Raw genomic sequence first — 1,152,951 nt, forward strand, 5'->3', positions numbered from 1 at the left:
CTTGAAATTATTCCAGGATCTCTAGTTCACTGTTAGAAATCCTAATTGTGTTTTCATACTTAAAGATTCTGTGGTCACTAGTTCTTTTCTTTTCCTTTTATCCCCCAAAGGATTAATTCTTTAATTCTCAATTTTTGACCTAAGCCCGTGAACCCAATCCCTTTAGTGATTAACCACACAGTTAAAAATTAAAGGTAATGATGACCATAAATGACCATTAATTCTTTAATTCTCAATTTTTGACCTAAGTCCATGAACCCAATCCCTTTAGTGATTAAACACATAGTTAAAAATTAAAGGTAATGATGACCATAATAGCAAACCATAAAGAATATCCTACTATTCTCTGCAAAAATATAGACAAATTTGTGGTACTTAAAAAAATAGCCCTCTTCAACCTAATTCACACATATGTACATACATAATTTTCAGTGGAACTGTGAGTAAAGTGACTCTACACTTATATTTCATTATGGAGCTTAAACTAATATTTATCTATCCTTTAAGACAAATTAAAGCTTGTATTTTTGGGTGGGTTCAGCTGAATAGTACTTTGGACAGTAGTCCTTGGTCTGGGGCTCATGTGGTTTTCAGACATAAAGACACCTAAGAAGTCACAAGAGCATAGGATGAATAAACACGATCAGTTTGCTATAGTACAGATTTAGGAGAGGAGAGAAAGCTTAATGATCTAGACTAGAAAAGCAGTTCCCAAGACAAAAGAGCACCTCTGTTAGAGCCAGCTATGCTGCATTTTGAAACACAGCTCAAAAAGGTGGAGGGGGGAACAGGAAAATCTAAGGAATTCAGTAAGGTGAGAGAGTCGGAGAGAGAGATTAATTATGCTAGATTTTAAGCGTATATTTGGTCCTCAATGAAATACTAATGTCATAAGTTTATGTTTTGCTTAAAGAACTTTCCCATAAATGTATTATTCATAACTGCCTGCAGGGTTTGTGGGGAAGGCACTATTTTTGTTAAGTGGCAGAAAAGAAAACGCAGGCACAGAGAGGTTGGGCGAATTTTCCATTGTCCCGTAGCTGGTTCCTTGGCAGAATGATGATCAGACAGACCCGAATCCAAGGGAGTCCCACCTCTTGCTAGCAGTCAGAGGCACTCTTCTATAATTTGCCAAATTGTTCTAAAACTAAACATACAAGTACCCTATAATCCAATAATTGCACTCTTGAGTACTTATCTCAAAGCTATGAAAACTTACGTTCACCAGAGACCTGTATATGAATGTTCATGATGGCTTTATTCATAATAAACAAAAGCCACCCAAATAGTCTTCTACAGGTGAAAGGTTAAACACACTGTCGTCTATCCATACACCATACGTTGGAATACTTCTCAGCAGTAAAAAGGAACAAACTATTGATAAATGAAGCAACTTGGATACCTCTCAAGGGAATTATGCTGAGTGAAAAGAGCCAAACTTTTTTTTTTTTTTTTTTTTGGAGAAAGGGTCTTGCTCTGGTGCCCAGGCTGGAGTGCAGTGGCACGATCAGCCTCAAACTCCTGGGCTCAGGTGATCCACCCACCTCAGCCTCCCAAGTAGCTGGGATTATAGGCATGAGCCACCACAGCTAATTTTTGTATTTTTAGTACAGACGAGATTTCACCATGTTGCCCAGGCTGGTCTTGAACTCCTGAGCTCAATTGATCCACCCACCTCGGCCCCCCAAAGTGCTAGGATTATAGGCATAAGACACCACACCCAGCCCAAAAGAGCCAACATTAAAAAGTTATATACTATATGATTTCATTTATATAACATTCTTGAAATGAAAAATTCTGAAGATGGAGAACAGATTACTGATTGTTCCTCAGGGTAGGAGCGGGTGTAGGACAGCGACACAGCCTTGTGATGGAACAGCTCTATATTTTTATTATAGTGGTGGTTACATGAGCCTATACATTAGTAAAGCTGCACAGAACTATACATACACACACATGCAAGAACACATCAAACAGGTGAAATGTGAATAAGCTCTGTGGATTGGCCTAATGCCCATTTCCTGGTTTTAGTGTTGTACTATAGTTAGGCAGGATGTTATCGCTGGGGGAAACAGAGTGAACCTCCCTATATATAAATATATATATATATTTGAGACAGAATCTTGCTCTTTTGCCCAGGCTAGAGCGCAGTGGCGCGATCTTGGCTCACTGCAACCTCCGCCTCCTGGGTTCAAGCAATTCTCCTGCCTCAGCCTCCTGAGTAGCTGGAACTACAGGTGCCCAGCTAATTTTTGTATTTTTAGTAGAGGTGGGGTTTCACCATCTTAGCCAGGCTGGTCTAGAACTCCTGACCTCGTGACCTATACATTTTTTATAACTTCCTATGGGTCTATAATTTTTTTCAAAATAAATCATGAAAAAATCATTTTCTAAGTAATCATAAACCACATTTAATAGTCCATTCTTGAAATTTGTCTGGGACTGATGCAAAGCTAAGGTCAGTTTTCCTGTATCTCCTCATTTCTTCTTACCTGTTGGTTTGTGATATCGTTTGGATCTGTATCCCCACCAAATCTGATGTTGCATTTTTATCCCCAATGTTGGAGGTGGGGCCTAGTGGGAGGAGACTGGATCATCAGGGTGGATCCCTCATGGCTTGGTGCTGCCTCTGCAATAGTGAGTGGTAGTTTAAAAGTGCATAGCACCTAGGTCGGGCACAGTGGCTCACACCAGCAATCCCAGCAGTTTGGGAGGCTGAGGCAGGCAGATCATTTGAGCCAAGGAGTTTGAGACCAGCCTGGGCAACATGGCAAACACCATCTATACAAAAAATTAGCCAGACCTGTAGTCCCAGCTACCTGGCAAGCTAAAGTGGAGGAATCACCTGAGCCCAGGGCGCGGAGGAGGAGAGGGCTGTCAAGGCTGCAATGAGCCATGATCAAGCCACTGCACTGCAGCCTGGGCAAGAGTGAGACCCCATCTCAAAAATAATAAATAACACAAAAAAAGTTGTTAAGTATGTAGCACCTCTCTCCCTACTCTCTCTTGTTCCTGCTTTTGCCATGTGACATGCCTCCTCCCACTTTGCCTTCTGCCATGAGTAAAAGCTCCCTGATGCTTCCACAGAAGCCAAGCCGATACTGGTGCCATGCTTCCTGTACAGCCTGCAGAACTGTGAGCCAGCTAAATCGCTTTTCTTTATAAACTACCCAGTCTCACGTATTCCCTTATAGCAAGGCCTGATACAGTTTGTCTTACTGTCTTTCATTTCATATTTCTTAATTCATTGCATACTTATTAAATGTTCATCATACAAGCACTGCTGCTTCTGCAGGAAGTCATTGGCCTTTATCCTACCCCTTGGCTCCATCTTTCTTCCCACCTTTCTATGGAAACAGACAGGAGCAACTAATTCAGCCCTGAGGGTCATGAATATCCACAAAGGGAGCATTTAAGTTTATTTTACCAGGATTTTCTTCTCCCTTTCCCAGAAAAATTGAGTGGAAAATCCCTCTTGATCAAGTCAGCAAATCTCCTGCCAAACAAATTCTTCCCAGTCTTTGAAAGATCCACTGCCCCTATTCTGGTAGGTTTGGCTATTATCCAAGAAACCTAATCTTACTCCTGTAAACCAGCAACAGAAGCCAAGTCTTCCTTTCCTGCATCCTTTGCTTCCAAAGCCAACTGGAAAGAAAAACCAAAAAAATTCTATCTAGACCCTAAAATTCTCTATTTTCTGTTCAAAACTCCAACAATAGAGATACAATTGAAACTTCTTAACATCACGGAATTTGTTTTTAGCAGAAATTGATATAAGAGGCCAGCCTCCTTCTGCTCCTAGAGATGAAGGAGAAATACAGACTCAGAAGGGTGTGCAATGTGCCAAGAGCCGGGCGGCCAGGAGGACAACGCACTTTCTAATCCCAGAAAATGCCCCCTCCACTCTGCCATATTGGCTAAATCTTTTCTCACCAATATTTCTTGGTCTCACATCTTAGGTTAGTTGTTCAAGGAAGAAGGCTCATCTCCTCCACAACTTTCTTGTGTTCCAAAGGAACAGAATGAACTTCTTGAAGGGAGCAACATCTCATCTTCCTTCTTTTTTTCTTTTTCACTTTCTTTTTTTTTTTTTTTTTTTTTTAATGCTTGTCAGGGCCTGAGTCTTGAGAAGTCAACATTTACCACGTCCCCACAGCCTGTCTTGTTATCAGGAACTGAAGGAAGCAAATGAGAGGGAAGCCCACTGACTCTCTGTGGTCCAGGTGTAATCCAGGAGGCCCCTCCCCATGTTCTCCTCCAGAACGCCTTTGGCGGGAATGAAGAGGGGACTGTGTCTTCTCCTGACTGGAGCCCAACCTACCAACTCTCCAGCCTTCACACTCCACACCACTGTCCTCCTTGAGACCACCAGCATCAACCTCAGCATGCTCCCTAACCTTGTTTATGTCACCACAGGAAGCCCAGGACTCCCAGGTCAGCCCTCAGACTCCACACAGCTCTATGAGAGCAAACAACCATCTCCGCAAACACACACACACGATCCTAATCACCCCTCCTGCACTGCATTTTTTTTTTTACTTAGCATTTATGATTATTTGATAATTCATAAGCTCTATTTACTTATTTTTCCATCCTCTCCCAGAATAAAAGGTCTTTGAGAGCAGGAATTTTAGTTTGTTTTGTTCACTGTTCTATCTTCAGTGTTAGCACTTTGTAAGAGCTTAATAAACATTTGTTAAATCAATAAATCTCTAAGACCGTTTTTTGAAGTCTGAAAATACCAGGATGAAAGGATGTCAGAGAAGTTTAAGAGAAGAGTGATCATCTGTGGCAACCAGAACACTTGAAAAGGGGAAGGCTTGAATTCTAAAGATTTTCAGAACCGGCATGGATCAAGTGAAAGGACAATTAGCAGCTGGGTGTTCAGAGCAGATACAGGACCAGACATAAGCAAATTAGTGTTTCTTCTGAAACAGGGAATAGAAATAACTTCACACCTACTATGTGCCAAGCACCATGTCAACAAGCACTATTCAAGATGGAATTGTTATCCCCATATACAGATGAAGAAACCAAGGCAAAGAGGAGATAAGTAACTGCCCAAGATACACAGTTAGTAAGGAGGAGAGCCACTTTTCAAACCTAAGTTTACCCAGATCCAAAATCCACCTCCCTTTTTCTCACCAAGTCTGCCTGGCCCATCCATCCCAGGCGTCAAGCCCCATCCTCTGTGTACCCCATCTGAATTATTCAGCGCCTCCTTCTCCAAGCTCCAGATGACCCAGAGGATCAATTAGTTCCCACGCAGTGCTAACGAATGCTACAGGCTCAGACCCTGGCTGCTGTCTTCCTCTCTAAATCAACACTTCCAGGAAAAAAGTATGGAACCATCCAGAAAGTACTTTTAATGATTAAATTATTAAATAACCCCCAAAACAGTACAGTGAAAGGGATTGGTAAGGGAGATAATTAGAATATAGCCTACTGGTATATCTGCTAAAGTTTTTATGATAATAAATTAAAATATCATAAAGTTTTTATAATAAATAGTATATTGATTAGTCTTTTCTAAACCTCAGCATACTTTTTTTTTTGTTTTGTTTTGTTTTTTTTTTTTGAAACAGAGTCTCTGTCACCCAGGCTGGAGTGTAATAGCACGATCTTGGCTCACTGCAACTTCCACCTCCTGGGCTCAAGTGATCCTCCCACCTCAGTCACAGCATACTTTCTAACCTCGTTTATGTCACCACAAGAAACGCAAGGCTCCTGGGTCAGCTTTCATCCCCCACACGGTTCTATGAGCAGTAAGCAACCACCTCCCCAAACGCACACACGCAATCCTTATCTTCCTTCCTGCCCTTTTGTAAAACTTAGCATTTATGATCATTTGACAAATCATATCCTTTATTTGCTTGTTTTTCCATCCTTTCCTGGAATAAAAGGACTATTATATTAGAGCTGGAATTTGTTTGGACAGAAAAAAAAAAGTGTTTAAATAAAAGCAGAGAGAGAGAGATGGTTTATAACAAAGTCTCATTAGGATGATGAAACACTTGAATACATTTTTACTGGGGTCGTGATCCCTGGAAAAACTTTCAAAATAAGAACTCTGACATTCACACTGAATGACTCTTCCTTCCATCACTGAGACATTCTGATCCAGATCAGACGGCCTCACAGTTCCGGCCAACTGGGTGAATCCAGGGTTAAAAATGGCTGCTTATGTTTCATGGGGCCCACTTGACAGCTCAGTTGTTTGGAGGTATGGTGTTTGCAGAAGCAAGGTCACATGTAATGAGGGTGATTATTGTTCATCATTAAGTATTATCTATGAAATGATGTTGTTTAATGGTCCTATGGGCCTCTAGCAATAGAGTTATCAAGAAATATAAAATCCAGACTTTAGGTTTAGTAGGAGAAGAGGGAAAGGAAAGCTTAAAATTAGGATAGTTGTAAGAAAGATGCTTATTAAAAAAAAGAAGAATGGCGTTTCTCTGCTTCTACTCCTAAAAGACACTAGTATTACAGGTGTCTGTTATTTTTCCACCTGCCCAGCAGATGTCAGTGTAAGACAATGTTCCTAGAACTGACTAAGCTTTTTCAAAAATTGAGTTATCAAATTATAAAATAGAGAAGATATAATAAAGATGGGTTTGCAAAAATTTTCACATGAACCTTTAAATGCATTATTTAAGGAAGGTGGTGACCCAAAATAAATTTCCAGAAAGATAAGATGATCAGAGTTGGACTAGGGGGCCTCAGAAGATCCCATCTGGCTCTCAGATTTCTTGTCAATTCAGCGGGAATTCCTGGAGCATCTCAGGGTTGCAGCAGGACTCAGCACTGTTAGAAGAGTTTGTTGCTGGTAACTAGCACAGTAACAAATGAACAATCCCAGGGAAAATGGCAGTATTCCACCAGACATGCTCTCTTTTAAAAAACAGACACCATCTCTGCTTCTCAGAGCCTTACAATAAGAACATAGAAATCCTGTAATCCATGAAAATATATTATTATAAGGACTTAAAAAGTGAATCAAGGAAAAAGAGATGGTCATCAATGGTTGCATGAATAATTTGCAGAATGTGCTGAGTTAGTCAGGGTGAGCTTCTCGGAGGAGCTGGCCATTGAGCTGTGATGAAAAGGAACAGAGCCACAAATCCAGGGTTCCACCCTAGCTCCTGCCTTTCTGTTCTGCATTCAGTTTTTCTCCTCCAAATACAAATGTCCTATACACTGATGAAGGGCAAGCAATACAGAAAAAGAAAATAAACATGACTTATCTTTTAAATTCACTATATAAAGGTTCTGTGGGCATTTTAAAGGGAAAATGGTGGGGGGTGGGGGCTCTTATCTATTGCGCATCTAACAAGACATACATTATGTCATACAAGTCTTACCAAAATCCCGAGATGTAAGTAGTATTGTTCTATTATTGCATAAAGGATCCAAAGCTCCCAGAAGCCATAAACTTGCCCAAGATTACGATATCTAATATTTATGAGGGATTACTCTGCATACACAATAATCCTATGAAGTTACCATTATTCCCATTTCTTGGATGAAGACATTAAGCCTTACAAAAAATAAGTGATTATCTCCCCAAAACCACAGGCCTCATGAGCCATTGAGATGAAATTCAAACTCATGTTTGGCAAGGTGGGTTCTCTGGGAACTCAGGTTGTAGGTGTTTACGAGGAAGTGCCCTTAGGATTAGTACCTATGGAGAGAAGGGGAGGGTGGCAGGATTGGCCAGCACTGGGCCAAAGAGCCAGACTTTTCTACACCTGTGTCCATCAGTCACTGGATATGGGCCTCACAGGAGGGAATGGCTTTGGGGAAGGCAGCTCTCTGCAGCTGAGGTGGATCCTGAAGGGTTGGTACCTGACAACTGTCTGCTGACAGCACTCCCAGAGCTAGAACAAGTCCTTCCTGGAAGGGGCATCTGGCATCACCACGTCCATTATGCCATGCCTGTGTCTTCCTCTGTTCCAGCTAATCATTTTCTCTCTGCTACACCACACTGGGAGAGGGCCAGTAGGTAGGCAGTTGTAGTCTTTGATAGAGTTGGAGGGTGGGGCAGGGCTGGGGGTTGTGGAGTGGTGAGCCCAGACCCCAGACTTCCTGGGGAAATGAATACCAGGCTCTCATCCAAAGAGACATTTCTTCAAATAACATCAAGTAGAAATAAACAAAGGGGTGGAGGCTGATTGCACTGGCTCTAAGTACTGTCAGCCATTAGATGCTTCTTGTTCGGTTGACTGACAGCTTCCAGGTGGCCAAGTAAGGAAGGATGCAACAGTTGGCCCAGACCTCATGCTGTTTAGTAACATCTGATCTCCTCCCACTGTGTGCCACTTACTCACCCGGAGGCACCTGAGCTGCTCCATATGCCTGGTGTGCTAAGCACTGGCCTTTCTGTGCTGTGCGGTCCTGCCCTAAGGTGAGGGTAGCCTTGAGAGTGCTGTTTGCCATTTGGAAATAGAGTCAGCTTGTGGCTCTCTCAAGAAGTGAGAACAGCAAAATTCAAGCCTGAGTGGTAACCAGTTTCTCATACTTCTGCTTGAATTCAGAGAGCAGCTGACTTGACAGAAGGCAAAAAGCCGGCCAGCTTAGCTCATTCAGTGACAACTGAGCACAGAGCAAAACTAACTTTCCATGGTTCAATTCCTCTCCAATGTCACCCTGCTTGCACATGGAAGGGAAGCCTGAGAGGCTGCAGAATGGCCCTGGAGAAGGCAAGAGACATCGTCTGGTTGGCCTGGAGTGCACGTCTGTGAGAGACTTCAGGGCAGTTCTCTCTTCTCCATGCTAGAGCCACTGATGCCCTGTACACTTCACTGCCTTTGACCATCATTCCTTGTTCCTGGAATGCCACCTCCCCTTTGCCACAGTTAATAAAACCCAGCTGAAGCCTCCATTCAAACTCTCTTCCATGAAACTCTCCATCCCCATCACCACTCTGGTCAAAAGTACAGCAATTCTTCTTCATTTGATACCTATCACTTAGCAACAGGGGTTCCAGCATTTTAAATTGTGCATAAGAATCACCTAAAGTGTTGGATAAAGGCAGATCTCGTGGCTCTGGGCTCTAGCCATTCTGAGTCAGCAGGAACAGAGAGGGCTGGGAGTCTGGATTTTCATCATCAGTCTTGGCACTTCTAGTGCACTTGGTTTGAAAAAGGATACTTAGAGAAGTATTGGCATTATGACTGTAAAAAGTTTCTTCTCTCCAAAAGAAGGGATGATACACTTGCTGTAGAGTCTGTTTCTTCCTCTAAAGTGCATGTGATAGTGTCACAGGACCCCAACACTTACCCAAAGGTAGCCTTTGGGAAGGGGGTTTCCACACTATAGTCCCTTCAGTGGTCAACAGAAAGATGTTACAGGACTCCAACACCTACCGGGGGTTTCCTCACTATAGTCCTTCTGTGGTTGCCAGAAAGATGTTACAGGAAAGGCAGACCCCAAGTGAGGGTTCTTGGATCTCATGCAAGAAAGAATTCAGGGTGAGCTTGTAAAGTGAAAGCAAGTATATTAAGAAAGTAGAGGAGCCAGGCACGGTGGCTCATGTCTGTAATCCCAGCACTTTGGGAGGCTGAGGCAGGCAGATCACGAGGTCAAGAGATTGAGATCACCCTGGCTAACACAGTGAAACCCCGTCTCTACTAAAAATACAAAAAATTAGCTGAGTGTGGTGGCATGCGCCGGTAGTCCCAGCTACTCAGGAGGCTGAGGCAGGAGAATTACTTGAACCCAGGAGGCAGAGGTTGCAGTGAGCTGAGATCATGCCACTGCACTCCAGCCTGGGCGACAGAGCAACACTTTGTCTCAGAAAAAAAAAAAAGAAAAAAGAAAGTAGAGAAATAAAAGAATGGCTACTCCATAGACAAAGCAGCCCCAAGAGCTGCTGGTTGCCCATTTTTATGGTTATTTCTTGATATGCTAAACAAGGAATAGATTACTCATGCCTCCCCTTTTTAAGCCATATAAAGTAACTTCCTGACATTGCCATGGCATTTGTAAACTGTCATGGCACTGGTGGGAGTATAGCAGTGAGGACCACCAGAGGTCACTCTTGTTGCCATCTTGGTTTTGGTGGGTTTTGGCCAACTTCTATACTGCAACCTGTTTTATCAGCAAGGTCTTTATGACCTGTATTTTGTGCTGACCTTTTATCTCATTCTGTGGCTTAGAATGCTTTAACAGTCTGGGAATGCAGTCCATAGGTTTCAGCCTCATTTTACCCAGCTCCTATTCAAGATGGAGTTGCTCCATTTCACATGCCTGACATTTTCCCCTTCCCTTTTATAAGAGAACCCTTAATCCTAAGAGTTGCCCAGGAATGAAGATCCACCTTCTGTAACTTCTTCAGGCTGAATAGGGGTGACAATATTTCTGCCTAACTATTAGGGTCTCTTGTATTCAGGGTAGAGAGGAGCTCAGTCAGAAAGCATTGGTATATTGAGGGCCATTCATAACTCCAAGTTCTGACAAAAGGTGATATCTGGAAGATTAATAAGTGTTCAATTTAAGAAAACATTCAGTAAGCTTGTCCTGAATTTTTATATGCAACAGCAATATATTTCACAACAGCAAAGCAAAATAAGTAAAATTATTCCAAGTAAACCAAATTAGAGGGCTTTCCATGAACTGGGCAGCTGATAGAACCAAGCTGATATGGAGTTGCTAGATGATTTCAGTACATGCCCAGAATTAGAATAGTGATTCAGATTTTTACATTACCCATTCCTCTTGTTTCTTCTGAGCAGCAGTCAGAGATCACTGGTTAGTTCACAGGGTTAGCCTAAATTGTAGAAACAAACTTAAAAACAACTGATGAGACTGTAATCTAGTAAGTATACCATATCTCTTGAAACATAATATTTCTCTCTCCAGTTTCTCATTTTTATAAAAGACAAATAATGGTAAGACTGATTTGCTTTATCATAGTTGGACTGATTATTTGTATAAAGTGCAGCAAGCATAATTATTTTTCACATAAGCTCTTTTTAAATTGGCTTTGATGGGACTGTGTTCCACAGAAGGAATCTTAGATAAGACTTGTTTTAAAGTTGAGCCATGCCATGGGTTTGCACCCTCAAATACCTATGAATGGAGTAAATTCCCTTCCTCGGGGTCCCAAGATAACTTGGTGCTTCTAGGCCTGTTAGAAAGTGACATTCTTTTCTTACCTCAGGTCAGAAACCTTATACAGAGACTGTGTAGGCAAGGTATGAGGTGTTTCCCTAAGGGGCTTTTATTGACTTTACAAGTCAAGTTTGATTCCTTAAAGGAAAGCACACCATTCCAGTCAAAGCCTTGGTAAAATAACCAATTCTCCAATTATGTTCTGTTGCAAAAGAAAACAGATTCTTATTGCACTTATGCAAATAACTATATTGCCATAAATTAAGAATACTCAGAAATAGTTTCCAAATTCTGGAGAAATCAGGCAGAGAGAAACAAATACGCTCCAAATTTTGTTCATAGGAATATACCTTACTCAATTGTTAAATGCTGTAAATAGCTTAAAAAAAAAGTTTTTGTTGACTCTGAAAAACAAAACAAAGGATCAGCAACATTTTAAGAAAAAAGTTAAAAAGATTACTTCAGTTTTTATTGGTTCAGTTAATTTAGTTAACTCCTGTTTTGCTTGATATTCATAAACATTTCAGCTCTCCATGAAAATCCTGAAAGTTTTTTCCTCTATTCTAATGTCACAATCGCCAAAGTCATTAGAAACTTGCATTCAAGAGCACCTGTCAGAGGTCTATAGTTGATTATAAACCACCTTCTAAAGAAGATTAAAACAAGATAATTGTATGTGGATAACAAAATCTTAGGACAGCCACTATTTAAGCCACAATTGACTAGGAAATGTTGGTTACCCTTGTGTCACACAATGATTTTGTGTAACAGTTATAATTATTAATAACCTACATTGAGCCATATTACAATTACAGGAGTTTTTAAAAATAATTTTGGAACACATACCAATAGCATATTTATACAAATACAGCCCAAAGAAAGTCAAATGCTATTTTACATTTGATGATGCTTTCTGTATGATTTTAACATACCAAAAAGCCAAATTTCACCATTACATTAGTATACTATTAACGTTAAACTCAATTCTTAATAAAACCTTACAGCTATATCTACCCAATTTTAATGTTTGACTGTAAGGTAAGATTTTCATAAACGTTTTATAACCCTTTACAAATTTGTGTTAAAGAGCAGATTATAGGCAGGTTTTTTGCTTTTAATAAAAACCTGTTGTGCTTTTATTCCAATGCTTAATTTACAGAAAAACTGTATAATATCCCTTTAACTTTAGCCAGTAGGTTTACACACAGAATTTCTTTTACAATTAATTTTTCATAAACATTTCACAACTTGCTTAAACCTTCAGCTTTATCTAACTTAAAACAATCCTTTAATCTAGGCAAGAAAAATACACATTCCCATGTGTTCTTAAAATCTTTTACCAAAAACACATTCTACTTTCCTTACATGCCTTGCATGTAGAACTTTTTTTTTAGTAGTCTTAAACACATGTTACTCTGTTAACTCTTAGTGACTTTTACTTGTGGTAAAAACCCTGGTTAGTAAGTGATTTTAGTTATCTACTAGACGTGAAGCCTAGGACCCAGACTGAAATGTAGATAAGGTCTGACTCTTTCCAGCATTTAACTTCACATGTCCTAGGACTTACTTAGAATTTAATGCCCCAAAATAAACTGAACAATTTTTCAAAGTCAAAGAAGCAGATTATGACCTTAAAGTATTTAGCAAACTTAATATCTGACCTGCATAATTTAGACCAAATGTCTTTTTTTTTTTTACCAATAATCTTTAAAACTGTCTTTATTTCCCAAACATTACTAAAGTCACATGAACTAAAGGCATTACACTTTTTTACTTTTCTGACAAAATATTTCATTGAAGCTCTTATTTTTAAGTCAATCAATTAAAGCTCTTTCATATATAGACATCACACAAGACATATAAATACACAGATAGAAGAAGACAAAGAACTCATCTTCTAAGCCAGGAATTGAATCCTGAACCCAGACCACCATTGTGATGGCAGAGACCAAAAGAAAGTACTGCCACGTGGTTACGAGGTCAAGCTTCCAAAGACACAATGGACCAGAGGGAACCTCATCCAGTTTACACACAAACACACACACACACACACACACACACACACAGGCCAGAAATCTGACTGGTAAGAAATTCTTATCCTCTTGCCAGCATGCCAGGCTTCTGGGTTCCCTTTCCCTGAGTGGCCCTAGTGATCCAGCTGGCTGCACCACAGCCCTGGAGGCCAAAATGCAACACAAAGGAAAAATTATCTCCCTCCATTCTGGCCAGAGTAAAAGACATGTGACAAAACGTAGACATTAGCCACTCTGCTTAGCACCCAATATCAAACTGGCAAGGCTCAAACTTGCCCCCATCATCGTTAATCCAACCTCCCAACAGGAGTTTCAACATGTGGTCTCTGGGCAAGATGTCACCCTGAGTAACAGAAAAGATAAGAAAGGGAAAGGAGAGAGAGAAAAGCATTGCCTGTGGTAGGGTGGGGAAGGCAAGCTGCTCAGGGAGGCCAGAGAAAGGCACGCCCATTGCAGCAACACTGAATCAAAAGTTCAAGTGGCCTCTTGTTGGTCACAAAGGAATCTTTTCCAGCAGTCCCATCAGCTCTCAAGTTTCCCCTTTTAGAAAAATCTCCCTATGTTTCACAATCCTGTACATGCCTAATCCTGTACATGCCTAACCCATAGCCATCAGCAAAGAGTACAAGGCAGTTTAATCCAAAGAGAATAGCAGTTAACATCCCATAGTGCCAAACCCATTCTTAGCTGAGAGGGACTTTACTGAAAGGGGTCTCTAACTCCCTAAATCTTAGAAGGGACTCTAATTCTCCTAAGTCCGACCTTTAAACAAGGTTGGTCAAGCGTCCTTGCCTTTTATTGAGAGGAGCTTTTAACCCTCTCTTAGAAGAGACTCTAACTCCCCTAAGGTGGGCCTCTAACCCAATCCCATTCTTTACCTGGGTACCCCACCACTTACCCAAAGTCATCCAATCAGTGCTGCAGTCTGTTTCCTTTGGGTCGGGGTGGGGGGTCTCCTCAGTATTATCCCTTCAGGGTTTGTCAGAAAGATGTTACAAGACCACACCACTTACCCAAAGGTAGCTGTTGGGTCAGGGTTTCTGCACTATAGTCCCTTCTGTGATCGCAGAAAGATGTTACAGGACCCCAACACTTACCCAAAGGTAGTCTTTGGGAAGGAGGTTTCCACACTATAGTCCCTTGAGTTGTTGCCAGAAAGATGTTACAGGACCCCAACACTTACCAGGGGGTTCCTCACTACAGTCCCTCGTGGTCACCAGAAAGATGTTACCGGAAAGGGGTCCTGATCCAGACCCCAAGTGAGGGCTCTTGGATCTCGCCCAAGAAGGAATTCAGGGTGAGTCCATAGAGTAAAGGGAAAGAAAGTTTATTAGGAAAGTAAAGGAATAAAAGGATGGCTACTCCATAGAGCACCCCCAAAGGCTGCTGGCTGCAAATTTTTATGGTTATTTCTTGATTATATGCTAAACAAGGGGTGGATTATTCATGCCTCCTCTTTTTACACCATACAGGGTAACTTTCTGACATTGCCATGGCATTTGTAAACTGCCGTGGTGCTGGTGGGAGTGTAGCAGTGAAGACAACCGAAGTCACTCTTGTTGCTGTCTTGGTTTTGGTGGGTTTTGGCCGGCTTCTTTACTGCAATCTGTTTTATCAGCAAGGTCTTTATGACCTGTATCTTGTGCTGACCTTTTATCTCATTCTGGGACTTAGAATGCCTTTAGAGTCTGGGAATGCAGCCCAGTAGGTTTCAGCCTCATTTTACCCAGCTCCTATTTAAGATGGAGTTGCTCTGGTTCACACATCTCTGACAATAAGATAGGGACCCTGTCCTACTCATGGCTATACTCCTCACTGTATCTAGCACAGTAATTTGCATACAGTAGGTGCTCAAATGTTGTTTATTGGTCAGCTGAAAGTCTTTCTGACTTTCTGATTTTTCTCTCCCTCTTCTAGATAATGTGAGGTATGTAGGAAAGCCCACCTCTCACTTCTGCGGCATACAGCTCCTGGCTATGCACCATCATGTTCCAAAATCTATACTGGCTGCTGTCCTCCTCCCCACCCCATTCTATCTGCTGTCTGTGACCCTCTGTAGCACAGCTGTTTAACTAGGAATTTTTGCATGATTTTTAACTCTCTATCTTAGATTGTATTTTATTCTAATTTTTAAAATATACATGCTTACTAGGCATATTTTAGAGAAAAAAATTAAAAAGAAAACTTATCTATAGTCCTCATTTCCTCTTTAAATCACATTTTCACATATCCTGAAGGTGTCCCTCTTTCTGGGGGCTGTGTCAACGACTTTTTCTTTCCAGTGGATCTCTCTTTTCTGAAAAGGTTGGGCTATTACTACAGATTAAGAAGGGGATTTTAGGGAAAGAGAAAATGTAAAGGCTGTTTTTAAAGAACAAAACTTGTTCTGCTACTTACCCCAACCTATCAAAAATTAAACAAATATAAAACTAAGAGTATAACTTTGACCAAGCACAGTCATAAGGGACAGACATTTGGGCAACAGCATTCTAAGGAACTCAGTGTCTTTTTCCTGGCTTTCAGAATCCACTTAGCACAACAAGTGGATAGTTTAAAAAAATGTAGGGATAATAAACATAATAATGATAACAAAGCAGACATATATTACTTCCTCTATGCTGGGCACTGTTATAAACACTTACATTCATTGACTTTAGCCTCACAACAGCCCTATGAGGTAGGTATTGCTATTGCCTCCATTTTACAAATGAGGAAAATGAATCACAGAGAGGTTAAGTAATTGGCCCTAGGTCACATAGCTATTATAGTAAGTGGCAGAGTTGGGATGTGAACATAATCAGGCTCCAGATTCCATCTTCTCAACCACTAACTGCAAATTAACTAGTGTTGTGTGAACAATTATAACATTTTAGTCATTTAAAGACCTTAAGTAACACTACACTTAAGCCTTTGATCAAGGTCCCAAATATTCTAGAATGTTTTCTTGGAAAATAAACCCACAGCTAAGCCTCAATCAGACATTTGTTTCACTCATAATTATCATGGTCCAGAGCTTTATCTGGTAACATGTATATGCAGCCAGACTGAAAAGTGAGGATTTACTTTGAGAAAATGCTTCTTTTATTCCTGGAGTTGGTTATTCTCTTGAATTCATTTAGGCAACAAATTTGTTGAGCAACTACTATGTGCTCAACAATAGATCAACTATTCTGGGTTCTTGGTCCAAAAGATCAGTGAACTGTGTTGTTTACCCACCATGGGAGAACCCAGCCTCTACTGGATCCACGGTTATGAATGGACAAGAGTGGTAGGGATGAGTTGCATATTGATATTCCAGAAAAATGCCATGTGACATACGAGCGTGGCTGTAAAACTAGCACCCTATATAACTAACTATGGGATATCTAAAGAACAAGAAACCCAAAGGCTACGAGGGTGGAGCAAGCATTTTTTGTCTTCCTGCCAATGAGAGGAGCCACAGATATTACCACTGCTACACCCGCTGTCTCCTGGCACTCTGAGTTGTGTGAGGTTGGGCCCTTATCCTGTCTGTTGATTTGCTTAACCATCTCTTCCTTCTAGCACCACCACTTTCTAGTTTCAATACTCCTACAATAAATATGTTCTGAAGTTCACTAGGTATTAAATGCTATCACTGAAATAGCTAAATAGTACAATCAGTGAACAAAACAGACAAAGATCTCTGCTCTTGTGGGACTTACATTCAAATGGAGGAGGCAGGCAATAAATAACACTGAACATGATGTAAAAAGTAAATGATAAAGTATGCTGAAAGGTGATTAAGGGCTATTGAAAATAAAGGTAGAGCAGGTAATGGAGATTAAGAGTGCTAAGGTGGAGAAGGGGTAGGGTGCAATTATAAATAGAGTGTCAGGGCTCACTGAAAGGGTGGTATTTGAGTAAAAATTTAAAAGAGGCAAGGAATTTACATGTGAGATATCTGGGCAGAGCATTCCAGGCAAAGAGAAGAGCTCAGAGGAAAGGCCAAAGGTGAGAACATACCTGCTGAGTGAAGAAAGGAGGCCGAGGCCAGTGGGATTGCAAGGAGAAGAGTGGTGAGACATAAGGAGAGAGACATAATGAGATCATGCTGGGACTCCTGGGTCTTGTAAGGGCTGGCTCTGGCTCTAAATGAAATGGGAACCATTACAGACTTTTGGACAGAGAAGTGAGACCGGTGTTAACAGGATCACTGAGGCTGCTGCATTGAGAATGGATAGCAGGAGATGAAGAAAGAACCAAGGAGCCCAGTAAGATGACGACGTCTTGAACCAGGGCAGCAGTAAAAGTGATCAGATTCTGGTTACATTTTGAAAAGAGTGTGTTTCAGTCAGCATAGTAGTTAAGCTGCAGTAGTAAGAGGCTCCCAAATCTCAGCAGCTTACAACACTTCATGTCCGGGGAGGGTCGGCTATGACTCTGCTCCTTGTTGACATGGCTCTGGGTCCAGGCTGGTAGAGCAGCCTCCATCTGGAACATCTTAAGCTGTTGTGACAGAGGGAGAAAGGAGATGTGCAAACTACATGCTGGCTCTTAAAGCACCCACCAGAAATGATGTCCATCAATTCTGCTCACGTTTCTTCAGCTACAGCAAGTTGTATGGCCACTCCTATTTTCAACAGAGTGGGGATATTTAATCCTCCTGCAGGGAGAGGCACAGCAGGAGGAAAAACTAGATTATTTGGGGAAAAAGTAATACTATCTATTATCAGTCATTTAGAGCCAACAGAATTTCCTGATACATTGAATGTGAGGTATGAGTGGAAAAAAAAGCATCAAGAAAGACTTGAAAATTTTGGCCTGAGCAACCACAAAAATGGAGCAACCATCAACCCAAATGGTAAAGCTGTCAGTGAAGAAGTTTATAGTGGTAGATCAAGAGTTCACTTTTGGACATATTCAGGTCAAGCTGCCTATCAGACATCCAAATGGAGATGTCAAGTGGGAAGCTGGATAATAGAGTGTGGATTTCAGGTTAGATACCTGAACTGGAGGCATAAATTTGGAAAACATCATCATATGGTTGGCATTTAAAGCCCTAAGCCAGGTGCGATCACTGAGAGTAAGTGTAGACAGAGAAAGCAGAAGACCAAAGGCTGAGCTGAGCCAAGCCAACAGGAGGAGTTAAGGAAAAAGATAAGGAATTCGCTGGGAGAAACTGAGACTGGGAAGGATTGAGCAGTGAAGAAACCCAGATAGTGTTATGAAGACCAAGTGAAGAAGTCTCGTCAAAGGAGCAGCAAGGGACCAATTATGTCATATCTACTGGAGACTGAGAACTTTACCATTGGATTTAGCAATGTAGAAGTCATTTGGCCTTGAGAAGAGTAGTTTCCATGAGGTGGCAGGAGTGAAAGTCTAGATAATATGAGTTTAACAGAGAATAGGGAAGAATTAAAGTCAGAAAGTATAAGCCACATTTTGAGTTTTGCTACAAAAAGGGGCATAGAAATGGGGCTAGCAGAGGAAGTGGGGTCAAAAGAATGTTTTATTATTTTTAAAGATGGGATGCAAATAGCATAGAAATAAACGTTAATTAGAATAGGCCCAGTAATGTGTGAAAATTTATACAAGAAAAAGAGGAAAGGCTTGCTGGTGTGCTACCCTTGATGAACAGATGTTGATGGGAGGACCTAGTTTTAGACAGCACGGTTAGATAGACCACCCAGGTACAGACAGGAAGGATGCAAATGCCGAGTCATCTGTAGAAGTTAGGAGCAGGTGGGGACCATGTGGAGGCTCTCTTCTGATTGCTTTCCTTTGTTTAGTAAAGTGGGAAACAAGATCATCAGCTGAGAGTAAGGATAGGGAAGAGGAGTTGGAGATTTGAGGCAAGGAAAAGGTGTGAGTGAAGTGATCACCAAGGATAAAAATCAGTGGTGGCCTCTGGCGGGGGGAGGTGCAGGAGTTGGCTTGGAAGTGATTTAAAGGAACTTTCTGGGGTGATGGTAGTGTCCTATATCTTGCTGGGATATGGGTTACATGATGAATACATTTGTCAAATCATCAAACTACACACTTACAATCTGTGCATTTCACTGAGAATAAATTACACCTCAATTCAAATGGAAGGAGAAAGAGAAGGGAAGGGTAAAGGAGGAGGAGGAGTAAATTCACTCTTCCAGGAAAGTGGAAGAGTGAATAGAGAAGTGTGGCGTTAAAGGCCCACTTGAGGTTTATGGCCATTAATTCAATTGACATCAGGGTGGTGGTGTGTTGCTCACCTGCCACAATCAGCTGCACAGGTGTCAAGCAGAGTTGAATTTATCCAGGGTTTTGCTAGACAGTTACTGTGAATCAAGAGCAGTAGGTAAAGTAGTGTTTGTAATGATTGACTACTGTGACTGTAGTTTTTAAAATAGGACTTCATTGTGAATGACTGTGCATCAAATCCACTAACAGGTAGAAATAGATGCCAAGGCTATCACAGTAGCAACCCCTATGTATTTAAAGGAAACATACTTCCTTGTTGACCTGACTTGCAATCAGCATCACTGATGCTTTTAATCACCTCTGATTGCATCTCATTCTGTTAAATGTATTCACATGCTCTTTGGAGCATTCTTATTCTAAGGAAAAGGACCTCCTTTGGGAGGACAGGCAGAAATACATGATTTATACATTAAATATAGCCACGTTTTCCTGCTACTAACCATGGAGGCCAATTACACACTTAGCTTTCCTTGGTTTCAGGTAGTAAAACTTGCTATTGCCATCAAAGGACTGCCTCATGCTTGAAGTGAGTAACGTCCCAGGAGATATGATTCCTGAAGCACAATCAAGTTCCTCCCTCCTGAATACATCCTTTCTTACCTAAGTCTTGGTTAATGTCCAAATGACACCAGAATGACAGTCTTAAGGCTTAAGGTTTTAATCATAAAGTTCAAGTGATGTTGTTATCAATCAACTACACTTTCTACTTTAATTTATCCATCCTACTTTCTGCACTCCCACTCTCTCCCACACAATGTTTTGACAGAAGAGTGAGGATTTGAGAAGTTCCCCAGACAAAGAGCTCTGTCTCAGGACCTCATGGTGCTCTTCTGTCTTCCAAGAGTCCCATTCACGGCGCCACTGCTCCTAAATTCAAATCCCAGGAAGTGGGACGCCCACAAGTTACTGATGCTTCTCTGCAGACACAATTACTGACCTTCCCTTTTGCTACCTTGATTCTGCAATCTGCTTCCCCAATCCACCTACACCAGCCTGTTTGGGACAACTTCTTTACTGAAGGGTCAAGGTAATTTTAAAAGAAAACAAGGAAAAGTTAAGCTAAGTGCTAGATTTGGCTTTCTTCAGAATCCTAAGGCAGCAAGCACTGGGGATGTTAACTCTTTACAACAGGGTTCCTGCTTGGACTCAGAAGCAACCTGTTTATAACCTGACTCCAATCTCCTCACACCCACAGCTCACCTTCAAAGAGATTCTTGCTTCTAGTTTTCAGGAGGAAAACTTCCACCACCTTCTGGAAATGTGTGCCTCTCACCCAGAAGGATCCTTCCTCGATGTAGAATGCATCTCCCCTCCCCCACTAGATCATGTCCCCTTACCTGGGCCTTTCATTAGGGGCTTCAGTAAGACCATCAACCACATCTGTTGATGCCGCCATGTGCTTTTGAACAGTCAGAGATTGGGCAAGGAGGGGCTGTCCAGGGCAAGTATCTAGCCCTCCAGCCAACCTCCTGCTGAGGACTCATCTGAAAGCTGAGGACACTCTCCCATTTAGTTAACACCTGTTGATCTAAAGAGGGACGCATTACACCAAGTTCTTCCACACGTTCTTCAGGGGCTAACGTTAATTTTCACACACAGTTGAAACCCATAATGAGGAAGAAGATATTTACCAAAGTCGTCGTAATTTTTCCTTCCATAGAGTCAGGAAGTCACATTCATGCACAGATGCTAATGTTTCTTTCTTGCCCTTTCTTCCACATTTTTTTTTCTGTTTTCTTTTTCTTTTTTCTTTTTTTTTCTTTTTTTTTTGAGACAGAATCTCGCTCTATTGCTGAGGCTAGAGTGCAGTGGGTCAATCTTGGCTCACCCCAACTTCCATCCCCTGGGTTCAAGTTATTCTCCTGCCTCAGCCCCCCAAGTATCTGGGATTACAGGTATGTGCCATTACACCCGGCTAGTTTTTGTATTTTTTTTTTTAAGTAGAGACGGGGTTTCACCATGTTGGCTAGCTGGTCTTGAACTCCTGACCTCAAGTGATCCGCCCCCCCTGACCTCCCAAGGTGCTGGGATTACAGGCGTGAGCCACCACGCCCGGCCTTTTCTTTCACACTCTTGATGGTATCTCCTTTGTGAAAAAGAAAAGCTTTGAGACAAATGAATGTTGAGGGTTTGTTGTTAGTCTTGTAAACCCAAGAGCATCTTAGACAAGTCTCAATCAATTTAGAAAGTTTATTTTGCCAAGGTTAAGGACATGCCTGTGACACAGCCTCAGGAGGTCCTGACAACATGTGCCCAAGACAGTTGGGATACAGCTTGCTTCTATACATTTTAGGGAGACATAATGATACATCAATCAATACATGTAAGATTTACATTTGTTCCAGCTGGAAAGGGTGGGGGGCTTCCAGGTCATAGGTATTCTGAGTGACAGTTAGTTGAAGGAGTTTTTATTAGTAGAAAGAAAGGTCTGGATTATAAGAAGGGGTTGTGGAGACCTAGGTTTTATCATTGCAAATGAAGCCTCCTAAAGCCAAGGAGCAGGCTTTGGAGAGAATAGACTGTACATGTGTCTTATCAGACTTAAGGTTGGTGTTGATGATAATGCTGGAGGGGTATAATGGATGTTCAACCCCCACTTCCTGTCATGGCCTGAACCGGTGTTTCAGGTTAAATGCTAGAGTGCCCTGGCCAGGAGGCAGTCCATTCAGATGATTGCAGGGGGCCTTGGAATTTTATTTTTGGTTTACAGTCTGCTCAGCTCTCATCTCAGGTAAAGCAAGGCAGTGGTCTAGCTGGGTATTTTCCACAGGATGATGTTTAAGTGCAGGGTGATATTATTTCCCAGGTATTCTTTCCCACCCTCCTTACTTGAATCTCCCCTCACACTTAAAGGGTGAGGACAGAGATGGGTGGCCAGGGGAGGGTTCATGGCCTAGCAACATGGAGATGGCATGAATTCAGGCTGAGAACTGTGGTGGCACGAAGCATGTGGTAGGGGCGCAGGTAGATGAGGACACCAGTTGCAAATAGAGCCAAGTCATGAATGAACCAACTGTGCTACTCCTAGGCCTTTGGCAATATAATCGCCTAGGTTGTTCTGAGGCCTACCTGTCTTAGTCCATCTGGGCTGCTACAATAAAATAGCTTGTACTGGGTGACTTACAAACAACAGAAATTTACTTCTCACAGTTCTAGAGGCTGGAAGTCCAAGATCAAGGCACCAGCAGATTCAATGTCTGGTGAGGGCCTGCTTCCTGGTTCATAGATGGCAACTTTTCCCTATATCCTCACGTGGTAGAAGGGTCAAGGCAGCTCTCTGAGATCTCTTTGATGAGGGCACTTATCCCATTCATGAGAGCAGAGCCTCCCAAAGGCCCCACCTCCTGATGCCATCACCTTGGGGCTTAGGATTTCAACACATGAATTCCAGAGGAGCAGGGGGACACATTCTGACCATGGCACCAGCTTTGTCAGATTCTTGGCCATGAGCTGCCAGAAGGCTTTCACAGAAATAAAACATTGAAATCTGTGAGTCTTGCAATAATGTTCTGCTTCTGAGTAACATAAAAAATTTAGGGCCAGGTGTGGTGGCTCATGCCTATAATCCCAGCACTTTGGAAGGCCGAGGCAGGTGGATCACCTGAGGTCAGGAGTTCGAGACCAACCTGGCCAACATGGCAAAACCACATCACTACTAAAAATACAAAAATTAGCCGGGCGTGGTGGCAGGTGCCTGTAATCCCAGCTACTCAGGAGGCTGAAGCAGGAGAATCACTTGAATCTGAGAGGTGGTGGTTGCAGTGAGCTAAGATCATGCCATTGCACTCCAGCCTGAACAAGAAGAGCGAAATTCCATCTCAAAAAAATAAAAATTTAATAACTATTTGTCAAACATATGTAGAAAAAAATGATGACAAATTTCCGTAAATATTGATAAGACTGATGAATACAATTGAGAAGCAATCAGCAAGGAACAAATTGGTGACTAAGCACTAGCATTATATACATACAGTATAGTAAGTTATAGATGAAACAGCATACCCAGTAGTAAAAATATGAAGAGTTACCATAATGCACAAGTACTTGATGCCTAAAATCTATTTCTATGAAAGTTTGTTCACAACTACATACTATTTTTCTAAATACTAGTTATTAACAATATATTTGCCCAGAAAAATGCTTTTACATATAATTATTTCATTTAAGCCTCATAAAAAGCCTATAAGCCTATTATTCTCTTCATTCTGATTTATGAGAAAAGGACTCAAAAAATCCAGTGGCTTTCCTAAGGCTATACAGCAAAATTGAGACAGCCACCTACATCTTCCCTCTTAGGTCCAGTTTCCTGGAAGCAGAGCCTGAGATGAGGATTCTCATGCAAGTAACTTATTGAGGGAGTGAAAACCTGTATGTGCATGAGGGAGGTAGAATAGGACAGGGGAAGGGGCTGGGCTAAGATATGGGTCAGCTAGAGTTTATCACTAGCCTGATGCCATGGAAGCTCTGGAGCATGAGTGCTCTACAAATTTCTCCTGCCTTGAGACAAGAGAGTGAGGTTTTTATATCCCTTTATCAATCATTCACTGCCTGTAGCCCTCCAACCCCACCCCACCCCGGGTGGATGGAAGCTGCATCTCTGGGCAAGGAGCTTATACTCATTGAGTCTACAGCACCTGGAAGATGGGTACCATGGCCAGGTAATGGACTTCTGGGCCAAGCACCACCACCATCTACCACATCTTCTGAATCCAAGTCTAAAATTGTTTTCATTATGTAACTTTTAATATTTTAAAAATTATATTTTATAATAAAGATAAGTCTGCAGTGTTTTCAAAGTCAAAAGATTTATTAAGCACTTACTATGTAAGGATATAGGAGGATGAAAAAATTATGAAGAAAAAATACAAACTCATGATTCAAGTAATTTTTTCATTCTTTTTGAGACAATCTTTGCATGCAAGTTTCCATTTCAAGTTTTCCTCACTTCCCAGTGAAATGACATTACATATATATAGATGCACTCTATATATACATACATATATATGTATGTATGCATATATATATACACACACATTGTATGTGTGCATGTGTGTGTGTGTGTGTGTAATTCTGAATAGGTTCTTAAAAAACAAAAAGGGAACTATATCAGTTAGAATTAGATTTGGCTATAAAACCAACACAAAATGACAGTACCTTAAACAAAACAGTTTCTTTTTCTCTCACATAGGAGAAATCTAGAAATAAGCATTTCAGAGCAGGTTATGGCAATTATCACAGACCCTGGCTCCTTCCAGTTTTTACCTCCACCATTCTCAGAGTGTGAACCTCTTCCTTGTGGTTCAATGTGATTGCTAGAGCTTCAGCTATTGCATTCATATCTCAGGCAGAAAGATGAATAAAAAAGAAAGGAGGCCATGTTCTCTCTCTTTTAAAGATGTTAGTGTGTACTCCCACACATAATTTCTGCTTATATTTCATTGGTCAGAACTTAGTTACAGGGTCATATCTGACTGCAAAGAATTTGGGAATGTAGGGTTGTTGTTCTTTTGTGGATTTTTTGCTTGTTTGTTTAGCTTAGCAGTCATGTGAAATTTGGGGTTCTCTTATTAAAGGGGAGATATTTGGGAGTAGACAACCAGCAGTCTCTGCCACAGACACCATTTTACTCCAGAAACTTTGAGGCTTTTTGGAAAATATGAAAAATCTAGGATCAGATTAAAGGAAAGCCAACTAGAGCCATCATTCTGTTAAGTAAGTTGCCTTCTGCAACAGAGCTCCAGAAAAATCTTTAGCTCAAAAGCTGCAGGATCTGGAAACAAGGTGGGCCATGAGGTAAATGGCAATGAAAAAAAAAAAAAAAAGGATGATGTGCAGTTAAGCAGAGCAGCCAACCCCATCCTTCCTCCTCCCCAGCCTCAGTGAGGTCTGCTGCTAAATAAAGCAGTTGAGGGTTTGCCACGAGCTCCTCACATGGGTTGCACTTCTGACTAAATTCTGGCTGCCACACCCAGCAGTGAGGGAAAAAAGGCTGAGCAACAGAGTGAAAATCACTCACAAGCTCTTCAGCCTCCATGCTCTGTAACTCATTCCTTCCTTCCCAGGGTATGATAGCTCCAACTGGGGTTGGATCCTTGTATCCTTGGATCCTACTGGCAGAAGCTGTTGGGAAAGCAGTTGACAAGGAGCACCAAAAAGACTTCAGAGACTTCACTGCCATCAGATACCTCACCATTGCATTGGTCCCTAAGCTTCGATACTTAAAGAAGGACTTGTACATGGAGACCTGAGTTTAGGAGTGCCACGTTCCAAGTGTTTTCCAATGATGCTTTAACACCTCTTATAAAATGGTGCCCATCTTTCTATGTCTGGTTGGCCTGTCCCCTTAATATGATTCTCACTGGTTGGCACCTCACTGTGTTATCTACATACCAACTACAGACATGATATAATAATTTAAAGATGATTTTAAAAGCTAATAGTGATATAAATGTACATTTTTCCCATCATGGAATACTGAACACACCAAGCCTGTTCCTGCTATAGGGACCTTTGTTCAAGCTATTTCTTCTGCTTGGAAAGTTCTTCCCTCAAGCTTCACAAGGCTGGGTTCCCATCATTCTCCTTTTATCTTAAATGTTGCCTCCTCAGAGGAATCTTTTTTAACCACCCCAATCTAAATTCATCATCCCGCACTCCAAGTGCCACTCTGGTGCGCAGCTCTCACCAGACAACTGACCCTGCAGATGCCTTGTTCGTGGACTTTCCAGCCTCTAGAACTGCAAGAAAATATATTTCTGGTTTTTACAAATCATCCAGTCTCAAGTATTCTGTTTTAGCAGCACAAAATAAAGCAAGACACTGTTACATATTTCATTGTCCATTAACGTGTGTGTGTGTGTGTGTGTGTGTGTGTGTGTGTGTGTGTGTGTGTGTGTGTGTGTGTTTTAATAGTACAGGCCTGGTGCCATGGCTTATGCCTATAGTCCCAGCACTTTGGGAGGCCAAGGCAGGTGGATCACTTGAGGCAAGGCATTTGAGACTGGCCTGGCCAACATGGTGAAACCCTGTCTCTACTAAAACTACAAAAATTAGCCAGGCATGGTGGTGCACACTTGTAATTTCAGCTATTCAGGAAGCAGAGGCATGAGAATCACTTGAACTCAGGAGACAGATGTTGCAGCGAACCAAGATCGCGCCACTGCACTCCAGCCTGGGTGGCGGAGTGGGACTGTCTCAAAAAAATAAAAATAAAAATAAATAAAATAAAACAGTATGCACTGAAGAACATTGCCCCACAATTCATCTCAACATTACTAGATTAAATTATTTGATAAGCTCATGTTTAATTTTAAAATTATAATGAATTATGAGCCTTTTGATAATGATATTTAATGTTCATTAATGAAATGTCAAACGCCACAACCCATTTTATTAACATAGCATGTATATTTTCTAATAAAACAAAGCTGTGAAGCATTCATTACCTACTAAAAATTACACAGTGGAACCATTATAACTTATGTCTCATCTCCTCTCTTTTCTACTGGAAAAGTCCTGGAACATTTACCATGGGGAATAAGTAAGAAAGGAAGGGAGAAAATGAGTCACCTTCTATTCCTGCTAGCAAATTCTACTTGGCTTCTTCCACCACCACCTCCTGTCCATCCTTCTGGTGCAAAAGACCAGATAAATTGGGGGACAGTAAGAAGATAGTTTGAATGAGGTTACCAGAAGTTGCATCAGATGAAATAATCAGGAGAAAGAATTTGTAAAACAACACTTCCCAGTAAGAATTCCCACAAACATAAACCCAGATGTCCATAGATTGGCAGTCATTTGTGAGTTTCAGCATGAAACAGTGACAAGAGCCTAGTCACCTCTGCAACATAACATCCAATAACTGACTTTGACTGTCATCTCTGCAACACTATGACCTCATCACATACCTTTCTTTGGAAAGTCTACTGTGTCTTTTTAGATTCTCTTGGATTTTCAGTTAAAAACATCAAAGATAGTTTTATGTTATAACTCAGATGACTGTGTTTTCCTCCTTCTTTTCTATCCATTTTCCCCTAAATAACTTAGATTTTCTCAATATTCTTAATCAGAGTTGAGATGCTTACCAACATACATTACCAGAATTCTTAACATACAAATCTAATTTTCTTTTCTCTTTGCTTCCCCAAATATTTGACTTCAGAACATTTAGAAATAAATGCAGAGGGTAGAAAAATGCCTTTTACTTCAAGTTTGTTATTCCTATGTCAAGAATACCTATTGTGATAGTTTTATTCAAATAGGAGGCACACTTCCCTTCTATGAGTTCCATGTGAAAGAAGTTCCCAGGGTTAGGAAGAAACAATACACAATGCCAGTACTTCCCAAAGGATAAGAGCCCCATGGAAACCCAAATACATTTTTCATAGAATTTGTTTATTTAACTTATCCTGACTACCCTGTCTAATATAGCACCCCTAATCATTCTCTATTCCCTTGTACTGCTTCCTATTCTTCATAGCATGGATCATCATGCTATTAATACATTATTCATATATTAGCTTACTTATTATATTAACCATCTCTCCCACTAGCATAAAAGCTCTCCTGGCTTATACTCCACCAAATCCCCAGGGCTTTGAACACTGTTCAACATACGGTGGGTGCTCAATATATTGGTTGAGTACAGCGGACACCATGGATGCTCCTTCCCGATCCCATCACATCTTCGTTACCCTTGTATTGTTTCTGTGTATCCCTTTCTGTGCTTTTGGTTCCAATGGCCCCACACATCCAATCCATCTTTGGAGCACTGCTCTGGGGCTCCTGGAGCTGTTTTGCCACCTCGTGCAGGAGATGGAAGTGACTGGGCGTTTGTATCTCCCTTGGGCAGCCTGCAGCCAATGACTGCATCGTGGGAGTACAATTTGCTGCTGTTTCCTATGAGTCCTCAGCCCAGGCTCTGCTCTGAGGGGCCTGACCCAAATAAGACATTGAGTGATTGAATGAGTGCACTATTTCAGACAAACTCAAATTATTCCTTGAAAATGTCACAATAACAAAAAAATTTAACCACATTTCTCTTGATTATATTCAGAACAGTAATATATAGAGATTTGCCACCTGAATCTATGGTAAAACTAATTACCCAGAAAGCACTGTGGGAAGAGCTTAACTTCAAAAGTAATTTCAAAAACAATAATTATAAACCACTGGAAAAAAGAAATAACTGAGTCAGTTCCCATTAGCCATCCAGAATTAAACTTCTTTGAATTAAGGCTATGATTTGAAAAGCCTTGCTCTTTTAACAACCATGGAACTATAACAAAGAAAAATTAAAAATGCATTTGCTTTTAATATCACCTGCTTCTCATAGCTCCCTGCTAATATCTTCATTTCTCAGTCAAAATGTAGGTAAAATAAATTTACTTTGCATTCCTCAGAATATCATTAGCAAAAATGCATGCATACTTGCACATCTAATTTTATTAAATTGTGCTTCATCTAACTGCCACATCTGCTTCTTCAAATGCCCTTTATTTAGCTTACACTTTCTCCCACAATCCATCTTCCTCTACTCAAGGGGCAAGATAGGACACCAGGTCAAAGGTCAAATCCCAATCATAATTGTCTGTGATGGTTAATTTTAGGTGTAAACTTGACTGAATTGAAGAATACCTAGAGAACTAGTAAAGTATTATCTCTGGGTGTGTCTGTGAGGGTGTTTCCAAAGGAGATTGGCATGTGAGTTGGTAGAGTGAGTGAGAAAGATCCACCCTTAATGTGGCTGGGCATCATCCAATTAGCTGGGCATAGAACACAAAGGCAGAAAAAAGCCTCTCTCTCCCGCTGTCTCTCTCTCTCTCTCTCTTTCTCTCATTCTTCCTCTGTCTCTCTCTGTCTCTATCTATCTTTCTCTCATTCTCCCTCCCTGCAAATGGGACACTCTTGTTCTCCTGCCCTTGGACTGCTCCATGTTCTCTGGCATTTGAAGCTCTGGGACTTACACCAGAGCCTTCTGCCTCAGGCTGAGAATTACATCATTAGCTTCCTTGGTTCTGAGGCTTTTAGACTTGGACTGAGCCAGATTTTGTTATCCCAGGGTCTCTAGCTTGTGGGTAGCCCTTGGAAGGATGTCTTAGCCTCTGTGATAGCATTAGTTAATTCCCTGAATAAATCCCTTCTTAAGTATCTCTGTCTCTATATTTACCTCTATCTAGCTAGCTAGCTAGCTATATACATATATCCCACTTGTTCTCTCTCTCTGGACAATCCTGACTCATACAGATATTGGTACCAGGCCCATTTCTGGAGGAATAGAATTTTAAGGATGAGTTTCTTTTGTTGGTTTGGGGGTTTTCTGGAATTGGCTTTCTGATTTGATTCGACCTAAAAATTCTACAAACTCCACTTCAAGTAGTACAGAGAGCATTGGATAGTCCGTGGCAAGAACTGTTTATAGAGACACACAAAATATCTACATTTGATACTTTTAATCAACTACTTATAAGAGGCATGGGACTTGGTAACTCTCTATATCATACTTTCAAACATTTGTGAAAAACCAAGGAATATAATGAGGATGGTTGGCTGCTTCTAATGTCACTGGACACAGTAATGTAAGAAAAAGATGAGCTCAGGGATTCAAATTTCTAGCTCCAGCTCCACATAAATAGCCTAAGAGTTTCTAAGTGTGCCCTAAGGTAACATCTTCTCTCCTGTAGCCACAGGCCTGAAATTGCTGAAAATCAAACACAAGCCACTGTCAGGTGATTGGCTGAGTTACAACAAAAGTTGAACTCTCAGTCTCATAGTGAGGACGTCGGTTGTGCAAGAATGGGATCCTGTAAATAGAAATTTGTGAGAAGACCCTGATAAAGTTGGGACATTGAGCTCCTAAATTCCGATGAGTCTTGTTTGCCAGCAAACAAAATGGCCTCCCTACCCCCACCCCCAGTGGCACCAGCATCCCTGTCCATAGTGACACAGCCTTTCCACCTCTGTCCTCAGGGATTGACTCTGCATAGCCTGAGAAAAGGGTAATGGCCTCTGCTGAGGCAATTGCTATGTAAGGCAATGTTGATTCACCCCTCCCCCACCCCTCTTTGCTTCTAGACCTATATCTGGACTCAACTCCCAGCAGGCCCGTAAGAGGGACAAAGTGTGACCCATGAGGAGGTGCACCACACTCCAAAAGAACTACTTGAGTTTTCTAATTTATGAGCAGATATCCAGGGAATATGTGTAGAAATGGATATTAATGGTATGGAATAATGGTGGAAGGAACATAAAATTGGATCAGGCCAAAGTTATTAATACAAGCCCACTAAGCAGAGCTCGTGCATTGCATGCTGCAGTTAGAGGAGTTAGGAAAGGTGCTAGCAGTTTGGCTGATTGGATGGCTGTGAAGGAAACCAGAATATTTCACCCCAAAATATACCTTCTTGACAAAAATATATTTAAGCCAGAGGCAAATGGAAAGCAATAGTTACAGAAATAACTATCTGAGCTGCTCTTTCTTACCTTTGACACGCCATAAAATTCCAGGGAAAAGGATGCAGGGGGGCTTCTGCCTCCCCTTTCTACCTAAAGACAGAGATATCAATTCTCTCTTGCTTATCAGCTCAGACATTGGCACCAGCAGGGCCAGAGGATTCTGGGAGCAAACTCGACTACTGTCTCATAGTTTTCTCACCTTTTGGGAAAAGTTGCTTATTCCTTTGTCTTGTTGCTTCTAAATGTATTGTTCTTTATTAGATATGCTATCTAAGCTGAGACCCTAAGCCACCATCTGAGAGACACTTTTGAACTGATATTTCCCCCTGCATAATACACATTGCATGCTTAAATTAAAATGCTTGGTTTGGCCGGGCATGGTGGCTCACACCTGTAATCCTACCACTTTGGGAGGCCGAGGTGGGTGCATCATTTGAGGTCAGGAGTTCAAGACCAGCCTGGCCAATACGGTAAGACCCTGTCTCTACCAAAAAAAAAAAAAATATATATATATACACACACACACACACACACACACACACATATATGTGCGTGTATATATATACACAAAAATGAGCCAGGTGTAGTGGCGCGTACCTGTAATCCCAGCTACTTGAGAGGCTGAGGCAAAAGAATCACTTGAACCCGGGAGACAGAAGTTGCAGTGAGCTGAGATATCGCCACGGCACTCCAGCCTGGGTGACAAAGGAAGACTCCATCTCAAAAAAAAAAAAAAGAGCCTGAGCATGCTGACTCACACCTGTAATCCCAGCACTTTGGAAGGCCGAGGCAGGTGGATCACCTGAGATCAGGAGTTCAAGACCAGCCTGACCAATATGGTTAAACCCCATCTCTACTAAAAGTACAAAAATTAGCCAGGTGTGGTGGGAGGGTGCCTGTAGTCCCAGCTACTCGGGAGGCTGAGGCAGGAGGACTGCTTGAACCCGGGAGGCGGAGGTTGCAGTGAGCCGAGATTGTGCCACTGCATTCCAGCCTGGGTGACAGAGTGAGACTCCATCTCAAAAAATAAATAAATATATATATATAAATGTTTGTTTTTTTCTTTTCCGTCTTTTGTGACAAAAGTGTCCCATCTACAAATTTATGAGGGTTGAGAAAAGAAATTATATTTTCTCCTCTTCACCTGAAACTTGGATCAAAAGATGGCTCACGAGGACAAGCTGGAGATCCCCCATCTCCCTTGGGTTAATGTAGAAGAAAGGGTTAAAAGAAGATTGGAATGCTAGAACGAATTTGTCACTTAAAACCTACTAACCCACACTGGGAAGGTCCAGAAGATGTACCTTTCTCCAAATACTTTGAGAAACAGATGTGTGGGGGGAGCCCCAGCATCCCTGAACAGTGCTATGATTGTGCTTTTCTGTAGGTTGGACCTTACAGTGGGAACCTGCATAGAGCACCCTTGACATAGTTAATTCCATCTTAAAAAAAGGCTTCATTTTATATTTCACAGGGCACTTTGCGAACAAGGATAAGATGTTTTGTTTAATAAACAAATAAAAAAATAAAGACCACATCCAATGAGATAAAGACACAAACATGCACAGCCTTGCACTGTCAGTTCTCATCATCAGAGGACTCTATGACTGTTAAAAGATCGGGCCTTCAGCAGCTCCAAATGGCTGCCTTAATGACACTGTCTTGCAATCACTTACAATAAGAAATTGGGTGTCTGCAGCCAAAAGCTCTGCCACTTCAAGGACTTGCAAGGCTGACAGACCATCTGGCTCAAACCAGGATTCCTTTTGTCTTCTTAGCCCTCCCTGGACTGGCTTATTAACACCTTCTCTTATCCTTTTTCCTCTTGATTTTGAATGTGACTTTGTTATGGAATGTTTAACCTGTAACATTTATATATTGACTATATTGACTAAGTATACTATTATGTATGGTTTGCAATATTGACTGACTTGTGGAATGTCTTGAGCCTGTGTGCCTGAAGCTCTGACCATTGAGTGAACAGGAAGTACTAAAGGGAATTGTTTCCTTGGGAACTCCATGTCGCTTCTGGCTTTTGTGATTGCAACTGTATCAATAAAAGCCTGACACTGTGGAAAGACACAACCACACATGGACCTGGTTATTTCTAACCTTGCACCAATCATGACAGAATTGCAGTCATTCAATTAGAAAACTTAAATGCAATGGGGTCATTGGAACCTGGTGTGGCAGGGCCTAAGTGGTGGCACTCATCTATCAAAGGCAAGGCAGGTGTAGTTACCATCTTAGACAGCTGAGGCAAAGCAACAATCAGAATAGTGTGACTTGTGTAAATCTAGGGTGTTGGCTAGCTAACCATGGTGTTCCTAAAAGTAAAATAGATAGGAAGCCTAATAAATTATTACTTGATCTGTATAAACAGAAAACTATCAGGTCAAGTGAACAAAGGTTTAATTTGAAACATAAAGACAGAGAATCATTCCCTCTCAATCAATTCCTAGACTTGAGCCAGTTCACAGACCCAGAAATACTTGGATGAAGGGGAGGCCAGGTTCTGTCCAGGAAGTACCCTGGTACACTACCGAAAATTTACACTATTAAGCTTTCTCTCATCCTTCCCCAAAGGGACCTATGGCCTTTTGCCAGCATAACTGTGCATTGGAGAAAAGGAAATACAGATCTTTCAGGACTACTGAATGCTGCCTCTGAAGACATTGATTCCAGGAGACCCAAAAAGTCACTGTGGTCCACAAGCCACAGCAAGGGCTTATAGAAGTTAGGTTAGCAATGGAGTTTTGGCTTAGGTCTGACTCACAATAGGTCTGGTGGGTCCGTGAGCCCATCCTGTGGTTATTTCCTCCATTCGAGAATGCATGATTGGAACAGATGTGGTTGCCATCTGGTAGAATCCCCATATTCCCTAACCTGTGGAATGAGGGCTATTATGGTGAGAAAGGCCAAATGGTAGCCATTAGAGCTGCCCCTACCTAGGAAAATAGTAAATCAAAATCCACTGATTGCATCTCTGAAGGGATTGCAGAGATTAGTGCCACCATCAAGGACATGAAAGATGCAGGGGTGGTGATCCCCACCACATCCCATTCAACTTTTCTATCTGGTCTGTGCAGAAGACAGAAGACAAATGGATCCTGGAGAATCACAGTGAATTATTGTAGTTTAGCCAAGTGGTTACTCCAATTGCAGCTGCTATACCAGATGTGGTTTCATTGTTTAAGCAAATTAACACATCTCCTGATAGCTGGTATGTAGGTGTTGATGTAGAGAATGGCCCACCAGAAGCAGTTTGCTTTCATCTGGCAAGGTCAGCAATACACCTTTACTGTCCTATCTCAGAATTATATCAACTATCCAGCTCTATGTCACAATTTAGTTCACTGGGATCTTGATCACCTTTCCCATCCACAAGATTTCATTCTGGCCCATTATATTATGCTGATTGGACCTAGTCAGCATGAAGTAGCAAGCACTCTGGACTTACCGGTGAGGCATTTTGTGTGTCAGAGGGTGGAAAATAAATCCAACCAAACTTTATGGCCTTCTATCTCAGTGAAATTTCTATGGGTCCAGCAGTGTGGGGCATGTTGAGATATCCCTTCCAAAGTGATGAATAAGGTGTTCCATCTGGCCCCTCCTACAACCAAGAAAGAGGCACCATACCTAGTAGGCCTTTTTGGATTTTGAAGGCAACGCATTCCTCCTTTTGGTGTGTTACTCTAGCCCATCTACCAAGTGACCTGGAAAGCTGCTAGTTTTGAATGGGGCCCAGGACAGGATAAGGCAGAGGCAACAGGTCCAGGCAGCTGTGCAAGCTACTCTGCCATTTGGGTCATATGACCCAGCAGATCCAATGGTGCTGGAGGGGTCAGTGGCAGAGAGGGATGCTGTTTGAAGCCTTTCATTGGTCCCCGTAGGTGAATTGCAGCAGAGGCCCTCAGGATTTTGGGAGCAAGGCCCTGCCATCATCCACAAATAATGACTGTTCTTTTGAGAGGCAGTCTTGGCCTGCTACTAGGCCTTAGTAGAAACCGAACCCTTGACCAAGGGCCACCAAGTAACCATGCAACCTGACCTGACCATCATTAACTAAGTGTTAACTGACCCACCAAGTCATAAAGTTGGGCATACACAGCAGCCTTCTATCATCAAATGGAAGTGATATACACATAACTGGGCCCAAGCAGGTTCTGAAGCACAAGTAGGTTACACGAAGTGGCCCAAATGCCCCTGGTTACAACTACACTGCCTCAGCCTGCACCGATGGCCTCATGGGGAGTATCCTATGATCAACTGATAGAGGTCCCAGTTTACAGGTGGTTCTGCATAATATGCAGGCACCATCCAAAAGTGGACAGTTTCAGCAATACCATCCCTTTGTGGGACATCTTTAGAGGATAGCAGTGAAGAGAAATCTCAGTGTGTAGAACTTTGGGCAGTACACCAGGCAGTGCACTTTGCTTGGAAGGAGAAATGGCCAGATGTGGAATTAGATAACAATTCATGAACTGTAACCATTGGTTTGGCCAGATGGTCAGAGACTTGAAAGAAACATAATTGGAAAATTGATGACAAACAAATTTGGGGAAGAGATATGTGGATGGACTTGAGTGGGCAAAAGATGTGAAGATAATTATGTCCTTTGTCAATGCTCACCAAACGGTGACCTCAGCAGAGGAGGACTAATAATCAAGGAGATGGGATGACCCATTCTGTGGATACTAGTCATTCTCTTTCCCCAGCTACCCTTACCATCATCCAATGGGCTAAAGAACGAAGTGCCCAGGGTGGCAGAGATGGAAGACATGTATGAGTACAGCAACACAGACTTCCACTTAGCAAAGCTGACCTGGCTACAGTCACCTCTGAGGGCTCAATCTGCCAGCAGCCGAGACCCACACTGAGCCCTTGATACAGCATCATTGCTCGGGTGGATCAGCCAGCTACCTTGTGGCAGGTTAATTACTCTCATCTCTGGAAAAACCCTCACATACCCAGAAATAATGCTTTACCACTTCTCCAGGTATTCCTCAATCCAGTCAAGCTGACACCTAAATTAACCATGACAAGTCCACCCCTTGTCTGTACATAATCTACACACCTCTCTGTAAACTGAACTTAATCTCCAAATAAAGACAATAACAAGGTCATAGTCCCACCTAACCTGATACGATTATCCTGCATACAATAAAAAACACATTAATCCCTTACCCAGAAGAGGGGGTAAAGTTCTTGAATGATGTTTACTTGTCTCCTGATAGCTCATAACTTAAATACTATGATGTAAAATTAACAACATAAAGTCAATATATCTTTTTTTTTTTTTTTTTGAGACAGAGTCTTGCTGTGTTGCCCAGGCAAGAGTGCAGTGGCATGATCTCAGCTAACAGCAACCTCCACTTTCTGAGTTCCAGTGATTCTCGTGCCTCAGCCTCCCGAGAAGCTGAATTGTATTTTTAGTAGAGATAGGATTCCACCATGTTGGCCAGGCTGGTCTCCAACTACTGCCCTCAAGTGATCTGCCCACCTCAGCCTCCCGAAGTGCTGGAATAACATGCGTAAGCCACTGCGCTGGGCCCCTAAAGTCAATATATCATATGTTAAATGATTAAGAGAGGAATGAAAACAAATATATTTATTTAATATATTGGTATTATTAAACACAAATATATTCTGAACAAAATAGGGAGGAAATACTGATGATAATGACAGTCCTCATTTCTGTAACTGGTCACATGGTCATAACTGGTATTTATAGCTACCTTCTTCCAATATCCATTCTGTATTCTCTTTGCCCTCAGCAAGCACCTCAGCTGGTCATGGTTCTTTACCTGGTGGGGTGAACCTTCATTCCTGAAGGGCCTGGGTCAATTGTAGTACTGCTTGGATTGGGTTGTTGTAATTTCCCATTGACTTTAATCACAGAGTTTGGTAATACTAAGAGATGCCCTAAGGGATCTTCTATATTCCAGACATACTCTCCCTCAACCCCAATGTGGAGTACTCATCCAGTTTCCCCTTGGTAATCTGGATCAATTTCCCCAGCCAACACAGTAATTCCCTTGTTTGCCTGTTGACTCATAGGCCTAGGAGCCCAAAGTGACTGGGTGGCAGTCTTAACTTCCAGTTGAATGGAATCATTGTTGTGTCTCCTGGTGGCAGCACTCTTCTCTGGTGCTAAGTCCTGTAGGCTAGCAGAGCATAAAGTCACAGGAACAGGAAGCAACATTTTGCTACTGGGTCAATAGGGATAATGGCAAATGGTGCCACTTCCACTTCTATCATGGAATGGGCAACATTTCGTTCTTACTGGCACTTACTCTGGATATAGATTTGCCTTCCTTGTATGCAATGCTTCTGCCAAAACGACCATCTGTGGACTTATAGAATGTTTATCCATTTTCTTGGCATTCCACACAGCATTGCTTCTGACCAAGGAACTCACTTCACAGCCAAAAATGTGCAGCAATGGGCTCACGCTCACGGAGTTCACTGACCTTACCAAGCTCCCCATTGTCCTGAAGCAACTGGCTTGATGAATGGCATTTTGAGTCACAGTTACAGCATCAACTAGGTGATAATACTTTACAGGGCTGGGACGAGGTTCTCCATAAAGTTATATATCCTGTGAACCAGTATCCAATATATGGTACTCTTTCTCCCATAACCAGGATTCACAGTTCCAGGAATCAAGGGGTAGAAATGGGAGTGGCACCACTCACCCTTATCCTTAGTGACCCAGTAGCAAAATGTTGTTTCCTGTTCCTGTGACTTTATGCTTTTCTGGCCTACAGGTCTTAGCACCAGAGAAGAGTGCTGCCACCAGGAGACACAACAATGATTCCATTCAACTGGAAGTTAAGACTGCCACCCAGTCACTTTGGGCTCCTCATGCCTATGAGTCAACAGGCAAACAAGGGAATTACTGTGTTGGCTGGGGAAATTGATCCAGATTACCAAGGGGAAACTGGATGAGTACTCCACATTGGGGTTAAGGGAGAGTATGTCTGGAATACAGAAGATCCTTTAGGGCATCTCTTAGTATTACCAAACCCTGTGATTAAAGTCAATGGGAAATTACAACAACCCAATCCAAGCAGTACTACAATTAACCCAGGCCCTTCAGGAATGAAGGTTCACCCCACCAGGTAAAGAACTATGACCAGATGAGGTGCTTGTTGAAGGCAAAGGGAATACAGAATGGATATTGGAAGAAAGTAGCTATAAATACCAGTTATGACCATGTGACCAGTACAGAAATGAGGACTGTAATTGTCATATTTCTCCCTATTTTGTTAAGAATACATTTGTATGTACATATACATATATTAAACAAGTATCTTTGTTTTCATTCCTCTCAATCATTTAACATAAGATATATTGACTTTATATCAGTATTTAAGTATTGTTAATATTACATCATAATATTTAAGTTATGGGATATCAGGAGACAAGTAAACATCTTTCAAGGACTTTACCTCCTCTTCTGGGTAAGGGATTAGTGGGGTTTTGTTTTGTTTTTCGAGACAGAGTCCCACTCTTGCTGCCCAGGCTGGCGTGCAATGGCATGATCTCTGCTCACTGCAACCTCCACCTCCTGGGTTCAAGTGATTCTACTGTCTCAGCCTCCCGAGTAGCTGGGATTACAGGCATGCACCACCACATCTGGCTAATTTTGTATTTTTGGTAGAAACGGGGTTTCTCCATGTTGGTCAGGCTGGTGTCCAACTCCCCACCTCAGGTGATCTGCCCGCCTCACCTTCCCAAGGTGCTGGATTTACAAGCATGAGCCATAGGATAATTGTTATCAGGTTAGATGGGACTATTACCTTGTTATTGTCTTTATTTGGAGACTAAGTACAGTTTACAGAGATGTGTGTTGGTGCCAAGTTGACAAGCGATGGACTTGTGATCGTTAATTTTAGGTGTTAACTTGACTGGATTCAGGAACACCTGGAAAACTGGTAAAGCTTTATTTCTGGGTGTGTCTATGAGGGTGTTTCCAGAGGAGATTGGTGTGTGAGTCGCTGGAGTGAGTGGGAAAGATCCAGCTTTGATGCAGCCAGGCACCATCCAATCAGTTTGGGACCTGGATAGAACGAAAAAAAAAAAAAAAAGGCAGAGGAAAGATGATTTTATAGGTATAGCTATACCATATTGGCTCTGTTGCTCTGGACAACTCTGAATAATAAATACTGGCAGATATAGAAACAGATGATGACAGCGTTTTTGAATACAGGTTAAAATAATTTTCTGAAGTCAACTCTAATAAAAAGGACAACCACTTACGAAACATTTCCTGCCATATGGACCTATACGGGGAGAAGGTATTTTCCAGTAATGCCTTTAAGATTATAATGAAAATTTAAAGAAATGAAAAATGACAGCTTTTATAAGCAGTAGCTGGAATTAGCTGTAGTGAGAAAAAGTGAAGTCCTCCATTTTTACACTTTCTAGTCTCAAATGTGTTGTTTCCACAACTTCATCCCTCTCTTATTATTTTAGTAAAATCCTTCTCTGTGTCACCCTCAACACCAAAAAAAATATTAATTAAAAGCATTCTCATTAAAAATCTGTCATGTCTTTTTATCTGCATGCATTTCTCCTTAAGTCCTGTATGGTCTTATCTATAACAATAATACTTCATCATCACAGGATTGCTCTCTCTGGTATTAGTTCTGATGAACTGGTTTTAGAGTCTAAGTCTCAAGAGACTTTGTTCACAGAGCAGGTTTTGCTTATGTGGACTTAGGTGGACACTCATGGCCACCATAGTCACTTTTGCTGCCAACACCCAAGACAATAAAATCTTACTATTCTACTAAACCCCTCAGCCCCTGGCTGTTCTTTTACATTTGAGGGGCCACAATTGGACTTCCAGGGTATCATGGATTTGGTCCACAGCTAAACATACATTCTCAACCACCTAGTCCTAAATTTTGTGGCAAAATATCTACGGTGATAAACAAACATTGGGAACATAATGTAGTCACGGAGAGTACATACTCTATTTTATGCAGACAACCATGCGACATGTGCAATAAATGATGTTAATTGTGTGTATGTGAACAGAGTTTAGTGTTATCAAAACTGCAGAAAAGCTAATTCGGCACCTTCAGCGATGTGTCTATTTAACATTCTGCTGCATAGTAATTATGCATAAATGGTAAGCAGTTTTCATAAGTTGTTGTGATTACTTTCACCATGCCAAGTTTTATAGTGTTTTTAGTGTGTGTTGTGGGGGGGAGGTTTAATAATGTCTGCAAATAATGTCGATGTCAACAGAGTCCTCTAACATCATATAAATCCAAACAATAAAAGGCACCAGTCCAAAGACTGATCCACAATTTCTGGGACCCCCTGGGCAGTAGTATTCAACTGCTGGCACTGGAATCGGATTGTGTGTTTTCTTCAGTGTGCCTCTATCCTCTGGGTTGATTATCCCCCATGCTACACATACCAATGCTTCCTCATCCTCATTTAAAAGACCATTGTACATCAATTAACTTTTTATTGTTCTCCTTTCAAAAAGGTGGGCCCCATGCTTTAAAGGCCCCTAATGTTACCAAAACTAGAAAAGAAATGTATCTGAGACCACATGGTGATCTTTGTTCCTGGGAACAAGGCGTTCAGAACTGACACAATATCACAATATAACCCGTGATCCTAAACATCTGTTCTCATGACTATCACCATCCAGGCCAGCAAAACACTTCTTTGCATGTCTTGCACTATGTATGCCCTGTGATCTCGAAATGAAAGTTGATTCCACCTGAATGACTTGAAGGTTTCTGGGATGTATCTGCTGACTTTTGAGCTATTGCTTTGACATTGGGGAGATCTGAGAGATGGAAACATCTAAGTAAAATACAAATGAATTAAATTTTCAAATCTTTCCTCTCAGCTTGAATGCACCAGATTCTTATGCTAAGTAGCATTTCCCAATAGTGTCAAAGCTTCTCTTAGCGCTCCAATTCCAGAGGGATTAGTTTGGTTATAGGGTACTCACAAATTAATATGATATTCACAATAGTTGCATATGACCCCTTAGGAATATATATTTAGCAATATTAACCAATTCATATTACTACAAAATTATATATTTGTAGGTTTGGATATAACATTCATGAAACTGATACCAATTTTTCACATTGCTACATGATTCTGGATATTGCTTTAAGAGATGGAAGAATCACAATACATGCAATAGTAATTTGTATAATATTGGTATATAATAGTGTGTGGATTTTTGACCCTAAATCCAAAAATGTTTCAAAGGAGTCAGACACTGACTGTAAAGAACTTTTAATAATATGCTAAATAATTTACTTCACTTTTGTTTTTATTTTATGTGAGTAATAGAACAGCAGCTCTCAAAGTGTGGTCTAAAAGTTCCTGTGAGTGCCAAAACCCTTTCCGGGGGCCCACAACCATAAATTTTGTTTTCATAATAATACGGAGGTGTTGTCTTTTTCAGTGTGTTAACATTTGTATAGATGGTAAAAAGTACTGATGGATATAATTGATAGTGCCTTAGCACACATCAAGCCCGTGGCACCAAATTTGCCAGTAATCACTGTATTCTGACTACTGCACACCACAACTTTTTAAAAGCTGAATTCTCATACGAATATTCTTAATGAAGCAAAAAGTGCTTCTGCTGTGTAACAACGTATTGCTGTTATCTTGAAAAGAAGCATTTTTGTAATTAATAATACACTTGAAAGCAAAAATTGAATCTTAAAAATCTTGTGTCACTGTGAACTTGACACCTTCCCAATACTTCAAGATTCTCCTGATGAGAATCTTGGTGATAGTAAGAATGTTATTTTTTTGGGATATTGTATAATAAAATGTGTCAACATTTGGAAAATTGGCATAACTCAGTGAACCCATATTTTCTAAATGATCATTGCATGATGTTACAAAATCATGCATGAATTTAAAAAATTTGAAGTGTAAGACAGACCAATCAACTTTAATATAACAGATTATGAAAGTTCATTGATGAATAGTTTCAGATTTGACATTGTTACAGTAGATAGGCATGAGCAGCGCCAAGGAAAGGCAATCTCCCAATAGATAAAAACACCTGAAACTGGTGATCCGCAGCTTCCCAATAAGATCTCAGGAGTTGGGTATATGGGCTCAAGCATGCACATTAATGGGCAAAAGGACAGAGTTCAACTGGTATAAAACCTCCCTCTAGGAGCACTTGAATGGTAAAGGAAAAATGCCACAAGTGAGCATGTGCCCAATTTCAGTAACACACTGGGTCTGCAGCCCCTCATAAGTGCTAGCAAAACACTGCACATGCGGACAGCACACACCAACAGAAGAATCAGGGAAGAAGGGTTGCAACACCCACCCACCCCCAACCAAAGCATGCCAAGGTATAAAAACCCAAGTCAAAGGTCAAACCATGCACTTGAATCTCTCAAATCACCTGCTTGGCCCTCTTCCAATTATACTTTACTTTCATTCCTGCTCTAAAAATTTTTACTAAACTTTTTCTCCTGCTCTAAAACTGTCAGGCCTCTGAGCCCAAGCTAACCCAATATAACCCCTGTGACCTGCATGTTTACATCCAGATGGCCTAGAGCAACTGAAGAACCATAAAAGAAGTGAAACAGTCAGTTCCTGCCTTAACTGCTGACATTCCACCATTGTGATTTGTTCCTGCCCCACCCTAACTAATCAATCGACCTTGTGATATTCCTCCCCTGGACAATGAGTCTCATGATCTCCCCACCCTGCACCTTGTGACCAACCCCCACCCCCCCACCGCCCCGGCCCATAAGAGATAACTACCTGTAACTGTAATTTTCCACTACCTACCCAAATCCTATAGAACTGCCCCACCTATATCTCCCTTTGCTGACTCCTTTTTTGGACTGGCCTGCCTGCACCCAAGTGAATAAACAGCCTTGTTGCTCACACAAAGCCTGTTTGGTGGTCTCTTCACACAGATGCATGTAACATTTGGTGCTGAAACCCAGAATGGCGGACTCCTTCGGGAGACTGGCCCCCTGTCCTCGCCCTCACTCCAGGAGGGTCCTCAGACCAGCCCAAGGAACATCTCACCAATTTCAAATTGGGTAAGCAGTTTCTTCACTCTCTTCTCCAACCTCTCTCACTACCCTTCAGTCTCCATATCCTTCCAATTCCAGTTCTTTTTCCTCTCTAGTAGAGACAAAGGAGACACATTTTATCCATAAACTCAAAAACTCTGATGTCGGTCACGGATTTGGGAAGACAGTCTTCCCTTGGTGTCTGATCATAGTGGGGATGCCTGCCTTGATCGTTCACCCACACTCCATTGGTGGCAGGTCAATTGCAGGGATGCCTGCTTTGGCTGCTCACCCACATTATAGCACAGGACTCAGTCAGGGACACCTACTAGAAGCCTGGTAGCTGCCCACCTCCATTTCTCCATGTCTGTACCTTCCTCTTTAAACTTACCTTCTCCACTATGGGCAACCTTCTGCCATCCATTCCTCCCTCGTCCCCCTTAGCCTGTGTTCTTAAAAACCTAAAACCCCTTCGACTAACACCTGAACTAAAACCTAAACATCTTTTTTTCTTCTGTAATACCTCTGGGCCCCAATACAAACTCAACAATAGTTCCAAGTGGTCAGAGAATGGCACTTTCGATTTGTCTATCCTGCAAGACCTAGATAATTTTTGTCAAAAATTGGGCAAATGGTATGAGGTGCCTTATGCCCAGGCCTTTTTTACACTTTGCTCCCTCCCTAGTCTCTGCTCCCAATGAAACTTGTCCCAGATTTTCCTTCCTTCTCTCCTGTCCACTCCTTTGGTCTCCACCCCAAGCTCAGAGTCCTCTGAATCCTCCTTTTCCACTGACTCCTCTGACCTCTCTCCTCCTCTCCCGGCCACTCCTTGCCAGACTGAATCGTGTCCCAATTCTTCCACAGCCTCCGCTCCCCCTCACCCTATAACCTTTCTATTACCTCCCCTCCTAACACTCTGTCTGGCTGACAGCTTCGTTCCATGACTACCTCTCTCCCACCTGGCCCAATAATTTCCTCATAGAGAGGTGGCTGGATCTGAAGGCATAGTCAGAGTACATGTGCTTTTTTTGGACCTCTTCCAGATCAGTCAGCATTTAGGCTCTTTTTCATCACATCCCACTAAATATATATAGGAATTTCAACATTTAACTCAGTCCTACAATTTAACCTGGAGTGACTTAAATTGTCATCCTGACTTCTACCCTCTCCCCAGATGAGCGAGAAAGAGTTTACACCCTAGCCCAATCTCACACTGATGACTGCCGGCGTCATGAGCCAGGCCTCCAAGGAAGGCACCAGGGCAGTTTCCCAGGAAGGTCCCCATTGGAGATACCAAACAGGCTCCCAAGATATAGCTAGGCGAGATTACATGGTCTCTTGGCTAGTTGAGGGGCTCAAAAAGGCAGCATACAAAGCTGTTAATTATGAAAAACTTAAAGAAACCACCCAAGGTAAGGACGAGGACCCAGCTCAGTTCATGGCCTGCTTGGTGGCTACCCTTCGATGCTTTACAGCCCTGGACCCAGAAGGGCCAGAAGGCCATCTTATTCTTAATATGCATTTTATTACCCAGTCTGCTCCTGACATTAGGAGAAAACTCCAAAAACTAGATTCCGGCCCTCAAACCCCACAACAAGATTTAATTAACCTCACCTTCGAGGTGTTTAACAATAGAGAAGAGGCAGCCAAGCAACAACATATTTCAAAGCTGCAACTGCTTGCCTCCGCTGTAAAACAAATCCCAGCCATGCCTGCGGCACACAAAAACCTCAGAACAACAAAATTGCAGCCTCTAGACACTCCTTCAAAACCTCCTCATGGACCTTGCTTCAAATGCCAGAAGCCTAGCCACTGGGCCTTGGAATGCCCACAGCTCAGGATTCTTCCTAAGCCTTGTCCTGTCTATGCAGGACCCCACTGGAAGTCGGACTGTCCAACTCAGATTACAGCTGCTCCTAGACCTACTGGAACAAAAAGCCAAGGCTCTCTGGCTGACTGCTTCCCAGATCTCCAAAGCTTAGTGGCTAAAGACTGGCACTGCCCAGTCATCTCGGAAGCCCTGGACCATCACGGAAGCCGAGCTTCAGGTAACCCTTACAGTGGAGGGTAAGTTCATCCCCTGTTTAATCAATACAGGGGCTACCCACTCCACATTACCTTCTTTTCAAGGGCCTCTTTCCCTTGTGGGTATTGATGGCCAAGCTTCAAAACCCCTTAAAATTCCCCACTCTGGTGCCAACTTGGACAACATTCTTTTATGTACTCTTTTTTAGTTATCCCCACCTGCCCAGTTCCCTTATTAGGCTGAGACATTTTCACCAAATTATCTGCTTCCCTGACTATTCCTGGGCTACAGTCACATCTCATTGCTGTACTTTTACCCAATTCAAGGCCTCTTTCACATCCTCCCCTTGTATCTCCCCACCTTAATCCACAAGTATGGGATGCCTCTACTCCTACCTTGGGGACCGATCATGCACCCCTTATCATCCCATTAAAACCTAATCACCCTTACCCCACTCAATGCCAATATCTCATTCCACAACAGATTTTAAAAGGGTTAAACCCTGTTATCACCCACCTATTACAACATGGCCTCAAAGCCTACAAATTCTCCTCACAACTCCCCTATCCTACCCATCCAGAAACTGGACAAGCCTTACAGGTTGGTTCAGGATCTTCCCCTTATTAATCAAATTGTCCTTCCTATCCATCCTAAGGTGCCAAACCCATACACCCTTCTATCTTCAATACCCTCTTCCACAACTCACTATTCTGTTATCGACCTCAAAGATGCTTTCTTTACCATCCCCTTGCATCCCTCCTTCTGCCTCTTTTCACCTTTACTTGGACTGACCCTGACACCCACCAATCCCAACAACTCACCTGGACTGTTCTGCCCCAAGGCTTCAGGGACAGCCCACACTACTTTGGCCAGGCCCTTTCTCATGATCTGCTTTGGTTTTGCCCATCTGCCTCCCACCTTATTCAATACATCGATGATCTTCTTCTTTGCAGCCCGTCTTACCAACCTTCCCAGCAGGACCCTATCCTGCTTCCTCAACATCTCTACTCAAAGGGGTACCGAGTATCTCCCTCCAAGGCACAAATTTCTTTCCCTAGTGTTACCTACCTCAGTATAATCCTCCATCAACATACATGTGTCCTTCCTGCAGACCGTGTTTAGTTAATCTCCCAGACCCCAATCCCCACCACCAAACAACAACTCCTTTCCTTCTTAGGCATTGTTGGATATTTCCAACTCCGGACACCAGGCTTTGCTATTCCAACCAAACCACTTTATAAGCTCACAAAAGGTATCTTAACTGATCCCATAGACCCTAAGTCTTTTCCCCATTCTTCCTTTTGCTCTCTCAAAAAGGCCCTGGAGATAGCTCCCACACTAGAACTCCCCGACTTGTCCCATCCTTTTTCCTTACACACAACTGAAATACAAGGCTGTGCTGCTGGGGTCCTCATATGGGAGCCAGGTCCACAACCTGTTGCCTTTCTATCAAAACAACTTGACCTCACAGTTCTGGGCTGGCCCTTATGTCTGTGTGTGGCAGCAGCCGCCGCTTTAATACTTCTAGAGCCCTTCAAAATCACAGGCTATGCTCCACTTACCCTTTACAGTTCTCACAACCTTCAAGCATTAATATCCTCCCCACACCTTTCATATTTATTGTATGCCCCTCGACTCCTCCAGCTCTATTCACTCTTTGTTGAAACTCCAACAATAACTATTACCCATGGGCCCAATTTCAACCCAGCTTCTCACTTAGCACCGAACACAAGTCCTGAACCACATGACTGTATTTCCCTAATACACATGGCATCTTCCCCCTTTCCTCATATTTCTATTCTTCCAATTCCAAACCCAGACCACACTTGTTTTATCGACAGCAGTTCTTCTAAACCCAATCAATTTTCATCAGCTAAAGCTGGATATGCTGTCATGTCCCACACCTCTATTATCGAAGCTGCTACCCTTCCTCCCTCCACCACTTCCCAACAAGCCGAACTGATTGCTTTAACTTGTATGCTCTCTCGCACTAAAGGAATGCATATTAACATTTATACTGACTCCAAATATACTTTCCACATCCTCCATAACCATGCTTCCATCTGGGCTGAAAGAGGCTTCCTTACCACACAAGGCTCTTCCATTATCAATGCCTCCCTAATAAAGGCCCTCCTTAAGGCTGCTCTCCTACCGGCCAAGGCTGGAGTCATTCATTGTAAAGGACACCAGAAACCTACAGATCTTATTGCAAAAGGAAATGCCTATGCTGACAGGACAGCAAAAGAAATAGCCAATGCCTCCACACCCGTTAATATTCCGGTCCCCACTCCAGAGGGCCAGTATTTTTCTTTCTCCTCTATCACTCCCACCTACTCTGAAAACCTGAAAACCTGCTCTACCAGCCTTTTCCAACTCAGGGCAAGTGGTTCTTAGATCACGGAAAATTCATTCTTACTGCCTCACAAGCTCAGTTCATTCTTTCTTCCCTTCATGACCACTTCCATGTGGGATACAAAGCCCAACCACACACGTTACCAAAACCATTGGGGCTTTTCAGCTCTGCATTACAGATAAGCCCTCTATCAATACTGACAAACTTAAAAACATTAGCAGTTACTATTGCTTCAGAAGACATTTGCCCTGCATTTGACTCCATCCTTGGCTACCTTCCCCTTGTTCTTCAGATTCTCCTCCCAGCCCTTCTTTTTGTTTGCTCATACCCAGCCCCACAAATACCAGTGAGAGGTTGCTCGTAGACACCTGACGTTTCCTCATACACCATGAAAATCAAACCTCCCCCGTACACAGTTACCCCATCAGTCCCCATTACAACCTCTGACGCTGCTGCCTTAGCTGGATCCCTACGAGTCTGGGTACAAGACACCTCTTTTAGTACACCCTCTCACCTTTTTCACTTTGCACTTCCACTTTTGCCTTACACAAGTTCTCCTTTTCTTCTGTGGCTCATCCACCTACATGTGTCTACCTGCTAATTGGACAGGCACATGCACACTAGTTTTCCCCCAAAATTCAGTTTGCAAATGGGACCAAACAGCTTCCTGTTCCCCTCATGACACCAACACAACAAAAAGGGTTATTCCACTAATTCTCTTGCTTGTTGGTTTAGGACTTTCTGCCTCTACTATTGCTCTCAAAACTGGAATAGCAGGCATTTCAACCTCTGTCATGACCTTCTGTAGCCTCTCTAATGACTTCTCTGCTAGCATCACAGACGTATCACAAACTTTATCAGTCCTTCAGGCCCAGGTTGAGTCTTTAGCTGCAGTTGTCCTCCAAAACCACTAAGGCCTCGACTTACTCACTGCTGAAAAAGGAGGACTCTGTATATTTTTAAATGAAGAGTGCTGTTTTTGCCTAAATCAATCTGGCCTGGTATATGACAACATAAAAAAACTCAAGGAGAGAGCCCCAAAACTCGCCGGCCAAGCAAATAATTACATTGAACTCCCTTGGACACTTTCTAATTGGATGTCCTGGGTCCTCCCAATTCTTAGTCCTTTAATACCTGTTTTTCTCCTTCTCTTATTCAGATCTTGTGTCTTACGTTTAGTTTCTCAATTCATACAAAACCGCATCCAGGCCATCACCAATCATTCTATATGACAAATGCTCCTTCTAACAGCCCCACAATATCACCCCTTACCACAAAATCTCTCTTCAGTTTAAATCTCTCCCACTTTAGGTTCCCACACCGCCCCTAATCCCACTCAAAGCAGCCCTGAGAAACATCACCCATTCTCTCTCCATACCACCCCCAAATATTTTCACCACCCCAACACTTCACCACTATTTTGTTTTGTTTTTCTTATTAATATAAGAACACAGGAATGTCAGGTTTCTGAGCCTAAAGTAAGCCATCATAACCTCTGTGACATGCATGTATATATCCAGATGGCCTGGAGCAACTGAAGAACTACAAAAGAAGTGAAACAGCCAGTTCCTGCCTTAACTGATGACATTCCGCCATTGTGATTTGTTCCCCACCCTAACTAATCAATCGACCTTGTGACTTTCCACCCCTGGACAATGAGTCTCATGATCTCCCCACCCTGCACCTTGTGACCCCCACCCCTGCCCGTAAGAGATAACCACCTTTAACTGTAATTTTCCACTACCTACCCAAATCCTATAGAACTGCCCCACCCCATCTTCCTTTGCTGACTCCTTTTTCCGATTCAGCCCACTTGCACCCAAGTGAATAAATAGCCTCGTTGCTCACACAAAGCCTGTTTGGTGGTCTCTTCACATGGACGCGTGTAACAAAAACTTGCCTAGGTCTCTTTCACTCTGCCTTATGACCCTTGGTCAAATTCTTCTGAAGAGGCAAGAATTGAGGTTGCTGCAGACCCATATGGATTTGCCACTGCTAACAATATTGCAACTGTTTAAGAAACTACCATTTGTCAAGTTTTGAATATTCACAATTCTTGAAAAGGCTATTATTGAATTATTGAATGCAGAAATAAATATGAAAATCCAGCTAAATTTTATTAAGCCAAATATTAAAGGAATATGAAAAAATGTAAAGCAACACTACTCTTCACGTTCATATTTTAACAACATATGTGTATAAAATACTTATTTTAATGTGCAATGAATTTATTATTTTAAAAGCAATTCATAAAATGTTTTAAATTTCTCAATTTTAATTTCCAATACTGCAAATATCAATGGATAAGATCCACATAAAACAAAGCTTTTGGGGCTCCTAAACAATATCTCAGAATCCTTTGAAGAGTATAAAGTGATTGAGATTTTTTTTTTTAATGAGAACTACTGCATTAGATTGATATAAAGTAAAAATCTATGTCCAAATTTGTCTAGGAGGTCTTTCAACACATATAAAAAATAAGTAACAAGGCATTATATCAGAGTTCATTTGTCACAGTATTTTATTTCTTGGTGGAACATAAACTAATGTTGCATCTTACAATCTATAGATTCTTAGATTCATTCAAAAATAAAACCTATGTTGAGAAAACCTATGAATAACTGCACCAAAGATGACACATAGTCCTGCATGTGCAGTTAAGTATTCAATTTAGAAAAGGTTACACTTCACAATTCCTTGTATCATTAGCTTTTCCAACACATTTAAAGTGTGATCTACATTATGAAAATTCTGTTCACCCTCACTTTGGCAAGAAAGCACATTTAAGGAGCAATCATACTCATAATGTTAGAGGTAGAATGCTGGCTTTCATTCTGGTCATGATTTTCCCCAGTAATGCATGGCTTCACACTTCCATATCTAATTCAAATTGTTTTGTTCAAAATTATCTGAAGATCTGTGCTTGGCTGCTTTTTTTCAATGGCTTTTTTTTTTTCCCATCTTCGTGGGACCACACTTCTGGAAAGAACTACACTCTATTTGATGTTCCACCAAGACACTTAACCAGAGACGTGTTGCACAGTTGACTTCACTGAGGCCCTGAGCCTTTCTTGTCATTTGGACAACCCCCTGAGGGGACACCCTGCTACTTACTTGTGATGCAGTCACAGGAACTTATTCAAATAAGAATTTAAATAAGATGGATTTGCAGCTTCATAGTGATTCGTGTCAACTAAAAATAGGAAGTAGTTTTATAATGAAATGTTTACAATAACACATGTGAAGTTTACAATTTTATGTACATACTTAGTTTTATCATTAATGCAGAAGTTAAATATATCTAGAAATGATTGGTGAATATTACATATGTACACACACATATATTATGTATGTGTGTGTATCTATCTATCTATCTATCTATCTAAATGATTGGTAAGCAAGAAGCAGTTAGCAATTAATTTTTTCACACCTGTGGACAATCTTACTTGCTAAGTTACCCTTAATATTTTCACAATTTAGTAGTGTATAAACAAGATGCATATATTTAAGAGTTGTCAGGGGTACGGTCAGAAAATTAGCTACTCAGGTCACAAATCACTGTGAATGACTCTGAGATTTCTTGTTATTCACAATTCCCATGATTTGACATATACTAATTGAAAATACTCAGTTCATCTCACAGCCAGACATACCTCAGCTCTATTAAAGAATGTAAAGAACTATGTTGATTCTGAAATAGTAGTGAAAACTTTCAGCCCTGGTGCCATTGAAAAAAAATGTTTTACTCAGATTATTCTCAATTCTTTACAAACATAACAGTTACAGTTGCTAACTTTTTTTCTGACACACAGGAGAAATATACTCCTTCCCATTAGCAATAATGACTTATTTTTCAGTAATGTTTAACTAAGTCTCTACCTCCTAGGGAATGCAAATCAGAAGGAAAGGCCCCACGCTGTGCGTTTACCCGAAACCTCCCCTGCCCGTGCTGACAGCACAGAAGGCTGATCTTACGGATTGGGAGAGCCAGGAAAGCCCTTTTAGCCACCTTTTCTCTACCACCCCATCTCCAGGCCTACAGTTACAAGACTACAGACCGATTTGCTTCACATTAAAATAAAGATCTCTAATGGGTTCAATGTATGTTATTCAAGTGATAGATATCCTAAAAGGCTTGACTTGATGCTACACAATCTATGCATGTGACAAAATTGCGCCATAATTTTATACAAATTTAATAAAACAAAATAAAGATTTCTCTGAGAAAGGTACAAGATTTGAAGTTTTCTGTTATTTATAACCAGCGGAATTGCATTTATCAGTTTCTTTTCCAAGATCGCATGGGGCCTAGGTGTGTATAAGTTGGTACTCTTGCCCCATCTGCCTGGATGTATGTGCATTTCATTCTGGGGTCCTGTTGCCTCCCTGGGTACTTCCAGAAGGCTGAGCCTAGGCCCCTCTACTTTATTCACATAGTTCCCTCACATTTATCTCTTTCCACCAGGAATTGGGATTAGGGAGGGGTGGGAGATTGTATTTTTATCTGAGGTAAAGTCTGTTCTCCCATTACTTTGACCTAGACAAGTTGTTTTTTTCCATAGTCAACATCACAATCTATTGATAAAGTTTTGGGAACAAAATCAAGAATTTCTTACCTTCTATATACCTCTCCTAAAGCAGTGAGCACAAAACAAAAATCCATGAAAACACACCTGTGATAGCATAATTTTGTTACAGCATGACTACCATGAACTCTAGGTCTCCAACTAGCCCCCATTCTCTAGCAGAGGTAGGGTAATTATGACACATTCTTGGAGGGATTGGCGAATGACATGGAAGGAAGGGGAGGCTGAATGGACAGACGGCAGGCAACCCCAGATCAGAGAGCCGGGAGGCAGAGGGGAGAGTTCTACCAAAAAACTCCATTACAGTCAACGCCATTATAGTCCTGAAAGTACCACTCAGACACAGAGCTCAGAATGGGCCCTTTTGACATTTGAGCTGTTGTGAACCACTACCACCAGGATAGTCAGACCCATGGAACAGTTGACCAGCTACTACACAGACTCACCCCACACATTTTAGGAACCATGAAATAACCCACCCCACAGTTTAAATATTAGATTTTTCTAACCTTACTTCTCTCATTTTTTATGGTAGATATTTACTGTAGATATTACTGTGCATGGCTGAATGGAGGGGATGTAAAAAGGAAAATACAGAAATAAAATAAATATATGTTTTTATCTCAAATGATATCCTACTGGAAGGAAAAGAATGGAAGGAAATCAGGTAGTACTGGGTCATCTAGGTATGACAGTGACAACCTGGACTGGGGCTTTGGCTATGGGGCACAATGAAGTGGATCTATTCCAAGAGTTATTTTGGAGTTAGCATCAACAGAACCTGAGGCTGGTTAGATGCCATTTGTGAGAGGCAGGATGGGCCAAAGGGAATCCCCAGGTTTCTGGCATAAGCATCTGGGCAGATGGTGATGTCATTGACTGAAACAGGACATGCATGAAAAAGAGAGGGTTTGAGTGAGAAGAATGCTGCGTTTGGCTTTGGACCATTGGTTTGAGATGCCTGTGGGGCCTTTCAGCAGACTGGAGGACACTGCTGCAAATCAGGAGGGGAAGCAGCCAGCTGTGAGAAGAGTGACAAGCTGTGCAGCCCTTTGTTCTCAGCAGCCAGGGAGGTCTCCTAAAGATGGGCTGAGTGATTGGTGATTAAGTCCATTAGAGGGGAGGTAAACATCTCCTGTAGAGTAGCTGTAGGCCATTAACACACTCTGCTTCACTTTTCACTTGCATTGTCCTCAAATAGCACATCTGGAAAATGAAATGCCAATTCCACATCCATTATAGTCTGAAAATCAAAATTAGTGTTTTAATAACATGGAGAGCAAAACAAAATGGCATTCAAGGGTATATAAGTGATTATTCCATGCTAAGTGAAGCCAGAACTCATGGATTGAGTTTGATATTCAAATATCTCACATGGTGTCTCTTTGTTATTGTTCATTAACCAAGTTGGCTCACTCAATCTGTAATTCTAAACCTCAGGCTAGGTTATGCTTACATCATCTTATAGGGGAAATCAGAGAAGTGATGAAGATTATTGTTGATCAATAAACTTTTTGCAGTACATTTTCTATCACATCATCAACAGCAACTGCCCCTATGTAGTCACATTGTCTGAGAAAAATAATCCCCTTTTTCCTGAAATTGAAACCCAATGTAACCTGAACAATATTTGATCAAGTTTTTATAGGGCAGGGGTATCAATATTTCAGTGTTGCATACCAACCTAAGCTAATTTGGTCAATCAACAACTGTCAGATTAGAAGAAAGGTGGTCACCTCTACAAACTCACTACCAGGTGGATGTTATAATAGAAGTTTCAGATCAAATTGTTGCCATGGCTGGGTGCAGTGGCTCACACCTGTAATCCCACTTTGGGAGACACAGGTGGGTGGATCCCTTGAGGTGAGAAGTTTGACACCAGTCTAGCCAAAATGGTGAAACCCCATCTCTACTAAAAATACAAAAAAATTAGCCAGACATGTTGGTGTGTGCCTGTAGTCCCAGCTCTTGGGAGGCTGAGACAGTAGGATCACTTGGGCCTAGGAGGCGGAGGTTGCAGTGAGCCAAGATTACACCACTGCACTCCAGCCTGGGTGACAGAGTGAGATTCTGTCTCAAAAAAAAAAAAATGTTGCCATATATATAAAAATTGATTAGTAATCAGGAACAAAACCTGGCCACTCTAGGAGAAATGTCTACTCTCTGTCCTTAGATTTGAGAAAAAAATGTAAGGCAGTTTTCAAGAATATAGAAAGGCTAACGGTTCTTCCAGCACAGGTGTTAACGAAGGGGCATTCCAGGCAAAAGGAACAACACACACACACACACACACAAAAACACATCTAAGGAAATAAACAATGGTAGGATGTTCAGAGAACGATAATGACTTCAGTGTACTGGACCACAGAGTTGGATGTTCCAGAGCAGGAAAGAGAGGTCATATGCAACCAAGAAATATGAAGTTTGAAGCACGGAGCCTGAAAGCCAATTAGTGAACTCTCAGGGGGCCAGGCATGGTGGCTCACACCTGTAATCCTAGCACTTTGGGAGGCCAAGGCAAGCGGATCACCTGAGGCCAGGAGTTTGAGACCAGCCTGGCCAACATGGTGAAACCCTGTCTCTACTAAAAACACAAAAATTAGCTGGGTGTGGTGGCGCATGCCTGTAATCTCAGCTGCTCGGGAGGCTGAGGCATGAGAATTGCTTGAACCTGGGAGGCGGAGGTTGCAGTGAGCTGAGATCACACCACTGTACTCCAGCCTGGGCGACAGAGTGAGAATGTGTCTCAAAAAAAAAAAAAAGGAAACTGTTGGGGGAGCAGTGGTGAAGGCTAGAGACAGGGAGAATGCAGGAGCACGATTATGTCTAGACAGTCACAGCATCATTCCCTGCTTGCTTCAGATGGGTTTTCATTTGTTACCTCATCAGAGTGGTCTTCTTTAATCAATTTGTAATTGCCCAAAGGGTTAGCCTTGCCCACTGCTTAGATAGAACTGATTTATCAACACAGGGAAATTGCAACAGAGAAAGAGTAATTCATGCACAGCTGGCTGTGCAGGGGATTAGAGTTTTTATATTACTCAAATCAGTATCCCCGAAAACTCGGAGATCTGAGTTTTTAAGAGTAATTTGGCAGGTAGGAGCTCGGGAAGTGGGGAGTGCTGATTGGTCGGGTTGGAGATGAAATCATAGGGGGTCGAGGTGAGTTTTTATTGCTGTTTTCTGTTCCTGGGTGGGATTGCAGACCTGGTTGAGCCAGATTACAGGTCTAGGCAATGTCAGCTGGTGCATCAGAATGCAGGATCTGCAGAATATCTCAAGCACTGACCTTAGGTTTTACAAAAGTGGTGTTATTCCCAGGAGTGATTTGGGGAGGTTGAGACTCTCGCAGCCAGAGCTTGCATGGCCTCCAAACCATAATTTCTACTCTTGTAGTGAATCTGTTAGTCCTGCAAGGGCACACCGGTCCTCAGGCAAGAAGGGTTTTGGTTTGGTTTGGTTTGGTTTTTTCGGGGAAAGGGCTATTATCACTTCTGTATCAAAGTTAAACTATAAACCATATTCCTTCCCAAGGTTAGTTCAGCCTATGCCCAGGAATGAACAGGACAGCATAGAGGTTAGAACCAAGATGGAGTCGGTTATGTCTGATTTCTTTCACTGTCATAATTTCCTCAGTTATAATTTTTGCAAAGGTGGTTTCAAATTTACCTAAAATGGCAATCCCCCTCCACCACTTTTTGTTGGCACACCTTACTCTGCTTCTTTTCCCTAGCACTTAATACCAGCTATGATCACTGTGTGTATTTTTTTTGTTTTCTTTGTTTACTGCCTACCTTCCCCTACTAGATATAAATTCCAAGAGCATGGACTTTATCTGTTTTGTTAATTGCCATCACTCAGGTGCCTGGTACACAATAGACTCATTTGTTGAATGAATATAGTTAAATAAGTAGGTAGATTAAAATGTCAAAGAGCAGAGTGGCCACAATTCAGAGACCAACTGGGTGTGTGAGGTGGGAAGGGGGAAGCACTGAGGATGGTTCTGAGGTCTCTAGCTCAGTTGGCCATGTAGATGTTGATGCCATCAACCAACAGAAGTGGAACAGGTCTTGTGGGGAAGGAATGAAGCATCGGGTGGGGAGAGTGTGAGCTTGGTTTTGGACATACTGGGTTCAGGTTGCCTGTAAAACCTCCCAGAGTCTCTGTTCAGTAGGCAGCTGGGAATATGGAAATGAAGCTAAGGAGAAAGGAATTGGGCATGTGGAGACCACCTGAATCTGAGTGACAGGAAAAGCCCTGGGATTTTCCAGGAAGAGGCACAAAGTAAGAAGAGAGCTGTGACTGTACCTCGGGGGAGAAAGCACCCTTTAAGGGGCTGGCAGAGGAAAAGGAATCAAGGAGACATAGGGGAAGAGTCAGGGAGAAGAGCTGGTACCAAATGAACCAAGAGAGTATATTTTCACTTGAGAAAATGGCCAGCAATTTCAGATGCAGCAGAAGGCTGTAATGGAAGGACTAGTGAGAAGACTCCAAAGATAATTTCTAGAATATTCCCATGGTGACTCTTACTGTTTAGCATTGGGTACAATTTAGAGAATTGCTATAACTTCTATAACTTGTTTCCTTTTTAAAATTTTTCTGCCAGGCTTAGAGTAAAACGATTCCTAGACATAGAGACAAAAAATTATATTTCTGTAATTGACAGCTGCCGTCCCATCTCTATGAACAGATAAATCCATGGTAAAGGAGATATTAATCCAGCATTTTAATAACACTACAATTACAGCTATTTGGGCTAATCATTAGTGTGCTCTCACTAATGAACTCCTGTCTTGGGTAATTAATGGAAACAATATGAAGTACTGTTTTGAGTATAATTTACAGATGCCAATAGTTTGCTTCAGTCATTAATTGAAGTAAATGAGGCATTTCAAGGGAGTCAACAGTGAGCTCTTGGCTAAAGGTGGTAAAATTTTCTTTGAATTGCAGCCTGTGTCTTTATTCACTCGTCTTTGTTCTCTCAAATCCACTTGCATCTGAAGAAGATAGTTATTCCACCCAAAATTGCTCTCTCCCCATCAGTACCAAACATTTGCCAACTGAGTTCAATGATCCGTTCAACATTTTCACCTGCTGTTTCTGACCTGGTTGATCATCATCCACTTTAATCTTCTCTTGGAAAGCTCTTCTCCTTTGGATTCTCTGATATCAGTGCTATGGTCTGAATGTTTGTGACTGCCTCCCATTCCCCTACACCACCACCAAATTCTTACGTCGAAATCTGAACCCCAAAAGTGATAGTATTAGGAGACAAGGCCTTTGAGAAGTTATTAAGTCATGGGGGCAGAGTCCTCATGAATGGAATTAGGGTCCTGATAAAAAAGACTCCAGGCCAGGTGCAGTGGCTCTCACCTGCAATCCCAGCACTTGGGGAAGTCGAGGCAAGTGAATCACTTGAGGTCAGGAGTTCGAAACCAGCTTGGCCAACATGGCGAAACCCCATCTCTACTAAAAATACAAAAATTAGCCAGACATGGTGGCGCATGCCTGTAATCCCAGCTACTCTGAGGCTGAGACAGGAGAATTGCTTGAACCCGGGAGGTGGGGGTTGCCGTAAGCTGAGATCGAGCCTCTGCACTCCAGCCTAGGCAACAGAGTGAGACTCCATTAAAAAAGAGAGAGAGAGAGAGAGAAAGACTCCAGAGAACTTTCTTGTTCCTTCTGCCAGGTGAGGAAATAGCGAGAAGACTGCCATCACCAACCTCACCAGACACCAAATCTGCTGGTGCCTTAATCTTTGACTTCCTAGGCTCTATAACCATGGGAAATAAATTTCTATTGTTTAAAGTTACCCAGGTGGCTGGGTGCAGTGGCTCACGCCTGTAATCCCAACAGTTTGGGAGGCCAAGGCAGGCTGATCCCTTGAGCCCAGGAGTTTGAGATCAGCTTGGGAAACATGACAAAACCCCATCTCTACTAAAAAAAACAAAAAATTAGCCGGGCTGGTAGCCCATGCCTGTAGTCCCAGCTATTCAGCAGGCTGAGGTGGGAGGATCACAAGGAGGTCAAGGTTACAGTGAGCTATGATCACTCCACTACACTATAGCTTGGGTGACAAAGCAAGACCTTGTCTCTAAAAAAAATTATATAGGGCTCGGCGCAGTGGCTCACGCCTGTAATCCTAGCACTTTGGGAGGCCGAGGCGGGTGGGTCACGAGTTCAGGAGTTCAAGACCAACCTGGCCAACATAGTGAAACCCCGTCTCTACTAAAAATACAAAAAAAAATTAGCTGGGCATAGTGGTGGGTGCCTGTAATCCCAGTTCCTTTGGAGGCTGAGGCAGGATAATCACTTGAACCTGGGAGGCAGAGGTTGCAATGAGCCAAGATCACACCACTGCACTCCAGCCTGGGCAACAGCGCAAGACTCCGTCTCTAAATAAATAAATAAATAAATAAATAAATAAATAAATAAAGCTACCCAGTTTATGGTATTTTGCTGTAGCCCTAACGGACTAAGACAGCAAGGTTCTCTTGATTCCTCTGACTGACTCTCTGTATTTCTTCTTTATCTCTGTATGGCTAGATTTCCCTTCTTTAACTCCCCATTGTAGCTATCTCCTAAAATTCAGTCTCCATTTTTCAGTCTTTCTACTACATGCATCCTTGTCTTATCTACTACTATGCTATCCTAAAGTCTTTTAATTGGTGGCATAGTTATACTTTCTTTGAATGTTGTTGTTGTATAGAACACTAACATGTGTAGCTGAAGACAAAATATTATACACAATGTATTGGTGAGGATGCACCCCATTCAAGTTGGTGATCAATTCAAAGGATGCTTTCATTTTGGAGTGAAAGAGGGTATTCTTACTTAGGGTATATATAAACAGAGCATTCTGAGAGAGGAAAACTGAGGATTATCTAAGGATGAGATTGTGCAGAGTTTAATTATGACTGAAGACATTTCTAAACTAGTTCAATTAAGAGAGCATTAACTTAAAGGGAAAATTATATTAAAATTGAATAGCTAACCTTGGGGCACACTATGCTAGGTGCTAATTTACATATATTAAAAAGGCAGTTGTATTGGAGCCAATTAAAGCTATTTCTAGAGAATTCATCACAGAGGTTAAAAGTGTATTATTTATTTCACACATTTTCTTTAATAAAAATTTAATTCATTTAATATTACCTATGCTTATTTTGCTACATTTTTTAAATTAACATTTTTATCTACAAGCTTTAAGATTCTGTTTATATAAATTTTTTAGAATCTAAAGTACAGGTAAAAATTACACATTTATAAGATTACCAAATTTTCAGTGATTCCTATCAGATAGTTGGTTTATTCTGGCACTTGCTGTCAGCAAATTCTCACAGCCAAAGTAAAACATTGATTTGTTTCAAGGATTGGAGGATGGCTGATAATGAAGTATAGCTTTAAAAAAGTGAATTATTTAAAAAATTATTTTACCCGGTTTCAGGAAATTTTACTGTCAAAAAAAGTAAGCCCCCAATGCAATAAGTGATGTTAAAGATGTTGGCCCTTCTAATGGATTCCCTTTCCAGCTTTCTCATTTCTGCCAAAAGTGTCGTTATTTTCCTAGTCCACAGGCTCAACACCTTAGAGACTCCTTTGCCTTTGCCCACTCCTTACTTACTGATTTTCAGCTTGTGTACAGTTATTATTCATTTTCCTTCTCTATTTTCAGAGCCACTATCTGGTCTAGGACATGCATGCTGCACATGGATAATGGCATGGCTTCTGTACTGATCCTCTGGCTCCCTGTCTCTCACTCCTTCAGTTATTTCTCACCAGATGGGGAATTTTTTGTGAATACATGACTACTCAGTTGGAGAGTGCTCAAAGGCTTTCTGTTGACAGTGCTGTGGTTTGAATGCTCCCTCAAAAACTCATGTTAAAATTTAATGGTGACAATAAGAGGTAGGATCTTTAACAAGTGATTAGGTTATGAGGGCTCTGCCTTCATGAATGAATTAACGAATTATTGTGGGATTAGTTATCTCAGGAGTGTATTCCTCATGAAAGGATGTTTATCCCCCATCCTCTGTCTTGCACACTCACTTGCACTTCTGTCATGGAATGACACAGCACGAAGGTACCCTTGGACTTTCCAGCCTCCAGAACCATAAGCCAAATAAACTATCCTTTATGAGTTACCCAGTCTGTAGCATTCTATTACAGCAAAAGAAAATGGACTAAGACAGCTCGTCATACAAAATCAAGCTGAGAACCCGGGCTTTGGTTTCTTCCATTGTAAAATGGCCATGCTGGTCTTAAGGAGTGGTTTTCAAATACTTCAGCAGCACAAAACATAAAACAGATGAAAAACAGAGCCACTCATATTAAAGTACACAAAGGAACCAAATCCTACCCACTCCCACCATTGCCCCTTCCTCATCTAAAGGACTTGCAGTTTCAGAGTTGCCAGAACTTCCATTTTTCAAAAGAAACTAGAATTCTGAATCTTCCTTTTAAAATCTAGAGGTTTTTTTAAACATTGGTAACTGTGATGGTGGATTGTATGTGTCACCTAGACTATGGTGGCAAGTTAGTCAAACACTGATCTAGATGTTGCTGTGAAGGTATTCTGTAGATGTGGGTAACATCTAAAATTGACTGACTTTTAGCAAAGGAGATTATCCTCAATAATGTGGGAAGGCCTCATCCGATCAGTTAAGGGCCTTGAGAGCAGAACACTGAGGTTTCCAGAGAAGAGGGAATAAAGAATTCTGACTCAAGGCTATAACACAAAAATCATATCTGAATTTCTAGCTGGTTGATTTGCCCTACAGATTTCAAACTTGCCAGCTTTCAAAATCACATGAACCAATTCCTTAAAAATCATTTTTTCTCTCCCTCTCTCTAAATACACACACACGTATACGTATGTATATATGTATTCTCTATGTGTATATACGCATGCTTTCTGTACACATAAAAACATATGTACACACATATATACATACATATATAGACATATATTCTACTGGTTTTGTTCCTCTGAAGAACCCTCACTGATAAAGTAGCCAACTCAAATTTTTGTGAAACTAACTCTGTGTAGGCCAAACAAAACACATACATGGTCACAGATCCTGCCCCAAGCCACCAGTTTATAGCCTCAGTCCCCCCACAATCCAACCCATCTCCTCAGGCATTAATGTTCACCCACACATTCCTACCACTGTACCCCTGTCTGTACCAGGGAAGCCTTTCCCATGTACCAGGGAAGCCTTTCCCTGGGCAAATCCATTGCTTCCTAAATGTACGAGCCAAGAGCCAAATAAACTTCAAGGCTCTTCTCTTTCAGGAAGATTCTATAATAATTTGACGCCATGATGATTTCCACACATTACTTTTAGTTTCTTCTACATTTAGCATTCATAGATTCTACGTGATACTTTATACTATGTTTATTTTTTATTTATTTATTTTTTGAGACAGGGTCTCATTCTGTTGCCCAGGCTGGAGTATAGTGGTGTAACATTGGCTCACTGCAGCCTCAACCACCTGGGCTCAAGCAATCCTCCCACCTCACCCTCCTAAATAGCTGGGACCACAGTCACATGCCACCATGCCAGGCTAATTTTTGTGTTCATTGTAGAGACAGGATTTTGCCATGTTGCCCAGGCTGGTATCAAACTCCTTAGCTCAAGCAATCCACCTGCCTCAGCCTCCCAAAGTGCTGGGATTACAGGTATGAGTCACCACACCCAGCCTTATGCTACATTTATAATCTTTTTAAATTGCTCTCAAAATATTATTGACTTTGTCTCTCAAATAATAACAAAGATCTAACCTGTAGAGATTGTCTGCCATCATTCAGCAACTTGTAATGAAAACAAATTGCTCTAGAAATTAGAAGACATGAGTTCCAATCTAAACTCTGCTATGAGTTTAAGGCAGAGTGACCTTGAGAAGGTCACTAACCATCTCTTGGCTGGAGTTCCCTCATCTGTAAACCAAGATGGAGCTAGTTAACGGCTAAACATATTTATTGGTTACCCTGTGTCAGACTTTGTTCTACAAGTTTTGCATATATTCATTCAGTTAATCTTAGAATTTTATGAGGAGGTACTATTATATAGAATAAACGAAGATGCAGAAATGTGAAGTTACTTGTCCAAGGCAGGCTTGCAAGCAATGGAACCAGGATTTGGATCCAGGCAGTCTGGTTCCTGAGTCCATGTTCCTAACCATTACATTAAACAGACTCATAATGCATGCTGCATAATTCCAAGCAGCTCTAAAGTTCAGTAATACTACTTTTAAAATCACCTTCAGTATGCTCTTTATTATAAACATAAGGACTCAATAAACGTTTGCTAAAATAAGTCAACTACTTAATTTCAGGTTTGTTACCATGATGACCTGTCAGGTTGCTTAAGCATGGTGGACTAGATTTGACTGAGACCATTTTCACAGGTCACCAGTTATATTAGTCCGCTTTCATGCTGCTGATAAAGACATACCCAAGACTGGGCAATTTATAAAGAAAAAGAGGTTTCATGGACTCACAGTTCCATGTGGCTGGGGAGGCCTTGCAATCATGGTGGCAGGCGAAAGGCAGGCATATCTTACATGGTGAAAGGCAAAAGGCATGTCTCACATGGTGGCAGACAAGACAGGACGAAGTGAAAGGGGTTTCCCCTTACAAAACCATCAGATCTCATGAGACTTATTCACTACCACAAGAACAGTATGAGGGAAACTGCCCCCATGATTCAATTATCTCCTATGAGGTCTCTCCTACAACACATGGGAATTATGGGAGCTACAATTCTAGATGAGATTTGGGTGAGGACACAGCCAAACCATATCACCAGTGATAGGTTCTAATCTGAAGGACATTCAAGCACTGACTTGGCCATGAAATGCCTGTCTACATTTCATCCTATATTCAGACTTTAAGTTACTTATGGGTCAGCTTTTATCAAACATCATTTGTTTCTTGTAAAGTAAGATATGAAGATATTCCCAGAATTTGTTTCTATTGCAAGTCCTTTGAAAATTATTACATGCTACTACTGATCATATAGTTGGTGCCAAAATAGGCAGTTTCAGCTGATGACACAACCCGAGAATATAAGAGGTAGCTTTTGCCAATAGGAGCAGAAGCAGTGACCTTAAAAGATGAGAGTTAACCTGGGTATGGCAGATGCTGTCAATAAACCTCTCATATCCCCCTCTCCCCATGTAGAAGTCTTCAGAAAACAGTACCCACAAATACCAACAGATTCCGACTTAAGGCACCTGTATCTGTCTACCCAATGGCATGTTCAGTCCAAGCTTAGGAGAGACCAGAAGTGCCCAAGAATTAATATGCACAGGAGAAACCCCCAACCAATGAAGAATAAATAATCAACTTCCTTCTCCCTCAACAGGCCAGTTTGGAGGCATGTTCCACCTATTTTCTTAGAGGATACCAGAGGAATTGAGTCCTCATGCCCAGAGTAGTCATCAATATATCCGTTATTGACTTCCCCCTTCTCTGTCTCACCATCTCATTCTTTCACCAGGCTTCCTGGGATTATTTCCCAAATAAATGATTTGCATTCAAATCCTTACCTCAATTTTGGAATCCATCATTTTTAAGGAATTTAAACTGAGACACTGAACTTTCTATTCCATGTTTGTTCATTCCTGTATCTCAGTTTTAGGAGCTGAGATCTTCAAATCAATATGGCATCATACCGCCCATATCAGCCATCTAATAGTGCTTTGAGTTTGCCACTTGGGGAAGCCACCAATTGTGCATGACAATGCTTTGCAAGATTGTATAAATGTACATTGAACACACACACACAAAGCAAAATAATTTAGAGCAACATTTACCAAAATACATTCCGAGGAACAGTAATTTCCACAGAATTTTTAATAAATTTTACTTGAAAAACCACCCTAATGTCAAATAAATTTTGGAAATGATAGGTTACAGAATGAGGGATATTATATATACCATGATACTGTTGTGCAAAGAAAAAATCACATCTATTTTCTATACCTGATCTCATCTTCTTTCAGGGCCTTCATTCCCACCAACAGGAAAAAAATTAAACTTTCCATTTAAGAGTACCTCAGTGTTACCAATTTTGAAATGGTCTCTTTGGAGGTAAATATTTAGCTAAGTCAAAGTTCAAACTCCTGGCCAGGTGTGGCGGCTCACGCCTGTAATCCCAACACTTTGGGAGGCCAAGATGAGTGGATTGCTTAAGGCCAGAAGTTCAAAACCAGCCTGGCCAACATGGGGAAATCTTGGTTTTACTAAAAATACAAAAAAAAAAAAAAAAAAAAAAAAAAAGAGCCAGGCATGGTGGCACACACCTGTAATCCCAGCTGCTTGGGAGGCTAAGGCACCTCAGAGGCAGAGATTGCAGTGAGTCGAGATCACACCACTGCACTCCAGCCCGGGTGACAGAGCGAGACTCTGTCTCAAAACAAAAACAAAAAGTTCAAACTCCCTATCAGAGCTTTTTCTCCCCTCTTGAAGGGTGTCACCACCAGCACCATCTCAAGGTGGCTTCTGGGCACAGAGTTGAGTATAAACATATCCTCATGGCAGATGGAAGACAAGGAGGGCACTCTGCTCCATGTGCTGTCCTCTGGATGGCCCTCTATGCCCTTTGCTAAGGCAGACCCATCTGCCCACCATAATTACCTAGAGAGATTGTTAAGAATACAGATCCCCCAAGTCCTTTCTCTGGATATTTTGATTCAGGGAAATTGGAGGGAAACCTAGGAGCCTGAGTTTTTAACAAGTTTCCCAGAGGGTTTTGATGTAGCCAGGACATAAACTGGCATTTGTGAACCATTAGTATACCCCACCCTGTTTCCTACCAAGCTTTGAACTTCATTCTGTACTATGAAATAGACTCATAACCCATTATTTCACATTAAGTTGTATATACATGGTTTAGTATTTTCATCATCTTTATTCATTTTGAGGCATACAGGGCAAAGAATATAAGGTATTCACAGTGAATCTTGGCACTATTAGCAAACATACTGATACTGCAATTTAAATACGGTAATCACAGAATTTTCAAAACAGAACTGAGGAGACAAAAGGAGAAACAGGATCATGTGGTATTAATTCTGGTTATTTCAATACCATTAAGAAGGAGAAGGTTCTAAGAAAAGCCACATAAAATCCCTGTGGGAAAGGAGTAGCAGTTTCATAAAGAAAGACAAAAAGATTTAAACATAATTTACTTTTACTAAAAAACACATCTAAAACCCTGAAAATTTATCTCATTTAAAAGCTGCTGATAAAAGAAATTTGCTAATATTTTTCTATAATTTTGTACCTTAAACATTACAATAAATTATTAGTTGTCTCTCTGGTATTTGTATAATAAAGGAGTTCATAATATCATACTTTTGAAGCATTTTTAAATTAAATATTACATTTAATGAATAAATAGAATTTTTTATATCACTTAAAGTTGATTTCAACTAAATTTCCACCCCCAAGAAATCCTTACATTTCAAATCCTATCAAGTGAAATTTAACCTTATAAAAATCTGATCCAAAATATGTCAGCCTATTTTTTCAAGAATAATCTTTTGTATCAATGAGAACATATTAAATTGGACAATGGTTACAAACAACTCCAAGATTTCAACAGCTTCACTCGCCAAAGGTGTATTTCTTGCCCATATACATGTCCCACGTGGGTCAGCTGGGGGTTCTACTGACCCCAGTCTCTCAGGGGCCAGGTAGACACAGTTCCATCACAAGTGCTTCCATGGCAAATTGTGACAAATTTCTGCTCACATTTCACTGGTCAAAGTAAATCAAATCATCACCCCTAATTTCAAAGGGTGGGAAAATATAGTCTTACCTCCTGCCTTCTTACAGGAGGAGAATTGGAGTACGCACGACCAGCCCTATTGACTACCACACTTGCCTTTGCTTTTTTATTTCCCTTGGACCTTGGCACCATGTAATAATCCACACTATCCCCCTGTCTGAGACTCCTATTATCAATCCAACAAATTTATATTATCATACCACCAACAACAAACATTGAATTCTTTTAGAACTATCACATTAAAGCAAAGTTTCCTTTCTTTTTCTTAAAAGCAATATGTCTAGTACATCTAATTTGGGTAGAGTCAGGGTACCACATGTAAGTTTTTTTAAAAAGAGTAGTTGGATCCAGGCGCAGTGGCTCACACCTGTAATCCCAGCACTTTGGGAGGCCGAGGAGGGTGGATCACCTGAGGTCAGGAGTTCAAGACCAGCCTGGCCAACATGGGGAAACCTCGTCTCTACTAAAAATATAAAAATTAGCCAGGGGTGGTGGGGGGGCGCCTGTAATCCCACCTACTCAGGAGATTGAGGCAGGAGAATCGCTTCAACCTGGGAGAAGGAGGTTGCAGTGAGCTGAGATCACGCCATTGCACTCCAGCCTGGGTGACAAGAGCAAAACTCCATCTCAAAAAAAAAAAGAGAAGTTGGTAGCCTGGCTGCGACAGAGATGACTAGTTATTCAGCAAAGACTGACCCTATGTCTCCACCCTATCCCTGCCCCCACCATACAGTAGAGTCACTGCTGAACTGCAACAGGAGCTGTCTTTCTCTGACCCCCATTCTCACAATAGGCAATGAAATGTTGATGGAAGCAGCATTTCCCACTGTCAGACCCAGCCCTAAACCTCCCACACCATCCTCCACTCTCATCTTCTGGCCTGGTATTGATGCCTGAGGCTTTCTTGAAAGCCACGTGTTGAAGAAGGCAGAGTCCCTGTCATCCCAGTCTCCAAATGACTATATTACACAGATTTTCCACCAGTCTCCCTCCCTGCTGACAGTACATACAAACCTATTACAAAAAATGGTTTCATTTTAAAGTTCACAAAAATAAACTTTTATTAAGATAAACTTTCATAGTGATAGGGTAGAAGAATAAATTGACAAAACACTTCAAAAGTGTGAATTTAGAAAGTTTCTGTGGGCTGGGTGCGGTGGCTCAAGGCTGCAATCCCAGCACTTTGGGAGGCTGAGGCGGGCAGATCACTTGAGGTCAGGAGTTCAAGACCAGCTTGGCCAACATGATGAAACCTCGTCTCTACTAAAAATACAAAAATTAGCCAGGCGTGGGGGCAGACGCCTGTAGTTCCAGCTACTTGGGAGTCTGAGATCTGAAAATCACTGGATCCTGGGAGGAGGAGGTTGCAGTGATCCAAGATCACACCACTGTACTCCAGTCTGGGTGACAGAACAAGACTCTGTCTCCAAAAAAAAAAGAAAAAAAAAACCATTTCTAGGGTTAGCCTTGACAATGACAAGTTCTAACAATGTAATCCCTTAGCTACCTATTAATTTCTCTTCATGTTATATGTATTCTCTGGGTTACCACACCGTCTGATTAGAACAGAATTTCCTGGCGAGTGAAGGAAGAACTGCATCGTTATAGAACAGTTTGGAAAAGGCAGCAGGGTAGGACTGCCAGTAACAAGTTTTGTAAAACCCTTTACTTATCACTTCCACTCAACATAGAGACAAGATATAATCATGACATCAATGATTGTCTAATGCTGGAAGGCTGTAATTCTAAGTGTGTCATGATAGAAGTAATTCATAACACATGCAATTAGATGCAGGATAGTACTTAAGTTTTATCATTCATAAAGTTATATTACGTATAGTATTTTTTGGCAAACATAATGCTATGGATTTGCCAAACCTATTTTCTTTTCCCTCTAGGCACACAGATAGGCTGTATTTCCCAGCCAATCCCATGGTTAGATGGGTCATGGTGACAGAGCTCTGGAAAATGGGCACAAAAATGTGAGCCATTCTCAGACTGAATGGAGAATTCAAGGCCCAAGGGAAAATCAGAACCACCAATTAGAAAGAGGCAGGTCTAGAATGAATGCTTAGAATAGCTTCTCTCCATCCAACCTGCATGGGACTATAGGATGAAAAAGAAATATGCCACTGAGATTTTGTTACAGTGATCAGTACAGTTAGCATAACCTAATGAATATGTTAAGACTATTGCATTTGTCTCAGAGAACTATGTCAAAGATTAAAACTGGCGGGGGTGGGGGTGGAATGTTAAGTATACTTGAATAGAGTCATGATTTTAAAAAGAAAGCAGAGGGTCTTTAGAGATGTACTGCATCCCCTCACCTACTCCCACTTCCACCCTGTTCAATTTGGTTCTTTGTAATTATTTCCCAATGTCTACAAATGAAGGCCATGTTTTTGCCACAGCATTCTCAGGAACACCATGCCTTGACCACAGCCCATCCTCCTTGGGCCTCCTCTCCATTCAAGGCTACTTAAGTGAATGAATTTCACTCTTCTGAACTTTGGCTGCCTCACACTATTCCCTCTCTGGAATGCTCTTTCCCCTCACCCCTGCCTAGCTAAATTGTTCTCTCTGCCACTTCTGCTGCGGCCTTTCTGCTGGAAGGCTCAGTTGGAAAGGGCAGCATCCTGCTGTGAATCCTGCAGCCCTTTCCCTGTACAGCCCTGAGGACACTTCTTACATGCCATGTTTTGTGATGATGACAGGTGCACATCTTCTCTGCCCTGCTAGGTTTCAAGTTCCGTGCGCACAGAAACTCCATGTGCCATTACATAAGACATTCAATAACAAATGCTAAATGAATGCATGAACACAATGCACTCATGGCATTCATTTATTGCATAAGTCAATGAATAATTGAATGGAATTCCACAACATCAGCTTGAATGGGAGACCCCTTTCCCTCCAAATGAGTCTGAATTACCCATGGATGGCCCCCAGCTAATATAAAGATGAAGCCACTATGGCAAGGGCAGAGTTTGTTAGAGGCAAACCCAACAATTCCAAACTGGGCTCCACTTGAAATATTAAAGTTCACATGGAAAGCAGTCTGCAAGAATGTAGCAGGAAAAGAGGGGTGGGGTGGGCGAGGAACACTCTTAATTGTTTAAGAAAGTATGGCCAGGTGCAGTGGCTTATGCCTGTAATCCCAGCACTTTGGGAGGCCAAGGCTGGAGGATTGCTTGAGGCCAGCAGTTTGAGACCAGCCTGGGCAACATAGTGAGACCCATCTCTATGACAAATTTAAGAATCAGCCGTGCGTGGTGGTGCACCACCTCTGGTCCCAGCTACTTGGGAGGCTGAGGTGGGAGAATTGGTTGAGCCAGGGAGATGGAGGCTGCAGTAAGCCCTGTTTGCACCACTGCACTCCAGCCTGGGAGACACAGTGAGACCCTGTCTTCAAAAAAAAAAAAAAAGGTATAGGAAGTAGCTTAAATCTTAGGCATTTTTGAGTACAAAGAACTTTAGGTAAAAGTAATGTTTGACATTCACACACAGAAAAGTGATCATTGAGTGCACAAGCTTTGTATGTGCCACGCTTCATGGACTTCCACAAACTCATCATAAGCTAGGCCGGCACCCCATCAAGAAACTACCAGCAACCCAGAAGCTCCTCCCCTTCAGGTTGTATATACCATTTTAATAGAAAAGGAGGCAAGAGGGGAGGAGGAGAGAATGAAAAAGACTCGAGGAATGGAGACAACACAGGCATCTATTTGAAAAGAAAATGAGAAACGCTACGGCAGGAGAGGGGCACACCCCAGAGAACTCCAGCACTCACTGAGACACACCCTGCAGGGCATTTCCCGATCTGCAGAAAATTCTCTCATGATTCAACAGATACACAAGATGGGTAATTCCAGAAAATGCGGGCTAAGTTTTGGAGGCAAAAAGATTCCTCCTAGGTATAGAGCAAGGCAGGTAGAAATCCCTCCCTGCCCTGCCCTAGGTCCCTGCAGGGGCATGTGCCACAGCCCTCAAGGTCCTTGTCTAGCCATCACAGAAGAAAGCAGTGCAGACGCCACTGGAATAAAGTTGATTTTTGCTTGGAAAGAAGAAGAAGGAGGTGCAGGGCCGTGGCCTCACAGCGACCCAGCTCACCCTCCTGGGGGTCAGGAAAGCACTTGGCTCCTGGCCAGCCCCACCACCCGCTTCCCAGCCCCAGCCTGCTCTGCTCCTGTGCCCTTTTTCTGAACCTGGAGAGGCGGGGCACCCTCTTGGCTTCCTTCCAGCTGGATGTGACTCCTGCCAGACTCAAAGCTGAGAACCCAGGGCTTTGGAAGGAACAATGTTCCCTAAGAAAGCCTGAGAAGCAGCTCCCATTATAATCTCACTTCCAGCCTCAGGACCAGCGATTTGAGAGCAGACTCCAACCAAGCTGGTCTATTCAGTCTTCCTCTCTCCTAGGACCCTCTGCTATGCTCTTGAGCAGGGAAAATCCTATGAAGGAAGGAAACAGATTTGGTTCGGAAACTATTCCCTTATTGCAACCAGCTTTGTCTCTGTCAGGATCATGGTGTGTGTGTGAGACAGTTAGGCAGGTGATTAGATGGGTGCATAGGTAGGTAGATAAAATTCCTTAGCAGCATGCAGGTAATTCTGAAGGCAGAGACTCAGGGATGGGTCTGGATGTCCATTCTATGTCAGAATTTCTTGCTCACAGGACATGGTACCGATAGTCTTTGGTCTTATATTTCAATCAATAATAGGAATGGAACAACAAAGAAAACTACTAAATTGGACCAAATAAGAGCTACAAAGGAGATGTTTCTAAAGCACTGTGGTTCCTTATAATGTCAAACTAGGTTACCTCCTAAGTTCCACACCCTACAGAGCATTTTCCTCCCAAGTTTCACATTGCAAGGTTTGAACAGGAGGCAGACTGGAGAGTTTTATGTTAGGTGGTTACATGGAAGGGAGGGGCTGTCTGGGTTTTGGTTAGTCTCGGAGGCTTTGGGAATATCACTCAGTATTCCCATTGCTTCCTGGAAATACAAAGGAATCCAATGGCTTCCAAAAAGAGAGACTCTATACAAACTAACCATTCCAACAACATTTATCGAGGCCCTAGCTTTGTATGTGGCAAGCACTGTGTTAAGCTCTGGGCAATACAGCAAGTGAATACAGAGCAGTCACTCAAAGAACCCAGTCTGGTGGAGGAGGCAGCCCAGTCACCAGCTATCCTCACCCGGGAGAAGTGCTATGATGTCTGCCACTTACCACCTGTGGCACCTAGGGCAAGTCATTCAACTTCTCTGTGCCTTGCTTTTAGCACCTGTAAATGGAGATAATATTAGTGCCTCTCTCCTGGAAGGATGTGAGGATTAAATGAATGAATGTACTAAAGTTCTCAGATCAATGTAAGACTCAAAGAAAGTGCCATAAAAGAGTTTGTGAGCCAGGCACAGTGGTTAACGCCTGTAATTGCAACACTTTGGGAGGCCAAGGCAGGCAGATCACTTGAATCCAGGCATTCCAGACCAGCCAGGGCAACATGGCAATACCTTGTCTCTACTAAATATACAAAAAATTAGGTGAGTGTGGATGCTCACACCTGTAGTTCCAGCTGCTCAGGAGGCTGAGATGGGAGGATCACTTGAGCCTGGGACGTCAAGGCTGCAGTGAGCTGAGATTGCACTACTGCACTCTAGCCTGGGCGACACAGTGAGACCCTTCCCTAAAAAAGGGTTTCTGCTTGTTGGTGGTGATATTGTTATTGCGGTGGTTTCTACTGGGAGAAAGCTTCCCTAACCCTATGCTTTCCTGACCAGAAAGCCCTCTCAGAGGAGGTTACTCACTCTGAATACCAATGAAGCAGGAGCTGGTCAAATGGCTGAGGGGACGAGAGAAGGGGGAGGGAGAGGAGAGAGAACGACGGGAGGGGATAGGACACAGGGAGTGGCACACAGAGGCACAGAGGTGTGGTGGAACACAGAAGGTATGAGAGCAGAAATTGGTGGAATTCAATTATGGAAGGGATTTGGAAGAGAAGAATCTGGAAGAGAGAGTTAAGGACAGTTGATAAGGGATACATCATAAAAGGTCTAATGTATTACGTAGGCCTGGTGTGGTGGCTCACACCTGTAATCCCAGCACTTTGAAGGCTGTGGCAGGTAGATCACTTGCGGTCAGAAGTTCAAGACCAGGCTGGCCGATATGGTGAAACCCAGTCTTTACTAAAAATACAAAAATTAGTCGGGCGTGATGGTGCATGCCTATAATCCCAGCTACTCAGGAGGCTGAGGCAGGAGAATCACTTGCAACCGGCAAGTGGAGGTTGCAGTGAGTTGAGATCACACCGCTGCACTCCAGCCTGGGAGACAGAGCTAGACTCTGTATCAAAAATAAAAAATAAAATAAAAATGAAGTATCATGCAAAGGATTTTGGATTTTGAAAAGCCAATTTATAGAAAAATCTTTTCCAGAAATTTGTGCAGTGCTTACTACTATGTATTGGCAAAGTTTAATTAAACAAGGAAACAGAAAAATGTGCTCAATGGTCAGTTTCTGATACTAAGAATGGAGAATGAAGTGGAAGGTCCCATAGGGACCTAGATCTGGCTGTAGGTCCATGGAGTTGTGTTGACTGTGACTGATTTCCCATAGCTTCTTTTCTCAGAACCTGAAGTGGCTCCCCTCCACTCACATGGCATAATAATAGCCTACATTCCTAATGGCATCAAGACTGGTACAGTCTCCTACAATCCTCCCTAATGCCATTTGTCCTTACAGTCAGAACCCTGACATTCGGTTCTGGTGTCCACCACTCACTAGCTAGCCAGGAACTCAAGGGGCAAATCCTGAGCAGCTTAAACCATTCACATAATTCTATCCCCTTTCCTATTGATTGGCTGAGGTATCGACAGGCCCTTGCCACAGTTCTTGCCAGAGACATAAAGGAACCCAGAAGACCTTTGGGAAAATCTTCCTCTCTATGAAAAAGAAACACACAAGATGGCATGGACTTTTCTTCCTCTCTGTGTTGTGTTGGTGTTTGATACCCGGAATTCTGTACCTTCTAGAGTCATCTAACATAATATCCGACATAGTACAGTGAGACAAATTTTTGTTCCATTGAAAATTGAGTATTTATAGCAACTCCCTATGAAATATGTAGGGTAGTTGTTATCCTTTGGTAGATTAGGAAGCCCAAAGAAATGAAGGGGCATATATGAGGCCTGAAGAATGTGCAGGAATAAACCTAGGTCTCATTAATGTGTGTGTTTCCTTTTTTTATTTTTCTTTTTTCTTTTTTTTGAGACGGAGTCTCGCTTTGTTGCCCAGGCTGGAGTACAGTGGTGTGACCTCGGCTCACTGCAAGCTCCGCCTCCCAGGTTCACACCATTCTCCTGCTTCAGCCTCCTGAGTAGCTGGGAGTAAAGGTGGCCGCCACCACACCCGGCTAATTTTTTTATATTTTTAGTAGAGACGGGGTTTCACCATGTTAGCCAGGATGGTCTCAATCTCCTGATCTCGTGATCCGCCCACCCCGGCCTCCAAAAGTGCTGGGATTACAGGCGTGAGCCACCACACCCAGCCTGTGTTTCTACAATACCAGGATGTTTCTCTTAAATCTTACCAAATACAGACCAAAAAATATCAGGCACAGCTTCATAAAGGTTTGCCTTTGTGCTCAAGACAATAAAGCAAGGTATGAAGGTGAACTAAACTGTTAGATTAGATTAAAATGCCTTTTTGCATCTTTATCACAATGTATAAACCATCTGAAGCTGAGTTAAAAAAAATATGAAAAAATGATCATGTTTTTTCAAGATGCAAGATTCCCTCAAGTCTGAGTGACAGAGATACTCCAACAGTAAATAACCAATAACAGAGTTCCCAGCCAGTATGCCCAAAGCGGTGAGGGCCTTGGGGATGCACCCATTGTCTCATGCTTTGAGGAGCTTCCTCAGCTCACCCCAGTGTGCCATACACATGTCACCACTATTTACATGTGCCAAGACGTGAAATACATGTGGGAAGCACACATTTGTCTTGCCATGTCTCTGCCCGTCTCTCTCACTGCTGTCTTTTGCAAACTCTCCATTTCAGTGAACTGATCTGTTCACTGTCCCACAGATGCCTTCTGGCTTGAGGACTTGCCCCTGTGAATCCTCTTCCTGGAATCCTGGACCTTCCCCTGCATACTTAAAACAAAAATTTTCAAATCCCACCCAAAGTGAGCTCCTCCAGTAAACCGTTGGCTTGCATAATGAAAGTTACATCACACAGTTAAACTTATGCTAACACATTGCATATGTTATTCTTTCCTCTGCATGCTCTGTCTCTCCAAGCAGACCATAAATAATCTCTCTGAAGGCCTTTGCAAAGAGCCTTCCTCATAACAAATAATTAATTTTTAACGTCTACTGATCACCGATACTTCCTACTGTGTTATTTTCTAAACTGTTCTATCTTGTCATTGCTGTGATCACTGATGTGATATTGAAGGTCCGAGCCTTTGATTGTATTTTTCTTTTTCCCCCAGTCAAAATGATTTGTATGTCTACAGAATCACAGAAGGGAAAAATAGTATGTTATTAAAACAGGACATTAATGAGGACTGAAGGTCTTCTAAATATTCTGGGGATATAAAATATTCTTACTCATAAAGGATGCCTCTGCATGGAGGAAGTATCCACAGAGGAAGGAAATCTTTGCCATTACTTCTGCCTGGGAGCATTTCCTACAGATAGTCAAATTTTAGTGGCTATATTAAGATTTGGGGAAGAGCAGGGTACTTTTAATCTCAAGCCACCAATAAACCTGACGTATTTGCAAATTTAGTCATAGAACAGAAAATCCTTTGCCTAATCAAACTTAGCTGAATAGTTCCTTCAGAAGCAGGCAGGGCCAAGAGGCTGACTCTCGTGTTTCTGGAATAATGTAGGGTGCGCGTGTGCATGTGCAGTGCCAGATTGGGACCTGGCCCCCTGGAAGTGACTGAGCCAGGACAGGGAAGGGATGTGTTGAATGGTCCGGGGAACAGAGTTGGCCAAGCTCATGGTCCCTTTGAGGTCAGCCCTCCCACCCTCAAACCTCCTCCCACTCCACCCACCCCCAGGAACCCTCCCACACACTCTGGGTAAAACACAGCTTGTCAGGCTCTCACATCATGGCTTGGTGGCTGCAGTGTTTTGATCTTCCCTCAGGACCAACCAAGAAGGCCAGCCTTGACGCTTCTAAAGCTGCCAGCCTCCTAAGGGAGTATTCCTACATAGGAATATACTTTGGGAAGCTGATAAGCCCCCTCTAAATATTTGGTTGGCAGCCTATGAATGAAATTATTTGCCTGCTGATGTCAACTATTAGAGTGCTATTTAAAAGTTAAAACCCAAGGGACATATGTAAAAGGAGATAAGTCAAATCCTATCTCAGTATCAGAGTAATTCAGAGGAACTCTTAATTATATACTTCCAAGAGACTTGTGAGGCCACCTCCATTCTATCTGCTGCCCTTGAAGCTCAGCTGGAGTCCCTGAACACCCCGGTTGGAGGATGAACTCTTGCGTAGGGAACTCTGAGATGGAGGAGAGGGGGCGTGGGTTCAGGATGCTTGGAGGTTCTGGAAAGAACTGAGGTCACCTGGAAGATACAAAGCTACTCTAAAAATGATTTAGGATGGCTTTTCTATGCATTCTCTACTCCCATAGGCATCAGGAGCCAACTCCCAGGATGGACCCTGTCTGATGCTGTAACAGTGTTCAGCTCCCCAATGTCCCCACGATACCAAGCAACCTCCTTCTCTTTTGTCTACAGTCAATTAATCAATCATTGCTGACAATAAGGCTCCATCCTCAACACAGGATATTTTCTGAATCATTAATTTTTGTTTCAGTAGTTGATCCTTGTTTGGAATATAACGTATTACAATGTGGTGGTAGTAAGTATTAAAATCAAAATACCTTTTTATTCATCTTTCAATTTTAATACTTTTAGCATTTCAACCATTATTTGAAGGGTTACTTACTGCAGTATGTCACATTTATATACACACACCATGCACATGCTGCAGTGCTTTCAGCTTCAGCCAGTGATATTTTAGGCCCCAAATGCTCTGAAAAAATAGACAAAGCTCTCACCAAGCTAAGGAAGTGAGCTCCGAGACCGTGCCTTTAAAAATTTTCAGCTGGATAACTTAGTCCTCAAGATGACTAGGTTTCTCTTTCCCCACTCCTCAGTTAGTGTGTAGGAACAAGGATTCTTTTGAATTCCCAGGAGGGAAATGAGTTTAATTTGACTGGTAAAAGTCTTCTTAATAGGACACTTAATACTGTGGCTCTTAAACCTTTTCTTTTACTTAGAACTAGCTACAAAGATATTTCATACGTTTATGTCTCATAATGGGTAATTTTGGTTTGGATTTATGTCATTTTGTCTCAGTATCACAATTTTTGAAAAATTAGTTCAAAGAGAAAAAAAAAAGAAAGAAAAACCATGGTAAACATTGCTTAGTCTCATACTCTTACCCTCTCTCTCTATGCTAAAACAGGAAATGCATTTCTGACACTTTTAAAATGAGCAATCACACGTATAATCAACTTGGTTAAAACTTCCTTCCTGGTAACTGCAACACTTCCTCTGCATCTGGATATGAAGGGAGCCCCAGAAAAGCGGAAGAATTTAGAGGCACACTGGGTAGGTCTGAATTTGTTTTGTTTTTAAAAATTAAACAAATGATCCTTCAGCATCATCACCTCCGCTGCTTTATCAGGTATTGCTTCCTTCTATTTTTTGCTCTTTGTTGGGTCTGACTCGGAATAGTGGCACTTCCTCCTCGGCTAGATTATTTTTATCTGGAACTGTTGTCGGTTCTCGAGATGATACTACCACTGAATGTCTGTGTTTCATTGTCTAGTCCAACCTGTATTGTGGATATTCACAAGGTTCCGGCAAAAGTTTTGCAGGTGCATCAGATTTTTGTTTTTGTTTTGGGAGGAAAAGGGAGGGCACGGTGGCCAGGCTTCATATTCCTACAAGTGCATACTTCAAGATTACTGTACTTACTGTGTTTCCAACATCTTCTCATAAAAGGGGAAAGTGTCATAGCCTCAGCCATGAAGGAAACCAGTGAGTATTATCCTGTTTTCCTCTGCATCTTATAAGATCGTTCGGTATCACTGAGGCAGAAGTTATTGCTGTGTATTTATATGCTGCCTAAATTTGGACATGTTTTATTTCAAGTTAGTGTCAACATCAATGTATCTTACAGTTCTCTTGTTAGTTATTCTATAATGTAGCAAAAGACCAAAATGAATGTTTTAAGCCACAAGAGACAGTTCTTTGGGACAGTTGGTTTCACTTACTAAGTATAACTTCATATTTTAAGAGAGGGAATATTGGCTTTAAAGTTAAGCCAAGATTTGAACATAAGTTTGGATCAAATGAAATGTGTCTTTCTTATCTTTTTATCAAGCTCTCCTTTTTGGTACACATCAAATGCTCCACTATTTCTTAAAGAAATAATGTAGTTTTGAGTCTAACATTAGTTATTTAAGAGAGTAAATGATATTTTCTGAAACTTTTTTCTTTCAGTGATTGATTCTTGTTTAGAATATAATGTATTACAATGTAGTGATACTAAATATTAAAAGCAAATACCTATTAATCTTTCAGTGTTAATACATTTCAAATTTCAGTTATTACTTGAAGGATTTCATATTGCAGTATGTTCCATTTATACTTAAGTGCTTTGTGAAGGGTAGGTACTTATTGAATTCTGTGGAAAGAGTAAGTTAATGAGAATAAATTTGTGAACTTGTGTCATAAAAATGAAAATATTAGAGCAAAAAAGAAGTTAAATGATTGGGGGTCTAAACAGAAGGTCACTGGAATCCAGAAATCCTGCCTTCCATCCTGTGGCTCTTCCACTATTAAGCAGAGACAGATCAAATTAATTTAAATTAATTAATTAAACAATGTTAAAATTACCTACATGTTCCTATTGGGAGAGTACAGGCTTGGGTGACTCTTCTAAGATACTGACCTAATATAGCAATGACAGCCACAATGCTGACAAATTCAGTGATTCAAAATTTTACGTATCTGCAAATGGTTTTGACTGTAACTTTACTAATTCCGACATGTTTTAGCTTTACGAATGAAATGACTTGCTTTCCTAATTAGAAAGAAAAAAAGATGAAACCAAGTGACAGGAAATTTATTAGGGAGTAGATCGTGGGTCCAGGCAGTTTGAAAACAGACAACGTGAAGCAAGGTTGGGTGAGGTGTCTGGGTTCCAAGAAGTGTGAGACTGAACAAAGAGGAAGTAAGTTAAAGGCCTGTTTTCAAAGTGAGGTTTTTTGGCATCTCATGTTGCACCTTGTAAACTAGGACTTGATCCTTAACTGTACTATTTTAGTCATCTATGTTTCAGTATGTTTAAGAACAATTTCCATTCTCAGCCATTATAATGTGTCATGCACTGTGTTGGCTGAGTGTTTTACCCACCTCTTTAAAATTTTCAAAGTATACAGAAGTAGAACGACCAATAAGCCCCCATATACCCGTCACCTATATTGAACAAGTATTATTTAACTCTCCCTCTGGGACATTCATTACTAACCTGTCTGAGAGATGAGAAACAGGATCAGAGATTAAACAGCCCAAATCACTCAGAAAGTAAGTGGCTGGACCAGGCCTCATGGGCCCGACTCCAAAGCCCATGCTCTGAAGGGCTGTAGTGCTTCCAGTTTAAAATACTTGGTCCCTCTGGGTGCCTGCACACATGTACGCCGCCTACACCTCCTCTTTCCTCATCTCACCAGAAAATATAAAGGGAAAGTGCCTTTCTTGTGACAAATCCCTGTCTCCCTCTGCTCCCAGGTCGCGTAGGGCATGGAGCTGGAGAACTATGAACAGCCCGTGGTGCTGAGAGAGGACAACTGCCGCAGGCGCCGGAGGATGAAGCCGCGCAGTGCTGCGGCCAGCCTGTCCTCCATGGAGCTCATCCCCATCGAGTTCGTGCTGCCCACCAGCCAGCGCAAATGCAAGAGCCCCGAAACGGCGCTGCTGCACGTGGCGGGCCACGGCAACGTGGAGCAGATGAAGGCCCAGGTGTGGCTGCGAGCGCTGGAGACCAGCATGGCGTCGGACTTCTACCACCGACTGGGGCCGGACCACTTCCTCCTGCTCTACCAGAAGAAGGGGCAGTGGTATGAGATCTACGACAAGTACCAGGTGGTGCAGACTCTGGACTGCCTGCGCTACTGGAAGGCCACTCACCGGAGCCCGGGCCAGATCCACCTGGTGCAGCGGCGCCCGCCCTCTGAAGAGTCGCAGGCCTTCCAGCGGCAGCTCACCGCGCTGATTGGCTATGATGTCACCGACGTCAGCAACGTGCACGACGACGAGCTGGAGTTCACGCGCCGCGGCCTGGTGACGCCGCGCATGGCGGAGGTGGCCAGTCGTGACCCGAGGCTCTACGCCATGCACCCCTGGGTGACGTCCAAGCCCCTCCCGGAGTACCTGTGGAAGAAGATTGCCAACAACTGCATCTTCATCGTCATTCACCGCAGCACCACCAGCCAGACCATTAAGGTCTCACCCGACGACACCCCTGGAACCATCCTGCAGAGCTTCTTCACCAAGATGGCCAAGAAGAAATCTCTGATGGATATTCCTGAAAGCCAAAGCGAACAGGATTTTGTGCTGCGCGTCTGTGGCCGGGATGAGTACCTGGTGGGAGAAACGCCCATCAAAAACTTCCAGTGGGTGAGGCACTGCCTCAAGAACGGAGAAGAAATTCACCTGGTACTGGACACGCCTCCAGACCCGGCCCTAGACGAGGTAAGGAAGGAAGAGTGGCCACTGGTGGATGACTGCACAGGAGTCACTGGCTACCATGAGCAGCTGACCATCCACGGCAAGGACCACGAGAGTGTGTTCACCGTGTCCCTGTGGGACTGCGACCGCAAGTTCAGGGTCAAGATCAGAGGCATTGATATCCCCGTCCTGCCCCGGAACACCGACCTCACAGTTTTTGTAGAGGCAAACATCCAGCATGGGCAGCAAGTCCTTTGCCAAAGGAGAACCAGCCCCAAACCCTTCACAGAGGAGGTGCTCTGGAATGTGTGGCTTGAGTTCAGTATCAAAATCAAAGACTTGCCCAAAGGAGCTCTACTGAACCTCCAGATCTACTGTGGTAAAGCTCCAGCAGTGTCCAGCAAGGCCTCTGCAGAGTCCCCCAGTTCTGAGTCCAAGGGCAAAGTTCAGCTTCTCTATTATGTGAACCTGCTGCTGATAGACCACCGGTTCCTTCTGCGCCGTGGAGAATACGTTCTCCACATGTGGCAGATATCCGGGAAGGGAGAAGACCAAGGAAGCTTCAGTGCTGACAAACTCACGTCTGCAACTAACCCAGACAAGGAGAACTCAATGTCCATCTCCATTCTTCTGGACAATTACTGCCACCCGATAGCCCTGCCTAAGCATCAGCCCACCCCTGACCCGGAAGGGGACCGGGTTCGAGCAGAAATGCCCAACCAGCTTCGCAAGCAATTGGAGGCGATCATAGCTACTGATCCACTTAACCCTCTCACAGCAGAGGACAAAGAATTGCTCTGGCACTTTAGATATGAAAGCCTTAAGCACCCAAAAGCATATCCTAAGCTATTTAGTTCAGTGAAATGGGGACAGCAAGAAATTGTGGCCAAAACATACCAATTGTTGGCCAGAAGGGAAGTCTGGGATCAAAGTGCTTTGGATGTTGGGTTAACAATGCAGCTCCTGGACTGCAACTTCTCAGATGAAAATGTAAGAGCCATTGCAGTTCAGAAACTGGAGAGCTTGGAGGACGATGATGTTCTGCATTACCTTCTACAGTTGGTACAGGTAGGGGATGTTGGTGTTATCAATGGAAGCCTTCTCAAAAGGAATTTATTTGCATATGCACAGGCACCCCATTCAGTTGTCATCAAATGCCCTTTGTTCAGAGCTTCATCATCGGCCAAAGTAGATCTGATGAAGCCACCTCAAAAAGTAGTAAACTGTTGCATGTACATTTTTACTGTCTTGGAGGGTTTGCCGACAAGCGTTTTGCAGACATTAGTACTTCACGTTTTTAGGAGAATTGGCCCTGTGGGAATACTTTGTTCTCATTTATTATTTTAATAATAGATTCCACTTAATGTGCCAAGGCTCCAAGTGACTGACATGCTTTCAGTGTATTATCTCATTTAACTCTTTCAATAACTATGATGGAGGTCAAATTAACATTTGCACTTTTTACATGAGGAAACTGAGGTACAAAGAGGCTAAGTAATGTGCCCAAGATCACATACTTTGAAAGAGGCAGACCAGAATTCAAACCCAGGAGGTCTGCCTCCAAATCCTGCTCTTTTCACTACCCGAAACCCTTCACAAATCCACCACCATATCCTTCGTCAGTCTGGTGTCAGGATTCTGGGACTAGAGATAAAAGGTCTTACTCTCTGTCTAAGTCTATTACAGTTCACAGAATAATATCTCATATCTGGGTAGAATCTTGAAAGCTCCTCTCTGCAGATAGGTACAGGACTGTATGTATTTCTACTCCGTTTCTCATGATGTTCCTTGGGATCCTGAGAGGACAAGTGATTTTTCTAAGGTTTAGCTAAGAAGTTAAAGAAAGAAAGGGGAACAGTTCCCCTGCTCACTTTAGCAGTTCTCAACTTATATTGTACTGCTTGACAAGGGAAAGGAAGTAAAGGAATTTGAATAGAAGTGCTATTTTAGAGCACAGACCTATTCATTCATTAATTCAACAACGTGTACTGAGAAGACTGGCATTAAATGAGTAGACACACAAACAGATGTTTAATACCAAATTGTGACAAATACTTTCAGGAAAACTATGCCGTATTATGAGAAAACAGTCCAGGGGTCCAAGGTACACTTAATTTTGATTAAGGGACCCAGGGACAGTTCTGAGTAAGTGATGTTTGACCTGAGATCTTTAGGAGTAGCCAGGCTAAATATTACACACTAAACTGTCTAATCACTATCTGTATTTATAGGAAGTTCTGGAGTTTTCTGATAAGCATTTTGGATAGCCTCAACTTTAACTCTCAATCTTCACCTTCCTGTTAGTCAGATACTTGAAACATTACATTTGGGTTTGTTTTCATCCGTTAAATATATTCAGTAGTTTTTTCACTACATCAGATATTTGTATAACACTAAAGAATTTTAGAATAATTAAATAGTCTTCAGTTTTCTAGCTCTCCATAAGAAAAACAACATGAAACAAACTTGAATGAGCTCTGTTGCAAATCCTAAGGCTAACATGAATTATTTTTCATTGTCATGTTCACAAGTGAACTTTAAAGAGCTGGAAAATGAATAATCTTCTTTTTAGAAATGTGTTAAATGGAAGAGGTCAATACATAATATTAACATTGAATTTGTGGTCTTAAATCTGAAGAAGAGTAGTCATTTGTAAAACTACTTGAGACATTTTCAGCTATGGCTAAATGACTCATTCCTCATCAAAATGGTCTCCTAGTTGAGATCTGCAGTGTCTTTACAGAAGTGAAACCTGAAGAAGGTCAGAAAGACTCACATCTGGGTTAGAAACTTAAAACATTGCGAAAATGAGTACTGGTGGCTAAAAGACCACATTCTCAGAATTAAGGCCTTTGATGCAGCTACAGTGGCACCTATTTGACCATAACTTTGAAAAGCATTTTTGTAAAAACTTGTATAATTGAAACATGATGAAGTCACTACTGATCATGTCCAAACTGGAAAACCAGAGGAAGAATTGTAAATCCTTCCAAGGAGCCTCCAGTTCCTAAAATATAAACTAGAATGGGAATTTCTTCCGTTCCTTAGGAAAAAAGGATACACCATTTCTATTCATAAAGTGCATACTCGGAGATATTTAATATTAAGTCTCTCTTCATGTTTACATATGATATCTATCCTCTAACTTTGTATATGCTTTTATAATAATCTGAACAATGTTAGTGTTGCTGCTTTTAAAGTTACGAACTATTTCAAACTTACAGAAAAGCACAGAGAACAATGAAACAAATACCCATGCACTCACAAAATTTAATTGTGTTTTTTACATTTTATCAGTTCTTCCTCTTCAGTAATAGAGCTGTACTAAGTCAATAGTCTCTAACATCAGCCAAGTGATATGAAAATTACTAAACACTAAAAATGAAGATCAAATTATACCTAAGAAAACATAAAATCAGGGACTTTTGGACAGAAAGCTCTGTACACACCACAGTGTGGCAGGGGGTAGTGATTGCTCTATGTGGATTGATCTAGACCCACTGTTTACTTGTAGTTAAGAACCTGTGAGACAGTTCAGTGATTTGCCAGTAAGATGCCAAAAAGAGAGGCTGTAGGGCTTTTAGGATCTTTTCATCTAACAAATATTTTTCTCCTTATGTGTATTATACTATATGTCCACTGTCCATTTTCTTTCTCACATCCTCTCTTACCTTCCACTTTATAGATTTGTTACAGTGTCTCCATCTTTCCCCTCTACCTCTCCAACAAAACCAGTAAGACCTAATTAGAGCAAATTCCCTCACCTCTTCACCTTTGAATTTATCAATAGCACATGACCGTGAGTCAAGAGTTTCAGCCTCTAATCCCAGTTATGTCATCGGTTGCTCTATGATCTTAAGTCAAGTGGTTCAGTCTGGTCCTAAGTGTCCTCTAAAAGACAGAATTAAACTTAAGTTACTATTAAGATTTTCATCTTTCTAGCCATGAAGTCCCACTAAAACAGAGCACCAGTTCTCCATTTCCTTTTCCCTGATTCAACAATGTAGAGTATAGTCCTACAAATGCCAATGTGTTCTTCCTTTAGGCTGTGAAATTTGAACCATACCATGATAGCGCCCTTGCCAGATTTCTGCTGAAGCGTGGTTTAAGAGTAAGTACTTCCATTTTGATAATAGCATGACATTTTAAGTTGCCAAGAATTGACTGGTAGACCTAAAGCATTAGTCATAATAATTTCAACTTTCTTGTACCTGCCCTCAGAACAAAAGAATTGGTCACTTTTTGTTTTGGTTCTTGAGAAGTGAGATAGCCCAGTCCAGACACTATCAGCAGAGGTTCGCCGTGATTCTGGAAGCCTATTTGAGGGGCTGTGGCACAGCCATGCTGCATGACTTTACCCAACAAGTCCAAGTAATCGAGATGTTACAAAAAGTCACCCTTGATATTAAATCGCTCTCTGCTGAAAAGTATGATGTCAGTTCCCAAGGTATGGTGGCTATATTTTCTTGGTTCTCTTTCCAAATGCCTTCGTCTCCAAATGCCATTGTTCCTATAATTCTTTTTCTTCCTGGAATCCAAGTTGCATCCTCCTGAAGGCACCAAGAACACATTTTTGAGTCTTCTGTCTGCATGGAGTAAACAAATTTAAAGTTCTCCTTTTACAAGTTCATAATTTTTAACTATATATTTACATATTCTTAACTCTGAAAAATTAACTAGCATTATGCAGATGTAAGATGTATTTTTTAAGAACAGTTGCATACACAAAGATTAGATATTTCCAAATCTTTACCTTTTTCTTCACATCTCTGAATATGCACATATAGTTTTCAAGTTTTCAGTCTTATAAAATGATGAATTTTTGAGAGGCTATTTTAATTTTTTGGCATTTCTTCATCTATATATCTCAGAGTAATATATAGAGATACATTCATTCTTCCCTATCTGTGGCCCAACATCTGTAAATTCAACCAAGCACGGATAGAAAACATTTGGAAAAAAATTGCATCTGCATTGAACACGTACAGACTTTTATTATTGTCATTATTCCCTAAACAGTACAGTATAACAACTATTTACTTAGCATTTACATTTTATCAGATATTATAGGTATCTAGAGATGATTTACAGTATATGGGAGGAAGTGCATAGGTTATATGCAAATACTACACCATTTTATATCAGGGACTTGAGCATTCATGGATTATGATATCTGCAGGAGGTCCTGGAACCAATCCTTACAGAGACCAAGAGATGACTCTGTATCTGTGTCTGTTTGTGTGTGTGTGTAAAGGTAATAAACACACACACACACACACACACACCCCACCTTCTCTCTCAAGCTGTTTCCAATATCTTATCCCTACCCTAAGAAAACCTGCTTCTGCCCTAGGAAAATTAATCACTCCTTCTCTGTAATTCTGTAGATTTTGATTGATACTACATTAAATTAAAGTCTTTAACATATCTTCCTGGTCTGGTAAACTGTATGAACCTTGAATCTAGAGAATATCTCGTTTTCATTTTTACATACCTAGACCTAGCACTGTGGCTTATTACATAGAGACTTCATGTACTCAACCAGTATTTTAAACTCCTGAAAATTTAAAATGTCTTTCTCCCTTTGATTCTTACAATGCTTCCTCCTAAAAATGATAATGGTAATAATAATATTTCATTTGTATCTTAAGAAAGGAAAACATTTGTACTGACCCTCATTCTGTCAGTTATCCAGTAATTTTTAATTCACATATTTTGCCTTTAGAATTTTGAGGCTGTCACATCCATCTTCTCTACTTCTCTACAGAACCTAACTTCCTCTTCTGAGAAGAAATTACAGAACCCTAACCAAATTCCATTTATTATTTTCCTCAAATGTCTGTTCCTCAAATCAGATGGTAGTTTAAAGTTTAACATGCTGGAAAGAAAACCACAGTATTAATTCCTTAGCATTACCCTCAGAGCATCCTTCTCTACTTGGATTGTGTTGGTATGTATGTGTTATCCCACATATATTCACATATTTCTGTCCCCTGTTGTAGTATGTGCACATGGTTATGTTGCTCACAGTAAGCCCAATGTATCTTACCACCTCATATGGTTAGTTCCTCAAAGGCAGGGCCCACCCGGTTTTCTTCTGCTCTACACCAGAACAAATATATAGAATGCTATGAATAAGTGTGTTCTCAGGAAATGTAATAGATAATATTGATGATTTCTTGAACTCACATAACTCTTGTGTACTTTTGACAATTACAGTTATTTCACAACTTAAACAAAAGCTTGAAAACCTGCAGAATTCTCAACTCCCCAAAAGCTTTAGAGTTCCATATGATCCTGGACTGAAAGCAGGAGCGCTGGCAGTAGGTATCACTTGGATGTCTCCACGTGGTCTTTATGTCTTGAAGATGTCTAACATGCTTGCTGGGGCCCAGTACTTAAAACCTAATGTTTATGCATAGACAGGGAAGCTGGAGAGTCTCTGGATGGGTTTCTCATAAGCCCTTGTCTAATCACTGGTTATGAAAGCCTCAACACCAGATAATTTCCCTTCCATATTTTTTAAATCAGCTTGAGATACTCTTTGTATACAATAAAAATTGTCCATTTAAAATGTAGAATTCAGGGAACAGGCACAGTTCAAGGTCAGGAGTTCAAGACCATGATGGCCAACATGGTTAAACCCTGTCTCTACTAAAAAATACAAAACAAAGTAAGCTGGGCATGGTGGCGCATTCTTGTAATCCCAGCTACTCGGGAGGCTGAGGCAGGAGAATTGCTTGAACTGGGGCCCAGGAGGCAGAGGTTGCAGTGAGCCGAGATCGCACCACTGCACTCTAGCCTGGGTGACAGAGCAAGACTCCATCTCAAAAAAAAAAAAACATAGAATTCAGTGAGTTTTGAGAAATGTATACAATTATATAACCACCACCACAATCAAGATCTAGAACATTTCCATAGACATGTTAGAAAAAAGTTCTGTCATGTTCCATTGCAGTTAATCCTTTTTCTCCTCCCATTCTCTCTGCAAATGCAGCAGATCTACTTTCTATCATAAAATGCCTTTTCTAGACTTTTATTAAGAGGAATCATACAGTACATAGTTTTATATCTGAATTATTTTACTTTCCATAATGCTTTTAAGATTCATTCATGTTATTGTATGTATCAGTTATTTGTTTCTTTTTATGAGTGAGTAGTAGTCCCTTGTATGGATATACCACAGTTTATTTTCCATTCATTTTTTGAATAAATGTTTAACAGTGGGGTAGTTGGGTCAGATGGTGTGTGTGTGCAATTTTACAAGATACCCATTTTTCCAAAGTGGTTGTACCATTTAAATTCCAGCAATGTATACAATGAGTTCTAGTTGTTCCACATCCTAGCAAGCACTTGTTATTATCAGTCTTTTTAATCTTAGTCATTCAAATGAGTATGAAGTGATATCTCACTATTTTTTATTTGCATTTCCATAATGAGGTTGAGTGTCTTTCTATGTGCTCATTTTCCATTAGAGTACCTTCTGAAAATTTTCCATTCAAATATTTCACCAGTTTTTTTAGTTGGGTTGCCCTTTTTTTTTTTTTTTTTTTTTTTTTTTTTTTGAGACAGAGTCTCACTCTGTTGCCCAGGTTGGAGTGCAGTGGCATGATCTCAGCTCACTGCAAGCTCCATCTCCCAGGTTCATGCCATTCTCCTGCCTCAGCCTCCCAAGTAGCTGGGACTACAGGCGCCCAACATCATGCCCAGCTAATTTTTTTTTTTTTTTTTTTTTGTATTTTTAGTAAAGATGGGGTTTCACTGTGTTAGCCAGGATGGTCTCAATCTCCTGACCTTGTGATCCACCCACCTCGGCCTCCCAAAGTGCTGGGATTACAGGAGTGAGCCACTGCGCCTGGCTCTTATTTTTATTTATGAGAGTTACTTATATAAACTGGATACAAATTCTGTATCAGATATACATTTTACAGATATTTTCTGTTAGTCTGTGACTTGCCTTTTTATTTTCTTAGAAGTGTCTTTCAAAGAACAGAAGCTTTAAATTTTGATTAAGTCAAATTTGCAACTTTTTCTTAAATGGTTTGTGCTTTCAGTGTCTTATCTAAGAAATCTGTGTAGGCCTAGCACAGTGTCTCACACCTGTAATTCCAGCATTTTGGGAGGCCAAGGCGGGAGGATCCCTTGAGGCAAGGAGTACGAGACCAGACTGGGCAACATGGCAAGACTCCATCTCTATAAAAAATTTAAAAAATAGCCGGGCATGGTGGCATGTGCCATAGTCCCCGCTACTTGGAAGGCTGTGGTGGGAGGATCACTTGAGCTCAGGAGTTTGATACTGCAGTGAGCTGTGTTTGTGCCACTACATTCCAACCTGGGCTACAGAGTGAGACCCTGTTTCAAAAAAAATGAAAAAGAAAACTATCTAATCCAGTGCCTCAGCTTGGGGTAATCCCTTTGTCTGCCAAGGCCACATTTGGCAATGTCTGAAGACATTCTTGATGGTTAGTTATAACTGGGAGAATGCTACTGGCATCTAGTGGGTAGAGGCCAGGGATGCTGCTGAATACCCTGCAATGTACAGGATAGTCCCCCAGAACAAACACTATCCACCCCAAAATGGCAACAGTGCCAAGGTTAAGAAATTCTGGTTTAACTCAATGTGGCAGATATTTTTTCTTAGAAGGGTTATGGTTTTAATTCTTACATTGAAGTCTGCAATCCAATTTGAGTTAATTTTTGTGTACAGTGTGAGGTGAAGGTCAGAGTTCACTTTTTAACATGAATATCCAGATTTTTCAGCACCATGTGTTGAAAAGACTGTTTTGTTTTGTTTTGTTTTTCCTGGAGAATTACCTTGGCACCTTTGTCAAGTATCGACTGACCATATACGTGTGGGTCTACACCTAGATTCTCTGTTCTTCTTCCACTGATCTAAATGTCTGTCCTTGCATCAATACCACACACTCTTGATTCTGTTTAAATAACAAAGCACTTCATATACGTGTGCTTATACAGGCAACAGTATACTTCCATTAACCCGCACATCCTTTGCATTATTTTTATTATGATTTTAACTTCTACGTATGTTATAAATGGCACAATACGTTACTATTTTTGCTCTAAACAGTTAAAAAATAGACTTCACAGATTTAATAGATGAAATAATTTTAACTATTACCTACATATTTACCATTTTTGTTACTCTTTATTGCCTTATATAGGTCCAGATTTCCTTGAGCTTCTAACATCTTTTTTACTGCAAGTTTGCTGACAATAAATTCTTTCAGCTTTTGTTTATCTGAAACACTTTTTATTCTGCTTTCATTTTTGAAAAATATTTTCCCTGAATATGGAATTCTAGATTAACTGGTTTTTTTCTTGCAGTCGCATTTTTTTCTGGCTTGCATATTTTCTGATGATGAGTCTTATCTTTGATTCTGTCTGCATAATATGTCTTTTTTTTCCCCCAGGCTGTTTTTAAAATTCTCTTTTATTTCTGGTTTTCAGCAATTTGATTATGATGTGCCCTGGTATGAGTTTCCTTTGTGTTTAGCCTACTGGAGTTTATGGAGCTCCTTGAATTTGTGAGTTTATAGTCTTATCAAATTTGGAAATTTTTCAACCAGTTTTTTCTGTTGCCTCTTTTTTCTCCTCTCCGAGACTTCAGTTACAGTAATTTAGACTGCTGGACTCTGGGCTCAGTCTGGATTTCTTTCCTCTGTGCTGTAGCCTAGAAACAGCCCCCAGGCAGTAATCTGGGGCAGTTACAGGGCTCACTTCATTTGTCTTCCTTTTCTCGGGGGTCAGGGACCTCCACTGCTTGTTCAATGTCTGGAAAGAGTTTTATATATTTTTCATAGTTTTCTAGTTGTTTATGGCAGGATGGCAACTCCCGTAGCAGTGAAGCCACGTGAAAAGATGAGGAAGTTCTTCCCCTGAATGTTTAATTTTATATACAATTACCAGCAAACTGGCCTTATAGCAGAAGCACACACTATCCACTGTCCATTATTTAGAGATTAGAAGGAATTATGACATATTAATACAGCTTCAAATTGTGTGTGCTTCTCTTTTTTTTTTTTTTTTGGAGATGGAGTCTCACTCTGTTGCCCAGGCTAGAGTGTAGTGGCGTGATCTCCACTCACTGCAAGCCCCACCTCCCAGGTTCAACGCCATTCTCCCACCTCAGCCTCCCGAATAGCTGGGACTACAGGTGCCCACCACCATGCCCGGCTAATTTTGTTTTTGTATTTTTAGTAGAGACGGGATTTCACCGTGTTAGCTAGGATGGTCTTGATCTCCTGACCTCGTGATCCACCCACCTCGTCCTCCCAGAGTGCTAGGATTACAGGCGTGAGTCACGGCGCCCAGCCTGTGTTTGCTTCTTTAAACGACTACATAACAATTTTGATCTGTGGTGAACTCACCTTTGCCTGAAACACCTACTTTTTTTATGTTTAAGTGAGTGACTGCCAAGCCACATTTCCCCTACCTTGAATTTATTTAGATGTATGAGGTTTAGGCGGAGGGCATGTTGTACCTAAATGCCAGATTTTCCATTTATTTCTGTTAAATTTCATCTTCTTAGATGTAGCCTATTGCATCTGATTCTGCAATAATAGTTTTTTTGACATTGTGGAAGCATTAGAATTCTTTTTACAAAATAAATCTTAGAGGACAAATGTAATAGCCAGGTTGCTGTCCATTAAAGAGGATGTAGGAGTGCCAGAGCTCTGTGTGCATGGGGAGCGTGAGATCTGCCATACCTCTTAGGCACCTCCAAAGACTCTTGCAGTTCTTTGGAGCACAGTTTGAGAGGCACTGGTTTAAGAGTTGTGAATTCACTCTCACATGGAGTTTCCAGATTTGGTGAAAACAACTTCTGTATTTTTACCCAAATATTGAAAATCATTTTCTAACTAGGGCTTTGTCCTTGTTGTTTATAGTGATGTTTTGCAAGAGAATTTGTGTCTCCACCATGTGTGTTCATTATTCATTGTGTGTGGTAAACATGTGACTGCTTCCTTACAGATTGAAAAATGTAAAGTAATGGCCTCCAAGAAAAAACCACTGTGGCTTGAGTTTAAATGTGCCGATCCTACAGCCCTATCAAATGAAACAATTGGAATTATATTTAAACATGGTGATGATCTGCGCCAAGACATGCTTATTTTACAGGTATGCTAATTTTAAGATTGTTTTCAGTTATCTGGAAACACAATTCTGTATTACATCAAAAACATGCCTTCTCCTACTGGCTCTGTTCCCACACTCTTCTTTCATATGATGAATTGTGATCAAATATTACATAATAGAGAGTTTTCACTTGGGGAATATGGCTGCAGACTATTAGATATGCAAGCTAATGAGCATTATAGTTCTGTCCAAGATGCGTATCTGGCACTCCCAAGTAGCCAGATATACCTCCCTCACCTAATGTCTTTTTTATACACCCCATTCTAAGCTTGATAACATAGAAAATAGCCATGTTTATCCCCAGCACTCACTTCATTCCTGCCCATAGATATGTCTGCACATCTCTAGGCACTCTTAGATACCTCTCCTCTGATACACATAAACAAATCAAGCAATGATTTGATGGGAAGGAGAGAGAAGATGAGCAAGTAGGTCACCACAGAAATCCTGCAGGTAAGTGACGAGAGTGAAGTACTATTAGGGCAGAAGGTGAATGGTCAAGGTATCAGTGCTAATTATTTTCATATTTTCTAACATTTCTAGATAAACTTTAGCTTCACAAGTCTGTAATGTTCTCCAGATTCCAGTTGGTCAGTATTGTAGGGGTAATAATTTCTAATACTTAATATGATTTATTTAAAGTAGACAAATCACATTGATTTCAAGGTAGCCTATTTAAAACTGGTCATGTTTCCAGTTCTAAGTTTCTGTTTTTACTTTTTTTTTTTTTTTTTTTTTTTTGAGACGGCGTCTTGCTTTATCGCCCAGGCTGGAGTGCAGTGGCGCCATTTCGGCTCACTGCAAGCTCCGCCTCCCGGGTTCACGCCATTCTCCTGCCTCAGCCTCCGGAGTAGCTGGGACTACAGGCGCCCGCCATTATGCCTGGCTAATTTTTGTATTTTTAGTACAGACGGAGTTTCACCATGTTAGCCAGGATGGTCTCAGTATCCTGACCTCGTGATCCACCCACCTCGGCCTCCCAAAGTGCAGGGATTACAGGTGTGAGCCACCGTGCCCAGCCTGCTTATTTCTAATATAGAAACAGGAATACCTTTGCTTTGCCTTTGCTTTGCTTTGCTTTCATTTCAAGAATGGTCTATGTATTGCCCAGGAGGTATTTTAGTAAAGAAAAAGAGAAATCCTTCAAACTTTTTGCAAGTTTATTAAATTTCAAATAAATCTGTAGAATATTTCGAATTCTTTGAAGATGGACATTTTAAAAACACAAAAATTACTCTGTTGGTCTTCTCATTTTAAGGGAAAGTTTGCCTTTGTCCTTTAGTTAGTTCATGGTTTTGTTTTTTTAATTTTTTAAGGTAAGGTCTTGCTTTATTGCCCAGGTTGGAGTACAGTGGCATGATCACGGCCCACTATAGCCTCAAACTCCTAGGCTCAAGCAATCCTCCTGCCTTAGCCTCTGAAGTAGCTAGGACTATAGGTGTTCTCCACCATACCTGGCAAATTTTTTGTAGAGATGGGGTCTTGCCATGTTGCCCATGCTGGCCTCAAACTCCTGGGCTCAATGAATCTTCCCACCTCAGCCTCCCACACAACTTTCACGTTCTTCTCCTTTTCTTTCTTTTCCTCATAAGAAAACCAACAGTGTGGACCTAGAAAATAGCTCTCTGGTCAAAAAAAAAACTTCTCGGCCCTTCACTCAACAAAAACATAGCCTTTCCTTCTCTGGGCCAGGCATCAGCCCCCAATCTCCATTAGACCCTTCATCCTTCTATAGGAATGGTCAAGATTGTGAAAGACAGCATGACAATGGCCAAAATTGCTGGGATTCTAGGCATGAGCCAGATAATCGCCAAAATTGCTGGGATTCTAAGTGTGAGCCATCATGCCCAGCCTACTTGGTGTATTTGTTGGGGCGCATAATTTGGCAGCTAAGGGCAAGTTATTTAAGTTCTTTAAGACTTTGTTCCTTCTCCTGTAGAATGGGAATAATAATCTTATCCACATTATAGGGCAATGCAAGGATCACATAAAGCAGCATTCAGTATATATTCGCTATCATTATCATCATTGTAGTTACTGCTCTTTGGTTGTTGCCTTAGAGTGATAAATATATGTAAAAATGTTAGAGTTTTGTGGTAAAATAGACACAAGTAGAGCAGAACATTTTGAGCAGAGAGGTGATGAACCACAGCTAAAACCTACTCCAAAAGAAATTTATTGGCCGAGCACGGTGGCTCACGCCTGTAGTCCCAGCACTTTGGGAGGCTGAGGTGGGCGGATCACTTGAGGTCAGGAGTTTGAGACCAGCTTGGCCAACATGGTGAAACCCCATCTCTACTACAAATACAAAAAAAAATTAGCTGGGCATCATGGTGTGTCCCTGTAATCCCAGCTACTCAGGAGGCTGAGGCAGGAGAATCACTTGAACCTGGGAGGTGGAGGTTGCAGTGAGCCAAAATCACACCACTGCACTCCAGCCTGGACAACAGAGCAAGATTCCGTCTTCAAAATCAAAACAAAACAAGAAATGTATTTATCCTCTTCCCCAAGGTACATTTCGGAAACCAAAATTAACAAGCTCACAAAGAAGAGAAACTTTAGTGTGCCAGATTGACCAATAAACATACAGTTGTTACTTACATGTTTTACATTTACTTTTATATTTTGTGTTACAAGATATGATTGCTATTTTCAAGGGAGGAGAAAAATATATTAAGTTTATATATATATATATATATATATAAAATAAACATTTTTGTCTTTTGATGCCCAGATTCTACGAATCATGGAGTCCATTTGGGAGACTGAATCTTTGGATCTGTGCCTCCTGCCATATGGTTGCATTTCAACTGGTGACAAAATAGGTATGTAGTTACCTCAGGAGATGAATAGACCACTCAGCTCATTTGAAAGGATTATAATTCCTTCAGTATAGACATTTAATAACTGAAAAATCATAATCTTAATGAAAAGGAAGAAAATATTTCCATGCTGGTGAATGTGACTATCAACTTAATGTGGATATATTGAAAATACATGAATGCATGATTCAAATCCTTGTGACTATACATGGAAATGATTTTAGTAAGAACTTGTTCCCTCCTCTTTCCTTCTCCACCTCTAAACTTTAACTCATTTCATTACATATTAAACTTTTCTCTCACAAATAACATTTAAAAATAGATGGAAAGATCTGTCACTTATTTTAGTATTCCAGAATTCACATTATCAAAGCTATTACACACTCTACTATCAGGTATTTTTATAGACATTCACCATTAGTTTCAATGAAACATATGTTTATTCAAGTTTCTGATCTGAGAACTCTACAAAATCATTTACATTGAACCCTGTAATTTAAAAAAGGAAAAGGCACAGATTGCCATCTGAGGAAGAATATGCTCAGCATATAAATGCTTTTATTTATTACTATTCAAAACCAGCCTTTTCCTCTTGTCATTCTGGGATATTGAAAGCATATCCCACACAACTTCCATGTCCTCCTTCTTTCCTTTCTATTCCTCATAAGAAAACCAATAGCATAGACCTGGAAAATAGCTCTCTGGTCAAAAAAAAAAAAAACAAAAAACCTGCCCTTCACTCAACAAAGACCTAGCTTTTCGTCCTCTGGGCCAGGCACTGGCCCCCAGTCTCCATCAGACTCTGTGCATCCTTCTATAGGAATGATCGAGATTGTGAAAGACGCCACAACAATTGCCAAAATTCAGCAAAGCACCGTGGGCAACACGGGAGCATTTAAAGATGAAGTCCTGAATCACTGGCTCAAAGAAAAATCTCCTACTGAAGAAAAGGTGAGCTCATGCTTTTTCCCAGTCTAACGGCTCCTTACAAGTTGTCATTTATATAGCAATAGTGGCTTCACGTTTTCAAAGAATCTGTCAGTGTCTTGCCTTCTGACATATCAGTGAAATTTTTTACTTGTGAAATAATGAAGTACTCTCCCATGGTGACAGCACATCTGTGTGAAACAGAGGCACTCAGTTCAGGACTCCATGAGCATTTGCTTCTCTTTTGATTATCAGGCATGCTTTGCTTAAAATTTGGTTCTGTGAAATAATCTGTTAGCACTTTTTATGGCTATTTTTGTTGTTCAGCCAAAATATTTAGTTACCATGTATAAATTCTTATGTACCTGGGAAATACAACATACACAACAAAGTAATTTATAATTTTCTGCTGAACTCTAATCTAAATGGTAAATCATGGATGCTGAAAATGTCAGTTCCACCATTCCTTGGAAGTGCATATGCTCCATCCTTCACAAGCTGTGTGGTTAGGCTGTTTGGCTGTCGTTTAAAGTTCTGCTGCACAGGATTAGCACTTCTCATTTGCATGGTTAGCAGTCTTTTGGGGAGGAAATATAATGAGTAGCACTTATTAATCTGTTATACATGTAGATCTGTGAACCCAAGCATACTCTTAGTGGTCACAAGCAAAACCTGTTCACAAATGAAGGAGAAATTACCATGGGTTCTGTATAGTTGTTGGCAAGTGATGCATGGAGAGGAAGTGAACCCTTTGATTAGATTACTGTTGCCCTTTGACTCTTGTTTCTTCCTCATGCCATTGTGCTTCACTGAATCTTCACCTAAAATATAAGCAGGGCAATGAGAAAGATGTCAATTCATAGATATAATGCTAATGAAATCTGGCACAACTAACTTGCTCTCTGAAAATGGTTTCCAGAATAGTCTCTTTTTAGAAGTCATTTGTAGATTCATGTTGCTTTTTATAGTTAGAAGACAACTAATATTCAAATGCATTTTAATTAGTTTCAGGCAGCAGTGGAGAGATTTGTTTATTCCTGTGCAGGCTACTGTGTGGCAACCTTTGTTCTTGGAATAGGCGACAGACACAATGACAATATTATGATCACAGAGACAGGTGAGTTTATTTAGTGCAGAATAAACTTTTATTGTGGTAAAATATATATAACATTTACTATTTTAACTGTAATTTAACTGTTAAGTGTTCAGTTCAGTGGCATTACATATGTTCACCTTGTTGTACAACCATCATCACCATTCATCCCCAGAATTTTTCCATCTTCCCCAGCTGAAACTCTGTACCCATTAAACACTAACTCCCCATGTTCCCCTCCTTTCAAACAGAGTAGTCTTTAAATGGAGTTTAAGACTGAATCACATATTTAGAAGTCATTGTGTAGAGACATTGGTGCTTCAGTTACTCTAGAGCGGTGGCCCCCAACCTCTTTGGCACCAGGGACCGGTTTCTTGGAAGACAACTTTTCCACAGACAGGGGTGGGGGAACAAGGATGGTTTCGGGATCATTGCACACTTTTTTTTTCAGCTTGCTTGCCACTGTAAAGCCTGCCACCAGATGCAGCTCAATTGTCACTTGCCACTCACTGAGAGGGTTTTGATATGAGTCTGCAAGGAATTGATTTATTATGGTCTCTGTGCAGTGAAACCTCTCTGCTAATGTTAATCTGTATTTACAGTCACTCCCCAGTGCTACCATCACCACCTCAGCTCCACCTGAGATCATCAGGCATTAGATTCTCATAAGGGGCACGCAATCTAGATCTCTCTCATGCACAGCTCACAATAGGGTTTGCATTCCTGTGAGAATCTAATGCCACCACTCATCTGACAGGAGGTGGAGCTCAGGCACTAATTCAAGTGTTGGGGAGCAGCTGTAAATACAGATGAAGTTGCTCACTTGCCCATCGCTCACCTCCTGCTGTGTGGCCCAGTTCCTAACAGGCATGGACCGGTCCATGGCCCAGGGGCTGGGGACCCCTGCTCTAAAGAGACCACCTCACTTGAGGACTGAGGTGTGAGTGAAGGAGGTAGAGGCAGGAAATGAGTCTTAAGAAGGCAAAGTTAGAGCGACAGCTGGGAAACTAGGAGAGGGTCATATCCCAGAAGCTGGCGAAGGTGGGAGTGATCACCAGTGACAGATGTTGCAGAGAAGCAACAGAAAGAACTCATAGATATCCTTAAATCTCCCTAACCCACTCCACTTTAGTGGTTCACTGTCCACTCTGAAAACAGTCAGTAGTGGCCACCAAAGCATGAGATTTTTCTCTATGAATTTGAGCCATTTTAAGAGTAGAGTCTGGAAAAAGCATCAGATGGGGATAGATTGCTTACTTCCTATGAGAATTAAAAGAGATAATGTATTTATGGCAATAGAAATGATAAAGGACTAAACAAATAAGATGATGATGATTGTGGTGGTGATAGTAGTAGAGGTAGAAATTGACCCAAAGGAGACTCAAAATGATTTGCTTCTATCATGCTGCCCAAGTTTCCGAGATCGGACACGCTTAGATACATTCAGGATGGTATGGCCATAGATGGCTACTCAAAAGGAAAAGGTGAATATTCCTGCCCCCAAGCAGAGTGAAACATCAGTCTATCCTGAGTTACATAAAGAGCATAAGAGAGTCTTAGGGATAATGATGACATACTGGCCAGAGAGTTTGATTTATGTTTCTGAGAATAATTTTGAGATGAGAATTTTATAGTGGCATCTGGCTGTCATCTAAAGAACACCAGAAGGATATCAAAAACATACTTGGTTCAAAGAATGTTTTGTAGCTACGACTTTCACACACCTGCTAAGACGAAAAATATCACAAGCTGACAAACATTGTAAAAAATACTTTCATCACAAGATAGCTCATTTTTAGGCAACTCAAAGAAATATTTTAAGGAACAAAGTGCTGTGCCACTGTAATGATGTCAGATACTTTCTTCTCTTAAGGAAACCTATTTCATATTGACTTCGGGCACATTCTTGGGAATTACAAAAGTTTCCTGGGCATTAATAAAGAGAGAGTGCCATTTGTGCTAACCCCTGACTTCCTGTTCGTCATGGGAACTTCTGGAAAGAAGACAAGCCTACACTTCCAGAAATTTCAGGTAAGTCACCTCCTTCTTCATTGCCTGCTGAGAATAGCACCCAAGCAGATGGTACCTGCAGCACGCCGCAGCCCTCACCTCTCACTCAGCTTGGAGGCCAGTCCAGCCTTCACCCCTACCCTTTTCTGGCATGGCCAACCCTACCTCTTCCCTGTCACTTCCATTCATTCCTTCCCCAAGTGCAAAATGACACTTCTCAGTAATCCTCCCACCTAAAACCAAACAGAAGTAGAAATATTTCATAAGCAGTGAGATGGGAAAATGTGGAACATCAAGATGACGCTGGCACTAAAGAGGACTTTCTGGAAGGGTGTCTGCTGAGCAGGTTAGCCACTAGATATTTGTCTATTAAAGACCTTAGCTAGAAGACTCAAATTTTACACGTATTTTCCAGAACTCACAAAACGTTGTGAGCTTCTCTTGGTTTTTGCTACAGGTGAATTCTTGATGCGCCACCTGCGCTTATCTCATTTTTTTAAGGCAGAGTACCCAGTATTTCATTTGAAATCTGTTGGTTTGACTACAGGTTCTGCTAAGACTTCTAGCTTTTCCTGCTCACCTGTAAACAAGCTCCTGCATAAGTCTGTCCATCTCCCTGGGAGTATGTAGATCAGGGGAGTCCAATCTTTTGGCTTCCCTGGGCCACATTGGAAGAATTGTCTTGGGCCACACATAAAATACACTAGATAGCTGATGAACTAAAAAAAATTACAGAAAAAGCCTCACAATGTTTTAAGAAAGTTTACAGATTTGTGTTGGGCCACATTAAAAGCCATCCTGGGCTGCATTTGGGTTGGACAAGCTTGGTGTACATTCTACCTGCTTTCCGTTCCTTCCCGGTCTGTATCCAGTTTTGACTATCAAATACTTCAAATACCCAAGAGAATTAAACACTGGCAAAATTAATACCGTTAATGAACATAATTCATAAGAGTTGTAACTACTACTGTAATATACTTACGTTATAGCAATACAAACACAAAACAAAGACAAAGAATAATTACTTTGTATGTACATTTGCCTTGGGTGCCCTTTAAATAGCCACCTCCCTTAGTGCATCTGAAACATGATGTGCTTTGCATTTCACATCTCAGACTTGCTCTCTTTTCCCTGAGTCTCTTCTTGAGTCCAGGGTTACCCTTGGGAGATGACACGACCCTTAAAGTTCAGTAGAACAGGAACTAGGATATATTGTTTTGAAACCTGTCTGTTCTTGTTTGTTCTCCTGACTGATTTTCAATATGGTGATTACAAGACTTACCCTCCCACAGTTCCAGTGGTGTTGTCAGAGAAACTGAGATCTCTGTGGCCAGATGGTCTTGTGATTTTTAGTGTGTGTTTTTCTGCATAAACTCAATTGAGTTTCAGACTATTTCCAGGGACTTGACACATTTCAGTCCTGTTTTTCTTTAAAGTTAAAAATCACATGTTTTGACAACTTCCTGGAACAGAGAAATGGTTCCAAAAAAAAACCCTGGAAGAATTTCACCATTTAAAGCGGGGAAAACACTCATTTCTTCTCTCCTCTCAGCGGGGTTCATCCAACTAGCTTCGGACAAACAGACCAGCAATAAACTGCAACTTAAAGAATCAGACATGCACAAGGAATCTGGCCTCATTGACAGGCTCTCCTTTTTTTTTTTTTTTTTTTTTTTTTAGATGGAGTCCTGCCTGTCACCCAGGCTGTAGTGCAGTGGTGCAATCTCAGTTCACTGCAGCCTCTACCTCCCAGGTTCAAGTAATTCTCCTGCCTCAGCCTCCCGAGTAGCTGGGACTACAGGTGTGCACCACCATGCCCGGCTAATTTTTGTATTTTTACTAGAGACGGGGTTTCATCATATTGGCCAGGATGGTCTCAATCTCTTAACCTTGTGATCCGCCCACCTTGGCCTCTCAAAGTGCTGGGATTATAGGCGTGAGCCACCGTGCCCAGCCGGCTCTCCTTCTTTTTGTATATATGTTCTCTTCCTTTTAGCCAGTAATTTTTCCTAGAACAACTGCACATTTGTCCTGTTGCTAACAACATTCCCATAGACCCCCTGGTGCCCATGTCACCCTGTCATATCTTCTCTTTCTTTGGTTGTTACTGTTTTTAAGTTTCAAAATATTCTTTCACAAAAAGATTTGCGGTATGGGGAGGCCAAGGAGAGCTGGCTTCCCCCATCAGCATCTTCTACCCAAAGCAACAAACCTTTGCAGTGAGCCTTTGTGCAGTCTGTCCTCTCAGTCTGGAGTATTTCTCCATCCTTAGTGACCAAAGCTTGTTTCTCAAGTCACATACCTTTTTTACTAAAGCAACGTTTAGGCAGTGTGCCCCACTAAAAACACACTTTTGTACATTTGTTGTACTTGTGTGGTATCCGTGTTTTGGAGTACTGTTAAACATACATGTTAAGCATACACGTTAAACGCCTGTGAATCTGTACACGTTGAGCCTTAAGCACACATACGGCTTAACATGGTGGTTAAAAGGATGGGCTTTATAGTGGAGAAACTTGAGTTTGAATGCTGGACCTGCTACTTAATAAGTACATCTATGATGATTATTCATCCTTTCATAACATCAGCCTTTTCATCTGTAAAGTGGGAATAATAAGACCTACTTGCTGTGGTTTTTTTGGGATTACTTAAATGAAATATTCAGAATGCTTAGCCCAGTACCGAGATCACAGGAGAGAATCAGTAAACGCCAGCCACCATTGTTGTAGTCATCACGGTGTGTCTTCAAACTTTGAAAACTTTTGAGAAACCATTTTTGAAATGAGATCTCAGGTAATATATAAAACAAAGTAGCATGCTCTGCTTGAAGAGTAAATGGAGTTCTAACTCAACCTGCTCTGCTTCCCCCTTCCCCACCCCCTCTCTGCTCACTCTTTCCCTATGTTCCCTCATACTTCACAACAGGAAAAAACCTGAATACCACAGCTTTAAATTACATATATGCAGAATTTCCAAAGTTTACAGCATGACAACGATGGGCAGCAGATTTTTTCATCATTTGACTCTGACCTCGTGGTAATTTTTTTTCTTCTACATACTGCTAAGCCTTCTGAAAAGATTTTCTGTTTCTTGGTTTTATCTTTTATTTTAGAATTGAAGTTCTTCAAGATCAGGGACCACATCTCTAAACTCTCCAAATAGTGTCTTAGAATCTTGTATAATAAAGGCTGCCATTTTTAGGGAAGCTGGGAAATGTTGTATACATTTGCATTTTGAATTAAAGGCGTCCTCATTTCCAGTGGATTGCTTATTTTGAATTGATAAGGTTAACTAATACATGCTGCATATTTGAATAACGTGTTAGGAACAATGGAGAAAAATTGACCCACTTTTTTGTTAAGGGTGAAGTGAGCCTGGTCCACAAAGAAAAAGAAAAACATACCTAACTGGTGGCCTGAGCATGGAAGTAACAGGAGCTGAAAGAAGCTCTACTGCATCCCACCTCTCTGCTTCCCAAGGGAGCTACTTTAGCCTAGGACCATAGCCACAGTTACTTCTAGAATAGGGGAGAGTTCAGGAACAAGCTATAATTAGATAGAGAAACACAAAACCAAGGCCCAGCATTTGATCCCAGGAGTATCTGTTGGCCTTTGGAGCAGCATCCTACACACAGGTGCTAAACAAAACATTTCAATGATGACGATTTCGATAAATTCTCCATAGAAAAATCTTCCTTATGGGAGGAATAAAAAAGAAAACAATGCTTCTACTCATTGGTAATTTATTCTACACCACATTATTTTAAATTTCACTGAACAGTTATAGAATATATATAATACGCAAATATATTTATATCATTGGCAAATGAAATTTGGCTTGTAAGTTTTTTAAATGTCAGAATGTGTTGTTTTGTTTTGTTGTTGTTGTTGTTGTTGTTGTTGTTGTTGTTTTGAGACGGAGTCTCGCTTTGTTGCCCAGGCTGGAATGCAGTGGCACAATCTCGGCTCACTGCAAGCTCCGCCTCCTGGGTTCATGCCATTCTCCTGCCTCAGCCTCCTGAGTAGCTGAGACTACAGGCGCCCGCCACCTCGCCCGGCTAATGTTTTGTATTTTTAGTAGAGACAGGGTCCCACCGTGTTAGCCAGGATGGTCTCAATCTCCTGACCTCATGATCCGCCCGCCTCGGCCTCCCAAAGTGCTGGGATTACAGGCATGAGCCACCGCGCCCGGCCCCGAATGTGTTGTTTTTTAAACACTAGTAAATGTTGTTTTAAAACTAGTAAATGTTGTTTATTAAAATCAAGAGCCAGCAAAATATTGAAAATACCAAAAGATATAAAAATCCATTATCCTGCTTTCCAAAGATAATACTGTCAACATGTTAAAGTTTCTCCTTCATTCAATTAACTGTTTGGTCTTTTTAGAAAATTATAAATTAATCAGAATTTGCTTAAAAACTAAACTTAAGAAATAGCTATGTTCATCTCTCCAAACTGAGTAAGGCTGATTAACATCCATGAGATGGTAGTTTGTCATTTTGAATAAAATCTAAATATCCAGGCTCGGCCTACTAGGCCCTGTGTGAGGAAGCCCCTGCCCCTTCAGCCTTACGCCACACTGTTCCCCTCATCTGCTCCCTTATCACTGTGGCCTTCCTGCACATCTTCCCCCATCCCGGCTACCCACTGCCTTCTTCCCCGAATGCTCTATGCTACCCTGTGGTCTCAGCATAAATGTCATTCTGCAGAGCAGTGTTTTAAATCAGGTTCCCTCCTGTTACCCTTTGCCACAGTCCCCTGCCAGGTCCTTCGTTGCATATGTCACAAAATACAGTTATTTGTACTGATTTGCTTTTGGTCTTTCCCTCTCCCAACTGTGAGCTCTGTGCAGCAGGGCCACATGTGTCCTGTGTCCCTCATAAGGGGCTGAGCCACAGTAAGCAGTCGGTAGGTATTTGCTGAGTGGAGTAGTGGAGGGACAGCACCTCGTAGGGGAGGAGCTAGATAAAACTGGATGACCTCTGGGGTGTCTTCCTTCCATATCATACATTGTATTCCGTGAGTTTCACAGTAACTCAGGCCCAGATTGACAGACCACCGTCACGTGGAAGGTAATAAGCCTTCAGGAGGCAGGTTAAACATGCATACTTTAGATGAGGAAATAAATCAGACTGTGAAATCTAATGTTTCATTAAATAATACAAATATGTGAGTGTAATATGGTACATATTCACATTTTTGTAGAGATTTCTTTATTGACATGAATCTTACATATTCCTTTCCACTCAGAGCTGTACCTTTTGCCAAGAGAACAGAGCATGGAGTATATACACATAGTGTACATTCAATACAGGACAGTGGTTAAAGGGCAGGAACAACTTGTTCTTTTATAAACAAGCATTTTGGAATGTTGTGCACACAGTAGCCACCAAGCAAATCTGAAGTCATCAGGGGAGCCAAATAACACATCCACAGACAAATCTATGCAAAGCAGGTCATTTGAGGAGTGTCTTTAAAAGGCACTTGCCCCTAGATGTCACTCTTAAGAAGCATTTTATAGGAAAGAAGTCTGGAGCCCATTCATTGTGTTATTTTAATCTAGGATGACTGTGGAAATTTTCTTGCCAGTTTCATCAGACCTGCCCTGTTTCCAGTTCCGCAGTCTCATCCCCATGCCAGGGTATACCCAAGCCTCCAACCTGGAGGCTTAGCCACATGCCCAGTCTCTATGCAGGGTCCTGACTCAGGAGGTGTTTAAGAACCTTTATTCAACCACAGTCCCTCTCTTTTGTGGTCGAGCTCTACTCTTGGGTCCCACATTGTTTTAACTGCTTCTGTTTCAGTTTCTCCACCAGAGGTACCTCTGTTTGTTACCCAGCTGCTAGAACTAGGGCCCTAATCCCTTCTGTCATTTTTCTTGCTGGAGACTCGAGTATTCTCCCAAGCCCAGCCACAGGGACCACAGAGACCTTGTGATCTGACATTCTTCCAAGGACTGCAGCCACCTCAGCATCATTTCCGATCACTATTCTCTACCTCCCCTTCCTTTGTGTGGTAGCCCTCATCCTTGTCTACACCTATAACCTGCTAGGCTGGATTTTCTCAGCCTCCTGCTCTAGCCTGTTGTAGTTACCAGGCCTTATTCACCATATCCAAAGTAAGACACTAATTCAACGCACACTGACTAAATACATACTACATTTTAGGCACCGTGAGAGGCATAAAGAAGGGTCAGGTACCGCCTTTGGCAAGGCAAGATATTTTCCCAGTTTGGTCCCTTTCAAATACGATCGTTCCCTAATGCATCCTGATTTTAAAGTAGTGAATTATGTCCAATATTGAACGTGGCTTCTGTACATTAAGCATTCACCCATCATATATATTCAGATTATCTGTAGTGTGTCAGACACTGCACTGGGCACAGGTGAGACAACAGAGCATGGCCCCAGAACATGGCAAGAGAGCTACTTACACAACTTCATGCCAAGGAATACTTTGTGCTAACAGTGTCCACAGTGGTTTGCAGAGGCAGCAATTAATCCTGCCCTAGAGGATAGAAAAGGGCTATTCAGAGAAGCGTGTGTTTTTCTCAGGCCTTAAGGAATGAATTCAGTTTCATTTTTCCAGGCAGATACAGGGAAGGGAGGGAACATCCAGACAGAAAGAACAGCACAAGCAAGTGCATGAAGTTAGAAAAGTACACACAATCAGTATTTAGGAACAAGAAGTATATTTACCTGGTGTGGGTAGAAAGTGGATATTTCTGGAAGTGTGTAGTAGAATTTGAGTCAAAAAAGGAAATTTGGGTCCAACTTGAAGCAGTACATAGGCTGGATTAAAGGGGTGGAGGGTAGAGCAAAGCAAAGAAGCCATTTGGAGCTCATTTGATTAATCACAAATAACCATAATTAAGGTCTATTATGGGTCAAGTGGGAGATGACCAGTTTATCTGTCACCCATAATGTACTGAGCTGATAAAGGATTCCGTCTTGGGATCTGCACCCCAACCCACTGACTAGGCCAGGCTCAGCCTCCTGTCTCATTATGAAGACTTTCAGTACTCACTATCTCTCCATGTTATGCATTGGAACATATTCTCAAAGAAGGGTCTGATATCAGCCATTTGTAGGAGTTTGAATATGTTGGTGTGGTATCTCCCCCATAATGCAGACTTATGGGAGTTGTCAAATTTAGGACTTTATTAAGCTTGTCAAATTTAAATTACTATTCTGGAAAAGATGCAAGTCCAAAACTGGAAAGATAATAACCTTTTGACTGACATCATTCTCTCAAATTTAGTTTCTTTTAGAACATTTTGTCTAACATAGAATATGGTCAAGGACATTGTTTAGCATATTACAAAACATAATCTCTCTATAAAGATCTTCTGGTGAAATATCTGTTGGTCTTAGTTTCTAGAAACGCTGTGCTTCTCCTAAATAGAGATGTTTTCTTTTAAATTTTCTGAACATTGACTAGAGTAACAGATTAGTGTCCTTTTAGCTAGAGATATATTTGAAGACTTCCTGTAGCAAGTACTGTCATGCATTGCTTAACAATGGGGATACATACAGAGAAATGCATCATTAGGCAATTTCATCATTGTGCAAACATCATAGAGTTAACTTACACAAATCTACTACACACCTAGGCTATATAATATAGCCCATTGCTCCCAGGCTTCAAACCTTTACAGCATGTTACTTACTGAATACTGTAGGCAGTTGTGACACAATGTTATGCACTTGTGTATCTAAACACATCTGAACAGAAGTTACAGTAAAAATATGGAATTATAATCTTATGAAACAACTATGATATATGTAGTCCATGGTTGACCAAAACATTGTTACGCAGTACATGACTGTATATAGGACTTGTGATGTACAGTTTTAAATTAGCCTCCTTCCCCAACCCATTGTGGATTGTTTCCTTTCCTTTTTTCACCCACTTCTAACTAATGTTATTTTGACTTTTGTATCTCCAAATAGTCCACCTTAAATCCTTTTCGGAACAAGGCTGAAAGATAAATCACACACGCGCACACACACACACACACACATACACACCCACCCCTATGTGCACGCTGTTCAGAATATTGACTAAAGTAGAATAGCTTATTGTAGCATTTAGGTTTCTAATGTGCTTCTAGCTAAATATTCGAGAAGATGGCAGTACAGCCCTTCCCCTGGTAGACAAAGCTAGTCTGAGAATCATTTTTCAAGTAATTATAGATAAGAATCCTAATTCAAACTCATCAAATGCATGGCCAAGTACCAGACACACTCCTCTTTCGGATTTACCAGAAAGTGTGCTCTCGTGCACTATTAGGTCTAATAACCAGTGACCTTCTCTGTTTTGCGAAAATAATTCCTAGAGGCTGGCTAGCCAATGCCTTGATTTTTATTTAAAAAATAAAATAAAATCCTCTGCCTTTGACTGAAATGATTTTTATCCATTGTCTCCTTCCTCTAGCATACAGAGGCAACATTACCATTTAGGAAAAGTCAGTGGAGGTTCCACTTCATTTCTAGATGAAAATGGAGGATTTTGATCTTAAGAAAAGTATTTCATGTGACCTCAGACAGTCTGTAGCAGCCACAGCTCATCAGTGGTTAAATTAGTAGGCTGTATATAAAAGTAGTTTGTTTGGGGCAGTTAGCAAATCAAGTAAAAGTTTGGGCCCTGAAATGATAATGAATTCCTTTGTTCCCAAGACTTCTGAGGGCGGTAGCTTTGTAACAACAATTCTTTCTGTTAGTCCTAGATGCTATAATTAAGGCATTTGAATCAACAATGAAATTGAGAGCAGATGTACTACGTAGGCTCAATCTATTTATTAGCTACTAATGGAGAATGTTCTAGCTAATGGCATTAATAATAATGTAATGTTCCCCACATTTGTGCTCATTAACAAGTGCATTAAACCAAGTCACCGAAGTCAGATTTTTCCCTTACTCTTCTCTCAATAATACAAATCCTTCAACAGTCAGTTGAAAAGGAGAGAATGAGGATGTTTGAGGTCAAGGAGAGGCAGCCCTGGCAGAAGGGAAAATTACAGCCAGTAACTTCTGTGTTCTGTGTTTTCCCCTGAGCTCCCCAGGCCACATCCTCATAGTCCCTGAAACCACAGGCCTCTAGGCCAAGGTAGTATCAGAACACTCCCACAGACCCTGTGGCTGAGTCCAAAGGGCAGAAATGAAACTTCTGGCTGAGTGGGCAGGGCAGGTGCTCAGCTGTGCCCCCCAAGGTGAGAGAACCACCTGCAGGAAGCCAGTGTTGCTGTATGCTTCCATCCTGCCCACCTCAGTGGGCTAGCGCCATGGCAGCCTCCCTTTGACACTGGTTGGAGTGAGGCTTAGCCCCGACTCCAACCTACCTCACCCACTAGGCCTTTACTAAGAGACCTTGTGGGCAGGTGGTCTAGAGGGACAGTGAGCCCCTTAGCATTGGACAGAGTGTGTATTCAATAATGCAGCTCCTCGTGGTATTGATTAGTAATCATAGCCAACTACTTATGTAGCACTTAAGTCTCACCACAACAATATGAAATGGGTATCATTCTTATTATTCTTAATCTATATTTAAAAGAGGGTAAGTGACTTCTCCAGTGATATAGTTAACCAGTAATAAAGCCAAAATTAGAATTCATTCAGCCTGATGTGAATCTGTGTTGCTAACCACCACAATACACTGCCTTTCGGCAAAGGGTGATTAAAGCTGCACCAAGTCTCTAAGTGTGTACAGCCAGTCAGAATCTGGACACTGTGTTTGACAAGCATGGGACATGCAGTTAAACTGGGGAAGAAATTTCTTTCTCATAGAAGAGATCCTTGTGTGAAAATTAGAACTATCTGAATAAATTAGAATCAACAGAAATTCTTTATATGAGTGAGAGCCTTCGAGAAAAGCAGGGCAGTTCTTTCCTTTAACGCCTCTCCTTGGGTGCAGCAGGGATAGGTGAATTCCTGCGTCACTGCTTAACGAGTATTTACTGAGCACCAGTGGATTGGTTTTATAATAACTTGGCCTTAGGTTAATTTCCCTCCTCGAAAATTTTCTATTAAAAAGAGTTTGACCACACAGTGGGCTCACACAGCAGGGGATTTGTGTGGATCCCCTAGTGTATAGAAGGATAGAAAATAATTAAAAATCAGAATGTACTCTAATTCAAAACCAAAAGGCGTCCCCATCTATGTCCTTGTGAAAATTGTGCAAGTTGGCAAATTAATGAGGCTGTTGCCTGGGGTGAAGTCTGCACTTAGCCTGTGTAATTACGAAGAAATGAGAGAGACCTCAGTGGGTCCTACAGATGAGCAAAAGAAAATAATTTCCGGACATAAGTGGAGTCATTAAGAATGCAAGAGCACTAATGCACTGGGGCCACTTCCAGGGGACAAGTGATGGCTGGGCAGCAGCCACAACAGCCCACACAAGTGTCCCACTTCTTGGTGAACAGGGAGGAAATGCAGAGAGGATGGTAGGCAAGGGAGAGGACGACGTTAATTGAGCCCTCACTATGTGCTGGCCTCCATGCTGGGCACTTTATGTATATTGTCTCCCTTGGAAAATGCCAGAATAGTCCATGGGTTTTGTATTGCATAGGATGATGTGTACTCTGCCCAGCCTTGACATACAGAATGACATAAGCCTGACCTCAATTATCATTGCAGTCACTCTGCCACATACAAATGTCACAGACAATATCAGCTAAAGGCAAAAGAAAACTATTAGTATTTTGTCCTATAAATTTATATTCTTTTTTCTATATATTTTGTGTTAATTTACTAAAATGGGATGCGTTGTTTTATACCTACTTCTTAAACACTTTTACATGTTTATTAAATATCCTTCCACAGTATCTTTCTAGTAGTTCCAGGACATGCAATTTTAAGTACTTTTCGTGAATCTTTTTTTATCAGTCCCCTATTGTAGGACATTATTAAACCATGTTCTAATGAACATCCTTGTAGATAAATCACTGCAAAATTATTCAGTATTTTTAAAGGTAGATACCTAGCATGGAAGTTGCTGGGTAAAAGGATATAGATATTTTTTAAGCCAAATTTATTGAGGCATGTTTTACATAGAGTAAAAATCACCCTTTCTTTTCTTTTTGGCTTGGGGTGCATGTGAAGGTTTGTTACGTAGGTAAACACATGTCACAGGGGTTTTGTTGTACACATCATTTCGTCACCCAGGCGTTAAGCCCAGTACCCAATAGTTACCTTTTTTGCTCCTCTCCCTCCTCTCATTCTCTCCCCTCAAGTAGATCCCAGTGTCTGTTGTTTCCTTCCTTAGGTTCATAAGTTCTTATCATTTAGCTCCCACTTACAAGGGAGAACATGCAGTATTTGGTTTTCTGTCTCTGCGTTAGTTTGCTAAAGATAATAGCCCCCAGCTCCATCCATGTTCCGCAAAACACATGATCTCATTCTTTTTTATGACTGCATAGTATTCCGTGGTGTATATGTACCACATTTTCTTTAATCAGTCTATCATTGGTGGGCATTTAGGTTGATTCTGTGTCTTTGCTATTGTGAATAGTACTGCAGTGAATATTTCTGTACATGTGTTTTTATGGCATAATGATTTCTATTCCTCTGGGTATATACCCAGTAATGAGATTGCTGGATCAAAATGGCAGTCATGCTTTTAGCTCTTTGAGGAATCGCCACATTGCTTTCCACAATGGTTGAACTAATTTACGCTCCCACCAACAGTGTATAAGTGTTCCTTTTTCTCCACAACCTTGCCAGCATCTGTTATTTTTTTACTTTTTAATATAGCCATTCTAAGTGGTGGGAGATGGTATCTCATTGTGCTTTTGATTTGCATTTCTCTAATGATCAGTGATGTTAAGCTTTTTTTGTATGCTTATTGGCTGCACGTATGCCTTCTTTTGAGAAGTATCTGTTTGAGTCATTTGCCTACTTCTTAATGGGATTGTTTTTCTCTTGTAAATTTAAGTTCTTTATAGATGCTGGATATTAGACATTTGTCAGATGCATAGTTTGCAAATATTTTCTCCCATTCTGTAGGTTGTCTGTTCATTGTCTTGATAATTTCTTTTGCTGTGCAGAAGCTCTTAAGTTTAATTAGATCCCACTTGCCAATTTTTCCTTTTGTTGCAGTTGCTTTTGGTGTCTTTGTCATGAAATGTTTGCCCATTCCTACATCCAGGATGGCATTGCCTAGGTCGTCTTCCAGGGTTTTTATAGTTTTGGGTTTTACATGTAAGTCTTTAATCCATCTTGAGTTGATGTTTGTATGTGGTATAAGGAAGGGGTCCAACTTCAGTCTTCTGCATATGACTAGCCAGTTTATCCCAGCACTATTTATTAAATAGGGAGTCTTTTCCTTGTTGCTTTTGTCAGCTTTGTCAAAGATTAGATGGTCATAGATGTGTGGCCTTATTTCTGGGCTCTCTATTCTGCTCCTTCGATCTCTGTGCCTGTTTTTGTACCATTACCATGCTGTTTTTGTTACTGTAGCCTTGTAATAATATAGTTTAAAGTCAGGTAACATGATGCCTCCAGATTTGTTCTTTTTGCTTAGGATTGCCTTGGCTATTTGGCCTCTTTTTTGGTTCTACATGAATTTTAAAATAGTTTTTTCTAGTTCTGTGAAGAATGTCATTTGTAGTTTGATAGGAATAGCATCAAATTCCTTTGGGCAGTATAGCCATTTTAATGATAGTGACTATTTCTGTCCATAAGCATGGTATGTTTTTCCATTTGTTTGTGTCTTCTCTGATTTCTTTGAGCAGTGTTTTATAATTCTCATTGTAGAGATCTTTTACCTCCCTGGTTGGCTGTATTCCTAAGTATTTTATTCTTTTTGTGGCAATTGTGAATGGGATTGCCTTTCTGATTTGGCTCTTGATTTGGCTATTGTTAGTGTATAGGAATGCTAGTGATTTTTGTACACTGATTTTGGATCCTACAACTTTGCTGAAGTTGTTTATCAGCTGGAGGAGCTTTTAGGCAGAGACTATGGGGTTTTCTAGATATAAAATCATGTCATCTGCAAACAAAGATAGTTTGACTTCCTCTCTTCCTATTTAGATGTTCTTTCTTTCTTTCTTCCTCTTGCCTGATTTCTCTGGCCAGGACTTCCAATACTATGTTGAATAGAAGTGGTGAGAGACGGGTTCCTTGTCTTGTGCCAGTTTTCAAGGGGAATGCTTCCAGATTTGCCCATTCAGTATAATGTTGGCTGTGGGTTTGTCATAAATGGCTCTTATTATTTTGAGATATGTTCCTTCAATACCTAGTTTATTGAGAGTTTTTAACATGAAAGGGTGTTGAATTTTATTGAAAGCCTTTTCTGCATCTATGGAAATAATCATGTGGTTTTTGTCTTTAGTTCTTTGTGAGAATCACATTTATTGATTTGCATATGTTGAACCAACCTTACATTCCAGGGATGAAGCCTACTTGATCATGGTGGATTAGCTTTTTGATGTGCTGCTGGATTCGGTTTGCAAGTATTTAGTTGAAGATTTTTGTATTGATGTTTACCAAGGATATTGGCCTGAAGTTTTCTTTTTTAATGTCTCTGCCAGCTTTTAGTATCAAGATGATTCTGGTCTCATAGAATGAGTTGGGGAGGAGTCCCTCCTCAATTTTTTGGAATAGCTTATATAGGAAGGGTACCAGTTCTTCTTTGTACATCTGGTAGAATTCAGCTGTGAATTGATCAGGTCCTGGGCTTTTTTTGGTTGATAGGCTGTTTATTACTGTTTCAGTTTTGGAGCTCATTATTGGTCTGTTCAGGGAATCAGTTTCTTCCTGACTCAGTCTTGGGAGGGTGTATGTGTCTAGAAATGTATCCATCTCTTCTAGGTTTTCTAGTTTGTGTGCATATTTGTAGTAGTTTCTGATGGTTGTTTTTATTTCTGTAGGGTCAGTAATAACATACCCTTCTTCATTTCTAATTGTGTTTATTTGGATTTTATATATATATAGAGAGAGAGAGAGAACTTTATATATATATTAAGGATAGTTAAGTCTTCTTGTTGAATTGAACCTATTACCATTATGTAATGCCATTCTTTGTCTTTTTTGATCTTTGTTAGTTTGAAATCTGTTTTGTCTGAAATTAGGAGAAACCCCTGCTTTTTTTCTGTTTTCCGTTTGCTTGGTATATTTTCCTCCATCCCTTTATTTTGAGCCTATGAGTGTCATTATACATGAGATGGGTCTCTTGAAGACAGCGTTACTATTGTGTCTTGCTTTTTTATCCAACTTGCCACTCTGTCTTTTAAGTGGGGCATTTAGCCCATTACATTCAAGGTCAGTATTGATATGTATGGATTTGATCCTGTCATTGTGCTCTCAGCTGGTTATTATGTTGGCTTGTGTGGGTGCTTTATAATGACACTGGTCTGTGTGTTTAAGCATGTTTTTGTATTAGCTGATAGCAGTTTTTCCTTTCTATATTTAGTGCTCCTTTCAGGGTCTCTTGTAAGGCAGGTCTGGTGGGAATGAATTCCCTCAACATTTGCTTATCTGAAAAGGATCTTATGTCTCCTTCACTTAGGAAGCTGAGTTTAGCTGGATATGAAATTCTTGGCTGAAGATTTTTTATTTAAGAATGTTGAATATAGGTTCCAAATCTCTTCTGGCTTGTAGGGTTTCAGTGGAGAGATCTACTGTTAGCCTGATGGAGTTCCCTTGTAGGTTACCCACCCTTTCTCTCTAGCTGCCTTTAACATTCTTTCCTTCATTTCGACCTTGGAAAATCTGATGATTACGTATCTTGGGGATGATCTTCTTGTGTAGAATCTCACAGTTCTCTGTATTTCCCAAATTTGACTGTAAGCCTCTTTAGCAAGCTTGGGGAAGTTTTCATGGACGATATCCTGAAATGTGTTTCCAAGTTGTTTGCTTTATCCTCCTCCATTTTAGGGATGCCAGTGATCTGTAGATTTGGACTTTTTACATAATCCCATACTTCTCAGAGATTTGGGTTTTTTTTTTTTTCATTTCTTTTTATTCTCTTTTCATTATTTTTGTCTGTCTTATTTCAGAGAACCAGTCTTCAGGTTCTGAGATTCTTTTCTCAGCTTGGCTTATTCTGCTATTAATACCTGTGATTGCATTGTGAAATTCTTATATTGTGTTGTTCAGCTCTGTCAGACCCATTAGATTAATTTTTATACCAGCTATTTCATTCTTCAGTTCTTGCATCACTTTATTGTGATTCTTACTTTCCTTGGATTGGGTTTTTCCATCCTCCTGAATCTCGATGATCTTCGTTCCTGTCCATATTCTGAATTCTGTGTCTGTCATTCTAGCCAGTTCAGCCTGGTTAGGAACTCTTGTTGGAGAACTGGTGTGGTTGCTTGTAGGACATATGACAATTTGGCCATTTGAGTCACGAGAGTTCTTTTGTTGGTCCTTTCTCATCTCTGCATGTGGGTGCTCCTTTAACCACAGTTGTAGATTGAGTACAGGCAATAGAATTATTTTCTGGATGTTTTCACCAGGCCGAGGCTTTGTGCAGGGTCTTTATTTGAAGCTGACTTCTTATCCCTGGTTTCAGAGGGAGGTATGTTAGTGAGGTATTTTTGGTGTTGAAGCTTTGGGGTGTGATCCAGCAGGTGGCACTTAGGCTTATTGGTCAGTTGGTAGACTCTTGCTTAGTTGTTTGGCTCCCCCAGGTTACCTCACAGTTGCAGCCATGTTCCCTCTCACTGCTCTGTAAGTGTGGGTTTCTCTCCCCCTTGAGTGCTGGCTGTAGATCATGACTTGGCACTCCTCGGATGCCCACTGCAGCTCTCAGATAATCTCAGTGTTTATGTTCCTTCCCCAACTTGGAGGCAGCAGAGGAAGGGACTGTGGTAGTGGTTATGGCCAAGGGTCATTTGCTTGTCACCTGGGAACTCCACCCCAGAGAGATGCAGATCAGCAGTGGCTCAGTGCAATCAGCCCAGGATGGAGAGTCTGTGCTATTGGCCCAAGCCAGGGGTTTCCTGTCTTTTGTCAAGCAGTGTGGGGGATGTGTGGGACGCACAGGAGACAGACTGGCCTCCTCTCCTTGGGTCAACTGCAGCTTGCTGGAGGTGTAAAATCACCCTTTCTAGGTGTACAGTTCTATGAATTTTGACCAATGCATCAGTCATGTAACAACCATCACAATTAACTTATGTAACATTTATAAGCACTTTAAAACTTTTGATGCATGTTAATTAAATTATCTAGTGGTAACATTATATGTATTCCTATCTACCATCAGTTTATAAAACGTGTACATTGGATATTGTCCTTAAAAGACTAAAAAAAAAAAAAAGTCCAGTTTGTAGGTAAATTTTCCATCTCATTTTAAGTTACATTTTTTTGAGTATTAATGAAGTTGCGTATTTTTTCATAGGTTTATCCGTTTTTATATCTTACAGTGTGAAGTTTTGTTGTTTTGGGCCTGTATTTCTAGCCAACTATCTCTTTCTTATTAATTTTTAAGAACTATTAGGGGGCTGGGGTTGAAAGAGTGATCTGTCATGTTGCAAATACATTTTCTTTTGTCATTAAGCCTCTTTTAATATTATGTATAGCTTTTTTTCTCTCAAAAGTTTTAAGTTCCTGTAGTCTCACCATGTTTTCCTCATAAAGTCCACCATGGAAGTCATCTTCATGAAGTCCTTTCCCACTCCATGAATATTTAAATATTTTCCCTTTTTACATTTAATTCATCTGGAATTTATTTTTGGTATATCACATGGAGTAGAATTTTATTTTCTCCCGCAAATGATGAGCTACTTGTCCTGGTCCCATTTATCAAATAATAGATCTTTTCCCCACTAATTTGAAAAGTCACCTGTATTATATATCATATTTATGTATTTAAGTATGTCTCTGAACTTTCCCTTCTGTTCCACAAAATTTCTTGTCTTTTTGGGAGAAAAATAGATACTGGTTCACACTGTTTTTAATAATGTAGTTTTATAAAATGGCTTAATATCTGGTTTGGCAAGTACTACTTTTCATTATTATACTTTTTCAAAATGTTCTCTCAGGCCTTAATTATTTCAGATGAACTTTAAACCATATCTGAGTTTAAACACCCAATAAGAATTTGTATTGAAATTTTATGTTTATAGATTAAGAATAATTTATATCATTATAAGCAGTCTCATCACTGAGGGATGTTCAAAAACTGACTCATTGCTCTTCAGAGATTAAAGTTTTATAATTTTTTAAGCGTATAAAAATTACAAATTATAAAAACATAGGTTCTACATGTTTTATGTGTTAGTCCTAGGAATCATGCTATTGTTGTTACCATTGATTATAGCATCTGTTTTTGCATTTTACTTTCCAACTTGTGGATCCTATTTACAGCATTCTATTTATTAATTTTTATAAAAAGCTAGTTTATTAAAAACTAGTTACAGTAATATTTTATTTTTTTCCTTCAGTGTTACAAGACAATTAGGTCATTTGTAAATAATAAGTTTACCTTTACTTTTCTGATTTTATTTTATTTATTTAGAGACAGAGTCTTGCTCTGTTGCCTAGTTTGGAGTGCAGTGGTGTGATCTCAGCTCACTGCAACCTCTACCTCCTGGGTTCAAGCAATTCTCTTGCCTCAGCCTCCCAAGTAACTGGGATTACAGACACTTGCCACCACGCCCTGCTAATTTTTTTGTATTTTTAGTAGAGACAGGGTTTCACCATGTTGGCCAGGCTGGTCTTGAACTCTTGACCTCAAGTGATCCACCCACCTTGGCCTCCCAAAGTGCTGGCATGAGCCACTGCGCCCGGCCCACTTTTCTGATTTTATCCTTCTTTTTCTGGTATTTCATTATTTAGAATTATTTTTATAATTTCAAATAATTCTTCACATTGTTATATTTTAATGACATATGATATCATATATTTTTAAATCAAAAATAGATGTTAACATAGTACCTTATGGTGAATTAATCCCTCAGCTTTAGAATAAACCTTATTTGGCTATGGTGTATTAATCTTTTAACATTATACTCAATATTATTTGAAATATTTATATATATAATCACTAACTTTAGTTTTCTTTAGTATACTATCTTTGTCAAGTTATGGTATTAAGGTTGGGTTATTCTCCTGTTGTAAAATTGAGACTTGCATTTTTCTGTGCTTTGGAACAATTTAAATGACATAATCGTACCTGTTGCTTAATAAGCAGACTTAACTCACCTGTATCACCTGCTACAAAGCTTTTTGATGAGCCATCAGCCATGGCATTTTTTAAAGCCCTCTCTCTCACTCAGTGTTCAGAATTTGTATTAAAATTTCAAAGTTCATGTAACAATTTTGATTATCAGACAGTGAAAAGCTAATTCATCTGTTTTCTTAGACTTGAACAGAGTATAAAATAAAGATGAAAACTACATCTCAAACACATTTCCATTAGTTCTATGGATTTCATTAGTTCTTGGCAAACATTATTTACACTTACATAAAGTTTATTGATTCCACTATGATGTTCAAAAGCTGACTCATTGCTCTTCGGAAATTACAGAAATTTCTACCCTCAATCTCTTGGGAAAAAAACCGAATTTAAAAGGTAGAGTAAGAAATAAGATGAAACTTGTCTGTATCAATTAGTTTTCCTTGAGCACTCCCTGGATATACACAACTACACGAAAGTATTTAAGAGATTATAAAAACAGTTTCTCATCAGAGGCAGGGACCTACCTTGTTTGTGATGGTTTCTCTTCATGGACAGGTAATGCTATGTACATTTCACTACATCCCTGTAATCTTCAGCCTACTTGTTAGTTACCATAACAACAGTAACAGCATTTTCTTCTCCTTTATGCAGGACACCTGTGTTAAGGCTTATCTAGCCCTTCGTCATCACACAAACCTACTGATCATCCTGTTCTCCATGATGCTGATGACCGGAATGCCCCAGTTAACAAGCAAAGAAGACATTGAATATATCCGGGATGCCCTCACAGTGGGGAAAAATGAGGAGGATGCTAAAAAGTATTTTCTTGATCAGATCGAAGTGTGCAGAGACAAAGGATGGACTGTGCAGTTTAATTGGTTTCTACATCTTGTTCTTGGCATCAAACAAGGAGAAAAACATTCAGCCTAATACTTTAGGCTAGAATCAAAAACAAGTTAGTGTTCTATGGTTTAAATTAGCAGAGCAATCATTGAACTTGGATTTCAAATGCAATACACATTGTGAAAGCTGGCATTTCAGAAGTATAGCTCTTTTCCTACCTGAACTCTTCCCTGGAGAAAAGATGTTGGCATTGCTGATTGTTTGGTTAAGCAATGTCCAGTGCTAGGATTATTTGCAGGTTTGTTTTTTCTCATTTGTCTGTGGCTTTGGAGTATACTCTCGGTTTAAACAGACTAATGACTTCCTTATTGTCCCTGATATTTTGACTATCTTACTATTGAGTGCTTCTGGAAATTCTTTGGAATAATTGATGACATCTATTTTCATCTGGGTTTAGTCTCAATTTTGGTTATCTTTGTGTTCCTCAAGCTCTTTAAAGAAAAAGATGTAATCATTGTAACCTTTGTCTCATTCCTTAAATGATGGTTCCAAACAGCTCCTTAGTGTCTGCAGGTGTTAGTGGTGTGCTAAAAGCAAGGAAAGCGAGTTAGTCTTTTCAGTGTCTTTTGCAATTAAGTTGTTTTATCACGTACAACTAAAACACACAAACACAACAGGGGAAATCCGAACCGCTGTGCCTTGACCTTCCTCTGCTGGTCTTGTTCCAGGGTTATGAATATGAAAAAAGAGAGATGAGACTTTTTGTGTCAACTCTGTCCACAAGAGTGAGTTATCTAGTATGATTAGTATAGCTTTCTCCTGCATGGCAGCAGGTTGTAACTACAGGGCCCCTTTTATGCCTGACATTTCTTCTCTTCCTTTTTCCCTGCCTCCCTCTTTCATCAATTGCGATGCTCCCACAACCCTTTACAGACTTGTGGAATCTTCAAGAACACTTTTACTCTAGAACTCAAAAATTAGTTGAAAAAGAATTATTTCTCAAGAATTATTAGAATCTTAGGTACTTATTTGTAAAGATGTTTAGTGATTTTTTTAAGTGTCTTATTAAAGGAGGCATTCTAGAAAATATGAATTAGTTTCCAAATACCTTAATTTTAAACTTTGACCTGAACAGTTTCTTCTTTTTTTAATGGAAGAAGATATTTGATATCTTAAAACTATTCCAAGTTAGGAAGAACACTACTTGTCTTATCCATTTCCCATTTAAAGGACTTTTAAACTTTGACACATCCTTCAGATTTCCTAAAAATAATTGAGATATCTTACTTTAAAAATATTTTCATCTCTTAAATGTTATTGTTATTTATTGGAGGTATTGTTTAACCTTAGAGAGACCATTAAATTATTTATAAAATATTGTGTAATTACCTGTAGTTAATACATTACATAGAAAAAAACTCTATGTTAACAGTGTCTATGTTTAAGTATAATCAGATATAAATATATACTTAATTTTTTAATTTTAAAAATAGATACCTGTTTGACTTTGAGGTAGTCCGGACTTTTTTTTTTTTTTTTAATGTGTGCAAAAGCCCAGTGGTTCCTAAGCCTGGCTGCAAAGAAAAATCCACAGGGACACTTTTTAAAAACACCCTTATCAGCCTGGGCAACACAGTGAGACCCCATCTCTTTAAACAAACAAACAAACAAAAAAGCTGGGTATAGTGGTGTGTGCCTATAGTCCCAGGTACTCGGGAGTCTGAGGCAGGAGGATTGCCTGAGCCCAAGAGGTGGAAACTGCAGAGAGTCATGATCATGTCCCTACACTCCAGACTGGATGACAAAGCGAGACCCTGTCTCAAAAAAAATAAAAAATAAAAACACCCTTGGCTGAGTTCCATTCCCAGGTTGTAATTTAATTACTGTGGGATGAGGCCCAGACATCAATATTTTTCTAGATTCTTTAGGTGATTCTAATTCACAGCCAGAGCTGGAAGCCCTGCGTGGCCTTTGAAGGTCTAGATGATGATTCTTCCTTGCCCTTTGAGCTTTTTCCCATCTCACAGGTATCTAGAAAAAAACTCCTCTTCTTTGGCAACCTGTCTGTTCTTTTAAAATCACACTCTACCCGCCTGTACAGAGGACCATGCCCTATAATGAAATGTTTATTCCTGTCTGTAAATGGAGGATAAACATTTTGTGGCCCTTCTGGACCAACTATTCCCTACTATTCTTTTGAAGAAAGGCAGGAAGAGTACTTTCTAATTCAGAAGAGGATGTTTTCACTATTCTGATAAACAATAGCCAAGCTCAGACCTTGTACAGATTCTTCTTTTTATTTGAATTGCTGAAATAATTTCTTGATGATGAAAAAAAAAGATTAGAGAGGAATATATTTATATTTAGCTTATTGGCACATGTGCATACATATTTCCTCTTCAAATGAACCAGTTCTTTCATTATGCCTATATAAATATACACACACACACACACACACACACACACACACATATATATATATATATCTCACAGTTGGGCTTGATTCTTCCATATTCCAAAGAGGATAATTTCAGCTCTATAATCTTACACATAAATAAAAATCATCTTTGTGGGCTTCCTTCCTTTACTGTTCCTGGTGAATTACATGACCAACAACTTCTATACCTTTGAAAATGTTCTAGAACTAGAATCATCCTGCTGCTGGGAACTACCCACAGCTCTATCTTCAATGCCAAATGAAAACACAGATCACAAGTCAGATGAATCAGGCCAAACCAACTTTTATGTTTATCTAGGACTGGCAACATAATTTGCAGAACCCAGTGAAAAATGAAAATGCAGGCCCATCATTCAAAAATTATTAAGAAATTCAAGATGGTAACAGCAGTTGTCACACCAAGCACAGTGCCCTTCTGAGCATGAGGCTCTGTGTGACTGCATGGGTCCATGAGACCAGCACTGTGCGTGTCTGAATGATGGCTTTGGTGTTCAGTTTAGCACACATGGTCTACCACGTCTGCATGAGTAAATATAGTGCCTGGGTCAAAATGTTGCTTCTGTTCAAATCAAAATACCTCATCTCTATGGCTGTACATTAGGACCTAGAACAGTGGCCCATTGCCCTTAGACTGGAACCATGTTCACTGAAATAAACCTAAGCAGATGTTGTAGACCTACCCCCAAAGGACTGCCTTTGACTGCTTCAGTGATACTTTGATGAAAGTATGGGGAAGTGGAGACATTATAGATAAAATATATCAATTCCCAGAGAAAACTCTTGACTTAAAAACTTAACTGTAGTAAATATATCTTTTTCAGGTGATTAATTTTTTTAAAAAAGATTACATATAGGAATTCTGCAGTATAAGTTGGAGGCTGTTAGTGCTCTATTAATGGAAATTAATTATTTTTTAAGTAAGTCCAAAAAATTATCTAGAAAGTAAGTTTCCAGAGCAAATCTGACCTAGCATTTGGTATGCTAGGCTCTGCTTTTCATGATTTTGAAATAAATTGATAATTAGACTTAACAATATAAAGAAAATAAACTTGTATTTTTAAGTGTTCTGTTGGTTTATTTTCTGTTTCATCCAACCCAATAATTCTGGTCAATAAATTTGGTTCTAGTTTGGGTGCTTGTCTGCATATTCTCAAAGATTCATTTCAGGACAGGTATCTGGGGAACATAAAACACACACCTTGGCCAGGCATGGTAGCTCATGCCTGTAATCCCAGCACTTTGGGAGGCCATGATGGGCGGATCGCTTGAGTCCAGGAGTTCTAGACCAGCCTAGGAAACAACATGGTGAAACACTGTCTCTACAAAAAATACAAAAATTAGCCAGGTGTAGTGGCACATGCCTGTAGTCCCAGGTACTCAAGAGGCTGAAGTGGGAGGACTGCTTGAGCCCAGAGGGTCAAGGTTGGAGTGAGGCATGATTACGCCACTGCACTCCAGCCTGGGCAACAGAGCAAGACCCTGTCTCAAAAGAAAAAAAAATCACTGAGGGGCCACTACCTACCAGACGCTGTGCTACATACTGGGGATTCAAATATGGAGCAAGATTGACCTAGTCCCGGTCCTTACCATGTTTATAATATGTTAGCGATAGCTGATACTTCATAATGGGTGCATGTTTGTTGTGGGTTGAACTTTGTCCCCCAGAAAGATATGTTGAAGTCTCAACCCTGGTGCCTGAAATGTAACCTTACTTGGACATAGTTTCCAAATAAGGTCATAACAGATATAAACAAGTTAAGGCAAAGTTATGAGAGTGGCCCCAATCCAAGTAACATCCAAGGTGAGTGCCATGTGATGGAGGCAGAGATGTGTCTACAAGCCAGGGAACAACCTGGGGCTACTAGCAGCTGGAAGATGCAAGGAAGGATCCGCCCCTAGAAGCCTCCAAGGGCGCATGCCCTGCCAGTGCTTTGATTTTGGATTTCTAGCCTCTGGAAGTGAAAGAATTTGTTTCTATTATTTTAAGCCACCAGTTTGTGGCACTTTGTTATGGATCCCTAGGGAACTAAAATAGTGTCAATAACCAAAAATTTTGTGGAGGCTTTTATTTTTTAGTAGGGGGACCACAGAGTTTATGTAAGTAAATCTCTTTTCTGCTGTTAACAAAAAGATTGCATGCAAAATATGTGAAGTGCTAATATTCTTAATATATTATAAAAAGGTCTAATAATTCAATAAGTAAAAGATAAATACCTTATCAGAAAATAATTCACAGGAAAAGAAATATGTGTGGCCAATAAACTTATGACAGCAGACCCCCAAGTCATGATTGATTAAATAAATGCAAATTAAAATAATTTAAGTCTCTTTTCCCTATCAGCTTAGTAAAGATTGGTAAAGTACAGAATGGGTACTAATTTTAGAGAGAGGGCACTCTATCAAACTGTTGAAAGCAGTGCAACTTGGTAAATTCATGCATGGCATTTTGACAAAACTTATCAAAATCAAGGTACCTATTCTCTGACCCAGCAAGTCCACGTTCAAGAATTTATCCTTCAGAAATTATTGTGCAAGTGTGGGAAGACTTATGGTCAAAAATAGTTGTCAACATTCTTTATAATAACCAAATTTCAAAATAGCCTAAAAGTCCTTCAGTAGGAGACTGAAATTACATTGAAATTACATCCATACAGTGGACTCACAATGAAGACTTTGAAAAGATAAATTAGATCAAAATGTATTGAGATCTACGTAGATAGATCTATGACATACTGAGGAGTGAAAAAGGTGGTTACAGGACTGTATTATGCTATTATATTTGAGTTAAAATGTAGGCTTATATATGCATGAAAAGGCTGGGAGGATGTATTTACACCACACTGTTAATAGTAATTTTTTTTTTGAGATGGAGTCTCACTCTGTCGCCGAGGCTGGAATACAGTGGCACTGTGTAGGCTCACTGCAATCTCCATCTCCTGGGTTCAAGCAATTATCCTGCCTCAGCCTCCCGAGTAGCTGGGATTACAGGTGCCCACCACCACACTCGGTTAGTTTCTATATCTTTAGTAGAGATGGGGTTTTACCACATCGTCCAGGCTGGTCTTGAACTCCTGACCTCAGGTGATCCACCCGCCTCGGCCTCCCAAAGTGCTGGGATTACAGGCATGAGCCACCGTGTCTGACCAGTAGTGATTTTTTTTTTTTAACCTCGCATTTTTTTTTAGGAAGTTTTAGGAAACTTGACTTTCTATTATTTGAATTTCTTTATAAGGAGAAAAGGTTACATCTTTTCGTTTTGAAAACAATACAGTCTGTATAATAATTCCATCCTTTAGCTTACATCATAACTCATTTAAAGCTCAGAAAAATTTGTTTCTCAAAGGAAAAAATTATGTGAAGTCAATAGTTATTAAGTAGTGGCATCAAAGCTATTGTCAGAACTTCTTGGTGTAAAAATGTCCATGTAAAAGTTTCCTGCTTTACCAGCCACACCTGGTTGTGATCTGTTGTACTGCTAAGGCCGACCTTGATTTCTCCCATAAAATAGCAACGCTTTTGGAGAAGAAGAGCCTCTAAGGATGTCGTCTATTAATCAGTGAGGGATGCCTTGGCTGGTGCAGCTCTTCTCAGCTCTGCAGACCTCGTGTAGCCAGTTGGCCATGCTGAGCTCTCTAGCTCACATCTGAGGTCCCCCTTGGAGGTGCAAACAGCTTCATTTTCACTTCTCATGAATGTCAGATTCTTTTCTAAGCATTTGCTCATTAGTATGAGTGAGTAAAGCTCATTGCCTGCTCTTTGGATAAGAATTTTCTCTCTGGGGCTGGACTCTGAGTCTGCATCCATAATGCACTTGGCATCTGTCTTGGGGGCTGCAATGGGGCACAGGGATATACCAAGGAACACAGAGTCCATTGCAGCACCTCAGTGGCAATTCTCTGCCTCTCACAGCAGATGGACAGCCATCTGAGAAGTTTTATACTCAGAGAATCAAACTCAGAATCTTTTGATTACACATAAGAGTTAAAATGGGTCCTTACTACCTGGCAGAGAGCCACCCATCATTACCACCACTGTGTGCAAGGTTTGTAGCTACACAGCACCTCCCATCACCAGATGTATATGGTGGCCAAAGCTATGCTGGTCCCAGAACCCTCTACTCTGTACCTCTCCTTTGCATCACTAAGCACCCTGTTCTACAACAACAACAATAACAAAAAGAAAGAGGAAAAAAAATGCCCTGTTACTACTGAGGGCTTCCTCCGGTCAAATCCCATGGCCACACATCACTGCCAAATCCCTGACCTCTCCCAGCATCTGCTCTCCCCAGTCTATGGTTCAGAGAAGACAGTTCTTCATTTTTGAAGCAACTCCTTGCTCAGGCACTGTCTGCTCAAAGTGGCAGGGCACATTCTGCAGGCTTTCAGCACGTAGATGGATTTGATTACTTTAATCTGTGTAGAATTAAAGATGTATGAGACTCGTGAGATCCTGGAGAAAACGCAGAGTGAGCATATGTGGCTGTGGACACAAGGTGACCTTAAGCCAGCAATTCGGGGATAATCTATTTTAGAGCCTGAGCAAGACACTGCAGAAGCAGTCAATAGGTAAGATAGAAGTAAAGAGTGGTTGAAGTGGCTTTAGCATTAGATCATTCCAAATTCAAGTACCAGTTGTCACTTGAACAAGTTGTCTAAGTTTCAGCCCTCTCCTCTGTAAACTGGGGAGGACAGTACATACCTGCTTTACAGAATTACTGTGCTGATTAATTGAAATAATGAAAGTAAAGCATTAAGTAGAATTCTGGCCAAGAGTTAATGCTCAATAAGTGATCGTTATCATTTCTATATTCTTTTTAAAGAAGGCTAAAATAACTCAAGAAATTAAAGCCAAAAGTTCAATGGCATCACCCTTGGAGTGTGACTTTTAGGAGTACTTTGAATGATGAAAATCTTAACAATTTTCTAAGTACAGTATCTTCTCAGTAGGACTTCAAAGGAGAAATAATTTCAATTCTCTGTCAACATCAGATACCAAGGAATCTTCTAAATAGCATCCTTCTCTGATGAGTTATTCTAATCAATGCAAATTAGTTCCTGGGTTCTGGGCTTAAAGAAAATGAGAGAAGCTAGAATCAACTGACAATGCTACCAACTCCCATTTGCCTTTTGAATCAGCTTTATGGAAGATTGTATGAACAAATTTCACCAATTTTAAATTTAGAATTTGATGAGTTGTAATAAATACATAAACCCATACACCCACCACTATGTTCGAGATAAAGAACAATTCCATCACTCCAGAAAGTTCTCTCATACCTCTTTGCAGTCAATTCTAACCCCTAAGAACCACCGAATTGCTTTGCATTTTCTAGGATTTTATATAAATGGAATCCTACAATATGTAGTCTTTTGTGCCCAGCTTCTTTCACATAGCATAATGCTTTTGAGATTCATCTATGTTGCCTAAATAAAACATAATTTAGGAAGGCTCAGTTTCTGGACAGATTTGCTGCAGTTCATTCTAGAGCCAAATGCCAAGTTTCATTTTTAATTGTCTGCTGTGTATGATTATCCATGCCAGTTGCTCCTGCTCCATTTTAGAGTATTAAGAGACCCCATTATTATTATACTTACTTTGTTGCTATTTATACAAGATATTAATAGTAGATGATAAGAAGTTTTCATTTCAGAGGCTTTATTTTCTTGGGTTTGGTTTGGTATGGTTTGGTTTGAGACGGGGTCTTGCTCCAACCCAGGCTGGAGTGCAGTGGTGTGATCATGGCTCACAGCAGCCTCGACCTCCTGGGCTCAAGCAGTCCTCCCACCTCAGCCTCCCAAGTAGTTGGGAGCAGAAACATGCACCACCACACTCGGCTAATTTTTTTTCTTTTGTTGAGATGAGGTCTCACTATGTTGTCCAGGTTGGTCTCAAACCCCTGGGCTCAACTGATTCTTTCACCTTGGCCTCCCAAAGTGCCGGGATTACAGGCATGAGCCACCATGCCTAGCTCTGCTCTGGTTTTAAAATAGTGTAGGAATAGAACACATTCTTCATTACTGCTAAAAAAAAATCCCCTCACGAGGCCAGCAGACAAAAGAGCACAGGAACACTTATAGTCAGCAGAGAACCTTAAAGAGACCTTGTGGAGCAGTTTCTCAAACTTCACCATGCACATGTATTACCTGGGGTTGCAGACTCTGATTCCACAGGTCTAGGGTGGGCCCTGAGATTCTGCATTTCCAACAAGCTCCCAGGTGAAGCCAATGCTGGCAGTCCCCAGGCCACACTTTGCATAGCAAAGCTCTGTAGGATACAGAAGCAGATTCAGTGAGTGAGGAAAATCAAATCAACAAGAGGGTTGAAAATACATACCAATCTGTGCTTGAGCAAAACCACTCAGAGACATGAATTGTCATCATACATGATGAACTACACACATACACGCATCATCAATCTCTTTTTTCAAATGGTGCCTCAATTTTCTCAGCCATAAAAGAGGCATGATAATACCTAGCTCTGTGGGAGGTAGACCTCTAACATGGTCCTTGTGATCTTAGCCTCCTGGTACTTATGCCTTTGTGTGATCCCCTTCCCTTGAGTATGAACTGGATCTGTCAACTTGCTTCTAACAAATAAAACATGGCAAAGGATGTACAATTTCACTTCCAAGATTAGGTTATAAAAAGCCTGTGACTTTCATCTTGCAGGCATTCTCTAGCTCCCTTTTGAATCTGCTCAGCTTGATGGAGGCCCTTGCCATGTAGTGAGATGCTCTGTGGAAAGGTCTATGTGGCAAGGAACCCAGGGAGGTCTCCAGCCAACAGCTTGTGAGGAATAGAATTCTGCCAGCACCCACATCAGTGAGTCAGGGTGGGTATCCTTTCAAGTCAAACCTTAGGAGAGACCCAGAGCTATATCACCCTGCTAAGCCATCCCTGGATTCCTGATCTATGGAAATTATGAGATAATAAATACTGTGGTTTTAGGCCACTAAGTTTGGGGATAATTTGTTATGTGGCAATAGATAACTAATACATTTCAGAGTTGTTATGAAGATTAAAGAAGACAAACAAATTAATATACGTGAAAGAACTTAGCATAGTGCCTAGCACAGGGTAATTACTTGATGATGTCAGTCAAATCTAAAAACAGCCGAGTCACAAACATCACCAGTACTTGTAAAAAGCACCTGCAGTCAGTAAACTAAGGATAATCCATGTATATAAAGTTTGCTAGTTTGCCCTTGTCAGGAAACTTTCAGACTCAAAAGTCTGACTAGTACAAATAAGTACAAAGAAAAAAACTAAATGTCCACACATGTGTTACATATATGTAGACAAACCCACTTTTAAAATGTAAGATTGGGCCAGGTGTGGTGGCTCATGCCTGTAATCCCAGCACTTTGGGAGGCCAAGGTGGGTGGATCACCTGAGGTCAGGAGTTTGAGACCAGCCTAGCCAACATGGTGAAACCCCATCTCTACTAAAAAAAAAAAAAAAAGAAAGAAAGAAAGAAAAAATTAGCTGAGCGTGGTGGTGGGTGCCTGTAATCCCAGCTACTCGGGAGGCTGAGGCAGGAGAATTGACTGAACTCGGGAGGCTGAGGCAGGAGAATTGACTGAACCCAGAGGCAGAGGTTGCAGTGAGCCAAGATCATGCCATCACACTGCAGCCTGGGGGACAAGAGCAAGACTTCATCTCAAAAAAATAAATAAATAAAATAAAACGTAAGATTGTTTTATTTTTTTTCCCTAGATCTTAGAGTAGGATCAAGTACCCCAGCAGGTACTCAGGCAATGATGATGATGATGATGATGATGATGATGTTGGTGGTGGTGGTGGAAGGGGAGCTCCCACTCAGCTGTGTTTTGTAAAATGATGATCCCACTTTTTCTTCTCATTTCCTCTCTCCTAACTTCTAGTTTATTCAAAGAAGCAAGTTCAATCGCAAGCATCAAGCCAAATGGAAACTATCAAAAAACATTTAAGGGAAGTAAGTCCCAGACTTAAAGCTGCTACTCTCTTAACAGCGATAACAGCCATTCATCCTCAGTTAGAAAGAAAGAAAAGGATCAGCATTCAGACAGCTCTTGCAGAAGCCCTCAAAAGGCCTGAATAATTGTTAGCCATGCTTTTGCTTCTGCCTTCATTTAGATTTCAGCAAACACTGCCACAGATCACTCAGAGGTAGCTAAAACTGGCTAGGGTGGCTAATAAGGTGGTGCTGAGGGCTGGAGTGAAGTCACAGATGACAGCATTGAAACCAGTAGTTGAAACTGGCTCAGTACCAACAAAACCTCTATGAAAATGACTGTGAAAGCCTCTAAAACCAAATCCACATTCAGCAGACATTTATTGAGTGTCTATTATGCATGTGGCCCTCACCCATACTAGATCATCCTGTGGAAACAAAAGTAAGTCAGGCACTGTCTGGTGGAGGGAACGGGCTCATGCACACTTGACTATAATAGAAGAAAATTTGTGATAAATCATGATCTACTGATGCCCACTCTGTTCTAGGCTTGAGCAAGGGGGCAGGAATATAAACAAGACCTCTTGAGGAGGAACACAAGACAGATTGTGATGTGTTATATTGAAGGTACAAATAAAGAGCCAAAAAAATTACAAAGGTGGTAAAAGATCTTCCAACTAAGGGACCAGGAAAGGCTGTCTAGAGAAAGTAACATTTGAGGTAGGTCTTGAGGCATGAGTAGGATTTCAACATGGGGGTCAGAGCATTCCAAATGGGGTAAGAGTGAGAGCAGCAAGACAAAGGCAGCAAGGGGCGAACATGCAAGGTGAGTCAAGAAATACCAATAGAGCACTACGTCAGGAATGCCAGCTTAGTGTTGAAAAGTGGAAGCAAAGGTTACAAGGGCCTTGCAACTGAGCAGAGGAGGCTGGATTTATTCTGCATGTAATAGAAAGGCATTAATAAACTGTTAAGAACAATAGTGATATGGCCATTCATTAGTAAGAACACTTTAGGTTGCCAGTAACTGAAACCTAATTCAAATTGGCTTAAGCAACAAAGAATGTATTGGTTCATTTAACTGGGAAGTTCAGAGATGCATCTGGCTTCAGGCTCAACTGATGCCAAGGAATAAATGATGTCATCTCTTGGCTCTGCTTTCCTCTTCTTGATTTCTTTCTCAAGGGAGTTCTTGCCAAAGATGTGGCAAAGATGGCAAATCAAATCAGCTTGAGGCTTATATCCTAACAGCTTAGGCTCCCTTGGGAGAAGAGATTGCTTCTTCCCCAATAGTTTCATCAAGATCCTGGGCTGAGTCTCATGTGACAACTTTGGTCACCCAGTACAAATATGAACACCATGGCCAGGGGGTTACATTGCCCTCCCTTGGAGACAGAGAGTAGGGTCAGCACCATCCAAGCCTCATTCACTCATTTACGGCAGGAGGGGGATGGTACTTAAAGGAAAATCTAAGGGCTATTTTCAAAAGAAGAAATGGTTGCAAATCTGGCAAACGAAACTGTTCATTAAAAAATAGAAAAAAAATAATTCCAGAGGCAATCTGTTGAAGAAAATTGAGAGAGAGGCCAGGTGTGGTGACTCATGCCTGTAATCTCAGCACTTTGGGAGGCCAAAGTGGGTGGATCACCTGAGGTCAGGAGTTCGAGACCAGCCTGGCCAACATGGTGAAACCCTGTCACTACTAAAAATACAGAAATTAGCAAGGCATAGTGGCACGTGCCTATAATCCCAGGTACTGGGGAGGCTGGGGCAGGAGAATCACTTGAACCCAGGAGGCGGAGGTTGCAGTGAGCAAAGATCACGCCACTGCACTCCAGCCTGGGTGATAGAGCAAGACTCTGTCTCAAAAAAAAAAAAAAAAAAAAGAAAAGAAAAGAAAAGAAAATAGAACGGTATCCCAGAGGCAAGGAAAACTCTACAATAGAGTAGACAAGAGACAAAATGGTGTGAATCAGGACAGGATGATGGGCGTGGCATGGACCAAATAGTTGTTCAGGACCTCACACAGAGTGTCTAGGGATCAAGAGAGAAGTAGATTTGGGAATCGTCTTTGTAATAAATATGATCTCGGGGGGCATATGGTACAAAGTCAAAACTTGGATTTCTTTTATATAGCATGTTTCTACCCATGTTAACTAAGTTCAGGTGACCTTAATGGGTTATCATGGTTTACTGGATATCAGAACAAACACAGCCTAAGACAACTTGGGTTGAAGTCAGGCAAACACTATATACACAGGTCTACTGAAAGAAAAAAAAAAACAATTATTATTTCATATTACCTGTGGATTCACATTTCTCTTCAATTTGCTTTAAAAAGAAATGACTTAAATTTCAACATGAGGATTATAAAATCCATAGCCATATATGTGACATAAGAACTCTATTCTATATATTACTACCACAACCCAAAATAGAAGAATGCAGGATTCTCTCTTCATTAAGAAAATACTAGAAGCAGATGGGATGGAAAGAAAATCTGAGACATAGGGAGTCCTGGCTCCACCCTGGGGCAAAACATGCAAGCCTCCTGGGCTTCCTGATTCTTATCTGGACAAAGAAGAAGTAGAGCTGGACTTTGCAAAAGGTCCCTTTCTTGTCTACCCTTTTATGATCCTAAACCCAAAGGTTCCCCAAACCTGGGAGTCTCCCGCACAGGGAAAACTTTGACTCTCCCCAAATCTGTTTCCCTAGCTGACCCGCTCTGTGTCAGTTCTATAAAAAGCCCCATGGTCACTGCCATCAGAAAAATATAATACCACATGGTTGGGAAACAACATTCCTGGATAGGCCACCAGCCACCTCCAGTATGAAGAGCATGGCCACAGTCATGCCACCCACCCCTCAGAGAGCCAGTGCAGGAGGACATTGCCCTTGAAGTCCCATAACATAGAACATGGAGAACAGCACATGGCTTAGTTCAGAAATGGCAGGTCCAACAACCAGCAAGCCCTGCCCATTTGGATAGAAATGCAGTAAAGGACAGTTCTAGCAAAGCTCAGTGTTTTTCTAAGGGGTGTTTTGGTTGGAAATAATGGAAAATCACTCTCATCAAAAACAAAGTTGGGGCACTGGCTTCCAAGATGGCCAAATAGAAAGAGTTCTGGTCTGCAGCTCCCAGCACGATCAACAAAGAAGACAGATGATTTCTGCGTTTCCAGTAGAGGTACCTGTTTCATCTTACTGGGACTGGTTAGACAGTGGGTGCAGCCCACAGAGGGCAAGCTGAAGCAGGGCCAGGCATCGCCTCACCTGGGAAGTGCAAGGGGTCGGGACATTTCCCTCTCCTAGCCAAGGGAAGCTGTGACAAACTGTAACTGGAGAAAGGGTATACTCCTGACCAAATACTGCACTTTTCCCACAGTCTTAGCAACTGGCAGACCAGGAAATACACTCCCATGCCTGGCTCAGTGGGTCCCACACCCATGGAGCCTTAATCACTGATAGTGCAACAGTCTGAGATCGACCTGGGACGCTGCAGATTGGCAGAGGGAGGGGCGTCCACCATTGCTGAGGCTTGAGTAGCTCACAGTGTAAAAAAAGAGGCCAGGAAGCACAAAATGGGCAGAGCCCACCGCAGCTCAGTAAAGGCCTACTGCCTCTATAGAGTCCACCTCTGAAGGCAGGGCATAGTAGAACAAAAGGCAGCAGCTTCTGCAGACTTAAACGTCCCTGTCTGACAGCTCTGAAGAGTGCAGTGGTTCTCTCAGTATAGCGTTTGAGCTCCAAGAACAGACAGACTGCCTCCTCAAGTGGGTCCCTGACCCCATGTAGCCTGACTGGGAAACACCTCCCAGTAGGGGCTGACAGACACCTCAAACAGATGGGTACCCCTCTGGGACAAAACTTCTGGAGGAAGGATCAGGCCACAATATTTGCTGTTCTGCAGCCTCTGCTAGTGATGTCCAGGCAAACAGGGTCTAGAGTGGACCTCCAGCAAATTCCAACATACCTGCAGCTAAGGGTCTGACTGTTAGAAGGAAAACTAACAAACAGAAAAGAATAGCATCAACATCAACAAAAAGGACATCCATACGAAAACCCCATCTATAGGTCACCAACATCAAAGACCAAAGGTAGATAAAACCACAAAGATGGGGAGAAACCAGAGCAGGAAAGCTGAAAATTCCAAAAAATAGAGCACCTCTTCTCCTCCAAAGGATCACAGCTTCTCACCAGCAAGGGAACAAAACTGGACAGAGAATGAGTTTGATGAGTTGACAGAAGTAGGCTTCAGAAGGTTGGTAATAACAAACTTCTCTGAGATAAAGGAGCATGTTCTAACCCATCGCAAGGAAGCTAAAAACCTTGAGAAAAGGTTAGACAAATGGCTAACTAGAATAATAATGTAGAGAAGACCTTAAATGACCTGATGCAGCTAAAAACCATGGCACAAGAACTTCATGATGCACGTACAAGCTTCAATAGCCAATTGGATAAAGTGGAACAAAAGATATCAGTAATTGAAGATCAAATTAATGAAATAAAGTGAGAAGACAAGATTAGAGAAAAAAGAGTGAAAAGAAACGATCAAAGCCTGCAAGAAATATGAGACTATGTGAAAATACCAAATCTACGTTTGATTGGTATACTGGAAAGTGACAGGGAGAATGGAACCAAGTTAGAAAACACTCTTCAGGATATTATCCAGGAGAACTTCCCTAACCTAGCAAGGCAGGCCAACATTCAACTTCAGGAAATACAGAGAACACCACAAAGATACTCCTTGAGAAGAGCAACCACAAGACACATAATTGTTAGATTCACCAAGGTTGAAATGAAGGAAAAAATGTTAAGGGCAGCCAGAGAGCAAGGTTGGGTTACCCACAAAGGGAAGCCCATCAGACTAACAGTGAATCTCTCAGCAGAAACCCTGCAAGCCAGAAGAGAGTGGAGGTCAACATTTAACATTCTTAAAGAAAAGAACTTTCATCCCAGAATTTCATATCCAGCCAAACTAAGCTTCATAAGTGAAGGAGAAATAAAATCCTTTACAGACAAGAAAATGCTGAGAGATTTTGTCACTATCAGGCCTGCCTTACAAGAGCTCCTGAAGAAAGCACTAAACATGGAAAGGAACAACCGGTACCAGCCACTGCAAAAACATGCCAAATGGTAAAGACCATTGACACTATGAAGAAACTGCATCAATTAACGGGAAAAATAACCAGCCAACATTGTAATGACAGGATCAAATTTGCAAATAAGAATATTAGCCTTAAATGTAAATGGGTTAAATCCTCCAATTAAAAGACACAGCCTGGCAAATTGAATAAAGAGTCAAGACCCATTGGTGTGCTATATTCAGGAGACCCATCTCACATGCAAAGACACACATAGGCTCAAAATAAAGGGATGGAGGAAGATCTACCAAGAAAATGGAAAGCAAAAAAAAAAAAAAAAAAAAAAGCAGGGGTTGCAATCATAGTCTCTGATAAAACAGACTTTAAACCAACAAAGATCAACAGAGACAAAGAAGGCCATTACATAATGGTAAAGGGATCAATTCACCAAGAAGAGCTAACTATCCTAAATATATATGCACCCAATACAGGAGCACCCAGATTCATAAAGCAAGTCCTCAGAGACCTACAAAGAGATTTAGACTCCCACACAATAATAATGGGAGACTTTAACAGCCCACTGTCAATATTAGACATATCAATGAGAAAGAAGGTTAACAAGGATATCCAGGACTTGAACTCAGCTCTGGACCAAGTGGACCTAATAGACATCTACAGAACTCTACACCCCAAATCTACAGAATATACATTGTTCTCAGCACCACATTGCACTTATTCTAAAATTGACCACATAATTGGTAGTAAAACACTCCTCAGCAAATGTAAAAGAATAGAAATCACAACAAACTGTCTCTCAGACCACAGTGCAATCAAATTAGAACTCAGGATTAAGAAACTCACTCAAAATGGCACAACTACATGGAAACTGAACAACCTGTTTCTGAATAACTACTGGGTAAATAATGAAATGAAGGCAGAAATAAAGATGTTCTTTGAAACCAATGAGAACAAAGACATAACATACCAGAATCTCTGGGACATATTTAAAGCAGTGTGTAGAGGGAAATTTATAGCACTAAATGCCTACAAGAGAAAGCAGGAAAGATCTAAAATCAACACCCTAACATCACAATTAAAATAACTAGAGAAGCAAGAGAAAACAAATTCAAAAGCTAGCAGAAGGCAAGAAATAACTAAGATCAGAGCAGAACTGAAGGAGATAGAGACAAAAAATACCCTTCAAAAAATCAATGAATCCAAGAGCTGATTGTTTGAAAAGATCAACAAAATAGATAGACTACTAGCAAGACTAATAAAGAAGAAAAAGAGAAGAATCAAATAGATGCAATAAAAAATGATAAAGGGGATATCACCACCAATCCCACAGAAATACAAACTACCATCAGAGAATACTATAAACACCTCTATGCAAATAAACTAGAAAATCTAGAAGAAATGGATAAATTCCTGGACACATACACCCTCCCAAGACTAAACCAGGAAGAAGTTGAATCTCTGAATAGACCAATAACAGGTTGTGAAATTGAGGCAATAATTAATAGCCTACCAACCAAAAAAAGTCCAAGACCAGATGGATTCACAGCCCGAATTCTAGCAGAGGTACAAAGAGGAGCTGATACCATTCCTTCTGAAACTATTTCAATCAATAGAAAAAGAGGGAATCCTCCCTAACTCATTTTATGAGGCTAACATCATCCTGATACCAAAGCATGGTAGAGACACAACAAAAAAAGAGAATTTTAGGCCAATATCCCTGATGAACATTGATGCTAAAATCCCCAATAAAATACTGGCAACCCAAATTCGGGAGCACATCAAAAAGCTTATCCACCACGATCAAGTCAGCTTCATCCCTTGGATGCAAGGCTGGTTCAACATATGCAAATCAATAAATGTAATCCATCACATAAACAGAACCAATGACAAAAACCACATGATTATCTCAATAGATGCAGAAAAGGCCTTCAACAAAATTCAACAGCCCTTCATGCTAAAACCTCTCAATAAACTAGGTATTGATGGAATGTATCTCAAAATAAGAAGAGCTATTTATGACAAACCCACAGCCAGTATCATACTGAATGGGCAGAAATTGGAAGCATTCCCTTTGAAAACTGGCACAAGACAAGGATGCCGTCTCTCACCACTCCAATTCATCATAGTGTTGGAAGTTCTGGCTAGGGCAATCAGGCAAGAGAAATAAATAAAGGGTATTCAGTTAGGAAAAGAGGAAGACAAATTGTCTCTGTTTGCAGATGACATGATCGTATGTTTAGAAAACCCCATTGTCTCAGCCCAAAATCTCCTTAAGTTGATAAGCAACTTCAGCAGAGTCTCAGGACACAAAATCAATGTGCAAAAATCACAAGCATTCATACACCAATAATAAACAGAGAGCCAAATCGTGAGTGAACTCCCATTCACAGTTGCTACAATGAGAAAGAAATACCTAGGAATCTAACTTACAAGGGATGTGAGGGACCTCTTCAAGGAGAACTACAAACCACTGCTCAGTGAAATAAAAGAGGACATAAACAAATGGAAGAACATTCCATGCTCGTGGATAAGAATAATCAATATCATGAAAATGGCCATACTGCCCAAGGTAATTTACAGATTCAATGCTATCCCCATCAAGCTACTAATGACTTTCTTCACAGAACTGGAAAAAACTACTTTAAAGTTCTTATGGAACCAAAAAAGAGCCTGCATAGCCAAGACAATCCTAAGCAAAAAGAACAAAGCTGGAGGCATCATGCTACCTGACTTCAAACTATACTACAAGGCTACAGTAACCAAAACAGCATGGTTCTGGTACCAAAACAGATATACAGACCAATGGAACAGAACAGAGGCCTCGGAAATAACACCACACATTTACAACCATCTGATCTTTGACAAACGTGACAAAAACAAGCAATGGGGAAAGGATTCCCTATTTAATAAATGGTGCTGGGAAAACTGGCTAGCCATACATACAAAGCTAAAACTGGATCCCTTCCTTACACTGTATACAAAAATTAACTCAAGATGGATTATATACTTAAATGTAAGACCTAACACCATAAAAACCCTAGAAGAAAACCTAGGCAATACCATTCAGGCCATAGGCATGGGCAAAGACTTCATGACTAAAACACAAAAAGCAATGGCAACAAAAGCCAAAATAGACAAATGGGAGCTAATTAAACTAAAGAGCTTCTGTACAGCAAAAGAAACTATCATCAGAGTGAACAGGCAACCTATAGAATATGAGAAAATCTTTGCAATCTACCCCTCTGACAAAGGGCTAATATCCAGAATCTACAAAGAACTTAAACAAATTTACAAGAAAAAAACAAACAACCCCATCAAAAAGTGGGCAAATGATATGAACAGACACTTCTCAAAAGAAGACATTCATGCAGCCAACAGACATATGAAAAAATGCTCATCATCATTGGTCATCAGAGAAATGCAAATCAAAACCACAATGAGATACTATCTCATGCCAGTTAGAATGGCAATCATTAAAAAGTCAGGAAACAACAGATGCTGGAAAGAATGTGGAGAAATAGGAACGCTTTTACACTGTTGGGGGGGTGTGTAAATTAGTTCAACCATTGTGGAAGACAGTGTGGCGATTCCTCAAAGATCTAGAACTAGAATTACCATTTGACCCAGTGATCCCATTACTGGGTATATATCCAAAGGATTATAAATCATGCTACTATAAAGACACATGCACATGTATGTTTCTTGCGGCACTGTTCACAATAGCAAAGATTTGGAACCAACCCAAATGTCCATCAATGATAGACTGGATCAAGAAAATGTGGCCCATATATACCATGGAATACTATGCAGCCATAAAAAAGGATGAGTTAATGTCCTTTGCAGGGACATGGAGGAAGCTGGAAACATCATTCTAAGCAAACTATCACAAGGACAGAAAACCAAACACCGCATGTTCTCACTCATAGGTGGGAGTTGAACAACAAGAACACATGGACACAGGACAGGGAGCATCACACACCGGGGACTGTCAGGGGGTGGGGACCTGGGGGGAGGGATAGCATTAGGAGAAATATCTAATGTAAATGACAAGTTGATGGGTATAGCAAACCAACATGGCACATGTATATCTATGTAAAAATCTGCATATTGTGCACATGTACCCTAGAGCTTAAAGTATAATAAAATAATAATAATAATAATAATAATAACACTTAAAAATACCTAGTGAAATCATCAAAAAAAAAAAAGAATAAAGTTGGATTTATTTTGAGGACGTCAATCTGTCTCACAAATCTTGCAACAGAGTATACCCAGGCTTCCCAGGCAAAGATACAGGAACTAGAAAGCCAACACAAGTTCTTCCAATCTCTCTTTTCTCTCTCTCCCTCCCTCTGCCATATCTTTCTCTGTGTGGACTCTAATCTCTTTCTCTCCCTGCATATCAGCTTTCCTTCTTTGAACGAGTAGGTAGTTAAGCATGGATCCCTCTCAGCTCTCCTCTGATTTGATTATCTAGTTTAAATTTCCAGAATCTTTTTGTTCAACTTCAAATGGCATTGGCTGAGCTTTGGTCAGGAGTCCACATCAGGGTCCAGCAGTTATGATCAGGGATGTGGGATCGCATGGTGGAGATGTGGCTGCTGGGATCTACCCCTATGACACTGAAAACATGGCAGATCAAGTATAGTTGACCCTTGAATAACATGGGTTTGAATTGCATGGAGCCACTTATATGCAGCTTTTATTTTCAACAAAACAGTATTCACAAATGCAAAAACCCATACACAGAAGGCTAACTCTTCACGTATCCTATCGGGGGAACCCACCCCCAATAATTCGACATGAGTCCCTTTCTATTTTCCATAAGTGTTGGCCGGTCTAAGAAATAAAGGGATAGTACAAAAGAGAGAAGTTTTAAAGCTGGGTGTCCAGGGGAGACATCACATGTTGGCAGGTTCCGTGATGCCACCCAAGCTGCAAAACCAGCAAGTTTTTATTAGTGATTTTTCAGAAAGGGAATCTGCGTATGAATAGGGTGTGGGTCACAGAGATCACATGCTTCACAAGGTAATAAAATATCACAAGGCAAATGGAGGCAGGGCAAGATCACAGGACCAGGGTGAAATTAAAATTGCTAATGAAGTTTTGGGCATGCACCATCATTGATAACATCTTATCAGGAGACAGGGTTTGAAAGCAGACAACTGGTCTGACCAAAATTTATTAGGCAGGAATTTCCTTATCCTAATAAGTCTGGGAGTGCTACGGGAGGCTGGGGCTTATTTCATCCCTTATCTACAACCATAAAAGACAGACGTCCCCAGAGCGGCCATTTTAGCGGCCTACGTCTAGGCACACATTCTCTTTCTCAGGGCTGTTCCTTGCTGAGAAAAAGAATTCAGTGATATTTCTCCTATTTGCTTTTAAAAGAGAAATATGGCTCTGTTACGCCCGGCTCACAGGCAGCCAGACCTAATGGTTATCTCTCTTGTTTCCTGAACATTGCTGTTATCCTGTTCTTTTTTCAAGGTGCCCAGATTTCATATTGTTTAAACAATTTGTGCAGTTAACGCAATCATCACAGGGTCCTGAGATGACATTCATCCTCAGCTTATGAAGATGACAGGATTAAGAGATTAAAGTAAAGACAGGCATAGGAAATCACAAGAGTACTGGTTGGGGAAATGATCAATGTCACAATTTATGTTCAGAGATTGCAGTGAAGACAGGTGTAAGGAATTATAAAAGTATTAATCTGGGGAACTAATAAATGTCCATGAAATCTTCACAATTTATGTTCTTCTGCCACAGCTTCAGCCGGTCCCTCCATTCAGGGTCCCTGACTTCCTGCAACAGTACCCAGGTTCTGCAAGGTTGATTGTAGAACTTGAATATGTGGAAATTTTGGTTTATGCAGGGGGTCCTGGAACCAAACTCCTGCAGATACCAAGGGAAGACTATATCTCAAATTCTTTGGCCATAAATGCAGATATGTAGATACAGAAATATTTCAGCCTAATTTTCTGTAATTTTCTTATTCAAATATATATTTGCATATTAAAAAATATACATCAGATGGCTCATGCCAGTAATCCCAGTACTTTGGGAGGGAGAGGCAGGTGGATTGCTTGAGCCCAGGAGTTCGAGATCAAACTGGGCAACATAGTAAGACCCTGTCTCTACAAAAAAATTTCTAATAAGTAGCTGATTATGGTGGTGCACAACTGTGGTCCCAGCTACTTAGGAGGCTGAGGTAGGAGGATCACTCATGCCCAGGAGGTTGAGGGTGTCGTAAGCTGTGATCACCACTGTACTCCAGTTTGTGTGACAGAGCAAGGGCCTTGACTAAAAAAAAAAAAAAAAAAAAAAAAAAAGTACATCAAGATATTCTCTGGGCTAGGGGCAGTGGTTCATGCCTATTCCTAGCACTTTGGGAGGTCAAGGCAGGAAGACAGTTTGAGGCCAGGAGTTGAGACCAGCCAGACCCCATCTTTACACACACACAAAAAATAGCATGGTAGCACACTCCTGTATTCCTAGCCACTCAGGTGACTGGGCTTGGAGGATCACTTGAACTCAGGTGTTTGAGGCTGCAGTGAGCTATGATATCACCACTGCACGCCAGCCTGCGTGGCAGAGTGAGATCTTGTCTCCGAATAAATAAACAAAAAGCCCAAAGCAATATACAGATTCAATGCTATTCCTATCAAGCTACCAAGATCATTTTTCACAGAACTGGAAAAAGCTACTCTAAAATTCATATGGAACCAAAAAAGAGCCTGAGTAGCCAAAGCAATTCTAAGCAAAAGAACAAAGCCAGAAGCATCACATCATCCAATTTCAAACTACACTATAAGGCTATGGTAACCAAAACAGCATAGTACTGTTACAAAAACAGACACACAGACCAATGGATCAGAATAGAGAAACCAGAAATAAAGCTGCACATCTACACCCATCTGCTCTTCAACAAAGTCGACAAAACTAAGCAATAGGGAAAAGACTCCCTGTTCAATAAATGGTGCTGGAATAGCTGGCTAGCTGTATGCAAAAGAATGAAGCTGGACTCCACCTTTCACCATATGCAAAAATTAAGTCAAGAAGGATTAAAGATTTAAATGTAAGACCTCAAACTTTAAGAATCCTAGGCCAGGCACAGTGACTCACACATGTAATCCAGAACTTTGGGAGTCCTATGTGAAGGATTGCTTGAGGCCAGGAGTTAGACACCAGCCTGGCCAACATGGCAAAATCCTGTCTCTACTAAAAATACAAAAAAAAAAATTAGCTGGGTGCACTGGCATACAACTGCAGTCCCTGCTACTCAGGAGACTGAGGAATAAGAATCACTTGATCCTGGGAGGCAGAGGTTGCAATGAGCAGAGATCACACCACTGCACTCCAGTCTGGTCAACGGAGGGAAACTCTGTCCCCCCCCCCCAAAAAAAAAAAGAATCCTAGAGGAAACACCATTCTAGACATCGGGCTTGGGAAAGAATTTATGACTAAGTCCTCAAAAGCAATTGCAACGGAAACAAAAATTAACAAGTAGGACCTACTAAACTAAAGAGCTTCTGCACAGCAAAAGAAACTATCGAGGCAGGCAGATCACCTGAGGTCAGGAGTTCAAGACCAGCCTGGCCAATGTGACGAAACCCCGTCTCTACTAAAAATACAAAAATTAGTCAGGCGTGGTGGCGGGTGCCTGTAATCCCAGCTACTCAGGAGGCTGAGGTGAGAGAATCATTCGAGCCCGGGAGGCAGAGGTTGAAGTGAGCTGAGATCACGCCATTGCACTCCAGCTTGGGTGACAGAGTGAGACTCCAACTCAAAAAGAAAAAGAAACTACCAACAGAGTAAATACACAACCTACAGAATGGGAGAAGATATTCACAAACTAGACATCTGACAAAGATCTAATATCCAGAATCTAGAAGGAATTTAAACAATTTAACAAGCAAAAAAGAAATAACGTCATTAAAAGGTGGGCAAAAGACATGAAGAGACGGTCTCCAAAGAAGACATATAAGCAACCAACAAACCTGAAAAACCGTTCCTCATCACTAATCATCAGAGAAATGCAAATCAAAACCACAATGAAATACCATCTCACACCATTCAGAATGGCTGTTACTAAAGACTCAAAAACCAACAGATGCTGGTGAGGAAGAGAAAAGGAAACACTTATACAGTGTTGGTGAGAATGTAAATTAGTTCAGCCACTATGGAAAGCTGTTTGGAGATTTCTCAAAGAACTTAAGCTATAACTACCATTTGATCCAGCAATCCCACGACTAGGTATATATCCAAAAGAAAACAAATTGTTCTACCAAAAAGACTCATGCACTCACCTGGTCATCACAGCACTGTTCACAATTGCAAAGATATGGAATCAACCTAGGTACTTAATAACAATGGATTGGATTTTAAAAATACGGTATATTTACACCATGGAATACTATGCAGCCACAGAAAAGAATGAAATCATGTCCTTTGCAGCAACATGGATGCAGGTGGAGGTTATTATCCTAAGTAAATTACACACAGGTACAGAAAACCAAATACTGCATGTTCTTACTTATAAGTGAGAGCTAAACATTGGGTGCTCATGGACGTAAAGATGGCAACAGTAGAAACTAGGGACTACTAGAGAAGGGAATTGAGGGAGGGTTGAAAAAGTAATTATTGGGTAGTATGCTCAGTACCTGGGTGATGGAATAATTCATATCCCAAACCTTTGCAACATGCAATATACTCAGGGAACAAACCTGCACATGTACCCTCTGAATCTAAAATAAAAGTTGAACAAAAAAACACATTCTCTGGTATTTACGTTTTCTGCATAGCCTAGGTACGTAAGGGTCTCACTGGGAAGACACCACTGTTCAAACTGAACATCACTATCATTCATTAATAGCCATCACAATGGCACGAAAGAAAAGCAATTCATCTAACAGAAGTTAATCCTCCTTTCTTTCACCCCTTAAGTGAACTCAGGTCATTAGTTCTCCCCAGTGGAGTATGCAGCTGACATTTAGTGAAGGAAGCATAAAAATGATTTCTGGGCATGTGGGTGTGTTTCATGCAAACGCTTTTCTTCAGCAGCTTCTGACTTCAAATGAGAACTCCAGGCACTAGCAGGCACGTTTAGTGCTTAATAAATTTCAGAAAAGAAGAATAGAAGTTATATGGTTTCCCCGGAAACCTTTTCTAAAGAGCTTGCACATGCACCTTCTCAAGAAGCAGGTGCTGCAACTTGGGGACTCTTCCCTGCCCTAGGCTATCCACTAAAAGGTCAAGGCCAGGGTTCCTCAGTTGTAGCTCCAGGAACAGTGGTTGGGCTTATTTTGCTTAAGGTTATTTAATGTCAAGTCTCTCTTTAGCAGCTTGTTCAGTGAGAAAAACATGCTCAGGTAGCTTTTGACATCTTCTGAAGCATTTGCAAGTTCTGGCTTATCAAAGAGAAGCAGAGGAGGTCCTATAGTGTGTATCAGAATGGGTGATGAGGATTTCTCAGGGAACAAGAGGAGATAGCTTACTGATTATTAAAAATTATTTGAATCTGAATTATCAATGCAGTCCTATTCAGACCTCATTGCAGATTAGAATAAAAGTAACCTGGAAAAGGGCAGGTCTCTCAGGGCCTTTTCCAATAGCTGTGACCTTACAGAGTCTTGGGTAAGGTAAGAAAGAGAGAGAGACAGGAGGGAGTGAGGGAGGGAGGGAGAGAGAGAGAGAGTGGCAGGGGGGGCGGGGAGGAAGAGAGACAAAGAAAAGAGAAGAAAAGAAAGAAGGCTGGGTGTGGTGGCTCACGCCTGTAATCCCAGCACTTTGGGAGGTCGAGGAGGGCAGATCACTTGAGGTCAGGAGTTCGAGACCAGCCCGGCCAACATAGTGAAACCCTGTCTCTACCAAAAAATACAAAAATTAGCCGGGCTTGGTGGCACGTACCTGTAGTCCCAGCTACTTAGGAGACGGAGGTAGGAGAATTGCTTGAAACTGGGAGGCAGAGGTTGCAGTGAGCCAAGCTTGCACCACTCCACTCCAGCCTAGGTGACAGAGTGAGACCCTGTCTCAAAGAAAGAAGGAGGGAAGGAATGAAAGAAGGAAGGAAGGAAGGAAGGAAGGAAGGAAGGAAGGAAGGAAGGAAGGAAGGAAGGAGAGAAGGGAAGAGAAGGGAAGGGAAGGGAAGGGAAGGGAAGGGGAGGGAAGGGGAAGGGAAGGGAAGGGAAGGAAAGGGAAGGAAAGGAAGAAAGAGAGAGAGAAAGAGAAAAGAAGAGAAGAGAAAAGAAGAGAAGAGAAAAGAAAAGGAAAGAGAGACAGAGTGAGGGAGGGAGGGAGACAGGGAGGGAGGGGCAAAGAACTATCAGGTTTGCAGAATTTCAGAGAATATTGATTCCTTAATTCCCAAAGTGCCAAGGGAGCTAGGTTGAGAACGATTCTTATCTGGCATAAGGGGATATATTATAGACAGCCAGGCTTATATAAGCATCTAAGTCCATTTGTGCTGATATAACAAAACACCATAGACTGTGTAGCTTATAAACAATAGAAATTTATTTCTTACTATTGAAAGGCTGGGAAGTCCAAAAACAAGACACCAGCAGATTCAGTGTCAGGTGAGGGCCTATTTCATAAATGATAACTTCTTGCTGTGTCCTCACATGGCAGAAGGGACAAGGGGTCTCTCTTGGGCCTTCTTTATAAGGGCATTAATTCCATTCATGCGGGCTCCACTCTTATGGCCTAATTATGTCCCAAGGCCTCACCTCCAAAATCATCACATGGGGATTAGGGTTTCAAAATATGAATTTTGGAAAGACATAAACATTTAGATCATAGCATTAAGGACCCCTCCTTCCACTGCAAAATTTTGGTCATCTTCCTGTTTCCTCCTCACTTCCATCTCCTTAACACCCTACGTTTTTATCAGGAAGAAATCAGCCTGCCTCTGTGATCTTAGCCTCTAATTTAAAGATGCGTATCTTGGAAGCTCCCTGTTATTTCTTCCTTGGAAACTCTTGATATTTTAAGACATGAGTCCTATATCTTGGTATCAAGGTCTTCTCCTATGTCCAACATCAATATAGCAGATGAAAATCACGTCGGACAAGAGAGTATCATTCTAAGGTACGGAAGAGACTGCATGACTCCATTTAGTAGATCAGAACAGGCACTACAACTATAACACTGACAACTCTTGAATAGGCAAGGGAAAGAAATAATAGTTCAAGCATTTCTTACTCCAGTTTCCCTTACTAATCAAAGCCTCCAAAACAGCATCCCTCTTTCCACTTGAAACCATCCTCAACACTTAGGATGCCAGGAGGTCAAAGCTGAAAGTACCCAATCTACTTTCAGGATAATGTTCCTTCTCTTTCAGTATGATTTTCAAACATTTCTATGCCAGACACCATGGAATCTCTGGAATTCAGAATTAATAACACACAATTTCTTCAGAGATAGGGTAATTTTATATCTTCTACCTGTATCTTTTCTTGGCTCACTTTTAGGAAAAATTTAATCATGTTCTCTAATTAGTCTAGATGAACTGTTATTTAGGAAAAACTTTCTCATATAAACTTGGCTTTCTAAATTTTTCTAAAACACAAGAGCTCAAGTTCTTCCAATGTTTATCACTGATGAATGATTCTTATCCTTCCTGGCCTTTGCTCTTCTTAGCCCTAAAGTGAAGCCAGCAATCCAAATGAACATAGGATTTGTGTGAGCAAGAACTGCCATCAATTCTCCTGCAAAGATCAGTGAGGGCTTAGCATTCCGTTAGTGGCTCTGCCCTCTAAATTCACTGTTCTATGTCTGCAAATCACAAATTTAAAAATTAAAAATGTGTTGGTTCATAACTAAAAAAGCTGCATTCTCTTTTTCTTGAAATTTCCAGAATATTCCTAAAATGTTATATTTATGGCAAGACAAATACGTAAGGCATATTTTGAATACTTGGAATATTTTGCCTTTACTAAGTACTTTTTAAAAGGTTTTTTGTTTTGTGTTTTGTTTTTTGTTTGATTTTGAGACAGAGTCTCACTCTGTCACCCAGGCTGGAGTACAGTGGCATGATCTCGGCTCACTGCAAGCTCCGCCTGCCAGGTTCATGTCATTCTCCCGCCTCAGTAGCTGGGACTACAGGCGCCCGCCACCACGCCCCACTAATTTTGTTTTTGTATTTTTAGTAGAGATGGGGTTTCACCTTGTTATCCAGGACGGTCTCGATCTTCTGACCTCATGATCCACCCGCCTCGGCCTCCCAAAGTGCTGGGATTACAGGCGTGAGCCACCGCACCTGGCCAGGTTTATTATTATTATTATTTATTTATTTATTTATTTATGAGACAGGTTTTGGCTCTGTTATCCAGGCTGGAGTGCAGTGGCATGATCTTGGCTCACTGCAACCTCTGCCTCTGGGGCTCAAACTATCCTCCCATCTCACCCTCCTGAGTAGCTGGGACACAGGTGTGCGCCACCAGACCTGGCTAATTTTTTTGTATTTTTTTGCAGAGATGGGGTCTCACTCTGTTGCCCAGGGTGGTCTCAAACTCCTGAGCATGAGGATTAGAGGCATGAGCCACCGCACCCAGCTTACTAAGTATTTCAATTGACTTGAGAGTATTTTGAAATTACACAGATTTAGATATAGAAACTATGAAATAGAATGAGAGATTTCTGGGTGTGTTATTAATTGAACTAATCAAATGACTAATATTATTATGGCAATTAGAATTACTAGAATCTAAATGTATGTAGATTTTTTAAAACCTTTCATTAACATCCCTGAGACAACCACAAAGTATAGCATAGACACTTGCAGATCTAACAACCAAGAATCCAACTAGTGAAGAGCAAATCTGAAGGTCTATGGTTAGTACTAACTGATCATTTTTTGTAGGAAACTAACTTTGAACCCAGGCTTTGAGGCTGATGTGAGGGTTGAAGCATTTAGCTAATGAGTGAGTTGGCCCATCATACTCATATCTCTACGACTCCTTTTTTTTTTTTTTTTGAGACGGAGTCTCGCTCTGTTGTCCAGGCTGGAGTGCAGTGGTGCGATCTCGGCTCACTGCAAGCTCCACCTCCCAGGTTCACGCCATTCTCCTGTCTCAGCCTCCTAGATAGCTGGGACTATAGGCACCCGCCACCACGCCTGGCTAATTTTTTGTATTTTTAGTAGACACAGGGTTTCACCGTGTTAGCCAGGATGGTCTCGATCTCCTGACCTTGTGATCCACCCGCTTCGACCTCCCAAAGTGCTGGAATTACAGGCATGAGCCACCGCGCCAGGCCCTCATATCGCTACAGTTCTTTAGAGTGTACATCAGTCCTCATGAAGTAATATCTTTTACTTGGGTTTTGTAAAGTTAAAAATTGCCACCTATAGAATATCAAACACTAGTGCTTGAGGTGGGGAGTAAAAAGTAAAGAGGACTTAGGTAGTGATGGTTCTCATCCAAAATTATAGATGTAGATATAAAATTAAATTTAGCATTGGATCAGATATGTGATATGAACAAGTCCATGGCTATATTCAATATTCCACTATTTAAACCTTAATGTGCCAAGGACCTAGCTCTCCCTTGTATTATAGAGGCAAGGTTTCTTTTAGAGGCTTCTAGTTGTAATTCTCAAATGTTTTCAGATTACTTAATGTGATGATGAATGAGTCAAGTAATATGTAAACTTAGGCTGTGATAAATTGATAGGCTCAGTTTAAAAAGAAAAACACAATTGGCTTTTCCAGAGATAATTGCAAAACATCTTTTGGGAAACTTGTAAACTTTGATGTAAGTTGTTACATCAAAAGCAGACACAAGTATGATGTCAGTATTATTTGTTTATTGCTTTGCTATGTTTGGTAGTTTTCTTTTTATGTTTTTGTAGTTGGAAAATCAATTTATTCACTTGTATAACAAAAAATTTTGTAAGTAATCACTATGTGCCAGTCACTGGGGATTCTGAGGTCAACAAATATAAAAAAACTCCCTGTTCTCATAGAGTTATTTACACTCTGTTGGACAGAGAGAGAGCGACAATAAACAAACAAGATAATTATGCATTGTAATAAGTGTCATTAAAGAAGTAGATGATGTCTTACCCAGTAAATACAGGAAGGCAACCATACATAGGTGAGTCAGGAAAGACCTTCTGGGGAATTGACATCTGAGTTGAGACGTGAAAGGAGAGAATTAGACTGCCAGTAGTTAAATCATTAACTGCTGCTGGTGAAAATTAAGTAAATACAGAAACAGACGATGCTATTCACATATTCTGGGGTACTTGAACATTAAAGGCTATCTATGGGATTGCTATGATACATTTAAATGCCTTTGCATTATGTGTCTGCTTTTTAATTATATATTTTCATCCTTAGGACAAAACAAAGCTACTGTTTATACTATAATATTCTATTTCGTTAGCACAATCTATTTAGAACAAACAGTATTTCTTGCAGCTAGATATTTTCTGTTACCACCTTAATTATTACCTTAAAGCAAAAGTAAATCAAATAACAAAAATCAATTGCATTTCTTTTTTTTTTTTTTTTTTTTTCACGTAATTAGGAGTTATTTTAATTGCAAGAACCACAGGCCACATTTCTTTGACAATGACAGATAATGGCCTTTTAAAAATCTTGCATTGAAAAATCTATTGGCAAATAACTTTTATTTTTTATTTATTTTTTATTTATTTTTTTTTCAAATTTATTTATTATTATTATACTTTAAGTTGTAGGGTACATGTGCATAATGTGCAGGTTTGTTACATATGTATACTTGTGCCACAATTGCATTTCTATAGACTTTGCAATATATAATCTGAAAATGAAATTTTTAAAAAGTGAAATTTTTTTAAAATTTTACTTACAATAACAACCAAAGAATAAAATACTTAATAATAAATTTAACAAAAGACATGCAAAACTTATACTCTGCAAAATACCAAACATTATTGAAATAAAGTAAAGACCTAAATAAATGAAAAGACATTCATTTACATGAATTAGAGACTCAATAAGATTCTACATAATTTACATTTTAAAAATCCCAGCTGAGGCAGAGCTTGCAGTGAGCCAAGATCAAGATCGCGCCACTGCACTCCAGTCTGGGTGACAGAGTGAGATTCCGTCTCAAAAAAAAAAAAAAAAAAAAAAAATCCCAGCTGGTTTCATTGCAGAAATTGACACGCAGATCCTAATAAGGAAATGCAAGGGACCCAGAATAACTAAAACATATTCAAAAACAAAAAACAAAGTTGGAGGATTCAAACTTCCCAATTCCAAAACTTATTTTAAAAGGTATGGTAATCAAGACCACATGGTCCTGGCATAAGGACAGACACATAGATGAATGGACTAGAATTCAGAGTCCAGAAATAAATGATCACATTTATTTTATTTTATTTTATTTTATTTTATTTTATTTTACTTTATTTATTTTATTTTATTGAGACTGAGTCTCATTCTGTCTCCCAGTCTGGAGTGCAGTGGCTGGAACTACAGGTGTGTTCCACCATGCCCAGCTAAGTTTTGTACTTCTAGTAGAGACAGGGCTTCATCCTGTTGGCCAGGCTGGTCTTGAACTCCTGGCCTCGGGTGATCCACCCACCTCAGCCTCCCAAAGTGCTGGGATTACAGGCATGAGCCACTGCACCTGGCCAATGCTCACATTTATGTTCAAGTGATTTTCAACAAGGGTCCAAAGACAATTCCATGAGGAAAGAACAGTCTTTTCAACTAATTGTGCTGGGACAACTGGATATCCACAAGCAAAACAGTAAAGCTGGACTCTATCTCATACCATATGTAAAAATTAACTCAAAATGAATCCAAGATCTAAATCTAAGAGCTAAAATCATAAAACTCTTAGAAGGAATCTTAGATATAATCTTCATGACACTGGATTAGGCAATGGGTTTTTGGATATGATACCAAAAGAACAAGCAACAGAAGAAAAAAAAATACATTAAATTTCATCAAAATTAAGAACTTTTGTGCTTCTGAGGATACCATCAAGAACATTTAAAAAACAACACACAGGGCCAGGCACAGTGGCTCACGCCTGTAATCCCAGCACTTTGGGAGGCCGAGACAGGCAGATCATGAGGTCAGGAGATCGAGACCATCCTGACTTACACGGTGAAACCCCGTCTCTACTAAAAATACAAAAAAATTAGCCGGGCTTGGTGGTGGACACCTGTAGTCTCAGCTATTCAGGAAGCTGAGGCAGGAGAATGGCGTGAACCTGGGAGGCAGAGCTTGCAGTGAGCCAAGATTGCGCCACTGCACTCCAGCCTGGGTGACAGAGCGAGATCCATCTCAAAAAAAAAAAAGAAAAAAAACACAGAATGGAAAAAAATATTTTCAAATTATATATCTGATAAGACACTTGTATCTAGGATAAATAAAAAAGTCTTATAAAACTCAATAATAAAAAATAAATAAAGAAATAAAGCCAGGCACAGTGGCTCACACCTGTAATCCCAGCACTTTGGGAGACCAAGGCAGGAGGATTGCTTGAGGCCAGGAGTTCAAGACCAGCTTGGGCAACATAGTGAGACCCTCATCTCTACAAAAAATAAATTTTTAAAAAAATTAGCCAGTCATGGTGGCACACACCTGTAGTCCCAGCTACTCAGGAGGCTGAGACGGAGGATTACTTCAGCCCAGGAAGTCAAGGCTGCAGTAAGCCATGATTACGCCACTGCACTCCAGCCTGGGCGACAGAGCAAGACACTATCTCTAAAATTTAAAAAAAAAAAAAAGAAAGAAAGAAAAATAATTCAATTTTGACAAGGGCAAAGGATTTAAATAGACATTTCTCCATAGAAAGTATTAAATACGCACATGAAAGTTTGCTCAACGTTAGCCATAAGGGAAATATAAATCAACCCCTCAATGACATACCACTTCATACCCACTGTGATGGCTATAATCAAACAGAAAACGATGAATGTTGGCAAAGATATAGAGAAACTGGAATCCTCATACACTGCTGGTGGGAATGTAAAATGGCACAGCTGCTTTGGAAAACAGACTGGCAGTTTCTCAAAAGATTAAACATCAAGTGACCCAATTATTCCATTCTTAAATATATACCAAGAGAAATGAAAACCTATGTCCACACAAAAACTGGTACAGTAATAGCAGCATTATTCATAATAGACATAAGTTGGAAGCAACCCAAATGTCCAATTGGTAAATAAAATACAATGTAGTCATACAATGAAATATTCATTAATAAAAAGAACGAGGTACTAATACATGCTACAACATGGATGAACCTTGAAAATATATGCTCAGTACGGTCGGGTGCAGTGGCTCACGCCTGTAACCCCAGCACTTTGGGAGGCCGAGACAGGTGGATCACAAGGTCAGGAGATGGAGACCATTCTGGCTAACATGGTGAAACCCCATCTCTACTAAAAATACAAAAAATTAGCCAGGAGTGGTGGCGAGCACCTGTAGTCCCAGCTACTTGGGAGGCTGAGGTGGGAGAATGGCGTGAACCCGGGAGGCAGAGCTTGCAGTGAGCTGAGATCGCATCGTTGCACTCCAGCCTGGGCAACAGAGCAAGACTCCGTCTCAAAAAAAAAGAAAATATATGCTAAGTAAAAGAAGCCAGTCACAGAAGGCCACATATTGTATGACTCAACTTACATTAAATGTCCAGAATTGGTAAATCTATAGAGACGGAAAGTATATTAGAGCTTGCCTAGGCCTGGGACTGGGGATGATTGAAAGGAAATGGGGAATGACTGTTAATGGTTATGGGGTTTGTTTTAGGGGTGATACAAATGTTCTAAAATTGATTGTGATGGTTACACAACTCTGTGAATATACTAAAACTCTTCACTTTAAATGAAGAGTGGTATGTGAATTATATCTTAATAAAACTTTTCTACTGAAAGTAAATCAGAGACAATACCAGGAAATACCGATTCTTCTATCATTGAACCCTAAGATCAGAAGACTCACCAAGAATGTAAGTTGACTTATCTATGTTGCTTTTAGCTACAACCTCTGTGTAATAACAGCAGATGAAAATCTGCTCTGTTTGCAGGCCCTTAAGAAAAAGTGAATCCATCAGGTCTTCAATAAACCATTCCAATTCTAACAACTCCCTTAATCAGCCCAGTCTTTCCTAAGACCAACCTCATGTTAGATTTTAAGCTAAGATTAATTGCCCCTGAGGATAAAAGATTACTATAGTAATTACTGTTGCCTATTTTTCTGGGTATTTTTCTTTCTATTCTAAAACTAAGACTCTGGTATTACTATGCCTCCGTTCCCCTGGTCTTATCTTACTGCAAGTATTGATTCAGTCTCACATCTTAATTTAGGACAAAAGTGATGCTATACAAATGAATTAATTTCTTCCTGCTTTCATCTCTCCTTACTGTGATTTCTAAAAGAAATCACCTGATCCTATCAATTTCCTCGGCTACTGTGTGGTAACTACGTTCATATACAAAAAGAAAGGTATTGCTCAATACCAACAGCATGTTTTTCAAAAATGGTATGATAGGCCGGATGGGATGCAGTGGCTCACGCCTGTAATCCCAGCACTTTGAGGGGCCAAGGTGGGTGGATCAACTGACGTCAGGAGTTAAAGACCAGCCGGGCTAACATGGTGAAACCCTGCCTCTACTAAAAATACAAACACTAACCAGGTATGGTGGTACACACCTGTAGTCCCAGCTATTCAGGAGACTGAGATAGGAGAATTGCTTGAACCCAAGAAGTGGAGGTTGCAGTGAGCCAAGATGATGCCACTGCACTCCAGCCTGGATGACAGAGCAGGACTCTATCTCAAAAAAAAAAAAAAAAAGTATGATATTGATTACTACTTTACAATATTGCCAGACCCAAAAGGTCCTTTTCTTCTGTCCATGGGTGCTTTTATGTGCCTTAATTTGAAGGTATTAATTTCTTTTTGACTGATGCCTTTAGCACTTTGGTACCAGCAGATTTTTAAATACCATAGCCATTTGTGTGTGTGTGTGTGTGTGTGTGTGTGTGTGTGTGTGTGTGTGAGAGAGAGACAGAGTCTCACTCTGTCGCCAGGCTGGAGTACATTGGCGTGATCTCAGCTCACTGCAAGCTCTGCCTCAAGGGTTCAGGCAATTCTCCTGCCTCAGCCTCCCAAGTAGCTGGGACTACAGGCGCCCACCACCACGCCCAGCTAATTTTCGTATTTTTAGTAGAGATGGGGTTTCATCATGTTGGCCAGGATGGTCTCAATCTCTTGACCTCGTGATCCGCCCGCCTCAGCCTCCCAGAGTGCTGGGATTACAGGCGTGAGCGACTGCACCCAGACTTTAAAAACCACAGCCTTCTAAAAATCTGAAAGCAGTCACTGGAGGGTGTGAAGAAAAGGGCTACAAAGATAACTTTCCCTGGGTAAGAGAAGCTCTCCAAGAAGACAGAAAGAAGAGCAGACTGGAGGAGAAACACTAATATGTGGTTTTAAATTTTTGAATTTAAATTTAGATTCGGGTTCTGTCAGTTTTTCTCTTTTCTACCCAGCATATTTAGACGGTGGCCTGCTCTCAGGCCAAACTTTTTATTAGATTGTCTCAAAAGCTCTTCTAGAAAGTTCTGGCTAAGATATCCCTCAATCTAGAAAAGTTCAATAATGTATAATGGAATAATTGAATTATTTTAATGCAATAAGCTCATCACACTAAGATAGGCTTTCCCCAGCTTGTTATATTTAATTTGTGCTTTTTTTCATATTTCCATGCTGACGGGATTCTAGTTTCCTTAAGATGGTGAAATTTGTGTTTTTAAATGAAATTTCATTTTGGCACAATGATTATTGAATATTATATGCAGTACTGTGGGGGTTAAGAAGTGAATCTGATACAACTCCCAAGGATCTTAGTCTAATGAGCAGATAAAGGGCACAAATAACTTTGTTTTTTGTTTTTTGGAGGTTTTTTTTGTTTGGTTGATGGGTTGGTTGATTGGGTTGGTTGGTTGTGAGTCTCACTCTGTCACCCAGCCTGGAGTGCCACAGTGCAGTGCTGCGATCATGGCTCACTGCAGCCTTGACCTCCTGGGCTCACGCAATCCTTCCACCTCAGCCTCCCAAGTAGCTGGGACTTCAGGTACACGTCACAGCTAATTTTTTGTACTTTTATAGAAATGGGGTTTCGCCATGTTCTCCAGGTTGGTCTTAAACTACTGGGCTCAAGTCACCTGCCCGCCTCAGTCTCCCAGAGTGCTGGGATTACAGGTGTGAGCTACCGCACCCAGCTACAAATAACTTGGCTATAACAGTCTGTGACAAATATCCATTAGCATCGGTATTTAGTTGATGATTTCCCAAAGCTTTCTTTCATGTTTAATATTCTCAGTAGCTCCTAAGAATTGGAACAAAATGCAATTATCAAGCAATCATCCCTATACAAGGTCTTCTACTCACTGTTACAGATCATTTCCTCCTGCTTGCTGACCCAGTTAAAACAATATTGAAGCCCTCTAATGATTTAGTACTTAAATATCTTTTCAGTGGGAGATTTGTGTCCTCCAAAAGAAAGAACAATGAGAAACCAGAAAAGCAGAGGAAGCTTGGAAAATAAACCAGAGAGTCTGTTGGAAAATTGTTTAATTCTTTATGATCTTAAAACATCCGGGTGTTTTTAGATTCCCTCAGCAGTTGGATTTTTCTTTAGATACCTCTCCCAAAAACACACGTAATACCAATGCCTTAAAATCCACCAATGTTATACATAAACAGTTGAGACACTCACAGATACATGCAAGATTCCAACTTCCTTTCTGCATCACAGAATTAATGAAGTGTTCTCTTAAGGCAAACAATGAGGTTTCTCTGTGACAGTTACAGAAAAACATTTTCTTGTAGAACACAACTGTAAATTATTCTAAATAAATGCCCTAATCCTCTGGCTGTGAATGCCATCTATTTTCAGCAATGTCAGATCCATTATATTTTCCCAGTTTCCTTTAAAGCTTCAGCTACTTACCCTAACATACCCATTTTACTTTTCGTGTGTGTGCGTGTGTGTGTGTGTGTGTGTGTGAGAGAGAGAGACAGAGTCTCGCTGTATTGCCCAGACTGGAGTGCAGTGTGGCACAATCACAGTTCACTGCAACCTCAACCTCCTGGCTCAGGAGATCCTCTCACCTTGGCCTCCCAAGTAGCTAGAACTACAGGTATGAGCCACTTACACCCAGTTAATTTTTTTTATTTTTTGTAGAGATAGGTTTCATCATGTTGCCCAGGCTGGTCTCAAACTCTTGAGCTCAAGTGATTCGCCCACCTCAGCCTCCCAAATTGCTGGCATTACAGACATGAGCTACTGCATCTGGCCCCCACTTTTTATTAACCCTGAAAGTTTAGTCTTTGATAGACCAACTAGATACAGCTCACTAATAAGTTTGACTGTCCAGAAAATCTAATGACCCTTTTAAATATTTTTTAGTTAGCAAATAGGGAGAAATATTTGCAACACAAATTAAAGTCTAGGAACTAATTTACATAAAATACAAAGAGCAATTAAAAATAGTAAGTGGCTGGCCAGGTGCGGTGGCTCATGCCTGTAATCTCAGCACTTGGGAGGCTGAGGCACGTGGATCACAAGGTCAGGAGTTCGAGACCAGCCTGGCTAAGATGGTGAAACCCGTTTCCACCAAAAATACAAAAAATTAGCCGGGCATGGTGGCAGGCAGGTCTGTAATCCCAGCTACTCAGGAAGCTGAGGCATGAGAATCGCTTGAACCCAGGAGGCGGAGGTTGCAGTGAGCCAAGATGGCGCCACTGCACTCCAGCCTGGGCAACAGAGTGAAACTCTGTCTGAAAAAAAAAAAAGTAAGTGGCCAGGGGTGGTGGCTCACACCTCTAATCCCAGCAGTTTGGGAGACTGAGGTGGGTGGATCACTTGAGGTCAGGAGTTCGAGACCAGCCTCGCCAACATGGTAAAACCCTGTCTCTACTAAAAATACAAAAAATTATCTGGGCATTGTGGTGGTGTGCGCCTGTAATCCCAGCTGCTCAGGAGGCTAAGGCAGGAGAATCTCATGAACCCAGGAGGCAGAGGTTACAGTGAGCCAAAATTGTGCTACTGCACTCCAGCCTGGGCAACAAGACAAGACTCTGTCTGAAAAAAAAATACATCAGTAAGAAAAGATTTGACCCTTCAATGAGAAAAATGGACAAAGGTCATATAAATGACTAATAAATATGAGAAATATTCTATTTCTTTACAATTAAACAAATGTAAATTTTAAAGAACAATTGAATATCACTTTGTAACTACCAGATTAACTAAGACTTAAATCGCAACAATCAGTGTTGCTGAGGATATGGGATAAACAGTTTGATTTACTATATGTACTATATGTGGGAACATAGATTGATGCAGTGGTGGCAATTTCATTATATATACAAATCCATATAAATGTGTATGTGTATGTGTATACATGTATATGTGTGTGTGTGTGTGTGTGTGTGTGTGTGTATACTTTTTTTTTTTTTTGAGACAGAGTCTCACTCTGTTGCCAGGCTGGAGTGCAGTGGTGGGATCTCGGTTCACCACAATCTCCGTCTCCTGGGTTCAAGCGATCTCCTGCCTCAGCTTCCCGAGTAGCTGGGACTACAGGTGCATGCGCCACTATGCCCAGCTAATTTTTGTATTTTTAGTAGAGATGAGGTTTCACCATGTTGACCAGGATGGTCTCAATCTCTTGACCTCATGATCCACCCACATTGGCTTCTCAAAGTGCTAGGATTACAGGTGTGAGCCACCGTGCCCGGCCCACATTTTTTTTTCAGAGACAGGGTCCTACTGTGTCACCCAAGCTATAGGCAGTGATGCAATTATAGCTCATGGTAGGCCCAAACTCCTGGGCTCAAGTGATCCTCCACCTCAGCCAACCAAGTAGCTAGGACTACAGGCACGCACCACCATGCCCAACTAATTTTTTAAAAATTTTTCCTGTAGAGATGAGATCTTGCTGCATTGCTCAGGCTCAGGCTGGTCTAAATTCCTGGCCTCAAGCAATCCTCCTGCCTTGACCTCCCAAAGTGCTGGGATTACAGGTGTGAGCCACCATCATTGGTCTGATCATATATTTTCCATTAGGAAGGTACATTCCCTTTTACCTAACAATTTTATTTCTAGATACTTAGTCAAAAATGCATGACTATGTACAAAGTTGTTTTTTGTTGTTGTTTTGTTTTTCTTTTTTTGAGACGGAGTCTCGCTCTGTTGCCCAGGCTGGAGTGTAGTGACGCGATCTTGGCTCACTGCAGCCTCTGCCTCCTCGGTTCAAGCGATTCTCCTGCCTCAGCCTCCTGAGTAGCTGGGATTACAGGCACCCGTCACCACGCCCAGCTAATTTTTGTATTTTTTGTAGAGGCAGGGTTTCGTCATGTTGGCCAGCCTCAAACTCCTGACCTCAGGTGATCCACCCACTTTGGCCTCCTGAAGTGCTGGGATTACAGGCGTGAGCCACAGCGCCCGGCCTGTGTAAAGTTGTTAACTGGAACATTGTTCATCAAAACAAAATACTGGAAACAGTCTAAATGCCCCTTAATAAGGCACTAGTTAAATAAAATACATACCCTAAAATACTAGATAGCCATTAATAAGATTAAGATAGATGCATATATTTACATGTATTGACATGGAAAATGTCCAAGATGTATTTTTAGTGGAAAAAAGAAAGTTACAGAAGAGAATGTTTAATATGAACCTATTTATGTATTTATTTATGTATATAAATATGCCTAATATGACCCTACTTGTATATCCGTATGTACTTTTATATATAAATACATAAATGGGGTCATAGTATACATATATAGATAATAAATTAGTCTTATTATACACAGCAGAGTGTGTGCATATGTGTTGTTTGTATACACTTGAAGAGGGTCAGTGGGGTACCAAACTGCTAACCTGTGGAGAGTGGGATGGGAGGAGAGGTAGTTAGTCTGGAAGGAAGTTGAGAACCTTGATTTTACTGATGTCTTGAAATTTATGTACTGTTAGAATGTTTTTATGATGAATGTATATTATTTTTATAATTTTAAAAACTCATAAAAATTAGTATCTTCTTAAAAATCCTATTATGGCTCCCTGTGACCAAAAAATAAAGCCCAAACTCCTTAGCCACCAAAGGCTGCCATGATTTGTTTCTGATCTACCCCTCCCTTGCAGCCTCACTTCCTGAGTCTCAACTGCCCTGCCCTCCTTCTTTTGCTCCCTTCGTCTACTTGGTGGTAATTTGCTTGTTTGCTCTCACATCCACTCCCTGCCCTTCTCCCTTTGCTCTGTACCCCAGAAACTACACTTCCCAGGCTCCCTTTCCCTCTCTCTAGCTTTGGAGTAGCGTTGGCCAGTGGGTTGGCAGCAGACTGGAAGGCAGGAGTCCAAAACAGGCCGGAATCCTGCCCCTCTCTCTGCTTCAGGTCAGCATCTTTAACACTGACCTCCTCCCCTCGCTTGTTCTCAGTTCCCACGGAACATTCTCTTCCTTCATAGACCCCATTCCCTTAAGGAAGGTTTACTGTGAGTCCCACATCTACCAGATGGCCCCAGATCCTGGGCTGTGGTAGCACCACCCTTTTTCCCTCCAGTCCTAGAGGAAGCAGCAGCTCCCTAGTACGGCTGAACTCTGAGCTGCCTCAGCGCCTCTGTTTGACTTCTTACCCCTTCCATCACTTACATACTCTATTCTCTGCATTACATTTCCTCTTCTTGAAATACCTAAAGTGCTGTGAGTTTTCGGGCTAAACTAACAAAGATGCACCACTCCCTCTTCCCACAGTGACAAAAAACTTACACAATAAAAGCATACTTCAATACCTCGAGGTTTCTGTTCAAGTCATTCTCTCAGCTGGGAATGTTATTCTTTCCTTTGTCTATCAAAACCTTATTTGTTCCTATCTTCCCCAGGAATCTTTCTCTAATTCCTACACATATTCACCCCTAGTCTGCATTCCAACCACTTCTAGGGAGCAAATGGACTACCCCAAGGCACTTTGTGTCAAGTGTTGAATAAAATACTCCAAGGACAAGCAACATCTTAAGCCAATCAACTAACATCCAGTTGGCCATAGGGTTATCTTTTTTTTTCTATTTTCAAAAGCTGACAATAGTCACCTTAACATAGAGCCTTCCCAGACTACCCTGTATCAAGTTCCCTCCTTTCCCCAACTACCTCACCTCTATCTCTTTCCATCCACATATCCAGCTTGCACATCAAGCATTATAAAAGCCAGTAATCAAATCAACGTCCTGGGGTTTACTGCAATGTAAGAGCCATATGAGCAGGAATTTGGTCTGTTTGGTTCTCTCTCCTATTCTGAGCAGCTGGAACAGTGCCTACATATTGACAGAATAAATGAATGATTGACAACACACTGTGCTTTGGGTCACAGAAGGTGGAGAGCGAGACTAAAATGATAGGTAAGAAGATACCAATTCCAGCCTCACCCTACTTTTTCTCCTCTAGCTTACAAAACTCCAGTTAGGTTTTCTCAGATTCTTGGACCCACTGAGATCTTTCCCAACTCAAGCTCCTTTTCATCTTTAAAGCCCAGTTTAAATATTTCCCATTTTTTTCTTTCCCTTGTCTGTTTCCCAAATAATGGCCATCAAAATTTGTAGTCATTATTTTATTCTCTCATTAGAATATTCGTTTCGCTAGGATTAGGACCAGGTATCCCTAGTACCTATGCCTGACACATAATAAGTGCTTTATTTATTTATTTGTTGAGACAGGGTCCTACTCTGGCACCCAGGCTGGAGTGCAGTGGCACAATCCAGGCTCACTTCACCCTCCATCTCCTGGGCTCAAGCAATCTTCCCACCTCAGCCTCCTGGGTGTCTGGGACTAAAGGCATGCACTACCACACCTGACTAATTTTTGTATTTTTTCTAGAGTCAGGGTTTCGCCCTGTTGTCCAGGCTGATCTCAAACTCCTAAGCTCAAGTGATCCTCCTGCCTCAGCCTCTCAAAGTGCTGGGATTACAGGCGTAAGCCATCATGCCTGGCCTACGTGCTCATTTAAAAAAAAAAGCTTGAAAGGGTGTTGATGAACGGACCAAGGACAAATTTTGCCTCACAGTTTTGATTAAGATTAACTGGTTTGCCCATCATTTAATTTCTGGGGTCAAACCATAAAGCAACCTTTTCTAGTAGGAATACTCAAAGCCTTCCACTTGGCCACAGTTGTATTAGGACTAGAAAGTTTCCCTACCTCTACCCTATTGCACAAATGAGACCCTACTCATCAAATGCCACTGCATAGAAACAGTTCTACGCTACAGCCAGTTCTTTCCATCAATAGCTGAATAGTTGAAGTAACGGGGAACGTATTCTTTGAGGATTTTTAGAAGATGCTCTTGAGCAAAATCTCTCTCTCTCTTTCACATGATCTGTATTTTGTGGTGATATTAAAGACCTTCAGGAATTTCAACTAACTAGTTTTTTATTTTATTTTGGGGACTTGGCATTAGCAGCAATTCAACTCTCAGTCTTACACAAACCTGAAGATTTAGCTCCCCGAGGGTCTATTCTCCACTATGACGTATTAGGACAAATGATAAAAATACTGAATTCCTTGCAGCCTTAGTCTCATATTCTGAATTTTTTTTATTCTCACACTTATCGTGCCTTTTAAAAATAAAATGATAAGTTAAGATTCCTACCTTTACTAATTCCATCTATTACCAACATAAGCTTCTCCAGAGCTAAATGGTGCCATCCTACTCTCTCCGGTTACATGGGCCATGTAACAATACATTTGCATATACCTGGCACATATTTGATGCTTTAAGGAAAGAGGTACTGTAGGGCCGGGTGCAGTGGCTCACACCTGTAATCCCAGCACTTTGGGAGGCCAAGGCGGATGGATCACCTGAGGTCAGGAGTTCTAGACCAGCCTGGCTAACCTGGTGAAACCACATGTCTACTAAGAATACAAAAATTAGCTGGGCATGGTGGCAAGCACCTATAATCCCAGCTACTCAGGAGGCTGAGGCAGGAGAATCAATTGAACCTGGGAGGCAGAAGTTGCAGTGAGCTGAGATCATGCCTTTGCACTCCAGCCTGGGCAACATAGCGAGAATCCATCGAAAGAAAGAAAGAAAGAAAGAAAGAAAGAAAGAAAGAAAGAAAGAAAGAAAGAAAGAAAGAAAGAAAGAAAGAAAGAAAGAAAGAAAGAAAGAAAGAAAGAAAGGAAGGAAGGAAGGAAGGAAGGAAGGAAGGAAGGAAGGAAGGAAGGAAGGAAGGAAGGAAGGAAGGAAGGAAGGAAGGAAGGAAGGAAGGAAGGAAGGAAGGAAGGAAGGAAGGAAGGAGAAAGAAAAGAAAAAAAACAGAAAGAGGTACTGTGATTTACCAGTTTTTGTCTTTATGAAGAAAATTGACAAACAATGACATTTTATGATTTTGTAAATAATGCATCCTTTTCTGGGTAATTATAATTGCCAGTAAATTATGAAGTCCTTTGTTTTGTTTTATTTTTTAAATGAGTTCACTTTTGCATTTAAGTGCCTCTTAATACCACTTTTTCTCTTCAATTTGGTAATAAATGGCTCCACATTCTTGCTTCAGTTCAGTGAAGGTTCTTTTTTAAAAGCGGTGCCAGCCAGTTTACAGTCATGCATGTCCTGCCTTAGTGTTGAAGTAGATGCGTTTGCAGAAACCAACCCCCAGGGGTCAGAATTAACCAACTAGAAGGGGCCTTGGGGGTTTTAGTCATTAGCTCAAGAACCCTCAGCTCTATTTCTCTGGAGAGTATCCTCCTACTGTTGTGAGAGAATTGAGATTTTCTCCAAAGAACTTTCTTACTTCTCTTTACCTGAAGATATCAGAGTAGGTCTGGATGACAAAAAGAAAAGGCAATGTCAAAAATCATTGTGAGTAGGCTAATGAACCCTTTGTATATTGCACAAAAATGTTCCTAACTTGACAATTTAGATAACTATTTTAAGTCTTTCCTAATCCTTTAGCAAGAAATAATGTTCTTTGCTGGTTTTCCAACTTAGACCAAATAGCTTCTATTTCACACTGATATAATTCTTCCTCCTTGCCTTGAAACCACTGTATGTGTCTTTTTAGAGAAAATACATTATGTATATATATAAAAATTATTGTTCAAAAAAACTTTTCAGAAAACCATTTTCATGGAAGCACATTTATATCTGACCTCAGTTGTAGAGTATGGCAAAGGCAAAAACTAAGAACTAATGTTTAAAATGTTTATCGTATTAAAATGTCAGGTTAACACTTAATTCAATACTTTTGGAGGATATTCCTATCAGAGTTGCTTCTTATGTTATAGTCAAAATTACTTTCTTGAGAGAAAACAAATATTCCAAAGTTTCTTGCAGCCCAGTTGTTTTCACTTTTGCCCTGTGGAAGGACAAAGAAAAGCAAAGGCCACCACTCATGGGTAACGACCAAGCTTGAGCACCAACATGAACTTAACTTTCTTTCTTTTTTTTTTTTTTTTTTTTTTTTTGAGACGGAGTCTCGCTTTGTCACCCAGGCTGGAGTGCAGTGGCCGGATCTCAGCTCACTGCAAGCTCCGCCTCCCGGGTTTATGTCATTCTCCTGCCTCAGCCTCCCGAGTAGCTGGGACTGCAGGCGCCCGCCACCTCGCCCGGCTAGTTTTTTGTATTTTTTAGTAGAGACGGGGTTTCACGGGGTTAGCCAGGATGGTCTCGATCTCCTGACCTCGTGATCCGCACGTCTCGGCCTCCCAAAGTGCTGGGATTACAGGCTTGAGCCACCGCGCCCGGCCTGAACTTAACTTTCATCAGAATTCCAGTAACACCTCCATCATCCTTGAACACAGTTATCATCTATCCCCTTCCCTATTCTGCTCCCAGAAATCCAATTTTCCACTATTTCCTCCTTCATCCTTATTATCATCTGGATTCCCCATTTGGTGGTAAACAAATGTCTTTATTATTCTCAACCTGTTCAAATAAATTCCCTGCTCTCTACTCTCCTGGCACAGAGGGAAGCTCCGCTGTCCCTGTGACAGCACTTTTCTGCAGTCCTCTGGGACTGGGGTAAGAGCTGTTCTGTATTTTCAAGCTCTGTTTGTGTGTATTGCAAGGAAGGTTGCAGAATTCTCCTGTTTCTGCTTCCAAATTATTAATACTTCCTTTAGTCGCTCATTGTCATTCTCATCTCTGACCTCACTGCACATTCAACACAAACTCAGTCAATTGGGTCACTACTTCCACCTGGAGGACTGTAAATCTCCATGCATAGGCCACCTTAGGCTCACAGTACCTTGACTCTCATGACCACAACTTGAGTTTAATTACTTCCCAGAATTGCTCCATCTGGGAAATCTTAGACTCCAATACCACTTCCACCTCCACCACCACATTCTATTCTTCTAGATCATCACAATACAGCCACCATTCAACCAGACTGCCCCCTCCAGTTCTGAATCCCACCCAGAACTGGAGGCAGCAGTTTCCTTTACTCTTTTCCACCCTAGACTCCATGCTCATTTCAATTCCTCGTACTCTACCATCTCCAGTTTCCCACTAGGTGGACTTCTTTTCTCCACCCAGCTCTTCCCTCTCCTGTTTTCATATTACATACTCTCCCTGAGTGACTTCATCTACTCCCACAGCTTCAACTGCTACTAATAAGCTGTTGCTTTCCAAATTTCCATCTCTAGCCAGATCTTTTTCCTAAATTCTGGAGCCACATAACTGAGTATCTATTGGACATTTCTATAAGCACTTCAAACCCAGCTTGTCAAAACTGAGTTACTCATCCCTCCCCCACAGTGGGAGTGGGAAATGTGATCCTCCTCCAATATCCTTCATCTCAGTGAATGGTGCATCATCTACCCAGTCTCATATCTAAAAATCAACAGTCATTTTTGACTCTTCTCTCCCTTGGCCACTTGGCCACATGCATTCTTTCTATCACCAAGTTCAGTCAGTTGTACTTATTCCTAAGTATCTGCGGGATGGACCTATCCCATATGGACTCTATTCATTTCTTCCTTGAATCTTGTATCAGGATTTTTTAGTTGCAAACAATAGAAACTAGTTCTGGAAAATAGATTATAAGAAAAAAAAATACACAAACACACATATACATATCAGAAAGATACTGGGTAGCTGCCCGAAATTGAAGAAAAACTGACTAACTAGACCTCTCCCTGAGTGACTTCATCCTCAGGGAGGATGGAGGAACCAATGGCTTACAGAGGTAAGAAACCTTCTAAGGTCTACCATTAGCTGACTCAGCTCCAATCATCTCATGTGCTTATTTATGTACCTCCTAGCTAATCTTGTCTTAACCACTCCCATACAACCTTAGCAATCCAGTCTACACACAGTAGCCAATAAACTTTCCCTCTTTTTTTTTTTTTTTTTTTTTGAGACGGAGTCTCGCTCTGTGGTCCAGGCTGGAGTGTAGTGGCACAATCTCGGCTGACTGCAAGCTCCACCTCCCAGGTTCATGCCATTCTCCTGCCTCAGCCTCATGAGTAGCTGGGACTACAGGCACCTGCCACCACACTCAGCTATTTTTTTTTATTTTTAGTGGAGACAGGGTTTCACCATGTTAGCCAGGATGGTCTCGATCTCCTGACCTCGTGATCTGCCCACCTGGGCCTCCCAAAGTGCTGGGATTACAGGCGTGAACCACCGTGCCCAACCAGCTTTCCTTCTAAAGTAGAAATCTAACCATGTCTCTCTCCTGCTTAAAATCCTTCAATAGCTAATCAGAGCTTTCAGAATAAAAATCTCCAGCCTTGGTGAGTTGGCGTCTTCCAGCCCCATTCCTAACCATTCATCTATCCTCCCTCTACCTCACACCCTATACTTGGGTCCTACTTACTACATTTAGTTCCCTGCATATGCAGAAATTCCTCTTGTTCTGGTGCCTGTATCAATAACAGCAGTCCTGGCAGAAACATAACTCACCTAATGTGGTTCAAATGAAGACACTTGAGTGAAAGAGTCACTTTCAGAGGTGTGGGAAGAGTTAAGTGAATCAACAAAAGAAAATGGTGTGCTAATAGATTAGCAATGGTAGGAAACCATCACCACACCAGGAATGAAGAGGCAAGGGGAGGAAATAATATCAGAGCCCAGGGAGAGCTGGAGCCATGGCAAGAAAGAGGGTGTCAAGCATCTGAAAGTGTAATTGTTGGGAGATGCAGCTGCTGCCAGAGGATTAGAACGTCCACACATAAACCCAAGGATTCCCGTGCTATCTTGTATAATGCTCCATCATATAATTTTTTGCACATTTTCTGGCTTTTATATAAGCCTGCAAGCTTCCAGAGGACAAAGACTCCTTGCCTCAGCGTACCCAAAGCATACATAATACAGTGTCTGGCATGGAGAGAGTGCTCAACGAATGTTTGCTGAATTAATGGACAAATAATTGATCCAATTGTTTTCACATTTTTTCAATGTGAAATCTGAAATGAATAGGTTTAAGGTAGTCTAACAGCAGTGAAGTGAATATTTCAGGCAGGGTTTAGAGAAGTGTTTATTGAGGTAAGAGTGTTATCACTGTGTTAGATTCCTTCTGTATCCAAGATTAGTCTCCTCAAAAAAGTGTTATTAAATTAAAATGGAAATAACAGTTTCCTGGGTCTGACTTTTCATGGAAACAATGAGTAAGAACCATATATTAACACAATGCAGAAGGTGAGATATAGCATCTGTCTTCCCTGCCGCAAGAAATGAAGAATCTGTGAATATCAATGAAATTACCAAAATAGGATAATTGGAGCAAAAAGAGGAAAAGTCAACTTAACTGAGAGTAAACAGACCTCTCTTGGCCCTATAAGTGGTACATGGAAGTGACAGTGAGATGTTCCATAAGAAATGGAAGGAAGATGGCTCTCTGAGAGTAAATATAAATTAACACTTAATAGATGAGATTGGAGGTATAGAAAGTTGCTAGCTCTTAGAACTGCAACATTTGACCATAATATGTTTAACTTATCTGAAAAAATGTGCAACCTTGGAGCTTGGATAGGATGTGTCAGCAACCAATATCTAATCACCTCTGGAACACAGACAGGGCTGAACTGAGCTTGTGAGACTTCAGGTCTGAGAACCAGCCAGCCCTTGGGCCAGAGTGAATTCACTAAGATGAAAATGTGTTAGAAGTCAAGCTGGTATCATAGACTCTGTATCTGAACTTGCATACTCTACTCCAAAACAGTAAGTTTTCTTATGCAAAATTTGGAATCATAATTGAAGGCCAATATTGAAGTTAGATGACCCTTGATGAGCCAGCCAACCCCTATAATCCTCTGTTTCCTCCTCTGTAAAATGGGGATGATAATTCCCATACTGCCAGCCTCACATCGTTGTCGTCGCTGTTGTGACCATCAAATGCATGAGAACACACTATGCAAACGTGCAACCATCCCACGATCGGGCCCCTGTCTGTCACTTTAACCAAGAAGAGAGCTGCCCATTAAAATACTGGCCCCTAATTTTTTGTTTATTTTCTTTTTAGCAAGAACAAAAAGTTAGTATAATTTTTGGTTGGAGTAATTAAATGGGGAAGGGTTCAGAGCAGCAGGAAAATGTCAGGCTGACTTTGCAGGGAAGTCTCAAGTCAGTCCAGGAAAGAAACTTGGAAAATAACTGAGACAGGGAAAGGAAGAGTAAAACAAATGTGCAGCTTAAAGAAGAAGAGCCAAAAAGCCAAAAAAAAAACCTTTGGCTTCTCTTCTAAAGGCAAGAGTCTATCCCAAAAGTAAATGCCCCTTCCCAGAGGAAGAGTGAGAGGTTCTTAAAGGATAGCATCTTCTGTGGCTGTGTGGGTGGTGAGAGGGAACCGTCTATTTGAAGTCCAAGGGAAGACAAATCACTTGCATGGAGTGTGGGTAAAAATGAAAGAGACAATGAGCGGAAAAAGGCTAACAGCCTGAACTTGGGCTAAAGTAAATTCCGTCAAACATGATTAAATATACACAATGCATAGAGCAAAAGCAGGAGCTCAAGTTCGCACATTAGCCAAAAACCCGGTCTCTCACCGTGGAGCCAAGACACAGACATGCTCACATTGTGAGCTTGCCCAGAGAGGGGAGGAAGGGATGTCAGATCCGAGGGCCCGGTGACCTGATCTGCCCACCTGCAGAATTGGTAGGGCGAAATCCAAGGCACTGGAGAGAGAAACAAAAACGAAGAATGAGCAAACACCAAACAAGTTAAAGTCAGCATGAGTCCAACTCACAGCACTACCACCTACAAGTCCAGACTCTTAGATGATTCATTTCACCTTTGCAAACCCCAGGTTTCTTCCCTATAAAATGGAATTGCTCATATTGGCTCGACTTCCCTTCCAGACTTCTTGTGAGAATCCAAAGAGTTAAAAGGTATAGTATTTCTTAAAATGGGAAAGAGGCATACGAATAATTGGGAATTTATCTAGGTATTTTCACAAAGCCCATATCCCCTCGTCCTGAAGCAGTTTTGTGGGGTTCGATAAGAGCTTGTCTGGAGACCTCAGCTCTGGTCACATGAGCACACACACCACTTTCTTCCTGGTGAGCTTGAGCCATGACCCAGCTGTGGCCGTGGTGACAGTGACCAGAATGATGGCCAGGGCTGTGTTTTTCTCTCCTTTCTTCCCTTTTCTCAGAGCCCTGCCCAGCAACAGCAAAATACAAATCCTCTAGACTCCTGCACTCTCCACCCACTTCCTCATGCTCAGATTCCTCATCTCCCGGCTTCCCCATAAATGGCATTACTCGTGAAAAACGGGCCTGCTGCAGGATCTGCTGCACACTCCACCCGCCTCTACCTTTGAGTACAAGGAGAAGACGCCCCTCCTTCCTCCTGCCAGTGGGGAGAAATGTGCTGGCCTCAGCAAGGAGGGTAAGGATGGCGGGGGGAGTGGTGATTTTTCTGTGATGGTACAGACAAGCACATCAGGTCCTTAGATAAATTTTGGGGGCCTTCAGGGAGCTCCCTCATGGGCGCAAAAGCAGCTGAGTTGTTGCATGGCATCTCAGAGGAAGCCTAGTCCTGTCTGCATTCTCCCTCCACCCACTCAAGTTGCAGCCCCTTGGCATCCCCATTTCACTTAGTCCCCCATCCTGGGAAGGCTGTCCCTTGTTCCTGGCTCCCATGGGCTCCAGTGCACTGACCTGTCCTTGCATTGACCTCAGCTTTCTCTCAGAGAGTTTCCAGGCTGGGTGCAGTGGCTCACACCTGTAATCCCATCCCTTTGGGAGGTCAAGGCAGGCAGATCACTTGAGGTCAGAAGTTCGAGACCAGCCTGGCCAACATGGTGAAACCCTGTCTCTACTTAAAAAAAAAAAAAAAAAGACGTCCAGGTGCAGTGGCTCACATCTATAATCCCAGTACTTTGGGAGGCTGAGGCGGGCAAATCACCTGAGGTGGGGAGTTTGAGACCAGCCTGACCAACACAGAGAAACCCCATCTCTATTAAAAATATAAAAAATTAGCCGGGCGTGGTGGTTCATGCCTGTAATCCCAGCTACTCAGGAGACTGAGGCAGGAGTATCACTTGAACCCCAGAGGCGGAGGTTGCAGTGAGCCGAGATCATACCATTGCACTCCAGCCTGGGCAACAAGAGTGAAACTCTGTCTCAAAAAAAAGACAAAAATCAGCCAGGCGTAGTGGCAGGTGCCTGTTATCCCAGCTACTCAGGAGGATGAGACAGGAAAATTGCTTGAACCTGGGGGGCAGAGGTTGCAGTGAGTGGAGATTGCACCACTGCACTCCAGCCCGGGTGACAAAGCAAGACTCTGTCTAAAAAAAAAAAGTAAGAGAGTTTCGAGCCCTCACAGGAGCTCAGGATTCCATTGAATTCAGTCATGCAGGGCTCACTTTGTTTTCTATCCTTTTATCCCCTTTGTTGGAAAAACAAATTTTCACTCTGTCCTCACCATCCAGTTTGGCAGCATCATATTTTGTAAATATGTTTACACAGAGATTTACTAATCTATAGCTTTGCTCCTGACCCTGCGTTGTTTGAGCCCCCAAACTCCTGGGACAGAGATAGATTCCAATCTACTGGGGAGATATCTAAGCACTCAAAAGAAAAGGAGGACTTGAGGACACTCCATAATAATATGATGAATGTTTCTGTTGCACTTCACAATTTACAGTGCCCTTTCATGAATACATTGTTTTATTGGAACCTCATAACAATCATTTAGGAAGGTTGTTGAGATTAGAAATATGGAACTCACAGGCCAGGCGCAGTGGCTCATACCTGTAATTCCAGCATTTTTGGAGGCCAAGGCAGGTGGATCACTTGAGATCAGGAGTTCGAGATCAGCCTGGCCAACAAGTGAAACACCGTCTCTACTAAAAATATAAAAATTAGCCGGGCGTGGTGACACATGCCTGTAGTCCAATCTACTTGGGAGGCTGAGGCAGAAGAATCGCTTGAACCTAAGAGGTGGAGGTTGCAGTGAGCCGAGTTCTCACCACTGAACTCCAGTTTGGGTGACAGAGTGAGATTCTGTCTCCAAAAAAAGAAGAAGAAATATGGACCTCACAAATAATCAAATACTGGAGCTGACAGGAGATAGTCCTGAAGCCTTAGCCCACTTTCTATGACTAGTTACCCTGCCCACATCACCTTGCTGTGGTTTCTGCTGCCTTCCCTCTCATGCCTTACAACCTAGACAAGTATTAGTACAGACTACTGCTCCAGAGGAACAGACTCAGCCGGCTCCAGAAGTGGCTGCCCATGGCCACAAAGCCAAACAAGCAATAATGGCAGTGATCAGATCAGTGTGAAGGCTGCTGAATGCCTCTGATGAACTCCTGCTGGATCAGGGATCCCCTCAGCTCTGAAAGCAGGCTACTATGGTCCAAAATTCAGATTTTGAGACCCAACCCCCAAGGTAATGGTATTAGGAGTTAGGGACTTTGGCAAGTGATTAGGTCATGGGATTAACACCCTTACCAAAAAAAAAAAAAGAAAGAAAAAAAAGAAAAGGGTTGAAGAGCGCTCCCTTGTGCCTTCTGCTATATGAGGACTCAGCAGCAAGAAAGTGCCATCTTGGAAGCAGAATGCAAGCCCTTACCAGACACTGAATTTGCTAGCACCTTGATTTTGGACTTCCTAGCCTCTAGAACTGTAAATGATAAATTTCTGCTGTTTATAGATTGCCCAGTCTAAGATTTTTTGCAACAGCAGCATGAATGGACCAAGACACAGTCTTTCTCCAAGACGTACAGAAGACGGCATCTTGCTGGCTCTTGTATGGCAGCCTTTAGAAAGTTTCCTTGGAGGTGAGTGAGAGGTGACTCCAACTCAGTGCTCCTTAACCCTGTGCACATTAGAGTAACCTGGATACCTTTTTTCAACTTTTATTTCAAGTTCAGGGGTACATGTGCAGGTTTGTTATATAGTTGAACTTGTGTCATGCGGGTTTATTGTATAGATTATTTCATTACCCAGATACCCGGCTTACCGGGTACTCATTAGTTAGTTATTTTTCCTGATCCTCTTCTTCCTCCCACCCTCCACCCTCCGATATGTCCCAGTGTGTGTTGTTCCCCTCTTTATGTCCATGTGTTCTCATCATTTAGCTTCCACTTATAAGTGAGAATATACAATATTTGGTTTTCTGTTCCTATATTAGTTTGCTAAGGCTAATGGCCTCCACCTCCATCCAAATCCCTGCAAACTACATGATCTTATTTCTTTTTATGTTTGCATAGTATTTCATGGTATATATGCACCACATTTTCTTTATCCAGTCTATTATTGATGGGCTAAATTTAGGTTGATTCCATGTCTTTGCTATTGTGAATAATGCTGTAATGAACATATGTGTTCATGTGTGTTTATAATAGAAAAATTTATATTCTTTGGGCATATACCCAGTAATGGGATTGCTGGGTTGAATGGTATTTCTGTTTTTAGGTGTTTGAGGAATCACCACACTGTCTTCCACAATGGTTGAACTAACTTACCCACCCACTAACAGTGTATAAGTGCTCCTTTTTCTCCACAACCTCACCTGCATCTGTTATTTTTCAACTTTTTATTAATAGTCATTCTGACTGGTGTGAGATGGTATCTCATTGTGGTTTTGATTTGCATTTCTCCAATGATCAGTGACGTTGATCTTCTTTTATATGATTGTTGGCCACATGTATGTCTTCTTTTGAAAAGTTTCTGTTCATGTCCCTTGCCTACTTTTGCAATCACAACTCACTGCAGCCTCAACCTCCCAGGCCTAAGTGATCCCCCAACCTCAGCCTCCCAAGTAGCTGAGACCAAGGGCAGGTACCTCTATGCCAGCTTTTTTTTTTTTAATTTTTGTAGAGATGGGGTCTCCCTATGTTGACTAGGCATGATGGCTCATGCCTGTAATCCTAGCACTTTGAGAGGCCTAGATGGGTGGATCACTTAAACCCAAGAATTCGAGACCATCCTGGGCAACACAGGGAGACCTTCTCTCCACAAAGATTTTTTTAAAAAAGCTGGCATAGTGGCACCTGCCTATGGTCCCAGCTACTTGAGAGGCCGAGGTTGGGGGATCACTGGGGCTCACGAGGTTGAGGCTGCAGTGAGCTGTGTGACAGCACTGCCCTCCAGCCTGGGCAACAAGTGAGACCCTGAAAAGGAAAGAAAAGAAAAGAGAGAGAGAAAGAGAGAAAGCAAGAGAGAGAGAGAAAGAGAAAAGGAAAGGAAAGGAAGGGAAGAAGGAAAGAGGGAGGGAGGGAGGAAAGGAAGGAAGGAGAGAAAGAGAGAAAGAGAAAAGGAAAGGAAAGGAAGGGAAGGGAAGGGAAGAAGGAAAGAGGGAGGGAGGAAAGGAGGGAAGGAAGGAAGAAGAGAGAAAAAGAAAGAAAGAGAGAGGGAGAGAGAGGATTAGGAAGGGAAGGAAAAAAAGAAGGAATACTTATTGCCAGGACCCCACCCCAGTGGAATCAGAATTACTGAGAAAGGCCTAGGAATCTGTATATTTAAAGGTTCCCCAGGTGATTCTGTTACACAGGGATGATTTAGAACTACTGCTCCAAGGCCAGGCGCAGTGGCTTATGCCTGTAATCCCAGCACTTTGGGAGGCCGAGGTGGGCGGAACACGAGATCAGGAGTTTGAGACCAGCCTTACCAACATGGTGAAACCCCATCTCTACTAAAAATACAAAAATTAGCCAGGCGTGGTGGTGCATGTCTGTAATCCCAGCTACTCGGGAGGCTAAGACAGGAGAATCGCTTGAACCTAGGAGGCGGAGGTTGCAGTGGGCCAAGATTGCACCACTGCACTCCAGCCTGGGTGACAGAGCAAGACTCCGTCTAAAAAACAAAAGAACTACTGCTCCAAGTGCTCAAATGAGAGAGGCAGACCTGGGATGATAAGAGGGGTGGATCACAGTACAGAGGTACCCCCAAAATCAAACCAGTGTGCTGTTACTTCTTTTCTCCAGTCTTTCCCAAACCATTCCCCTTTTGCCTGAATTTCTGGATCTTTCCAGGGTTCTTCCTAAATGTCCTAAGAAAGGTGTTTTCCTTCTGGTGTTTTCAAGGCCTCACCTTTCTACCATACCCCACTGCCCAGCCTGGATTCTCAGTGCCAAGAAGCCTCCCTCTCTGCAGCTCAGATTAGAGCTACAGAGCCTGCAAGTTGCTTGAGGCTACTTGAAAAACACTCCTCCTATTCCAGAGGGTCACTCACTGATGGTGAGTAGTGGCAAAGAGAAGTGGTGACTGGCTAGGCCAGAGAAGTGAGGCAATAAGATGAGGAACTGGCTGTGCTGGGACACCAGCTAAGACTTAACACTTTTGGCTGGAGACCAAGGGGTCTCATCATGTCAATTACAGTCACTTATCAGCTTTCCTTTCAGGCCTTTATCTAAAAACACTATCCAAGCTCCCCTCCGACGCCCATTGTGTATTGCTCACCCTGGGGCTCAGCAGGTGAAGTGGGTAGACACCTTACACAGAAACCCAGCCACAGGCACCCCCAGGAATTCAGTCAAAACTCCTGCCACCCCAGAAAGCCCTGCCCCCAGCCATATCACAGGAACAAGGAGACTAGAACATTCTTCCTGAGTGACTGGAGAGCAAGGCATTTCATGAACTCATAGAGTCCTCTATGAAGCATATACAGTGCAAAGGGGGAGGGTAGATCCTTCTATAAGCTGTTTCATTTGCCCTTTACCACAACACGTAAGATAGCAATTAGTATTTCTCATTTACAGCTCGACAGCGGCCCAATGGGGATACATACCCAGGATCTAGAAGGCAATAAAAGCAAAAGCATTTGTATACTGGCATCGAGCTTAGGGGATGGAGGCATAGACTGTTAATGGATGGCAAATCTGTGTGGAAAGTAGGGGGAAGCCTCATCACAGAGGTCTTACAGAAATTCACTGATTCCTGCTGCTAACTAAATCCAGAGGGACCACCCAGTGCGGTGGTTCACATCTGTAATCCCACACTTCAGGAGGCCAAACTGGGAGGATCACTTGAGCCCAGGAGTTTAAGACCAGCCTGGGCAACATAGCGAGAGCTTGTCTGTACAAAAAATAAGTAAAATTAGCCAGGCATGGTGGTGCGTGCCTGGAGTCCCAACTACTTGGGAGGCTGGGGCAGGAGGATTGCTTGGGCCTGGGCGGTCGAGGCTGCAATGAGCCATGATCATACCAGTGCACTCCAGCCTGAGTGACAGAGAGAGACTGTCTCAAAAACTAAAAATAAAATAAAATAAGATAAATCCAAGGGGAATGTTATTCAGCCATAACAAAGGAAAGAAGTACTAATACATGCTACAATGTGAATGAACCTTGAAAACATTATGAAAAATGAAAGAAATCAGTCACAAAAGAACACATATTCTATGATTCCATTTATATGAAATGTCCAGAATAGGCAAATTCACAGAAAGCAGATTCATAGTTGCTGGGGCTGGGGGCAGGAGCAAATGTGGAGTGATTGCCAATGTATATGAGCTTCTTTCTGGGGTAAATGAAAATGTTCTGGAATTAGATATTAGTGATGGTTGCACAACCTTATGAATGGAAGAACCACTGAATTGTATACTTTAAAATGTTGAATTCTATGGTATGTGAATAATATCTTCAAATATATATATTTGTATATATATGTCCAAAGATGGGGGTTTCAAAATCCACAAGCTGCCCAGGGTTCCCCGAGGCTTCTAGAAGAGCCTGAGAATAACAGACTAACTTTTGCAAGGTCTCTCAGTTAAAAAGTGGCAAAGGTGAAATGTAAACCAAAGGACCTTGAATATTCTGCTTTTCTACCATCTAAATGCCAAGTTCAGTCAGTCCCGTAACTTATCAGCTTACACAGCATCCCAGCCACGGGCACCTCCAGGAATTCAATCAAAACTCCTGCCACCCCAGAATGCCCTGGGTTGTTAGCTCAGGTTGGTTGCTTTCCTCCTCACCTCTCATTTGAGGTCCTCTGCATTGAGGAGTTGGGGTTGGGACTGAACAAGATAGGACTAGAAGAGGATACAGGCAATTTGGGTCCATGAAGCCTTTTAGGAGGTTGAGGAAGCCAGAGTGGTGCTACAGAGAAGGGTTTCGGGAATCTTGGAGGCAAAGAGAGAAGCAGGTCAGCATCTTTGTATGACCACAGTACCTGGCACAGTGTCCCACTCACAGCCCCCTGAGTCTCAGCTCATAAACCTGCAACACCAGCTCCAGCCTCTAGAATGGCAGCTGCTGTGAGTACCAGTGCAGTGTGCCTTAGGAGCTGCAGCCCCACTTCATCTCAGAGACCCTCAGAACTAGCTCACGGTGCCCCACATCCCTGGTTAGTCACCCCAGAGGTCCAGGTCCCCCAGATACTCATTACCAGAGTCTCATGTCCTACTTTCCGGCCTTTGTACTGGCTGTTCAGTCTGCTTGGACCCTTTTCCCCAGTAACCTGTAAGGCTAAACCCCTCATCTTCAATTTCACTGCTATTATTTGAACGTCCCCTCCAAAACTCATGTTGGAATTTAATTGCCATTGTGACGGTATTAAGAGGTAAAACTATTAAAAGATTATTAGACCATGAGGGCTCCATCCTCATGAGTGGATTAATGACATTATCATAAGAGTGGGTTCATCATCTCAAGATTGTGTTTTTGTGTGTGTGTGTGTGTTTTTTTTTTTTTTTTTTTTTTTTTGAGACGGAGTCTCGCTCTGTCGCCCAGGCTGGAGTGCAGTGGCCGGATCTCGGCTCACTGCAAGCTCCGCCTCCCGGGTTCACGCCATTCTCCTGCCTCAGCCTCCTGAGTAGCTGGGACTACAGGCGCCCGCCACCTCGCCCGGCTAGTTTTTTGTATTTTTTAGTAGAGATGGGGTTTCACCATGTTAGCCAGGATGGTCTCGATCTCCTGACCTCGTGATCCACCCATCTCGGCCTCCCAAAGTGCTGGGATTACAGGCTTGAGCCACCGCGCCCGGCAAGATTGTGTTGTTATAAAGACAAGTTTAGCCCTCTCTGTCTCTCACTCTCACCCTCACCCTTCTGCCTTCCACCATGGGACAACATACCACAAATGTCCTACCAGATGCCAAGACCATGCTCTTAAACTTCCCAGCTTTCTGAACTGTAAGCCAAATAAATTTTTGTTCATTATGTATCATCCAGTCTGTGGTATTCTGCAATAGCAACATAAGATGGACTAAGACACTCACCTTCTGACATGGCCTATGCTGACCACTCTATTTTAAATTACATACACACAAACAAACATACGCACACATTTGTGTGCAGATACCTTTACCCCTGGCACTCCCAATTCCTCCTTACCTTAATTTATCTTGTCTTTTTCTTTTTCATAGCACTTAACACCTTCCAACATTGGACATAATTTAATTTACTTGCATGTTACTTTTGTTAGTTATTTTCTATTTCCTCTAGCTAGAACACAAGCTCCAGAGTGGAAATCTTTGTTTTGTTTGCTAATGTGGTCCAAGCACCCAGAATAGTACATGACCTATTATAATACTCCATAAACTTGTGGAGTGAAAGAATGAATTAATGGATTAGCATTGTGTTCTGTACACACCTGATCTGCCAGGAACCCAAGGACCCACCCCATATACATATATCCCTGAGTCCTCTGGGGTACATGCTCTGAGCCCAGCACCAGCATCATAATCTCAGCCTTTTTCAAAGAACATTTTACCTCCTCGTCTCAACCCAAGCCTGGCTCATTGTTAAAAACATCACCTTGCCCACAATCACCTCGCAAAGAGGCAGTCTTTTCTCAGCTTAAGGTCCCACTCATAGCAGCCCCTTCCCTGACCACCCAATCCATTGTAGCACCCCAACTCTCTGATCCACTGTTCTCTTCTTTCAGTCCCTTCCTTCTTTCTTTTTATTAAAGTACTTCTTACAAGATAAAATTGCTTCTTTGTCCATTTTCTTGTTTATGATCATTCTCCCTCTAGAATATGAGCTTCTTGAGGACAGGACCACATTTATCTGCTTCACTGTGTGTCGTTAGCACTTAGCACACAGGTTAGGTAGTCAATGGACATATGAAGAAGGGATGAGGAGATTAAGATGTGAGGGGTTGGAGGCATCAAGCAGAGCTGGATTTTTCCTTGTTTATTCCAAATGCTTCTGCTTTATTCAACTGCACAGGAAGAAATTATTCCATTAAGACATAGAGTCCCCTGACTTCTTTTTAGACAATAAAAAGAGCTTGACAATAAATGGCTAAATGGCAGTTCTTTTTTTTTTTTTTTTTTTTTTTTTTGAGATGAAGTCTCGCTTTGTTGCCCATGCTGGAGTGCAGTGGCGCCATGTCGGCTCACTACAACCTCCACCTCCCAGGTTCAAGCAATTCTCCGGCCTCAGCCTTCTGAGTAGCTGGGATTACAGGCACGGGCCACCATGCCCGACTAATTTTTTTTTTTTTTTTTGTATTTTTAGTAGAGATGAGTTCTTACCATGTTGGCCAGGCTGGTCTGAACTCCTGGCCTCAAGTGATCCACCTGCCTCAGCCTCCCAAAGTGCTGGGACTACAGGCCTGAGCCACTGTACCTGGCCCTAAATGGCAGTTCTTAATATTGAAGAGGCAAGGCACAAGATCTGATAAAGAGAGCTGATCACGGAACCTGGGTGTGTAGGAAAGGGCATCTTGGTCAGAAGGAAACAGAAATGGCTAGCACCAAATTCAACTCTATTGGCATGCTTGCTCCCACTTGCTTGTTTAAGGGATTCACAGGGGCTGATTCGAGCATCCATCCCATGAATACAAGGTGGCAACCAGAGAGCTAACTCTTCTAGTCCAAATCAGTGATAGCATTGTCTCCCTGATCTTCCAAATAAATCTAGGCGTGTCTACTGAGTTATCACTCCATCGAATGCATCAGTCTTTTCTCCATATCCAGAACAGCAAATGTGTACTGGGTCCTTGCTAAGTGCTGGCCCTCCACTAAAGGCACCTTGCATAATTCTCCCCAGCTCTCATTATTCCCATTTTACAGATGAGGGGCCTGTTGAGAATGCAGTACAGCATGGATTAGTACTCAGGCAGCCTGGTTCCCAAACTTGCAGGTTTCCCCATCACGTTTTACTGCTTCTTTTCTCTGCCACTTTAGGCAACTCCATGTTGTACTTCATCTGACGTGGATAATAACTCAGCACCTCTGCAGTCACCCCTAAACTGAGACTTGTTTACAAAGCTGGCCCTGTAGTTATTGATGCAAAGGAGGTTCTAGTTCACAACAATGAGTAGAGGTTAAAAAACAAAAAACAAAAGAAAACAAAGCTGTTGCTAACAATTGCCTACATATTGCAATGGAAACCAGTCATTTTGTTCTCGTTTTGTGAACATGGGAAAAGCCGCCAAGTTACCAGCAATACAAGCAGTCATGGTCAACAGGTACTTGCTGTGATTTGGAGCTCTTCCTGAGTCACCCGCTGTAAAGTTAAGTAATTGAGGATGCTTTCCTATAGAAGGGAGTTTTTACATTGCAAATATCTATCAGTGCATCACTTCTCTTTTCCAAAAATAGGACTTTTATTCCAATCTACTTTGTTCTCCCTCAAAGAGAAACTGCATTTGAATAAAAGCTCAAGTACCACCTGCAGCACTTTGGCACATGCACGCTGAAGTTATTTCTGAAATGGGGGACTGTGGGGTTGGGGCAGGAGCAAAGTGTACTTAGGATGCTCTGAATTTAAACTTAAGCCACCATGTATGATTCCTGTGTACCTTAAATGCCAACTCTGTGGGAAGGTTTCCTAGATGTACCACAGTCTCTTCCAAGGCCATCCCCGGAGGCAAGTGCCTGCAGTATTCTGTATCTAACAAATACAGTATGATTAAAAGAGGCATCAACACAACCTAGACACTAAAAGGGTGGGGAGAGACTTTATCTTAGAACATCTAAAGCCTAGAAGGCTGAAAAATCGAAAGATGAAGGAAGAGAGATTACTACAGGAGGTCTTCTTCAAGGTGTGGGGCTCACAGCTTTTTCAAGCATTAGCAAGAAAAGGAATCAAAGAGATGCCTTCTTCTCCCTCCCACAGCTTTGAAGCTCCGGCCTTCCTGAAGCTGAAGCCCACACTGACCTTTATGAGAAAGGTAGAGCAGGGTTTAGTACTTGATCTTTGTTTTCCCTTGGAAGTAACAGCCCCACCTGCCTGTTTTCTGAAGCTGGCCTGGTCCTGCAATGGGAGTAGTTCCTTGTCTTTTCTATAGAGGAGAAAGCAGATGTTAGATATGGCTCTGAGGGAGCCCTGAAAATGAGTTATAATGATGCGAGCCTCAAAAGCAAATCTAACACTCAGGCCTATCCTAAAGTGACTTTGCCACCTAACTAAAGCCATATGGCCTGAGTATATTGAAACTAGATTCTTTGCCAGAGAAATTCCATGAGATTCAACTGTTCTCTTTAAAATCATGATCTTCTTTAAAATTATGAAGGGGACAGTGTCCAATTCTCTCCTCTTCTGGATTATTTGGAGAGTTTCCAAAATAAGGTGTCCCTGATGTATTGCCTTGGGACCATCTGTAACTGAATAAACTATGGTACCTGTTAAAAATTCAGTCCTCGGCCGGGCGCGGTGGCTCAAGCCTGTAATCCCAGCACTTAGGGAGGCCGAGGCGGGCGAATCACGAGGTCAGGAGATCAAGACCATCCTGCCTAACACGGTGAAACCCCTTCTCTACTAAAAATACAAAAAATTAGCTGGGTGGGGTGGCGGGTGCCTGTAGTCCCAGCCACTCGGGAGGCTGAGGCAGGAGAATGGTGTGAACCCGGGAGGCGGAGCTTGCAGTGAACCGAGATCACACCACTGTACTCCAACCTGGGTGAGAAAGTGAAACTCTGTCTCAAAAAAAAAAAAAAATCAGTCCTTAACCCCACCTCAAACCTCTCCCCCATCTCAGACCTACTAAGTCAGATTCTCTGGAGGTGGGGCCTGGGAATTTTTGCAAATTTAGAGGATTCTGAGACATGCTAGTGTTTGGGAATTACTGGCTATGAGAATTAAAGACTACCACTTTCTCAGAAAAATTTTGGCCCAGGTGAGATCACAAACATTTTTTTCCAGCACCCTCATGCTATTATGTCAACAAGACACTAGGGAGTTGCAGATCCATTACAGAACAAAAGATCTGAACATAGAGTGGTGGGAACCAGTTTCCTTAAATGCCTCTGCCTTGCTGAGTGCTGGTTGCTGCTTAATGGTTGTTTGCTATGAACAAAAGGAGCAGAGACTGGATGTGCAGGTGAATCTGCAATTGCCATGGAAACAGCAGCCATTATCACCAGAGAGGATCCCCTCTTAGGCAATCCTGCCATTCCGTTCAAAAACCCCAGCTTCTGCTTACTTTAGATTAGAAATCATGCTTTCTTGAGGCATGCTTCTGAGGGTTTATAAATGTGTATCCAAAAAAGAAGTAAATAGAGAATCATACTGTTTTCTTCTCTTACGTATCTTCCAAAAGCATTCCAGCATAGTCCAAACAGGATGGGAATTCTCATCTCTTGGCACAAATCTCATATCATCCCTTACGTGTAGGAGAATAGGAGGGGTTGAGTTTGGGGTTGAAATAATTCATTTGCCTTCCTCCTTCCCCTATTTAATTAGTAGACCTAGTAATAAATGCATCTGCACTAGGATTTTAATTAAGTTAAAATTTTAAAACATTGTTTATACTGAGTTTAGAGGAATTTTTAAAAGTGTGACTGTGATGGAAACAATGCCACACTTATGTTCTAGAAACCTAGATGTTAATATGGAGCATATCATGCACAGTAAACACTGGATCTTACATTATGCATTGAACATTTTATCTTTGCCTAAAATGGAAAAATAACAGCAACTCAAAGCATATGTGCTTATCACATAGGAAATAAAGTTCAGTAGGCTGTGTCCTCACCAAGAGAACGTTCCACGTTTTCTTCCTTCCAGGCTCAGAAACCCAAGTGCTCTCTGAGTATATGAACCCTCCTCAGGGGCAGACTCGTATTCACTAAGCCCCAAAACAGAATGCCAGATTATTCATTTATAATGAGAAGTACCTCTCCCAGGAACAGGAACACTCATGGATTGTATAACCAGCCTTCCTCCCCAGCTTGGTGGCTCTGCAGGGCAGGCCAAATAATATAGTGGTCAAAATGCCATTTTGTTCTTTTACAGTCAGAAAAAGAAAACTATTGTAAGAAATGGAATACTAAAAGCCCTTGTAACAGATCCATTTCCGTAGGCAAAATGACAGAGGAAGTCAGATAATAATCAAAGATTGCCTGGAGAGCAGGAAATCAGAACAAAGAGAGTTCTCCAGATAAATCCAATGCTAATGGCATCAGGCTGAGATGGCCTGAGGCTTCACCTACGTGATGGGATTGGTCCAGCCAATAGGAGGGGGATTATTTCATCTCCTCTGGACAATGGTTTGGAGGGTCCTGCCCACTGTTCCTTATGATTACATTTTCTATTCCTTATGATTCTAATCTCCAAGCTGACCACCATGCTCCTGATTTTCACATTATTTCTTTAGCTATGCTTAATATTAGTCAGTTTACTCTCTTGCAGACTGAAGAACATTGTCTTTGTAATGGCTTTGCATATTCCACATTCCGTATTCTATTCTGTACCATTTTGTGTGGAGTTTATAGTTTAATTCTGTGCCACCTCCTTCATTTTAATTTTTTGAGAGCATCCTTTCTAAAGCTCCAGATAGGTGGGCAACATAGCCGCGTACAATGTTATATTCCTTCTGATTTGCAAGTGACCCCAGCAAGTATTTGAAAAGATAGTAATAAGTTCCCACTCTGTCTCTTTCTTAGCATGGATTTGGTTCAGACTGAGCTATGCTGAGCCACCTTCGAATGCCATTGCAAGGATGTCAGTAGTTCCTTGGGAGATGCTGTCTTCCTTATTGTTTGCCTTCTCCAGTTACCGTTCATTCATCATCAGTTACTCATTAGGTGAATGCTTGTATCTTAAACTGAGAGGGCTAGGGGTGAAACAGGAGAGTTCCCTTATCCCCCTCACAGGATGTGCAACAAGGGTGTGGCTCGCTCCTTCTGTAGCCCCGCTGCTCAGACTCCTCGGGGGGCAGGTACAGAGGCAGTAGGGAGCACTTTTGGGCTCCAGCCCCTCAGCAGTGTCTATGAGTGGGTGTCTGCGACTTCCAAAGCCCCAGCAGGTGTGTGTTACAGTGTCCTCTTTCAGCTTAGCCATCTGCAGATGGCTTATGCTAATCAGTTCAATAAACCCTCTGCCTTATCACGAGGGCAGGGGGCCAGTGTGACAGCCTTCTGTATCCCGAGTTCTTGTCCAGTGTATCAGAAGAATTAGATCACATGTGGGCTGGAAGGGTGAGTGCAAGGTTTTATGGAGTGGTAGAGGTGGCTCTCAGCAAGATGGATAGAGAGCCAGAAGCAGGGGATGGAGTGGGGAGACTGGTCTTCCGCTGGAGCTGGGCTGCCCAGTGGTTCACTTTTCTCTGACTGCTCCAGGCTGAACTCCCCTAGGCCTCCAGGCGTCCTTCCGCTTCTCTTTCTCTGCCACGTTGTTCCGTTGTCACTGGTCTGCTGGTTCCAACATTCAGCCACTTGTGTCTATGCCCGCTAAGGTCTCAGGTTTATATGGGCACAGGATGGGGGGGCATGGTGGGCCAAAGTGGTCTTGGAAAATGCAACATTTGGGCGTGAAAACAAGATTACCTGTTCTCACTTAGGTCTGCATGCACAGGCCCAAGTGTGGAGCCCTTCCAGGGATCCCGCCCTTCTCTACCCAGCACTTCCCTGCCTCCCTCCTGTATCCGGGCAGATGGGAATGGGGCAAAGCAGAGCCTGAGCAAGGGAGTGCGGATGGGGACATAGATCTCCAGGATCACAGAAAAGAGGCCGTTAGACAGTTTTTATTTCAATTTGTTTTATTAAAATTTTGTATTTGTTGGACTGAACATCTATTGCATGAATATACCTAATTTTGCACATAATTTATTCATTGTCAGATACATTCTAGTTGTAAAAACGAAAGTAGAGTTTCCTCTTTAAAGACTTTCCTCCCCATTTAATTAGGAATAAATAGTCACATCTCTTAGAAGCAAAATTTATTTGAAGACCTGTGCTAACATTCTTAAATATCTGTTAGCCGTGGTAAAGAAATCAATGTGCTTTATGTTCTTAGCTTCCACAATTTAGCCTAAATATTTGCCCTGGCATGCTTATACTGGTCCAAGCAAGCGCTGGGTCATAGCCTGTTCTTCTCTTCCTTATGTGAAGGTGTTTTTACCTTTCTTAGCATTCCACAAGTTACTTCCTCCTTCCTTTGTTCTCCTCTGCCTTTACCTCTTTTAAAAAGTTCTAAGTTACTAGCCAATCAGGACAAATACAGAATGTGAGGTCCCATTCCAGTCAACGGAAACCAGACACAGCAGTAGGGTGGACGCATCCGGTTATAAACGACCCTGTCTCCTTTGTTCAGTGCACTCTCGTGGCAAAACTGCTGGCGAGTGTACCCTTTCTGCAGGAAGTAAAAATGGCCTTGCTGAGGAAATTAAATTTATGTTCAAATGCTATTTCTTTATGGCACCGGGGAACAGGCATTTTAAACATTGCAAAACAGAAGGAAGAACACTTCATATGATCCCTGGGGACTGAAGGCTTTCTTTATGTTACTGAGGGAAAGGAGCTTGGGACTTAAGTTCTGAAAGCTTCATCCTGGAATGAAGCTACCTCCCAGAAACGAAGACCAAAAAATAGAAATAAAATAGTAAACAAACAGGGTCACTCATTCTCTAGATTCCAAAAGATATGTGGGAAATAAGGGGCTTGAAGAAGTAGGAACCTGTTTGAGAAGTCCAGACCCCACTCCCGGCTGCCCTTTGACCCTTTCTCTACTTTTAGCATACAAATGAACTTCGCTTTGTGAAGCAGAGCCTGCTAGTTCTTGGCTGCCGGGCCTTCCTTAGGGTTTCTGCAAGGAAAATGTGAGCACAGCATTCAGCATTCACCCTGGGAGGCAGCAGACTTCTGGAGTGGCCATAGCTTTCTCTGTGTAGTATTTGTGGGCCTTGCAGCAATCTAAATGCACAGGAGAATTCCAGCCTGGGCTTCTGCTATCTCCAGAAAATTGGAGGTCCGACTTGAATGAGGATGACAAAGGAGTCTTGGGGTTTTGCTGAAAAAGTCTGGGGTTGTTCAACATTACTCACTGTCTGTCCTGAGAGCTGTTTTGGTCCAGTCTGAACAGGAAGGAAATAACCCCAGAGACTACTCATCAGGTTCCACAGTGACAAGGAAAGGAAAATATATCATGTGCTTCAGGATCTAGCCAGAGTTAAAGCCTACGAATTAAGTAGAGGCAACTCAGATAGGCTAAAAGACAAATCTACCAATTTTAGGTCAAAATATGAAGATCCTGCAGTCTTCGCAATCTAGAAACAAAATGATGCTGAATAGGCTTCAGGATTCACATAATGGATGATAAAAAAGTTGAACTGAGGGCCGGGCATGTGGCTCATGCCTGTAATCCCAGCACTTTGGGAGGCTGAGGCAGGTGGATCATGAGGTCAGGAGATTGAGATCATCCTGGCCAACATGGTAAAACCCCGTTTCTACTAAAATACAAAAAATTAGTCGGGCGTGGTGGTGCACGCCTATAGTCCCAGCTACTCAGGAGGCTGAGGCAGGGGACTCTCTTGAACCCCAGAGTCGGAGGTTGCAGCGAGCCGAGACTGCACCACTGCACTACAGCCTGGCAACACAGTGAGACTCCGTCTCAAAAAAAAAAAAAAAAAGTTCAACTGAATACATATTTTCTGAACAATTATTAAACTTCTATGTAGGAGGGAAGGAGAAAGTAAGAAAAAGTGGAAAGACTGGGGAATATTTTATCATTTGGATGTACCAGAGTACTTTCAATTCTTTTTAACTGAACCATAGAACCACTGGAACTACCAAATCTACACTGACTGATTGGTGGAGATAATATATATACACACACACACACATGCATGCACGCACACACACGTCTGCAAATTTAGAGAATTTATATATAAATATATGCATTCATATTGATAATGTAAATAAAAAATAAATGTATGTGTATATATATATTTAAGTTGAAGGATATAACAAGGCTAGTCTATTAGCATATACCATAAAACAACATCCAAATAAAGACGGAAGGTGGGCTGGGTGCAGTGGCTCACGCTGTAATCCTAGCACTTTGGGAGGCTGAGGCAGGTGGATCACCTGAGGTCAGAAGTTTGAGACCAGTTTGGCCAACATGGCAAAACCCTGTCTCTACTAAAAATACAAAAATTAGCTGGGCGTGGTGGTGCACACCTGTAATCCCTGCTACTTGGGAAGCTGAGGCAGGAGAATCACTTGAACCTGGGAGGGAGAGGTTGCAGTGAGCCAAGATTGCACTATTGCACTCCAGCCTGGGTGACAGAGCAAGACTCCCTCTCAAAAAAAAAAAAAAAAAAAAAAACAAGTTGGCAGGTGGAAACAACTCCATAATTTGAGTTCAATTGCTTATAAAATGTCTACCTCAATAACAGTAGAAGCCCAATATGTAGATAAATCCTTTCTTTAAATAAATCAGTTATAGTGCTGAATTCATCCCTACATCTACATACTCTACTTGTGAAATAGTTCCTATTGCAAGTAAATTCATATTCAAAATTTAGAGAATGGGCCAGGTGTGGTGGCTAACACCTATAATCCCAGCCTTTTGGGAGGCTGAGGAGGGCAGATCACTTGAGGTCAGGAGTTTGAGACCAGCCTGGGCAACATGATGAAACCCTGTCTCTACTAAAAATACAAAAATTAGCCAGGTGAGGTGGTGGGGGCCTGTAATCCCAGCTACTCAGGAGGCTGAGGCAGGAGAATCGCTTGAACCCAAGAAGCAGAGGTTGCAGTGAGCTGAGATTTCACCACTGCACTCCAGCCTGGATGACAGAGTGAGACTGTCACAAAAACAAAACAAAACAAAATTTAGAGAATGTTTTCAATTCCATTAAAAGAATACAAATAGTGTGTGACTCACTAACTTAAAACAAAGCATCAACACTGGAAAAATTCCAAAGGTATCTACTGTATTTTCAAACTTGATCTGCTTGAATCATCCATCCAACTCCACATGAACTAATTAGCAAAACTAAAGCTTCTAGGGTGGACAATGGTGTCCCTGAATAAAGTCCTTTTCATTCATCTGCTTGGAAGGATACCTAGCCTGATAGCCAACCCTTACCTTGCTCACCTGAGAGCAAAGCCTATCATCCCACAGCCCTGCCTGCTTACCCCTTGCAGAATCTCAATCTGAAGAGTTTACAACAAAAGGAAGACAAAAGAAAGCCACATTAGCTACTCAGGCTCTCCTTCTTACACGTGAATAGATAAATTAAGACTGTTCTCTTCATTGGAAGAGACGAAGAGAACCAGCAACAAGAGAGACCAAGATAAATCATCAGAAACACTGAAATAATTTGGGAAACAAAGCAATTGTAATTAAAATACTCAAATGAAATTCATAACCAAGGATAAGTTTCTATTAAAAAGGAGCAATCAGAAAACAGAAGAAACCATTAGAAATTATTAGTTATTGACATAAAAAACACACTAAAAGAATGGAAAAGTCAAGGAAATTTCTCAGACTTTAGAACAAAAAGACAAAGAGATATGGAGGCAGGGGGCGAGATGTAAGTGAAGAGACAATTTAATGTTTTGTGTATTTTACCACAATATTTAAAACCTAAAAGACCAATTCAGCATTAGTCTAACATTAGACAAATCAAATTTCAAGAAAGGACAGAGATAATGAAGAGGACAAATTTATCAAATAAATAATGAAAATATGTAAAGCTTCTTGTTCATAAATGTTCAGATTGAAAGGATCTACTAAATGCCCAGTTCACAAATTTAAAAACACCTACTGATAGACACATTACTCTGAAATTTCAAGGCACTAAACATATAGCGACTACCTCAAAATCATTCAGAAAGTAAAACCAAGTCAGACACAAAAGAACAAGCCAGACTGGCATCTGATTTCTCATTAGTAACAGTGGGTGCTGAAAAAAGTGGACTTATACTTTCAAAAGTCTAAGGAAAAATAATATTCCACCAGTTGTGGTAGGATTGTATCTCGAAATATTAATCATATGTTTCCTGTGTGTTTCTTTCCCTCTTTACACCCCTAGGTGTAAAATAGATTTACAGATTTAAAGCTAAATAGAGGTGGGAAGACTATTTTTTTTTTCCCCACTTGCACTCCTAGGGTCTTTTTTTTCTTCCATTAAGTTCTACTCAGATAGGAATAAGTCACCCACTTTGGAAGCAGTAACAGAGTCTATAAAATTAAAAGGGTGAGGTGTTCAGCCAAAGGATATGTCTGCATGCTTGCAGAGTTAGTTTTTCCACTCTAAGGACTACATAGGCTGGGCCGGGTGTGGTGGCTCAGACCTGTAATCCCAGCGCTTTGGTGAGGCTGAGGTAGGTGGATGATGAGGTCAGGAGATCGAGACCATCCTGGCTAACATGGTGAAACTCCGTCTCTACTAAAAATACAAAAAATTAGCCAGGCCTGGTGGAGGCCACCTGTAGTCCCAGCTTCTCAGGAGGCTGAGGCAGAAGAATGGCATGAACCTGGGGGGCAGAGCTTGCAATGAGCCGAAATCGCGCCACTGTACTCCAGCCTGGGCGACAGAGCGAGACTCTGTCTCAAAAAAAAAAAAGAGACTACATAGGCTGGGGGCGGTGGCTCACGTCTGTAATCGCAGCACTTTGGGAGGCCAAGGGAGCAGATCACTTGAGGTCAGGGGTTTGAGACCAACCAGGCCAACATAGTGAAACCCTATCTCTACTAAAAATACAAAACTTAGCTGGGCGTGTTGGCATATGCCTGTAACCCCAGCTCCTCAGGAGACTGAGGTGGGAAAATCACTTGAATCTGGGAGGCAGTTCAAGCCATGATGTTTTCTTTATTCCTGTCTCCAAGTAGTCTTGTTACTGGGGGTCTCTGTTCTTAGAGCTCCCAAGATGGTGGTGGGCGGCTCCCAAGATGGCGCAAGCCTCGTGTTCTCTGACCTGGGGTTCTTGGCCTCATGGATTCTAAGGAATGGAACCTTGGGCCATGTGGTGAGTGTTATAGCTCTATTAGAAGCCGTGTGTCACGGAAGATAACGGTGGAACCCAGCGACAAGCATTCAGCTTGATTAGGACGAACCCTGGCACTTAGCCGTGCAGGAACAATGGCGAGTCTTTAGCCTGATCTGGAGCGGCAATGGGCGCCTCGCTGGGTCAGGAGCGCGGCAGACACCCTGCCAGATCTGGAGTGGTGAAAGTCAACAGAGGGTCTGCAATGGCAGCAATCAGCAGTGATAGACGGCAAGCAAAAGCTCAGCCTGAGTCGCAACAAACATGGACCAGAAGGTGTGCAGTTGCAAGATTTAAGAGCGAAAACAGAGCTCCCATACAACGGGAGGGGATCCAAAGGGGGCTGCCCACTCCAGGCTCGAATGCCTGGGGTTTATATCTCAATCATTGTCCTTCCCCCTGTGCTCTCAGGCGATATATGATTTGACTATTTCTTTACCTCCTGCTTTTAGCCTAATTTGTATTTTAGTGAGCCCTCTTTACTACCTGATTGATCTGGTGTGAGCTGAGTTACAAGCCCCTTGTTTAAAGGTGGGCGCGGTCACCCTCCCCAGCTAGGTTTAGGAATTCTTAGTTGGCCTAGGAAATCCGGCTAGTCCTGTCTCTCAGTCTCTCTCCCTTTTTCTTCCCTCTGCAATCCAAATTTTATCTAGTGTGTGTTTGTTTGTTTTTTGAGAGAGGGTCTCACTCTGTCGCCTGGGTTGGAATGCAGTGGCATGATCTTGGCTCACTGCAGTCTCTGCCTCCTGGGTTCAAGCAGTTCTCATGCCTCAGCCTCCTGAAGAGCTGGGATTACAGGTGTGCACCACCATGCCCGGCTGATTTTTTGTGCTTTTAGTAGAAACAGGGTTTCACCATGCTAGCCCGGCTGGTCTCAAACTCCTGGCCTCAAGCGATCTGCCTGCCGTGGCCTCCCAAAGTGCTGAGATTACAGGCGTGAGCCACCCCGCCTGGCCTAAAAAGGTCATATTGATGGAAAAGATGAAATAATCTAATAGATGATATGATAGAAAGGATTTGTTGAAGCCAGGGCTTTAAGAAGAAAACAGAGGCCGGGCACGGTGGCTCATACCTGTAATCCCAGCACTTTGGGAGGCCAAGGTGGGCGGATCACAAGGTCAGGAGATCAAGACCATCCTGGCTAACACAGTGAAACCCCGGCTTTACTAAAAATATTAAAAAATTAGCCAGGTGTGGTGGCAGGTACCTGTAGTCCCAGCTACTTGGGAAGCTGAGGCAGGAGAATGGCGTGAACCTGGGAGGCGGAGCTTGCAGTGAGCCGAGATCGTGCCACTGCACTCCAGCCTGGGCAACAGAGCAAGACTCCGTCTCAAAAAAAGAAAGAAGAAAACAGAGAGGAGTACATTTAGAAACTTTAAAATAAAACTCTACAAGAAAAGGAAATCCAAATATGTAGCAAGCTCAAATGCATAATTATTTTAAGACTTTTTTAATTGTAAGAAAAGAAAATCATTTGACCTTGAGGAAAAGAAATTGTCTTACTGATCCCGAGTGTATCATCTGGACCAGTAAAGAAGTAAAGTGTTTCTAGCATATAACTTGAGCCAGCATTTGCACAGGCCTAATAACACAAAAGCTGCTTTTTTGGCTTGCAAGGAAGACTAGACTGTGGTAGCAGAGCAGAATACAAATCGGTAATCTCAATCATGCAAAAAGGTAATTGACAAAAAAAAAAAAAGGCCATTGAAGAAGGAGGAAAGCTTGAAAACAGAATGGGAGTACCAACATCTTCTTTTTAAGCTAGGACTCAATAGATAATGCTGAGAGTTGATGGCACAAGAAATAGAGGCATAAATAAATTATTCATACTCACAAAGGTAATCAATGGAAAAGCTGAAAGAAAAATGTAGCACAAGACAGACATCCAGCATTGAAAGGAGTAAAGGAGAGCATCAAATATGAGAACAGTTACAACAGAAATATTGTTTGAATGTTGATTTAGGCAGTTCAGGCTGCTATAACCAGCTACCACAGACTGGGTGCCTTAAACAACATTTATCTCTCAACAGTTTTGGAGGCTGGGAAGTACAAGACCAAGGTGCTCGTAGATCCCATATCTGGTGACATCCTTCTTCTGGATTTGAAGAGGGCCATCTTCTCATGGCGGAGAGAGAGGGGAAGCAAGCTCTCTCATGTCTCTTCTTGTAAGAGCACAAATCCCATCATGAGAGCTCCACCCCCACAACTTAATCACCTCCCAAAAGCCCCATCTCCAAACAGCATCCCACTGGGGATTAGGGTTTCAGCATGTGAATTTTGGAAGAATACAAATATTTGGTCCATACCATTGACTACGGAAAATAGATTTGAGGCTAGACAGAGGCAGGAAGATTTTTTTTTTTTGAGACAGAGTCTCACTCTGTTGTCCAGGCTGGAGTGCAGTGGTACCATCTCAGCTCATTGCAACCTCCGCCTCATGGGCTCAGGTGATTCTCCTGCCTCAGCCTCCCGAGTAGCTGGGACTACAGACGCCCAGCATGGCACTTGGCTAATTTTTGTATTTTTAGTAGAGACAGGGTTTCACCATGTTGGCTAGGCTGGTCACGAACTCCTGACCTCAGGTGATCTGCCCACCTCGGCCTTCCAAAGTGCTGGGATTATAGGTGTGAGCCACCATGCCTGGCTGAGCAGGGCACTTTCATTTATGCCCTAGTTGTACTTATATCAGATACTATGGACTGAATTTTGTCCCACTCACCGCACCGCCAAATTCGTATGTTGAAGCTCTAATACTCACTTCCATGCGACTGTATTGGAGATGGGGCCTTCGGGGAGCGGGGGATGGATTAAGGTTAAATGAGGGCATAAGGGTAGAGCCCTGATCTGTTAGAACTGGTGCCCTTGTAAGAAGAGGAAGAGACCAGAACTGTCTCTCTACCATGTGAGGACACAGCGAGATGGTGGGTGTCTGCAGGCCAGAAAGAGAGACCTCATCAGAACCTGACAATGTTGGCACCGTGATCTCAGACTTCTCAAAACTCTGAGAAAATTAATTTATTCTATTTAAGAAATGCCCAGTCTATGATATTTTGTTATGGTGGCCTGAGCCAACCAATGCACCAGGTTCTACTGCCATGATTTAATATATCTATCTCACCTTCTAGATTCTAGACTCCTTGAGAACAAAGGCCCATATTAATATTAATAGAACTGCCATATAGTGAGGGCCTACTATGTCAGACACTGCACTAGGCACTCACAACTATCTTGGGTGACAGAGTGAGACTCTGTCACACACACACAAAAATCCTTACAACTTCTTAATGTCAGAAGTATTATCCTCACTTTACAGGTAAGAAGCTAAGACCATAGAAGGAGGCCTTTTTTTCTTACAGGTAAGGAAAAAAAATAAGGGCCATGGAAGGAGAAGGAAAGCTTTAAAAAAATGGGGGCACCAACATCTTTTTATTAAGCTGAGACTTATAGGTAATGCTGAAAGTTGACGGCATAAGAAAGAGGCGTAAGTAAGAGGACAAATTATGTGATTTGTCTAAGTTCATTAAAATCTATTTACACCTGGCTCCACACCACCATACTGCCCTCCTTATCATCTGTATTTTCTTGCCTCCTAGCAGTTCACACACAGCTGGTTTTCAGAATTTGTTTGTTAATTTTCTGAATAAGTGGAATCCCTATCTCGGGGAAAAGGAGGCTGTTTCTCTTTACAGTAATGAAATTCCTACACTAACATTTTTGAACACTCTTCACCTCCCACAATAATAAATTTTTAAATCCCTCTTTTAGACAGGCCCAGCTACATAATTTGTGGAGCTCAGTGCAAAATGAAATTGCAGGACTTACTGTTCAAAAATTGTGAAGAATTTCAAGATGGCAGCAACAGTGTTAAACCAAGCCCAGGACCCTCACAGGCACAGGCTGTGTGCCCAAGAAGCCAGCCCTCCCCACCATGACATTTTCCTCCATGTCTTTTGAGGTCAACTCTCAGTCTCTAATCATTACATATGACACTGTTATTTCAGGTGAGATGAGAGACAGTATGGCTGGGAGTGCATCACACACCCATTTTTCCTTTGTTTCTTCGTTTCCTAGAAATGATTCATTAGCCAGATCAAGAACTAGCACTTGAGAGAGAATTCTCAACAGACACACAGAGTTGTGTTCCTAAACAACAAAAAGCATTCGTAGAATGTGCAAAGGAGGCTGAGTGCCTATGATCCAAGTTTTGCTCCAGAAAGGGAAAACACATAAAATTCCACATAAATGTATCATAAAATGAGGAGATATCGTGATCATAGGAGATTAAAACACTTGGCCCATTGCCTTGCAAACAAAGTAATCTTTGAATACATTCAAGAGTTAGCACCAACATTGCCAACCCTAGTAGAATTGTTCCATAAGGAATGCTGCATTCTCAGCTACTGGCTGTGGAGCTTTAAACCAAGAATTACTAATCCAGTGCCCTTAGGAGGCAGACAGGTACTATGCATGAGTGAGGTCAGACACGTGGGGACGTGGGCAACTGGACAGCACATCTGGCTCTCTAGGTGCAGCTTTTCCTCTAGTCCAGTCCATCTGATTCTTTTTTATTTTTCTTTTTGAGACAGTTTCTCACTCTGTTGCCCAGGCCGGAGTACAGTGGGATGATCAAGTCATCCCCCGACCCCAGCCTACCAAGTAGTTGGGACTACAGGCATGAACCACCAGGCCTGACTAATTTTATTTTTTGTAGAGATGAGCTTTCACTATGTTGCCCAGGCTGGTCTTGAACTCTTGGACTCAAGTGATCCACCCACCTTGGCCTCCCAAAGTGCTAGGGTTACATGCGTGAGCCACCATGCCCAGCACAGATTCATAGGCGTGTGGGCCCATGTGACTGGATCTTCTGAATTTTCAAGAAAATTTTTAAAATGAATATATCTCAAATTGCAAATGTTGGCAACTAATTTTAATAATGAACAAAATCTGTTCTGGTCAAATAAAAGTCATCTGGGGGTTTGGTAATGGTCATGTGCCCTTAGTTTGATGCAGTCATAAAAAAGGATGAGTTCATGTCCTTTGCAGGGACATGGATGAAGCTGGAAACCATCATTCTCAGCAAACTATCGCAAGGACAGAAAACCAAACACCGCATGTTGTCACTCACAGGTGGGAATTGAACAGTGAGAACACTTGGACACATGACACACCGGGGCCTGTCGTGGGGTGGGGGGAGGTGGGAGGGATAGCATTAGGAATATACATAATGTAGATGACAAGTTAATGGGTGTAGCACACCAACATGGCACATGTATATATATGTAACAAACCTGCACGTTGTGCACATACATGTACCCTAGAACTTAAAGTATAATAAAAAAAAAATTTCTTACAACAGATACCCTAAATCATCTCTCTCAGATTTCAAGTTCCACATAACTCTAGGGCAGGGGCAAAAAAAAAAAAAAAAAAAAAATCCTCATTTTATCGTACAGCTTCCTAAGAAAACTAAGTTTGGAGGCCAGGTGCGGTGGCTGACGCCTGTAATCCCAGTACTTTGAGAAGCCGAGGCAGGTGGATCACAAGGTCGGGAGTTTAAGACCAGCATGGCCAACACAGTGAAACCCCGTCTGTACTAAAAGTACAAAAATTAGCCAGGCGCAGGGGCACGCACCTGTAGTCCCAGCTACTCAGGAGACTGAGGCAGGAGAATCATTTGAATCTGGGAAGTGGAGGTTGGGGTGAGCCGAGATCACACCGCTGCCCTCCAGCCTGGGCAACAGAGCGAGACTCTGTTTCAAAAAAAAAGAAAAATCAGTTTGGGACAAGAGCCCCACACACACAAGAATTCATCACAAGAATGCTTGGGTGGCCAGGACATTTGAGTTGGGAAGGACAAAGATTCTAAGGCATTGGTTCTCACATCCACCACTCCAGGAGACATTTTTGGTTGACACAAGTGGGAGGAGGATGAAAATGTTAGTGGCATCTCGTGGGGAGAGGCTAGGGGTGCTGCTAAACATCCTACAATGCAGACAACAGTCCTCACAACAAATATCATCCAACCAAAATGGCAATAGTGCTGAGGTTGAGAAACCCATCTCTAAGGCAATGATTTGTCTTCAGAATATGGTCCTCAGGCCAAAGATTAATGCAGATCCTTGATACCCAACCCAGCCTACTGAATCATATACTCTGTAGGTAACACCAGATGTGTTGCATTTCAGAAAGCTTCCCAGGTGACGTAAATGCATGCTGAAATTTAAGAGCCATTGAACTGAAACACCAGAATCGAAGGAACTCATTTGTATCTAGAGAACGTCCATTGTGTGTTTAGCAAGGATGCATGTTCAATGATAACAGAGAGAACTTTTACTTTTAAGCTGCAAAATACTGCACAGCCAAAGCAATGGTATCAGAATAGTCCGCCCACAGCCACAGCCTGTTCCAAAAAGATAGGGGGAGTTAGAAAGAAGAAAAACTGTCATCACGTCTTTAGCCTCCGAGTACAGAAAGTCATGTCTTAGACTGCTGAAGGCATTTTAAAAAGTTTATCAACATGAAAAACAAAACAGCTATGAAAAAATCACAATTTTAAAGGCAACCTATATTCCTCAATGTTGGAAATCCAGGCATTTGTAATTAGCATATATAAAATTAAACAGAATAAATTATAGATATCCTTACTATGACCTTCAGTACACCTCATAGCAATTGAAATTAGTTTAAGCTATATAAAGCTACCTGTTGTGCCAGTTTGTTTTGTTATTTTTCATTAGCACAAAAATATATATTTTAAAGGGAACACGGCCTGGAGCCCTCCCTGTTTTGTGGAGTGTATTAGAAGCTTCTCTTCTCCAGAACTGCTGTTACTCTTGTCTTTCCCTTTGCTGCGTGAAGTCACCACCAGAATGGGCAGACATTACTGACGGAAGTGTCTGACCCCTGGAAAGATCTGAATGCACAGTAGGCCATTGTCCCTAGTGGACATAAATGGAAAACTTACCGCAGAAGCATAAGCTTAGATAAGTGAGATTTTTTTCCCAGAGCTGATGCAATAAGAATTTCCAGGCTGTAAACCCAGACAGAAGGTCTGAGAGATGTAGCTTCCTGAGTAGTAAAATCATAGCCTTGTATGCATGCTAGCGTACGTTTTTTTTCTGACTTGGAGCATAAAAGGGCTGGCAAGGTCATGGAACTCCAGAAAGGCCTCCCTAAGATAAAAGGGAGGAACGGGGAGCCTTTCCATGCTTCCGTGAACTTACCTTGTTTATAACCTTTTGACTGTTTTTTTGTTTTTGTTTTTGTTTTGTTTTGTTTTTGTCACTACGTTAGGAGAAAGCCAAAGTAAAATCAGTTGCGTCTAGGACACATTGTCATGATTGCCTGTGGCCTGGCTCAGAGTGGGGAAAAGTTTGAGAAATATTGCTTAACCTGGGAACTGGGCTCATAGGGACCTCACTCTCGAAGCAGCTTTATTCCCACATGTCCACAGAGGAACTAGAGCGATCAAAGGCCCCAGGCCAGAAGCGACAAACTTCAGGGCCTCTCCCTCCCCTCCCCTCCCAGCATCACCCTTACCTTGTCCTTGGTAATCACAAAGGGTCAGCCAGCCCTGTGTTAGTCCTTGGGACTAGCATATCCCTCATATCTTCCAAGGCTTTCTGCCTCCCTCCCTAAAGATAGAGATTTAGGGCTCATTCTGCCCAGCTATTTCAAATAGAGGAGGCTGATAGGATAAAACTCACTAATGTGTAAAGAATGTAATGTGTTCCTTCCGTCCAGAAAGTATTTACATTTTAGAAGATATTAAGAGAGGCAATATTCAATCCAAAGCAATTAATCTCTAAAGGTTAATTTTTGGGGAATTTTTCTTCCAAATGAAGCAGATCTTAAACCTCTCCAATCATCTTGTGTAGTCAGGATGGGAACCACTGAGAGAGGGGAGGGGAGGCTTATTAGACCTTGCAAATGCAGGTCAGCTGCTGAGTGGCAAGTTCTTCTTTCAGATCCATGAAGAAATGGGTATGCCCTTGCCCTAACTTGTGCTAGAAAACAGAAAAGTTGGATAGCATTCCACCTGGAGCCTGTAGCATAAATTCCATTATCTTCAAAAACAACAATGGCAAATTCCCAAAGAGAGTACACACTGAACTGAAAAAGCACTCATTTTCCATTGCCTTTGCAGGGAATGAGGGGAAGTAGGAGAGACTGTATCTCACTCAGCCTCTTGCTGAATCAACCGGCTCATCAGTAAAGCTGAACAGCCCCCACACAGATATCACAGATATCAGTGGTCTCATTAACTAATTGTACCTCTACTAATAATAACAATGGTTTTAAAGCAGGCTGTTACATAAGGAAGATGGGTTTTTTTTTGTTATAACATATATCAAGTCACAGGTCTGAGAAATGTAGCAAAGTCTTTTCAAAATCACAAAGAGAAGGGACATCAGTGAGAAAAAGCTGATGTCCCTGCAGAGTGGAAGCATGGCTGAAATGGTTCAGCCATGGTTCAGCCTCTCCTGTTCTACCTGGCATTTCCTGCCCTTTGGCTTGCGTAGTTCTAACCAAGATAGGGAAAGGTAGGTTGAACATCCTTAACAGTTGTAGGGGCTCAACAGAGAAGAATCTGGGGTGGCTGGGAGTAGTGAGTCAATGACAAATTTTAATCTTGAGACCGATGACTCAAAAGAAAATTTAGCCATGTGACATGGTTTGGATCTGTGTCCCCATCCAAATCTCATGTTCAATTGTAATCCCCAATGTTGGAAGTGGGACCTGGAGGGAGATGATTTGATCATGGAGGAAGATTTCTCATGAATGGTTTAGCACCTTCCCCCTTGGTACTGTCCTCTCTATAGTGAGCGAGTTCTCCTGATATCTGGTCATTTAAAAGTGGGTAGCACCTCCTCCCTAGCACTCTGTCTTGCTCCTGCTTTTGCCATGTGACACACCGGCTCCCCCTGCGCCTTCCACCATGATTATAAGTTTCCTGATGCCTCCCCAAAAGACAAGCAAAGGTTGGCACCATGCTTCCTATAAAGCCTGCAGAACCATGAGCCAATTAAACCTCTTTTCTTCCTCAATTACCCAGCCTCAGGTATTTCGTGTGTGTGTGTGTGTGTGTGTGTGTGTGTGTTGTTGTTGTTGTTGTTTGAGACAGAGTCTTGCTCTGTCGCCCAGGCTGGAGTGCAGTGGCGTGATCTTGGCCCACTGCAACCTCTGCCTCCCAGGTTCAAGTGATTCTCTTGCCTCAGCCTCCCAAGTAGCTGAATATAGGTGCATGCCACCATGCCTGGCTAATTTTTTGTATTTTTAGTAGAGACGAGGTTTCACCACGTTAGCCAAGATAGTCTCGATCTCCTAACCTCGTGATCACTGGCCTCAGCCTCCCAAAATGAGGTATTTCTTCAAGCAATGCAAGAACGACCTAGTACACCATGAGATATAGAATGAGTGCTATGTCTGCCATTAAGTAAACAGGTATAGAAAAAGGACTATTTTAGAAATAAAGAGATATAGAGCTGTGTCCCAGCTCTATCACTAATTTGCCACTCTCTGAAAGGTAAGCTCTATGTGAACAGGGATTTTTTTTGTCTCTTTTAACACTGCTATACACCCCGCACCGGAACAATGTGTGACACATATTAGACACTCAATACATGTTTGCCAAATGAATATGTGAATGGTTGTAGTCTTGGACAAGTCAAATGGTCCTTAGGGACTATTTGTTCATTGATTATTTTCCCACCTGCGTCACAGCATGGCTGCTGTCTTGGAAAGAGTAAACCGCTCATGAGTGGCAGGTGTGAAGAAGAGAGGCTGATGGAGTGAATGGTGATGAGGCACGGGAGGCAAGTTGCAAGGTATGAGGCATGGACGGGGAAGGTGGTAGCAGGTGGGCTGGGCAAAAGGTGAAAGATTGTGGAAGCTAACTATTAGCAGAGATATTCAGAAGCTGGAAGAAAAAAAAGAGGGTTGTAAGCACAACAGCAGCAGCAGCTGGCCAGTGGGAGTTTGTTTAAACAGAGCAGAAAAATTATTTAAGCCACACTATTTTCTTCTGGCTTCGGCCAAAGGGGTAATGAGGGTTAGCTGTCAGCTGCAAATGAAACCACTGAAGGAGAGAGTGCAAACGGAATTTGAAGAATTAAGACAGACCGGTAAAAAAAAAAAAAAAAAAAAAGCAAGCTGATACTGGACTAGCCATTTTGCCTTCCATTTGAACGAAGAAAAGAGGGACAGATAGCTCAAATAACAGAAGACAATCTAATCCCCAAATTAGACATCCTGGATTTTCCATGATTATCCCAATTCTGTGTGATTTTATTGTTTTCACCAAAGACATCTTACCCTGGGTTCGCTCAGAAATAGAGCCTTTGGGCCAGGCTCGATGGTTCACACCTGTAATCTCAGCACTTTCCAAGGCTGAGGCAGGCGGATCACCTGAGATCAGGAGTTTGAGACCAGCCTGGCCAACATGGTGAAACCATGTCTCCACTAAAAATACAAAACATAGTTTGGTGGTGCATGCCTGTAATTCTCAGCTACTCGGGAGGCTGAGGCAGGAGAATCTCTTGAACCCAGGAGGCAGAGGTTGCAGTGAGCCGAGATTGTGCCACTGCACTCCGGCCTGGGCGATAGAGCGAGACTTCATCTCAAAAGATAAAAGAAAAAAAGGAGGCTTTGGAACTTGTGAGCAAGTCATTTATTCAGAAATGTGATTCCAGAGCAGTAGTACAGGATAGTGGGAGGAAAATAGAGGAGGGCAAAGCGACACAAGCATGTGTAACTGAGCTGGCCTTTGCCAAGGGCAACTCGTGCTCCATCCTGCCTGGACCTCTCGAAGAACTGATGAAATACACCTCTGAATTTTTTGTTTGTTTGTTTTGAGACAGACTCGCTCTGTTGCCCATACTGTTTAACACCATACTGTTTAATGACTACATCTCTATATTTTGAAATCAGAAAGTGTGATGCCTCTAGCTTTGTTCTTGCTCAGGATTGCTTTAGCTATTCATGATCTTCTGTGGTTCCATACAAATTTTAGGATTGTTTATTCTATTTCTGTGAAAAATGATATAGGAATTTTGATAGGGATATCATTGAACCTGTAGATTGCTTTGAGTAACAAATCATACACACAAAAATACAAAAGTTGTTCAGGAATTCTTACTTCTTCACAGGAAAAACATTGGTTATTGACTGGTTACATGGTTGACCTACCAGGTAAGAGTTCTGTTTGGAACTCTATGTGCGAAGCATGGACGTTGTAACCATATTGATTCTTTTAATCCATGAACACAGGATATATTTTCATTTATTTGTGTCTTCTATAATTTGATAAATCAACGTTTCATAGTTGTCCATGTATGGATCTTACCCCTCTTTGGTTAAATTTATTCATAAGTATATGTATAATATATCCAGGCTGGAATGCAATAGCATGATCTTGGCTCACTGCAACCTCTGCGTCCTGGGTGCAAGTGATTCTCATGCCTCAGCCTCCTGAATAGTTAGAGCATGGAGCACCATGCAGACCTGGCTGCTGTCTGATCTGCCATGTCTTGCCTCTAGGAAATACAGTCTATCACAGAGTTCCCTCAAGGCAATGACTGGCTGCAGTCTTTGCAAGGATTTAATACAAAAGAGTAGTAGGACAAGCCAAAGCTAGTGTCTAGACTATTATTAATATGTAATACTTCCTCCTTTTGCACATTAAAACCACCCATACAGCTTTTAAAAATCCTGATGCCGGCCAAGTGTGGTGGTACATGCCTGTAATCCCAGGGCTTTGGGAGGCCAAGGCAGGCAGATCATGAGATCAAGAGATAGAGACCATCCTGGCCAACATGGTGAAACCGTGTCTGTACTAAAAATACAGAAATTAGCCAGGCATGGTGGCAGGTGCCTGTAATCCCAGCTACTCAGGAGACTGAGGCAGGAGAATCACTTGAACACGGCAGGCAGAGGTTGCAGTGAGCTGAGATCGCGCCATTGCACTCTAGCCTGGTGATAGAGCGAGACTCCATCTCAAAAAAAAAAAAAAATCCTGATGCCTAGGCTATAACTCAGACAATAAATCAGGGCAGTGATCTAAACGAGAAAATTAACTTCGATAGAATACTACCACCTAATTTACAGACCTTACTCAAATTTCACCACGTGTCCTCTGTCCCTTTCCTGTCTGGGATCCCATTCTGGGTTATATGTATTTTGTTGTCCTGTCTCCCTCATCTCCTTCAGTCTGTAACTGTTGCTCAGTCTTTCTTCACCTTTCATGACCCTGACACTTCTGAAGAGTACTGGTCAATTATTTTTCAGACTGTTCTTCAATTTGGCTTTATCTGATGATTTCTCATGACTAGATTGAGGTTGTACATTTTTGTCAAGAACATCGCAGAAGAGATGTTGTTCACTTCTTCAGGACATCACAGCATGGTTATGTGACACTGATGGGTCTTTGTGGTGATGCTGACCTTGATCACTTCCAGGATTCGTCAGCGTAGAGTTACAATTTTCCCTCTTCATAATGAATAAATATCTTGTGGAGAGATTCTTTGAAATTATGCAAATATCCTGTTTCTCATCGGACTTTGTCCACTAATTCTAGCATTCATTAGTGGTTCTTTCTTGCAACAGTTATTACTATGGTGTTTGCCTAATGTTGAATTTTTATATTATTTACTCCTTTTGCATTTATTAATTGGAAGTGCAATTTAAGGAAGAGCTGTGTGGCTTGCCTTTAAATAACAATGAAAATTTAACAGCCCTCCATAAAGGGCCTGGTTTGAGGCTTGAACTGGAGAATAAGTGAGAAATAGAAATGTTGGCATGAAAATTAACAAAATTAAATAATTGCTGTGGTTTTTCATTAGGGATTGATAATTTCACTTGAGATAGGGAGCAGCTGGAGATGAGGCAGCACTAAACCACCAGAGTGAAATGTGTAGCCAGGGCCGGGTGTGGTGGCTCATGCCTGTAATCCCAGCACTTTAGGAGGCTGAGGCGGGCGGATCACTTGTGGTCAAGAGTTCAAAACCAGGTGGCCAACATGGAGAAACCCTGTCTCTACTAAAACTATAAAACTTAGCTGGGTGTGATGGCAGGCACCTGTAACTCCACCAGCCTGGCCAAAACGGAGAAACCCTGTCTCTACTAAAACTACAAAAATTAGCTCGATGTGGTGGCAGGCACCTGTAATCCCAGCTACTCAGGAGGCTGAGACCAGAAAATCATTTGAGCCCAGGCTGCAGTGAACTGAGATCACACCACTGTACTCCAGCCTGGGTGACAAGAGTGAGTCTCCATCTCAAAAAAAAAAAAAAAAGGGTAGTCAGGAAGTGTTTTGGATATGAAACATAGCAGAGAAGTGTCTTCTGTATTTAAAAAAAAAAAGTTGGCAAGATATAAGGGGGCTGGTATGTAACATTCCTGTCAAAAAGAAACACATTTATGCAAATGACTCAAGATTAAGATCTGAAGAAAATAAAGACATAAGGGAACCAGCTGCAGAACAAAGTAAAAACTGAGCTGGATACATCTGCTCAAAGGAAAACATGGAAGTTGATTGAGGTGATTATAAGGGAGAGGGACACTGGAGAGCTGTTGAGGAGACACTTTGGAAGAAATGAGGAAATAAAGATTTTGGGTCACAGTTGGTCAAGACAACCAAGGAAACCAGGAATATTAGCTAGAGATGGAAAACTCCTGAACCAAGACAAGAAGAGAGACAGGTCCTGCAGAGGAGTCTGGCAGTCCCAATTCAGACTAAGGCCCTTGTCACACAGGGGCCTGGAAAGAAATGAGTCCAAGGAAAGGAAGGAAAGGGAAAAGAACAAATTTAGTATAAAGGACATATTAGTCATGATTCTTCCAGTTACAATGACAATAACTCAACTCAAACTACCTTAAGCACCAAAAGAGACTCTTCCTGCTTCCAAACTGCGAAGTTCTTTGTAAGAGCTGGCTGAGGGTTGCCAGTCCCCAAAACTCAAGAGTCATAAGGCCTCTCCCTCTCCTTCCCACCCTATCCCACAACCTCTCCGTTCTTTCTTTTGTGTTTTGGCCTTACTGCTTCCCATCTCAGATGGGCTTCCTCTTTGCATACAGGAAAGATGACTGCCTTTATCACAAAACTTTCATTATCTCACGTTAGCAGCCTTGGCAGGAAGAACGACGATTTTAGGCCAGCATCTGCCCGTCACCTTCAAAGAATTCTGATTGGCCCTCCTTGGATTCTAGGCCCACACTTTGAAACAGTCACTGCTACTAAAGGAATGAAGAACCACAGGATTGTCCCTGCTTGGGTCAGATGCCCATCTCTATGCCCTTGGACCTGAGTGGGACCAGGACAAACGAAACCATGTAGAATGGTACTTCCCCAGAGTAAGGAAATGTGTTATTGTGTCCGGAATTGGTGGGTTCTTGGTCTCACTGACTTCAAGAATGAAGCTGCGGACCCTCGCGGTGAGTGTTACAGTTCTTAAAGATGGTGTGTCCGGAGTTTGTTCCTGCAGACGTTCAGATGTGTCTGGAGCTTCTTCCTTCTGGTGGGTTCGTGGTCTTGCTGTCAGGAGTGAAGCTGCAGACCTTTGTGGTGAGTGTTACAGCTCTTAAAGGCAGCAGGTCTGGAGTTGTTCATTCTTCCCGGTGGGTTCGTGGTCTCGCTGGCTTCAGGAGTGAAGCTGCAGACCTTCGTGGTGAGTGTTATAGCTCATAACAGCAGGGTGGACCCAAAGAGTGAGTAGCAGCAAGATTTACTACAAAGAGCAAAAGAACGAAGCTCCCACAGCATGGAAGGGGACCCTAGCGGGTTGCCACTGCTGATTGGGGCAGCCTGCTTTTATTCCCTTATCTGGCACCACCCACATCCTGCTGATGGTCCATTTTACAGAGAGCTGATTGGTCCATTTTACAGAGAGCTGATTGGTCTGATTTGACAGAGTGCTGATGGGTACCTTTACAATCCTTGAGCTAGACACAGAGTCACAGAGTGCTAGTTAGCTAGATACAGAGTTAGCTAGATACAGAGTACCAACTGGTGCCTTTACAAACCTTGAGCTAGACACAGAGTACTGATTGGTGTATTTACAAACCTCGAGCTACACACAGAGTGCTGATTGGTGCATTTACAATCCTTGAGCTAGACACAGAGTCACAAAGTGCTGGTCCTCCAAGCCTCCACTAGGTTAACTAGATACAGAGTACCAACTGGTGTATTCAGAAACCCTGAGCTAGACACAGAGTGCTGATTGGTGTATTTACAAACCCTGAGCTAGACACAGAGTGGTGGTTGGTGCACATACGATCCTCTGGCTAGATATAAAAGTTCTCCAAGTCCCCATCCAGTTAAGGAGCCCAGCTGGCTTCACCCAGTGGATCCTGCACCAGGGCTGCAGGTGAAGCTGCCTGCCAGTCCTGAGCCGCGCCTGCACTCTTCAGCCTTTGGGCTGTCGATGGGACCGGGCGCCAGGCTCAGGCTGCATGGTAGCCCACCGCAGGGGGAGGAGCTCAGACACTGAGGGCTGCAGGTCCCGAGCCCTCCCCTGCCAAGAGACAGCCAAACCTGGCACTGCTGGGGAACCCGGCACAACCCCCGCAGCTGCAAGCCCCTCACTGTCCTGGGCCGGCGCTGCCGGCCGGCCACTCAGTGTGCAGGGCCCGCCGAGCCCGCGCCCGCTGGAACTCACACTGGCCCGCCAGCACAGCGCGCAGCCCCAGTTCCCGCCGGTGCCTCTCCCTCCACACCTCCCGGCAAGCAGAGGGCGGGGGCTCCGGCCTCAGCCAGCCCAGAGAGGGGCTCCTACGGTGCCGTGGCAGACTGAAGGGCCCCTCAAGCGCCAGCCAGAGTGGACGCTGAGGCCGAGGAGGCGCTGAGAGTGAGGGCTGCTAGCACTTTGTCACCCATCATTATTACCAGAACAAGGGAGGGTAGGCATGCTATGCACACCAACAGATGCTCACTATTGAAGACTCCTATGAAGAATTTCTGGAAATAATAATAATCAATTTTTCTTTATTTCTTTTTATTTTTTTGGGATGGCGCCTCATTCTGTTGCTCAGGCAGGAGTGCAGTAGCATGATCTCAGCTTACTGCAAGTTCTACCTCCTGGGTTCATGCCATTCTCCTGCCTCAGCCTCGCAAGTAGGTGGGACTACAGGCACCCGCCGCGACACCCAGCTAATTTTTTTGTATTTTTAGTAGAGACAGGGTTTCACCATGTTAGCGAGGGTGGTCTCGATCTCCTGACCTCGTGATCCACCCGCCTCCCAAAGTGCTGGGATTACAGGCATGAGCCACTACGTCTGGCCATAGTAGTCAATTTTTCTGTGATAATAGCTAACACTCACTGAGTGCTTACTATGTCACAGGCACTGTCCTAAGCCCTTTACATGTATTAAATAATTTAAACCTCACAACAATCCTAGATACTATTATTATCATCATTGTATTACCAAAATGTCAAGGGTTCTCTCTGGGTCCTGCGGCTTGCCGCATAGAAAGCCAATCACTGAAACAATGAATATTGCCAGGGAAGAAGGCTTGAATCAGGTGCTATAGCTGAGGAGATTGGAGATCAGTTTCAAATCCATCTCCCTGGCCTACTAAAATTAGGGGAGTATATAGCAGGGAAGAAATGTAACCAAGTGTGGGAAAACAGGAATTAGGGAGGGGTAAGAAAGAGGAGTTGGTCAACAGGAGGCAGTTGATTAGCTAGGGCCTAACTGTTAGTCAATCATGACGGTGAAGGGTCTGGCCTGTCTCATTGTCTGGGTGTGGTGACCTAGTAAGTTTCAGTTCCTTGATACTATCTGGGAAGCCTGACTTGGTTTTCTGAGAAAGGAACTCAGGTAAGACAAATGTAACTTTCTCAAGTTTCAAAGCTGAGAGGGTCAACTTCTATGTTTATTCAGAAGAAACCATAAACATGCCTGTAATTCTAGAACTCTAGGAGGCTGAGGCAGGTGGATTGCTTGAGCCTGAGCAAGATGGTGAAACGCTGTCATTACAAAAAAATACAAAAAACTAACCAGGTGTGGTTGCGCAAGCCTGTAGTCCCAGCTACATGGGAGGCTGAGGTGGGAGGATCACCTGAACCCAGGTGGTTGAGGCTACAGTGAGCTGTGATCACATTACTGCATTCAAGCCTGGGCAACAGAGTGAGACCCTGTCAAAAAAAAAAAAAAAAAAGGAAAGAAAAGAAGAAAGCAAGCAAGAGAAAGAAGAAGAGAAAAAGGAAAAAGGACCATAAACATTGGCTCTATGGAACAACTGGACCAGTTTCAGTCATATAGAGGAGAAGGCAGACACAGGTAGGTTAAGTCTTGTGCCCATAGGCCCCAGAAAATAAGCAGAAGAGGAAGAATTCAATCCAGGCAGTCTGAATGGAGAGCCTGTGCCCTCAACCCCTGACACCAGATGTGAGACAGGTAGACATGCGAGAAATAAAGTCAAATGGAAAAGAAGAGAGAGTTAAGGAAGCCACAAAGGAGAAACAGTTAAATGTCCACAAACGGGGTGTAAAATCTTCTCATCTTGGGATATCATAGCACTTACAGGCACTTAGAACTTACATAGCTAAAAACACTGCTTGGAGAAGTCTGAAGGTAAGTTACTAAAAAGGAAAGAAGAGTGGAAAACTTGAGACGGCCATTCTGTTGTGTCCATGGGGATGTCAAATGAAACTATTGAGCTGTTGTTCAGTGGTAGAATAGGGAAGAATTTACAAGATGTTATTGCACTAGAAATAACAATAAGTAGACCTTCAGCCATGTTTTTCCTTGGATTTACTTCACCTTAAATTAATTACAATAGGCCAAGAAAGGAAGGAAACAAAAACACACTAAACCAGAGCACCCTATGACACATGTAGGGGGCTTGGGTGTCATGTGTATCTTTATAATCAACCTGAGAGCATGAGACAAGGGAATGATGTCTATCCAAAGCTTTTACAGACAGTTACAATGGTGAAGATGGGCCAAGCATTACCACGCTTCTAGGAAATCAGCTGCTTGAAGACTGCTTCAGAAAGTACAATTCAGGGCCAGGTGCAGTGGCTCATGCCTGTAATCCCAGCACTTTGGGAGGCTGAGGCAGACAGATCACCTGAGGTCAGGAGTTCGAGACCAGCCTGGCCAACATGGTGAAACCCTGTCTCTACTAAAAATACAAAAAAAAAAAAATTAGCCAGGCATGAGGGCGGGTGCCTGTAGTCCCAGCTACTCGGGAGGCTGAGGCAGGAGAAATGCTTGAACCCGGGAGGCAGAGGTTGCAGTGAGCTGAGATTGCACCACTGAACTCCGGCCTGGGGCACAGAGCGAGACTCCATTTCAAAAGTAAAAAAAAAAAGTACAATTCAGAAGAGTCAGCCCAGGAGCCTGTCAGCTGGGCAGCAGTGGCCCCAGGAGGTTCTGCCCCAGCTGTCATTCTCTGGACACTGCCCTCTGCCTTTACCACCAGTGGCTTAGAGCCCCATTACTCTTTGCCCCTAGTAGTATGTTGCAAGATAACTCAGACATACACATGCCCTCCATCTCTCTATGCTGTTTCCACAGTTTTGAACTTGCACCCAATTTGCCCTTGCATTTGTCATCTGTAATTTCCCTTGATATTTTCTCTGTCTCCTCTAGCCCCGAGGCCTCTTTGACCTCCTTATGGGCCATTACACTTTCTACAAAGGCCCAGAGGAATGTTTGGGTAGGCACACTACATTCTGCCAAGCATACAGCTCTTCACTTTAGCAATTTGCCCTGAGAAAGACCTTTAAACTTTCATTCAGTCCAGTCTTTTACCCTTTTCTTTTCCGAATATAGACATTAAGGCTGAGACTGAGCATAACCTGTCCCTTTTCTCAACCTATTTCATTATAAATGAAGAATGTCCTATTTTATGACATCTGGAGGCATTTCTCATATTCAGCTATGTTCAGCAACCCTCAGAGAAAATTCCATTATATTCTCTTCTAATTCCGTATGTTAAAGTGTGTCTGTTATTTATTGAAGCAGAGATTTCTGGCTGCATTCCAGTATCTTTTCTCCCCCTCTTTTATAGTGATAGAACCTTTTTTTGGTAGACATTTGCATGGAGGTTTGGTATAAAGGCTGCATTGTTAGCCAGGTGCAGTGGTGTACACTTGTAGTCCCAGCTACTCAGGAGGCTGAGAAGGGAGGATTGCTTAAGCCCAGGAGTTCAAGCCCAGCCTGAGTAACATAGCAAGATCCCATGTCCAAAAAAAAAAAAGAAAAAAAAAAAGATTGCATTGTTCGGCCTCCCTTACAGTTAAGTGTGGCCACATCACTAAGAGCTGGTCAATTGCATGTGATGGGAAGTAAAATGTTTAACTTCTGGGATGTGTCATAATGAAAGGGGCATTCCCATCATGCCACCATTTTCTTTTTTTTTTTTTTTTTGAGACAGAGTCTCACTCTGTCACCAGGCTGGAGTGCAGTGGCATGATCTCGGCTCACTGCAACCTCCACCTCCTGGGTTCAAGCGATTCTCCTGCCTCAGCCTCCTAAGTAGCTGGGATTACAGGCATGTGCCACCACGCCTAATTTTTGTATTTTTAGTAGAGATGGGGTTTCACTATGTTGGTCAGGCTGGTCTCGAACTCCTGACCTTGTGATCTGCCCACCTTGGCCTCCCAAAGTGCTGGGATTACAAGCATGAGCCACCATGCCCCGCCTCATGCCTCCATTTTCTATCCTGCTGCTTGGAACATGGAGATAGATATGATGGTGCACCATATTGGACCATGAAGGTAAGGGCAATATGTTAAGTATTATAGAATAAGAAGAAGACACTTGGATCCCTGAATGACCTCATGAAATAAAACCTCCACACCGTGTCTCTTATCATCTACTTCTTACTGTAACAAAAGAAAGAGTTAAATTTTCATCTTATTTAAAACAGTTATTTGGAGTATCTATTACATGTAGCAGAACCTATATAATACATACATATTTATTTCTGCACCTGAGTTTTATATTTTTTATTAATTATTGTTATTATTATTATTCTTGAGACAGACTCTCACTCTGTTGCCTACGCTGAAGTGCAGTGGCGCTGCTGCGGGATAATTAAGGAAGCAGAGAGACTGAAGGGTTGAGGAGGAATTATTTAATTATTTAGGTGCACCGACCCAGTTGCATTAACATCCAAAGGACTGAGCTCTGAACAAAGAGTCAAGCTACCTTTTAAGCATTTCGTGGGGTGGGGGGAGATCTGTGCAGGGGAAGCATATTACAGAAGCGAGAAACAAAGACAGTTATTCAATTGAGACATGCATTACATTATTTCTTACTTTTTAAGGAACAATATGTTTTATGACTTGAGATTATGTCTAGTGACCTTGCAGCTGCACAGCTAGAGAAACAGAGTCTTCACAATGCCTGGGAAATGGAGAGATAAGGCTCACTAGCCACAGAAAAACAGGCAGTTAATTTTAAAGGACCCCAACTCTTTCTCTTCATCAGGGGGAATTGGATTTTCTTACATACAACTGAGTTTTTGCTTACACATTCTTTAATTTCTTTTAATTCCTGTTTCAGTGCCATCTCAGCTTACTGCAACGTCTACCTCCCGGGTTCAAATGATTCTCGTGCCTCAACCTCCCGAGTAGCTGGGATTACAGGCATGCACCATCATGCCTGGCTAATTTTTGTATTTTTAATAGAGTCAGGGTTTCACCATTTGGCCAGGCTGGTCTTGAACTCCTGACCTCAAGTGATCTGCCCACCTTGGCCTCCCAAAGTGTTGGGATTACAGGCGCGAGCCACTGCGCCCGACCCTGAATTTTCTAAGGCCAAATCACATCTATTATTTTGACTTTCTCAAAATAAATCTCTAATTTTCGTTGTCCTTGTGACTTTGCAGTAAACTATCCAGGTACCCTCTATTTTTCTTTTTGGGTGAACCCAACCCCTCAAAATTACAAATTATGATAAAACAATTAGCATCCAAACTACATGCTCTACCCTTTTTCTTTCATTCCTTCCTTCCTTCCTTTTCTTTACTTCTTTTCTTCCTGTCTGTGTGCAACAAATAGTTACCATGCTCCTACTGGATATCAGGCCCTAGGCTGGATATTTTGAGAGGATACTAAGGTATCAATCAGAGTTTTAGTTCACAGAGGCCTACTCTGGTTTACTTGAAAGAAATAGATCATTGGCCGGGCATAGTGGCTCACGCTTGTAACCCAGCACTTTGGGAGGCCGAGGTGGGCAGATCACGAGGTCAGGAGATGGAGACCATCCTGGCTAATGCCGTGAACCCCCGTCTGTACTAAAAATACAAAAAATTAGCCCGGCATGGTGGCAGGCACCTGTAGTCCCAGATACTTGAGAGGCTGAGGCAGGAGAATGGCATGAACCCGAGAGGCAGAGCTTGCAGTGAGCCAAGATCGCGCCACTGCACTCCAGCCTGGGCGATGAGTGACACTCCATCTCAAAAAAAAAAAGAAAAGAAAAGAAAAGAAATAGATCTTTAAAAGAGAGCACTGGGTATCAGAATCACCAGAATGACTGGACAATTAAGATCAAGGTTATACAACCAGCAAAACCGTTTAAGATCATACTGCAGAACTGGCTTACAGAGGACACCTCTTGACCAGTACCAAACATTGGACACCTGTACTGCTAACACCACTGGCCCTCAGCACTTGGGGCAGCCACCAGTATTACCACCTCTACTGCCCCACTGCCAGAGAGCCTTCCTCACCATCCCCATTGGTGTCCCTAGTTCCCAATCCAAGGTCTGGGCAGGCACGTCTGGTTGTGGTGTCTATATCATGTACCCAAGACACAGCTGTAATGGAAGCTAAGAAGAAATGTATCTTGAATTTTCAGCTTGTCAAATATTAGCAACCTGTACATCACAGTAAAGCACACAGTGAAGATTTCTGTACAAAGTAAAGAATTCTTGTTTGCAGATATAAGAAGGAAGTTCAGAAGCTGGGCTACAAAAACTGAAACAAACATTCACTATTTCTATCCCGACAGACTTAATGTATTCTCCACATATCTAATGGACTATTAAATTTTAATGCATCAAGAAGCACATGTTTTTCAGTTCTGTGCCTTTTTAGGAGGTGAAACTCTAAATAAATAGAGATGTTTGCTTCTTCACTTGTAGAATAATATAATGACTTTCAGGAAAAGCTATCTCTTCTCTTCCCACCTCTGGACTGGTAGAGATGATCCTTGGTGTGCCAGATGTGGTAGAAATTTTTTTTTTTTTTTTTTTTTTTGAGACGGTCTCGCTCTGTCGCCGGGGCTGGAGCGCAGTGGCCGGATCTCAGCTCACTGCAAGCTCCGCCTCCCGGGTTCGCGCCATTCTCCTGCCTCAGCCTCCTGTGTAGCTGGGACTACAGGCGCCCGCCACCTCGCCCAGCTAGTTTTTTGTATTTTTTTAGTAGAGACGGGGTTTCACCGTGTTCGCCAGGATGGTCTCGATCTCCTGACCTCGTGATCCGCCCGTCTCGGCCTCCCAAAGTGCTGGGATTACAGGCTTGAGCCACCGCGCCCGGCCCAGATGTGGTAGAAATTTGTAGGGAATTTGAAGGGGCCTTTTCCTGTGTTTAGAGGAGTTCCCTATTGTATAGGTCTTTGTGGAAGAGTCCAATCCTTAATTTCAATATCCCTGGAAATTTGGGCTTCGGTGCAAAATCAGCTACTCCTTCCCAGAACTTTAAATCTAGAAAAAAAATGAAGCAAAGAAGCTGCGATGCTCAAGAATTCATCTGTGCCTTATGAAGCCAACAGGGACATCCAGCATTTACTGACAATAACAGGCGTGTCCCATCTTCTGTTCTGTGGCATAATTTGGGCTCTTATTCTCACCTGAGTCTTGAGCCTGGCTTTCCTGGAAATTCTGTGACTTGTCCAAGTTCCTTTCAATAAATTGCTTTTTTGCTTAAATTAGAATTTTTCTTGTTTGCAACTAAGAATGCTGACCCACAGATAAGAGCTGCCACTGAATTAAACTGTAGATGGTTTTTCATTTACAATCATTTCACCTTAATAACATATAAACCACTAAAAACTACTGAACATTTTTCAGCCCTGACTATCATATTCATATGGTTTTTCTTCATCGTCATACTACTTAAAGACGAAGACTAGAAGGACCTCTGGGCTCTATCTAGGCCACTTCCCTCAATGTGGGAAATTGACACTCGAAGAGGTGATTTCTCATTCCAGCAAATGAATCTCATTTCTAAGGATGATTTCTGATAACTTCTACTAAATCTAAACCATTCCAAATTGAGGGCCTTATCTCCTCTCATGCTGAAAATTTATTTTGGAAATGTTATAAGTTACCTTTCTATTCCACTGTGCAAACCACCAAAGGAAGTAAGAATACTGGGCCTAAAACCAATTCTATGCAAACATCACTAGTTTTGTTTGTTATTCCACCCAGGTTTGGCATCTGTTTATCCATTTACTTAATCAAAACCATATTTTCTGAATTTGTTAATGAGCATGTTGATGGGAAGGAAGAAATCAAAAGACTTAAGGAGGCATCTGGTATGAGAGAAGGAAGTAGCTCACACTTCCTTCACAAGCTGGTGCTAAAAATGTTTAAAAATCTCATGAACCAACATTCCTTAAAGCCCCTCCCCACGTCCCCAATATCACTAATGCACATGAATGGAGAATACCCTTCTGAGTGCAAACACATGCCCTGGTGTGTGGATTCAAACAAAAAATTCCTCCCCCCACTCTCAGCCCCCCACATAGCCTTTGGTTTCACTTATATGACAGTGACTGCTGGGAGGGATTGCATGCCAAGTGTACTGGAGATTTGTAGGATATCTGAAGGGGCTTTTTCCTATGTTTATGATATTCCCCCTCATATAGGTCTTAGTGGAAGAGCCTGATCCTTGATTTACCATCCCTGGAAGTTTTGGCTCATGTGTATAACTCAGTCTTGGCCAATCGGATGCTCCTGCCCAAGATTTTAAATCCGGAATGAGTGAAGCAAAAAAGCTGAAATGGTCAAGCAGCATGGGAGACCACAGCAATATAAGTGCCCCTCAGGGCATTCCTATTCGTATGTGTTAAAAACACACATGGTTTTTGAGTTCACCTAAAATTATCTCCAGTTCCTTGGCAAATATGTTAGTCACTCTGACATTTTTTTTTTTTTTTTTTTTGAGATGGAGTCTCGCTCTGTCGCCCAGGCTGGAGTGCAGTGGCACGATCTCAGCTCACTGCAAGCTCTGCTTCTCAGGCTCATGCCATTCTCTTGCCTCAGCCTCCCCAGTAGCTGGGACTACAGGTGCCCACCACCACGCCCAGCTAATTTTTTTTTTTTTGTATTTTTAATAGAGATGGGGTTTCACTGTGTTAGCCAGGATGTCTCTGACCTCTGTCTCCTGACCTCATGATCTGCCCGCCTCGGCCTCCCAAAGTGCTGGGATTACAGGCATGAGCCACCGCGCCCGGCCAACCTGAAATATTTTTAAGTGGACAAATACATTGAGTTTTCCTCTCTTTCTCTTTCTTTCTTTCTTTCTTTCTTTCTTTCTTTCTTTCTTTCTTTCTTTCTTTCTTTCTTTCTTTCTTTCTTTCTTTCTTTCTTTCTTTCTCTTTCTTTCTTTCTTTCTTTCTTTCTTTCTTTCTTTCTTTCTTTCTTTCTTTCTTCTCCTCTTCCTTCTTTCCTTCCTTCTTTCCTTCCTTCCTTCCTTCTCTTTCTCTTACTTTCTTGAGACAGGGTCTCACTTTGCCACCTAGGCTGGAGTGCAGTGGTATGATCGCAGCTCATTGCAACCTCAGCCTCCTGGGTTCAAACGATCCTCCCACCTCAGCCTCCAAGGTAGCTGGGACCACAGACATGCACCACTGTGCTCAGCTAACTTTTTAATTTTTTTTAGAGATGGGGGTCTCAGTATGTTGCCCAGGCTTCCTCTCTTTCTTGAGCTGCTCTAGGATACGTCTTCTCCATAAAGTTATTTCAATTTGTTAATGATTACCTGCTTCCTTGTACTTCTATATCACTGACATGAAGCTGTCATGACAAAGTTGATACTCATATCCCCAATGTATACAGCTCTTCTATGTTACTTAGGATTAGGTTCAACTGTAAGAAACAGAAATTCCCCAAATAACAGTGGTTTAGACCAAAGAGTAAATTTGTTTCCTTCTCACATTTTTAAATGGAGTCCAGAGGCAGCTGCCCAAGGCGGGTATGGCACCTCCATGATCATCAAGACTGAGGCTCCATCTGTATTACTACTCCTCCACCTTAGCATGCTCCCTCAGGTTTCAGAATGGCTGCTTGAGTGCCAGTGATCACATCTGCATGGCATTCAGCAGAAGAGATAAAGAGCTCTTTCTTTAAGAGTACTTCATTTTAAATTTTTTGACATCCTTGAGTCATAAGGGAGATCTTTAAAAGTTACACAGTACTCCTCCTTACATGTCATTGGACAAGGCATGGCCAAACCTCATCAGTAAAACGGAGACTGTGACACCTACTTCATAGTGTTATTATACAGAATAAATGAAATTTTAAAAAATGTATGGCAGATTAAAGTCAACTACAAATTCTTTGAAGTCCCTCCCATTGAGAGGTGAGGACTGTGTCCATTCCTCCTTGACTCTGAATAAACTCGATGACTGCTTTGACTAGCAGACTACAGCAGAAGTGATGCTGTGGTCCCCACTCAACACTGCTAATGCTGGAGGATAACCCAGTCACCCTTTGTTGAGTGACGTTCTGAGGCTTAGTATTACAACACAAGTTTGAATGATTCTTCCTTTCTTGTAATTTCTTAGACTGAGTTAGAAAAATATCCATATTTATACTCGATTTCCACTCTTGGAACACTTGCTTTTGGAAGCCAGCTGCCATCTAAGAAGTATGACTACCCTGAAACCGCCATGCTGTGAGGAACCCGAGCCATGTAGAGATTGTGGCCAAGAAGCACCGAGGTGCCAAACGTGTGAGTGAAGAAACCATCTTGGAACTCCATCATCTAGCAACTGTCTTAGTGGATACTATGTAGATCCTAGACAAATTGCCCAGCTAAGATCTTTCCAAATTCCTGACCCACCAAATCATGAGCAAAATAAAATGGTTGTTTGAAGTCACTGAGTTTGGGGCCAGTTTGTTCTGCAGTAATAGGTGATGGAACATTATACGAAGCGTGTGGTGGGCACTCAGCTGTGGCACTGGCCTGGACTCAGGGTTAGCAGGAGCACTCCCATGAATCTTGGGGAGCTCTGCAGCAGGCAGATGCCTCCTGTGAAAAACAATGGGCATTAATATGGAAACACATCTATTAGCTATCAAAATTTTACATTGTAATTATTTTCATAAAAGTAATTTGATTTAATCGGCTTCCTTTATAACATTGTGTATTTTACTTTATCCAGTTGAAAACCTCATACTGAGATAGCGTCCATAGACTTCACTAAACTTCCAAGAAAATTCATAACAAAAGAAAGGAATCGGAAAAAAAAAAAAAAAAAGAAAAAAAAAAAAAGAAATTAGGAATCCCTGCTGGGAATGTCAGAGCCACTAGATGAAAGGAACCTGGATCCCTGGATAATTGCCTAAAGCAGGGTCCCCTCCCTACAATACTCCCCACCTACTTATAGTGGTCTGTGATAGGAGTTTCTAATACACTTTATTCTATTAAATCACTGAGATTTTGGAGTTATTTAGCCTACTCTTCCTAGTGCAGTGTGTCTAATTATAGAAGAATACATTTATACCCACCCAAAAAAGCCTACCAAAAAGCCGAATATGAGAACAGAAGTTTAGCTGTGTTCATATAAAAAGACAAGAGTGGCTCTGGAGGACAGACTGTAACCTGTCTCATAGACGACTACAGCCTGGGGCCGTGCTGCTCCAGAGTCCCTTCTGGCCCCGGCTGCTCTCTCTCCCCTGACGCAGTCTCTTGGGCTCCTGATCTGTTCCTTGCAGCTGACCCTTTGCCTCTTCTAGGCATCTTCCAGGTTCTCTGAAAGCTACTGCTGCTCAGTGTTGAGCCCTCACTGCCTTCAAGCGCTGGCATCTGCCCCTCTTTGGCTCTGGTTGGTCTCCTTGGCTTCACCCTGAGCCTCATTCTTGGCCATGGCCAAGCTTTCCTGGTCTGGCTCCCATCCAGCACCCAGTGCCCCCTGCCCAACATCACCTGATGCTCGAGCATAACCCAGTCACCTTTGGTCGAATGACCTTCTGAGGGTTAGTAAAATGCTAGTTTGAATTATTTTTCATTTCCCTTAATTTCTTTGAGCAGATTAAGTTAGAAAAATATTCATATGTAGGCCGGGCACGGTGGCTCACGCCTGTAATCCCAGCACTTTGGTAGGCCGAGGCGGGCAGATCATGAGGTCAGGAGATGAGACCATCCTGGCTAACATGGTGAAACCCCGTCTCTACTAAAAATACAAAAAAAAAAATTAGCCAGGTGTGGTGTGGCACCTGTAGTCCCAGCTACTCTGGAGGCTGAGGCAGAAGAATGGCGTGAACCCGAGAGGCGGAGCTTGCAGTGAGCCAAGATCGCTCCACTGCACTCCAGCCTGGGCGACAGTGTGAGACTCCATCTCAAAAAAAAAGAAAAAAAGAAAAATATCCATATATATACTCTCACCTATGCATGTTATCTATCATATATCACATGAAAGGAAAAAATACTAATATTTATAGATACTATAAATATGTAAATATTATAAACGTAGTATCATATATAACTGATACTATAAATACAGTAAGATAGTCAATGTGTTAAACACTTTTTCATTTCATGTAATACCCTTTTGAGGGAGGATTTGTAGTTGCACATTTCCAAAGGAGAAAAAAACATGAGACTCTGTAAGATTAAGTTATTGCCTAAGGTCACCTACCTACTGAGAAATAGAGCTGGAAGTCTGAAATAGGTTTATCTTACCCAAAGCCCGTTATATTTTTGCTCTGAAACATTGACTCTGACCACCCTAAACTGGGCTATGATTATTCAAATAGGCATATAGAGTTCTAGGTGAGCCTGGGAGAAATACAAAATTTGAACATACAGGATCTGTTCTGAGATCAGAATGTTTAAAATTTCTCTTGACAACTTGAATCATGGAACATACATGTGCTCATCATTTGCCAATGACATTAACTTGAGCAGTGGTCAAAAATAATGATGATAGCATTTAATGACAAAGCTTCTAAAGAAAAAATGCAAATACAAACTTTAGAGGGCTAATTCTAGCAAGCATGGCTAAAAATATTTTCACCTTCATGGTAGGCAGTGGGTTAATTGTGACTCAGTAGAACAGCCCTAATATTACATTCTGATGTGGGTGAGTGTTGAATATTGTGTTCTTGTTTTTTAAAAGTATGAATCTGAGAGTTAGTTGTTAGCAAAAGCATGATATGGGGAAACCATGACATCATCTTTTCATCTTTCCATTCTTTTCAGCCCTGGTCAGGACTTCATCGGATGATGTGGCCAGTTTGGATCCACTCATTGTAAGTAGTATATGAAGATCTCAGGCATAGTCCAGGGCAAAGCAATAAAAATCATTAGCTTGGGGGTGAAGAGCCACAAGAACAAAGCCCAGGGGAGCACATTTATGGAGAAGCAGAAAAGGTAAGTGATGAGGATGAAAAATCAGGAACTTCAGTCCGGTAGCAGTAGTCACATGTGGACCAGAGATCATCTGCATCAACATCACCTGAGATGCATGTGTGACTGTAGATCTGTGAGAAAATCCCACACGTACGAAACCAAATTTCTTTGGGATGGCGGACAGGTGGAGGCAAGCCCCCCAAGGATTATGCACACTGAAATTGAGAACCTTTGTGCCTCAGCTGCACTTTGAAATCACCTGGAAACCCACCTCAGGGACTCTGATTAATTGGTCTGGGATGACCCCAGGGAATCAGACTTTTAAAAGATCCCCCAAGTGATTCTAATCTTCAGCCAACGTTGAGATGCTCTGCTGTGTGCTATTAGCAAGCAGCTATCCAACTTCCATTGAATATTCGAGAAATGGTCTTATTCCATTTGTGAAACACTTTAATTAGATAATTCCCTAGCATTCATAGTAAGTCACCTTTCCAAGATAAATGTATTTTATTTTTGTAACAGTGATTTGTCTGCTCTGGCAATCAGGACCTGAGTCTCAGAGTCATTGTGAACAAAAGTGTTATTATTTTCTCTAGATTCTGGAGACCACACTGTCCCTTTCAGTCTGGCTTTTCTCACAAGGTGGCTGTCAGGGATGACAAAAATAATTATAGAGTGCTTGCAAACAATGGTGTATGTCAGACCTGACCTGTGAATGAATGACCTGAGCCCCTTGGTCATAACTAGGTTTTCATCTTCAGCATCTTCATTCCAGGTGCTAACCTGGTCGTTGGGATTGAAGGCTATGACTGCAAGTTTATTTGAGAAACGTTTGATTAGGCTTAAGAGAACAGATACTTTCCCTGATGGGGAAATGCCCTGGTAGGGCAACTATTCCACAGCACAAGAGGGGAGATTACTGCTGCAGATAGTAGTCATTTGTGCCTTAGGTTAAATTTAAATCCATTACTGGGGATCTTTGCATTCTGAGCCCTTTCTGATTGTGTAACAATATTAAGTGGCCCCTGAAGGTATTTGACTGAGTTTCTGGTAGAAGTTCTTCCCCTACACTCTTGAAACTATACTTAAATAGTTGTCTTCTTTCTCTAGGGATGCATGATCTCATACATTAGTCTTTTGTAAATTGTGGTAAAACACACACAAAATTTACTATCTTTACCATTTTTAAGTGTGAAATTCAGTGGTGTTTCGTACATTCACATTGTTTTGCAACCAATCTCCAGGACTGTTTTCATCTTGCAAAACTGAAACCCTATACCCATTAAACAACTCCCCATTTCTCCTCCTCTCAGCTGCACGTCAGCTTTTGATCACAAGACCTATCAGTTTAATTTACTCTTTAGAAAGCTTCCTAAAACTTATTGGCCTACGAAGTTTTACTCTGGTGTTAGCCACCTTTGCCAATCCAATCTTAAAGTATTTTATTTTTTTCCCCACAGGTCCACAAATCACTGTGTTAAGACAACATATATTTCAAAAACAAGTATACTCTGGTTTACTTTAGTTAAAATGTCCATCCATTGGCTGGGCTCATGCCTGTAATCCCCATGTCAGGAGATCAAGATCAGCCTAACACAGTGAAACCCTGTCTCTACTAAAAATACAAAAAATTAGCCGGGTGTGGGGGCAGACGCCCATAGTCCCAGCTTCTTGGGAGGCTGAAGCAGGAGAATGGCGTGAACCTGGAAGGCAGAACTTGCAGTGAGCTGAGATGGGGCCACTGCACTATAGCCTGGCGATAAAGCAAGACTCCGTCTCAAAAAAAAAAAAAAGTCCATTCATTTAAAAAAAAGAATTAAATAAGAGTACTCTAAACTCAAGAGGATTTCTCTTGAGTAAAAATTTAAAATTTGATAATACCTCATCTAGAGAAACCGTAACTCTCAAATACTGTTAGTGGGAGACAAAGCTCACTCAATACATTAGATAATATCTATAAAATTTTTAAATGTTGACATTATTTCACGGCTATTCAACTGCTAAGTCTTCACAGACATACTCAGAAAAGTTAGAAAAAGCTTAAATGTTAGTCAATAGAGAACTGATTATATATTTATGGCACACTGTGTAATGAACTATTTTACAGCTGTTAAAAATAATCTGGTATAAAAATCGAGTCTTTAAAACTTATGTAATAGCTTTGTGTATGCTGATATAGGAAGATCTGTGAATATATTATTAAATATATAATATTAAATGAAAAAATGAATGTACAATGGAATAGCATATGCTTTGTGAAAAGAAAAATCTTAATTAAACACACACACACACACACACACACACACCCCAGCATATATCTTAGGGTATGTGCTGGTATCCTGAGACATACTCCCTTTTATGCAAGGATACACAGCATTGTTAACACTTTCTCCTTTGGAGAAATAGGTTGGTCATTAAGGAGGGGTGAAGAGAAGGGAGGGAAGGAATGCATCTTTTTTCATTTACACCTCTCAGAACTTACTAATATTTGAATTTTTAAAATATGTGTTTGTATTACTTCTAATTTTTAAAATGTTGGCCAGGTGCGGTGGCTCACGCCTGTAATCCCAGCACTTTGGAAGGCTGAAGTGGGTAGATCATGAGGTCGGGAGATCGAGACCATCCTGGCTAACAGAGTGAAACCCCGTTTCTACTAAAAATACAAAAAATTAGCTGGGCATGGTGGTGGGCGCCTGTAGTTCCAGCTACTCCGGAGGCTGAGAAAGGAGGATGGTGTGAACCTGGGAGGTGGAGCTTGCAGTGAGACAAGGTGGTACCACTGCACTCCAGCCTGGGCAACAGAGCGAGACTTCGTCTCAAAAAGTAAAAATAAAAATATCAACAGAGTTATCTAGCCAATGGAATTGTGGATCATTTACATTTCACTCTTTATCATTTTCTCTATGTAAAAGGTACATTTTAAAAGAAAATCTCTGTCCATTTGAAAACTTAAACAAAACATAAAATTTTATTTCATGCCTTAGATGTTTGGGCGAATAACTATTCTCATGGCTAGTTTAGGTCACACAGTCTTCTGTGGTCTGTATCTCTACAACAGAAAACCAAACCAACCAAAGAAACTCCCTTTATTTTCTTTTTTGACAAAAGAATAAATGACATTTACTAAAAATCCCCTCCGTTTTCTCCCTGGTGTCCTTTTCTACAGTCTTTGTAGGAGCTTTGTAATTTTATTTCCATGTTTGCTTTAAGCTTTAGTGAAGGATTCATCATTTTCTGAAGATTTTGCTTCAACAGTTTTGCTCAAAGATTCTGTTGTTCCACTGAATAAAATATAACATCTATGAATCCCTCAGGGTCTGAGACACATGAAGGTTCTGTCTTGTAATAAGATTGCCTCTTTTTTTCTTCCAGTCCTGGAAGTTAAGCTTTGCTGCAAGTGAAAATATTCCGCTTTTCTCAGGTTATAGCGACACAGTCTTAATATTCCATATTCGGACACCCCATGCAGTAGAGCAAGAGGTCTTCCCACCTCTGGGAACAAGCTCAAGCTTTCCATATAAATCATGCTCCAAAAGTTAGCTAAGAAAATATTTCCTTTTTTGTGTTCAACAGAAGGACAAGTGATGTTAATTTTCTGGTTATTGTGGTTAATATAATGTTATCTGCTAGTTAGCTCTGTGTATGAACACACATTAAGCGGTTATACAATGCAAAGCTGTGGTATAGTCAACAGATAAGACACACTGCTGTAACAAAGCAGTTCTTAATGACTTTTTTAAAAGTTATTTTTGTCCGAGCGCAGTGGCTCACACCTATAACACCAGCATTTTGGGAGGCCGAGGCGGGCAGATCATTTGAGGTCAGGAGTTTGAGACCAGCCTGACCAGCATGGTGAAACCGCATCTCTACTAAAAATACAAAAAAATTAGCCAGGTGTGGTGGCACATGCCTCTAGTCCCAGCTACTCTGGAAGCTGAGGCAGGAGAATCACTTGAACCCAGGAGGTGGAGGTTGCAGTGAGATACAATTTGCCACTGCACACCAGCCTGGGGGACAGAGCAAGACTTTGTCTAAAAAATAAATAAATAAAAGATTGTCTTTGTTTAAAATGTATTACTTTGAAAAACAATAAGCAAAACCCTAACTTACTTTTAGTTAGCAGCAGGTTAGACTTAGAAAAAAGTTCAAGCTACATCATATAATTTAAAAACGAATGTTCCTAATTGAACTCACCCCTACCATGTTCCAGTATGAAAATGCAGAATGCACTTATTTAGAACTGAGTAATATTCATTGGAAAATAAATTTCTGGCAAATGTACAAACTATGTGTGGTTCCCATAGAATTAAGCAAAAATAGATCTGGTTCAAAATAACAATAAAAATCCCCTGAGTCTGACTAATAAAAGATGGCTGGCACAATTTAAAATCCATTGCAAAGGCTAAAGTAAAATTTTAAAACCGGATAGAGGCTGAGCCAGGAGGTTCGCTTGAGGCAAGAAGTTCGAGACCAGCCTGGGCAACATGGTGAGACCCCCATTTCTAAAAATACTTTTTACAAAATTAGCTGGGCATGGTGGTGGTCACCTGCCCAATAGTCCTAGCTATTCGAGAGGCTGGGGCAGGAGGATTGCTTGACCCCAGGAGTTTGAGGCTGCAGTGAGTCATGACTGCACCACAGTGCTCCAGCCCTGGCAACAGAGCAAGATCTTGTCTCTCAAAGAAAAAAACAAGCAAACAAACAAAAAAACAAAAAGAAACCAAAAAATTATGGTAGCAAAGTAGAATCATTTCTTATTCTTTGTAGCTATGGCAGCCTTCTTGGAACTGCCCTGGTGACTATGGCTTTGAATAAGAATTTAGGACACTGACCACAATGCAGAAAACAAAGGTTCCTTCTCCTTCTCCTTCTCCTCCTTCTCCTTCTCCTTCTCCTTCTCCTTCTCCTTCCCCTTCCCCTTCCCCTTCCCCTCCCCCTCCCCCTTCCCCTTCCCCTTCTCCCCCTCCCCCTCCCCCACCCCCTCTGCTCTTCCCTCTCCCTCTCTCCTCCTCCTTCTTCTTCTTCTTCATTTTAGGGTAAAAACCAGCAGTGGGCTGGTCAGATAACACAGTTGTTAGGCATTGTGCTGATCATAGCAGAATCATACTTTATATACAATTTCTTATTTAATTTGTGCTAATGTTTCTAAAATGCCATCACATTGATCAGAAGTTTTTTTCTTGCTATCAGATCCTAAAATAAGAATATAAGAATATATTGTTCTTTAAATTTGTTCACACAAGGATGAAAACGATCCCATTTTAAGGTTTGAAATTTATTTTGTATCCTAAAATACAGCATAGTCCCAAAGTACTTCCACTTTTCCATAATTTTTACTCTTTTTAGTATAAGAATTTGATTTAAAAACCATAGCTAAATGGTTATACAATTTTCATATCTTTGTAAGAATTTTCACATCTTTGTAAGAATTTTCACATAAAAAACTCAGTAATAAGGAAAAAAATTATTTATTCAGAATGTGTGTCTTAGAAAATATAGTCATTTTAGGCCAGGCGTGGTGACTTACACCTGTAATCCTAGCACTTTGGGAGGCTGAGGCAGGAGGATGGCTTGAGGTCAGGAGTTCAAGACCAGCCTGGGCAATATGGTGAAACCCCATCTCTACTAAAAATACAAAAAATTAGCCAGGCGTGGTGGTACATGCCTGTAGTCCCAGCTACTCGAGAGGCTGAGGCACAAGAATTGCTTGAACTCGGGAGGTGGAGGTTGCAGTGAGCCAAGATCATACCACTGCACTCCAGCCTGGATGACAGAGCTAGACTCTGTCTCAAAAAAATAAAAAAATACATATATATATATATATGTATAGTCATTTTAAATATAGTAAAGATTCCAATGTGCCTATTTATTCTCAGGGAAGAGTCTCCTAAGAGACATTCAAAGAAAATGGTTCTATTAAAGAAGGCATGAAATGTTAGTAGCTGCTGTGCTCATAAGAATGGTTGGATGGAGTTATTCTCCACTCCCCAACTCTTTCTAAAAGAGACAGAGGGGGAGAGAGAGAGAGAGAGAGAGAGAGAGAGAGAGAGAAGAGAGAGACAGAGAGAGAGAGAGAGAGAGAGAGAGAGAGAGAGAAAGCCCTGCTAGCTGCTGGTTCTAGGTCAAGATCCTTGCTTCTGTGGACTTTGAATGGCCACAGAGGTATCACAGAGTCATGGCTGGTGTCAGAGAAATTGTCTCATTAAAAGTATCACAATTGTTTTGATATCACTATAATATGTTTTTAGAACAGCATTGTTGGCTGGGTTTGATGGCTCACACCTGTAATTTCAGCACTTTGGGAGGCTGAGGGGGGCAGACACGAAGTCAGAAGATCAAGACCAGCCTGGCTAACACAGTGAAACCCTGTCTCTACTAAAAATACAAAAAATTAGCCAGGCATGGTGGTGGGCACCTGTAGTCCTAGCTATTCAAGAGGCTGAGGCAGGAGAATGGCTTGAACCCGGGAGGCGGAGATTGCAGTGAGCTGAGATCACACCACTGCACTCCAGCCTGGGTAACAGAGCAAGACTCCGACTCAGAAACAAAACAAAACAAAATGAACAGCATTGTTGCTGAGATACGATGTGGCAGGGTAGAAAGAACACAGCTTTTGATATTAGACAGATCCAGACTCAATACTTGGGGTCCACTTTTTTTTCCAGCCATATCACCTTGTGCAAGTTATTTTCTCTGTCTAAGCCTCTATTTTTGCATCTGTTAAAAAAAAAAAGAGAGAGAGAGAGAGAATAATTATTTCATAGAATTTTGGAGGGAAGGGCTTTGCTCAGGCCGCTATAACAAATGCCATAGACTGGCAGTTTGAACAACAAACATTTATGTCTCAGAATTTTGCAGGCTTGGCTGGGTGTGGTGGCTCACGCCTCCCAGCACTTAGTGAGGCCGAGGCAGTTGGATCACCTGGGGTCAGGAGTTTGAGACCAGCCTGGCCAACATGGCAAAACCCCATCTCTACTAAAAGTACAAAAATTAGCCAGGCATGGTGGCAGGCACCTGTAATCCCAGCTACTTGGGAGGCTGAGGCAGGAGAATCACTTGAACCCAGGAGATGGAGATTGCAGTGAGCCGAGATCACACCACTGCACTCCAGCCTGGGCAACAGAGTGAGACTCCATCTCAAAAAAACAAGAATTCTGGAGGCTTGAAAGTCCACAGTCAAGGTGCCAGCAGATTCAACGTCTAGTGAGGGCCCTCTTCCTGGTTTGCTTATAACCACCTTCTGCTGTATCCTCACATGGTGGAGGGAGAGAGATTATCTCTTTTGTGTATTTTACTTATAGGGGCACTAATCCCATTCATGAGGGCTCCACCCTCATGACCTAATTATTTCCCAAAGCCCCTACCTTCAAATACCATCATCACATTGGGAATTAGGGATTCAACATGTACATTTGGAGGGGGAGGGCAATAAGGATTCAGTCCATAGCGGGGAGTACATGTGATAACATTTTTCGTGTATCCTGAATATAGCATACTCTTAAAAAACTGAAGCTGTTACTCTCACTGTTGTTGTTATTGCCGGTACAATTTCCTTCTTTAATCCTCACACCTAGAATTTATATTCTTTCCTTGCCAATTCAATATTTTATTTTTAGGTCTCTTATGACACTAGTATTTTGTTTAAACACCTATTCCTCCTACTAGGTTGGAAGGATCTTGAGGGCAGAGATCTGGCCAGCTTCAACCTTGTATCCCTCCTTCTAACCTGGTTTTCTGTGCTGAACTTGGCTGACTATATCAGAATCTAATAAAGTTATTTGAACCTTTTCAATTCTAAATTACTAAAAATGTGCCAGTATTTCAAAAAACCAAAATTCACCTCCAAAAAACCTTACGTAACGTATTTCAACACCCATAACCAATGCCAAGACATATTGGCAATGTCAACACACAGAGCAATACCTTTACTGCTGCTCACTACTATTTATCAGGAAACAGATTAGTGCTTCTATGCATTTGTTTTTATTTGAAGTTTTCCTATAAACTTGTGATACACTGGTATCAGCACCCTCATTATACAGGTGAAGCAGGCGAGACAAAGAAGGTTAATAAATGTCTTCCTGAAAGTTCATTATGCAATCAACAGCAACATTGGCAGAGAATTGTCTCCTACCCTCCTCCCCCACTTGAAACGGAACATTTCTATCTCAAAATGAAGGACTAGTGTACATTTGAGGGCTAACTGAATAGCTGAATAGTAGCTACCATTATTATTGTTACTGTCAATATAATTTCCTTCCCCTTAGAGTTGATTATTTCCTTCTTTCCGTTCCAAAAACATTTTATTCAAATGTCTCTAATGCCATTTATTGTAAACCATATTCCCTCAAAAACAATGTGACTTCTAATTCTTCAACCTGAAGCATCCGAAGTGTCAGTTATGGGGTAGGATTAGAACATCAGAAAGAACAGGTGTTCTTAATTGTTAGATTTATCAGGAAATAGAGAAATGGGTGTGCAGAGATTCTGACACAATGATTCCATGCAATCTGCACACTCCTTTTTGGGGGTTCCCTCTGATGTTAGTTGACAAGCTTCACAAGGATGCAAAGTAAGACAAATTAGTCCATGATATACAAGTAGCGGGGACATTACTATGAAGAAAGTCTTGCATTTTCTGAATAAACAGAAGGAGGGCAGTTTCATACTTAATGTTGCATTAGTATTCCTTACTATAATCTGCGTAATAAAATTTTTTATTTGCTTTCCTTTTTCTTTGAGATGGAGTCTCACTCTGTCCCCTAGGTTGGAGTAGAGTGGCGCTATCTTGGGTCACTGTAACCTCTGCCTCCCAGGTTCAAGCGATTCTCGTGCCTCAGCCTCCCAAGTAGCTGGGACTACAGGCATGCACTACCACACCCAGCTAATTTTTGCATTTTTAGTAGAGATGGGGTTTCGCCATGTTGACCAGACTGGTCTCGAACTCCTGACCTCAAGTGATCCACCCACATCAGCCTCCCAAAGTGTTGGGATTACAGGCATAAGCCACCGCACCCAGCCCATTTGCTTTCTTTATAGCAATCATCCTGAGGAAAGGCAGAGACCCTCTTCAGCAAGGACCTCTCTCCCAGGTATGATGCCTCCACCCCCTCCAAAGGTAGGCTTCAGCTTGGAAACTGTTGTATAATTGCTGTAAAGTCACATTTGCCCCCAACTCTTAAGAGACAGAGAGGGCATTAGGAAATGCCTCCTCCACTCAGCCATTTATCCTGACACATAACGTAGACATCCAACTGTGATTTCTTTCTTTTTTTCTGAGACGGAGTCTTGCTGTCACCCAGGCTGGAGTGCAGTGGTATGATCTTGGCTCATTGCAACCTCTGCCTCACGGATTCAAGCAATTCTCCGCCTCAGCCTCCTGAGTGGCAGGATTACAGGTGCCTGCCACCATGCCCGGCTAATTTTTTGTATTTTTAGTGGAGATGGGGTTTCACCATCTTGGCCAGACTGGTCTTGAACTCCTCACCTCGCAATCCACCCACCTCGGCCTCCCAAAGTTTTGGGATTACAGGTGTTAGTCACTGCACCTGGCTGTGATTTCTGAAGGGGCTGTAAGAGAGACGTCTACCATGTTAGCAGGAACCCTTCAGGTCTACCTTGTTAGGAGGGAGAGGGACAGCTGGGCGCGGTGGCTCACGCCTGTAATACCAGCACTTTGGAAGGCTGAGGTGGGCGAATCACGAGGTCAGGAGATCGAGACCATCCTGGCTAAGGCGGTGAAACCCCATCACTACTAAAAATATTTTTAAAAAATTAGCCGGGCATGGTGGTGGGCGCCTGCAGTCCCAGCTACTCAGGAGGCTGAGGCAGGAGAATGGCGTGAACCTGGGAGGCAGAGCTTGCAGTGAGCCAAGATCGCACCACTGCACTCCAGCCTGGGTGATAGAGTGAGACTTTGTCTCAAAAAATAAAAATAAAAAATGAAAAGAAGGAGAGGGACAATTATGTAGAATGGGCGATGTTTGGCTTGCTGCCCAAATACCTCCCCACTGGGCTAGCTGATGCTTGCAATTCTATACACAGTTCCATTCCTTAGTCCCCTAATGAAAATACCCCTGAGAAAGAAAACATATGGAACCTTGTTCATTATTTGCTCTTTCTGCTTCTTTGGAGAAACCAGTTGATTAAATTATTTCCTGACAACAGTTTAAAAGAGAATAAGGACTATTGAGTTAGGAGAAAACATAGGAGGGAAAAATCACTAGCTCGCTTCTCTTGAGCCATGTGTTGTAGCTAGGTCCCTCAGCCCTGAAAATGTCCTCATTGAACAGAAGAGCATTCTATAATGACTCCTTCAAAGGAATTCGTGTGTTAGCTAGATGTGGAGATAAAAGGTCATTTTCTGCAAGTCCGCCATAACTGAAGGTTAGTAAATGCTTTCCTGAAAGTTCATTATTCAGTCAACTGTCTTTTCCTAAAAGTTCTGACAATGACTCACACCTTAGAGGCTTTGGGCAGATATCCCTATGAGATGTCTTAAATTCTTAGTGTGGTCATTCTACCTGAGATAAGAGTGGAAGCTGTTTTTGCTAGAAACACTGGAGATATGAGACCAGTTCATCTTCCATAACATTGTTCTTAAAAAAGTTTTCTGATAAATCCTTCAGAGCTGCTATTTTTCTCTCCTGCTGGTAGAGCCAGGGCTTTAAGGGCCAGAATCTCAGGCTGGCCTGCTTCCCCTTGTCTTTATCAGCGCGACTGCAGCAGCAGTTACAACAGTGGCAGCTTTGATAGCCTTCCCTATCTCAGTCCCACTTCCCCTACTTCTAAACTTGGATGTGATCACAGCTTTTACTTTCAGAGACAACTATGGGAACATGACAGCTCAGGGTGTTATTTTACTGTAATGCAAAACTCATTCAGTGATACTTCCAGCAGTAAGGAAAAACAGTATTGCAATTGTTCCATTATATTTAAAATTTCCATGCAGCTATGTGAGAAAGGCCACAAAAATGAAGGTGACACTTGCTTTAAAAAAAAAAATACCTGGCTACTTATACATTGTTGGGAGTCAAAAAAAAAAAAATAAAAAGGGAATTCAGTTTGTGTTAGAATCATGGTCCATGTGAGATGTTCTGGGTTATTATCTTTAGCTAAAATATTTTTCTCATTTTGCTCAATATCTGCATGTAAACTAAGTTGACATGGTTCACAGAACATCTGGAATCTTGTATCTAGTTCTCAGCCATAATCTAGAACTGGCCTCCATTTTCCATGGGAACCAAGGAATGCTATGAATACTATGCAACCTGACAGCTTCATACTGTCATGGGAAGCATGGCAGCTCAGGAAGCCCATGCAACTCCAGTTCACATTTCTCAGGGCTCCTTTCAGGTTCCCCTGCCTTGACTCATTGAGCTCGCTCTTTGAGTCACCCATCTTATTCTACCTTGGCTCTCTAGAAACAGACACTTTCATGTATGACCCAGATATCTCTAGATACTCTAAGAACTTTTTTTTTTTTTTTAAATTTTAGACAGAGTTTCCCTTTTGTCGCCCAGGCTGCAGTGCAATAGCACAATCTCGGCTCACTGCAAGCTCCGCCTCCCCAGTTCAAGTGATTCTCCTGCCTCATCCTCCCAAGTAGCTGGGATTACAGGTGTGCACCACTACGCCTGGCTAATTTTTTTTGTATTTTTAGTAGCGACGGGGTTTCACCCTATTGGCCAGGCTGGTCTCAAACTCCTGACCTCAGGTAATCCACCTGGCTTGGCATCCCAAAGTGCTGGGATTACAGGCATGAGCCACAGTGCCTGGCTACTCTAAGAGCTTTATAGACATTTTATTTCTTTTCTTTTTTTTTTTTTTTCTGAGCCACTGCTCCCGGCCCTTTGTAGACATTTTCTTATTCAATCTACAGCACCTCTAATAGACCCGTGGGAAACACAGTTCCATTATTACCACAAAGAAAACTAGGGGCACACAGCCTAAAACATTTGTACACAGCAAGTTTATAAAGCTGCTGAGACAAGGAATCAAAGCCTAATCCATTAAAATATAATTGCCTTTTTATTGAGGACTCAAGACTTTTCTTTGGTGTGCTGTGGCGAAAGTATGGGTAAATGCGGCCGGGTGCGGTGGCTCACACCTGTAATCCCAGCACTCTGGGAGGCCGAGGCCGGTGGTTCACGAGGTCAGGAGATCGAGACCATCCTGGCTAAAACACAGCGAAACCCCAGCTCTACTAAAAATACAAAAAATTAGCCAGGCGTGATGGTGGATGCCTATAGTCCCAGCTACTCAGGAGGCTGAGGCAGAAGAATGGCATGAACCCAGGAGGCGGAGCTTGCAGTGAGCCGAGGTTGTGCCACTGTATTTCGGCCTGGGTGACAAAGTGAGACTCCATCTCAAAAAAAAAAAAAAAAAAACAACAACCACCACCAAAAAGTATGGGTAAATGCTACCAAGTGAATGGAAAAAATGACTTTAACCTTTCTAAGAAAATTCAGCAAGGGTTAGATTGTCACAATAAAAATTGGTTGTCTTTTCCAAATTTAGGTGACCTTTTTTAAGTGGAGCAACTGAAATCTAATTAAACACAAAGAAGTTGAGGTTTCACTCAAGAACCAATTTCTAAGTTCAGAGATCATTTCAATGCCAAACTCCTGATTACTTTAAACTGAAAAAATAATTAACAGAGGATTTTTAAAATGTTGGATGTACATGCTAAAGTGTTTGATACATTCTCATCAAGTGTATCTTCGGTGATTTTATTGGCTACTTTTAGATGTCAAAGAAGTATAAAAACTTGAAAAATAAAGTCATTGATAATGAATGCTGCAATCAATTCTTCCTGGCAGAGCAAGTCATCAGATTATACAGGGAGATAAAAATGTTCAGTGCCAGATTGTACCTTTCATTTATGACAAAAGGAGGGGTGCAGATCAACAACTGGCTTTATAGCCAATGTCAACTCCAAGAACTCCACAGAGAGGATTAGCATAAGAAGATCTGTGAAGGATCCAGCATGTTCTTTTCCCTAGCCTGATAGAAGCAAATGAAAAACACAAAACAAAGCAAAAAACCTCCAGGTCTGGTGTGTCCCTATTTGCTGCAATACCTCACAATAAGGAGGGTTTAGGCATAAAAATAAAAACAATTCTTTAACTTACATGAAGCTTAAAGTGTTTTCAAAGCACTTTCATATCCTTTCATATCCATTCTCATTTTGTCCTCATCCATTCCTATTGACCATTATCTCCATTTTCCAAATGCAAACACAACTCAGTCTCCCTGAAATTCAGACTGCAACTACTCTTCAACACCATGGGATGCCATGTTGAGATACAATCCAGATCTGGGGCAGATGGAAGAAAAACACCCTTGGCCCTAAAAGGACAAGAGTCACCAGCATGACGGGTTTTTTTTTGTTTTTTTGTTTTGTTTTGTTTTGTTTTTGAGACAGATTCTCACTCTGTCGCCTAGGCTGGAGTACAGTGGCGCAATATTGGCTCACTGCAACCTCTACCTCCTGGGTTCAAACGATTCTCCTGTCTCAACCTCCCAAGCAGCTGGGATGACAGGCGTGTGTCATGATGCCCAGCTAATTTTTGTATTTTTAGTAGAGACAAAGTTGCACCATGTTGGTCAGGCTGGTCTCAAGCTCCTGGCCTCAAGTGATCCGGCTGCCTCGGCCTCCCAAAGTGCTGGGATTACAAGCATGAGCACCACACCCAGTCCACCACGAGGCTTTTGTAAGGATGGACAGGCTACTGACTTCTGGGTGGGGATTAAAGACAGGATTCTGTGCCATCCTGCTCCCAAATCCCTCCTCTACAGACTGAGTCACTGTATCCAATTAAGCAGAATGTGCACTGTTGTGAAACAGGTCCCATGAAGGATGCGAACATTCCAGTTTTACACCTCAACTGCCCAAGTGCACACAATCAAAACCACTGTAGAGAACGTTATATGACAATCATCATATATCACAGTGGATCAGTTGCAGTATACAGAATCCATTATGAGGTCTATCATGAGAAACTTTATATTCTGACTTAAAAATGTTCCTTAGTGGGCCGGGTGTGGTGGTTCACACCTGTAATCCCAGCACTTTGGGAGGCCAAGGTGGGTGGATCACGAGGTCAGGAGATTGAGACCATCCTGGCTAACACAGTGAAACCCCATCTCTACTAAAAATACAAAAAAATTAGCTGGGCATGGTGGCGGGCGCCTGTAGTCCCAGCTACTCAGGAGGCTGAGGCAGGAGAATGGTGTGAACCCAGGAGGCGGAGCTTGCAGCGTGAGCGGAGATCGTGTCACTGTACTCCATCCTGGGCGACAGAGCAAGACTCCATCTCAAACAAACAAACAAACAAGCAAACAAAATGTCTCTTAGTGATTAGTTCCTCCCTGACCTCATTAAGTTAAAACGAGACACATTCAACATTTTTCAAGAAATGAAACATGAGTCCATTTTACACAGCAAAGAATGCCAAGATAACTAGGCAGCGGGTTTCAGAGAAATATGCCTCCATTTTGCAATTGAGCCAGAATTCATACCTTATGCTCCTGAAAAAAATTATTTTTACCAAAACTACATGAAGAACTGTTTGGATTTTATTTGGGAAATTCCTAATTTTGTGTTGCAGTGGTTATGTGTGAAACCTAAATGTCTATTGCAAAGAGTAACTTGCTTTATAAACCACGTTGGTGAACCAATATAGTTTATTGTTTTTTCGTTTTGTTTTTGTTTTTGTTTTTTTTGAAACGGAGTCTCCTCTGTCGCCCAGGCTGGAGTGCACTGGTGCTATCTCAGCTCATTGCAACCTCTGCCTCCCGGGTTCAAGCGATTCTCCTGCCTCAGCCTCCCAAGTAGCTGGGACTACAGGTGCCCACCACCACAGCAGGCTAATTTTTGTATTTTTAGTGGAGATAGGGTTTCACCATATTAACCAGGCTGGTCTCAAACTCCTGACCTTGAGATCCTCCCGCCTTGGCCTCCCAAAGTGCTGGGATTACAGGTGTGAGCCACTGTGCTTTTGTTTTTTGTTTTGAAGCAGGGTCTTGCTCTCTTGCCCAGGCTGGAGTGCAGTGGTGCTATCACAGCTCACTGCAGCCTTAACCTCCTGGGCTCAAGTGATTCTCCTGCCTCAGCCTCTTGAGTAGCTGGGTCCTGGCTAATTTTATTTTTTAGTTTTTAAAGAGACAACATCTCACCATGTTGTCCAGGCTGGTCTTGAACTCCTGAGCTCCAGTGATCCTCCCTCCTCAGCCTCCCAGAATGTTGGGATTACAGACATGAGCCACGGTGCCTGGCCACCAATTTGTTTAGTAATCATGTTGGGGGCAGCATCATGTCTCCAACATGCCCCAAAGGAAGTATTTTCCTGTTTTATGTACAGGTGTAGATTTCTGCCTATCACTGTAGCATTTTTAATGTTAAAGTTCCAGAACACTTTGATATACTATTTTACAATACATATTGTAAACAATATGTATTGTTTACAAAAAGAGAAACTGAAGCGTAAAAAGATCATACAGTAATTAGAGACAGTTTAGGGCAGCAGTTCTCAAAGTGTGGGCAAGTTATCCCTATGAGTTCCTGAGACTTTTCACGGGGTCTGCAGGTCGATCCTTCTTTTTCCGACCACGTATCTATGTGAGGCAAGATTTTCTTCATATGCTCCAACCAGAACGACATATGGAAATAGTGTTGATGCTGAGCAGACAGGAGAATCCTTAAGGCAGGCATTAGGGAGATTTTAAAAGTGTAAAACAATGCCAGCATTCTCACTAAATTTATGTTCCCTTTGTAAAATATAGTTATCTTTCATAAAATGTTTATTTATGTTAAATGTAATAAGTTTCTTACTGTTACTTTTTTTTTGAGATGGGGTCTCACTGTGTTGACCAGGCTCAAGTACAGTGGTGCGATCGTGGCTTACTAAAGACTTGATCTTCTGACCTCAGCAATCCTTCCGCCTTGGCCTCCCAAAGTGCTGGAATTACAAGCATGAGTCGCCATGCCTGGCCTGGTTACTTAAAATATTAAATATTTTTGAAATTTCTCACTTTTAATTTCTAATATGGTAAACAGCAATAGATACAACTCACATAAACAAAAGCTCTTTGGGATCCTCAATAAATTTTTAAAGGGATCTTGGTACTAAACAAGTTTGAGATCTGCTGGGTTAGTTAGGGAATAAAACCCCTGTTAAAAGAGAAAGTCAAAAATAACATTATCAAAAGAGAACGAATTTAGACTTAAAGAGATCAATATTATAGTTAAAGGAAGTAAGAATTCAGGAACAACAAAAAAAATAGTTTTAATAAGATCAAGAAAGAAAACTAAAGGCTGGCCATGGCGGCTCACACCTGTAATCCCAGCACTTTGGGAGGACGAGGCAAATGTGTCACTTGAATCCAGGAGTTCAAGACCAGTCTGGCCAACATAGCGAAACCCCGTCTCTACTAAAAATACAAAAAATTATCTGGGCGTGGTGACGCATGCCTGTAATCCCAGGTACTTGGGAGGCTGAGGCAGGAGAATCGCTTGAACACGGAGGTGGAGGTTCCAGTGAGCCAAGATCACGCCACTGCACTCCAGCCTGGGCAACAAAGTGAGACTCTGTCTGAAATAAAAATAAATAAATAAATAAATGAAAGAAAAGAAAACAATGTTTTAGGCACAAGATAAAAATACAAGGACCAAAGACAATGGAAAAACAAAATTCAATTAAGAGCCCTTTCCTTTTGGGCATTTGTTTTTGAAGAAAACTTTGGGTGTATTTGACTGATAACAAGAGCCTGGGAAAGAAGAGAGTGCTGTTAGTAACTGAAGTATTATGGATGGATCATGGGTAGGTCTAAAATACGTCAAAATACGTCAGCTAAATTAATATGAGGTCTCACACTGATACATGAATTGATTTTCATTAAAAGGCAATTCAGGACACAATCTAATGTTTAATAATTGCAAATTGCTTCAATAAATTGTGACATCCTCTTGATGCTATATTCAGCCAATTATGTTCTGGGAAAATTTTAATGACCTGGAAAACTGCTCACAAATCAAAAAGCAGGCTACAAAACAATATTTGAAAAAATTTAAGTATAGAAAAAAGATGAGAAGGCTATAAACCAAAATGTTGATATTGGTCATTTCTGGATGATGATAATTATTATATTTTTGGTTTTTTGTATATTTAAATTTTCTCCAAATAATAGTAACAATAATATTACAACAAATTCGTTTTTGGTAGCACTGCCTAACATTTCCTGTTTTCTTCAGATGGTTGAAAGTTGGAGCCATCTCTTCCTAGACAAGCCATACCCATTGACTCCTCCTTGGTTTTAATACATAGTCCCAGGAAGCCATTCTCTTCCTTCCCCTTACACAGGTTATGGAAGCATTCTGTATTGCTTTTGAACTCAGCAGCTCGAGGGTGTGCTAATTGATTTTATTCTGCGAATTTAGAATAGGTGGTTTGGAGCAGAATGATGAACTCTCCTTGAAATAATGAATGCAAATTAATGTGAAAGTATATCCCCAGGATTTCCTGTAAGAATTTTTTATTAACGTGTCAGTTAGGAATTGTTACACGTACTTATAAATAATTTATTGCCTCCAGTGGCATGCTAGATACTTTACATGACTGTTACCATGGGAACATCAATGTTCCTATACGGTGTAATTCTATTCCCAGAAGCTGAAATGAAAGTTGGCATTATCTTAATGTTACAGACGTGAACATTTAGGCATTCAGAAGCTAAGTAGCTGGCCCAAATGCAACAACAAATCAGAGGAAGAGGCACTGGAATTAGTCTGCTGATACCCAAGCCAGGATACTCGTGGCTAGAGCTGCAAGACTCATCAAATCATGTGCAATGTGAGCTTAGTTTGGCACAAACTCCTCTATAATAGGGTGATACCAGGACAGCCTATCACAAGCTCAGGGTGGGCACTGAGAGTCGTGTTACCTGGAAGCAGTTTACAGGAGAAAGAAGAGGGTGCAACTCTTGGGCTCAGAATTACCCTTAGGAGCGAATGTCAACAAGCCAAGCCATTGAGTAAGTTCCTGCTAGCCAATGATCCTTACTGAAAGGAAAATCAGGAAATAATATGGGTGCATGAATGAGAGAAAGTCCTAAGAACCATTTAGACAAATAAAAGGAGGACTGTTGGCCGGTCACGGTGGCTCGCGCCTGTAATCCCAGCAGTTTGGGAGGCTGAGACGGGTGGATCACCTGAGGTCGGGAGTTCAAGACCAGCCTGACCAACATGAAGAAACCTCATCTCTACTAAAAATACAAAAAAGTAATAGGGTGTGGTGGTGTGTGCCTGTAATCCCAGCTACTCAGGAGGCTAAGGCAGGAGAATCACTTGAACCTGGGAGGCAGAGGTTGCATGAGCTGAAATCACACCATTGCCCTCCAGCCTGGGCAACAAGAGGGAAACTCTGTCTTAAAAAAAATAAAAATAATGAATAAAAGGAGGACTGTTTTATTTTAATAAATATGGCACAAAGAAGAACGTAGAGTACATTTAGGAATTTTTAAGTAGTAAAGGCCAAAGGGCACGAGTAATGGCAAATTAACTTCTCTTCTTCTTCCCCCTTATCATAGCTTTTCTGGGTCATCTTCTAATCCTCCATGGTAGGTACAGGAAAAAAGAAATAGAAAAACCCCAGGAAAGTTATATAGAGGAAGTCTATATTGTTTTCTTTTCCTTTTCTTTTTCTTTTTATGAGATGGAATCTCACTCCGTCACCTAGCCTGGAGTGCAGTGGAGTGATCTTGGCTCAGTGCAACCTCTGCCCCCTGGGTTCAAGTGATTCTCGTGCCTCAGCCTCCTGTGTAGCTGGGACTACAGGTGCGCACTGCCACACCTGGCTAATTTTTTGTATTTTAGTAGAGACGGGGTTTTGCTATATTGCCCAGGCTGGTCTCGAACACCTAAGGTTAGTCAATCCGCCCACTCGACTTCCCAAAGTGCCAGGATTACTGGCATGAGCCACTGTGCCAGGCCTGGAAGGTCCATATTTTTTTTTTTTTTTTTTTTTTTTGAGACGGAGTCTCGCTCTGTCGCCCAAGCCGGAGTGCAGTGGCCGGATCTCAGCTCACTGCAAGCTCCGCCGCCCGAGTTTACACCATTCTCCTGCCTCAGCCTCCCGAGTAGCTGGGACTACAGGCGCCTGCCACCTCGCCCGGCTAGTTTTTTGTATTTTTTTTTTTTTAGTAGAGACGGGGTTTCACCGTGTTAGCCAGGATGGTCTTGATCTCCTGACCTCGTGATCCGCCCGTCTCGGCCTCCCAAAGTGCTGGGATTACAGGCTTGAGCCACCGCGCCCGGCCGGAAGGTCCATATTTTATGTGGTGGTTATGGTCAAGGAAAACAAGTTATAGTTAAGTGACTTACAAAAGAAATTATTTCCTTACGAAATTGATATAAAAAGTCTACCCTCCCACTGTCAGTCACTTTTTATTCTTCAATATTGTTTAACAATCATAGTCAATAATAATAATGTTTTACATAAATAACAAATTATTAACAAAGGTATTCTAATAGGCATAGGATTAAACCTTTACTGTGGTCTTGATGAATGGCACAGGTCACTCTAAACCAGGAGTCCACAAATATTTTCTGTAAAGGGCCAATAGTAACTATTTTAGGCTTTGCAGGCTACATAGGATCTCCTTAAAATATAAAATTATCCTTTGCTCAGCTGTACAACATAAGTTTCTACTCCCCATCCTAAACTACAGCACCAAGGATAAGGGCCAAAAAGGGCAGAAGGGTAGGAGGGTAGCATGGAGGAATCATTCATATTTTTCTGGTTCTTCCCACACACTTGGATTGTCTTGTTCACACTGTATCTCCAGCCCCTAGAACACTGTGTGGCATAGATTAGGCCTGAATATATAATTGTGGATTCAGTGAATGATAGCTAGATTCAGATGGCTGGAAAGAGGTCACAATTTACTGAAAGTCTGCGGGTCCTCCCCTCTTCATCCTTGTTGGATAAAAGTGCAAAATAATTTGGTGTTGATTTTTTTCTACGATGAGTCCTTGTGTTGAGAATCCACAGTCACTGGCCTTTGCTCTCTCCTCACCAAAGAGAGTCATATCAATAAAGAAATGACTAAGTATTAACAACTTGTAGCATAATACGTTCTGCATGTATGAGTATCTACATGTATAACAGTATTTAAAGGGAGTTAACATCTTAGTAGAGTCATTTTTAATGTGTAAATCATTATGGATAGAGGAACCTAGGTATTTCCTGGTGGAGTGGAAGGAAACTAACAGTTGCTGAGGAAACTTTGTGCTAATGTGTTCAGTATATTATTTAATATAACCCACATATGTCATTATGAAGTAGAGTATATTCATTTTATGGATAGAAAACTGAGACTCAAGGAGGCTGAATCATTTGCTCAAGTTCCAAAAATTAGTAAGTAACAAATCAAGATTTAAATCCAAGTCTATCCATTTGGGGTCTTCATGTACACCTGACTGTGGTCCAGGTTGTATTTCTAACTCCGTCAGCAATTTGCCTTGTGACCTTTGAGATGATCACTTCATCGCATTCACCAAACTTAAATATCAATAGCTACTTACCTCTCAGGGAGTTGAAAGAATTCATGAATGTTACAAAATATAGCACATCGTACTACCTTGCACAGCAAATAAGTATTTGCTGAATTTGAATTTTATTGTATATCTGAATTGGCTGACACCTATGAGAAAAGAGAGAGGAGTATGTGGAGGAGATGCCTGACTTATCACCCCCAAGTGACTTTTATTTTTTTCTCTCTTGAAGAAAAAAATAAAGTATGAAAGGCAATTAAATGATTGCGTAGTTGGGGATATAAATATGGCCAAAATAGGATGCAAAGCAGGATTTAGAAAGTAGAAGTTGGGTTTCTGGGAGAACTAACATGAGTGTTGTGTCAATGATTTCCAAAAAGTTTTGTTTTTGCTTTTGTTAGCAACAGAGAGATCCTTTCTTCAGAAGCCTTATTTTGAAGCCCAGTATGGAAAATAAATTCAGAACTATTCTTAGCCCAGCTTTCTTATTTCCATCGTGGCTCCAAAGGAACTTTTATGGGGCCCCTCAGGCCAGCTCAGACCTTGGCTTGAAACTTCTTACTCTTACATCTGCCTCGTCCCATAACGCCCAGTCAAATATAGTGTTTACATTTTATGAAGGTGGATGTTCTGTTTCTCTTCATAACAGGGATCTGCTCTGTAGAATGCTTTCCTGTTGATGGCTTTCACGTTCAGAGGTTGAGAGTGACTTTAGGCATATTTGATCCATATTTGATTTTAATTTACAGGGTCAGGAGTATTTATTTCTCCATTTCTTGATACTGTGTCCTCCGTGAGAGCTCCATTCATTGTCAAGCAGGCTCTTTCCACATGTGGCAGAGATGACCACCAGCAGTTTCAGATTTACATCATCCTTGGTACCTGCAATTTCAGCAGTGACTTGCTTGGTAGTACAAGTTCCTTAAAGGATTTGATTGGTTCATCATCAGTCATGTGACCATCCTGATGCAATCACTATGGCTGAAGTAATTGCCATTGGCTAGGCCTGGTTATGTGTCCACCTCTAGAGCGGGGGTAAGGCCAGTTCCACCAGAACACATGGACTGAGAATGAAAACTGTGAAGGGTAATGCCCCAAAGTGATACTGATTACACAAAAATATGTCTACTCTAGCAGTCAGAGACATAAAGTAGTAAGTAAGCCCAAGATCGGAAGATTTGAAGACCAGGTTGACTGAAGTAATGGAACCAGAAAAAGGTAAAGAATTCAGGAACAAAAGAAAAAAGGTGTGGACTTGTGCCTCTACAAGGAGAAGGAAAAGACTTAGTCCCTGAAGGAAAGAATAGGTTATGAAGCCTTCTGAAGGACTATTTGTCATCAAGATAAGATGAAAGGCAGTCAACAAGTGCTTGCATGAGGATATTGTGTGGGAACCCAGATTAGAAAGTCACTGGGGAAGACTTCAAGAGACATTTTTGCAGCAATTCCGTTGCCAAGGGTGAAAGAGCAAAAAGAGCATGGCTTAAGCTTTAGGAGTAGTGTAATTTCTTATTTATTTTGGACAAAGTTTCTAGAGAGAAAATTTAGAGCTATTGACTGGACACAAATAGCACTAAGCCAACCAAAGATAAAGACTACTTCCATGGTAGTAAGCATAGTGGTTAGATGCTCTAGTTCGGGAATCAAATAGATCTAGGTTTAAATACGGCCTCCTTTACTCTTTGGTGATATGATCTTGACAAGTTACTTATTCTCCCTGGATTTTGACTGACTGACTTTCTTTCTTTCTTTCTTTCCTTCTTTCTTTCTTTTTTTTTTTCTTTCAGAGTCTTGCTCTGTCACCCAGGCTGGAGTGCAGTGGCACAATCTCGGCTCACTCCAACCTCCACGTCCCATATTCAAGTGATTCTCCTGCCTCAGCCTCCTGAGTAGCTGGGATTACAGGGGTGCACCATCACGCCTGGCTAATTTTTGTATTTTTAGTAGAAACAGGGTTTCACCATGGTGGTCAGGCTGGTCTCGAACTCCTGACCTCATGATCTGCCCGCCTCGGGCTCCCAAAGTTGACTTTCTTATCTGGAAAATGGAGATAATATAGTTTCCAGCTCATGGGGTTTTGTGATTTAGGATTAACAGAGATAACATCTGCAAAGGACTTTGGACAGTGCCTGGCACATAATAAGTGCTATACTGTTGGTGATTATATTATTTAGAGACCAAATAATTGCTGTATAGAATGCAGATATTGATTCAATGATGTTATCAAATCATTATCACCAATGCTGATAACCTATATCAACTGAGTGAGAAACTGCAGGGGTTTTTTTTGTTTTTTGTTTTGTTTTTGAGACAAAGTCTCACTCTGTCACCAGGCTGGAGTGCAGTGGCACGGTCTCGGCTCACTGCAACCTCCACCTCCCAGGTTCAAGCGATTCTCCTGCCTCAGCTTCCCAAGTAGCTGGGACTACAGGCGCCCACACCACGCCCGGCTAATTTTTGTGTTTTTAGTAGAGACGGGGTTTCACCATGTTGGCCAGGATAGTCTTGATCTCTTGATCTCGTGATCCACCTGCCTCGGCCTCCCAAAGTGCTGGGATTACAGTCATGAGCTACTGTGCCCAGCCAAGAAACTGCATTTCTTCAGAGAAAAAAGTTGGAAATTAGATAAGGGAGAGTAGACCATTGCAGATAAATGACCAGAATAGCTGAATTTTTAAACTTGAAATAGAGATAAGTCTTTGCAGCACATTTTTTTAATTCATTCATTCATTCAACAATGTCTTTGTGAATGGCCATTAAGTGTCAGGCACTGTGTGCGAGGTGCTAGGGATGAAGAAGATAAAACTGCTACCATTAAAGAGCTCATAGTCAAGAAGAGGAGAGAGAAGAAAATTTGTATCAGAACTCCATAGAGATTTGTTCAGAGTGTATGAAGGAAGCAGGCAGTCGAGTCTACCTGGACATTCCATGGTTCAGGAGGGCATCTGATTGTGATCTGCTTCCTACTTGTGGGTTGAAGGCATACAGAGTAGTAGCTTAGTAAGGCAAGAATCTTAGAAGATCACACCTCGAAACTGGCAAATGTTAATCATGGCTGAAACTGACAGAAGTTCTTTCTATTATTCTCCCCACTTGTATTTATCTTTGAAAATTTGCACTATAAAACCTCTTTTTTTAGTAGCATATCAAATTAATTTCTCAGATCCAGGAAAGAGCAGTGAGGCATGAAAGCACTGGCAGCAACCAAAACCAGGAATGTACAGGCTCTTCGACAAAAGGGAAGAATCAGGCCTCACTTGATATGGATGGAGGAGCAAGTCGAAGTAAAGAAGGGAGAAGGGCCTGAGAAACACAATTCAACACAGCGAGAGCAAGGGGAAAAAGAAATAGAAATGGAAAGAAAATCAAGAGCCAAAAAGGGAAAACGAATAAAACCCAGAAATTCTGAGCACCTAGTTACTACAAAAAAAGGCAGAAAGAATGGAATAAAAAGAGAAAATATGACCAAAGCAGGCCTAGCTAAGAGCATTGTGGGGAAGCGAAATGAAAAAGGCTAAGGCACAAGCGAAAAGTATTGTCAGAGATGAAAACACATTAGGATTTAGCTCCAAATGAGAAATAGTGAAAGATAAAGCAGAAGGATGCTCTATGAGGAAGCCAAATTCAGGGGAGAATAAGAACTCCAAATAAGCCATATAGCAGGATGTTAATTTAAGGTGCTGGAGTTTAAATAAAATTTGCAGAATGATTGTTTCCTATCAGGGGTTAAAAAAATGCAGAATGAGATTGGGTAACTTTTGGGAAGATATGCAAACATACCTTGACAAGCTCATGTGTTCTTTTATTCACTCATTTCAACAAATAGTTCTTAACATGGTCTTTGTCCTCACAGAGCTTAGAGCCTAGCAATGGAAACAGACACTAAACAAGCAATTATAATAAACCATGACAGGCCGGGCGTGGTGGCGGGCGCCTGTAGTCCCAGCTACTCAGGAGGCTGAGGCAGGAGAATTGCTTGAACCCGGGGGGGCGGGGGGCAGAGGTTGCAGTGAGCCAAGATTGCACCACTGCACTGCGAGAGTCTATCTAAACAAACAAACCATGACAGGTGCCAAGACAGGGAAAGTGTGGGGGTTGGGAAGCACATGGCAGGCACTCACAGGCTGACTTGGATTCCATGCTGGTTGTTCCCTCAATCCAGAGGCTGCCTCTGGGGCTCTGTAGGAGCAGAAATCTGATCTGTTCCCCCATCCATGTACACCTCCTAGGGATGGACACACCTTAGCCAAGCTCACAATGGCACAGCCACCAGAAGACAATCTATTGACTTATACTGAAAAAAACAATTCTGAAAGATTTGGCTATTTGGATTCTCTGATCAGCACATTCTTACATAATAGACAGATCTAAGTGGGAGCCAGGTTGCCATCAAAGGCTTGTTCAAGGAGGATGGCTCATAAAGGTGGGGGTAAACTACATGATCTTAACGCAGTGTCACCAAGCAGCGATAGCCCAGTGAACCAATCTGCGCTGTGCAACCATTATCTGCCTCAGAGAAGATATCTGTGCTCGCGGCTCAAGGCACTGTCCCTCTGGGCACTGAGAGAGGGGCTATCACAGTTCCTCTTTCTCAATGATCCATTTTATAGACCCCCCTACTTACATTTACATATTCATTTTCCAGACTGAGTACGACATAATTAATTAAATACAATTTTTCTTAGGTATAATTACAATTCATCAATCTTGTCCCCTCTAAGGTGTCACACAGACAGATCCTCCAGATTACCTTTGTGTACTCACAACCTATTGGGCCCTCCCTATGTAAGTCTGATTTTATTTATCATGTTTTAATTATTTCTATGTCTATGTTCAAAGTGTACTTTTAACCTTGTTTTGGAGGTGTGCTGCCTATTTTCCATGTACTAGATCTATTTTCTAGGCAGCCAAAGTTGAGTTTGGCCAATCAATGGGATGTCAGAGGTGAAAGGAAAGGAAGAAAATGTCAAGATATTGAATCCCTCAGTTCCCTCCTTATGTGATCACTACAAACAGGTTCCATCTCCAGACCAAAGATTACAGCTTTTGTCATTAGGGCCCTCTTTGTTTCTGAGTTTCAGTAATAGTTGTCTTCCTTTTCCAGTTTGGGCCTCAGAGTGGTAATATTTCCTTGGTGTTACAACCTGAAGATATTGCAATGTCCCTTGTTGGTCTCCCTGAACCCTGTCCATATCATTATAAATAGTGTCTTTATTAAACTCTTCTCAATATATACTTTGCTTGGGCCATCTCTTTCCTGTTGGGACCCTGATATAGGTAGGATATTGATTTTAGACTCATATATCACCAATGGGAGGTAAAGCCAAATAAGACTGGAGCACACTATGTGATTAACTGGATTATATAGTGATTAAGAACCAAAGAATTAGAAATTTCATTTCTGGGATTCTGACAGAACAAATTTTAAGTAATACTTCCCTGCAAAGTAAATATAGGAAGTAAAATAGAATTCTGGATTTAAAAAGAATCTTAAAGAGTGTCTAGATCTTAACAATGAATACAATTGAGGCAGATAAGGTGAAGTGGTTTACCCAAAATCACAAAGTTCCTTAACTACAGAATTGAGTGTAAATTTGGCCTTCTGGTTCCTAATTCTCTGCTACTGTGTTTCCTCTGGGGACATTATCTTTATTTCTAGAAGAAGAAAGCAATATGGGTGTTGTCTTACCCCAGTTTTTTTTTCATCAAACAAAACTCCCATAAAGGGAGAGAAAAGAAGGAAGGTGTGGTGATTTTTTAATGTGTAAACAATTTCTTCAATAATTATTTCTCCAGGCCGGGCACGGTGGCTCAGGCATGAGCCAGCATTTTGGGAGGTGAGCATTTTAGGAAGCCAAGGTGGGCAGATCACGAGGTCAGGAGATCGAGACCATCCTGGCTAACACAGTGAAACATCGTCTCTACTAAAAAATACAAAAAATTAGCCAGGCGTGGTGGCGGGCACCTGTAGGTCCAGCTACTGGGGAGGCTGAGGCTGGAGAATCACTCGAACCCAGGAGGCAGAGCTTGCAGTGAGCTGACATCGCACCACTGCACTCCAGCCTGGGTGACAGTGTGAGACTCCATCTCAAAAAAAAAAAAAAAAATTATTTCTCCAGAGGTGGAGCTGGATTCCTCTTCTTTTGAATATAGGCTGGATTTAACAACTTGCTTCTCATAAGCAGTATATGGCAGAAGAGATGGTGTGTCACTTCTTAAATTAGGGGATAAAAGGAAATAAGATTTTCTCCTTGCTCTTTCTCTCTCTCAAACACTTGCTCTGGGGAAAGCCAGCATCCATGTTGTGAGAACACAAAAGTAAAACTCCAAGCAATGCTGTGGAGAGGAACTAAGGACTGCTACCCACAGCCTTTTGAGTAAGCCATCTTGGAAGCAGATCTTCCAGCCCCTGTCCAGCCTTCAGATGAACACAGCCATGGAAGACGGTTTGACTTTGATTCAGAGCCAGAACAATCTCTCTTATATGTTCCTGAATTCCTAACCCACAGAGACTGTGAGATAATAAATGTTTGTTGTTTTAAATAGCTAAGTTTGAGGGTAATCTGTTATGGAGCAAAAGTTAGTTAAGATGGCAAGGAAGGGAAAGACAGAAAAAAAAAAAAACAGAAAAAGTCATCAGAAAAAAAAATACTGCTTGTAGAACATTCTTGCACACCACTGCCAAAAACTGTTAAGAGAATAACTAGATAACACAAAAGGCTGATGAGTTGAGGAACTGCCAAATCAACATATTTGGAGCACATAATGTCATGGTTTTTGTAAGACTCCAAGAAAAAAATGTTTTACAATTTAAACACTTGCAAAATGCCACTCTGGTCAGATTATGGTCTATAGAAGCCCAATATTCTATTTATGAAGATGGAAAAAATTTTGTGAGAGAACATGGTTACTGTTTATGCCACTGAGCTTTGAAATCAAGAGCCTTCACCATTCCTAATTTCAAGTCACACACACACACACACACACACACACACACACAAATTTACAGACTTTAGAAAAAAATGCTGAGTTCTCTATTATCTTCTTTTTTATACTAAAACTGATTCCAAGCTCCAAGAGTTGATCCTTTCATCTAGAATTCTTGTTCCAGTCTTTGCAGGAAGTTCATGGAGCCTAGAGGCTAAAGGAAGCTCTGCTGATTCAGTGGTAATATTTGGGGTGGAGATGGCTATCAGAGACCAGTAAAGCTCCATAAAATAACCAAAGTTACAGTCACTAACCACCACAACAAAAGTTTTCATTTCAATGAAGAGTAACTGTTCACTTTGTCAAACAATTATTCCTATGGTTTGAGCCTTCATGAAACACACACACACACACACACACGCACGCATACACATTGTCCTGCTTGCCAAGTATAGATGTCTCCCTATGAACCCCTCTTTTTGTGGCCTCATGTTATATTTAATACAGGATGAGGGGGTCCTCTGAAGTTTCTGCTGAAAGGCCCCTAGTTGTTCATGCTGCTATTTGGTGGCTATCATTCATTCTAAATGTAGACTTAAAAAAAAATGCTCTTTGATTCCTTTTCCTTTCAGCTTTCATCTTCTCAGTCTCAACAATGAACAAACATTAAAAGAGAAAAGTAAAACTAAAGAAGTATGAATATCATACAAAGTAAGGGATTTTGGGAACAACGTAGTGTGAAAGATAATAGTGAGAGTAGCTGTTCCTTGTGCTTGCAATCAGAAGAGTCGTTGAGGAAAATGCCTTAGAGTATGTGAAATTGGTGAGGCATGTCAGATCATGGGATAGAGATGGCAAGGTGGGGGAAGGCAGTCTGGGGAGGGGGCGATCTATGTGCAACACCAAGGGGGCAGCCAAAAGAAGGGGAATGTGTCAGAGGGAAAAAAAATCGCTGAAATTAAAGAAGAAACGGGAAAACACATTTATGAAAGGTGAAAAATGGCACTGACTCAAGTAAAAGCTTTCTTCAGAGATATACTAAAAGATGTAAATCAGATAAAGGAGAAAATATTTATTTATTTGCATAAACAAATATCAGTTTTTTTTTAAAAAAATATGAGGCTAGTGTGGTAGCTCACACCTGTAATCTCAGCACTTTGGGAGGCTAAAGCAGGAGGATCACTTGAGCTCAGGAGCTTGAGACTAGCCTGGGCAACAAAGTTAAACCCCAAATCTACAAAAAATAAAAAAATTAGCTGAGTATGGTGGTGCATGCCTGTAGTCCTAGCTACTCAGAAGGCTAAGATGGGAGAATCGCTTGAGCCCTGGAGTTGGAGGTTGTAGTGAGCTATGATCGTGCCACTGCACTCCAATCTAGGCTACAGAGAGAGACCCTGTCTCTAAAACAAACAAAAAAACAAAAGATGAGTCAGCAATTTCCATGAGTGACACCAAGACTTCTACAGAATGATGAATGTCCACACAGTCCAGCTCCGCAAGACAGCCTCTTATGATTATGCAAGTAATCTTAAAGCAGGATGAAATAAAATTCCTTCTAATGCTCTGGGATTGTACTGTTTATTTTCCTAATGGGAGACTGGATTTTAAGTGGCAGAGGCAAACAGTTGAGAGTTAGAAAGCATAATAAAGTTCATGAGGAAAAAGAGAGTTCCTGGAACAGATTGGCTTACCACTGCATTTGCAAATAATTCCCCTACTGTTAAAATAAGCCTTTGGCAGATACATCCGGTTTGATTTTGGGAAAAGGGAGATAATAAAATCTATGACTCTCGTGCTTTTTGCTATCTCATTTAAGGAAGCTAACAAAAGAATAGTAGAAATTAGAGGCATTGAACATTTTACAATTCAGACTAAAATTTTTTTCATCATTTAACTGCAAAGACTAGTGGTAGCCAGTGACAGGATAATATCTCAGGCCTAAATTATGTTACAAGAAGATGACAGACAAGAATTTCCAGTATTTTGAAACCAATAACAGAATGACTTAAAAGAGCTTGAACTAGTGCTTTTGTCTCAGGAGATAGTAGTCAATACAATCAGGCATAAATCATTTAAAAACAGAGCCAGCATATGGGTTGCCTTCTAACTGTGTGAAATATACAAAAATGCTAGGCAAAATGTGATTAGCATTCCCATACATTATGGATAGAGCTTGAAATAAGGCAAGAATATTCATGCAATCCTCAGCGATATGCATAACAATAGAAACTGAAAATATACTGCATGAGAAAAATGCTAATGAAACATTAATAAGCAAAAATTTCTGTGCATAATCAGTGAAACTAAAGGTTTATTAGAGCTTAGGAATCTATTGTTTATGGAAAAGTGAAGGTATATAAATAAAAAGGGCACAAAATTAAAAATGGTAGAGGCAGTCTATTTTGTGTATCTAAGCATCAGGAGAAAAAAATATATAAAGTGTTATTCCAAATTTATTTTTTAAAAATAACAGTTGTTGTCTCTGAATATTGGGACTATGCAAAATTTCTTGTTTTTCAAATAATTCTATGATCAACTTTATTATTTAAAATAATATTTTTAAAAATTGGACTTTGGGTTTAAGGCCAGTACTGTATATAACTAGAAGAAAGAGCACATGTAAGTTGTAGCCTGCAAAAATAATATTATTATAAGGATGACAGGAACAGATGGATTCTGTTTTCATTTTGGTGACAAATATGTAGGTCTAGATTCAATATAAACAACTATAGAGTGATGGAGGCAGGAAAGAGGAAAAAAAATTTTAAAAGAATGAGAAAAGAAACATTAATTTCATTAGAATCTTAATTCTCTAATTTTCTGAAAAGATAAAAATGGTACAAAACAAAAACTGTAAGGGATATTAAAGAGAATATTGAACAAAGTTGACTTCCTGCAGAGTTTAAAATTATGCGTATGAGGCCGGGCGCGGTGGCTCAAGCCTGTAATCCCAGCACTTTGGGAGGCCGAGACGGGCGGATCACGAGGTCAGGAGATCGAGACCATCCTGGCTAACACGGTGAAACCCCGTCTCTACTAAAAAAAGTACAAAAAACTAGCCGGGCGAGGTGGCGAGCGCCTGTAGTCCCAGCTACTCGGGAGGCTGAGCCAGGAGAATGGCGTAAACCCGGGAGGCGGAGCTTGCAGTGAGCAGAGATCCGGCCACCGCACTCCAGCCTGGGTGACAGAGCAAGACTCCGTCTCAAAAAAAAAAAAAAAAAAAAAATTATGCGTATGTACATTGTATTGAATGTGAGGTATTTCTGTTGAGACATAAATAAAATCATAGAACTCTAAACCTAAAAGGAGTCTTAGATATTATCTGGTATCCAATTCCTTCATTTTACAGAAAAAAACTGAGACCCAGAGAGTCTCAAACCTTGCAAGAGTTTCAGATTTGAACACAAGACTTCAGTGCTCCTTCTGTCTGATTTCACTGTAATTTATGCTGTATGTGAGCATCACAGTCAACTACATATCACAACTTCCCCAAAGGAGAAGGAACATTCATTAGGGCTGTAAGAAGACATAATAAATGCAATATTTTAGGCCAGGCTTAGTGGCTCACACCTATAATCCCAGCACTTTTGGAGGCCAAGGCGGGTGGATCACCTGAGGTCAGGAGTTTGAGACAAGATTGGCCAACATGGTGAAACCCCATCCCTACTAAAAATACAAAAATTAGCCAAGCATGGTGGTGGGCGCCTGTAGTCCCAGTTACTTAGGAGGCTGAGGCATGAGAATTGTTTGAACCCAGAAAGTTGAGGTTGCAGTGAGTGGAGATCACGCCACTGCACTACAGCCTGGGCAACAGAGCAAGACTTCATCCCCCCCCCCCCAAAAAAGCAGTATTTTAAAATGTTATGTTCAATCTTTCTAAAACTGAAAAATGTTGGTTAACTAAAGGGGAAGGAAGAAAACAGGTGAGTTAATTTAAGGTTGAATGGAGGAAATGGGACTTGTAGGGTGGGTACAAGGGCTGTCAACGAACCCAAACACAATTTGGAAGGTATGAGTAAAAGAGATTAGCCAATTGAGACTGATCTTGACTCAAGCGAGGGAAAAGATAGAATGGGATAGCTCTTTGTAGAAAATTCCCTATAGTGATGGTGAATGAAAATAATGAAACTTGAGGTGTTTAGGTCTAAGTTTGTAGAAAGACTACAGACTCAGAAGTGATTTTTTTTTTAAAGGAAAGCCAAATAACAAAGATTTCTGGAAGTTATGAATAAAGAACAGAGGATTAATAGAGTTCTGTTCAGGAACTGTTACTTAAAAGAAAAAGCAAGAAGTAAGCTGGGTGTTGTGGTACACGCCTATAACCCCAGCTACTCAGGCCAACGAGGGAGGATATCTGTAGCTCAGGAGTTTGAGACCAGCCTGAGCAACACAGCAAGACTCAGTCTCTGGAAAAAAAAAGAAAAAGAAGAAGTAGAAAGTAGAGAGAGGGTAGATGCGGCTGGGCGCGGTGGCTCACGCCTGTAATCCCAGCACTTTGGCAGGCCGAGGCGGGAGGATCACGAGGTCAGGAGATTGAGACCATCCTGGCTAACACGGTGAAACCCCGTCTCTACTAAAAATACAAAAAAAAAAAAAAAAAAAAATTAGCTGGGCGTGGTGGCGGGCGCCTGTAGTCCCAGCTACTCCGGAGGCTGAGGCAGGAGAATGGCGTGAACCCAGGAGGCGGAGCTTGCAGTGAGCCCAGATCGCGCCACTGCATTCCAATGTGGGTGACAGTGAGACTCCGTCTCAAAAAAAAAAAAAGGAGGGTAGATGCAATCAGGAGACAGGAGTGACAGAGAATGTAACACAAGAACACAGAAATAATTGGATTGTTAAGGAATTATTTGACACAAAATAGTGCAACCAGATTTTAGGAAGAAAACTCTCTAAGGAGTAAAAATAAAAGTTCACAACAAAAAATACATAAAGAGTAGGTTGAGAATATTTATATTTAGATTCCTGTTATATTAACAAAAAATGTGAACTATAAAAATGAGTAGAAGCCCATCAATAAATAATGAAAATAGAAGAGATTGGCTTTTAATAAATACTTTGCAAATGTTTCAAGTTTTCTCTTTCATTTATCACCCAGAAAAATTTGTTTTGAACATATTTATGAAGTTTTATGAACAAAGCATTGGCCGCTTAAGAGTAAAACAAAAAAAAAAAAAAAAAGAAGATTGTCAAGTACATTTTTCATGACTAATGCTGACCTGTCTGTCCCACTTCTGCTAGAATCAGAGGCTCCTGCAATTATGCAATAAAGCCAGCTGGGAGGATCAGACAGGGCCCTGCACACTGTGGGGAGATAGATGTGTTTTAGGGGAGGCAACCCTATGGAAAATGGCCACGTCTTGCCAACTGCTGTCTCAGGGGCTTTGGCTCTAAACCAAGGATCTGCATAATGGTTTCAGCTGCTCTCCCTATTGCAGCCCTGCTGATAACATTCTCAGGCTCTATTTAATAGCAAATGATGATGCGCCTATGCCCAATACCAGCAAATCAGTAAAAAGGACGCATTTCCACTCACCTCTGAATTAAGTATCCCAGATTATACTCTCTGAGACCATCCTATATTTCTTCGTAATTACGTACTTTGTTTTCTATTTTTGTTTAATGTCAGTTTCTCCAACCAGGATATAAGGTCAGGAACAGTTTGCCTCTATCCTAATTGTCCTTTGGTGTAACCATAACTTCTAGCATGGTGCCTTGCACAGAGTAAGTGCTATAAATAATGTTGAATTCATGGATGAATTCTCTCTCAGAGAGTCACTGGAGCTATTAAAGGACATGTTCCTTAATCTATGTCAAACAGGTAACTTTCCACATTTTTAAATCCTGGAGAATGGTTGCATCTCAAATATCTTCCAAGGCTGATTCTTATTCATTTGCTTACTGCAACTCTCAGTGTTAATGTTTTTGATTCACTGGGATGTGCTCCAAAAATAGAACATCTAATCTAAATACATAAATTGGCCCAGCACTACATCCTGGACATATTATTATTATTGATGATAAACTCAGGTTTCAACTCTCTTCCCAATAGCTTTCCATCCTCCCTGGATTATTTCATGCCAAAAAAGGCATGCTTTTTAGAGCTCTTAGTTCCTTAAGTGGCAGGTTCTATTTAAATACATAGATAAGCGTTGTCAGGCTGTGCTGCTAAGAGTGAACTACTACTGGAAATTAACATTGCAGTAAAAACAATACTGTTGGAAGCTTTTTATATTTTTTCCATCCTTCCTCGTTTTTGGAAAACTTGAGAAGGGCCTGGTTTAAAAGAAATTCCAAAGAAGAATAATTCAAAAAGTAGCAATAGCTAGAAATGTCATTATAACATTAACTTTATCATAAATGCAAGCATATGCAAGCAGTAGATACATTTGATATTATAACTATTGCATGATCTTACTTTAACATAGCCCCTGAGAAATTCTGGGGAATATGATATGCTCAAATCTTCCCTCAGTGCTTGTTTATATTTTAAAGGTTTATGTGACTTTTTTTTTTCTTTTTTCTGTTTTTTTTTTTTTTTTTTTTTTTTTTTTTTTTTTGAGATAGAGTCTCTCTCTGTCACCCAGGCTGGAGGGCAGTGGCGCAATGTTGGCTCCCTGTAACCTCTGCCTCCTGGGTTCAAATGATTCTCCTGCCTCAGCCTTCTGAGTAGCGGGAATACAGGTGTGTGCCACCACACCAGGCTAATTTTTGTATTTTTAGTTGAGACAGGGTTTTGCCATGTTGGCCAGGCTCATCTCGAACTCCTGGCCTCAAGCCATCTACCGACCCTCAGCCTCCCGAAGTGTTGGGATTACAGGCATGAGCCACAGTGAAGGCCTGTGAGGTATTTTTTTAAAAAAATTTTTTATTTCTTTATTTTTTAGTTTATGTCCGATCTTTTAAGACAACACCCTTATTCTATTAGGATCCATGATGAATAACACATTTCTTGGGAAAATGAAATTTTTCATAGTTTTGAAGTACCAGCAGTGCCTACAAGAAATGATTTAACAAAATTTAACCTTAGGTGTCCTCACTGAGTTACGATGATTTCTTTCTTAATTTTCCCAGTGGCAGGGTAATGTCTTAGAAAAGAATGAGGTCTCTAAGCTGCTGTACAAACAGATCATTCTAGTTGATATGGTTTATATATATTCTGCTGACTCTGTTTCTGCTATTAAATGGTTGGGAAACCTTGGTGTTGTCATTTTTAATCTCCATCTGGCCTCACTTCTCTCAACTACAAATTGAAAGAATTGAATAAGATCAATGGTTTAGAATATTTAGCAACAAAACTCTTTCTTCAAATGAAATATTTTGTCAAAGCCCAAAGTATGTAATAGAATATGACTCCAATTAATGTAGCTTGAAAATCACTAACCTAAATACTATCTTATGTCATTTGATAATGAAATTTTATCATTCCCATTAATTGATTCATATCATATTCAGTGAGTATTAATAAAAACTCACTGAATGCCTGCTAGGGACCTAAGGACTGCTAAGGATCCAGCTGTATTCTGTGTGGAAGCCAGGTATCTTCTAATGCATTATTTCCAAAGGGAGACCAAATGATTCCCCAAAGAAACAAAACAAAAAGTTATAATACAAGCACAAAAGAATGTACAACACAGAGAGCCGTTACTTCTGGCCAAGGGCTGAAGTAAGTCTTCATGAAGGGGTGGCACTTGACTGAAGGTAGGATTTTTGACTGGGGAGGATGGGTATGGATTTCCAAGTGGGGCAAACATAGTAAGTGAAGGTACAGAGACAGGAAATTGAATGGTATGTTCAGAGAAAGGCAAGTGTTCCCATTTGGTTGTAGTATAAATGGTAAAGATGGAGACTTTGAGCTAAAGCTGGGAAATTAGGTTGGAATCAGATTATGGAAGTCCTCAAATTTCATGATAATGAGGTTTGCTTTTATTCTCCAGGAAATAGAAAGCCATTGGAGTTTTTTTTTGTTTGTTTTTTTGTTTTTTTTTTTAGCAGAAAGTGACATAAACAGAAATGTACCCAGAAAATATTTCTCAAGTAATAATGTATAACTAGAAATGGGAAAGACTGGAGACAGGAGGGTTAATTGGGAGACAACAATCCTGATGAGAATTCATGAAGACCCAGCCTAGGATGGTGCTATGGACTGAATTGTGTCCCTTGCTCCAAATTCATATGTGGAAGTCTTAACCCCCAATGTGACTGCATTTGGAAACAGGGCTTTTAGGGGATAATTAAGGTTAGATTAAGTCATAAGGGTGGACCTTGTAGGACTGGTGGCCTGGTAAGAAGAGGAAGAGACAACAGAGTCCTCTCTCCATGCACGCACACCAAGAAAAGTCCATGTGAACACACAGTGAGAAGGTAGCCATCTACAAGCTAGGAAGACAGCCGTCACCAGACCTCAACCACGCTGGTGCCCTGATCTTGGACTTCCATCCAAATAAATTTCTGTTGTTTAAGCCACCAACTCTATGGCACTTTGTTATGGCAGCCAGAGCAAACTAAGACAGACAGTGACATTAGAAACGGCAGGGAGAAGACAAACGTCAGCAAGATACCACAGAAGTAGAATTGACAGGACTTGACAACCAATCTACTCTGGGACATGAGAGATGTTGGGGCTCAGAAAACAATACCCTAAAATGAAGGCTTCAGAAACAAAAGTGTTCTCTGACCTCTCCTGTCCTGCTCTCAGTCCCATTGTCTCCCGAGGCTGAGGCTAGCCATAGAAACTAGAATCCCTCTTCTCCAAGGTAGGTCATAGAAACCAGAACCCCTTTTCCCCCAAGACAGGCGTAAAACCTAAAAATATTACTCTAACTTTAACTCTGCCTTTCTGTGTAAAAACTTGCTATAAAGAAAATTATCTGACCTTATTTGACTGTAGGTCCTAAGACCCCCATTCCAGGGAGGGTCCTACCCTCTACCCAGAAGGAAAGAATGCACACTCAGGGGCCAGGGAGAATCTAGACAGTAAGGCCTTGCTGAGGTTCCCCATTCTATCTATTTCCATCAGATCCTAATCTTTTTGTCCAGTCATATTCCAATATGGCTGTCCACACTTTGTTGAATTGAACCTAAGCAGAAAAATGGGCAGTTTCTCCTGTATCTGTGGGTCTTCCTTCTGAAAGATTCCATGTATACATGTTAAGTAAATTTGTATGTCATTTCTCCTATTAATCTGCCTTTTGTGAGCTGAGTTTTTTTCAGTGAACTTTGAGAGGGCCAAGGAGAACTTTCTCCTTTGGCCCCTGCAGAGGCAAAAGTCAACTGTGGCTCTGAGAGTCTAAGATGGTGACTAGAAGGTATTATGACACCATTTACAGAGAGAGAGAATGATAATAGGGAAGAACAATTCTGAGAGCACAGAGTTAGGTTTTTTTTTCCTGACAAGTTTGGTTATTGAATTTGAGGTGTTGGCAATGTACCCATATGCACAGTCTTCCAGGAGATAAATGAAATTGTGGCTTGGTGGTTAAGACAGAAGATTGAACAAAAAATTTCATTTATTTTGAAGTCATCTGTAGAGGGATAACACCAAAGACTTCTCATTGATTAACAAAATCATTAATTAATGCACAATATGCTGCAGATAGAAAAAGATCTATACATCCACTACAAATCATACCCCTCTCTATGTCTGCTAGGTACATAGAGATTTTACAAGTTCTAGAACTCATACAGTAAAAGAATTGGAAAATATAGAATGTCTACCTTTAAAATGGTGAATAAAACATACTTTAAACATCCGAAAGTATTCCCTTGTGCTTTGATACATGTGCGATTTGTTTCTGTTGGCAAGAGAAAGACTAAACAGAATTTAGTAGACCATACAGTTCAACAAACAAAAGATACTATGACCCTGAAGCAGGGTAAATGGTAAACTGTTCTTCAAATAAAGCACACATTTGCTCTAGGAGGACTGAAAGCAAAAATAGAACAGTCTATGCCATAGGGATGCTGATTAGCAAAAGAATTCTACACCTGGGAATCTTGCTTCTTCAATTTCACAAGTGACAATGGAGTAACTAAGTTGGAGAGAGAAAATGAGGATCAAAGAAAAAAATCACAGAAATAGAACAAAACATTATAAAACAAAAACAATAAATAAGAATATTTAGAGAACACTTTGAAGACTTTTCCCTGTAAAAAGTGGCTCTTTGTCTTAAGAGCCTCTGATTTCTAAAACTCATAAAACTTGAAGATGCAGGTTTGGAATTTCCCACTAAATGTTTAACTCACTAAATAGAAATTGGAAAATATCAGCTATGTGGACCCTTATGCCCAGAAATAAAGGAAAGAGTCGTAAGAAATACTGAGGTGCCTGTAACCTAGTATCTGCTATAGAAATCCATACTCCTCAACTTAATGAAAGTGATGTGTGTGTGATTCATTCCCATTTCTCAAAGGCACCTTCACTTATGTAAGTGATTTCTCTTGCTATTTAACGACATATTTCTAAATAATACATATGTTTTTATTTCTTGATTCATTTAGAATTTCCATTGACTTCCTGTTATGGAATATCAGAATTAGTGCTCTTATTCCATGCCCCCACAACATATACACAGATACACACAGAAAAATGCACACAGTCACATAGACGTACGCAATCTTCCCCTTCTCTTTTCTGCTCCTAAGTCATACCACACTTCTTTGGTTGTATCGATATTTGTTTTCATTGTTTTGACTACATAAATATCGCTTAGGGCTAAGCCACATAGTGTTCTATGACTTTATTTCCTTTTTTTTCAACTTTTGCTTTCCCTGAAGTAGACTACACTGTTTTCAATTGCCTACTTTTCTTTTTTTTTGAGTCGGAGTCTTGCTCTGTCTCCCAGGCTGGAGTCAGTGGTGCCATCTCAGCTCACCGCAACCTCCACCTCCCTGGTTCAAGCCATTCTCCTGCCTCAGCCTCCAGAGTAGCTGGGACTACAGGCACCTGCCACCATGCCCGGCTGATTTTTTGTATTTTTAGCGGAGACAGGGTTTCACCGTGTTAGCCAGGATGGTCTCGATCTCCTGACCTCATGATCCACCCTCCTCGGCCTCCCGAAGTGCTAGAATTACAGGCGTGAGCCACCGCGCCCGGCCCTCAATTGCCTAGTTTTCTCTGAACTATCATTTATTTATTCCCCAAAGTCTCCGCCAGAGGTGTAGTTTTTCTCAATATAATCAAACACATGAGATAATTTATGAATTTCTTTCCTTTTTCTTGGGGACTTCCTTCTGCATGTCTTTGATTTCCTCTTCCAGTTGGACCTGGATGATCTCTAGACCTGCAGAACCACAGCTATCCCAGGTCCTTCATCAATTATCCTGAGAATTATCAGTATATAAATAGAATTTAAAGCCACTGGACTTGATGAGATCACCCAGGGAGTGAGTGCAGAGAAAGATGTCTGGAATGCTTCAACACTGAGAGGTCAGGAAGATGAGTCATATTCAGTAAAGAAGATGACAAGATGTGGCCAGGGAGATAGGAGGAGAACTAAGAAAAAGTGGAATAATGAAAGCTAAGTGAAGGAAGTATTTCACACGGGCTTTTTCAACATGGCTGCTTACTTAATCAAACCAGCAAGGAGAATCTCTCCCTTCCTTAAAGGGCTTTCCCCTGATTAAGTCAGGACCTGGATAATCTGTCTTTTGATTAACTAAAAGAAAAAAACCTGCTTTGGTACTGCAATTCATTTAATTCAATTGCAAAATCCCTTCAACTTTGTCATTTTTTTATTGGCTAGAACAAAGTTACAGGTATCACTCATGCTCAAAAGAGGGGATGGGGGCCAGGCACAGTGGCTCATTCCTGTAATCTCAGCACTTTGGGAGGCCGAGGTGGGTGAATTGCTTGAGGCTAGGAGTTTGAGAACAGCCTGGCCAACATGGTGAAACCCCATCTCTATTAAAACACAAAAATTAGCTGGGCGTGTTGGCAGGCACATGTAATCCCAACTACTAGGGAGGCTGAGGCAGAATTGCTTGAATCCAGGAGGCAGAGGTTGCAGTGAACTGAGATCCCGCCACTGTACTCCAGCCTGGGCAACAGAGCAAGACTCTGTCTCAAAAAAAGAAAGAAAGGGGATTGCACAGGACCTGAATAGCAGGGAGAAAGCAGTCACCTAGGAGTTTGTTTGCCACAGAATGGCTCAATTGAAGAGAAATATTAATGACACAGAAGACAGAGGTGACAACTGCAGGAGCAATTTCCTTGAGTAGGTCAGAGGGAATGAATGGAGTACAGGTAGACAGAACATTAACAGACAGAAGGTGAAGTATGTGGGAACAGGTTCATGTAGGCTACTTGATGTGGTGGTGGGAGCATGTCTCAGTTCCCTTCTGCTTACTGGAGCCTATATATTCTTGTTCCTGTTTATCTCCTCGTTTTGGTAAAACTTAGATTCTTGAGAAAGGGAAATGGGAATTTATATTATGTAAAACTGACATGTCTCACAATATCTTCAGTCTACTTTGCTGAATATAGAATTTTGTGTTGAAAATAGTTTTCCCTCAGCATTTTGAGGATATTAGTTCTATTGTTTTCCAGCTTCCAGTGCCATGTTGAGGAGTCCAATGGAGTTCTGATTCCTGAGCTTTCAGATGCGATTTGTTCTGGTTTTGTCTCTTTTTGTCTTGTTTTGTTTTTCCTCTTTCTGAAAGCTTCTATACTCTTCTATTTATGTTAGTGTTCTGAAATTTCAGCATTCTGGACTTAGTGAGGATATTTTTATTTATTGTACCATAAGCCTGTCCATGGGCCCCTCCAATCTAGAAATTCATATCATTTAATTCTAGGAAAAGTAACTGTATGGTTTCTTTAATAATTTTCTCCATTTCTCATTGTCTTCTTTGTTGAACTATTATTTCGATGTAAAAATGAAATCTTTTAATTTTCTTATTTTTCTCTGCTATTTTCTAGATTTTTTAAAATTTTGTTCTACTTTCTGGTAATTTCTTCAGCTTTATCTTAGACCATTTTATAGATTATATATCTACTGTCATAGTTTTAATTTCTAAAATTCTTTCTTATTTCTTTAAAATATAGCACAGTGGCTCTAGAGCCAGACTGGGTCCCATCCCAGTACCATTTGCTAGCTATGTGATCTTGGGCAAATTATTTAACCTCTCTGTGCCTTGGTTTATCCATCTGTAGTGTAATAATATATCTATCTCTTAGAGTTCTTGTAAAAATTAAATAAGTCAATAGATATAAAGTATTTAGAACAGTGTCTAATAAATAAATGTTAGGAATTATCATTATTGTATGTTAGAGAAAAATGCCTTTTTGAGTTTTTCTTCTGTTCACACTTCAGTCTTTACTTCTGTGAATTTATGTATTTAATTCATTTATCTTGACCCTAGTCTTTCATATGAATAACTTTTCTTGGAAGTCATGATTCTTACATAATTTCGTACTTGTAAAGTATGTGGAGGGGTGGTGGTTAATGACCAGTGGACTTCACAATGGAGCTTCACAATAGAAGCTTTCAGAGAGAGGAAAAACACAGAGACCTGAGTTTTTCACTGGGGACCCTCCAATGTCAGCAACTGTTGGTCTTGTCTCTTGGGCTGGTCAGTTCCTTAAAAAGGAACTCTCTAATTTCCTGCCTAAGAGGGTGTAAATCTGTCTGTCCAAAATTTGGGAAGTCCAGAGAGGAAGGAGGCCACCGATAAGCAGTTCACCAATCAGGATCAATCTTCCTCTTTTTAGTATAGAACCTCATCCCCACAATAAGCTGTGTAAACTTCTCTAGAAAATAAATTCCTCCACTTCCCACTGGGAATGAAGAAGAGCAGTGACTTGCCCACATAAGATAGAGAAGGGGCTGGAGGGTGGACAGTATTATTAGCTCTTTCTACAGCTGTTTAATCAATCCTCACCCCTTACCACCCCTCCAGAGACACCCAGTGTCTTCAGACTCCATGCTCTGTAATACAGATGTGATCTTGCTTCTTGTTGGCTTACTCTCACTGACCCTTCACCCAGGCTTAGGTTCCAGCATTCTTCAGCTTGCTGTTATTTCCAAAATTCTAGTAGACAACTCTCATCTGTTCTTGTCCCTTTTCCCGTTCTTTTCTTAAATTAAAAAATTAATTTTTTAAAAAAATTTGTGATAAAATACACATAACATGAAGTTTACTATTGTAATCATTTTAAGTGTACAGGTTAGTAGTGTTACTTATATTCACATTGTTGTGCAACCAATCCCAGAACTTTTTCATCTTGCAAAACCAAAGCTCTTTACCCATTAAACAGCTTCCCATTTTCCCCTCCCCAGTCAGCCACTGGCAACCACCATTCTACTTTCTCTTTCTATAAATTTTGACTTTTCTAGATACTTCATATAAGTGGAATCATACAGTATATGTCTTTTTGTGACTGACATTTCACTTAGCATAATGTCTTCTAGCATGTGTCAGAAATTCCTTCCTTTTAAGGCTGAATAATAAAAAAAGTTAAATTTATTTTTAATTTTTATTGTGATTCTCCTGTTCTTTTTGTCGTTTGAGTTTTCCTGTGTTCCTTAAGCCATTATTTTAGAGGAGTAGATATAAACTTCTGTGTCCAACCTGGTCTTCAACAGAAAACCCGTATTCTACTTATGAAATGTGATGTTTAAGGACATATTCTTTGTTGCTTTTTTAGAATCTCTTTAACTTTGCAAGATTCCTTAAAGGAGAATAATAAGTATGCATTTCGTCCTGATTTAGCCAAAGAAAAACTTATGCTTTGATATTAAGTGAAAAAATTTGCTTTAAGCAGCTTCCTATTCAGCATGAATATAAGCTCTTCCTTAGTGAATCTAGCATAGTGGATCTCAAAGTGTGGTCCCCAGACCTACAGCCTAAGTATCACCTGAGTATTTGATAGACGTGCAAATTCTTGGGCCCCACCTCAGACTTACTGAATCTGAAACTCTGGGGGTGGGGCCCAGCAACTGTGTTTTAAGTAGCCCTCCAGGTGATTCAGATGCTTGGTAAAATGTCAGAATCACTAGTCTTCTAGCGGCAACGCTTTTGCAAAGTTGCACATAGAGATTAAACATTTTACTTACTCTTAGTCCAAATGTCTGTAAGATTTTCAGGTGATGGGGTGACCATCTTTTAGCAGGCATGTTGTGAAGTATCTGTACCACGTCTACGACATTGGGACTAGTCCCAATATTCAGGATTTTCTGCTGCTGAAGAGGCAGTCCTTATCATGTATTTACACTACTTGACCACTTCCTTATCTGGCACCCTACTGGCTACACTTACTAGACCACCTCAGTCAAGGTCAGGCAATCTACTAGATGGTCAAGACCAACTAACTCGATTCTCTCTTGAGAATATGAATCAGAGACACCAAAACTGTAGTCAGTGTTGAAACGCTGAAGGTATGTAAAATTGAGGCTGATGATCAGTCAGCCTTGGGCAAGAACAGGCCCTGTATCCTCTCAATTGCCTCCTTTTTTTTCTCCTTGAGTCAGTATATATTTCTTGCACCCCAGAGACTTGATCAGGAAACACCTTAACTATTGACAGGAAGTGCTGCATGATTGATTGGTCATAGTTATTATTCTGTACTGCTTGCCCAAGCCATTGACTTTGTTTTTTGGCAGTTACGTATAAGCAAGTTGATGTATCTCTTTAATTTCCCGGTGTGAAAACAAATTTGGTAGCACTCTTTTCATTTCAATGCTGAGCTCTCAGAGTTCTTTTGCCATTGCTTCCAGTCTGATTCTCTGAGAAATTGGTGCAAATTGCTTTGTAAATCCACAACCAAAAAATCAATATCAGTGATGCTCTTTTAAAGAATATGAGATAGATAATTCCCATAAGCCACTGTTCAAAAGGCTCAAAATGAAATGTTCTGAAAATGAAAGCAAAAGAAATCATACAATATTACCAAAAAGGTTATGTGGTAGTGAATAAAAGCCAGAATATGATTTGAGAAGTGAACATTTGTTCTGAGAACAATGCTAATGTAATGGGAATATCAGGACCAAGCTTTACTTTTTCAGGTCATGGTTATTTATTTAAGAACTGATGCAAATGAAAATTACCAGAGAGCTGTTTGCAAGGATGTTCCAAGTCCAATAAGTCTTCTTTTAGTGTTATACTATTGTAAATCTCTCAGGATGAAAGAAACTATATGGGTCATCTAATCCAATTAGGCATTTCATGATTGAATCATTTCTGTATTCTTAAAGAAATGAGAACCACACAACCTTGGCGTTGTGGTTGATGACAGACAGCTGTCTACCATGCTTCATATAATAAATCTACAAAAAGAAATAATTTGGAAACACAAAATGGCATTAACAAGATATGGCTCTTATTAATGTTTGGAAAAGTAGTGCTTTTTTTATTTTGTCATTCCTGGGGAAAAGGTGTTAGACATCATGGCAGAGAGATTGATAATTATCTCCAGACTTTTTTTTTTTTTTTTTTTTTTTGAGACAAGGTCTTATTCTATTACTCAGGCTGGAGTGCAGTGGCATGACCACAGCTCACTGCAGCCTTGAGCTCCCTGGGCTCAGGCGCTCATCCCACCTCAGCCTCCCGAACAGTTAGGACCACATGTGTACCACCAAGCCTGGCCAATTTTTGTATTTTTTTTGTAGAGATGGAGTCTCCTTATGTTGCCCAGGCTGGTCTCGAACTCCTGGGCTCAAGCAATCCACCCTCTTTGGCCCCCCAAAGTGTTGGGATTACAGGAGTGAGCCACTGTGCCCAATCAGACTTGGTTCTTTTTAATCCCCAAATGTTTACTTGGCACATGACTGCTCAAAATAAAGATTACATTTCCAAACTTTCCTAATAGCCATGTGTTTCAGTTGCTATCGCTGTGTAACAGATTATCTCAAAACCTAGGGGCCTACCACAACCTTTTTATTCTGCTCACCAATTCTGTGGAATAAGACTTCAGCCAGGGCATCCAGCACAGGGCTGGCTTCTTCCGTCATGCTGAATTGACTTCAATAATGCTCTATTAGTCAGAGAAATCACAGGCACTTTCAAGGGGGAGGGGAAATAAGACTTCAATTCATTAGTGGGTAGTGGCCACGCCACACTCTAGCAGATATTGTTGTAGTCATCTTTGGAAAATGTAATCTGCCACACCACAGAAGTGGCCATGTTGACTAAGTTCTAGCCAAGAGGATGGAAGAGGAATTGTGTTTAACTTCCTCGAAGTGTCCTTAAAGGGTATGTGATTCAGGGAAAGGAGGGGAGCTTCCACTTCTCTTTTTCACTTTCCTGTTAGCTAAAATACGACTGGCCCTGGAGCAGCCATTTTGGACCACAAACAGGATCACAGAGCAATGAGCTGAGGGAGCCTGGGTCCCTGATGATCATGGAGCACCATACCGACCCTGAACTGCCCACATTTAGATTCCAGAGAAATAAAATTCTATTTTAAGCTATTGTGTTTTGCATTTTCTGCACATGTGAGCAGTGTTAATCATAATTAATACAAATATTATCACATATTTAGACAGGTGATACACATGCAACTTAGACTATCAGATCCATAAAAATAATAATGCTTACACGGTAAATAGTAGTACTAACACTGTGCTCCAACAAGTGACGTGTGAGGCTCTCACCATATTTTATAAAAGTTTAATTCTCTTTTTTTTTTTTTTTTTTGAGACGAAGTCTCACTCTTGTCCCCCAGCCTGGAGTGCAATGGCACGATCTCGGTTCACTGCAACCTCCGCCTCCTGGGTTCAAGCGATTCTCCTGCTTCAGCCTCCCAAGTTGCTGGGATTACAGGCGCCTGCCACTACGCCCGGCTAATTTTTATATTTTTAGTAGAGATGGGGTTTCACCAATTTGGCCAGGCTGGTCTCAAACTCCTGACCTCAGGTGATCCACCCGCCTCGGCCTCCCAAAGTGTTGGGATTACAGGCGTGAGCCACCGCGCCTGGCCAAAAGTTTAATTCTTAAAATGCTTGACACAATCAGAAGCACTTAACTACTGTATATTTAAAAACAACGTAGCATTATTACCATAAAGTTCTTAAGAAATGAAAACAGAGAAATACATTGGCTCATAGAGTGAATACAGGATGCATCATTAACAAAGGGTTAACATCAAGATCCATTTTTACAAAAGGGACTAGTTTGTTACATCTCTGATTTCTAGTCTTGGAGTTTCCCCAGTCATGTGTTTACTCTTCCGTGGGTGGGAAGATAAATCAGAATAACCAAGTGAGCTTGCTCTTGAACTATTTTATTTACAATGATATGGTAATTGTAGAAAATGAAGTATGCGTATTTAAATAGCATTTAATTGACAAAAGACAATTTTCTCTACTTCAAAATTGTAAACATTTGCAAAGTAAGCCTCATATCAAAGTCAAAGCCATCTACTTTAAAAGCACACATTCGTAATTCTATTTTTCTTTATACTGAAGTATTTCCATTTTTGGAGATACAAGTCAAAATCACTCAAAGCATAAAGAAAAGTTTCAAAATAATAAGCGCCTCATCTTGCACTATCCTATTTGAAGGAGATCAACTAACTTTGATAGGTGCCTCACAATAAATGGCGCCTTTGTCTCAACAAATAGTAAATGCGTGGAGTGCACAACGGAATAGCATCAGTAAGATAAGACATAATAAACAGGATGGATGGGGAAAGGCTAGATAAAACGTGGTGGAAGAAAAAGAAAGACGTCACAAAGATGGGGTAGCATTTCTTTGTCCAAAAGAGAAACAGTACCACCATAAGACTTTAAACAAAGGACATTAACAACACTTATCATGCAAGTAGATTCCAGAAGGAAAATAAAATGCCACTACTAAGGTGGAGGCTGAAGTTTCAGGACAAATCGCTTGGCACCACCTCTGCGGGGGTTCACCATGGCGAATGACGCGTGGGAAGCTGGGCGAGTGGCCAGCCCGCTCCTGGACGCGCGGACAGGTGGACACCAAGACGGCCTCGCTGGGCCTCCCTCCGCCTCACCCAGCCCGGGCGCGCAGCCCGCCAACGAATTCCACCCTGCCGTGCTCTGAGCGGCTGGTGAGCGGCGCCAGCCGGCGGAGGTTGCCATGGTTTCCGAGGGTCACGTGGGCGCGCTCTCCTGCGCCCCCTCCCGCGCACCGCGGCGGGGCGGGGGCGGGGCGCCCGGGCGAGGGAGAGGCGCGGCCGCGGCGGGAGCGGGAGGAGCAGGAGATGCTGCCAGCCCTCCCGGGGCCGCGCTCGCTCAGCCGCCGCCGCCACACGGAGCAGACGCGCGCCAGGAGCCGCGGGCCGGGCCAGCCGGGCCGCCGGGGCCCAGTGCGCCGCGCTCGCAGCCGGTAGCGCCGCCAGCGCCGTCGGCGCTCGCTCGGCAGCCGCGGGGCCCTAGGCCGTGCCGGGGAGGGGGCGAGGGCGGCGCCCAGGCGCCTGCCGCCCCAGAGTCAGGATGAGCATCGAGATCCCGGCGGGACTGACGGAGCTGCTGCAGGGCTTCACCGTGGAGGTGCTGAGGCACCAGCCCGCGGACCTGCTGGAGTTCGCGCTGCAGCACTTCACGCGCCTACAGCAGGAGAACGAGCGCAAAGGCACCGCGCGCTTCGGCCATGAGGGCAGGACCTGGGGGGACGCGGGCGCCTCTGCCGCCGCTGTCGGGGGTGGCACCCCCAGCAAGGGGGTCAACTTCGCCGAGGAACCCATGCACTCCGACTCCGAGGACGGAGAGGAGGAGGAGGCGGCGCCCGCAGACGCAGGGGCGTTCAATGGTGAGGACCAGACCCCCCGCCCTCGCGCCCCGGGATCCCCTTGCTGCCACGGCTCTCGGATCTTGCCGCTTTGCGCGCCCACCTCTCCCCGCATTCTCCACCTTTCCCTACCTTCCCATCTCGCCCACCCCCTCAGCATCCATTTCTGTCTCTCCCACTCGCCCACCTTCCTACTCCGCTCTCTGTCATACCCTCTTCCCTTCCTCTGGAGGTGGGAGAGCTGGGAGGTTACGCTTCCCTCTGCCCGTCTGCCCCCTCTGCCTGGGCTGGTTGGGGTGGGCATCTGCTAGAAAGACAACTTTCGCTGTGATTGGAGGTATTTCGCTTGGAGGATACCATTGTGCATAAAGAAACTGGCCCACTTGGCGTCTTCTTTCAGCCTTTGTATTTATTAAACGAATGTCAAAAGAGAAAAGGCGAACGATGTTTAATATGATTGTCTTTACTGTTGTTAGGATGGTAGATTCACTAAAAGAAGCATGAAATTGGACTCACTGGGGCAGAACAAAATTTATGGCCAATAGCTCTGACATTCTTGGAAATAAGAGTTATCTGTTATTTTCCAATTTACCAATGCCGTGTTGTGTTATTTTTGGACACGTAACAAAGGATTCTATTTAGTCTGAAACCCACGGGGGTCTTTGGAATGAGGAAACGGGTTAATGGTTTGCTTTTTGTATAAAAGACATATTGAATGATTTGCTGTTTTATTTTTTTTAAGTGTATGAGAAAAACACTGTAGGAAGTTCTGAAAGCTTGTTGGTTGTCTTTAGAATGAAAAGCCAGTGAGTAATTGTAAGGACTGTGCCAGACTGAGCTAGAATAGACTGAGCTAGAAGAATGAATGGGAAAGAAAACGGAATTTTCTCAAATAGCTGCTCCTGGCAAGTCCCACCCCTTCTGCTTACAACCCTCTTTCCCTAACACACCCAGACACACACCCTCATTTACAGCCCCCTGTATTACACAACATACCCAAATCCCATTTTTATGGCAACCCAAGCTAAAATACCATGGAGTGCAATGTGCAAGTGTTTTCTCTTTGTGATATAAGGCAAACATGCATGCAGCATTGCACCAGCTTTTATTTATTTACACTGCTTGTGGTTTGTGTGTCCGCAGTGTATTTCATAAAATGAAAACATTTAGAAGTGTCATTTCATTTCCTTGTGTATGCTCCTAGGAAGATGTTTCTTTTCTTTGCACGATTACATGTTGAAATGGATTATAAAATTAATGTATTTTTAGTTTGTCCAAAACAATCCCAGAAAGCCTGGAAATTAGTGCTTTATGAAGATAAAAGTGAAGCTTGTTACTTACAATTTTAATTTTGGACTTTTAAATGTTTCCTCAAGAGGATAATCATAGTCTTAGTAGTTCTTTTTGCACAAGAATCAAATCAAACGCTTTTCCTTCTAGAAACAAGAGAAAGAGAGAAGAATGCATGTTTTAAATAGGTAAGAAGCAGCAGCCAGTAACGGATGATAGAAAGGGCAGAGATATCTAATACTTCTTTTATGCTCCTGACGCATGCACACATGTTCATGCACACACACAAAGGGGGAAAAAAGGACTCTTTTCCCAGGTTGGAGAAAACTAGGAACTCAGGGGCTTGGTAAAGACCTTATATGTATTCTGTATAATATGTTGTTAATATAATCAAAATCTTTTGTTTGTATAATGCATTTGTTGAAGTACTTTGCATTGATGATTCCATTTTCTCCTTATAACAATATATTGTGCACAGAAGAGATTCCATTTTCATTTTGTAGTGAAGAAACAAGCCGTTAACTTCAAAACAGCAGGGCTTTATATGACTTTATATTCTCCAAGGCACCTTTGCTGTAAAAATTGCTCAATGTGAGTTAAACAAGTTAAACTTGTAAACAATTGCACTATTTACTCCCCAGCCTCACCTTCAAGGCCTTTAAAACTTTTAGACTGCAACCAAATACAATTTGATCATTATCCAGGAGGCACATACATGTGTCTGATTGAAACTTTGGCAATAGTACAGGTACTACCTTCTGTCAGATGCAGTGCTTTTTGATATTTACTATTTGAATTGATTATTTCTCCCTATTTTAAATTGTGTTGAGACCTGCAGTTGAAAAACATTTAATTATAGGCTACAAAGTGGTTGGCAAGCTTTTCTTGTAAAGGGCCAGATAGTAAACGTTTTAGGCTTTGGGCAACATGTGGTCTTGATTACTTTTTTTTTTTTTTTTTAAACACATACGCGTTGTGAGGGTTGGGATTGTCGAAAATTAGCCGCATATCAAGGCCAAAGCTTGCTGACCCCTGATCAGAAGAAAAAAAAAAAGTCAAAATAGTACCACTGGGGAAAAAAACAGGAGTGAGCCTAAAAAGTATGAGCCTATCGGTTTGACATCTATGTCCAGAAATGTCCCTCATTAGAAAAGAACCCCAGATACGGGGCAATTCCGGCATAGTAAAGAATAAGGATTGGAAAACAAGTCTTAATTTACTATGACACAGCACAAGACCTGCTGGGTCAATAATTCTGAAATTTTCATAGGCATCTCAAGGAAGTTTGATTCAGAAATGACCATTACCCTCTACCATTTTTGAATAGGTTGAGATGGGACATGGTATCCTTTTTTTCCCCCTCAGTAGACATCCCACCCAGGTCGTTATGATATCAGTAGTTCCATGACTGTACTTTGGAAAACATTAACAGATAGTGATAATATTATCTTAAGAGTTAAAACATAATTGCCATTAGTTGACAATTGCTGTGTGCTGTCTAAATGCTTTAATTTTTTTATCTCAGCTTTATGAGAACGATAAGGCCATCACTTGCCCAGTGTTTCACGTGAGCTGCAAAATCAGGATTGGGACACAGGAATGGACCTGGCTTCATCCCTGTGCTCTTGACTGCCAGATTATATCTCCAGATGGGGCTGGGCTAGCATGACCTGAGTAACCCTTATATGTCAAGCTCTATTTGGGACCCTTAATGTGTTTGATTGTTAAAAGCTCCGAAAAATTAACTTGTCCAGGGTCGCACATAGAACAAGTAAGTAGTGAAGCCTGATTTCTTACCCTTATGTGTCTAACCTTGAAGCCCAGGATCATCAGGGAGTTCTTAAATGGAATTTGTTCTGTGGGCTGACTCACAAGTCAGGTTTTCTTGGTTATTTTTTCAGTGATGGTGATGGATTTGCATCATTGGTTCATATCCTCTCTTGTGAATGTCTTTAATGTAAGTGATGGTATTTATGAGGTTGGAGTTAAAAGGCAAGTTATTGACCATGAAACTGTGCCCATTGACAAACGTAGGGATCAAGCATATGACCTTGATCTCATAATGTGGTGGTTTAATCAAATAAGCCAGGCACCTGCAGTTAGCTGGAAAAATGTTGTCTGGCCAGGGGTCAGTGATTTTTGAGGGTCAGGTGGTATGGCCGTACGTGGTGCTAGAGCAAACAGTCAGATAGGTGAAGGTGGTCTTCTTTCCTACCTTTCCAAAGGATCCCTTCCTCTTCTAATAGCTTTCCTTTCCCTCTCCTATTCTCTTCCAGTCTCATCAGTTCTAATTGTTACTTTCCATTTGCTAGCAATTTTGGTCAAAAGAGCAAGCTTTAGGTGTTAGAATGATAGTGGCTTATGGTGACCCTTTCTAGGAGAACTCTCAAAGGCCAGAAAGAAGCCATAATGGAAACTTCTTGACGTCTACTCTGTCTCCCTCTTTCCCGTCCTAGAGAAAGCAAATACAGTTTGACACGTCATGTCTGAAAGGGTAACGTCCCAAGGCCTTGAATTTCTTAGAAGGGTTTACAGTAGGCTATAGCATTGCATCAGTACTAGTTTGGACTAAAATCAGTGGTAATTCATGATTTTATATAGGCATCATCAAGAGATCTTGTGTTGCCCAATGATTTCTTCAGTGGAATTGCTGAAACTAAAAATAAAGTTAATACCATTCAGATTACTCTGATAAATGGACAAGTGGTCAGAAACAAATTAACTACACATGGGCACATGCAGAGCAGTCAGCCGAGGAGAAAAAATAACTGCTGTGATAGAAAATAAAGAGCTGATTTTCTATATTATAGAAGAAAAAGATCTAGAGTTCGAAGTAGATACACATACCAAAAATAGAGAATCATACCCCATAAGACAAGCATATCAAAGGTAATAAATTGAAATTTACCATGTAATAACTATGGCTTAATTCTCTTGACTCTGTCCTATGTCCAGTCTTATTGGAATCTTACCTACCTTTTGGTTTTTACAATTCAAAGGGAATTTGGAGAATTTACAAAACATCCTTAAGGTCAAGCAAAATATTGTAAAGTTTATATCATTGATATAAAATCTTACAGAGTAATATACTTTTTTTTTTTTTTTTTTTTGCAGAATAGCAATTTCATTGTGTTTTATGGAAATGAATCCAGTATTGCACTTCTTGGCGAGATGAAGTAGGGAATGAGCTTATGCGGCAGTTTTACTTAGGATTTAATGTTACACAGTAATAAAATCCATATCCTTTCAACTCGTAATTTGTAGCTAAGAGCCCCAGGATTTTGTAATTAATGAGACTTTATAGTTTTTGGCTATTAGAGATTTACATGGTGGTTTTAAATCCTCCTGAAATGGATTACATCATTCAAGACAATGGCTAAAATATTGAAGCCATTATTTTAGTTATGAGCATAAAACAATAGTGTCAGAAAAGATAATAAAAATTATTTTCAGTTAGAGATGGTGATTGTGATTTTCAAAGCAGAAGTTAACATTCATTTTACTAGTAATAATAAGTGGATTGCTTTAGGGGTTGAAATTGGGAAACCAAAAAACTTGAAATAGTGTCCTTTCTTCTCTTACCCATCTATTGCTTTGGGCTTTGGAAGAAGGGTGGTAAAGGGAGAAAGATGATAAAGTCAGGACGCAAAGGGGGAGGGAGAGAGCAAGAGAGAAGTAAAACCAGTTATGAAGGCTTGCTTGAGTAACTTATACTTTGTCTGAGGACATACGATGGAAACACCTAAACAGAAATTGAAGCATTAGTACTTTAATTTTTCTACCTATCAAAAACCAAACCATTTAGCTATTATTTTAGATAAGACAGTTACCAGCTTTTTTTTTTAATGGTTGCACATAAATTGATGTGCTGTGTCTGGGCAGAACAGGAGTGAATATTGAATGGTTATTTTATTGTTGCAAAATCTCATTCCATGGATTCCAGTAAATTTCCAGCTGTCAAGATTTTGTTAACAGCTATGTTGAAAAACAATTGTATTTCTTTTTCTGTTGTGCAAATACAAGCAGGGGACCTATAAATCCATCAATTTGGTGTTTATTTTTGACCCATTAAGAAAATCGTTTGTCAGGAGTAGTAGTAGTAAAGCCCTACAGTGGAGGTTGGGGATTGATGGAATGTTGTAAGGTGAGAGATTCAGTGAAGAAGACTGAAGTGACTAACTGCAGGGTCTGCCTTAGAAGTGTGGAGAATCACAGAAAGTGCTGAGATCTGGGATGGCCTATTAGAAGGAATGTGTGAAAGTTGGAAGGTAGGATATTGCATTTATTCATTCACTGTACAAATATTTATTGAGAGCCAACTTTTTTCTTATTTTAAGAAAAAAGAAGTGATTAGTCTTACATTTACTCTCTTTAGACTTCATTTTTTCTGTTTTTGTTTGTTTTTTGGTAGAGATGGGTCTTGCTTTCTTGCTCAGGCTGGTCTTGAACTCCTGGCTTCAAGCAGTCCTTCTGCCTCAGCCTCCAAAAATGTTGGAATTAGAGGCGTGAGCCACCACGCTCTGCCTAGACTTAAGACACCATCCTTTTGTCAGAGATGGCCTCATAGATAGTATATGTGATCAATTTTGTTAATAGGCGGGGCAGGTAAGATACAGAGAAGTTCCTTATCCAAATTTGGTAGGTTTTGGCCTTACAAATTTGATTTTGTTCATAGAACTGTTGCCAATGTTTTGTGCGCTATTTATATTAACTCACATCATATGAATTGTTTCTGTCTTCCATCAAGTTGATAGATAAGGTTTAAAAGGCTGGGCTAAAGAAAAGTACTTTTGTCTTCAGAATTTCCAGGTTTTTTTGTTCTTTGATTCTTTTTCAATGAAGTGAAATCTAATATTAGACTGTATTTTCATATCACTTGCTTAATAAGAGACAATGGAAAAGGAACAAGAATGCAGTGATTTTTCTGAGTAGAATGGATTGTCACTGTGTTCTTGATCCTGTTCTTGTCCTTCCAGTCTTACCTATGTCATCTAGTTGTGGTTGGGACAGTCACAAAATCCTATAAAAACCTCACTATGATGCTTATCACTATTTTTTGGGAGCGAATTTTGTGCTTTACAAATTCAAAATGACTCAGACTGTTTCATTATGTAATTATTTTATGGAAAGAATTTGAGCTAAAATTTTCAGGTCATGGCTTACATGACAACAAAACAATCAAATAAGAAAATCAGAACTATAAACAGTTGGTGTAACATTTATAAATGTTTCAGCAATAGGCTCTGCCATGTGTAGCTTAATATGTTTGGAAACTGAAAAAAAAGTCTTTCCAGTTGCTGCTGTTTAAAATGTTTCTTAATTAAAAAAAAAATAAAAGACAAAAGGTCAAAATGTAAACACATGTTCCACATAAAAGTGAAGCCAAGAAGATATACTATATACAGTTATTTCTGTATCCGTTTGACTAAGGATGACATTGTTTAATTTACATTAGCTGTTCCAAGACAAAATAGTCCATGGGAGTGATATTGAGGGAAATTTGGGGGGTGAAAAAAGAAGGAAAAAAGCCATTTGTTCCATTTGTTCTAATATATTTCAGTTAGACCCAAAAAACATCTTTTTCAAAGGTCATGTTGAATTCAAATATGATTCGGTTGTTTCATTCTAATTATTGTAGAAAACTAATGTTTTTAAAATGGTGTCCTTTTGGGCTGGGCACGGTGGCTCACGCCTATAATTCCCAGCACTCTGGGAGGCCAAGTCGGGCGGATCACCCAAGGTCAGGAGTTTGAGACCAGCCTGGCCAACATGGTGATACCCCATCTCTACTAAAAATACAAAAACTAGCCAGGCGTGGTGGCAGGCACCTTAATCCCAGCTATTCGTGCGGCTGAGGCAGGAGAATCCCTTGAATCCAGGAGGCGGAGGTTGCAGTGAGCCTAGATTGCGCGACTGCACTCCAGCCTGGGCTACAGAGGTATACTCTGTCTCAAAATAAATAAATAAATAAATAAATAAATAAATAAATAGTGTCCTTTTTATTTAATACTAGTTATTAACATTTTTGACTACTGATGTATCAGATGCAGAACAGTGCTTTACACATTGTCGTCTGAACAGATGCTTTACAAATACGTGATTTAGTCTTCCCCAGAGTAGTTGGTGAAATCAAGGTTTGAACCTGATAATCTGACTTCAGGGTCCTCCTCTTCAGCCACAGTTTATACACTTCATTTCAGTAACTGTTTTAGCAGTAATGTGGTTGAAAATAACCACGTATCAAAAAATTAGCTACCTACTTTTCCATCTAAAAGTTTGCAGGCTAGCCCTGCATCATTGATCTCTCCCTTTTACAATTTGCTTTCTCCGTCTATTCAACTCAAATTAGCATTTCGTGTACTTTAGAAACTCAGTACATTTGTTTATTTTATTTTGTGTTTGAGAGAGTCATGCTCTGTTGCCCAGGCTGGAGTGCAGTGGCGCCATCTTGGCTCACTGCAACCTCTGCCTCTGGATTCAAGTGATTCTCCTGCCTCAGCTTCCTGTGTAGCTGGGATTACAGGTGCGCGCCACCATGTCTGCCTAATTTTTGTATTTTTGGTAGAGACGAGATTTTTCCATGTTGGCAAGGCTGGTCTGGAACTCCTGGCCTCAGGTGATCCACCTGCTTCAGCCTCCCAAACTACTGGGATTATAGGCATGAGCCACCACACCCAGCCTTACATTTATTTATTTTAAAAATAATCACCTCATGTACTGAGCTGCGTAATTCTCTAAATTTGTTTTATTATATACCCTTATTAGCAAAATATATTTGAGTGTACACCCCCAATATATGTTGATAAATTTTATACATGTGGCAATATATTGACTTATATGTATGGTAAAGCTTCCTGCAATATAAATTTTGAAAGGACAAAGTAAAAAGCAATTCTAAGCAAGTTGTAATTTTCTCCTACATCCCAACATGTAGCCTTATACACTGTCTTGGCATACATGAACCCCATTTTGGAGACTACAGCTCTAAACAATACCACTTAAATTGATGCTCTAGTAATGTATAAAGTTGCCATGATCAATTTTGGTTCCCTGATTCAAGCTTCTAGATTATAAAGGGCCTGCAGAGTGTGTGTGTGTGTGTGTGTGTGTGTGTGTGTGTGTGTGTGTGTCTTTTTTAAAAGACAGTCAGTCACTCCATAAGTTAGTTGACTCAACAAGATTTGGCAGAGTACAGAGGAAAACTCTATGTTATAAAAAGGAAATAAAACTACATTACCTGAAGGGGAAAATCCAGGCTTTTTCTTTTAAAACCTGTTACCTTGAATTCCAATTGTAGAGTAGTAATGTTTTTGGTGCAATATTTGTGGATGGGACAAAGAGAATCATATTATAGTTTTCTGGTTAGGAATCAGTGAATCATGGAAATAATGGTGAGAATTAGAAGAAAGTCTAAAGTTTAAAATAGTTGAAAAGAAATGCAATTTTGTAGAATATTTTAAGTTACTTGGTTAGGAGAGAGACCGTTCACTATTTGCTTTTTTGTAACTTTTGGAAAAATGTTTAGCATGTACTTGGATTACCTGTTAAATAAGTGTAAAAATACATGAAAGAAAGGCAATTCTTTTGTAAATATCCATTAAGTAGTAAATAAAACACAGTAGGCCAGCTGTGGTGGCTCACGCCTGTAATCCCAGCACTTTGGGAGGCCAAGGCGGGCAGATCATGAGGTCAGGAGATCAAGACCATCCTGGCTAACTTGGTGAAACCCCATCTCTACTAAAAATACACACACAAAAATTAGCTGAGCATGGTGGCGAGTGCCTGTAGTCCCAGCTACTCGGGAGGCTGAGGCAGGAGAATGGTGTGAACCCGGAGGGCAGAGCTTGCAGTGAGCTGAGATCGTGCCACTGCTTGACAGAGTGAGATTCCCATCTCAAAAAACAAAAAAATAAAAAAACAAAAACCACAGTATATAGCGTCACATGACTTGATTCTAAATTGATATAGCCAAGTATTCTTGTCTTAAGTCATTCTCTTGGTCCTGAATTCCCACTCCCCTCTCCATATCTTTCTGCCAAATCTCACTCTTTTCCCAAAGGTTTAGTTTACATTTCACCCTACCAAAAATCTTTGCAAGTTTCCCTCCTTGATGTTAATAGTATCAATATGGTAGGATGAATGTGGCCTCCATCAGTCAGCTTTGCAGATGTCAAGGGTCAGTATAAGCAGGCAAGAATGTGCAGGAATATACCCTATCTCTCTAAGTCTTTCGTGTTGTGCTTTGCCCACAGTAGGTGTGCAAATGTTTTTTAAAATATTGAGTACTAAGTTGAACACTGTCTAATGGTAAATGTGTATGAATATAAAATGATTGAAAACTTCTTAGGCATGTAAATATTTTAAATAGACTTAATAATAGTTTCTTAGTAATCTTTTGCATTAATGTATTTTTTTTTTTTTTTTTTTTTGAGACGGAGTCTCGCTCTGTCGCCCGGGCTGGAGTGCAGTGGCCGGATCTCAGCTCACTGCAAGCTCCGCCTCCCGGGTTTACGCCATTCTCCTGCCTCAGCCTCCCGAATAGCTGGGACTACAGGCGCCCACCACCTCGCCCGGCTAGTTTTTTGTATTTTTTTTAGTAGAGACGGGGTTTCACCGTGTTAGCCAGGATGGTCTCGATCTCCTGACCTCGTGATCCGCCCGCCTCGGCCTCCCAGAGTGCTGGGATTACAGGCTTGAGCCACCGCGCCCGGCCTGCATTAATGTATTTTAAGGTGTTTTCATAAAATATAAAAGCTTTAGCCTATCTTCAGTTCAGTCTTTTGGATTTGGACTTTGTTATATTAAAAATACAGTGTGAGACTTGGACCTGACATGGAACACTATAAAATGCACAGAACGCACTTGCACAGGCTTCTTTTGCCTGTTGGATTTCATATTCTAATTGAGGTGACATTCTGGCCCCCCACAAACCACTAATGATGTATGTCATTGCATCTGCTTATGTGAACCCTGTGCTTAACCTAAAACTGATCTATTGCCCTGAACCTGCTTTGTCCATTTCCATCTCTTTGCCTTTCCTCTTCATTCCTGCCACTTTGCAAGGCAAGCTGCCTTACTCCCTCTATTGCTTGAATCCTGCTGACCCCTCAAGACTCACTCACTCTCTGGAGCCCTCCAGTTTTTCCTCTAGCTCCAGCACAGACCTGTCTCTTTAAAATTGAAATGGACATACCCACCTGCTTACCAAATACCTTTGCTTGCATGTTCTTCAGGCACCTGCAAACAATTTTATCCTAAACTGAATGTATTCTCTCTTTCCTCAGTTCTTCTCTCCTGTACTCTCATGTCATTCTTTTTTTTTTTCCCACTCCACTAATTTTCATAAACGTGGTCACTAGAGCTCCTTTTCTTTTGCCTCATACTTTTAAAACCTGGCAATTTGCTTTTATGGAAAAAAGCAAAAATAAACCAGATTGTTTTCAGTTGCCAAAAATTTTTATGTGAAACATATGAAATAGTGGAAGCTTTTTTAAAAGCATGATTTCATTTTTGTACAGACTCTAGATTTGAAGCCTGACTCTACCATTTATAACTTTTGGGACCTTGAATAAGTTATGTATTTTATGATCAGTGCCTCATTTTTCTCATCTATGAAATGGGAATAAAGATAGTACCTACCTCAGAGGGATGCTGTGAGAATTTAATGAATTAACAGTACCTGGTATACACTAAGCATTAATGTGTGTTTGTTAAAAAAACAAAACACAACAAAACCAAAAGGAAGGAAACAAATACAAGTTTTAGAATTCAATGAGAACATGACAGTTTAAAAAAAAATGAAATTTGACTAGAAGTATAAACTAGAGATTGCTCTCAAGACAGTACAGTAATAGTACTTTAAAGAAGTTATTAATGAAAAATATGAAAGTCTTTAAATCTTTTAGTTAAGAGTTTCAAATTTTTAAAAACCTGTACTCCTTTAAATCTCATGTCCTCCTTTAATTCCATTTGAAAATCGAGGTAAATAGTCTGACTTGGAAAAAAAAAGTAAAAAAAAAGATGGGATAAAGCTTTGCTTTGTTTTCATACCATCCTTTCCCCGAGAATCAGTGTTTAACTGATGGAGTAAATAGATGTGTGTTTACACAGTCTCCAAGTTTATGGTCTTAAATTTAAGGTTTAGAAAGTAACTTTTGAACAACTTAGGAATGTGTAGGTAGAAGTATTGAAAATTGTTACTTTATTTAAATGAGGCAGATCTTGTAGAAAAACATAACTATGTGCCTGAAGTACACATTAACTGGAAAACAATTAGTTGGCATTAAATTGACAGCTTGTTTCCTCATGTCATAATATTTATAAAAGTAAGCTCATGGTGGGACAAATTTATACCTCTCCAAGTCTTACATTAGTATGTGTTTTTATTCTGAAAACTTATGATTCTATACTTATTCAACTACAAATTGCTAGTAATTTATTTTTAGAAGAAAATAAAGACAATCTTTTGGGATCTTTGTTTTTACATGGAGTTGTTCATAGGTCTTTGATTTTTTTTATTTGACTGTTAACAGCAGTTTACCAGCCAAGCAATATTAGGACTTTTGATGCATAATAATTCCTTGAAATACCTTTCTTGTAATTCCTTAAATGGAATCTAAAAGGTATTTTAATGTTTGAATTTTAGCAGAAACCCGTTTGTAAAAAAGAATATTTTATGAAAAATATTTTAGGAGCACATTTAGCATTAAAGTACATTTTGAACTAATTTGGCTGGGCAGATAATATCAGAGCATAGTGAGAGCTTTTTATCTGCCAAAACTGAGTAAAGCAGAATTTTTTTTCTCTTTTACTTATTGTGACATCTTTTCAATATACAGAAAGACACAGATAAATAAGGAACACTCATATAAGCAGTCTTCTAGCTCTGACAGATTTTAACATTTTGGCACCCTTCACGGTTTTTTATTTTTATTTTTCTGGCTGGGCATGGTGGCTCACGCCTGTAATCGCAGCCCTTTGGGAGAGACCAAGGTGGGCAGATCACCTGAGGTCAGGAGTTTGAGACCACCCTGGTCAACATGATGAAACCCCATCTCTAGTAAAAATACAAAAATCAGCTGGGTGTAGTGGCACATGCCTGTAATCCCAGCTTCTTGGGAGGCTGAGGCAGGAGAATCACTTGAACCCAGGAGGCCAAGGTTGCAGTGAACTCCAGCCTGGGTGACAGCGTAAGACTCTGTCTCAAAAAAAGAATTAGTTGTTTGTTTGTTTTTTTTTCTTTTAAAATATACCGCATGTGCAGTAGGAGGAGGCCCTTCGTGTGCTCTGTCCTGTCCCATTCCATCAACTTCTGTTTCCAGAGATAACCACCAATATGATGCATTTATTGTTTATGTTTCTGGTATGTGGTTTTGTACTATTACTGCATAGACATTAGGTTAGAAATTTGTATAAATTTTGCACTTATAAAAGTTTCTTTTATGTAAATTATTATCCATCAACTTGTTTTTGAGAACAGCATTTGAGATGTTACATTGATTCATGTAGTTCTAGTTCTCTAGTTCATTTATTTTAACCTGCTATGTAGTATACTCTTGTATAAATACACACTTTATCCATTCTTTGGTAAATATTTTGGTTGTTCCCAATTTGTTGTTATAGTGCTGTAGTGAGTGTGTGTGTGTGTTAGGCAAATGTAGTTTCTAAAGATAGTTTTCAGTGTGTGGTCTGGATACCTCTGGGGGACCATTTGCCTCCTCTTCCCAGACCTTGCAAGAGTCCATAGAATGAAAATTATAATAATACTTCTAAGATTTCTTTGCCTTTTTTTCTCTAATGCTCTCAGCATGATAGCTTACGGTAGAGTTTTCCAGAGGGTACATGATGGTATGATATTGCTACAGATTGAATGCAGGAGCAAGTAGGAGAACCCAACCATCTTCTATCATACCAGATTTGCAAAAATGTAAAGCAAAGTCATTCTAAATTTTACCAAGTTTTGTTTGTTTTGGAAAATATAGTATTATTTTATCAAAATATGTTATTAGTAACCTGCATGTTGTTCTTTTAAATTCATATTTTAAATATTTATCAGTTTTAATTTATAATACAGCAAATATCAATGGATATAACCATATACACACATAATTTTTGAGACTGTATAGAGGTTTTGAGATCGAAAGTTTGTGGACTGCTGCTGTAGGGGATGTACCTAAGTGTGGAAAGGTTGATTGTAGGGGTGCACAGCTTTGACTTCACCTCACATTGTCGTATCTGCTTTGTAAAGGTGTTGCACCAGTTTGTACTCTCATCAGCTGTGTAAGAGTTCCTGGTTTTCACATTGAAGCTAACGTTCAATATTGTCAGATTTCAACAAGCTTTGACAGGATGGATGTCAGATAGAATCTTACTGTGAATTGAATTTGTTTTCCTCTTATTGCTAGTGACATTGAACATCTTTTCATGTTCATTGACCGTATTTGTAGTTTATTTTCTTTGAAAATTTGTTGCCATTTTTCCCATCTGGCTGATTGTGTTTTTCTTACTGATTTGTAGAAGGATTTTTCCGCTCCCTCCCTCCCTCCCTCCCTCCCTCCTTCTCTTCCTCCCTCCCTTCCTCCGTCCCTTTCTCCCTTCCTTCCCCCCTTCCTCCCTTCCTTTAATGTTCTGGCTACCAACTCTATGTTGGCAATAGTCATTGAAAAAATCTTCCAATCTTAGGTTTGTCTTTTCATTTTGTTTACAATAACTTTGAACATTATTTTTAATTTTAATGTAGGCTAATGTTAATCATTCCTTTTGCTTGTGATTTTTTTGCCTTGTTTAAGGATTTCATCACTAATCCAAATTAAAAAGATAATCTCTTTATTTTCCTGTAAAAATTTGTAAGTCTTGAGTTTCATCTTTAAGACTTTAATTAATCTATAATGTATTTCTTATATACGGTATGAATTAGGGAATCTCATTTCATTATTATGTATTGACTCATTTTTTACCCCCACTGATTTTTAAATGTTAAATTTCCATTTATATGTGAGTATACAAATTTCCACATTCATGTGAATGTACTTCAGGCTTCTGTTCTGTTCTGTTGGGTTTGTCTGTCCTTTCATCAATGTCTCTTTCTCTTAATGTGACTTTTAAATGGTCTTGATATATGGTATGGTAACTCTCACTTTTTTTGCTTTAAAATGATTTAACTATTTGTAGTTATTCCATGAGACTTTTACGATATGCTTCTTCAGTTTTGTAGAAAATCTTTATTGGTAGTTTTATTGGAATTGCTTGAATTTATAAACAAAGTTGGAGATGACAGACATTTTAATGATACTGAGTCTTCCTATCCATGAACATAATATGTGTCCCTTTATTCAGTCTTCCTTTCATATTCATCAATAATGTTTTTAATTTTCTCCATAAGGATTTTCCTGTCTTAGTTTTATTCCTATGTAGTTTATCACAACTAGGATTTTAAAAATTTATGCATTTTAATTTGTTATTGCTGAGAATATATAGCAGGAACTGGTAAAGCTCACTCATAAAAAGACCCTAATCGAACTGAGCAAAGACTTGAACACGTCAATAAAGAAGACCTAACAGTGGCTGGGAGCGGTGGCTCATGCCTGTAATCCCAGCACTTTGGGAGGCCTAGGCAGGCAGATATTTGAGGTCAACAGTCTCAGAGTAGCCTGGCCAACATGATGAAACCCCGTCTCCACTAAAAACAAGAAATTAGTGGTGGCACGTGCCTTTAATCCCAGCTACATGGGAGGCTGAGGCAGAGAATCGCTTGAACTGGGATGGCAAAGGTTGCAGTGAACCAAGACTGTGCCACCGCACTCCAGCATGGGCTACAGAGCGAGACTCTGTCTTGGAAAAAAAAACAAGACATAAGAATGGCCAATAAGCACATGGAATGTGCTCAGTATTTTTAGTTATCAGGATAGTGAAAATTAAAACCACTGTAAGACACCATTAAACACACACAAGAATGGCTAAAATAAGACATGCCTTATGTTGGCTGGAACTCATATATGGTCCTTGAGGTCATAAAGTAATATAAACACTTAGGAACACTGTGGGCATATTATAAATTTAAGCATTCACCCACCTATGACCAAGCAATCCTCCTCCTAGGTATTTAAGAGAAATAAATTAACATTTACAAAATGCTTGTAAACATATGCTTTTACTCAACCAAAGTTATTGTAAACAAAATGAAAAGACAGTCACAAAACTGGAAGATTTTTTCAATGAATATTACCAACAAAGAGTTGAATATTTAGAAGAATATTAAAGAATATTTATACAAGCTTTATTCAAAATAGCTCAAACTGGAAACTGAAATGTCTGTCAACAGGAGAATGGATATATACATATATATATATATATATGATGGTATAGTCATATAAGGGAATACTACTACTCATTAAAAAAGAACAGCAGGAATTAATCTTATGTTTGCATGAAGTTCAAAGACAGGCAAAGCTAAACTACAGTGGTAGAAATCCTAACAAGTGGTTGCCTATGAGATTGTGGGAATTGTCTGTAAGAGGCCTCATGGAAACTATCCAAGGTGTTGAAAATGTTTTATATCTTGATTGAAGTGTTAGCTGTGGATGTATATGTTTATCAGAACTAATTGAATTGTACATTTTATTGTATGTGAATTTCACCTCTTTTTTTAAATTGGAAATATGGATGCTCTTGAAATCCTTTTTTTTTTTTCACATTTTAATTGAGAAATGCCATTGCCTTCTGCTCTGGTTATCTTATGAAATCTTTCATTATTCTTGTTAGAGACTAAAACCAGGTTACATTTTCATAATTGTGGGGCGTAAGTGGTACTGCTTTTAATAATACTACTTGAAAAAAAGCCAAAGACTAGTCAAGCTCTAGTGTTTTGAAGTCTATTTTGTGTTTTTAGCCAATACTATATACTATATTTTAATTTATGGTTTTCGGAAACTTAATACTTGTATACATAACATTTGCTTTTTTTTTTTTTTTTTTGAGACGGTGTCTCGCTCTGTCACCAAGGCTGGAGTGCAGTGGTACAGTCTCAGCTCACTGCAACCTCTGCCTCCACATTTGAGCGATTCTCATGCCTCACCCTCCCAAGTAGCTGGGACTACAGGTGTGTACCACCATGCCTGGCTAATTTTTGTATTTTTAGTAGAGATGGGTTTTACCATGTTGGCCAGGCTGGTCTTGAACTCCTGGCCTCATGTGATCCACCCACTTGGGCCTCCCAAAGTGCCGGGATTATAGGCATGAGCCACCGTGCTTGGCCAAATAATCTTTAGGTGTCAGGGAGCCACCCCTATTATATTATTTTTCATTAGCACTATTTCTTCAGCATTTTTGAACCTAATGTATATTGTAGCCAGCAGTGTTCTAAGCCTTGGGGATATAGTAATGAAGCAGACAAACAAGGAAAGACCCTGCCCTCATGAAGCTTATAATGTAGCAAGGGAGGAGACAGACAATAAACATGAAACGGTAGGCATCTTTAGCCAGCTCTAGAGAAAAGGAAACAGGATGGTACGATTGAAAGGAACAAGAGGGGGCAACTTTAAACTGGGTGTTCAGGGAAAAGCTTCCTGAGAGGGGGTCATTTGAGCTGAGACTGGAATGGCAAGAATATCTTCATTCTGGAAAGTGTATGGGGAAGGCTCCTAATACGGGTATTTTCTATAACTGTACTCTTATTAGTAGGCCAACCTTAGTCACATCCCTGATTGTTCTCTCAGTTGCTCTTCATTTCAAAGCCTCCCCTCCTGCCTTTCCCTTTTGTTTCTCCCAAATTACTGTTCTCTAGAGCTGTTTTGTTGTGACTTTATAGACCTGTAGCAATTTGAACTCTTTGCAGCTTCCAGCTTTTCTGGTATTCTTAGTCTAGCTTGGATTGTTTACTCTTACAAGCAGAACACTGGTCTCCATAGATCTGCTCTTTATGTGAATCTGACCATACAGACTTACAAGAGACAGTTTTGTGTATGGAGAAGCAGAGAGTGAGTTTACATCGTCTTGACAGTGGCTTTTCCCACCCCTTTCTACTTAACTCTGAGCCCACATTTAAAACCCTGAAAGTATTTGGGAAGCTTTTTCTTGACATTGTTACTGCCTCAACTCTGTGTAGCTTTATAAAAACTTAGTCATTTTTAGGACTCTTCTGACTGAACTGTATTTTTCTCTCTTTTCCTAAGGGGGCATTGTTGGTAAAATCCTGATGAATTAAGAAGTGGAGACTCATGTTCATTCACAAGCAAAAATATGTTTTTTTTTTAATGTAATCATTTTATTTTGTTACCTTCATATTCTAAAATGTCAGTTTTGTTTTGAGGAATTTGGTTAATAAATACAAAGGAAGTCTTTGAAATGGGCACTTTGTAAAAGCATCTATATTTCGTCTTACTCTGCCCCACCTCCAGCCATAATCCATGTGTCTGAGTGGGTTGGACACCTGATCTCTGTATTTCTTGCTGTATAATCAAAAAGGAAGAAGAAAAGTGATCTCCCAAATGCTGGCTTCTCAGACAGCTCCCGTTATGTCTCATAAGAAGTGCCTTGAGGTACATGGTTCATAATCTGTGTCTCGTTGAGACCAAGACCATGAAGCCTTGGAGGGTACCTGCTAATTATTATTCTGTCCTTGTACCTTTGAGCCCCTCCACAGGCTGAATCTCAACAAATTCCTAGACACTATGTATCTAGAAATACATAGTATTTCAAGGGCTTACAAGACAGTGACGAGTAAAATATCTCTGAGTATTAGCAATTGTGGTCAAGGTTCAGCACCTTTTAACAAAAATATAGAAAATAAGTGGTCATTTTCAATACCAGAAATTATGTACGTATTAAAAGTTTGCAAGTTGTGTGTGTTAGGTTAATTAGAAAAATTTTCAAGTTTCGTTGTTTATTTGCCTGTTTGCTGTTGACCTTTTAAAAAAGTTAATTATTCCTCGGCTCAAGGGTGAGCCTTATTTTACTTTAATTTCTGAAGCACAGGCATAAGAGAAATTAATTTATTCTGCACTAAATATTTACTCACTCAAAAATAATTATCTTACATGGTTTTGATTTACACAGTTTCTAGAATATTTTATTTAGACAGTTAACAGATTCAGGAAGTGTTTATTGCTAGAAAAGGTGATTAATGGGAGGATAAGGATGCTAAAATTATTCAGCTGAATCCAAGGTTATTGTGTATATTTCACTTAGGGTATATGAACACTTTTCTGCAAAAGGCTAATTTAACTTAACGCAGCTACAGTGTAGATAGAGTAGTTTATAGTTTGTTTTTTATTTTTGTTTGCTCGGTGTGTATATGTGTGTGTGTGTGTGTGTGTGTGTGTGTGTGTGTGTGTGTGTTTATGACTGCAGATCACAGCTCTCAGGGCTCTTGTTTCTTTAACTTGGAGTTTCTCTCCCAGCAGTATGCTCAGAGATGCAAACTGTGTGTACTGCTATAAACTTGACTTTTAGTTTCATAGATTATCTTAGGTTTTTTAGTCTTCTACTGGATTTCTCATTCGCCTACATTTTTCTAAATTAGGTATCTAGTTGCAGGGTATAAGTCTTTGAAGCCATTGTATTTGAAAATACAACTAGACTTAATAAGTTCTTCAAGGGTAGGGACTCTGTTACAATTCCAGTGCCTAGCATCCACACTCAATACAGCAACAAAATTAGTGGGGACAGGGAGACTTGCTCTGCTTCCTTGCAGAGTTTATTGATGCATTCTGCAGCTATTTACTCAGCACCTTTATCTACCAGGCACTGTGATAGGTTTTGGGCATGAAGAGGTGAGCAGACAAGCAGTTCCTGCTGGCCTGGTGCAGAACTCAGTCCAGCAGGTTTGGGAGGCTGTTTTCACTGCTGAGATAGAGAGACTCCTTCAGTTTATCCAAAGTAATGGAGGATTTTGCTTGTAAGGACACTGAAGGATTAAAGAAGACTTGAATCAGTTACACTTCTAGGTCTCTTGGGAGCGTAGGAACTAAACGAATCTAGTGGAATATAGTTTGGCAACTGAAGAGATCTCTGGTTATACAAGCACAAAGATATTCATAGGAACATAGGACTCAGTGTTCCACTGCAGTAGTGTTGGGGAGAAAGTCAAACCTTATATAAATATTTGTGTCTTTTTTCCTTGGGGATTCACTAAGATCTTAGGTTATATTCTCTTAGAAATGCTAGGATTTTACTCTGCTCTTAAATCATATTGTTTATTTCTCCAGGCATGTAATATATTTCCTATTTTTTTCCTTCTATCCTAGTCTCTAGTTTTCTCTCTTTCTGTGTGGGTGTGTGTGTGGGTGTGTGTGTGTGTGTGTGTCTGTGTGTGTGTGTGTATTCACCGAATATCCGCAGAATAAGAAAATCTAAAGGTAAAAACCAAAAATCCGAGAAAATTTAATTTGACTTGTCACATTTTAAAACACCTTCATCTGTTAACATTTTTTGGAAATTTGTATTGCTGTTTATTTTGTATATTTAAAAAGTGGTAATATTAGTTTACACTAAATAAGCGTCAGTCTCTTACATTTGAATAGGAATTTATAATTGACAGGTACCTCCAAAGATGTTTATGTTTTTTTGTTTTTGAGACGGAGTCCTGCTCTGTTGCCCAGGCTGGAGTGCAGTGGTGCGATCTCCACTCACTGCAACTTCCGACTCCTGGGTTCAAGCAATTCTTTTGCCTCAGCCTCCTGAGCAGCTGGGATTACAGGTGCCCACCACTATGCCCGGCTAATTTTTTAAAAAAAGTTTTAGGATAGAGATGGAGTTTCTCCATGTTGGCCCGGCTGGTCTTGAACTCCTGACCTCAGGTGATCTGCCCACCTTGGCGTCCCTAAGTGCTGGGATTACAGGCGTGGGCCACCACGCCTGGCCAGGTTTTTTTCTTCAGAAAAACCGCCTGAAAGAAGGAGGGCAGATCTTGCTTCCATATATCACAAGTTGAAAATTTAAGTCAAGGTTACATGGTTCATCTATGCCATCAGAAGGTGGTGTGGCCAGTATTAGAGCCCAAAGCTCCTGTCTGCCAGTTGGGTGGTCTGTCCATACCCCACGCCTCACCCCCTCCCTGCCAGTGATGTGGAAGGTCGGAATGTTGGCGGTGCCCATGCTCACCTTCCTGCTCACCTTCCCTGACTTAGGTTCCTGAGAGAGAAGACCAGGCATAGCTTGGCCGGATGCACATTTCTTTTTTTCCAGCAAAGCCTCCACCCTGATTCCCAGCCTTCTCTATTTTGGTAATTAGACTAAAAAACTTGGAAAAATGGTGAAGGTGACCATTAACTTGCTGAAAGTTTGTACAGGAAACATTTGTGTTTCATCCCTGCAAGTGGAAAGGAGGGCTATGGGTATGAGAGATTGGATTTTTGATGATTGTTCTCAAAACCCAGTGTTTACCTTAACTACTGCATACCACTTGCTTGGTGCACCCATTTTCTTAACTGTCCAATCCCATGCCCCATTAACTGTCGGGAAATGAAAATCATAGACCTTTATACCCGCAATTTAGAAATTGACAGAATGTCTAGCAAAAATATCAAGGAGAAATAAAGTAAGATAATTTATAGCAAGTAAAATGTATTTCAGTAGGTATGTGCTTCAACATGTACTCAAGAAGACAATGCAGTTAGATTGTCCCACCTAGATGTAGAGGCTCTATAAAAGCTGCAAACGGAGTCTGATGAAAAAGCATTGTACTAGCAATCCAAATACCATAAGGAGCACTGTAGTAGTCACATGGTTTTCTGAAATGGTGAACATCTATTAGTAAAATTCCAAACAAAGCAAGAAACAAAACACACAAAAAAACCCAAATTTGATTTATGTTGTCATTGTGTTGTAGAAAATTTGATGTATATTAAAGCTGCATAAATGAGCCATGTGTATATAAAGAGCTGTATTAGGATTTAGGCCCAGATGGTTATAAATGGACTTTTTTTTTTTTTTTTTGCCAATGTGAATGCCCAGTGGGATGTTTTAAAAGTCATGCAGGACAAAAGTTGTAGGATGCAGGACAGTTCTTTGTTGTGCAGGATTGTTGTGGAGTTTGCCTGACAAAAGCCAAGGAAGGGTGTCCTCTGAATTACTGTGACAATCAAAATTGCCCCCACAAATTTAGAAAACATCTTCTAGATAGCGATGCCACCTTTGTGGAAAACCTCTGCCTTAAACACTTCAGAAAGACACAGAAACCTAAGGACCCCAGGAAAACAAAGACTTCTCGACCTTTCAAACCAGGAGCCCATAGTCTTGTGGCTTCATCATCTAGAGAGGCTGGAGGGGGCAGGGGGGCAGAGAATGTCTACTGTATTTTTGCCCCAAGGCTAAGAGAAATTTTTAAACCTTTATCTTGCCTGTATCTGCTTGCACTCTCTGTTCTGCATTCCTGTGGTTGCATTTTTTTGCATTTTGTTTCCGTTCACTGTCCTTGTAGCTTGCTGGGGAGGCACTCTTTAGACTAACTTTAATCGTTGCAAAAAAGGGGTTTGAAAACTGATGGGCCTTTGTGTATATGTGTAGTAAGATATACATAACACAATTTACCTGATGCAAGTTTTTAATGTACGTAATTTGTGACTGTGCAAATATATGACTAAAGTATTGTGGTATATAAATAGTAAATATTTTATGTCTTTCAGTCACTTTGGAGGATGTAATTTTGTTATAAATGATAATATCTTGATAATTGGGTTTATGAATTTCACAAAGTTAATCTTTAATTGTAATGAAGATCACAAAGGAAGATAATATTCACCTCTTACTGTATGATTTCAGGAATCTGTATTTTCATTTTCTGTTCTCTCTGAGGCAGCGTTTTGATGCAAGATACTCGTAAATTCAGATTCTCCAGCTCTGATGCAGAGTGACTGTGTGATCTAAAACAAATTAATAGATTTCTCTGAGACTTACTGTAAAATGTAGTCATCAGTTGTATGAAGATGCTGATTTTTTTTTTTTTTTTTTTTGCAACTGAGTTTCATTGTGTCAGCCAGCCTGGAGTGTAGCGATCTCGGCTCACTGCAACCTCTGCCTCCCGGGTTCAAGTGATTCTCCTGCCCCAGCCTCCCAAGTAGCTGGGATTACAGGCACCTGCCACCATGCCGGGCTAATTTTTGTAGTTTTTAGTAGAAATGGAGTTTCCCCATGTTGGCCAGGCTGGTCTCAAACTCCTGACCTCAGGTGATCTGCTCACCTCGACCTCCCAAAGTGTTGGGATTACAGACGTGAGCCACCGCACCTGGCCAAAGATGCTGATATTTGATAGCATGATTGTCAGGATTAATGCACTACACATCTGACATAGTTTTATTATAGTACTTGTTCCTGTGCATACATATTTTTCATGCAGTGCAATCATACTGCTGATAAAAATTTTGTCTTTTTTTACTTGACCTAATGTTTCCATAGTGTAAACAAATTTCATAATTACTCTTCTAAAAGTATTGAAGTAGACTTATGACATTCTGTTACCAAAATATACTGCATAGTACATTATGTCCTTCCTTTATATAAAATGAACCAGAAATGTACCTGCTTCTCTTGAGAAAGGAATGTTTTTAAAAACCTCGGTTCTTGAGATAACTATGTCATCAAAACCAAGAAGAAACAGAGCTGAGTTGAGTCGGAGGAGTGGGCAGTTGGTAGGCTTGCCAGCTAAGTGGTGCGCACACCAGCCTGAGACTGCAGCCTTCAGTGGACAGATTTGCGTGTTATGAACATTTGGATTGCACAAAAATCGTCAGAACTATAAATCTGAGACTTTCAAGGATATACTATCCTTCAGCTAAAGATGATTTCAACATACATGAGCAATTTCAGTTGTGTTTTGTAATTTTATCATTTAAAAAATGATGCTGCCGAATAGATTTATTCATACATTGCTCTTTCCTTCACTAGTAGTAGTACTTCAGGTTAAATCTCTAGTAGATTTACCCTATTAAGTGACACAAATCTTTTATAGTACTTGATGTAATTGCCAAATTGTTTTTTAAAGGTATTGTATCTCTTTATATGGTCCCCACGTAAGTAATTTTAGCTGTCTATAACTAGGGATTTTTCTTTTAAAGTGCTAATTTAATAGGTTAAATATTTATTTCAATTTATATTTATTTGATTATTAATGAATTTCAATATTTTTGTATATTTATGGTGTTTCCTCTTATTTATTCATCTTTTTCTGTAGTTAAATTATAAGATCATTTACCAATTTGAGCCTTTTCAGGGAAAATTAGACTTTTATTCTAATCATATTATTCTGCTTTTTCTTTCAGCTCCAGTAATAAACCGATTCACAAGGCGTGCCTCAGGTAAGTCTGATTATATTATAGATTTTGTTTACTAATGGTGACATTTTAAAAAGATAATATTGGACAAGAAGATACAAAGAATAATTGCTGTATAGTAAACCTTTATTTGTCAGTTATTTTCCCCAGAAAACACAACTATCTGGTATAATCACTATCTAGGAAGCAATTGAAAATGCCCTCTGAGTGGCTACACTGAAAGTCACACTGTGTACTAAACTGGTGGGCCTTTTTAAATGGAGACTGTCAGCCTAGGGTGTTATTCTTGCTCTTGATAGAATTACTACCTGCATAATTGTGTGATTTACCAGCCATAATCTAGAAGCAGTGATTTAGCAGATGAGTAAAGGACACCTTAGAAACAGTGATGAGTGTTTGTTTTTTTGTTTGTTGGTTTGTTTTTATAAGAGGGTTTTTAATAAGGGACAGGAGAACTCTTAAAATGCAGATATAAGAACGTGTCATTATGGGGCCATTTAGAATAGGAGCAAATTGCTTCATGTTTGTTTGTGCCCCTGAGGCTATTGCTGGTTTAAATATACCACAGTGCCCTAATGTAGTCAACTTGATAGGCCTTAGCCATTAACAAGGGCTTACATTAGGTTCAGTATACTGTGTACTATTTAAACTGCTGGGGAGGTATGAGACAGAATTAAGACCACTTCTATCCAAAATGGCTTAAGTAAAATGAGTTTGGGCATTGAGATAAACTGTTATTTAGAAAAATCACCATATGGAATATCTTCTCTGAATAAGAGGACAGATGAAGTGAGGGTAATATTTGATTTGAAAAAATTACTCTTTAAGTATACCTGGAAATTTTTTGTTAAACCTAAGATAAACATTTCACACAGATCATCTTTGGAGTTTATATAATACAAATGAGTCATTTATTTCACAATATTACCTTATTCATACCTGTGCTATAATATTAAAGACATTTTAATGTTGAATTTTATTTTTGATTTGTCGGCAGTTACTGGTATAATTTACTCTTGTTATATAGTGAACAGGTCTATAAGGATAATGTGCTACATTGGAATAACATCTGCTTTATTGTTCTGAGTTTTTTGTCATCTCAAGGCATATTTATTTTAAATGTTGAAAACAACTGTAGATTGTAATGCCTTTTGTGGAATGAGAGGTTATGTTTATGTCAGAAAGGCATCAAATTTTATCCCAAAGAAGAACTATCAAGTGTGATGATATTCTAGTGTAGTTGTTCTTTATGAGCAGTGGTGAGAACAAGGGAGGAAGAAGAGAGAATCAGTATTCTGATGCCTTGTCTTCATGAGGTGAAATTCTTTCAATAGAAACACAGCTAAGAATCATAGAATAAATAATCACCCTTTCTACCTCAAAATAAATGTTTCAAACCTTATGACATGTGACATTTATTTCCGGGCATGTTCCATTAGTATTTGTTGTACAATATACGTATCATTGGCCAGGCGCTGCGACTGACGCCTATAATCCCAGCACTTTGGGAGGCCGAGGAGGGCGGATCACGAGGTCAGGAGATTGAGACCGTCTTGGCTAACATGGTGAAACTCCATGTCTACTAAAAATACAAAACCAAGATTAGCTGGGCGTGGTGGCAGGCTCCTGTACTCCCAGCTACTCAGGAGGCTGAGGCAGGAGAATGGCATGAACCTGGGAGGCAGAGCTTGCAGTGAGCCAAGATCGTGCCACTGCACCCCTACCTGGGCAACAGGGCGAGACTCCGTCTCAAAAAGAAATTAATTGATAGATCAGGGGCTCCAGGGTATAGGTTAGTTTTGAAATGCCATTATTTTATACCCCACCCCCATGTGTGTCCGTGCGTTTTAGCAAGACTTGGCCAGAAATGTAGAGATGATGTAATGCCACAAACAAATACACATTAAAATCAAATGTTGCATTTATTGCCAGAATGACAGGTAACAAGAAATGTCAGTGAAAACAACAGGAAACAATTTGGTATAAATAAGATGATACCAAGTTCCGGAGTCATGCTATATATAGCAGTAAGCCTTAAAAGGAGTAAAATTGTTATCCCAATAATATAATATGCTGGAAACCATTAGGAGAATGAATCTTGACATTAATTATTAGAAAAGAGAACTAACTTATGGAGTACCAGTGATGGATCAGGCACTTTACTCAGCATTTTATATACAGTTTTAGTCTTTCAGGCAAGGAAAATAAAATTATTTAATACTTTGGATTAAAAAAGCAATGGTATAAGATAAAAGGGAAGAGGATTTATTTAATCATCTACTTGTCTGTATTTTATTTGAGACTTTATGTCTTGTAAAAGTTTGTCTAAAACTTTTTTGGCAAAGAATATAGAAACAGTCTTAAGACATCCTGAGGAGGAAATGCTACAGTTTTTTTGTTAATTTAGTGGCTAATATGAGGTTTAGTAGTAGAGATGCACTTTTTAAAAAAGTAACATTTCCTGAAAATGAAAAAGAAATGAGTATCTTCTCAAAATGCAGTCAATAGTATTTGATAATTCAAAAGATTTCTTATGATACCTTTTCTGACTGAGTTTTATTTCAGAGATACTTTTTCTTTTCATAACCCATAGAACTTTAATGTAAGAATGGTAATTTAGGGGAAGAAAGTAAGTCAGGTAAAATCAACCAGACGTCTGTACGACATAAGAGTTTGTTTCTTATTCATCTATTTTTAAATTAAAGTTACAACAGTAAATGCTATATATATATTACAACAAAAATACCAAATGTGTAGTGCTAGGTGTTCAGTCATTATTGATTCAAAAGAAAAAATTACTATGAATTATAATTAATAATTCATTAACTGACTTTCCTATATCTTTGAGTTTTTGGCTTTTGATATTCATACTGCATTTATCAAACATAAATATTTCAAACCTGAATAATTTAAACAAAACATTTCCCCTTTGTATACCTTTTTCTTTTGTTATGAAGATGAGAGGAATGTTTATGCTTAACAGATACATTCTTTAGGATTATTGTTACACTTTTAAGAACACTATTTGTGCTATAGTCTCTTGTCTTCTTCATGTGTTCAGTGCTGGCCCACAAACCTGTCAGTTTTTATTATTGTAAGTGAAAGGAATCAGTTTCACTCAGTATTTTCAAACAGAATTCCTAGTATCTTAAGAATTTGTAGAGGCTTCAGGGTTGTATAAGCCAGCATCCTACTTGGTACAGAAGTGCAAGTCACTCTCCATGACTAATGGAGAGAAGCATAGATGGGCACCGTAAGAATAGGACCCAACTTTACTGATTAGATTGGGTAAGTTCCACAAAACATGATGAAAAACTGTCAGATTTCTTCTGAATTCCAGATATATCTCTGATATCATCCTGACAGCACCCCATAACCTTATTTTTAAACAGTACCTCATAGTCGCATTTTTAAACAAAAGAAAAAGAAATACTGCTTTTGGTCTCTTAAAATGCTCTTCAGCTCTTAATATCCCTTCTTATCAGTACATCCTTAATACAGAGAGGCCTGTTGTGGTGGCTCACACCTGTAATCCCAGCACTTTGGGAGGCCATGGTGGGCGGATCACTAGAGGTCAGGAGTTCGAGACCAGCCTGGCCAACTTGGTGAAACCCCTTCTTTACCAAAAAATACAAAAATTAGTCGGGCGTGGGGGTGTTTGCCTATAGTCCCAGTTACTTGGGAGGCTGAGGCAGGAGATTTACTTGAAGCCTGGAGGTGGAGGTTACACTGAGCTGAGATTGTGCCACTCCAACCTGGGCGACAGAGTGAGACCCTGTCTCAAAAAATAATATAAAATAACAGAGAAATCATTATCCATAATCCATTTTATTTTATTTGTTTTTGAGATGGAGTCTTGCTCTGTTGCCCAGGCTGGAGTGCAGTGGCATGATCTTGGTTCACTGCAACCTCCGCCCTCCCAAGTTCAAGTGATTCTCTCAAGTAGCTGGGACTACAGGCGTACGCCACCATGCCTGGCTAATTTTTGTATTTTTAATAGGGACAAGGTTTTACCGTGTTGGCCACGCTGGTCTTGAACTCCTGACCTCAGGTGATCCACCTGCCTTGGCCTCCCAAAGTGCTGGGATTGTAGGTGTGAGCCACTGCGCCTGGCCACATAATCCATTTTACAATATGGGCTCTTTGTTTTTTGGAAGATGATTATTTTTGGTGGAAAATTGAAATAATATATCATTTGTTGTTGTGAGTATTAAAAATTAGTGGCGGTGGCTGGGCACTGTGGTTCACACCTGTAATTTTGCCACTTTGGGAGGCTGAGGCAGGTGGATCACCTGAGATTGGGAGTTCCACACCAGCCTGGCCAACATGGTAAAACCCTGTCTCTACTAAAAATACAAAAATTAGCTGGGCTTGGTGGAGGGCGCCTGTAATCCAGCTACTTGCCAAGAATCGCGGTGCGAGATTCGCTTGAACCTGGGAGACAGAGGTTGCAGTGAGCTGAGATTGCGCCACTGTACTCCAGCCTGGATGACAAAGGGGGAGACTCCGTTTAAAGTAAATAAACAAATAAAAATTTAGTGGTGGTAGTAGAAGTAGTAACTCAGTAAATATTTTAAGAGTAAAGCTTTAATCAAGAAATAATCCTGTTGCTTCACTGATCAACTAATATATGGGAAAGATCCTAGGGTTTGAAGTTGTACTGACTAGAGTTTTCCCATTTTCTCTGTGAATTTGCATGTAAGTTGTTTACTTCTTTGAGTTTAATTTTATTTATTTTCATTTCTTTCAGCTTGGGGATCTTAACAGCTATATTCAAACTTGTGAGGGTTTAATTGGATGATTTTTATTATTTTTTAATTTTTAATTTTTTTTTTTTTTTGAAATGGAGTCTCACTCTGTCGCCAGGCTGGAGTGCAATGGCATGATCTTGGCTCACTGTAACCTCTGCCTCCCGGGTTCAAGTGATTCTTCTGCCTCAGTCTCCTGAGTAGCTGGGACTACAGGTGAACACCACCACTCCTGGCTAATGTTTTGTATTTTAGTACAGGCAGGGTTTCACCACGTTGGCCAGAATGATCTCAGCCTCCTGACCTTGTGATCCGCCCACCTTGGCCTCCCAAAGTGCTGGGATTACAGGCGTGAGCCACCATACCTCGCAATTTTTTTTTTTTTTTAAGACAGGATTTCACTCTGTCACCCAGGCTGTAGTGCAGTGGCATGATCTTGGCTCACTGCAGCCTCCACCTCCCAGGCTGAAGTGATCCTCCCACCTCAGCCTCCCTAGTAACTGGGAGAACAGGTGCGTGCCACGATGCCTAGCTAATTTTTGTGTTTTATAGAGATAGGGTTTCGCCATGTTGCCCAGGCTGGTCTTGAACTCTTGAGCTCAAGTGATCCACCTGCCTCAGCCTCCCAAAGTGCTGTGACTATAGGTGTTGGATGATTTTAATAAAGCCCCCAACAGAGAGTCTAGGCTTTTCAAAAGGTTAGCTGTCAGCCCTCTTCTTATGAACATGGTTTAAAACAAAGCAATAAACCCCTCAGCTTTTTGCCTTAGCCTGTCAGAATAAAGCCTTAGAGAGTCATAACACTGTTTAATAGTAATCCTTTAATATGGGCATCTTTTTTATTGTTTACACATTATAGGTTTTTAAAAAAATTGTAATGGTTTTCCTCTGTGGTTTTGTCTCTGAACTGGGGAGGGGCTAGAAATGTCCAGTTAATCTTGAGACAATGCCTTGCATCATGAGGTTGGAACTCTGAATTTTTTTTTAATCCTAAGATACTGTTTTGAAAAAGTTACCCTTCTAGAACAGTTTAAAGAGTTCAGTGAGCACCTTTATCTAGGCTCTCCAGTTGCTGATATTTTGCCTCATTTGCATGCTGTCTCCCCTCCATCTTTACATGGGCACGCAGTCTTTTATTTTTTATTGAAACTTTTAGGAATCCTAAATACTTCAGCCTGTATCTCCTAAGAAAAAGGACATTCTTCTAGTTAATATAACACTGAAGAAATTTAACCTTGGATACAATACTATTATCTCATACAGAGTTTAGAGTCAGATTTTCTCTGTTGTCCTATCATGGTTTTTTTTCTCTCTCTTTTAAATTCTAGCTAATTCAAGGATTTTTTTTATTACATTTAATTGTCATGACTCAGTTTTTCTTGCCTTTCATAAATTGACTCCCTGAAGTTTTTGAAATTTGCTTTTTCAGAGTTTTGAAGGTTATTCCTAACCATAAGACAGTACCCTATACCGCCTGTTATGCATTCATAGATGGCATTAGCACAGCTGTTGTTTGGTCTGTATGCCCCACCGACGTCCATGAAATCTTTGCATTGACATTTACTATGCTTTCAAGGACTACTGTTGAGCATTACTTGTTCTAATAAGTAATTATTTCTTATAATAGAAAGATTTTCTTTTCTTATATAATTAACCACTGTTTAATTTTTTGCCATAGTATGAACATTGAATTTTATAGTATATTTTTAACAGAGCTGAAATTTTATAGTTTTTTCTAAACTATGATGTAGAATAATTCACAGGTGAAATTAATCTTTAAATTTCAGTCTCGCCTACTGTATAAAATGTGATATTACAAATCTCAGTGAAATCACCCTGAACAGAAATGATTAGTTCCCAATAAATTAGTGAAATAGCAGAAGTTCAGATCTTGTCTTGAATCTGATTCAAGGAACATATGCTTCCTTGATTCATGGAACATATGCTTCCTTTTGTTTTGTTTGGGAAATATTTTGTAGCCTTGGTATTCATTGTTTCTACTTTAAGGTTATTTGACGATAACAGCTTTTAACCCCCAAATTATTTTTTTCCAGAGGTCATTTCTATATTGTCAAACCAGTTTTCTGGTATAATTATAGTTACATTCATATTTTGTTTTTTGAAATTAGTTTCCTTTTTAGTAAGCCTGGTAATCACCAATACTTGGGAATGCATATTGGGAGAATACTACTTTAATTAATGTACTAGTTTATTCAGCAGACATTTACCAAGTCCCTCTTGTGTGTCAGGGACAGTGCTGGGGATGCCACAAAGAATAAGATACAGTCCTTACAAAGTGCACAGTCTAGCAGGGAAGCTGATGATGACTCATAGTGTAGTAAATGCCGTAATATCCTCAAAGTGAAAAGGAGAAAACATACAGTTCTTCCAGATCCTGCCTCACAGAAAGGGTACTGTTTGTGCTGTCTTTAAGATTTGTAATGTTTTACCAGGACTATAAGGAGAGAGAATATTCTAGGTATTTCTATTCAGTATTATTGTAAAAAGTCCATTTTCACCGTATGTTGCTGTGCAGCTTGCCTCTGCCATCAAGCACCTATGGTATGGAGTGAGCATACCATATGTGCATGCCCATTGGCTATGGACAGCAGGGACTTAAGGCCTTTCATCCTTTAATTTACCATTGCTTCAAATTGTTAATGTCTGCCTTGCCAGGAGAGGCTGTACAGGCTCTGGAATCAGACCAGGGTTGGAATACTAGCTCTGCTACTCACCTATCTACGTATTAAAAGTGTGTGTGTATGTGTGTGTGTGTGTGTGTGTGTGTATCCTTAGTAACCTTTCTAAGGCTTAGTTTCTCTGGGTATGAAATGGGGATAATACCTAACTCACAAGATGATTGTTGTAATGAAACAGTAGATAACCCATGAAAAACAGATTCTTGAGGCTGGGCTCAGGGGCTCACGCCGGTAATCCCAGCACTTTGGGAGGCCGAGGTGGGTGGATCACCTGAGGTCAGGAGTTCAAGACCAGCCTGGCCAACATGACAAAACCTTGTCGCTGTTAAAAATATAAAAATTAGCTGGGCATGGTGGCACTTGCCTGTAGTCTGAGCTACTTGAGAGGCCGAGGTGGAGGAATCGCTTGAACCAGGGAGGCAAAGGTTGCGGTGAGCCAAGATTGCACCACTGTACACTCCAAGCCTGGGCGACACAGTGGTACTCATGTAAAAAAAAAAAAAAAAAAAAAGGAAATGGCTTTAGGACTGCAGAGTTCGACATGAAGAGTTAGTCAGAAGGGTAACATCCAAGGTGAGGCTGAAATCAAGGGCCAGAAAGACCATTTGACTGAGGCAACAGGATGAAACAATAGGTGTCAGCCCTGGGCAAGGGAGGTGGGAAGACAGGGTGGAGGGTGGGACTGGGACCTAAGGAGGTTCTCTGAGATGCCAGGGCACAGGCCTGGGGACTTTTGTCCAGGCTTGTTCCTTGGGTGGGATGGAAGCCATTTAGGGAGCCTTCAAGTCACTTCATGCATCTGTTATCTCTCAGTGCCCACACTAGTATTATAATAAAATGGGTTCTCCCCTGTGATTCATTATGAATAATCCAAGTGAACAGTGCAAGTGCTGTTCCTGGTTCATCTCCAGCCTCTCTCCCCTCCTGCTCCACACTCTAGCAGTGCTTGTTTGCTGATACTTGTTAAGCAACCTTGGGAATTGGAGCCCAGTGGAATCTGTGGCAGTGTTGAGTCTCAGGTTCTTTTTTGTTAGGCCCTGAAATGCTGATAAGCTACTTCAAGGCTAATGAGAAATTAGATTATCTCTTGAACTTAATTGCATTTTCTCAGAATTCTCTTAGAGCCCTCCAGAGAAAGGAGAAAGGAAGATAGTGAAAGCAGCTGTTCGGGTGGGGGCATGGTGGGAAGGGAGGATCCTTCCGCACCTGTAGTGTCCTCAGACTCTTCACACTGGTGGTTTTGCCAGTAGATGTGGAAGGGCTTGGGAGATAATACATGGGAATTGTGTAACCCACCAAACCCTGTGTGCCTTAATTACAGGAACACTGCCACTGCTGGGGAAAGGGGGTCAGGGAGTTAGATCTATAAAATAGGTATGAGTAGCTAGAATAGACATTTAGACATAGTGCAACCATTCTTTAATTACAAGCAGAGTTTAGGTCACTACTTCACCAACTCTGTGTGAAGGACCAGTTTTTCGTTTTTGTTTTCCCAATGCACTACAGACCAGTACTTTTGAGAAATATAAAACTGCCACAGCAATATCAAATTGCTATAATTGTATCTAAACACTCTTTTACTCTCTGTACTTACCTTGTTGCAGATTGCCATGGCTTAGGTGATACAACCATGGTGTGCACTATGTGAGATATGAAAGTTCTCACAAAAAGCTTTTATAAAGGAAGATTGCACATTTATCTAAAAGAAGTGATTATTTTTTTAAAAAAACTAACACACTTACCTTATTTTGCTAACTTGGCATTTTGTCAGGACAACCTGCATGAATGAATAGTGCCCTCAGAGTTGTCGAATGGTGGTGTGTGGCAACCCTGCTCCAGGCCCATGGCGTGCCTGCGTTCTCCCCCAATATATGCCTGCTTATATTTGGAGCATACCATGGGCTCTCTTGTCTAGCCTTGCTGTAGCTCACCACATTCCCTGCCATCCACTCCCTCCCTCCCTCCCTCCCTCCCTTCCTTCCTTCCTTCCTTCCTTCCTTCCTTCCTTCCTTCCTTTCTTCCTATACCGTTGCTATTACACATCGTTTGATGTTGAAGTTGCTTGTTCACATGTCTTCTTCCCTATGCTAAACAGTGAGGTTCATAATTAATGGACTGAGAAACAAGGGCACTCTGGATGAGGTCACAGAAAAAACAGAATGCAAAGTAAGGAAATGAGAATGCAAGGAGGATGGGAAGATTTCTCCAGGCATGTGTGTAGAGCGGTGTGAGATTCCTGAGGTAGCGTGTGCTGGGGTAAGGACCAGTGTGAATATAGTTACAGGGTGAGGCTGCTAAACGGCAGGTTGAATGACATTTTATTTGATTTAAGGAAGCCAAGGTAAGTTGAGGATGGGCTCTCAAATGGGTTGTCAACTTGGACATTGACTGTCTGTGATGATGGTGGCACGTTGGAATGAAATGAAAACTGTGAGCCAGGTACCAGGCAGGAAGTGGCATCTGTTTGCCGTGGCTCTCCGAGGAGCACAGAGGTTTCAGTGGGAGCACTATGGAGTGGTCCAGATGTCAGTGTGGGGAGCCACAGCGTGCCCTCACTATCTTTCAGATCCCACTGTGTGCGGGGAGTGGTGCCCTCTAAGAGAAGGAGTGTTCTTGGAGAAGAACCAAGTTTCAACCAAGGCATAGAAAAGTCAGTAATATTTTATAAAAGAATGTGAGGGTGTGGGGAATGTGTTGGGAAGGAGGGTAGTAGTGGACAGAAGGAAGCCACAAGGCAGCATTTCATTTGAGGAAATATTTACGAGCAGTTACCATTGCCAGGGATTACACCAGGCACAGCAGTACACATGCTGTGCCCTTGAAGTACTTGCAGTCTAGGGAAGCTTAAGGCGTGGGGAGATGAAATTGGGGAAAAGATGGTGGTCCAGAGGGTCTTACTTCTTGTGGATGACCAAGGGTGACAGAGAAAAGAGGACATAGTTGGATTGATAGTTTTTAGGTTATAATTTATTCACTGTAAATATTTGTTTAACTAAACTTTCCTTAAGGCTAACTCTGACAGCTTCCCAGTGAGAGCACTGTAACCTGATATTTACCTTAGGTACAGAAGGCAATATGATGTAGAAGTAAAGAGGCTGGATTTGGAGCTGTTTTTAAATTTAACAGTCAAATATTCAATGAGGGCGTACAATATGTTGGGCACTGGGCTGGGCCCAGGGAAGGCAGATGTAGTTTAGGATCTTAGGTCCATCATTTATGTGTGACCTTGGGCAACTTACCTAAATGACCTTCTGTAAATCCGGGTTGCGGTTGTTCTGGAAGAGAATACACGCAAAGCTTTTAGCATAGTGTCTGACACATTTGAGTGCTAAATAAACTTTTATTTATTATTAGACTGGATTTTTCAAATTTTAACTTGATAAAAACACCATAATTTTAGTGTGTCTTCTTTCCTCCTGTAACTTATCACACCTAATGTTAATTGGCCAAAGTGCATAATTTTGTGTATGTCTTACAACTAACTCCCCTACCCCAAATTTGGATTAACTTAATATTGTATTGTTATTTGTGGGGGAGAGCAAAGATTTCTCTGAAATGTAACATCCTTTAGCTTTTTAGATGAAAACAGAAAAGCAACTTCAGTCTCTCATCATAAACTGTATTTGTAGACTATAGTTTTGAAAACAAATTGATCCACCTTTAAAAAGTCTAAACTGGTATTTTAAACAGGTGTGTGCAAATGCAGTCTCCCCACCCCCACCTCATCAGCATCTTGAACCAGCTACTTCTTCGGAGCTGACTACTAGAGAATGTTACGATCATTGGGTTGTAAGTCTCATCTCTGAGAGCCCAGCAATATGTTTTATACTAGCTAATCATTTGATAATGTTTTATAATATTTTAAAAATTAATACTGTAACTAAAAACCAAAATATATATTCAGGTCTTACCTTCCCTTTACCGATAAGAATCAGGGTGTTCCCCTTCCCTGCCCCTCCCTGAATTACTTTTTCTATTTTATCATGAGTTACTAAAACCAGAGAACACTGATTTTAAGGTTGTTTTACAGAGACAGAACCATAAAATTGACAAAAAATTAAAATATACATTAATGGTACAGTATATTGTTTTCAGAATAGTGGAAAGAAAGGGACTTTCTTTTGAAAGACTGAACAGCTTAAATGATAGTGTTGTTAGACGTGTTTCAAGGAATTACAAAATGTTGTCTTTATTGACCATCAAAAAAGGTAGAGCTGACCTTCTCCTTAGATATTTTAAAACAGAATTCCAAGTTATAGCTCCCCTTTAAAAGCAGGTATAGATACTTTAATATGTGCATTGCCTAACAGAGTACATAGGCTGCAAACACAGCAAATATACATGGCTTTTATGTTGTGAGGGCAATTTTTGAACAACAACTTACCAGATGGGCTGAGTTTTAGCAGGTTGCTGAGTGGTAATCTGCAGTAGAAATGGAAAACTTAAGTTTGCCATAACTACTCTTGTGGCTTTCTAAAAATAAACTGCTACTTTCAAGTTACCTATTTGGTATTTTCACTTTATTTAGATTTTGTGGATCTGACAGTTTTCTTTTTATAAAGTTGATACATTACTGCCTACAATTTACCTCTGAATTCTGTACCATGAAAATAATGTCCTTTATTTTCATGTTACTTTAAAAATGATATTGCTTCTTACTTGCTTATATTTATCATTCTCCCCATTTGTGTCCTGAGAAACATTTGTTTCAATTGCTTTGCTTTTATTAAGTACATTTATATGAAGAGAGCTATTTAATGTATTTTAAATATGCTTCTTAGAATTGAAAGCTTTTCTTAGAATAATGAAGACATTTGTAATTCAGAATTATATTTTATTGACTAAAAAATAAGCATTCATGTTATATTACATAGACAATTAATTAGAAGTTAAGTGAAATTAAAATTTTCCTTTAGTTAAATTATTTTTATTTTTATTTTTTAGATGGAGTCTTGCTCTGTTGCCCAGGCTGGAGTACAGCGGTGCAGTTGGCTCACTGCAACCTCTACCTCCCAGGCTCGAGCGATCCTCCCTCTGCAGCCTCTTGAGTAGTTGGGACCACAGATGCATGCCACCAAGCTCAGCTAGTATTTCTTTGTATTTTTGGTAGAGACTGAGTTTGACCACGTTGTCGAGGTTGGTCTTGAACTCCTGAGCTCAAAGAATCCACCCGCCTTGGTCTCCCAAAGTGTTGGGATTACAGCTGTGAGCCACCGTGCCTGGCCTAATGATTCTTTTAGAAGGGATCTTGGTGTTAGACTTTATAGTTGGTGAGACTGAAGTGTCTTAGATGGAGGTTGTACCTGCAGGAGAGTCGCGATGCGTGTCTCATCTATGACAGTGATTCTGAGGCAGAGGTTGTTATAAGTTTTGAAGGTAACCTGCACGATTGACTGTGTGCCAAGTGCCGTTTCTCAACTTTGCTTTCCCCAAGATGACCTATGAGAATCACTAGTGCAATATTTGAAGGGAGTTTTCTTCTTATCTCCATTTTACAGGTGTGGAAACTGAGGCCCAAATAGTTTACTTTTTATTTTTATTATTATTAATTTATTCCTTAATACTGAGTCAAACCTATTTTTTGTTGTTGTTGTTGTTGTTTTGAGATGGAGTCTCACTCTTGTCACCCAGGCTGGAGTGCAGTGGTGTGATCTTGGCTCACTGCAACCTCTGCCTCCTGGGTTCAAGCCACTGTCCTGCCTCAGCGTCCCAAGTAGCTGGGACTACAGGTGCCTGCAACCATGCCTGGCTAATTTTTATATTTTCAGTAGAGATGAAGTTTCACCATATTGGCCAGGCTGGTCTCAAACTCCTGACCTTGTGATCCACTCGTCTCGGCCTCCCAAAGTGCTGGGATTACAGGCATGAGGCACCATGCCTGGCCAAACCTAGTTTTTAACTATTTTATTAAATGACATTATAGACTAATAGGACTGTCACATTCTTGATTACTGAGACCAAATCATACAAGTGTTTTTGGCTGTTCTGCAGGAAATGAAATCAAACCACTTCTATTTTCTCCTGTTACTCTTTTTATCCTGAGTCTTGAAATTATGTTAAATTTTTTTTTCACTAAATTCCAATAAAGGAGAGAAAAGGCAATTGTTAGGTAATTTGTAGTACCAGCATTGTTTTTCTATACATACTGTTATAGGTGAAGCATTTAAATTATTGTTTTTTTGGTAACAAGTTTTTTACATTTTAAAGTTGTTCTTTATATTTTAATCAATTCATCATTCAAAGTTCTGTGCTCCAAATTACAAAGTAGTTCACATTTTAATGCTTTTAGCAGTCAATTTGAGTGATTCAGATTAGTTTTGATCTAAATTTAAATGTTATCATATTATCTTTTCAGCTAGAAATCTGAAAATATCTTGTCGCCAACCAAATTAGTGGATATATATCTAGAAATATGTAAAGCATAGTATTCATTTATGCAAATAGGAAACTAGTACATTTTTAGGAGTGATTTGCTTACAGTTTAGTCCAGTTTATTATTGCTCTTTGTTTCTCCCTGGATCGGGGGAAAACGCTTAATAAAGGGGAAATCAATTTAAGTCCTATTACAATGACTACCGTCTATATACTTTTCAAATATTTGCCAATCAAACAGAAGATTAATAGTATAGTAAGGGAGATGCTAAGAACTGAGGAAGTCATGTTTGCTTGGTTGGCAGAATTGTGATTATTAAATACCATTCTCCTTTGTAATTATGGATCCTATGAAAAATAAAAGATCTGCTTATCTCTGTGTAACTCAGAATGGATGAGACCTGCCTTCTCAGCCATCTAAAAGCAATAATGTTAGACACTCTATGATGATTTGGAAGAAGGTAAGGAGAGGGAGGAATGTACAAGGGAGGTGGGCATGGATGGAGCGGTGGGTGGGAGGTGATGATTGTACTAATTTTCTGTGTTTTAATTTGAAATCATCTGCAACTTCCATATATTCAGCAGGAGTAAGTCAAAATACTTTTTTGGCCTTTTTAATGATGAGGTCATGTTTCTCACTGTAAGGTTCAATTATCAAAATTTTTCCAAAATGTAATATTTATGAATCAATCTTTTTTATAGTTGTGATTAGTATATACATATATGTTACATCATTAAACACTTTTATTATAAAATTGATAAATGCTTATAGTAAAAAAGTCAAGTAGTACAGAAGAGTATAAAATGAAAACAAAGGGTTCTGTCTCTGCAATGTTCCCAGTCCCAGTCCTAAAAAATAGCCATATCTGTTAGTTTGTTGTGTATTTTCTTGGGTGTTTTTATGCACATACACATTTAGTTGAAATTAAACTTATGTCCAATGTTTTGAACATTGTCTTTTTCACTTAACAGTGTATTGTGTTCCATTTTCCATGACCTTACTTCTAAAGGTACCTCTTGCTTTTTAATGACTTACAGCCACCTCTTGCTTCTTAATACTTCTTAATGGTGTCCCATTATATGTATGTATTGAAATGTATATAACAAGGGTATTTAGGTTTTAGGTGCAAATAGCTACATAATTTTCTAAGTACATCTACAGGATATATTTTTTAGAAGTGGAATTGCTTAATCAAAGCAGCATGAAATTTGAGCATGTGGGCCGGACACGGTGGCTCACGCCTGTAATCCCAGCACTTTGGGAGGCTGAGGTGGGCGGGATCACGAGGTCAGGAGATTGAGACCATCCTGGCTAACACGGTGAAACCCCATCTTGACTAAAAATACAAAAAATTAGCTGGACGTGGTGGCGGTTGCCTGTAGTCCCAGCTATTCGGGAGGCTGAGGCAGGAGAATGGCGTGAACCCAGGAGGCGGAGCTTGCAGTGAGTCGAGATTGCACCACTGCACTCCAGCCTGGGCAACAGAGCAAGACTCCGTCTGAAAAAAAAAAATTTGAGCATGTGAAATTTGTATAGGCATTGTCAAATTGCCCTCTAAAACAGTATACTGATTCGTATTCCCATCTTAGGTTTAACACAGTGTAAAACACTTGATATTACAGAATTTTGAAATGTCTGTTAATTTGCTAGGTCTGTTATATTTCAGTTGACATTTCCTTATTTATGAGTGAAGCATAGCTCCTTTTAATTATTGTTGACCATTTATATTTTCTTGTGTGAATTTCCTGTTAATTTTTTTTTTCTCTGATTTGTAAGTGTACAGATCTGAGGTTCAATGGCTTTGAGTTCAGATTGGGGCTTTACTACTAACTAGTTGTTTGACCTTAAAAGGGTTATTTAGTCTGAACTTCAGTTCATTATCCATAAAACGTGGTAGTAAGAGTGCCTAGCTCATAAGGTATTGTTAATTAATAAGATAATGAATATAAAATACTTAACCCATTTCCTAAAGTATAGTGAGAATATATGTTTGCTAGTAGCATTACTAACATTTGTAGGGTTTTTTTTAAATAAAAAGTAGAATTTTTCAGAAATGTCTTTTTTTTTTTTTTGAGACAAACTCTCATTCTGTTGCTGAGGCTGGAGTAAGTATAGTGGTGTGATCTTGGTTCACCCCTAAGCTCAAGTGATGCTCCCACCTCAGCCTCCCACAAGCTGGGACTACAGGTGTGCGCCACCACGCCTGGGTCATTTTTGCATTTTTTTTATAGATATGGGGCTTTGCCACATTACCCAGGCTGGTCTTGAACTCCTGGGGATCAAGTGATCTGCCAAACTGGGCCTCCCAGAGTGCTGGGATTACAGGCATGCGCCACCTCACCTGGCCCGAAAATGTCTTTATAGCATCTATATGATCATTTGGTTTACTTTTTAAACATACTGGTAAGGTAAGTTATATTAATAGATTTTCTAATATCGAACTATCCTTATATTCCTGGAATGAACTCTGCTTGGTCATGGCATATTGATTATTAACTCTGTTCTTAAAATATAACTAACATGTAACAACTATTGTTTAGCACAAATTAAAACACGTTTTTAAGATTATATGTACTTCATGGCTTTAGTATAATTTACAGAATAGTTTTATAAAATTTCATTGAAGCTTTTTCACACATAGGAAAGTGTTATATGTTCTGTTACGTGCCTTTTAAGAACATATGCCCCTCCTAAATAGTATATTATTTTGACAATCTAAGTCCTGTTACTTAACATTGATTTTAGATTGAGAATCTAGCAGAAAGTGAAATAAATACATAGAGAACATTTATGTAATTCACATTTAATGTTTTTTTTTTCCCTAAAAGCATTTTCATCCATCAAATATGGACTTTTTTCTTATTTCCTCCTTTTAAACTTGAAAAGTACTATATTAAGGGCATTAGAAACATGGTTCTGCATAGGATAAAGACATTTCATTTTGAAAAAGAACTTGGGTTCCATTTTGCATACAAACTTTAATGTAACTAGAACCTGGAATTCCAGTAAGAACCACTTTACATAATCATAATAGTTATCATTTATTTAGAGCTTACCATGAGCCAGGAGCTTTTCTAAGTGCTTTATGTGTGTTAAATCGTTTTATTACTTAAGTGCAGCTCTATATGACAGGCACCATTATTGTTCTAATGTTACCAGTAAGGAAACTGATCCGGAGAGGTTAAGTCCTTGCCCAAGCTTACACAATGACTGATGGGCAGAGACAGGATTCAAATTCAGGCATTCTGCCTGTAATCCCAGTACTTTGGGAGGCTGAGGCAGGCAGATCGCATGAGCTCAGGAGTTTGAGAGCAGCCTGGGCAACCTGGTGAAACCCTGTCTCTTTTCCTTACTTTCTATTTATATTGCCACCACTCCAGTTATCACACACTTAGATTACTTATAGTGCTGCTAGGTGATCTCTCTTGGATTAATTTTCCTCTTCTTTTCTCACTCACCTGGTACCTCTCTGCCCTAACATCCCACATATGATAAAGTTAATACATTTTAATTTGATATTCAACTCAGAGGCCTCAAGAACCTACAGTCTCAATCACTCTATTAACCCCATTTTCTATTACACCTGCCACCAACCCTCATATAACCAAGCTGTGGCTGCCTACTGTATACCAAACATTCACTGATTTACAGTATGTCATGTAATTCTCTCATCAGCTTTTAGATACTATTATTATTCCCATTTTAAAGAAATGGAAACTGAGGCTCACAGAAATTAAGTAACTGGTCGAAGGGACCCACAGTTTATCAGGAGAACGGTCAGAGTTTGATTCCAGTGAGTCACTCGTCAGACGTGGGTTCTTCAGCATGGTCTTTCATAGGGGCAGAAACCTCGTTCAGGTATCCTATACAGTTATTTTGAATCAGAATCTGTGGGGTGATTTATTTCTCTAGTGAGTGACGCCTAGCACCTATTTACATGGTCAGTCAGAGAATGCCTCTCTCAGGAGCTGACATTTCAGCCAAAGCCTGGGAAGCACAGAGTGGAGGGTGAGGGGAGAGGAGAGCATTCCAGGGAAAGGAGATGGTGTGTGCAAAGGTCTGGAGCTTATTCTAACCTTATTCGTCAGCAGTGTGAATGTTTATCTTTTTGACATCATTCTTACGTCTTTTGGCAGCTTAAGCCAAATATATCAATCTATTTTTTGAGGTTTACTCTTCATGTGATTCTCATACAGTTGGCATCTATTTATTTATTTGTGTTATGTTATGTTATGTTACGTTACGTTACGTTATGTTATGTTATGTTATGTTATGTTATGTTATGTTATGTTACTTTAGTTCGAGACAGTCTTGCTCTGTTGCCCAGACTGGAGTGCAGTGGTGCGATCTTGGCTCATTGCAGTCTCCTCTTCTTGGGTTCAGATGATCCTCCTGCCTCAGCCTCCTGAGGAGCTGGGACTACAGGCATGTGTTACCATGCCCAGCTTATTTTTGTAATTTTAGTAAACATGGGTTTTGTCATGTTTGCCAGGTTGGTCTCGAACTCCTGTCCTCAAGTGATCTGCCTGCCTTCGCCTCCCAAAATGCTGGGATTACAGGCATGAGCCACGGCACCCAGCCGGATATAGGTTTTAATAATCATATTTTGGGAGGCCGAGGTGGATGGATCGCCTAAGGTCAGGAGTGTGAGACTAGCCCGACCAACATGATGAAACCCCGTCTCTACTAAAAATAGAAAAATTTCCTGGGCACGGTGGCCTGTGCTTGTAATCCCAGCTACTCGGGAGGCTGAGGCAGGAGAACTGGTTGAACTTGGGAGGTGGAGGTTTCAGTGAGCTGAGACTGTGCCACCGCACTCCAGCCTGGGCGATGGAGCAAGACTCCATCTCAAAAACAAACAAAAAAATAGTCACATTTTTACACATGAGGAAAATTGAGATGCATAATATTTAGCAGTGTATAGAGGTCATATAATAAGTGGCAGGAAAAAAATGGCAGAGATGGGATTATGCTTCAGTCTCTCTGAATTCTGTGCTCTTTCCTCATACTGTTGATCAGTCATTCTAGATATAACCATGGATAATAATTTATACTCCTCCCATAACAGATGGATTTATCTCCCTAACAAGGTTCTACATTAGTAGAGTTTAGGGACCCTGTTTAGTACTTGCCTCCCTCATAAACACCAACTACTGCCTTATATATAAATGGTCAGTAAATAAAAGTTGTTTCCATGTACCAGTTTTGCTAAAGCCAGAGGCATTTCAGCATTTCAGACCGTTTTTCATATGATAAAATAAAATTTCGATAGTTAAAAAGTTATTTTCAGGGTACATGCATCATTTTTCTAAAAATGATAAAGCTATTTATAAAGAAATACCAGGCAGTGGTTCTGAAACTCATGGAACATAAAAACTAAATTAAAGATCTAAGGCCAACTTTACTTGTTTTGCAGATTTATTCATTTGCTCAGCAAAATTTGTTGAAAGAGTAATTTCAGTTTTGCAGACTATCATTTACATTCTCTACTAGCACAGATAAGCAGATAAAACAGTCATGGACGCTCCTTTCAGAACCACACATGATTCCCGAGTTATGTATCATCCATTCTGTGGTTATAGTTCTATTGACTAGTCACTAGCATTTGAATCTGTCATCTTGCAAATACTACTTTCTAATCAATGACTGAGCTTTGATTTTATTCTCAGTTACTTTTGGTAACTGGTTTGTCTTGTTTTCTTGTCATGATTTTTTGGAACACGTATTCTTCTTAACATCTGAATTCTCTTTGGTTGTAAGTGACTGCGGTGTGCAAACACCTGGAATTCGATCAAGTGAAAAGGGGGTTTATTGAGATGGCAGGGGTGTGGTTCACAGAATCACCAAGTCACAGCAACGGTAGGAGTGCAGTTGGACTTCAGAAGCAACTGGAACCTGGTTTTGAGCCCTGTTAGGAATCTCTCCATCTCTTGCCTCTGATTCTCTCTTGCCATCAGCTACTTTCTCCATATGGTGAGGAGCATTGCCACTGCAGTTCCACATTTTACAGCTGCAGCAAGAAAGAGATGGACCTGACATCCCCTCTCATTCAAGGCTTCCCCAGAATCCCAGGAAAGCATTCTAATTAGCCCAGCCATCCTGGATTGACCTGGAAGTTGTCTCATTTGCCCATATGGGGTCTGCTATGGCACAGGGCTCAGAAACCCTGACCTCACCTGGAGCTAATTTTGACTGACCCATGTCGGCTTATGAGAACCATATCTGCCAGCTGATTTTTAGTTTAGACTGGCTGCCCTGAAGAAGCCCTCTGTCTTTCTTTGCCGAAGGCAGTATCTCTGTTGGCTCACTGAGCTTCCTTTTCAGCCTAAGGGGACATCTGCAGTTTACTCAGCACGTTTGCAAATCTGAGAAAACTGACAATCCCTGAGCTGCTTGTGTGAGGGAAGCTTAAGTCACCTGTTTCACCACCTGCTGTGCAACTGCAGGTGACCCATTTGGATGTGTCTTTTTCTGTTGAGAAACATTGCTGTTTATAAAAGAATAATACTTAACATAGAATGACAAGAAATAACAATACTAGACAAACGTCATTTCTCTTTAGAAAGTGGGACCATTATCTTGCGTATCAGTTCTTCTAGCTACTAAAGGAAAAGGTCCCAAAAAAGAAATAACACTTTACATTTATACCACAAGTTTTTCAGAGATAAACTGGGAGGCTAAAGGTCACTGTCATCTTTCATCTTATGAACTGTGTTTTGATGTTATTTTCTTCAGAACATTAAGAGCAGACAACCACCTGGTTTCCTCATTATGCAAAATTATTGCATTTTAAGATCAGATTGGATGTTATTTCTAGAACTGTAAGCGTTTCTAATTTGTAAGAGCACTGTTTTTTTTTTTTTTTGGTGCAAAAAGATCGTTTCTGGAATAATTATACTGTAATAACTGTAGAAGAGATAGTTTTATATGTGGTTGGTTGTGCTGTCACTTTAGTTAAATTCAAAGCATTTATAATTATTCACTCTTTGCATGACATTCTTTTGTGCATTCTATGAGATTGCTAAAGGTAAGTAAGGTATAGCTTGTACCCAAGTCCTAAAGGAGCTAAATGGGTATGATGAATCTCCTCCCAGAGGAAAGTGCATCATGACAAATGTCACCTACCCTGATTCTACTAAACATATCCCACAGAGAGCACAAGCACAAAGGAGCTGCATGCACATTCCGCTCAGTGAGTCTGTGCCCTGCAGTAGGTGGACAGTGAGAGCCTGTGAATGTGAATCTGCCGTTCCTGCAGGCTCACTTGGTTCCTGCATGCCTCCCAGAGTGTGAACATTTCTAGGACTTAAGGGTACCCATTTTCCATATGACATGGCATCTAAATGTGTCAGAAGTAACTTCTAGCGCTTAGAAGGAAAAGGCAATCAGTTTTAATGGTGGAAACACCACTGTTTTGGACTTCTTGTGAGACTATGTGACAGTCTCCAGCAGTGGCTTCCTATGGAATTTTCAAGAATAACCTGGACGATAGAAGATTTTTGCCTCATATGTTGTTTAGGCACCCATGTAAGATGAGAGTCTACCGAAACAGAAACATAAATAAGGTGCATTTTGTGTTTCTACGTAGAAGAGAGTATTTAATCCTAACTGGTGTATTTATTTTGGGGAAAAGTGTCAGGGAGGATGTGGCATTTGAGCAGAGATTTGAAGGAAGAGAAGGATTTTTATAGGTGGTAATGGGTAGTGGAAGGAATAAATTTCCAGCTGAGCAAACCATGCAAGTTAATATGATATTCAGGGAATAGTGAATAGTCTAATAAGGTTTGGAATATGTGGGCTTTGTTATAGGAAGAAGAGAGGCCCTAAATATAGGTTTGGATCAGATTGTGGGGGGAGGGTAGCCTTGAAAGCCACTGTCACTGTAAGAGTTTGGATTTTATTTTGTGTGTGGTGGGGAACCATTAAATGTGTGTGTGTGTGTGTGTGTGTGTGTGTGTGTGTGTGTGTCAGAGAGTGAAATTAGCAGATATATCATTACTAGAAATGGTCAGGATAGAATCCTGAAGTTTCAAAATAGGTCGTTATAGTCCTCCCTGTTCCTTTCATCGTGATCGTTATCCAGGAAGCAGCTGAAAGGAGATGATTTCTTGCAGGAGATAGCTGCATTTAAAGATTAAACACTCTTATTAAAGTGTGTATGGAGGAAATGAGGGACATAGACTATCAGCCCATTGTGCTGCTATTACTTATATGTTATATATGTTGTAAACCTAACAATTCAGTGATACAGTTGGTGCTTTATGAAATTTGATGTCTTAAGGAAATTAAGAGAAGAGCAAAAATTTATATTTAGTCTTTTCTGTTTACTCACATATTTAAATTTTAAAAAATTTGTCTATGTATTTTTATTATAATTTTAAACATAACGTAAAATTTACCGTTTTTACCATTCTCAGGTGCATGGTTCTGTGGTATTAAGTACATTCACATTCATAATGCACCCATTATCACCTTCCATCCACAGAACTGTTTAATCTTCACAAGCTGAAACTGTACCTGTTAAATACTTAACTCCTCATTCCCTTCTGTTCCCAGCCCTGGCAGCCAACATTCTTTCTGTCTCTTTGAATTTGAGTACTCTAGGTACCTCATAGAAGACGACTCAAACAATATTTATCCTTTGGTGACTGGCTCCTTTCACTTTGTGTAATGTTTTCAAGGTTCATTCATGTTGTAGCATGGGTCAGAATTTCCTTCCTTTTTAAGATGAAATAATTTTCGTTATATGTAGATATCACATTTGTTTATTCATTCATCTGTTGATGGGCACTTGGGTTGCTTCTACCTTTGGCTATTGTGAATAATGCTGATGTGAATATGGATGTACAAATGTCTATTTGAGTCTCTGCTTTCAGTTCTTTTAGGTATATACCCAGAAGTGAACTTGCTAAGTTATGTGGTGATTCTGTTTATTTTTTTGAGGAACTGCTGTACTGTTTTCCATGGTGGCTGCACCATTTTACAGTCCCACTAACAATGCACAAGGATTCCAGTTTTTCTACATCTTTACCAATACTTGTTATTTTGGTTTTTTGATGATAGCTAACCTAATGGATCTGAAGTATCTTACTGTGATTTTTACTTGTCTTTTTCTAATGACTTTGTGATGTTGGAGAAATGTCTACTTAAGTCCTGTGCCCACTTTTTTTTTTTTTTTTTTTTTTGAGATGGAGTCTTACTCTGTCACGCAGGCTGGAGTGCAGTAGGCGCAATCTCGGCTCACTGCAAGCTCCTCCTCCCAGGTTCACGCCATTCTGCCTCAGCCTCCCGAGTAGCTGGGAGTACAGGCGCCCACTACTACACCCGGCTAATTTTTTTGTATTTTTAGTAGAGATGGGGTTTCACAGTGTTAGGCAGGATGGTCTCGATCTCCTGACCTCGTGATCCGCCCGCCTCAGCCTCCCAAAGTGCTGGGATTACAGGCGTGAGCCACAGCCCCTGGCCAGTCCTGTGCCCACTTTTAAATTGGGTTACTTTTGTTGTTGTTGTTGTTGAGTTGTAGGAGTTCTTTATATAGTCTAGATATTAATCCCTTATCAGATACGTGGTTTATAAATATTTTATATCATTCTGTGGGTCAGATATTTACTTCTTCTTGTGCTCTTTATTTCTTCCTGTTGATTTGAGTTAGTATCTAGTACCATTTCCTTTTAGCCTGAAAGAGTTCCTTTAATTTCTTGTTAGGCACATTTGCTGGCTGCAAATACTCCTAGTCAGTGTTGTCTATCTGGACATGAGTTCATTTCACTGTCCTTGTTAAAAGATAGTTTTGCTAGTTAGAGAATTCTTTGGCAATAGTTTTTTTCTGTTAGCACTTTACATTATCTATCTGGGCATGAGTTTATTTCACTGTCCTTGTTAAAAGATAGTTTGGCTAGATAGAGAATTCTTGGGCAATAGTTTTTTTCAATTAGCACTTAAAAAAATACGCCGTCTCACTACCTTCTGACTTCTATTGTTTCTGACGAGAAGTTAGTAATTGTTTTGTTGTTCCCCTGTATGAAATAAATCATTTTTCTCTTACTGCTTTGACAGTTTTCTCTGGTTTTTGACTTTTACAGTTTGACTAAAATGTGTGTAGGTGTGGATTTCATTGTGTTTATTCTATGCTGAGGTTCATTGAATTCTAGAATCTATACATAAATGTTTTGTAACATTTGGAAAGTTGTTGGCCGTTTTATTCTAACATTTTTCTCTGCTTCTTTCTCTGTTTCCATTTTTTATGGAACTTCTACTATACTTAGGCTAGTATACTTGATGTCTCACAGGTATCTAAGACTGTCCATTTTTATTCATTCTTTTTTTTTCTGTTTATCAAATTGAATAATTTATCTTAATCTGTCATCAGCTTCCTGACTCTTTCTTTTGCCAATTCAAATCTCTTGAGCTGACCTAATGAGTTTTTCATCTCAGTTATTGTGCTTTTCAACTCCAGAATTTCCTTTTTTTTTTTTTTTTTTTTAGAATTTCTCTCTTTATTGAGATTCTGTATTTGTTGAGTCATTGTCATTACTCTTTGATTGATTAAACCTGATTTCTTTTAGCACTTTGAACATGTTTATAATAGCTGCCTTGAAATTGAAATCTTTGCTAAGTCTAACAGTTGGGCCCAATTGTAGACCATTTCTGTTGACTGCTTTTTTCCAGAGTATGTATCACACTTCTGTTTCTCTGCGTGTCTTACAAGTTTGCTGAGGACTGGACATTTTAGATTATATAATGTAGCAGTTCTGGATTCTGATTTCCTCTCTCTCCAGGTTGTTGCTTTTTTTGTTGTTGTTGTTGGTAACTTGTCTGTACTAAATCCGTATGCTCTGTCTTTGCCATGGTATGTGGCTGCTAATGTTTCTGCTTTTTGTTTGTTTTTATTTTTAACCCTGGCCTCTCAGGGTTAGGCCCTGTGTCTTCGTAATGCAGTGACCAGTGATTGGTCAGGTTGTAAGGGTAATGGGACTTGTGCGACTTTGGGGGCATATTCAAATTTTAGACAGTTTTCAAGTATAGTAGCTTTTACTTTCTGCCAGGCTAACTCATATCTTCTCTAAGTGTGCTGTAGCCACCTGGACAGCCTAGAGATATGTAGAGAGCTAGGGCACTGCCCAGTTTCTCCTGCCTACCCACACAGCCTTCCAGGCAGCCATCGATGCTTGGAGAGTTTATCAAGTGCCTCCATCTCTGCCTCATTTTCTGTTAAATTTCTCGTTAGTCTGCTGGTCTGTTCACTGCAGCCAGGACCGAGCGTCAGGCTATCAGAGCTCCTAGCCTTACTGCTTGTCTGTCGGTTTTTTGGTTTTGTTTCGTTTCTGCTTTTCTTGTGTTCTCTCAATCAAGTTAGCCTCTTCCTGCAAAGCTGGTAGAACCACCATGCTGACCAACCTGGCGGGTGAAGGATTTGCAGCCCTAGACAGGAATGCCATGGGTTACCACTGTCCTAACTCAAAATCAGTGGTTATTATTATGAATAAATGTTGAATTTATTGTATGCCTTTGGTTGATTTCCAGAGCCCTGGTTTTTTTTTTTTTAAAGTTTTGTTTAGTTTCCTCATTGCCTTTTGAACTGAGGACTGACCATACTCCTCATTCTGCTATATTGTACCACCAAAGATAGTTTTCAAGTAACCAGGGTGAAGCAGGAGATCAACAAGACTTATTTTCACCACTTTCCTGATCAGAACACGATATAGTAAAAAAACGAAAAACAAATAACAAAAAAAAACCCAGCTAGAACTAGGAATTATAATATATTTGCATAAGACACTGTAACCAGCACCAAGACAGTTTACAAATGATGCCATGGCAATGACCTGGAAGTTACCTTATATGGTTCTGGGAACTCCCCACCCCTTTTCTGGAAAGTTTGTGAATAACCCACCCTTTATTTAGCATATAATTAAGAGTGGGTATAAATACAGCTATCCTTGCAGGCTGCTCTGGGCCACTCTGCCTATGGGATAGCCCTGCTCTGTCTATGGAGCAGCCATTTGGCTGTACATTGTTGTGCTAACGAATTTGGTTTCTTTTGCCGTCAGCTCGCTCTTGAATTGTTTCTTGAGCAAAGCCAAGAGCCCTCCCAGAGTGAGCCCCAATTTTAGGGTTCACCAGCATTACTAGGTTTTCCTTATTTTCATCAAGAATGTATTTATAATCAGGAAGAAAAGATTTTTTTGTTTGTTTGAGACGGAGCCTTGCTCTGTCATCCAGACGGGAGTGCAGTGGCGCCATCTCAGCTCAGTGCATCCTCTGCCTCCGGGGTTCAGGTGATTCTCTGGCCTCAGCCTCCTGACTAGCTGGGATTACAGGCGCCTGCCACCATGCTTAGCTAATTTTTGTATTTTTAGTGGAGACAGGGTTTCACCATGTTGCCCAGGCAGGTCTTGAATTTCTGACCTCAGGTGGATCTGCCCACCTTGGCCTCCCACAAGTGCTGGGATTACAGGCGTGAGCCACCACGGTTGGCTGCAAATAAATATTTTTCAAAATATATTACTACAGAACTCCCTTAAATACTCATATCTCAAAAAAAGAGATAATTATAAAATTCTGTGAAACGTTCACATCTCAAACATAAGGGATTAAAACAAAAATGTTTTCTTGCTAGTAATCAGTCTTTCTTTTAAATGTATCTAATTGCTTTTCAAAATTTTAAAATTTAATACTTTCTGAAAATATACAACTTCTGTAATCAGAATCAAGGCAATAAAATTTCTTGGAAAATAGTTATGAAAAAATCTCTAACAATTTATAGTAAAACTGAGAACTTTATTTCTAATAAAAATTAAAACATTCACTTAAAAAGGAATATTGAGCCAACGTCTACCTCACTCTTGTAATAATATAGTTTCCTCTCTACACCTTTGATGCGGGCAAACCCTTGGGTTCTGCCAGTTTTGCTGCAAGAGGAAGCTGACTTGATTAAGAGAACACAAGAAAAGCACACACATACACACAAATACAACCCCTGCCCAGCAGCACTGTTGGTTACAGTGACCTGGATGACAGACATGCAGGAAGTCTAGAAGCTTATATAGCCTGAGGCTGCGTCCTGGCTACAGCAAACAGACCAGCAAACTAACCAGAAATTTTACAGAAAATGAGACAGTAATGGAGGCACTTGATAAACTCTACAAGCATCCATGACGTCTAATTGTTTTTGCCATGTAATTGTCCCAAGGTAGACTTATTGGCTTTTTCTATCAGTAGAGCTGTGGTGGCCATAGGTTGCAAGCATCCTGGCCACTCAGCTGCCACCTGGTCTAGCTGTTTAAAGAAATAAACCAGTGGTCTAGGATTATTCCTGAATCTTTCAGTTAGAATATCCAAAAGTGTTCCTTGTTTGTCAGCCACATAAAGAGTGCTGGATCAATCCATTAGGAATGGCTGTTGGCAGGTTCTGTCTCAATTTAAAGGCTCCTGATTATTCCCTTTTAGGGCTTCGTAGAGTGGTTTTGCTATGAGCCCAAACTTGAGAATCCACATCTGGCAGAATCCAGCCATTCTCCCAACTTTTTTTTTTTTTTTGAGATGGAGTGTTGCTCTGTTGTCCAGGCTGGAGTGCAGTGGTGCGATCTTGGCTCACTGCAATCTCCGCCTCCTGGGCTCAAGCAATTCTCCTGCCTCAGCCTCCCAAGTAGCTGGCACTACAGGCACGTGCCGCCATGCCTGGCTAATTTTTTTCTATTTTAGTAGAAATGGGGTTTCACCATGTTGCCCAGGCTGGTCTCGAACTCCTGAGCTCTGGCAATTTGCCTGCCTCGGCCCCCCAAAGTGCTGGGATTACAGGCATGAGCCAACATGTGCACCCCACCCCCCAAAAAAAAAATTCTTTGTTGTTTCTTAGTCTCATGGGGCTGGAGTGCCAGAATAGTCCTTTTCATTCCTGGGCTGAGTCCTTGTCCCAAGAGTGAGAACGTATGCCATGTATTTAACTTTTTGGACAGAAATTTGGGACTTGTTGAGGGGGTATACTCAATACCCTCATTTCCCTATGAAATTAAGGACTTGTATTTTTATCAGAGTCTTCCCTAGTAAGGCTGAATATATTAATAAGGTCATTCACATGTTGTAGGAGGGATCCATTCATTAGCTGTAGTTACCTTATTTCTTTTGCCAATGCATTTTCAAAGAAATGGGGATTATCCCTAAAACCTTGAGGGAGGACAGTCCAGGTAAACAAATGTAATATGAGTGTCTGCATTAGTGCATTCAAAAGCAAAAATATACTGGAAATATAGTGGGAGTCTGCGTACAAATGTATACTAAAGAAAGCACCCCTTAAGTCTAATACCATGAATCAGTTAGCATTTTCAGGGGTCAATACTGTGTAAGGATTAGGAGCTATCAGAGCTATTAGGAGCTAGTAGGAGTCCTTGTGTAAGGACTGGGAGTACTGCTTCATTAACTGCCCTCAGATCCTAAATTAATCTCTGTTCCCCATTTGATTTACTTATGGGCAAAATGGGGATGTTACATGGGGGCTGACAAGACCAGTCAATACTTTAAAGTCTATACTTTAAAAGCTTTACTGTCAGGGGTTGTGTGCCCCGTTGTGTTTCTGATCTCAAAAATTACTGGTTTTTTTCCATGGTAACCAACATTGAGTTTTAAAGAAACCTGGACTGGGGGTACATTAGCAGGTCTACTGGGAACTTACATGTCTGAAGCAGAGATCTGTTTGAGAAGTGATATGCCGTGGAAGAGAGGTATGTATGAAGGCAAGCACTTAGAGCTAGAAGTAGTGTTCCTGCCTGGCCTATTGCATTTTTATGAGGCTCTCCTGATTGAACTGTGGCCTGTGAGTGGGAACGTAAGTCTTTTCCCAGTAAAGGAATAGGACACTTAGGCATAAGCTAGAACCTGTGGAAAAATGTGTGGTCCTGCATGGTACAACCAAAGGAGTGTGTGAATCTCCTAATTTTTGGCTGGTCGTCAATCCCACTTATGGTACAAGATTGGAAAGACAGTATCCCTGAGAAATGGGACAGTACTGAGAAGACTGCTCCCCTGTCTAGTAAGAACTCAGTATCCTTGCTTGCTACATCAAGGGCTATCTGAGGCTCCTCTGTGGAGATGGTAAGGTGTCGTTGGGAGCTGTGGGAAACCTTGGGGCCTGTCAGTACTCTATTCTCTTGGCTATTATGGGTTTGGGTGGCCTTTGGAGCCTGGGGTAGTCCCTTTTTCAGTGGCCCCCTTGGTGACAGTAGGCGCACTGATTCTGGCTGTAGGACCAGCAAGTCAGGGGCTCTTGTCTGGGCATTCCAGACACTAATCTTGCAACACTTCCTTGAGATAGATAACCCTGAGGCAGAAAAGTGCTTAAGGCAGTTGTGAACTATTGTACTTTTTGGCCATTTCTTTTGTTTTTTTTTTCTGCCTGCTTTGCTTGTCTCTATTTTTGTAAACTCCAAAGTTTTAAGAGTTAACTCATGGGAGGCTGAGGTCCCATTTCTGCCTGTTGTAGCTTCCTCCTAATGTCAGGAGCAGATTGAGTGATAAAATGCATACCAAGGATCGCTCACCCTTTTGGAGAATCTAGGTTTACATTAGTGTATTTCCTGAGTGCCTCAGCCAAACAGCCCTGGAACAGAGAGGGATTTTATTCTTCTCCTGAGTTACTTCTCTAAACCACACACTTTTCCATATCTTCTGTTAAACAAGTTGCTGTGTGATTTCTGCATTTAAGGTCTTGGGAATCCCTCTGGTAATCCCACTGAAGGTCCGAATCTGGAACCGCATCTCACCCCACAAGAAAAATGGCATGGCCTTGGTTATGAGTGGCCACTCCATCTGCATATTCATGGACAGTACCCAGAATCCTTTGTTTATCCTCTACCGTACCAATGGACAATAAATTTGCAACCCACGTCAAGTTCAGTCAAAAGACTTGGCCAACTTAATAAACTCCTCTATAAACTTCTTTGGATCCTCCAAAAACTGACCAAATTTCTCCTTGCGTAAAGCCAAATCACACATAGAAAAAGCTACATGTTTGTGAACTGTCCCTCCATCTCCGTCAGCTACCTCCTGCAAGGGATGCAGGTTTGATTTTGGGGGCTGATGTGAGGCCCCACTTCTGGTGGCACTGGTTGGATTCACTTCCTTGGGCAGTGGGGGGTATAGGCTGGGGCTAGCTGTAAAAGCCGGAGGGGCGTCTGGTGACTTTGGGGGTAGAATCTTACACTGGAGAACTGGTAGGACCCCTCTCAGAACCAAGGGACCGAGGGGGCTCCCAGGGGGGAGAATGTGGCCCTTCTAGGTGGAGTGGCCAGAAGGAGATAATCTAGGATATCTGGTGTGGCTTCTTGGTGCCTGGAAGTAACATGAGCTAGACACATCCTACAGTTGTCTGTTAAGTCAGGATCCTGATAAAATACCATAAAAGCCTGTACATAAGGGACTTCTCCACATTTTCCCTCCTTTTTACAGAGTAAGTCCTATTGTAAAATAGTGTCGTAATGTAAAGAACCATTTTTAGGCTGGGTGCGGTGGCTTACGCCTGTAATCCCAGCATTTTGGGAGGCCGAGAGGTGGGTGGGAGGTCAGGAGTTTGAGACCAGCCTGGCCAAAATGGTGAAACCCGGTCTCTACTAAAAATACAAAAATTAGCTGGGCGTGGTAGTGAGCGCCCGGTAGTCCCAGCTACTCAGGAGGCTGAGGGAGGAGAATCGCTTGAACCTGGGAGACGGAGGTTGCAGTGAGCTGAGATGGCGCCATTGCACTTAAGCCTGGGCGACAGAGTGAGACTCCATCTCAAAAAAAAAAAAAGCCACTTGTAGGCCAGATTTCTTGGTTTCCCAGTTTGTACTGGACCCAAGTGGTAGTGCGGTAGAAAATCAGTTCCTTTTTAAGCCATTTAGTTTGAATTTGCTTCAGTTGCCTAAAAAGCACCTTAGCAATGAATCCTGTGGGATGCTTGCCGTTGTCCCCCTAACAGGGATCTCTACTAGACAGTAGTACAAGGGCCATCAATTCCTGAGAGCCTAAGTACAGTTAGGGTGTGATGGAAGTGAATTATGAGGTACAATTGGGTAGTGATCACTGCATCCACCAGCAAACAGAATATGACAAAAGCGGTGTTGTTTTGTTTTGTTATGTTTTGTTTTGTTTTTAGACAGAGTCTTGCTCTGTCACCAGGCTGAGGTGCAGTGGCGCGATCTTGGCTCACTGCAGCCTCTGCCTCCTGGGTTCAAGCAATTCCCTGCCTTAGCCTCCCGAGTACCGCAACTAAGGTGCGCGCCACCACGCCCAGCTAATTTTTGTATTCTTAGTAGAGACGAGGTTTTACCGTGTTGGCCAGGATGGTCTCCATCTCTTGACCTCAGGATCCGCCTGCCTTGGCCTCCCAAAGTGCTGGGATTACAGGTGTGAGCCACTGCACCCGGCAGGAGGTGTTTTAATAAGCAAGGTGTAGAAGGATAGGTAAAATAGGGTGACAGATTCTCATAGTCTGAATTCCGAAAAAAACACAGAAAGAGGAGGCTGAAAATGATCAGTATGACAAAGACCAACAGCCCTAACAGGGTGCCAAATGCTGAAAAACCTGGAACATGAAATGCCAAAAAAACCCGGAGCATCCAGGAGTTGGCCAGTCATGAACCCCAAAGGCATGAGACCTAACACAGTTGGGGCCACTGGACAATGTGACTCTGGCATCGCAAAGTTAGCACAACAGGGGACTTCTGAAAATTACCAAAAGAGGATTCAAAACAGACAAGGAAAGTGTCTCGACTTAAGAAACAATTGCTCACGTAGCCAAAGCAAAGACTACAGATGTGAAAGAAAACAAAATAAACATTAAAGTAAAACACCCATTTATTAGAGACTAAAGAGACAAAAAGACTTGAGAGAAAGGTGACAAGGACATGTCGCAGTGCTCCTATCTGGGGCACCCAAATGATAGGGGATAATGAACTACCAAGCCAGAGGCCTTGTTCCCTCTTCTTAGTTCACCCAAAAAGATCAATGTCAAGGGGGAACGGAGGAGAGACTCACCTGTCCTTGGGAGCCAAATGGTGTTGATTGATCTTAATTTGGCATCTGGGTAAAGGTTTCCCTCAGGTTCCCTTGGCTTATTAGTCACCAGGAATGATGATTGACTGTAAAAAGAGCCTTTGGCTCATGTACAGCTCTACAGCCTTACAGAGTTACAGCTCCATAGTGTTATAGCTCCAGAGTCCCAGTTTTTGCTGAGCCCCTTTGTCATGTTCATCTTGTTCAGTGTTGTTTATTCCTTCGTGGTTGCCAGGCTGATGCAGGCAAACCCCAGAATTGGGGCTCACCCTGGGAGAGTTCTTGGCTTTGCTCAGGAAACAATTCAAGAAAAGCAAGTTTCTTACGGCAACAGTGTCCAGCCGAATGACTGCTCCATAGACAGAGCAGGGCTATCCCAGAGCAGAGTGGGCAGAGTGGCTCAGAGCAGCCCTTGTGGATTGCTGGCTAGCTATATTTATACCCACTTTTAATTGCATGCTAAATAAGGGGTGAGTTATTAATGAACTTTCTAGAAAAAGGGTGAGGAGTTCCCAGAACCGTATAAGGTAACCTCCGGGTCACTGCGTGGCACCATTTGTAAAGTGTTGTGGTGCTGGTGGGAATGTCTTATGCAAATGAATTAGAATTCCTAGTCCTAGCTGGTTTGGACTGGTCTCTTTACTACATCTTAGTTCTTGTTTTCATTTTGTTTTTTTGAGGGACAGGTTTTCACTTTGTTGCCCAGGCTGGTGTGCAGTGACATGATCTTGGCTCACTGCAGCCTTGACCTCCTGGGCTCTAACAATCCTCCTACCTCAGGCTCCCAAGTAGCCGGGACTACAGGCAGGCACCACCACACTCGGCTAATATTTTTTTTATTTTTTTAAGAGGTGAGGTCTCACTATGTTGCCTAGACTGGTCTCAAATACCTGGACTCAAGCAATCCTTCTACCTCAGCTTCCTAAAGTGTGGAACTACAGACTAGAGCCACTGTGCTTGGCCTACATTCTGTTTTGATCAGTAGGGTCGTGAAAACAAGTCCTGTTAATCTCCTGTCTTACTAGGAAGGCGAAGAAATAGAAAAATAAGAATTATCATAATCATACTACCGAGGAGTAGCTACCATACAAACTTTGGTGTCTATACTACCAGAATTTTTTCATGGATATTTTCTGTAGGCTCAAACTATGCCTGTATATTCAAACTCTGTTAAAAAAAATAGTGAAAGTTGGTGAACAATTTCCAATGTCATTAGATAGTCCTGTAAAACATAATTTTTAGGAGGAGCAGAGCAAGATGACTGAATAGAAGCCTCAACCAATTGTTCCTCCCCCACCCCACGCAAGGACATTAATTAAACAACTATCCAAAAGAAGCACCTTTATAAGAACCAAAATCAGGTGAGCACTCACAATACTTGTTTTAACTCCATAGAACTGCAGTGGGCACTGAGGAGGGTAGGAGACAGTCTTGGGTTACCACCACCACCCCTCCACCATCCGCCAGTGGTGGCTACATGGTGCAGAGAGATAATCCATGTGCTTGGGGGAGAGAGTGTGTGTAGCAGTGTGAGACATTGTATTGCACTCAGTAATGCCCTGTCACAGCAAAAAGCAAAAGCAAGCTAACTCAGCTGATGCCTGCCCACAGAAGGAGTATTTAAGCCAGCCCTAGCCAGAGGAGAATCACCCATCCCAACAGTTGGAAAGTTCTGGCAAGCCTCACCACCTTGGGCTAAAGTGCTCTGGGGCTGTAAATAAACTTGAAAAGCAGTCTAGGCCACAAAGATTTGAACTCCTAGGCAAATCCTAGTGCTGAACTGGGCTCAGAGCCGCTGAACTGGGCTCAGAGCCATTGAACTGAGACACTGGGGTGGCTAAGGGATGCTGGCATCACCCTTCCCACAACCCCAGGCTGCATAGCTTGCAGCTCCAATTGAGACCCTTTCCTTCTGCTTGAAGAGAGGAGAGGGAAAAGTAAAGAGGACTTTGTCTTGCATCTTTGATACCAGCTCAGCCACAGTAGGATAGGGTACCCATCAGAGCCACGAGGCCCTCTTCCCAGGCCTTCATTGCTGGATGATATTTCTAGACATGCCCAGGGCCAGAAGGGAACCTACTGCCTTGGAGGGAAGGGCCCAGTCCTGGCAGGACCCATCACCTGCTGACTGAAGAGCCTAGGGCCCTGAATAACCAGCAGTAATATCCAGGTAGTACGCTGTGGGCCTTGGGTGAGTCTTTGAGACTTGCTGGCTTCAGGTGAGACTCTGCACATTACCAGCTGTGATGGCTACAGGAAGAGACCTCCTTTTGCTTGCGAAAAGCAGAGGGAAAAGTAAAGGGGACTTGATCTTGTACCTTAGGTACTAGCTCAGCCACAGAGGGGTAGAGGACTAAGTGGGCTTTTGGGGGTCCCCAGTTCTAGGACTTGACTCATTGATGACATTTCTGGACCTGCCCTAGGCCAGAGGGGAGCCCACTGCCCAAAGGGAGAGTCACAGGCTAGGCACCCTTCATTATAAGCAACTGAAGAGCCCTCCCTAAGGGAACATCAGCAGTAGCCTGGAGTACGCCCCATAGGTCTCTAGTGGTGGCCACGGGATGAGGTTCCTCTGCTTATGGAAAGGGGAGGGAAGAATGGGAAGGACTGTCTCATGGGTTAAGTGCCAGCTCAGCCACAGTACAGGAGAACACCAAGTAGACTTCTAAGATTTTTGACTGTAGTCCCTGGCTTGCTGATGGCACCTCTGGATCTTCCCAGGGCTTGGGAGCTCACCACCATGAAGGGAAGGACACAAGCCTGGCTGGCTTCACTTCCTGCTGATTGTAGAGCCCCTGGGCCTTGAGTGAACATAGGCCATAGCCAGGTGGCAGTCACAGCAGGCCTTGGATGAGATCCCAGTGCCGGCTTCAGGTCTGACCAAGTGCAGTCCCAGTGGTAGTGATCACATCTCCAGGCAGCTCAAAACACAGAGAGAGACTCTGTGTTTGTTTGGGAGAAAATAAAGGAAGATAACAAGAGTCCCTGCCTGGTAATCCAGATAATTCTTCCAGATCTTATCTAAGACATAATTTTTAAATGACTACATAGATATCAGTAGTATGCATGAATATTTATTTTAATTTCTTGTTTGTTTTTGGGAATTTAGATTTCTCTTTTTTGACTGTCATTTATTCAGATCCAATTACTTGATGAGCACTTACGGAATTGGGCATGAAGAATTTCAAGACTTTTAATAATATTTCTAAACTCACCCCTCCGTTCCCACTTCCACCCCCAATTGAGAATTTCACTAGCGGTATGTGAAAAAGTCTATTCTAAACTCTGCATCCTGGCCAGGTGAGGTGGCTTATGCCAGTAATCCTAGCATGTTTGGAGATCAAGGCAGGAGGATTGCTTGAGCCGAGGAATTCATGACCAGTCTAAGCAATATAGCAAAAGCCACCTCTACCCCCCCCCGCCAAAAAAAAAAAAAGCCAGGAACAGTGGTGTGCCCCTGTAGTCCTAGCTACTTGGTAGGCTAAGGCAGGAGGACAGCCTGAGCACAGGAGTTTGAGGCTGCAGTGAGCTGTGATTGCACCATTGCACTCTACCCTGGGTGATAGAGCAAGACTGTGTCTCAAAAAAAAAAAAAAAAAAAAAAAACACAAAAACCAAAAACCAAACTAGGCATCCTCTCTAATACAGACTTTTATCAAAAAACAAGTTTGCTAATTTAATAGAGTTAAAATGCTGATTTATTAGTTTCTGTTTCTTGTCTGTTACTGTCTTTATATCATATCGTTTTTCTTTTTAAAAGTTCATTTAAATTTATCATTTGTCATCCCACAAATCTTGATTTAAGTCTTGATATGAAGAAATGAAAGTTAAAAAAGAAGAAAAAAAACCACAATAAATTAAAATAAATATTTATATGTATTACTGATTCCTATGTAGCCACTTAAAAATTGTTTTAGTGGCGTACCTAATAATATAGGAAAATGTTTATCAAATCTTATTTTTATTTTTTTAAAGCAGACTTTATAAGACAAATGTGTACTTTGAACTCACAGAAAATAATGCATGAAAAAAAGTCTGGTGAGTTCCCCTTTACAAAATGGAAATGGAACTTTTCAAGAAGAAATGCTTATTACATTATTTACATGGGTTTATTTCTTTTGCCTTTAAATAATGAAAAAAAAGTCTGAATTGTATTGTTTTGTAAATATACGTTCTATATTTTGAATATTTGGATATTGATTTGCATTGCTCTATTACAATTTGCTTATATTTAATAGCATCAAGAATGTTTTTAGATTTCTGATAATCAGTAGAGAGGCTTGATTGACTATGTTCCCCTAAAGCCCATATTTGATAGTTTTATTACTAAATTTAAAAGCCAGTAATTGACTGAACTATTTTCTTATAATTATGGCTATATTTTAGTTTAAATTTCTCATCCTAAAGCCATCAGGTCAAATGATACTTGTTCTGAAAATATATTAATTAATTGGGAGGGATTCTGTAATGTGTCTGTTCCTATAATTCTCTGATACGTGTGTGCTAGGCAGCATTCATCTGAAAAACAGTCAATAAAACTACTCAGAAATTTTAAGTAACTGTAGCTTTACTATATCCGAAAGGTAAAGTTGTATTCTGATAATGTAGCTAGATCATTATCAATTAGTATTTATATTTAGATTAATGTGATTCAGGGTCTCAGGCCAAAATAAATGCCAAGAGATGATCGTATTATCTAAGCAATTAGAGCATTGGCACAAATTCTTGGGAAGCTATTTGTTGACTTTTTAACCAAAGAGTTAGGATTCTCTTTTTATTTCACCTTGGCATTTTAATTTCTTGAAATTCATAATATCATCTGCAATGCTCAGAAATCCTTATCAGACCATTTTCAGCAAAGTACAAATATAGTTTCTATTATAGTTCTGTCCTCTAGTACTAGTTGATCCAGTTACTCTCTGCTGCTTAATAGTTCTAGAGAACAGCATTGAGGAATTCTGATGATTAGTAACAAACAACATTGACTTTAAAAAATGGATAGTTTCCCAAACATATTCTCCTCCGAATTATTTTTCTCTCCCCTTTTTTTTTTCGCCCTTTTAATTATATCTGTTTATTTTATTCTTGGTCATTTGTGAGGTTCTATTTTTTGTCTTAAAGAAAATTTAAATAGAGAATTTGTAAAATACCATGGATTACATGCATCTGTCTTTTCTTGGGTTAATCTTGTATCCTTATCTAAGGAACACTGGGAGCTAGAGGGGACCACTGTTCCATTGTGAAAGAGAGTGAAGGTTTGTATGGTTTCCTCTATTCTCAGAATCCCACAGGCTACTCATGATGTATGAACAGTATACTTAAGTAGAATATTTGAACCTATCCTCTTCTGGACTCATCCTCTTAGAAACGTTCCATGTTGATAGGATTCCTTTTATAAACCGATTGAATGCTGTGTCCTCTTAATTGTGCCATGCTATAGATAAGTCAGTTATTAAAAAAAATGGTTGATGTTTTATAGACTGAATGCATACTTGTAGAGCGTGTGGTAGAAATACATTTTATTGAGGATAGTTCCAGCGATTGAGTACACATATTAAAGTTTTTAACACTTTGAAACCCAAGAGTAGAATAAAAAATTATTTACAAAACGTATGTGGGTTCTGACATAGGGTATTGTTTTTCCTTTGGAGGAATTTTTGAAGAAAAAAATTTACACATTAAAAAAAACAGATTAAATATTTTGGCATGTACAGTTGTGTGTGTTTTTTTTTTTTGGAGACGACGTCTCACTCTGTTGCCCAGGCTGGAGTGCAGTGGCGCCATCTTGGCTTACTGCAACCTCCGCTTCCTGAGTTCAAGTGATTCTCATGCCTTATCTTCCTAAGTAGCTGGGATTACAGGCGTGCACCACCATGCCCGGTTAATTTTTGTTTTTGTTTTTTTAGTAGAGATAGGATTTTGCCATATTGGCCAGGCTGGTCTTGAACTCCTGACTTTAGGTGATACACCTGCCTTGGCCTCCTAAAGTGCTGGGATTACAGACATGAGCCACCGTGCCTGGCCAGCATATACAGTTTTAATAAGAGGAAAATAGCAAATGATGAACAAATTTTTATTTGTTTGAAGCTCTCCATTGTTGCTTATTTATGTATTTCAGCAATATCCTTCCCAATAGTGTCCTGAACTTGATGTTTATTTGTGGGGTGTGAATGTTTCTTAATTATACAGTCCCTTAATGAGTAGTGGTATACATGTAAAGGAAAATCGTTTTTAGAAACGTAAAAACATAAAAAGGAATTAGTAAATGTGGAGTTTTATTCTAAATACTACTGTTAAAGGGCTACAAAAAGAATGGGCTTGTAATGAATCATGGCAATTTAGTCAAATATTTAAAATATCTAAAATGTTTGTGAGACAGCAGAATATTTTATAGTAGAATTAATAGGAAAAAGTTTTATAGAAATTTTTTTAGGAATAGTAATTACATGTCTGAGATGGTTTAGAACCTACCTAAATAAAGGTCAAAAATACAGTTTTGTAGAGAACTAGAAAGTGGTTTGTGAATGGCTGATTCTTAAAGCTCCATTGATAACCTTGGGGAGAGGCAGAACATCCTAGATTAAATAGAAATTGTATTTCTATTATTTCACCAAGACAGGGTTATACAGTTAAGTATCTTGGCTAAAATCTTTATAGTAAAATTTTGCTGACATGAACATAACTGGTCGTCTGGGAATTAAATATTCACTTAAGTACTATTTCATGCATGGTGCCAAAATTTCTGCCAGAAAGGTAAAAGATATATTGCGTTTTTTGTAGCTGGAATGTAGCTTGTAACCGAGTGGATTATAATAACTTTTAATATTTTGATGCAAGAAGTAGGAAAATATTAAAAATTGAAAGATGGTTTTAAGGAAATTGTAATGGTTCTGTTCAGAGTTTATGAGACAGCCTCATTCTGTGGATTTTTAAATTATGAACTTCCCTGCTATTTTTATGTAAATGGTGATGTCAGTTTCAGCCCTTCCTCCATTTGCCTTAAGCCAGAGAAAGAGAGAGGGAGAGAGAAATAAGAGAGAGACATACCTTGTTTGTGTTGGGGCCATCAAATGGTTTCTTTGATAGTCATCAGTGGTATTCATAAAATTCTGGTTTTCTCGCCTTCTGAGGTTGTAGTAACACTTGCACTTCCCCATCTTGTTGAAGTTAGGACTGACCATATAACTTGTCTAATGCAATGTGATATATATTTCTTATTGGCAGAAGAGACATCTGTCACTTCCAGGCAGAAGCTTTAGGGACTGGTGGCCTTCCAAATTGCAGAGTCTCCATTAGCCTGCAGCCTTCAGTAAGGAAGTGGAACCAAGTACCCACTCTCCTGAGATGGGCATACTGTGTGACCAAGAAATGCACTTATGTTGTTTTGAGTCACTGAGATTATGGCAGTGTTTGTTACTGTTGTGTAAACCAGTCTAATCTGACATATGCAGTATGCTGTTTCTTTATGCCTGAGGATAAGGAAGAAGATAATAACGTTTCTCATCAACTAAAATCACCATTTATTTATTCAGTCATTTTTGTTAACATTTACTATGTGCCCACTGTTCTAGGTTCTAGGAAAACAGCAGGGAGCAAAACAAAGCAACCTCTTTTTCCCACTGTTTATTAATTCTTTAGGGAACCTCCTTTGCTGTGAAACCTCCTGCCCTCTGAGCTGCTGGTTGCTCCTTTCACGTCTGTGTTCCTCCAGCACTTTGTAGATATCGTCATTGTGGCACTGGTGTTATCATTATCATTCTATTTCTGTCTTGATTTCTAGACTGTTTCTATAAACGTTTTAAATATAGTACATATATAATATTGAAAGTAATATAAAATGTATAGGCAAAACAAGTTACACATTATATAAAATGTATAACAAAAGAATATATATACATACACATAGATGCTTTGCATTATCCCTTTATTCCATTTATGTCATCCCCCACATATTTTTTGAATGAATAAATAAGGCTTCCCTGTGGGCCTTTTGCCTGAATGTGATTTGGGAACAAAATGTAAGCTTCTATATTTTGGACATGTTATTCCAATGCCTTTGCTCTGTGAATTCAAATTTAAGAGCATTACTAATGGATGAGAACAGGTTTGTACCAATTACCTGGGCAGAAATGTGAATGAACAGGGGAGGGGGAAGCCTATTAACTTGTCATTGTGCTTATTCCCTTTACTTAGCTATATATATATATATATATATTACTGTTAATAGCCTTTTACCAGTGTTTCTCAATCTTTTTTCTATTATCGTCCCCTACCCCCTAGTCTTTTTAGGCTGTTTCCCCCTAAATGCCCCCAATGAGATTTTACTGCCACAGAAATGCCATATATTTGTTTATGTATTGAATGTATATCTGTGCTTTATAAAAAAAAAAAATACAGTAAGTCTTTTTGCCCCCTAAGAACCAGTTTTCTTGGTTGATGCATGCCTTCAACTAATACTTGAAAAAGGTAATTTTTTTTCCTTTGTAGGAGGGTGTTTCCACTTCAATAAGCTAAGTTTAACTCAATATTGAGTCACAACTCTGTTAATTAATACACCTGTGCTTTTATAACAGCTTTATTTTAAGCTAATTATTATTTAAATGAGTATGCTAAAATCTTAGTTTATTGAGAACATTGGCAAATTAACTTTTATATATTTTATAGAAGTCAATTTTTCTAGATTAAAGGTCTCTAAACCTCGCAGTCATTCTGTGCAAGCTGTATTTGCCTTTTATTCCTTCAGCACATACTTATTGTCTAGTGTGTGCAAGACTCTGCCAGAGCTGAGGACCCAGTGAATCATGGAGTTCAGTCTGCTTCCTTTAACTCCTTGCTAGCCAGGATGAGAATATAGGTCATGTATACTTGTCCAGTGCAGAGTCGTTTTGACTGTACTGATTTTTAAAACATCAATGACAAAATGTTGTGAGCTTTTAGTGAAAAACCCTGGGAGTTGAATAATCCCTCATCTATCATTCTGTATGCATAGCAAATGAAAAGGTTGAGGGCCAGGTCCCACAATATGCGAAGTCAGTATAGTTTGTATTTTCCTGTTCTGTCCTGCAAGTTGTGACCATTGTCTGGCTACACCATTGCACATTACTCCGTCTGCAGTGTGGGAATCTGCTTAAATTCTTGGGCCATTCTGTATGACCAGTGTAGTATATACATACATATATGGACAACAAAACAGGGAAACCTCAATATAAGATTCCTTAAAGAATAAGGTTTTGATTCTTACCACTATTTAATTGCCAAACAAAAAGGATGAAGTATATAGTTTCAAGCTAAATTTCAGATTGCATAGGAGGTATGGGGCAAATATGTTTCAGAAAGAATATGAGGCAGTACAAGTTATCTGGAGGCTTTGGTTTGAGTGCCCATCCAGAGATAGAGCCATTCATTCATTTATTTTTTATTTTTTATTATACTTTAAGTTCTAGGGTCCATGTGCACAACGTGCAGGTTTGTTACATATGTATACATGTGCCATGTTGGTGTGCTACACCCATTAACTCATCATTTACATTAGGTATATCTCCTAATACTATCCCTCCCCTCTCCCCCCCACCACACGACAGGCCCCAATGTGTGATGTGAACACAGTGTCCAAGTGTTCTCACTGTTCAGTTCCCACCTATAAGTGAGAACATGCGGTGTTTGGTTTTCTGTCCTTGAGATAGTTTGCTGAGAATGATGGTTTCCAGCTTCATCCATGTCCCTACAAAGGACATGAACTCATCCTTTTTTATGGCTTTACAGTATTCCATGGTGTATATGGCCACATTTTCTTAATCCATTCTATCATCGATGGGCCTTTGGCTTGGCTCCAAGTCTTTGCTGTTGTGAATAGTGCTGCAATAAACATACCTGTGCATGTGTCTTTGTAGCAGCACGATTTATAATCCTTTGGGTATATACCCAGTAATGGGATGGCTGGGTCAAATGGTATTTCTAGTTCTAGATCCTTGAGGAATTGCCACACTGTCTTCCACAATGGTTGAACTAGTTTATAGTCCCACCAACAGTGTAAAAGTGTTCCTGTTTCTCCACATCCTCTCCAGCACCTGTTTTAATGATCGCCATTCTAACTGGTGTGAGATGGTATCTCACTGTGGTTTTGATTTGCATTTCTCTGATGGCCAGTGATGATGAGCCTTTTTTCATGTGTCCGTTGGCTGCATAAATGTCTTTTTTTGAGAAGTGTCTGTTCATATCCTTTGCCTACTTTTTGTTGGGGTTGTTTGATTTTTCTTGTAAATTTGATTAAGTTCTTTGTAGATTCTGGATATTACCCTTTGTCAGATGGGCAGAATGCAAAAATTTTCTCTCATTCTGTAGGTTGCCTGTTCACTCTTATGGTAGTTTCTTTTGATGTACAGAAGCTCTTTTGTTTAATTAGATCCCATTTGTCGATTTTGGCTATTGTTGCCATTGTGTTTGGTGTTTTAGACATGAAGTCGTTGCCCGTGCCTATGTCCTGAGTGGTATTGCCTAGGTTTTCTTCTAGGGTTTTTATGGTTTTAGATCTAATATTTAAGTCTTTAATCCATCTTGAATTCATTTTTGTATAAGATGTAAGGAAGGGACCCAGTTCCAGCTTTCTACATATATGGCTAGCCAGTTTTCCCAGCACCATTTATTAAATAGGGAATCCTTTCTCCATTTCTTGTTTTTGTCAGGTTTGTCAAATATCAGATGGTTGTAGATGTGTGGTATTATTTCTGAGGGCTCTGTTCTGTTCCATTGGTCTATATTTGTGTTTTGGTACCAGTACCATGCTGTTTTGGTTACTGTAGCCTTGTAGTATAGTTTGAAGTCAGGTAGCATGATGCCTCCAGCTTTGTTCTTTTGACTTAGGATTGTCTTGGCAATGCGGGCTCTTTTTCGTTCCATATGAACTTTAAAACAGTTTTTTCCAATTCTGTGAAGAAAGTCATTGGTACCTTAATGGGGATGGCATTGAATCTATAAATTACCTTGGGCAGTATGGCCATTTTCACGATATTGATTCTTCCTATCCATGAGCATGGTATGTTCTTCCATTTGTTTGTGTCCTCTTTTATTTCACTGAGCAGTGGTTTGTAGTTCTCCTTGAAGAGGTCCTTTACACCCCTTGTAAGTTGGATTCCTAGGTATTTTATTCTCTTTGAAGCAATTGTGAACGTAAGTTCATTCATGATTGGGCTCTCTATTTGTCTGTTACTGGTGTATAAGAATGCTTGTGATTTTTGCACCTTAATTTTGTATCCTGAGCCTTTGCTGAAGTTGCTTATCAGCTTAAGGAGATTTTGGGCTGAGACGATGGGTTTTTCTAACTATACCATCATGTCATCTGCAAACAGGGACAATTTGACTTCTTCTTTTCCTAACTGAATACCGTTCATTTCTTTCTCTTGCCCGATTGCCCTAGCCAGAACTTCCAACACTATGTTGAATAGGAGTGGTGAGAGAGGGCATCCATGTCTTGTGCCAGTTTTCAAAGGGAATGCTTCCAGTTTTTGCCCATTCAGTATGATATTGGCTGTGAGTTTGCCATAAATAGCTCTTATTATTTTGAGATACGTTCCATCAATACCAAATTTATTGAGAGTTTTTAGCATGAAGGGCTGTTGAATTTTGTCAAAGGCCTTTTCTGCGTCTATTGAGATAATCATGTGGTTTTTGTCTTTGGTTCTGTTATATATATGGATTACATTTATTGATTTGTATATATTGATCAATATATACAGCCTTGATTCCCAGGGATGAAGCCAACTTGATCATGGTGGATAAACTTTTTGATATGCTGCTGGATTCGGTTTGCCAGTATTTTATTGAGGATTTTTGCATCAATGTTCATCAGGAATATTGGTCTAAAATTCTCTTTTTTTGTTGTGTCTCTGCCAGGCTTTGGTATCAGGATGATGCTGGCTTCATAAAATGAGGATTCCCTCTTTTTCTATTGATTGAAATAGTTTCAGAAGGAATGGTACCAGCTCCTCTACCTCTGGTAGAATTCGGCTGTGAATTCATCTGGTCCTGGACTTTTTTTGGTTGGTAGGCTATTAATTATTGCCTCAATTTCAGAGCCTGTTACTGGTCTATTCAGGGATTCAACTTCTTCCTGGTTTAGTCATGGGAGGGTGTATGAGTCCAGGAATTTATTCATTTCTTCCAGATTTTCTAGTTTCTTTGCGTAGAGGTGTTTATAATATTCTCTGATGATAGTTTGTATTTCTGTGGGATCGGTGGTGATAACCCCTTTATCATTTTTTATTGCATCTGTTTGCTTCTTCTCTCTTTTCTTCTGTATTAGTCTTGCTAGCGGTCTATCAATTTTGTTGATCTTTTCAAAAAAACAGCTCCTGGATTCATTGATTTTTTTTTTTTGAAGGGTTTTTTGTGTCTCTATCTCCTTCAGTTCTTCTCTGATCTTAGTTATTTCTTGCCTTCTGCTAGCTTTTGAATGTGTTTCCTCTTGCTTCTCTAGTTCTTTTCATTGTGATGTTAGGGTATTAAGTTTAGATCTTACCTGCTTTCGCTTGTGGGCATTTAGTGCTATCAGTTTCCCTCTACACACTGCTTTAAATGTGTCCCAGAGATTCTGGCATGTTGTGTCTCCGTTCTCATTGGTTTCTAAGAACATCTTTATTTCTGCCTTCATTTCGTTATGTACCCAGTAGTCATTCAGGAGCAGGTTGTTCAGTTCCCATGTAGTTGAGTGCTTTTGAGTGAGTTTCTTGATCCTGAGTTCTAGTTTGATTGAACTGTGTGTGGTCTGAGAGACAGTTTGTTATAATTTCCGTTCTTTTACATTTGCTCAGGAGTGATTTACTTCCAACTATGCGGTCGATTTTGGAGTAAGTGTGATGTGGTGCTGACAACAATGTATATTCTATTAATTTGGGATGGAGAGTTCTGTAGATGTCTATTAGGTCCAGTTGGTGCAGAGCTGAGTTCAATTCTTGGACATCCTTGTTAACTTTCTGTCTGGTTGATATGTCTAATATTGACAGTGGGGTGTTGAAGTCTCCCATTATTGTAGGCCTCTAAGGACTTGATTTATGAATCTGGGTGCTCCTGTATTGGGTGCATATATATTTAGGATAGTTAGCTCTTCTTGTGGAATTGATCCCTTTACCATTATGTAATGGTCTTCTTTGTCTCTTTTGATCTTTGTTGGTTTAAAGTCTCTTTTATCAGAGACTAGGATTGCAACCCCTGCTTTTTTGTTTTGTTTTGTTTTGTTTTCCATTTGCTTGGTAGATCTTCCTCCATCCCTTTATTTTGAGCCTATGTGTGTCTCTGCACGTGAGATGGATCTGTTGAATACAGCACACTCATGGGTCTTGACTCTTTATCCAATTTGCCTGTGTCTGTGTCTTTTAATTGGGGCATTTAGCCCATTTACATTTAAGGTTAATATTGTTATGTGTGAATTTGATCCTGTCATTGTGATGTTACCATGTTATTTTGCCCGTTAATTAATTCAGTTTCTTCATAGTGTCGATGGTCTTTACCATTTGGCATGTTTTTGCAGTGGCTGGTACTGGTTTTTCCTTTCCATGTTTACTGCTTCCTTCAGGAGCTCTTCTTGTAAGGGAGGCCTGGTGGTGACAGAATCCCTCAGTATTTGCTTGTCTGTAAAGGATTTTATTTCCCCTTCACTAATGAAGCTTAGTTTGGCTGGATATGAAATTCTGGGTTGAAAATTCTTTTCTTTAAGAATGTTGAATATTGGCCCCCACTCTCTTCTGGCTTGTAGAGTTTTTGCTGAGAGATCTGCTGTTAGTCTGATGGGGTTCCCTTTGTGGGTAACCCAACCTTTGTCTCTGGCTGCCCTTAACATTTTTTCCTTCCTTTCAACTTTGGTGAATCTGACAATTAGGTGTCTTGGAGTTGCTCTTCTCGAGGAGTATCTTTTTGGCGTTCTCTGTATTTCCTGAATTTGAATGCTGACCTGCCTTGCTAGGTTGGGGAAGTTCTCCTGGATAATATCCTGAAGAGTGTTTTCCAACTTGGTTCCATTCTCCCCGTCACTTTCAGGTACACCAGTCAGATGTAGATTTGGTCTTTTCACGTAATCCCATATTTCTTGGAGGCTTTGTTCATTTCTTTTTACTCTTTTTTTCTCTAAACTTCTCACTTCATTTAATTCATTTGATCTTCAATCACTGATACCCTTTCCTTCAGTTGATCGAATTGGCTACTGAAGCTTGTGCATGTGTCACGTAGTTCTTGTGCCATGGTTTTCAGCTCTATCAGGTCATTTAAGGACTTTTCTGCATTGGTTATTCTAGTTAGCCATTCGTCTAATCTTTTTTCAAGGTTTTTAGCTTCTTTGCGATGGGTTCGAATATCCTCCTTTATTTAGCTCGGAGAAGTTTGAGTATCTGAAGCCTTCTTCTCTCAACTCGTCAAAGTCATCCTCTGTCCAGCTTTGTTCCATTGCTGGTGAGGAGCTGCGTTCCTTTGGACGAGACGAGGTGCTCTGATTTTTAGGAGTTTCAGCTTTTCTGCTCTGGTTTTTCTCCATCCTTGTGGTTTTGTCTTCCTTTGGTCTTTGATGATGGTGACGTACAGATGGAGTTTTGGTGTAGATGTCCTTTCTGTTTGTTAGTTTTCCTTCTAACAGTCAGGACCCTCAGCTGCAGGTCTGTTGGAGTTTGCTGGAGGTCCACTCCAGACCCTGTTTGCCTGGGTATCACCAGCGGAGGCTGCAGAACAGTGAATATTGCAGAACAGCAAATGTTGTTGCCTGATTGTTCCTCTGGAAGCTTTGTCTCAGAGGGGCACCTGGCCATATGAGGTGTAATTTGGCCCCTACCGGGAGGTACCTCCCAGTTATGCTACTTGGGTGTCAGGGACCCACTTGAGGAGGCATCTGTCTGTTCTCAGATCTCAAACTCCGTGCTGGGAGAGCTACTACTCTTTTCAAAGCTCAGTTGGAAATGCAGAAATCACCTGTCTTCTGCATTGCTCATGCTGGGAGCTGTAGACTGGAGCTGTTCCTATTTGGCCATCTTGGAACCTCCCTCTTCATTTATTTGTTACAGAAATATTTACTGACCTCCTAATCTTCGTGCCAGGACTTTTGGTGAGGAAGACAAAAGGCTCTCATTTTCACTCAACCTCTCTGTCCCCATTTCTTGGACAAATTGTGTAGGACATTTTAACATTGAGCAAGTATTCATTCATTCATTCATTCATTCATTCATTCATTCATTCATCCATCCATTCAATATGTGTTTGAGTGTGTATAATACAAATACATTATTGTGAGATACTTAAAAAAGGACATCTCTGCTCTCAAGGACCTTGCAAGCTTGTTTGTTCACCAACCAGTCATTTATTTAAAAAAAAAAAAAAAAAAGTGCCTTGAGCTAGTAGGCAATGTGCCAGGTCAGTGCTAGGGAAATACAGAGATGAACAAGAGCATACAGTCGGTCCCTGGAGGGCTACGCCTCAGCCTGGAGAGGCAAGCAGCTTGTAACATCTTTGGAAGCATGCAGTGTGGTAAATGACAATAATGAGCTCTTCCCACTGTATTGCGAGAGTGCAAAGGATGAGCACAGAAGTGGAGTTTCCAGAATTAGTTCTGTGTGGGTGAAAGGTCAAGATGTGACTCTCCATTTGACCTTTTAGTTGAGTCTGGAGAGAAGGGTTGGCTTGGAAAGGAGATTGGAGGGAGTTCCAATCAGAAGAAACAGTTTAAGTGATGATAAAGAGCTATAAGGCACGATGACAGCTTTACAAAACTGCAGATACTTTATTTTGATTTGGCCATGGAAGGTGGGGGTAGATGAATTCTAATGTAGTGAAACAATTGCAACAGGAATGTCAGTAACTAAGTCCTTGTAGTATTGGCACAATATGTAGTTCAATGAAACAGATAGCCCAGATATGGACAAACATACTATATGATAAAGTGGATATCACAAATCAACAGGGTGTTAAGTAATAATATTGAGACGATTGATAAAGTATTTGGAAAAAAAATAGATTCTTACTCCAGATGATTTTTAGTTAGGGCTTAGGGGCTAGGCATTTAGAAATTTGAGAATTAGGATTGCTTTCTGTGAATTAAAATTTAAGATCAACAATTTAAGATCAACAGTAATTAAAAAATAAGATCAACAGAGGGTGGGTGGGTGTGTATATGTAAAACAAGTTATCTTAACCAAATATCTTGCCTACTGCCTACTGCCACCTCGTTGAATGTGTCAATCCTATGAACACAGCCAGCTTCATGGGCCCTGCACTCACGAGGGCCGTGCATTTGGTTTAATGCTCTGCTCTTGTTGTCCTTTGGAAAGTCTTAATTCCATATATGATTTTTTTTGTTTGTTTGTTTTGTTTTGTTTTGCACTAGGCCATACAAATGATGTAGCAGTCCTGCCTGTGAAGTTGGCCATCTCTGGGGACAGAAAGTTAGAGAGCTAAGCTTTAGAAGTAGATGTCCTTGTGCTCTCTAGAGAGTTGCAGCCAACCCAGTTAAAGTATCCTGGACACATTGGCAGGGCCATCCCTATAGAGTGCCTCAGGCTGTCCAGCTTGATGCCATGAAACATTCAATTTATTTAACAAAGTTTCCTGTTTCCCATTTCCTGCTCACCAAGCAATCTTTCAGTAGTGACTTGGCTGCTGCTTTGGTTTTCCAGCAGGGAGAGATCTAGCTAGTTGTGCTGGTCCGATCCTTCATTCAGGAAGGTAGTTAGTAAATTGGCATTCTGATTTCATATGTCAGTGAGATTCTTTAATGTGAGCCTGCTTCTGCATGACTGGTCCATTTCTGTTACATTTCTGAGACTAAAGGCTGATGTCCAGGAATTATGCTGGTAAATTCACCAAAGCAGTCATGTGTAGAATAGTGGTTAAGAGCAAGAGCTTTGGAGTCAAGACAGACAATCCTGGATAAAATGTGGGTCCTGTCACTTACTAGGATGTATGATCTTGGCTTTCCTGTGCCCTACTCTTTCATCTGTCAAGTGATGACATTAACATCTACCTTAAGGTTGTTGTGAGGTTGAATGAGATGATGTACTTTCGATCAGGGTTTCTCAGCCTCGGTACTGTTGACATTTTGGGCCAGGTAATTCTTTCTGTTCAGGGCGGAGCGTTTGGTGCATCGTAGGATGTTTCCAGCATCCTTAGCCTGTACCCAGTAGATGCTAGTGGCATCCCTCTAACCCCCTATAGTTATGACAATTAAAATGTCACAGAGGCGGAATCCCACCTGTGGAGGGCACAATAGGACTTGGTTAAGAGTCACTGGTCCAGGTGTATAGAGTGGTGCCTGGGGGAAAGAAAGTGTTTTATGGTATAATAATGGGAATAGTGGTACCAAAGATGATACTACTTTCGATGCCACCCTGAGGGCCCTAGGAAGACATTTGTCAGCCTTTCATTTATTCTTTGTACTTAAATTTTTTATCTATGCCAGAATAAACTCCATGTAGATTAAATAGTACATGTAAAAAGCTCTACCTTTAAACAACTGAATGAAAAAAGAAGTAAATCTTTAGATTTGCAAATAAGGAAAGGGTTTTCAAGGTCAAAAGAAGTGATACTTCTGTGATGTTTAATGTTGGGTTTAAAGCACATTGGGAAATTTTCTTTCCTCATAGATGTCATGACATTAAAAATAAACATGCATAATCTATAAAAACCTTGTAGTTATAATTGAAAAGCAAATTGGATAAAATGATTGAGTAATATGACAGATAAAGTGGTATGAAAATACTAATTTAAGTCAAAAAGAAAACCAGATATTTCCTATAGATAAGGACAAAGGAGGAAATACAGTCATCCTATAAACATTTGAAAATAGTTCAAATTTAGTAATTTTAAAAAATTTTTAAATTATTTAAATTGGCAAAGATTTTAAACAATAGCATCCAATTCTGTTGTACAGTTAGGGAAGTGTTATTACATATTTTTTATAGGACAATGGATAGGTACAGCCCTTCTAGAAAGAAACATGGTGATAAATGTGCCCTAAAAATTCTCATACCATTTAGCCCCCCAAAATAAGTTTGGGAATAATGCCTACAGCATAATCTGAAATGTAGACAAATATCGATGCATGAAAGTGTTTATTTCAAAGTTGTTTTAATATAAGCCAGCTAAATGTTCAGTATTGGAGAAGTAGTTATTTACAGCATATGGTAATCTGCAATCCTTAAATGCAGTATTTACACAGTGTTTCTAACGACATGCAAAATTCTTACAGTGTTAAATGAAAAAAGCAGGTTTTTAAGTTGCATATGCAATATAAACTCAACCCAGAAAAAGACTGGAAGGAAATATCCAAAATGTTAATATTTGTCCCTGAAATACACAAAACGTTAATATTTGTTCTGTAATATTTAGATTATGGATAATTTGTGAAAGTTAGTCACAACTATATGATTAAATTGATCATTTCATGGCAGACAGCCTTTTCTTTTGTTTCTGTTCTTTTAGGTAATGTTTAGATACTATGCCTTGGAAATGAAAATGAAAGGGTTTAGGCTATGTTTCTCTAAATGGGAAAAATCAGAAAGTGTCAATGCCCAAAAATACAGCTTCATTTTTAAGTAAATTATAAATTGAAATATGAAACCAGTTTTGGAGGGTAGACTGCTTCCCCTGGTTGAGGTGAATTAATGGTTTTTTATACCGTGGTACTCTTTTTGTTCATTAGGTGTTAACGATGTACTCATTGCAGTATGGTTTTTGATGAAACAATCTAAGATGTTCATTTCTGTTTTTATAGTATGTGCAGAAGCTTATAATCCTGATGAAGAAGAAGATGATGCAGAGTCCAGGGTATGTAATTTACTGAATGAATGAATTTTAAATTGATGCCCTTGTCATAGCTAAGGAAAATGATCATAGAAAAGATGTTAACAGGCATTCAGGTTAACAGGAGACATAATGGAATTATTTTGACTATTTCTTTTCCTAGTCTCATCTCCAATAGCCTACTCCTGCTGAGTCTTGCAGAATTATTTTTATCCGAAGAGTATAAAGAGATATATTTTATCTCTTTACAAAATATATCCTGGTGAGGAAAAATGTTTTCAGCTGTCTTTCTCATAGTGATAATATTATTTTTCTTAGACAGTGTTTCTAGTAAACAAAAATACTGGGAAAGACCTTCTACTCCTCTTAATTTATAACAACAGAAAGTTACTCTGAAACAAACAAATCACAGTAAAATCACATCCAGTGTGTCAGTACAGCAGTTAGGATTATTTTTTAAATCTGTGAGTCTTCATCGTTTGCTCAGCAGCTGACTTCTTGCAGGCCCTAATGTTTTTGTAAGAATTTGTCCCCTGTGATTTCAGCAGTTTTTAAGCTATGTCTTTCAGCTCAGTTCTATTGTTTATTTAGTAAAAAGTAAACTAAGAGATAACTATGCCTGGAAATGGAAAGTAATTAAATTTCTGCACCACCCTCCTCCCCTTTTTTTGAGTACGTATGTTGCAAAAGTGCCTCTTGTTTCTTTGGCCTTAAACAGTATAAACAAAAACTTATTTTTGTAGCTCTGAATAGTACTTAAGTAAGATTGAGGTTTCTTGTGGAGAAGCAGATACTACGTCCCTAAGTCATTACATCATTAAGCTCCTTGAAACATATGTAAAATCCAGTGGTATCAGGAGGCTTACAACATGGAAGATCTTGAAATCCCATTTTATTCCTGGACCCATGGGGATTCCCACTACCAGGGTTGTGGAAGCTCATTTCTCACTATTAGAACTTCAGTTATTTTCATGAAGTTTATAAATCCTAGCCTGGAAATGATGTTTAGGATTAAGGTATTTTTACTAATCTGTGATGTACTGTTACCCCTCTGTATAGTCTGAAAAACTAGACCTTGCCTACCATATACTTTACTATACCCGTATACTGTATCTAGCAGAAACAGTACTGGGTGGCATTGAAGATAACATGCATTCTTTATATGTGTGTATAAATGGATATGATAAAATTTAGTAATTGGGATAAGAGCAATCGAGATGAGCTGGTTTAAATTAATAAAAATCTAAATTAATGAACATTTGCAATACAGTTTAAAAACAATATGCAGTATCTCATTGATTCAAAAGCTGTTAGGCCTTGAATTTTAGCTGCCATTTAATTCATGAGGTAAATAAAGTGTTTTGGCAGGTTCACTCCAGCTAATTTCTAACAGTTTTGTTGGGGAGGCTATACCAGTTAAGATTCATTTGGCTGTGTAAAACCTAACCCTATCAAGACAAATGTGAAAAAGAAAACACTGGGGAGAGATTATCAGACAAATGCTTGGAGATCATATTGAACTGCAGAAAGCATTCAAAGGCCAAGCTGTAGGCCTGGCAGGCAGGAGCCAGCTCGCCTCTGGGGTCCATCAAGAGCCAGAGTGTAAGACTTAGCATAGTGTCTTTGAAAGGGGCTCAGCTACTCATCTCTGTTACTGTGTCTTTCAGTTCAAAATTCCAACTTCCCAAGAGTTTCTGATGCACCCAGCTTTGGCCCAGGGTAGGGCCAGGGTCAAAAAGTACAACCTACTTGGGAACCACTTCTATAAATAAGGACAGTTACTAGAGGAGGAGGAATCTTTGTGGTTGGGCCTTTACCGTAAGAGCTGTCCCCTGTAACACTTTTTAAAGTTATTTTTGATAGTTTTTTTTTGGTATTTAATGTATTAATTATATGTTTGATTATAGCAAAGTACCTTAGGTTATCAATTAGGTTGAATATTCTCTCCTCTAAATGTGTTACTAAAAATTGTACTTATTTTGGTCTCAAAAACTATGAGGCATACCACACCACATGCTTGGGAATGATTATTACAGTTTTCAAAATTATTTAGATCCAGAAGCATATTGGGAAATATCTATAAGGAAAATGTATACTGTGTTGTGATAAAATTACATTTCATTTGGACATTTTATATTACTTCTGAGACTCACCAAATCCTTAAGTCTGTAGTATAAACAAAAATTTATCCTCTGATACGAATTCAAAGAAAATGTAAATACTTAAGACTCATTTTGGAAAATAACAGATTTTAGTTGGAATGCCTTTAATAAATGAAAATTTAAGGGTTGTCTAAATCTAGCATGTAGAAACTGGTAGAGAACAATTGATAAACTTAAGGGTAGAGTATTTCTATGTTTCTCCATAAAAATTTTTTGGAGTTCCATCTGCATATCTGGTCTGGTGCTAGATGTAAAGTGGTGAGCAAATGGACAAATCTCTGCCCTCTTGGAGCTTACAGTCTAGAGAGAGAAGCAGACAAGTGAATACATTAATGAAAAGTTAAAAAACATGAAGTGCTAAGGAAACAGCGAAACACTGTACGGATCCAAACACAAGCCCCAAGCCAGCAGGGGCTCTGATACTCTGGAATGGTTGAAACAAGCATCCTTGAGGTGAGGCTGGAAGGATGGGCAGGCAGAGAGTCTTGCCAGAAGCCCCTTAGGGCATTTTAGATGGAGCTGAGCCTGGCATTGGGGAAGGCAGGTGGAGCTGGGCCAGATGGCTGCAGTGAGGGTAGAGAAGGAAGGAATGGGGATTTAATTCTCACCAAACGTGATGGAGTCCATTGAGGTTTTAAGCTGGAGAAGGGATATCCTGATTTAAATTTTTGGAAGATTATTTTCAGCTCCATGTGGAGAATGGATGGGACAAATACGAAAATATCTTGTATAGATTTCTCTTGCCTAACAACATAGATACAGTGTTTTTTGTTTGTTTGTTTGTTTTGTTTTTGTTTTTGTTTTCTGTTTTTTGATTTTTTTTTTTTTTTTGGTTTTGGAGACAGTCTTGCTCTGTCACTCAGGCTGGAGTGCAATGGTACAATCTCAGCTCCCTGCAGCCTCTGCCTCCTGGGTTCAAGCGATTCTCATGCCTCAGCCTCCTGAGTAGCTGGGACTGCAGGTGTGCACCACCACATATCTGTCTAATTTTTGTATTTTTAGTAGAGATGGTGTTTCGCCCTGTTGGCCAGGCTGGTCTTGAACTCCTGGCCTCAGGTGATCCACCCACCTTTGCCTCCCAAAGTTAGGATTACTGGTGTAAGCCACTGTACCCAGTCGATATACAGTGTTCTTTAAAGAAAATGTCTAAGTTTAAACCTTACTTATTAACTGGTTTTCTTTTCTTTTTTTTTTTTTTAATGGAAAGGCAGCAAAAATTTAGAGCAGAAGTTGGCAAACTTTTTTTGGTAAAGTTTTTTTTTTTTTTTTAACTGAAAAATGCACTGTTTTCCGAGAGTAAATAATTTAGATTTTGAGGAGTCACCTACTTTGCAACTACTCAGTTCTGCTGTAGTAGCTTGAAAGCAGCTGTAGGTAATACATCAATGAAAGGCACGTCTGTTGTGTTATATTAAAACTATGACATTTGAATTTGAATTTAATATAGATTTTATATGTCAGGAAATATTATCATTTGTTTGATTTTTTTTTTCCCCCAGTCATTAAAAAAATGTAAAATTATTCTTAGCCTAGAAGCCATACATACAAAAACAGCTTTGCTTGCAGGTGTAGTTTGCTGGTCCCTGGTTTAGAGTATAGACTCTGTAGCTGGCCTGGCTGGCATGAATCCTGCTCTGTACCTTATGGACTGGATGACACTGGACAAGTGATTTAGGCAAGTTGATTTCCTTAACTCTAAATTTCTTAACTTGCTTCATGGGATCTATCACTAGGATAAAATGAGTTAATATTAGTAAAGCCTTAAAATAGTACCTGGCATGTATTTATGCTACGTTTGTTTAACAAATAACATTTTTATCTGAAGTCAGGAATGAATTTTAATGAAAACCAAAGTGGCCTCTGGTACACTAAAATCACAGTTTGGGTATATTGCTGAGGCCTCAGTGACCCAGAGACAGATCCCTGAGGTGGGATCACGCCAAGCCCCAGAGGAAAAATGGGGGAGAGCATCTTCAGAGCACGTGGCTACAGTGCAGAGGAGCCGCAGTGTCAGAGACTGCACCTGCTTTCTGACTGTTTACTTTCCCCAGCGAAGAGGGATTTTACTGACGAGGTTAATTACAGAGAGTGGACTCTGGGTGCTGAGGAGTAATGGCAGGGTAAGGGAAAAGGGAAACAGGAGGAGAGCAGTAGACCATAGTGATGGAGGTGGGGCAGAGAAACAAAGACTACTGGCCGGGCGCGGTGGCTCAAGCCTGTAATCCCAGCACTTTGGGAGGCCGAGACGGGCGGATCACTAGGTCAGGAGATCCAGACCATCCTGGCTAACACGGTGAAACCCCGTCTCTACTAAAAAATACAAAAAACTAGCCAGGCGAGGTGGCGGGCGCCTGTAGTCCCAGCTACTCAGGAGGCTGAGACAGGAGAATGGCCCGAACCCGGGAGGCGGAGCTTGCAGTGAGCTGAGATCCGGCCACTGCACTCCAGCCTGGGCGACAGAGCGAGACTCCGTCTCAAAAAAAAAAAACAAAACAAAACAAAAAAAAAAACAAAAACAAAGACTACTTAGAAATGGTCATTGGTTCGGGCACGGCGGCTCGCGCCTGTAATCTTAGCACTTTGGGAGGCCGAGGTGGGTGGATCACGAGGTCAGGAGTTCAAGACCAGCTTGGCCAAGGTGGTGAAAAACCCTGTCTTTACTAAAAATACAAAAATTAGCTGGGCGCAGTGGCGGGCACCTGTAATCCCAGCTACTTGGGAGACTGAGGCAGGAGAATCGCTTGAACCCAGGAGGCGGAGGTTGCAAGGAGCCGAGATCGCACCACTGCACTTTAGCCTGGGTGACAGAGCAAGACTCTGTCTTAAAAAAAAAAAAAAAAAAAAAAGAGGCCAGGCGTGGTGGCTCACACCTATAATCCCAGTACTTTGGGAGGCTGAGCCGGACAAATCATGAGGTCAGGAGATTGAGACCATCATGGCTAACACGGTGAAACCCCGTCTCTACTAAAAATACAAAAAAAAATTAGGTGTGGTGGCGGGCACCTGTAGTCCCAGCTACTCGGGAGGCTGAGGCAGGAGAATGACGTCAACCCGGGAGGCGGAGGTTGCAGTGAGTCGAGATCGCACCATTGTACTCCAGCGCCTGGGCGACAGAGTGAGACTCTGTCTCAAAAAAAAAAAAAAAAAAAAAAAAAAAAAAAAAAAAAAGGTACAAGTGGTCATTGGTAAGAGAGGTAGCAGGAAGAAGAGAGAAGAGGAAAAAGCTGGATTTCTGTGTGAAGGCTTATAGGAATTGAAAGGGGTGGGGAGAAAGACCTGAAATTGATCAGAGCGAAGCGGGCACGTGATACTGATGCACTCTCCCCGCTATCCTTTCTGAGAACAGAGCTTCTCAGCAGGCAGACATCTCAGTTGCTTCGGTTTGAAGTTCTGGATGGATTTTGTGAAGTAAGAAATGACTTTCTGTTTTGTTTTAGTGTGTTAGCCTTCCTTATTTGAAGTAGGAGGAAGTGAAGTTTGGTTGGTGTGATTTGGTTAATACCTAAATTGTAAAGGTTACTTGTGCAGCAGTGGATGAGGAGGCCCCGGGATCTGCTTTGTCTGTGTTTGTGTGTCATCTTAGACTCTAGTTTGAGATGAATATTGGGCAGATAGTAAACAAAGGTTTACATCTACCTTACCTTAGAGGGGAAAGTGCAGTGACCCTTTCTCTCACTAGCTCATAGTTCTTTCACGTAGTCTATACATAATGCAGATAAATGGTCTACATATCAATAGTTTACATATAGATAATGTATCGATACTATAAATTTCCTCAATTCTTTTCAGGCTTATAATTTTCATTATTTTTTAGCCATCTGATATGGTTTGAAATGCAGATTTAAATTCCCCATTGTGACTTTTGATGTTTGTGGCTGTAAACTCCACTGCTGCCTGATTCTGTGAGCTCTGATGGTGGGGCCGGCTGCCTGAAGAGGCAGGGCACCTGCCCATCAGCTCTCGTCGTCACTCTTTGAGTGAGCATTGGAACAGGAAAGGGTGGTGTATAGGTCTTCAGGAAACCAACTCCCTGTCTGCTGCTTTTAGGACTACCCTTGCCCCTCTAACTCATTTCATAGTTACAAACTGCTCATGTTCTCAAAAGAGTGGACCTTTTGGTCCAAGTCAGTTGAGCCTCCTGCTCGTGAAAAGAGACTCGAGAGATGGCAAGCCACACTTACACACAAGGCATTCTGCCACTCTTCACCCTCTAGAATACAAGTTTAGTGAGAATATAGCACACTAGTTTCCTTGAGTTCCCCAGCCAGCCTCCTTGGACTCTTTTTTCTCTGGAACACATATTGTCTTGGAGTGGCAGTGCATGATTGCTTACTCCCTTCTAAAAATCACTTGCTTGCTGTGGGGCAGGTACATACCACATGTGTAAAAATATATTTAAATGTATAGTGCCTTATACATTTAAACATTTTACTTGCTTTCAGGGACCTTATCAAGATTCGAAAGAAAGAACTACATCCTGAAAGAGTGTTAAGCTCAGTAGAAACAGAATGACAGCAGTCCAGATTTTCATTGTAGCTGCTGACACCTGTTGTCCTTTTGTACGGGTCCCCACTGGCTGGGAGCTTTGGGGTCTTCCTAGTCAGTCACAGTTCTGTACATAATGAACTAGCTAACCTAGGGGAAAATATGCTTTTGAAAAACATTTCGGTGCTATATTGATGAATAGATACCAACCTCCCCCCTCCACAAGGTGAATTATGTTCCTCTACTTAGTAGGCTCATAATTACCAGTCACCAAAAGTGAATCTCAGCACCAATCTGAAGTGAACTTGAACACTAACAGTTCTTCTTTCTAACATTGGTTCTGATTTTTGTTAGTTTTTTAAGTCTCTTTGAGTGAGGTGGTATTGGCTAATGTCTTTGTTTTTTAAATCTGGTGTCCTTTTAGATTATACATCCAAAAACTGATGATCAAAGAAATAGATTGCAAGAGGCTTGCAAAGACATCCTGCTGTTTAAGAATCTGGATCCGGTAAGATAAATCTTAATAATATAAATGGATATTTTTTCCCCCAGTGACAGTGTCAAGAACTGTGCAGGGTCTTGAGTTTTGCCCTTTTTGTAAGCTGACATCACCCTGGGGTGATGGTAAAGCCCCCCTTGCAGATGCTTGCATGCACAGTAGGTTGAACTGCAGGAGAGGAATATTGAGTTTGGGGGAATATACTGCTGTTGGAGCAAGAAGTAAACAAGCCTGAGGTGTGTGTCCTATGGAAGATGTTATCTCATCTCTCAAGATACTATGGCCCAGGTAAAAAGAGGTTAGGACCTTGCACTCTTTGCACCCAGCAGGGATATGCAGGGATGCTCAGGGCCCACCCAGGATTGTTTCTCTTTACAGCCAGTAATAGTAATTATATTTGAATGTGTATAAACTCTATATTAGACAGATTAAAAGTAACATTTCACTTGACTTTAAGGTGAGGGTTTTTTGTTTGTTTGTTTGTTCTTTATAAGGATTTGGAAATCTCTAATCTTTGGGTTTGGTATTTCTAGAATACCCACTCTTGGTATGAGTGTGTGTGCTGTTCAAACTTTGCCTTGCACTGTGATGTACATGTTCTGCTTCCTTCATCTCAGATTATGCTTAGTCATTGCTATATAGTCATGTAGGAGCAAACCTCTGCTGCCATATTCCAAGTGTGAAAATAGAGTCAACTTTTGTGACTTACCTCCGCTTTTTCTTTGGTCAAACTCAGCATCTTTGAGTTTTTGGTGATGTCCTAGAGGAGAAGCATTAAATCAAGACCTGCTCTTTTTAAAATGAGGTCTTCTTAAAAAGGACATTTTTGTAAAGATTCAGGTACGGCATCATACCAGTTCTATACTGTGTCATATTTACACTCAAATATTTTTAAAATCTCCTTTGTTTCTAGTATAATTTATGTTTATATTGTGTCTTCCAGGAACACAGTACATTGTGTGACTTTGGAGATTTATGTTAGGTCCACACATTACAAGTTTGTCTGTCCGTCTCTGAGGCTCCATTACTGGCTTTGACAGACCTGAATTTGACCAGACCCAGGATCCATCAGTCACTTCATCTGTCCATTGTCTGAGGGCAGGAACTGTGTCTTTTGTATCTTTGCTTCACTCTTTACGTAGCAGATGGCTCGCGGCTCTCTACATGCACTAGGCTCTCAAAAGAAAACATGGGACTGAGACAAGAATGCTTTATCCTTTTGTTACTGGAAAGAGGTCCTGATCCAGACCCCAAGAGAGGGTTCTTGGATCTCGCGCAAAAATGAATTCAGGGTGAGTCTGTAAAGTGAAAACAAGCTTATTAAGAAAGTGAAGGAATAAAACAATGGCTGCTCCATAGAGACAGCAGCCCCCAGGGCTGCTGGTTGCCCATTTTTATGGTTCTTTCTTGATGATATGCTAAACAAGGGGTGGATTATTCATGCCTCCCCTTTTTAGATCATATAGGGTAACTTCCTGATGTTACCATGGCGTTTGTAAACTGTCATGGTGCTGGTGGGAGTGTTAACAGTGAGGATGACGAGAGGTCACTCTCGTGGCCATCTTGGTTTTGGTGGGTTTTGGCCGACTTCTTGACTGCAACCTGTTTTATCAGCAAGATCTTTATGACCTGTATCTTGTGCTGACCTTCAGTCTCATCCTGTGACTTAGAATGCCTTAACCATCTGGGAATGTAGCCCAGTTGGTTTCAGCCTTATTTTACCCAGCTCCTATTCAAGATGGAGTTGCTCTGGTTCATGCACCTCTGACACTTTTCTAGTTATCTAAGTATACATATTTAATCCTAAATAATAGTTTCGGATAGATTTGTTATTTGTAATAAAATGATGGTGTTTAAATAATATCTAACTCAAGTCTTGTTAAAAGTTATGCCAGGCCGGGTACGGTGGCTCATGCCTGTAATCCCAGCACTTTGGGAGGCCGAGGTGGGCATATCACGAGGTCAGGAGATCGAGCGCATCCTGGCTAGCACAGTGAAACCCTATCTCTACTAAAAAAATACAAAAAAATTAGGCAGGCATTGGCGCGGGCGCCTGTAATCCTAACTACTTGGGAGGCTGAGGCAGGAGAATGACATGAACCCGGGAGGAGGTGGAGTTTGCAGTGAGCCGAGATCTTGCCACTGCGCTCCAGCCTGGGTGACAGAGCGAGACTCCATCTCAAAAAAAAAAAAAAAAAAAAAAGTTAAGCCAAACCCTTGAACATAGTTACAGTCTCATGGTATGAATTCATTAGTTCAGAGTGGCCCTCATATATCCTTGTCCATTCAAGTTTCTTTGCTCAGTTCATTCAAGGCATATTTACCGAGTACCATCACTTAGCAGCAGTGGGAGTTAGTGCTGAGGAAGCAAAGACCTGGTTCAGTACCCTGAGCTGGTATCAAAGCTAGCCTGTGGATTACATGATCACATCGCAAATGAAGGACCAATGTAGTATTTAACTCTTTTGCTCCAGAGTCACACAGAAGGCAGTGGTAAAATCAATCCTTAGTTTTACACTTAGAGGTAGGCTTTATTCAAGAATTCTTTATTTTTTGATTAGAACTTTACATGGGAGAATTTCAGAGGTCACCAAGAACAGTGCTCTCAAGCTTTAATATGCTGATGTATCATCAGGGGATCTTGTGAAAATGCAGTTTTGGATTCTCGTGGTCTGGAGTGGAGCCTGAAAAGTCTGCATTTCTCACAAGTTCCCAGGTAATGTTGATGTCCTTGACCCACAGCATACTTTGAATACCAAGGACTAGAGCTAAATGTGAAAATGTTCAAGTTCAGTATTTGGTTGCTGTTACGTATGTTATGTTTGCATGCTTTCCTATTCAGTGAACCAGTATTTTAATGCTTCAGCGGGGACTAAGTCGTGAACTTCTGATGTCTGTAGGGTTAAGTGATACACAGGCATAAATGAAATCATTGCTAGTTATGCTTTCTTGGGATGTCGTTTTTTCTGTTCTGTTTTTTAAATTAAATTGATCTTCCTTGCTATTTCAACTTTAGCTCTTTAAAAGCATTGTGAAAATTTTGGTTGCATTTAAAAGTATTAATATTTAAGAAAGCTTTTGCTAATATAGTCTGGCAAGGAGCATCTTTGCTTAGTGTGATTATTTTGTAAACATAGGAGTGTTCTAGACTTTTTTCACTGCTTTGCTGAAAGTCTTCAATATGTATTTTAAAAACCAGCTCACAGAGGGAAAAAAATTCAGTTTCCGAATTGTCACGATCGAATGTTTTATAGAGAAGAAGCAAATGTATTTACATAGTAGTTTTCAAAAGACCCTTTTTTGAATTTGAGCTCAGACCACCTTGAATTACTCCCTTACTATTTAAATCCTTCCAGAGATGATATAGGATGTAAGTAAGTAAAATTTATTTTTCTCAACAAATTACCACCTGGAATAAGACTTTTAGCCCAAAACATGGCAGATTGGTGGTTTTAGTTTAAGCTCATACTATAAAACAGCTTTCTAGTTTTTTATGATACACATTATTTACAGTAACCCAAATGTGTTTTAATTGAATTACATATTCAGCTCAGATAATCTGCTTATCATGCAGCTCCTTTCATTTTAATTTCTTGACTACTCACTGTTTCAAGACCTGTTTAAGGTATTGGAGGCCACAGAGATATTTAGAGATGGTTGTTGTCCTTTTGGAATTTATAATTTAATGAGGGTACAAACACATCTGCAAAGCATGTTGGGAAAACATGATACATGCTGTAATATGGTCAGGGCACGGTGAGAAGATGTCTGTCTCTTAGCTTACCTTAATGGTTCAAAAAGCTGGAGAGGTCACTGAGCTGTGCCCCCGAAAATGAGGAGGGAATCACCAGGTGAGGAAAAGTACAGAGTATTATCACTAGAGCCTAAAGTGGCAACCGTCCGGTGATGGATGGCCTCCATCTTGTGATGGGAGTGATGGAGCCAAGATATGGGTGCTGTATCAGGAAGGCCCATTCTTTCTTGAATGCTGTGCTGTGGCACTGGACTACCTTGTAGGCAATGGGCACAGCTGAAGAATTTTAGTCAGAGAAAGTAACTATCAGATTTTTCTAAGGTCACTTTGGTGGTAATGTCGAGGAGGAGTTAAAGAGGGGAGAAAAATGGGGGAAGCAGACAAGAACAAAAGAGTGGAGCCCAGTAGAAAACCAGGTCATGATCTAGGGAAAAGAAATGGGTCTGAACTCCAGGGAAGGGGGAAAGGGACAGACAGAAAAGAATGGTTTCACAAAAAAGGATTAGCAGAATTTGGTACTTGGTGATCGATTTAGTTGGGGACTGAAGGAAAGTGTCTAGCTGGAGTGACTGTGAAGTTGCTACCTTTTCCTGAAATGGGAAAACTTGAAGGAGGAAGGGGAAACTACTAATTAGCAAGAAGAATGATCTTGGCTTTGTGTCTACTATCTCATTTGAATTTCCTGAAGTCATTATTTGGCTTGAAAATCTTGCACTTCCTAGACTTCAGAACATTTTTCCTTGGAGAGCTGTATATTCATATGTTGAGCACAGCGTTTATAATTATTAATCTCTTTGAAGATATTCTTTTCATGAATATTTTAATGCTCCACTCAGTAGGCCATTTTCCTTCTGAAATATTTCTAATTTGAGGCTAACTGAAACAATTTTCTTAGGCTATATGATAGGCTCTTTCATTAATGAAGAGTAAATTGTTATTTCTTAAGTGAGTCAGAGCCCTTTACTGAGCTCAGTCTTGAATTGGCATTCTGTAGGAGAATTAAATGTGGATTTCCTACAGTAGTTGTCAGTCATCATGATAAGCCTCTGCATATTAAATATTTCCTAAGTTCTTTTCACTCTGTGCATAATTATGGGGAAATTACATTTTGATTGACTAGAACAGACACCTGTCTGTATTTTATCAGGAATTGCTTTTTCATATATCCATGTATGAATTCTTCAGTTCTATAATGTTTTCAAATGCAGCTAATTCCAACATCACAAAATAGTTAATGTAGCAATTTATTTCATCTTTTTTCCCCATTTGACATTTAGAGTCAGAACCAATCAATAAAGCTGATGTTCACCCTCTACCTGCCTTAAAAAAGTCAACATATAAATAGCAAGCAAAACAAAATATTAGTAAATCATTTAATCAGCTTTTATAATTTTGATAGGTGACCATATGTTGCCTGAGTTGATGAACTCATTTGGGTAGAGTGGTCCCTGTGGGGCCAATTAGCGCTACATCAAGAAAGGTCTGTTTCACTGCTACCTTGGCTTCATCTTCAACCTTGGCTGCTGTTCCGCAAAAAGATGCCAGAACTCACACAGGGACCCGAGAAGGGGATGAAAACCACTTCCTGCAAACCCATCATCATCATTCTTCCGAAAGTTTTTCTTAGCCCGTATGAAGATGTAAAATTATGTTCTCAGTTTAATTAGAGTTTTTTTAGTTAATTAAAAAATATAAATCAGTATACATGTAAAATTGACAAACATTCAAAAAGAACAAAAGAGTAGTCAGTGAAAGGAAATCTCCTTTCCACCTCTGCCTCTCAGAAACCTAGTTTTTTAGGAGCACGTTCTTTTAGTACTATCTTGTATATTTTTCCAGGGTCATGCAATACACATACAAGTATATTCTTTTTCAAATTTTGGTGGCAACAAAATTAACACACTGTTATGCCCTGTTCTCTTTCTCTCTTTTTCTCTTTCTCTTTCTCTCTTTCTCTCTTTCTCTTTCTCTCTCTCTCTCTCTCTTTCTTTCTCTCTTTCTCTCTTTCTTCCTTCCTTTCTTCCTTTCTTTCTTCCTTTCCTTTCTTTCCTTTCTTCTTTTTTTTTTTTTTTTTTGGAGAGTCTTACTCTGTTGCCCAGGCTGGAGTGTAGTGGCATGATCGTGGCTCACTGCAACCTCTGCCTCCTGGGTTCAAGTGATTCTCGTGCCTCAGCCTTCCGAGTAGTTGGACTACAGGTGTGCACCACCATGGCCAGCTAATTTTTGTTTTTTGAGTAGACATGGAGTTTCGCTGTGTTGGCCAGGCTGGTCTGGAACTCCTGACCTCAAGTGATTTGCCCGCCTCAGCCTCCCAAAGTGCTGGGATTGTAGGCGTGAGCCACCGTACCTGGCCTGCCCTGTTCTTTTCAAATTTAACAATATATCAGTATTTATAGAGGTTCTATATTCTTTTTAAAAAATATGTTCATCAGTATTGTTTATACAAGTTTAAACTAGTAGCTTTTATGTATTATAAAGCTAAATCATGATAACACATTAATGTTTTGCTGTTGCCACTATGTTATAATTGTACATATAACAGCAGATTCCAAGTAACCAAAACAATATTTAAAAAGAAGAACAAAGTTGCAGGATTCACATTTCCTAATTTTAAACTTATTGAAAAGCTACGGTAATCAAAACAATATACTGGGCTGGGGTAGACATATAGAACAATTGAATGGAATTGAGAATCTAGAAATAAACATATATACTTATAGCCAATTGATTTTCCCACAAGAGTGTTAAGACCATTCAATAGAAAAAGAATAGTTTATTCTACAAATGGTGCTGAATCACTGGATATCACAGGATATCCACACACAAAAGAAGAAAGCTGGACTCCTTTGCATATACCAGAGTTAATTCAGAAGGGATCAAAGGCCAAAGATATAGGAGCTTAAACTATAAAATTCTTAGAAGAAAACATAGGAGTAAGTCTTTATGGTCTTATATTTAGCATTGGACTCTTAGACACCAAAAGCATAAGAAGAAAAGAAAAAAGAGATAAATAGGACTTCACACAGATGTAACATTTTTGTACCTCAAAGGGCATTATTTTAAAAAGTGAAGACAGTCTGCAGAAGAGAAAATTATTTGCCAATCATATATCTGATAAAGATCTGGTATCCAAAATACATAAGTAACACAACTCAACAGTAAAAAGACAAAATTTCCAATTTAGAAATGGGAAAATACCATTTCATCCCCACCAGGATAGTTACAATTTTAAAAAAGGAAGATAAAGTGATTAATTTTATGTTATGTGAAGTTCACCTCAACAAATTTGTAGTTCCCTCTCACCACTCCTTTTAAACATAGTGCTAAAAGTCTTGGCTAATGCAATAAGACAAGAAAATGTAGTGAAATGTATTGAGAAGGAAGAAATGTACCTGTCTTTTTTCACAGATGACATGATTAAGTAGAAAATGGGAAAGGCTTCCAGAGCTAGTAAGTGATTATAACAAGGTTGCAGGATACAAGGTTAATATACAAAAGTTAATCACTTTCCTTTATATCAGCAGTGAACAAGTGGAATTTGAAATTAAAAATACCATACCATACCATCCCCCCAAAATTAAATATTTAGATGTAAATTAACAAAAATATGTATAAGATCTATGTGAGGAAAACTATAAAATTATGAAGGAAATCAAGGAAGAACTTAATACATGGAGAGATTTCCATGTTCGTGGATAGGAAGACCTAGTATTGTCAAGACGTCAGTTTTTCCCAAGTTGATCTGTAGATTCACTGCAATCCCAACAAACTGATCCTGAAGTTTGGAGAGGCAGAAGACCTAGCAGAGCTAACACAATATTGAAGGAAAAGAACAAAGTTAAAGTACTAATACTAACTGACTTCAAGACTTAGTATAAAGTGACAGTAATCACGACAGTATAGTATTGGCAAAAGAATGTACAAATTGATCAGTGGAACAGGACAGAGAACCCAGTAACAGCCCCACTTAAATGAAGTTAACTGATCTTTGACAAAGGAGCAAAGGCAACACAATGAAGTAAAGATAGTCTTTCTTTTCAACAAATGGTGCTGGAAAAACTAGACTCTGAAAAATGAATCTAGAAATGGACCTTATATTCTTCACAAAAATTAACTCAAAATAGACCACAGATCTAAATGTAAAATACAAAACTATAAAATTCCTAGGTGATAACATGGGAGGAAATCTAGATGACCTTGGATTTTGTGATAACTTTTTAGATGTAACACCAAAGGCACATCCATGAAAGAAAGAATTGATAAGCTGGACTTCATTAAAATTAAAAATTTCTTTGCTGCAAAAGACACGTCAGCAGAATGAAAAGACGGTCTCAGACTGGGAGGAAATATTTGCAAAAGACACAGCTTGATAAAGGACTGTTATCCAAAATATACAAAGAACTCAACAGTAGTAAACCATCAGATTAAAAAATGGACCAAAGATGTTAACAGACACCTCGCTGAAAAAGATACACAAATGGCATATGAAAAGATGCTCCACATCACATGTCACCAGGGAAATGCAACTTAAAACAACAATGAGATACTATTGCACATCTATTAGAATGGCCAAAATTCGGAACACTGACAGCACCAAATGCTGGTGAACATAGGTGGTTTAAGAACTCATTGTTGGTGAGAATGCAAAATGGTACAGTCACTTTAGAAGATTGTTTAGTGGTGTCTCTTACAATTAAACATACTCTTACCATCCTCTCCAGCAGTAATGCTCCTTGGTATTTACTCAAAGGAGTCGAAAACTTAGGTCCACACAGAAACCTGTACACAGCTATTTGTAGCAGCTTTATTCAAAATTGCCAGAACTTGGAAGCAACCAAGATGTTGTTCAGTATGTGAATGGATAAATAAACTGTGGTACATCTAGACAGTGGACAAAATGAGTGATCTTGTTATGAAAAGACATGGAAGACATGGAAGAACCTTAAATGCATAATATTAAGTGAAAGAAGCCAATGTGGAAAGGCTGTGTGCTGCATGATTCCAACTATTTAACATTCTGGAAAAGGCAAAATTATTTGCAAGGCAGCCCTTGTCACTGCTAGACAGCTCTCATTCCTGGGCAGGTCTTTACATTGTGCCAAAACCTTCATGAAACTTCCACCCAACAGTCCCAGTTATGGCCTCTAGAACTACTGATGTCATGGTTTGAACAGAAGATAGCTGATGTATTCTCATATAGGTCTTCTTTTCTGTCACCTAAATGCCTTGTTTCCTGAAATTCCCCCATTGCAGGTTTTCACATTTCTTGATTACCCTTCTTTTAGTGTTCTCTCGCTGCCAGTGACTCCTTTGAAAGAAAGGTGTCTGAAAATCCCTATATGCCTACAGCAGCAGGGCTTTTTGGTGAATGAATCTATGACAGTTTATTTATCCAGTGCCCTGTTGATAAACTAGTAGTTTGTTTCCAGTCTTCTGCTATTGTGATGCAAAGAAAAATGGTGATGCATTTTATAAATAGCTATGTAATAACTTCCTAGAAAAGGAACAGTGAGGTAGAAGATTATGCATATCTGAAATTTTATTAAATTTTGACAAATTGCTTTTTTAGAGTTTGTTACATTTTACCTTCTCACCAGAAGTCTGTGTGAGAATGCCTCTTTTCCCACACGGTCTCCAACACAGTGTGATATTTTAACATTTGTATCTTTTTGAATCTGGCGAGTGAAAAGTGGCGTCTCATTTCGATTTGAATTTGGATTTCTCTTCATTTTGAGAGAAGTTGAGTAACTTTTCATGTTTCTAAGAATCCCCCTTTCTCTTTTCTGGAAGCTTTGCAGATCTTTTATCTTTAGTGTTCTAAAAACACATTCTTTCATCCTAGTGTGGGGATTTATGGTCATTGATTGTGCTGGGTACTTGAGTGTGCCATTTTGGTCTGAAAACCTGTGTCCTTTGGGTCTACAAAATTCATCCTGTATTGTTTATATTTCCTCCTTTTTGTTTTCTCTGTTACTGTCTCTGACACTCCTTTCTTTTCATCTCTTTATTGACTTTTTTTTTGAGGTGTTTGGTGATTTATCTTCTTTCTCTTTTATTTACCTTTAAAGAAATTGTAATGGTGGATACATGTCTTTATACATTTGTCAAACGCATAGAATGTACAACACCAAGAGCAAACCCTAATATAAACTATGGACTTCGAATGATAATGATGTCAGTGTAGATTCATCACTTGTAACAAATTTGCCACTCTGGTGGAGGATGTTTATCATGGGGTAGTCTGTGCCATGTGTGGGGGGCAGAGGATATGTGGAGTATGTCTGTATTTTCTGCTTAGTGTTCCTATGAGCTTAAAACTGCTTTAAAAAAGTCTATTTTATTTTTTATTTTTTACTTTTGAGACAGAGTCTCACTCTGTTGCCCAGGCTGGAGTGCAGTGGAGCAATCACAGCTCACTGCAGCCTCAACCTCCCAGGCTCAAGCAGTCCTCCAATCTCGGCCTCTCCTGAGTGGCTGAGACTGCTCATTTTTTTGAGACAGAGTCTCACTCTGTTGCCCAGGCTGGAACTCAGTGGTGTGATCACAGCTCACTGAAGCCTCAACTTCCCAGACTCAAGCAGTCCTCCGACCTCGGCCTCCCAAGTAGCTGAGACTATAGGTGTGCACCACCGTGCCCAGCTGTTTGTTTTGGTAGAGACAGGGTTTTGCCGTGTCGTCCAGGCTGGTCTCAAACTCCTGGGCTGAAGCAATCTGCCTGCCTTGGCCTCCAAAGTGCTGGGATTGTAGCCATGAGCCACTGCACCCTGCCAAAAAAAAAATCTGTTTTAAAGGAAAAAAAAAAAAAAAAGACCATCATATTTTTGATTTCCAAGCTACACATTTTTCTCTGATTTGCTCTTTTCCTAACTATCCTATTTTGTTTTTTGGTCTCATGGGTATATCATCTTAAATGTCTCTGCAAAAGCTCTCTATGATTCCTGAAATATCTATTTCATGTATTGTCATTTTGCTGTTTATCTTAGTCTTGTGGGCTACCAGGGGAGCAACATAAAGCTGATTTAGAGCTCTGGGTAAGTAGGGCAGGTCTGTCAACCAGTGCACTGTTTAGCTTGAGCTGACAGGGAGCCAGCTGTTACATTGGGGAACCCCTAAGTCCTACCAAGTGAAGGTTTTTGTTCTAGGGCACCAGTGTTCACCGTATCTGTTCTAGTTCTAATTTGTTTAGTTTCTCTCTGATCTTTTGTCTGGGAAGAGTTGAGAGTCCACATTTGGCTGCTAGGCATTCTGTATTAGGGTAGAGGGATTTTGAAGGAAGGTGTCAACTAATCTCTGCAGGACTTTAAATCAGTCCGCTTGTTTTTAGCTTTTTGTCTCAGTCCCACGCCGGCAGAGCCAGGTGTTACCCACTTGGGAGCCTCCTGGTGCTCCACAAGGCATATTGGCCCCTCCACACTGCAGTCTCACCTGTGCTACTTGGGGCAGCTCTCTCTGCCACATGTTACTTACCTTCACCCTGAAACTCTCTCATCCATCGGTTTTCCCTTCCTGTACTCTATACAATTGTAGATTCATATCTTCATATGCCTTGTAACATTTTCATGTGGTCTCAAAAGGAAGAGAATCACATGTGATCTGTTATCCTCTCTATCCAGAATATCTTGTTTCTTCAACCTGTGTTTTCCACTTGCATCTTTTTTCCGCTTTGAATCTATCTTCAACTCCTTAATTTATGTATAATAGTAATTGATTTTGGCATGGGCAGTTAGCATTACACCTTTTGTATACCCATAAGGAGTGACCTGACCAAGGGCTCAGAGCTAATAAGTAGCAGAACAAATAACCCTCTAAGTCTTTAGATTTCCATTATATTGTATTATTTCCTCATATCCATTTATTCTGTCTTTTCAAAGTTCTTTGAATTATTCTGGTATTTGTTCTGATTAAAGATTTCTTTCACCTCCTAGTTTATTCTTATTAGTTTGAAGTTTATCCTTGAGCCTTGTCAATCACACTTTGGCAGAATAAACATTTTACATAGTTTAATTAGTTGTTGAATAATATTTTTGATGTTTCTGACAAATCTGCCCTAGTGAGCCCAGTGGTTGCAGCTTGAAGCCAACCTTAGTGACAGTGAATAGTGACATATTATTTGCCACAGTCATTTTTGGTTCGCTTTGTTGTTTTTCTATTTTGTTCTGTTTTTATTTTGGTGCTAAACCAAAAAGAAGATTGGAATCAGGATCTAAATTCACCAAGTATTTAGGTTATCTGTACACAGATTTTAGTGATGACTAAGGAAGTTTTTAAAAATGGGTATCTTTAAAAGAAATTTGAAATAATTCCTTACTAACCTGATCCTTTTAGTTGCTAAGATTATATTTCACAAGGTATGTGGTGGTTTGGTGGTTAAATTTTCATTTTAAAGTGGTGATAGTTGCAAATATTCTGAAACAGACTAATTATAATTACTTTCATTCAAATACTGAATATGAAAGTATATAATCATTTTTATATATTTGTAATATAATTATTTGTATGTGGTAAGAAAGACTACTGTGTATTTTTCTGACAACATTTAATGGTAGTTATGATATTTCCATTTCTTTGGACTTGTTCACAGAAATATAATTATGGTTACTTAAGAAAACATGTCCTAGATAAACGTAAAGATTATATCCCATCTTTTTTAAAAATAGGAGCAGATGTCTCAAGTATTAGATGCCATGTTTGAAAAATTGGTCAAAGATGGGGAGCATGTAATTGATCAAGGTGACGATGGTGACAACTTTTATGTAATTGATAGGTAAGTTTTGTCCAGCCTTACTATTGAAATTTAAAGAACCTTTTGTGTAAAATCTCAACCATTATTATGGCAACTGACAGGTTAATACAGGATAGTTGTTATTGCCACTACTCTAACTACTACATAGTAGGCACTGTAAACCTGTTGTGAGTACATGCAGTGAAGCCACAGTGGATCATGAGAAGAGGCATAGGTTATAGAGGAACTGATGACTGACTTGTGGTTAGTCTAATCTGTAAATGTCAGTCATTTAACGTGAGCATCTTCATTTGCCAAATTCTAATTGAGAGATGTGTGATGGCATTAGTATGTACTAGATGCCTATTACAGTAAGAACGGCAGTATAATATGGCATCTAAGATGTTAATTCACAGTAGACTTCAATTGGTATTTCTTAAAAGTTTTTTTTTTAAACTATGTAAAACATGCTCATGGTTTAAAAAATTCAGAATTGGCTGGGTGCAGTGGCTCACGCCTGTAATCTCAGAACTTTGGGAGGATGAGGCCGGTGGATCACTTGAGGTCAGGAGTTCAAGACTAGCCTGATCAACATGGTGAAACCCCGTCTCTACTAAATACAAGAAAAATTAGCCCGATATGGTGGTACACACCTATAATCCCAGCTACTTGGGAGGCTGAGTGAGGCAGGAGAATTGCTTGAACCCGGGAGGTGGAGGTTGCAGTGAGCCGAGATTGCGCCATTTGCACTACAGTCTGGGCAACAAGAGTGAAACTCCGTCTCAAATAATAAATAAATAGATAAAAAATAAAAATAGAAAATGCAAATACTTCACAGGGGCATAAGGTGAAAAGTAAGTCAGTCTTCCTGCTGCTTCAACAGCATCCAGTCTGTATAGTAAGTAGTTTGTGCATCCTTCCAAGAATTGTATATTATTATATTTGTCTTAAAAACTCTATAATTATTTAAAGAAATCTTACGTTTATGTTGAAAATCTATTTTCAAGAAATTTAAGTTGTGCTTTACCTCATCATAGAACAATGTGCCTTATGCAATAGATGAATCCTAAAATCTGACAGCAGAGCAGCCTGAGCTGACTCCTTATTTCTTCACTTTTGTAAAACAGTGATGAGTGTTCGCATCCCTGACCCCTCCCCTTCTGTGTGGAACGCAGGTCCTCTCCCAGCCTGACTCACTGGATTATGTTTTCTCTCTGGGTTGAGTTGTGTACACCTCAGAGGTCTTGGTGAAAATGACCTCTTTAGTCTCCTGAAGCCTCATTTCATTATTTTGGCTCTATGGGTGGTATCTTTCATGCATCAGTCGCTCATGCTCTTTAAATCAAGAGTTTTCACTGATTGTCCCATTCCCTCATCCCTAATGCCTGGTGACCTATGACTGAAGCATTAGCCAAGATTTTAGAGTAGAATAAACCAGTTATCTATATGTGAATCAAAATAATGATTTTTATATCATTAATAGCTTTCATCGGTGCAACACCTCAGAAATGCACCTAAGTGTGTTTAATTGTAGAAGTGTATGAGAAACCCTAACCCTCTACGATCTTAATCATTTAGTGGGGATTTTTGACTTTCATAACTGCCTTACACTTGTATATAGTCTATTCCCTTTTCAGTTAGATCCTAGTCACCCATTTGATAGATGAAAACATGCAGGCGCACAGAAGTAACAGCACTTGGTTCAGATCACCCAAATGACTGGCGTAGAGCCAACTCCACAGCCAGGTCTCTTGCCCTGTTCATTCTCTTTCTGGGGCTCTGCCCTGCCTGAGGCCTCACATTATCAGAGAAGAAATCTGTGTGAAAAAAACAGCCCAAGGTTTTTTTTTTTTCTTTTTTGCACAGTCTTGCTCTGTTGCCCAGGCTAGAGTGCAGTGGTGTGACCTCGGCCCACTGCAACCTCTGCTTCCCAGTTTCAAGCGATTCTCATGCCTTAGCCTGCGGAGTAGCTGGGACTACAGGTGCCTGCCACCACACCCAGCTAATTTTTGTATTTTCAGTAGAGACGAGGTATCACCATGTTGGCCGGGCTGGTCTCGAACTCCTGACCTCAGGTGATCTGCCTGTCTTGGCCTCCCAAAGTGGTGGGATTACAGGTGTAAGTCAGTGTGCCCGGCCTAGCCTGCGGTATTTTAACAGACTTTAGACTGATGTGATTTCAACTGTACTGGTAGCTCATTTTACTTTTCCTCAGCACATTTTGCTGTGTTTTACCCTATTCAAAGTAGTGAGTGTAGAGAACAGTTTCAGTGCAAAAGTGTAAATAGTTTAGTAAATTGAGGAGTTTAATCTATAGCATTGCTAGTCTGAAAATCTGAAATGCTCCAAACTCCAAAGCATTTTGAGCGCCAACATGATGGCACAAGTGGAAATTCCACATCTGACCTTATGTGATGGTTCACAGTCAAAATGCAGGCACACAACAGCTTATTCAGCATCCCCGAAGGGGTTAGTGTATGACGTACAGTAACTTTAATCAGAACACAGCATTGTAGGTGGAGACTGCAGGCCTGCCATTGTTTGTGGTTGCTCTTGTTTGGCAGCCGGTGCAGGTACTCTGGGGATGCTGCTGTGCTGCTTAGTTACCCCAAACACATTATTTTTTATTGTATTAATGGTATGTCATATTTTTTACTGTTGAGTACTTATGTGTGAATACAAGTAAAAAATGATGGCTTATTGGTAGCATATAAATTGGGAGTCAGGAATGATGGTAATGCTGAACAACCACAGATTGTTCACATGGGTGGCTGAGATAATGAGACTTTTGCTTTCTGATGGTTCAGTGTACACAAATTTGGTTTCATGCACAAAATTACTTAAAATATTAAATAAAATTATCCTCAGACTGTATGTACAATATATGAAACATAAATTAATTTTGTATTTAGACTTAGGTCTCATTCCCAAGATAACCTCATTCTGTATATGCAAATATTCTAAAATCTGAAAATGTCTAAAATCTATAACACTTCTGATTCTGAAAATTTTGGATGAGGGAAACTCAACCTGTACTTGAAAAATGATTATCCATGGGACAAATTCTAGTAGTTTCCCTCAAAACATTCTATCCATGAATTACATTGAAAACCAATTCTTTTCCTTTTTTTTTGAAATGGAATCTGCTCTGTTGCCCAGGCTGAAGTGCAGTGGCGTGGTCTTGGCTCACTGCAACCTCCGCCCTCCTGGGTTCAAGCGATTCTCCGGCCTCAGCCTCCCAGGTAGCTGGGATTACAGGTGGCTGCCACCACGCCCGGCTAGTTTTTTTTGTATTTTTAGTAGAGGTGGGGTTTTACCATGTTGGCCAGGCTGGTCTCAAACTCCAGACCTTGTGATCTGCCCACCTCAGCCTCCCAAAGTGCTGAGATTACAGGCATGAGCCACTGTGGTCTGGCCGTGAAACCAATTATTTTCTTCCTTAGTAATAATATCTATTGTCTATCATGTTTCTGCTCTTATTGCTTCTTTATTATTAATAATCCTTTTCTTTCTTTTTTGGAGGGACAGGGAGAGTGTCTCACTTTCTTGCCTAGGCTGGAGTGTAGTGGTGCAGTCGCAGCTCACTGCAGCCTTGAACTCCTGGGCCTAAGCGATCCTCTTGCCTCAGCCTTCCAAGTAGCTAGGAGTACAGGCATGTGCCACCATGCTTGACTAATTTTTCAGTTTTTTGTAGAGACAGAGTCTTGCTATGTTGCCCCGTCTGGTCTTGAACTCCTGGCTTCAAATGATCCTCCCATCTTGGCCTCCCAAAGCATTGGAATTAGAGGCATGAGGTACCAGGCCTGGGCATAATAATTTTCTAATGTTAAAAGCCACTTTTTTTTTTTTTTTAGCAGCACAGCCCCACCCTTTGTCTTTGTTAGGGTTTAATCAACAGAATATAAGCCAAAGAATTTTTCCTGTCTGCCCTCATAGGTGCAAGCCTTGAAAGCATGTTCTCTGATAAAATACAGTATGTGGAAAGTCAGTCATCCACACGAAGAATGCAGTTTACATGAATATAGGGTCTGGGTAATATGAAGTGCAGTGACATGCAAACTGAACCTTATTTGCCTAGAAAAAGAACCCCAGTTAAAAGATAAGCACCAAAAAACTGTGAAAAGACCAGAGTTAGATATCTAGTCTGAATTTCTACTTTTTAACTTTAGAATGGGGGTTGATCTAAAGTAAAGGGCCAGAGAGTAAATACTTTTGGCGTTGCAGGCCGATATGTTCTCTGTTGCAACAACTCAGCTCTGCAGTTCTAGCATAAAACCAGCCATAGATAACACATAAACAAACAAGAGTGTTTATAATTGCAGTGAAACTTTATTTACAAAAGCAGATAGTCAGTTTGTGGGCTATAGTTTGCCAACCTCTGCCATAGATTATAAAGGACACTAGTAAGTTTTGTAGAGTAGTGACTAACCAAATTGCTATAGCTAGATTCTTCTTAAAAAGTTACTTTCTTCTGATCACAAAAGTAATAATATGTTCATGTTACAAACAGAAACTCTTAAATAGCCAATGTGCCTAGAATCCCTCACTATTCTTGTGCTCTTAGATAACTATAGTCAGTGGTTTGATAAATGTTTCTTCAGATGATTTTCTTTCATTTTTTAAGGCTAATTTTTTTGTAGAGATCGAATCTTGCGATGTTGCCCAGGCTAGTCTTGAACTCCTGGGCTAAAGTGATCCTCCCACCTTGGAATTCCAAATTGCTGGAATTACAGGTGTAAGTAAGCCATCACACCCAGCCTCTTCAGATGATTTTTTTTTTTTTTTTTTTGAAATGGAGTTTCGCTCTTGACGCCCAGGCTGAAGTGCAGTGGCACAATCTCAGCTCACTGCAACCTCCACCTCCCGGGTTCAAGCGATTCTCCTGCGTCAGCCTCCCGAGTAGCTGGGATTATGGGATCCCACCATCACACCTGGCTAATATTTTGTGTTTTCAGTAGAGACAGGGTTTCACCATGTTGGCCAGGCTGGTCTCAAACTCCTAACCTCAGGTGATCCGCCCGCCTCGGCCCCCCAAAGTGCTGTGATTACAGGCGTGAGGCCTGGCCTCTCCAGGTGGTTTTTTATGCATATACTATTTGGTTATAGTCTTTAGTTATAGTTTTATCATTTGTTATTCCAAATTTTTATTGGTTAGTTCCATTTTTCCCAGCAGGCACATGGTCTGGAACAGATGGCACAGATGGATTCCCCTTTATTACTTGTCATCGGAGGGGATAAACAGGCTGGAAATACGATTTTATTTCACAGGGCTCTTTTCTGAAATAATGTTTTATTTTAATGAGATTTTATTTGAATTAACCTCCAATCTACATATGTCCAACAGAGGCACATATGATATTTATGTGAAATGTGATGGTGTTGGAAGATGTGTTGGTAACTATGATAATCGTGGGAGTTTCGGCGAACTGGCCTTAATGTACAATACACCCAGAGCAGCTACAATCACTGCTACCTCTCCTGGTGCTCTGTGGGGTTTGGTGAGTAAAATATTTATTTGACCTGAATGTTATGATTTGTAGCAATTGCTATGACAGTGTTACACATTGCCGCATGTAGTATTTTAATTTAAAGATCATCAGTCATCAGGTAATTTATTAAGCAGCCACTGAATGCTGAACTGTAGGGCACTAAGACTGCATTCAGATCCTCATGTCATTGCCCCCACTCCTCCAGTCCAGTCAGGATCTTGGGACCTGGTGTCCCAGGAAAGACACTCAGATTCAGAATGCTCCTGTCTTACCCACTCTTAGAAAATAACGAGCCATACAAACACAACCTTCAGTACTTTTTCTCAGATAGCTTTCTGAAGTAAGTATTATAATCTGATAAATTGGTGGCTCCCAGAGTGTGGTCCCGTGAACACTGGCAGCTATATCACTTGGAAACTTTTTAGAAATGCCCATTCTGGGGCCCCACCCATTGATTCTGACCTACTGCATCAGAAATTTGGAGTTTGAGAAACCAGTATAAAAGGATGCTCTTGGTGCTATAAATTGATTGGTAACTGCTCTGCATTTAAAAGCAGATGTGTAGGGAAAAAATGCTTGGTCGCTGTGCTGATGTGCCCCACATCAGAATTACCTGGAGTATTTTTTAAAAATCCTTTTACCTAGATCCCACCACAGGCAAATTTATCAGAATCTTCAGCACTGGGACCTGGGCATTAGTACTTTTAAATATATTTCTTAATGTGGTATTCCTGCAAGACTTAAAAGCTGTTTTAAAGATATATTCGGGCAGTATTTTCACATATGATAGGATGCAAATTATTAGGCACTACTAAAGCTGCTTCTGGAAGATTGTATTTAAGGTAGTGATTCTCCAACTTTAATGTGCTTCCAAATCACCTGGGAATCCAGTTAAAATGTGGATTCTGATTCAGTGGTTCTGGGGTGAGGCCTGTGATTTTTGCATTTCTCATCAGCTCCCAGGAGGTGGCAGTACTGCCTGATGTCAGGCCAAACTTTAAACAGCATCGATTTAGGGAAATGTTTACAATATATGTATTTTATTTTAAAATTGTTGAAAATAGCTCACCCACTAGTTTTGACATGCATTTATTGGGTTATTTCTCTCAAATCCTTTTGTGGAAAGAGAAGAGGTTGAAGTAAATGTGAAGTTTGTTAACAGTCTCATTTCCAAGGACGACTGTATATAGCATTACAGAAGTCACACATTATTTAGTCACAGTTCAGCATTTGACTCTGAAGTCGATTCAGCTGATAAAAATATCTCTTGATCAAAGAGACAAGACATTTTACATTTCTTTTAATTAGAACCAGTTATTATATACTTATTTAAAAATGTGATGAGTCACTTTTTTAAGGTTTAGAAGAAAAGCTGAGTTGTCTCAGGGAGAAGGAAACTCATCATCTGAAGTGTTTTAAGAACTGTCAGCGATTTGAATACCCAGAACCAGCAAAGAAAAAACTCCAAACCAGAACAGTCCTTCACCCACAGAAGTGTTTGTTTGCCTGTCATTAAAGCGGTGGGATAAATCTAGCATCTGCCATGACCTGTTTTATTGAGGAAGGTTTACTTTTCAAATGTAGTCATTCCAGTGGGGTTGCCATTCAGATTCAGATTGTCACACAGTGAGGAAATTGCCTCCTTGCACATCTTCAGAATAAGATCAATGATTTTATAGGTTGGCCTTTTTGAATACTGATAGTTTTTACCCCTTGTAGAAACCTTAATTGGGTATAAAAGACCCAGAATTTCCTAGTCCACGTACTACTTAAGTTCCTAAGAAGGATTAAGCATTTTCAGAGATTTTTAGTTGTCTATACATGTTACTAAATTTTATAAAAGTGGGCAGTTTGTCATGATCCTCCTGATGTATAATAGCTTTCTAAAAATGTTAGGATAATTAACATAATTGCTTAGTATTTCAAGCCTGCTTTTTAAGGGCGACTTGACTATAATAACTCCTTCTCAGGGAGAGTCGAGTAGAAAAGAAATTTTTCTTTTAAGGTCAACAGACTGGAGGTCTGCCTTATAAATGTAAGTGTAAAGATAAGCAAAAAAAAGCCCAAGAGAAAAGCATTGCAGTATAGCCTCACTCTGTAAATAATATTTGGTCACTGTTAGCCTTAGGGGTAACATGATCTATGTGACTGTACTGATGATTTGGAAGGGGGATTGTTGAAATGGCTTCAGGATGAAAGTATTTGAAATTCTGGACTTTATATGTCACACTGGGTGTGAAGAGATACGTTACTAATGGTAAATTCTTTCTGAGAGAGATAACTGATTATGATTAGTTTCTAAACCATTAAGCTATTTTGAGTCTTCTCTGTTTTGCAATAAACTCTGTCCATAAAAATGGTGTTATACCTGATTTCCAAACCTGATTATGTATCAGAATCACTTTGGGAGCATTTATGAAATACACATTATTGAGCCCTACATGCAGAGATCTTGAGTCATTCAAGTCTGGTGTCTCAGAAATCCTTTTTAGTACTCTAGCTTATTCTGATGCAGAGCTAGGCTTGGAAATAATTTCAATATTTGTGCTAATTATCGTAAAATTTTCTTTTAAAAGAAGTATTAGGAGTAAAACAAGTCCAAATTACAGCCAATACCAAATTGGGAAACAAGATGTTTAATTTACTAGTGTCCTAGTCCTTTTGGGCCGCTGTGACAAACTGTTACAGAATGGGAGGCTTAAGCAACAAACATTTATTTCTCATCGTCTGGACACTGGGAAGTCCAAGATCAAGGCACCAGAAGATTCGGGTCTGGGGAGGGCTTGTTTTCCTGTTTAACAGACAACGTCCTCTACTTGTGTTCTCACGTGGTGGAAGGGGCAAGGGAGCTCATTAGAATCTCTTTTATAAGGACATTAATCCGATTCATGAATGCTCCACCCTCATGACCTAACCATCTCCCAAAGACTCCACCACCTAATACTATCCTGGGTGATCAGGATTTCAACAGAGGGATTTTAGAATGATAGAAACATTGAGTTGCAGCCCATCGCACCTAGAGACTTTCATCTATACTGGCCTTTTTCTCTATTGCACTAGTTCGTTTAAATTCAGCCTTACTATGGTGGCATAAGAAAGAATGAATAAGACCTAGTATTTGGTAGCACATAATAAAATTGTATAATTTTAAAATAAGTGTAATTGGATTGTTTGTAACTCAAAGGATAAATGCTTGAGGGGTCGGATACCCCATTCTCTATGATGTGCGTATTTCACGTTGCATGCCTGTATCAAAATATCTCATGTACCCCATAAATATACACCTACTATATACCCACAAAAATTAAAAATAAAAGTAAAAAATATTAAATTGTTTGCATAGTAATTTATTAAATAATATATCCCAATTTTTACTTTATTAAAATGGTATAATTGTTTATTAATGAATGCCAAGCTAACATAATTATTGAGGCTTTTATTAAAGAATTAAAATATGAGAGATTATTTAAAATAAAATTTTTAGGAAAATAATTTTTTGAGCTGTATCCTTAAAATTTTTACTAGTTCTTCAACCGAGTTCTGCATTTTTGAGGGCATGTAGTATAAACATAAACAGGAACATTTTAGACTGTGAACATGGTAAACACTGGAATTAGATCTTACTCAAAAACATAGTTGTAATTTCTCTGTGCCTCCACATTAAAAAAAATTTTTTATGGGTACATAGTATGTGTATATATGTACAGGGTACATAAGCTATTTTGATAACAGCATACAATGCATAATGATGACATCAGGGTAAATGGAGTAGCCATCACTTTAAGCATTTATCATTTCTTTGGGCATATCTCCACATTTTTAAAAAGAAAATTTTGACATAATGTGGATATGAAAAAACATAGAGTACATAACACAGAGTAAAAGAACACAGTGCTACCATATATTTTAAAAAATGCTGTGATAGCGCCTCCTTGTGGGCAGAGCCCAACATGTTGGTCAGATTTCTGTTATGTATGAAAGTAAACATACTTCCTTAAAAAAAAAAAAAGAAAACAGTATTTTATGGGGTTCTGTATTATATTTTGTGCTTGATGAAATAAAAATATGAAATGAGTTGCATTAAAAATATACTGATGTTAATCTTTTATTTCAGAATCTTCAATCATTGCTTCTTGTAGGGAATAAAATAAAACTATTTGTATAGCTTTTCCCCCATAAAATTTACCTTTTAACTGTCTTTTATTTGATATTCTGCCTTTAGGACAGGGTAACCTTCAGGAGAATAATTGTGAAAAACAATGCCAAAAAGAGAAAAATGTATGAAAGCTTTATTGAGTCACTGCCATTCCTTAAATCTTTGGAGGTAAGTGCATGTTTATACTTTTATTTTATTTTGCTTTAAAAGTTTCTGTTTTGCTAGGAATATTTAGTTCTATAGAAAAATTTCCTTGAATAAAAAAAATTTATCCATGTTTTTATTTGAAGAGATTAAGTGGTAATGCTAGTTTTTATAACTCATTGTTTCTTCTGCTATCTATAATTGCATTTGTTTTGTTATTTGAAAGTTGTTTTGTATAATTGCATTCCTACCCCGCATCTATAGCACATGTATATGTGGTCTTTATCTAATAGCAGACGTCATACAATCACATAGATGTAGGCAAGAGCCACTAGTTGTAACTTTACAGGGAGGCGTTCTCTAGATAGAAGATGTCCTCTCTGGCCTCTTCCTCTCAGTCATCTTTGCTGTTTATTCCTCTTTTCTTCTCCTCTTAAAACTGGCATTCCAGGCCTCTGTCCTTGGCCTCTTCTCTTTTCAGGATACACTTACTCACTTGGTGAACATGTCAGATCCCATGGCCCTAAATACAGATGTCCCTTGACTTATGCTGGGGTTATCTTATGAATAAACCTATTGTGAGTTGAAAATAGCATAAATAGAAAATGTATTTAATACACGTAAACTATGGAACATTCTAGCTCAGCCTATGCTTAGGACACTCACATCAGCCTATAGTTGGGAACAGTCACCTGGCAGCACAGTGCACTGGAGAGCATGGGTTCATCTCATTGTGGTGAGGCTGGCTGGGTGTTGTGGCTGTCTGCCTGGCATTGTACTGCATATCACCTGGGAGAAGATTGAAACTCAAAATTAGAAGTATATTTTCTATCGCTTTCAAACAACTGTAAGGTTGAAAAATAATTAATTGAGCCATTGTAAGTCAGGGACCATCTGTACTGTCCATATATTGATGTTTCTTAAAATTGGTGTCACTGGGCAAGGCCCTTCCCTTGAAGGTCAGACTTACTTATCCAACTGCAAATACAAGATCTCCTCTCAGATGTCTAATAGACCTCTCAGACCTAGTATGTCCCAAATCTACTCCTTTTCTCTCTCCCTGCAGATGGTAACATATCCTTCCAGTGTCTCAGGCCAGAAACCTTCGAGTTAGCACTGACTTATCTGAACCACCATCACCTCTTGCCTGGTTAATTGCAGAATAATCTTCTAAAATCCCTGGTTGTGGCCCTGCTCTGTTTAAGCTCCTCCTCACATGGCCTCTAAGGCTCTGCACAGTCTGTCCCATTCCCCTGCCCATTTTCCCCAACCTCATTTCCTACTGCTCCACATTCATCATCTCTCTGTAGACACATCAGCTTCTTGCCACTTCTCAAACACACCTGTCCCACACCCACTTCAGGGTCTTCATACTTGCTCTCTGTGTGGAATGCCTTCCTCCACGGCCGCAGGGCTCCTTCATTTCTTAGCCCAGATGTCGTCTCAATGAGACCAGCTCTTAGGTTTTTATCTTTGAAGGTAACGACTTAACGAGAGAGAATAGGTTGTTGTTACTCTAAAAATTCAGCTTCATTTTCCATACTTTATCATTAAATTAAATGCTTTTCTATTTCACTGTCATATTTGAAATATTTTGAGAGTAATTAAAGACAGGCATATATATGTACCCACAATGTCTTGTAAAATGGCAAGTGTCAAAACAGCTGTGCTTCTCCTTTTGAATGTCTCTGTTGGATTATCAGCTTACGCCTGGTAGAAGTTTTGTCCATATCACGTAGTGTGTGGTAGACAGCTGATCTTTTCCAGCAGCATATTTCTTTAAATAAAAGTAGGTCAGGGATTGGAAATCCAGTGCCTTCAAAGCTAGGCAGGTAACACAGAGAAGAAAACCAAGCCAGGAAGGGACTTTGGCAGATTGGAGAACATGTATTTCATTAAAGAAACAGCTGCTATCCCACCATAGTGTTATTGTTGCCATGTGGAAATATGGGTTATTTGATGCTGATTTTTCAAGAGAAGCTGGAGATCCAATTTTTATGAAAAATTTATTTTAAAATGCTGACTGATAATACAACAAACACATAACAACCTACACACTGCTCAATTTATTTGTCCTGTAGGCTACCAGTTTTTTACTTCTTAAATAGATCAGCTTACCCAGTTAATTTGTTTCTATTTAATATTGTCTTTCTTTCTTTGTAGTTTTCTGAACGCCTGAAAGTAGTAGATGTGATAGGCACCAAAGTATACAACGATGGAGAACAAATCATTGCTCAGGTATGATATTTTGAAATCTAATTCAGTTTAGGGTTATTTTCCAAAAGGTTTGTGTAGTTGTAGATCTTGATAAACTTTTCATGTTTCTAAAACTAGTATGCAGTGATGGGTTAAATAAATATTACTTCTACCAAATAACCTGTTAAAAATGGCTTCATTTATAGTTACTACGCTATTGAATATTTTTATGTAATTAACTCTTAATGAATATGTATTAAACCATCAAATGATTTTCTGCATCATTGTAGTCATTTATAAGAGGAAAAAACAGGTGAATCTTCCATGAGGACCCAGAAAGTACACTGGAAAATTCTGTAGAGTTTTGCGTGATCATTTCATGATGAAACTTCCTGAGGCTGCTCCTTGATAAAAGTCACCAAGAAGGGAACACACTGCAACATATAATGTTTTGGCTTCCAAGCACTACATGTGGGTCAACATGCTATATAATCCCTAATACTTTTCTCAGATCCCAACTGGAACCAATAATATTAGATACCTGGGTTGGAGTAGGGCTACTAAAAGTAGAATTTGTGAAGACTGTTCATAGGTGAAGCATGCAGATGATAGTACCTTGTTTCCTAGTTATATTTGTGAAGCACTGAGCAAATGATTAAAATGGATTTTTAATAGATACTGTAATTTTTGTATCACAACCTTATACTATTTTGTGCTCTTTATCTGAAATGCAGTCTCTTCCTTTATATGGGAAACAAGATTCAAGGTCTTTGAGATTGAGAAAAAGATAATTATTTTAGAAGACAAATGCATAAGTAAATCTTTCAATCAGCACCCCTCTCCCATTGCTGCGTGTGTGTGTGTGTTACAGCAGTCAGGGATTGGGAAGAAATGGAGTCAAATAAAGTTAAAGTTCTACTATATAAATTGGTAAATAACAAAGCACAGAGCATGTTTTAAATGATTTTTAAAGGTTTTTATTTTAAAATAATTATAGATTCACAGGAAGTCGCAAAAATAGTTTTGAGAGGTCCCGTGTACCAGTTTCACCCAGTTTCTCCTAATGCATCTTGCATCACTATTAATAACAATATCAAAACTAGGAAAATGACATTGGCATAATTCACAGACCGTATTCAGTTTTCATCAGTTCTTAGGGCATGCTTTAAAAATAGTTAAAAATTACTCAGCAGTTAATAGACTTATTATGATTCAGAACACTCAAAAACTTAATATGAAGCTTTTATGAAAACCTGATATAAAAATAAGGGAAAGGACATATGCTATACTTAGGGTTTATTAAGGATATTTTTACATATTTGTTGTCTTTTAAGCATTTATAAATATACATATATACACACTATATTCTAAAAATCTAAATTCAACATTTATTTTTGTGATAGAATCAGATGCTAAACTTCTTGAATTTGTATTAAAGAATTTTGAAGTATTTTAAATTTCTCCAGAATCACTTTGAGAGTCTTAGAAAAGTCAGTGTCTGTATTATTATCTTCCATATTGTATTGTTTAATTCAGACTGCATCACTGGAGGTCAAGGCAGAGTTCATTAAGAAACAGAAACAAGAAAGAACAGATATATGGGTAGAAATAGCAACACTTCTCTTTTAGAAGTCCTTCCAGTGCCTTGAAATGGAATGTCAGTAGGCTAGCATGTCAGAGTTTGGTCCTCAGTTGACTGTAGTGAAAATGTCAAGGCCCACATCTGCTGCTTCCGGCTCCATCTGGGTGCTTTCTGCTCTTTGCAAGTTGATGGGTTATCTTGGGTCACCACGCCAATGCTTGCAATGTTAGGATGACGCAGGGTGCACGTCTTGGCACTTCCTAAGGAGCTCAGGATCTGCAGATATGTTTCTGCCAACTAAGGGGATGCTGCTGGCATACACAGCAGTGTTGCCATTTCCAACTATGTATGCTGTTATCTAGGCTGAAATTTGGGTGAAATTCTTACCCTAGTGTTATTTGTCACATTTTCTTGGTTTTTAGCAGAAATACGGTGGTAGAGAATATATTATTTCAGGGCCAAGCACAGTGGCTCATGCCTGTAATCCCGGCACTTTGGGAGGCTGAGGCAGGTGGATCACATTGAGGTCAGGAGTTCGAGACCAACCTGACCAACATGGTGAAACCCCATCTCTAATAAAAATACAAAATAAATAAATAAATACGGGTTCTAGATCCCTGAGGAATTGCCACACTGTCCTGCAAAATGGTTGAACCAATCTGCATTCCCACCAACAGTGCAAAAGCGTTCCTATTTCTCCACAGCCTCACCAGCATCTATTGTTGCTTGACTTTTTAATAATTGCCATTCTGACTGGTGTGAGATGGTATCTCATTATGGTTTTGATTTGCATTTCTCTAATGATCAGTGATGTTGAGCTTTTTTTCATATGTTTTTTGGCCACATAAATGTCTTCATTTGAGAAGTGTCTGTTCATATCTTTTGCCCACTTTTTGATGGCAGAAATACCATTTGACCCACAAATCCCATTACTGGGTATATACCCAAAGGAATATAAATCATTGTGCTATAAAGACACATGCACACGTATGTTTATTGCAGCACTATTTACAATAGCAAAGATACGGAACCAACCCAAATGCCCCCATCAGTGATAGGCTGGATAAAGAAAATGTGGTACATATACACCATGGAATACTGTGCAGCCATAAAAAGGAATGTGATCCTTTGCAGGGACATGCATGAAAATGGAAGCCATCATTCTCAGCAAACTAACACAGGAATAGAAAACCAAACACTGAATGTTCTCACTCACAGGTGGCAGCTGAGCAATGAGAACACATGGAAACAGGGAGGGGAACATCACACACTGTGGTCTGTCACGGGGTGGGGAGTGAAGGTAGGGAGAGTATTAGGACAGATACCTAATTCATGCGGGGCTGGCCTTAAAACCAAATGACAGGTTGATAGGTACAGCAAACCGCCATGGCACATGTATACCTGTGTAACAGACCTGCATGTTCTGCACATGTATCCTGGAATTTAAAGTAAAATTTTTTAAAAAGGGGGAAAAAATTAGCTGGGTGTGGTAGCACACGCTTGTCATCCCAGCTACTTGGGAGGGTGAGGCAGGAGAGTCACCCGAATCCAGGAGGTGGAGGCTGCAGTGAGCTGAGATTACACCACTGCACTCCAGCCTGGGTGACAGAGCAAGACTCCATCTCGAGGGGAAAAGAGTATTATTTCAAATAATTTTACAAATGAAATCATTACTACATAATTGTCCATCAAAACCTCTTGATTTAGGGCCGGGCGCGGTAGCTCACGCTTGTAATCTCAGCACTTTGGGAGGCCGAGGCGGGCAGATCACGAGGTCAAGAGATTGAGACTATCCTGGCTAACACAGTGAAACCCCGTCTCTACTAAAAATACAAATAAAGTAGCCGAGTGTGGTGGCGGGTGCCTGTAGTCCCAGCTACTCGGGAGGCTGAGGCAGGAGAATGGTGTGAACCCGAGAGATGGAGCTTGCTTCAGCCTGGGTGACAGAGCGAGACTCTGTCTCAAAAAAAAAAAAAAACCTCTTGATTTAGAAACTGAGATAGCCTGTTCCCATGGGAGTTCACTTTTCAGGTCAATATCTGTACTTTGGGGTTGGATCAATTTTAGGGATATGAAAGGTAACAAGATTGTTGTCAGTTAATTTGCATTTTCACCGTCTATTTTTGTTATTCTGATAGGGAGATTCGGCTGATTCTTTTTTCATTGTAGAATCTGGAGAAGTGAAAATTACTATGAAAAGAAAGGTAAGCATTGTAAGTCCTCAAAGCCTACATACTATTAGCAAGGAACACAACAGATTTACTTTTTGATGTTTAGACTGAGGTTAATTTTACTTTTCATAAGCTGAGGAAAAGCTCATCTTTTTAATTGCCTTGTCAGGGTAAATCAGAAGTGGAAGAGAATGGTGCAGTAGAAATCGCTCGATGTTCGCGGGGACAGTACTTTGGAGAGCTTGCCCTGGTAACTAACAAACCTCGAGCAGCTTCTGCGCACGCCATCGGGACTGTCAAATGTTTAGGTAGGGATTGCAACAGTGGGCGTGCTTCTCCTGGTTGAACTTATGTCTGCATTTTATGTATTCATGTTGAATGAATCATTTTATTGGGTTCACAGGTTTTGTGGTCCCCACAAAAGGTAACAAGATTAGGACTCGTTGCCTTACAAAATTAATTTGTGGAAGCCATTTTTTCTTTGAAATTTTTACATCCAGGTACATTTTGCTCGTTTGTGTATATATGAAATAACATCTCATATTTGTCATTAAAATAAGAATTCCAAGTACCACGTTTTATATGGAATCTCTCATAAGCAACATGTGCTATGTTCCTCAAAAGAGAAGGCTAAGGTACGATTTTTATAAAGTCCGTTATTAAGATCTGCGGGGAATGCTGAGATGCTGGGAGAATCCTTACTCATTAGAGTACTGGGAAACAAAGGTTCACGTTTGTCAAAGCACAGTCAAATGTTCTTTGCTGTTCAGTCGTTATTACTATTTTACTAGAGTAGCTTGGCAGAAATGCCGTCTTCAGGTGCAGACATCTCTGTATATCTGAGATTGTATATCTGAGAAATCACTTACTTTGATAAGAAAATATAGTTCAGGAGGTGGCAATATGGTGAATATTTTAAGAAAATTGATCCCACAGTAATTACCCTCTCTGTGCTTTTCATCCATAATTCAATAGAATAAACTTAGTTTTAATGTTTTCAAGATTTGCAAGGATCCTTAGAATTAACTTCTTAGAGAAGTCATTCTTTAAAAGGTTTTAAATAAGTATAATATTAATCAAGTGTTAAATTTGGACGGAAGAGAAGACAATTAGAAACTGACAGGTAATTTCCCTAAGTAGAGCTATTAGAAAGAGTAAAGGTGAGGTGAGTGAAATTCTGTTAATTTTTTTCAATAATAGATTATTACATTCACATCAAAGAAAACCTGAGATACAGAAAATGTAGGAAAAAACATACCACTGCCACTCAGTGATTTCTGCTATTATAATTTCTTCTTGTCCTTTTTATTTGTGTGGGCTTCCAGTTGTTAAACAGTTTTCCAAATAACTTTTAAAGTTCACTATGCTTAGGAATGTTCTTATTCTGTTACACCAAATTTTAAAATTCTTTTAGGTAAATATATACATGATAAATTAATCATTCCTCACTGGTAAATACTTTGAAGGTTTTGGCTCCAACGTTTTGGTGGGGACCAATTTTTTTGTGCATAGAAGGCTTTTCTGTATTATAGGAGTTTTCCTTAGAAATGGTTTTCAGGAGTGGGCTTTTAAAAAATTAACTTTTGACACATATTTGCCAGATTACTTTTATTTGTACTAATTTACATGCTACTAGCAGTGCCATAATGCCCATTCACCCTATTCTTGTCAGCATTGCCTTTTTTTATCTTTGCTAATTTAAAAGGCGAAGAAGATATATTTTAATTTGTACTTTTATATGTAGGGTATGTCATATTTTCTATCTATATATTATGAATCCAGTTTTAAGATCCAGGAGACAGGCAAGCAAAGTGATATCTAGCATGTACTTATAGAAGTAAACAGAAGCATTATGTCAGCTGCCATTTTGGGATTGCATAGGGATCCAAATTTGTATGGGGAGCAAAAATTACAAAAGTTAACACCTGGCCTTCACAACATGGCATTTTAAACCCTGAGAAGGGAACACAGGATAGAAAACACTCCTGTGCCATCTTTGAGGAGTAGACATTTCTAAGGTGGAGACAGCACATTTATTTTTTAAAATTCTAAGGTCTTTCCATGATAGTCCCTCATTCTTTTCTCAGCTTGGACCAGGAACCTCCCACCAACTTAGCATTGCTCATCATATTGCCAAGGGACTGCAGAGTGTGGCCCTGGCTGCTTCCTTTTTCAAGTGGAACATTTTTATCATTATGCTTTTTCTTGTATTTTATAGTATTTACCTAAAATATCATTGCATTATTGATATATATGGAATGTATTGTATATGACTTAGAAATAATTGTAATAACTTAGAAATTCTGCAGATTTGCAAAGAATGTTATTAAAAAAAAATCTTCTCTTTTCTTAGCAATGGATGTGCAAGCATTTGAAAGGCTTCTGGGACCTTGCATGGAAATTATGAAAAGGAACATCGCTACCTATGAAGAACAATTAGTTGCCCTGTTTGGAACAAACATGGATATTGTTGAACCCACTGCATGAAGCAAAAGTATGGAGCAAGACCTATAGTGACAAAATTACACAGTAGTGGTTAGTCCACTGAGAATGTGTTTGTGTAGATGCCAAGCATTTTCTGTGATTTCAGGTTTTTTCCTTTTTTTACATTTACAACGTATCAATAAACAGTAGTGATTTAATAGTCAATAGGCTTTAACATCACTTCCTAAAGAGTAGTTCAGAAAAAAATCAACATACTGATAAAATGACTTTGTACTCCACAAAATTATGACCGAAAGGTTTATTAAAATGATTGTAATATATAGAAAGTATCTGTGTTTAAGAAGATAATTAAAGGATGTTATCATAGGCTATATGTGTTTTACTTACTCAGACTGAGGTATTAGTGACTATCCCCATGTAAGAGGGCACTTGGAAATTAAACATGCTACACAGCATGGCATCACATTTTTTTTTTTATAACTCGTTATACACAGTAACATTTTAATCATTTTTGTTTTAAAGTTTTCTAGCTTGATAAGTTATGTGCTGGCCTTGGCCTATTGGTGAAATGGTATAAAATATATGCAATTTTAAAACTTTTATATTTTTGCAATAAAGTACATTTTGATTTCATTGGCATAATGTCAGTAACCTACATATTCCAGTGGGTTTATGGACAGGCAATTTAGTCATTATGATAATAAGGAAAAGAGTCTTTTAGATGAGAGATCATTAATGCATTTTTCCCTCATCAAGCATATATCTGCTTCCTCTTTTTATTTTGCAATTCTCCATATTCTATATCTTTAAAAATTTGGGCCGGGTGCAGTGGCTCACGCCTGTAATCCCAGCACTTTGGGAGGCCGAGGCAGGCGGATCATGAGGTCAGGAGATCGAGACCATCCTGGCTAACACAGTGAAACCCCGTCTCTACTAAAAATACAAAATAATTAGCCGGGCATGGTGGTGGGCGCTTGTAGTCCCAGCTACTCTGGAGGCTGAGGCAGGAGAATGGCGTGAACCTGGGAGGCGGAGCTTGCAGTGAGCTGAGATCGCGCCACTGTACTCCAGCCTGGGCGACAGAGTGAGACTCCGTCTCAAAAAAAAAAAAATTTGATCTTGACATTTAATGTCACAAAGTTTTTTTTAAAAATGTGATTTAAACTTAAGATCCGACATGTTTTATATTCTTTAAGATCTTACACCTAAAAAATCTCTCCTGTCCTAAAAATAATTTGGGATCCTTATCAGCATGCTCACAGTTTATTTCTTTGTTCTTCACTAGGCCTACACATTACAGTCCTTTGTAGACATCTGTTCCCTTGGGTTTCTGTTCTTCTTAGGATGGTTGCCAACCTACAGTCTCATTGATCAGCAGCCAATATGGTTTGTTTTTTTGTTTTTAATTCTTAGAAACATCCTCTAGAGTAATAGAAACAAATTTTTATGAGCATAACCCTATATAAAGACAAAATGAATATCTGCCCTTACCATATATACCATTAGGCCTTGCCATTGCTTTAATGTACACTCATAGTTGAAATTAGTGCAGGATTAACTCAGATGTACTAGATTTTCATTGTTCATTGATATGCTCAGTATGCTGCCAGATAAGATGAATTTAATTATATTCAACCAAAGCAATATACTCTTACATGATTTCTAGGCCCCATGACCCAGTATCTAGAGACATTAATTCTAACCAGTTGTTTGCTTTTAAATGAGCGATTTCATTTTGGGAAACAGGTTTCAAATGAATATATATACATGGGTAAAATTACTCTGTGCTAGTGTAGTCTTATTAGAGAATGTTTATGGTCCCACTTGTATATGAAAATGTGGTTAGAATGTTAATTGGATAATGTATATATAAGAAGTTAAAGTATGTAAAGTATAACTTCAGCCACATTTTTAGAACACTGTTTAACATTTTTGCAAAACCTTCTTGTAGGAAAAGAGAGCTCTCTACATGAAGATAACTTGTTTTATATTTCAGATTTTATTTTAAAAGCCGTGTCTGTTAAACAAGAAAAAACACAAAAGAACTCCAGATTCCTGGTTCATCATTCTGTATTCTTACTCACTTTTTCAAGTTATCTATTTTGTTGCATAAACTAATTGTTAACTATTCATGGAACAGCAAATGCCTGTTTAATAAAGAACTTTGACCAAGGCTATAAATGCCACTTACATTATTTTCAGTATTGTTGGTTATATTTAAATTTTCCTTATAATAAAGCACACTTTTATAATAAAATACATGAATTATTGTTTTTCATACTTTTTTGCTTCTTTAAACTTTTCTGACTTGCATAATGCATAATTCATTGAAAAGCATGATAGAAATGTGGCATGTGGAAGCTAACCCCCAGGGCATAACATAGTAAGAAAGTATGGTTCTGTATGGCAATAGGTTTTTAAAATTATTAGCTATTCGTCATGTGTGGGAGAAATAATTGTGGTGTGTTGCAGATTTATTTGGCCACTTAGAATAACCAAATAAATCTGGCTAACTAGGAATTTGTGTAAAATTATCTAATTAAAACAGCTCAAGTTTGACTTGTGGATGTCATTATTTAATTACTAATCAACACTCCTTACTATGTGAGAATTCTCTGTTGACCGTTCAAGGACAGAGCCTCCTGTGTATCATGTGGGGCTAAGGAAAGGGTTGAGGACTTTTTCCCCAAGAGTGACGGTGCTTTCCCTTGTTTTAAATAAAGATGTGTGTGTATGTGTGTGTTGTTTTCTGCATATCCATATGAACTAGGGATTAGTGCAGATATTTTAACATATACATTACCTGTGACACAACTTAGGTGAATGTATATGTGTTACCATTAGGATTAGTATTATAAACTCTGGCTAAATGCCATTTAAAATGCTTAAAGAGGCCGGGCACGGTAGCTCATGCCTGTAATCCCAGCACTTTGGGGAGGCTGAGGCGGGAGGATCATGAGGTCAAGAGATCGAGACCATGCTGGCCAATATAGTGAAACCCCATCTTTACTAAAAATAAAAAAATTAGCTGGGCATGGTGGCATGTCCCAGCTACTTGGGAGGCTGAGGCAGGAGAATCGCTTGAACCCGGGAGGCGGAAGTTGGAGTGAGCCGAGATTGTGCCGCTGCACTCCAGCCTGGCGACAGAGCGAGACTCCATCTATAAAGCAAACAAACAAACAAGCTTAAAAATTATTCAAGTGAAATGGCATGAAGCAAGGGACTTTGGATTTTATTTTATTGAAACGCAAGATTTAAAAACATGCTGTGTTCTTTCCCTTTCCAAAGCACCTTTAAAGATATTGATAGAATTTTTCCTTTCTCAAAAAACGTAACAAGGATGAGATGACCTTTGGCATTCTCAAGGAAAATTAATACTGTGTAGGCCTCGAGAGGTGAGTCATACATCTGGATTAAGGCAGAGCTTTGTTAAATTGCTGAACAGGGGATTCTATTAAAAAAAATTACTACCTAAGAGAAATAGAGTTTATAAGGAATGCTATCTTCTAAAATTTAGTGTTTGGTACAGCCTGATGCCAGGTATCAGAAAGAATTTTGACAAAAAGGAAAAATTGGAATGAGTTGAGACAATCTTACCTGTTCTAGAATACTTTTAAAGGCAGCAAAACTGGATAGACTGAATAGACTATAGAGTTGTTCAATGTGTATACCTAGGGACAATCAGTGACTTCACTAAAGTCATTTACTTTGTGAGTTGATGGCAGAACTCGTGGAAAATTGAGATCTATTGATTCCTCATCCAATTCATGGCCTCATATATTTTCCCAAATAATGTTAATGAGCCTGGCATATAAATTGGTATATAGTTTCCAATGCAGAGAATAAGATTATTTTGAGAGGAAAACTTTTGATTTGACCGACAGATCTGGGTCTTTCTTTACTTTTTTATGCTCCAAATTTATAAATCTAAAATTGCCTAGAAAATCCTGAAGAAGTATGTATCATATATAGGAAGATGTGGTGATATCTGATAGGGAGGTAATGTCTACATCACAAAAATGAATGCTACCTACCAAAGAGGTGGTTTTCCCAGATTTTGATTTAACCATAGCCTGAGTCTCATCATTTTTCCAAATATAAAAAATGCTAATACAAAATGTATATACATTAAATCATGTCAATCATTATAATTGATTACAATGAATCAGTTATAATCAATTATAACTGATTCATTATAGCATATAAATGCATTTTTTACTGTCATTGGAAAACAGAAAATGACCTTTTTTTCAGGCACAAGGGAGAGTTTTCTGTGGCTCTTGACTGTAACAACTCAGACATGAAACCCTAAATATTTTCTATTTAACTTGAAAAAGTTACAAAGTAGACCCTTGAATGAGTTTATGAACAGGAAATATGACTAGTTAAAATCTTAAGTTGCTATTGATGACTGGTTTTCCATCTTGGTCCTAACTGGAAACCTTCCTAGATCTTGCTGAGGAACAAGAGAATAAACTCTGCATCCCTGAAACTTCATCACCTCTCTTAGGCCAAGGGCTGACATTTAATACAAGTGTACTTCCTTTACATAATGACTACATTCTTGAAGTATATACAAATGACATTTTTTAAAAGCCAAGTAATAGTTTTAAGAAAGGTGCACACTATAAAGGCATCTTTGGCAAATCTATTTTCTCCTAATTGCTCTTTAAAGCTGAACTTAAATATCCTCAACATTTTTATTACTTATATACTGTATAACTTGAAGGAGTTGGTGTTAATTAGGTTGGTGCAAAAGTAATTGCGGTTTTTGCCTTTTTTTAAATGGTAAAAATGGCAAATATCACTATTACTTTTGCACCAACCCAATACTTTGTTTGCCTTTCAGTGACTGACACTGTGAGGGAAACAAAAATGAATAATAGTGCTTATCATATAAACATAGCTGGAAGATGGCTCAAATAATAACAATGACTACATTGAGGAAGTGACAGTTAAAGTGCACGCAAGTTATTCAACAAAGTTGAATATTCAGACCAGCATCCTATATATAGTGCTACACTATGCTGTATATGAGAAAATTCATGCTGCTTGTCTCCCCCCCTTTTTTTTTTTTTTTTTTTTGAGACGGAGTCTCGCTCTGTCGCCCAGGCTGGAGTGCAGTGGCCGGATCTCAGCTCACCACAAGCTCCACCTCCCGGGTTTACGCCATTCTCCTGCCTCAGCCTCCCGAGTAGCTGGGACTACAGGCGCCCGCCACCTCGCCCGGCTAGTTTTTTTTGTGTGTGTGTTTTTTAGTAGAGACGGGGTTTCACCGTGCTAGCCAGGATTGTCTCGATCTCCTGACCTTGTGATCCGCCCGTCTCGGCCTCCCAAAGTGCTGGGATTACAGGCGTGAGCCACCGCGCCCGGCCTCCCCTAACTTTTCATGTTTCACAAGTATGTATTTTTTTGATTGCTTATTATGGACCAGACAAAAGCACATGAGATGGGGACTGATAAGGAAAGAGAGAATGTAAATGTGGAGGGGAGACAAATGTAAGCAATAATATTCAGTTTAGCCCAGTGTGATAAAAAGCGATGTGTGTACTATTCCTACAATTTTTTTTTTTGAGACGGAGTCTGGCTCTGTCAGCCAGGCTGGAGTGCAATGGTGAGATCTCGGTTCACTGAAATCTCCGCCTCCCGGGTTCAAGCGTTTCTCCTACCTCAGCCTCCCGAGTAGCTGGGACTACAGGCGCGTGCCACCACGCCCAGCTAATTTTTGTATTTTTAGTAGAGATGGGGTTTCACCATTTTGGCCAGGATGGTTTCGATCTCTTGACCTTGTGATCTGCCCGCCTCGGCCTCCCAAAGTACTGGGATTACAGGCGTGAGCCACCGTGCCCGGCCCTATTCCTACAATTTTAGTTGCTCTTTATCCGACTTAATTGTACTTAAAATGAGGTACTTTTTGCTAGCAACTAAACATAGAGAAGGGCCTAGGATACCAAATAAGGAGTAGAAAATATTATGTGAGAATTTGTGTTAAATAGTTCAGATAACAGTAATGATCTCTAGAAAACTTGCAAGACATGAGAATAGTCATTTGAGCTTGATTTTATACATTGAGAGTGAGATGAAATAGAACTGTTGCCTTCTCTAAATACATTTTCATTTATACCAAATTAGACTTGATAAAAACTTTTTGAGAAAAATTAGGATAAAAAAATGAGTAGTCCTCTCTATGTCCTGAGGATACTCAGGTTTATTTCTCTAGACTTGGCCTTCCTAAATGCCAGATGAATATATTCAGCTGCCTAAGGACCTCTAGACTCAGATTTCTTGCCTGCACAGATGCTCATCACCTGAGGCTGAACCTATCCTTTTCCTTCCTCCCAGTCCCCAAATCTGCTATCCTCTCCAGCATTCCCTTAGTCAATAACATCAGCATAACCACCCTTCCCCAACATACTGCAATTACCCAAGCCAGAGACACAATCATTTTGATTCTTCCATCTTACGTTGATTTTTCTTCCTAATGTGGTTATAGTGTTAAGACAGTAGCTTATCAGCCACTGAAGAAAGGTCTTGCTTTCTGGTCATCGGAGCAAAATCTAAACTTGAGTTGTATCAAGAACTACAGGAACAGGAGATGACTCAGTTCTAAAATGGCCATCATCAGCTCCCGTGGATTTCATTATAACTTGCCTGAATTACCTGAGTACTTTGAACTAATTAGAAAATTAACTCATTTTAAAGGATAGTAAGGTATATGGAAGGATATTTGTTTGAGTTTAAATTTGCAAGATGCTATCTGAAAACTCTGAGAAGTACTTACTTAGACCATACATGTGTTTCTCTATTTAGTACTTGTTCATGTGATTTCATTTGTTTACCTTTTGACAATTCAAAGTGATTATTTTCAATATCAGGCAATGCATGTACTTGAACTTCTATTTAGTTCAACAAAGCAGCCATTGGTGTGTCAAATATGGTGGAATCAGGGAAATACATTATTTCACTCCTAAATAGGATTTATCGGTTTTTTTTCTTCTGTTTGTTTTTTTCTTTTGTTTGTTAGAGATATAACAAATTAGAACTTGATATTTAAGATAACAGAAGTAACTTCACAAACTGCTGGAAAGACATTTTGATTTCACAGTTTCTTGACATATTTTTGCATACATTTTATGTGTGTACATGTGTGTATAGATAATTGTGACTGTACCAATCAAGAAGAGGTGTTATTTAAAGAAACTGATTTTTAATGTCAATTTTATCATGGAAACATCTGAAGGATAGTTAAAAACTGTGATTATATCTGTTTTAGTCTGAGAGTATAATTTGAACATGTAAAAATTTCCAAGGAGATCTTACTAGTTTTGTACTTTGATCTTTCTTCTGGCTTATAAGTTGGCTAGTTTTATTGGTCACTCAATTAATGAGGTCCCTGTTAAATACACATAAGGTACTAATGTGGTCATTTAGCCCCCTAGGGAAGTCAGAAGATTGGACTAATTGTCCACTTAAAGGTGTAGCGAATTCTAATACTAGTATTTAATCAGTTGTGACTAAACTATCTAAATTTAACTCATATTAAAGACTTGGACAAAAATGAGAAAAAGTATGCAAAAAATGTTTTCTGTCTTTTTATTCTCAGTAATTGGCACCATGGTAAAAAAAATGGAACTAAATGTTTCTGAATGAATGGAAAAGGCTTTATAGAGCTATTAAAGGATAAATTATTATTTGTAATATATTGTACAATATCTGGATCTAAAGTTGAATTTTTTTTCCCCATTTCCAGTGTTCCCCAATAAAAGAATATCACCACTAAGGCTTTTGGTAAAAACTTTAAAATAGTTTAACTTTTAAAAATAAGGTTTAGCTGAAAGCAGATCTCACAGTCTGTGTACTAGAGAGGGTAAAGCAGTATCTCAATCTCTTGCCAGCTTTTTTTTTTTTTTTTTTTTAAGAGAAAAGCTTTTTAGTTTTCTAGAAGGAGTTAGACAAAAATATCTCAAAACAATTTTAAATAATTAGGTGAACTTCACAGATTTTTCTTTTTTGTCAAGAAAAAAGAATTTATATTTTCAATTCTAGTACACGATGACCCTCCATTGTTTAAAAAAAAAAAAAGGGAAGAAAAGCATACACAAAGTAGCTGAGACATTCATTTCTTTGAGTCACTAATAATTTCTGAAAGATGGTAAATTCAAATCCTGTCCTTTTTCCTCAGGGAAAGAATTAAGCATTCTGTTGGCTCTCCTCTGAATTATTTTAATAAAAAATAGAATGTTTTATTACTATTTGTGAACATAGAAAGCAAATATTTGATCACATGGGAGGACTACTTTATCCATAATTTCACTTCAGGGATTCAAATGGGGAATCAAGAATTTTAAACTCGATTTCAACATATGGGGGGTTATTTTGGATTTCTTGATTTGTTATGCGGCTTTCAGGTATATTTGAAAATCCAAGAAATGCAGGTTTTAAAGAAATAACTAGCTGTGATTTCTGGCTCTGTCCAAAAGTTTGCTTTTACAGATTTCTTACTACTGTAGGTTTTCCTCATCTTAATTCTAAGCATATATGTGATCTAAAGTTATAAAATCTAAAGCACAATTTAAATGATTAAACGCTAAAGGTTCAAAGGGGGGAAGAGCTTAATAATGTCTTTGTAATGTGAATGGTAAAGACACCAATTATTGACTAGATGCAGCCGACTGAATGGACAGCCATGTTTAAAGTGAAGGTAACTATAAAGCCGGGAAGCGTCTCTGGTGAGTCAGAGAATTCGTAACTTGAGGAACTCCTAGTGGAAATGAAGTGGAAAGACAGTTTCTTTCATCAATGAGAAAACGTCTAGGAGAAGAGGTTTAACAAAACTCACCAGAGAAACTCACTGATAATGATTCACAAATTAAATCAGTTTACGTCATACATTATGCCCCTCTGTATTACGTTAACCAACAAGCATACCAATCAACATGGAAAATACCGCTTTAACTTGCCTCAATTTCGTAAACGCCCGCCCCCGCTCCCACTGCCGCTTTGTAAATTCTCTAGACCCGGAGCTTCTCGCTTCCTCACAGTCCATTCCCCAGCCTCACTCTTCCTGGCTCTTAGCTGGCGCTCAACAAATCTTAGGTGAACTGAACAGAGCTGACAAGGCAATCTCAAGTTGCTGTCCTGGGAGTGGTGAGGCAAGGCACAGGAGAAAGGACTTCTAGTTCTTCCCACTGCCAGTGGAGCCCCCAGCATCACTTTCGGCCCCTTCGTGCCTGGGACCGTGATTTGTGGGTGACCAAGTCCCTCGCAAGCCTGCAGTACTTCCGCTGGTGCAGTCATCTCCTTCCCCTCGCACTAAAACAATACCCTGGCCTCCTGCCAAACTCGTGAGCAGCGAGCAACTCTGGCTGTTTATGGCCCGGATTGGGTACTGCAAGAGGCTTGGGCCGCTGTAAGTGTTAGCAGAGGCCCGGAGGAAGAGAAGAGGCCCAAGCTTTAAAACACTCCCTTCCTCCGCCCCCTCCCTTTTGTCCCAGACACCAAAACAAACGAGCTGATACACGTGTCCCTATGACTCTTGTTTACTATCAAGACTGCGCTGTGCGAGCGCCTCTGGGATATGTAGTTCAGCTCTTCCCCGGCTAGCAGCCTCCCCCAGCCAAGGACCAAGGCTTGAGACTACGAACCCACAATCCATTTCGGGGACAAAGTTTGGCTCGGGTCCCCGGACTCTCGGCAGTAGTCCAATCCAAAGCACTTACTCTTGTGATTGACACGCCATCTTCTCCAGTAAACACAACACAAAAGTCAACACATGCCCGCCCCCCGAGACGGACCACGGTACTACCCAATGGGAAAGGGGAACAACCGAATGGCAGTTCTGCAGTCCAATAAGAGGGCGAAAGAGCTGGGCGGGTGCTCAACCCCTAGGGGGTTGAGGGGAGGGGGAAGACGAAGCTTGAAAGACTTGGTAATGGCGACGGGTTTGGTAAGTAGGAAAGTTTCGGTTGAGGAGTAAGAGCGGCGGCGGGAGCAGTAACCCGCGCGGGGGAGGCCGACGTCGGTCGGAGAGGGGGTACGAGAGCTGCTGGTGGTGTTGTCGTGGCCGGGGCGGCCCGCGCCTGGGCTGCCGGCACTTCGCGGCAGGTTTGTTGTCTTTTAGTTCGGGAAGAGGTGGGGGTGGGGAAGGGAGGGGCAGGAGCGCGGGGGATCGGGCAGCCGGAAGGGCTCGGGTCCTCGTTCCTCCTCCTCGGAGGGTCGCCCTTGGAGTGGGGGCAGTTAACCGTTCGATTGGTGTCCGCGGCGAGCCCACCGGACCAGCGTCTCCCGCGAGCTCACCTCACCTGGGCTTCGGGACTGCGGCGCTAGGGGGTCTCGGGCGGGAGCGGGGAGGAGGCAGCGGGAGGGCTACGTTCGGGGTCGGGTCGCGCGGTGGGTGGCCGGGCCGGGTGTGGAGATGGGGCGGGCCAGGGCGGGGGAAGGGGCCGACGCGGCGCCCGGGCTGCCCAGGAAAGTTTGACTTCAACTCCCCACTTGTGGGCGGAGGGTCGGAGCTTGGCCAGTGGTGGGGGGCCGGCCTGAGGTGGGGGACCCCAGTGAGGCGACGCCTCCTTCTGGACCGAAGGGGGCTCCTGCCGAGCCGGGGAGCTCGCGGAGCCGCTGGGCCCCGGGGCTCATTGTTACGCAGTTCGAATGAATGGGCTCCCAGGCGCCTGCGCGCTGGGGCAGAGCCGAGGGGAAAAACAAGCCCGGAGTCCGGGCTGCGGTCACATGATGGGGGGAAGGGAGGGGAACGCGATGAATGGCGAAAGAGGGTGGGGGATGGACTTGGCGTGAACCGAGAGGCGCTGCTCTGTGTGACCCAAAGAGGAGGCTTGGCAGGCGATTCCAGCCTCCGCCTTTCAACCTATGCTGCCGCCGCAGGCTGATTGAAACAAAACAAAACAAGCCAGGCGAAGTCAACAGCCAGGTTTTTGTAGCTTTAAATGCTGCGTGCTGTCTAGAGTATTTCACTCTCCGCTGTGCACTCTGCACTCCAGAGTTCATACTTAGGGAGTTACCAGCTGCTGTCGTTTTTAGAAGGAGCACTGACAGCGAGGTAATACTCAAGTTTTCTGTTTGTTCTGTTTCTGGCTCACGTTGCCAGTGATGCCAGGACGAGAGGAGGCTTAGAAAAGGAGTTATACATCCTGGGAAGCGATGGAGTCCTACTAACAGCTCGGATGGAGGCTTTAGATTTATCACTCTAAATAGCCATAACCACTCGTAATAGTGGTTTTGAAATTAAAGGTACTTTTTGAGAATTAAAATAATTTTAACATTTGCAAATACTTTTCTGGTCATTTAACAGTGATCTAAATCTGCAATGTATGTCTTGTAGTTTTTTTTTGTTGTTATTTTATCTTGCAAATGAATGGTAGAGTCGGTCTTCTGTTCCGTTTCCTTGGTTAAACTCAGTTATTGCTAGGTAGACAGTAGTTGACAAAGTTTCAAGGAAATTTGAATTACACTGAGAATTAAATCTACTCCTTAAAGTTTTTGGGTTATGTTATACTTTTGAGGAACCATTTAACCACTTTAAAACAAAATATTGTTTGTGCTAACTCGACGGATAAATTATAGAGTGAAGTTTTGATTTCACTTTCTAGTTTCATCTTAGTTTCGTAAACCCACTTAGGTTTTCTGTCTCGAAAACCTTTCCTCTTTCTTCTGAAACTCCTAACTACATACCCTAGTTAAAAGGGTACATTCTTCCAGGATTGCCTACCTACATGTCTCTGCTATCCTGTGTGTTTCACAGGGCATACCTGTCAGACTTCAAATATGATACTGTCACTGTAAGAGTTGTTTCTTTCACTATATATATGTGTATATATAAGAAATATATAATATATACATATATTATATATATATATATTTTTTTTTTTTTGAGAGGGAGTCTTTGTCGCCAGGCTGGAGTGCAGGGGTGCGATCTCAGCTCACTGCAACCTCTGCCTCCTGGGTTCAGGCGGTTCTCTTGCCTCAGCCTTGGGTCTACAGGTGCGCGCCACCACGCCCAACTAAATTTTTTGTATTTTTAATAGAGACGGGGTTTCACCACGTTGGGCAGGGTGGTCTCAGTCTCCTGACCTCGTGATCTGCCCGCCTCGGCCTCCCAAATTGCTCGGATTACAGGTGTGAGCCACCGCGCCCGGCCCATTATATTTTAACTTCCTTGGATTCTTTCCTCACTAATCGAAATGCCCAGTGAAGAAGGCATGCGGCATGATGGCATGGACTTACTAAACTGCTCTGCGCTGAAGGTTCTTCCTGGTGAATTGCAAGCTGGTGTTTTGTATATGTGTTTGAAATAAAAATACTGGTACTCCCCTCTCCACCCCCACGCATACATTATTCGTTAGAAGTTACTGTCCTGGCGCGGTGTCTCACGCCTTTCCCAGCGCTTTGAAAGGCTGAGACAAGAGAATCGCTTGAACCCGGGAGTCAGAGGTTACAGTGAGACAAGATCAGGCCATTGTACTCCAGCCTGGGCATCAGAACAAGACTTACTCTCAAAAAAAAAAAAAAAAAAAAAGTCAATGCCAGGAATTTTATGTCTGTTAAGTATGAAACTGAGTATTTACTTGGAATAGAAAAATGAATCACAATGAATTAAAAAAAGCTGGCCGGGCGCGGTGGCTCAAGCCTGTAATCCCAGCACTTCGGGAGGCCGAGACGGGCGGATCACGAGGTCAGGAGATCGAGACCATCCTGGCTAACACGGTGAAACGCCGTCTCTACTAAAACATACAAAAAACTATCTGGGCGAGGTGGCGGGCGCCTGTAGTCCCAGCTACCTGGGAGGCTGAGGCAGGAGAATGGCGTGAACCTGGGAGGCGGAGCTTGCAGTGAGCTGAGATCCGGCCACTGCACTCTAGCCTGGTTGACAAAGCGAGACTCCGTCTCAAAAAAAAAAAAAAAAAACTGTCAGATACCTGCTTACACAAAATTCAGGGAAAAATGGCATACTCTAATATTCTTATTAACTGCCTGATGTCAGTAACATTCACATTTTTCATATACTGATCAGCATTTACTTTGGTGCTTCATAATTTCTACTATCATTTTCTATAGAGAAACTAGAAAAATAATTTTCTCCGTAATGTGGTTCATTGAGTTTTTAAAAGTTATTAAACAGCTTAAAAAAGCCTTTTCCACAAGTTTTTATAGATAATGTAAAAATGTTTAGGAGTACAATCAAGTTTAGGAAAACAAGTTTCATAAGAACTTCTAGATGATGTCAAGTTTTATTATATGACTCATCTTAAATACTTATTTGAATTGACAGTACTCCTAAAACAGTTCGTGGATGACTGCTTGTGCTCTTAATGGGTTTTCTATTGTCTTGATCAATATAGCATTTCATGTTGAATGAGCATGAAATTACTAAGAATTTGTATAGATGTGGATTGGGCAGTGTCTGTGGGATGTAGTATCTTTTATACCTACAATTCTGATAGGTAGATAGGTACTAGTCCCATTTTTTTTGTTTTTACTTATTTTTAATAACTTTTTAGAGATGGGGTCTTGCTGTGTTGCCCAGGTTAGTCTTGAACTCCGGGCTCAAGTGATCTTCCTGTCTCAGCCTCCCAAAGCGCTGGCATTGCAGGCCTGAGCCATTGAGCCTGGCCATTAGTCTTATTTACGAATAAAAAAACGGGTCCAAAAAAGAAAACAGGCCTAGAGATTTAATTGTTGAGGGCCATGAAAGTGTTAAGTGACCAAAACTAATCCACTAAGGGTTTTTGTTGTTTTGTCTTTTTTCTTAGCTCAGTGGCAAACTAGAGTTGTAGACAAATATCTGTGAAATCTTTGGTTTGAAGTTTTGTTGAAAATACTTTAAAAGAATAGCATTAAGGCCTCTGAGATGCTTTTGGTATAGAAAGTTGCATTTAATATACTTTGTTATGGAGGGTTGTTTTAGCGTGTAATTATGTAATCCATTTAAAATACCTCAGTTTCAGAGATAGAAATTAATTGCAAATTACCTTTTCTTCACCCACTGTTTGAGAACAATTTGAGCATACAGTCTGGACTGGGTATGGAAATCCTTCAGGATTAGGGGAGAGCATATAGAAGATCCTGCTGTGAATTCCATAATGATGATGGAAAGGTAAGGATTCAGGGAATAATAGCCACTTGAAAGCAGGAAGTAACCCATGCTGGCCTATACCTTTTGTCTTTTTTTCCTTTCAGCTCTCTCCTTCAAAAAGAAAATGGTCCCATTTAGTCATCATAGTCCTGTTTTCTTCATCCATAATAACACTTTATTCACAGAGTTGTTGTGAGTTTAAAATAAAATTAGATGAAGTACATGGAAGTGCTGTGTAGGTAGGCATTTTGTAAAACCTAGTTTCCTTCTTCATTCATTGAGACTTAGCTTTTTCTAGTTCTCTCTTTCTCTCTTGTCTTAAGATTTTGTGGATATTTGCTTCTGGAAGTTTGCATACCAAAAGCACTGGGGCCTTCCAAGAAAGTAAAATTTGTAATACTGAACATGACATTTCAGAGTACAACTTCTGGAAAATTTTACTGAGAATCACTGATGTAGTGAAGGGATGACATGTGCAGAGTTAACTAAACTACAAGGCAAGCTGTGTTGAATCTGATACCAAAGCAGTATACAAAAGCATGAATGAACAATAGGGTTAGCTCTACCAGGAGATATTTGAAAGAGGAGCTTGTTTATCAAAATGAGTATGTAATTGGTATAATGTATGTAGGGGAGTAAAAAATGTAAGGACTTTTCTGGTATTCCTTTACTGTATTGGAGACCTTGCTTTCTTTCTCCAAAATAGTTGAGAATAGACAGAAGAGACAGAAAACTTCCATTTGTATATGGTTTTGAATTTTGTTTTCATGTATTGAATTCTCAGAATAGCCCTGTGAGGTAAGTAGAGGGACTGTAAGTCTGAGATTGAGTGACCTGTCCCCGGTTACACAGCTAGTAAGAATGAAACCGAAGTCTGTTGTCTTGAAATGTAGCGTCTGTGTGGTACTTTTACAGTAGCAGAACTTCAGTTTTCTCAGGACCAAACTTCTGACAGCCTTGAGCAATGAGAGGTGTGAACACGTAGAACTTATATTCAGTAAATATTTATTTGGTTCCATTGGTTATTTATAGGTAGCTCTGTTTTGAAATTAAAATAATGTTTTTTTCCAACTTCATTTAAGGAGTTTTGGGATGGTGGTTGATAACTAAGACAAAGTGCTGAAGAAATGATAGAAGTTGCAAAGAGACATTAGTGTACTATACTTGGTGAATGTTGGAAACTGCAGGACCTGCTGTAGGGAAGAAAAATGTTCTAGTTGGGAAGAATGAGGAAACCAAAGAGCTCTGCAGAGGGAGGGGGAAGACAAGACAGACTGCAGCTGTGCTTCTGCGGACCCCAAGAACGGCACTGTTCGTGCACAAAGGATAGCTCTGAAGAGAGAGAAATGTGTAGTGCAACTTCTGAATTTCATAATAAAGGTAAAAGTAGGAAATGTTTTAAGTTCAGATAGGGTTGACTACGTAGCTCACATCTGTATGTGAAGCATCGTACAGATATTCATAAGGATTTTTAGTTATCAAAATAGGTTAAATTATATTCTGTATACTTAAGATGGCAGAAATATTTCTACGGAAAGAGTTAAAATCTCCTATCTAAACTGTTAATATTAGCTGCTTAAAGAACTCACGTAGTGTGACTAGTTTCTTAAGAGTTACTAAATAAGGAATCTGCACTGATATTATCAATCACCTTTTTGGAGAAACATTGCAAAGGAAGCTGGAGACAGGTGGCTTACACCTGTCTAGAGACTGGGAATGTGAATGCTCGCTCTCTCTTTTTTTTTTTTTTTAATACCCTCCTTAAAATGTTATAGGTGTTCCTGCATACTCATACAGTATTTCAGTATGATTTTGTCCATAGACTCAAAGAGACTGTTTTAAAGTATAGTTCTGATCATGTCAGACCTCTGTTAAAAAAAAAATCCTCAGTGGTTCTTCATTATCTGATAATTGCTAATCATAACACTAGCCACTGTACATTGAAGGCTTTGTGTTAGGCACTATTCTGAGCATTTCACATTATCTCACTGAGTTTTTATAACAGCCTGTGAGGTAAGTACTTTTATTTCCATTTTATAAACAAGGCATGAAGATTTTAAGTAAATTATTTAGAGTACATAGCTAATAAGTGGCCAATCTGGTATATAAACTCAGGCACCCTGATTTCAGACCCCCTATTCTTGTCTGTAAATAGTTTTCCTAAACTACAATTGAAGACTCTGATCCTAGACTACCTTGCTGTATAGTAGTAGTAGTATAGCCTCAGTATTCATGATCACATGACACACAAGGCCATCCTACTGTGTGGTAAAACTAGATTGTACATTACTCTGATCTCACTAGGACTTTGCCAGCTATATGAGTTTACTCATGTGAGTTTCTCTCATTGGGAGGCCTCTCTCTCTCCTTTTTTTTTTTTTTTTTTTTTGAGATAGAGTCTTGCTCTGTCGCCCAGGCTGGAATGCAGTGGCACCATCTCTGCTCACTGCAAACTCCGCCTCCCGGGTTCACGCCATTCTCCTGCCTCAGCCTCCCGAGTAGCTGGGACTACAGGTGTCTACCACCGTGCCCGGTTAATTTTTTGTAGTTTTAGTAGAGACGGGGTTTCACTGTGTTAGCCAGGATGGTCTCGATCTCCTGACCTCATGATCCGCCCGCCTGGGCCTCCCAAAGTGCTGGGATTCTAGGCGTAAGCCACCATGCCTGGCTTTTTTTCTTTTTTGGAAACGGAGTCTCGCTCTGTCACCCACGCTCTAGTTCAGTGGCGCGATCTCGGCTCACTGCAACTTCTGCCTCCCGGTTCAAGCGATTCTCCTGCCTCAGCTTGCTAAGTAGGTGGGATTACAGGCACGTGCCACCATGCCTAGCTAATTCTTGTATTTTTAGTAGTGAGGGGATTTCACCATGTTGGTCAGGCTCGTTGGGAACTCCTGACCTCATGATCCACCCTCCTTGGCTTCCCAAAGTGCTGGGATTACAGAGAGTCCAGCCCCTTCTTTTCTTTTAACCCATTCATAGCCAAGTCCTGTTCTGTAGAACTGTGGTCATTTGCTTATATCTTTCCACTAAAGTGTAGATTGAGACTCATGATGAATTTTTGTTAGTGAGGTCCAACATTTCATCTAATACAATGCCCTGTGCGTAGTATTTATTAAATAAATGTTTTTTTTAATAAGTAGGAATTTAGCAACCATTTTTAGCCCAATGTGTCTCAATATTCTGCACCTGGAAACAAAAACCAGTGCACAAAGCCATACCCCAGGCCAGATAGATCAGATCCTCTGGGGATGGGGCCTGGGAAACATTTTTTTTAAGCGTATATATGATTCCGTGTGCCACAGGGTAGAGTTGAGAATCACTGATGAAACTAAATTTGCTCCATCCCCCCCCCCCCCCGGAGCAGGTGGAGGCTCAAAATCATGATTTCATACTTGAGAAATAGATTCGCGTTACACATTTTCTCTAGTTGCTAGTTATGTAAGTGAAATTGTTAAATCCCAGCATATTTGCTGTAACTATATGCTAAGACTGATTGTGATCAGTACATTGTACTAAACTGGAGAAGTCTTAATTTCTTCCAAATTTCATCTTTTAGGGGCCTAAAGTAATGGCATGATACATTATTTTTATTGAGATGTGCTGGATGACTTGTCATAATATCTCCCAGGGAGGAGACTGTTGAAACTGAGTAGCTATCTGGTTTCCACCTATTAACTATGTATTTTCAGTAACTGTTCTATTTAGGACATTACAAACCCAAAGTATGTTTAATATTGCCCTATGTCTCGGGATAAAAAAATTTCAAAATACATCATTTTACACTTTTTTTACTATTTCATTTCATCCTCACAACTACTCTCAGAGGAAAGTAGGGCAAGTATAATTAGCTCTATTTTACAGATGAAGAGAAACTCAGTCACTTAGGTCATATATTTGGTAAGTGATCAAGCTGGAATCACAACCCATTTCCTTACGTCTAACCCAGTGCCCTTTTTGCCACACCATAATACATTGTATAGTCAGTATTGAGCAAGGCTCTCAAGCAGTGCCCAGGATAAGGGTTATTTTTGAGGGGTATAGGCAGATAGCATCCAAAATAGAATATTAGACATATGGTAAGGCAATATGCATGCAATTGGGCTGTGTGTCAAGAACCCTGTATCTAGCCATCTAAAATAATCAGATGTAAGCAAATACTTTTAAAAGTAAGAATATAAATTCAGTGTTTAGAAGAGTGAAGAAACTCAGAATAGCATATTTAGCAGTAGAGGGTATAAGTGAATTTCGGTACATCCTTAAGATGTATATGTAACCATTTAAAGCTTTGAAAAAAATTAATGACATAGGAAAATGCTTATGAATTTACATTACGCAAAAAGGTATCAAACTATAATATGAACTATGAAGAAAAACATGATTGAGTGTACATGTACATGAAGAATAAATTGGATTGTAATACATCAAAATGTTAAAAGTAAGTCTGGTTGGTGGGGTTAGAAGTAATCACTATATTCCGTTTTTTCCAAAAATTTTTTTTTCCCATTTTTTTGCACAGCGATTGTATTTTCTAGTCAGGAATACATTTCAAAACCAAAAAGATCATGAAAAAGCCTTTGTAGAAAGAAATTTATCAGTGCCATCAGTGTTTATTGGTAATTAACATCATGGCTTAGAAAGCTTATAAATATTAAGTGATTAACATTTTTTCAGTGCGGTTTTGATCAGCGTGCACTGGGGTAGTACCCCAGTGACTTTCAGTGACTTTTAACAGCAATATATTTTATTGCTTTATTTTGAGGAAAAATATGCTGTTGCAAAAGTCAGCATTTTTTTGTGTATTTCATATTCACTCATTAGAACTTTATTACTCATTAGAACTTTAAGAGATGGAGTCTTGCTACATTGCCCAGGCTGGATTCTAACGCATAGGCTGAAGTGTAGTCCTCCCCCTTCAGTCTACCCCAAGTAGCTGGAACTATAGGCACGAGCTACTGCATCAGGCTGGAACTTTTTTAAAAAATGGAATTTAGACTAGAGCCTGATAAATCAGAAAATCTTACCATTGTTGCTTATGTTAAATAAAGAACTAATTTGATCATTGTCCAAAGGGTGGAATAAAAGGTATAACCACATTTTCCTTTCATAATAATATTTAGTTGTTGGATTTTGCTGAGAAATTATTTAAATATGTTAACCCATATTCTCTTCCTTCTGATAATTTTGTAGGCTTGCAGGTAGATTTACTAGTTGTTTAAATTTCCCGTGATTATTATTCATCTTTCTAGACATAGTATCTTATTCAGAATGACAGGTATCTTTTATCATGGCTAGGTCCCAAATTTTCATTAAGAAAACCTAAGAACAGTTTTATTTTTATGAGAATTGTAATATATGACCATTTTAGGAAACTCTTAAATGTTATTTAGAAAATGTATTTTTTTTGGTTGGGCGCGGTGGTTCATGCCTGTAATCCCAGCACTTTGGGAGGCCGAGGCGGGTGGATCAGCTGAGGTCAGGAGTTCGAGACCAGCCTAGCCAACATGGCAAAACCGTGTCTCAACTGAAAATACAAAAAAGTAGCTGGGCGTGGTGGCATGCACCTGTAATCCCAGCTACTCGGGAGGCTTAGGCAGGAGAATCACTTGAACCCAGGAGGCGGAGGTTGCAGTGAGCCGAGATCATGCCTCTGCCCTCCAGCCTGGGTCACAGAGCGAGACTCCTCCGTCTCAAAAAAAAGAAAAATGTATTTTTTTTTAAGTGTGCTGAAGTAGTTCACTTTGAGAATGAGGAAACAAAATAAACACAGTAAATACAGACATTAAAATGGAATATTCCTCCAGTCTTTTTAACTTTTATTGAGGAAAGTTTTTAAATTTCCTTTTGAATTTGAAGGTACAAGTGAAAAAAAGAGTCCTATTAGTCTCAGTTTTTGCATCTGAAAGGAAGGTTACTAGGTTAAAGAAATAAAAGTATATATAATGCCATTTTTCTTCAGCAGAAAATACTTTTTTTTAATAATTCAAGATATTAATCTTTTGGGATTGAGATGTAATTTAGTGCTGAGTATTCAGTTGTAGGCCAAGATATTAAGGAGTCATCAGAGTCTAAAGGATTTGAGGGAGCTATGAATGGCAGTGTATAATTAAGTTAAAATGTAACATTGTGGCGGGGCATGATGGCTCACGCAGGTAATCCCAGAACTTTGGGAGGCCCAGGTGGGTGGATATCTTGAGGTCAGGAGTTTGAGACCAGCCTGGCCAACATGACGAAACCCCATCTCTTCTAAAAATACAAAAATTAGCTGGGCATGGTGGCGCATGCCTGTAATTGTCCTACTTCGGTGGCTGAGGCTGGAGAATTGCTTGAACCCGGGAGGTGGAGTTTGTAGTGAGCTGAGATCATGCCACTGCACTGCAGTCTGGGCGACAGTGTGTGACTATGTCTCAAAAAACCAACAATAACAACAAAAAAAACCAACATTGTCGTGTCTCTGATTTATTTTAGGTTTGTGTAATGCCCAAATTGCGTGGCTTGACATTATTTCTCATGTTTTTATTTTAAGTCAGAGCACCATAACATGGTGTGGGAAGTGAAGACAAATCAGATGCCTAATGCAGTACAGAAACTCCTGTTGGTGATGGACAAGAGAGCCTCAGGAATGAATGACTCATTGGAGTTGCTGCAGTGTAATGAGAATTTGCCATCTTCACCTGGATATAACTCTTGTGATGAGCACATGGAGCTTGGTAAGCAAAATTAAAAGTTACATAGGAGTCTCACTAAGATTCAGATAACTTTTCATACTTAGCCCGCTTCTCCACCAACCTTGACTGGCTAGAAAAGGATATGAAGTATTTGTATATTAGAAATTTTCAACATTATGTTATTGCTTTTAAAATAGTACTTAAAATCAACATGAGTTGGGCTATTTGTGGTTATTGTAGAGACTCATTTACAGATTATTAAATTAAACTACTTTGTGTATAAAGACTGGACCCCACTTGTGCCTTTTCGAAAGATGCTACTTTTGAAACATACTCGAGAGAGCTCAGTAAAATATGCTGAGCCACTCTTCGTGGCAGATTTGCTGGTATGATGTGGAAATTGCAGTGGACCCTTGAAACTTGAGGATCTGACATTTATGGTTGTCACTATTGCTGAACTACTCCTTGAGATATGTGACCTGTAGAAATGTGTAAGTTTGTTGAGGTATGTTTTTGAATTGTATTGCTTCGAGGCTGGTGTTCAGGAGTACAGAGCTAATGAGTGACCTTGGCTTGCTGCCCAGCTTTTTAGCTTGGCGTTGCCCCTATTTAATATATGGGGGTTTCCCTTCATGTTTATAAAAACGCTGGGGAGAAGATACAGCTGTCTTATTTTTACAAATGATGAAATGGAGGAGATTATGTACTGTGGTAATGTTTGGAAATTTGGAGATCTTAAGCTCTTGGGACACATAACCTGCTTGAATGCCAAGGATTTTCTGGGCCCTAGTATGAGTACTGGTTACTTTTGAGCAAGGAGTGCCATTTTAATCAGGTAGTTGATCTTCCTCCATCATGTTTTTGGTTTAAGGAGGAACTCAGAAACTTAGGGCCCAGGGGAGTAAAATAACATGCCCCTTCCACCTATGACTTCGTTTAAAAAGTAGTTAATTTCCTGAACTTCAGAACAAATGAACCCTTTGCAGTAAATGAACGTTGGTCAAAGGCAATGAGGGAAAGGAAATAGCTATACCAGCATGAAAATTGTAGGGTAGAATTATTTTAAATTGGTGTGATGTTCTAGAACTCCTTGGCTCCTTCATGACTCCATGAAAGAAGTCAGTTTTTACCAATGGATATCCTGAGTCAGTACTTCTAATTAAAACATTTCAGTTTGGCTTGGCATGATGGTTCACGCTAGTAATCCCAGTACTTTGGGAGGACAAGGATCATTTTGAGACCAGGAGTTCAAGACCAGCCAGGTCAACGTAGCGAGATCTCATCTCTACAAATATTTTTTTTTTTAATTAGCTGGGCATGGTGGGCACATGCCTGTAGTCCTAGCTACTTGAGAGGCAGAGGCGTGAGGATCACTTGAGCCCAGGGATCCAAGGCTTCAGGGAGCTATAATTGTACCACTGCACTCCAGCCTGGGCAACAGAGTGAGACCCTGTCTCAAAAAAAACAATTTTCTTTTTTTTTTAAAGATTAGGACATTTCAGTTTTAGTAGACTGTTCTGGAATATTTGCCTGAATAGAATTATACATACTTTTATAGTGACATTGAGGAGACTAGAAGTTTTCTTGACTTGTATATTTAAGGGACCCAGTAGGTTTGTGGAGTTTGTAGTATGTGTTTCATGGAGAGTTGTTTTTTTTTAAGCCTTAAAGATGCTTTTTCTTTCCTACTGCATACACACATACATACAAATATATATATATATATATATATATTTTTTTTTTTAAAGAATATATATATATATATTTTTAAAAGAATATATATATAATTTTTTTTAAAGAATTCAGTATTTTGGAATTCAGTGTTCCTTATAGTGCTTGGTGTGTACATGAATGGTACTTGGGTAATATTTCTAGTCGTCTTATGGGGAACTGAAAGGGTATTGTGAACTACCTTTTAAGAATGCACTTATAGGAAAAAATAACCAGTAAATATTAGCAAGATCAGAATTTATTAGTGAAAAGAAATACTTTAACACAGAGTTGTGTAAGTAGTAGCATAAATATTTATGTGATCTATATTATTATGGAAATTATTGTTTTCATTATAGTCTGTGTAACAGGTTATTAAAGTATGTGATTAGTAAGTACATAATGCACACATAAAATGTGCTTTTCTTGATTAACTTGTTAATGTAAAAATGTCTCAATGGCATATGGGTCACTCCTAGGTGAGGTACAAAAACCTAGGGGGAATAAAAAGCAGAAAACACAAACCAGATCATGTTTTTCCAGTCTGTGAACAGAATGTTAAATTTATGCTTTTCCTCTCTCAAAATTAATTAGCTAAAATTGACTTCTCTTTTAACTGCAGTTATAATATTGTTCCTTGTATTAGTAATTTCCTTTTTATGATTTTGAGTGTGCTTATATTTGCAGATGACCTTCCTGAACTTCAGGCAGTTCAAAGTGATCCTACCCAATCTGGCATGTACCAGTTGAGTTCAGATGTTTCACATCAAGAATACACAAGACCATCTTGGAACCAAAATACCTCAGACATACCAGAAACTACTTACCGTGAAAATGAGGTGGACTGGCTAACAGAATTGGCAAATATCGCGACCAGTCCACAAAGTCCACTGATGCAGTGCTCATTTTACAATAGGTAGGAGCATTGATTATATTTTTATTTAAAAATTCTATCATTACAAAAAGGTTTTGTTTAAAATTTTTTCTAGTTTAAAAGTAATAATGCTTTAAATTATTAGAATTTAAGTCATTAGAATTAAGCTCCTTATCTAATGATCAAAGACTTATTTCACTTACTACCATGATTTCATATTTTGAGAATTAAAGGTGATAATGAGAACCATAGAGTAAAAAATATTTGTAAATGTTTAAAATAAATTAGACCATGAAATAATTTTACTACATATAGAAATGAAAATTATATTTGTCTAAAGAAGCAGAGTTGTAATCAAGATTATATTTTAAACTTTTATCAAACTTGAGTTGGGTTCCATTTGGTCTAGGTTTATTTCTTCCGTAGTTTATGTGGCCTTATGTTATTTGCCTGTTTGCTAATTCTAAAATTTGCTAATATTGAAATCTTAAACTTACAAAAGTGGATTAAAAGTGGGTAACACTGTTTCATATATCCAGACAGAGTTTAAGAAAATGAGTGTGCTATGAAATTATGGAAGCTTCCAGCTAATATGCCTAGGGAGACCTAAGTGGAAAATACTTTATTGTTTATCCCTAAAAAGAAATGGATAAATATGACAGTTTATAAGGGAGAGAAATGCCCATATTTGCACACGTGTGAGTAGGAAATGATAGACCAGAGTTTTATACTAGGTAATGTAGGAATAACTGTAAACTTTGTTAGTGCTCCTGAGTGTAATGCATTGCCAAAGAATAAACTTATTAGGTATGAAATCTCACTTTTCTTGTAATCTATTAAGTTGTGCTGCTTTTCTTGTATTTAGCAGGATATTGATCTTGACTAGAGCAAATTGAATTTAGTTAACTTCAGTTTAATTCCATGTTTGTTTCCATAGGAAAGAAAACTTCCTTTCAGAGTTCCTATTTCCTTTATAGTCCTAGTTTTCGTTGTAATCTTAATAGTCAAAAAGCTAAAAATTATTATTTTTTAAAAAAACCCGATTTAACTATCGGATTTGTTTTCTTTCTCTAGAGATAATACTTTTTTTCAGTTTTTACAGCAGAGTCATAGGATTAATAATACAGTTTATGGAAAGTGTGTAAACCCTTCAGAAGAAAATCAGTGTAAATAAAAACATAAGACATAAAGAAAGGAGTATCTCCCTGAGGATGTATTATTCTGTCCAGCATTTTGAGTAATGCTCTGCTCTCTGGCCTGCCTCCTAACACTGTCTGCTCATGCAGCTTCTTGTTGGGTGTTAAACTATGTTACTGAGCTTTGATATCTGAAGTCTTAACTGTATAGTTAAGGAGTTGAGGACAGGTAAAAATTTATATTACCCCTGCATAGATAGAGAAATGAAGAAATCAATGCTGTGAGTGTTGAGACATGTTTAGCATGTTAATTTTCACAGAGTATTCAGGCCATATGCATTTTAGAATATCACATTGTTCTTCATTTTGATTTATTTTTACTTTTTGTCACTTCCGTTTTAAGTGGTTAAACAGAAGAACTGATAAAACTCACTTTTTAAAATTAGGGAGTCAGGGATGAACAAAAGGAATATTTAGCAGTTTGGCCATTCTCTGATACTTCATTTATATCTAAATGTGTAATAACAGGATGGCCAGTTTTTGGGCAAAAGATGAAACATTTAGCATATAATTTGAAATCAAAACTTGGAGAGTATGCTAAAATGCATGGATATCTGAGGGCCTTTTGATTTAAGGAGTGATATGAACATGAAAGCAAAGTATAGATCCTTATGTAAAAGTAATTTCTGGAAAGGTAAAATGCAAAATGTTAATGAGGATAAAGTAGAAATTGAAGGGCTAATACAATTTCTCAGGAAATAAGGGAAAAATTGGAAAGATGTCCTTTCTCTCTCTTTTTTTTTTTTGTTTTTGAGACAGAGTCTTGCTCTGTTGCGCAGGCGGGAGTGCAGTGGCGCAATCTCGGCCCACTGCAAGCTCCACCTCCCAGGTTCACGCCATTCTCCTGCCTCAGGCTCCTGAGTAGCTGGGACTGCAGGCGCCCACGACCACGCCTGGCTAGTTTTTTGTATTTTTAGTAGAGATGGGGTTTCACCGTGTTAGCCAGGATGGTCTTGATCTCCTGACCTCGTGATCTGCCCGCCTCGGCCTCCCAAAGTGCTGGGTGGGATTACAGGAGTGAGCCACCACACCTGGCCCTTCCTCTCCTTTTTAAAAGAGTATTAGTATAGATATGCATAAACTTTTTCTATTAAGCACCACATCTCTATTTGGCATCTCAACAATTATCCTGATTTGGGACCTTACCTTCAGATGGTTTTCCCTCCTCCACCTGACTGTCTTCCTCTCTGCTTCCTTTCCAGACTGCTGAGTCCGTACATGTCATTAATCATCCTTTATAAGCTTGTTTCTTTCTGTTACCCCACCCATGAATATCTGGTTTGTTTGTGAGGGAAGGATCTGGGTATGCTCCTGGGAGCTCCATATACTCTAAAGGGAGCATTGTCTGGTAAAAGAGACTTTTGAGGGGAAGAGAAGAGGGGAAGGGATAAAGTTTTTTTTTTAAGGTGATCCTTGGGGAGAAAAAAAAACTAGACCTTATATGTAGTTGCTTTTCAGCAAGTTTGTATTAGAAAACAAGAAATAGTGTCCAGTTACGAGGAGGGTGGATAGGCTGCTCTCTGCTATAAAAAGTTTAAGCATTTTTGCTTAAGGTAGTTGTTATATCTGTCCAGTGATATGTGGTTGGTAGATGAAGAGTTCAGAGTTGGTTACATTAAGCTTAAATGCTGTCTTCATACTGGGAGTTACTGAGTACATCAAAGTAGAAGAAAGAAATGGATAGGACGCCCTGCATAAGTGGATATTAACATTCACGAATGAAATACACACGTATATGTATTGATAGAAAAATGAATGGGATAAATGAAACCGTAGTCGTAATTTAAAATATATTGTCAAATCTGAAAAAATGGTATCTAAAATGTGAGGATAATTTGGATAAGGAGTTAAGGAATATGATTATAAAATGAAATCTTGCTGTCTTTATTCATGTTTACCATAGATGTGTTCAATGTAATAACATTGGCATTTTAAATACGAAGTTATTTCATCAACAGGAAAGATCTACTTTAAGGACCTATGCTTACGGTTAAAACTGTTGCTTTATTTTAGATCATCTCCTGTACACATCATAGCCACTAGCAAAAGTTTACATTCCTATGCACGCCCTCCACCAGTGTCCTCTTCTTCGAAGAGTGAGCCAGCCTTCCCTCATCACCATTGGAAGGAGGAAACACCAGTAAGACATGAAAGGGTAAGTTTATTTATGAGGTTAAACTTTTACAAAGTTTGCACAACAGTTGAAATACATTAACTTTCCCCATAGGAAATAGTCTCACTGTTCTGTTAGTGATCTGGATTTGATTTTATATACAGCTCTACTATGTGTTAGGAAAGTTTATTATTAATGGGAATGTGCATATAACTTAAGCTTCCAAAAACTTTGTTTTGTGTGTGTGTGTGTGTCTTTTTTTTTTTTTTTTTTTTAGCAAATTCTCCCATAGCCTGACAATCTTCAGTTTTTGAAGGCGTTATATTTTCCCTAAGTTTAGAATTATTAAGTTACCCGCCTACAAGCATGGGCCTAAAGACGTGAGATGAAAACAGATATTAAAAGGTATATTTTAAAAACAAATAAAAAAGTTGATAATATTTTTCTCCATAGGCAAATAGTGAGTCAGAATCTGGCATTTTCTGCATGTCCTCCCTGTCAGATGATGATGATTTGGGATGGTGCAATTCCTGGCCTTCAACTGTCTGGCACTGTTTTTTGAAAGGTAAAAAAAAAACCTTGAATTTTCTACAGCTTACTTGTCTAGTACAGTCACATGTCTAATACTTGTTTTCTACCTAAACCTTAGGCACACGACTGTGCTTTCATAAGGGAAGCAATAAGGAATGGCAAGATGTTGAAGATTTTGCTAGAGCTGAAGGCTGTGATAATGAAGAAGATCTTCAAATGGGCATTCACAAGGTTAATTTAAAAGTCTTAAAAAATTTTTCAAAATCTTTCAAAATGAAACAAGATATGTTGTTAATCTACAGAAATATCCTCCATTCACTTTCATATTTAAATGACATCTTACATTTTAGGTAGAGAACTTTTATGACCACTCATTGCTTAGTCTGATGGGGAGGAGCATTGATTTTAGGTTTGCCTTTCTATCATGCTTTCTTGGATGGGAAATAGTATATTTCTTGGTGCTTCTTTGTGTTTTATACACTTTACATTGGGGAAAACTGATATTACAAATATGTAACGAGGCCGGGCGCGGTGGCTCACGCCTGTAATCCCAGCACTTTGGGAGGCCGAGATGGGCAGATCACGAGGTCAGGAAATGGAGACCATCCTGGCTAACACGGTGAAACCCTGTCTCTACTAAAAATACAAAAATATTAGCCGGGTGAGGTGGTGGGCGCCTGTAGTCCCAGCTATTCAGGAGGCTGAGGCAGGAGAATGGCGTGAACCCGGGAGGTGGAGCTTGCAGTGAGCCGAGATTGCGCCGCTGCACTCCAGCCTGGGCGACAGAGCGGGACTCTGTCTCAAAAAAAAAAAAAAAAAAGAAGTATGTAATGAATAAATTAACGAACCAAAGCCTTGCCTTAGGTAATCTACAAAGTGATTAATTCCCCTATAGATTATTGACAGTCAATTATTGTAAGGTACTTTATATAAGCTGTTTTATATTAAGTTACTAAAACTAGCATTTTCTAAGTTGATGAGCAAAAGCAGTAGCGAGCAATATTAGGATAAAGTTGACACCTTTCACTTTGAAATTTTTAATTTCTCCATCTCTCCTGTAGGCAAGAAAATGGGCATGTGAGATGTGCTTGTACAAATTCTTTTTTTGATCCTGCTGTGTCTCACTATTAAGTCTCTTGAGAAAAATTGTCCTGTCTTGGCTGCCTTCAGTTTCCTCCCCTTGCTTTACTCTTCACTTTAGTAAAGTTCACAATAGTCTTAACTTTCGCCTCTACTGCTCTACAAAAATTGTCTCAAAGGTTACTAGCTTTATTCTGATTTCTAGGATGAGAGACCTTATTTGTTCTGTTTGACATCTGTACAATATTTGACACATTGGGTTAGTTCCTGACATTGTCTTCCCTTGATTTGTGTAGCATGGCAGCATCCTGATTCTCAGTCTTTTAGGTCTGGTACTTGACTGTCCACAATGCTGAATATTAGACAAGATTCTGCCCCGTTCACTTTCTTCACCAGTTCCTCTCTCCTGATAATGTCAGCAGCGCCTCCATCGTGTCCTATGGAAAGCACTCTGGACTTGGAGTCAGGAAACCTGGACTCTCTTTATAGCTTCTCCAGCAATTATCTGTGTTACTGATCTTAGGCAGATTGTTAACCCCTCTGAGTATTGGCTGCCTGATCTGAAAAATGGGATTGGATTACTTTTAAGGTCTCCTGCAGCCCTGAGAATTAGAAGATTTTGTAATTTCATTATTTGCCAGTCTGTGTCTATAACCTTCACCTGCACATTTCCAGCTGCATGTTAGACATCTCTACATGAATATCAGTCAATTATTTGAACTAAGCTTAGTATGACCAAAACTGCCCTCACCTTTTTCTTCATCTTCTTGGCTTACTTTTCTCCTATTCTGTTAAAGTTATTATTATCCTCCTCCTTGATTACCAGATTCAAAACCATGAAGTTAGTCTTTTACTATTCTATTTCTTCCATTTATATTCATTTCATTCTAATTCTGTAAAAATTTTTAAGTCATTCTCTCTTACTCATTACCTTGTTCATGTGTTAGCATAATTATGCTTGGATACTATAGCAAGCTTTTGGCATGTTTGTCTCCTTTGTTTTTCGGTGAATGTAAGGGTAAGGATCATGTTTGTTAGTGTTTGTATTTTCAGATCCTACCATGTGGCATGTGTTAAATGCTCAGTATTCATTGAATTTAAATTTGTCTGCTTCTATTACCATTGCACTTGTCAATTCAGGTCTATAATAGGTGTCTCTCATTATATCCTCAAGTAATTGAATATGAGATCTTTCCTTCTGTAGAGTTTCTTCTTATTTACCATCATCTTAAAAATTGACAGTCATGCTGATGAAAACACTTTGATTGATTTCCCAATACCTTCTAAGCAAAAAGTGTAAGTACTTTGCTTGTCTTTAAGAGGCCTTTACTAACTGGCCTCTCTTTATTAACTTTATTTGCCCCAGATCTGAACTCACCTTGTATTTTTAGCAAATACTCAGCACTCCCCAAAGAAGTTGTTAATTACAGATTTCTTGGTGCAAGGCATGTCCTTCCATCTTTCTAAGTTGCATTCTCAGTTCCAGTTGGAATTGAAAATCCTCCTTAATCTCTCTTTTGGAATTAATAACTCTTTATTAAACTGCGTCACCATTATTTATACTTGAGTGTAATTGCTTATTCCAGTCTAGTTACTTATATATGTGTCTTTCTTCACTACTGGGTTTGAAAGCTCTTTAATGGCAGGGATCCTGTCTTGGTTATTTTTACCTTTTCCACAAAGTCTTACATGTAATGGGAACTTCACAGTGTTTTTAATTGAATATTTCCAATTCATTCACGCTATGCATATATTTTCAGGGCTATGGTTCTGATGGTCTAAAGTTGTTATCACATGAAGAAAGTGTATCATTTGGCGAGTCTGTACTGAAGTTGACTTTTGATCCTGGTACAGTAGAAGATGGTTTACTTACCGTAGAGTGTAAGCTGGACCACCCTTTCTATGTTAAAAATAAAGGTAGGGCTTGAATTGCATTTGTAGTAACGTTTTTTAAACAAAGCTTCTTAAATCTGTAATTATGTCTGTAGCTTTGATGATTAAGAAAAAATAATTTGAGGGGAAAACATCTTTCAAACTAAATAAAAAACTACCATAGGGAATGCTTATAATAATACCTAATGGTGCTTAAGTATCTTAGCAGTAGTCAGGTGGAACTCTATTTCCTGTGAGTGTAAGAAATTTTTAGATTCATGTAGCATACTATAATAAACTTTCTGTTATCTTGGTATAGTTTGGGGAATGTAGTGATCTGGTTATCACATTTTCATTAAGAGTTACCAAATATGATATAAACCTGAATCACTCTTCAGAGCCTTATTATAGTAACACCATGTTAAACATAATTTTATAATTCAGAAACTATTTCATGGTCTCAGTCATCATTTATCACTTATTGTCATTGTAGACTGATGGAAGTGCTGATTGATAGAGGAGCCCTATATATAATAAAATGCTGAATAATAAGCTAGTTTTAGAGGGCTCTTACATTGCTGAAAGGAAATACTTATCTAGTACTTTATTGTAAAGATACATGACTTGTGTTAGAGAATCTCTTGAGATTTAGCAATAACTTTTTATTTTTAAGATATAGAAATGATATGTCTGTTCTGAAGTAGGGTGCTTTCTGTGAGTCCTCATCCTTTATGCAACATTGTTTAACTTTAGGTTGGTCATCATTTTATCCAAGCTTGACTGTGGTACAGCATGGCATTCCATGTTGTGAAGTTCATGTTGGCGATGTATGTCTACCTCCTGGACACCCCGATGCCATTAATTTTGATGATTCAGGTGTTTTTGATACATTTAAAAGGTAATATTGGATTAATTCTTTGTTTTATTTTCCTCTTAAAGTTTGCCCTTCATTTCCCTAATGGTTGTTAAGTCAGATATTTAGGAATTTCAGTCTTTAAAGATTTGAGAATGATGAAATGAAAACTTACTAGGTAATTAAAGTATAATAGTTAACAGAGTTTTGCATATAGTTGTCATATAGGAAAATTGAGTTTATAAAACATTTAGGATTAGATAAGGAAGAATATCACACATTACATGACCAAGAGTTTAATGGTTCAGCTTTGATAGTTACATTTAAAAAGTTGTGGTATCTGGCCAGTTGTTTTTAAACAGCTTATACATCTCTTGTGTTTTTTGTGGTTAACTGTATTTTTCTTGATATATTAGTTAACTGTATCTTTGTTTAATACTTATTTTGACCAAGGGCATTAGTTGCATGGTTTAACAAACAGTAGAAAATAGGCCAAACTTGACATCTAAAGGCTTAGAGAGGGGAAGTGGTTATTCCTGAGATCACGTTGCTGGTAAGCGGCAGAGTAGGACAAGAACCAACGTGTCCTGACTCCAGAAGGTTGGTCAGCTATCTTCATTTATATGGGCTTTTCCTGGTTTTTGTGCTGAAAGTCCAGCTTTCAGGAAACCCCTCAGTCCTAGACAAACTGGAACAATTGGTCACCTTGCTCCTAGAAGGAACCCAGAGAAAGTCTGCTTGTAGATATCTGGGATTTAAAGATACATTCTTTCTTTAAGATGATTATCAAATCCATAGGCATGTACGGGCACTAATTAGAGAATTCCCAAGAGTCCCTGCTGGCCTGTAGATTTTATTTCATTCAGTTTAATTAATATATTTTATATATCATGAGGATGAAACTATTATTAAAAAAGCAAATCGCATAGGGCCTGACACAAGCCACATGCTCAATAAATGTCTACAAGCTTATACTCTTAATGCTGTTTGATTATATCCCTCATACACACTCTTTTTTGAAAAACTAGAAAAATGAGTCAAAATTTTAATGACTGATACTTAGGATATATAGATTAGTGATAACTCCTATGTTTTGGTGAGACTGTAACCTGATAGAAAAATTTTGGAAGATAATTTGGCTTTATCTTGTAAAGGTATTAGCAATTTCATTCCTCTTTTATATATATCCTAGAGAAGTAAATTCTTGTAATCATGCTCAAGGAGATGTGCAAGTAAGTTTGTAGCTGTATTGCTCATGATAGCAAAAATGTGGAAACTGTCAATACTTATTAACTGGAGAGTGACTCCATGAATTCTATTATAATCATAGTGGAATTAGTGGAAAATGAATGAACCTTAGGTATACACTTTAAGACATGGATCAATTTTTAAGACAATGTTTAGTAAAAATAAGTCTTGGAAATATACAGTATGAGTCTATTTTATGGAATCATGTTCCTTAGAAATATATCAAATAAAATAACCATTATATATGGTATGTAGCACACATTATATAATTATGTCAGGGGTCCCTGAAGACTAGCCCCCAGGTTTGATGATTTGCTCAGAGAATTCACAAGACTCAGCACATAGTTGTGCTCATGGCTGTGACTTATTATGGCAAAAAGATATTAATACAAAGTAAAACTGGGAAAGGGAAAAGATGTGGGGTGAAGTCTGGGGGAAGCAAGGCTTCTAGGGATCCTCTCCCAGTGGGATTAAGGGCATGTTTTATTCCCCCAGCAGTGGGCTGTGACAACATATATGAAATATCTCCTAGGGAAGCTCGTTAGACTCACTCGGGCACCTAGGGTTTTTATTGAGAGCGGTCACGTAGGTTTCTTCTGCCTGGCACATACCAAAATCCAGACTTCCAAAAGGAAAGCAGGCATTCAGAGCAAACTGTTGTTTGTACATCCAGTTTAGGCATAGTAAGCCACTCAGTTGTGGGAATGATGGGACCCCTCAAAATCCAAGTTCTAGAAATTAGTCAAGGGTCAACCTTGTAAGTAGACTTTTGAAAGGATAGCAGTCATTTCTGCATAATGAAACACTGTGTCTTACATATTAAGAAAGATAGTAATATAACTAATGCTACTATAGTATTTATATATTGTATTTATGAGTAATACTTTCATAATAAAATTGAAAAAATAAAGGAATGATAAACATTCAGGAGAGTGGTTATTTCTGGGAGTGGCAAATATGGAACTTTAAGTGATACTAGAAATATTCTTAATTTGAATTGTGGGTTCACTCATTTATTTGTATGCTTCATAACTTACATATATATGTAAATTTTACATATTATTACATAGCACAAAACTTTTTTAAAGCAAAAGGGAAAACTTGCCTGCCTAATTCCTGTTTTTCTGAGATAGCAAATTCTTAACCATTTGATCTCACTGAATAATAATCACTCCCAAGATGACGTTAGTCATTGGTCTGATTTTATTGTTGAGTGACTTCAGTATAACAGCAGGAGCACCCACCTTGCAAAGGAGTGGAAATGGGTAGTATCATCATGGAGAAACCAGGACAAAATTGAGATGCTGAAAGTGACTATATTTTCATTGTGGATTGGATTGGTTAAGGGAGATGATGCCTGGCCTAGGGAGGGCAAGAAGATAAAGAGGTAAGAAGAGGAAAAAGTCCAAGTGGAACTGCTCCAAGCAAACTCTCGGGTCATGATTTACAGAGGACATGTGAGTAGTGTGTAGCTCAGGGAGAATCAGAAGTCAGCAATCAGTTGATGAGTTCTCATACGTAATTCAAGGTTCTGTTGTAAGCAGTCCATTCTGAGACACTTGAGAATTGAGGCCAACCTTCTAGGCCTCGGGCATTTAAAACAGTTTTTTTGACTTTTTGAAGTTGACATTTCTGTTCAAGTAATATGATTTAACAAACTTATTGAGTGCCTACTATGTATATAATGTTAATTTATTTCATATTAATTACCCTATTTGTAGATTATATCCTCATTTTACAGAGAGAAGTAAAGTTGAGCGGTTAAGGAATAAAGCCCAAAATAAAGGCAGTTAGTGTCAGAATTAGGATTCAAGCCCATATCTTGTAAAGATTCCAAATTTTTAGTACTCTAGCTACTCACCTAAGATAATTCTAAGTTAATTCTACAATAATAGATACCCCTAATGGCATAATACACTGTGCCAGCTTCTGCCCTGTTTCTTACGTTTATTGTTCTTTTTGGCACCACTGCATAGCATAATTTCACAGATAAGTAAACTGAGGCTATAGGGTTTATTTAACTTGGCCAAGGTCTTACTACTAGCTGGAATTTGAACTCAATTGAAATTTTCCATTATTATTTTCAGAATTGGTTAAAAAATGAGTTAAGAATGGGCATGCCTCTTTGCTTCCAGTCTAGAAAAGGAAATGGATTAGTAAATGTATACAGTAAATGTACATGCTGATTGAGAGGCAGTGTAGCCTGTTAGGAACGTGAGCTCGATCTGGACTGCTTGGATTCAAATCCTGGCTTTGCAATTGATTTGCTATGGAAGCTTGAGTAAATTAATATTTCTATGGCTCCTTTAAAAAAAATTTGTAAAATGGGGATAATATTGGAAGGATTAAATAAGTTAGTATCTGTGACATGGTTAATAGGCAGTACATTATTGTGGAGTTTGCCATTAAGACTAGTGATCAGACAGTGAAGTGGGAATGGGCATTCTAAGCTTAGGGAATGGCATGTACACAAAGTAGAGCTGTGAAAGGCACATTTGGGTACGGGTGCTTTAGTGAAGAGAGTGAATGCTTACCTAAGGTAGTATAGCAAAAGATGAAGCTATTTTTAAAGATACTCTATGTCATTACTGCTACAGTAATAGTCATTGAATTTTGTGACTGAATATTTAAAACTGATTTAAGTTGTATCTGTAATGGAAGTAGATGATAGTTATATTTGTGCCACTAGATGGTGGAATTTTCAAATTTTAGTAATTAGCTTACCCAGTATCTTTTGGTATTTTAAGTTGTAATCATTTTCCATCAGTAGAGATGGGTAATTTTGTGTCAGTGCTAAAGTTTGCTATTTTTCTAAATTATGTATGGGAGGGGCTGAAGATACCTTACAAAAACTGCAAACCTAGAAAGCAGACATTGCTTTCCTGACATAATACTGATTGCTAAGCATTCATTAGGTAATTTTGGAGTCATAGTTTAAGTACATTTATTTCATGCAATACTTTCAGAAAAAAGACATCATGTACTTGATAATTGGTAAAAGTCATTTACTGTGTGTAGTCAGTGGCATGGACCACCCTCATTCCTTTGGCTGTTTCCATCTATCTTTAGAATTTTGTAATCTCATGTTTTACCTTTAGGCAGATGGTATTCCTGTAGCTAATGTTAACCTATTTTGATGTATTACCGGAATTTCTGTTTCAGAGAAGCAAGTAGGAGCTAAGTTGAGATTAGAAGCTGAATAAAAGGTTTCCTGCCAAGAAGACAGAAAAGTACTATAGGCAGAAAGAGTTAATGCTGGAACAAGAGAATTCTTTAGCTTATTTCCATGTCTATGTAAACTGAACATACAGAACAAAATGTGGCCTTTCCTGAGAAAGGCGGGTTTTTACAATAAACTTTTTTATGTTATTAGGCTATGTTATAGTTCATGGATGCCCTTTCAGGAGAGTGATGTATGTGTGGCTCTCTACCTAAACAAATGACCCAGATTACTGGGCATTTTAAGTTCCTTTAATTATTTATTTGTTTTTGATTTTTTTTTAGACAGAGTCTCACTCTGTTGCCCAGGCTGGAGTGCAGTGGCATGATCTGCCTCCCGGGTTCAAGCGATTCTCCTGCCTCGGCCACCTGAATAGCTGGGATTACAGGCATGTGCTGCCGCGCCCAGCTGATTTTTGTATTTTTAGTAGAGATGGGGTTTCACCATGTTGCCCAGGCTGGTCTTAAACTCCTGACCTCAGGTGATCCACCCACCCTAGCCTCCCAAACTGTTGGGATTACAGACGTGAGCCACCAGGCCTGGCCTTAAGTTCTTTTAGCCACATTTAACAGCTTTTCATTGCCCTTTCCCAACCTTTTGTTTTCTGTAGTATTTAGTCCTTAGGCCTGATATGTTGCCTGCCACTCCATTTTAATTTTCTAGGTCTGGGTGCCTATAGGCCAAGAAATTGTATTGTCACATTTATCCAGAAATGAATTTAAAATAAAAATAAGTGGGTTGTGTAGGATTTGGAGGAGTTACTTGCTATGAATAAAGTATGCTGATTATAACATTCCTTTGGGAGGTTCAAAGTCTTTTTTAAGCTTTTGTATTATCTACAGAGGTTTTTTTAAAGAAATTAATTTTAGTTGGCACATACACAGATTTCATTTTATAAGCAACTATCAGTGGCAAAAGTTGTTAGTGTTGGTAACATGATACAGGGGGATATGCACTGAAATTTCCAATCATGTTAAGGGTTTTTTTTTTTTTAAACCTGCTTTTTAGAAATCAGAATTCTAAATTGAATTAAAATCTTACTTTTTTTTTTTAATTTTATAGCTATGACTTCACACCTATGGATTCTTCTGCAGTTTATGTGTTAAGTAGTATGGCTCGCCAGCGTCGTGCATCTTTGTCTTGTGGAGGACCTGGTGGTCAAGACTTTGCAAGATCTGGATTCAGTAAAAACTGTGGCTCACCTGGATCATCACAGCTCTCTTCCAATTCTTTGTATGCTAAAGCTGTTAAAAACCACAGCTCAGGGACTGTGAGTGCCACTTCTCCTAATAAGTGCAAAAGACCAATGAATGCCTTCATGCTTTTTGCCAAAAAATACAGAGTTGAATATACTCAGATGTATCCAGGGAAAGATAACAGGTAAAAATAGTGATAATTCTGATTATAATAAATGAGTAATACTTCAATATGGTTCATAGTAACTGGAATAGTTAAGTAAACTTATTCTTTAATAGCTTTTATTCAACTCATAGGTTGACTTTTTTTTTTTTTTTTTTTTTTTGAGATGGAGTCTTGCTCTGTCACCCAGGCCAGAGTGCAGTGGTACAATCTCGGCTCACTGCAGCCTCAGCCTTCCAGGTTCAAGCAATTCTCCTGCCTCAGCCTCCCAAGTAGCTGGGACTACAGGTGCCCACCACCACACCTGGCTAATTTTTTGTATTTTTAGTAGAGACAGGGTTTCACCATGTTGGCCAGGCTGATCTCGAACTCCTGACCTCAGGTGAACCACCCGCCTTGGCCTCCCAAAGTGCTGTGATTACAGGCGTGAGCCACCGTGCCTGGCCAGGTTGACTTTAAGAAGTTACTAAGTGGAATTTTTAGGGTTATATGTAATTATTTTATAATACCTAGACAATTAGGTTACCTACCTTAGTAATAAGGATCTACCTTTTATTATTTGTGCTGTAGCCCAGGCTGGAGTACAGCGGTGTGACTCACTGTAGCCTCTATCTCCCAGGCTCCATTAATCCTCCTACCTCAGCTTCCTGAATGGCTGGGATTACAGGCACATGCCACCACACCCAGCTAATTTTTGTATTTTTTGTAGAGATGGGGTTGTGCCATGTTGCCCAGGCTGTTCTCAAACTCCTGGGTACAAGCGATCTGCCTGCCGCCCAAAGTGCAAGATCTACCTTTTAAAATCATTTTATTTACCTGTTACAGGACACAGTTCTAACAATTGATAGTTGTATCTTTATAGAACAGCGAAACTAAGTCAACTATGGATTGTACGGGGAACTGGCAATTTGTAGCAAGTTGCCAGAGTTGTCAAAAGGCTGAACTTAAGAGCTGTCCTCAGTGGAAGCTGGGAATACAAATCAACTCAAGTCCTTCCTACTCTGTTGCCTGTACCCTTACTCATCTCCAATTCTTGTACTACTGAATCCCTCTCATACCAGTCAGGTTCTCCATATATTAATAAAGCTGTCTTCTTCCAGTCTTTATATCCTGAGGATCAAAACTACTGTTTCCTTTATCTTGATATCATGAGAAAAGTCAGATGTAACACAGTAATGAATAGCTTTGTCCTAGTTCCTTATTCCTTAAGATACCTAAGTGTGGGATTACGAGTCAAGAATTCTAAGAGCCTTTGTTTGTTTGTTTTGAGGCAGAGTCTCACTGTCATCCAGGCTAGAGTGTAGTGGCAGGATCTTGGTTCACTGCAACCTCTGCCTCGTGGGTTCAAGTGATTCTCCTGCCTCAGCCACCCGAGTAGCTGGGATTATGGGCATGTGCCACTACGCCCAGCTGATTTTTCGCATTTTTAGTAGATACGAGGTTTCACTATGTTGGCCAGGCTGGTCTCGAACTCTTGAGCAAGTGATCTGCTCACCTTGGCCTCCTAAAATGCTGGGTTTACAGGCATGAGCCACTGGGCCCAGCCCTAAGAGACTTTTTAATACTATTGAAATTTTTTAACTCTTGGATCTGTCATTTGTGTGACTTTTGGCAATTAATCTAAGTTGTAATCCATTTCTTCAGTAAAAAGGGGGGGTTTAACTGTGTTTTCTTAAAAAAATTAGTTTGGAAGTCTACTTCTCTGTGACTTTTAGGCTTTAAGGACATTTTAAGAATAATTTGTACCTTTCCCCTTGTTCAATTTTTGAGAAAATGGCCTCGGATTTAGTGACAGGTACATGCTGCATTTCTCTTTTTGTACATTTCTGGTATTATTAAACATATCCTTTGACTTCTAGAAACGGGATTCACGTCCCTATAAGTCTCTTCCCTGCCAGTAGTTGAGAATGTCAGCTGGGATGCATTCTGTATTTATTTACAATCCTGTGGGACTGGACTATCCTGATGATAAGAAGTGTAAATCTCATTTTATCTTTAGGTGTTTTGTTTTCTGATCTTTTTATAGAATCTCTAAATCAGGTTATATCCTTTATTGCTCATAAATCTTTTTTTTTTTTTTTTTTTTTTTTTTTTTGAGAGGGAATCTTGCTCTGTCACCCAGGCTGTAGTGCAGTGGTGTGATCTCAGCTTATTGCAAACACTGCCTCCCAGGTTCAAGTGATTCTCCTGCCTCAGCCTCCCAAGTAGCTTGGACTACAGGCATGCACCACCACACCTGACTAATTTTTTGTAGTTTAGTAGAGATGGGGTTTCATCTTGTTGGCTAGGCTGGTCTCGAACTCCTGACCTCAGGTGATCTGCCCACCTCTGCCTCCCAAAGTGCTGGGATTAAAGATGTGAGCCATCGTGCCCAGCCAAATGTAATATTTTCTTTGCATTTTAGCATTGCTGCCATGTGGTATACTGGTAATCATCTAACACCGAGGGCCATCAGATGTCACCTCTCTCTAAACCGAATAAGTCATACATAATTTTGAAAATGGATTTTTCCCTGTCTCTAATAAAGCTGCCTTAATTCAGTGAATAAATTCTCATTTGGAGGCAAATTCTGAGGGAATGGAGACTAGAATAGGTCAGAGACATGTAGCTCATTTTAAGTTGCTATAAATGTCCATCTGGATGTAACATTCACTGCAGAAATAATCTTTAGATGTGTGTATTTTATAGTTGTTAGGGAATACAGCGTATAGTCTATAGCATTGTGTACATTTCATTACCTGTCATCTTTTAACTTAAAAGAATAAATTTGTTTCCCAGTGCCAGCCCCTTGAAAAACATCTCATATTCTTTCTTACTGTGGATGACTGAGATGGTGTGAATATGTATTGCTTTGTTTAAATGTGTCAACCATTATACGGTACCTTTAACCCAAGACTAAAAGTTTTTTTTAAATGGGTTCTGCAAGTGGAATATACAAATTGATTTTCATTTTATTATTTATTTTTGAGAGAGTCTCGTTCTGTTCCCCAGGCTGGAGTGCAGTGGTGGGATCTCGGCTCACTGCAACCTCTGCCTCCTGGGTTCAAGCGATTCTAGTGCCTCAGCCTCCCCAGTAGCTGTGATTACAGGCGTGTGCCATCACACCTGGCAAATAGTAGAGAGGGGTGATGGGGTTTCACCATGTCGGCCAGGCTGGTCTTGAACTCGTGGCCTCAAGTGATCTGCCTGCCTTGGCCTCCAGAAGTGCTGGGATTACAGGCATGAGTCACAACATCCAGCCCAACAATTGGTTTATAATAAAGGAAAATGCAGCACAATGTTTAACTGCATTAACTTATTGGATAAAAAGACAAATACACTTGTAGGAGAGCTTCTGTGGTTTATTACTGTTCGAAGGCACAAATGCCTGTTGCTTTGGCTTCCATATTAGTCAGTATAACAATCACTTGACGCCTGTAATCCCAGCACTTTGGGAGGCTGAGATGGGCGGATCACGAGGTCATGAGATGGAGACCATCCTGGCTGACATGGTGAAACCTCGTCTCTACTAAAAATACAAAAAAAATTCGCTGGGCGTGGTGGCGGGCGCCTGTAGTCCCAGCTACTGGGGAGGCTGAGGCAGGAGAATGGCAGGAACCTGGGAGGCGGAGCTTGCAGTGAGCCGAGATGGCGCCATTGCACTCCAGCCGGGGCGACAGAGCAAGACTCCGTCTCAAAAAAAAAAAAAAAAAAAAAAAACTTGATGTGCTTTGTGCAAAATTTCCAGGACCTTATGTCCATCTTATATGGGTGTCATGAAGTGAATGGTTAAAAGGTCTTTGTAGAAGGAAGGTGGTTTACATCTGTATGCCCTAGTTGAGACTGTTTTAGGTTTCATAGCAGAGTAACAAACAGGAGAAAATAGCTTCTAATTTTAGTCATGATGTATTCTATCAGTTCAACTTCTTACCATTTTGAGTTTATCCAGTTTTCTCAAGTAATAAAATATATTGCCTAAAGGTTTATTTATTTGGTTTTCTCTTGAGAGAAATTTAAGTAAGGCATGCATAGTTAATTCTACACTTACACTATGGTTGTGTGAATGAAAAAAGACCTGTATCAAAACTATTTGATAGGTTACGGGCACAAATAGAGAGTGAGATTAGTTTTTAGTACAAGTTGAGTACTTTATGCTGCTGATACGGCACAATGGACTATTTGACTCGAGATTTTACTGGAAATGAGTATTACAGCCTTGACCTTTTCCCATCTCTATGATAGACAAGATTTTCATTTTTTAACTTCACATTTTTCTCCTGAAGTAGCAGCACTTGACATGAGATTTATGAAAAATGTGTACCTTCAGCATTGTGTAAATATTTATTTTACAGAGCCATAAGTGTGATCCTTGGTGACAGGTGGAAGAAAATGAAGAATGAAGAGAGAAGAATGTACACATTAGAAGCAAAGGCTTTGGCTGAAGAACAGAAACGTTTAAATCCTGACTGTTGGAAGAGGAAAAGAACCAATTCAGTATGTTTCAATAAATAGTGTTTAAAATTATCTTGCCTCGTCCCTGCAGGTGTACTGGCATGTTGGAGCAGTTGTTACAACCTTTAAGAGGTTGTGTTGATGTTATCTCTAGCATTTTTATACTTCAAAACCTAATAATGTTTTCGCATCATCATATAAAGACTGCCTTTCCTCAAGTGTCATTTACTGTCTTAGCATGGAAAGTCGAAATCTCAGGCAAACTTTAAAAAGAATGTTTGTTCTAAACATTGGTTGGAAAAATAATTTTGGAATACAGTATTTCTAGTTGAGTTGAAAGATAAGCATTATTAATCCATTAATATCACAGTAGAAAATTTCTCTAATTTTTGGTATGTCGCAACAGCTTTTCCTTAATTGGTGAGGGACCAATGAGGCTGGAGGCGTTGGGGGAATGTTAGCTACCATTCATGGGGACTTGTGCCATTGGCACAGAATTTCTAGATTGAAAAATTTCGAGGGGGAGAAGAAATAGAAAGGCCCAGGAAGGGTGGCCGATAAGTCTGTATGATAAGCTATCTTGGATAGACTTGTTTCTTACAACTTTTCCATTACTAAACTAGCATCTTTTAGGTTCAGTGTTTTTATATTAATTGCAAGAAAATTGCGTGTGATACAGTGGGGTCAATTTGAAATATCATTAAAAAATGAAGTGAAGATATCAGTAGTTTATAGTAGGAGAGCTGGCCAAAGATACTTTAAATTCACTCTGTGTACTTGTGCCTGTTTCTTAGTAACATGCAGGTCACATCTGTTTAAATTTTTCAAGAATTTCTTTAAAAATAGTGGTCAGTAGTCAGACGAGAGAGGTGACTGAACTGAGTTTTGGAAGTTCTTGGTTAATTTAGGATTTCTTGTGTTAGGACTTCGCCTGTATCCTTTTCTGTTCATCCTAGTCAATGTCTTATGATTGCATACATTTTCTGGATGCTTGAGCCATCAGATATCAGCTAGCTTTTTAAAATCACCTTTAAGAAGCAGTATTTTCTAATAGTAAATTTATAAACATCTTATACATCTTAGCTTTCATATATAGGGTTACTATGTATTGATTTGTAAACATTCACTGAGTTTTTTATTTCCACAGGGCTCACAACAACATTAAACCAGGATGCTTATGTTCTTAAGTCTATATTTGCATATACATTGACTCTTGATGGAAAGACTTAAGAAGATCAAGGTCTCACCATTTGTCCTCAATTCGTGTGACCATAAGATACTGATAGCATTGAGTCTTGAAATGATTTAATAATATGAGTGAGGATTTGCTTTCTCCATTAGAGCATTAAGCTAAAACTATCAACATTTTAAACCAAATTGCCTTATTTTTCTTCCAAACTTCATATATGTCTATCAGGTAATATAGGCTTGAAAATTGATATCCTGTGGTGCTAAAGTACAGTAGAAAGAGAGGAAAAGTGTATACATGTTTTATTTTAAATTGTACGAAAGGGGAATTTAAAAAATATGTAACTGCTGTTTATACATTGGCTCCTTACTGCTTATTAATCTGTATTGTACACATGATGGAATGAAGCAGAAGGTGGGAGTCGGCCTTTCTTTGAGTAACCACCACATGGCTCAGCATCTGTGCCAAACATAGGCGCTCCTAGTCTGGTCAGTGCCAAGAGGCTACCAGAACATGTGGCAGGTGGCTGGTGTTGGTGTCCCAGCTTCTAAGAGCCACCTGCTGCAGTTACCATGGCATGCTGAGTTGATGCACCAGGTGGCAGCAGCCATCCATTATTTCCAATGGAGACCTAGCCCAGGCCAAGGTAAAGTTAGTTAATAGCATTGGGATATAGTCACTGTAATGGTGCTATTAACAGTCAACACCATTGTATTTTTTAACTTCGTGTTCTATATCTCCTCAGCCATGTATCTTAAATATATTTTGTCATCATAATCTTTATGGTGGGGGCAGACTTTGCACTTATTGCAGTGCAACACTTGCACTTTAATTTCCTCCAACTGTCTAAAATTAGAGCAAATACATTGGCAATACAGCTGCTTTTGCTCTGAGCTACAATCATGGCTTTTCATGTTACTTACCAAGTGGTGTTTCTGGTTAGGAATCACAGCTGTAAAATTGATTTCAGTTCATTACACTTCTTCATGATGTTGCCCCTAAATTTTGCACACTATATTCTTGTATATTATTTCAAATAAATGGAAAAAAAAGTTGCTTATCTCTGACATTTACTGATTAATCTTGGCTGAATTTTATTTATGAGTTCTCAGAATAACAGGTTCAGGAGATGGAAAACATAAGGCAGATTCCTAACACTGCTAATTAGGAGGCTGCTGATGGGATTTTAAAAATTAAAAACAAAAATGTTAATAGCGGAACAAGAGCCATCAGAAAATAAGGACTTAGATGATTATCTACCAGTTATAGAGAATCTCTATAGAATAAAAATTTGTATTTTTCACATGGTATCTTTGTTACAAGGTTAAACAGCCCAAAGGTCTGCTTTTAATGATGGTATGACAAAGTGTAACAAAAGCCTTGCTTTATTTAAAGATAAGAGTATGACATACTTAAACAAGGCCATTTAACCCTGTATCTTAGCTCTGGGATGTGCCAGTGGTTCCTCAACTTTGTTGTCTATTGGAATCATTTTGGGGATTTTTTTTGTTTTGTTTTTTTAAATACTGGTGTCAGGCTCCCACTCCCAGACATGTTAATTAGAGTGCAAGTTGGGCATCAGGATTTTTAAAAACTCCTCTGGTGATACGAATGTGCAGCCAAATTTGGAAACCACTGAGCCTACATGCTTATTTAGTGAAGAAGGCAGGGTTGGGGGAAGCAGGGTACGTATTATATAACGTGTTCATATCCTTTTAAAAGAAGTGGGGACTTTGGGTTTATGTACCCATAGGAGGACTCGGTTATGGATGGAAAAGAAATTTTAGCCTTGTACAAAAATCTGAAAGAGGAAAACATCTTTCTGAAAAAATCAGGTCCATGGAATTAAAAGGTGATGACTCGACATTTTTATGCTAAAGTATAAAGTGCTAAAGAGGTAAATAAAGGTTGACAGGAAATACAGAACAATCAATTACATTCTTAAAATAGTGGATAGTAGCTGTCTTTTGGAGTATGTGTTAACTGCCAACTATGAATGGGTTAGCACAAAGTGGAGATCAACAAAGCTTTCATATTGTTACTGAAGAGCAGACATAGCCTTCTGAAGCAGCTGAACCATTATGGGATAAACTGGTGCAAATTCTTTGCCTTCTCTACTTCTCACTGATTGAACGTAAGCTTCCAGGGCTCCCCTGAAAACCAAAATGAAAACAATGTCAAAATATGACATAAATCACATAAAACAGATTAGGGGATACCAATATATAAAAATTATTAATAAGCTCATTTCTGGAACTGTTAATGCTCAGTTTCTCAAGCCAAGTGACCAACAGCCTTCACTCATTTACTGGTACTGTTACTATGGTGACTATGTTTAGAGTGAAAAACTATAACCATGTTTTCAGTCTGCATTGTTCTTAGTGGTCTAGTCATGTACTCAGAGCCCTCTGGCTGTATAAGTATGTTCTCAATTTCCCTCTTCCCTGCTTCCCTACTGAAGACGCCTGCAACGGAATAGGCACTTGTGCCTACTCCCAGAGCTCACAAGGGGCATCCTGTGCCTCTGAAAGGCATGCTCAAGAGTACAGGGGGATGGGGCCCTTTGACACATTCGGTAACACCAGTAGATGCATTATATTCCTGTTATTTGATGAACTATGAACAACCAACAACTAGAATAAATGCTCTTGGACTGTAATTATTGGCAAAATATATGATTGGGAGGCAGTCTGAATTTAATCAAGGGAATGTGGTACCATTCCATTATTTATGATTATGGTGTTCTCATGGATTAGGTTGGGGGTTAGCAAACTGCCTGCAGGCTGAATCTAGCCTGATGCTTATTCATTTATGTATTGTCTGTGGCTGCTTTCACACAATGGCAGAGTTGAATAGTTGAGGCAGAGACCATGTGGCCTGCAAAGTCTGAAATATATCTGACCCTTCTTTTACAGAAAAAGTTCATTAGTCCCTGAACCAGATCATCTGTTTAAGTGGAGCTAAAAAGAATGGCTACAAGATTAATTTTTAATTATTCGTCTGTTTAAGTACCAGATACACAAACACATTTTTGTCATAATTATATTTTCTTCAAAATTTCAGTTTGAGATTGGAGCATTTATGTAAAGATATAAGTTAATACCATTACTCAGTTCACACACAATAGCACTTAATTCTTAAGTGGTTTTCTTTTTGCTCTCAAATACTGAAAATACTAATCTAATTGGGTTTGTTCAAGATTTTTCATTGAATTATGGGGAATACCCTTCCCCAGAGTCTGGCTATCACTCATCAGTTTGTAGTGCCCTTCCATCCCACCAGCCACTGTCCACGTAAAGGGATTTCAAATCTCTTAAGTTCCAGCCCTGACCTCCCCCTCCTGATCTTTGCTTCTTCCTGTCCTCTGGACAGTTTTATCTGACTTGCTTCCAGGTAGCCCTCAAACTCACTTGTCAAAAAACGGGCAGCATTCACCCTGCCTTACCTTATTTCAACAAAGGGCACCATCAACTTAAGGTCTCTAAGTTCTTTTCCCCTCCTACACCTCAACAGTTACCAAATCCTATTAATTTGCTACACCCATTTCCACATCCAGTCCCTCCTCTCCCCTTTCCTTCACTTTGAACCCTTGCTATCTTGTGCCCTAATGATTGCTGTAGCCTCTTAGGTGGTGATCATCCTGGTGCTATTTCTCCCTTGTTCTGGTCAGTCTTCCATGTTGTAGCAAGAGGTCTCTCCCTGAAGTATTATAGCACTTGCCATGCCCTATTCTTTATAGGAAATGTGGAAAGGTCTGACTTCTGTATCAACAGTCTTGACTTAGCAGGGTCCAGCATTTTGGAATCCCTGAAGGCTGGCTGCATGCTCTGGTCAGTTCCTAGACTCAACCCAACTGAATACCAGCTTCATCATCAAGCTGCTCCCAGCCCTTTCTATGCTACTGCTGGGTTTTAGATAGCTTGATGTGGCCTAAAATCCTCAAATCATTAATTTCCATTTTTGTGTTACCAAGTAATGTGCAAAGCATGTTTGCCCCATTTGTATAGCCCAACCTGACTGCCCACCTAGGGAAAGATCAAGGGTGTCTGTTCATATATTACACTGAAATAAAGCTGTCTCTGCCTAACAAAGTAGGGTGTGCCAAAGGGCCTGTTTCTCTTTGGCCATACTGAATGTTTCAGTTAAAGAGCCACATTCTCTTAGCCCTTTGCACATTATCTTCCTGTCCTTAGAATACCCTTCCTTGCTTGCTTTCTTGCGCAGCTCTTTATCTCTTAGGGCTCAGCTTCAAATGCTCCCTTTTAAGAAAAGCCTTTTTTAACTCCAGGCAGCAGTAAAGAATGCAAACCACCTTGGAGTCACAAGGTTTGTGAAACTATCTAACTTCTGTATCAACAGCCTTGACTTAGTAGGATCCGGCATTTTGGAATCCCTGAAGGCTGGCTCCATGCTCTGGTCGGGGCAGGAGTACTTTAAATCAGGTATGTGGAGGGCTGGGCAAGCCCTTACTGAAGAAGTGTAGCTGTTTTAAATAAGATGTAAGTTCATACCATTACTCAGCTCACATACCCAGTTTTCAAGTCCTAGCTAACATACCACTCTCAACTGGCATGCAAGATGGAATTTAGTGCTCTTAGAGAACAATGTTTTGTGAGATGCCTTAGTTCAACTCAGAGATGACCCTTAATGGAGATACTTGTCTATGAAAAAAACTTGCTTCTTTTAGTAATATGCTTATAGTTGGTATGCCATCCTGGAAATTGTCTCCACTCCCTAAATGTAGTCCCTACAGAATCATATACAGTAAAGAAATCCACAAGAGCTCATCCGTCCTTTTTTGTTTTTTTTTTTTTTTTTTTGAGACGGAGTCTCGCTCTGTCACCCAGGCTGGAGTGCAGTGGCCGGATCTCAGCTCACTGCAAGCTCCGCCTCCCGGGTTCACGCCATTCTCCTGCCTCAGCCTCCCTAGTAGCTGGGACTACAGGCACCCGCCACCTCGCCCGGCTAGTTTTTTGTATTTTTCAGTAGAGACGGGGTTTCACCGGGTTAGCCAGGATGGTCTCGATCTGACCTCGTGATCCGCCCGTCTCGGCCTCCCAAAGTGCTGGGATTACAGGCGAGCTCGTCCGTCTTTAAGACAGTGAGATGTATGTATCAGTGTCTAAGAAGTGTTTATATTCACAGGAACTATAATCATTTCACAGTGAATGGGTTAGATATATTTGATGTACAAAAATCAACGTAGTTTCATTGGCATTTAAAAGGATAAGACATCACATAAATTACACAATATGTAGAAGAAAGATCAGAAATGAGTGGTTAGATTTTTGGGTAGTCATCAAGAACACCATCAGAAGTATGGGGGAAAAAAGATGAAGCTGCCCTCCCACATGAAATTAGAGCAAGATTTTCGAGTACTTATTAAATTACTTCATTTGCTTAAGCAAAACATTAGCTTTCTTGGAAGTCAGGCCAAGCATTATGTAACAGTCTTAACTCTGGTTTGTAACCAAAATAAGTAGATTATTGAGGCTATCCTTATTGGGAAAAAACGAAACACGATTAGTAGAGGAATGGTTTGTGGTAACATGGCAACACTGCTCAATGTGACAAAAACTAGCCAAGTGGAGGTTTTCATGGAGAACAACACTGATTTTTGTCAGGCATTTAAATATTCAGTGTGATTAGTAAGTACTGAAATGCGTAAGTGACGTAAAGATACACTACATGCCTCAATAAGCAGTTAAGCTCAGGATTTTCCCTGGTTCTGTCCTCCCTCTTGGTCCTATCTCAGACACTCTGTTCACAGAACTGATAGGTAGCTAGTGACATAGGGGTACCCGGAGGAGAAACATTACCCTCCATCAATGGAGATCTTGGGAGTTCTGCAGAAATACAGAAGAGCTGAGGGAATGGCTTCCAGACTGTGGACCCTGGACCACGGTGAGAAGGCAAGGGATCCAAGGATGCACATGGCACCAAGCATTCTCTGATGGTGTAGATAAAAGTACCACTAGGCTAATAAGGTCTGTGAACATTTTTGCCATCATAAAAGTGTACTTCTACTCAAAGAGGGCCATAAGAAGAAGAGTTGTTCTCCATGGCAAATATCCAGAGTAAATGGATTTGAGGCCAACCCCACCACTGTTACAGAGCTTAAGAAATCTTTGCATCAGAAACTCTATCTTTATTGAAAACACATTCAACAGTTACAGACCCACAGGCATAAGTCAGGTGGCTGCCTCTGCATCTGAGGGAGCACATGTGTCTGGGGCACCTGCCTGATGCGGGCTGAACACATACAACTGCCCCCACTTACACCACTTGGTCCCATGAGTAAGTCATTACTCTGATTTTCAAATGAACTTGACTAGTATTCATTTAAGCTCCAGAAAGCATCTGGTGTCCGAAGAAAACAGGAAGGCAGGATAGTTGACTGTTTGCCATTTGCTCAGCAGCAGTAGTTACACTATCCTCAATTTGCCCTATTTTATGACAACCTAACACATTACGCTGGGAGGAACAGAATGAATATACAACAAGGTTTGCCCCAGAAGCTAAAACAAATTTACTGACATTTAAAGAGCAATACTCACCCTCAGTTTGTCTACAAGGGAAAGAAATTCATCCAGTGGTGCTTCAGTATGCAAGAACAAAATTGTTTTGCAATAATACATAAGAAAGAACATTCTCTAGGACAAAAGTCCCCTCATTGCCAAGAGCTTGGGGTGCAGCAAGAGTATTTTTTTGAATCCCTGAAGGAGAGCTCAATTTTTTGCTAAGGACATGAAGGTTCTGGAATCAGCCATGTGTGGAGGGATGGGTATGCCTTTTTAAAAAAGCATGACAGTATTTCTGAGCATGATTTTCAGTTGCTAAATATAGGCTTAGCAACAGCACTGCTGATGAAATCACTCAGGAGACATTTTTAAAGAGAAGCAAAAGAAAACAGATTTGTGATGCACCCACAGCAGGACAACTGTTTTGGATGAACTCATTCCAACTTGTTAAGATGACAAAAATGACCAACTTGTTAAGATGAGAAAAATGAACCATGTTCAATTAACTGAATCCTCTTTTTAAGATTACCAAGTGTGCTGCAGCTAAGTGAATCTTTGGGACTCAGGAAAAATAATCCACACAGACATTGCAAATCCGTGTTAGCCCCAGGCCCAAACTCCTCACCTAAATCCAAAGCCTTTCCTGAGGGCAGATTTTACCAGGAGCATTCACGGGGGGCTGGTAACCTCTCCCATTTCTGTGTCAGATGTTCATAGCTGAATAACAGATAAGCAAGGAAAAAGAGCAGAGTCCGAGCTAGTCTTTATCCACATATATGCCCAGAGGGCTAGTGGCTTATGTAGGATGTGGGCACCAAGCTTGAGGGCTCAGGGTCACTTCTGGAAACAAAGCTGACAGGCTGATTTTCCAACTGACCTGTCGCAGCTTCCTCAGCAGTCTTTCATCCTAACTGAAATATGACCTACGCCACTGGCTGCACCCTGGACCTTCTTGAGGAGCTATAAAGAAATCCTGATGCCAGGCCTACCCCAGAGATTCTGAGGTAGGCGTGGGTGAGAGGCCTGGGCACTGGGAATTTTGCAAGCTGAGGAAATTACTCTTGTGCACACACGCGGCTTAGAACCGCCTCCTCATGTCAGCCCCGCTCTGGCTTTAGGGAACCCAACTCATCACCCGGCACTGAGGCCAACAGAGGGCCACTGGGTGTCCTGGCCCCAGACCGACACCCAGGATCCCCTGGGAGAGTTGAGAATGACTTCAAGAGCATTTAGAGGCACAACAGGAGTGAGTTTGAGGAATAAGGATGACAGAGGAGTTGAATGATGGCGTAAAGGTTTTCCAGCTTGGCTAGTCAGGTGATTGTGACCTCCCAACCAAGACAGGGAGTATAAGAGAACGAGAAGGTTTGAGAGAATAGAATTATTTTGACCATTTTGGGGTTGAGATTTCTGTGGGTGGTTACAGATGAGAGCAAGTTTACTGGGCCAAGGGTGCATCAATAGGCAGCCACAGACCTGGAGGCTCTTAAGTATAGAAGGGGCACTAGAGGCACGGGTCTAGATAAGCTCACCTGGGAACCAAGGCAGAGGGAGGATGAGAAGAACAAAATATGGGAAATGATAGCATTTAAGGAATGGCTGGAAGAAGATAATTCAGCATATGATGCAGAAAAAAAAAATGGCTAGAGAAGTTCGAACAGAAACAGATGGCTGTGGTGTAACGCAAGCTCTGAGAGGACAGGGCCATATCTCGGCTTACTTCGTATCCTCAGTTCCTGGCCCAGGGCCTACCATGCTGATAAAATGTGAGCTCAGCATCAGTAAAAATGTGTTGAGTCCCAGCTTATGAGTTTACAGAAGGACATGGTGGTCAACTCTAGCTAAAGCTACAGAGTGGTAAGAATGGGAATGTTTGGTGGCAGAGAGATCTCTGGTGACGGTGAGAGCAATTGCAGGGAAGAGTATTGCTTAATAAGCCATGTATGACAGTTAAAGCACCCCACCCTGGGCATGGTTGGGGTACATGGGGGTGTGTGCACATCTGTTTGAGGGCACATGCATATGTATGTAAATGCACTCATGGGGCACTACTAGAGGGCCATGGTATCCAAGTGGCTGCTGGGTTGTTCTTGTTTCCTCCTCAGAACTCTTTCGCACTTGGGTATTTTTAAAAGTTCACTCACATCTGTGTTCCACCAATTCAGTAACTGCAGCACATGAAAATGAAGTAAAAGATGTGGAGCTAGGGCAAAACTTTTCCTAGCAGATGATGATTTTCAAAGGTAGAAATGCATGGTCCTTAGGGTTGCATGGGACACAGGATTGCACATCAGGGATATGAAGGTATGGAATGAAAGAAAGCGGCCGGGCGCGGTGGCTCAAGCCTGTAATCCCAGCACTTTGGGAGGCCGAGACGGGCGGATCACGAGGTCAGGAGATCGAGACCATCCTGGCTAACACAGTGAAACCCCGTCTCTACTAAAAAATACAAAAAACTAGCCGGGCGAGGTGGCGGGCGCCTGTAGTCCCAGCTACTCAGGAGGCTGAGGCAGGAGAATGGCGTAAATCCGGGAGGCGGAGCTTGCAGTGAGCCGAGATCCGGCCACTGCACTCCAGCCTGGGCGACAGAGCGAGACTCCGCCTCAAAAAAAAAAAAAAAAAAAAAAAAAAAAGAAAGAAAGCAAAAGATGTTGTGGCCAACATTTCCAACTGCTGGCTGCTCCAGCACCTGTGCCTAGGCAGTGAAGTGGCCTGCCACTGGAAGGTGCAGTCACATGTGCACAACCCCAGGCACTGCTCCTTCATCCTCTCCTGCATCCCCACCCTCCTTGGGCTTCCAGCCCAGATGGGTGCCCCTGGAGCACCTGGCTTTACCTGATGAGGAGGAGCCTGTCCTTTTCAGATGGATGGTCATCCAGCCATTGAGAGAAGCGTGCGTGGGACCACTCTGCCCTCTGCAGGGTTGAAACACAATTAGAGAGTGCATACACATTCTTTAGTAAATGGCAGCAAGTGCTGGTTCAGAAAGCATTCTTAAGGATTCCCAAGGTGAAACTGCCTCGAAACCTGCCCAAGGGAAGTGGGAAGGGGCACAGGCCTTGGTGCACCTTTCTGACTGCCAAGGAGCCTTCTAGATTTGCCAGTTGATGGTGGGTCGGCAAAGAAAAGGGGCTGCCATCAAAAATTCTTTATGAACACAAATGCCTTGTGTCATTATTAAAGGTAAATTCTGGATGCATCAGGTAATTTTTTGCACTGCTGAGAAAGAAGATGCTGAGCAGTGGGAGTTTTCCTTTACTAATATCTGTTCACTGTCAAAGACAGACAACAACTAAACAAAGCAGCAGAGGGCCAGGAATCATTCAGTGAGTAGGGGCTCAGGATTCACACAGGTAATGGGAAGAGTCACAAAATGGTTCTAGCTTGACTTTATTACCTGGAAAGGAGATTTCAGCTCAGCGGGTGCTCTCGTGAACAAAAACTGAATAATGATGCTGAACGGAATCACATCCCCCAGTGCAGGACTATTGGCTACATGTTCACTTGCCTGGAAGAGCAGAGGTCTAGAGGAGAAAAACATGTTATTTCACACTGTTCAATATTGAAATAGGTGATCTGGTGGGACAATCATTCTCCCTGTAGAATAGTATTTTTCCTGGACTGGCTACTGAAGGAGCCCTCCACTGCTCAACCACCCTATTCAGCATTGAGACACACGCGCCTCTGCCTCCACACGCCCACATGCTCACAGGCTCATCTATCCTTCAGCTCCTATTCGACCCCCAGCTCATTGGTTTGTGAGTCTGACATCCACTGGACTCAGCAAATGCTCCTCATAAAGTTTATCTAATTACTAGGCTAAAAGCAAATAAAGAACAAAAGTAAAGCCTTCAAGTAGTTGTTATTAACAGATTCTTATCTTCGTCAATTGTTTTAGCTTTCATTTAAAATAGAATCCTTCTTTGAACCATAATCAAATGTGGGTACACTCAAACATTTTCTATACAACTTTTCAAAAAGGCAAATATGTCTTTGTATATACAAAGTTATTACTTTGCTGAACATTCCATCAAAAATTTGTGCTGGCTCCCTTATACTATATACATGTCTGGGTTTCACTGTCCACATTTTAGAGAAGGAGCAGGCAGGCAAATCCATTCCGCTACCAATTACATACCACCTTGTGCAAAAGGCTGGCGGGAATTATTTGAACTGTTACTGGCTTTGAGCTCTTATGGATGAGAGCTGATTAGAAGCGGAGCTGTGGACATTGAATCCCAAGTGGTAAGATGGCAGCAACATCTCTTGACAGATCAGATAATGATTTTGAACCATGTAAAAGAGCACTGTATTCTGGGGTCTTTCTTCACCCCAACTAAATTACTCTAATTATGAATGAAGGCCTGTACAAAATAGAGAAGCGAACTTCTTCCCTACACTAATGATAAGGTCTTATGTCAAGAGTCAGGAATGTTCTCAATAGAGAGCTGGTTCTCATTAGATACAGAATTATTATTAGTAAAGATGGCTTTAAATTAACTATTCTACAAGTAAAAATCTATCTCTATCAAATAACATTATGTTGTATTTTCTTTAGCTACTGGGGAAGGATTTCAGTCATGTATGTTGTCTATCACCAGAAAGCCATAAAGCTCCAAACCAGACATTCCATGAAAAGATGACTAAGGTCTTCTTATGGCCACACTGAAAATGTGATGTACCTGCCTTGAAAATCTGCAAGGCCCAAATAATTTCACAGTGTTCAGTGCTGCAGAGAAAAACAAAATATGGGAAATGATAGCATTTAAGGAATGGCTAGAAGAAGATAATTCAGCAAATGATGCAGAAAAAAAAATGGCTGGAGAAGTTAGAACAGAAACAGATGGCTGTGGTGTAACGCAAGCTCTGGGAGGACAGGGCCGTATCTCGGCTTACTTCGTATCCTCAGTTCCTGGCCCAGGGCCTACCATGCTGATAAAATGTGAGCTCAGCATCAGTAAAAATGTGTTGAGTCCCAGCTTATGAGTTTACAGAAGGACATGGTGGTCAACTCTAGCTAAAGCTACAGAGTGGTAAGGTAAGAATAGGAATGTTTGGTGGTGGAGAGGTCTCTGGCGGTCAAGGTCACCTTGACCGTATCACTCCTCCCACTCCTCCAAGTCAGCACAAGAGTCACAGGGGGGATTCTCCTAAGCCCATGTTTTCTACAGAGGAAAAGAGAACTGAAAGTAGAGATCTAGCTTCCCTAGCATTCTGAGGTGCTTTGAAGGAAGCCCACTACTGTCTTGCTGCAAAAGGAATACCGGAGTAACTGTAGGGCAAGATCCCGTGGTGTCAAACAAATCAAGAAGGTGGAGTTTGCAGTGACTAGTGTGCAGATCTGGGTGGTAGCTCTGTGTTCCTGCCAGCAGTGGCACCTGATCAGAGAGATCAGTTAATGATCTACCCTATCCGCAAAGCTGAGTCGGCTGCTCCCAGAAGCTGAACAAGAAGTTCAACCTGGCTTGAGTCCCTAGAAAACTAGCCTCTATGCGCAGCCTCAGAGACCACCCCAAGGCCCTACCCAGGAAAAGAGATGCCCACCACAGTGTATTTTTTGCAGAGAACAGGGGCTAGACTTGCCCAAACCCTGAAGTCCAAACAGCAGCTCCAAACAGTTGCTCCACCCAGTGTCAGAGCCCATCCCATGGTCCAGCCTAGGCAAGGACTATGGAGCATAACCTCTGTACCTGTCTGTCTAGAACAGTGATCCATCTAAACCTAGAGCCCAGCCTGCAGACCTGCCCAACTGCATAACCCAAATAGCAATACTCCCCAACAGGGAAATATACTTTGTGACCCTGCCGGATACCAGAAGCAATCACAGTTCCCAGCCAGCAGCTCCACCTGATTGCAGAGGCCAGCCAGTAGTCTTGCTGGAAGGTGAAGTTCAGCCAGCAGCCCCATCCAAACTCAGAACAAAGGCAGAGACCCAGCCAACTAGAGAAACTGACAGCAAGCTCTGCCTCTCTGGGGTTGATATCAGTTGGCTCATCCAGAATCACAGGCTGAAGTAAATAATGAAATTCAATCTATGCTGAAGAACACCTCTAAAGGATGGAAGAGGTGGCTGCCTCCTCAAATGCACAGACATCAATTCAAGGACATGAGGATTATGAAGAATTAGGGGAATAATGATGCCACCAAAAGAAATTAATAAAGCTCTAATAATGGACCCTAAAGAAATGGACATCTATGGAACGACTGACAAAAAATACACAACAATCCTCTTAAGGAAGTTCAGCAAACTACAAGAATATATAAATAAAAAGTTAAATGAGATCTGGAACACAATATATGAACAAAATGAGAAATAGAAACTATAACAAAAACCAAATAGAAATCCTGGAGATGGAGACAACAACTGAACTGAAAAATTAAATAGCAAGTTTTAACTGTAGACTTGTACAAAAAATTCAACCCAAAGAGAAGTTCACCAAGACACATAATAAACTGGCAAAAATCAAAGACAAAAAAAATTAAGAAAGCAAGAAATAAGAAACTTATCACATACAAGGAACTTGCAATATGGCTACTAGAGGATTCTCAGCAAAAACCCTGTAGGGCAGGATAAAATTAGATGATATATTTAAAGTGCTCAACCAAAAAAGCTATCCTTCAGAAATGAGAAAAACGTTCCCAAGCAAACGCTAATAAGGTTCATTAGCAGTAGGCCTGCCTATTGAAATTCCTAAATGGAGTTCTCTAAGCTGATATAAAAGGCTGCTAATTAATAAAATATATGAAAACACAAAAATCAATGCTATAAATAATATAGTCATACTCAGAAAAGCCTAGAACTGTAATAGTGGTCTATAATATAATTTTATCTCTAATATGATCTTAAAACTATTAAAATTATAGCTCAAGGCCAGATGCAGTAGCTCATGCCTGTAATCCCAATACTTTGGGAGGCTGAGGTGGGTGGATCACTTGGGGCCAGAAGTTCCAGACCAGCCTGGCCAACATGGCAAAACCGGGTCTTTACCAAAAATACAAAAATTAGCCAGGCATGGTGGTATACACCTGTGGTCCCAGCTACTCAGGAGGCTGAATCACGAGAATCGCTTGAACCGGGAGGTGGTGGTTGTAGTGAGCCAAGATGGCGCCACTGCACCCCAGCCTGGGTGACGGAACGAGACTCTGTCTCAAAAAAAAAAAAAAGAAAGAAAAAAAATTATAGACCAAATTAGGGATACAAATTGCAAAATGATGTATATTTTGAAAACAAAATATTAAAATGTGTAGGGAAGGGGAACAAAACTGTAGAGTTACTACTGTATGTTATCAAAATTCGGTGTTATCAGCTTGAAATACCCTGTTACTAGTATACGGTTTTTGGAAGCCTCATGGTAAGTACAAAACAACAATCTAGAGTAGAGGCACAAAACATACATAGAAAGAATTCAAAGCATACCACTACAGAAAACAATCAGACCACAAAGGAGGACAGCAAGAGAGGAACAAGGAAACAAAGCATCCACAAAACAATCAGAGAACAAACTACAAACTAGTATTATTGAGTCCTTACCTATTGATAATTATTTCTATTTTAAGAGCAATAAAATCTCCAGTAAAAGACAAAATGGCTGAATGTATTAAAAAGAAGACCCAGCTCTGTGCTGCCTACAAGAGATTCAACTCCTTTTTTTTTTTTTTTTTTTTGAGATGGCGTCTTGCTCTGTCACCCAGGCTAGAGTGCAGTGGCGCGATCTCGGCTTGCTGCAAGCTCTGCCTCCTGGGTTCACGCCATTCTCCTGCCCCAGCCTCCCGAGTAGTTGGGACTACAGGCGCATGCTACCATGTCCAGCTAATTTTTTGTATTTTTAGTAGAGATGGGGTTTCACCATGTTAGCCAGGATGGTCTCGATCTCCTGACCTCGTGATCCACCTGCCTTGGCCTCCCAAAGTGCGGGGATTACAGGCGTGAGCCACCGCACCTGGCGTGAGACTCAACTCACTTCTAAGGACACAAAGAATAAAAATGAAAGTATGAAGAAAGACATTCCATGCAAATGGAAACTGAGAGAGGCAGGGCTAGCTATACCTATTAGACAAAATAGACTTAAGCTCAAAACAATAAAAAAAGGCAAAGAAAGTCATCATGATACAGGTGTCAATTCATCAAGAGGATATAACAACTGTAAATATATCTGTACCCAACATCAGAACACCTAAATAAGTAAAGCAAATATTAAAGAATTTAAAGAGAGAAATAACTTACAATGCAGTAATAGTAGGGGACTTCAATATCTCACTTTCGACAATGGCAGATCATCCAGATAGACAGTTAATAAGGAAACACTAAACTTGAACTACATTTTAGACCAAATGGACCCAACAGACATATACAGCATATTTTATCCAATAGCAAGGGAATACACGTCTTCTCAAGTGCACACATATCTTGCTTCAGGATATGTCATATGTTAGGTCGCAAACCCAAGGCTGAACAAATTTAGGAGAAATGAAATCATATCAAGTATCTTTTCTAATCATAATGGTATGAAACTAGACATCAATAATAGCAGAAATCTTGGAAATGCCACAAATATGTGGAAATTAAACAACATGCCCCTCAACAACCAATGGGTCAAAAGAGAAAACCAAAGATAAATCAAAAAACATCTTGGAACAAATGAAAATGGAAATGTAATATACTGAAACGTATGGGATATAGCAAAAGCAGTTCTAAGAAGGAAATTTATAGCAACAAATACTTAAATAAAAATAAACATCTCAAATAAACAACCTAATAGTACACCTCAAGAAACTACAAGAGAAGAACAAATTTAAGCCCAAAGTTAGCAGAAGAAAAACAATTCAAAGATCAGAGCAGAAATAAATACAGACTAAAAAACCAGGGGGAAAAAAGATCAATAAAGAGTTTTTTGAAAAGTTAAACAAAATTGACAAACCCTTAACCAGACCAAAAAAGAAAAAGAGAAGACTTAAAATTGGAAATGAAAGAGAAGATAATACAACTGGTACCACTGAAATACAAAGGATAATGAGCGATTACTATGAAAAATTATATGGTCACAAATACAGTAACCTAGAAAAAAATGGATAAAATTCCAAGACACATATAATCTGCTAACAGTGAATCAAGAAGAAATAGAAAACAGAAATAGAAGGAACAGAAAATCTGAGCAGACCAATAATGAGTAAAGAGATTGGATCCATAATAAAAAGTCTCTAATCAAAGAAAAGCCCAGGACCTGATGGCTTCACAGGTGAGTTCTATAAAAGATTTAAAGAAGAGCTAATACCAATCCTTCTCAAACTCTTCCAAAAAAATCAAAAGGGAAGGAATACTTCCAAGCTAGTTTTAGGAGGCCCTGATACTAAAGCCACAAAATGACATAAAAGAAGAAAGTTATAGGACAATATCCTTGATGAATATAGATACGAAGATACAAAATCCTCAATAAACTACTAACAAACCCAATTCTACGGGACATTAAAAGGATTATTCACAATGATCAAATGAGATTTCTCCCTGGGAGAAATGCAAGGATGGGTCAACATTGATACATCAATAAATGTGATGCATCATATCAGCAGAACAAAACACAAAAACCATATGATCATTTTATTAGATGCAGAAAAAGCATTTGACAAAATTCAACACCCTTTTATAGAAAAAACTCTCAACAAATTAACGGTCACATACAATAAGCCTACAGCTAACATTATACTTAATGGTGAAAAGTTGAAAGCTTTTCCTCTAAGATCAGGAACGAGACAAAGATGTCCACTGTCAGCAAGCACTTTTATTCATTATCCTACTGGAGGCCTTTGTCAGAGCAATTAGGCAAGAGAAAGAAAGAAAAGGCATTCAAATAGAAAAGAAAGACATGAAGTATTACCTGTTTGCATATGACATTATCTTCTATATCCAAAACCAGAAAGATACCACCAAAAGACAGAACTAATAAAAGAATAAGGTCCCAGGATACAAAATTAAGACAAATCTAATCAATAACAATGAATGATCTGAAAAAGAAATCAAGAAAACACCCACATATAATAGCTACAAGAATATAAAATACTTAGGAATAAATGTACTTAGAAATAAATTTAACCAAGGAAGTGAAAGATTTGTACTGTAATGTTTTACAATGTTTTAAAAACTGTAAAACATTGATGAAATAAATTGACAAAGACATAAATAAATGGAAAGCTATTCTGTGTTCATGGACTGAAATAATTAATATTGTTAAATGTCCATACCATCCAAACCAATCTGCAGATTCAATGCAATCCCTATGAAAATTCCAACGTCATTTTTCCCAGAAATAGAAAAAATAATCCAAAAATTCATATGGAACCATAAAAATCCCTGATTAGCGAAGGCAATCAGAAGTAAAAATAACAAAGCTGGAGGTATCACTACCTAATATTAAACTATACTACAGAGCTGTATAGTAATTAGAACAGCATGGTACTGGCATATAAATAGAAACACTAAGGAATAGAACAGAACATAGAGCCCATAAATGAACTCACACATTTACAGTCAATTGATTTTCAACAAAGGTGCCAAGAAAAGACAATGGGAAAAGGACAGCCTCTCCAATAAAGGGTGTTGGGACAACTGGATGTCTACCTAAAGAAGAATAATTTGGACCCTTATGTCATACCATATAAAAAATCAATCGATTTTCAACAAAGGTGCTAAGAAAACACAATGGGAAAAGGACAGCCTCTCCAATAAAGGGTGTTGAGACAACTGGATATCCACCTAAAGAAGATTAATTTGGAGCCTTATGTCATACCATATAAAAAATCAATTCAAAACAGATAAAAGTCAAGATGCGGTCTTGAAAGGACTTGAAACTAAAAAACTAGAAGAAAGAAAACATAGGGGGAAACCTCCATGACACTGGTCTGGAAGGTAACTTTTTGGATTTGACCCCAAAAACTGAGACAATAAAATAAAAAATAGACAAATGGGATTAAAGTAAAAAGCTTCTGCAGAGCAAAAGAAATAGTAAGAGTAAAAAGACAACTGATAGATTAGAAGAAAGCCATATATCTGATAAGTAGTTAACATTCAAAATCTATAAGGAACACAAAAGTGGCAAGAAAACCACCCAATTTAAAAATGTGCAAAAAACCTGAATAGATGTTTCTCAAAAAAGTCATATAAATGACCAATAGATATATGAAAAAATGCTCAACATCACTAATCATAAGGAAAACCCAAGTTAAAACCACAATGAGATGTCGCCTCATGCCTGTCAGAATGGCTATTATTTAAAAAAATGAAAGACAGTGAAGAGAGTGTGGGGGAAAGGGAACCCTTGTACACTGTTGGTGGGAATGTAAATTAATACAACCATTTTGGAAAACTGTATGGCAGTTCCTCAAAAAACTAAAAATAGAATTACAATATGACTCAGCAATCCCACTTGGGTACATATTCTAAAGACTTGAAATTGGCATGTTGAACAGATAGCACACTTCCATGCTCACTGCAGCATTATTTACGATAGCGAAGCTATGGATCAATCTAAGTGTCTGTCAATGGATGAGTGGATAAAGAAAATATGGCATATATACAAAATAGAATACTATTCAGCCTTCAAAAAGAAGGAAATCCTGTCATTCGACAACATGGACGAGACTGGAGGATATTATGTTAAGTTAAATAAACCAGACACAGAAAGACAAATACCACATGGTCTCACTTATTTGTGGGATCTTAAACAACAGAACTCATAGAGGCAGAGAGCAGAATGGTAGTTACCAGAGGCTAAGCAAGGAGGAAATGGGGAGGTTTTAGTCAAAGGGTACAAAGTTACAGTTAGACAGGAGGAAGATGGTTTTTGAAATCTATTGCACAACGTGATGACTCTAGTTAGTAGGAATGCATAATACATTTCAAAATTGCTAACAGAATAAATTTCAAATGTTCTTACCACTAAAAATGCTAAGTGTTTGAGGTGATGTTTTAGTTTGAATTAATCATCCCACACTGTACACATATAATATCACTTTATACCCCATAAGTGTATACAATAAAGTTAATTCATTTATTCTTCCAAAAATCCTATGAGTTAGGTACTATTACATCCCCATTTTACAGATGGGTAAACACAGGCATAAAGAAATCCAGTAAAAGCTAGAAGTGGCAAAGCAAGGATTCAAACCCAGACAGCCTGGCTCTTAATTCTGCAATGCAGCGTCTTTTAGAATACCAACTATAGCAAGTACTCATCCTGTTTCTAGAACAGCTGTACTGATTCACAGCCAGAAACAAAGACCCCTAGAGAAAGTATAATTTTGAACTGTTAACAACTTGTATAGAAAAACCTATCTGAGAAAACTAATGTGCACAGGATCATAATTTGAAGGTCACATAATTATCACCTCTCTGGGTACTCCAAATTCTATCTTTGGGTCAAAATGGACCTCTAGTGACTTACCTACTTGAAGCATATAATCACAGTCTCTTTTGGAATTATTTTCACCAGGTGTGACCTTAAGTTCCTTTGGGGTAATGGGTGGTGTTGTTTTAAAGGCCTCTAGAAGCTGACTCTGGGTTGGAATGGTGATGAGGCTATGCCTCAGCTCTGTTCTCCATAGACTGGTCACTATTTGTCCCCAACAGAAAAAGCTGAAATATCTTGCAGCCCTATGGTCCCTGGATGCTGAGCAGCTGACATTCCCACACAGCTCCCTGAACTCCAAATCCAGCCCATGACTCTAACCTGCTCATTGTGACGAGGCTGCTCTCCTGTTTAAGCTATTGCAGGGAAAAGTGGCATGAGAAGTCCCTCCCCTGGGTCACAAGTTCATATTATAGGTCTGGTATGCCCAGGCCCTGAAAAGGGACTTTGAGGGATGTGAAGGATAGTGGGACTCATGCCTTCACTTCTTTTTTTTTTTTTGAGACAGAGTCTAGCTTTGTCACCCAGGCTGGAATGTAGTGGTGCAATCTTGGCTCACTGCAACCTCTGCCTCCCAGGTTCAAGTGATTCTCCTGCCTTAGCTTCCCAAGTAGCTGATGACAGGCACCTGCCATCACGCCCAGCTAATTTTTGTAGTTTTAGTAAAGACGGGGTTTCAGTATGTTGGTCAGGCTGGTCTCAAATTCCTGACCTCAAGTGATCTTCCCACCTTGGCCTCCCAAAGTGCTGGGATTACAGGCATGAGCCACTGCGCCTGGCCTCACGCCTTCACTTCTGTCCTGCCGTCCCTGGTTGTCATGTTCAGCAGTACATTGGACCTGTGAGTTTTCCCTTTCTCCATTAGAGCCCATTCTTTGCTCATGCCATGTGATGGAGCAGGATGCATCTTGAACCCCAGTTTACGATGTGAGAAGACGCGGGGGTGGGGGTGGGGTTCAGTCCTATATGACAGTCCTTGATTGTTAATGAAGAGCAGCCATATGGAATCCTATACTACCTCCACAACAGGAAGGTGATCAAGAATTTTGGTCCTCCCATCTCTCAGTACTTCCTATATGAAGCTCTCTCTATAAAAGTCCTTATAAGTACTTTAGAATTAAGTGCTAAGAAATGCTTAACTTTCTTGGCCAGGTGCGGTGGCTCACACCTATAATCCCAGCACTTTGGGAGGCCGAGGCAGGCAGATCCTGAGGTCAGGAGATTGAGACCATCCTGGCTAACACAGTGAAACCTTGTCTTTACTAAAAATACAAAAAATTAGCCAGGTGTGGTGGTGGGTGCCTGTAGTCCCAGCTACTCGGGAGGCTCAGGCAGGAGAATGGCATGAACCATGAACCTGGGAGGCGGAGCTTGCAGTGAGCCAAGATCGTGCCACTGCACTCCAGCCTGGGTCACAGAGCGAGACTCCATCTCAAAAAAAAAGAAAAAAAAGAAATGCTTAACTTTCTCATAGGAATTGATACATTTTCTGCCTTCTGATAATGAGAATCAGATAGCTGATTCTGTTTCTCTCTTATCTTTGGCTTCATGAAGTTTAAAGCCAAGTTTGAAACTTATCTATGGCAATTTAAGTTAGTTTTGTGGTTTGAATATTTATGTTTTTCTTTGTTTTCCTCCAATATATTCTTGATGCAAACTGTAAATGATACAAGAAAGGAAAGAAGGACAGAAGGGGAAGGACAAGGAGGGAGACAGACAAGGAGAGGGAAACAATCTGAACAGTACGTGCGCATAACAGCATGTCTAGCAGCCAGGCCTGGTAAGAACCAGCTCATTTTAAAATGGAATCTTCTGGGTAATCACCTGTCCCTCCCCTCACTTTTTTGTTTTGTTTTGTTTTGTTTTTTTAGATAGGGTCTCGCTCTGTCGCCCAGGCTGGAGTGCAATGGCAGGATCTTGGCTCACTGCAACCTCTGCCTCCTGGGTTCAAGTGATTCTTCTGCCTCAGCCTCCTGAGTAGTTGGGATTACAGGGGCACGCACCACTATGCCCAGCTAATTTTTGTATTTTTAGTAGAGACGGGATTTCACTATGCTGGCCAGGCTGGTCTCAAACTCCTGACCTCGTGATCTGCCCGCCTCGGCCTCCCAAAGTGCTGGGATTATAGGCGTGAGCCACCACGCCCGGCCTCAACTGTCCCTTTTAACAGGACTGTCAAAAAAATCCATGAAAAGCAAAACTAGATTTGATTCTGTATTGTGCATCAGTGTCATAATTACCTGTAAACATCAAACACAGACATTTTGTTTTGGGTGGTTGTTTTAAGAGGCTGAAAGAACACAGCTTGAGCACTCCCTTCTCCCTGACTCCAGGTGGAATTTTAAACACTAGCAAGTTAAAAAATAAATAACCATCTAAAGTGCTTTATGAAACAAAAAGAAATAAGGTGTTATAAAATGCAGATACACCAAATGCCACAATATCATTCTTAGAGGATAATATTCTAAATATAGCAGCACTTTCAAGGTAAACTTTACAGGCAGAAGGTAGGGTTAATTTGTCAACTATTAGGTCTCAAAAAAAAAAAAGCATTTCTACTCAGCAAGATTCACATTTAAACGACTCATAGCTGTGCAGCTGACAGTCTTCTGACAGCTTGTTAAGGCCAATCATGAAGTAAAGTAAGATAAAAATCCTGTTGCTCCTGTGTCCACATCCAACATCAGTGGTATCCTGAGACAGACATAGCTATCATTCTCTTCCATGCCACTTGCCACCACCCTATCTTGACCTCCTCTTGCAGAAGGGCCTGGGAAGGCAGCAAGACCACTAGGTATGTGTACGGAGGTCTGGAACGAGCACAGAAATGAAAGACTGGGAGAAGGAACATGATTCCCTTCGAGGGGCAGGGCACAGGTGGCCATGCTCCCTACACCAGACACAATGAGGGCCTTTGAGAGAGAAGAGAAAGTGTTGGAGGCCTGCAGAAGGCGAGCATTTCTATGGAGATTCTTTAGGGAGGCCTAGTTTGTGGCACAAGGGGCCATGTGGGTCCCAGGAGATAATGAAGCAGGAGGCTGATTTGGGTTCAAAGTAGAGAGGTTAGAAAGGTCCCTAACAGTTTAGATTGTCTATACCAGCATATCAGGTAGGAAAGGAGGCAGGGATTTGGGCAGACATTCTCCAAAAATAAAAGCGTACATTTGGCTGAGTGTTCCATGTGTACTGTCTGGGAGCGTGAATGCAGCAGAAGACAGTGAGATGAGGCATTTCAGCAGCAGGAGGTGGCCACTAAAGTGGGGAGTTTAGATTCTCTTTAAAATTTTCTGATTTTCCTATTTTCCTGGATGATACACATAAGCATTGAAATCCTGTTCCTGGACCATTCAGATTGAAAACAAACAGAAACTTCTGGAATAAAATGTGGGGTATGGTGGTTACAAGCACAGGCTTTGGAATCAGACAGCCTGGGTCTAAAATGTGGCTCCCAGATTCTCCCACTTTGCTGCTGTGGGTTTCAATTGCCTCATGGGGATCATACCTAACTTTTAAGTGCTGTGAGGGCCAAATGAGAAAGTATCAGTAAAACACTCAGCACAGGCTTGGTATAAAATAAATAACCAAACAATAGTTGTCAGAAATAATAAAAATGATGATAAACTAAATAGTCAACTCTTCATGTTTACCTGGGTGCTCCTAGCACTGCCAAAGTTGTAGCAAAGAGCAACAAAACAACTAAGTCCACGATGGTGGTTGCCTTCTGGCTGTAACCTGAAATCTGAAACTTAGAGTTAAGAATCCAGAAACTTCAGAGAGACAGTTATTTCAAGGGATGGGTTAGGGCCCCAGATTCACAAGCAGAAAGAAAAGACAGAATGCATCTGGAGGGTCTAGTGTTAAAGGTGCTAAAAACGGGAGCTGCAGAGATGGCCTTCTTTCAGTTCTATAAACATTCAGGCACAGAGGTTTGGAATTTCAATCAACAGAGGACCATCAATACAATCTGTACACCCAGAAAACCCTCATCACTCCTACAATTAAAAACAATGGACAGGAACACTACATTCTAGTTATTGACAGTTTTCTTCTTCCACCGCTCCTCATACTAAAAGATCCATCAGAAAACAGCCCCTATCTCCTGACAGCTTTCATTGCCCTTTCAGTAAGCCTAGATAGAAATGAGCTTCCAGCAGAGCAGACTGTGGACATCATCAGGGACAAGCTGTCCCTTCAGGAGCAAAGGTGGTGAGGCCTGCCTGAAGGCAGGGTCTGTGCCCCTGAGCTGGTGAAGAGCATTTGGTCCCTTTTCTGCCCTTCACCTCACAAAGATCTATACTGACAACGTCAAGGGTCACAGCTTCGTGGCCTCTGGCCAGGAGGAGCTGACGTAACAACCTCACAAACACTACTTAGGGAATAATGCCATGCTGCAGAGAGGCAGACAAAGATGGGGTCTCTACGGCTCTGACATGTGTGTCTTGTGTAGAAATACAAATCACCCAGGGGCAAATCACTAATGTCAACAGCTTTCAGAGGCAGCATTCTCTACTGAGTATGAAAAGATTCCAGCTGCCCGAGAAACTATAATGTAGACAGTAAAATGTAAATACATGCAAGAAGCTTGCCGGCTTACATAAATAGTCCACTAATATCACCATCAAGAAGGAAGTGCCCTGTGGCAGATGGCTGCATGATGGGGGAAGGGAGCACCTACTAAGGCCTGTGTGTGTATGTGTGAGGGTGTGTGCATGTGTGCACACGCTGGGTGGGGTCTGGACTTGAAACTTTCTGGCTGGCACTGTCATCCTCCATTATGAAGGGGCCCCTGAACTGAGCCCGTTACCCTCCCCTGCAGCCACTGCCCCTAATTCGAACTGAGGCCCTCTGTGGCTATTGCAACCTACTGGTTTTTGGCTGTTTGGTTGCCAGTTTTTCTTGTCAACTCACACCTGCTCTTTATTGGGTAATGTTTTAGTACATTTTCTTTTATTACTTTTTAGCTCCATAGTTATTTTTAAGTAGGAAAAACAATGCAAGAGAGATTTAAAAATAGTATTTGACTTTTCCGACTACAAAAATAAAATAAGGCAGAAAATTTAAAAAAATATAAAAACCCTAAAAGAAAAACCCCAAAGTGACAATCTTACTCAAAGATATTTTCATGTTTTTCCTTTTTGTCTTTTATTCTCCACTCAAATACTTTTATTCTTTTATTTTATATTTTGGGACAGGGTCTAACTCTGTCACTCAGGCTGGAGTGTAATGACCAATCACAGCTCACTGCAGCCTTGATCTCCCTGAGCTCAGATCCTCCCAACTTAGCCTACTGTGTAGCTGGGACCACAGGTGTGCACCACCACACCTGGCTAATTTTTCTGTCTTTTGTAAAGACAGAGTTTCACCATGTTGCTGAGGCTAGTAAATGTTATTATTTTAAACATAGTAGAGGTCAGCCAGGTGCGGTGGCTCACGCCTGTAATCCCAGCACATTGGGAGGCCGAGGCAGGCAGATCACCTGAGGTCAGGAGTTCGAGACCAGCCTGGTCAACATGGAGAAACCCCATCTCTACTAAAAATACAAAAATTAGCTGGGCGTGGTGGTGGGTGCCTGTAATCCCAGCTACTCAGGAGGCTGAGGCGGGAGAATCACTTGAATCCAGGAAGTGGAGGTTGTAGTGAGCCAAGATCACGCCATTGTACTCCAACCTGGGGGACGAGAGGGAGACACCGTCTCAAAAAAAATAAAAACAAAAAAAGTAGAGATCATACTATATACTGCTTAGTCGCCTGTTTTATTTAGTGATGCACTAGGGAGTAGTTTTCATTTTACCAGATATTAACTAATAACATTACTGTTAATATCTGCATATATTTGATCCTATGAACTTAGCATATTTTATTCAGGCAATCTCCTACTGACTACCATTCAACTGGTTTTGGTTTGATTCAGAGTCTTTGGTGAGGAGACCCATGAACAAGTGCCAAGGTCTAATGTGTGCGTGGTCACTGGATGATGCCTATTCTTTGTCACAGCCCAGAGCACAGATGGAAGAAGTGCACATATTAATAAAAGTAAGCTCTTCACTGCAACTGCTCAGGACTCATTTTGAAGAAGAGACAGATCTCTAACAAGATTTTGTAGGTAGGCAAAACAGAGGGCCTATAATTAGGTTATTAGAATAAGGATGGCTTTGTACTGATTTACTCCTCTCTAGGAAGGAATATGGTAGGACCCGCCACATGAGTAAGCTTTCTCAAGTCAGTTCTCTTCACATGACAACTGCAAAGAAGCTGGCAGGGCCAGGGCTTTCCCAACAATGGTGCGGGGCAGAGGCCGCGGCACATGCTCACGTCTCTCTTCTTCTCAACTGATAGGACTGAAAACATTCTTTGTAGACCAGGGCTGGATTTGAACCCCTTAATATACTTTCATTTGATTTATTGATCCAGTTAATCCTACACTTTTTATAAAATAGTTGTATCAGTTCCATCAAACAACTGAGAAATTAATTAGGATTAATTCAGTAGATTTCTGTAGATTCAATATAACTATAGAAATATATTGGTATATATAAAAATATCTGTTGGAAGTTTTCAATTAACTCAAGTTATGAAGGATACTCCATAGGCAAGAAACAATTATTCTTACGTGCCTGAGGCCTTGGGAGCTAAGGGGTCATCTGCAGGAGGAAGCTCAGAGATGCCAGAATCACAAGAGAAAAGGGCATAAATCTTCAGTTTGTGGAAAGGAAAAACCCTGTCTCCCTGTCACTAGAGCAACTAAAGTTCAAGAGTTAAGGGCCCTGTGAGAAAGTTGAGAAATTGCTGGATGCAAGCCATGAGTGGGTCATTACACTAATTTAGTGAGTTAAAACAATCAAATGAAATAGAAATGTTAGAGGTTATCACATGAAGTAACGGTAATTACTGTTTCATGAACCATATGTATGGGTATCCATGTATATGTATGTAGATTTGAGTGTGTTCACATGTTTGCATGCAAGTATATGCCAAATTACAATAGAAAGTATCTTTTACTGTGGGTCATGGTCAAAAATTTGAAACCTGTTACTCCATGAGAAGCTAGATATAAATAAAAGTAGAACTATTAAAATTATACATTGATCAATCGATTCTTGATTCTATAAATAGGTACTAGAAGATGTCGCTCAAACTTTAAAGTTCCTTTAGAGATTCTTTTTCTCATGTGAGAATTGGAAAGGGTTGGCAGAAAATTCCCATCTTAAATGGTTTAAAACAGATGTCTTAAGTGAAACTTATCCTCAGACCTTTTACCTCCATACTGTGACACAACTTTAAGAGTACTTACATGAAGGCCATCCTGCCTCAGCAAACAGGACACTTAGCACTACTTTTTTTTGGCAGGGGCAGTGGGTGGTACAGGATCTCACTCTGTCGCCCAGGCTGGAGTGCAGTGGCACAATCTCGGCTCACTGCAACCTCTGCCTCCTGGGTTAAAACGATTCTCCCACCTCAGCCTCCCAAGTAGCGGGACTACAGGCGTGTGCTGCCATGCCTGACAAATTTTTGTACGTTTTGGTAGAGATGGTGTTTCACCATGTTGGCCAGGCTGAATTAGCATTATTTTATACATGCACATGCAATAAACAACTAAACATGGGAATGGGGCTATAAAAAATAATAGCCTAGGCCAGGTGTGGTGGCTTATACCTGTCACACTTGTAATCCCAGCAGTTTGGGGGGCTGAGGCGGGCAGATAGATTGAGCTCAGAAATTTAAGACCAGGCTGGGCAACTCCTAGTTTTGTAGAAACCCCATTTCTACAAAAAATATAAAAATTAGCTGGGCATGGTGGTGCACACCTGTAGTCCCAGTTACTCAGGAGGCTGAGGTGGGATGATCACTTGGGCATGGAAGGTGGAGGTTGCAGTAAGCTGAGATGGAGATCGCACCACTGCACTCTAGCCTGGGTGACAGAGTGGCACCCTGTCTCAAAAAAAAAAAAAAAAAAGCCAAATCTTCACACAGCAATGCCAAATCACAGCTTTTCTCATACCTTTTTCAATAACTAGATGGTTAATATCCTCCAGTATGTTAACTGACTCAGCCAGCCAGGGCAACATTTTATTACCCAGCTAGGACTGCTGTGTCACCATCTTACTCAGAGTAAATGACTGTACGGGGGTTTTAGTAAAGTTATGGTACAGACAGATGACCAATGGATTGGCAACCTCAGTACCTCATCATCCTTCAACTCGCCCATGTTTGGTAGTGCAGAACTCCATAGCTTCAACAAAATACTTAAACAGTTTTAAAAAGATCTGAGTTGATTCAAAGAAGGTATCTGAAAGCATTTGCGAACTCACTTTAAGTTTTCCTAAAACCCATATCTGTACAGATGGGCAGTGATCTTTCATTTGAGAAAAAATAAAATCCTGACTCTTGTGTTGCCATTTAAAAAAAAAAAAAAAAAAAAAAAAGGCCTGTGCTAATTACAAACTGTTGAGGTAAAATATAAAGCTCCCCTCTCAATCAACAATATTGGATTCTTATATTTCTTATACTCCACCAGAAGTTTCTACTACAAAAGTTAGATGACATAAGAGAGCAAAGTGATCATTTAAAGGACATACTGTTTATTGATCCTCGAGTTTCCAGTACTGAGTTGGTTTTTAGAAAGCTGCATACCTGTACTCTGTTATCTTATTCTTATAGAGAAATTCAACCATTATGCTCTTGGATATTATGGACAGTTTATATAAAGGTCTCCCATCTGGTATGCTATGGTCACAAAATATTATGTTGATCCCCTCAGCTATCAGGGTTGGCCACCTTTTTAAATGAAAATATCTTCTTCGGCCAGACGCAGTGGCTCATGCCTGTAATCCCAGCACTTTAGGAGGCAGAGGCAGATGGATCACGAGGTCAGGAGATCGAGACCATCCTGATGGCCAACATGATGAAACTCCGTCTATACTAAAAATACAAAAATTAGCTGGGTGTGGCGGTATGTTCCTGTAATCCCTGCTACTCAGGAGGCAGAGACAGGAGAACTGCTTGAACCCGGGAGGTGGAGGTTGCAGTGAGCCGAGATCGTGCCACTGCACTCCAGCCTGGTGACAGAGCAAGACTCCATCTCAAAAAACAAAACAAAAGAAAATATCTTCCTTTGTGTGTGCTATGATGTAAAAAACTTACAAAGTTCTGGTTTATTGAATAAACAGCCATATGAATAACATCTCCTTATCTTTTAAAAATCAGCTAGTAAAGACCCCAGTCATTATTCAATGTTATTAAATGTTTCTTAAAATCTGAGTTGAAAAAAATCTAAGTGTTCAGCACTGACAAGGACTTTTCTTTCTATTATACTGGTATTCTGTTAGATCATGAATATGAATCAACTCTTGTGTATCTTTGTAAAGTGATTTCTCCACCTAATACGAAATTTTGTGCTCTACTGCATTAGGCTAAGTTACCTATTACATTTATAGTTGTTCTCTGCACTTCATCATTGAACTAGATTCTTCTTTTTGTTTTTTTTGGAGACAGAGTCTCGCTCTGTTGCCAGGCTGGGGTGCACTGGCGTGATCTCGGCTCACTGCAACCTCCGACTCCCGGGTTCAAGCGATTCTCCTGCCTCAGTCTCCCCAGTAGCTGGAACTACAGTCGCGCACCACCACATCCAGCTAATTTTTGTATTTTTAGTGGAGACAGAGTTTCACCATGTTGGCCAGGATGGTCTCGATCTCCTGACCTTTGGTGATCCGCCCGCCTCAGCCTCCCAAAGTGCTGGGATTACAGGCATGAGCCACTGTGCTCGGCCATGAACTTGATTCTTTTAATACTTCATTGAAAAGTTTTTATCATATCCATATACTGGAATGTAACTTATGACCTGCTAGAAGTAGACTGGGTTAAAAATGATAAATGAACAAATGAACATTTCAGAAAAAGATGTCTATATAATTATGAATTGCCTAGTATTACCCTTCTGTAAGAATGAGAAGCTAAAAATAAAAAAAAAAATCCTCTTTTCTTAAAAGCATAATTTACCAGCTTAATCTTGTGAACTGTGACTAAGAAAATACACATACCCTCTAATTTATTAGTCATTGCATAAATTTCTATGTGGGTTTCCGATTTGAATACTTTCTAAGATGAAATCATGAAACTGCCATTGTTGTAGATCAAAAATGGTTGAATACTGGCAATTTTATGACGTTCGACCCGCACAGAAAGAAAGGATTTACTTGCCTGGAGGATATGAATGTATGAACAAAGAATTCGGTCTTACCTGAATGATCTCAGCATTCGATAGGACTTTCCTAAATCAGATACTCGTCTACAGAATGGACCCACAGCCAACTCCATCTGAAATATTAAAAGATACTCCATTGTTTTAATGTTGGAATCATTAGGGGAATATGGGACAGACCTGGATCACAGAAAGTTGTAGCTTGCAGTAAACCTAATTTTATCTGGACTGTAAGGCAAGTTGTGAAAGCCAACTAAATTTATTAAAAGGCAAGCACTTACATAATTTTTGCATTTATTTACTAAGAGAGGGCCTAAGATGAGGCAATTCCTTCATGAAAAAAAACCAAAAAAACCATTTTTGTTATATGAAAGGAAAAAGTTTAGATCATTTATCCATTGAAAAATAAGGAAAAAAGGCCGGGCGCGGTGGCTCAAGCCTGTTATCCCAGCACTTTGGGAGGCCGAGATGGGCGGATCACGAGGTCAGGAGATCGAGACCATCCTGGCTAACATGGTGAAACCCCGTCTCTATTAAGAAATACAAAAAAACTAGCCGGGCGAGGTGGCGGGCGCCTGTAGTCCCAGCTACTCGGGAGGCTGAGGCCGGAGAATGGCGTGAAGCCGGGAGGCGGAGCTTGCAGTGAGCTGAGATCCGGCCACTGCACTCTAGCCTGGGCGACAGAGCGAGACTCCGTCTCAAAAAAAAAAAAAAAAAAAAAAAAAAAAAAAGAAAAAAAGAAAAATAAGGAAAAGGAAAATTTTCAAGACTGCACGCCTATACTTCAGGAATTACAAGTCTTTTTACATTCAATATAAACGATGACAATTTTTATCAGTTAGTGTGGCTCAAGTAATTAAAAGGACTAACTCTGGAGCTTTTAGTAGCACATCTATATCAGCATTCCAAATGCTGATACTAGTTACTAGTTTGTGACCCTGGACAAGTTATTTAACCTCTTTAAGTCTCAGGTCTCTCGTCTATAAAATGGAGATAATAGTATCTACTTAACAGAATAATGCAAATTAAAAGATAATTCCACAAAGCTTTATGTGCAGAGCATATAAAAAGTGCTGTTAATTGTCAGCAATTATTATCACTGTTTAAAAATTTTTCTCTTTTCAATTATTAATAAATTAATATGCTACCTAACTGGAGAATTTAGCAAATCTTGGTTTCACTTCTCTTTATTTTCCTCCTTTGACTGGAAATTCTGCTTGTCATTAATTAGGCTACCTGTTCTTTTCTACCAAGTGCATATGCAAACTTTTCACATACATGCTACTCAGGTGATAGACTGCTTCTCCACTCTTGCTATAAATAGCACTCTGGTAAAGAATGATTTAGAAAATGGTTGAGAATAGGCTGCTCCCTGGTAGTACAGCACCTTTCTTCAAGAAGCACATATGATGTAAGGCTTCTGTCCTGCTGGCCACCCTTACAAAAAATTGCTTAAATTCTCCTTGCCATGGGTACACTATAGAGACCCAATCGATCATTCATTTGAGAGACACTTTGACTGCCTTAGTGCTAGGTACAAGCTAGGTATGGGGATAAGATGATTAGATGATTAGACTGTCTTGCTATCACTAAATTCTCAAATTTAATGAAGAAGGAGATATTTATTTATTCAAACAATATGATTATTATCAACAAAATCAAAAGTATTTGTGTATATGTCTACATATACATATATAAACATGTATACATACACACATGATGATTGTTATTAAGCAAAATGATAAATGCTACGTCAAACTTATGACCTTAGTGTCAAGAGAGAGTTGGAGGCAGCTTCCTTGGGATGGTCTTGAGGATGAATAGTAACCAGGTTAATTTCTCTTATAACATACTAAAGACATGGATTGCATACTGTATGTCCTAGAAGGAAACCTTACATGGTTGGGAAACTCTATAAAATGAAGAATCATAAATAAATATAAAAATAAAAATTTAAGGAAGAAAAAGGATTCTTGCCAACAATGCAAAACAGAACAGTTGTAAGCCAGTGTGCCCAACTCAAAAGATAGTAGGTGATAGGCTGTTCTTTGGAACCTGTTTCATTTCTTCACTGGGTAGGAATTTCTGGTTTCTTTCCATATGTGTCACTTACTTTACACTGAGCACAAAGGAAAAATGTGATTATCATTGTATCTTTGATATAATTCTATTCAAATACCTAACTTTATATATATAATGGTTTCTTACATACTGAAACTATATTTTTCATGAACTGTTTTTGTCAATTTCTCAACTACTCTAGTGGAATCACTGTCTTCAAAGACAACCTTTGCCTTAGCACTTGAGCAGGACCAAATGTTAAAACAAATAAATGGCTAGGAAAAAGTTATGATATGAGAAAATATGACCTCGAATTGCTGTAAAATGTATGATTATGTAAAAGATTTCTATGCCATAGGACAATTTCAAAATGTTAAATGTTTAAAATAAATTTTTTATCCATAAAGGACCTCTAGGATATTGTAAATCGTTTTCTTCTTCCAGAATTCCATTAAACAATAAAGGCCACGTTTTAAAGGGCAAGAGTGTTCAGTTAAGAGGAGGTGACTCTGCCATTAGCAGTGGATACAAAAGTGGCATGTGCAACTGCTTCTCTCCAGCCCCCGTTTGGAGAGAATGAGCGGTCAGCTGCAGGCACGGTGAACTAATTACATAGCTGTTCCTTCCCTACCACAGACATTTGGTTAACCACAGGGCTTCTTTGGATACTCCTAGGGCACTCCTGCCCTGACACTGCTCAGGAGAAGAAAAGGCAATAGGAATTAGAACAAAAATTAGAATTCTGATTGTCTTGTTTTCTTTTCTAAATTAATATTTTTAGGCACAAAGTGAAATAGATATAAACGTATACTTAAAGGGCACCAGAAGACCTATAAATAGAGACTGCTAGAAGTACCACTAAATAATTTAATACCAACTTCAACAGCCACTCTTTCCTTCAGGTAAGAAAATAAACTGAGGGGTGGAGGGGGAGTATGTGCTTCAGAGGACACTGTGGACAAGACCCCAAGAGATTCAGAATCAGCAGAACCCCAGTGTTGTGGACAGGCTTAGTGATTTCAAAACTGCTGTGTGATCAGCGTGGGCACTGAGACCATGTGGGCACAGCAGGGAATTAATTACCTGTAGGAAACCACCTCATGCCCATGACCTGGATTCCTAAGGGGGCTGGATGTCAGGTACTTCCCTCACCATGATCCCTCCAGATGGCACCCTGCAACTACTTTCTCTTTCCTGCACTGGTGCCAGTGAGGAGAAGTTAGGATTCTTAAAGAAATCCTTAAAATACGTCATTATCTGTCTTTGCAATTGGACTTTATGGCAAATAACCAGTATTCCCAAACCTGGTCTACAGGTCCCTTCTTGAGCTTTCTCTTTTTGTTATTTACACTAGAATTGCAGGCACTTTTATCATAAGAACAGTTTTTAAACCCATGGAATATTTGTGTATTTTTTATTTCAGTGACCTCAATGGCTTTAATTTTGAATATGAATTGATAGAACTTTCAATAATAAGGCAGTTGAAAAGCCCTCTAGTCCCCAGTTGATGCCTGTCATGAATATAAATGTTAGGGTAATGCTATTTAAACGTTTTGACTGACCCCGAAAAACACTTCCAACCAAATGTGATACTGAAAGCTGAGGTACAACACATAATTGCAACTGTGGCAAGAAACCAAACCAAATGAAGTAAAACCTTGAAATTCAAGTTTTAATTTAAAAAGTGGGTGGGGGAGATCATGACATAACAGTAGAACAGTATTTGCCAGATACTGATCACAGATCTGATTAATTATGATAGTGCCTCCGCCTGTCTTTGCTGTACCCATGATCCACAGGACTGGAGCCGTCCCCAAGGTGAGTGCCAGGATGTTTTGAAACTGGGACACACTGTACAGGGGTGACCAAAGGAATCTGCTTTTCAATACCACACTGCCTGCCGCAACCTAATGTCACTGCAGGGCTTAACACTGAGTAAATGCTGTGTGTTTTAATGCTTCTTCTATATTTAAAGAACAGAAAACAGAGGCTTTTGAGCATACGTTAGTAATAATGACTGATGGGTTTAATTTACCTTAAGGGAAGGGACCCAGAAAAGTTTGGCTTATTGAACAACATGTCTTAAGAAAAAACGATGCCAAATAACATTTTGAATAATGCAGTTTTTTGGAAGGTGGAAGCTCACCCCTGCCACTGGATGCTATGCATTTTGAGTAGCTGTTAGCCGCAGCAGCAAGGGTTAAAGGACAATACTTTCCATCTTTCAAGACCCATAAGGGAACATATTAAAATAAAAAAACAAAAACAAGCCTCTCTCCTACAGCACTCTCGTTTTGGCCATCTCCTGCTCGGCTGCCACTCTAATTGGACTTGAAGTGCTGCCTCCAGGAAAGTGACTCAAGAACCAGCTGGAGCAGAATGCAAATAAGCTGGTAGGGGAGAGAGTCCAGGGAAAGAAGATGAAACAAAAAGAAAAACAAAATTAAGGAGGAAAGCGGAAGAGGAGAACAGAGACCATCTGAGTATAGTTTACACTTTTTTTTTTTAAACAAATAAGAGGAGGTTCTAGTACGTCACCAGATTTTTAACAAATAATCTGAAACTCCAGTAAGGGACAAATAAGACACTATTGACAAATAATTTTCTTTAAGCTAAGTGTATCTGTAAAACAAAGTAAAATGTACGGGTGCCTAAGAATGAAGTTCATAAAATGTAAAAGGTAAAAAGAGCCATATTAACGGTAACATTTAATTTCTGTTTTTATGCTGTGGCTACTACAAGCATATTTTCCAAATGAAGGCTCATTTCTATGGTCTAATGGCCCCAGGAATGTTATCTGGAAATGAAAATGACTAACTGCTGCATCAGTTAATTTGCAATGAACCAGGCTCTTGAAAGTTTAGGTTTGTGTTACCTGTTCCTTTTTTGAAAGTGTATCAAGTCTGCGTGAGCACCTGACAACCACTGACCTGATGCAAGCAGTCTGTCCAAGTCCTTTCCTCCATGCAGAAATAATGAAGCAAGACACACTCCCAGATACACACAAGAATAAAGATTGACATTAACATTTATCTTTATAAGCAGGGAGGATCTGGCAAACTGCTATGAAGAATTCATTTCAGTAACTATTTAGACTAGTAAAGCTAATAGCTTTGAAAGGCTTAAAAATGATTTTACCCGGCTGGGCGTGGTGGCTCACATCTGTAATCCCAACACTTGGGAGGCCGAGGCGGGTGGATCACGAGGTCAGGGGTTTGAGACCAGCTTGGCCAATATGGTTAAACCCTGTCGGTACTAAAAATACAAAAATTACCCAGGCGTGGTGGCGCATGCCTGTAGTTCCAGCTACTGAGGAGGCTGAGGCACAGTAATCACTCGAACCCAGGAGGTGGAGGTTGCAGTGAGCCGAGATCGTGCCACTGCACTCCAACCTGGGTGACAGAGCAAGACTCCATCTCAAAAAATAAATAAATAAATAAAATAAAATAAAAGATTTTACCCTTGGTATGCTATACAAAAATAACAATCATCTTTGTTTCTGAATCTTTTAATGAAAGCGTATTTGGGGTTTTTCTTCATTGCCTCTGATACTACTGAAAGGCTTTAAAAAATCTATCTAAAGGACAAAGAAAATGCTTTCTATAAGTGCTGATAATGTTTTGCTATTTTAATGTCATTCTATCTCTCACACACATCAGATAGCTTGAAATGATTTCAAGGCTAGCCACAGAGAAGAACTGTACCCTACCTGATAGAGAGAGAACAAATAATCAGACTCTGTCTACCTGGCCTACTGTGCATTTAAATGAATGGGAAAACTGCCTTGGAACAGTGACAGGGCAACAAGCGGTCTCTTTTCACTGTTTGAAATATGATTTCATTGCCTACATTATTGGCCAGCAAGATTTGACCTATTGTGACAGTAAAATAGTGAGAAAATCCCATATTAAGTAAAAATGGGAAGTGCTGCTTTCCTGTGGAATGAGTTATTTCACCTTAACCTTGAAATACCAAAGAGAGGGATAATTATTTTGTTAAATACAAAGAAAAATATACCTGGTATAAAAGTATCTTTAAACTTCTCCTTTTTTTTTTTTTAACCATTTATGCTTAAGTGGGCTTACTTTTCTTTGTGCTGCAACTCTTTAAAAACACTGATGAAAACAGTCTTTCATTTAATAGGTATTAAATTTCATTTAATTCATTCATTAAATGAAATGTTAATATTTCATTTAATAGATAATTAATTCATTTAACGGATAATAGGCCAAAACATTTTTTCTTTTGTAGTAATTCATCAATGTACCTGTGCAAAATCAGCAGCAAGTCGCATTTTCCCACCTTCACCAAGAGGTCTTATGAGACTGGCATGGCGGATAAAAAGTTCAATTGCTCTTTGGGCAATAGCCTCGGTGTTGTCAAAGACAAAATCCAAGCATTCGAAGTGTTTAAAATAGTCACTCATAACTCTGGCAATGAAGCCTTGTAGCTCCTTCATGTACAGAGAACAAAGAACATCAGGTTTTCCTGAGCTGGATAATGACCTGTAAAAGAAAAAGCAGCCCTTTTCAACACCGATGCACTAAATTACACTCTTTGATTTTGTACCCCTCTCCCCACCAATGCTGCTATTTCAATCCTTTGTAATTTTTCCCTTTAATGGTATAAAAGACATTATTTTTTGATAAGTGTTAGCAGAAAACAATGTTTAAAAATTACATTTTAAAAAGTGATTTAGATGCCAGGAGGATTACTGAATTTTAGAATCCATTTACCTAAAGATTATTGAGAATGAAATAGACAACCATCTGTCTTAGATGAATCATACAAGTTCTACTCTCTGGCCTCTCAAGGTCCCTCCCAGTCTCTCAACTCTCCATCCACTCACATGTTTTGCCTGGTAAATGAATGCATCAATAATGGATCCTGAAATAGCATTTTATACTTTGCAATGGCAGAAAATGCTGCTTTTCCTATACAAATTCTAGGCAAAGATCTCTCTGCTCTTGTGCTATTTAATCAGATCAGTCCAACAGAATTCTGACTGTGGAAATGGTTATGTAACAGTACACATGGTATGCAGTTTTTCCTCCAGATGATGAGGTTTGGAAAGACTTTAATTTGGATCAACAAATGATACCAGCTGATGCTCCACGAAATACTATTTATAATTTATAAATGTTTATAATTGCTTTTTAAAGAATATATTAAAGGAATGTGAAATATTTATAGGAAAGAGATATGCCAAAACTAGCTAACACCTGATATTTTCTAATAAATGAGATCACTGGCTACATCATGCTGAATCTTTTTCAAAAAGCAAGTTAAGTGTTTCCATATTCTGAGAATGACGCAGAGATATTGGTGATAGTGTATAGAAGAACAACAGATATGACTAAAATGCTTAGAGCAAGAGAATGAGTTGAACTTAATTATCTTCAAATACAGCAGTGGTTGCTATAAATAGGATGCTAACCAGAGGTCCGTCACTTCCAGAAGCAGATAGAGATAGAAAAAGCAGGCCTGTGTTCCAGCAGGAAGGGATTGCATACAGGTATAAGACTGTGCCAACAACAGAAAGGCTGCCAAAGGGTGCATGGTGGAACATTTTTGTTTGCAGTATCATCACATGGTGGAGTGGCGCTTGGGTACAGGGGAGCCTTAGTAAATGATGGCCATCTTCGTGTGGAGTTTGGTTTTGCCAGATTCAGACAACTGCATAGCTAGCTTTACTCTAGGTTTGTCACTCCACAAGGCCAGGCTGCAAAAACAAACAAATAAAAGGAAGTCTCCCTCCCCGAAAATGGTGCCAATCTGTTTCATTTTTTAATGTTTACTTTTGATGAATTACAACAATATATAATAAGGGGATACACAGTAATGTTTTATGTAAACAGTGTGGAATGACTGAATCAAGGTAATCAGCATACCCATCACCTTAAATACTTATCATTTATTTCTCCTAACTGCAACTTTGTACCCTTTGACCAACATCTCTCTATTCCCTCCACCCCGTAGTTGCTGCTAACTACCATTCTACTGTTTCTATGTGTTCGATTGTTGTAGACAACAGATATGTGAGGTCATGTGGTATTTGTCTTTCTGTGTCTGGCTTACTTCACTTAGCATAATGTTCTCTAGGTTCATCTATGTTGTTGCAATTAACAGAATTCCTGTCTTTCTGAAGGCTGGATGGTATTCCATTGTGTATGTGTACCATCTTTTCCTTATCCATCTGCCAGTCTAAATGTTGGTGGACATTTAGATTGATTCCATAACTTGGCTATTTTTGTAAGTAATGCTGCAACGAACATGGAAGTGCATATATCTTTTTGACATACTGATTTCAAGTTCTTAGGTTATGTACCCAGAAGTGGGACTGCTGGATCATGTGGTAGTTCTATTTTTAGGTTTTTGAGAAACATCCATACAGTTTTCCATAATGGCTGTCTAATTTACATTCCAACCACAGTATACAAGGGTTCCCTTTTCTGTACATCGTCTTTCACACTCGGTATATTTCATCTTTTTGATAAGTCATTCTGACAGGTGTAAGGTGAAATCTCATTGTGGTTTTAATTTGCATTCCCCTGACGTATAGTGATGTTGAATATTTTTTCACATATCTGTTGGTCATTTGTATGTCTTCTTTTGAGAAATGTCTATTCAGGTCCTTTGCCTATGTTTAAATCAGGTTGTTTTCTTGTTATTGATTTGAGTTCCTTATATATTTTGGATGTTAATCCCCGTATCAGACGTATGGCTTGTAAATATTTTCCCCAATCCAGAGGTTGTCACTCCACTCTTGTTTTCTTTGCTGTTCAGAAGCTTTTTAGATAAATGTAATCACATTTGTCTATTTTTGCTTTGTAGTCTGAGCTCTTGGGATGAAATCCAAAAAAGTTATTCCTCAGATTTTCCTGTTTTCTTTAATTTGTTTTAGTTTCAGGTGTTACATTTAAGTTTTAAATCTATTTTAATTTGATTTTCACATATGGTGTGAGATAAAGGTCCAATTTCATTCTCTGCATGTGGATATCCAGTTTTACTAATACATATTTATTGAAGGAACTGTCCTTATTCCACTATGTGTTCCTGGCATCTCTGTTGAAAATCAATTGACTGTAAATGTGTGAGCTCATTTCTGGGCTCTCTGTTCTGTTTCATTGGTCAATGCCAGTGCACCATGCCATTTTAATCATCATGTAGCTCTGTAATATAGTTTAAAATTAGGTAGTGTGATACCTCTAGCTTTATTTTTGCTCAAGATTGCCTTGGCTATTCAGAGATTTTGGTAGTTCCGTATGAATTTTAGGATTTTTTTTTCTATTTCTGTGAAAAATGACATTGGAATTTTGGTAGAGATTGCATTAAATCTGAAGGCTGGTTTGGGTAGTGTGGACCTTTTAATGATAGTCTTTCAATTCATGAACACGGAATATCTTTCCATTTATTTGTGTCTTTGTTTCTTTCATTAATGTTTTATTAATGTTTTATAGTTTTCATTGTATAGATCTTTTACTTCCTTGTTTAAACAAAATGCATTTTGTTTCCATTTTCATTTGTCCCAAGATATTTTTGATTTCTCCTTTGATCCATTGGTTGTTCAGGACCATGTTGGTTAAGTTTCACATATTTGCGAAATTTCCAAGATTTCTCCTATTAATGATGTCTAGTTTCATACCATTGTGATTAGAAAAGATATTTAATTTCAGCTCTCTTTAATTTGTTCAGACTTGGTTTGTGGACAAATATATATAAATAGAATAATTAAACATATGCATAACTGAGAAGTGAATGGTAATCTTCATGCCATTAATCTTTTGTGTGAGTGCTCTCCCTTCCACAAAGGGGCTCATCTATCACTTCAATGATGTAGAGTTCTTCTTTCACTGCCTTCTCTTCCCTACTCAAAACTGAAATCCGATATGAGTCACTTTACATTGACTGCAACAATTTTAATCAATGTTCTATGTCAATCAGACATTTACATTTTAAACTTTAATCTGGAAAGAAACACATCAGTCTTTTTAAATGAATTTCAAATACCAAGAAACCATGTTGATGATTACCCTTTACTTACTTATTTATTTATTTAATTTATTTGAGACAGGATCTCACTTTGTCGCTCAGGCTAGATGGAATGCAGCGGCTCGATCTCAGCTCACTGCAACCTCCGCCTCCAGGGTTCAAGCGATTCTCCTGGCTCAGTCTCCTGAGTAGCTTGGATTATAGCTGCCTGCCACCACACCGGGCTAATTTTTGTATTTTTAGTAGAGATGGGGTTTCATCATGTTGGCCAGGCTGGTCTCGAACTCCTGACTTCAAGTGATCTGCCTGCCTCCGCCTCTGAAAGTGCTGGGATTATAGTCGTGAGCCACCATGCCCAGCCCATAATTACTCTTTAAATAGCAGGGGAGTCTGTAACCCTACTACATATAAGTTGGACTTGAAGGTAAACTTTATTTATTGCTTTTACATAGGAATAGGTATGGAGGGCTTGAAGGGTCAGGTTTTCACTATTGTTTTTTATCCCTGGGAGCTGGCCCTAAAATAAAGGCAATTCCTGCTTCTTGACTAATCCAACTCCACCGCATATTTCACATAAGCCATTTACATATGAAACAACATGACATTACAGAATTACTAATCACAAGATTCTACAAAGTAGGAAAATTATTGCCATGGGGGCAATAATTTAAATAAAAGCAGCAGTGCTCCATACGCCTGTACTGCTATAGATGGAGAATAATTTTCACTGGAATCTCAACTGACTGCTGTATACATGAATCTCAATTGACTGTTGTATACACTGAGCCAAAATGAAGTCACCAAAGCAACTGGGAAAAAAAAAAACAAGGACAATGTTAGGCACCTTAAAATAATGCTTCATACTCATGGCAACCTATCAGTTGAAGAAACAGTTTGGCTCACTAGTATTTAAGCAAGTTAGTAAAAACATACCTATTTGGGAACTAACTTTCAGCTATTAATGTCTAATGTGTTATCTATAGGCACTAGTTGCAGCTCACCAATTACATTAAAAGTATGTGACCACTGTTATTATAGAATAAGCCTTCAAAAATCAGCTTGTTTTGGTTCCCTTCTGAGAGGCATTCATGATTGATCTAACTGGGACAGTTCAGATCACTTTTGAACAAAAACCATTTCCTCTTAAATATTGGTAATCAGAAGTTATATAGTCCTATGTCATAGTGAGTTCCAAATACAGTATTTTTTTGGTAGAATTCACTTTACTGTTCTGTGCTTCACATATTTTTAAAAATAGAGACTGGTCTTTCCTTTTCTGAGAAAGGGTCTCACATTGTCATTTAGGCTGGAGTGCAATAGCACGATCACAGCTCACTGCAGCCTCAATTCCTTCAGGCTGAAACCATCCCCTTGCCTTAGCTCCCCAAATAGCTGGAACTACGGATGCACACCACCACATCCAGCTCATTTTTGTATTTTTTGTAGAGACAGGGTTTCACCATGTTGCCTAGGCTGGTCCCCAACTCCTGAGCTCAAGCAGTCTGCCCACCTCAGCCTCCCAAAGGGCTGGAATTACAGGCATAAGCCACTGTGCCCAGCCTAGATTGATCTTTTGACATTTCCCGTATTTCCCATGTGGGAGAAGCCAATATGGCCGATTAGAAGCAGCTAGTGTACGTGGCTCTCATGGAGGGGAACAGAAGAGGTGAGTAAATACAACACCTTCAACTGAAACATCCAGAAACCTAGTCGGATAGGGACCAATCAAGGAAACAACCTGACCGACAGAGAATGAAGAAAAGCAAAACAGGACAACAGCCCACCTGGGAGCAATACAGAGCCAGGGGAAACCCCACTGCCTAGAGAAGTGCTTTCACCGGTGATAACTCCAAACACTGGAAAATGCGAGTCTACTAGGGACTGGAGTGGGCCCCAAGCATACTGCAGCAGCCCTACGGAAAAGTGGCCAGACTGTTACATGGGTACCTGTTCCAATATCTCTTCACCAGGCAGGCCTGGGCCTCTAGCCATCCCCAGCCACAGCTATCAAGCCAGAGGCAACTCGGCAACTCCAAGCACAGAGCCTCCAGCGGCAGCTGAGAGCCTCTTTGCCACTGCCCCTGCAGTGGAACTGCCCTTGTCACCCTTGGATTAATGAAAGAGCAAAGACCCTAAGCACCTTATCCACACCTCCAACAAGCTGCAGTCAACCCAAGAAGAGGAAGCCAGTCTGTCTCCCACAGGTCTCCCTGCCCCTCACCCACTGCTTGTCACCAAGGGAACCCCTGGCTTGGGCCCACAGCACAGACCCTCCCTGCTAGGCCCACAGCTTAGACCCTCCCCACCTCCGCTGATTGCTCTGAGTGATTGCTAACATGCATCTGTCTGGGGTGGAGCCCCCAGGAGACAAGCAAACGACCTTTGGCCACAACCACTAATATTGACCTCATAACTGGACATAAAACAATCTTCAACAAATGTAAAAGAACCACAATCATACCAAACACACTCTCAGACCACAGTACCATAAAAACAGAAGACCGAAAATCGCTCAAAACCATGCAATTACATGGAAATTAAACAATTTGCTCCTGAATGACTTTTGGGTAAATACATGAAATTTAGGCAGAAGTCAAGAAGTTCTTTGGGCTGGGCGTGATGGCTCATGCCTGTAATCCCAGCACTTAGGGAGGCTGAGGCACGTAGATCACTTGAGGTTAGGAGTTGGAGACCAGCCTGGCCAACATGGTGAAACCCTGTCTCTACTAAAAAAAATACAAAGATTAGCTGGGCGTAGGGGTAGTGTGAGCCTGTAATCCCAGCTACTCAGGAGGCTGAGGCAGAAGAATCGCTTGAACCCAGGAGGTGGAGGCAGCAGTCAGCCAAGATCACGCCACTGCACTCCAGCCTGGGTGACACAGCAAGACTCCACCTCAAAAAAAAAAAAAAAGTTCTTTGAAAATAACGAGAACAATGATACAACATATCACAATCTCTGGGACACAGCTAAGGCAGTGTTAAGAGGGAAATTCATAGCACTAAATGCTGACATCAAAAAGCCAAAAAATCTCAAATTAACAACCTAACTTTACAACTTAAAGAGTTAGAAAAGCATGAACAAATCAACCACAAAGTTAGCAGAAGATGAGACGTAACAGAAATCAGAGCTGAACTGAGGAAAACAGAGACATGAAAACCATTCAGAAGATCAATGAATCCAGGAGTGGATTTTTTGTAAAAAAATTAATAAAATAGGCCACTAGCTAGACTAATAAAGAAGAAAAGAGAGAAGATCAAATAAACACAACTAGAAACGAAGAAGAAAATGTTACTACTGACTCTACAGGAAAAAAAAAAAAATAGAAACTACTATGAACACCTCTATACACAAAAAGTTGAAAATCTAGAAGAGATGGATACATTCCTGGACGCATACACCCTCCCAAGACTGAGCTAGGAAGAAATTGATTCCCTGAACAGACTAGTAATGAGTTCCGAGATTGAATCAGTAATGAATTGCTAACTAAAAAAAGTCTGAGGTCTGATGGATTCACAGTCGAATTTTACCATATGTACAAAGAGCTGGTACCATTCCTACAGAAACTATTCCACAAAATTGAGGAAGAGGGACTCCTCCCCAACCCTCATTCTATGAGGCCAGCATCATCTTGATACCAAAACTTGGCAGAGACACAACAAAAAAAGAAAACTTCAGGCCAATCAAGTAGGCTGCATCCCCGGGACACAAGACTGGTTCAACATATGCAAATCAATAAATGTGATTCATCACAAAAACAGAGCTAAAGGCAGAAACCACATGATTATCTCAAAAGACCCAGAAAAGGCTTCTGATAAAATTTAAAACTTTCTCATGTTAAAAATTCTCAATAAATTAGGTATCAAAGGAACATACTTCAAAATAGTAAGAGCCATCCATGACAAATCCACAGCCAACTGTGGGCCAAAACTGGACGCATTCCTTGAAAACCGGCACAAAACAAGTGTGCCCTCTCTCACCACTTCTATTCAACACAGTATTGGAGGTCCTAGCCACAGCAACTAGGCAAGAGGAAGAAATAAAGAACATCTAAATAGGAAGAGAAGAAGTTAAGCTATCTCTGTTTGCAGATGACATGATTCTATATCTAGAAAACCCCACAGTCTTGGCCCAAAAGCTCCTTCAGCTGATACACTTCAGCAAAGTTTCAGGATACAAAATCAATGTACGAAAATCACTAGCATTCCTATGCACCACCAACAGCCAAACTGAAAGCCAAATCAGAAAGGCAATCCCATTCATAATTGCCAAAAAAGGAATAAAACATCTAGGAATACATGTAACCAGGGAGGTGAAAGATCTCTACAATAAGAACTACAAAACACTGCTCAAAGAAATCAGAGAAGACACAAACAAAGGGAAGAACATCCCATGCTCATGGATAGGAAGAATCAGTATCATTATAATGGCTATACTGCCCGAAGCAATCTTCAGATTCAGTGCTATTCCTATCAAACTACCAATGACATTCTTCACAGAACTAAAACCAAGCTATTTTAAAATTCATATGGGACCAAAAAAGAGCCTGAATAGCCAAGGCAATCCTAAGCAAAAGGAACAAAGCTGGAGACATCACGTTACCTGACTTCAAACTATACTACAAGGCTACCATAACCAAAACAGCATGGTAATGGTACAAAAACAGGCACACAGACCAATGGAACAGAATAGAAAGCCCAGAAATAAGGTTGCACATCTGTGATCATCTGCTCTTCAATAATGCTGACAAAAGCAAACAGTGGGGAAAAGTTTCCCTATTCAAGAAATGGTGCTGGGCTAACTGGCTAGTCATACACAGAAGATTGAAACTGGACCCCTTCCTTACACCGTACACAAAAATCAACTCAAGATGGATTAAAGACTTACATGTAAAACCCCAAACTAGAAAAACCCTGGAAGACAACGTAGGCAATACTATCCTGGACAAAGGAATAGGCAAAGATTTCATGACAAAGACTCCAGAAGCAATTGCAATAAAAGCCAAAATTGCTAAGTGGGATCTAATTAAACCTAAGAGCTTCTGCACAGCAAAAGAAATTATCAACAGAGTAAACAGACAACCTACAGAATGGAAGAAAATATTTGCAAACTATGCATCTGACAAAGGTCTAAGATCCAGAATCCATAAGGAACTTAAACAAATTCACAAAAGAAAACAACCCCATTAAAAAGTGTGCAAAAGACATGAACAGACACTTCTCAAAAGAAGACATACATGCAGCCAGCAATCACATGAAAAAATACTCAACACCACTGATCATTAGAGAAATGCAAATCAAGGCCAGGCACGGTGGCTCACGCCTGTAATCCCAGCACTTTGGGAGGCCGAGGCGGGTGGATCACGAGGTCAGGAGATCGAGATCATCCTGGCTAACAAGGTGAAACTCCGTCTCTACTAAAAACACAAAAATTAGCCGGGTGTGGTGGCGGGCGCCTGTAGTCCCAGCTACTGGGGAAGCTGAGTCGGGAGAATGGTGTGAACCCGGGAGGCGGAGCTTGCAGTGAGTCGAGATCCCACCACTGCACTCCAGCCTGGGTGACAGAGCGAGACTCCGACTCAAAAAAAAAAAGAAAAAAATCAAAACCGCAATGAGATACCATTTCACACCAGTCAGAATGGTTATCATTAAAAAGGCAAAAAAATAACAGATGCTGGCGAGGTTGCAGAGAAAAGGGAACACTTATACACTGTTGGTGGGAGTGTAAATTAGTTCAACCATTGTGGAAAGCAGTATGGTGATTCCACAAAGGGCTAAAAGCAGAACTATCATTTGACCCAGCAATCCCATTACTGGGTATATATCCAGAGGAATATAAATCATTCTACCATAAAAACCTATGCATGCGAATGTTCACTGCAGCACTATTCACAATAGCAAAGACATGGAATCAACCTAAATGCCCATCAATGACATAATGGATAAAGAAAATGTGGAACATATACATCATAGAATACTATGCAGCCATAAAAATAACAAGATCATGTTTTTTGCGGGAACATGGGTGGAGCTACAGGCTATTATTCTCAGCAACCTATTGCAGGAACAGAAAACCAAATACCACATGTTCTCACTTATAAGTGGGAGATAAATAATGAGAACTTATGAATACAAAGAAGGAAACAACAGACACTGGGGTCTACTTGATGGGGGAGGGTGGGAGGGAGAGCAGCAGAAACAATAATGACAGGGTACTGGGCTTAACACCTGGGTGATGAAATAATATGTACAACAAATCCCCATGACATGCGTTTACCTGTATAACAAACCTTCACATGTGCCCCCAAACCTAATATAAAAGTTAAAAAAAAAAAGAAACTTTGTAAATGAAATAATGAATAATTTGAAAAAGTAGAAGACAGTGAAATAATATTTTTCTATAAACAGCTAAACTAGTAGATGGAAATTTCATAAAACAGATATTATTTAAAACAACAAGAATGTAAAGAGAAATAGGACTGTTCAAAAATAGTCACTATGGACTTGGGACTATAAAACATATATCTACATATTAATATTTGAGTGTTTAGCTGTAGTGTGATTAAGTTTTTTAAAAATCACAGCAAACATTTGCAAATAACTATCCTAAATGCTCCACAGTTTTCTAATACACTGAACCAAAACCATTTTACTCCATTTTAAAAGATTTCTGTAAACACTAGGTTAGGAACTATGATTATTATTCTCAGGATACCTATGACATGCATGAGCAAGACACATATGAAACAGGTTTGGAATAACACTGTAGTATTTGTGGCTAGGTGTGATGTGATCAGATTAGATTGCCACATAACCTCTGAGGAAGAAAAATCAACCTTGGAAGAGGCTGAGTCGGAGCTTGCCCAGAGCCAAAGCAGGATTTGGATAAGCACAGTGGCAGAGGCAGGGCATTTTATACAAGGAATACCATGCCTATGCCAAGGGGTAACAAAGGGACTGAAGTAGAGGGCATTTGTGAGAAGTAAGGAAAAGGACAAGCTTGGAAAGGGAAGAGGGTACAAACTACCAAAAGTCCTGAAGTACCAGGCTGAGTCCCACAGACTCATTTTATGTTTCAATAAGACAGAAATGTATGTACATGTAATGTGATACTATTCATAAAGAAAAAATTTTTAAAAAGAGGAGAGAAGTGATGAAAATGAGAACAGAAAAATTTTAATCTGTGAATGGCGCTCACAATGGGTAATGAAGAGGGCTGAAAGCTAATGCCATCACAAAAGGAACAAGGCCTTGGATGGCAGGGCCGCAGCTTAGGGAGTAAGCATAGAGGTGGGAATACAAAACAAAGGCAGTAAAAGTTAGTAAAAATTTGGTTAAAAGTAATTACCCAGAAAAGTCTTCTTGATGCATGGTGATGATTATGGCCTCTATAGCATCTCCCACAGAAGTGAGTAAGGGTTGCACAGCATTTTCCATAAGAGTATGAATAGCCTGAAGAACATAAAAAATAAAAAGAAAAAGAAAAAGAAGAGGCAAAATTAAAGAAAACAACCCAAAGAAATTTGAGATGTGAGTAACACCGTGACTAACAGTTTTCATATTATATCAAATGCAGACTAAGTTAACAGAAGTCTGCTCCTCTCCCTAACCACTGTCAGTAATGATTTTTAAAGCTTAAAATATGTGGAACACGGCACTGAAAAATTTCATCATCCCCACTCTTCTTATTTTTTTTTTTTTTGAGACGGAGTCTCGCTCTGTCACCCAGGCTGGAGTGCAGTGGCCGGATCTCAGCTCACTGCAAGCCCCGCCTCCCGGCTTCACGCCATTCTCCTGCCTCAGCCTCCAGAGTAGCTGGGACTACAGGCGTCCGCCACCACGCCCGGCTAGTTTTTTGTATTTTTTTTTTTAGTAGAGACGGGGTTTCACCGTGTTAGCCAGGATGGTCTCCATCTCCTGACCTCGTGATCCGCCCGTCTCGGCCTCCCAAAGTGCTGGGATTACAGGCTTGAGCCACCGTGCCCGGCCCACTCTTCTTATTTTCTCCAGAAGGTTCAGTAGTTAAATAAGCCCAGGGAGAAAGGAACGCAGACGCAAGAAGTAGTACCACTAATGAGGTAAAGGTTAAACAAACACATTTAAGTTTCGCAAAAGAGTTACGCAAGACCAAAAGTAATTATTTAAGAATTGGAACAACATCATATGCTTTTAACCAGAGAGAATATAATAAATAGACATTGATTCTTTTTTTTAAACTATTAGGTTCAAGGGTACATGTGCAGATTTATTATATAGGGGTTTGCTGTGTCATGGGGATTTGTTGTACAGATTATTTCATCACCCAGGCACTAAGCCTGGTACCCAATAGTTATTTTCTTCTGCTCCTTCCCCTGTTCCCACCTTCTACCCTTTAAGTAGGTTCCAGTACAATGTTTCTAATAGGCACAACAGTTGGGCATTTCATGAATTAGGTTTCTGTTGAGAGTTCTACAGCAGTGACTCTCAACTGTGGGCAATTTTGCTCCCCAGGAAATATTTGGTATTGCTTAAAGACATTTTTTATTGTCACAGTTGGGGATGGGGGTACAAATTTGTTACTAGCATCTGGTAGGTAAAGAACAAAGATACTGCTAAACATCTTACGGAATACAGAACAGCCCCTATAACAAAGAATTACCCAGCTCAAAATGTTGATAGTGCCATGGTTGGGAAACTGTTCAACAGGGAGGTATAAATCATCAGTTACTTGAAGTAAAATCCTAGGTCTTACTTATGGCTTTTTAGTGTGAAAATAATGACCGAGGCTCAAAACACATAAAATCAAAAATGTAAATATATTATATACACTTCAAAGATAATTAAATATAATGAAGATAGACAGTTCTGGCTCATACAAATGATCAAAATCAATGAGGAAAGGTAAAATATAGGGCCCTTAATCATTAAATTCCTAATCTATAACCCTTAATCTCTGGTAAAAATAAATATACAATGTACAGGATTGTGTGTGTGTGTGTGTGTGTGTGTGTGTGTGTGTGTGTACATATAGTTTGCCCTCCATACAGGAGCTCAGAGTCTAGTGAGAATAGTTAAAAAGTTATGCAGGTCGAGTAACCCAAAATCCAAAATCTGAAAAGGTCCAGTGAGCACCTTCCTTTGAGCGTCATGTTGACACTCAAAAAGTTTTGGATTCCCAGGCATAGGAGTTTGGGAAAACTGAGGCACTTGGGAAACCACAAGACATTCAGCGCATATGGAGCATAAATGCCTGGAAGAGACAGAGGCAGCAAGAGGTGTACTTTGTATAGGCTACTAAGAAGTTAGGAATTTATCCTAAAGGAACCAGGAAACCAATGATGGGTATTAAGCAATACACAAAATGTGGTTAATGATTTGGATTTAGGAAAAAACCATGTTGGAAAGTAAACTGGATAAATTAGACTACAAAAAGGAGTACAACTATAAGGCCACAGCAGTGGTACAGAGCTGCTGCAGAGTGAGAGAGGGAGCTTAAAAAGGACAGAGCCAGAGAAGACTGCCTAATTTTAAGTTTAAACTTGGCACGAGTCTTCAGCTAATTCATTAACAATGCATGTGCAGAGCAAACTAAATGTGGCTTGCAATTGAGGCTTAAAGAAGTGAACTGATTGAGGTGTGGCCAACTGAAGGTATGACAGTACACAGTTTGAGTATAACCAAGTTAATTGCCTGCTAAAGCAAAATTACCAACATGCTTATAAGAAATGTAAAAAAAAAGAAAAAAAAATCCTGTTTCTACACAACATAACATTCACAGTGTTCAGGATTTATTCAAAATTACTAGACATATAAAATTTTATCAATTCTCAAGGGAAAAGACAATCAAGAGATGCTAACCCTGAGATGAACCGGACTCTAGAATTATCAGGCAAGAACCTCAATGAGGCAAGGAAAAATATGCTCACAATAAATAAAATAATAGGAAATCTCAGTAGAGTGAATGAAGATATATATTTTAAAAAGGTAATTTTAAACTAAAATAATATAGTATCTGAAATTGTAAAATTCACTGGATAGGCTTAGTAGAAGAATTATGCATACAGATGACAGAGGAAAGAGTCAATGAACCTTAAGATAGAACTAACAGAAATCTCTCTGGAGGAGAAGAGAAAAAAACACTAAAAAATAATTAAACCTATGAAACAACTGCAAAATATCTAATATACTGGTCACTGGAGTCCTGTAAGAAGAAAAAATAATGGGGCAGAGAGAGAATGAGGCAGCAAAACTACTTGGGAGGGAAAAAGGCCTCATACTTCCCAAAATAATGAAAAGCACGAATTTACAGATTCAGGAAAATCAGCAGATCACAAACAGGATAATTTTGTGAGAACTATGCACATCATAAACTGCTGAAAAGCAAAGGTAAACAGAAAATCTTGAAACTAGCCAAAAAGAAAAAAAAAAAAAAGATTACATACAAGGGAATTAATTTTAATAAGTAATAACTTCTTATCAGAAAGCATGGAGGCCAGAAAACAGTGGAACATATTTTAAGTGCTGAGAGAAAAATATCTCTCAAACCCGTATTTCTATTTTCTGTATAAATATCTTTCAAAGATGAAGTGAAATACATTTCTGGCAAAAGAAAATTAGCAGTGTTCTTTGCCATCACACTCACATGATAAAATTTAATTTAAACTCATCAGATTTTAAATGATGATTTAAAATAATCATTAAAGATCATCATTTGGCTGCTCTGCCTATGAAGTATCCATTCTTTTGTTTATTTTCTTAATAGACTTGCTTTTGCTTAAAAAAAGGTAAAATCATCAACATTTAATTCTGTTATCAGAATTAAATTAGAAATCAGTAACAAGATATATGCAGAACCCAAAAGTAATTAGAAATTTTAAAAACACATTTCTAAATAATCCATGAGTCAAATAAGAAATCACAAAGGAAATTAGAAAAATATTTCAACCTGAATGAAGATACAAGTATTCACAGAAAAATTGCAGTGCTAGTGGAAAATTTACAATGTTAAATGTTTATTTGTGGGGAAAGTGGTCTAAAATTACTGATGTAAAGTCTCAAATAATCTTAAAAAATAGCAAAGAAAACTCATAAATCCAAAGATAAACAGAAAATATTGAAACTAACAAAAAGAAGAAAATAAAAAAAGATAAAAGCAGAAATCTATGAAATAGAAAACAGAGAAAACTAATAAAGCTAAAAGCTGTTTCACTGAAAAGATTAACACAGTTGCTAAACTCCTAGCTAGATTGATCGAGAAAAAAACAGAAGAGAACACAAATCAACAATATCAAAAATGAAAAAGAGGTTATTCTTATAGGTCCCAAAGACATCAAAAAGACAGTTAAGTGAGCTCAGCACGGTGGTTTATGACTGTAGTCCCAGCCACTTCAAAGGCTCAGGCAGAAGGATCCCTTGAGCACAGGAGTTCAAGGCTGTAGCACGCTATAATCGTGCCAGTGAATAGCCACTGCACTCCAGCCTGGGCAGCATAGTGGAATCCTGTCTTTAAACAAACCACAAAAGGATAGTAAGTATTACATAGATTTTTCTGACAAATTAGATAACTAAGATGAGTAGATAAATACCTTCAACGCCACAAAATATCAAAGCTCATTCAAAAAGAATAGATACCACAAATAGCCCTTTCTCTATTAAATGAATTAATGTGTAGTTATAAGCCTTTCTACAGAGAAAACTACAGGCCCAGATGGCTTCACTGGTGACTTCTACTAAACACTTCAGGAAAAAACGAAAACAAAAACAAAAACAAAAACAAATTCTACACAAACTCTTCTAGGAAACAGAAGAGGAGGAAACACTTTCAAACTCATTTAGTGAAGCCAGTACTAACTTGCTACCAAAACCAAATAAAGACAGAAAATTTTATGACAATATTCCTTATGAATATAGATGTAAGTATCCTTAATAAAAATTAAGTAAACCAGTATCCAGGAATACATAAAAAGATACATTAAATATCCAGCCATACATAAAAAGGGTAATACATCATGACTAAGGTTGGTTTGATATTTGAAAATAAATTACTATAATATACTTCATTAGCAGAATAAAAGAGTAGAGCTATATGATTATTTCAATAGATGTGGAAAAAGCTATTTAATGAAACTCAACACCATTTATAATAAAAAATAGAAAACTAAGAATAGAAGGGAACTTGTTTAGTCTGACAAAGGTCATCTATCAAAAACCTACAGCTAACATTATTATATCATTAACCTATAGCTAATACTATACTTAAAACAGTAAAATACTGAATGCTTTACCCCCAGGTCAGAAACAAGTAAATGAGGTCCATTCTCACCAGTTCTATTCAACACTGTACTGCAGATCCTGGACAGTGAAACAAGGCATGGAAAAACAGGCATAAAGATCAGAAAGTAAGAAATAAAAATCTCTATTTGCATAAGAAATGGTGGTTTACAGAGAAAACTGTACTGCTGCGTGAGGTTTCCCACTTAGGGAAAATATGAAATAGGAAGAGAAGAGAGCATCTTGGGGAATGCCTTCATTTTAAGGATGGATAGAAACTAACAACTAACAAGGAAACTGAGAAAGGAGATTAGATTATATTTCATATGCTCTTTACAACGCAGGGAAATATGTTATACATTTTAAAAAGATTTACCTAAAATAGTTAAAATTACAAAAATATTGGAGCCTCAGCAATCTGGAATATTCCTTTATATAGAACATCAAACCCACACAAAAAGGGAGAAAGAAGCATTGCCATATATAAATTTGGCAACGTAATCACTATCTGCACAAGACAAATCTCAAAAAAAAATGGATCAGAATTACTGGGCCAAGGGGTTTAAATGGTACTTATATAGCTATGGTGGTTATAATGAAATAACTCTAAATGTATACTCAATATTAATTATGCCATTCATGACATATTAGACAATTTTTAGAATATGTGATGATGGAGACTGCACGTTCTGCTCGCCACCCCAACCCTGCTCTGCTCCCTCTCCAACTTCACTCCTGCTCCTCTGCTCTCACTCACTCTGTTCCAGCCACTCTGGCCTCCTGGCTGTTCTGTGACTATTACAAGCCTGTCCAATTCAGGTCTCTATTCCTGGAACACTTGCCCCAGATGGCTGCTTGGCTCACTCCTTCAGTTCCTTCAGATTTTTGTTAAAATGTCTCTTGATTGGAGAAGCCTATATAAAATAGCACTTTCCTTCCATCCCCATTCTCTATCCTTTACTGTGCTCTATTTTTTATCATAGCACTTGTCACCACTGGGCTCCTCACGACAATAAAAGCTCTACACGGGAAAGGACTTTATTTGTTACTTTCACTGTGTATCACTAATACCTGGCATATGATAGACAATAAATATTTCTGAATAAATGAAAAAAAAGAATATGTAATGATGAACCTCAAGCCTAAAATAACATTTAATTTTGGATAAAATCTCAAGGTAGAGAAGAAAAGACTGTTATAAGTCTATATATTTTTCAGTAAGTTAAAAAGTACGTTTCATATCTTGTCTATCAAATAAAATCAAACAGATTTCTGGTTTGGGCTGCAGGCATTTATACATCATAACTTTCTACCTTGAATTCAAAGTGATTTATTAAGTTTCCAACAATTGTATGAAATTTCAACATTCCTTTTTATTCTAAGTCAGGGGTTTTGTTTTTCACTTAATAAGTCATAACAGTTTTTTTATAAGACTTAAAGAGCAAAGTTAAAACTTTCAGTGAGTGTATTAACATGAGCAGTGAAGTCTCCAACTGATGAGGTCACTGCAGGAGGGCCTTGTACTTATTGCTAGTCTTCTGTTATCCAGTTCATAAAGGCAAAATTGGTATATCTTAGTGAAGTACAGACCCAGCTACACACAGCACTGGTCCTGGTAAGCAAACCTTAGAGTGACAGCTACAGCCCAAGATTAGGGCAGTTTTCCCTGCACTGACTCCAGCTCCCTGCCTAAAGTGACTAATATTAAAAGAATAATCTTTGTTGTCTGTTAAAAATAAAGATTCAGAGAAACTACCCTATACTGAAAACAGTCCATGAGTAATTTCTATTTTTAACTCTCCAAGTGATTTTTATCATCAAAGTGAAGGCACTCTGTCTTAATCCAGAGAATGGACTTTCTGAAACTATGGGTTGTGTCGGACCATTAGAGGTCAAAAAAATCAATTCAGTGGTCACTATCGTGATGTTTTAAAGAGTAATACACTAGCATAGAAAATATTAGAATGCATACACAAAATAAGGATAAGTATTATTTTGTGAAACTTCTGTATCAATCATAAATGTGTAGAGAAGTACACTTTATGCAATTACATACGTGTATATATATTTATAAATGCTTATGTATTATGTATGAGGGCACAAAGTAAAATGTACTTATTTTGGGTAGTTATCAAAAAGTGTTTGATAGTTACTGCTAGAAGAAAAAAATATGGAATTATAGAAGAGTATCCATTCCCTGTCTGGAACCAAGAATGTTAAGACTTTAAGGCTTGTTGTATTGACCTGATGTTATGATCAACGATACGTATGCCAACCTTACTAAAAACAATTATTTTATTATGGAAAAATATTTAAAGCACATTGGGGGAAAAAGGGATATAGAGAAAGCATACAAGTGTACTTTTAATACATTGGGGGAAAACAGACTGTCTCCTTCTCTTACCCTCAATGAATCAATCCATTCATATATGAATTTAGTTATATTTTGGTGCCTGTTAAATCCTCATTCCCTGTAAATTCTAAAGCATTTGACTTTGGAAGCTCCCCTCCCCTCTAGGATTTGTGACACAGTATTCTCCTAATTTTCTTCCTTCTTCTGATTGTTCTTTCCTTGTTTCCTCTTTTCTCTAAATATGTGTTTCTCCTTAGGGTTTACTTCTAGACTTTCATCTCAATTTTAAAACTCTCCCTTAGAGATGTAAATCCAATATAATAGTTGAAATCTATTACCTTTGTGTAGGTTTATTGTACCATTTTATAGATGCAGAAACTAAGGCAATAGAGAGCTTATTTACTTGTTTGAGGTCATTTGAGCTTATTTAACCATATAGCTGGTTAAATAGCTGAGATGGGATTCATATACAGGTAGTTTGGCTCCAGAGTCTATGCTATATGGCCTTAGTTACTTACTTACCAAGTACTGAATAAATATTAGCAAATACAGGAATGATGGTGGCAAAGTGTAGTAGACATAACTCTTTAGAGTTAATGAGGTCTGCATTTACCAGCGATATGACCTTGAGCAAGATATTATTTCTAAGATGTATAAAGTGGGAATACAAATACATAACTTGAAGGGTTGTAGTAATATTTCAAAATGTACCTCTCTAGTACTGTTGTAAGAATGAATAATTTGCCTGCTTTTAAAAGAGATACTGTCAACTACATATGGCTCTGAATCTCATACCATTATTTTCTATGAAATTTCCTAAATAATAGAAAGGGGGTATACTTATGTTTGTATATAAAAAATGAGAATACATTCTGGTTTTATGCCTCAGTTTAAAGTGGGGTTTCTCAACCTTGGCATTACTGACATTTTGGACTGGAAAATTCTCTTATGAGAGAGGGGTGGGCATTGTCCTATGCATCGCAAAATGTTCAGCAAAATCCTTGGCCTCTACTCACTAGATGTCAGTAGCATCTCCACCTTGTCATGACAATCCAGAATGTCTCCAGATGCTGTCAAATGCCACCTAGGGGACAAAATGATTCTGGTGGAGAACCATTGCTTTACTGGAATAATACTGGGTTGTACTGCCATTAGATAAATACATGTAAGACTCTTGCTTCTAACAACAGGCCCCAGTGTGTGATGTTCCCCTTCCTGTGTCCAAGTGTTCTCATTGTTCAATTCCCACCTATAAGTGAGAACATGCGCTGTTTGGTTTTCTGTTCTTGCAATAGTTTGCTGAGAATGATGGTTTCCATCTGCAACCATGTCCCTACAAAGGACATAAACTCATCCTTTTTTATGGCTGCATAGTATTCCACGGTGTAGGAGGGGGGAGGGATAGCATTAGGAGATATACCTAATGTAAATGACGAGTTAATGGGTGCAGCACACCAACATGGTACATGTATACATATGTAACAAACCTGCATGCTGTGCACATGTACCCTAGAACTTAAAAGTATAATAAAAAATAAAAAAGAAAATATAAACAACAACAAAAAAGACTCTTGCTTCTATATATATAACTGTCATAAGTAGAACACAATCTGTAGACACCAAAAGGGTCTATTTTTAAATTCTAGAAAACATAAACACTCTCGTTATCTACTCTCTTTAGGATAATTATAAACATGCTACTTTTGTATATATACAGGATTCTGAATTATAAAATGTAACATTTCCCACTCAGCAAAACAAATAATCCTAAAACCACTTTGATCTATAGAGTCAAAGATTAAATTCTTTTACCTTTAGAGCTGAAATTATAGTTTGCTCAGCTGCCGGTGGGAATGAGCTCTGACTGGAAACAACCTAGAACAAGGTTTTGATCCAGTTATAGTTTTGCTTAAGTCTATTTCTGTAAATACTAATTTTCATCATAGCATAATAAAGCTGTTTCCACAAACTATATATACAATATTATCATTGCTTTATAGTAATATCTTATACATGATTTTAAAAATCAGTATTTATTAAGATAGGTTGAAAAATAATTTTGTCTATAAAGAAAATACATACTTCAAATAACAATAATAAATACTGAGAGCTAGGTTTCCTTTATTCATGTTACATAGGTTTTAATTATAAAGTTTAAACTGGAAAAGGTCAGAATAAAGCCATATTTACTTATTTCTTTCACTCATGTCTTTAGGCTGACTCTAATTTCCAACAAGTCTTTAAAATAAAAATGTCAGCATTTCAATTTTTACAAATCAATACAAACATCATGAAAATTTTGAAAATATCAATAAAGACATTTAAAGTAGGCTAGATAGAACACAATCTTTCCTTGCTTATGGTGCTTTGGAGTAATGATTAAAGAAAATGGAAAATACATCATTTCTGAGATTTACCTGTTAATAACTCTTTAACATGCCTTTTGTTTAGTGTGTAAAATACACATTTTTAGAAACCCCTAATTGATCAAAGGACTTGTTAAAATCTTTAAATAAGTGAGTAACAGTCACTTAGAATTATTCTAAAACACAATCTAGTTATTAAAGCTTATACTATAAGTCAAGTTTTCAAGAACATCATTTAACCATTAGCTTTCTTCAGGTCTTCTAAATTGTTATCTTCCTATTTATAACATATTTCAAAAATGACCTATAGAGAATAATTAAGCACAAGCTACTCCAAAGTCACAGATGGACTTGGAAGTGTTGCTTTTTTAGTAATTAACAATACAGTTCACCTTAGACATAATATATGGAGGCAAACAAGTTAAGGTTCAGCCATTTCTTTTAAATGCCTAGTAGAAAAACAGCAAAATGAATACACATTATCTATTTGTAAGCATTCATCAGTGATTATATCATAAAAATTCAGTTTTTAATACAGTTCCTCCCTGACTTTTTAACGCAAAGATATTAATAGAACATTTTTGACATGTTGGAGGGCTTCAGCATTCTTATTCTGTCATCAGCTTTGCTATAATTTACTATCATCCACACTATATCAAATTACACATTTCAATAAGTATGAAATATGTATGATTTGTCCTCCAATAATTTGCTCAATAAACTTAATTAACTTGAGGATCTACAGTTCATGTGTTTTAAACTGAATGTACAAACAAAAAGTCATACAAACAATGAAGGCCAGAATCAAAGACTGTTTAAAAGAGTTAACTCCTTAATGTTATAATCAACATATTTTCATTGTATTCTTTTCCAAAGTATTAAATAACAATTTGTAAACTGTCCAAATTTGAGGCAAGAAGAAGAATTTAAAACTAAGTAAAAAAAACTTAATAAAAGTTACCTTTGTTACTGATTGGTGCAACTTATACAATGAATTCACTACTGCCACATTTCTTCTCTGTCCTTCAGTAAGAGGCCCAATCACCTGACTTGCATCTCCTTGTGTGGAGAGCTGTAAGAATTCAACATCGAAAGAATGTGTCAAAATGATAATTCACACACACACACACACACACATACACACACACACACACACACACACACACACATTCTTTAAGGGGGGAGAAGTTCATGCCCCTCTGACAAAGAGAATGTTAACTGGAAATAGTCAGGTCAAGTTAAAGCTTTGGACTTGAGGTAAAGCCAGCAATCTGTGTAGAGAAAACAACATGGATGTGGAAGTACAATTGGTCCTGCATGGACGGCTCCGTTAGTACTTCACAGCTGATGAACTCTTGAGGCAGGTGTGACCCAAATGCCCCATGTGTGCTATTATTTTGATATAATAACATAGTAATCCTAAGGAATACCTTCTGGCAACTGCCAACTGGGCTTCTTTCTATTCAAATACTCAGAAATAAGCCCGCAAATAAAGAAGGAGGAAAGGAGAGAAGAGAGAGAGGGGAAAGAGGGAAAAAGGGGATGGTTAGAGAAATAAATAAAAATAAACCTAACTCCCATGTATAACTGACAGCCATCCTAATACACTAATGAAATGAATGGTGCAAAGAGGGTATAACTTTGATTTTTTATAGATTAAAAAAAGCCCCAAATTATACTGTGTATAGATTATCAGTAGACGTGGTATTAAAACCTTTCTACACTTGACCTTTAATTTACTTCTAAATTCATGAGTTTTAGGGAAAGGGACATGGAATGCTTTATTATCTCTAACTGTCATGGTTCAAATTTAAGAAAAAATATATCAACCATTCTCATATTGATCAGATTTTAATCCAATCCTCTATAACAATTATTATTTAAAGATAAATTAAACTTGATCAGGACATAGGAAGCATAACCAAGTTAAACAACTCCAATTTATTTTGACTTTCCTCATGGACATAGATAATGACAAACTTGCAAACAAGCTGTGTTCTAAGGTGGTGACCTGAAAATATATTTATTTTCCTGTAGAACTATGTTAAAAAGATAATGCTTAAGCACTTACAAGAGTCCACAAAATCCAACTTAATCAATAATATGATGAACTAATACTAATAGAAACTGAGCTCCCAAGAGAAAGCAAATGATGGGGTCTGTGCCAAGGTAAGGATGGGGAAAGGCTCCTGAATAAGGCACTCTGAAAGTGTAAGTGGCCATGGTGAGTGGCATCAGTGGGTATGGCAGACTTGGGGCGGGGGGATCAGATGCTAAATATACATCTGACTATAATGGGCATTTAAATGTTATAAGCTCTAGCTGTACAATTTTAAAAATCCAATCTCTCTTACTTCTCTTGAGAGTCTCTCCAATCAATTTTGAAGAACAAAGATATGGGAAAGGGAAAGAATTTTTATGTTATTTTATTTCAATTTGTTTTGTGTGCTCAGTATTTAATGAGGAGATATGCCTGCTGCTAGATATGTAAGAATTTTTATGTTATTTTATTTCAATTTGCTTTGTGTGTTCAGTATTTAATGAGGAGATATGCTTGCTGCTAGAAAAGGGTAGAGATCTTTTATTATTGAGGACTGATCATATTTTGGGGGTTTAAAAGTATAGACAGGTCCACGTCACACCCTCTTGGATGCTATCATCAGGAAGACAGGTAATAACAAATGCTGGCCAGGATGTAGAAAAACTGAACCCTCACACATTGCTGGTGGGAATGTAAAATTGGAGGAGCTGCTTGGAAACAATCTGGTCTTTCCTCAAAGGTAGATACAGAGTGACTATGTGACACAGCAGCTCAACTCCTAGTGATATATGTAAGAGAAATAAAAACATATGTTCACACAAAAATCTGTACACAAATATTCATAGCAGCATTTATTCATAATAACAAAATAGAAACCCAAATGTCAACCAACTGACAAATAAAATGTAGAATAACCACACAATGGAACATTACTTAGCAACACAAAGGAATAAAGCTCTGATACAAACTACAGCATAGGTGAATTCTGAAAACATTATTCTATGTGAAAAAAACAACCACAAAAGCCATATATTAAATGGTTACATTTATATGAAATATCCAGATTAGGCAAATCTATATGTGCAAAAGTCGATTGGAAATTGCAGTGGGGCAGTGGTGTATATGAGGAGTGAGTGCTAACTGGTATGAGGTTGCTTATTGGGGTGATGAAATGTTTTAAAATTGACTGTGAATATACTAAAAACCACTGACTTGTACACTTTAATGGGTGAGTTATATGATATGTGAATTATATCTTAATAAAACTGTTTTTTAAAAAAGCATAGAAAGAATCCCAGACTTCCAAGGTTATTGACTGATGCTCTGAGAACCTTGTGAAAATGAAGGTTAAGAGATGACTTAAGTTCAAAAGACCTATAAAGCTATATAAAAAGAATATTATAGTTTTGGGTATAAAACGTTATTGACATAAAAGAACTAAAAATGAAACGTCATTATGCCAAAAACAAAGAACAAAATAAAAATATCAAAGTGAAAATGTAAGTTTCCAAAAGACTGGAGATGTAAATAATCTGCTGCTTATCCTGATTTTACTGCACAGAATATAATCAGTCCAAGTCCAACACTTAGCTAAGTGGATGACCGTGTATCTCTCTCCAGTACCACTCTTGTCGTAGTTTTTGTTTTTTTGGAAATATAGTCTCCCCTCAGTATACAAGGAGGATTGATTTCAGGACCATAACACCCACCCCCCCCACCTAAATCCACACATATTCAAGTCCCACGGTGGGTCCTGAGGAACCTGTGTACAGCAAAAGTTGGCTCTCTATATATACAGGTTTTATATCCCATGAATATGGTACTTTTGATCTGCCTTTGGTTGAAAAAAATCTGTGTATAAGTGGACCCATGCCACTGTAATCTCAAATTTACAGAAAGTTGCAAAAATAAAAACAGTACGAGGAATACTGTATGTTCTCTATCTGGATTTACCGATTGTTACATTTTATCCCGTTTGCTTTATCATTTGTATTCTCTCTCTCTCTCTGTCACATACAGGAATGTGCATAATTTGTTTTCTGAATTATACATACATTATGGCCTTTTATATTTACCCTTAAATATTTCAATGTGTGTATTTCCTAATAAGGATATTTTCTTACAAAACCAAAGTTGTTATCAATTTCACAGATTTACATTGATGAAATACTTTTATCTGGCATCAGCCATATCTCCAAAGAGTTCTGGTTCCTTTTAGTGGAAAATGGAATTAGAGACCAAGATCTGGGCACTAGGTTTGCTCACTGCTGTTGACCCCTGCTTCTTGATTAAATCAATCTTCAAATAGATGATCCTTCCAATACAATGGGCTCTCAGTTCCTTGTCCTCTTCTCCTTCAACAATCTTACTATTCACTCCAACTCATTTATCTTCTTCCATGGTCACACTCTATAATCTTGCCATTATAATGACTGAACTCTTTCGAATCTGAGTTTAAGTATGCTACTCTCAGGCTGCCATTTCAAATCTTTCCCTTTGATTTTACTTATTTTTAATTTTAATTTCTGTGAGTACACAATAGGTAGATATGTATTTACATTTCTCTTTGTTTTTTCTTTTTTTTTTTTTTAAGACAGGCTCTCTCTCTGTCACCCAAACTGGAGGATAGTGGCATGTTCTTGGCTCACTGCAACCTTCGCCTACTGGGTTCAAGTGATTCTTGTGCCTCAGCCTCCTGAGTAGCTGGGATTACAGGCATATGTCACCATACCTGGCTAATTTTTGTATTTTTAGTAGAGATGGGATTTTGCCATGTTGGCTAGGCTGGTCTTGAACTCCTGGCCTCAAGTGATCCACCTGCCTCAGACTCCCAACATGCTGGGATTACAGGCATGAGCCACTGTACTGGCCATCCCTTTGATTCTAATTCCAATAATTCAGTAACCCCTTTAGACCTCCCAAATGTACCACCTTCTTATTCTATCTCGCAGGAGTCCCTGATACCCATGTCTTTGCTTCCTTCCTTTCTGGATTAGATTATGTTATGTTATTCATTATCATCAATTTCAGCAGTGAGCGACATCTTTTCAGCAGTGAGTGGTATCTTGAGAGGAAATGGGATCCAGTGTACCTGTGGAGATACTGGCTTTAAACTGGGGCCTGGAGAGTTCATTAGTTTTCAGAGAGCAGGCGGGGCAGGGTATTAAGAATACATATATTCATGGTCACTTAGGAAAATTCTAGTCCTGGGCGAAACCAAGTCAATGCCTGAATGTGAGAAGCTGAATGAGCTTCTCACTGGTTGGACTTTAAATCTATGATCACTTAACCAAGGTGGGTTCTTGATGTTGCCTGTCAATACTGTTAAATATCCCATTCATGCTCCTAAGCCCCTAGGAGATTGTTCCTCGCCTTCTCCTCATTTCTCTGATCTCCGACACCTCCTTCCCTCCTCCTTATTCTCAGTTGATGACTCTGCTGTATACTTCCCTGAAAGAACAGAAGCAATCAGAAAACTCATGTTCCCAGAATGTCTGCTGTCCCCTACCACTTGCTAGCTGAGTGACGTGTAGCTTCAATTTCTTAATCTGTAACATGGAACTAATAATACAATTTATACCAAAGTATGTTATGTAAACTGTAAAATGCCTTAAAAATGGTAATACCATATATTTCTATCTCCAGACAATTCTATGTCTTATTCGTATTTTCTTTTCACTTTTCCTTTGCTTGGTTCCTTCCCCCAACCTCTAGTCTATCTCAGTACTGGCTAGGGACCAACTGAACAGATTAGCATTTAGGAATGAGAACCAAATGCCAGTGAAGCTGCCTGGAGTTACAGAGTAGGTTTTGCTCCATTTGGGTTGTGGTAACAAAGCATCTTGTACAAAGTAGGCACCTCAACTACTTCATAATCCTCCACTCATCTTCAGCCACTTTAACCTTTACTATCTCAAGCCATTTCCTGCAAGCTCCTTAAAATTGACATCACTAATTCATGTACATGTTCAGCAAGGTGTCTCAAAGTAGAAGATGCTTATTGTATATGCTTGTTTTTTCAAAGCCTATCTTATTTGAGATGAATACAATTGTACCAAGGTGCAAAAATACAGCTTGGCTGTAAAGCACTGAGAATGAGGGAACTAGAAAAGTGGGAGCAATAAGAGATTCAACATTGTAAAATAGGACAAATGTACATACTGATTAATCATGTTACACTATTTCAATACAATCTGGAAAGATGTTAGAAACCAAAAGAGTTGCATTTGAGTTTATTTGTAAAACACACACACAGACACACACGCACGTGCACACACAAGCAAGGAATGAGAGGGAATCCAAATGCTAAACAAATCCTTAAATAAAAATTAAAATAATTCTTATATGCAAATGACAAGATACACTGTTTTTTAAAATTTAATTATCTGAACAAAATATTCTTCAGAAATTCTAATTCTGTACATCTGCTCATTAGGAACAGCATGTGAATTCAATGTGTGAGAAATAACTGATGAGACTAGATAACTGAAACAATAAATTACATAATTATAATAACATGAAGAATGTTTTTATATAACTGTTAATCTGCAGATGAAATGACCAAAATCTCCCTAAACATCATGCCTGAGGACTAAAAGTAAAAGAAATAAAACTGACAATTCAAGGGATGAGTTGGATGACAACTTTAAGTTTCTATTAAGAAAATCCAAGAATTATTTGTGGGGAGTTATAAAGTTGATGACTCCAAAAAATGTCTAAAAAGAACAAAATAATATGTTATAGATTACTTATAAACTACAAAAGGGTAAGTAAGTTACTTTCCAGATATTAAGGAAACACTTCTAGTGGTCTATTTATGCCCACTCCCATGCATACAGAAGACATCAATAATCAACTGTGGCCCTTTTATGGTCTCTCAACATTGCACTCCAGGCAGTGACTACAAATCTCTAAGACTTGACCCAGGGCATAAAATCTATTGGCAATTCCTGATCTATATCATATCAGGTTTTTAGATATACAGTTCAATGATCCTCTAGGTCAAGAGATACTAAGGAGCAATATATTCCAAGAGCCTCAAAATTGCCACACCCTTACATATGTAAGAAAATATTGTAAGAAATATATTGTAAAAAAATTCCAGACAATGGAGCCAGGCATGGTGGCTCACATCTGTAATCCCAGCACTTTGGGAGGCTGAGGCAGGAGAATCGCTTGAGCCCAGGAGTTTGAGACCAGCCCAGGCAACATGGCAAAACCCCATCTCTACAAAAAATACAAAAATCAGTTCGGTGTGGTGGTGCGCACCTGTAGGTCCCAGTTACTTGTGAGGTGTGAGGATGGTGTGAGCCCAGGAGGCTGAGGTTGCAGTGAGTCAAAATTGTGCCACTGCACTCCAGTCTGAGTGACAGAGCCAGATCCTGTCTCAAAACAACAACAGAAACCAAAAACGAACCCCAGAAAATGTATCATAAGAAAATAATACAGAAAAGTTTATACACAAAGATTATATTTATAAAACGGAGAAATTGGAAAACCCGACATATCTAAGAACAAGGGAAAGGTTGGGTCTATTAGGCAATTTTGAAAATGTATAGGAAAGGACAAATCTGTAGGTTCACACAGCAATTTGTCACTTTCCCAGCACATCAATCTAACTAAACTTTGAAAATAAAAGAAACTAATTTTCTTGAGTGCTAAAACTATCAGAAAATATTTTCAAGAAAATATTCCCACAGTGTATGTCACACTTTCCTGGTTTCATAAATAAGATACACAGAACATGGACCTGAAGAAGGCAAATTCTACTTAGGTTAACCATTATAAATGTTCACTAGTGTTTGAGCAGTGTGTTTATGCTGTTACATCTCTTCTCTGCTTTTAGTGACTTTATCCGAGCTTAGTAGGGTATATAGAGCTGCATTCCCCTTCATTCATTAAACAAACTTAGATTACTACCTCTTTTGATATTTGGTGTTTCCTATTCTTCTTTAAATTTTAGTGATTTGACGAGTCCTCCCCTTATTCCTAAGGTGTAAACTTTCTCTTTTTTGATCTTTTTTTGATATTCTTCCCTCATCTTGGTCTAATTTGCTTTGAAGTGGGAAACCAGAGGACTAACGATGTTAAAGCTGGGAGACTTTCCTATGAGTTACATGTGTGTACTTTAGTTTATGGACACTGTAACATCAATTCTAGCAGTTCAGAGAATGAGTTCATTGCCTTCTTGGTTCTTAGTTATACCCTAGACTGTTAAATTTATCAAATATTTGACAATTTAAAAAAGAGGTTTTTACTAGCTATTTACAAAATAAAGACAGGTATAATTGAACCATAGAACAGATTCAATGGTAAAGTTGTATCTTAACATCAGACTAAATCTTCACACAAAATCTGTTATTAAAGAGATGATAGCTAGAGATGGGATCCAGTTTGAACAGTTAATATATAACTGAAAAGTGAGAAACAAAATCATGTCTTGTTTATGCATGAGAGATGAACATGAACAACACACAGGAATAAAATACAGCTTTGTAATTCAAAGCTCTGTTGCTCAAACACCACCAATTCCCATTACACAAAGCCCCTTTCTCAACCTAACTTTCTCATTAACCTTCTCTAGATTTTCCATGTTCCTGTCAAAACCTCCACCTGGCAATACAGGGGGTAAGAAATGCAAACACAATTTGCTAAGAATGAATCATTTAATCAAATCTATTATCCTCCCTAAGAGCTTTTATTTTTCTTGAAAGGGTCTTAAGCTTTTGAACAGCAGATAGAATTTCTACCTACTAATGACCTAAACACTGGCCTTGTTAATTAAATTTAGAGTCATAAGTCTGCATATTTCTAATTATTTGAAAAAGAAAGAACTGTTCACTTTCAGGTATGCTGAGATTTTCCCACTTTCCAATAATGAATACTGTAAGTAATTTATTAACAACTTAAAAAATCCTTCATATCTACATGAAATGTAGAGAATAAGGCCTCTTTGATTTACAGTAATTTGATTATAGTACAAACTAAACTTCAAACTACAGAATTTCAAAAAAGAATGACAGTTTATTACTCTGAGGGATACAGAATAACTAAAATCCTAGCTTCCTAGTATTAATGCCTAATTAATCAATACAATTAAAAAAAAAATAACTGGGGTAAGGGCCAGACATGGTGGCTTACACCTGTAATCCCAGCGCTTTGGGAGCTTGAGGTGGGAGGATCGCTTGAGGCCAGGTGTTGGAGACCAGCCTGCACAACACAGTGAGATCCCCACCTCTATTTAAAAAAAAATTTTTTTAAATGTAATTAAATCTGTACTCTTACATGCATTATTACTTTTCGTAGTAAGAAATTCTTTTTTGTTGTTTTTTTGAGATGGAGTCTCACTCTTGTTGCCCAGGCTGAAGTGCAATGGCACGATCTCGGCTCACTGCAACCTCTGCCTCCTGGGTTCAAGCAATTCTCCTACCTCAGTCTTCTTAGTAGCTGAGATTACAGGCATGCACCATCACGCCTGGCTAATTTTGTATTTTTAGTACAGATGGTGTTTCTTCATGTTGGTCAAGCTGGTCTTGAACTCCTGAACTGAGGTGATCCGCCCACCTCAGCCTCCCAAAGTGCAGGGATTGTATGAGTCACCGCGCCCGGCCTAAGAAATTCTTTATATATAGTCCCACAATAATCTTCAGTTCAACTAAAGTCCTAATAATAAAAAAGTGTATTACTGAACTCCAAGTTAATTAGGTTCTTTCTGTATATTGGTTTTAATATTAATGTTTACAATGTAAAACCAGGAAAAAAGGTTCATTACCTGATTGAAAGCAGGAATTCATTTTGTAAAACATGGCACTATTATATTTGTCATTCTATAATTGTGTTTGCCATAAATGGCTATAACAGTTTGAGAAAGTATCTCAAGAGAAGTAGTTTTAAAGGATATAATTCCAATGTGGCTTGACTGACCCTCTTCCCCACCACAGTCTCTCGTTTTGATAGTGGATTTGTCCATTTCTCTCTATAATTCTATCCACATATGCTTTATTAGTCTGAGGCCGTTTTGTAACGTATATCATAATTCTTTGCCTTCCTAGTAAATTGTTCCTTTTCTCAATATGTGACCTTCACAATCCCTAATAATGCTTTCTGACTTAAAGTCTATTCTGTCTGATGTTAATATCGTTGTCAGCATTCTTCTGATTAGTATTTGCCTGAAATATTTTTTCTCCATTCCTTTACTTTCATCCTTTATCTGTCCTTATATTTTAGGTATGTCACACGAAGCTGAATTCAGCCATTGATTCTATGCAAATCGAAAAATGTCAGTGGCCAGTTTAGTATATTTATATTTATTATGACCAGTGATGCATTTGTTGGAATTATTTTACTACCTTTTTATAAACTTTCTCTTATTTGTCATGATTCAATTTTTGCCTCTTTTGTTTCTGTATATTTTTCAGCCTTTTACTCAGCTGATAGTTTCCTTTTTTACCCTTTTCCATTAACTTAATTCTAAGTTACATATTCTATTTCTATTCTTTCAGTAGTCATAATTGTTAATATTATATTCAATTTAAGCCAGGCGCGGTGGCTCATGCCTGTAATCCCAGCACTTTGGGAGGCCGAGGCGGGGGGATCACGAGGTCACAAGAACGAGACCATCCTGGTTAACTTGGTGATACCCCGTCTCTACTAAAAATACAAAAAATTATCTGGGCGTGATGGCGGGTGCCTGTAGTCCCAGCTACTCGGGAGGCTGAGACAGAAGAATGGCGTGAACCCAGGAGGCGGAGCTTGCAGTGAGCCAAGATCATGCCACTGTATTCCAGCCTGGGTGACAGCAAGACTCCATGTCAAAAAAAAAAAAAAAAATTATATTCAACTTAATCCTGAACAATGACATGCATTTTAAAATGCTTTAATATCCATCACTCTTTCCTCATTTTATACCTTAATGTGGACTTGTATTTTAGTTCCATCTTACTTCTATGTTCCATATTAGTCACTATTCTAATTTTATGCAATTAAAGATTAGATTTACCTACATGTTTATCAATGTTTTGTGCTTATTATTACTTCTTGCATTCTAACCCTTCCTTTTTGCATTAGATTTCCTCCTTCTGCATTCAACCATTAAATAGTTTCCCTCTCATTCTGAGTGAAGGACAAAGCCCTTACTATAGCCTGCTAGAGCTGGCAGGATCTAGGGTTAAGGTTACACAGTTTCAAGGATGTCAGACTGGGTCACAAGGAATTCTGGAAAAGCAAGAGCATTTAATCAGTTTTAAGTCTGTCAGTATTCAAGAGTCCAGGCTTATAAGCAAGAGGATCTGGGGTTGAAGGTATCATTTTATGGTGGTATAACCAAAGTCCAGAACACACATTGCTTCAATAATTGCCAGGCTGCTACTGCCTTTTTAGGCACTTGGACTTGCCTCTTCAGTTCCATTCATTGTGATCAGTCCCTCTGAATACTAATCAAATTATTCCTTCTTGTAAAATCTTACATATGGTAAAAATTGAAACAGAACTGAAAGGCATAAACTTTTTCAAAAAGTTTTCTCTCTTGGGTTCTTAGCAAAGATAGTACTCACATATGCTTTTTTTTTTTTTTTTTGAGACGGGACCTCCCTCTATTACTCTTACTGGAGTGCAGTGGCCATGATCTTGGTTCACTACAGCCTCCGCCTTCTGGGCTCGAGTGATCCTCCTGCCTCAGCTTTCCAAGTATCTGGGACATCAGATATGTGCCACCACATCCCGCTAATTTTGGTATTTTCAGTAGAGATGGGGTTTCGCATGTCGCCCAAGTTCGTCTTGAACTCCATGGCTCAAGCGATCCACCTGCCTTGGCCTCTCACAGTGCTGGGATTACAGGTGTGAGCCATGTCGCCCAGCCTCACCTATGTTTTGAATTACCAAAAGTGAACATAAAAAATCTAGACCCAAGAAAAGAAAGATGTTACACACACACACACATACACACACACACACACACACACCTCTTTACTCCTTCATTTTCTCCAAACTTCCAAAATATATACTACATTTAGTTTTGGTAATGTTATTTTAGGCAGTTGATGTTTAAACTGGAGAAAAGTGGCTGTTTGGTAAAATTAATTGTTTAGTGTGAATTTTAATATACTGTGACTGTCTATATGTGGGATTGTTTCTCTCTCAATGTTCCATTTTTCTATACCTGTGATAATACTTTATACTTCATTATCTTAACTAGAACTTTTTTTTTTCTTTTGGTAGAGATGAGATCTCACTCAATTGCCCAGGATGGTCTCAAACTCCTGATCTCAAGTAATTCTCCCTCCTCAGCCTCCCAAAGTGCTGGGATTTACAGGCGTGAGACACCACACCTGGCCTTTACTATAACTTTATGAGTCTTCTTATCTAGTAGAGCAAATCGCTCTGCATTGTTCCTCTTCTTAAAAAAGTGTCTTGATTGCCAAGTGTGGTAACTCATGCCTGAAATCTCAACTACTGGGGAGGCTGAGGCAGAGGATCCCTTAAGCTACAGTGAGCAAGGATCATGACATTGCATCTAGCCTGGGCAACAGAGCAAGACTCCATCTCTTAAAACAAGTGTCTTGGTTATTCTTGACATTTCTGTATTTCTGTAAAAATTTAACAATCAACTGATCAACTTTTTTTAAAGTTAGAATTTTTATTGGAATTACATCAAATCTATAGATCAATTTCAGAAGAATCAACCTCCATATAATACTGAGTCATCTAATACATGAATAGCACATACACCATCATTTAAAAAATTCTTCTTCAATTTCTCTCAATACAACTTATAGTTTTCAGTGTAAAGTCTTGCCTATATTTTGTCAAATTATTCCTAGAATTTGAAAATATCAAATTCTGGAATTTGATATTTTCTGCTGCCATTGTAAATAGCCTTTTATACAGTGAATTCTATTTTCTGTTTGTAGCTGGTAGATAGAAATAGGTGGTTTTCAGTGATACCTTGTATACAATGATTTTACTAAAATCATAATTCTAGAATATGCTTTTGGCTTTAATCATGTTCTCTATTTTTTTTTTAACTTGATTGTTTTCTGCTCTCATCTTTATTATTTCCTTCTTATGTGTTATGGTTTAATTTGCTCTTTTTTTCCTCTCTCTCTTTTTAGTTTGTTAACGTAGAAGATTAGATCCTTGATTGAGATCTTTTTTCCTCCCCAATAAAAGTATTTAATGATTTGAACTTTGCTGAGTTAGCTGCATCCTACAAATGCTAATACATTTGTTCTATTTGCATTTTTATTTAGCTCGAAATATTTTTTAAAAATATCCCTCTTTGGCCTATAGATCATTTAAATGTTTGCTGTTTAACTTTCAAATACCTGGGGGATTTTCCAGATAACTTTCAGTTACTTGAGGAGGAAGAATCACAGGCCTCTTTAAAATCTGTTAGAGCATTTTCCCAGGAAAATTCTGTGAAAGGAAAATAAATCTTGGGGCCCCCAAAATCACTAAGCTAAAGGGAAGTCACCCCTCTGCTCACTGAGATAAATGTATATCTGATTGCCTCCTTTGGAGAGGCTATTCAGAAACTCAAAAGAATGCAACCATTTATTTCTTATCTACCTACGACCTGGAAGCTCCCTCCCTACTTTGAATTGTCCCGCCTTTCCGGACAGAACCAATGTTCATCTTACATATGTTGATTGATGTCTCATGACTCCCTAAAATGTACAAAATCAAACTGTGTTCTGACCACCTTGGGCACATGTCGTCAGGACCTCCGGAGGCTGTGTCTCTGCAAGTCCTCAACCTTGGCAAAATAAACTTTCTAAATTAACTGAGACCTGTCTCAGATATATGGGGTTCACAATTTCAAAAATATTTTGAAAAATACTTCTGTTTTCATAAAACTTACAAATGGAACTAAGTTTTGTAAGTTTTATAATTTCCTAGGATCCACAAATCCCCTAAACCCATTGCCATTGCTAGATTATCAATTCCTGCCCTACGATACTGAATATGCTAAAAAGATTTTCTAAGAGATAGAGACAGAGGATTTTTCTTAATTCCCATTACAGAGAGAATCTTTCCATGTCACCATTTTTGCTTTTAGATATGTCTCAGAAAATACTCTAAACGGGCACAACCTAATACTAGTGAGTTGAATAAAAGCTGCTCAAAAGTGTGCTACATGTCTGATATAGCAAAGGATAATCAAAGACAATCCATAGCTTCTAAGATTCAAACAAGCTTGCTTATATTCAAATGAAGAGTTTTAGTTTGCATCCTAATTTTTAAAAGGAAGTCTTCCTCATTCTGGGTTTGTGCCTAATACATGTGTTGGGGGAGGGGTAGTTATAGTTGCCCCATTAATCATGCCTCCCTCCATATAATTACTGCAGGTCTCCAATTCAGAACTGTATCTAATGCTGGTAGCTGGTGTCACACTGGGATACTGCAGATGTAGTTCCTAAGCATGTTTTGGCCTTAGTTCCATTTGCAAGGCAATCTTGCTGTCTGTCGCACTAGGTTGATGCCTATAGCGGCCCTGGGCAGTAAACGCAGGTTTTCTTTAAATCTTATTATGAGTACAGCTATAACTTTAATGTGATATGCATTTGTATGTGGGTGTATGCTAGGAAGGAGGGTGCTCTAAGTAAACCACAGCCTAACTTTGACTAAATGTTGACAATTTTATCTCCCAGAAATATACTTTCAAATAGCGTAATTTTTAAGCATACACGAAGGCATTAAATTATAGTTCATACCTTGGAAAAGGGTAGGATTAAAAGCTCTACTTGATCACTAATATGCTTCAACAGATATAAAAGCTCTATAGTGTTAGGACTTCCAATCCCAGTAAAAAATTGACTATGTAATTGACCAATTCTCTCAATGAGAACATCTGGAAAAACTAAACAACATATTTCAAAAATCTTCTTGATGGTATTGAAGTGATAACATGGCAGTAAAAAATTATGGTGCAAGATTCAATTACCCAATTTCTTTTCAAACTTCTAATACTAATATTTTCTAGGGTGGGTATGGAGGATTCCATTTACTCAGATACTAAAAAACTTCATATTCTGGAATGAAGAAAAAAAATTTTAAATGAGAAAGATAAAAAAAAAAGAAAAGGAAAAATGTTTGAATATTATATGCCTGTGGCAATGAAAAGAGGTTTAGGACAATTAGAAAATGTGATAAGAGGTCAACATATATAATTTAAAAGTCATATAGAAAAAAGGCTTATGATTTTTATAGTAATATTAACATTAACTGAAATCATTAAGTAAATTACCATAGCAATGAATTTCTCTCTTCTTTGGCAGTGAAGGTGGTATCAAATGACATAAAAATTTAGCAAAAACACACCATTAGGATTCAAGTAGGGAGCGTACATCTTTGGGAATAAAAATAAAAGCTCAGCCAGGTGTGGTGGAGTTGCCTGTGGTCCCAGCTACTTGAGAGGCTGAGGCAGAAGGATTGCTTGAGCCGAGGAGTTTGGGGCTTTAGAGAACACTGGTTGCACCTGCGAATACTCCCTGCATAACAGTCGGGCAATGTAGCGATACCCTGTCTCTAAATATTAAAAATTAAAATTAAAAAGGTTCATGAGCTCTCTTTTTTCATTGTTACATGCTCTCAATTTGGCTTTGTGATAGATGGCATAATTCGTCCCAATTCTTCACCTACTTTGTATGTACATTCTTTGCTACTTAATTTTGTACTGTGGAGGGGTTGTTTTGGTGAGTGAGACTTATGGGAATATTTTCTCTCCTGCGCCCTGTCTTCATCATGAGATCAGGCCCAGGATAGCCTGCTGCAGGATTAGAGATACATATAACAGAGCAGAGTTTTAATATGGTTAAGGCCAGCCTAGAACAGCAGCCAGCCAGTCTTGTGAGTAAACCCAGCCAACCTCAGTAAAGCCACCTAGCTAGTCCCCATATGACCTGAGAAGCATGAGCAAAAATGCTTACTGCGTGTCACCCATGTCAACAGCGGCTGTCAGTTACACAGCATTCTTATGACAACAGATAACTAACACAGACTTTGACTTGCTTTAACTAACAATTTCAAATTTTTTACTTTCTCTTGAAAATATTATTTGTCATTGCTCTCTGTCTTCAATATGATCTACTGACTCTTAGTCCTGACAGTTCGTCTAGTATTGATTTGCCACAGCCCCCGGAAAATGAAGCTCTTACAGGTCTGAGAAGCAAGTCAGAAAGCTATCTTTTTTTCTTCTGCTTTTGTAGACACAGGGTCTCACTATGTTGCCCCAGCTAGTCTTGGACTACTGGGCTCAAGCAATCCTTCTGTCTCGAACTCTCAAAGTGCTAGGATTATAGGTATAGCCAGTGTATCAGGCCAGAAAGCTATCTTGAAGAAAGGATGAAGTAATCCCAAAACAGTCCAACATAAGAAGAGAGGTAACAAAGAGTGGAAGGCTATCTAAAGGATCAAGAGGGCCAGGCGTGGTGGCTCACTTTGGGAGGCTGAGGTGGGAGGTTGCTTGAGGCCAAGAGTTCAATACCAAGCTGGCCAACACAGTGAGATCCTTCTCTTAAAAAAAAAAAAAAAAAAAAAAAAGGATCAAGAGGCTACCCAGGTAACCTAAAGGGATTGGTGTGCTGTGTTTGTATTACAGTGAAAGTGCATTTGGTCAAAAAGACAAAACTGATTTGTTTCACCTGTTTGCACATAATATAAAAACTCTTCCAAGTGATTTCATATTTCCTTTGTGTGTTTTTTTTTTGTATTAACAACATAAGCTATTACCATATAATAATATACGGGGTGACAGCCCATGTAGATGACATTAAAATCTCCATTAAATAATACTTGTATTTATTTATTTATTTTGAGATGCAGTCTCAGTCTGTTGCCCAGGCTTGACTGCAGTGGTGCAAGCTAAGCTCACTGCAACCTCCGCCTCCTGGGTTCATGTGATTCTCCTGGCGCGCACTCACACCTGGCTAATTTTTGTATTTTTAGTAGAGATGAGGTTTCACCATTTTGGTCAGGCTGGTCTTGAACTTCTGACCTCAGGTGATCCGCCCACCTCAGTCTCCCAAAGTGCTGGGATTATAGGCATGAGCCACCAGACCTGGCCAATACTTTTAAAACTAAAAACAAACAAACAAGCAAAAAAAAAAAATTGAACTCATATTTGAGCTCATGTCTCTATATCATTTAAATATCACACATGTATGCTTTTTTCCATCATAGGAATGTCAAGTCTCCAACTTATGAAATTATATGAAGAATAAAGTGCATATTTACAAAGTCTTAAAATAAAACCTTAGTGTCTAGAACTAATGACCTCATACACAGCTACTGATCTGCATTGAAGTTGAGACCTCCCCTTAAATGTCATTCCTATTATTGTTTCAAATGGTCTGCAACCTAATTAAATGCCAATCTCCTTTCTCACAGTTCATAACATTTGCCATTTACACTAAGATTCTAGATGCCATTCCCTGGAACCATCAAATAATGGTTAGTGTCGGAAAATACCCTTCAGTTTTTAAAAGGAATACTTATTAATATATTTGCCTCCACAATTGATATCAAAAAACTTTACAAGCCTATATAAATTTTAAAGGTGCCAATAAAATATATACTAATATTTTAGTTTCCTTTTAACACACAGAGGATAAGGAAAATACCAATTAAAACTTGCCATTGTGGCTAGGTACATTGGCTCACACCTGTAACCCCAGTACTTCAGAAGGCCAAGGCTATGGATCATTTGAACCCAGGAGTTCGAGACCAGCCTGAGCAATGTGGCGAGACCCCCATCTCTACAAAAATTAAGAAAATTAGCTAGGCATGCTGGCGTGCCCAGAGGCTGAAGCAGGAGGATACTTTGAGCCTGAGAGGTGGAGGTTGCAATGAGCCATGATCATGCCACTGTACTTCAGCCTGGGTGACAGAGTGAGACCATCTCAAAAACAAACAAAAACCCCCAAACTTTCCACTGTAAGGTCTAGGGACCTTTTCTTCTAAAGGTCACATTTCAGACTATACAAACAAATCCCCAATATATCACCATTAAATAATTTGTTCAGTTCAGTCATAAAATATTGTAATATTACACCTATAGGGTATGTGGATTTGAAACACAAAATTCTACTTAGTTAATTATAAACTCACAATTGCTGTCAAGACAAATAAGAATTTTTAAATGAAAATCTAAAAAACTTTGATCTCACTTTTACAAAAGAGCATCTAGAAAGCTGATATTCACATGACCCATACTAAGTTAAATACATATTGGAGGAACTAAATCCTATTGCTTAGAACTCAGATGTGAAGCCTCAATGCTAAATCCCTACTATTTCAAAATTCAACTATGAAATCATCTAACTATACATTAAGAGCACGGAAGTAAAATAAACTATTCTATACATAAATAAAATATATTACGCATATATTAACATCTTGATATACTGTAAAATGAATGAACAATTCACAAAACAATATGTATAACACAATGTAACTTTTCTTAAATAAAAAAGATGTTATGTTTATATATAAGCTACAGATCAGAAATAAGAAAACATTAAAGGTTGGTGCAGAGGTGAACATGGGAGAGAATACAGTCATGGGTTCTTAGTTTCTGTTTCTGGTTGGGCCAGTAAAGTCCCTTACTCATACTTTTCCGCTTAGCACTAGAGACAGAAACTAAAAATCATGGCTTCAGGCTGCTAAAAGCCTAACAAAACACAAGAGAACAACAACAGTAAAAAATAAGGCGAGTTGAACAAGCTTGTTTTACAGTCTGGTCTGGATTTGAATGCTAGTGCCAACACCTGCTTCCAGGCATTCTAATTTTAGTAGTCGATATTACTCATGCTATTAACTGTTCTCAGCTTCAATTTCTACATTTTGTAGTGGTGGACAGTAATACTTCCATCTAATGGGACTGTTGTGAAATAAATGAAATAATATATATAAATGGCTTGGCACAATTCCCTGATTCACTATAAAGGTTAATGACGGTAGTTATTTTTGTGGCCCAACCTCACTTTAAAAATAAATTCTCTGGTACCGCTTTGGATTCAGAAGGACCGAAGGACTTCTCCTTACAGAGATATAGGTTTGTATAACACATACCTTTGGTGATTAGTAAGAGAAAAGCCTTAGGGAAAAAAATAGGTAATCATAAAAATAATTTCAGATGTATTAAGTATATAATGCACTCTACATATAATTTAATGTTGTAATCTACTATATCCCAGAATATTAAAAATCAGCTTGAAAAAACCTTTTATAAGTCTTTCTCCTGATACAAATTAAAGCTATAATTAAGTATACTAACATGTTTCAGTAGCCAAGAAACTTCTATAACTAATCTTTAGGGAAATAAATTTCAGATTCTGAAAAGCTGCTCAATGTACATTTCAGGCTGTATTTTCAAGTCACTCTTTCTGAAAGCATGCTTAAAATTCTAGCTTTCCTTTATCTCACTGCTTGAACATTCCATTAATTATCTGATTTCCCTCCCTCCCTCATTCCCTCCCTTCCTCCCTCTCTTCCTTCTTTTCTTTTGTTTTCTTTTGTTTTCTTTCCTTTTTTTTAAAATTATACTTTAAGTTCTGAGATACATGTGCAGAACGTGCAGGTTTGTTACACATGTATACACGTGCCATGGTGGTTTGCTGCACCCATCAACCTGTCATCTACATTAGGTATTTCTCCTAATGCTATCCCTCCTCTAGCCTCCCACCCACTGACAGGCCCTGGTGTGTGATGTTCCCCTCTCTGTGTCCATGTGTTCTCATTGGTCAACTCCCACTTATGGGTGAGAATATGCAGTGTTTGGTTTTCTGTTCCTGTGTTAGTTTGCTGAGAATGACGGTTTCCAGCTTCATCCATGTCCCTGCAAAGGACATGAACTCATCCTTTTTAATGGCTGCAGAAATAACGTCACACATCTACAACCATCTGATCTTACACAAACCTGACAAAAACAAGCAATGGGGAAAGGATTCCCTATTTAATAAATGTGAAACTAGACCCCTTCCTTACCCCAATACAAAAATTAACTCAAGATGGATTAAACACTTAAACATAAGACCTAAAACCATAAAAACTCTAGAAAACCTAGGCAATACCATTCAGGACATAGACATGGGCAAAGACTTCATGACTAAAACACCAAAAGCAATGGCAACAAACGCGAAAATTGACAAATCGGATCTAATTAAACTAAAGAGCTTCTGCACAGCAAAAGAAACTATTATCAGAGTGAACAGGTAACAGAATGGGACAAAATTTTTGCAATCTATCCATCTGACAAAGGGCTAATAGCCAGAATCTACAAAGAACTCAAATTTACAAAACAAACAAACAAACAACCCCATCAAAAAGTCGGTGAAGGATCTGAAGAGACACTTGTCAAAAGAAGACATATATGCAGCCAACGAACATATGAAAAAAAGCTCATCATCACTGGTCATTAGAGAAATGCAAATCAAAACCACAATCTCATGCCAGTCAGAATGGCGATCATTAGAAAGTCAGGAAACAACAGATTCTGTCACTTCTTAATCTTGTAGATTGGAAGCTTAAATTTTTCATCTTTGAAAAGAATCTCCCACTCATTGATTTAGTTTTTGTACCAAATCTCAAGTCAACATTTCCATTTATAGGCAGAGTAGTTATCCAATTCAAAAATCTGTTTCAAGTCTTTCTTCCACTAAAGACTATTTGGCTATTTTCCTCTAAATGTTTTCAGTCAAATTATTCTAAAAGAATAGGAATATTTGTAAAGATTAAAGAACAGGTATAATTTTAAAACATAGAGGAGTAGAAGAGTGTTATTAAATGCCAAGAAATGAACAATCACAGCAAGTTGTTACTTAAGACATTAGTCAATAATGTATTTTAAAAAATAGGGCATATGCTTTTTATAATCTTATTTAATGCTTAAGTTTCCCTTATACACTAAAATGAAAGTTGAAAAATAAAAGTATCTTTAATAAAAAAAGAAATAATCCAATTAAAAACCAAAAAATGTCAATGATTTTCTGTTAGCCTTCAACACTGCAGGTACGTTAGGTAGGCTTAAGTAATTTACAGCCACCAACAATTTGATCAACAGTATCAACTCAGTCAAACATTTGTAGATATATTTTTATTTCATCTAAGCCATTACTATGTTAACTGAAGTACATATTACCATTACCACTGTCCCTCCGTACTCTCAATGCAAGGTACTTTCTATATATATGCTGGGTCTTTCTTATGGTGTTAACTTCAGGTCTTGGCATTGTCAGTAATTACACTGAACTCCAGTAGATATAATACTGAATTTTATTTATAGCAATAACCATGCTTTTGAAGCAATGAACATTATAATAAAGCATCTTTAAACACAGATTGAGAGAAAAATTACTAATCTAAATTCATAGTAATTTCCTACCAAGAGCCTCCATATCTCTGTATGGTTAGTTTTCAATAAAGTTCTTAAAAAGATGCTTGTAAGATGATTTTGTCAAGACTACAAGATCAACTGAATGGAAAATAGTTGTACCATATTTGCAAACAAAATCTGGCCATCCATGGGAACTAAAAGTAGGAAGCCTCGTAACATGACTGTTACCTCCAAGGATCATTTTATGTAAGTCCTTCAGTATGTCATCAACTTACCCTAAAAATTATCACAGAACAAACTGAAACAACTTGGATATAGGTAAAAGTAGATTATTTTGTTTATTATGATATTTCAATTGGGAACAGTTAGAGAGGATAAACTGAAAATGTAGTTGGCTAACACTCTAAAGATAGTGGAGACAATCAGATTTTGATACACTGTCTAAAATTAGTCTATCAATAACAATAAAAAAAATTGAAGTCTTATTTTGTTTGAATTTCAATTAGCATACATACATACTGGTGAAATATGTATGCTTAACTTTAAAACATTAATGTATAGAATTAAGATTATGATTCAGTTATGTACTTATTATTTTAAATGCATGCCTATAGCTATTTCAAATAGAATAATTTTAGGGTTAAACTCCCAGGCTCTGAGGTTGGAATCTTTAAAAAGTAAATAAACATTTTTCTACTAAAATTTTACGTACTTTACTTCCTACAACAGTTTTCTAACAGTTCAAGTCAATTTCACACTAGGTGACCATGCATGAATGATATATGGAATTAGTGGTCACACAAAAGGGAAAATTTGATTGATCATATATAATTATAATTTATGTAAATTATTTAAAATATTTAAATATTTAAAAATACATAATTAGCCCATTAATTGGCACATGCGTTAAAAAAAGAAACCTTATAAAACTTGCCTGTCTTCTGAAAGTGTACTGACAATGTGTAGGAGGGCCATTTTTTTGTTAACAGAAATTTTTTTTCTAGTTTAAATTCATCGGGAAGTTATAAACTTTCACTACAGTAAAAATGGAAGTAAATGAATAGTCAATTCAATATTTATGATTAGTCAAGTATTATATAGTTAATAATTTTAAACAAAATCATTAAAGTTTACAGATAAAGGATATCACTTACAAGCTGCTCTGACTTTACACTGTATAACTGGATGGTCTTTGCCACATTTTTTGACACAGCTAATGTGAGGTTTGTATCAACAGCAGCAACATTTAGTTCACTGGAGAAAATAAAAACAGTTTTTAAATATTAGCACCATCGTTCATCAACAAAGTAAAGAGCAAGATAAAAACTCAAACCCAATAAGCAATATGGTTATTCTTTTTATAGATTTCACTGCTTCCAAGAACTGGTTGCATTGTTTCATTTTACCACCTAAATTCAGCATTAGGAAAATGTGCCTGGAGACAGCTTCCTTAATGACCAGTTTCTCATTAATAAAAGCATGTCATATGTGGGTTCAGTCTGTCATTAAAGGGGTAAATCGTGTACAGATTTTTAGAGTCGCACTCTTGGTAAGACTGACAAAGTGCAATTAGAGGCATTGCATATCACAGACATCTGCAAGGAAATGACAGCTCTTGAATGGAAATGATGACCTGGAACGGACACAGGCTAAAAATATAAATTACACATGATATATACTCAGTTTCTCTAGAAATTATGCCAATTCATGCTAGGTTGAATAGAGTAGCTTTTTAAATAATATAAAAGCATAGCAGGTCTATAATTACAAATTTTTAAAATTCGGATTCTTAAAGTATTTTTTTGTCATGCTTCTTTTCAACTTTAACATTGGATTAACTGGGGCATTTGATCTGACTGCCAAAAAAAAAAAAAAAAAAAAAAAAAAAAGGTATTTTATAAAGACCATGGAAAGAATACTAGAAATTAAAAATCATATAGAAACCCATATACAGATGGAAAGCAAGAAAAGTAATTATTGTCCCTGAAGTAGTAGAGTAAATCTTACCAGATTCTCTTTCTAAAGAAGTTGAAAGAGTTTGAAGCAATACTAGTGCATACTATGTATAACAAAAATGCACTTTCATATAGTATTGAGACATAATTTTGTTAATGTTCACTTTTAAATTTTATTAAACACTACCATAAGCAAGATTCTTCCAGCTGTAGATTATATTTGATTATAGCATTGTCCAGTTGCATAGAGGAATGGGAGAGATTCCTCTTAAATATTTACATAAACAGGTCAAAGAGATCAAGTTACTAGGACCTAGTCAGAACTTTGGAAAATCAAGGCAATTGTGGAGAGATTTAAGACCAAGATGCTGGGCAATCTAGATAATTTGTAGGTACATCTGCAGCAAAAGATATGCTTATGTATATTATTATACATGTGGCTTTTTATTTTTATTTTTTGAGACTCACTCTTGTCAGCCAGACTGGAGTGCAGTGGCATGATCTCGGCTCACTGCGGCCTTCGCCTCTCGGATTCAAGCGATTCTGATACCTCAGTCTCCTGAGTAGCTGGGGTTACAGGCATGCGCCACCAGGCCCAGCTAATTTTTGAATTTTTACTAGAGATGGGGTTTCACCAGGATAGTCTCAAACTCCTGATCTCAGGTGATCCACCCACCTCCACCTCCCAAAGTGCTGGGATTACAGGCGTGAGCCATCATGCCTGGCCACCTGTGGCTTTTTAGTCTTACTCTTCCATACCTCAGAATCACCATCTTCAAATCTTTAAAAGAATTTAGACCTCGGTCTCATACTATTTTTTATTCCTTAAAATATCCATCTCAAACGTACAGATCTATTATTATGACAACTTGTTAGTCATGACAGAAACAGATAATTTCAACTGCAAATTAGTCTGGACAACTTTTAAATAAGTGTCTAAAGCCAACAGTATATAATTACATTGTCTGCAGGCATTCAGGTGGCACCTCTGCTACGATATCCTCCCTTTTTAGAGTCCTAAAAGCTGTCACATTCACTTAAAAAGCTTAAAATAGCAAACGCAAGCTAATCAAACTTATATTCTTATTTCTGCCATGAAGCACTTTCTGGAGTTTAGGATAAAAAAAATTAACCTGTATGTTTTAGTTTCTCAATTTATAAAATCATTTATTGTATTTGATTTCTTGTATAATGTAAGAAATTTACTATGGTATAAACAGCTAGGTTTACTTTGCATCCTTGGCAAGATACAGAATAATTATAATAGACTATTTTTAGACTAAGGTATTTAAATTATTTTATTAATTGGAATCTCAAGTACTTACTATGCGTGCACTCATTTACTGTAAAATTCTTAATTGTGGGCCTAATTACTTGAATAATTTGAAAATAAATTAAAAATGTACTGCTATCATATATCACTAACAAATATGGCAGTCATCTTATATGGCATGCCGCTATATAAAAAATACGTACCTTGCTATAGTTTTAATAATACCATCAAGTTCATCAGAGGAAGGAGGATTACGACCACCAGGGGGAAAAACCAAGTTGATAGGATCGAAGAGTCGAGATAAGGATTTTGATAGATAAGCAGCCTCATAGGGTTGTAGTGAGTCTTTCAAAGCCTTTTCTGGACTGTGGAAACAAAATTTTTTAAAAACTAACTTAAAACTGCACAGAACTAAATGCTATTGTATCAGGCTGTAAATATCTTTTTAAAAAACCTCCCATAAAAACGTAACTCTATATTAAGAAAAAGAAAATAATTTGTTTTACAATGTACATATTTACAAATATATTTCACAATTAAACATTCAGGACTATAGTAACTTTTTTGTTTGTTTGTTTGTTTGTTTTGAGACGGAGTCTCACTCTTGCCCCGGCTGAAGTGCAGTGGTGCAATCTTGGCTCACTGCAATCTCCACCTCCTGGGTTCAAGCGATTCTCCTGCCTCAGCCTCCCAAGTAGCTGGGATTACAGCTGTCCACCACCATGCCCGGCTAATGGATGTATTTTTAGTAGAGACGGGGTTTTGCCATGTTTGTCAGGATGGTCTCAAACTCCTGACTCCAGTGATCCACCTGCTTCAGCCTCCCAAAGTGCTGGGATTACAGATGTGAGCAACTGTGTCTGGCCTATATTAACATTTTAATTTCTACATAAGTCCCCACTATCAATGCACAATAATATGCACCAAACCTACTGTATTATCTGTTTCCTTAAACTAAAGGAGTAACAGTAAAATCCTATTAATGCTAATGGGGGATATGCCTTTACTTGCAAATCCTACTTACGGAGTTATCAAAGCATAGGGAAGAGAGACCAGCCTGCAGAGACCTGCTCCATTAGCTTGGCCCTTTCCATCCACAGCTGCCTCCCTAATAAACCTCACTGTCTGAGAGGGAAGTGTACAGACTTAGGTTTTACGTTTTCCATTTTTGTGTTCCACTTTTGAGTTATTTTGTGAGACAAAATAAAAAGTATTTGTGAAAGTCCTAAAATCATGTAAATATTCCCAAGTAGAGTTCTTTGTTTTATAATATTCTTCACAATATCAAACTTAACCTGAGAAATATTTCTTTCCTGCTTGCACTTCCTGTATCTTTTATCTTCCTGTATCCTGAAATCATGCTGATTTTCATTTAGTAGTCAAACTATTTGATCTTACACTTTTCTTTCAACAATTACTATCAAATGTCTATAACCACTATTTTCATGTTTCCTTATTCCTATAATTAATTCAGTGTCTTCTCACATCATCCCTGTTTACAATCCTTCTACCAGCTTTTGCATTGTCTTTTTTCTTTTATAAAGAACAAATTTCCCTTCATCTAAAAAGTTAACCTTTAAAACATCTGACCTGCTTCTTCATGTATGTGAAACTTGGCTTTCTCTTTTTCTCACCCTTCTGGTGAACTGATAAGACCTAGAGATCAGAATGCTCTTGGCTCCAACATCATAATTCCATAGTTATCTCTTAGTATTTTCTCATTCGATAAGTATTTCACTCAACACATATTTACTGAGAATACTATGCACCAGGCACTTTGTAAAGTGCTAGGAAGATAGAGATTAAGAGCGCTTTAGAGTTGTGAAGAAATTGGCAGGTAAAATGTTAATTATAATAATTTCTTTAATAGATGAAGATACCAAGACCACGATGGGAGCATGAAATAACTTAGTATCTAAATCTGTCTGAAGCAATCCTCTGTTGAAGTCTGAGCCATCTATTTAAATGTCACTATTTGTACTCATGTCATCTACTGACCTCAGAAGCCTCTTACCACTTCTGCAGAAATTTTGGCACTGAATTATAAGAACACTTTCCCATTCTCCAAATCTACCATTAAAGATCTTTGGTGACTACAATGTCAAACGTCTTTTCTAAAACATGTCCTATATTAAAAGTCTACATTTATAATAACCTTTATTTTGGCTTTACTAGGGGGCTTCCAAATTTGAGTCATCACTTTGAACTGCTCCACTTCTAAGATCTTCAAGCTTAAAGGAAACTTTCTACATGCCCCACCTTCTATCTCTACTTTCCCTTCCACAAATATTAAGTCACTACAGTATTTGCCAAGTATTTCCTAGGTGCAGAACTATAGTAGAGAACTTGGTTTAAAAAAAAATTCCCGGCCGGACCTGGTGGCATGGTGGCACGTGCCTGTAATCCCAGCTACTCAGGAGACGGAGACAGGAGAATTGCTTGAACCCAGGAGGAAAGGGTGCAGTGAGCCAAGACCATGCCACTGCACTCCAGCCTAGGCGACACAGCAAGACTCTGTCAAAAAAAAAAAAAAAAAAAAAAAAAAAAAAAATTCCCTGTCCTCTTAAAGCTTACATAGTAACAGGAGAGATATACACAAAAATAAAAATTTAAAATAAGTTAAATATGGAATATGATAAGTGCTAAGAGAAAAAAAAAGCAAGAAAGATAGAGAATAATGTTTAAGTCTTTTTTCCTTTTTCATCCAATTTTAGATAGGATGAGGCAAAGGAAGGCTTACCGAGGGACCCTGAAGGAAAAGAGGTAGCAAATTGTGTAGACTTTCAGGGAAATCGCTTTCTATGAGGAAGGAACAGCAAGTACAAAGGCCCTGAGGAGAGACCATACCTGAGTGTGTTGCCCAGAGGAGCAGATCAAGTAACAGGAGGGTAGTACAAGATATCATCAGAGAAAACAGATGGACTGAGTCATGTCGAGCTTTGTGTATCTATAAGGGTGGTATATTTCACTCTAAAAAACTTGTTATTTGACCTTATTGTAATTTATGCTACGTGACCCCTTCCTGCTTCCAGCCTCCATCAGTCCACCAGGTCTATATCATCCTTTTTCCATAGCCATCATTTCAAGGTGCTCTCATTAGCACCCTGATTTTTCCAATTCACCTTCCTTTCAAAGTTCTAAGAAAATATTACTGAGATGTTCTCTGTATCTGCTGCTAAGCTGGCCAAGTACTGCAGAGAAAAAAATGATTTCTACTGGACATTTATACAAAACTCTTTAATATCGAGAAACCTGAAGGTCAAAGTAATAACCTAAAATTCTACTTTTGCAACTCTTCAATCTTTATAGGTGACTTTTTTCTTGGTTTTACCCTAAGAGCAAAACCACTGGCCATGACCTTTCTCAACCTGGCACGTCTCTCATTTTTTCCCCTCTTACAACTTCATCTATTCTCTGTGACTTTCTTATTATTTCAATGAAAGAGGTAGCTTCATTCTTTTAAAATAAAAAATTCCCAGAAAAATTTAATCTGTCTCTTCTTATCCCATTATCTTTTTACCCAGATCTGATGGCTATACATTACATGTATCATGGCATCACTCTGTACTCCATATGTATAAATATTATGTGTCATTTAAAGAAAAAAGATATGTCAGCATAAAAAAATTATATAAAGATGTATTCTAAGTAAAAAGGTTTTAATGGGAAATAACATACAAGAAGCAGGATTGCTATCTTGAACCTACACACAGAACAGGGTGGCCTCTGGTATGTTTGGAAAACAAAAGAAAGGCTGGGGTTTACTGGGGAAAGAGGAAGTTATACAAGTTGTTTTCAAAAAAAAGTTTATTGGCACTGGCAGCATCTTATATAAGAGCTGGTGAGTTCTGACTGGTGAGTGTCAGTAAATTGCAAGGTAGGACTTGTAATTTTAGTGTTATGGTTAGGCCCTTGCAGTTTGGATTGGGCTTGTGAGACAGTGTGTCAGGCAAATGTTCTTGTGTAAGTGGCTAGCTGTCGCTGTGTGACTTGTGTAGTAAGCTGCAGTTCAGAAAAATTTCTTGTGATAGTTCTTGTTATCAGGCAAATCATGTGTGACAGCTCTCCCTTCATGACCCTCCCCCAGCTCTATTTTGTCAGGATTTGACACAAGTGACTCCATGTTGAATCTGACAACTTTCATATATATAATTTACATAGCATACCACCACTTGAATTCAATCACTGAAAGTATACAGTTTGATGAATTTCGTATATTCAGAGATCTGTGCAATCATCACCATAGTCAATTTTAGAACATTTTATCACCTCAAAAAGAATTCTTGTATCTTTAACAATAACACTCCACCTTCCTCACTCCATCCCCAGCCCCAATCAATCACTAACCTACTTTATGTTTCTATAGATTTTGCTATTCTGGATTTGCATATGAATGGGATAAAATACTGTGTGTGTCTGTGTATGTGTGTGTTTTACTGTCTTCTTTCACTTAGTATAATGTTTTCAAGGTTCATCCACATTGCAGGATGTACAGTACTTCATTTCTTTTTATGGGTAATATTGTATATGTTTTAATTGTAATATTTCATTGTATGAATATAGCACATGTTGTTTACCCATTTGTCTGTTGACAGACATTTGGTTGTTTCCATCTTTTAGCTATCAGGAATAATGCTGCAATAAACATTTGCATACAAATGTCTATGTGAACATATGTTTTTATTTCCCTTGGGTATACATCTGGAGTGAAATTGCTGGGTCATATGGTAACTATATTAATAGTTTGAAGAGGCCGCACATGGTGGCTCATGCCTGTAATCCCAACACTATGGGAGGTTGAGGCGGGAGGATCCCTTGAGCCCAGGAGTTCAAGACCAGCCTGTGCAACAAAGTGAAACCATGGCGCCACAAAAAAATAAAATAATTAGCCAGGCATGGTGGAGCATGCCTTTCCCAGCTAGTGGTGCTTACCTATAATCCCAGCTACTCAAAGGGTAAGGCAGAGGACTGCTTGAGCCTGAGAGTTAGAGGCTGCAGTGAGCTGTGATTGCACCACTGCACTCTAGCCTGGGCTATAGAGTAAGACCCAGTTTCAAGGGAAAAAAAAAAGTTTAAAGAACTGCCAAACCCTTTTCCAAGGCCCTGCACCACTTTAGATTTCCACCAGCAACATATGAGGACAGTAATTTCTCAACATCCTTACCAACACTTGCTACTATTTGTCTTTTTGTTTACAGACATCCGAGGGGGTGTGATGTAGTAGCTCACTGTGGTTCTGATTTGTATTTTCCTGACCATCTTTTTCATGTGCTTATTGGTCATCTATGTTTTTTGGAGATATGTCTGCTCAGATCCCTTGTCCATTTTTTAATGGGGTAATTTGTCTTTTTATTGTTGATTTGAAAGAGTTCTTTATATATTCTGAAACAAGTCAATTGCCAGATATATGAGTCAGAAATACTTTCACTCATTCCTGATGATAATCCTTTGAAGCAGCAAAGTTTTTAATTTTCAGAAAGTCCAATATATCATTTTGTCTTTTGTTGATTGTGATTTTGGTGTCATGTCTAAGAATTATTTACCAAATCCTAATGCATAAAGATTTACCCATATGTTTTCTAACATACATATATATATATATATATATATATATATATATATATATATATGTAAATTTTTGTATAGATTGATTGGTTGAGATGGGGTCTCCCTATATCCAGGCTGGGTTCAAACTCCTGGGCTCAATTGATTTTCTCACCTCGGCTTCCCAAAGTGCTGGGAATTATAGGCATGAGCCACGGTGCCCAGCCTTGTTTTATATTTTTAATCTAATATTTAGATCTTTGATCTATCTTGAGTTAATTTTTGTATATGGTGTGAAGGGCACCACTTCATTCTTTTGTATGTCACTATCAGCTGTCCCAGCACCATTTGTGTAAAAGATAATTCTTTCTCAATTGAAAGAATGGTCTTTACACTTTTTGAAGATAGCTCACCATAGATTTATGGGTTTCTTTCTGTACTCTCAATTTTATGTTTATCCTTGTGCCAGGCAGTACTATAGCATTGGGATTAAAATTTCTTGTGAGCCCTCCTACATTCTTCTTCTTCTTCAATATTGTTTTAACTATTCTGGGTCCCTTCAAATTCCATATGAATTTTAGAATCACTTGTTACTTTCTACAAAGAAGTCAGCTGAGATTCTGATAGTGATAGTTACGGTACTGAATTGACATATATCAGTTTGGGGCACATTACCATCTTAACAAGGTCAAGTCTTGCAATTCATGAATATGAGGTGTTTTTCTACTTATTTAGATATTTCTTTGAACAATATTTTACAGTTTTCTGAGTATAAATTTGCACTCCTTTTGTTAAAGTTATTCCTAAATATTTTATCTTTGTGGTGTTGTTATACATATTACATCCATTAATGTTAATAAACCCAACAATGAATTGTTATAATTATTACTTTACTGTCACCATTTCCTAGCAAATTTCAGCTTTGTTCCTACCTACCTCCTGTGTGAGGTTATTTGCAAATGTATTAGGCACATATTACATTTCTAAATGTTATAGTCTCAACAATGCTTTTATGAAAGGAAAATTAAATCTTGGGACCCCAAACTTGCTATGCCAAAGATAAAAGTTAAGCTTGGAAATTGAGTTATGCAAAAAAACTTCCTTTCCTTTGTTCCCAAACAGCTGTACGATGGAAGGCCACATCTCTCTCCAGGTGGCCTCCTTCACCCTGATCCTGTAAATTAACAGCTTATCTTCACATATAGGGACAATGACAATATTAGAGATAATTCTACTGCCCACTATGAGACAAATGCAGATTTGCTGAACATGAGACAAATGCATAACTGACTGTTCCTGTACCCTCTCCTTTCACATGTAACATGTGGATTCAGTGAGTGCTAATCAAAGCCTCATAAGAACGTGACCACTTATCTCACTACCTACCCTCCCCACTTTTTTCTTTTCCCCTTCTCTTCCTGCCCACTCTTTCCTTTAAATCTTGAAGTCCTCAAAACCCTCTTTGGAAAAAATCTAGGTCACAGATCCTTCAGTGATTAGAGTCTCCTTTTTCCAGGCACATCCTCAACCTGTGCAAAATAAACCTCTAAATTAATAGAGACCTGTCTCAGACACTTTTTGTTTTACACATTCTATACATATTATTTCATATAATTGCTTTTTAGGTCAGTTAAGAGAAGAAAATGTGTGTTTATATTTTCTTTTATAATTTCATAGTTACCTTTACTCTGTGGGGATTCAAATTATCTGGGGTCACTTGCTTCAACCTGAAGAACTTTCTTTAGTATTTCTTGTAAGCTGGAATGCTAGCAACACATTCTCTTTTTTAAATCAAGGAAAGTATTTTGCCTTCATTTTTGAAAGGACAGCTTTACTGGACACGGGATTCTTGGCTCATTTTTTTTCCTTTGAGCAATCTGAGCCCGCTACCTTTTGGCATCCTTTGTTTCTGCTGAGAAGTCAGCTGTTAATGTTATTGGGACTCCCTTATAAGTGAAGTGTAGTTGTATTTGGGAAGGGGGTGTGGGGAGTGGGTAAAGACAGGGTCTCACTATGTTGCCCAGGCTAGTCTTGAACTCCTGGCCTCAAGTGATCCTCCTGCCTTGGCCTCCTAAAGTGCTATGATTACAGGCATGAACCACTGCACCCAGCTGATGAACAGTTTTTCCCTTGCTGCCTTCAGGGTTTTGTCCTTGACTTCTGACATTTTTACTATGATGTATCTGTTTGTGGATCTTTTTGCATTAATATTACTTGAGCTTCCTGGATGGATAGGCTATTGTATTTCAATTAATTGGGAAGGTTTCATTCATTATTTCTTCAAGTTTTTTTTCTCCATTACCTCTCTCCTCTCCTTGTGGTATTCCTATAACATAGACGTTGGTATTCTTAATGGTATTCCACATTTCCTTGAGGCTCTGTTTATTTTCTTCATTCTTTTCTCTCTGTGTTTTGACCTGTGTAATCTCTATCAACCTAGCTTCAAGTTGCTGAATTCTTATTTCTGCCAGTTCAAAGCTATTCACAGAAGTAAAGGAAGGTGTGAGTCACCACAACCAGCCAAAACTGGGCATTTTAGATACACTGTTGTAACCCTGGGTACTGGTCCCCCCAGCTCTAGGGCTTGTTATTGTTGTTTGCTTTTTATCTGTTTAGTTACTGGCTGGAATATTTTAATGAAGTCTCTCTCTCCCCCCCAGTCTTAAATCTCTGATGTTCCTCAGCTAGACACAGCTTTGGGTATGCTAATAGTCACCTTGAGATGGCAGTACTAACGGCAGGATTATCTTTGTCATTTTTTTCTGACCACACCTAAACTCCACTAACTGACTGCTCTACATTTGCAACAATGCCTTGAGGCATAAACTCCTCTACAAACGCATCTACAAAGGAGCTAACCGTAGCTCCTTTGATAGAACAGTTTCTGAGGTCATGTTTGATATTCGTTCTGATTCCAGGAGGGGTCCTCCCAGCTGTTTTACTCTCCAGATCTCTCCTCAGAGCTAGTTTACCTTCAGCTATCTTCACTAGATCTACAAGTCTCCTCCCATTGCCTTTCACCACACTTCCAGGGTTTTTTTGAGAATACCCTTAGGTTTAAACTTCTCTAGGCTCTGTTGCAAATGAAGTCATTTACTTTGGGAAGAGATTAGGGGCTGTTTTTCTCTTTCTTTCTTCCTTTCTTTTCCTTTCCTTTTTCCTTTCCTCCTCTCCTCTCCTTTCTTTTCTTTTCTTTTTCTATTTCTTTCTTTTAGAAAGGGTGTTGCTCTCTCACCTAAACTGGAGTATAGTGGTATGATCACCACTCACTGCTGCCTTGACTTCCCAGGCCCAAGTGATCATCCCACCTCAGCCTCCCAAGTAGCTGGGACTACAGGTGTAGACTACCAAGCCCAGCTAACTTTTTAATTTTTTGTGGACGGAGTCTGTTTTGCCCAGGCTGGTCTCAAATTCCTGGGCTCAAGCCATCTGCCTACCTTGGTCTCCCAAAGTGCTGGGCGACCACCACGCCTGACCCAGGACCTGTCTTATTGCCTGCCTCTACCCAAGTAAAAATTTTTATGCCAGGGCTCTGGACCTGAGGGTGGAGGAAATGGCAAGCTTCTATCTGACTGACACCTTGTAGAAGGTCAGGTCTCACCAATGTAGGCCTCCATAACAACTTTTTGCACTGACTGAATGGTTAAGTTAAATATTCAAAGCTGAGAGAGTCAGTGTCTTTATACAAAGGCTGGGATATAACAAAAGTCCCCCAAGAGTTTTGCTTACATCTTTCCTGGGCCTTAAAGCATGACAAGATAACGAAGGATTTCTTAACAGGACCCATTAAGGATTAAAATAGTTTTATTGGGGATCTGAAGAAACTCTCCAGGCCTCCACAAACAAGTTTATAGGTGGTCTAAAGAACTCCCCAAACCTCCATGATTTCGTAGGAGACAAGATAAGAGTAATCACCCCAGCACCTGGGACCCATTTAGATTAAGTAATTTACTGAGGCTCCAGAGGAAGGTCTTCAAGACTCAGAACTTAGTTATAGATTAAAAGAAATTAATCATTTATGTCTTTAGATGAATGCACTTGCATGTAGACATATAGCTTAGAAGGTATATAAGCCCTGGAAAACTTTGTAATTTTGAGTTGGTGTGGCGATATTTTCCGGGCCTTATCGCTGCAACTGGTTATAGAAATAAAAAACTCTCCTCCTCTCCAGCTAATCTGCATCTTGTTATTGGGCAGCAAGAAATAGCAGTCCAACCCTCAGTTTGGTCTGGGAATAACCTCATTCTAGGAAGTGAGCACTTGGTGGCAGGCAACTGCACGAGGTCCTTTCAGTTTATATTTCCTGGCAAAGAATCACTATTTCAAAAGCCCAGGCAAAGGTAATTAGGGCCCCAGTACTTTGAGTCTGCCATGCTCAAGGACCCATTCATTACGTGGGAATTGGGCACAATATGGCAGCTCCCTACTCCTGACCTCACTTACCTGAAAGTCAGCCTCAGCAACTTTCTGCTGAGGGCATTATGAATAATGTTGAGGCCCTGCTCTTCCCAGGAAGAGAGCCTTCCAGCTTGGAGCTAGAAGAGAGGGAGCCCTATGTTCTTGGCTACTGCAATCTAGAGAATAATCTCCATTTCCCTAAGCTGAGGTGGGTAAGACAGGCACAATCTTGGCTCAAATACCATAGGCTCCAGTTTTTCTGACCAAATTTTCATAGACTTTCGTGAATAGATGCTGCTTCCTCTTGCTGTTTGCTCTTAGGACCATTTCCGGACTCCAACTTAAATGAACTCATTCTTTGGGGCTCCACACTGCTTTAAGTTGTCCTCCTATCTCACCATTTTTTCTGTCTTTGTCTCCTTTGTAAGCTGCCACTCCACTGACTAATCTATACACGCTGGTACCTTTCTTGGACCAAGGCTCTCTCTTCTCTCTCTGTATACATCTTCCCTATGTAATCTCTTCCAATTCCATGATTTTAAAAAATGTACATGATGATAGCAGGGTGAGGTGTCTCAGGCCTGTAATCCCACACTTTGGGAGGCTGAGGTGGATGGATCATCTGAGGTCAGGAGTTCAAGACTAGCCTGGCCAAAATGGCGAAACTCTGTCTCTACTAAAAATACAAAAATTAGCCGGGCATGGTGGTATGCGCCCTTAATCCCAGCTGCTCAGGAGGCTGAGGCAGGATAATCACTTGAACCCAGGAGGCAGAGGTTCCAGCCTGGGTGACAGAGCAAAATAAAAAAAAAAAAAGAGAAAGAAAGAAAAGTGCATGATGATGACTTCCAAGTGTGTATTTCTAGCCCTGACTCATATTTAATTACCTTTTCAACAACTCTATTTGCATTTTCAATTCACTAGTTTCAAAAGAATTAAATACAATGTATTAATTAAATACAATGCTTTGAAAAAATTCTTCCTATCTTAACCACTCAGTCTTCCACCAACTAGTTGTATCCTTGATTCCCCTGTCCTCTCAAATCAATGGCTTGCCCTCTATATATCCTGCTTCAAAAATACATCTTGAATCAATCTGACCAAATTGCCACCTTATCTGCTCATCCTAGTTCAAGTTATTATCATCTCTTATCTGGATAAACAAAATAGCTTCCATCTTCCACTTCCCTAACTCTGTGCTGGCCCCCCTTAGTTGTCTACATAGCAGTCAGAGTGCTAATTTTAAATGTTTATCAGTTCACATCATTCCTCTAAATCAATGGTTTCTCACTTTATTAGGATAAACTCCAAGCCCTTTACCATTGCCTATAAAGCTCTACATGATCTCACATTTCCTTTCCTCTCTGATCCAATCTTAAACACTTCCCTTTTTTGTTCACTATGTTCCAGCTGCACTGGCTTCTTTCTGTTCTTCTGTTCTTCAAACCTCCTCATCTTAATTTTCTTTTTTTTGAAACGGAGTCTTGCTCTGTCGTCCAGGCTAGAGCGCAGTGGCGCGATTTCGACTCACTGCAACCTCCACCTCCTGGGTTCATGCAGTTCTCCTGCCTCAGCTTTCTGAGTGGTTGGGATTATAGGCATGTGCCACCATGCTCGGCTAATTTGTGTGTGTGTGTGTGTGTGTGTGTGTGTGTGTATATATGTATTTTTTGTAGAGACAGGATTTCACCATGTTGGCCAGGCTAGTCTTGAACTCCTCAGCCTCCCAAAGTGCTTAGATTATAGGCGTGAGCCACCGCGCCCAGCCTTAATTTTCCTAAGGCCTCTAAATTTGTTCTTCTGACCGCAAAAACCTTACTCTAAATTTCCCCTGGTTGATTCTTTCACACTATTTAGATCTAAGGTCAAATGTTACCGCCTCATAGAAGCTTTCTCTGACATCCTATATAGTAAGCAACTCTATAGCATTATTTTATTTTCTTCACAGCAATTATCACTACTGAAAATTTGACACGAGTAATGAATCATGAAAAATGATACCCTGGCTATTCATGTTTTGATTCTGTGCTGATTCCTCTAGGGCCTGGTTCCATTTGTTCTCTTTTCTTTCTTACATCTCCCATCTCTTTTTCTCTCCACTGGCAACTTCCATCTATGAAAACTCAACTCTTCCTTGTTTGTGTCCTTGAACCCTCATGATTTTTTGACATCTTGGAATATGGCTCCTATATCTTGTTTTCCTCACCAATCACTTTACTGAATTCATCTCCAAAAAGTGACAATAACATCCTATTAGTGAAAACACAGTGGCTTTTTTCGCTCTAATTTGTTTTCCCTCCATTGAATTTACCGTTTTATTTTTTGAGTCTTGCATTGTCACCCAGGTTGGAGTGCAGTGGCACAATCTTGGCTCACTGCAACATCCGCCTCTCAGGTTCAAGCCATTCTCTTGCCTCAGCCTCCCAAGTAGCTGGGATTACAGGCGTGCACCATCACGCCTGGCTAATTTTTTGTATTTTTAGTAGAGGCAGTGTTTCACTATTTTGGCCAGACTGGTCTCGAACTCCTGACCTCAGGTGATCCGACTACGTTGGCCTTCCAAAGTGCCCTTCCTTGTGCCCTTCCTCCCTTCCTCCCTCCCTCTCTTCCTTCCTTCCTTCCCTTCTTCCTTCCTTCCTCCCTCCCTCTCTTCCTTCCTTCCTTCCCTTCTTCCTTCCTTCCTTTCTTCCTTCCTTCCCTCTCTCCCTCCTCTCTTTCCTTTTTTCTCTTTTCCTTTCTTTTCTTTTCTTTTTTTTTTTTTTTTTGAGACGGAGTCTTGCTCTGTTGCCCAGGCTAGAGTGCAGTGGCCAGATCTCAGCTCACTGCAAGCTCCGCCTCTCGGGTTCAGGCCATTCTCCTGCCTCAGCCTCCCGATTAGCTGGGACTACAGGCGCCCGCCGCCTCACCCGGCTAGTTTTTTGTATTTTTTAGTAGAGACGGGGTTTCACCGTTTTAGCCAGGATGGTCTCGATCTCCTGACCTCGTGATCCGCCCGTCTCGGCCTCCCAAAGTGCTGGGATTACAGGCTTGAGCCACCGCGCCCGGCTTCTTTTCTTTTCTTTCACACAAGTAACATGTACTCCTTTTACATAAAAGCAGAAAATACAAAATTAGGATTCCACCTCCTGGAAATAAACTACTGTTACTGTTTGCTTTGTGTATTTCTAGACCTTTTTTAGTGCATGCACATAGATTTAAAAATAAAACTAAGGCAGAAATAGAATGCTCTATTTGCTATTTTATATATACTTTTTTAAAAATGTGATATATAATTAAATCTTTGTAGGTCAACAGACATAGGTTCTGTTCTCTTTTGCCTTCTCTATTAGGCCTTACTGAATCTGCATATTATAAAAGAGTTATTGAGAAGATAATCTGGTCTCATTTTATGATTCTAACCTATAATGGCCATTTATTTTGCCAGTCAAAACTACTCCTTTTTTTTTTTTTTTTTTTTTTTAAAGGGAGACAAGGTCTCACTATGTTGCCCAGGATGGCCTCTAACTCCTAGGCTCAAGAGATCCTCCCAGGTAGCTAGGATTACAAGCATGTGTCACACTGCCCAGCACTTGTCAGAACTTCTACATACTGTATTCTGCTAGTCAGAGCTTCTAACTATACGGGACACAAATTCAACTAGATTTAGGAATAAAATTAAAAGAGAAACAAACAACTGTTTAAACAGCACCCATGAGTCTACCCAACATTTTTCTTACATGGTAGGTGATAAGAAACTGCTACTGCTTTAGCTAGCGTTGACACAATAAATATGATTCTAGTGTTTAAAGAAAGGTGTGAAAGCCAATCACTTGATCTGATGCTCAAATTGAAAGTTTAAAATACTCTTTCGATTTTGGAGGAAAAGCTGGGCAGGCTAAACTTGCTGAGATTGTATATTGGTTTCCAATATGGCTCCTAAATATGGCTATACTACTATATTCATGGGTGACCTAAGAGATTTTCAGGGGTAATTTTGACTCTACAGTTGGACCTCCGTTTTTGCAAATTCTATATCCAAGGATTAAACCAACCATGGATTGAAAACCTAGTTACGTCTACAATAGTTGTGGCTATAATGAAACATTTATTCACATTTTTTCTTATAATTCTCTAAGCAATATAGTGTAATAACTCTATGCATAGCATTTACATTGTATTAGGTATTATATGTAACCTAGAGATGATGTGCATAGGTTACATGCAAATATTATGTCATTTTTACATAAGAAACTTGAACTTCCCAATGGGTCCTGGAACCAATCCCCTACAAATACCTAAGTGATAACTACCCTCTGCTGTTTTTTTTTTTTTTGAGACAGAGTCTCGTTCCATCACCCAGGCTGGAGTGCATTGGCGTGATCTCGGCTCACTGCTGCCTCCGTCTCCCAGGTTCAAGGGATTTTCCTGCCTCAGCCTCCCGAATAGCTGGGATTACAGGCGAGCGCCACCATGCCTAGCTAATTTTTGTATTTTTAGTAGACACAGGGTTTTACCATGTTGATCAAGCTGGTCTCGAACTCCAGACCTAGTGATCCACTCCACTTTTTCTTAACACATTGAGAACCTATCCCAGCATAAGATTTATCTCCCCTGTCGTTTCTGAACACCCAAAAGTTCCTTTTATGACACATTTATGCAAGTGGTCCATCAATAAATGATACCGTCTGAGGTAATTATAGGTATATTATAACATCGATTAAAATACAGTGACCACAACATGATCATCTTCTAGCTTCTCATCATCCTACTTAGTGTTACACTTTAAAATTGACTCCGGCAGGAGCCAGAAGTGTTTAACTAAGGGTGAAAATTGACTTTTTCAGTTAAAAGTCTTGCAAAGTCTTTTAAGGTATACAAATACATTACAAATATTTAGAGACTTTGTGTATACTTAATTTATAATTTAAAATAAAAATAAAAGATAAAATTTAAAATAAATATAAAATTAAGATGCCAACTACAGGTCAAATTAAAGAAACATACTCATAATCTGGCATTTTTGGTATGAATATATCTTGTGCATCATCTTCCATGTGTTGTAGGTCAACATAGAGGTCTGTAGTTCCACTTGCATTAAAATTTCCTTGGATATTCTGACTGTATTGTTGAAGACGCTTCCATAAGTCGTTATAAAGACGTAATAATTTGGGGTATTCTCCTTCAAATGCCTGCTTCAAAAACATAGAAGCTGCCAAGCAAAACAAGAACATGAATTAGATAAATGAAAATAAAATGTGGTAAATAAATGTTTCTTCTGCATATGAAGATATTGTTCCAAATAACCCATACTATAAGGCAAACCAAAGATGTGTTCTAATGAGGTCTTTTATAGTAATGCTAATAATAATAATTTTCCACTTTGACTCACTGCACTTGATATGCAGGCCATATATTTTGAAACACAATCTATATAAAAATAGAAAAACCCACAATTGTAGTTGAAGATTTCAATTCCTTTTTCAAGAATCAAGAAAATAAGTACACAGAAAATCGGGACAGAAAACTCGACAGCGCTAAAACCTAATTGACTTAATTTACATTCATACAATACGTCATGCAAAACAGCAAATACACATTCTTTTCAAGTGCACATGGAGTATGTACCAAGATCAACAATATTTGGTTCCATTAAACAGGTCTCAATACATCGAAAAGGCTTCAAACCATACAAAGCTTGTTCTCTAACCAAAATAGTTTTAGATTAGAAATTAGTAACAAAAAGATACCTGAAAAGAATCCTCAAATATTTGAAACTACAAAATGCTTCTAAATAACCCATAGATCAAAAAAGAAATCAAAAGGGAAATTAGAAGTATTTTGAACTGAATGAAAATTATAACACAACACATCAAAATTTGTGGGATATCAACAAGGGACTACTTGGGGGAAATTTATGCAAATACTTACATTTGAAAAGAAGAAAAGTTTCAAATCAATTACCTAAACTTCCATTTTAAGAACATGGAAAAAGAAGGGCAAATAAAAACCAAAGTAAACAGAAGAAATAAAATAATAAAGCTCTGAACAGATATAATGAACCAGAAAATGAAAACAAGAAACACTGAAACTAAAAACTGGTTCTCTGAAAAGATAAGTAAAATTGACAAACTTCTAGCCAGATGGATTAGGAAAAAAGAGTAGAAACAAATAATCCATACTAAGAATAACAGAGGTGATCTCATTATATGTTACAAAATATTCTGCAGATACTAAAAGGGTAATAAAGGAATTATGAACAACTTTATGTGAATAAATTTGAAAACTTTCATGAAACATACAAATTCCTTGAAAGATACAAACTAACAAAGCTCACTCAAGAAGCAATAGATAGACTGAATAACGCTATACTTGTTGATTCTTTTAGTTAAAAATCTTTCCACAAAGAAAAACTTCAGGCTTAGATGACTTTAGTGGTGAATTTTATCAAGCAGTTTAAGAAACAAATAAAAGCAATTCTATACCAATTCCCAATTCATTCTGAGGCAAGCACTGCCCTGACATAAAAACCAGATATTAAAAGAAAAATAAAAACTACACAATATTCCTTATGAAGATAGATGTAAGAATTATAACCAAAATTTCATCAAATCTAGTCAAACAATATATAAAAAGAATAATACATCATGACCAAGGAGATCTATATCAGAAATTCATAGTTGGCATACATATACATAGATATATATACACACACACCTGGAATTACATATATATAATAACATCTATCTATCTATCTATCTATCTAATTATCTATCTATCTATCTATCTATCTATCTATCTATCTATCTAAATAAATGGGGTCCCACTATATTGCCCAGGCTGTTCTTTAACTCCTAGGCTCAAACAGTCTTCCTGTCTTGGCCTCCCAAAGTGTTGGGATTACAGACATGACCCAACATACCTGGTCTGCTTAATGTTTTAAAATCAATCAATGTGATGATTCATCTTTTAACAAACTAAAAAGAAAAAGCGTATGCTCTTTTCAATAGATGAAGAAAAAGCATTTGAAAAAAAAATCTAACATTCACTCCTAATAAAACTCTCAGTCAACTAGGAACAGAAAGGAACACATCCTTAAACTAATAAAAGGCATCTATGAAAAACTACAGTTAATATAATACTTAAGAGAATAAGTAATACTTTTGCTCAGAAATCAGCAAGAAGACAACAATGTTAGCTTTCACCACTTCTAATCAACATATCCTAGAGGTTCTGGCCAGTGTACAGAGGCCTAAGTAAATAAGTAAATAAGACATTCAGATTGGAAAGGCACGCAGTCTTTTTAGACAGACAACATACAAGTATCTATATGGAAAATCTGACGGAATCTGTGAGAAAAGCTACTAGAGTTAACATAATAACTGAATTTAGCAAAGTTGCAGGATATAAGATTAATGTGCAAAATTCAGTTGTATGTCTATATACTAGCAATGAACAATCAGAAGTTGAAATTTTAAAAGAATACAATTTGGAATAGCACAAAAAAAATGAAATACTTAGATAATCTGACAAAAGGGGAAATAGGTGCACACTGAAAACTGCAAAAACAATGCTGAGATAAAGAAGACCTACATAAATGGAAAGCGATAACATTCATAGTTCAAAGATTCAATATTGTTAAATGTAAATTATTCCTAAATTAATCTATATATTAAATGCAATCTAATTTAAAATCAATGCAGGCTTTCTTTTAGTAGAAATTGAAAAAATGATCCAAAAATCATATGAAAATGCAAAGAACCCACAATAGTCATGGCAACTTTGAAAAACAACAACGTTGGAGTACTAATATGATCTGATTTCAAGACATACAAAACTATAATAATCATTACACTGGTACTGGGGTAAAGACAGACACATAGATTAATGGTGCAGAATAGAGAGTACAAAAATAGACCCACACATATCTGGGAGACTGAATTTTGATGAAGGTGCAGACACAATTTAGTGGACACAGGGTAGAGTTCACCAAATGATACTGTAACAACTGAAGAGCTATATGCAAAAAAATCCTCTTTAACCCACACCCTATACCTTATACAAAAATTAACTTAAAAAAGATTAAATCTTCTAAAAGAAAACATCTGAGGGAACTTTTCTGTCCTTGAGTTAGACATGATATGAAACCAAAAGTATGGTCCATAAAAGAAATTTGATAAACTGGACATCTAAATTAAAAGTGTCTGCTCTTCAAAAAAAATACTGCTAAGAAAATGAAAAGACACACCCCAGAAAGGGAATATCAATTTCACATATATCTGATGAAGCACTTGTATCTGAAACACATAAAGAACTCTCAAGTCTCAATAAGAAAATAGCCTAACTTCAAAAATGGGAACTTTATCAAAGAAGGTATATGAATGGCAAATAAACACATGAAAAAAAAATGCTCAACCTCTTTAGTCAATAGGGAAATGTAAATTAAAACCACAAGACACAACTATATAACTGTTCAAGTGACTAAAATTAAAAAGAGTGACCATATCATGGCCAAACACTGTGGCTTGTGCCTGCAATCCCAGCACTTTGGGAGGCTGAGGTGGATGGATCATCTGAGGTCGGGAATTTGAGACTAGCCTGGCCAGCATGGTGAGACTCCGTCTCCACTAAAAATACAAAAATTAGCCGGGTGTGGTGGTGCACACCTGTAATCCCAGCTATTCGGGAGGCTGAGGCACAAAAATCGCTTGAACCCAGGAGGCGGAGGTTGCAGTGAGCCGAGATTGTGCCACTGCACTCCAGCCTGGGCAACACAGTGAGACTCTGTTACAAAAAAAAAAAAAAAAATGACCATATCAAATATTGGCAAGGATAAATGAACTAGAACTCTTATATAAATTATGGAGATTAAAAATTGCATACTCATTTTGCAAAAGAATTTAGCATTTCATTAAAATGTTAACTATATACCTAAATATTGTTAAATCATTCTGCTTCTAGATATTTATCCAAAAAAAAATAACAGTATATGTCTACATAAGGAACTGTACCTGAATATTCACAGTATCTTTATTTGTAGTAGCAAAAACTGGAAACAACTCAATGTCCATCAACAGGCCAATGCATAAGCAAACTAATATATCCATGCAATGGAATAATATGCAGCAACAAAAACAAATTACAATATAGTTGAATCTCAATAAAATCATGCTGTGTGAAAGAAGCCAAACAAATAAGAATATATAATATATGCTAAATCATTCAATTTGTACAAAATTCTGGGAGCTACAAACTACCATAGAGTAACAAAAAGCAGATCAGTGTTTGCCTGGGGATGCGGAAGGGAGATAGTGGAGAGAGTAATTACGAAGCTGTACAAGGAAACTTTTGGGAGTGATGAATATGCTCATTGATTGCTTGTTGTGATGATTTCAGGGGTGTACTCATACGTGAAAACATATCAAATTGTATACTTTCAAGATGTGTTGTTTATTGTATGCCAGCTATACCTCAGTAAAGCTATTTAAGAGAAATTATCTCAGAGAAAACTTCTTTGGCCTCCCTCTTCCCTGATAAAGCAGCAATCCCCCACGGGCCTCAAGTAACCCTGTAAGTTCTTTCAGGGCATGCCAATAATGCGAGGCCCTGGGTTTGCTCTTGTATTTGGCAAGAAATCTTGAGAGACACAGTAACAACATCCCGCAGACAGAGAGCCGACTTGTTTACTATTCACTACAAAAGTGGTAGTTTCTTCAAGCTCAAAGTTCCTTCCCTTCCATGCAATCTCTCTGTACACGTACCATCCACACGGGCCCATGTCATATCTCCCTGTAATATTTGGAGGCATGTGAAACTAAAACACAATATGCTAATGCTCATAATTCTTGCTGTGTTGTAATAAAGTTCTTTTTCTCTAACCCAGGAGTCTCATGTCTTCGGACAATATTCATAAAACTATGGCAGTTTAGCCTTTTTAAGAAAGATAAAATCTCAGATCCTTCAGTTTTTGAACTTCCCCAATCAAAATCAAAATATTTCTTCGGTAATTCTCTCACAACAATCTGTTCTTTGCTTTTTTTTTTGTATTTATCACAATTTCTAAACATATTTGTTTGCAGTATATTTCTCCTACATGGCTGTTCACTCCACAAAGGCAAGGACAATGCCTCTTTTCTTCAAAGCACATTTGGTACCTAGCACAGTGCCTGGAATAGCAGAAGTAAATATTTCTTAAATAATAGAATGAAGTTTTTTTGGTTTATTTTTTCTCTTTTCTTCTTAGAGATGAGGTCTCACTTTGTTGCCCAGGGTGGTCTCAAACTCCTGGGCTCAAACGATCCTCCCACCTCGGCCACCAGAGTGTTGAGATTACAGGTGTGAGCCATCACACCCAAACATGGGTTTTTTTAGGGAACAGTATCACTTTCATAAAACTCTTATCTATACAAGAACACATTACTATTGAGGGTTTAAGCCAAACTTTGTCTATATTATCTCAGCTAATGTGATTGATTAATTGTAAGTTACTTAAGTCAATTATATTTAAAGCTTACAAACCAGTATTATATATTTAAATCTTGAAGCTAAGTTTTTGTTTATTTGCTTGTTTTTCGTTTTTAGAGACAAGGTCTCGGTCTCTCACCCAGGCTGGAGTACAGTAGCACAGTCACGGCTCACTGTAGCCTTGACCTCGTGGGCTCAAGCAATCTTCCGACCTCAGCCTCCCAAGTAGCTGTGACCATAAATATGTACCACTATACCCAGGTAATTTTATTTACTTTTTAATTTTTGTAGAGATGGGGTCTCCCTATGTTGCCAAGCTGGTCTCAAACTCCTAGGCTCAAGGAATCCTCCCACCTCAGTCTCCTAAAGCACTGGGATTACAGGCATGAGCTACCACAGCCAGCCAAAGGTAAGTTCTACTTTAGTTTCTTTGATATGTAAAGTGTTCATATTACCCATACAATTTTAATTATTTGAAGAAAATTTACAGTACACCTACTGTACATTCTGATAATCAAATCATTTATAGAAGGAAAATTACAGGTTAATTCCCAGTTACCTGGGAATGTATTATTCAGATTATTGCCTTGTGCAAACTTGTTTTTTTTTTTTAATTAATCACTAGTGATTACAACACAGGCACAAATGTGGAAATTAAACTCATTAAACAACCTAATTACTATTAAAACAATATTTTATAATATGGAAGATAATTGTATGTATTGTACTCCTACCAAGTAATAATAGGTCTGGGGAAAAACCTCTGATTAAGAAAGTCCACCTTTGATTTTATTCTGCTATCTCTGTCTTCTTGAATTCACTGCAGTAAGAACCCCTACAGCTTCCAAAATGTGTAGGGTGAGACGCATCCCAAACCTTGAGCTAATTCACATGAAGATTCAAGGATATAAATAGTCTGTGTGCTCAATTTCTCTCTTCCCATCTTCTCTATTCCACTACCTTCTTTTACTTTCTTCCCTAGCCCTGAACGCTGTAAGAAGTTACTAGTTTGTATTGACTGTCTGTCCTTCCCCTTTAAAATGTGAGTTAAATGAAAGCAGGGTTATTATTTGACTTATTTTCCTCTGTGTTTCTTTACCTAAATTTAACACTTAGCATTCGATTACTGAATGAACAAATGAACTGAAAGTAGAATGAAAAGGGGGTCTAGGTTTGGAGTTATATCATTTCCCCTTGGGAGTTATATCAGTCTTGTCTTAATTTTCTTACTACCCCTAGATTCCTGGTTTAAGGCTTCACAGGACAGCTCTAATATATGTTTCATCTCAGAATTGGAGCAGTCTTAGGTCTTGCCTTAGTCTTGACTAGCTGTGCCCAAACCTCAGCCTGTATGATGCTGCTTCTCCTGCATCTCCCTATAAAAGGACCAAACACCTCATGTCTAGGAAACCAACTGGGGCCAAGAAAAGGCAGTACTCCTTACAACTCTGCCAACCTTCAGATGCCCAAATACTGGACAGTGCCAAATACACCTGGAAGGATTTAAGCATTCATCCATTCAACAAGTATCTGCTGACCACTTACTACATGCCAAGTACTGTTGTAAAAGCTGGATATGCAATGGTAAACAAAATAAGCAAGTTCCTTTCCATATACAGATTATACTCTAGTGAAGAGGTACAATAAACAAGTTATTATGTAACATAATGTCAGGAAGTGCTAAGTGCCTTGAAGAAAAATAAAGCAAAGTCAGAGAAGAGACAGTGATAGGATGTGCTATTTTACATACTTACCTGGAAGGACCTCTCTGAATGAAGCAAGGATACACTCCATCGAGTACCTCTTTCTTAGGTAAACAAAAGTGCACTATACACATATTTATCCACTGATTTTTAACTTAACAATCTTGATGACCTCTCCATAGTCATCAAGGTACGTAAAGATATTCCTCATTCCTTTTTTTCCCCTCATTTCTTTTTATAGCTGCATGTGCTACTCTCCCAAGCTATAGTTATTATCATGTGATTAACTTCCCCACTGATACCAGCTAGACTTGGGATGTTTCCCCAGACAATCCAACTCGAACAAAGAAAAAGCTCATTGTAGAAGCATATTGATATACCAATCACACAATGCTGCTTCATGAACAGCAACAACCACGGCTCACCAGAAGTAGAATAAAAAGCTCATAAACTTTATAAAGATGTTTCACAGAATTTAAGCTGCCCACTTTGTCAGATAAATTAGAGAAGCAATGGCTTGCATTTAAAAAAAAATAGATCAGTTTTATTCTGCTAGTTCTGTAAAAACAATGTAAACACAAGTATTCTATACAACTTGTTGGTGAATTCACATAATGAAAAAAAAAAAATTAGTGCTGCAGTCGCTAATGGCAGATGCTATGGACACCCTTGAAGGAAGAAGAAATGATAAAGAACATATGGACAATGTTCTTGTTCATTCGTTGGAGAAACCAATTTGGACAAATTTCTAAATCAGTTAGAGGACAGTTTCTTAAAAACTGAAAACTCCTCAAAGACAAAAAACAAAAATGAAGCAGCTTCAAAATATACAGAAAAGCTCGACATTAGGGAGCAGGTGCTAACACTAAGACATCCCCAGAGAAGAGGCAAGGGCGTGCACCCAGGACACCCACCCAGGACTGAGACAGCTGGATAACAAAGGCCTGTCAGCAACGGAAAGAGGTGGTATTCCCCTCAGTTCATCTTCAACAAAGATGCTCTATATTTCATTAATCTCACCTGGCAACAATAAAAGTTTTCAGCAAATACGTAAAAAAAAAAAAAATCCATTCCATTCTATACAATTCTATGGATTCAACATTCCATTCCATGAATTCAGCATAGTTTGTTTAACTAATGCCACAGTAATGAACATTTGGGTTGTTTGCAATTTTTGGTATTCCACATAATCATGCAACAAATAGCCCAGTGAATGTCTCTTTAAATTTTCGCCACTGCATCTAAGGGATCGATCCTTAAAAGTAGAATTTCTGGGTAAATGAGTAGCTGCTTATATAATTTTGTTAAGAACTCACAAACGCCCCTCCATAAGGTTTGTATGCTAATTAATAATGTGTGAGACTGACTTTTCCCCACGGGCTTGCCAATAGAGTATGTTATCAAACTTTTTGATTTTTTCTGATTTGATAGATGAGAAATAATGTCTCTCTGTACATTCTGCATTTCTCTATTTATAGGTGATATAGAGCATCTTTTACATATACTTAAGAGTATTTACATTTTTTTTTCCTATAGAGTTTTTGGCTTTTTAATTCCCATTTTAGAAGCTTTTTATATAATAGAGATACTAACGCCTTACCTTTAGTGTTAATTAAAATTTTTTTTCTATTTTGTTATTTTTTCCTTTCATTTTGCTCAAGGTTTTTTTTCCATGCAAAAAAATTTTTAACGTAATCAAATCACTGAGGTTTTCATCATTGCTTCTGGATATTGAATCAGAAAAATTTTCTCCCATTCCTAGCTTATTCTGGGCTTGAATGGTTTCATATTTCATATGTAATTGTTTGATCCACTTGGAATTTACCCTGATATACAGAGTAAACTGGGGCTTTCTTTTTTCTGTGAACCCATCCTAGCGTCCCATCCTATAATAATCACCACTAATGCTCTTGCAACCATCTTTTCATGTCCCTATTTATCATGTATACATACTGTTTGTTTTCTAAAAGTATTTCATATTAGGGTCTCCTTTAGCTTATAAGTCCGTTTTTAAAAATAAAGATTATTTTGATTTTTACAGTTTGTTTTCTCTTCAGAGTTCCTTCAAATTAATAAAGACTTTAAATATTTAACACTTTAGGGATCCATCTCAACAGAATGTCTGTTATTTATGAGCATTGTGTTCTCTGATAGGACTATAGCATGGAACAGAGGTAGGCAGAAGCTTTTTGCAGAGCCCAGTGGGAGACACAGATAAGCTAGTAGGTGAGACATTATAACGCAGTGGGCTAAGTGCTGAAATTGGGTACATTAAGAATTCTGTGGGAACTGACAGAGGAGGTCTTACTCGTGTTTGGGTGTGCATGGGAAAAGAGGCATCAGGGAACACTTTATTTCTACCCTGAGACTGAAAAGACAAGTATGAGTTACAGAGATGATGGCGAGGATATAGACATGTGTTTCAGGTATTTGTAAATGCTGAGGAGAAAGAGGGTGATTCAAGAATTCAGGCTTAAGTACACAGATAAAGAAGTAGAGGTGTTCTCCGCACTGCTGTTACTGAGGTCTCCAGCGCCTTCTCCCTCCTGTGTAAAATGGCAACTCTTAAGGAAAAACTCATTGCACCAGTTGCGGAAGAGGCAACAGTCCCAAACAATAAGATCACTGTAGTGGGTGTTGGACAAGTTGGTATGGCATGTGCTATCAGCATTCTGGGAAAGTCTCTGGCTGATGAACTTGCTCTTGTGGATGTTTTGGAAGATAAGCTTAAAGGAGAAATGATGGATCTGCAGCATGGGAGCTTATTTCTTCAGACGCCTAAAATTGTGGCAGATAAAGATTATTCTGTGACTGCCAATTCCAAGATTGTAGTGGTAACTGCAGGAGTCCGTCAGCAAGAAGGGGAGAGTCGGCTCAATCTGGTGCAGAGAAATGTTAATGTCTTCAAATTCATTATTCCTCAGATTGTCAAGTACAGTCCTGATTGCATCATAATTGTGGTTTCCAACCCAGTGGACATTCTTACATATGTTACCTGGAAACTAAGTGGATTACCCAAACACCGCGTGATTGGAAGTGGATGTAATCTGGATTCTGCTAGATTTCGCTACCTTATGGCTGAAAAACTTGGCATTCATCCCAGCAGCTGCCATGGATGGATTTTGGGGGAACATGGCGACTCAAGTGTGGCTGTGTGGAGTGGCGTGAATGTGGCAGGTGTTTCTCTCCAAGAATTGAATCCAGAAATGGGAACGGACAATGATAGTGAAAATTGGAAGGAAGTGCATAAGATGGTGGTTGAAAGTGCCTATGAAGTCATCAAGCTAAAAGGATATACCAACTGGGCTATTGGATTAAGTGTGGCTGATCTTATTGAATCCATGTTGAAAAATCTATCCAGGATTCATCCCGTGTCAACAATGGTAAAGGGGATGTATGGCATCGAGAATGAAGTCTTCCTGAGCCTTCCATGTATCCTCAATGCTCGAGGATTAACCAGCGTTATCAACCAGAAGCTAAAGGATGATGAAGTTGCTCAGCTCAAGAAAAGTGCGGATACCCTGTGGGACATCCAGAAGGACCTAAAAGACCTGTGACTACTGGGCTCTAGGCTATAGAAATTTTAAAACTACAATGTTATTAACTCTGAGCCTTTAGTTTTCATCTGTGTACATGGATCGCAGTTTGCTTTGATCTTCTTCAATATGTGAATTTGGGCTCATAGAATCAAAGCCTATGCTTGGTTTAATGCTTGCAATATGAGCTCTTGAACAAATAAAATTAACTATTGTAGTGTAAAAAAAAAAAAAAAAAAAAAAAAGTAGAAAGAAAATAATGAGTGCTGAGGAAATAGGAAGGGACCAGAAGAGTTATATTTGAATTGCATTTTGAGAGTAATGGAAGAAGAGTGGAGGCAGACCAGTTCCCTTCTTGTAACAATTAAAGAAGTCTTATATATTCTAAAAAATTCATGCTTGGCAGAAGCAGAGGACCTCAGCGGAAGAAAGGAAAAACTAACAAAGCTTTTAGGGGTTCACAGGACAGGAGTGAAAAATTAGCAACTTAAGGAATCTCAAACTGGATTTCCCATGGAACATTTGCTGAGTTCTGCGATTGTGAGGGAAGCCAGGGAATTAAGCATAAATCTTCAAAAAGTGGAGAAGTTTCTTCCTATTTGTGAGGCTTAAGAAACAAAAGACCAACTGTGGGCAAAGGACATGCCACAAACACAAGCAAGGTCTTATCTTGAAGACATTCAGTAGGTCTAAAGTTTCTTGAGGCAGGAAGTCTGTGAACCTTTGGACAGCAGAGCTAGATCAGTCTCAGTATATCAGGACAAAGACTCTCCAACTTCTCAATTAAAAGCCTGGGAGAAGCATGTCAAAGTAAAAGAGGAGAATCAAAGGCAAACTGTTTATTAAAACTGCACGTGCCCCACACCAACCCAATCCTAGAGTGAACTGAAATAATCAGCATCTATATACACAACTGGAATGCCAGAGGAAGAGAATACCGAGCATTAACAAGAATGCGGAAAAATTAGAACTCTCATATACTGCCAAGGGGAGTTTAAATGAGTACAACCACGCTGGAAAACTCTCTGACAGTACCTACTAAAGCTGAGAAAACAACTAATATGTATTATCTTGTGGAGGTCAGAAGTCTGAGATTGGTCTCACTGAGCCAAAATCAAATGTGTCAGCAGTATAGTCATGTTCTTTCTGGAGGTTCTAGGGGGAATTTTGTCCCTGTCTTTTCTACTTGCCTGCATTCCTTGGTTTGTGGCCCTCTCTTCAAGCAATTATACTACTCCTACCTCTGTTTCCATTATCATATCTCCTCCTCTAACTCCTGCCTACCTCTTACTCTTAAAAAGACTATATGATTACATTGGATCCACTCAAATGATCAGAGATTATCTTGATAATCTCTCTACCTTAAGATCCTTAACTCACATCCACAAAATCCCTTTTGCTATGAACGTAACATAGTCACAGATTCTGGAGATTAGGCCATGGAACTCTTTGGAAGGACTATTATTCTGCCTATCAATTTTCAATTTTTGAGTTAATTCCCAAAATTGCACAGAATTGTCATGGTACCACTATTTAAAGTAGCACAAAATGAGAAATCACCCAAATGCTCTTCAATAATATGAGAGATAAATATATTATGGTATATTCACAGGATGGAATATTTTACCATTTTGAGAATGACTTACAAGTACATGCAACAATATGGGGGACTTTTAGAAACATTTTGAGAAGTCAGGAGACACAAGAGTACAAACTAGATGATTTTATCTGTATAAAAGAAAAATAACAATTTTTTTAAATTCCATTAGAAATTAGTGGTTACTCTTGTTGAGAGGGGCTGGTAGAAACTAGAAGGGGACATGAGGGGAACATCTGGACTATAGATAATAATACCGTTTCTTAATCTTGATGCTGTACTTAACCTTAGTTACACAGATATTTTAAAAATTGAAAAACTCATCTAGGTGTGAAATTATGATATGCACACTTTTTCTTAATGAGTATTATGGCTTAATACTTTTTAAAAAGATTAATGGAAGCCAATGCAGGATTTTAATCAGAAAATGACATGATCAAATTTGTTCTGCCAAATAGAATATCAAAACACTTACTTGATAGCTAGATTTACTTTCTTCCAAGGTATATAAACTTTTAGTACTTTCTTAAAAGATTCCTCTTGTCTCATGCCCTTAACACAAATTGCAAGTTTTCTTTTTGTGTTACATGGTGTTAGGATGGTGCTTTATAGGCTCATTAGAACTATGTAACAAAATGTTTCCATTGCAAGGATCAAATTCTAAAAAGTACTTTAAATGAGTATATTAGGTCTATCTCCCTAACTTATAAACATTAATAATAATTAACTTATAAATATTAAGGTAGCCAAGAAATATTCACAATATGATCTCCATTTTTTTGCATACCATTCAACCTTTTTTTTTTTTTTAAAGAACATGTAGTTTATCTCCCTAATTCTTGTTAAGATTCAACTCTTTATCACTATATGTTTTAAAAAGGTAAATATAATGAGCTTTAGTATAAAGTAATTCAAGACTTAAAACTTTTAAAATCTGAAAACACATATATCTCAATGTATCTCTTATTCATTCTTGGTTTGGGAAGCCAGGTATTACAGATATATAACCATGTTAGCTCTCTAAATTGTATGAACAACTTCTTTGAGTAGCTTAAGAGTTTTGAGAAACTAACATTGCACTAGGGGTTTTAGACATGTAAAAAGAGATGTACTTGCTAGATTTTTCAAGCATACTTCCAAAAAGAAGTAAATTTACTGTCAAACTCTTGGATTATACCTTCTAATAGAACTTTTTTTAAAACTAAGCATGAACATGTATAATCAGAAAGAACATGTTCCTAACTAGGAACATTTCCCTTTAGATATACTTTGCCAAAATATTACTTACTTTAACAATCTGTTACATTGTGTGTAATCTTCAACTCTGCAGATGGTTGCACTTCCTTAATATTGCCTGTCTATAATTCTAAGAAGTACTACAGTACACTTCAGGGACTGTACGTGCTATAAAAATTGAAGGTACTTTATAAACAACTTACTTTGGAGTTCTCCCAAAGGAAGCTATTAAAGTAATTATTAGAATTAAAGTAAGTATTAGAAGTAGCAGGCTATTCTGAAGGTGAAATATTAATGGGATTTTCTGTCTACATATTATATGTTTCCTCTCATTAGCTTCTTTCACTATACAAGACAGATAGGTCCCATAAGATAAGAACTGAAAACATATACTGGCAATTAAAAAGTAGGTCATTGCTTCCCTTAATGAGAACAATTTCAACAGAATGATGGAAGACAGCCAGATTACACCTAGTTGAGAAATCAACAGTATGAAAATGAAGATCAAAAAGTGCAAACTACTCTTTGGAGACATTTACATAAAAAGAGAGTAAATAGCAACTAAAGAGGAACTTTCCAGTTTTGTTTTAGTTTTTATTACATGGGAGCAACTTGAATAGGCTTATAGCTGAGGAAAGGAAATTAAAAGAGAAGTAGAAATCCAACACAGAAAAAGAAGTATAAATGATGATGCTAGGAGAGAGAAACAAACAAAGTAGGTATGGGCACCAGTAAATGGGTGGCCTTGAAGAAGTAAGTTATCTTCTGAGGCTCAAAGGGAGGACATAAGGCTCTTATTTGGAAGCAAGGTACAGGAAAAATATTCTTAATGACATTAATTGTCCTAATGACCCAAGAGATACGGTTGGTTATGGAGGGTGAGCAGAATGGGAAAAAGGAAGATATGTGGAGAATACTGAAGGTTTGTAATGGTTAAGAAAAGAAAAGCAGGCTGGGCGTGGTGGCTCACACCTGTAATCCTGGCACTTTGGGAGGCCGAGGCGGGCAGATCACGAGGTCAGGAGATCGAGACCATCCTGGCTAACATGGTGAAACCCCGTCTCTACTAAAAATACAAAAAAAAAAAAATTAGCCGGGCATGGTGGCAGGAGCCTGTAGTCCCAGCTACTCAGGAGGCTGAGGCAGGAGAATGGCGTGAAACCCAGGAGACGGAGTTTGCAGTGAGTGGAGATCGCCCCACTGCACTCACTCCAACCTGGGTGACACAGTGAGACTCCGTCCCAGAAGGAAAAAAAAAAAAAGGCAGATGATCACTGACAAGTAAATGACAGCATCACTAAATAAATGTACACACACATTCCCATATAATATTCTGAAATATACTTTTAATAATTATTTAAATTTGAATCATTAAATATTTTAATCACTATTTAAATCATCATGACCATAAGCAAAAGTTTCTCACTGAAGTTTTAATGAAGAACTTTTGCTTATGGTCACCATGATACAATAGGGACCAGATTTATCACCCTGTCTGAAACAACAAAAAACAGACACAATACATGAAATGACAGCTTTCAAGACATTTAACACGCAACATAGGACAGTGATTCCTCAGAGTCAGGAAACAAATGAGATGAACCCTGTGAGTTTCCCAGCTCATTACCTTAAAGGACTTTCTAGGTCATGGCACGGAAAGGGGGAAAATACCCTTCTTTCTATTCCCTCCCTTCCAGAACAGCCAAACAGAAGCAACTAGAGTTCACAGAACAGAATACCAGAGAGAACAGAGGTGCACAGACAGAGAATTCCAGAGATGTGCAAAGGGTTTATCTTGAGTATTCAGCAAAGCACTGATCAGCATTAAACTTCCAGAGTTTGGGGAAAAACTATGAAAAAGGTTTAGAGGGAACATCCTGTTACATTCACATAAGATTGAGAATAGTCCCTATTCTCTAAAGCCAGGCTGGAAAACCTCATAATTCACAGGGTATTAATTTGAGGGTATTAAGAAGAGTGCTGCCTTATAACTGGGAAATAAATAGCAGATTATTACTGCTTCGAATTCGCTAATAAACCTTAAAGCAAGACTCAAAAGGATCAAACTGTTTTTAAGTAATCTGATAGTATCAGTATTAGAGATGACAAAATTAATCAGCCCCAAACAAGGTTAAGTTCATAAGGTCTAATATCCAATAAAAATTATTAGACATGCAAATAAGTAGAAAAATATCACATCTGATGGAAAGAAAATTCAACCAAACAAGAACCCAGAATTGACATAGATGTTAGAATGAGCGGATGAGGGCATTTCCATCTCAGTCTTATTCTGTAGAGTTCAACTTACTTATTCTTTCTGTGATTTCCTTAGTTTACCTTCTACAATTTCTACTAAAAATGTACTAAAACAATAAATAATAAACAATATTGGAAGATACAATGGTTAAAGACTTGAAATTTTTCAAGTATGCTAATGGCTTTTTTCACTTTTTTTTGAGACAGAGTCTCGCTCTGTCGCTAGGCTGGAGTGCAGTGGGGCCATCTCGGCTCACTGCAACCTCTGCCTCCTAGGTTCAAGTGATTCCCCTGTCTCAGCCTCCCAAGCAGCTGGGACTACAGGCGTGCGCCACCACACACAGCTAATTTTTTGTAATTTAGTAAAGACGGGGTTTCACCACGTTGGTCAGGATGGTCTCAATCTCCTGACCTTGTGATCTGCCCACCTTGGCCTCCCAAAGTGCTAGGATTACAGGCATGAGCCACAGCGCCTGTCCGCTAATGGCTTTTTTCTTTGTAGATTCCTGTCATATTGAAAGAAGAAATATTCAAAGTACAAATTAAATGTACTCATTTAAAGAAAGAAAACAAAATGATAGCCACCCCAAGGTTTTAAAAAACTTTTTAGAGTGATAAAGCACATTTTAAATTAATATGTTACAACAGATGCATTACAACTACAGCCATAAATGATTTTTTTGTTTTTGTTGTTTTGGCTTAAACAGCAAAAATTTATTTCTCACAGTTCTGGAGGCTACATACAAGTCTAAGATAAAGGTTCTGGTAGGGCTGAGTTTCTCTTCCTGGCTTGCTGATGGCCTCCCTCTTGCTAAGTGCTCTCATGACCTTTCCTTGTGCCTGTGTAAAGAGAGAGTGAGTAAGCTCTCTGGCATCACTTCTTATAAGGACAGTAATCCTATAAGATCAGGGCCCACCCTTGTGACCTCATTTAACCTTAATTACTTCCATAAAGGCCCTATCTCCATATACAGTTACGCTGGGGTTTAGGACTTCAGTGTATGAATCGGAAGAAGGGGCACATAAACATTTAGTCCATAACAAAAATGTTTTAGATATTTTCAACTATTTTTTTCTAACTTTTTTCTTTTTCCCTTCCTCTCTTGGCTCTGAAACTCCAATTACACATATGTTAGACTGCTTGATGTGTCCCATGGGTCCTAAGACTCTAATACTTTTTAAAGTTTGTTTGTAAATCTTGGTCCTTTATTTTGAATTATGTCTATGGCTATATCTTCTAGCCTCACTGATTTTTTTTTTTCTCCTCAGGCTTAAATCTGCATGTAGTCCTATCTGGTGAAATAATTTCAGATACTGTATTTCTCATATGTGGAGGTTCCATTTGTTTCTTCTTTATATTGTCCATTTCTCTAATTATGTTTATGCTATTTTTAAAATATTTGAGCACATTTATAACAACTATAAGAAGTGTTTTAAAATTCCTACTCTGCTTATACTACTGATTCTTCAGCTTCTCTGTTTCTACTGGTTATGGTCATTTTCCTGCTTCTTCTCATGTCCACTCATTTTAATTGGAGGCTGAATATGTGATATTACACTGTTAAGTGACAGATTTTGTTGTAATCCTTTAAAGAGTTCTGGACTCAACTTAGTAAGAATGGTAAACTATATATTGATTCCCATTTTTTGCGTGTGTGCAGCTGTCTGGAAATTGCCAGGTAGAAAGTTGGGGTGATTTTAGCGTTCAATTTGTTTTGCTTTATCTGGGATCACAGTTCTATATTGTCTGTTGCCCAATGTCTGAAAACAGGTGTTTCGTAAATTTTACTTACTATTCTAGTTTATAACGGAAGGACATCTAAGGTAGCAGTTACCTTTTCACGTATGGAAGTAAACGTCAATTAAATGACCTTTTTTCTTTCTTTTCAAAATTTACGTGATTTTGGATCCAACACAACTAATCCCTAATTTATTATGCTGAGTGATAAGAAACTGGTTTTCTCCATTTTCAAAAAACATCACCTGCTGGACATGGTGGTGCTTCCGTAGGCCCAGCTACTCAGGAGGCCATGTCAGGACGGTCACCTGAGGCCCGGAGTTCAAGGCTGCAGTGTGCAATGACTGTGCCTGTGAATAGTCACTGGACTTTGGCCTGGGCAACACAGTGAGACTCCATTTCAAAAACAAACAAACAAACAAACAAACATACAAAAAACCAAAAAGCATAATTTTTCAGAAAAGAGTGAACACTCTGATGTTGTAGAGTGTGACATGTTGGAAAAGATCCACGCAGGCAAGCTTAGGGTTAGACAAATGAGATAAGGAGAATGAGGTGGTAGGATAGCATAGACAAGACAAAAAATTGTGTCAACACTGAAAAATTGGTGCCTCTGTGAAGTTTTGTGATATAAATAGAAGACAGATGTTGATTTTACCTACCTTATGCTGGAATAATTACTTATACTATTTTAAATATTTTTAAAGTGTATAACTAAAGGTTAGATTATGTGAGCTATGGCTTAATAGCAACAACAGGGATTTATATATGTTTACATAAAACTTTGCAATAACAATTTTTCTTTAGGAATATCTTTTCCATGCAAAATGCCATAGATGATTCAAATATCCAAAGAAAACTAGCAATGCTCCTGGTTCCCCTCTTAGTGTGAATGGTAGGAAATATAATCTTGTTTTGTTCGACTGAATTTTTATCTAAACATTAGCAACACTAAGAGATCTCAAGATTGAGTAATCAGCACAAGGAAACCCCAACTAGCCGAGGTCATGATGCATATCAAGTGTGTCTTTCTGGTTGTCCAAGTCTAAAACTGGTTGTAGTTGCAGGTTAGGTTGGTCAGTAAAAGAAGATCTATTTCATTGTCTAGTATCTTAAAGGATAAGTATGGAAAGAGAGATCAGAGGGAGGTATAATTAAAGGTATAAATATGGGTCCCCTCTGTCACACTGTAAGATGAGACCCTCTCCATAATTACAGGACTCTTTGAGAGAAAGGAGATGAGAATGTTTAAGAAAAACTTCCCATTGATTTTTTTGGAAGCTCAGTGAACAGAAAACCGTGATTGTTTAAGTACAGTAAACTGAGTCCTTCCCAGTAAACTGAGTCCAAACAAAGTTAAAACAGGACTTCTTCTACACCCCCACCTCCCAGTAATGATTACCATCAGAAGGCACCTCTTTACCCAACTTAGACATCAGGGTTTCAAAGGGCTTCCATAAGTGAGTTTTACATTTGCTTTCTTTTATTCCAAAAACTGAGACTTTCATATTTGTAAGAAATCACCAATAACTACTAGAACTAATAAGTAAGATTGGCAAAGTCAAAGGACACAAAATCAAAATACAAGTATCAATTGCATTTCTCTGTTTTAAAAATCAACAATTATAAAGTAAAATGAAAAAATAACATATAGAATAGCATCAAAATACATAAAACAGTGATAAATTTAATAAAAGATTTGTTAGAACTGCATGCTAAAAACTATAAAGCATTTATAAGAGAAAATGTAAAAGTCCTAAATAAATAGAATGATATAGCATGTGGATCAGAAGACTCAATATTAAACTGTGAATTCATCACATATTGATCTGTAGTTTCAATGCAATCCTCATCAAAATCCCAGGAGTCAATTATTGTAGGAACGAAATTCTGAAATATATATGGAAATGCAAATGACCTATGGTAACCAAAATTACTTTGATAAAGAACAAAATAGGACTTTGAGTACTGTGACGAAAACCCTGTTGTACTGATGTAAACATAGACATTCAGAAAAATGGAACCAAACAGAGTCCAGAAATAGTGTTACTTATAGATAACGAAATGATTTTCAACAAAAGTTCCCAAGAAGTCAATAGGCGGAGAATAATTTTTTGGAGCCATGTGTTCTAAAAGAAATGAACGTTGAGATAACTCACAACATATATGAAAATTAACACAAACCTAGTAAAATTTCTAAAATAAAATGTGAGAGGAAATGCTTCTGACTTTGGGTTAGGCAATAATTTTTAGGTCAAAAAAAGTATAAATTATTTATAACTTTGATACATTGAATTTGATCAGGATTTAAAATTTTTTTCCTTTGGAAGGCGCTGTTAAGAAAACAAAAAGCCAAGCCACATTCTAGGGGAAAATATCTTCAAAACATGCAACTGAGGAAGTACTCTGAACCCAGAATATGCAAAGGTTCCCTGGGACTCAGTAAGAGAACAAGAAATACAATAAAAACAGAGGGCAATCCTTTAGACAAACACAAAACCAAAAAAGTTATACGGATGGCATCTAAGCCTGGGAAAATGTGGTCAGCATCTGCTATGGTCTGAATGGTTTTATCTCCCCAAATACGTATGTTGAAACCTACTCACCAATGTGATGGGGTTAGGAAGTGGGTTCTCTCAGAGGGGATAAGGTCAGGGAAAGAAAGTCCTCATGAATGAGATTAGTGCACTTACAAAAGAGGCTCAGACAGCTTCCCTATCCTTTTCTAACATGTGAGGACACAGTCAGAAGGCACAGTCTATGAACCAGGAAACAGGCCCTCGCCAGATACTGAATCTTCCAGTACCTTGATGTTAGACTTGCCAGCATCCAAAACTGTGAGAAATAAATTTCTGTTGTGTATAAGTTGCCCAGTCTGTGGTATTTTGTAGCGGCCCAAATGAACTAAGAAAGCAACATTAGTCTAGTGGAAGCTAAAACCCCAGTAAAAAAACTAGTACACACCCAATGGAATGACTAAAATTAACCGACAATATCATGGATTGGCAAAAATGTAGAGCAACTGGAACTATCACACATTGTTGATGGAAATGCAAAATGGTATATTCATTTTGGAATATAGCACTGCAGTTTCTGTAAAGTTAAACAACACTTACCAAATAATTGAGCAATTCCACTCTTACATATTTGCACAAGAGAAGGAACACATATGTCTTCAAAAGAGATATATCTATGTAAATAACTGTAACTTTATTCATAATAATCCAACTTGTTTCCCAACTGCGGAATGGATAAAAAATCGTGGTATATATCTACACAATTGAATACAAATTAAGCAATTTAAAAGGAAATGGACTACCGATATATGCAACAACATGGAAGAATCTTAATTACGCTGACAATCAAATAATGCATACTATATAATTCTAGTTGTTGCCAGGACCCAGGGAGTGAAGGTAGCAGATAAACTGCAAAAGTACATATGGAAAAATGGGGATGATGGAAATATTCTATATCTTAATTGTAACGCTGGTCATATGAATGTAAACATTTGTCAAATGTCATAGAATTTTATGTTTAAAATTGGTGACTTTTACTGCATATAAGTTATAGCTCAATAAAGCTGACCAAAAACAAAAACCAAGGAAATATACAATATTTATTCCCTCCCAAAATGAGCAGTGTGATTCACAAGTAAATGGAATAGGCTGGGCGCAGTGGCTCATGCCTGTAATCCCAGCACTTTGGGAAGCTGAGGCGGGCCGATCATTTTAGGTCAGGAGTTCGAGACCAGCCTGACCAACATGGTGAAACCCCGTGTTTACCAAAAATACAAATAAATAAATAAATAAATAAATAAATAAATAAATAAATAAAATAGCCAGGTGTGGTGGCTACTAGTTCCAGCTATTAGGGAGGCTGAGGCAGAAGAATTGCTTGAACCCAGGAGGCGGAGGTGGCAGTGAGCCGAGATCACGCGACTGCGCTCCAGCCTGGGTGACAGAGCGAGACTCCGTCTCAAAAAAACAAAACAAAACACAACACAACAAGTAAATGGGATAAATGGATCCTAATACACCATTAGCTTAAGTTCTTTCACTACAAATAAATGAAGACCTCCTTCTGGTTACTGTCTTACTACATACTTCATTAGAAATACGTAGAGAGGCAAGCAGACTAGTTTATTTAACTCTGGGCTGGCGGGGGAGGGGCAGTGACTAAACAATATTTAGCATATAGTAAGCACTTCTAATAAATGCTTGTGAATAAAAATTTAAATAGAAATGAACTAAACACTTTTTTTAAAGGCCTAGGTACATTATATGCTCTTACCTAAAGTATTTAGAGAAACACACGCATAAGATATTAGCTGGTTCGCATATTTCATTGTGTAGACCTACCATGCCATTATTTCACGATATAAAGAAATTAAGAAAAAGTTTTGTGGAACATATTTGAATGACCAACTTTTAATTCATGATGTAGATATTTCATCTGTTTATTCATTAAATCTTCATTTTTAACAATAAACAATTTGCAAAGTCTCTGTGTTTTTATCTTTCAGTTATAATTCTAAAAGCATGAACTAAATTTTTCCACATTAACTGCTTTATACATTCTACATAGGAAAAATTCAGACAGAGTTCTTCTGATGTCTGAATAATAAGATATTGACATATTCTTCTGGAGAATTTTATTCTAAATATTAATTACAAAAATGTGTAAAAATTTTGTTTACTGATTATACGTCTAAGAGATTCCAGATTAAACATCTAGACAGAATGACAATTAGCCAGGAATTTTAAAATAGCAATACAAATGTTTTGTAAACTAATACAGCAAAGCTTCTTGACATAAAATGATAAAATAACTAAAAACTTTGAAATTAATTTGCAAAATAAGTAATAAACTTACAGTTTGTCGCCATATGAAATTGAGAAGAAAGTGCCTGAGTAACTGAATTCCAAAATGTGTAGAAAATTTCAGGTTGTCCATCCTGTGAACAACAACAAACAAAAATTTTTAAAACAGAAAAAAACAAAAAACCCTATTTCATTTATTTTAAGAAATCATAATGGGTAACATGTAACCTTGAAAATTTATTTAAAATTTAAATAAAAAATTTAGACATCTAACCATCAAACAATACAATTATTAATTAAATGGAAATACAAAGATGATTCAAATTATGTCTCATGTTCAAGAAGTCAGTCATTATTCTTCTCTGCCATGTAATAGCTGGTATAACCTTGGGCATGTTGCTTAGCCATTCGGGGCCTTTGTTCTTCATATGAAAAATGGTGATAACATTGCAAGATAATTATGAGGATTAAACAAATTAATAAAAGTCTTGGGACAATGCCGCCTGACATATAATAAACTCTCAATGAATGCTATTATTATTACAATTATTACTGTCATCGTCATTTTTTTAAATACAGAGGGCAATTTGTGTGACTATAACAAAATGATAGACAAAAACATGCTTACATCAAGGATAACTAACAAGAAACAATTCACTATTACAAAAGAGAATGGCTGAAGCCTAGATATAGTTTTTAAAAAAACTCACAGGAATTACTACTACTCAGTTTAGCACGATACTTTCATTCAACTTGGAATATATGTTTTAAAAAGCAAGCCCTATAAAGAAAAGGCAAATACTAATTAAAGTATCATTTGTTAAAGAAAGACAAAGAACTTTAACACTGTTAAAATAGAATTACACTCTTAGAAATTTTGCCAAATACTTTAAGATACATCTATATGTGTGGTATACAATATAACACTGCCAATATTCTACTATTTTTGCAGCCAAAAATGCCAACTTCATATAGTTCAAAGTAATATTTTAAGGCTGGGCACAGTGGCTCACGCCTGTAATCCCAGCACTTTGGGAGGCCGAGGTGGGTGGATCACCTGAGGTCAGGAGTTTGAGACCAGCCTGGTCAACATGGTGAAACCCTGTCTCTATGAAAAATACAAAAATTAGCCAGGTATGGTGGCTCATGCCTGTACTCCCAGCTACTAGGGAGACTGAGGCAGGAGAATCGCTTAAATCCAGGAGGCTGAGGTTGCAGTGAGCTGAGATTGCACCACTGCACTTCAGCTTGGGCAATAGAGCAAGACTCGGTCTCAAAAACAAAAACAAAAACAAAGAGTATAAATAAAATAAAATATGTCTAATGTTAAAATATTGCTATAGTCCCAAAAATAAAATTATAATTTTGGACAAGTGAACAAAATAACCAGTGAAAAATACTGATTTGTGACTTTTATTCCTGTGTACACATTCATTTTATTAATTGTTCCTTTTTAAAATGAGTCTTATGATTGTGAATTTACTCAAGAACTGTTTATCATAAACAAGGCAAATCAAATCACCATTGATTTCTTATGCAACGATCAGAAAACACATTCAGATTCCTAAGATTTTATGTATTATGTCTTGCGTATCTTAAAGTAGATGCTTTTCATCATGTTAAAGAAGTATAATATACTACATTAACAGAATGAAGGACTAAAACCACATGGTCGTCTCAATTAATGCAGAAAAAGCATTCAACAAAATTTAACACCATCTGATGATAAAAATACTTAACAAACTAGGACTGGAAGGAAATTACATCAACATAATTTGACCACATAAGAAAAATCTACAGCTAACATCCTACTCCATGGTGCAAAACAGAAAGCTTTCCCTCTAAGATCAGGAACAAGGCCAGGATACCCACTCTTACCACTTCTATACAACATAGTACTAGGAGTCCTGCCAGAAGGACCAAGCAAGAAAAAGAAATAAAAAGCATCCAAATTGGAATGGAAGAAGTAAAATTATATCTGTTTTTAGATGATATGATCTTGTATGTAGATAATCCTAGACTCCTCAAAAAGGCCTGTTAAAATAATAACTGAATTCAGCCAAGTTGTAGGCTACAAAATCAACACATAAAAATTAGTGTATTTCTACAAACTAACAATGAAGTATCCAGAAAAAAATGAAGAAAACTACCTTATTTTTATAAGAGTATCCAAAAGAATACTTAGGAATAAACTTATTCAAGAAGGTAAAAAACTTGTATACTGAAAACCACACAATATTGTTGAAAGAAATTAAAGAAGACACAAGTAAATGGAAAGCATCCTGTGTTATGGATTGCAAGACCTAATATTGTTAAAATGTCCATACTCCCCAAATGATCTGCAGATTCTCAAAATCTCAATGGCATTTTTGCAGAAATAAAAAAAAAATACTAAAATTTATATAGAATCTCCAGGGATCCCAAATATCCAAATATCTTTCTTGAGGAAAAACAAACAAACAAAGCCAGAGGCCTCAGACTTCCTGACTTCCAAGACATATTACAGAGCCAGGTGCAGTGGAACATACCTGTAGTCTCAGCTACTTGGAGGATGAGGTGGGAGAACTGCTTGCACCTGGGCATTTGCAGCCAGCCTGGGCAACAAAGGCAGATCTTATCTCTAAAAACCAAAATAAAATCCATCCAAATAGAAAAAAAAAACCCATATTACCAAGCTTCAGTAATCAAAACAGTATGGTACCAGCATACAGACAGACATATGGATCAATGGAGTAGAAAGACAAAAAAATAAAATAAAATAAACCATCAAGTATACGGTCATACAATCTTCAACAAGGGTGCCAAGGCTACACAATAGGAAAAGGACAGTCTCTTCAATAAATGCTGCTGGGAAAACTGGATACACACATGCAAAAGAATAAACTTGAACCTTTACCTGATGCCATATATAAAAACTAACTGAAAATGGATTAAGTACCTAAATCTAAGACCTGAAATTATAACTCCTAGAAAAAAACATAGAAGGAAAGCTCTATGACACTGGATTTGGCAATACTTCTTGTATAGGATACAATAAACACAGGTAAAATAGACAAAGTGGAAAAAGCAGAAATAGACAAACTGGACTACACGTAACTTGAAAATTTCTGTATAGCAAAGGAAACAACCAATAGAGTAAAAAGGCAACCTACAGAATGGGGGAAAACATTTGCTAACCATATATCTAATAAGGAGTTAATATTCAGAATATATAAATGGCTCTGACAATTCAACAATAAAAAAACAAGTATCATGATTAAAAAAGAGGCAAAGGACTTGAGTAGACACTTCTCCAAAGCAAATAAATAAATGGCAGGCCAACAAGCACATGAAAAGATGCTCAGTATCACTAATCATCATGGCAATGCATATCAAAACCATACTGAGATGTCATCTCACATCCATTAGGATGGCTACTATAAAAAACTGGTAAATAAAAAGTGTCAGCGAGGATGTGGAGAAACTGGAAACGTTGTACACTGTTGGTAGAAATGTAAAATAGTGTAGCCACTATGTAAAACATTAGGGAGGTTACTCAAAATTATCCTATGATCCAGCAATTCCACTTCTGGGTATTTAAGTAAAAGAGCTGAAAGCAGGATCTTGAAGATTTATTTGAATACTCATGTTCACTGCAGCATTACTCGTAAGAGCCAAGAGGTGGTAACAACCCAAATGTCTATTAAAGAATGAATGGATAAAGAAAATGTAGTATATTCAATCAGGCATTTCTGAATGATGGGAATGTGCCTGAGAAATGCCTCATTAGGCAATTCTGTCATTGTGCAAAAATCACAGAATGTACTTATACAAACATAGATGGGATAACCTACTACACACATAGGTGTTATGTGATAGCCTATCACTCCTGGGCTACAAATTTGTACATGTTATTGTAATGAATACTGTAGGTAATTGTAACACAATAGTACATTTGTGTATCTAAACATCAAAAAGACAGAGCAAATATACGGTATTACAGTCTTATGAGGCCACAGTTGTATGTGCAGCCTGTCATTGACTGAAATGTCATTATGTGGTGCATGACTGTACTTACAGTAGAACACCATTCAGCCTTAAAAAAAGGAAATCCTATCATATGCTACAACATGAATGAACCTTGAAGATGTTACACTAAGTGAAACAAGCCAGTCACAAAAAGATAAATACTGCAAGATTCTACTTATACGAAGCATCTAAAATGGTCAAACTCTTAGAAGCAGAAAGAATAATGGTAATTGCCAAGAGACTGGGGACAGGGGAAATGGATTAGTTACATCCCTTATTTTAAAAAGTTACTCTAACACATATTTTAGTACAATTATCATAGCCTGAGATTCTTTCCCCCATAAAACTCTTAAGAAATTTCACTAGTTAAAACAATAATAAAAACATTTTTAAGGAAACTTTTTGGAAACAGAAAAAAAAATTTATTTTATTTTTATTATTTTATTATGTTTCTATTATTATTTTTTTTTTATGATGGAGTCTCGCTCTGTCGCCCAGGCTGGAATGCAGTGGTATGATCTTGGTTCACTGCAACCTCCATCTCCCAGGCTCAAGCGATTCTCCTGCCTCAGCCTCCTGATTATCTGGGACTACAGGCATGTGCCACCACTGAAACGCCAGCTTTTTTTAGGTCTGAGCCTGCAGTCCTTTAGACTGGGACTACACCATTGGCTTTCCTGGCTTTCCAGCTTGCCGACTACAGAGCTACAGATCAATAGACTTGTCTCCATAATCCCATTGGCCAATTCCTTATTTTCTATATACAAATATATAACATTTCCTGTTGGTTTTTTTCTCTGAAGAACCCTGATACCCTAATACAGTTGTGGAATAAATCAATCAATCCCAAGGACTTGTCTAAATTAAGAGCTAGAGGCAGCTACTAAAGATATGTACTAAGGGCCGGGCGCGGTGGCTCAAGCCTGTAATCCCAGCACTTTGGGAGGCCGAGACGGGCGAATCACGAGGTCAGGAGATCGAAACCATCCTGGCTAACACGGTGAAACCCCGTCTCTACTAAAAATACAAAAAACTAGCCGGGCGAGGTGGCGGGCGCCTGTAGTCCCAGCTACTCGGGAGGCTGAGGCCGGAGAATGGCGTGAACCCGGGAGGCGGAGCTTGCAGTGAGCTGAGATCCGGCCACTGCACTCCAGCCTGGGCGACAGAGCGAGACTCCGTCTCAAAAAAAAAAAAAAAAAAAGATATGTACTAAGAAGGACACGTAGCTGTTGGAACAAGAAAGGATGTGAAAAGTCCTGGGGAGAGATAAAGAGAGATAAAGTAGATTCAGAGGGAATGGGAAAGTATACAGGATAATAATAAAAAAGTGGATTTGGGGCTACGATAGTATGTTAAAGCAATGATTTTCTATATCTGTATACCCATCTGTTTATACAGATACGTATATGCTGTGTGTGTATGATGTATCCCTATATATACACATATAATAGTATATATACATATACTATACTATATAATAGTATATCCTTATCTCCCACAAAATATAAAAAGATAGAATGTTAATTTTAATTATCAAAGGATAGTCAGAAATGTTATTGCCATGTGCAGTGCCTCGTACCTGTAATTCCAACACTTTGGGAGGCCAAGGTGGGAGGATCGCTTGAGGCCAGGAGTTTAAGACCAGCCTGGGCAACATAGCGAGACCCCGTTTCTACACAAAATTTTTAAAAATTAGCTGAGTGTGGGAGCATGTGCCTGTGGTCAAAGCTACTTGGAAGGCTGAGGAAGGAGACTGCTTTAGCCCAGGAGTTCAAGGCTGCAGTGAGCCAGGATCGCACCACTGCACTCCAGTCTGGATTACAGAATAAGACCCTGTCTTTAAGAAAACAAAAACAAAATTTTATTGTCAAAACTGTATCACATAAATATAATTTCCTGCATAAAGAAAATATGAAGCTATATAAAAATCATTTTGCTTGTTTCAAGTAAGCTCAGCCTGTTACATATTTGCTTCTAAACATTTTGAAACAAAATTAATTGAACCACATTTTAAATAATTCAAGTAGATTTGAATTGGAAGGATATTTGACAATGATCTATTTATAACTGACTCCCAGTATGTCTTAAATGGAATCATGTTATCAGATCAATTCAGGGAAACATTTGCAATTTAAAGTATCTTTCTGGCCTTGTTTCTTGGTTATAAATACAAACAGCATAATTCTAACTTTAAGAAACAATGAAATTTGGACTTTTGCCTGAGACCAACGTAAGCTGATAAAAAAAAACCAGACACATATTATTACATATAAATAGAACAAAAGTAAAATATACTAAAATATCAGAACTTTTAAAGATAAATCTATTATTTAGAATTATGGCTTGGCCTTTATTTTAGTCATTGATTTCAACATAATTAAATGTATATAGAGAAACTTAGAATAATTAATACTTAAACAAAATAGCTTTCAAAGCATATAATCTTTAGTTTTTCTCTTTATAACACCAAATTGATCATGGATTTCCTGGCTCAAATATATCTGACAGCTTCTTGCTGCACATAGAATAAGGCCAAACTTTCATGCTAACCTTCTTGCGCTGGGTATAGTGAACAGAGTATGGGCTTTGAAGTCAAATAACCTTGACTTAAATGCAAGGTCTACCACTTCTGCTGTGACTTTGGAAAGGTGACTTCATCTTTCTGAGCTTTTGATTTCCTCATGTAAATAGCAGGAATAATATTTTCATGGGATTTATTTTTTTATGAAGAATCAGGATCTCTTGAGCTAGATCTTTTTTTGTTCGTTTGTTTGTTTGAGATGGAGTCTTGCTCTGTTGCCCAGGCCAGAGTGCAGTGGCGCGATCTCGGCTCACTGCAACCTCCGCCTTCTGGGTTCCAGCGATTCTCCTGTCCAGGCCTCCCGAGTAGTTGGGACTATAGGTGCGTGCCACCACACCCAGCTAATAGTACACAGAAGTGTGAAAAAGTGTTTTCTATCCTCTGAACAAAATGTGAGCGTTCAGGAAAGAGGGAAGACATAAGAATGGAAAGGAAGACAAGGATCAGATCAAGGTATGTCTACATTCATCATACAGATATGATAGTGAACTGCTTGACAGTTTTAATAAGAGAATACCATGATAAAGCTGTGCTTTAAGAAAATCACTCTGTGCCGGGTGCAATGGCTCATGCCTGTAATCCCAGCACTTTGGGAGGCCGAGGTGGGCAGATCATGAGGTCAGGAGATCGAGACCATCCTGACTAACACGATGAAACCCCGTCTCTACTAAAAATACAAAAAAATTAGCTGGGCATGGTGGCAGGCGCCTGTAGTCCCAGCTACTCGGGAGGCTAAGGCAGGAGAATGGCGTGAACCCGTGAGTCGGAGATGGCAGTGAGCCAAGATCGCGCCACTGCACTCCAACCTGGGTAACAGAGTGAGACACCATCTCAAAAAAAAAAAAAAAAAAAAGAAACAAACAAAAAGAAAATCACTCTGATAATAATGTGGAAGATGAATAGCGTGTGGGGTTGTATCAAGTCTGCAGGCAATAAAGATCAGTTAGGAATTTACTGAAAAAATCTAGGCAAAAGGGAACTTTCTATGGCCATAGTAGTAGGGTAAGAGTGGGCAGCAGGAAAACTGATACAACTTGATGGGTCAGAAGATGTACTTATGAATAACTAGGACTAAATATATTTATGAAGAACTAGGAGGATGAAGATTATGCAACCAAAATAGAATTTAAGAAGGAGCAGCAGGTGGACAAAGAAAGATGTGCTCTTTTAGATTTATGCTTCTGGAACCTGTGGGGCATCCAAGTGGAGATGACCCTGCTTGCCTCTTTTTTTCTGAGATGGAGTCCCACTCCATTACCCAGGCTTGAGTACAGTGGCACGATCTCGGCTCCCTGAAGCTTCCGCCTCCAGGGTTCAAATGACAAATGATTCCCGTGCCTCAGCCTCCTGAGCAGCTAGTATTACAGGTGTCTGCCACCACACCCAGATAATTTTTGTACTTTTAGTAGAGATGGGGTTTCGCCATGTTGGCCAGGATGGTCTTGAACTCCTGACCTCACGTGATCTACCTGCCTAGGCCTCTGAAAGTGCTGAGATTACAGGCAGGAGCCAACGCACCTGGCCACTGACTGCTTTTCAGCAAGATTTATGTTAAAAAAAGAGATTTAACTGTTATCAGCATTTAGAGGTGGTAGAAACTATTAGCCTGTGTGAGCTTTTCCATATATTGCAAGTGGCATGGGAAGAAAATAATGTTGAGGGTGGGTCGTAGGGAATAAATCATTTAAAAGTTGGTGGAATGATCATGTGGGCTTCATCCCTGGGAGGCAAGGCTGGTTCAACATACACAAATCAATCCAGCATATAAACAGAACCAAATCCAGCATATAAACAGAACCAAAGACAAGAACCACATGATTATCTCAATAGATGCAGAAAAGGCCTTTGACAAAATTCAACAGCCCTTCATGCTAAAAACTCTCAATAAATTCGGTATTGATGGAACGTATCTCAAAATAGTAAGACCTATTTATGACAAACCCACAGCCAATATCATACTGAATGGGCAAAAACTGGAAAAATTCCCTTTGAAAACTGGCACAAGACATGGATGCCCTCTCTCACCACTCCTATTCAACATAGTGTTGGAAGTTCTGGCTAGGGCAATCAGGCAAGAGAAAGAAATCAAGGGTATTCAGTTAGGAAAAGAAGAAGTCAAATTGTCCTTGTTTGCAGATGACATGATTGTATATTTAGAAAACCCCATCATCTCAGCCCAAAATCTCCTTAAGCTGATAAGCAACTTCAGCAAAGTCTCAGGATACAAAATTAATGTGCAAAAATCACACGCATTCTTATACAACAGTAACAGACAAACAGAGAGCCAAATCATGAATGAACTTCCATTTACAATTGCTTCAAAGAGAATAAAATACCTAGGAATCCAACTTACAAGGGATGTAAAGGACCTCTTCAAGGAGAACTACAAACCACTGCTCAGTGAAATCAAAGAGGACACAAACAAATGGAAGAACATACCATGCTCATGGATAGGAAGAATCAATATCGTGAAAATGGCCATACTGCCCAAGGTAATTTATAGATTCAATGCCATTCCCATTAAGCTACCAATGAGTTTCTTCACAAAATTGGAAAAAACTGTTTTAAAGTTCATATGGAACCAAAAAAGAGCCCACATTGCCAAGACAATCCTAAGTCAAAAGAACAAAGCTGGAGGCATCACGCTACCTGACTTCAAACTATACTACAAGGCTACAGTAACCAAAACAGCATGGTACTGGTGCCAAAACAGAGATATAGACCAATGAAACAGAGCCCTCAGAAATAATACCACACATCTACAGCCATCTGATCTTTGACAAACCTGACAAAAACAAGAAATGGGGAAAGGATTCCCTATTTAATAAATGGTGCTGGGAAAATTGGCTAGCCATAAGTAGAAAGCTGAAACTGGATCCTTTCCTTACTCCTTATACGAAAATTAATTCAAGATGGATTAGAGGCTTAAATGTTAGACCTAAAACCATAAAAACCCTAGAAGAAAACCTAGCTAATATCATTCAGGACATAGGCATGGGCAAGGACTTCATGTCTAAAACACCAAAAGCGACAGCAACAAAAGCCAAAATTGACAAATGGGATCTCATTAAACTAAAGAGCTTCTGCACAGCAAAAGAAACTACCATCAGAGTGAACAGGCAACCTACAGAATGGGAGAAAATTTTTGCAATCTACTCATCTGACAAAGGGCTAATATCCAGAACCTACAAAGAACTCAAACAAATTTATGAGAAAAAAACAACCCCATCAAAAAGTGGGCAAAGGATATGAACAGACATTTCTCAAAAGAAGACATTCATACAGCCAACAGATACATGAAAAAATGCTCGTCATCACTGGCCATCAGAGAAATGCAAATCAAAACCACAATGAGATGCCATCTCACACCAGTTAGAATGGCAATCATTAAAAAGTCAGGAAATAACAGGTGCTGGAGAGGATGTGGAGAAATAGGAACACTTCTACACTATTGGTGGGATTGTAAACTAGTTCAACCATTGTGGAAAACAGTATGGCGATTCCTCAAGGATCTAGAACTAGAAGTACCATACGATCCAGCCATTCCATTACTGGGTATATACCCAAAGGATTATAAATCATGCTGCTATAAAGACACATGCACACGTATGTTTATTGCGGCACTATTCACAATAGCAAAGACTTGGAATCAACCCAAATGTCCATCAGGGACAGACTGGATTAAGAAAATGTGGCACATAAACACCATGGAATACTATGCACCCATAAAAAAAGATGAGTTTGTGTCCTTTGTAGGGACATGGATGCAGCTGGAAACCATCATTCTCAGCAAACTATCGCAAGAACAGAAAACCAAACACCGCATGTTCTCACTCACAGGTGGGAATTGATCAATGAGATCACTCGGACTCTGGAAGGGGAACATCACACACCGGGGCCTATTATGGGGAAGGGGGAGCGGGGAGGCATGGCATTGGGAGTTATACCTGATGTAAATGATGAGTTGATGGGTGCTGACGAGTTGATGGGTGCAGCACACCAACATGGCGCAAGTATACATATGTAACAAACCTGCACCGTTGTGCACATGTACCCTAGAACTTAAAGTATAATAAAAAAACAAAACACAAAAAACAAAACAAAAAAAAATAAAAGTTGGTGGAAGAAATGATTCGGAGTAGAGAGAGACGAGTGGGTGGAGATGATTATAAAATAAAGATTGAGCATAAGTTAATAATCACTGAAACTGGATGGCAGGTACATAGGGATTCACTGTCCTACACTTGGGTTCTATAGTTTGGTATGTGTTTGAAATTTTATAAATATTTTAAAAGGGAGGGGAGGAACAGGAGGAGGAATCAATAAAGGAATTCTGAAGAGTGAGAATACCTGAGGGAGGAGAGATTTAAGAAGTGGTCAATCACCTCAGAGGAGTGAAGTAAACATGGTCTGAGAAGTGGGCAGAAGGATTTGGCAGCTGGGTCACTAAGGTGCACTGAGCAACAACTGTTTCAGTAGAGTGAAACCTTGACATCAAAGGTGTGGGGCAAAAGAGAAGCAGGGAAGTAGAGATACCCGGTAGTTTGCTGAAACCCAAGTATGAGGGAAAAAAAGTGTTTAGAAGAAAATAAAGGACTCAGGTTTTCGTCATTTAAAAAAAAAATTTTTAGATGGTAAAACACTGAAAAGAAGGAAGGAGGAAAGAAGTTGATACTGGAGAAAACCAAGATGGGTTGATGTGGAATCAAAAAACAAAAGTTGAAAACTAAGCCTGAAAAAGAAGTAGATACCTTTGAGGCAGAATCGGGGAGGTGAGGATAAGCAATACAATTTTTTTTGGCCCTTGATACATTGTTTCTAAGTCACTGTGCTTATTGAGAGGAGGTCAGAGAGAAGCAGAGGGAGCTAAATTAAGATCAAAGGAAGGAGAGTGTGAAAGACTTAGCAAAAGGTCTGTGCCAGAGATCTCTGTGGATAAATCATGTTGTGAATAAGGAAGCCTGCCAATTTGATCAAAGAAACCAAGTATAAATGAATTTTAAATTAGTTCTTAATCATTTTCTGGATTCAAAGCAGAAGGATCCTGGCAAAGCAAATACAATAAGGCAAAGAAAAATTTCTCTTTGTTGAAAAATAGCCTTCGGGGGAAATATTTTCCTGTCTCATTACAAAGAAGAAAGCTATGGAAATTAAATAGGAACTTCAAGATGAACACCACAGAGCAAAATAAGAAACCCTATATATGTACAACCCTACACATACACTACAGAGCAAAATAAGAAACCCAAAGAATTTCCATTAAAATCAAAATATTAGCTTTTACATGTATATTGTTCATAGAGAAAAAAACCAATATTTACAATGCAATTAACTTTTTGTTTTATAAAATAAGAGCTTAGATTAATGAGGTAGTCAAAGATAGTGAAAAGTAGTCAGATTTTAAATACATTTTGAAGGTAGAACAGATAGCATTTATTAAAATATAACCAGATAAATACAAAGACTTTTACAAAATAGTAACAGATGTTGTCTCTGGATGAAAGGATTAAATATGATGTTTCCATTATTCTTTTCAATTTTTTGGAGGAGTAATACAGATAATCTAAATGTTAATGTTAACTACAACAGTAAATTTTGGATGTAAAAAATTCAATACTAAAATACACAGAGTAAAAAGTAAAACTTTCTCTTTAAACTCAAATGCCTAATGCCTAATCTCATACTCTTATCTAGAGATCACTTTTAAATAATGGTATTAAAGGGTTTAAAATCCCTTTCATGTAGTTTACTGTAGTGTGTCTCAACCTCTTTTTTTCACTATCACTCTCCCAAAATAAAAATTATACCATTAACTATACTTATACCTATATAATACAGTATATATATTTTATTTATATTTAATATATAATTATATACTATAATCAGATTAGATTAATAAGATTTAGTTTCTCCCTAATAAGAGACACTAAGAAAGAAAAATCAGAACTATTTTCTCTCTCTTGGGGTCAATATTGCCCCCAGTTGAGAATGCACGGTTTACTAGTATTTTGAAAATTCCTGCAATCCCAGTACTAGGTATATATCCAAAGGAAAGGAAATCAGTATGTCAAAGAGGTATCTTCACTCTCATGTTTACTGCAGCACTAGTCAAGATATGGAATCAACCTATGTATCTACAGAGAAATAGATTAAGAAAACATGGTATATATACACTATAGAATACTATTCAGCCATAAAAAGAATGAAATCCTGTCATTCAAGGTAACATGAATGAGGCTGGAGGACATTATGTTAAGTAAGATAAGCCAGGAACAGAAAGATAAATGCTGCATGTTTCCACTCATAAGCAGAAGCTAAAGAAGTTGATATTACAGAAGTATTCCAAGCTTGAAGTTTATAATAAAACTTCCAAAATTTGAGAAAGCTATGAATATTCAGTTACAGGAAGGTCAAAAGAAATCAAACAGATTAGAACCAAATAAAACTACCCCAAGGCATATAATACTTAAAATCTCAAAGGCCAGGACAAAGAGAAGATCCTAAAAGCAGCAAAAGAAACAAATACTATATAAAGGAGCACTATAATTGGTCTGGCAACAGACTTCTCAATGGTAACCACACAGGCCAGGAGAGAGTGGGATAACATTTTCAAAGCAAAAAAAAAAAAAATGCTATCCAAAATACTGTATCCCTATGCTTCGAAAAGGAAGAAGAAAGAAGTTGAAAGGATTCACCACCATCAGACCTGTCTTACAAGGGATACTAAAGGGAGTTCTTAAAATTCTGAAAGAAAAAAAAAACCCAGTAATATTCACATAAACAAAAACATCTGAAGGTATAAAACTCACTGGTAAAATTAAGAACACTAACAAAACCAGAATACTCTTAATACTGTAACTGTGCTGTGTGATTCACTCATAACTCTAGCATGACACATCTATGAAAAACAATAATAGCTATAGCAATCTGTTAGATATATCATAGTGATATTTAAAGATTGACATGTTTTATATTTAGAGGCAATACAAAAATATGTAAATTGATTCACAGGTGTTTTCTCAGTGAAAAAACGTAAATTGAGAAAACAAAAAGTCAGAATATAGGAGAATGGAGTTAAAATGTAAAGTTTTTAAAGTTTTTCTTTCTTTGTATCTTTTGTCATCTAAGTTGTCATCTTTAAAATAACTTATGTTCAAGACCAACTTGGTCAACATGGTGAAACCCTGTCTCTACTAAAAATACAAAAAACAGCTGGGTGCAGTGGTGTGCACCTGTAATCCCAGCTACTTAGGAGGCTGAGGCAGGAGAATCGCTTGAACCCGGGAGGTGGAGGTTGCGGTGAGCCAATATCACACCACTTGCACTCCAGCCTGGGCTACAGAGCAAGACTTCGTCTGAAAAAGTAATAAAATAAAATAAAATAAAATAAAATAAAATAAAATAATATAAAACAAAACAAAACAAAACAACTTATGTTTTTCACAAGCCTCATAATAATCATGATTCAAAAGTCTATAAAATATTTACTAAAAATAAAACCAATAAATTAAAACATACTATCAGACAAAAATTACTTAAGTGCTAACAAAACACAGTAAGAAAGGGAAAAAGGAAGACAGGAATTACAAAACAACCAGAAACAAACAACAAAATGAGCAGTAGTAAGTTCTTACTTATTAGTAATAACAGTGAATGTAAATGGATTCAATTGTACAATTATAATAAGAGACACAGAGTAGTTGAATGGATCAAGAAACAAGACTCAACTATACACTGCCTGCAAGAAACCTACTTCACCTATAAAGACACACACGAACTGAATGTAAAGGGATGCAAAAACATATTCTATGCAACTAGGAACCAAAAAGAGCAGGAAAAACTATACTTATATCAGATAAAAGAGACTACAAGCCAAAGACTATAAAAAGGACAAAGATCACTATATAATGAGAAAGGGGTCAATTTGGCAAGAAGATATATAACAATTATAAATATGTATGCATCCAATATTGAAACATCCAAGTATATAAAGCAAACATTAACATATCTAAAAGGAGAGATAGATGGCAACACAATAATAATAGAGAACTTTAACACCCCACTCTCAGTAATGGACAGATCATCCAAAAGAAAGAAATAAAATATATCAAAAAGATATCTGTACTCCCTTGTTTACTGAAGCACTATTCACAATAGCCAAAGTATGAAATCAACCTAATTGTCCATCAAGGGATAAATAAATAAAATGTGGCATATATACACAGCAGAATATTATTCAGCCATAAAAAGAGTGAAATCCTTTCATTTGCAGCAACATAGCTGAAACTGTATGTAAAGTGAAATACACCAAGCATAGGAACACAAATATTGCATAATCTCACACTATGTGCGAGCTAGAAATGTGGATCTCATGAAGATAGTGAGTAGACTGGTGGTTACCAGATGTTAGAAAAAATCGAGGGGAGAGGGACATGAAGAGAGGCTGATTGATGACTATAAATATACAGTTAGATAAGAAGAAATAAGACCCAGAGTTCGATAGATCAGCAGGGTGATGACAGTTAACAATAATGTATTGTACATTTCAAAATGGCTAGAATAATTCAAATTCATAAATAAAATATATACTTAAGGTGACGGATATCCCAATTACCTTGATTTGATCTTTACACATTCCATGAATGTAACAAATTATCACATATACCTGAAAATATGTACATCTATTACAAAATAAAATTTTTTTAATCAATTAATGAGTTCACAACATTCCTCAATTAATGTCACTGACAGGGTTTTGGAAATTGTAATTTTAAACAAAAGGATGTACAGCAGGTTCTCAAATAACCCAGCCTACCACTACTACTACAGCAATCACTCACTTGCATATGCCACCTGTGGGCTTAGGGAATGACCCAGCAGCTCACTGCAGCCATAGCCAAGACCAGTGCAGATTGCCTGGGAGCCAGTGGGACAAACATCCAGAACATAGAAAGAACTCAATCAATTCAACAGTAAGAAACAAATAATCCCATTAAAAAGTGGAAAAAGAACATGAATAGACATTTCTCAAGAGAAGACATACAAATGGACAACAGGTACATTAAAAAATTGTCAACATCACTAATCATCAGGGAAATACAAATCAAAACCACAATGAGATATGACCTTACCCTAGTTAGAATGACTACTATTAAAAAAACAAAAAATAACATATACTGGTGAGGATGCGAAGAAAAGGGAATACTTATGCATTGTTGGTGGAAAGGTAAATTAGTATAGCCACTATGGAAAATAGTACAGAGATTTCTCTAAAAACTAAAAAGAGAACTACCACACACTTCAGCAATCCCATTACTGGTTATTTATCTAAAGAAAAGGATATAGTGTATCAAAGGGGTTTATGTTTATTGTAGCACTATTTGCAAAAGCGAAGATATGAAATCAACCTAAGTGTACATTGAAGGATGAATGGATAAAGAAAATATGGCATATATACACAATGGACTACTACTTGGCCACAAAAAGAGAATGAAATCTGGTCATTTGCAGCAACACTGATGGAACTGCAAGTCATTCAGTGAAATAGGCCAAGCACAGAAAGACAACATATTGCACATTCTTATATATGGGAACTTAAAATTTTGATCTCATGGAGGGAGAGAGTAGGATAGATATCAAAGAGGCTGGGAAGGGGTGTGTGTTTTGGGTGGGGGAGAAAGTGGTGGTTGGTAAATGGGTAAAAACATACAGTTAGAACAAACAAGTTCTAATGTTCAATAGCAGAGTAGGGTGGCTATAGTTAACAACAATGTATTTTTTATTACAAAATGGCTTGAAGACAGGACTTGATATGTTCCCATGTGGAAATAGGTACCTGAGGAGATGAATACCCTAAATACCCTAACTTAATCATTATATTCTATGCATGAAAGAAAATATCACCAGTACCCCATGAAATATGTACAGAAATTATGTATCAATTTTTAAAAATAGGATCAAAACCAGTATCAAAATTGAGACGTATTCCACTTCAGCATTAAAGCTGCATAATGTTACCATGATGCACTGAACAATGGGCTGCCATCAACAAAAACCCCACGTTTTTGTCCAAAACTACATTTTTCTTCAATAAAAGGAAATCAATTTTCATACTGAAGAAATCTCAATGGCATTTTGAGTAGAAATAAGAAAAAAAATCCTAAAATTCATATGAAGTCTCAAGGACCTCAAATATCTTTTCTGAGAAGGGAAAACAAAACTAGTGGTCTCATACATTCTGACTTCAAAATATATTACAAAGCTTCCATAATCAAAACAGTATGGTACCAGTATGAAACACGACATATAGGCCAATAGCACAGAATAGATAGCCCAGAAATAAACCCTCAAGTATATGGCCATATGATCTTTGACAAGTGCACCAAGGCTATAAAATGGGGAAAGAACAGCCCCTTCAATAAATGCTGCTGGGAAAACTAGATATACATACACATGCAAAGGAAAGAAGCTGAATTCTTACCTTATACTATATATAAAAATTAATTTAAAAGATTAGACTTAAATATAAGACCTAAAGCTATAGCTGCTAGACCAAAATAAGGAAAAGCTCCATGACACTGGATTTGGCAATTACTTAGATATGATACCAAAAGCAAAAATAAACAAATTACACTACATCAAACTTGACGATTTCTATGCAGTAGAGGAAACAACAGAGAGTAAAAGCAACCTACAAAATGGGATAAAATATTTGCTAACCATATATTAGACAATAAGTTAATATCTAGAATATATAGTAACAGCCAAAAATAACCTGATTTAAAATAGACAAAGAACTTCAATAGATTTTTCTCCAAAGATGATATTAAAATGGCTAACAAGCATAAGAATAGATACTTAACAAGAGATCCTTAAGGGAGTTCTAACCATGGAAATGAAAGAATGATACCCGTTACCACAAAAACACACACACTGTACAGGGCCAACACACACTATAAATCAACCACACAATAGGAACTACAAAACAACCAGCTAACAACTTCATAATAAGCTCAAAACCTCAGATATCAATATAAACCTTTAATGTAAATATCCTAAATGCTCCAGGTAAAAGGCACAGAATTGCAAAATGGGTAAAACAAACAAGATTCATTTATTTGCTATCTTCAAGAGACAGATCTCACATGCAGTAACACCCATCAGTTCAAAGTAAAGGGTTGGAGAAAGATGTATCACGCAAATGGAAAATAATAAAGAGCAGAGGTCACTGTTCTTATGTCAGACAAAACAGACTTCAATCCAGCAACAGTAAAAAATGACAAAGAAAGGCACTACATGATGATAAAGTGCTCAATTCAACAAAAAGACTTAACTATCCAAAATATACATGCACCCAACATTGGGGCACACAGATTCATAAAACAAGTTCTCAGAGACCTGCAAAACATATAGACAGCCACAAAATTATAGTGGGGGATTTCAACACCCCATTGAGAGCATTAGATAGATCATAGAGGTAGAAAAGTAACAAAGAAATTCTGGACTTAAGTTCAACACTTAACCAACTGAACCTAATAGATATCTACAGGATACTCCACCCATCAACCAGAGTATATATGTTCCCATCTGCAACCAGAACAGACTCCAAGATTCACCACATGCTATGCCATAAAGCAAGTCTCAAGAAATTAAAAATAAATTGAAATACCAATCATAATCTTAGACCACGATGGAATAAAATAGAAATCAATACCAAGAATATCTCCCCAAACTCACACAATTGCATGGAAATTAAACAACTTGTCCCTGAATGACTTTTGGGCAAACAATGAAATTGTCAGAAATAAAACAATTATTTGAAAAAAATGAAAAGACATAACATACCAAAATCTCTGTGATGCAGCAAAAGCAGTGTTAAGAGGAAAGTTTTAAGTGCCAAATACCTACCTCAAAAAGTCAGAAAGATCTCTCATTAATCATCGAACATCACACATAGAGGAACTAGAAAAACCAAGAACAAAGAAACTAACAAACCCCAAAGCTAGCAGAAGAAAAGAAATAACTAAAATCAGAGCGGAACTGAACAAAACTGAGGCCCAAAAATCCAGACAAAGAATCAATAAAACTGCCGGGTGCAGTGGCTCACGCCTGTAATCCCAGCACTTTGAGAGGCCAAGGCAGGCAGATCATGAGGTCCGGAGACCGAGACCATCCTGGCTAACATGGTGAAACCCTGTCTCTACTAAAAAATACAAAAAATTAGCTGGGCATGGCGGCGGGCACCTGTAGTCCCAGCTACTCGGGAGGGTTAGGCAGGAGAATGGCATGAACCTGGGAGGCGGAGCTTGCAGTGAGCCGAGATCACGCCACTGCACTCCAGCCTGGGCGACAGAATGAGACTCCACCTCAAAAAAAAAAAAAAAAAAAAAAAAAAAAAAAAAAAATTCAATAAAACCAAAAATTGGTTCTTTGAAAGAGTAAACAAGATGAACAGACCACTAGCTAGATTAACAAAGAAAAAAAGAAGATCCAAATGAGCACAATCAGAAATGACAAAGGCAATATTACAACTGATCCCACAAAAATACAAAAGCTCCTCAGAGACTATTAGGAACATCTCTATGCATACTGTCAGGCCCCTGAGCCCAAGCCCAGGTGAAATAAACAGCTATGTTGCTCACACAGAGCCTGTTTGGGGGTCTCTTCACACGAACGCGTGAAACACATACAAACTAGAAAATCTAGAGGAAATGAATAAATTCTTGGAACACACAATCTCCTAAGATCAAATCAGGAAGAAACTGGAACCCTGAACAGACCAATATCAAGTTTCGTAACTGAATCAGTAATAAAATCTACCAAGCAAAAAAAAGTCCTGGGCCAGACTGTTTAACAGCAGAATTCTACCAGACATAAAAAAGAGCTGGCACAAATATTACTGAAACTATTCTCCCCCAACCCCCACCAAAAAAATTGAGGACTCCTCCCTAACTCATAATATGATGCCAGCATCACCCTGATACCAAAATGTGGCAAAGACAAAATGATAAAAGAAAACCACCCGACAACATTCCTGATCAACATAGATGTAAAAATTCCCAACAAAATACTAGCAAATGGAATCCAGCAGCACATCAAAAAGTTAATTCACCATGATGGAGTTGGCTTCATTCTTGGGATGCAAGGTTGTTTCAACATATGTAAATCAATAAAGGTGATTAAACACATAAACAGAATTAAAAACAAAAACCATATGATCATCTCAAAAGATGCAGATAAAAGCTTTCAATGAAACCCAATATCCCTTCATAAAAATCTTCAAGAAACTAGGCATCAAAGGAAAATACCTCGAAATAAGAGGCATCTATGACAAACCTTCAGCCAACATCATACTGAATGGAAAAATACTGGAAGCATTCCCCTTGAGAACGGGAACAAGACAAGGATGCCTACTCTCACAACTCCTATTCAATATAGTAGTTGAAGTGCTAGCCGGAACAATCAGGCAAGAGAAAGAAAAAATAGCATCCAATTTGGAAAAGAGGATGTCAAAATTATGTCTTCTGTGACAATATAATATTATAACTAAAAAATCCTAAAGATTCCACCAAAAGGTCCAGGAACTGACAAGTGACTGTAGCAAAGTTTCAGGAAACAAAACCAATGTACAAAAATCAGTAGCATTTCTATGCAACAATAATGTCCAAGCTGAGAGCCAAATGAAGAATGTAATCCCATTTACAATAGCCACACACACAAAATGAAATACCTAGGCATACATCTAACCATGAAAGTGAAAGATCTCCGAAAGATCTCCGTAAGATCTACAAAATGCTGCTGAAAGAAATCACAGATGACACAAACAAATGGAAAATCTTTCCATGTTTATGGATTGAAAGAATCAATATCATTTAAATGGTCATACTGCCCAAAGTAATCTACAGATTCAACACCATTCCTATTAAACTACCAATTTCATTTTTCACAAAATTAGAAAAACTATTCTGAAATTCATATGGAACCAAAAAAAGAGCCTGAATAGCTAAAGCAATCCTAAGCAAAAGAACAAAGCTGAATACATCACATTATTCAACATCAAACTATAATACAAGGCTATGGTAAGCAGATCAGCATGGTACTGGTACAAAAACAAACAGACCAACGGAACAGAATGGAGAACTCAGATATAAAGCCTCACACCTACAGCCATCTGATCTTTGACAAAGTCTACAAAAATAAGCAATAGAGAAAGGACTCCTTATTCAATAAATGGTGCTAGAATAACTGGTTAGCCATAGGCAGAAGAATAAAACTGGATCCCTACCTTCTACTATATGCAAAACTTAACTAAGGTGGATTGAAGATTTAAATGTAGGACCACAAACTATAAAAATTCTAAAAGAAAACCTAGGATATACCATTCTGGACATTCACCTTGGGAAAAAGTTTATGACAAAGTGTTCAAAAGCGATTACAACAAAAACACTGAAAAAGTGAGGCCTAATTAGCCTTAAGAGCTGCTTTGCAAAAGAAGCTATCAAAAGAGTAAACCAACAACCTACACTATGGAAGGAAATATTCACAAACTATGCATCTGACAAAGGTCTAATGTCCAGAATCTGTAAGGAACTTAAACAATTCAAGTCAAAAAACAAATAATCTCATTAAAAAGTGGACAAAAGACATGAACAGATACTTCTCAAAAGAAGACATACAGGGAGCCAACAAACATATGGAAAGATACTCAACATCACTGATCATTAGAGAAATGCAAATCAAAACCACAATGAGATAACAGTCAGAATAGCTATTATAAGAGTCAAAAAAAAAAAAAAAATACCACAAGCTGGGTGTGGTGGCTCATACCTATAATCCCAGCACTTTGGGAGGCTGAGGAAGGCGGATCATCTGAGATCAGGAGTTCGACACAAGCGTGGCCAACCTGGTGAAACCCTGTCTCTACTAAAAATACAAAAATTAGCTGGGCATGGTGGTGGGCACCTGTGATCTCAGCTACTCGGGAGGCTGAGGCAAGAGAATCGCTTGAACCTGGGAGGCGGAGGTTGCAGTGAGCCAAGATCACCCCACTGCGTTCCAACCTGGGCAACAGAGCGAGACTCTGTCTAGAAAACAAAAACAAAAATAAAAAACAAAAAATACCCCCAAAAAACCCACAGATGCTGAAGAGGCTGCAGAAAAAAAGGAATGCTTATACATTGTTGCTGGCAACATAAATTAGTTCAGCCATTACAGAGAGCAATTTGAAGATTTCTCAAAGAACTTAGAACTACTATTCAACCCAGCAATCCCATTATTAGGTATATATTCAAAATAAAATAAATCATTCTACCAAAAAGGTACATGCACGTGTATGTTCATCATAGTGCTATTCACAATAGCAAAGACAGAGAATCAACCTAGGTGTCCATCAATAGGAGAGTAGATAACAAAAATGTGGCATGTAAACACCATAGAATACTACACAGCCAAAGAATGAAATCATGTTTTTTTTACAGCAACATGGATGCAGCTGAAGGCCATTATCCTAAGCAAATTAACACAGGAACAGAAAACCCATTACCACATGTTCTCACTTATAATTGAAAGCTAAATATTAGGTACTCATGGACATGAAGATGGCAACAAGAGACACTGGGGTCTACTAGAGGACAAAAGGAGGGAGGGGGCACAGGTTGAAAAACTATTGGGTTCTACGCTCACTACCTGGGGATGGGATCATTTATACCCCAAATCCCAGCATCATGCAATATGCCACGTAACAAACATGAACTTAAAATCTAAGTAAAAGTCAAAATTAAAGTAACAAAAATTAAAAAGAAATAATAAGGCCAGGCATGGTGGTTCATGCCTGCAATCCCAGAAATTTGGGATGCTGAGGCTGGCAGATTGCTTGAGCTCAGGAGTTTGAGAGCAGCCTGGGCAACAAGGCAAAACCCTATCTCTACAAAAAAATACAAAAATTAGTCGGGTGTGGTGGCTCACGCCTGTAGTCTTGGGAAGCTACTTGGGAAGCTCAGGCTGGAGGATCACTTAAGCCTGGGAGGCAGAGATTGCAGTGAGCTGAGATCGCACCACTGTACTCCCACCTAGGAGACAGAGGGAGACCCTGTCTCAAAACAAAAAAACCAAAAACCAAAAAAACCCAAAAATATATAATAAGACTTGAAAGTCAAAATTATTCCTTAATCATGGGCTGTAGAATGGATGTTATGTTAGCATGCATGAAAACAACATTAGTCTCCTTATACATCTCAATCAGAGTTCTTAGGTGAGTAGGTATATTATCAATGATGAGTAATATTTTGAAAGGATTTTTTTTTCTGAGCAGTAGGTCTTAACAGTAGGCTTAAAATGTTCAGCATACCACACTATAAACAGATGTGCTATCCTCTATGCTTTACTGTTCCATTTATAGAGCACAAGCAGAATAGATTTTGCATCATTCTTAAAGGCCCTAGGATTTGTGGAATGGTAAATTAGCACTGGTTTCCACTTAATGTTACCAGGGGCATTAGACCTAAAAAGAGAATCATACTGTCCTTTGAAGCTTTGAAGCCAGGTATTGACTTCTGCTCTCTAACTATGAAAGTCCTAGTTGGCATCTTCTTCTAAGGCTAATTCATCTACACTGAAAATCTCTGATTTAGTGTAGCTACCTTCATCGACGATTTTAGCCAGATATTCTCAATAACTTGCCATAGTTTCCACATTAGCACTTGCTGCTTCACATTGCACTTTTATGTTATAGGAGTAGATTTTTTTCCTTAAACCTCATGAACTAATCTCTACTATCTTCCAACAAGAAAAGGTGCAGCTTCGTCACCTACCCCAGCCTTCCCAGAACTGAAGAATTCGGATATTGCTCTTGATTGGGCTTTAGATTAAAGGAAGGTTGTGGCTGGCTTGATCTTCTATTCAGACCACTCAAACTTTTGTCATATCAGCAAATAAGATTGTTTTACTTTCTCTCTTTTTTTTTTTTAGATGGAGTTTCGCTCTTGTTGTCCAGGCTGGAGTGCAATGGTGCAATCTTGGCTCACCACAACCTCCGCCTCCCAGGATCAAGAGATTCTACTGCCTCAGCCTCCCGCGTAGGTGGTATTACAGGCATGTGCCACCACACCTGGCTAATTTTGTATTTTTAGTAGAGATGGGGTTTCTCCATGTTGGTCAGGCTGGTCTTGAACTCCCAACCTCAGCTGATCTGCCCACCTTGGCCTCCCAAAGTGCTGGGATTACAGGCGTGAGTCACCGTGCCCGGCCAATTGTTTTACTTTCTTACCATTCATATAGTCACTGGAATAGTTCTTTTAATTTTTTCAAGAACTTTTCCTTTGCATTTACAACTTGGCTAACTAGTATAAGAAACCTAGTTTTCAGCATTTCTCAGCTTTCAACAAGTCTTCTCCACAAAGCTTACTCATTTCTAGCTTTTGTTTTAAAATGAGAGACATGTGACCGTTTCTGTCACTTGAACACTTAGAGGTCACTGTAGGGTTATTAATTGGCCTAACTTCAATATTGTTGTGTCTCAGGAAATAGGGAAGCCTGAGGAGAGGGCCAGGGTTGGGAGAATGGCCAGTTGGTGGAGCAGTCAGAACACACATACTTAATGATTCAGTTTGCCATCTTATATGGGGGCTGTTCATGGTGCCCCAAGACAATATAATAGTAATATCAAAGATCACTGATCACCTTACCAGATAAAATAACAAAAAAAGTTTAAAATATTGCAACAATACTACCAAAAGTGACATGCAGACACAAATGAGCATATGTTGGAAAAACGGCACCAATAGGTTTGCTTGATGTCACTAACCTTACATTTGTAAAAAACAAAAACAAAAAAAAAAAGAAAGAAAGAAAAAATGCAGTTATCTGTGTTGCACAATAGAGGTGAAGCACAATAAAACAAGGTATGCCTATACTGTATTATTCAATTTATATAAGGTATCTAAAGTAGTTGGGCACTTAGAAAGTAGAGTAGTGTTTGCCAGGGGAAAGTAAGGGGTAGGGAAATGGGAGGTGGTGTTCAGTGGATACAGAACTTCAGTTTTGTAAGATGAAAAAGATCCAGAGATATGTTGCACAGCAGAGAGCATCAGAGAGCATATATGTAATACTATTTTTGTACTGTGCACTTAGACTTAAGTTGATAAGTTTTAAGTAATGTAATTCTTAAACTAATTCTTTTATCACAATTAAAAAATAAACACAAAAAATCACATGAATTTAGGTTAGAGTGAAACTATATACCCACCTAAGAGTATGTCAAATTTATATTGGATTACTAAAAACAAACAAACAAACAAACCATATTTCATTTCAGCATTATTTTGCTATTTGAGCAAGCAGCCTAATCTAGCATTACTTTGTAATCATATACTTTGTATCAGATAATCAGAATATACATTATATACAATTTTGTGTAGCTTAAGTACAGTATTCATGCATTAATTATATAACAGAACCAATAATATTTTTCACTTTTACTTAAAAAAAGTAGTTTTAGTATCGGCAAATTCCTTATGTAAACTGATTGATGCTGTATAGAATTCTGAAGAAGTGAAAGAAAAATTCATAACTGATTGCCAGAAAAGCCTATTACTCTGACAGAATCTTCCATTTTTCTACAGTTTCTAAATATCATTTTTCCACACCAAGAACAAACGTATTATGGAAACATTTCTTTAGGCCTTCCCATTATAAGCTTTCTTTCTTCAGATAATTTAATGTTTTACCATTTAAAACTATTGAAGGATATTTTCTGTTAATATTTCCATGGAATATTAAAATAAGTCTTGTGAAGGGTTCCCTGAGGGAAACAACTGTGACTGGAAAGGAAACAAGTAGAGAAAGCAGTTTTTGGAAGGCAAGGACTAGATCACTCTGTTCAACTTTGTGTCCCAGTGCCTAGGCAAAACTTGTTCAAGGCAATTTTGTAAAACATTCACTTCATTATTAGATATTACTTTTCTCTATGAGTCATCCACTGATTTTTTTTAAGTCTATTTAAGCATTCCCTAGGAAATAAAGAGAAAACCCAAAAGGAGAAAATAATTGGAGCCAACTTTAAAGACAATGAACTGTTTACACTTTCATCTAACTTCTACCCATATGTATCTGCTCACTGCAGGTTTTCTACCACCACAAAAACAGGAGGATATTCAGGTTTTCTACCGCCACATAAACAGGAGGATATTAATCCATTTGCGTGAAAAGATAAAACCGTTTAAATATTCAGCAAGGTTCTAACTTTGATTGAGAAAGTGTTCTTTTCAATTTTGATGAAAAATGATTAGTATATCATAATGTAATTGAATATTCCAGAAATTTTAACATATACTATATACCCAAACAATGATTGCATCAAAGACAGAGAGACAAACAGAAAGGGATTCTGACTATAAATAAGTTGATTCACTCAAGTAAGTAAAGAGTTTGGGGAGAACTTTCTTCCATCCCACCTGACATTCTTTCAAATGTTGTTAAAAAAGGTATTACATATGATCCTAATCAGGAAAAAACTGTTATACTTTGGGTTGTGTTCATGTCCAGGACTTTCTAACTCAAGTATGTGATATACAGGATAAAAAATTTATAGGTAAATAACTACCACTGGGGAGGAGGATGAGAGGGAGAGAATGAATCAGTATAAAAGTTAGAAACAAAGCAAGAAGATATCACCCTTAAATAGAATTATAGGCATTCATAGATTATTTTGATTTTACATGTAGCTTTCTGTAGATTTTGATAGGTCTGCAATTTGTTCAAATGTGAAGATAAACAATATAAATGAATTCCTCTCAAATATTTGAACTCTATAACAATAAGTTTCAAATAGCTAGAAGGACAGTGAATGTCCCCAACACAAAGAAATGATAAATGTTTGAGATGGATATGCAAATTACCCTGATCTGATCACTATACATTATATGTATCACATCACTATGTACTCCATAAAATAGTACAATTGTTACGTGTCCATTAAAAAATTTTTAAACTAAAACAATTTTTAACATGTATATTATTTCTTCTTATTCTTTTACTATGCTTGGTCAGTCCTCCAGTATAATGCAGAAAGTAAGCAAGGATAAAGGGCATCCAAGGTCGGGTGCCATGGCTCATGCCTGCAATCCCAGGACTCTGGGAGGCTGAGGAGGGTGGATTACGAGGTCAGGAGATCGAGACCATCCTGGCCAACATGGTAAAACCCCCGTCTCTACTAAAATACAAAAAATTAGCTAGGGGTGGTGGCACATGCCTGTAATCCCAGCTACTCAGGAGGCTGAGGCAGAAGAATCTCTTGAACCTGGGAGGTGGAGGTAGCAGTGAGCCAAGACCACACCACTGAACTCCAGCCTGGGCGACAGAGTGAGACTCCACCTCAAAAAAAAAAAAAAAAAAAAAAAAGAATTTTGTCAAATACTCTTTCTACATCTATTTTGATAGTTATATCATTTGTATATACTGCTGCACTTCTGTGGTAATATTGAAAATTTACTGTAATTTTCCTTTCTTGTAACCCTAAACTGGTCTTGTTATAGAGGTCATACTAGTTTCACAGAAAGAGTTGGGCAAGGGGTCTTCTCTAGAAAAACTTAATAATCTGTTCCCTGAAAGTTTGGTAGAATTTTCTTGAAAAACCATATGGGCCTACTAGTTTCTTGATCTGTAGACTTTAAACTACTGATTGAATTTCTTTAATGGCTACAGGACTGTGGATGGTTTCTAATTCTACTTTAGCAGTTTTGGAAAGTTGTATTTTTCTGGAAATCTGTCAATTTCTACTTGTATTTAAAAATTAGTTAGCATAAAGTTTTTCTTATTGTCTTCTTATTTTCTAATTTCTAATTTGATATAATTTTGAATTTACAGAAAAGATGCAGGAATAGCCCCCCCGAAAACCCACACATTATTTGCATACTCATATTTACCACTTGTTAACATGAGCCACATTTACTTTACCATTCTCATTTTCTCTATCTCTGAACCATCTGAAAGTAAGTTGCACACATCATGGCTCTGTACCACTAAATAATTAACAGATCTCCTAGAAATAAAGACATTTTCCTATGTAACCATAGTACAGTTATCAATATTAGAATTTTTTTTTTTTAAAGAGATAGTCTCGCTTTGTTGCCCAAGCTGGAGTGCTGTGATGCCATTATAGCTCGCTGCAGCCTCGAATTCCTGGGCTCAAGTGATCCTCCCGCTTCAGCCTGCTGAGTAGCTGGGATTACACACATGTACCAACATGCCTGGCTCTGGAATTTTTAACATTGTTCAATTCCTGAACAATGGATTGTATGTACATTGCTAATATATAAAAGTACAACTAACTTTTGTGTATTATACTGAATTGTACATATTTTTATACATATATCCTAACTGTACATTACCAATTTATAGAAGTACAACTGACTTTTATATATTGACTTAGCCCTAATAGCTTTTGTAGGTTCCAATGGATTTTCCATATAGTCAATCATGTAATCTATAAATATAATTTTCTTCTCTTCTAAACTGGAATCCTTTTATTTTCCTTGCCTATTCCACTAGCTAGAACAATGTTAAACAGAAGTAGTGAAAACAAAAAGAAACCCTTTCCCTATTTTAGGGGAGAAGCATTAAGTTTCCACCATTAAATATTATTATTATATTATTTTTTGAGACAGAGTCTTGCTCTGTCACCCAGGCTGGAGTGCAGTGGTGCGATCTCTGCTCACTGCAACCCCTGCTTCCTAGGTTCAAGTGACTCTCTCCTGCCTCGGCCTCCCAAGTAGCTGGGACTACATGCACATGCCACCATGCTTGGCTAATTTTTTTTTGTATTTTTAGTGGAGACAGGGTTTCACCATGTTGGCCAGGCTATTCTCAAACTCCTGACCTCAGCTGACCCAACCCACCTCGGACTCACAAAGTGCTGGGATTACAGGCATGAACCAGTGCACCCAGTCTGATTTCACCTGTTCGTTTTTCTTAGATGCCTTTTATTAGGTTGAGAAAGCTTCCCTCTGTATTTCTACAGGTTCAACTATTTTATCTTTACGTGTATCTATATATGTATGAATGCCCCTCAAACATTCTCTTATTTTTTGCAAGCTTAAAAAATCATGTTTTTCTAATTTATGCAGAATTTGTTTGTACTGTAGTGACAGAGCCCTTAAGAATATCTGGTCCCCATATAAGTAAAACAAGAAATCCTCTAACCTGCACAGATAAGAGTATTTACTAATAATATCTGATTTAGAAATCTACCTGATTTATCCCTATTCAATATTTTAATCAAATTGAGATTCCATAGATAAATAAGTTGAACAATTATCTCATAATATTAAGAAGATTTCAAATTTGGATGTCTTAAATTTCAAAAGATTTCAAATTTGGATGTCCTAAATTCTTGAGTTAGAGTCTTTAATGCTATTTTCAAATCATTTGGTATGTCTAAAAGGGCAAAAAAACCCACATTATTTTTCATAGTTATAATTCTCATTAGTACCACAGCAACTGAAAATGTTGAAAGCCCTCCAAATTTAGCTTAATGCATCTTATACACATGATTACAAGATTCTGTTCAACGATAAAAATTGCTGGCTTAGAAAATGTAACTATCATATCTGTAATCCCCCACACAGCTAAGCTGGCTTAATCCTGCAAATAAGAACATACAGCCTGTTTTCCAATGTGTAGATTCTTAATAATTTGTCAATAATTTGCTACACTCACTTTCAAGCAAAGTATTATATAGTATTGGTGATTAGACAGTGATAATAAAACTCTTAACTGGTTTTAAAGATACCATAATTGAATTTCTTAACGGCTAATAATCAACCTAAAATTCTAATTTAAAAATGAAATAATGCATCCATTCATATAAACCACAGAAAACACAATATAGTAAGAGAAAAAGAATATTAAATGTTAAAAGAATTTTGGCAATTTTGGCAATGTTAAAATGCCAAAATAATATGGATAGGTAATAATATAATAATAATATGGATAGGTATAAATGTATCTTTTCAAATTATCATATAAACTGAAAATAACAGGATAATTTTATAAGCTAGCCAGGGCAATTGTTAATGCAGAAGTAGAATTAGTTATCTCAATTAAAAAAATAGCTTTCAAAAGGCTCTACATTTAAACTAAAATACCACTTAGGTTATGAGCTGAGAGGAATGAAATAATAATAAACTAAAATGTCCCTAAGATTTGTTACACCAGATATAATTGGTCAAGTTTTATTTTATATTCAGACCATTTATGCCCTCTTTATAATCTCATATATCCTTTATACCATTATGGCCATCAACTGTAAAAGCTTCTGAACTAGTAAAGCATTACAGAAACCCACTATCATGTGGGATTTTTTTTCCCTTGAACATTCCTAAGATTACACTTTGAATACTAATACACACAGTTGTCTCTGTCATCTGAAATCAAAATCTTAGCAAAAACCAAGGCAGATTTGGAAGATTATGTTGAAAACTAAGTTTTAAAGTAAACCCAAATGTTTACTTTTTATCTGCTAAAAAAAAAAGTATATACTTTAGAATTAATAATTCTCACAAGACTCTGTAGAATGCAACTAAGAAATATCATTTTCAAATTGTTATAGCAACAAAACTACCACACGTTAGGTCGTAACTCACTTTAGTAAAGTGAGACATATGAATTTGATACATTCAGAGGAAATCTTTGACATTGGTTTATTTAAGGAAGCATGATCAATAATTTAAACTTCTGATACTCTACATGAGTTAATGTACAAGCATATCATGTTATTAGAACTATTCAATAAAACTGACTTTCTCACATGGCAAGATTCTTTACTACCTATCATTTGTTCAGTTTATGAACCTACATAAAAGTTCCCGCATTAAAAAAAGACTGAACTAGGGCTGGGTGCGGTGGTTCATGCCTGCAATCCCAGCACTTTGGGAGGCCAAGGCGGGCAGATCACGAGGTCAGGAGTTCGAGACCAGCCCGACCCACATGGTGAAACCCCATCTCTACTAAAAATACAAAAATTAGCCAGCATGGTGGTAGGTGCATGTAATCCCAGCTATTCAGGAAGCTGAGGCAGGAGAATCGCTTGAACCCAGGAGGCAGAGGTTGCAGTGAGCCAAGACCATGCCATTGTTTTTTTGAGACTCCGTCTCAAAAAAACAAAAAACAAAAAACAAAACTGAATTAATAATTATGATAGCAAATTGTCAAGTTAGTCTCTGAAATAAGTCTAAATTATTTCACTTTCTCTCATAATACCTCAGTTCTATGGGCACTATTACTAACCTCATCTGATATTTGAGATTACATGACCTACCCAAGGCTGCACAATCAGTGGTAGCAAATCGTATCTGTCTGATAACAGGTCAAAATTCTTAATCACTACACTGTCCTGCCTTTGACACTACTTGAATTACTGTTAAGAAAGAAGACCTTTAAGATTTGGCTTTCCAAATGCTAAAAGCTATACTTACTCTTATGTAAACCATTTTAGACCACTTTTAACATATTTTAGGGATCTGGGCAGATTGACTATAAAATATAACACATAAAGATTGTTAAATAATGAGCGCAGCAGGACAGTTTCTTTCTTCTACAGACGAAGTCTGAGAACGTTAACTAACGAAAATTTTTTTCACAAGCATAGGTTTAAAAAATCTACAGGAAAACACAAATTTAAAAAATGAGTTTCCATGACACACGTATTAGAATAGCTGATCTCCAAAACACTGACAAATCCAAATACTGGCAAGGATGGGGAACAAAAAGAACTCTCTTTCTTTATTAATGGGAATAGAAAATGATACAGCAACTTTCAAAAACAGTTTGGCAGTTTCTTACTAAGCTAAATATAGTCTAACAATACAGTCAGCAAGCGCAACTCTTATGTATTTACCCAAAAGAGATGAAAATGCAAAAGGTTGAGCAAGAGGTGAAAACCACACAATAATGTCTACGGTAGCTTTATTCATAATTGGCAAAAACTGGAAGCAACCAAAACATCTTTCAATAAATGAATAAACTGAGATGTATCTAAGCAATGGAATATTGTTCAGTGATTAGAAGAAATAAACTACTAAACTAAAAAAAGCCATAGAAGGAACCTTAAATGCATATTGCTAAGTGGAAGAAGGCATTCAGAAAAGGCAACTTACTGTATAATTCCAATTACATGACATTTTGAAAAAGGCAAAAACTATGAAGACAGTAAAAAGATCAGTGGTTGCAGAAGTCTAGAAGGGCAGCAGGTAGGAATGAATAGGTAGAACAGAATTTTTAGGGAAGTGAAACTAGTAAAACCATTCTGATACTGAAATGGTGGATGCATGACATACATTTGCATAAAGCATTGTGCATAGTGGTATATTTGTTACAACTGATAAGTCACTATTGTTACATTATCAACTGAAGTCCACAGCTTACACATTAGAGTTTGCTCTTAGCATGGTCTAGTTCCATGGTTCTTGCATAATGCATAACATTGTACTTTCAGCTCAATATTTTGTAAATCTAAAGCTGCCCTAAAATAAAAATTAATTTTAAAACAACTCTAGATATTAAACTATGACAAAAGGACAATAACTATGAAAATTATTTAACAAAGGAAAATGTAAAATAAAAGATTTTTGGGGTAGAAATAAAACAAGCTGGTAAGAAGAAATACAGAAATTTCATCATAGCTTACAGTGAATTACAGAAGCATTGAAACCAAATGGTTTGAAAACAAAGAAATCTGGAAAATACATTCTTAATTTTCCTACTTGATATGAAATTAATAATGTAACTGTTTATAATCCATTTTCTAAGCCAAAGAAAAAATATCTATTAATTTAGCTTTCAGTGAATTTCAAATACAGACTACTGCTTGTACAAATTTTAGCCAAGTGTGGTGGTGCAAACCTGTAGTCACAGCTATTTGGGAGGCTGAGGCAGGAGGATCACTTCAGCCCAGGAGTTTGAAACCAGCCTGGGCAATACGGTGAGACCCTGACTCATCATAAATAAAACAAAATAATAAAACAAGTAATTAAAAATTTTACTTTCTCAAAGGCAGCTTTTGAATAAAAAAAGAAAAAAAAAATCAGTACTTTTTAAAAAAAATCTGTTATAGACAGATTCCAATGTAGAAAAGATACTTGCTAGTAATGACTGCCCTAAGGAGAAAAAGTATTAATTTCTGAACAAATACTATAAAAAGCATATGACGTAATTCTGATATTGTTTCATCCTGAACTATTTACACTGTTTTACTTCATTTTTAAAATAAATAAAATTTTATTCACAGGTATAAAATGCTAAGCCACTAAATTAGAAAGAAATTTCAATATCAGGATATATCCTTCTTAAATATCTTAAAACTGCAAAAACTTGTAGAGTAAGAACATTCTATTCATAACCTTTTCCTTGAAAAGAGGTTACAAAAAGAGATCTTGGTCCATATATCACTCTTCAGTGACTCAAAAGATATATCATTATCTACTCAAGTTTGAAATTTCCTGAAGAATATAAGGGTTGTTATTTAGGGTCCCCAAATCATTCTAAAAATCTTGAACTTTTTATAAAGGTTCTATTGCCAATGATAATTATCTTAACTAGAAAAATAATGTTCTTACTTGGTAGTTACATCCTTAGCAAAAATATTTGTATTTGTTTACAGCTTTATAATAAAGATATATTTGAAGAAAAAGACTATTCAAAGAAATTGTACTAAATATTGAGAACTTTATGTGCTGTCTTTGCAACATATGACAAATATTTTCTTGTGAGTTTACTTTTCTCTTGCTCTGGAATTCCCAAGTACAGAGGAGGAAACGTCATTTCGGACTTTTCACAAAAGACTGATCTTTTCTATAGACAGGTACACTGAATTCCAAGAGAGACTAAATTTTTTTCATAAATATTGACCTCAAAAAAATTTCAACTAAACTGGTAATTTCCATTAAAATTTATATATAAATAGTTATGTGTGTGTGGCATATGAATATATCCTTAAATAGCATGCGAATAATCTCTGAAAGAGCAATCTTTAATGGTTTTATTGTAATAAGAAGTTTTTTAAGTACATGAAATAGGTGAATAAAAAGCATACATCCCTATTCCTAACAATCCCTTTTAATCAGTAATGATTCATACGCATTTTCTTTCTCTCTTTCTCTCTCTCTCTCTTTCAGAAAGGGTCTCACTTTGTTACTCAGGCTAGAGTACAGTGGTGCAATCTTAACTGACTATAACCTTGAACTCCCGGGCTCAAGCAATCCTCCTGCTTCAGTCTCCTGATTATCTGGAACTACAGGTGTACACTACCATGCCTAGTGATTTGTTTTAGTTTTTGTGGAGATGCTGTCTCCCTATGCTGCCCAGGCTGGTTTTGAACTCATGGCTTCAAAAGATTCTCTCGCCTTGGGATTACAGGCATGAGCCACTGTGCCTAGACTCATATGCATTTAAAATCTGGCCTGCACAAGTTGCCAGTGTTCATTCACCTTAATAATTTATTGTTATCAAGAATTTATATGTGTTTTTATGTAGAAACTCTACCCAATGTAATAATAATACAAACCTAAGCCTCCTAAATAGCAGTATTATTTATTTTTGATATTTTCATTAGATTCTCCTGAGTACAGTTGGTTCGTTATAACTGTGCTTATGTTGTTAGCAGAATATTAAATTGTTCAAAAGGAATAAAAATATGCAAAGTATTCGATAATAAAAGCTCGAAATGAGGCCACTGCACATAAACACTAAATAGATTCATTTTTTGTAGAAACACAGCCAAAATCAGAACAAACGAATGAAAACACGGCAAGTATAGGTGTTTGTCTGTAAATATGAAGGCCCAATATTAATTATTCCATCTAGTAATAAATGCAAAACATGAGTGACTATACACCTTGAAAAAAGCATCTCATTGTTTCTTTTACACAATTGAAAGCAAAGTAGAAAGCAGGGTAAAGTAAGCAGGTATGTACTGATATAAGTATATGTGCACAAAAGAGTTAATATAACAGGTCTGAGTAGCTATTGTCAGAAAATCCTGATTGCAAGGTTGGTATTTGGCTAGCATCTAGGAACTTAGATTTTGAGAAGGACCCCATGATTCTCTGTTAAGAGTTGTTCACTGTACCTAAACTGTTTGTGACAAACAATATGGTTTATACTGAACACTTGCTTTTCTACTGGGAGTCTAGAATTTCGGTATTTCTTTAGGCATTAACTAACCCCTGATAAAACTCCGGACTCACAAGCTCAAGCTGAGTTTTCCTGGTAGACAGCACTTTTTGCATGATCTCATAACTTGCTGCTGGAAGAATCAAGGGGCTCATGTCTAACTCCAGTGGGAGAGGACTCTTTGGAAGCTTGCATCTGGTCTCCTCTAGACCTTGCCCCATGCATCTTTTTTCCCTTTGCTGATTTTGCTTCACATCCTTTAGCTGCCACAAATCATAGCCATGATGAGTACAACTATATGCTGGCGATGGCAGGGGTGATCTGCCTGGAGCAGCCACTGCCATGAGGCTGGCTGCAGTGGAGAGCCAGCAGGAGCCCCACCCACTTCTGAGTTGGAGGGGTGGGAGCCCTGTCCTCCTGGCTGTAGCTGCAGCCGCCCAGCCACAGCTGTGGACCCAGGCATCCCTGTGTTCTTGGGGACCTGGGAAGCTCCCTGCCTCCACAGGCTTGAAAGTGCCTGCTCCCACTGCCTGGCCTCTCCCTGCTCCCAGCATCTACTTTGATTTCACAGCACAATTGAGGCCAAGCCCAGGTGCAGTCACATCTTACCTGGGTGTGTGCATGCTTGGGGCAGCACGCCAGCCCTCTGCCACCTTGGCCCCCTCCAGACTTTGGACACCAACAAGCATGGCAGGAAGGCAGAGGGAGTGTTAAGGGCAGCTCAGTGAGGGCCTGCAGATGTCCCTTGACATGAACAGCCTGCGTGCTGTGGACAACGGGTTGTTGGTGGCAGGAGGCAGAAAGGCTCCTGGGCAGAAATGGGGGAGTCCATGGTGAGGACCTACATTTAAGCCAGCAACCTGAAGCCCAGGGGCTGGACTGCCAGTTCTGCGGACTGGAGTGAGAACTTATGGTGCTTTTTCCAGGCCTGCCCATGGCCAACCATGGACCAATCAGCACACACTTCCTCCCTTTTGAAGCCCATAAAAACCCCCGACTCAGCCAGACTCGGGCAGATGATAGGACTATCTGCCTGTGGATAGGAGCTACCCACTCTGGGTTTCCTCTCTACTGAGGGCTGCACAAATGATGGGATGACCTGCCGGCAGATACAAGCTAACCACTCTGGGTCTCCTCTCTGCTGAGGGCTATACAGATGTCAGGATGACCAGCTTGCAGATGGGTCCTACCCACTCCAGGTCTCCTCTCCACTGAGGACTGTACATACATCAAGATGACCTGCCTGTGGAAAGGACCTACCCATTCTGGGTCTCCTCTCCACTGAGGGCTGCACAGATGACAAGATGACCTACCAGCAGATACAAGCTAACCACTCTAGGTCTCCTCTGTGCTGAGGGCTGCACAGATGACAGGATGACCTGCCCACAGATATAAACTAACCACTCTGGTTCTCCTCTATGCTGAGGACTGTACGGATGTTGGGATGACCAGTCTGTGGATGGGACCTACCCACTTCAGATCTCTACACTGAGGGCTGCACAGACATCAGGATGGTCTGCATGTGGAAGGGAGCTACACACTGCAGGTCTCCTCTCCACTAAGAGCTGGACACTTGTGGAGATGACCTGCTTGCAGAAAGGAGCTGCCCACTTCGGGTCTCCTGACAACTGTTCTGCTACTCAGTGAAGTTCCTCTCTGCCTTGCTCACCTTCCAGTTGTCCACATACCTCATTCTTCTTGGATGTGGGACAAGAACTCAGGACCTGCCAAATGGCTGGACTAAAAAAGTTGTAACACAAACAGGGCTGAAACACGTCCCCACCACTCACCACGTTCTGGGCAACAGGAAGGAGAGAAGAGCTGTGGCCCTTTGGGGAGCCCACACCTAGGAGCTCTCCGAGCCAGGGTTGTGACACTTTCTTTGGGATTCTGCAGTTCCTGGCATCTCTTGAGCTTCCAGGTGTCACAACATTCCCTTCATCTAGATGCGGGTGCCTGCAGCATAAGCCATGTGCAGTACATCTGATCCAGCTGCAGCCTCACATGGAGCTAGCACCTGTGCTGACACCTGGAGCTGCCTGCCCTGCCACAGCAGCCAGTGTGCCTGGCTGTGCGGTGGCCGGACCCCAAGCTTGTCACTCACATACCACTCGCCGCTCTGTGCCTGGCTCGTGTTTGTCAGTTGTGGGGTCTGGGCCGGTAGTACGAGCCAAGTGCAGTCTGCTAGGCCAAGTGGGCAGAACGAGCCCAGCGGGCAAGAGCAATACTCAGGCAGAAGGCACCACTGGTCACAGGAGTTTCTGGCTGGCAAAGTGATACCCTAAGGATCCTGTGACACTGGGTTCTATCGATCCTCCTAATAAATCATCAAACTTGAAGGATAGTCCTGGAGGGTCTCCACACAGTATACAAAATATTTAATATTGTGGACTTACAAAGGAAATTACCTATACCATAACACTGGAAACTCAGGGAACATTTTTCTTTGGGCTATTGGAGGTTAGGATTTAACGATCGGTAGAATCATTATCCTATTAATCATTATCAAAAAAACATCAATATAATGAATAAAATGTAGAATCAGGCATTCCTATGCATGGAAAGAATTCTTATGGCCCATGAGGCTAGCAGATTGGTGGATGACAGAAAGATCTCAGAATATGGAAAATGAATACAGCAAAGTACTTTATGGGAAAAATCAACAACCTTCAGTAAACACATTATAACGACTTCTATTTAAACGTCTTATTTACCAAAAATTTTCAACTTATTCTCCAGTGGAAATTTTAAAGCACTTACAAGCTGTCATTTATATAACAAAAAATGAGATATTAGTATATATATTACAGAAATTAATCTATAAATAATACTAAAGATAGCAGCTACTCCATAAACAAACACGATTGCATTTATTTTCGTTTATTTATTTATTTTTGAGACGGAGTTTCACTCTGTCACCCAGGCTGGAGTGCAGGGGTGCGATCTCAGCTTACTGCAACCTCTGCCTCCTGGGTTGAAGCAATTCTCCTGCCTCAGCCTCCCGAGTAGCTGGGACTACAGGTGTACGCTACCACGCCCGGCTAATTTTTGTATTTTTATTAGAGACAGAGTTTCACCGTATTGGCCAGGCTGGTCTTGAACTTCTCACCTCGTGTTCCACCCGCCTTGGCCTCCCAAAGTGATGGGATTACAGGTGTGAGCCACCGCGCCCAGCCTCACGATTACATTTATATTGCAAGGAACATTTATAGTTGTCAAGAAATACACTTATCTATTGCCATTTCATATGTAGCCACTCTGTAAGGTAGTAACACAAATGATGCTGACTCATATATTCCTGTTTTGTACAAGAAAGATATAAAAATGTGTTCATTTAAACATACCTTAACTATTTCTTCAATGAAACAAATATGAGAAACAGGATCTCTCTTCTTGGCCAATACTTTTTGTAGATGTTGTACCTTAAATGAAACAAATGTAAAGCTTAGGCAATAGAAAAAGCAAGAAAAGGGAAATGGTGACCTTTAGGTACATTATAATCAGCTAGTGGAGGTATTTTGAATGCTCATCAATTTAAAAAACCTGCCCAAGGTCACAGAACTTGGAATAACCAGGAGTTAATCCATATTAATGTTCTTTCCACTCCTTCAAATATTTACCTGTCCACAAACAGCATAAATATGATCCATAAGTTTCTCCATATTCGTCCAGAGTGAAGCACGCAAAGCTGCAGTATTTCCTGGGGTTGGCATGGTAGATCGTCCAGGTCCCCCTGGTTACAAGTGAGAAAGTACTATGAAAAATAAAGTTTTCCAAAGGCAAATATATATATACACACACACACATATATATATATATGTTATTATGAAAACCATACATAAGCTAAAAAATGAGAAGTTCCTTCTTTAGAAGGAACTAAAATTATTTCCTGTCTCATAGGAAATAATTTCTTATGAGTAAGAATCTTAACCTTTTATGCTTAAGAAAGGGAAGCGACACATATCCAGAAAGGATAAAATGGAAATTGATGAAAATGGTTTCCTACAAGAGGTGTGAGAATGGTGGGAAATGAAATAGGTGAAAGGTACAAGGATGGAGGTGAGTCTTCCTCTGTTTCCTACCGCTCTCATGCCCCTTGCAGAAAACCATCTTCACTAATTTCCCATTTATCCTGTGTATGTACATGTGTGTGTATGTGTGTGTTGTGTCCCCTTTCTTAAAAATAAAAAACTCTAAAACAATAAAAACAAATACAGGAACAAATAAAGTATGTGTGTGTTGTGCCCCCTCTTTCATAAAAAAACAAAAAAACAAAAACTGAATATAAACAAATACCGAAACAAATACAACTAACTATATATCAAATTGAAAACATAACCACGCAGGAGGAAAACAATTTTAATTCATGGAATTTTTACTTACAGAACACTGACTTCAGTAAGATACATTTACGCACAAAAAATTACAACGAAATATTGAACTTCATTAAATAGATTTTTGCTGGATGTGGTATTGAAGTAGTAATCCTGAAACTAGTTTAGGAATATTTTGGAACAGAGCAAAATAAGGTTCTCAGTGTAAACAGAATAAAGACACAAATATGTAATGGGGATTAGACATATTTCCCAACTCTATCCACTGGAAAGTCAGAGAGACGATGGTTCCTCAAGAGTAGTAAGTATACTTAGTATCCAAATTTTGATTTCTAAGACCATTCTCCAATAAAAACAAAGCAGGATTCAGTGGAAAAAAGAGTGATTTCATATTTGGAGCAGTGAAAATACAAGGTGAATGTGACAGATATTGTGCCAGTGAGCAATAAAGTGTTTGAAGACAAATGAAAATTTTCAAAAGGATACATCAAGTTGACTGGAAGGGGCTTCCACAACACAAATTTCAGATAATTTGGCCATCCAAAATAATACTGATGGTAATAAATTATAAAACAATGATTAAAAAATAATTCATGAGTATATAGTGAAACTAAATGTTTATAAAGGATGGAAATGCTATTTATAAAAGAATATCAGCTAATAAACGCAGAAAGAATGACAGAATTAGAAAAAAAATCACCATTTTGCAACTACTAGTTGCAAAATTAATTAAGAGAAAGAGTATCAGTGGATACCAAAACACTAAGTGAAATGTTATTGGCCGGGCATGGTGACTCATGCCTGTAATCCCAGCACTTTGGGAGGCTGAGGTGGGCAGATCACTTGAAGTCAGGATTCGAAACCAGCCTGACCAACATGGAGAAACCCATCTCTACTAAAAATACAGAATTAGCCAGGCATGGTATCACATGCCTGTAATTCTAGCTACTCGGGAGGCTGAGGCAGGGAACTGCTTGAACCCAGGAGGCGGAGGTTGCAGTGAGCCGAGATCATATAATTGCACTCCAGCCTGGGCAACAAGAGCAAAACCCCATTTCAAAAAAAAAATGTTATAGAGAACAAGATATTCATCACATAGTCTCAAAGTATGCACCTATAAATTACTAATTACAAAGAAAAGAGCATAGTATTACAAAGACCAATCTGGCATATGCCAATTTAATGGAGTGATCTAATTCAGCATCAGCAGCAATGAAACAAACTGAAATAATTGTGTTGTTTCCTGATATGATATAATAGGAAGTACACAACATCATCTTACCAATGGTATGTTTACCCTGAAGCTAATCATGAAGAAAATACCACATGAATCCAGACAAATTCAGATTATGAGGCTCTCCAAAAAATGTTAATACCATTAAAAAAAAAAAAAAAAGAAAAAGGCAGTGGTGCTGCTTTTTATTAAAGAGACAAGACAGCCAACAGAAAAGCATGATCCCTGATTGGTTTCACTGGTTTCAGTCAGGTGAAACCAACTTACACAAACAACATTTTGGGGAACAATACAATTTTGAGTATGAACTGCACCTTAAATAATATTAATGTATTAATACTAACTTTTTAGAGAGTGAGACTAAGAATGTTCTTGTATATAACACATACAGGAATCTATATGTAAAGGTTTGAAATGTTTCAACAAAAAAATAGAAATTTTAATCCCAAATTGAAAGGCATACATTTCACTCCAAACTAACGTTAAATATCAGGCAGTAGAAGAGCTCATCATTGGTTAGTCAGTCTATATCTCTGCTTTTATGGAGGACAAGATCAAGAAAACCAGAGGCACTGTGTGTGTAAACTACCCAACTCTAGTTTTTCAACAATTCAGAAAAGAATTGCACGTACCTTTAGCAAACAAACGCAGTTATTTCTTTAGTCTGATAATAGTAGCAAGCAATAAAATAATCTATGAGAAAGATGTTGGCTTAAAAATATAGATAATACCTGTTTGAAATCTGCATCTAATGAAGCTTTAGAATATTTGCAGTGCTATGCAAAGACTATTAAGGGAAGGTATACAGGAAATAGATAATACTATAACAATCTGCAGCTGTTCTCACATGTTATATAAAGAATGAACTCATAACAGTCAGAAAAGGGTATGTAGTGTCTTTATGAATACTAAAAAATACAGGTCAAATTCCTGGAATATGTATGACTTGGTTTTATGAAACCCTTCAACCTATTATTCTTTTAAATACAAGCAGAAATACAAGATATTGCCATTACCAGTTAGCTTTAATAGACTCAAGAAACAAAATAGTCCCTTAAGTTTTATTTAACTGATAAAAGAAACTAAGAGATCCTCATAGATACAATACTTGAAAAATGATTTCTAGTTAGTGATGATGGAATAAAATCATTTTCTTATTCTCTTCCCTTGAATGCCAATGAAAAGAAAATCAAACAAAAGATTGAAAATGTCAACCTCAAAGAAACAAAACTTCAAACCGGAGATTATGAAGCATGCATGCCAGTTGCTGTAGATAAGTCAAAATGAAGAAGGAACCAGAAAGATGACACCATAGATCATTAGGAAGAGTAAATTGCTCTTAAAATCAATTGTAAGAATTTGCACAAGCTATCTAAGGATTCTTTTGATTACAGCTGAGATCTACAGATATGGACAGGCCAGGGAATGTTCAACATTGCAAAATTAAAAAAAAAAAAAAAAAGCTGAAGGAAAATCACAAGGAATTGATATTTATGTTGTTTAAGAATTAGCCCCTGAGTGTGGGGAGACTACTGGAGGTAAAGTGAGATGAAGAAAAAAAATACTGCAAATGCTAGGATTCAACACAGAAATGGCTTAAACAGCTTTACTGGAAGCCATACTAAGCTTCTTCTGAATGATACAAATTTTGAGAACAGATGTGCTCCCAAGGTAAAAAGAAGTAACAAACTGGTCAATGGGTATTGTAGACAACAAACCTAAATTAAATTGCAGAGTGCTTCAGGTATCTCTCTTCAGCCATGCCTATACCATTCTTCAATGAATAGCTAGCAGTTTTCAATGATGAATAATCATCAGAAACAAAGCAAGAATGGACTTAACATAGACACTGGGGAGGGTGGCAGGAAGGAGGAAGAAAGGAATATAAGCTAAAAGCAATGATAAACATAGATCACCAAAGAAACAACGGAAAGGGGTACTCAGTTTTCCACTGCCTCAAAGTAATTACTGGAATACTCACTGGAAAAATATTATAGAAATTAGGACCATATTAGAAAAAACAAAAAGTTATAATAAATGAGAGTGAAAACACAGTAACACATGTAAAATAGGCAAGAGGAAATAATACAAAATGAAGTAAAATGCAAAGATACTGGAAGCAAAGTGAAAAAACTCCAAGCAAATATTAAGAGAATCAGACTTCCACATCCATGACACTCTCTCTCCCACATTATGCCCAGCACCAAGTGCAAGAAGATACTAGACATGGAAAACAAAGAATATCTGATATATGCATAAAGTTCCTGAAAAGAACAAATGGAACAGAAAAATATTCAATATACAGTGGAAGAAAACTTTTCTATAAAAGGGAACATACTTTAACTTCACACACACACACACACACACACACACACACACACAGAAAACATGACACAGAGCATTCAACTCTGAGACACACGCTAAAGAAGTCACTCAACTTCAAAGATAAAGGAAAATCCATTTGGACAGTCAAGAAAAAGCAAGTCAACTAGTGGGCGATAAAAATCTGATTAGTCTCATAATTCTCTAATACAACACTAAAACCCAGCAGTTGGTAAAGCAATGTCTGATGGTAGACGGGACCCTTCATTTTCCTTTCATATGAAGGGACTTCAGCTAAAGCAACTTTCTTACCTTCCTTCCCTACCTCTTATCCAACTCTCTCCATGTGAAGAGGAGTGAGTGAAGAGTGAATCTGAATAAGAAACTGAGCATCATTGGCTCAGTCCCTTCCTTCCTCTGTTGTGGAAGCTTTGTATATATAAAAGGTGCATTCTGACCAACATTCTACCAGTGGTAAGTATAGTGGGAAAGGCTAAATTGGGAAATAAGTTTAATTTTGAGGTGATATATTAAAAAATCCATTTGGTTATAAATCAAAGCCATGCTTTTCGGTGCATTTTTTTCAACAGTAATAAAACTAGCATTACAATTGTCATGTTTTTGTCTCCTACATTTGTGTCTCATTTTCCAGTTCAGTGGGGGAAGAAAAACATTATTTATTGGGACACAAACAGCTACAAAATTCCAAGGGAAAGTGTAAATAAAAATTTATACCTGGCCAAATCATTTAAGCATAAAAGCAAAACACACCACCAACTATGTAAGGACTCAAGAGAGCACAGTACCTGTGAAACATTTTTGAAAAATCAACTAGATTACGATATCCAGCCAAGGGAGAGATAAGTATAGAAATGGAGAGGTCTAGTACAACCTCTATGGAAAATAGTATGGAGATTTCTCAAAGACCTAAAGTACATCTACCATTCGATCCAGCAGTCCCACTACTGGGTATCTACCCAAGGGAAAATAAGTCATATATCAAAAAGACAACTACATGTGTATGTTTATCACAACGTAACCCACAATTGCAAAGATAGGGAACCAATCTAAGTGTTCATAAAACAATGAGTGGGTAAAGAAACTGTCATATATATATACACACACACACTCACACACACATATATATACACACACACATACACACACACACACACACACACACATATATATACACACACACCATGGAATACTACTTAGCCATAAAAAAGGATGAAATAATATATTTTGCAGCAACTTGGATGGAACAAGTGGCCATTATTCTAAGTGAAGTAACTCAGGAGTGGAAAACTGAATACCATATGTTCTCACTTACAAGTGGGAGCTAAGCTATGGGTACAAAAAGGGTGCTATAAGGGACATTGGAGACTCAGAATGGGAGAGTGGGAGGGACGTGAGGGCTAAAAAACAACATATTGGTACAATGTACATGACTTGGGTGACCATGCACTAAAATCTTAGACTTCACCACTATACAATTCATCCGTGTAACCAAAACCCACTTGTACTCCTAAAGCTATTGAAAAAAAGAGAAAAGAAATGCAGAGGTCATATTAAAACAACCAGAGATTAAAATCATTTAAAAATAGAAGAACATGTAAAAAACATTAATCATTCAAAAATAACATAACAAACAACAGGCAAATGAGGATGGGGGGGTAGGGAAAAGTTTAAGTATGCCTATCTCCCACATTTAGTAGTAAAGACTCAATAGACTTAGTAACAAATGATTTCAATTTCTTAATTTTTTTTGTAATCTTTCATTCATTACTTTTAAATTTAGAGGTATCAATTAGGATCTAGTATTTCCTATGAAGAAGCATTAATTGGAAATTCACTAAGTCCTTGATGCCACATAAATTTCTAATTATTTTGTTGAACGAAAATAAAATATTTTATTTTAAAAAGTATACTTCTAAAACTGGTAAGGCTAAACTATGATGCTTAAGTTCACACACATGAATGATAAAACTATAAAGAGAAAAACACAGGAAGTTATCAATATAAAAGTGAGGATAATGGTTACATACGGGAGAGAGAGGGGTTGGTTGTGATTGGTAAAGAGGTTTCTGGATGGCTGGTTTAGCCTAGGAAGTGTTCACCTTATAATAATTCATTAAGCTGCATGTTTCATTTACGGTTTTTTTTGTGTAAGTTTTACTTTATAATAAAAAGATATTTTTAAAAAGCATGTATCTTAAAATTCCATTTATGCCTCTCCATTTATCCTTCTATAACATAAAATGCACAGATAAATGTATGGACTACTGTTCACTGTATAGTAACAACCACAGTATCTATCTGGGTGATGAAATTTGGATATACTGTGTTGTCTACTTTGCTTCATTATCATCTTTTTTCATTGTTTGACTTTCTTAACATTTATGTTTTATTGTTAAATATTTCAGGCATACAAAAAAGCATATAGAATAATGTTATGAACACTAACCACCAAACTTTAAGAAATACAACATTAAATAAAGTGAAGTTTCCTTGTCCTCTCCTTTGCTAGTCTCATTTCCCTTGCTCTCTCATCAGATGTAATGGTATTGGGTTTTGTAGTTTGTTTTTAAGAGATAGAGTCTTGCTATGTTGCTCAGGCTGGATTCGAACTCCTGGGCTCAAGTGATCCTTCCGCCTCAGCATCCCAAGTAGCTGGGATTACAGACATGTGCCACCATGCCCAGCATTGGTATCTTAAAATTGTTGATCATTGTTCCAATGCACGTGTTTACACTGTTAGTACATATGTGCACATGCAAAAACAATTTAATATAGTCTGTCATGTTCTTAGGCTTTAAATCGGTATCATGCTGTATATATGTTTCTGTAACTTTTTCATGTACTGTTTTTGACCATTATCTATATCGGGAAATTTGTTAATTTAAACGCTGTGTATTAATCCCCTTAAAACTAGTTTATCCATTGCTTGTACTTTTTCACTATTTGTAAACAATGAGGTAACTAAAATTCTTTTTTTTTTTTTTTTTTTAGATGGAGTCTTGCTCTGTTGCCCAGGCTTGAGTGCAGTGGCACTATCTCGGCTCACTGCAACCTCTGCCTCCTGGGTTCAAGCGATTCTCCTGCTTCAGCCTCCTGAGTAGCTGGGATTACAGGCATGTGCCACCATGCCCAGCTAATTTTTCTGTATTTTTAGTAGAGAGGGGGTTTTACCATGTTGGCCAGGCTGGTCTCAAACTCTTGACCTCAAGTTGATCCACCCACTTTGGCCTCCCAAAGTGCTGGGATTACAGGCATGAGCCACCATGCCAGCCAGGTAACAAAAATTCTTATATATACGTGCCAGAGTTTCTTGCAGTATATTCTTAGAAAGTATAATATAAGGTGAACACATTTTCCACCTTAGAGATAAAATTGAGTAAAGTGGATTTTATTCTCCTTGCATAGTTTACAACAGTTTCTGCTCTTGTCCAGAACTTAGTTCTTAGATTTTGCCAATCTGATGATTAATTTGTATTTCCTTAATAACTGTTTCATCCCGCAAAAAGAGGCTGAGCATCTTCTCACATGTTTATTGAATGTGTTCTTCTGTGACCTGCCTATTCATATTCTTGATCCATTTTTTTCTCTTGGGTTGTTTACCTTTTTCTTATTGAGTTACAGGCTTTTTATTTTTTATCCTTAAAATTGTATTATTTATATTCACGTGTGTGTGTGTGTGTATTTTTTTTCTCTTCTTAGGAAGTCTCAGATTGAAAATGAGATCATGCACCATCACACTCATGAATGCCACTGTCAATTTCCTGTGTAGTGGTTCTGTTAGATCCTCATCAGCTGTGAGCCATTCACTCTCAGAAACATACACTGACAGAATCCTATTATGTATTTTTAAAATTTTGAAATAATCTTACATTTATAAAAAATTTATAAGTATTGTAAAAAAAATTTTCCCTGAACAACTTGTAAGTTACTGACACGATGCCCATCATTCTTGAATATTTTAATGTGTATTTCCAACAAACAAGGACATTCTCCTACATAACTTCAATATAAACAAGATCAGGAAACTAACATTAATACTGTCTATAAAACATTTAAAAATATAAAATAATTGTGATTACTCTTTTAAAGAAAATAATAAAGAACTGATGCTTAAGGTTTCTGTGTTAAACCATGGTATCCACTTGTCAAGGCATAGTAATAAGGCAGCTTTAAAACTCTTTATTCTTTCAACAAAAGAGGCATACATTAGGATTGACAGCATGTGAATAACTGCTTTCATTTTTTTCCCCATTCTTGACAACACAAGGGGGAATGAGATTAAACTGCTCCTGGAAATTTAAACATTATATCAAACTTTCTGAGAATAACTGCTGGGAAAAGCTAAGAGTAAAATCTCCTTTGGCAAGTTCTTTTCAAAGATATCCTTCCAGAATAGTTTCAATACAAACCGATTCAGAGGCTAGGGCTAACCTTTAAAAATCTCTTTAAGACCTAAGATTCTTTTATCTCTTTTTGTTTAGTACAACTTAAAAGTTATATATATTCAGTATTAAGGTCACATATATATAGCAAATATAAAAATAATAATAGGCCAGGCATGGTGGCTCATGCCTGTAATCCCAATACTTTGGGAGGCCAAGGAAAGGAGGACTGCTTGAGGCCAGGAGTTCAAGACCAACTGGGGCAACATAGCAAAACTCCAACTATATTTTTTTAATAAAAAATTAAAAATCTAAAAAAAAAAAAATTAATAAATAGCCACTGTTTTTTACTATTAACTATGGATCCAGAACTCTTATTAATTCAATATGAGTTATTCCATCAACCCTGTGATAGATCAGAGTGCCTTCAACAGAAAAATGGAAGGAGAAAAACCAGAAACATTAACTACAGATAACATTTCGGGGAATTTTCCTGAAGACTGAAGAAATAAAATGCAGGTAGTAGAGCTGAAGAAATACATTAAGATATATTTAATTGATTTTAAGCAAAGGAGATACAATAACACAACTGTATGTGAAGGGAAAGAGATGCAAAGAAAGAAATATTGTCAATCTGGTGGAAAGAAGGCATCTGCTAAAGCAATACCTTGCAGTGATGAGATCTAATACAACTGCAAGTGCTTGGTCTTTGCTGAGAGAAAGCATAGTTCATTCCTACCAACAGAAACGAAGAATGAATATAAGGGGAGAAACGGAGACACGGAGTAGCAGCAAGTAAGAGAGGGTGGATATAATCTGTGGTCTTTTCTATCTTCTTTTATGGAGAAGGGTATGTATATGTAAGTATCACCAGCTATGTCAGCTATGTGTTGGTAGGAAAAGGTTTACAGACTCCTAATGAAGCGCTACTCCTCTCTACCGTGAATTTACCATCCTTTAACAGTTTTCTTTAGACTTTAATATAGTTGTAATGTTCCCAAGGATTTTATCAGTTTCTATCTCCACAGTTAGTCATTATTTTTCCTGGGTACCAGAATTATCATAAAGAAAAGTCCAGAAAGCTAAAGTAGAGATGGCATTCCTTAAAAAACATTTTCTGTCTCAATAAGAAGCACATGGAAGGATAAGGATTTTAGAAGAAAAATGTGTTCCTTGCCCTTTTTTTTTTTTTTTTTTTTTTTTGCATCTGTTTCCTCTCAACTAAATGATGCTACAGTTTATAGATCTTTATCTAGAAGTTCTGAATATACCAATTGGCCAGTTCAAATCACTGATTAGACAAAAACGATATAAATAAATTCTGAAACATAATTTCTTCTCTCATTTTCTGTCTACTAAAAAATGAGTCATTAGATTGCTTTGAAACATGAGTGTTTCACATACTTTTCAAAGGACTTCTCAGTTATAAATAAATAAAGAAGCTAAATATAAACCACATCCATACCTCTCACAGCTGACTGGGAAGGCTGAGTCAAAACTTTTATGTCTAATGCACTGTTGATATTTTCTTCTAAAGTAGCACAATATCCATCCACAACGCTGGTAATAGTATCCTTCAAAGTTCCAAGATTATAGAAAACCTGAAGAGCTGTTCCGACTTGAGTTGGATTCTTAAAAAAGGTGGGGTGGGGTGGAAACAGATATAAATAGGAAAACAAACAAAACCAATACATATATACAATTTTAAGTGGTACTTGAGCAGTCCTATCATATTTAAATACTACCATATTTTAAAATTATCAAAGACAAGAAAAAACACAATTTGAAGTGCAGATTATTTTTAATCATTATTTATTTCATAAAAAACAAAGCTAAATATGATGTATATTATTTTCCCCCTTACCATTTTTGTCCTCCTTTAAAAAATAACAAGAAGTTCGAAAGTCTGTTGTATAATATTCAAGCTTATTTAAAATCTACCACCAATCCCTATAAAAATCATACTAGAAATAACATTTGTTATTTCTACATGTGTTTAAACAATAAGTGAATTCTGTGGAGTTGATTGAGAGCTGAACCATGCAGACTTATTCATTATATTTCATTGATCCATTCAATCATTCTAACTACAAATATTTACACGTGCCTACTGTGTATCTGAAATAGCTCTGAGTGCTGGAAAAACAGTAGTGAAACAAAACCAATTAAGTTCCTGTCTTCATGGAACTTATATTTATTGAAAAATGTACAAAACATAAATAAAACAGAACAACAGGTAGATTTGGCTTAAAGAAAATAACAGGAAACATGGCTGGCGAATAACAATACTCATTTGAGGTTTTTTTTTAATTAAACAAGTAAAGAACCAAATGGATATTATTTCAAATTAAAATGTTCTAATAAAAAAGCTTAATTTAATATGGTCATAATAGTACTTAATTCTATGGTGTAAATTCTCTTTTAATGTATGCCAACAAAAAAAATAAGCTATTTCATAAAAAATTATTAACTGAAAACAAGGGGCATAGCATTTGCTTTTACTGTTATTTCCATTTTTTTCCCTTTCTCCCAAGACTGTTTTATCTTTAAACTTTTTAGTAGAGACCAAAAATCAAAATGAGGCAGCTGTAAAGAAATTTCCCATGTCATTATTTAAGTGTATGTATAACCAAGAAAGCACTGCTGGAGCAATATCAAAGAACACTTTCACCTCATAAAACTAGAATACAGATATACTTTAAAACTATATTTATTGCCTTTACTATTATCAGAGGATCTGAAAAGCATAGCTTCTCCACACACAGCACAGTTTCAGTGTTATCAGCTGAATGTACATTGTAAGATGCATACAACAACTAAAAAACACTTAAATTTTTCACTTAAAACACCCAGCTAAAATAAACCACTCTTCAAAATTCTCCACTCCAAAAATTACTAACTTCCAACTTCTGAAAATATGTGTGAAAAGGTTACTTCTAAAAACTATTGGTGTTATTTTAATGTAATAGTGTATTATATTACATATATAGCTCATCATTAAAGAAGTATATATTATAGCACTATTTATAATACTTACAATTTACAATATTTATAATAATTCTAGAACTAATTTTAAAGTTGTCAATTAACATGATCACTTTTTCAATTAACGGTACTCATATTTATAGCTTAATACATAGATTATGCTAGTTACAAAACTGCAATTATCTGAACTAAAATTCTTTAAGTAACATACATACAGAGGAGTCTGCTAATTATGTAAGCACAGCTTTATTATCACAAAGTGAACACATTATCACCTAGATCATGAAGCTAAATATTATCAGCACCTGTGGATCTTGTGTAGCTCCCCAAACTGCACTGTTCCAAATATTATCCCTATCATTACTTCTAACACCAAAAATTTATTTTGTTTTTGAATTTCAAATAAATGGAATTATACAGTATGTGTTATCTTGTGGCTTGTCCCTATCTTGTGGCTTGTCCCTTTTACTCTACACATTTTTTGTGAAATTCGTCCATGTGGTTGGATGCAGCAGTAGTTGATTCATTTCTTACTGCTGTGCAGCATTCCACTGTAGTAATTTGCTTTAGTTTATCCATCCTACTGTTGATAAATAATTGGCTTACTTCTACTTTTAGGTATTTTAACGTATGCTGCCATGAACATTCTGTACACCTCTATTAGTGAACATATATACATATGCATTTTTGCAGGCAAGAGTAGAATTGCTAAATCATATTAGTATACTTAGAGTTTGTAGATACTGCCAATTTTACAAAGCCATTGCAGCAATTTACACTCCCACCAGCGATATATGAAAATTGTGGATGCCCCACAAATTTGCCAAAAATTCAAATGATCATTCCTTTAATTTTGGCTATTATTTGGAGTGAGTACTATGATTTTAGTTTGTATTTCTATGATGACTAAAAAACTTAATACTTCTTACATGGTAATTATCCATTTGGATATCTTCTTTTGTGAAGAGCTTATTCATATCTTTTGCCCATTTTTTTAACTAGTTGTTTTTTGTCATTTACATATAAAGTTGTTGATGTATTTTGGATACAACCACTTTGATAATTATATGTACTGCAAATATGTTCTCCCATTCTTAATGAAGTATTTTAAGGGAGACAAATTCCTAATTTGAATATAGCCCATTTTATCAATCTTGATCTCTATGGTTTAGCACTTTTGGTATTGTTTGAAAAGTGGTCCCCACCCCACATTCATAAAGATATCTTTCATTCATAAAGTTATTCTCCTGAAACTCTACTGGTTTATCTTTCATGCTCAGAAATACAATCCGCCTGGAATTAATTTCTATATAATGTGAAATAGGAGTCAAGATTAGTGTTTTTCCACATGAATACCCAATTGATCAAAAAAAGAGCAAATAAAAATAACCTGCACTCCCCAAAAGCCACCTTTGCAATAAACCAAGTTTCTAAATATGTGTGTGAGTTTCTGGACTTACAAATCTCTACCATTTCTCTACCCTTACAATTCACCTATCTAAATTATTGTAGCTTTAAATATCAGATTTGGCAATCCTCTGCCTCTGTTCTTCAATTTGATATAGGCTCTTCTTGATATATGACACTTCCATATAAATTTCAAAATTGGCTTAACAAATGTCCTTTTTTAAAAAAAGTTTGCAGGTATTGTCTGATATTGCATTAACTCTATAGAGAGAAATAACGGATATCTTTGTAACATTGAGCTACTCTCAATACCATGAATATGGTATCTCTTTTCATTTACTTAGGTCTTTAACTTCTCCTAATGTTTTATAGATAGTGTTCTGTGAAAACGTCTTATATATCTTCAGTTTAAATTATTTACATTATTTTTTATATAACTGGTATGTTTTTAAATTTTTTGTAAACAATCTGTAAATTGTTTTGATTTTTCTATCTATATAACCAAGGTATTTCTGAATAACTTTTATTTCTCCCTTCCCATTCTCCTCTATCTCATCGCTTTTCTTATTACTTTGGCTAAGATCTGCAGCATTGCACTGAGTAGTAAGACTGGTATTTTTGCATGATCCCCAATATCAAATGGAAAGCCTTGAATATTTCACCATCAAGATTTTTAGAAATGCCCTTTATCAGATTAAAGATACTGGCTTGCTAAGAGTATTTTTATTCATGAATTGATTTTGAATGTTATTAACTATGTATTGAGATAATTTTCCTCCTTTACTGGAGAAATTATATTTCTGGAATAAAGCCATCTTGGTCATAATACACTATCAGTTTTAGATCTCTGTGGCTTATATATACTAACTCTTTGCTTAGTATTTTTGTAGAGATTTTAAAGGAAGACAGCTAGTAATTTTACTTTCTTACAATATTCTCATTTTGATATTAACGTTATCCTGGCCTCATAAAATGAGCAAGTAAATACGTTTGGTCCCTCTTTCTTAATTCTTGGATACAGTTGATGTAACACTGGTTTATTTATTCCTTAAATGTTTGGAAGAATCGCCCCAGTGAAGCTGTCTGGCTTTGGAGTTTTCTCCAAGGAAAGGTTTAATAATAAATTCAATTTTGTTAATAGACAAAGAACTAGATAGATTTTATAATTTTCCTGGTGTTATTTTTGATAAGTCGTTTTCCAGAAATTTGTCAATTTCATCTAAATTTTCAAATCAATTGGTGTAAACTCATACTTTTGTCTTAACATCTTTTTAGTTTTTGTTGGGTCTGTTATTAGATCACCTTTTTCATTCTTGATAGTGGTAATTTGTACCTCTTTTTCCCGTCTCCTCATCAGTCTTCTTGGTACTTATCAATTTAGTTTGTTAATCTTGTTAAGTAACTAAATTTTGGCTTCTATTGGATTCTGTATTGCATTACCAGTTTTTTGTTATTCTTATTTCACAGACTTTGGAGCCAGACCTAAATCAGGATCCAAACTCTACCACTTAGCAGTCAAACACAACACAAAAAGAAAATTTCAGGCCAATATCCCTGATGAACATCGATGTGAAAATCCTCAATAAAATACTGGCAAACCGAATCCAGCAGCACATGAAAAAGCTTATCCACCATGATCAAGTTGGCTTCATCCCTGGGATATAAGGCTGGTTCCACATACATAAATCAATAAACGTAATCCATCACATAAATAGAACCAATGACAAAAACCACGTTATCTCAATAGACGCAGAAAAGGCCTTCAACAAAATTAAATACCCCTTCATGCTAAAAATACTCAATAAATTAGGTACTTATGAAACATCTCAAAATAATAAGAGCTATTTATGACAAACCCACAGACAGCCAATTATCATGGCAAAAGCTGAAAACATTCCCCTTGAAAATCAGCACAAGATAAGGATGCCCTCTCTCATCACTCCTATTCAACATAGTATTGGAAGTTCTGGCCAGGGCAATCAGGCAAGAGAAAGAAATAACAGGTATTCAAATAGGAAGACAGGAAGTCAAATTGTCTCTGTTTGTAGATGACATGATTATGTATTTAGAAAACCCCATCGTCTCAGCCCAAAATCTCCTTAAGCTGATAAGCAACTTCAGCAAAGTCTCAGGATACAAAATCTACGTGCAAAAATCACAAGCATTCCTATACACCAATAATAGAGAGCCAAATCATGAATGAACTCCCATTCACAATTGCTACAAAGAAATACCTAGGAATCCAACTTACAAGCGAGGTGAAGGACTTCTTCAAGGGGAACTACAAACCAATGCTCAACGAAATAAGAGAGGACACAAACAAATGGAAGAACATTTCATGCTCATGGATAGGAAGAATCAATATCATGAAAATGGTCATACTGCCCAAAGTAATTTATATATTCAATGCTATCCCCATTAAGCTACCATTTACTTTCTTCACAGAATTAGAAAAAAACTACTTTAAATTTCATATGGAACCAAAACAGAGCCCATATAGCCAAGATAATCTTAAGCAAAAAGAATAAAGCTGGAGGCATCACACTACCTGACTTCAACCTATACTACAAGGCTACAGTAACCAAAACAGCATGGTACTGGTACCAAAACAGATATATAGACTAATGGAACAGAACAGAGGACTCAGAAATAATGCCACACATCTACAGCCATCTGCTCTTTGACAAACCTGACAAAAACAAGCAATGGGGAAAGGATTCCCTATTTAATAAATGGTGCTGGGAAAACTGGTTACCCATATGCAGAAAACTGAAACTGGACCCCTTACTTACACCTTATACAAAAGTTAACTCAAGATGGATTAAAGACTTAAATGTAAGACCTAACACCATAAAAACCCTAGAAGAAAACGTAGGCAATACCATTCAGGACCTAGGCATGGGCAAAGACTTCACAACTCAAACACCAAAAGCAATGGCCACAAAAGCCAAAATTGACAAATGGGATCTAATTAAACTATGGAGCTTCTGCACAGCAAAAGAAACTATCATCGGAGTGAACAGGCAACCAACAGAATAGGAGAACATTTTTGCCATCTATCCAGGGCTGACAAAGGGCTAATATCCAGAATCTACAAAGAACTTAAACAAATTTACAAGAAAAAAACGAGTAACTCCATCAAAAAGTGGGCAAAGGACATGAACAGATACTTCTCAAAAGAAGACGTTTATGTGGCCAACAAACATATGATAAAAAGCTCATCATCACTGATCATTAGAAAAATGCAAATCAAAACCACAGTGACATACCATCTCATGCTTGTTAGGACAGCGATCATTAAAAAGTCAGGAAACAACAGATGCTGGAGAAGATGTGGAGAAATAGGAACACTTTTACACTGTTGGTGGGAGTGTAAATCAGTTCAACCATTGTGGAAGACAATGTGGTGATTCCTCAAGGATCTAGAACCAGAAACATCATTTGACCCAGCAATCTCATTACTGGGTATATACCCAAAGGGTTATACATCATTCTACTATAAAGGCACATGCATATACATGTTTACTGTAACACTGTTCACAATAGCAAAGACTTGGAACCAACCCAAATGCCCATTAATGATAGACTGGATAAAGAAAATGGGGCACACATACACATGGAATACTATACAGCCACAAAAAGGATGAGTTCATGTCCTCCGCAGGAACATGGATGAAACTGGAAACCATCATTCTCAGCAAACTAACACAGGAACAGAAAACCAAACACCACATGTCCTCACTCATAAGTGGGAAGTGAACAATGAGAACACATGGACACAGAGAAAGGAATATCACACACCAGGGCCTGTCGAGGGTCAGGGGCTAGGGGAGGGATGCCATTAGGAGAAATACCTAATGTAGATGACAGGTTGATGGGTGCAGCAAACCACCATGGCAGGTGTATACCTATGTAACAAACCTGCACATTATGCATATGTATCCCAGAAATTAAAGTATAATAAAAAAAGAAATTAAAAGTAAAATTAAAGATAAAACATTTGCATATAAAAACACCCATAATTGTAGCATCAATAACATATTAAGGTAAATATTTATAGCAAATATCAAAGAATGGTATGAACATATATGCATCTTTGATAAAGAGTTTACCAGAATGTATCAGTAAAAATTCTGACTCCAGTAGATTAAGAATTCAAGGATACAAGCAATTGACAAAGCTTATGGAGTGGGTTTTATGTGCCAGACATTGTGCAAGGAACAGGGAGCACAAAGAGAAGTAACTTTCCCTGACTTCAGGGAACTTTCAGACCAATAAACATAAACAGAGAATTAACCAAGTTTTTTTTATTTTCATCACTCAATAGAATCATACAAATTTGAAAATTAATTACACATCCAAAAATGCAGGACCTAGTTACATAAACTCTGGTATGACCAAATGCTTGATATTATTTAGAGAATAGTGCTATGTTTTGGAAAAGCTTGGACGATATAAGATATCTCCATGTAATAATAATAAGGATAAAAATAATACAAAGTGAACTCATAGTTTGATTTACTAGTGAAACTGACTTATTTTTTTCCCTAGCCTTAGTCCCTCATGAATACAGACTACAGAGGAGAAGCAGGAACAATGAGTTTCTTTGACTACATGTTTTCTTCCTGTAGTCAGGGGCAGATAAAATTTTATTTCAAGCCTGATTCCAAAGCATTTTTCACAAAGATTTTATGAAGTTTATTTTCAGTGAAACAATATGTTTTGCCCTTTTTATGACCTAATAATCTGTATTCTATCAACAAAGAATGGAAGCATAAAAAACAAAAATAATATAATCTTTAGCATTAGAAGATAGGAGAAGAGGCCCCAAACATTAGTTCTTTTACCTTGATCCATTAGCATCATGCTGTAGTGGAAAGAACATGGGCTTTAAAAATTATTCTTGGGATGAAAACCCAGCTCTCCTAAAGATAAGCTGTGTGACTCTGGGCAAATTACTTTATCATTCATTGAACTGTATTTATGTATATAATTAACGTTTGCCTCCTCATCAAATTTTACAATCTGTGTGGGAAGATTCCACATTTGTTTTGTTCACTGCTATACTCCTTGCATCCAGCGTACGTCCTAGATATGTATTCAAGAAGTGTCAGTTGAGTAAGTGAACAGTGTGTAAATTTCTATGATTTGCTTTGCTAATAAATTGTGAGACAGTTGCAAAGACTATTGGGACAACACATTTACATTATCTGATATTCAGTATAGATATAATAAAAAATATTGGTTCTGACACCATTTATTAATATTTCAAAACTTTTAAGAATGTTAAGAATTCGCTTTGCTCCAATTCCAAAGGAATTCTTATCATGCTACTTTACTTATTAAAATAAAGTTACCCAATAGACACCATTTGGGTAGCCCTGAGGAAGTCAGCTCTTTCCTCTGTGTCTTAATTTCATAAGACATTAAAATGATGAGGCAAGATGAAAGGAGGGATTCCAAAAGCTGGCTGAAGATCTTTTTTAGAAAAAGACAGACAACAAAATTTTGATTCACTTGGATCAGATTGAGGCCTGGTTATTTATATTTTTCAAAGCTCTTCAGCTGAGTCTGATACCGTCAGCAGCTACCTGAGAACCAGCATTTGGGAACCAACAGACTAAATGATTTTGCTGGACTTTAAACGATGCCTGGTGAACAGACTACTGGCTGGAATACTGTGTACATGAAAAAAAATGTTAATTATGTTGCATTTACATAGTTGTCAATTAATTATTTATATAAACATGGATGAGTCTAAGGTGCCCATGGGGCATTCTTTGCTGGAAATGTGAACACTTTTGAAATGGATCATCGCAGGAATCTAGTCTAGGAAGCAAACTAAATTGAAGTAATAAATAATGAAAATAGAAAACTGTTAGACACCTGTAATCCCAGCACTTTGGGAGGCTGAGGCAGGTGGATCACCTGAGGTCAGGAGTTGAAGACCACCCTGGCCAACATGGCGAAACCCTGTCTCTATTAAAAATACAAAAATTAGCTGGGTGTGGTGGCATGTGCTTGTAGCCCCAGCTACCTGGAACACTGAGGCAGGTGAATCACTTGAGCCTGGGAGGCAGAGGTTGCAGGGGGCGGACCCCACTGTGGAGGCGAGGGGAGGGGAGGGGAGGGGAGGGAGGGGAGGGGACGGGACGGGATTAGAATTGAGAAATTACAAAGGAGATAAATATAAAACAGAATCAGTAGGAATGAGAGAACACAAATGGAATGCTAGAATAATCTAGTCAGAGCCAGAACTGGAACATTACAAAAATTAGAAATGAAATAATTTTGTCTAGCTATGATTCAAGTGAAGAACATCTAGTGATACTGAACATTAGTGTTTTTTCCCCACTATTCTGCTTCATTACAAATACCATTGGTTTTGACCACTGGCTCTTATTGAACCCTTATTAATAATAAACTTCAGGCTTTTAGTTCACTCATCTGTAAAATAAGGGGACTGGACTAGATGAACTCTAATATCCTTTAAATACTAAAACATAATGATTTTAACATCATTCAATGTATATCATCCACTATGTGCTCACACTGTGTGAGGTACTGTAGATTAAAAAAATGAAGCAGACACTGCACTGTCTGACCTTTCAATATTTATGGTCTGATGGGAGATAAAGGCAAGCAAATCAACAATTAGTATGTACTATGACAAATGAGGGGGAAAATGGAGGGATTAATGAAAACACATAGGAGGGGCAATTACTTAGACTTGGGAGAAAAGAGGGATAGAGGAGTGAGGTGACATTCCTTAAAGGAAGTAGTTTCAGCTATGATCTGAACTGAAGTAGCTATAGGAAGTGGTCAGAAGTGGCAGTAAGAAGGTATGGACGATTTAGAGGAGTGGGAAAGCAAAAGGAAAAATGGTTCCAAGCAGAGATACAATATATACAAAAGCCTGTGAATGACAGCACATTGGTGGAACCCAAATCCATTAACAATAACACCTGACAGATAAGAGATCCACACTAATACCTACTACAAATCCAGCTACCTACATAAGTGGCTCTCAAACTCTGGTATAAGAATTACATGAGGGAAGCTTATTAAATGAGAATGAGCATGCAGAACACTTTGGGAATGCTGGAAAGGTGCTTTTTTTTTTTTTTTTTTTAAATCAGAGTGCGTGTTATACATGTTTGTTTACTTTGTGAAAAATTCATTAAGTGGCACCCTGATGGTGCATGCATTTTCCTATTAATTACATTTTAATTTAAAAATTCTAAAATAATAGGAAGTGTTTAACCAACTAAAACACCACTAATGATTTATCATTTATTTTAGGGGAAAGAAATTAAAGTAAAACAATACACGAATGCCTAAATTATTAAACATAAATCTTATGGCTTTTTTTTTTTCTTTTCTTGAGACGGGGTTTTGCTCTGTCACCCAGGCTGGAGTGCAGTGGCACAATCTTGGCTCATTGCAAGCTCCGCCTCCCGGGTTCATGCCATTCTCCCGCCTCAGCCTCCTGAGTAGCTGGGACTACAGGCGCCCGCCGCCACGCCTGGCTTATTTTTTGTACTTTTAGTAGAGACGAGGTTTCACTGTGTTAGCCAGGATGGTCTGGATCCCCTGACCTCGTGATCCGCCCGCCTCGGCCTCCCAAAGTACTGGGATTACAGGCGTGAGCCACCATGCCCAGCCTATCTTATGTATTTGTTAAAAGCCAATATAAGCAAGATTTATGCTTGTGTGTATACATAATCAAAAGTGTATGTCATTGTTTTTAAAAATCATTGACTTCCAAAATATTGCCTAACCTGAAATTTGTGTCTTGCTTTTGAATGTTGTTATAGATCGAATGTCTGCGTCCCCTAAAACTCACATATTGAAGCCCTAACCTGCAATGTATTGGTATTTAGAGATGGGGCCTTCGGGAAACAGTTAAGGTTGAATGATGTTGAGACAGCCAGGTGGGAGCGGGTCCCTGGAGAATCTCCGACCCGCCTGCCCACTGAGGTGGAGCCTTGGGAAGCTCATAACCTTTGCAGCAGGGAGGAGCCTGGCCCCTCCTCTTCCTCTGTGGAGCCTGGGATTCCAACTGCCTTGAGGGAAGCGCTCTAGCAGGGACTCTGGCCTATGAGAGTCCATTTTCCCGGTTTTTCCCTTTCACCCAGTAAACCCCTGCTTCACTCACCCTTCAAACTGCGAGCCTAAATTTTCATGGCCGTGGGACCCCATCTTGAGCTCAACTAAGGAAAAGTCCTCCAACAGTTTTTGCATGCAACGTGGAACCTCTACAAGAGGTGAGTAAAATGGGGACTCAAAACCTCTCACTGTTGCTCCTGAGCCTATTCATCCTCGGACTTCTAAGGGTGAGGGAAACCATGACCCCCACTCCCACCCTCCTGCCATCACTCCTGGTCCTTTTCATGGGCTTTTCCTTCCCTTTTTGGGATGCACCAGCGAGCAGCAGCTCCCCCAGGCACTTCCCTCTGTGCCAAGGGTGCCCGCACAGCAGGCTGGCTTGTTCCCAGCCAGGCACCACTGCAGCAGCTTTCCCCTTCCCTGGCCAAAGGGTTCAGCTCCAGCTCCATGGGACAGTAATTAAACTTTTCTCCCTGCTGGAGGAACAACTTGCATAAGAGTAAGACGTTCTTCCCAGGCATTTAAACTGTTTTTTTTTTTTCTTTACCCCTTCTCTACCTGATCAGCAAGTTAACTTCTAAATTTTTTTTTCTTCTAGAAGACGTTTTACCAGACCAGCCCCCCCCTGCCCTCGCCCCGCCACTATCACTATTCATACGCTCTGGAAAGCTTTAATTGTGAAAAAGGATTTGTGTGGCTAGTCTTGGGTTGTGGCCAGTCTGGTGTGCTTTGCGCATCTGCGTAGTTTGTGCTGCAAGCCTTGTTTCACATCCTGGGGCATGGCAGGTAACTGCTTGGCAAGGCTTTGCTTAGCAATCCTGCCTTAGAGGATGAGTGCTCTCTAGTTCCACATCAGCATCTTTTCCTAGCCCTCTCTTAAAAGGCTCCACCCAGCAACTGGGTTTTATTCCGCCTGTGTGTATACTGTGTGTGATATCTGTAAAAGGGGCTCTAATTACTTTGACCTAAAGAAAAACAAGAGATTGGATCAACTATTTCTTTAAGGGAAGTTAAAAGCTGTGATATCTTTCAGTTCATGTGACTTTAATCTTTGAGAAATAAAAGCAGGCTTAAAGACTATTGGTAAAATGCAGGTGTCATAAAAATGTAACTAGGTGAACTAAACTATGCAAGTCAGTTGGAAGGTTTACTAAATGTTTTAAGGTTATAAATTGCTTTTTGGGCTTGGAAACTGCCGCCAGCTTCACAATTTGTAAGGCCTGGGGACATATGGAGCTAACCACGCCCTTAATTACGGTGAAGTAAAACCTTAGTGGCACTTAGCACACAAAGTTTTACCTTAAAGTTAAAAATTACTAGGAATTACCACTATAACATGTAATTGAGACTACTGGAAATAGATTTACATGCAAGGGGTGTAAGAACAGTAAAATGTGGTTTTTCGCTGTAATATGTTAAAAGAAGCATGGAGATACACATTTTTACCTAGGGTTAAAGGATTGTTTTAAATTAGGTAAGAGAAAGCTGAAGGTTCAAACAAGTGGTGGAAAATTGTGGAAATTAATCTTGTATAAGAGGTTCTCTGTGTGAACATATTAACTTAATTCAAAAGGTTTATAAAAGGTTTTTGCTTCTTTAAAATTTCTGAGTCATTTTGACAAAATAAAATTGTTTATGGTAATCTGGAATTCTATTTCATAAAATCAAGTACTTTAAAAACATTAAAAAGGCTTCCCAAAATCAAACTTCAATTTCAGAATTGTCTTTCCTGACACCTGGCTTTTCAGATAGTCCAGAGGGCCCCTGGAATGTCCAGAAAAGAGAGGTAAACAGGATTATTTGACATGCTTAGCTACATGGAATTGCCAAAATGATGTTCAGTCTTCTTTAGGTTATATTTTTGTAAATATTGCTAACATATATTCCAAATTGTATGGGATTTCTAAAATTGTAATGCCTAAGTATATGCTACTAATCATAATTAAGGTTAAGTTATTGGAAACCTTGGAGATAACCAAACTTCTTTGTCAATTGTATCTCCAACTGTAACTACCCTGGACATTTTGCAATTCACAGACAATTGTTGTCTTGTTTTTATCCTTTTCAAAAGATGGTTTATAATCTACAGAACTTTGACAGGTGCTCTCAAATACAGGCTTCTCGTAACTTTGGAGATTGTGACACTGGAATAAAGGAAATGTGCAAGACTCATGAAGAGGTAAAATGTTCACGCCTATCAAACAAAACAATATTTAACTAAATAACTACTGAACTCAGAAAGCTGAAACAACCTTTTTGACTTTTGGTTGGAATATTGTTGATCCTTGTTTTGTTTTTCAGAGTCAAGGAAACTTATTTTAAACATTTATGGCCTTTAGTAGTTTGGCAAGGTATATCCCCTGTGATCAAGAGTTGGAGCATGTTTGTTTCTATCTAGTTCCTCTAAAATTTGGAAACTATCTGTGAGTATTCTTATGGCAATATAGTTGTTTGCATCAGCGCAGTAAGAATTCAATTTTCTTTTGCAACACAACACAATTGAGAAAACTGGTAATTTTACCAAGGCTTTGACTGGAAGGGTATGCTTCTCTTTAAGGAGTCAGTCGTGACTTGCAGAGCGAATAAAAGTCCAGTGGCGAAACTGGCCTCAAACCCTCATCAGTTCAGTCCCTGTAAAGTGTTCCTGACCTATGGTCAGTAAAGAATGTCAGTTTCTAACAGGTCCAGGAGCTCCAAGTTTATCTTGGGACCTTAAGAGGAGAGGATCACCCAAATCACAGGTATTTGAGGATATAAACCCACGGTTGGGCTTGGCTTTAAAAGGTCTTATCTGAGATTCCTTGTAGAACAGAATTCCATCAAAGCCAATCAAAAAGGCCTATGTAGAAATAATTATTATTGCTGCACTTTATGCAAATAATCAGGCCAAGTATAAAACTAAAGTCTATTTTTCTTTTTTTTTTTTTCTTTTTTTGAGAGGTAGTTTCACTCTTATTGCCTAGGCTGGAGTGCAATGGTGCGATCTCAACTCACTGCAATCTCCACTTCCTGGGTTCAAGCGATTCTCCTCTGCCTCAGCCTCCTGAGTAGCTGGGAATACAGGTGCCCACCATCACGCCCAGCTAATTTTTTGTATTTTTAGTAGAGATGGGGTTTCACCATGTTGGCCAGGCTGGTCTTGAACTCCTGACCTCAAGTGATCCAACCGCCTCAGCCTCCCAAAGTGCTGAGATTACAGGCATGAGCCATTGCACCCAGCCTAAAGTCTATTTTTCAAAGAACTCAGTCCTGTGATGAATTTTTAACAAACATGAGGACTGGAGAGAGAGAGAAATTACGTTTCAAAACTCATCATATATTTGTCATTAAAGTCTAAATTCACTAGTTGTTTTTAAATTTTCACCTACATTTTAGACTAACCCTGCTTGTTCCTGTAAATCAAACAGCAATCTCCAGCTGCAACTCAGAAAGAACAAGAGGGATGGGTAACGTAAAAATCTGGATCAGTTTTCTAGTTCTGAGCTAAAAACCTGCAAATCCTGCCAGGTGATCGGAATAAATAAGATGCCCATCACTCAGAGGTTTCCTTTTGGGAAAGTAAGATCAAGGGAGCTAACCAAAGCCAAGCACCATGCACCCAAATCCTAGAAAGCATGACTATAGCTACTAGTTATCTGGGTGTGTCACAAGACATCATTTTCTCTCCCTTGTTGGAGGAGGACTCAATCATACAGTTTCACCTTAGCATTCAGCTTATGATAAGAAGTCCATGCAACCCCTCCAAGACACATTTTTGTCCCAGGCTCAATTCCAAGCTTTGGGTCAAAGCCCTAGGAAAGAAAACTGGATGTGAGGGATCCAGAGGCAAATGACAACAGAGGTTAAAAGGCACAGCACAGGTGAGCGTGGCTCATTCCTGACAATTCACCCAACCCCAACCTTCCTGTTTCATGGATAAAGGCCAGGTTAATATCCATGGCATAAATGAGGTCTAGGGAACTCCAAGATTACTGACAGTAGGTGCTACAGAGACATAGGTAAGAGTGGATAATTCCTATTCTCTAGGCCCCCCACCTCAAGGTTACAAGCTGCTTTTGCACTCATGGCGGTGCCTGTCAAGGTTGCCAGAACTTGGAGGTGCAAGGACAGAAGAGGGAAAGAGGATACTCTTCCCTCTCTCCCTCACGTACCCCAGGTATCTGGTAGGAAGAGAAGGGAACCAGGGATGCCTGTTCCCCTCTTTCTAAATGGGCAGCCATTCATCTTCAGTCTGTACCCGTTTCTAATGCATCCTGAACCCCTGGGATGCCATTAAAAGACGGCTTCTTTTATCCCTTCTTCTTATCTGTCCTCTCTTCACTGATAGGTAATTGTGTCTCCGTACTACGGGACACTCCTTTTAGATGCATCCTCCAAACTGGAAAGAATTAATTATTCAAACTCGTTGGCTTAGGATTAGGCTCGGGGAAGAGAACCCAAAAGCCCAACATACCGGCAAAAGGGGAAAGTTTTTTTTTTGCCAGTCAGGGTTTTGGCTTCCCTCTCCCTGTGCAAACTGGTAGAAGGCCTCGGAATTTTTGAGCTGTCCTTACCCCTCCCCTTGTTTCATTTTGATACATGTCTTCTAATAAGATGGTTTGTCTGTTCTTGCCTTCAAGCTATCAGGCTCCAAATGGTCACACAACCGGAGCCTCTGACGATGGCTCCTTCTGCTGGAAACCCTTAAATTGGCCTCTAGGGAGCTCTGACTGCCATTTCCCCCAAAATAGCGCCCCCTGTCAGCAGGAAGCAGTTAAGATCAGTCTTCATCTTTACCCTTCATCTAATGGCAGTTAGATGTACTTCTTTAGAGGGGGGAATGAGACAGCCAGGTGGGAGGGGGTCCCTGGAGAAACTCCAACCTGCCTGCCCACTGAGGTGGAGCCTTGGGAAGTTCTCCGCCTTTGCAGCAGGGAGGAGCCTAGCCCTTCCTCTTCCTGTGTGGAACCTGGGATTTGAACTGCCAGGCACGAAGCACTGTAGCAGGGACTCTGGCTTTGCGAAAGGCCCTGTTTTCCCCCTTTTTCCTTTTTCACCCAATAAAACCATGCTTCACTCACCCTTCAAACCATATGCAAGCCTAAATTTTCATGGCCATGGGATGAACAAGGACCCCATCATTAGCTGAACTAAGGAAAATCCTGCAACAATGTCATGACAAGGGGTTGGGAGGGTTGGTCTCATGGGATTAGTGCCCTAAGAAGAAGAGATACCAGAAAGCTTGCTTACTCTCTCTGCCATGGCAAGACCCACAAGAAGGTGGCTGTAAGCAAGAAGCAGAGCCTTCACCAGAAACTGAATCCTGCTAGACCTTTGTCTTGGACTTTCCAATCTCTAGAACTGTGAGGAAATAAATTTCTGCTGTTTAAACCATCCAGTCTATGATATTCTGTTATGGTAGTCAGAGTTAATATACATCTTTATATGCTTAGCAAATGAATTAAATTGTAGAAGGCATAGTGATTGAACAGTGTCCTTCCAAAAATCATGTCCAACCAAACCTCAGAATGTGACCTTATTTGAAGACAGCATCTTTGCAGATGTAATTAGTTGAGATAAAGTCATAACTGAATTATAGTAGGCCTTTAAGCCAATGACTGATGCCCTTTTAAAAGAAGAGCAGAGACACACAGCATAAAAGTGTATGTGACGACAGAGACAGAGACTGGAATGATACAATTACAAAGCAAGGAACACCCAGGATTGATGGGAGCCACTAGAACCTCACAAGAGGCTAAGAATTCTTCAAGAATTCAAGGTGTGCCGGGCGCGGTGGCTCAAGCCTGTAATCCCAGCACTTTGGGAGGCCGAGACGGGCGGATCACAAGGTCACGAGATCGAGACCATCCTGGCTAACCCAGTGAAAGCCCGTCTCTACTAAAAAATACAAAAAACTAGCCGGGCAAGGTGGCAGGCACCTGTAGTCCCAGCTACTCGGGAGGCTGAAGCAGGAGAATGGCATGAACCCAAAAGGCGGAGCTTGCAGTGAGCTGAGATCCGGCCACTGCACTCCAGCCTGGGTGACAGAGTGAGACTCCGTCTCAAAAAAAAAAAAAAAAAAAAAAAAAAAAGATTTCAAGGTGTTTTGCCAACACCTTGATTTGACTTCCAGCTTCCAGAACTGTGAGAAAATACATTTCTATTGTTTTAAGTCACCCCAGTTGTGGCAATTTTTTCTCCTTAAATTCTTTTTTAGCCTTGTGTAAATTTTTAATGACAGCCCCAGGAAACCAATACATAAGGGTAACAGAAAACAATACATATGCTTGCAAATCAAGTGTCCACTGATGGATGAATGGATAAACAAAATATAGTATACATACACAATGAAATATTATTCAGCCTTTAAAAGGCAGGAAATTATGATGTACATTACAACACGGATAAACCTTGAGGACATTTTGCTAAGTGAAATAAGCCAGTCAAAAAAAGACAAATAATGTACGATTCCAGTTAACATGAGGTACCTGTAGTGGTCGAATTCATAAAGACACGAAGTAAAATGGAGGTTTCCAGAGGTTAGGAGAAGAGGGTAATGAGGAGTTATTTAGTTAGAGTATAGAGTTATCAACAACAGTGCAGAAAGATTCCAACTTCTCAACATCCTCACCAATACTTATTATTTTCTTCTTTTTTTTTTTTTTTTTGATGGACATCTTAATGGGTGGAGGTAATATCCCATTGTGATTTTAATTTGCATTTCCCTTATGATTAATGATGGTAAGCATCTTTTCATATGATTGCTGGCCATTTGTATATCTTCCTTGGAGAAATGTCTAAGTAGTTTGCCCAGTTTTAAATCAGGTTGTGTGTGTGTGTGTGTGTGTGTGTGTGTGTATGTTTGAGTTCTGTTAGGGTTCAGTCAGGATGGTCAGAAAAACTGTAAAATAAACCTTCTTAGAAGGCCAGAAGGTTTTTGCAAAAGCCTCAGGATAGAGTTATGGTTGAAGGCAATCTAATCCTCTTTGAGCTATAGCAAGGGTAATTAACATAGGAATATAGAGGAGTCTGTCTAAATAGCTTCTTTAAAGACTAAACTTTGACCGTCCGTGGGTGCATGATTGCTCTCTACTGGGGATGGGGGATGGGGGTGGTTGGCAACGCATCAGGGCAGGGGTTGCAACTGTTTATGGCACTCTCCCAGGAGTCTATAAGCGTCCTGGACTCTCAGCCGCACTGACAAGCATAATATCTGTGTCAGTGTACGTTATTTACCTGTCGTTGGGTCAGGGTCTGCCGGACAGACCCCCACAGCTGGTGCCCTGTGTGAGGAATGCTGCAAAGGAAGCATGACGGACCCCCAAAAACAAGTGAAAAAGACTGCGCAGTCAGTGAGTAATCAGTAAGTCATTGGTGCCCACTCAGGATCTCTAAGTTCAGGCTGAGGTTTCATGATGGGACAACAGTTATCAGCTCAACAGAAACAGTATATAAAAATATTTAAGCAGCTGCTTGAAGCTAGTGGAACCTCGGTTTCGCAGGCTTAATTAAGGGACATAATGCAAACTGTTGTAACCCAAAGCCCATGGTTCCTGGAAAAAGGCATAAAGCTCTGGGAACAAGTAGGGGGAAATCTTAAACAACATTATGCACAAGGGTAGCAGGTCCCAGCATCATCTTTAACGCTGTGGGCTTTAATTAAGGCAGCCCTGGCTTCGTTATACACAAAAGAGCCTAAAAAGGGGAAGGAGGAGGAAAGTCACCTGCCTTACTTCCTCCTTTTCCCTCAGCCCCACTATCACAGGGCCAAAATAACAAAGAGGAAACAGAGGTATTGCCTGAGCCCCCTACTCCAATAAACAGGAAAAAAGACAAGAGATAAGCTGCAGCTATGAGACCCTGTCTTAAGCAAGCAGCATTCTAGAAGGGGAGTTCTTAGCCTGCCCAGTAATGCAAGATCGACAAGGCAATCGGGTATTTCTTTTAACGCTTATAAAAAGATAAAGCATTAGAAGCCGGAGCCACGTGGTCAAGCAGAAGGTAAATTAAAAGAGAGGCTCTGCGGTGGGTAAGCTCGCAAACCCAAACCCAGAGCCAGCAAATGCTCCTGGGAACTCAGCCCGAGCAGCGGGAGGCAGCAACAGGAAGCCAGGCCCAGCACGCCAGAGCTGGCCTGCTCAGGAGGGGCAGGAGGCGCAAACGGGAAGGTCCTCCCAGCCGGCAACAGAAAAGCAGCAGTGCCTAAGCAAGCGCAAAGTGGCTGCCACCCTGGGGCCCACCTGCTCAGCTCCCCAGCTCCACAGGTAGCTCAGGGCAAAATTTCGTGTGTTCCTTGCATACAAGCAACATCTCAGATTATAATTCACTGCTAAAATTTAAGTAAAATTTAAGAATTTGATAGACCTATTTCTGATGATGGCCACTGTTACCTCTCTCTTACCCCTAAAGTGACTCTCTCCAAATACAATTTAAGTAAACAGTAACTTCTGAAGGGAAATTAACAAACAGCCCATAAGTTAGTTAAGGAGCAGTTAAAAGCCAGATGGTAAACATGGAAAAGCAGCAGTCTGGTGGAGACCACATAATTCAATCACTCAATCTGGGTTTACTAGCACTCAGAGAGCTGAGATGGGGCTCTGATATTGGCCTTGGAAACTTTTTCCGCTCAGCCCATAAATATTGTAAGCGACTCAGCTTACTCTGTTTATTTGTTGCAGAACCTTGAAACAGCCTTAATTAGGTGCATTCTTGAACCCACCCTGTGTGCTCTTTTTCTTCGACTTCAGCAATTGCTAGATTAACATACACAACCTATTTTTATCACACACATTCAAGCCCATGGCTCTCTGCCTGGCCCATTGGCTTATGATAATAATCAAGCAGACCTTCAGGTTATGACATCACTGCTTGACCAAGCCACCCAATCACATCAATTTTTCCACCAAAATTGGAGAAACTTATCTAAACAATTTCAACTTACCCAGAAACTGGCTAAACAAATTATCCTACAATGCCCAGATTGCCAGCTCACAGGCAGTCCCCTCCTTCCACAGGTGTTAACCCTAGAGGATTAGAACCTGATCAGTTATGGCAAACAGATGTTACACACAACCCTGAATTTGGAAAACTTAGATATGTACATGTATCCATTGACACCAATTCTCAATTAGTGCCCATGCTTTGCCTGGAGAATCAACCCAATATGTCATTAAACATCTTCTTTTAACTTTTGCGTTTATGAGGCGGCCCACAGAAATTAAAGCTGATAATGGTCCAGCTTATGCCAGCTCACAATTTCAACAATTTGTCACGCATGGAACATCCGACATTCCACAGGCATCCCATATAACCCCCAAGAACAAGCCATAGTAAAACGTGCCCACTCCACCCTTAAAAATATGCTCAGAAAACAGAAAACGGAGAGTATGGACACTATTGGCACAAGCCTTATTTACCCTTAAGTTTTTAAATTTAGATGACAAATTTCAATCAGCTGTAGAAAAGCACTTTGCTAAAACCTCTCAAGGTATAAAACCTGCAGTTTTATGGAAAGATGTGAACGGTAATGTATGGTGTGGTCCAAGTGAATTAGTAATGTGGGTAAGAGGACATGCTTGTGTTCACACCCCCTTAGGTCCTCTTTGTGTTCCAGCATGGCACATCAAACCATACCATGGCGTGCCTAGGACACAACCTGGTACCAGAGATGAAGGAACTGACCCTACAGGACCCGCAGCCGCAGACAATGCGGCTTCCATGGACGACACAAGCCTCAGACATTACCTGATGCTGAAGAGGATAACTCAGAAGGCTGAACGAATTCTACTCCGGACACAGACACCATTTACTCCAAATAATTTGTTCCTTGCTATGCTTTCTGTTGCACATTGCAACTCATATAGGGTATTGATCCTTTATATGCTCTCGCTTTGTCTGCAACCTGTACCTGCTACACTCTGTTGGGCTCATATTTTAGATCCGCCTTTCTTTCGCCCTGTCACCTGGGCAGACACCTGCTTCCCAGCCTATAATAACGTGACTGCTTGGCTAGGAGGGATAGATTTACCCCCAGTGGGGTCCCTCAATAATGGCACACATTGGACTAAGGTGCCAGATAACTACATATCACTCCACTATTCTCCCACTGTGTGTAAGTTATAAAGGTTCTAACCCTTACCGTGTATCTGCCCAAACACAATAATGGCTAAATCATGGCAAAGAAAATGCCTTAACAGCCTTAGCTGCAAATACCTCAAACCAGGTAATACAATCAATGCCGCTTTCCCAAACATTCCTTCCTGTGCTAAAGGACAAAGCGGGGAAAGTAATGGATTTCACTTTAGCTGGGAGGTCTGTCACAGGGGACAAGCCCGTGGCCTCCAGTTAGGCAATTATAACATCTTAGACTGCAGCCCCCATGGCCATTTGCAGGGCAGCCTTACTAATCTCCTCACCTGTCATGGCTCAATCAGCATTTCATAGCCACGTCCCGTTCCCCTAGGATTTGGGCCGATGGGGGGATGGGATATCCCAGACCCCAAGTAAAGTCCATGCCACCCCAAGAAACTTTATGGCACCTGGGACATCTTGGCATCTCCCTAACACCTGGCATAGGACATATCATAATTCCAGTAATGACTATATTATAACCTTTATTCACAATCACACTCATCAGTGCCTAATTTGCACTATCCATCCATACATTTTCCTTAAGGGAACCAATATTTCTATTTCACCCCAAAACTCCACGTTTGTGACCCAGGCACAAGATCAGGCTTGGTTCACCTCATGTATCACTAATTACAATATATCTTATCTAAATATTACTAGCGTCCTGGTATTAACGAGACAATCTGAGGCATTCCTACCAGTCAATTTGACACATGATTGGCAAGGTTCCTCTGCCCTTGCTACCTTAAAATGTGCCCTATCAGACACAAAAGATTCATAGTTAAACTTGTGGCCTTTATAGTCTCAGCCATAATCATCCTGGCAACTGCTTGCGTTGCTGTGGCATCTATTACTGAATCAGTACAAAAAGCTGCTTTTGTAGATAATCTGGCCAAAAATGTGTCTAATGAACCTCTCCTACAGCAAGGTATAGATAAAAAAAATTCTTGCACATCTGCAAGCCCTCGAGACTGCTTTGGAATATGTGGGGGAGCAACAAGAGGCACTAACATTCTGACAGCAATTAAACGGAGACTAGTAGCATAAACATATCTGTGTCACTTCTCTACCAAGGAATCAATCAATCCATAGTTGGGACGAGGTGAAACACCACCTCTGGGGAACCTTTCATGACAATTTAACAGCAGATGTAAAGCAACTTAAAATTAAAATTTTAGAATCCCTTCACACTATAGATCTGCACACCCAACAAACAGCCATATGGAAAGGTATGCAAGATCATCTCCTGGTTAGACCCCCGCTCCTGGGGGTTCACTCTTTGATTGGAAAAGCATGTTGCTAATTATACTCATGATTGTCTTATGTTATTTACTAATTCTAGGATGCAAAGCTGAAATAAGAGCAACGACTGCCACACCTGACAAATCTCTTGCTGCATATATCTGTGCTCTCCAATCAATAAGGCCTGATGCAGAAAACAGAAAAGGGGGAGAGGTAGGGGTTCAGTCAGGATGGTGGGAAAAATTGTTAAATAAACCTTTGTGGAGGGCCAGGTTTTTGCAGAAGCCTCAGGATAGAGTTATGGCTGAAGGCAGCCTAATCCTCTTTGAGCTAACGGGGAATTACCATGGGAATGTAGGAGTCTATCTAAATAGCTTGTCTACTCATGTGGTCCTAAGACTAACCTTTGACCATCCGTGGGTGCATGACTGCTGTCTACTTGGGTTGGGGGGCGGGGCGCGGTCGGCAACCATAATTACCTTCCGGTAGTGTTTACTTGAAACTTTTGTCATTTAATGTGTGCTGAATAAATGCCTGGAAGGCCAGCGAGGGGGACCCGGGTTGCAACTGTTTATGGCACTCTCCTGAGAGTCTGTAAGCTGACTGGACCCTCAGCCAGGCTGACAAGCATAATATCTGTATTGGTGTACGTTATTTATCTGTCATTGGGTCAGGGTCTGCAGGAGGGACCCCCGCAGAGTTCTAAGCATCCTTTGTGTATTTTAGATATTAACCTCTTCTCAGATACATGGTTTGCAAATATTTCAACCTGTTCTATAGGTTGCCTTTTCACTCTGTTGAATATTTCCTCTGCTGTGCAAACGTTTACAAGTTTGATGTAGTCCCATTTGTCTATTTTTGCTTTTGTTACCTGTGCTTTTGGTGTCATATCTAAGAAATCACTGCCAAATCCAATGTCATGACACTTCCCCCTATGTTTTCTTCTTAAAGTTGTATAGTTTCAAGTCTTCCACTTAGGTCTTTAATCCATTTGGAGTTAATATTTGTATATGGTGCAAGGTAAGGGTATAACTTCATTCCTTTGCATGTGGGAGGAATCTGCATTTTTTTAAAAGCAGCATCCCAAGTGACATTTACACACCAAAGTTTGAAAACCACTATTTACATCATCCCTGAAAGCCAAATTAATAAACATTATTAGTCAGGCACAGGTGGCTCACGCCTTTGGGAGACCGAGAAGGGCAGATCACAAGGTCAGGAGTTCGAGACCAGCCTGGCCAACATGTTGAAACCCCATCTCTACCAAAAATTCAAAAATTAGCTGGGCATGGTGGCAGGCACCTATAGTCCCAGCTACTTGGGAGGCTGAGGCAGGATAAATGCTCGAACCTGGGAGGCAGAGGTTGCAGTGAGCTGAGATCGCACAACTGCACTCCAGCCTGGGCAACAGAGCGAGACTTAGTCCCCCCTTCAAAAAAAAACATTATTTTCCTCAGCAATACCACTTTGAACACTTTCCTCCAGAGGTTTACCTGGTTCTCTAACGCCCAGGTGTTCCTTGCACAGAGTATAAAAATACATGATCCTTATTCCAAGAACAGAAAACCCAGTTTACTAAAGATGAAAATTATGGTCTTATAACAATAGTTTATCTGCTGCAATCATCTAGTGAGCTCCTATTACGAACCAGGCATTATTTTAGGTGTTTTACGTATATGATGTCTACTTTTCCCCCCAAAAAATGTTCAACGTAGTTGCTATCATTTCCTAAAGACAGGGAAACTGAAGTATAGAGAAGTTAAGAGACAAGGAATAGACGGCAGAGTAGGTTTCAAGTCTGATTTTAAAGTTGATGCTTTTTCCAAATAACAATGCTTATTTGCAAATAATCATTCATGCCAATTAAAGAAAGGCATATTTTTAGAAAAATTGGTAAAATAAAGCTTAAAAGGAGGTAGAATGACCAATTAATATTTCCATTTCACTAAAAATATTAAAAAACAACTCACTATCTACTGTCATTCATGAAGGAAAGAATATTTAAATACCAAAAAAATTAGGAGAAAAATCCTCAGAATCAGAGCTATTTTTATATAGCATTAACACTGCTTTATGAAAAAGTCACTACCATGTCCTTTTTTTAATTGTAGAGGGGACTGATGAAACCTTGGCATGATTGCCACCAATCTGCAGGTCACTGTTTGGAAACCATTACCTATGTTATTTTTCTGTACAAATACACAGGTTAGCTCAAACCTGCTAAAAGGCACCTGCATACCACATGTATTCATCAACTTTAAATTCTCTATAAAAACTGTACATGGAAAAAATTCTTCTTAGTATTCTAGGTCACTGTGTTCTCTGGGGAGTTTGATGGTTTTAAGCAAGCAGAGAACAGTTAATCAACTTCTTGCTTTGCATACCAGACTCCCCATACTCTGCTACAAATTACAACTTTATTACAGTTTAGGTCAATAACATCATAAGTTGTCCCTAATGAATTCCTCTTTCTCACTGCATAAGAAATCTTGACAAATACTATGTGAGTACTTCAATTCACTGCTCATCTTGGAACTGCCTGCTTTTATGTACCTATTTTTTCAGTGTTCCAGGATCAGCTCTAGGAATTCTACTCTGTTTCCTTACATGCCCTACCAAACTCCCTCTTTACAAAACTACTCCCATTCTTGGTACCCTGTGCCCCTGGGTGGTGCACATTCACTGCAGTACCCAGTCATGACCTGTAGAAAACAGTACACTCCAAGAAGTCACTTTCTCCCCGTGATCAATAACAGCTTATGAGTAAATATTGCTTCTAGCTATTTAAAAGGCCTTTACACCTACTAATTTTATTTTGTCATCACAAGATAGGCATGATAAGTATTATAATGCTAATTTTATAGTTAAGGAAACTAAGCTACCCAACTGGGTGGGCCCACAGCTGCTCGGTGGCAGGCCAGGCTCAGGTCTTGGGTCTTTCACTCCCATTCTGTATTCTGTCCAACAGGTTATCCTATCAACCCTTGACTTTACAAGATCTCCAGTTGTACCCATTTTGCAGGTGAGATATATTCTCTGGCAATTGTAAGAGATCTCAAAACAGACCAAAACCATTTTTAAAATACTACACTAGAAAAAGATAAATTGTACCGCAAAAGTTGTGCTATATTCTAGCCAATGTCTTCTCTCTGGATAATCAATATTCTAAGAATAACTTTTCTATGAATTGTCACTGTAAGTTTCAACAAATCAATCTTCTATGAAATTTCCCAAGGTCATAGATTATAATATAAAATGTGATAAAAGACTATGTAACAGGGTAGAAAAGATATTTATTATTAATATTATTATTATTTTGAGATGGAGTCTTGCTCTGTTGCCCAGGCTGGAGTACAGTGGCACGATCTCGGCTAACTACAAGCTCCACCTCCTGGGTTCATGCCATTCTCCTGACTCAGCCTCCCGAGTAGCGGACTACAGGTGCCCACCACCATGCCCCGCTAATTTTTTTTGTATTTTTAGCAGAGATGGTGTTTCACTGTGTTAGCCAGGATGGTCTTGATCTCCTGACCTTGTGATCCACCTGCCTCGGCCTCCCAAGGTGCTGGGATTACAGGCGTGAACCACCACGCCTGGCCAGAACAGATATTTTTTAAGTGAAAAAGATACTTAAAAAGAAAAAGACTTCCTCATCCTCAAACGCATTTCAGAATATGGCACAATCATTTTCTTTACAAAACCAAAATATTTTCCCTGCTTTAGAAATAAATATGATGTGATTTTTTTCTTTCTTTCTCAACATCTCTGTAGCATTACATGGGAGGAAAATAAAATTCCACAATAGTCAGAAAAGAAGCATAATTGTTTAAGATACCCAAGCTTGCCAAAACAGGAACACTGTAACCAAAGCAACTGCTGGCACAGCTAATAGAACAGAGATATAGCAAGACTGCTATAAAGATTGTTTCACGAAATAGCAAGCAATATTTTAGTTTACAAAGCCATGGGCTAATGTGAGATAACCTCTGTGAGCATAAATACAGCATTAAATCAAGTGTGACAGGATTTTTAAAGCTTTATATAATTGAAATTAGTAATAAAAGTGACAGAATTTGATGAGAAAATGCAAAAATGACATAAATATGCAAGTCCAGGAGCCCACAGTGGATAATACCATTAACACTGAAACTCTGAAAGGAAATCCTTGTATCATGAAGACTAACAATCACATTTTACTTTTTCCTCTAACAAAATATTCTTTAGAAGTTAAATTCTTTTTTTAAGTGTTTCGTCTATAAAAGAAGGGCAACAAACTGAGGGAAGGAAAAGGACAAATACAGAATACAAATTTAGCTCATATTACTCTGCTGTTATAGTCATGAAATTCTGCAAAGTGACTCAGTTCACAAAACTTTGACTTATGATAAAGTCTTAGTTGAGTCCAACTGATTTTAACTGGAAAGCCACAAAGATTTAAAAATTTTACTTCCAAAATAATTTATTAGTAAGAATGTTTCAAAACTAAAATATTTCTTCAAAGTTTATTAAGTGCACCATTTCACACTCAAAATAAAATGAAAAATAAGAAACCCCAGAATCATATTAAAAAGACGGGGAAAGTGTGGGGTGGAAAGAAAAGTGGGGAGAAAGAGAGAGAGAGAATGAAGATAGGGAGGGAGAAGTAAAAGGTGGTGGGAAGTAGAAAGAAAGAAAGAAATGATCAACATGTTCCCAACTCGCTGTGTTTCCCCAGCGACAGAGGTTATAGTCCGAAAGATGCCAAGTCAAGTCAAGCAAAAATTCAAAGTAGCTATCTTTCACTGTATAGACAATTCTTACTGCTAAAAAGCTATACAGCTTTTTAAAATAGCATGTAAAGGATACAAGTCAAATCATCTTTACCATGAGACAGATCTTTTTTTTTTTTTTTTTTTTTTGAGAAGGAGTTTTGCTCTTGTTGTCCAGGCTGGAGTGCAGTGGCAAGATCTCGGCTTACCGCAACCTCCACCTCCTGGTTTCAAGCGATTCTCCTGCCTTAGCCTCCCAAGTAGCTGGGATTACAGGCATGTGCCACCACGCCTGGCTAAGTTTTGTATTTTTAATAGTATGGGTTTCTCCATGTTGGTCAGGCTGGTCTCGAACTCCCAACCTCAGGTGATCCACCCACCTTGGCCTCCCAAAGTGCTGGGATTACAGGCGTGAGCCACTGTGCATGGCCGAAGCAGATAATTCTTTAAACCACTTCCCCTGGGTAGAATATGTATTTAATAAAATTAGGCTGATTTTCAGGTAAATTTAAGACAATAAAAAGAACAGTACCTTAATCATGCACAATCACTGAGAAATTATAAAAGCCTAATATTTATGAAGCACACTTAAATCCACAACACTATACATGTGACAACTATATAAGAGGACAAAATATTTAAGGCAGCTTATAATATCTGTATGCATATGCTCTATTATGTTACACACACATTAACACTTTTTCTGGATATAACACATGTCTAGAACACTAAAAACTTAATGGAGCTCCATGGGAGATTATAAGAATTAAAGGAAAAGAGAATCATATTAAATACCATAATTTAAAAGCAAGAATTATATTAGCTACCTTGGTTGTGATTCAGAGCTTAGCAGTAGCTTTGCTGATTCAGTAATATGCAACCCATTAATGCTTGATGTGTACTTCTCAGCTAACCTAATATAATTATTTCTGAACCTGTTAACAATCAACAGTCAACAGTACATAATGCAAATAAAATTAAGATACTAAAAAGGAAATTTAATAGTACAATATGATCTCATATACCAGAAACTTTATTCCAGCCTTTATTTTGAAGAGAGGCAGAAAAAGAAAGAGGATCTATACAGAAAGGCCGGAGGGGTGAGAGGTGGGGTGGGGGTGGGAAATGAGAGAAAAAAGACAAAGAAGAGGTAGAAAGAATGAAGATTAAAATGAATTAGAAGAGGAAAGTTCTACAGAAAGTGATACACCGAGTGCCTAAAAAATGAGGAAGACAGTATAGAAATGATCAATGTGAAGAAGAAGGGCTATTTTAATTTCTCAATTTTTAACAAAATATCTGAAGAAGACATTCTAACAAGTCACAGTTTGGCATTACAAGTTTTTAAATGATGTCAATACACAGAATAACATATTCCAAGTCATATTAGATAATAGTAATTAATATTAAAAGGAAACTATTGAAAATGTTTATTCAACAATAAAATGAATTTTATAGGAAAATGGAAGTAATCATGACAAATTAGTGTGGCAAGCCATAAACACAAGGCTTATTTTTAAATATAATAAAATGTAAAGTCATTCTGTGCTTTACCAAAGATATTTACGGCAAGCATTATGTATTAGCTATTGCCCAAAACTCCTTTCTTCCTTCTTTTTTCTTGATAAAAACCTAATTTTCTCAGGCAATGGCTGATAAGAGTAGCCTGAGCCAATGTTGACAATTCTGTTCCTCTTTGCCAGATACTTGCTTTCACAATCTTCTTGACAGCTAGGCTGAGCAAGTGACTCAAATCTGGCCAGTGAGACATAAGGACATGTTGGCTTACGCAATTTGGGGAAGGATATTATAACACCACCTTTTGACTCACAACTGGCTCTGCCCCACCTCTGTACCTTGAACACAGACACAATGGCTAGCAGCATGACAGCTATCTTGTGACCATGATGGGACAAGCAAAAGCACACTAAGGGTGATGGAATGGAAAAATAAAGGCCTGAATCCTTGTTGAATAGTTGAAACAATGTTAGCACCACCTACACCCAGTCAAATTTGTTGGTTTAAGCCATTATTAATCTAGCTTGCTGTTAATAGTTCATGCAGCCTCATCCAGCACCAAACTGACTGAAAGACATTATATTAAAAAAAAAAATGGGCCCATAATAATAATTTTTAACAGATGAAAAACAAAAGAATAAAATCACATCTCATCTGCTACCTTTGGTGGTGACTACTGTATCAACTCATTATTCTATAAAGTGGTAATGACAGTTAAATTTCTAAATATTTATATATAATTTTCAAAAGAAACTGCAATTCAGGGTAACCAAATATGCATAGTTGATGAGTTAAAGTTCTTTACAAAATAATCAGAGCTAGTAAACACAAGGAATAACAAAAATAGTAAATCATCCTTTCATAATCCCTGACTAAAAAAGTAATTTAAGAAAAAGATTTAGGCAGAAATCATTAATAGATATTAAAACCATTAGGGGAAAGATTGACAGAAAATTAAAATGCAAAGGTATCCATTAAATAAAAGAAAAAAAGTTTTCAACAAAAGGTGCTCAAGAAACTAAATTCCTCTATGGAAAAAATTAATTTTCCACTGTACATAAAAATTAAATAAAATGTAAAATAGTAAAACCTCTAAAAGAAAACATAAGACAAAAACCTTGTAACCTTAGGGTAGGCAAAAATTTCTTTCATAATACACAAAAGAAAACATGGAAAAACTAGACTTTATCAAAACTAAAAAAATTTTGCTTTTCAAAAAGACAATATCAACGGAGGAAAAGACAGCATTATTCATAATAGACAAAAGCAGTCTACCAACTTATCAAGACACAAGCAAAATGCATATATCCATAGAACTGAATATTACTCATCAATGAAAAAGAATGGACTACTTATACATACAACCAGGAGTTCCCAATGCCCCTGGGCTGCTGACCGGTATGGGTCCCTGGCCTGTTAGGAACTGGGCCACACAGCAGGAGGTGAGCGGCAGGGGAGCGAGCATTATCACCTCATCTCTGCCTCCTGTTAGATCAGCAGCAGCATTCGATTCTCATAGGAGTGTGAACCCTATTGTTAACTGCGCACGCTAGGGACATACGTTGTGTGCTCCTTATGAGAATCTAATGCTGATGATCTAAGGCGGAACAGTTCATCCTAAAACCACCACCTCTGCTCCCACATGTGTGAAAAAATTGTCTTCCATGAAACCAGTCCCTGGTGTCAAAAAGGTTGGGGAACACTGCATACAACAAAATGAATCATTCTAAATAAAACACTGTGCTAAGTGAAGAAGCTAGATATACAAGATTATCTGTCATATGACTGTATTTATATAAAAATTTTTAGAAAAAAAACTATGAAGACAGAAATTATAATCTATCAAGATTAGTAATTGCCTGGGTTTGGGGCTAGGAGGAGGAACATGCATGACCACAAACAAGCATGAAGGAACTTTTGTATGATGATGGCAATATTCCAAAACTGGTTATGAGATGGTTGCACAGTTGTATAAATTTACTACAACTTGGCTGGGCGAGGTGGCTCACACCTGTAATCCCAGCACTTAGGGAGGCTGAGGCAGGCAGATCACCTGAGGTCAGGAGTTCAAGACCAGCCTGGCCAACATAGTAAAACCACGTCTCTACTAAAAATATAAAAATTAGCTAGTTGTGGTGGCATGTGCCTGTACCCCAGCTACTTGGAAGTCTGAGGCAGGAAAATTGCTTGATTCCAGGAGATGGAGATTGCAGTGAGCCAAGATCGCGCCACTGCACTCCAACCTGGGTGACAGAGTGAGACTCTGTCTGAAAAAATTTAAAAAATTAAAATAAATAAGTGTACTAAAACTCATCAAACTATACACAAAAAGTGCATGATAACAGGAAAAAAGGAAAGACATAGAAGAAAATATTTATGATATGGTTTGGCAGTGTCCCTACCCAAATCTCATCTTGAATTGTAATCCTCATAATCCCCATGTGCAGAGGGAGGAACCTGGTGGGAGGTGACTGGATCATGGGGGTGGTTTTCCCACTTGCTGTTCTCAGGATAGTGAGTGAGTTCTCACAAGACTTAATGGTTTTATAATGGGCTCTTTCCCCTTAGCTCCACACACACTCCTCTCTCTTGCCTGCCACCATGTAAGATATGCCTCATCCCCTTCTGCCATGATTATACATTTCCTGAGGCCTTCCCAGTTTTGTGGAAATGTGAGTCAATTAAACCTCTTTTCTTTACAAATTACCCAGTCGTGGGTATGTCTTTATAGCAGTGTGAAAGCCAACTAATACAATTTACAGTACAAAATTTGATAAAAGGCTTACATCCAGAATGTAATAAAAATTCTTAAACTCAATAATGAGAAGACAACAAAGCCTTTAAAAATTGAACAAACACCTTCACTATTAAGTGGTTAAAATGTTTGTCACATCAGTAGTTATTAAGAAAATGCACATGAGAAGCACAATGAGAACCTCCTACATACCCACTAAAATGGCTAAAATTAAAAAGACTGCCAACATCAAATGTTGGCAACAATCTGGAGGAACCAGAACCCTAAACAACTGATGTGGAAATATAAACTAATAGAACCACTTTGGAAAAATGGTATTCTCTTTAAAAGGTAAACATAATAGTCTTTGCAAAAATCCAACCTTTTTATTTGCCTCAGGTATTAACCTAATAGAAATGAAAATATACGCTGACAGTAAGACTTGTACTTGAGTGTTCATGCAGCTTTATTTACAGTAGTCCTAAAGTAGAAATAACCTAAATGCTCATCAATAGGTGAATGGATAAAGATACTTCCATAAGTAATGACATAATAAAAGAGGAACAAATTATCAATGCACATAACATGCATGAATCTCAAAATGATTATGTTGAATGTATGAAGCCAGATACGAGAAAGAGTACACTGTGTAACTTCAATTATATAAAACCATGGAATTGCAAATTAATCTATAATGACAAAAAGTGGCTGCCTGTAATTTTTCTCAATTACAAAATAAAATTCTACTATTTACTACTATAATAACACTCCACCACAAGATTGTTTAAGTAAAATCATATAGATTTATACAAGTACAAACACAGTTTAGAGAAATTTTTGAGAAGCAGAAAGCAATTACATATAGACTAGAGTGAACACCAAATTTTAATCAAACAGCAGTGACAGAATTCTATATGAAATACAATAAAAATTTAGTCCGTTATTGAAAAATTATTCACATGGATAACTGAAATGAAATGCATTCAGTGAACTGGAAAACTATGGGAAGTAATAACACCAAAATACCCTAAGTCTAAAAGCAGTTAATTAGATGTAAGTCCACACTGCAAGATGGCAATAAAATAATAAAGCAGCCAAAGTTATTGTGGATTGTTCATAACAAGAGAATTTGTCAAAGAATATGAAAATGACATGACTGCATAAGATAGAAACTAGAATAAAAGTAATACTTTACATTTGGTGTAAAACAAAAGCATACAGAAATACCATATGGTAATTGATACATTGTAAAAAAGAAAGGGTAGGCAGAGAGAAGAGTAGGAGAAAAGAAAAGTTGAAAGTATCTGCCAAGAAAATCAATTAATAAAAGCAGGGATCAGCATATTTTTTCTTTAAAGTGCAATATGTAAATAGTCTAGGCTCTGCACACTATATATGTTGCTTGTTTTTTGTTTTTTCCCAACCATTTTAAAATATGAAAATAATTCTTAGCACTGGGGGAATATAAAAAACAGGCCACGGGCTGTAGTTTACCAACCCATGATTTTGGGTGTTATGTAAGAGTTCAAATTAATTTCCATTCAAATTTAAGGATAAAATAAAAAGGACATGTTACACAACTAACATTAAGCTTTAGAGAAAAAAAATTAAATGATTAGTTTTAAAATACCCTTTTAAATTATAAAACACTATGACATACATATTATATAACTATTATTAATAACAATATATAACGTTATCTTTAAAGAGAAATTGTCGAAGCGTAACTTTTAAATTTATTATTTATACATGTCATAAAGTTTATCTAACTGAATACCAATGTACTCTCCATTAAATCTAATGAAAGCTACAGTGATGGGAACAAACAGACAAATATTTGGGGAAACAACAGCAAATTACCATTTGAAGGTCATAAAGGAAATATGAGAGCTCTTACTACATTCATTCTTTCAAGTTGTTTACTGTGTGCCAAGGAACAAGTTTTGAACAAGAGGAGAAAAATTACTGAAATTCTAGTTAGTGGTAAAAACAATACAGGGACCAAATATACAAAGGAGTTTACACAGGCCCAAATGATGAGATCTGTTATATAATCCATGAGACAAGTCAGAAAAACTCCTAACAGCTAAATATATAAAAGCTGTACCTTTTAAAGCTAGGCAAATGGTGTTTGTTGGGTCATAAGGGAAGGAAAACATCCCAAAAGAAGTGCTTGCTGCCTGTAGAACTACTCTCGTTAACTACAAAAGGAATCAGTGTGTTCAACTTTACGAGGACCTTTTTGAAGCTTACGATAATGCATAACTTCCATAGAGCCTACTGAACACAATGCATTTGAACTGGTATCCTTGCTATACCAGAAATAATTCAGAATTTTTAACTGCAAAAGTGAAAAGAGATCATAATATCATAATTTCTTACTACATACTATATAAATATTTATCTACTGAACTTCAATTCTACATTATTTTCTTAGAGAAGCTAGGTCTAGGTCTAGGTCTAGGTCTAGATCTAGGTCTAGGTTCTCTAGAGCTAGCTCCTCTAAGGTTGTCATGGTACTTTTGGCTAACAGTTGATAAGCACCAGAACCCTAAGCTTAACCAAGAAGGTCTTCTGCTTTAGGGAAAAGGCAAGTTCATGAATACTTAGTTACTATCACTAGCAACAACTACCACAGGGTCGGGATTATAGACAGGTACTAAGCTCCAAAAGAAGTGAACACAGAAATCTTCTTTCCTGATGACCTCTAAAGATAAGTAAAAACATTATCTTGCTCCACCTTGAACCCCCAGAAAATCTCATATTTGTTTACTGAGAAAGTTTCTAATTCACAACGTAAAGTCATCTTCCTAATTAAAATGTCATCATTTTACTGTGGGGGACTGGTATCTATGGTGATGCAGGAACTGATCCAGATCACAATTTCTACCACCTATTTTTGAAAGCTAGTTAAAGCCTGAGGTAATGGAGTCTGTTGTAATCCTGAAAAAATAAATAAATAAATAAGGTCCTCTCCCTTTCTTTGTGTGACTTCTGTCAGTGAAAGACTCTGTGGTGAGTAGAAAAGAGAGAAATGGGAATCAGGAAGAGCCGCAGGTGGATGGTACATCCAGTCGCATGCTGTGACAGACTGCTTATAGAGGTGAAAAATGTTTTTTCTAACATGATCATATTCTGTGCATCCCCAGAAGATGTGCCCTAAGTCACGAGTCCTTCCAAATTTTTCCAGTGGAAGTGATAGTGATATCACTATAAATCTTTCCCATCCAGAAATAATAAGGCTTTTGTAAGGTCAGAAGTTTATTTATGTATTTTTCGTGTAGAAAGAAACAATAGCTTCTCCATATCTAAACAGTCATTTAGTTTATAAATTTGAAAACAGACATTTTGCAATATGATAGTATTTTATAATACTACAAAGCTATTTAAAACATACAAATAAATACAAAACACTTAGGCAATTAACTGGAAAAAACAGTAGTGATGAAAAAGGTTATCCGCATTTACTAAAACAATTTTGGTTTGGAAAGGAATGCTAAAAAAAGAAATTGCACTAACTTTCTTCAAACAAATAGTTGTTTCAGATAACAAAGGAATAGCTATTATATTAGTCTGTTCTGTCTGCTATAATAAAATACCATAGACTGGGCTTATAAACAAGAGAAATTTATTTCTTGCAGTTCTGGAGACTGGGAAATCCAAGTTCAAGGTGTCAGCAGTTTGGGTATCTGATAAGGGCTCATCTTCCTAGTTCACACAAAGACACCATTTTTTTTTAAAATTATACTTTAAGTTCTGGGATACATGTGTAGAATGTGCAGCTTTGTTACATAGGTATACACGTGCCATGGTGGTTTGCTGCACCCATCAACCCGTCATCTGCATTACATATTTCTCCTAATGGTATCCCTCCCTTAGCCCTACAACCCCGACAGGCCCCAGTGTGTGATGTCCCCTTCCCTGACAAGGACACCTTTTTAATGTAATCTCACATGGCAAAAGGATAAGCAGCTCTCTCAGGCTCTGAGTAAAATGAGGGGTAGAAGGAGAGGGGAAGGTACATAGAAAATGCAAAAAGTCTTTTATAATGGCACTAATCCCATTCATGAGGGTCCCTCCTTCATGACCTGTTTACCTCCCAAAGGCCAACATCCAAATAACATAATCTTGGGGGTTAGGATTTCAACATAAGGAGAATTTGAGGAGGATGCATTCAGAACACAGCAGCCATAAAAATGAAGTGACAACTTATCTGCAAATTACAGTTAGGTGACTCTATTATTATTATTATTATTACTATTTTTATGATTTTAGTAAGGGCAGAATTCAATGAAGTAATAGAAATATCATCAATTTCTTTAACATGATTCAACAGAAAGTAATAATTTAGTTTTTAACAAAAGATCTCATTGAATTATCAGTCAATAACCAAAAATGTAAAAATCACTGAAGACAATGAAGATGGAGAATTTTTAGTGTTATTAAATACTACAATTTCACAACTGGTAAAGATAGCACTAAAGACTCATGCTATATTAAGTTTTACAATGAACTGACATTGAAAATGATGGGCATCAACTACATACTCAGTAAGAGAGGATCATCAACACTTTTGAGGAATCAAATTAATATCAGAAATTATTAAATGTTACTGATAATATGATGTAACTTTTCAAAAGTTCCTTGTTTACTGTACATCTATTCAGGCTAAGAGCCTATAAACTAAGTGTGTAATCATTCATGAATGCAATAGTACTTCAAAGTTAAAATACTGTAATTCTTTTAGTCCATATTTATAAGAAACATTGTACATTTAACTATTTTAATAATCTCTGATACATGCAAGAATATAATTTGAGGATAAAATACATATAAGCTGCAGCATCTGTTCTAACAGGGAGTGTGAAGCGTATTAGCGTATTCCAGGCATAAAAAGAGTACCAAGGCCCTAAAGAAGAAAGGAAAATGGGATGTGAACGACTAATAGAAAGCTTATCAGACTGAAAAGCAGAGATACACATGGAGAGTAGCATAAAATGTGCATGTTTAAATGCTGATGAGGAAACAGTATAAGGGAAATGAGGGATGGAAATGTCTACAAGATAAAGTTCTAAGAAAATAGAAAATAGGATCTAGAGCAGAGGTGGTGTGAGAGGACTCTCAGTGAAGCAGGAATTAAGGACATCTGCTCACAGTAAAATGGGGGTATGGCAAGAGAAGATGGTTGATGGAAAGTAAAGACAGTGTAGAAGAATAATTTCAGAAGATGAAAAAAAAAAACAGTTGGCCAGAAAACAAAAATTCTGAGGAACACTGAAGGACCAGTTTAGATTAGTCATCAAATGGAGACTTCCTAAAAATACAAATACAATACAAATTGCTTCACAAATTGTCAAATAATTTTCAATATAATTATTTAATAAAATTAGAACAAACTGCTTGGTCTTACTAAAGAAGTGCGGAAGCAGGAGCTCCAGATCATGATTCTATTACTTGCCAGCTATGTAATCTTCAGTTAATTTCCTAACCTTTCCATTTCTTTGTTTCCTTAACCATACAGAAAGTGGATAATTGTATCTTCTTCACAGATCTGTTATTGCAATTGAGATAACAAATGTAAAGTGACTAACACAGAGCCTGACAAAGAACAGAGACTGAACAATGGTTCGTTTCATTCTTAATTCCTAAACTGCCTGCTGACACAGCTGGATGACACCTCCTGTCTTGTTGCTGTCTGAGAAGAAAAGGCACTAGCTCCAAAACACAGGCTCTTACAGCCTGCTTCCCAAGAAGCCTTATCTCAGTGACATGATTATTAAGAGTTTAATCCTCTCAGCTCCACAAAACTCGAAACCTAACTTTGTGAGAAACCCAGGTCTGAGGAAGACAGACACAAACAACTAAGCTCAGAAAGATGTTACAAACACAAATATCAATTTATACATAAGAAATACAGTAAATTTCATGTACTGAACCAGAATGTTAATATTGGCAGATAATACATTTTCTCCCTTTAGGAAAATTGTACAGCACGCTGCAATAGTCTGAATGTTTGTGTCTTTCCTCCTCAATTCATATGTTGAAATCCTAACTGCCAAGGTGATAGTATTAGAAGGTGTGGCCTTTGGGAGGTGATTATGTCATGAAGGCAGGGCACCCATGAATGGGATTTGTGCCCTTATAAAAGAGGCTTGAGAGCGCCTTTGCTCCTTCTACCACATAAGGACACATCGAGAGGGCATCATTTGTGAATCAGATCGTTGGCCCTCAGTAGATACCCAATCTGCTGGCACCTCCAGCCTTCAGACTTCCCCAGCCTCCAGAACTGTGAAAAATAAATTTCTGTTGTTTATAAGCCACCCAGTTTATGGTGTTTTGTGACAGCAGTCCAAATGGACTAACAGAGGAGCCAAATTATACTCAGAAGGTTACTTTATACATCTAAATAAGACAAATGAATTGGATAACATTAAAGGATAATGTCAATAAACTATGATAATATGATCCATATGGCCTTACAGGGAGAAAATACTCCCCCTCCACTGAGCAGAATCTATCCTCCTATGAAGCATGCTGAGACATACAACAAAATTATAGTTCCCTAACTCCTATTTTTCTAAGATCTATGCAGATCATTCTACCTCTACCCACGCAGACACACATTACTTTTATACTTTTGTCTTTTTAATCCGATTTATTAGAAATAGGCCACTGGTTAAATAACAACAGTCATCTACTTTGATAAATCTTTTGAATAAATTTATATAGTCTGAACAGATAACAAAACTATCAATACTTAAGGAAGACTTCCTAAAAGTTTGTCAGTCTCTTAATTTTTAATATGAATTTAAAAACCAAAGAAAAGTCAAACTTGACAACTGGTAAAAAAGTGCACAAGACAATAAAATATCTAATATATATTTACTAAGAAACTACTATGCTAAAAAATACTTTCTTACTTTAAATATAAGACAATTCAATTAAAAAACAAAAAGCCTTTAACAGTAACCATTCCGTTTTGACATGTTAAATTTATCCATCCCTATTGAAGATAATATTTTGGTTTTAAAAATGTTGGTAGTTTCCTTTCTAGAATTACTTGGTTTGAGTCCCATGACTCTAAAATATAGTAAAATTTTAAGAACTGCATAAAGATATATAAAAATGTGTATATCAAAAACATTTCATAGATACAAAATTTTAAGTAGTATATATACATAAGGTTTCCCATTAGATTAATACAAAAGGCTTGTGACATTGCACTCCCTGAAATATAAATTGCCATCTTTCTCACAACTAAACAAACTATGCTAATATCAGTTTTCTGTAGAAATATTCATATTTATTCAAGGTTGACTTGGAATTCCTTCAATATTTCTTTGAGAAGTAATTATCAAAGAATTTGATAATTTGAGCAATCATCCTTCAAAAGAAACATTAGGGCCGGGCACGCGATGGCTCATGCCTGTAATCCCAGCACTTTGGGAGGCACAGGCGGGTGGATCATCGGAGGTCAGGAGTTTGAGACCAGTCTGGCCAACATGGTGAAACCCTGTCTCTACTAAAAATACAAAAATTAGCTGGGTGTGGTGGCACGTGCCTGTAATCCCAGCTACTCGGGGGGCTGAGGCGGGAGAATCACCTGAACCCGGGAGTCGGAGGTTGCAGTGAGCTGAGATCGCACCGCTGTACTCCAACCCGGGCAACAAGTGCAAAACTAAGTCTCAAAAAAAAAGAAAAAGAAAAAGAAACATTAAGACCATCATCCAGTGTTTCATCCAATTATTTAATACTTAATAAATACTTATTGAGCAATACAAAGAATGGGAAAACAGAGATAAAAGATACAGTACTAGGTCTTAATGAATGTCAATCCAGTGAGTACATCAAAACATATATATAACACAGTGTGATAAATAAAATGCTCAAATATAATAAATAACATTATTAAGCATCTTCTTCTTCTTTTTTTCAAAGGTGTATTATAACCCTAAATAGAGGTTCTAAAACCACCCACGAAAATCAGGAAAGGATATTTGGGGAACTTAAGGAGGAAAAAGTTGGGTAAAGAATGAATACAAAACAAATAGCCACGTAAATTCAACCAGTAACTGTGTTCAAAGAATATTTAACATTAAATGCAAGCCACAGAGGCTGAACAAACCTGTTATATTCAGGGAAACAAGGGACAGCCATAAGTGTCACTTGGGGATGTAGCAAGATGGCAAGAAGCAAATGGGGTTACAGTTTGAGATTTACAAAGAACAAAGTGGTTGAAGAATTTTAAGTACTAAATGGATACGACTAGATATATCTAACATTAAGATCACTGTAGAAGCAGTATGAATATTAAATGGAAATCAGACACTAATAGAAGACTAATATAGTAATCAGGATGAGAAAGCTAAGGGTATGAAACAAGAATACAGAAACAATCAGATTAGAACAGGAGTCAACAAACTATGCTCATGGGACAAATCTGGTTCATGCTTGTTTTTGCTAATAAAGTGTTAATGGAATACAACCAAGCTCATTTATTTACATATTGTCTCTGGCTGTTTTCCTGCTACAACAGCAGAGTTCAGTAGTTATAACTGAAACTAAAGGGCCTACAAAATCTAAACTAATTTACTATCTGTCTCTTCACGAAAAGTTTGCTCGTCCTTAGATGAGCTGATTTCCAAGTTTCCCAGTTGAATAGTGGTGCTCCACAGCAGCTAACAAACACAGGAGAAGATATATTTGACAACTCTGTTTTTTAATATTCTGAGTTACAGAGTCATTAGGAGAGTCTCATGGAATAATGTGGATGATACTAAGAATGAGCTTGCTCAATATACATTCCAGCTTCCTTTTAGTATGTGTTTGCTGTAAAAGGGTCCAGATATGACTAATATTCCGTCAACTATAAGAACTTGTTTGACATTTAGATGGCAGAGGCTGTACTTTTCCTACTTCTGTTGTTTTCCCTGCCAAGCTTGGTCATAGAGGTGTTTGGATTTCTCCTATTGGCTCTAATGGGGCCTGGTGTATAGTCCCTAGCATTACGAGTACCAAAAGGCAGAACAGAGGACATCCATTTTGCTGATCTAGATCCTGTCAGAGGAAATATGGCTCTGAAGCTATCAGATGCAATGAAGATTATATAAAACACCAGTAGGCAGTTTCCTGACATGGAGGAAGCAATATCTGCCCAACTTGTCCAATTCTGCACAGTTCAGTAGTTCTGAGAAGTTCAGATCTTCTTCTTGAGCCCTCCCAACCATATCCTATAATAAATCCCTATCTACTAAAACTTGCTAAAGTAAATTCTGTTTTCTATAAGCAAATTTTAACCAATACAACCATCCTGCAGGCAGGGCAGGCAGCTATAAAGATTTGGTGTTTACGAAAGAGATCTTGGATGCAGAGTGAGATTTTAAAGTTATCAGCAAATGGGAATGTACGAGATCATCAAGGAAAAGCACTTAAAATAAAAAGTGGTCACAAAGAAAGAGAGAATACAAAGATTAAGGAAGTAAGCAGAAATTATTACAACTATGAAGAAACCAAAAAGCAATGTCAAGAGAAGGAAAAAAAAAAAAAAAAGAAAGAAAACAGGAGAGATTGAGATAAGGAAACTAAGAGAAGAAAGGCTGTCAAGAAGTTGAAATGGCTACCAATGTCAAAATTTGAGAAACAAAAAAAAAGTCCTTTGGGAAACTGGGAGGTCACCCCAGTAATCTACTGGGGTATAGACTTCAATAAATCTACTGAAAGTGTGTTAGAAGCCACAATAGTGTAGACTGGGGACTATAGGAGAAGTCAAGAAAAGGAGACAGTAAGAGCAGCTTATTCTTCCAAACAGTTTGACTATGAAGTAAACAGACTAGGAAATAGTTACATAATAAGATATAACTAAGTAAACAGTTAAACTTGAAGAATCCTTTTTCCTTTTAAGTGTGAGAAATTTTAGTATCTTTGTTTACTGCTAAAAAAAAGGAAAAGGTTGAAGATTCAGACAAGCTAAGGAGCAAAGTAAAGAAGCAGGGCAGAAAGGATGGTGTGGAATTCGCCTTAAATAGGAAGGTTAGAGATCTGATGGAGTTGTATCCTTAAGAATGAACTAGGCATGAAGTCAAAACCATGCATGCCTTGTGATCTTGATTTTCTTTGTAAGGAGTGTGACAAGATCATCTCATGACAATGAGAGAGAAGACACTGGAGGTTTACAGTGAATAAAAAAAATTTGAAACAACCATCTGTGAAATGGAAGAGGGAATTGGACATAATAAAAAAGTAATTGAGGCCAGGTACAGGGGGGTGGTTCCAAGATGGCCGAATAGGAACAGCTCCAAGCTACAGCTCCCAGTGCGAGCGACACAGAAGACGGGTGACTTCTGCATTTCCAACTAAGGTACCGGGTTCATCTCAATGGGGCATGTCGGAAAGTGGGTGCAGGACAGTGGGTGCAGTCCACCGAGTAAGAGGCGAAGCAGGGCGAGGCATCACCTCACCTGGGAAGTGCAAGGAGTAAGGGAATTCCCTTTCCTAGCCAAGGGAAATCCTGACACACAGCACCTGGAAAATCGGGTCACTCCCACCGTAATACTGCACTTTTCCAAAGGTCTTAGCAAACAGCACACCAGAAGATTATATCCCGAGACTGGCTCAGAGGGTCCCACACCCACGGGGCCTCCCTCATTGCTAGCACAGCAGTCTGAGATCTAACTGTAAGGTGGCAGTGAGGCTGGAGGAGGGGTGCCCGCCATTGCTGAGGCTTGAGTGGGTAAACAAAGCAGCCAGGAAGCTCGAACTGGGTGGAGCCCACCACAGCTCAAGGAGGCCTGCCTGCCTCTGTAGACTCCACCTCTAGGGACAGGGCATAGCTAAACAAAAAGCAGCAGAAACCTCTGCAGATGTAAACATCCCTGTCTGACAGCTTTGAAGAGACTAGTGGTTCTCCCAGCATGCAGTTTGAGATCTGAGAACAGACACACTGCCTCCTCAAGTGGGTTCCTGACCCCCAAGTGGCCTAAGTGGGAGGCACCCCCAAGTAGGGGCAGACTGACACTTCACACAGCTGGGAATGCCCCTGAGACCAAGCTTCCAAAGGAATGATCAGGCAGCAAAATTTACTGTTCTGCAATATTCACTCTTCTGCAGCCTCTGCTGCTGATACCCAGGCAAACAGGGTCTAGAGTGGACCTTGAGCAAACTCCAACAGACCTGCAGTTGAGGGTCCTGTTAGAAGGAAACTTAACAAACAGAAAGGACATCCACACCAAAACTCCATCTGTACGTCACCATCATCAAAGACCAAAGGCAGATAAAACCACAAAGATGGGGAAAAAACAGAGCAGAAAAGCTGAAAATTTTAAAAATCAGAGTGCCTCTCCCCCTCCAAAGGAACGCAGTTCCTCGCCAGCAATGGAACAAAGCTGGACGGAGAATGACTTCGATGAATTACGAGAAGAAGGCATCAGACGATCAAACTTCTCCAAGCTAAAGGAGGAAGTTTGAACCCATCGCAAAGAAGCTAAAAACCTTGAAAAAAGATTAGATGCATGACTAACTAGAATAACCAACGTAGAGAAGTCCTTAAATGACCTGATAGTGCTGAAAACCATGGCACAAGAACTACATGACAAATGCACAAGCTTTAGTAACTGATTTGATCAACTGGAAAAAAGGGTATCAGTGATTGAAGATCAAATGAATGAAATGAAGTGAGAAGAGAAGTTTAGAGAAAAAAGAGAAAAAAGAAATGAACAAAGCCTCCAAGAAATACAGGACTATGTGAAAAGACCAAATCTACGTCTGATTGGTGTACTTGAAAGCGACAGGGAGAATGGAATGAAGTTGGAAAACACTCTTCAGGATATTATCCAGGAGAACTTCCCCAACCTAGCAAGGCAGGCCAGCATTCAAATTCAGGAAATACAGACAACACCACAAAGATACTCCTCGAGAAAAGCAACTCCAAGACACATAATTGTCAGATTCGCCAAAGTTGAAATAAAGGAAAAATGTTGGGGCAGCCAGAGAGAAAGGTCGGGTTACTCACAAACGGAGGCCCAAGAGGCCCATCAGACTAGCAGCGGATCTCTCGGCAGAAACTCTACAAGCCAGAAGACAGTGAGGACCATTATTCAACATTCTTAAAGAAAAGAATTTTCAACTCAGAATTTCATATCAAGTCAAACTAAGTTTCATAAGTGAAGAAGAAATAAAATCCTTTACAAACAAGCAAATGCTGAGAGATTTTGTCACCACCAGACCTGCCCAACAAGAGCTCCAGAAGGAAGCACTAAACATGGAAAGGAACAACCGGTACCAGCCACTTGCAAAAACAGGCCAAAATGTAAAGACCATTGATAGTAGGAAGAAACTGCATCAACTAACAAGCAAAATAACCAGCTAACATCATAATGACAGGATCACATTTACACATAACAATATTAACCTTAAATGTAAATGGGCTAAATGCTCCAATTAAAAGACACACACTGGCAAATTGGATAAAGAGTCAAGACCCATCAGTGTGCTGTATTCAGGAGACCCATCTCATGAGCAGAGACACACATAGGCTCAAAATAAAGGAGTGGAGGAAGATCTACCAAGCAAATGGAAAATAAAAAAAGGAAGGGGTTCCAATCCTAGTCTCTGATAAAACAGACTTTAAACCATCAAAGATCAAAAGAGACAAAGAAGGCCATTACATAATGGTAAAGGGATCAATTCAACAAGAAGAGCTAACTATCCTAAATATATATGCACCCAATACAGGAGCACCCAGATTCATAAAGCAAGTCGTTAGAGACTTACAAAGAGACTTAGACTCCCACACAACAATAATGGGAGACTTTAACACCCCACTATCAACATCAGAGAGATCAATGAGACAGAAAGTTAACAAGGATATCCAGAAATTAAACTCAGTTCTGCACCAAGCAGACCTAATAGACATCTACAGAATTCTCCACCCCAAATCAACAGAATATACATTCTTCTCAGCACCACATTGCACTTATTCCAAAATTTACCACATAACTGGAAGTAAAGCACTCCTCAGCAAATGTAAAAGAACAGAAATTATAACAAACTGTCTCTCAGAACACAGTGCAATCAAACTAGAACTCAGGATTAAGAAACTCAATCAAAACTGCTCAACTACATGGAAACTGAACAACCTGCTCCTGAATGACTACTGGGTACATAACAAAATGAAGGCAAAAATAAAGGTGTTCTTTGAAACCAATGAGAACAAAGATACAACATACCAGAATCTCTGGGACACATTTAAAGCAGTGTGTAGAGGGAAATTTATAGCACTAAATGCCCACAGGAGAAAGCAGGAAAGATCTAAAATTGACACCCTAACATCACAATTAAAAGAACTAGAGAAGCAACAGGAAACATATTCAAAAGCTAGCAGAAGGAAACAAATAAGTAAGATCAGAGCGGAACTGAAGGAGACAGAGACACAAAAAACCCTTCAAGAAAATCAATGAATCCAGGAGTTGGTTTTTTGAAAAGATCAACAAAATTGAAAGGCTGCTAGCAAGACTAATAAAGAAGAAAAGAGAGAAGAATCAAATAGACGCAATAAAAAACGATAAAGGGGTTATCATCACCGATCCCACAGAAATACAAACTACCATCAGAGAATACTATAAACAACTCTACTCAAATAAACTAGAAAACCTAGAAGAAATGGATAAATTCCTGGACATATACACTCTCCTAAGACTAAATCAGGAAGAAGTTGAATCCCTGAACAGACCAATAAGAGGCTCTGAAATTGAGGCAATAATTAATAGCCTACCAACCAAAAAGAGTCCAGGACCAGGGATTCACAGCCGAATTCTACCAGAGGTACAAGGAGGAGCTAGTACCATTCCTTCTGAAACTATTCCAATCAATAGAAAAAGAGGGAATCCTCCCTAACTCACTTTATGAGGCCAGCTTCATCCTGATACCAAGCCTGGAAGAGATACAACAAAAAAAACAGAATTTTAGACCAATATCCCTGATGAACATCGATGCAAAAATCCTCAATAAAATACTGGCAAACTGAATCCAGCAGCACATCAAAAAGCTTATTCACCATGATCAAGTGGGCTTCATCCCTCAGATGCAACGCTGGTTCAACATATGCAAATCAATAAATGTAATCCAGCATATAAACAGAACCAAAGACAAACACCACATGATCATCTCAATAGATGCAGAAAAGGCCTTTGACAAAATTCCACAGCCCTTCATGCTAAAAACTCTCAATAAATTCGGTATTGATGGAACGTATCTCAAAATAGTAAGACCTATTTGTGACAAACCCACAGCCAATATCATACTGAATGGGCAAAAACTGGAAAAATTCCCTTTGAAAACTGGCACAAGACATGGATGAACATACCATGGATGCAGCTGGAAACCATCATTCTCAGCAAACTATCACAAGAACAGAAAACCAAACACCACATATTCTCACTCATAGGTGGGAACTGAACAATGAGAACACTTGGACACAGGAAGGGGAACATCACACACAGGGGCCTGTCGTGGGGTGGGGGGAGGGGCGATGGGGTAGCATTAGGAGATATACCTAATGTAATGACCAGTTAATGGGCGCAGCACACCAACATGGCACATATATACATATGTAACAAACCTGCACGTTGTGCGCATGTACCCTAGAACTTAAAGTATAATAAAAAATTAAAGCAATAAAGATGTAATAACTTAAAAAAAAAAGTAATTGAAACCCAGCTGCATCTCAGAATCGTAAATTTTGGTTACATCAATCTTACAGTTGTCTGTGTTTTGTGTTGTTTTGTTTTTGTTTTTTAAGAGCAATGACAAGCCTAGGCATAGAAGTAAAATAGGGATAAATGTTGCATGGTCCACAGATGGCATTTTGCTGTGCAGGAGTAGTAGAAAGGCAAAGGTGAGAGAATTTGAGGGTATCATCAAGAGCAATGGTTCTTGGTACCAGATCTACTGAATCAGAAATTCTGGGTGTTGGGCTCAGCTGTCTGTGTTTAACCAGTCCTCCCATCAATTCTGATGCGTGGTGAAGTTTGAGAATCATTAGTTAGGTGAATAGTTGAAGAGACTCATCTTTGATCAATTTAATACAAAAAAATAAGTAGAGCCAGAGAAGGGGACAGATATGAGGTTGACAGAGTAGAAAACCATCGAGTAGTAAAGGCATTTATGCTATAGATGACTTAACAGACTGATGGTTTTGTTTTGTTTTGTTTTGTTTTGTTTTTGAGATGGAGTTTGCTCTTGTTGCGCAGGCTGGAGGGCAATGGCAAGATCTCGGCTCACCACAACCTCCGGCTTCCAGATTTAAGCAATTCTCCTGCCTCAGCCTCCCGAGTAGCTGGGATTACAGGAGTGCACCACAATGCCTGGCTAATTTTGTATTTTTAGTAGAGATGGGGCTTCTACATGTTGGTTAGGCTGGTCTCGAACTCCCAACCTTAGGTGATCTGCCTGCCTCGGCCTCCCAAAGTGCTGGGATTACAGATGTGAGCCACTGTGCCCGGCCAAGAGACTGAAGTTTTAGGTTAATAAAAGAATTATGAGTTATAACAGGAACAAGAGAGTGGGAGGGCAGAAAAAATAGGAATTTACAGTCAAAGGAAGAGACACTGAAGACTTAGACCAAATGCTAATGACAATATTCAACATTAATAAGGAGGGAAAGATACTGAAATAGGATGGAAGGGAAGGGCATTAGACTCAACTTTGGGCTAGTAGATGTCAAACTACTGTGAGCCCAACATATAAGAATAACCACCTCCATAGGTATTGGTAACATCCACGATGATGGGATTTAGAATGGAGAGAAAACAGTACTGCTGAAGTCCTAGAGATGGCAGACACAAAAGGATTAGGAGATAAAAGCAACCATATGAGGAAGAGGACAATATGTTATAGAAAATAAATCCCCTGTATAAAATCCCAAAAAAAGGCATAATTCTTATAGGATGGAGGGCTACAAAGTCAAACCCAGACGCCACTTCTTTAGGAAGGCAACTGCCCTTTCTTGTTTTGAAATTCAGGGCAAAATGTTTGATTAATAGAGTTATCTTTTCCTTCTCTTTTGAGGATCTAAAAAAGGTATCTTCTCTTATTTAATGTAGAGAAATACTCTATTTTTTTTTTTAAACAGTGTAAGAGTTCCATCCTTATACGGAGACCTAGAGTTAAAACATAATTGACCAAACAACTAAAAGTAATCTCTAATGTTAGAAGTTAGAATAATAATTATTTTTGGGGAAGACAGAAGAGAGTAAAAATTGCGAGAGAGGGCAAAGAAACTCTAGGAGTACTGGTAATGTCCCATTTCTGACCTGGTTTTGATTTCACGGGTATGTTCACACTGTGGTATTCATTCTATATGAAAGTTTATGATTTGTTCACTTTTCATTTTGCATATAATATTCAATTTTAAAAGAATAACTACCTGATTCAGTTATATTTTAAAAATTACAACTATTTAGGAATCAGAAGTCAAGTACCTTCCTGATTTAGAGGCTACTTAAAGAACAGCACATTAATAACATTATTTCTGCCTAATATAAATGCACAAAAGGAAATTCCTGGTTTAGAGGATATGAAAAAACTCTAAGGATTAATAATTATTTTGGAGCCCAATACAAATGGAGAAAATACCTGGGTATAATACAAGGGTAGATTTAAGATCTAATTCTAAGTTGTTGAATCTAATACATCAATACCTTTGAATTTCTTCTAATTCAGAAAATTAAGCATCAGGAAAATGATACCCTAGGAGAAATGTCAAGTCAAAAATTTTTAAAATTATGGCATAATGATTAAGATTGAAAAGTTCTGGGACTCGAGTGATTAAAATTTGAATCCAAACTAATTTACTAGCTATGTGATTTTCAACAACTTATTTAAGTTCTGTTTCTTCAACTGTAAAATAAAATTAACAATAATACCAATCTTACTGGGTTGTTGAAAGGCTTAAATGAGGAACCACGCTTTAGACAAAGCATGCATGGTCAGCTATCTATCTATATATGCACATCATAAAAAATACATTTCATGTTATATACATTATACATTAGAAACATTAGGTCTATTTTTAAATTAAATATACTGAACATATATTAAGATTTCCCTTAACTATGACCTATTCTCTGATTTAAATTGTAGACATACTTTCTCAGTGATAAAATGAAGACATATATTACTTATTTGAACTCAAAGTCAAATGTTCACCTGTATTATGAGACATTTTTTCACATTAAAAAAGTCTTATTTTTATTACCTGAGTCTCCAAACCCTGCTCTAGTAGGCGCTTAGCTTGATTTTCCACTTCAAGTCGGGCTCTTGCAATAAAAAGTAGGTCATTTTCTATCACTTCTATTCCAGAAAGATCTATTCCTTGAGAAAGATAATCTGTTTAAAACAAAAACACACACATTCAAATATTTCAATACTGAATAAATATCAAGGTATTAAAAGACGTATAACTTCTCAAAAAAAAAGGCTATTAAAGAGGATTGCCTTTCAAAATCCATATTTTAAAAAATACAGTTTCCCAAATATTTTCTATTTAATAAGTAATTTATGCTGGAGTTAAATGCTCCAAATAAGACAGATTTGGTAAGACAAGAATAGAAACGATGATTATTACAAGTTTAAGGAAATGTCAAGAGATCACATTTAAAAGTGTCAAATTTAGTATTTTTAAGTAAATAAATATTCTCATATTTTCAGAAAATTCTCAAGATGCAACTACAGTTTTTTTTGCTGCTGCTGTTGTTGTTTTTAAGAGATGGAGGAGTCTCAATATACTGCCCAGGCTGGAGTGTAGTGGACTCTCACACATGTGATTATATTTCACTATAGTCTCAAAGCTCCTGGGCTCTAGCAGTCCTCCCACCTTAGCCTCCCAAGTAGCTGGTACTACCAGTACCTGGCATCACGCCCAACTATTTTCTTTTTTTTTTTTTTTTAAGAGACAGGGTCTCTCTATGTTGTTCAGGCTGGTCTCAAACTCCCGGCCTCAAGTGATCCTCCCATCTTGACCTCTTGAGTAGCTGGGCCCCAGTATTTTTAAAAGCAAAAAAGAGGCCTTCATCACATTGTAAAACCACCACCAGCTCCCACCTCCCCAGTTATCCAAACCACATTTACAATCACTCACCTTAAGAAGTAACCAAACAACATGCTAGATTTGCAGTGCAAAGGGCTCTAACAGCTCGGAGGGAGAAAGGTCTATATTATTTTAGTTACTAATTATTCCACAAACCTACTTTTCAGTAAGAGACATGTAGCAACAGAGGAAAAAAAAAAAAAAAGAAAAGAAATGTAGTAACAACCCCCAGCATCTGCCCCTCACCACAGAAGAACAGAGGGATTATGATACTAAATTTTCCCTTCCCACTTATCTGATGCATACAATCACTATCAGTGGTACAAGTTTTTATACGTCTGCTCTTTGTTAAGCACATCTAAAGACCGGAGCCAAGAACAAAATGATGATGATGATTCTAATAACAATGACTAGCATTTTTAAAGATGTAGCATGTATAATACATTAAGCTAGATACAAGGTATATATTACTTTAATACCTCTGTTATTTGTAATTTTCTAAACAATCTTGCTAGAAATATCATCATACCTAGATGAAGATACTAAAACCCAAAGAATTTAAGTAATCTGAACAAATTCACTTGGCTAGTAACTGGTAAAGCAGAATTTAAATCCTGGTTTTTCTGACACAGTCTTTTCAGTAGATAATCCCAGGCCAATCTGAAAAGCCTTGAAAGAAAAGAGCTTATATTCAAAGAGTGAGTATTCCTCCAATATTCTTCCAATTTGCTCAGTGAAAGGGTAAAGATGTAAAAATCATAACAGATATAACTCTTCATAAAATTTGCCCAGGTTAGAACAACGAAAGTATTAAATAACTAGTTTAACTTCTAAAAATATGTGAATTTTTAAAAATATATATAATGCCAAACTTTGAAATATGGCAGCATTACTCACATCATGACAATTAAACCTTAATAAATGTGGAGTGCACAGCCAAAATTAACTTACTAGCCACTTAATACAAATACCTGTTGGATCCCTTCATATACCACAACAATGAAGCAGGAAATGAAATTGATCTATTTGAATTTAATGTATTTATCATCTCCTTAGGAGAAAACTATGAGACTACTGCTTTTAGTGGAAAATAAATGATATTAATTATCTCTTGGTGTACTTAACATGAGAAATATTTAATCTACTAGATTAGATAAAAGGGAGTTCAAGCACATCAGTCATTTCACTAGACTTTCAATATTCTAGTTAATAGTACACATGGCTACCAGAATAAACATTCTGGTATATTCTAGTTTATTATAGTCGTCCTTCCATTCATGAACCTCTGGCTTCACGCTGACTAACATGTTCTCCTATTTTGCAATAGAAAATGTCTTTATTGATTCCAAAATTCTCACTGTCCCCTCTTTTTCTTTTTTTTTTCTTTTTTTTTTTTTTTTTTTTTTGAGACTCAGTCTTGCTCTGTTGCCAGGCTGGAATACAGTGGCACAATCTCAGCAAACTGCAACCTCTGCCCCCTGGGTTCAAAGTGATTCCCCTGCCTCAGCCTCCCGGGTAGCTGGGACTACAAGTGTGCGCCACCATGCCTGGCTAATTTTTTGTATTTTACTAGAGATGGGGTTTCACCATTTTGGCCAGGATGGTCTTGATCTCCTGACCTCGTGATCCACCCGCCTCGGCCTCCCAAAGTGCTGGGATTACAGGCGTGAGCCACCACGCCTAGCCCGCTGTCCCTTCTTTTACTAGCCTCCTCCTTTGTTTAAAAGAAAACAAAAAGAAGTACAACTATAGTTTGCTAAAGAATTCAGCTATGCACTTATGTTTCACAACAATGTTAGCACTAAATTATTTATTTAGAAGAAACCAGATGAATGAGAAAAGCACGTTATGAAATGGGGTTGGTGCTGGAAGTTGAAAGAAATGAGGAGGGTAAATCTTCACGCTCCATAATGGGGAGTCAAAGAAGTTAAAAATTAAAAAGTATAAACATAAGCAGATTATTTACAGATATGGAGGCAAATACTAAAATAATTAGCTGAAAAAGACTGAAAAGTTTGCCTCTGAGAAAGAGTAAATGAGGCCAGGAAGAGGGCAGAGCATTGCCATTTTTAAAAAACCTTGTAGCTATTTGAGTATATTACACATGTATAACTTTCATAATAAATAAAACTAAATTTTAAAAAGTAAATAGAAGTTAAGAAAAATGATACCAAAAATTAAAATAAGGTGGCTAGCCTACTAGAAAAAAAAAAAATCACATCCTCTGAATCAATGATTCTGCTTCTGGGAATAAATAATAATTTTTAAAAAGAAGAAAAAGGTGAATATATTTGAGCAGGAAGGCATTTATTACAGTGTTCATTGCAACAGTAACACACACACATAGGGATATATGTACATGTGCACAAATGTATATATGTGCATGTATATATACACACACGTATGTATATATAAATAGCAACATTATAAGTTAGTAAAAACCAGTTTGGAAAACAATATGGGACTATCTGATAAGGTTTCATATATGTATCCCCCATGACCAAAATATTCCATTCCTAGGCACATACCACAGAGATGTTTTTATATACATGTATCAGAAGACATGTACAAGAATGTTCATAGTAGCACTTTTAAAAACAAAGCTGAAAACCCAAATAACCATCAACAAAAGAAAAAAAAAATGTGTAATATATTCATCCCAAGTACTACTATAGAGGAGTAAAAGTAAACAAATGACAGGTATATACATATGGTATAAATATCAATAACAATGAATCTCAGTAACACGATGTTAAGGAACAAGAACAAATTTTAGAAAACACACACAGCAACAAGTAATTCATACTGAGAAATATAAGACTAAATGATATATTATTTGGGATACACAGAAACACTAACAACATTTGGAAAAATCAGCAGAAGTAGCAGATACTATGTTACTTTAATACACTAATTCTTAAATTTAATGGGCAGTATTATAACTTATATATGTTAAAAATGTGTTTTTGCATTTGTGTATTTTCCCATTAAATGCTAAGTATGAACCAATGGCACAGAGTATAACACTTTTAGACAAGGACTTCACAACATTTACTGTAAGTGTATTTGATATGTTCCCCCATCAAAATAGACTGACCATGTCAAATAGACATGGATAATAAAGTAAGACAAGTCAGTTAAAATGTATAATGTCTGGATGGGATTAACAGCAGATGGGACATTATAGGAAAAGCAGAACATATTACCTCAGGGTGAAGAGTTTAATGCAAAGATTATTAACTGGTAACTGGAAAAAAGCTTTTAAGATAAGACCATGTTCATTAAAGATATTTTAGAAGTCAGAGAAATGTTAGAAAGAGGGGAAATTATATAACCCTATAACACAGAGGCAACTACTGGCCAGCGGAGCATTGGAATTTGCACAGCAGTATCTCAGAAATTTATGAATCTCCAAATTCTCAAGTAACAGAACAACAGCATATATCTTCCTCCTGGATATTTATGTGAGAAAGTGCAGAGAAAGGAAAAACTGATGTACAGGGTCTGGGCAGCTGGCTACAGTCACCAACAAAAGTGGCTCCCTCCTACACACCAACTTTATAAAGAGCACCATACAAATATATGTCTCAGAAGCAACCTTCAGATGTTTCTAAAATACTTAAAACCTTGATTGAGCTTAAAAGTAAATGTCCACTATATTCTTTTTAAATCCATCCTTTTAAAATTTTACCCATGAATTGTTTTGCTCTTATTATTTGTAGTTATACTCATTTACAATGTCTCCTTTATTAACTTAATGTTACATACATTTACCTACCCTAAAACAGTCCTTATAAAAATATCAATTTTTGACAGCTCCCAATATTTATCAAACTAATGACCAAAATTTACTTAACCTTCAGTTTAAGATGGAATATTTGTTATCACAAATGACTACTTTAAATATCTTTATAAAGATTTTCAATATCCAGAATTATTTTCTTGGGAGAGAATCAAAGACAATTATTGGATCAAAGTAACACTTTAGCTTCTTGATACAAATTATCAAACTATTTTTCAAAATGGCTATACTACTTTATATGCTTTTTCCAATAATCTATGGGTATAATTGAACCACAGATAGCACTGGATATTACCACTGTTTTTGAATATTATATATGCTTCTATAAGAAATATGTTTTTATTGATAGTCTAATCTGATTTTTTAAGTTATGAAGCTGAATACTATTTACTAACTATATTTCCTCTTGAGAATTTCTACATAATTTTTGCTCCCTTTTTGTCTTAAATAACTTTGTATTGATTATATGATAATATTCCCTGTTTGCCTATAATATTTGCTATGAGTATTTTCCCAGTTTGTTGATTTTTGTTCATTTACATATTATTTGAGGCCATTCTCAGAACACAATCATAAAATTATCTAAAAAGCTCCACACACTTGATTCTTCATCACATCCCTGCCTGATTAAGAAATTCAGACTAAAGTCTGTCTTTTACAAAAGCAAATATCAAAATATAAAACTGTGGTTTATAGAGGGTTATCTAGAAGACTGATGAACAGTAATCTGGAAAGATGCTTTTTTCTGATCCGTTCAACAAATTTTGTATCTTTGAAATTAAAATACATTATATTGCAAAGATTAAGATTTATCACAACAACCACATTTGAACTGTTTATGAAGCATCAATCTTCTTGGCTACAATCATATCAGATATTCTACAAAGAACATAGCTACTAGAGAATACTGAGATAAATAACAAATTTAAATTAAGACAAAACAAAACAAACCACCATTAAATAACACCAAACAACATGAATGTTGTAGGGTTATAATATTGACAGAAGTAATTTATCCAATCAAAAATGAGATTTGCGCTTTCCACATAATAATGTTCCAGAAGTCACTTAAATCTAAGGTAGTCCAGTTTTTAAAAATTGCTTTAAAGATACATCCACACACAGACACATAAACATACACAGAGTCATGGCTTTTTTTTTTTTTTTTAAGTTTCATTAAAGAAACCTTAGAGAACACAGAAGTTAGAGAAAAAGTCATCCAAAATTCCAAGGACAACTACATATACATTTGATTTTCAGTTCATTACTCTAGAAGCAAATAGTGTTTTATTTTTATATTTGTATTTTTAGTTTTGCTTTGTTTTGTCTGAAATGGAGTCTTGCTCTGATCACTCCAGGATGGAGTACAGTGGCACAATCTCTGCTCACTGCAACCTCCGTCTCCAGGGTTCAAGCGAATCTGCTGCCTCAGCCTCCTGAGTAGCTGGGATTACAGATCATGCCACCATGTGCAGCTAACTGTATTTTTAGTAGAGACAGGGTTTCACCATGTTGGCCAGGGTGGTCTTAAACTCCTGAACTCAGGTGATCTGCCTGCCTATATTTGGAATACTTTAATCATATTTAGGTAGATATCTTAAATCTGATGATAAAACATGTCTTTGAAGAAAAATATTTTAAAGACAATTTTTCACATATAATTGCAGAGTATTGCTAATAATGTGTAATATAACTGAAAACACAATAAAATAAAATTATAAGACAAAAATTTTAAAGTCGTATTTGCACAAAAACACAAATGGCTTATAGAGAACAGAGAACATAATAATGTGGGCTTAAAATGTGTAAGATTTTAATATGTGATAGCCTAAATTAGACGAACAAAAAATTATAAATAAAAGCTTTTCACAATATATAAAACCAATAATTGAAAAAATTTAACGAATATAATGCTTATTCCAACTAAAAATAATTTCTTAACCTATAAAAAATGAATTACAAAAAATATTTTGCCACCGATTATTTTTTTCTAATAGTAAAAATAAAATCAAAAGAAAAAGAGAATGGAGAAAGTATGCATATCAAATGAAATAGAGAAAGGCATATCATCAAAAACACATAAAGAATTTATTTATTTATTTATTTTTGTGAGATGGAGTTTCACTCTTGTCGCCCAGGCTGGAGTGCAAAGGCGTACTCACAGCTCACTGCAACCTCCACCTCCCAGGTTCAAGCGATTCTCCTGGCTCAGCCTCCCGAGGAGCTAGGATTACAGGCATCTACCACCATGACCAGCTAATTTTTGTATTTTTTGTAGAGACGGGGTTTCACCTTGTTGACCATGGCTAGTCTCGAACTCCTGACCTCATGTGATCCGCCCGCCTCGGACTCCCAAAGTGCTGGGATTACAGGTGTGAGCCACTGTGCCTGACCAAGAGTTTATAGTTTTAAATGGGAAGATAACCAAAGGCTATTAAATAACAAGTTCATATAACAGGATAACCGTAAGTCTGTATTTGAAAACCTATTACACCTTTTTAATAATCTTTGAAATTAATCTTTCCATAAAATGAAATAGTAAATATTCACTGAAACATCTTCAAAATATGTAAAAATACATTTTAATTGAGTTATTTCTTACAAAAATTTTACAGAAAACAGGTACATCTTTTCAGAGACCAAGTATTATGTGATAGAAAAAATACAGAACTAGAAATGAGAACACCTGTGCTTTAATTACGTTCAATTCTATTACCTGAGAAAAATCACTAAACTTTTCTGAGACCCAAACAGTGAAGATTAAAAAACCTATGTTGCTAACCAAGTAGGGTTATGCGCATCAAGTAAGACAATATGCATGAAGCATGTTTTGTAAACCATAAACAACTACATGTAAGTTATTATTAGTTATTATTTTCATAATAGGATATTATTCTTTTGATGGGGATAGGGAGAAAGAAGACCCAGAAGAACATGTAGAGATAATCTTAAGGAGTTCAGGTATTACAGAAAACAAACACAGGTTAAAATTTGTTTGTTTTTTTTTGAGACGGAGTCTTGCTCCGTCGCTCAGGCTGGAGTGCAGTGGCGCGATCTCGGCTCACTGCAACCTCCACCTTCCGGGTTCAAGCGATTCTTCTGCCTCAGCCTCCCAAGTAGCTGGAACTACAGGTGTGTGCAACCACACCTGCCTAATTTTTTTGTATTTTTAGTAGAGATGGGGTTTCACCATGTTAGTCAGGATGGTCTCGATCTCCAGGATGATCTCGTGATCCGCCTGTCTCGGCATCCCAAAGTGCTGGGATTACAGACGTGAGCCACCGTGCCCAGCCTAAACTTTGTATTTTTCTAACTAGTATTAATTGATACCATCACATAAACTATGCACAGAATAGCCTCAGGCTTAAGTAAACCCCTTTAGCCTAATCTTTATATTTCAAGTCTAAAGCACTTCTCAGGGCATGTTCATCTTTCTTGCTCTTCAAAGTTTCATGGAAATTTAGAATCAAAAGTCTTACTTCTTTTTTGTGTCTCTCACAAAAGGGGGAAGGAAAATATCTTACTATTAAAAATGAGAATTAATTTTCCTTTCCTAAGTATCACCCTGTCTGTTTTTGCTACCACAAAAAATTGCTCAGAGCCAATGGAAAGAAAATACATTGTCTATCTGTTCCTCTGGGCACCATTTTTCCTTTTTTCCTGACTTTCTAACTATGGTACTGTTGATATGACATTATAGCTTAGAAACATGAAACCTCGTCCCCGCATCGTCAACAGAAAGATATTTCAGGTCCTTTATTTAATGCCTACCTTCCAATCAGTACCTAGCTAGAAATAACTGCCAATATCTCTCCTTAGATGCCCTAGTTTACGTAAAATCAGCAGGGATATATAAACAATGACCACCACCATAAACTAAGGGTCTAATTGACATCTACAGAGCACTCCCCCAAGCAAAAACAGAATACAAATTCTGTTCAACTACACATGGAACATTATCCAATACAGACCACGTTCTGGGTCACAAAGCAAACTTTATAAATGTAAAAGAACTGAAATAATACAAAGTATGTTCTTTGGCCAGGCACAGTGGCTCATGCCTGTAATCCCAGCACCTTGGGAGGCCAAGGCAGGTCAATCACTTGAGGTCAGGAGTTCAAGACCAGACTGGCCAACGTGGTGAAACCCCATCTCTACAAAAATACAAAAAATAAGCCACACGTAGTGGCGGGTGAAGCGGAAGCAGGAGAATCGCTTGAACCAGAGGGCGGGGGATGGAAAGGTTGCAGTGAGCTGAGACTGTGCCACTGCACTCCAGACTAGGAGACAGAAGGAAACTCCGTCTCAAAAAAAAAAAAAAAAAATTGTTCTTTGATCATAATGGAATCAAATTAGGAAATTTTCTAAATCTTGAAAATTAGTACATTTTTAAACAATCAAGGGATCACAAAGGATCTCTGAGAAATTTTAATTTTGAATTGAGTGAAAATGAAAATACAAAATCAAAATCTGTAAGATGCAACCAACGCAGCAGCTCAGAAGGAATTTAATAATAATTGTGTGTTTTTAGAAGAAAAAAATTTGTTATTAGAAAAAGGTCTCAAATCAATAATACAAACTCCTGCCTCAAAAAACTAGAAAAAAGGTAAAATAAACCCAAAGTTAGAACAGAATAAAGAAGAAGAAATCAATGAAATTGAAAACAGGAAAAGAGAGAAAAATCAAACCAAAAGTTGACTCTTTGAGAACATCAATAAAATTTGTAATCTCCTAGTAACACCAACAAAGAGGAAAAGGAGGAAAACAAATTACTAATTATATAATAATATTCACTGTTTGCCTAACATATTTTGCTATTTTTCCCAGTTGGTTGATTTTTAAGTTATTTGTTTACATATTATTTCTTGAGGCCAACATGGTGAAACCCTGTCTCTACTACTAAAACTACAAAAATTAGCCAGACATGGTGGCATGCACCTGTAATCCTAGCTACTCAGGAGGCTGAGGCAGCAGAATCGCTTGAACTCTGGAGCAGAGGTTGCAGTGGGCTGAGATTGTGCCACTGTACTTCAGCCTGGGGTGACCAGAGCAAGACTCCATTTCAGACAAAGTGAAACAAAACTAAAAATACAAATAAATAAAAATAAAACACTATTTGCATCTAGAATAATGAACTGAAAGTCAAATGTATATGTAGTTGTCCTTGGAGTTTTCGATGACCTTTTCTTCTCTAACTTCTGTGTTCTCTAAGGTTTCTTTAATGAAACTTAAAAAAAAAAAAAAAAAAAAAAAAAAAGCCATGACTCTGTGTATGTTTTTGTGTCTGTGTGTGGATGTATCTTTAAAGCAATTTTTTAAAAACTGGACTACCTTAGATTTAAGTGACTTCTGGAACATTGTTCTCTTTGACTTCCGGAACATTATTCAGTATGCGGAAAGCCCAAATCTCGTTTTTGATTGGATAAATTACTTCTGTCAATATTATAACTCTTATAATCCTACAACATTCATGTTGTTCGGTGTCATTTGATGGTTGTTTGTTTTGTTTTGTCTTAATTTAAATTTGTTATATATCTCAGTATTCTCTAGTAGCTACGTTCTTTGTAGAATATCTGATATGATTGTAGCCAAGAAGATTGATGCTTCAGAAACAGTTCAAATGTGGTTGTTGTGATAAGTCTTAATCTCTGCAATACAATTTATTTTAATTTCAAAGATACAAAATTTGTTGAACGGACCAAAAAAAGGCATCTTTCCTCTCCAGATTACTGTTCATCAGTCTTCTAGATAACCCTCTATAAACCACAGTTTTATATTTTGATAATTTGCTTTTGTAAAAGACAGACTTTAGTCTGAATTTCTCAATCAGGCAGGGATGTGATGAAGAATCAAATGTATGAGTAACAGGAATTAAAAAGAGGATATCACTATGGACCTCATAGGCATATCATAGTGGAAAACTATAAATAGTTGAACAACTTAGAGAAACGACCAGAGCTAATACAAGATTATCTGACTCGATCTATAACATTAAGGGAACTGAATTTGTAGTTTAAAACATTCTGAATAAGAAGTCGACAGGCCCAGATGTTTTCATTATCACTGAAAAAAAGAAATCAATTCTATACAATAAGAGAGGGAACACTTCCCAAAACTAGGGAAAAAAAGAATGCAACAGAACATTATCTCTCAAGAGATATACACGAAAATCTTCAAAACACTAGAAAATCTGATTACCGTAATACAAAAACCAAAGACGTTACAAAAAATAAATTAAAAAAAATTAAAACCTACAAAATAATCTCCTCACAAGCAGAAATGCAAAAATACCAAGAAAATGTTAGCAAACAGAATCTTGCAACACATGAAAAGAATTATATGCCATGACCATGAGGAATTTCTTCTGGGAATGCAAGGAAGATACACACTGATAATTTAGAGATGTTTACTATGAACCCTATAACAACAAACTAAGAGTTTATAGCTAACAAGTCAACAAATGAGGTAAAATTTAAAAATAATGAAAAGAATGCGAGAAACAATGAACAGATGACACAGATAGCAAAATACTTCTAGAAAATGCAAGGTAGAATGTAGGTTAGTGAGACTGAGCGTGGTGGCTCACGCCCGTAATGCTGACACTTCTGGAGGCTGAGGCTGGAGGACTGCCTGAGCTCACGAGTTTGAGACCAGCCTGGGCAACATCATGAAACCCCGTCTCTACTTAAATACAAAAAATTAGCCGGGTGTGGTAGTGCGTGCCTGTAGTACCAGCTACTCGGGAGGCTGAGATGCGAGAATCACTTGAACCCAGGAGACAGAGGTTGCAGTGAGCTGAGATCATGCCACTGCACTCCAGCCTGGGCAACAGAGTGAGACTTTGTCTCCAAATAAAAAATAAATAAATAAAAAATGTAGGTTAGTGGTTCCCTGGGGAGTAGAAGGGTTTTCAGAGAAGGGTGGAAGGGAGGTTTCACATGGAAACTTTTGGGAGTGATAAATACGTTTATTATATTGATTATGTTGATGCTTTCTCAGGCCTATAAATAAATAAAAATGTATAAAGTTATATACTTTAAACAAGTGCAGGTTATCGATACCAATTATACCTGAACAAAACCGTTTTTGTTTTTTTTTTTTGAAAAAAAGAAAAACTGCAAAAGAAATATATCAAACAGAGCTATGGGGTTTATCCAACCCCTGAAAAAAGCATTTTCCCTCTTCACTATACTTATGAAAGACATCAAAAAGGATTTTCCGTTTCAAACAGCCATTAAATGCCTATATGCTAAGCACTGTATAAAGATGGAAACAGGTATCAATCCTACATTTACATTATACCTTTTCTGACAGACCAGAAAACAGAATTATAAACTAGTCTGTCCCCCATCCCAAATCCTGAATAATACCCTTATATACATTAAAGTGTTTTGTTCCCAAAGAGCTAAAGATGATCACATAATTCTTAATTATGGATACTAGAGGGTCTGCTTCACTCAGGTCCAGGCACTCCAAAAAATTAAAAGCTTAGTGGACACTGACTTTGCAATGTATAGGGAATCCTAGGGTAAACACAAAATTAAGTAGGTACTTTACCATAGCACTCCTCAAAACCATTACTGTGCACAATGAACACCCGAAAGAAGAATATATAACATTTCCCACATCTATTTATCCACAGGATACCATCCATCCCCCACTTTTTTCCCTTCAGATTTTTCAAAAGATCCAGTAAGACTAAAGCCCATGGAACACACTTAGAAAAACACAGTGACTACTTCATACTGGTTTAGATGCAATACTAAAAGAAATAAAATCCATATAAATCCAATGAAGCCCTTTGTTTACTCCTTTAAAAATCAGGTCAACAAGGGATCTTATTAAAATAGTATAAAGCACTTACAAGCAGTAATACAGGGGTGAGACTCTGTCTCAAAAAAAAAATGAAGAAGAAGATACACATCTATTTATATCCAACTCTCCTATGAAGAGTTCCCATTATATAAAAATTAATGACCACAGAATCTTCACCTACATGATACCATAGTAACTTCTAGACAAATTTTTTATTCTATATCTGAATTTTACTTAAAAAAAAACAAGAAATATTATATAGGTATTATGAGAGTCACATATCCACAGTCAGAAGTCCTTACTATGAAGAAATAACTTGAAGATTATTAATGGTAATTACTAAGGTGTGCAAATTTTTTAAAGTTAACTCAGAATATCTACTCTCTAATCCACACATTACAAACGCAACACACTGATGCAAAAGGTTAGAAGAACTACATGGGGTGATAACACAGTAAGTCATCAGAAGTAACAATAATAATAAACATTCATATAATGCTTACTATGTGTTATGTGTTGAACTGTGTCTCCCTAAAATTCATATGTTGAAGTCCTAATTCCCAGTACCTCAAAATGTGACTTTATTTAAACATAGGGTTGTTGCCCCTAATTCAGCATGACTAGCATCCTTATATTATAAAAGGAGGAAAGCTGGACAACAATACCCACACAGGCAGAATGCCATGTGAAGACAAGGGCAGAGACAGGGGTAAAGTTTCCACAAGCCAAAGAACTCCCAAGACTGTCAGCAAACCAGAAGCTAGGGAAGAGGCATGGAACAGCTTCTCCCTTATGCACCTCACAAGGAAGCAAACTTACTGACATCCTGATTTTGGACCTTAGTCTCCAGAATTGTAAGACAACACATTTCTGTTATTTAAGCCACCCAGTTTGTGGTACTTTGTTAGAGCAGCTCAAGCACTACAGACCCTATGTGTCCAGACATTGTTACAAGAGCCTGTATATTACTCATTTAATACAACTCATTTAATACATTTATCTGCTCCACTTTACAGATGATCAAACTGAGGCACACAGCAATTAATTAACTTGCCCAAGTTCGTAATTACTAAGGCAGCATTTGGAAAGTGACGCAAATGGTTTTTGTCTTAGTTCAGGCTGCTATAACAAGGTACCATAAACTGGGTGGCTTCTAAACAACTGAAACTTATTTCTCACAATTCTAGAAGCTGGAAGTTCAACATCAGGGTACCAACGTGGTCAGCTTCTGGTAAGGGCTCTCTTCTAGGCTGTAGGCTTGCATCCTCACATGGCAGAAGAGAGCAAGAGGGCTCTCTGGGATCCCTTTTTCAAGGATACTAATAGCATTCATAAGGGCTCTATCATCATGACCTAGTAACTTCTCAAAAGCCCTTCCTCCTAATATCATCACAATAGGGAGGTTAGGATTTCAACATATGAATTTGGGGGAGACATAAACATTCTGTCCATTGCAGTGTTGTTGCTAGAATAGCCCCATAGTGTAGCTGTGTGTTTCAACTGTCTGGGGCATTCAAATCAAAGTTTGATTCTCCGGACCTGTAAAACTTTGTTCTCTTTATACATTCTAAAATCTTGTAATAAATCTTTTCTACTTAAATTAGTTATAGTAGATTCAGTTGATCTCAACTAGGAACCCTAACTCCAGTAAGGAATTGGAGTTCTGAGAAAGATGAAGTACTTAAAGAAACTGACAGTGGTTGCAGCCCCAGAAAAATATCTGAGTAATCTCTGACTACTATTCAATATACGGGTTTCAAGGTTTGTACGACAGCAGTGAAGGGCCAATCTGACAAACCTGGCCACAAAAATCAGTTCCTCTGGTCTTGTTCATCTATCTGATCATAAACACTTTATTGACCTCTCTCCAAAAGTAAGCCTATAGATAGACCACACTGGAGTCCAGCTGAGGAGAGGAGGTCATGAGGTAAGGAAAATAATGGAGGGTTCCAAACTACCATGGACTTCAAGAGAGGTGACTAGAGATTAGCAACTGAGATTTGGCTTTTCCTATACGTCAAAATTTACATGGCCCAAACTTGATAATTTCTTCTCTTATTCACTGTTCTTCACTAAATTCCCTTCATGTTAGCTCCCTGTGAAAACACTGCACACACAAATTATTTCACAACTTGAGAGTTAAATACATTTTAGGACAAAAATATACTACTCTTCTATTATGGATTGAATTGTACTACGCAAAAAAAGATGTACTGAAGTCTTAACCATCAGTACCTCTAAATGTGACTTTACTTGGAAACAGGGTTTTCCCAGGTGTAATACAGTTGACACTGGATTTTCCTCAGTGACTTTTGCCAGCTGGACCACCTCCAGCTGGTGACGCCTCCACTGAAGTCTCGCTCAGCCCCAGGCCTGCCGCAGGAGACACCCTGCCCACTCAGTCCACTAGGCTGTGCCTTGCTTGTGCACCAGCTCAGCCTGTGGCTGGGCTGGGACTGCCCCAGCCCACCCATGTTACAGCTCATACCCATGTTCAGCAGTTCCCAAGTTCTTGTCCTGCATCCAAGAATAATGAGATTACACTGACCATCAAGGGGTGAGAAGGGTAGAGAAAAGTGTTACTAAGCAACAGGACAGCTCTCAGCAGAGACGGGATGTGAGGGTGGTCCCCCACTCGAAGTCGGGTGTCTCTCCTTCAGTGTGGCTGGGTCCGAAGCTTTTATGGGCTCAGAATGGGAAGTGCGTGCTGACTGGTTTGTGAGTAAGCAAAAAAGACTAAAACAAAGGCACCACTCAAAGGTGGGCTCGACAGCATAAAAATCCAATTAGGAAAGTGTAAGTATATGTAAAACAGGTGAAGGGTAGGGATCAATCAGAGGAAAGCACACCAAACAGGAAGAGAGGTTCTCAATCCAGTATATGGATTTATCCAAGAATTGTAGCTTGGCTTTCAGGCTTTAAATTGTCTTTGGTTTGAAGATGGAGTTTTACCGGGGACCTGCCCCTGTCTGCTAAGGATTTGTCTGCTTCCTGCTACTATCCTAGTTAAAATAAAGGTAAACTGGATTAGGGTGGCCCCTAATCCAATGACTGGTGCCCTTATAAGACATCTTATAAGGAACATTTGGACACAGCCACAGAGAGAAGAATGCCATGTAAAGACACAGGGACCTAGGAGAAGGCCATGTGAAGATAGAGGCAGAGATTGGAATGACACATTTATAAGTCAAGGAACAACAAGAACTGCCACAATCACCAAAAGCTACAGGAGGCACAGAAGGATTCCTCCCCTAGAGCCTTCAGAGAGAGTATGAAGGCTCTGTTAACACCTTTACTTCAAACTTCTAGCCTCCAGAACTGTGTAAGAATAATTCTGTTGTTTTAAGGCACTCAGTTTGTAGTAATGTGCTGCAGTAGCCCTAGGAAACTAAAACATCTTCTCTCTGTTATATTCATTTTTTTCTATCTTCAGTGAACCCCCAATTTAGGCCTGAAGCTATAGACCAAATGAGTTAACTGAGAATTGAAGTCAATGAAGGTTCCACATGCAGAGCAGCTGCAGGATAAGCTCTTTAATCTTCTACACAACATTCACTGGCATATTACCAGAAAGTTCTCATATTTTCTTAGCTTAAGAGCTCTTGAGCTACTAAATACAATTTTCATAATGAATGAATATGCTTATAAAGAGGAGTTAGGACGGTAGAACAAAAACTATACGGGCTTGAAGCATGGGCATCAGATATTTTGCTAAATAAAATGGAGGTCACCATGTCAATTCCACATGAGCATTTCCTGTCAGTCTGCTGTTCAGAAAAGCCAAGAATGAGTGTGTGACAATCCTATTGTAAAATGAAAGATACTAAGTAACAGAATATTACTAAGAGTACCACTTAAAACTTAATCTAAAATATTTTAGCTGCCCCGTACTACAGGGAATCTTTATGGAACAACCATATTTTACTTAATCCTTCAAAGGAACTAAATAAAATATCATCTTGGAAGAGTAGCATAATATGGATCTGACAGCTCAGAGGGAGTAGAATGTTACCATATGTCTTTTTAATTTTAGCCATTCTTGGGGGTGTAAAGTGGTATATCATTCTGGTTTGATTTGCATTTTCCTAATGACTAATGATAATGACCACCTTTTCATGTGCTCATTGGCCATTTGCACATCTTCTCTGGAGAAACGCCTATTCAAGTCCTTGCCCAGTATTTCTTTTTTTTAAGAGATGGTGTCTTGCTGTGTTGCCCAGGCTGATCTCAAACTCCGGGAGCTCAAGCAATCCTACTGTTTCAACCTCCAGAGTAGCTTTTGCTCAGTTTTCAGTTGGTGATGTGGTTTGGCTGTGTCCCTACCCAAATCTTATCTTGAACTGTAGCTCCCAAAATTCCCACATGTTGTGAGAGGGATCTGGTGGGAGTTAATTGAATTATGGAGATGGGTTTTTCCTGTGATAGAAAATAAATCTCATGAGATCTCATGGTTTTATAAAGGGGAGTTTCCCTGCACAAGTTCTCTTCTCTCATCTGCTGCCATGTGAGACATGCCTTTCACCTTTCACCATGATTATGAGGCCTCCCTAGCCACATGGAACTGCGAGTCCATTAAACCTCTTACTTTTGTAGATTGCTTATTCTTGGGTATGTCTTTATCAACATCATGAAAATGGACTAATACAGTTGGGTTATTCATCTTTCTTGAGTTGTAAGGGTTCTTTATATATTTTGTATGCAAATACCTAGTGTCAGATACATGATTTACAAACACCTTTTCTGATTCTGTGGATTGTCTTTTCACTTTCTTGATAGTGCCCTTTAATGTGCAAAAGTTTTAAATTTTGATAAAGTGTAATTTATCTCACTTCCTTTTGTCACTTGTGCTTTTGTTGTTGTATCTCAGAAACCAAGGTCACAATAATTTCCTCATGTTTTTATTTAAGAAATTGTATGGTTTTAGATCTTTAGGTATGTGATACATTTTTAGTTGCTTTGTTGCATGGTATGAGGAAGTGATATATATTCATTCTTTTGCATGTAGATACCAGTTGTCCTAGGACAATTTTTTGAAAAGACTATTCATTACCAATTACATTGTCTTCACATTCTTGTTAAAAATTAATTAACTATAAATGTCAGAGTTTATTTCTGGACTCTCAATTCTATGCCACTGATCTACATATCTATCTTTATGCCATTACCAGACTGTATGAATTACTGTAGCTCTGTACTAAGTTTTAAAATCAGTACATGTAAGTCCTCCAGCTGTGTTCTTTCTCAAGTTGATTTTGGCTATTCTTTTTAGAATTTGTTTTAGCTCTTCTGGGTTGCTTGCATTCCAGTATGAATTTTAGGATCATTTTACAATTTCTGCAGCAAACACCAACTTGGATTCTGATAAGGACTGCACTGAATCTCTAGAACAATTTGGGAAGTGCTGCCATCTGTGCTAGGCAGATTAATGTACTCTAAGGATATCCAACATCCTAATCCTCAGAATTTGTGAAATGCTACCTTACATGCTAAAAGGAACAGTGCGGATATGCTATGGTTCTTGAGATGGGGAGGTTATCCTGGATTACCTGGATAGGCCCTAATAAAATCACGAGTGATTTTATAAAATGAGGCATTGGGAGATCTGATGACAGAAGGCGGCACTGGAGAATGGAAACAGGAGGAGAAAAGGTGATATGATGCAGGGCCATGAACCAAGGAAAGTGGACAACCTCCAAAAAGCAAATCAAAACAAAACACAACAAAAACAAACAAAAAACTATCTTAGAGCCTTCAGAAGGAAGCAGCTCTGCTGACAATTTGATTTTAGTCCCTTAAAACTCATTTCACACTTCTAATCTCCAGACTTGTGAAAGAATAAATTTGTGTTGTTTTAGGCCACCAAATTTATGGTAATTTGTTACAGCATCCCTAATAAACTAATATACCCAATACATCCTCAGTGTGTCTGCACATAACAACAGAGTTTGATATAAATGTAGCAAAAATAAAAATGACTGAAATTTGAAAATCTACAATTATGTCAAATAGTTTTATATCCTTTAATAAATAATTGATAAAACAGGTAGACAAAAAATTAGTAAAGATATCTGCAGAGGGAGATAACAGAAACATGGCAAAAGTTTTACAACTGGTAAATCTAGGTTATGGGTAAGGAGTGTTTATTTTACTATTCTTTCGACTTTCTCTAATTTAAAACGTTTTAAAATAAAAAGATGGGGAAAAAAATCACTGAAGTATAGAGAATATATGAAAGATAATCTATTTTTTATCTGGGGCATCATCAAACTCTATCATCTTACCATTCGATTTTATTATTTACTAGAAAAATCCTATTTGCCACATTGATTTTTTTTTTAAAAATTTTAAGACAGGGTCTCGTTCTGTCACCCAGGCTGGAATGCAATGGCACAAACACAGCTCGTTGTAGTCTCAACTTCCCAGGCTCAAGCCTCAGGATACTGAGGCTCAACTTCCTCTCACATCAGCCTCCAATGTAGCTGGGACCACAGGCATGCACCACCACACCTAGCTAATTTTTTTTATTTGTTGTAGAGACAAGGTCTCACTTTGTTGCCTAGGCTGGTCTAGAACTCCTGGGTTCAAACAATCAGCCTGTCTCAGCCTCCCAAAGTGCTAAGATTAAAGGTACGAACCTGCCCAATCAACAGTGACTTTTAAATAAAGGTCGGCCTGCAAATATAGAGTCTAAAGAACTGCTATTTTAAACAGGAAGAGTGTGTGTGTGTGTGTGTGTGTGTGTGTGTGTGTGTAACATTTTATTGTAAAAATATCATGAAAGAAGAAAGAATGGTCCCTTGTACCCATTACTGAGTTTCAACAATTATCATCATTTTGCCATTCTTATTTTGTCCATATCTATCTCATGTGTCTCAATGCTTTGGCATAAGCATTAAGTCTTAAGTACAAAAAGAATAACTGAAAAGAATATGTCAAGTGAAAATCGAAAAGAACATTTCAAGTAAAAAGACCACAATGTTCTATAAAAATAACTGCTCTATAGTAAACTAAAGTTGAAAAATTAAACACAGAGAGGTCAGACTAAACATTGCTGGGTTAAAATAAAATTCAAACTGATAAAATAGGCTGCAAAATATTTTCGCAATTCAAGAGTAACTGATATACAAAAGAGAGGGGAGTGGAAGTTAACAAGATAGTACCACCTAATCCTCTAAGGACATGAACTTAGGATACTGAAATAAGAACGTGACATAAGTACAGACCAGAGGAAAATACAATAATGCTTAAAAACTCAAATGCAGTCATTTCCATGTAAGAATATCAGTTAACCAAAAATTACCATTAATATCAAACTGGCCTTATAAAAAAGCTGCCTCTACATGAAAATAAAGTCTTTTCTACTTAAAAAATTCTAACTAGGAAGAAAAATGGGGATTTCTGAAGTCATATTCTATTTATAGTACATACATTCTACCATGTACTATAAAAAGTCCAGGGATGTACCCATTTTCACAAAAAAAAAAAATCTACAAAAAATTTTCTATTTTTTTCTATTCATCATAGTACTGGAAGTCCTAGCCAGAACAATTAGGCAAGAAAAGAAATAAAAGGCATCCAAATTGGAAAGGAAGAAGTAAAATTATCTCTGTTCACAGATGACATAATCTTAGATATGACAAACCTTATAGATTCCACATCATAAAAAACTGTAAAAATAAATGAATTTAGCAAAGTTGTAGGATACTAAATCAACACACCACAATCAGTTGCATTTCAGTACACTAACAATGAACAATCCAAAAAGGAAATTAAGAAAATAATCCCATTTACAATTTTAGCATTAAAAAGAATAAGACAAGAATAAACTTAGAGAAAATAAAAAGGCAAAAGATATGTATTCTGAACACTACAAAGTATGGCTGAAAGAAATTAAAGACAACACAAAGAAATGGAAGATAGCCCATGATTTTGAATTGAAAGGCTTAATACTGTTAAGATGTCAATACTACCCAAATTTATCTACAGATTTAATGCAATCCCTATTGAAATCTCAATGGCATTTTGTGTGTGTGTATGCAGAAATAGAAAAAGGCATCCTAAAATTCATATGGAATCTCAAGGGACCCCAAACAGCCAAAACAAAAGATGCAAGTTTCATAGCTGCTGGCTTCAAAATATATTACAAAGCTACAATAATAAAACTTGTCTGGTACTGGCATAAAGACAGACATATAGACCAGTGGAACAGAGGGCCCAGAAATAAACCTTCACATGTAAGGTCAAATGATTTTTGACAATGGTGCCAACACAATTCAACAGGAAAAGGACAGTCTTATCAACAAATGGTGGTGGGAAAACTGTATATCCATATGCAAAACAATAAAATGGTACCATTACCTTAGCTATATACAAAACTTAACTCAAAATGGATCAAAGACCTAAACTAAGAGCTAAAGCTATAAAACTCTTAGAAGAGGCATAAAGGAAAAATTTCATGGCATTGAATCTGGCAATTTCTCGCATACTGACACCAAATCACAGGCAAAAAAAAAAGTAACTATAAACTGGACTACATCAAAACGTAAAACTTCCATGTAAATACCACAATTCACAGAGTGAAAAGGCAACCTACAGAATGGGAGAAAATATTTGCAAATAATATTTCTAATAAAGGGTTAGAATATATAAAGAAATCCTACAATTAAGAAACAAAAAAGCAAATAACCTGATTTTTAAATGGGCAAAGAATATAAACAGGCATTTCTCTAAAAATGAGAGACAGGTGGGCAACAAGCACATGAAAAGATGTTCAACATCACTAATCATTAGAAAAAGGCAAATCAAAATCACAATGAGATATCACCTCACACCAGTTAGAACGGCCACTATTAAAAAAAATACACAAAACAGAAAATAACGACTGTTGCAAGGATGTAGAAAAATTGGAACCCTTGTGTATTGTGTCTAGAAATGTAAAATGGTGCAGCTGTTATGGAAAATGATATAGACCTTCCTGAAAAAACTTAAAATTAGAATCATCGTATGATACAATAATCCCATTTTGGGGCATACATCCAAAAAAATGGAAAACAAGATCTCAAGGGAATATCTGCATATCCATACTCACTGCAGCTATTATTCAAAATAGCCAAGAGGTAAAAGTAACCCAAAAGTCCACTGCCAAGATAAATGCATAAAGAAAATGTGGTATATACACTGAGTACAACATGTACACTGCTCGGGTGATGGATGCACCAAAATCTCAGAAATCACCACTAAAGAACTTATTTGTGTAACCAAACATCACCTGTTCCCAAAAACCTATTGAAATAAAAAATAAATTGAGATAAATGTTTTAAAAAAGATAAAAAGAAAAAGAAAATGTGGCATATAAACCCAATGGAATATTAGCCTTAAAAATGAACAAAATCAGTCGGGTGCGGTGGCTCACGCCTGTAATTCCAGCACTTTGAGAGGCCAAGATGGGCAGATCATGAGGTCAGGAGATCAAGACCATCCTGGCTAACACAGTGAAACCCCGTCCCACTAAAAATACAACAAATTAGTTGGATGTGGTGGCACACGCCTGTAGTCCCAGCTATGGTGGCACATGCCTGTAGTCACAGCTACTCAGGGGGCTGAGGAAGGAGAATCGCTTGAACCCAGGAAGTGGAGGTTGCATCGAGCCGAGATCGCACCAGTGCACTCCAGCCTGGATGACAGAGCGAGACTCCGTCTCAAAAAAAACAAAAAAACAAAAAACACAAAATCTTGTCACACACTGCAACACAGATTATGAGCACATTATGTTAAATGAAATAAGTCAGTCACAAATAGACACTGTCTGATTCTACTTTTATGGGGTATCTAAAGTAGTCAAACTCATAGAAACAGAAAGTAGAATGGTGGTTGCCAGCAGGTGGGGGAGAGGAAAATTAAGACCTGTTCGATAGGTGTAGAATTTCCATTTTACAAGGCGAAAAAATTCTGGGCATCTGTTCAACAACAATATAAACATAGTACCAAACTGCACAGTTAAAAATGACTAAGATGGGAAATTACATGGTATTTGTTTTTTGCCACAATTAAAAAAGAAAAACAGAAAATAACAATTGTTGAGGAGAACACAGAAAAACTGAAATCCGGCCAGGTGCGGTGGTTCACGCCTCTAATCCCAGCACTTTGGGAGGCCCAGGTAGGTGGATCACTTGAGGTCAGGAGTTTGAGACCAGCCTGACCAACATGGTGAAACCTAGTCTCTACTAAAAATACAAAAATTAGCTGGGCGTGGTGGTGGGCATCTGTAATCCTAGCTACTCGGGAGGCTAAGACACGAGAATTGCTTGAACCCAGGAGGTGGGGGTTGCAGTGAGCCGAGATCGTGCCACTGTACTCCAGCCTGGGCAATAGAGACTTTGTCCCAGAAAAAAAGAAAGAAAGAAAAGAAAAAAAGAAAAACTGAAATCCTCATATATCACTGGCAGACATGTAAAATGATGCAGTTTCTGTGGAAAATGGTATGGTTGTTTCTTAAAAGACTAAACATAGAATTACCATATGGTCCACCAATTCTATTTCTAGATATATCAAAAGATATTTAACAGGGATTTGAATAGGTATTTGTAAGCCCATATTCATAGCAGCAATATTCACAATAGCCATGAGGTGGAAGCAACTCAAATGTACATCGCTGAATGAAAGATAAAGAAAATGTGGTACACATACACAATGGAATACTATTCTGCCATAAAAAAGAATGAAATCACATCATTTGTGGCAACATGGATGAACCTGGAGGATATGATATTAAGTGAAATATGCACAGAAAGAGAAACACTACATGTTCTCGCTCATATGTAGGAGCTAATTAAGTTGATCTCATAGAGGTAGAGAATAGAATGGTGATAACCAGACAGAAGTTGAGAAGGATGGGGAGAGGGAAGGATGAAGACAGGTTGGTTATTCACAGTAGCCAAGACACTGAAGCAACTTAAATGTCCATGGACAGATGAATAAGCAAAATGTAGTATATACAATGAATTATTCAGCCTTTAAAAGGAAGGAAAATTTGACACATGCTATATAACATAGAGGAAACTTGAAGACATTATGCTAAATGAAATAAGCTAGTCAGCAAACAAACAAATACATAATCCCTCTGATGTGAGGTACCTGGAGTAGTTAAAATCATAGACACAAAAAGAATGGTGGTTGTCAAGGGCTGAGGGTGGGGGAGAATGGGCAGTTAGTGTTTAATGAGTACAGAGTTTCAGGTTGATACAGATTAAAAAGTTCTGGAGATAGGTGGTGGTGATGGTTGCACAACTATGTGGATGTACTTAATGCCATAAAACTACATACTTAAAATTCGTTAAAATAGCAAATTTTGTTAGCATATTTTATGACAAAAAAGTCCTCTTTTATATGCAGCATTCATTTTAAACTTTTATTGTAAATAAAAATTCATGAAATGTTAATTTTTGCTTTCAACTGACAGAAAGAAAACTAAAATTAACTTAAAAGGGGGAAAAAAGGAATATAATACAAAATCTAAAGCAATAGATAATTAAAGCAGAGTTGGATCATGAGTGTTCAGCAACTGTCATCAAGACACAGTGTGCCCTGTTTAAATAAAAAGTGTAGTATTTAATAATAATTGCAAATAGTATGATGTATTTATAAAGCAAATATAACCCTGATTTGTCTTTTCAAAAAAGTCAATGTTCATTTACAGTAATACTTGAATTAAGTAAGACATTTCAATGACACTGTTTGTGGTCAAACAGCATGTATTGACCAAGTCAAAAATCAGAGATCTAATTTCAACTTCACCATTCACAGGCCATGCAAACCTAGACAGGGAATTTAATGAGCCTCAGTTTATTCAGTCATTAAACTGGGATCTCCTCTCTGAATCAGTATGAGTTTCAAATGAGATATTTACCAAATCATTTAAAAACTATGAATTTAGGATCTCCTCTCTGAATCAGTATAAGTTTCAAATGAGGTAAATACCAAATCATTTAAAAACCATGAATTTTTAAATCAACGTAAGGCATTATAACACATTGTCATATGATTTCTTTCTGACTACGGCACCAAGTGCCCTTTCCTCTGCCTACTCTACTCCAAAAATGGTGAGTATCTAGCCCCAGTGCATTCTGCTTGGTATTAATCTATTATGTTAGGATAGCACAGCCCTTTGGCATCATTTTAAAACAAGCCAAAACCTGAGGTTTAGGCATCTTAGGTTAAGAACCATAGTAACTTCTTTCTTGTTTCTGCTAAAAATATAGAATGCTGGTGCTTGGAAGAAAGTGAATGTGTCTTGCCTTTTACCAGACGACCATTATCGAATAGCCACTGTGTGACAGGTGCTCTTTCAGACACTTAAAGTCCTTCCACTGGACAACTATTGTTAAATAGCTACTCTGTGACAGTTGCTCTCTTAAGATACTTCAGAAAGGAAGTATATTATTTTAATATACACTTATGATTTTAATATACATTTCACATGCCTATTTTTAATTTATATACATTTAGATACACATATTAATGTGCATCTTAATATGCATTTTTAAACCATAATAAAATCAGACATTCTTCATAGAAACTGAAATTTTTGCTTTCCTACAACAGTAGTATGCTAAGTATTTTTTCATTACAGTACCTGAAAGTTTCTAAACCAATATCTACTTTCCTTGATCATAACTAACCAAACTATAATTGTGTTCATGGTAGTAAGGTGCCCGGCTAAACAAATTTCTGTTTCTAGCAAAATTTGTACATGAGAAACAGTTAACATGCAAGAAATGACCAATTAGATATATGTCCCAATCTGTCAAAGACTCATGGGAAAGTTTTACTTTCTCAGGTAGTCAATACGTCTTCATTCTTTTCCTACCTGGAAACTAGATTCAATGCCTGAAGATAAAGCAATCTTGCTGAGGCCCTATGGATGAAAATAAGCATAGTGCACCAAAAAAAGAGAAGAAACTTAGTTTCTATCATCCCAAAATATGACTCTTTGACATAAATATTTTTGAGCTAAAGGCAATTAAGAAGCAGCAAATGGAGTAAGGGCTCTTTCTATCCTCCACTCTTTTCTACCAAGACAGGATATAAATTCTCCTTTACTGGAGACAAGTCTTATCAGCTCAGAGGCAGCACCAGAGAAATCTGCAAACAAATCTTACTCCATTAGTTTATTCCCATAAATTTACTTTCCCACAGTTTCCCGCCTCTGGAAGCCTAAAACTGCTTTTCTTTGTCTTGTCACTTCTCTAAAAAGTATTGTACTTTGTTAAAGACATTATACAAGCCAGAGTTTTAAGCCACTGCTTTATCTTTCGTTGAGGTTTCTCCTGAGTGATGTGCACTGCACACATTAGCAAACTTGCTTGTTTTTCTCTTCTTACTCTGTCTCTTGTTATAGGACTCTCTCCCAACTACAAACTTAGGAGGACTGAGAAGTTATATTTCCTGCCCTACAATACCCCTGGACAATCATATGAGAAAGATGCATCTGTTACTGTTAAGCTACTGTATGGGAGACTTCATACTATTTACAACAAAACAAATGGTACTTACAAAGAAGTAATTATAAACTAGAGGCAATTTAAGTGCTTGAAAAGACCATGAAAAGGAATATCATTTAGATCAGAGAGAAACAGGCTTTATGAAGAAAATAAATTCATACCTTCTTGTTCTAACAGAAACTTGGCTCTCCTTCTACAATCTTTTAAGCAGGCAATGTTTTCTCCTTTACCCCTTCTACCACATGGCCTGGAGGTTAGGTTGCTGTCCACTTTGCTTCTTACTGACACTTCCAGACTCTTCTCCCTCCATCCTCTTCAAGAACTCCAGCTTTGAATCTCATATCATCAAACCATGCCATTCATCACCACTTCCTGACCTCTTCTCTTCTAATGATCCTATATTCAACCCAATTTCTGCTACCCAATCCCACGATCATTACCAACCCCTCCATTATGTACACTAGGTTCTATGCCCTCCTGCCTCATCAAGGACATTCTTCCAGGAATGCTCCCCTCTCTCCTACATCATCAATTTTTCCCTTCTCTATGGAATCATTCCCATCGGACATAACTATGATGTAATTCCTACAGCTTATTAAAAAAAAAAAAAAACCCTTTGAAATTTATATCCTTTTCCAGTTACTACTAGTTTCTCTGCTGTACTTTACAGGAAAATTCCTCAGGTAAGTTATCTATATTCTATCTGGAATTGTTCTCCCCGTTTTCTTGAGCCCATTGCAAATAGGCTTTTGTTCCTACCACCACCAAACCTGCTCTTTTCTAGTGCTTAGAGTAATATTTAGGACATAGGAGAACTTCAATATGTACTTGTTTGAACGAATTAATTACCAGAAGATTATTCTGTTCTTAATTCTCAACTCTTCAGCAGAAATCAGTAAAATAACTAAAACTTTCAGCAGCTATAGGACAGTTTAGTTTTGGTTGTTTTTCTTGGTTAAAAAAAAAAAGCTGAGAGGGATGTTGTAATATAACAAAAAATAAATATTTCATCTTTGTCCCAAATACTGTACCAGGTTCCTGGCACAGTTCCTAAAACCCTTGGAATGTCTGGACTAACAAGACTGCCTTTTGTATGCTAATAGAATGACAGTGGCCACTAGTCACCAGAAAGATCAATGCATGATTAGAGGATTGGAATTTTCAATCCCACCCCACACCAACTTCTGGGGAGGGCAGAGAGGCTGAAAACTGAGTCAATCACCAATGACTAATTATTTAATCAATCATGGTTATGTAATAAAACCTCCATAAAAGCCCCTAACCACATGGTTCAGAGAAATTCTGAGTTGATGAACACATCAAGGTGCTGAGAGGTCAACCCATGGGAGAGGGAAGTGAAGCTTTGTGCCCCTTCCCCCATATTATGCTCTATATATCTTTTCTATTGTCTGTTCCTGAGTTGTATCCTTTATTTAAAAATAACAACAACAACGAACAGTAATAATAAGTTAAGTACTTTGCTGAGCTCTGTGAGTTGTTCTAAAGAATTACCAATCCTAGGCTGGGCGCGGTGGCTCACACCTGTAATCCCGCCACTTTGGGAGGCTGAGGCGGGTGGATCATGAGGTCAGGAGATCGAGACCATCCTGTCTAACATGGTGAAACCCCGTCTCTACTAAAAATATAAAACAAATTAGCTGGGCGTGAGCCTGTAATCCCAGCTACTCGGGAGGCTGAGGCAGGAGAATGGCTTGAACCACAGGGAGCGAGGGTTGCGGTGAGCCGAGATCGCACCACTGCACTCCAGCCTAGGAAACAGAGTGAGACTCTGTCTCAAAAAAAAAAAAAAAAGAATTACCAATCCTGAGGCGGGAGTTGTGGGAAACCCCTTGATCTACAGCAGGTAAATGAGAAATACTACTGACAACCTGGGACTTATAACTGGCATCTGAAGTGGGAACAATCTTAGGGGACTGAGTCCTTGTCTCCATTCTTTGTCCTTGTTGTTTATGCCTTTTTAGCCCTTCACTGTCACTTTAGTGAACATAAAGGAAAAAGTAGAAATAAAGGTGTGCATTCAATCCAATGTTTGACCCGTAATCCAGAGCTTACATTTTAGTCAAACTAGAAGATTATTCCCGACTCCAAGTGTGTACACCTTCCCAGTCTCCAAATAGCCCAATAAAATCTTATCTTTCAATACTCAGTTCAAGTGCCAACTCCACATAACATATTTTCTAACCTTCCAAACTGTAAATAATTTATCCATCTTCTGAATTTTCACAGCACATTACTTGTATCTCTTCTGGCATTTACTTAGACCATATGTGCTATATTTTAATGACTAATGCTCAAAAATCTCCTCCACTGCTCAAAGTTATTCACTTCACTAAAACAGTTTAAATTCTATCAATCAGGGATGTAGTTAATAAGACACATTTTAAAATATAAATATTCTTCAAAATAATAAACCTATTGGTATGCATTAGTTTAGCAATGCTCTTTTCCTTCTACCCAAACTATGATCTATGAACTGAGCAAATATGTTATCTAAAAGGTAAGGAAAGGTATCTTACACAATTTCAAGAATCAAGCATCTGGTGATATGGTTTGGCTCTGTGGTCCCACCCAAATCTCATATCGAATTGTCATCCTCAATGTTGGAGGAGGGGCCTGGTGGGAGGTAGCTGGATCATGGTGGCGGACTTCCCCCCCCTGTTCTTGTGATAGTGAGTGAGTTCTCAAGAGATGTGGCTGTTTTAAAAGTGTGCAGCACTTCCCCCTTGGGCTTGCTGTCTTCCTTTTGTCGGCCATGTAAGACGTGCTTGCTTCCCTTTTGCCTTCCGCCATGATTATAAGTCTCCTGAGGCTTCCCTAGAAGCAGAAGAATGTACAGCCTGCAGAACCATTAGATAATTAAACCTCTTTATCAATTACCCATTCTCAGGGAGTTCTTTATATTAATAATAATGTGAGAACAGACTAATACGTCTGGCCTTGACAAAAGAGAAAGCTGGATATGGCTATATGTGTCATGAGTAACCTGCAGGGTTTTTTTGTTTTGTTTTTTTTTAATACTTATGCGCTAAAGGTAAACATCAGCCCAACAGTATGTCAACCATCTTCCCTCCCTACTTTCACATATATGTCTCTGGCTACATTTTACCTTCTAGAAATACAGTCTCATCTGAGGTTTAAATCAATTTCACCTAAAAAAAAAAAAAAAGTCTATAACAAAAGAGAAACTTATAGAATGTAATCTGTCACTGAGAGAGATAATTTAGGGTTGCAGACTCTTTGGGTAGATGGCAGACCCAATAATATGCTATAACAGGTGTGTTTCAGAGAATACAAATACAAGATTTTGAAAGCTGGAAAAAGAAACATCAGTAAGAAAGAACAGAATGTAGAGATACAGTCTGAAATCCACTGTAATAAAACAGCTGCCCTTGCAGTATAACTCTCCAGTTCCTTAATTTATACATCCTAATCTCTTTTCAAGCTTGAGAGGAGTCTATAATAATCTTTAAAAGATGCAACATCAAGGGCTTTCCCTTGCTGCAGGTCCATGAAAATAGGATGTTATATCTCTCAAACTGTATCACCTTTAAACTAAAATAAAATTACTTCAGAAAAGACAATCCACAGAAAAAGAGAAAACATTTGCAGAACCCAAATGTCTGTCAGCTGATGAACAGAAAAACAAAAGGTGGTATATCCATACATGGTATATTATCTGGCAGTTACAAAGAATGAAGTAGTGACACCTGCTACAATGTGACAGAACCTTGAAAGTATATACTAAGTGAAAGAGCCAGGCATAAAAGATCATATATTATATTATTCCATTTATATGAAATATCCACAATAGTCAAACCTATGAAACAGAATATTGGTTCTAGAATATGAGTTGCCTAGGACTGCATGGTTTGGGGAGGAAAGGAGAGCAACTGTTAATAGGTATGAAGTGGTTTCAGGGAATAATAAAAATCTACTAAAATTAGTTTATGGCTCCAATTGCACAACTCTCTGGATATACTAAAGGCTATTGAATTGCACAAGTTATAATGGGTGAATTACATGGTATGTTAATTATATCTTAATAAAGCTGTTAAAAAAATACCTCAGGCCAAAAGAATATCTCTAATGTAATGAAGTGTTATGATCGAGGAGAGACTTTAAATTATGCTGCTAATAAAAACTAAAAATGTAAATGACTTTGCTGACAGCCCAGAAATATTTTTTTTGTTAAAATCCCAGTCTTAATCTGTGGTGGACTCGATCTCTTCCTCTATCAGCATAGTTAGAATTTCTCCTCATATTTGTGTGCCATGAAGAACTTATGCCAACTGGCATACTTATGTTGCTATCCATCCCACTCATAGTCTCTCCTACAGCCAAATTGATATTATATATTTCATATATTCTTTACCATCTTCTAGGTGAGCTATAAATGAGATCTCTAGTAAGAGGCACAGAAAGCAGGGAAAGTAATGGACTGATTTGTTTGTAGGAGTCTACAGATTCTGCACAAATTAAATATTTCAGATTCAGTTATCTTAACAAAAATGAATTAGATGCCTACCTCAAATAGTCCTAACGGACTCACTGTTGCAAGACATAGACTTACACAGGAACAGTTCTATCAGAGTAAATCTGTGTAGAAAACTGGGCACTTACCTCTTTGTTGTTTCTTAATCTTCAAAATGGGAATGATGAATTAACTGATCTCTGCGTCCCTCTCAGTTCTGTAAGTCTGTATATTCTGTATCATCCTCTAGTCTAGCTAACACTACCACAATTCTCCTATCCTCAGTAAACTGGCTGGTTGCAGGATAGAGCAGCAAATTAATCTTATAATTTATTTTTAAAATAGGGTCTAAATTATTCAGTATTATTTTTATAGAGTTTAAATTATTTGAGTCCATCTTATCATCACTCAGAGCAATAATTAAAAGTAAAAAGTTCGCCATGAAAAGTGGCACAGGCCAAATGGTTCAGAATTTTATAAGCTGAAAGATACCTGCAGTTTTCTTACACGGTTTTCGCCACTCCGACCCTGCTTTTCAGAATTATACCTGTTCTTTCACCCCCCTACCTTATTTAATGAACCTTGTTCTGATTCTTCAAACCACATGGTTTCTTTTGACTCTTCGTAGCACATTGTTAATATCTCTTTTTGAATACTGATCATATTAAAGTCATTTTTATGCTTCTCTTAGTTTTACACATCCTAAATCATCAAATACTATATCATAAACTCTAAAGAGCAAGGACTATGCCTCTCCTGTAATAAAAGAATCGCGATTTTCACATAAGAAACATATCAAAATTGAATTGAAGTTGAGTAACACAACTCTTTTGGATGACCAAAAATACAATTTTAAAAAGTACCAGTCTTAAAGAGTACTTCTTTTTGGATTGTGACACACATACGATGATAATTTCTTATAACTGAAACTAATAAGTAGAAAAGTAGGGCAATCGTAGTGGCTCATGCCTGTAATCCTAGCACTTTGGGAGGCCGAGGTGGGGGATTGTTTGAACTCAGGAGTTTGAGACCTCCCTGGGCAATACAGCAAAACCCTATCTCTACAAAAAACACAACTGGTGGTGGGCACTGGTAGTCCCAGCAACTCGGAAAGCTGAGGTAGGAGAATCTCAGGAGCCCAGGAGTTCGAAGCTGCAGTGAGCCGTGATTAGGCCACTGCACTCCAGCCTGGGCAACACAGCAAGACCCTGTCTCCCCCCAAAAAAAGTAGTAGAAATGTAGCTAATAAATATTAGTGGAGTTACAAAAACACAGTCTTCCTAGGTCTTTGTTAAACTTTTGCTTAAAAAATATACATTTCCAAAGGTTAACTAAGAGAGAATAGCATAATTCCTTAAGATACAATATCCTCAACTAAAATATTCCTGAAAAGATTCCTCAACTAAAATATCTTGCATACTACCCATAAAATACTTAAGATTATTAAACTTTTCTACACTTATGATGAGGATACACAAACTGAAAGCAATTCTTCAGCACACAAGAGACTGCTATTTACAAACAGGTTTACTGTTAATCCATTTTGGACTTATATAATGAAAGATGAATTGGAAAATTGCCTTAATCTATCAGAAACTAGCTAGCAAGTACTTATCCCCTCATTTATTCCACTATACAAACTGTTCTATTTCATTCTTTAGTGTAAATAGAACCTTCTTGGTATCACAATATAAAATGTAAATAAAAAATATTATGATGACTAAAAGAATGGTATATGATGAAAAGCATTTCAGTAGTTGAATAGTGATATTGCCCCATCACCCATTCACTCATGCACTCATCCATGCTTTTAACAAATATTTATTGGGTAATCATGCGCTAGTCACTATGCTACAAGACACACCAACAGACACTTATACCTATGGACATAAGTCCTAAAACTGCCAAAAGTACATAAATACAGGGTCACTGTGTACAGATACACAGACTGCCCACTGTACAACTTGATAAGTGCCACTCATAAAGACCTCATTGAGAACAGTGCCCCTTGCAATAATGGCACCACTCAGCAGTTCCTCTAGGAACAATCCATGTCTTTTTGTTTTTGTTTTTGTTTTGTTTGTTTTTTTTGGGAGGGGGGACGGAGTCTCGCTCTGTCACCCAAACTGGAGTGCAGAGGCGCAATCTCGGTTCACTGCAAGCTCCGCTTCCTGGGTTCACGCCATTCTCCTGCCACAGCCTCCCGAGTAGCTGGGACTACTGGCGCCCGCCAGCACACCCGGCTAATTTTTTGTATTTTTAGTAGAGACGGGGTTTCACCGTGTTAGCCAGGGTGGTCTCAATCTTCTGACCTCGTGATCCTCCCGCCTCGGCCTCCCAAAGTGCTGGGATTACAGGCATGAGCCACTGCGCCCGGCCTACAATCCATGTCATTACAGAGGGGGCAGCCATGTTCATATGATACGACAAACTTGACCAGTTCAAGAATAATCTGAGCCAAGGTAAATCAGTCACAGTCTTCTATCTTCAACCATTCCTTTAGCTTATTAAAAATATCTCAAGATCCTTAATCTTCAAATCGCATATTCAAAAGTAAGTGCTGGGACCTTTAAGAAACACCTTATTTGCTTAAAGTAGCTAAGTTGACACATAAAACTAATTTCAACTAATTTCAATTTTGAATGAATAACTTGAACTTTAGAGAGGCTGAATAACTTGCTTAAATTTACACTGCAGGGGCCAGGTGCAGTGGCTCATGCCTGTAATCCCAGCACTTTGGGAGGCCAAGGCGGGTGGATCATGAGGTCAGGAGATCGAGACCATTCCAGCTAACGTGGTGAAATCCCCTCTTTACTAAAAATAAAAAAATAGCCAGGCGTGGTGGTGGGCACCTGTAGTCCCAGCTACTCAGGAGGCTGAGGCAGGAGAATGGCGTGAACCTGGGAGGCGGAGCTTGCAGTGAGCTGGGATGAGGCCACTGCACTACAGCCTGGGCAACAGAGCAAGACTCTGTCTCAAAAAATAAAAATAAAAAAAATTACACTGCAGAGCTGGGATTATATATGGCTAATGATGTAATACAGAACTGACAGTTTGTCATCTTAGGCACACATACTTGCAGTAACCAGCCTTCAGCATGATCCCCCAATGATCCCTGCGTCCTGGTAATCACATTCCTCTGTAATGTAATTATTATCCCAGGGTTGGTCCTTGTGAACAACAGAATACAGCAAACATAATGATACGTCATATTAGAGACTTGACTACAAAAAACATTATGGATTCTATACTGTGTACCCACAAGCTCTCACTGTCTCTCTCTCTCCACTCACACTGGGAAGTCAGCTGCCACATCATGCACAGCCCTAGAAAGAGGCCCTCATGGTGAGGAATGGAGGCCTACCAACAACCACGTGAGTCAGCTTGAGAGTATATCCTTCCACCCCAGTCACGCCCTGGCTGACAACTTCACTACAACCTCGTGAGAGGCCCTAAGCCAGAACCACTCAGCTAAGCCACTTCTGGATTCCTATCTCTTTGCATTAGTTAACTATTGCTGCCATGACAAATTACAACAAAATTAGTGGCTCTACACAATACAATTTACTATCTCAGTTCTGTAGGTTAGAAGTCCAGTGGGCTCAGTCGGCTTTTTCTGCTCTGGGTGTCGCAAACCTGAAATCAAGGTATTGGCTGTCCATGTTACTTACTGGAGACTCTGGGAAAGAACTGCTGCCAGATTCAGTAAAGTTTTTGACAATGTTCAGTTCCATGTAGTTACAGGACTTTCTGGTTTCCTTGCTGCCTGTCAGCTGGGGGATATTCTCAGCTTCTGGAGGCCACCCACATTCCTTGGCTTATAGCTCCCTACTTCCATCTCACGCTTTGAATCTCTCTGAACACCCTTCTGCCTCACCTCTCTGACTCATCTCTTCCAACATCAGCTGGGGAAAGTTCTCTACTTTTAAGGTCTCATGTATTAGACTAAGCCCATATCTAGGTCCATAATTGTAATCGTATTTTCAAAGTCTCTTTCACCACATAATGTAAAGTATTTGCAGGTTTTAGGAAACAGGACATGGACATCTTTAGGCGGCTATTATTCTTCAGAAATGATGTAATTTCATAAATGTTTGTTGTTTTAAACTTTCACTTTGTCACACGATAATAAACATACGAAGAGGAAAACTGCCATGAAGTTATTAACCAGTATATATAGTTATAAATAAGGTGTTCAGTATATCACATATTTACATACAAACACACACACTTGACAGGTATTATATTAGAGGCTATAGGCATTATAGCATTTTTCATATAGTATCTCATAATATTCTGTCAATAACCATATATTATCTATAAGATGAAACTCCAAATCATTGGTAGTTTAGATTAAATCCCAGTTATTTCAAATTCAAGCTATATTATGACATCTCTTTTTCTTTTACAATCTAAAGTTTCAGGTTATACCATTTCATAAATCAGGCTTTTATTTTTATTCGGATTATAAAGTCTTCAAAAATAATTTCCCACAATTTTATTTTATTCTTACTGACAGTCGGGCACAGTGGCTCACGCCTGTAATCCCAGCACTTTGGGAGGCTGAGGTGGGTGGATAACCTGCTCACGAGTTCGAGACCAGCCTGGCCAACATGGTGAAACCCCATCTCTACTAAAAATACAAAAATTAGTTGGGCGTGGTGGCACACACTTGTAATCCCAGCTACGTGGGAGGCTGAGGCAGGAGAATCCCTTGAACTTGGGAGGTGGAGGTTGCAGTAAGCCAAGATCATGCCATGCACTCCAGCCTGGACGACAGTGAGACTCTGTCTCAAAAATAATAATAATAATAATAATAATAATAATATTATTATTCTTACTGACACCCTCCTTGCCCAAACATGGAATGTTATATTGTTGAACAGCTGAAATTACTTCTTCACTGAAAGAGGCATATGAAAAATGAGCTCACACTAATGTTCACCTTGATCTCAATACTTGTGTAATTACCATATTCCTGATGCTGTCTTGCAGAGGTCACCAATCATGTTTTTTTCTTTCTTTCTTTCTTTGGCTAAATCCTACGGCTACTCTTCAACTCTCATCTACAATGTTGATATTTCATCCTTAAAACACCGTGCTTTCTTAGATTCCATTATCTTATACCATCCCACCTCTCTAGCTAATGCCTGTTAGTCTCCTTTTGGTCTACTCTTCCTACACTCACCCCTTACGTATTAAAATTCCTCAGGATATCTGTACTATTTCTACTCCCTTTGGGGAATACAACTCCATACTTCTCACATATTCACTTACCCTCTCTTTGTGGCAACTTTCAAATCTATGTCTTCTGCCCCTTTCTTTCTCCAGGACTTCAAATCCACATATATAGTTTCCTATTAGCTGTCTACACTTGGATGTCTAATAAGCACCTCAAATTCAACATGGCCCAGAGTACACTTGATTCTTGAATAGGTTTGAAATGTGTAGGTCCACATATACACAGATTTTTTTCCCCATAAATATATTGGAAATTTTTTTGGAGATTTGATGCAACAATTTGAAAAAACTTGCAGATGAACCATACAGCCTAGAAATATCAAAAAAATTAAGAAAAAGGTATGTCCTGAATATATAAAATATATGTAGATACTAGTCTATTTCATCACTACCATAAAATATACACAAATATATTATAAAAACTAAAATTTATCAAAACTTATGAAAACCCTTGCAGACCATACATGGCACCATTCACAGTTGACAAAAATGTAAACAAACATAAAGATGTGGTATTAAATCACAACTGTACAAAATTAACTATAGTACGAAAACCAAATGCCACATGTTCTCACTCATAAGTGGGAGTTGAACAATAAGAACACATGGACACAGGAAGGGGAGCATTACACACCAGGGCCTGCCAAGGGATGGAGAGCAAGGGGAGGGAGAGAATTAGGATGAGTACCTAATGCACGCAGGACTTAAAACCTAGATGATGGGTTGATAGATGCAGCAAACCACTACGGCACATGCACACCTGCACATTCTGCACATGTATCCAAACCTGCACGTTCTACACATGTATCCAAGAACTTAAAGTAAAAGAAAAAAGAAAAAGAAATTAACTATAGTACATACTGTACTACTGTAATAATTTGGTAGCCACATCCTACTGCTATTGCTGTGATCTCAAGTGTTACAATTATCCCCTTAAACGTTAAGTGATGCTAACATCTTCGCTTGAGCAGTTTGTCTCTCTCCAGTAAATTGTGTTATCACAATAGAAAGTGATCTCTTGCAGTTCTCACTTATTTTTCATAGTTTTTAATGCAATACCATAAACCTTGAATAACTTCATAGGACCCATATGAAGTGTCTTTAGTGGTGTTGTTGGAAGTGTTTTCAAGAAGCAGAGAAAAGACAAGACATTACAAGAAAAAGAATTGCTTGATATGTGCTGAATTTTGAGACTTGCAGCTATGGTTGCCCACCATCTCAAGACAAACGAATCCGGCACAAGGACCACTGTAAAAAGAGAAAAGAAGAGAAAAATTGTGAAGCCACTGCTACAACTACAGCAGCACTTTCTGCAAAATATCTTTTTATCTAGTATTGAAAATGTAGCTTTTATGTGGGTCCATGATTGCTATAAAAAAGGCACACCTATATGATTCAAGAAATAGTGAAGTCATATGACAACTTAAAGCAAAAGGAAGGCAAAGGATCTAAAGCTGGAGAATTTAATCCCAGCAAAGGATGGTTTAATAATTTTAGAAAGGGGTATGGCTTTAAAAATATCAAGATAGTCCTCTCTGGGCTTGTGCCTAGTTCACAGCTACACTGCTAAAACTCACCAAGTAGGTTGAAATCATTGGTAAATATGGGATTGCTATGGTACCTCCCTCTGGAAAACACTGAAGAAAACAGAAATCAGCCATCCTGCCAAGTACACTTGCTCCTTCTGTGGCTAAACCAAGATGAAGAAACAAGCAGTGGGGATCTTACACTGTGGTTCCTACATGAAAACAGTAGCTGATGGTGCCTGGATCTACAATGCCACTTTCACCAACATGGCAAAGTTGGCCATCAAAAGACTGAAGAAATTGAAAGGCCAGTAGAAGCTCTATCATTTCAGGCATCACTAGCCTAGAAGAAAGGGTTAATTTATGTAACAAGAACAAAAAAATCAAGGTAACAGGAGAAGCAGCTTCTGCTGCTCAAGAGGAAGCAGATGAGTTCCCAGGTGCTATTAAGAAAATCACTGAGGAGGCCGGGCGCGGTGGCTCAAGCCTGTAATCCCAGCACTTTGGGAGGCCGAGGCGGGCGGATCACGAGGTCAGGAGATCGAGACCATCCTGGCTAACACGGTGAAACCCCGTCTCTACTAAAAATACAAAAAACTAGCCGGGCGCGGTGGCGGGCGCCTGTAGTCCCAGCTACTCGGGAGGCTGAGGCAGGAGAATGGCGTAAACCCGGGAGGCGGAGCTTGCAGTGAGCTGAGATCCGGCCACTGCACTCCAGCCTGGGTGACAGAGCAAGACTCCGTCTCAAAAAAAAAAAAAGAAAAACACTGAGGAGAAAGGATATCTGCCTGAACAGGTTTTTAATGTGGACAAAAGTACCCTATTCTGGAAAAACATGTCATAAAGGTCATTTGTTACTAAGGAAGAAAAGTAATCACCGGGATTTAAGGCAGTAAGAGATGGGCTAATTCCATTGTATTGTGCAAATGCAGCTAGGTTTATGATCAGGAGGATTGCCCTTATCTATTAAAGCTACTAACCCCAAGATTTAAAGGAAAAAGATAAACACCACTGCCCATCTTTTGGTTGTTCAACAGGAAGGCATGGACAATGAGAACACCTTTTCTTGATTGCTTCCATTGTTGGTTTGTCCCTGAAGTCAGTACCTTGCCTTAAAGTTATTCTGATATCAGACAATGCCCCTGGCCACCCAGAACTCCATGAGGTTCAACATCCAGGGCATCAAAGTAGACTACTTGCCCCAAACCACAACAACTCTAATTCAACACCTAGATTTGGTGTCATAAGGACTTTTGAGGCTCATTAGACATGGTGTTCTATGGAAAGGGCTGTCAAGGCTATGGAAGAGAACTCCAATAGAGAGAACATAATTTAAGTCTGGAAGGATTACCCCATTGAACATGCCATCGCTGTTATAGAAAAAGCCATGAAAACCATCAAGCCTGAAACAATAAATTACTGCCAAAGAAATCTGGATCCAGACGTTGTGCATGACTTCACAGGATTTACCACAGAGCCGATCAAAGAAACCATGAAAGAGATCGTAGATATGAGAAAAAGATGGCAGGGGTGAAGGATTTCAGTAGAGTTTCCAAACCAGTGCCAGAAGATGAGGAAGAAGATGTAGAAGAAGCAGTGCCAGAAAACAAACTGACATTAGACAATCCAGCAGAAGGGTTCCAATTATTCAAGACTACTTTTGACTTCTTTTATAACATGGACCCTTCTACGTTACAGGCACTGAAACTAAAGCAAATGATGAAAGGATTGGTACCATACGGAAACATTTTTAGAGAAATGAAAAAGCAAAAAAGTCAGACAGAAATTGCCATGTATTTCTGTCAAGTTACACCGAGTGTGCCTGCCTTTCCTGCCTACTCTTCTACCTCCTCCATCTCTTCTGCCTCTGCCACCCTAAGACAAAACCAACCCTTCTTCTTCCTCCTACTCCTCAGCCGACTCAACATGACCACGATGTGAATGAAAATTTTTGATGATCCACTTCCAATTAATGAACATTAAATATATTTTCTCTTTCTTATGATTTTCTTAATAACATTTTCTTTTCTCTAGCTTATTTTACTGTAAGAATGCAGTACATAATACAAATAACATATAAAATATGTGTTAATCAACTATTTATGTTATTGGTAAGGCTTCCAGTCAACAATTGGCTATCAGCAGTTAAGTTTCTGGGCAGTCAAAAGTTATGATTGCATGGGGAGTCAGCACCCCTAGCCCCCACATTGTTCAAGGGTTAACTATGTACATATAATCATTCCTCACAAAACCATTCCTCCTAAGAATGGTTCAGTGAGTAGACCTACTATCCATTTAATTTTGCAAGTCAGCCCTACTTCTTTAATCACACCTCACAGCTTCTGTATCTCCTTAAAATAGATCCCACTACTGTGTTCCATCCTCAATGCTACTCCCTTAATTCTTATCACCATGATACTCTTGCCTGGCATACTGGACTTCCCTATCTCTAATTATGCTCCCAATATTCCAATCCATTTGACATTGTTGTCAGAGTGATCTTTCTAAAATGCAAGTCTGTTACATTACTCCCTTGGAGTCATCAATGCTCTCCTGTAAAAGTTGAAATTCCCTAATATGGCTTGGATGGCCATATAATATTTGGCCCTATCTCTCAATGCTTCCCTGTCTAATATGGTTTGACTGCATCCCCACCCAAATCTCACCTTGAATTGTAACTCCCACAATTCCCACCTGTCATGAGAGGAACCCAGTGGGAGGTAATTGAATTGTGGCAGCAGGTCTTTCCCATGCTATTCTCTTGATAGTGAATAAGTCTCACAAGATCTGATGGTTTTGAAAATAGGAGTTTCTGATGGTTTTAAAAATGAGAGTTTCCTTGCACAAGCGCTCTCTTTGCCCCCTACCATCCATGTAAGACATGACTTTCTCTTCCTTGCCTTTCCCCACGATTGTGAGGCCTCCCCAGCCACGTGGAACTGTAAGTCCATTAAACCATTTTTAATTCCCAGTCTCAGGTATGTCTTTATCAACAGTGTGAAAATGGACTAATACACTGTCCTTTTCTTGTATTCCCCATCTTTAATTTCTTCTAGGAAAGGCTGTCTCTTTGTATGATATACCTTCACCAATCTGAACAAGCACCCATCGCCTTGATCTGGCAAATACTTGAGTATTCTTCATATCTAGTTTATCCACTTCCTCTAGAGAGCTTTCCATGACCATTTCCCTGCAGACTAGTGTCTGTCTTATGTGATTGCATAGCACCTTATACTTAATCTTTAGTACTGCACTTACTGTATACTATCATAGTGTATTCATCTGCATCTTTTACTAAACTACAAATGCATAGTCACTGTTCCCTTAGCACCTTATACCCTATTGGACACAAAGAATGTAATGAATATTTGTTAAATGTTTAACCAAGCAATCAGACCTTCCTACGGTGATTCTGAAAATAATCTGAACAATAGTCAGGTGTCTACAAAATAAAAGTGAGTAAGCATTACAGCTGAAAGTACAGAAGTTAAATCTCTCATATTAATATAGTACATTCCATACATATAAATAATGGGAATTTCAAGATTTTCCCAGTTTTTAAATGTGAGTCTTGAGAGTTGCTGCATATGGTATCAATAATGAGAATCTTAGGAATATATAGAGAATTAACAAGGACGAAATTGAGAAAGTAAGCAAGGCTAAGCTCATACATTAGCTAAATGACTCTCTTCCCGAACATCAACAAAACCAAATGTATTTTATACTCTTGTCTCAGCAAATAAACAAATTACTATAAATTAAGAATCTTCTATAACAAGGAAGAAACAGTCAAAATCTCAAATGTAAAATCACCTAATGTTTTCACCGAGCAATTTCCTCCAGATTACATCAGTCAAATAACACTTTTACTGGTCTCCTTTCTAAAGCTAGCAAAACAATTGTATTTTTAACTTATCTGAAATATCTTCATTACATCACATGTTCAAAAAGAGAGCACAATATGGCACAGATTTTGATTCTACTAGTATAAGAGTTCATCTGTGATTCAAAAAATTCAAATACTTAACACAGCTATTATAATACCAATAAATTGTCTTTATTCTAGGCTAAATGTTTCCAAATCCAAGTGCAATGTCAAACATGAATTTAAAAATATTAAATTATTGTATTACTGATCCTTCAGATCATTCATACCACATTTCTTCAATTTTGAATAATTCTGAGTTATGCTTGTATATGTGAAATATCCAAATCAAAACAAATAAGAAATTTACTCAAATAGATTAAAAAATTCATTAATGATACTATTTTAAGTTCATCAAAAAAGGAAATATTCAACAGTAAAAGAATATTTCAAAACTAATTCAATATGACAAAAGCAAGCAATTAAAATTTAAGACACAAGCAGCTGCATAGTGTATATAATTGAAAAATAATAAAATTATGCTTAATAAAATAAACACAAAATACAGTATGATGAAACCACTTAAAAGAACAACATGAATACAATCCTTGAAAGCTTAAAATGATTTTAAATTTCAATTTAACTCTGAGAAAATGACATGAAATCTGAAAAGTAAAATCTACAGATGGAAGTCTAGTACTGTGTGTTTTACCTCTGGGAGTTGCAGGCTGCACCATGATTCTATTCTTACATTACAAATCTGTTGTGTGGGGAGCGGGGGAGGAATAACTGTGTTACAGGGAAAAAAGAATAGAACAAATTGTTGTAAGAACATGTAGTTTTTAAATGTGTCTTTATTCTTTACAAGTAATTTTATTCTTTAAAGTATGTTTTATATGAAAACGGACTTATCTATATTTAAAACACCAATGCCCTTTGTGTTTCTTAGTATAAGGATGATCCTGAAGAAGCCACTGCTACTTAACTCACATTATAGTTTTTTAAAACCCATAGTATCACAAGAAAAATGAAAAAGAGATTCTTTTGTATTTTTCCTTCCCCAACATAAACCAAAACACCAATGCAAACCACTATCAAGGAGAGGAAAGGAGAGCTGCTGGTTAGGACAGCAGCTGTGTTGAAGCTCAGAAAAGACATGCGTTGGCAGATTTGTGAGGTGACGCCTGCAACACAATGTGCCTAGATCTAGTCTGATTCCTAAAATTAAAAAGAAAAAAAAATCTGTACTTGATATTTTGCCTTTTAGAGAGTATTTCCTTCCCCATCACACAAGATTTTTGCTTGAGATGTTCTAATATGTTTTAATATGTTGTCACTGGAGGAAAAAAAAAGCTGTTAATTTATGAAATAAAGAAAATGTGGCCAAGATTGACTCAGAAATGAATATGTAAAACACCTTATACCTAAGTAGTTTATTACAGTTTAAAGACCATTATTTTTTCCATTTGCAATTTAAACTCAACTAAAAGTACATAATAAGATAAGCTGTAGTGGTGGATGGCATGAATACAAAATTTAAAGCAGCAGGAATAAAGTGAGAACAGAGCAAATTTGCACATGTTAACCGAGTACAGCTGGAAGAGTCAGGGAAGATAATACATAGGAGTGCAAACTGGAACAATGTGTGAATGAATTTGGAAGGGGAATCCACAAAGTGGGTTTAGGCTTAAACGAAAGGACATGCATCTATCTTCCCTCAACACAAGAATGAAAGATGGACAAATAATTGAAGGTCTAGATACGCTTTGAGATAAGATGCACAGGAAGCAAAAAGTTGATAAAATGTATTTGTTTTTGCAATAAAGTAAGAGGTAAGGTCTTCTGGTAAAAATGAAAGGGGAAGGTTATGTGAACAAAGTGGTGGTGGTCTCAGCCCTCAAGCTGAGAATGTTTTTACATTTTTAAAAGGTCAAAAAAGAAAACAAAGAATATGTGACACAGACTGATTATAGCCCAGAAAGCCTAAAATATTTATTATCTGGCCTTTTGCAGAAAAAGTTTGCTAACTGCTGGTATGTATAATAACACATGTGAGGGAGAGAGAGGAAAATGACTAGAGATCATAAGGCATAAATTTGTATAGCTTATGATTTTTTTCTCCAGCACATAATCTTTTCCTCTAACAACAAAAAAAATATGGAAGCATTTATGAAAGAAAACTGTCCAGAGCAGATCTGTTGTTTGTTTCTTTTGTTTTTGAGACAGAGACTCACTCCATCACCTAGGCTGGAGTGCAGTGGTGCTCTCTCTGCTCACTGCAACCTCTGCCTCCCACGTTCAAGTGATTCTTGTGCCTCAGCCTCCCAAGCAGCTGGGACTACAGACACACACCACCACACCTGGCTAATTTTCTTTTTATTTTTAGTAGAGACACGGTTTCACCATGTTGGCCAGGCTGGTCTCGAACTCCTGACGCCAAGTGATCTGCCCGTCTTGGCCTCCCAAAGTGCTGAGATTACAGGCATGAGCCACTGTGCCTGGCCCAGAGCAGATATTTTAAGCACCAAGAATCAGACTTGCATGATTCAGAATATTACTAACCTATTGGCTCTAACATAAGAAACAAGGAGTAAAAAGTAAAACAACAACCAAAAGATTTTCAATAACTTTAAGACATAACTGTAAGACAGCAGTAAAAGAAATGCCTCAAGGAAGTTCATAATTGCTAAAAGAAGTGCCATGACAATTAAGTTTTAAAAACAGATTTAAAACTTCTACTTCCAACCTAACAGAATAATTGGTATAGGATTTACCCTAGCAACTAGAAAATGGGACAGAATTTATGCAACTACTGTTTTCAGATATTAGACAACAGGCAATGCAGGACTGTGACCCCTAAAAAACACATGATTGAGCCCTGTGATTACTCTGGCTTTCTGCTAAATATACTTTCCCCTATAATGTAAGGGGAACATCTCAGTAAACACAATGAACTCAATGAGTTGAAGGGACAAATTTGAGTTAAGGAAGGCTGAGAAACCTGGAATTTTCAGGTCAGAATAACAGAAAAAAGGTAGGCTAAGCAGAGAAACAGTACCAGAAAATTCTATACAGGGACTCTTGAATCTTCAAAGAAATACTAAGTTATAAATGTATATAGTGAGACTCAAAAAGGCCAGGCAAAGAACCACTACCAGAAAATCTGCAAAACTGATCAAGTCTCAAACTCACAGGATACTGCAAAATATTCTAGGTTGGAATGCTAAAATGGGAGATACCATTAAATAACAGGAGCATTCAATATGGCTCTATGAAGGAGTATGCCTTAACAGTAGGGCTAAACTAGCCTTAGAATAAATGTTCCTCTCAAGCTGCCCTAATATAGCTTAAAAACAAGTGTGAAAGGATCAAGTTGACCCACAAGTAACTTAACTGCCTGACAGAACAAAGTACAACATTCACTATTGGATAACAAAATCCATTCATAGTATTCAAACACCATGACCAGCACCCAATAAAAAATTATTAGAAATACCAGGATGCAAAAAAGATGACAAAATTATAAGACAGATATTAAAATATCTATTAAAAACAGATTTAAAGAAATACATGAACACAACAGAGATAAATTGTCACTATAGAAATTAATCAAATAAAACTTTCCAGAGCTGAAAAACACAATATTTGAACTGAAAAGTTCGTTAGAGGGCCTTAACAACAAATCAGACACTACAAAAGATAAAAAGAGTGATGAAACAGGAACCAGAGCAATCAAAACTACCCAAACAAATTAAAGCTATGGGGGGGGGGGGGGGGGGAGAACAAAGCCTCAATGACATGTGGAAAAATACCAAGTCTAAATTATGAGTTTTTGTTTGTTACTTTGTTTTTTCATTTTGAGACAGAGTCTTGCTCTGTTGCCCAGGCTGGAGAGTAGTTGCGCAATCAGCTCACTGCAAGTGCTGCCTCCCGGGTTCATGCCTTTCTCCTGCCTTAGCCACCCAAGTAACTGGGACTACAGGTGCCCGCCACCACACCCAGCTAATTTTTTTGTGTTTTTAGTAGAGACGGGGTTTCACCGTGTTAGCCAGGATGGTCTCAATCTCCTGACGTCGTGATCCCCCCAGCCTCGGCCTCCCAAAGTGCTGGGATTACAGGTGCGAGCCACCACGCCCGGCCTAAAACAGGAGTTTCTGAAGTCTAAGAAAGAGAATAATGTTCTAAGAAAAAAAGTATTTGAAGAAACAATGAAATAATTTTTTCAAATTTGATGAAAAAACAAAAACAACAAATAACAATAGCAGCAACAACCACAACAAAAACAGTGATCCACGAATATGAGTGAACCCCAAGCAAGGAAGGAGAGCACACACAAAAAATTACACCAAGGTACATCACAATGAAAATTATAAAAACAATGAAATAAAGAGGAACTCTTAAAGCTAGAGGAAAGAAGATACATCACAGAACTGAGGAACAAAGATAAGAATGATCACAGACTTCTCATCAGAAACCAAGCATGCCATAAAACAACAAAATATTATTTGAATGATGGAAGAATAAAGTGTCTCTATAGAGCTATATATTGAGTGAAAGTCAAAAATGAAGACAAAAGGAACATATTTTGACAAGAAAAACAGAAATAATTTGTTGCAAACAACTCTGCACTACAAAAACTGTCACAGTAAGTTCTTTAGGCTGATGGAAAATATACCAGAAGGTTTCCCTGATGTACAAAAAGGAATGAACAATGCCACTGTAAATATGTGGATAAATATAAACTTTTTAAAAACTGAAAGATAACTGGCTATTTAAAACAAAAATAGTGACACTGTATTATGAAGTAAAAAACAGCAGAAAAGATGGAAGGGGCCAACAGAAATTATATTGTATTAATAGTAAGGTTCTAACATTATACATGATGTGCTATTACTTGAAAGTAGACTGTAATAAGTTAAGCACGTGTATCATAAAACCTAAAACCACCATTAAAACAAGAAAGCTTAAAAGATATAGCTGAGCCAGGTGCGGTGGCTCACATCTGTAATCCCAACACATTGGAAAGCCAATACAGAAGGATGACATGAGGCCAGGAGTTCAAGACCCCAGCCTTAGGCAACATAGCAAGATTCCATCTATACAAAAATACACAAAAATTAGCCAGGTGGTCAACCTGGGTGAGTGCTTGTAGTTCCAGCTACTCAGCAGGCTGAGGCAGGAAGATCTCTTGAGCCTTGGAGGTCAAAGCTGCAGTGAGCAAAGATCGTTCCACGGCATTCCAGCCTGGGCAACAGAGTGAGACTTTGTCTAAAAAAAAAATACATATACACACACACACACGCAAAATATATTTTTATATATACATATATAATAGATACATATATAACATGCATATATCATATGCATAATTTATGTATATATAACATAAATTATGTATTTATGTTATATATGTATTATTATATATACATATATACACACATTTATATTATTTTATATATACAGCTAATAAGTCAGCAGAGAAGGTAAAACGGAATTGTAAAAATCCAAAAAAGGGTAGGAAAGAGAATAAATGAACAAGGAACCATATGAAAATTAGATTAAATACAAATACTCTGTACTCCAATTAAAAGACAAAAATCAAATTGGATTTAAAAAGCAAAAACAAACCATTACTATCAACAGAAAACAAACCTCAAAAACACACAAGTTGAAAGTGAAGGTTAAAAAATAATCTATATATACGATGCAAACTATATAGAATGAACCTGGAATAGCTATACTGATAGGAGAAAAGGATTATCATTGAGCACAAAGCCATGTATTTCATAGCAATCCTAAATGTGCATGCACCCGATAAAAACACATGAAACAAAAACCAGATGAAGTCAAAAAACTAAAACTGACAAATCCGCAATTATAGATGGGGATTTCACAACTCTTTTTTTCAGTAAAAAAAAAATTAACTTATCTTTATTTTAAATGCTAATAGAACAGGGCCAGGTGTGGTGGCTCACGACTGTAATTCCAGCACCTATGGAGGCCAGGGCAGGAGGATCCTTGAGCCCAGCAGTTTAAGACCAGCCTGAGCAACATAAGGAGACTCCCATATCTACTGGAAAGAAGAAAAAAAAAAAAAAGGCCAGGTACGGTGGAACACACCTGTGGTCCCAGCTACCTGGGAGGCAGAGGCAGGAGGACTGCCTGAGCCCAGGAGGTTGAGGCTGCAGTGAGCTGTGATAGCACCACTGTTCTCCTGCCTGGGTGATGCAGCAAGACTGGCTCAGGGAGAAAAAAAAAAAAAAAAAAGTTAATAAAACAGTAAAAACATCAGTAAGGCTAGAGAAGATTTTACAATACTATCATTAACTTGACCTATTTGACATTTATAGAACACTACTCCGAACAATGAGAGAAAGCACATTATTTTCAAAAGTACACAGCACAATCACCAAGATAGATTACATACTGAGCCATTAAACTAACCTAAACAAATTTAAAAGAACAGAAATCATACAAATCAAGTTCTCTGACCATAATGAAATTGAATTAGCAACCAATAACAAAAAACTTTGAAAAATCACCAAGTATTTAAAAATTAGAAAATGCACTTTTGTCCGAGCATGGTGGCTCATGCCTGTAATCCCAACACTGTTGGAGGATGAGGTGGGAGGATTGCTTGAGTCCAGGAGTTTAAGACCAGCCCAGGTAACACAGTAGACTCTGTCTCTACAAAAAATACAAAAATTAGCTGGGCGTGGTAGCACATGCCTGTAATGCCACCTACTTGGACCGGTGAGGTGGGAGAATCTCTTGAGTCCAGGAGGTCAAGGCTACAGTGAGCAGTAATCGTACCACCCTGGGTGAGAGAGCAAAACTCTGCCTCAAAAAGAAAAAAAAACACAACATACTTTGAAATAACCTATATAACAGCAAAGAGATACCTCAGGAAAATTAGAAAGCATACTGAAGTAAGTGATATAAAATAAGATATCCAAAGTTGTGGAATGTTGGTAAAACAATACTGAACCACGTATCAGAAAAAAAATTAAAATTGATGAAAGAAACGTTTACCAAAGTAGAGAAGAAAGGAAACACTAAAGAGTAGAAATCAATAAAACAAAAAAAGAACATAACAACATTGTTCATTAAGAACAAAGAAATCAAAAGCTAGTTATTTCCGAAGATTGAAAAAACTGGTAAACTTGTAGGCAAACTCAAAAAGAAAAAAAAGATGACACAAATTGTCAAATATCAGTAATGAAAGGGAAGATATCTGTACAGATCCTACAGATAATTAAAATACAATGAGGAAATATTAAAAACAAGTTGATGATGTTAATAAATTTAGCAACTTTTAAATGTAAACTGATTATTCAAAAGATACATATATCATCAAAACAGACACAGAAGAAATAGAAAATATGAATCTATTATCTATTAAATAATTTGAATTTGTAATTTAAAACTTTAAACAACATAAAACCTCTTGGTTCAAATGTCTTCTCTAGGGAATTTTATTAAACATTTAAGAAAGGACTAACTCTGATCTTACAAAAACATTTTCAAAATTAGAGAAAAAGAACATCTTTCAACTCATTTGAGTCCAGCATTGCCCTGATTCCAAAACCAGATCAAAACATTACAATAAAAGAAAATGACAGACCAATAGGCCTTATGAATATATAGGCAAAAGATTTTTAAAAAATAATTGTCGATACAATCATGCAATATCTAAAAAGGTAGTACTATCAAATAGGTTTATGTCAAAAATGGAAGGTTGGCTTAACATTAAAAAAAATCCACGTAATTTATCATGTTACTAGATTAAATGAGAAAAACCATATGAGCTCTCATTAAATGGAAAAAATCTTAAATAATGTAATATGCATTCCTGATAAACATTCTCAACAAACTAAGAAGGAAACTTTATCAACCTGAAAAATGATATCCATAAAAACCCTACACCTAGCATCAAATCTAATAATGAAAGATTGAATACTTTCCCCCTGAAGACACGGAAAAAAGCAATTATGTCTGCTCTCACCATTTCTACTCAATATTACTTGTGGTCTTGGCTACGGCAATAAAGCAAGACCAAAACAGATTTAAGATTGAAAACTATGACATAAACTTCTGTTTATTCAAGTATAATTCTCTAAGAAGGAAATCGTAAGGAATTAAGAAAAGAATAAATAAATGAGTTTGGCAAAATCATACGGCTTAAGTTCAACATTCAAAATTCAATAATATTTCTTTATATAAACAAAATCAAAATTTTAAAATATTATTTATAATAGTATCAAAAATGTTATGAGTCTAGCACTACCCAACTTGACAAAATATGTGAGACCTCTACACTTAAAATTACAAAATATTACTGAGAGAAATTAAAGACAACCTAAATAAATTGAGAAATATACCATGTTTAAAGATCAGAGGACTCAATACAAAGACGTGAATGTTCCCTAACAGAATGGACAGGTTCACTGTGATATCAATTAAAATCCCAGAAAGTATTCTTCAGCTTCCATGAGATGAACAAAGTTGGATACAACATAGCTCACATTGTAACTACAAAAAAGAACAAGGGAAAAACAAATGATCTACAAACAGAAACTTCTTGAACTCATCAGAGTGCTGTGGTTACTGGGAAACCAACCAATCCAAATTTTAATGAAAGGCAGGACACATGGGACATGAGTACTTGAGTACCTGGGGAAGACAATATTGGACACCAGTAAGAATAATTCAGTCAAAACTGTGTATTAGCAAGAAAATATAGAAGCCAGGGAATCTACAGACACAAAAGGAATTCATACCCATTCACGGACTTTTGCAAAGATCTCACCAGATGTTCACAGGCATACACAAAAAGACTGAGTGTATGGTGAAAGGCCTGAGAAAGCATTTGTCGTGGTGCAGGCTTGGGGGAAGCATGAAGCCATTGAGGGAAAGCATGAAGTCCAGGCTGGATCCTTTCTACCATCTTTAACATGGTGAGTAAGGGGTTAGAGGGGAGCCTTAAACCCCAGAGGTAAGAGCAACAACCCCATTATGCTTTGAGCACTGTTAAAAACGCATTAGAACTAGGAGAAGAAAAATGCCTAAAAAAAAAAAAAAAAAATTGTAGCCATGCAGGAGGAAAAGGAATTCATCCTACAAATGGAAGCAGGGATGGGATACCAATTGAAGTCCCTATTCCCCAAAACCAGGACACAATGATTGCCCAGACTATTATGATGGATTTATTACCATATCTGATACAATAACGAATTCAGGCAGAAATGATGGCAATCTAGGAGGTACAGGTTTGAGTAAGCCAGACTGTCTGACTGGCAGCTATAATTTGTTTTCACAGTTCACAGTACCAAAGAAAAGTTGTTTTTAATCTGTCAGCCTTCTAACAGCTGACCTGAAGGTTAGGCTATCGCAACAGGCCAGGAGCCAGTAAAAATATAACAAGGTTAATCAAGGGGCATACTGGTCAAAGCTATAAGAATGGAGTGATGCAATCCACTCACTTTTCTGTACCTGGGACTGACCCTGAACAACTGCATCAGTTTTTAATTGGGCCGAACCATAAGTGAAACAGACTCAGTTTTTTACAAGAAATTCCTTAAATCCAGCGGCATAATAAGTCAACTGCTTTGCTTCAGGTGGCAAAGTGAGAAATAAGCTTTTCCCCAAAAGGGGTAGGTTCTACTTCATGGAAAGCCAAAATGATATGAAGGCCAGGCCAGCTGCATCCCTTTTCAAAGCTGCATCTGCCTTTTCAAAAGAGGTGCACTTGGTAGCTGGGTCAGGCAGGTGGCACTGCTGTACTGGGAAATGGTCTGAATTCTCCAGCAGTCATGGAGCCTTTAACCAAAGTTGTGATTTTCTTTTCTTCCCTCCTGGGATGATACACTATTTTTGCTGAATCACCTAGGGAGCGGACAGCGGAACACCTCTCTACATGCAGCAGCCCATGAATAGGAGAATCTCCCCTGAATCTGTAAGTATTCATAGTGTAAGAACACAAATTATCAATACCAGTTATACATTTAGCAGAGGAACCCAAAACAATAGTACACTGAATAGGCCCAGAGGCTCCAGCTACATTTCAGCTTTTTAAAATTTGAGTATTTTACCCCCTGTAGGAACACAGACCAAGGAATTTAACATATGCACAAAAGGGACTACAGCCATAGCTGCCAGGAGACTACATTACTTCCTAACCAGGAGCATGGGGAAGACAAGGTAGCGGGGGAATCTACCCTGCAGAGGACTGTGGTGGTGGGAAGGCTTTTCTTCTGCTTTGGTTTCTCACTCCAGGGTGACGCTGTGCTCCCGGAAGTGCTTGGGCCTAGGGGTCTCTAATTTGCCCTGTGCATGCTGCTGGAACTCCACCCTGCAGTCCTCAGAGCCTTCAGCCTACCTTGACATCTACCGTGCTTTTTCCCCACGGGACCACGTAGGATGGCGAATTGAGCATCTCTATTCAACATAGCTAAAATAAATCTGAATTCCTCTCCCTCCCTGAGGTTCCCTACCGTATTTGGCTTTTATCTTAAGCAGGTGAGGTTAGAATAGAGTGGAGAGAGAAAAATGAGAGTCCACAAAGTGAAAGAGCAGCTACGTACCAGTCAGCAAGACTGCATTTACATTCAATTGCAAGTGGCTGCCCACTCAGACTCCACAAATGAACTTATAATATACTTAGTCTACCCAAAGCTCCACATCCTCATTGCTGATACCTTTTATGTTAGCTCTCAGAAGCCCTTGATTCAGCAGCTACAGCCATACTGCCTTTTGCCTTAGGGCTCTGAGGCTTGTTGTTTTGTTGATATAATAATAGTTTTTCCTCCTCCAGGCCTAGAGAGTGAGCAATAACCAAGGCACTATTTGAGCAGTTTCATTTAATTCCACCCCTCACTGCTTAGCCTCAAAAAATTCATTAACAGGTAGGTCGTTAGGAGACTCTTACTCTGTACTACTACCCAACCACTTAAACAAGAGCATTTGCTACTGGTCTCATATCCTCTAAATCAGCCCACAAGAGCCCTGTCATTTCTCTTACAGGAAACCCTATCTCTGTCAACATCATATGCTTGTAGCCAAAAATGTCAAAAATTGTTTAGGGTCTAGGATTCTATCCTATTTATAAGCTGTGAATCTAGCCTGTTACTGTTTCATGGATGCTAACATAAGATGTAAGATGCCTGGGTCCAAATCAAAGAACTGTATTACCCATGATACAGTAAGCAGTATGAGCATGATACCAGTGACAATTCACCTTGCCCTCCAAGTCCCTGGCGAAGGGACTGTGGATCCTCTGTGTACTATGGGTTTTTTCACAGCTGAAGAGCACTGAGGTTGGGAAAGTTGCCATTTTTATCACAAAGAAAAGCAAGTCCGCTTGTATTCTTTTTGTCTAGGGAGTCATTACTTCATTCCTCAAGGTTGCTAGCTACAACCCCTTCCTGAGAAATGGATGGGGTAAAGGGTAGTTCTGTTAGGGCTTTGCATTCTCAGCATATCCAGCAAGAAGGTTCAGGGATATTCAGGGGTTTCAACCTAATACCAGAGGTCCTAGGCAGTACAAGAAGGCAAGAATACAAGTAAGTCACACATGTTTCAGGAAAAAGTAAACTATCTCTATTTGCAGACAACATTAATTGTCTATATAGAAAATACCACAGAATTCACACAAAAAAACTCGCAAGACTAATACATGAATTTAGTAAAGTTGCAGGATATGAGTTCAGTATGATCCTAATTACATACACTAGCAATAAACAATTGGATTTGTTTAAAATTAGGTGCTACTTCAATAGCACTAAAGAAATAATTAAATACAAATCTAACAAAATATGTGCAGGATCTGTAGGCCAAGAACTACAAAATATTGACAAAATAAATTTTAAAAGCCCTAAAAATAGCAGAGATACTGTGTTTATAAGTTAGGAGACTCAATACTGTTAAGATGTCAGTTCTTTCCAAAATGATCCACAGATTCTCTGCAATACCAATCAAAATAACAACAGGACTTTTTATAGATATTGCAGCCCTAAACAGAGATCAGAAGGTAGCAGTAACTGAAGATACACTGCTGAATATACCTGGCAGAAAGACACCAGTGATTACAGTCTTTAGGAATTATTAACTAAACTCTTAAAATGCATTCATTTTCCCAAATGGATGACTGAAGTAGTATAGTGGATGTTACTGAGTCTATAGTAGAACTATAGCCTACAGTAAAACTCTGCCATTCTCAGGCTCTATATATAAAGAATGGCAGTCTTTTTACAAAAATGATATGTATCTAACTAGTATCAATAACTAGTATCAAGCACTAGATTGTAGACAGTCAGCTGTGTTCCCTAGCAGAGCATAAGAGTCATAACAGCACAAAAGAGGGGACTTGACATAGCTTTGTTAAATATGTAATCTAGTTGATCAATGGACTTGGCCTCAGGACACAAAATTAACTTGATTCTGCATAACTCAGAGGAAGAGAATTATGCAAAGAAAAAAGGGAAGCAACAGAAAAGAGAAAACAATGGAGTGATGGGGCACAAACATGGCTATTTGTGTAGTTCTTCGATAAAAATATAAGAGAAAAACATCAATAAAATCCATAATATTTAGGAAGGCAAAGAAGGATAGTAAGCAGTCAAAACAGTAAACCAGAAAACTGGACATGAAGGTAATAATTCGGACAAAGCCCCAAAGTAGACATGCCAACGGTTGTACAACAGAGGGAGGATAAACTGTAGTAAAGTCACAGGATCCAAAGTGTAGGTATGGATGGAAAAATGGCAAGAAATGTCATGTGTTTATTTTTATAATGTAAGTGATACTGGCAAATGACTTACAAACACAGTGTGAAAAATAAAAATGAAAAAAAAATGTAAATGCCCAATTTAGGTGAAGTAGGGAAGGATGGGAAAGAATGGCTTGTGGATTTTCTATCTGTTAAGTGTACGCAATTCTGATGCATGTGCTTTATCAAATATAATCAGTTTTCAATTATTCTCATATAGAAAATGAATCACCAATGTTGTTGATTCTCTACGACTTCGGCTACTCCCCACTTGATGGAAGTTCAGCAGATGGTCCACTCCTATTTTTTTGATAAAATATTTGTTGTGAAAGAAATGCAAAGTTGAGAAGCCAAATGAAATTTCTGAATTGGTGTTAAAGCAAAATAACCCTTTTTTCTATGGGCTCCAGTATCAGAGAGAGTTCAAGGTTAACTACGCTAAGTATCCACTGAAAAAGGACCCTTGTCGCAATACAGCTTAAAACTGATTTTCAGCAATTAAAAATTATTTGTACATAGATACCTTAAGATTGTTTCAAAGTACTTTCAGTTATGGTGAATTCCAATATTTCACAAAGCTGAGTTGTTATTTACAAACTCAGAGAATCTTCAAAACTGTGCCATCAGAACTAGCCACAAGCTGGGTAAGAACGATTTAATATTAATGGTACAACATAAATATACAATAAATTACTCTGTCATAGTCACGGTTGTCCAAATTTAAGAAGACAAATACATAAAATTAAATATCAGAGACTCCCCATAGGAGGAATTTTTTAGGAATTAAAACAGATATGTAATTAAAATATTTATAACGAAAAAGAAAAGCACGACTTTTAAAAAAGGATTTTAATTAAGCTGTATTTTGGGGTTAGAATCGTATCTAGTGCTTAGCTATCATTAGGAAGTCAAACTGTTCTCCTAGGTTAGTATACAGAGGTTATATTCATTGCACAAAATATATTAAATGTACAATTTTGAGAGTTACTATGGAAACAAGGATCTTCATAAATTGACAATCTGATTTTTTTTTTTTTTTTTTTGAGACCTACTCTCACCATGTTACCCAGGCTGGAGGGTAGCAGTGCAATCTCAGCTCACTGCAATCTCTGCCACCCAGGTTCAAGCGATTCTCATGCCTCAACCTCCCGAGGAGCTAGACTAGAAGCTTGTGCCACCACGCCTAATTTTTGTATTTTTTGAAGAGACAGGGTTTCACCATGTTGGCCAGATTGGTCTCGAACACCTGATCTCAAGTGATCCACCTGCCTCAGTCTCCCAAAATGCTAGGATTATAGGCGCGAGCCACTGCACCCGGTCTGTTATTAATTCTTTTCATGAAAATAATATAATGATTCTCAATCAGTGGTTGAGATATTTGCATATTTGTTAAAAACAGGGGAAGTTGGAATTACCTTGTTAAGATTTCAGCATACCTTATAATCACCAATTTGTGGTTTTTATAAAGGAAATAAAATTATACTAAGCATTGTACACAATTTTTTAAAAGTTTGTATTATCTTATTTATCCTTGGAGACAAGTTACTTGTACACTAAATAAAGAGCACTGTCCATGCTTGAGCTACCATTATGGCTCAGAAACCCCAGATTTTGTTTTTTAGAAATAATCTGAATATAATTTGAAAACACTGTCTCACAAATAGTTAAACAAAGCACAAAAATATACTTCAACCAAAAGAATCAAACTTGACCCAAAGGAAGTTTCACTTGCCAAAAGTTATACAGGTAATAAATAGCAACTAAATTTAGATTATCCAATTCCAAGTCCCAAGACCTTCATAATTTTCCAAAGAGAGAAGGCCAACCGCCTAGTAGAGTATGGTTTGCAGTTTTAACATTGACTCTGCTGCTAACTTACCTAGACCCTTTCAAGTCAGTAAATTTCTCTGTACCTTGGTTTCTTCTACTTCGTGCGGATTATTCTGATGATAAACATAAGCAACTACTTGAACTCTGGCAGAAAAGCACTCCGCTGTGTTAATAATCTCCTCATCCCCATCACATATTTCCACTGATGCCATGTTTTCTCTGGTCTTAGTTTTAAGCTTAAATGAATGTGTGTGGTGTGGTGTGTGTGTGTGTGTGTATGTGTCAGTTATCTTTATTAATGGCTGGCATTCTAGCAAGATACTTTTCCCCAACTTTCAAAATGCACGAACAGCAGCACAACATTTTCATTTTTAGTATTACCAAAGCCTTGCCACCCAAAGCTGTGCAGAAGGTTTTTGAAATTCACAACAAAATTTTCCCCACATTACTCTCAACTTCTATAGAAATGCAACTCACAACTCACATTGGTCAGCTATTCCCCTATAAAGCTTCAACACTACAAGCGGAAGATTATAAAAATGCATGTTGCTTTTCAAAATAATAAGAAAACAGTTCCAATTGCAAATAAAAAACAGTACACGTTTTGAAAAATGAAGGTCACTAAATATTCCTAAAATAATGGAAATAGGTGATAATTAACATTCTAACAGTTTAGCCACATGTAATGTCTTCTATTTTGTCAACAGAGTCCAGCTGTTTTATCTACTCAAATCTAAAAGAAATTTATCCTCACTATTAAAAACAGAAACTTATTTATAGGTAACTAAAATTAATAGAAATTTAATTTTAAATATTTTAATTTTATTTTTAATATTAAATTTAATCTAAATTTTAATATTTAAATATTTAATTTTAAATATTCAGTACTTGTACCATTATTTTCATTTTGAAAATGTATCTACCTTATAATGATTTGCCTTTATAACTTACAAAGACATGTAACTAACTTACTTTATCCTTTAAAATAATATTTTACTAACAACATTCGCATGTAGTTACATGTAATATTTAAGAAATAGCAACCTACTAAGAAATGTGCCCAGGTCAAAAATAGAATAAGCCAACTGAAATAAAACATTATAGCAAATGATCAGTATACACTTACCAAATAAAAGGGTTATCAAAGGTGAAGACCAAGTAGTAACCTCCAAAAGTAATACAATGATTACTGATTAAAGTTTTATACCCTGAGACTAAGCTACTACAATGAAATGTTTAAAAAATATTTTAGGGTATTATCACCTTAGGTCAATCTGATTATTATTTTGAATGAATGAATGAATGAATGAAATGAATGAATACCCAAATGAATGAATACTGAAGTGAAGTCATGACAATGTTTAACACCTTGAGATGCTCACAACAATTTGGATACCCAGAGAAAATGACTTGAATACAAACAAACTAGTTGAAATTCAATGTGGTTCACAGTAAAGACGCAGTGGGTTTCTATTTGTAGAACAAAGAATCTCAACCAAAAACATATATATGACTAAAATATTCTCAAATGCAATTATCAAGGCTTTAAAAAGAATATATACTTTTTACTATGTAAATCTTTCCTGTTCTCCCACCTCCCTGCATTTTTTTAATGTTTGGCATAAGTGACCAACAAACCAGAATAGAATACACATTTTTAAAATACTAATTTACACATATTCTATTTAAGAACAACATACAACCACTCACAAATTTAGCCTTTTAAAAAAAAATGTCCTTATATAAAACAGTGGGGAGCGGGGGAAATCCCTGCTATACATATGAAGCACAGTTTAAGCCCAATACAACTGACCAATCAAAATTAGTGAATGCACTGCATCTCTCTGCAGTGGAGAGAAGCGACAAGGTAGGCTGTCATTCTGCAAAAGCTGCCCAGAACAGGCTTTCTTCTGAAAAGCAGTGCCGTTCCTTTTTAGAAAGACTGAATCTAAATGTTGTCTCTGGAGACAAGAAGCCTTCAGTATGTTAAATTACTTTCATTATGTATTTTCAGATGCTTATTGATTCCACAGTAGGAAGAGTGAGAGACTGCAGCAGCCTCTAAGCAGCACTACATGTTCCATACATTAGCAGTACTGCTGAAACAATGGCACACTACAGACACATATTTTCATTAAGGTCATTTTCGAAGAGATGTTTATGACCCTCTTCCCCCAGTCCTCTACTAACAAGTGAACAAAATGAATCAATCCAAACTGGAAATGCTGCAACTACATCAAGAATGTATCAAATCTTTAGCAGAGGTAAGATGTGTTCCTTATTATAGTATACAGCTGCTTTTGAACCGGCATAGTGGGGTAAAAATTACTTTGAAAAATTTTAGTCTAAATTTTAAGAGTTTGTTTAATTCTACTTAATGCTAGACATGTATTTTAAGGTCTATTTCTTTTAAGACATGCTACATTTTAAATGTAATTTTTTAGGATGCATTGTTAAATACAAATATTCTTTGTAAATTCACTATGAAGACAGCTTTTAAATCACTTCAGATATACTAAATATTCTTAACGTAATCAGTACAGTTTTTCTCCAGTGTTCCAAAAATGCTTATGTTTCTTAAAAGAACTAGATTTACTATTTTGCTGTTACTTATTACTTAATTTTATGTTAAGTGTAATATTGGGCATGTTCATTGAAAATTAATTTGCAGTTACAATTTTTATTACCTTTTATATTTCAACCACATGAACAATTCATCAATGGAAATTTATAGTATCTTCTGAAATCTGTTTTAATGAGTTAAAATTCAAATCATGTGCTAATAATTAAGCAACTTACAATATTTTTACAGCAAAAAAATGTTGTTAAATTTATTACAAAGAAGAAATAACAGTATGTTTAATGTATACTAATTGTTCATCATCTCTGAAAATACAGGTTAGCTTCTAAAATGAGAGCAGAAATTAATTTTTAAAAATATAGGTTTTCTCTCACAATTGTATTTGAAATGTGAACTCTACTATTAAATAACATAATATATACAATCTTTATTAGGAAAAAAGAATATTTTATTTAAAGAAACTCAATTTTAAGCATATACTGTGGCTCTACTAATACAGTTTGGTTATTCTGATAACAAATACCGGATAATTTTTAAACAAAACTAACTTTCAATTAATTGTAAATTATTAAAAACCCTATTTCTTAACCAATTTTCTTCTTTTCACAAGGGCCGATAGCAGCTAATTCAGTATTTACAACTGACAATATGAAGAATGCAATTGACTGAGCATCTCCCTAGCTGTCTGAACTACGAAATGCAAGATGTTCTTGTAACACGACTTTAAGACATTAAGGAGTTAAAACCAGAGAATAGGTCTACATTACTGATGGAATATAAAAAATCAACTGTATCCTAAGAAGATGCTACATAAAATAACCACAAAAAGAAAAACAATATAACTGTAAAAGCCTGAAAAGAATCGGTGAGCATTTTAAAAGGGGAAGCTTATACTTTAATATACCAGAATTGTGGAAGCTACTGATTCTGGAAGACATAATGAAACATGAATTTCCAAAAAGAAAATAAAATACTTTACCAGCAAACAAAAGGAAGATTTAGCAAGTGTTTTCTGCACTAAATATTCAGATATTCATATCAATTGATATGACTAATGGATTTTTCTATCTGACTTTTATGACCAATTATGTATTCTCTTCTAATGAAAACAAACCAAATTAAATAGCAGATGGTTTTTATCAAATGGACACAGCCTGGATTTATAATATAAAGCAAGTTATGTGATCAAGAAATCATTTCAAAATAGTGAGCACTGCTATAAAAACAGATTTACAATGGTAACAAAAGGATGTCTAAATATATTTTAGAAGCTACAAACCTTATGTTTCCTTTTTTGTTTTCACATATTCTGGAAAATAAAGAAACACTATCATGTACTCCATCAAAGGGAAACATAATTCCTATCATCTGAGGAAATTTCTCTTGGCTGTGACTTTTTAAAGCAAAACAAATACAAATATTATGTACTGTTCTTTAGAAATCCATCAACCAACTAAATCTCATAATGCATGCAGTTGAAGTATTGGAGAGCAAACGAAAGAATTCCTACAAGACATGAAATAAAACACAGCTACTTCACTGTTGTCAGGTAAAAATTCATGTCAAAATCTGTCAATGATATCATGTATCAATTTGTCAAAAACTGCCATAGTGAACCAAAAGGCCCATAAGGCAACAGCAAACAGGTAGGTCAGAAGATGCATGCACCCCACCACACTGCTTAACATTTACAAAAGAACAGAATCTTGCTCTAGAGAAAATGTGTTTTTCTTAATCATCATTTAAATTGACATTTCTGCTTTATTTAATTATAAATCTAACTGATGTGACAAAGACCTGATGTTTAACCTGTCAGTTCAGAAAATTTGGCACACTTAAAATTTTCCATTTTCATAGGATTTCAATGTTAGCTAAGACCTTAACTTACTGGAATAAATATGCCTCTAGTAATACTTTATACTAACTCAGAAGAAATAATATTACCATTTGTGTTTCTGCAATATTATTCCCCAAAAACACGCAAAAATAAAACTGTATTCTAAAACTTGTCAAATATAACATCAAGTGAAAGTTAACATGAATTTTGAAAATTATTAGCTTTTATAATTTATGTTTGAATATGATTTTGCAGTTGAAATGCTGTATTTGAAATGTGAAATACAGTTGGTTGTATGAGTTCATATTTTAAACTGAATATACTGATTGACATTTTAGCCCAGAACATTAGACATTATTTTTTACAAATTAATCTAAACCCCTATATATTAAAATATAGATTTGCATGAATTAGCAAAAGAGTTTGTTTTTTTTTTTAATTTTTCTTCAAAATTAGACAATGGGTGATATATACACAGGTATTGTGTAACTTTAAAAGCTTCCTCAAAAAACGGGCTTCACATACTCCTTTTCCCTAAAATTTCATCTTTTACTTTAAATACTCAGTTTAAATAATGTCAACTGATATATTCCTTTAAACTACTTCAAAAATGGCTACTTCTTAATGTGATATTAAATTTCAATTTTGTTTCCACAAGATACAAGAGGGTGTGGTCACAAAATAAATCATTCATAGGAGTGATTAATGCTCTTTTACCAAGCTTTGTAGCTTTTTACTTTAGCATAATGTCCCATTGCTTCCAATTTTTAAGTTTGCCAATTGCAAAGTTCAGTGAGCATTGTAACTGTGATATATAAAATATTTATCATTGGCCTATTTCTGTGGGAAATAATTCCAAATATCCCCAAGCACATTGCTGACTTCTGAATAAGAATTCAATCAACATGGATAAAGCATCTTAAAACAAACTAGTGCCCTGTACCATTTGTCATTTTAAATGAACACTTGTCCTGTTCATTTGAAATCTCACAGGAATAATTACACCTACACTCATTATGCTAGAGCACATTAAAATAGCATTTATTTGCTACCTACTCACAACATTTAAATGAAATTTTAAGACATTGGGCTGAAATTAATTTTGTATGCTAGATAGTTTTATCATACAAAAATACACTTTATCTCAAATAATAAGCTGGAAATACTCAAATGAGAAAAACCCTTTAGTATATTAAGTAACTTTGCACTACAGAGGAACAATTTCCACAGTTATTTCTTCAAAAGGAAAACACAATTTTCTATCAAAACAATGCAACCTTGATGTTTCTTAATTCTACATTTTCTATTAATAGTTTACAAACTTAAAAATTAAACTAAGTACACAATTAAAAGATTTTTTTCTTAAAAAGAACACGTTATACATCATTTAAATTGCCAAATATCAAATAGTTTATTCTATTTCACTTTCTAGGGGAAAAAACCAACTGCTCCAAAAGAATGTGTTTTTCTCCCATTCTGGAAATCAACATGCAGTCTGAATCTAACATTACAGTGCGAGATGACATTGATGACATCAACACCAATATGTACCAACCACTATCATATCCGTTAAGCTTTCAAGTGTCTCTCACCGGATTTCTTATGTTAGAAATTGTGTTGGGACTTGGCAGCAACCTCACCGTATTGGTACTTTACTGCATGAAATCCAACTTAATCAACTCTGTCAGTAACATTATTACAATGAACCTTCATGTACTTGATGTAATAATTTGTGTGGGATGTATTCCTCTAACTATAGTTATCCTTCTGCTTTCACTGGAGAGTAACACTGCTCTCATCTGCTGTTTCCATGAGGCTTGTGTATCTTTTGCAAGTGTCTCAACAGCAATCAACGTTTTTGCTATCACTTTGGACAGATATGACATCTCTGTGAAACCTGCAAACCGAATTCTGACAATGGGCAGAGCTGTAATGTTAATGATATCCATTTGGATTTTTTCTTTTTTCTCTTTCCTGATTCCTTTTATTGAGGTAAATTTTTTCAGTCTTCAAAGTGGAAATACATGGGAAAACAAGACACTTTTATGTGTCAGTACAAATGAATACTACACTGAACTGGGAATGTATTATCACTTGTTAGTACAGATCCCAATATTCTTTTTCACTGTTGTAGTAATGTTAATCACATACACCAAAATACTTCAGGCTCTTAATATTCGAATAGGCACAAGATTTTCAACAGGGCAGAAGAAGAAAGCAAGAAAGAAAAAGACAATTTCTCTAACCACACAACATGAGGCTACAGACATGTCACAAAGCAGTGGTGGGAGAAATGTAGTCTTTGGTGTAAGAACTTCAGTTTCTGTAATAATTGCCCTCCGGCGAGCTGTGAAACGACACCGTGAACGACGAGAAAGACAAAAGAGAGTCTTCAGGATGTCTTTATTGATTATTTCTACATTTCTTCTCTGCTGGACACCAATTTCTGTTTTAAATACCACTATTTTATGTTTAGGCCCAAGTGACCTTTTAGTAAAATTAAGATTGTGTTTTTTAGTCATGGCTTATGGAACAACTATATTTCACCCTCTATTATATGCATTCACTAGACAAAAATTTCAAAAGGTCTTGAAAAGTAAAATGAAAAAGCGAGTTGTTTCCATAGTGGAAGCTGATCCCCTGCCTAATAATGCTGTAATACACAACTCTTGGATAGATCCTAAAAGAAACAAAAAAATTACCTTTGAAGATAGTGAAATAAGAGAAAAATGTTTAGTACCTCAGGTTGTCACAGACTAGAGAAAAGTCTAAGTTTCACCAAATCCACATTCAAATGAGTTTTAAATTGTAAAAACTGATATTACTGCCAAATATAAGAAAAAATATTTTAAGTATTGGTTATGTTGTAAATTTTCAATGTGAATGTCAACTAGATAGGTCATATATATTCAATTTCTTCATTACTTAATGTATTTGTTGCATGGCAGTTTGTTAAAGTACTATCATGTGTATATTTTGTCAATATTATGTCCAACAGAAAATATTCATGTAAGTCATATTTTCTAAAGAATAAATACATAGCCTTAAAACAGCGTATAACTTTAAAATGTAACTGACATAGGTATCCTTGCTTTTTTTTTTAAGTTAAAATGCATTGTTTCTAAGCCACAAACTATAGATATATTTAGATTACAACTAGAGTAGCATTTTAATCTAAAAACCAAAATTATGGGCTCAAAACAATCCAGTATTTTCCATACCACTATGCTATGTTTCCTGGTATAGTGTATTTGCTATATTTGATGCATCAAAAATAATTAAGTACGTATGAAGTTTTATTATTTTAAATGTAAAAAATCATAGAATTTATCAAAATTTTAAAATTAATGAACCAAAAAAACCTCTATATGCACACCAAGACAGAGAAACTTTAAAATTCATGTTTACTATGAAAAAAAGATTGATTTTCTAAGTTCAAGGATAGTATGCCTATAACATATAAATGAAATGAAAATAAAGGGAAGGAAGAATACTAAAGCACCAGCCTCTTTCTTCCCTCCTCACTTTGCTTAAATCTAAGCCAAATGCTCTGGATTAATATAGTATACTGATTTAAAAAAAAAAAAAGTACATTAAAATAAACTGACTTCCTAACTTTATTCAACTCAGCCCTTTTGTATAACAGAAAGTTAAATACCCAAATCTGAATACCAGGAATGAAAAAGAAAAGACTTTAAATCATTATAGAAAAGTCTAACAAAGCCTCTAATTTTAGATACATACAACTTTAGAGTAATACAGTTTATACAGTGTTCCTACCAAATCATAGCTCCCAAGTATTTAAAAATGTAGTTGTTTTATTTCCACACTGAAAATCACTAAGGTAACAATAAGTCTTGTCACTTTTCTACTGTACTATCACTTAATTTAACTTCAGGTATTTTTCTCTCTAACCCTCAATTCATGTGGGAAAATCATGAAATTACTAACCTTAACTATGGATTACAAGGATTGGGAATCTCATATCAAACAAACATTTTCCAGTTGTTATAACGTAATAATCTATCAATAAGTGCCAATATCACTATCAGAAAATTTGCCATAAGTTATTTAAAATAGGAAAATACTTACTGCATTGTAATTGGTTAGCTGAACTTTTATTCTATTTTCTGAAACTGTATCCACTAAACCAAGTAGCAATTCATTTTTAAAGAAAATATTAAATGTCTCAAAAATCAATAGTATATCACTTTTATACAAATAAATGAGATTTATCTAGTCTAGTTTACTGAATACCCTAATCCTTGGAGAAATGAATACCATGCAATAGCTTGAACTCACTAAGGTTACATGGCAAATTAAATAGTAATTTACTTCTGATAATAATGTTAACATAATGTCAAATCTTGGCAAAAGCCCAGTTTCCTTCTGCCTTATTTTCTACTGTTTCTTTGGAATTAAAAAAAAAAATGCTTCAATTTAACAAAATGTAGCATAAGCAAGTGAGATATTTTTTGAAACGCCAAAAAGAAATTAACACTTCAGGCACAAAAGGATTAAGAAAATTTTCATTTGGTAAATACATTTGGCACTGACTAGCTCCTAATCTTCTTTTATTTTTTATCCCAGGAAATAAAACAAACTCATTAATATCTTCATTTAAAAATTTTAAAAATGAATTTTATAATTGGACTCCCAAGCATAAATTTTTAATATCTAGTTTTATAATCTTAATAAAAATTAGACTATTTTTAGAACCTTCATATTAAGAAAAACTCCCTTGTTTTAAATATTTTTATTCTTCAGGTTTATAACTATGCCAAAGAACTCAGTATAAAAACAGAGATTTCTATTATATTTGTCTAAACTGCTTTCATGCCTTCTTGTCCTCTGTAATAAGAAATTAAATAAGAAATAAATGGTAAATATTACAACATTGCCCTTTAAACTGCTATCATTTCTATACTTGACACTGAAGCAGACATTTAACAAGCATTTCTGACCATCTGTAATGATCTTTCAGGTATATAAAAGTGCATCAACTGATTTACGACAATACCTATCAGAAAACTTCTAATAGCTTTTTAATGTGCTAAGTAGTATATAACATGTAAATCAAAATAATATTTATGTGTTAAAAATTTAGCTTCAAAAACAAGTCACAACTATGTTTCCAACTACTGACCTCAGCTTAAATGTGAGAATGAGAAACTTAGACAACTTTTTGTATTAAATATCTGTTCTATGAAAAGAACATATTTCTACTTTCTTTACATTGGTCTTCATTACAATGTGTGAATTTTTCACTTTATTTCAAATAATTTTGCTCAAAAAAGCATTAAGGCTAATTCTTCCTGTTAGAATGAAAAATTTAAAATGCAAAAGCAATAGAGGCAACAATAAATTCAATATGGGATCCTTCTTAAAACTACATTTTTCTATCCATATATTATAAATCATAGGCATAGACATCAATTTCTACATAGTTAACTGGGCCAGTTCTTCCAAAGGATAAAAAGCCCTTAGTAGGGCTTATTCCACATAGTATTTTAAATACCAACCAAATATAAGCTCAACAAGATATGGTAAATTTTATTTGCTTTGTTTTGTGTGTTAATTTAAGGGAGTTGTTACTCTACCAACTACTACTGAACAAATGTTCAAAGTTATTGTGAAGGTAGAATTATTTACAATTATACATCTTTAAAATGCTATTCATAATCATTCTGTACTTCTGACCCAAGTCAATTTTTAGGTGTATGTTCTATTCTTTCATCCTTTAACTAAAGTAACAGTAGTCTCCCCTTATCTGTGGTTTTACCTGCTGCAGCTTCAGTTACCCATGGTCAGTCAGCATGGTCAACTCTGTGGTCCAAAAATATTAAATGGAAAATTCCAGAAATAAACAATTTATAAGTTTTAAATTGTTATATTTAAACTTATTTATAAATTTATGTATAATTGTACTACTTTATTATTACTTGTTGTTAATATCCTACTGTGCCTAACATATGATTTAAACTTTATCATAGGTACGCATGTATAGGAAAAAAACATAGTACATGTTATACTATATATAGGGTTCGATACTATCCATGGTTTCAGGCATTCTCTGGCAGTCTTGGGATGTATCCCTGACGATAAGCAGGGACGAATGTGTAGCAAAATCTCAGTTCCCTGGGCATTAAAAACTAGATTCCTCATTGAACTGAAATTAGACTTAAGGGTTAAAAAAATATAACATTATTAGAAAACAGGAACTTAGTAGGGCTTATTTCACATAGTATTTCAAGACTACTTCCCAAAGTCAATAAAACTTTTAATTTTATTGCATTTCATGATTATACAATTAAGTACTAGCTTTGTGATTCAATTAGCATTTAAAATCTTACAGAAAAGAGGCATTTTGGCAGATAGTTTGAATTATATGATAGTCATTACTCTCAAGAGCTTATAATCTAGGTATTAAAAAGTATGACAATACCTAAAAACAGAGGCAGATGTGGTAAATACTATAAAAGAAGAATAAAGTTCTTAATAGACTTAAGAAGAAAGGGATCATGTTGAATTTAAGAAGAAAGGCTTCTATCTTATGCTAGAAGAGATATCTGAGCAGGGGAATACAAGGTGAAAAAATGAGCTTCAAAAAAACAAATAAAACAGCAATACATAGACAGAATTGATGAGGTAAGACACAGAAAATAGGAAGCTGCTGCCATCACCTTCATAGCTAGTGAAAAGCCTGGCAAAAAGTGATGGCACTAGCTTGACAAGGGAGTATACAGATGTGACAGGTAATGTGAAGGCAGAATCAATATTTTCTAACTAGCTAGGCAAGAAAGCTGGCATAAGAGACTGAAGAATTAAAAATGATGACCATAAGGAAGACCATAAGAAACAGATTACCCGCAATAATCAAATAACTATTTAATTATGCTTTGTGTAAATTACACTGATAACACAGGCAAAAACAAAAAGAATATTTGGCAAGGCAGAACACTCAATGAAGTAAAATAACATTAAATAATGTTCTAGTTATTAGAAGCTATTCAGAATGAAAATTTCTAATTGATGTTTTAAATTATCTACCTTATATATATTTCAATTGGTTTATTCCATTTTTTCATTAAACACATATTTTCTAATAACTATTTTAACTATAAAATACACGGTGAGAAAATACCAACGCACATGAAGTAAAACACACAAATGTCATCCTTTGCTATTTTCCCTGAATCACAGGCATCCATCCAACTCCTTATATACGTATTGTCCTCATTCTTTGTTAATGGCTACATACAAATAGTTTTTAATTAAATTTTTTTAAAATAGCAAGATTTCTAAAGGATAATAGTAATGAAAGGGCAAATAAAGCTTTTTCTATTCCATTTAAGTGGCTTCAAACTGTATTTGAAAATCATGTTAGAAAATTTACATTTTCAGTTTCAATTAAAAATTAAAACGTTCAGTTGCCAAAGGTAACTTGGCCACTGAGAAGGTTATATTTCAGAATGAAGGCAAGAAGCAATGGGAAAACCATAAAATAATGTATTTCTTTTATCCTTTTCACCAAATAAGATGAGAAATAAGAATACTAAAGTAAACTTTTAGCAAATATTTTCTTTATATCTCAGATGAGCACCTGTATATACTCCTGAATGTAAGCCCCCGACTCAGGGACTGCAGTGAACACTAAGAAAGTTAAAAATGAGTTGACCAATAATAAATGTTAGAAATTTTAAAAGTTCAGATCACATCATAAAAGAGAAAGTAAGGAGATAAAAGAACCCAGATGAGGCTGGAAAAAGACCTAAAATACTCAAAGATGTTAAGCTGTTAGAGAAATACGAATAGAATACAGAATCGTAGGTTAGAGTTCACAAAAGAAAACTAATTTGAAGATTGACTTTTTTCTAAAAAGCATTCAAAAAAGCAAAAGATACCCCTATTGACAGGCTGCACATACTAGAAATATAACAACAAACACTGCATCATAACAAGTGGAATAAATATTAAATATTACAATTTATAGATATTTAGAACAAAATGGCATTGAAATGTGGAAACAAATGGAAAAGTGGGCTTATCACTAATACAAAAGCCATCACCTTTTAAGAAATACTCATTTTTTCAGGACAAAAAGAGCCAAGCAAACGTAATCACAATAATCTTTCCTCCCTTGCTCATATTAAAACAACATGTGAAAATAATCCTAAGTGTCTCTCCCATTCTATTCACACATTTTCTACAGGCCTCCATAAGCTGTATCCATGGCTTTCAAATATGACAGCTTTGTACTTGCACCAGCAAGTGGTAAAATGTGCTGTCATTCCTGTCACTGACACCAATATCAACTCCCTGCCACTATCAAACCCTGAGGCATCAAGTAAGATAAGGGAGGTGAGCTAAGTCTGTCTGGGATTGAGGTCATTTTCGTCACCCTGCTTCTGTGAGAGCAATATGTCATATTTTTCTGAGAGGTATTAAGCAAAGGCAGACTACCAAAGCACATCAACCAATTTCTCAGGATGAAGAGAGAAAGTGGCTAGCAAGGATGACAAGGTTATGGGGAAACTGCTTTTCCCTCAGATAGCTGTGGACACATAATACTCACGAGATTTGAAAAATGTTTTAAACGTAATATAAAATTTTAAAATGTTAATGCTAACAAATGACAGCACTGGCCATATTAAACATAGGCTGCAGGAGTGGGAAATACATATGGGACTGTAGTGAGGTAATCATTATATATTAATAAATTTATATTTCAATCAGCCAGTAATATTATACACAATCCCATATGTCATATACTACAAACTGAGTACACTGATTGGGTATACTGCATACTGATTGAGTAAAGAAGAATCAAAGATATATATTTCAATCAAAATATTGCTAATGACTTAGGATAGGTTGAAATATAAAATATCAAATGTACATACTCTGTACTTTAAAAGTCTTACTCTCAATTCTTAAGAAACTTTGTCTTTTCTTTTGCTGTTAAATTTTTTCCAACTATTACTTCTTACAAACAACAAAATGCTAGCAAACTGTAGTTACCTAACAACTTTGTAAAAACTGTCTTAAATGCACACAATACAGTAACAGTTGGTAATACTAATGTACTTTCGCACTACTTTTATAACACCTTTATACTGCTTTTATAATGCCTCCCAAAAAAGTACCTGATACATACCAACTGATCAGTAAATATTAGTGGAATTGAAAACGAACAAATTTTAAACCTCAGACCCTACTGTTTTATCTTGTTTAGAAGGTTGTTTCTCAAAATGTAGTCCACCTATATCAGAGATTCTGCAGTACTTTTTAAAATGCCAATTCCTGGGCCCCATATCTGACCCTCTGACTTACTGAATCAGAATCTCTGAGGTTGCAGTCCTGAAAAAAAATTTTTTTTTTTTTTTTTTTTTTTAGAGACAGAGACTTGTTCTCTCACCCAGGTTGAGATGCAGTGGTACAATCATGGCTCACTGCAGCCTCAAACTCTGAGGTGCAAGTGATTCTCTCACCTCAGCCTCCCAAGTAGCCGGGACTACAGGCATGCACCACCATGACGAGCTAATTTTTAAAAATATGTCTGTAGAGACGGGGTCTCATTATGTCGCCCAGGCTGGTCTCAAACTCCTGGTCTCAAGCAATCCTCCCGCCTTGGCCTCCCAAAGTTCTGGGATTGCAGGTGTGAGCCACCACACCCAACCAATATACGTTTTAGTAAGTACTCTCAGGTGCCTTGTGTGCTGACATTTAAGAATTACTACTTTAGATTTCAGAACACAGACTATGTATCAAGGCGACATTCAAAAAATGAAAAGGTACAGAAGCAGCTCTTAATTCAGACTGTACTGCCGTCTTGAAAAAAATTCCTCCATTTACTTCATTTTAACTGATTAAATTTTAGTTGGATTATATATACTATAATCCAGTACTACATTAGCTTTCTAAGAAATAAAATGTTGTTTCTTTAAACAAGGTTATCTAGACAAAAGTTTCCTTTAAGAACCAGAAGATAAAATGCTACCAAACACATTCACCATAAACTGTTACGTACTTCACTCAACCAAACTACTCAATTAATTATAAAATTGCATGGCTACTATTTTTCATAAAATTCATACTCAAACCAGAAGTACTATTCTTGCACATTTTTGCTTATTTCACTATAAAACTTCCACTAAAACATAATTGACATAAAAGAATTACTTCTAAAAGAAACTTGCAGTGAAAATACTTACAAATCATATTTTGTATAGTTTTGAACAAATGCCATTCAGGTTATGTAGAGGTCTGAATCAAATATTTTTCCTTTGCTATTATTATTTACTTTGTACCATTAATGCAACTTAGTAAACAGTAACCTAATCTTTGATAATTTTATGACATCCTTTAATTTAAATTCCTATGCTGTTTTATAATAGTTTAAGTAATACTGATACTTGATAAATGCCACAAATGGTATTACAGAAACACTACTCTAGGAACATTTCTTATTAACCCTTTCACTAGGAATTTTTTCCAACCACACTGATATTATCTTTTGTTGTTACTTTTGGTTTTTAGTATTTTCATTGATTTAATCATGAAACTAACCTATCACAACTTATTATTGAAAATGAGCATTATTGAAAATCAGCTGCTAGCAAATACAACTTAAAGATACAAAGACAAGGCCGGGAGTGGTGGCTCACGCCTGTAATCCCAGCACTTTAGGAGGCTTAGGTGGGTGGATCACCTGAGGTCGGGAGTTTGAGACCAGCCTGACCAACATGGAGAAACCCATATCTACTAAAAATACAAAATTAGCCAGGTGTGGTGGTGCATGCCTGTAATCCCAGCTACTTGGGAGGCTGAGGCAGGAGAATCGCTTGAACCTGGGAGGCAAAGGTTGTGGTAAGCCGAGATCGCACCATTGCACTCCAGACTGGGGGGGCAACAAGAACGAAACTCCGTCTCAAAAGAAAAAAAAAAAGATACAAAGACAATAATTCAATAATTCAGGTGACTGGATATGGCCACATTATAGAAAAATATTTGCCAAATAATATATTCCAGATAAACAATGGCTTTAGTATAGGGTTTCCCAGGATCTCATAAAGTACCCTAAATCAGATGCAAAAAGCCATGGGTGTGGTTATGCACTTTTTTTTTCCTAGAACAAAGATTCAAATTCAGGAAGATCCTCTAAAGAGTATATAACCCAAAATTAAAATAAAAATCATCGTCAGTGTTAGGAAGAAAGCAGGGAAGCAAAATTGGTAAATGTTAGATATAATTTTATTTATGTATATCCTCCCTTATCCTAAAGATAATATAAAATAACGTTAGCATTTTCTTTTTCTGTTTTGAGACAGGGTCTCACTAGGTTGCCCAGGTTGGCCTCGTACTCCTGGGTTCAAGCAATCCTCCCTGCTCAGCATCTCAAGTGGCTGGGGAGACAGGCGCACATCATTGCACACAGCAAGATGACTTTAAAAGGCATAGAATTTTAGATACAACTGAACTAAACAAAAAAATAATAAAATCAGAGCAAAGAGCATGAAAAGGACGAAAAAATACTTGTATCATTAAGTCCTGTATTCTGGCAAGAGGTGAGCCACAAATTGTTCCTTATGATTTCTTTTTAATTTTTATTTTAGGCTCTTTCCTTGAATTCTATGTACTTTCTACTAGGTCATTTAAACAGGGAAAAGGAGCTGATTACATGTCTCAGCATTGGTAAGATTAAAAACTCCCTAGATGTACAAGTACAACTATTGATACTAAGACCAGAGAGCAGTGACTCTCATGGGCCTTCCCATGTCTCTCATGGGTCTTCTCAATGTTTTTCACAACTATAACGATATCTGAAGTCTCACGTGGTTGTTTCTTATATCCCTCAATGTATAACACTGGCCACAACAACCTTGTAGAAAAGGCGACAAGAAGTCTCACATAGCTAATGATTATAATTACTCTCAATGTACAATAATAACATCAAACTAAAGTGAAATTTAGTAAAAAGAATTAGATGGGAATGGTTGTCTAGGTATAAAACCCTCTGCAACTCTGGTTTAATCCAGGGATAGATTCTAGAACGTTAAAACAGTGGATTTGAATCATTTCATAACACAACTAAGAGGTCAATCAGACTGGGTAGAAAGGGAAGGGTAGTACCTCCAACTGAAAAGAAGACAAGTGTTCTTAAAAACAAAAATGGCCTCTAGGTTTTCTAATACAGTTACTTTCTCCTTCCCTTACCCCACAACCTTCAGAGATTCACTAAGAGAAATGGAGCATGGACTGATAATCTTCAGAAATACCTTCCACAAATATTCTCTCTCAACAAAATTATGGAAAATAATTGACAGGGAAATTATAAAGTACAGAACACAAACTTGAATAGCCACCAGAGCTGAAAAGACTAAAATCTCAAGAACGCCACTCTGTTTTGTGCAGAGGTTGCTGTTACCAAATTCTGAAATAAGCTAAAGAACTGAATTTTCATTAACTAATTTTAAGAAAAGTCTACTTTGCCTGAAATTTCTGGTTCTCAAAACTGATGATTTGATTCAAAGATACAGTTAGAACAGATACAATAACAGCTAAAAGAACTGTGTTCTGAATTACATGACAAAGGATACCCTACAAATGCTTTATCACCACTGTCAAACACAAGAAATAAGATACTGTTAAATACAGTATTCTTCTATCGGTACTATTTATATTAACACATATGCTTACCGATTTTACAATGTAACTGGCTTCTCAAACTAAATAAATGTTTCTAAAAACTTGGTGAATAACATGTCACAGAATCTAGTGACACAAATACACCCAGACTAAATTGTCTGACAACAATAATCATAAATCCTAGTTACTATAGTATACAAGTCTGTTATATTTTAAGCACTGAAAAAAATTATAAAAGCACTTTTAAAGGGTCCATTATGATAGAACTTAGCCCTCACTTAATGCCAAATTTGAACATTTCATAAAACATTGGGGTTGTATTTGCTTACAGAAGCAGAGGAGATAAGATAAATATGCCAACATCAATGTCACAAGGCAAAATATAGTAAGACTATAAGTAAAGAGCAATTGGGCTCAAAGGAAAAGGAGGCACATGTACCTGGAAAAGGTGTAGAAAGCAAATGGCACTTGAAATGAACTCTGAATGAAGGATGAGACTGGCTGATGGCATCAGGGCAAGGACAGCACATTAGGCAGAGGCACAAACTTGGGCAATTGTACAGAAGCAAGAAAAGCAAGTCTCCAGGAAACAATTCACTTTGGTAGACTCCACACTCTATGAATGTAGAAGCAGACGGAGATAAAGCTGGAAAATAGGTTACATTCATGTTCGCCGGGCCAAAAAAAAATTATAATTTAATCCCAAAGCCTAGAGAAAGTCTTTCTAGACTTAACAGTATGGAAGCGTATGTTGAAAAACATACATTTTTCACTTTCTATTTCCATCATCATAGTTTATGCCCTCAATACCCTATACCCCTGTAAGGTGAAGATATCAAGTCAGAGGCTAGCAATCTCTCACAATTTCCATTTCCATTTACCTAAAATACAATTCTGCTCATTTTCAATCCTGATCACAAATCTTCAACCAGATACTCATCACTGAGACTTAAAATACAACATAATATATAACAGAAAATAATTCAAATCCAAATATTGCAGCAATGTCTTCATATTTTTCAAATGTAGAATTAAGATACCATACAAATTACTCAAAGACACAGTCTTGGAAAAAAAATGCCAGTGGAAAATGCATATGTCCAATTCTATTTTCCTATTAAAAGCTATAAAAAAGAAAACAGTAAAAAATCTAGCTGTAAATAGTAATAAGTGAAAAATAACTAAAATGCAACAAAAACCATAATCCTAAGATTTAAAAAGGAAAATAATACACAAACAACTGAACTGCAACAGAAAGTCCATACAAGACTTAAGCAAATATAAGAATTTATTATGAAAAATAACATATTCCAAATCTGTGAAGTGATGGATTATTAATTAAGTTGTGTTGGAGAAGTAACTAAACAATGGAAAAACAGGGCTTAATGCTTAACCATTCCCAGAGTCAGTGAGTTGTACAACTCCAGAAAGCACAGTTTACATTATATTCTATGTGACAGTAAATAGTACTGCCTAGAGTTGTGAGATGTGGTTGCTATGTGCGTAAGTTACACCAAAATAAACAGCAGACAGGTAAAAGTAAAATCATAAAAAACATCCAATAATATGGAGGTGAATATTTTTGTAATATTGTGGTGAGGAACCAAATAAATCCATGACTAAGTAAAAGATTAACAAGTATAATTATAAAACTTCTAAAATTAAACCTAAAACATCAAAGAATAAACTGGGAAACATACTTACAACTTATGTAGTAAAGCAAATTTACCTCTATTATATAAAGAATAGTTACAAACCAACATGGCAAAAGGAAAACAGGCACAGAATACAAACAGGTAACTCACCAATGAAAAAGAATGACAAACACAAAACTCTTCAACTACATACAGCAAAAACAAATCCAAATTAGAATAAATTTTAAAACAAATTAATATACCAATGTTTACATGTGCTTAGCAAACAATTTCAATTTTTTTCTTTTTTTTTAGAGATGGGGGTCTCACTATGTTGCCCAGGCTGATCTCAAACAATCCTCTCACCTGGCCTCCCAAAGTATCAGGATTATAGGTGTGAGGCACCGTGCCTGGCTAGAAAATAATTTTTAAATGCTTATGACTAACAATTTTGATAAACCTATGAGTATTTTTCACGTTACTACACAAAATATATTTTGTTTTGAAATATTAAGCAAAAACCTCAAACGCGACCTTTGATCAAGAAATTCAACTTCTAAAACGTATCATAAGGAAACAATTGAACAACTGTGCAAAGATGTATGTTTAAGGATGATCAAAACAGTGTTTATACCAGTAAAAAAAAGTTTGACTAAAATAATTAACAATAGATTATTTACATAAAGTATTGGATAGTTTTTAAATATTATCCAGCCACTAAAATTATGACATGGATTTATGTTTCTTAACATGGTATTATGTCCATAATGTAATCTTAGGTACAAAATAGTATGTCTAATAAATACAGTAATGCATAGGCAAACAGTTGAGAGGTTAGTTTCTGAAAATGCTGATAATGACTCTCAAGATTATATCTGTAGTTTTTAGTTTTCAGCAATCAACATATGCCTCAATTTTTAGTTTACACAATGAACATATATTGTTAATATAACTTTACAAATTAAAAATATTTATAAGAAATATTGTTTTATTAAACCATTGAAAGTATGACAGTAGTATTTCATTTTAAAAATATACAAAATTGAGCTGATCATTCCAAGCCCATTTATTTAAAAAAATGTAAAAATATAGCACATGGCAGGCCTTTACAAAAATTCCTTCCTCTGCTACATTTTGGGTCCGTACTGATAGTTATCAAACATAAGTGTAAAATTATATTATTAAAAAATATATACATATGAAAAATTGAGCCTGTGAAAATCAAATAAATTGGTCATCTGGATATAATACTTAGAAAAGACATTTTCTCACAAAGTACTGTCCAGATTGAGACTAAGTTGTTGACTAAGACATCCAGATCTTTTTTCTCTTGTGTTTTGTTTTCTGCTATCTTTTATTCATGAGCATACTATACAATATGCTCATTCCCTTGTAATATTTTGAAGAAATTGAAAAAGATGAAAACATATCATTATTATCAATTATTTGGTTTAAGCCAAAAGAATAATAGGCTGGGTGCAGTAGCTCACGCCTGTAATCCCAGCACTTTGGGAGGCCAAGGAAGGTAGATCACTTGAGGCCAGGAATTCAAGAGCAGCCTGGGCAACATAGTAAAACCCCATCCCTCCACAAAAAATACAAAAATTAGTTGGGCATGGTGGTGCACGCCTGCAATACTAGCTTCTCAAGAGTCTAGATCCTTCTCAAGAGAGGATCACCTGAGCCCAGGAGGCAGAGGTTGCAGTGAGCCAAGATTGTACCACTGCACTCGAACCTGGGCAACAGAATAAGACCCTGCCTCAAAATATTAATAAAAAAATTTTTTAAAGAATAACAGCATTTTTCTCATTTCTTCCTCCTGCTTTCAAACTATGCATTTCCCCAAAGTTATAATGTTACATATATGAAACCTGCCATTTTCCATTTTTAGAGACCTGAGCAACCAAACACAGTACATTGTGATTTTTCCAACCTTTGGAATGTTCCTTGAGTAAGTTTTCCTCTGTTTTCTTGTATCTGTAATTAGGCCAGGCTATGAAAACTATAGAGGCGAAAATTAATTAAGTTGTACATTTACAGTATATGCACTTTTTTCCATACTTCACTAAAATGTTAAAACTGTAGGGACCATTTAAATGATGCCTGTTTAATGTCCTTAAATGTTCTCTAAAACACATTTAAGTAAATAGAAGCAAAATATAAACTCTTCACTAAAATGTATTCTTATTTTCTTGGAATATTAAAAATGAATACATTTAAATCTCAAACCAATTTCATATCTCAGCTGAGATAAATGATGGTTTAAAAGAAAATGCAGACTGCATCAATGGAAGAGGCACCATCTATCACATTAAATTTAAAAAGGAAAGCTGTATAGTTAATTCAGCTTCCGGTGACAAATAATATTGTTATAACCCTACCCAAATTTACTAAAGTTCTAAGTTCACATATACGTTTGTCTTACAGAAGTCTGGTCCCCATTACCACCTCTACCAGAGTATAACTTGAAGAAATAAAAGAGAAAGTCCAAGAAAACAAGTTCACCCAGTGTTAAAAAAGAAAAAAATCTATGTTTAGTGAGGAAGAAAACTCACACTGTAACCTCAAATTCTTACTTCACAATGACTATACATGTTAAGTATGTAACCTAATAACTACTTACAAAGGAATGACCCCCAAAGAAAGCCTCCCAGTCATATCAAAAACTTTAAGGGCACGTGTATTCAACACCTAATTTGCAACACAGCAAATAATTGCCCAGGAGATTTTTTTTAAAAAGAGAAAGAAATCCAACTCTTCTTCCTACTAGCCGTGTGATCCAGGAATGCTACTCATCTGATTCTCTTTGCCCATCTGTAAAATGATAGCATCTACCTCACAGAGTTGTGAAGCTTCAGTGAGATAAGCACAAACAATGTTCAGCATCGTACCTGCCATACAGCAATCAATGGAAACTTTTATCATTATTATTTTTAAATTTTATTTTAAAAACAACTAACAAATACATTTTTAATTCAATTATGTGATGTAGCTATTTTTTAAAGGAATAAATTATTTTTAAAAGGAATGATTATGATTTCTTACCTCAGTAGAAATTTCAGAGACTTGATTTTCACTTTTCTTAAATGTTTCTACTCTCTTCCAGTACTGTCCCCCATCCCACCTCTCTGAGATAGGGTCCTGTTATATTGCCCAGGATAACCTCAAACCCTTGAGCTCAAGAGATCCTCCCACCTTAGCCTCTCAAGTAGTTGGGATTACAGGCACATGCCACGGTGTCTTGCCAGTGTCCATCTTTAACACAGAAATCTTTACAGTAATACTCCAATATCTTGTTCCTAGAAAAATATGCATGAGAAATGTGTGTACAAAATACCATCTTTTTCTTTTTTTTTTTTTTCAAGAAAAGCATTACATGATGTAATGGGAGATGGGGAACAGTATTTTTGAGCACACAGAAGCAGAACACACAATCACAAATTATGATGTATGCTCCAAATGATCATCAAAATATCACATGAATTTGTTCTTTAGTTATATTTCTAAAGAAAGAAAACAGAAGGAAAGCAGTATTTTGAAGACCTACTATATACTGGGCAGGGTCAAAGGAAATCTACTCTGGCTTGTTACTACTTCCTAACAGTCCTCCGAAACCTGAGTGAGAAGTTAACTTCTGGTAATTCACAGTTAGAAACAGGGATGGAAATGGGATTTAAACCAAGATCTAAATGGTTTCAAAGCCTATTCTTTCTTGTCTCTTAATCACAAATTATATAGCAGAAATGATTATAATAGTTTATGGTATCACTTTATGATGTTATAAAGCCTCTAAAGTATTAATAAAGTATTATTTTGATGGAAAAAAGTTTATGAATACAGTGTTGTTCTCATTATTATGTTAAAATAACTAGTCTCCATATGCCCATTCAACAAGATTTATTCAAAATCATTTATCCTCAGTAGAAGTCTTCCTAACTAATCCTTTGCAGTTTTTAATGTTGTTGCTACCATTTAACTCACTTTAAAATATCAATTTCGTACTTAGTTTTAGGTAGAAAGTCTCCAAATCAATTAATTAGGTGGTTATTCTTCAATATCCTCAAACTTCATCAAAAACAACAGCATACAAACAAAATACCTTCTCTCTATCCTCTACCTTCTGTCCTGCAATTATCACAACTTGGCATTAATGGAAAAGACCAAGCAGAGATTACTTTGCTTCTTTATCTTCCAAAGAGATCAATATCCTGGGTACTCTTCCATCCCTGAAGAGTAACTAGACAAAGCTGGAGGATGTGGGTTATCATACAGCACATCCCAATAAAACACCATTTTATCCCCCTCACTCTCTTACTCCACATAGACTGTTGATACATATGTTAACCATTCATGCTCTCCATTTTGTCCTAAGATGCCATTCTTCCTCAAGTCTTTTCCCAAGTGAAGGCTCATACCCTACAGCTGCCAATGAATGTTCTATTACTTCTCCCAGGAAAAAATATGGCTTCCATTTTCAAAGTCCTTTTAGCAAAGGAACTTTTTCTTTTCCAAATAAAATAGTTTACAAAACTCATATTTATAAACAAGATAAGAGCAAACCACTCTCAATGAAGCAAAATTAGGAGACCAAAGTGAAACAGCTCAACATTCCTTTCATCCAAATCACAAGGATTCCTCACAACACAATGCAAAACAAACATGATTTTGAAGAACTAGCCTCAATAGAAAATTCCATGAGAAATCTCCTGCTCACTGTACTAAAATCTTGACTAAATATATTCTTCTGTTAGAAATTAAATAACTACGACTCATAAATAGACTCACCCTACACCTGTAGTCAGATCTGTGATAATATCCTGTAAGCATCCCAAAGACTAAGAATGAAATTCATTAATCTGCATAATTCTAAAACAGGCACATAAACAGATGGACACGTATAAAAGATATTTTATAAGCAATATCCAATTATAGCTGTTTATTTTAAATCATCAGTTAATATTTTGTACCTGTGTATAAAAAAATATCTAGTTTCTCCCAAAACAAAGTCTTATAATTCTGACACTTTTCTGTCAGGACAGTCAGGACATAGTAAAAAAAAAAAACAACAGTAATAGATAGTGTGTGTGTGCACATGTGTGTGTGTGCGTGTGTGCGTGTGTGTGTGTGCGTGTGTGTGTGTGTAGTTTACTTCGCTTTAACTCTAATGTCTTTCTAGAGAATAACTTCAAAGATCATTCTTCTTCCTCCAAAACAAACAGTCCTCTTTCCATGTAACTGACATAGTACAAACGCTGCATGTATTAGTTTCTTATTGCTACTGTAAAAAATTACCACAAACCCAGAGGCTTAAAAAGCACAAATTTATTATCTTATAGCTTTGAAGGTAAAGTTCAAAACAGGTCACAATAGGCTAAAACCAAGATGTTTGCATCGCTGTAATCCCTTCCGGAGGCCATTGGGGAGAATCTGTTTCCCTGGTCCTTTAGGTTGCTGGCAGAATTGAAGTCCTTATTTATGGTTGTGGGACTGAGGACCCTGTTTCCTTGCAGGCTATCAACTAAGGACAGTTCCCAGCTTCTAGAAGACATCTACATACCTTGGCTTATGATCTCCTTCTTTCATCTTCAAAGCCAACGATGGCAAATCAAGTACTTCTCATGCTTCAAATCTTTCCTGTCTCTTCTTCCATCATCCCACCCACTCTTCTGCCTTCGTCTTCCAATCCAGAATAATCTCCCCCTCTCAAAGCCTATAATCTTAATCATATCTGCCAAGACCCTTTTGCAATGTAAGGTAACATATTCACAGGCTCCAAGGATTAAAACATGGACTCTTTGGAGGACCATTATTCTGCCTATAGTGCCATACTTGTTGAGCTGCACTGATTTGAAGTCAGAAAAAACACCACAGAACATGTCATGATCTGCTGTGGTCTGAATGTGTCCCCCAAAATTCATATGCTGAAAGTTTAATCCCCAATGCAACAGTGTTGGGAGGTGGGGCCTTTTGGGAGATGTTTAGCTCATATAGGCTCCACCTTATGTACACATATAGCAATGCTGCTATAAAAAGGGTTTGCAGGAATGGGTTCTCTCACTTCTGCTCTTATCCCACATAGGAACACAGAGTTCATCTCTCTTGCCCTTGTACCTTCCGCCACATGAGGAGGCAGCATGAAGGCCCACATCGAATGGCAACAACTTGATCTTGGACTTTCCTGCCTCCAGAACTGTGAGATACAACATTTTTGTTCTTTATAAATTACTCAATCTGTAGTATTCTGTTACAGCAGTACAAAACAGAGTAAGATACTATCCTTTAGCCTCAAAAGCTGTTAGGATCAAAAGCATTAGAGTTCAAAATACTGAGCAATTGTATCATTAAATATTACCACTATGAGTAAATCCATCAATTAGAATAGCTATTATCACTAAGCCCTTACTTCTCTTGAAATCAAAGAATATCTAAATATGTGAAAATAACCTATGGCTGAATAAATTAAATTTCTTATTGTAAAATAGAACTTATTTATAATTTTAGACTCCTCTCTCTTTGCTTACCTGCCTCTGTGTCCCACAAATCTCAATCCCTAAATAATGTTACCACAAGGCTAAAGTCACATTAGAAGACACAGGCTTAGATGGTATCTTCTAGAAAGCACAATATTGTTCTTGTCATAGAAGCAACACCAAACTTAAATCAGTGACAAGACCCATGAGTTCAACACATGCAACATCTAGAATCTCTTAGAATCCCTATATTAAATATATTCAAAGACTATGAAAAAGGTGTTGCTACTTCGAGTTAGTTTTGACAAAAAGAAAGAACAACTTCTATTGGCATAGTTTTTCTGCTGTTCTTCTAAATAAGGCAGAGATGTGCCTTAGAAAATAAACTGTTAAATAGCTAGAAAAACAATAACATGTAACTAATTTGAGTATTTATTAAAAATTTCCACAAGATGTATCATCTTTTCAAAAAACAAGTAATTTAATAGCAATAGACCCCAAAAACCAAAGTAAAGATACTTGACGACATTATTATATCCATTTGTTCTTTGGGAATACAGAAATTTTATATACATAAAATTTAAGTTTATATTTAATATTACCTCTTATTTCAAACTAAAAATAACGCATAAGCTCTCAACCTACATAGACTGTTATCAAAGTGATTTAAATTTACAATGCATATCCAATTTTACAGTCTTTGAGTACCTATGAGAAACAGGAAAATACAAATTAGTTTCATCTAGCTTCCACTAATGGCAGAGTGAACTGGTCATGCATAGTTTCCAGCAGATAAGCTCTAAATCTACATAAAGCATTTTTAAAAACACACCATAGTCATGTGCCACATAATGATGCTTTAGTTAGTGGTCTCATAAGATTATAATGGAGCTGAAAATTTCCTATTGCCTATGATGTCACAGCCATAGTAACTAGCACAATATATTACCTTCTCTATGTTCAGATATGTTTAAGTACACAAGTACCACTGTGTTACAACTGCCTATAATATTCAATACATCAACATGCTGTCCAGGTTTGTAGCCTGGAAGCAATAGGATATACCATATAGCCTAGGTGTGTAGTAGGCTACATCATCTAGGTTTGTGTAAGTACACAAAGATGAATCGCCTAAAGACACATTTCTCAGAACATATCCCCATCATTAAACGATGAATACTGCACTTGAAGGTGACAGAAATAACTAAAGGCAGAAATATACCAAAGAAAGATTTACTTTTAATTATAGAAATTGCAATGGGTAAGAATTGCAAGTCTGGTCATTTTTGCCTAATGGCACTCACTACCACAACTCCCATTCCAAATCCCATAGATACAGACTTACATTCTGGAGACGGCAGAGAATAGGAATCAGGGCAGGCAGAGTAGTTATTTAATATAAAGCTGGGGACAAGAGGTTGAGGGGTGGAATCCTGAAAGCCACAGGAGCAAGATCAAATCCCTGCCTTACCATTAAATTACATATGCGTGGGAGAGATCCAATGGGGATTTGGAGAAAAAAGCAATCTAAAGTCAGAGAGGAATCTACCCTTAAAAGATGTGTGAGATGAGTGAGTTTGCTGCTTTTTCAGACTGATAGCATTCCCCAAACAGTGCACAGCTATAATGGCAGAAAGCTGGGGCCTTACTAACTTGCAATGTCAAAGGACTGAGCTCATGGCTAGCAGAGCAACTGAAAGGACAGGGAAGAAACACACAAAGGAAAAAGAGGTAAGGGCCATAATTTTAGTACGAACTTTGCCAGAATCCTTGGTGATGGCTAACTACAAAGGTACAGGGAAAACCATAGGGTACTACATTCTCAAAGTGGCAGCTGTAAGATTAAAGAACTGAGCGAAACCAGCAACTACACAATACAGGGAAAAATAATGTACAGTATAAGACCAGACAAGTTAAATTTGTTCTACAGGCTAGAGCAAAAACATCATGAGCGATACTCAGAGAACATAACAGGATCTAGAATCAATAAAATGTACTATCCATAATGTCTAGTTTTCAACCAAAATTTATTTCACATGCAAATAAATGAGGTAAGATGATCCATAAGCATGAAAAGGAAAAAAAAAAGTCAATAGAAATTGACTCAGAGTGGGCTAATATGTGGGACTTAGCAAAGACTTCAAAGCAGCTACTATTTCACCTGAAGTAATTCAACACTAAGTAGACTGTAGTAATTAAAGATGCATGTTGCAATCCCCAGTGTAATTCTTAGAAAAATAGTACAAGTATATAGCTAAAAAGTACACAAACAAAATAAAATAGAAGACACAAAAGTATCTTATTAACATAAAAGAAAGCAGAAAATTCCAAGAAAGGAAATCCCAGACCAGATAACTTCACTGGTGAGTTTGGCCAAGTACTTTATTTCATTTTTTAATTTATTTTTGTTCTTTTTTTCATTCATTTATTCATTTTTTTTTTTAAGAGACAAGGTCTCGCTATTTTGCCCAGGCTGATCTCAAACTCCTGAGCTCAAATGATCCTCCCACCTTAGCCTCCTGAGTAGCTGAGATTATTACAGTCACATGTCACCACACCCAGCTGGACCAAATATTTAAAGAGTAAATATCAATACTTCTACAACTCTTTCCAAAATTTAAAGAGAAGGGAATGCTTCCTAACTCAGTCATGAGTTAGGGCCAGCATTTGCCTGACACCAAAGTCAAAGACACTACAAGAAAACAACAGTCCAATATCCTGTATAAATACAGATTAAAAAATCCTCAACAATATACTAGCAAACCAAATTCAGCTGCGTATTAAAGGGATCATACATCATGAACAACTAGGATCTATCTCTGGAATACAAGAGTAGTTCAACATACAAAAATTAATCAACAGACTGGGCACGGTGGCTCACGCCTGTAATCCCAGCACTTTCGGAGGCTAAGGCGGGTAGATCACTTGAGGTCAGGAGTTGGAGGCCAGCCCAGCCAACACGGAGAAACCCCATCTCTACTAAAAACACAAAAATTAGCTGGGTATGATGGCATGCACCTATAATCCCAGCTACTTGGGAGGCTGAGGCATGAGAACTCCTTGAACCCAGGAGGTGGAGGTTGCAGTAAGCTGAGATCATGTTACTGAATTCCAGCCTGGGCAATAGAGCCAGACTCTGTCTCAAAAAAAAAAAAAAAAAAAAAATCAATCAATATAATACACCACATTAATAGGATGAAAGGAAAAAAACACATGACCATTTCAACCGATGCAGAAAAAGCATTTGACCAAACTCAATACCATTTCATGATAAAAACATTTAATAAATTAGAAATAAAAGAAAAACTTCCTCAACACAATAAAGGTCATATATGAAGAACACACAACTAACAAAATACTCAGTTGTGAAAGACTGAAAGCTTTTTCCCTAAGATCAAAAAGACAAGGCCAGACACAGTGGCTCACACTTATAATGCCAGCACTTCTGGAGGTAAATGCAGGAGAATCACTTGAGCCTAGGAGTTCAAGACCAGCCTGGACAACACAGCAAGACTACATCTCCACCAAATAAAAATTAAAAATTAGCCAGGCATGGTGGCATGCCTGTGTCCCAGCCATTCAAGAGGCTAAGGCAAGAGGCTCACTTGAGCCCAGGAGTTTGAGGTTATAATGAGATATGACTGCACCACTGCCACTGCACTCCAGCCTGAATGGCAAAGCAAGGCCCTGTCTCTACAAAACAAAAGACAAACAAGTATTAGCCTGCACCTGCTCCACCAACACTTCTATAGTGTTGGAAATCCTAGCCAGAGCAATTAACTAAGAAAAAGAAATAAAAGACATTCAAATCAAAAGGAAAGTAGTAAAACTGTCCCTGTTTGCAGATAACATGATCTAATATTTACAGAAATGCATAAAGACCCCACCAAAAAACTATTAACATAAAAAAATTCAGTGAAGTTGCAGAATACAAAATCAACATACAAAAATCAGTTTCATTCCTATGTACCAATAACAATCTATATGAAAAAGATATTAAGAAAACAATCTCATTTACAATTGCATCCAAAGAATAAAATACTAGGAATAGACTTAACTAAGAAAGTGAAAGACCTGCATATTCAAAACTACAAAACACTGATAAAAGAAACTAAAGAACTAAAGAAGACAAACAAATGGAAATACTTCTAATGTTCATAGATTAGACGACTGAATACCGTTAAAATTTCCCTACTAATCAAAGTGGGCTATAGATTCAATGCAATCCCTATCTAAAACCCAATGGCATTTTTTAGAGAAATAGGAAAAAAATCTAAAATTCATATGGAACCACAGAAGACCCTGAATAGTCAAAAGAATTCTGAGAAACAATAACATAACTAGAATCATCATACTTCTTTTTTTATATAGATATAGATATAGATATACACACACACACACACACACACACACACAGTTATAATAATTAAATAGTATGGTACTGGCAAAAAGAAAGACAAACTGATGCAACAGAGTCCAGAAATAAATTCATGCATGTATGATAAACCAATGTGTAACAAGGGTGCCATGAATACACAAGGAGGTAATGACAGTCTCTTCAACAAATACAAAGAAAACCAGATATACAAATGCAAGGGAATGAAACTGGACCCTTATCTTACACCATACACAAAAATCAACTCAGAATGCATTAACGACTTACCTGTTAGACCTGAAACTGTAAAACTCCTAGAACGACACGTGAGGAAAAACTCTGTACCACTGGTCTTGGCAATGATTTCACAGATGTGACCAAAAACACAGACACCAAATGCAAAAAACAGACAACTGGCACTACATGAAACTAAAGAGGTTCTGCACAGCAAAGGAAACAAGAAGATGGGAGAAAATATTCACAAACCATGTATCTGATAAAGGGTTAATTTCCAAAATGTATAAGGGACTTTACAACTCAATAGCAAAAATAAAAACCCAATTAAAAATGAGCTAAGGACTTGAATAGACGTTTCTCCAAAGAATACATACAAACAGCCAACAAGTATATAAAAAGATCATTAATATCACCAGTCATTAGAATAATGCAAATCGAAACCACAGTGAGATACCACCCCACATCCATTAGAATGGTTATTATAAAAACAAACAAACAAACAAGCAAAAACAACAAAAAACAAGACACGTGCTGGTGAGGTTACGGAGAAATTGGAATCCTTTCATACTGTTAGTGGGAATGCAAAATTGTACAACCCCTATAGAAAACAGTATGGTGATTCCTCAAAGAAATTGAAAACAGAATTACTACATGATCCAGGAGTCTCACACTTCTGGGTTTTTATCCAAAATAACTGAAATAGGATCCTGAAGAGGTATCTGTGCTCTCATGTTCACAGCAGCACTATTTACAACAGCCAAAATACAGAAATAACCTAAATGTCCACCAGCTGATGACTGGATTTTTTAAATGTGATAGAACAGAATATTATTCTGACTTAAACAAGAAAGAAATCCTGCAATATGCAACAATGTGGATGAACCTTATGGCTATTATGCTTAGTAAAATAAGCCAGTCACAGAAGGACAAATACTGCATGATTCCACTGGCATAAGCTGTCTAAAATAGACAAATGCATAGAAGCAAATAATGGAATTGTGGCTGCCAGGGGCTGGGGGAGAGGAAGAAATGAGGAGTTGTTAATCAATGGGCATAAAATTTTAGTAAAGCAAGATAAGTAAGTTCTAGAGATCTGCTGTTCAACACCGTGCTATAGATAACAATACCATATTATACATTTAAAAATCTGTTAAGAGGGTAGATCTCATGTTAAGTGTTCTTACCATTCTAAAATTTAAAAAATAAAAACACCACACTAATGTAAAGTATTCCTATTAACCTATCCAGAAAACTTTAAAAAACAAAGGGAAGACGAGTAAAATTTCTTTTTTTTTGAAACGGAGTCTCGCTCTGTTGTGCAGGCTGGAGTGCAGTGGCGCAGTCTTGGCTCACTACAACCTCCGCCTCCCAGGGTCACTCCATTCTCCTGCCTCAGCCTCCTGAGAAGCTAGGATTACAGGTGTGTGTCACTATGTCCAGCTAATTTTTTTGTATTTTCAGTAGAGATGGGGTTTCATCATGTTGGCCAGGCTGGTCTCGAACTCCTGACCTCAAGTGATCAGGCTGCCTCGGGCCTCCCGAAGTGCTGGGTGGTGTGAGCTACCATGCCTAGCCTGAAATTTTTTAAATGAGATGACAGAATGGAATGTTAAAGAGGGAACTGGAGTCTGTTCATTCAGTGCAAATAGGCGAAGAGTGTATCTCTATTTCAAAGTTTAGAAGTAGGGATAGTATCTAATCTCCAGCTCTAATTCCTCCTTTGCATCTACTTTTTTTTGCAAAGAAAACCTTTCTAAAATATCCCGCAGCTCACTTCTTCTCAAGCCTCCTGAGCCCAGATGAGGTCTCATGTCCATGTTTAAACCATTACGTAAAGGAATGAAACTATCATGACCAATCAGGATTTAAACACTGGAGAAATTAAGTGGTCCCTTCCTTGAGCCCAAAGATATTATCAGGAAGAAGAGTACTCAACCAAACTGAGACCCTGCCAAAAAGAAAGAATGGAAAGAAAGGAACTGGGAAGTTAATCAGTAATGTATGCTACACTAAATATAGATCCACGTGCTTTGGAAACCAATTTAAGATGTAAGAGTTGGCATCCTGTTTTGAAAAATAAGATTCTATCCAATTGTTCTTTCCTGGAACACGTAAAGGAGGTCTTCAGGAACTTTTGCTGACAAATTCTGCATTCTCCTCAAGAAGCAACTCTGGATAAACTTGAGAAGTGAACAACTAAACTTCCAGAGACCCAGACCATATAAATTAGATACAGATTTTTTTTTTTCAAAGCAGTTGTTACTAATCTCTGTAACTGCTATAGAAACAATTTCATAAATCTCTGTGTACTACCTCATTCTGAGGATCATGCCTTCTTGATGTGCCCACGAAAATAAATTCACCATAAGATATATCCCTAGATATCTAATTTTTTAGTTACATAGTATAAACTGATGGGATTTTAGAGAATGGTTTACCAGATATAATAATTTCAGGATTTTTTCAACAGTGAAATAACTTTAGTTTTAATATAATTAATATGGAAACAATATAGATTATCACCACTGGCAACAGGATATATTCCTAGTTATAATAATAAAACTGTCAGCATTATCTTCCTTTTGGATACGATATTAAAAGAAGGGCACATTTCTGATTCATCAAAAGAGATTTCAAGTCTCTAACACAGAAGTTAAAACAAATGAATAGGCTGGGCGCAATGGCTCACGCCTGTAATCCCAGCACTTTGGGAGGCCGAGGCAGGCTGATCATGAGGTCAGGAGATCGAGACCATCCTGGCTAACACGGTGAAACCCCATCTCCACTAAAAATACAAAACATTAGCCGGGCATGGTGGCGGGTGCCTGTAGCCCCAGCTACTCAGGAGGCTGAGGCAGGAGAATGGCATGAACCCAGGAGGCAGAGCTTGCAGTGAGCCGAGATCGCACCACTGCACTCCAACCTAGGCGATAGAGTGAGACTCCACCTCAAAAAAAAAAAAAAAAAAAAAAAAAAGAAAGAATAAAACCGCAAGCTATTCTACTGAATATGTTTCTCAGAAGATCATGCCTCCCTGCCCTATTGTTTATACAATATGAAAGTATAAAATTCTACAGGTACACCTACAATCATAAATTTACATTCAACCCTTCTAACAGCCTTTAGCAATCTTAATTTACCGTATTTACTAAAACAAAGACTGATAAAAACTGTTTCACATTGTTACTGGCTTTTCTATATATAAAGGAATACATTATCTTGGCAATGAAAAGTAGAACAACCCACCTAACTTTCCTGTACAATATTAAACTTAGAGACCCAAAGCTGTCATTCATTAAGAAGAAAGCTAGCATAATTTTAAAGGAACAGTCAACAACAGAATAAGCCTGTAGTTCTGAGGCACTTTGTTTAGATTAAGACACATTTTTTTTGAATTAACATTATTAGTAATATATACTAGAAGGGAAAAGAACTTGAGAACTCTGGGCGTAAGCATCCAAATGAAAAAGAAAATCCCTTAGAATCAAGAAATAAAAAACTTTGATACTTTACTAATTTGAAGTACCTTAAGCTAAATAAATTGTTCTCAAACTGTTAGAAGTGTTCCAGCAAGGGGTGATAGTAAGGTAAAATACAGAGCTTCCATGAACATTATTAAACAACCATATGAAACAGAACACATACCTAGAAATCCTTTCAACTTTGAAATGTATGAAAAACATACTAATGTTTACAGTAAAAGAGCTCCTTGTTTTTGTCTAGATGTTACCCTAAAGGATTTACACTGTATGATAAAAGAACTAATAGACTCATAAATATGGTATGGGTATTATCTGTTAAATATAAATTTTAGCAACATCAATTAGTTTAAAAAAAGGTTTGTATGCATGTGTGTATAATTTCTATATGCTTATCTCTACCACATACAAACCCGTATGTATAAGCATAAGCCTTTCTGGCCATTTGGATTTGAGCACAACATCACCCCCATCTGGTGGTGGCTGAACCCAGTCACATATGTAAGCAATTTAGAGACCATTTAAATCAAATGTACAAACTGAAAATGTTTATAATCTGTCATTACACTGTAGATATATACACATACATTACACATTAACTCTGAAGAAGTTGTCACAAAAAAAATTTCAATGCATTTAAGAAACAAGTCACTTCAGACTTACAATAAAGGGAAACCTAATCGAAAACTAGAAACAGTTTAATGGTATTTTTTTTCTTTTGATTTTTATTTCAATAGCTTTTGGAGTACAAGGGGTTTTGATTACATAAATTATATAGTGATGAATTCTGAGATTTTAGTACACCTATCACCCAAGTAGTGTACTTTGTATCTAATATGCAGTTTTTTATCCCATACCCTCAATACCCTTCCTCTTCTGAATCTCCAAATTCCATTTTATCACTAACTCTTTGCGTATACTTAGATTAGCTCCCACTTCCAATGAGAACACTTGACATTTAGTTCTCCATTCCTGAGGTATCTCACTTAGAATAACGGCCTCCAGCTTAATCCATATTACTGCAAAACACATTACTTCATTCCTTTTTATGGCTGAGTAGTACTACATGGTGTGTGTGTGTGTGTGTATGTGTGGATATATATATATATATACCACGTTATCTTTATTCACTCATTGGTCAATGGGCATTTAGGTGGGTTCCATATCTTTGCAATTGTGAATTGGTCTGCAATAAAGATACGTGGGCATGTGTCTTTTTCATATAATGACTTCTTTTCCTTTGGATAGATACCCAGTAGTGGGACTGCTGGATTGAATGGTAGATCTACTTTTAGTTCTTTAAGGAATCTCCATACTGTTTTCCATAGAGGTTGTATTAATTTATATTCCCACCAGCAGCATATAAGCATTCCCCTTTTACCGCATCCACACCAGCAGCTATTGGTTTTTGACTTTCTAATAATGGCCATTCTAGCAGGAGTAGGCTGGTATCTCATTGTGATTTTAATTTGCATTGTCCTAACGATTAGGGATGTTGAACATTTTTTCACGTTTCTCGGTCATTTGTGTATCTTCTTTTGAGAAATGTCTATTCATGTCATTTGCCTACTTTTTAGTGGGATTATTTATTTTTCTTGCTGATTTGAGTTCCTTGTAGATTCTGTTAGTTCTTTGTCAGATGCACAGTTTACAAATATTTTCTCCCATTCTGTGGATTGTCTGTTTATTTTGATGATTATTTCTTTTGCTGTAGAGAAGTTATTTAACCAGGTCCCATTTATTTATTTTTGTTGCATTTGCTTTTGGGATTTTAGTCATGAATTTTTTGTCTAGGCCAACATCTAGAAGAGTTTTTCCTAGATTTTCTTCTAGGATTTGTATGGCTTTGGGTCTTAGATTTAAGTCTTTGATCCATCTTGAGTTGATTTTTGTATAAAGTGAGAGGGATACAGTTTCATTCTTCTACATGTGGCTAGCCAGTTTTCTCAGCACCTTTTAATAGGGTGTCCTTTCCCCAATTTATTATTTTGTATGCTTTGTTGAAGATCACTTGCTTCTAAGTATTTGGCTTTATTTCTGAGTTCTCTATTCTGTTTCATTGGTTCTATGTACCTACTTTTATACCAGAACCATGCTGTTTCGGTAACTATAGCCTTGTGGTACAACTAAGAGTCCAGTAAGATGAAGCTTCCAGATGTGTTCTTTTTGCTAAGGATTGCTTTGGTTATTTGGGCTCTTTTTGGTTCCACATGAATTTTAGGATTTTTTTTTTTCCCATTTGGTGAAAAACAATGTTGGTATTTTGATGGGGAATTGCACTAATTATGTATATTGCTTTGGGCAGTATGGTTATTTTCACAATATTGATTCTTCCAATCTATGAACATGGGATGTGTTTCCATTTGTTTGTAGTTCACCTTGTAGAGATCTTTCACCCCCTTGGTTAAGTATATTCCTAGTATTTTATCTTTTTTGCAGATGCAAAAGGGGCTAAGTTCTTGATTTGATTCTCAGCTTGGTCGTTGTTGGTGTGCAGCAGTGCTACTGATTTGTGTACATTTTGTAACCTGAGACTTTACTTGTTTATCAAATCTAGGAGTCTTCTGGAGCAGTATTTAGGGTTTTTTACATATACAATGATATCATCAGTGAACAGTGATAGTTTCACTTCCTTTTCCAATTTGGATGCCCTTTACTTCTTTCTCTTGCCTGACTGCTCTGACTAGGACTAGCACTTCCAGTAGTATGTTGAATAGAAGTGATCAAAGTGGGCATCCTTGTCTTGTTCCAGTTCTCAGGGGGAAGGCTTTCAACTTTTCCCATTCAGTATGATGTCAGCTGTGGGTTTGTCATATATGGCTTTTATTAATTTGAGGGAAATCCCCTCTATGCCTAGTTTGTTGAGGGTTTTTATCATAAAAGGTTGCTGGATTTCACCAGATGCTTTTTCTGCATCTATTGAGATGATCATGTAGTTTTCATTTATAATTCTGTTTAAGTGATATATCACATTTATTGACTTGCATATGTTAAATCACCCCTGAATCCCTGGAATAAAACCCACTCGATCACCATGCATTATCTTTTTGATGTGATGTTGGATTTGGTTAGCTAGTATTTTGTTGAAATTTTTTGCATCTATGTTCATTAGGGATATTACTCTATACTTTTCCTTTTTTGTTATGTCCTTTCTGAGTTTTGGTATCAGGGTGATACTGGCTTCATAGAACGATTCCGGGAAGATTCCCTCTCTCTCAATCTTTTGGAATAGTTGCAGTAGGATTGGTACCAGTTCATCTTTGAATATCCGGTAGAATTCAGCTGTGAATCTATGTAGCCCTGGGCTTTTTCTTTGTTGGCAATTTTTTTTTTATTACTGATTCAATCTTGCTGCTTGTTATTGGTCTGCTCAGGGTTTCTATTTCTTCCTGATTTAATCTAGGAGGGTTGTATGTTTCCAGGAATTTATCCATTTCCTCAAGGTTTTCTAGTTGATACGCATAGAGGTGTTAACAGTAGCTTCAAATGATCTATTGCGTTCTGTGGCACTGGTTGTAATGTCTCCACTTTCATTTCTAATTGATCTATCTTATTTGAATCTTCTTTTTTTTTTTTTTTTTTTTGGTTCATCTAGCTAATGCTCTATCCATTTTGTTTCTCTCTCAAAGAACCAGCTTTTTGTTTCATTTACCTTTTGCATGGTTTCTGTTTGTTTCAATCGCATTTAGTTCTGCTCTCATCTTTGTTCTTTCTTTTTCTTGTGCTAGCTTTGGGTTCAGTTTGTTCTTGTTTCTCTACTTTTAGTTTCTCTGTTTGTTCTTGTTTCACTAGTTTCTAGTGACATTAGATTGTCAACATGTGATCTTTCAGACTTTTTGATGTAGGCAGTTAGTGCTATAAACTTACCTCATCGCACTGCTTTGGTTGTATCCCAAAGGTTTTGATAACTTGTGTCACTATTAGTTATGAGTTTTCAAATTTCTATCTTGATTTCATTGTTAACCCAAAATCTTTCAGGAGCAGATTGTTTAACTTCCATGTATTTTTATAGTTTGGGGGGGTTCCTTTTGTAGTTGATCTCTAGTTTAATTCCACTGTGGTCTGAAAGGATATCTGATATGATTCTGATATTTTTTTAATTTATTGAGACTTGTTTTGTGGCCTATCATATAGGCAGAATGTTCCTTATGCTGATGAGAAGAATGTATATTCTGCAGTTCTTGGGCATAATGCTCTGTAAATATCTGTTAGGTCTATTAGTGTAGTTTAAGTTGTTTCTTTGTCGATTTTCTGTCTCAATGATCTGTCTAGTGCTGTCAGTGGAGTAATAAAGTCCCCCACTATTACTGTGTTGCTGTCTGTCTTATTTCTTAGATCAAGTAGTAATTGTTTTTATGAATCTGGGGAGCTGCAGTGTTAGTTGCATATAAACTTAGGATTGTAGTATCTTCTTGTTGGATTGATCCTTTTATCATTATAAAACAACACTGTCTTTTTTTTTTAATGTTGTTGCTTTAAAGTCTGTTTGATATAAGAATAGCTACTCCCGCTTACTTTTGGTTTCCATTTGTGTGCAATATTTTTTCCACCCCTTTGCCTTGAGTATTATGTTAGGCAGGTCTCTTGAAGACAGTAAATATTTGGTTTGTGATTTTTTTTTAATCCATTCTGCCAATCTGTATCTTTTAAGTGGAGCATTTAGGCCATTTACATTCAACGTTAATATTGAGATGTGAGGTACTGTTCCATTCATCATGTTAATTGTTACCCAGGTAATTTTTTATTTTTATTTTTTTTTTATTTTTTGAGACAGAGTTTCACTCTGTCACCAGGCTGGAATGCAGCAGCACAATCTCAGCTCACTGCAACCTCCACCTCCTGGGTTCAAGCAATTCTACTGCCTCAGCCTCCCGAGTAACTGAAATTATAGGCACATACCAACATGCCCAGCTAATTTTTGTGTTTTTAGTAGAGACGGGGTTTCACCCTGTTGGCCAGGATGGTCTCGATCTCTTGAACTCGTGATCCGCCTGCTTCGGCCTCCCAAAGTGCTGGGATTACAAGTGTGAGCCACCGTGCCCGGCTGATATTTTGGGTTTTTTTTGGCAGTGTTGATTTTAGGCCCTGCGAGGGCCTATACGCTTTCAAGGGGTTTTAATTGGGTGCATATCAAGCTCCTGTTTCAAGATTTAGAACTCATTTTAACATTTCTTGTATGGCTGGTCTGGCAGTAACAAATTCCCTCAATATTTACTTGTCTGAAAATACTTTATTTCTCCTTCATTTATGAAATTTAGTTTTGTTAGATACAAAACTCTTGGCTGACAGTTATTCTGTTTAAGGAGGCTAAAGATAGGACTCCCAATTCCTTTTGGCTTGTAAGGCTTCCGCCAAGGAGTCTGCTATTAGTCTGACAGGTTTTCCTTTATAGGTTACCTGATGCTTTTGTTTCATTGCTCTTAGAATTCTTTCCCTCATTTTGACTTTGGATGGGCTGATGACTATATGCCTTGGTGATGACCTTTTTACAATGACTTTGACAGGATTTCTCTGAGCTTCCCATATTTGGATATCTAAATCTCTAGCAAAATCAGGAAAGTTTTCCTCAATTATTCCCTCAAATAAATTTCCTAGACTTTTTGCTTTCTCTTCTCCCTCAGTAATACCAATTGTTCTTAGGTTTGGCGGTTTTACATAATCCCATATTTCTTGGAGACTCTGCTCATTTCTTTTGACTCTTCTTTGTTTTTGACTGATTGGGCTAATTCAAAAACCTTATTATTCGAGCTCTGAAATTCTTTCTTCTACTTGTTCCAGTACATTGTTGAAACCTTCCACTGTATTTTGTAATGCCTTATGAGAGCCTTTCATTTCCAGAAGTTCTGATAGCTTCTGACAGGTTTTTTGCTGCTGTTGTTATTTCAATTTCATTTAGTTCTGCTCTGATCGTTGTCATTTCCTTTTCTTCTGCTATCTTTGGGTTCAGTTTGTTCTTGTTTCTTTAGTTCCTTCAGGTGTGACACTAGGCTGTCAATTTGTGTTCTTTCAGACTTTTTGATGTAGGCATTTAGTGCTATACACTTTCCCCATAGCACTGCTTTAGTTGTATCTCAGAGGTTTTCATAACTTGTGTCACTATTAATTATGAATTTTTAAATTTTCATCTTGATTTCATTGTTAACTGTTATCATTGCTGACATCTATCTCTTTAGAAAATTCTACATTTACATCCTGAATTTTTTTTTAAACTTCTCTATGTTGGTTTTCACCTTTCTCTAGTATCTCTTGGAGTAGCTTAATAATCAATATTTTGAATTCATTATCCGGTATTTCAAAGAGTTCATCTTAGTTTGGATTCATTGTTGGAGGGCTAGTGTGATCTTCTGGGGGTGTTACAGAATCCTGTTTTATCATATTACCAGAATTACCTTTCTGGTTCCTTCTCATTTGGATAGACTATTTCTTCTGATTATTCTTGAATTTTATTTTTGATTTGATTATGCTTTTTAAATTTCTTTTTTCCCCCCATAAGGATGTGATTTTAATGTTTATAGCTTATTGTAGCCAAATTCAGTTCTTGGGGGGATAAACTCTTAGTTCCTTGGTTATAAAGAGTCTTTGTATGATAGCTTTCTCTGCTGCTGGTTGTAGTAGCAATATATTGGTCATGTGAGCAAGCTGACTGTCTCTTATAGGGTTGAAATGGTAGAAGTCTCTTGATGCTTAATCTCATTCCCCTGTGATGTGTGCTTTTTTATTTATTTTTTCCCCAGCATTTTACTTACTAGATTGAATATTTTAGGCTTCAGAACAAAACAGGAGATGTCCACAGGTAAAAACCACCTATGGCTAAAGCAGGTGGATAAATGCAGTACCCAATGGTGGGCAAAGGTCCCAGCCTTGACAGAAGTGGCTGAGGAAGCTCTCAGTGAAACACACTGAGGTCTTATCAGAGGGAAGGACTGGAGCCACCTTAGCTCCCTTATCAGGCCGGCAGAAAATTCATCTGCAGGAATGTTGATGTTCCAAGTGGAGAGGAATTGTGACTCTGCCTCTCATGCAGTCCTACACTTGGAGAGTGCTCCTCCTGTGGGGATGCAGTCACCCTGAAGTGTTTCAGAGAGGTTGTCTATAGGTACACCTATGGCAAGCTCCCATGGGAAAAGCTCCATCTGTGTCTGCAGTGGTGAATGAGGGGGAAAGGAAGTCCTCTTCTCTAAGACTATTCACAAGCACCAGGGCTGCCTGACTGTTGGGGCAGAGCTGCAGACTTTTCTTGCTGAGCCCAGCACGGCAACTATATCTCTTCTGAAAGAAACTTCCCACCAGTGGAAAGATCTGGGACTCAAGGCCTGCAGCCTGGGTTCTTTTGTGCCATGGGTGGTCCCCTGATGTGGTACACTCTCCCTTCCCCTAGGAGCAGGTGTCCCTAAGGACCAGACCACTGTGAATGCTGCTTTTCCTCTGGGTCTAGATGCGCAGTGTGGCTGCCATACTCCACGCTGGTGCTGGGAATGCCTGCAAGGAATCTAGAGATATGGCCTGTCCTCAAGTCTCCCAGCAGTGGATACCAGCACCAGCTCTGATGGGGGTGGCAGGAAAGTGACACAGACTGAGACTCCTTGATTATGGATAGTCTTAATGTGTTGGCTTTCTCAAATGATGGTTGTAGTCATAATGCAAAGGTTATGTGGACAGATTGAGGACCTCCTAGTTAGCCAGGGTAGTACGGGCAATGGTGATAGCTGAGGTCATGCACAAGTTTTCTCCTTCCTGGGTGCAGTGTTATTCTACCTGGAGATGATGTAATGGACTGTGTTAGTTGGCCTCCAGTCAGGAAATGACGTGTGCAAAAGAGCACCAGCTGCAGTAGTAGCAGTGGTATTGTGTTGGCCTTATGTTACCCAGGGGCGGTGCTCTGGTTTCTCAGGGATGGGCAGGGCCATAAAGCTCCCAAAAGTTTCTGTCCTTTGTGTTAAACTACCAGGGTGGCTGGAGGGGTAAAGCCTGGTGGGGGCTAGGTCAGCCAAGTCCCTGCTCTGACTCTCCACAAGTGGGGCAAGCAGCAGCCCCTGGGCAGGAGTTCCAGGGAGGTTTCTCTGGGAGTTCGAGGGAGGTTTCTCTGGGCACTGGGGTAATGTTCCAGAGAGGTGTATTAACTGCCTCTGCTGCACAGAGAATTTTATGTAGGGAGTGGGAAGTAACAGGTGATAGTAAACCCCACCCAGCTCCCTGCATACTTGGCAAGGCAGATCTCACACCCACAGTTCCCCAGTGGCAGCATCCAGCTAAGTTCCAGACCTTGTACTCAAAACTGCCCCAAGCCATATGTCTTCCCTGTGGGGAAACAGGAACCACAGGTTTCAGATCACACCCCTCCCAGTTGGCTCACACAGCTGGGGCACCCAGCTCACGAGCTTGTGGCTACAGGATACTTGCCCTTTGCCCTCTGGTTCTGGTCAAGGACATTCTTCCTCATTTAAGGTTATCACGAAATTCAGTTGGGAGCTTCTTTCAACCTGTGACTGCCTCCTAAATTTGCTGGTGGACTTCCATGAAATACACTGTGAAATAAAACTTTTTTTTTTTTTTTTGAGATGGAGTCTTGCTCTGTCACCCAGGCTGGAGGGCAGTGGCACAATCTCGGCTCACTGCAGGCTCTGCCTCCCCAGTTCACACCATTCTCCTGCCTCAGCCTCCTGAGTAGCTGGGACTACAGGCACCCGCCACCACGCCCGGCTAACTTTTTGCATTTTTTTTTAGTAGAGATGGGGTTTCACCGTATTAGCCAGGATGGTCTTGAACTCCTGACCTCGTGATCCGCCCGCCTCGGCCTCCCAGAGTGCTGGGATTACAGGCATGAGCCACCACGCCGGCCGAAATAAAACTTTCTAAAATCTTCACCAACTACAACATATTATAGACATCTCAAAAAAATATTAATTACTTCAGTAATTAATGGGTCCCTATTATATGGAAAGATTATATAAATCATACTTTCATCTATACATAAGCCAAAAATGTTTGCCTATAAGTATTGTTTTAACAGATTAGAAAATATCATAGCTACAATAAGAACAACAGTGGATGAAACAAGTTTAAACTACCTCTCCCTTCCACAATAAATATATCATAATGTTTCTATGACATGTTTGGTTTTAAGAATATTCTCTCATGACACATGGTGTTAATATATTGCAGCTTAGCAATAAAAAAGTAAAACTCAGAAAATAGACCAGAAGCAATTAAAATTAGTAAAGGAAATATTTTCTATCATATCCAATTGTTTGATTATACTTTTAAAAAATGATTAAAGCTTTAAAATAGAATATTAAGTTACTAGCAACACTCAACCCACAATTCCAACATAAAATACATTTTCTACATAAACATGGCCTATTTTATACACACACACACACACACACACACACACACATTTTATATTTTGGTTTTATTATGAGGTAATAGCTCAATCAGAAGTCATTTTCTCATGTTCACTGAATTATGATATACATTTAAACCTATTTTTATATAAGGTATTCTTAGAAAGTACAATACAAATGTATTTTTTTTTTTTTTAAAAAGGACACTGGGAGACCTACCAATAGCAGCAATCCCTTTTATGAAGCCATTAAATGCTGCTACAGAGTTTAAGAAAAGAGTACAGCATTGGTGGTTTAAGAGCTCAGGCTTTGGAATCAGATTTTTATAGATACACCAGATGTGTATCCTTAGGACCCACTGGAATATAAATTCTACAAAGGGTAGGAGGTTTCTGTTTTGTTCAGTGTATTATATTTTCAGTGTCTAGAATAGCATACAGCGTATTCTGTTTCTGTTTTCACAAGTATTCTGTTTTCACAAGTGGGATATCACATAGTAGATATTCAATAAACAATGGCTGAATAAGTAAATGAATTTTTCCAAGTTTTATGATAAAAGAATGATGAAAGTTTTTTTATTGTTACTTCATGGAAAGTGCAGATGAGCCCAAATAGGAAGACTAGGCAGAGACTGGTTTACCCCATGGATATCATCATCATCACCATCATCAGTATACTGTTGTTGTCATTATCAGCTTTATGCTGAGTTTATAGATAAGGACAGAACTTCCATTTCTCAAACACAGAAACTGCATTTTACTCACTCTGTAGGAGATTCTAACAAGCTACAGGGCTTATGTATATTGAAACCTAATTGATTGATAAATAAATTAAATGAATTATAAACCATGATTTTCATAAACAGACTAAAGAGTACTCATGAAGGTATGGTCTGGTTACTTTTTACGGGAAATTTTTCCTCCTTCAATCTCTATTTGTACGATAAGTCGAAAATAGATTAGATAATACTAAAAAGCTATTCAGAATTAATGTTATCATGAGACTCAATATGCAGGATATAAATATATTATTGATCAAAACTAAAAATCTTGCTAGATATATAAAACGAAGAGATTGATTCAGTAAAGCATCAATATTTTAAAAAGATACAACGTTTATCATAGTAACCTACACATTTGAACCATAAATATAATAACAATTCTGTTTTCACAAGTGGGATTAGTAGAGAATCATTCTAACATTTGAGAGACTAAATGCATTAATATATAGAACTGGGAAAATTTCAGAAGCATGAGTTGTCATTATGGTGTGTAAGAGATACAGTCATCCTCACCCTACTGTGAATCCCATATTCCATTTCCCCTCAAAAGTACAGTATCCATCAATGGGAGGTGGAGAGGAGAATGATGAATCCTTACTGCCTCAACTGAGGACTTTAATGTAAAAGCTGGGCTGTCAAAGAAACCCCCTACTAATCATCCTTCTCTTACTTTTGTTGCTAGTCTCTTTTTCATTATCTTTTGATTTACTGTTAGTCAAATTAAGGCCCTCTTTAGAACAAGTCAGGCAATAAAATATCCATAAAAATTATTAAATCAATTCTCAGCATAGCAAAATAAAGTTTCTAAGTCAGAAAAAGTAAAAAAGAGAACAGATCTTGGATTGTGACAAACTGACCCAGGTAAATACTGTCCCTTGGCAGCCATGAATGTGTAGTAAGTACATTACCTTACCCATGCTTAAATAACATCACCACTTTGTAGTAAAGCCCATCTAAATTTTCATCTAGTCCCAAGACTCTTCTTAAAGAAAAATCCTGAATCTATGTGATATAACTTAACCATTCAATCCATGCTGTGTAGTTTTATTTTTTAAACTATTACATAATAACCTGCATTAAAAAGTACAATAAACATGTCTGCACTAAAATAATTCTGCTTATTCTCTGACAATAAAAACATACTTTTCATTTTCATTTCCCTAATGCCTAACGATGTTGAGCATATTTACAGATGCATATTTGTCATCACCTTGGGTGAAGTATCTGTTCAACTCTTTTTCCTATTTTTTAAGTGGGTTGTTGGAGTTCCTATTAAGTTTTGAGTCTTTTGATATGTCTGGATACAAGTCCTCTAACAAATACATACTTTGCAAATATTTTCTCCTTGTCCACAGTTTGTCTTTTTATTCTCGTAACAGTATCATTTGAAGAATGTCTTAAATTTTGATGAAATCTAACTTATCAACTTTCTTCTCTTGTGAATTGTGCTTTGGGTAACACCTAAGAATCACTGTCTAATTCAAAGTCACAAAAATCTTCTATGTCTCTGGGAGAGACCTCCCAACAGGAAATGATAGACACCTCATACAGGAGAGCTCCAGCTGGCATCAGGCCAGTGCCCCTCTGGAACGAAGCTTCCAGAGGAAGGAGCAGGCAGCAATCTTTTCTGTTCTGCAGCCTCCACTGGTGATACCCAGGCAAACAGGGTCTGCAGTGGACCCCCAGCAAACTGCAGCAGACCTGCAGAAGAGGGGCCTGTTGGAAGAAAACCTAACAAACAGAAAGCAACAACAACAACAACAACAAAAAGACCCCCACGCAAAACCCACATCCAAAGGTCATCAGCCTCAAAGATCAAAGGTAGATAAATCCACAAAGATGAAGAAAATCCAGTGAAAAAAACGTTGAAAATTCCAATAACCAGAATGCCTCTTCTGCTCCAAATGATCGCAACAGCTCTCCAGCAAGGGCGCAGAACTAGACAGAGGATGAGATGAACTGACAGAAGTAGACTTCAGAAGGTGGCTAATTACAAACTCTGCTGAGCTAAATGAGCACGTTCTAACCCAATGCAAAGAAGCTAAGAACCTTGATAAAAGGTTACAGGAGCTGCTAACTAGAATAACCAGTTTAGAGGGAAACATTAACGACCTGATGCAGCTGAAAAACTTCGTGAAGCATACACAAGTATCAACAGCCGAATAGATCAAGTGGAAGAAAGGATATCAGAGTTTGAAGATCACCTTGCTGAAATAAGGCCTACAGACAAGATTAGAGAAAAAAGAATGAAAAAAATATGAACAAAACCTTGGAGAAATACGGGACTACGTAAAAATACAGAACCTATGATTGATTGGAGTACCTGAAAAAGATGCGGTGAATGGAATCAAGTTGGAAAACACGCTTCAGGATATTAGCCAAGAGAACTTCCCCAACCTAGCAAGACAGGCCAACATTCAAATTCAGGAAACACAGAGACCACCACTAAGATATTCCACGAAAAGATCAACCCCAAGACATATAATCATACATTCTTCAAGGTTGAATTGAAGGAAAAAATGTTAAGGGCAGCCAGATAAAAAGGTCAGGTCACCTAGAAAACGGAAGCCCATCAGACTAACAGCGGATACCTCTCAGCAGAAACCCTACAAGCCAGAAGAGAGTGGGGGGCCAATATTCAACATTCCGGTTTTTTTTTTCCTTTTTTTTTTTTTCTTGAGACGGAGTCTCACTGTCAACCAGGCTAGAGTACAGTGGCACAATCTTGGCTCACCACAACCTCCACCTCCCAGGTTCAAGCGATTCTCCTGCCTCAGCCTCCTGAGTAGCTGGGATTACAGGCACACACCACCACGCCCAGCTAATTTTTCTATTTTTAGTAGAGAAGGGTTTTCACTATGTTGGTCAGGCTGGTCTCGAACTCCTGACCTCAAGATCTGCCCGCCTTGGCCTCCCAAAGTGCTGGGATTACAGGCATGAGCCACCGCGCCCAGCCTCAGCATTCTTAAAGAAAAGAATTTTCAACCCAGAATTTCATATCCAGCCAAACTAAGCTTCATAAACGAAGCAGAAAAAAGAAAGGAAATCCCTTCTAGACAAGCAAATGCTAAGGGATGTCATCACCACCAGGCCTGCCTTGCAAGAGCTCCCGAAGTAAGCACTAAATATGGAAAGGAAAAACCAGTACCAGCCATTGCAAAAACAAGCCAAAATGAAAACACCAATGACACTATGAAGAAACTGCATCAACTAGTGTGCAAAATAACGAGGTAGCATCATGAATGACAGGATCAAATTCACACATAACAATTTTAACCTTAAACGTAAATGGGCTAAATGCCCCAATTAAAAAGGTACAGACTGGCAAACTGAATAGAGTCAAGACCCATCGATGAGCCATATTTAGGAGAACCATCTCATGTGCAAAGATACACATAGGCTGAAAATAAAGGGATAGATGAAAATTTACCAAGCAAATGGGAAACAAAAAAAGGCAGGGGTTACAATCCTAGTCTCTGATAAAAGAGACTTTAAACCAACAAAGATCAAAAAAGACAAAGAAGGGCATTATATGATGGTAAACGGATCAATACAACAAGAAAAGCTAACTATCCTAAACATATATGCACCCAATAGAGGAGCACCAAGATTCATAAAACAAGTTCTTAGAGACCTACAAAGAGACTCAGACTCTCACACAGCAATAGTGGGAGACTTTAACAACCCACTGTCAACATTAGACAGATCAACAGGACAGGCCGGGCGCGGTGGCTCAAGCCTGTAATCCCAGCACTTTGGGAGGCCGAGACGGGTGGATCACGAGGTCAGAAGATCGAGACCATCCTGGCTAACACGGTGAAACCCCGTCTCTACTAAAAAAAAAAATACAAAAAACTAGCCGGGCGAGATGGCGGGCGCCTGTAGTCCCAGCTACTCGGGAGGATGAGGCAGGAGAATGGCGTAAACCCCGGAGGCGGAGCTTGCAGTGAGCTGAGATCCGGCCACTGCACTCCAGCCCGGGCGACACAGCGAGACTCCGTCTCAAAAAAAAAAAAAAAAAAAAAAAAAAAAAAAAAAAAACAGGACAGAAAATTAATGAGGATATTCAGGACTTGAACTCACTCTGGATCAAGTAAACCTAACAGACATCTACAGAACTCTCCAATACAAATCAACAGAATATACCTTCTTCTCAGTGCCACACAGCAGTTATTCTAAAATCAACCACATAAGTAAACATTCCTCAGCAAATGCAAAAGAATGGAAATCATAACAAACAGTCCACAATGCAATCAAAGTAGAACTCGGGATTAAGAAACTCACTCAAAACCAAACAACTACATGGAAATTGAACAACCTGCTCCTAAATGACTCCTGGGTAAATAACGAAATTAAAGGACGAAATCAAGAATTTCTTTAAAACCAACTAGAACAAAGAGACAACATACCAGAACCACTGGGACACAGCTAAAGCAGTGTTTAGAGGGAAATTTATAGCACTAAATGCCCACAGGAGAAAGCGGGAAAGATCTAAAATCGACACCTTAACATCACAATTAAAAGAACTAGAGAAGCAAGAGCAAACAAGCCCAAAAGCTAGCAGAAGACAAGAAATGACTAAGATCAGAGCAGAACTGAAGGAGACAGAGACATGAAAAGTCCTTCAAGGGCCGGGCGCGGTGGCTCACGCCTGTAATCCCAGCACTTTGGGAGGCCGAGACGGGCGGATCACAAGGTCAGGAGATCGAGACCATCCTGGCTAACACGGTGAAACCCCGTCTCTACTAGAAGTACAAAAAAAACTAGCCGGGCGAGGTGGCGGGCGCCTGTAGTCCCAGCTACTCGGGAGGCTGAGGTTGGAGAATGGCGTAAACCCAGGAGGCGGAGCTTGTAGTGAGCCGAGTTCGCGCCACTGCACCCCAGCCTGGGTGACAGAGCAAAGACTCCGTCTCAAAAAAAAAAAAAAAAAAAAAAAAGAAAAGTCCTTCAAAAAATTCATGAATCCAACAGCTGGTTTTTTGAAAAAATTAACAAAATAGAGCATTAGCTAGACTAATAAAGAGAGAAGAATCAAGTAGACACAATAAAAAAAATGATAAAGGGGATGTCACCACTGACCCCAAAGAAATACAAACTACCATCAAGAGAATACTATAAACACCTCTATACAAATAAACTAGAAAATCTAGAAGAAATGGAAAAATACTTGGACACATACACACTCCCGAGACTAAGCCAGGAAGAAGTCAAATCTCTGAATAGACCAGTAACAAATCCTGAAATTGAGGCACTAATTAATAGCCTATCAACCAAAAAAGCCCAGGACCAGACAGATTCACACCAAATTCTACCAGAGGTACAAACAGGAGCTGGTACCACTCCTTCTGAAGCTATTCCAAACAACTAAAAAGGAGGGACTCCTCTCTAACTCATTTTATGAGGCCAGCATCATCCTGATAACCAAAACCTGGCAGAGACAACAAAAAAAGAAAACTTCAGGCCAATATCCCTGATGGACATTGATGTGAAAATCCTCAATAAAATACTGACAAACCAAATCCAGCAGCACATTAAAAAGCTTATCCACCACGATCAACTCAGCTTCATCCCTGGGATGTAAGGCTGGTTCAACATATGCAAATCAATAAACGTAACCCATCACATAAACAGAACCAAAGACAAAAAACACAAGATTACCTCAACAGATGCAGAAAAGGGCTCTGATAAAATTCAACAGAGCTTCATGTTAAAAACTCTCAATAAAGTAGGTACTGATGGAATATATCTCAAAATAATAAGAGCTATTTGTGACAAACCCATAGCCAATATCATACTGAATGGGCAAAAGTTGGAAGCATTCCCTGTGAAAACTGGCACAAGACAAGGATGTCCTCTCTCACCTCTCCTATTCAACACAGTATTGGAAGTTCTGGTCAGGGCAATCAGGCAAGATAAAGAAATAAAAGTATTCGAATAGGAAGAGAGGAAGTCAAATTGTCTGTTTGCAGATGACATGACTGTATATTTAGAAAACCCCATCGTCTCAGCCCAAAAACTCCTTAAGCTAATAAGCAACGTCAGTGCAGTCTCAGGATACAAAATTAATGTGCAAAAATCACAAGCATTCCTATACACCAACAATAGACAAGCAGAGAACCCAATCATGAATGAACTCCCACTCACCAATACTACGAAGAGAACAAAATATCTAGAAATACAGCTAATAAGGGCAGTGGAGCACCTCTTCAAGGAGAACTATAAACCACGGCTCAAGGAAATAAGAGAAGACACAAATGAATGAGAAAACATTCCATGCTCATGAATGGGAAGAATCATTATTGTGAAAATGGCCATACTGCCCAAAGTAATTTATAGATTTAATGCTATTCCTATCAAACTACCATTGACATTCTTCGCAGAGTTAGAAAAAACTACTTTAAATTTCATATGGAACCAAAAAAGAGCCCATAGAGCCAAGACAATCCTAACCAAAAGGAACAAAACTGGAGGCATCATGCAATCTGACTTCAAACTATACTACAAGGCTACAGTAACCAAAACAGCATGGATATGTAACCAATGAAACTGAACAGAGACCTCAGAAATAACACTGTACAACCAGCTGATCTTCAACAAATTAGACAAAAACAAGCAATGGGGAAAGGATTCCCTATTTAATAAATAGTGTTGGGAAAACTGGCTAGCTGTGTGCAGAAAACTGAAACTGGACCCCTTCCTTATACCTTATACAAAAATTAACTCAAGATAAATTAAAGACTTAAATGTAAAACCCAAAACTATAAAAACCCTAGAAAAAAACCTAGGCAATACCATTCAGGGCATGGGCATGGGCAAAGATTTCATGATGAAAACGCCAAAAGCAATTGTAACAAAAACAAAAACTGATAAATGGTATCTAAACTAAAGAACTTCTGCACAGCAAAAGAAACTATCATCAGACTGAACAGGCAACCTACAGGATGGGAGAAAAATTTTGCAATCTATCCATCTGACAAAGGTCTAATATCCAGCATCTACAAGGAAGTTACACAAATTTACAAGGAAACAAACAAACAAACAATCACAAAGTGGGCAAAGGATATGAATACACACTTCTCAAAAGATGATATTTAAGCAGTCAACAAACATTTTAAAAAGCTCAACATCACTGATCATTAGAAAAATGCAAATCAAAACCATAATGAGATACCATCTCATGCCAATCAGAATGGCAATTATTAAAAAGTCAAGAAACAACAGATGCTGGCAAGGCTGGGGAGAAATAGGAATGCTTTTACACTGTTGGTGGGAATGTAAATTAGTTCAACAGTTGTGGAAGAGAGTGTGGTGATTCCTCAAGTATCTAGAACCATTTGACCCAGCAATCCCATTACTGGGGATATACCCAAAGGAAAATAAAACATTCCACTGTAAAGATACATGCACATGTATGTTTATTGCAGCACTATTTACAATAGGAAAGACATGAAACCAACCCAAACATCCATCAATGATAGGCTGCATAAAGAAAACGTGATACACATACTATACAGACATAAAAAAGAATAAGATCATGTCCTTTTCAGGGACATGGATGAAGCTGGAAGCCATCATCCTCAGCAAACTAGCACAGGAATAGAAAACCAAACACCGCATGTTCTCACTCACAAATGGGAGTTGAACAATGAGAACACTTGGACACAGGGAGGGAACAACACACATCAGGGACTGGCAGGGGGCAGGGGGCAGGGGGCAGGGGAGAGAGAGCATTAGGACAAATACCTAATGCATGTGAGGCTTAAAACCTAGGCCAGGTGTAGTGGCTCACACCTGTAATCCCAGCACTTTGGGAGGCCAAGGCGAGCAGATCATCTGAGGTCAGGAGTTCAAGACTAGTCTGACCAACATAGAGAAGCCCTGTCTCTACTAAAAACACAAAATTAGCCACACACGTCAGCGCATGCCTGTAATCCCGGCTACCTGGGAGGCTGAGGCAAGAGAGTCACTTGAACCCACGAGGCGGAGGTTGTAGTGAGCGGAGATCGCGCCATTGCACTCCAGCCTGTGCAACAAGAGCGAAACTCCGTCTCAAAAAAAACAAACAAACACCTAGATGACAGGTTGATAGGTGCAGCAAACCACCATGGCGCATGAACTATGTAACAAACCTGCATGTTCTGCACATGTATCCTGGAACTTAAAGTAAAATTAAAAATTTTTAAAAAGAAGAAAAGAAAAAAATAAAAATGAAAATAAAAAAATCTTCTGAGTTGCCTACTTTAAGTTCTGTAGTTTTATACTTTACATTAGGACACGAATTCATTCGGAGTTAATATTTTTACATGAAGTGAAGTATGGAAACAAGTTCAGTGTTTTGCATATTGAGATCCAATTGTTCCTGTACCATCTGATGAAAAGACTATTTTTTTCTCCACTAAATGGGTCAAAAATCAGTTGTTCATATATATATGTGGGTCTTCCACTGATCTTTACGCCTTGATTACTTTAAAGAGTCTTTGTACTAAGTCTTCAAATCAGGTAGGGTTATTCTTCCAACTCTGTTTTCTCTTGAAAGTTATTCTAGCTATTCTAGATCCTCTGAATTTCCATATGAATTTTAAAATCAGCTTGTCAATTTCTAAAAGCCTCCTGGAATTTAAACTGAAATTCTGTTGAATTCATAGATCAAGTTGGGAAGAATATACATCTTAATAAACAATATTAAGTCTTCCAACTGATGAACAACATTGACTGATTGACTGATTTATGTCTTCTTTGTTCTCAACAATATTTTGTAGTTTTCAGTGTACAGGTTTTGCACACCTTTTGTTAGACTTATCCCTAAGTCTGCCATATTTTTATGCTGTTATAAGTGGTATTTTTGATTTTCAATTTCCAATTGCTTGTTGCTAACAGAGTATATAGAAATACAATTAATTTTTTGTATATTTATCTAGTATATTGAAATCTTACTCAACTCTTTTATTAGTTATAGCTTTTTTTGAAAACTCAAAACAAGATATCACGACATAGCTATTAGAATGACTAAAATTAAGAAGACTGAGTGTAACATGTGTTGGCAAGGTTGTAGGGGGAAGTAGAACTTTCAAATACTACTGGTAAGAATGTAAACATTGGCTGGGCGTGGTGGTTCACGCCTGTAATCCCAGCACTTTGGGACTCAGAGGAGGGTGATTCACCTGAGGTCAGAAGTTCAAGACCAGCCTGGTCAACATGGTGAAACCCCGTCTCTACTAAACATACAAAAACTAGCCAGGCATGGTGATGGGTGCCTGTAATTCCAGCTACTCGGGAGGCTGAGGCAGGAGAATCACTTGAACCCAGGAGGCAGAGGTTGCAGTGAGCTGAGATCGCGCCATTGTGCTCCAGCCTGGGCAACAACAGCAAAACTTCGTCTCAAAAAAAAAAAAATGTAAACATTACAACTACTTTGAAAAATAACCTTGGCAGTTTCTTAAAATAAGCTAAACATATACCTACCATATGATCTAGACATTCCAATCCTAGGTATTTATCCAAGAGAAATGAAAGGATATGTTCATACAAAGATTTGTACATGAATGTTCATAGCAGCTTAATTTATAATACTAAAATATTAGAGACAACCCAACTCTCCATCAGCATGTAAATGGATAAACCAACTGTGATATATCAATGGAATACTAGTCCATAATAAAAAGGCAAAGGTATTAATACACACAACAACACTGAAGAATTTCAAATTTACATAACATAAAACTCTCCCTTTCAAAGTGTACAATGCAGTGGTTTTTAGTATACTGACAAGGTGGCACAAAAGTCACCATTATCTAATTCCAGAATGTGTTCATCACCCTAAAAACAAATCTGCATCCACTAGTAGTCACCCCACACCCCAGTCTCATAGAATATACTTAATTTCCAGATGACAATGTGTTTCATCTGGGTGTCCCAAATCAAGCCTCAAAACCTTTCAAGTTTGAAAGACTGCTTTTAAGTTAATTTCAAGGGTCTATGGTATAAACACTGTTACTCTTCATCATTTCACTCTTTCTAATGAAAAACACAACCATATTGATAAAGACACTGACAATTTTAGAGATGTTCCAATCACAGAAGTGTCATTTAGTGTACATGTGTAATTGTAACAGTGATCGCAAAATTATTACTTTTATTCAAATATTAATTCCAAAGGTAGCAACTTATTTTTCCTTGGCTTCTCCTTATTAGTTATAAATGCCAGGACTGGTCAAGACTGAACTATAGTGGTGAATAAAAAAGACATGATGTCTTTGCAAATATTAAATCACACATCATCTGCAAAGCTTTTAAAAATTAGATTAATACAATCCACTTTGTGATCATTCCACCATGAACTATATTTTCTCAAAAACTTTTTAACAATCTTTATAAAAACTTTAGGTAAAGCCAACAGCACATTGGAAGGATAATGGTTTTACCCTCTGCATTATACTCAGAACATTATGATCAATACTTGTGCCTTTTTTGTGTTTTGTTTGTTTTTGGTTTTTTGACAGAGTCTCGCTCTGTTACCAGGTTGGGGTGCAGTGGCACGATCTTGGCTCACTGCAACCTCTGCCTCCCGAGTTCAAGTGATTCTCCTACCTCAGCCTCCTGAGTAGCTGGAATTATAGGCACGCACCACCACGCCCAGCTAATTTTTGTATTTTTAGTAGAGACGGGGTTTCACCATGTTGGCCAGGATGGTCTCGATCTCTTGACCTCACGATCCGCCCACCTCAGCCTCCCAAAGTGATGATATTACAGGCGTGAGCCACTGTGCCTAGCTATGCCTGTTTTGTTTTATTTTTTTCAAAGACATCACCATTTGTATTACAGAATCTGTCAATTCTAGAAGAAATTATAATCATAATCCAATCAAAATTTAGCACTTTTTTAATATTGAAGGAGTGTCAGTGATGACAAACATCCATAATAAGCCTTGGAATAATATGCATCTATGTTTAATGACTCCATAATCCTACCAACTATTGTTGGTGCACAGATATTAAATGTGAAAAGAGCAAAACAGTGGCTGATACTTGGATTTTTACCCTTCTATGTTTAGATAATACTGTGAAAACAACACACAAGCATTACTCACTGTTTAAAGTTAACTTTTTTTGTTAAGTGTCCGGAGCTGCACGCCCCGGCCATAGCGAATAATAACTGACGATTAAAAACGCCTGAGCTATATTCATTTCCACCCCACACCTTCTCCCTATCTTTACCTTTTTCCCTGTATTAATACCTCATAAAAGATGGCGCTCTTCCTGCTTCTTCTTCACCCATTTTTCCCGTGCCCGCGAAAATTACTACCTGACAGCGCAGGTGCAACATGACGTTCGACCAGAGAAACCAATACCTATCTGGCCACGCCTCCACTATGAGATCATTTTCGCCTTGGCCCAACCCCTTTCCCTCCAAGTGTATATAAGGCATTGCATTACCGCCATTAAAAGAGACTTGATCAGAGCACTGTCTTGTCTCCATTTCTCGTATCTCTTGTTCCCCAAATTCCCACCCCCTCCTCCAGGGCCTGCTTCGACTATCCCGCGGGCCGGGATAGTTAAGAGGCAAGATCTTGCTGTGTCACCCAGGCTGGAGAGCAGTGGTGCAATAACAGCTCACTGCAACCTCTAACTTGTGGGCTCGAGTGATCAGCCCATCTCCGTTTCCCAAGTAGCTGAGACTGCAGACACATGCTACAATGCTCAACTTTTATTTTAATTTTCTTTACTTCTCAATTTTTACTTTTTACAGCAAGAGGAGATCAGTTCTGTTCACCTAGGCTAGTCTCAAACTCCTGGCCTCAAGCAATTCTGCCTACCTCTACCTCCCGATTAACTGGGCCTCCAGGTACCAGCCACCATACCCAGCTTAAAAGTTTAACTTTTCATATGACATTTTCCAAGCCTACTAAATCACAAGTTAGAGATATTCCCAATGATTTTCCTAAGCAAAACCTGTATTTCAGCAGTACAAAATCGTAATGCTGTTGAAGCATTATTTGTGAAGGATAGATTTCCTTGATTAATAAAAAATATGGAATAAGCATTACAGCATAGCATGACTATATAATCAAAAAATCAAAGACAGGAAAATTCAGAAAGAACACATAATGCACATTTCTCTGATACTATTTTGGCATAACTGCTTTCAAAGCACAATACCAAGAGTAAGCAGACTCTTGATATCTGAAATGGATACAATTAAAGACTTCTGAGCCTATAAAGTACAAATACCACTACATATATCCACTTCAGAAAAATTAGTGGGTACCCAGTGAAAAGAAGAAAACTACCAACCCTCATTAAAACACAGAGTTGGGCAGTTCTATGTGCACTCACTAGCTATTCAAATTTTGCCTGAAAAATTATGAATTGCTGCATCATGGACTTTGCAGCTGGTTAATAGTCAAAACCATGAACATTAAACCCTTGACTGTCAAGGTCCTGCAATAAATGTCTAAGAAAAGAATGAACAAAGAAATAAATTTTTAAAATCTTCTAGGCATAGTATCAGCATGGGAGTTGTCATCTTAAAAGCAGCATTTCTCTAGAATATTTCCTAGAGAAAAGAAAACTTCACATAAAGACCTGTACACTTATTCATAATCACCAAAAACTGGAAACAACACAAATGTCCTTCAATCAGTGAATCAATAAACAAACTGCAGGCTACCCATGCAATGGTACTCAATCAAACACAAAGTAACAAACTATTAGTACATTCCAAAACTTGAATAAATCTCAAAGGTATTATTTTAAGTACAAGAAGACAGCCTCAAAAGGTCACCTACTTTGTAATTCCATTTACGTGTCATTCTCAAAAAGACAAAACTACAATGATGGAGAAAAGATCAGTGGTTGCCAGGATTAGCGGAAGCGGGTGGGCATCATCTTGAAGGAATAAGGAGAGAATCTGGGGGAGTGATGGAATTGTTCTGTATCATGACTGTAATGGTGCTTACATGAATCTATGTATGTGTTAAAATTCACAGACCTGTATATGAAAAAGGCCAATTTTACTATACAATTAAAATAAACAGCATTTCAGTGAAATCAACTAATTGTACTTACTCATTCTGAGAAGTGTTAATATTGTATACAGCCAATTATTTAAAAATTTGTTTAACAGTACTTGCTAATGGTGATAACAAAAGTCAATCAAGTGACTTAAAAATATTTAAATCTCTACTTTTTAATTAAAAAAAAAAAACAAAAAAAAACACTTACCAAGTTCATTGAGACTCTGAGCAGCTTTTGTTATCTCTCTACTTCCCCCTTGCAGTTGTCCTTGGAGTCTCTTACTGAGATTCAAGATACGAATAATTCTCCGAAGCAAATCACAGGCAACCTGTGCAAACATCACAATGTTAAGTTAGTTGATCCATGAAGCTTTATTACTATTAATAAACAGTAATAACAAGCATAGGTGCAGCAAACCACCATGGCACATGTTTATCTATGTAACAAACCTGCACATGTATCCTGGGACTTAAATTACATTTAAAAAAAAAAAAGCACAGTGGCTCACACTGTACTTAATATGTGAATCTACCCATTCTTTCCAGATGCTAAAGATTCACTCATGCGTTTTTTGTTTCCCACCAACCACAAACCTAAATAATCACAAGTCTTAAAAAGCATCAAATGTCCTAGGGAACACACAAAAGTACTATATTTACATTTTATAATAAACTCCAATTCATCCCAAGTGGAGAGAACTTGGAATTGAGGCATCGTGAGAGCCAAGGATTCTTTCAGTCCTAAACCAGTTTTCTTCTCTAGGCCAGTGGTTATCAGTCTTGACTACTAATTCAAGTGGGTAGACTGAAAATGTTCCAATGCCCAGGCCACAGCCCTGACCAATTAAATCAGCATCTCTATGGGTGAAAACCAAGCATGAGTTATGTTTTTATGTTTTTAATATTCCCAGGTGGTACCAATGTGCAGTCAGAATTGACAATCACTAAGCTAGGCTGCTTAGCTTCCTACTACTGCCTCCTGTTATTTACAATCCCAGCTTCTCTTTCCTATATCCTGCAGGAGTAGTCTTAAAACTTCTCTCAATTTCATGATATTCTTTTTTTTTTTTTTTTTTTTTTTTTTGGAGAACAGGGTCACACTCTGTTGCTCCAACTGGAGTGCAGTGGCATGATCACACCTCACTGCAACCTCTACCTCCTGGGCTAAAGCGATCCTTCTGCCTCAGCCTCCCAAGTAGCTGGGACTACAGGTGCGTGCCACCATGCCTGGCTAATTGTATTTTTTGCGGAGATGAGGTTTTGCCATGTTTCCCAGGCTGCTCTCAAACTACAGGGCTCAGGTGAACCTCCTGCCTCAGACTCCCAAAGTACTAGGATTACAGGTGTGAGCCACCGTGCATGGTGGTTTTTAATCCCTAATAAATTATAAAAGAGAGAATACGTAAACAACAAAACAAAACTATTTCACACACTTCCTATTCCTTTTTCCAGATCTAATACTGGGTCTTTACCTATCAAAAGGCTGAGGTAAGAAATAAAAGTTCATGTATTTTAGGACACTTTATTACAGAAGCTGTATTCACAGCAGTTGCATGAGGGAGAGTGCAGTAGAGGGTGACATACTGAATAACCAATATGTAGTGATCTTCAGCCTCAGTAGTGATTACAAAGGAAAGAGAGACATTCCATACTACTGCATCACAACCATTTCTGAATGGCCCCGAGGTTAACTGAGAAGCAAGGACATCTCCCCTGTTTAAGGAGAAAAATCCTACATGGTGGCAATAAGAATTAAAAGCTCTGAGAAGCCAGGGTCCCAGAGCCTCCAGGTATAAACATTCTTTTATGGGTGAAATAAATACATATCGGGGAACCCACCCCCAATAGTTAACATGGGTTCTTTTCTATTTCCCTAAGTGTCTCTGCTGGTTTGAGAAATAAAGTACAAAATAGAGAAATTTTAAAGCTGGGTGTCCAGGGGAGACATCACATGTCGGCAGGTTCCGTGTTGCTCCCTGAGCCATAAAACCAGCAAGTTTTTACTAGCGATTTTCAAAAGGGGAGGGAGTGCATGAATAGGGCGTGGGTCACAGAGATCACATGCTTCACAAGGTAATAGAATATCACAAAGCAAGTGGAGGCAGGGCCAGATCACAGGACCACAGGATGTGGCGAAATTAAAATTGCTAATGAAGTTTCGGGCACACATTGTCATTTATAACATCTTATCAGGAGACAGTTTGAGGGCAGACAACCTGTCTGATCAAAATTTATTAGGCAGGAATTTCCTTGTCCTAATAAGCCTGGGAGCGCTACAGGAGACCGGGTCTTATTTCATCCCTTCGGCTTCGACCATAAAAGACAGCCACCTGCAAGGGGGCAGTTTATAGACCTACCCTTAGAGCGCATTCTCTTTCTCAGGGATATTCCTTGCTGAGAAAAAGAATTCAGTGATATGTCTCCTATTTGCTTTTGAAAGAAGAGAAATATGGCTCTGTTCCATCTGGCTCACCAGCAGTCAGAGTTTAAAGTCTTATCTCCCTTGTTCCCTGAACATTGCTGTTATCCTGTTCTTTTCTCAAGGTGCCCAGATTTCATATTGTTCAAGCACACATGCTCTACAAACAACTTGTGCAGTTAATGCAATCATCACAGGGTCCTGAGGCGACATACATCCTCCTAGGCTTACGAAGATTACGGGATTAAGAGATTAAAGTAAAAACAGGCAAAATCACAAGGGTATTGATTGGGGAAGTGGTAAATGTCCATGAAATCTTTACAATTTATGTTCAGAGACTGCAGTAAAGACAGGCGTAAGAAATTATAAAAGTATTAATTTGGGGAACTAACAAATGTCCATAAAATCTTCACAATTTATGTTCTTCTGCCATGGTTTCAGCCAGCCCCTCCATTCAGGGTCCCTGACTTCCCACAACAAATACATACACCAGAGCCACACACAGCCACACCCATGTATTCACAAGCAATACACCATATGTATGCATATACCATACTCAAACATAAAGCAAACATATATTTACAAACACATGTAAGTCAAAGTCAATCAACTATTAAACATGTTTACCTGACTGCTTTTCAGACAAACTAGTCTGAAATATTTAAATTAAAAAAAAAAAAAAGGACAATTTTTCCCATGGAGATTGACAATTGGGGCATCTCTATCTTTTAATTAAATATTATTCATTTTCTGAACAGGTAATACAAGCACATTATTCAAAATTCAAGAAATAAAAGGAAATAACACTGAAAAGTCACCCTTGTATCTCTGTCCCAACTATGTACTTAACAAAAACAATTACTGCTATTGTTGCAGGTAGTTAGACAATCAAGAGTGGGGCAGGAGAGGGCTACTGCCCCACCCACTAGGAATGTCAGTTGATGGTTTGGAAGTTATCACATTGCCTCTCTGAAACTGATAAATTGGCAGCCAGTGCCAGGGAGAAGACATTTCCTGATGGTCCACACTTGGTGCATTGAAGTGTTAATTCAATGCAAAGGCCAGGGAGAAGCAACTTCCAGGGCATGTGCTTTAAGACACAAAATGGTGAGTCTGACCTTCCGGGGGCACTCCACCTGAAAAAGGAACAAAGCCTCAGGTAGGCATGCATACAAATTTCTAAACACAATGCGTGTGCTCACCTCTTAAGGGTAAGGAGGGCACTGGACATGCAGGTAGCCCATCCTAAGGGAAGAATTATGGGAAAGGAGCCAGGCTCTTAAGTTCTGGCATCAAGGTTAAACACTGCACTTGACCTCAGTGCCCTCTTGGGACTCTTCCAAGCATACTTTCCTTTCTTTCTTTCCTGTTCTAAAGCCTTTTTAAACAAACTTCCACTCCTGCTCTGAAATGTGCCTTGGTCTCTTTTTCTGCCTTATGCCCCTCAGTCGAATTCTTTCTTCTAAGGAGGCAAAAATTGAGGTTGCTGCAGAACCATACGGATTCGACACCAGTAAGCTGGATATCTTGCACTGGAAACATTATCAGTGTCTTCCCTGTTAGAACTGACATTTTTAGATAAACAATTTGGAACGTTGAATCCCTAGCAACCATTCCTCTGAGATTTTAAATACATCGTAAGAAGAAATTAAGCTCTTACTCTGTGATTGTCATCCAGAATTCCCTAATCCCACCCAACAAAGTGATATGCTCTCAAAACATGCAATCTTTATTTCTACTGTTTTTATTTTTAGCAACCATACTTAATCTGTCACCAAGTCTTACCAACTATCCTACTGCATAAAATAAGAGTTGTTATTTTACCTCTATTCCTACAAGCACCACCCTAATCCAAATCTTTATCACCATTACCTTAACATAGTGGTTTCTTGGCTAGCTTTCAAGTCTCTCACTGAAATCCACCCAGCCAGATTTATCTTCTTAAAAACGCAGTTTTTGGGCCAGGTACAGTGGCTCACACCTACAATCCCATCACTGGGAGGCCAAGGAGGGCAGATCACCTGAGGTCGGGAGTTCGAGACCAGCCTGACCAACATGAAGAAACCCCGCTTCTACTAAAAATACAAAATTAGCCGGGTGTGGTGGCATATGCCTGTAATCCCAACTACTTGGGAGGCCGAGGCAGAAGAATTGCTAAACCCGGGAGGCGGAGGTTGCGATGAGCCGAGATCATAATATTGCACTCCAGCCTGGACAACAAAGAGCGAAATTCTGTCTCAAAAAAAAAAAAACACAGTTTTCAGCACTCCAACCCCCTTTTTAGTAAACTTTAATGGCTCTCCACTTACAGATTATGTTGAATCTTCTGAGAATAGCATTTAATAAAATTCTTAGTTAATAAGTCTAAGCTATTATAAATTAATCTATAAGGCATCAATTCTCACCAATTTCCCAATATAGCTGCCTCCCCTCCAATCAATTTCCTTTCCCTCGTTTTTTTATTTGACTTTTACTATTAAATATAACACAAACATGGAAAACCAAACTCAGAGATACACAGCTAAATGAACTTAGAAGCAACACATAGATCAGGAGACAGGACCATGTGAGTCACCACAGAAGCCTTCATGTACTCCCTCCCAATGCCATTACCCTCATGCCAACCAACAGAAACCACTACTCTTTTACATTAATCACTTCCTTACTTTTATTTTTTTATTATTACTGAAGTATAAATACCTAAGTGCTATGGTTTAACTTTTCCTGTTTTTAATCTGTTGGTTCTCTCACCATCTCTTTTTTCCATTGCAATTTGTTGAATATATTGGATCACCTATCCTAAAGTTTCCCACAGACTGGGTTTTGTTGACTGTATTCCCTTGATGCAGTTTAACAAGTTCCTCTATCTTCTATATTACCTGTAAATTAGTAGTTGGATGTGGGCAGCTTCATTAGATTCAAGTTTAGTATTTTTGGCAATATTAAACATTAGAGGGTGGTATATTTTAAGAGATGTATGATTTTCTCTCTTTTTGTGTTTAGTAGCAGCCACTGATACGCAACGTCAAAATCCATTGAAACATAAGTGACTGCAAAATAGTAATAATCCAATTCTGTCGTTTTGTCTTTATTTACAAGCATATGAAATTTCTCTATAAAAATAAACTTTACCTTACTATTTGTTTACCTAGAAGTATTGTTCATAAAGAAAACTAAATACTTAATCTTTCCCTTATTAGTTTTCAAAATGAAGGAATAATTCCCTAATATTCACCAATAATGAAAAATTAGTCGGTGGTGGGGAGGTATTCTGGGGTTTTGCTTTTTTTTTTTTGATATCATTATGAAATGGATTTAAACACAAGAAGGAATGCCCAATCCGTCATGGCTCTTACCCTTATTGATGCTCAAAGAGTTCCATTTTGGCCAGCAGAAGCCTCTGAGAGTGATTAACTGTACCACTTTGCCTGAGACTGAGAATTTTCCCAAGTTTTAGGACTTTCAGTAGTAAAACTAAAATAGCTGGTCACCCAAAGCCTCCTAAGTCAGTTCCTGAGTTCCTTTGTCATGAACCTAGCAGTCGCTGACAGCCTCCTTGATACCTGGTATAAAAATGTTCCAAGATCATTTTACACATTTCATGGCCCAGACCTGGAATCAAAATTTTCTCAAAGAAGCCCTGGTTTCTTTTAGTAAAAAACAGCATTATTCTTTTTTTTTTTTTTTTGAGATAGAGTTTCGCTCTTGTCGTCCAAGCTGGAGTACAATGGCGCAACCTTGGCTTATTGCAACCTCCCCCTCCAGGGTTCAAGCGATTCTCCTGCCTCAGCCTCCTGAGCAGATGGGATTACAGGCATCTGCCACATGCCTGGCTAATTTTTGTATTTTTAGTAGAGATGGGGTTTCACACGTTGGCCCAGCTGATCTCGAACTCCTGACGTCAGGTGATCCACCTGCTTTGGCCTCCCAAAGTGCTGGGATTATAGGAATGGGCCACTGCCCCCAGCCAAAAAAACAGCATTTCAAGACATTCATGGAACTAGGTTTGTTCATTTCTGGGACTTTTCCATAGACATAGCTAGGAAATGTCAGCACTAAAATATCACATAAATATTTATTTGATTTATTCCACAATACACACAAAACATTCTCAGATTAACATACATATACATATGTACAAATATATATATACACACAAATATAAGGTATATACTATTTTTAAATAACATTAAAGTATCTCAAGTTCATACTGATACTTCTAATTAAAAATCAGAAGTAGAGGATTTAGCCTTCTTACATCTATATGAATCTATAAATAGTATACAATTTCTTACACATTGAGATTCCTAGGTCTCAATGACACAAGAGATAACAAAATTAAAATAATGTATAATTCTTCATTTGCTTTGCTGCACAATACACAGAAAATATCTGATCAACAAAACCAACACTACAGTCAAAAGTATGATGGCAGAAAATAGTTTTTAAAATTTTTTGCATATGCTCTTCCCACTGTTTTTTACAGCTGAATTATATTTCCTTGCCAAAACATATAGTCATTACATACTATTCTTTATAACCTTCATTTAATCCCGGTTCTCATGCTTAACACTAGTCTCACAGTGATTTTTTTCTAGTCAGTCTTTGCTGTTCTGCAGCCTCCACTGGCGACACCCAAGGAAACAGGGTCAGGAGTGGACCTGCAGCAAACTCCAGCAGACCTGCAGCAGACGCACCTGTTAGAAGAAAAACTAACAAACAGAAAGCAACAGCATCAACATCAACAAAAAGGACAACCATGCAAAAACTCCATCCAAAGGTCACCAACAGCAAAGACCAAAGGTAGATAAATTCACGAAGATGAAAACAAAACAGCGCAAAAAGGCTGAAAATTCCAAAAACCAGAATGTCTCTTCTCCTCCAAAGGATCATAACACCTCAACAGAAAGGTAACAAAACTGGACGGAGAATGAGTTTGACAAATTGACAGAAGTAGGCTTCAGAAGGTGTGTAATAACGAACTCCTCCAAGCTAAAGGAGCATGTTCTTTCAGAGCACAAGACTTCTTCCCAATGCAAGGAAGCTAAGAACTTTGAAAAAAAGGTTAGCGGAATTGCTAACTAGAATAACCAGTTTAGAGAAGAACATAAATGACCTGATTAAGCTGAAAAACGCAGCAGGAGAACTTCGTGAAGCATACACAAGAATCAATAGCCTAATAGATCAAGTGGAATAAAGGATATCAAAGATTGAAGATCAACTTAATGAAACAAAGTGTGAAGAAAAGATCAGAGAAAAAAGAATGAAAAAGAATGAACAAAGCCTCCAAGAAATATACAACTATGTGAAAAGACCAAACCTGCGTTTGATTGCTGTACCTGAAAGTGATGGGGAGAATGGAACCAAGTTGAAAACACTCTTCAGGATATTATCCAGGAGAACTTCCCCACCCTAGCAAGACAGGCCAACATTCAAATTCAGGAAATACAGAGAACACCACTAAGATACTTCTCAAGAAGAGCAACCCCAAGACACATAACCGTCAGATTCACCAAGGTTGAAATGAAGTAAAAAATGTTAAGGGCAACCAGAGAGAAAGGTCGGGCTACCCACAAAGGGAAGCCCATCAGACTAACAGCGGATCTCTCTGTAGAAATCTTACAAGCCAGAAGAGAGTAGGAGCCAATATTCAACATTCTTAAAGAAAAGAATTTTCAGCCCAGAATTTCATATCCAGCCAAACTAAGCTTCATAAGGGAAGTAGAAATAAAATCCTTTACAGATAAGCAAATGCTGAGAGATTTTATCACCACCAGACTTGCCTTATAAGAGCTCCTGAAGGAAGCACTAAATATCGAAAGAAAAAACTGGTACCAGCCACTGCAAAAACAAACCAAAAGGTAAAGATCATCAATACTATGAAGAATCTGCATCAACTAATGAGCAAAATAACAAGCTAGCATCATAATGACAGAATAAAATTCACACATAACAATATTAATGTTAAATCTAAATGGGTTAAATGCTCCAATTAAAAGGCACAGACCAGCAAATTGGATAAAGAGTTAAGACCCATTCGTGTGATGTATTCAGGAGACCCATCTCACATGCAAAGACACACACAGGCTCAAAATAAAGGGATGGAAGAATATTTACCAAGCAAATGGAAAGCAAAAAAAAAAAAAAAAAAAAAAAAAGTGGAGGTTGCAATCCTAGTCTCTGATAAAACAGACTTTAAACCAACAATGAGTTCATGTCCTTTGTAGGGACATGGATGCAGCTGGAAACCATCATTCTCAGCAAACTATCACAAGAACAGAAAACCAAACACCACATGTTCTCACTCATAGGTGGGAACTGAACAATGAGAACACCTGGACACAGGGTGGGGAATAGGACACAGCAGGGCCGGTTGTGGGGTGGGGAGAGGGGGGAGGGATAGCATTAGGAGATATACCTAATGTAAATGACGAGTTAATGGGTGCAGCATACCAACATGGCACATGTATACATATGTAACAAACCTGCACGTTGTGCACATGTACCCTAGAAATTAAAGTATAATTTAAAAAAAGAAAAAAAAAAAAGAAACCAACAAAGATCAAAAAAGACAAAGAGGAGCATTATATAATGGTAAAGGTATCAATGCAACAAGAAGAGCTAACTATCCTAAATATGTATGCACCCAATACAGGACTACCCAGATTCATAACCAAGTTCTTAGAGACCTACAAAGAGATTTAAACTCCCAGACAGTAACAATGGGAGATATTAACACCCCAATGTCAGTATTTGACAGATCAACGAGACAGAAAATTAACAAGGATATTCAGACTTGAACTCAGCTCTGGACCAAGAAGCCCTAATAGACATCTACAGAACTCTCCACTCCAAATCAACAGAATACAGATTCTTCACAGTACCACACAGCACTCATCCTAAAATTGACCACATAATTGGACGTAAAATACCCCTCACCAAATGTAAAAGAATGGAAATCATAACAAACAGTCTCTCAGACCACAGTGCAACCAAACTAAAACTCAGGATTAAGAAATTCACCCAAATCCGCACAACTATATGGAAACTGAACAACCTGATCCTGAATGACTACTGGGTAAATAACGAAATTAAGGCAGAAATAAATGAGTTCTTTGAAACCAATGAGAACAAAGACACGACATACCAGAATCTCTGGGACACAGCTAAAGCAGTGTTTAGAGGGAAATTTATAGCACTAAATGCCCACAGGAGAAAGTGAGAAAGATCTAAAATTGACACCCTAACACCACAATTAAAAGAACTAGAGAAGCAAGAGCAAACAAATTCAAATTCTAGCAGAAGACAAGAAATAACTAAGATCAGAGCAGAACTGAAGGAGATAGAGACACGAAAAACCCTTCAAAAAAAAAAAAATCAATGAATCCAGGAGCTAGTTTTTTGAAAAGATTAACAAAATAGACCACTAGCCAGACTAATCCAGAAGAAAAGAGAAGAATCAAATAGACACAATAAAAAATGCTAAAGAGGATATCACTGATCCCACAGAAATACAAACTACCATCACAGAATACTATAAACACCTCTGTGCAAATAAACTAGAAAATCTAGAAGAAATGGATACATTCCTGGACATATATGCCCTCCCAAGACTAAACCAGAAAGAAGTTGAATCCCTGAATAGACCAATAAGTCCTGAAAGTGAGGCACTAATAGTCTACCAACCAAAAAAAATAAAGCCCAGGAACAGACAGATTAACAGCCGAATTCAACCAGAGGTGTTACAAAGAGAAGCTGGTACCATTCCTTCTAGAACTATTTCTAGAATTATTCCAAACAACAGAAAAAGAGGGACTTCTCACTAACTCATTTTATGAGGTCAGCATCATCCTGATACCAAAATCTGGCAGAAACACAATAAAAAAAATTTCAGGCCAATATCCCTGATGGACATCGATGTGAAATCCTCAATAAAATAATGGCAAACCAAATCCGGCAGCACATTAAAAAGCTTATCCACCACGATCAACTCGGCTTCATCCCTGGGATGCAAGACTGGTTCAACATATGCAAATCAATAAACATAATTCATCACATAAACAGAACCAATGACAAAACCACATGATTATCTCAGTAGATGCAGAAAAGGCCTTTGACAAAATTCAACAGCCCTTCATGCTAAGAACACTCAATAAACTAGGTACTGATGGAACATATCTCAAAATAATAAGAGCTATTTATGACAAACCCATAGCCAACAGCATACTGAATAGGCAAAAGCTGAAAGCATTCCCTTTAAAAACCAGCAGAAGACAAGGATGCCCTTTCTCACCACCCCTATTCAACATATTATTGGAAGTTCCGGTCAGGGCAATCAGGCAAGAGAAAGAAATAAAGCGTATTCAAATAGGAAGACAGGAAATCAAATTATCTCTGTTTGCAAATGACATGATTGTATATATAGAAAACCCCATTATCTCAGCCCAAAAACTCCTTAAACTGATAAGCAACTTCAGTGAAGTCTCAGGATACAAAATCAATGTGCAAATATCACAAGCATTCCTATACATCAATAACAGACAGAGAGCCAAATCATGAGCAAACTCCCATTCACAATTGCTACAAAAAGAGAATAAAAATACCTAGGAATACAATTTACAAGACATGTGAAGGTCCTCTTCAAGGAGAACTACAAACCACTGCTCAAGAAAATAAGATAGGACACAAACAAATGGAAAAACATTCCATGCTCATGGACAGGAAGAATCAATATCATGAAAATGGCCATACTGCCCAAAGTAATTTATAGATTCAATACTATTTCCATCAAGCTACCACTGACACTCTTCACAGAATTAGAAAAAACTACTTTTAATTTCATATGGAACCAAAAAAGATTCCATATAGCCAAGACAATCCTAAGCAAAAAGAACAATGCTAGAGGCATCACACTACCTGACTTCAAACTATACTACAAGGCTACAGTAACCAAAACAGCATGGTAATGATACCAAAACAGATATATAGATCAATGGAACAGAAATACAGACCAATGGAACAGGCCTCAGAAATAACATAACACATTTAGAACCATCTGATCTTCAACAAACCAGACAAAAACAAGCAATGGGGAAAGGATTCCCTATTTAATAAATGGTGCTGGGAAAACTGGCTAGCTGTATGCAGAAAACTGAAACTGGACCCCTTCCTTATAGACTTTACACTGTTGGTGGGAGTGTAAATTAGTTCAACCATTACGTGGCTATTTCTCAAGCATCTAGAACTAAAAATACCATTTGACCAGCAATCCCATTACTGGGTATATACCCAAAGGATTATAAATCATTCTACTATAAAGACACATGCACACTTATGTTTACTGCAGCACTGTTCACAATAGCAAAGACTTGGAACCAACCCAGATGTCCATCAATGTTAGACTGGATAAAGAAAATGTGGCACATATACACCATGGAATACTACAGCCATAAAAAAGAATGAGTTCATGTCCATTGCAGGGACAAGGATGAAGCTGGAAACCATCATTCTCAGCAAACTAACACAGGAACCAAAAACCGAACATCACATATTCTCATTCATCAGCGGGAGTTGAACAATGAGAATACACGGACACAGGGAGGGCAACATCACACACCGGGGCCTGTTAGGGGGTGGAGCCAAGGGGGAGGGATAGTATATTTCTTCTAAGAAATATCTAACGTAGATAATGGGTTGATGGGTGCAGCAAACCACCACGGCACATGTATACCTATGTAACAAACCTGCATGTTCTGCAAATGTATCCCAGAACTTAAAGTATAATTAAAAAAAATAAAGAAAGAAAAAGAGCAAAGGATTTGAATAGACATGTCACCAAGGAAGACAGATAAATAGCCAAAAGGCACCACAGAAGATGCTCAATATCATTAGCCATTAGGAAAATGCAAATCAAAATGATAATGAGATACTACTTCATACCCAATAATGATACAGGAGACAGAAATTATTTAGGCAGATAATAATGGCAACAGAGTACTTGGCAGAATTTCCTTTTAAATGAAAAGCAGCCCCCAAATTATTTCTTTTCTAACCAAGAGCAGCCTGAAAAATCGAGCTGCAGACATAGATATGCAAGCTGGAAATTGAACAGGTGAATGCCAGCAGCTGTGTCAATAGAAAAGGGCTACCTGGAAGCCAAGTATGTTCAACATGAAGGCTCCATCTTTGGTTTTCTTTGTCACCACATGTAAAGATGCAGGCAACATGGCACCAGCCAGCCAGAGAACCCATCTGCATAATAAAAGATTAGGGTGGGGTGGCCAGCTTTTTCACATGCTATACAAGTGGCACACCCAGCCCTAACTAGTTTTTCGCACCTTATGCAAATAGCACACCTGGTCCAACCAATCTTTCATGCCCTATGTAAATCAGACACTGCCTCCTCAAGCTCATCTATAAAACCCACTGCATTTCACCATAAAAGTGGCAACCCAGTTCTCCAGGAACCCTCTCTCTGCAGCAGAGAGAGCTCTTCTCTTTCTTTCACCTATTAAACTTCCACTCTGAATCTCACTATTTGTGTGTCTGCGTCCTAGTTTTCTGTGGCTGTAAGACAACGAATCTCGGGTATTTACTCAACACAATGATGCCACTTCAATAAGATGGCAATATTCTTAAAAAGTAGAGAAATTAGAATCTTCATACATTGTTGGTAACAATGGAAAACAGTACAGTTGCCTTGGAAATCGTTTGGCAATCCTCAAAATGTTAAACATAGAGTTAGCATATAGCCTAGCATAATATGTTCTAGGTGTATACCCAAGAATTGAAAAAAAAAGTCCACATAAGTATTATTTATGCAACGTTTGTTCTTAGCAGTCTATTCAAAATAGTTAAAAAGTAGAAACAACCTAAATATTCATCAACTGATTAAAGGATAAACAAACTGAATGAACAAAAATGTGATATATTCATGTAATGATATATTATTTGACCATAAAAAGGAATGAAGTACCTAAGTCCTCATTAAACATCATCAACTGGCTCTTTTGACTTTAAGTGAAAACAATGGACCAGGGTGGCTCACTCCTGTAATCCCAGCACTTTGGGAGGCTGAGGAAGATGAATCACTTGAGTCCAGAAGTTTGAGACCAGCCTGGGCAACACAGTGAGAGACACTGTCTAAAAAAAATTAAAATTTAAAAAAAAATTAGCTGGGCATGGTGGTACGTGCCTGTAGTCTCAGCTATTCAAGAGGCTGCACTCCAGCCTGGATGACAGAGCAAGACCCTGTCTCAAAAAACAACAACAACAAAGGAACGTATAATAAGACCCATTTTCTACCTCCTCAGTTTATAACGAAATGACATGGACCTGCTGTATGTTCTTTACTAAAGTTGAAGTTTCTAAGAACCTATCAATGACATTAAATAAGAACTTACTGTACTGACACATGCTACAATATGGATGAACCTTGAAAATATTACATTAAGAAGCCAAAAGCTACATAATGAATGATCCATTTCTATGAAATGTTCTGAATAGGGAAATCCAAAAAGGAAGACTGCAGATTAGTGGTTGAGAGCTTGGCGTAGGGAAGTGGACAGAGGGAATAACTGCTAATGGGCATAGAGTTTCTTTTTTGGGTAATGAAAATATTCTGGCATTAGATAATATTATAGTATAATTAGATATTATATTCACAAGACACAATCTTGTGAATATAGTAAAAACTCCTAAACTGTACATGTTAAAGTGATTATTTTATGGTACATAACTTATAACTCAATTTTTAATAATGAGTGTGACTTCTAACAATGATGGAATAGGGTCAGACTTACCTTTCCATTTTAAACAACTAGAAAACTGAACAAAATACATAAAATAATTTTAGGACAACAGGAATGAATAATTGGACAATAATTCCATAACAGAAAACGCAGGTCTGTGATCTTTGAGAGAAACAAGAAAATGAGCTTAACAATTGTCTCAGATTACCAATGGGAGACAATTTTCAGGCCACGGCAAAGGGAAAGGAAGGGAAGGGAAACAGAGCATGACAGTCTCTCTGAAGTTGGGAAGCAGAGATTACACTTCAAGAAAGCCAAAAAAGCTAGTGTTTGTGGGCAGAGAATTGGAGAAAAAGAAGCTGCAAAAAGAGACGTTGTGGAGATAAGCAGAAAAATAGCTGCAAGTCTTCTGAGTACCAATCTGTTCATGTGTGAGAGGAAGCACAGGAAAAGAAACACTGAAACAACTCACAGAGCTCACACATGTTCTCACCAATCACAGTAGAAAGACCCAATAGTAAACAGGGCTAAACTAGCCCTAGGTTAAAGGCTGTTCTGGACCTGTACTAACAAAGATTTAAAACTAAATCTCAAAAAGATTAATGGTGGCTCACACCTGTAATCCCAGCATTTTGGGCGGCCAGGTAGGAGTATCACTTGAGGCCAGGAGTTTGAGACCAGCCTAGGCAACATGGTGAGACTCCCATCTCTACAATAAATTAAAAAAAAAAAAAAATTAGCTGGGCATGGTAGTATGTGCCTGTAGTCCCAGGCACTTGGGAGGCTAGAGCAGGAGGATTGCTTGAGACCAGCAGTTGGAGGTTGTAGTGAGTCAAGACTGCCCCCACTATACTCTAGCCCAAGTGACGGAGCAAGGCCCTGTCTCAAATAAAAAATTAATTAATTAATTAATTAAGAAAAAAAGATCAAACTGATTCCAAGTAACTTAATTGTGAACCAGAAAAAAGTCCAACACTATTTAAAAGAAATTTTAAATAATCTAGGAACTCTAAACACAAAATATACATTTCTAATATCCAATAAAAAATTACCAGGTATGTAAAGGGGCAAAACACATAAAACCCATAACAAGAAGAAAAGCCAATCAACAAAAATAAACCTAGAAATAATAAAGAATTAAATGTTAATTTATTTTATAGGCTGGGCACAGTGGCTCACGCCTATAATCCCAGCACTTTGGGAGGCTGAGGCAGGCGGATCACCTGAGGTCAGGAGTTCAAGACCAGCCAGGCCAACATGGTGAAACCCCATCTCTACTCAAAATACAAAAATCAGCCAGGTGTGGTGGCACTTGCCTGTAATCCCAGATACTTAGGAGGCTTCTTAGGCAGGAGAATCACTTGAACCCAGGAGGCGGAGGGTACAGCGAGCCACGATCATGCCACTGCACCCCAGCCTGGACGACAGAGCAGGATTGTGTCTTGGAAAAAAAAAAAAAAAATTATAAACATGTATATCTTCAAGAAGGTAAATGAAAACATAAATGTCAGATGGACACAGTGGCTCATGCTTGTCATCCCAGCACTTTGGGAGGCCAATGTAGGTGGAATGCTTGACCTCAGGAGTTCAAGACCAGCCTGGGCAGCATGACAGAACCTGGTCTCTACAAAAAATACAAAAATTAGCTGAGTGTGGTGGTGCGTGCCTATAGTCTCAGCTACTCAGGAGGCTGAAGTGGGAGGATAGCTTGGGCCTGGGAGGCGAAGATTGCAATGGGTTGAGATCTTACCACTGCACTGCAGCCTGGGCAACAGAGTGAGACCCTGTCTTAAAAAAACAAACAAACAAACAAGCATACATATATGTGTGTGTGTGTGTGTGTGTGTGTGTGTATGTATGTATATAACTGAAATTGAAATATAAATGTCATAACAGAAAGAGAACATATAAAAAGACACAAAAACAAATACTAGAGATGAAAACTATAGGCCGGGCATGGTGGCTCACACCTGTAATCCCAGCACTTTGGGAGGCTGTCAGGAGTTCGAGACCAGCCTGGCCAATATGTTAAAACCCCGTCTCTACTAAAAATACAAAAATTAGCTGAGCATGGTGGTATGCGCCCATACTCCCAGCAATTCAGGAGGCTGAGGCAGAAGAATCGCTTGAACCCAAGAGGCAGGGTTGCAGTGAGCCGAGATCATGCCACTGCACTCCAGCCTAGGCAACACAGCAAGACTTCATCTCAAAAAAAAAAAAAAAAAAAAAAATACAAAGAAAACTATATTAGGCAACATTTTAAAACACACAGGATGGGATTAACAGCAGATTAGATACTTAATAAAAAAGGTTAGTAAATGTACAAGCAATTCCAGGTAGATTATAGATCTAAACATATGAGGCAAAACAATACATGTTTTTGAAGACATTATACAATATCTTCATAACTTCAGAGTACAGAACGTTATCTTGTGAGAATTTTTCATAAAAGAGAACTAACCATAAAAGAAAAACTGGATAAATTTAATTTCTCTCCAACAACACAGAAGAGCGAGAAGAAAAAAACGGGTAGGCACAGGGATATCTCAAACACACGTAATAGATGACTCACAAGAGGTTCAATCTCCTTAGTAATTAGTTCCTAGAAAAACAAAACCACAACAAGACACCACCACATACCTAAAATATTAGCAAAAGCTAACAAGTCTGACAATACTAAGTGTTGGCAAGGATACAAACTAAAAGGAACTCTCATATACTGATAGCATATGTGTTATAACCATTTGGTAAAATAGTTTGGCATTATCTAATGAAGTTGAAAATCAGAAACCCTATAACCCAGAAATCTCATTCCCAGGATATAACTTATACAAAGAGGTATTACATGAGCCAACATATATTTGTGAAAAAGTTTTCACAGCCATATTATTCATAATGGTCCCAATCTGGAAACAATCCAAAGTCCATAAGCAGAATATTCATATAATGACATATTCTACAGCAATAAAAATGAAACAAAACAATAAGCAAGACCAGGCATGGTGGCTCACGCCTGTAATCCCAGTACTTTGGGAGGCCGAGGCAGGTGGAACACTTGAGGTCAGGAGTTCGAGACCAGCTTGGCCAACATGGTGAACCCTGACTCTACTAAAAACACGACAACAAAAATAGCAAATGTGGTAGCGGGTGCCTGTAATCCCAGCTACTTGGGAAGCTAAGGCAGGAGAATCCTTGAACCTGGGAGGTGGAGGCTGCAGTGAGCCAAGATCACTCCACTGCACTCCAGCCTAGGCAACAGAGCACAACTCTGTCTAGAAAAAAAAAAAAAAAAGCAATATAGATGAATCTGAAAAAGGATACTTTCCAAAAAACAGGGTATTAAAGCATAATTTTTAGTTACAAAAATCAATGTGATATGTTTATGAGTGACATTAGTAAGATGGTAGAGGAAGACTTTCCAGGACTCCAGCTTGCAGACACATTAACTTGAACCACTATCCAAATTATCTTCACAAAAGTTAAACCAGGTGAGACATTATAGCACCTGAATATAGCACAGAAATAAAAAGAGACACACTAAAGAGAGTAGGAAGGACAGTGTCACATTACCTGTATCCCCCAATACAAGCCAGCTAGCAAGGAGACAGATGCTCGTTGAGCAGAGAAAAGAGAAGGAATTGAGCACTGGACTTTGCCTCAGTCCCCAACACTAGGCCTGCCCCATTAAAATCGTGTTGGGCAGGTTGCCCCTGCCCGACTCCAGGCCAGTACTTCCAGACTACACCACTACCAGGCTGGTCCCAATGACCCCAGGTCCCAGACCAGCCCTCGGCTTCAGGCTAATCCCAACTCAGGCTCCAGGCCCAACCCAGCACCAGGCAACCCTGCATAGCCCAAGATGTCAGGCTAGCCCTAGTGCCAGGTTAGCACACAGACTTCCAGCACCAGGTCAGCCACTAAAGCCTCATGCTCCAGAGCAGCCCACGTGGCCCCAAACACCAGATCTGCCCCAGCATCAGGTTGGCACCTGTGGCCTCAGACACCAGGCCAGCACCCACGGACACAGGCTCCAAGCCTGCCCTACGGGTCCACATTCCAAGTCAGCCCCTGCGGCCCCACACTCCAACAGACACAAAGTCCAGGCTCTTCGGGCAGGCCCAGGGTCCAGATCCATCCCAGCAGAACCCAGCCTCCTCTGGCAAACCCAGGGTCCAGGCTCATCGCAGAACCCAGTGCCAGGCCAGCTCCCAAGACCAGATGACTCACACCTGTCTCAGTGGCCCAGTCTCCAGGCAAGCCCTTGAAGACCCAGCCTCCAGGCCAGCACTCACTCACCCAGCCTCTAGACAGACCCTCATGGCTCTAGGCACAAAGCAAGCATCCACAGACCCCAGCCTTCAGTGGATGCAGAGCCCAGGCTTACTTCAGCAGACCAAGGCTCCAGGACCACCCTCGCAAACCCAAGCTCCAGGCTAACCCTGGTAAACCCAGGACCCAGGCCTGACTCACAGGCTCCAAGCCCACCCCCATGGTCCCAGGAGACAGTGAAAGCCAGGCATTGCGGACTCAGGTTCCAGGCCCATTCCCATGGTCCCAGGTGCCAGGCCCATTCCAGCAACTGGTTGGCTCCTGCAGATTCAAGCTCAAGGCCAGTCCCAGTGCCAGGTCAGCTCCCAAGGGACTAGGCTTCAGACCAGCTCCTGTGGAGCAGGCCCCGAATAGGTCCATTCCACAGGGGGCCAGCTTGGCACTGTGAACCCTGGATCTAAGTCTGCTCCAGCAAACTCATGACCCACATTTTCCCCAGTAAATATAGTCTGCAGACCAAACCTCATGGACCCAAGCACCAGACCTGTGCACCTGCTAACCTAGGTACCACAACAGCCTGCCTGAAGACACCAGCAGTAAGCCTGCTCACAGACCACACCAGAAAGCTTGCCTAGAATCTCTGGTCAGGCTAATTAGTGAAGAACTTTCCCAGCCAAAGCCAGTCTGCAAAGAGTGGAGTAGTTCCTACTTCTACAAATGTGCAGGCACCAATACAAGGCAACAAGAATCACAATCAGGGAAACATAATACCACCAAAGGAACAAACATTAAAGAAATTGAGGTTTATGAACTGCCTGACAAATAATTCAAAATAACCATCTTTTTAAAACTCCATGAACTACAAGAGAATACAACTAGACAAGTACACAAAATCAGGAAAACAATAAGCAAACAAAATGGGAAGTTCAACAAAGACACAGAAACCACAAAAATGAACCAAACTGAAATTCTGGAGCTAAAGAACACAACGACTGAACTAAAAAAATTCCAAAGAAAGCTTCAACAATAGATTCAATCACACAAAAGAATCAGTGCGCTTGAAAAGGGGTTATTCGAAATGATCCAGCCTGAGGAACAAAAACAAAAAAGAAAAAGAGTAAGGAAAGCCTTTGAGAATTACGAGATGCCATCAAGCAATCCAATTTACATATTATGTGTGTCCCAGAAGGAGCAGAGAGAGAAGAAAGTTTATTTTAAAAAATAACAACAGGCCGGGTATGGTGGCTCATGCCTGTAATCCCAGCACTTTGGGAGGCCGAGGCGGGCAGATCACAGGGTCAGGAGATTGAGACCACGGTGCAACCCCGTCTCTACTAAAAATACAAAAAATTAGCCAGGCGCGGTGGTGGGCGCCTGTAGTCCCAGCTACTCAGGAGAAAGGCATGAACCCAGAAAGAGGAGCTTGCAGTGAGCCGAGATCGCACCACTGCACTCCAGCCTGGGCTACAGACCGAGACTCCGTCTCAAAAATAAATTAATAATAATAATAACAAAAACTCCCCAAATCTGTGGAAAGATAAAAAATATCCAGGTATAGGAAGCTCAAAGACCTCCAATCAGATTCAGTGTAAACAAGACTACCCCAAGATATATTACAATCAAATTGTAAAAAATCAAAAACAGAGAGGATCTTGAAAGCAGCAAGAGAAAAGAAGCACATCACATACAAAGGAATCCCAAGATGGCTATGAACAGATTTCTCAGTAGAAATCTTATAAGCCAGGAGAGACAGGGATGATCTATTCAAAGTGCTGAAAGAAAATAGGCCAGGCGCAGTGGCTCACACTTGTAATCCTAGCACATGGGGAGGCCAAGGCAGGCAGATCACCCAAGGTCAGGAGTTCGAGACCAGCCTGGCCAACACAGTGAAATGCCATCTCTACTAAAAATACAAAAATTAGCCAGGTGTGGTGGCGGGCACCTGTAATCCCAGCTACTCAGGAGGCTGAGGCAGGAGAATGGCTTGAACCTGTGAGGCGGAGGCTGCAGTGAGCAGAGATCAGGCCACTGCACTCCAGGTTGGGTGACACAGTGAGACTCCATCTCAAAAAAAAAGAAAGAAAAAACCAACAAATCAATATCGAAACAACAGACTTTAACTACACTCTAGACCAAACAAACTGAACAGACAAATACAGAACATTGCATCCAATAGTGGCAGAATACATGTTCTTCTTAAATGCACATGAAACTTTTTTCAGGATAGATCATATGTTAGACCAGAAAATAAGGCTTAACAAACTTAAGAAGACTGTGATCATATCAAATATCTTTTCCAACCACAATGGTATTAAACTAGAAATCAATAAAGGATGGATTTTGAAAAATTCACCAAAAAAATTCTCAAAAAAAAAAAAAAAAAAAACATGCTTATGAGCAATCAATGGATTAAAAAAGAAATTAAAAGATAAATTTTAAAATATCTTGAGACAAATGACACAATATACCAAAAGTTATGGGATGCAGCAAAAGCAGTACTAAGAAGAAAGTTTATAGCAATAAATGTCTACATCAAAAAAGATTTCAAATAAATAACCTAACATTAAACTTCAAGAACTAGCAAAAGAACAAACAAAGCCCAAAGTTAGTAGAAGGAAGAAAATAATAAAGATCAGGGCAGAAATAAATTAAATATAGACTAGGAAACAATAAAGATTAATAAAACCAAGAGTTGTGTTTTGGGTTTTTTTTTTTTTTGAGACAAGGTCTTGCTCTGTTGCCCAGGCTCCAGTACAATGGTGCAATCTCGGCTCACTGCAACTTCTACCTCCCAGGCTCAAGCAGTTCTCCCATCTCAGGCTCCCGAGTAGCTGGGACTACAGAAATGTCACCATGCCTTGCTATAAGAGTTGGTGTTTTGAAAAGATAAATAAAATCAATAAAACCTTAGCTAGACTAAGAAAAAAAAGAAGTCTCAAATAAAGCCAGAAATGAAAAAGAAAACATTATAATTGATATTACAAAAATATAAAGAATTATAAGAAACTACCATGAACAATTATATGACAACAAATCAGATAACTTAGAAGAAACTGATACATTTCTAGACATATACAACTTACCAAAATTGAATCATAAAGAAATAAAATCTTAACAGATCAATAGAGAGTACACAGATTAAATCAGTAATAAAAAGTCTCCTAACAAAGAAAAGCCCAGGACTTGATGGTTTTACTGTTGAATTCTACCAACCATTTAAAGAAAAACTAATACCAATCCTTCTAAAACTCTCCCCAAAAAACCAAAGATGGAAACATATTTCTAAACTCATTTTATCAGGCCAATATTACCCTTCTGTCAACGCCAAAGACACTACAGGAAAAGAAAATTACAGGTCAGTATTCCTGATCAACACAGATGCAAAATCCTCAACAAAATACTAGCCAATCGAATTCAGCAGCACATTAGAATAATCACGCCCCATGATCAAGTGAGGTTTATCTCTGGGGAGCAGAGATGGTTCAACATGTGCAAATCAATAAATGATATACCACATTAACAGAATGAAAGGCAAAAACCATACCATTTTGATAGATGCAGAAAAGGCACTTGGTAAAATTCAACAACACATCATGTTAAAAACTCAAAAAAAATTGTTATAGAAGGAATGTACCTCAACACAATAGAGGCCATATACGACAAGCCCACAACTAACATCATAATCAACAGTGAAAAGTTGAAAGCTTTTCCTCTAAGATCAGGAACAAGACAAGCATGCGCACTCTCACCACTACTACTCATCAACATAGCCACTGGAAGTCCTGGTCAGCGTCATTAGGCAAGAGAGAAATAAAAGGCACCCAAACCTGAAGGGAAGTAAAATTGTCCCTGTTTGCAGACAGCATGATCCTTTAGATAGAAAAGTAGATAAAGGACCCTAAAAACGCCATCAAAAGAGTGCCAGAAAAAATGCATACAGTAAAGTCAGAGGATACAAAATTAACATACAAAAATCAGTAGCATTTCTATACACTAACAACGAACTATCCAAAGAAATAATCAGAAAAACAATCCCATTTCCCATTTACAAGAGCTACAAAAAAAAAAAAGTTAGAAATAAATTTAACCAAGGAGGTGAAGCATCTATACACTGAAAGATAAAAAACATTGATGAAAGAAATTGAAGAAGATATAAGTTAATAAACAATTATATACTGCAATGACAGTGAAAATAATTCACTTTAGATTTGTATTTTTTGAGCTAGACATCTTAAGGCTTTTTAGTATTGTTTTCTCCTTTTCTCTTACCTTCTGTTCCCATTCTCTTACTTCTTCCAAACTCATACTCTTCAATTTTGTCCACTTATGAAAACAAAATGAATAATAAAGTCTAAAGAAACAAAAGTAAGAAACTACCTGAAGTCTTGCTAGTTGTGCAGTACGGGCAACTATCTTATTGTATGGTTCAACAATTTTTGCTTTTATCCTAAAGAAAAAGAAAAGAGAGGAGTCAGAATAAAATCATTTTCAAAATATCAATGGATAAAAATATTCCCATTTCATTTATTTATAAAATTAAGAACAGTACCTATCAACAGCTCCCTGTAAAGCCCCAATTCTCGTCTGCATCATCTGAAGAACACCTAGGAAAACATAAGCTTACATTGGCTTTACAAATTTACAGGGCATCCAACTGGGTAAAAAGTTTAATTAAAAGAAAATACATGCATATATAATTTTAACTTTTTCTGTCACCATCCTAATCCAAGCAACCAATATCTTTTACCCACACTGCTGTAAAAGCCTGTAACTGGTCTCCCCCTCCAATCTTTGCCTCACAAAAGAAGCCTGACAGGGAATGGAAACTGACTGCTTAATGGATGTGGGGTTTCCATTTGGGGTGATGGAAAAGTTCTGGACCTAGATAGTGAGGATGGTCACATAACACTGTAAATGTACTTAACACCACTGAATTGTATGCTTTAAAATGCTAAAAACGATAAATTTTATGTTACGTATATTTTAATACATTACCAAAAAAGTATGACTGATCCTCCATGATATCCCCTTTGCCCCATCACTCCTATATTAAAACTATAGCCCACAGCTTAATCTACAACTCTCTAGGCTTACAACAGGAGGAAATTTTCACAAAATTGGAAAAATATTTTCAGGAAGATCAAGCTTAAATTTTATTATTTAGGCTTTCAATTAGTACAGATATTTAATTATTTTGAAGGCCATTCTTTAAAATTCAGTTTCTATATCCAACTGGCATAGTTGTTTTGAAAGCATAGTAATAGCTAAATTTAAGTATAGACATGTCGTCATATTTTAAGTAATGTTAGAACAAATAAACATTCCTATCAGCATACAAGTATAATAACACAGTTTAGTCCAACAGAATCCTCTCTGAACCAAAGATTCCCACTTTTGCGCTGGTTTTGTGGTGTATTCACCACAAACTGCCAAGAATAAACTGCCGTTACTTATAACCATTTTCTTACATCATATTCTCTCCACAACCCAGTCTCAATGGGTTTCCACCCATACTCCACCAAAACAGATCTTATCAAGGTCACCAGAAATCTACGAGTTGCCAAATTCTACTGTTGGTTCTGTCTTAACCTCGTTCAAGCTCTCAGAAATTCACAGCAGTTGACTACTCCCTTTCTGAAACATTTTTTTGTCTAGGCTTTCAAATCAACACACTTCCTGGGTCTCCTATTATCTCATTAGTTGTTCCGACTTCTCCTCTGGCAGACCTCTACATGTGCTGGAGTACCCCAAGATGTGATCCTCAGCCATCTGCTCTTCTCCATCTACAATCTTTCAGGAATTTCATTCAACTCCAAAGTTTTAAATAGTATCTGTTCAATAAAATACTGATTTTATACACACACACACATACAGACGTATACACATATATCTATGTAAAAAGATTTTCTTTATATATCTGCCTATGTTCTCATTCCCTATCTCTCTCCCCTCTTTCTCTCTCTTCCTACTGTTACATCAAATTTAAGATACCCAAGATAGTTTATGCCCTACCTTGCAACCCATCAAAAATCATACTTCTCTCCAGGCTATGACATCTCCATTACTCATACCATCATCTATCTATCCAATTTTTGAGACCAAAATCCTAGGAATAACTCATGGTGACTTTTTTCCATCAGCTCTTTCATCTGCCATCAACAAATCCTATCAGCTTTGCCTACATTTTACTCCATCTGCCACCCCTCTAATCCAAGGCATCATCAACTTAAACTATTCTAATATCAGGGACACTAGTTTGGAAGCTTCCACCATTGCCTTTTTCTATAGAGCTATCAGAGTAAACTATTCAGAGTATTAATCTCATCATACAATAACCTGATTAAACTCTTCCAATGGTTGGCCAGGTGCGGTGGCTCAAGACTGTAATCCCAGCACTTTGGGAGGCCGAGACGGGCGGATCACGAGGTCAGGAGATCGAGACCATCCTGGCTAACATGGTGAAACCCGGTCTCTACTAAAAATACGAAAAACTAGCCGGGCGAGGTGGCGGGCACCTGTAGTCCCAGCTACTCAGGAGGCTGAGGCAGGAGAATGGCGTGAACCCAGGAGGCGGAGCTTGCAGTGAGCCGAGATCTGGCCACTGTACTCCAGCCTGGGAGACAGAGCAAGACTCCGTCTCAAAACAAAAAAAAAAAACAAAAACAAAAACCAAAAAACTCTTCCAATGGTTTACCACTGCATTTAGAATTAAATCCAAATTCCTTCCCAAGAACCTCATCTACGATTCTCTCCCTCCTTCACTATTCTGGGCTACTTTCTGCCCCTCAAACATGCCAAGTTAATTCCTGCTTTCCCATTTATTGTTCAGTCTTCTCTCCAAATCTTCCCGTGATGGCTCCTCCTTATCTTAGATCTTGACTCAAATGTCATCTTCTCAAAAAGGCCTTCCCTCGCCTTCATCCATCCCCATCACCTGTTTCATTTCTCTGCAGAATTTACAAATAAAATTTTTCTTTCTGTTTTCTGAGATACAGTCTAACTCTATTGCCCATGCTGGGTTGCAGTGGCATGATCTCAGCTCACTGCAACCTCTGCCTCCCAGGTTCAAGCAATTCTCATGCCTCAGCATACAAGTAGCTGGGATTACAGGCATGATCCACCATGCCCAGCCCTGTTTTCTATCTGTACTTTTTTTTTCAATCTACCTCTAGGACCAGAACATAGTTCCAAAAGGACAGTGACTTTGTCTATCGTTCACATGTGCCTAGTACTTAACAAGTTCTTAATTACTATTTGATGGCCTGAATGAAAAAATAAATGAATGAGGCTACTTTTTTTTTTTTCTGAGACGGAGTCTCACTCTGTTGCCCAGGTTGGAGTGCAGTGGCGCGATCTCAGCTCACTGCAAGCTCCGCCTCCCAAGTTCACGCCATTCTCCTGCCTCAACTTCCCAAGTAGCTGGGACTATAGGCACCCACCACCACGCCCAGCTAATTATTTGTATTTTTAGTAGAGACGGGGTTTCACCATGTTAGCCAGGATGGGAGGCTACCTCTTTTTATATTATAAGCTTAATAAATATTTCTCAAAATTCCATGAAAACAAAAACTCTATTGCTATAGCTTTCTGAAACCTAGCAAATTCTCAAAGTAATATTTGGAAGAATATTTTAAAAAAGGACATTTTTAAATAAAATAGGCTTAAACATACCTCCAAACTACTTACATGGTAAAAAATTTTACATATTTAGGAGAATAAAGCAGATGAAGTAGATGCTAAAATAATATTCAATTTTTCTAATACGTATATACACCACACTTATTTTTCAGCATCTCAAAATAACATTCTAGTAAATACTTAGACACATCATGCTAAAATGAATACTAAGCAATTCACACTTAAAGTTTTTTATTTTATTTATTTTCTGAGACAGGGTCTAGGGTCTTGCTCTGTCACCCAGCCTGGAGGGCAGGGACACAATCACAGCTCACTGCAGCCTCAACCTCCTTGGCTCAAGCAATCCTCCTACATCAGCCTCCCAAGTAGCTGGGACTAGAAGCATGCACCACCATGCCAACCTAATGTTTTATTTTTTATAGAGATAGAGTCTCATTATGTTGCGCAGGCTGCTCTTGAATTCCAGGATCAAGTGAACCTCCCACCCTGGCCTCCCAGAGTGCTGGGATTACAGCCGTGAGCCACTGCACCCTGGCCTACACTTCAATATTTTATGTTCAAATAATCTAGTGAATATTCTGAGATAATCACAGGAATAAAGTAGCCAACCTTTGTACTCTACACACTTGTACAAGACATAATCATTCTAATTCAGTCTAGCAGTGTATTTCAAATATTTTAATCTTTGAAGAACGTCCTGGGAAAAACAAGCACATTAAAGAACTAGAACACATATTTAAAAGCCACAGTGAGAAATATTTCTGTTGTGGTGATTCATCTAGACCTATATACACTCAATGTACTACCATGCCATCCTTATAAATAAAAAACTAATATGTTTTAAAAATTGCCATTAAAGTATTACTTGCTCTCAGAAATGTATAAAAATATTATGAGATTTAAACACATAATTAAAACTAGTGAGCTTCTGCACAACCAAAAAAACTATCAATAGAATAAACAGGCAACCTACAGAACAGGTGAAAATGTTTGCAAACTATGCATCTGACAAAGGTCAAATATTCAGAATTTATAAGAAACTTAATTCAACAAGCAAAAACACAACTCCATTAAAAAGTGGGCAAAAGACAAAAAGAGACATTTCTCAAAAGAAGGCATACATGCAGGCAACACACACATAAAAAAAATGCTCAACATCACCAATCCTCAGAGAAATCAAAACCACAATGAGATACCATCTCACACCATTCAGAATGACTATTATTAAAAAGTCAAAAAACAACAGATGATGGTGAGGCTGCTGAGAAAAAGGAATGCTTATACGCTCTTGGTGGGAAGGTACAGCCACCGCGGAAAGAAGTTTGACAATTTCTCAAATAACTCACAACTACTATTCGACCCAGCAATCCTGTTACTGAATATACATTCAAAAGGAAATAAATTGTTCCACCATAAAGACACATGCACTCATATGTTCATCGCAGCACTATTCACAATAACAAAGACATAGAATCAACCTAGGTGCCCATCCACAGTGAATTAGATTTTAAAAACATGGTACATATATACCATGGATACCACACAGCCATAAAAAAAGAATGAAATCATGTCCTATACAGTAATATGGATAGAACTGAAGGTCATTATCCTAAGCAAATTAAGGCAGGAAGAGAAAAATCAAATACCACACAGTCTCACTTATTAGTGGGAGCTAAACATTGGGTACTCATAGACTTGAAGATGACAACAATAGACAATAGGGACTACTAGAGGAGGGAGTACCTAACTGTTGCGTACTATGCACACTACCTGGGTGACAGGATCATTTGTATCCCAAACCTCAGCATTATACAATATTCTCAGGTACAAACCTACACATATCCCCTTGGATCTAAAATAAAAGTTGAAATGACTAAAAATAATAATTAATTTCCAGTACTAAGTCAATCAGTACTTAGAGCTTCTTAATTTTCCTAAGAACCTAGTCAGATATGTATTCCAGATTTCAAACAACTATTTCCAAAAATATTAAGTTCTTCATCAGGGTATCTTAGAAATACTGTACATGCTGAGAATAAGTTAATATCTTTTGGTACATAAGAAATACTGGGGGAAGCATTACAGAATATTACATCACAGAAAACAATACCCTCTCTCAAGAATTTGATCAACATAGGGAAAAACCACTTATCTTTATTTTGATGTACAATGATTAAAAATAGTAATCACAATAATGTAAAACACAATAGTAACAATTCATATTTATGAGATGTAGTTTAATTTAATCAAGAGGGAATGAAAAATTCATAAAATATTTAGTCAAACAAAAATAAGCAGATTTGTAAAAATAAAAATCCAATTATTATTCGACTATACTTTCACTAAAAAGAGTTGCAGAAAAGGCTCCAAGAAAGGCAAAAATAAGAAAAAAATTCCAGCCTCCTTCCAGTACTACCTACTCTGGTATTGTTGATGTTTTTATTGTTTTAATTAACTAACACATGTGCACTAAATATGTGCAGGCATTGTTCTAAGTATCTTGCTAATTCATTTAATCCTCAGAATAATGCTATGTTAGTACATATTATACTCTTTTACAAATAGGAAAACTGAGGCAGAGAAGGGTTAACTAACTTGCCCAAAGTCAAACACCTAGTAAGTAGTAAAACAAGGATTTGAACCCAGATCATGTAGCTCAGGGGCCAGCAAAGTTTTACTAAAGTTTTACTGAAACATAGCCACACACATTCGTTTTCATATTATCTGGCTACTTTCACTCTACAATGGCAGAGTTTAGTAGTTGCAACAGAGACTATGTGGCTGGCAAAGTCTAAAATACTTCCCATCCAAAGTAGCTTGCCAAAGCTTGCCAATCCCTGGTCTAGTCCTACATAATCTCTAGCAGTTAATAGAAATATACCTTCCAACGACTCAATCCCAGTTGCTTGTGCCAGTAAATCTTCATGTCTTGCAACAACCTGAAAATCAAAAACAAATGATTAGCTTTTGCTCTGTTAGATATTTTTCCTTGTAACCACAATGTAGAATGGAAGGTCTCGCTTGGAGTAGAAATGAGGCAAATACAAATACGAAAGAAAAAAACACAGGTTTTTAAGGTGTGTCTGAGATGAGTTATAAGCAGGAACACACATACATTTACAGTTCAACACAGAGCAAGAGGAGTTAAAGCCTTTTCTTAGCCCTGTCTTAGTCTGTTTGGACTACAAACACAAAATACCTTAGACTGGGTAATTTACAAACAGAAGAAATTTTTATTGCTCACAGTTCTAGGGGTTGGGAAGTCCAACAACAAGGCACTGGCAAATTCAGCATCTGGTGAGAACCCATTCCTCATAGATGGTACCTTGTATCTATCTTCACATGGTGGAAGGGGCAAACAAGCTTCCTCGGGCCTCTCTTAGAAGGGCACTAATCACCTCCCAGAGTCCCTAGCTTTTAATACTATCATATTGGAGATTAAGTTTCAACATATGAATGTTAGGGGAACACAAACATTCAGGTAAGCCCCTTGCTATCTTAATGAAATGCACAAGTGGAGTTGTGCCAAAAAATGTACAAAACCAGCTCATTGTTGCCACACCATTACTATGTTTTCCCTTTAAAGAATATTTTCAAACATCAGGTTCTCTTTGTTCTTGAATTTGATTCAGCACCACCAAGGCCACATCCTACTCTGGAAAGATACAGCACTCAGTGCTCACCTATACCTGAACATCTCTCTGCTTCCAGTTTCCCAGTGTCACACACCCACAGCAAATCCTTTTCCCTATAGATGTTTGATACTTTTATGAAAATTAGGGCACTGCAGATGGCCAGAACAAAAAAACCAAGAAGGTTACAAGTTAAAGGCCACATGCAAGAGATTCCCAGAAACATCAAGAAATCATTCAAATCTTTAGAATAATGCAGGAATCCTTATTATTGTGTGCCTTTTATTCCAACGAATATGAAGTTTCATGTCTAGTTTGCTGACTGAAGTTCTTAATCACCAAAGATTAATTCACTGGAACCCCTAAATCCTCCACTTTGTCCTGTTACAGATATCACTGTCATTCTGTCAAGTATCTTTCTCTCATATCTACTCAAAGTATTACCCTTGGTCATCTCAGTCTGTTACTTGTAAGGTTCCCAGAAGATGTCCAAATTTTTCCCAGTCTACGGATACAGTCCTCAATATGTCCATCTTAACAAGACAAACTTTCTTAAAATTATCTATTCTCTTTTATCACTAGTAATACTTTGGTAAGGTTAAAAAGCCTGAAACTATAGTTTCATAGACTCCCTTGCAACCAATTAAATGATTTTTCCAAGAGTTGTGGAAGACAAGAGAGAGGAAAGCTAGGCCAGGCACGGTGGCTCACACCTGTAATCCCAGCACTTTGGGAGGCCGAGGTGGGTGACTCATTTGAGGTCAGGAGTTTGAGACCAGCCTGGCCAACATGGTGAAATCCTGTCTCTACTAAAAATACAAAAAAATTAGCCACGTGTGGTGGTGCACGCATGTAGTCCCAGCTACTTGTGAGGCTGAGGCACAAGAATCACTTGAACCCGGGAGACAGAGGTTGCAGTGAGCCGAGATTGCGCCACTGTACTCCAGCCTGGGTGACAGAGCAAGACTCTGTCTCAAAAAAAAAAAGAGAAAAGAGAGAGGAAAGCTTACTGTTTCAGCTAGTAATAAAGGTTCTGAGACCTGAGAATTTAGACACAGTTAAGAGAATCACATTGACCACTCCAGTATTTAGTCATCAGGTATCTAGAAGCAGAATTTTAGCACTGGCATGGAAGGTAAGAACTCCAGGCCTCTGTATTGTATCTGTGGTAGTTCCTTCAACTCAGTCCACTAGCTATTCACCCAACAATTTTATAAGTATCCAAACTCTCTGTATGAAGTGTCTTTCTTAGAGTGATTTCTAGTTCCTGCACTAAACCCTAATAGTAAATATTTTACAGTTTTAGACATCTCACTGATATAGACTACTGAGACTCCCAGACTTCCTCTACTTCACATCCTAGGCTACTATAACTTCTCTCTCTCTCTCTTTCTTTTTTGAGACAGAGTCTTGCTGTTGTTGCCCAGGCTTGAGTGCAACGGCACGATCTCGGCTCACTGCAAGCTCCACCTCCCAGGTTGAAGTGATTCTCCTGCCTCAGCCTCCCAAGTAGCTGGGATTACAGGCACCCGCCACCACGCCCAGTTAATTTTTGTATTTTTAGTAGAAATGGGGTAGTGCCTGTTGGCCAGGCTGGCCTGGAACTCCTGACCTCGTGATCCTCCCACCTTGGCCTCCCAAAGTGCTGGGGTTACAGGCATGAGCCACTACGCCTGGCCTAAACGTGTTTTCTAAGTATCTGCCAATAAAGATTGAAATCAAATTATATATAATCAGACTTTTAGAGTTAAAATGACCTTAGAAGTCATCCCAGTCCTATCTAAGCCACTCAAAGAAACTAAGACACACAAAAAATCAAGTGGATATGTTTCAGGTTATACCAAATCTATGTTTCCTGGTAAACGATTGATGTTTCATACATACGTTCATTCATTTAAATATGTATTAAATACCTACTCTATCAAAGGCAACACTAGAAATTATACCATAAAATCTCCCTATAAAAATTACACAATTTTAGGAGAGGAAGGAATCTTCAAAGTTATCTACTACAGTCTCCTCTTCCTCTTGCTTATTCCAACCCATCTGATAGATTAAAAAACAAACAAAAAAGCTAGACTTAAAGACATTAAGTGAGATTAAAGTCAGTTAACAGCATAGCTAAAAGTAGGACCCGTCTCCTAACTTCTCATATTGTATCCTACTCAGAATAACATTTATCAACTTTCTGTAATTTCAGCAAATGCTACATTTTGTGCTTATAAAGTATGAATTGCCAATGTAACATCCCAATTTTTTCTTATTCACATTGTTTTACTTCCAAAATTCCATTTTCTATTATCTTTATCGAACACATCCTATTTTTTGCCCACTAAATTCGTTGCACAGCAGTTAAGGTGGTGAACAGGAAGTATGAATGAAAGGCTTTAGTGAGGTGGTATATTAGTTTTTTAACAAACAAAAAGTGGTTTACAGAAAATTTCAAAAATTTACTTTGAAAAATAAGTCACACTGGTTAAGTATGCACTTCTTCATGTAAATATGCATTTGTATTTAATAAGATTACAAAAATGCTAAATTATCACTTTAGGCTAAATATCCATAGGGACCCTGAAAATCAGAATTACCTGTAAGTGTAGTTCTTTGTCCAACTGACTGATTCCTTGGGCAAGTTTTGCTAGTTGTTCAGCAATTACAGCTTGATGAATAGATTGAGAAGTGTAAGTCTTTACATCAAAGTCTTCGTTTAAAAAGTCACTATAACACTCTGGATTGGGGAAAAATAAGGAAAAGTCCTTAATTACCCTGTACTAAACCAGTTATTAAACAACAGAACAATGATAATCATAATTAACATATTTTGATCCCATACTCTGAACCACTCCACTACACTGCTTAATGCTTACTTTTATCATGACCCAAAAAGAAGTATAACATTGAGAAAGAGATTAAAAACATAACTACTGGCCAGGCGCAGTGGCTCACGCCTGTAATCCCAGCACTTTGGGAGGCTGAGGCGGGTGGATCACCTGAGGTCAGGTGTTCAAGACCAGCCTGTCCAACATGGTGAAACCCCGTCTCTACAAAAATACAAAAATTAGCTGGGCATGATGGCAGGTGCCTGTAATCCCAGCTACTCGGCAGGCTGAAGCAGAAGAATAGCTTGAACTCGGGAGACAGGTTGCAGTGAGCCGAGATTGTGCCATTGCACTCCAGCCTGGGTAACAGAGCGAGACTCCATCTCAAAAAAAACCAAAAAACAAAAAAAATAACTACTAGCTATAACTATTAATGCAACACAACAAGATCATTGCCAGTGAAAAGACAACAGGAAAATTGGCTATATATATAAAATATTTATGGCCTGAGATATCTCTAGATCAATACACAAATACTGTTATAGCAAAGTGAATCTGGAATTGTAGTAACAATATGAAATATAAATTTATAGGTGTTACTGAAATTTAGGATTTATGAGTGAAATATGTTAACGGAAAGAAAAGTTGTTTAAAATAGGCCCCTAATAGACAGAAAACAGAAGTAATTCTAGATGTTAAAAAGATATCCCTCAATATAGAAATCCACAAATCTATGGATGAAAGAAAAATTGAGAGAATTGAAAGTTAAAAATAGATACCCAGAAGGGAGCTCATGGTAACCATGTACCAAATCTCCTAATGATATAGTAGATACAATTAAAGCTGCCTTCGGAGAGATGATGAAACAAGCAAAATAGAGTACTTATAAGAAAACCTAAATTGTCTACATCCGCTATAATGTATGCTCCAAGAGGGAAAGAAGGTCTTTGTTTTGTTTGCTAACTCATCTTCAGTGTCTGAACAATACCAGACACATGGCACGTTCCATGAATTAACAAATCTATACATCAGCTGATAGTATCATTCTGGTAACAACAACAACAAAAATAAAGTCTCATACTCTTGATTACTCTTAAAATGTAGTGGAATGAAAGAAGGAAACTGCTACTTGGCTACTTTTAAGTCTGAGAACCACATTTCCTTCTAATTTGCCAAGTGCTTCTCAGAACTAAGAATCCTGTCAGCCAGACAAATGAAAAAAGCCCTTCCAAGCAAAGGGAAGGCTCAGCAGTGGCAAATGCCATGGCATATTTTGAGAAATAAGGGGAATACTGATTTCAGTGTGTCTAGATCGTAGCACGTGTATATTGGGCAGAAATGGTAAAGAATGACAGATGTGGTTCCAAAGGTTGGAGGGCAGTTTGAAAAGAGGTTTGTAAGACATTCAAAATGTTTAACCATATCTCGTTTAAGCCAAGAAACTGCACTATCAGCTTTATGTTCCAAAACAATAATCCTGGCAGCTGTATAGAGGATGATGGAAAAAGGATTAGTCACACAGCAATGTGCTGAAGTTGCCTCTTCCGGCTCTTGAGCACTGACTGTTACATTTTCAGGAATTCTGTGAGCCAGTTGACCTTTCACACAGATATCTTAAAATCTACGATGGTGAGAGTATTTACACCATGGCAATCAGCAAACACTACAAAATCAGGGCTTTTTCTATTTTCCCACAAAGCCAATTAACAATATACCCAAGAAATACAACCACAGAGGCCAGTAAAGTACTATGTTAACAGCCTAAGTGACATAATGAAGGCCTGAATAAGACCTGAATAAGTGGCACTAAGAACGTCAAAAGTGACAAATTTGACAAATATTCACACTGCATAGGATGTAGGACTTACTGACAAGCTGAAAATGGGTGATCAGGTAAAACAAACAAGGATGATTCCCAAATTTCTTGATTAAGTAACTGATATAGGAAATTTAGTTTTACACTAAGTTAGACCACTAGACACTGAACACACAAAGACGAACATAAACCTCTGCCTCCAAAGAATTCATAATTTACAAGGGGAACAAGCACACATTTACCTAACAACACAGTAAACACAGATACAGAGACTACCAGAGGAAAAGATTAGGCGAGAATAGAAAAAGTGATTCCATTTCATTTTTTCACATGTAAAACTTGTACTATTTGTTCATATGTAGGTTTTCATGTGTATTATAGAACTGGCACTACTTGTTTACTATCAAAATAGAAATGTCCATACAGGTTATGGAACGGCATATCATAATAAAATTAAGATAGAAATGTCCAGTAGGCAGTTAAAAATATAGTTTTATAATTCAGAAGACAGGTAAAGATCATACTGAAACCACAGAAAAGACCAGATGATTTAGGAAAAAAAGTTTTAGAATGCACAGAAAGGCAGAAAAATGAGGAAGATAGGAAAGTTGGGGGTGGAGAGAGAAAATGAAAGCAATCAAAGAGACTAAAGAGTGCTCAGGGAGAAAGAAAGAGAAACAAAAAAGAATGGCAAAAGCCAAAAGAAGGGATAAAGAAAGTTAGTAGTAGTAGTATCACAGGGCGTACAAAGATCAAACACAACAGGATGTGGCATTTGAGGGCTTACAGCCTTTAAAGAGATGAATTATATAATGCTTCTCTTTTATAGTTTCCTCATTCCCATAGGAGGCATATCATAAACACCTCACCAATTTTCATACTATGCATCTGTGCTCACCAAGCCTATCAATTCGATACTGTCATTAGCCAAATCCCTAATACAGTGAATCAAAGTTTCTGCTGGAAATGCTTACTTCCTCAGGAATGTTGGGGGTGGGAGGGGTAACAGAGACAGCTTAATTCAGAACAAACTGAACTGACAAGTATCTACAGGAACCTGGAAAAGAGCACTTAGAGAATTAAGAATTTTTTAAAAGCACAGCACCCATAAACCACATGAGAAAAGTATTTCAAGAAAGGAATTAAATGCTATTACAAGTTAAAGGAAAGGACCAAAAAAGTGTCCATTTGTCGTATGTGCAAGAAAATCATTGGAAACCTTGCAAAGTTATTTCAATGGCATAGATTGAGGGTGATTGAGTCCCTAGGAAACAGGAAGAAAAAATCCAGAGCAAAGTAGGAGGGACTATCCTTAGAAAGGAGCAGAGACTCGGCTGGGCATGGTGGCTCACGCCTGTAATCCCAGCACTTCGGGAGGCCAAGGTGGGCAGATCACGAGGTCAGGAGTTCGAGACCATCCTGACTTAATACGGTGAAACTCCGTCTCTACTAAAAAATACAAAAAAATTAGCTGGGCATGGTGGCGGGCGCCTGTAACACAGCTATTCGGGAGGCTGAGGCAGGAGAATGGCGTGAACCCGGGAGGCGGAGCTTACAGTGAGCCGAGATCGCGCCACTGCGCTCTAGCCTGGGCGACAGAGCCAGACTCCGTCTCAAAAAAAAAAAAAAAAAAAGAAGAAAGAAAGGAGCAGAGACTCCACTTCTGTTGCAATTGAAAAGGCAAGGGGAAAAAGGTGCAACGGATGGTTATAGGTTGAAGTTAAATTTATCGCTTTGATGGGCAAGAAATGGAGAAAGTTCACATCTGATGGCTCCTTTTTTTCTCCCCAGGGAAGCTGAAAGTCATTTGTTGAGCTTGAAGGAAAAGGTTTGAAAAGGATAAAGAAGATTTAAATAATCACTGTGGAGAACAGCAGAGAACCAAGGAGGAAAATACAGAAGGCAGAACTGAAGACTATTTACCCTCCAAGAACTGATTACAATTCCTGAAATACACCCTACTGAAACATATATCCAGTGTTTGGACTGTATTGTCCCTTCCACTGTTCACCTGGGGAAGTCCTATCTACAGTTTAAAACGTCTCCACCTAGAAAGCCTTTTCTGACATTTCCTAACCAGTTCCCAACCCCCAGTTATCATTCTCCTCTATATTAATGCTCTACTTTATACACAATCCAATTGCTATCTTACATCACTGTATTACAGCACCTACCTTAATAGTCCTACAAGATTATTTCCTCTACTAGATGGTGAACTGCTTGAGGGCAAGAATTGCACATATATCAGGAGCAATTGCAAATATATCAGGGTCTCTGCCTTGTATCTTAATTTACATTCAGTTTAATCAAGTTTTAGACAGAGACCCTGACCTAGTTTCCAACACAAAATAGTTCAGAAAACATCATTGCTTTTGACAAAAGTACATACATTATCATGAGAAAGCATGTAATTCAGGATGACAATAAAATATTCAACAGTCAGAGAAAATAAACAACAATTTAGAACTTTATTTCATTTATTACCCACTTTGCTCTTCAAATGTGTTCATGTGCTTCTAACTGGGACGATCACTTTAAAAAACATTCTGCACCTACTGTATGCAAGATACTGCTATTCACATTGTGGGATATTAAAAAAAAGTTCGCCATACAGAAGAGATTTTAAAAAGTATACAAATGATTTTAGTACAAGGTAGAATGCGATGGCCACTAGAGAAAAAATTAAAAACAGGTGAGAAGGGCTTTATTCTTATGCTTATAAATTTGAACTTTAAATTCTGAAGGATAAGAGATTCGGGCATGGTAACTGGATTGACACAACTGAATATGCTTTTCAGGTATATCTAACTTTTCTTATTTTGGGCAACTTCTCTCCAAACTGACTAGCAATAAATCTGACTGCTAGATTCTGTACAAATGGTTAATCCCAACCTGAACGAATGCCTCAAACCTTCTCCCACGTCTCACTGTGGATAACTGCCTCATAAAGGAGTGGGAAAAAAAAAAACCGGCTGCGAGAGGGGTGACCTGTATAGTCCATTTGTTAAAGGAGTAGGCGTTTCCAGTTCTACTTTAAAACAAGGCCCTACTTCATCATGCGTCTGCCGTCTGTTCTAGATCTTACACTTTTGAAGAGCTCGAACGCTACACCCGTTCAAGAACTGCGGCAGCAGCCCGTGGCTGCCAACGCGGGCCACAGGGTTTGGTCTCCCTAAACTTCAGGGAAGCTGGAGGCATGGGGGGGGGGGGGTCGAGTTGAAATGAAGAGCAAACAGAAACCAGGTGTCCCCAAGACACCGGAAAAGAGGGAGCTAGTCCCATAGGAAACAGGTTGGCTAGAACAGTACCCAAGCCAGGGGGCCGGGCGGAGGGGAGTGGTCACGTCCAGACTGGAAAACTTTCTGCAAAGCAACGGGTTGGGTCCACCTCGCTGTCCAGGTGCGGCGCAGCGCAGACCCCCAAACCCACGACCTGGTCAGACCCCGTCTCCTTACCGTCCTGCAGAAGTTCCCGGACTGTCGCTGCAGCAGCTCCAGAACCTCGAGCCCCGAGGCCAGCCACAACGACGCTGCCGTCGCCACCTTCCATGTTGGCAGGTGCCGGGTTGATGTCGTCAGCGGCAGAACGGCCCCGCCCAGGTGGTGACGCAGAATCTCGGCGCCGCCCGACCAACCAGCCCACGGCTCCAGGCCGGCCTGGCGAACTGACTTACCCCGCAGCTGGGCTAAGCCTGGCTAGGAGCCGGGTGGTTACTCAAGCAGTGGGCGCCCGGGGTCCGAGTGCTCTGCGCCCAGCGCACCGAGGGAGCCAAGGCCGTCCGGCCGGCGCTTTCCGCTGTCTTTAGCAGCAGCTCTGGGCCGCGCCTCCTGGGCTGGCGTCGTGCCCGGGCCAAGGAGAAGGTGGGCACCGGAACGTGGCCGCAGCGCCTATCTGTGAAGCAAGTATTAAACCTCAGAACAGGGGCCGTGCGGCGTAAGGCAGGAGAGCAGAGCGGAGGTTTCAGGGAGCTTGGTTTGCCCTCCACACTCACAAGAGTCAGTCGTTAGTTGCTACACAGCTGTATCTGTCCCACCCCTTGACTGGCACTCCTGGGGTAATAAAAGCCCGCAGGAAATGCTTGGGAAGAAAAATTGCTGGGGATGAAGAGTGAAGAGAATTAGGGAGACTCGATGAAGAAGGAAGACTGAACCATAAAAGGACAAATAAAACTCACTGTCTCTACCCTCCTTCCTTCCCTGAGACCTTTGACCTTTTGCCTTTTCTACCTCTTCCTCACTTTCAGCCACATGTCAGACTTTTTCTTAATTACAAACTGATAAATTGTCTGTATCTCAACTAACGGTATTGAGGCTGTAAGAGCATCAGGTTGGTTCCCATTGTATCTTCTCAGCTAATACGTTCGCATTTTTGACCTAGATTTCTTTCTTCTAAGATAAATACTGATAAATTAACAGGGTCAATCAACCACAAGTATGCAAGAAAGTCTTAAGCTTCTTCGCAAAAAGAAACTGTAATATGACTTTTTCATTTTCTACAGTAGGTATGTATCCAGGAAACCAATTTTGTCCAGTTCCAGAGCTACATGGTTTTCTACATTCTGTTTCAAAAAGGTGCTACTGCTTATCCTGTGCTTATCGCTGTTCTAAGTATTTTATAAATCTAAATGCATTTCATACTCATAACACCTCAGGTAAGCAAGTCTTAATGCTACACTGCATTATGCTCTCTTTGTCTCAGAGGATTTTCCCTAGTATGTAAGATCTTAGTCATGATGGGAATAGGAGTGATTCGTTCATTACTTGTGAATTAGGAATTATTTTTCCTTCCTTGACTTTATTCCCCACAGTGGAAGATTTTAGAACAGTGAATAATATTCACTCATAGAGTGAAAGTTTTGACCCCTCTACTCTGCATGCTCTCATGAGTTTACAAACATAAGACTCAATCCATATCCTAAAAGGAGCTAATAGGTAAGGCAGGAACCCATTTAAACAAACAATTGTACCAGGTGCTTTGGAATCTTTGGATTTACTTATTCCAGTAATTCCAAGCTTAGCTGCACATTGAAATCACCTGAAGAGCTTTAATAAAAACACTGATGCCTGCATTCTGAGCCCAGACATTTGGATTTAATTGGTTTAGGGTATGGCTTGGGCATCCTAACTCTTAAAAGCTCCCCAGTTCATTATAGTATACAACTAAAGTTGAAAGCTACCGATTGTTTTGTTTTGTTTTCTTTTGTTGAGTTGGGATCTAGCTCTGTCACCCAGGCTGGAGTGCAGTGGCAGGATCATGGCTCACTGCAGCCTCAACCTTCTGGGCTCAAGGGATCCTCCTGCCTAAGCTTCTAGAGTAGCTGAAACCACAGGTGCTTGCTGCTACGCCCAGCTAATTTTTATAATTTTTTTAGAGATGGGAATCTCACTATATTGCCCAAGCTGGTCTGGAACTCCTGCCTTGGCCTCCCAAAATGCTGAGTTTACAGGTGTGAGCCCAGCCCCCTGAAAGCTACTGATTTATTCTTTAAGCAAATAAATATTGAGGCCTTCTTCTGTATGCCATTTACTATGACTGCAGGAGTGGATAAAAATGAAATAATTCTTGCTAAAATAACTAATAACCTTGTTGGCATTGCACCCTTTATTTTTGCCTTACTTTGATGTTTAAGATACCTATCCCCTCCTTCCTTCATAATGGTCTCTCTCTTGGTTTCTGAGTATCACTCTTTAGGTTTATTCCTCCCAGCTCCAAAGTTCATCTTCAGTCTTTGTTGCTCTCCCCTTTTCCTCTGTTACTTAAATATTGGTGCTTCCAGCAGTTTCTTGCAAGATCCTGACATCCTTAAGTACCTTGGCTATTTTTAATTTCAACTCTTTGCCTAAAGGTTAAAGACTCTAAAGTTTGAGCAATTAGACTGTTCTAAAGTTGGCCCATATCCGATTCTTTTTTTTTTTATTTTTTTCTGTTTCATTTTTCCTTCATACATACCTGTTTCTAAATTACTAAGGCCAAAAACTGGAATATGAAAAGTAACCAACACTGTGAAATGGTAAGATTTTAAGTATAGCAAATATAAAACATTTATAAACGCCATAATTTCATCACTTGTACCTGTACCTCTTGGGGTATAAAAGTGATTTAGAATGTAATTGTAGAATTATAATTGAAATTTTCACTAGATAATATCACATTAAAATTTTTAAAAATAATTAACGTTTGTTTATCTTCTGATTCGCAGACAACAGGATTCAAGAATTACAATAAAAGCACCAGGATATCTTTTGAAACCCCGTCTCTATTAAGAAATACAAAAAACTAGCCGGGCGAGGTGGCGGGCGCCTGTAGTCCCAGCTACTCGGGAGGCTGAGGCCGGAGAATGGCGTAAACCCGGGAGGCGGAGCTTGCAGTGAGCTGAGATCTGGCCACTGCACTCCAGCCTGGGTGACAGAGCGAGACTCTGTCTCAAAAAAAAAAAAAAAAAAGAAAAGAAACACTGACTACTTAGAGTTGCTCTATTAATGCCATTTAACTTTCCTGAATAAAACAAGATATTTCCAAATGCTAGTCGAGTATTATATATAAAATAAACCAAATTTCTTGGCTCACCAATCCCAACAAAGTAGCATGTAAAAAATTGTTTAAATAACCTGAAAACTTACAACATGGTAAACTAGGGAAAAATATTGTTTTCTACATCTTGTTTTTCCACAACTATCTTGGGTAGTTTTCCACATCTATTTATCTTACAAATAGAGGCAGCATTCTATAGTATCATATTGGATACTGTGAAAAGAAGCTATTAATAAAAAAATTTCTGAGCCCACAAGCCTGATAAAAAATATACATTGTTGGCAGTTGAAATTGTTAGAATGGAATTAATATAGTGAAAGCATATTTTCTCTATACAAGCTTACTGTCTTTTTCAGATTTGAAACAAATCTGTATTAATGAAGAGTGACTGCATGCAGACCACAATATGTCAAGAAAGAAAAAAAGATCCCATAGAAATGTTTCATTCTGGACAGCTGGTAAAAGTCTGTGCCCCAATGGTTCGATATTCAAAGTAAGTGTTGCTAAATGGTTAATGAACTAAGATGAAATTTCCCTTTTATGCTCTGACTTTTTAAAAGTACTATAAGACCACCAGCGTATGGGAACTTCAAACTCCTACCTTTGGAATCATGATTTAGAATTGAGTCATGATGCTAACGCTTGCCTAGTATATATGTGATCCTGAGTAAACAACCTCTCTGAGCTGCACTTGTTATATCTATAAAAATGGTGGTGGTTGTAACTCCTACCTGTAAGTATATAGTGTATATTAAATAGATACAAGTATTGATGTGTAGATTTTTATGTGAACTTAAGTCTTGGGACAAATAGTGCAATTACTGGGTCCTGAGGTAGTGGTGTGTTCAGTTTTCAAAGAAATATTTCTTGGTATCTTTTGCTCATCTTCTAATTGGATTGTTTGCTCTTTTACTATTGAGTTGTTTTTTTAAAAAAGTTTGTTATAAAATATACGTAACATAAAATTTACCTCTCATTTTTAAGAACACAGTTCAGTAGTGTTAATTACATTCACATTGTTGTGCATCTGATCTCTAAAACTCTTTTCATCTTAGAAGATGGAAATTCTATACACATTAAACTATAACTCCCCATTCCACTGTTCCCTACAGCAGCCCCTGGCAACCATTATTCTACTTTCTCCCTCTATGAATTTCACTACTCTAGGTACCTCATATAAGTCTTATACGTATTTGTTCAAAACTGGTTTTGCTAATATTTTATGCAGCATAACATCCTCAAGGTTCATTCATGTTGTAGCATATATCAGACTATTGTTCCTTTTAAGGCTGAATAATGTTCCATTTTATGTATATTTTGTTTATCCATTCATCTGTTGATATCCATTCATATATTAATAGAACACAAGATAACTTCCACCTTTTGGCTATCGCAAACAATACTTTCATGAACTATGGGTGTACAAATACCCATATACAAATACCCATGGTTCATAACAGGTCTCTGAAACCCTGCTTTCAATTCTTTTTTGACTATGTACCCAGAAGTAGAATTGCTGGATCATATGGTGATTCTATGTTTAATTTTTTGAGCAGCTACTATACTGCTTTCCATAGCAGCTGCACCATGTTACCTTACCAGCAGCAGTGAACAAGAGTTTTAATTTATCCACATCCTCATCAACACTTGTTATATTCTGGGAGTTTTGTTTTTTTTATTATTATAATCATCCTAATGGGTATGAAGTGGTATTTCATTGCAGTTTTAATTTGCATTTCCCTAATGATTAATGATGCTGAACATCTTTTTGTGTGTTTATTGGCCATTTGTATGTTGTCTTTGTATAAGTATCTATTCAAGTGCTTTTATCCATGTTTTCTTGTTTTCTATTGAGTGCTGAGAGTTATTTATATACTCTAGATATATATTCTGCTTTGTCAGATATGTGATTTGCACATATTTTCTCCCTGTATATGGCTTGTCTTTTCATGCTCTTAACAGGATCTTTTGCAGAACAAAAGTTTCATTTTAATGAAGTCTAACTTATCAATTTTTTCTTTTGTAAATTGTGCTTTTGATGTCAAGTATAAGAAACCTTTATGTAGCTCCAGATCCTGAATATTTTCTCCTCAGTTTTTTTCCCTAAAAGTTTTATAGTTTTATGTTTTGCATTTAAGTCCACGATCAATTTTGCATTAACTTTTATGTAAGTGTGAGGCTTAGGTTAGGTTGCCTATGGGTATCCAATTACTCCAGCACCATTTTTGAAAGGCTGTGGGCCAGGCACGGTGGCTCACGCCATCAAATCCTAATTCCAGCACTTTGGGAGGCTGAGGTGGGCAGATCATTTGAGGTCAGGAGTTCTAGACCAGCCTGTCCAACATGGTGAAACTCCATCTCTACTAAATACAAAAATTAGTCAGCATGGTGGTGCATGCCAATAGTCCCAGCTGCTGGGAGGCTGAAACAGGAAAATCGCTTGAGCCTGGGAGGTGAAGGTTGCAGTGAGCCAAGATCGTGCCACTGCACTCCAGCCTGGGCAACAAGAGTAAAACTCCGTCTCAAAAAAAATAATAAAAAAAAGAAAGGCTGTCTCTCCTCTATTTAATTATTTGCTTCTTTATGAGAAATCAGCATTTTCTATTTTGTTCCATTGATCTTGTATCTTTTTCCCTGCCAATACCACAGTTTTATTATATAGCTCTATAATATGTCTTGAAATCAGGTAGACTGGTTCTTCCCAATTTATTTACTTTTTCAAAATTGTTTTAGCTATTCTAGTTCCCTTGCTTTACAAATAAATTTTAGAATGACCTTGTCTATCTCTGCAAAAAACCTTGCTGGAATTTTCATAAGAACTGTGTGAAACCTATACCTCAACTTGGGAAGAATTGACTTTCTTACTGTGTTGAGTCTCCCAATCCATGAACACAATATGTCTTTCCATTGATTGAGATTTTCTTTGATTTCTATCATCAGTTTTGTGTAGTTTTCAGGTTACAAGTTCTGTACATGTTTTATAAGACACCTGGGTTTGTTTTGAGCATGTTTGTAAATAGAATTTTTAATTTTTGGTGTTCACATGTTTATTGCTAGGACATAGAAATAGATTTTTGTATGTTGATCTTATATCCTGAAAACTTGCTAAACTCACTTGTTGGTTCTAGTTTTTTTGTAAATTCCTTCAGAGTCTATAAACAACCATGTCATCTGCAAATAAGGACAGTTGGATTTCTTCCTTTTGATCATGTGCCTTTTGTTCTTTATCATGCCTTCTTGCACTGACTAAAAGTTTCAGTGCTGTGTTGAATAAGGGTGATAAGAGCAGACTTCCTTACCTTGTTCCTGTCTAAGGCAAAAGTGTTCTGTAGGAATTTTATGGATGTACTTTATGAAACTGAGGAAGGTTCCCTCTACTTCTGGTTTTCTGAGAGTTAGCTTTTTTTTTTTTTTTTTTTTTTTACTATGTATGGGTATTTTGTCAAATGCCTTTTCTGCATCTACATGATCATGTGCTTTTTATTATTTAGCCTGTTAATATGATGGATTAGATTAATTGATTTTGACTATTGAACATTCTGTTTTAACTGGCTTTTTCTGACAACACTCCAGCAGGGAATGATTAGGGGAGTGATGCCACCTCATTACTATCTGATAGAAGTCCAAGTTCTTCACTTGGCCTCCTTCAGCATCTGGTGGGTGAGGAGCTCCTTATTACTGCTGGACAGGGATGAGAGTTACAGTTCCCCATGGTGACGGTAGCCTCATATATGCTGGGCAATAATGAAAGTCCTGGCTCTCCACTATGCCTCCTCTGAAACCACACCAAGCAGTGAGGAAGAGGAGTGCTTCATTACTGCTGGCAGGCATGGAAGTCCAGGCTCCCCTTGTGGCCTCCACTGATACCACTGGGCTGGGAGTGACCTCACTGGCCACCAGAGATGAAAGTTTCAAATCCTTACCTGGCTTTCTCGGACATCATCTCAGTAGAATGTTGGAGCACCTTGTTAACAGCCTTTAGAGGGTAGAAGTCTAGGATTCCCACTTGGCCTTTGCTAATGGAGATAAAGCCATAGCTTTTTCTACAGTATTTGGCTGGAGTAGAACTGTCTAAAAGATTTCTGTCTTACTAGGTCAGAAAGAATATTTTCCTGGTCCCTTGGTTAGAGAAGGCTTTTGTTGGGGCTGTTTTTTTTTCTGCATCCATTGTTGTTTCCAGTTGGCCAGCTTCTTCAAGTCTAGGATATTTGAGACAAAAATAAAATCCAGAGAACTCACCACCCTGTCATTCCTCAGGTCCTGAGGTCACTAGCCTGTCTGGCCATCTTTTCTTCACCTTTCAAAATTTTCTTGTGTTTGTTTTATATATAATATCCAGGGTTTTTAGTAATACTTAGCAGGAATAGTAGGGAAAAGTAAATATCCTCCATCTCCCCGTAGGTAGAACTTTCTCTGATAAATATTTAACAATGCACTAAAATATGTTTGTGGTGTTTCTAAATGCATAATTAAGGTTTTATATGCTCACAGGTTGGCTTTTAGGACACTAGTAAGAAAATACAGTTGTGATCTGTGTTATACACCAATGATAGTTGCCGCTGATTTTGTCAAATCTATAAAAGCCAGAGACAGTGAATTTACCACAAACCAAGGTATGTGAAACCAAGTATACTGACTTTGTAAAACTTTTTAAATTTGTTTACAAACTCCATTATCTTGTCTAATCAGAAACAACACAATTTAGAGATTTTATGTGAAAAAGTTTTAGTTCTTTAGTGTTTTTAATAAGTATTTTTTTACCTGTTATTACTGAATGCCTTGTAAACTATCAGTGTATATACCAAAGCGTAAGGCCACTTTGAAACCCTCTCCTCTCACTAGGGCTATTAGAGTAGATGCCTGTCACACTGCCTCTAGTCTTGTACCATTCCAAACTATCCTCCAAGTGACCTATTGAAAATGTAAATTTTCCTCATTGTTCACAAGGTGGGATCCCCAGACCAGCAGCATTATTATTATCTGGAAACTTGTTAGAAAGGGAGATTTACAGGTATACTAAATTAGAAATTCTGGATATGTGGTCCAGCAATCTGTGTTCTGAAAAGCTTTCCAGGTAATTCTGAGCTTGTTAAAGGTTGAGAACTACTGGCTTAAAGACTAAAATTTTAGCACCTGAGGATAATATACAGTTTTTCATAATCTGACCTCCAAATATATCTTCTGCAGCCTTATCTTCCTTCAGTTTCTCCCCACACCCACTGACTTTATCCTTCAAAATTCCTAAGTTATTTTAAGTCCTTGAACCAATACCCTGTCTTCTCACACCAGACCCCTTTCTCTCTCTTGCAAACTGTAGTTTATGTTTCTTCATTCAGCTCTCAATATTTGTAGCCATGAATCTTTTTTTTTTTTTTTTTTTTTTATCATCCTCTACTCACGTCCTCCCTGCTAAGCACAGGCTCTTATGTTGCACTTAATTCTACTGCATTATGATTTCCTCTTTATATGCCTGTTTCTCCCATTAGGTTCGGCCTCCTTGAGGGCTGTAGCTATAGAAATAGCTTGATTTGTATCCTTAGCATCTAGTACAGTGTTGGAAATATATTAGACCAATAAATGGTTGTTAAATTGAAATTCTGTAACTCTCTTGAGCTACAAAAGAGAAAGCACCTTACATCTCCATAAAGAATAAAGCAAATTCTCCTAAACCATCATAATCCTATAAATCAGTGGATTGCCATAGGAATCTTGAATCAATGCAACTAGGATGATGCCAAGAAATCTGCATTTTTATAAACATCCAATGATTCTCGTACAAGTATTCCTCAAAAGAAATGTTGAAATACATCTAAAAAGAGTTCATAACACTGACCCAAGGATAAGAAAAATATGTTCTTTAAAACATAGGAAGCTTTAATACATTTGGCTGTATTAAAATTTAAACCTTTGGGCCAGACGCGGTGGCTCATTCTTGTAATCTTAGCGCTTTGGGAGGCCAAGGTGGGTGGATCACCTGAGGTCAGGAGTTCAAGACCAGCCTGACCAACATGGCAAAACCCTGTCTCTACTAAAAATTAAAAAATTGGCTGGCTTTGGTGGCAGGCGCCTGTACTCCTAGCTACTTGGGAGGCTGAGCCAGAGAATCACTTGAACCTGGGACACAGAGGTTGCAGTGAGCTGAGACTGTGCCACTGCACTCCAGCCTGGGTGACAGAGAGAGACGCTGTCTCAAAAAAAAAAAAAAAAAAATTTAAACCTTTATATGTAAGAGCACAAATATGCTCAAAGACAAAAAACTGAGGAGAATATTTATAACACATGATAGATAGCAATACTAATTGTTTTATAAAAAAATTACAAATAAGGAATAAGGAATGACTAATTATATATAGAAAAATGCAAAGAATATGAAAAGAGCTCACTAATTAGAATATTCAAATGTTGGATATACACTGTATGATAAGTTGTGAGGAAACAAGAACTTTTATCCATATTGGTGTATGTATATATTGGTAAACTCTTGGATGATAATTCTGTAATATCTATCACAATGTTGTATGCTAAATGCCTATTAACAATTCTACTCCTAAGAATTTACCCTATGAATATACTCAGAGCATGTGAAACAGTCTAAAAATACACTGTATGGTCCATCCATACAGCGGAATATCCCACTATAAAGAAGAAAATAGGACTGAGTACATCTCCCAGATATATCAGGAAAGAAAGGAACAGTAGGCATAGTGGTATTTATAGAATGTTCACACTTGTTTAAACTTTACAGGTATACAAAAAAATTGTTCTGGAATGCAGGTAAACTAATTCTCACCTTTGGGAAGAGGGTCTATTTTGTCAAAAGTGTTAGAATTGTTTTCATTTATCAAATTTTGTACTGTTTGAATTTTTTACTGAGTGTAAATTGCTTTTAATTTAAAATATTTTAAATTGTTTAATGTTATATTATTTGAACAGATGCTTCTTAGGCTAAAAATCGTTATTGCTCTTTTATCCTGTGCAAACATTAAAGTTTGGTGTGTGTGTGTGTGTGTGTGCAGGGTTTTTTCCTGTGAATTTTAACGTTGAGCTATTCATTTTGTCAGGTGATTGCCCATTGATTGTTCAGTTTGCTGCTAACGATGCAAGACTTTTATCTGATGCTGCTCGTATAGTCTGTCCTTATGCGAATGGAATAGACATTAACTGTGGTTGCCCTCAGAGGTAAAGCTCAAAGAAGTTGGAAGAATTTTCCAAGAGATTACAAAAAAAACTATGTGTGAACATGGTAAAATATCTTTCTAGTTTTCCAAAACTTAAAAAGAAAATAGAGTTACAGCCCCGGGACTCAAAACAAGAAGGAAGAAAATATAGGGAAATATAATTTAGGAACATAAATTCAAAGGTCTTTTCTGATGACTGAAACGATGTATAGACAGGTGTTTTGTCTCCCTTCACCAATAGAATTTTTATGTGGCTGTGCCTTGAATCTCATCCATAAGTAGTTATATGAGAATCTAATATTTACGGCAATCCCTAAAATGTATTTTTACTGTCATGTCAGATATGCTTGCTCTGAAAACAGATTGTTTGACTTAGGAAATCACCATATATTTCCTCCTAATTAATTCTCCTTATAAAAATACCTTATTATAATCACCTTTTCTTTCTATACCACAGTTATTTGGTTGGGTTTAAGTAACTGCGTGTTGATAGGATGTACTTAATTTGACAATAATATTTCTTTTTTTTTTTTTTTTTTTTGAGACGGAGTTTCCCAAATCGGAGTGCAGTGGTGCCGTCTGGGCTCACCACAACCACCGCCTCCGAGTTTCAAGCAATTCTCCTGCCTCAGCCTCCCGAGTAGCTGGGATTACAGGCATGCACCACCATGCCCGGCTAATTTTGTATTTTTGGTAGAGGCGGGGTTTCTCTGTGTTGGTCAGGCTGGTCGCGAACTCCCAACCTCAGGTGATCTACCCGCTTCGGCCTCCCAAAGTCCTGGGATTACAGACCTGAGCCACCGCACCTGTCCTGACAATAATAGTTCTACTGTACTGGCACTGTAGTAGATTATCAGTAATTCAAAATGTGTCCACAGAATAAAAGCAAAGTTGTTAAGTATAGCGTAATCTAAATCAGATGAGACATATTTGTATACTCATTAGGAGAGTTAAATAAGCTGTTTAGTGGTATTGGAATGCTGTAGGCCAAAACTATCTTTCTACTATTGAGACTAATAAAACCTCATTATGTACAATAAACATCAAATTTGGAATTTTTGAAATCTGAAGTCATTGCAATTAATTACTTGAAATATTTAAACCTGTTTTGGTTGAATGACTTTTAACTTAATATTCTCACTTGCCAATGAAAACCATTTCTCCTGAGTACTTTTTGATCTGGGAACATGTTTTCCTAATCTCATATTGATCCACTTAGAAATGTTGAACCTATGAATTTTTTAAATCTGCTTCTATTCTAGATCACTAGAGAAATGGATGCACTTATATTTCATTGCTTTCAGAATTTTGTCTTCTCTTCCAGTTATTTATAATTCACTTGTTCATATGTTTGCTTTACAAAGGTGGGCAATGGCAGAAGGTTATGGGGCTTGCTTAATAAACAAGCCAGAGCTTGTTCGAGATATGGTGAAACAAGTAAGAAATCAAGTGGAAACCCCTGGATTTTCAGTTTCTATTAAAATAAGGTAAAGACAATATTTCAATCTATTGATACGATCATCCGTTACTTAGGAAATAAAAGATTATTCCTTTTGTCTGATGCTGTTAGGAGTGTCTATCCTAAATAAATTGGTAGCTGGTGTATGGAAGTGTTGAAAATAAGACATTTAGTAAAAGAATATATACCATAATTTTCATGTATAGTCCTGAAAAACTTCCTCTTGTACTTTTAACGAAAGTTAAAGCCTCCCTTTATTGTAAGTCTCACCAAACTTTCAACTTTAGCTATGTAGTATTTAATGTTAAGAAACATTACTGGTGCCAAGTATAGAAAACAGGAAAAATATTTGCACTAAAATTTCACAATGAAAAGAAAATAAACCAGGAATCAGTTTTTCCGTGACAGGTTGAAAACATACTTCTTTTTTTAAGACAGTGTCTCACCCTGTTGCCCAGGCTGGAGTGTAATGGCACGATCTTGGCTCACTGCAACCCCTGCCTCCCAGGTTCAAGCAATTCTCATGCCTCAGCCTCTCAAGTAGTTGGGATTACAGGCGTGTGTCACCACATCTCGCTAATTTTTGTATTTTTTAGTAGTGACGAGGTTTCCCCATGTTGGCCAGGCCAGTCTGGAGCTCCTGGCCTCAAGTGATCCACCTGCCTCAGCCTCTCAAAGTGCTGGGATTACAGGAGTGAGTCACCGTGCCCAGCCTGAAAACATATTTCAAGATAAAGTATTATGTTCTCCCACTTGGCGATGGGGGCATGCACAGCAAATATTAAGGTTTAAATTCATCTGTGACAGTACTTTCATGGCTCTTTGATTTATCAAAGCCAAAGCATAGAAGCACTAGGTCTAAGATAAAACTTTTTTGTCCTTTGTTGTCAGTAGTGAAATAGCTAAATTTGAGGTCTTGAGTAGGAACTGATCCCTGAAGAAAACCTTGCTGATAATGACATATAGTAATAATATGATATAGCAAATCTAACTAATTTAGTAGATGAAATATCATTTTAGTCAGTTAATGTTAGCATTAAGATTTGTGTGCTGTGAACAGATAAATATAATTTTGAAATTGTAGGATCCATGATGACCTTAAAAGAACGGTAGATCTTTGTCGAAAGGCTGAAGCAACAGGAGTTTCATGGATTACAGTCCATGGAAGAACTGCTGAAGAAAGACATCAGCCAGTGCACTACGATTCCATTAAAATAATTAAGGAAAATATGTCTATACCTGTGATTGCTAATGGAGACATCAGAAGCTTAAAGGAAGCAGAAAATGTGTGGCAGATTACTGGGACAGATGGTAAGAAATAAATACTTGGGTTCTTTTAATTGGGAAGAAATGAGAGTGGGGAAGTAATGTTAATTTGATTTTCATTTGTTTTGTTTAACATTAAGCCATATTTTCCCATTGTACTGTTTTAAGCTAAGCAATTTATTAAAATGATGTTAAGTTTTCTACCTGGAAAAACATGGATTATCTTAACTGGGATAAATTAATTCAGTTACTTTTCTGACGCCATCCTATCTAGTGACCAGTGAAGAATTTTCTAGATAGCCTACTAGTAAAATAAAGCACCTAGAAATGAGAGTAAGTGAACTCGAGAATGATAAGAGCTAAAAGAACCCCAGAACTGCTGTGCAGTTTCATTATTTCCTTAAATTATTGGCATGCCAAGCCCTGTGATTGCTAGATGGGAGAATATAGATAAACTGAACTTTAAGCAGCCCAATTTATGACAGTCTAGATTTACCCTAAAGAAAAAGTAAAGACTAACTGTTTAATGTAAAAATCTTTAAAAAATAAAGATTTCTATAAGTACATTTAAACTTTCCTGGTTTACAAAAGGTACCAAAATTAATTCTTTTGTAATTGAATTAAACATACTAATGTAATAAAGGCATCACAAAACCTTGGTGATAATACTTTTAAAAAAAAATTCTGTTTGCTTCATTGAGCTTGAACTAATAACCAGGGGTTCTTAATGTATGGACAAATATGGTGTGCTTTAATTTGTAGGTGTGATGGTTGCAAGAGGACTCTTAGCAAACCCGGCCATGTTTGCTGGATATGAGGAAACCCCACTGAAATGCATCTGGGACTGGGTTGATATTGCTCTTGAACTCGGGACTCCTTACATGTGTTTCCATCAACATTTAATGTACATGATGGAAAAGATAACTTCAAGGCAGGAAAAAAGGGTATTTAATGCTCTGTCAAGCACGTCAGCAATCATAGATTACCTTACAGACCATTATGGCATTTGACTAGACTTCCCAAATAATTTTAATATATACTTTTAGACCCACAGTGAAACCACAGGTCATATTTTGTACCTTAAACTAGTAGCTCCCAAATTTTAGTATAAAAACAATCCCTGGGAGCATTTTTTAACAATCAGTCATAGACCCCACCCTCAGAGATTCTGATTCGGTAGATCTGGGGTAGACCCAGAAATGTGCAGTTTAAAGAAAATTCCCGGTAGTTCAGACATCCTCATCATCCTAGGCAAACACTGACAAATACTGCTCTGAGTACTGTTATATAGATATTAGGGGGATGGGTAGAGTGGGAATTTTTTCCTAAAGGAATCATGTTTTATCATGTTTTTAACATTTTAAAATAAAATTTATTTCAATACTAAGAAAGTATGGCTCATGGTATCTATAAGGTAACAAGAAGTATGCAGGTGCAAAAAAGTGGTGGAACAAATACCAACATCCATCCAAAATGAAAAAGAACAGGAAATTCTGAATAGAATTGCACTCAGAACTTATCTTAAAAATTCCAATTGGTTAATGACATTAAATTTGGTACATTTCAAAACTTCTAGCTCCTCCAAAGATTGAAAGCTTAATAAATAATACCTGCTACCTAAAAAGATAAAATTAACTGCAATCTACCATATCTTAAGTATAGGAAATTTGATAGCCAAGCTGGAGATGATTATATATTTGAAATATTTCCTAGAGAATAGTAACCAGGTTTTGTTTTTAATTTTAAAACCTAATTTTCATACTCTCTGTTTAATGATATTACTTTTATGCCTCTCAGCAGTTGATTGTAACTTTAAAGTCCCATGGTTTGGGAGTGTTATTAATAGATTTTGTTACCGGTGGGCATGCACTGCAAGAATTAAGTATCTCAGACTGAAATAAAACAGTTCGTAATTAAAGTATTATTTATTTTGCCAACATGAAAACTGTTATAAGGAAATAATTATGTAAAACTGTTTAATTCGCGTTTGGGAATATTGAATGAATCCATTTTAACGTAAGCACCGTGGTGCCATCTTTTTTCTCAGTACATTCTGTTTTCACTTTTCAGTTAATGTATTTTTTTTTAAAGATAACTGACTTTTTCATTTTCTATGAATACTGTACAAAACAGGGAGGTATGGTCAGAACTCTGAATTGAATTACCCTAGTGTTGTGAGCACAGCATCATCACTAGAGTAATGTGCTCGGTGTTTGGAAGGAACCAGTGTGGAAGTTCTAACACTTTTGATTAAAAGTAACTTCCTGGCCGGGCGCGGTGGCTCACGCCTGTAATCCCAGCACTTTGGGAGGCCAAGGCTGGCAGATCACGAGGTCAGGAGATGGAGACCATCCTAGATAACATGGTGAAACCCCATCTCTACTAAAAATATAAAAAAATTAGCTGGGCGTGGTGGCGGGCACCTGTAGTCCCAGCTACTCGGGAGACTGAGGCAGGAGAATGGTGTGAACCTGGGAGGTGAAGCTTGCAGTGAGCCAAGATTGCACCACTGCACTCCAGCCTGGGCGACAGAGCAAGATTCGTCTCAAAAAAAAAAAAAAAAGTTTCTTCCTGGCTGGGCGCAGTGGCTCACACCTGTAATCCCAACAGTTTGGGAGGCCAAGGCAGACAGATCACTTGAGTCCAGGAGTTCGAGACCAGCCTGGCTAAAATGGTGAAACCCTGTCTCTACTAAAAATACAACAATTAGCTAGACATGGTGGCAGGCGCCTGTAATCCCAGCCACTCAGGAGACTGGGGCCAGAGAATCGCTTGAACCTGGGAGGCAGAGGCTACAGTGAGCCGAGATCGCACCGCCACAATACAACCTGGGTGACAGACAGAGGGAGACTCCATCTCAAAAAAAAAAAGAAAAAAAATCTTCCTTACAGTTATGTTCAAAGTCTGTGTTTTCTATTTTTCTGTTACACGTGATCCAGATTATTGGTGATAAATTCAGAAAAAGAACAAACTTAAATGTGTTTTTGAATGTTTTATATTCTATCATTATCCATTTTCAGCATTTGTTTACTATTCCCCAAGTAATTGTAACCAGGATAGTACTTTTATTAAATTCCTGATACGTTGTCAATATTGAAAAAACTCTTCAACAATTTAAATGTACATGCACAGTTTGAAAAACTGGAAAATAGTAATTAAAAGAATATCCCCATACCCACCTTTCGTACCAGTCCCCAAACATCACGCTAAAGTTGACTGCCTCTTGCCAGCCCATGGACGGGAATGGGAACGCCTACGGAATATGTTGTGATACTACAGTTGATCCTACCTTCTCCAGAACAAAATGCTGCACGACCACCTCATCCTGGCCCCTTATCAAATGATAGCTTAATTCTGGACACAAACAGTTCCCACTATAAAAAGAGAGGAGGTGACCGGAAAGGAGTGCGTCTTAAGCGCGTTCGCTGAATTTGCATCACCCAATCCAGCCCCGGCGCCCGGCCCGGCTCCCTAGACCTGCACCCCGCGCGCCCTCCAGCCGGGGCTGCACTTAGTCTGCCGTCCTAAAGAAGTTGCGCTCCGATCCCCAAGCATCAGGTCAAAAGTCTAATTCATGCTCTGACTCCTCCGCCAATTAGAAAACAATTGTTGCCCATATACGTGGTCGCGCCGCCTGTGACTTCAGACGGGACGGGCCCGCGGGCGGGAAGCCTGCGGGGCGGGAGGCTGGGTGGGGCCCTGGCTCCCCTCCCCCGCCCGGCCGCGGCGTCTGACGTCCCGCGCGTCGGCTGCCGCGGAGCAGCGCGGGGAGCCAGGCGGGCAGCCGGCGGGTAAGGGCGACCGCGACCCGGGGACCCGTGGGGCGCTAGGCCGCGGAGGGAGAGCGCCGCTCCCTGGTCTGCAGAACCCCGCGGGGCTGGCCCTGCCCGGTCCGCGGAGCGGTGGTCGAGGGCCCGCGGCGCCTTCTGGGAGCGGGAGGGCCGGGAAGCCGGGCGTTGGTGGAGGGTGGCGTTGGGCTTCTGTCGCCGCGAAGCTGGCGGAAAAGACAGTGGCCAGCGGGCCGCCTCGCCGGGTCCCACGACTCCCAGGGAGGTAGCCACCCGCTTCCCGGGCCACCCTTTCCCCCTTCCTGACCGGGGTCCGTGCCGGCCCCCCAGGTGCGGGAAGGTGGGACACGGTCCTTCCCCCGGACAAAAACGCTGCGCCTCGGGGCATTGAACGGTTTTGTTTGAAAGGAAGCAAGATAAAAATAAGCGTTTCTCCATTTAGGTGAAGAAAAAAAAATGACACTCCAGTGGGCGGCAGTGGCAACCTTTCTTTATGCCGAAATAGGACTCATTTTAATCTTCTGCCTACCTTTTATTCCTCCTCAGAGGTAGGAAATCTTCAAATCGTTAACTATGATAAATATTGGATCGCTCCTAATGTAAAATGAAAAAAGTTTTCTGAGCATTAAAAAGTTTAGAAAGTCTTTGAAAATACACACACCTAACGAATTAGGTAGTATATAATGGCAATATTAAAATAACATTTTATATAAAACTCTGTTACGTGTACAGGTGAAATAACTTTTTCTTCCCTTCTAAAAGGAAAGGGGCCTATGCTTTTGATTCTGTTGATTACAGATATAATAAAGCAACAGTTATACTTTTAACACCTGCCCTGCCTTGTCTCAGGTTTTACCTTTGTTTTATGGCCCTGAATTGGAGCCATGAATTAAATAAATGTAAGTGGATAAATCATGTTTGCAGTACAGCTTAGGTGTAAAAGTGTTTCATTGAGGCACTGGAACAGCAATTTAGAAACCAAAGCCAATAAATTATTCTTAGTTTTGGCCTATGTAACCGATAAATAGTTTCATTAATGTTTAATGACAATTTTACTACTTTTGGGTTCACATAAAATTAACGAATGTCTATTAAAAGTGCTGAATGTAAAAAGTATCACAACCATGTATTAGCTTTAGTTCTTTAGTGACGGATCTAAATAGTCCCAGCTACTCGGGAGGCTGAAGCAGGAGAATGGCGTGAACCCGGGGGGTCGGAGCTTGCAGTGAGCGGAGATCGCGCCACTGCACTCCAGCCTGGGCGACAGAGCAAGACTCCGTCTCAAAAAAAAAAAAAAAAAAGAACCAAGTACAGTGTTTCAAGCCAAGCACTGGCTCATTTTACCCTTGAAATAATCTACTTTTTAGTCGTTTAGTTTTAGATCCAGAAATTTGATAGTATGAATGGGGAAATGCACACGTAATAAAAATGTTGCAAGACATTTGTTCATATTCCTGGCATAAAAGAAAATCTTTCGTAAATGAGATCCTAGAGATAACTCACTAAAGTGTAGTAAAATCCCAGGAGGACTGGGAGAAACTTCAAGAAGTTTTACCTTACCTCAGCGTCCAAATAGTCTTTCACAACTCCTAACTTGCTCCTTACCTGCCTGGATTTCTGCTCTCTTCTGTCCTTCTCTATCAGCTAAGCTAAGCTCAGTACGTTGTTTCTTACTAAAGAAAAAAAATTGAATCATCCTGTAGGGTCTTTGATCTTATTTGATCCATCCCACCCATGTTCTATAGATCGCATACTGCAACCCAGGAGGGCAAGTAGCCTAAGGTTACCTAGCTGGTAAGTGACAGGTTCTAGATAAAAATCTGGCTCTTAGTCCAGTGTTCTTTCTACTCCGTCATGCTGCCTCTCATCCTGTAGGTTTTGTTTCAAACTCAGTAACACCCTGTTTTGCTTTTTAGTAGTATTTGCAATGATAGAATCCTATATATTCAAGAGAAAGAAAGATCTTGTGTGTAAACATCTAATTTATAGATAAGACTTAAGGGTTTGCAAAGAAGAAAAAATTGTAAGTTGATCTTTTCTCCATCAGAGTGATCTGTAAGTTATGGATCAATATTTTTCTTCCTGCCAAATAAAAATTTTACCCATCCTGATCAAGTGGCTGTTAGATAGATGTGTGTATATTTGCACATGATATATAAATGTATTCTCATGTACAAATATAAAGAAAATACGGTATGTATGCACGCAGATCATTTATAATGTGCCCTAACTATGTGTGTATCCACATCTTTTTATTTTATATGTGTATCACCATAATCTTTAAGAAAATATTTCATCATTTAGTCTCTATTATTTTCTTACATAACCCAGTGGTTAAAGGCACATGCTCAGAAATCAGGTCACCTATAACTGCATGATACTAACCCTGGGCATGCTCTTGATCCTCTCTGATCTGTTTCCCCATCTGTAAAATGGAGATAGTACTAGTGTCTACCTCATATGGTAGTTGTTGTAATTAAATGAGATAAAACATGTAAAAATACTTAGAACCATAATATAGTGAGAACATAATATGTTGTAACTCTGATAACGTGCTCAAATGCTAGTTGTTCCCTATGGGAGGTCTCTTATGTTCCCTTTTACACCATACCAGACCTTGAAGAAATAAATAAATTTACATCTGGACCTAGATCAAGATATTACCACTTATGTTATCTTAAAAATATAAAATTTTATATTGCATAATTTAAATATTGGCTATATAAAATGCTTGGAATTGGAAGCAGAGACAAAAGGAACCGATTCATCTGTATGAATCTCCCTCACCCCACCAATTTCAAGTAAAGTTGTCCTAATCTTAAATCTTAAATTTGTCCTAATCTTAAAGTGAAACTTTTTTTTTCAACTTGTAAGTGCTTGAAGCGTAAGTGCTTACTACATTTTTCTGCCTCCTTTTGACTAAAGTGTTACTCATTTAAATTGCCCATGTACAATTGCATGATGGATTATTTTGTCACTCTGCCATTTACAACCCATGCTTTCTTACCACTGTCTTTGCTTATACTGTTCAATCCATCTAGACTACTTCCCCATCTCATTTCCTCTATGTTCACATCTTTATCTGTAGTAATTACATGGCTTTTTATATATATATAGTGTGTGTGTGTGTGAAAATTATCGTTACATAATTAAGATTTTTTCAATTTATGTATATAATACCTGGGTAATTTTTATAATTCCCTCATTGTTAAAGTAGAGAAACTTTTACTTGGAGGATATGTTAAAAGTGTACTATATAAAAATCAGTGTGTAGAGTTAGACCCCACTCCTGAAATGTTGCCAATTGTTAGAACAATATATCTTTGTTATTTCTAAGTCATTGCTCTGACCATGAAAAAGATACAGAGTAATAGCTTCTATCAACAATATAATATTTTACTACTGCAAGAATTCCTTTTTAAGGTTTTGCTCATGTGTGGTTTACTTTTAGAATATTTAAGCCACCAGACAGAGGATAATCAGATATCAGATTATTATTAAATTTGAAAGAGTTGTTTTTTAATTCATGAGATATTCTGTCTTGTCAGAATTAATAAATTTTAAAATTAAATTTCTGTAATTCTTTTTACTTGCTACACAATTACAAAAATGTTACTTCAGTATTTAGAAAGTATTTCAAAACTTTTAGTTTTTTTATACCTGATATAATTGTATTGCTTTACAGATGGCAGAAGATTTTTTCATTTAATGTCTGGGGTAAAATTGCAACTTTTTGGAATAAGGCTTTCCTTACCATTATCATCCTATTGATTGTTCTATTTCTAGGTAAGTACTAGATTCCTTCTTTGAATAAATATAACTCTATTGTTTGTTAAATGAATTTCTTTTTAATTAATAGAGTTGATGTTACAATTTGTGTACAGTTGACTTTATATAGTATATTGATACTACATAGCGTGGATACTGATATATTGATACACAGTTGATAGATCCTACCATTCTATATGTTCAAACTTAAGTTTCATCAGGGCACTGTGATTCTTAACTCCTTTTAGGTTATTTTAAGATTTAAATGCTGTATATTTATGCATACCTTGCTGTTCAGAGTCACCAGACTTTATTTTTCATGGTGTTGTCTCTCCTTTGTTACTGTGATGTCCTAGGCACCCAGGAGCTTAGCTGTTAGAAAGGCAAATAAAAGAATAGAATCGTCAGGCTCTCCAAGGACGTCTTAGATGCAGGGTGTGGATTTGGACTGGATTAAAAAATAAACATGGCCGGGCGCGGTGCCTCATACCTGTAATCCTAGCACTTTGAGAGGCCAAGGCGGGAGGATTGCCCGAGTTCAGGAGTTTGAGACTAGCCTGGGCAACATAGCAAAACCTTATCTTTACAAAAAATGTAAAAATTAGCCAGGTGTGGTGATGTGCACTTGTAGTCCCAGCTACTCTGGAGGCTGAGAGACTGGAGGATTGCTTGAGCCCAGAAGTTTAAGGTTGCAGTGAGCTATTGCACTCCAGCCTGAGCAATAGAGCAAGACCCTTCGTTTAAAAAAAAAAAAAAAAAAAAACAAAAAACAAAAAAACTGCAACATAGATTTGGGGACTACTGCAAAAATTTGAATATGGAGTGATTATATAATATTAGGGAATTTTTGTTAACTTTAGTTGTGATAACAGCATTGTTACATAACAGGGTCAGCAACCTATACAGCCTGTGGGCCAAATGCCTATTTTTGTAAATAAAGTTTTATTGGGAAATGACCATGCCCATTTGTTTATATAACGTCTATACTCGTTTTTCAGCATGTTTTAAATTTTCATGATAACTATATTTTAAAAATTAAAAGTAGACCTTTAGGTTCTTGTCAAACCAGAAGTTCCATGAGTCTTAATTATCACCATGTTTTTCTAGTTGTTGTTACTGAGCTCAGAGAGATTAAGTGACTTGTCTAAGATTACCCAGCTACTTCTTGAAATGCCCCTTCTTGCACAGAGTATGTTTTCCCTCAGAATTCCCTCAGAGTTGTTGTGTTGTTGGTGAAATAGGATTTAGAGAGGCAAACTTGGGCCCCTAACCGCCATCTTTGACACTGTTTTGTGAGAAAATGTCTTCTATGTTCCAAACCACCAACCTCTCAAATAGAATCCTCTTTATAAAACTAAGAACATCTGGCATGAGAAGGGATGGTATTGTCAAAAACAGAAAGGTATGAATGGTTTGTGCCTCTTTTCAAAATGTAAATATTTGTCTCGTGGTACATTATTAATGTTATGGATTGAATCTCTAGCCATATAACTAGTCACAACAAATCAGTAAAGAACAATAAGGAAAACCAGTTCCAGTTCTGCCACCAGCTAACTAAATGACCTTTGAAATGGCTTTTATTTTTCTGGGTTTGATTTATTCATCTTGTGAAATGAAGGGAGAGATGGAAATAATCTCTGCAGCTCCTAATTTTGTGATCTTCTAACTCTAAAATTATCACAAAAATTTGTACTGAAAACTGTCACTTATGTAAGGGAGGAGAGTTGTAGTGTAAGTTCTTTTGGTTACATTAGAAACAAACTTGGCTGGGCACGGTGGCTCGCCTCTGTAATCCCAGCACTTCAGAAGACCAAGGCGGGCAGATCAACCTGAGGTCGGGAATTCCAGACCAGCTTGGCCAATGTGGTGAAACCCCATCTCTACCAAAAATACAAAAGTTAGCCGGACATGGGGGCGCATGCCTGTAATCCCAGCTACTCAGGAGACTGAGGCAGGAGAATTGTTTGAACCCGAGAGGCAGAGGTTGCAGTGAGCCGAGATTGCGCCATTGCACTCCAGCCTGGGCAACAAGAGTGAAACTCCGTCTCAGAAAAAGAGAAATCAACTTGAACTCACTTGACCAAAAAAGGAAAAATTTGTAATAAAATTTGGGATTGTTGCAGAGTAGCCCAAGGAAGGAAGGAAGCCAAATTCCAGGGAAGGATTAGTACTTGGAACTGAAGTGTCCTTTTCTTGGCCATATGTTTTCCCTATATATACTTCATTCTTTTTTATTATGGACTCTAATATTCTGTCTATCGCCAAGGCAGTAAATGGGTACAGCACAGCTGCCAGGTGTTACCATTCCAGACATATGCAAGGATTAATTCATCGTCTCTGAATCCCAATTCCAAATCAAAGCAAAAAAATTGGACCAGCTAGCACCAGGTATCTACTCCTCATCTCCTATAACCAGGAGAGTCACCAGGGAGAATCATGACTGCTGGCTGAAGCCTACATCTTTGAGTAAACAGGGTAATTAATTCCCAGAGAACAAGGACATCATGGATAGTTCAGGCAGCCAGATAGGTGCTTATCCTCTAGGTCTCCATCCAAAATGGAGTAATGACACCTACTTTCATGTTTTAAGATTTAAATGCAGTAACATATGTAAAGTACAGACTCTGATGTTCCATTGCACAACAATGATGTAAATAATGCAAAACCAGTGGATTACTCGTGCTTAATTTATATTTTACTTTGAAATTTATTTCCTTTTTCTTGGTTATCTCTCTAAGTAAGGTAACTATTTTTTATACATTTTCTTTTTATTTGTATTTATTTATTTATTTATTTTTTGAGATGGGATCTCACTCTGTCACCCAGGCTGAAATGCAGTGGTGTGATCTCGGCTCACTGCAACCTCCACTTCCCGGGCTCCAGTAATTCTCCAGCTGCAGCCTCCCAAGTAGCTGGGACTATAGGGGAGAGCCACCAACCCCTGGCTAATTTTTGGGGTTTTTTGTGGAGACAGGGTTTTGTCATGTTGCCCAGGCTGGTCCCAAACTCCTAAGCTCAAAGCCATCCACCTACCTTGGCCTCCCAAAATGCTGGGATTACAGGCATGAGCCACTACACCCAGCCAAATAAGGCAGCTATTAAGAAGTATTTATAGTCTTAGAGCCAACACTAACTGAGTGTGTGCATACAAGTGTGTGTACATGTGTGTGTATTTTAGTTGCTGGTAAGAGACAGAATGGAAGTGGGAATTTCAAGAGTATGTTCAGTGTTAACAGAAATGCATCCCAGGAATTTGAAAATTTCCACAACTGATGTAAAATTGGATCATCTTCAAAGGTTTATAGAAAATTGACTATATGTCACATCCTTCCCTTATTGTTGACTCCATTCCATCTTTCAGACATAGTTACCTTGTTAGTATACAGGTGATATATTCTACAGGTAGGTTTACATGACCATTTACATTAATAAACCTTTTTAATATTATTGGTTAATCTTCAGCTTTTCTGCATAGTGGATCCAGGAGTATTAGTCCCATTTAATTACCAAGGATGATGCATCACAAAGAAGCATAACGATCCTTCATAGTACTCACTATCTGCCTACTCAAAATAAGTAGTAAATATATATTATCTTTGTTTATTGGTTTTTTTGTAGAGGTTGGCATCTTACTACATTATTGAGGCAATCTGAGAAATGACAAAGGGGAAATAGCCATTAAGATACAGGAAATTTTCTAAAGATCATTTAAGTGACTACTTTATATAACTATGCAAATAAATTGGAAAACCTAGATAAAATGTATAATTTTGTAGAAAAATATAATTTACCAAATGAACACCAATAGATATAGAAAATTTAAGCTGACTAATTTATATAGAAAAATTATAGAAAGTTATCAAAAAGGACCCCTATTTCAAAAAAAAAGCAAAAAACCAGATAGTTTTATAAGAAACCCTACTGCTTTCAGAAAACAGATATTACTACTGCTTCTGAAACTATTCTAGAATTTAAAGAAAGAAAACTTCAAATTTTACAGAGCTAGAAAAAAGCAAGCTCTAGAAGTGAAAATAAGTCAGAACAAATGAACTGAATAGTATATCAGATTGATATATACAACACAGAGAAAATAATTACTCTTGAACATAGTACTCTTAACTTTTTACCTCCCTGGTAGGGTACATTTTAAGAACCAAGAGGATTACAATGAAATCTGAAACTTTATAATAGTTTTGTTGTTGGTAATTTAAAAGCTGTTTTATGTATAGTGTAGCATCAAGCAAATGAGTACGTTCATGGTATTGGAAACTAAGACTTTCAGGAATAGATATGGCATACAAATATAAAGTCAAAAATTAAGAATTTTTTAAGTTTTAGAGTGATTTATTTGGGTTTTATTTTGGAGTATGGAAATGTGGAACTAGACAGAGGTGATAGTTGCACAGCATTGTGAATATACTAAGCACAACTGAATTGCTCACTTTAAAGTGTTTACTTTTATGTGATATGAATTTCACCTCAATAAGTTAAAACATAATTTTGTTAAAGACATAGGAGTCTGGCTTTGGTCATAGCAAAATAGATTGTATTAGACTATTTATCCTTTGTTAAAAATTATGAACCCTCAATAAAATACGAAAAAAGGTATTTGAAGGCCTGGTAGAGCAACCAAAAGCAGGCAGAAACTAGAGGGAAGTCAACCCTTAAAAGAAGGGAATCATACTGGTTGTGATCACATTTATATAGCCTTTCTTCCAACCGCTTTCCAGTCATGTGTCATAGACAACTGTATAGAACTCAAAGCAAAAAGACACTCTTACTGACAGAGGTCAGATAGATTAGAAAATAAAAGAGGTGTCTAAGAAAGGAGAGAACCCAAAAAGGGAACCCCAGAATCCACATGTAAACTCTTCTCAAATTCTTGCTTGACTCTTGAACCGTGGATGTATAGAAAAGATTCCAAGGAGCTCAATGGAAAAGGAACAGCCAGTGGAAAGCAGCAAGGCTGAGAAGAAATTTTGGCTGCTGGCCACCAAGGAGAGACAGTTTGGAGTATGAGCCTCATCACGTTAGAGGGGCTTGGTAAAGACCTTGAACCTTTCCACTAAAATCACAGAAGGGCTGCTCCTTAGGAATAGAGACTATATCCCAGGAACTAGAAATTTACTATAACTAAGACCTAAAGCAAAACAGACTTATGCTAAAAAAGGATAAAAATCAAACCTCTCCAAACAGCTGTAAACTGTACATCAGCAGTCCCCAGCCTTTTTGGCACCAGGGACCAGCTTACAGGTTTTCCATATGCAGGAGCAGGGGATGGTTTCAGGATGATTCAAGCACATTAAATTTGTTATACACTTCATTTATATTAATATTACATTGTAATATATAATGAAATAATTATGCAACTCACCATAATGTAGAATCACTGGGAGCCCTGAGGTTGTTTCCTGCAACTGGACATTCTTTTCTGGGGATGATGGGAGATGGTGGCAGATCATCAGGCATTAGATTTTCATAAGGAGCGTGCAACCTAGATTCCTTACATGCGCAGTTCACAGTAGGGCTTGCACTCCTATGAGAATCTAATGCCACCACTGATCTGATAGCTCAGGCAGTAATGTGAGAGATAAGGAGTGGCTGTAAATACAGATGAAGCTTTGCTCACTGGCCTGCCAATCACTTCCTGCTGTGCAGCCCAGTTCCTGACAGGCCATGGAGCAGTACAGGTGCATGGCTCTGGGGGTTGGGGACCCCTGCTGTACATAATCTTTGCAAGGGCACATGAATATACTAAACTCTGTTCACCAAGATACACTATATTCTGGGCCATAAAACAAGTCTCAGTAAATACAAAGGATTGAAATCCTACCAAGGATTGGAATCATATAGAGTATGGGGGTTTTGGTTTTGTTGTTTTATAGAGACAGACTTTTGCTTTGTTGCCCAGGCTGGTCTCAAACTCCTGGCCTCAAGTGATCTTCCTGTTCTCAAAATGCTGGTATTACAGATGAGAGCCACTGTGCCCAGCCCCTACAGAGTATGAAAATAGAAATCAGTAACAGAAATCTGGAAAACCTATACATGTTTGAAAAATTAAACAACACTTGTTAGTAATCCTTGGGTCAAAGAACTCACAAAGGAAATTAGAAAATATTTTAACTGAACAATAATGAAAATACAATATATTAAAGTTTGTAAGATGCCATTAAAGCACTGCTTAAAGGAAAAATTGTAGGTTTAAATATTTATTTTTTAAAAAGGTTTAAAATCAGTGATTTTAGTTTCCACCTTAATAATATCTACTCATTATATTGAATATTGACAGTGAAAAAAATAATATTCACTCAGTTTTTTAAAAAAGGTTAGCAGATTAGGGTTTAGAAGGAAACTTTCTCATTCTGATGAAGTTCTACTAAAATCCTCAAGCTAGCATCATACTTAAATATCAAAGGCTTCCCCCATAAGATTGGAAACAAGGCAAGGATATTCACCCTCTGTTTATTCATTTAAGTAATAGATGTCTTAGCCAGGATAATAATAAGTCATGAAAGAAATAGAAGGCATAAAGATTGCAAAGAAAGAAGTAAAACATCCTTATTTGCAGATGACACGATTATTTATATAGAAAATCCTGGCCTGGCACAGTGGCTCACTCCTGTAATTCCACCACTTTGGGAGGCTGAGGTGGGCAGATTGCTCAAGCTCAGGAGTTCCAGACCAGCCTGAGCAACATGGCAAAACCCCGTTTATACCAGGAAGTAGAAAAATTAGCCATGCATGGTGGCTCATGTTTATAGTCCCAGCTATTCAGAAGGCTGAGATGGGAGAGTTGCTTGAGCCTAAGAGGTCGAGGCTGCAGTGAGACGTGATCACACCACTGCACTCCAGCCTGGGTGACGAAGTGAGACCCTGTCTCAGAAAAAAAAAAAGAAAGAAAAAGAAAGAAAGAACCCTAAAGTATCTATAATAAAGCTATTATGTCAAAAAAATTAATATAGTGGGGTCACAAAATACAGGTGGGTCAGCGCACAAAAATTCAGTATATCAGTAATTGTATTTCTATACTATAAGCAGTAAACAATAGGCAAATGACATTTTTAAAAATTCCTTTTCTAAGTACACCAAGAAGCCTAAAAACCTTAGAAATAACTTTATAAAAGAGGCACAACAGCTCTATACAGAAAAGTACAAAAACATTGCTGAAAGAAGTTAAAGAAGATCAAAACAAATGGGGATTTTTTATCAGTTGGAATACTCAATATTATTAAAATGTTTGTTCTTCCAAAATTCCGTGGACTTAACACAGTCCCAGAAACCCAACAGGCATTTTTGTAGCAGTTGATCAGTTGCTTCTAAAATTTATGCAGACATGCAAAGAACTCTCATAACAGCCAAAGAAATCTTTACAAATAACAAAATTGAGAGACTCACTACCAGATTTCAACAGTAAAGGGGAAAATAAAAACAGGTTAGTGGGCTTTATCTAATCAGTTGAAAGCCTTAATAGAACAAAGATTGACCTCCTCTGAGCAAAAAGAAATTTTGCCAGCAGATTGCCTTTGGACTCAAACTGTATTTCTTCCCTGAATCTCCAGACTGCCAGTCTACCCTGCAGATTTTAAACTTAACAAGCCTCTACAAGCATGTGAGCCAGTTCCTTAAAATAAATCTCAAGCTCGCTCTCTCTCTCTGTCTGCTCCCTGTACCACTCTTCCCCATACACACACACACACACACACATACACACACATACACACACACCCTCTATTGGTTCTTTTTCCTTGGAGAACCCTTACTAATACACCATCTTAACTAAGTAATCAAATTTAGCATCAAAAAAGTATGAGACAAAGTAACATTACACAGCATAAACTATGAGGGATTCTTGGCAAAAGTATTAAACCTTGTCCAATCGAGTATTTGTTTTATTTTATTTTTACTTTCTGAGGCCTGGCAGAACCAATCAAGTCTGAGTTCTAGTTTTCTAAAAATACAGGAGTTAGAGAAAGAAATTGGACTACACTTCAGACAAATTCAGAATGTGAGCACTTTCTTTGTGCTGATTTATTTATTTTTTAATATTTAAAAAAAGAGACAGGGTCTTACCATGTTGCCCGTGCTGGTGTCAATCTTCTGGCCTCATGCTATCCTTCTGTCTCTGCCACCCAAAGTGCTGGGATTACAGGTGTGAGCCACCACACCCAGCCAGTATGTAAGAACTTTCTAGAAAACAGTTGGCCTGGCACCTTTTTAAAAAAGTATTGTGTGTCAAGAGACTACAGAAACATAACTATATGTAATGAGTATCCATTATAAAGTTCTCAGTTTGAAAAAAAATTGTATGAAAGACATTTGGGAGACAAATAAAGCAAATAATCCAATTTAAAAATGGGTAAAGGATCTGAATAGATATTTTTCCAAAGATGATACACAAATGATCAACAAGCACATGAAAAGATGTTCAACAGCATTAGCCATCGGAGAAATGCCAATCAAAACCACAAAGAAATGCCACTTCACACCCTCTAGGATGACTATAATCAAAAAGATAATAACAAGTGTTGCCGAGGATATGGAGAAATTGAAACCAACATACACTGCTTGTGGGAATGTAAAATAGTAAAGCTGCTTTGGAATACAGTTTGACAGTTCCTCAAAAATTAAACATAGAGTTACCATATGGCCCAGCAGTTCATCTCTTAGGTATATACCAAGAGAAATTAAAACATATGTCGATATAAAACTTGCACATGAATGTTCATAGCAGCATTATTCGTAATAGCCAGAAAGTGGAAACAGCTCAATACCATCAACCAATGAATGGATAAACCAAATGTTACCACATTCATACAATGGAATATTATTCAGCCATAAAAGTAATGAAGTACTGACACATACTACAGTGCAGATGAACCTTGAAAACATTATGCTAAGTGAAGGAAGCCAGACTCAAAAGAGCAGATAGTGTATGATTCAATTTATATGAAATGTCTAAAACAAGTAGTTCTGTAGAGACAGAAAGCAGATTGGTGGTGACCAGGAGGTGAGGGATGTGTATAGATTTTCTTTGTGGGGTGATGGAAATGTTCTGAAATTAGATAGTGGTAATGGTTGCACAACTTTGTGAATATACTAAAAACTACTGAATTACACATTTTAAAGAGGTAAATTTTTATGGCATGTGAATTTTATCCAATAAAGCTGCTAAAAATAAAATAGTAGTCAAAATGGCCCCAATTTTGTAACTGGAGTCTCCTTGTGTGGCAATAACTCTTACCCAAGACTTCTGTTGGTCACATGAAAGGGGAGCATTCAAACTTGTTCATACTTCCAGTGGCTTTTGAGACATCTAAGGCAGATGCCTTCCCTAGTACATACAAGAATCCAAGAACTAAGAATGCACTAAATGTAGACCCTTATAAGCTGTTTTCTATTTTCCACTTGAAAGACGTAGTTTCCCGGCATCTGAGACTTCCCAGAACTTCAGCATCAAAGGAGCAGCTATATGAACATTTCCAGTAGCAGCTGCCATCCACTAGTCGGGAGGAGTATATGCCACCACAGATCAAATCCCACTTTAGCAAACCTGTGCCAGTGGAAATTTCACTGTAACCAAATATTTTGAAGATCTCAATCATTTAAAGTAATAATATGTAATAAAATGCTAGTATAGTAAGAGAAATGGGATAGTCTCTTAGAATTGACTGTAGTGGGATATGACATCTGTCATTGTCAATAGGCTGAATTTTAGTCATCTTAGAGACAAAGTGTAAAGGATAATAGTTTGCAGTGTAGTTAGAGATGAGAAACAATAAAATGATATTAAGTACTAGATTAATGATTTAAAAAATGCTATAGTAATTCAAAATTTGCTACTAGTGTCCATTTATAGAGCACCTACTTTGAGCATGAAAACTTCCTGTGTACTGGAGATGGAATGACAAAAAGATCGCCTCTATGTAAAGTCTGTTATTTAAAAGTTTGGTCAGGTATTCTAAAATGTTAATAACAAGTTTATATACTTAAAAGCCAAAAGTAATCTTTTATTTTCTTCTGTAATAGATGCTGTGAGAGAAGTGAGGAAATATTCCTCAGTTCATACCATTGAGAGGAGCTCCACCAGCAGACCTGATGCCTATGAACACACACAGATGAAACTTTTTAGGTCTCAAAGAAATCTTTACATTTCTGGATTTTCACTATTTTTTTGGCTGTAAGTAAAAAAAAAAAAAAAAAAAAAAAAGTAGAAGCACAGTTTAAAAACACGATTTATGCTTCTCTTTCTCGTTTTGTCCACCTTTACTGTAGGTTTTTTTTTTTTTTTTTTTAAAGAGAGACAGCCTTTTGCTCTGTTGCCCAGGCTGCAGTGCAGTGGTGCCTTCATAGCTCACTGTAACTTTAAACTCCTGGGTTCAAGTGATCCTCTCTCTTCAACCTGTCATTTCTAGGACTACAGGTACACACCACCATATAGGGCTAATTTTTAAATTTTTTGTAGAGATGGGGTCTCACTATGTTGCCTGGACTGGTCTCAAACTCCTGGCCCCAAGTGATCCTCCCACCTTGGCCTCCCAAAGTACTGAAATTATAGGCACAAGTCACTGTACCCAGCCTACTTGTAGATTTTTTTATAACATCTTTGTAAAAGAATTCAGATGATATACCCAAATAACAAACAGTAGTTAGCAGCTTGTAGGTTTGCAAAGTCCATAAGGCCCTGAATGATCAGGCCCCTACCTCTCTGTGGAGGCTTGTCTCATACATGTCTCTGACATGTACAATATATTCCACCCTTACTGACCTTCACCATTTATTCATTCATTCCATCTTGCAACAAATATTGATTGAGTTCTGTAGTGTACCTAACTCTTTCCCGTTTTAGGGCCTTTATACAACCTATTCCTTTTGCCAGAACACTCTTTTCTTTCCTCATTTCCTGGCTAACTCTTACTCATCCGTTAGCCTCTTTCTCAAAGCCTTCTGTGGCCATCACTACCCACAAACTAGGTAGGTCTTCTCTTACAGATGCTCAAAGAATGTATATATACTTCATTTTCTAGTGTCATTCCTGGTTGTAATTAAATACTGTTTAAACTTTTGCTTACCCAACTAGGAGCTAAACCCCCGAGGGCATGGACTTTGCTGTTTTCTGCTGCATCTGCAGTGCCTAGCAGAGTGTCTCAACACTTAGCAGTTCCTGAGTAAAGGAATGTCTGCTGAATGAATAATTGAAGATAGTAGTCACTACTTCTAACAATGGCAGTTACCCATAAACAGATGTGAGCGAGCTGTTCTTCAGCTTGATTGACCTTACACAATGTTCCTTAAATAGCAGAATTTGAACTGGGCCAAAAAAAGAATTCTCTTCCTGGCCCTGCCACACTAGATGAAATTTTCCTGTTTCTACTCCTCCAAGCTAAAGCCTTCTACAGGAAAACAAATAAGTACCACTGAACCTGTATTCTAAGTGCTGGTCTTCTAACAAAGATTCCAAGGAATGAGACATGGTCCTGTTTTTACTAAAAGACTTGAATTTAAAAAAATAATGGGTTTTGCCTAAACATTATCTGCCACCACCACACCTATACCTAATGGGGAGTAATTTGGCAATGACTGTTTTAAAATAAGTTTCTGATGATTGGCCAGTAACACATTATTCTGATTTTTTTTTTTCTTAGAGTGTTGAGACGTCTGGTTACGCTTATTACTCAACTGGCGAAAGAACTGTCAAACAAAAGTGTACTTAAAACTCAAGCAGAAAATACTAACAAGGCTGCCAAAAAATTTATGGAAGAAAATGAAAAACTAAAACGGGTATTTAATTTTCTTTGTAAAAATTAAATGTTGTTAGTGTTCCCAAGGAGTAATATATTTGTTTTCAGCATCTAATATATTTGTTTTCAGCATCAAAAAGAGCATTTTTATATTGTATAAGCAGAAAATGACCATAATTAACAATATTTTATGTAATGATTGTTTCAAGAATAGTTTTACTATTCTTTAGAAATGCTTGTTCCCACTAATATTTTCACTATTGTTTGGATTTGCTTTTTCTCCATAGTGGATTAATACCATTGGACCTATTTTCTGTGATTTAAGGCAAAAATAGTATTCTGGGAATATGAATTTTAATTCCTTCATTACCCTTAAGTTTATAATCTAAAGTCTTTATAACTCCGTTTCCATTTCTTCTTCAGTTAAAGTATTTTTAAGCCTAGATTTTAGTTTTCTTTTAAATGATTGGTTTACAGAAAGCAGAGAAACGTCATTGATGCTAGATTGATAATTTCACATAATATTCGAAATATTTAATGTTATTCCTTTATTTTCTATCCTTTGATCTCATTTCACAGTGGTAAAAATAAAAACACAGTCATCAAAGCTTTGATTGATACGTGATGACTAAACTCGAAAGCATATAGCCTTGTATTTATGGAACAACTGATCATGTACATATCTTAATTTAAAATTATACACATCATTTTGGAGTAATGATTTGTAACCATCAGAACACTGCTTTTTTTCCTCTTCAGTTGTTTTTCTCTTATTCCTTAGCTCTAAGAAAATGGAAAGTGTTATTTTTCCCATAGATACTATAGTTAATACACTTAAATTAGTCTTGCCCTTTTTTAAAAAAAAAAAAAAAAAAGCACCCTCCTCAAAATACTTTTGCAACTTTTCTCTTGGAATTGTTTTCAGAACCATTTACCCATGCAAGGAAACTTATGTCATGATTACCAATTCCTTGACCCTGCATGATTTATTCTTTCTGTTTGTTTGTTTTCCTATCCTTTGGTACCATGCTATTCTGATTCACTGCTTCCTGCATAGCTGTGACCCAATCAGTGGCGGCACAGATATGCTGGGCTAAAGCCAGTACACAGTGGGGAGAAAGTCTGTGAGCGGGACATAAAAGCAGTTGTCAGTGCCCAAAATATAACTAATTGACCAGTAAAGTGACCAATAAAGGCCATAAGTGAGAATGTAGAAGATGACATCTATTTCAAGGTGCTTCATGTAGGTTTTGAAAAATAAGCTAAGGAAAGATAAGCTTGTGAAGACACCCCCTTTGTAATGTCCTTTCTTCCTTTCCTCCCTTTCCTCTCCTTCCCTCCCTTCCTTCCCTTCCTTCCCAGACTGATCTCAAACTTTTGGCCTGAAACAATCTTCCCACCTTGGCCTCCAAAAGTGCTGGGATTAATAGGCAAGAGTCACCACGCCCAGCCATACCTCATCATTCTCTATCAGAGACACATTTTCCATTGGAAACTGCATTACCCTGACATCCAAGAGACTTAGGTGCTAGTTCCAATGTGTGACATAGCACAAATCACCTATGTTAATGGGCCTCCAAGTTCCTTAGCTATAAATAATAGTTAACATTGTGCCAGGTATTGCTTCAAGTGCTTCACAGTAAGGTTTTTAACTGTTAATTTTCACAAAAGCCCCATGAATTTGGTATTGTTATTACCTGCATTTTATAGACGAGGAAACGGAGGCACAGAAAGGTTAAGTGACTTGCAAAAATCATTCAGCTAATATGTGACAGAACTAAAATTTGAACCTAAGCAGCCTGACTCTAGAATCCACATTCATAACCACATTATTTTGTGCCCTCAACTCCTATGTTATCCGATAGAACAATTTCCACGTGGTACCTGTGACCCCTTTCTGTTCTGATATTCAGTTAAAGAAATGAAATAATTATGAAAAACCAATTAACTTTTAATTTTGCTACTTCAACGTGATAGAGCTTTACTGTGCTCTGATTTTTTTTTTCCAGCCACGTAACTTACCAAGGTTGGATAATTTGGATGAGACAGTGAACACCTGTGTTGTTGTAGCTGGTGGTCATTAAATTTCAGATTTCAGGGTTCTTGGTCTTTCTCCAGCGTCAAGTTACACATCATAAATTTAGGCAAGTTTACAGGTGCAGTAGTGAAAGCTTATTTACAAGACTTACACAAATCCAACTTTTCCAAGTCAATGGCATGAAAATTCAAGCAGTCAGCGAAAACATTCCTGCAACTCAATGATTCTCTTCTAATTTGGGTAATCACTGGAGATTTTATGAACTGAATTCAGTGAAGTATTAGCTGGACTTGTTTTCAGCTTGAAGTAGGCAACAAATTAAAAGGGATTTGGAGAATTTTTTTCTTGTGCTGCTCTTTACAAAAAAAAACTTTTTTTATTAATTTGAGAAGATATGAGGCTCCTTTAGTTTCAGAATGTACTTCAATCCTCCTGTCTCCAAAAAATAGTCCTTGGGATTATATAATATATGCATTAGAGCTTTAATTCCTCCTTCTGAGCTGCCTAATCTCTATATAGCACAGTAGTACTGTATTTGGTCTTGTGCTACAGTTTTTATGCTCGTCTCATCCTTTCTACTAGATTGAAGTTACTCGAAAGTCGAGACCATGTTTCTCTTACATTTTTATCTCTTACAGCACCTTGCATTGTAAAATATTTGCATGTAGTCATTGCTCAGTAGAACTTTGTGTTTTGTTGAATATATGGGCTTACATTAGAAAATGAATCACCCTGCAGTAGAAATTCCTCTCTTATGTCAGTCTGTTTAAAATTATCCTGTGTTCCTTTTTTACCTGACAATAGAACCTGTCAGTATCAAGTTGCTGCCACTGGCCAGGTACAGTGGCTCATGCCTGTCATCTCAGCGCTTTGGGAGGCTGAGGTGAGACGATTGCTTGAGGCCAGGAATTCACGACCAGTCTGGGCAATATAGCAAGATCTCTGTCTCTACAAAATATATATATTTATATGTTTATATATAATTTTTTTTAATTAGCCTGCAGTGGTGGCACATGCCTGTAGTCTCAGATACTCAGGAGGCTGAGATGGGAGGATCACTTAAGCCCGGAAGGTCAAGGCTGAAGTGGCTATGGGTTGCACCACTGTACTCCAGCCTGGGTGACAGAGTGAGACCCTGTTTCTTAAAAAAAAAAAAAAAAAAAAAAAAAAAGAAGTTTCTGTCTCTTTATTTAGTCTACTGACGTACAACAGTATACATATTAGGTTTTTCAAACATTTACTTTGTCTTTCTTGGTAATTTAAATTCTTTGTCATTTCTTTAAGTCAGCTTCTTAGTTCTGATGATAATTATAGTTTCTGTTCACAATACAGATTATGAAATTTTTACTCCATGATAATTTTATTTTGATCAGTTGTTTTACTATTTGGATCTTAATTGTTCTTGCCTAGAAAAGATAAGCTGCAAACACTAACATTTTTAAAACCAGAATCAATTTTAAAATACAAAGAGCTTTATAAAGGATTAATGGAATAAAAGTAATTTGGTAACTACTCAGTGAAAATTAGAATTTTCCAGCTGTAGAAATGGCCATCATTTCCCACTTACCCATCTCCACTCTGACATATTCTTCTCTTACAAATTTGTCTGTATAAAAATAGGCTGAGTAGATCGCTCTACAATCAGAACATGATGGTTTTCTAATTAATATCATCTTCAGAACTGTTTTTTTCCCCTTAGATTTACATTTCTCTTTAATTGATGGAGAAAGACTGACATTATTTACCTAAATACTTTTGAGAATATTATTTTAAATTCTTATGTTCACTTTAGAGATTTCAGCCATAATAAGAAATCTTTTTTGTGTGTTTGCCAAATATTAAGTTTCTGTTAGCAAAAGTACATTGTAGAAAACTATAAAATTCTGAAAAGGACAAAGAATAAATTATAGACCAGTAATTTTAGATAGGCTACTCAGCTCATTTTCTGTAAGAAAATAGCTCATTTCTGTAAGAAATGGCTATTGCAATTTAAGCTTAATTCTTCCTATATCTCCCTTTTGCAATAGATTTTGAAAAGCCATGGTAAAGATGAAGAATGTGTTTTGGAAGCAGAAAATAAAAAACTAGTACAAGACCAGGAGAAACTGAAAACTGAATTAAGGAAGACTTCAGATGGTAACTTTGTGTACATGTGAAAAAGTAAAAAGACTAGCAGGATACTTTATGCTGTACACTTCACTGTTTTTCCTAAAACAAAACTAATGACTAAATGTTCTTCTAAGATACCAAGAATGACCTATTTATAAATTCTTGTTCAAATATGAAGATAAAACATTGTGTCAGCCAAGAGAAACATGCTCTGTTATACAGAAAAACATGTAGGTGTTTAAGATCTGTGTTGTAAATACAGATGTTCTTGCCTTAGCAAAAGAGCTGTGTTCCTAAAAAGTTGTTTATAAATGTGTTTTTATAAAATGAATCACATTTTTCCATCATCGTATATTCCTCCTCTCAGAGAAGCAATTGCAGGGGAACAGTTTTCTTACAAGAAAATGTATTGTTTATTTCAAGCACTAATATATTCTACCTGTTAGACATAAGGAAAGCGTTCCTTGAGAGAGACAGGTAGGCACAGAGTAGGCAACAGTATCTGGGATGTCAGCTAAGAATTTGAGTGTCTCCTTCCAACATAACATTGCAGTGTAGGCTTGAAGTGGAGCATCCCAACTCCATTTCCCTGAAGGCAGCAATTTCTTCTACATTAAAAAAAAAAAAAAAAAAAAGTTTTGCTACTGTTTTTTTCTTAGTCAAAGAACAAATTATTTTTGTTGCATCTGCAAAGCACAGAAAAGTAGATACCCCAAATTCAGTGTCATCCCAGAAAACTCTTGAGTGTAAGTTTGTGGCTTGACGCTTTGCAACATTTCTGCATACAACAGATAGGTTTTTATGTTGGCCAGACACTGAGAAACCTCACCATCAATTGGTGTTAAGGTACATTGTTTGGAAAGGGTTTACTTCAGTCAGGATGTATTTGAATTTGAGATGGAAAACATAAAAATAAAAGCTAATTCTGTAAATAGAACAAAAATCCACCGGAGAATATTTATGTGATACAAAATGCTTTAGTCACGTTCCTACTTTTTACTTCAAGTGAAAAAAAGAAGACAGTTCAGAAGCAATAAGTTAAAAAATAAATTACCCTTATAGACAAAGTGGTATATTATGTAGTTGGCATAGTGTAGCCCAAAATTCAAGAATCTTTTAGTTGGTACTGTTGCCTTTTCTGTAATTCCAAAAGATTTAGAACATGATCTACAAATGTTATTGTTTATATGAAAATGAATTTAAGTTACCTACCATTTACAACAGACATTTCAGAAGAGAAACTAGTGTTCTTTTTTTAACCCTGCATAAAATATAGCTACTAATTCTTTTGAAGAATGAAACCATCTATTTCCAAAACACAAAAATATTGCTTCAAAATCCTGCTTTTTTCTGTATCCACCAAGAATCTCTTTTCTTATGTTATAAGCAGGGTGGTACAAAACTAAAAGAGACGAGTGTATGTGTACTATACTTTTCTTAACCCTGCTCAATTTAGTTTCTCTTTTCATCTTTCAAAAATTCCAGCTCTGAGATATTTTGAGCTTTAACTCTTTAAATCTGGCATAAAACTTAACTTAGTATTATATGAGCATTTCTTTAAAAGACAAAATCAGATTTTAGAGAAAATGAACTCTTTGACAATGTAAGCATTGTGTTTACAATCTGATAACAAGTGATAGCAGCTTCTGTGTTTGAAGTATAGACTGCAGAGATACTTTCGAAGTGAATTAGTGTTCAGGTAGAGGCAGATTTTACCTGTTTGAGTGTGTCCTGTTTGGTTCTGGCAAGATATATAATATTTTATGAACACGTTTTATTTGCTCTATGTTTTTTTAAAAACTAACATTTGTAATGACCTTGAGAAGATCAAAGTTCCATTTCTAAAGAGAGTGTTTCCTTGGTCATGTTCTGTTGACCTAAACCAGTTAAATTCAGTAAGGTAAGAACTAAGAAAATATATCAATTAATAGTGCATGATTTGGATGAATTCAGTGGTACAATACTTTGTGCACAGTACCACTCAAAAATATTCACTGATTTCTAAATGTTGAGGGTGTTAAGGTGACAAGGCTTAAGAAAGATTTAGAAAGAGATCTTATATTTGAAAATTGAGTAAAAAAGCAGTGTTTTCTTTTTTTACAGGAAAATAGAGTGTTTTCCATGTGAATTTTCTTATCCTTCATGTTACTTAAATCTAAGTGAAACATTTTCTCCCAAGTGTATTAGTGGAAACAAAACGTAAATACAAATATTTATTTAAGCTAGTTAGCCCAAATTTTTAAAGTGGCATTCTGTAGGCAGCTACTAAGAACACTCTATCAGTTGTGGCAAACACCTTCAGGTTTTAACCTCCAACTCCTATTTTGACCAGAGTTTGTAAACTATTAGCGGTGCTTCCGTGCAGTAATATCACCCTAGCACAGACATTGTATTTCGTGGAAAAACCTTCTGATTTCCAAGGAGATTGGCTTTAAAGGCCTCTTCCAGGAAAACTACTTATTTTCATAAATGAATACCTTCCTTTATTCTTTTTTTTTTTCTTTTTGAGATGGAATCTCACTCTGTCGCCCAGGCCGGAGGGCAGTGGTGTGATCTGACTCACTGCAAGCTCCGCCTCCCAGGTTCACACCATTCTCCTGGCTTAGCCTCCCGAGTAGCTGGGACTACAGACGCCCACCACCACGCCCATCTAATTTTTTTGTATTTTTAGTAGAGACGGGGTTTCACCATATTAGCCAGGATGGTCTCCGTCTCCTGACCTCTTGATCTGCCCGCCTTGGCCTCCGAAAGTGCTGGGGATTACCGGCGTGAGCCACTGTACCCAGCCTCCTTTATTCTTGTAACTAGAAATATGTAGCATTCAGTCATTGCATGCATCCAAGCAATGATAAAAGTAAATATGGTTTAAAAAGTGATTGAGCTGCATGTGGAAATGTCTGTTCTTCATTCTTTTAGGAGCAGGAATACATATAGATATAAAAATCATGCCATATTTTACAAGGAATTCTTAGGGCTGCTGATCTTGTAATAAAGGTTGAATTAGCAGTGTATGTCTCCTACATAAAGGAAAAGAGAAAACAGTAATTGGGGGAAATTTCTTGATGATGCATTTCTTCTCTTTGTTTCCTGCTTTCCTTTGTTCCTTCTTTGTTTCATCAGCAATTTTTTTTGTTTGTTTGTTTTTTTGAGACAGAGTCTCACTGTTGCCCAGGTTGGAGTGCAGTCATGTCTTACTGCAACCTCAAACTCCTGGGCTCATGCGATCCTCCCACCTCAGCCTCCTGAGTAGCTGGGACTACATACGTGCACCACCATGCCTGCCTAATTTTTTAAATTTTTTGTAGACACAGGGTCTCGCTTTGCTACTTCATCTGGTCTTGAACTTTGGCTTCAAGCCCTTCCTCCTCAGCCTCCAAAAATGCTGGGATTACAGGCCTGAACTGCTGTGCCTGGGCCTCATCTATTTTTAAAAGAACTTTTCAAGTAATTCATTTATTGTAAAGTCATTTAATGTGGAGCATAATTAACACTTTCCTTAAAAAGTATGCCTCTTGAGGATAAAGCAAACTTTAAATAAATTTCTTAAAGTATATACTAACAAATCAGAAACTGAGTGTAAAGACCTATTATGGGTCTCTAAGTATTAGCAGCATACAATAGACATACTAGATTTGGACCAGGAAATAGAACCCCCCCTAGTCCTCTACTTAAAATAATGATAATTAAACTCTCTTCCTGGATAAATGCTTTCATATCACCTTGACTTAACCTTGAACAAAACTAAAATTACCTTTTACAGACCAACTTTAATACCCTTGAAGAAGTTAAGTTTTTTTAACCTTTTATTGCCAGTTAACATGGGGACCAGATAGTGAAAAGTAGCTGAAGTGCTTTTCAAGAGAAATTGGAGATCAAGACAAGATAGAAAATTACAGGGGAATTGCTGTTCTGTATACCCAAAACCCTAAATTCCTGCCTCTTGAGTGTTAAGAATAAGACATAAGCTTTGTATACAAGTTTAAAACAATAGGATTTCCAGTTTCGTACAAATGAACCACATATTCATCTAAAAATAAATTCTAAAAGTTTACCCTAAGCATGTTTTACAGTGGTAAATTTTTATGGACATGAACTCGGTTATCTTTTACCTACAGTTATATCAAAGCCACCAGCTTATTTTAAAATTATTAATGCTTAAAAACAGTTTGCTATTTTTGGTCATATGGTTTTTTTTGTTTTTTGTTTTTTGCTTTGTTGCCTTTTAATGCACTTTTGTGATTTAAATAAGAAAAAAACATACTGTTTCTTATTTGTTTTCATGTCTGGAAGTTTCTGCTTCATTGACATCTTTTTCCCTTCTTGTATCAACTGAAAAAAAAAAAAAACTCCGCATTAAGAAATAATAGTATAGTTTATTTGATGGTTGCGCCAATAGGCAATATATAATTAATAGTATTTTAATTACTTAAAGCAAATAAAACTCATGACCAGCCCTTTTATTTAGGTAAATAAAGGATTTATTAGTATTTATTAGTTCACCTCTGTGTTATTTTCACGTACTGATGTTATTGTCAAAACAGAAAAAAGGGTTTGCTCGCTATCAGACTGCTTTTCTTGGACTAATATGTAATGGTGATATTTCATCCTTTTTGGTTCCCTGTTACATTCCCATTTAGTTGTGACGTTTCCCTTTCCTGTGAGTTTCTTAGCTGTTATCAAGGCCTATACTCGTAAAATAAACTATATGTCTTTCAGTAACCAGGAGGAATAGCTATAAGGAAGATATTAAGACAGAAATTCAAAGATACCTTATATATTATTCACAGTACTAGCAAACATAGCGATGTCTACCCTGAGGAAAAGCTTTTATAATCTCTACAGAGGGACATTAAAGCAAGAGAAAACAGTTTCTTCTCAGAAGAGCTTGTAGTCCAGATGGTGAACCAAACATATGTACATAAAGGGATTCACTTCCTCCCCAGTGTGAAACATGGGCTAGTCTACCAAAAACATGAGTGGAGAGTGCTAAATGCATACTGAATCAAGGAATGTTCCAGGTGATAAAGATGTAATCAAGCACAATTCTCTAAATGTGTTGATGGACATGGAGTGGCAGAAAAATGAGTGAAATGATACTACTGTTCTGAGTGAGAAGAGCAAAGCAAAAAGCAGAGTGGTCTGTTAGAAGTCGATGTGTCACACTAGATGCAGTGAATAATAATGCTGTATGGTTAAGGGGTCCATTGATGTAGCTCCTAAGAGATCAAAGGAGATGATTACTTTGAATGCCTTGGTGTTCTTTTCTACTGTCTTATTCCATACCTACATATGCATGTTTACTACAATCCTTAATGGTAAATACTTTTCTAATGATAACAGCTTATGGCAAGTTCATGTTTATTGCCAAGTGAGATACAAAAATTAAACTGGACAACTCTAGTTTTAAAACACTTTCAATTAGGAAAAAACACTAAACTATTAATAGTGGTTTTCCTTAGCATGTACAACAAATGACTTTTTCCTGGAGTTTAAATTATTTTCTACAATGAATTTATTTTGCTTAATAAAAAAGATAGCTTTTTATTGTAAAAAAGAATTTAAAATTTAAAAAAAAAAAAAAAAAAAAAACCTCTTCCAAATACCCAGGTAATCTAGGGCGGTAGTTTTTTGGCTTGAATTGTCTAATTAATTGGCCATATTCCAACTTTACTTTGTGAGTAGACCCCAAATATTACAAGCTGTTCATATAGCTTTTGCTAAGTTATATGAATTACGTTGCAAAATCTGAGGATACACTGGGTAATCTTGGTGAAGTCATTGACTGTTTTTAGGCCATAGTTTTCTCCTCTGTAAAATGAGAGACTGGACTAGTTAAACTTTAATGTCTATTATATATCTCCAAATAATGTAATTAAGCAAAACTGACCATCAAGAACTGTTTTCATTGTTGGCTTTTTGACCCTTAAAATTATATTTGTTTTTCATGAGAAAAATATTTTCATAGTAACTTCCCTTTCTCCAAACTTAGAAAGTTCAGCAGGTGATAAATTAAGCCATATTCATCACTTTTGAAGAATGTTTCATGCAATCTTAGGATCTTTAGGACAGGATCTGGCAGGTTTTATGCATCTGTTAGCTCACAACACAAGTGTGCTGTGTGAAATGAGGCCACAAGTCTTAAATATAGGGCATTGGGAGAAGAGAGGATAAGCCAGTAAGTAGAACCAATTCTCATTAGTGTTAGAGCATGGCTGTTTAGAACATTTATTAGAACCATTGATATCCATTGATATGGAATAATAAAACTTTGCAGGAGAAGAGAAATGATTTGAATAAAGAAATTAGCATGTTCTTTTCATTATAATTATGTTAGGGAAATAAAAAATGGTACTAGATCTCTAGAGGTCTTCCCAGCTCTGAGAGCCTTTGTTATAAAAGGGAGTATTTATCTGGAGCACCTTTTACTTTTTTTTATTTTATCAAAGTTTTACATATATATATTTTTTTAAAGCAAAATAGTAACACAAGGCTTATAATGAAAAAGAGCAGTCTCCTGAGGCGCTGTCCCCAGAAGCAACTACATTCAACTCCTTTAGAAATGTCCTCTGAGGCCAGGCACATGGTGGCTCATGCCTGTAATCCCAGCACTTTGGGAGGCCGAGGCAGGTGGATCATTTGAAGTCAGGAGTTTGAGACTAGCCTGGCCAAATATGGTAAAATCCCATCTCTACTAAAAATACAAAAATTAGCCAGATGACAGTGGCACACGCCTGTAATCCCCACTACCCGGGAGGCTGAGGCAGAAGAATCGCTTGAGCCTGGGAGGCAGAGGTTGCGGTGATCCACGATTGTGCCACTGTGCTCTAGTCTGGGCAACAAAGTAAGACCCTGTCTCAAAAAAAAAATGTCCTCTGATATGTGCCTCCAGGTTTCTAAATGCAATGTTTAGGTAGCTTTTTCTTGATCTTTCAATATAGGATATTATCTTTGACTTTGTTATAGGGAAGACGAGGACTTAGATCTCTTTATCTCACCCAGTTACCCTCCTGGCTCCTCATACTTCCCATCTCCCTCCATCCTTTCAATTTAAATATATCATAACTTTTACTATATCATATTATTACAACTGTATATTCATCATCATTATGAGGATTTCCTTTGCCTCTTTCCTGTATTGATACCTTCTTTCCTGGATTCCATGTTTTCTTTTTCTTCTTTTTTTTTTCTGAGACAGTCTCCCTTTGTAGCCCAGTCTGGAGTGCAGTGGCGTGATCTTGACTCACTGCAACCTCTGCCCCCCCAGGTCCCGGTTCCAGCAATTCTCCTGCCTCAGCCTCCCCAGCTGGGATTACAGGCACATACCACCATGCCCAGCTAATTTTTGTATTTTTAGTAGAGACAGGGTTTCACCATGTTGGCCAGGCTGGTCTTGAACTCCTGACCTCGTGATCCACCTGCCTCGGCCTCCCAAAGTGCTGGAATTACAAGTATAAGCCACTGTGCCTGGCCTGGGTTCCATGTTTTCTACCTTTGTATAGGTTTTGAAAGTCACAGAGGTGATGTGCCAGCTTTCATCACATTATATCAAGAGTACATATTATTAACATAACTTGTCAGTTTTGATGTTGACCTTGATCACCTAGCTAAAATAGTGCTTGTCTAGTTTCTGAACTGTAAAATTACTCTTTTCCCTCCTTTTTCCATACTGTAATCTTTTTGAATCACTGTTCACAGCCCACACTTCAGATCAGTGTGCAAATGAGTGGATTAAAAAAAGAAAAAAAGAAGAAGAAAGGGAAGTTATGCTCAACCTCCTTGACAGTACAGTATCTGTGTAAATTGTTTGGAATTCTTCTGCACAGATTTGTCAGTTCTCTACCATTTGTTTGTCAGTATGGACTAATAGGTATTTATTTTATAATTTGGGTTATAATTTAATACTACTTTAGTTTAGTTTATTGTTCAGGTTGTCTAGCTTTCGCCATTGGCAGCTCTTTCATTTGGCTTCTGTGTCCCTTTGACGTATTTCCATTTTTGATTTTTTTTTTCATTTTTGGAGCACTTGCTTACTTTCTGGCATTATAAGATACTCCAGCCTTATCTTGCACATTTCCTGCCCCATTCTTAGAATCAGTGTACAGGGATTTTTTTTAATTGAGCTGGATTCTGTGGTACTATTTATTTATATTTTATTTTTGATTCTGAAGTAGTATGAGATATTTGTAACATGAGTATATTTTCATCGAAATATTTCAAGAATGGTCTGTTTGCTTTGTTACAGCTATCCTGAGTATTTTGGTTTTAGATTGAAGGTGTTTTTATCTTGTTTCAACCAAGATTCCTATCAGGTGACTAAAGTAACACTTTGTGTTGTTCACCTGACATTTATCATTTCCAAGTGAACTGTTTACACACAAGTGAATTTTTCAAATGCTTAAAGCTTACATGTTTCATTTATTCATTGTTTCATTCCTTCAAGGAGCATATTTCAAGCACTTACCAATACTAGGCAATATGCTAAGTACTCAGACAGACAGATAAGACACAGCTCTGTTTTTTGAGTAGTCCATAGTCTAGTAAGGGCATAGTTGCCCTTCAATTCAGTACATGCTGTGGTGAAACTTGAGTTGTAGTAGAAGCCAACACTGGAGATCAAGGACACTTTCTTGACATTTTAAAGGATGACATTAATTAGCCAGATGAAATAGGAGGAGATGGACAAGATGTTATAACAAAAATGAGCAGGTTGTTACCAGAGGAATATGGCACTTTTGAGGTACTACAAGGAGCTCAAGGCAACTGGAGTGTAAAATAAAATGGAACCAGTGGAGAGAGTTGAGCAGTAGGCCTAGAAGCCATCATGAAGGCCCTCATATGCCATGTTTGTGTGTTTTCAGGGCACTCTTAGAGGGTTTTTAGGCATGAGAGCAATCACTTTGACAGCATTATAGACAATGGATTAAAGTAGCTGGGCAACTGTGTGAGAAATCCACTTAATCTAATCTGGAAATGAGGACAGTGGTCACAGAGCTGGAGTGGAATGTATGAATTGGAGAGCTATAAAGGAAGTGAATCAACAAACTTTATCAACAGATGGGTATGAGGTTAAAAGAGATTAGGTGTTGATTGAAGTGATGAATAAAACATAAACCTTTACCTACACAGACCTGACAATATAGGCATATACAAAAAAATGATAATATAATTAAGCCACAGTTTATGTCCTTACTGAGCAGAAGTTTGTGTGTCTACTTGCCAAGTGTCTTGGAAGCATTACTGTAGATTAACAATCCAATAAGTGATCATTGGCAAAGGAATAGTACATGTGAGGATTAAATACTAAATAGCTCCAGTGTATCACACTCTTGAATTCTCAAAAAGAGAACCAAATAAATTGGAAAGAAACCAATACTAGACGTTTGGAAATTTTTCAAATAAAGTATGTTTTCCTCTGGCTCAATCCTTACAGCTATTGTGCAACAGCCCAACTTTAGCTGTCATGCCAATGCCTCTAAAAACTTCCATTTCCTGGCAGAGCTTAACTGGCAGTGTTTGTTATCTCTGGTCGAAATCACAGTGATACAATACATTTACACGGTGCATTAGTCTCACTGGCTCCTCCCACTGTGCAAATAGCTCCATAAGTGAACATTTAACACTTGGAAAGGCAACAAATATTTTTGCTTATTATGTGTCACTGTAACATAGTTGAAGTTATTTTCCATATTAACAAATGATTCATGTGCCTTTAAAAATATCTAATGGACCATAACCTAGGACATAACAGTCTCTTATTGAATCTAGCCAATATTCTTATGAAATAGCTCAGTATTTCCATAAAGCCACTGGCAAGTGATAGCAGCCCATTTTTGCAGTTAAGAAAAGTGAAATAGCGACTTAGATGTATCATCTAAAGCCTCCTTGTCCAATAATATTTTTCTTATATATGCTGTTTCCAAAATAATATGGCTCAAAATAAAACAAGCATATTCACATGTCAGATAACAAGTTTATGTAATCCTTTAGTTACAGATGCAGTTGCAAAAGGAGGTGGAAGGCATCCAAAACACAATATTATAATTTTTTTTTTTTTTTTTTTTTTTTTTGAGACGGAGTCTTGCTCTGTCGCCCAGGCTGGAGTGCAGTGGCGGGATCTCGGCTCACTGCAAGCTCCGCCTCCCGGGTTCACGCCATTCTCCTGCCTCAGCCTCCCGAGTAGCTGGGACTACAGGCGCCCGCCACCTCGCCCGGATAGTTTTTTTTTATTTTTTTAGTAGAGACGGGGTTTCACCGTGTTAGCCAGGATGGTCTCGATCTGCTGACCTCGTGATCCGCCCGTCTCAGCCTCCCAAAGTGCTGTGATTACAGGCTTGAGCCACCGCGCCCGGCCTAATATTATAATTTTTATAAAATGAGATATAGGACTGGGAAACAGTCCAAGATGCGTCTAGACAATAATATCCTCCCCTAATTGGAGTGATAGTATTCATTAGATTTATTAATATCCACTGAAATACAAAATGAAATAAGAAACACAGTTCATAACTTGGCTTAATAAGTGGCAGAAAAACAGTATTTGTCTGCATTTGTTCCGTTAATAGCTTTATACTGGTAGTAACCAGAAGAAACTCCTAGATAGGCTGTACAAGTGGTTTTCTAGCTTCTTTTAAAAAGGAACTACTGGGTAGATACCTAAGATATATTAAATTTATTAAATAATTTATTGTCAGAAATTCAAGTATAAATCATTTTTAACATTAAGACCAACTCCTGTTCATTACAAGGGCCTGACCAACTGTCTTAGTAGAAAGTACTATAGGCTCAGTAGCTTATAAACAACATAAGTTTATTTCTCACAGTTCTGGTGACTGGGAAGTCTGAGATCAAGGCCCCAGTGAATTAGGCCTCTGGTGAGGGCCTGTTTCCTGATTTATAGATGGTACCATCTTGCTATGTCCTCACCTAATGGAAAGGGAAAGGCAGCTCTCTAGGGCCTCTTTTTATTAGGGCATGAATCCCATTAATGAGGGCCCCACCCTCATGACCTAATCACTCCCCAGCCACGCCTCCCAATACCATCACATTGGTAATTAGGTTTCAACATATGAATTTTATGGAGAGACAAGCATTCGGACCATAACAACAACATTCCTAAAACTACCATTGTAGGCCAGGGGCAGTGGCTCACACCTGTAATCCTAGCACTTTGGGAGCCTGAGGTGAGAGAATTGCTTGAGGCCAGGAGTTCAAGACCTGCCTGGGCAACATAGTGAGACCTCATCTCTACAAAAAATTTAAAAATTGACGGGTGGTAGAGCAAGACATTGTCTAAAAAAAAAAAAAAAACAAAAACAAAAAACACACCATTGCAGGCTAGTCAGCCATTATTAGGTTGTGGAATCTACTGTGCGTTTTATGTACCAGAAATCCAGGGTCTTAAACTTTTTGCTGAGTTCTGAAGATAATACCACCGTGCATCATATTTTTCAAGTAACCTGTAGGAAATGCCTTGTAAAACCCAAACTGAAAACTAATATATAACTCTTTATGTTGTGAAGGTGGTCCTAATGAAATCTAACGATCCCCAAAAGTATCTTCCATGCCTGTCTCATACCTTTAGCAAGTGACATCACATTAAATTTGTCAAAATCAATCTTTAATACCTTATTTAGAATTATGCAGCTATAGAAGGAACATGGAAGAAATTACAGAGCTGTGCTGCCCAATATGGCTAGCTACTAGCTACATGTGGCTGTTTAAATTTAATTGAACTTAAATTGAAAATATAGGTCCTCACTTAAACTAGCCACATTTAAAGTTCACAATAGCCACATTTAAGTAGTGGCTACCATGTTGACAACACAGATGTAGAACTATGTAGAACATTGGACAATACTGTCTAGAAAGTACTGATACAAAAAGCATTTTAGTTGATAATGGCTTATATATTTATATAAAAATGCCTATATGATGACTTCTCAAGAGAAAAGATTGTTTATAACTAGATCCTATAATTTTATTTCATTGTGCCAGGAAAGTAGCTTTTAAATTTATAAATTCTGCTTTTTTCCCTTAAACTCCTACCCTAAAAGACTTCCAAATGTAGAACTTCTGAAGGCTGCATATGATATAGAGCTACTTCAGGATTCCCAGAGTTTGGAAAAATGATTTCTGAAAGCACTATATGAGATAAAATTTTCAAGTATGACAACTTTACTTTTTCTGACCCATCTTGTGCTGCTCTTCTACATATTTTGCTCATTAGTACCTTCTTCACAATGTATTGTTTTATATGTATTTATTTATTCATTTATTTTACTTCTAAGGATGTGAATCTGCTGACATATGACTTGTAGCTCCTTGGTAGGCAAAGGTCAATGTGTAGTAATTCTTGTGTGCCATTATCTTGAGGAGCAGGATGCTTGCATAGACTAAATTGTCTTCCTATATATTGCTTCTTTAGTTACAGAGGTTAAAACTGTAAGTATAAAATGAAAAAACCAGTGAGGGACAGAGAAACTTTGGATGTGATGGGCCTCTGGATGCCCTGAGAAGCATTTAATATCACTTATATTCACATGTAAGTGGATGTATGACCTGACTTTAATCATGAGGAAACATCAGACAAAAACAAAGTGAAGAACATTCTATCTGAAAGTGGCCTGTGTTCTTTAAAATGTCAATGTCATGAAAGATGGGGAGAAGAGGGCTGTGATAATGGTGGGGAATTAGTCCAGATTAAAAGAAATTAAAGAGACATGATAACTAAATGCAATATGTGATCTAGCACTGTATCCTGGACTGGCAGTGGAAAAAATGCTAAAAAGACATGATTGGGACAGTTCCAAAAATTGGCATATGGATGGTAAATTAGATTTATAGTATTGTATTCACATTAAGTTTCCTAAGTTTGGTGACTATACTATGGTTATGTTAGATAATATTTTGTTTCTGGGAAGTACATTCCCAGAAATGTGTTAAAGAGTAGAGGGGCATGATACCTGCACCTTATTCTCAAATGAGTCAAGAAAATAATAGTGTGTGTGAAGAGAGAATATGATAACAAATGTAGCACAATGTTAACAGTGGATTTGAGTAAAGACTATACAGGAGTTCTCTATTTAAGTCTTATAACTTTTCTATAAATTTGAAATTATTTTGAAATAAAAATAAAACTCTATTCGATGTTTTCTAGCCCTTTCTAAGGCACAAAATGATGTGATGGAAATGAAGATGCAGTCAGAGAGACTTTCGAAAGAATATGATCAACTCCTGAAAGAACACTCTGAACTTCAGGTGGGTGTGACATGCACTTTATGAGCCTAAATGTTTTGAAATAGTAATTACCTAAGTAAATTATTTGGGTTATTTGTCCCTAACTAATCAAGATGATGTACTTAATCCTGGCTTTGTTAAATGATTTAAATAAGCCAGATTTTTACCTAGAGGGTAAAGATTAGTACATTGCAGGAAAATACAAGATAATTATAAGGAATTGCTGACGTGCATATTTACAGCATTCCAGTTTTGGTGAACTTTTAAGCAAAAGAATTAAGCCACAAAAATGGCAGCACTGGAAAACAGACGGGTTCTAGAAAAGATGAGTTTTGCTGTTTGGGATGTTTGCCATATTCATGCCAAAATGAGGCCAGAATTTCAAGTTCCACATCACACTACTCTTGTCTCAGTGTTTTAGACATATCAGGCCAAAGACTTTAGCATTCAAATTTATTATTTACCTCCAAATGTTGATTTGAAAGATGGAAATGGGGAAAAAAATGTTTCATTGTTAAAGCCACAAAGTCAGATCTGGGCCATAGGTTTTCTTTCTCTTTCTCTCTAATCCAAGAAAAGAAACGTTCATCCCTGTTAGGCTTGTCTTTCCTCCCTCCCTTCTGCTACCAGCCGGTAACCTGAGTTGATTTCCCAGCCACACTTTGATCAATTGGGAAAGAGACCATTCCAGAGGCAGCCCTGGCCTTGCTTCCCAGTTTCTCCCAAGACAGACTGGTTGGGCTTGTCTTCAAAATTTGGCAGCTTTTGTGGCTTTCAGTCAGGACTTTTTACAAATGATAGCTTTTTATTTCACTGTACACATTTCCCTGCATCTTAATGGTCATGGTATCTCCAAGGCTCAGCACTGTTCCTGGCACAAGGCAAGCAGGCACTATACTCATGGACTTTGGAGTCAGACATACCTGGAATACCTACCTATTCCTGGCCGCATGCTAGGTTTTTTATCTTAGGCAGGTTATAGCATCCCTTTGGGGCTCACTTCTTTCATCTATAAAATTGGAACAATAATGATGCCTGGCTCACTGGATTGTTAAGAGAACTAAATAAAATGTGTAGGTTTTTTAGCACTATGCCTTCCTGACAGTAAACACTCAAGAAATGATAGCTATTATCATCATCATCTGTATTACTTCATCTGTAGGAATTTTGCTGAAAGAATGACTTATTCTCAACCAAGCACTTTGGCCTTGGTTTAGAGCCAGTCATGAAGTAATCTAAAGCACATGTCTGTAATCTGATAGTTCCGCTTGGTTTGCATCTTTGTTTTAACTAGCCTACTTTGACAATAGCAGAAGACAAAGTAGCCAGAGAAGGGTGAATACCCTGTATGCTCCAATCCCAGGAACACTAAGGGCTCAGTTCACATGGCCCGGAGCAGATAGGTAGATTGTCAGCAAGACCACCCCTTCCCCAGCTAGAAAATAGAGATCCTAAAATTGCTCACCTATTCAGGGCATGATAATTATTCCATGGTATCTTTCAAGATCCACATTGGAAAGTAAAGAAGTCACTTCAGAGACCTCTTGCCTAGAAATACAACATTTTCCCCCTATTTGTGAGATTGAAGTTTACTCGACCAGGTTAAGTATCGACATTAGTGGTCTTTGCTGCGATGTCAGACATACTTAGATCCTTGAATGGAGAAAGGAAAACCAGAAGTATGCCCTCAATTTCTTATGGCCAGTATCCATTGTTGAATGTCTCCATTGTGATAACAGCCATTGGTTCTCTTAATTCTGAAGAATATATGTAACAGTGAGATTTCCTCAACCCATTTCCTCCCCACAAAAAAGCCACAGTCAGCCTGGAGCTGCTGCATTCTTGGTAAAGGATGTAGAAAGCTTTTAAGAGTGATTCCTGACTGGGCATGGTGGCTCATATCTTTCTTTAATCCCAGCACTTTGGAAAGGCCGAGGCAGATCACGGGGTCAGATCAAAACCATCCAGGCTAACACACTAAAACCCTGTCTCTACTAAAAATACGAAAAATTAGCCAGGCGTGGTGGCAAGTGCCTGTAATCCCAGCTACTCAGGAGGCTGAGACAGGAGAATCACTTGAACCTGGGAGGTGGAGGTTGTAGTGAGCCGAGATCGCACCACTGCACTCCAGCCTGGGTGACAGAGCGAGACTCCATCTCAAAAAAAAGAGTGATTCCTTCCCAAGAAAATAGTTGTTATACCTGTTTCTGTGGAAAAGACCTGGTCCCAGATTATGCCAGACACCATGCCAACAGTAGGGCCTTGTTTGATAGCACATTTAGGACTTGATCTAATTTCTGCTTGTATCCAGTTTTTGAAATATTTAATAGATGACATTTGTTGAGAGTATACTCTGGACTAAGCACTTGGCTAAGGGCTTCATATATGTTGTTTTGTTTACTCTCCGTGACAGCTCAGTAATTGAAACTATTTTAATATCCCTATTTTGTGAATGAGGAAACTGAGACCCAGAGATGTTACATAATTTACCCAAAGTTACTAGAAAGTGATAGCATTCAAAGTCAGAGAATCTTTCTCCAGAACCTCCGTCATTAACCACTATGTTCTTTGGCCTTTGCTGGTCATTGGATTGTGTTCTTAGATCCATTCTCCTCTCACCACTGCTTTACTCTGTATCTCTGGGAGGTCTGTTTCCAAAGCTTCCTTGCTGTCTGACTCAGTCTGGGCAGGTTTAGCCAGTAGCAGGCACTAGAAGACTGAAGGCAGGAGGAAGGGGAAAGCCAGGGATTTCTTCTCCGCTGTAGGGGCCTTCTCCTTTTTGACTCCAGTTCCTTCCCTCCATGGGCTCAGGTCCCACTGGGCAGCTTCTACTTACTGGCCTTCACACCTGGGCTTCATAACCCTCATCCCTCCAGCCCAAGAAGTGGTGGTGGCTTTTATACTATTGATAATCCCAGAGGTGCCTTACCACCCTGTTTGATGTGTATACTTTTTCATCACCTATAAAACCAATTTCCCATAATATCTCTGTTTGAAGGAAAACAAAATCTCAGCTCCATAGTATACGACTTCTGTAACCCACAGGTGATTCATTTGACATCTATGCTCCTCAGGTACTTTAATACTTAAATAAAGATTATAATACCTTATGAAAATTAAAGCAGATCCTGTATAAGAAAGCACTTTATATATTTCTAATCAAGAATGCTATTTATTATGTCCTGATTGGTTACATTTTTTTTCCTTCACCTACCCACCCCCCACCATTGTCCAATATGAGACCCTGTATAAGTTTCTCAGATTTAGATATCATCGAGTGCCCTGTTTGTTTGTTTTGTTCTGTTTTTTTTTGTTCGTTTGTTTTGTTTCGTTTTGTTTTTTGAGACAGTGTTTCACTCTGTCACCCAGGCTGGAGTTCAGTGGCACAATCTCAGTTCACTGCAACCTCCACCTCACCAATTCAAGCGATTCTTTTTTTTTTTTTTTTTTTGAGACGGAGTCTCACGCTGTTGCCCAGGCTGGAGTGCAGTGGCGCGATCTCGGCTCACTGCAAGCTCCGCCTCCCGGGTTCCCGCCATTCTCCTGCCTCAGCCTCCTGAGTAGCTGGGACTACAGGCGCCCGCCACCACGCCCGGCTAATTTTTTGTATTTTTAGTAGAGACGGGGTTTCACTGTGGTCTCGATCTCCTGACCTTGTGATCCGCCCGCCTCGGCCTCCCAAAGTGCTGGGATTACAGGTTTGAGCCACCGCGCCCGGCCTTCAAGCAATTCTTGTGCCTCAACCTTCTGAGTCACTGGTACTACAAGCGCATGCCACCACGTGCAGCTAAGTTTGGTATTTTTAGTAGAGACAGGGTTTCGCCATGTTGGCCAGACTGGTCTCGAACTCCTTACCTCAAGCAATCCGCCCACCCGGGCCTTCCAAAGTGCTGGGATCATGGGCGCAAGCCCCCATGCCCAGCCGAGAACCCTTTTCTTTAACTCTTGAGTGTCAGTGTTCACCATCTGAGCCCTGCTTGAGAAACAAAAGATAGTTAGACCCTCTATGGTAAAAAGCTCTATCAAATTGTCCTCATGAATTTTACTTCTGTTGTCAAACTAATCTTAGATATTGAATTATATCCTAAGGTTCTTTGGAACTAACTTTCTGAATTTTACATAGTTGACATACTTTCAGTGGAACAATCATAAAACAAAGGATTATTAAAATCTTAAGGAAACAAAGGTTAAAGAGGGAAATGCTGATTTCTTTACTGTAAACAGATCCCAATTTGCATATTTTACATCCTTTTGGATTTCCCCATCTGATCTCTTCCCTGTTATAGGCACTAAATAAATATTAGAAAACCGTCCCTTCAAAACATGAAGTCTTTACCTTTCCTTATTTGCCCTGCCTCTCTTCTAAAAAAAGAAAAACAGAACTAACTAGAGATTTTTGGCTGCACAAAAGCATCAGCACCTGCCAGTTTTTCAATTTCATTTTGGAAAATCAGCCATCACTTAAGGGACTTGTCCATAATAGCTTCATTAAAGCTTTGATTTTTATCAAAAGGGGCCACACCTGTAAACCTGTGAAAGTAGTATGTTTACCTCCTGTACTGTTGTCGTCTTATTTGATTGCAAAAGTTAATGTTACTAAAGTTGCTATGGAAGCATTAATGTTCAGCCTGAACAAGAACTTGACAAACTTCTTTATACAAGCAATAACACTCTGCAACTCCATTTTATGAGATCTTTTTCTTGACCTAGACATTTACTTTCTTTTTTTTTTTTTTTTTTTTTTGAGACGGAGTCTCGCTCTATCGCCCAGGCTGGAGTGCAGTGGCGCGATCTCGGCTCACTGCAAGCTCTGCCTCCCGGGTTCACGCCATTCTCCTGCCTCAGCCTCCCGAGTAGCTGGGACTACAGGCGCCGCCACCTCGCCCGGCTAATTTTTTTTTTGTATTTTTAGTAGAGACGGGGTTTCATTGTGTTAGCCAGGATGGTCTTGATCTCCTGACCTCGTGATCCGCCCGTCTCGGCCTCCCAAAGTGCTGGGATTACAGGCTTGAGCCACCGCGCCCGGCCGACATTTACTTTCTTAGCACAAGTGATCTCTTAAGATTAATTTCTATTCCATTTTCCTTCAGTTTTAAATGATGTATTGTAGTCATCTTTATAACATGATCAGCCGAGTATAATTTGAGAAGTCAGTTCTGTTGGCAAATATCTGAAGGACAAAATCAAAGCCACCCTAGCTGGGATTTTTGTCCCTTCCTTCTTTTCGTTTGCCAAAAAGCTTAATTGGGTTAACAGTAGGGGAATTTTAGAAATCATGTTTTCCTGGTGTAACCTGTGAAACAAAAGCAAAATAGATTAAGGCAAGGGGAAAAATGAACTTACCAAGAGCGTTCTTTTTCCTAAGTAAAAACTACAAATTTTATAGTTTTTAAAATTTTAGACTTTCTCAATCCTTTTTTTCACATTTAATTATTCTCATAAGTATACATAGAAGAGAGAATGTTTTTTAAAAGTCCTTGGCATGTCTATGAATTGTTTCTCTTTGCTGTACTACATAAATCATATTTTTTTCCTTACAGGATCGTTTAGAAAGAGGCAACAAGAAAAGACTGTGAACTTTATAAAAGACGCTTGCAATATACTGTGTCAAAATGATAATTTTGTTATGTTAGCCTCTAGGAAATTTAAGTTCAGAAATTTAAGTTCAGAAAAATGACCAGTTCATAATTTTTTTTAATGTCACACATAGGTTATATTGTAATGGCATTATCAAAATAGTTGATGATGTTTCAGAAATATTGTGAAGTCTGTATTCCAGCTCTTAAGAAAAATACAAGCATGTTAAATACTATATTTACATATTGATAATGTCACTGATATATGGTGGCTGTTTACCAATAAAAGGAAAAAATTCCTTGGCCGGTTACTTCCAAAATTAGAAGTTTTAAGTTGCACGAAACCATTAATAGCCTTGAAAGCTTTGATGAGTTTTCAGTAATGATCACCTATTTAATCAGATGATGATGTGTTTGAAAATAGTGTTCAATATCAGCAAATTTGTACACAGGGAATGTAAATAAGGATAACTGATCAGAGTTATCCACCGTATTTATAAAGAAGAGTCAGAAAAAACAATGACCTTAGTTTTTTTTAAGCCTGATGATACTATGGTTTACTCTAATAAGATAGCTATATTGATAATTATATTTTTGTTATTATGCCGCTGCACATTTTGGTCTGTTTTTTGTTGATATTTTTGTTAATAACACATAATTAGTAACCACTCTACTGTTTCAAGTTAATCTAGTAATAGAGTTTACACATATTTGTATAACTGCTATACCACTGAACTGCATTTATTTTACAACAGTGTAGAATTCTTGACAAGTTAACATAGAACATATCCAGAAAGCAGTATTTGTTTCCCTTGGTTGTGAGAGTAACTAGCTATATAAATATTACCTCAAAAATACATACACTGGTATCACACAGTCTTCCAACAATGTTTCTGTATTCTGAAAGTTAAATATTAAATGCTATTTTTCCATTCAAATATTCATTTAGAATTTCCTTTAGAAGATGGCAGTGATTATAATATTAATATGATTTCAGTTGTTCCAGTGTTTAGACATGAAATCATCTTCCTTGTCTCATAAAAACCTAAATATTTAAAAAAAGGAAAATAATTACTGGAGTTTTTTATTTCTCTTTTCTTTGTTTCGTCCTCTGTTTATTATAATTTTAGTACCAACTTCACACCTAGCTAATTTTTTTCATCATAAAGTGGATGAAATGAGCAAGTACATAAAAATTTTATTTCAGATAAAAGTCAGGAGTTACTGCTAAAAAACAGACATGTAGGAGACATTCAACAGGAGTAAGAAATGGGAGTTAGACCATATGGGCTGACAACACCATAAATAACAAGAAAAGGGAGTGCTGAAATAGGAGAGAACTGAACAAATGTTAGCTCAAAGTATAGACTTAGAAATATCAAAGTAAGAGCTATCTGGGTAAATATATAGCTATTGAGTGCTTGGAATCCTAGCCTACTATGTGAAAATTAAGTCTAATATCAGAATAACATACAGAAAAGTAGGAAATGCACAGTTTTAAAATGGGCAGAGTTAAAATCTAATCCCAGCTTTATCGCTTATTTAGCCATGCTAGCCTAGGCCTCTATTTCCTTGTCTCCAAAATGGGAATAATAAAATTTAGATCAGGATTACTATATAAACAAAGATAATACAGTGATTCTCAAAGTTGTTCAGACTGTATAGTAAGGAGAAAGTCTGGGTGCACTTTGAAAAGCTTGAAGATTTGAAAGATTCCAAAAAAGCATTTTAAAGTTTACATTTAAGGGACCTAGGACCTCATCCCTCTCAAGTTTACAGGTCTGAAACTCTAGACCTCAAAAGTTTGAGCAGTTTTTCCAAGGCAACATTGATAGTTAGATTCAGGGCCAGGATGTAAGTCTAGAATTTAGGTATCTTGATCCCCCAGATATCGCTCTTCTGTTTATACGCAGACCAGCTATAATTTGCTAAACAAAATATTGCAATGTATTAGTCAGCTGTGGCTCCAGAGCCTGTGCCCTTTACCACCGTACCCAACTGTTTCACATGCTATGTTTGTTAGTTTTTCCTAGTACTCTCCTTAATAATGGTGGTGTTTAGCAAATTGTATTATATAAGTAAATATTTATTTCATGGATTTAATTATGTTGCATGTTAAATTACTTTCCTTCCCATTGTCAATAATGACTTATTTATGTTGTATGTCTTAGGCTGTATTATAAATTCAAACACAGGAATGTTATTCTTGCCTTTTTCCATCAGAATTACATAAAGTATTATTAGACTTTCCTCCTACTTGCAAATCTGCCTGGAGGTACTGGTCTTTAGGAAGTAGCACTTAGCAAGTTCTGGATAAGCACTCCAGAACTTGGGATGAGTTATCCTTGTTGTTTGTCCAGCTCTATCTTGGACCCCAGTGCTGCTAATTAGATTCATGCCTTGTTCTTTAGGGCCTAAGTTCCTCTCTTGGCTATTTATCCTAGTATGCTGAGAACTAGGATTCCCTTTCAGTGACAGAGTCCTGACCTGGAACCCCAATCAAGAGCCTAAAGTTTAACCACTTTCTGAGATATTATCCTGATGCCAGCAGCCTGCCTGGATCTCTAAATATTACCCATTCTTGGAGTTATTCGTGATCTCTGCTTTCCTGCATGTCACTCCTGCTTCATCATTGGACCTGCTAGCCACAGCTACTTAGATGTACCTGAACCTGTTGTCTTGCCCTACCTCTGTGGGCTGGTTCAGTTCTGCATTCCCATTCCAGTGTCCACTGCCTTCTCGCTGTCCCTCCTATCTTAATGCCCAGCCCTACTAACATGACAGACCATTGTGCATTTGAGTGCCCACTATACAATGTGTGACTATAACCATGCTTTTAAGCATTGACTTTAATGTCTAGGATGATCTGTCTAAAGTCCATGGAACCCTCCTGTGTTTTTTCATGTCTTTCTTAGTAATCTTGAAAATCCACTTATAAAATTCTTTTCCTTTTTTTAACATTACTGAATGGCATTTTTAAAATTACTTTCACAGTGTTTCTTTCCACTTTGATCGCTACACAAACATGACCTTATTAGTTGCACCAGAAATGATTTCAAACACTTTAGGAACTGTGGTAGGCTTAATTATGACCTCCCAAAAGATATCCCTATACCAATCCCTGGAACCTGGAAATGTTCTCTTCTATAGCAAAAGGTGTGATTAAGTTGAAGTCTTGAGATGGAGAGATTATCCTGGATAATCTGGGTGTGCCCTAAATGCAGCTACATCTATGCTTAGATAGAAGCAAAGGGAGATATTACCACATAGCAGAGGAGAAAGCACAGTGACCACAGAGGCAGAGATTGGAATGATGGAGCTGCAGCGAAGGAATGCTGACAGTCACCAGAAGCCGGAGGAGGCATGGAACAGATTCTTCCCCAGAGTCTCTAGATACCCATAAAACTGATATGGGACTTCCTGGCCTCCAGAACTATGGGAATAAATTTATTGTTTCAAGCCGTCAAGTTTGTGATTGTTTGTTACTGCTGCCATAGTAAATTAATACAGGAGCATACAGGACAGATCTGTAAGGCCTGAACTGAATTTCAAGGGGTGTGGAAAACAATTACCCTTTAACACCACTCCGTCTTCCCTATTAGTCATTTGGATAAGTCAAAGATAGCCTTAACCATCTCCTATCTTAGTTACTTTTCTCCTTCAATAGTATTTCTCCATTGCCATTGCCATTGCCACTGCCTAATTGCAAGCCATCATCATCTCTCACATGGACTATGACAACCTCCTCATCTCCCTGTATCTTCTCTAATGCTTCTCTCATATACATGCCCTCAGCAGCCACCTGGTTTAAAAGAAAAACAAAAAAAACACTGATCATGTCATTTCCTGCTTGTCTTCCAATTCTTTCCCACTGCAGTAAAGATCAAACCACCAAGATCAAACACCAAGACCTCACCAGGCTCCCATCTACTCTCCAGCCTCAACTCAGTCCACCTGCTCTGCCAGTCACACCTGTATTCTGTTTGTTGTTGTTCTTTCCCTAGGATACAGATCCTGACATGTCTGCATTCTGATTCTTCTTGCAACAAGCCAAATTCTTTCCCTGTCAGGACGTTTGCATGTAGTAAATGTTGCATCCCAGGCCTGTCTGCCTTCTTATCCTGTTTTATTTTCATCATGGCACTTATTGCCATGTGAAATGATCTCATTTATGGTTTGTCTCTTCAGTGATTAACACAGTTTCTGCAGACAGTAAATCAGTAGTTCTCAACAGGAAGTGGAGAGGTCATCCTGAGGGGAACATTTAGCAATACCTAGAGACATTTCTGGTTGTCGTAACCTAGTGGATAGAAGCCAGGGATACTGTTAAAGCATTCCACAATGCACCGGACTGGAACAAAGAATGATCTCACCCAGAATGTCAGTGTTGCCAAGGTGGAGACATCCTGCAATAGATGCTTATGGCAGAGGGTACTGGTTGTCCCCCAATATCCATTCTTTCATTCACATGTGTTAATACACGCTCCAGCTTTTGTTGTTTTATAAACAGCTGCCAAACATAAAGACAACATTTTCCATCTCCTTGTATGTAAGTGGAAATAGGTAGGACTGTCATGTGGGGCCAGTTTCTTTTTCTCTTCCTCTGACCTGCTGCTTGAAACATAGATGCTGCTATCTTAGATCATGAAGTTGAGGCCATGCAAAGTGGAGCAACAAGAAGGAGGCTGTGTCCCTGACGCCATAAGCACCACACCTGTCCTGAATTGCTGTGAATGACACCAGATAACTGCAATGCATTGTCTCAATGTCCTGGACATAAAAGCCATAAATGTTTGTCCTATGCAGCACAAAACCTTTGTATCTTTGCCTTTTATGTTGGGATCTTAATTAAAAATTATATCCTCTACTGTCTGCATGCTCAACTTTTTATATTTGACTTAACCATTATTAATCAGCATCACGCATTGCACCTTCACAATAACTGCATTTCACATCATAAAAGTTTACAAATCTCTTCTCCCTCTTTGTCTTTAGTATGGTGTACACTACCACAACAACAATGTCCTCAAGGACATTCAGGCACATTATATATACAAAGATAGCACATAACAGCTTGATGTGTAAACAAGTTAGGAAAAAGTTTCCAACTTCTTGGTGATCAGCTCTTTTCCTAAATTTGAGCAAAAAATGTGTTTGAAGTGTTGGCTTTGCCCCCTAAACCAGGTGTCTTCCTGGTTAGCCAGGCTTCTCTGAAGTCTGTTTCCTTCAGAAATCGTCGTTCTCCCTGAAGCACCACCCATGGTAAAGAATTTCGGTCTTTCCCAAGGGCTATCAATTTCCTGGAGCACCAAAGACTCCTAGAGCACCACTTCTCAGCCAAGGGCTTCCTGGAATAACCCTCCATAGAGGTTTACTTGCTGAAACTTTCTTTAAGTTTGTTGATTTTTTTCCCCTTGAAAAAAAATTAATACATAGTAAATGTAGAAATGAAAGAAAAAAATAGCTGTTTGTCTAATTTTCATTATATATACACACGCACAAATATTTACAAAAATAAGATCACACCTGTTTTTATGCATACTTTTTTGTGACCTGCTTTCTGTCCCCCTACATCAATAAATATCCTTCCGCAACAGAATTCTACAACCAACTTCTCATAGGTCACATACACATCACCTATGGGGGTGGGTTTGTTCAAAGTGCAGGGATTCATATGCCCTGTTTACCACTACCACCAGTGAGAATTCCTGCCCCAGGCAACCAGTGTTAGTACTGAGGCTGCCAAAACCATCCAGTATGAGAGAGCAGAAAAGGTGGATGAGACCCATCATCCTATGACAAGATATTTACCTTATCCCCTGTTGGTGACATTTCATGAGAATCTTTATTGGCAGAAAATGCTCTGGAATCAGTAGAACATAGTGGTTACATACGTAGATTACCTGTGTTAAAATCTCATCTGCTTTATTTATTACCCATTCTGCATCTCAGTTTTTTCATCTTTAAGGTGATTTAGACTCTACCTCAAAGTCTTGCTGACAGGATTAAACGAGTTGATACACGTGAAGAACTTTTAACAGTTTCTCATGGTAAGCTATTCTGAACATTATACAAAGACTGATGCCCAGTCATAAATTTCCTCATCTAAAAACAAAAATCTGATGGAATTTTAAAATGTATTAAAAGTAAAAAGTGTACTGGAGATGGATGGTGGTGATGGTTACACAACGATATGAATGTAGTTAATACCACCGAACTATACATTTAAAAGTTATTGGTTAGCATAACCTCTTTTGTATTAACTACTTGTATTAACCACTTTTAAGTGTATAGTTAGGTGGTATTAAATACATATTATAGTATTAACCATATTAACCACTTGTAAGTGCATTTTACATCATTAAAAACATTGGGAAACAAAAGATGGACCACCTAGTTCTCTGGAATGAAAATGCACAGTGTTGAAACTGGTGGATAGTTAAGGTTGCCTTTTTTTTTTTTTTCTTGAGACAGAGTTTTGCTCTTGTTGCCCAGGCTAGAGTACAATGGCACAATCTCGGCTCACTGCAACCTCCATCTCCCGGGTTCAAGCAATTCTTCTGCCTCAGCCTCCCAAGTAGCTGGGATTACAGGCACCCACCACCACGCCTGGCTAATTTTTGTATTTTTAGTAGACACCGAGTTTTACTATGTTGGCTAGGCTGGTCTCAAACTCCTGACCTCAGGTGACCCACCCGCCTCACCCTCCCAAAGTGCTGGGATTACAGGCGTGAGCCACCGCGCCTGGCCTGAGGATACCTATTCTTAACAACTGTAATCAGTCATTCCCTGCCACCCCTCTTCTCCCACCTCAGAGAAAACACAGAGCCCCATTTGCTCAGGTATGCAACTAATGTTTGCTTATCTGAATTGAATTCAGTTCAATTCTAGTGTGTCAAATTCTCTTCAGATGACTCTTGCCATTCCCCGTCTTTAGAGTGTGTCCTGTTGTCTTAAGATTGTGATAGGATCAGACACAATTTTGACAAACATTCTTAAAATACATCCAGACACGGATGTATTTCACTTCAAATCCCATTGGCAGATTTGATATTATAAAAGGGCCTGGGTTTGGGGTGTTTTGTTAGTCACTTGAACCTTAACTGCAACTTTTTTTTTCCTTTCTCAATGATTAAAATAATTATGTATGTATATATGCATGTATATTATGATTTTTACGTCTTTTTTTTTTTTTTTTTTTTGAAATGGAGTCTCGTTCTGTTGTCCAGGCTGGAATGCAGTGGCACAATCATGGCTCACTGCAGCCTCGGCCTCCCAGACTCAAGTGATCCTCCCGCATCAGCCTCCTGAGTAGCTGAGACTACAGGCATGCGCCACCAAGACTCTTTAACTTTTCTCATTTTTTGTAGAGATTGGGGAGTCTCACTTTGTTGCCCAGGCTAGCCTCGAACTCCTGGGCTCAAGTGATCCTCCCACCTCAGCCTCCCAAAGTGCTGGAGTTACAATGTGAGCCACCAGACTGGCCTACATCTATTTAAAAAAGAAAAATGCAGCTAGGCACAGTAGCTCACGCCTGTAATCCCAGCACTTTGGGAGGCCAAGTCAGGTGGACCACTTAAGCTCGGGAGTTCGAAACCAGCCTGGGCAACATGGTGAAGCCCCATCTCCACCAAAAATACCAAAAATTACATGGTATGATTATTACACATTGCATGCCTGTTTCAAAACAAAAATACCAGATGTGGTGGCGCATGCCTGTAGTTCCAGCTACTCAGAAGGCTGAGGTGGGAGGATTGCTTGAGCTTGGGAGGCAGAGGCTGCAGTGAGCCGTGATTGTGCCACTGCACTCCAGCCTGGGTAAAGGGGTAAGACCCCATCTCAATAAAAAAATTAAGCAAATAATAAGAAAAAGGCAAGGGCAGAGTGGATCTCAGTGTTTGGGGCCTAGAGCAGATACAACTTGGGGAGTTCTCTATAAGAAAAACAATACAAAACTACCAAAACAAAATTAGGTATGGATTTATTCAGAATAGGAACAGAAATCACAACAAATAACTGGAGTTTTGGAGATTCAGAAACCTTTCTCCTAAGATCTCTTGGGACAATTCACCTAGCTTCTCCTTTCTACCTAGGACACGCTACAACTTCAATATTCTTGATACCTGTGTACCAAAAGTCCTGAAGCTTCACTGTCATTACTTCCATATAATCTTCCTCTAGACAAGGAATCGGAGGGCAGAGTTAATGTAATCAATCTGTTGAAAACCTCAAACATTTTTTGGAGTTCTTTATTTAATTTTTTTTTATTTTTTAATTTTTTGTGGGTACATAGTAGGTATAGATATTTATGGGGATACATGTGATGTTTTGAAACAGGTATGCAATGTGTAATAATCATACCATGTAAAATGGGATATCCATTCCCTCAAGCATTGATCCTTTGTACAAATAATTCAGTTATACTTAGTTATTTTAAAATAAACAAATTATTTTTACTATAGTCACCTTGTTGTGCTATCAAATACTATGCTCTATTCATTATTTCTTTTTTTTTTTTTGTACTCATTAATCATCTCCACCTCCCCTCTACCAACCCCTACTATCCTTCCCAGCCTCTAGTAACCATCCTTCTACTCTCTATCCCTATGTGCTTGTTTTGGTTTTTACATCTCACAAATAAGTGAGAACATGTAACATTTGTCTTTCTGTGCTTGGCTTATTTTCACTTAACATAATGACCTCCAGTTTCATCCATGTTGTTGCAAATGGCAGGATCTAATTCTTTTTTATGGTTGCATAGTACTCCATTGTGTATATGTACCACATTTTTTTATCCATTCATCTGTCGATGGACACTTAGGTTGCTTCCAAGTCTTGGCTATTGTGAACAGTGCTGCAACAAACATGGGAGTGTAGATAGCTCTTTGATACGCTGATTTCCCTTTTGGGGGGTTATATACCCAGCAGCATGATTGCTGGATCATATGGTAGCTCTATTTTTAGTTTTTTGAAGAACCTCTAAACTGTTCTCCACAGTGGTTGTACTAATTTGCATTCCCACCAACAGTGTCCAAAGAGTTTGCTTTTCTCTACATCCTCTCCATAGGTTATTGCCTTTTGGATATAAGCTATTTTAACTGGGGTGAGATGATATCTCATTGTAAGTTTGATTTGCATTTCTTTTGTGATCAATGATGTTGAACACCTTTTCACATGCCTGTTTGCCATTCGTATGTCTTCTTTTGAGAAATATCAGTTCAAATCTTTCTCCTATTTTATAATTGGATTATTAGATTTTTTCCTATAGAGTTGTTTGAATACCTTATATATACTATTAATCACTTGTCAGGTGGATAGTTTGCAGATATTTTCTCCCATTCTGTGGGTTGTGTCTTCACTTGCTGATTGTTTCTTTTGCTGTGCAGAAGCTTTTTAACTTGACATAATCTCATTTGTCCATTTTTGCTTTGGTAGCCTATGCTTGTGGGGTATTACTCAAGAAATCTTTGCCCAGTCCAATGTCCTGGAGAGTTTCTCCAATTTTTTCTTGTAGTAGTTACATAGTTTGAAGCCTTAGATTTAAGTCTTTAATTCATTTTTATTTCATTTTTGTATATGGCAAGAGATAGGGACCTAGTTTCATTCTTCTGCATATGGCACCCAGTTCTCCCAGCACCATTGATTGAAGAGACTGCCCATTCTCCAATGTATGTTCTTGGCACCTTTGTGGAAAATGAGTTCACTGTAGGTGCATGGATTTGTTTCTGGGTTCTCAGATTTTAAGGTACTGTGAATCATACTTTATTTTTTAAATTTATAGTGAGTGTATTCATTTCCTATAGGTGCTTTCACATATTACCACGAACTTAGTGACTCGAAACAACACAAATTTATTATCTTACAGTTCTAGCAGTCAGAAGTCCGAAATTAGCCTTACTGGGCTGAAGTCAAATTGTCAGCAGAAAAAAAGAAGGAACAAGGAAGAAGAGGGTAGAGGAGGAGAGGGAGGAGGGAGGTGGCAGCGCCATGGCAGAGGGGCAGGAGCAGGAGGGGGATGGAGAGGAGAAGGCTCCTGGGTGGCATGGTGCTCCTGCTCCTCCTGGTGCTGCCCAGCCCCCTGTCAGCCAGGGCTGAACCCCCACAGGATAAGGAAGCCTGCATGGATACCAATAATCAAAGCTACATCTGTGACACAGGACACTGCTGTGGACAGTCTCAGTGCTACAACTACTACTAGGAACTCTAGTAGCTCTGGCTGGTGTGGACCATCATCATCATCCTTAGCTGCTGCTGCAATGGCCACCACCGCCAAGCCAAGCACCGCCTTCAGGCCCAGCATCGGCAACATGAAATCAACCTGATCCCCTGCCGAGAAGCCTTCAATCACTCAGTGCTGCCTTTTTATTTCAGATTTTTGCTAAACTACTTAACTCCTCCTTATAAGGAAGTGGTGAGCCAGCCTCCAACTCCTCCCCCAGCATACAGTGCCTTCCAGCTATGCAGCAGCAGCAGCTCCTGCCTGCACAGTGCGGCCCGGCAGATGGCAGTCCCCCGGCGCCAATCCCACCAGGGGATCCAAGGGAATCCCCTTGTCTGAGCCCAGCAGAAGCATCACAAGACCCCCAAGCATCGCTGATCCTGAGCCCTCTGACCTACCAAAGACCTGGAGATGCAGCCCAGTGGCTCTGTAGCCAGCCTGGGAGAGCTGGACCCAAGGACCTTCCTGGACAAGGATGCAGAAGATAAGGAGGAGCTGCTGAAAGATGACAGCTCTGAACATGGCAGCGCACCGCCCGACAGCAAAGAGAAGATGCTCAGGAGACATTGCCACTTCACTGGTGACTCGGGCATTGAAGTGTGTATGCCAGGGCCACCATGATCATGGCCTGAAAGAGTTCAACATGCTCATCGCTGATGCACTGGATGGGCCCCTGGACTTCCACGACAGCTACCATGTGCTGTCTTGTGTAAAGGAGATGTCTTGTGTGAAGGCTAGAGTGGAGGCTGTCTCTGAAACCTCCATGAGCAGGTGGCCCTAAGCCATGGTAGTGGATAGATGTGCAGCTTTCTGCATGTGCCCCTTGGTCTGTGCCCACAGGTGGTCAGCATCAGCCTCCAGCCCGAGCACGTGCTCCGGGGGTCTTTATGTCTCACTGTTCCTCACACATAGGAGGAAAGAGATAGGAGACTGAAGAAGGGATAGACACTGAGAAAGGGCCCCTCCAGCCTGGCCGTCACACCGTATTTTGTCTTTGATTCTGAATAAATTTTTTTTTGGTGTGGTTTCTTTTGGGTTTTTTTCGGGGATGGATGGCTGGTCATTGTCTGTTTTAAACTGACCACTTGGAAGAAACACCTTGGTTATCTGTGGCTCTCATGTCCTGTCCCTGCCCCTGTCCCCACTCCTTTTGAGTGGGGTGACTCATTTTCTGTGTAAAGAGTCTCTCAGGTAGGAGGTGAACACAGCCATCTGGAAGACCCACAGGATCCTTGCGCCTGTTGCTTAGCTTTGGGTCACCAGCTGAGCTGTGATAGGAATAATCTGAATGGAGGTGGCAAACAGCTGAAATGAACATTCCTCAAGCAGCCCTGTTCATACGAAGAGTCTGGTTTTCCCCCCACTCTTGAACAATGATGATATGATGATATTCAGACAAGGCCCTGATATTATGGTAAGAAAATATCTAGATATAAATATCTAGATAGATAGATAGATAGATAGATAGATAGATCGATCCCCAAACAGACAAATCCAAGGCTGTGAAGTAAATGAGTGCATCTGGATTTCACAAAACCAAATCCATGTTGAACAGAGTGAAGTCCGTACACCGTAACTTTTTGGGTGAACCCTGCATGCCTGTCCATTGTGTGTGAGCCCAAGCCCTGTTTCCCTGTGAAGATACCTTGAGTGGCAGCCATTCTCCTCATGCAAACCACATGTCTGGAGCACAGACGGCCCTCTTTAAGTAACTGATGTTACACATTTACTGTTTACGGGGCAAATGTCTGACTGTGTACTCAGGTGTATTCCACAGCATTGTGGACTGACTGCAGGCCCCTGTGTTTGCCAGAGATAACTGTGCTCAACATAGAGGTTTTACTCTACTCACCACTGCAACTTACACATTGCTCCGTGGACACACAGGGGCCTGTGTTCTGTTCCCTGTAAATGGAAATGTGCTCTGAGCCTGTCTGCTTCCCTTGGCCATGCCTGGTCCTCCGTACAAGCCCCCAGGAGTGTCCACAACCACCTGGGACAGAAGAAGATGGAATTTCAGACAGAAGCTTGATTGGGTCTTCAAAGACAGTCTTGGACTAGCTGTGGCCCAGACGTCAGCCCTGCCCAGAATTGCCAGGAGGAGGCTTTGAGGCTACTGGGGGTACTGCAGGGCCTGCCTCCCTCTGACGAGTCCAGTGGGCACAAGCAAGCTGACATGTGGCCAGAAGTGGCTGGATTGTGTCATAGCCCTCAGATGCCTTTTCTTCCACTTTTTAAAGAATCCCAAGTAACTCACTGAAGTATCTCAAAGGCAAACAAGTTCTACCAAAGTGAATCCTTTTTCAGTGAACGAATCAAATAGATGAATTCTGACTCTCTCACGTTCCTTTCCCCAGTTAGAGTGGGGAAGTGGTGGAGTGCTAACTGTGGGATTCCTTGCAGTGTCCTACCCTAAAGGCACAAGAAGATGGAAATGCAACCTGTGGAGCCAGGCTTGATTCCCAAGTCACAGTCTGGCCCCCGCTACAGGAGGCAACCCGCTTAGGGAGAGATTTAATAAGGAATTGGTTCTGGGGATGGGGAGATGTGATTGAGACTGGTTTCCAGGTGAATGAGATAGAAGGAGTTGGTGGAGGGTTTAGTGCTATAGCCAGTTGAGAGATTTGCAAATGAGAACACATTCCTGCGTGAGGCACATTATCGTTTGTCAGTTATTGTGAATATGTGTGTTTTAAGCAGTAAGGTGCTACTGGTCAGACTTTTCTAGGCAGTCTCAGTGATGCATTTCCTGTGCTGAGATTGTTCTGAAGAGTGACTCTAACCACTGCGAGAAGCCCACATAAAAATCGATCCCCCTCTCCCTGACAAAAAAAAAAGCTCTGTGAGCAGAGCTGGTTCCTTCAGGAGCTTCCAGGGGAGAATCTGTGTCCTTTCCTGGTGCAGTGTCTAGAGGCTATCCGCATTCTTTGGCTCATGTTCCCCTTCCATCTTCAAAGCCAGGAAGGGATGGTCAAGTCTTTCTAACATCATATAACTTTGACAATAACTCTTCTGTCTCCCTCATCCACAATTAAGGATCCTTGTGACTACATTAGGCCAAGCAGATGACCCAGGATAATCTCCCTATTTTAAAGTCAGCTGACTAGCTACCTTAATTCCACCTGCTACTTTAATCCCCCTTTGACATGTAATTTGACATACAGGTTCTGGGAATTAGAATGTGAACATCCTTGGGAGACCATTGTTCTATCTCAGTGGGTAAGTTATTTGAATGCTAATTGCTTTTGAAAATGCTTGCTGCAATCAGAGTCCCATAACTGTTTCTCGATTCTTGATTTGGAGGTTTTTATTTTTAACTGGACTGTCTGCGAGGGAAGCAGAGGCATACTTCTAAATTTAAGAACTGAAATGGAGCAAGTAGCCCCAGTTCAGCATGCCCAGAGTCTGCTGCCTTTGGTTTTCTCAAAAGAAGGCAACTGCAAAAAAATCTCTAAACACGGCCGGGCGCGGTGGCTCACGCCTGTAATCCCAGCACTTTGGGGGACCAAGGCGGGCGGATCACGAGGTCAGGAGTTGGAGACCATCCTGGCTAACACGGTGAAACCCTGTCTCCACTAAAAATAGAAAACAATTAGCCGGTCGTGGTGGTGGGTGCCTGTAATCCCAACTACTCGGGAGGGTTAGGCAGGAGAATGGCGTGAACCCGGGAGGCAGAGCTTGCAGTGAGCCGAGATGGAGCCACTGCACTCCCGCCTGGGCGACACAGCAGTGTCTCAAAAAAAAAAAAAAAAAAAAAAAAAATCTCTAAACATACCATAAAAAATGCAGAATTGCAAAAGAATGGCTGGCTAATTGAACACACACTTTCACTCTCTCCTAAACTGCACTGCAACTATGGTATGGTAAAAGGTTTTGTTTTGTTTTGTTTTTTAAGCATAAACCTATAAGGATACAGTGAACATGACAAGAAATAGCACCAACTTTTTGAAAGCTACAAAACAGATAACAGGTGGTATGGACTTGGTAAAACTGATGAAAATTTGAACTCTTTTTCCTCCTGGGGAAATCCAAGAACCAAGTCAATTTAAACTACCAAATAATCAAGGCTCAGGCATTGAAGGCACAACTACTCCTAGAAAAGAAGGGCAGGGCTGTGATGGAAGAAAGAACGTTGGTTGAAAGCTGTTTGAAAAGCAGTTATATCCCTAGATGCCCCTCTCTTCCTCCAAATGCTGGGTGATTTCCTTCCCTCACCCCACCAGAAGACAGTCTTCCTCTTTGAAGAGGGTAAAGCAGAGAGTGTGTTTTAATAAACAAAACACAGGAGGGTTAAGTAAATGATGTATGCCTACTAAATGCAAAACTTCCTCCTCATCTCAGAATGATGGCAGCAGTTATTTACTTTCATGCAGAACACCAAATAAGTCTTTTGTAGGTGGGAATCTATCAGACCCAAGAAGAAAGATCCAAATACACTCACATGGATGTTGACATCGGGGCTTCCCCAACAAAGGGCCCAGGCAGCTCACCCTACAGGAAATCTCACCATGATCAAGCCTCACCCACTTACTCAGAGTTTCCAGGCAGCTCTTGAAGCCTCCACTTTTAAATATGAGCAAGTAATCAAGCATGAAAGATTCAAGAAACACCTGAACAGAAACAAATATATATAGTGAAAACAGAAAGTGTGTAGGAAGAGCAACAAAACTCTCAATGTCTTCAGAAAGGTCATGAATTTTTATTACAATGAACTCATGAAATCAGAATTGAAAAATATAAAAAAAATTTTCAGTTCACACCTATAATTCCAGCATTTTGGGAGACTGAGACACGAGGATCTTCTGAGTCCAGGAGTTCGAGACCAGCCTGGGCAACAGAATGAGCCCCCATCTCTACAAAAAAAAAAATAATAATAATAAATTAGCCAGATGTAGTGGCACATGCCTGTGGTCCCAGCTACCCAGGATGCTGAGGCACTTGAGCCCAGAAGGTTGAGACCACAGTGAGCCAAGATCACACTACTATACTACATCCTAGGCAACAGAGCAAGACCTGGTCTCATAATAAAAATGAAAAAAAAAAAAAAATGAGAAAGTGAAAAAGAGCCCTCAGGAAAAAATAGAAGGTCTCACTAAATCCTCAGCCCAACGCCCAAAAATAAACTGTCTTATTTTGTTTGTGCTGCTATAAAAACATTCCTGAGACTGGGTAATTTACAAAGAACAGAAAGTTATTTTCTCTTGGTACTGGAGGCTGAGGAGGCATCCAAGATCAAGGCACTGGCAGGTTTGGTATCTAGTGAGGGCTGCAAAAAAGGACAGACTTCCTCCATCAAGCCCCATTTTCAGTGTACCTAATCCCATTCACAAGGGGATGGGCCCTCATCACCTAATCATCTCTTAAGGGCCCCATCTCTTAACACCATCACCTTGATCATTAAGTTTCAACACCTGAATGTTGGAAGGGACATATTCAAACCATAGCATAAACCCATACTGATGAATAATGCACAAAGAGAAAATTCTACACATTTCCAGAAAACACAACACGCAAAAGTTGAGGCATCTGAATAAGTTCAGATTTCCCAAAAGGAACTCTGGAAGATAGAAGACAGTAAAACAATGTGATATGGTTTGGCTGTGTCCCTACCCAAATCTAATCTTGAATAGTAGCTCCGATAATTCCCATGTGTTGTGGGAGGGACCTGATGGGAGATAATTGAATCATGGACGCTGTCCCTCCCATACTGTTCTCATGGTAGTGAATAAGTCTCATGAGATCTGATGGTTTTATAAGGCGTTTCCCCTTTCACGTGACTTTCATTCTCTCTTGCCTGCCATCATGTAATACATGCTTTTCACCTTCCGCCATGATTGTGAGGCCTCCCCAGTCACGTGGATCTGTGAGTCCATTAAACCTTTTTTTCTTTATAAATTACCCAGTCTTGGGTATGTCTTTATGAGCAATGTGAGAACAGACTAATACACCATGCTTTCAAAATTATTTCCAACCTAGTATTCTATGGGCCAGTCAAGTTGCAAATCAACTATGAGTGAAGAAACATACTTCAGGCTTGCAGGTTCTCAAAAGCTTTACTTCCCACATACTCTTTCTTGGGAAGCTAGTGGATAGAGGATGTACTCCACCAAAAGGATAGGAAAATATTTGAGAAAGGACATCTACACAGGGAGAGGCAGAGGTCTACAGGATGTTGGTAAAGGGAGATTGTTAGCTATAAAACAACTCAGACAACTTTGGGTAGGGTTTTTTTCTAGAACATGAAGTTGATGTCTGATACCTGATGTGAATCAACATACTGAAAGACGTAGGGATAAGCTGGAGAACTGGGGTTGAATAATGATAGATATTACTGGTCTCAGAAAAGAAAGCAAATAATGCAAGATGAAAAAACAAAAAACAAGACAAATACACCTCAAGAGAACACCCCCTCATCCCCCAAAATGTCTAGCAAATAAAAAGTAATAGTGGTTTACCACATACCTTCATTCTTTTTTTTTTTTTTTTTTTTTTTTTTTACCTTTTTTTTTAAGCAATAGAGACAAGGGTCTCACTGTGTTGCCAGGGCTGGTCTTGAACTCCTGAGCTCAAGTGATCTTCCCTCCTCAGCCTCCCACTGTGCTGGGATTACAGGCATGAGGCACCACACCCAGCCCCTCCATTTTGAATATAAAATATATTATAATAATGCAAATACCGTTACTACCATAATTTGATCTGACCAAAATTGTGACCCTGTATTAAGGAGGATGGAGAAACGGGGAGTGTGCAGAGGTTTGGTAGTAGTGGGCACACAAGAAAGAGAGCTAAATCCTCATCGCGAAAAGTGAGAAAAAATAAACAGAAATGCAGGAGTATTATTTATAGTTACAGAGATACCTGTCAAAGAATCAGCTAAAGCATTTGAGAGCAGTTGCCTTTGGGAAAAGAAGACAGGGAGAAGTGGCTGGGGACTGTGATTTCTCTTATTCATCCTTTATAGAACTAGTTGATTTCTTATAATAAAAGACTGACAATTTTTTTAAAACAATTTTAAGCAATATGACTCAATTAGGTACCTTACCTCACTTTTCTAGAAACACTGAACAGATTAATGAGATGTTTATAATACATTCTGAGCTCTTTGGAAAAAAAAAAAAAAGCCTTATTTTGACTTCTTTCTATTTATTTATTTATTTATTTATTTATTATTTTTGCCCCATTGCAATCAGTGTGCACAGGCTCCTTTATTTTATTTTATTTCATTTATTTATTTATTTATTTATTTATTTATTTATTTATTTGAGATGGAGACTTGCTCTGTCACCCAGGCTGGAGTGCAGTGGTGCAATCTTGGCTCATTGCAACCTCTGGCTCCAGGGTTCAAGCGCTTCTGCCTCAGCCTCCTGAGTAGCTGGGATTACAGGCACACACCACCATGCCTGGCTAATTTCTGTAATTTTAGTAGAGATGAGGTTTCACCATGTTGGCCAGGCTGGTCTCAGACTCCTGACCTCCAGTGATCCTCCCGCCTCCACCTACCAAAGTGCTGAGATTACAGGTGGGAGCCACTGCCCTGGCCCGCAGCTTCTCTATATAGGTCCTCAGCCTGTATTCACATTTCCATCCATTTCTAATGTAATTACCTTAACATTACTTTAGCATATGACTTTGCCTTTTCCAGAACTCTAATTAAGATTTTAAATAAGATGTATGCCACTGGGAATCTCTCATTCACCCTTGTTAAACACCTTTCCTGTGTGATTATAATTTCACTTGGTAATTGTTTCTGATTTTGGTTTTCCAAACTTTTCCTTCTTATGACTTAAACACAATTTGAACTGGTGCAGCAGATCATTTACAATCCAGGTGTAAGATAGATTGGCAAAATAAATAGAAAAGAAGACAGTCATTGGGTAGCGAACAGTGACCAAGTTTACCTCAGTCAATCCGTTTATTAAAAGAACTCATACTGCTGGGCATGGTTGCATATGCCTGTAATCAAAGCTACACAAGAGGCTGAGGCAGAAGGATCACTTGAATCCAGGAGATTAGCCTGGGCAACATAGCAAGACCCCATCTCAAAAATATAAATACGTAAAAATAAATAAAAGGACTTGTACTTTTAAATAAGCACTCACCATGTGCTAGGTTCTGATTACTTTATCTACTTCTATGCCATAAACTTTTTTCAAATTTATTTTATGTATTTTTAGATGCCTACTATACACCGATCCTTGTGATAAGAGCAGCCAGTGTTCCTTGAGCACTCACCATGTGCTAGGGTCTAATTGCTTTATCTCCTCTTTGTCATTTAAATATTGTAGCAAGCCCATGAAGCAAGTAGTAGTATTACTTGCTTTTCTTTTCAGATAAGAAAAATGAGGCATAGAGAATATGAAAATAAATAAAATTTAAAAGCTCTGGGAACCCCAGAAAACACATTAAGTCTTGAGAGATATGACTGTGATCTCAGCCATGGAGCATGGAGTTGTAACTTCCGCTGCTTAGATTATAGATTAACTCTCTTCTTCAGTGTTCTTCTGTAAATGATGAGGAGAAACAAGAGACCAGACCTCCTTCTAATCACTGATCTTTGTGATAGATTAACTGCCTCCTTCTTTGTACCTGTATTAGTCTGTTTTCCCCAATTATAAACAACTGCCTGAGACTGGGTAATTTATAAAAAGAGGTTTAATTGACTCACAATTCCACATGGCTGGGGAGGCCTCAGGAAACTTACAATCATGGTAGAAGAGAAGCAGGCACATCTTACATGGTGGCAGGCAAGAAAGAGAGAGTGTGTGTGTGAAAGGTAAAGAGCCCCTTATAAAATCATCTGATCTCATGAGAACTCACTCACTATCACAAGAACATCATGGGGGACACTGCTCCCATGATCCAATCACTTCCCACTAGGTCCCTCCCTTGATATGTGGGGATTATGGGGATTATAATTCACTATGAGATTTGGGTGAGGACACAGAACCAAACCCTATCAGTACCTAACTCAGTTAAGGTAACACTAATTACCTCCTGAATTTTATATCTTCCGTGTGGAATGTTAAATAGACCTTTCCTGAAAAGAAAAAAATTACCTTGTCTAATTGGATTACTATAACTATACATTCAGCCAAATACAGAAAAATATTGAAATTCTGTTAAGCTTTCTAAACCTTATCTATGTAAGTGACCTCAAACTTCTACACTTCAAAATGCTGACTTCCATTCTTTGGAATATGTGTCTCCCAGGAGGCCATCTTCAAACTTTGTACTTGAATAAACTCTCTTCAAAATTCAAAATAAACTCTCTTCAAATCAAAGTAGATTCTGACGCTTATTTCAAGTTGACATTTTGGCAACTATGGAAGGACCTAAAGCAAGCCTCTATTGATTCCCCACTGCATTGCCCACAGCTAGGATTTTGGTACCAGCATGAACAGTTTTCATTCACCTGACTTCACTGGAGCCAGCAGAGGGTCTCCAGTGAGGACCCTCTCAGGTTTTGAATCTCCCTGATTTGGACTGAAAATCAGACTTTACTCAAGTGACCCGATTCCACACTTGACGGAGCTGGAATTGAAGCTCTGCTTTAAGATAAGAGTCTTTGTTTGTTCTCTAGATATTCTTCTGTTCACAAATTTGTGGTTTTCACTTTTCTCTAAGGTTAAATGTTATTTGTAACTGCTCATTAATGTTTGTACAGCTTTTTCTCTTATTTGAATTTTGGTCAGGGAAAGAAAGCTTCTCTCTCTGAAAAGAGGAAGTGAATGTGGCTTAAGCAAAATTTGCATTAAAAATAAAACCTGGCTAAACTCTGAAGCTTGGTTCATTTGACATATCTGAAGTTGTTTTGTTTGTTTTTGAGTGACCAAAAAGAAAAGCTTTCTATAAGGATGGCCAGATGCAGTGGCTCAGGCTTGTAAACCCAGCTCTTTGGGAGGCCGAGACAGGCAGATCACTTAAGGTCAGGAGTTCAAGACTAGCCTGGTCAACATGATGAGACTCTGTCTTTATCAACAAACACAAAATATTAGCCAGGCGTGGTGACACGTGCCTGTAATCCCAGCTAGTCAAGAGGCTGAGGCAGGAGAATCACTTGAACTTGGGGAAACGGAGGTTGCAGTGAGCTGAGATCACACCATTGCACTCTGGGAGACAGCCTGGGAGACAGAGTGAGACTTTGCCAAAAAAAAAAAAAAAGAAAGAAAGAAAGAAGGAAGGAAGGAAAGAGAGAGAGAGAGAGAAAGAAAGAAGAAGGAAGGAAGGAAGGAAGGAAGGAAGGAAGGAAGGAAGGAAGGAAGGAAGGAAGGAAGGAAGGAAGGAAAGAGAGAGAGAGAGGAAGGAAGGAAGGAAGGAAGGAAGGAAGGAAGGAAGGAAGGAAGGAAGGAAGGAAGGAAGGAAGGAAGGAAGGAAAGCTTTCTATGAGGATGAAGATAAGTATCAAAGACAAGGGACACTGTTTCTCCTGGCCAAAAGATATCTTAGGCTAATAAGGTCTTGTGGGAGTGTCTGAACTCATCACTTATAACATGCAATAGTCCTGTAGGGAATTCTCAGAGAAGAACATACAGGAAATCTTGCTTAACCTAGTGGGCACATATGAAGAGCTGATCTTCTAGTGCCTTAAGTGCCCAGGATTCCTGGCTTTCACCAAGACAGGTAAGAAGAGAAAAGTGATTCCCCGGTGTCACCTCAAGGAATAATCCCCATTAAGCAACATACCAGATCAAAAACATCTTTCCCATTTCATCTTTGATGACTTAAAAAGAGAATCCAAATTATGGGCAATCATCCATCTAAAAGTGAGTCTTCCTTTTTAAGGAGAGATCCACCTTTAGAAATTCCAGCTGGGTTCCTGTAAAATACTTGTGGTGCAACCTCCTGTCCATATCTAGAAAAATTGTCTTTCTTAACCCATGAAGACCCCAAACAATAATGACCAAAATGGGTTATCTTTGAAATACCTAAATTAGCTTATTTATGTGCACAATTAGAAAAAGCTATTTCTAAAATTAAACAAAATAATTGAGGGAGTTACTTCTAACGGTACTTAGAAGCATCTGAACAGCACTCTCACAAAGTTCTTTCTCTACTGGGAGGAAATGTAAAGCCCTCTAAAACCATTTATAAGTTAAAAACAACAACAACAAAACTGCCAAATCTTTTTTTACTCCTTCTTCTGCTTCCCCATCTCTTTATTACCCATCTCTTCCTCATCTGAACTACACTGTCCAGCCTTTCCTTCTTTTCTTCCCTTTCCCCTTCTTCCCACTCTTGTTGTTTTAGCTCCATTTTGTGAATGACTGGTATCTGGTAGAGGAGAACCTGCCTTAACTTATCAACCATGATCAAAGGTAGACGTTAAAGGCATAATTAAGGAATTTCCACATCCCCACCAGGACCCTATTGGTTTTGTCAGGAAATTTGAACTAAATATTCAAGTTTACAACCCTGGTTTTTCCAATTTGTATTAAGTATTTCACATGTTAGTATCAGAAAGTTAAGCTAAAGATTGGAAGAGCTAAGGCAAATTGGAGGAACCACGTGGAGGACTTTCATACATTTTCAGAAGACCACAAATGTGACCATGAGGTTTCAAAGGCTTTGCTCAAGCCATCCCTTCAGTTGACCTTTCAAAGAATGGTCTACTGGAATAAAATACAACAATGTCAACAAAATTCAGATGAGTCAGAAATGACATATTTTGAGAGATTCGAAAAAATATTTAAACCATATTCAGGATTATCTGAAGAGAATTAGGCTAATCATCAAAATGATACTCTCCTCAATTTCGATTTCATAAATGGGTTACTTATATGAAGAATTAGGACAAACAGTAGAAGAACAACACCATAGTTGGACAATTGCTCACATTCATGATTTGGGTAATTTTGCTAATCAGTTATCTCATGCCTTAACTAAAGAAGGGAAAAATAAGCCAAACAAAAGAATAAGGCTAATAATATTAGGAATTTATAACTAAAACAATTATCTACCCAGTCCGAACCTCCAAAACATACCCCAAAAACCTCAGAATGAATTTAACCCTCTGTTTTGTCATTATTGCAAAAACACCCTGGTCACCTTAAGAAAGATTGCTGAAAACTAAAATAGAGGCAACAACAACAGGCAAAGGAAGAAAAGAAAAGGAACTTAAAGAGACCTTGCCTTTCCTCCTTATTAATATTCTGGGAGAAATAGAAAGTATCTGAAATTGAGAACAAACATAAACTCTTACTGACACTGAGCTGCATTATCTGTAGTATATCTCACCTTATTACAAGGTCCCATTCCTTAAAGTAAACCGTTTAAATGGTGGGTGTCACTAATATTCCTGTATTGGCACATAAATCTTACCCTATAGCTTTTCAAGTAGGCCCTTTACAAGATACTTGTATTTTTCTCTTCATTCTCTAAGCCACTATCCATTTGATAGGAAGAAATTTCTTAGAACTATATAATACCCATATTTCTTTTTCCCAAAAGGGTAAAATGTTTTTAGAATTAGAAGACAAAGTTGAATTACTAGACACCATGAATTTTTCAGAATCTGATCCTTTTAAATTAACAAGCTACAATTTATATTGCCATAGAAGACACAGAATTATTGACCGGTAAACAATTACAAAAAGTGTTAAAGGCGATACCTGATTCGTTGTGGTCAAAGTCTTTCACTGATACTGGAAAAATTATCTTGACTTCCCCAATCAAAATTTAAATAAACCCATCAAAACCTCTTCCAAACCTTAAACAGTACTCTCTGTTTTTTTTAAGTAAATATATTTTTTTAATTATACTTTAAGTTCTAGGGTACATGTGCACAACATGCAGGTTTGTTACATAGGTATACATGTGCCATGTTGCTGTGTGGCACCCATCAATTCGTCATGTACATTAGGTATATCTCCTAATGCTATCCCTTCCCACTGTCCCCACCCCATGACAGGCCCCAGTGTGTGATGTTCCCCTTCCTTAAACAGTACTCTTTAAAGCCAAAGGCTTTAGAAGGAATACAACCTATAGTTCTAGACTATATAAAAAGAGGTCTGATTATTCCCTGTAGAAGCCTATGTAACACTCTAATCCTTCCCGTAAAAAAAACCAAATGACAGAGGATGGAGGTTTGTAAAGGATCTGAGAGCAATTAACAACATAGTTATTCCTTGCCATCTGCTAGTGTCAAACCGCCATATGTTGTTGACTACCATCTCCGCTGAAGGTGAGTTTTTTACTGTGATAGATTTATGCAGTGCATGTTTTAGTATTCCTGTGGATAAAGACAGTCAATTTCTCTTTGCCTTCACTTGGGAGAGCAGACAGTACAATGGACAGTCATGCCTCAGGGATACACTGAGAGCTCAACTTACTTTTCACATATATTTGTGATATCTGAGATCTCCCAGATATTGACTTCCTTAAGAAATCCAATCCCGCCTTAGTATGGAACATAACATCCTAGTAATGAGTCCTCCTAGTGACGGGACATGAAACTCCAGAACATAAAAGAAGTCAAAACTATTGAGATCATCTGCAGTGCTTTCTTTGAAAGATCTTGATGAAAAGGCAGAAATGTGAAGATAAATAAAAGTTAAAACGCTGTTCAAACCCCATAAAACACTTTAAGCTTTGGGTGAGATGTGACTGTGGTCTGAGTCATGTAGCTTGTGATTGTAACTTCTGATTTTTTTTTTTTTTTTTGTAGCCACTGACTTTATTGATCTAAAAATCTTCACAAGGACAATGACTGTTCTGTGAAGAAAAGGAGCCAAATGGCCTGAAACACTAGAAGTGAAGGTAAGGGTGAAGGACAGGGCCAGAAATCCATCAGGAAAGTTGGTGTCACCAGGGAACTGGCAGAGGAAAAGGAAGGGAGGTGCACGCAAGAGTTAGAATTGCAAAAAAGTTGAAATGATTAGGGGAGAAAACTCCCGAAACACCCCTGGAGTCCACTGGATACAAGCACAACAACAGCAATCATTTCCTTTGTAGAGGACAGAGGAGGAGTCCCCTACTCGGCTGCAAACTCTGGAGATGCAATGCTGGGGCTGGGCATTGAGGGCTCCCCAGAAAGCATCACAGGAAGGTGTCACACCACTCTTGAAGGTATCCAAAGCAGTCCTGGGGCTGCTTGGCTTTGGTGCTACATGTGTCCTTCAGCCATACCTGGGCAAGGTCTTCCTCTTTCTTTAGCACCAGAAACTGACCAAGGACAACACAGGCCTGGTCAAAGCCCCTTTCCTCCAGCTTCTTCCCCAGCACTTCACCAATACCAGCCAGGCTCCCTACCGGTTTTCCCCCATAGGCTCTGCCGTGAAGCCTCAGTGCTTTCGGGAGGTTGTCATCTTAATCAAGCTTAATCAGCAGCTCCAGTTCCCATAAAGGTACCTTCTACACCAGGCCTCTCCGGCCAATCTGCTTTTTACACTATGGATTAACTTTGTTCCTCGTTGTTTGTGTTCTGTAAATGACTAGGAGAGACCAGAGACCAGACCCTCTCTCCTTGCAATCACTAATCTTTGTTACAGATTATCATCCTCTTTTATTGTCCTGTACCTAATTCAGGCCAGATGGTACAAAAGATTCCATGACTGTTACATCTTCAGTGTAGAATGTAAAATTACCTTTCCTGAAAAGAAAAAGACTGCCATAACTAATAAGGTTATTGTACCTATACATAAAGCCTTATATAGAAAGGGTTGAAATTCTGTGAAGCTCCCCAAACTTATCTATGTAAATGAGCCCAAACTTCTACACTTTCAAACACTGACTTTCGTTTTTTGGAATCTGTGCTTCCCAAGTGGCCATCCTCAACCTTGTGCTTGAATAAACTCTCTTTAAACTAGATTCTAACCCTTTTGATTATTCGATGTTGACAAGAGACTGAGTATGCTTCCTAAATTCCTTAGGGAGTGGCTAAGCTGAGAATCAAACTCCAGCCCATATTCTGAATCAGTGCTCTGTATCGCCTCTCACTAGATGTCAGTGGGCACCACGGAGAAAATCACAAAACAATGGAAAATAGGGAAAGGATTTAACTTTATTGAGTACATTACTATGGTCTGGAAAGTTCTATCATTGTATTTCATTATTATGACAATGTAATGAATGACTATTACTTACTAATACTTGTAAGAAAGGTTAGAAAACTTGCCCAAGGTCACAGACAAGGATTAGCCCTCAAGAAACTTATTTCTGCTGGGAATTAACATAAACCCAGAAGAAACTGGCATAACTACAAGATAATGTCAAATCTGTAGTAGAAATAAAAACATAGTAAAATCTCTGAGGAAAGAGTGTTCAGTCCAAGGGAGATGCTGGTGATACATCCTGGAGAAAAAGGAGGTTGTGATCTAAGGCTTGATGAACAGATTTGGATAAACAGAAAGAAGGAATAAACAGCATTGTTCCTGACTTTTGTTCTTTTCTATACTTGTAATTTTTTAAAACATTTTATTGTTTTACAAGATATGGGCTTTAGGGTTAACAAAAGGTCATTTCCTGATTTACATCATTTTATAGGAACTTCTAAGCAGGGACAGATGCCTAAACTTAGAAAACCATAGGATATGTAAGGGGAAATCAAGAGCAAAGAGGTTATTCTCTTAAGGTTAGAGTAAGGGGGCAAGAAGTAGACGTTGAGAATGAAAAGAAAGAAAAGTTTAGAGAAGAAAAGTGAAACGTAAGGAAGAAAAGTGAAACTCCCGTAAGGAAGTCTATTTTGAAACATGGCTTGGGTTCAAAACTTTCATGGCCCAAGCCACTGACCTGTATGGTCTTAGAGAACCTTTCATAATTAAGATGTTGCATTGTGTGTGTGTGTGCGCGCGCGCGCACGTTCATTTTTAAAGAATTTTAGAGATACAGAAGAGAAGAAAGGTTTTCTCAGCCAAGACTTTTGCCAGCCTTCTCAAATCAGTAACACGTTGTCTCAATCCGGGGAAGTATTGCTACTGCTTAGCATTTGGGGTGAAGCCAACTGCGATATTCAGCAAATATGAGTTTCATCCTCTTGAAAATAATTGCTTTTACATCTTGTGACATCTTTCATGGACTCTGCAATGAAAATAAATTATAATTTCTTCGGGTGGGAGAAACTAAATTAGAAAGAAAAATGATTAGAAACAGAAGGCAGCTTGACGCTTGTGATGCCAGATTTGTTCAACATGTGATTCGAAAGCTGTGGATAAGTTTTTCTGGCCGTTCTCCCAATTAACAACCTTTAGCTTACTTAAAAGCCAAAATCCGTGACTCAAAAGAGTGTGCTAGGAAGAAATTTTTGACAGATAAAATTAGCTATTCCTGGCAACATCAAATAGCATATACATATACTCATGTACCTTTTTTTTTGGAACGAAGCTCGAAATATATCAAGATCTAACTTAAACCGCTCCCAGGGCTCCAGACCTCAATTATAATAGTTAACATTCATCAAGTACTTACTATGTGCCAGGCATTGCAACTATTTTTTACACCAACATTATGAGATAGGTACTATTCTCACATAATCTTATTTTAAAGATGATAAAATTGAGTCAAGGGAAGCTAAATAACTTGCTCAAGGTCACTCAGGTAGAAAATGGTAGAGCTAGGACTGAAACTGAGAAAACATTTCTCCACTATATTCTTTAAAAAGTCCTTACCAGCTGAGGGTGGTGGCTTATGTCTATAATGCCAGCACTTTGGGAGGCTGAGGTGGGAAGATTGCTTGATTCCAAGAGTTCAAGACCAGCTTGGGCAACATAGCAAGACCTCATCTCTAAACATATGTTTTATGTCAAAAACATAAAAATTAGCTGGGCACAGTGGCATGTGCCTGTAGTCCCAGCTACTCAGAAGGCCAAGGCAGGAGGATGGCTTGAGCATAGGAGGGCGAGGCTCCAGTGAGCTAGGATCACACCACTGCACTCTAGCCTGGGCAACAGAGCAAGACCCTATCTCTGTAAAAACAAACAAACTCCTTACCTTCAGGAAGTTTATAGTGTAATACTGGATTTAGACAAGTACCCTTCAGTGTGGTAAGTACACACATAGTTAAGAGTGCTGAGGATATATGTAAGAAGGTAATCTAACCTTGCCTTTGGTTATTAGGGAAGTAACTTTCAAAGGGACAGCTAAACTAAGAAGTTGTGAATGGAGAAAGGGGGAAAGAGTTCGAGGCAGAGGAATAAGCAAGTCACCAGGTCCAGAGATAAAAGAGAGCTCACGGCCGGGCGCGGTGGCTCAAGCCTGTAATCCCAGCACTTTGGGAGGCCGAGGCGGGCGGATCACGAGGTCAGGAGATCGAGACCATCCTGGCTAACACGGTGAAACCCCGTCTCTACTAAAAATACAAAAAGAAATTAGCCGGGCGTGGTGGCGGGCGCCTGTAGTCCCAGCTACTCCGGAGGCTGAGGCAGGAGAATGGCGTGAACCCGGGAGGCGGAGCTTGCAGTGAGCCGAGATCGCGCCACTGCACTCCAGTCTGGGCGACAGAGCGAGACTCCGTCTCAAAAAAAAAAAAAAAAAAAAAAGAGAGCTCAGTGCCTTGGGTGCATAGAAAAACAGGGCTAATAGCAATGGAGAGCCTTTGAAAGATTTTAAACTAAGGAGGAACCTGACCTGATTTGCATTTCTTAGACTTTTGGAGGCTACTTTGGAGAATAATTTGTGAGTAGAACAAGAGGAGAGGCAAAGAGACCTATTAGGAGGCTATTGCTTTGGGGTAATGCTAAGCTGACCCCAGGCAGTAGTGGTGGAAAGGGACAGAAGCAGACAGAACTTCAGAGCTATTCAAAATGTGGACTTGACTATAGATGACATGAAAGATAACAGAGAAGAAGGAATTGAAGTGGCTGCTACATTTCTGGCATGGGCAATGGGATGGATAGGATGCTATTCACCAAGATGGGAAAGCCAAGAAGAGGAGTAGGTTAAAAAATGGGGTTGGAAGAAGGTAATTAATTCATTTTTTACCATGTTGAGGTGTCATGCAACATACGAAAGCATGTGGTGATCATGATCATTCTTTTTCATCCTTTTTTTGTTTGAGACAGGGTCTCGCTCTGTCACCCAGGCTGGAGTGCAGTGGTGCAATCACAGCTCACCACAGCCTCGAACTCCCAGGCTCAAGTGATCCTCCCACCTTAGCCTCTCAGGTAGCAAGGACTACAGATGTGCCCCACCATGTCTGGCTTATTTATTTATTTTTTTATTTAGGGATGAGGTCTCACTATGTTGCCTAGGCTGGTCTCGAACTTCTGGTCTCAAGTAATCCTCCTTCGGAGCCTCCCAAAATGCTAGGATTATAGGCATGAGTCACTGGGCCTGGCCTCATTCTTTATTTAATAAAAGAATAACTCATGTGAGTTATCTTAATCATCCAATTCTCCTAACATACTTAAAGAAGTTTGATTCACAAAATTTTTATACAGGGGCCAAGCGCAGTAGCTCACGCCTGTAAACCCCAGAACTTTGGGAGGCCAAGGCGGAAGGGTCACTTGAGACCAGGAATTCAAGACCAGCCTAGGCAATATGGTGAGACCCCATCTCTACAAAAAATTAAAAACTAGCCAGGTATGGTGGTGCATGACTGTAATCCCAGCAATTTGGAAGGCTGAGGTGGAAGGATCACTTGAGCCCAGGAGATCGAGTCTGCAGTGAGCTATCATCACACCACTGCACTCCTGCCTGAGTAACAGAGTGTGACCCTGTCTCTAAAACAAACAAACAAACAACACCAATAGACCATTTTTTTTTTTGCATCTAGTAATCCACAACTATCAAGACATACATATATATAATTTATCTTATCACTAGGGCATTTCAAACATAATATAATTTCTTTTAAAATGACTGAGAAACTAACAAATTGACCTATTTAAAAATCACCTCAAATAGTACAAAATATTATAAAATAAAAATATCTCTTAATTAGTATGAACCTATGTTTAATTTAATAGAGATATAGATGATTAGATATAGAACTATTATTGATGTGTGTATATGCCTTGGTTAATATACACACATATTTCTTGGCTCTGTCAGCTGAAAGGGCCTAGAGCAACAATTCCCCTGCAGCAAGAAACACTCTATCACCCAGATCTTGGTTGCTGATACCATTCACCAATAAAAGGAACCAGTGTTCCTTTGAGAAATGGCTGATTTTACGACAGGAAATACACAAGATCAGCCTGGAGCATCTTACAGTGCCAAAAAGTACTAAAGCGCTCCAAAACCAAAAGACAAAACCACCCTACATTGGTGGGGCTATGCCAAAGGGCACAGAAGCCAACTGAAAGAGCTCCTAATGGCCAAGCCTGGAACAATTTGATTTCTTAAAAAGTACTATTGGTTTATAATGCAACATATAAAATAAATATTCATGATTTTATGACATAAAGAAATGATTGAATAAATGAATAAATGGAGGAAAAGAGACAAATCTGTCTTGCAGAAGAATTCCAAATAATTTATTTAGGTATTCCGCCCTCAAGGATGTGGAATTCCACTCCCCACTCCTCAGTAGGCTGCGTATAGTGACTTCCTTCTGAAGATTGCAGAATGGGCTGGACAAGGTGGCTCACGCCTATAATCCCAGCACTTTGGGAGGCTGAGGTGGGAAGATCGCTTGAGCCTGGGAGATCGAGACTGCAATGAGCCATGAAGTTGCCACTGCATTCACCCTGGGCAACAGAATGAGATCGTGTCAAGAAAAAAAAAAAAAAAAAAGAAGTTAGAGAGATTATAGAAGAATGGAAAAGGGGAGAGGTAAGGGAAGTTGCTTTATTGTGGAGAAACCTAATAAACACTACCTCTCAGGTGGTCAAGGTTAATATCAACAATAAGTCATGTTGACTATGTACCCTTGATAATATATGATGAAAATGGCACTTTGTATGGGTTTTCTCCTGTAAAACACTAGTCTAATATGAGAAAGACCAGGCAAATTCCAAAAGAGGACCATCCTATAAAATACTTGGCCAGTACTTCTCAAACTGTCAAGTTTATGAAAAGCAAGAGAAGCCTGAGAAACTATCACAGCCAAGTGGAGCCAAAGGAAACAGGACAACCCAATGTAATGTGGTGACCTGGATGAGATCTTGGAACAAAAATATGACATTAGGTAAAATCTTCGGGAATCTGAACAAATAATGGACTTTAATAATAATGTAGTAATGTTGGTTTTTTAATTGTGACAAACGTACCACGCACATTTAAACTGTTAATAGTAGGGGTAGCTGGGTGTGGTGGCTCGTGCTTGTAGTCCCAGCACTTCGGGAGGCCAAGACGGGCGGATCGCTCGAGGCCAGGAGTTCGAGACCAGCCTGGCCAACATGGTGAAACCCTGTTTCTACTAAAAATACAAAAACTAGCCGAGTGTAGTGGCCCACGTTTGTAACCCCAGCCACTTGGGAGGCTGAGGCACAAGAATTGCTTGAACCTGGGAGGCAGAGGTTGTAATGAGCCAAGACTGTGCCAGTGCACTCTAGCCTGTGTGACAGAGCGAGAGTCTGTCTCAAAACTAAATAACAAAAACAAAAGAAGATGCTAATCGTAGTGTAAACTATGTATGGAGTATATGATAGCTCTCTGTACTATCTTCTGAAGTTTTACATAAATCTAAAGCTGTTCCAAAAAATAAAGAATATACATTTAAAAGTCTGATTTCCATCAGAAACTAGTTTCTTGTGAATATTCCCAGAACTAGCTTACGCTAATATAGGGGTATTCTCTATTCACCTCTCCCTATCCTCTCTCCACCTTTCTCTGCTCTGTGCCCAGGAGGCTGCCTTATGGTCAATGTCAACAGCCTCCTTAGCTCTCTCACTTCTTCCAGTAGGATTTGGGCAACAGAGAAATGGAGGGATGGGGAAGCACCAGCCTGAAATCAGCAGTACAGAGGGAAGAAGTTGGGGGATTTATTTCTCCAGCTTCGTCCTCGTTGAGTGTGGAATTCGCAATGTTTCTATTCCTCCATTGAAGGCTACAGCTCCTGTTGGCCAGCCCTCTTCAACACTGTATTTTCTGGTAACAGTTCCTTCCTCCTGTCCCCCCTGGCTAGAATTGCTGACAACTCCTTTCTATGATGCAACAGATGACAGCTCCCTTCAGCTAGCCCTGAAGCTCTCCAACATGCCTTTTTGGTTTTCCTTGACCCTGCCCACACATTTGTAGGCAGTTCCCTTATTAACACCATCTGAGTGTGCCATCTTTTTCTTGCTCAGACTCTGACTCATCTAATATACAAATAAATATATAGATAGATATATTTGTATATTAGATTAGTCGGGGTCTAAGCCAATATATATAATGCTTGTTTGTTTGAGACAGAGTCTCACTCTGTCACCCAGGCTGGAGCACAGTGGCGTGATCATGGCTCACTGCAGCCTCAGCCTTCTAGGCTCAAGCAATCCTTCCATCTCAGCCTCCCAAGTAGCTGGGACTACAGGGGTGAGCCACCACGCCTGGCTAATTTTTGATATTTTGTGGAGATGGGATTTCACCATGTTGCCCAGGCTGGTCCTGAACTCCTGAGCTCAAGGGGTCCACCCACTTCAGCTTCCAAAGTGCTGGGGTTACAGATGTCAGCCACTGCATCCAGCCAAAATATATATTCCTTTCATTTACTGAAAAATAAACATACTATACACACTTTTTGTACTTTGCCTTTTTCTCATCTCAACATAGTTGGGTTTCTTTCCATGTCCATATATATATATAGACCTACCTTATTAACATCCCATAGTATCCCGTAGTATCCCATTGTCTGTGTATACCATACTTTTAAATATTATATTTAAAGATGAGAATTAAAAGCTGAAATTTAGCCAAGGGACTTTGGAGACTGGGATGAGATAATACAAGAGGGCTGAAAGTTCTATGATATAATGGAACCCTGTGTAGTTTTGCAGTAGTTAAGAGAGTGAGCTTTGGCCTCAAACTGCTTGGGTTCATATTTCAGCTTAGCCATGCTGTATGACCTTGGGCAAATAATTTAGCTTTTCTGTGTATAGTTCCTCATCTGTAAAAATGGGGATAACATTACCCACCTCAAAGTAATACTTATGCTCAAAAGCAGTTTAGTTTTCAAGTCAACTTTCAAGTTAGACTGCATCAGGCCACGTGGCACGAATACTGCCATGAACCTTCCTCCTGGTCTCCGGTTCTTTCTCTTCAGCCTTCTGCAGCTTCGTCCTTCTTTCATTCTTCTGCTGCTCATTGCACCTCTCTGTCCCTTTATATGTCCCTTTACAGGATTTCTCCCTGTTGATATTTAAGACTCATTTTAAATGAAGAATTAGACAGTAGATTCTGGCTGGGTGCAGTGGCTCACGCCTGTAATCGCAGCACCTTGGAAAGCCAGGGCAGAAGGATCGCTTGAGCTCAGGGGTTTGAGATCAGCCTGGGTAACAGAGTGGGACCTTGTCTCTACAAAATTTTTTTCTAAAAAAATAGCCAGGCATGGTGATACAAGCTTGAAGTCTCAGCTACTTAGGAGGCTGAAGTGGGAGGATCACTTGAGCCTGGGAGATTGAAGCTGCAGTGAGCTATGATCGCACCACCGCATACCATCCTGAATGACGAAGGGATACCCTGTCTCAACAAATTCTAGGGTTGTGTTGTTACTAATGTATAGTTCAATACAAGAGATATTAATACATTTTAAAAGCATTCTTTATAAAGCCAAATAGCTGTCAGCCGTCCCCCAATCCCCCTTAAAAAGGAAGGATGAACTGCCTTGGATGAGAAGCTGTTGTTTTCTACCAAAAGTCGTTAGTATGATTGCTTAGATTAGCTTCTGCTCCAGTAGTCAAGGGGTCCTTCACTACTGAGGAGGACTTAGTATAAGGTTCCACCATTACCAAAAAGGTAAAATGATTAATTACACATGCAATAATGCAGGACACAGCCAGGTACGGTGGTGGCTCATGCCTCTAATCCCAGCACTTTTGGAAGCCAAGGCAGGTGGATCACTGGAGGCCAGGCCTGACCAACCATGGTCAGGTTCGAGACCAGCCTGACCAACATGGAGAAACCCCATCTCTTCTAAAAATACAAAAATTAGCCAGGCGTGGTGGCTCATGACTGTAATTCCAGCTACTGGGGAGGCTGAGGCAGGAGAATCACTTGAACCCAGCAGGTAGACATTGCAGTGAGCCGAGATTGCACCACTGTACTCCAGCCTGCGCAACTTTGTTTCAGAAAAAAAAAAAAAAAAAAAAAAAGGAGGGGCAAGTTTCAAATATTCAGATTTTTTTTTCTTCCCTTTACAAGTGTCATTAAAAGATACAGGTACCAAAGAAATTTTGTTGAGAGAAATATCTCCAAGAAGTTCAAAATGTTTTAGAGGTGTTTTTTTCCTCACCACCTGAGTTCAAGGATTCTCAGCGTTTTACAGAAGAGGCCCCTCCTCTCTTCCTATAAATGACTAAATGTTGGACTGTCTGAGGGCTTGGTGCTGGTCTTTTATCTGCCTCTCTCCTCATCCTGAATGCCTGGTTTCAACTGCCACATACACACTGGGGATGTCCAGTTTTCTGTCCTTGGGTCTGACTTTTGTGGATTTCAGTTGTGCCAGCCTTCTTTTTGTTTCTTAAGTGCATCAAGTTCTTTCCTAACTCAGAGTTTTTGCATTTGCTGTTTCCTCTTCCAGGAAGGCTGTCTCTTTCTCATCCTTCAGTGTCTCTTCAAATGTCATTTCCTCTGAAAGAGAAAGGCCTTCCGTGAACACCCCCTCTAAAGTGGTCCTTCCCCTCCCCTTGCTGTGTGTTGCTTCATCAATAATTCCACAAGACATCTTTCTGTTTCTTTCTCCAATAGCTTTTTATCACAACAGAATGTTGTCTAATTTATTTTTTTGCTGATAGTCACTGTCCCCCATCAGAATATAAGTACTTTGAAGGCAGGAACTTTGACAAACTTGTTCACTGCTGTATCCCCAACACTTAGATAGTGTTTGATACAAGTCAAGCGCTCACTAAATACTCATGATATAAGTAAATAAATGTATGAATCAATGAATGAATAATTAAACGAATGAATGGAATACTTAAACATCCAACTCGTGGTAACACAGCACATCAATGTTCACTTGAAACAATTCTCAAGCTTCCCTTTTCTCCCTCCATTAACAAATCACAGGTTTCATGAGATAAGATAGGCAAGGATAACTTTAAAAGTGCAATACACTTAAATAATAAGAAACTGGGAAGGGTCCTCAAATTATTCTTTGCTGAAATTATTCTATGCCATTAGTGGCTCGACATAGTGTCACAGGCCTGTAATCCCAGCTACTTCAAGGGCTGAGGTGAGACCCCCATCTCTAAAAAAGAAAAAGAAAGAAAACATCCAGGCTAAGTGTGGTTGGCTCATGCCTGTAATCTCATTTTATAATCAGCATTTTGGAAGGCTGAGGTGGAAGGATTGTTTGAGCCCAGGAGTTTGAGACCAACCTGGGTAACAAACCGAGACCCCATCTCTTGAAAAAAAAATTCATCATTACAACAAACATTAAAAGAAACCCGGCTGGGTGTAGTGGCTCACACATGTAATCCCAGCACCCTAGGAGGACAAAGCAGGTGGATTGCTTGAGCACAGGAGTTCGAGACCAGCCTGAGCAAGATGGCAAAACCCTGTCTCTACAAAAAATACGAACATTAGCTGGGTGTGGTTGCACATGCCTGTAGTCTCAACTACTTGGGAGGCTGAGGTGGAGAATGGCTTGAGCTTTGGAGGTGAAGGTTGCAGTGAGCTGAGATAGTGTCTCTGCACTTCAGCCTGGGTGACAGAGCCAGACCCTGTTTCAAACAAACAAACACAGAAAACCCCTCAAAACCCATAACTATGCCATTATTTCATTCTAGCAATTTACTAAACCACATATCAAGTTTACATTCATATTAAAGAAGAGGCAGATGGACTCTACTGCCTGAGAAATTTATTGAGTTATAGTTTTATTGACACTGTAAGTTGTTTAAAATTGAATGGATTGCCACATAATATTTATAAATAATTCATTTTTTGATGTTTTAAGGGTTGGATTCTCTTCTTTTAAAACTAGTTTTATTTCTACCCAATGGTTTCTCAAAATTCCATTGTTAAACAATCAATTGATCAATAATTTAACAAGTCTGGTACCTATTATTTTGTCATAATTTGTCAAGGTATTGTGTAGGGAAATAAAGAGACTAGCATTATAATCTTACTTAATAAAAATGTATACCTATGTCTGCATAGAAAGAATAAATAAAAAAGAAATAAGCAAAACACTTAATGATTATGTGGATAATGAGATAAAACGTGATTACTATTTTATACATTAATGTAGTTTCCAAATTATTTACTATAGGCACATCTTATTTTTGTAATACCATAAAATATATATATTATTTATACCTTTAGGGAACATATCTTATAACTGGAGAAGAAAATAAAGTAGCATACAGTAAACAAATAGAAAACAATTGAGTGCAAAATAAAAATAACAAAAAAACAAGAAAACAATTGAGTGCAGAACTGTATGATTACTGAGAATAAGCCCAATAAGTTGTTCAGAGAAGAAAAGATCAGAAATCTTGAATGAAAGTTCAGTTCAGTTCTCTTTTTATATAAGTATGGCAGAAATTTAGCATCTGCTATCTTGAGAAAATTAACATGCATAATGAAATAAAAGCTCAGGATTAGGCCTGACTCAAGTGATCCTCCCGTCTCAGCTTCCCAAAGTGTTTGTATTACCCTGTGAGCCACAGCGCCCAGCCAACATGTTTGCATTCTTTTGCAATTCTTCTGATGAGAGAACATTTTAAATTGTTAAAAAAGAAAGAAAGAAAGAAAAAATTTATACCACAGTATTTGCTCTCAGACAAAAGTAATACAGCAAGATTGACTGCTCTTAAGTTAAATAAACGAAGGACTCAATTAAATCATTCTTGTAGCACACATAGTCACTCGAAAGCATAGAGACTCTGCCAGGTGTGGTGCTGTGCGCCTGTAGTCCCAGTTATTCTGGTTATTCTGAAGGTTGGGAGTTCAAGTCCAGCCTGGGCAAAATAGCAACATCTCATCTCTAAAAAAGAAAAAAAAAGGCATAGATATACTATACATTTATGTAAATATCTATATTTTATTAATTATAGAATGCTATTAATTATAAAACTCATATTTTATGAATCACAAAATATGTTATTAAACTATAATAAATAGCAGATCATTAATTATAACATGAACCCTGATAAAATGTGAAAAATCTGTATTTTATAATCAGTGAAATAATATACACTTTTTGTGACTGTTTGGTGAATGTCTACTGCACCCCTAAATATGAGGCCATGGTACAAGCTTTTGTTCATCATTGTACCCACAGCCAGCGCAAATAATTTCCTAATAAATCCAATGAATGAATGAACAGGTGAATGCATAATCCAATGAATGAATGAACAAGTGAATGCATAATCAAACAAGGGAGTTTGTCTTACACTGCAAATGCCTAAATGATAAATAAGAAAATGCCTTTTAAAAAAGTATTTGCTGCTAAATAAGTACTGTAGAGTAACAATAATATTGTCTGACATTTATTTTTAAGTGATGCATCTATTTCTTTGGAAACAGGTCCTGAACGTGATTACAATCTGATAAATAAGAACCACCCACCTCTGTGTGAAACAGGTGAAGGTTGCCTTGTAAAGCCCAAGTGAGTAATCTAAGGTGTTTAATATCACAATTAAATAGGGTGGGGAGAGCAAGCTGTTATTTCCTCCTACTCTTCTGTTTTCAAAACAGCCAAATTCAAACGGTCTGCCTTTTACCTATGAGAAAAGCAGTTCTATACCCTTATAGAATCCTGTAACAGAGATACCATTCTGTTCTACCCCAGGTATTTCTGCTATAGAAAAGCATTTAACAGAAAGAAGTAATTATCTTCATCCAGACACATGCAGGACTTATTACAGTGTGATTATTGAACCAAACTCTTATACAGAGAGATGCATTTCAAATAAGAATTCTATTAGCCAAGGGCAGTTACTCTTTTGCCTCCTGTCGTTATTCAAGTATTTTCTCCTCTGTCCTTCCGCCAGCCTTACCCCACTCCTCAATCCTCTGATCCAATAAACCATTGCCAAGTTCTGGTGCAAAGTGGTTTACAGGCCTGACTGGACCAGACTAAAAGTGTTCAAAATAGCAAGCAACAAGGAGCAGAAATCCATATTAGAATGGGTTATGGACTATATTTATATTTGTACAGAATGCCTTCTAATTAATTCAATAAAGAGTTGTGAGTTATGTAGGTGAGTTGCCATGGAGCTACGAATATGAGTTGATATTCTGAAATCCTAATCAGCCATCTCCAAGGTTAAGAAAAATCCTTATGTGCTCACTTGCAAAGATAATCCATAGCATACTCTTAATTGAGAAAAACAAAGCCATAGATCAAATATGTAAAGTAATTTGTAGTTTTTTACAAAGATATGTTTGGGCTGTAGATAAATTTGTTCAAAAAACATGAGAGAAGATAATAATGGTTGAAAGGAGACACAGCGCTTGCCCTCAAGAAGTTTTTGTCTAGTGAGGGAGATAGGACTTGTATGTAAATAAAATTGTGTTTCTAAGGTAGATAGTGAGAGGTAACTTAAGAGAGGATCAGATAAGGTCTGAAGAGAATCCAGAAAAGGGACTGGATTAATTCTGAACGACAGCATCAAAGAATGTTCATGCAAGAGGCAGTGTTTTCACCATACCTTGGAGGTATGGGTGAGGGTATACAGAGTGAGTACATTCAGAGTCTACTTTAAAACAAATACTTTCCTCTCTTTTAGTGGAGTTGAGCTATACATCCAACAATAAAGAAAAAATACACACATATATACATATATGGAGAGAGATACATATTTTAGTACATGTAGCAATTTATTAATAAATGTACAGTTTAAGTCGCATGCAAAACCTTAGAGTGATAGCAAACTTCGTTTTAAGATGTTTAGCAGCGTCCCTGGCCTCTACTCACTGAATCCCAGTAGCATCCCCCTAGGTGTGACAACCAAAAAATGGCTCCAGGCATTGACCTCTGGGGGCAAAAAAGCCCTTTATTAAGAACCACTGGTATACCTAAGTGAAACATACACAAGAGATTCCTCCCCTCTTCTCTGTATGTGAATAAAAATTGCAAAGTTCATGACCTGGATTTTCTTTTTAGGTTTCTTCTTCAGTGGTTCTTAACTTCATTGGATCAAGTAACCCTTTGAAGATCTGTTGAAAGCTGTTGACTCATTCACTTCTCAGGAAAATACACATACTGACTACCATTTCAGAGAATTTGCATCAGGGTTCTCTGGAGACGAGTTCTGAGTTCTGTTTCCAGGAGCTCGCAGAATTGTCATGGTCTGTATATTAAGGTAGGTGGGTAACCGAAGAGGTTCTGTATTTACTTCAGAACACTGATAATCAGGCGAGAATGTTCTGGTTTATCGAACCCTTCCTTCTGCCCTTCATCTTAACCATGCATTAGTTTTAGCAAAGTTTATCCCAACAGAAGACAAAGCACTGGTGAGGTAGGATAGCTCCGGCTCTTACTCCCTCTCTTCTAGTCTTGATTTCCATGCAGTCCAGTTTATTCCTTCCCTGATTGTCCAGCAGAATGAGAAAAAAGAAAAAAACAGAGTCTAGCGGGTAAGAAAGGTCCACCTGGACGCTTGATTTGGATTGTGAAATAAAACACACACACAGGCACGCGTAGAATAGGTAGCTAAAATCTGAGTAGATCGTAAACTCTCTATATCCTCCACCCACTGAATACTCCTAAAAGACTTTCTAGAAATCCAAGGGCTTATAAATATAGAAACCTGGCCACTGCTCCTCTTCCCCATGTGGTATGAGAGCACCTGTGGCAGGCTGTGGAGTTCGCTGAATAACATAACCTAGGAGTGAAGGTCAGCACTCCCCGAGACCGAGGACTTCTTCCTCTAGGCGGGCTCTGCTCTCCTGTAAGGAGTCCCACAAGGCCCGGCCCGCCCCTGACCTTGCAGCCCGCAAGATTAGTAAATGGGGAAGAGTGAGGATCCGGGTGGCCCCTGCGTGGCAGCCAGAAAGAGTCTCAACCTTCCCGGTTCGGGAAAGGGAAGCAATGCAGAAGGGGTAGGATTTCTTTCCTGATGAGATCGGTTGGGAAAGACCGCAGCCTGTGTGTGTCTTTCCCTTCGACCAAGGTGTCTCTGTTGCTCCATAAATAAAACGTCCCACTGCCGTCTGAGAGCGCTATAAAGGCAGCGGAAGGGGCGTCCCCGGGGCATTCCGGGCGGGGCGCAAGCAGAGACAGGTGAGTTCTCCCTGAAGATGCCCACACCGCCCGGCCCGGGCTCCCCTCCCCGGGAGGCCTCGAGGGTTGCGGATGGGACTCGTGAGGGGGCACGGAGCAGGCGGACAGGGGGCAGTACAGCCTTCTTTCTGAGACTCCGAGAGCGAACAGGCGGCTCGGAAAACAGGACGGGGGGAGAGAGTTGTTCAATAAACTGAAAGTTCTGCCGCCGGGAGGGCTGCGACAGCTGCTGGAATGTGCCTGCAGCGCCCGCCTCCTGGGGACCCGCGGAGCGCGCCCTGAGGGTTCCACGCCTGGCCCGGGGGCCTGCACCTCTCCTCCAGTGCGCGCCTGGAGCTGCGTCCGGGGTCAGGTGCGGGGAGGGAGGAACTCTCAGGGTCCCTTCCAGCCTTGCACGCGCCCTTGGTCCCTTGGTTTAAGGGAGATTTCAGGACGCGGACAGCGCCCTAGCTGCCGGCGGGAGGGGACTGGATGGAGCTTGGGAAGCCCCCAAAGCAGGGCTCACTCTCTTCAAGTTTGGGGAACCTCGCTCAGCTGCTGCAGGCCACGGGATCCAAAGGTTCTCAGGTGCCCACTTGCAGGCTGGTCGTGCGCGCGGTGAGGCGCTTGTCGCGAGCGCCGAGGGCTGCAGGACGCGGACCAGACTCGCTGTGTTCGACTGAAGTTGGCGGGGGGCCGGGCGACAGCTAACAGGTGATCCCCTTCTTTCTGTTCCTCGCTCTTCACCTCAGATAGTCCTCCCGCACCGTATCTCCTTCCTCCTCGCTGTCCTCTGGCTAGCAGGTCATGGCAGCGCCGGGCGGCAGGTCGGAGCCGCCGCAGCTCCCCGAATACAGCTGCAGTTATGTGGTATCACGGCCGGTCTACAGCGAGCTCGCTTTCCAGCAACAGCACGAGCGGCGCCTGCAGGAGCGCAAGACGCTGCGGGAGAGCCTGGCCAAGTGCTGCAGGTAGCGGCCGCGCGGGCCCGCTTGGGGAGAAGCAGAGCCGGACGTCCACGATTTGGCGTGGGGGGAGGGCGTCCCCTGCGGGCGAGCGTGGGGTGCGGGCGGCGGAGCTCCTGCGCGCCAGCTGCTTCTCCCAGAGGCCCAACTTTGGGTCTCCAGTCCTCCACGCAGCCCTTCTGGTCGGAGGGTGACTCCATCAGTCTCGGGCCCGAATTGAACTTATCTGGGAAACTCGCCTTTGGGAAGATGGGTACTGGGAGCCCCATCTCTCTTTTTCCTCTCTGAAGGAAACTTGGAGTGCCCCTTGGGGTATAGTGGATCCCTGTTGCCTTCATGGGAGCTCGTTTAAATGAAATGAATAGGGAAACCCAGCTCTTGACCAGGAGGAGTCCTTGAAACCCTCAAGCTAAGTAGGCGAGCTACCATTCAGTTAGAGACCAGAATGCAAGCTAGAACCTAGGGGAGCGCGGGGTGTGCCAAGTACTTCACCAGCAGGCGGTGGGACCCCTACGGAGAGCCGCCCTCAGTCTCTAAACCCAAATGTGCTGTAACTAGATGTCACGAACATCAAGAAATTAGTTTCTAAAACCTTTCATTATAGAACATTTCAAATATATGCATAAGTAGACGTAATAGTATAATGAACTCCCCACCCCCACCGTTTCTACCCATCACTCAGCCTCAACAGTGATCAACTCCAAGTTAATCTTGTTTCTTATATCGACACCTACTTGCTCCCTCCACTATTATTTTTAAGCAAATCCCATATAGCATACTGTCTTTATGTATTTTACTGAGTATCTTTAAAGACTCTTAAAAAATATAACCACATTTCATGATCACACCTTAATATCTAAAAATAACTCCTTAATATCAAAAAATGAGTCATTGTTAAAATGTCCAATAGTTCCATAAATACCATAATTTTAAAAAAACAATTTATTCAAATCAGGAGTTACATAATACCACCTACTTTTGATATTTTTCTTTTATCATTGAATTTAAAAACTACTAAGTAGCAAGCTTTAAGGTATACATTCCTCATGCTAAGATTTTTTGTAAAAACTAGCTCCAGGCTTGTATTGCCAAATACACTCAGTGTGTTTATTTTCTTTAAAGAAAATAATAATAATAAGGCACCTGGATTAGGAGTCTGAAAATTAATCTCCATTTAGAGACTCCACATCCATCAGTCTCAGGCTGGACCAGAAAATAGGTTTTTGTGTAGCAATATTTTCTCAGAGGATTAAAAAGGTGAGCAAGGGGTGGGACACTTAATCCTGTGTTTTCTAGAAGAATGCATTTAAAAGGATAGATACGGTTCTTGGCAAAAGCATGGTAAGCACTTCAGGGTTATTATTTTCCATGAAATTCTTATTCTTTTTCTAAATAGCTACAAACATCAGCAGAATTCAGCTCACAGCTTTGTGATTTGCAAATTGATTGTGACTGAGATTGGATTGAAAACCCAGTTTTCTTGCTTTTTGACAGTTGTTCAAGAAAGAGAGCCTTTGGTGTGCTAAAGACTCTCCTGCCCATCTTGGAGTGGCTGCCCAAATACCGAGTCAAGGAATGGCTGCTTAGTGACATAGTTTCGGGAGTTAGTACTGGGCTAGTGGCCACGCTGCAAGGTAAGATGTTGGTGGATTGAGAGTTCTGGTCTCCAGAAGGAGTTTAACACTTCTCCCCAGCTACCATAGGTCTGTGACAGATGTTTGCTTACCCTTCAAGGCCTTTATCTTTCCTGTAGAGCCCCTTAGTGGAGAGAGTCACCTCTTTTCTCCTCTTCCTTAGAGTTCTCTTCCTGGGAAACTGCAGCCACACTAGGTACAGAGCTCCAATTTAGAGGCATATATTAGGCAGTGGCTTCTCAATTTTTATTGACCACAATTCACAGTAAGAAATGTGTAAAGAGTTTCAAGTCAAGGTTAAAAAAAAAAAAAAAAGAAATATGTGTTACATCATGATATGTACATGTATATCTAAAGTTCCTGTAAAATACTTACTACAATATGCTAATTTTTCACTTTGTTCTGTTATGCTTAGGTTTTTAAAATGATGATTGAAGCACATTATTTTATATCCACACATGGATTTTTTTCATTTGTTTGTTTTGTTTTTGTTTTGCTTTATAGAGACAGAGTCTTGCTCTGTCACCCAGGCTGGTGTGCAATGGTGCGATCTTGGCTCATTTGCAACCTTGGCCTGTCGGGTTCAAGTGATTCTCATGCCTCAGCCTTCTGAGTAGCTGGGACTACAGACATATGCCACCATGTCCAGCTAATTTTTGTGTTTTTAGTAGAGATGGGGTTTCACCATGTTGGCCAGGGTGGTCTGGAACTCCTAACCTCAAGTGATCCACCCGCCTTGGTATCCCAAAGTACTGAGATTACAGGTGTGAGCTACCATGTTCAGCCTCCCAAACATGGATCTTGAGGTGCAGTTTGAAACTGGCTTAAGGAAAAATAAAGGAAGCTTCCTAGCCTGGACTCCACATGAATGTTTTGTCTGCCTCTCATCCTTTTTAAAAAAAAAAATCATCCTCTTATTTTAGTCTATGGGAAAATGTGCCAACGTAGGTGGTTATTTATTGTTTTATAAACTGAGTTCATACCATAATATTCCCATAAGCATCTTAGAAATCTGGTGTATAGTCAGTGCCTAGCAGTATGGCATTCTCATCTGTCCCCCATCCCCACCATTTCGTTTCTGCCCCACCCCCAACACCCTGACCAATTTCCCAAAGACCCTGAATCATGAAAACAGAAATGTTATTATTTATTATAATTTGTGAAACACCTAATATGTTCCAGGCATTAGATATGCTGACATGAATAAGATGCATCCTCTGCTTCCAAGGAACTCATAGTCCAATAGAGAAAGAGATAATTCAATGTGATAAAGGGCTCCAGCAGGGGAGTGCAAATTACTTGCTAAGGGAGTGCAAATGAGGGTCGCTCAAAGCAGTCTTAGGGGATCTTGAATGGCTTCCTGGAAGTTGAATGTCAAAACTGAGTTTCCCTGATGGCTAAGTCTGAGTTTGCCAAGTGATGGGAAGTAGGGTGGGTTGGGGATGGCTTGAAAATAGACTATTTCAGAAGCTAGTAATGAATGTTGAGCAATATCGTGAGCTAAAATTTGGCTATGGAGCTTTCAAGATTGCTCAGATCAGGCCAGGTAGATGCCCTCAGAGAAGGAGGATGGCCTATGAACCCAGGGTGGAGCCTCAGCCTGATCAAGCATGTTCTTAATCACAAAGGTGGATGGGAGAGAGACTAGGATGGGCTGCGCGGTTCATAAGTTAGACAACGCCAAGTATTCTACACTGTGCTCTAAGGGCTGTGACATGGCGACACCCTGTGACTCCTGGGGGACAGGAACCATGCCTAATTCATGTTTGTTCAGCAGGTGCCTAGCACAGAGACAGGCACGTAGGAGATGTTATATTTAGTGAAAAAGATTGAATTGCATTCCTGATAATGAATCCTCTTTACATATGAAAAATGATGTTTCATGCTCCATGTCTCCCCAGTTTTCATAGGCAAGTATCTTATAAGAATTCATTTTGTTTATAAGCATGAGACACTATGCTAAGTAAGAATGTTGCCAGTTATCTCATTTAATCCTCATAACAATCCTGCTAGGTAGGTCTATTATTATTTCATTTTCAGTAGGTGAGAAATCTATTAAATCTTGCCCAGGGTCATGAAGCTGATAAGTGGTACAGCTGGGATTTTAATCTGGTGTCTCTTGTGTAGTTCCTTACTTTATGGGTAACATGTTTTTCTAGAAACATTATCTCTATAAAGTTATCTGCATACGGTGAATTTCTGGGAGGTTAATCTGGCTTACTTATACATTCATTTATCATTCATTCACTTAATAAATATTTATAAACGAATTCTGTAGGCCAGGTATCCAGTCATGTGGATTCAGTGGTTCATTAACAGGCACAGGTGCTGACCTCATGGAGCTTTGTAAAATTATTTTGAGGGGTAGGGATGGGAATTAAATAAGTAGATAAATATGAAAATAATTATAGATTGCAATATCTATTGTGGTGGATTAAATATACTGTAATAGGGATTCATTTGAAAGGTGGATCTTTATTTTTATATTTTTTTGAGATAGGGTCTTGCCCTGTTGCCCAGGCTGGAGTGCAGTGGTGAGATCACAGCAGCCTTGGCCTCCTAGGCCCAGGTGATCCTCCCATCTCAGCCTCCCCAGTAGCTGGAACTACAGGCATGTGCCACCATGCTTGGCTAATTTTTGTATTTTTTGTAGAGACAGGGTTTCACCATGTTGCCCAGGCTGGTCTGGAACTCCTAGGCTCAAGTGATCTGCCTGCCTCAGCCTCCCAAACTGCTGGGATTACAGGTGTGAGCCCCTGCACCTAGCCAGGAAGGGAGGTCTATTTTAGACACAATGATCAAGGAAGACCTTACTGAGAAGGTGAAATTTAGTCAAAGACAAGAGAATGAGAAGAAGACAGCCATGTGATAAGCAGAAAAAAGAGTGTACCAGGTAAAGGTGCAAAGGCCCTGAGGCCAGAAAACTTAGTATTTTCCAGGGAGGAAGAGGAAGAATTGTAGTGTGGGTGAGTGCCTCTTTAAATATTGTGCCCTAGGCACCTCATTTGCCTCATCTATTCCTGGCCCTGTGGGGATATTGCTGTAAATTAAAGGGAGAATAGGTGTGTCAGCTTGAACCGGATGAGGCAGGCTATGAAGAGAGCTGCAAGATCTGGAATATATTGTGCAGTAAGAATTCACTGATGCATACTGATGAGTGTGGATGAAAATCACAGATGCCTCCGACGTTGTTGGCTTGAGCAACCGGGTAGATCATTACATCATTTATCTAAATGGCAAAGACAGGCTGAGGAGCAGGTTTGGGATAGGAAATCAAGTTTCCTTTTGGATATGCTAAGTTTGAGATGCAGGGGTGAGACCTCCAAGTGGAGATGCCACATAGAGAAGTGGGAGCTACTGCAAGTGTGAAGGTCAGAGGGGAGGTCTAGGCTAGACATAAAAATCAGGAAAGCATCGCTAAAGAGGTGATATTTACAAGAGTGGGAATGCCTGTGATTACCTAGGAAGAAAGGGCAGGTGTAGAAGAAAAGAGAGTCAGAGTACTTAGAGGTTAGGAAGGCAAGGAGAGGCGCAGCCAAGAACCTGAGAAAGCTGGGCTCAGGAAGTTGAAGACAAAGAACAACCAAAGGAATGTGGAATCAAAAGCCAAAAGAGAAGGTTAAAAAAAAAAAAAAAAAAAAAAGCATAGAGGGGATGAGAGTGTTGAATATGCCTGAGGGGTGGGGTATGATGAAGGATTACAGACTGCTTTTAGGAAGTTTTGCCATGAATCAGAGGGAGATAAGAGATAAAGACAGAGTGAAGGGAGAATTTGTTTTTCTCAGTATGGGAGATACTAGAACATATTTGTGAACCGATAGGAATGACCTAGTAGAAAGAGATCTGTGGTGCAAGAAGTACAGGAGAAATAACTAGAAGCAAAGTAGCAAAAAGGGGCAAGTGTGGAGGGGTTTGAGAACAGAATTAGGAGAATTACTCCTTAAAGGCAGGAGACATTTCTTCCATTTTCAAAGGAAGATAGCCCAAATGGTGCAGATGAAGACAGGTTTGAAATTTTGATGAAAAGCAACTTGGGAGCATCTCATGGATTCTGTGTTTTCGATTAAAAGCAGAATATGTCTCTTAACTTTGAGTCTGGTGGAGAAGGGTTTGGGCAGATCGAGGTAAGTAGGGGAGGTTTGAACAGTTGTCTCAAAGAAAGGAAAGGCACACCCCCTGAGGAAATGTAATTGGGTCCCCAGGCAGTGTTGAGTGCCCATCTGGCACTTGTGGTCACACATTTTACATGAAATTGGTTAGCCCAGATGTAGATGCCTTCAGTTTAGTTTACCTAGCTGCTTGAAGGCTGTCATGGAAAAGGTGGATGTTTGAGGTCAGCCAAATTGGGGTTTTGCCAGACAAGAAAAGGAAGGAAGGAGAGAGTGAAAAAAGGGAGTTAAGAATATTTGCAAAATTCCATGGCATCTATGTGGGCAAAGGTGGAAGTGAAGACAGGAAGGTGTGGAGGATAGGGAGACAGTGGATCGGTTAATTGATTAGAAGCCTCATGAGCACAAATAAATGTTGCAATAAGGATTCTGCGGTAGGTGAGCTGGAAGGCTTGGTGGCTATAGCTTGAGAGAGGCTCAAAATTCAGATTTTGGAGGTGGTGGTGTGGTTTCCAGTGATGACAATGTCCATGATGTAACCACTGGCTGAGCAGCTGAGTAGTAGAACAACTCCGAGAAGACCAGCTCAGGTTACTGGGAAGCCAGGAAGTTGCTAAGGATGATGGGGTCTTTCTGATTTTTGTTATTAAAAAAATTCCCATCAGACAGCAAAAGATCGATGCAACCCTTGTAGGGCTATCTTTATTCACAGCTTTAAGGAGTCTGCTGTCTGCTTTCTCCTTTTGACTTTTATTTCTTTGTTTGTGTAAGCAACAGGAATTTATTTCTGCAATATGAAGGTGCCTGCAGATTCAGTTTCTGGTGACAGCCTCTCTCCTTGCTGCGTCCTCACATGGTAGAAGGCTTTACCTTTAGATGAAATTTAAATTTAATGTAAATTTCAACTGTTTATTAGCACCTGCTTCATCAGTATATGTCATCATCCTATACATCATAACTACCAACACAGAGATTCTATCATTTAAATCAATGACTCAGATTTCTTTTAATTTTTTTTTTTTTTCAGACAGAGTCTCTCTGGCACGCAGGCTGGAGTGTAGTGGTATAATCTTGGCTCACTGCAACCACGGCCTCCTGGATTCAAGATATTCTTGTGCCTGAGCCTCCCGAGTAGCTGTAATTACAGGCGTGTACCACCCCACCCCCAGCTACTTTTTGTATTTTTAGTAGAGTTGAGGTTTCACCATGTTGGCCAGGCTGGTCTCGAACTCTTGGCTTCAGTGATCTACCCACCTCAGCCTCCCAAAATGCTAGGATTACAGGCATGAGCCACCACACCTGTCTCCAGATTTCTTTACAAATTGTATAATTTTAAAACTGTTGTACCAAGTTTCTTTATAATTAAGATGATTACAATATATTTGAGTAGTAGTAGTCCCTCAATGGGACTCTCTATATGAAAACTAAAAAGTTCCCCTTTTCCAGGCATATTAAGAACTGCAGAGCCCAGTTTAGGGAAATGGAAGTTTGAGAAAGACTTGAAAACTGTCCATATGAAATAGAGAAGTTGTGCTTTCATTCCCTGCTCCTTCTTTTCTTGTCTTCCTTCTGTGGAGTCACCTTCCTATTCTATTCCATGCTCTTGGGACTACTGACTATTGCAATTCCTGTTTGTAATTTATATATTAAAACAATTGCACTAATAGATATATTTTTCTAGAATACAAACTCCACAAGGGCATAGACTGTTTTAACAGTGTCTGACACATGGTAGGTGCACAATCAACTGTTGCTGAATGAATGAATGCTCATTGTAGAAAACTAGAAAATACACATAAGGAACATGAAAAAACACCTCCACCACAAACTAGAAGTCTCCTCTGATCCTACCATACAGATAACCCATCAATATTTTAGTAAATATCTTTCTAGTCACATAAATACATATCTATATAAAAGTATAAAGAAATATCTGGAAATAATAAGCACCAAATTCAGGATAATTGTTGCCTTCTGAGGGTGGAGGGAGGAAAGAGGATGTGATTGAGGAAGAATATACTGAGAGTTTCCACTGCATTGGCAGTAATTTATTTCGTAAGCTAGATTATGGATACATGAAAGTTTATTGTATTATTCATTGGGTATTGTGTTTCTTGTATATCTGAATTCCTTCGTATTACATTCAAAATACCTCCAGATTTTTTTTTCTTGTTTTTGAGATGGAGTCTTGCTCTGTTGCCCAGACTGGAGTGCAGTGGCGCGATCTCGGCTTACTGCAACCTCTGCTTCCTGGGTTCAGGGAATTCTCTGCCTTACCCTCCTGAGTAGCTGGGATTACAGGTGCCCGTCACTATACCTGGCTAATTTTTGTATTTTTAGTAGAGGCAGGGTTTCACCATCTTGGCCATGGTGGTCTTGAGCTCCTGACCTCGTGATGCACCCACCTCGGCCTCCCAAAGTGCTGGGATTATAGGTGTGACCCACCGCGCCCGGCCCCTCCCGATTTTTTAATGCATACACTCCCACAGGCTGGAATGGGAGTGTATTTTTTACAAAAGTGGGAGCGTACATACCTATCAGTTTTGAATCTTGATTTTACTCACTTTTTTCCTTTTTACTTCATATCTCTCCATGTTAGTGAATGTACTTCTGAGCATCACATCAATTTTATTTCATAGAATTACGGAGTATGAAGCATAACTTAGTTAACCACTTCCCCGCTTGGGGACATTCCTCTGATAAGTAATATTGAGTGTGTGGGGGCCAGCATATTCAGGCTGTTGCCATTTTTAATAAACTACTATAAACATAATTCCTTATTAATGACTCAAGGGTCAAAAGGCTTGATTTTCTCTCATTGTGAGTGAGTGAAGGGTGAGGAGGTAAAACGGAGCAAGATATGCTGACTATCTAAGTATTTAACCAAGGAAAAGAATGTCATTATCCTCTTCTAACCCTCATGTAAACTAGAATGTTGATTTCTCTATAGCCAGAAATTCATGGGTCTGGGGGCTGCTGGCATTGCCTAGTGGAGGCGTTGGTCAACTTCATTAGGGTAGCGTTGTCTTGTCTGCTGCTGTGTATAATTATCATATTTTTTTCTTTAGATCTAACTTTTCTTCCCCCACCGAGAAAGGAGAAAGGGCAGGGTAACAATGACTGTGTCCCTCAGAACGGAGAGAAACACTGAGCTCAGACACAACTGCCTCTGTGCAAAACTGGTCTGAGCCTTTGGACTGAATCGACCAATTTTTTTTTCCTTTTTTAGACACAAGGTCTTGCTGTGTTGCCCAGGCTGGAGTGCAGTGGCACGATCATAGCTCGCTGTAACCTCAAATCCTGGGCTCAAGCAATCCTCCCACCTCAGCCTCCTTAATAACTAGGTCTAGAGGCATGAACCAGTATGCTGGGCTCATTCATTTTATTGTAGAGATGGAGTCTTGCTATGTTTTCCAGGCTGGTCTCAAACTCCTGGGCTCAACTGATGCTCCTGCCTATGGCTTCCCAAAGCACTGGGATTATAGGTGTGGAACACCGGGCCTGACCAAGTTTTTAATCAACAATGGACTTGATTGTTTTTTCCCACTGATCTGATTAGTGGACGACTGAATTACTGATCAATTGAGTCAATTCATCTGAGCAGGTGATGTTTGTAGATGCAATCATTGTTCCAGGTGATTTGGATCCTGTTCTGCATCCTAGCATAGCAAGTCTGTATGCAAAATAAGGAGACCAACTCAGAACAGGCTGATCTGTTGAAACTGTAAATTGAGAGTATCTGTGTAAAGGCCCTTCTTTGTGCAGTAGAAAGACAGATGCTCCTCTGCTTATCATGAGTTATGTCCTAATAAACCCATTGCAAGTTGAACATATTTTAAGTCAAAAATGCACTTAATACACCTAACCTATGGAACATCATCGCTTAGGCTATCTTACCTGAAATGTGCTCAGAACACTTATAATAACCTACAGTTGGGCAAAATAATCTAACACAAGCCTATTTTATAATAAAATTCTGAATATCTCATGTAATTTACTGAATAATGTACTGAAAGTGAAAAAGAGAATAGTTGTCTGGTTACTTAAAGTATGGCTTCTACTGAATGCATATTGCTTTTGCACCATCATAAAGTCAAAGTCATAAGTGGAACCATTTTAAGTTGAGGACTTTCTGCATACCTTAACTTTGGTTTGTGAATGTAATCACTTTGGATGTGCTTGCAGGGATGGCATATGCCCTACTAGCTGCAGTTCCTGTTGGATATGGTCTCTACTCTGCTTTTTTCCCTATCCTGACATACTTTATCTTTGGAACATCAAGACATATCTCAGTTGGTAATTATAAGCATATTTTACAATTATATTTGCTCATGCTTAAAGTGTTTTGGCTATATTAAGTGCATTATGCCTCTATTATGTTGGAGCAAAAGTAATTGTGGTTTTCACCGTTATACTTTTAATTGTGAAAACCACAATTACATTTGCACCAACCTAATATATCTTTGTTAATGTTCTCAGGGAAATGGGATTTTAGTGTTTTGCCTACTTTTTCTATTCAATGATGTTAGGTAACTTTTTTTAATGAAGAGGAAAAATTGAAAAACTGAAAATGACAGCCTACCTTAACATTTTAGCATGTTTTGGTTTTTAAAAACGTGATAAATTTGACTCCATTTTTGGAGTCAAAATGACAGGGTAAAAATGACACAAGGTCTTTGAACCTACCATTTTACTGGATTAACTTAGAAATTACTAAGTATGTTCATCAAATACATATTCATGATTTAATTGAAGAGCATACTTATTTTAAATCACTAATATTAGAAGACTGGCAAAATCTTACCAAAACAGTTTAGAAGCTAAGCTTGGCCTTCTTTCTTGGTATGGCTTATAATAAGTTTTACTGCTCTTCCTAAAATTTGAATTCTCATTTGTTAGAATGTCCTAGTAAATGAGTGTTTTAATGCTATTTTGTGACTTTGACATTTATACTAGAGAAAATTTTGCTCCTACATCCATCTGCTGGCTAGACATGTCTACCTCAATGATCCTCTTGAAATAAATGCAACCATCTACTTTATCCCCAACCCATGTTTTTGTCCTTAGTTGTATTTCCTGAGAATGAGATCAGAAAGAGGTTACTGATTGAAAGAACTTCCTCACCTTGGAGAATCAATTAGTGTTGAATGCTTGGATGAGGAACATGGAAGCTGATTTTTCTCTTTGGTATTCTATACATTGAGATATTCCAGGTGATTGGGGCTGGGTTTTGGGACCTCAAAACCATAAAGGCTTCCATGATGAAAGGGTAGAATCATCATCATCATCATGGATAAAAATAACAGTAGTAAACGGAGCAGTTGCTGGAAAAAAATAATATTTTTTAAAAATATAAAATCTTACAGATTGACATTTGATATGAAAAAATGTTTTGTCTTACTAAAAGAGAAACTTCATACTCCTTTGCTATTTTTTTAAATCCTAACTTGGACCCTGTGATATTGATCAAGATACTCAGATCCACAGAGATTAGGACATTGGACACTTAGGAAATTAATGAGATTATATGAAACAAAAGTTGAGTAGAATAAGTAAACACTCAATGTATGTGCCACCTTTGCCAGAAAGCCTTTCCTGACAACTCTCATCCCCGTCCCCACGACCCATACACATGAGGATCACACATAGACAGGTTAGACAACCTTTTGATATACTCACAAAGCATCCTGAATGTTGTATCATGATAATCTACCTACATGTCTCTCTCGCCTGTTTCTGGGTCGTGAATGCCTCAAGATATCTGCTTTTTTAGTTTCTTTTTGTTGTTGTTGTTGAGACAGGATCTGGCTCTGTCACCTAGGCTGGAGTGTGGTGGCGTGATCTCAGCTCACTGCAGCCTCCACCTCCCTAGCTCAAGCAATCCCCACACCTCAGCCTCCCAAGTAGTTGAGACCATAGGCGCGCACCACCAGCTAATTTTTGTCTTATTTTGGTAGAGATGGGGTTTTACTATGTTGCTTAGGCTGGTCTGGAACTCCCGGGCTCAAGCAATCTTCCCACCTCAGTCTCCCAAAGTGCTAGGATTACAGATGTGAGTCACTGGGTCCGACTTAGCTTCTTTCATGAACAAACAATATTTTCCTAGTCACAGCTAAATCTTTTATACATCTTTTAAATCCTATGTAGACACATTGAACATTTGTGATTAATAACTGATTAATTGTTAGAGACTTTTCTTTCCCCAGGACCTTTTCCAGTGGTGAGTTTAATGGTGGGATCTGTTGTTCTGAGCATGGCCCCCGACGAACACTTTCTCGTATCCAGCAGCAATGGAACTGTGTTAAATACTACCATGATAGACACTGCAACTAGAGATACAGCTAGAGTCCTGATTGCCAGTGCCCTGACTCTGCTGGTTGGAATCATACAGGTAATGAACTTACAAGTAAAATATAGATTGGTGTAATTTTTATTTGAAGTTAACTTTAAAGCATATAGACTTAAAGATTCTTCTAAAAACAAAACAAAGTAATTTTCTGGAACCCAAAATTATTTTATAAATTACGTTGTTTTAGGTCAGATGCTAAAATAGTCAGCAAGTCTCCACTTATTAAGACTCACTTATCATCAAAGTCAGAGACAGAAAAAAGCACAGAAGAACATGTGTGATTCAATTGAGGATGAGAGAAGGGAAGTATATGGGAATCCATAAATGAGAAAAAAGTGTTCTGGTGAGCAGAGACACAGGACTGAAAGCCATAGAAATAAGCTATGGATTTTTGCTTTTCTGAGTACATGTATAGAAATACTTCAAGGTTTTTTATTACGCATCGTTTTCAAAGTTTAGAGTGGTGGAGGTAGGGGAGTGATAAGGCATTAAGAAATTCATATTTTTTTCTACAAGTATTTTTGTGCTATAGGTAGGCTACTAGTGTTTTCATTGGTATTAAGCTTGATTTAATATTTCCAGAGAGTTGGTTTCTATCTCAGGCAAACGTTTAATTTTTCTTTCCTTTTTCTTATCCTAGTTGATATTTGGAGGCTTGCAGATTGGATTCATAGTGAGGTACTTGGCAGATCCTTTGGTTGGTGGCTTCACAACAGCTGCTGCCTTCCAAGTGCTGGTCTCACAGCTAAAGATTGTCCTCAATGTTTCAACCAAAAACTATAATGGAGTTCTCTCCATTATCTATGTAAGTGTTGCTTCTTGCTCCAGGCATGGGTCACTGTTCATTCCAGAAACAACTGTATTCATTCTCTCTTTGAGTCTGGGCTGGACGTGGTAGCTTGCACCTGTAATCCCAGCACTTTGGAAGGCTGAGGTGGGCAGATCACTTGAGTCCAGGAGTTTGAGACCAGCCTGGGCAATATGGTGAGACGTCATCTCTAAAGAAAAAAAAAAAAAATCCCCAAATCCAAAAATGTTCTGGGTGTAGTGGTGTACACTTGTAGTCTCAGCTACCTGGGAGGTTGAGGTGGGAAGATCTCCTGAGCCCCGGAGGTTGAGGCTGCAGTGATTTATGATTGCCCCACTGCACTCCACCCTGGGTAACAGAGCAAGAACCTGTTTCAAACAAAACAAAAACAAAAACAAAACAAAACTTGAATCTGGAGACCCCACATTTCTCTATGAATACTTTGGGAGCCATTGAAAACATTTGGTTACTTCTCTAGAAATACTATTGTACTTAAAAACATTAATGAAAACAAAGTGGTCTAATGAATTAAAGGCTGCTCTGGAATATAACAGACTTGATTTCTAGCCCAGCTTTGTCTCTAACAGGTAAGTGACCCTGGACACATCATGTAGGGTTAGGGTGCTAATTGAAAGCTCAGGTTTAAAACTGGATGGACTTTGATTCAAATTCTGGCTCTACTGTCTACTAGCCATGTGAGCAAATCACCATGCCTCAGTTTCCTTCTCTGCAAAATTGGGTTAGTAATAGTATATACCTCATTGGATTGTTAAATAAGAATAGATAAGCACTTGGCCCAGGGGCTGGTACATAACAAGTACTCTAAATAAAGGAGTTATTTGAAATGATTATTTCAAGGCATCTTTTTTATTGGTGAAATGAAATGATTGGAGATGTATCTCTAAAAGCTTTTTCTAACCATGAGAGTCCATAAAATGCATAATGTAAACGTCTCAACAATTATAGATGAAAAGGAACATTAAATTCAGAGATGATTCACCATGCAAAAGAAATGCAAAAGCAGGATGTAGATCACACTAATTAGATTTGAAAAAGGTTTTGGATCTAAAAATGTGTTCTATATAAAGCATGTTATTGATGCTTGAAAAATGGTGATAATAGTAACATGATGTCATCCTAGCTTGGGGGAATGATATCATACAAAAACAATGTGTCAACATTAAGAATGGAGTTTGAGTCTTTAAAGTCCCACCTATTGGCTTCTAAAACAATGTAAGGCCATGTACAGTGAGGTTGTCAGGAATTGCTCAATTTCATAACAGTGCCATAATCCCATACTATTACACTCCATCCATTCAACAAATATTACCAAGTGCTTACTGCAGGCCAGGTACCACTCTAAGCAATGAGAATAGACACAGGAGGCAGAATCACATAGTGATGAAGATCATGAGGCCAGATGTGGTGAGTCATGCCTGTGATTCCAGCAGTTTGGGAGGCTGACACATGTGGATCACTTGAGCCCATGAGTTGGAGATCAGCTTGGGCAGCATGACAAAACTTTGTCCCTACTAAAAATACAAAAAAATTAGCCATGCATGGTGGCACGCACCTGTAGTCCCAGCTACTTGGGAGGCTGAGGTGAGAGGATCACCTGAGCTCAGGAAGTTGAGACTGCAGTGAGCCGAGATCATGCCACTGCCTTCCAGCCTGGGTGATGGGAGTGAGACCCCATCTCAAACAACAATAACAGCAACAACAAACAAAAAACCAAAAACAAACAAAAAAGATCACGGACTTTGAACTTCAACAGACTTGAGTTGGCATCTTGGTTCTCCACCCACTACCTGTGATATTTATACTCAACTTCCCTAAGCCTCAGTGTCCTCAATTGTAAAATGGGAGTCGTAATAGTAACTACCTCTTAGAGCTGTGAGGATTGAGAAAGAAAATATGTGCAAGGCACTTAGCACAATATCTGGCACATAGTAAGAAATGAGTTTATTATTATTATTATCACAGATGAATAGACCCCATGAAGTTCGCCGTTCATTTCCTCGGGACCCAGCCTATTAGAAGACATTAGCAAAAGTTTTTGATTCAGCATTATATGGGTCATTCTTGGTATATTTTTCCTATCAAATCCTCAGTTTTCTATTTAAAAAAAAATTTTTTTTTTTTTTTGAAACAGGGTCTTGCCCCATTGCCCGGGCTGGAGTACAGTAGCACAGTCATAGCTCACTGCAACCTCCATCTCCCTGTGTCAAGCAATTCTTCCACTCAGCCTCTGGAGTAGCTGGAACTACAGGCATGCACTACCACACCTGGCTAATTTTCTTTTTCTTTATTGAATTTTAGTAGAGGCAATATCTCGCTATGTTGCCCAGGTTAGTCTCGAACTCCTGAGCTCAAGTGATCCTCTCACCTTGGCCTCCCAAAGTTCCAGGATTACAGGAGTGAGCCACCATGTACAGCCCATATTTTAAAATTAAAATTAAAAATTTTAAGATTTTATTTTGGTAGAGACAGGGGTTTTGCAATGTCGCCCAGGCTGGTCTTGAACCCCTGGCCTCAAGCAATCCTCTTACTGCAGCTTCCTAATGTGTTGGGATTATAGGTGTGAGCCACTGCACCTGGCCAATCCTTAGTTCTTTTTGAGACCTCTGACTGCCTTATTTGGACAGGCTCTGTAACTTTTGCAGCCCCTGGCACATCTTGCTTTTTACTTACTTTTACATTTTCTTCATCAAATGTTCATTCATTTATTCCTTCATTCTCATTCATTCAGTTTATCTATTCAATACACATATATTGAATACTTACCATGTGCCAGGCACTGTTCACTCCCTATGCAAACCCAGTGACTCCTTAGCCTACCAAGACATCTCTTACTGAGTATACTCACCTCATTAGGCAAACATTGCTAGGCCTTCATCTACACAGATCACAGGAGGTCCAAACTAATCGTTGACCTGGGTCCATGGCCATTGTAGGACCCTTGCAGAACAGGAGAAATAGTTCTTCTGCTCTCATAGGATTATGTTTAAGAAGAAACTTTCTGCAAATGATTTCACTTTGACAGGGACAAAAATGACCATGAACCACTAGACCAAGATCAAAAATAGTTTTTAAACCAAGTGCAGTCATTATGTAACTTATTTCCTGTTGCATATTTTTATTGAAGTCTCAGTTTAGCATACAGCATAGAATTTTGCAAGAAACTCCTTACAGGCCAGCCAAGTTGGAGAAGGTATTTCAATCATCCCTATGTGGTGGTGAATATAAGTTTACTCTTCTGAAAAAAAAAAAAAAAAAAAAAGATTCAGCACGTCTGAAAATGATTGCATAGGGTTGAGTGAGCGGCTTAGTCCCTGAACAGAGAATTTTGCTTATGATATTACCATTGCAATTATACATGAAAGAATCCTTCAATAAATGCAGAGTAGTAGAGGACTCTCACAGGAAAGACTGTAAGATTGTTGTAAAATACTTTACCTGAAATGTTAACTAATCTTTGTTCTAAGGTTGCACTTTGGTTTGTCCTGCCCTCTCCCCCAAAGAGGCACTGACAACTAGAAATAACGAATGAAAAGAAATAGAGGAGGAAATATTAGGAGAAAAAGAAATAAGTTAATTTACAAATGCCAGAGATACTGGATGTAGGAGGTAGAAGGGAGAATGACAGGGTATTGGCAGCAATTTAGAATTAGTTAATATCCTTGATACTACTATGCAGCTACTCAGTTATCTAAGTAAATCCCAGTCCACTTAGGGGTTGATTTCCCACCATTCAGTTTGAATGGTTTGTCTCAGTAGACAAGGGTGAGAGCTTTGAAAGCCACCACTAAGCTTGATTAGATTTGTTGCTTTGTACCTATTTCAGTACGTAAAATTTATACCATTATATTAAAGTAACACTTTAAGGATAGATCTATACATGTATACACAAAAGATATAGAAGGAAACGCCTGACAGCAAAAGGTGGTTGTGAAGGGTTTGTGATATTCTTGGAGATAAAATAAACAAAAATAAATTCAACTCCAATAGTAAACAGATCAATCTTCTCATACATATTATTGGGCATAATTTTTTTCTTATGGCTTCATAAACTCAGGTAATCCTGGGCAAGAACAAAGAAGTTAGCTAAATGAAATTGTCCTAAAATTGTCCAAACACAGCAGGAAATACAGTAAAATATTATCTATTACCAAAAAGTTCATTATCATAATTTGAATTATTTGGAATACTAAGCTAAAACACAGAATCACATGGGTATCCATACTATTAACATATTTATGGTATTTTAACAGTGAACTAAATTAGAAGTACTGTTCAGTGTTTTTGTAGAGTCTAATTTCTATGTTAAGTATAATCTGACTATTTCAGTTTACATGGTGAGTTTTATTTCTACACAGATTAAACTTCCTATCATAGAGCTTGTCTTAAAAGATTCTGAATGATTACTTAATATGTAGGCAACTTATTTATATACTCAGATGCCTTGCATGATGCAATTGTGTAATATAAACTGATTTTGGTTTTTGAACCTCATGTTATACTTTTAATCCACCAGACATACTTTTTATTCAAAGGTCTAAGTGATTCTCATGGATTAAACTGGAATCCTGTAGTGATTATTTTTGTAAGGTAAAAATGTTTGTGTGATTTGGATAGTGATTCCAAATATTTTGTTTTTCAAGTTTCAATTTTTGCATCTTCAGTTGAAAAGTACACTTTTAATGAATAGACAATTCATCAAAATGTGATGCCTAGCTCATGAATTAATCAGGGTCATCCATCAGAAATCTGATTATGTAAAGGACCAAACCGCAATGATAACTTTCAAGCCTCTGGGGTAGGTGGGGCTGTTTGCTCCTGTGTTAAATGCCCTAAGTTCTTGTTATTGTGTCTGCTGGTGGTAGTTATCCCATTTTCTTTTTCACTCTGCTGTCCCCTGCATCATCTTGTTTCTGTCAGTGTATCTGCCTTTAGCAATTTTCAGTGACTCTGAAAAGCAGACAGGGTGAATTTGTTAGTACCGGGTTTCAAGTGAGAGCAAAAGTACCCTTGGAGTGAAAGTTCAAGAGTCTTTCTACAAGTTAAATGCCCAGACTCTAGTCCAAGGGCTTGGTGGGAGGTATTCTGCTTGCATAATAACTTCTCCCCCATTCCCTTACTCTTCTTGATTGTGTTCCAGAGAGTTGAGGTTGCTGGCAAAGTGACTCCTAGATTACTTAAGGTTCATTAAGTACTTAAAGTTCATTCAGTTCATACATAATTGTCATCAAATTATCATTATAATTATTTTAAAAGTAGTTTATCTGTGAAAATAAGTAAAATACGTGTGATAAACTATAAGATGCTCCATTCTTTTATCTTCCTATAAAATATGTCTATAAAAAAGCTCATTTAAAGAAAAGTTTTCTTCACTGGGAGACTGTCTCAAAGAACTGTCTCAAAGATACCCTCTTTAATAATGCCTTCTATAGGACTGAGGTTAATATAACAAAGATATTAGTGTTCTTCCCTGGGATTCTTGCTTGCTAATTTCCTTGAAAACACCCTGGATTCCCAGAAGTCTCCTATTTACAAAACAAAACTAGTTTTTCTTGAATTGATTCATCTGTCTACTTAAAGATTTTTTTTTTTGGCCAGCTGTGGTAGCTCATGCCTGTAACCCCAACACTTTGAGAGGTTGGGCAGGAGGATTTCTTAAGGCCAGGAGTTCGAGACCAGTCTGGGCAACAAAGTGAGATACCGCCCACCCACCCCCGCCCCCCACCCAGATCTCTACGAAAATAAAATGGCCTATTTATTGTAGTCTCTACAATAAAGAAAATAAATATAGATGCCTGCCTGTAGCCCCAGCTACTCTGGAGGGTGACGTGGAAGGTTGCTTGAGCTCAGGAGTTCGAGGCCACTGTACTCCAGCCTGGGCAACAGAGCTCAAAAAAAATTTTAGTGTTATCTTAGTTCAAGTTTGATACATAAAATTAAGTACCAAATTTATTTCCAAAAATTTATGCTTGGCCTGTATGTCAATTCAATAGCTTTTCTTTGCCATAAAGAATGAATCAGTCTACCTGTATCCACATATGAAGTATTTTAGGATTTTTTGTTATTTTTGGTTATTATCTGTATCATTCAGGTTTAGGAAAGAACTTTACCTAAAATACTGGCTAATTGTGACAAAAGGAAGATAGAAAGAAAGAAAACACACACACATGCATACACACACACAAACCAACCAACGGATCAACTGGGAGTTTCAGGTTTATCAGCCTTTAGTTTCAATGCTATATCACCATAGTAAAAATCAGTCTACTTGATAGCACCTAGAAGCCCATTTTAAGATACAAACTTGTAAAGCTTTTCTGCAAGTAAAAGGTAATATGTTTATAATGACATGTTTTTCTTGTAAGACATCTTTATTATTATCATAAAAAATACACAGAAGCAAAAATAAGAATGTAGAAATCATCCAGTTTTTCCTTCCCAAGTAAACGATCATAAAAAACTTGGTGTATATATATATTGCAGCAATTATATGTATGTAATGGTCTCCGTATCAACCAACACATTTTTATCATTTTACTGAAACTTTTGAGTGTTGTTTGACTCTGATATCATGGTTTTTCGTGTGGGAAGATTCATATGAAAATTGGTTGTGTGTGTGTGTGTGTGTGTGTGTGTGTGTGTGTGTGTAGCAGCAGGAAGTATATAAAATTATTTTCTTTTTATAGACGCTGGTTGAAATTTTTCAAAATATTGGTGATACCAATCTTGCTGATTTCATTGCTGGATTACTCACCATTGTCGTCTGTATGGCAGTTAAGGAATTAAACGATCGGTTTAGACACAAAATCCCAGTCCCTATTCCTATAGAAGTAATTGTGGTAAGTAGAATATGTAGTTAGAAAGTTCAGCATTATTTGGTTGACAAGCAAGGAATTATTAAAACCAATTGAGTTTTTAACATCTTTTGTTTTATTTTAGACGATAATTGCTACTGCCATTTCATATGGAGCCAACCTGGAAAAAAATTACAATGCTGGCATTGTTAAATCCATCCCAAGGGGGTGAGTGTGGTGTTCCTCTTAGATAGTACTAATACATTAAGTCAGTAAGTCAGTCCTTTTTATTTAAATGAAACCTTTTATTACAAGCTTCATTCCACTGATGCTCCTTCAATAGTCCTATTTGTGTGTGACCTTAAAGAAACAACCATAAGACAAACAGTATGTTTGTAGATAAACATTAAGCCATTTGTTTAAAAGCAGCCCCATATGCCCTTTTTTCTTCATTTTCTTAAAACATGGCAAACATGTACAGTTAACACCAGACTCCTGATTTAAACTTATACATAACATTATAATATAATATAAATAGAATCATTTCTTAGTAACATCTATTGCACTGTGAACAATCTGCTTAAGGAATCAGGGACATCTGGCCTAAACTCTCTACCATTTAGTTTAATCAATTTTAGATAATAATTATATCCCTCCTACCTATAAGTAAATGCATTATCTTCAAGGGAAGTTTTAGAAACGTTTGGTAGTTTGGTGAATTAGAAGAGTAAAAGACCAGGGTCCTTCATTCATCTTTGTCACCTTCCAGTTTTGTGACTTGAGGAGATTCTCCTATGTAAGACAAGGATAATGAAAACAGCTGAAGCCTCAACTCGTTGTAAAACACCAGTGAGATCTCTCATGAGACAAAGAGTAGACAAGATCCCCTATACCATAATTTTCTTATATGGGGTTACAAAGGAAGCCTAGATGTTTATTATATTTGTAACATTCACTCATAACATTTAAGACTAGACTTGCTGTTAATCAAGAAGTACTAGTTTTCCCTAAGACTAGAAGAGTTTGGTACCAGTGTTTCTACCAGGAAAGGGAGTGGAGGGAAGGGAAGGGCACGGAGCCACTGTTTGGTACCAGTGTTTGTTTTCCATTCTCTTAGTAGAAACTTCCTCAGGCAAGCTTATTCCCAGAGCTTATTCTACAGGGAACTGCTGTATTCCCATTTGATGAATCTTATAATTTCTTCTAATACCTGTTCCAAACTATTTGAAAAAGCACAGGCTACATGGGACTTAATTTACATGCTATCCATTATAGTGTTTCTCAAACTTACCTTTTTGTAAGAATCACATGGGATCCTTTTTCACACAGATTCCTGGTTCCCACCCGAAACCTATTGAATCAGGCTTTCCAGAGGATGGGCTCAGGAATTAATATTTTTCAAAAGTGCCTCAAGTGATTCTTGCCCTCAAGGAAACTGGAGAAACTCTTTAAGAGAGGATCAACAAATCTGATCTAACAGTTAGATGATTTCATTAGTTAGAAACAATTACAGAAAAAGATACTTTACAGATCTCTTTTGTCAGGCTTCCTAGGATGTATCAAGTTATAGGTGGTCCACAGAGCAGGCCCTGTCCCATCCATCCGTGTTCCATTAGTTGGTTTGGGGAACTCATTTCTTCTGCCCTAAATTATCCCTCCAGGTCCTCTGCAGAGCCTTCCTGTGCGCTCCTCCTGAGAACAGATTTCTAGCCTCTCGCCCTTGAGTTTAATGAAGCTGAATCCTTTGACAGACCGCCTGGTCAGCTTGGTCAGCTAATCTAACCTGCCTGGCCCCAGGGACTTTAAGCTCCTCCACGAGGGCAGTGACCCCATTTGTGTTGTTCAGCTCTGTCCCAGAGCACAGAGCTCATCTCACAGTAAGCTCTCAGAAAACACTCGTTGAAGGAATAAAATACCCAAGCCTATGTCATTATAAACAAGCCCCAACAAAGGCCTTGGTTATCTGATCTCACTTGGTAGCACAGAAGCAATTCTGACAATATTAACAAACCTGAAAAGGAAAGGGTGGGGTGGAGAGATTGGAAAAGAGCAAGCAGAGTATTAAAGTGGCCCTGAGGTGAGCACAGTGAAAGGAAGAGGGACAGAGAGATTGTGATATGCCCCCTTTTGATCTCCTCCCTGCTTCAATCCTCCATTAAGGCTGCTGCTGGTAGCTCCCTTTATCCTATTGAGGGTCGGGACCATATGTTAGGATCACTCTGTCCCCAATAACAATGCCCCATTGGACAGCCAAAAACAGTGGCTCCATGCCCTTCCCTCCACTCCCTTTCCTGGTAGAAACACACAACTTTTCCTTGTCCAGTCGGCATCTAAGCGTCCCTCTAGGATTCACTCATTCTCTCATCCTGGGTGCTTTCTTAACCAGCAGACACTATGAGGGCCAGTCATGTGCCTCTCTTCTCATGCAACTGGTCCTTATCTGCAACTCGTAATCTGTCCAGTTCCTTACTCATCCTACCCTAGGCTTCTCTTTTACCTCTTCTGTTATAGTGTTGTGTGTGTGTGTGTGTGTGCGCATGTGTGTATATGTGTAAACCCATAACAAGATTCTGTCCTCTAAATTTTAATCCCTATTCACTCTCTTGCCTCCTGTCCTTGCCAGTTCCAGAGGTCCCCTTGTAGTCATGTTTGTTACTCTCTTTTTTCTTTTCTTTAACAGAGTCTCACTCTGTCACCCAGCCTGGAATGCAGTGGCATGATCTCTGTGGGGTGTGTGTGTGTGTGTGTGTGTGTGTGTGTGTAAATCCATAACAAGTTTGATGACTCTGTCCTCTATATTTTAGTCCCTATTCACTATCTTGCCTCCTGTCCTCGTCAGTTCCAGAGGTCCTCTTGTTGTCGTGTTTATTACTCTTTCTTTCTTTCATTCCCTTCCTTCCCTCCCTTCCCTTCACTTCCTTTCCCTTCCCTTCCCTTTCCTTTCTTCCTTCCTTCCTTCCTCTTTCTTTCTCTCTCCTTTCTTCCTTTCTTGCTTTCTTTCTTTCTCTTCCTTTCCTGAAACAGAGTCTCACTCTGTCACCCAGCATGGTATGCAGTGGCATGGTCTCAGCTCACTGCAACCTCTGCCTCCCAGGTTCAAGTGATTCTCCTGCCTCAGCCTCCTGAGTAGCTGGGACTACAGGTGCACACTACCATGCCTGGCTAATTTTTAGTAGAGACGGGGTTTCACCATGTTGGCCAGGCTGGTCTCAAACTCCTGACCTCAGGTGATCCACCTGCCTCGGCCTCCCAAAGTGGTGGGATTACAGGCACTGTTACAGACCCCTTTTGTCAGGTTTCTTATCATGTATCAGGTTATAGGTGGCCCACAGAACATGCCCTGTCCCATCAATCTGGGTTCCATTAGTTGATTTGGGGAACTCAGGCCTACTGTTGTTTTTAAAGTATGTGCTTTGCAGTTGTACTTGAAAGCGTAGCGCAGGGGCAAAGTCAACAAAACCACAGGGGTTTCTTCCTGGCTGCTTTCTGAGGGCTACTCTTCTCCTCTAGCTGGAGTGGTGGTGCATTTGCTAAGTGTTCAGACCCAGTCTGAAGTATTGTGGTATTCTGTTTGGTATTCTGTTTAGGACACTGGCCTGTTTGTGGAATTTTAGGCCCTTCAGGGTTCACTTCTCCTAGTCTTCATATTTTCAGATAAGTGCGTGTTCACATGCTCACTCCCCTTGGGCTCTTGGTAGTGATGTCTCATGATCAGGCCTGACATGCTTGGCTGGGGCCAAACAGGCCCACTGAGCAAAAAATTTGGAGAGTTATGTCCACAGAAGGAGGGCAAGGGCAAGGAAAAAAGGTTTACTTACAGGTCATTATAAGATATCCAGACGGAACTTCAATTGGTTTGGGGGCAAATTGGTTTGGGACTTCAATTGGTTTGGGGCAAATAATTGGCACACTTAGGGTTCAGCAAGACAGCAGACATGAGTGGCAGGAGTATGACAGACTTAGGTTCTCTCAATATATACCGAGAACCTACTATATGTATAGACACTAATTACTTACACAGGTGATTCCTCATTGAATCTTATGAGAAGAGTATACAGTCCCCGTTTGGCAGCTGAGGAAACTGGGACGTGGTGGGTTAAATAACATGCCCAAAGTCATTTGAGAGTGATTCTGGTCCTTTGACTTAAGTCTTTGCACTTTACACTTTGCAACCCTGGATAATCAAGGATCAGGTTATATTTGGAGAACTAGGCAGCCAGGCAGGCAGTGTGCATTAGGCTGCTATCAAAACTAAACTGTATGTGAAACTGGAAAGTTACTCTGACAAGTCCAAGTGACCTGAAGTAGGGTTGACTGGGTCTCAGGAGCAAGTCACGAGCCTGTTTTGAGAAGTGTGGTCCCAAGTCACATCCCAACTAGCAGGTGATGTGATGCTGAGTCACCCAACTGTTAGATCAGGGTTTCCAACATCCTGTCTGTCTATAGATGGGGTTCATTCCAGAGTCTCCTTGTGGGGTAGGATGGGATATAAGGAGAAAAGGAGTCTGAAAATTGACCTCACTGGTAGGGAGAGTAAGGCTGCAAGGGCAGAGAACCACACAGATCTTATTAGGTAGGAAATCATCTAATATCTAACATTTAGACCTGGACCCACTAACTGACCTCAAGCAAATCACTTCACGTTTCCAAGTCTAAGTTCCTTTATCAACAAAACAAGAGAGGTGGATTCAACAATACCTAGGATGCTTGCTAGGTTTAACTTTCTCTATGGTTTTCTCTAAGAACTTTATTTCTATTTTATTTTTACCACTCTTCTCTAATTATACGGGAAAATGTAGTGTCCTTATTAAAGAAACTTTAGGCATAAGTGAGGTAGGTCGGGGAGACATTTCATGACTGGGGGCCTCTGGAATTACACCATATGGAGAGTCATCAAGACATAGGTCCATGTCCCAAATTTTCATATTTGAGACAACCTCATGATGTAACCTGCAGGTTAATTTTTTTTATAGGGTTTGTAGGGTAGCTCTGGTTTTGTCAAACAATAGTCATTGGACTCCACAATCATTGAGATATTTTAGTCACTGTGGAGCATTGTGATAATTACATTAATTTAATCTTTTTTGCCTTAAGAAGATTTTAAATGTCATAGCTCTCAAAAAAAGATTTTCCACTGAGCTCTTTTAGCATCATACATTCTTTGTTTCTTTAACAGACCTGATACCTCTTCATACACAGTAAATCTCATATTATGGCTAAAATATCTTTTAAATTCAAAGACCTTTAAGATGGAATTGTGGAAGGAGAAACACTAACATGTGAAATGACATGGATGGGGCTGTATGATATTAAAGAATCAGTAACAGCAGATTTATTCATGTGAGAGATATAGAAGAGGCAGCATGGGTAGGCTCGAAAATAGAGGACAGAGAAATCAGCCAGTGAGATAACACCAACTTCTGATTACACATTATAAAAGCTGCTACTATCATGTATGCATTTCAAGTGCTTTTTGTTCTTTTGGATCAAGTACTTTCATATCTAATATGTGACTGAGTGGATATAGCATTTGATGAGATGGGGAAAAAGAATAGTGGTCAAATCTTCACAGCATTTTTCATTTAAAAACTCACTAGGTTTTTGCCTCCTGCACTTCCACCTGTGAGCCTGTTCTCGGAGATGCTGGCTGCATCATTTTCCATCGCTGTGGTGGCTTATGCTATCGCAGTGTCAGTAGGAAAAGTATATGCCACCAAGTATGATTACGCCATCGATGGGAACCAGGTATGGGTGCCCTTTTGCTGAACTGGTTTTATAGGGCTGGAAACAGGAAAAAAACATAAATGGAAAAGATTTTGCTGTCAGTTAAAGAAGGGGTTGGATTTTTTCACCAGACCTTATTGGGTTGGTTTTCCTCTTGTGTTTGCTAATTAGAAATTATTTTGGAATAGACACACTGCATCACTTTGCTTTTTAAAGAAATAAGTTGAAATAACACTGATTTTAGAAGAGCTAATTCAGTCAGGTCATAAATAACATTCAAAATGAACATATTAGGTCAGAAAGAGAATTCTTCATGTAACCCAGTACCTCTTGGCAATTATTTTTAATGGCAGTTATAATGTGACAAAGTAGTGCAACAAACATTAATAACAGTTGTGACCACTTTAAATTGAGGTGGTTCACTGTGCAGTTAATATATACAGGCAATTTTTGTAGGTATGTGAGACATTGCCAGGTAAGCTGATTTCACACTGCTTGCAAATTTGCAAATTCTGTATCTATACGTTTCTGGAGATACAGTATAGCAATGACAGCAGTTAAATGGTTAGTAATCAAGCAGAATAACAGCACTGCTAGTCGTAATATGCTTCATAGCGAATATTCAGCCACAGAAAAACACTTACGTGAGAGCTGCAGACATTCCATTCACTAGGCAGTGAAAAAGCTTAGCAAACGATCACATGCTATTTCTTGTCAACTTTAAAAATTATCGAGAGCACCGCTCTTGGATGGTATGGAGTCCAAACTCCTGATGTCGTACAAGGACCTCAAGTACCTATCACGGTAAAAATTAAACTGGACCACCAGGCAGGGTGGGCATGGGAGTTTTCGTTCTTAATGTACTTCCTGAAATACTCAGCGAAGGTCTTGCAAAGATTCAATTTGTAGGATCGTTGTCATCCAGTCTCTCCCTTAGGAATTCATTGCCTTTGGGATCAGCAACATCTTCTCAGGATTCTTCTCTTGTTTTGTGGCCACCACTGCTCTGTCCCGCACGGCCGTCCAGGAGAGCACTGGAGGAAAGACACAGGTAGGAGCAACAGCCTTGTGATATCCATCTCAGAAAACAAGCCGAGTCATGGCAACCGAGGAAGCCTGGCACAGAGCTTAGCAGGACAATTCACCTTTCAGACTTGTACTTCCTAATCAGATTCACCTCAGGCCTATTCCTTTTGTTCCACTCCCTCACCTGAAATCTCTTAACAAAACGACATGTATGGTTTTCTGATACAGCGATTCTCAAATCTATTTGTGTCAGTGCTCACCGGGCTTGTAGCTACACTTACCTGCTTCTCCATGGTCAATAACAACTGACAAGGAATCAGTAATGAAGGATGCTGATTTTTGTTAATTTGTTACCTGGGGAGACAGATGGCCTAGTAAAAATGCTTCCTGGATTTAGGAGTTACTCTATTTTCAGGAAAGTGAAAAGCTCTATTCACATTTCCTTTACAAGGATCAGGAACTTCCTCCAGGGCTCTTGGTCCAACAGAACAACAGCTTGCTAGCCAAGAATATTTTTGTTGTAACATTTTTGGCATTTCTTCCTGAGTAAGATTCATGTTCTTGAAGTTCTGCATGTGGGTTTAATCTTATCTTTTAAATGTGGTTTGCAGTTGTTGCCTTTACAAGGTGGCCAAAAAGCCAGCATCCTAGTTAATCTCTGGATAATCCCTCCTTCAGCATTCAGAAAGCTCAGGAGCCATGCTCAAAGGCCACTCTTTCCAGCAGGACACAATTGAAGAGACCACACCAAGCAGATGGCCACAAGGGACAGACTCAGGAATTGTGCTTCTGTCTCTTGTGCCTTGAGGGCCTTATCTTCCCAACACAAAAGAACTATTATTTAGGAGTAAGAAGTACATTGAGACTACAAAGAACAACAAACAAACTACATAGTGCAATAAACACACACACACACACACACACACACACGCACACACACAGTCTTCAAATGGGTTTTATTAAGGCAGGGACGCTTAAAAAATAAATGTAAGTCGGGCACCGTGGCTCATGCTTGTAATCCCAGCACTCTGGGAGGCTGAGGTGGGCGGATCCATTGAGGTCAGGAGTTTGAGACTAACCTGGCCACATGGTGAAACCCCTTCTCTACTAAAAATGCAAAAATTAGCCAGGTGTGGTGGGGATGCCTGTAATCCCAGTTACTTGGGAAGCTGAGGCAGGAAATTTGCTTGAACCCGGGAGGTGGAGGTTGCAGTAAGCTGAGATCGTGCCATTGCTCTCCAGCCTGGATGACAAGAGCGAGACTCTGTGTCAAATATATACATATATATATATATATATGAGAATAACTGAAAAAACGAATGACTCTAACAGTGACTTGCCCAGGGAGAGCTTTAATTGTCCCCAATATACATGTGATGCTCCTTTCCTATTTATAATGGATCTTGTGACAGACTTGGAAGAATTGGCCTCTTCCAGTTTTGGGGTTGCTTTTCAACAAAAATTTTTATTTTCAGAACTTTTCTTAATTTGTTTTTTGTTGCAAATATTTCCAGCTCTGAGGGAGCAGGTAAAATAATACAGCTCATATCCGGAGGCATAGCCAGAGATCTGTGGTCAAGGGGAAGAGGTCAGAGCCAATTTCCAAAGCTGTGCCCATTTCAGGCTGCAGCTGTCAGCAGTAGGAGCTTCTGCTGCTTTCATTTGAGACGGAGCATTGCCAAGCTCTCCAGAGCACATGGTCTTCAGCGGGTGCAGGCACATCTCAAACTGCTGATGTCCATTCTCCTGATGTTACCTCCAGGCTCAAATGAGGCCTGGGCTGGCAGTCCCAGTAAGAACGCCCATGTAAAGTTACCTCCTTGGCAGAGGGTTTGGGGGATAATGGTGTTCTGGTAAGCTAATACCCCCTGCCACATACTGGCATGTATTATATTTAGGAATGAAGGATGCCAGGATTTCAGCATTGAAGAATGAAACGAGTGAAGAAATGGCTTGATATTTAATTATTGAAATGTATACTAAATTCTGGGGTTAAAAGTCTAAGTGCTGAACTGAAATCCAGGGACTGATGGACAAATAAACTGGCAGGGCTTCTCTTATGTGGCTTCTTGTGTTTTCTCTTATATTGGAACTTTGGTTTCAGCATCTACAAAATGGAAATGAGAATTGCATCCCTCTCATAGGGATAGTGTGAGGATTAACTAAGAAAATGTAAAGTCTTAGCACATACTTGTAAATGCTCATTGTTTCAATCCTTTAGGTAAGAATAGCATCTTAGCATCTATGATACATATATTGTGCCTGGCACATAAGAAGCACCTGGCATATATTTGCTGAATGAATGAATGGAAGAATGAGTATTGGTGGACATGAACTGTTTTTAGCACATCTACAGATTGTAGAAGAATTAAACTTTGGAACCTTTTCTTTCCCTCACCCCCATCTGACTTCTTCTGACTCATGGAAAAGTAATTCTGATTACAAGCCACTCTTTAGCTCTGATTACCCCCGCCCTTAACAGAATAATTTTTTAGTAACTGAATCTGCTTGTAGATATAAAGTCTACAGAGTTTCTCACAAACAAGCCTTATCAAGTAAGTACAAATAATTGATCACTCACCGATTTTAATATAGTGGCCAAAATTAGCCTTGGCCTCCCATCATTGGCGACTAATTATGACATATACTTGGCAAGTAGGTGGTCACCCTCCTGACATGAGTTTGGCAGGTGACTGTGGTCCTTGTCCCCAGATCTCCATGTCTTTCTCCAGTTTACAGAGCTCCACATCCACAGTGAGACGCAAGTGGCTCAGTAAATACTGGTTGAGTAATTGCATGCAAGGAAGGAAGGGAGGAATAAGGGAAGGAAGGAAAGAAGAAAATGGAAGGAAGGAGAAGGGAGAGGAAGGGAAGGGATATGAAGGAAAGCGAAGAGAAGGGAGGGAAGGAGCATATCAGCTTCTCTGCTTAGGAGAAGGGGAAGAGCACCAGGGAACTGGGAATCTAGGGTGGGGATAGGAAGAGCATAGAAAAGGCAGCCGGACATATGAAGCACACTTTTTAGTACCTTGTACACATCATATTGCCTCAGGCTGACCCAACTATAATCTAAATATGTTTAGATTAATTTTCCAGATCAATTTGCCAGGTGGAGCGAATGCTTTCTAATTTTCTGTTTATATTTGCTGTGTCTGTCTCCTGTAACTCAGACCTCTTGCACTAGGCAGTACTTGTGCTCAACACAATCTTCCCTGTTGCTTCCCCTCTGATTGCTTTGCTTGTAGTTCTCTGCCTCCTTTTCTTCTTTGTTTCAGAGCTTCTAATCTTCACCTCGGCTCTGCCCCAGCTGTCTCAACAGACAATTCATTGGTCATCTAATCAAACGAGAGAGTAGTTCCCACCCCCTCAGTCTCTCTCCTATTTATGGATCTTAGGAGAGCTATTTTTGCCAGCGAAGGTAAAGTTTCTGAAGCTTCCTTTTACCCCTGCTATTGCCCTGTCACTCCATAGCCACTGTTTCAGGCTGCCTTGGGGCAAAGCTCTGAGCCTGCCTCCATTCAACTGTGCCAGGAAGCAGGAGACACAATCCCATCTCTCAATGTGCCAATGTGGCATTTTGAATTTGCAACAGGATGAGTAAATTTATTTTCTCTGAGACTTTAATGAGACCATGTGCTACAAGTATGAAGTGTTATCAGAGTTGCTATTATAGCTGCAGCTTCAATAATGCAGAAGAATCAGCTATGTGCCATGAGAATTTATTTCCCAAGATATGACAATGATCTCTGTTGTTAGGAAAGGGGGGTTGGTCCATGTTTCCTGCCATGGCAAATAACTAGAAGGTTGGCCTGAATAAACGCCAAAACTGCAGCTGTGTACTATCTCTAAATAAAATCCCTGTCAAACTGGCTTTAATTTCACGGGATCAGCTTCCATATTTTCTTTAACTTCTCTGCCATAGCATATATAGATAGCATTTTTGTTCAGTTTTGTAGTTTGAGCAAATAACTCTCACTTTTCTCTCCAGTATTGAGCAGAAGGGGGAGGCAGGGAAGTATGAAGTGTGTCTGTGAACAGGCTGTCTCATACACACATTCAGTGAGCTGGAAGACACAAGGGAGAAGAACGAATCCTTTTCATGGGAGGTGTGTGTCTTCCAGGTTGCTGGCATCATCTCTGCTGGGATTGTGATGATCGCTATTCTTGCCCTGGGGAAGCTTCTGGAACCCTTGCAGAAGGTATAACCCTGCTTCTCGGCATACCGATTGCGTAATTTCCCTTCACTACTCTGCTAGCAGATAAATAAGAGGAGATTTAACAATCATCACATGGAAAACCATTCCCTGAATAACACAGCCTTCTCTGTCTCTCTTGGCAGTCGGTCTTAGCAGCTGTTGTGATTGCCAACCTGAAAGGGATGTTTATGCAGGTGTGTGACATTCCTCGTCTGTGGAGGCAGAATAAGATTGATGCTGTAAGTCACCTACCATCCCTTTTTATCTGAAATAAGATTTGGTTCTTATATGCTTCCTGCCATATCACTATATTCCCCCTATCCCCTAAGTCTCACTCACACTTTGGGAACTCCAGAGGAGAAATTAGAATTGTGTGGATAAATCAAAGCCATGAAGTCTTCCATGTGAACTGCACTTTGTGAAGATCCTGTATCTCTGGGAAGGTCAATTTCCAGCAAGAATCCCATATGAGGCTCATTCATACACCTTTGGCCTTCTAAACGCAAAAAGCAAAAAAAAAAAAAAAAAAAAAAAATGTTTAAATGCCCTAGTTTAGAAGGACAAACAACATATAAAACAATGCAAAAACAAAATACAAAATGTAAAAACCCATGCTGACTTTAACTCTGACTAACATAACCTTCACAACTATTCTGAGAAACTAAAAATCAGAAGTTAAATCCTTCAGAGTTCCTCTCTAATTTAAACCATAAAAAGAATGAGAAGACTTCCTACATATTGATATGGAAAATTTTCCAAGACAAATCGTTAAGTGAAAAAGAGACCAGAATAGAAATGCTGGGGAAAAGCACAGACACAGGCAGAAATAAAAGTGGATACAAGGAGGGAGGGAAGTTGGGAATGGGTGGAGAAGGGGGAGGGTTGTGAGCGAGAGTTTTCCCCTTTTTAATAATTCCCTTCTGAACCATGCAAATATATTAGCTATTCAAAAGATTAGAAATAAATAAAATGGGACAGTTGGTCTTAATTGAGAAGCCCAGTTTCTACAGCCACTTAAATATAAAATGAATGAAGTCACAATATTTTTAAAAAGCTGTGATTTGGGCAGGCACAGTGGCTCACGCCTGTAATCCCGGCACTTTGGTAGGCAGAAGGGTCACTTGAGCTCAGGAATTTGAGACCAGCCTGGGTAACACAGTGAGACCTTGTCTCTACTACAAATAAAAAATTAAAAGTTAGCCAGGTGTGGTGGTATGTAGCTGTGGGTAGTCCCAGCTACTTCGGAGGGTGAGGCAGGAGGATCACTTGAGCCCAGAAGATGGAGGCTGCAGTGAGCTATGATGGTGACATTGTACTCTAGCCTGGGCAACAGAGTGTGACCCTGTCTCAAAAGAAAAAAAAAACAACTGTAATTTGTTTGTGGATAATTGATCTTATTTTTATAGGTAGTTATCACATGATGGTACCTGATACATTAATATAATTATTTTCATTTCTATTTTTTCCGTAGGTTATCTGGGTGTTTACGTGTATAGTGTCCATCATTCTGGGGCTGGATCTTGGTTTACTAGCTGGCCTTGTATTTGGACTATTGACTGTGGTCCTGAGAGTTCAGTTGTGAGTAACGTAAAACCCAGATTTCCTATAAACAGAAAAACACACTCTGAGCTTTCTTATACCATTTTGATAAATGTAGTGAAGCCACTTTCTTTCATTATAGTTACTGTATATTGAGTGCTTCTACGCATTAAGCACACAGTGTTTTACAGACATACTTAATCTTCAAAAATAGCCTCTGAATAGGTTTGATTAGTCTCGTCTCATTCTACAGGTGAGAAAAGAGAAATTCAGAAAGGCTAAGAAGCATCCCTAAGATCACACAGCTAGTAGGTGGCAGAGCTAAGATTTGAACCTATGTGCCTAGTCATGTCCTCCACTGCTGTGCTCTCCATTTAGTTGTGGTAAGAGTGAAAGGTACATAGTTTAGCCGAAGGCTGAGGTGGCTTTGTAGTTACTTCTTTAAATGAGATGAGGAATGCAAGGCGCTGGGCACAGGCTTGGGACAAGACAGCTGCTATATATTATAGTTCATTTTCTTTTTTTAAAGCTAGTAACCAAAAGTTACATAACCCAGAACAGGAGGACTTTAAAATAGCTGATGACAGCCAAAATTCAATCAACCCTGTCGTATAACCAATAAGGCATATAACCAATAAACCGCACGATTATGTGAAGGAAACAATTAGCTCATATGCAGAGTGAAGGCAGCAAAGACATGATTTAAATAATGGAAAACATCCTGTGAGGGAAGGTGAGGAGCCTGTAGGTGGTTTTTTGGTTGGTTTTGTTTTTATTCTAGAGAGGCATTAGTTAAGTGCTCTCCTGGGCCTAGAGGGGAACAGAGTCTCTCTCTCCCTCCTCAAGGTGTCCATCATCTTTTCAGACTTCTGGCCCCTGCTCTGCCTGTGCTTGGGCCATGAAAGAAGAAGACACCTGGAAAAACATCAGGATAGGTGTCTTCAGCTTAGCATCAGCTCACCTCTCCTGTTCCACCAGCCAGTTCTCCTTCCTGCCCTCCTTCCCTACCTTGGCGTATTGGTGCCTACCCAAAAGGCTTGTGTTTTCTACCTCAGCACCCTAAATGATTGCCCAAGGGCCCGAGAAGGTTTGCAGGCTCCCAAAGTGCCCAATTTGCTGCGAGGACACGTCTCAGAAACTCTCCTTAGAAGATGCTGTCTCTCATGCTGTATACGCCTCAGTATCTATTTTTTCTTGGGTGGATGTGGTTGGAAAAGAAGGGCTTTACAGAGAGAGATTAGCTTACGAACTTTTAAGTTAAAAATCAGCACAACCCTGCAAGCCAAGGTAAAACTGGTGGCACATTTTAGCTGCTAGTTTGGTATCTAGGCTTTTAGCCAACAAAAAACAGTATCCTCCACAGTATTTAATTTCCAGTAATTATCATGCTGATCCAGAGAGCACAATGCTGAAAGTACACTAAACAGATACTCTTTCTTCAGGAATTGTATTGAGCATGTCTCTAGTCACACATGAAGAATCACGGAATTTATCTGATTGCATCAGGAACAGGAAATCAATAGTCTGGTTGACTGGAAGGACTTATTTCTGGTCTTCCCAGTCTCCTATTTCTATAAAAAATGACTAAGTCACAAAGAAGTGCCAGGCACTGCAAGACCAAGGGGTTAAAGACAGAGACTCTGCTGCCCTTTGCCTCCAGGCCTTTTCTTACTTCTCTTAAGAAGTTTACTTAACAATAAAAATCAGGATAATACTGATGACCTTTCAGGGTTATGGCAGGGCTTAAATAAGATTTCACATGTGTGAAAGCTCTTTGCTTATCCTATAACGTGTTGTGCACGTGCAAGTATGATGCTCATTATTTCTCTCAGCCATCAGAAGAGAGGCACAGTTTCTCCCCTCCCCTGCCGATTCCACACAAACACCAGCTGTTCATTTCAGAGTTAGCTACAGGAAAATGTCATCTGCAATAAAGACAGAGTCCAAAACACCAGAATGATGGGCTCTTTAGTAGCTGTTGTTTTTAACTTTTTATTCCAAAATATGGCTGTTCCAAAAAATCTTGACCTTGATATTTTTTCTTCTAGTCCTTCTTGGAATGGCCTTGGAAGCATTCCTAGCACAGATATCTACAAAAGTACCAAGAATTACAAAAACGTAAGTACCATTGTGAGACATTTGCTGGACTTGGATTTACTAGCCTGAAATTTCAGCAGCTCTGTTTTATGTACAAGGTAGCCAAAGGGAGAAATACCTATTGGGAAAGTCTGTTAGTCCACAGGGGGTGCCACGAAAACTTTTGATCCAATGCATCTTCTGACACCCATGTCTTATATGAATTTTATCCATGCTAGCTGAATGTCTTTTTTTTTTCTTTTTCTTTTTAGATGGAGTCTCTTCACCCAGGCTGTAGTGCAGCAGCATGATCTCAGCTCACTGCACTCTCTGCCTCCTGGGTTCAAGTGATTCTCTTGTCTCAGCCTCCCTAGTGACTGGGATTACAGGCAGGTGCCACCATGCCTGGCTAATTTTTGTATTTTTAGTAGAGACAGGGTTTCACCATGTTGCCCAGGCTGGTCTCAAACTCTTGAACTCAAGTGATTTGCTGGTCTTGGCCTCCCAAAGTGTTGGGATTACAGGCGTGAGCCACCGCGCCTGGCCAGCTGAATGTCATTTTAATATAAAACCATTGTAAGAGGAATTTAAAAATAATAGGCAATTTCTAGACGTTCATCCAAAATTGTATTTATCTGGTATATAATTCTTATCTTCTGTAAGATTTTCTTTATTCAGTTCTAACAAGAGATTATCAAGTTCTCTATGACCAAGACCTTATTATTTGATACTTTGCTTTATCTCTGGAATTAGAAGAAATAATATATGACACAAGAAATGAAAAACAAAGAAATTAAACATCCCATTGATTGACTTGTGTCAGCTGCAAATAAAATTGCTTAGTGATGACTAGAGGAAACAAAGATAAAAAAGCAGAGAAAGTAAATTAAGAAAATACAAATTTAGCAAATAATAATAATAATAATGTGAACCCTGCGAAGTTGTAGTCTAATTTTACCTTAACATTAAAAAAATGTTGGACATTGAACCTGGGATTTCAGTAGCTGCTACTTAATTTATTTCCGCGATCTTTACGTTATGTTGAGCCAAATGCCATTAAGAGTTAAAATGATTTAGAGATGATTTTGGCTTTGGGGCAGGGAGCTCTAAGCTGAGTTAGGGAATTCTGACTTCTAGGCTCCATCTTGGTGAGACTTTGCCCAAGTCATTCAGCATCTCAGGACCTCAGTTTTCTCATCTGAAGTTGCTAGACTAAAATTGCTGATTCCTGAAGACCAGAAAGTCTATGATTCTATGATTCATGGGTTATATTTTGGGTGTGGCCATTGTGTGTCAGGGTGAGAACAGCAGATGATATCATAGGCCTCAGTTCCACAAATCCCCTTGATTTTGCTTTTTTTTCTTTGCTGCTTTTAAAGAACGTTAGCAAAATCAGGAGAGTCAGTGGTATGAACTTCAGGCAAATCATGGCAGTGTTCTAAGCCTCAGTTTCTTCATCTGGAAATCAAAGGGTTGAATAAATTGCTTTCTAAGGCCCTTTCTAACTTTGACCTTTTATGAGACTGTAGAAGTCCAAAAGTTTTTGTAACCTGCTGCCTCCTAGGTTGCCTCCCTATTCAAGAAAAGTTGAAGAGGCCTTGCACAGTGGCTCACTCCTGTAATCCCAGCACTTTGGGAGGCTGAGGCGGGCAAATCACTTGAGGTCAGGAGTTTGAGACCAGCCTGGCCAATGTGGTGAAACTCTGTCTCTACTAAAAATGGAAAAATTAGGGGGGCGTGGTGGCAGCACCTGTAATCCCAACTACTCAGGAGGCTGAGGCAGGAGAATCACTTGAACCCAGGAGGTGGAGGTTGCAGTGAGCCGAGATTGTGCCACTGTACATCAGCCTGGGCAACAAAGCGAAACTCCATCTCAAAAACAAACAAACAGAAAGAAAGAAAGAAAGAAAGAAAGAAAGAAAGAAAGAAAGAAAGAAAGAAAGAAAGAAAGAAAGAAAAGAAAAGTTGAGTGCTGCTACCCAGCTCCTCTGAGCAACTGTGACCTGGCTCCTTGCTAAATAGCCAGAAATGTAATTAAATACTTGAGGCTTGAAATTATTTAACCTCAGACAATTTCTTTTAATGCCAGATTGAAGAACCTCAAGGAGTGAAGATTCTTAGATTTTCCAGTCCTATTTTCTATGGCAATGTTGATGGTTTTAAAAAATGTATCAAGTCCACAGTAAGTATTTTATCACTAGAAATTTGTTTTCTAACCTCTTTTGAGACTTCATTCATTCTACAAGTATTTATAGGGCTCCAACCAGGAATAGGCCCTAGACCCTCTTGCCTTTGTGTAGGGCAATAAGAATTAAAATATAACATCCTTGCCTTCAAATAATGTAGAGTCTATTTGGGGATTAAAAAATACATATGTTAAAATCCAGGTAGTAATAACTATGCCAGACAAAAACATTAGAGATGTTTCTAGGCAGAATTTGAGTAAGTTCCAAATAAGTAGTATAGACAGTTGAGAGTTCATGGAAGGAAGAGATCCAGGTTAGTTGGACTAACAGGCTTTGTGCAGCAGTTGGCGGAAGGAAAGAAATCATGTCAATTGTTTGAGAACTATGTGAGCTGAGAGACAGTGGAAACAGATATCGGAGGTAGGGTTGCCCTGTTGCAGCAAAAAGTAAAAAATACTATTGGAATAAATAAGTAGAAAATTCTGGTACTGTATGCCATGCTATGCTTTGAACTTGGAGTTTGCCTCTAAATCAGTGTTTTTCTAAGTGAGTTCCAGGGCAAACTGATTCAGAGGAATGTTCACAGATTTTGCAATAACAAAAGGACTCTGTGATACCAAGGGAATTTGGAAAACCCAGACTTAAAGCTAAAGAGGGTATTTGGTGGGGTTTTTTTTTTTTTTTTTCTGTTTTGTCTTTTACTGTCTTGGTGCCTTTAATATACTACTGTCTTCCCTGAGCTTCTGGGTAGGAGTAGGGTAGCCTGGGAGTAGACAGAGATCTACTCCACCAGACCTTACAATTTCTGTTTTGGCAGGATATCTCAAGGAATTATACCCTTTGAGAAATAGCCTTTCCAGATAACAGATAACAGTGGCCATTAACAAGCTTTAGGTGCCAGGCATTTTAAGTAACTTGACATTTATTTCCAAAGGTTGGATTTGATGCCATTAGAGTATATAATAAGAGGCTGAAAGCACTGAGGAAAATACAGAAACTCATAAAAAATGGACAATTAAGAGCAACAAAGGTGAGACAACATCTTTCTTTTCCCCCTTAAATTCTTTCCTTTCCCTGATGAGAGCAGTTAGATGGTCTAAAATTAAATATATCCCCTTTAGTATCCAGATGTGAACGAACAAATGACATGTACGTGTCAAAGAACAACTGAGCTATTCTATAGGCAAGAGGGAGTAGAAGGTAATGAAATAAAATCAGCAGCGCTGCCTGGAAACACAGGATGCGATTTTTTTCCCCCACCATGAAGAACGTCTGCATTATTTTTTATACTTTATTTTTACTGAAAGGAACAAAATAAGTGCAAATTCAATGCCAGAAAACTACCCACCAGAGAAGGCAGTAAGTCCATAGACTTTTGGAGCTATTAACTTTTACTCAGACTCTCTGGCCAGTGTATTTCTTGGCAAAGTTCCACAGTCTTCCAGAAAACAAGTTTCTTGGCTCCTCTGTTCTCCCAGTTTTCTTCCTAGACAACATCAAAGTTTGGGCTGAGGTGAAACTCATCCTTAAGAATTCATCTCCTTGATGTTTTGCTTACCAAGGAACAGTGTGTAGGAGTTTTGGATAATTTGATATGAATGGTTGAAAGACATTTCAAATCTTTACAATTAAGTTGACAGTGTTTTCTTTGTTTAGAATGGCATCATAAGTGATGCTGGTTCAACAAATAATGCTTTTGAGCCTGATGAAGATATTGAAGATCCGGAGGAACTTGATACCCCAACCAAAGAAATAGAGATTCAAGTGGATTGGAACTCTGAGCTTCCAGTCAAAGTGAACGTTCCCAAAGTGCCCATCCATAGCCTCGTGCTTGACTGTGGAGCTATATCTTTCCTGGACGTTGTTGGAGTGAGGTCACTGAGGGTGGTAAGGTTCTGGTTTCCTGAATTATACATTCGGAGCTTTGGCAATAGTAAAATGATGTGGGTTGTCCAGTATTGCAACAGGGCAAATACATGGGCTTTGTAGTTTTTCTAGGTGAATGCTTTTGTAAAAAAGTGTAATATTTTAAAGCATAGCCTCTGGAACCAGACTACCTGGGGTAGATACTGGCTTCACCACTTACTAGCAGTACGACCCTGGGCAAGTTGCTTAATCTGTCTATATCTCAGTTTCTTCATCTGTAATATGGAGGTAATGATGGTATCTACCTTCATAAGTTGTTACAAGGATTAAATACGCTAATAGATATAAGGTGTTTAGAAGAGTATCTGATTCAGGCCGGGCGTGGTGGCTCACGCCTGTAACCTAGCACTTCGGGAGGCTGAGGCAGGTTGATCATGAGGTCAGGAGTTCGAGACCAGCCTGGCCAATATCGTGAAACCCCGTCTCTACCAAAAATACAAAGTCCCAGCTGCTAGGAGGCTGTGGCAGGAGAATCGCTTGAACCCGGGAGGCAGAGGTTGCAACTAAGATTGTGCCACTGCACTCCAGCCTAGGCGACAGTGAGACTTGTTTCAAAAAAAAAAAAAAATATATATATATATATATATCTCTCTCTCTCTGATTCAAAGATACTCCCCAGCAAATTAATTCACATTTATTATGTTTTATCTTTCTGAGAATGTACAGCACATGGAATATGAAAAGAAGAAAAAATGGCAAAAGTTTGTTAAGTATTACATTTCTATTTGTTATGTTAACAGCAACAGGATAAGGAATACCAGGTGTATGGTAGGACTGGAAAAACCAGGCATTATTAAGAGGTTAGAGTAGGAAGCAAGCAGGTCAGGCATCTAGAAAGTCAAAGCAAGAGTTGAGAAGTATGCAGGATAGAAACAATAATGATATCAGAAACCAGTTATGCAAGCTGAAGATCATTAATTCTTTCAACAAATAGATGTGAAATGCCTAATGTGTGCTAAGCACTCTGCCAGGCACAAGAGACTAGTGATGAAGTAGACACAGTTTCTACCTACGTGGGACTTAGCAGTCTGGAGGAGAAGGCAAACATTAAGTCATCTTCTAAATAACAACTGTAGTAAGTGCTCCAAGGAAGATGAATAGAACATCACCTGAAGCATCAAGTTTAGGTGAAGCTTCAGGTAGGTATCAAGAGGGTCAGGCAGAAAAGTAAGCAGGTCAAGACACCAACGATCAGATGTAATAATATGAAGCTGACTCCTAACTGAGGTTCAGCTTAGCTAGGGCTTCTATGCTACCTCTGTAAGGGGAGGAAATGATTCCAGGATGTGTGTACTAGGTAGGTAAGGTAGAGAAGTGATTGTGCTTGGCAAAAGAGTATGAGAATATGCTGACAGATTCTGTTCTAGTTCTCTTAGCAGATTTTGTTATTAGCTCATTTGAAAACACTCTTGTTCTTTGTTGTACATTTCACTCTAAGCATTGGCTGAGATCCATTGTAGATTGTATTGGCCAGAGAGTTTAATGAATTACTTTTGGGGAGAGTCTTAACATATTTAATGCCAGAATATTTCCCACACAACAAATATTTACTTTCAAATATTATGATAGCTAAAGAAGACTCCAAACTTTATACTTGAACAGAGGTCTTAATTTGTGTTCCTCCATAATTCTCAAATTCTCTTTTGTTATTGACCAAGGGTCTTGTGTCTTGACTTTTTAAAATTAAATGTTTATTTTAACATAATTATAAATTCACATGTAGTTTTAAGGAATAATATTTAGATCCTATGTACCCCTTACCCAGTTTCTCCCAATGAGTAACACCTTGTAAAGCTGTAGCATGAAATCACAGTCAGGTCACTGACATTCAAAGTAGAGGCCTTGACTTTTAGGTCAATTGTAACATTTTGAACCCGATGAGCATAGCCACACCCATATCTCTTCTCCAATCAGCAGGGCCTATATTAAGAAGCCTCCTGTACTCTCTTCTTTCCACAAATATTTATTTAGCACCTCCATGCTATCAGGTGCTGTGCTATTGAGTGCTGGATGTTGCCATCTCTTGAGATCTAATCCTAATTATACCATTACTGTAGGTTGAAAACCTCCATGGTTTTGCAATAATAACCTTTCCTTAAAGTCCTGATTAACCATGGAAGTAATGATGTTTCTCCTGAGCAAGTAACTGAATGCTACTGAATTATGGGCAGATAAGGTTATTAATTGTTACAAACTCTCCTTTTTTATTTTTAGATTGTCAAAGAATTCCAAAGAATTGATGTGAATGTGTATTTTGCATCACTTCAAGGTAAATACATATATCTACATATCTACCTATAAGACTTTCCCCTAAGCCCTTTCTCCTACCTGGGACTGTGGGCACATTATGTCTAAAGGCCCTTTTTTTTTTCTTTTAAAGATCTCAATTGCATTTATTTGCAATTCTAGAATCTGGCAATGCTTCATTCCATAAAACAGAATAAGTGTTCCAAGGAACTAAGCGGAAGAGGTCGGTTTCATAGACAGAAAAGGCCAAAGACAGCAAAAGCAAACGACAAAGAGTATATTAGTCCATTCAAAGTTACTTTTCTTGCAAGTCAGAGACAGTGAGACAGAACAATAGGAAAATAATGGATTAGTTAACATGAGGTCATGGCAGGATACTTTTTTGTATGAGGTTTATTGCAGAGAAAGCTTTATTATGCCAACTGGAAATTTAAACTGGCTGTTTTGGGAAATTTGCTCTTACCCCTCTCTCCTGATTTCTTCAAAGGTCAGATAACAATTTAGTTTAGGTTGGATAACTTGAAACTTTAGCATGAGTGACTCCATTTTGATTTTTAGTCTTGTCTGTTGGGGCCTAGTGCAGGAGCTTAGTCTAAAACAATGGCCTTTTATTTTTATTTTTTATTTTACTATGTGCCTGTGTCTTGCATGACCGCAGGATGGGCACAGCTGCTTGAGCCACCGAAGGCTGCTCTACTCCTTCATTCTGGCTACTAGAAGCTGCAAAGCTCTGGGAGGGCAAAACTCAAGGGGACTAAGACAACGGCCTTCACCATTTTTATTTGATGATTTCCCCCCGTTTGATCAGGTTCTCACCTAGGTAAGAGTGAACAAAATGCAGGAGATCAGTGCTACCCTGTTACCATTATTTTGGGTTTCTGGTCTCAGGAGGTCATGTATAGCTTATGGTGCCCTCCTCATTATCATGCATTTCTCTGAGTTTTTGTTGTTTCAGAGGGAAACCATTTGATGTCTGACAGGTGGCTATGTGGAAACATTTAAAACTTTGAGAGGGTATAACGTACCTGCTATTATGACTATTGGGATGATAACACCAAGGGTTTATAGTATGCTCCTTAGCCAGGGTTCCCATGAACCAAACCAACTAAAATTGAATAGCCTGACAAGGAGTCTACCTGTTTTAACCAAGTTACCTGATGTATTTATATATGTGCAACAAGAAGTGTCACCAACTGCACAGATGCTTCCTTGTTGAGTTAGCAGGTAATCTAGCATTCCATGACTGGTTTAAATTAAAGCAGAAAGTGTAAGTTACCCAAAGAAGCTACTGATTGTGAAATTTTAACTACAGCACTATCCTGCCAAGTGAAAGAGGTAGGCAAAAGTAAGGGAAAATTAAAAGGGATAAGAATCTTATGATAGGGAGTCTTGTTCTGACAGTCTTGGAGCTGTCTACAGCATGAAGTTGGCGACTTCTCGTTTTGGTTTGTAGTTTTATTGTCTCTAGTTGTGGCATCCAGCATTCTGGTGAACTCTCTCTGTGGCCCACAGTTTAAGCATGAGAGTCACCTCTTGAAATGTATGCTGAGTTGTTCAGCTTCAACTTACAGAGCTTCAGGAATTGAGTACTTCTTGGTCTTCATTGGAGTGTTATAGCCAGATATTAGTGAAAGCTAAAAGAATTAAGAATCCAGTTCAGTCTACAGGTAGACAATAAACACTCATAAACATTGAACAGGGCTACAGTCTAAGAACAGTTTTACTATGCTTTTCTTTTGAACCATATGTTTTTCTTTCTATAGTCACCTCCATTTCTATCAAAGACAATCATGGTAGACCAATTTGTTTACAAAATAAGTTTAGTCTCAAACTTGGTCTGATTGATTATTTACACAGTGCAGCAAGAATAACTACATAGGTGACTCATTTTAAATTTACTTTGCCAAGCCAGGTGAGGTGTTGCATGCCTGCAATCCCAGCTATTTGAGATCTGAGGTGAGAGGATTGCCTGAGCCCAGGAATTCAAGGCTTCAGTGCACTATGATTGTGCTTGTGAATAGCCACTGCACTATAGCCTGGGCAACACAGTGAGACCACGTCTCCAAAAAATAATTGCTTTGCTGGAAATTTTGACAAGGAATCTCAGATTGGACTTTTTAAAACTTCTTGATGCTATGAAGTTAAACCAAGGCAGACATTAGACTTTGCCTGATGTATCTAATATCTTGAAGTTCCTGGGCCTCCCAGGAAGCAACAACTTTGTATTCACTCACTGTAAGGCTAGGAGCCCTTGAAGCCAGGAATTCTGTGCACATTTTCAAATATGATATTCTAGTCAAAGCCTTGATAATATAACCAATGTTTTCCAACTGTATTCTATTTAAAAGAACAGATTCTTATTGAACTTTTATGTAAATAATCATATTGCCAGAAAAATAAGAATACTCACAAAGAGTTTCCAAATTCTGGAAGGATCAGGTAGAGAGGAAAAGCAAATGTTTCAATTTTTGTTTATGAAAGTATGCTTAACTAGGCTGGGTGCTGTGGCTCACATCTGTAATCCCAGCACTTTGGGAGGAAAAGGTGGGTGATTGCCTTGAGCTCAGAGTTCGAGACCAGCCTGGCAACATGGCAAAACCCTGTTACTACAAAAAATACAAAAAATTAGCTGGGCATGGAGGCTGAGGCTGAGAATCACTTGAGCTGGGGAAGCGGAGGTTGCAGTGAGCCCAGATGACGTCACTGCACTCCAACCTGGGTGACAGAGTGAGACCCTGTCTCAAAAAAAGAAAAAAAAAAAAGTATGCTTAACCAAGTGGCTTTAAACTACAGATAGCTTTAAAGAAAAATTTTCTTTAAATCTTGAAAACAAATATTAAAAAAACCAGCAATGTTTCAAATAAAAAAAGCCATAAAACCCATAATTCTTCTTCATCAGTTCATTCAGTCTCATGTAATTAATTCTTGCTCTGTTTGATCTTGGCTGGCAGTTTAATTCCATCGAATGATATGAATTCAAAGTTATTAGAAACTTGTATTTGTCAGAGTCCTTTTCATTCTTCCCATATGACTCTTTGAAGTCACAGCATTTTAGAATTACAATGGCTTACAAAGAGCTTTCAGAAAAAGTATCAGAACAAAACAATTAACTGTGGACAACAAGACTTAAAGTGGCTATATTTAAAGATCTGAGTTACCCAGTGAGTTACCCAGTTGACAAGGATATTTGGTTATTTCTGTGGCACACAACAATTTAAAATAACCAAAATTATGACTGGTAGCATTTATACCAAGACATATCACATTTCTAGGAATGTTATATAATTTTGGAACATATTAATACTATATCTATATAAATATAGCTCAAAGAAGGTTAAACATCATTTCTTATTTTAACAGTGCTTCTCATATAATTTAACATAAGGCCACTTGGTTTAACATCTCTCCTTTACAGATTCTTTAAGAAATTCCAGGGTCCTCTGGAACATCCCGAAGTTAGTTCAAGGTCAAAAAAACTTAATTTTGATTTTTGAGAAGTTTGTCAAACACCGAAGGTTTAAAACATTTGATCAAAATAGGATCATAGGTCACTATGAAATAAAACCAAAGTGACAAAAGAGTTCAAAGGCACAAAGCACAAGAAGAGTTATCTTGATGAAACATGAAATCCCTGTTTTCTAGGCCAGTTACCTAGAAGATAAAGAAAATCCTCTCACAATTTTCTATTAAGAGCAAACCAATCCTCTGAGAAAACTCTATTGTTCCAACACATGGGCCAAAACTTTAGCCTTCCATCAGTGTACTTTAATGTTAATGCTCAATTTTTATTGAGCTTATAAAACTTATAAATGATTCCCTTCTAATTTTAGCTAACTCAATCACATAAAATTTTTCATGATATTTATCTTCTACAAACCTTCTACAACTTGCTTAAACCTTCATTTTGTCCTATACTTCCTTTTTTAAAATTGGCATTGTACCTTAGGACAAAGATTTACTTTTCTTTTCTCCTTATCATTTTGACCATATAAGGTTCTCTCCTGTACAAAAGAAAAAATTACTCTTTTCAATTTTCTTTGTATCTTCATACTTGTAAATTTTTTCCCACATCTTTCCTATCTACTGGTTCCTTTCTGCCTTGTTTTGATTTCCTTCCTAAGTCCATATTTAGAAACAACCTTTAAATAACCTCCGATTGCCAAGCTAGAGTTAAGATTTAAATAAATAAATAGGCCGGGCATGGCGGCTCACATCTGTAATCCCAGCACTTTGGGAGGCAAAGGTCAGAGGATCACTTCAGGCCAGGAGTTTGAGACCAGCCTGAGCAACATGGTAAGACCCCATCTTTATTATTATTTAAAAAACAAAAACAAAAATAAAACAAAAAGCATAAAAACTCTGAGAACATTTTTAAACCCAGAAAGATACTACTTCCAATTTGTGCCATAGAGCTGGTAATGTATGGAAATGTGTGTCTTGACAGTGGGTGGGGGTGGGGTGGATATTGACAATGGGGGGATATTGTTATGAGGAGAGCAAAGGTGGGGATTACTTAGATTCCTTGCAACAGGAGGACTCTCAAGGGTGTGAGTCTCTGTGTCTGTCTCTTTATGAATGTATGTGTGTAGGAAAGTGCTAACGCTTAGGTTGAATTCTCCAGCAGCAGAGCCCAAGATGGGGATTCTTGCACAAATGACTTATTGAGAGCACACCTGAGGAAATTTATGAAGCAGTGAGGGAAGCAGGATAGGGAAGGGGAAGAAGCTGGTGAAAGACATGGTTTCTGAAGTCCAGCATAGATTCCTGATTTCACACGGAGCACCACCACAGGAAGAGTACCAGAAGGTTATGCCTCCTTGAGACAAGGGGACCTGCTTTCTCCCCCAATATCAATCAGTCAGTGGCTGCAGGCCAGCCATGCGTGGGGATGAAACCTCCCAATTCTCTTTATTTACTTATTTATTTGAGACAGGGTCTTGCTCTGTCACCCAGGTTGGAGTGCAGTGGTGCAATCGTGGCTCACTGCAGCCTCAAACTCCTGGGCTCAAGTGATCCTGCCATCTCAGCCTCCTGAGTAGCTGAGACTATAGGTGCATATACAACCACACCTGGCTAGTTTTTGTATTTTTTTTTTTTTTGTAGAGCTGGGGTTTCACCATATTGCCCAGAATGCCTGGGTTCAAAGTGATCCACCCTCCTCAGCCTCTCAAAGCGCTGGAATTACAGGCCCAGTCCTCTTTAGATGACACAGCTCCCAATGGGCAAGAGAAAGTCTCCAGAGAAGGGCACAGCTGTGAAACGTTAGCAACCTGGCCCACAGCAGTAGGAGGATGGATACACTGGCTTGGCCAAAGTGACATGATCGTGCACCAAGGTTGACTACGACCAGTTATGGAATAACCATTCTATATGCTACTGGAAAAGAAACTGTCATTTCAAAGCTGGGTCACATTTTGGATACGAGAAAAATAAATAAATAAAAGGAAGAGCTACAGAAACTTAGTATAGGTTGATGCTTAAAAGTTTCTTTTCTTAGCTGGGCATGATGTGATGTGCCTGTAGTCCTAGCTACTTGGGAGGGTGAGGTGGGGGGAATCACTTGAGCTTGGGAGGTGGGGGTTGCAGTGAGCAATGATTGTGCCACTGCACTCCAGCCTGGGCAATAGAATGAGACTCTGTCTCAAAAACAAACAAAAGATTTCTTTTCCTAGGAACTAACAAAACATTGTGTCTTTCTTTTGAAGATTATGTGATAGAAAAGCTGGAGCAATGTGGGTTCTTTGACGACAACATTAGAAAGGACACATTCTTTTTGACAGTCCATGATGCTATACTCTATCTACAGAACCAGGTGAAATCCCAAGAGGGTCAAGATTCCATTTTAGAAACGGTAAATATTCAACCTTTCTACAGATGTATCTTTTCTAAACTATCATAATTTCTATAAATGGCGAACATTACACAAATCTAGTCTAGCTGTTGAATTTTAAGCTATCTACATAACTTCTTGGAGCCTCAGTTTTTTCATCAGTAAAATGGAAGTAAAAACATTAACTTTGCTAGGTAGATATGAAGACTAAATAATATAGTTTATAGGAAATTACCTGGTAGTATCCAGTACTTAATAGTTCTACAATGTGTAGTTTTATTAATAAAAGTGGGCATTAGCTATAATGCCTTTTTAGAATATTGAATCTTTGATCTTCTGTGATCTGTGATTTGTGCACATAAATTCTACTTAAATTTTCAGCAATCTGGAAAACCTTGAATTATAAATGCCTTTAAACAGGATCCATCAGGCCATAAGCGATCTTTGCAAAAGCAATTAAAAAATCAAGCCACAAATAAGCCCAGGGTTTTTTCCCTACAAAATAGAATAGGCCCTGATGGGAGGCCTCGTGGCACAACAGTAGTGCGTCTGGCTCCAGAATATGCCCTGATTTCCTATGGGTATTATTTTGTTAGTTTTTCTGTCAAATACCCAGAAGAGGTGAGCATTCTGGTCTGGTTCGTTGGGCTTGGCCTAACGGTGCGCCTGGTGGTACATGAATCTCATTTCTCATGGTGAACTTAGGAAACTAAAGCAAATACCTATCAAGATATAATAACGATAATGATTCCAGTGTCATAGTGGATATTTTAAATTGCTTCCCATTTTTCTAAAAATAGAATAAGTACATCCTTATTGTAGATTGGCAGTTGATTGAAGAAAACCAACTTAGGAAACGATATTGTATTATTCTTTTTAGGCACTGGCAGTGGAGAGATTGTTCTATTTAGTGTTCCTTGGTAAAATACTAGTCCTGACTACCAAGCTGTGGATCTTAAAAACAAAAATGGAAAAAAAAAAGAGTAAAGCTACAAATCTAAAGAAAAAAAACTGTTTAACATTGAAAATTCATAAACCTTTTTCTATCCAACTTAAAATTCTCTAACCCATAGGTGATAAGAAAGCAGGATCATATGAAGTATCTTTAAGAGACCCAAATTAAAAGTAAAATGAAACCAAGGTATCAAGTTCTTTCTCAACATGAAAACAGTTATTTTATTTGTTTATACCCATTCTTACTAAGATGTTAGGTCATGAATGTCATAAAAACCACTAACCAAGAATGTACCTACTAGGTTAGACTCAATTTTGTTTGCAATCCGGGAGGCATTGTGAGTGACTGGGATGGATTTTTTTTGATCCTGAACAAATAGACTAAGCATAATGGAATGCTTGTATTATATACTTACTGGTCCACTAAACAGTGGGTTGGACATTCCTGGTGGCCTGTGAGATCAAGAGGCTCATATTTCTGTGTCTTCTCAGAGTCTAGCACAAAGCTTTACATGTGGTAAGTAGGTGAATGACGATAAACCTCACCTGTGGTACTTTCCTTCAAGAAGAGTCCCTCTGTATCACAGATACTGTGACTGCAATGACACAACCCTCTTCCTATCTCTTTATTTTACCATCACAGGACTATCTCAGGACACAACTTGTAGTTAGACTTAGCCTCCACCTTTCCCATTATGTCATACCATTTGCACAGGAACTTAACCCTCTAATTCATTCTCATACTAGCAAAGAGAATTGGGCTACTTGTGAGTTGAAAAGTAGCTAAGTAGCATTTCAAAATGTCATTTTAGCCTGGATATATATTTGGAGTTGCTTTGAAAATGTCCTTTTCCATGCAAAACACAAAGCCAAAATTGTAGGTTTCCTCTGTGTAGAAGATTAAATTACATGCACCTCTAAAAAGTAGAACTTTCCTGAATAACCAAATTAGTCCATAGACATTGGTTTCCATCTCCAATAGAATTAATTTCCATCCAATTCCATTTGTGACTGTTCATTGTCATCAGTCACAAGCTCTTCAATGGGCATTCATTGCACACTCAATGCTGTGCTAAGTGCTCTTAGCTTAGCCATTGAGAGATGCACTGTTGACTGCTGAATCATTTAGGCAGAGGGGGTGACTTGTTAAGAGGCATACACTCGAGAGGTTAGGGAAGACAGCTGAAAAGGAGTTTAGACAATGGAGAACTATACCAGTTCACCTATGAATGTGCAAAAAAATGATATACAAAAATCTTTAGTTGGGAAATATAAAAGAACAAGACAGCTGAAGAGGATTCTGAAGTATGTAAAGATAGATGAGAAGCCCCAGGAAAGCTTCAAATCATTTTCAGTGGAGCATCAGGTGGGTTGATGCTATTCTATTTCCACCCTATGTTCTCTTTTTCAAGATCACCCTCATTCAAGACTGTAAAGATACCCTTGAATTAATTGAAACAGAGCTGACTGAAGAAGAACTTGATGTCCAGGATGAGGTATGATCATTTTCTTCTGAAGAAAATATTTGGATTACATTTTGAATAATTAGAGTAATACAAATAGTGAATATATCTGATTAAGAACTGTCAGGGAACATAATTCTCCCAAATGTAAAAAAGATGGCTTGATAGCAGGGAAGAAGAGAAAATAAGAATTCTCCCTTGAAGATGTTAAGTTCTTGGGGAGCTTTTGTCCCAGGTATTTGGGGATGATCAGCAACCGGCAAGAGCCAACACACTGCTCCTGATTTGCTGCCTACAGCTCCGCATCCTGCTCTTCCAGAGATGGAAGGCCATGCGATAGGAAAATAATGAATAGAGGAAAATTCTACGCCAGGAATTTTATAAGCCTCAGGAATAGTATGTGAGGAACATAAACCCTATGACCTTCCTTCATATGACTGATAACAGCTTTAAAAACATACTCTCCCCACCTTAGACTGATTCTGTATATTTCAGATGCTCTTGTGACATCAGACTATTCCTAGGAAACTTGCCTGAACTTGTAGCATCTGAGTAAAATTTGCAGCTTCACCACTGGGTAAGAGGTGAACACTGAAGGAAGATCACAGAATTGTAAAAAGTTGAAAGATTTCTGAGAATCAAGTAGTCTAACATTCTAGCCCATGCAGAAATCCTTCTTACACCATCCTTGATGAATGTTCATTCAGCTTTTAGGTGAGCATTTCCAGACATTGGCCACTAGTGGCTTCTCAAGGGAGTTTGTTACATGGTTGGAAGTCTCTAAAGGTTACTTGTGCTTACAAAACTGAATTTGGCCTTTCTGTAGTAACCACCTAATGAATTGAGATCTACCTTCCTTAGCAATACAAACCTTCCCACTGAACAGCCCTTCAAATATTTGAGAATAGTTCTCATGTCTCCAGCAGACTGTCTTCCAGTTGAGACTCTTCTCGTTTCTTCTATTCCTTGCAAACATGCAGTCAATGCTTCTGTGGTCACGATGGGGACACAAAACCCTAAATGTGGTCAGGCCAGCATGGAGATTTTTCAACCATGACCTACCTTGATCTCATCAAGATATTCTATTACTATAGCTTAAAAATGTGTTTCCTTTCATAATAGCAACATCAGAATTTTGGCTTCTATTGAGCCGGGTCCAACTAAAGACTGGGGCATTTTCATACAAACTATGGTCTAGTAGAGTTCCCTACTTATATTTATTTAATTGAGTTTTGACCCTAATACAGAACTACACCTATTTCTGCTAGATTGCATCTTGTTGGTTCTTGTTTACTGACATAATTTTGTATTATTATTATTATTATTTGTGACTGAGTATTACTCTGTCACCTGGGCTGGAGTGCAGTGGTACAATCTCAGCTCACTGCAACCTCTCCCTTCTGGGTTTGAGAGATTCTCACGTGTGCCTCATCTTCCCAAGTAGCTGGAATTACAGGCGCTCGCCACCATGCCCAGCTAATTTTTTTTTTTTTTAATTATTTTTAGTAGAGACAGGGTTTTGCCATGTTGTCCAGGCTGGTCTTGAACTCCTGACTTCAAGTAATCCACCCACCTTGGCCTCCCAGATTGCTGGGATTACAGGCATGAGCCACCGCATTGGCCAGTTTCGTGTTTTAAATCTATCATCCAGGATATCGTCTACCCTACTATCCCCTACCTGGTGTCATAATCAAATCTGATAAGCCTGCCTTCTCTGCCTTTTTCTCGGTCTTGAAAAAAATGTTGCAAAGAAAAACATCCAACCCCCTTTAATGAAATCAGGCAGTAAGGATGACAGGCAGAGATTTTTGTGGAGGAAATACATTGCTACAGTGAAAATCACAGTACCTGCATGTTGGCCCACTAGCTTAGTGAGCCCAGGAAAGTCATTATTGACCTGAGAAGTCCTTTTAGCTCTTGTAGTTTATGACTCTATGGATATAGGGCAGCCTTAGTTTGAGTAAAAACTCGTCAAACTTAGAACTTAAGACTGCTTTCTTTAGGATATTTATTGGTTACCACATACAAGAATAATTCAAGGAGGGTTTCTATTGATGGTGAAACAATATAGCACAATGGTTTCAAGGGCATGGACTTTAGAACCAGACAAACCCGGGTGCTAGTCCTCATTCTGCTACTTACTAGCTGTGCACCCCAGGACAAATTACTTATCCTGTCTTCATATTAGTATCTTCATGGAAAGTAGTAATAATACCACAGAGTTGTGAAAATTAAAGGATACATGTAAAGTAACAAAAGCAGTGCCTTGTACATAGTAAGTGCTCAATAAACAGTAATCATTGCTCTTAATTAAATCCAATTAAAGTATGAGGAATACAGGCCAGGCTCAGTGGCTCAATCCTGTAATCCCAACACTTTGGGAGGCCAAGGCAGATGGATCACTTGAGGTCAGGAGTTTGAGACCAGCCTGACCAACATGGTAACCCCACCACCATCTCTACTAAAAAAAAAAAAAAATTAGCTGGGCGTGGTGGTGGGCACCTGTAATCCCAGCTACTTGGGAGGCTGAGGCAGTAGAATTGCTTGAACCTGGGAGGTGGAGGTTGCAGTGAGCTGAGATCGCGCCACAGCACTCCAGCCTGGGCAACAGTGAGTGAGAGTCAGTCTCAAAAAAAAAAAAAAAAAAAAAAAAGTATAATGAATACAAAACTAAGTTTTTACCCTATTTCTATTGTGATGCTATATACCTAAGATGAGTAACAGTAAGCAACCAATACTATAAAAACATATTTATAAAAAAGATAATGCAGACTTAAGGAGAATTCAGTTGTATCAACACTTTCTTTTCCCCTTGCTTCCACAGGCTATGCGTACACTTGCATCCTGAAAGTGGGCTCAGGAGGTCTCTATGAGCAAGGAACACAAGACAAAACTTCCTCACTAACGTCCTCCTATGCAAACATTTTCTGCATTGACTATTTCTTCAGACTCGAAACACTCATTCTTTTTTCTATTAAGCCATTGAAAGAGAAGCACTAAGACTGTTTCTAGGATTTATTTATAAAATAAACACCTTACCCCTAACATGTGCAAAATGGTGAGAATTATTCAGACGATTTGGCAGCGTCCAGGATAAGCTGGTGTTATGATACGCTGCTGATCCATGTCACAGATTTGCTAATAATGTTCACATGGGTACTGGCATATCTCTGTTCAGTCAGAGTGAGTGCTGACCCAACAGCCTCTGTGGTCAGGTGAGTCATGAATGATTAATCATAAAGAAAAATCAATTTGACTAACCTGGATATCCATGCGCTGCACTGATCACCATGTAAGGTCACATTTAGTAAATGCTGAAATAAAATTATTAATGCATTTATCAATAAAAGCCTTTGAAAATAACTTTGGATAATAAGCTGGAGTTTTAAAAATGCAAATTTGCTTAGTACCTAATAATGAAGTGTTATTACATGTAACCAGAATTGAGGATCTCTTTGATCCTGGAAATGGTTTAACTAAAAGCTACAGAACCAGGCCAATGTATTTTGAAACATTGATGCAGACAAATGAAATAATAAAGAGATTTTCATGGTTTATAAAAGTCATTTTTTGATATGATAATAATCATGGATCACAACTGAGATCAAAGAAAAATATATGACAGATTATTTTGTTTAAAAATTCAGTTTTAATTATCTTAGTCTATAGAAATGATCATTGCATGGAGGCATATATAGGTATGATCTACATAAAATCTGACAAAAAAGTGTTATTTTGAGTGAAAAATTTTTTGATGTGCTTATATAATAATGATTATTAAAATGAGTTTATATTTTTTTCTCAAAAATTCTAGCAGTATGTAAAGTAAGTAATATTTAACTGAACTCTGACCACTTAAAAAAAAACTCTAAAAATTGAACTGTCTATAGTAGTCTATGTTTAAAGTGCATTTTTAAAGACAAAGCATTCTAAATGAACTCAATATAAAAACATTCGTTTGGAATGTACATACTGGAAAATACAGGTTTTTTTGACCAAAAGTTTTTATATATTTTCTTTTTATTTATTTTTTCCTGAGTGCCAACAATTTTCTAGGTATTATATATAACACAAGCTTTGGTCCTGGGGACTTTTCCATATATATCACACTGGAGTGAATGAACTTGTACTTCATTTCTAGAGAAAAGTAATACCCAGGTCCCCAATTGAGAATGTCTTGCTTGATTGAAAACTACATCATCCCTTGGTATAATCCAGGGATTGGTTCCAGGACCCCTGCATTTACCAAAATTTATACACACTCAAGTCCTGTAGTCACCCTTGCCCAAAGGTAGAATGGCTTCTCTGTTTTTCTTCTGAAATATAACCAGAAACAATGTGTCTATTTCTGAAAGAATATGATTAATGATCATACAAATTGGTTGATCCTGAATTCTGGTTGTAAATCTGGTTACAGCATAACTAGGATTATAATGCTGTCTCATTTTCAAGCACTACCTGCTTATATTGACAACAAATCATCTCTCTAAAGAGTGAGTGGAGGCCGGGCGCGGTGGCTCACGCCTGTAATCCCAGCACTTTGGGAGGCCGAGGCAGGTGGATCACGAGGTCAGGAGATCAAGAGCATCCTGGCTAACACGGTAAAACCCCGTCTCTACTAAAAATACAAAAAAAGAAATTAGCCGGGCGTGGTGGTGGGCGCCTGTAGTCCCAGTTACTCGGGAGGCTGAGGCAGGAGAATGGCGTGAACCTGGGAGGCGGAGCTTGCAGTGAGCCGAGATCATGCCACTGCACTCCAGCCTGGGCAACAGAGTGAGACACTGTGTCAAAAAATAAAATAAAATAAAATAAAAAATAAAAGAGTGAATGTAATAGTCTTACAGAAAATGAATGAATACCTTTGTGCAATAAAGGAAATACGCACTGCTCACTTTTTTGAAGGAAATACCAAAGTTAGGTTTTACAACAAGGCTAGAGGTTGTAAATTCTGGGTTCACTTGTGATGACGTAAGTCCACAGTGTGACTTGTTTCCCAAGCAAACTGTGGGAATATTGTCTCTTCTATGTATTTTGTGAATAGTAAGCATACTTTTAGTTTTGTATTATCAATGGAAATTTCACTTGAAATTAAAGTTGCCTTTTGTTGTATTTTTAACCTATAGGGTAAGATTTCAGTATTGTATATGAGTTTTAATAAATTACAACATCAAATCATGCACACTTGAAAATATTTGCACACATTGAAAAATAAATGTAAAGTTGTCTTTTAAACTACTTGGACGTCTCCTTTCTGAACAAAACTATTAAATATAATAAAGAATGTGCCAGGAGCAGTGGCACATGCCCTTGTAGTCTCAGCTACTTGGAAGCCTGAGGCGGAAGGATCCCTTGAGCCAAGGAGTTAGAGTCTCAGCCTGGGCAACACAGCAAGACCCTGTCTCTAAATATAAATAAATAAATAAATAAATAAAATATAATAAAATACTTCATTCTAAGTTTGTCATTGCTCTTATCAGTCATCATTATGAGGTATTCTTTATAGCACCACTTCCATTTGTCTGTAATTTCTTTTCGTAGATTTATCAGTGCAATAAACAACATTACTCACAAATATCACAGTTAAACCTTGTAATTCTTATCCAAATATTTCCAGTTTATTTTGTGCAATGGTTATTATTATTTTAGCAAACTTTTCATTCTGGCACCACATATGTTAAAAAGGATACAAATCACAGTGTAGTGCTTGAAGAATTTTCACAAAACAAGCACACCAGAGTGGCCTGTGCCCAGATCAACAAGCAGAATGCCACCAGCACTGCATAAGCTCTCTCATGCTCCCTCTTAGTTGGTTGCCCCAGAGAGCAATTACTGTCCTGACTTCTAAAACCTGTTTTTTTGAATTGCATAGCAATGGAATCAAAGATTATTTCTTTTTTCCCCCTTTCTTTTGTGTCTGTCCTCTTTCACTCAACATTATAATCATGAGATTCATCCATCTTATTCAATATAGCAATCATTCATTCGTTCTCCCTGCTGTATTCATTCCATTGTAAATTTGCCACCACTTATTTATTCATCCTACTGTTTGTGGATATTTGTGTCGTTTCCAGTTTTGGGCTTTCATGAATAGTCTGCTATGAACATTCTTGTGAGGCATCCTTGCATATTCCAGAAATATTTGCGGGAAGGGTTCCTCTATCTGGGGCTTAGATCTATAAGGTGAGAATCAATGAAATTAGGGTTATTTTCTGTTTGCATCAGGTTAGGTATCTGAAGAAAGTTTGGTTTCAGTTAGAGTAGCATTTGTCATGTAAACAATTTAACAAGGTAACAAAAGCCACACAAACTTTAGTTAAATCACACGAAGTTCAGTTCCATAAGAAAGCCACATAATGACAAATAGCTAGAAAAAGAATAGGAGAGAGAAAAAATAGAAACAAGGAGGGGAGAAGGAAAGGAAGGTCACAGGGGGACGTAAGGGAGAAAAAGGTAAGAGAACCACAGAGAAAAAGAATGACAATTAGGGAAGGAAGAGAAATAAGAAAGGGAAAATTAATGGAAGAAAGATAAAGAAGAAGGTAAAATAAAAGGTGGAGGGAAGAGAAAGACTAAGAAGAAGAAAGGAATGGTGGGGTAGAGAATTTCATAATGGGAAAATAAAATCCAAATAGAGGATTGATTTCAGTACAATCATATCCTTTAAGAACTCAGAGAAGTGAACAACACTCCCTCTCCGACATGCCATGCCATCTCCTGAATTCTTGGTCCCCCTTACCCATCTCTTTTCATTAATATCAGCTTCTAGTATGCTCTGTAATTCACTTACTACTGTTTCTCTTCCTGCCTCCTCCCTTATACTAGAACATAAGCTCTACCAAGACAGGATTCTTTATTTTGTTCCTGGACATATCCTAAGTATTCAGAAGAGTAAAGAGTGTCAGACACACAGTAGAGGTGCAATAAATATTGTCGGATGAATGCATTAAGCTAAAGTCAGTGATGCTGAGTAAGGTTAACATAATTAGAGAATGGCAGTCATTAAGTACATAAGACATTCAGAGTTTCCTGAGCTTTTAGGCCTATTCCAAAGACTTACTGTGACAGCTCACCTGCTTGCCTGTCTGCCTTACCTATTGGTCTCCAGAAAAGGGGCTCGGAATTCGCTTGTATGTTAACAGAGCTTCAGGGAATTAAAGGCCCTCTTAACGTCTATACACATTTTGAATATGCCAACCAAGTCAGCCCACTTCATCCTTTTCTTCAGGAACATTTTTGGGCGTGAACATTGAGGTACTGTTTTTGCACAAGGTCTTCTAGTTTCAAGGTGATTCCCAAAGCATTGTTTTAGATCAAGTGCTCCAATGCGCTGAGTCCCCTTCCAGCTCCTTTAAAACTTTTTATTTTGAAATAATTATAGATTCACAGGAACTTGCAAAGAAATATATGGCAAGATTCCCATGCACCCCTCACCCAGGCTTCCACAACGTTAACATCTTGCACAGCTACAGTACAATTTAAAAAAACAACAGGAAATTGACATTGGTATAAACCATAGACCTTATTCACATTTCACCAGTTATACATGGACTCGTGTGTGTGTGTGTGTGTGTGTGTGTGTGTCGGGGCACTCTGTGCAATTTTGTCCCATGTATAGCTTTGTGTAAACACCACCACAATCAAGAAGCTTAACTATGCCATCAGCACAAGAATTCTTCTGGGGACCCTTTTAAAAATGCACTCCAAGTGCAGATATACCTCTCCTTCTGACACCATTCCCAGACTTATGGCTGAACAAAGACATTCTGAAATGGAGGAATAGCTCTGATATTAGACTTCCTATAGTCAGGGTAAGTTGAACACTGAATATTCTGTTGTAGAATTCATTTGCAATGACTTCTGGTGAGTCTCCCATGAGGACATACTCTTTCTCTGCAATTTCATTTTTGCCCACAGCCTCCTCAGTCATGAAGGAGCTCTAGGCAATACTGGGGAGCATGTAAAGGTCATCTTTTAGACGTTAAGGAATTTTACAAGTCCTCGGCCAGCCAGTACTGCAAGTTGGGAGAGGCTCTTCACAAGAAAGACCAGGTATGAGTCTCATCAAGGCATTTGTAAACTAGTGGCACTGCCCAAAACTTGAGGATGGTTCTTATTTCTGCATGTTGACCAAAGTAGTCAAGCCTACTCTCTCCAGTTGCGTTCACTTCCTAGCTCATCGATTTGTAATAAACCAGCACAGCAGGATCATTTAACCCATTCCTTCAAGCCTATGCCATATACAAAAGAAGGAAGTCTGGACATCTTTCTATTCCCTGACCCAGAAGTATTTGGTTGAGTAAGAGAGGGTAAGACCTTTAGAACACACACAGGAGCCCATGACCTTTCTCCGGTAAGTTCCCCATTAAGTGGATAAGGGAAGAAGGGGTAAGAAATGAGGCTGCAAGGTGTCCTGGGGCCAGCAAATGAGAACCCTTATATACTACATAAAGGAGCCTGGGTTTTATCCTCCAGTGTGGTAAGAGATAAAGACAAATGGCTGGGTTACATTACCTCGCTAATCCAATCAGGTGATCTAGGTATCCAGAAATAAATTCAGAAGGTGAAATTAAAGTGGAGATGAATGAGGCTTTTGTTTTTTAGTTTCCAAAGAGAGTAAGAGATGAAAGCAGACATACTAGCTTTTGTGATTTAGAAATAAAAGGCTTGTTCCACAGATGTGATTTTTATTTTCATAGCCTATCCATTTAAGATAATTTTAGTATTCTATTATTTATAATTATATGAATCACTACTTTTATGAGTAGAAAAAGAAATATGTGCTATTTAAAAACATATAGGTAGAAGTAGATATTGATTTGAGATTGTAGAGTTAACGTTTCCTTATAAACATGTTACCGTTTCTATGTGGAAGTCATTGTTTCTTCTGATTTTACTTGCTGGTAATAAAGAAAGTTTTGGTCCCTAAAACAAAGCAAGGAGTGATTGCTCAATATTTCTGTTTAAACCAGTTATTAAATGTTTACAACAAAATACAAGCTGTGGCAAATGAGCATTCTGTGCTCACTGCCACCTTCTCCAAAAGAATTAAAGGGCTTGAAAGTGTGGGACTGATGCTCAGCTCTTCTTTCTCCCCAGCCCTTCTTCTGCATAATAAGTGGCTGGCCTAACCAGAGGCAGAGCCAGCCACATGGTGTAAGGAGGCATGGGATAAAAACCTATACTTAGGGGAGAAACAATATGGAGGCCAAATTTGCCTGCTTAAATAGTTGAGGCTAGTTTCTCTTTTTAGTTTCATCTTCCTCTGCCCATCTGCATTCCTACCCCAAAGTATTAGATTTTCCATTAGTTCCTCATTCATACATTCATTCATCAAATATTTAATGTGCACCTACTTTGTAATAGACACAGAACTAGGGGCTGGGTATCAGGGAATGGTTAAAAAAAAAAAAGACAGTTTCTATTCTCATGGAACTTATAGTCTAACGTGGGAGATGATCAATAAAGAAGCAAACATACCAATAAATATACAATGACTTCTTACATAGCTATAGCCAATATAAGGAAGTAGAGACTGAAGGTGACAAATGGAGGGCAATAGTAGAGAATGACAAGAATAGCATGCTCTCTAAAGAGGTAACATTTAAGGAAGGAATTGGCATGTCCAGATCTGTGGAAAAAGTTTTCAGGCAGAGGGAACAGTACAGGTAAACACCCTGAGTCAGGAAAGAACTCAGCGGGAAGGGGGCTTGTCTCAGAAGTGAAAGAGCAACAGGACTACAGGGTGGTAAGAGGGAGGAAAGGCAAGGAGGTCACCAAAGCAGGATGCTAAACAATAGAAAGTTTATAATGGGAAAGCACTGAAAGGCTTCAAAACTGGGAAAATATGGTCAGATTTGTATTTTTAAAAGATTATTCTGGCCAGGCACGGTGGCTCACACCTGTAATCCCAGCACTTTGGAAGGCCGAGGCAGGCAGATCACCTGAGGCCAGGAGTTCGAGACCAGCCTGGTCAACATGTTGGGACCCCGTTTCTTCTAAAAACACAAAAATTAGCAGGGCCTGGTGGCATGCACCTGTAATCCCAGCTACTTGAGAGGGTGAGGCAGGGAAATCGCTTGAACCCAGGAGACGGAGGTTGCAGTGAGCTGAGATTGTGCCACTGCACTCCAGAACAAGACTCCATCTCAAAAAAAAAAAAAAAAAAAAAAGATTATTCTGAGAGAAGTGTAGACTGTTTGTTTCCATGTGCGGAGCGTATCTCAAAGGATACAAAAGGAACTGGTCTTTTCGGTTGCCTACGGGAAGGAACTGGGTACCTGGGGACAGGGCTGCAAGGCAGAATTTTTACTGTAGACCCTTTATTAACTTCTGATTTTGTACCACAAGAAGGTATATATATATTTATATTATCCCAAGACTGGAAGTAGGAAGAGGAAGAAGGCCATTGCAGATGCTCAGGATCTATTTGAGACACACTTAGGAAAACTTAGTGATCAGACTGTGAGGGGAGGAAGAGGGAAGAATTAAGATAATCCCTGTTTTTGAATTCTGGATTGAGCAACTAAGTGGATGGCGATGATAATTACTGAAATATGGGAGAACTGAAGAGGGACAGTTTACAAGCATTGGCAGTTCCATAATTTCTGTTTAGGGAGGCTTATGGGTGGCCAGCTAGTTGGAAGTGGGGGTTAAAATAGATTTATTCAAAATATATGTTTGCATAGCATTTAAGTTAGCCAGGATAGGTTTAATTATACTGCAGTAACCTAACACATTCACACCTCAGAACTAAAAATAGCAAAAACTTTAGTGACTTATAAAGAAAAGTTTGGGGTGTTTTTTTCTTGCTGAACATTTGCTGTAGGTCAAGGCAATTTTTTTTCCATGTGATGACTTAGCATGCTAGGCTGCTTTGATCTTAGACATCTATTATCTCAACACAGGATCACCTTTCTTGAAGGCAAGGAAGAACAAAACGAGACAATAGAGAAAGCAAGAATTGTGAACCTGCTTCAGATATTTCCACCCAGAAGCAACATGTAACGTTCACTCACATTTCCAAATGGCCATTTTACTCTCCATGGCCAAAGTAAAAGAAGTGGGCAAATATAATACTTCCAAACGTCTAAGGAGGGAAGGAGAACTAAAAATATTGGTGACTACTGATACTTTTTTCTTTTTTGAGATAGGATCTCCCTCTATTGCCCAGGCTGGAGTGCAGTAGCACAAACACAGCTCACTGCAGCCTTGACATCTCGGGCTCAAGCAAACCTACCGCTCAGCTTCCTGAGTAGCTGGGATCACAGACTTGCCACACTATGCCGGGATAATTTTTGTATTTTTTGTTTTATAGAGACAGGGTCTTGCCCTGACTGGTCTCAAACTCCTGGTGCTCAAGGGATCCTCCCACACACATACATATTTAGAGAGTAGAACTAGTAATGAAAAAAGAATTGAAAATGTACAAGAGGGAATAGATAACTGATGGTGTGTGGACAAGAGACAAGAGGGGATCTAACTTGTATAGGACGAATACTCCCCTTTCTCTGGGATGAAAGGAAGTAAGGATGGGGTGGGAGTCCGGGGTCAGGAAGTCGAAGGAATAGTTCTGCCACAGGCCTCTCTTCTATTTCTTTCTAAGACAGAAAGGCCAGGACAGATCGACTTCCCAAAATGCTCTTTTCAACTTCTACCCAATTTAATTATGTTCCAATTTGCTTACATCTCCTCTTCACTTTTACCCTTTTATGCATTTTTTCTGTCAACTTCTCCCTGTCTGTGATCCATCTCCAGCCCCTAGGTCTTCAGCTGATTTAGAGTATTACCATGGCCAGTCTTCTGGGATCACCTTGCCCTTTGACATGCAAATGACAAAACAGTCCCTCCTATGTAGGAATTCCAGGCTTTTATTTAATTTCTCTATTAATGAGTGCATTCACATTTTAAAAAGTGTATCATCTTAATTCTATAACTCAGTTTCAACTGGTATAATAATACATCTCAAAGATGGACACAGCCTTACTTCCCTTAAACGTAACTAGGATATGTTTAATAAGATTTTGCTTGAAGGCTTAGGGATAACAGAAAGCAGTTAAGACAGAAAAGTAAAAAAGTGTTATAACTCAAATGTCCAGCCCATTTTGTTCTTGCTTTACTAAGAGTTTCTCAGATATCAGAAAAACATCCAATTACAAAAGGATTGCTGATATTTACTTGTCAAGTAGAAAAACTTCCTAAAAACCTTATTTATACTCTTGCTCTTCCAACCAAGTTCTTGTCCCTATGTCAGCTGTCTACTCCCCTCCCTACTGCCCACAGAGTTTCCTTCCACAGAATGTTAGGTACAAAATCTCTGATCTTCAACAGGGTTCTTCTCCAAATCACAACCTGCTACAATATAAGTAGGAGGAACATATTTCTGCAAAACAAAAGTTCCAGTTGTTAGCCAAACCTGACCCTAATTACACTCTTGAGATGGTGAGGTTTAGTATCACACCATCACACCCAGATACAGAATAGGAGAGTTTCTCAAAGTTTGTCTGCCGGCTGGGCGTGGTGGCTCACACCTGTAATCCCAGCACTTTAGGAGGCTGAGGCGGGTGGATCACGAGGTCAGGAGATCGAGACCATCCTGGCTAACATGGTGAAACCCTGTCTCTATTAAAAATACAAAAAATAAGCCGGGCGTGGCGGCGAGCGCCTGTAGTCCCAGCTACTCGGGAGGCTGAGGCAGGAGAATGGTGTGAACCCGGGAGGCAGAGCTTGCAGTGAGCAGAGATCATGCCACTGCACTCCAGCCTGGGCGACAGAGTGAGACTCCATCTCAAAAAAGAAAAAAAAAAAAAATGTTTGTCTGCTGACGCCTGCATCAGAATCTCCTGGGGCCTGGGCATCACAAACCAGAACATGTTTGCTTGTAAGACATCCATTAGGTAATTATTTCGGAGGAAATATCTAGTTTTGGGGCCACAATATATTTATATATCTCTGTGTATATATATTGCATTATTGCCATTGCAATATATTTTACATCTCTTCATGACTGAAATTTTGGTGAAACATACGTGGCAGACTTTATTTACCTGTGGCTGGTGCCACCTAGTGGACACCATCTCCTAAAACGGTTTCGGTCTAGATTTTTATCTAGCTGTCAAATTTGAGGATGATGAAGACAAAGATGAAGATGGCTCACAGTCATTATATGCTTATTATTTGTTAGGCATTGTGAAAATTGTGATGCTAGTTATTTAAATTCATTGGCTAATTTATTTTTTATTTACTTACTTATTTTTATTATTTTTAGAGTCAGGATCTTGCTCTGTTGCCCAGGCAGTGGGCAATCACAGTTCACAGCAGGCTCAAACTCCTGGGCTCCAGCAACTGTCCCACCACAGCATCCCAAAGCGTTGGGATTACGGGTGTGAGCCACCACACCTGGCCTCATTGGCTACTTTAATTTCCACAAAAACACTACAGGTGGGAACAAGTATCCCCATTTTACAGATAATGGAAATTGAGAAAAAAAAAGGTTAAGTGAATTGCCTAAGGAAGTCCACTCCGGAAGTAAATAGCCGAGCTAAAATTCCAGAGCCCAAGTCCTTTAACTACTATTCTAAAACACCGAGTCAATTCTACAATTAAAGAAATCAGCACAATTTCTTTTGGTAAGTGAATGTTGATGGTGTGGTGTAACACCCTAGAAACAGCTGAAAGAGATTTAAATGCTAACGAGGTCCAGGGAAGCAGGTAGGTTGTTCCCTGGGGCATTAAGAAAGGGCCAAAGAAATGTCCTGAATTGGACACTGGGCAGACAAGATTCATTCTGAATTCTTCTGGTGCCCTAGGTAAAAGGTTAAGAAGAACTAGGCTATCATTTGTATTGCCTCTCATTGCAAACAGTAACAATAAATAGAATAGCTAAAGTTAGGTGAAGGCTGACACTCCCCTCCCCCTATAGCAAATTAGAGAGCTCACACTCTGTTCCAACAATCTGGAGTGTTTATTCCTAACAAAGAAAGAGTATATGATTCTTGAGCCTCTCAATGAGAGATTCACTGCAATTAAGTACCAATCTTTCCTCTTTCTAGTATATTTTATCTTCATGGTACTATAAAGGATTTTCTGTGCAACTCAGGGAAATTAAGTCATTCCCAGGTATATTAGTCAGCTTGGGCTGCCATAACAAAATGCCATAGACTGGGTGGTGTAAACAACAGAAATTTATTTTCTCATAGTTCTGGAGGCTGGAAGTCAGATCAGGGTGCTGGCATGACTGGGTTTCGGTGAGAGCTCCCTCCTTGGCTTACAGACAGCAGCCTTCTTGCAGTGTGGCTCACAAGACCTTTCCTCAGGGCAGGCATGTGCAAGCTCTCTGGTGTTTCTTCCTATAGGGAAACTAATCCCATCATGAGGGCCCAACCTTCATGACCTCATCTAATGCTAATTATCTGCCAAAGGCCCCATACCCAAATATCATCACTGAGGGTTACAGCATCCACATGAATTTGGGAGAGGATACACTCCATAATATTCTGACCCCTGGTCCCCCAAAATTCATGTCTTTATTGCATGCAAAATACATTTATTTCATCCCAACAATCCCCAAAAGTCTTATTCCAGGATCAGTTCTGAAATCTAAAGTCAAGTCTCATTTAAATATCTAAACCAGGTACAGATAAGATTTGAGGTATGATTCATCCTGAGGCAAAATTCCTCTCCAGCTATGAACTTGTGAAACCAGACAAGTTATGTGCTTCCAAAATAAAATAGTGAGACAGGCATAGAATAGACATCCCCATTCAAAAATAAAGAAATAGGAAAGAAGGAAGGAGTGTGGGTCCCAAACAAGTCCCAAACTTAGTAAGGCAAATTCCATTATATCTTAAGGCTCGAGGAAATTCCTCTTTGGCTCAATGCTTGGCCTTCCAGACTCATTGAGGTAGTAGCATCACCCCCACTGCTAATGTGCGGCCACAAACGTGCAGCGTTGCTGGGCAGAGACCTTTGAAAACAAGGTGGATGCAGTCTTGCCCTACGCCGTCCCCCTGGGCCCATGCACTCTTAGCCTGCGGTGGGAGTGGCAGTCCTGATGATCTCTCAATTGCCTTTGGGGTCTGTTTTTCCTTTTCTTGAAGAGTAGCTCACTTTCACAGCTGAATAGCTCTGTGGTCCTGTCCTGTAAAATCCAAGAAGTCAGTCATACCTCCCACTCCCCTCCCATCTCCTCTCCTCTCCTTTCCTTTCCTTGACAGGATCTCCTCTCTTCTCCTCTCCTCTCCTCTCCTCTCCTCTCCTCTTCTCTCCTCTCCTCTCCTCTCTTCTCCCCTCTCTTCTCTTCTCCTCTCCCTCCCCTCCCCTCCCCTCCTCTCCCTCCCCTTTCCTCTCCTCTGCCTCCCCTTCCCTCCCTTCCCTTCCCCTCCCCTCCCCTCTCCTCTCTTTTCCTTTCCTTGACAGGATCTCCTCTCCTCTCCTCTCCTCTCCTCTGCTCTCCTCTCCTCTCCTCCTCTCTCCTTACCTCTCCTCCTCTCCCCTGCCCCCTCTCCTCCCCTTTCCTTTCCTTGACAGGGTCTCCTCCCCTCCCCTTCCTTCCCCTCTCCTCTCCTTTCCTTTCCTTCACAGGATTTCCTTTCGTCCCTTCCCCTCCTCTCTCCTCCCCTCCCGCCTCCTCTCCTCTCCTCTCCTCTCCTCCCCCCTCTCCTCTCCTTTCCTCTCCTCCCCTCCCTTCCTTTCCCCTCCCCTCCCCTCCTCTTTCCTTGGCAAGATCTGGCTCTGCTGCCCAGGTTGCAGTGCAGTGGCATGATCATGGCTCACTGCAGTCTCAACTTTCCGGGTTCATGCAATCCTCCTGCCTCAGCTCCCCCAAGTAGCTGGGACTACAGGTGCATACCACCATGCCTGGCAATTTTTTTTTTTTTTTTGAATTTTTGGTAGAGACAGGGTTTCATCATGTCTGGTCTCAAACTCCTGAGCTCAAGTGATCCACCTGCCTCAGCCTCTCAAAGTACTGGGATTACAGGTGTGAGCCACTGCACTGGGCCCTCTCTTTCTTTGTCCCCTTTAGTTCAAACAGGTGGTGTCTCTGCTGATATAATCCCATTTCTATGCCTGCTTTCTGTTGAAATGGCTGATTGTGTCCATGAACCGCACTCATGATCTTTTTATCAAATGGATGTTCATCCACATCCTTAGTATTCTTTTCAGGACGAGTTTTCTCATTTTTTGCAATATGGATAGGCTGATAATTTTCCCAAATCTTCAAGCTCTGGTTCCCTTTTGCTTAATTCCTTCTTCAATTCACCTCTTTCATTTCACATTTTACTATAAGCAGTCAGGAGGAACCAAGCTGCTCCTCTGACACTTTGCTTAGTAAAATATCCAATTCAGCCTCACAAGTTCTACCTTCCACAAAATACTAGAACACAGTCCAGCTAAATTCCTTGCTGCTTTATATCAAGGATCACCTTTCCTCCAATTAATATATTCTTCCAATGACATGCTCTTCATTTCTGTCTGAGACCTCATCAGAATTGCCCTTAATATTCATATTTCTAGCATGCATCTCAAAACTCTCCCAGTCTCTCATTATCCAGTTTTCAAAGCTGCTTCCACATATTTAGGTATTGGTAACACAGCACCCCGTTTCTTGGTACCAAAATCTATATTTGTCAGCTTGGGCTGCCATAACAAAATACCATAGACTGGGTGATGTAAACAAAAGAAACTTATTTTCTCACAGTTCTGAAGGCTGGAAGTCTGAGATGAGGGTGCCAGCATGGCTGGGTTCTGGTGAGACCTCTCTTGCTAGCTTGCAGACAGCTACCTTCTCACTGTGTGTTCACATGGCCTTTCCTAAGCACATGTGTGTGGAGAGAGACAGAGAGAGGAAAGCTCATCAGTGTCTCTTCTTATAAGGGCACTGAGCCCACTATGAAGCCCCACCCTTATGACCATCGAATCCTAATTATCATCCAAAGTTCCATCTCCAAACACCACAAACACTGGGGGTTAGGGCTTTAACATGTGGATTTGGGAGGATACAAATATTCCATTTATAGCACCAGATATCCTTTATTTTAATTTCTTTTGTTTACATTTATTTTTGTTACAAATGAATCTGTCTAGAGTTTTTTCCCCAGCTTTTAATTATACAGTATTTTCAACACCAGAAATGTTGAAAGGATACAATAGTACACGCCACCCCCCACCAAGATTCGCCAATTGTTAACATTTTGCCATCCTTGCCTTATCTATATGCCTATCTACCTATATATATTTTGAAAGTAACTTACACATCATGATATGCTACCTCCTACCGAGTCAGCCTTCATCTCCTAACCAAAATACCATTATTATACTCAAGAAAATAATTCTCTTATATCGTCTTCTTGTGCTGTAACCAGTCACAATTTCTTTATCAAGAGTTACCATTAGGCCGGGTGCGGTGGCTCACACCTGTAATCCCAGCACTTTGGGAGGCCAAGGTGGGTGGATCACAAGGTCAGGAGATCAAGACTATCCTGGCTAACATGGTGAAACCCCGTCTCTACTAAAAATACAAAAACTTAGCTGGGTGTGGTGGTGGGCATCTGTAGTCCCAGCTACTAGGGAGGCTGAGGCAGGAGAATGGTGTGAACCCGGGAGGCGGAGCTTGCAGAGATCGCCCCACTGCACTCCAGCCTGGGCCACAGAGCAAGACTCTGTCTAAAAAAAAAAGAGAGAGACTAAGAGACTCCAGTGAGCCGCCTTCCCCCTTCCACCATGCGAGGGCACAACTAGAAAACCTTCTATGAGCCAGGAAAAGGGCCCTCACCAGAAACTGAATCTGCCTACACCTTGATCTTAGACTGTTCAGCCTTGAGAATTGTGGGAAAGGCATTTTTGTTGTTATAAGCCACCCAGTCTATAATATTTTGTTATAGCAACCTGAATGGATGAAGACAACTATCACTGACAGGTGAAGAGCACACCCAACTATGTCTCTGTATAGCTATATATACAGAGAGATATCTGTATATCTACATATATATGTATCTATATATATGTAGATAGTAACAAAACTTCTAAAGTACTATAGTACTGTATATTCAACCCAAGGCCTACATGCCCGTTCCTTGCCCTGCCTCTGCTCTATCAGTACTGCAAGGGGTTTCATCTCTGCAGGCTGCGTTTCCCAGGCTCCTGTGTGTCAGCTGACATCTGTCTGGAATCAGTCAATGAAAGACTCTTGGAAACTGGAGGGTGCGAGAAAAGGAGAAGCCAGGGGTATAGTCTTCATATGAGCTGTGCTTTCTCTCTCTCTCTCTCTCTCTTTTTTTTTTTTGAGATGGAGTCTCACTCTGTCACCCAGGCTGGAGTGCAGTGGCGCGATCTCGGTTCACTGCAAGCTCCGCCTGCCCGGTTCACGCCATTCTCCTGCCTCAGCCTCCCGAGTAGCTGGGACTACAGGCGTCCACCATCAAGCCCGGCTAAATTTTTTTGTGTGTGTTTTTAGTAGAGACGGGGTTTCACCATGTTAGCCAGGATGGTCTTGATCTCCTGATCTCGTGATCCACCCGCCTCAGCCTCCCAGAGTGCCGGGATTACAGGCGTGAGCCACCGCGCCTGGTTGAGCTGCGCTTTCTTTGGGCCCCCGTGGTTCAGGTGAACACTGCTTTCTCGCTTTGTCCTTTCAGTCCGAAAACGGAGTGGCTTCTGGCTCTTACTAATCACCACATTAACTTACTATCATGTTTTGGGTTTTTTGTTGTTGTTGTTTGTTTGTTTTTTAGACAGGGTCTTGCTGTGTTGCCCAGGCTGGTCTCAAACACCTGGGCACAAGTGATCCTCCCATCTCATTCTCCCAGGTAGCAGGGATTACAGGTGTGTGCTACCACGCCTGCTACTATCATGTTTGATTTAGCTCTTCCATTACCTGAATAACTAATTCCATGTATTAAATTCCCTCATTTAAAATACTTGAAGCAGTTTCTAGTTAGACCCTGACTGCTCTACAATACATGCTCTTTAAAAGTTCTAATTTTAATTACTTTTATTTAAATTTGATACAACAAAAGGACACGAAGTTAAAAAAAAAAAAATTCACGCTGGGTGCAGTGGCTCACACCTGTAATCCCTAGCACTTTGGGAGGTTGAGGCGGGCAGATCACTCAAGGTCAAGAGTTTGAGACCAGCCTGGCCAACATGGCAAAACCCCGTCTCTACTAAAACTACAAAAAAAAAATAGCCGGGCATGGTGGCGCATGCCTGTAGTCCCAGCTACTCGGGAGACTGAGGCAGGAGAATCACTTGAACCTGGGAGATGGAGGTTGTAGTGAGCCAAGATCATGCCACCGCACTTCAGCCTGGGCAACAGAGCAACTCCATCTCAAAAACATTTTTTTTCTTTCACATGGGAGGTATTTTTGCCAAAGGCTCTTTCTAGGTTAAGAAATTATGAAAACCTCCAAGAGGCTGAATTTTTTATTCTTGATATTATTCTTAATAGTCATGCATCACTTAATGATGGAGATATGTTCTGAGAAATGTGTTAGGTGACTTCATCGTTGTGCAAACTTCATACAGTGAACTTACAGAAACCTAGATGGTACAGCTTACTACACATCTAGGTTATATGATACAGTTTATTGCTCCTAAGCTACAACCCTATACAGAATGTTACTGTACTGAATACTGTAGGCAACTATAGCACAATGGTATCTGTATATCTGAACATAGAAAAGATACAGTAGAAATATGGCATAAAAGATAAAAAATGGTACACTTGTACAGGGCACTTACTATATATGGAAAGCCTAGGACATTACCGTATGCTACTGTAGACTTTATAAACACTGTACACTTAGGCTAACTTAAAATTATAAAAAATTTCTTTCGTCAATAATTAAGTTTACTGTAATTTTTTAACTTTATAAACTTTTTAATTTTTAACTCTGACTCTTTTGGTAATAACAGCTTAAAAACACGAACACATTGTACAACTGTTTGTGTTTTTGTTGTGCAGGATATTTTTTCTTTATATCCTTATTCTGTAAGTTTTTTCTATTAAAAAATGTTTTTCACTTTAAAACCTTTTGTTAAAAACTAAGACAAAGATACACGTCAGCACAGGCCTACTCAGGTTCAGGATCATCAGTATCACTGTCTCCCACCTCCACATCTTGTCCCACTGGAAGGTCATCAGGGATAATAACATGCTTAGACCTGTAATCTCCTATGATAACAATGTCTTTTTCTGGATACCTCCTGAAGGACCTGTCTGAGGCTTACAGCTGACATTTTTAAAAAACAAGGAGTAGTATACTCTAAAATAATAATTAAAAAGGCCGGGTGCGGTGGCTCATGCCTGTAATCCCAGCACTTTGGGAGGATGAGGCTGGCAGATTATGAAGTCAGGAGTTCGAGACCAGCCTGACCAATATGGTGAAACCCCGTCTCTACTAAAAATACAAAAATTATCTAGGCATGGTGTTGCACGCCTGTAGTCCCAGATACTCGGAAGGCTGAGGCAGAAGAATTGCTTGAACCCAGGAGGTGGGGGTTGCAGTGAGCCGAGATCACGCCTCTGCACTCCAGCCTGGGCGACAGAGCGAGACTCCATCTCAAAAATAATAATAATAATAATAAAAATTACAGTAATACATAAACTAGTATAATAATTTATCATCAAGTATTGTGTATTGTATATAATTTTATGTGCTACACTTTTATATGACTGGTAGCACCAGTTTGTTTAAGCCACACCACAAATGTGTGAGTAATGAGTTGCACTATTATGTTAGGTTGGCTATGATGTCACTAGGTGCTAAGAATTTTTCAACTTCATTATAATCTTATGGGGCTACCTTTGCATGTGCAGTTGACCAAAACATCATTATGTAGCATATAACTATATTTTAAACTGCTTTTCAATTTTGAACAGTAAAAGTAGACACTTTGTGAAAAATTAGTACCTACTAGCTTTGTCTCCTCTCTCCTCAACAATTTTTCAGTTACATGATATTTATTTTATCCAGGTTTGAAATATTTTCTTTTTATTCTGTAATCATAATTTCCATAGTTGTTTAGTATTAGTAAAGTTACATGTTTAAACCAGCTATACTTTATTAAAATGTAAGTTTCATGCAGGCAGGATGAGTTATTTGCTTTGTTCACTGACGTATCTGAAGTGTCTAGAAGAATTTCTGGCACATAGTAGGCACTAATAAATACTTGTTGTTCAATAAATCGTTTTCTCAATTTTTTACGTCCTGAGTTTAAAATTTTCTCTAATTGTATTTGATTGTTGCATGTAGGTGTATAAATAAACATACACATATACACAGATATTTCCCTCCTGTCCCAAGAAAAACTCAGGCATGTTGTGTTGCTTGAGTTCCTTCATGTTTGAAAATGACTGTCTTTTGCCTGTATGCTTGTGATGGTTAATACTGAGTGTCAACTTGATCGGACTGAAGGATGCAAAATATTAATCCTAGTTGTGTCTGTGAGGGTATTGCCAAAAGAGATTAATATGTGAGTCAGTGGGCTGGGGAAGCCAGACCCACCATCAATTTGGATGAGCGCCATCTAATCAGCTGCCAGCAAATATAAAGCAGGCAGAAAAACGTGAAAATGTTAGACTGGCCTAGCCTCCCAGCCCACATCTTTCTCCCCCGCTGGATGCCTTCTGCCCTCGAACATCGGACTCCAAGCTCTTCAGTTTTGGAACTCGGACTGGCTCTCCTTGCTCCTCAGCCTGCAGATGGCCTATTGTGTGACCTTGTAATAGTGTGAGTTAATACTGAATAAACTCATATATATATATGAGTTTAATATATATATATATATTCCATTAATTCTGTCCCTATAGAGAACACTGACTAATACAGATTTTGGTACCAGAAGTGTGGTTCCAGAGGAACAGAATATTAAGGATGAAGTAGTTAGGTTAGTTTTGGGGGTTTCTGGAGGTGGCTGCTTAGTATGATTAGACCCAAAAATGCTAAGGACTACTTCTAATAGTATGGAGAACAGTGATAGTCCTTGGTGTGAACTGTTTAGGGAGTTATGCAAAATAAATGCGTTTGACACTCCTGATTCATTGCTCATGGGAGGCAAGGAATTTAGTGACTCTATACAAAATACCTTTGACCATATGTGGAGAACCAAGGAACATAATGAAACTGGTTGGTTGCTCCTAAGTTCAGTGGACAAAATGATGAAAGAAAATAATTAACTCAGGGATTCTATCTCTCAGCTTCAGAAACAGACACTGAGTCTCAAATCTGTGAGATTGCCCTGAGTGAGAGTCTTATCTCCTGTAAAGAAAGAGCTGAAATTGTGGAAAAACAAACACAAGCTCTTATCACATGAGTGGCTGACCTGCAATGAAAGGTGCATGCACAGCCTTGCCAGGTGTCTACTGTTAAAATGAAGGCATTGTATGGAAAAGAAAGGGACCCTGAAACTTGGAATGGGGACATGTGGGAGAACCCTGACGAAGCTGGGGACACTGAGCTTGTAAGCTCTGATGAACATTCTTTTGCCAGAAGGAACAGCTTCCCCATCCGCAGTAGTAGCAACATCCCCTCCCTGACCCATGCTGCTATCAGTCTTTCCACCTTTGTCTGAGGAGACACCTGTGATGCCTGAGGCAACAGTGATGGCCTCTCCTCAGGTAGTTGCCAGGCAAAATAATGTTGATTCTCCTCAGGAGCCACCCCCAACACCTCTCTTTGCTTCTAGACCTATAACTAGACTAAAGTCCCAGCAGATGCCTAGAGGTGAGGTTGAGTGTGACCCATAAGGAGGTGCATTACACTCAAAAAGAACTGCTTGAGTTTTCTGATTTATATAAACAGAAATCTGGAGAACAGGCATGGGAATGGATATTAAGGGTGTGGGATAATGGTGGGAGGAACACAGAATTGGATCAGCCTGAATTTATTGATTGGGCCCATTAAGTAGGGACACCATTTAATGTTGCAGCTCAGGGAGTTAAAAAGGTTCTAATAGTTTATTTTCTTGGTTAGCTAAAACATGGATTAAAAGATGGCCCACTGTGAGTAAGCTGGAAATGCCTGATCTCTCTTGGTTTAATGTAGAGGAAGGAATCCAAAGGCTTAGGAAGACTGGAATGGTGGAGTGGATTAGTCACTTTAGACCTTCCCATCCCACCTGAGAGAGTCCAGAAGATATATCCTTGACCAATGCCTTGCAAAATAGATTTGGGAGGAAAGCACCTGCGTCTTTGAAGAGCCCTGTAATTGCTCTTCTCTGTATGACAGATCTAACAGTGAGAACCACAGTCACTCAACTACAAAATTTAAATACTATGAGAATAATTGGATCCCAAGGTAGCAAGGGCAAAGCGGCAGCACTCAACTGTAAAAGCAAGGTGGGTGTAGCTACTGTAATGGACAGCAGAGGCAAAGTGGCAATCAGAATAGTCTGATTCATGTAGCGCTCTGGCATTGGCTAATTAATCACAGTGTTCCTAGAAGTGACATTGATAGGAAGCCTACTGCATTCCTACTTAATTTATATAAGCAGAAAACTTCTATGTCAAATGGATAAATACTAATTTAAATTATAAAAAAAGAGACTCATGCTCCTTCAATCAATTTCCAGACATGAGCCAGTTTACAGACCCAGAACCCCTTAAATGAAGAGGAGGCTGTGTCCGCCTGATGAAGGACCCCACTACATTACCGACAGTATTGTTCTCCCATCCTTCCCCAAGGAGACTTCTGGCCTTTTACCAGGGGAACTGTATCCTGGGGAAAGGGAAATGATCAGACATTTCAGGGACTACTGGACACTGGCTCTGAGCTGACGTTGATTCCAAGGGACTGAAAACGTCATTGTGGTCCTCCAGTTAAAGTAGGGGCTTATGGAGGTCAGGTAGTTAATGGAGTTTTAGCTTGGGTCCAACTTACAGTGGGTCCAGTGGGTCCCCAAACTCATCTTGTGGTTATTTCCCCAGGGCCAGAATGCATAATTGGCATAGACATACTTAGCAGCTGGCAGAACCCCCACATTGGCTCCCTGACTGGTAGGGTGAGGGCCATTATGGTGGGAAAGGCCAAAAGGAAGCCATTAGAGCTGCTTTTACCTAGAAAAATAGTAAATAAAAAACAATATTGCATCCCTGGAGGGATTGCTGAGATTAGTGCCACCATCAAGGACATGAAAGATGGGGTGGTGATTCCCGCCATATCCCTGTTCAACTCTCCTATTTGGCCTGTGCAGAAGAAAGATGGATCTTGGAGGATGGCGGTGGATTATCACAAGTTTAACCCAGTGGTGACTCCAACTGGAGCTGCTGTACCAGGTTTCATTGCTTGAGCAAATTAGCACATCTCCTGGTACCTGGTATGCAGCCATTGACTTGGGCAAATGCCTTTTTCTCCATTCTTGTCCATAAGGTCCACCAGAAGCAATTTGCTTTCAGCTGGCAAGGCCAGCAATATACCTTTACTGTCCTACTTCAGGGGTGTATCAACTGTCCGGCTTTGTGTCATAATCTTATTCAGAGAGACCTTGATCGCTTTTCACTTCTGCAAGATATCACGCTGGTCCATTACATTAATGACATTATGCTGATTGAATCCAGTGAGTGATAAGTAGCAAACACACTGGACTTACTGGTGAGATATTTGCAGGCCAGAGGACCAGAAGTAAATCTGATTAAAATTCAGGAAACTTCTACCTCAGTAAAATTTCTAGGGGTCCAGTGGTGTGGGGCCTGTCAAGATATTCCTTCTAAGGTGAAGGATAAGTTGCTGCATTTGGTCCCTCCTACAACCAAGAAAGAGGTACAATGCCTAGTGGGCCTATTTGGATTTTGGAGGCAACACATTCCTCATTTGGGTGTGTTACTCCAGCCTGTTTATTGAGTGACCCAAAAGGCTGCCAGTTTTGAGTAGGGTCCAGAACAGGAGAAGGCTCTGCAACAGGTCCAGGCTGCTATGCAAGCTACTCTTCCACTTGGGCCATATGACCCAGCAGATCCAATGGTGCTTGAGGTGTCAGTAGCAGATAGGGATGCTGTTTGGGGCCCTTGGCAGGCCCCCATAGGTGAATCACAGCAGAGGCCTCTAGGATTTTTGAGCAAGGCCCTGCCATCTTCTGCAGATAACTACTCTCCTTTTGAGAGACAGATCTTGGCCTGTTACGGGGCTTTGGTGGAAACTGAATGTTTGACTATGGGTCATCAAGTCACCATGCAACCTGAACTGCCTATCATGAACTGGGTGATTTCTGACCCATGTAGCCATAAAGTGGGTCATGCAGAGCAGCATTCCATCAGCAAATGGAAGTGTTATATACGTGATTGGGCTTGAGCAGGTCCTGAAGGCACAAGTAAGTTACACAAGAAAGTGCCTCAAATGCCCATGGTCTCCACTCCTGCCACCCTGCCTTCTCTCCTCCAGCTTGCACCTATGGCCTCATGGGGAATTCCCTATGATCAGTTGACAGAGGAAGAGAAGACTAGGGCATGGTTCACAGATGGTTCTGCGTGATAGGCAGGCACCACCCGAAAGTGGACAGCTGCAACACTACCACCCCTTTCTAGGACATCCCTGAAGGACAGTGGTGAAGGGAAACCTTCCTCGAAGGCAGAACTTCGAGCAATGCACCCGGCTGTGCACTTTGCATGGAAGGAATGTGATTATACACTGATTCATGGTCTGTAGCCAAAGGTTTGGCTGGATGGTCAGGGACTTGAAAGAAGCATGATTGGAAAATCGGTGACAAATTTGGGGAAGAGGTATGTGGATCAACCTCTCTGAGAGATACAAAACTGTGAAGATATTTGTAACCCATGTGAGGGCTCACCAGTGGGTGACCTTGGCAGAGGAGAATTTTAGTAGTTGATAGGATGACCCACTTGTTCTGTGGACACCACTCAGCGTCTTTCCCTAGCCACCCCTGCCATCGCCCAATGGGCCCATGAACAAAGTGGCCATGGTGGCAGAGATGGAGGTTATGCATGGACTCAGCAACATGGACTTCCACTCACCAACGCTAACCTGGCTACAGCCACTGCTGAGTGCCCAATTTGCCAGCAGCAGAGACCAACACTGAGCCCTCGATATGGCACCAGTCCTTGGGGTGATCAATCAGCTACCTGGTGGAAGGTTGATCATACTGGACCTCTTCCATCATGGAAAGAACAGAGGTTTGTCCTCACTGGAATAGACACTTACTCTGGATATGAGTTCGCCTAACCTGCATGCAACATTTCTGCCAAGACAACCATCTGTGGACTCATGGCATGCCTTATCCACCATCATGGTATTCCACACAGCATTGCCTCTGACCAAGGCACTCACTTTACAGCTAAAGAAGTGTGGCAGTGGGCTCATGCTCATGGAATTCACTCGTCTTATCATGTTCCCCATTACCCTGAAGCAGCTGGATTGACAGAATGGTGGAATGGCCTTTTGAAGTCACAACGCCAACTAGATGACAGTACTTTGCACAGCTGGGGCTAAGTCCTCCAGAAAGCTGTGGATGCTCTGAAGCAGCGTCCAATATATGGTACTCTTTCTCCCATAGCCAGGATTCACAGGTCCAGGAATCAATCGGTGGAAATGGAAGTGGCACCACTCACCATCACCCCTAGTGATCCACTGGCAAAATTTTTGCTTCCTGTTCCTGTGACATTACATTCTGCTGGCCTAGAGGTCTTAGTTCCAGAGGGAGGAATACTGCCACCAGGAGACACGATTCCATTAAACTGGAAGTTAAGATTGCTACCTGGACACTTTGGGTTCCTACTACCTTTAAGTCAACAGGCTAAGAAGGGAGGTACAGTGTTGCCTGGGGTGATTGACCCTGACCATCAAGACAAAATCAGTCTACTACTCCACAATAGAGGTAGGGAAGAGTACACGTGGAATATGGGAGATCCATTAGGGCGTCTTAGTATTACCATGCCCTGTGATTAAGATTAATGGGAAACTACAACAGCGCAATCCAGGCGGGACTACAAATGGCCCAGACACTTCAGGAATGAAGGTTTGAGTCACTCCACCAGGAAAAAAACCACGACCTGCTGAGGTGCTTGCTGAAGGCAAATGGAATACAGAACAGATAGTAGAAGAAGGTAGTCATCAATAACAGCTACGACCACATGACCAGCTGCAGACACGAGAACTGTAACTGTCGTATTTCTTCCTTCTTTTGTTAAAAACATGTTTGTGCATGTATACACTTGTACTAAGAAAATACCTTCATTCAATTTCCTTTTTCTGTTATCATGTGACATAAGATTTATTGACTTCACAGCAGCATTTAAGTATTGTCAACTTTATGTAATAGTATTTGGGTTGGGGATTGGTGCGTTTTCGTTTGTATGAAGGATGGTTGTATTATGTTAGAGGTAATTATGACCTTATTGTCTTTATTTGAAGATTATGTATGATCTCAGGAGATGTGTATGGGTTCAAGCTGACAAGAAGTAGACTTATGATGGTTAGTACTGAGGGTCGACTTGACTGAAGGATGCAAAATATTGATCCTGGGTGTATCTGTGAGGGTGTTGCCAAAGGAGATTAACATTTGAGTCAGTGGGCTGAGAAAGGCAGGCCCACTCTTAATCTGGGTGGGCACCATCTGATCAGCTGCCAGGCCAGCTAGAATATAAAGCAGGCAGAAAAATGTGAAAAGACAAGACTGGCCTAGCCTCCCAGCCTACATCTTTCTCCTGTGCTGGATGCTTCCTACCCTCAAACATCTGACTCCAAGTTCTTCAGTTTTGGGGCTTGGACTGGTTCTCCCTCCTCCTCAGCTTGCAGATGGCCTATTGTGAGACCTTCTGATTGTGTGAGTTAATATTTAAAGTCCCCTTTAATAATAATAGGATATTTAATAATTTAATAGTAATAGGATCTATCTCTCCTATTAGTTCTGTCCCTCTAGAGGACCCTGACCAATACAAGAAGCTCTTCAAAAAATCATGGGAGATATAAAGCAGTGGTTTTCAAACTTGAATTATAACCAATTAGTGTACTTTGACATTATTTTAGTGTATTATAACCAACATATTTTTAAAAAGGGACAGAATAAAAACAGCAGAGAGCACTGCATATAGAAAGGGTAAGTATAGTTTCATGACACTTAAATATATGCTTAGGTGTTGTGAGTTTATGTACTGGACTATGATGTAGAATGTATTTCTGACAGAAACGTTTATTTAACAGTAACAGGATCTATTTACAAACCAAGTGGACCAGGTGTTTTAGTCTGTTTGTACCGCTGTAACAAAATACCTGAGACTGGGTAATTTATAAACAATAAAAATTTATTTCTCACAGTTCTGGAGGCTGGGAAGTCCATGATCAAGGTGTCAGCAGATTTAGTGTCCCGTGAGGGCTCTCTGCTTCCGAGATGAGCACCTTGTCGCTCATATAGTGGAAGGGATGAACGCTGTGTCCTCACATGGCTCACAGGCAGCTCTCTGCAGACTCTAAGGGCAATACCACTCATGACAGCAAAGCCCTCATGGCTAAATCCCTTCCCAAAAGGCCCAATCTCTTAATATCACCACCTTGGGGTTTAAGTTCCAACATACGAACTTTGGAGGAATATCTTCATTCAAAAAGCATAACGCCAAGGAAGGCTGAAAGCCTTTTTCAACTGGCATGGAGTGGCAGCCGAGGTTAGGGTCAGGGGCCCTTGAACAAAAGCCTTAAGTTTAGGAAACAATACACAGACTAGTTGCTTACTATAGAGCAGTTTAATACCCTAAGCATTCTTTTAGGAGTGAGCTGGAGGCAATTATCTTAGCAAAGAAGCTGTAGGGAGAGTGAGGGGCAGGTCTACCCAGCTCAAAGGATATCCACTGCAAAATTTTCCTTCTCAGAAAAGGAAGGCTGCAGGATCCCTCTAGATCAAAACGTTCCTTTTCAAATTGAGTACATATATTGCCAGGACTCAACAAGAATATAATCTCCTTCAAGACGGGAATGGGACAATGCTTTCAATCAGCAACATTCTGCTTTTACAGTCTATTTCCCTCTTATTCTCTGAATCTGTCTCTTGCCCAGTTTTTGATGGTGTTTGAAAAGCTGGCTGCCATAGCTTGATAAGGCATATACCTAACCAGGATATTTTACTGCCTTTTCCATTTCTGCTTATCAAACGTGTTAACATATAGTGGACACTATCTGGATCTTTTTTTTTTTTAACTAACCACTCATACTTCATGGCATTTTGGCCATCATAGGTATCTCTGGCTTCTTGGTCAATTGTTCTTGGTCTAGGTGTAATACTATTACACCTTAATTCTGATTGATTGTTCATCGACTGATTCATCTCCCCACCCCAAGTTAAGATTTGCTCATTGTTTTTGAATATATCTTGCTGGATTATATTGTTTATATGAATATATTATGCTAGGTTTTGTTAAATGCTCTATTTCTTAACTGTTACTCTGAAATCTTACTTTTTCAAGGTGCTTCATAATAACTTATTTTTTTAGAACTCCCAAACATGGATCAAGAGTACAAGTAAAGCTCTTCACTGTCCTCTATATAAACCATACAATTCTCACATCTGTACCCTTGCTCTTCTGTTTGATATGCCTTTTATTGCTCTCCTCCTCTCCAAATTTTATCTGTTCATCAAGGTTCAGCTTAAATCCCTCCATAAAGTCAACCTAACTACCCTCAGTCCCACTACTTTATCTAAATGCAGGTAGCACTGTATTTCCTCTCAACACTTAGAACTAAATTATATAGATCTTCACATATTTCTATAAATTATATCCTGTAGGATCCCTGAATTAGGAGTCATTATTTATATAGCTTTTGCCTTATGTAGTCCTAGGCACTCAGTGGGATACAGTTGAATGAGCGTCAAGAGATGAAGGTTTTTGTCTTTATTTGGCACTCAGGAGTCTGTAACAGGCTATTGGGGAAGACAAGCTCTCTGATACCCCTCTTACTTTTCTCATAGTATAAACAGTAACTATGTAAATGGGAGGCTATCAAAACATCTTGGAGACCACTACCTTATAATTCACAGGTAGGAGATGGTCTTGCCAGTAAGGTAAAAAGGTGCACCTCAGTGCTTCAGACTGCCCATTACAATAAGTTTTCACTTTTATAAACCTTAGGTCAGTACCTAAGCTATATATAGCTTATGTATAAGCAATATAAACCTTATGCTACACAAATAAATATTAACGGCAACTTTTTTATTTTTATTTTTTTTGAGATGGAGTCTCGCTCTGTCGCCCAGGCTGGAGTACAGTGGCGTGATCTCAGCTCACTGCAAGCTCTGCCTCCCGGGTTCACGCCATTCTCCTGCCTCAGCCTCCTGAGTAGCTGGGACTACAGGCGCCCGCCACCACACCTAGCTAATTTTTTGTATTTTTAGTAGAGACGGGGGTTCACCGTGTTAGCCAGGATGGTCTTGATCTCCTGAGCTCGTGATCCGCCCGCCTCGGCCTCCCAGTGTGCTGGGATTACAGGCGTGAGCCACCGCACCCGGCCTAATGGCAACTCTTGATAAAGAAATTGTGACTGGTTACAGCACGCTGGTCACTGAAAAGAGATACTAGAGGGCAGTAATAAAATGTAAGTAAAGAAATTAATTTATCACACTGCTACTTCATTGGTAATTCAAGGCAACCACAATTAAGGGGGTAAATACAGACCACAGATACTAAAGCAATGCCTGAAAGTAACAGATGCCAAATCAAATCAAACAAATGTTTAACATTTTATCAGATCTAAAATAAGTACATCTTCTCTCAGTGAATTTTCATAACTTGATGCACCATAAAATGCCAACAAAACTTCTGACGTACAGGATAAATTATATAAAATACAATAGGAACGCTCTTAATTCTAATTATTTAAATATTAGCATCAGCAGACATTAATAATACTATTCTGAACCTGGATCTGCATGAATCTGAACGTTAGCCGTTAGCTGATAGGCTAAGTATGATAGAACAAAAAAAAAAAATCAAAGCCAGTGGTGGTGATGAGCATCTGTAGTCCCAGCTACTCCGCAGGCTGAGGCATAAGGATCCCTTGAGCCCAGGAGTCCAAGGATGCAGTGAGCTATGATTGTGCCATTGTACTCCAGTTTGGGCCGCCCCATCTCTAAAAAAATTTTTTTGGTATGAAAAAGATGTACTTTCTAGGTGAAAACTTTAAAAAAAGAAAAACAAAAAACCCAAATTGGTGAAAAAAGCCCGACTATATCAGCACTGTATTTAGAAAAATAGGGAGGTATCGGAAAAAGGTTAAGCAAGCCCCAATGTCCAAAACAATAATCCCAGAAACTGAAAGCATCTTGAAAACCACTTAGGAATACAGAACTTTACATTTAAAAAAAGCAGGAATAATTTTGATTCACAAATGTCCTTAGTTGTGAATGTACCTAAAAAACTTGTTTATAAAGCTGCATATATTTAGTGGAACAATCTTTTACAAGATCTCAGGAAAATAATCACCAAATAACATGGTGCACTTAAATCGCAGTGATCACCACAGTATGATTCACAGGTAACACCGTACAACTACAAAGATATAACACATTGCTACACATACTTTATTTGCAATTCAGTACCATGAAAACATTTCTCTAAGAGGTCAATGTAATAATCTTTTATTGATATAGGAACTCTGGCACTGAAAGCTTGAATAACCCAAGGTAATGATGTCGTCACCAAGGGACAACGAGAATAGAACCCAAATCCCTTGACTCCCAAGCTTGTGTTTTCCCTTAATTGTGCTCCTTTCTATTCATCCAAGAGCATCAAGTGTAAAACGTGGGAGAAAGGAGTGGACACAAATGAGCCAAGTCCGCGAGGTGGAGACTGCACTGAAAGTCCTAGGAATCGCCCCTTGGCACTTTCCTTTTGTTTTGGCTGAAGATGAAAGCAGCAGCAACCACAAACTCCTGGGACCAAGAACTGGAACTAGGTACTGCCTGTTGCGGTTAACTCTCTTCCTCATTTTAGGCCTTTCCTTTTTAACCTCTCCTTCCGGCCAAGCCTTCGCGCGCTCTTCCCCTCTCTCGGTTTCTATCTGCTCCCTTTAGCTCCACTCTGCATATTCCTGCTAGGTGTCCCCGTGAGAGGAGGCAGCTGCGCCGCACTGGCTCTCCACCCTCCATCAGGCCCTGGCGCCCAGTCCTCAGGTGTTCAAGAGGTTCGTAGCGTCACAAGCGCTCTCCCTAGAAAGTGAGTGGCAGTCAAGCATTATAAATGTGTTTCAACTGTTAAGAGACTTAAGAGATGGGAACCGGGGCATATACCAAGTCACCTCTGCGTGGGTTTAGGTAGCTGGTCACGACAAAGCAAAATTTAGACAATAAGCGTTGAGACTTTCGTTTTAGCTGCGAGTTTCACAGCTCCGCCATCCCCTGAGCAACCTCCCACTGGAGGACGCCTGCCGAAGCGCATGTGTTTACACTTTTCCTACACCAGGCGGAGGACCCAAGCGCTCGCCGACCCCGGGGGATTCCAAACCGTTACTCCGCCCGCCGGGGTGGGGCCAGCGCAACGGCCGAGCCTGCGCAGCCGGCCGGCTCCGGGGCCCCCGCGCACTACAAGTCCCAGAAGGCAGCTCTCCGCGGGGGCGGGCAGTCGGTTTATCTGCCTCACACTCATTTTTACCACTGCTCTCCCCTTCCCCGGTCCTCCTGGTGTCCTTTCCACAGTTAAACGCTACTTTCTCTTGAAGCACATGAGGAGAAGCCTTAGCAACCTCGATACCGAAGTTCTTCGCGCGCTCGCTCTTTCTGCCTCTGCTCGAACTATGCCTGAGTCCCTCACAGGAGTTGGGTAGTGCAGGCGAGAGAAGGAAGTCTTTGCAGGCCAAAACTAGGACAACCTGCTCGGACTTCCGCCTCCTGGCGTCCGGAAGGCAGTGCGCACGCGCTCGCTGCGACTCCGGCGCGGTTGACTTCCGCTCCCACTGTGCTCTGCGAGCCGAATCATGGATCACACTGGTAAGGAGGCGGAGGCAGTGGGGGTCCCGGTTCCATGCCCCCTTGGCCGGCCTGGGGCTGGTTGCCCAGCAGGCAAAAGGGATTACGCTCGCCCCACAACACTAGGGTGTGGCAGTGAGAAGAAATCTCACATATGCCTTCCTGTGCCTGGCAGGGGCCTGCCGTTTCCTGGCCTACCCTCTGGTGTGGTACCTACCTCCTCCGTGCCGGCAACAACCGCTCCTTCTCTCGTTCTGAGCTCCGAACCCGGACCGGTGGGCAATGTAGGCCTTTGGGAAGGGAGAGCGCCGGCTCTGTTTTATTCAGCCCAGCTGCTCTGGCCTACGTTATGGAGACTGGCGGGTAGATTGCGGTCTCCGAATCGAGGAATCCTCTTTACGCTGGGAGTGGACGGCGAGAGTGGGTTGGAGACTTCCTGCTGTCTCAGTCAGCTTTGGGCGGGTGCTGCAGTGGTCACCTCCTGTCGTCTCTCAGATCCTTTATGGACTAGAGAGGTGAAAGAAGGGCGTCTGATAGAGTTTTTGGAATCCAACTCGTAGCTTTTACCTAAACCAAAAGCATGCCCCGCGCTTCGACTGAGGTCCGTACTCATCATTTGAGGGTATTTACAAAGAGGAGCTTAAAATCAAGGCATTCTCATACTTTTCTCCAAGTAAGAGTAGCTCCACCCTTTGTTATGTATTTTCTGCCTTTGGCTTCTTTGTGGTTCTCAGATATTGAATGCGTGCTCTTGGAGTTAACAGGTGCCCCATACATTTACAGCGACCATATCACAAATGGAGAAAAAAAGGCTTTGTCTTGAGTATTGAGTTGTCCTCATCAGATATCTGCTTGATTATGTAATTAGGTGTGTATGTTTATGTAGTGTATATTTATGCCAGATACAGATATCTGTAGGTCGGGAGATGGAAGATGGAATGGTAAACGAGACGGACCAGGTCCGTGATAGAACTTCTATTTCACGGAGGAACACAGACAATATCTTCTTTTTTAAAAAATTTTTTGTTTTTTAAATGTTTGCGAATTATAAGTGTTTTGAAGAAAATAAACCAGTGCTGTGGAGAGATTCATGGGGGAAATTTCAGAGAGAGTTGTTAGGAATGGTCTTTGTGGAAGCTAAGATCTGATGGGTGAGAAGATCCCAGCCCTGGGAAAAAAGCAAGAGGAAAAGCATTTCCAGCAAGTGCAAAGGCACTGAGGTAGGAAGATGTAGTGAAGTCAGCTGCAGCCTAGTAATAACCAGAGTGTAAGAGTCCTGAAGTGAGATTGGAAAGGAGGGCAGCAGGCACATTATTCAGGTCATTGAAAGCCATGGTAAACGTTTGATTTTTAAGTGAATATGAAGCCACTGAACAGAAGTAGAGGAGGAACACAATCTCTTTAAAAAAATATAATAGGCTGTTCTATCGAGAATGGTGTAAGAGAGGGAGGTAAGAATGATGGAAAATAGCTGATTGCAGTAGACGGGAAGGGAAGGTTGGTTTGGTGAAAATGAAGGAGAATGGGCAACATCTGTAAATACTTTGGTGGTGTTTGAACGAATGTGAGAGAAAGGAGAAATACCTAGGTTTTTGGTTTGAGCAACTAGGTAGTGTCCATTATTGAATTGAGGAAAACTTGGAGCAGAAAACAGTCTTTTTTTATAAAGGTGAGATGGGAATTTGGTAACAAGTGTTTGGTCTTGGACTACTGGTGTGAGATAACTATTGAGACAGGAGAGATGCCAAGTGGAGATGAGAGGAAAGATCTGCACTGAAAATACGTATTTGGAAGTTAGTACCTTTATTTATAGCTGGTATTTTAAAGCATGAGGACAGATGAGACCACTTAAGAAGGGTGTGTTCAGAGGAGAAGCCGGCCTAGCACCAGGCTGTAAAGAATTCCAGTGTTTGGGAATTTATATAGAGTTGAAACTGCGATTTTGATGGTAGAATAGCAAACATTCGACTTTTGGAAAATAATTCTTATTTGAGCCCACTACTGGAATTGTGAGTCAAGTTCCTGCCATAGTTTAGAGGCTATTATGTTAGGAAGTCATAATAGGGGTGGGTGTAAAGCGTGTTTATTATCTTAATTCTTGAAGTTTAGACATTGCCTAAGGAAGTAAAACTCATCCTAACATGAAAATACGAATGAGCCAACCACTTAAAAAATTAGTTCCCGCTCAGATGTCCCTTCTGCTTAATACTAAATTCTTACCTATTTTATTTTTTTAATGAATCAGTCTCTTTGATGCTTAGTATCAGAAGATAGTATCAAATACTATGCATTGATTGTGAAATAAAATTAAAAACCTTGCAGAAGATTCTGGTTTTCATGAAATTCATAAATACGAATTTGATAATTGTTTAAATCACAAAGCCTTTGACAAATGAGGAAATGCCACTTAGCTAGATAATTGAAGAATCATGACAGAATAGGCATCTCAAAAGAATAATTTCAATATTAAAGGATTAAGAGTTCCTTGGGGAAATTGATGAAACCCTTGAACATTATGCAAAAATGACCCATTTTATGATCATACTGACATTCAAATGTAAAAATGAAGGTGTTCTAATAGAATCTTGCCAGAAAAATTACTCCAAGAGGCTCCCAATTAACACTAGATTTATTCTTTGGTCATTCTAAGAATTAGCACTTCTGTAACCGTATCCCAGATTTTGTAAAATATCCCAGATTTTGTAAAATATTTGTTGGTTCCTTTTATTCAGGATAAAAATCCCCAATCTTTTTAAAACTATATAATATGGAAGTGTTGTGCCTTTTTAAAGTGAATTTATCTTAAGTGGCCGGTAGTCCTTAGTCATTTTCTATGTAATATCTAAGAAATTTTTGTTGTTAAGAACTTTATAATTTGTTACTGTATTCAAAAGGAAATAGTGCTTTATGTTCTGATTCTTAATTTAAAAACAACAAAAAGCAAAAAAGTCGCAAAAAACCCCAGAACATTACCACTATTAAATGCTGTACCTCATGAACTTCAATCTGTGAAGCAAAGTGAGAAGGGCCAGCCAGCTCTTGAAAGTGGTAGACTGTGGAAGCAACAATAGAGACCTCAAATGTTCAGGATGGTGTGAAAAGGACTTGTGATGAAGTGTTGGTATTTTCATTATTCACAAAGGTAAAACGATTCAACCATTTTGATATTTGAATGTTTAGTATTTGAGGGACAGCATTGAACTGATTATATGTGTACAACAACTTGCTTTTTAGTTGATTGGAATGTCAGGAATACTTTTTGAGCAAGAAAAAAAGTCATTCATGTTTCTTCTGGCCAGTGCATTGCTTGTAATTACTTTTACGTACATAAGCAACTACAATGAAAGCAGATCAAATACATTAATCAGCTCGTGAGTCTATTTAGTGAAGCGTTGAAAGCTAATCAAGTTGGGTTTACCCCAATTCAAGATTCTAGCTAACCATGTAATTCTGCCCTCCCCTTGTTTGAGGATTAGCTGTTATGAGAGTAGTAAGTAGACTGAAAGATACTTAAAATAATCGTTAAGGACCCATTTTTAATTTTGTTTGATATATTGTTCAGAAAAAGTGCAAATGAATGTGAACTTGGTGTGTGTCTGTAATCCTAGTAGCCTTGGAGGCCATTAGTACTAGCTTACTACTTCCAAATTTGGCTTTGCTGAATTTAATGTGAACGGTTTGGCTATCTATCTGGACTGTAATATTTCCTGCAGGGGCAGTTATACAACCTTGTTCAATAACTTGTCATGTTTAAAACACAATAAATTAAAAATATGTTATTTGTATTTCCTATTTTAAGCATTTTCCTTTTTGTCTTTAGTAGGTCAAGTTAAGTATTTTCTGTATTATATCTTTTCATCTATTTGAAAAAAGGTGACTGTTAAGCTTTAGATGGGGTCAGTTCTATGAAATAATACTCCTGTTACTCATGGGACAAGAATTAATTCTATAGACAATAACAAGCAAAGACTCCAGGGACTAGAAGGTGACAGTTGTTTAGACCTAGTTGTAGTACAGGAACTTTGCATCCTCTTCAATTATAATTTTCCATTACAGGGCCGACTACGAACTCAGTCATATGTTATAGCCCAATACATTATTGCATGTTTTTACTACTAAATGGTGTAATGATTTTTACTGTAATTCTGAATGATTTTTAGAATAACTCTCTAACACTTAAGGAATAATCACATTTCTTAACTTCATTTTCAAATGCATTATTTAATTTTGCCTTCATCAGTGTTAGTAAGTTCAGTTTACTAAGTTTATTATCTGCATGCTTGATGATCAGACATGGGGATAGGGATGGTTTTCTTTCTTTTTCTCCCTAGTCTTTTTCTTTAAAAAAAAAATCTCTTGTAGTTCAAGACAATGGTTCTTGGGTTCATGAATGGTTTCATGTTTCTGTAAACTTCTCTGGAATTATATGAAAAATTTTATTCACTTTTCTAGGGAGAGGTCCTATAACTTTTATCAGTTTCTTAAAGGATTCCATATCTCAAAAAGGGTTAAAAAGCATTGCCTTAAGTGTTGATCCAAAATAAATAAAATTAGCAGTTAAACTTAATGTAATATTGAAAATCAGAACCCAGATCTTTAATAAACTTGATAATGTTAGGTATGTTGTTTTAATACCTGTGGCAGAATAATCTTTAAAAAGAAAAACTAAAAGAAGTTACAACTTTTTTTTCCCTGACATAGACAATGAGTTACAAGGCACTAATAGTTCTGGATCCTTGGGTGGTCTTGATGTTCGCAGACGAATTCCTATAAAGCTCATCTCCAAACAAGCAAACAAAGCAAAACCCGCACCGCGAACTCAAAGGACTATAAACAGGATGCCTGCAAAGGCTCCACCTGGTGATGAAGGTAATTTGTTTAACTAATAGGTCCAACACTCTTTCTGTTTTATCTGATTGCTCCAGATAGTCTGTGTGATCTTATAGCTACCTCTTTTTTATCTTACATATCATATTTATTCTTCAACCTTTTTGTTTGACTTCTCATTGTAGCACATTGTATTTTTATTTCCCTTTATAAATATTTTTGATTTGATTCCTTTTGTTGTTGAAAGCAATGCTGCCCATTGTTTAATAATCTCAACAGTATTGCAGAAAGCATAACATTAAAAGTAAAATCCTTCTATCCAAAGATAATCCCTGTTGACTTTTTTATACAAAAGTACTGATTTTTTATGTGTAGTTGCCATTTTTTCATGTAATACGCATTTAAGATTTTTTCTTATCAGTACATGCAGATATACCTCATTAAAAAAAACAGGTTTGGGTATTTTTAGATATACCATAATTTAACAGTTTTTCCATTTTTTTTCTGTTACAAAAAATGTTGCACCAAATATTCTTGGACATAGTGTTTTGTAGAATTTGTACTTTGCACAGATTTGGCCTTTTTTTTTTTTTTTAATTCCAAAGACTTTAAAACTACAAATTTGGATATTTTAAAACTTGATAGATACTGTGGATTTTAGAGTTTGACAAGTACTGTCAAATTGCAGCAAAAAAGGTATGTTAGTTTTTACTCCCATACACCAATAGTGAGTACTAGAAATCTTTTAAAATTTTTGTTTTGATGTAAATTTCTTTTAATTATGAAAGAGCGAATATTTTTTCATAGTATTGGTCCTTCTTGTTTAGATCCTTTCTTCTGAGTTTTTTGTAAATTAATAGGATTTTTGTTATATGTTATGTATGTGTGTGTGTATATACATATACATATATATATATATATATATATTTTTTTTTTTTTTTTTTTTTTTTTTTTGAAATTGGGTCTTACTCTCTTGCCTGGACTGGAGTGCAGTGGTGGGATCATGACTCGATATTCCAGGCTCAAGTGATCTTTCCACCTCAGTCTCCTGAGTAGCTGGGACTACAGGTGCGCCCCACCTGCTTGGATAATTTTTTGTATTTAGTTTTTGTAGTGATGGGTCTTGCTGTGTTGCCCAGGCTGGTTTCGAACTCCTGGGCTCAACGTTCCTCTCACCTTAGCCTCCCAAGGTGCTGGGATTACAGGCATGAGCCACTGTGCCTGGCCTATATTGTATATATTCTTCACTTGTCTTTTAATTTTGTATACAAAATATTTATTGCAGAGAATCTTGAAGATTCTATGTAGTCAGGTATCCAGTCTTTGCTTTTATGACTTCTGGGTTTTGTGACATTTTTTGAAAGGCCTTCCCCTATTTCACCAGTATAAAAGAGTTTTTCCATCTTACCCTTGATTACAGGTTAGCAAACTATGTCTGTGGGCCAAATGTAACCCTGTTTTTATAAACAATTTTATTGGAACACAGCTATGCTCATTCATTTAAGTATTATCTATGGGGGCTTTCACACTATAATGGTAGAGTGGAGTTAATTGTGATTGAGACCATATGGTCCACAAAGCCTAAATATTTACTATTTAGCCTTTCACAGAAAAAGTTCACTGATACTGCTTGAGAACATTTATGGATATGTATTTGGTTATTAAGGGGAAAAAAGGTGGCGTCTGGCTTTTTTTTCCCCCAAAACATTGTCCCAACTCTTTTCCTTGCTGAATAGGAATTTTATTGTTATCATATGTATGTTAAAACAGCAGTCCCCAATCTTCTTGGCACAAGGACTGGTTTCATGGAAGACAGTTTTTCCACAGATGGAGAGTGATGGCAGGGTGCGGGGAGTGATTTCGGGATGCAACTGTTGCATTAGTTAGATTCTTGTAAGGAGCACCAACCTAGATCCCTCTCTTGCACAGTTCACAATAGGGTTTGTGTTCCTATGAGAATCTGATGCAGCTGCTGATTTGACGGGAGGCGGAGGCAGAGGTCAAGTGGTAATGCTCCCTAGCCCTCCACTCACCTCCTGCTGTGTGGCCGCGTTCCTAACAAGCCAAGGGTACTGGTCCAAGGTCTGGGAGTTGGGGACCCCTGTATTAAAAGTATTTTTTTGTATTTCTAGACTTCCTATTCTATTCCAGCAATTTGTCTGTATTTATTTTGTAGGATCAAGCTGCTTTAGTTAAAACATACATTATGGTTTCTTTTATTGTAGGGTTTCTCTCTCATCTAAACAAGTATATTTGAAGTCAAATTGTTACAAATTGTGTTAGTAATAACCTAGGGCTGCTGTTGCACTACCTCTAATTTACGGTCACTCCTGCTTTGGCTTTTTTTAAAAAACTAATTTTTTAAAACAACATGGTAGTGTACAAATGCATTCTTTAATAGTTCAAACAATGCAGAAAAGCCAAAATCCTTTTCCCCCTTTCCCTCTTGGAATTTGGAGTAAAAGAAATTTTTTTTTTGATTGTTGTTTTCCTAGGCATCAATCAAAATGTGGAGTTTGGGGTGTCAGTGTGGTATCTCTACAAATATATATAGTTTGATGATGGGAGTACAGGTGGAACTACTCTGAAAAATGATAATGTGCTCCTGATTTCCTTGGCTATTATCCCAATCATTTTCTGGGTTTGAAAAATTGAGTTTCCTTATTTTGAATTTTAGATCACACCAGCTTTTCTAAGGTGTAAATAGGTGATAGAGGAGCCTAGGAACTCTCAGGTGTGGCTTATCAGAGCGCCCTGACTTTGGATTATACATTCGTATTGGCAGTAATTAAATAGCAGTACACTGAAGTGTCTATCAGCTTCAAAAAATTCTTGCATCACTATTTGTATGTTAATGTGAGTGTGTGTCTGTGTGTGTGTGTGTCTGTGTCTGTGTATAGGTGCTGTAATTTAGTCATGTGGGTAAAGTTAAAACTTGTGTGCTTGGCTACTCTGTTTACCAGTTCTAGGGCCAAAAGAGTCGTGAGAAGCCTGGCTCCTTGGAGGGATATATTTGTCTGCTCAGCTTTACTTTAGGTAATTGGATTCTACCTGGAATTCCCATCAGACTGTTGATTGGTTTTTTGTTCTTTTGTAGGAGATGAGAAGATTGCCATCAACTTTTTAATTAGGCCAGAGAAATTGAGCCCATTTGATCTTCATATATCTTAAGTTTATTGATATTGATAAATGCGTTGTAGGAAAGGATACATAAGATATGATATGGCTGCTGTTTGGGTAATTAATCAGGGAGTGGTTTTAATCGACAGGATGAAATATGAATATGTTAAGGTGTCTAAATTACTCATTTTAGGGCAAAGAAGAAGATAACTTGTTTGCTAATAAAATGCATAGAATGCTTTATGTTTTCATTATACTCTTGGCAATAAAATCAGTCTCATGGCATACCATTTTTGTAGCTAGACTAGAATAAATGGTGATCAGTATCTTAAAAATTTGTGCAACAAGCATGATAATCAGTAGTCAGTAACATTTTACATTAGAAATAGTTTCATGAATTGATAAGAGCCTTTGAATGGGAGTCAAGAGATCTGAGGTCTGTTCCTGGCTTTGCCACTTTTCTATATGTTGAGTTGTTATGAGTCTCCATATAGTAATATTCTCAATAATGAAGTGAAAGAGTTGGACTAGATCACCAAGATCACTTCTAACTGATGTTTTAAACTAATCTTGATTGTCTTATTCTTAGAAAAGCTTTGAAAGGCATCAGATGGGCTTTTTAGTGAAAAGATCTATTTTGCCATGTATATGTACTTCCAAAATGAAATTTGAGATGTGGAAAGTTAATGGGCAGTACTTTTTTTTTTTTCTCAGAAGGATTTGATTATAATGAAGAAGAACGGTATGACTGTAAAGGTGGTGAGCTGTTTGGAAATCAGCGAAGGTTTCCTGGACACCTTTTTTGGGACTTTCAGGTATAATTAAAAATGAAAAATTGTATTAGAACAATAAAATATTTTAAGTATTAAATAGTTAAAATGTTTTATTAGAGTAATGCACAATACATAAAGAATGTTACGAACTTGTTGTAACTGATTTTCAGTACATACAAATCATTTGTTAATACTCTATTTTCAAGAATAATTTGAAGTACTTTTCAGTAAAATCAGTAACTATTAACACTAAGAAGAAAAACTAATGGTATCACAGCTAATGGTGGGGAATACATGGAGATTATACCAAGAAGCTTTTATTTCTAATTGTTTTAACAACTTTTATAAAACACTGACCAATTCATTGTGTAGATACAATCTTTAGAATTGTGTGAGAAGATAATTTTAATTATATCATTTCAACAGATAAACATCTTAGGTGAAAAGGATGATACACCAGTTCATTTCTGTGACAAGTGTGGATTGCCTATTAAAATCTATGGGCGAATGGTAAGTATAATTAAATACTGTTTTTGTCAGTAAGCGTTTGCATAGAGGTCGGGTTCTGAAATTTAGATAGGTTTATCATTGTTTCATGACTAAGTTTGCGACATTTTAAATAAGTATGAAATAATTAAGGGAAGTATTGGAATACTATGAATTTAATATTATCTTGACAAATTGTTGAATTCTTGTAAAATATTAAATAAAACTGAAAATTAAAATAATTTCTGAAAACTAATTTCTTTAGAGTGTTTGATACCAGTTAGTTTACAGTTATTCTAGTTTATTAAGGAAAAATTTTTTTCTTAATAAATAGAACAAAACTACTTATGTTTGAAGGCCACAATTTTTTTTACATAAAACTGCATTAATAATATTTATAATTTCTTTTTTTCCTGAGGCTCAGAGAGGCTTGATAATATTTCTGAAAATTGAATTCTAATCGTTAAAAAAATTTTACAATCCTAACTAATTTTATAGTAATTTTCACATTTCTTCCCTCCAAAAAAGATAGTTTTGCGTTTGCGTTTAGAAAAAAAATCGAATTCAATAACGTACCTGTGATGGTAGATGGCGTGGATTATGCACTGTTGCTTTCCTGTACATCATAGTAAAGAAATAGTAACAGGCTGTGAATTTAAAAATGTGGTTCTAACATCATTTTACTGTATCCTTCTGATTGATTTTTAGATTTTTATTAGTTGATTAACTTAAAACGACCAGAGGAAGATGCTGCTTTTATTAAACATAGGACATACTTGTTATTTTTACTGCATTCAAATAGTTTCAGGAGAAACAAGATTTAAAAAAAAACCATGTAATTAAAGTGTTCTTCAGGAGGTTTTGACCTGCAGAGGGCTGGGTGTGGTGGCTCACACCTATAATCCCACAGCTTCGGGAGGCTGAGGTGTGAGGATTGCCAGAGGCCAGGAGTTTGGTACCAGCCTGGACAACTTAGCGAGACCTCGTCTCTACAATAAAATAAAATAATTAGCCTGGTGTGGTGGCACACACCTATGTTCCTAGCTATTCTGGAGGCTGAGGTGGGAACATCAGCCAGGAGTTCGAGGTTACAGTGAGCTGTGATCACACCAGTGGACTCCATCCTGGGCAACAGAGCAAGATCTGTTTCTTAAAAAAAAAGGAAAAAACGTCTGGGTACCATGGGTGAAATTCATAGAGTTTACACCTCCAGAAAGTGTAAGCAAATACATATGTGTATATTTATTGGGAAAGGGGCCATAGTTTTTGTGATGTTCTCAAAAGGCTTTGTGATTGAAAAAGGTTATTATAATTAGTACTTAATAAATATTCATTTTAACAGGTATTCTCAAGTATCTTCTAAGCTGCCTTATGTATAGGTCACTATATATATGTTTTTTTTAAGAAATATTTTAAGTTCTAATGTGCTTAACTGTAATATGTCTTTGTTTACAGATTCCATGCAAGCATGTTTTTTGCTATGACTGTGCTATTTTACATGAAAAAAAGGGAGATAAGATGTGTCCAGGGTAAGATAAGATTATCATTACCTTTTTTAAATAATAAAGTTTTAGTGCAATGATTTGTAAGTTGGATTAAAGGTTAGGGAGTGATACAAATCAGGCAGGAGATCAAACATACAGACATGGCTAATCTTTTTCTGTGAGCCCAGCTTGCCTAGCGTTTCTCTTTAATATAGGGCAAGGTAAACACTGTCAGTCAACTCAAATTGGTCAGAATGAAATCTGTTTGCCATTATAGAAGTATTATTATAAACCAAAAACAGTTACTTTTTTGATGAGACATTAAAGAAGTATTAAGATATATTGAGAGCAAAGACTCCAGAATTAGAATTCCTGGGTGTGAATCCTTATTCTGCTATTTATTAGCTGTTTTACTGTCATAGACTATTCTTTATTGATAAAATGAGGCTGATAATAGTACCTACCTCCTTGTGGTATTTTTAGGATTAAATGAGGTTTTATATATATAACATATGTACACACGTACGTATATATAGTAGCTGGCATATAGTAAGCACTATATATATATATATATATATAAGCTCTTGCTACTTTCAAATCTGATTATTGTATCTGGAGTATATCTTAGAACACCATCATTACATAGTCTCAAATTATAAAAAGCTAGATCCATTTTGGGATAGTCTTGAAGAAAACAGAATAAGAATTTTTATATCAGTTCAGAACTCTTGATAAGGAAGGCTTAAGAAAGAATGAGAGATAACTTGCTTGGAATAGCCATAGGCTTCTTAGATCACTTATAACCTGTGCTTAAAGCTACACCAAGATTTGTGGTATTGATTGATAACAAAGCTGTGGACACTTGTCAGCAATGATTCCGTTTTATGGTGTAGGAAAATTTAACATCAGCAGGAGAGAGGGGTGATTTATTGACAGCTCAGTGACAACTAATTCTCTTGGCATGTTTTTATTCGCATTTTAAAGTAACAGATGATAACATTTTTCTATGAGTTTAAAACATTTCGTTTATAGAATTATAATTCAGAAGAGTTAAAACACTAGAAATATATATCATTTGTTTTTTTGGGTGTTTTCTCAGGCCTAAGTTTTCAACATGGTATACCTTCATTTTAAGTTACATAGTAAATTTGATTGCTTCATTGGGATAAAGGATTTCAGATGTGATAAAACATTATTTAGAGGACTTTTAAAGGTTTCCTCTTATTTATTAAAAGGAAATTAAAAGGTACTTCTTGTTTAAAGAAATTAGTTCTCAAGGTACTAAATGTAACTAATGTACTGAATATACTAATGTACTAACCTTACTAATGGACTAAATATAACAAAGTACTAAGTGTCACATCTCACTTATGTGGTCCTTAGTAGCAATTTTCGGACAGAAGCCTATCTGTATTAACAGACCCAGATCAGGAAGTGAAGAAATGACAATCAGAGTTAAACAGTATGTATTACTGTTTTTAAGCACCACCCAAGAGAAAGTGCCTCTCATCTTGTTAAGGTCGAGATAGTTCAGAGTTTGCAGTGAACTAGAAGCAAAAAACAAGTGTGCCAGATGGCCACTAAAGGGAAGCATAATAACATCAATAAGGAGTGCCAGCCTTATAGTAAGGATGGAAAGATAGACAACTCAAAATCAAGAGTATAGAGCCATTCAGTTTAGTGCCAAATGACCTGACACATATATTCAATGATAATTGCTTATATATATACACACATATATTTTTATATAGTGCTTAATTGGGGATTAAATACTGTCACTTTCGTTGTTTGATATTAAATATATTCTTTGAAGTAATATGAAATAGATGTAAGAACATTGTGAAGTAGGTAGATACTTTAACTTCCTTGTACAAATGAAGAAACAAACTCAAAAATGGTTCAGTGACTTCAAATTACTGAGCCAATACCAGATCCAGGATCTTCAGATTCCTATTTCAGTCCTCTTTCCCCACTGTGTCAAGAAAGCTGTAATGGCAAGTATGGATTAAATATGGTAAATGAAAAATAGTTACAATTTTGACCCTGAGTTTTTAAGAAAATGTTAAGTTAAATTTAGTGCTCACAAATTAGAAAGTTAGGAAAGTGTAAATTTGCCTGACAATTCAGAAAAAACCCTTCCTTAAAGGACTTTTAATAGTCCAGGCTTAGATTGAAATAGTTTATGTTTAATGTTAAGAACCCTAATGATGAGGCTGATGTTACTTCTTGTAGTCCTTGCAGTGTCTTCTGCTTACTGTTTTCTACTTACTGTTTTCCACTGTTTGCTCAACAAACAGTTATCCCTCAATAATACCATACAAGTTTGAATTCCATGATTGTAAGTAATCAACCCGTTGGTTTTTTTCTTGCTGGGTTTTTTGGCAAATGGATGCAAAACGTAGAATTGTTTGAGAAAATTAGCTAAATTCTAGGCCTTGGGAAGAATGAGGTCTCTTCTTGAAACATATTGTTTGATATTAGGAGTTCTGAAGATGACAGAAATGCCTATGCTTAATGGCTAATAGACAACAAAGTAGGGAAGATTAAAGGTTCATGTAGAATAACTGTAACTTCTAATTGTGGACTTTTGCTATGTTTTATGTAACAGTCAAATTTTTAAGAGGCATATTTTTGAAAATTACATAATTTTTTATGTTCTCTTTTAGTAAATCACATTTTTTCCCCTTCTGATTTAGCTGTAGTGATCCTGTGCAGCGAATTGAGCAGTGTACACGAGGTTCTCTCTTCATGTGTAGCATTGTTCAAGGGTGCAAGAGAACGTATTTGTCTCAGAGAGACTTACAGGCTCATATCAACCATCGCCATATGAGAGCTGGAAAACCTGTTACCCGTGCTTCACTTGAAAATGTTCATCCTCCTATTGCCCCACCACCAACTGAAATCCCTGAGCGTTTTATAATGCCACCAGACAAGCACCATATGAGCCATATTCCGCCAAAGCAGCACATCATGATGCCACCACCTCCTTTGCAACATGTGCCGCATGAGCACTATAATCAGCCACATGAGGATATTCGTGCTCCTCCAGCAGAATTGTCCATGGCTCCACCTCCACCTCGATCGGTCAGTCAGGAAACCTTTCGTATTTCAACAAGAAAACACAGCAATTTAATAACCGTCCCTATTCAGGATGACTCAAATTCAGGTGCTAGAGAACCACCACCTCCTGCCCCAGCACCTGCTCACCATCATCCTGAATATCAGGGTCAACCAGTGGTATCGCACCCTCATCATATTATGCCTCCACAGCAACATTATGCACCACCCCCACCTCCTCCACCACCAATAAGCCATCCAATGCCACATCCTCCCCAGGCTGCAGGTACTCCTCACTTGGTATATAGCCAAGCTCCACCTCCACCAATGACCTCTGCTCCACCACCAATAACCCCTCCCCCTGGACATATTATTGCCCAGATGCCACCTTATATGAATCATCCTCCTCCAGGACCTCCCCCACCTCAACATGGTGGTCCACCTGTAACTGCACCCCCTCCTCACCATTATAATCCTAACTCATTACCCCAATTCACTGAAGATCAAGGAACTCTGAGCCCTCCATTTACACAACCAGGGGGAATGAGTCCTGGTATATGGCCTGCACCAAGAGGGCCACCTCCTCCTCCACGATTGCAGGGTCCGCCTTCTCAAACCCCACTTCCTGGACCACATCATCCAGATCAGACGAGATATAGACCGTATTACCAATGATAATAGTATTTTGAACTGAAGATATGAGGAGGAAAAAAACTATGTATAGTCAATCTTTTAATTAAGCTTTGACTGTTTTGGGAAGGAAGAGTACCTCTTACCGAGGTAGTATAAAACACATAGGGTCTTGTTTCTTAAAATGGTTTTAAATCTTGACCTTAAGATTGATTTCAAGTACCATACTGTAGTACAGATAAGTGGCTCAGTTGAGCACAGCTATATTTTAACATCTTTATTCCCCTAATTTAGTAAATTGACCCAGAGGTGACCATTTGTAAAAAATTTGAAAAAATTTTTCATTGTTTTACTTCAAAAGTATTGTTTTGTTAAACCCAACGTTTAGTTTTTCTTGTGATACATTTTGTTAACCTGTGTAAAAGGATTAAATTTCAATAAGATTGTAAAAATGCTATTTTTATGTGAATTTAAGTGCAGCCACATACTGTTTTTTAAACCATATGTTTTACCACTAATTTCCCAAAGTTATAATAAAATCCTAAAAGCAAAAATCTAGAATTTGCTGTAAGGCAGACTGTTAAATGATAGAGAGTTATTTCACATTTTAGGCACTGAAATGTTGAGGTTTCGAGGTATAGTAAGTATACAATGCACTTCACTTGGATGCCTTTTCATTTTTAGGCAGCCTCAGGAGCACCAAAATACATTGGAATTCTAGTACTAAGATATATTTGTTTGTAATGTTAAAAGGCATTACTAATTATTTGGAAAGAGATGGCCAAAGTAATCAACTCTACAGGCTTCAAGCTGGTGGGGAATGCTGTTACTCATTAATGCTTTTTTACTGAATGGTCGGAATCACATATGCACCACACATACTGATCTTAAGTAACATTATTTTATAGAACTGTTTAAATGGTGTTATTTAGATGAAATGTGTTCTGTTTTGTTCATTGTCTTAAACTGAATAGGGCTGAATAGGCTTTATGTAATTCTTCATTTCATGGTAGAGTTTGATGCTGTGTTTAAGTGGGTTCTTGTTTATAGGATTTTCAACTGCAGTTTGAATGCCATGGAGGAATTTGAATAATGTATTAATGAAGGACATATTCTTGTAATCACAAATTTGCATTTGCTCAGGTTTCATTGCTGTGTGATAGAATTTTTCCTCTAACTTGAAATTTAAAAACTTTTATTTCCTATTCCTTTTGTTGGTAAAGCAGTCTGAATTTGGAACATTTTAGCTTGGAGTCAACAGTGAAGACTACCAGATAATTTTGTATTGGAGAAGAGGAAAGTAACAGCTAAATTGTGGATTTCAGTGCTTTACATGGTGCCTTTAGAGTCAGCTTTTACATTATAGGGGCTTGTTATAGTTCAGCTAAGATGACCACTTAACAGTTTATACAGAACTCATGTGTATAAATCAACGTTCTTAGGATATTATTTATATCCTTTGAATAAATCCCTGTGAAGTTTTTCCTCCCCACTAAAATGGTGCATAATAAAACATGAAATGTGTAGTATGCAGATATCATTTATTAGATAGTTTGTAGTATATACATTTAGAACATACTTCTTTTGACAAAGGGTGAACTGATTGCTAATTTACCATTTTATTCTGTCAGGTACAGGTGAAACAAATTCTCATCTTGAATGATCAGATGCAAAATCATTTCTGAACCCTAGGAGCAGAAGTTAGAAATAACAAAATGGCCATTTCAACCTTGACTGGCCAAAAATAACTAATAAACTTTTTTGTTTTAAGTCAGGCAAGTGATTTTCTACACTTCACAGTTTGAAAGTCCAGTGTTAATGCAATATTTCTAGTGAGAAATGCTTGTTATTAAAAGCATGGGAGTGAAATAGTGTGAAATGTTGGTGGTGAGTGCTTCTATCATGTTACTGTAGGTACTTGGACTGGTGCAAACTTGATTCCTTTTCATGCCCCTGTTTAGGAGCTATTAAAATGTTACTGTTAAAAATCCAAACCATTTCTTTGTTCCATGTAATAAGAAAATAGCCAAAATCACTTTAGAGCTTCTCAGCTATTTATGAAGAGCTGTCCTGCTTTTATTGAAAGTCACTAGAGTTGAATGTGGTAAGCAACCACTTAGCCTATGTATTGGACGAGAAAAATCAGTATCATAAAATTTTGAACTAAGAGAACTCTTGTAGAGTTTTAAAAAAATGATTTATTTTCAATTAGGTTTAAGAAATCTATGTTATGCAGGGAGGCATATCAGATGAATGTTGTAGTAGACAAAAGTTTTAAATCGTGTTAGACTTGAATTCATCAATTGTTTGAGGGTGGGTGGGTAGAAGGATAACAAAATTACTGTTAGTGCTTCTTTCCTTACGGAAAAAGATGTGAATCCCAGCCTTATTTCAGGGAAGCCTTTGAAGCTATGATGGACATAAGTCTAAATTAAATGTATGTATGTTTCATTATATTGCTCTTAAGACTACTGAGGTGGCAGTTTAATTCTTAAAAACAATAAAATGGAAGCATAAATACTATTTTGCCTAGATGAATTTTTATGTATTGGCACATTTGGAAGAATGCAGAATTTTCCATGTTTATGTTGATAACTTTCTCCAGTATAATTAAGTTCACTTCTAAAAGATTAAAACCATCAAGTTGAATGTTACATTTCTTCAGTGGCATGTTTATTCAGAATATACAGTATTTGGGGAAATATCTGTTGCAAAGACTATAAGAAACTATATTCATTTTGCCCTGTAAAAACTACTTGCTCAAAATTATCGTGTAAATACTAATTAAATACCACTGAAATGTAAATGGAAGAGATATTTGAACATATCTTTTAAACTCAATAAGAGGCTGTATGAAGTATACAGAACTGCTGAAGGCTTTGTTCTGACTAATATATTGGAAGAGTATCTTTTGTAATCTTTTTTGGAAAACTCTACAGTTCCGTCTTTCATAAAGTTTTTGAAAATGAGTACATTATGAGTACATGAAAAAAGTGCATGAGTACTCAGATATTTCTTCATTAGATTACCCATCAAATTAGTATGTTGATGTTAAACGTGTAAACACTATATTCCGATTAAAGTGGACTTACTCTTCATACTAATATAAACATACTGTATTCTGATTGAAGTGGACTAACTCTTCATACTAATATAAACATACTGTATTCTGATTGAAGTGGACTAACTCTTCATACTAATATAAACATACTGTATTCTGATTGAAGTGGACTAACTCTTCATACTAATATAAACATACTGTATTCTGATTGAAGTGGACTAACTCTTCATACTAATATAAACATACTATATTCTGATTGAAGTGGACTTACTCTTCATACTAATATAAACATACTATATTCTGATTGAAGTGGACTTACTCTTCATACTAATATAAACGTATTCTGATTGAAGTGGACGTACTCTTCTTCACTGGTTTGTAATTTGCTAAATTATGGCCTAGAAACCAATCAGTTTACTTAATATGGCGTATGTGCAATCAAAGCAATATCAGATATACTAGGCTTAACGAGAAGTGGAGATAAACCAGGGAAAATACTTGGCAGTGATGCTAATAAAACCTAATTTGGATTTTTAAACGTCTTGTTTTGATTCATGTCCCTTCAGTTTTCCATCACTGAGGGAAGAAGTTTTAAGGCAGAATTCTTAACACTTTAGTGCTTAATTTTCCCACATCCCCATCTTTAAAATTTTTGAATTTTTTGGCACCGTAGAAGCACAGGATTGAAACAATAAGTCATGGGTTTAGTTCTCACAATTGGGTAGGACCTCTTTAAAAAAAATCTATTCACTTAATGTTAAAACTTTTTTTTTTTTTTTTTTTTTGGTAAAAGGATTATTCTGGCTGTGTGATAAGACCAAGTAGGCTAAGATAGAAGCAGAGGGACCAGTCAGAAGGGTGTTTTAATAATTTACACAAGAGATGATGGTGGTAACATTACAGGTATCAAGAATTGGGAAGTGGGTGACTTGTGGAAGGATATACGTAAAGATATATTTATATGAATTATTGATTTATAAACTTAAACACCACTTATGTATGTTAGATGTGGGTGTATGATAATGAACAAAATAGATGGTCTCTGCCCTTTAGGAGCTTACATTCTAACTTACCTAGGAATTATTCTTGATAGTCCTTATATTTTCTTCAAAATTTTCCTTATATTCAAAGTATTGTGGCCAGGAAATAAATCTTAATGTTTAAAATACATTACTGAAATACATGCAAAACCATGAGAGAGAAATGTATTTAATTCTGAACATTAGTATTTCCTACCTGCTTTTCTGGTTATAATTGTACAATGCTAAATTAGTGACTTTGGAACAAATCTGTGGAATGCACCTATAATTATTCCTGAGTTTAGTCCTTATCTTGTAATCAGTTTTTAGTTAGGTCTTAATTTCTTTTGGGAGGTGATGTTTTCTAATAATTAAAAGCCTGAGTTGTATAGGGTTAGACTATCCAGACAGATTTCTGGCTTTACCACCTGTGACTATCTAATTTAGACTAGTTACTTGCTTTTGAGTCTTCATTTACTTTTTTTTTAAAAAGTAGGAGAAATCATAATACCGACATTATTGGGGCTATTTTGAGAGTTAAATGACTATATTTTAAAAGGAGAGTCAATAGGATTTCCTGGTGGATTTTTAGGCTTGATCAGCTTAAGAAAAATGGAGTTGTCATTAACTGAGGTAGAAAAGATGCTGGTAGAGAGACTAGGGGAAGATGAACAGGTCAGCCGTGACATATTGAAATCCAGATGAAGATGCTAGAAACGTGAATTAAATATCCCTCTTTTATATTCTTGTTCATGCAGTGTAGGGTCAACCATTTAAAATATTTCATTTACATTTCTAAGTGGTAAGTTCTGTGTTTAGATAAAAATATGTATCAAATGCTTAAATAACTTACACAATAATTTTAAAGATAAACTGCTCAACATGTATTACTTTCACCCTTTCTGAATTTCTGTAATGTGTTTGTCTCTTCACAAGTTGTTCTGTCTCCCAGTTGCATCCTTTCCCTTCCAATCTTGCTCTGGTTTACATAAGTTTATTTTTATGTTCCAACATGGTCTCTTGACCTCTTCCTAAATTAGGGATCAGATTTTGGTACTAGTCAATTTCCAATATGTGCTCTGAGGCAGGCAAGTAGAAGCTCAGCCCCATGTATTCCCATTACTAGAAGTATACCCAACCTTAGTGGCCTACAAGAAAAAAACATTTAACGATAAGGATAAGTAAACCTCTAAGGTGTTAAGGTTGAATGTACTGTGATGTGGGCACAAGAATTGGAGTGCTTGTGCTTGTTTCTTGAGTTGTTGTTGTTGTTGTTGTTTGGTTTGGTTTGGTTGGCAAGAAGAATGCAGAGGGCACCTTTGCTTGGGAAGATGGAGACCTCAACGACAATCCTATATATAAGGCATTTGCCTCAACTTCAAACCAAATGATTGAGTAAATAGGCTCCTGTTTTCAATTTCGACTTCCTGCCCTCTTTAGAGGAGAAGTTCTTAACCCAAGATTTGTGGGGCATTTTATATGTAAATTTTGTGTGTGTGTGTGTGTGTTCCCCCCCCCCCAAAGTCCATAGGGTGTATGAGACTCTATAAGGTGTCGACTCAAAAAGTTAAACACTTAATAAAGAGTGCTGTGGCTGGGCACAATGGCTCACATCTGTAATCCCAACACTTTGGGAGTCCGAAGCAGGAGGATTGCTTGAGGCCAGGAGTTTGAGACAGCCTGGGCATCATAGATCCTGTCTCTACAAAAAATGGGAAAATAAGAGAGTGCTGATATTCTACTTTTAAGATTGGCTATGTAAATAACCTGTATCTTACCTTTGTGTATGTAGTTTTAAGTCCAATAGATAAGCCCTCTCAACGACACTAACAGAGTGGAAAGGTACCTTGACAACAATGTTCAGAGGTAAGATCTAAAACAATTGGGACAGCTTTTCCCATTGACAGAGTGGTTTGATGTTTAATAAAGGGCGTTGAATATTTTTCTCTTGGTGCTGATATTTCTAACTATTACATAAATACAAATTTTCACCAAGAGCCATACCAGTGGAAAAGGAGAAGCAGGTGTACTGAATCTCCTCCTCCAGATAAATTGAACTCTAGAGCTGTTATTCTGCCCTGTGAGTTACAAATAATAACCAGCAGTGAAAAAGAAGAGTCGTACTACTTCTCTGCCATCTGTTTTCCTTGTTCCCACTGAGACCAGGAAGAATTGGCTACCCATCTTTTCTTTTCACCTTCCTTTTAGTTTTTTTAGAAAGCTAAAAAAGCTTTCTCATTTTTTAGCTTGTATAGTTTTCATACTAAATCTATGTAGTTACAGATATTACATTAGAGGATTGTGTTTAAAATCTGGATAGGAGGTTGGATGCTTTAAAAAACTGATAATCATAAAATCTGAGCAAAGAAGCCTGATTACAGGGGTTCTGTTAGAAGATTCTCATGTAGCAGGTTTCCAGCCAGACCACTATATTACGGGACCCACAGCAAGCATGTTTCAGAAAGCTAACAAATTTAACAAGACACATCCACTGTACAACTGATTTTTTTAATGGAAATAGTGTGACCTGTATAAATTATGACATTCAAAACAGTGGCGTCAATACACTGCTAAACATATGCATGAAGGTAGTGACTAGGATGGAAATCTGTCAGTGCTACAAAAATACATACGAACAAAATAATTTTTGTCCTTTGATAAATCTACAAGATATAAAATTAAGAATATTTACATAATTTCATACTAGATATGTGAAGAATATGCCATACTAGAACAATCTTGTTCCAAAGTTTGAAACATATTCTGTCAAAAATACTCTTTATACAATATATGAACTTATCAATAACTTTCTGGGTATAAAGTTGTTTTTTATGTCATGGTCAGATGAAGATCCCTCTGAATTATATGTTGATTAGAATTTTGTTTCACCTGGTACCTGGAAGAAGACAGAAAGTTACTGTTTTAAAACACTTGTCAAGTTCTGTTACAATGATCACATCTTAGGAGCTAGAATTTACCAAAGTTATCAGTTTTTTTGTCTTGAATTTTAATGATCAAATATCTTCCATCACTACTTGTTTAACATAGATTCATGTGATACCACATTGTAATTCAAAGGCCTAATTTAACTTAAAGTAATGGTACAGTGTGTTGTAGCAATATCTTTCTTCACATTTGTTCCAAAGAACTCTGTGTTGGCCTGGTACATTCAGCTTTTACCCCAGTCACCACTGGTGGCCTATCCACAGCTGATGATTTACCTTCCTAGAGGCTGGACAAAGAGCTGGTGTTAAATGTTTCTTTTTTTAATACGGGGAAGCCAAGGTCCACCAATGTGCTAGCTACATTTGTTAGACAATGGGTTCTAGTGTTTGGGTCAGACATGAAGTTTAAATGCTGTTCCTACCCTTTATCCTCCAATACTTGGTGACAGTTGTGAATGCAGTTACTGAGGAGAGGATTTCTGGTGTGAGGCTCTTCTTATAAGGTACTCAGGCAAGGTGCCAGTTTTATTGGGGTTCTCTGGAATCTAGTCCTGGGAGACAGAATCATGGTGCTTATCTACGTTCACCTCTTACCTCAGGTCTATCCAATTTTCTGGAATGGCCTTTTCATCTGACCTTTGCTACTTGATACCACTCTTAATAATGTTCCAGATTTATCTTATGCTATACATTTCTTTTTCATTTTGACTAGAAATTCCTTTTTTGAGACCTTTCAGCTAAGAGAAATACCACTGGCTGCCTGCCATGCTTGAAGACAATCATTAAATTCTTTCTCTGGTCCCTCAATCCGTTAGTTTTTCACCAGAGGATAGAGATGGTGTACTATAGTGAACAGAAGACAGGTCTTGTCATCAGAAAGATCTTAGTGCAATCCTGTTGGGGTCACTTGGTGTGTGACCTCAAGCAAATTAAGCTCTCTGAGCCTGTTTCCTGTTTTTTTTTTTTTTCATTTGGAAAATGAAGATATCTCCTTTGTATATTGTTATAAGGATTGAGATACTGAATGTAATACACCTGCCATCTACCTGGCCTACAGCAGAAACCCATTTTAATTTGTGATTCTACTTTTCCCAAACTAGAAACATTGCTTTAAAGGACTGGATGTTCTAGAAATGAACATCTGCAATGAAATGGGACTCTCCAGTTAAATGCTGAATTGGCAACTCACTCCAGTAAGGAAGGATAGAAACTTGTTTCATTGCTTGACTGGACACTGTGCTAGGGACTTCTCAAGCATCTGACTATTGGGAGGTGTGTATTAGCTTATTTTCATCGCTTATTCACCTGTAAATGGAAATAGCAATACCTTCCCTGCTACGTGGATTATTACAGGGCCAGAATAAGAGCATTGTTGTAAGTGGTTTGAAAAATAAAGGAAGATATGCTCAATATTGCATTAACGGAGATCTGTTACCACTATTTTTTCATCCTTTTTTTGTACGGGTCTGAGTTTCTTTTCCCAAAAACTCCCTGTGAGATTGGTTAGCATTGCTTCAGTTCTCTAGGGGTGAGGCACAGAGGCTCAAGCAAGTGCTGGACTTTCTGCCACATGCAGGAAGTGGCCTCACTACTTTGAAGGTGTTTTTTTTTTTTGTTTTTTGTTTTTTTTTGCTGTGATGTCTAGGTGAAGATAAACCTGTTGAAGAATCTTACCTGATATTCCCGATTACGTAATCCTCCATTTGTATTTATGGTAAAATCAATTTTTCCATCTTTTTCCTGAGAAAAAGAGAATGGAAATAGGGATTAGGGGCTGGTTTTTTTTAATGTTGAAAAATAATGAGAAATTTAAGGAGTGGCTGCTTATGCAATTGTGAAAGTCATCAAAGAGCTGGTACCTGACTGGGTTTAAACTTTGAAGTACTGTAATCTTTCTTCATCGAAATATGCAAAACAGCATCATGGATTGTTAAGAAAAGTATTGAGGTTTTCACTTCACCATCAAAAAATTCATACCGGTTAAGCTTCTCAATGAAGTCATCTGAAGAGAGAAAAACAGTAACTTTTAGGAAAAAAACAATTGTTTGACCACCAGTTTTTCCTTGAGGCTAGTAATTTCACCTTCCATTTGCAAATGTGCGTTTCATTGACATTTGGTTGTTTGTAGGTTGCAGTGGTATAATACTGGTCTATCTTTAGTACAATGTCTTTTGGAACTAACAAATACCTTTGTAATAAAAAAAAATTAATGCCCTAATGTAAAACGGAGGAAGGCAAAGGAGCAAATGAAAAACAGTAGTTCCTAGAAGAAAACTCATTTAGGCAGGAGCCTAGTGAATTGATCTCCCTGCTTAATGATTGGAGTATCAAGTGTGGCTTCTTATTAAAATTTAGGATTCTGCCAAAATGGAACATATGTTTATGGACCAGTGATATGCTGTGGTTCTTTATTGTAGCCCATTTTCGCAAAGCTGCTGGGTTTTATAAGATAACATCTTCCTTACCACTTACCTCTAATCATCTTTGAGAAATCCCATTTTTGTAGGCACTAAACAGCATTCATTTACATGGATTACTCAACCAACTATTACCTTATGTCTGCCATGTGCAAAACTCTGGCTGAGTAATAAGAAAGATCAAAAGATAAATTAGACCTGAATCTTGCCCTCAAGGAAGATAGAACATTTATTTATATATTCCTGTAGTACTGACAGAAAACGTGTTGTATAATAATGAGGGCAAGGAGCAATCTAGTTTTTTTCCTTGTTTTCTTAGTTTTAGAATAATTCCCAACACATAGTATGTCTTCATATTTTTTGTTGAATATATAAGAGAGATATAGATCAAGTACTATGAAAATTCTGAGAAAGTTACCTCTTGGTGGGTATCTGGGAAAACTTGAGCAGGTACCATCTAAAAGTGCCTAGGATTTGGAAGAAAGTGGAGGAAGAGAAGGTACACAATCATGGAGATGGATTCTTCTGTTCACAGACAAGCTTTCAGTGATAGAGGGAGAGGGAGCATGGAGGGCATTGTGGCCACCAGGATCTGGGATGGAGAGGGTGGTGTGCAATGACAAGGAAGGTGATAATCTTTGATAAAGACTGAAAAGAATGCCAGGCAGTAGAGACAGCAGGAACAGATACTTTCCAAGATATCTGGGATGATGGAAAAGGGTAAAATTGTTAGTAAATTAAAGGTTCCTGGGATCAAGGGGATATTTTTAATTATAAGGAAGCCTTGACAATGGTTGAACTAATTTTCAGTCCCACCAACAGTGTATAAGCACAGTGTAGCGATTCCTCAGAGGGCTAAAGACAAAAATACCATTTGACCCAGCAATTCCATTACTGGGTATATACCCAAAGGAATATAAATCATTCTGTTATAAAGATGCATGCATGCGTATGTTGATTGCTGCACTATTCACAATAGCAAAGACATGGACTCAACATAAATGCCCATCAATGATAGACTGGATAAAGAAAATGTGGTACATATACACCATGGAATACTATATAGTCATTAAAAAAACCAAGATAATATCCTTTGCAGGTACATGGAGTTGGAGGCCATTATCCTTTAGCAAACTAATGCAAACAGAAAACCAAATACTGCATATTCTCACTTATAAGTGGGAGCTAAATGATGAGGACACATGGACACATGGAGGGGAACAATAAACACTGGGGCCTATCAGAGGGTGAAGGGTGGGAGGAGGGAGAGGATCAGGAAAAATAACTTATGGGTACTAGGCTTAATATCTGGATGATGAAATAATCTGTACAACAAACCCCCATGACATGAGTTTACCTATGTAACAAACCTGCATGTGTACCCCTGAACTTAAAAGTTTTTTTTTTAAAGTCTTGAAACTGGAATACGTCTGTATATTTTAGGGACAGGATCCAGTAGAAAGGAAGAGATTAAGGATGCCAATTTTATACCTTTCGAAGGACCTGTGTACCACTTGTCTCTTCTCCCTAAAAAGCTCCCCCTAAGTACTGTCAAGGTTGACTGCCTCACTTCATTCTAGTCTCTACTAAAAATGTCATTTGCTGGACATCCCTGATTAGCAGTCCTTCCCTCCCTCCCTCCCTCCCTCCCTCCCTCCCTCCCTCCCTTCCTTCCTTCCTTCCTTCTCTCTCTTTCCTCTCTCTCTCTCTCTTTTCTTTTTTTTTAATTTGAGACAGTCTTGCTCTGTCACCCAGGCTGGTGTGCAGTGGCATGATCACAGCTCACCGCAGCCTCGACCTCCCGGGCTCAAGTGATCCTTCCATCCTTCCACCTCAATCTCCTGGGTAGCTGGGACTACAGGCACATACCACCACACCCAGCTAATTTTTTTTTTTTTTTTTTGAGACGGTGTCTCGGTCTGTCGCCCAGGCTGGAGTGCAGTGGCCGGATCTCAGCTCACTGCAAGCTCCGCCTCCCGGGTTCACGCCATTCTCCTGCCTCAGCCTCCCTAGTAGCTGGGACTACAGGCGCCCGCCGCCTCGCCCGGCTAGTTTTTTGTATTTTTTAGTAGAGACGGGGTTTCACTGGGTTAGCCAGGATGGTCTCGATCTCCTGACCTCGTGATCCGCCGGTCTCGGCCTCCCAAAGTGCTGGGATTACAGGCTTGAGCCACCGCGCCCGGCCTTTTTTTTTTTTTTTTAGAGATGAGGATTCACCATATTGCTCAGGCTAATCTCAAACTCTGGGGCTTAAGTGATCTGCCTGCCTCAGCTTTCTAGAGTGCTAGGATTACAGGCATGAGCCACCACTCCCAGCCTCTGTTTCTTAACCCTGCTTTTTTCTTAGCACTTATCACTACCTGAAATATGCTTTTATTTGTTTATTATATGGCTTTCCGATGCGACTATAAGCTTCATGAGGACAGGGGCTTGTCAGATTCACTGCTGTATTCCCAGCACCCAGAACAGTGCCTGATAAATAGTAGGTATTCAGTAAGTCTTTACTGAATGCCTATGATGTCCTAGGATCTAGGGAAGAGACAGGAAATAAGAAGGTAAGCAAGAACAATACCTGCCCTGGAAGAGATATAGTCTAGTAGGGACACAAACTGAACTGCAAAGTTATTTGATATGTGTGTATTCTGTGGATGCAAACAGTCTGAAGACCCAGTGCCCTGCCTGGGGAAGCAAGAATGTTTTCAGTTATTGTCGGAAAACTGCCTGAAGAAGCTTTCTTCAGAAAATAGGATGGGAGAGCATTATAGGGATGGACAAGGATATTAGTTAGAAAGTCCTTCTAGAAGGCCTAGTTGAGAAATGAGAAGGGTCTAGATTAAAGTTCTGGAAATGGATAGGAAGAGACTGATTTAAGAGGAAATATTTATAGGACCTGGTGACTCACTGACTAGAGGGAAGGAGAGGAGAAATTGGTGATGGTTTCAGGGTTTCTATCTGGAAAACTAGGTAAGCAGTGATGCAGTGATTGTGATAGGAAAGAAGTATTTTTGGGAGGGGGAATCATATACGTAGTTTATTAAAAATATGTATTTGAGGTGCCTGGGGGATATCCGGACAGTCGAGTCCATTGGTCTGCAGCTCAGAAGAAAGGTCTGGGCTGGAGGTATAGTTTGGGGATTCATTAACAAGTAGATATACATGAAATAATAAACATGTAGGAAATTGACTAGAAAGAGTCTGTGGAATTAGAACCATGGTATCGAGTGTAAGTTTGAAGCTTGGGGAAGACTGAAAGAGTGGGAGTTGAACCAATGTCTGACCCTGAGGAGATGTTTGAGAGGTAGGAGGTGAATCAGAAATGTCTTGCCAGAGTCAGGAAGGGAGAGAGTTTCAAAGACAAATGCTAGAGAGAGCGCCTGATGCTTAAGTACGCTGCTGCAGAGGGACCTGAGACGAAGGCAGTTAATCCTGACAATCTGGACATTGCTGATAACCTTGGCAAGGATGGTCTCATCAGCAGGTGAAGCTAAACCAAATTATTATGGGCTGGAGAGTGCAAGGGAAGGGAGGAAGAGAGACAGAAAACAAGGCTACTTTTTCAGGAAATTTAGAGTAAAAAATAGTTAATATATTCCTCCTTTGTTGCCTATGAAATCAGGATTCAAATTGTAGAATTTATTTAATTACATATCAACACAACTAAAATGCAAAGATGCTGTTTCCATAGGGATTTTTATTGGGTTGGCTGCAAATTAGATTTTCATCTTGTTTATATAAAATACTCATTCTTTGGAGAGGCTGTCTAGATTGAGAGTTGGCATTGAGCCTGAAGTGATTGTCAGAACATAAAGCAAAAATAAAGCCACTTACCATCAACTCCAACAATATACACATCTACCTTGATCCTGATAAATTCTTGCAAAATCTGTTAAAAAGAAAGTATATCTTCCTTAGGGAACAGTTTCACTTGTCAGAAATATAAAGAAAACAATCAGAATTATACCTTACGGGTGATGTATTGCTTTCAGAAGCTTTAACATTTTGAAAAGAGATAATAGTGTCAAAAGATACTAAAGTTAAAACCAAGGCTCTATGACAGAAATAAACCCAAATAAAGGAGCCCTTCTCCTCAGTAAGAAGTTAAAAATGATCATTCTTGAAGGGAGTATTATGGGAAAATGTTCTGTCTCAAACTCATAAGAACAACTCTGATTTAATTTTAAAATAGTGTATTCTTTGGGATGATCTCAACTAGAGCTTTCTTGCTGCATAAAAGTTTAAAAAAAGAACCTACGGACCATGAGTTGCTAATTATTCTTGTCCACAATGAATGGATATATCTAGCACCAATGAATCTTTATACATTTTTCTGGTCTCTAGGCTAAGAACAAATACCAGTAGTGATATGAGTAAGATCATGGAAGGTAAGAAAAGTAGCTTATATTGTTGATCAGGTTAGATGATCATTAATATCATTAATATCATTGCCGTCATTAGTAAACACTTTCAGAACCTCTTCTAGGCACTTAACTAAGAATTAGAGCCCTTGTCCTTTGTGTTATACTGCTAGAACCAAAAAATAAATACGTGTGTGTGTGTGTATGTGGGTGGGTGGGTGTGTGTGTGAAAATGCAGAAACAGTAAGCTAAAGTAATCAAAAGCTAAAATAAGCAAAAACTGAAACCAAAAAAAGAAAAGAAAACGCAAGTAGACTTAAGAGTTACATGATGTTAACATTAAAAAAAAATTCTTTCATTTTCTAATTTTGTATCCAGTTCACATGTATCCAGTTCATGCTTAATAGGTCTTATCTTAGGTCAGCTTTCACTTGGGTAGATTTTTGTGAAAACCCAAGAAAAAGAGAAAGATGTAGAAATTCTTAAATTTTCTTTTTATATGTTTCTGCATTTCTGTTAGAAACTAATTTATTTTAGAAATGTGATAAATCTGTGGAAAGAAAACAGGCTGCAATCTGATTGTCAGTCGTGTTTTGAAATCACATGTGACATTTATTCTTTCATATATCTATTTGGGTTTTAGCCATGTGAAAATCAGCTTATGGTGAATGAGGATAAAACAAAAGGATCCACTCTTACATTTTTTCCCAGGACCTTTCCAGATCTTCTCTGATTTCAGAATAATTTAGATACTATGCCCACAAAGATTTGAAAACACCACAGAATTGAAATTTGAAAGGAATGTGAGCACAGTTGTCCACCAGCAGATTCATCATACATTATTATTATAGATTTGATTCCCTTCAATATAGTACCCAGTCTCATGGAAAATGCCCTTCTCAAGAGTCCACTGAACACCACCTTTCCCTCCATGGAATACTCTAAGATTATAATTTGCTTCTAATTAAATGCATGTTACCTAAAGGAGCATCCTTCCACAAATACAATTATTATTATTATTTTTTGAGACAGAGTCTCCCTCTGTTGCTGGAGTGCAGTGGTGCAATTTTGGCTTACTGCAATTTCCACCTCCCAGGTTCAAGCCATTCTCCTGCCTCAGCCTCCCAAGTAGCTGGGATTACAGGTGCATGCCACCACGCCCAGCTGTATTTCTAGTAGAGACGGGGCTTCACCATGTTGGCCAAGCTGATCTCAAACTCCTGACCTCAGGTGATCCACCCACCTCAGCCTCCCAAAGTGCTGGGATTACAGGCATGAGCCACTATGCCCAGCCCACAAATACAATTTTTTTTTCACCTTCAGTCATTGATTGGTTGTTTCCATTAAGAACAAAGAAATTACCGATTTAAGGCCCCTCATTGAAGAAACATCAAGAAAGGACACTGCTGAAAAGTCGAGAATGAGGCTGTGGAGGCTGATTTTGGGGACCTCAATGTTGAGAGGAAGCTGATCATTCCAGTCAATCTGGAAGGGCAGGTCTGTGGTATCGATTGGCTTGTCCAGTACTTGTATCTGATTGTTGTCCAGCTCTTCGTCGGAATCTTTTATGGTGTCAACAGTACATATAAATCCTTTCTGCAGGAGAGGATAACAAGCGTAAAAACTGTGACCAAGAAAAATATTGTGTATGTCAGAGATAGTCAGTGAGTTTCAGAAGCACTGATTCAGAGTTGAGCCAAACAATGGAATTGGACTACATGTGGTGGCTAATGCCTGTAATCCCAGCACTTTAGGAAACCGAGGTGGGAGGATCACTTGAGCCCAGGAGTTTGAGACCAGCAAGGGCAACATGGTGAGACCCCATCTCTGCAAAAAATTAAAAAATTAGCCAGGCGTGGTGGCACATGTGCTTGTAGTTTCAGCTACTTGCAGGCTGAGGTGGCAGGGTCGCTTGAGTCTGGGAGGTCAAGGCTGCAATGAGCTGTGATCGCACCACTGCACTCCAGCGTAGGCCACAGAGCGAGACACTGTCTCAAAACAACAAGATTGTAGACACTTGTGTTTGGTGCTTTTCCCAGGAGAATAAAAATTTTAGGGAGACCCTCAAAAGGATGTCATTTTAAAATATAACACTCATTGACACATGAAATCCCTCGTTTATCTTGCATTTCACTTAAAGGAATGGAACTAACCCCTTGAATCATCCTTTACTAAGCTTTTAGCTATAATGCATAGAAATGTGGTCAAGGAACTTACTGGTGTTACTTGCAGCAGGCCTTGCTTCTGCAGTTTTCGGATTTTCCTCAAAGCTTTGTTGCGCTTGCGTAGAATTCGAAGTGGACTGAAGCCAACCTGAGAAACCCATTGCTATGTTACAAGAGTACTCAATATTCTGTTATGTATATAGCATAATTCTAACAACTTTAACTGGAGTGATTTGAGGGATTGGGACAGATAATAAAAATATTTGTGACAAAATTTAAACGTGGTTTAAACAACATCAGCAACAACATTGTGTCAGACCCATGGTCTACTCCACCTGTATGCAGTTACCAACAGCCAAAAGTTTTTGTATAACACAGTCCAGGATTCATCCATAAATTATCCATGAATGGACATAAACTCTGTTTGAATCTGTTTGTGTTTGGAACCTACACAACTCTTAGGGGGTTTTATTTTATTTATTTTCTATTTATTGAGTATGAGTGGCACCTACATAAGTATTCTGCTTGTATGTAATTTTTATCATTAAAATTTATATAATTGTATGTTATTTATTATTATATAATTTTATTTTATAATTTTAGTATTATATTTGAGGGTAATCTTTTTTTTTGACACTAATGAATTCTTATTGCTGTAATATTTAGTTCCAGATAAATAAGAGAGGAGGATCAAATTATGTAATAAATCCTTGGCCAGGCGTGGTGGCTCACACCTCTAATCCTAAGACTTTGGGAGGCCGAGGTGGGAGGATTGCATGAGGCCATGAGTTCAAGGGTAGCCTGGGCAACAAAGCAAGCACTTGTCTCTACAAAAAATTTAAAACTTAGTGGGGTATAGTGGCACATGCCTGGAGTCTCATCTGCTTGGGGGGCTGAGGCAGGGGGATTGCTTGAACCCCAGAGTTTGAGGTTGCAGTGAGCTGTGATCGTGCCAGCCTGGGTGACAAAGCAAGACCTTGTCTCAAAACAAAACCAAAACAAAACAAAACAAATCCTTGACAAAAAATATAGTTAGATGGAAGTTTACTAGAGTAATTGAAAAGGGCAGTACAGGCCGGGCGTGGTGGCTCAAGCCTGTAATCCCAGCACTTTGGGAGGCCGAGACCGGTGGATCACGAGGTCAGGAGATCGAGACCATCCTGGCTAACCCAGTGAAACCCCGTCTCTACTAAAAAATACAAAAAACTAGCCGGGCGAGGCAGCGGGCGCCTGTAGTCCCAGCTACTCGGGAGGCTGAGGCAGGAGAATGGCGTGAACCCGGGAGGCGGAGCTTGCAGTGAGCTGAGATCCGGCCACTGCACTCCAGCCTGGGCGACAGACCGAGACTCCGTCTCAAAAAAAAAAAAAAAAAAAAAAAAAGAAAAGGGCAGTACAGAAAACCAAATATACAATATAATCTCATTTTGCAAACAACAACAAAAAAGTGGGTAGAAAAATATCTGATGCGTATCAAACTAATAATAATAGTTAAGGTTTAAGGCAGAGGCTCTATGCAAGGTACAGAGAGACCAAAGGCATATTTCAAGAGGGAGGACTGAGTTTTTTTTGTTAACTGTCAAGATTGCTTCCTTGTCATCATCTCTTCAGTTTGCCAGGGACACTCAGTATTTATTGTTATTCAGTATTAACTATTCATTTACAACTGCTATACTGAATCTCTTGATGATGCAGTCAAATATTAAATGCTCCTTCATTGTTTCTGAAGTTGATACCCAAAGAAAATCTGTAGGATGACACCTACTAAAAGCCAGCAGCCCAAAATGTGGTAATTTTTTTTTACTCTACAGCAGAATTTGAGAAAAGGATTCTTCTATATTAGATGTCAGCTGAAAAGGCTTATTTCCCAACCTGTTAACAAACTCCCATAAGGTAGTTTCATCTGCTCTGGGACATGGGACAAAAAACACTGACACAACCCCACCTCAACATATGTGACATAACCCAGCCTCAACAATGACCTTACAGAATAATGACATTCCCAGATATTCAGTAAGATTACAAGGAAAAACATTAAATAACCCCAAACCTTACAGCATCGATAAGTTTCTGCCTAAAGAAACCAATGTTTGCAAAGTAGATAGGAGATGGACATCTGAAAATTTTCACTCCTTTCAGCTCATACATCTATAAGGCAGAGAAGCATTGTTAGATGGTGCCCATTAGATCCATACTTAATATCATTTAGCAAGTCAAAGAAAAAAATGAATCTCCCTTACATCGTAATAATCTTTTTTATTCTTATAGATGTTGCTTCTTCCAATATTAGCCAGTGTGCTGCATTTTGGACTGTCGGGAGAAAAACACCAAGTAAATCATTCATGTATGTTTGTTAAGCCTATAAGGCTAACACTGATTTTTTTTCCTCAGCATACCAAAGCAGGCTCACTTTTCAAAATGTAAAAGGTTGGGGAATCATCATGCTATCAGAGACTCTGGAAGGTGAACACCTTGTTTTACTTATCTTTGTGTCCTCTCACAGCACCTAAAAGGTGCCTCCCATTTGTCATGTTACAGTTTATAAAGCACTCCATATGCTTTTGCCATTTTGTTTCTGAATATCACAGTTATTCCATGAGGTAAGGCAGATATGATTACCCAGTTGTATGGATGAGGACATGGAAAAGTAAAATGACTTGCTAATGACCATTTAGTTTGTCTCTATGTTTGATGGGTTCCCAGTAAATAATGGAATGAAATATAAATAAATGAAAGAGTGCAGGAGTATTTCAATATCGATGTATTCCATCAGTCAGGGATTGACTTTGTGATAACAACTTCTGTTCTAGAACTCCTTAGTTCCCAAGGAAGCCTCTTTCTCTGTCACACCATGTAATTCAAAATAGGCTCAGCAACCACATGGTAGTGATGTTACATGGCAAAGATTTTTAAAAATCAAGGCTGGGTGCCATGGCTAATGACTGTAATCCCAGTACTTTGGCAGGCTGAGGTGGGCCGATCACCCTAGGTCAGGAGTTCATGAACCAGTCTGGCCAACATGGTGAAACCCCACCTCTAGTAAAAATACAAAAATTAGCCAGGCGCAGTGGCAGGCACCTATAGTCCCAGCTACTTGGGAGGCTGAGGCAGGAGAATTGCTTGAACCCAGGAGGCAGAGGTTGCAGTGAACCGAGATTGCACCATTGCACTCCAGCCTAGGCGACGAGCGAAACTCTGTCTCAAAAAATAATAAATAAATAAATAATAACAAAAAAGATGCTTGGACTGAATTATTATTAAAAATCAAGAATTCCAAACGGCTTTTGTAGAATTTTAAGGTAAGAGGGGCCTTTGAGAAGTTCTCTAATCCAGCTCCATATTTTAAAGGTATGAGTGCAATCTAACAACCTATAAAAGAAATCCATCCACTAGATGGAAAGAATCTCAGTCTCAGTAGCACATTTCCATGTTTAACAAGTACAAGGCAAAGACATTAAACCTGCTTGGAATAGAATTACTTTTGGTTTATAGCTGGGAGAACAGACTCAGAGATTTATATGATTTATTTGAACTGGAGTCAAAGCCAGGAGCAGACCAACAGCAGGTCTCCTCCCTGGGCTGATACTCTAAAGCTGGGCCATGCTATTGCCCTTCAGGCCTTGAAATGAGCAACTGGAGGGAGGATAAACTACCCCATCCTGATAGAAATGCACACCTATCAACCAACTACTGTTCTCTTAGCCAGTGACATTTTTTTTTCTCTTCTGATTTGGGCAGGTCCAAGCATGCTTGGATGCAGAGCACTTTGAGCACTCACAATTGGGTCCTGAACACGATGGTTAGCAGTTGAAATGCCACACTAGCTGCCAGGCCTAGCCCGAGTCCCAGGACAATGGTGAAGATGCAGGTCGTGACCCAAATTAACTGTGAAAAGAAAGCAACATATACACTACAATTTACTTTGATTAAAGTACAATGTGGAGATGGGGTCTTTAAAAAAACTTTTTTTCTTTTTTTGTAGAGACAGTGAGACCTTGTCTCTAAAAAAAAAAAAACAAAAATTAAAAACTTTGCCAGACGTGGTGGAAGTTGGAAGTTGTCATCTTGGGCAAGGGAGCAAAGTGCACAGAAGACACTTGTCTCAAGAGATCGTTTCTGCTGGCTCAGGTTCTGGGCCACAAAAACACAAGCAAACATAAGAGGATTCAAAGAAAGTGTATTCATTTCTAATCCCATTTCCAACCCATTTAGGAAATGGAATTGTCTGTCACAGTGATAATTATAATTGCAAAAACCGCAATTATTTTTGCACCAACCTAATATAACCAGCTGCTGTTCATTAAAATCAGCAAATTAGACTAGGCATGAAGGCTCACATCTGTAATGCCAGCACTTTGGGAGGCTGAGGTGGGAGGATCACTTGAGGCCAGGAGTTGGGCAACATAGTGAGAATCTGTTTCTACAAAAAATTTTAAAAAATTAACTGAGGATGGTGGTGTGCAGCTTGTAGTCATAGCACTCAGGAGGCTGGGGCAGGGGGATCGCCTGAGCCCAGGAGTTTGAGGTTATAGTGAGCTAGGATGGCACCATTGCACTCCAACGTGGCTGACAGAGGGACATCCTATCTCTTAAAAAAAAAAAAATCAACAAATTAACTGGTAGAGCTTATACTAATGTTTTGGTCTGTGGATTTAATTGATGGTTGCTATCTTTATAAGAATTTTAGCATGCCAAAAGGGTGTTAAAATGCCCCACAAAAGTAAATCAACTGTAGTTTACTAGTTATGATCTTTAAATACCTAAGGGTATGTTAACAAGCATTTTTATACCACAGACTTTGACCCTGTTAAAATAGCAAAGCATGTGAGAGCAAGGGGGAGCCTTTCCAAATGAGAGTATTTCCAAAAGGAATGTTCGGAAATTAAGTTCTTCACAGATTCGTGGAAACAAACACATTATGTAATGAAAAACAGAAGCCATGCATACCCTAAAATTCCAAGAGTTTCTGTAGTATTTCGGATTACTGCAAGAACTTTTAGAATAGGCCTAAGGAAGTTCCAGACTAGTGTTTCATGGAGCCCCTTCTTTTAAATTAAAAGTAGCCCATTTTTTTAAAGTCCCAGAAAACGATCATTAGAGTATGCAATTTAAAAATAACAAATAAAACTAATGTTATTTTGAACAGATATATAGAAACAAAATTTCACTTAGTTTACAATATAAACATGCATTTCACATTAACATTAAAATGCTATTGTGATTTATCTCTCTTTCAAATACTATTGCCTCTACTTACACAATCATATTTATCCTTTCGCCACAATCTGCATATTTCAGCAAACTGCATCAGCATTCCCTTTAAGTTTCCCAGTGCTAAAGCTGCCAGGACGGACTGTGAAAAACATAAACATCAGATGTACTTTAAGTTAATGAAATAAATCATATGGAAGCAAAGGTTAAGGCTGTAGATAAGTGTGTGCTTTAAAGGGCCTCAAAGCAAATCAAAGCATACACCCTTTTCCGGTGTGCGATGCCACGCAGGACACACCAGAACTGGGACTCTGACCTGTTCCTATGAATGACTTTGTCCCCACCACAGTGACAAGGCCTAGACTGCTCTTGTGATTATGAGATAGACGATCTGATGGCATTTAGTAGCCTGCACCTTGGGACAGAGAAAGGCAGACCTTCAGACATATGACAGATAAACACTTGGAATAAATTCTTCCCAAGCAGAGACAGTCTAATGTGTGTTTGTTTATTGGAGTCAAGGAGAAGGGGGTTGCTCTTTGTTAAAAAATAATAATAATAATAGCTTGGGGAGCTTGAGGTCCTGGAATGAGATGACTTGAGGCGGGCTTTCTGAGACAGCATGAAACATATCCATCTAGTTCCTGCTGTATCCCCAGAACCTACTATGTTAAATGCATATAGGAGGGGCTTTAAAATTAGTCAGTGAATGAGTGGCTGAACCAACGAATGAATATTTCCCAGGCCAGTACTAATCCCTACAGCCACACTTCAGGCTTCCAATTCTTCCACTGCCAGAATGTGATCTTTTGTCTTGCAGGTATTGTGACAGTTAGGGTGAAAAATGCTAAATAGCTAAGTACATTCTCTTTGTTCTTTGGATTTTAACATAATTGTAGGAACATGCCCCTCACGCTCCCATTCCCCCTGCCAATTTACGTTGTTTTATTCTGAATAGAGTATGGAATTTGTATACTGCTATACCATGAAAACACAATGTACAAAGAAAAGCCATACGCAGTTTTTATTTTTATATCTTGAGGACGGTAGAACTGATCTGCCTATTTCTAATTTTCACAGGTAATCCTTATAATATAATATCTAAGCAATTAATTTTACTAACTGTGAGAATAGAGGTCACAACTTAGAAGAAATATGGTCTTAAGTGACTTTTAAAAAATTTGGTACACAAGTGAATGCCAGTTAAAAAATGCTGAAAATTGAATAAAGTCTGTAATCTACTTAACATACTATACTAATGTATAGTACTGATATTGTACTACAGCTATGTAAGATGTCACCTTTTGGTAGCTAGGTGAAGAATTCAGAGGACTGTACAACAGGCCTCTCCACTTTGCGGGACTTTAAATTCTCTAAGTATAAACTATGTCAAGAGACACCTGGCGAAGAGAATTCTTTTTTTTATTGGGCATTATTTCCCAACTAGTCAGTATTCTACGGAAAAACAATTTGAAATAATTTACAATGACATACATATATAACAGAGTACTTTTAAAGTAAAGATTACAGAGCATTAAGAAATCATAGAAAGGAAAGGGGGATAATTTCCGCAGGAACCTGGTATCCATACTGCATTTGATATAAAGGATTAAATGAAGATAAAATGCTTAGAGCTCTGCTGACACGCAGTGAGAACTCAACAAATACCTATTATGAGCTTTTCCTATGGGTTATTTTGCCTTCATATGATAAAAAGAAGCAAAATAGTTATTCAGGTGAATGAAAGAAAGACATTCCTGACCACAATGATCTAAAAAGAACATATCACAGGACCCTTTTAAAAAAGGGCTTTGATTAAATCTTGGACAAGATTTGGTAATTATTTCTTTAGTGTCTCCAAATTGATGTGGGCTAGGTAGAACCCAAGTTTATACCCAGGGAGAAGTATGAGAGGGTGGAGTTCTCTCTGTAGGGGTGAGTGTGTGTGTGTTTATTTTTATTGAGATACGTTCTTCTGTTTCTTTAGTAGTGACTTTTTCATTCCTTTTATGCCACTTATTTTGAAATCAGAAGGATAGCCTATGGAGAATGCATATTTTTAGCAAACTGTTCTCTGCCCTGCTTGAAGATGGATTTGGCCAGTGAGCTTTTTGAGATGACCACATTGGGAGTCTAGAAACCTGGGACCAAAGTCACCGTTCGGCTACCAACCAACAAGGAAAAAAGGCCTAGGTAACAGCCAATAGACATTGGTGGGCTGTATCATATTTATATGTCCTTTGTAGCCAGAAGTGTAATGCAATGTAGAAGAATAATAATGTTAACAATAATGACTATCATTTATCAAGTATTTATCATATGCCAAACCCTCAGCTAAGTAGTTCACATTCATGCTCTTTTTATTTTTATAGTCACTCTCTATAGTGGGTATTATTTCTCTTTCTATTTTACAAATGCGCTTGAGGTTCAGCAAGGTTTAGTAATTTGCCCAAAATCACATAGATGATAAGTGGCAGAGCCAGGATTAGAAGGAGGTCAGCAGGGCTCCATGTACCACCTCAAAATTATATTAAAACCACAGGAACAATGTATTTACTGTCATCATGTCTCCTAGAGAGCCTTTGCTTTCCAGGGTCTGATGGTATGTTTTACATCTGAGTGCTGCAACAGTTTACAAAGCATTAAACTAAACCCTCAAGCTTACAGGCAGAGGAGCATGAGAGTAGGGCTGGGAGGTCTGTGCTGGCTATTCACTCCCATCCCATAATCCAACAGTGTTGGTCTTGGAGTTAAACCAAAGTTCTAGGAGCTTCAGAGTGTGTTCCTAAGAACGAGTTGTGTGGCTGGTAGCGCCATTCTTTGAATTACAGAGAGGGCCTGATTACCTTAACCTTTAAGAAAACCTCGACTCAGTCCATGCATATTGAAGGTGTGGTGCCAGGTGCCCTCCTATTTCAACATTAATTCTGTTTGGGGCTATGCACATGCAAAGTGTAGAGGAGGTAAGGCAGGTTGGGCATCTGTGTTCCTAACATTCAGAACACGTTGCCAGGGGAAAAGAAATATTTTTGGCTCACACAGAGTATTGGCTAAGAAAAGTACTTGAGAGTTTGTCATTACCTCCTTTCCCCTAGTTTAGTTTGTGCTTTCAGAATTTAAGAACCAGGGTCCTTGATTTACCACCAAAAGGAGAGATGCTGTCCAAAGACAGTGTTACCCTTTGTAGAGGCTCCAGGAGAAATCCAATGGCTAGAATGACAATCAGCACGATGATGGCACTAATAAGCCCAGCAATCTGTGAGGATAAAAAATTATTATCACCAACTCAACTTTTCCCCTGGCTTGAATTTCCTAGTTACTAATGCTAGGACGGTGCTTGCAGCAAATATCTTGACATACCTGTGTTTTGCCTCCTGTGCTCTCCTGAACTGCTGATCTGGAGAGGGCAGTACTCCCAGCAAATCCTCTGAATGCTCCACAGACTATGTTACCCAATCCCAAGGCTATTAACTCCTGACAGGAAAACAAGAAGGAACCTTTTTCAGAAGTGGCACCATTGATATTATGTGTGCAAAATATTATTTAAAGTTGCCCATTGAGACCCAGTGTAGTTTGTATACTTACCTGATTGCCATCAAGTGGGTAATCGTGTTTGAGGGAATAGACGCTGGCAACTGAAAAGGCCACTGCAAATCCAACCATTGCGATGGCAAAGCAATCTCCTATGGTTTCTTGGAAAACCGCCACATCAGGTGCATTAGGGGGCTCAAATCTAAAATCAAAATTAAGCAAGTCTGAATGTCACCAACCAATTTATAAACTGATATAATCATTGGACAAATCTATGAATGAATGCAATCTAGGCTGAGTTGTGTCTCACTTTGGAGTATGATTAACAAGAATTTAGCTCCACTGACAACTTTGCAATCTGCTTTCTTACTGCTGAAAAGCAGCACTGCCTGAATTTGGCAAAAAATTGCAAATTCAATCCAAGGATAGTGGTAAATGAGATATGATTTTGCCAGTAGAACCACGTTATAATGTGCATATGTATTCCTATAAGCTTCCTGTAAAGTGTCTTCTATTCCACTCGTATTGTTATGCTGGGTTGCAAAGTATTACTCAAAATGCTCCCGATAGTTATCCATAGATGAAGGCCCTTTGAGCAAACACAATTGTGAGACAAGGAAAGCAAAAAAGTCTTCTTTCCATTGATAATAATAACCTTTCATGGAAAGCTCCTGGTAAACAGATGGGCCTTGGACTGCCCTACACTACACAGAAATGCTAGAGCCAACCATGACCCTAATGGAGAGTGGTTTCTCTTTAAGGTGATATATGTCAGAGAAACCTTCAACTCACAGGGCATACTTCTGTGTTTATGCCTCATGAATGTAGATCAGTTCAATTATATTTACTACTTGTATTATAAAAGGTGCATGTATCTCAAACTCAACATCAATTTACTAAAATGTTCCACTCCTGTAAATGTCTATTTCTGACATCAGACTTATTGGAAGTGGGTTAATTAGGTCTAATCAACTCTTTCTGAATGGCTCTTCCACATTTTGTGAATGTCTATGGTACTACATTTTTAGCTTTAATTTTGAAGAAGTACTATTATACCATATTCTGATGCCATTATAAATCCAAAGGTTAGCTTGGAATGTTGCTTTGTTTTTTTTAATAACCAGGACTTTATTATTCTTTTGTTCTGGTCTCTGAACACCGTAGACACAATGGTGTGATGAAGATTTACAGTCTAAAGACTTGGGTTCATTTCCTGGCTCTACCACTTGCCCTTCTCGAGTCACAATTTCCTCATTTGTAGAGTGAGGATAATAACACTTGTTCTCTGATTTTTGAGATGGGGGTCTCCTGTTTCCTAGGCTGGAGTGCACAGCTCACTGCAACCTCCACCTTCTAGGCTCAAGAGACCCCCCCGCCTCAGCCTCCCAAGTAGCCGGGACTACAGGCACCCGCCACCATGCCCGGCTAATTTTTGTATTTTTAGTAGAGATGGGGTTTCACCATGTTGGCCAGGATGGTTTTGAACTCCTATCCTCAAGTGATCCACCTGCCTTGGCCTCCCAAAGTGCTAGGATTACAGGCGTAAGCCATGGTTCCCAGCCTTGTTCTCTTTTCTTCACAGTTTAGTGGGAGGGTCAAATAATAAATGCAAATACTATTTACACACTGTAAAACACAAAGTACCTGTTAGCTATTATTACAGGATCCCTCTGGAATCTGAATATACCCCTTATGTTTCCTTTACTGTTTCAATGAGCACTTTTCTTCAGCCAAATTATTTGTATTTAGTGTATGAGACTTTGCAAAATAACTTCTAAGGTGGCATACTCATGAACAGCAGGTTAGCAATAATTAATAATCACTACCTTCCAGTTATATTCTATTTGCAATCAACAAAAACCTAAAATACCTACTTAATTATCACCCAGAAAAAAAAAAAAAGGAACATAAAAAGCTCAAGTGCTTGCTACCTAATTTAGGTGTTAAACTAGTAACAATAGTAGTGTAATTTGAACATTTATTGTAAGTCAGGCACTTAAATATGTTACATGTATTAACTCACTTAACTCTTAAAAGAATCCTACTTGATAGCTAGTATTTTTAGCCTCATTTCTACAGCCAAGGACATTGAGGCACAGAGTTTTTGGTAATGTGCTCAAGCTCAAAAAGTGAGTCAGAATCAAATCTCAGGCACTCTATCTCTAGAACACTTGAGCTTACCTACTAGGTTACACTGCCTCTCTGTTGAATGTAATGGTTACCCGTTCCCATACCCCACACACTGTGGAGAGAGGTACACTGACATTGAAAATATACTCACTAAATAAGACTGTTGTTGAGGTGTTTAAGGTGTAACTCAGTGATCTTAAGTTTATCTTTTATTTTCCAAACCCTTCTGACAAGATCCTGTTTGACTTTACATTTATTTATTTATTTATTCTATTTGGTTTATGTCTCCCAAGACGTTTAAGTTAAGTGAAATCACTTGAAAGTGGCAGAATAGAAGGAAACCCTAGAAATAGTCTTTCAGTTTCAGCCTAATTTCCACTTTAAAACTTTAAAAATTAAAAGTGACGTTTGAGATTCATGAAGTGTAACACATGAAGATCTGGTAATAAATTTTTTTTTCTTTAAAAAAATAAAAAATACATATATTTGCCTTTAAAAGAATTTGGCTGTTTTAAAGTAAAAAAAAAAAAAACATATAAATGTTGATTTCTGGAATTCTCAAATACTTGTTAAGCATAGAGAGGGAGAGAAGTCTTTTTTTAAAAAATAAAACAGGAAAACCTTTCATTGGTAAGTTGGAAGAAACTGATGCTATGGTTAGAAGAAACAGCACAAAATGATCTTCCTTCTCAATCCACGAAATGTAATGAAGTACATTTTAAAATTCTTGTACAAACGGGGCTTCTCATCCTTTTGCAGTGGGAAAAGTTGCCCTACCCTTGTTTTGAATCTGATTGCGAGAAAGGACAGAGTGTGCCTATCTGGACTGCTCACGTGGCGTGCCTGTGTTCCTTCAGTGTCTCTTTTGAACTTTCAGAACTTGGCTTCAGTAACTTCAAACAAAGCATTACATATTGTTTATAGTAATTTATGGACAAGGAAATCTGATTTCACTTGGTGTTTCTTTATAAGGAGAAGCCATTTACTTTGCCTATTTTTCTTTATTGTATTATATATATATATATATTTAAAAAAAAAAAACAAAAAACAAAAAACAAGAGATGGGAGTCTTACTGTGTTGCCCAGACTGGTCTTGAACTCCTGGGCTCAAGTGATCCTCTCACCTAGGCCTCTCAAATTGCTGGGATTTCAGGCATGAGCCACCGCGTCTAGCCTTACTTTGCCTATTTGTATACTTTCACTAGTTTGCTAACGTTTACTTTCAAGTGAGTTTCTGCTGGTCTGCGTCCCTGCTTGTCTTGTTTGTGAGTTCTTCCACAAGTAGAAACTTTCTGGTATTAAGAACTGCATTCATTGTGGGGAGGCTGAAAAAAAAGGAACTGCAGACCCTGCTTTTCTTTGTAGCTCCTTCTTAGAAGGAAAGCAGTGAGTCTTCGTTAGGGATGCAGGGTGCAGGGAGGATTCTGATGAGAGTTACCTGCAGGGTGACCTGCAGTTCGGATTGTACCTCGCCTGTCACTACTGCTAACTCTCTGCTTCATGCATGGTGATGCCATCATGGAAGACACACTTACCCAGGATTCATTTTCCCAACCACAGACACGTTAAACCTTGTCTGAAAGTCAAAGCCATAGGATACACCTGTTGCGATCACGGTCTGCAAAGTTGCAAATGGCCCAGGTTAGAAATGTGAGATGCAAGTAAGAGTTTTGCTTTGAAAAAAATAAATTGCCAAAACCCACTTCTGTACCTGTTAAATAAGAACTCCAGCCCAGGCTTTGTTACTTTTTAAGAAATTCGGAGGCAATTCTAACATGCCGCCAGGATTGAGAACCACAGCTTTAATTCAAATGGCTCTACCACGACATTTTGTCAAAGGTTGTGCTCTCTGCACTCTCCTTGTCTCACATGGAAAAAAATTAACTCAAAATCATAAGAGGAAGTTATTAAATTCTGAATGAGAAGAAAACCATGCGAAACATTATACCCAGAAACTGCAGAGATGACCTGCCCCACTAAAACCTCCTGAACTACAGATGGTGAAGGATTTACAACATAAAAACAGTAGAGTAACTATGACAAAGTCTGAAAATGATCAATTACCACAATGAATTCGATTGGAATAGGCACTGGAAGTTTGTCTTTGAAGCGCTGATTTATTTCTTTAAAAATGGATACAACCAAAAGGACAATCAGAGCTGTCACCAGGTCTGCAATATTAGTCTTCTCTATTTGTGAGAATACAGAGTATAGTACCTACAATTAGAAAAACAAAAACCACCAAAGCCCTATATTAATGCATAATTTGGATACAACACCTCTCCAAACGAATAAAAATAAACATGGAAGCAAAAAGACTGATAGAGACTGATAGCGATTTCCTGTTCTGTTCCTGTTTAATTGTGAATGTGAAATTGTAGAGAGTAGAGATGGAGATATGAGAAGAGTAAATTAGCATAGTGTAGGTGGCACACTAGTTTAAGAATGCTTCTGGCATTTTTGCTGGGAATCTCTTTGGCTAGTGTCAAATTTTGTTGGATACTTTTCACGTTTTTACCACTGGTCTCCTGCCATTATTAGGTCTCTTTGGTCATCATTTTTTATTTCACAGCCATCACTACTCTGTCCAGGGAATAACTTCTGATCTTTGATAGTTTTGCTTAGTATGCTCAATTCCTGGCCCTTTTTGGGGGTTTAGATCCCCTCACATTTCTTAGCTGACTCTCTATGTCACTTTTGGAAAATAGTTTTCTGGCTAACTGTGCACTATGCATGGTCTTACTTCTTGAAACTAGTTGGGTTCCATATCCACGTGCCCCAAAAAGCTCAAGCGGGCCAAAACTGGATCCCAAATTGCTTCTAGAACACTCCACTTCTGGAATACCTCTGAATGGAAGTGAGAGAGTGTTGGTTCCAATTTGGAGCAAGTTCTATCTCAACTCCCAAAAACTGTTGGGAGTTGTTAAAAATCAAACACATCTACCATCGAGCTAACGTTAACAAAAAAAATTAAGTAACACTTCTCTTATATTTGACTCAAGTATATTTCCAAAAAACAAAATCTATGTTATTAAAAGCTTTACCATTTTGTCCCAAGTTGTAAAACTAAGAACACTATCTGTTCTATTTTGCATCCTCTGGAGGAAGGGAGAACTGCTGCCTTATCTACATATTGGTAAATTGTCTTTTGTTTTCTAAATAGGATGCAAAAAGGACCCAAGAACTTCAATTCTAAAAGAATGAGACCTGCTTTTCAAGAAATAGGAAAACTCGTAACTCAATTAGCAAATTTCTTTCAAAATAAGATTTTTAGAAACATTTTAAAAGTTGGGACAAAATGGTAAAGCTTTAAAAACATATATATGTATGTGTGTGTGTAAATATATATAAAATATATAAATATAAAATATTTTATATATATAAATATAAATATATATATTTTTTCCTTTTGGAAAATACTTAAGTCAAATGTAAGTGTTACTTAATTTTGTTGTTCACATTAGCTGTATGGTAGATATGGTTGACTTTCAGTATTGCTCTCTTGCTACCTTTTCTTTTCTTTTTTCTTTTTTTTTTTTTTTTTGAAACTGTGTCTTGTTCTGTTGCCCAGGCTGGAGTGCAGTGGCGCCATCACAGCTCACTGCTGCCTCTAACTCTCGGGCTCAAGCGATCCTCTGCCTCAGTCTCCCAAAAAGGTGGGACTACAGATGTGTACCACCATGCCCAGGTAATTATTTTATTGTTTGTAAAGGTGAGGTTTCACTTTGTTGCATAGGCTGGTCTTGAACTCCAGGGCTCAAGGGATCCTCCTGCCTCAGGCTCCCAAAGTGCTGGGATTACAGGTATGAGCCATCACGCCTGGATTTACTTTTTTTTTTTTTTTAAATATGAATACATTTTACAACCTGTAGGTAAACCCCATGGCAAAGGCATTAAAGGAAAGCTCTCTAAGAATACAGCAGTGAGTTTCATGTATTTCAGTATTTTTTAAGTGAAAGAAATACTTACTTTGAAAATTGAACATGGATCCTCGTGTGATGGGACTGTCAGCTGAAAAATGAATTTGAGTTGGGAAACCAAAACATGAACAGCAGCAGCAGTAGTGAAGCCACTGATGAGGGACTCAGATAGGTATATCACTACAAATCCAATCCGCAGAAACCCCAGAGCCAACTGGAAAGAGAACAAAAACCTTTGTCAGCATAGATTAGGAGTACGCCTCAGCAAACTCAAGGATCCGCAACTGAAATAATATTACACAAAATGTAAAGGCTCAACCTGTATGTATATGCCTTGAGGAAGCAAATGTCCCTGCCTCCAGGGACACCTCCCATCCAGGCTCCTTCCTCTCCTTCCCTTCCACCCCATCCTTCAGGTGGAACGTTACATGGTATTCACATAGGATATAAGTCTAGTTTGCCCCCAAGAAGTAACAGGCTTATTCACTCACCCTTATTTTTAAGTGTCATAGGAAGACTCATAGGCCTTTTCTAGCAGAATCTTACCTAGCATCGGCCCTCATAAATTTGCTGATGTAATTTTAAGTTATACTTTCTTTTTTTTTTTTTTTTTTTTTTTTTTTGAGACAGAGTCTCGCTCTGTTGCCCAGGCTGGAGTGCAGTGGCCGGATCTCAGCTCACTGCAAGCTCCGCCTCCCGGGTTCACGCCATTCTCCTGCCTCAGCCTCCCGAGTAGCTGGGACTACAGGCGCTCACCACCTCGCCCGGCTAGTTTTTTGTATTTTTTTTTTTAGTAGAGACGGGGTTTCACCATGTTAGCCAGGATGGTCTCGATCTCCTGACCTCGTGATCCGCCCATCTCGGCCTCCCAAAGTGCTGGGATTACAGGCTTGAGCCACCGCGCCCGGCCTTAAGTTATACTTTCTAGCTGCTGGAGCATGCATTAGTGAGTGTCTACTGATATTTCCTCAAAGTTGCTCAATTCGCTTAAGAAATACATAACTGCATATTGGACATCAGAGGTAACTGGTTCTAGCTGGGGGAAAAAGATGGTTAATTCCCCCCTAAAGCATCATTGTTTTGCAATAAGGTAAATTGGGTGGATTCTCCTTCCCTTGGATGCTTGACCTGTCTTTCTGCTCATGTCTCCAAACCACAGCCAGAGCTGTGGCTGCCCAAAGCCCAGCTGGGTTCCATTTCTATACTAGGTTCAGAAATGTATTAGAAATAACTAACCAAATTGTCAATAAGACACATGCTTATGTCCTTGTAGAAACTGACTTTTTCTTTCTTTAAGAAATGGTCTTAACCAATAATATCATTATCCATAAACTTAGGCAACATCTCAAAAAGTCCACGACATTTTCACTATTCAGTAGGGGTGTCAGCATATGGCTTGGGAGTGAGACTCTACCATAATCCTTTTCAGTTTTCCCCAAAATTGACATGAGCAGTTCAAAGCCCCCATCCCTTCCAACTAGATTACTGTTGCTGAAGATTTAAAGAAAAAAATTCTAAAGCCACCAGTATGACGATTTCTTGCATACGGTTGTTTCTTGACTCTATCAATTCCCGATATGCTGTTTCTTGAGTCTATCAATTCCCAGATATATGTTGAAGCATTTCACTTGTCACTGTTCGTGCCTCTCCATTCCCCTTCTTCCTTCTGTCTAGACCCATATTCATTCATTTTTATACTGTTGACCCACTCTTCTCCCTCTGGTTGTGATGAGTGACCCTTCTTACAGTATTTCTTATGGGCCACGAGGGAGAGACATAAACTAAAGGGAATACGGGGAGGAGTGGCAGTGGCGAGGAAAAACAGAGAGATGTGTACCAGTCAAGGCAAACAGATTGAGGTGGGCAAGTTACATGAGAAGGTGCTCACCTGGATTACTCCAGAAAGCACTGTGACTGATGCCGCCACCGTCACCTTGTAGTCATCTAGTGATGAAGAATTACTCGTTGAGTTGTTGGACGATCCTGTATTTCCAGGGAAATTTTGAGCTAATCTTACAGTTGCTGCTCCCACCATCATACTCAGAATCGGAAACGGACCTAATTAACAGTGGGTGAATCTTGGTCAGTATATGCCTCCCTAAAGCATATTGTCTTTCAACCACAGAATAAGAGCATATAAAATGACTGGCGATGCCAGGTGTGATGGCTCACGCCTGTAATCCCAGCACTTTGGGAGGCCGAGGCGGGTGGATCATCTGAGGTTGGGAGTTCAAGACCAGCCTGACCAACATGGAGAAACCCCGTCTCTACTAAAAATACAAAAAATTAGCCAGGCGTGGTGGCGCACACCTGTATTCCCAGCTACTTGAGAGGCTGAGGCAGGAGAATCGCTTGAACCTGGGAGGCAGAGGTTGCAGTGAGCGAGATCACACCATCACACTCCAAGGACCTGGGCAATAAGAGCAAAACTCCATCTCAAAAAATAAAATAAATAAATAAATAAAATGACTGCCATCTGTGACCCTGCCCTCCTTCTCAATCCCTGGTCCCGATTTTCACAAGAGAACATGACTCTTCTCCTGGATTATGTGCAATTTGGAATTGATACAATGTATGGCTAATAAAATTCATAAAGAAAAAACAATGTGAGCATTAATCAGCTCAGTAACTGACTTACCCGCAGATATGTGTTTGGAAGTGCCAAAGAAAAGGTAGATTATGGTTGAGAAAAAGGCTGCATACAACCCATAGCCTGGGGGGATGGTGACCAGCAGAGCAAATGCTAAACCTGTAAACACACAAGCAGCAGAGTCCTTATTTTGTACAAGAGGAATCAAAGACTTTCTCATTTGGTTCTTAGGGTATTTAGGATTGGACCCTAAAAATAAGTTACCTCATTAATTCAAAATATATTAAAGATATAAATGTAAGAACTAAAACTATAAAACTCTTAGAAGAAAGCATAGGTATAAATCTTTATGACCTTGGATTCATCAATGGTTTCTTAGAAATGACATCTATGGCATAAGCCAGCGGTCCCCAACTTTTTGGCACCAGGGACTGGTTTTATGGAAGATAATTTTTCCACTGACTAGGGAAGGGGAGATGGTTTTGGGATGACTCAAGTGTATTACATTTTTTGTGTACTTTATTTCTATTATTATTACATTGTAATATATAATGAAATAATTATACAATTCACCGTAATGTAGAATCAGTGGGAGCCCTGAGCTTGTTTTCCTGCAACTAGATGGTCCTATCTGGGGGTGATGGGAGACTGTGACAGATCATCAGGCATTAGATTCTCATAAGGAGCATGCAACCTACATCCCTTGCATGCACAGTTCACAATAGGGTTTGCACTCCTGTGAGAATATGATGTTGCTGCCGATCTAACAGGAGGTAGAGCTCAGGAGGTAATGAGAGCAATGAGGAGTGGCTGTAAATACAGTTGAAGCTTCACTTGCTCATGTGCCACTCACCTCCTGCTGTGTGACCTGGTTCCTAACGGGCTACGGACCTGAACCAGTCTGTGGCCCGAGGACTGGGGACCCCTGGCATAAGCAACCAGTGAAAAAACAGATACATTGGACTTAATCACTATTTAAAAATGTGTACTTCAAAGGATACTATCAAGAAAGTTAACCAATAATTCACAGAATGAAAAAGTTATTTGCAAATTGTGTATCTGACAAGGGTCTGGTATCCAGAATATAGAAACAACCCTTGCAACTCCACAACAAAAAGACAAATAACCCAATTTAAAAATGGGTAAAAAATTTGAATAGACCTTTTTCAAAAGATATACAAATTGCCAATAAACACATGAAAAAATATTCAATATTGTTAGTCATTAGAGAAATGCAAATGAAAACCACAATGAGATGCCACTTCATACTTACTGGGATAGCTAAAAGAAAAAAGATGGACAATAACAAGTGCTGATGATATGGAGAAATTTGAACCCTCATACACTGCTAGTGGAAAGGTAAAACGGCATAGCTACTTTAGAAAATAAGTTAGCAATTCCACAAATGATTAAATGTAGAGTTACCATATGATCCAGCAATTACACTCCTAGTGACATACCCAAGAAAATTGAAGCATGTTCACACAAAAATTTGTACACAAATGTCCAAAATAGCATTACTCATAACTCATAATAGCCCCCAAGTGGAAACAACTGAAATGTTCATCAACCAATGAGTAGATTAAAAAATTGTGATATGTCCATACAATAGAATACTTATTTGTCCACAAAATGGAATGGAGTACCAATACATGCTACAATATGGATCAACCTTGAAAACATTACAGTGAGTGAAAGAAACTAGACACAAAGTGCTATGTATGGTATTATTTCTTTCACATGAAATATCCAGAATAGGCAAATCCATAAAGAAAGGGTAGAGGGGGATGTGAAGTTAATGGGTAAGTGATTTTTAGGGGTTGTTGGTGGTGAAAATGTTCCAGAATTGGATAGTGGTGACAGATGCACAACCTAGTGAATATATGAAAAGCCCCTGAGCTGTACACGTTCAAAGGATGAATTTTATGGTATATAAATTATACATTAAAAAAATGTACCTTGTAGTACGGACACAATCCCTGTGCTGATACCAGAAACAATATCACTGAGCAACCATTCCTTAAGCCGATATGCTGGCAACCAAGATGCTATGGGGAACAAAGAGAGGACAGTTCTCTTGGCCTTTTGTGGGGAACAGCTGAAAACATGGAAAGCCACAGGTCAGTCAATTAATATCGAATTTTAAGTTTAGTACCTAACTGTCGGTGGGAAATTGGTAAAGATGGTAATTTGCTAAAGATTAAACTAGTAATTTCACTCCCAGTAACATTCTTTACCCATAATCAGCTGCCCTCTGGTCACCAACAAAGAATTTTTTAAAATGCTTGCTTTTCTTTAACCATAATAGATCTATTTGTCATCCTCAGCTTGAATCATGTAATATTTCAAATGAGCATTTTCCTCTGTTCCCATCTGTTTGTTGTCTGATTTGGAAAGACTGTGTTGATAAGCCAAGATGGGGTTCATTTTAAACACTACCTTTCCAACTCTGGCAGGGAGTAGGAGGTTTGGAAACCAAAGAGGAAAGGACTGTAGGCTGTGGATTAGAGCCAGAAAGGAGAGTTGGAAAGTTAGAAAATGTAGGTGAAAGTGCTTCAAAAATATATTCCTAATGCCTATACCTTAAAAAAGATCTTACCTAAGACACACTCTGAGATGATCCAGAAATGTCTTATGATGTCTGTCTCTCTTTTTATGATTTTCCTCAAAAGCATTTGTAGAATACACCGGCCTGGCCACAATATACTGATTCCCAAAGGGTTCAATCATTTTGATTTTTCAGTTGGCTGTGGCAAGTTGAAGACCTTTGGAACTATGTGGTGAACCCTTCTTCTTGCCTTTAGCAGGTTAAAAATGCCTGAAACCAAACAGAGCTTGCTTCTTAAATAACTCAGAGATAATGTGATGCAATTTACAGATGAGTGAGCTCCGAACTGAATGTTACCACCTTTTAAGATCAAAAAAGGCAGGATTAAGGGACCTAGATTGTGTTTTGCGACAGCGATATTTTATTCCAGTGAGCTGGACATGGCTCTTTTAGGTAAGTAAACAAGAAGCTTTTGTTTTATTTTTTAATTTGCCAAAAAGTAACAAAATCGACTCAGTTTATGAATCATTTAGTCAATTTTTTACTTACAAGGCAAGATACTTTATCAACTTTTTTTCCCCAGAAATATTTCCAAAGTTAAGGCATTGAAGTGCTGGGACAGATTAGATTTAAAGTTTATTTATTGCCTCTAACTCCAGTCCAGGCTGTTCCAATTTACCCATCAGAATTTTAAAATTTGATTTTTTTACCTTGTAAAATTTTAAAAAATTGTGAAATTCAAAGGTATTGCCTATTTCAGTTATTTCCTTATTGTTTCTAGGAGTTAGAGTTTTACAATTTATAGTTAAGAAAACTATGAAACAAACTAAATATTATTTGGTTACTTCATTTGTGAGTAATAAGATCTTTTTAAAGGAATGATCCTGGGCAAGTTCCTTAACCTCTCTGAGTCTTCCCTGTATAATGGGGATAAAGATATTCAAGTTTCAGGTGATTGTAAAGAGTAAATAAGGTTTCCGAAGCATCTAGCTTACATATAACACAGTATAGGCATTTACTACATGGTAGCTATTATTTTAATTATTAGCATTTTCTACACAAGATGTTTAAGTTTTTTATTCTTATCTCAATCCTGTTTCTATTATGCTTAAAAGATCAATTTTACAACATGTTTAAATGCACATTATCAAGTTAGCCTTCACAATTCTTTGAGGCAGTTACTCTTATTATTTTGTTATTATTATTTTATTCTTACAAATGATAAAGTGATCACACACACCCAAAACCCACACTAAAATGGAAATACTTTTTCTTGGGACATACAGCTTATAAAATGGCAGAAACAGTACCTGCATTTTCAGACTTCTTTGCTATCTTTTCTATGTCATACAGCTTCTCTACTGTTTGATATGAACATCATTGAAGAACATTGCAACTAACTGCTAGCATTTTTCCCTCTAATCTTGTTCTGTATTACTACTCATAATGCCCAAGTTTTGTTCCTCAACTTCAATCACTGTGATTAATTGAATTATCTCACACTAGATAGTATATTGTTACACCGTGCCCTCATATACCTTAAGGGATTTTCAGTATGTTTGCAGAGCTCAAGTTACAACCAGGAATCAGATGCTGGCCTCTACTGCTGGCCCCACTTGACCTCTCTTTGATCACCCATTTTTCTCTCCCACCCCATTTTCTAGTTTCCTCTAAAGTCCTCTGTGCTCACTTCTGACCACAATGTACTGCTTCTGCCCCAAATCTCTGGCTTGACCTCCAGCATTTGAGTTCCTTTGAGCTCAGTTATGACTCCCTTATTATTATTATTATTATTAGAGACAGGATCTCACTGTCGCTTGGGGTAGAGTGCAGTGGTGTAATCACAGCTCACTATGGCCTCTTAACGCCTAGACTCAAGCAGTCCTCCTGTCTCCTGAGTAGCTGGGACCTCAGGTGTGGGCCACTATGCCCTGCTAATTTTTAAAATATTTCAGTAGAGGCAAGGATCTTTCATATGTTGCCCAGGCTGGCCTCAAACTCCTGGGCTTAAGCCATCCTTCAGCCTCAGCCTCCCAAGTAGCTAACAGGTGCACCACCAGGGCCTCAGTTATGACATTTAGATCCTCCTTTGCTATTCTTTCTGGGCCTCTCCTCCCCTGCCACTCCCAAGTGCTTGTTTTCTCTTTTGTTTCCATTCCCTCTTCCATCTCTCCACCCACACTTCAGGGGTCAAATCCCACTAACTAGATAGTACTTCCCATTGTCAGAAGAACTTGCTCACGAAGTGGAGGTGACTTGTGCATTGCTGTGCAGAACATGGATTTTTGTCTTTTTTTTTCCTTTTTTGCTGATTGCCAACAACATGGTTGGAGCATTAATAAATAAGATCGAATCCATGGTCATTCACTTCTGACATCTTGGATTTCTCACAACGCATATGTGGAATATCTTATAAGAACAGCCTTAACCCTTTGAAGGAACAAACCTTAGGATGAAGAAGACTTCAGCACCGTGTATTTGTACTTCTGTCAGATGCTGCTATAGGGGACAGAAAAAAACAAAGATTCTTCTTTGCTTGCTTTACTCATGCTTTCCTCAAGGAGTTCACAGAAATTTATTAGTTACCTTCCCTAAAAAAGATCTTGAAGGTACTTATATTCTTTTGGCTGTCGTATTTTTTTATTTTTTATTTTAATTTTTTTTGCCGATGACAGTGATGTGAGAAATACAACTTCATTTCTAATCAGCTTCCTTCTCTGAGGATGGCTATGGCTGTCTCCTTAGTGGGCTTTCTTATACCTCCAGCTGGATCAAGAGTCTGAACTCTGGCTGTCCTGCCAGTAAAAGCCTCCTCCTCACACCCAAGCACTGCCTGCAAGAGGACTGCTCAGGGCAGGAATCAGGGGAGCTTAAGAAATCTTTCTGGCCAGGCGTGGTGGCTCACGCCTGTAATCTCAGCACTTTGGGAGGCTGAGGCGGGAGGATCACTTGAGGTCAGGGATTCAAGACCAGCCTGGCCAATACAATGAAACCTTGTCTCTACTAAAAATACAAAAATTAGCCAGGCGCGTTGGCAGGCACCTGTAATCCCAGCTACTCAGGAGGCTGAGACAGGAGAATTGCTCGAACCCGGGAGGCTGAGGTTGCAGTGAGCTGAGATCATGCCCCTGCACTCCAGCCTGGACGACAGAGCAAGACTCCATCTCAAAAAAAAAAAAAAAAAAAAAAAGAAAAGAAAAAAAAAATATATTTCCAGACTTTAGAGAGAAATCTTGGGGGCCACATTCCAGCCTTTCTGTTTTCCCCTTGCACCCATCCCTGCTTCCAAAAGGTATGCCTCCAGGTGTAACATACTATGTGGGCCTCTGAACCAATGGTGCCTCTGCTGAAGAGATGTTCCAGATAGTCATAAATTAATGACTTTCTCCATGTCATCGTTTCTGAGATTCTTGAGCATGATCTTTTTTTTTTTTTGAGACAGAGTCTTCCTCTGTTGCCCAGGCTGGAGTGCAGTGACGCGATCTTGGCTCATCTTTAATTAGGAATTCAAAAGAGATTTTTTTTTAACTTTTTTTTCACCCGAACAAGTTATGTTTTTGCCACAAATTCTTGGAAAACACTTTTTTCTGGTTCCTAGAATCACAATTCCAATTTCAAACATTACGCCCATATTAACGTAAGCCTTTTCATGTTCTATCTTCATGGATCTCTGGGTCCTTAGGGTGTCAGTGGATTTGGGGATTGAAATTCATTCTCAGGGTCCCTTCCTCTTACTAACTGTAGAATCCCAAGCCTTATTCGTATATATTTCCACGTTTATTTGCTTCCCTATGATTTGCTTTTTATTTATTTTTTGGCCTTTATTTTATATATATATATCGCACATAGACACACACATAGACATTCATATACCTACATATCTTGGTGCTGTGGCTTAGTCATACATATTGTTGTTCTCTGCTTTTTTTTTTTTTTTCTTTTTGAGCAGAAATTTAATACTGGTATTAATTTCTGAAGTTCAGTTTCTTAGTTTAACTATTCCCATGTATTAAAAACTTTTTGATGTTTCTAGGGATTGTCATGTATATACCTCCCCACCCCTCCAAGTTCCACCCATTTCCAACCTGCAGCCTGGCCTCCAGTTACAAGAACCTCCACTCTGCCTGCCCTACTCTGCTGAGAAGTGTCTTAAGACCCTGACCTTTTCACTCAGTGTTTATCTATTCCGGGTTTTAGTCTTTCAGAGGTCTGTCCTTTTGCTAGGAAACAGCTAATTTGAACCAAGATGCTGATGAGCAGTGCTAGGATTTGCCTTTAATTAGCGGTCATTTGAAATCAGCAGACAAGCAAGGGTGCAGAACACTTCCCAGCCCCTCCGCAGTCACATTAGATGCCTCCACTCTTGGACAAGGCAGCTCCTAGTAGCATCGCCCCTCCCTAGCTGTTCAAGCTGAGGAAGGCCTTCATGGAGACATCACTGAAAATCCCATACTGTGCCTGAAATCTGCTGAAAACACGACTCACCTCAGGGATCTCAAAATATCTCTGAGCCAGTCAGTGCAAAACCAGAGGTAAGCCAGCCTTGTTTCGTGAATTAGTCCTTGGACAATGGGAAATACAGCAGTGTCCTGATAACTGTACTTGGGGGAACGGGTGAGAGACAGGAGAACAAGCAGAATAATTGCTCCAGTGAACACCTTCAGAGGGATCTCCATCAGCAGCCAGAGGAATCAGAAATCAAGTGCACAAGAAGCTCCACATTCTGGTTAGTACAAGACTGGATGGAAACACGGAGATGATGGCATCAGAATGGGAGAGGGCCAGAGTGGTGATTGGAGGGAAGGGGTCTCAGCAATGAGGTTGGTTAAGAGAGCTCAGGAGGGGTCAGAGGCTGAAGTGAGCAATAACTGTTACTATTATTTTTCATCAATTCTATTACTACATTGCCCAAGATGCTGAAGAAGGAAGTCAAACCTAATTTAATTAGGAGGTACAACCGAAAAGAGTCAGACTTTGGTAACTAAGCAGACCAGGTTTCAAATCCTTGCCTTGCCATATCTTAACTATGTTTGCTATGAGCCAGTGATTCAAGCCATCAATTTTTCTTTTCTTCTCTTTCTTTCTCTCTTTTTTTTTTCTTTGAGACAGAGTCTTGCTCTGTAACCCAGGCTGGAGGCTGGAGTGCAGTGGCGCGGTTTCGGCTCACTACAACCTCCGCCTCCCGAGTTCAAGTGATTCTCCAGCTTCAGCCTCCCGAGTAGCTGGGACTACAGGCACCCGTTACCACACCCAGATAATTTTTTGTATTTTTAGTAGAGATGGAGTTTTGCCATGTTGGCCAGGCTGGTCTCGAATTCCTGGCCTCAAGTGATCTGCCTGCCTTGGCCTCCCAAAATGCTGGGATTATAGGTATGAGCACCTGGTCCAAGCCTTCAATTTTCTAATAGCAAAAGGAGACCATTATTTTCCTTCTAGGACTGTTCTCAAAACTGAAAGCCGGGTATACAAAGGGAGACTTCTTAGCCTTATGTTCATAGGTAGCAGTCTCAGGAGTGAGTTTAATATTGACTGTTTAGACTGAATTTACAACTGGTCCACATGACAAAAGTCAGCTGGAACCTGTTGGAAAATGCTAGTGCTGCCAACTTTTCTATGACTTTATGTTTACTCTGAGCTTATCTTTAGAAGTAGCAGTTTTCAATTTTTATCCCAGTTTGTTTTAACATAGTTTTAAAATAATCTATCTATCTGAGCTTCCTAGAATGGCATACAAGGCCCTTCATGTTTTGGCTCTGGTCTATCTCACAAGCTTCTTCACTCCTCCTTAACAATTGCAGCAGGTTCCTAACACACTATAATATTTAACAGTTCCGTGTCTTTGTACACATGACGTCCTTTGTGTTCTTCTTCTCTAATACCTGGTAGATTCCAATTCATTCTTAAAAATACTCAGCACAGCTGGGTGCAGTGGCTCATGCCTGTAATCTTGGCACGTTGGGAGGCTGAGGTGGGAAGACTGCTTGAGGCCAGGAGTTCAAGACCAGCCTGGCCAATATAAAGAGACCCTGTCTCTAAAAACAAAACAAAACAACTCAGCTGACCATTGATTCATTTCTTCATTCCTTCAACAAACATGTATTAGCCTATTATTTGTCAGGAACTCAGTTCCCAACACAGTTGTAGAAGGTAAGAAAATGATGTAAAGCCTTCATGGAATCCCTGGATAGAGTTAATCATTTCGTTCTTGTAAGTACCTTGTATATGTGTCTATTCCATGTCATACAGTATGGTCATTATTTGTTTATGTTTCTCTTCCCTTTAAGACTGAGTTTTTCAAGGGCAAGGCCCAAATCTTAACCATTTTTTCCCCTTTTGCATAGGTCCTATGACACAGTAAGTATACAAGAAAGTTTGTTGAAATAAACTGAACTATTAGCAAAAGATATATAAATGATGTAGTCCTAAACACCAAAGTTCACATATACAGGAGACGTGCCCACAATAATTGGTGCAGATAATAAATTGGAAGAAGGGATGTAAATGTGGGTTGGAGTTAGGAAAGGTTTTGTGAAGGAACTCTGAGTCTTGGGTTAGACTTTAAAGAACAGATAGGTTTGGCAAGGGTGATGACAAAGCAGTGGGGAGTAAGCAAATCATGTCAAAGAATAGTGAGAATTCCAAACACTGAAACAGAAGGCTTTGTTGGCCCATAGGCTAAACCATTAGAGAAATGCTGGGATGCACCATAGCAAGGGGTTTCACACCCAGGAGGCTCACAGAAGGCAAAAGAGAATCCCTGGCCATTTCTATAAGGCGTTGATATTTTCTGAGCACTTTCACTTTTCTTCCTTGAGTGTTACTGTGTGATGGAGGCAGAGAAGATAGTCTGTATTATCGCTAATTTACAGTTGAAGAAATTGAGATGAGAGAAGATAAATGACTTTCTCAACTTTCCAGAGCCAGGATGAGAAGCCACATCTTGTGAATAACTGACTGTCTCCACTACATGTTCTTCTCTGCTACATATTGAATGTCAGGGGGCATAGCCCCTATCCCCAAGAGAGACAAGGCAAAAGAACAAGGTGAGGCACCTTCAAGGTCCTTGCTTTTGAGCACGAAAGCCTCACACTCCTATACTCAATATCCACAATACAAAACATGAGCCTGGTGGCCTGGGGCCCAATCTCCTTGAGGTGACTTGCTTTATTCTCCCCCTTGCTTCTCAACAAAGTGTCACAGAGGCTAGAGGAGGCTCTTTGTTTCTCCTTGGAGAATCAAGACCTTTATTGTAGAGAAGAGCTAGAATGTGTTATTACATATTTATTCTTGTAATTGAAAAATGTTCATTCTCATTTTCTGAACGATTTTGTTTCTTAGTCTAATATGAGCTGTTTAGGAGGTATTAAACATTTGTTCATTTCTTTATATACTTACTTATTCCCTTATCCAGAGGGAGAAGGCAAAGTATGTATTGTGTTACCACATTTTACTTGTTTCTGAAATCAAATTAGTTGCTTCCTAATTTTTCATTAGGAATAATCCTTGGTCAGACGGGGTGGCACGTGCCTGTAATCCCAGCACTTTGGGAGACTGAGGTGGGCGGATCACCTGAGGTCAGGAGTTCGAGATCAGCCTGGCCAACATGGCGAAACCCTGTCTCTACTAAAAATACAAAAAAAAAAAAAAAAAAAAAAAAATTCAGCCAGGCACAGTGGAGTGTGCCTGTAGTATCAGCTACTTGGGAGGCTGAGGCAGGAGAATTACTTGAACCTGGGAGGCGGAGGTTGCAGTGAGCAGAGATTGTGCCACTGCACTCCAGCCTGGGTGACAGAGTGAGAATCCGTCTCAGAAAAAGAAAAAAAGGAATGATGTTTATGCAGTAAAATTTCATGACACAATTTTTCCAAATGACTTTCTTCAGAAAAGAGAATTATTTAGTCCAATAATTTGATAAATTGTTCCTCACTTGCATATGTAAAGAAAGTTGTATAATCTTTTCCTGACATTTTAAAGAATAAAATAGATTTTACCTTGGTAGAGTTAGTAATGTATGGGATAAGTACCCATATATTACTAAGTATATTATATTATATTATATTATATTATACTACTTGTGGCATAGGGCACTCTGCTACTTTCCAGTAACCATTTTCTCCCCATCTCTCTTCTCTTTCCATTCTCTATCCTTACTCTCGTTGCCTTTTCTTCTCTCCCTGTTTCCCTTAGTCTTGGACTTTCTAGGATATCTAGATAAATTTCTCACTTCTAGAACAGATGTCCCCCCACCCTTTTTTTTTTTTTTTTTTTTAAGAGACAAGGTGTTGCCATGTTGCCTACGCTAACCTCGAACTCTTGGGCTAAGCTATTCTCCTGCCTTAGCCTCTTGAGTAGCTAGGACTATAGGTACATGCTCCTATGCCTGGCTGGGACCAGATGGCCTTTCTGAATCCTTTCTAGTAGGTGATTCTGTCTCCTGGAGAAACTATTTCCTTAAAGCTTGCTTTTTTTCCCCCCAACCCTCAGAGCAGATAATCTATCTATAAAGTCAGATTTGAGTGGAGAATTAAAGGAATTATCTGAATAATTAAAACAAGAACACTAATATCTTTGAAAAGACTGTTTAAAACTTAATGATGCTTACAACCATTTACTTGTTAAATTAAAGTCTACTTAAATATTTATTCCACATTGCTAGCGCTCCAGACATACATGCATAGCTTATTAGTGGATTCATTCAAAATATTCACACACATGGAATAAACTCAAGAACATAATAACTCCTAAATAGGCTTGATCAGAAAAAATACCATTCTCAAGGAACAGAAAACCGGTTTGAATATAACAATCATAAATTTGGTTCCTACCTGACACCTACTCAGTGAGGAGCTTCAGCAACAGTGATATATTTTCAAGATAAAGTTCTAGTTCTAAGAGGCAGTGTCCATCCACTCAGGTCTACAGGCTCTGCGTGCATCCATATGCATAGGGATGTCTATATATAGGTTATGTAAGACAGAGGACAAGTTACCTTTCTGTCAGCTTTAATAATTAACTTTCATTAACTTTTACAACAATGAAAAGACTGCAATGTGGTCTTGACCTTTGAGACTTTGATCAGCAGAAGTGATGATGAAAATTGCTTCCTCAAGTTCCTTGTGAGATTAAACCACCCATTGCACTTGTGTGTATGTAATTTCATTGGTTTGCAGAGATTTGCACAGTGATGCACACGTGGACTTAAAAAAAAAAAAAAAAAAAGAATCTTCTCAAGGGTTATCTCCTTGACATTTTACCAACCTGTTTCGATGAGAGCTTAGTGGTGGTGTTCTTTGTCTGGATGACTCCATGCAATCTGTCATGGGCTACAAAAGTGTGGTGTATAGGTTAACTCCTGGTAGGATAAAGGCCCTCATTAGGAACACTCACCCAACTCCCAGCCACAGGCCATATTTGCATTCCAATTTCTGCCCCCACTACAGCTCTTCCTAAGAGCAATACACCCTATGTTGCTAAACACAATGAATACTTCCAACTCTCATCTTACTTAAAAGTATTTGGCCCTGCTGACTACTCTTTCATGAACTCCTCTTCTTATTTAAAAAATTATTTAACTAATTAATTCATTTTAGAGATGAGTATTGCTGTGTTGCCCAGGCTGGTCTCAAACTCATGGCCTGAAGTGATTCTCCTGCTTTAATCTCCTGAGTAGCCGGAATTACAGGCCTCAGCCATCATGCCAGGCTAAAATCTTCTTTTCTTAAAATGCTAAAAAAATGTTTTAACACACTTGTTTTTCACCTCATCCTTTTTGCCAATTTCTCCTCTAACTCTTTCTTTGGCATTTCCTAAGATTCTGTTCTGAATTTCCTTCTCCTCTCTTGCTACCCTCTTACCCTAAATAAGAGTCCATGGCTCCCAGCAACATTCAGATTTCTAACCCCAGCCCTCTAGGTCCACGTATTTAACTGCCTACTCCACATCTTTGCTTGGATGCCTCGTAGGCATCTCAAACACAACACATACTGAGATTAAGACCTCTTGATCTTTCCTCCCAAATGTGCTCCATCTCTAGTCTTCCCCATTTCAGTAAAGAATATTCCCCTTTACTCACATCAGAGACCTGGGAACCATCTCTGACACTTCCTCTTGCAGACCTTCTCCCCACCCGCAGCCATTCCATCCTTAAGCCCTATTGAGTATGCCTCCAAAATACATCCCAAAGCCATCACTTTTCTTTATCTTAATTCTTACCTTTTGCTGCATTTCTTGCTTCCTCTCGCAGCCCTCCCTATCTCTTTACCACTCATTAATCAGAATGATCTTTTCACACTAGTCCTCTTTGTGGGGCTGATGATTATATGGAGGAAAACAGGCTTCCAAAGTCTTTGCATGATCTCCTCCTGCACAACTCTCCAACCTCATCCGACCTTGCTCTTACTTTTGTTTTCTCCACTCCCACCATGGTGGCCTCTTGTAGTCGCAAATTTGCCCAATCTTTGCAGACATCATTTCCTCTGCTTAAATGCGCTTCTCTCTCCCTCTCAGTTTGACTGTTGCTTAGCTTCAACATCACTTTCTCAAAGAGAACCACTTTGACTTCCTAATCTTAATTAGCCCCTCTTGTGGTATTCTCTCAGAGTATTTTTTCAGTCCCTTGATTAATTTGCATGTACTTTTTAAAACATAGCATCATAATTTTAAAATACACAATTATTTACTTGGCTAATGTTTGGCTTTCTCATTAGAATAAAAGCCCCACGCATGCAAGGACTTTGGTGAATTCACTACTGTATGCGCAGTACCTAGAATGAATCTAACACAGAACGATGACTCAATAAATAGTGGTTCAATGACAGCTCAAGCAATGAAATATGTTTGATATAAGACAATTCCAAAAGAATGTGGACAGGTCACTAGCGTTTGTTAGAAATTAATCTAACCTGTGTTTTCAAATCTGGCTCACACCTGTGCTAACTGCATAATTAAATGAGCTGTGGTGCCACTTATCATGCTTTTATCAATATTAGCTAACTGTAATTAGTGTTTACTATGGGCTAGGAACTTTGCAATGTATTTTATTGGGTTTATCCCATTTAATCCTCATAAAAACCATAGATAGCTTAGTATTTTTGTTCCTACTTTACAAATGAATAGATTGAGATTTCATTTGTGGTGAAATCTCAAGTTTTTATTTTTATTGGCTTTTATTGAAGCCAGCTAGAATCCAGAAAGCCTAACTTTGTCATGTCTTTAACTACTGTATAATACTGCTTTTTATTATTTTAACAGATGTACAGCACACTTATTCAGAACCACTATACACTGATTAAATTTTGTATTTAGGTTTGGCTGATGAAAGAACTGGAAAATATTGCACTTAAAGGTAGAGACTCAGAATTATTGATCAGCATAAAAATGATTAATTTTACAACAAATAAGAGAGTTTTGCAAGATTGATGGATACAAGCTGAACAAAGGTAAATTATTACATTATATATATATTACATAGTATATAGCCTTCCTATATACTAATAATAACCATGTGATAAATGTAATAAAAAGAAAGATATCATTGGTAATAGCAACAAAAACTACAAAGATAAGTAGAAATAAATTCTTTTTGTTTTTTATTTTTAAGAGACAAGGTCTGGCTCTGTTACTGAGGCTGGAATATAGTGGCTCAATCATAGCTCCCTGAAACCTTGAACTCCTGGGCTCAAGTGATCCTCCTGCCTCAGCCTCCCAAGTAGCTTGGACTACAGGCACATGCCACCACACCTGGCTAATTTTATTTATTTATTTGTTTTGAGATGGAATCTCACTCTGTCGCCCAGGCTGGGGTGCAGTGGTGCTGTCTCAGCTCACTGCAACCTCTGCCTCCTGGGTTCAAGCGATTCTCCTGCCTCAGCCTCCTGAGTAGCTGGGATTACAGGTGCGCACCACCACACCCAGCTAATTTTTGTATTTTTAGTAGAGACAGGATTTCACCATGTTGGTCAGGCTGGTCTCGAGCTCTTGACCTCGTGATCTGCCCGCCTCGGCCTCCCAAAGTGCTGGGATTACAGGAGTAAATTTTTTAATTTTAATTTTATTTTATACAGAAGGGTTCTTTCTGTGTTGTCTAGACTGGTCTCCAACTCCTGGCCTCAAGCTATCCTGCTACCTGGACCTCCCAAAGTGCTGGGATTACAGGCACAAGCCACTGTGCCTGGCTGGAGTAAATCTTATCTAAAGATACATAATGATGAACTTTATAGAGAGAATTACAAAACATTGTAAAGGACAAAAACAAAACCTAAGAAAAATATAAAGCCATAAATCTTCATGAATGTGAAAGTTCAATATCATATAGATTTTTCTTCAAATTAATATATTACATAAATGCTATTACAATGAAAAAACTTTTCTTTCTTTTTTTTTTTCATAGAACTGGACAGACTTGTCCTAAAACTTGTATGGAAGCACAAAGGGCCAAGAAAAGTCAAGACAATTTTTGAAATTGATGCATAATAGTTGTACATATTGGTGGGGTATATGTGATATTTTGGTATATGCATACAATGTGTGATGATCAAATCAGGGTAATAATGATATCTATCACCTCAAACATTTATCATTTCTGTGTTGGGAACATTCCAAATTTTCTCTTCTAGCTATTTTGAACTATACAATAATTTATTGTTAACTATAGCCACCCTACCGTGTTATCAAGCACTAGAACTTACTCATTCTATCTAACTGTACTTTGTACTCATTAATCAACAGCTCTCCATCCCCCCTCCCTGCTACTTTTCCCAGCCTGTGGGTAGCCATCATTCTACTTTCTCTCTCCATGAGATCCGCGTTTTTGGCTCCCACCTATTAGTGAGAACATGCAACATTTGTTGACAACTTTGAAGAAGAAAAAATGGGGAAACTTATTTTGCAGATATAAAGACTTATTATCAAGCTATAGTAACTATGGCAGTTACATGTTCGTGCTGTGGGAAATAAACATACCAATGGAACAGGACAGAAGGCCTAGAAACATGTATTGAAACTTGATATATAATAGAGATTACATGGCATTAGAGAAAAGATGGACTATTCAATAAATGGTGCTGAGACAAATGGCTATCCATGTGGAATGAAAAAAAATTAGATCTCTATCTCGCAGCAATTGCACACACATTTTTTCAATTGACCAAAGGCCTAAATAGAAAAGGTAAAATTTTAAACTTTTAGAAGAAAAAGTATGCTGTTATAACCCTGGAATAAAAGTATTTCTTCAACAAGTCACATAAATGTGCATATCATAAAGGAAACGGTTAATAAATCCAACTTTATTAAAATTAAAACATGGAAGACACTACAACAAAAGTGAAGACAAGCTATACACTGAACAAGGTATTTGCCCAGTTAAGTCTTAAAAAAGATTAATATCCAGAAGATATCAAGAACTCCTACAAATCAATAAACAAAAGGCAAAATTCACAGAAATCTTGAAGTGCCAATTAACATATGAAAATATGTTCAAGTTCACTAGTAATCAGGGAAAAGTAAGTACAACCATATACATTTCGCATCCATCATTAGCAGGGCTGTAACTAGCTTCAGTAGAGCATGAAGATTATGCAATTTGTGGATCTTGTTTTAAGAAACAGATTACAAAATTTCCCATATAAAATTAACTACAGGGCCTTTGAAGGGGCCCATGCAAATGAAAGGTCCTGAAGCCTAAACCTCATTTGCTTTACAGTAAATCTGCTTTTGTTTATCAGATGGTAAAAATGAAATGCCTGAAAATACCAAGTGTCACAGAGGCTGTGGAGCAATAGGAACCCTTATACTATCGTTGTGAGTTGTAAATTGGGGCAGTCATTTCTGATAGCAGCGTGTCACTGTCTTGTCAAATTGAAGATATATATCTTCTAAGACCTGGCAATTCCACTAGTATGTATTCTTAACAAACATTGACTCATGTTAATGAATATTTCTAGAATATATAAATATGCAATATTTATAATAGCAAAAAAAAAAAAAGAAAATAAATATCCTCAATCCACTAGATAGTCTGGTTGATAGTCTACTGACCTTATAAATAGCCTAATACCCTTTATCTGCTATCTACTCTCCTTAATAGGACAGTAGACAGTGCATAAAGAAATCATGCCAACCTGTAACTAACACTAAGGAGGCCAAGTGGCAGAAGGCCTTATGTGAGTGACAGCCCTTCCTTGATAACTATGTGGACCTGAAAGAACTGCAGAAAAACATCTATGCTCAGAAATACCAATATTGGACTGGGGTATTTGAGTTGAGTGTGGTGATCCATCAGCTGCATGGTGTCTATGTTTTTGTGGTTATCTGGTGTTACATGGACAAAGGGTTTCTGGTCTCCTACTGGCCTTGTGGGACTGGCCTGGCTTCTTCACTGACTGCATATGTTTTATTTGATCTTGAATAGAGGTGAAGGGTGGAAGTAGAGTGGGCATGTCCGGTGGGCTGACTTGAAGAGCCTATAGTCTTCATTACTTTTGTCTATGGCTGTTTGCTAGTGTCGAAGACCCTGACAGTGTCAGCACTGACACCATCTGTGCTGTGTCAGTCTTCACGCTGTTAGACCACCTCATCTTTCACTGTGGCACCAATGCTGCCATTGTATCCATCACATTGTCCTTGAACACGGCCGTCGTTGCTTCTGTCTGCCTGTCCTCATGCCTTCCCTGGTCCCTGTATGCCTTCATCATGGTGACATTTGCCATCCAGATTTTTGCCCCATGGCCCATGTTACAGGAGAAACTGAAGGCATGTGCTCTCCGCAGCTGTGTGGGTGTCACACTGCTCTTTGAGTTTTCAGCCTTGAGAGGCCTGTGGTCCTATAGTGCGTGGGAGTCATCCTCTTCATCCTTCTCTAGTTTCCATCTCATGTCTCTGTCCTTTCTACCTCATTCACCTGCAGCTTTTTAAAGAAACCAGTCATGGGCCTTAGAATGAAGTTGAAATCAAATTCTTGTCCAGGTGCCTCAGCTAAGTTAGGGACCTCCATTATATTATGAAGGCAAGTTGATGGACCAGCATCTTAGCTCGTGTAACAGTTGAAGGCAAAGTTCCATTTTGGAAGCAGCATGCTGATGTGGGTGAGAGAACAGGGATCAAAGGAAAAAATTAACCAAAGGCTCGGGTGGTAGAGGTGCTTATTTTAATAATCTGTTATTTTGTGGGAAGAGAAAGCTTTTTGGGGCCCTTTTGAATTATTATGTCTCATTTATTATTTGCTGTAACAAATGAAGTGATGTGGTTTCTATTAAAAAATAACAGTACAGGCCAGGTGTGGTGGCTCACACCTATAATCCCAGCACTTTGGGAGGCCAAGGCGGGTGGATTGCTTGAGCACAGGAGTTTAAGACCGGCCTGGGCTGATCCAGTTTGAGACCCCATCTCTATAAAACATTTTAAAAATTAGCTGGGCATGGTGGCACATGCCTGTCGTCCCTACTCAGGAGGCTGAGGTGGGAGGACAGCTTGAGCCCAGGAGATGGAGGTTGCAGTAAGCTGAGATTATGCCACTGCACTCCAGCCTGGGTGACAGACTGAGACCTGGTCTCAAAAAAGCAGAACAAAATAAAAACAAACCAATACATTAAAACAAAAACAAAACAAAGGTTGAATTCATAAAAACAGAGAATAAAGTGGTGGTTTCCAGAGGCTGGGTGTATAAACCTTCAGTTATAAGATGAATGAATTGTTGTGATCTGTTGTATAGCACAGTGACTGCAGTTAATTATACTGTATTGTATACTTGAAATTTGCTGAGACAGTAGCCCGTAAGTGTTCTCACCATACATGTACACAGAAAAGGTAACTGTGAGGTGATAGAGGTGTTCATTAGCTTCACTGTGGTAGTCATTTCATAATGTGTATGCATATCAAATCATTGTACCACACACTTATCAAAAAAAAAGAAAGAAATGAGGAGTTTCTATTTTTGTTCCAATAAATGAAAAAATAAAAACATGCAAAAATGCTTGATTCGTAGATATGTAGTAAATGTATAAAAATAAGCAATGGAATGATAGATAAGAAATTAAGGATACTGGTTACCTCTATGGAGAGAGGGAAGAAGTTTACTGGGAGGACTATGAAAGGGGCTTCAACTGTATCTGTACTATTTTATTTCTTTTTGTTACTCCAGATTTAAACAGACTTTTGAGATATATATTAATTTCCTAGGGTTGCCATAACAAAGTGTCACAAACTGGGTGACTTCAAACAATAGACATTTATTCTATAGTTTCAGAGACTAGAACTCCAAAATCAAGGTGTCAGCAAGGCCATGCCCCCAGCAGACACTGAGTGGTATCCCTGCTTGGCTCTTTCTAGTTCCTGGTGATCACTTCTTAGCATTCCTCATCTTGCAGCTGCGTCACTTGAGTCTCTGCCCCTGTCACTGCATGGCATTCTCACGGTATATCTTTGTCTTTCCCCTTCTTATAAGGACATTAGTCATTTTGGGTTAAGGGCCTATCCCACTCTCTAGTATAACCTCGTCTTTACTAATTATATCTGCAATGACCCTATTTCCAAATGAAGGCTTTCTGAGGTACTGGGGATTACAACTTCATCGTATCTTTTTGGGGAACACAGTTCAATCCATAACAAGGTATAATTTACATGCAGCGATATATATAGATCTTGAATGTACCTTTTGATGAGTTTTGACAGATGCATATACCTATGTGTGTTAGTTCTCTATCGATCCTGTAACAAATCTTCACAAATGTAATAACTTAAAACAACACAAATTTATTATCTTACACTTCTCTAGGTCAGAAGCTTGACATGAATCTCACTGGACTAAAATCAAGGTGTTGACAGGGCTGTGTTCCTTTCTGGGGGTTCTGAAGGAGAATCTATTTGCTGGTCTCTTCTCATTTCTAGAGACCACCCACATTCCTTGACTCATGACCCCTTCCTGCATCTTCAACACCAGCAATATTATATCTTTCTTCCCTTTTTGTCTGATACCATTATCTCTGCCCACAGCCAGGGAAAAGTCTCTACTTTTAAGGGCTCATATGGTTAGATTAGACCCATGCAGATAATCTCCCATTCTCAAACTCCTTAACTATTTTTTTCTTTTTTTTTAGACAGAGTCTCACTCTGTCGCCCAGGCTGCAGTGCAGTAGCACGATCTCGGCTCACTGCAACTCTGCCTCCCGGATTCAAGCAATTCTTCTGCCTCAGCCTCCCGAGTAGCTGGGACTACAGGCTTGCACCACCATGCCTGACTAACTTTTGTATTTTTAGTAGAGACAGAGTTTCACCATATTGGCCAGGCTGGTCTCGAACTCCTGACCTTGTGATCCACCCCAGCTCCACCTCCCAAAGTGCTGGGATTACAGGTGTGAGTCACTGTGCCCGGCAAAGTCCTTAACTTTTATCACATCTGCAAAGTCCTTTTTGCCATATAAGATAGCATAGTCTCAGGTTTGGAGTATTAGGATGTAGGCATCTTTGGGAGCCATTATTCTGCCTACCACATCATGTAACACTCACCCTCCCAACGTGGAGAATGTTCCTCTCTCTGAAAATTCCTTCATGTTTCTTCTCAGTTCATCACAGCCAACTCACAGAGGCAACTTCTGTTCTGATTTCTGTCATCTTTCATTAGTTTGGCCTGTTCTAAAACTTCATACGAATGGGACACACAGTACGTTCTCTTCGTGCCTGGCTGCTATCTCACAGCACAATACTTTTGAGGTTCATCTATATTGTTATGTGTATGAGTTGTCCATTCTTTTTATTGTTGAATAGTATTCCATTAGTATGAATATGACAAACTCTGTTTATACAATCTCTTGTTAATGAACATTTGGATTGTTTCCAATTTGGAGCTGTTATAAACTTTCTTATAAAAGTCTTTTGTAAACATATTTTTATTTCTCTTGGGTCCTGGGAGGATTGCTGAGTCATGGAATAGAAATATATTCAACTTTATATGAAAATGCCAAATAATTTTCGAAAAGTGGTTTTACCGATTTAAATTCCTACACTCAACATATGAGAGTTCCAGTTGCTCCTATCCTTGCCACCATTTAGCACTATCAGTCTTTTCAGTTTTAGCCATTATGGTCAGTGTTCATTTTATTTCTTAAAAAACAAACAAACAAACAAAAAAAAAAACAGCAAAAACTTTTCCTCGAACACCAAAATAAGGAATATCCTTTAAAAGTTTAGCCCAAGTTTCATGGAGTTAAAGCTTTGGTAGTATATGTTACTAAACTATATTTAAAGCCATTGTATGATTATAACTTAGAAGCACACTTAATAATTTAATATTTAAGGCTTAATGCAACAAATGTATTGACTTACCTCTATATCCTAGAAAACAGTTCTTTTTCTAGCTTGTTACACTTTATCACTGTAATTGACATTATGCCTTGCATTAAATACCGCTCTTGGTTTCTCACCATTCTCCCACTTCTTGGAGATGGACTGTGTGTATTTATTTATCTTTCTGTTCCACGTGCCTAGCACAGTGCTGGGCAAGTAGCCAGTGCTCAATGAGGTTGTTGAGTCAATAAACAAGTAAGCAAGCATATTAATTTAAAGCATAAATATGATAGACTAGAATCACCATTCTTTCTTTTAAAAGAAAAAACAGTTTCAAATTTTATACTGAAATCTTAATGTGACCCCATTTACAAATTAGGATTGAGGTAAAAATCCTGTTTCATTCTGTTCTTCATTTATGGTGGAAGGAAGTGTACTTAATTTTTTCTTTTTTTTTTTCTTTTTTTTGGGACTGAGTCTTGCTCCGTCACTCAGGCTGGAGTGCAGTGGCATGATCTTGGCTTACTGCAACCTCTGCCTGCATGGTTCAAGCAATTCGACTGCTTCAGCATCCCCAAGTAGCTAGGATTACAGGCATGTGCCACCATGCCTGGATAATTTTTTGTATTTTCAGTAGAGACAGAGTTTCACCATGTTGGTCAGGCTGGTCTCGAACTCCTGACCTCAGATGATCCTGGTCCTCCTGCCTTGGCCTCCCAAAGTAATGGGATTACAGGTGTAAGCCACTGTTCCTGGGCTAATTTTCGTATTTTTAGTAGAGATAGGATATTGCCGTGTTGACCAGGCTGGTCTTGAACTCCTGACCTCAGGTAATCTGCCTGCCCGGGCCTCCCAAAGTGCTGGGATTACAGGCATGAGCCACTGTGACTGGCCTGCATGTGTACTCAATTTAAGAAGCACTTGTTTAAAAAAGGGGATTTTGGAGGTCCATCCATGTTCTCCCAAGCCAACAGGGTTGTTCCAGATGTGATAGCACATTACTCATATCACTTTTGAGAGGGGTATTTTTATATTTAGTAGTGTGGTATCACCCTACTCTATAGCCTGAAAGGCATGGCCTCTTGGCTGTGCTGAATTCTACTAGAAGAATCTCTGGATAAAATTTTCCTGACTCAAACTCATTTAACGGTAACAGAAGTGCCTATCTGGGCACCCCCAGGGATATGTGGTTAGAATTCAGGGAATCTATTAAAGCTCTACAAAAGACATGTGTGTGCATGTTTGTGTGTCAGAGGGTGGGGTGGGTACGCAAATATGAATTTTTCAGGGGAAAGTGCCCATGGTTTTCATCAGACTTGTGTATGTGAAGAAATATGAAAAGTTACAGAGTAAAGTTAAGAGACTTAATATTGTGGCTAGACTGACTGGCCAATTATGACAATTTGTGTGTAACAATTAGTGGACTCATTTAAATAATGAACTTGTTTTTCCTTCTCCTGAGTTGACCAGTGTTTGACTGCAGGTGCATCCCCAAACATCATTGACAAAATGGGCAGAAATTACACTGGGAGGCAAATCTCTTGGTCATGGAGGGAGCAAAACTTCACCTCCCCTAGACTTACTATTATGCCTTGACTTCAAATCATACTGATTTTTTTAAAATCAGTATGACTCCAGGCTTCATTTTCAAGGACCCAGTGTGTCCATTCAGAGCATCTCTTTTGTTTCCCTGAGAAGTTGGAAATGAGACAGTTGTTCTTTTGTTTGTTTGTTTGTTTTTGTTTTGAGACAGAGTCCTGCTCTGTCGCCCAGGCTAGAGTGCAATGGAGCCATCTCGGCTCCCTGCAACCTCCAACTCCTGGGTTCAAGTGATTCTCTTGCCTCAGCCTCTCGAGTAGCTGGGATTACAGGTGACTGGCATCACGCCCAGCTAATTTTTTTTGTATTTTTAGTAGAAATGAGGTTTTGCCATGCTGGCCAGGCTGGTCTCGAACTCCCGATCTCAGGTGATCCACCTGCCTCAGCTTCCCAGAGTGCTGGGATTATAGGTATGAGCCACTGCACCCAGCCAAGACAGTTATTATTATGTACTTCATAAAGATTGACCCCAAAAGGAGTCTAACCCACCAAATATATAATTCCTAAATTTAATATGAATTTCTACTAATCCCTCTCAGTGTAAAGATGAGTCCAGAGCCAGCCACTGTGGTGTGTACCTGTAGTCCCAACTGTTTGGAAGGCTGAGGCGGGAGGATCACTTGAGCACAGAGGGTTTGAGGATGTAGTGTGCTATAATTGCATCTTTGAATAGCCACCTCACTCCAGCCTGGGCATCATAGCAAGACCCTGTCTCTTAAAAAACTAAAACAGCAGCAGCAACACCACCACCACCACACAGATGAGTCCAGAGACATCAGATAAAAACTCATATTTCAGAATAGAGAGCAAAAAGTAAAATCAGTGAGTAATCACCAGTCAGAAACAAATTATATTTTCTGATGTCTTTTATCTTGGTCAAACCTGAGTCTTGAGAGTACAAAAGGAAGACAAGAAATAACCCTGTAGAATAAAATTATAAGGCATTCTTCTTCCATTGGAAGAGCTTGGATTAGAGTGGCATAGTAGAGTTGAAGTCATCTTCAGATATATATGGAGGGTGTGGGTGGCTGAGGAAGGGAGTGGGAGGCGATGCTAAGACACTGGCAGAAAGTACACTTTGCACAGTCTTGACATCATTTACCTAGGGTTCATGATTCTCATTCCAAGAATAAGTCATGATTTTTTTATTGCTTCTTATTTCAGTTCATTTTATTATGTGTAGTAGTGTGAATAGACTTCTTATAGCAGTATTGGAATAAAGATTAAATTGTATACATTTAGATATAACACGATAACCTTTTATCTTCAACCTTTCAGCCCTCTTCCATTGCTAGGGTCTTCATTTAAGACGTGCAACTGCTAGTAAAACAATGGGTGTGCAGGGTACATTGGGATGGGATGGTGAGAATGGTCATTTCAAAACTATTCTCCATTTTATTGCCAGCATTATTTAACATTCTGGAAATGGGCCAACTTCATCTCTGGAAAAATTTGAAGAGTTGGCTGGGTTTCTCATCAGTCATGTTATGGTGGAATTTTCTAATAAATAGTAAAGGTTTCAACCATTGATGTGGCTTACATGAGTTCCCACATATGGATAATAAAACTGAATAAACCTGTTTTCATTTATCTGACAAAGCAAATAACTTCTTTTTTGGCTATTTTCCTGGTTCTTGATGCAACATGTGACACGTCTCACTTCCTGGACTCTCCTCCTTTGCCTTCTGTAATCTTAAATTTCTCTGAATTTTCCTAGGCCTTATAGTTTCCTTATTGCTTATTCATCTTCCTCTTTCTGTCATCACTTCTCATCCCCAGAGTTTAGTTTTGTTCCTCTGCTCTTTTAACTGTACACTTACTTTTTTAGAACACTTTAGTTTTTCGTGGGCATGATTCCAAAATCAACATCTATACTCCTCCTTGTTCATTCAAATGTAGATCCTATACTTCTAGCTACCTACAAGAATGCTCTTTGTAAGTGACCTTACAGCTCCTCAAACTCGAAAAACATTTCATGCAGCAACTTGAAACCATATAGTAACATTATTCATCTGTCAGTTTGGCAAGATGAATTAGTTTGAAAATACACAGTCTGGCTGGACACTGTGGCTCACACCTATAATCCCAGCACTTTGGGAGGCCAAGGCGGGAAGATCACCTGAGGTCAGATCACCTGAGGTCAGAAGTTCGAGACCAGCCTGGTCAACATGGCGAAACTCTGTCTGTACTAAAAATACAAAAATTAGCTGAGTGTGGTGGCAGGCGCCTGTAATCCTAGCTACTTGGGAGGCTAAGGCAAGAGAATCACTTGAATCTATGAGGCAGAAGTTGCAGCGAGCTGAAATCACAACACTGCACTCCAGCCTAGGTGACACAGTGAGACTCCATTTCCAAAAAAAAAAAAATTTTATATATATATATACACACACACACACACACACATATATATATACACACACACACACATATATATTCTAATAAAAGTGTGGAGAATCAGGCCCTCCTGTGTTCTGTAGGTACGACTGTTTGTTAGTATGTTTATTTGGTAGTATTTATCAACATTTAAAAGACATTTATTAAAATTTAAAAGAAATTATTTGACTTAGCTCTTCCATTTCTTTTCTTTTCCCTTTTTCTTTTCTTTTCTTTTTTTTTGTTTCAGATGGAGTTTCACTCTTGTTGCCCAGGCTGAAGTGCAGTGGTGCAATCTCGGCTCACTACAACCTCCACCTCCCAGGTTCAAACAATTCTCCTGCCTCAACCTCCCAAGTAGCTGGGACTACAGGCGCCTGCCACCACATCTGGCTAATTTTTGTATTTTTAGTAGAGACGAGGTTTCACTATGTTGGCCATGCTGCTAGTCTCGAACTCCTGACCTTGGGGATCCGCCCGCCTCGGCCTCCCAAAGTGCTGGGATTACAGGCATGAACCACTGCACCCAGCCAGCTCTGCCATTTCAATGAATTTCTCTTAGAAATACATGTTCATAGGCTGGGCACAGTGGCTCCTGCCTGTAATCCCAGCACTTTGGGAAACTGAGGAGGGCAGATCACGAGATCAGGAGTTCAAGACCAGTCTGGTCAATATAGTGAAACCCTGTCTCTACTAAAAATACAAAAAATTAGCCGGGTGTGGTGGTGTGCATCTGTAATCCCAGCTATTTGGGAGACTGAGGCAGGAGAATCATGTGAACCTGTGAGGCGGAGGTTGCAGTAAACCGAGATCACACCATTGCACTCCAGCCCGGGGGACAGTGCGAATGAGATTTTGTCTCAAAAAAAAAAAAAAAAGAGAGAGAAATACATGTTCATAAATATGTTTTAAAATTGCATACAATACTACCCAAATAAATTGACAGATTCAGTGCAATCCTGATGAAAATATCAATGACATTCTTCACAGAAATAGAAAAAAAAATCTTAAAATTTGTATAGAACCCCAAAAGATCCCAAACAGCCAAAGAAACCCTGAGGAAAAAAAGAGCAAATCTGAGGGCATCACACTACTAGACTTCAAAATATACTACAAACCTATAGTAACCAAAACAGCACGGTACTGGCATAAAAACAGACACATAGTCCCATGGAACAGAGTCGAGAACCTATAAGTGAATCCATACAGCCAACTGATTTTTGATAAAGGCACCAAGAACACTCATTGGAGGAAAGGACAGTCTCTTCAATAAATGATGCTAGGAAAACTGGATATTCATATGCAGAAGAATGAAACCAGGCCCACATCTCTCATCATATACAAAAATCAACTAAAAAGGGATCAAATACCTAAACGTAAGACCCAAAGCCATAAAAAATACTAGGAGAAAATACAGGGGACATGCCTGAGGATATTGGTTTGGGAAAAGATTTTATGAATAAGACCTCAAAAGCACAGGCAACAAAAGCAAAAATAAACAAATGGATTATATAAAACTAAAAAGCATCTGCACAGCAAAGGAAATAATCAACAGAGTAAAAAGACAACCAACAGAATGAGAGAAAATATTTGCAAACTATTCATCAAACGTGGGATTAATATCCCAAATATACAAGGAGCTCAAACTTCTCAACAGCAAAAAACCCAAACATTCTGATTTTTAAATGGTCAAATGATCTGAATGGACATTTCTCGAAAGAAGACATATAAATGGCCAACAAATATATGAAAAAATGCTCAATATCACTAATCATCAGAATCAAAACCACAGTGAAGTATAATCTCACTCCATTTAGGATGACCATTATCAAAAAGACAAAAAATAAATCCTGGTGAGGTGGCAGAGAAATGAGAACACATACATTGTTGATGGGAACGTAAATTAGTACAGCCACTATGGAGAACAGTATGGAGCTTCTGGAAAAAACTACAAAGAGAACTACCTAACGATCCAGCAGTCCCACTATTGGGTGTTTATTTAAAGGAAAGGAAACCGGTATATCAAAGAGCCATCTGCACCCCCAAGTTTGTTGCAACACTGTTCAGAACAGCCAAGATATGAAATCAACATAGGTGGCCTAAAACAGATGAATGAACCATAAAGAGCCATAAAGAAAATGTTTACATAAACAGTTGAATATTTTTCAGCCATAAAAAGAAATCCTGTCATTTGCAGGAACGTGGATGGGACTAGAGGTCATTATGTTAAGTGAAATAAGGCAGGAACAGAAAGGAAAACACTGCATGTTCTCACTCATACGTAGAAGTCAAAAAACAGTTGATCTCATAGAAGTAAAAAGTAGAACAGGAGATACTAGAGGCTGTGAAAGGTAGAAGGAAGAGGAGTGTAGGGAGAGATTTGCTAAAGGATACAAAATTACAGCTAGATAGAATAAATAAGTTCTTGTGTTCTATACCACTGTAGAATGACTAGAGTTAACAATAATATACAGTTTCAAACAACTAGAAGGAGGATATTGAATGTTCCCAACACAAAGAAATGATAAATGTTCAAGATGATAGATATATTAATTACCCTGATCTGATCACTTTACATTATTATTATGTAACCCACCAATATGTAAAATTGCTATATGTCAGTTAAAAATGAAGCACATACATGAAGTCCCAGTACTCAGGAAGCTGAGAAGGGAGGATTGCTGGGACCCAGGAGTTTGAGGCTGTAGGGCACTATAATTGTGACTGAATAGCCACTGCACTCCAACCTGGCAACATAAGGAGGAACCATCTCAAAAATTAAAATTAAAATTAAAAAAAGAAAAAAATTTCATACAAGAATTTGCATTGCAGCAATATTTTGTAGTTGCAAGCAGTAATAGTGGCAAAAACAACACCATAAACAATCTTACTAAACACAGCCAAAATACTTATCAATACAGAATTGGTTAAGTATAAGTGAGTACCGAATTGGTTAAGGATAAGTGAGTACAGTGAAAAACTATGCAGCTTTTAAAAAGAATGAGGCATACCTGGAAAGCTCCAGTTTAAAAATACACTATTAATGGTAGTGTATGATCATTATTTGTGTAAAAGTAACTTTTAAGGAAGGATACACAAGAAGCAGTAAATAGTCACTAAGATTTGGGAGTGGGAATGGGAAAAGGAAGAAGATTTTTACTTTTCAATATATATCATATTGTATTGCTGAATTTTAAAAAAATACTTACAGTTTTATTGTTAACATTTTTTAAAAAAACACTCCTTTCCTACAAATTTATCTCCTGGTTTGCCCAATTTCATTCGCATTACTCTTTTAACACCATGGCTTAGGAGTTTGAAATCAGCCTTGATTCCTCTTTCATTTTCAACTTTCTTGTGGAGTCACCAAATCCCCTTCCTCCTCCACAGCATCTCTTAGCTTCATCCTTCCATCTCCATTAAGGCTGCCTCTGCCCTGATTCTGAACTTATCTGCAGTGAGAACATGGGTAAGCCATTTAATTACCCTTTAATTTGCTCATATGTAGAATAGGAATAATAACTTCTACAGAGTGAAGAGAGGTTATTTTAGGATTAAATTATGTAAGAAAATCAAATTTGTGGCATAGAGTGTGTGCCCAATAAACACTATTTTCTACTTTCCCTCTAGGGTTTTTTTTCCTATTGCTACTATATCCTCTAGTTCATACTACATGCTGCTACCAAGTTAATTTTCTGAAATGCTGTTTTCATCATTGAATTCCTTTGTTAACTCCCTTTTGTGCTATGGCCCTACTCTGGAATCACAGATTGACAAGATTGGCATCATGACAGCTGGTGAGATGATGAGGCTCTTGGAGAATTTCTTCTGAAGGAGAAGAGATGGTTGTTGCTGTTACCATGGATCTGGACTAGCAGAGTTAGGGGCTACCCCTGGAACAAGTTTTCCCCACAGTCAAACCCCTTAACTCTCATCCTTGAGATCCTTTTGTAAACTCTCTTTGCTCTAATTTGAGTAGAAAGTAACCAGTAAGCAGGGGAAGCCTCAACTGCTGTACTCAATACCCAAGATCTTGCATCAATCAGCTTTACCGTATCTATTTTATTTTATTTTCCACTTTTCCTTAATTTGATTCAAGTCAATCCATTTCTTTACAGTCTTTCCCATGCTCATTTTTAAAATAGAAAACTTTTTTTTTTTGGTGCGAAAGTTACATAAGATCATTGTAAAAAAAAAAAATCTTTTTTTCAGGGTAAAATGGAAAGTTCCCTTCTATCATGCCAATTTTACTTGTTAACAAAAAAGCTAACCAAGAATTATTTAAGATAGAAATTTTGGTAGTGTTAGTAGGCTTAGATGAGAAGAAAAACTGTAATTGTTCACCTTTTGTACCTGTTTCAATAGCACTGATCTTTTTTTTTTTTTTTAAGGTTTTGGTAAATGTGAGGCAAAAATGCCATTCTCTAGATGTGCTCACAGGACAGATTAAATGCTACTATTCCTATTGCTGAACAGAGGAACTAGAAACAAAGAACATCTAAAATGAGCAAAACAGATAAGCTTTGTGTAGGAGATCCCCAGGGCCAACCAAAGCTTGGGTAAAAGGAGATACTACCTGGCCCTGCTAGGCATTCAATATTTAAGTCCTCAGACTCTCTCCTCTCTGCTGATAGACCACCCTCAGGTTCTCCCAACTGAAGTGTGTAAGAATGGACTGGGGCCTACCTTGCCTCCATTGGTCTTGAACCTTCAGGGCCCCGGTTTCTTCTGTATGGAGATCATTTCCTAGGAACTGCTCCGCTTTCTGAGTCCCAGATACAGTATTTCTTGGGATGATCAACCGTTCTTACAGATCAGCACTGCTCCTGCCACCAAAATTCTCCATAGGCTCCCTTAAATAAATATAATTCTTACACTTGGTTATGGAACTGAATTGGTCATTGGTTTACATACACATTAAAAAGTGTATTACTGTGTGGCATATAATTTAGAATTGATTAAATATGATGATGCGGACATTTAAAAAATGTATGGCATCAGACATTTGGTTACAAACATAACCCTGTTATTGCAGCATTGTTCCTATGAGAAAATCACAATATTTTAATTTATTAATTATTTATAATTATAATAGTATATATTAATTATTATACCTCTTTGATTAATGCAACCCATTGTAAGTTTAAGTACTTCTTGTCCTAGTGTTACTATTTATAATCATTGAAAGTCTCTTTAATACATTATGAAGAGATTGAACATGCAAATGTTGCCAACTTTAATGTATTCTTTGTTGGGTAATCAAAATTTTAAAAACAGAGAGAGGCCACGTGCAGTGGCTTACGCCTGTAATCCCAGCACTTTGGGAGGCCGAGGTGGGCGATCACGAGGTCAGGAGATCAAGACCAGCTGGGCCAATATGGTGAAACCCTGTCTCTACTAAAAAATACAAAAATTAGCCGGGCTTGGCGGCGGGCGCTCCTAGTCCCAGCTACTCAGGAGGCTGAGGCAGGAAAATTGCTTGAATCTGGAAGGCGGAAGTTGCAGTGAGCTGACATCGCGCCACTGCACTAAGGCCTGGGCGACAGAGTGAGACTCCATCTCAAACAAAACAAAACAAAAAAACAAAAAAACAGAGAGGGAGGAACACACGCATTATGGACGTAGGGTATGAAGAGGAAGGAAAAATAACTTCCTTTATTGAAAAGAAATTTTTCTTGACCATATTAATTAATACTAATTAATAATTGACTTTGATGTATTTGCAGTCAGTACTACAATGCCCTGTTTTAAAAAATAGAAAACAGAATTCCCAATGGCTTTTCTCTTTTGTTCTGTAACATTAAAAATATTTTACTTTGACACCCTGCTGATCCAATCTAATCCAGCAAGGAAAGGCAGACAAAGTCAGAGGACAGACCGTTGTGAATTCTATATCCCTTTCTAGACACACAACTGTAAGCTCAAAAATTCATTCTCTTATACATTTTACTTGAATTAGTATTCAACTCCAAATTTCATATTCCACCTCTGCATATTTATAGAGCCCTTAAAAGTCTTCAAAACAGGGTCAGTCCTATTGGCTTGTCCTTTCATTTTCCAACACTACGTTGTCACATACAAAGGTCTGACTATACAGTGTGTCTTCCAGAGCATATTATTAAGATGCTAAGTGATACTGGGCTCAGCAGTGAAGGCTAAGACCACTTTGGTAACCCTTTCCTGATGGCAAATATTCCCTTTTGTCTTTCCTGTTTGTTTGAAAAAACTCATTTCCTTATATTCAAGTTTTTAGACACTTTTTCTCTGAGACTGTAAGTAAAATTTTTGATAGCAGAAAATATGAATTGAACATTCTCATATCTATTGTGAGTTTGGGGGTACCAACTCAAGATCTCTGATTTATGTAACAGAAATAAGCATCTCTTTTGATGCAATTTTCTTAGCAAGTTTTCTGTGATCGGTCTTTTATCATCCATTCATTCAACATCAATTGATGACCTAAAATGCACCTTTACCTCAACATTTTCCTAAATCCTATGATAATTTGGTGTTTTGTTTTATTTTACTGCTTTGGGAATAAAACGTTGTTTTAAAATTTCAAATAAATTATGTAAATGATAACCCTTATTTATGTTCTTTTTTTGGTAAAACCTAAAGGATTATTGATAGATAATTTCTCTCCATAAAAATTTATACATACTCCTCAGAGGGCCTTGGGATGACCTTCCTTTCACTTTTCCTGCTGACGAGACTTCAGATGTGCTGGTGAGCTATTTGAGATCATATGCACACACGTAACCACTCTAAGGGGATATAGAACAAGATGGAAGGAGCCAGAGTCCATGAGTCATGAAGACCCCATATTAGCCCCAATAAGATATTCTTAGTTTTGTGTTGAATGATACTACCTTCTATTGTACCCTTACAACTTGTACAGTAAAGAAGTTGGACTCATTAATCCATGGTATTCAAGACTTCGCAAAAAAATTATGGTTGAATTTTTAGCTAATGAGGAGTGTGAATCAATATTAAAACTACACAGTGACTGTTTTTTCCCCCAAATGTTCTGGGTGGTTCCAACTTTCAATAATTTATGATGTTGTCCCTGTACTGCATATAAACTGGTAAGCCCCTGTAAGATGTTTTGATTGAAAAGTACTACACAGTTACTGAAGCAGATAGTTTCAGTTGCAAATAACTGAAACTGCAAATCAAATAGATTTGTTTGTTTGTTTGTTTGTGTTTTTTTGAGACAGAGTTTCACTCTTGTTGCCCAGGCTGGAGTACAGTGGCATGATCTTGGCTCACCGCAGCCTCCACCTCTTGGGTTCAAGTGATTCTCCTGCCTCAGCCTCCTGAGTAGCTGGGATTACAGGCATGTCCCACCACGCCCAGCTAATTTTGTATTTTTAGTAGAGACGGGGTTTCTCCATGTTGGTCAGCCTGGTCTCGAACTCCCAACCTCAGGTGATCCACCCACCTCGTCCTCCCAAAGTCCTGGGATTACAGGCGTGAGCCACCACACCCGGCTCAAATAGGTTTAAAAATAAAGAAAGTGTTAAGTCTCAGGCAACTGAAAAGTTCAGAGGTGGGCTTCAGGGAAGGCTTGGTCTGGCTTCATTTCTTTGAGAAATGTCTTGGCTCTGCTATTCTCAGTAATCTCCACTACCAGGTTAGATTTTCCTCATGAGAACCAAGGTAGGGACTTCTATTGCTTCCAGTAGAATTTTTAGCTAGATCCATGATTGCCCTCTTTTCACCATTTTCCTCCTTCTCATTGGATAGAATTTAACCGTGGGTAATGCGTCACCTTGAATCATACAGGGTTATATGGTAATTCTATGTTTAGCCTTTTCAGGAACTGCCAACTTGTTTTGTATAGTAGCTGGACCATTTACATTGTATAGTAGCTGGACAATTTTACAATGCACAAGAATTGTAATTTCTCCATATCCTCATCAGCACCTGTTATTTTCCATTTTTTTTATTACAGCCATTCTAGTGGGTATGAAGTGTTATGTCATTGTGGTTTTGATTTACCTTTCCCTAATGACTAATGATGTTGTTAATCTTTTCTTTTCATATGCTTTTTTGGCCATTTGTATATCCTCTTTGGAGAAATATCTATTCAAGTCATTTATCCTTTTTTAAAAAACTGAGTTGCCTTTTGTTATTGAATTATAATAGTTCTTTATATATTTTGTATACTAAGTCCTTACCAGATAAGCTTTCTCCCATTGTGTGGGTTCCCTTTTAACTTATTAATGGTATCCTTTGATACACAGAAGTTTTTAATCTTGACGAAGTCCAACTTATCTAAATTTTTTGCTGTTTATGCCTTCTATTTTTAAGAATCCATTGCCAAATCCAAGGTTATAAAGATTTACCCTTATGTTTTCTCCCAAGAGTTTTATGGTTTTATCTCTTCAATTTCAGATAGTTGACACATTTTCAGTAAATGTTTGTATATGATGTAAGGTAGGGGTCCAGCTTCATTCTCTTGCCTCTGGATATCTAGTTGTCCCAGCACCATTTGTTGAAAATACTATTCTTTCCCCATTGGATGGCCTTGATACTCTTGTCAAAAATCAAATAACTATAGGTATCTACTCCACTGACTTTTGCACTTTCTCTACCCAGACCAGACCAGACCAGACCAGATGGACATGTGAACTTAATATATTTTTAAAGGCATTTCTGATTTAGCATGTGGAACCTATCCATTCTACTTGCCAAATATATCTCATATGTGCACTTTTCCCTATATTAAATGCTACCACTCCAGTCCAAGTCTCCATCAACTCTTATCTGGACTCCTGTATTGACCTTCCACTAGGTCTCCCCTTTCCTGTCTTTACCATTCCAATTAGTACTCAAATGAGCAGCCAGAGATATAATGTAAAATTAAAATCTCATAATGTCATGTCACTCACTGGCCTTAAATCCTGAATGTTTCCAGAATAAATTCAAAATCTGTAATAATCCCAAGGCTGCATGATTTGCCCTGACAGCACTTCTTCATTTCTAGTTTAGAAAAATTATACTCCAGCCTCTCCAGACTTCTTTCTATTTCTTGGATTCACCAAGCTCTTTATTGCCTTACAGCCTGGAGTAATGATCTCTGCCTGGAATATGTACTTCTTTCCACTCTTCACTTAGCAATAATGCATGCTTTAGCTCTTGGCTTACAAAGTTACTTCCATGAAGAGGCTTTTGCTGACTTCCATACCTTTATTCTCTCTCATTGATCTTTGCACTTTTATTTCCTAACCCTTATTATATCATATACTTATATATTTGTTTGTGTGTGCTCCTTTTAAATGTCTGGTTTCCCCACTAGAATGTAGGCTCCCTGAAGGCAGAGCTATGTGTGTTTTATGTTGTTACTGTATGTTCTATGCCTAGGACAGTGTCTGGTACGTTAAAAAAATGATCAATAAATGACTATTGAACAAATTCATAGTCAATACCTGCAAAATAAGAGTGTTTAGTTTATTTGTTCTCCAACTCTTCATTAAACATTTGTTGAATCCCTATTAGTCCTAAATGCTGGGAATAAAATTATGAGCAGAACCCTGTCCCTGCCCTTTAGGAGGTCCCAGTTTATTGGGACAGTGTAGTGGACTGAATGGTGGGCAAAATATCAGACCCTAATCCTCCCTAGAACCTGTAAATGTTACCATATATGGAAAATGGGTCTTTGCAGATATGATTGAAGATCTTGAGTTGGAGAGATTATCCCTGATTATCCAGGTGGGCCCTAAATGCCAATCCTTATAAGAAGGAGATGGAAGGAGATTTTACACACACACACACACACACACACACGAGAGAGAGAGAGAGAGAGAGAAAGAGAGAGAGAGAAGATCATGTGAAGATGGAGACAGAGATTAGACTGATGCAGCCACAAGTCAAGGAATGCCAGCAGCCACCAAAGGCTAAAAGAGACAAGGAACTATTTCTACCCTTGAGTTTCTGGACTCTGGAGGGAGTATGGCCCTGTTGATACCTTGATTTTAACACACTAATATTGATTTCAGACTTCTGGCCTCCAGGACTGCAAGAGAATAAGTTCCTGTTCTTTTAACTCACCCAGACTCCAATAATTTATTACAGCAGCCGTAGGAATTGAATGCAGACAGTGATGCAAGTAAATAAATCCTTCCAGAACAACATTAAATATGGAGATAATAATCAAGGTGGTGGATGGTTGCAGAGGAAGGAACTGTCTGGAAGGTGTCTGAGGAGCCCCAGAGGCAAAGACACTGGGCTGGTTTTCAAAAGGTAAAGCCATCATTTTCCAGGCAGTGTTGGGGTCAGTGCACAAGGAGGTGATTCCTGGCAGGTGCCGCAGCATGTGTAAAGTCATGGGGACACATAGAGCATGGCCTCTTCAGAGAAATGGAACATATGGCTTCAGTTGGAGAGTTAGGAAGATAAAGTATTAGGCTGTTTTCACATTGCTATAGATAAATACCTGAGACTGGGTAATTTATTTAAAAAGAAAGAAAGAAAGAAAGAAAGAAAGAAAGAAAGAAAGAAAGAAAGAAAGAAAGAAAGAAAGAAAGAAAGAAAGAAAGAAAGAAAGAAAGAAAGGAAGGAAGGAAGGAAGGAAGGAAGGAAGGAAGGAAGGAAGGAAGGAAGGAAAAGAAAGAAAGAAAGAAAGGAAAGGAAGAAAGAAAGGTTAAATTGGCTCATGGTTCTGCAGGCTGTACAGAAAGTATGATGCCAGCATCTGCTTGGCTTCTGTGGAGGCCTCAGGAAACTTACAATCATGACAGAAGGCAAAGGGGAGAAGGCATCTGACATGGCAGGAGTGGGAGCAAGAGCGAGAGCGACGGGGGAAATGCAGCACACTTTTAAACAACCAGATCTCGCTAGAACTCTGTCACAAGAACAGAACAAAGAGGATGGTACTAAGCCATTCATGAAGGATCCACCCACATGATCCAATTACCTCCCACCATGCTCCACCTCCAACACTAGGGTTTACAATTGGACCTGAAATTTGGGTGGAGACACAGATCCAAACCATATCAGAGAAGAATGGTGGGAAATAAGGAGGGAGATAATTAAGTTGTCACCACACTGTGAAGGGCCTTGTATGCCATGGCAATGTGGTTAACCTTTCTTCTGTAAGTAATAGGAAACTGATGGAAATAAAGGGATGACTGATTTGTAGAAAGCAAAGCTCTGCAGCAATATAAATAGTGGACTAAAGTGAGGTGAGCGCATCTCCATTCTGCTAGGAATTAGATAAATAAGATAAACAAGACATAGTTCTTGCCTTTAAGTAACTTAGAGACTGTGAAGGAAAACAAATAAGGAAGCAAACACATATTCTATCCCAGATACTCATTTTAAGCCTGCGGCAATCATCTCATAAGAGATGAGACTAAAGCAATCATAGTAGGGATAGAGAAATGAAGGTATTTAGAAGTCATCTCCATGGTATAAACTAACAGAACTTGGAGACCTACTGAATATGGGGTGTAGGAGAAGAACTCAAGGACGAATCAAAGAGTTTAGCTTATGGGGCTGAAAAATACCATTAACAGAATTATATGGGGAAAGGTCGAGGAACGCTGGTTGAATTTAGGATGCCTGAGGGATAGCCAAGTGGAGGCTTCAGAAAGATTGTTAGAAACATCAGCTGAGAGTCTAGTCATCAACAAGAGAAAAGGGAATGAATAGGCAGACACATAAAAGAAAAAGATCTGGGTCAGAGTCCCGGACAGCACTAGAACTTGAATAGAAAATGTATAGATGGTATCATGTACCAAAAGAATTGTACACATGAATGAATGTTCAGGAGTTGTTGAGGTATTGATGACTTTTTGTTATTGTTGTTTTTGGAGACATGTTCTTGCTCTGTCACCCAACTTGGAGTGAAGTGGTGTAATCATGGATCACTGCAGCCTCAAACTCCTGGGCTCCAGTGATCCTCCCACCTCAGCCTCCAGAGTTCCTGGGACTACGAGCATGCACCACCATGCCCAGCTAATTTTTAAAATTTTTTTATTTCGTACAGATGGGCTCTCGCTATGTTGCTCAGGCTGGTCTCAACTCATGGCCTCAAGCAATCCTCCCATCTCGACCTCCCAAAGCACTGGAATTACAGGCAGGAGCCACCATGCCCAACAACATTGACGACTTAATCCCTTTATTTGAAAAAATGGGGGGTCTCTTATAAACCCATATTGTCCCCCGGTCAATAAACTGGGAAGTTTCTTGGCAGGCTATACTTTTGTGCCTGCTGGCCTCTCTAGGACCCAGCTAAGGGTAAGGTTATGTAATTTGGTGAACCTGAACATTTACGTCAATAACCAAACCCTTGATCAAATTATTAAACAATTAATCCAGTGAGCACTTAATGATCCGATCTAATTGGTCAATAGGCTGACCATAATGAAAATCGAAATGCTCCTGTCACAACAATTGGACCAATTCATCATGTCAGTGTTTGTTGAGATAAGCATTCACTGTTTCAGTTGTTAATGGGCTTTCGGCAAGATTGGCAGTTACTCTGCTTAAATTAACGAGTGCCAGCACTCATTAACCTTTTCAGCCCTCATTGCCCACTCTGGGTGTCACTGGCCGACTTGAGACATGAGCAAGGGAGGGAAAAAGAAGGAAGTGAAACAAGGAAAAGAAAGAAGATAGGAGAAAAGGAAGAGAAATGGAGACAGGAAAGAATGAACGGGAGAATTAAGGAGAGAGGAGAAAACAGAGAATCAGAAAAGGAAAAGATTTATCTGAATTTGTTCCTAAAGGGTAGGATGAAATAGTTCAGCCACTGCAAGAGGAAGGCAGTAGTGAAATACAGTGGGAAGCAAGACTTTTTTTTTTTTTTTTTTTTTTTTTTTTTTTGAGACAGGATCTACCCCTGTTGCCTAGGCTGGAGTGCAATGGCATGATCACAGCTCACTGTAGCCTTGAGCTCTACAGCTCAAGCAATCTTCCTGCCTCAGCCTCCTGAGTAGATGGGACCATACACAGCTGCACACCACAACTCCCAGCTAATTTTTAAAATTTTTTTGTAGAGACAATATCTCCCTCTGTTGCACAGACTGATCTCAAACTCCTGGGCTCAAGCAATCCTCCTGCCTTGATCTCTCAAAGTGCTGGGATTATAGGTGTGAGCTACTGCACCTGGTTGAAAGCAAGAATTTTGATGTCAGACAAAGCAAGGCTCTGAGCCCTGGCTCTGTGCACTCTAGTTGTGTGACCTTGGACCAGATAACCTCTCTGCGTCTCATTTTCCTCCTCCTGAGAGGTTGTATGGTGCAGAGGTAGAGGTCAGTGTTTATGGAGTTGGGCTTAAATCTTGATTCTGCCACATACCAGCTGCATGACCTTGGACAAATTATTCTTAACCTCTCTATGACCCAGTTTCTTCATGTATTAAAGAGGGGATAATAAATAGAATCTGCTTTACGCAGTTGTGACTCTTAAATGAATTAATACTTGTAAATCACATAGCACATTGTGCCTGATAATGTTAGCTATCAACTATAAAATGGAAACAATTAGACTGTAAAATATTTGTGAAAGCTCCTAGCACAGTGCCTGGACTATGGAAGGTGCCCATAAATTGTGAATCCCCTTCCCTTTTCTCAATTTCTCACATGCCCCAGATGGAGCTGATGGTAGAAGAATGATTGTTCTTTAACTCTTCTTTCCTCATCAGGTACGTCTGAGCCCACTTGGAACAGGCTATTCTGACCCCCATCTGTGTTCCGGTCTCACTTAGCTCTGGGCCAACCAGAGCACAAACAGGAGAAGGGTTATATAATAGGTTGCTTTTTTCTAAAGCAATCTTAAGAGTAATTACAAATGGTCTGATAAGTTCCTAGTTAATTTTGCAGCAGCTTGAAAAGCTCAATACTTTTCAGACAGTAAACTTGGTATATGCGTGGAATGTTGAATAACGCGATAACCCAGCTGAGAGATCTAACAAGACAGAAATTAAAGTCAATACTGGTAAAACTCAGTAACTAGAAAATCACTGCAATGTTCATCCCTTTGTGTGTGATTTTATAGAGAGCAGAATGTGGAGTAAAAGAGTGAAGCAAATATTTGTGACCCTCTTCTTACTAATTTTTTTTTGAGACAGGATCTACCCCTGTTGCCTAGGCTGGAGTACAGTGGCATGATCACAGCTCACTGGGAAGTTTGTTGGCAGCCTATGCTTTTGTTCCATACTCACTAATGGAAGTAAACACCTTTACAGTGTGCACACACACACACACACACATACACTTCCTTTTCACACAATTCATTAGCTATGTGAAACCAAACTGTCTGATTTTTTTAAAAAGTCCTTGTTTTCATATTTAGCACAATCTTTTCATCCAAAACCTGGGCAGGTATAATAAATCCTAAAGAGACACATCCATGAATGAGTATGGAGAAGTGTGCATGGCGATTTTACTCCCACAATGAGGGGAGCACAGAAACCACTCTCTCCACATCCCCTGGCCTCCAGATCACATCTAGTCTCCAGTGGTTTCCGTTTACTTTCTTTTCCAAAAAATGTGATTGACACATAATAATTGTACATACTTACGGGATACAGCGCAATAGTTCCATATATGTATACAACGTGTAATGATCAAATCAGGGTAATTAGCATATCCGTCGCCTCTCACCTTTATCATTTTTTTGAACTGGGAATGTACAAAATTGTATCTTCTATCTATTTGAAAATATAGAATAAATTATTAATGATAATCACTCTACAATGCTAAAGAACACTAGAACTTATTCTCCAGTTTAGCTATAATTTTACCCTGATCAGGGGACTATAAGAAACCATGATACCTGACAGGTCCCCTGTGGTGCCAGCAAATATAGACAATCCTAAATAGTTTAAAGGGGTATCTGGAGTCAAACTACCTGAGTTGGATTCCCACCTCTACCACTTATTAGGGGTATAAATTGTCCAAATTTCATACCACCTTCTTGTCTATTTTTCCCCATCTCTAAAAAAGAGATTTTTCCCCATCTCTAGTACCTACCTCATACACTGCTGTGGAGACTACAGAGATGAGTAAACTCAATAAATGGTTAGCCCAGGCTCTGCCTCATGATAAGCAGTCAAAAAACAGTTGCTATTCTTTTCAATAGCTCAGGAGGAAGCCCAAATACCAGGCGGACTGTGGAGAAAGTCTTTTGCCCGTTGGCAACAGATGAACTCTTTTCCCAATGTGCGGGAGATATTGAGTTAGTCATAAATGCAGCAATGTGTTGATCATGTTGACGTTATCAGGATGTGGCTATCTTTTTAAGTGTTTGCTGTATGCTAGGTTATCTGTCATGAACTGCTGTCAAGGTCACATGTCAGTTGGCTTGGAACTACTGATAAATGTTCTTATGAAGTATCTGCTTCTTCCATATACTGTGTGGAAGCCTGAGCAGCCTAAGGCATGTGAGGCAACCTGACAAATATTTTCTGGAGAGAAACTTCAGGGAGAAGGATTGTTAACACTTACCAAGCTCAAATTACGGTGTGGGCAATGGTGGAGCCATTATGCAGTCGCTCCTACATTTCTGCCACCCAGGTGGTCTCTGAAGGATTTAGCTAGGGGAGCATCTCCTCTTTCTTAAATTTGGCCTCTGCTTCTCACCTGGTGATATCCTTCAGCTAGGTCAGCTAGAAGGGGAATAAGGATTTTCATGTATTCAGGGCTGACCTCAGCAGGGCCCACCAACTTTTACATGACACGGCATTTAGAGATAAGATAGAGTTAATGAGGAGAAAAAAAAAAAGATATTTGTTGAGAGTGTGGAAAGAGCCTGCGGGTGCAGAAAGGGGGAAATTCAGTTAATGGGTAGTGGCAACAGGGCAGATCACTAGTTCCCTGGAGCCAGCAGGGTTTTTTGTTGGTTTGTTTTGTCTAAACAGGTTTAAATTGGTTTTGACTGGAATTGAAGTGATGCTTCAACTTTATACATCAAAAATGCCTCTTGCGCATTTCCCATCATTCTGCACTCCTTCTTTGTCCTTACCAAATTAATAAGTCAACATGGGAACTTCATTTGCAGGGAAAAGATCAACATTGCCCAAAAGAAACCAGGTTGGGGCAGAGCTCAGTGTCCCGCCATACTCTCCATCCCCTAAAGGTGCTGGGGGGACATCAGTTGGCTTGGGAGGAACTTTGGGGAGTCTGCCTACATCCTTGCCTGATCCCACCTCTCCCTGTCCAGCCAGGACTCTACCCCTCTGCCCCACTTCCAGGGCTTCAGTCTCACTGGCCCCCACTCCCATCCTAGAGCCCTTCATAACAAGACTCTAAGTCTGAAGCTTAACACCTGTTCCCTTCACCTAGGTGACTCCACCTACTCTTCCCCTGAGGCCTTTTCTTGTTCCTTGTCCCCAACTTTAAATGAGCTCCTCCTGTATTTATTTTTCACTGTCCCATGCTTTCCCCCTTCTCAGCACTTAACATAATTTAGGTTTGTTTGTTTGTTTTCTTTATTTATTGCCAGACTCCTGCACTGAAAGTTCCTGGAGGGCAGGTACCATGTCTGTCTTAGTCACTCTTTTATCTTCAGGTGCATAGGAAGACTTCAATTAATTTTTGTTGAAAGAATGAAAATCTTGGGTTTTGAGACTCTATGTATCAAGATTACACTTTGTTGGTACTAGTCAGAAAATCTGGATGGAGGATGAGGTTCAAAACTTTTTTTTTAAAAAAATTCTTTTTTCCCATACTCAAAGTCTTAAAGGCCCAGAGAGGAGATAATACATTTTTTCCCCTAAACCTTTCTCTCAGGGGAAGTCTTAGAAGACTTTGGCCCTAACTATTCTGTGAAAGATTAATAAAGGACAAAGATGCACATCACAGACCCACATCAGATATGTTCCTTATGAAGCACAGACTGAACTGGCCAAGAATGCAATAAGCCCAGCCCCAAACCCAAACACCACACACAGTCTATGAGTGGTTTTTTTTTTTATTATTTTTTAAAGAGGCAGGGTCTTTCTATGTTGCCCAGGCTGGAGTGCAGTGGCTATTCACAGGCTCCATCACAGCACACTACAGCCTTGAACTCCTGGGCTCAAATGATCCTCCTGCCTCAGACTCCCAAATAACTAGGACTACAGGTATGTGCCACTATGCCTAGCTGATTCTATGAGATTTTAACAGACATGCGGTTTGACAATGTATAATGAGTTTAACTGCACCCACCACCGCCACACCATACTCCTCCCAGTATAAGTCAACTGCCAACCTAGATATAAACATGAGGGAAGGAGAAAAATAGCCAAAAAGAAAGGGGAATCTGGTATGACACAAAGGACAGGAATGCGGAAGCTAGTAGGTAAATTTTAACCTAAGTATTTTCAGATGTTTAAGGACAGTAGTAGTGTTCCTTGGGGTTGGAGACAGGATGGCTATCAATCTAGAACAAGCTTGTGTGGCTGCATGCAGACCAGGATGGCTTTGAATGCAGCCCAGCACAAATTTCTAAACTTTCTTAAAACATTATCAAATTTTTTTGCCTTTTTTTTTTTTTTTAGCTCATCAGCTATCATTAGTGTTAGTGTATTTTATGTGTGGGCCAAGACCATTCTTCTTCTTCTAATGTGGCCCAGGGAAGTCAAAAGATTGCACATCCCTGATCTAGAGACAACACTGAGTTTGTTGAGGAGGGGTGGAGGGGTTCCTCTCCTAGGTGCCTTGTGTTTTGCTACTTTGTAGCAAGACAATGATCGAAGTGGCACATCAGAGAACATGCACATGTAGCTGATGTAAGGTAACTGGCTGGAGCCACCAGTTCACTGAGTACCAGGTACATAGCAGGTACTCAGGACATTTCCTGAATTGCAAAATCCGATCAATAATTCTCCAGAGCCTGTAGCTATTTTTCCCTGGATCAGTCTGAAGTCCTATTTAGTGCATGCCGAAAGGAACATCACCCCCTAAACAATGAACTGCCACCTCCATACTCTGCTCCATACTCTGGCTGAAATTCTTACCTTCATAGTTTATCTGAAATTGTTCTTTCAGACTAAGTTCAAGAGCTCCGTAAAATCTCCAATAAGTTTTTTAAAATCCACGTACATTAACCCATTAATACCCATTAGCTCTGGTGAGTTGATCAGACTTCTGCAACAGAGTAGGACCCAGAGAGTAGGGTAAGCAGTGTGTGATAGGGAAGTGGGGAAAGATTTCTCATTTTACCGACGCTTTAGCCTGATAAGGGAGGGAGGGCAAGTACTGGCCTCCATTTTACAGTTGAGGCAATTGAGGCTCAGAGAGCTAAGTGACTGGGCTGACACCACAGAGATACAGAGTCCTGGAGCCCAGGACAGTGGTGTTTCCATCATGTTGCCTCCACCTGATACTTGGCTTGGTTTGTGCTGAGAATTTCAGAGAAATACTTAGTGATTGTCCATAGCTCAAGAGCACCCAAGAAATGTTAGTTCCCCCTGAAACCCTTGCAGCTCCTGAGCTCTGAATGGCCACTTGCCAACAACAGATAACAAATTTGCCAACAAATGAATATTGTCCAGGCGGGATCGGACACAGGATATGATAATTGCCATTAATTTTGTATTAAGTGACTGATAAAATAAATTGCATCAATCTGTTAAATATTCATCCAGCACATATTTAGTGATCTCCTACTGTGTGCCAGGCACTGTTCTAGGCCCTAGCGATATGATAGTAAATAAAAGAGTTTTAAAAAAAATCTTTGATCTCCTTAAGTTTGTATTCCAGTGAGAGCAGACATCAAGTAAACAAAACAAATGAGTTACATTTACAAATGGCGGATGGAGATAAGTGCGAGGGATACAAATGAAGCAGGAGAGAGGAACGCAGAGTACAGGGAGGGGAGGATGATGGATGTGATTTTATACTGCGTGATCAGTGATGGGCCATTAATATGGTGATCTTTGAACTAAGTCTGGTGGGAAGTGAAGGAGTAAGCCACGAGGAGACGGGGGAAGGGTGTCCCAGGCAGAGGAAATAGGAGCTACAAAGACTGCATTCCAAAAAAATTAATGACATATGTTTAAGAGAATCCTGAGTAAGAAATGTTCAGTTTAGTGGTTCCTATGGATGTAGTTTTTGATGAAGAGGGAAAAAAATACTTAGTTAACAGATAAGACTACAATTTAAACATTTGGCCTATAATTACCAGAGAAGAAATCAATATTTGAGTCTTGGACTATGATTTAAATAGGAAATTATATTTTTATATCACATTTTTATTAGGAAAAGCTTTCACTTATTAATTAATAATTTACTGACTGAGAAGGTGTTGCGTAATGTATTGATCAAACCAATTCTTTCATATTTTAGAGGTGTTTGCATTCATCCTGTAGTATTAAACAGGGCAAAGGTATTGTGAACATACACAGATCACGATTATGTCTCAGTGTGTAATGGACACGATTTGGTTCAGGGTCAGACTAAGACAGATGAGTAGCACAGCCCAGGAGACTGGAATTTGATTGCTCAGGTCCTGCATAAGTACCTGTAATTGGAGAGCAGATCTTGGCAGCTTGAGGACTCAGCTATGCTGTTTGGGAGTCTCTAGGGTGACAATTGTGTGGCTTTAAATATACATCTTGAATGGTTGTGCACTGAAATGTCCTTGTGGGGAACTAGCTCCTAAACTGTGTATCTGGAGTTGCCATCCAGTTTGAGGTGCCCTACTGATCACATGAACTGGATTATGGCTCAACCTACCCTTCACTTTATGCTACATAAACTAGCCTCCCTAGGTAGGGTGGAATTTATTGGATACAATAGACATCAAATCACCATGACATGTCTAAGGGACTAAGTGACATAGTGGTATCTGGGTCATATTATCTGAATCACAAATAAGGAAATGTGATTTGACAAATGATTTTGAGGGACTCTGTGTATTTTATTACAATGTTTATTCACTTACCATTTTGAGGAAACACTTGAATTTCTAGGACATTGTGGTGACTTTTTGAAAACAAAGAGACAATATTTTAAATCAGCAAGACAGTTCTGGAAAATCTAAGATGTATGCTTGTCCTACAGGACAGGCCTAGAGCCACTTGTCCTACTACCTTTATGGCAATGGTAGGGCTAGAGGAAATACACAAAGCTCTGGGGTAAACTGGATTAACCAAAGTTATGGTCATTGTCAACATATAGGCTTTGGAGTCACAGGAACTTGGATCCCAGTCTTGGTTCTGCCCTTCTCTACTAGTCATGTTGGGTAATTTTCTTTACTTTTAAGGCTCAGTTTATTCAAGGAAGTTAATGTGAGGATATAATGTGACAAGAGTTGTAGTACTTAGTACAGTGCATGGTAAAAGCAAGAGCTCAGTTAATGATAGCTATGATAATGATTTTTTTCCTTCTGTAGATATTACACTCCCAAGTAATTCTATGAGTTTTGACAGTCATATACAGCAGTGTAGTTACCACCACAATCAAGATACAGAATGGTTCTATCACCTGGAACAATTCCACTTTGTAGTTGCAAACTTTCTCCTTCACCCCCAGCTTCTGGCAACCACTGATCTGTTTTCTGTCCCTAGAGCTTTTGCCTTTTCCAAGAATCTGTAGATATAGAGAGAAGGGAATATGAAACTTAAAACTGGCTGATTTAGAGGATAAGGATGCAGACGATTTCTTCTTTTGGACCATTAAAATCTTTTATATTTTCCACTTGTTCCTCCTATTTTACAGCTGAAGATATTTGGAATGCCATTACTGAAATTGCTAGGTGTATTAATTTTCTTTCTGAAGTATGAATTACCACAAACTAGTGGTTTAAAACAACACAGATATATTATCTTACAGCTTTGTATGTCAGAATTTTGACATAGTTCTCACTAGGCTAAAATCAAGGTGCTGACATGGCTATGTGCCTCTCTGAAGGCTCTAGGGAACAATCTGTTTCCTTCCCCTTTTCAACTTCTAGAAGCTGCCCACATTTCTTGATTTGTGGTCTTTTCCTTCATCTTCAAGGCCAACCAAGGCAGATCAGGTCCTTCTCACATTGCCTCTCTCTGGCCTACTTTTTCTGTTTTCTACTTTAAAGAACTCATGTAATTAAATTGGGCTAGCCTAGGTAATCCAAGATAATCTCCTCATCTCAAGGTCCTTAACCCTAATCACGTCGGAAAGTCCTTTTGCAATGTATGGTTACGTGTATGCAGATACATTATCTATACCTATGTATTAATCAAAAAATGAGAATGATACCCAAGTAACCATAAATAACTGACATTTTTTAACTCAACAACTCTTATTAAAGAAATTTCAAATAAAAGTGATTTTATTATGTTTCCCATTTAAATAACCCAATCATTGAAACACTTAAATAGCCACTTTAAATTATGCTTGAAAGACAAACTAATGGACCACTCAAATCAAACTACACTAAGCTCAAAAATTCATTGTCTTGGAGTTCAAGATCAGCCTGGGCAACATGGCGAGACCCCATCTCTACAAAAAAATACAAAATTTAGCCGGGCGTGGTGGTGTGCTCCTGTAGTCCCAGCTACTTGTGGGACAGGGGTGGGAAGATGGCCTGAACCTGGGAGGTCGAGGCTGCGGTGAGCTGAGATTGTGCCACTGTACTCCAGCCTGGGCAACCAGAGTGAGACCCTGTTTCAAACACACACACGAAACTGCTTACTCATGTGTACAACTTCTGCACACATCTCTCACTGTACATATACTTGTGCTATTTTTCAAAACTGTGAAAAGAAGAGTGGGCTGTTCCCTTGGTGTTGCACTTGAGGAGTCTCGTTCAACTGCAGTTGGAGAGCATAATCCTCCAGTTGATAGAACTGGAGAAGGCTCAGTTGGAGTTGTTGAGGAGGTATAAATAACACTTTTTAGTTTAATTTAATTTTATTATTTTTTGAGATAGGGTATTGCTCTGTCACCCACGCTGGAGAGCAGTGGTGTGATCTCAGCTCACTACAGCCTTGACTTCCTGGGCTCAAGCCATCCTTCCATCTGAGCCTCCCAAGTAGTTGAGACTATAGGCACACACCACCATGCCCAGTTAATTTTTTAATTTTCTGTAGAGGCTGGGGTTTTGCCATGTTGCCCAGGCTGGTCTTGAACTCCTGGACTCAAGGGATCTACTTGCTTCAGCCTCCCGCTGGGATCACAGGTGTGAGCCACCGCACCTGGTCTACTTTTATTTTTGAATATTAGACTGCTTTTCTCTCTTCAGCTACTTTATCAAAACTTCAAAGGAGTTCCCACTTCTTTTGATAGTCACAGCAATCTGATTCATGGAGAAAACAAGATTAAGGGAGGTGAAGTGGTGGTTAAGGGAAGGGGCACATGTGAATAAACTTATTGAGTAATCCCACTTCTTAGGACAAAATCATCCAAAACATATTCTTTTCCTTGTGTACCATTCTTTACTATGCTAATAAATAGATAAATAAATAAATAAACAAATGTGTTGTCAACTACTTTCTCTACTCTGCATCTTGAATAGTTTTTCCAAGACAGATGCATTTGAACTCATATCTTTCCCAATACTCCATGTGTCACAGAACCTGTATTTGTATCATGGCTGGCCAGAGGGGATTTGTAGTCTACAGCTGAAGAACGGAGTAAAGATTACAGGTAAATTAAATGAGGTCAAGTAAAGCCCCTATGTTAGAAAAAGGTATACCATAATAAATATGTTATTTTGCAGCTGGTTGCGGTGGCTCACGCCTGTAATCCTAGCACTCTGGGAGGCCAAGATGGGCAGATTGCCTGAGCTCAGATTGCCTGAGCTCAGCCTGGGCAACACGGCGAAACCCCGTCTCTACTAAAAATACAAAAAAATTAGCCGGGCGTGGCAGCATGTGCCTGTAGTCCCAGCTACTTGGGAGGCTGAGATAGGAGAATTGCTTGAACCTGGGAGGCAGAGGTTGCAGTGAGCTGAGATCGTGCCACTGCACTCCAGCCTGGGTGACAGAGCAAGACTCCATCTCCAAATATATATATATGTGTGTGTGTGGGTGTGGGTGTATACATATATATGTGTGTGTATATATGTATGTGTTATTTTACACTCCTGTTGCCCACCATTTATCACCCATGGCAGATCAGATCTGTCTTTGGCCTTACATAGGGTGCTTGGGGATTGTAGTCGTTGGATTAATAGCTGCTGGCGGTAGATAAATGCAACTTTCTTCCATTAACATCTGAAGGGCTAGACCTGGGCTCACTTGACACAAACATTTTCCAGTAACATAGAGGCTTTTGGATCACCCCAGGTCTTCCACAGCCAGAGCCCAGATCTTGGGTGCATCTGTGGGCAGTGGAGCCCTGTTCTTGGAAATGTAATGCTCTGGGGGATGTGACGTGTCAGCGTCGAATACATCATTGCTGTGAGAGCAGAAGTTGGAATGGAGACCAGTTCAGATGGCTCCCGGTTTTTCCTACTGTATTTTTCCTTCCTGGGCCTATCACATCCAGAAGTGAGCCTTACTCTAGCTGATGACTGTAATAAAATGTAACTATGCAGGAAAACTTGCCATTTCATCATTCCACTCTGGAATCTTTCCATGAGGCCCCAAGGACTGGGATGTTTGACTTTTTCACCTTTCAAATCACTTCTCCCTCTCTAAAATCCCAACCTCTCCAGTATGGGTAGGGCAGTATGGTGGGTGTGGGCCAAATGAACTTTAACATGGGTGAGGTCCGAGTCTGGAAGCTTAGTATTACTCACTTAAATGATGTTAAACTGGAATTAGGGCTGAGAAAATTGAAAGGTGAGGATGAGGAGGAGAGAGTATAATGATGCATATTTATACTCAAGAAAACAGAGGCATAGTCCTGAGTTTTTGCACTGGACGTCAATAAGGTCAGTTTATAGAGAACATGCACTGATGCTCTAAGTGTCAGTCATTCAATAACTATTTATTGGGCAGTGACTTAGGTTCAGACTGTTCTAGGTACTAGGGAATAAAACAGATGGAACTTTTTAGTTTACATTCCAGTGAGGGGCGCCGATAAAGCGTAAATAAGTTATGAACAGAGTAAAGTGATTCAGACTGGAGAAAGAGAAACTCAAACTGACATCTGCCTGTTAAGAAGGAGCCAATTATGTTAAGTGCTGGTAAAGAGTATTCCAGGAAGAGAGAAGAGCAAGCAAAGGCCCTGGAATAAGAGAAAGCCAGGTGGTCTTCAGCAAACTGGAAACCTTTACACTTGAGACTCTGTTTTGTTTTGTTTTTAAATTGTGGTAAAATACACATAAGATTTACCGTTTTAGGCTGGGTGCGGTGGCTTATGCCTGTAATCCTAGCGCTTCGGGAGGCTGAGTCGGGCAGATCAGCTCAGGTCGGGAGTTGGAGACCAGCCTGGCTAACATGGTGAAACCCCATCTCTACTAAAAATACAAAAAAAAAAAAAAAAAAAAAAAAATTAGCCAGGCATGGTGGTGGGCGCCTGTAATCTCAGCTACTTGGGAGGCTGAGGCACAAGAATTGCTTGAACCTGGGAGGCAGAGGTTGCAGTGAGCCAAGATCATGCCACTGCACTTCAGCCTGGGTGACAGAGCAAGACTGTTTCAAACAAAACAAAACAACTACAACAAAAAGATTTACCACTTTAATCATGTTTAAGTATATATTAATTATACATTTTCAGTGGCATTAAATACATTCACATCATTGTGAACCACTATCTGTCTCCAGAACTTTTCTATCATCCTAAACGAAAACCACCCGTTAAATGGTAACTCTCCAGTCTTCCCTCTCCCCAGCTCCTGGCAAACACTATTCTACTTTCTGGCTCTGTGAATTTGACTACTCAAGGTAGGTGGAATCATACAAATTTGTCCTTTTGTGTCTTGTTTATTTTATTTAGCATAATGTTTTCAAGGTTCAACCATGTTGTAGCATGCGTCAGAACTGGATTCCTTTTTAAGGCAGAATAATGTTTCATTGTATGTTTATTCCACATTTAACTTATCCATTAATGGACATCTGGGTTGTTCCTACTTTTTGGTTTTGTGAATAATGCTGCCATGAACATTAGTGTTGAGACTCAGGTTTACATTGTTAGAATCAGAAGTCTCATTTAACTCTTGCAACGGATGTATATGGAATTGAAACACAGGTGAATCATATTTTTAAAAAACCAAGTGGAGCCTGGAATGGTGGCTCACGCCTATAATCCCAGCACTTTGGGAGGTCGAGGCAGAAGGATTGCTTGAGGTCAGGACCAGTCTGGACAACATATTGAGACCCTGTCTCTACCAAAGTAAATAAATAAGTGACTTGAGCGTATGTTCCCCATCACTAAAAACATTACATAGTTCTTTGACTTATTTTGTTAGTTGACTTAGTATCTCTGTGCATTTCTATATATTGACTGGATGTAATTATAAAGAATATTCATTAAGTCTAGGGATTGCATTTTGAAATCATTGTAATTATTTTCTTTCTTGAAGTGTTCAATGTAAAGCATATAATTTCAAAATAAACATTTAAAAAATTGCCTAATGTGGAGAAGTGCCAGGAATGTCTTGGTCTCTAAACTGACCCAGAGCACATCACTCAAGCTCAGCCAGAATACTCAAGCATAAGAGGGTGAAAATACGGCTCTTACTGTAAGGGGACAAAAAAAACCAATGAGTTCTATTCATGTGACGGTGCTTGTATCTACAAAACTGTGACTGAGATGAGTAAATATGCTGTTGACCATGTTTTCCCCCAAAGTCGTTGTACTGTGTTTTGACAGTGGGGCTGAAATTTTCATAAACCCCACTTTACCCCACACCCAGGATGAGGAGCAGAGATGCCCATTTCACCATTCACATATGGGTGGTTTTCCAAGGCACTCCTCAAGAAGTACATATAAGTCCAATCTGATATTTATATAATGAATAATGTGGTTTACATAAGGAACCAAGTGATTTACTCCCTGGCTCCCCCAAAATGCTTTTTCTTTTCTTTTTTTTCTTTCTTTCTTTCTTTTTTTTCTTTTGAGACAGAGTCTCGCTCTTTTACCCAGGCTGGAGTGCAGTGGCAGCTCTCAGCTCACTGCAACCTCCCGCTTCCGGACTCACGCAATCCTTCCATCTCACCTTCCTGAGTAGCTGGGATTACAGATGCATGCCATTACGCCTGGCTAACTTTTGTATTTTTTGTAGAGATGGGGTTTCGCCATCTTGCCCAGGTTGGTCTTGGACTCCTGAGCTCAAGTGATCCACCCACCTCGGCCTCCCAAAGTGCTAGGATTACAGGCATGAGCCACTGTGCCTGGCCTAAAAAATACTTTTTGAAATCTCAGCTAAATTCATTGGCTAACAAGGTGATTCTGTCAGAGCTGAAGCTATTAATGCAGGGAAGATTCTACTATTTTTAAATCCTAGTTTAAATTTTTTAAAAATCCTTTAAAATTCATAAGTTCCAAATCTGCATAGAAACATGTACAGATATAGCTATCCAAAGCATTTTCACTGTAAACTTTTGTGAGACCTCAGAAAGAAATTATAGAGTTTTCTAGACTCAAAATCATGAAACGTCTGGCATCTTTTGCTGTCAAGGACTGTGCAAGAATCACCCTCACTTATTGGGATGCTGTTATCTGTTCCAACCAAGGAATTCCAGACATTAACAAACTCAACAAAGGACCTGGGAAGCAGAGGCAGCTGGGGTGGGGCTCACTGAAAAGATGTCATAGGGTTTGGGGGTGTTCCTAGCCTTGTGCTCATCAACCATGTACCCCTGAACAGCACGTCTTCCTGAACTAGGGAGCTGGGGATGATTTTACAGAGATTGCTGCAACGGTTCATTCTGTGGGCAGGTGTGATTGGGCAGGAAGGGGAGAGATGGTGAATTGGAAGGACATGTTGAACTGAGTCTGAATTAGTTTCTTTCTTTTACCCCTATAAAGATGGAAATGGATTTCCTCTTTGCCTTTTGACACAAATGCTGCAGACAGCAATGTCTGTGATTGCACCAACTCCCGGTGCCTCCCCCAGAGCATCGCCTCCCCAGATGTTATTCATCTTCGTGTTTTCTCCTGGCCTGAAAGCCAGACAGCTTTGACTCTCCAGGTGATGGGAAACTAGTTTTCTACTAAATTCCCATGCTAGCCTACAAATTCCATCAGAACAACAGCCCCCAACTAACTGGATTGTTGTCATGCCTCCACTTTACGCTGTGACACCTGCAGACATCTCTATATTGTACTTTTTCCCGACGAATTAGGATCACAAGAGGATATCTGCTTTTCACAGTTTGTCTCTGTGTCTTAGTGCAGTGTTTATGCTATTGTGAAAATATAGCTGTAGCTGAGCGTTTAACTGTGTTGGCTCTAAACAAATACAGTTCTTGCAATCCTGGCCAGTTTCTACCTGTGTCTACATATCCCTCAAATATAAGAACAATGCACAGTGCAAAATCAGCCTGTGTGATAGACGCAATCTGGGGAAGGTGAAACTAACTTATGACACAAAAAGGCAGAATGGAAAGCCATGGTTGGCAAGATGATGACAAAAGCTAAATAAATGTCCTTGACCTAGAACTACAGAGAATATGTTCTCTGGGAAGACCTGTGAGTGCACATCTCAAATTTCAAAACTCTGATCTTCCTTGCCAATCCCTACCCCACCTCTATTCCCCTCCAAAGCCCTAAATGTAAATCCTTATTATATCTTCATTCACAAAATAAAGACCAAACTCCTTGTCAGGCACAGAATATACAGGCTTTTCTTTAGTCTAGACTCTCTACCTTTCCAGCTTCCTCTTCGGTTATCTCGCTCCCATACTCCGTGCTCCCGTCAAAGTGAGTTATTGTCCTCATCCTGCAAATGCACTATGCTGTGTCTTACCCCCAACACCCTCAGGTCATGTTCCCTCTCCACTAGGCTCTTTCCTCCCTGCTTCACCTGGTGGAGAGTGGTTGGCACGTGTTGACTCATGGCCTCTGAATCCTCTCCAAATGTGTGAGGACATTCCTCACTTGTGAGTCTTGTTGGGAGACAGTGCTTGTCTTCCTTTACAGAAGTTGAGAAGACCCAGCACTCAATCTGCCAGCTACCTTGGCAGCTAAGATGTGGGGAGGTAGCCTTGGCTTAGTCCATCAGCTGTACCTATTAGCAATATTGAATCTGGAAGTAATGATACAAACAAGAAGGGCAAGGAAGACTCCCTTTGTACATGGTGGTTGGCAGGAGTGAGGGGGCAGCAGCATGTGATTTCCAGTGGCCAGTCTGTGATGCCACACCACCAATGGCATCCTGACCTCGCTGGCACCACTTTCCCAAATCTTGTTCTCCAACTTTCCTAGAAATTGTGTGATGATCTGATAGCCTCTCTATACATTCTCGGCTTAAAATGTCCAGTCTTTCTGTCACTTGCAATGAAGACTCTGACTGGCTGGGCACAGTGGCTCATGCCTGTAATCCCAGCACCTTTGGAAGGCCAAGGTGGGAGGATCACTTGAGGCCAGGAATTGAAGATCAGCCTGGGCAACACAACAGATCCTATCTCTACCAGAAAACAGCTGGGCATGATGGTGCATGCCTGTAGTCACAGCTACTAGGGAGGCTGAGGCAGGAGGATCACTTGAGCCCAGGAGTTTGAGGCTGTTGAACGAGACCTTGTTTCTTATTTAAAAAAAAAAAAAAAAGGCTCTGTTATACCTGGCCAGTTTCTATTTGTCTTCTGAGACTCCTCTCAGTGACTATTTTCTTGGAAAGCAGTGCTCATCCCTGCCCCCCTCCCTAGCCAGTGTTTCTCCTGTAGACTCCAATAAAAGTCTGGTCCACTCTGGCTCAGCATTTATGCTGACATTAATAGCATTAGTCACATTATTAATGCTGACATTAATCACAGCATTTATTAACACTGTGTCAGGACCTGTTACTAACTCACCTGTCCCTCTTCTGGGCTGTAAGTTCTTGAGGACACAGACTAGGTTTTGCCCCTCTCTATTCCTAGAACCCAGAATGGTATGTTAACATGGCATGCAGTAGTAATATTACAGCAACAGTACTAATATCAGTAATAACAATAACTTTTATTGAGCACCTATTGTGTGCCAGAGGCTACTTTATCTTATTTGTCAGGTGCAAAAAAATGCTTATTTGAGAAATAAATGAATGTATACTGAAAGTTGCTCACAGAGTATTTTTGAATACTTTCGTATTCACAGAATGTTTTTGTATTTTGAATACAGGCAACCCTGAGGAAAAATTGGTACATCCCACTTCACCAATTCATTCCCTTTTCATTCTCTCTCTCTTTTCTCCTTCTGGAATGTCTCTTGTGTTCTACTCTTGCCCTCAACTAGATGTTATTTAATACCTAGAAAGATGAATAGCAGTGGCTACAATGTTAATTGCTAGTGACTGTGCTTGCTTTCAGAAGAAGCTTCTCACAGTGTGAAAAGTTTTCAGAAGGAATGAGGTCTGTATTGTGGAACGCCTTACAGTAGGCCATACTTGTTTTTATGGCCTGGGGGCAGGACGTGGGGATAGAGGGAGGATGCCTATGTACAAGTGTGCGCCAAGCAGAGGGAGAAGCTGCTCTCACCCCGCTCCTGACTTCTCATCTGCTCTCTTCTCAGCAAAGTCCTCTTCTGGGGTCTTCCTAGGCCTCACAAATCTGCCCTCCAGGCCTTGCCCAACCACCTTCCCTGGAGTAGGCTCACGGTGAGAAAAGCTCATGGAGAGAAGAGGCTAGGAGTCCATGGCCACTCCTGTTTACTTTCCCATTCCCATCCTGCATGTTCCTGCCTCCTGCCTGAGTGAACACAGATTGACATGCCCTCTGTGAATGGCTGCAGACACTTGTTCCAGTTCAACTCTGTCCAGCACCTGTCATATGTATTATCTGAAAGAAAAACCTGAGATGAGCAGAAGATCCTCAGAGCAGACAAAAATTTTTCTTAAAAACAACAAGACAAGTGAAAAACAGGACAAGGGTGGGGACAGGACAATAGCAGGCTGCACCCAGAGAGCGCACCCAGGTCATCGGCTGTTCTTCATTTCTGACTTCCTGCTGGCTGTTCTGTGAGGTTGAGGTTATGTGGTTAGAGAAGGCCGGTTACTTGTTTCAAAACAAACAAGGCCCTCAAATCCTTTGAACAGCTAAAGGAATAGAGCACTCCTTGAATATGTATTCTTTCATATCCTCTGAACAGATCTTTATTTACAAGGAAGGCTGGTCTTGGCTGGAAAAATGGTAGTCAGATGTAGATCAAAATGATAATCTCAGAACACAGCACCAAGTGTCTTTTGCATGGGCCGTGGGCCTTAATGTCTTGATAGAACAGAGGATGCCAAGGAGAAAAAAAAACTGAAGGCCACAAGAAAATGTGAATTTTTAAATAGTTGACTCTGGTTGGAGGTTTGCCATATTCCTGACTCAACTTTATAATGTTTCCCATTTCTAAGCCAAATGGCTCAGAAGTGTGGCTGGGGTGTGACCTTAACCAGGTACAACCATGGCAATGAGTCTGTATTCTTTTTACTTTGGAATCCAACCAACACATTAAAGCTCTTTGAATGTGGGTGTCATGTGAGTCAGTGCATGTGTGCTCATTGCCTGCTGTCCTCATAACACAAAGTGGAGTGGGGGCTGTGGGGGATACTGGCTTATTTCCATCAGTGCATACAGCAAAACTAAATGAATCCCCTGAGTTTAGGCTTTTTGACCTCGAGTATCAAGACTAGCTTACCTGCATTGTGCAAATTAGTCACCAACCCACTTTGTATTATAGAGAGTTTTAAACTTTTGTGTATTTCTCCAGATTTACATTAATGAGATTTTTAAAGTCAGCTTTTAAAATAAATACTAAAATGTAACTGATTTTGGGATTCTTTTTCTTTCTCTTTTTCCACCATACCACGAAAGTAGTAAGTTCCAACACTTCTCAGCATTTGCAGTGACACGGTCTGGTTCAAGTCACCGTCAGCTCCCCCTTCAACACTGAGGAAGCCTCCAGGCCCATCTCCCTGCTTCCAGTCTTATCCCACCCTCCTCCCTGTCAAGCACAGTCCATCCAACATGCAGTAGGCAGAGGTGTCTTTACCAAGTGTAATTCAGGTTACATAACTCTCTGGTTTAAAACTCTCCAAGGCTTCCTCTTACAACCAGAACAAAACTTACCCTCCAGCCTTGGCCTACCAAACCCCCTGATCAGGCTCCTTCCTGGCTCTCCCAAGTGACCCACGACTCGCTTCCTGGTCCTCGGCACTGCAGTCCCTTCGGCTTTCTGTCTCTTGAACGAATGCACCAAGCTCAGCCCTGCTCTGGGCGTTTGCACTTGTTTCTTCCTTCTGCTGCGTGCCTCTTGCCTAGATCTTTGTACTGCTGTCCCCTTCTCATTATCTGGGTCTCAATTCACATCCCCTCGTTAGGGAGTTCTCAACAAACCACTCTAGATAAATCAGCATTCTCTGCCCACCGTTTTTTTTTTTTTTTTTTTTTTTTTTTTGAGATGGAGTCTTGCTTGTCACCCGGGCTGGAGTGCAGTGGCGCAATCTCAGCTCACTGCAATCTCCGCCTCCCGGGGTTCAAGCGATTCTCCTGCCCCAGCCTCCCGAGTAGCTGGGACTACAGGCGCACACCACCATGTCCAGCTAATTTTTTGTGTTTTTAGTAGAGACGGGGTTTCACCGTGTTAGCCAGGATGCTCTTGATCTCCTGACCTCATGATCTGCCCGCCTCGGCCTTCCAAAGTGCTGGGATTACAGGCATGACCCACTGTGCCCGGCCTCTCTGCCCATTTCTACCACTCTCTTATTATCCTATTAAAGCCACTTCTGGCACTTAGCAGGACTTGAAATTAAATTATTTTAAAAGCCCTGTTTATGTGTTTTTTGCTTGTTTTCCCCCAACCTACAACCCAGTCCAATATGAGAACATGAGCTCATTGAAGGCAGGAACTCAGATCCTTGCAGTCCCTGCTGTTTCCACTCCTGTCCCCCCATACCTGGAGCAGTACCTAGTCTAATACATATTTACTGACTGATAACTTAACAAATTTAACATTCAGTAAACTTTACCCGACAAATGAACTAATGATCAGGGAACCACATGCATGACTCTCAACTACATAGTGCAAAATTCTACCTACATGGCATTCTGGAAAAGACAAAACCATAGGGATAAAAAACAGATCAGCGGTTACCAGAAATTGGGGTTTGGGATGTTAGGGGCTGACTATAAAGGGACACATGGGAACTTTTTTGGATGATGGAACCCTTCTATATTTTGTTTTTGGTGGCGGTTTCATGTTAAAAATCGTAGAATTGGTTGGCTAAATAGGATAAATTGTGTGTACACAAGTTATACCTCAACAAACTGGATCTTATTTAATTGCCTGACAGATATTTCACTTACCCTGGAATAAGCATCAAATGATTTGTAGAAAGGCTCTCATATTGGCCCTTTGTGAACAATCTCCATGTACACATATTCTGAGTGCAGAAACCCTGGGAGCAGCACGGTGAGTAGAAAAGTATGAACTGGGTATTAGATGGGGTGGGGTTTGAGTTTTGGCTTTGCTGCTTGTGTACTTCAGTTAGAATTTCTTGTTGCAAGCAGCCCAAAACAGCTCTGGGCAGCCTCACCATGCCTTGAGTATAATAAAAGCCATAAAGAGGAGTAGCACAGCTCCTCGATGCTTGTTGGCAGCAGGTACCTGGAATTATGCTCCCACCAAGACTGCATGCATGGGAGGGATGGGATTCCCCCAAAGAAAACCAAGGTGCTCTTAGGATGCTAGGCAACCCAAACCAACAAACATTCAATGTATTGTGTGACCTTACATAACCTCTCTGAACCTCAATTTCCTTATATTTAATACCTACCTCTCAGAGTTGTAAGAATTTAACAAGATAACTATGTAGAAGGCCTAGAATGTAAATGTTGCTTTATAAATGTTATTTCTCTTTTCTTCTTCCTTTTGGTCTACATGTCTGAAATGTCCACCTCTAAGCACTCCTAAATTCAGTTAAAAGCTTAGTAATTTACCTACCTCTCCAAGCTAGAAGTCAGGAGTGAGTGTCAGTCATTTTTCTCATTGTTTTCACCTCCGAAATATAGCATATCCATCTCTCCTGGACTATTACATAGGTTTTACAACTGATCCACCTGCCTCTCCTCTCTAACTCTGACGCTCTCCCTGAGGCAGCATAATATAATGACAAAGTGCATGGACCCTGGAGCCAAACCACCTGCATCTAAATCTTGGCTTTGCTCCTTAACTACCATACAACCTCAATCAAGTTGCACAATCTCAGTGTGCCTGTTTCCTCATGTGTAAATTGGGGATAATCGTTCCTACCTCAAAGAGTTGTTCAGGGATCAAATGATTTACTGTATGTAGGCACTTAGAACAGTCTTGGGTCATGGCGAGCGCTATCCATGCATTTGTTCAGTAAATCCACCTTTTCACTGCTTCCAGAATTACCTTGCTAAAATGTAAATGTGAACCTTCTGCAAAGAGAAGCCATGTTCTCCTGTCTAACCCCTTTTACTTTTTCCAGCAGCCTTCTCCAACTGCCTGCCCCAAGTTGGCACTGGGTCCTTATCTGTGCACTTTGTGCTAAACCCTTTTATTGCACCCGGCTCATTGTGTTGTGACTATTTCTATCAGTTTTCTTCACTATCTGTGAATTCTTGGAAACATAGATATGTATCTGATTTATCTATGTATGGCCAGTACCTATCTTTCCAAAGCAGGTGTTTAGTAAATGATTGCTGATTGAATAAAATGAACGAAATAGTTGATACTGTCCACTGAGCAAAATACAAGCTATTGATTTCAAATATAGTTTTACTTAAAATGGGAGGACTGGTATTTCTGTGACTACTCCTTTTATACTAACTCACTGTAAAAATCCAAAGTCATAATACTAAAGGTTACCATTGCAGTGACATAAAAATAGAATCTAAAGTACTAGCACAGGTGTGGCACTATCTGGCTAGCTCCATGCAGAGGGATGGAGCATATGGAATTGAGCCAAGAGGATGATTCTCGTGGACCTTGAAATTTGATTATGATTTCAATCAGATTTTATTTGGCACTGAAGAGCAGAGAGTTCCAGGCTGTGTTCCTTAGCAGGCCCTGAAATGTAGAAATTCTGTTATTAATTGAAAATAGACTCATCTGGTTTAAATTCCAGGCATGCCAGTGGGTTAAGTTTTTACCTTGTTGTGAAATATAGAGACCTGAATTCTTGCCTAGATCTGGAGTCTTCTCTCATCATACAGAGGGCACAACAGGAAGCCAGAGGCAGTGCTGGTGTATTATAAAGAGGATCTCTGGAATTGGCTCAAACGTCTGAGCAAGTTCTCAGCTGGAGGCCCAGAGTTCAGCATCACTGAGCGTGGGAGAGATGGTGCTGGCCAAGACCACTGAGGGCCATGAAAGTACTTTGATAAGGAGGGAGGGGGGATAATGTTGCTTCAGGGAGTAACTGCGTCCCATAGACCAAAAACAAGTTGGTTGCCTAATGCAGCTCCAGACAGTTTGAATTTATTAATATTGCATCGCCTGCAGAGTCTGAAAAAATATCAATCTCCAGGTGCCAGCTCAGACAATTTGACTCAAAAAATCTCTGTGGGTTGGGCCCATGCATCAATATATTTCTTTAGAAGCCTCTCTAGGTGATTTTAATGTGCATACAGGACTGAGAACCCTTGGTGAGGAGGGAAGAAAGAGGATCCTTTCCTATTTGTTGTGGCAGGAGTGTATCTATCCAGTTCATCAAAAAGCTCCATCAGGTTACTTAGACTAACATGAGAGAGGAGAACCCTGGAACCCCCTACTTCCATTTTATATCATTAGGATTGAAATTCAATCTGTCTAAAGTTCACTCTTGCTACTCTGATACTAGCAGGGCTGTGGTAAAACTCACCAGAAGTAGCAATTGTCTGGGATCAATATCAGGATCATGCACCTCAGCTCACAGAAAGTTCCTGCCAACAAAATCAAAAGTCGATAACAGATCAATACATACCAGAGAGGAAAAAGGTCTTAAATTACCCATAGTTTATCTAATAAAACAGAGGAGGCCGGGCGCGGTGGCTCACGCCTGTAATCCCAGCACTTTGGGAGGCCGAGGCGGGCGGATCACAAGGTCAGGAGATCGAGACCACGGTGAAACCCCGTCTCTACTAAAAATACAAAAAAATTAGCTGGGCGCGGTTGTGGGCGCCTGTAGTCCCAGCTACTCGGGAGGCTGAGGCAGGAGAATGGCGTGAACCCGGGAGGCAGAGCTTGCAGTGAGCCGAGATCGCGCCACTGCACTCCAGCCTGGGCGACAGAGCAAGACTCCGTCTCAAAAAAAAAATAAATAAATAAAACAGAGGATAGCATAAATTAAAAATAGAATAACCTTTATTCAAGATGTTCAATGGATGCAAGAAACCTGCAATGTAATAATAGTGTTTTAAAGGGATAGCCAACACTCCAATAACATGTTTACAATAATTGCCATACACTCCAATAGTCTATATAATATACATAACATATGTATGTAATCTGAAGTTAAGGTAGAAAGTTGTCATTTCGGAAATGATTTGGTGAACAGAAGAGCAGTTGGGTTTAGAGGGAAGACCACCATCTGATGTTCATAGACCTCTCATAAGCCCTGAATCCACAATTTACAGTTTACCTTGAAGGTGTTTCTTCCTTTATGAAATGTGGTTACTCGGCCAGGTGTGGTGGCTCACACTTGTAATCCCAGAACTTTGGGAGGACGAGGTGGGTGGATCACCTAAGGTCAGTAGTTCAAGACCAGCCTGGCCAACATGGTGAAACCCCATGTCTACTAAAAAAAAAAACAAAAAATTAGCCAGGAGTGCTGGTAGGTGCCTCTAATCCCAGCTACTCAGGAGGCTGAGGCAGGAGAATTGCTTGAACCTGGGAGGCGGAGGTTGCAGTGAGCCGAGATTGTGCCATTGCCTGGGCAACAAGAGCAAAACTCCATCTCAAAATAAATAAAATAAAATAAAACGTGGTTACCACTACTACTAACATATTCATCACTAGGTTGTAATGAGATAATATACATGGAGGTGCTTTGGAAATGAAAAAGCACTATGCTAATGTTAATTATTTTAATTCATCATGAGGGAATAACACCTGTGTTAATTACTCTAGCTTCCTAAGAACTGAAGTCTATAATACATAAGGGGATACTTAAAGGGGCATTTATTAGCTTAATAAATTAACTAGTTTTTTTTAAATAAGTAACACATGGCTGATGGCAAAGAAAGTTAAATAACATGAGAGAATATTTATTAAAATGTAGATTTCCCTTACAGTCTCCATCTTCTTCCCTGAGAAGCAATCATTAATAGGTCATGAGTACACTGAAATTTTCTATACATATATATATAAACACAACTTTTACATTATAGGAATAGGAACACAATCTACTACACTTCTTCACTTCGTTGTTTTCATTTAGTAGCATGGTTTTGTGGCCATCAGATTAGCAGAGTGCTTATAACATAGCACCAAATAGTGTCTAGGATGGACAAGACCAATGCAAGTGTCTTCCCAGCAATAAGTGGTGGTGGTGCCCTCCACTTTCTGCCCTTCCCTCCATCTTTCTAGTTCAGTCTCCATTACCATCTGTCTAGATTCTTGCCATGGTCTCATAATTGGTCTCCTATATTTTATTTTAATTCAGCAATATCTATGGAATATTCACTGTGTGCCAGGGATGGTGCTAGGCTCTGGGCTTGGAAGTGTTGATCACAAGATAGATTTGTCACCCACACAGAGTTTGCAGTCTCCTGGGGTGAGGTGGGGGTGGGGTGCAGAGAAGTAAGCAGGTATTTCTTCATTCATCCATTCAACACATATTTAATGAGTGCTTTCTAAATGCCAGGCCCCCTGCTAGGAGTTAGAGACAAAAAGATAAACGAGATAGTCAAGGTCCTCAACTTCCTGGGGCTTACAATTTAGTGAGCAAGACAAAGATAAAATAAGAAACCCATAAATAACATAATTACAAATGGTCACAGATGCTACAAAGGAAACAAGTTGCTGAGATAGGATGTAATGGGTCATCATGCTTTTAAAAGGGTGGTCAGGAAAGGCTCCTTGAGAAAGTGCCAGTTAGGCCAACATTGAAGATGAGAAGGAGCCAGCCATTGGAATAGTGGCGGGAAAAATAGTTCCAAGTAGAGGGCTCAGCCTGTGCAAAGGTCCTGGACTGGAATGATCTTGGCATGCTGAGAAAGTGAAGAGCTGGGGAGTAAATAATAGACAGGCTTGAATTAAGTTTGGGGAGTTGGTGGTACCATAATTCAGGATCATAGTAAATAGTTTGACGTTGACTTTATTCTAAGAAGAGTAAGAAGCCAGGGAAGGATTTTGACGCAGAGAAATAACCTGCTCTAATTTGTGTTTGAAGAAAGTCACTCTTGGTGCTGGAGAGGGGCATAGAATAGAATGAAAGCAGAGAGAGCATTTAGGAAGCTTTTACATTACAGCTGGTAAGAGGTGAGGGGGTATGGCCTGAGCGGGGGCTGGCAAAGGGGAGAAGTGGGTGAATTTGAGATACAGTTGGAGCAAGATTTACCAGTGCTTTCTGAAGGACTGAAAGTAGAGGGGAAATGAGGGAACAAGAATGTCTTCGGGTGTTGGGCTCAAGCAATCTTGGAAGGCTGGTATTGCCATTTTCTGAGATGAGTGAGATTTGCAGGCGGAGCTGGAGGGCCAAGGTGAAGAAGAGGGTGTATAAGTTATATTTGAGACATTTTTGGAACACATTGTTGGAGCTGCTAAGTACCTATATTTTGAAGTTAAATATATTTTAAAGGGACGATGGTAGATACACTTTGAGACTTGCTTAGCCTTTGTTTTTTTAATGTGTTTTTTAATGTGTAGAAATGTTCAACAGGCAATGAAGGATCTGAGCTGGGAGCTTGGGAGAGAGGCCAGAGCGACAGATGATGCCAGGCACGTGAAAATTTCAACAGAAGGGCATGAGGAGTTCCCTTGATCGGCTATACCTCTGCATAGCTCATGCTGACCACAACCAACAATGAATCTCCTCTTTTCCTCCCCATATCACAGTGTGCAGCCCATGTTGACAGGTCTTCTAAATCTCTCCAAAAGTCTTAACTCTCAGTGTTAAAGTTGAATATGGTATTAATCCTGTCATTTAGAAAATGCCTTCAAGTTGCTCAGCAGGATGGTGACACATGAAGTTTCAGAGTGAAATGCAGAGTTTTCCTGAGACATGGTATATTTGCCATTGTAAAGTTTCCTTATGCTGATTCCCCAATTCAAGGTAGCAATGCTACCAATATGCTTATCTGAAATGATAGGGTAAGCTCTTTTTTTTTTTTTTTTTTTGAGGAAATTGAGCCTCAGAAACATAAGATGGAGTCTTGCTCTGTCACCCAGGCTGGAGTGTGCAGTGGCGTGATCTTGGCGCACTGCAACCTCTGTCTCGAGTTCAAGCAATCCTCCCACCTCTGCTTCCCTTGTAGCTAGGATTACAGGCGTGCACCACCATGCCTCACTCTTTTTTTTTTTTTTTTGTATTTTTAGTAGAGATGGGGTTTCACCATGTTGGCCAGGCTGGTCTCAAACTCCTGACCTCAAGTGATCTGCCCACCTCAGCCTCCCAAAGTGCTGGGATTATAGGCGTGAGCCACTGCACCAGGCCTAGGGTAAGTTCTTTAACTGACTCTGTAATTCACTGGCTATAAGATCTCATAAGCAAGCCACTTTATGTTTCTGAGGCTCAATTTCCTCAATTGTAAAAGAAATAGAACATATTAAACCACCTATAAAGGCTCTTACCACCTATAATATTCCATGATTCAATTATTCCACCCATTTACCATGGGCCCCAAACACTCACACTGAATCATTGTTTACATCCTTTTCCAAGACAGAGCAACAGGAAAAAGAGAGTTCAGATTTCCACTGAGGACCAGGCAGTAAACAGGCAGAGGTCTAAGACCCCAGGGGCCACAAATACCACTTTCAGGGTCACTCATCACCAGTCCCACTTTGTAAAAAAGCAGATTATCCAAACATCTTAGGACAGCTGTGGCTCCCAAAGAAGTGAGACAAAACGTAAGGGGAGGGCTTAATGTTCTTTTGTGTGATTTTATTTGAAATCTGTTTTACGGGATTTGCTCTAAAGGCTTTTCTGTGATCATAGTGAATCCCACTTACAGAGCTGAGAATACCTGTGTCTTCAGAATCAACTAATTCAGCAAAGACATGGGCTGTAACTCATTCGTCCACTCATTTAGTAAAGACATGGGGCAAAGGTACACATTTATTGATTATGAAAAGAGTTTTACCATAATAATGAAACCCACCCAGGGTGAATCTACTGTATATCACTGCAAATATTTTGTGGTCATATTTGAGATGCTTTGGGGATATTTCATTGGAGTTGTTAAATAGGTAGTTAAATATATAATTTCAAGACTGAATTATACCCTAAACCATAATACTTTCAGTACTTTGTAAACAGGATTAACCTAAAGAATTACTAAAGAATGCTGTAGGATATTTTCTTCCATTTGATAAACATTTCTACTCATCCACAGCTTATTTTGTTTTAGGTTAAATCTATCAGAGTTTAAATTCTTTACTTACTGGTCTAATTTCTTCACCTTCATTATATAATAAAGTTTTTTTTATTTATTTGAATATCCATAATGCAAACTGAAACAACTGTCAACTTAAGAATATGACTAGAAGAATTTTAGGCAAGAATTATATTTATGGGCCGGGCGCGGTGGCTCAAGCTTGTAATCCCAGCACTTTGGGAGGCCGAGACGGGTGGATCACGAGGTCAGGAGATCGAGACCATCCTGGCTAACACGGTGAAACCCCGTCTCTACTAAAAAAAATACAAAAAAATTAGCCGGGCGAGATGGCGGGCGCCTGTAGTCCCAGCTACTCGGGAGGCTGAGGCAGGAGAATGGCGAGAACCCAGGAGGCGGAGCTTGCAGTGAGCCGAGATGGTGCCACTGCACTCCAGCCTGGGCGACAGAGCGAGACTCCGTCAAAAAAAGAAAAAAAAAAGAATTATATTTATGGGCTAGGGAAGAAGCAGTGGGATTAATAGGAAAAGCACAGAGGATTTGGATTTGTAGGGTAATGAAAATAATTTGTATGATACTATCATGATGGATAGTATATATATATTTTAAGACAGGGTATTGCTCTGTCACCCAGGTTGGAGTGCAGTGGCACAATCTTGGCTCACTGCAGCCTCGACCTCCCAGCTTCAAGCAATTCCCCCACCTCGGCCTCCTGAATGGCTGGGACCACAGGCATGTGCCACCATACCCAGCTAATTTTTTTTTTTTTTTTTTTTTGAGATGAATTTTCGCTCTTGTTGCCAGGCTGGAGTGCAGTAGTGCCATCTCAGCTCACTGCAACCTCTGCCTTCCAGGTTCAAGCTATTCTCCTGACTCAGCCTCCTAATAGCTGGAATTAAGGCATGTGCCACTATGGCCGGCGAATTTTTTTGTATTTTTAGTAGAGACAGGGTTTCACCATGTTAGCCAGGCTGGTCTCGAACTCCTGATCTCAGGTGATCCACCCACCTCAGCCTCCCAAAGTGCTGGGATTGCAGGCGTGAGCCACCAACCCGGCATCATTATACATTTGTTCAAGCCCATAGAATGTACAACTCCAATAGTGAACCCTAATGTAAACTATTGACTTAGGGTGATAATAATGTCAATGTAGGTTCACCAATTGTAAAACATGTACCACTCTGGTGGGGGATGTTGATAATGGGAGAGGCTGTGCATGCATGGGGGCAGGAGGTATATGGAAAATATCTATACCTTCGTCTCAATTTTACTGCAAACCTGAAACTCCTCTAAAAAAAATAAAGCCTTAAAAAACACAATATGGTGCTGACCAATCAGAATGATCATTGAGCTTAAGCAAGAGATGCGGTTGCACCACTGTGTATGGGCCGAATAGCGGCCTGACTTCAGTATGGTATTAAATTAATACATTTTTATTTCTGTTTTAAGATAGCTACCTCAAACTTGAAAACTTACAGAGACCAAGCAAGTGATGTACACAAGGAAAAGAAGCTAGGGGTCAGCAAAATACAGATGATTTAGATTGGGTCCGAGGTTAAAGCTCGGCAACTGTCAGGACTTAATGAGCTCCAGCTGGTTGTCGCTTTTGGCAATGTAGATTGAAAATGATTTTTCAAAACAATTTAGAATTTGAATTTTTGGCAAAACAACTGTATGGGCTGGGACTGACCCAAAGAATACCTGTTTGCTCACCTGTATTCTAAGCCAAGCCCATTCCTTAGCTTTTGCTGGACAAAGTACAGAAATTTCTAACTTGTTTTGAATACTCTTTGCCCCGATTGACTCAGAAGAAGTCAATAAATTCAGAACTCTTGCTTCTTTTGAAAACATAATTGCATTTCTATAATAAGTGTTTGTTTATTTAAGTGTGTAATAAGCAAATTACTTTTTTGGATGAATGTTTATCAATCCTATTTTAAGGAAATAAACTCTTCAATAAACATAAACCTGCATTATACTATACCTTATATACTTTTTAATCTTTGGCCTTTTCCTGACCCTCAACTTTTGTTCTCTTTCTGCAGAATTTGAATTTTTTTACTAATTAAATAAAAGGCAAATGTAGATGTAAAGGGGTACAAGTCATCCTGAATGTCACCTGCATGCATTTTCTTCTGCATTCCAGCTGGAACCATTCCCAATTAATTAGATTTAATTTTTTTTTCCACAAAAGTAGAAGAGGAAGAAATGGAGAAGGGAGGAAAGTGGAAGGAAGCAGTGAAATTAGGGAAGAGTCTGCAATATATAAAAGCTAAAAAGGTATTTCTGGAAAAAACCAGAGATGCAAGATATTTAACTCTTATCTCTCATTGTCTTTTTATTCAATAAATATTTATCAAGTATCTACTCTTTGACAGGTACTGTTCTCGGCTCTGGAAGTAGAACAGACCAGGTCCCTGCTTTCCTTTTTTTTTTTTTTTTTTTTTTGAGACGGAGTCTCGCTCTGTCGCCCAGGCTGGAGTGCAGTGGCGCGATCTCGGCTCACTGCAAGCTCCGCCTCCCGGGTTCACGCCATTCTCCTGCCTCAGCCTCCCGAGTAGCTGGGACTACAGGCGCCCACAACCGCGCCCGGCTAATTTTTTGTATTTTTAGTAGAGACGGGGTTTCACCGTGGTCTCGATCTCCTGACCTTGTGATCCGCCCGCCTCGGCCTCCCAAAGTGCTGGGATTATAGGCGTGAGCCACCGCGCCCGGCCAGGTCCCTGCTTTCTTAAAGCTTCCATTCTAGTGAAACTGATAAAGTAAAGGAGAAATAAAAAAAAATAAGCAAGAGCCTGGCATGGTGGTGCCCATGTGTAGTCCCAGCTGCTTGGGAGGCTGAGGTGGCAGGATCGCTTGGACCGGGGAGGTCAAGGCTACAGTGAGCTGTGATTGCACTTCTGCACTCCAGCCTGGGTGACAGAGTGAGATCCTGTCTCTAACAACAACAAAAAAAAGTTTCCTAGTTTTACATTTGCCTTTCAATGTTGTTTACGATATTTATCCAATACAGAAATTTCAAAGGTTTATGTATTTGATCTCTTCCTGTGATTTTAGTTGTTTAATCTTATAAGGCATAAGAATACCTTTACATATGTACGCCTATATTTTTTCTAATGCTTTTTACATTTATGTTATCCAAATCTTTGCTTCAAATAGTATTTTTAAAAGAGACAAGGTCTTGCTCTGTCACCAAGACTGGAGTGCAAAGGTGTAATCGAAGCTCACTGCGGCCTCAAACTCCTGGGCTCAAGCAATCCTTCCACTTCAGCCTCCAAGTAGCTAGGAATATTGTCATGACACCACCATGCTTGGCTATTTTGTTTTTAAGTTTTTGTAGAGATTAGGTCATGTTATGTTGCCCAGAGTGGTCTCTGACTCTTGGCCTCAAGCAATCTGTCCACACTGGTCTCCCACAGTGCAAGGATTATATGTGTGAGCCACTGCGCCAGGCCCCAAATGATACTTTTTTAATAGGAGCACTTTGATAAATAACCTTTCAAATATCTTTTGATGCATATATATACTTATAAATATATGTTTATACTTTTATACAAATGAGATCATAGTATGCATGATTTTATGTATCATTTAGTGATACCATAAACATATTTTCATGTACATAAATATAAATCTATTCCTCATCTTAATGTTTCCATAAAATTGTATCTTTATTCCCTAATTTACTTATTAATTGATGGACACTTAGTTTATCTTCCCAATTTTCCTATTTTGTTACAATGAATATCCTTATTTATAAATCTTTTCACACCTGCAAAAATAACTTGTTAGTATAAATGACTGGAAATTCAATTGCTGGATAATTTACGTGATGATAAGCATGTTGAAAAACTCTTCTCCAGAAAGGTCATATCAATTTAACCACACCAACAGTGTAAGAAAATGGAGTAGTGCCATTTTTCAAAGATTTTGTCAGCCTTTTAAATCTTTGGTAATCTTACACATGAAAAAAAAAAAAGTCATAATTGTTTTATTTGCATTTTTGTGAATATTAGTGAACTAAAATATTTCTTCATATGTAGGTTCACTGACTCGAACAGGGTCGGCCATGAAATTAGACAAGCCTCCTAAACTGGAGAGACACTAGAAGGGTAGAGCCAGGGAACAAAAGCTGGTATTCACAGAGAGCCAAAACCTCACGATCTGGGGGCTGTTGACAAGTAATGGGTCACTGAGAACAGGGTAAGCTTCAAGAAGACACAACAAATGATAACTGGATAGGTTAGAGACTGTATGTGACAAATTAAAGCAGTGAGTTAAGGTACAGTAAATATTTGAAAACTCAGGGAGGAATGGAAACAAGGGTAATCATTTCAACTGCTGGGCTGGAGTTCAGAAGCAACAGTGCCTCCAATAAGGCTTGTCAAGAACAGATGATCAGCTGGGTACGGTGACTCAAACCTGTAATCCCAGAACTTTGGGAGGCCGAGGTGGGTGGATCACTTGAGTTCACGCGTTTGAATCAGCTTAGGCAACACAGGGAGGCCCCCGTCTCTACAAAAAACACAACAATTAGCTCTACAAAACAGCAGGTGTCGTGGCACATACCTGTGGTCCCAGCTGCTCAGGAAGCTGAGGTGGGAAGATCACGTGAGCCTAGGAGTTCAAGGCTGCAGTGAACTATGATTGCACCATTGCACTCCAGCCTGGGTGACAAAATAAGACCCTGTCTCAAAAAACAAAACAAAAAACAGATTACTAACACAGAGACAGAAAATGCGGGAGGACAGTAGGATGCAATGGACATTGTGCTATACACTCAGATACCCCTTCAAAATTAACATACTAATTCCTCCAGCTGCCAGGGCTGCCAGCCTTCTCCAGAAATTGCCCTAGACTGAAGACAGCTGCCATGCCCAAGGTCATTGCCTGTATCCAATGACTGGTCACTGTGGAGGTATAAAAAATTTGCAAAGTAATTTAATAAGGTAACTAATAAAAATAATAGAAAGGGAAAGGCAAAGGCCAGTCCAGATAGAAGTAATTATATGTCCAAAGACACATGTAATGAAGCAGCATGGTGTTCAAAAAATAGAAATGTAAATTGATTTTGCCGGAGGATGGCAGTTTAAAGATAGCCACAATTCTTTTTCATTCTTCCCATCCAGCCTTGGGATATTGACTCTGGGCTGGTCATGTGACTTGACTTATTAGTAGAATGAAATGGAAGTAATCTTGTGAAATTTCCAAGGCTGGGAAATTTAGTCATCACCTTTGTAGAAGCCAGTTGCCATGTAAAGTACTTGGGTCAGACTATTGACCAATGAAAGACTGTGTGGAGAGAAAGGCCATGTGCAGAAGCACCAAGACATCAGAGTTGTCTACAACCAAGACCCAGATATGTGAATGAGGCCATCTTAGACATTTCAGCTGCAGCTAAGCTTCCAGATGAATGAAGCTATGTGCAAAACTGCACACCTATGTGAATAACCACATGGCACACATAAGCCACCTAGCTGAGTCCAATCAACCCCCAGAATCATGAGATATCATCATTGTTGTTGCAAGTCAGTGTGTTTTGGGGCAGCCTACTATGTAGCAATAGAAAAGGGGTGCTCAGAAGACAGAGTGGGAAGGGCAAAGACAAGTAGATCCAATTGCCTCAAGATCCTTATAAGCTGTGCGAAGGATCTTGGGATTTGTGCCTTCTTCTGATCTTTAAACATGATGAGACATTTTCCCCCTTGGGGTTTTTGCCTTGTTGGTCCTTCTGCCCGGAATCTTCTTTCCCCAGCTCCACCAGGTTTGCCTCACTCATTCCTTCTAGCACTCTGGTGATTGGAACCCCAGCAAAAAAACAAAAAAGCTCTGATTCCCAGCATTCTGAAGAAAACCACTAAAAAATATGGTAAGATTCTTTCCCCAGGTCATACGTAGAAGTAGCCATAAACAGCCCTACTGCCATCTACTACCTCCCCTCCACTACTTGCCCTCTAAATAAGGAGAGGTCTGGGGAAGGGGATGTGATTTGTGGTGGAGTAGAAGTTGAGAGTTCTTGAGCTGTCATCCACCGAGAAGTGTCTTCCCCATCCCACTCCCATGCAATGTGCTGTGGGTCTCTGAGGGAATCACTCACAAAGACCGGTGGTCCTACAAGAAGGGAAGACTGGCTTCTTGATTCCAGGCTGGATACTAGCTGGGCAGCCAAATGTGCGGCTGTGGGTGGAAAGTTAGCTGAGCATATTTAGGAGAGACTGATGAGTGTCCCCGAGGGTGACGGATTTTCTATATCCATGAAGACTGCTGTCCGGTTCTTGTCTGGAGATCTGTAGAGAGTGAGGGTTTCTTGGAGTAGCCCTTCGAATAACGAAAAATGAAAGAAAAGGTTAGGGGGCATCCTTAGGCCACTTCCAGTGGCCCTGGGAGAGCACAGAGATGAACTGGCATGTATAAAAAAACACACCCCGCACCTCCATCATACCTGCTCCTGCACCTGTACTCCATTGTAGGTGAAAGGCATCACCAGAAACCAAGTATCCTAAGTCAGGAAACTGAGGGTCATTCTAGTCTTTCTCTTTCTCTCTCTCTTTCTTTTTTGAGACAGGGTCTTGTTCTGTCAACCAGGCTGGAGTGCAGTGGTATGATCATAGCTCACTACAGCCTCGGCTTCCTGGCCTCCATCTGTCCTCCCATTTCAGCCTCCTGAGTAGCTGAGATCACAGGCATCCATCACTACACCCAGCTAATTTTTAAAAAAAATATTTTGTAGAGATGGGTGCAGTGGGGTGGGGGTGGGGGTCTCCCTATGTTGCCCAGACTGGTCTTGAACACCTGGGTTCAAGTGATCCTCCTCCCTTGGCCTCCAAGAGTGCTGGAATTACAGGCATGAGCCACTGTGCCCAGCCATCTTTCTCTTTTTTATCCCCTACATCTAGTAAACCACTAGTTTTTAATTATGCATTCTTCACTTCCTCCTCAATTTCTTTTCTTCCCTCCACCTCTATGAACATAATTCAGGAATGTATCACTTGTTGCTTGGGTTACTTCAAGAAGTCTCTCTTCTAAGATAAGGAAAGCCTAGACTTTAATGCTACACTTTTGAGTGGGTGATGAGAAGACATTCCTTGTTTCTTTTTGACCCCAACCCAGGGAAAACTAGGCAATGAGGATATTCCAGATCACCCCAAACCAACAAACAGAAAACCTGCTTCCCTTGAACCAATCCTCCTTTGAGCAGACTCTGACTTATCTATCTTTTTTTTTTTTTTTTTTTTGAGACAGAGTCTCACTCTGTTGCCCAGGCTGGAGTGCAATGGCACAATCTCAGCTCACTGCAAGTTCCATCTCCTGGGTTCAAGTCATTCTCCTGCCTCAGCCTCCTGAGTAGCTGGGACTACAGGTGCATACCACCACATCTGGCTAATTTTTGTATTTTTGGTAGAGACAGGAGTCACCATGTTGGTCAGGCTGGGCTTGAACTCCTGACCTCAAGATCCACCCACCTGGGCCTCCCAAAGTGCTGGGATTACAGGTGTGAGCCACTGTGCCCGGCCTGTCTTTCCTTTTACCACCAAACATCATGTTTACATTTTCTGCCTATATTTGCTTATCACTCTGTTTTCAATCCCTTAAATTATGGCTTCTTTTTAACTGAAATTTGTTCACAAAACTCACTCACTAATGCCAAAGTGTACTGATTTAGGCATCTTTCTGTTACAGGCAATAGAAATTCTAACCAAAATTAGATTAAGCAAAAAGGAGAATGTATCAGCTCATACAACTGGGGAGTCCAGAATAGAAATAAGGACAGGCACAGCTTCATCTAGGACTCAGTATCACTGTGATGCCATTTCTCTTCTTGATTACCTCTAATTCTTTAGAGTTTGCTCCATCATAGGTTCACGCAGAGGAGCAAGACAGTTGCAATGGCTTGTTTCTATATCCACTCAGATGGACATCTCAGAGGAACAAGGGTGTGTTTCATTCTTTCTTATTCTGTCCTAAGTCCCTAAACCAATTCCTGTGGCCAAGGGAATGTGTTACTCTGATTGGCCAGGCTTGAGTCACATACTCTATCTCTACAGGGCAGAGATGTCCAATAGAAACATAAGGGGAGCCATAAATGTGAGACAGATATAAGCCACATATGTAATCTTACATTTTCTGGTAGCCACACTTCAAAAAGTGGAAAAAAAAAAAAAAAGATGAAATTAAATATAATGATACATTCTATTTAACCTAGTGTATCCAAAATATTATTCTTTTAGCATGTAATCAACATAAATGATGATTAAAATGTTTCATATTATTTCTTGTACCAAGTCATCAAAACCTATCATTTTAACAAGGCTTCCAACTGATGATAATGTGTGTGGGGGTGGAGGGCGTATGAGACATACTCTGAGAAACACTAATCTACAGGCGCACTTTTACTTTTTCTGTGTTCCCAAAATTACCTTTAGAGTGCTCAGAGTCCTGAGACATCTGCTGAAATATGTTGGAGCAATCCAGAGTGAAGCAGGGTTGTTACTGGATAGAGCAAGATAGGATCAGAGACGTTTAATATCGCTGCCATGTTGCCGCCATCTATTGGTTGTGTCACATATTACAGCTTCATGACCAAAAAAATGAAGCTGGCCATTTGTGGGACCCTTTATATTTCTGGCAAGAACCTCCTCAACTGCATCTTGAAATGACTTTTCTTTAGAATTCGTATTTATTACAGAATACACAAAAATCTTAATAGTTGTGCATTATGGATAATCAGGCCTATGTCTACCAGAATGTTGTTGTTGCTGTTGTTATTTTGTCAGTACAGAAGAGATAGATTTCCTTTAAACATAACCCTATTATTCTAAGTCAGCAATCCACTGTAAGTGACCCTGGTTTCTGTTTCTGCAGGTTTTCTTCACCTTCTGAAGGCATTGAGCAGAGAAAATTTCTTAACGTCTCCGAGTCTTAGTTCCTTCAGCTATAAAATGTAGGATAATAATGTTACCTTCTTCATAGCGTTATTGCAAAGATTAAATTGCGTAGTGTTTATAAATTCTTTGTCACAGTGCCTGATGTATATAAAGAACCCTGTCAATGTTATTGTTAAGAATAACAAGTCTTAATGGAAATTTGAACAGTGCCTGGACATTTGATAACATTATGGAATTAAATTTTATTTTGTTCTTATATTTAAAAATCTTTATCCTTTGCAGATATATATTGAACTAGTTGTAGGTGAAATTATATGACTACTTGGACTTGTCTCAAAATAAAATGGAAGGGAAGTGAGCAGTAGAGCGATACTGGCCATAATCTGATCATGGTTGAAACTGAGTGATGGATTCATGCAGATTTATTATGCTACTTTGTCTGTTTTGTGCATGTTTGAAATTTTCCATAAAATTTAAACAAACAAAATGGCCTGGTGTGGTGGCTCACGCCTGTAATCCCAGCACTTTGGGAGGCCGAGGAGGGCGGATTGCCTGAGGTCAGGAGTTCAAGACCAGCCTGGCCAACATAGTGAAACCCCGTCTCTACTAAAAATACAAAAATTAGCCGGGCGTGGTGGTGTGTGCCTGCCTGTAGTCCCAGCTACCTGGGAGGCTGAGGCAGGAAACTGCTTAAACCCAGGAGGTGGAAGTTGCAGTGAGTGGAGATTGTATCACTGCACTCCAGCCTGGGTGACAGAGCAAGACTCCACCTCAGAAAAAAAAAAAAAAGAATTAAACAAAAAAAGAACAATACGTTTTTACATTCTTCACAACAGCATGTATAGTGTTGGACATCCTGTGGGTACTACATGTTGATTTGTTGATTAATTGCTACCATGGGATAGAATTTTGTCATCTTGGGGAGAAGAACTGGAAAGATGAACTTAAAAGAATAGATTTCACATGCCTCCAGAAAAAAAATTAGATGGGAACATGTTTTAGCTTAACATGCTAAAGGTGATTTTGTCAGAAAAATCATGATAAAGTGTATCATTGTTGGCATAGCAAAAATTTGCAATTCTCTAAGAGATGCAGAAATGAGGAATTATAGAGATTATGTCTTTGAACATCTCTCTTCTTGACTCAAGTAAATAAATAAGAAATACTTCATTTGTGGGTAGGAATCAAAGAAATATCTAATCTGTGGCAGATAATAACTATGTTCTTTGTTATAGCACATCAGAGAACCCACCTGTAATAGTATTGGTAGGGATAGCTATATTTCTACAGTAGTTACAGCTCTTACATCCAAACTTCATCTAATCTCATTATATCTAGTTGATTTTTTTTTTTTTTTTTGAGAAGGAGTCTTGTTCTGTCACCCAGGCTGGAGTGCAGTGGCGCAGTCACAGCTCACTGCAAGCTCCGCCTCCTAGATTCAAGCAATTCTCCTTTCTTAGCCTCCCGAGTAGCTGGGATTACAGGTGCACACCACCACACCCAGCTAATTTTTGTATTCTTAGTAGAGACAGCGTTTCACCAGGTTGGCCTGGCTGGTCTTGAATTCCTGACTTCGTGATCCACCTGCCTCGGCCTCCCAAAGTGCTGGAATTACAAGCGTGAGCCACTGTGCCTGGCCACTTCTAGTTCATTCTTAAACTCGCCTGTATGAACCTCTTTATACCCTGTCATGTGAAGAGCAAACTCCAGTTTCTCTCTTTCTAATAGATTTTCTAACACCCAACCACAATTTTCTGCTACATTATTTCATGCTCTATTAATCCTTGGATATAGCAATAACTTTTCCACTTCATTGTGGATTTATTCACAGATCTTAAGTGTTTGGGTCATTTAAATTGTTTTGTTTGTTTCTTAATTTTTTCTTAACTGGAAATATTAAATGAAATATGTTGAATGAGATAGCTATTTTCCCTCAAGTACCATTTCCACCTGAAGGGGTTTAAATTCTGCGAGAACAAAGAACATGAAGAGGAAATCTTTCAGAAGCTGGCAGAAAGTGGCCTTTAAGAGATATACTCCAGTTCTCCCATTCCTCTTATCTCATTCTCAGTTAGAGAGAGAAAGGAAGCGAGAAGGCAGCTATGGGTTTCAGAGGCATTTAGATTTTTTTCAATTGACTGAACAGATCAACAGTATAATTGTGTGGTTCAAATCCCATAAAAATGGTTAGAGGCAGGGAGTCATTTTATAAAAGAGTGAGGGACTTGGGATCAGAAATTGTGAATATGAGTTCCATCTTAATCACTTGTCAGATTTGTAAGCTTCGACCAGCAACTCAATCATATAAAGGCAGTAGTTTCATACTTTATTATCAGAAGTAATGATAATAATAATATCAATGTCAGGGTAACGACTATGTAGACCAGTACTGGTAATGTCTGTGACAGAATTTTATACAATGTAAAGTGCAAGTCAATACTTACTCTTAGAGCTCATTAAAGACTCATATTTCATGATAACTATCTTAATCCATTTTATGGAAGATTCACTATAGAATACCTGCAGAGACTCAAGTTAAGTGACTCAAAATGTACTCTGAAAGTGACTTCCTTTGGGACGCAGAGGCAGGCAGATAGCTTGAGTCCAGGAGTTTGAGACCAACCAGGGCAACATGGTGAAACCCAGTCTGTACTAAAAATACAAAAAATTAGCCTGGCACGGTGGTGCATACTCTTTAGTCCCAGCTGCCAGCTACTCGAGAGGCTGAGGTGGGAAAATCACCTAGACCTGGGAAATCAAGGCTTCAGTGAGCTGTGATCACACCACTATACTTCAGGCTGGGCAAAGGGAGTGAGAACGGGCTCAAAATAAAATATAAAAACTAAAATTAATTCAACAAACCTGCTTGATAAGTGTTCAGTGTATTATAGCAGTATAATAATTTACCTTTTTAAGGACATACCGTGAACCAGGTGGATTATTTACAAGTTTTCTCTAATTCTCCTAATGGTCTTTGATGAAAATATTATCTCAGTTTCACAGATGAGGAAATAATTGAGAGGTCAGCAAAGTTGTCCAAGGGCACAAAGGAATTGCAGAATGGGATTCAAACCCCTAGGCATTACCCTAAAGCCCGTACCCTTTTCCCTCTACCACTTGGTAAATTGTTATGCCTTTGTCCTTTATTCCTCTTTGCCCAGATGTCTCTAAGCCTCAGGAATCACATTCTCCCTGACTTTTCATCTCCCTCTATCAAAATCCTACTCACCTTTCAAAATCCAATTTAAGTAATTACATCTTGCACAAAGACATCCTCCAGGTCCCCGGCCCCTTACCATCTCCCCACCTCCAAATTCCTGCAGCACTTATCTTTCCTACTGACTTTCATTCACTGAACATTTTTTTTCAGTGCCTATTACATGCAAAGCATTATTCCAGGCCCCGGGGATGTATCTGAACAAAACAGATGGAAATCCTAGTACTCACGGAGCTTAGCTTCTAGTGGCGGGAGAAAACGTTATAAAATAAACACAACAAAGTAATTATATAGAATGTTAGAAGATGATAAATGCTGTAGGAGGGGAAAAAGCCAGGTCAGGGAGAATGACAGTGCACGTCAGAGATGGGTTGTGTTGTGATTTTCATTAGAGTGGTAAGGACAGATTTCGCTGAGAAAGTAACTTTTAAATAAGGACTTCAAGGAGGCAAAGGAGTAAGTCATATGCCTACTGCTGGTTTGAGGAGGAAGGTGGAGAGCGGTGTGTGTGAACAACAATCCAACCCAGAGCCCAGGATGGCATGTTGTCTGATATTTGTCTGATATTTCTTTTCTTTTTTCTTTCTTTTTTTTTTTTTTTGAGACAGAGTCTCACTCTGTCACCCAGACTGGAGTGCAGTGGCATGATCTCGGCTCACTGCAACCTCTGCCTCCTGGGTTCAAGCGATTCTCCTGCCCTAGCCTCCTGAGTAGCTGGGATTACAGGCCCACGCCACCGTGCCTGGCTAATTTTTGGATTTTTAATAGAGATGGGGTTTCACCATGTTAGGCTGATCTTGAACCCCTGACATCATGATCCACCCGCCTCGGCCTCCCAAAGTGCTGAGATTACAGGCGTGAGCCACCGTGCCCGGCTGATATTTCTTTACTGCTTGCATAGATGCCTGATCTCCTCAACTAAATCATGAGCTTTATAAAATCAGGGAGATGTGCTGATAACATTTTTGTGTTACCTTCAGTGTCCTGTGCAATATTTTATATCCAGTAAATGCTCAGCAAACACTTGGTAATTGTTGATTTATTGATTATGGCACATCATGGCCTAATACTTTTGTATTTAGAATCATTTTGAAGCATTAACGGTAAATCCTTCAGTTCCTATCACAGTATACACAGTTCCTTTTTAGAGTTCCCAGCTTTCGTGGATAGCATAATGAGAGAACATTGCCCTCTTCTGGGCAGATGGTGCTGGTGTCTTTTGACTCTATCACTTAGATCCTCAGATACCGTTAACAACACTATGACTCATTATTATCTACTCAATCAACCACAATTGCTTAGATTAGCATTTTGATACAATTTTGTTGTTGTTTAAGCACCATCTAAGAAAATGAAATTTCTCAGGAAAAAGATGATTAGCAAGTGAATTACAGTTATTCCCTAAACAAAACCCACAAAACACCCAAAGCAGTGAGTTGCATGGCAATAACTCTGAAATCCATTTGGGCTGATTTCTTCCATAATGAAGGGGAGAATTCAACTCCAGGAAACCTGGGTTAAATAATCAGGACAGGGTAATGCCAGGGATGAAGTCTTCCACAATAAGAATATGAAGTAGTAAAAAGGAAGAGTCAGGGACACTATTCTCTGCCAATTAGTACTGTGTCTGGTGACGTAGTATACAACTGAGGAAAGATTGGGGCGGATGAAGTGGAGTTGGTCACCTTTTGGCTACGTGATCTTAGATATGCTATTTTAACTCTCTGAGCTTCTGTTTCCTTGCCTATAAAATAGGCTTAATCATACCGGTTTTGCAGTGTTATGAGACTTCTAATAACACTTCACTTAAAGTGTCTGGTGTGTGGTGGCTTTTCAATAAATGGTAGTGTACCAGTCAGAATTCTGGGTTGCAAATAGCCTGAGAAAAATTTCTTGTTCACTTATGCAGAGAAGGAACTTATTGGCAGGCTATCCAATATCAACAGAATCAACATGAAGTTTTGAGAAATGAGCTTGGCAAATTGGCAGAAAGCTAGATGGCCCCGGCTGAGATTTTCCACAGGAAGGGTCTGAATAGGACACTACCTTGCCACCATTGGGCACTGACACTAGAGTCACTGCTGCTGCCAGTAGGGTGCATTCTAAGTTGTCACGGTTTCTTCGTGCCGCCCATTTTGATTCGGGTCCCGGTGAATGCATCTGATTGGCAGAGCTTAGGTTGCGTCCCTCCTCCAGCTGCTAGAGGCCAGGAGAGCTAGGAATGACCAGTTGGGCTTGCTAATGGAGTCTGGTCTCAGACTGTAGTGGATTCCTCAAACATGGAAAGGGAGTTCCCGTAAAGCAGCGGTTCCCAAACTTTTCAGGACCAGGGACTGGTTTCTTGAAAAAGGGGGATGGTTTCGGGATGAAACTTCTACCTGAGATCATCAGGCATTTAGCTAGATTCTCATAAGGAGCAGGCAACCTAGATCCCTTGCATCCACAGTTCACAGTAGGGTTCACGCTCCTATGAGAATCTAATGCCTTGGCTGATGTGACAGGAGGCGGAACTCAGGCGGTAATGTTCGCTCACCCTCCACTCACTTCCTGTGTGCCGCCCAGTTCCTAACAGGCCAAGGACCAGTACCGGGGTGTGTGGGGGGGGGGGGCAGGGGTGGGGAGTGGAGGGGTAAGAGCACTTAAGATTTACTCTCGGCCGGGCGCGGTGGCTCACGCCTGTAATCCCAGCACTTTGGGACGCCGAGGCGGGCGGATCACGAGGTCAGGAGATCAAGACCATCTTGGCTAAGATGGTGAAACCTCGTCTCTACTAAAAATACAAAAAACTAGCCGGGCGCGGTGGCGGGCGCCTATAGTCCCAGCTACACGGGAGGCTGAGGCAGGAGAATGGCGTGAACCTGGGAGATGGAGCTTGCAGTGAGCCGAGATCGTGCCACCGCACTCCAGCCTGGGCGACAGAACAAAGACTCCGTCTCAAAAAAAAAAAATTTATTCTCTTAACAAATTTCAAGTATATAATACAGTATTATTAATTATAGCCACACTGCTGAACATTAGATCCCCAGAACTTATTCATCCTATAACTAAAAGTTTGTTCCTTCTGACCAACATCTCACCGTTTCCCCAACCCCACCCTCTAGCCCCTGGCAATCACCATTCTCTTCTCTGCTTCTATGAATTTGACTTGTTTAGATTCCACATATAAGTAAGATCATGTACTATTTAGCTTTCTGTGTCTGTCTTATTTCACTTAGCATAATGTCATCCAGGTTCATCCAGGTTGTTACAAATGACAGGATTTCCTTCTTTTTAAATTATTGTTATTATTATTTATTAATGTTATTAATGATATAATATATAATTTAATACATATGTACACATATAAAATAGAATATTGGCCGGGCACAGTGGCTCAAGCCTGTAATCCCAGCACTTTGGGAGGCCGAGACGGGTGGATCACGAGGTCAGGAGATCCAGACCATCCTGGCTAACATGGTGAAACCCCGTCTCTACTAAAAAATACAAAAAACTAGCTGGGCGAGATGGCGGGCGCCTGTAGTCCCAGCTACACAGGAGGCTGAGGCAGGAGAATGGCGCAAACCCGGGAGGCGGAGCTTGCAGTGAGCTGAGATCCCGCCACTGCACTCCAGCCTGGGCGACAGAGTGAGACTCCGTGTCAAAAACAAAACAAAACAAAACAAAACAAAGAATATTATCCCTTCATCTGTTAATGGACATTTAGTTGTTTATATATTGACTACTGTGAATAAGGCTGTGACGTGGGAGTGCAGCTATCTCTTAAGATACTTATTTCACTTCCTTTGTGTATATACCCAGAGGAAGGATTGCTGGTTCATATGGTAGTTCTATTTTTAATGTTTTTGTTGGGGTCCGCGTGTTTCCTAAACAAAGGAATGAACACACAAGACAACACTAGACAAGACAAACATGGCGGCTGCCTCGAATGGCGCGCTCTGCTTTATTTTATACAGTCGTTTGTGGAATGTTACCAAGTCACAAGACACATTGTAGTTTTTCTGACCTTTCCCTGACTTTCTGGATTTTCAAGATGTTTACACATAAACAAGCCCCCAGGATCTGCTGTTAGCAGCTGGCTCCTTAGTCCTCCCTGTAAACAGGGAAGGAATGCCCTGCTTCGTTTACAAGAGCAGGACTTATGGGGAAGGCCCTGCTTCGTTTGCAAGAGCAGGACTTATCGGGAACACCCTGTTTGTGAGCACGTAATCCTCTACAGTTTTGAGAAAGCTCTATACTGTTTTCCATAATGGCTATACTGATTTTCATTTCCACCAATAGTGTGCAAGAGTTCCTTCTTCTCCATAACCTTGCCAACACTTGTTATCTCTTGTCTTTTTGATAATTAGCCATCCTAACAGATGTGAGGCTACTATGACCATTATGTAGTTCTTCATAAGCCAGCTCTTTGCAGCTCAGTTAAATAGGACTGTAGGCTTTGTAACTGGAAGGGACCTTGGAGCCCCTCAATTTAAGGTTTGGGAAGCCAAGAGATGAATGCTGCATCTGTGTAATGCAGGTAATAAATAAAATAAAACAAAATGAAATAAAATAAAATAAAAAGAAGAGCTGACCTATGCTAGATTACAAACACTGAAAGTAAAGGAGCAGTTAGGTCTAGAACTTGAGTCTCCTGATTGTCAGTCCGGTTCTCCCTACAACATTCTTTCCCATTTGTAAAATGAGTATGTTGATAATGTTTATTGCCTGGGACACTCATTCCATCCTCCCTGCTCAGATAATTTGTCATTGTTTGGATATTAGCTGAAACATCACTCCCTCAGAGGAGACTTTTCTGCTCTTCTGTCTTGCCCAACTAGTTCAAATCCCTCCTGGATCTCCATGCTCTTTCATAGTGCTTATCATAATTGCACTTTTCTATTTCATATGGCAGTAGTTGTGAACCTAGTTACACCATCAGGATGTAAACTCCATGAGGTCAGGGACTGGCTCTGGTTTAGCTCTCTGTTACTTTCCTGGCTTTTAGCACAATGTCAAGCACATAGTGGGCCCTCAGTGATTATTGGACCTGTGAGAGAATGAATGGATAAAGAGACCTTGCAAGCTATAAAGAAAATTCAGATTATTAAAGTTGTTAATACTATTACTGCAGTAGTTAGCACTCATACTCAAGACAAGACAGCACTTTTACTAAGCCTGGTGTCTTTGACTTCTCATCAATGTTTGCTCCTCTTTTCTTTCAGCTTCTGTCCTTCACTTGCTACCTACTTGCCACTCACTCTGCTCCCCTCCCCCTGCCCCAAGTCTGTCCAACTGGGAAAGGATCTTATCCTCCATGACAATTACTTCATCCACTTGACAGTCTTAGTTCCTTGGCTAACCATCCACAAGAAAATCTACAGGCAAACCACTTCACAGGGCTGGAGTGATGATTAAATGGAGAAATGACATAAAGCTTCACACAGGGTTTAGAATAATCCTCTTACCCTCTTTTCCCCAAGGGAAGAATCGTATTTAAATCTAGCAACTGTTAGCTTGTTGGAATAGAGAATGTTTGGAAATGGAGCAATAAGAATAAATCTCTTAACAGGAAACTTTCAGGCCAGGAGTTAGGGTAGTGGTTAGATGGAATAGAACAATTTGGGGGGCAACGGGGGCCGATTAATGACCTCTCAGGTCCCACTGTGTGGGTTTCACCAATTCTGTTCTTGCCTGAGGCAATTTGGAGGAGAGTGGCACTATATGAGAGATTCTCCTGTGCAACAACCTCTTCTAGAAGACCACAGAGCCCAGTTAAAAATAATATAACAAATAATGATTTTGTGTGGGTGTGTGTTGCTTTTTTCCTTTTTTTTTTCCTTAAAGGGGTGAGGGCATGGAAAATATACATCAGACCAATGAAACAAAATGTCAAAAACACAAAAAAACAGAAAATGGAAAAATGTATTTACAAGTAGTACGTTAACTATGATGAGAAAGCACAAAGCAGCCTGCTGCTGTAATACATACATTGGCTCAAGAAGAAACTACTAAACACCACGTGAGTGAGAAGCCTATACTCACGGCACTGCGCTCCAGCCTGGACTGGCCCCACGACCTACACTGTATCAGACATACCATTTTCAGCTCCCGTTCACGCTCCCTCATAACGTTTTTTTTTTAAAAAACATGCTATCCTTAATGAATTCATCTATTCCCATATGTGTCGACATGCCAGCAAATTTCCAAGTCCACATCTGGAGTTTGTAAGCTCTAAAATTGTGCTCCAGTAACTTTTCTTCGCTCAGATGTCCAGCTGGTATCTCAGATTCAAAAAAACATAACTCATTATCTTTCTCCAAGGCTGCTCTTTCTCCTATGTTGCCTATTTCTGCATTGGTTTCACTCTCTACCAGCTGTCTAAGCTAGCAACTCTGGAGCCATCTCAATGATTCCTTCACTCTCATTCTCACATTCAGAATTGATAGGACTTGGTGATTATCGCAGATCTTGTGGGTGTCTCCCCTGTAAACTCTTAGCATTCACTTCTCCTCTGCATTCAAAGCATTTCTGCACTCAAAGCATTTCTACTGCAAGCATCAGAAACTCTTTGCCTGGGAGATTTCTCTGGCTGCTGGTACTAACTCTGTGTACTTACGGGGCAGGTGAGAATTGTAGAGAGTTAAGTCCCTGGAATCAGTTCTCACTCAAGGACTGACGGAAGTTGATGGATATAGATTGGGTAGGGCAACTCTGAAGCATGCTCTATGCTGTCTCCCAGAGGCCTCCAGTGAGTCTGAGCCCCAATTGCCCACAGTAATAATCTACTAATTAATGTATCTGAAATAGTTTCCATCCCTTTTCCATCTCCAACTGGTGCTTCCTTGCATCATTTATCAAATAAACTCCTTACATTCAAATCCTTGTTTCTGGGTCTGCTTCTAGGAGAATCTAACTAAAGCAATGGCCAGTTAGACACTGGAATAAAGAGAGGAGTTGAGAAGGGCTACAAAATCTTTCATATGGATGATAGGCGTTTTAGAGGTATCATTAATCATAATGAAAAACATGTATTTTATATTAAGATGTTAGATAATTGAAACTGAGATAACCGTTAGACACATTCGGTAGACTGTTGAAAATATGAGGTTGAGGCCAGGTGCGGTGGCTCACATCTGTAATCCTAGCACATTGGGAGGACAAGGTGAAAGGATTGCTTGAGCTCAGGAGTTCAAGACCAACCTGGGTAACATAGTGAGACCTTGCCTCTACCAAAATAAATTTTAAAATTCGCTGGGTATGGGGTGTGCACTTGTAGTCCCAGCTACATGGGAGGCTGAGTCAGGAGGACTACTTGAGCCCAGGAGGTTGATGCTGCAGGGAGCTGAGATCATTCCACTGCACTCCTGATTGGGCAACAGAGTGAAACCCTGTCACACACACACATTAAAAAAAAAAAGAAGAAAAAGAAAAAAAAAAGAAGAAGAAGAAAAGAAAAACAGAGAAAATATGCAATCGGAGATCAGGAGAGAAGTAAAGACTGAAGATAAGGGCTAGGCGCAGTGCCTTGTGCCTGTAATTACAGCACTTTGGGAAACTGAGGCAACAAAACGAGACCCTGTTTCTACCAAAAAAAAAATTCGAAAAAGACTGGAGATAAGGATTTAGAAGTTATGTATTAGTGTATGTAGGCAGGTGCTAAAGCCATGGAAATGGATAAGGTGGCCAAAATACAAATGTACAGTGAAAAGACCAGAAAGTTAAGGAGTTAAGGATAGGTTTTTTTGAGATGGAGTCTTGCTCTATTGCCCAGGCTGGAGTGTAGTGGTGCAATCTTGGCTCATTGAAGCCTCTGCCTCCCAGATTCCAGCAATTCTCCCGCCTCAGCCTTCTGGGTAGCTGGGATTACAGGCGCATGCCACCACACCCTGCTAATTTTTGTATTTTTAGTAGAGATGGGGTTTTGCCATGTTGGCCAAACTGGTCTCGAACTCCTGACCTCAGGTGATTTTCAATCATGACATTGAAAAATTGGTAATGGCTTATATATCTAATAATAAAATATAGTTAAATGGGTATGTCCCAAAATACTTAGTAGTCATTAGTGTTTTGTTTCTCTATTACTACTATTAATAGACGCAAAGACTAAATATCAATAAAAGGCCAAAACGAGCGAAGAAAGTGGCAGCCTTTTATTTGCAAATATGCATACACTCTTGGGCGAGGTTCTCTGGTCCTCAGGTGTGGGGGGCCAGGGAAGTCACACCGATGCTCTCGGGTGAGGTTCTCCGGTCCACAAACGTGGGGGCCGAAGAAGTCACGCTGGCTCCTGCCAGTGGCAGAATTTTATGCATTGGTACTGGAAGGGGGAGGGCAGTGGGCGGGATAAGGGCATGATAGGGGCGTCTCCATAGGCGTGGCCGGGTAAGTTTCGATCTCTTCGGATTGACGTCATCTGGCGCATGCTCGGTTGATCTGCATCTTTCTGGGGCGGGCTGCATTTTCCCGCGCACAGGAATGTTGATGAGGAAGAACCCGGAAGCAACATGGATTGTGCCTTCTTGTTCACCTTCCTCCATCTTGTCCTTTCTCCCTCACCCAAACAATTAGAACTAATGTTGTAGGCCAATATGAACGTGGAAAGTTGCTCGTGAGAGTTTTAAGTGAAAAAAATCAAGTTAGCAAAATAAGTATGTTTCAATTTCTGGTTATATTCCTTAGCTGGAATACAAACACTGCAAGTGTGGGCTGTCCATTGTTGACATCTCTCCCTCCACCCCCAGCGTGTTTGCATTGATTTATATGCATTGTGGCTTTTGTTTTAGCTGAGAGGAGAAGAGGTATAATTGGTAGAAGAGATGAGGAGGAATGTGGAGGAATATGGTGAGTGCAGTAACGAATCTATTTCCTGCCTCAATTCTCATACTAGGTTGAGCTCCTAGGCTTTGTGAATGACAGCTGGAAGGGATGGAAATGTTTCATCTTTAAAAAATAAAAATATGATATTGTAATTTTGGACAAGGGAGTAGGGGACAAAGCCCCAGAAAGTTCAGGAAAGAACTGTGAGATTTGGTGCATATGGAACAATAACTCCTAGACCAGATGTCAAAAACTGCCATGAAGCTAGAGAGGAGACAATTCTCCCCATCTGTGTGGTAGAGGCTACTCACTGTCCCCCAATATCTCTTCATCTCATCTTGCTTATTAATACAATTTTAGGTAGGCACTCAGGTGACAAGACTATGTTTCGCAGATCCCCTTGCAGCTAGGTGTGGTTTTGTTATCAGATGGAATGAGGGGATATGATTGTAGAAACTCCAGCAGCCATCTTGAATGAAGGATGCAAGGCAAGCTCTGATGATGGCAGAGTCACGAGATAAAAGGAGCCAGGGACCCTGTCACAGGACAGAGCTGCCAGCAATGCCGTCTCTATAACAAACACTAAATATTACTCATATCTAAACCTGAACAAAAATAGGCAGTAATTTCTAACCAGTGTTTAGACCAGCACAAGGCCTGGGTGGTAGACTTTCAATAAATGTAGAATTAAGTTTATTCACACTATTTAGAGTTATGGAAGGCAAGAATCAGACCTTAGACTTTCATGCTCAATCTTGAAGACAGTGTTTTTCTTTTTTTTTTTTTTTTTTTTTGAGACGGAGTCTCGCTCTGTCACCCAGGCTGGAGTGCAGTGGCCGGATCTCAGCTCACTGCAAGCTCCGCCTCCCGGGTTCACGCCATTCTCCGGCCTCAGCCTCCCGAGTAGCTGGGACTACAGGTGCCCGCCACCTCGCCCGGCTAGTTTTTTTTGTATTTCTTAATAGAGACGGGGTTTCACCGTGTTAGCCAGGATGGTCTGGATCTCCTGACCTCGTGATCCACCCGTCTCGGCCTCCCAAAGCGCTGGGATTACAGGCTTGAGCCACCGCGCCCGGCCGAAGAGAGTGTTTTTCAACCCTTTCAACCGATTATCTCTCAAAACCTAAAATCTCATCCACCATCCCACTCTGTTTTACCGGGCAGATGTGTTTCTCAACCAAAGAAATAGAAGATAGTGTGTTTTCTACCTATTGTCAGTTAGCTAATTAGAGCAGGATGCTGGCGATGCCAAAATCTGTAGCCCCATCCCTTATATGGCACTTGAGGGGAGCGAGTATAAAGCAGTAGTTAAGACCAAAGGTTTTGGCCTTGGGGCTGCAGTTATCTCTCCTTTTCAAGACCTTGGGGTCAATGTTTAACCTCTCTGGGCCTCATCCAAGAAATGGAAATACTAGCAATACTCCATATGGTTGTTGCAAGGATGAAATCTCTGTAGAAAGTGCGGAGGAATGCCTAGCACAACCAAGAGCTTGTCAAACTTGTCACGCTTTACTGTCTGTAGCGTGCATTAGGCAAACGATAGTTTTATTTGTTTATTTCATCTTCCAAGTATAAGAATACATTGTAGCTCGACATTTTGACACCGCCCCTAAGTCTTTCCCACCACCACCCCCGCTGCGACAAAGCACTACGCTCCTTACGACAGCGTACGACGCCTAGCCTGACAGGAACACCTCTTACGGTAGAACCGCGCGGGCCAATCGCGCGGCTCCCGGGCGAAAACGTAACTGCGCCTGTGCATGCGCAGGGCGGGGAGACCTTGGTGAGGCGGCGGAGGCGCCCAGCGGAGGTGAAAGCATTGGCGGAAGGGAAGATACAGCGGAAGAATGCAGAGCTGGAGTCGTGTGTACTGCTCCTTGGCCAAGGTGAGGGCCGAGTAGGTGGGGTCGTGCTGAGCCAGAGGCACGGAAGGTCCCGCTCTGTGGGTCCGGGACGCGGCCTAAGCCCGTTGGCCTGGCGGAGCCCAGGCGCCTGTCCCTCACCACCCCTGGCCCCGCCTCTGCACCGGCTCAGCCCGGCCCTAGGCTCCGAGGTAGCAGCTTCTCCTGCGGCGGCAGCAGGCGAGGGACGGGCCTGGGCCCAGGCTGTGGCGAGTCCTTTCAGGTTGTGTGACGGCCGGCGGTTACACATGCCACACCCCCAAGCCTGGGCCGAGGGCCATCCCGGTCACACAGAGGCCTCTACCTTGGAGGAAGTGTAAGCCACCCACGTCCCGTATAGTCTGGCTCTTTATACCCTCTGCCTTTTTCTCATCCTAATTCTGACCCCTGAGTGGCCTCATTTTATGCAGTGGGCAGGTAACCCTGGGGTCACTTCTTGAATGGTTCAGACCCAGTCAGCTCCAACAGAAAGCCCTCGGAATTCCCCTAAGGTCTTGTCAGTGTTGGCAGCTTTCAGCTGGTGTTCATTGCCATCTCTCAGGTCTTTCTGGATATTTAAATCTTTAATTGCAGTAGGTTATCAGAACAACTTTCCTTTTTAACCTGCCTGCCAGACACAGCCAAATTGTGTGTATGTGAGACCGTGGCCGGGTACTATATTGGTGGAGACCTCAAAAATAATATAGCAATCAAACCCCTTTGTTTCAGAGATGAGGAACCTGCGTTCCCAAAAATTAATGTAACATTCTATAAGTCATGCTTTTAGGGAGCGGCGGAGGTGGGACTAAAACTCTAAGATTGACAATCGGCTGCTCTTTGGGTTTGCTGTCCTGACCTCAAGTGTTAAGAGTTGCCTTGGAGTAGTTTTGTCACTGCTGCCCATTTTCCTACTGTGATAGAAGCAGGGACTGTTTGCTTTCTTTCTTTCTGCCTCATTGCCCTTAGGAAATGGTAGCCATCCATATATAGAGATTAGGGAGATGATGAGTTTTATCAAACTGTCGTAGCTCCAGAACGTAAGTACACTACTTTGCATTTTCCTAAGTTACCTTGTCTAATTTGCTATTCCTAGTTGATGGCTCAGGAACATCTTCATAGATGGTTCTAAGTAAATATGGACTATATATACATGCTGGCTTAAAGTTAGGAAACAAAAATTACAGGTAAAAGGATTATCATGTATAGATTATTCAAGTATTTAAGTTAGAACTTCCAGAGCTTTATTCATTTATTTATTTTGAGACGGAGTCTCACTCTGACGTCCAGGCTAGAGTGCAGTGGTGCGATCTCGGCTTACTGCATCCTCCGCCTCCCGGGTTCAAGCGATTCTCCTGCCTCAGCCTCCCGAGTAGCTGGGATTACAGGCGCCCGCCTCTATACCTGGCAAATTCTCTTGTATTTTTAGTAGAGACGGGGCTTCACCATGTTGGCCAGGCTGGTCTGGAACTCCTGACCTCAGGTGATCCGCCCACTTCAGCCTCCCAAAGTGTTGAGATTACAGGCGTGAGCCACCACGGCTGGCTCAGAGCTTTATGACATTAAAATGATCCCTGGAACTAATAATTAGCCATGTTTTCTGAAAATTGAATAAAAATACCATTGAATACATTTTTAAAATTAAGTATGAGATGGTTTGTTGACTATTCATAATAAAAAGATGGGTGTGGCAAGCTGAGACTGAAAAGTTCAAATGATTAGTTATCGTCAAAGAGTTATCGTCAAAGAGGGAAAATTGATCTGTAACTTCTGTGTGGCAATGGAAGAAGATACACTAATAATCCTTGCTTGATACATTTGCCAAAAATTGTTCTGTTTTCATCAGCCTTAAGTAGTTCTATGTTTTGAATTCATATCTTACATAGTAGGAACATTTTCTTTTTCTAGAGGGGCCATTTCAATCGAATATCTCATGGCCTACAGGGACTTTCTGCAGTGCCTCTGAGAACTTACGCAGATCAGCTGAGTAAGTACTTAAGTAAAACATTTTTTTCATCACGTTAGTTGACAGTTCATTTTTGTTTCTATGTAAAAGTAAGTGAATATTGGAATAACTTATGTTAAGTGTCTTATAGTTCATTTGTTTATGTATTTATTCGTTTGAATGTGTGTTGAGCTAGTGTGTTCCAGGCGGTGAACAAGGTAAAACCCTGCTCTTGTGAAACTTGTAATTTGGTGATAAAAGACAGACAATATATAAGTAACGGATAAATATTTTGGGAAGTAACTGACAATTAAAGCAGGTGATAGGGAGAAAGAGAGATAATTTTAGATACAGTGTCAGGAAAGGCCTTTTTGAGGAGATGATGTCTGGGCTGGATCCTTGCTTTACAGCAAGCCAATATCACCTATGCAACGAACCCCCCTCACAAAAAAAACTTTTCCTCTTCACAACAATTCTCCTGCAAATCACCTTAATTCTGACATTCATGACCACAGAACTAATTATATTCTACATTCTATTTGAAACCACCCTTATCCCCACCCTAATTATCATTACTAAATGAGGTAGCCAAGCAAAACGCCTTAACGCAAGCACATACTTTCTATTCTACACACTAACTGGCTCTCTACCCCTACTCATCATACTAAGTCACACCTACAACAACACAGGCTCATTAAACATCACACTACTAACACTCACAGACCAAAAACTAACAACCACCTGGTCCCACAACTTTACCTGACTAGCATGCATAATAGCCTTTATGACAAAAATACCCCTCTATGGTTTACACCTGTGACTCCCTAAGGCCCATGTTGAAGCCCCCATTGCAGGATCAATAGTCCTTGCCGCAGTACTCCTAAAATTAGGCGGCTATGGCATAATACGACTTACTCCCATCCTCAACCCCTTAACAGAATACATAGCCTACCCATTCCTCATACTATCCCTATGGGGCATAATCATAACAAGCCTAACATGCCTCCGACAAACAGATCTAAAATCACTTATCGCATACTCTTCTGTAAGCCACATAGCCCTTGTAATTGTAGCCTCTCTCATCCAAACCCCCTGAAGCTTCTCCGGCGCAACCGTCCTTATAATCGCCCACGGGCTCACCTCTTCCATGTACTTCTGCTTGGCCAATTCAAACTATGAGCGCACTCATAACCGTACCATACTACTATCCCGAGGACTTCAAATTCTGCTTCCATTAATAGCCTTCTGATGGCTCGCAGCAAGCCTTACTAACCTTGCCCTACCTCCCACTATTAATCTACTAGGCGAACTCTTTGTAATCACAACTTCATTTTCCTGATCCCATATCACCATTGTATTAACAGGCCTTAATATACTGATCACAGCCCTCTACTCTCTCCACATGTTCATTACAATACAACGAGGAACACTCACACACCACATAATCAATATAAAACCCCCCTTCACACGAGAAAACATATTAATATTCATACACCTCGCTCCAATTATCCTTCTATCTCTCAACCCCAACATCATCCTGGGATTTACTTCCTGTAGATATAGTTTAACTAAAACATTAGATTGTGAGTCTAACTATAGAAGCTTACCACTTCTTATTTACCGAGAAAACTCACAAGGACTGCTAATCCATGCCTCCGTACCTAAAGCTACGGTTTTCTCAACTTTTAAAGGATAGCAGCTATCCGTTGACCTTAGGAGTCAAAAACATTGGTGCAACTCCAAATAAAAGTAATAATCATGCACACCCCCATCATAATAACAACCCTCATCTCCCTAACCCTTCCAATTTTTGCCACCCTCATCAACCCCTATAAAAAACGCTCATACCCAGACTACGTAAAAACAACCGTAATATGTGCTTTTATTACCAGCCTCCCCTCAACAACTTTATTCATCCTCCTAAACCAAGAAACAACCATTTGAAGTTGACATTGAATAATAACCCAAACATTAGACCTAACACTAAGCTTTAAACTAGATTACTTCTCTATAATATTTATTCCAATCGCACTATTCGTCACCTGATCCATTATAGAATTCTCGCTATGATACATAAACTCAGACCCAAATATCAATCAATTCTTCAAATACCTCCTTATTTTCCTTACAGCCATACTAATTCTAGTCACTGCCAACAACCTTTTCCAATTCTTTATCGGCTGAGAGGGTGTAGGAATTATATCTTTTCTCCTAATTAGCTGATGACACGCTCGGACAGACGCCAACACAGCAGCCATCCAAGCAGTCCTATATAATCGCATTGGCGACATTGGTCTTATCCTGGCCATAACATGATTTCTCCTACATTACAACTCATGAGACCTCCAACAAATACTAGCCCTAAACTCCAACTCAAGCTCCCTTCCATTGGTAAGCCTCCTCCTAGCAGCAGCAGGAAAATCAGCTCAATTCGGCCTTCACCCCTGACTACCTTCTGCCATAGAGGGCCCAACTCCAGTCTCAGCCCTACTTCACTCCAGTACGATAGTCATTGCTGGAGTGTTCTTACTCATCCGCTTCCATCCTCTGATAGAAACCAACACAATAATTCAAAATCTTACACTATGCCTGGGAGCTACCACTACCCTATTTGCAGCCATCTGCGCCCTCACACAAAACGACATTAAAAAAATTGTAGCCTTCTCCACCTCAAGCCAGCTAGGTCTAATAATAGTCACCATTGGCATCAACCAACCATACCTAGCATTCCTACACATCTGCACCCATGCTTTCTTTAAAGCCATACTTTTTATATGCTCCGGATCCATTATCCACAACCTAAACAACGAACAAGACATTCGAAAAATAGGGGGCCTATTCAAAACAATACCCCTCACCTCAACTTCCATAATCATTGGCAACCTAGCACTTACAGGAATACCCTTCCTCACAGGCTTCTACTCCAAAGACCTCATCATCGAAGCCACAAACACGTCATATACCAACGCCTGAGCCCTATTTATTACTCTCATCGCTACCTCCCTAACAAGCGCCTACAGCACTCGAACCATCCTCCTCACCCTGACAGGACAACCCCGTTTTCCAGCCCTAACAAATATCAACGAAAATAACCCCACCCTATTAAACCCAATTAAACGCCTCACAATAGGCAGCATGGTTACAGGATTTCTTATCACCAGCAACATCCCCCCAACCTCACCCCCCCAACCAATAATACCCCTCTACCTAAAACTCTCAGCCCTGTGCGCAACTGCCCTAGGCTTCCTAGCAGCCCTAGACCTCACCCTCATAACAAACAAACTAAAAATAAAAAACCCATCACAAGTATTCAAATTCTCCAACATACTAGGATATTTTCCCACCACAATTCACCGCACAATCCCCTATCAAAACCTACTCATAAGCCAAAACTTGGCCCTCCTCCTACTAGACTCAACATGACTAGAAAAATCTATACCTAAAACAATCTCACAAGCACACATCACCGCTTCCATAACTATAACCACCCAAAAAGGCATAATCAAACTCTATTCCCTTTCTTTCCTTATCCCCCTCACCCTGGCCCTGTTCCTAATAATATAGCCTGTTGCCCCGAACAATCTCAATTACAACATACACACCAACAAATAGCGTTCAACCAGCAACTACCACCAACCAACGCCCATAATCATACAAAGCACCCGCACCAATAGAATCACCCCGAATCAACCCTGACCCCTCCCCCTCAAAAATCACCCAATCACCAGTATCGCTAAAACTAACCACCACCACTACCGCCTCATCCAAACTTAAAACCCATAAAACTAACATCACCTCCATTATTAACCCTACTAAAAGACCTCCCAATACCTCAAGCCCCGAACCCCATGTCTCAGGATACTCTTCAATAGCCATTGCTGTAGTATAACCAAAAACAACCATCATACCTCCCAGATAAACCAAAAACATCATTAAACCCATATAAACCCCCCCACAACTTAAAACGATCACACAACCAACCACACCACTAACAATCAACGCTAAACCCCCGTAAATAGGAGAAGGCTTAGAAGAAAACCCCACAAACCCCATAACCAATAAAACACTCAATGCAAACAAAATATACGCCATTGCTTCCACATGGACTCCAACCATAACTAACGGCATGAAAAACCATCGTTGTACTTCAACTATAAAAGCACCAATGACCCCAATACGCAAATCCAACCCAATCATAAAAACAATCAATCACTCCCTCATTGATTTACCCACCCCACCCAACCTTTCCATATGATGAAACTTCGGCTCACTTCTCACAGCCTGTCTAACCTTACAAATCATTACAGGTCTACTATTAGCAATACACTACTCACCGGACACCTCCTCCGCCTTCTCCTCAATTGCACACATCACCCGAGACGTAAACTATGGCTGGATTACCCGCTATCTCCACACCAATGGTGCCTCTATGCTCTTCATCTGCCTTTTCCTGCACATCGGCCGAGGCCTTTACTATGGCTCATACCTCCTTCTAGAAACCTGAAACATCGGCATTGTACTCCTTCTTATAACCATAACAACAGCTTTCATGGGCTACGTTCTTCCATGAGGCCAAATATCATTCTGAGGAGCAACGGTAATCACAAACCTACTATCAGCAATCCCGTACATCGGAACTAACCTTGTCCAATGAATCTGAGGAGGATACGCCATTGATAGCCCCACCCTCACACGATTCTTCACCCTGCACTTTATCCTACCCTTCATCATCATCGCCCTCACAGTCGTACACTTACTATTCCTACACGAAACAGGATCAAACAACCCTTGTGGAATTTCCTCCGACTCGGACAAAATCGCCTTCCACCCCTACTACACAATCAAAGACATCCTAGGTCTGATCCTCCTTCTCTTCATCCTAGCGACACTAACACTACTCTCACCCAACCTCCTAAACGACCCAGATAACTACACCCCAGCCGACCCACTAAACACTCCCCCACACATCAAACCAGAGTGATACTTCCTATTTGCATACACAATCCTACGATCTATCCCTAACAAACTAGGAGGTGTACTAGCATTATTCCTATCAATCCTCATCTTAGCAGCCATCCCCATACTTCACAAATCCAAACAACAAAGCATAATATTCCGCCCACTCAGCCAATTCCTATTCTGACTCCTAATCACAATCCTACTGACCCTTACCTGAATTGGAAGCCAACCGGTAACCCAACCCCTTATCACTATCGGCCAAGTAGCATCCATTATATACTTCACTACAATTCTAATCCTAATACCACTGGCCTCCCTAATTGAAAACAACCTACTCAAATGAACTTGCCCTCGTAGTATAAACTAATACACTGGCCTTGTAAACCAGAAATGAACACCCTTCCTAGGGCAATCAAAAAGAAAGCATCTAGCTCCACCACCAACACCCAAAGCTGGCATTCTAACTTAAACTACTTTCTGCACTCTTATGTTGTATAAACTCCATAGCACAGTCCTAGTATTAACCTACTCATAATACTACTATGTAATTCGTGCATTACTGCTAGCCAACATGTATAATATATAGTACTATATATGCTTGACTGTACATAGAACATATCATTACATATCAACACAATACCTGCCAAACAACATGCTTACAAGCAAGTACTCTAGTATAACCTCAACAGTAACACATAACATGACTTAGTCCAAAGTTTAACCTGTCCTCCACATGAATATCGACCAAACCAACTTATGTCAATCGTCCATAGTACATTAGATCGTTCATCGGACATAGCACATATCTATTAAATAATCCTCCTCACCACGGATGCCCCCCCTCACTTAGGAATCCCTTGTTCACCATCCTCCGTGAAATCAATATCCCGCACAAGAGTGCTACTCTCCTCGCTCCGGGCCCATAACTCGTGGGGGTAGCTATACTTGAGCTGTATCCGGCATCTGGTTCTTACCTCAGGGCCATAACAACCAACATCGCCCACACGTTCCCCTTAAATAAGACATCTCGATGGATCACGGGTCTATCACCCTATTAACCAGTCACGGGAGATTTCCATGCATTTGGTATCTTTTATCTCTGGTCTGCACGCAACCCCATCGCAGAATGCTGACTCCCACCACATCTCGTCCTGTATGCGCCTGTCTTTGATTCCTAGTACATGCAATCATTAATCGCACCTACGGTTCAATATTCTAGCTCCACACAAACTTTAGCAGGGTGTTATTTAATTCATGCTTGTAGGACATACCAATAATTACCTTAACCAAATACCATTCTTATCCTGTTAATCAAACCACAACCACACCTCGTCAAACCCCCCCACCCCCCGTCTCCGACCTTCACCCAAAACCCACTCTTGCCAAACCCCAAAAACAAAAGTCTTAATATTTCCGATCAGAGCTCGCGTTTTTATCTTTTGGGTGTACATAACTCCAACTGCCATTCTCTCAACTAACAAACATTTACTTCACTAAACACCCCTTACACCAACCCACAATAGACCCATCTCACACAACCCGAAAGAAGCTGCCCCACAACCATACTAACACCCCTGTTTATGTAGCTTAAACCCACCCAAAGCAAGACACTGAAAATGCCTAGATGGGCTTACACACCCCATAAACAAATAGGCTTGGTCCTGGCCTTTCTATTAGCTCTTAGCAGGATTACACATGCAAGCATCCCCGCTCCAGTGAAGACGCCCTATAAATCATCATGACCAAGAGGAGCAAGCATCAAGCACGCACACGCAGCTCAAAACGCTTTGCCTAGCCACACCCCCACGGGAGACAGCAGTGACAAGTATTTAGCAATAAACGAAAGTTCAACTAAGCCATGCTATATTTAGGGTTGGTCAATTTCGTGCCAGCCACCGCGGTTACACGATTAACCCCAGCTAATAGGGATCGGCGTAGAGGGTGTTTAAGATCTAACATAATAAAGCTAAACTCCACCTAAACTGTAAAACCCTAGCTAATGTAAAATAAACTACGAAAGTGGCTTTAAAGCTTCTGAACACACAATAGCCAAGACCCAAACTGGGATTAGACACCCCACTATGCTTGGCCCTAAACCTCAGTAGTTAGATAACAAAACTACTCGCCAGAATACTACAAGCAACAGCTTAAAACTCAAAGGACTTGACGGTGCTTTACATCCCCCTAGAGGAGCCTGTTCCGTAATCGATAAACCCCGATCCACCCTACCCTCTCTTGCTCAGCCTATATACCGCCATCTTCAGCAAACCCTAATGAGGGCCACAAAGTGAGCGCAAACGCCGTTGCCGCGAATACGTTAGGTCAAGGTGTAGCCCATGAGACGGTAAAAAATGGGCTACATTTTCTATTTCAGAAAACCCACGAAAACCCTTATGAAACTTAGGGGTCCAAGGAGGATTTAGCAGTAAATTAAGAATAGAGTGCTTAATTGAACCAGGCCATAAAGCGCGCACACACCGCCCGTCACTCCTCTCAAATATATTTAAGGAATATCCTAACTAAACGCCCTAATATTTATATAGAGAGGATAAGTCGTAACATGGTAAGCGTACTGGAAGGTGCGCTTGGATAAATCAAGGTATAGCTTAATACAAAGCACCCGGCTTACACCCAGAAGATCTCAATACCACTTGATTACCTTGAGCCAATGCTAGCCCTAAGCACAACCAACACTAATACCAAGCCAACACACACTAAACCATTTACCTACACAAAGTATAGGCGATAGAAATTTTAATCTGGCGCTATAGACACAGTACCGTAAGGGAAAGATAGAAAACCACCCAAGCACAAAACAGCAAGGACTAACCCCTGTACCTTTCGCATAATGAATTAGCTAGAAACAATTTCACAAAGAGGACTACAAGCCAAATCCCCCGAAACCAGACGAGCTACCCAAAAACAGCTAAAAGAGCGCACCCATCTATGTGGCAAAATAGTGGGAAGATTTCTGGGTAGAGGTGAAAAGCCTACCGAGCCTGGTGATAGCTGGTTATCCAAGACAGAATCTTAGTTCAACCTTAAGCTTACCTATAGAACTACCTAATCCCCCTGTAAGCTTAACTGCTAGTCTAAAGAGGGACAGCTCTTTAGACACTAGGAAAAAACCTTACGGAGAGAGTAAAGCCCTCAATCGCCATAGTTGGCTTAAAAGCAGCCATCAATTAAGAAAGCGTTCAAGCTCAACACTAACCACCACAAAAATACCAAACACATAACTGAACTCCTCACACCACATTGGATTAATCTATCACCATATAGAAGCAATAATGCTAGTATAAGTAACATGAATATTTTCTCCACCGCATAAGCCTAAATCGGACCGAAAGCCTCACCGATATCTAACAGCCAGGCATAACAAGCACAAACAAGCCCATGCCACCTTCACTGTTAACCCAACACAGGCATGCCTCAAGGAAAGGTTAAAAAAAGTAAAAGGAACTCGGCAAACTCAAACCCCGCCTGTTTACCAAAAACATCACCTCTAGCATTACTAGTATTAGAGGCACTGCCTGCCCAGTGACACACGTTTAACGGCCGCGGTACCCTGACCGTGCAAAGGTAGCATAATCACTTGTTCTTTAAATAGGGACTCGCATGAAAGGCACCACGAGGGTTTAACTGTCTCTTACTTTTAACCAGTGAAATTGACCTGCCCGCGAAGAGGCGGACATAAAACAATAAGACGAGAAGACCCTATGGAGCTTTAATCTATTAATGCAACTAAAAATCACACAAACCCACGGACCTTTAAACTACTAACACCTGCATTAAAAATTTTGGTTGGGGCGACCTCGGATTGAGGTTACTTCAGGCAGAGGGAAACAACACTGAGAAAGGTCTGAGGTGGAACTTAGCTTGTGAAGTTTAAGGAATAGCAAGAAGGCTGATGGGGCTGGAACAGAAACCCATAGAATGTAAAATCAGAGAGGTAGGCAGGAGACAGATCATGGAGTGCCTTATAAGCCAGGCCTAGTAGTTTGGATCATACTCCAAGTATGATGGGAAATAGGTTTTGAGCAGGGCAGCAATTTCATATGTTTACATTTAAAAAGTTAATTTTGTCCATTGAGTGAGGTTGTGTTGGTTATTTTAATACTGTTTAGAATGATGAGATGACTTTCTTGACATCCTGAATGAAAGTCTTCATGGGTTTATCAAAAGCATGTTTTAAAGATTAGCAGGATGTACCTTAAAAGGAAGCTATGGATCATGGAATTTTCTCCTGTATACTTTTTTTATATTTTTGAAGTTCCTGTAAAGGATATGCGTTTTATTTTTTTTAAGTATTTAAAACAGAAAATCAATAGGATTATATTGAAGTATTTTGACCTGTCAGTACCAAGGATATTGATTATTTGAAATGAACTGTTTTGACATTTACTGAATTCACCCATATGGATTATAAGTAAAATCGAATGTCTTAAAGCTTCAATTATAGAAATCATTATCTGGGGGAACTGTGACTGTCAGTCTCCCTGCATTCTGTGAAGTAATTTAATCCTGTATCCTCAACTGTTATCCAGCCATTATCACTTTGGATATTTTATTTCTAGAGGAAGGGGGAGGATTCTAGTCACCCATGACCAAGAGTGAGTGAGTGATTTATCCTAGCTTTCAAGAAATCCTTTTTAAAAAAAAGCTAATATGATGATGAGGGGAAAAGTTGGACCTCTTATACACTTTGTCTCTTTTTAAATGGGAATCTCATTTTCTCAACTCACATAACAGGAGAGATGTTAGATTTTCATTTCTAAAGGATGTTTTTTATACCTTTGGAATCAGTCAACAAAGATTATTCAGTGCCTTCTATTTGCCAGGCAGCTCCTGAGCCAGAACTTGGATTTTAGTGGAATGAGGCTGAGCGTTCCACAATCAGTTTGGGGATCCCTTGACATTGAGTAAATCATGAATCACTTAGTACCCATGTAGGTAAAGTGTGTAAAAGCTTTGAGTGGATGCAGTAACAAACATTTTACACACATACTTGTGTTTGTCTGAGGTATGTGCTTACTGTCTTTTCCTCAGGAATGCAGACTTCATCAGGGCAGGAACTGTGTGTGACTGACTGACTTGTTTTGTACCTAAAGTGATACAGTAGGTAATAAGTACATATTTATTGAATGAATGAACCCTGGGCCAGGTCTGTTTTAGTTACTGCTCTGTGGCAAAGCATCTGGTATGGTGTCTTGTACAAAGTAAGTATCCAGCTACAACAATAATAATATTAACTGATGCACTAAGGGCTTAACTCTGTCTTGGGCACAGATTTAACCCTCATGGCCTTTCTACTACCTATGTGTTGCTGTTCTCCCCATTTTATAGATGGAAGAGTTAGGTTTTTCAACTAGGAAATGACAGAGCTGGGAGAATCCTTTTGACTTCAGAGCCTGCACTGTTAATGTTTTATTCAGTTTTCTTCCTTACATGAGTATTGATTGACTCTCCTGAGAAGTTCAAATCTTACTATGATACAGTCTCGGTTACAACATCTGAGAGATGTCTGAATAGCCTTATGAACCAGGTTCATCAGAATTTGCAAAGTTGTGTGTGTTGCTGTTGATGTAACCTTTTATTTCATGACAGCACTTAATCAAACTTGTAGCACTTATATCACTCATGTTCACTCATTCATTCATTTATTTATTATTTCGACAGATACTAATATCTACTATGTGTTAGTCACTGGGCTAACTACTGGAATACAGCAGTGAGCAAGACGGACAAGACCCAGCTTTTATAGAGCTTACAATTTAGTTGGGGGAGACAAACATCCAACACATAATTGTGACAGGGGTCCACAGACTAAGCATAGGGAGTAATGACATCTATATATATATGGATTGGGAATGGTCACGTAATTCTTTCCTTAGGAATTATGTTGATAGCTGAAAAGGTTGAGAGTAACTCTGGTTACAGGTTGGACCTTTTACTGTAATTCTTTTTTTTTTTTTTCCTATTTAGACTATAAGAACTAGGGCTTTGTCATTTATGTATACACACAAACGACACAGCATGTGCAGGCACACCCCCCCAAGAGCTTAAAGTAGTGTTTGTAATGTGAAATGCGTGCTGTTAGTGTTTATTTCTAGGTAGATGGAACAGATCGTACATAGGTAGATGAGCATAATTCTATGCATGTAGGCTAAGAGTAGTAATTCACTGTTACTGAGGCTTAAACTGCATGGTATTGGTGAGTAAACAGAACGTGGTAGGAGATGAGGCTGGAGAAATAGTTACTGAAGGAATTTGGATGTTGTACTTAGGAACACGGGGTTTATCTAACAAGAGATTGGGGAACCAATAGAGCATAACAACAAAGAGAATAACATCTGAGTTGGGTTTAACTCTGTGGTAGCACTGTGTAGACTAAAATGGAGGATGTGAATGAGACTGGAGGCTGCCGGACTGAAGTTTGGAGGTGGATCTGAGAAGGGGAGTAACACTGAGTAACCAGTATGCACCTGGCACCTTCTTAGGATCTTAACATGTGTACTCTCTGAGGCTGCAGGTGTCATCCTTACTATTATCCCCATGTTATCAAAGCCCAGAGAGATTGAGTAATTGGCCCAAGAACTTAGCCGGGGTAGAGTTTGGAACCCAGGTTTGTTTTACTTCAGATTATTTCTTTTTTTACTGTATTTCTTCTTTAGGGACCAGGAGGTTATGACCAGAAAGTGGAGTGTTGATTTCAGAGGCTGAACAGTTTTGGGTGATAACAAGTATAGAGTGTTCACTATAGGAGGAGGTTACTGAAAAAGACTGGAGAATAAGGCCATTGACAATGTAAAAACAACTTCCCTTACCCCTCAACAAAATGTCAGGAAATAAACCTTACCAAGTAGCTCTTATATTCAGTACATTTGGTAATTAATGATTATTGCCTTATGACATCTCTTTTCCTGTTTGATTTTTCTTTTTAAAAATCTGGGTTTTGTTTTTTTTTTTTTCTTTCTAAGACGAGGTCTCGCTCTTGTCTCCTAGACTGGAGTGCAATGGCACAATCTTGGCTCACTATAACCTCCGCCTCCCAGGTTCAAGCAATTCTCCTGCCTCAGCCTCCCGAGTAGCTGGGATTACAGGCACCTGCCACCATGCCCGGCTAATTTTTGTATTTTTAGTAGAGACGGGGTTTCACCATGTTGGCCAGGCCGGTCTTGAAGTCCTGACCTCAGGTGATCTACCTGCCTTGGCCTCCCAAAGTACTAGTATTACAGGTGTGAGCCCCCACGCCCAGCCAAAAATCTGGTTTTATCTTCATTTTGACATGTACCTCTTTTTCCTCACTGTATTGTAAGGTTATTGAAGGTACTGATGAGTCATAACTATTTGATTTTGTTCTGATAGTAAAGCATATTCTTGTCATTTTATTGAAGTTCTTGATTGTCCAGGAGATTATGGGATCATCTGAGTGTTTTGGCAGGTGATAGAACATAATGGTATGTGGGAGCATACATGTCAGAATCTAGAGGACCTTGTTTGAATCCTGGCTAGACTACTTACTAGTTGTGTAGTCTTATGCAAGTTATTTAGTTGTTTTCAACCTTTTCTTCCTCTGTTAGTGGTAGTAATAACTATGTCATAGAAATGTAATGAGGCTTACATAAGACAGTACACGTGACTGGCTCAGTAACTGGCACATTGTACACTACCCAAGTGTTAGGTATTGTAGACTGACTTTTTTTTTGAAACAGGGTCTCACTGTGTCATGCAAGCTGGGGTGCAATGGTGCGATCTTGGTTCACTGCAACTTCTGCCTCGCAGGTTCGGGAGATTCTCATGCGTCAGCCTCCTGAGTAGCTGGGACTACAGGCATGCACCACTATGCCCAGCTAATTTTTGTATTTTTAGTAGATATAGGGTTTCACCATGTTGGCCTGCCTTGTCTTGAAGTCCTGACCTCAAGTGATCCACCCACATTGGCCTCCCAGAGTGCTGGGATTACACAGACTGACTTCTTGAGATACATCTTATAATTATATTCATGATTAAAATTGATTTGTAACACAACACCTTTATTTCAGTGGTAGCCTGGATAATGTGGTGCCTTATTTTCCTTATAGTGATCTAATATGTAACACTTGGAGAATTTGTAGAGTACTTTTCTTGCCTTTTTTCTTTGAGTTAATTTTAATAACATTAATTGCCTTGTTCAAGTCAGTCACTTCTTATTGTACTCCAGTATTTTTAAAGTATCAACCTGATACTTTAAACCTGATAGGAGCACACATTTCAGAATCTAAAGGACCATGTTTGAATCAGCTGATACTTCACTGACACTTGAAACACAGATTGCTATTCAGCTGTCATTTGCCATTTTTCCATCAGGCTTGCCTTAAATAAATGTATTTCATTTAACTACTTTTCTGTATCCTTTTTTTTTTTTCTGAGATAGAGTTTCGCTCTTGTTACCCAGGCTGGAGTAGTGCAGTGACACGGTTTTGGTTCACTGCAACATCCACCTCCCGGGTTCAAGTGATTTTCCTGCCTCAGCCTCCCGAGTAGCTGATTACAGGCTCTCACAACCACGCCTGGCTAATATTTTGTATTTTTGGTAGAGATGGGGTTTCGCCATGTGAGGCTGGTCTCAAACTCCTGACCTCGGGTGACCACCTGCCTCGGCCTTCCAAAGTGCTGGGATTATAGGCATGAGCTACCATGCTGGCCTGTATTCTGATTTTTTAACTTTATGTATGGGACCTAACCTGTAAAATTCTTCTTGACAAGGAGAGGGTGAGTCAGAATCGTTTGTTGTCAGCTTTCATTTGTATGCATCCTTTGGTACAGGTGAGAGTTAGATTATTTTTCTGACATTTTATTATGAAAAATTACAAACATTTAGAAAATTGTAAGAATTTTACATTGAACACCCATAATTTTCTTCCATTAACATTTTCTGTGCTTACAGTACCACATATGTGCTCATCAGTTTATCCATCAGTCCATCTTATTTTTTGATACATTTCAAAGTATATTGTAGATGTGTGTATACTTCCCCTAAATACTGGTTTGTTTTTGAAAGTTTGTTCCTGGCTTATACCCTCCTGTATTCTCAGTTGACAGATCTTTACATAAAGAGTCTGCTTTTTTCTCATTTTTGTGCATCTTAGCACTTTAGTGGTATTGTGATGGAATATTACATCGAGTATCTATAGTGAGAGAGGAACTCTTGAATTTTTGGTATTTTCTGAAGTTTAAAAAAAAAAATAACCCCTAAGATTACGTAGTGAATAGGGAAATGAAACCCAAGGGTTTTGGCTATTATCTTTTATCTCTTGTTTACTTCGCCTGACCTTACTAAAACAGTTCTTTTCCAAACCAAATTTATTTTTCATTTTAGTACCATGGACCTACTATAAGAATTGTTACATATCAGTGATTAAAGATACATGCTCAAAAATACATATACTCAAAATTTAAAATATTTAATTTAGTTTTATTGTCATTAAAAGGGTTTTTGGAGAATCATAGCAATAATATGTTATAAATATATATGCTCATGTAAGAATGAGAAAAGAATATAAAATATGGCAAAAATTGAATTTTATAAAAACTTTCCTAGAGGAAAGATTGGGAGGTCCTATAAACAGTTTTCTCTGGGTTGTATGGCAATGTGGATGGGGTTTTTTTTTTTTTTGATTTAGTGTATTTAAATTTATTCAGTAAACTTGTATTTTTAATCAGAAAAGACATTAAAAATTCAGCAAAGAAACCTGTTTTGTAGCTTGTATTTACATTACTCTGAAATTAAAAATTAGAACCCATTTGAGGGATGTTGTGTAGATTATCACTTGGTTCAAGATTTGAAAATAAAAATACATTTTGTTAGATACTTAATTCTGAACCTGAGTCTGAACCACGCAGGGTGGCTAAAAAGCACAGATAGATCAGTAAAAATTGAAGCAATTTTTCATATATTGAAATGACTGTACATATTTTTCATGTATTATCTCAGTTATCATCTGCTATAACCAAAGAAAATCTCGTACTTTCATTTATTCAGCAGGAGGGATTCTTAGATTTTTGTGGATAATTGGGCTGAATAACTTAGTTATCCACCAACACAGAGGTTCTATGATTCTATTCAGGCCAGCAAAGGTTTTTGAATGATATTACTCTAGGGATGTGTGTTTTTGGGGAGAGGCGGTGATGCAAATTAGAATAGTATTCTTTGTAGGTCAGAATATACCTACTATGTATAGAATACTTACTATGTGTGCTAGAGGTACTATGCTAAATTATTACATACATTATTTTATTCTATGAAGTAGATTTTTTTGTGGTCTTTCTTTTGCCAGGTATGGAAACAAAGATGAGGCAGGTTAAATTACTCACCTAAGGTCACTTAGGTAGTGATTATAAAGCTTGATTATTGCTCTCTGGGATTTTAGTTTATGATGGTTAAAACTGAGGAATGGAATAGTATTGAATAATGGAAAGACTACTGGAAGTAGAGTCAAAAAGCTTAGTTTGTCTCTGCAGTTCACTTGCCAGTTAACCTTAGACAAGTTAATTGACCTCTCTTGAACTTCTTGTTTCTTCTGTGAAATGTCTTATTTATGACATCTTTATCTTCCTCATAGGAAATTCTGAGACTCAAACATGATAATATATGTGAATATGTGTTACGAATTGCTAAATGCTAGACTAGTTGTGGTTGTCAGGACAGTGGAAGGGGAAGAAAAGGGAGACTGTTTCCTCTTAAAAGTCATTGTTACTTTATTTGAAGTTGGATTGAGAAGAATGGGAGTAATTGAACTTATTTGCACATTAGTATTACGATTGTTACACTCCTAAGGATACTGATCAAAATTAATTTTCTTTTTTTTTTTTTTTTTTTGAGACGGAGTCTTGCTGTGTCACCCAGGTTGGAGTGCAGTGGCGCGATCTCGGCTCACTGCAAGCTCCGCCTCCCGGGTTTACGCCATTCTCCTGCCTCAGCCTCCGAGTAGCTGGGACTACAGGCGCCCGCCACCACGCCGGCTAGTTTTTCGTATTTTTAGTAGAGACGGGGTTTCACCATGTTAGCCAGGATGGTCTCGATCTCCTGACTTCGTGATCCACCCGCCTCGGCCTCCCAAAGTACTGGGATTACAGGCTTGAGCCACCGCGCCCGGCCTCAAAATTAATTTTCAATTTTTTATCTTTATTTGAAAAATAGCCACAGTAGTTAATTGAATATTCTGGTTAGCCTATTATCTTAAAGTATACAAAAAATATCAATATGCAAGTTCAAAACATATTTGTTAAATATTACGTGGAAGCTGTTTTTTCCCTCATATTTCAGAAGTTAAGGACCTGAAAAAGGTAATAGGTCTTAAATTTATTGGAAATATTAAAGCATTATATAAAATTATCTTATTTAATTCTAATATCATTCATTGAAGGCAGTGTTTTCATCCCCATATTACAGAAAGGTTAAGTCATTTGGTCAAGTTCACACAACTAATCATTGGCAGTGCTGAGATTTGAAGCCCAGAATGTCAGATTCCAAAGCTCAGGCTCTTTGCTTCATACATACTTGTCTTCCAGTATCACTAAATTCCTGTCAGTTATTAAATCAATAGAATTTAGGAAGGTCAGTGGATACAATGTTAGTATTACAGAACTCAGTTGTGTTTCTGCATGTTGTAATGAATAGAAAATAATAGAAAATGAAATTTAAGATAACAGAAAATGAAATTTGAATATTTATGCCATTTTTCAGTAGCATCAAAGAGCATGAAGTAGTAGTAATAAAATAGTGCAGAAACTATGTAGAAAATGCTGATTTGTACTCTAAGAGATTTAAGTATTGGGTTATTTGTTTGCTCTTCCAAAGAGCTCTTTTTGGTAACTATTAAGCAATTTACTATTTTATATCAATTTGCTTTTATTGTAGTTGATGCTGATGTAACAGTTATAGGTTCTGGTCCTGGAGGATATGTTGCTGCTATTAAAGCTGCCCAGTTAGGCTTCAAGGTAAGGTTTGAACTCCAACTAAGTATTGATTTATTTTAATTTGGGAAGGGTTGATCATGTGTATAAAGTACTTTGCAGGCAAAAACATGGTAAATACTTTCTTAACTCTATAAATAACTTGTAAGCCTGAGACTAATAAAGATTAGGTTCATTTGGTTATAGTATTCTCTTGGAATGGAAAGTGAAATCTATTAGTTTTCTTCTCTTCCCAGTACTTTTCATTTTGACTTCTAATCACACTTTGGAAGATACGGTGATGGAACTAAAAGCGTATATTTGGTAATGTTAAGCACACAAAAATATCTTTTAGAATAATTCACTTTTGGGTTAGCCCAAAAGAGTTTATTATTATTCAAATGGTAAATTATAAAGGACTACATATTTTAGTCTCTGTGAAAACACAGCTCAAATAGCTTGTTTTGTAGACAAATTAAGACATATATTTGGAATTTTAGTGATCTGAAACATTGGGGTTATGTGCAGTTAAATAATATTTTCTTTGGTTGTAGACAGTCTGCGTTGAGAAAAATGAAACACTTGGTGGAACGTGCTTGAATGTTGGTTGTATTCCTTCTAAGGTGAGCATATGTTTTGTACAGCGCAGAGATTGTTTTTGGCTAGCAACCAACTAGAAGGATGGATTGAGACTAGATTAGACAAATACACTTGTTAAAAAACAATCCAAGTTGTGGCACATTTCACACAGAGAAAAAAAAGAATGATAAAAAACACACTTCTCTTTTGTAAAACTTAAAGAGTGCTGTCACTATTCTGCCGCTCATTCCTGAAATAGCTTCCTTGTCTCAGAATGCCTAGCTTTCCATTCAGACAGACTCTGATGTTCTAGTTTTTTCTCTTTATCTTTCCTTTACCAATGTAACAGATAATAGATAGTAAGTAAATTATTCTTTTAGGTCCTTTATGTATGTAAATATGACTGCCTTTTTCACCTGCCACCCTGAAGTGTGTACTTATGCCTTTACTTTTAAAGAAAGTAAAAGTCTTTTTCATTCTTGTTTGTTGAATGTTTTTCACATCATTATTGTCTGTCTTTGATTAATAAGAGAAACTGAATGGGTGTAGTCCCATATACTATTCCATGTAGAGAATGCCATGTCTTTTTTTTTAACTTCTTTTTAAATTTTTATTGTAAAGTGATAGATTACAATTGTATATATTTATGGCATACAAAGTGGTGTTATGATTTATGACTATAATGTGGAATAATTTGGTCAAGCTAATTAACGTATTCATTACCTACCATTTTTGTGGTGAGAACATTTGAAAGAGAATATCGGCTGGGCGCGGTGGCTCACGCCTGTAATCCCAGCACTTTGGGAGGCCGAGGCGGGCAGATCACCTGAGGTCAGGAGTTCAAGACCAGCCTGACCAACATGGAGAAACCCCATCTCTACTAAAAATACAAAATTAGCCAGGTGTGGTGGCGCATGCCTGTAGTCTGAGGGAGAATTGCTTGAGCCCGGGAGGCGGAGGTTGTGGTGAGCCAAGATCGCACTATTGCACTCCAGCTTGGGCAAAAAGAGCGAAACTCCGTCTCAAAAAATAAAAAGAAAGAGACTATCATTTCATAAGTGCTTTTTGATTATTTGAAGTCTATGCATGAATATTTGATAATTTAATCTTTTTAATTTCCTTTAGGCTTTATTGAACAACTCTCATTATTACCATATGGCCCATGGAAAAGATTTTGCATCTAGAGGAATTGAAAGTAAGTATACTTTTCATACTTAATGACATAGCCAGACTGCTTGACTTGGCTCTTCTGTCTAAAGACTTAAATGTGTCTAATGTATGTATAATAGATGTTTAGTGAAGGAAGAGTAAAATAAAGAATCTCAAAAATTTGGAGAGATTTACTTAAAAAGGAAGGCCTAAGTCCAGATTTCTCCCAGCCAAGTATAACCAAGCCTAACTCTGCAAATCCAGATTTCTACCATTATATCTTCTGTTCCTTTGCCAACTTTTTCCTGAGGTTTGCCTTTATGTGTTTTTGAAGAGTCAGTTTTCATTTCCTGAAACCTGGAGATCACTGAGAAGGCTGGATTCCTGAGTACTATGGGGAGATAGAGGAAGGAAGGAAGGCCCACTTAAGCTTTTGGTAGTAGAAAAATTAGAGAGAAAGAGTGAGGCATAGCGGAAAAGGAAAAGGACATTTCATAACATATCTTGTCTCCTGACATACTTTTTGAGCTGTTTTAATCTTTTGTCTCCACTTATTGTTGTTGGTAGGTACTTCCAGAAAGGTAGTCTCTTCTGGGCAGGACCTAGTCATAACCTTGGGTTGTTACTTTTCCTTCATTTGTTTCTTTACAGAGGTAGGTTTGAGGGGCTACTTACAGGCAGTCCATTGGATATAGAGATGATGTGTATGCACTAAATCATATAGAATATCATACTAGATGAAAAATGGAATGATGTAAAGAAAGAAGAGCTAGGGGTAGTCGGGAGACCTGCATTGTAGGCAAGGCTTTTACATCCTAGCTCTGTGACCCTGGGTAAATCAGAAATCTTTCAGTCTCTTTTTCCTTATCTCTAAGATATGTGTTGGTTGTTACGTGAGGTACTTTCTAAGATACCCTTCTTACCTCTAAAGTTTAATTGAGTTGAGCATTTTTATCCAATACTGTTGCTTCAGAGTTCTCTTCTGAGTTGAATGAGTGATTAAAACCTAGGTGATTAAACTTTGTCAGCCATAATTTATAAGTTATTACATTTTGAAACTTTAATACTGGCTTTTATGAGCATTAGGTTGAAATTTTCCAGTTGGTGAGTGGAAAACACTGCACAGTGCTTCAAGAATTTAACTAAGGACTAAAGATTAATTTAACAAATTACAGTGTCCGAAGTTCGCTTGAATTTAGACAAGATGATGGAGCAGAAGAGTACTGCAGTAAAAGCTTTAACAGGTGGAATTGCCCACTTATTCAAACAGAATAAGGTCAGTGTTTAATATTCAGATTTCTGCTTTACTTTGAATACACATTAAACTTTGCATTATGGAGTGATGATATTTGAACTTGGTTACAGGGGAATATTTATTTAATTTAAAATAGCTTGCTAACCTGAAATAGATTTCCCTGACATATATCACATGTTTTGCTGCATGGTGTAGCATTACTGAGTAAGGAAGCATTTTGTTTTAGATAAATTATTTACAGAGTAATTTTTCCTTGGAATGATTCATCAAACAAATTACTTTAAACTTTGCGAATTTATAAACATTATTTCATAAAGGTTATTCATGTCAATGGATATGGAAAGATAACTGGCAAAAATCAAGTCACTGCTACGAAAGTTGATGGCGGCACTCAGGTTGTTGATACAAAGAACATTCTTATAGCTACGGGTTCAGAAGTTACTCCTTTTCCTGGAATCACGGTATTTATGCTTCGTAATTTACAACCATTACAATTTTTCTTTAGAAATATGTTTTATAAATTATTTATGCTATTTGTGAACTTTGAATGAGAGATTTCTGACTGAAATACTATATTTTGATGGTCATTCAGCTTTGGGAAGTTACCTGTCTTTATTCTGCAGTGATTTTGACCAGCTATAGAACACTTTATATTAAGATATGTTTGAGTACAGTATGAAGTTAAAATTGACCATTGTGTTTGGAATATTGGAGGATAAAATTTAAAGTCAGCATTTTTAATGGGATTTGATGAAATTAGGTATATAGATACCTCAAAACAAATAAATGACGTAGGATTTTTAGTGATTCTGCTGAGATCACAGTTTATAAATACATTTATCTCTTCATATCCTTCGTGGATTGGTTCCAGGACCCCCCCTTGGATACCAAAACCCACAGATGCTCAAGTGCCTTACATAAAATGACATAGTATTTGCATATAATCTGCATACTTCCTCCTGTATACTTTAAGTCATCTCTAGGTTACTTATAATACCTAATACACTGTAAATGCTATGCAAGTAGTTCTTACACCGTATTGTTTAGGGAATAATGACAAAAAAAACCCATCTGTACATGTTTGGTACAGATGCAGCCATCAATTTTTTTTCTGAATATTTTTCAGTGCATGGTTGGTTAAATCTGCAAATTCAGAACCCATGGATATGGAGGGTCGACTGTACTAGGTTTTTTCAGATTATTTTGATTATATCTTTTGTTTTTCTTACAGATTGATGAAGATACAATAGTGTCATCTACAGGTGCTTTATCTTTAAAAAAAGTTCCAGAAAAGATGGTTGTTATTGGTGCAGGAGTAATAGGTGTAGAATTGGTAAGTGTTATCTTTCTGCTTCTTATTACCTCCTTGGAGTTGGAAGGGACTTAAAGGTCACCTTTTTGATTCTTTGTATAACATTATAGGCTGATCAGCATTGAGTTTTGCTTGAACACTTCTAGTAAAAAAGAGTTTACTTTTGTTTTTTTCAAGACAGCCTATTTATTTACTCATTTAGAATGTTGTTCTTTATTTTAGTCTGTTTCCTTGTACCTTCCACCCTCCTATTTCCTAGAACTGGTCTAATTCTTTTTTAATATGACAGCCATTCAGATATTTGAGGACAGCTTTTATCCTGAGCAAATTGCATTCCAGATAAAGATTATTCTCTTTACCACGACATACATGATTTGGCTCTTCCCTTCTCTGTCCTCATCTTTATGCCTCTTAGATTTTAGAAATGTCAAACTACTTGCATTTCTCTGAACACCATGTTATTTTAGACCTTCTGTCTGCCTTGTTCTCCCTTCTTGTCCATTTGGCAGCTTTCCACACAATTCCAATGACCTCCCTCCATTTTAGAGCCACTGTGCCTTGTAATCACCAGGAATTGCTCTACTTCTGAAATATTACATTCAGATGTTTTATTATCTAACCATGACCTCCTTTCCTCTTTTACTCAGTTATTCCTAGTGGACTTTGTACCCTTTTTTAGGTTTTCTAGTCCATGGATCTACTTTCTTGCGATCTGCCCTTTCTAGTCTTGACTGCGTTCCTGATCAGCTTAGATGCCATAGTCCATCACTTTAACCACACTCTTACAGGTGTCCTTGAGTTGCTTGCCTCACTGTTCTGTCATATCTGCTTGGCAAAACTCTAGTTCTGGTTGAATGCAGCAGTCTGCCCTTTTTATGCTATTTCCAGGCTATTGACTGCACCTGGAGAAAAACACACTCTACACATTGGTACTTGTATTAATTCTTGGCACAAACCTAAACAAGAACCTCAGCCTTGCTGACAGTTTATTATTTCCTAAGATGGTACACTGCCCTGGTCTCTGCAATGGCCATTTTCATTTTCTACTCTTCTCAAATCTCTGCTTGTATACTGTCTTCTCTGCCTGTGGATGACCTTGTCTTTTAAATATTACATAAAAGAGAAATCATCAGATGAGAACTCCCTCAAGTTGATGTCCTAAATTTGAAAATGCTTTTACCTGTTATTACACCTATCCTTTTGATTATCTCTCCTCTTACTATGGAAATGCCATTTTCCCTAAGACAATCCCTTTACTTATGCTTGGTAGCGCATCATCTGCCTTTTCAGAGACTTGTTTTGTGATTTTTATTCTTGTATTTTTCAGTCTTCAGACTCTTTCCTTCTCATTTACAGTTTCATGTGCTGCTATGTGTGCACCTGTGTACCATACACATGCTCAGATGCATTTGCAGTCATTAACACAGATTTGTGTGCACATAAATACTCCTTCTCTTGGTCCCATGTCCTTCTTGAGTTACCAATTTTGTTCACACTTTTCCTTCAAAACCCAGCTTCTCAAAAGAGTTGTCCATGCTTTATTTCATCAACTTCCACTCACTCCTCAGTCTATGGCTTGTGCCAGTCAATTGATTGCTCTTGGGGCATGAATCCATTTATTGCTCAGTCTGGTGGAATAATTTCTTCACTGCTTTATTTGGCAGTAATTAGCATTGCTGATTTTCTTGCCTTTGAAACTCTTTCCCTAACTTCTGCGATTTCATAGTCTTCCATTTTTACATCTGCTCTTTGAGCTGAATTCTCCATATTATGCAAGTCCCCTTTCTTAGGCTTCCCTTTAATTGTTAGTAGTTTTCTTTTTTTCTTTCTTTTTTTTTTTTTGAGTCCAGGTCTTGCTCTGTCACCCAGGCTGGAGTGCAGCGGCACCATCTTGGCTCACTGCAACTTCCGCCTCCCAAGTTCAAGCGATTCTCCTGCCTCAGCCTCCCTAGTAGCTGAGACTACAGGCGCCCACCACCATGTCAGGCTAATTTTTGTACTTTTAGTAGAGACAGGATTTCACCACATTGGCCAAGCTGGTCTCGAACTCCTGACCTTGTGATCTGCCCGCCTCGGCCTCCTACTAAAGTGCTAGGATTACAGGTGTGAGCCACCATGCCTGGCCAATTGTTAATATTACTCTAGATTCTATCTCAGGGTTCTGTCCTAGACCTTTTTTTGCCTTTCTACAGAATATTCTCTTCACTCTCACCTCAGTTGCCTAAGGACTACAGATGTCTGCAGCCTGATCCTTTCTCTTTGCCTCTAGACTTTTATATCTGAATGTCTATTTGAGAGTCTCACAGGCACTCTATTTATTCATTAAATGTATAACTTAACCTTTCTTTCCCCATCCTACTCCCACTCCCTACCTCAAACAAACAAAACCAAACCTAATTCTCTTCTGGCATTTCCCACCTCAGTGAGTGGTACTGCTGTTTATATAAAGTCCTAAGCAAGAAGTTTGGGACTTACATATGATTTTTCCTGTGCCCTCCCCCCGTATCACTCAGTCACTGGGTACACACACACACACACACACACGGAGTATATTTACTTCTCTTTATTCATCTACCTAGATAGATTAGTTCAGGCCAGTGTCATGTCTTGCGCTAGGTCTTCCTGGCTTCTTTCATCTTTTTCTAATCCTCCTCATTGTGGCTGGAGTGATTTTTTTGTAACACAGATTTAACCATGTTCCTTCTCTGCTTAACACCCTTCAACAGCTTACTATTACTATTAGGATAAATTCAAACTCTTTGCTGTTTAAAGACCAGCATGATGTGGCACCAGCTTATATCTCTAGCCTTTTTTCTAGCTCCCCCCCGCTCTCAAACTCTGTACTAGTATATTGAAATATTAGTTCCTGAACAAGCCAAGTTCCTTGGTCTTATCTTTAGCCCTTCCTCTGTTAGGAACATTTCCCTCTACCAGTCCCTGCACTCTTGTGAGCCCCTCCCTGACTACCCTAAATGTCTTTAGGTATTCTTGTCGAGTGTTCCATTGTGCTGCATACTTCTGTTTCTTACAGTATTTATCTTACTTTCTTGGTATTACAGGTTGAACGTCCCAAATCTGAAAAACAAAAATCCAAAATGCTCCAAAATCTGAAACTTTCTGACTGTCAACATGACACTCAAAGGAAGTGCTCACTGGAACATTTCAGGTTCAAACTTTCAAATTGGGAATGCTCAACTGAGCAAGTATATAATGCAGATATTCCAATAACTGGAAAAATATCCAGAATTTGAAACACTGTGGTCCCAAGCATTTTGGATAAGAGATATTCAACCTGTACTTGTTCTCTTCTCTCTCTTTCATTGAAACATAAACTCCATGAGGGCAGAGATCATAGCTGTTTGATTCACTGTCTTTAGCATGTAGCACAGTAGCTGATATATGTAATAAGTACTTACATATTAGCTTTTATTATTGTTGCCCATTTTTGATAGGATAAATACCTTTCAAAAATCAGCTTAGGCTGGGCATGGTGGCTTATGCCTGTAATCCCAGCACTTTGGGAGGCTGGGGCAGGCAGATTGCTTAAGCCCAGGAGTTTGAGACCAGCCTGGGCAACAATGTGAGACCTTATCTTTACAAAAAATATAAAAAATGAGCTGGGCACGGTGGTGTGTGCCTGTGGTCCCAGCTACTCAGGAGGCTGAGATGGGAGAATCACTTAAACCTGGGAGTTTGAGGCTGTAGTGAGCTGGGATCATGCCACTGCACTCCATCCTGGGCAAAAGAGCGAGACCCTGTCCCAAAAAAACCCCAAAAACAAAAATCAGCTTTTAAGTTACCTTTTTAGTGAAGAATTCTTTCTTCTAAGAAAGCTCAAGTCTTTCATTGTTTGAGTCCTTAGTATAATGTATCTACATTTCCATAGTACCCACTAATAATTGCATTTATTTGTCCATGGCTGACTTTCCTGTAAGACCAAAGCTCCTTGAAGGCAGGACTGAATTTTTAATTCCTATTTAAATCTCCATTGGTTTTCTTAATGTTTAGTACTTAGGTCTCATGGATAATAGGTCTGTTATTTTGTCATCAACCTTTGGATCCTGTCCAGTCCGTCAAGAAAACTTGTAATCTGGCCGGGCGCGGTGGCTCACGCCTGTAATCCCAGCACTTTGGGAGGCCGAGGCGGGCAGATCACGAGGTCAAGAGGTCGAGACCATCCTGGCTAACACAGTGAAACCCCGTCTCTACTAAAAATACAAAAAATTAGCTGGGTGTGGTGGCGGGAGCCTGTAGTCCCAGCTACTTGGGAGGCTGAGGCAGGAGAATGGCGTGAACCCGAGAGGTGGAGCTTGCAGTGAGCCAAGATCACGCCACTGCACTTCAGCCTGGGGAACAAAGCAAGACTCCATCTCAAAAAGAAAAAGAAAGCTTGTAATCTAAACATGTTCAGGGTTGTAGAGAGTACTTCTTTTGATATGTGTAGTGTACTTCTTATAATGTAATCCTTTAAAATCAGTTTAGTTGTTTTTATAAAGCAGACATTGAGCTTATGTTCAGATAAAAACCACATTCTTTGCATTTGGAATTCTGATTTTCTAAACCTAAGTGACTTTGAACCTTTATTCTTGCTTTAATTTAATCTTGTTCACTCGCACTCATTATTTCAATCTATATCTTAGTCTTGATTCTGTCATTCTTGTACTTAACTGCTTTTACTTTTCATAGTTCATAAATTTTGGAAGTACGACAATTAAGGCACGCAGTCCCATCGTCTGGTCCGATCTTGGTTAAGCAAACTTCCGTTGTCATTCACATCATTAGTACAAATTTTTGACCAGGATGAAATATTGAAAGCCATCTGACAGTACAGTCTTTCATCAGTTATAAACACCTTTGATGTTTATTCGTCTTCATTTCTCCATCAAATCTACAAGGATATCATGAGATTTTCTTAAATTTTTTTTTTAACACCTTGCTGATACCAAAATATACTACATTAACCAGTCCAGAAACCCTTCAGAAAGTAAGAGTGGTTAACGTGACCTGTTTGGAACACTTGTGTTAGTGTCTAATGATTGTGAAACCAGCTGATTAATAATGTCTTCTAGTGTTTAGCAGAATCTCTTCTTTTCCATTTTTGAAAATTTAGGCATATTTGCCTGTCTGCCACCTTTTGGCAGTTCCCTTGTGCTAAGTTCCCAGAGTTCACTGAGAGTGCCTGTATTGTCAATGGTTTTTTTTTTTTTTTTTTTTTTTTTTTTGAGACGGAGTCTCGCTCCGTAGCCCAGGCTGGAATACAGTGGCATATGATCTCAGCTCACTGCAACCTCCACCTCCCAGGTCCCAGTTCAAGCAATTCTCCTGCCTCAGCCACCTGAGAAGCTGGGATTACAGGCACGCGCCACCAACCCAGCTAATTTTTCTTTGTATTTTTAGTAGAGACGGGGTTTCACCATGTTGGCCAGGCTGGTCTTGAACTCCTGACCTCATGATCCTCCTGCCTCGGCCTCCCAAAGTGCTGGGATTACAGGCGTGAGCCACCATGCCCAGCCGGGAATTAACTCTTTAAAAATGACCAGTTGTTCTTAATCTTGGGCTTTGCCTCTTGGTTAACAATATTTCTTCTGTTCATTCTACTTTGTTCTCATAGTTGGATAAAAGAAGAAAAAAGGAATAACATTTACTTTCTTTTATTGGTCATAATAATAATATCTGCAAGCAATAATTCTGTTCATCTCAGCAGTTTTGCTTTAGGTTTTGTATAAGCCTTGAGTCTTTTGACACAATGAGTTAGATATCTGTGACTGTATTGAATTAGTTTTTACATGTCTTTTTAAAAACTTAAACTTATTAGAGAATTTACTGTGTAGTCATAATGTTTATTTTCTCATAAAGATTATTCACATGACTGTATTTTTATTTTTTATATTTTGCCTTTCTTCTTCCATTCCAGTTTAGTGTAGTATTAAAGAACAAATGTTTTGGAATTGAACAGATTTAAATTTGAAATTTCAACTCTGCCTCTTACTGACTTATGTTTTTGTTAAGTTAATGAGCCACTCTGAACCAGTTGGTTTGTCATCAAAAAGGGGATAAAAATAACTAACTTAAAGGACTATTGCTGAGATTTAATACATTTAAAACACTTAATGCAGTGACTGGCATTTAGTAAGCTCTAAATAAGTGGTAGATGCTGTTGAGTTTTCGTGTCTGTAAGTATTTTAAAATCAGTTTTCCTAAAGAGTAGGGCGCTTGTCTATGCTCATCACTCCCTACTTTGAATTAGACTCCAAGATGATGTTTCTTATCATTTCCACACTCCCATTATTTCCCCTCTATTTACTCCTATCCCAGTTTCCAAGAATGGTCCTTTTTTTTTGTTTGCTTTTTAAACAGCTTTATCGAGATATAATTCACATACCAGTTCACCCATTTAAAATGTACAATTCAAAGGTTTTTAGTATATTCATAGAGTTGTACAACTGTTACCACTGTCTAACTCTAGAACATTTTCATCACCCTAAAAGAAACTTGGTACCCATTAGCAGTCATTCTCCATTTCTCCCTTTGCTCAGCCCCTGGAAACCACTAATTATACTGTGTCTATGAATTTGCCTATTCTGGGCATTTCATATAAATGGAATCATACAATATGTATTATTTTGTATCTGCTCTCTTTACATAGCATAATGTTCTTATGGTTCATCCAAGTTGTAGCATGTATCTATACTTCATTTCTTTATATGGCTAAATATCTCATTCTCTGGATATGGCACATTTTGTTTATCCATTCATCAGGGGTGGACATTTGGGTTGTTTCTACTTTCAGACTATTATGAATGACACTGCTGTGTCTATTTGTCTACAAGTTTTTGTGTGGATATCTGTTTTCATTTCTCTTGGGTATATAACTAGATGTGTAATTGTTGGGTCATATGGTAATTATTTTAACTTCAAGGAACACCGTTACACTGTTTTCCGTACAATCCCACCAGCAATGTAAATTTCTATTTGCTCCACTTTTCCACTGGTACTTGGTATTGTCATTTTTTTAAAAAATTTGAGCTGTTCTAGTGGTTGTGTAGTAGTAACTCATTGTGGGTTTTTTTTTCCCTATTTTTATTTTTTAAATTGCTACATAATAGATGTACTTTTTTCAAGGTACATGTGATAATTTGATACATTCGTATAATTAAATCAGGGTAATTAGGCTATCCATCACCTCAAACTCTTTTTTTATGATAGGAACATTGAATTATTCTCTTCTAGCTATTTTGAAATGTATAATTGATTGTTACCTATAGTCAACCCTGCATTAACACCAGCTCTTATTTCTTCTAATTGTATATTTGCACTGATTAATCAACCTCTCTTCATTCCTCTTCTCCCCCTAGCCTTCCTAGCCTCTGGTAACCATCATTCTGCTATCTCCATGAGTTCAGTTTTGTTTTTTTTTTTTAACTCCCACATATTAGAACATGCGATATTTGTCTTTTCTATGCCTAGCTTATTTCGCTGAACATGCTGTCCTTTGGTTCCATCTGTTTTGTTGCAAATGACAGAATTTCATTCTTTTTTTATGGCGGAATAATATTCCATTGTATATGTGTACCACATTTTCTTTATTTGTCTGCTGATGGACATTTGAGTTAATTCTATATCTTGGCTATTGTGAATAGTGCTGCAGTAAACATGGAGTGCAGATATTTCTTCAATATATTGATTTCCTTTCTTTCAGGTATATACCCAGTAGTGGAATTGCTGGCTCATATTGTAGTTTTATTTTTAGTTTTTTGAGGAACCTTCATACTGTTTTCCGTAGTGGCTTTACTAACTTACTTCCCACTAACAGTGTATGAGGGTTCTCCTTTCTCCACTTCCTTGTCAGCATTGCCATCTTTTTGATAAAAGCCATTTTAACTGGGGTGAGATGATAGCTCATTGTGATTTTGATTTGTATTTCTCAATTAATAATGTTGAACATTTTTTCATACATGTGTTGGCCATTTGAATGTCATCTTTTGAGAAATGTCTATTCAGATCTGGTGCTCATTTTAAAACTGGATTTTTTTTTTGAGCTCCTTATATATTCTGATTATTAATCTCTTGTCAGATGGATAGTTTGCAAATATTTTCTTCCATTCTGTGGGTTGTCTCTTTGTGAATTGTTTCCTTGGCTGTGCAAAAGTTTTTTAACTTAATGTAATCCCATTTGTCTGTTTTTGCTTTATTGCCTATACTTTTGAGGTCTTACACAATGAGTCTTTGCCCAGACCAGTGTTCTGGAGCATTTCTCCAATGTATTCTTTCAGTAATTCTATAGTTTCAGATTTTAGATTCAAGTCTTTAATCCATTTTGATTTGACTTTTGTATATGGTAAGAGATAGGGGTCTAGTCTCATTCTTCTGCATACGGTTATCCAGTTTTCCTAGCACCATTTATCGATGAGACTGCCTTTTCCTCATTGTGTTTGTGATACCTTTGTTGAAAATGAGTTAGCGGAAAATGTGTGGATTTATATTTGGGTTTTTTATTCTGTTCCATTGGTCTATGTGTCTTTTTATGACAGTATTATGTTATGCTATTTTGGTTACTACAGCTTTTTAGTAAATTTTGAAGCTGGGTAATATGATTCTTCCAGGTTTTTTTTGTTGTTGTTCAGGATTACTTTGGCAGTTGAAGAATGTCATTGGTAGTTTGATAGGGATTGCACTGAATCTGTAAATTACTTTGGGTAGTATTGTCATTTTAACGATATTAATTTTTCCAGTCCATGCTATTTTTTGTGTCCTCTTCAATTTGTTTTATCAGTGTTTTTTAGTTTTTTATGTATAGACCTTTCACATCTTTGGCTAAATTGATTCTTAGGTGTTTTATATTCTCTGTAGCTATTGCAAATGGGATTGCTTTTTTTTTTTTCTTTTTTAGATTGTCCACTATTGGTGTATATAAATGCTACTGATTTTTGTATGTTGATTTTGTATCCTGCAACTTTACTGAATTAGTTTGTAAGTTTAATAGTTTTTTGGTGGAGTCTTTAGGTTTTTCTAAATATAAGATCATATAGTCTGCACAAAAGATTAATTTGACTTCTTCCTTTCCAATTTGATTGCCCTTTGTTTCTTTCTCCTCTATAATTGCTGAGGCCAGGACTTCCAGTATTATGTTGAGAAAAGTGGTGAAAAATGAGCATTCTTATATTGTTCCAGATCTTAGAGGAAAGGCTTTCAATTTTTCCCCGTTCAGTATGATGTTGGCCGTGAGTTTGTCTTACTATTTTGAGGTGTGTCCCTTCTATATCCAGTTTTTTGAGGGTTTTTATCATGAAGGGATGTTGAATTTTTATTAAAGGCTTTTTCAGCATCTGTTGAAATGATCATATGGTTTTTGTTCTTGGTTCTGTTAATGTGACGAATCATGTTTATTGGTTTATGTATGTTGAATCATCCTTGCATCTCTGGGATGAATCCTGCTTGATCATGGTGAATGATCTTTTTAATGTGTTGTTGAATTCAGTTCATTGTGGTTTTAACTTAGATTTCTGTAATGACTTACAGGGTTGAGCATTTTTTAATGTACTTATTTGCCATCTCTGTATCTTCCCTCTTCAGACATTTGTCCATTTTTTATTGAATTTTTCTTACTGAGTTTGGAGAATTCTTTATATATTCTGGATATAAATCCCTTATCAGATAGAAGTTTTGTAATTTTTTTCCCCAGTCTGTGGCTTCTGTTTTTGTGTTCTCAATGTTATCTAAAACTTTCTAATTTTGATGAGGTCCAATTTATCATTTTTCTTTTATGGATTGTGCTTTTGGTGTTACATCAAAGAAATCTTTGCCTAACTCAAGGTCAATTCTAGGATTTCCTCTCCTAGGTGTTCTTCTAGAAGTTTCATAGTATTGGTTTTTTTTTTTTTTTTTTTTTTTTTTTTTTGAGACGGAGTCTCGCTGTGTCTCCCAGGCTGGAGTGCAGTGGCGTGATCTCGGCTCACTGCAAGCTCCGCCTCCCGGGTTCACGCCATTCTCCCACCTCAGCCTCCCAAGTAGCTGAGACTACAGGCACCCGCCACCACGCCCGGCTAGTTTTTTGTATTTTTAGTAGAGACGGGGTTTCACCATGTTAGCCAGGATAGTCTCGATCTCCTGACTTCGTGATCCACCCGCCTCGGCCTCCCAAAGTACTGGGATTACAGGCTTGAGCCACCGCGCCCGGCCAGTATTGGGTTTTACATTTAGGTCCATGATCCATTTTGAGTTAACTTTTATATGTACATAGTGTTAGATTTTTAGTGTCACTGTATTGCCTCTAGTTAACTCAGTCTTCATACCAGAAATTCATGAGATTTTTTAAATGAATGCCCACACCTAATTTAGGGAAGGTAAACTTGTATAGTTCATTTGAATTACCAGATGGTTTTAGTATACATTCTTGCAAAGGATATGTTCATGGTTTTTCATATTTAATGCTGTGAAATTATGTTTATCTTGCCAGTTATGTATTGTTTAATATATAATTGTTTAGAAGTTATGCTAATTTTCAAAATGTTAAAGTAAACTGGCGTTCAGTTTAAATTATAATTTGAATGAAAAAGTAAAAATTTGTCCTTTGTTGAGAAAAGAAAATAGGAAGCCAGTTTAATATTCTGCAAACATCAGTGATTCGTAGCCTACTTCCTTTTCCTCAAGACCTTTGCACTTGCTGTTTCCCTCTGCCTAGAACAACACTTAACTAGATAGTTCATTGCCTCATTCTTTCAAGTTTTGTGCAAATGTCACTCCCAGTGAGGCTTTCCCCAACCGTGCTATTCAAAATTGTAATCCCGTTAATCAGTAGTCCCAGTTCTACTTCCTGTTTTATTTTTCTTGTAGCACTTTATTCTCTGTTATGAACTTTACGTATTTGTCTATGTCCCCTGCCAGAATATAAGATCCTTGAGAACAGAGATTTTAGCTTTGTTCACTGATGTATGCCTAGAAGCTAAAATATTGCCTAGCATGTAGTATTCAACAGATATTGAATGAATAAGTTAATAAATGTATGAAGTTATACATATTTAACACAGGGTTAATTTTAAACCTCAGAGCTTCTCATAGGAACATACTAGTGAAAGAAGAAAATATTTTACAATAAATTATTAAGATGATTTCATAAACATTTGCTATAGAAACTTTTATGATTATTGGGGTTTTTATTTGCAGGGTTCAGTTTGGCAAAGACTTGGTGCAGATGTGACAGCAGTTGAATTTTTAGGTCATGTAGGTGGAGTTGGAATTGATATGGAGATATCTAAAAACTTTCAACGCATCCTTCAAAAACAGGGGTTTAAATTTAAATTGAATACAAAGGTTACTGGTGCTACCAAGAAGTCAGATGGAAAAATTGATGTTTCGTAAGTATACATCATTTGTTTTTGATGTAGCATCCCTGTCTTGTTTCTTGAAGCAAAACACTCAAGTTTCAAAATCAGCTTAGCAAATACAGGTTTTTTTCTAACGTAAGGTCATTTTATTACTTAATATCACTCAGTTGCTTATCAAATTATTGCATTAGCACATTGAAATTTATGATTAGGTTAATGCTAGAAAGATTAATCCAATATTCTCATTGTTGTACCTTCTTATAGTGTATTCAGAAAAATTTAAATTCCCAATATTCAATAAAATTGAACCAATATTTTTTGGCAGATATATGGGGAAATCAGTAATAAAAGATTGTTTACTATACGTCTGGTACTCTACTGATTAAATACTTTAGCGGCATTTCACATATTTAATGAATTAGTTCTTAAATAAATATTTAAATTAAATAGTTAATAGTATTTAAATAGTTTAATAACTAACTTTTACTCAAAGATAAGAAGCTGAATTCATTGACTTAATTAATGACTAACTTGCCACACAGCTAGTGAGTGGCAGTCAGTAGTTGAATTTGGATTTTTGTGACCCAGAGACCGTATTCTTAACTGCTGTTTTATTATACTGTGGTTTTTGTGAGATTTTAATAATGGACCTCTAGATTTTAATGATAAATCTCTTTCATTGTCTGAGTCTTATGTTTGCATTCAAATAACTTATATTGTTAAAAATGTCATCAGTGCTGGCTGGGTGTGGTGGCTCACACCTGTAATCCCAGCACTTTGGGAGATCGAGGTGGGTGGATCATGAGATCAGGAGATCAAGACTAGCTTGGCCAACGTGGTAAAACCCCATCTCTACTAAAAATATAAAAATTAGCTGGATGTGGTGGTGTGCACCTGTAGTCCCAGCTACTCAGGAGGCTGAGGCAGGAGAATCTCTGAAACCTGGGAGGTGGAGGTTGCTGTGAGCTGAGATTGCACCACTGTACTCCAGTCTGGCGACAGAGCAAGACTCCATCTCAGAAACAAAACAAAACAAAAATGTCATCAACAGTTGAGAAATAACTGGCCTTAAATTTCTAAGCCTATCAATTTATGCAGATGTGTATTTAACATTTATATACTGTTTGTTATCTAGTATTGAAGCTGCTTCTGGTGGTAAAGCTGAAGTTATCACTTGTGATGTACTCTTGGTTTGCATTGGCCGACGACCCTTTACTAAGAATTTGGGACTAGAAGAGCTGGGAATTGAACTAGATCCCAGAGGTAGAATTCCAGTTAATACCAGATTTCAAACTAAAATTCCAAAGTAAGTTGGATAATTGTCTGCATTTTCAGTAATTTTAAAATTTATTTCAAACAATATTTTGAAAAGTAAGATTTTTATGCTTAGAATATGTATTGGCTTTGGGGAAGAACAGTAAACTTACAAAATGTAAAATAAAAAAGAACTGAATTTTACTCAGAGATAAGAAGCCGAATTCATAGATTTTTGAAGAGCTGCATTTGATACATTTTTTGGTGACTTATTTACTGGAAACTTCTGTTACCATGATGTAACTGAAGATAAGTAGCTGTGCTTTCAGAAATTCATTGTGTTTCTTTTGATTTCTGTGGTAGTATCTATGCCATTGGTGATGTAGTTGCTGGTCCAATGCTGGCTCACAAAGCAGAGGATGAAGGCATTATCTGTGTGGAAGGAATGGCTGGTGGTGCTGTGCACATTGACTACAATTGTGTGCCATCAGTGATTTACACACACCCTGAAGTTGCTTGGGTTGGCAAATCAGAAGAGCAGTTGAAAGAAGAGGTAAGTCTGAACATGGGTGGTTTTACGCCAATGTGTGAGTTGTGCCAATGACACTGGTGGTTGAGAAACAGCATTTTATCATTAGGCTAATGTATTTAACAGCTGTGAAATATAGTTTAGCTTATATATTTTTTCCCTTGTTAGCATTATAAAGAGATCATTCACAGATTTATCAGCAGTAATTGAGAGGAGGAGAAGTTGCTTATATTAAAAAACTAGTAATTCCAGATTTTTTATATTTGGCTTTGAAATATAACCAGATGGACAGACATTTGTATTTGCTTGCATTTGTGCCCAAGATATATTTCATTAACCAGTCTTTTGGTCTTTCCTTCTATGTGCTTTGCGAACAATTGCCTTCTTGGGATTTATTTTCTGAACAAATGGTAGATGATGTTACTAATTGGAATGAACTTTTCTGGCACTTACGTAGATTCTTTTTTTCTGACTGTCACACAGGGTATTGAGTACAAAGTTGGGAAATTCCCATTTGCTGCTAACAGCAGAGCTAAGACAAATGCTGACACAGATGGCATGGTGAAGATCCTTGGGCAGAAATCGACAGACAGAGTACTGGGAGCACATATTCTTGGACCAGTGAGTATTATAAAACCAGAGAAATCCCATTAAGATTTCTAGAAAGCATCACTGTTTATTAATTATAAACCGCCTGGTGTTACTCTGAGGTTGCTCATTTCCAGCAAAACTTTGAATATGGCTCTCTCTACATCATTTCTAGAAGAATACCAGCAGCACTCTCACAGTCTTGCTCACTGTATCATCTACTTTCTGTCCTGCAGCCAAGATTCTCTCTTTAAAACATATACCAGATTATGCCCCTGAAAGTCTTCCAGTGGTGCTTTTCAACTTCAGATTGTTACATCCAGGGCCTCACTGAATCTGTTTGTGCCTACTTTTCTGACCTCTTCTTTTTCTGCTCTCCTTTACTCATTAATTCCATGTCACATGGGCCTTCTCTCATTTTCACAACAGGCCAAATGTTTGCATTTTAGGGCCTTTGTGCTTAAGGTACCCTCTGCTAAACTCTTCTGCCTCCAGATCTTTGAATGGCTGGCTCCTATTGTTCAGGTCTCAGCTCAAATGTTACCTCCTAAGGGAAGCCTTTCCTACCACTGAGCCTAAAGTATATATCTTTCTTATAGATATCTCTTGTATCTGATGTAACAATAATGAGAATAGAATATTTGAGTGCTGTGTCACTTTAGTATACATTTTGTTATTTTTACATAAGCTTTGTGAGATAGGTGCTGTTATTTTTGAGGTGAAGAAACTGAATGAAGCACACAGAACCAATGAATGGTTAAGGTAGTAAATGGTAGATATGAATTGAAGGCCCTTTGGCTTCAGAGCCCAAGCTCTTCAGTGTCGCCTTTTCTGTTAAGCTTTTCCTGACTTTTCTTCAACTGATAGACAGATTTAAGGCGTTTTTAAGATCTAAAAGCTTCCTCTGTTAACCATTGCTATCCTATTAGCATGTAGTTTTTACCATGGTAGCAAATTTACTTGGCTTGTTATTTTAAAGGGTGCTGGAGAAATGGTAAATGAAGCTGCTCTTGCTTTGGAATATGGAGCATCCTGTGAAGATATAGCTAGAGTCTGTCATGCACATCCGGTAATTATTAACAACATATAGAATTGATGGTTGCCTAAATTTTCTTCTGGCCCACAAATACTTGTTTTTTAATTCTAAATTTCTTCCCTTGCAGACCTTATCAGAAGCTTTTAGAGAAGCAAATCTTGCTGCATCATTTGGCAAATCAATCAACTTTTGAATTAGAAGATTATATATTTTTTTTTCTGAAATTTCCTGGGAGCTTTTGTAGAAGTCACATTCCTGAACAGGATATTCTCACAGCTCCAAGAATTTCTAGGACTGAATTATGAAACTTTTGGAAGGTATTTAATAGGTTTGGACAGAATGGAATACTCTTATATCTATATTTTACATAAATTTAGTATTTTGTTTCAGTGCACTAATATGTAAGACAAAAAGCTACTTATTGTAGCATCCTGGAATATCTCCGTCAACTCATATTTTCATGCTGTTCATGAAAGATTCAATGCCACTGAATTTAAATAGCTTTTTTCTCTGATACAGAAAAGTTGAATTTTACATAGATGGAGTTAGAATTTGATATGTGAACAGTTGTGTTTGAAGCAAAGTGATCAAGTTATTTTTAATTTGGTTTTCACATTAGAAACAAGTCAGTCATTCAAATAAGATTCAAATGTCTATAAACCAAACTGATGTAAGTAAGTGGCTTCTTACTTGTTTTATTTAACCCCTGAATTCTTTTAGTTTAGGGGTAGAATTTATGTGTTTAAGAGCTTTTTAAGGTTCCATTGTTGTCTACAACTCTGAAGGGTAATTACATAGTTATCCAAATTAAGAGAGTCTATTTACGGAACTCAAATACGTGGGGATTCAAATGTATTACAGTGGGGAATGAAGATACTGAAATAAACATCTTAAATATTCATTTACTGGTTATTATGAGTACGTGTTGAGATGGTCGTAGTTTTTTTTACGACTACCTCTAGTGTATATTCTTATTTAGTAGGCCTGAATGCATCTTTATTTTCATGTTATAGGACAATATTAAGGCATTTTAAAGGTCATTATCCTTTCATCTATTTTAGAGACACCTACTAAATGTTTAATATATACTTTTGGAGAAGTATAACATAAGGGAGTCTTTAATCTGTGTTTTCCTTGGCTGGGTAAATGACTATTTAAAGAGTGGTATAAAATTGGATGTGTGGTGTTTAAAATGACCATGTCCTAAGGAAACTTAAGTAGCAAAGTACTAAATGCTAAGTAGGCTTTTGTATATTGTAACAAATTACTAAATGCTAAGTAGGCTTTTGCATATTATAACTAAATTTAAGAATAATTCAGATTAAGTAGTTCTGAAATTTGGTATAGATAGCATAGATTGTCTCATGCTCATTATGAGTGACATAACGACCCTGGATTCTGTTACATACTTCTAAAGAAAATTGATAGTTGTCTAACTTGGCTGAACACCAACTCCAAACTCTGTCTTCTTTGTAGGTGGCAGCAGCTGAAATCTCTTCTCAGTTGTTTTAGCTTTACCTATGCTGCTGGAAGTCTTTCCCATGCAAGTGTGTAGTTCAGGGGTCAACCAGAGTTTGGGCAGAAGTCTGCCCCTTCTGTGCCTCCTGTTTTTTTGGGGTTTCCCCTTCATGTTCCAGCTGTTGTGGTTGCCCCATATTCTGCCCTCTGATCCTTAACCAATAAAACTTGGCTTCTGTTTCCCCCTCAAGTGAGAACCTATTAAAAATGAGACATTTAGCCAGTGCTGTTCACTTTTTAAGTGCCAGCTCCCCTCTACTTTCCACCTGTTTGTAGTTGTTTACAGTGCCTTTAGTTTTTCCTAAAATATGTTTGTTCAGAGTTTGCAGTTGCGATCAGCAGGAGGGTTGGTCTGGTATCTGTGTGCTACTTTGGCATTATTGGAAGTGAACTCTGCATCTTTTTAAAAATTTGAAATCCCAGTATCATGTGAAGTGCTGTTAATGTAAATACCAACATATCCCTTACTCAGGGGAAAAAAAGTTTTTAGTTAGGGAATAGTGAAATATAATTTAATATGGAATCCTAGCTGTAGAGACACAAAACAGTTAAATCCATCTTTAAGTGTTTACATTCAGTATGAGAATGCAAATCTGGGTGGGGAATAAAGTCCTAAGAATAAAACAAGTTTTTTCAGTTACTGTTATCTACTAAGCTCTCAATATTTTCATAGCTTGTGAAGAGTGAGATTAATTGTCCACTTCATTGAACTGATTAAAATAAATTCAACCGGCTGGGAGCAGTGACTCACTCCTGTAATCCCAGCACTTTGGGAGGCCAAGGTGGGCGGATCACCTGTGGTCAGGAGTTTGAGACCAACCTGGCCAACGTGGTAAAACCCCATCTCTACTAATTAAATATAAAAATTAGCCAGGTGTGGTGGCAGGCCCCTGTAATCCCAGATACTAAGGAGGCTGAGGCAGGAGAATCACTTGAACCCAAGAGGCGGAGGTTGCAGTGAACTGAGATCATGCCACTGCACTCTAGCCTGGCGACAGAGCGAGACTGTGTCTCAAAAAAAAAAAAAAAGTAATTTCAAAGTGAGATCTTTAATTGTTTAGCTGAAAAGGAATGGAGAGTTTCTACTGTGTTAAGTAAAATACTTATATAATTGCTCTAGTAGATGATGAGATATGACAATTTTGCTAGTTATTAGGATTTTTTTTTAATTAAGTTCTGGGGTACATGTGCAGAACATGCAGATTACATAGGTATACATGTGCCATGGTGGTTTGCTGCACCCATCAACCCATCATCTACACTAGGTATTTCTCCTAATGGTCTCCCTCCCCCACCCCCATCCCTGTGTCCATGTATTTTCATTGTTCAGCTCCCACTTACAAGTGAGAACATGTGGTGTTTGGTTTTCTATTTTTGTGTTAGTTTGCTTAGAATGATGGTTTCCAGCTTCATCCATATCCCTGCAAAGGACGTGAACTCATCCTTTATTATGGCTGCATAGTATTCCATGGTGTATATGTGCCACATTTTCTTTATCCAGTCTGTCATTGATGGCATTTGGGTTGGTTCCAAGTCTTTGTTATTTTGAACAGTGCCTCGATACACATATGTGTGCATGGGTCTTTATAGTAGAATGATTTATAATCCTTCGGGTATATACCCAGTAATAGCATTGGTGTGTCAAATGGTATTTCTAGTTCTAGATCCTTGAGGAATTGCCACACTGTCTTCCACAATGGTTGAGCTAATTTACACTCTCACCAACAGTGTAAAAGCATTCCTGTTTCTCCACAGCCTCTCCAGCATCTGCTTGCTGACTTTTTAATGATCGTCATTCTGACTGGCATGAGATGGTATCTTATTGTGGTTTTGATTTGCATTTATCTAATAACTGGTGATGATGAACTTTTTTTCATGTTTGTTGACTGCATAAATGTCTTCTTTTGAGAAGTGTCTGTTCATACCCTTCGCCAGTTTTTTGATGGGGTTGAAGTTCTTTGCAAAAATTTTCTCCCATTCTGTAGGTTGCCTGTTCACTCTGATGATAGTTTCTTTTGTTGTGCAGAAGCTCTTTAATTAGATCCCACTTGTCAATTTTGGCTTTTGTTGCCATTGCTTTTGGTGTTTTAGTCATGAAGTCTTTGCCCATGCCTGTGTCCTGAATGGTGTTGCCTAGATTTTATTCTAGGGTTTTCATGGTTTTAGGTCTTAGGTTTAAGTCTTTAATCCATCTCGAGTTAATTTTGTATAAGGTATAAGGAAGGGATCCAGTTTCAGCTTTCTGCATATGGCTAGCCAGTTTTCCCAACACCGTTTATTAAATAGGGAATCCTTTCCCCATTGCTTGTGTCAGGTTTGTCAAAGATCAGATGGTTGTAGATGTGTGGTATTATTTCTGAGACCTCTGTTCTGTTCCAATGGTCTGTATATCTGTTTTGGTACCAGTACCATAAAAGTGACAAATTAATTGCTTTGGGCCAGAGGAAAGTTACTGACTTACAGCTGTTTACATAACTTTTGTCCAGGCCCAGCTTCAGATGCAGCTGTGTTGGATGTGTGGGTGGTTGTTAAGCAGTCCACAGAATAGTTTTGCTCTAAGAGTGTGTAAAAAACACATAGGGGCTGGCCTTTTAATACAGCTAGTTAGGCAATAAAGTTGACATGGGCCTGGCAATTACTTCCTTAGATTAGTTGCAAAATCACACAAAATACAATACAAAAGCTGAGAAATTAGGGCATCATTCTGTGCTCTGTAGTAGCATTGCTCAATTGGCAAGAGCAGTATCCATAAATTCTGGCCTGATTTAATTGAAACCTGCCCCTCAGTAACCCTGCTCCTTTTCTAGGCAGTAATGATTATAAGCCCTAGTTCATCCTGCTGATTTTCTCATTCCTCGAGCAAGGAATACTTAGAGGAGTTTTGATGGTTGGAGCAACTCAGCAACCATTGAAACAGTGATGGTAGCATAGATATTTGTCCTCCTTAACCTCAACCTGGGAATCCCACTGGGGGAATCCCACTGGGAAGGTGACTGGGGGGAGGGGAGTCAAGGGTGTGGAGTTTTGGAGGATGTTTACCTGTCAGATAAATATAATAGCTTGTTCATAGACAACATAAATTAGGGTCTTCATGGAGGCAGTAAACTTGTTTATAAATCCAAGTTTACCGTGAAAAAAACATTCTTTGCTAAAGGGATTCATCAACAATCAGTAAAAGTAACAAGTACACCAAAATATATATACAAAAGCACTGTACTTTACTTTATTTAACTCCATACAAAATGTGATTAAAAAATTAAATAGGTGATGAGTTTTATTTTGAAGATCATTAAGTCAGTTTTTAAAATGTAGCTGTTTTACCTTGGTCACCTCAGCCGTTTTATATTCTCCTTTGTTACAAGCACGTGCTATAAACAGCAACTTTCTGGCTTATATCCTTAAGGAGTGAACGGACTTCTCCTTCCAGTCTTGCTAATTCTTGAGCTTTATCTTCTAAGTATTTTTGATTGTCTTCATATTTTCTTTCTAAATCTGGGGATATATATATAAAGTCTGAGCAATTTATACTATGATGATCTCAAGACAAAGTGAATAGATTTTTCACTTTGAAATAAACTATCGATGCCTTAAATTTAAAATAATTAAAAACAAGACCCACCTTTGAGCAGTTGCAGCTTGCTGTTTGCTTGAGCTAAAAGAGTTTTTGCTTCATTTTGTAGCATTTCAGCTTTCCTTCTGGCATCAGCTGACTCCTCAGTTTTTTTGGCAATTAAATTTTCTACTTTTTTATATTTTTCATCAAGTTCACCATCTAAAGTCTGTAGTTCCACATTTAGACAGAAAGAAGTGGTAATGTTAGTGTCAGTTTAAGAGCAATAGTATAATCATGGCATGCATTCTGGATATTCAGGCTTCATTAAGTTATTCACTGGTAATTTAAAATTTTATCTTCAAACAGTGGAATTGAATGCAAAATAGACATGATTTTAAAGAACATTTCAAAAAATTCCGGAGTTGCAGCAGGTCCTTAGGGCTAAGTCCTCATTTTCTTGATTATTACTTTTCTATAGAAAATTGTAGCATAATTGTATTGTGAATTAGAGAAGTGCAGATTTTTCAAAAGTAAATTAGATATTAGAGAAGCCCATATTGAAATGGAGGCCCTTTGGATCTTGACTAAATTAGGGTTTGTGAAGACTTGCTTATAAGGAAATCAGAGGAAAAAAATTAAACAAAAGATATAGGAAGGAAAGGTGAGATTGTAGCATATGCAAGAAGTGAGTGAGGAGAAGAGAAATGGGGTGTGGGGTTGGAATGCAAATTATTCTTTTTAGAAACTGTTCAAATAACCATTTATGGAAATTTCATTTCAAGAGGTTTTGTTTCTTTCTATTGTGATAAAATGTTATTAAGCAAAATGTCCTGAAGCAGAGTACTTGAGAAATTTGTGCCCTCTACTGCAGGAAACCACACAAACCACAATAGAAAAGACAGCTGTCTGATACTGTGGCAGTGAACTTTTCTCATTGTTTTGTTCTCTTCCCCAACCTAGAGAGAGGTAGTGAGGTTACTCTTATGTAATGCCTGAAAAGCTACAGTAACTTCCAGGAAAATTTTTGAATAGTAGGGAGTTATATACTGAAATTAGGTCCATAAATGCAGGCGTCCCCAGCCCCCAGGCCTACGGACCAGTTAGGAACTGGGTGGGCAGGCAAGTGTTATTGCCTGAGCTCCAGCTTTTGTTATCAGTGGTGACATCAGATTCTCATAGGAGTACGAACCCTATTGGGAACTGTGCATGCAAGGGATCTGGGTTGCACACTCCTTATGAAATCTAATGCCTGATCTGAGCTGGAACAGTTTCATCCTGAAACCATCCCCACCCCACAGTCTGTGGAAAAATGGCCTTCCAGGAAACTGGTCCTTGGTGCCAAAAAAGTTGGGGACTAGTCATTTAATGGTTTTAAGCCCCACCCCGCCACCACCAAGTTTTTAAAGCATTATTTAGAAACTAAACATGTGTTTCAGTTATTACATGGCTTCTGATTAAACATTTGGGTTGTGTGAGTTTTTCTCTGCAAAATACAGTGCCTTCCAATGAGAGGTGAGAGGTTAATTTAAAATGTGTCTCAAAGAGATAAGATTTGGTTTCCTACTACCTGTTCTCTGTTCCAACCTGCTTTTAAAATATTCTCAAATGGCCTGGTAATTACTCTGCCATGAAGAATTTAATTGACTACAGCAGAGAAATACAAGTTCAATATGCCTGGTTTTTGTCAGTATAGTTGTTTGTTTTTTTTTTTTTTTTAAATAAAGCCTGTTTTAAGACTTCTATCCCTAAGTTAATTGCATTCTTCTAAACTCTTGTCCAAGTTTGGATTTGAGGGCATAAGTCATACTTATTAGATACTTCCATATTCATTCCCATTCTTTTCCATCCACACTTCTAAAGACTGCTGTTGCAAAACAGGTCATTTGATGTTTCTGATGAATTCTGTTTCTGTTAGGTCCATGTCCCTTACTCTTAAGGCAGGCAAGGAGGAGACTGGTGGCTCCTTTAACAGCATAGCCCTGAAATTAAAGATTTACGTACCTTCTTAACATCTTCTGCGCTTTGCTTCACAGTATATACTACTTTTTCAATATATTCTGCCTCCCCAGAGTTTTGGGCAGCTTTCCGCTTAAGTTCCTCCACATTCCTCTCTAACTCGCTGATGCGCTGGGACGCGTTGAACAAGGTTTCCTCAGAAGCTGCAGTTTCAGACTCAATCTAAAAGTATGTCAGTTTTCCAGCAAGCCATTAGTTTAAGAAATTGAATTACTATGAGTACAAGTTTGGAGGAAGATTTAAGTCTGCTGTGCCATTTTGCTCTAGACCAAAAGAAGTAATTACTAAAAAGAATATTTCAGGAAAAGTTACACGAAGTGTCTAACTTTAGTCTTTGCTACATTTCATATATTCACTTCATTCTTTTGGTACTTCTGCTGATCTGAGATGGATGGAAAGTTTTTTCTGACAGTAAAAAACAAAAAAGAAACCCACCCCCCCAAGGAGCATGATGTGTTGAGAAAGCATTTTAAGGACAACTGCAGACTTTGGCTAAAGAACATTCACAAATAAGCAGCTGTGTGAAGAGGGGTTTCCATATATAAATTTCCAGCTTACTGTGAGTGGGAAAATAAATCTTAAACTCTAGTAGTGGAGATTTCAGCTAATTACTGAAGAAATGGAGACTAGGGATGTTCTTTGAATTTCTATAGAATTGTGAGAAGATGTATGGTCTGGGGACATTACAGCTGTAAACTAAATACTCAGTTATTTAGGGAAAAAAAAAAATTGGGCAACTGGTGAGGATCCACATCTGATCTCCTTTCAAAGTAGAATCAATAAACATTGACTTTTAAAAGCTAGCCAAAGTAAGCAGGTGAGCCCACGACAAAAGAATCAATTTCACTGAGCACTCAATTTTTCTTTAAAATGATATTCAAGGATGGGTCTAATTACATAGAATTAACTGAATAACAATACTGTCATAATGAAGTTAATGGGATCAGTATAGACATAGGCTAAAATTTGTAAATATTTCAAACCTAAGGACCCTTTAATTAGAATAACATTCTTTGAGTGAATTGCTTCTGATAAGCTTTCATGAACATAGTTCAGTTAGAGGTTCTCTGTTTCTTATTGTTACAAACCTAAAACACTTCCTGCCCTCCAGGGCCCCTGAAAAACAGAACCCCAGTTATTAACTTGCATCATCAAGCCACATATCTCACCTATAATTCAATATTTTCTAATTTGCTTTTCAGAGCAGTTTTTTTTCAAGAAACAAGGTCTTGCTCTACTTCCCAGGCTGGAGTGCAGTGACTGTTTGTTTACAGGCATGATCATAGTGCACTATAGTCTCAAACTCATGGCCTTAAGTGATCCTCTCACCTCTGCCTTCCAAGTGGCTGGGACTACAGGCACACACCACTGCACCTGGCTTTCAAAACAATAATTTCTGTAGTCACTGACATAATATTCACTAAAATATTAACGGCAAACTGAGAAAGTGGAAAAACCTAGAGATCGAAAACATCAAAATATTTATAAGTCTGGTGGGAAAACAATTTTTCTAAACTTGAACCAATAGCCTGAAGAAAAAGCCTTATTGATACTCAAAATTTAAGGAGGAAAATGGGCAGAATTATTGACCTTTATTTAACTGACAGCAATACAATAGGGGAAGACAGGTTTTTACCAACTAATGGTAAGAAAAGCATGTTGAAAATTCATCTTCCCAGGTTTTAAACACATGGAGGATTGGTCTGAGAAGGCTGACAGTGCTGGGTATGGGAGCATTTAATTTCAAAGTATATTCTGAGAACATGTATACGGATTAGATAACTCATCAATTTTCTTCATTTTTTAAAAACTCGTAAAGTTGGAAGGAAAAAATTAACTTTTTGAGAAACAAAAGAATTTAATGGAATTATGTTTGCATTACTTCTTTTAAGAGATAGAGGATTTTTAGAGCAAAGTGCTAGATCCCTATGAAAAAGTATTCCTTATAAAAAAAAATTAAGTTTTCCATGCATTCTGAATAGAATAGATATAGATTGTTTAGCTATAAGCACTCTATTAGGTTCCTCTAGAATTGGGTATTGAAAGCAGACTCACTGTTCTCCAGTAGTTTCTAAAACTGCTATATAGTAAAATGTTTGATCACCAAAATCTTGAGACATTGGCTTTAACCATATAAGCTGCTTTATAACATCAGGACAGTTTTCTAAAACTATTATACTTCATACTACTGAACAGAGTACATGCTGTTTCCTCAATGAATAGGAGTGTTTTTATTTTTTTGAGACAGAGTCTCTGTTGCCCCAACTGGAGTGTAGTGGTGTGATCTCAGCTCAAATGAAAACCTATCTCCACTTATTTTTAGCATCCATGCTAACGGAGTAGTTCAGATTTATTACAATTAAAGGAATCCTTTAATGTTGAGTTGTAAGAATTTTTGTTCATAGATAACAAATGTACTTTTCTGGTAAAAGTGTGTATGTAGCTGTTTTCCCATACATGTAATGATTGTGTATGCTTACCGAAGTTAGCAGGTTCTGGGTTCCTTGAATGTCTTCATCTGCTTGTTGAATTGCCTTCTCTGCTGCGACCTGGGCCTTTTCTGCTTCTTCCAGAGCTTCCTTTACCATATCTGCAGTGACTTTAACATCTGTTGCACTTTTGCTGGTAAAATAATGAGACAGTATATTGTTGTTGAACTTGAAAAAAGTCCTCTCAGTGTTCTTTTCTTTAAAGAATAGCCTTCCTGAAATGACCCAGAGAGACTCGCATAGGTCATTCTTAGAAGTTTCACTGGTTAAAGAGATACTTTTTACTCCATGATAGATACACAAAATAAGCCCCTTAGATGCCATGTCTTTAGATACCTTGCTTTTTTAGCTTCTTCTAACAACATCTCAGCTCTGGCAATGTCAGCAGCACTCTGCTGTAGAATAACCTCTACTTGAGAAAGGCTTTCAACTCGTTCACGTATATCTTCTGTCAAGTTCTGTAATTGCTGTGGGGTGCTAGGCATTTCCATTTTCAGTACTTCATTAGCAACTGCTTCAATGCTGTCCAAATCAGCACTATCCTCTGTGAAAAGCAAAGATGTCCCCAAAAAGAGGTGAAAAGAATAGATGGTTCATTCATTCAACCACTTACTGGTCATGTATGGACTAGCACGGTGGGGTTACCAAGAGACACTAACTTTCTGTTTAAGAGTTTATAATCTGTCTGGGGTTTTGGGGGAAGATGAGACCTACACACACAAAAAAGTAACTGCAGACAATTGAGTACTACTAGAATTTGTTTTAGGCTGGGTAGTGAGGGAAACCTTCGTGGAAGATGAGGAGCTGATTAGATTTTAAGGGCTAATAGAATTTGAAAGAAGAAAGGATAGTTCTAGGTGGGGAGACAGGAAGGGCAGAGCATGTCACGGGAAAGTCTAGCAGAGTGAATCTGAAGATTGTGGAAAACCATAGAGGGCCAGGGCTTAAAGCTGGGACTTAAAGGCAATGATATCTTTTAATTGAGGGTGGACAAATAGCTCAGAAACTTGTGAATGCAGATATAGAGATTCGATATTTCTTACAAATTATCTAGATTCAGGAAATTATAGAAAGGGAGAAAATTATAGACGGAAGAGAACTGGGGTAGTGGGTTGTTAATGAAGCCAAGGAGTTTCAAATGTGAAATGTGGAAAATGGTGAAAAAAAAAAGTTTATGAAGTTAAGCTTCAAATATGTCAGATCCTCATTTACTTTCGAGCTTTATGTTTTAAACTACTGAACATAAAAATGGACCCTAGAGGATTTATTTAAATAAAATATGTACTCGAATGATGGCTTCCATGGAATATTACCAAAATATCCTTAGCAAATACTGTTGACTTCTTATTAGCCATGTCTTTTTTCTTGCTAACAGAATACTGATTTTCTTCAGGCACCTGCCTCTAAGGTAAAATTATCAACCCAGCATTAAGTCTTTATTAGTTTGCCAATTACTGTAATCACATTTCCATTTTCCAGTGACATTTATGCATTGGCATGTGACTTATTTCTGGCCAGTGAGGTTTATAAGGATGACTGCTTAAAGGCTTCTAGGGAAGACTTCCTCCTTTTTAAAAAGATACAAGAAATAGGTGGTCTTTTCTTCCATTATTATTGTTTATCTTTATATGATGTCTGGAACTTTGGCAGCTAACTTGTAACCATGAGGAGCTAGAGGCAAAGCCGATATGCTTAAGATGGTAGAGGAGAAAGATGAAAAGTATGTGGGTCGCAGACCCAAGAAGCTATCTTGCTACTGGATATCTTATTAAGATGGGAGATAATAAACATCCTTTTTGATTAAGTCCCTTTCACTTGAGTTTTCTGTAATTTGTAGCCAAAACCATCTTTACTGGTAACGCTTGAACTGTAACTAGCAACACTCTTAACTAACTATACATATAATATCCTGTAAATAATAGAATTACAAAGCTTTGGGGGCAATGCCAAAATAACAAACTCTACTTCTTTAAGGTTAGAGATTACTATACATAATCTCTAACAAATTCCAAATTCAATTTTCACTGTAAATATTTGACTTTTAATTGGCTGAGTATCCCATCAGGTGTGTCTGTATCTGCATAACATTGGAGAAAGTTATTTGATACACATATATAAGTTTAAGAAGTGGAAACATTTAATACATGGACATTTTTCTTATTTGGAAATGTCAGTACACTGACAGAAATTGATTTTATCTAAAATGTAAACAGAATCACACAGAAACAAATGTCTAAAAGTAAAATGAAAAAATTTCTTACGGGTCAAAAAGTTTCTGATTTGCTTGATTAGATTTCTCAGATCCTCATTGCTCTTGTCCATTTTTTCTTTGGTAGCATTTGTCTTCAACAGAATGTCTTCAGCACTCTGTTTTGCCTCATCTGCCCTCAGTTTTGCTTCAGAGACCTAAATGTGAAGAATAAATTACCCATGGAAGACTTTCATTCTTTCTGAAGGAGACCAGAATATTGGAAATGGCCCAGAAATGATGTTGAAAAACTGTTACTTGGAATCATGTGTCTGGGAAACAACTTTCTCCCATTCAACAAAGTATTGTGTTGTTACAGACTGCAAGTATTCAGTATAGAGATTCCTAAACAGTGTTCTTATATAAATACAACTAGCTTTTAAAATTTTTCAAGTTGTTTTTAACTCCTGGCCTATAAAATAGTCCTGAGTCTTGTTCTCAGGTACCCACATAAATACTTAAGTTTGTGTGTCACTTTAGAAGAATAAATGCTCAGTTGCTTAGTATAGAATTTTTGTCATACAGCTGGATGTATTTATAACCCTGGAGTCAGATAGGTAAGATGGCTATCTCAAATTATCCAGTATAAGATTTAAACATCTTGCACTAAAGCATGTGTTATTCTCCTCTGAGTAAGGAAAAAGCAAATTCTTTATCTGTAAAGAAAATCTCCTCATCTCTTTCTCTGACCTCACAGAAACATGAACTTTCATATTTGATTATGATATGCCCTTTTCATTTCAGTTAGCATTTAGAATTGATTTCTCCCTTTCAGATCCTCTAGTCCACAGCTGAAAGCAAACATACATGACAAAAACTGAGGACATCCACTAAATTACCATCTTGGAGAGCTGTTCCACTTCAGACAGGGCACTCAGGACATCTTGGTCCAAGTCCATGGCTTTCTGCCAGGCGTTGTGTGCAACAGTAACCAGACCACCACAGCCAGGCCCCCCACACTTCTTCTCTCCTTCATCAGTTCTGCAGTTTGGCCCGCCACATTCAGTCTCGGAACAGGAGGCCCCTGGGGGTGTTCCACAGGTCTGCAACAAGCCAAGGATCAGGCACAATATTTCAGATAGTGAATCTGCTGCAGCAAAACAGCTGTGCAGGGCCTGGGTGGCCCCAGAGAATGTGTAGGTGGTTCTCAGTAAGGGTGCTTGAAAACAGTGTTTGGGAGACAGAATGGAGAGGGGAGCAAAGAGTTTAGGAATAAACTAACCTGCTTGTTTCCAAGGAAACAATAGAAGTTTACAACTCATCAGTATCTTCTGCCCAAATGAGTTAAAATACTATATGAGCTCTGCCCAGGATGCAGACATCTGCTATATCAAGTTGAATTCTGCCAATGCAAGGGCCAAGGAATGCCTTCCTTTTTTTCTAACCAGTTAGATTAAAAGAAAAAGCCATTGTGAACCATCTCTGGGGCCAGCACCAGCATCATGTTAACTCCTCCGGTAAATATGGTGACATAAAAGACCTATTACCTAGCCTTTTAGTAACTTCCCATCTTGTTAGGACTGGATCATTCCACATAAAATAGCCAAGAATAGGTCAGATGCAGTCATTATTGAAAGAAAGTAGACAAAGGAGAGACTGCAGAGGAATGCTGTAGTTGTAGCTGAAGGAGGATTTGTTGGCTGGTGGGATTTGAGCAGGGGAAGTGGGAAAACATTCCACATGTTAAAGAAAACAGTACAAAGGAACAAAGGTAGATGAAGCGTTTCCAAATTACCACCCCCCACAGCCATCACACATGCATAGAGTCCTCCTTTCTTACCTACCAGAACCTCTCAAAGATCACCACTTGGTCATGGCATACAAATGCAAAGTGATAAATTATAATACAAGTGCGCTATATGATAGAAAAGGCTGAGCAGGAAGAAAATTGCATTTAGAGCTGTTTTGTGGAAATGCTCATACTGAAAAGAAGCCAAAGATTTACTGCAGTGAAAAGCAGTTAACAGAATATTCCCAAACAAGACAAGGAAAATATTGTTTTAAAAAAGTACAAAAAAGCAGTTTTTAAATAAATACAATCAACTCTTTAGCCTAATAATTTTGAGATAATTATAATCCCATTATATCTCAAATTACAACTAAAATCATTTATCTGGCTTACAAAAACACAAAAAGCTTCAGAACATAAAGTGTATTCTGCAAGCTATAGAACATGAGTCTTAAGAACAGAAGTGTTTCTTTTTAAAAACCATCTGACAGCACACGTAGAAGATCTGTTTTGTTTCAACAGACGGGGCAGACATGGGGGATGGGGGTGGGAAACCAGCATGGCTCTAGCTAAATATCCACAAAGATACAGAACTAGAAGTACCTGAAAAACAAAAGGACAAAAGTCTCTCGACACAAGGAAATGGCAGTAAAGAACTTACAGAAAGAATTCTCACAGGATCATTAACAAAGACAAAAACACAGTAAGAGACCTGAAGAAGCTGCTAATCCCTAGGTAGTTTACCAGGTGGAAAAGCAAGCATAGGGAAGGGCACGCATTTGAAAGGCCAGAGGAACTCCGAACCCCACCCACCGCCCATGCACCTCCCTGTTGCCCACGGAGATGCCTCCAGTTCAAGACAAAAATCCTTTAGCATGCTTAGCTGCTTCTTGTAGGTCACAGAGAACTTGTTTGTGATGACTGATTTTTTGTTTTTAAAGGAATCAATGCTGCAAGGAAAGATTGAGAGAACTGGCATTTTATGCTTAATAACTTTGTCTCCTGTTAGCTGCAATTTACACATTGCTCTAGGCCTTCATTTTTCTTTTTTCTTCATCTTTTATTTTTCCATTTAATAAATGACAGATTATTTGCTCCCTGTTTGCTATAAAGTTTCAGAAGATAATGAGTATGAAACCTAGCAGGCATCAATAAACACTGTCTTATATTGTGACTAATACTGTCTATTTCAGAGAAAGTGAGGATGAGAGGAGGGAGGAACCATCACTAAGACAAAGCTGTAATGAAGTTTGAACTCTTCTGTGCCTATGTACCTTCCATCTTTAACTTTCTCTGTGTCTCTGGGCTAAGAGAACACAAACCTTTATCTATAAAAAATACCCTCCAAATTATCTCAGATAGGTATCCTTCCTTGAAAAAACAGGAAGGAAGAGGAAGAAACAGGCTCAGTTAGGCTTTTTTGGGGCCTTCTGCCTGATTTTCATTAAACTCACAACTCAATTTCATTTGGCTCCAGAGTTACTTTTTAAAACTTTCTGGGAAATGAATCTACTTTCTAGGCTGGTTTCAGGGTTAATCTTCACCAGGTAAAGTTACTGGAACAAAGGAACATAATAGCTAATACCCTTGAAAAAATTCTTTTGCTCCCTTTAATTTTTAACCGAAGCCCCTTCTAGAATGATTCTGATTTCCTACACTGAGATGGGTTTTATATTTCAAATCAGAACAAACTAAAAAAGGAGTGTCCAAGCTGGGTATGGTGACACATGCCTGTCATCACAGCTTCTCAGGAGGGTGAGGTGGGAGGATTGCTTCAGCCTAGGAGTTTGAGGTCAGCCTGGGCAACATAGCGAGAATCCATCTCTTAAAAAAAAAGGGGGCGTGGGGGTGGGCAGGGGTGTTAGCCTGTAATCCCAGCACTTTGGGAGGCTGAGGTGGGAGAAGGATTGCTGGAGACCAGGAGTTCAAGACTAACCTGAGCAATGTCGTGAGACCCTATCTCTACTTAGGAAAAAAAAAAATTAAAGAAATGTTCACAGTGTAAAAAGGATCAAGTTTCAGTGCGATGTCACTGAGTAGCTAAAACAGAATGGGAGACCAGTCACGATTCATTCTTTAGTTGAGGACCAGAGAAACAGAAGAGGGGAGGGCTGGAAAACCATATGCTGCTGTTTTTAATCTTTCTTGGTTACAGATAGCCCATTCCAGGATCCAGAGACCTCAGCCTAGGAGTTTCACTCCTGCTGATTCATTTGCAAACTATTATAATAAAGACAAAGGATAGTGTTTTTTTTTCTCAGCACCATAGCAGTAAGGCCACACCCCCAAACCTTACCATTTCGGCAGCGGCTGAAAGGTCTAGGCTTTGCAGCTTGCCTGCCAGTTCATCAAGGAGGCGAGCCTGCTCCTCTTGTTTTTCCTTGAACTGGGATTCTCGCTCCATCATCACATCTTCTACTCTGTCTCTCATGAGGGCTGACTGTTCCACAGTACTGTTGGGTTCTGCGGTGGAGGCATTCACCCTCTCCTCTGCCTCGAGAGACATCTGGAAATACTTGGTAATGCTATCCAAGGCACCTACGGTAGGAAATGAAATTGCCCCCAGTTAACCTCATCATACTAGGCTTCCTCCCCAAGCAGTGTCTATATTTGATGTCTTCAAGTCCTACATTTACTGTAAGGTTTTAAAATTCAAGAAAAAATATTTATGAAATACAGTTTTCAGGAGCAATGAATATGTTTTGTCCCATTAGCACCTACTCCAGCTCTGGAGTATGGCAAACATCTGGGTGAAAAATGAAAAATTAAGAAAATCATGCAATCTTGTTTCCATTCACAAGCAAACATCCAGTTCTTTATAAATAGCTGGTGTCAGGCAGCCTGAAGATTATATGACCAGATGACTTTTCTCAATCTTTTATTCAGATCCACTCTAATGACTAATATAGTAGCCCTCCATATTTGTAGATTCCACATAATGTGGATTCAACCAACTGTGGATAGAAAGCATTTGGAAAAAATGGTTGTACCTGTACTGAATGTGTACAGACTTTTTCTTGCCATTATTTCCTAAACAATAACGTATAACAACTATTTACATAGCATTTACATTCTATTAGGTATTGTAAGTAATCTAGAGATTATTTTAAAGTATACTGGAGGGAAAAAAAAAAGTAAAGCTGGGTATGGTGGTTCACCTCTATAATCTCAGCTATTCAGAAGTCTGAGACGGGAGGATCACTTGAGTCCAGGAGTTCAAGATCAGCCTGAGCAGCATAGCAAGAGCCCATTTCTTAAAGAAAGAAAGAAAGAGAGAGAGAGAGAGAAAAAGAAAGAAAAGTATATAGGAGGATATGCATGGGTTATATGCAAATACTATGCCATTTTATATAACGGACTTGACCATCTGTGGATTTTGATTTCCTCAGTGCGTCCTGGAACCAATCCTCATGGATCCCAAGGGATGACGGTATTATATATAACAGCATGATGTGTTTTAGCTTTAGTCCAAAAGCAATCATGCATAAAACAGTATGGGTAGTTGGATAGTATGATGTAACTACTAACTGGAGGGAAAAAAAAATCAGGAAATGGATACCATTCTGATACAACTATTGCCATTCACTCTGTGAGACCTTTGCTGTGTCCCTTAGATTCTCTGTGCCCAAGTCCCACATTTGTAAAATGGGGACTTTGATCCTCATTTGTGCCAGAAACTGGATGAGCAAAGTTTTAAAATTTATTAGAAAACAATTTTTTTTTCCAAAATTGCTATATTAAAAGGTTAGACATATTGTTAAATTCATCGTCTGGGACTGAGTATTTGCACCAAAAAATGCTCACCCCGAATATCTGAGTTTTTGATAAATTCCAGTTGTTCAGCAAGTTCTTTCACAGTGTTGTCTAGGCTTTCCGCTTCTGTCTGTAGAGAATCCAGTTCTTTGGCTGTGCTGTTGCTTTGGGAAGTTGTGTCAGATAATTTCACTTCTACTTGAGCCATCATTTCTGTAACATCTTTAATCAGTTTCCTGTAAAGAGAAAGTTAAGCTTACATAAACCCAAGGGAGGACTTTTACATTTCATATTTTCTACTAGTACTGTATCCATTACTAATTTCAAACCAATTCAGTAATTTGTAACATTTCATCTCTTTCTAAGTGCTAGTTTTATTTTCCTTATAAAAGATTGTATTAAATCTGACAATTTTTCTTTGTTCAGACTTAAGAAACACAGAAATACCACTCAGCTGAGTTGTGGCAGACAAGCCATTTAAGGGATTCCAAATTTCCGCTGTAACATGAGCACAGGTCAGAGTATGGAGTTGCGGCTCCATTCGCAGGCAGCTTCAAGCCCTTACAGTCGTAAAAACTCAAGACATAAATGACTCTGGTATACAGTTAGGCCTCCCAGCCACCAGCCCAAAACATTCTTCCCTAAGCCTGTCTCCTTCAAGAGGGAACATGCAGAGAGGAAGCCCTATAGCCCACCACAAAGACAACAGGAGCCAGCTGTATCAGCTTTCATACACTCCTCTCTTCCATCAGAGGAGCCTCCTCCTTCTACCAACAGCCTTTTTATTTTTTAAAAGAAAATAGCATCTACCAAGAATGAAATAAGAACATTTAGCTGGCCGGGCGCGGTGGCTCAAGCCTGTAATCCCAGCACTTTGGGAGGCCGAGACGGGTGGATCACGAGGTCAGGAGATTGATACCATCCTGGCTAACACGGTGAAACCCCGTCTCTACTAAAAAATACAAAAAACTAGCCGGGCGAGGTGGCGGGCGCCTGTAGTCCCAGCCACTCGGGAGGCTGAGGCAGGAGAATGGCGTAAACCTGGGAGGCGGAGCTTGCAGTGAGCTGAGATCCGACCACTGCACTCCAGCCTGGGCGACAGAGCGAGACTCCATCTCAAAAAAAAAAAAGAACATTTAGCTTTCACGGTATTTAATTTGGAATCTAAACTGCATTTTGTTCTGTACTTTCAAACCTACAAGGCCGTACTTTTGACATCTATTTGTATATTACTGTGTACATAGTGTGTATGTGGGCATGTGTGTGCATGTGGGAGTGTGCTCCAGGTGGGTGTGGGTGGGGTTGTTTGTGTATCGTAAATAAAGTAATATTTGAGCAGACTTTACCTCTGGGTATTATTGGTTCACCTAATTGAATATAATTGTCTTCTTGGGGATATAATAGTATAAAAAACCAGGAAAATGTAAAGATGCTGAAAGGTTGGGAGCCATTAGAAAAATGACATGTAAGGCTGAGATAAAACCATAACCCAACTCAAAAAGTAATTAAAGGGATCGTTTGAAATGGTAGATTAAATTACATTTCAATGCCTTTTCCCTGAGGATAATGTACATAGTTTCTTTTTTCAGTGCTTTGCTTTTATTATTTGACTCACAGAAGGCTTTCATTTCTTCTCAGTTCTCATAAAATGATACAATTTTTTAAAACAAGCAAATCTAACATGTTTTAAAATAAGGCCATTTTGGTTCCTAAAACATGTATCGTTGGATAGTATGTTGAAAAAAGAGTAATGGAACTAGTTTCCCTGTGATTATTACAATCTGTCTAGTTAAATGAATAGTGAGGGTAGAAACAGAGCTGTTTTGGGAATGTAATCTCTCTTCTGGCAGGCTCTCAAAGGACACCAGATTTTTTCTTCCTCCCAGAGGTGCGTAAGACCCAGGCCAAGAATCATTTCCTAAATGGGCTTGCATTCGGACCACGGCCTGCCAAAACTGTGATCTCTGCACATTAGGAGGCTTAGTCTTTTCAGTGAGGTAAAATGCCTCATTAAATGCATTGTCGCCCTGCATCAGACATTTTCTAACACTCTGGCCAGCCACATGGTCTTGGGCATAAAACCCGAGGCTTGACATCAAGGTCCAATTACTTTAAATCTAGGTCTAGGAAAGACTTCCTTCAAGTTGCTGTCTTCTGCTACTCATGTATGGTATGAGATGAAAAGTCCCTCTGGCTTCTTAGAGATGCTGATTAAAGTCTCATCACACACACAAAATGTTACTGTCATTTTGTAATATAAACACCTCAGTGTGCAGGATTTAACTATGAAGTGGTCCCCTCAGGCCTAGATGGTGAGTCTGCAGTGAAACCATAGCATCTAGGGAAGCACAGATGCCTCATACCCTTTCCTGTTTTTGTCCTTTAGCACTTAGGTTTTATTGTGCTGTTTTGGGGGTTCCTTTTTGGCAAAAAATAATTTGGCAAAAGGAATTGGGATGTTTAGGGGCAAGAGAGGGGAGGCTGGGAGAAAGGGTAGAAAAATGATCCTTGAGAAGTTCAGCATCACTCAGCTCAATTCTTTAGGCTTCCACTAACAAACACTGTCCAATCAGAGGGAAAATTACCCAGAGAAGGGGTGGGATGAGGACTTTCAGTGTAGAGCGGCTGTTATAACTAGATGAATGAAGCACTGGTCTGGTGGACTAATGGCAGAGAAGCAGAAAAAACTTGAAGTAAGGAGTCTTACTTGAGGTAATGGAATTTCCCCCATAGTAGCAATACTTAACAATTTATAGATTTTTGCAATCCTGTTGTCATTTTATATATCAATCCTTTCATTACTGCATAAGGTAATGGCATATATTATCCTACCCCTTCTCCACAGGAGAGAAAATACAGGCTCAGGAACTGAGTCAACCAAGTTCACAAGCCTAGCATCAGAGCCAAGACTCAGTTATGGATCTTTGTCTTCTAAATCCAGCATGCCTCCCATTTTACTGACTTAGAACATGATTTGCAAGGAGGAGCACTGAGTATAATGCTTGCATGTTCTGTACTGCAGCCTCCAGAAGGCTGGTCCCCATGGATGTGCCAACATTCACTCACCCAAATGCCCAGTCAAGACTGCTGGAAAATAAATGGCTCAGAATGTTTTCACCCACAGGACTAACCAAACCTCCTGATGGAAGCACCATGCCAGGAAATCTTTGCTGTTTATTCATAAAGCTGAAAAAATATTGTGAGTTATTCCTCTGGCTCATTAACTACTTACTCTGCTTCCTCAAAGAGATTCCCAATGTTTTTCAGTGGCTCTGCTGCGGGGCTCTGCGCCAGGATGTCTTTTATCTCGCTGACTTTCCTCTCCACCGAGTCCACAGTCTCACGGTAAGGCCCGATCACACCACTGATCTTCAAGGCCTTGGCTTTCTCCAGGAATCTGTGTGTCCTGTTGGTCAGCTCAGCAATGATCATGTCCCAGAGAGCAAAGCACTGGTGGCAGGGTGTGCAGTCAGGGAAGACCCCCGAGTACCCTCGCGTGCACTTGTCACAGCGTGGACCCTCAACACCCTCCACGCAGACACACTGGCCCGTGGACTGGTCACACTGTGGCGTCTCAATGCCCCTGGGGTCACAGTCACAGGCTAGAAGGGAAGAAGCAATGCTAGCTGATCTACTTGATCATGAACCTCAGTGACAAGATGTGTCATTTAGAATCCTCATTTCACTGTGAAAATGGGAAGGTGTCAACCATCGATGACAACTGACCAGCAGCTCAGGTAGAGACTGTAGCAGCTTCTTGTAGCACATGCGTGACTTCAATGGTTGCTAACCCCTTAGCAGTAATAATACTTTAAACAGAAATGTTTTACATGAATGACCCCATTTAACTCTCACAATAACCCCATGGGATAGGTGTTATGATAATCACTATTTCCCAGATGTGGGAACTGAGAGATTAGAGAGATTACGTAACATGCCTCAAGTCTCACTGCAAGGGAAAGGCCACGCCAGGACTCTGATTCAGTTCTTCGCAACTCTGGAGTCTGTACTCATCACCTCTGTTCTGCCTTTGCCTCCCCCTTACTAGGATTTCCCTACATACCATGTCTGTACAAACAATCCAGGTTACATCCTGCTAACATGCCACCTGGCATCGAATACATCACAAATGAGCAGCTCCTAACATACCTGACTCTATTTCGCAACAAAACATACTTGATGAAATGCAGTAAACGTGATCAAAACAAAACAAAACAAAACCCAAAGGAATTCTAAGTATCCAGTTTAAAGGCTTTTAACTAAGTATAATCTAACTTGGGGGTGTCTGCCATTGTGATGACCACTGCCAGTACTACAAGCAGAGATCTTGGGAGCCGTGCAGTCTCAGCCTCTCACAGACCCAATAGGGTTGGCACCTTATGCAAAGCCAAATGGCATAGGGTAAAATCACATGCCATACAGGACAAAATCTGTTCTTGGCCAGTAGCTGTGGCCGAGATTACTTAGCACAATGGCTGTGCCCTTGAACCCTGGCTTAGATCCCCAAATTTCAGGTGACCAAATCCTTTTTATGTCAACATCTGACATTTAAAAGTATTTATATAAGGTTTAAGTAACAAAAGGCCTTATACTAACATCTTATCACTGGGCTTCCACCCATTCTGGCAAAAGGTAGGAATACATAAAGTAATATACTATCTTATTTCTCTGACTGGATTGTGGACTCCAAGGGCAGGGGCACATCTTAAACGATTTTTCCTTTTTCAGCATCATGCAATCAGAATCCAGACGTCTTTGCCAAATGAAGCCCTAACCTTATTTTAGTCTAGGCTTGCAAGGACACTTACATAGCTTTATAACAGAAAATAATCCTCCTGAAGTGCAATGTCAAGTGTGGCAAAGCACAACAGATTCATGCTTTCTCAGATTTTTTTTTTTTTTTTTTTTTTTGAGACGGAGTTTTGGTCTTGTTGCCCAGGCTGGAGTGCAATGGCACAATCTCAGCTCACTGCAACCTCCACCTCCCAGGTTCAAGCAATTCTCCTGCCTCAGCCTCCCGAGTAGCTGGGATTACAGGCATGCGCCACCACACCCAGCTAATTTT

At 39.1% G+C, this 1,152,951-nt stretch overlaps 12 protein-coding genes, 5 long non-coding RNA genes, 1 other non-coding gene and 3 pseudogenes across 81 annotated transcripts in view; 13 read left to right on the forward strand and 8 right to left on the reverse strand.

Annotated features, from left to right (window-relative positions):
- Window positions 1-42,683: 42,683 nt before the first annotated feature.
- Window positions 42,684-49,062, forward strand: LOC135969912 (uncharacterized). The gene is made up of 3 exons (XR_010585267.1): window positions 42,684-42,868; window positions 44,713-44,889; window positions 48,741-49,062. It is a non-coding gene; the product is annotated as an uncharacterized lncRNA (long non-coding RNA).
- Window positions 49,063-76,182: 27,120 nt separating this feature from the next.
- Window positions 76,183-119,867, forward strand: PIK3CG (phosphatidylinositol-4,5-bisphosphate 3-kinase catalytic subunit gamma). Of its 7 annotated transcripts, none has more exons than XR_012432781.1 (11): window positions 76,183-76,683; window positions 78,439-80,445; window positions 83,423-83,488; window positions 83,563-83,824; window positions 85,597-85,700; window positions 90,370-90,516; window positions 93,269-93,359; window positions 94,177-94,307; window positions 95,289-95,400; window positions 97,250-97,407; window positions 116,157-116,868. XR_012432781.1 is itself a non-coding variant. In XM_005550474.5 (11 exons), exons 2-11 carry the CDS (start codon window positions 78,451-78,453, stop codon window positions 116,433-116,435), a joined length of 3,309 nt encoding a protein of 1,102 aa, XP_005550531.1. In that variant the 5' UTR covers window positions 76,183-76,683; window positions 78,439-78,450; the 3' UTR covers window positions 116,436-119,867. The 7 variants fall into 7 exon arrangements, 6 of the variants coding, with proteins under 6 accessions (XP_005550531.1, XP_005550530.1, XP_005550532.1 ...); XM_005550474.5 differs by having other exon boundaries at window positions 83,599-83,824; window positions 116,157-119,867; XM_005550473.5 differs by having other exon boundaries at window positions 76,183-76,327; window positions 83,599-83,824; window positions 116,157-119,867.
- A 140,735-nt stretch (window positions 119,868-260,602) lies between these two features.
- PRKAR2B (protein kinase cAMP-dependent type II regulatory subunit beta) lies at window positions 260,603-375,332 on the forward strand. The gene is made up of 11 exons (XM_005550477.4): window positions 260,603-261,121; window positions 284,644-284,679; window positions 335,242-335,294; window positions 342,342-342,425; window positions 354,828-354,934; window positions 360,237-360,390; window positions 364,604-364,705; window positions 366,845-366,919; window positions 370,598-370,663; window positions 370,800-370,938; window positions 372,984-375,332. The coding sequence occupies exons 1-11, from the start codon at window positions 260,806-260,808 to the stop codon at window positions 373,115-373,117; spliced, it is 1,266 nt and encodes a 421-aa protein (XP_005550534.1). The 5' UTR covers window positions 260,603-260,805; the 3' UTR covers window positions 373,118-375,332.
- Window positions 375,333-382,986: 7,654 nt separating this feature from the next.
- Window positions 382,987-418,164, forward strand: HBP1 (HMG-box transcription factor 1). 7 transcript variants are annotated; one of them, XM_015447910.4, is made up of 12 exons: window positions 382,987-383,021; window positions 388,247-388,544; window positions 393,688-393,871; window positions 396,227-396,455; window positions 399,623-399,764; window positions 400,176-400,287; window positions 400,372-400,484; window positions 403,094-403,250; window positions 403,959-404,103; window positions 409,589-409,906; window positions 414,217-414,358; window positions 415,464-418,164. In XM_015447910.4, exons 3-12 carry the CDS (start codon window positions 393,703-393,705, stop codon window positions 415,479-415,481), a joined length of 1,545 nt encoding a protein of 514 aa, XP_015303396.1. In that variant the 5' UTR covers window positions 382,987-383,021; window positions 388,247-388,544; window positions 393,688-393,702; the 3' UTR covers window positions 415,482-418,164. The 7 variants fall into 7 exon arrangements, with proteins under 7 accessions (XP_015303396.1, XP_005550547.2, XP_073891882.1 ...); XM_045387486.3 differs by having other exon boundaries at window positions 382,997-383,179; XM_005550490.5 differs by lacking the exon at window positions 388,247-388,544.
- On the reverse strand, window positions 416,575-780,638 carry COG5 (component of oligomeric golgi complex 5). 5 transcript variants are annotated; one of them, XM_045387481.2, is made up of 23 exons: window positions 780,521-780,638; window positions 775,019-775,158; window positions 771,680-771,737; window positions 765,710-765,764; window positions 765,538-765,607; window positions 742,931-743,051; window positions 667,493-667,585; window positions 630,658-630,788; window positions 582,019-582,184; window positions 571,881-571,993; window positions 571,605-571,682; window positions 533,563-533,644; window positions 511,165-511,369; window positions 496,443-496,604; window positions 494,166-494,265; window positions 472,602-472,712; window positions 471,087-471,149; window positions 462,021-462,124; window positions 450,951-451,188; window positions 444,662-444,738; window positions 425,424-425,550; window positions 424,862-424,941; window positions 416,575-417,658 (listed from the first exon to the last, which is right to left on the reverse strand). In XM_045387481.2, the coding sequence occupies exons 1-23, from the start codon at window positions 780,612-780,614 to the stop codon at window positions 417,544-417,546; spliced, it is 2,583 nt and encodes an 860-aa protein (XP_045243416.2). In that variant the 5' UTR covers window positions 780,615-780,638; the 3' UTR covers window positions 416,575-417,543. The 5 variants fall into 5 exon arrangements, with proteins under 5 accessions (XP_045243416.2, XP_005550543.3, XP_065397138.1 ...); XM_005550486.4 differs by lacking the exon at window positions 667,493-667,585; XM_065541066.1 differs by lacking the exons at window positions 424,862-424,941; window positions 425,424-425,550.
- LOC102117828 (L-lactate dehydrogenase B chain) lies at window positions 520,824-522,008 on the forward strand. The gene has a single exon (XM_005550484.5). It carries the CDS (start codon window positions 520,880-520,882, stop codon window positions 521,879-521,881), a length of 1,002 nt encoding a protein of 333 aa, XP_005550541.2. The 5' UTR covers window positions 520,824-520,879; the 3' UTR covers window positions 521,882-522,008.
- On the forward strand, window positions 688,199-779,539 carry GPR22 (G protein-coupled receptor 22). Of its 3 annotated transcripts, XR_012432784.1 has the most exons (4): window positions 688,199-688,588; window positions 689,516-690,454; window positions 711,104-711,216; window positions 778,857-779,539. XR_012432784.1 is itself a non-coding variant. In XM_005550483.5 (3 exons), exon 3 carries the CDS (start codon window positions 692,201-692,203, stop codon window positions 693,500-693,502), a length of 1,302 nt encoding a protein of 433 aa, XP_005550540.1. In that variant the 5' UTR covers window positions 688,199-688,588; window positions 689,516-690,551; window positions 692,175-692,200; the 3' UTR covers window positions 693,503-693,815. The 3 variants fall into 3 exon arrangements, 2 of the variants coding, with proteins under 2 accessions (XP_005550540.1, XP_005550539.1); XM_005550483.5 differs by lacking the exons at window positions 711,104-711,216; window positions 778,857-779,539 and adding an exon at window positions 692,175-693,815 and having other exon boundaries at window positions 689,516-690,551; XM_005550482.4 differs by lacking the exons at window positions 711,104-711,216; window positions 778,857-779,539 and adding an exon at window positions 692,175-693,815.
- Window positions 780,639-780,672: 34 nt separating the features above from the next.
- LOC102116116 (B cell receptor associated protein 29) lies at window positions 780,673-840,619 on the forward strand. Of its 33 annotated transcripts, none has more exons than XM_074035788.1 (15): window positions 780,686-780,925; window positions 781,564-781,636; window positions 783,034-783,075; window positions 783,953-784,089; window positions 788,088-788,209; window positions 790,658-790,839; window positions 792,139-792,261; window positions 793,318-793,544; window positions 797,730-797,835; window positions 800,973-801,073; window positions 811,082-811,232; window positions 812,698-812,833; window positions 816,859-816,967; window positions 830,097-830,197; window positions 835,717-840,619. In XM_074035788.1, exons 7-15 carry the CDS (start codon window positions 792,146-792,148, stop codon window positions 835,750-835,752), a joined length of 1,083 nt encoding a protein of 360 aa, XP_073891889.1. In that variant the 5' UTR covers window positions 780,686-780,925; window positions 781,564-781,636; window positions 783,034-783,075; window positions 783,953-784,089; window positions 788,088-788,209; window positions 790,658-790,839; window positions 792,139-792,145; the 3' UTR covers window positions 835,753-840,619. The 33 variants fall into 33 exon arrangements, 31 of the variants coding, with proteins under 31 accessions (XP_045243427.1, XP_073891885.1, XP_065397141.1 ...); XM_045387504.3 differs by having other exon boundaries at window positions 790,658-790,775; XM_045387509.3 differs by having other exon boundaries at window positions 781,567-781,636; window positions 790,658-790,775.
- Window positions 819,822-819,965, forward strand: LOC123572702 (small nucleolar RNA U109). The gene has a single exon (XR_006697242.2). It is a non-coding gene; the product is annotated as a small nucleolar RNA U109 (small nucleolar RNA).
- A 4,451-nt stretch (window positions 840,620-845,070) lies between the features above and the next one.
- Window positions 845,071-847,421, forward strand: LOC102122631 (WW domain binding protein 1-like pseudogene; annotated as a pseudogene).
- Window positions 847,422-860,005: 12,584 nt separating this feature from the next.
- LOC123572239 (barrier-to-autointegration factor pseudogene) lies at window positions 860,006-860,274 on the reverse strand (annotated as a pseudogene).
- Window positions 860,275-870,828: 10,554 nt separating this feature from the next.
- Window positions 870,829-876,192, reverse strand: LOC135970213 (uncharacterized). The gene is made up of 2 exons (XR_010585803.2): window positions 874,084-876,192; window positions 870,829-871,976 (listed from the first exon to the last, which is right to left on the reverse strand). It is a non-coding gene; the product is annotated as an uncharacterized lncRNA (long non-coding RNA).
- SLC26A4 (solute carrier family 26 member 4) lies at window positions 875,192-928,604 on the forward strand. Of its 3 annotated transcripts, XR_012432785.1 has the most exons (22): window positions 875,192-875,219; window positions 875,951-876,169; window positions 877,658-877,797; window positions 886,092-886,202; window positions 888,113-888,297; window positions 888,896-889,060; window positions 895,768-895,920; window positions 896,021-896,103; window positions 901,473-901,620; window positions 902,537-902,650; window positions 905,901-906,043; window positions 906,747-906,824; window positions 906,965-907,060; window positions 908,293-908,399; window positions 910,409-910,478; window positions 912,526-912,618; window positions 913,557-913,652; window positions 914,279-914,509; window positions 916,763-916,817; window positions 922,501-922,646; window positions 924,992-925,075; window positions 927,867-928,604. XR_012432785.1 is itself a non-coding variant. In XM_045388613.3 (21 exons), the coding sequence occupies exons 2-21, from the start codon at window positions 876,006-876,008 to the stop codon at window positions 927,888-927,890; spliced, it is 2,343 nt and encodes a 780-aa protein (XP_045244548.2). In that variant the 5' UTR covers window positions 875,192-875,219; window positions 875,951-876,005; the 3' UTR covers window positions 927,891-928,604. The 3 variants fall into 3 exon arrangements, 2 of the variants coding, with proteins under 2 accessions (XP_045244548.2, XP_073891901.1); XM_045388613.3 differs by lacking the exon at window positions 905,901-906,043; XM_074035800.1 differs by lacking the exon at window positions 905,901-906,043 and having other exon boundaries at window positions 875,192-876,169.
- LOC135970215 (uncharacterized) lies at window positions 882,583-888,105 on the reverse strand. Its single transcript, XR_010585805.1, has 2 exons — window positions 887,031-888,105; window positions 882,583-882,776 (listed from the first exon to the last, which is right to left on the reverse strand). It is a non-coding gene; the product is annotated as an uncharacterized lncRNA (long non-coding RNA).
- On the reverse strand, window positions 888,321-958,364 carry LOC123572311 (uncharacterized). Of its 2 annotated transcripts, XR_012432787.1 has the most exons (5): window positions 958,155-958,364; window positions 897,404-902,633; window positions 896,536-896,667; window positions 890,394-892,319; window positions 888,321-889,253 (listed from the first exon to the last, which is right to left on the reverse strand). It is a non-coding gene; the product is annotated as an uncharacterized lncRNA (long non-coding RNA). The 2 variants fall into 2 exon arrangements; XR_006696756.2 differs by lacking the exons at window positions 888,321-889,253; window positions 890,394-892,319; window positions 897,404-902,633; window positions 958,155-958,364 and adding exons at window positions 895,989-896,235; window positions 897,167-897,376.
- LOC141409916 (uncharacterized) lies at window positions 915,251-928,358 on the reverse strand. Its single transcript, XR_012432788.1, has 2 exons — window positions 928,304-928,358; window positions 915,251-918,429 (listed from the first exon to the last, which is right to left on the reverse strand). It is a non-coding gene; the product is annotated as an uncharacterized lncRNA (long non-coding RNA).
- CBLL1 (Cbl proto-oncogene like 1) lies at window positions 957,582-974,837 on the forward strand. Of its 9 annotated transcripts, XM_074035802.1 has the most exons (7): window positions 958,141-958,610; window positions 962,639-962,806; window positions 965,728-965,800; window positions 966,602-966,699; window positions 967,084-967,167; window positions 968,599-968,672; window positions 971,324-974,837. In XM_074035802.1, the coding sequence occupies exons 5-7, from the start codon at window positions 967,165-967,167 to the stop codon at window positions 972,357-972,359; spliced, it is 1,113 nt and encodes a 370-aa protein (XP_073891903.1). In that variant the 5' UTR covers window positions 958,141-958,610; window positions 962,639-962,806; window positions 965,728-965,800; window positions 966,602-966,699; window positions 967,084-967,164; the 3' UTR covers window positions 972,360-974,837. The 9 variants fall into 9 exon arrangements, with proteins under 9 accessions (XP_005550560.1, XP_005550561.1, XP_005550558.2 ...); XM_005550503.5 differs by lacking the exons at window positions 958,141-958,610; window positions 965,728-965,800 and adding an exon at window positions 957,582-957,958 and having other exon boundaries at window positions 966,599-966,699; XM_005550504.5 differs by lacking the exons at window positions 958,141-958,610; window positions 965,728-965,800 and adding an exon at window positions 957,582-957,958.
- A 5,872-nt stretch (window positions 974,838-980,709) lies between these two features.
- SLC26A3 (solute carrier family 26 member 3) lies at window positions 980,710-1,008,464 on the reverse strand. Its single transcript, XM_015447926.3, has 19 exons — window positions 1,008,255-1,008,464; window positions 1,007,614-1,007,753; window positions 1,005,704-1,005,814; window positions 1,004,954-1,005,123; window positions 1,003,115-1,003,279; window positions 1,001,210-1,001,362; window positions 1,000,681-1,000,763; window positions 997,070-997,217; window positions 996,845-996,958; window positions 996,663-996,740; window positions 993,531-993,626; window positions 992,052-992,158; window positions 990,514-990,583; window positions 990,329-990,421; window positions 988,329-988,424; window positions 987,474-987,707; window positions 985,585-985,639; window positions 981,199-981,341; window positions 980,710-981,079 (listed from the first exon to the last, which is right to left on the reverse strand). Exons 1-19 carry the CDS (start codon window positions 1,008,383-1,008,385, stop codon window positions 980,981-980,983), a joined length of 2,286 nt encoding a protein of 761 aa, XP_015303412.3. The 5' UTR covers window positions 1,008,386-1,008,464; the 3' UTR covers window positions 980,710-980,980.
- Window positions 1,008,465-1,021,502: 13,038 nt separating this feature from the next.
- LOC102138116 (phosphatidylinositol N-acetylglucosaminyltransferase subunit C-like) lies at window positions 1,021,503-1,026,278 on the forward strand (annotated as a pseudogene).
- A 66,329-nt stretch (window positions 1,026,279-1,092,607) lies between these two features.
- Window positions 1,092,608-1,144,383, forward strand: DLD (dihydrolipoamide dehydrogenase). 2 transcript variants are annotated; one of them, XR_012432789.1, is made up of 15 exons: window positions 1,092,608-1,092,722; window positions 1,094,622-1,094,700; window positions 1,111,520-1,111,599; window positions 1,112,109-1,112,177; window positions 1,113,259-1,113,328; window positions 1,114,458-1,114,558; window positions 1,114,855-1,114,998; window positions 1,115,769-1,115,870; window positions 1,127,013-1,127,203; window positions 1,128,309-1,128,479; window positions 1,128,791-1,128,980; window positions 1,129,440-1,129,577; window positions 1,130,524-1,130,613; window positions 1,130,708-1,130,897; window positions 1,142,493-1,144,383. XR_012432789.1 is itself a non-coding variant. In XM_005550508.4 (14 exons), the coding sequence occupies exons 1-14, from the start codon at window positions 1,092,684-1,092,686 to the stop codon at window positions 1,130,771-1,130,773; spliced, it is 1,530 nt and encodes a 509-aa protein (XP_005550565.3). In that variant the 5' UTR covers window positions 1,092,608-1,092,683; the 3' UTR covers window positions 1,130,774-1,131,481. The 2 variants fall into 2 exon arrangements, 1 of the variants encoding a protein (XP_005550565.3); XM_005550508.4 differs by lacking the exon at window positions 1,142,493-1,144,383 and having other exon boundaries at window positions 1,130,708-1,131,481.
- Window positions 1,135,296-1,152,951, reverse strand: part of LAMB1 (laminin subunit beta 1) — an 89,384-nt gene continuing 71,728 nt past the window's right edge. For both annotated transcript variants that reach the window (XM_005550509.5, XM_074035803.1), the window contains exons 25-34: window positions 1,151,119-1,151,488; window positions 1,147,938-1,148,122; window positions 1,146,430-1,146,671; window positions 1,143,244-1,143,447; window positions 1,142,418-1,142,562; window positions 1,140,493-1,140,700; window positions 1,140,148-1,140,289; window positions 1,137,653-1,137,829; window positions 1,135,718-1,135,877; window positions 1,135,296-1,135,590 (exon numbers count right to left, since the gene is read on the reverse strand). In XM_005550509.5, coding sequence (XP_005550566.3) covers window positions 1,135,454-1,135,590; window positions 1,135,718-1,135,877; window positions 1,137,653-1,137,829; window positions 1,140,148-1,140,289; window positions 1,140,493-1,140,700; window positions 1,142,418-1,142,562; window positions 1,143,244-1,143,447; window positions 1,146,430-1,146,671; window positions 1,147,938-1,148,122; window positions 1,151,119-1,151,488 — 1,970 coding nt within the window. In that variant the 3' untranslated portion in view covers window positions 1,135,296-1,135,453. The remainder of the gene's footprint in view (window positions 1,135,591-1,135,717; window positions 1,135,878-1,137,652; window positions 1,137,830-1,140,147; window positions 1,140,290-1,140,492; window positions 1,140,701-1,142,417; window positions 1,142,563-1,143,243; window positions 1,143,448-1,146,429; window positions 1,146,672-1,147,937; window positions 1,148,123-1,151,118; window positions 1,151,489-1,152,951) is intronic.

Source organism: Macaca fascicularis, chromosome 3 (assembly GCF_037993035.2).
Source record: "Macaca fascicularis isolate 582-1 chromosome 3, T2T-MFA8v1.1".
Lineage (NCBI taxonomy): Eukaryota > Metazoa > Chordata > Mammalia > Primates > Cercopithecidae > Macaca > Macaca fascicularis.

What these genes read in the sequence shown, in the direction of transcription:
- PRKAR2B (XM_005550477.4), top strand. Translation starts at nt 260,806, where the DNA reads ATGAGCATCGAGATCCCGGCGGGACTGACGGAGCTGCTGCAGGGCTTC. An exon ending in AAGATGATGCAGAGTCCAGG is followed by an intron (nt 335,295 to 342,341) that starts GTATGTAATTTA and finishes GTGTCCTTTTAG; the next exon opens with ATTATACATCCAAAAACTGA. An exon ending in CTGGTGCTCTGTGGGGTTTG is followed by an intron (nt 360,391 to 364,603) that starts GTGAGTAAAATA and finishes TTCTGCCTTTAG; the next exon opens with GACAGGGTAACCTTCAGGAG.
- GPR22 (XM_005550483.5), top strand. Translation starts at nt 692,201, where the DNA reads ATGTGTTTTTCTCCCATTCTGGAAATCAACATGCAGTCTGAATCTAAC.
- HBP1 (XM_005550490.5), top strand. An exon ending in CACCAGTAAGACATGAAAGG is followed by an intron (nt 399,765 to 400,175) that starts GTAAGTTTATTT and finishes TTTTCTCCATAG; the next exon opens with GCAAATAGTGAGTCAGAATC. An exon ending in CTGGCACTGTTTTTTGAAAG is followed by an intron (nt 400,288 to 400,371) that starts GTAAAAAAAAAA and finishes CCTAAACCTTAG; the next exon opens with GCACACGACTGTGCTTTCAT.
- LOC102117828 (XM_005550484.5), top strand. Translation starts at nt 520,880, where the DNA reads ATGGCAACTCTTAAGGAAAAACTCATTGCACCAGTTGCGGAAGAGGCA.
- DLD (XM_005550508.4), top strand. Translation starts at nt 1,092,684, where the DNA reads ATGCAGAGCTGGAGTCGTGTGTACTGCTCCTTGGCCAAG. An exon ending in TTGGTTGTATTCCTTCTAAG is followed by an intron (nt 1,112,178 to 1,113,258) that starts GTGAGCATATGT and finishes AATTTCCTTTAG; the next exon opens with GCTTTATTGAACAACTCTCA. An exon ending in GAGCACATATTCTTGGACCA is followed by an intron (nt 1,129,578 to 1,130,523) that starts GTGAGTATTATA and finishes GTTATTTTAAAG; the next exon opens with GGTGCTGGAGAAATGGTAAA.
- SLC26A4 (XM_074035800.1), top strand. Translation starts at nt 876,006, where the DNA reads ATGGCAGCGCCGGGCGGCAGGTCGGAGCCGCCGCAGCTCCCCGAATAC. An exon ending in GTTAAATCCATCCCAAGGGG is followed by an intron (nt 896,104 to 901,472) that starts GTGAGTGTGGTG and finishes AAAACTCACTAG; the next exon opens with GTTTTTGCCTCCTGCACTTC. An exon ending in ACGCCATCGATGGGAACCAG is followed by an intron (nt 901,621 to 902,536) that starts GTATGGGTGCCC and finishes TCTCTCCCTTAG; the next exon opens with GAATTCATTGCCTTTGGGAT.
- COG5 (XM_045387481.2), bottom strand. Translation starts at nt 780,614, where the DNA reads ATGGAAGGTGGCGACGGCAGCGTCGTTGTGGCTGGCCTCGGGGCTCGA. An exon ending in TCAGAGTCTCAATGAACTTG is followed by an intron (nt 667,586 to 742,930) that starts GTAAGTGTTTTT and finishes CTCTTTTTACAG; the next exon opens with TGGTCCTTGTGCCGGATTCG. An exon ending in TTCCCAGTCAGCTGTGAGAG is followed by an intron (nt 571,994 to 582,018) that starts GTATGGATGTGG and finishes ACTTGTAACCAG; the next exon opens with GGGGACCTGGACGATCTACC.
- PIK3CG (XM_005550474.5), top strand. Translation starts at nt 78,451, where the DNA reads ATGGAGCTGGAGAACTATGAACAGCCCGTGGTGCTGAGAGAGGACAAC. An exon ending in GTATGATGTCAGTTCCCAAG is followed by an intron (nt 83,825 to 85,596) that starts GTATGGTGGCTA and finishes TGACAATTACAG; the next exon opens with TTATTTCACAACTTAAACAA. An exon ending in AAGACATGCTTATTTTACAG is followed by an intron (nt 90,517 to 93,268) that starts GTATGCTAATTT and finishes TTTGATGCCCAG; the next exon opens with ATTCTACGAATCATGGAGTC.
- SLC26A3 (XM_015447926.3), bottom strand. Translation starts at nt 1,008,385, where the DNA reads ATGATTGAACCCTTTGGGAATCAGTATATTGTGGCCAGGCCGGTGTAT. An exon ending in TTCCAATCGAATTCATTGTG is followed by an intron (nt 1,000,764 to 1,001,209) that starts GTAATTGATCAT and finishes GCAACTTTGCAG; the next exon opens with ACCGTGATCGCAACAGGTGT. An exon ending in GCCTGCTGCAAGTAACACCA is followed by an intron (nt 987,708 to 988,328) that starts GTAAGTTCCTTG and finishes CCTCTCCTGCAG; the next exon opens with AAAGGATTTATATGTACTGT.
- LOC102116116 (XM_045387491.3), top strand. Translation starts at nt 783,974, where the DNA reads ATGAAGAGTGACTGCATGCAGACCACAATATGTCAAGAAAGAAAAAAA. An exon ending in TGAATTTACCACAAACCAAG is followed by an intron (nt 788,210 to 790,657) that starts GTATGTGAAACC and finishes TCATTTTGTCAG; the next exon opens with GTGATTGCCCATTGATTGTT. An exon ending in ATTAAGGAAGACTTCAGATG is followed by an intron (nt 816,968 to 830,096) that starts GTAACTTTGTGT and finishes GATGTTTTCTAG; the next exon opens with CCCTTTCTAAGGCACAAAAT.
- CBLL1 (XM_015447922.4), top strand. Translation starts at nt 958,092, where the DNA reads ATGCCTTCCTGTGCCTGGCAGGGGCCTGCCGTTTCCTGGCCTACCCTC. An exon ending in ACCTTTTTTGGGACTTTCAG is followed by an intron (nt 966,700 to 967,083) that starts GTATAATTAAAA and finishes TCATTTCAACAG; the next exon opens with ATAAACATCTTAGGTGAAAA. An exon ending in TTAAAATCTATGGGCGAATG is followed by an intron (nt 967,168 to 968,598) that starts GTAAGTATAATT and finishes CTTTGTTTACAG; the next exon opens with ATTCCATGCAAGCATGTTTT.